The sequence below is a fragment of the Schistocerca gregaria genome, chromosome 3 (genome assembly GCF_023897955.1).
Source record: "Schistocerca gregaria isolate iqSchGreg1 chromosome 3, iqSchGreg1.2, whole genome shotgun sequence".
NCBI classification, from domain to species: Eukaryota; Metazoa; Arthropoda; class Insecta; order Orthoptera; family Acrididae; genus Schistocerca; species Schistocerca gregaria.
In genome coordinates, this window is record NC_064922.1 from 282078248 (window position 1) to 283106718 (window position 1028471).

The window sequence follows — 1028471 nt, forward strand, 5'->3', positions numbered from 1 at the left end:
TTAGAGAAAGCTTTTGACAATATTGACTGGAATACTCTCTTTCAAATTCTGAAGGTGGCAGGGGTAAAATACGGGAACGAAAGGCTATTTACAATTTGTACAAAAACCAGATGGCAGTTATAAGAGTCGAGGGACATGAAAGGGAAGCAGTGGTTGAGAAGGGAGTGAGACAGGGTTGTAGCCTATCCCCGATGTTATTCAATCTGTATATTGAGCAAACAGTAAAGGAAACAAAAGAAAAATTCGGAGTATGTATTAAAATCCATGGAGAAGAAATGAAAACTTTGAGGTTTGCTGATGACATTGCAGTTCTGTCAGAGACAGCAAAGGACTTAGAAGAGCAGTTGAACGGAATGGATAGTGTCTTGAAAGGAGGATATAAGATGAACATCAACAAAAGCAAAACGAGGATAATGGAATGTAGACGAATTAAGTCAGGTGATGCTAGGGGAATTGGATTAGGAAATGAGATACTAAAAGTAGTAAAGGAATTTTGGTATTTGGGGAGTAAAATAACTGATGATGGTCGAAGTAGAGAGGATATAAAATGCAGACTGGCAATGGCAAGGAAAGCGTTTCCAAAGAAGAGAAATTTGTTAACATCGAGTATAGATTTAAGTGTCAGGAAGTCGTTTCTGAAAATGTTTGTATGGAGTGTAGCCATGTATGGAAGTTGAAACATGAACGTAAATAGTTTGGACAAGAAGAGAATAGAAGCTTTCGAAATGTGGTGCTACATAAGAATGTTGAAGATTAGATGGGTAGATCATATAACTAATGAGGAGGTATTGAATAGGATTGGGGAGAAGTTTGTGGCACAACTGGACTAGAAGAAGGGATCGGTTGGTAGGACATATTCTGAGGCATAAAGGGATCACTACTTTAGTATTTGAGGGCATAGTGGAGGGTAAAAATCGTAGAGGGAGATTCAAAATGGTTCAAATGGTTCTGAGCACGATGGGACTTAACATCTATGGTCATCAGCCCCCTATAACTTAGAACTACTTAAACCTAACTAACCTAAGGAAATCATACAACACCCAGCCATCACGAGGCAGAGAAAATCCCTGACCCGGCCTAGAATCGAACCCGGGAACCCGGGCGTGGGAAGCAAGAACGCTACCGCACGACCATGAGATGCGGGCCGTGGAGGGAGACCAAGAGATCAATACACTAAGCAGGTTCAGAAGAATATAGGTTGCAGGCATCCGTGGTCTAGGGGTAGCGTCTTTGATTCATAATCAAAACGTCTTCGGTCCCGAGTTCGGTCCCCGCCACTGCCTAAATTTTGATAAATAATCAGCATTGGCGGCCGAAGACTTCCGGCATAAGAAGTCAGCCTCATTCTGCCAACGGCCTTATCAAAGAGGGCGGAGGAGCGGATAGAGGATCAGGGCTCTCTCTTGTCCTAGGGGTGGGAAATTGCCCCTAAAGGCGGAAGAATCAGCAATGATCAACGACATGAGGATGCAGACAATGGAAACCGCTGCATTAAAGACACGTAACATGTATCCACAAGACATGTGGCCTGTAGTTGAAGAAGTGTCATAATGATCTCTCCATTGGCAAAAGATTCCGGAATAGTCCCCCATTCGGATTTCTGGGAGGGGACTGCTAAGGGGGAGGTTACCATGAGAAAAAGATTGAATAATCAACGAAAAGGATAACGTTCTACGGGTCGGGGCGTAGAATGTCAGAGCTTGAACGTGGTAGGGAAACTAGAAAATCTGAAAAGGGAAATGCAAAGGCTCAATCTAGATACAGTAGGGGTCAGTGAAGTGAAGTGGAAGGAAGACAAGGATTTCTGGTCAGATTAGTATCGGGTAATATCAACAGCAGAAAATGGTATAACAGGTGTAGGATTCGTTATGAATAGGAAGGTAGGGCAGAGGGTGTGTTACTGTGAACAGTTCAGTGACCGGGTTGTTCTAATCAGAATCGACAGCAGACCAACACCGACAACGATAGTTCAGGTATACATGCCGACGTCGCAAGCTGAAGATGAACAGATAGAGAAAGTGTATGATGATATTGAAAGGGTAATGCAGTATGCAAAGGGGGACGAAAATCTAATAGTCATGGGCGACTGGAATGCAGTTGTAGGGGAAGGAGTAGAAGAAAAGGTTACAGGAGAATATGGACTTGGGACAAGGAATGAAAGAGGACAAAGACTAATTGAGTTCAGTAACAAGTTTCAGCTAGTAATAGCGAATACCCTGTTCAAGAATCACAAGAGCAGGAGGTATACTTGGAAAAGTCCGGGAGATACGGGAAGATTTCAATTAGATTACATCATGGTCAGACAGAGATTCCGAAATCAGATACTGGATTGTAAGGCGTACCCAGGAGCAGATATAGACTCAGATCACAATATAGTAGTGATGAAGAGTAGGCTGAAGTTCAAGACATTAGTCAGGAAGAATCAATACTCAAAGAAGTGGGATACGGAAGTTCTAAGGAATGACGAGATACGTTTGAACTCTATAGATACAGCAATAAGGAATAGCGCAGTAGGCAGTACAGTTGAAGAGGAATGGACATCTCTAAAAAGGGCCATCCCAGAAGTTGGGAAGGAAAACATAGGTACAAAGAAGGTAGCTGCGAAGGAACCATGGGTAACAGAAGAAATACTTCAGTTGATTGATGAAAGGAGGAAGTACAAACATGTTCCAGGAAAATCAGGAATACAGAAATACAAGTCGCTGAGGAATGAAATAAATAGGAAGTGCAGGGAAGCTAAGACGAAATGGGTGCAGGAAAAATGTGAAGACATCGAAAAAGATATGATTGTCGGAAGGACAGACTCAGCATACAGGAAAGTCAAAACAACCTTTGGTGACATTAAAAGCAACGGTGGTAACATTAAGAGTGCAACGGGAATTCCACTGTTAAATGTAGAGGAGAGAGCAGATAGGTGGAAAGAATACATTGAAAGTCTTTATGAGGGTGAAGATTTGTGTGATGTGATAGAAGAAGAAACAGGAGTCGATTTAGAAGAGATAGGGGATCCAGTATTAGAAACGGAATTTAAAAGAGCTTTGGAGGACTTATGGTCAAATAAGGCAGAAGGGATAGATAACATTCCATCAGAATTTTTAAAATCATTAGGGGAAGTGGCAACAAAACGACTATTCACGTTGGTGTGTAGAATATATGAGTCTGGCGACATACCATTTGACTTTCGGAAAAGCATCATCCAGACAATTCCGAAGGCGGCAAGAGCTGACAAGTGCGAGAATTATCGCACAATCAGCTTAACAGCTCATGCATCGAAGCTGCTTACAAGAATAATATACAGAAGAATGGAAAAGAAAATTGAGAATGCCCTAGGTGACGATCAGTTTGGCTTTAGGAAAAGTAAAGGCACGAGAGAGGCAATTCTGACGTTACGACTAATAATGGAAGCAAGGCTAAAGAAAAATCAAGACACGTTCATAGGATTCATAGAATAATGGAAGCAAGGCTAAAGAAAAATCAAGACACGTTCATAGGATTTGTCGACCTGGAAAAAGCGTTCGACAATATAAAATGGTGCAAGCTGTTCGAAATACTGAAAAAAGTAGGGGTGAGCTATAGGGAGAGACGGGTCATATACAATATGTAACAACAACCAAGAGGGAATAATAAGAGTGGACGATCAAGAACGAAGTGCTCGTATTAAGAAGGGTGTAAGACAAGGCTGTAGCCTTTCGCCCCTACTCTTCAATCTGTACATCGAGGAAGCAATGGTGGAAATAAAAGAAAGGTTCAGGAGTGGAATTAAAATACAAGGTGAAAGGATATCAATGATACGATTCGCTGATGACATTGCTATCCTGAGTGAAAGTGAAGAAGAATTAAATGATCTGCTGAACGGAATGAACAGTCTAATGAGTACACAGTATGGTTTGAGAGTAAATCGGAGAAAGACGAAGGTAATGGGAAGCAGTAGAAATGAGAACAGCGAGAAAATTAACATCAGGATTGATGGTGACGAAGTCAATGAAGTTAAGGCATTCTGCTACCCAGGCAGTAAAATAACCAATGACGGACGGAGCAAGGAAGACATCAAAAGCAGACTTGCTAAGGCAAAAAAGGCATTTCTGGCCAAGAGAAGTATACTAATATCAAATACCGGCCTTAATTTGAGGAAGAAATTTCTGAGGATGTACGTCTGGAGTACAGCATTGTATGGTAGTGAAATATGGACTGTGGGAAAACCGGAACAGAAGAGAATCGAAGCATTTGAGATGTGGTGCTATAGACGAATGTTGAAAATTAGGTGGACTGATAAGGTAAGGAATGAGGAGGTTCTACGCAGAATCGGAGAGGAAAGGAATATGTGGAAAACACTGATAACGAGAAAGGACAGGATGATAAGACATCTGCTAAGACATGAGGGAATGACTTCCATGGTACTAGAGGGAGTTGTAGAGGGCGAAAACTGTAGAGGAAGACAGAGATTGAAATACGTCAAGCAAATAATTGAGGACATAGGTTGCAAGTGCTACTCTGAGATGAAGAGGTTAGCACAGGGGAGGAATTCGTGGCGGGCCGCATCAAACCAGTCAGTAGACTCATGACCCCCCCAAAAAAAGGTTGCAGTAGGTACTGGGAGATGAAGAAGCTCGAACAGGATAAAGTAGTATGGAGATCTGCATCAAACCAGTCTCAGGACTGAAGACCACAAAAACAAAAACCTATGAAAAAGTAATTTTTAGAAAATAATACTTCAGTTAAAAGATTTATAAATCACTGGCAAGCTCTTTGCTGCAGTTATGCACATATTTTTAAATAGTACTGGGTTGGTACACGAGTTTGTTTTTGATAAGTTTAATGAACACAACAGATACACATAACAGAGACTGTAGTCATCAATAATACACATATCAAAAAAGTTTTGCATCATCCCGTTTCCCAGAACTGAAGACAGATACTGACTGTGGATATTGTATCACAGCCTTTGACTGTTCAGAGATGTCACTAAACCCACCCAAAGATGTAAACAACAATGCATGAGCAGTGTCTATTAGATGGAGGGGGTCCGACAGCTGATCGGTTCCAGTCATTCCACCAGGAAGGAGATACACGGCTCGTGTTGTTTGTAGCTAAACCATGCCTGGACGGTCAGTAACGCGGTTCGATCGTGTGAGCATTGTTACTTTGTGCCAGGAAGGGTTCTCAACAAGGAAAGTGTCCACGTGTCTCGGATTGAACAAAAGTGATGTTCTTCGGATATGGAGGAGATACAGAGAGAGAGGAACTGTCGATGACATGCCTCGCTCAGGCCGTCCAAGGGCTACTACTGCAGTGGATGACCGCTACCTACGGATTATGGCTCGGAGGAACCATGGCGGCATCGCCACCATGAGGAATAATGCTTTTCGTGCAGCCACAGGAAGTCGCGTTGCGACTCAAACTGTGCGTAATAGGCTGCATTATGCGCCACTTCACTCCCGACATCCATGGCGAGGTCCATCTTTGCAACCATGACACCATGCAGCGCGGTACAGATGGGCCCAACATCATGCCGAATGGACCGCTCAGGACTGGCATCACGTTCTCTTCACCGATGAGTGTCGCATATGTGTTCAACCAGACAATCGTCGGAGACGTGTTTGGAGGCAACCCTATCGGGCTGAACGCCTTAGACCCACTGTCCAGCAAGTGCAGCAAGGTGCAGTTTCCCCTGTTGTTTCAGGGTGGCATTATGTGGGGCCGACGTACGCCGCTGGTGGTCATGGAAGGCGCCGTAACGGCTGTATGATACGTGAATGCCATATTCCATCCGCCAGTGCAACCATATCGGCAGCATATTGGCGAGGCATTCGTCTTCGTGGACGACAACAATAATTAAAGTAAAACTAAGATTTTATTGGTACATTGCATGTTCCTCCCAAGTACTAAAAATATAAATTAACCATTTTTTCGAACAAAAGACTTCGCTGTCAGTTATTGTAACCACAATAAACTCATTTTGAATTATTCAGTTGACTAAAATTCCACTTTGTTCGCTTTCTTGATAATGTTGATGTGTTATAAATGTCAAATTAAAAAAATATTCTTCATTGTAATAAAACAAGTCATTTAGTTTGAAACTTTAAAAATAAAAAAATAAAACAAAATTTGTCTGTTCACATGTATAAAAATTTTCCCACTTTTTCCAACTAAGTTATCATCTTGCGAGAATGCATTATGATGGTTCATTAGACAGAGGGTTGCTGTCACATCTTACGAGACATTTGATGAACTTACGGATGCTATTCGACGTGTATTTACTGCTGTCACGCCAAAAATGTTTCGAAGAATTTCACATCTTTCGCGTCTGTGTGTGAATAAATTCTTTTGTTAATTTGGAGGTGGCACGAAACAGCGTACCAGCTGCCGTCAACGGCAAGGAGCGAGTAACTATTTCAGTCGAATTTAATAATTGTTGACTGCGCGTTTAAATGCATGCAAGCTCTCGGTAGCTCACAACAAAGGTGAAGACCGTTAGCGGGTACCTTTCCAATTACGTATTGATTTTCCGTCGCCCTGGACGGAGCCGAATGTTCGCGAAGTGTGGCGGATAAGCCGCCTAGGGTGACGATACAAGTTCGTTGCGGAGGCTGGGCCAACACAGAAGGTGTGGGCACTCCGCCCCGTAGAAAACGTGAGGCCCGCAGAAACAAGATGCAATTTTGTACTTGTCTTGTTCAGTAGAACCCTACATTCGGTGCATTTTATGTTATACCTTACTCCCCATGAATATACAGTCACTTCCACAAGAAAGTGTACGCCGTTATGTCTATGAAATAAAAGACACTATTATAAATATATGTTTACATGAAGATACGTATTATTTCTAATTGCGCAATTACATAATACTTAAACCAATCGCCGCCATTATCGTTTGTAGCTTGGCATGTTTTCACGAGTTTTTCTGTATATTCTCTTGGTAATGAGCTCCATATCGTCCTGATTTGATATGACACCTGCTTCAAAATATGTACTGGCTTTCCTTTAAGCTTCATCTTAGTATACGACAGTACATTTCGATCGGATTTGCATCTGGAGACATAGCAAGCCAATCCATCGTGGACACCTTATCGTCTTGTTTCCACACTGTACAGAGACAGCTGTGATATTTCAGATCATTATCCTCTTGAAGCACCCAGTTTGCCTCGTTCGAACCAAGCAGCTTATTAACGGACGTAAGAAGGCATTTTTGATAAATACTGAACATTTTTACATAGTTTAAATTGCCTATAAATAAGTACAAATAGCCAAAAATGCAACCGACAAAACAGAACGTTCAACTCTAACACTGTTTATTTGCAAAAGCGCATTGAGTACAGATTCCAGACCACTATCACAGATGTCGCTGCGGAAAAATTTAAAATTATACCGTACACTTTAGTTATTGGTACGCATTGTTGTAAAAAAAAAAAAAGCGACGGGAGGCTAAAGAATTTTCGTAGTTAGTTATTATTGTGTTATAGTTCGCGTGGTATGAGAGTAACCCATTTTAAGGCAGTACTACATTGAAAATTCATGGAATTCGTGTCGATCTTGTTAGGGTTTAAATTAACAACATTTGGCGATTAAAGCCTATAAAGATGAGAAGACAAAACACAATATCAGTTGTAACAAACCTGAATCGTTGGCTTTGTTAAATTTATTTCCATGTGCTGCTGTTAAAGATTGAATATGATTCCTCGTTCTACGAACGCTGAAATTTATGACTGTAATTAGCTGTCACCATATTTATGTCATTTCATTGTAAGCTAGTCATTTTTTCTGTCTTTGTGGAATAAAGATAGAAGTAAAAAAAGCGTGGTAAGGCACTGTGTTACGGAACTGAGATTATCAGTGTAAATGATTGGAGGCCTGTAAAAAGAAACAATTTCTGTAATGATATTATGCTAATATACTGAAAAGCCAAGGAAACTGGTACACCTGCCTAATAACGTGTAGTCCCCTCGCGAGCACGTAGAAGTGTCCCAACACAACGTGGCAGGGACTCGACTAATGTCTGAAGTAGTACTGGAGGAAACTGACCCTATGAATCAGTAAGAGTGCGAGGGGGTGAAGATCTCTTCTGAACAGCATGTTGCAAGGCATCTCAGATATGCTCAATTATTTCTGTGTCTGGGGAGTTTGGTGGCCAGCGGAAGTGTTTAAAATCAGAAGAGTACTCCTGGAGCCACTCTGTAGCAATTCTAGACTTGTGCGGTGTCGCATTGTCCAGCCGTAATTGGCCAAGTCCGTCGGAGTGCACAAAGGACATGAACAGATGCAGGTCATCAGACAGGATACTTACGTACATGATACCTGTCAGAGTCGTATCTAGACGTTTCAGGGGCCCATATCAATCCAACTGCACACGCCCCACACCATCACATAGTCTCCACCAGCTTGAACAGTCCCTAACTGACATGCAAGGTTCATGGATTCATGATATTGTCTCCATACCCGTACACGTCCAAAGGCTCGATACAATTTGGGACAAGACTCGTCCGACTAGTCAACATGTTCCCAGTCAGCAACAGTGCATGTTGGTATTGACAGATCAGGCTAGGTGTAAAGCTTTGTGACCTGAATGGATGCAGTTGATCAGACAGGACGCTTACATACATGTCACCAGTCATAGTGGTATCAAGAAGTAGTGTATCAGGGGTCCCATATCACTCCAACTGCACACAGGCTACACCACTGCAGAGCTTGCAACAGCTTGGACAGTCCTCCTGCTGCCATGCAGGGTCCATGGATTCATCACTTCGATACAACATGAAAAAAGATTCGTCCGATCAGGCAACATATTGCCAGTCATCAACAGTCCAATGTCAGTGATGACGGGTCCAGGCGAAGCGTAAAGCATTGTATCGTGCAGTCATCAAGGGTACACGAGCGGGCCTTCGGCTCCGAAAGCCAATATGAATGATGTTTCATTGAACTGTTCATATGCTGATACTTGTTGATGGCCCAGCATTTAAATCTGTAGCAATTTGCGGAAGGATTGGACTTCTGTCACATTGAACTATGCTCTTCAATTGTCGCTGGTCCCGTTCTTTCCGAGCGCAGCAGTGTCGGATTATTGATATTCACGGTACACTTGTGAAATGGTCGCACAGTCCCCGTTCATGTGATCGACGAACTGTTGCAGTGTGTTTGGTGAGGCCATAGCAGGAAGTTGTCATGGAAGTACCTTACGAAGCAAGACGGACACAAGTAGTGGGGCAGAGTATGTTTCACTGCAATTTGTTAGTGCAGATTGCCTGCATCAGGGGCAGGTATGCACTCAAGGGCAAACCTATTGTTCTCCTTTGACTGACAGGTACTTAACCTATTGTTAAGTGGTTTTCCATGTCACCCCCATTTCCTTTTGATTGACAGTTACTTATACTATCATCCCCCTGCCTCGTCCCCCTAAACCAACCCCCCTTCCTCCACCCTCGCTGCTACAGGTACACTTTCAGGTCAGAGTTATTGGAATAGCTCCTCTCACTCTTATCAATTCGATTAGCTACTTAATTAAATTGATGAATTAATTATCCCCTCACCCACTGGTAAACCCTATCCCCCCAGAAAATGGTGGTAAGTTCAAATACCATCAGGACAATGCAACACACCACGGCTACCTGTACTAACCTAAAAATGGCGGGAAAGAAAGGGCAGTTGGGCTACCTCCATTAACCTAAGTCATCCGACCGCCACCTCGTCCTAGGAAATAATGGGAAAATGACTCGACCTGTGGTGGACATAAGTCTTTATTTTCAGTCTTTATTTAAACAATTAGAGGCAGTACCACCATCAAGTGGGTTCACCCCAAGGTCCAGTGTCCAACTGACCTAGTACACAGTACTGCCACCAGAGGGTGTTGTTGTCCCTTCCGTGACGTAATCCAAGATGGCGGTCTGGTGGTGGTGGAGAAGGAGATCTCATAACAGAAAATTTAAGGGCACATTGTTTATTAATAAAAAAATCAGTTAGTGGGGTTTGATTTATCTTGCTCATCATTCTATGCTGTTTGGAAACATGTAGGTCTTGTAAGAAGCAATGATATGGGGCAAACATGTTGAATAACCTAATGTTTGGCAGTGTACTTTGGGTGTCTTAACCTAACGTTTGGGCCTTTGTCGGCACTTCTGTTAAGTGATTTTCCATCTCACCCACATTTCCATAAACTATTGTACCGCCTTTGCTATGAAATTAAGTAATTAGTTATGTCCTCCCACCATTATCTGCTACATTTATTTAATTTCACATACTTTTGAACGCCATTTCTGGCGCACTCTTGTTTGTCACCCACCCCCTTAAAGTATTGTATTGCATTTTACATAAAAATTATACAAATTAACGTATTATTCTTCACTTAACCTGCTGTCCTGCTCCATGTCAGCCACTCACACACACTCTCCCCTTAACTATTGTACCGCTAACACTATGCTGGTATAAAAACATTGTGCAAATTAATTAAATTAGTATTCTTCATATGTATGGGGTAGTTTTTCTTAATTCACAGCATCCTATTGGTAGGTGAAATCGATGGAAAATGGTTTAAACAAAAGACTATTAATAAAAAAACACATCCGGCCACCTGACACCCGACGCCAGTGCTGGAGTCCAGATGCATTGACGAACCCCGCAAAGTGGCGACGTGGCCGTCAGCTGCCTAACGACACACAGGTGCCCATTCAGGACCCGCAAGCATGAGGCAGTGGCATCCCTTTCATACTTGACACCTGAGAAATTCCTCTCGAAGTACGTGGTCACCTAAGCACTGTTGCTGATGTGATCCAACACGAGTGAAGAAATATTGGCAGAGTGCAGACATTCCAAGAGTGCGCGCGCGTTGACACCACCATGAGCCACTGCCGGATGCAGGCCAGCAAGAGCCATCACTCTCACGCCACTGCTGTCTACAGCAAGCAGATAAAGTTGGGTTATTTTTGGGTATGTGAGTGCCATATTGACGTCACAGAACTCCAAGGTGGATACTGATGTCGCAGAATAGCACAGGCTGCATTGTTTCTAGCTAACCTAAGGAGACATGTGAGCTGTGTCTAGCTGTGCACGCATACCCAGCGTGGCTGACGCATTGTGCGATATGTTCGTCCTGCTATCAATATACACTCCTGGAAATTGAAATAAGAACACCGTGAATTCATTGTCCCAGGAAGGGGAAACTTTATTGACACATTCCTGGGGTCAGATACATCACATGATCACACTGACAGAACCACAGGCACATAGACACAGGCAACAGAGCATGCACAATGTCGGCACTAGTACAGTGTATATCCACCTTTCGCAGCAATGCAGGCTGCTATTCTCCCATGGAGACGATCGTAGAGATGCTGGATGTAGTCCTGTGGAACGGCTTGCCATGCCATTTCCACCTGGCGCCTCAGTTGGACCAGCGTTCATGCTGGACGTGCAGACCGCGTGAGACGACGCTTCATCCAGTCCCAAACATGCTCAATGGGGGACAGATCCGGAGATCTTGCTGGCCAGGGTAGTTGACTTACAGCTTCTAGAGCACGTTGGGTGGCACGAGATACATGCGGATGTGCATTGTCCTGTTGGAACAGGAAGTTCCCTTGCCGGTCTAGGAATGGTAGAACGATGGGTTCGATGACGGTTTGGATGTACCGTGCACTATTCAGTGTCCCCTCGACGATCACCAGAGGTGTATGGCCAGTGTAGGAGATCGCTCCCCACACTGTGATGCCGGGTGTTGGCCCTGTGTGCCTCGGTCTTATGCAGTCCTGATTGTGGCGCTCACCTGCACGGCGCCAAACACGCATACGACCATCATTGGCACCAAGGCAGAAGCGACTCTCATCGCTGAAGACGACACGTCTCCATTCGTCCCTCCATTCACGCCTGTCACGACACCACTGGAGGCGGGCTGCACGATGTTGGGGCGTGAGCGGAAGACGGCCTAACGGTGTGCGGGACCGTAGCCCAGGTTCATGGAGACGGTTGCGAATGGTCCTCGCCGATACCCCAGGAGCAACAGTGTCCCTAATTTGCTGGGAAGTGGCGGTGCGGTGCCCTACGGCACTGAGTAGGATCCTACGGTCTTGGCGTGCATCCGTGCGTCGCTGCGGTCCGGTCCCAGGTCGACGGGCACGTGCACCTTCCGCCGACCACTGGCGACAACATCGATGTACTGTGGAGACCTCACGCCCCACGTGTTGAGCAAATCGGCGGTACGTCCACCCTGCCTCCCGCATGTCCACTATACGCCCTCGCTCAAAGTCCGTCAACTGCACATACGGTTCACGTCCACGCTGTCGCGGCATGCTATCAGTGTTAAAGACTGCGCTGGAGCTCCGTATGCCACGGCAAACTGGCTGACACTGACGGCGGCGGTGCACAAATGCTGCGCAGCTAGCGCCATTCGACGGCCAACACCGCGGTTCCTGGTGTGTCCGCTGTGCCGTGCGTATGATCATTGCTTGTACAGCCCTCTCGCAGTGTCCGGAGCAAGTATGGTGGGTCTGACACACCGGTGTCAATGTGTTCTTTTTTCCATTTCCAGGAGTGTATGTCTTAGACATGTTACATGTTCTCACTGCTAAAAGCCTGTGCACGCTCGAGAAAACACCGCTAACCATAAAAGCATTCTTGTTGTTTGGAAAGAGAGTACTCTCTAAGCACAGATCACCATATTGCACCGACAATTATACCCTGCAAATTGGCCTACAGATCGTCAGATACGGAAAGACTCTTACTCAGTTACACTGATCTCCCACTGAAGACAGGTGCTTGAATATTAGAGAGCGAAACTGATCTCCAACCCAGAAATATATCACCACATACAGTGTTGATGCAGTAAACATACAATCATTCGTAAATATACTGCGAAGACAGACAGCACTGTATACACTCCTCGCAACACTAGATATTTCCCTCCAAGGTCGGTAGTCATCCACCCCTGACGGGTGACCAGAGCGCCCTCAGCGGACAGATCGGACAGATATCACTCTGAGAGCTGTTCTACAAATTTGGGCCAGTTTCCCCACCGCACAAACGCATTACCGTTTCTGGTCCGGATCTGATTCCTTGCTTGCTTTTTCTACACCCATCTCCAGACTCCGGTATTACAAGAACACATGTATTTTCGCATGGTTTGCCATAATGTTATACCATTTTCGTGACACTTCTTAATATCAAGCACACAGCTGTATCCTACCTATCGCTTGCGCAACGTAATTCCAAAGATATAGACGGGAAATTCTTTCTCTACAAACTGGAAACTTTAGCTAGTGGGGCGTGCTGTAAACCACTTACTAAACAAAAACTTGTCACGTCTATAAAGACATTTACGTGGAAACTCGAAAAAAAATTAGAGATAACTGATATTTCCACATCACCAATGTCGGTGATGTAGCAGATTCCAAATCATCCCTATAATTTACAAGGTCAATTAAGATGTCTAGAGAACCAGCAAATGTGTCTTCCACATGCTAGATGCACACACCACAATCAATCTCCTCTCAACTAAATAAAGGCGCGAAATCTGCAGAAGCAGTCAACCAAACAATTTACATGAGAAGGAATAATGGTCCAGTGCAAACACACCTCCATATTCAATCTTCTCAAATTTCCACGCAATCACGAAAGCTATCCAATACATACTAAGTATTAGTTCGGTATTCGGTCGTCTAGAGGACAACACGGCTATGTCATCTATATTCCTACACTCCAACAGGGCTCACCATTCAGGCAGCTCCTACCATTAATGGAAAACATGGATCATCCCCGCACAGGTCACAGGCACTGCACGCCAAGCACACACAGGTAGAATCATCCTCCTATGAAGTCGGTCACATATAGACGCAGCTCGCATGTCCCATTAGTTCGCTAGGAACAATGCAGCCTGTGCTATTCTGTGACGTCAGTATCGGCAGGTATTACATCTGCATCGGTAAACACACATGCTGCCCACAGTGGTCTCGTGCAAGGGACTGGCGTGAGTGTGACTTGGAGTTCTGTGATGTCAGTATTACACTCAAAGAACTCTAATGATATACCCGAAAATAGACCCAACTTTCACCTGCTCGCTGCAGGTAGTGGAGGCGTGAGGGCGATGGCTCACGCTGGCTTGCATCCAGCAGTGGCTCACAGCGGTGTCGACGCGTGCATGCCCTTGGAGTGTCTGCACTCTGCAAATAGGGCTTCGCTCCCGACCAGTTGCGTCAACAGCGGTGACTAGATGATCACGAATTTCGAGAGGAATTTTTCAGGTCTCGAGTATGAAATGGATGCCGCCACCTCATGCTTGCATGTCCCGAACGGACACCTATGTGTCATTGGGCAGCTGATGGCTGCATCTCCATTTCACGTGTCCTGATGATGCACCCGGACTCCAGCGTCGGCGCCAGGTGGGCGGAAGTGTTCTTTATTAACAATATTTTGTTTAAGCTATATTCCATCGATTTCACCGACCAATAGGATGCTGCGAATCAATAATAAGTGCCCAATACATGTGAAGAATACCGATTTAATCGGTTAGCATAATTTTTTTTATATCAACATGGTGTTACCTGTACAATAGTTAATGGGAGAATATGTGTGAGGCGCTGACATGGATCAGAACAGCAGGTTAAGTGCAGAAGAATAGGTTAATTTGCATAATTTTCATGTAAAATGCAGTACAATACTTTATGGGGGTGGTAACAAATAAGAATGCGCCAGAAATTGGGTTCAAAAACATTTGAAATTCGAAAAGTGTGCCATAAAATGGTGGGAGGACATAACTAATTACCTACTTTGGTATTAAAGGCGGTACAATAGTTTAAGGAAATGTGGGTGAGATGGAAAACCACTTAACAGAACAATAGGTTAAGTGCTGACTATGGCCCAAACATTAGGTTAAGACACCCAGAGTACAGCGCCAAACTTAGGTTATGTAACATGTTTGCCCCATGTAATTATTTCTTAGAAGACCTACATGTTTCCAAACAGCAGAGAATGATGAGCAAGAGAAATCAAACCCCACAAACAGATTATTTTATAAATAAACAATATACCCTTGAATTTCCTGATATGAGATCCTTCCTCTCCACTACCACCAGACCGCCATCTTGGGTTATGTCACAGAAGGGACGACACCCTCTGGTGGCAGTATTGTATACTAGGTTAGTTGGACCCTGGACCTCGGGGTGAACCCACTTGATGGTGGTACTGCCTCTAATTGTCTAAATAAAGACTGAAAATAAAGACTTATGTCCAGCACAGATCGTCCTCTTCCCATCATTTCCTAGGATGAGGTGGTGGTTGGATGACTTAGGTTAGTGGAGGTAGCCCAACTGCACTTTCTTTCCCGCCATTTTCTTATGTTAGTAGAGGTAGCTGTGGTGTGTTGCATTGTCCTGATGGAATTTGAACTTACTAGCATTTTCTGGGGGGAAGGGGATTACCAGTGGGTGAGAGGTTAATTAATTGATCAATTTAATTAAGTAGTCAATCAAATTGATAAGAGTGAGAGGAGCTATTCCAATAACTCAGGCCTGAAAGTGTACCTATAGCAGCGAGGGGGGGAGGGGGGTTGGTTGAGGGTGAGGGTGTGGGTGGACAGTAGGATAAGTACCTGTCAATCAAAAGGAAATGGGGACAACAAGGAAAACTAGTTAACAGAACAATAGGTTAAGTACCTGTTAGTCAAAGGAGAACAATAGGTTTGCGCCTGAATGCATACCTGCCCCTGATGCAGGCAACCTGCACTTACAAAATGCACTGAAATATACTCTGTCCGACTACAGATGTAAAGATGCTGAGTTCAGAGCCTGCTTTTTAATGTGTGCTGTGAAGAAATTGAGGAGTGAACGCCGATAGTTTTTACCACCCTCTAAACAAGAAAGCGGTTCTGAACGCATTAATACATAGACCTACAGTCTGACTTGAAACACCTGAGACAAGTGTTCGGGGAGAACGGATTCAGAAAGAGAGACATTGTAAACGCTTTCAGGTGCCAGTGAAGAAGGACGCCTTGTGAACCAGAGGAAGAGGACAAGCCAGCAGCTTTACTGCCGTACTGTGGGACAAGGAGCAGCAAGTTACGACGTGTTTTCTAGAAACATGGACTGAGACTGGTGTTCCGGCCCACCCCCAGGCTACAAGATACATTGCACCCTGTTAAAGACAAAATGGCTCTTCGTGTGCCCAGTGTATACAGTCTTCCTTGCAAATGCGGCAGCAGCTATATAGATCATACAATTTGCACAGTTGCAGAGCTTTGTACTAAGCACAGGAGACATATTAAATAGACAGAGCTTCACAAGTCGGCCATAGCTGAGCATTGCCTGGAAAATAGACTTGAAATACAGTTTGAAAACATGAGAGTCTTAGCTCACGTGTCAACGTACTGGGATTCCATCATAAAAGAGACGAGTGAGATTAGAGTGAACAGCAACAACTTTAACAGAGACCAGGAGTGTACCCTCAGCAGGGTGTGGGTGCGAGCTTCGAATGTCCAAAGGAAGCAACGATGAGTGCTTGGTGGGGATTAAAAAACTAAGGAGATGAGCTTCTTGTCTGTTTAGAAGATCTAGAAACTGAGGGTGGAATATACTGTGGCTGTCTGTATATCATATAGTCACAGACATGGAAAAGGTGAAAGTAAGCTTTCAACACATCTAAGTAGATACACTATCGAGAGAGGAGGAGTTGTCATATATGTTAATACACTCCTGGAAATGGAAAAAAGAACACATTGACACCGGTGTGTCAGACCTACCATACTTGCTCCGGACACTGCGAGAGGGCTGTACATGCAATGATCACACGCACGGCACAGCGGACACACCAGGAACCGCGGTGTTGGCCGTCGAATGGCGCTTGCTCCGCAGCATTTGTGCATCGCCGCCGTCAGTGTCAGCCAGTTTGCCGTGGCATACGGAGCTCCACCGCAGTCTTTAACACTGGTAGCATGCCGCGACAGCGTGGACGTGAACCGTATATGCAGTTGACGGACTTTGAGCGAGGGCGTATAGTGGGCATGCGGGAGGCCGGGTGGACGTACCGCCGAATTGCTCAACACGTGGGGTGTGAGGTCTCCACAGTACATCGATGTTGTCGCCAGTGGTCGGCGGAAGGTGCACGTGCCCGTCGACCTGGGACCGGACCGCAGCGACGCACGGATGCACGCCAAGACCGTAGGATCCTACTCAGTGCCGTAGGGCACCGCACCGCCACTTCCCAGCAAATTAGGGACACTGTTGCTCCTGGGGTATCGGCGAGGACCATTCGCAACCGTCTCCATGAACCTGGGCTACGGTCCCGCACACCGTTAGGCCGTCTTCCGCTCACGCCCCAACATCGTGCAGCCCGCCTCCAGTGGTGTCGCGACAGGCGTGAATGGAGGGACGAATGGAGACGTGTCGTCTTCAGCGATGAGAGTCGCTTCTGCCTTGGTGCCAATGATGGACTGCATACGTCCGAGGCACACAGGGCCAACACCCGGCATCATGGTGTGGGGAGCGATCTCCTACACTGGCCGTACACATCTGGTGATCGTCGTGGCGACACTGAATAGTGCACGGTACATCCAAACCGTCATCGAACCCATCGTTCTACCATTCCTAGACTGGCAAGGGAACTTGCTGTTCCAACAGGACAATGCACGTCCGCATTTATCCCGTGCCACCCAACGTGCTCTAGAAGGTGTAAGTCAACTACCCCGGCCAGCAAGATCTCCGGATCTGTCCCCCATTGAGCATGTTTGGGACTGGATGAAGAGTCGTCTCACGCGGTCTGCACGTCCAGCACCAATGCTGGTCCAACTGAGGCGCCAGGTGGAAATGGCATGGCAAGCCGTTCCACAGGACTACATCCAGCATCTCTACGATCGTCTCCATGGGAGAATAGCAGCCTGCACTGCTGCGAAAGGTGGATATACACTGTACTAGTGCCGACATTGTGCATGCTCTGTTGCCTGTGTCTACGTGCCTGTGGTTCTGTCAGTGTGATCATGTGATGTATCTGACCCCAGGAATGTGTCAATAAAGTTTCCCCATCCTGGGGCAATGAATTCACGGTGTTCTTATTTCAATTTCCAGGAGTCTATGTGTGTGAGCTTAAACGAAATACTGGCACTTTTATAATTGTACATGCATATAGGTCCCTATTGGGAACTTTTCAGCTACTTCTGAAAAACCTGGATTCTTTGTTGTGCGATATGTCAGACAGAGGGAAGCAAATTATAGTTTGTGGTGATTTCAATGTAAATTTTCTGAAAGAGTCTGATAGAAAGCATGGCCTTGAAGTATCTCTAATTATTTCAATTTGACAACAGTTATTGATTTTCCTGCTCGGGTAGTACATGAATGCAGCACACTGATAGATAATGTTTTCATAGACCAAGATAAATTTAGTCAAATAAAAACTTTTCTTATTAAGAATGGTCTTTCTGATCATGATGCACAACTAGTTACAGTATATGACACAGCTTCATACAGTAATGCAAAGCCGTTCTCCAAAATAGTGCATTCAATTAACGATTTAACAACTGCAAATTTTAGGGAAAGTTTGCAACATTTAGACTGGGAAGAGATGTACAGGGAACTTGATCCTAATTTAAAATTTAACCTATTTCATGACATCTTTCTGAATGTATTTGAAAACAGCTTCTCTAACAAAATAGTTGAACACAATTTTAAAAAATCATCTAAAAATCCATAACTTACTGTAGGAATAAAAGTATCTAGTAAATTGAAAAGGGAAATGTGTCTTATAGCTATAAGGAGTAATGATCCAGATATAGTCAAACATTATAAAAATTTCTGCACTGTACTAAGAAAAGTTATTAAAAAGTCCAGAAGTATGTGCATTATGTCTGCAGTTAGCACCTCTGATAATAAAATTAGAACAATTTAGAATATTGTAAAAAAGAGAAACTGGGCAACCAAAAACACAGGAAGACTGCATTTTTCTATCAGACTCAATGAAAAATTTGTTAACAGAAGTCAGAAGTAGAAAATATTTTTAATAATCATTTTAAAGTGTTGTAGAGAAAACAGGGTCCAGTTGTTCATTAGAAAATGCAAGGCTGTGTATGGAAGCAGCAATACCTATGCAGTTTGATAACCATGATAGCGTTACGGAGACGTTTAGCAAACTCAGGTGGCAGACTCTGCAAGAGAGGCGCTCTGCATCACGGTGTAGCTTGCTGTCCAGGTTTCAAGAGGGTGTGTTTCTGGTTGAGGTATCGAATATATTGCTTCCTCCTACTTATACCTCCCGAGGAGATCACGAATGTAAAATTAAAGGCTTTCCAGCAGTCGTTCTTCCCGCGAACCATGAGCGACTGGAACAGGAAAGGGAGGTAATGACAGTGGCACATAAAGTGCCCTCCGCCACACACCGTTGGGTGGCTTGCGGAGTATAAAAGTAGATGCAGATGTAGACACCTGCAATGTTGGAGCGTGCGGACACTCTCATTCTAGGCGATGCAAACGAATTTCTCCTTCTCCATGACAACGCAAGACTTCACACAAGTCTACACAACCAAATGGATTGTTGTTCCTCATTCACTCTACAGCCCGGATCTCGCTTCCTCCGACTGCCAACAGTTTGGTCAAATGAAGAACCAGTACGTGAATGATGGGGCGGTTATTGATGCAGCAAGATGTTGGCTCCTACGACGACCAGTAGAGTGGTACCATGCTGGTAAACAGGCTCTCCCAGTAAGATGGCATGAGGACATCGGATTGGCTGGAGATTATGTTAAAAAACAGAGTTTTGTAGCCAAAGTAGTGGGGAATAATAGGGTATATTGGAAACGTTAATAAAGCCATACTGCTTTTACAGAAAATGTGTTGCATTACTTATTGAACGCTCCGCGTATTATAGCGACCATGATCTGTCACGTTGCGTTTCTGAGTGGCATAGTATAGTATACGACGCCAGTATAATGGTTTGGAGAACCATTTTATACTAAATTCAGTCTCTTCTCCGACATATTGAGGACAGTCTGAGCAGCAATCGAAGAGTCAGCGACGTTTTAAGTCGTGAAGTGCAGCAACACCTTTCGACAATGTCACATGTCGTAATTAATATTGATAACGCCTGGTCAGTGCCGCAGGAAGTATTTCAGCTTGATAACGCCTGGTCACGTGAGGTGAAGGCCGCGCACTGCACTACTTCTGTCAACAGATGGCAGCACTGCTTACTTGGCTTGTACATTCACCTGACATGTCAGCAGATGATCATATCTAGCACGTGTTGTGTTGGCAACTTGTTAATCAAGCTGCTCCAGATCCACTAATGGCACTTTGTGGAGATGCATATAATCCTTGTGGACAGAGGTTCATCAGAACGGTTCACTACTTACGCTGGGCGTCTTCGCTTGCAAGCCACATCGTTCACATGCTCTAACTGCAGAATGTGGGAACTTCAGACGGTAATGAATCCTCAGAGTCATGAATCACGAACAGTTCTGCGATTATAACCATTTGTGTATTGTCATATACCTAATGAAAATGGCTCTGGGCATTATGGGACTTAACACCTGTGGTCATCAGTCCCCTAAAACTTAGAACTACTTAAACCTGACTAACCTAAGGACATCACACAGATCCGTGCCCGAGGCTGGATTCGAACCTGCGACCGTATCGGTCGCGCGGTTCCAGTCTGTAGCGCCTAGAACCGCTCGGCCACTGCGGCAGTACAGGGTATCCGACAAGTCTTTCCCTGATTACATAAATTGATAACTCAGGCTAGAAGTAAGATACAAATATGAAACTGGTGTCTAATTGTTTAAAAACTATCGAAGTTTTTTTCACACATCAGTGAACTTCCACATCGTTCAAGCCTTGTTGCTCAATGACAGTACACGTCGATATGACTTCACAGTCGAAATGCTATCAAGTATTGAGGACGATGATGGTTATCTCAGACGAATTGCCTTTTCCGACGAAGCGACCTGATTGTCAGTGGAGTAGTGAATCGCCATAATGTGCGCATTTGGGGTTCACAACCCCCTGGCGAGGTAATGGAGTGCACCAGAGGCAATCCAAAGGTGAATGTTTGGTGCGCGCTCTTGCACGATCGAATTATCGGGCCATTCTTCTTCGCTGAGGCTACCATCACATCTGCAGTGTATCTGGACATGTTGCAACTGTATGCTGTTCCTCAGCTGCTTCAGTATCACCCCGATGTCTTGTTTCCGCAAGACGGTGTACAGCCTCATTGGGGTTTGACGTCTGTGCCTCTTTCGATATGACCTTTCCTGGGCGATGGATTGGTCGTGATGGGCCAACGGTTTGGCCTCCACGCTCTCTTGACATAGCCCCATTAGACTTCTTTTTATGGGGTTATGTCAAGGACGAGGCCTACCGAACACGTGTACCAGATCTTGAATCCTTGCGGCAACGGATAACCACAGTCGTTGAATCGATCCCTTCAGTGATGTTGGCTAATGTGTGGACGGAAATTGAATGTCGCCTAGATGTGCCACGTGCTACCAAGGGTGCTCATGTGGAAGTTGAATGATGTGTGAAAAACACTTTGATAGTTTATAAACGATTAGGGACCAGTTTCATATTTGTATCTTACTTCTAGCCTGAGTTATCAATATATGTAATCAGGTAAAGACTTTTCGGACACCCTGTATATCTACGTATATCTTTCTAAATTTTCACAATTACATGTGTACATTAGTATGTCTCATATTTAATACTAAAGTTACATTTTGTTAGGGATGTTACTGTAAAATACAAGCCGATGAAGAACAACAGCAACAATACATCTCTTTTCAATACAGTTTCCCAAAAAATCAGTCCCTCACTAAAAATTCAGAGAGATTTTCACTGGTAAACAGGATGTCCCAGAATAAAGTATATACTTTTTGAAATTGAACTTCTCATTAATTAAAGCTGATGTAAATAATGTTCTTGTGGATAATTGCTCAGAAGACAATGAAAATCTAGGCATTAATTTTGTTGCAGAATTGGGAATAAACATAATGATGTTTGAAACACGGAAATGGACCCTAAAAGTTTACTGGAAAATAAAAAAAAGCGAGTGCCGTTTGACAACGTTGGACCTTAAAGGTTAAATATCACATGAATACGGGACAAGCCTGAATTCCATGAAACGTGGATGGTATGAATGAGGAACGTAGTGGAAGAAGGAGACGTTCAAATGGCTCTAAGCACTATGGGACTTAACATCTGAGGTCATCAGTCCCCTAGACTTAGAACTACTTAAACCTAACTAACCTAAGGACATCACACACATCCATGCCAGAGGCAGGATTCGAACCTGCTAACGCAGTAGCACCGCGGTTCCGGACTGAAGCGCCTAGAACCGGTCGGTCACAGCGGCCGGCTGACGCTGTCAGATTGCAACAGTATCGAGAATCTTCTTCTTAGCGCTATTCCCGTCTGTACGGGGTCTGCTAAAGAAGATTTGGCAAATTTATTTTTATTTAGCTTTGCGGCCGGATGCTCTTCCTGTCACCGCAGCCCTCAGTTGCCTGTCTGTGAATTGTGTTAAGCTCGTTGTGTGCGTTATAGTGATTTAACTGTTTGTGTACAGCATATTCTGAGGCGGAAATTGGGGATCAGGCCAGCATCTGCTTTAAACGAGCGTGGGAATCCACAGGAAAACAATACTCGGCTGTCCGGTGAACTAGCCACGCCGTTAATCCACCTCGCGTATTCGATTGAAATCTGATTTACCTTCACATCAAACTCTGCGGGTTACATTATACGAGGACGTCACAAGAATTTCGAGAATATATTTTCGTATAATTCGTGAGAGCTTGTTCGACGAACGTGAAAAGCACAGGACAGCAAGTGTACCTGTTCAAACATTCATTCAATCAATCATTCACACACGCCATGTACATTAAATCCTAACACAAAAACTCCGGGTATGTGGAACATTAACAAGCAGAAACAGCCAATGCAGACAATCTCTATAAAGTACACTGAGCGAGGTGGCGCAGTGGTTAACACACTGGACTCGCATTCGGGAGGACGACGGTTCAATCCCGTCTCCGGCCATCCTGATTTAGGTTTTCCGTGATTTCCCTAAATGGTTTCAGGCAAATGCCGGGTGGTTCCTTTGAAAGGGCGCGGCCGATTTCCTTCCCAATCCTTCCCTAACCCGAGCTTGCGCTCCGTCTCTAATGACCTCGTTGTCGACGGGACGTTAAACACTAACCACCACCACCATCTATAAAGTACATTAACAACAAACACACGACGGTTTATTTATTATCATTGACAATTGTGGAAATTACTTATAGATTCCTTTATCTACATGTACGAGGTGTGTGAGAGAAGTAATGTGACCGACAACAATGCGAGCGATCTGGCAACGCTTTGTTGTTGAACTTGTGCAGACCGGTGTGTTCATCCCTTCCAGATGCTCAGTCCGAGTTGCAGCTCCGTGCAGTCATCACATAGTTTTTGAGAGCGCCATCAGTGAAGTTGTATTTTCATTGTGCATTACGTAACTGGAACAGCAGAATCGTAGAGTAGCGTTATGCAAACAGTTTTTGTGTTAATCTTGGGGAAAAGTTGAAACTGTGCCATGGGAACATTCCTTATCAAGAGCACACGTTTTTCGCTGGCACAGATCGGGACGTAGAACACGTTGAAGATGAACCTCACTCAGGCAGACCTTCAAAAAAGCGACGAAAACGTCAAACGCGTGCATGTTCTTGTGAGACTGTACCAACGTTTAACAATAAGGACGATGGGTGATTTGTTAAACATTTTCACCGCACATCAAATTTTGACCGAAGGTTTGCATGTGAGAAAGGTTTGTGCCAAAATGGTGCCGAAAAACCACACAGCCGTGTGAAAGGACAATCCAAGAAACATATGCGTTGAATTTTCTGAGAGGATTGTCAATGAGCACGAATGGTCCAATCCTGTGATCAATCCTGGGATTACTGAATGCGATCCTGAATCAGAGCTGCAAAGTGAGGAATGGCACACACAGAGTCTGAGGCATCCCCTCGACCGAAAAAAACTCACATGAGCAAATCAAATATGAAAACAATAGTGATTCGCCTTTTTGGCAGTAAGGATATCGTGCTCAAAGAATTAGTTCCTCCCGGACAAACTATCATCCAAGTGTTTTACGAAGATACCCTTGAAAGGCTCGGGAAATGGGTGTATCGAATGAGACCAGGCATTGCAGACAAGTGGATTCTGCATCATGACAACGCCTCATGTCACACGTCCACTTCCACCACTGAATTTTTGACCTCAAAAGGCATTCCTGTTCTTCCACAGCCCCCTATTCACATAATGTTTAGTCCTTGTGACTTTTTTCTTTTCTAGAAATACAAAAATGCCTTATAAGGACGTCATTTTGGGACTCTAGAGAACATTCAAAAGAATGTAACAGACATGTTAAAGGGCCTACCAGCTGGGGCCTTTCAGCGCCGCTGGCAAGAGTGGAAACATTGATTCCGCCGGTGTATACCTGCCGAAAGGAACTACTGTGAAAGGGATAATATTATTGTTTGACAAAAATAAGAACTTTGGTAGATAAAAAATCTGACTCATTACTTCTCTCACACGCCTTGTGTGCCTGTCAGGAGAAAACCACCTGCAATAAAAAAAAAGCCACTGTCCCTCCTTGAACGCTTCTTACTATCGTACATGCAGTGCATTTTTTCGTATTCCGCCTGGTAGGCGGCGCGTGGGTCTGCTCCTGTGAAGGGTAGGCCGAATGTAGGATGTGAGTAGGAGCAGGAAAAGGTGAGATGCTTCGATACTCCTGGTAGATTTTACAAGTTTACTGGTGTATGAGCATATACAACTGATAGTACTTAACTTTGGCTGAGATGAGCACGTAGGTGCGATGCTGTACATTAATCAAATCGAACAACGGCTAGAAGTTACAAAGGCAAAATCTGTAGTGGCTCGCCCACTAGGTTCAAATCAAATGCCTCTGAGCACTATGGGACTTAACATCTGTGGTCATCAGTCCCATAGAACTTAGAACTACTTGACCCTTATTAAGCTAAGAACATCACACACATCCATGCCCGAGGCAGGATTCGAACCTGCGAACGTAGCAGTCACGCAGTTCCAGACTGAAGCGCCTAGAACCGCACGGCCACACCGGCCGGTCGCCCACTAGGAAATACGAAGTGCATTCAAGTTATAAGGCCTCCGATTTTTTTTCTCCGGACTGGAAAGAGATAGAAACATGCGCATTGTTTTAAAATGAGGGCGCGTTCATTGTCAATACGTCCCAGAGATGGCAGCACCGTACGGCAGATGGAATTTTACCGCCAGCGGCGAGAATGAGAACTGTTTTAAATACTTAAAATGGCGACGTTTTCCTTACTTGAACAGCGTGCAATCATTCGTTTTCTGAATTTGCGTGGTGTGAAACCAATTGAAATTCATCGACAGTTGAAGGAGACATGTGGTGATGGAGTTATGGATGTGTCGAAAGTGCGTTCGTGGGTGCGACAGTTTAATGAAGGCAGAATATTGTGTGACAACAAACCGAAACAACCTCGGGCTCGCACAAGCCGGTCTGACGAAATGATCGACAAAGCGGAGAGAATTGTTTTGGGGGATCGCCGAATGACTGTTGAACAGATTGCCTCCAGAGTTGGCATTTCTGTGGGTTCTGTGCACACAATCCTGCATGACGACCTGAAAATGCGAAAAGTGTCATCCAGGTGGGTGCCACGAATGCTGACGGACGACCACATGGCTGCCTGTGTGGCATGTTGCCAAGCAGTGTTGACGCGCTACGACAGCATGAATGGGACTTTCTTTTCGTCGATTGTGACAATGGATGAGATGTGGATGCCATTTTTCAATCCATAAACAAAGCGCCAGTCAGCTCAATGGAAGCACACAGATTCACAGCCACCAAATAATTTCGGGTAACCGCAAGTGCTGAAAAAATGATGGTGTCCATGTTCTGGGACAGTGAGGGCGTAATCCTTACCCACTGCGTTCCAAAGGGCACTGCGGTAACAGGTGCATCCTACGAAAATGTTTTGAAGGACAAATTCCTTCCTGCACTGCAAGAAAAACGTCCGGGAAGGGCTGCGCGTGTGCTGTTTCACCAGGACAACGCATCCGCACTTCGAGCTAACGTTACGCAACAGTTTCTTCGTGATAACAACTTTGAAGTGATTCCTCATGCTCCCTACTCACCTGACCTGGCTCCTAGTGACTTTTGGCTTTTTCCAACAATGAAAGACACTCTCTGTGGCCGCACATTCACCAGCCGTGCTGCTATTGCCTGAGCGATTTTCCAGTGGTCAAAACAGACTCCTAAAGAAGCCTCCGCCACTGCCATGGAATCATGGCGTCAGCGTTGTGAAAAATGTGTACGTCTGCAGGGCGATTACGTCGAGAAGTAACGCCAGTTTCATCGATTTCGGGTGAGTAGTTAATTAGAAAAAAAATCGGAGGCCTTAGAACTTGAATGCACCTCGTAGAAACAATGTTGCATGGTTGTCTACTCGGAATCAAATGGGGGAGAATCTGTAGCGGCGCTCGTAGAGCTGCACAGCGCCGGCTAGAGGGCGCTGTCGTCGGTGTCGTAGTGCCAGCCTAAGAATATGTACCTACGCCATGGCATCGTAGCTATCGATACCACACCTTTACTAGGTGACTGAAAGTCCGTTAACATTTGAAAATACAGTACTTCAAGGAATAATGTAGGTAGAGAGATAAAAATTGACACTCATGCTCAAAATGGCATTGGTTTTTATTGAGAAAAAAAGACACAAAAAATAGCCAGCAGATGGCGCTTCATATGATACAAAAGCAAATAATAGTATAAGAACTGATTTTTAGCAAAGACGATGTTCTTTATAACAAATGCTCAACATGTCGACCGTCGTTAATCAACAATATCTCTGGTCGAGGGATAATGTTGTGAACAACAATGTACAGCTTATCAGTAGATATGGTGGGAAAATGTCGTGAATGTTATTTTTTTAGCATCCATAATGAGGTCAGACTAGCGTAGTACACTTGCAACTTCAGGAAACCCCACTACCAACACTGATACGGACTGAGGTCCTGGGACCTGGGAAGCCAAGCATGACGGACGTGGCAGCTCAGTACGCGATCCTCACCAAACGATGTGTGCAAGAGATCTTTCACATGTGTAGCTCTATGGGGTAGAGCGCCATCTTGTATAAAAGTCGTACCTTGCAGCAGGTGTTTATCATCCAGGCTAGGGATGATGGTGTTCTGTAACATGTCGGCGCATCTCGCACCCATCACGCTGACAATTTGAAAAGTAAAATCCCGCATTTCGTCCAAGAAAACGCCACCGGGTGGCCGGTTTTTGCACTCGTTTTTGGTTTCAATAAAACCCCATGTCATTTTATTTACATATATCAAGTTTTCTCTCTCTACCTACATTATCACGTAAGTTAGTGCATTTTCAAATATTAACGGGATTTGCGTCACCCTGTGTATAATTTTACATACAACGCTGAGAGCTTCCTCTGACTGGAAAAGTCAAGGCCTGTTTATTACGAACGCAAGGATTCAGGTCATTCTGGACTTGCAGAACCTTTTGATGCACAATGCTGAAACAACGTACTGCGGCAAGCAATCAAAAACTTCCGGCACGGAAAGACGTGATTGCACTAAGTCACTAATGTTATTCAACTTCAAGTCGAAGTAGCAATGATCAAACTGAAATCACGTTCCATACTACACTGAAGCGCCAAAGAAACTGGTATAGCCGTGAGTATTCAAATACAGACACATGTAAACAGGCAGAATACGGCGCTTCCGTCGGCAGCGCCTATATAAGACAACAAGTGTCTGGCGCAGTTGTTAGATCGGCCACTGCTGCTACAGTGGCAGGTTGTCAAGGTTTAAGTGAATGATGAAACTGAAATGAGTTCCATACTTCACTGAAGCGCCAAAGAAACTGGTATAATCGTGAGTATTCAAATAAAGAGACATGTAAACAGGCAGAACACGGCAAGGCTAGGCGCAAATTGAGACGCGTATAGCGAGTGTGGCGCGACGCAGCGCAGAGCGCGTTTTTGTAACATCACAGGTTCAAATGGGACCGCGCAAATTGCGACGAGACGCGACTGGGACGCGACCCGCGCATGCGCCAGGTTGCGCGGCGTTGTGGTTGAGGCACAGTTTTTCGCGCCGCGCGTCGCGCTTGCCTCGCCAGCACCGTGGGAAATTTGAGGCGGGGAGCGGAAAAGTAGCCCGGCCATATGCTCACATCGGAACGGCGCATATGAGCAGTGGTAGTATTGCCCACACGGTAAATTTGACCTCACTGTGTACTAAATTTTAATGCCTTTGGGCAGCGTTTCGCCATTTAACGCTCCTTCTTTCTTCGTTAGTACGTTATACTTTTCTGTTATTTATATCTGTATACTTTTGTTTTCTTTTGTTTTTCTTCTGTCAAGAAAAATGCATACTTCAGTAACTGACGTGTCATTGGCCGCAGGTGTGGTCCCTTTGTGCTCCTGGTAAAAAAACGTCCCAAGATCTGAAGTATAAAAGTCTTACAGGACGTGCTTGGATCAAGGAACAGTCGGAATTTTAGTTGTAAATTGTTGTAGTTGCGCTGGAAAAGTCCCTGAGCTTCAAGCGCTAATAGAAAGCACAGAAGCTGATATCGTTATAGGTACAGAAAGCTGGCTAAAGCCTGAAATAAGTTCTGCAGAAATTTTTACGAAGTCTCAGACGGTGTTCAGGAAAGATAGATTAGGCAGAATTGGTGGTGGAGTGTTTGTGTCTGTCAGTAGTGGTTTATCTTGTAGTGAAGTCAAAGTAGATACTCCGTGCGAATTGGTGTGGGTGGAGGTTATACTTAACAGCCGAATTAAGTTAATAATTGGCTCCTTCTACCGACCCCCAGACTCCGATGATACAGTTGCGGAACAGTTCAGAGAAAGTTTGAGTCTCGTAACAAATAAATACCCGACTCATACGGTTATAGTTGGTGGGGACTTCAACCTACCCTCGGTATGTTGGCAAAAATACTTGTTCAAAACCGGTGGTAGGCAGAAAACGTCTTCCGAGATTGTCCTAAATGCATTCTCCGAAAATTATTTCGAGCAGTTAGTCCACGAACCCACGCGAATTGTAAATGGTTGCGAAAACACACTTGACCTCTTGGCCACAAACAATCCAGAGCTGATAGAGAGCATCATGACTGATACAGGGATTAGTGATCACAAGGTCATTGTAGCTAGGCTCAATACCATTTCTTCCAAATCCATCAGAAACAAACGCAAAATAATTTTATTTAAAAAAGCGGATAAAGTGCCACTAGAAGCCTTCCTAAAAGACAATTTCCATTCCTTCCGAACTGACTATGCGAATGTAGACGAGATGTGGCTCAAATTCAAAGATATAGTAGAAACAGCAATTGAGATATTCATACCTCATAAATTGGTAAGAGATGGAACGGATCCCCCGTGGTACACAAAAAAAGGTCCGAACGCTGTTGCAGAGGCAACGGAAAAAGCATGCGAAGTTCAGAAGAACGCGAAATCCTGAAGATGGGCTAAAATTTACAGACGCGCGAAATTTGGCACGTACTTCGATGCGAGATGCCTTTAATAGGTTCCACAACGAAACATTGTCTCGAAATTTGGTAGAAAATCCGAAGAAATTCTGGTCGTATGTAAAGTACACAAGCGGCAAGACGAAGTCAATACCTTCGCTGCGCAGTGCCGATGGTACTGTTATCGACGACTGTGGCGCTAAAGCGGAGTTATTGAACGCAGTTTTCCGAAATTCCTTCAGCAGGGAAGACGAATGGAATATTCCAGAATTTGAAACACGAACATCTGCTAGCATGAGTTTCTTAGAAGTAGATACCTTAGGGGTTGCGAAGCAACTCAAATCGCTTGATACGGGCAAGTCTTCAGGTCCAGATTGTACACCGATTAGGTTCCTTTCAGATTACGCTGATACTATAGCTCCCTACTTAGCACTCATATACAACCGCTCGCTCACCGATATATCTGTACCTACAGATTGGAAAATTGCGCAGGTCGCACCAGTGTTCAAGAAGGGTAGTAGGAGTAATCCATTTAACTACACACCTATATCATTGACGTCGGTTTGCAGTAGGGTTTTGGAGCATATACTGTATTCAAACATTATGAATCACCTCGAAGGGAACGATCTATTGACACGTAATCAGCATGGCTTCAGAAAACATCGCTCTTGTGCAACGCAGCTAGCTCTATATTCGCACGAAGTAATGGCCGCTATCGACAGGGGATCTCAAGTTGATTCCGTATTTCTAGATTTCCGGAAAGCTTTTGACACCGTTCCTCACAAGCGACTTCTAATCAAGCTGCGGAGCTATGGGGTATCGTCTCAGTTGTGCGACTGGATTCGTGATTTCCTGTCAGGAAGGTCGCAGTTCGTAGTAATAGACGGCAAATCATCGAGTAAAACTGAAGTGATATCAGGTGTTCCCCAGGGAAGTGTCCTGGGACCTCTATTGTTCCTGATCTATATAAATGACCTGGGTGACAATCTGAGCAGTTCTCTTAGACTGTTCGCAGATGATGCTGTAATTTACCGTCTAGTAAGGTCATCCGAAGACCAGTATCAGCTGCAAAGCGATTTAGAAAAGATTGCTGTATGGTGTGTCAGGTGGCAGTTGACGCTAAATAACGAAAAGTGTGAGATGATCCACATGAGTTCCAAAAGAAATCTGTTGGAATTCGATTACTCGATAAATAGTACAATTCTCAAGGCTGTCAATTCAACTAAGTACCTGGGTGTTAAAATTACGAACAACTTCAGTTGGAAGGACCACATAGATAATATTGTCGGGAAGGCGAGCCAAAGGTTGCGTTTCATTGGCAGGACACTTAGAAGATGCAACAAGTCCACTAAAGAGACAGCTTACACTACACTCGTTCGTCCTCTGTTAGAATATTGCTGCGCGGTGTGGGATCCTTACCAGGTGGGATTGACGGAGGACATCGAGAGGGTGCAAAGAAGGGCAGCTCGTTTTGTATTATCGCGTTATAGGGGAGAGAGTGTGGCAGATATGATACACGAGTTGGGATGGAAGTCATTACAGCATAGACGTTTTTCGTCGCGGCGAGACCTTTTTACGAAATTTCAGTCACCAACTTTCTCTTCCGAATGCGAAAATATTTTGTTGAGCCCAGCCTACATAGGTAGGAATGATCATCAAAATAAAATAAGAGAAATCAGAGCTCGAACAGAAAGGTTTAGGTGTTCGTTTTTCCCGCTCGCTGTTCGGGAGTGGAATAGTAGAGAGATAGTATGATTGTGGTGCAATCATTCGCCAAAGTTTCGTTTCGATTTCTCGAGCGGTTTAGGAGATATGAGAGATGTTGCGAGCATTTCATTCTCGCGGGTGTGAGATCGGAAGTGAGCGCGCTACATGGGATCCATTTTCTCGAGATCGGAGGCAGGTAGAGACCTCCTCCCAAGTCTAAACAAAAATTCAACATGTTAGCTAAACCTCATACGCAGCAACATATTGTGTAATACGCACCAAACGCAAAATCACAGCGACCCCTAATTTTCGTTGCAAACTTTTTGAGTTTTGCGTCGTGTCTTACAAAAATGTCTGCATCACAATAAGAATGGTCATCAGCGAGGTGATGGGCACTTCGCCACGAAGATGACATACAATGCTACAAGTAATCATTTATTTTGAGTCAATAGCTTCTGTAAAATCGTTTGTGAAAGATGACAGGTTGCTCGCGCTTCGGGTCTGTCAGCACAGAGCGTCGCCAGTCGACGCGTGGGAAGTATGGTGTACGCGTCGCAATATGCGCTGCACCCGCGCGACTCGTGCGTGTAGCGCTGTAGTGTCGTGTCACGTCACATGTGCTATACGCGTCTCAATTTGCTCCTAGCCTTAGATCGGCTACTGCTGCTACAATGGCAGGTTATCAAGGTTTAAGTGAATTTGAAGGTGGTGTTGTAGTCGGCGCACGGGCGATGGAACCTAGCACCTGCGATGAATTGCGGACTTTCCCCTGCGAACATTTCACGAGTGTACCGCGAATATCAGGAATCCGGTAAAGCATCAAATCTTCGACATCGCTGCGGCCGGAAAAAGATCCTGCAAGAACGGGACCAACGACGACTGAAGAGAATTGTTCAACGTGACAGAAATGCAGCCCTTCCGCAAATTGCTGCAGATTTCAATGCTGGGCCATCAAGTGTCAGTGTACGAACCATTCAACGAAACATCATTGATATGGGCTTTCGGAGCCGAAGGCCCACTGGTGTACCGTTGATGACTACACAACACAAAGCTTTACGCCTAGCCTGGGCCCGTCGACACCGACATTGGACTGTTGCTGACTGGAAACACGGTGCCTGGTCTGACGAGTCTCGTCTCAAATTGATCAGTTGGACGTGTACGGGTATGGAGACAACATCATGAATCCATGGACCTTGCATGTCAGCAGGGGACTGTTCAAACTGGTGGAGGTTCTGTAATGTTTTGGGGCGTGTGCAGTTAGAGTGATACGTCTAGATACGACTCTTGACAGGTGACACGTACACAAGTATCCTGTCTAATCACCTGCATCCGTTCATGTCCGCTATGCACTCCGACGGACTTGGACAATTTCAGCAGGACAATGCGACACCACACATATCCAGAATTGCTGCAGAGTGGCTCCAGGAACACTCTTCTGAGTTTAAACGCTTCCGCTGACCACCAGGGTCCCCAGACATATCTGGGTTGCCTTGCAACGTGCTGTTCAGAAGAGATTTCCACTCCCTTGCACTCTTACGGATCTATGGACAGCCCCGTAGGATTCATGGTGTCAGTGCCCTCCAGCACTACTACAGACATTGATCGAGTTCATACTATGTCGTGTTGCGGCACTTCTGCGTGGTCGGGGGGGCCCTATACGATATTAAGCAGGTGTACCAGTTTCTTTGGCTCTTCAGTTTAGTAATGAATGTGTAAGTGAAACGTATACATTCTGAAAACCCCTGAAAAGTGCTCAACAGAGGGTCCTTCCCATTGGAACATTCACTACGTTTTCTTCTCATTCCCTGCGGATGTAGAGCAGGTAATGAATGACACTCCAGTCAGTATCTTCACTGTCCCATGTTTGTGTGTAGTGTGTACTTCAGGGTGCAAGAATTTTGGACTGCGCAGTACATCATGTATTCGGCATAGTGCGTTGTCCTCTCAACAGTGACGGAATAGTGAAGGTGTTCTCCGACAGAAGGGAATGAATAGTGTGCCAGCGCTTTAGGTCGGGCGTGACAGACCAACATCGAGTATAGATTTAAGTGTCAGGAAGTCGTTTCTGAAAGCATTTGTATGAAGTGTAACCACGTATGGAAGTGAAACACGGAAGATAAACAGTTTAGACAAGAAGAGAATAGAATCTTTTGAAATGTGTTGCTACAGAAGAATACTGAAGATTAGTTGGGTACATCACGTAACTACTGAGGAGGTACTGAATAGAATTGGGAAGAAGAGGAAATTGTGGCACAGCTTGACTAGGAGAATGGATCGGTTGGTGGGGCACGTTCTCAGGCATCAAGGGATAACCAATTTAGCACTGGAGGGAAGTGTGGGGAGTAAAAATCGTAGAAGAAGACCAAGAGATGAATACACTAAACAGATCAGAAGGATGTAGGTTGCAGTAGTTACTCGGAGATGAAGAGGCTCGCACAGGATAGAGTAGCATGGAGAGCTGCATCAAACTAGTCTTTAGACTGAAGACTATCCTGTGCAAGCCTCTTCACCTCCGAGTACCTACTGCAACCTACATCCCTCTGAATCTGCTTGGTGTATTCATCTCTTGGTCTCCCTCTTCGATTTTTATCCACCACGCTGCCCTCCAATACTAAATTGGTGATCCCTTGATGCCTCCGAACTTGTCCTACCAACCGATCCCTTCTTCTAGTCAAGTTGTGCCACAAACTTTTCTTCTCCCCAATTCTATTCAATACCCCTCCTCATTAGTTATGTGATCTACCCATCTAATCTTCAGCATTCTTCTGTAGCACCACATTTCGAAAGCTATTCTCTTCTTGTCCAAACTATTTATCGTCCATGTTAAACTTCCATACATGGCTACACTCCATACAAATACTTTCAGAAATGTCTTCCTGACACTTAAATCTATACTCTTCTTCAGAAACACTTTCCTTGTCATTGCCAGTCTACATTTTATATCCTCTCTACTTCGACGATCATCAGTTATTTTGCTCTCCAAATAGCAAAACTCCTTTACTACTTTAAGTGTCTCATTTCCTAATCTAATTCCCTCAGCATCACCCGACTTAATTCGACTACATTCCATTATCCTCGATTTGCTTTTGTTGATGTTCATCTTGTATCCTACCTTCAAGACACTGTCCATCCCATTCGACTGCTCTTCCAAGTCCTTTGCTGTCCTTGACAGAATTACAATGTCATCGGCGAACCTCAGAGTTTTTATTTCTTCTCCATGGATCTTAATACCTACTCCGAATTTTTCTTTTGTTTCCTTTACTGCTTGCTCAATATACAGATTGAATAACATCAGGGAGAGGCTACATCCCTGTCTCACTCCCTTCATAACCACTGCTTCCCTTTCATGTCCCTCGCCTCTTATAACTGCCATCTGGTTTTTGTACATATTGTAAATAGCCTTACGCTCCCTGTATTTTACCCCTGCCACCTTTAGAATTTGAAAAAGAGAATTCCAGTCAACGTTGTCAAAAGCTTTCTCTAAGTCTACAAATACCAGAAACGTAGGTTTGCCTTTCCTTAATCTAGCTTGTAAGATAAGTCGTAGGATCAGTATTGCCTCACGTGTTCCAATATTTCTACGGAATCCAAACTTGTCTTCCACGAGGTCGGCTTCTATCAGTTTTTCCAGTTGTCTGTAAAGAATTCGCATTACAATTTTGCAGCTGTGACTTATTAAACTGATGGTTCGGTGATTTTCACATCTGTCAACACCTGCTTTCTTTGGGATTGGAATTATTATTTTCTTCTTGAAGTCTGAGGGAATTTCGCCTGTCTCATACATCTTGCTGACCAGATCGCACAGTTTGGTCAGTACTGGCTCTCCAGGATAGTGGCTTTAATTTCAGCAGGTCATACACAGCAAGATGTTGCCGACCGGTTACATGTCACTCATAGTGGTGTGTCTAAGGTGTGGAGAAAAACACTAAAGTAGGATCGTTTCCTCCAGCTGTGGGCTCGAAGACGCCCAACATCAACTACTGGAAATTACTTCTCCCGGACAATAGGAATTCGTATCTCAGACCAAACAGCGGGTTGCATCCAGGGTGGTCTTCGTTGCAGAAGACCAATGGAAAGCTCTGCACTAAACCTACGGAACAGGCGCAATAGAAGGACTTGGGCTGTTGCACATCAACATGGACCATTGAAGAAGGGAGTAATGTCATGTTTGCTGACGAGACCAGGATTGCTTTTGCGACTGGACCCTAGACGTGTTAGGGTTTGGAGTACGTTAGACGACACCAGGAACGCCGATACGTTCAGGAAATCTATCAGTTTGGTGGCAAAAGTGTAATATTCTGGGCGGCAATAAAGGCGGAACGGTAGACCTCTCCGACTCCCATATACGGCAGTTTGCCTGGTTCCCTACAAACGATTGCACGCCTCTCAGACATGGTCGGTGACAACTTAATCCTAGTCGATGACAGTACAAGATCACACCGTACTCTAGCAGCGTCTCGGTATCTTCAAAGATGCAATATGAACCGAACACATTGGGCAGCACAGTCGCTAGAACTGAATGCAATTGAGCATGCATGGGATCTGTCGAAGTTGGCCATTGCACAGTGCCCGAATCCACCTGGTAATCTTCAGGACCTCACCAAAGCTGCCATTGAGGAGTAGGACCTCATACCACAACATAAAGTTGATGGTCTCATTCAGGGCATGCCTAACAGAGTGGAAGAACTCATCTGTGTGTGGGGAGGACATGCTCACTACTAAATACTGATAATAATCATCATGAGATAAAGATTTTCACTGTATTTGTTTTCAATGTGTACTCTTAGGAGACAGCCTGCTTTGTTTTGTAATGATTTCTTGTTACTAACATAAATCGTTATTGTTTTCAGAAGGAATTATGTTTATTTTCTTAATAAGGTATTGTGAAAACCTCAGTGGATGTTCTATAAGAAGTCATTGGAGTAAACTCTATGATATCACAAACTTTTGTTGTGGTGTGTATAATTCCTCCAGTATATTTTTGATTCGATGAAGATGCCAGGTACAACCAACAGTAGTGCACGTCGTAAAACGTCAATTAAAATCAAGTATATCTTAAAAATATTACTCTCTTTGTTAGTTTTTGTTTGTTACTGACCGGGAAGACTACTCTCTTAAGGTATACTCTCTTAAAAATATTACTCTCTTTGTTAGTTTTTGTTTGTTACTGACCGGGATCACTACTCTCTTCAGAAGCTCTTAACGTTAGTTTACGTCGTCGAATTCCTCTGTTATTATCAAATACAGCTGAGAACCTCGAGCTTCACGAATACCTGATTCGGGTCACGTGCGGGCCACATTGCTCTAACGCGTTGTAATAGGGGGACCCCACAGCAATGTCGATTCTGCGCATTTTGATATTCATTTGTCATTTATCAGCTCACTGTGTACTTTAAATTCGTGCCAAAGGCTGTTTAAAGTTATAGTGACCTGTTTGCTCGTAAATAATGAAATATTGATTTTTCTTTTTCCTTTTTTTGCAATTTATGGTGAAATGGCCATCGAAATAACAGTATATAACCGGCGTGGCGTGCTTTGAGTTTCACGAGGGTAGTAATGCAACAGCTGCTACGAAAAACTTTTGCGATATTTGTCTAAGTGTATTAATTTTTCGTAAATGCCAAAGGTGATTTTCTAAGTTCAAATCCTGTACTTTTGATCTTTCTGAGTCGTAGGAGCTTATGGGTTATTCCACCTTTCCGACTGGTATCGATCAGGAAGACCAACAAGTGTAGACAATGACAAGTTAAGGGCGGAATCCGTGCCAGACAATCGAGGAACTGTCGAACACGCTTAACCAATCTTGGTCGACCGCCCAAGAAAATTTGCAGCAGATTGGTAAAGACAAACAAAGCTAACCGAACCACCACATGCAACTTAATGCTTCAATAGCGGAATACAGGGGCGTTTTCAGATCGCTTGATTACTGGAGATAAAAATAGGACCTCTATAATAATCCAAACGCATAAGGGAGTGGTTCTCTCCGAATGAATCGCCACGATACAGCTAAGCCAGGTTTACACTCCAAAAAGGCGCTTTTGTGTGTTTGCTGGAGTATTCAGGGAGTCGTTCATTTTCAAGTGGTGAAACCAGGGCAAACTGTGAATGCAGACATTTAGTGTGAATAACTGAATCGAATGAATCAATCTATAATTGAAAAATGTCCAGCTATCGTCAACAGAAAAGGCGTCATTCTGTCACACGACAATGTAAGGCCTCACTGTGCAAGCTGACCTTCGGTAAAAAATAACGAACTGGGATGGGAAGTATTGCCTGGGGTTGGAACATTTGCACGGAGTGACACTTGCACGGAAGCCGGGGCTCTTGCCGGGCTAACCGGCTTTTCACAGATGCAGGCAAACTAGCAAGTCTGGCAGCTCAGCGCAGCTACTCTTCCGAGCTGGCTCGCGCTCACACAACAGCAGTGAGCAACCATGTTTCGCTTGGGGATGGCTTATTAACACGTTTCGTGTCAAATTTAGTTTTAAGACAGTTGCATTAATGAGAACTTGCAATGAAATTCAGCATAATGAGAAATGACAGTGAAATTCAACATCTTTAATAATATTTTGATGATGCAAAGAACGGGGGCCAGTTAGTTGAGAAACAAGATATTTCTTACGATTACGGCAACCTTATGATGACTGCCGTCTTAGAAAGAAACTTAAATTAACAAACTCATATTTCATGACAATTTTATTTCAACGGTAATCATAATAACACAAAGTGTCAATGAGTATTACTTACTTTACTTTTCACCAAAGCATCTACGTGTGGTACCATGTTTTGAGTAATGCTAATTCGAATCCAAGCTCTTAAGTCTGCCAGTGAGCTTCTATGGCCGGTTTTCGTACTCTTCATTACATAAAAAAGCATCATGTCCATGTAAGTCTAAATGTCGACATCATCTTAGTTGCAGAATTTTACAGTCATGAAAATTTACATTGAAGAAACAGACGTCGACGAGACTAATTTTGCTATAAAACTACACTACTTACCATTAAAATTGCTACACCATGAAGATGACGTTCTACAGAGGCGAAATTTAACCGACAGGAAGAAGATGCTGTGATACGCAAATGATTAGCTTTTCAGAGCATTCACACAAGGTTGGCGCCGGTGGCGACACTTACAACGTGCTGACATGAGGAAAGTTTCCAACCGATTTCTCATACACAAACAGCAGTTGACCGGCGTTACCTGGTGAAAAGTTGTTGTGATGCCTCGTGTAAGGAGGAGAAATGAATACCATCACGTTTCCGACTTTATCAAAAGTCGGATTGTAGCCCTTCGCGATTGCGGTTTATCATATCGCGACATTTTGCTCGCGTTTTCGAGATCCAATGACAGATAGCAGAATATGGGATCGGTGGATTCAGGAGGGTAATACAGAACGCCGAACTGGATCCCAACGGCCTCGTATCGCCAGCAGTCGATATGACAGGCATCTTATCCGCATGGCTGTAACGGATCGTGAAGCCACGTCTCGATCCCTGAGTCAACAGATGGGGACGTTTGCAAGATAACAACCATCTGCACGAACAGCTCGACGAAGTTTGCAGCAGCGTGGATTATCAGCTCGGAGACCATGGCTGCGGTTACCCTCGACGCTGCATCACAGACAGGAACGCCTGCGATGGTGTACTCAACGACGAACCTGGGTGCACGAATGGAAAAACGTCATTTTTTCGGATGAATCCAGGTTCTGTTTACAGCATCATGATGCTCGCATCCGTATTTCGTGACGTCGCGGTGAACACACATTGGAAGCGTGTATTCGTCATCGCTATACTGGCGTATCACCCCGCGTGATGGTATGGGGTGCCATTGGTTACATGTCTCGGTCACCTCTTGTTCGCATTGACGGCACTTTGAACAGTGACCGTTACATTTCAGATGTGTTACAACCCATGGCCCTACCCTTCATTCGATCCCTGCGAAACCCTACATTTCAGCAGGATAATGCACGACCGCGTGTTGCAGGTCCTGTACAGGCCTTTCTGGATATAGAAATTCTTCGACTGCTGCCCTGGCCAGTACATTGTTGAGATCTCTCACCAACTGAAAACGTCTGGTCAATGGTGCCCGAGCAACTGGCTCGTCACAATACGCCAGTCACTACTCTTGATGAACTGTGGTATCGTGTTGAAGCTGCTGGGGCAGCTGTACCTGTACACGCCACCCAAGCTCTGTTTGACTCAATGCCCAGGCGTATCATGGCCGTTATTACGGCCACAGTTGGTTGTTCTGTTCTCAGGTTCTATGCACCCAAATTGCTTGAAAATGTAATCACATGTCAGTTCTAGTATAATATATTTGTCCAATGAATACCCGTTTGTCATCTGCAATTCTTCTTGTTGTAGCACTTTTAATGGCCAGTAGTGTATATTCACCCAATCGCCATATTGTATGTGTATAAACTTTAGCTGCAGCCGAGCTGCCACACTGTCAGCATAACCCGAAAATCAGTGAAAGTGCGCGGCCCTCTGCAAGATGAACTGCAGTTCATGGTAACTTGATCTTGAATATGATAAAAATATTAATATAAATTAAAGTAGTATACTATAAACGATGTATGTCTCTGATAGGCTCGTTGATGCGGATCGTTAACTGTGAACGACTGCAGAGCCAAAGTTACTGAGATCGCAGTGTTGAAGTAAGAGAGCACTGGGTGCACAGTTGTAGGCAGCTGTCTGTGAGGGAAAAACGATGGAGTACGCAGTTTCTGTGGTGTGATGTGTGAAGCCACCAAGTGTTAGGTTAATATAGGTATGTCAGTATTGTCGAACTTGGAAGCAAAAGTCTTAATGGAAGCAAGGTAAAGATGTTAAATAATTATGATTTTTGTTTTTTCCAGCACGTTTTGTATAGGTGAGTTGGCTGATAATTGGTAACTGTTGAGTAACCCCAGAATGTACGGAACCCGTTTCGATAAAAAGACTAGTTACATATTTCACTTTTGTAATGTTTTTAAGATTTGTTAACACAGATATGCGTAATTTGATGATTTGCATTTATGTTGGGTTAGTGAAGTTAGATAATACTGTTGTTGTTGTTGTTGTCTTCAGTCCTGAGACTGGTTTCATGCAGCTCTCCATGCTACTCTATCCTGTGCAAGCTGCTTCATCTCCCAGTACCTACTGCAACCTACATCCTTCTGAATTTGCTTAGTGTATTCATCTCTTGGTCTCCCTCTACGATTTTTACCCTCCACGCTGCCCTCCAATGCTAAATTTGTGATCCCTTGATGCCTCAAAACATGTCCTACCAACCGATCCCTTCTTCTAGTCAAGTTGTGCCACAAACTTCTCTTCTCCCCAAATCCTATTCAATACCTCCTGATTAGTTACGTGATCTACCCATCTAATCTTCAGCATTCTTCTGTAGCACCACATTTCGAAAGCTTCTATTCTCTTCTTGTCCAAACTAGTTATTGTCCATGTTTCACTTCCATACACGGCTACACTCAAAACAAATACTTTCATAAACGACTTCCTGATACATAAATCTATATTCGATGTTAACAAATTTCTCTTCTTGAGAAACGCTTTCCTTGCCATTGCCAGTCTACATTTTAAATCTTCTCTACTTCGACCATCATCAGTTATTTTACTTCCTAAATAGCAAAACTCCTTTACTACTTTAAGTGTCTCATTTCCTAATCTAATTCCCCCAGCATCACCCGATTTAATTTGACTACATTCCATTATCCTTGTTTTGCTTTTGTTGATGTTCATCTTATATCCTCTTTTCAGGACACTGTCCATTCCGTTCAACTGCTCTTCCAAGTCCTTTGCTGTCTCTGACAGAATTACAATGTCATCGGCGAACATCAAAGTTTTTAATTCTTCTCCATGAATTTTAATACCTACTCCAAATTTTTCTTTTGTTTCCTTTACTGCTTGCTCAATATACAGATTGAATAACATCGGGGAGAGGCTACAACCCTGTCTCACTCCTTTCCCAACTACTGCTTCCCTTTCATGCCCCTCGACTCTTATGACTGCCATCTGGTTTCTGTACAAATTGTAAATAGCCTTTCGCTCCCTGTATTTTACCCCTGCCACCTTCACAATTTGAAAGAGAGTATTCCAGTCAACATTGTCAAAAGCTTTCTCTAAGTCTACAAATACTAGAAACGTAGGTTTGCCTTTTCTTAATCTTTCTTCTAAGATAAGTCGTAAGGTCAGTATTGCCTCACGTGTTCCAACATTTTGACGGAATCCAAACTGATCCTTCCTGAGGTCCGCATCTACCAGTTTTTCCATTCGTCTGTAAAGAATTCGCGTTAGTATTTTGCAGCTGTGACTTATTAAACTGATAGTTCGGTAATTTTCACATCTGTCAGCACCTGCTTTCTTTGGGACTGGAATTATTATATTCTTCTTGAAGTCTGAGGGCATTTCACCTGTCTCGTACATCTTGCTCACCAGATGGTAGAGTTTTGTCAGGACTGGCTCTCCCAAGGCCGTCAGTAGTTCTAATGGAATGTTGTCTACTCCGGGGGCCTTGTTTCGACTCAGGTCTTTCAGTGCCCGGTCAAACTCTTCACGCAGTATCTTACCTCCCATTTCGTCTTCATCTACATCCTCTTCCATTTCCATAATATTGTCCTCAAGTACATCGCCCTTGTATAAACCTTCTATATACTCCTTCCACCTTTCTGCCTTCCCTTCTTTGCTTAGAACTGGATTGCCATCTGAGCTCTTGATATTCATACACGTGGTTCTCTTCTCTCCAAAGGTCTCTTTAATTTTTCTGTAGGCAGTATCTATCTTACCCCTAGTGAGATAAGCTTCTACATCCTTACATTTGTCCTCTAGCCATCCCTGCTTAGCCATTTTGCACTTCCTGTCGATCTCATTTTTGAGATGTTTGTATTCCTTTTTGCCTGCTTCATTTACTGCATGTTTATATTTTCTCCTTTCATCAATTAAATTCAATATTTCTTCTGTTACCCAAGGATTTCTAGCAGCCCTCGTCTTTTTACCTACTTTATCCTCTGCTGCCTTCACTACTTCATCCCTCAGATCTACCCATTCTTCTTCAACTGTGTTTCTTTCCCCCATTGCTGCCAATTGTTCCCTTATGCTCTCCCTGAAACTCTGTACAACCTCAGGTTCTTTCAGCTTATCCAGATCCCATGTCCTTAAATTCCCACTTTTTTGCAGCTTCAGTTTTAACCTCCAGGTCATAACCAATAGATTGTGGTCAGAGTCTACATCTGCCCCTGGAAATGTCCTACAATTTAAAACCTGGTTCCTAAATCTCTGTCTTACCATTATATAATCTATCTGATACCTTTTAGTATCTCCAGGATTCTTCCATGTATACAACCTTCTTTTATGATTCTTGAACCAAGTGTTAGCTATGATTAAGTTATGCTCTGTGCAAAATTCTACCAGGCGGCTTCCTCTTTCATTTCTTTGCCCCAGTCCATATTCACCTAATACGTTTCCTTCTCTCCCTTGTCCTACTGACGAATTCCAGTCACCTATGACTATTAAATTTTCGTCTCCCTTCACTACCTGAATAATTTCTTTTATCTCATCATACATTTCATCAATTTCTTCATCATCTGCAGAGCTAGTTGGCATATAAACTTGTACTACTGTCGTAGGCATGGGCTTTGTGTCTATCTTGGCCACAATAATGCGCTCACTATGCTGTTTGTAGTAGCTTACCCGCATTCCTATTTTCCTATTCATTATTAAACCTACTCCTGCATTACCCCTATTTGATTTTGTATTTATAACCCTGTATTCACCTGACCAAAAGTCTTGTTCCTCCTGCCACCGAACTTCACTAATTCCCACTATATCTAACTTTAACCTATCCATTTCCCTTTTTAAATTTTCTAACCTACCTGCCCGATTAAGGGATCTGACATTCCACGCTCCGATCCGTAGAACGCCAGTTTTCTTTCCCCTGATAACGACGTCCTCCTGAGTAGTCCCCGCCCGGAGATCCGAATGGGGGACTATTTTACCTCCGGAATATTTTATCCAAGAGGACGTCATCATCATTTAATCATACAGTAAAGCTGCATGTCCTCGGGATAAATTACGGCTGTAGTTTCCCCTTGCTTTCAGCCGTTCGCAGTACCAGCACAGCTAGGCCGTTTTGGTTAATGTTGCAAGGCCAGATCAGTCAATCATCCAGACTGTTGCCCCTGCAACTACTGAAAAGGCTGCTGCCCCTCTTCAGGAACCACATGTTTGTCTGGCCTCTCAACAGATACCCCTCCGTTGTGGTTGCACCTACGGTACGGCCATCTGTATCGCTGAGGCACGCAAGCCTCCCCACCAACGGCAAGGTCCATGGTTCATGGGGGGTAGATAATACTTGCTGTTAAAATCTCAATGTTTGTGAATCAATTGTGAGTAATGTAACTTCAAATGTCAGACTTTTTGAAAAGAGAAACTTAACGTGCAATAAAATTGTGCTAAAATAATGGAGCGTTAGTAATGCACCTTAATCAGTACCGCCTGCCTGTCCAGGTAATATACATTTTTAAAGAAGTTGGATTCTTCTCAGATGTTCTCGTTTGTCAGCCAAAAGAATTTAATGTGCATTTCAACTATTATAGCCAGTATTGCACACTGCTGAGCCTATAGCTAGCATATTTCTGTTTCTCATGAGAAACTAGAATATATCGCGTCACTCCGTTGCTGCTTTAGAGGTAAGAAAATTTAATTTATTTGTTAAGTGCACAGGGACCAAAGTTATCAGTTTTGAACAGGACCAGAGGGTTCAGCGCCTAAGGGGCTGAATGTATTTTGCATTGACTGTCTTTATTGGTATTGGGAGTTGTATTGTCCTATCAATTCGTGCAAAGTTTTGCCAACAATAACACAGAGTAAGTACACCACTTGCAGTTACAACACGCTACACGATAATTCGAATTCAACATCCACTCCGCATTCAACGTAATCGTAAAGTTTTCTCATTATTTATTAAAAGAACGTTACAATCAAACTGCAGATTCATTCGTTGAGTGTTCCGCCACAAAAAACAAAACTGTATTTTCGTACTGAAATTGTTGGGAAAGTTATTGAGATCTTTATTTCTCTGCTCCTGTGTGATGAATACTTCCGTCAGTCCGGAACCGCGGGATCGCTACGGTCGCAGGTTCGAATCCTGCCTCGGGCATGGATGTGTGTGAAGTCCTTAGGTTAGTTAGGTTTAAGTAGTTCTAAGTTCTAGGGGACTGATGACCACAGAAGTTAAGTCCCATAGTGCTCATAGCCATTTGAACCATTTGAACTTCCTTCAGTCACATCGCTTAAAAGCTTTTTTTTCCTTCTTTTTTCCCACGTCAGCTTCTTGCTATTCGCTTTCCAAGTGTCCGTAATATTTTTCATGGAAACCACTGTAATGCTGTAAACTGAATTTTTTGTTGTGTTCAAAGTTTTGAAGCACTTTTATAAAACACTAAGCGTAGCAAGCTACCATCAAATACAATAAACATATATCCAGAATGAGAGGAGATACTGGCAGAAGTAAAGCTGTGAGTACCGGGCGTGAGTCGTGCTTCGGTAGCTCAGATGGTAGAGCACTTGCCCGCGAAAGGCAAAGGTTCCGAGTTCGAGTCTCGGTCGGGCACACAGTTTTAATCTGCCAGGAAGTTTCAATAAACATATAGAGTAGGCATCCTGCACTGATACACTGATGTTGATGTGTCTGACTGCTCTGAAGTTTCTAACTCGACCATTATGCTACTTTTCATCCCTTTAAAAACGGCTACATTATATTTTAAGTGGAGTTTCCACCTTAAAATTTCATTTCTTTCAAAAGAAATTTTATGTCTGTTTCACATCTTTGGAGTGTTTGGTCTTGGATTCCGAAACGATTTTCCTGTATTCGAATTACAAGTACGTCTAAGAAATGTTTTAAATACAGACTGTTGAGTCTGGCACACCGAAAGACGTCGAAGATAATGTTTGATTCTACCAACATCAAACAGAACCAAACTTGGCATTACTCAAACTGGGAAAAACAAGACACAAGTTCCAAGAAAACCGAAGAGAAACAGTTGGTAGTCAGTCATTAGAAACCAGTTCCTTTGCCTGTTGACTGTATAAATATAAATTCAGAGAATACAATGAAGTCCTTTGCAGTAAAAGCCACAAGCTCCAAGGAAACAGACATTGACTTACGATCAGATATCCCTATCACTGTACCTCCTCAAGAAGACTGTGAGTAGATTTTTACTCAGAATATTCAAGAAAAATGCTACCTTGATCATGAAATCAAAAGAAGAAGCCTCGTATAAGCAAGATTGGAGAACATTATTGTGCCGGTGAATTTTAAAGGGTATGTGTCTTGTAGTAACATTTTTTAAATAAAATGTTAAAACCCGTTTTACGGTAAGTTTGTTGTCCTAATCTCAGTGCTAACTTTTTTATCATGTATATTAACCGATCTGAATGAAATTTTTGCAGGAAGTAGTCTTGATGTGTTTTCTTACTTTCTATGCATTAATATTATTGAAAATGTAACTTGTTTATTTTATCATCACAATTACGTAGCGACAATTAAAGAAAATTTCAGGCTGAATTTTGAAATAAATACTGAAACAAAATTATTAATATTTCTCATAAAATGAATGCATGGAACTGTTAACTGTTTTGAGAATGTAGATACAGAATCTGCCACATGAAAATTGTCTGCCACATGAAAATTGTGCTGTGAGTACCAAAAGTTGGTTTTCAAGTGTACCATTAAAATCATATTAAAAATTCAAAACTCGTAAACCAGTGAAGTTATGTACTTCTGAACTTTGGTATTGCAACATTGAAACGTCCCCTTAGAAAAATTGTACACGACTGGTCTATGTGAAACGTCCTCTTTGAACAATTATACACGAATGTACTTAAACTGACACACAATATCTTTAGCGCAACGCAATCTGACTTCCAAAAATCCCTACGAAAGAATGGCCCTGACTATCATTAACCTATACGTTTCACAAATCACTTACCTCACAAAAATCTTCGTTGCTCAATCTACTGCAATACAGCGAGCGCCACTACTGCCAGCTAAATAAAAGATTCAAACTACTGAAGACACTAACTACTGATAGGCATAGTTAGCAAATGAAAGATTTTAATAGAGAACAAACAATGTATTTACCTCACTAGTCATAAGATATATAGCAGTTCATGACACCAATTCTTACAAATTTCAAAACTCCGCCACCTCTCTCCCCACGTCCACCACTGCTGGCGGCTCACCTCCAACTGCACAACGCTACGGGCTGTTAGCATCCAGCTGCCGCTGCCCAACACTACAATGGCGAGTATTACAATAATGCCAACCAGCCACAGACTGAACACGGCACAGCCAGTGATTTTCATACAGAGCGCTACGTGGCGGCGGCGTTACCAATAAAAATACTTAAACAGCCTACTTACAACATATTTACATCACAGACACGATTTTAAAATTTGGTTGCTACCTGCAAAGTAGAACAAAATGTAAATTTTTGGGCGGTAAGCACTACGCCATATGTACTGTGTGTTAGTATCTAAGGCTACGTCGAACCTAACTATGGTCATTCCTCTGACGGCATTGTTTACATTTCTCCTGCGTCACCAATCGGCCGTGCTGGGCTACGTAACGACGCCTGACCGTCCCGTTTTACCGCGGGCACTCACAACACAGTTTCCCCTTGCCGCATCCTCAATAGGCGTGCTGTAGTCTACGACATGTCTTACTAGAAATTAGTTTTAACATGCAGTATGTTCAAAGCTTGCAAGAGTGCGATCAGTCAGATATTTATGACAATTTATTTTGCTTTTGCTAGTTTCATGCTGGGTTACTCATCTTCTAACGGTGGGAGAAAGTATGGATTTCATCGCACGACATTTGCCTACGTTTACGCTGCAAAGATCTTGCATTCGGTGTCCGCTCACACAGAGTTTTATTCTAAGAACCTCTCATGGCGAATGCTGCGATTATTCCCTAGAAAACATTTTTGGTCTTTGAGATAGTCTTCAGTAGGGAATATTCTACAAATTACAAGAGAGATTTAGCCGACTTTTTGCCGTTTCCATGGAACACCACGAGGAAGTAGTCTCTTTTCACCTCTCATTCAATATATTTATAATATTTTCAAGACTGCCAATGATTACATTAAACTGCTTTTCAATATTTACAAATGTTTCAATGATCCCCGTGTTTTCTTCATCATTGTAATTTCTGCGAGTAGGCCACACAAGTCAAAAATGATTTTAAGTTCCCGTCAGTTTGGAATTTCTTTGAAGCCTTTGCAATCATTTCGTCGTCTTCATTGCTGACTTTTTTCTACTGTTCCCATCAAATTAGTCGGTCAATCTGATTGCCGCGGTATTCTGCATCTTATCGAAGATTTTTCACCAAACAGTAGATATTCAGATATACTTTTGATAATAATATGTTAATTCTTCGGTTCCATCCTTCTGAAACGTTATTAGTGCGATGGCGCCTTCCATTGCAGTTCCACATCTCTCTTGGCATATGTTCGTTGTCGAGCCTCTGGTCCACAAATAGTCATAAAAGTCCTGAAGATTTTAGTTTTCAGGGATGCTCTCCTGAATACAAAGCCAACCATCATCCAGCATTTCCAAGGCAAGATGTGCTAGAACAGAACACATTCTTGTATGGCGTCGTATTTCCTCGTCTTCCTTGTCCGCTGGAACGAGGCCGCAACACTGAACTTGTTTCCACAAACATTGATTAAAATGATAACTGCAACCAGCAATCTCTGTTCCAAGAAACAAACCCTTAGCTGCTTGGACGATGGCAATTTTGAAGTCCATCATCAGAGATGCAGGGTTCCATCCAGGCACGTTAATTTTAAGATTTAAAAAACGCTCATATGTGTTTCGCTTTTTACTTGGAAACAAAGCGTAAACAACTGGAATGGTGTTAGTTTTCTCCTAGGAACTATTAAGGTCGGCGTGGAGTACAAACAACTGTCCAGATCGCTTGCTCGAACTCTTGAACGTTCTAACCACAAAGAACTATTCGTAGTTTGATAAACATGCTTTTCCCTTTTCGCAGGCAATCACTAGTATTCTATCGTTCGGTCCCCTGTTATCATCTGCAAGTAAAAATTGCTACCATCATTCATCAGCAAATTATTTTCTTGGAAGAATATTTCTCCAGAGTCGGTGGGGTCTTGCACAGTGCCAATATACGAGGGATGGAACTTAAATAATGGCAACTATCTGTTCGCAACCGATACAAAAGAGGTTCATGTTTGTACCTGTTACTGTCCTTCAAAGTAGTCACCAGCGCTTTGTAGGACCCGTTGCCAGCGATGTGAAAGGCGTAGTATACCGTTATCAGAGCCTGTTTTGTTGATGGTGCGAATGGAGTGGTCTACTAACTGTCGAATCTATGGAAGAGTTCTGAAACGAATTCCACGAAGTGACTCCTGCATCTTCGGAATCAAATGAAAATCACAAGTTAATTCCGGGGAGTATGGTGGATGGTATAGTACTTCCCAGTCCCATCAACCGAACAGAGCAGCCACAGATTGCACTGTACTCGCCCGCGCAAAATGATGGGTGGGTTGCGCAGAACGTGTCGCCACTTCTTTCGCAAAGCAGTAATACTGTGCACTGACGGTCTGCCGTGGAGAAACGCAACCCACCCCTAATTTCGCACGGCGCATACAGCGCAAGCTGTGGCTTCTCCCTTCGGTCGATGGGACTGGGAAGTACTGTACCATCACGGCTTTCCGGCCGGGAAGGAGCGCTTGGTCCCCGGCACGAATCCGCCCGGCAGATTTGTGTCGAGGTCTGGTGAATCGGCCAGTCTGTGGATGGTTTTCAGCCGGTCTTCCATCTGCCTCGGCGAATGCGGGCTGGTTCCCCTTATTCCGCCTTAGTTACACTACGTCGGCGATTGCTGCGCAAACAAGTTCTCCACGTACGCGTACACCACCATTACTCTACCACGCAAACATAGGGGTTACACTCGTCTGGTGTGAGACGTTCCCTGGGGGCGTCCACTGGGGGCCGAACCGCAAAATAACCCTGGGTTCGGTGTGGGGCGGCGGAGGGGTGAAGTGGACTGCGGTAGTCGTCGTGGGGTTGTGGACCACTGCGGCAGCGGCGGGACGGAGCCTCTCCGTCGTTTACAGGCCCCCGGTTAACATACAATCAATACAATACTGTACCATCCACCACATTCACCTGACTTAAGTTCTTGTGGCTTTGATTTGATTCCGAAGATGAACGAACCACTTCGTGGCATTCGCTTCAGAACTGTTCCAGAGATTCGACAGCCAGTAGAACGCTCCATTCGCACCATCAACACAACAGGCTCTGCTAACGGCATACTACGCCATCCACATCGCTGGCAAAGGGCTCTACACAACGTTGGTGACTGCTCAGAAGGACAGTAACAAGTGAAAACAAACTCTTTTGTATCGGTTGTGAATAAATAATTGCCGCTATTTAAGTTCCAACCCTCGTATTTTCGCCTAATATGATGTAACGTTTGTTTCACACTTCTGTGTGACTGTAACGGTGTTATTAAATCGTAGACTCGATTGAAGAGCTCCTCTACTTCTTCAACGTAAACTCCTGCTTCTTTGCGCTGACAAAGTGTTTTCGCTTTTCGTTTGCTGCTTCATCTGGAATACAAGCATGGCTGCCTTCTCCTCATACTGTGTTACTTTTTGTGGATAGTCTTCCTTTGCGTTTATTCTTTTTTAAAGCTTACGCAACGCCGGTAAATCACATCTTGTTTGTTTGTATATTCTGATGCCCGTTGTAAATCAGTGAAGGTGTAAGTAGGCTGTTTACGTTTTTTTTTATTGGTAACGCCAACGCCACGTAGCGCTCTGTATGAAAAATCACTGGCTGTGCCGTGCGCAGTCTGTGGCTGTTTGGCATTGTTGTCTGCCATTGTAGTGTTGGGCAGCGGCAGCTGGATGCTAACAGCGCGTAGCGTTGCGCAGTTGGAGGTGAGCCGCCAGCAGTGGTGCACATGGGGAGAGAGATGGCGGAGTTTGTAATTTGTAAGACTGGATGTCATGAACTGCTATATATTTTATGACTATTAAGGTAAATACATTGTTTGTTCTCTATCAAAATCTTTCATTTGCTAACTATGCCTGTCAGTAGTTAGTGCCTGTCAGTAGTTTGAATCTTTTATTTAGCTGGCAGTAGTGGCGCTCTCTGTATTGCAGTAGTTCGAGTAACCAAGATTTTTGTGAGGTTAGCGATTTGTGAAACGTATAGGTTAATATTAGTCAGGGACATTTGTTGTAGAGATTTTTGAAAGTCAGATTGCGTTGCGCTAAAAAAATTGTTGTGTGTCAGTTTAAGCACAGTCCTATATAATTTTTCTAAGGGGACGTTTCATAAGTCGACCCTTAGCTGAGGATACCTCACTGGAATCTTCTGATTTTTTTCTTGTAGTTTGTGTAATTAGTGTAGATTTTGTTTATTGCTAGCGTGTAATTGTAGAGACAATCTCCTTTGTAGTTGTAGTCTTTCATTGTTGTACAGTAAAACAGTTGTGGCATGCATGTAGATTTACACCAAGTAATTCGCAGCTGCGCTTGCAATTAACTAGATATTATTTGCTATGTTAATGTGTTCTCTTATTTTGCTCTTCAAATTGTGTTTTTCTGTGTTGTCGTGTGAAATATTGTGACAATAATGGCGTGTGAAAAACGTAATACTAGGCTCCAAAGTAAACTGAGAAATGACAGTGAAGACGAAAGCAGTGTGTTAGAACCTCCATGTAATGTATTAAATAATGTTCAAAGAAGTGATTTGGTAATAGTGAATAGGGAAATGGAGCGGGCTGCAAATAATGGTGTAGGCAGTGAAACAATTAGTGAACAGGGAAGCATCATCGATCGATCGGTCGGCAACAGCTCGCGTCAGAAATCCGAAATGACAGGACACAATCTTGCAAATACTGTACATTCAGGTTTTGCATCCTCACCGTTTTCTCAAATAAGTCAAGACACATTTTCTGCTTGTCAAAACGTGAATGTTGCCGGTGCAAATGCACTGCCGAAAAGCTCGTTCCCCAACATCGTGCAGCCCGCCTCCAGTGGTGTCGCGACAGGCGTGAATGGAGGAACGAATGGAGACGTGTCGTCTTCAGCGATGAGAGTCGCTTCTGCCTTGGTGCCAATGATGGTCGTATGCGTGTTTGGCGCCGTGCAGGTGAGCGCCACAATCAGGACTGCATACGACCAAGGCACACAGGGCCAACACCCGGCATCATGGTGTGGGGAGCGATCTCCTACACTGGCCTTACACCTCTGGTGATCGTCGAGGGGACACTGAATAGTAGACGGTACATCCAAACCGTCGTCGAACCCATCGTTCTACCATTCCTAGACCGGCAAGGGAACTTGCTGTTCCAACAGGACAATGCACGTCCGCATGTATCCCGTGCCACCCAACGTGCTCTAGAAGGTGTAAGTCAACTACCCTGGCCAGCAAGATCTCCGGATCTGTCCCCCATTGAGCATGTTTGGGACTGGATGAAGCGTCGTCTCACGCGGTCTGCACGTCCAGCACCAATGCTGGTCCAACTGAGGCGCCAGGTGGAAATGGCATGGCAAGCCGTTCCACAGGACTACATCCGGCATCTCTACGATCGTCTCCATGGGAGAATAGCGGCCTGCATTGCTGCGAAAGGTGGATATACACTGTACTAGTGCCGACATTGTGCATGCTCTGTTGCCTGTGTCTATGTGCCTGTGGTTCTGTCAGTGTGATCATGTGATGTATCTGACCCCAGGAATGTGTCAATAAAGTTTCCCCTTCCTGGGACAATGAATTCACGGTGTTCTTATTTCAATTTCCAGGAGTGTATAATCAGCTTTTTAACTTTGTCTTTGCCAATAAATTTTTCACTTCACGTTACTAGTATGCTTTGTCAGACTTAGAAACTGTTAACATGCAACAATGTTTTGAAGTTCACTATCCAGTCTAAAACCTAGGGAACATATTTAAACAGAAATTACAAATGCATTGTCATAGTGAACAGACGACACAGTGTTGTTATTTGTACATTCTTGCTTGTTAGTTGCACAATTACGTTACGACTATAAGGCTGACATACTTAGAACATTTACCAGTACTGCTAATGAGATGTTAATGCAACATTTTGGTTTACTTGAAAATAAATTCTGGATTTAAAGTACCTTCTGTGAGATACCAGATGACTCAGTGGTTAGTTTATGCGACAGCTACAAGATTTTATCACGACGCTACTAATGAGAGACAATTTACAAAGTTGCTTTTGCACTGTATCTGTTTTACATCTGCACAGTTTTTCTGTATTATTCTGGAAAGTAAAACATGTTTTAGTAGTAACTTTGTGGTATGGCTAGAATGAGACAGCCTTTTCTGTAGCACAACAATACGTTACAGTACAGTACTTACTTCATCATGGCAATAAGCGTAGTAACTACGATACCTATATGCAAAGCATTTCACTTTTGTTTATCATGAGGTAAGTACATTGACTTCTGTAGAACTTAGCTTTCGGACGACGATAACTACGACACTTCCACAGAAAATATCTTACAACATGACGCACAGTTTAGCGCTACAGTGCACATAGTTGAGCGATTAATTTTGTACTTAAAACATTTATTTTTAAAGATATTTGAAGTACAATGATACAAAGGTTTTCCGTGATACATTTCATTCCATTGCTGTAATCTGCAACACCTGAGGATATAATTACATTAATCCTCAGGGGGGTACACGCTTACTTTGTGTACCATGTGTATGGCAAGCACAAGGAGCCCTAGCTAATATGGTATTTGCTTATACAACTTTACACATCGGTACCATATTTCTCTAACACATAAATTACATAGCTATCTGATCATCTAACTGGGAGAGTCAAACATTTATTTAATACATCAGTGACAGATGTTTACGTAATTACACAGTTGGATAACTTCACACTTATGAAACTATATTTTGCCTGTACTTTGTGAACTGTTCATATTCTTCGGAACCATTGTGATACTATGAGAGCTTTGAATGATGTATTTGGTATGGGATCATGATTTTTAAAGTACGTTTGAGGCAGATGACACTTTTGACATGAGGAGAGAACTTTTTTTAGGTTTTGAAATTATTGGAAGAAGCTACGACGATTTTGAGTTTCGGCTGAGGTTTTATGATGTTATGATGACGATATGTATTACGCTGTTGCGGTATGTTTATGATCAACAAGCTGATGCTATATGAGTTATTTGATTATGCTATGCACCTTTTATGATGAAATATTGAAGAAGTGTCGACGAATAAGGTAAGGAATAATGAGTAGCGGTTAGGGACTCTGGTTTGTGAAAAAGGTTGTTGGAAACCAAGAATCGTACTTTAAGAGTTATGAAATGTATGTACATGCGTGAATGTATTACAATGCCGACGAAAATTTTTTGGAGACTATTATATTTAAAGGATTTTGTTTCTACAGATTTGTAACGCAAATTCTTGACCTGTGAATTTTTTTGTATGAGACTGCCACTGTAGCGGAAACTGGTATCGTAAATATTTTGACAAGAGAGTTAAGTGACCACCTGCACGTAATGCGTCGTGGGCACCCAGCTGCGCGACAACCACCTGACAAAAGAAAGCCTTTCAGAGACAGGTAAAAAAAAAGAGAGGCCACTATCCTCGCTATTGACATTCATTCCTTTGTAGAAAGCATCGCAAATACGACACGCCCAAACTTGAAAACATATGATTACACTGTGGAGCTCTTAATTTATGATATTTACTGAAATGAAAGGATGAGAAACATTTCACGTCTATTGTCATGCTAGTTGGAGGATTGTTTACTGCATTATGAAATGCCTTATGGCTAGCGAATGACGTTTCACGCTTGCTTTGCCTATTTTGTTGAATATCTAGTTTCTAGCTGCCCTGCAGCACTGGTTAAAGTAAAATTTTATAGATGTACTAATATAAATACTGTATTTTATGCCTACAGACCCAGTAAAGAATAACTACGTGATATACTTCCAAAAAATGAGGGAGCACAAAAAAACATTTCCCTTCACAGGAAATGCACACATAATTTTTTTTTCAAGTACTTGGTAATTTATTTCATCGAATAAGTAGTGGTGCACCATTTTAATTACATAGACATTAAGATGTGAATATACATTTCCCTTATCTGCGTTGTAGTCTTTAGTGTACTATTTTTTCTGCTTGTGGGTTTATAATGTTTAGGTATAAGTTATTACATTTATTGCTAAATGCTTTGCTTACCTGCACTTTTTCTTCGTTGCTGTTTGTATTAATTGTTTTGTGCTGCTGCATTGCCTCGTCCCTTAGTGTAGCATCTGAGCTCAGTAGATTTAAGTTAGCTTAAGAGGGGGTAGACTATATAAGAGAATAAGTTGCGATGAATTGGAAGGAATGCATTGCGAAGCTATAAGAAAATGGTTTGGCCAAAAAAGTATTTTGAAAGGGGATAGGAACAAAAAAGTAGCGTTTAGGGACAACAGGTTTAGGTAGGATTTTCTTGGAAATAAGTGATGAGGTAAGATAATGGAAAATAAATAATGAGGTAAGAAATATGTGAACATATAAATACAAAAAGCATGCTTGGATAGGATTTTTTTGGTGGAAACAAATGTTGAAATAAGACGAAAGATCTATGGAATGAAGTTTTGGGTTGGACTGCAGTGCCCAATGTTACACTGAAAACAAACCCTGTCCTTTCCTTTTGTGTTATCCCACTATGTGTTTGTGTACCCTTGTGTATTTATTTTCTTCCTGTCTCTGTGTACTGTTTCATAGAATTTTTCTCTTCTAATACTAAGCTACATTCACTATGATGAGGAATACTGTTATCCTCAAATATAATTTGCATTAATAACATGTTATTTACTTCGTAAAGATGTTTACACATTATTTAGTCCGTTTTGTTCTAATGCTCATGTGTGAAGTTGATGTTTCAAAAGTTATTCTGATCTTTTATGAATGTACTTATGTCATAATTTTTGTAACACTGATGTATTTGTTATTTCGATTCTTTTGTAAAGCCCCTATTACTACAAATGTTATCTGTATTGTTATGTTCTTTAATGATGTATTTTGTACCTTTGTAATTGTATTCTTATGTTATAAAATTGTAATTGACACCAGTTCATCAAATTAAGTAACTTGTAAATTACATTTCACTATGGACATTATGTGAAAAGTAGGGACTGATAGTGTTTGCATGTGTATTAATAATTCAGTAAGGGACTGGATAACAGCATTGCTGGTTTTTTCTGAGTGGACAAGTTGTGGTTTATGGACTTGCTATATTCTCTGCGAGACTCTTCGATGGTGATTGTGCTCCTGCACAGTCGCAACAGATGGCTTCTGGTCGTCTCTACAAGGACTATAGTGGGTCTGCATCTTTGATGGCCCACCAATGCCATTATTTCTACAAGGACTGCACTGCGTCTGCACCTTTGATGACCCACCAATACCATTATCTCTACAAGAACTGCAGTGGGTCTTCTCTGTGATGACCTACCTACAAATTGTCTTCAACTTCGATTGACTCTGCTGTGGGTTTGCTCTGTTGTGGCCCATTACCTGTCAGCATGTCAAGAGTCAGCACTGTCTTTCCTTTGGAAGGACAACACTACTTCTTCAAGACTGCTTAAAAATCCACTACTTCCAAGTGCAATTTCTTTTATTGCTCAGACTTTGAGAAAAACACTGCAATTTTACTGTGATGAACGATTAGGACTGTCTTTATGGACTGTGAGAAAATTTTAGCCTTTGACCAACATTGTATCAAGAAGTGTGTGCATTTCATTTCTTTGTTATTGTAATTATGAAAAAAAATTTCAAATCTGTATTGTCCACTGCCCAAAACAATTTGTAAATTTTTTTGTGGGGAGCATGGGGGCTATGTAAGTAGGCTGTTTAAGTATTTTTATTGGTAACGCCAACACCACGTAGCGCTCTGTATGAAAAATCACTGGCTGTGCCGTGTGCAGTCTGTGGCTTGTTTGCATTGTTGTCTGCCATTGTAGTGTTGGGCAGCGGCAGCTGGATGCTAACAGCACGTAGCGTTGCGCAGTTGGAGGTGAGCCGCCAGCAGTGGTGCACGTGGGGAGAGAGATGGCGGAGTTTTGTAATTTGTATGACTGGATGTCATGAACTGCTATATATATTATGACTATTAAGGTAAATACATTGTTTGTTCTCTATCAAAATCTTTCATTTGATAACTATGCCTGTCAGTAGTTAGTGCCTTCAGTAGTTTTAATCTTTTATTTAGCTGGCAGTAGTGGCGCTCGCTGTATTGCAGTAGTTCGAGTAACCAAGATTTTTGTGAGGTAAACGATTTGTGAAACGTATAGGTTAATGTTAGTCAGGACCATTTTCTTGTAGAGATTTTTGAAAGTCAGATTGCGTTGCGCTAAAAGAATTGTTGTGTGTCAGTTTAAGCACAGTCCTGTATAATTTTTCTAAGGGGACGTTTCAAAGGCTTCCGTTTCGTGGTCTCGGTGAACATCTTTGTCTCAGCGCTAAAACACGGAACACTATTTGCCAGTCAGAGGTCAACTGCAATACTGAATTCGGGAAGGAAGCCACGCACAATACGAACCGGTGCTGGGACAGGGAACTTTGCGCAGGAAATGGGCTTTCGGCTTTCCGAGAGAACGTCGCAGGTAGCGGCCGACAGGCCATTGTAACCTATTTCTGGAACACCCCGTCCACTACAAGCAGTATTCTGGCTTCCTGCAATGTCAACACATTTCTTCTCCTTACAAGTTTGTCTCCGTGCAAGTGTCACAAACATGTATTGCCTCTCCACACTTGTCAAATATTGCGCCATCGGATTTCCATTTATTCTGCCGCTAGAACATTTGAAAATATTGCAGATGTGCTAAATGCCGTCGCCGGATATTTCATTCAACAACCAACCGATTTTTATCGATTCGGTAGTGAAAATTTGCTCACTACACTACAAAAGGGGGTTGATAACGAGGGTGATTACGGTACATCATTGATTAAAAATAAAAAAAACTTGTTAACAAATTACGTTACTTTCCAGTCCCTCTAATACGATGCATTTTAGTGAAGCAGTTGCTGCAAGTCAGGTAAAACTTTGTGCACAAAATGGCAACATAGCGTGCTAAAATGCTGCAGTGGCCTCTGCAGGACCGGCGACTATAACAACTGAATGTGAAACAATTTCCCCTGAATTTCAATAAATATTGGAAACATCTCTTTTAACCACTTGTCAACGTGCTCCGATTAGAAAGAGGGAAAAAACTGATCCTCCTTGTCAAATATTTAAGTGAAAAGACAGACTCCAGTTTGCCAGCTGTTGTGGCCGAGCGGTTCCAGGCACTTCAGTCCGGCACCGCGCGATTGCTACGGTAGCAGGTTCGAACCCTGCCTCGGGCATGGATGTGTGTGATGTCTTTAGGTTAGTTAGGTTTACGTAGTTCTAAGTTCTAGGGGACTGATGACCTCAGACGTTAAGTCCCATAGTGCTCAGAGCCATCTGAACAGACTCCAGTTTAAAAATTGTGTGGAAGAGCTGTCAACACCACCTGCACAAGAGGATGAAATGGTCTTTGAAATCATGACTCCACGTGAAAAAATTTCGGCCCGATATCGCTATGTAGACCAAGACTGGTGTTTTCTGAATCGTGAGAGAGATTAAAGTGTTTTACCAATAGTGTCCATGCGGTTTTGTTTGATCAACTATGGATTATAATGAAAATTATTCGTCCTTGCAACACTCGTCAACACTGTTACCCAGGCGCGCCACTGACACGCCTACAACTCCTCATCATCCCCCCCCCCCCCACACCTTGGCCGTTGTGACCGAGCGGTCTAGGCGCTTCAGTCCAGAACCGCGCTGCTGCTATGATCGCAGGTTCGAATCCTGCCCCGGGCATGGATGTGTGTGATGTCCTAAGGTTAGTTAAGTTTAAGTAGTTCTAACTTCTAGGGGACTGAATGACCTCAGATGTTAAGTCCCATAGTGATCAGAACCATTTGAACCATCTCCCCCCCCCCCCCCCTCAGATTTAGTGGTCAAATGCCCCAGTGGATAGCTCGTCAAAAACTGTAAACAGATCATCCATGAAAACAGGAGAAGGTGTACTGAACTGGGAGAAAAGAAGCAAAATAGGAACAGTGAATGGTCCAAGCTCAAGATGTGCAACATTGAGGAAAGTGCAAGAAGTACGGCGTCGTGGTGCTAGGGTCATGGTGATGGACTGCAAAGTGGGAGATCCGTGTTTAAATTTCTCTCTTGCCTCCCCCCTTTTTTTACGAAATTACGAACTTTCTCTCCATTCATTGACGTGTCTGTTCTCCCTCTGTAGTCTTGGCAGTTGTCATACTATACACTGGTTTAGGAATATGAATGATCTGGTAAGAATACGAGGTGCGACAATAAAGTAATGAGACTGATTTTCTTTGCAAGATGTGGCAACCGTGCAGGCTGGCGTAGGCACAGTGTCTTTGACCTTGGTCTATAAGCTGCTTCTAGTCCAAGCGACACATTGATGCAACTGCTCAGTCGTGAGTTGTGCTGTAATAAGTTAACACGTGTTTGTGTCTCTCGTCACGGAAATGGAACCGCATAATATTGCGCAACGGTATTCCATTTCTTTTTGCGTTAAATTGGGTGCAAACACGACGACAGTAAGCTTCAGAAGGCTTTTGAAGAGGAGGTTATGTCAAGAGCTCAAATTTTTCACTGTCATAAAATGCGTAGTGAAGACAGAACGAATGTTGAAGATGAAGACCACAGTGGACGACCATGAACCTCGCGGACAGATGTCAACTTGGCCACGGTGTGTTTGACAAACAGTTAACCAATATTACTAAACAGCAATTTTAGAAAGACTTTGTAAAAGAGTTCTTCGTGTCCGTACCAACATTGCTGATAATTGGATTCTGCATCACCATAATGCGCCATCCCAAACTGCTCTGTCAGTAGCTCAAAACAAATTTCAGTACTACCACAGCCACCTTATTCACAAGATATCGCTCCGTGTGATCTTCTTTTCTATTTCCAAGAGTCAAAATGGCAGTCAAGAGACACCATTTCCAAACAACACAAGATGTCCAAAAAGCTATGACGAGGGTCTTGGAGGATATTAGAGAAGATGAGTTCCAGAAATTCTACCATCAATGGCAGAAGCGCTGGAAAAAGTGTGTGCAATCAGAAGGGGACTACTTTGAAGAAGAAAACACTAAACTTGACTAAAACGGTAAGCAACATTTTTTTTCGACATCAGCCTCATTACTTTATTGTCCCACCTCGTACTACCGTCTCACAAAATAACCGTAAGAAAAATTCGAGAAATTAGAACTAATACAGAGGCTTACCGATAATCATTCTTTCCGTGCGCCATTTACGGATGTAACAGGGAACTGGAGGAACACTTAGTGTTTCCGCAGTTACCCTCCGCCACACACCACCAAGTGGGTTGCGGAGTACTGATGTCAATGTAGAAGCAATTAAGGACAAAGCAGGTCATTAGCACACGAAATAGCTCATTGTCCGTGTAAAAATAAACATGTAATCTCTTCATTCGGCTGTTCCCGGCGGAGGTTCGAGTCCTTCCTCGCGCATGAGTGTGTGTGTTTGTCCTTACGATAATTTAGGTTAAGTAGTGTGTAAGCTTAGGGACTGATGACCTTAGTAGTTAAGTCCGATAAGATTTCGCCGGCCGCGGTGGCTGTGCGGTTCTAGGCGCTCCAGTCCAGAGCCGCGCTGCTGCTATGGTCGCAGGTTCGAATCCTGCCTCGGGCATGGGTGTGTGTGCTGTCCTTAGGCTAGTTAGGTTTAAGTAGTTCTAAGTTCTAGGGGACTGCTGACCACAGCAATTGAGTCCCATAGTGCTCAGAGCCATTTTTTGAGCCCATAAGATTTCGCACATATAAACAAACATCTCTTCACTTATGTTGTTATACACACACATACACACACACACACACACACACACACACACACACAAAATTTCTTCTTTTACCAACTATTAACAGTTCTTAATTATTGCTACCTCTGTAGCGATGTATATGAAAGTTTTGCGCATGAGCAGAAGTGAGTATGCTACATAAAATCCATTTTCTCAGGATGGAGATAGATATAGAAATCCTCCCAAGTTCAAAGAAAAATTCAACATGGTAGCTGCATTTCATGCACAGCATTGTATAACCTAACATGCACCAATCGAAAACACATATTGACTCCTTCTTCTCATTACGCTTTGTGTAGTGAGGTACATTTCCGAAATATCACAGTAACTATGCCCATTAACGAAAAGATAGGCATTTCATTATGAACCTGTTATATGAGGCTAAAGTAACGTAAGAATCAAAATTACTCACAGAATATTTTCTGTAAAATCTTTTGAGAAAGACTGCAGAGTAACAGATGTGTGTGGGCCTTCGTTTGGTCAGTGTGGCGTGTCCCACGTGACGCGACAAAGTAGACAAAGAATGTTTCGTTCATTCCGGCTACGTACCGTGGAGCGTGTCCGCTGTGGCACTATTTTATGACAAAATAAGGAAAGCATTTGATAAATATCTAGGGCAACTATCATTATGTAACTGGTTAACATAAAAATAATATGATTGTAGAGTGATCTTTTTGATCTTGTCAGATTTGTCTGAATGATCATAGGGTATTGTGTTGCAGTAATGCCATGACACGCATCACAGAAGCAGGTAAAAAGTGGGATTCCCATACCATGCAGAGAAAATAAGAACACCATTCGAACATTTACGTTTTTGCACAGTCAATCCTGCAGAGAAACAGACCTGATAAAAGTTGCAGAGGATTTTTGTTTCTTGACTTTTGGTACAAGTGTCAATGCAAACCTTGCATATTTCATCATACCTACAGGGTGGCGCAGGAAATGTGTTACCATTTTGTTTTTGAATATAAACTTTATTGTCAATACAATCTGAAAGGAACATATACCACCGCGAAGAGCCGTCCATGGAGACTTGTTCTAACTCAGCACATGCTCAATATGTCCACCATTTCGATTCCTAACTCCCTTCAAACGAACACTGAAGTTAATGATTACCCTACGGCACATGTCTTCCGCAATTCCACTGCAAGCTTGAAGAATAAGTCTTCTGAGCTCCATTAAATCACGTGGAAGTTTCGGGATTTTTTTTTTCCCTTTAGGTACCCCCAAAGAAAAAAGTCACATGGATTGAGGTCTGGACTATTGGGGGGCCAATTTTGTTCATCATTGAAGCGACCTGAAAACCTGAGTGAAATGATCCACATATCCAAATGCTCGTGTAAAAACTCCAACACAGTGTTTACAGTATGTGGCCTTGCTCCATCTTGCATGAACCACTGCATGTTGAAGGGCAAGGCAGTAGCAAGAAGCTGTGGCATGAAGCTATTGCGAAGCACGCTCAAATAACGCTCGCTGTATACAGTTTCTTCAAAGAAAAAGGGTCCAATAAGTCTGTGACTGGAAATTGCTGCCCATGCTGTAATCCTCAGAGCATAATGCTGTCCTTCATGAAGCACTTGTGGGTTTTCAGTGGCCCGAAAGCGTACATTTTGCTTGTTAGCAATACCTTCTAAATGAAAATGCGCCTTGTCTGAAAACCAAACGTTGTTGAGAGTTTCTTCTCTCTCCTCCGCCCACTGAGCAAACAGTAGTCTCTGCTGCTTGTGTTCTTCAGTGAGCTTCTGTGCACAGATCATCTTGTATGTGTACATATGGAGGAATGCATTGAACGGAGCGTCTGGATATTCCCAGTTGCACTGCTGCCTTTCCATACGATTTCCCGGGACTTCTCTGTATAGCAACTCGTACCGCTTCAATATTCTCCGGCGAACAAACAGGCTTAGGCCGAAGTCGCTGCCCTTCCAATACTGTTCCTTTCTGTACAAATTTATCGTAAACCTGTGGATGATCTTCTTGCAAGGGACTCATCGTGTGTTAAACTGTTGTCGAAAACGCCTCTGAGTCACAACAAGGCTTTTCGTTTCATGAAAAAGTAACACAATTGCCGATCGTTGCTGTGTCGTCAGTCTTCCACTGTCAGCCATTGCTGCTCACTAGTCTCCTAGCGGCAGTATCGTCACTTACCCGTCATTTCGTAACTCATTAGTTTTTCCAACCTCTGCTGCTACTGCTGTAGAAATACCAGTGGGATATCCAATGTGCGTCGTAAATTGTGAAGGAAACAATTGGTAAAAGATTTCGTGCACCACCCTGTATGAAATAACAGTGCTGTTAACTGTTAATGAGATACTGTAATTTTATAACGTCCTTACAGTCTGTTACTTTCCTGTTTTGGGCAACTAACTCGAACCGCTAGTGGGAAACGACTACAATTTTGCAGACACACTGTGTTCACAGGATCCTCTCTACATGTGGTGTGGTTGCGCACATAAAAAGCCAAGGTTCTAGTTGGAGACTGTCCACGGTAGTTAGTAGCAACTGTTTGGCTCTATTTAGGGGTCAAATCTGTTAGCTTCCACAGCAGAATGCTACACGTGCTGCTCCCTAATGTTGAATGAACAGCGACAACGAACCGCTAGAGCGGTCTAAGGATCTCTCAGTGAACACATTGCAATGCTAAATCCAAAACAAAGAAGTTATTACCTTTTAAGCGACGGCACTTCTCAGAGCCAATTGACAACCGGTGCGAATATTCGAGTATGCCAAATAAATACAGAAAGCGTAAGCCGTAGTAAAAACAAACACTTGGCGAGCTTCTAGCAGATCATGAAATTGACGTTGTCGTAATTCAGGGCCCACACCTGACCAGCAACTCTTTTTCAGAGGTAAAATACCAGGGTATAAAATTTTAGTGTGAGTCTACCACACACAGTATGGAATAGCTACATATTCTAGAGCCGAGGCCGTAAATGCTTCTCTTACTCATTTCCACTCAGCCCAAGGAATTTTCCTTTTGTCTCTGAAGAAGTAACTATTGTCTCCGAACACCAGATGCCTAAAGACATGCTACCCACTTTCCCTCACCCGTGTATATGTACTGGAGACTGTGACTCCCGTCATATGCTTTGGAGCTGCAAAGAAAACGACGAATACTGAGAATACCTTATAATAAGGCAATACCTTAAGCCTCCTCTACGCCGCAAAACGAAAGCCCACCTTCAACTTTGCGAGGTGGAATACGGGATACAACCCGAATATTTTCATATCTACCTTCCCCAGCAGAAACGACGCTCATAGAGTATTCCTTTACGATTTCCTTAACTCAAAGCATAGACTAGTCATCAGCATGATAAGTACAACTGTTCCTACAACCCAAAAACTTCTTTTCCCCAGATGGAATTTTAGGAAAGCCAGATGGCAACAATTTATAACACAATTAGGGTATTATATAAGGCATACACAACCAAAAGTCAAAAACTATTTCAGGGGCGCTGCAATAGTTATTAGCACAGCAAAAACCACATACCCCGTGGTATTAGAAAATCTTACATATCATGTTGGAGAGAGGAATGTTAGGAGCTGTACGCCGAACATAAAAGAACGGCCGACCTGGATGCCAGTGAAGAAGTCTTAGAGATACTAAGCAACAACGTAACACTCATATGGAAGGAAACACTCGTGAATTAGAGTTTCACATAGCAGCCGGACAGCTTGGATCTTACTGAGAAAATTAGATTCGGGATGTGCAACTGGGACAAAGCAGTGCTGCATTCCCAAACCGGAAGCCATAGCCAAACTAATAATACGGGTGTTAAAGCCGACGATCGATAAGAAGCACAAAAGGAACGTCACTTACGAACTCAACAAAAAACGACGAAGCCGGCAACAAGCCGTACCAATTAAGCGCCCTATCGAAGCCAAAGAACTGGACGATGCCCTGCAACAGGTGAAGTGTCGGAAAGCAGCTGTTATGGACAACATATTCCCAGAACTGGTAAAGAATACTAATGTAACAACTCGGCAGTGGCTTGTTAATATCGACATTACAGCGACACAAAAACCTCTATCTCTGTTTTAAAAAAAGAAAAGATGTTACACTCCTTGAAGGCTACAGATCAAATACTTTCTTGACATTATGTTACAAGTTATTGAAAAGAATAATCTACACGAGACTGCTCTCATTATTGAAAAGTGCATATCCATCACCTGTCCTCTAGGAGGATGATCGCATCCTGCGGACTAGACTGTAAGTCGCAAGAGACGCCCCTTGTGGCTCTGTCTTGTTGCAAGTGTATCGTGATCTACCGACATCTCTAGGGATGCTGAAAGACAACATCCGACGCCAATGCCTCACCATAACTCCGGACACGCTTTACAGTGCTGTTCACAACATTATTCCTCGACTAGAGTTATTGTTGAGGAAGGATGGTGGACATATTGAGCATTTCCTGTAAAGAACATCTTTGCTTTGCCTTACTTTGTTATGTTAATTATTGCTTTTCTGATTAGATGAAGCGTCATCTGTCGGACATTTTTTGAACTTTTGTATTTTTTTTCTGATAAAACCTCATCTCATTCCAAGCACGTGTGTCAATTTGCACCTCTCTATCTACATTATTCCATGATTTATTCAGTTTTCAAATTTATACTGAATTTTTGATCACCCTGTATTTAATAGGATTGTCACATGTGCTCGATGTCTGCACGCATGCAGTATTTGTTTTCGATATATGGGAGGAGGGAGATGCGGTAAAATTCTTATCTAATTCTCTATCGGATGAAGTCAGTTGGGCTTTTAAAGTTCGTAATTTTTCTCTAATTGATGGTACAGATAGCATGTTGGGGAGATAGATATGAATGGACTTGGATCTGTAGTACTTGTATGTAGTTCGGGGGTGCACCACAGTGCAGTAGCAAAAATTCTCGTCCTTCTCTCAGTTCCCATCGAATGGTCAAAACGCAGTCCTGTCGCAGCTTACCTTGTTTCTACACGGTATGCAGAAGGTGGTAGATACGATAATTTGCTCCAACTTCTACTCAATTGCGACTTACATTGGAACGATCACATGCGAAAAGCTGCAGGGACGGTAGTGCAGAGACTGAGAGGCTTCTGGCAGGATGCATAGGTTGGAATTTTACTGTAGCAGACAGGTTCGATAAATGTGACTCGTTTCGAGATGTGAGAGTGCCAGAAATATGATTCAGTAGTGGATGTAATCATTAAAAGACTTCTCCATAGGATCCATCGCAGGCATATGCTTAAATGGAGGGACTTGATTCCAAATCCCAGACAGCATTTCTAGCGGATAGCGTGGCATTAGAGATCTGAAAAGCTAGTGTACATTTCTTACGACCTCAACATCACACCAACTACTGTTTGTGATCCTTCTCAATCGACCATTGCCTATAGCTCAGTGGATATATCACCGACCCTCTGACATTGCATCGAGACAGAATGCGTTAGAAATTCTGGAGAAATACCTAGCGACGGCGGCGTGAGGGGGTTGCAAATGTTTCATACGACGCTCCTTACCCGAATCGCTTTCAAAATTAAGCTATTTTATGACGAGGTTGCATCGTGGGCTACGTGTAAACGGACTGCTGGTCTGATAATATCCCTCCTACAATAACCGTCCGGTATTTGTCTGGAGAAACCACGTGATTCGTAGAAGAAAAAGAAGTATGTCAGACAAAAGATGGAGATTGTCTCACAAAGGTAATTTAGTTGCAACTTATTGTTCGAATTTTTTTTAAAAAATGTGGATTCGTTTTTTCATATAACACTCTTTTCTTTATCACCAATGGCACAGATCACAATTAGTTTTACATTTCTTCTTAGAAACAAGTTATTTTGATAACACAGGAAAAACGAGAAAAATACTAATTTGTCATTGTAGGTATGGCAGGTTTCTTCCGTATGATCTTGGTGCCAATAACTACTATTTACGAATACAGTACCGAGAAAGAGTAGGAAATGGAGAAAAACTTACAAGTTACAGACAAGGCATTAATAATAATACCCACGCCCGGGTTCGATTCCCGGCGGGGTAAGGGATTTTCTCTCCCTCGTGATGACTGGGTGTTGTGTGCTGTCCTTAGATTAGTTAGATTTAAGTAGTTCTACGTTCTAGGGAACTGATGACCATAGATGTTAAGTCCCATAGTGCTCAGAGCCACAGCCAATAATAATAACAATAATAATTTAGAGGAGTGAGGCAAGAAGAACAGTAATGTAAATGGTATAAATGGCAGGTCCAAAGGAGAGGGAATGGTTGGGGGAGGATAACAAACATCCTTCCACATCTACCAGTAGACGCCGCTAAATCACAATGTCTTAATTGAAAGAGTGTGTCGTATTACACCACTGTAGGTGTTTAACGTTGCTGTATTTGTACTGTTAGGCCATCATACGCTGGCATTTATCTTTATTTCTTAATTTTAAAGCTTTTCGGTTCTGAAGAGGCTTTCAAGCTGACTCGGGTACATTTCACATGTTGTGTTATGCAAAACTGTCATCTGATTAATCTTTTTGTGTCATATTAAAATCTGATCTTCCCCGAGGTCCGCTTCTACCAGTTTTTCCATTCGTCTGTAAAGAATTCGTGTTAGTATTTTGCAGCTGTTACTTATTAAACTGATAGTACGGTAATTTTCACATCTGTCAACACCTGCTTTCTTTGGGATTGGAATTATCATATTCTTCTTGAAGTCTGAGGGTATTTCGCCTGTCTCATACATCTTACTCACCAGATGGTAGAGTTTTGTCATGACTGGCACTCCCAAGGCCGTCCCGGGGCCTTGTTTCGACTCAGGTCTTTCAGTGCCCGGTCAAACTCTTCACGCAGTATCTTATCTCCTATTTCGTCTTCATCTACATCCTCTTCCATTTCCATAATATTGTCCTCAAGTACATCGCCCATGTATAAACCCTCTATATACTCCTTCCACCTTTCCGCCTTCCCTTCTTTGCTTAGAACTGGGTTTCCATCTGAGCTCTTGATATTTATACAACTGGTTCTCTTCTCTCCAAAGGTCTCTTTAATTTTCCTGTAGGCAGTATCTATCTTACCCTAGTGAGATAAGCCTCTGCATCCTTACATTTGTCCTCTAGCCATCCCTGCTTAGCCATTTTGCACTTCCTGTCGATCTCATTTTTGAGACGTTTGTATTCCTTTTTGCCTGCTTCGTTTACTGCGTTTTTATATTTTCTCCTTTCATCAATTAAATTCAATATTTCTTCTGTTACCCAAGGATTTCTATTAGCCCTCGTCTTTTTACCTACTTGATCGTCTGCTGCCTTCACTACTTCATCCCTCAAAGCTATCCATTCTTCTTCTACTGTATTTCTTTCCCCCATTCCTGTCAATTGCTCCCTTATGCTCTCCCTGAAACACTCTACAACCTCTGGTTCTTTCAGTCTATCCAGGTCCCATCTCCTTAATTAGCACCTTTTTGTAGTTTCTTCAGTTTTAATGTACAGTTCATAACCAATAGATTGTGGTCAGAACCCACGTCTGCCCCTGGAAATGTCTTACAATTTAAAACTTGATTCCTAAATCTCTGTCTTACCATTATGTAATCTATCTGATACCTTTTAGTATCTCCAGGATTCTTCCATGTATACAACCTTCTTTTATGATTCTTGAACCAAGTATTAGCTACGATTAAGTTATGCTCTGTGCAAAATTCTACCAGATGGCTTCCTCTTTCATTTCTTCCCCTCAATCCATATTCACCTACTATGTTTCCTTCTCTCCCTTTTCCTACTATAGAATTCCAGACACCCATGACTATTAAATTTTCATCTCCCTTCACTATCTGAATACTTTCTTTTATTTCATCATACATTTCTTCAATTTATTCGTCATCTGCAGAGCGAGTTGGCACATGAACTTGTACTACTGTAGTAGGCATGGGTTTCGTGTCTATCTTGGCCACTATAATACGTTCACTGTGCAGTTTGTAGTAGCTTACCCGCACTCCTGTTTTTATTCATTGTTAAACCTACTCCTGCATTACCCCTATTTGATTTTGTATTTATAACCCTGTATTCACTTGACCAGAAGTCTTGTTCCTCCTGCCACCGAACTTCACTAATTCCCACTATATCTAACTTTAACCTATCCATTTCCCTTTTTAAATTTTCTAACCTACCTGCCCGATTAAGGGATCTGACATTCCACGCTCCGATCCGTAGAACGCCAGTTTTCTTTCCCCTGATAACGACATCCTCTTGAGTAGTCCCCGCCCGGAGATCCGAATGGAGGACTATTTTACCTCCGCAGTATTTTACCCAAGAGGACGCCATCATTTAATCATACAGTACAGCTGTATGCCCTCGGGAAAAAATAAGGCCGTAGTTTCTCCTTGCTTTCAGCCGTTCGCAGTACCAGCACAGCAAGGCTGTTTTGGTTATTGTTACAAGGCCAGATCAGTCAATCATCCAGACTGTTGCCCTTGCAAATATTGAAAAGGCTGCTGCCCCTCTTCAGGGACCACACGGTTGTCTGGCCTCTCAACAGATACCCCTCCGTTGTGGTTGCACCTACGGTACGGCTATCTGTATCGCTGAGGCACGCAAGCCTCCCCACCAACGGCAAGGTCCATAGTTCATGGGGGGAGACTGTAACTACTAGTCACTTGCTTTCCTACTCCACTCGGAAAACGACTTCCTATACGCCTCCTTATGAGCCCTAAATTCCTTTATCTTGTCAGCAACATCCTTACGTGACGAATTCCAGTCACCCATGACTATTAAATTTCTGCTCCCTTCACTACCTGAATAATTTCTTTTATCTCATCATACATTTCATCAATTTCTTCATCATCTGCAGAGCTAGATGGCATATAAACTTGTACTACTGTAGTAGGTGTGGGCTTCGTATCTATCTTGGCCACAACAATGCGTTCACTATGCTGTTTGTAGTAGCTTACCCGCATTCCCATGGAAAAATTGCTAGAAGCGTACCTCGGGGAAGATCAGTTTGGATTCCGTAGAAATGTTGGAACACGTGAGGCAATACTAACCTTACGACTTATCTTAGAAGAAAGATTAAGTAAAGGCAAACCTACGTTTCTAGTATTTGTAGACTTAGAGAAAGCTTTTGACAATGTTAACTGGAATACTCTCTTTCAAATTTTGAAGGTGGCAGGGGTAAAATACAGGGAGCGAAAGGCTATTTACAATTTGTACAGAAACCAGATGGCAGTTATAAGAGTCGAGGGGCATGAAAGGGAAGCAGTGGTTGGGAAGAGAGTGAGACAGGGTTGTAGCCTCTCCCCAATGTTATTCAATCTGTATATTGAGCAAGCAGTAAAGGAAACAAAAGAAAAATTCGGAGTAGGTATTAAAATTCATGGAGAAGAAATAAAAACTTTGAGGTTCGCCGATGACATTGTAATTCTGTCAGAGACAGCAAAGGACTTGGAAGAGCAGTTGAACGGAATGGACAGTGTCTTGAAAGGAGGATATAAGATGAACATCAACAAAAGCAAAACGAGGATAATGGAATGCAGTCAAATTAAATCAGGTGATGCTGAGGGAATTAGATTAGGAAATGAGGCACTTAAAGTAGTAAAGGAATTTTGCTATTTAGGGAGTAAAATAACTGATGATGGTCGAAGTAGAGAGGATATAAAATGCAGACTGGCAATGGCAAGGAAAGTGTTTCTGAAGAAGAGAAATTTGTTAACATCGAGTATAGATTTATGTGTCAGGAAGTAGTTTCTGAAAGTATTTGTATGGAGTGTAGCCTTGTATGGAAGTGAAACATGGACGGTAACTAGTTTGGACAAGAAGAGAATACAAGCTTTCGAAATGTGGTGCTACAGAAGAATGCTGAAGGATAGATGGGTAGATCACAGAACTAATGAGGAGGTATTGAATAGAATTGGGGAGAAGAGGAGGACACTGCGTGAGGGCTGTACAAGCAATGATCACACGCACGGCACAGCGGACACACCAGGAACCGCGGTGTTGGCCGTCGAATGGCGCTAGCTGCGCAGCATTTGTGCACCGCCACCGTCAGTGTCAGCCAGTTTGCCTTGGCATACGGAGCTCCATCGCAGTCTTTAACACTGGTAGCATGCCGCGACAGCGTGGACGTGAACCGTATGTGCAGTTGACGGACTTTGAGCGAGGGCGTATAGTGGGCATGCGGGAGGCCGGGTGGACGTACCGCCAAATTGCTCAACACGTGGGGCGTGAGGTCTCCACAGTACATCGATGTTGTCGCCAGTGGTCGGCGGAAGGTGCACGTGCCCGTCGACCTGGGACCGGACCGCAGCGACGCACGGATGCACGCCAAGACCGTAGGATCCTACGCAGTGCCGTAGGGGACCGCACCGCCACTTCCCAGCAAATTAGGGACACTGTTGCTCCTGGGGTATCGGCGAGGACCATTCGCAACCGTCTCCATGAAGCTGGGCTACGGTCCCGCACACCGTTAGGCCGTCTTCCGCTCACACCCCAACATCGTGCAGCCAGCCTCCAGTGGTGTCGCGACAGACGTGAATGGAGGGACGAATGGAGACGTGTCGTCTTCAGCAATGAGAGTCGCTTCTGCCTTGGTGCCAATGATGGTCGTATGCGTGTTTGGCGCCGTGCAGGTGAGCGCCACAATCAGGACTGCATACGACCGAGGCACACAGGGCCAACACCCGGCATCATGGTGTGGGGAGCGATCTCCTACACTTGCCGTACACCTCTGGTGATCGTCGAGGGGACACTGAATAGTGCACGGTACATCCAAACCGTCATCGAACCCATCGTTCTACCATTCCTAGACCGGCAAGGGAACTTGCTGTTCCAACAGGACAATGCACGTCCGCATGTATCCCGTGCCACCCAACGTGCTCTAGAAGGTGTAAGTCAACTACCCTAGCCAGCAAGATCTCCGGATCTGTCCCCCATTGAGCATGTTTGGGACTGGATGAAGCGTCGTCTCACGCGGTCTGCACGTCCAGCACGAACGCTGGTCCAACAGGCGCCAGGTGGAAATGGCATGGCAAGCCGTTCCACAGGACTACATACAGCATCTCTACGATCGTCTCCATGGGAGAATAGCAGCCTGCATTGGTGCGAAAGGTGGATATACACTGTACTAGTGCCGACATTGTGCATACTCTGTTGCCTGTGTCTATGTGCCTGTGGTTCTGTCAGTGTGATCATGTGATGCATCTGACCCCAGGAATGTGTCAATAAAGTTTCCCCTTCCTGGGACAATGAATTCACGGTGTTCTTATTTCAATTTCCAGGAGTGTACTTGCCGCCCACGGCAATTGCAGTGGTAGCCCTCCTTTAGAGCCGGTCCTGGTGTTGCATCAGATGTAGCGACGTGGGCCAACTTCTTCACGCGTGTCATGCATGGAGGGAACTCAGGAAATATTAATATAAGGCGTAACAAAAAATACTTTGCCACGTACTACTCAGTAGATATAGATTATCCATCACGCAGGTAAACGAAGTAACACACTTACCAGTTTTTTCACCATCTAATTCACTTGCAAAATAACTCACTGAACAAACCCTTTTATACAAGATGGCGCAGGGAAACGGGAAATTTCGAAAGAACGTCATTTCCATGAATAAATTTATAAAACTAGTAATTTATTAACGAAAGTGAATGTATTCAGTATGCCATTATTCAGTATGTCTTTACAATCCAAATGTCCAAAAGTGTCTCTTTACTTTTTAAAGCTGACATCGGAAAGTGCTCCCATTCGTCGTTCACACTCCAACAGCGGTGTAGCAAATCTTGGGGAATGGCAGTGATTTCGTTTTCAATGTTCTCCTTCAGTTCATGGATTGTTGCAGGACTTTTACGGTACACCTTGCCTTTAAGATATCCCCACAGGAAGCAGTCGCACACACTAAGATCAGAGGATGTCGCAGGCCGTGCAATGTCACCGGTACGTGAAATAATGCGTCTTCCAAACAATTGACGGACTGCTGCCATCGATTGTCGAGCAGTGTGTGACGTGGCTCCGTCCTGCTGAAACCACATGTTTTCGACGTTAAGATTAAGCTCGTATAGTCTCGGTGTAAAGAATGTTTGAAGCATTTCAACATATCGAGCGGACGTTACTCTCACTGCACTACCATCCTCACATTCAAAAAAATAAGGGCCGATAACACCCTGACATGATACAGCACACCATATTGTGACCTTGGCGCTAGGTAGTGGTCGCTGGTGAAACTCACAAAGATTGTCCTGTGCCCAATAACGAAAATTCTGTTTGTTTACGAATCCGTTCAGGTGGAAATGGGCTTCGTCTGATATATATAATTTACCAAGGAAATTTGCGTCCTCGTTGATTTTAGTCAATATTTGGCTACTAAACTCCACACGCGACGCTGGGTCTCGTTCATGTAAGTGTTACACAATCTGCAACTTATAGGGATGGAAGTCTAAATCGTGCAGTATTCTTTGTAAGCTTCGTCGCTTAATCCCTAGCGAAGATGCATGCTGGCGAACGGAGCGGCGAGGACTTCTCTCGATTGCAGCTCTAGCAGCTGCAATGTTCTCTGGGGTACGTATCGTTGGAATGCCACCTGGAGGTTTCTTTTTCAAGGCAGATCCTGTTTCTTCAAAATTACGCACCCACGTTGTAATCGCATGCGCAGATGGGACACGTCCATGACATCCAAGCTGGTACTGCTGTCGAAATGTTCTCTGAGGGGCAGTCGCACTATCACCATTTTTGTTAAACGCTCTCACCGCTACTGCACATACCGCACCAGTCGAGTTCTCCATGATTACTAAATGGCGATGCGTTCACATCAATTGTGCAAAATTTCGAACATCTGCCGGCGCTACAGTGCTGCCAACTGTAACGTTCAAAATTTCCCGTCCCCCTGCGCCACCCTGTATAATTTATATATTTTAGTTTGGATACTACACATTTTTCCTTTAATGACAGGTAGGTAACATATAGGCAAATAGAAACTCTACAAACATGGTAAAATATGGATAGAAAGATAAATTTTAAATTAAAGAAAGTACAGAAATATCGCAAGCAAAGGTTATAGTTTTTCAACCAATTCAGTGACGCAGGCGTAAGATCGCAGATCTCTTTCAGTGACTGTGCAAAGCAGAGTATTAGAGCATTCGAAGGCTATGTGGAAAATTGTTATTTGGCTTCACACTTTCCACATGAAGGATTTTCTGTCATTCTCTATTGAAACAGTAATTTACTGCATATTCCCTGTCCAGTGCAGTCTGCGGAAGTAGCACCATACCCTTCTACTTTGTTCGAAATCGGTGACTCTGATTGTCGGGTCTTTTATGAGGTTACAGCTTCCGACTTCTTGTCTCCATTGTGATCGCCAGTGCTCCTCTGTACTAAAGTTCCGAAGTTGTGTTGCTGTACCCACTTCGGTGTTTCTTGATTTCAGTCTTAATTACATATGTTCGTTGGTAAGTTGGACAGAATCAGCGTGAAAATGCAATGCTGGCTAATTAGACCATCTCTGAAGCTGAGATTTTTAGAGCAGCAAGACGTCTAGTCGGGGGTGATGCTATATTGCTCAGAACGGGTAGAGACTCAGTGACAGTTGTCCAGATCGTTCCCATAGTGAATTTCATTATTTGGTAGAATTGCACGTCAACAAGACTTGTGTGGTTGCTATTGATACAAAAAGGATCGCAGTACTCAGTAGCAGAATAAACCAAAGAGATGCTGCTGGTTCAAATGGCTCTGAGCACTATGGGACTCAACATCTTAGGTCATAAGTCCCCTAGAACTTAGAACTGCTTAAACGTAACTAACCTAAGGACATCACAAACATCCATGCCTGAGGCAGGATTCGAACCTGCGACCGTAGCAGTCCCGCGGTTCCAGACTGCAGCGCCAGAACCACACGGCCACCGCGGCCGGCATGCTGCTGGTTCTCAGAGTGTTGGCATCAGCTCCCCAAGACGTATTTGCTAATTTCTGTATTTTGTTTGCTCTTGTTTTTATTAGCTGAGACATTTTCGAGAAGTTGTTTGTAGGGCAAAGTCTTTGGTTTGTTGAACGTGGGCCTGATGGCTATTTAGATGGAGACAATTATTGAACTATATGAAAAGAAACGTAAATACTTACAAACTACGGTGTGCATACTCTTTATTCAACATGTAAACGTCAGTATAGATAGTCGGATTTTGGTTATGACATGTTAGATATGACTGCCATTATTGGCGATGATGTAGCTCAGACGAATAGCAAAATACTGCGTGATCCGCTGAAGTGTCGGAACATCGATGCTGTCGATGACCTCCTGAATGGCTGTTTTCAGCTCAACAATGGTTTTGCAGTTATTACTGTACACCTTGTCTTTAATACTGCCCCACAAAAAGGAGTCGCATGTGTTTAGACCCGGAGAATATAGTGGCCAATCGAGGCACATGCCAGTGGCCTCCGGGTATCCAGAGCCAGAATGCGGTTCCCAAGTCTCCTCCATAATATCAAACACTCTCCTGCTTCGAGCTCGTGTCGAAATCAGGATAATGGGAATGAAATCATCTTCCAAAACCCTCAAGTACCGTATCAAGGAATATCGTACCCATTATTCCGTGACTTGACATTGCACCCGTTGAGGGTCAACAAACTTCTAGATCGCGCAATGCGGATCCTGAATCCCCCAAATGCGCCAGTTTTGCTTATTGACGACCCCATCAAAACGAAAGTAGGCTTCGTGCTGAACCAAAAGTTGCATGCACATACTAATTTCCATCATGTCTTGCAGCCAACCGTGCAGTTTGAACGTCCTAGGGACTGATGACCTCAGCAGTTAAGTCCCATAGTGCTCAGAGCCATTTTGAACGTCCTAGCGCAAACTGTTCAGGAGTTATGACGAATTTATTTCATATAGTTCAATAATTGTCATCTTGTAGATGGAAGCCTGAAAGTCCTGTTTCATTGGCATTAGGCCTAAGTCCTCATTTTTAAAAATATTCATTTATTGTTTTGTCTCGAGTGAGTGGGTACTTTGTTTGGGCTAAGTTCGCGCTTTGTGTCGCTATGGCTATATCATCTGCATATATGATCTTTCGAGACGTTGTGGATGAGACATCCGACGTGTAGATGTCGAACAAAGAGGGGCCAGATCGTAACCGTGAGGAAGGCCGTTCTGCAAGCTTCGCAATTTGCATTACCTTCCGTATAACATTGCTTGAAAGGCTCTGCTGCTAGGTTTCTCAATCATAAGCCGGAAAAAAAGCTTTGGAGAGTGGGGTGGTGACCGCCTTGTTCCACTACTCACGTTTGCCATAATTCTGCACAAATAAGTAAATGAACAAGTGACAAAAACTGATTCCGACTATAGTGCCTACAGTGCCGGCGATCGCAATAATGGCGTTTGCATAGCAGTTTCACTCGAACACCGGTCACGAGCCTAGTACACTCCTCGTAAACGAGCGCATAGTCTGACCACGTGAGCGAGGATGAACGTGTATCCGGAACGAGCGAAATTGCTTCACAATCGCGAGGCACCGTCTATTTCGCGTACGCAATAGAAACGAACGGAGAGCGCCAAACAAACGTCCGTACGCATCGGTAGGGTCTCGTGTTAAGCTCGGCCCATGTGGTCCGCTGCTTGCAGAAACGGAATCCAGATAGTGCTTCTGTGCTGCACGGTGGCTCAGCTCGCACTGGTGTAGTTTTTGCTGACCCGCGCCTATCGCTAGTAAGCGCGCTGACGGATACCTGTCGTAACTAAGTTGAGTCGGCCGTGAGCGGCTCTGATGCACTCTCGTATATCTGCGGCACGGCTGCCACAATACCAAAAATCTCATTAACATGTTAGTGTCAGGTTTCCAAGTGGGTGAATCTTGTTGTGTGAACGGAAATAACCGGCTAGGGCGATCTCTGTCTAGCCGATATTGCGGCCATCTCACCGAAATAACTACGAATTGTAGTAATTGCTTGAGCCTGCTTGCCATTAAACTGTCGAAGTCCGATTGCTCACTGCGAATAAAACTGCCGCTCTTAAAATATTCCAAACTTCAACGGTTGCGAAATTACGAAGCCAATTTCGAGATTAAGAGAGCAATATTTTGGGTCTTGTAAAACTTCAACCTGTAGGCTTGTCAGTATAAGAATCTTATTTTGGAGCTGAAGCAACTACATTGCACTGCTCGCGCTATTTACTCAGTTTCGTCGTATTTCATACTTTTGGAGTTCCAACGATTTAATTCAGGGTTTAATTGTTAGTTTTCGCTACAGTAAGTGATAGTGACTCGAATACTCTCTTTCAAATTCTGAAGGTGACAGGGGTAAAATACAGGTAGCGAAAGGCTATTTACAATTTGTACAATAACTAGATGGCAGTTACAAGAGTCGAGAGGCATGAAAGGGAAAGTAGTTGTTGAGAAGGGAGGGATCTAGGGTTGTAGCCTATCCCCGATGTAATTCAATCTGTATATTGAGGAAGAAGTAAAGGATGCTAAAGGAAAGAAGTAGGAATGGAGGAGGAATAAGAACTCTGAGGTTTGCCGACTACATTGTAATTCTGTCTGAAACAGCAAAGGACCTGGAACAACAGTTGAACGGAATACAAAGTGTCTTGAAATGGTTTAGACAGGAAGAGAGTAGAAGCTTTAGAAATGTGGTGCTACAAAAGAATGCTGAAGATTAGGTGGGTAGATCACGTAACTATCGAGAAGGCACTGGATAGAATTGGAGAGAAGAAGAACTTGACTAGAAGAAGGGATCGATTGGTAGGAGACATTCGGAGGCATCAAGCGATCACCAGTTTAGTACTAGAGGGAAGTGTGGAGGGTAAAAATCGTAGAGGGAGACCAAGAGATGAATATGGTACACTAAGGAGATTCAGAAGGATTTAGGTTGCAGTAGTTACTCAGAGATGAAGTTTGCACGGGAGAGGTTTGCACGGGATAGAGTAGCATGGTGATCTGCATCAAATCAGTCTCTGGATTGAAGACCACAACAACAACAAGTGGTTCAAATGTGTGTGAAATCTTATGGGACTTAACTGCTAAGGTCATCAGTCCCTAAGCTTACAGTACGTAACCTAAATTATCCTAATGACAAACACACACACCCGTGCCCGAGGGAGGACTCGAATCTCCGCCGGGACCAGCCGCACAGTCGATGACTGCAGCGCCCAGACCGCTCGGCCAACCCCAAGCGGCCAACGAGTGGTAGTGCTTTAAGAACTGCCTCTTTTGAGACGTAAATTATGGTCGTCGCAGATCGGAAAGAACGAATTCTCGATATCTGAACACAGAAATTTTTCCTTTATGTACTATGGACACACAAAATACACTGGCGCTTTATACATTTTTTCAACAAATATGTTGTTCTACACTGACGTAAAAAAATCCCAACACCAAGAAATAATTAATGTAACGTAATGAAATTTCGGGAACACATTTGTCTAGGTAGGAACGTGAAACGTCCCCTTTGAACAATTCTACAAGACTGTGCTTAAACTGACACACAATAGTTTTTAGCGCAACGCAATCTGTATGTAAGTAGGCTGTTTGGGTTTTTTTATTGGTAACGCCGCCGCCACATAGCGCTCTGTATGAAAATCCCTGGCTGTACCGTGTGCAGTCAGTGGCTGGTTGGCATTGTTGTAATACTCGCCATTGTAGTGTTGGGCAGCGGCAGCTGGATGTGAACAGTGCGTAGCGTTGCGCAGTTGGAGGTGAGCCGCCAGCAGTGGTGGACGTGGGTAGAGAGATGGCGGAGCTTTGAAATTTGTAAGAATTGGTGTCATGAAGTGATATATATATTTTGACTATTAAGGTAAATACACTGTTTGTTCTCTATTAAAATCTTTCATTTGCTAACTATGCCTATCAGTAGTTAGTGCCTTCCGTAGTTTGAATCTTTTATTTAGCTGGCAGTAGTGGCGCTAGCTGTATTGCAGTAGCTTGAGTAACGAAGATTTTTGTGAGGTAAGAGATTTTTGAAACGTATAGGTTAATGTTAGTCAGGGCCATTCTTTAGTAGGGATTTTTGGAAGTCAGATTGCGTTGCGCTAAAAATATTGTGTGTCAGTTTAAGCACAGTCTTGTATAATTTTTCTAAGGGTTCGTTTCAAACGTTGTAAAATCGCAGTTTACTGTAAAAGCAAGAAAAGCCATTGCAAACGTAAAATGTCGGTACATTTATAACGGGTGTAACTGCCGGATGTTGCTTGCAAGCATGCAAACGTGCATGCATTCTACGGCACAGGTGCCGGATGTCAGTTTGTGGGATGGAGCTCCAGTCCTGCTGCACTTGGTCGGTCAGTACAGGGCTGGTGAATGCTGCTGGCGGATCACGCTGGAGTTGTCGTCCAATGATGTCCCATACGTGCTCGACTGGAGACAGAACCCTCGCGGGATTAGCCGAGCGGTCTAGGGCGCAGCAGTGATGGACTGTGAGGCTGGTCCCGACGGAGGTTCGAGTGCTCCCTCGGGTATGGGTGTGTGTGTTTGTCCTTAGGATAAATTAGGTTACGTACTGTAAGCTTAGGGAGTGATGACTTTAGCAGTTTAGTCCCATAAGATTTCACACACATTTTAACATTTTTTGGAGACAGAACTGGTGATCGAGCAGGCCAAGGCAACATAGCGACACGCTGGGTTACAACAGCGGTTCCTGACCGAGCGTTATTCTTTTGGGAAACAGGCCGTGGAAAGCAGCAGAGCATGTAGAATCACCAGACTGGCATATAAATTTACAGTCAGGTTGCGTGGGATAACCACGAGAGTGTTCCTGCTCTCATACGAAATCTCACTCCACACCATAACTCAAGGAGTGGGTCCAGTGCATCAAGCAGGCAGACAGTTTGGGTGCAGGCGTTGAACTGGTCTACTTCGAACCAAAACACGGCCATCACCGGCATCGACGGACAGCCGGCTTCCATCAGAACACGCAGCAGACCTCCATTCCCTTGCTGGCTACCACTGAAGTCGCCAGCGGTGTGGTTACGCACGCTACAGGGCGTGGCTCCGAGCTGTCCTTGAAGTAACCAATTTGTAACAGTTCATTGTGTCACTGCGGTGCCAACTGCTGCTCAGACGGCTGCTGCAGATGCAGTACGTTGCGTCACAGCCATACGCCGAACACGATTGTCTTCTCTCTTGGTAGTGCCATGCTGGCCATCCGGAGCGCGGTCTTCTTGCTACCGTACACTCCTGTGACCACAGTGTGCAGTGACTACATTCCTGCCAAGTCTTTCTACAATATGGCAGAAGGAACACCCAGCTTCTTGTAGCCCTGTTACATTAACTCGTTGAAACTCAGTGAGCTGTTGGTAATGGCGTCTTCGTCATCTTAAAAGCATTCTTGACTAACATCTGCATACTACGTCCAATCTCAAAGGTGACTAACGCTCAGTAACCTTACAGCACATATTTAAATTAGAGCTGACGTGCACCCATCCTCACCCTTCTGTTGTTGTTGTTGTGGTCTTCAGTCCTGAGACTGGTTTGATGCAGCTCTCCATGCTACTCTATCCTGTGCAAGCTTCTTCATCTCCCAGTACCTACTGCAACCTACATCCTTCTGAATCTGCTTGGTGTATTCATCTCTTGGTCTCCCTCTATGATTTTTACCCTCCACGCTGCCCTCCAATACTAAATTGGTGATCTCTTGATGCCTTAGAACATGTCCTACCAACCGGTCCCTTCTTCTAGTCAAGTTGTGCCACAGACTTCTCTTCTCCCCAACCCTATTCAACACCTCCTCATTAGTTATGTGATCTACCCATCTAATCTTCAGCATTCTTCTGTAGCACCACATTTCGAAAGCTTCTATTCTCTTCTTGTCTAAACTATTTGTTGTCCATGTTTCACTTCCAGAAATGGCTACACTCCATACAAATATTTTCAGAAATGACTTCCTGACACTTAAATCAATACTCGATGTTAACAAATTTCTCTTCTTCAGGAACGATTTCCTTGCCATTGCCAGTCTACATTTTATATCCTCTCTACTTCAACCATTGTCAGTTATTTTGCTCCCCAAATAGCAAAACTCCTTTACTACTTTAAGTGTCTCATTTCCTAATTTAATACCCTCAACATCACCCGACTTAATTCGACTGCATTCCATGATCCTCGTTTTGCTTTTGTTGATGTTCATCTTATATCCTCCCTTCAACACACCATTCTTTCCGTTCAACTGCTCTTCCAAGTCTTTTGCTGTCTCTGACAGAATTACAATGTCATCGGCGAACCTCAAAGTTTTTATTTTTTCTCCGTGGATTTTAAACCTACACCCTTGTGTGACTGGTGCGAAATTGGAATAGACATCATCTTTCAGATGTAGCTTCACACACATGGCTCTGAGCACTATGGGACTTAACACCTGACGTCATCAGTCCCCTAGAACTTAGAAGTACTTAAAGCTAACTTACCTAAGGACATCACACACATCCATGCCCGAGGCAGGATTCGAACATGCGAAAGTAGCGGTCGCGCGGTTCCAGACTGAAGCGCCTAGAACCGCTCGGCAACTCCTGCCGGCTTTAGATGTAGCAACACACTTCCACACTTCGGTGCATCTCCCACAACTCCTCGGTGTTCAGATTTTTTTACGTCATTTTATTAACTTCCATATCGGAGGCATCGTACCACTAGAAAACGAGGGGCGCAGAGCAGCGCAAATCGGCTCGGAGCGACTCAGAATGGGGCATAAAGTTCGTAGGTGTGCAGCAGAGTTCGAGTGTGTCAGTGTGTCTACATCTACATTTACATGGATACTCTTCAAATCACATTTAAGTGCCTGGCAGAGGGTTCATCGAACCACCTTCACAATTCTCTATTATTCCAATCTCGTATATCGCGCGGAAAGAATGAACACCTATATCTTTCCGTACGAGCTCTGATTTCCCTTATTTTATCGTGATGATCGTTCCTCCCTATGGAGGTCGGTGTCAACAAAATATTTTCTCATTCGGAGGAGAAAGTTGGTGTTTGGAATTTTGTGAGAAGATTCCGTCGCGACGTAAGATGCCTTTCTTTTAATGATGTCCAGCCCAAATCTTGTATCATTTCTGTGACACTCTCTCCCATATTTCGCGCTAATACAAAACGTCCTGCCTTTCTTTGAAATTTTTCGATGCACTCCACGAGTCCTACCTGGTAAGGATCCCATACCGCGCATCGGTATTCTAAAAGGGGACGGACAAGCGTAGTGTAGGCAATCTCCTTAGTAGGTCTGTTACATTTTCTAAGTCTCCTGCCAATAAAACGCAGTCTTTGGTTAGCCTCCCCACAACATTTTCTACGTGTTCCTTCCAATTTAAGTTGTTAGTAATTGTAACACCTAGGTATTTAGTTGAATTTACGGCTTTCAGATTAGACTGATTTATTGTGTAACCGAAGATTAACGAGTTCCTTTTAGCACTCATGTGGATGACCTCACATTTTTCGTTATTTAGGGTCAAGTGCCACTTTTCGCACCATTCAGATATCTTTTCTAAATCGTTTTGCAGTTTGTCTTGATCTTCTGAGTTTATTAGTCGAAAAACGACAGCGTCATCTGCAAACAACCGAAGACGGCTGCTCAGATTGTCTCCTAAATCTTTTATATAGAAAAGGAACTGCCACCTTGGGTAACGTCTGAAATCACTTCTGTTATAGTCGATGACTTTCCGTCAGTTACTACTAATTGTGACCTCTCTGACAGAAAATCACAAATCCATTCACATAACGGAGACGATATTCCATAAGCACGCAATTTCACTACGAGATGCTTGTGAGGTACAGTGTCATAAGTGTGTGTGCTTGTGTGTGTGCGCGCTCGCGCGCCAAAAAATTGAAAAACGAGAAACGCCACGCCATCCAAACAGAGCAGCGCTTGAACGAACTATTTCCTTTGATGTACCGACACTGTGGAGCTCGTTCGTCTTAGTGCAGGACCGCGGAATTTGACTTCCGCAAGGACCGACCCGCGCTACGCTGAACCTCTATCCCTGATTTTGCTCTGCTGCTCGTTGTGACGCGAGGCGGCGCCGCCGGTGTGGACACGGCTTGTGGATTTCGACGAAGTCCTGCAGGAGAATGCTGATGCGAAGCCGGCCCGGCTAGCCGCGCGGTCTAAAGCCGTCGGCACACGGACCGTGCATCCGAACGTTGAGCGTTGAGCGTGCAGGGTTTCTGACGTCATAGCGTCGAATAGCACGTTCGGGAGTCTTTCCGAACGTGCAGAGCAATATCTGTCATGTCAGATATTCTAAGCGTGCGTCAGAATATTGACCAATGAGATGGCGCAACGCCACCTACGTCACACGCACGCCGTCTCCCTTCAGTACAGAGTTGCGAGGCGCCATATTGGCATTCATTTCAAGCCTATATGTATATAGGCCGTTTCTGAGCTCCAGCAAATTGAGAATCACTGGAAAACTCGTTGTTACTTGTGTGATTCGTTCCAATAAAATAATGAGAAACATCATATTCATGACAAAAGAATTGTTGTAACTTGCGCATTTTGAGAGTAGGCTATTTGAAGACGTGACACACTGAAAATCCACCCAAAACGCATTGTTTTGGTACAATTTGTTTTAATTAAATTTCAATTAGTAACATAATTATCTACGATTAACGTTTATAGCAAGGGGTAACATAACACAAACGATGTGTTGTTGGCACAGCGTACTGACTAGCGTCTCTGGCCAGTACTGAGATTTTGTTGGGTTGGTGGTTCGCGTCGTAACACTACCAGTTTTTCCCCCCTAACATTTGCGTTTTTGTTAGGCTCTGATACTTTATTATTAGTTTAATATAAGGAATGGCATAATATTTGATGTTATGTAAATATAAATTAACCTTTTTTTGAAGGGTGACCGTTCGATTGGCTTAATCTACAGGACAGCTTGCGCTACTTTTATAAAGATATTTCGCTCCTTTTTCTTTTACGCTTAGTAATTCACATGTTTCAAAGATTCTGCTACTGGGTAAGAACAGTGATCAAGTAAGACTGACCTTGGTGTTTTACTAAAATGTGGAAATGATTAAAAAATGTTTATCTTATGCGGAAAAGTATTCCAAATTTGTACCACACTGATTGTAAAGGAACTTTTATAAGTCTGTGTCCTTATTGATTGGACATGATACTTTCCTTTTTGTCTTAAAACATGCACATCGATATTGTAGTTTTTATGTATATTACATATAGAACAACGTGACTAGGATATGGACAATGGAGGAAACGTGTGTTTTAATAGAGCTAACGTGGGAATTTTTCGCGCGCCCGTCGAGTGAACAGTGTGATTTAAGAGTAGAAACATCCCACAACTGCCGCTAGAGTGCGTCGCGATCGCGTGTACCACGTTGGAGCCCACGTACCGTATGCACAAGTCGCATCGTTCCTGAACTTGGCACGCTCAACGCTGACGCATTGCTTCCCGCCCGGCAGATTAGTGTCGAGGTAAGGTGTGCCGGCCGTTCTGTGGATCGTTTCTAAGGCGGTTTTCCACCTGCCTCGGCAAATGCGGGCTGGTTCCCCTTATTCCGCCTCAGTTAAACACTATGTCGGTGATTGCTACACAAACACTGTCACAGCATACACGTACATCGTAATTACTCTACCACGCAAACATTGGGATTACTGCGGTCGCAGGTTCGAATCCTGCCTCGGACATTGATGTGTGTCATGTCCTTAGGTTAGTTAGGTTTAAGTAGTTCTAAGTTCTAGGGGACTGATGACCACAGATGTTAAGTCCCATAGTGCTCAGAACCATTTGAACCATTGGGATTACACTCGTCTGGAATGAGACGTTCCTGGGGGGAGGAAGAGGGGCGGGCCTCCACTGCGAGCCGAACCGACAATAACCCTGGGTTCGGTGTGGGGCGGCGGTGGGATGAGTAATGCACTGCTATAATCTGTTGTGGGGTTGTGTACCACTGAGGGCTACGGCGGGGACGAAGCCTCTCTGTCGTTTCTAGGTCCCCAGTTCAATACGTACATACAATCATACATGCTGATGCCAAAGCAAAGAAAATAACTGTATTACACTACTGGCCATTAAAATTACTACACCAAGAAGAAATGCAGATAATAAACGGGTATTCATTGGACAATTATATTATACTAGAGGTGACATGTGATTACACTTACACGAAATTTGGGTGCATAGATCCTGAGAAATCAGTACCCAGAACAGCCACCTCTGGCCGTAATAACGGCTTTGATACTCCTGGGCATTGAGTCAAACAGAGCTTGGATGGCGTGTACAGGTGCAGCTGCCCATGCAGCTTCGACACGATACCACAGTTCATCAAGAGTAGTGACTGGCGTATTGTGACGAGCCAGTTGCTCGGCCACCATCGACCAGACGTTTTCAGTTGGTGAGAGATCTGGAGAATGTGCTGGCCAGAGCAACAGTCGAACATTTTCTGTATCCAGAAAGGCCCGTATAGGACCTGCAACATGCGGTCGTGCATTATCCTGCTGAAGTGTAGGGTTTCGCTGGGATCGAATGAACGGTAGAGCCACGGGTCGTAACACATCTGAAATGTAACGTCCACTGTTCAAAGTGACGTCAGTGCGAACAAGAGTAAACCGAGACGTGTAACCAATGGCACCTCATACCATCACGCCAGGTGATACGCCAGTATTGCGATAACGAATGCACGCTTCCAAAGTGCGTTCGCCGCGATGTCGCCGAACACGGATGCGACCATCATAATGCTGTAAACAGAACTTGGATTCATCCAAAAAAAATGACGTTTTGCCAATCGTGCACCCAGGTTCGTCGATGAGTACATCATCACAGGCGCTCCTGTCTGTGATCCAGCGTCTAGGGTAACCGCAGCTACGGTCTCCGAACTGATAGTCCATGCTGCTGCAAACCTCGTCGAACTGTTCGTGCAGATGGTTGTTGTCTTGCAAACGCCCCCATCTGTTGACTCAGGGATCGAGACGTGGCTGCACGATCCGTTACAGCCATGCGGATAAGATGCCTGTCATCACGACTGCTAGTGATACGAGGCCGTTGGGATCCAGCAAGGCGTTCCGTATTACCCTCCTGAACCCACAGATTCCATATTCTGCTAACTGTCATTGGATTTCGATCAACGCGAGCAGCAATGTCGCGATACGATAACCCGCAATCGCGACAGGCTACAATCCGACCTTTATCAAAGTCAGAAACGTGATGGTACGCATTTCTCCTCCTTACACGAGGCATCACAACGTTTCACCAGGCAACGCCGGTCAACTGCTGTTTGTGTATGAGAAATCGGTTGGAAACTTTCCTCATGTCAACACGTTGTAGGTGTCGCCACCGGCGCCAACCTTGTGTGGATGCTCTGAGAAGCTAATCATTTGCATATCACAGCATCTTCTTCCCATCGGTTAAATTTCGCGTCTGTAGCACGACATCTTCGTGGTGTAGCAATTTTAATGGCCTGTAGTGTATAAAGTAAGTGTGTAAACATGTCTATGATTCTACATCTACATTTACATCTACGTGATTACTCTGCTACTCACAATAAAGTGCCTGGCAGAAGGTTCAATGAACTACCTTCAAGCTGTCTCTCTACCGTTCCACTCTCGAAAGACACGCGGGAAAAACGAGCACTTAAAATTTTTCTGTGCGAGCCCTGATTGGTCTTATTTTATCGTGATGATCATTTCTCCCTATGTAGGTGGGTGCCAACAGAATGTTTTCGTAACCGCAGGAGAAAACTGGTGATTGAAATTTCATGAGAAGATCCCGTCGCAACGGAAAACGCCTTTGTTTTAATGATTGCCACTCCAATTCACGTATCATGTCTGTGACACTATCTCCCCTATTTCGCGATAATACAAAACAAGCTGCCCTTCTTTGTACTTTTCCGATGTCATCCGTCAGTCCCATCTGATGCGGATCCCACACCGCACAGAAATAATCCAGGGTAGGGCGGACAAGCGTAGTGTAAGCAGTCTCTTTAGTACACTTGTTACACCTTCTACTTTAGGTTATTTGTAATTGTAATCCCTAAGTATTTAGTTGAATTTACAGCCCTCAGATTCGTGTGACTTATCGCGTAGTCGAAATTTAGCAGATTTCTTTTAGTAATGTGAATAACTTCACACTTTTCTTTATTCAGGGCCAACCACCATTATGGCACCATACAGATGATTAAGTTTAGTTTTAATTTATTTACATGTGTTATGCTTTTTCTTTCATTTACATCATAAAGATTTGTTGTAGGATAGGCTTATATTTGTTTTTCTAACGACGAATTAGGTTAACAAATGTCACCCGCCTGTGCAACTCATTGTTGGAGGTGCTATTTCAGTTACTACAGCGTACCTGTGCTTGTTGCCGGAGACCCATAGTTCTAGTCCTGCTTGGAACTCATTGATATAATTCTGAACGTTTCGTGCGTTCCCTAACTTCTGCCAGTGCATGCGATCTACCATGCAGTGAACAGTCGTCCAGAGCATACAGGTGTGAGTTTGTTTCTGTGTCTTGGAGGTGTGCTACGAATATGTACTGCATGTGAAGATAAACGTGTGTGTAAGTACGCACTTCCATGAAAATTGTCGCTCCGGCTCGCCATTTACAGCAAAGCAAGGAAACGATCGATACGAAGCGCAGACCGGGAACGCAGGGTAAGGTGGGCGGTGCGCAGTGACCAATTTTCGTCCAGAGCGCAGGGCGAGTTCATCCGTGAAGTCAGGAAGGGGAGGCCAATAATGTTTGCCGCCTTTCGGCCGGTCAGTCATGACAGAATCGAAGCGCACGTCCGGCAGCCTTTCTAAAACGATTTTACATAAATACGAATATGTACTGCATGTGAAGATAAACGTGTGTGTAAGTACGCACTTCCATGAAAATTGTCGCTCCGGCTCGCCATTTACAGCAAAGCAAGGAATCGATCGATACGAAGCGCAGACCGGGAACGCAGGGTAAGGTGGGCGGTGCGCAGTGACCAATTTTCGTCCAGAGCGCAGGGCGAGTTCATCCGTGAAGTCAGGAAGGGGAGGCCAATAATGTTTGCCGCCTTTCGGCCGGTCAGTCATGACAGAATCGAAGCGCACGTCCGGCAGCCTTTCTAAAACGATTTTACATAAACTATTCTTCAAAAAAACTTCATTTTTGCGTTACTTATAGCTTTATATGTCAGCTTCATAATGATGTGCTCATCATTTCGTTAATAGTCATAGTTATTGTGATATTTTCATGGAAACAAGAAGCTGCGCGAGATACGAAAATGTTTGAAGCGAAAAATAGGAGTAGCTCTGATTTTGAGTTTCGACATATTACATAACATATTGTTTCGTATGAAATTTAGTTAACATATTGAATTTTTCCTTAGACTTGGGTGGAGGTCTTTAGCTGTCATCAGTTTCGAGACAACTGATATGATGTAGCGTGCTCATTTGCGATTGCGGTCACAAGCGACAAAGCCAGAGTAAAATATCCACAACATTGCTCATATTTCATAAACGGTTTCTACAGTTACATCTACATCCATACTCCGCAAGCCACCTGACGGTGTTTGGCGGAGGGTACCTTGAGTACCTCTGTCGGTTCTCCCTTCTATTCCAGTCTTGCATTGTTCATGGAAAGAAGGATTGCCAGTATGCCTCTGGGTGAGCTCTAATCTCTCTGATTTTATCCTCATGGTCTCTTCACGGGATATATGTAGGAGGGAGCAAATTACTGCTTGACTCCTCGGTGAAGGCATATTCTCGAAAATTCAACAAAAGCCCGTACCGAGCTACTGAGCGTCTCTCTTCCAGAATCTTCCACTGGAGTTTATCTATCATCTCCGTAAACGCTTTCGCGATTACTAAATGATCCTGTAACGAAGCGCGCTGCTCTCCGTTGGATCCTCTCTGTCTCTTCTATCAACCCTATCTGGTACGGCTCCCACTGCGGTGAGTAGTATTCAAGCAGTGGCCAAACAAGTGTACTGTAACCTACTTCCTTTGTTTTCGGACTGCATTTCTTTAGGATTCTTCCAGCGAATCTCAGTCTGGCATCTGCTTTACCGACGTTTAATTTTATAAGGTAATTCCATTTTAAATCACTCCTAATGCCTACTCCCAAATAATTTATTTAATTAACTGCTTCCAGTTGCTGAGCTGCTATATTGTAGCTAAATGATAAATGATCTTTCTTTCAATGTATTCGCAGCATGTTACACTTGTCTACATTGAGATTCAATTGCCATTCCCTGCACCATGCGCCATTTCGTTGCATATCCTATTGCATTTCAGTACAGTTTTCCATTGTTACATCCTCTCGATATACTACAGCATCATCCGCAAAAAGCCTCAGAGAACTTCCGATGTTATCCACAAGGTAATTTATATATATTGTGAATAGCAACGGTCCTACGACACTCCCCTGCGACACACCTGAAATCACTCTTACTTCGGAAGACTTCTCTCCATTGAGAATAATATGCTGCGTTCTGTTATCTAGTAACTCTTCAATCGAGTCACACAATTGATCTGATTGTCCATATTCTCTTACTTTGTTCATTAAACGACTGTGGGGAACTGTATAAAACGCCTTACGGAAGTCAAGAAACACGGCATCCACCTGGGAACCAGTGTCTATGGCCCTCTGAGTCTCGTGGACGAATAGCGCGAGCTTGGTTTCACACGATCTTTTTCGAAACCCATGCTGATTCCTACAGAGTAGATTTCTAGTCTCCAGAAAAGTCATTATACTCGAACATAATACGTTTTCCAAAATTCTACAACTGTTCGACGTTAGAGATATAGGTCTATAGTTCTCCACATCTGTTCGACGTTGAGACACTGAAATGAGATTTTGGAAAATGATAGCACACAAAGAGAAGAGTATTTCGCAATGTGGTTAGTATGCAAGACTTCATAATCTACTGTGTTATTCTACTAACTACAGACTTTTTTGGTAAATAATGTAATTTGTAAGGACCATCGCCAGCTGGTGAAACGAGAAATGCTATGGGCTTAGAACAACGTAAGTTAAGACATTAAATGTTTATTTTTGTACTCACGACGTGCTCTTTCGTAAGTTACTGACTTTACTTTTGCTCAGTTCCTCACTTAAGGAACTTAATAAACCGCTGTTTCAAACCTGTCTCGGAACTGCTTCTGCACAACATGTTATTGAGATGACATTGTGCAAACACCGCTATGTTTTGGCAAAAGAAGCAAATTTTAACATGGCAACAAGAGAAATGTGAAATTCGCAGCTTATGACGCTTCTCTGAAATTTACAAATGGTAACAAACCAGGAAAAAATAAATTGCTGCTTTTGTTGCATTTTCAGTTTTCACTCTTTTTAGATACTAACCAAAGCAGAAGCGACAGATATTTTTGAACGCTCACCTTCAAAGTGTTGGCACTTAATATTTACAAAAAATGTGAGCGTAGGCTTCAGTTCAGAATACCATTTCCCCCCTAGCGATCGACATTTCCCCTACGGCGTCTGACCACAGCTCCCACCACTACCGCTCTTCCCATTCGCGCGCTGCGGATTAGGCGTCTACCGGCTGCACTATGTGGACCCTACTGGGAGACCTCTACCCGGATCCCCACTTCCCACTTGTTACTCTCCGCGCGACTGTACTAACTCCCATGAGATCACCAAGCGCAATTAGCGTGCTTTCTAGAGCGTAAAATCGGAGGCTGAAGGTAGTTGGTTCATCGACGATAAAGCATTATTCCTGAAATGTAACGCAAACTCTTAGGTTTATCAAATATTTATTAACGTTTAAAGAAGCATTGTGAAACAAATTAAAAGACCAATTAAAATCATAATAATACAGAACAAGAATTTACCTTGATGTTTTGAGCAAAATGTGATCACATACGAGACAAGGGAGTAAGTAAACTGTAGGACTTTTTAGCCGGAGCTGCTTAAAAAATTCCCGGTTTTCTTAAGTTTCATAATACACTACTGCCCATTAAAATTGCTACACCAAGAAGAAATGCAGATGATAAACGGGTATTCATTGGACAAATATATTATACTAGAACTGACATGTGATTACATTTTCACGAAATTTAGGTGCATGGATCCCGAGAAATCGGTACCCAGAACAACCAACTCTGGCCGTAATAACGGCCTTGATAAGCCTGGGCATTGAGTCAAACAGAGCTTGGATGGCGTGTACAGGTACAGCTGCCCATGTAGCTTCAACACGATACCACAGTTCATCAAGAGTAGTGACTCGCATATTGTGACGAGCCAGTTGCTCGGCCACCATTGACCAGACGTTTACAATTGGTGAGAGATCTGGAGAATATGCTGGCCATGGCAGCTGTCGAACATTTTCTGTATCCAGAAAGGCCCGTACACGACTGCAACATGAGGTCGTGCATTATCCTGCTGAAATGTAGGGTTTTGCAGGAGTCGAATGAGGGAAGAGCCACGGGTCGTAACACGTCTGAAATGTAACGTCCACTGTTCAAAGTGCCGTCAATGCGAACATGTGGTGACCGAGACGTGTAACTAGTGGCACCCCATACCATCACGGCGGGTGATACGCCAGTATGGCGATGACGAATACACGCTTCCAATGTGCATTCACCGCGATGTAGCCAAACACGGATGCGACCATCATGATGGATTCATCCGGAAAAATGACGTTTTGCCATTCGTGCACCCAGGTTCGTCGTTGAGTACACTATCGCAGGCTAACCTGTCTGTGATGCAGCGTCAAGGGTAACCAGAGCCATGGTCTCCGAGCTGATAGTCCATGCTGCTGCAATTGATAGTCCATGCTGCTGCAAACCTCGTCGAACTGTACGTGCAGATGGTTGTTGTCTTGCAAACGTCCCCATCTGTTGACTCAGGGATCGAGACGTGGCTGCACGATCCGTTACAGCCATGCGGATAAGATGTCTGTCATCTCGACTGCAAGTGATACGAGGCCGTTGGGATCCAGCACGGCGTTCCGTATAACGCTCCTGTATCCACCGATTCCATATTCTGCTAACAGTCATTGGATCTCGACCAACGTGAGCAGCAATCACAGGCTACAATCCGACCTTTATCAAAGTCGGAAACGTGATGGTACGCATTTCTCCTCCTTACACGAGGCATCACAACAACGTTTCACCAGGCAACGTCGGTCAACTGCTGTTTGTGTATGAGAAATCGGCTGAAAACTTTCCTCGTGTCAGCACGTTGTAGGTGTCGCCACCGAAGCCAACCTGTTGTGAATGCACTGAAAAGCTAATCGTTTGCATATCACAGCATCTTCTTTCTGTCGGTTAAATTTCGCGTCTGTATCGCGTCATCTTCGTCGTGTAGCAATTTTAATGGCCAGTAGTGTAGTTAGTTCCGGTTTTCGCTATTTAGATCTCCTTGTTGTATCATAATTTGCCGATCTTGCTGTCATCAGAGTCACTTTCAAAGAACTGAATGTATTTCCTTTTTTTGCCATTTGGCAAGTAACCTTAAAATATGTCTAGTTTAACAGTATACTGTAAATGTAAGTACACACTTGTATACAAAATCGAGCGGTTGTCTATAGACTTTGTAGAGGCCTGTCTGTCGATGAATAGCTAGACTATGTATATAGACAGTCTAGATATCTGGTCTCGTGCACACACTTGAGTGACTTGTTCCTTGATATTTGATAAGTTTGGCTGACCTTGTTGGGATCGCAGCTCGTGCAGTGACAATAATGGGCAGTGAGAGAAATCGAAAAAGCAGATGTTGGTGGACCTGTGAACTGTTTGATATGTTGGTTGATTTGGGGGAGGGGGATCAAACAGCGAGGTCATCGGCCCCATCGGATTAGGGAAGGATGGGGAAAGGAAGTCGGCCGTACCATTCAAAGGAACCATCCCGGCATTTGCCTGGAGCGGTTTAGGGAAATCACGGAAAACCTAAATCAGGATGGCCGGACGCGCGTTCAAACCGTCATCCACCCGAATGCGAGTCCAGTGAGCTAACCACTGAACTGTTTGAGTGGAGGCCTCGTTTTGGCAGTAAATCACTTTAGACATTCGTTGAGTAGGGGCCTCCTTTCGGCAATAAATTACTTCCGATTTTCAGAGTTGAAGACAGCATTTTTTTCCCAGCGTCTCTTAATGATACTTTATATTTTTTGGCCAGCTCTTTCATAGCTAACTTCTTGTTGTTGCGAGTTTTATATTCGGAACTACTAACTTCCCGTCACAAATTTGATGCCGAGTAAAAATCTTCAATTTGGTGCAACGCCTTTTCCGTTCGCCACATTATAAGTTTAACAACAAGGAGCCGGCCGAGGTGGTCTCGCGGTTCTAGGCGCTCAGTCGGGAACCGCGCGACTGCTACGGTCGCAGGTTCGAATCCTGCCTCGGGCATGGATGTGTGTGATGTCCTTAGGTTAGTTAGGTTTAATTAGTTCTAAGTTCTAGGCGACTGATGACCACAGATGTTAAGTCGCATAGTGCTCAGAGCCATTTGAACCATTTTTGAACAACAAGGAAAACAAAAACAATAAAAACCGATGAAGTGTTTTCCACGTAGCGAGCACCGAAACGACATTGGGTTTTGCACAATCCCCACCACGTCGGTCCCAGCTCTAACCAAGCGACCAGTGATAAATCAGAAACGGAGGGCCAATGTGGAAGTACTGTGTTTCAACAGGTTGGAAACAGATGATTTTTGTTGACCATCTAAAGCACTGATGCTTCTTTGAAAATTTGCCTGCTTATGTGTGAAACAAGGAAACAAAAGAAAAATTCGGAGTAGGTATTAAAATCCATAGAGAAGAAATAAAAACTTTGAAGTTCGCCGATGACATTTTAATTCTGTCAGTGACAGCAAAGGACTTGGAAGAACCGTTGAACGGAATGGATAGTGTCTTGAAAGGAGGATATAAGATTAAAATCAACAAAAGCAAAACGAGGATAACGGAATGTAGTCGAATTAAGTCGGGTGATGCTGAGGAAATTCGATTAGCAAATGAGACAATTAAAGTAGTAAAGGAGTTTTGCTATTTGGGGAGCAAAATAACTGACAACGGTTGAAGTAGAGAGGATATAAAATGTAGACTGGCAATGGCAAGGAAAGCGTTCCTGAAGAAGAGAAATTTGTTAACATCGAGTATTGATTTAAGTGTCAGGAAGTCATTTCTGAAAGTATTTGTATGGAGTGTAGCCATGTATGGAAGTGAAACATGGACGATAAATAGTTTAGACAAGAAGAGAATAGAAGCTTTCGAAATGTGGTGCTACAGAAGAATGCTGAAGATTGAGATGGGTAGATCACATAACTAATGAGGAGGTATTGAATAGGATTGGGGAGAAGAGAAGTTTGTGGCACAACTTGACTAGAAGAAGGGATCGGTTGGTAGGACATGTTCTGAGGCATCAAGGGATCACCAATTTAGTACTGGAGGGCAGTGTGAAGGGTAAAAACTGTACAGGGAGACCAAGAGATGAATACACTAATCAGGTTCCGAAGGATGTAGGTTGCAGTAGGTACTGTGAGATGAAGAAGCTTGCACAGGATAGAGTAGCATGGAGAGCTACATCAAACCAGTCTCAGGACTGAAGACCACAACAAAAACAAGTCAGTATGTTTTGGGCAGTACTTGTACTTGTTTATGAAAATTATGTGTAGTGTCTTTTCCATACTGCTGTTCTACACAGTGAAATCAGATAACCTATGCATGGATGAAGTGAAATCTGAAGCTTCTAGAATAGTTTCCGGCAGAAGTGTTTGGTGTACTTCGCAGTGCAACGGTAGAAATAAGCCCTATATCGTCATTACTTTCAAATGGTCGCCAAATATATGAAGTGCAGTAATTCTAGACAGAGTGTAATGGCATAGCAATATATGGAAAAATCGTATTTTTCTTCGTAATGCTTGATACAGCAGCCACATACACCATATCTATAGTACTTCGGCGCATTTGTTGTATAAAAAGGTGTTTACGTGTTGATGTAGATGTTTGGTAAAAAAATATTCTGTTACCAAATGCAGTATGTAGTCACGTAAACTGGATCTCTAAAAGCTGCTTAAACTAAATGAACCCTTTACTTATTTACGTTTGAAGTCTTCCTGTATTAGCACACACTCTTATTCTTTTGCTGATTCCAATTGGATAATAGGAAGGTTTGATCGAAGAAAGTGGAGTCTGTCTAAAATGACTAAGGCTATTGATGTTATTCAAAAACAGGCGAGTTGAAAGGAGGTCCAGTACGCAGTTTCGTATTCCAGAAACGACTTTTTTGAGGTGTACAACAAGAATTACAGTACACCAGAGGAAGCAGAAAATACAAAAAGAGCCAGACCTATATTTTTGGGTGAAGATCGTGAAGAAGAGATACGAAAACCTCTTTCTTCGCGCTTATTCGCAATGACTTGTGAAGGATAGCTATGGAACTGGCAGAGAGAAATCACACTGAACACAGTTTCAAAGACAAAATTCCTGGGAAAATATGGGTACTTCTTAAATGACATAAAACTAAGCTCTTATAAATAAATTCTATAGGAATAGGGCTCTTTGGTTCAGCAAAAAAAAAACATCCAGCAATTCTATAACTTTCTGGTAGATGTTATATTACACCTACTTTGCAACCAGACTATATTTTCTCCGATTGACGTCTTCTAATTTTGTTTAGCGCTATTTGATTATTTGTACTTGGGATTCGAGTTTGTCAGCTATTTTTGGAAGTAGCTAATTGCAAAGGTTTGAAAAATCTTTTTATTAATACCTGTTCGTTTATTTCCTACTACTAAAAGTAAATGGTGCATAACATTATAAAGTAAATATTATTTGCGTCTAAAAAACAATTTTTCTTCTTTACTGTTTGTTAAATAGAAAGAAAACAGGGGTCCGCTTTTAGGCACTTTCTGAATGTCATTGCTGCTTGTTCACACACAGCAAATTAAGATGACATCTTGGGTTTCTGGCTAACCACACCCGAGGAAATCGCGACATAATCGAAAAAGATCGTCAAATATTTGTGACAGCTTAGAATACAAATATCACTGCTGGTCTCAGAATCCGTTACAAACGCAGAGACGGAAAAAAAATTGTTTACGCAGAGTGGCGAATCTGTGATCATTCACACACCAACTTGATGTCTTCAACAACATAGCCAAACTACATGCTGACTTTGAAATACAAAGTTATTGATAGTGTCGGAATCTCAGGATGTCTTTCTGTTGATGCGTCGTTATGTTGGAATCTTCTAATGACTTTTTCCGTTGATGTGTCGTTAACTAATAGTTAATTACAAGAAATATTACCAAAGATTATACGTTTGTGATGAATCTTCGATGAGCCACAAACAACTTCAGTGAGAAACCCGAATATAATCATACACGCGGGTGAAACATAACGCTTTCCGATTGGCTTTTCTGTTCTGACTTTTCATTGGTCGCTTGGTTAGAGCTGGGACGACGTGGCAGCGATAGCAGAAAGCGCTGTGTCATATCCGCTCTCGCTTTCCACGTTGCGGCGCAAAGGGAATAACTGGAAGCTTTGCCTACCAGCGCGCCCACACTACGAAATGTTGCACAACATTTTCTATGAATTGTCTCATGTGTCCCATTTCGAACTAGTCAAAAGTTTACGATTTTGTTGATCAATCGTGTCTCGAGACAAGAAAAGTCTCTCAATTGTCTACATGCAGAATCGCTCGATTGTGTGTAGACACGGTCCAGATACAAAAACCGCTCGACTTTGTATACTAGTGTGTATAAGGGCTTAGACAATGCTACGGTAAAGAAAACAGCCTTTTATCGAATACTTTATGGGCAGATGTCTCTTAACTAGACATTGTAAAATCAAACTCTCGATAATGTTCTGGCAAAGTTCCTGTAAACGGTTGTACTGGGCATCGTAAGAGCGAGCCTTAGGCTAGTACTGATTACCATGTTACTCGTTTTAGTAGGGGTACACCCACTGAGTGGCGACAGCATGTGAGTAAGCAACTGTGTTGTACAGCTAGCGACAGGTTCAAGGCGTCGGTTGCCGCACAGAGTGGGTTTTCCCCTCATCTGCTCTGCTGGGCCAGGCATGCCGATTGCTTGTTCGTGCATAGCGCCTATTGCGCAACAGTGTATTAAAGTTTAGATGATTTAAAACATTTAAGTCGTTAATAAAATGATTCAGAGCAATTTAAAAGAATTTAAACCAGAATTTGAAGTTCGTCGTGTCAATAGTTTCCACAAAAATCGACGTTTTACAAAAATTTGATATCCGCCGAAATTTTGAAATTACAAAGCTGACATTGTACAGTAAATATGTTTTGATGTTAAAAACGTAATATAGAAGTTTCTGTAGCGTTATGTGCAATGTTTTTCAGTTTTCCAATGAACCGTAAATTTTAGCCTAGAATGAAGTAAAATAAAGCTGTTTATCTACCCATTTGTTATAAGTTTGGATCTAGGCAGTTCAGTAACACATTATGAGTATAAAATAATGAAGATGAACCAAATGTCAAGGATTTGATACATCATTAAATGCTACAGTGATAACAGAAAGTGCAGTTCGGATGTCAATGACTGATCGAAGTTCTATTTAGAAATTGTACTAACCGTTTTCATTAGAAAGTCAACATTTAAATATTAGTCTTCTTTAAACATTTTTCTATTGTAGAAAAAAACGGGAAGTGGGAATAATCCCAATTTAGTGTGGCAAGATGGTGTTTTTCAAGCCCAGAGCTGGGTGCGCTGGCGGTCTAAGAATCGAACGTCCCATCTGCTGTCGGCACTGAGGGCTTAAAAGACACCTTGTTTACAGCAGTCATGGTCAGTGTCAGTTACTCTACAGTTGGATTTAGTTGGTCCGGTAGACTTCCGCAGTGTATTAGGTTGTGGCAGAAGCGACGACCTTGAGCAAGAGGCTCAGATAGCTGTGTGCGGAGAAACTAAGTTATTACTTGAGAAGCTGTGATTTCAAAATGAATATCGGAGTTTTATGGCTATGTGGCATTGACTAGATTCAACTCACAACTATAAATAAAACATCAAATGAAAGAGCAACTCCAACAGTTGTGTCAACTTTGCTGAGGGAAGAGTACGGAATGCTCTAAAGGACCCCGTAAACGATCAAACGTGATTCACAAAATCGCTGTTATCTAGCCATGGAGTCGCCAAGCAAGACCGTACACGCCCAAACAATGTTTGCCAGTTTAACCTCACTTTGAATCAGATGCTATTCTGTTCGCGTGAATTTTGAGAGTAGTGTGTACGACCGCAAATGTAGACAAAGCAGTCCTGACATGTTTAAAGTAGAAGAAGAAAACAAGTCTCTGTTCCAGGGAATGGCTTAAAATGAGAGATTTATCCATGAAAATATGCTAAAGGAAACATTACTCTCAGAACCTGATGATTTCTTCGAATGGACAATGAAACTTTTTAAAACTTATTAAATCCCTCCTAAAAGAGCAAACTTAGCTGTTAAGTTCGTGCTTGTTTGGCCACGGACGTGTCAAACAAGCCCGTACACGTACTAAGAAAGCTTGCCAATTTAATCTTAGTTTCGACGCAGACACTTTTCGTGTATGCTGTATTTTGGCATTAGTGAGAATGGCTACAATGCAGATAAGGCATTTCTAACAGGGGCTGGTCCAGGGAATGGTTTAAAATGAGAAATATGCAACTGCAATCATGTTAATGGAAATGTTGCACTCAGAACCTGATGATTACATCAACTTTTCGTGGATGGACATTGAAACGTTTAATAATTTGTTTAGCATTACTTCACCCTCACACTGAAAAAGAAGACACAACTATGCGAAAATTTATTTTCTTCTACTTGGTCCTCTAATGACACCTCATTAAAATACCGCAACGTGGGAACATATAGACTACATCGTTCGGGGAAGAACCGGAGAACTTTGATTTCTTTTATTTGATTCCACTCCACTTGTATGACACCGTATGCGTAAAATATTTATTTTGTTCATATCCTCTTCATGCGCAATATATGGCTGTGGAAGATGTAGTAACTCTACCATTTTGATAATTGTCAATGCTATTTTGTTTCCGTACATGATTGTAGTTTTCATAGTAATGGAAACTCATGATATAGTAAGATAAATCGTAACAAAACAATTTTTCACTAAACATATGCTGCAAAAGATTAACACAAACAACGTCCACATCTTGTCATACTTTCTATCAATAAAAAGTTCTCTCAAACACGATCTATGTGTGACAAACATGTCAAACCGTACACAGCACAAGAAATCAGTACGGAAGACTAGTTATGAATTAGCAATTCCTGTGACGCCTGTGTGGACACTTTTAAGGAGACGCTTACAACTACGCCCTTATTGGCTCCAGTTATTAGGGCTCTAAAGCCTACAGACTACAGTTTACGTGCCAGCTTTAGAAACGAAACGTTGCTGCCTGAGAATGATGATTTACTGAGTCGTGTTGTCGTCAGTTATGAGTCGACACTTCGCCTCAGCGGAAATGTGTGCATCTGCAACGAGACTCAGCTAAATTCAACGTTTTTTGTGCCAAATCCAGCGGAAAGTTTAAGAGACTTTCTTTTTCAGTGAACCTGCTGTAACTGGTGTTTCTTATCCTGATGCGCTAGAACTGCGGTGATTTCCTCAATTGGAAGACGCAGAACCACAAACGTATGGCAGTAAGATGGTGCACCACCCCATTGTCATAACCCAGTATGCGATTAGTGAAGCGAAGTTGTACCCGACCGCTGGATTGGTCACAAGGAACTGCGTGACACTGCTGGTTTTGCATGGCCTCCACTTTCTCTCGTTCTGACACCATGTGATTTTTACCTTTGGGGGTTCATAAAGGATCACTGCATGTGTCTCTTTTGCCAGCTGATCTACCCGACTTAAGAAACAGGATTGAATCTGTTATTGCAACAATTACCCCAGGCAAAGACTGATTAAGGTTTGGGAAGAAACGTCGCATGGCATGAAATGTGACGAACAGTGCTCACAATAATCATCTGAAAAAAAAAAAAACTGCTTAAGATGCTCTTTCGTTTGATGCGTTGTTTGTAAATGTAAGTTGAATGTAATAAATGCTGCAAAGCCTTAAAAACCTAATATTCATTTTGAAGCTCCCGGTACATAATTCGCGTTGTACGGAATTGAATTTTCGTGCGAACATGACACTTATTTGCCTCATCCATTTCTTTTCACGAGTTTTTGTGCACCGACCTTATTCAGAATCCGCGTGACGAATGGCTCTTTAGTTTATCCACTTTTAGGCGAGCAAAGCTGGCTCTGAGTAGTCCGCCGACTTGTAACATAGACAAAAACAGATGATAGTGAAGGTTTGAATAGAATTTTGTATCTGATATGTGCCAGGTGCTGGGGAAACAACACAATTCGTGAGGAGTGTTAATATTTTGTGTAATGTAGACGAAAACACTAGTTATTGGGGCTTTGAATAGGATTTCGAATCTGAACTATCTCTGACTCGGCTGGTCGACACGTATTGTAGAGAAAAGCAGTATTTAATAGAGCTTTGAGTAGAATTTTGAATCTGAACGTGCCAGGTGCTCGGGGAAAAACACAATTTATCTAGAATGTTAATATTTTGTTTGTGTGAAGCAAGGGAAATTTGAATACATGCATTTTCTCTCAAAACAGTGGTTAGATAATTTCAGGAACTATTTTCTTATTACTTCACATTATCGAGTAAAAGCTCTTTCTCAGCTATGGGCAGCTGGAAATGTCAGCAGACTACAGTAATGCGTTTACAACTATTTCTAGTTAGCTTCCTTAGTAGTTCACAGATCCTTGTTCCATGGATTGCCAATATACCTTGTCTGACAAAAAAATTAAAATGCTCATGATTAGAATTGAAACTGACTGTAATAGACATAACACCCACTAGAGTGCGTTAGTGTTGTTTGTGTTTAGAGTTGTTACCAGGCCTGATAGGGTATACAAAAGCCGTGAACCGTGTCAGACGTTGAGAAACCGCTGTGAAGGACACAAGGATGCCACACACTGGTGTGAGACAGCGTAATCAGCTCCTGACTGAATTTTAAAGGGGCCTCATTACAGGCTCCTACAAAAAGTGTAGCTCCACAATCATGCTGAGCCCTCGCTTACATGAGGCACTACTTCCACACATTGCTTAACTCCAACTGCCTGCAGTCGAAAATCTGCTTTCACTGGCCCCAATGGCCTTATGTCATTATTTCTTATTCCATGTATTCTATAACGTGGTGGCTTCCATCTCTACTTGCTGCCGACACATGCACCCCTGTATGTATTAAAAATTTATACTTCCTTCCCTTCACGGCAACCACTTTTACTGATTTCGACTCTACATACACACTGTTGCATTTCATTTTAACAGGAACGTCTTTCGCAGGGCTGCTTGTTTCCTCCTTGTCCACCACCTCTACCATTACCATAAACTGTTGATGACTCAAACCATCCCATTCCACTGAGGCTGCCGTCATTGCTTTTGTACATGTCCTGTACACCCACTATTGCAACACTTCATATTTTCAGAGATTACACCACACCTATCCCTCAGTTCGATTCCCAGCGGGGTCAGAGATTTTCTCTGCCTCGTGATGGCTGGGTGTTGTGTGATGTCCTTAGGTTAGTTAGGTTTAAGTAGTTCTAAGTTCTAGGGGACTGATGAGCTAAGATGTTAAGTCCCATAGTGCTCAGAGCCATTTGAACCATTTGAACATATCCCTCACCAACATCGACACATAAATCTCCTCACACTCCATCACGAATCTCACACACGAATGACGATCTTTAGGCACGCACTCCTGTGCGCACTCTCCCCAACATATCCAGAAGCGAGCCCCTTAGGAAAGCATCGAGGACCCTTTGCTCTGTCTTCTGCAACAAAACTTTATTTGTTTCGTCATTCTGAGTCAGTTCATATGCTCCATACATTCATTTTCCTTATTCTGTAAGCAAAATCTTCCACAATTTCTTCTTGCCTCTTCATAATAATGCTCAACTGCTCCCAAAAGACTGTCGTGCTATTCTGCTTCTTATACCTTCTTATACCCCCTTATTCACGATGTTCGTGCATCTCATTAAATTCTTCACCTCTCGGACCAACCCCCAATACTCGATGACGTTTGAAGGTCATCCACCAACGACATCACATCTTCAGACGACCTTCAAGAAAAGAGACTGGATAGATTAGCGAAAAAAGAAAAAAACAAAAAAAACCATGATCTGGCCCTGAAGACCACACAATAGTAGAACGACCGTCATGTTAGCAGCAGCTGGATCTCCTTTAAGGGTGGGTACGCGTAGCAACACTAACTCCTCATCTCCAGCGGCTAGCTTGTTGACTCTGCCATTGCTACACCTTTATCCTTCATTCATATACAAAACAAATGCTCAATAATTAGCAACAGATAAAAAGAAAACAATTAGACCTTGCGCCATATGATCAACCATCTAGACTCCTTACGTTGCTCCGGAATATGACCAAAACAATGGCACATAAAACAAATTACAGATACATATTCAGCACACAATGTGGAACACTCAAGCAAATTCCACTGCAAACACCTCAACGGCTCTAAACACTGCTTTTTATTGCTGGCATTAATATCAGACACGTCACCCTGTTCTACTGGTCTAAACAAAGTAACTGTCAAGTTATGATAACACACTGTCTTATATCCCATGTCTGTCACACACATAAAAAATAACAAACAGTTTCTCCATGAATACCTCCATGTTTATACCACAGATCTCTGTCCAGACGTCACACTGTGTAGGCAGTGCACCTTCTGCTGCTCACTGAAAACGACGCCAGTACTTCTGACACCACTTTATAACCAAAACTGAGGTCCACTATGGTGTCAGTGGTGGAGTTGCCGAGGGTTGAGACTGGATGGCAGGCCAATGAGGCCCAGCAAAAAGTGGATTAACACTTTGGCTCCAATGTATACATCGGTTCTGCAGAATGTTAGGAATGCCTTCATGCCTCTGACACACGAGAGTGGGCTTGTACTCGGTCAGCCAGCGTCTAGTGTTCATCGAGCTGGCTGCAAAAAGCGCTGGCGCCCTGCTTTGTTGACATCTGCTTCTCTGCGTCTGGCTGGCGGCTATCGCACACTACCGACGTCAGTGGCGAGTACTGGAGTCTTGCAGTTGTAGCCCCTCTTCAATGAATGACCACACCCAGGTGGGCAAGGCGAGTGGTAAGGCATGCACCCACAATGTGACCTGTTGCCTCCTGGTAGAAGTCTTGGTACCACTGGAGTGTTCTGGCAGGCTGGCTGCACTGTGGCACCAAGTCTAGTTGACTGACTTAGTGCAGGAAGCAGACAGGAACTCAAAACTCCGACTGCAGCTGGTGGCTCCAAGTCATCTCCTCATCTGGCATAGCACTTGCGTCCTGTGGTACTGCTGGACAGCGAAATAATCTGTTTCAAAATCAATGGCTGTTTGTACTGGGTAACACAGCACTTTTGCTCATACAGCACTCCTGGTCATGTACTCTGCAACAACACCAAAACTCTGATAATGGAGACCTTATCTCTGCTGTACATTACCACTGCATTGGCAAGTTACACTGAGTGAGGCTAGCCCATCTTGCAGTAATTTCACATGCTTACTGTCTTAACCCAAACTGTAACACACTACTCACACTGGCCATTGATGGCTAATACAGAGTTCTACCACACCTTCCCACAAATTTTGCTCTTAACCTGTTAGTGGTGCTGTACCTGGATGTGACAGTGAGATTGTGTGGCGTGATTTAGGGCAGTCGCATTCCCTCCTACAGGCGTCTTTGTGCTTCACCTATACATACTTTAATTCTAGTCTGTTTGATACAAATAATTCCAGTTATACTTGACTGTGATTCGTCTTATCACAAGGTACAGGAGTGTGTCAAGTGAGCATACAAAGAATAAACCTTTTGCCACACATCTTACCATCTTGGATATTTGAGTATGTATAAAAGACCTTAATTCATGAATATAAATTTTGCTTTGTCTACTAAAGAGAGGAAGAAAAAAGTGCATCTTGCAGGAAAAATGTTAGTCACTTCACAAAATAAATGCATGAGATTTAGTCTCTTGTGCCACATGTATCACTCCATGGAAACAGGCTGTCCATGATCATTGTCACTTCCGTAGACATATAGGAACCACGTGCAAAATTTTATCACGTGTGGTTGATGAATCCCATATAGCTCACAGATGCAGGAAATTTCATGAAAAAAATATTTTATCGGTGTTATAAGTCAGAACAAAGATGTATTAATTACAGGAAATTTTAAGAAGCTGTAATGTTTGTTGGTCCTAATGCATCATGCACATTGTCATCTGAATGGAATGTGAATATGCCAGTTATCGACAATGTTCACCTGTGTTAAATCTGTTTCCTTGAATAGATGGCAGTATTAGGCGTTCCATGCCGATACATAGAGGTTTGCATTAAATGTGTAGCTTGCATTTCATCATGTTCTGTGTGCTAGAATCCTATTTTAGCGAGGATAAGGTCATTTTGTCGCAATAAATCCAGTATAACGAACAGTTTTCACATATAAAATGTTTAATTGCACTACTATCGAGTTGAAAAAATGCTAAAGCTGAATTGTTGAGTTTCATCTCATGTAAAAGTATGCAAAGTCACCTTAAAATGGCAACAAATGGGCTATATATATACATTTATCTAACTCCACATCCTCATCATGAACTTTTATGTTCCAATATATACTTCAGAACATTATTGATGAGCAGTTTAACATACATCTGCCATAGTTTGAATCCATATTGCAGTGTACAAGCTGCACTAGATCACAACACTTGGGCACTTTCAGTACAGCCATTGTGCTGGGACTTGAGTTGTTAAATTCATTGTATCATCTCCAAAAATGTCGACCATAATTGCACTGTTGCTGCCAAAGATTTAGATGTCTCACATTAGTGGACTGTAGTTGTTTGTTATTCAGTTCTCGGTAAATTTCAGCTTGCTGCACAGTTTATGCCCCTCCACATCACTGAGCCCCAACTTTGTACTCCACCAGATAATCTCTTTTTCTACTATGGATTCAAAGTCTATGTCAAATATTAAACCGACACTTTGATCCATTGATGGTCAACTGGTAAGCAGTATTGAGCAGAAGCATTTTGAAATTACTTAGATGATGCTCAACCAGTGATGCACGTGTTAGATGTAATGAAACCTCAAAATCTGGAAATAATTCTGTATCCTGCTACAACATGTGGGGCACTGCACCAGAGAGTTTTCCTGCATGTTGACTTAGTGATGTAGGTGATAGATATAGGGAAATTCGAAATTTGGAAATTGTTCGGGATACTGGTTTCCACACCAACATGTTAGATCTGCATCTTGTAGTGTGTCTCCATTCTTACTTGGTTACTGTCACTGCTCAAATGTATCTGGCACTGTGTTGTCTACATCACAGAGCTGTTGTGCTAAGATATAAGATAAGGAAAACCACGAAAACACACATCACACATCATGAATAATAATAACAAACATAAGTAGATAGGAATCAGTTAGTACTTACACCTGAAAGTGTGAGTCAATTTTGTGCATGTGGAAGTAGTAAATCTCTGATCATGCTTCAAGATGATGATCAATCTTTCACTGTAGTGTACAGAGTACATCTGATGATTCTTCTTGGTGTTTAGTAAGCCTGGGTGCTGAGGATGAGTGGTGAGGGTAAGCAACTGCACTGCCACTGAAATTGGAACAACTGTTTGAGGCTAGTAAATTTGTTGAATGCTGTCATATATGCAGGTTAGCCACACTGTTTTGCCATCTCAGAGTCTGATGTCATTGGTAACATCCTGGATCACCATCTTGAATTGCAACTCGTAGACCCCCATCTTGGATTTCCATCTTCGATTTTCATCTTGGATTTTAAACTTAATGGCCAACTTGGATTCCATACGTAACACAATCGACCTACTTCGACATTGGCATCACTGAAAAATTTATTAGGATGCAAGTATATTGGAACTCAGTTCAGTAACAGCATCGAACACTCGTAAGTTACAACATTGCATCTATTAAAAGCCTCCATATCAGCGTAATCTGTATGTTTGTAATGCAGTATTTGTACTGAGATGTTGTTCTGGATCTTTATTCTGACCTAAATCTCGCAGTACTGGTGCCATAACGTCAGTTTTACTTGTTTGACATTGCATATGTGAGTGTCTGAAAGATTAATGCTTAAATTGTTTGCTCCCATATGGCTGTACGCTTGTTCAGCTATTACCCATCTTGCTTCTGGAATGGTTGGAATTATGCGCAGATCATTATAGAGAACAAAGTGCGTAAAACAAATACCACTCTTATGATAACGTTGGATTCCTGTCAATGGGAACGAATTGGACAATGTAAATTGACTTATAATACAAGTATGACATAAAAAAACTGCATTTTTACACAAGTACATTTTCCGATTGTTAGGTGTACAGTTTTAACCTCAGCTTCATATAGAATAAAGGTGTTGGTTTTGCAACTACCATAAGTGAAAAGTTGAAAAAAAATTATTTATGGTTGAAGGATATTTTTCATTTTGCTGTTGAAAAGTTTAAGAGTTCACAACAGCATGGTCATAAAATCCTTACATCACTAAATTATCACTGTAGGTCAGGGATTTCCAGCCTTTTAGCTTACCTGCACTACAGTGGCAGAAGACAAATGTTTTTGGGCTGCACATGATATACTTAATACTAACAATAACCTCTGAGGGACAAAAATACTGGTATGCAACATTGACAGAATAGCATTGTGTGGTGGGAATTTCAGGATGAAAATATCCAGTTTATCATACCTTTACATTAATGGAGTTGTATTTCTTTTTACCTATCATGTGATAGGTGGTCACTTATTTGACCATGAGTAGACTGTGGAATGGATATCCCTGCTATAAGTGAAAAAAAAAACAGATTTATATTACTAAAAGTACTGTACTGTGAGAACAATTGGGATTTAATACACTTTTTATGTTGAGCAGTAGTCTCCATATCTAAACAGAAATTTTATAAACAAATATTAAATGTATAAAGATAGCCAAAACAAATATTTGAAAGTGAATGAGTTCCCATCCCTCTCTAAGGTATCAAAAAGAAATTTATGACTTTTTTGATGCTTACTGCCCTCACCAGACATAAGAGGGCAAGTCTGCAGTCAAATTCTAAACAGTAATATCAATAACAAACATTGTTCATCAAGTAAATGATAGTGGTATCCCAAGAGTATGGTACACTGATGAATTTTCCTGGTGGAGAAGAAATGTGTACATCAGACTCCAGTCTTCATTTCTGATGTATATTATGAGCACTTTGTCTCAGCACTGGACAATAGGAGGAACACCATGGCCAAATAGTTTTACTGACTGTAACTACAAGGCTTGCCACTAAAACTGCAACACCAGAAAGAATAGTAAAGATAGAAATTTTGATTATTTTGCACACACAGCACAGTTGGAAAAAATGTGATAAAATCTGTAGGTGGTTTAGGGATATACAGACTATATAATTTAGGAAGCACAATTCCATCTGTAGTAGCCACAATGACCGTGACCCAGCTCGGTAGTGAGTTGAACTACGCGTGGCCCATGCTGTTTCAACTCTATGTTTGAATTCATCTGTCATAATGGTTGGCATGTAGTGGTGTTTCAGTGTCTCAGCACTCCATAACCAAATATTTTTTGAAGCGCATGCTGTCCAGGACAAAAGCTGAGTGCCGTCCATATGCAGGTGAGGTCAGGGGAACCTGGACCATTTTATCTACAAATCAAAAAGTTTTAATTTGTTTAAATTTGTGACATCAAAAGCCATGAACCTTACCTGTGATGTCAACATGATAACATCACAAACCATACCTCTTCTTTCAGTTATGTGATGTGGGAAATTTAAAAATTAGGGATAGTAGACAATGGAAAATTTTACAAATTAAAGAAGGTGGATGGCAGGAAGTTTAAAAATTAAAGGTGGAAGATGGTGGGAAATTTAAAAATTAAGGATGATAGATCCTGGGGAACTCAAAAATTATAGATGGCAATGGTGGAAAATTTAAAAATACAAGAAGGCAGTAGTAGTAAATTTCAAAATTCTAAGATGATGATGGTGGGAAATTTATTAGCATCCATTAAAAATGAAATGCCCATTACAGTACTTAAAATTCTAGATGACATGGTGGGGAAATTTTAAAACAAAATTTTTAGCCTTATTAAAAAGAAACAATGTATGACAGTGCAGTACTTTTCTCATATATTAAAATGAAACAAAGATGCTGCTGGTGGAAAAATTATATAAAAATTTGTTTTTAGCATTCATGAAAAATGACACTGCCAATAACGATGCAGTATATTTTTTACTTAAAACGAAACAGCCAATAAATATGTAGCCTACCGTATTTAAACATGTGTGATTATACTTTAGTGTTTCCACACACTATGTCACCTGAATTTTGCACTACATTCAAAAATATTCGACTGTTTATCAAAATTATCATTAGTTTGGACACACATACTCATAAGCTTTTTCTCCTGAATTTTGCTTTATGTTTCAAATTATTTATCAAAATAAACATTAGCACAGACATGTGCAGACAAGCCTGAACACACACACAAACACACACACACACACACACACACACACACACACACACACACACACACTCCTGAATTTTTTGTTATGTTCATGAATCATGTGACTCTATGGTGCCACAGAGTGGAATCATACAAATTTGCTTCACAAATCAGTTTGTAATATTGGTGCTATAATTCGATCTATATTTACAGTTCTCCTCTAAAAACAAATATGATTCCATACAGTCTCCAAAGATCCAATGGATGATGTTCAATATACAAAATCCCTACCAATAATTGTGTGAACTGTTTCTAAATCTTTCAAATTTACAAAATAAATCCTTTATATATTTCTATCATCTTCTGTGTGCAAGGAGATGACCAAGAAAAGTAGACTGTAATTGTGAAAAACGATATGACTGCTGGAATAGATTCTTCATGTGGCAGAGCTATAGTTGTGAAATCAAAACATACAACAGTTTCATATGATATATCACAAGCCCAGGAGTGAACAACTATTTCAATAACCAGGTCATCGGTTTTATAAAGTATCCAGAAATACATCTATGAAAAACTTTTACACGTTACATGGTATTACTAGACTGGAAGCTACAATACTCAACTACAGAATGCAATCGTCTATTTCACAATGTGGAAGACTGAAATTACAACCAATGAAGTAGCAACATTTAACAACTGTTTTTTGCTAAAATTTGAGACTTAAAGTTTCATATGGTAATTCTACAAAAATGTCGTCGAGAACAGATTTAAATCTATAGTGTGTGGAGAATCACTTGTGCAGATATTGGGTTCGATCATAATGGCACAAACATCTCAATACAAGTGTGTTCTATATGTATATTTATCACTTCCATTTAATGATAGTAGGAGAATAACATTAATATCAGATGCCTGTATGAAGGTAAAACACATCTTTGATAATATTGCATACACTTATTAGGCAAAAGATATAAACACGAACTTAAATTGTATCTATATTTGGACCTTTACTCGCTGGTCCTCAGTGAGACCACAAGTGAAGACAATTACAGTTTTTTGTATCGAGATGTCTAGAAATAAAGACATGTCTTTTTTAAGAAAACCATAGTGATATTATAATGATTACTAACAAAATAATAATTAAGTTGAACGTTATTATAAAAGGGGCTAATGTGTTATATAAAAAATGAGCTGCTGATAATATCTACTATTAATTTGTTTGAGCTATAATTTGTTACAAGAGAAGGAAGTACCTGATTTTTGAGATAGAGGAAAAACACAGATAGCTTGTATTTTTACTGTGCTATTTCCTTTGCAAAAATTAAATTGTTATTTTGCCAATGATTATAATTATTGACAATTTAAAATTCATTAATTTGGTTGGTTGTAAATTATTTGGTGTATGTTTCTCAATATTGCATTATGTAACTATGCTTTTAATTCATGAAAGGAGGTGACACAATAGAAACACCCTCCGTTAGTTGTAATCCCAACCTGGATGTCTTTTGAGTGCAGAATTCCAGTTGTGTTGTCAGAAAGTGTGCTACTTACATCATTTACCCCTCACTTTGTGTCTGCTGAGAAGGGGATGCACTACTTGTATTTGAATGAGATCTCTTTGAATACTGTTCCAGTACTTGGAACAATCCAGTACCTTTTTGTTACTGTGACCCATTAGATTGTCAGTAGTAGAGAAGTACCGAATTCCATTGCTGCTCTCAGGGTGTGTACTGCTTATTTTCTTTGCAGCTTATTTGGATATTTCTGGTGGCTTATGTCAAGTTTCAACTATGCCAAATGCAACATTTTCGTTCCAAAATATCCTTAATGTATCCCAGTATCTGACAGATGTCCAAATACATGATTTTTTGCTTATTGTTGCAACATGAGCTTCAGGCAGGCCTCCAGTCAAGGGATATCTGGGCTGTTCATTGACATAGTTCTGCAACTGGACAGTGTAATGCAGCTATCTGCTGTCAGTCGTTGGTTGGCATCCTGCGTGATGCAGAAATGCAGGACGTTCCACAGCCAAATATTTGTCACATTACATCTGGCTGGAGGGAATATAGATACTCCCAGAAAAGGCAGTAACAACATTCCTTTGGCATTATGCATTCGACCAGCTCAGTCTTCGTGCCAGTTATTGGTCAATTATGAGTCTCATACTAAGATCAACCCCCATCAAATAGTTTCCATATTGATCCACAATCCGCCCCCTGGTCTTCGGCAGAAAGCAGTGCTTTGTATTTTATCTAATATTGTACTTCAAGAACCACACAATAAATAAATTTGTCAAATGCATGTCTAAGCAGCAGCAACTACTAGATGAAGCCGCTAAGCTACAATCCATTAGCTAGCTCTGATACTATGAGGCTTTGAAGTAGATCTGTTTAGGCAATGACGCTCAGTGGGTGCCATCACCTGACTCCAGCCAATCTACGAGGGTACTGGGTTTGACCTGGGGCCTGTGCATTTGCCATCTCTGAACAAATAAGATTATGTTAGTTATTTATATGTGTGGTGCCTGTTCTTTTGGACATATTCGAAAGAACAGACACCATTTTGATCCTGCAGCCACTATGAATGAGGACACAAAGTAATTAAAGACAATAGCTGCCAGAGGGTACTGAACAGGGCAACTTGAAAATGTGTATTAAACCAGGATTCGAACCAAGCTTTCATGCTTTCTAGGCAGATGTACTGGCTACTACACCACCTGGACATGGTGGTTAGCACAACCGCATGGCTTACCCTTGCTAGCTCCCAAAGGACCCAAATTCTCAGCTTATACCACATATAAATGACATAGTACCCCTGCTCATTAGCCTCGTTACAGCTAGTGTCTTTAATTCCTTTGTGCTTGTAGTTACCCTGGGTAGGAATTCTCATATGTTAATTATAGGAGAAGGTCTCTGACATTTAAAATGCAACTGTTCCTTGGGGGAACACACATGGGCTCATGCTCATGGGACATCCTTGCAATGTAGCCATATTTTCAAAAAGTCGTCCTCACTGGGTGTACTCAGTGTACAGATATTGTACTCAGTGTACAGGTATTGCCACCAACAATAAATGGGGACGCTCAAGGGTAGCAGACCAACTGAAATTACAGAACAGTGGGGTACTAATAGACAATGAGCATGTGACATCTCATATCTCATGGCTCATATACATGACTCATGTAATGATGTGAAATGAGTCATTTTACATCTCATCACACATTCATTTGTAAGTATAGCTATAGGCTGACGATTTACAAGTTTTTTTTAAAATACAGATGTGGGTTTGTAATTCCTAAACAACATCTTTTATGGACTATGAAAATAGAAGGACCGACATTTTAGGTACAAGCAAAGTAACAGGGACTGTGACTGAAAATAGTGTACCCTCTACTATATACACATGATCATCTTTCGAAATCTTACTTGAATGTTGTCCTTGATCCCCTAGTCTGCAGCTCGTGGTAGTGCGGTAGCGTTCTCGCTTCCCGCGCCCGGGTTCGATTCCCGGCGGGGTCAGGGATTTTCTCTGCCTTGTGATGACTGGGTGTTGTGTGATGTCCTTAGGTTAGTTAGGTTTAAGTAATTCTAAGTTCTAGGGGACTGATGACCATAGATGTTAAGTCCCATAGTGCTCAGGGCCATTTTTTCCTTGATCCCATCATATTTAATTTACTTGAGAGTTTCCATCAGCACATGTGGACAAATTAGTGGTGAACAGTTTTTCAGCATTTTCAGAAATACTGCAAGGGATACAAGCACTGCATCAGGGTAATGGAAATTTCGTCCTCAGAAACTTTGTGAATGCTGATTTTCACTTGCGTAGCTTAAGCTCAGTTCACTATTGACAGAGAACCATCCGTCAACCCACTCTCCTAGTCCATTGCCTGCCACCCAAAGGATTGACCACAAAGTCTGACTAACATAACAGAACATTCTAGGGGTACTGGTCGCCATATGCGATGTGATGAAGTTTGGAGGGAAGAAGACCAAACAATATGTAAAATGTGCATAATGGTGTGAGAAAGAGGGCACTGCTGAGGCAGGGCGAAACTGTAGGCACAGTAGTATCATACTGCTTTAGTAGTTCACAGTTTCAGCAAAAATGAAATTCGTAGGACTAAGTTCTCCTGAGAGGAGAGTAAATTGGTTTTCGGCCTGCCTTTGCAACCAGCAAATCCACCAATGTAATTCTGAAGTTGGGTTTTTAATTGTTCTGGAACAGCACCCTGCAGCGTGACATTCTGCCATCAGTGGTTGACTAGGCTGTTACAAGTTGTTGCACAATGCAGCGTTTCCGTGGCTGACTTTTTGTCAGAACCATACCTCCTGTTACAATACACCCAAGAGGAAAGAGTATAAATGCTCCTAGCTAACGTGGTAGGAGCATTCCTTCAGTGTTATTCATCTGATGAGCGTACTCTCCTCGCCAATCGACAGCTAGATGTATGACTAAGCTGTTGCAAGAAAAGCCTCTTTGATCAAATGAAATGATAATTAAATAGACACCCTAGCTGCAAACAGGCGTTGATGTACTTCCTTAGGGACATGTTGAAAATGTGTGCCCCAACCGGGACTCGAACCCGGGATCTCCTGCTTACATGGCGGACGCTATATCTATCTGAGCCACCGAGGGCACAGAGGATAGCGCGACTGCAGGGACTTATCCCTTGCACGCTTCCCATGAGACCCACATTCCCAACATGTCCACACTACTACATTCGTAGTGCCTCTTTGATCAGCTTAAACAACTACAGTAAGTCACTGCTCTACAAGCTCTCAGTTAATCCTGATGGTATTGGGCCGGACCACAGCGACGCACGGATGCACGCCAAGACCGTAGGATCGTACGCAATGCCGTAGGGGACCGCACCGCCACTTCCCAGCAAATTAGGGACACTGTTGCTCCTGGGGTATCGGCGAGGACCATTCGCAACCGTCTCCATGAAGCTGGCCTACGGTCCCGCACACAGTTAGGCCGTCTTCCGCTCACGCCCCAACATCGTGCAGCCCGTCTCCAGTGGTGTCGCGACAGGCGTGAATGGAGGGACGAATGGAGACGTGTCGTCTTCAGCGATGAGAGTCGCTTCTGCCTTGGTGCCAATGATGGTCGTATGCGTATTTGGCGCCGTGCAGGTGAGCGCCACAATTAGGACTGCATACGACCGAGCCACACAGGGCCAACACCCGGCATCATGGTGTGGGGAGCGATCTCCTACACTGGCCGTACACCTCTGGTGATCGTCGAGGGGACACTGAATAGTGCACGGTACATCCATACCGTCATCGAACCCATCGTTCTACCATTCCTAGACCAGCAAGCGAACTTGCTGTTCCAACAGGACAATGCACGTCCGCATGTATCCCGTGCCACCCAACATGCTCTAGAAGGTGTAAGTGAACTACCCTGGCCAGCAAGATCTCCGGATCCGTCCCCCATTGACCATGTTTGGGACTGGATGAAGCGTCGTCTCATGCGGTCTGCACGTCCAGCACGAACGCTGGTCCAACTGAGGCGCCAGGTGGAAATGGCATGGCAAGCCGTTCCACAGGACTACATCCAGCATCTCTACGATCGTCTCCATGGGAGAATAGCAGCCTGCATTGCTGCGAAAGGTGGATATACACTGTACTAGTGCCGACATTGTGCATGCTCTGTTGCGTGTGTCTATGTTCCTGTGGTTCTGTCAGTGTGATCATGTGATGTATCTGACCCCAGGAATGTGTCAATAAAGTTTCCCCTTCCTGGGACAATGAATTCATGGTGTTCTTATTTCAATTTCCAGGAGTTTATTTGAAGCACACATTGCCTCTACTGCGAGCAGATATTTATTACACTCGATCTCCCTGTCGATACAAGTAGATTACTTGAGTTTATTTCTGTTTTCTGCGCGTGTTCAAGTTATTAAAACGTTGTAGTAGGGAAAGGAGGGTATCGCTGCACGTTGCATTGTTGCCAAATTTATTAAAGATGGGGATCTAAAATGTCAGCTGTAGATGTGGCCGTGTTGCAATGACAAGATGGCAGGATGTTCAAACTTTGGCAGTAAAATAGGTCTGTTGGGCTACCTCAACTAACTAACCCCCTCTCGTCCACACCTCCCTTTCCCTGACCCCCCCCCCCAAATTCCCATCTGGAAATTAGTGAAAAATGACTCCATTTTTATTTATTTATTTACACTTCAAGTTCCATAGGACCAATCGGAGGAGCAAATCTCCAAGGTCATGGAACGTGTCAGAACATTAAATTACAACATAAAAGTAATAACAGATAAAAACAAAATGTTTATGAACCCAAAAAAAGTCAATCCATAATTTTAAGTAAACGAAATCAACAATACAACAAGAATCAGCATAATTTGTCAAGGAACTCCTCAACAGATTAGAAGGAGGAAACTCTTCAGTTTCGATTTGAAAGTGTGTAGATTACTGCCAAGATTTTTGAATTCGAGTGGTTGCTTATTGAAAATGGATGTGGCAGTATACTGCACACCTTTCTGCACAAGAGTTAAGGAAGTCTAACTCAAATGCAGGTTTCATTTCTGCCGAGTATTAACTGAGTGAAAGCTGCTTATTCTTGGGATGAAGCTAATACTATTAACAAAAAATGACAGCAAGGAATATATATATTGAGAGGCCAATGTCAAAATACACAGAGTCGTGAACAGGGGTCGACTAGAGGTTTGTGAACTTACACCACTCATTGCCTCAATCAGCCTTTTCTGAGCCAAAAATATCCTTTTAGAATGGGAAGAGTTACTCCAAAATATCATACCATACAACATAATCGAATGAAAATAAGCAAAGTAGACTAATTTTCGTGTCAAATGATCTCTCACTTCAGATACCGTTTGAATAGTAAAAATGGCAGCATTAAGTCTTTGGACAAGATCTTTAACATGGACTTCCCACGACAATTTGTGCTGAGCTGATGGATAGGACAGACATAATACTGTATTTTGTATGTTCTGTTCCACTCCCCAATTTAGAAATTGGCAGGAAAAGGACTCAGTCTCTGCTGGACTGCTGGATAAGATAGATGTAAGTCTTTATTTTGCAAGCATTGTTTACATAAACAATTTCAGTTGTCATAGGCAGTAGTTCCACCCAGTGTGTTCACTATGAGGTCTAGAGTTCAACTGACCTTGAGCACAGTACCGCCACCAGAGGGCACTGTCGACCTCCTTCTCTCCCTTCCTATGACGTAATCCAAGATGGCGGTCTGGGGGGAAAATGACAGGAAAAGGACTCAATCTGTTTCTAGCTACTGTACTGTGAGGATGGACATAATTCTTTAACGCGTTCAATGGATGAGATGCCTATGCTGGAGTAGGAGGAGTAGATTAGCATCTGAGGACTGTGGCGACAGCATTGATATTTGATGAAGACTAATATGGGCTAACTTATGCTACGCAACTCATACTGATGAGTGCATATGCTGTAAATGTAGATCATTGGATAAAAGTCAAATCAGTCAGTCTTCTGATGTGCAAGAGGCAAAACGTTCACCCACTCCAGTACATGGCCTCTTCCAACGGACCCAGGGACTCGACCAGGCAACACATCGGACTACCTGACCCAAGTCTCCATGATAGCTTACAACATGGTCACACAGTAGCCGCTAAGCACCAACTGTCACGTAGGAAATACATGCGGCCACCTCCCTTCCCATTCCTGGCTCACAGGTACCATTTGTCATTGAACCCGAACTACATAAGATACACATTAGTTGACTTTGTAAATTAGAAGGATGATTTGGAATCTCTTACATCACCGACATCGGTATTCGCGACTGGAACTATCAGTTAACTCTATTTTTTTCGAGTTTTCACATTAAGATCTTTGCACACGAGACAAGTTTCTAGTTCTCAGAGGTTTACAACACGTTCCACCTGGCTGCACCTCGCTAAAGTTTTGGGTTTCTAGAGAACTCCTTGGCCAGGTAGCCCATTGTGTTTTGCCTACCCAAAACTCTGGGCCGGTTGGAAGAGACCACGTGCCAGAGTGGGTCAACGTCTTGCCTCTTATGCTTTGGAAGACTGACTGACTGGACATTTATCGAATGATCTTCATTTACAGCGCATACACTTCTCAGTAGGAATTGCAGAGCATAGCTTAGCCCATATTGGTGTTCACCAAACGTCAATGCTATCGACACAGTCCTCAGATGCTAATATACTCCTACTTCTCCAGCACAGACATCTCATACGTTGAACACAGTAAACAGTTACATTCGTCTTCCCAGTTCAGTAGCTAGAAACAGACTGAGTCCTTTTCCTGTCATTTTCCCTCCAGACCGCTATCTTGGATAATGTCACAGGAGGGGAGAGGAGGAGGTACTACAGCGCCCATGGTAGGTCAGTTGAACTCTGGGCCTCATTGTGAACACACTGGATGATGCTACTGCCTATGACAACACAAATTGTTTATATAAACAATGCATGCAAAATAAAGGCTTTCGTCCATCTTATCCAGCAGACCAGCATAGGCTGAGTCCTTTTGCTGACAATTTCTGGATGGGGGTGGGGAGGGGAGCAATACATACAAAATACAGTATTATGTCTGTCCTATCTGGCAGCTCAGCACAGACTGAGTCCTTTTCTCACTAGTTTCCAGATGGGAAGGTGGTGGAGGGGAGGGGAAGTGGGAATTGGAGGGGGTTAATTAGTGGTGGTAGCCCAATTGACCTATTTTCCCACCAAAACTTGAACTTCCAACCATGTTGTCACTGCGACATTGCCACATATGGCGCCATCTGGGATCCACCATCTTGAAGAAATTTGGCCACAGTGTAACGTGGGGAAATCCCCCTCTTGCCCTACTATTGTTGTTGTGTCTGCATACTTAAACAATTTTATATCTTAAAATCTCAAAAATGAGGAATTTTAATTGCAGCTGTAAATTTGATTGTAATCAACATAAGCATGTCTTTTTTTTTAATCGTAAAAATTGTTCAAATGGCTCTGAAAACTATGGGACTTATCTTCTCAGGTCATCCGTCCCCTAGAACGTAGAACTACTTAAACCTAACTAACCTAAGGACAACACACACATCCATTGAAACGACCTTATAGAAAAATTATACACGACTGTGCTTAAACTGACACACAATATTTTTTTTTAGCGCAACGCAATCTGACTTTCAGTAATCCCTACAAGAGAGTGGCCCTGACTAACATTAACCTATACGTTTCACAAATCACTTACCTCACAAAAATCTTCGTTACTCAAGCTACTGCAATACAGCGAGCGCCACTACTGCCAGCTAAATAAAAGATTCAAACTACGGAAGGCACTGACTACTGATAGGCATAGTTCGCGAATGAAAGATTTTAATAGAGAACAAACAATGTATTTACCTTAATAGTCATAATATATATGGTAGTTCATGACATCCAGTCTTACAAATTACAAAACTCCGCCATCTCTCGCCCCACGTCCACCACTGCTGGCGGCTCACCTCCAAATGCGCAACGCTACGCCCTGTTAGCATCCAGCTGCCGCTGCCCAACACTACAATGGCAGACAACAATGCAAACCAGCCACAGACTGCACATGGCACAACCAGTGATTTTCATATAGAGCGCTATGTGGCGGCGGCGTTACCAATAAAAAAACCTAAACAGCTTATTTACATAGCCCCTCTGCTCCCCACAAAAAATTTACAAGTTGTTTTAGGCAGTGGCCAATACAGATTTGAAAATTTTTTTCATAATTACAATAACAAAGAAATGAAATGCACACACTTATTGATACAATATTGGTCAAAAGGTAAAATTTTCTCACAGTCCATAAAGACAGTCCTGATCATTCATCAAAGTAAAATTGTCTGAGTAGTAAAAGAGAATGCACACGGAAGTAGTGGATTTCCATGCAGTCTTGAAGAAGTAGTGTTGTCCTTCCAAGGGAAAGATAGTGCTGACTCTTGACATGCAGACAGGCAATGGGCCACAACAGAGCAAACCCACAGCAGAGTCAGTCGAAGTTTTGAAGAATATTGGTAGGTAGGTCAACACAGAGTACACCCATTGTAGTCCTGGTAGAGATTATGGTATTGGTGGGTCACCAGAGGTGCAGACCCACTGCAGTCCTTGTAGAAGTAATGGTGTTGGTGAGTCATCAAAGGTGTAGACCCACTTCAGTCCTTGTAGAGATAGCCAGCAGCCATCTGTTGCGACTGTGCAGGTGCACAATCACCATCGAAGAGTCTTGCGGAGAATATACCAAGTCCATCAACCACCACTTGTGCACGCACAAAGTTTTTGGAATTGTCCTTAGAACCAGCAATGCTGTTGTCCAGTCCCTTGCTGAATTATTAACACACATGCAAACACTATTAGTTCTTCTTCTCACATATTGTCCATATACTATGACCAACAGAAACGTGTGCAGTGAAATGTAATTTACAAGTTACTTAATCTGATGAACTGGTGTCAATAACAATTTTATAACATGAGAATACAATAACAAAGGTACAAAATATATCATTAAATAACATAATAGTTCAGATAACATTTGCAGTAATACAGGCTTTACAAAAGAATCGAAATAACAAATACATCAGTGTTACAAAAATTATGACATAAGTACATACATAAAAGATCAGAATAACTTTTGAACATTCACAGCACATGTGAGCATTAGAACAAAACAGAATAAATAATGTGTAAACATCTTTACGAAGTAAATACCATGTTATTAATGCAAATTGTATTTGAGGATAACAGTAATTCTATGAAACAGTATACAGAGACAGGAAGAAAATAAATACACAAGTGTACACAAATACATAGTGGGATAACACAAATGGAAAGGACAGCATTTGTTTTCAGGGTAACATTTGGTACTGCAGTCCAACCCAAAACTTCATTCCATAGATTGTCCCTCTTATTTCAACATTTTCTCCAGCCAAAAAAATCCTATCCAAGCATGCTTTCTGTATTCTGTTCTCATCCTCTTTCAAAAATAGTGTGTCTCCACTGTACACTACTTTTTTGGCCAAACCATTTTCTTGTAGCTTCTCAATGCTTTTCTTCCAATTTATCATGGCTAGTTTCTTATATAGTCCACCCCCTCTTAAGCTAACTTAAACCTACTGAGCTCAGATGCTGAACTAAGGGACGACGCAATGCAGCAGCACAAAACCATTAACACAAACAGCAATGACAAAAAAATGGCAATGGGCAAAGCAAATCTAAATTACCAAGCAATGCAACATTACAACTGATATGAACCAATGTGCAGCAACAAGAAAAATAAATCAGTAGTAAAACTAGCTTAACAGAGTAATACAAAGTGAAATTTAGTAGTACTATGCCTGGCAAACAGCAGCAGCAAATACAATAACTTATATCTAAACATGACAAAGCTCAAGCAGAAAAAATATTACAGTAAAGACAACAATGCAGATAAGGGATATGTATATTCAAGTCTTAATGTCTATATGATTAAAGTGGTGCACCACAAAAACGTATTGTAAAAAAAATATTACCATCTACTTGAAAAGAAAATTCTGTATGCAATTCCTGCCAAGGCAAATGTCTTTCTGAGCCCCTTCATTTTTTAAGTACATCATAAAGTTATTATTTACTGGATCTGTAGGCATAAAATATTTATATTAGTACATCCATTAAATTTTATAGTAACCAATGCTGCAGTGCAGCTAGAAACTAGATATTCAACAACATAGGCAAAGCAAGGCGTGAAACGTCATTCGCTAGCCATATGGCGTTTCATAGTGCAGTTAAAAATCTTTCAACTAGCAAGACAATAGACACGAAACGTTTCTCATCATTTCATTTCAGTAAATATCATAAATTAAGAACTCTACAGTGTTATCATGTTTTCAAGTTTGAGGGTGTCGTATTTACGATGCTTTCTACAAAGGAATGTCAATAGCGAGGATAATGGCCTCTTTTTTTTCTCTCTCCATGTGTGCCTCTGACAGGCACACACTAATGGCTTTCTTTTGTCAGGTGGTTGTCGCGCAGCTGGGTGCCCATGACACATTACGTGCAAGTGGTCACTTAACTGTCTTATCGAAATATTTACGACACCAGTTTCCGCTACAGTGGCAGTCTCATGTAAAAAAAAATTTGCGTTACAAATCTGTAGAAACAAAATCCTTTAAATATAATAGTGTCCAAAAAAATTTTGGCGGCATTGTAATACATTCACGCATGTACATACATTTCATAACTCTTAAAGTACGATTCTTGGTTTCCAACAACCTTTTTCACAAACCAGAGTCCCTAACCACTACTCATTATTCCTTACCTTATTCGTCGACACTTCTTCAATATTTCATCATAACAGATGCATAGCATAATCAAATACCTCATATAGCATCAGCTTATTGATCATAAACATACCGCAACAGTGTAATACACATCGTCATCATAACATCATAAAACCTCAGCCTAATCTCAAAATCGTCGTAGCTTCCTACAATAATTTCAAAACCTAAAAAAAATTCTCTGCTCATGTCAAAAGTGTCATCTATCTCAAACGTACTTTAAAAATCATGATCTCATATCAAATACATCATCCAAAGCTCTCATAGTATCACAACGGTTCTGAAAAAATATGAACATTTCAAAAAGTACAGACAAAATACAGTTACATAAGTCTGAAGTTATCCAACAGTGTAATTATGTAAACATCTGTCACTGATGTAGTAAAATAAATATTTGTCTCTCTTTAAATGATCACATAGCTGTGTAATTCTGTGTTAGAGAAATATGGTACCAATGTGTAAAGTTGTATAAGCAAATACCATATTAGCTAGGGCTCCTTGTGCTTGCCACACACATGGTACACAAAGTAAGCGTGTACCCCCCTGAGGATTAATGTAATTATATCCTCAGGTGTTACAGATTACAGCAATGGAATGAAATGTATCACGGAAAACCTTTGTATCATTGTACTTCAAATATCTTGTAAAATAAATGTTTTAAGTACAAAATTAATCACTCAAATACGTGTACTGTAGCGCTAAACTGTGCGTCTTGTTGTAAGATAATCTCTGTGGAACTGTCGTAGTTATCGTCCTCTGTAAGCAATGTTCTGCTGAAGTCAATGTACTTACCTCATCATAAACGAAAGTGAAATGCTTTCCATATAGATATCGTAGTTATTACGTACCTTACCGTGATCAAGAAAGTACTATAATGTAACGTATTGTTGTGCTACGATAAAGGCTGTCTCATTGTAGCTATACCACAAAAGTTACTACTAAAACATGTTTTCCTTTCCAGAAGAATTCAGAAAAACTGTGCAGATATAAAACAGATACACCGCAAAAGCACAATGTAAATTGTGTCACACATTAGTAGCGTCGTGGTATAATCGTGTAGCTATCAAAGAAACCAAATGCTAAGTCATCTTTTATCTACAGAAAGGACTTCAAATAAAGAATGTCTTTTCAACTAAACCAAAATGTTGCATTAAAATCTCATTAGCAGTAGTGGTGAATGTTCTAAGTATGTCAGCCTTATAGTCGTTACGTAATCGTGCAACTAACAAGCAAGAATGTGCAAACAACAACATTGTGTCGTCTGTTCACTATTACAATGTATTCGTAATTTCTGTTTAAAAATGTTCCCTACGTTCTAGACTGGATAGTTAACTTCAAAAGATTGTTGCATGTTAACAGTTTCTCAGTGTGACAAAGCATACTAGTAGCGTGAAGTGAAAAATTTAATAGCAAAGACAAAGTTAAAAAAGCAGATTATCTTTCAATAAACGGTTTTACATGTGAAATGTAGTACAATCCTTTACTCTTCCTAGTGCTCAGAGTTAACATGACCGCAATTATCATGCGGTATACGTCGGTAAAGAATACTGGAATTTTTCTCAAGGTTAGCGTCTATGTTATTTTTCTCTGCGCCAGCTGGCGCACGCGGCTGCCTGCGGTGAGAGTCATTGACTGTCTCTTTGTTGGAGCGCGCCTTTATTTGGATTAGGAGACCTAACTTCTACAAATTCACCTTGACGAGAAGGCCCTGCCCTGTTTGAAGCTCGCCAGTTCTATTGGAATTCAGGTCTGTCGTTTTGTCACTAGTTTACATAGTTTCTTGTTTTTCGGTCATGTGGTGGAGAATTTCTCCCTGAATCGTAACTGCGCGCTGGACTGTTGCGTCTGAAATAATTCTGTCTCCCGTTATAATAATAGTTATGCTTGACATATTTTCTGTTTCTATGATTATCATTACTACGGAAATGCGATCTTTCTCTGTAACTATTACTCTGCCAGTGGTTGTCATATGGGTGGTGTCTGTTTTGGTCACGATTTGTGTTGTGAGAAAAGCCTTGTCGTATCCAGTTATTGTATCTTTCATCGCGGAATTGTGATGGATGTGACCTGTAGTGATTGTTTTCCTGTTTTCGCATCCCCCGACTGTCTGTGTCAATTTCTAATTCTTGTAAGAGTCCCTGAAAAGCTTCAGTGTCGTCTTTGCATCGTCCTGCTAAAATAATCTGTCGTAAATGCTCAGGTAATTTGATTAAGCAAATGCGGATGAGTGCTGAGGGGCTGTATGGGTTTGAAAGATACTGATTCTTATGTAACATGTCTTCAAAATATTTCACAAGACTGGAAATTTCAGATTGGTCGAAATGTTTCATCATAATGATGCTATGTTTTATTCGGTCTTGTGTAGCTTGAGACCAATATGCTGAGAGGAAGGCATGATAAAATTCTCCTTCACTGTGACAATCGTGAATGACCGATCGCATTCTTACAGCTGGTTCATTCTCCAAGTAGCCACACATAAATTCTAATCTGTACTCTAATGACCAGTTGGGAGGAAACCAATGAGAGAATTGATGGAGCCACGCTTGTTGATGAATGTCGTTGCCAGAATTCTTAAATGTTTTGAATTTACATGCAGCAACGAACAGCTTATAGTCAAAATCATCGTGTCGGCGGGTAGCATATCGGTCATTGTTACATCGTGTCGGCGGATCCATCTCAAAATTTGGTGCACCTTGCCAATTTCTTTCATGATTTCCGAAGTATCCTGTGTTATTATTTTGTGGTTGTTCTGTATTTCTATGTCCCTCTTCCTGTATTGGAGCGCGAGTGTCCTCTGAAATATGTAATTCTTGTATTACTTGAACCAACTGATCTTGTACTTCCCGCATTTCTCTTTTGTACTGTATGTTGATTTGATTTTGATTCTGTTTGAATTTTCTAATTTGTTCATACTCTTCAGTGTCAGTGAAGGCTACAGGTTTTGTGTCATTCAGATCAACATCTACCTTTGTAGATAAGTTAGTGTACTGATCTGAAAGTTCGGCTACTTTGTCCGATAGTGAAATTATTTCCTCTGTGTGTTTTTCTGAACCGAGTTTCAGAGTGTCCATTGGTGTCGAAATCGTATCTACTGTGTCCTTTAAGTTTTCCTGAGTTTTTGCAAGTTACATAACCGAATCGGCAGATGCAACTGAGTTAATTTTAGCTTGCAAAAACTCATCATTTTCATGAACAATAGTTTGCAGTTCTTTTATGACTGCTTTGTGATTCTGTAATGCATTTTCATGCCGCGAAAAAATAGGTGGAAAATGCTCACAAATTTGTGTCTTTACGTCATTACAGACTTTTTGACATTTCGATTCAATGTTATGTAACTCATTAGTTAAATCTTCACGTGTTTGTTCAAGTGTGGTGTCTAATTTTTGAAGCTTTTGCTGTGTTTGTCTCTGATTTTGTTCCATTGTGTCTAACTTTTGAAGATTTTGTCCCATATGTTTCTGATTTGTTCAAGCGTAGTGTCTAACTTTTGAAGATTTTGTTCCATTGTGTCTAACTTCCGAAACTTTTGTCCCATTTGTTGCATTAATTGTAATAACAATGCACTGGTTTCTGAAACATGTTCCTCAGTGCTATTCGGCAATGCATTTGAACCGGCAATATTCGCAGTTTGAAAAACAGAAAATGTGTCTTGACTTATTTGAGAAAACGGTGAGGACGCAAAATCTGAATGTACAGTATTTGCAAGATTGTGTCCTGTCATTTCGGATTCCTGATGCGAGCTGTTGCCGACCGATCGATCGATAATGCTTCCCTGTTCACTAACTGTTTCACTGCCTACACCATTATTTGCATCCCGCTCAATTTCCCTATACACAATTACCAAATTACTACTTTGAACATTAGTTAATTCATTACACGAAGGCGCTAACACACTGCTTTCGTCTTCACTGTCATTTCTCAGTTTACTTTGTAGCCCAGTATTACGTTTTTCACACGCCATTATTGTCACAATATTTCACACGACAACACAGAAAAACACAATTTGAAGAGCAAAATAAGAGAACACATTAACATAGCAAATAATATCTAGTTAATTGCAAGCGCAGCTGCGAATTACTTGGTGCAAATCTACATGCATGCCACAACTGTTTTACTGTACAACAATGAAAGACTACAACTACAAAGGAGATTGTCTCTACACTTACACGCTAGCAATAAACAAAATCTACACTAATTACACAAACAACAAGAAAAAAATCAGAAGATTCCAGTGAGGTATCCTCAGCTAAGGGTCGACATATGAAACGTCCCCTTAGAGAAATTATATAGGACTGTGCTTAAACTGAGACACAACAATTTTTTTAGCGCAACGCAATCTGACTTTCAAAAATCTCTACAAAAAATGGCCCTGACTAATATTAACCTATACGTTTCACAAATCGCTAACCTCACAAAAATCTCCGTTACTCAAGATACTGCAATACAGCGAGCGCCACTACTGCCAACTAAATAAAAGATTCAAACTACAGGAGGCACTAACTACTGATAGGCATAGTTAGCGAATGAAAGATTTTAATAGAGAACAAACAATGTATTTACCTTAATAGTCATAATATATATGGTAGTTCATGACATCCAGTCTTACAAATTACAAAACTCCGCCATCTCTCTCCCCACGTCCACCGCTGCTGGCGGCTCACCTCCAACTGTGCAACGCTACGCGCTGTTAGCATCCAGCTGCCGCTGCCCAACACTACAATGGCAGACAACAATGCAAACCAGCCACAGACTGCACATGGCACAGCCAGTGATTTTCATACAAAGCGCTACGTGGCGGCGGCGTTACCAATAAAAAAACCTAAACAGCCTACTTGTACCATTCCCGAGGCAGGATTCGAACCTGCGACCATAGCGGTCGCGCGGTTCCAGACTGAAGCACCTAGAACCGCTCTGCAAAATAGTAGAAATGAAGAAAATATTACGCTACTGTGAAGTTAGGATGGGTCTTAAAGTGCACAAGGAAGTCTTCAAAATGCACGTTGAAACATCTTACCGAAAAATGAAAAAGATATTGGTTTTGTAAATAGTAAAAAAGGTTACATTTTAATCAGTAAGTGCAAGCTTTCAAAAACGCTTTTGTTTGTTGCTAAATGTAAATACCATACACTGAAAAAATCCTTACATTTAGGTAGGACATAAGTCAGAAAACAGACCTATCCAACAAAACTCTAGTGGAATGTCAAGTGTGTAAAGTACAATGACATCTCCTGTAACATGCACAAAATATAATGAATATTTGTCCTACTTAAGTCTTGAGGTATACTGGGAAAGGAAGAAAACCAGCCCTGATATTCTGTGCAATGATAAATCTCCCATCAGAATCTTTCAAATTTAAGATGTACTATAAACATTTGCATAACGCCCTAGCAGAAGTCAGTCAAGCATCGACATAGAGCACATCGAAAGGAACTGTAGATATTTATTAATCTACTGATATTGTTGCTCCACTGGACAGTACCTAGCGAAAGAGAGACCATACATGGCTAAATGGAGATGTCACAGTTATCACTATAGGTACAAAGAAGGTGCAGGACTAGTTAAAACTAATTACTGATAATGAGGTAAATGAAGTTGAGTTCAAATAAGAAAGCAGAATTAAATAACTTATCAGATAATGAAACTCATTTAAATATTTCTGAAATTCAACCACGTCAGGGAATGCTAGGAACACCTTTAAAAATGCTGGAAATGGCAAGTGGCGAGATAGGGGCTCCAAACTGGATACAGTCACTGTTTTTTAAACTAGTAATAAAGAACTAAACAATAAGACTGAATCTACTGCTTAAAGAGCTAAAGGATGAAATGATCTCAAAAATGAATAACTGAAATTGTAAAATTGATTGTAACCACCATCCAAAGCCAAAGAAGGGCAAAAGCCAACTAAATTGAACACTATTTTCAAAACCGAAATTGATAAAGTTCGCAAAGATTTCAAACATGCAGATATTTTGTGGAAGGGAGATTGTCAGAAAGAATAGGCAATGAATCCAAACTTTATTCTAATTGATTTGAGGAAATAAGTAATAGAGTAAATGCTTGTTGGGAGGATATTAAGAAAGTAATATCTGACATTGTGAAATTATATGAGGATGTTAACAAAAACTTTTCTGACGGGGCGGAGGCAATAGAACTACAAGGAGAGGAAGTAAATACTAGTATTACTACCATAGAAAATAGAGTAAGTTCTGGTAGCTCTTGCAGTATTACCATACAGCTGGCTGCTTCATTTTACTGGATGTCGTCACTTTTGACATTTTTATCGAGGCAAACAATTTCACCCATTAGAGTTCTGGACTGATTTTGAGGATGTTTTGCCAAACGCATGGTCAGAATGAGAGAAAATTTCTTTCATAAGAAGTCATTTGTCGGGAGATGCTTTGTGGTGGTCACCTGACTTAATGATTAGATGGAAAACTCTTTCTGAATTTAAAACTGCATTTCCTAATAAGTACTGGTCACACATGAAACAAAACTATGTTTTGAGAGTATTTTGGAGTGGTAAAAGGTTTACTCCAGGTCGTCAATCAGTAAATGAGTTTTCTAGAAAGTGGGTGTCACAGGTATCACATCTGAGAGAAAAGATGAAGCCAGAAATGATTATTATGGGACTAGAAGGTAATCTGCCTTGCTATTGGCAGAAAGAATCATTTCTGCACCTAGAGATAATGTGGATATGATTATTTGGATGGAGTGGAAAAAGTTGCTGCTGTTGAGGAGCAGGTTCAGAATAATAATAGGTCCTCTAACAGAACTATAAACAACCAAAAGACAGTGGAAATGTGAATGTTAGAAGTATACACCTTCCTTCCTTTAGAGATGAAATTAAATACGTATTTGTAGCTGTACATGTGTTTTCAAAGTTTATAAAACTGCACCAGATACAGAGTGTGACCAGAAAAACTATGATTGTCAAATTGGAAAAAGATCACTTTAGAAAAGTGGTATTAACGGAGATGGTGTTGCCAGACAATGGGTCACAGTTAATCCCAAGCTTGTGGGAAGAATGTATGCAATGTAACCACATAAAATACATTACAATATCCACTGATCAAGCAGCCAGCAACCCTACCTGGAGATATGTATGAGAAATTGGGCACCTGTGCATGACTTATATCACTTCAAAGAACACAAGGGGGGAGAATACATGCAGTTAACAGTTATTTGAAAATTTACTCAACAGTTTAAGAGTAGCACATAAATTCTGAATTACGCACAGTCTTGTGTATCTGAGATACAACATTAATGCAATGCTGTTTCAGCAAACTCGAATACTCTTTTATGATTCTCTGATCTTCTATTCTTTATATTGTTGATGTTACATTTAGTCTAAGACTTCCTTGTCATTTTGTAATAACTTCTTTCTTGATACTTTAATTACTTCCTTCTTCATGCTTCAGGTTGCCACAAAATATCCATATATATTGGTCTCACCTATGTCCTACAATCATAAACAGCTTACCGTAATGTGTGAGACATGACTTGGTGCTACGTAAAAGGCTTATTAACCAGGTGAGAACCTGAATGGGTCTTGTAACATATCAGATGCTAAGGAATCACATAGGGGGTTCAAACTACAAGACCTAACTAAAGGAGGTAGCTAGTGGGAAAAAGTGATTATCACCTAACACTGCATTGTTGGCAAATTTATTCAAGATGGCGGATCCAAGATGGCGGTCATAGATGAGGCAACTGTGCATTGAGGTCATGGAAGGAAATCAAAATTTTTGCGGGAAAAACTAACTTCACCCACCCCTACCCAAAAACATGGCGGGAAATTTAAAAAATGGTGAGAAAACCAAATTTATTGCTGGTAATATAAAATTTTGTGTGTTCATCTTGAGGTTTGGAGACCACCTGAGCTAGTTCACAATGCCACCACCAGAAGGCGCTGTTTGCCCTTCTCCACATACCCCAGCCCTTTTCCTCTCTTTCCACATCTGGAAAATGGCGGGAAATTCACGCAGTTTGTGTCTAACTGCTGGTTGGAAGGACCTCACAACAGTATCTTAATATACCGTACACAAGGCATTGTTTAAACAATTTGTTTTAGAATATTGTTTATTTATTTCTGTAAATGCAATAAGCCTCGAAACTGATGGTGGTGTTTAAATAATTTAGACAATTTTAAACAATAGCGGTACTTTTTTATTCCGATAGTAATAGGAACCAATTAATTTCACTGTCATGGATCACACTAAACATATATGCAAAAATTTCTCGCACATGCTACATGTAGTAGTGTCGCATCTGCTGAACAAGCCTTGCGCTGGGCCGTTCCACGCCACCCACTGGCCACTGGCAACCGCAGCTCCACGCTAAGCATTCTGTCACGCGGGGAAATACCGCAGCCTTCCTCCACCATCGTGACACACTTTCTTCATGGCACATTGAACACGAACTCCTCCAGGAGTTATAAACCTGGTGTTTAAGCAATACTGCGAAATATAGTCACATACACATCTTCAATATGTTACAGGAACTAAATGTACGACTGCACAAAGACAGAGAAAGCTTTGCAGATGGCGAAAATATATTTAAATAATTTGAATACTGACACGCTTGAACACAGGCTCTACAAAGATCGCAGCACGTACTGGCAGACTTGTAAAACCTCTGTCTTCATCCAGTCTTCCTCCCTGAGACACTTCAAGCGCTTTGGTGGCAAATAGATCCCGAAACCAATACCAGCTGAAATATCCGATTTTACACCCCAAAACGGTGATATTTGGAAGTCGAAATAAATATCTGTATCCGTAAACAGGACGCTCACCATTTTTCGAGCTTTAGTTGCTTGTTTGAAGGCAGTGCCATAGAGAGAAAAATTTCTGAATCGTACAGCTGCTGTGATGTTTATCACTTTCCTGAAACGCTGAGTGTGCTTAGCTTATATTTGCTGCTGGAATCAGGGATGTTAAGGACCTCATTTTTTATTTCCCTCCCTTTTAGAAGCACAATAGTGTCGAAGCACAGAAGGGAAAATTAGAACAATTACATATCTATAATTTCATGACATATTTGGAATCCCACAACAGATCGCGAAAAAAAAAAAAAAACACAAACAGAATTCGAAGCACTGTACTACAGACGAGAAAAATGGCTGGAATTTTCGGTGAATTTTCTATGTCCTCCAGCTCCAGGTCTGGATATGCTCCAAGCCACAATGGCGGATGGGAACAGCATCCTACCTGTCTGAACCAGATGAGGATGGTCGGCTTGGATATATCTCTGAACACTCGAACGAAGAAGACATCGCGTGATTCTCAGAGGTCACAGAGCTTTCTGTAGGTACCTTGTCCCTGTCTTGTTCGAACCAGTCTGCAGAGGCTCCTATCCCCCACACAAAGGATGTCTTGTAACTCTCTGACGCCATGGAACTTACTGTGAATAGAACATCGTGACTGCTTTTTATTGAGTTTACCCAGCAATTTGTTGCTGCCAGTGTGGGAGCACTGTCAACCACTTTCTGCAGATGGACAAATTACGAGACCTTCAGTGGCAAACTATTTTGTACAGATCGAAAAACATACAACAGTCATATTGCACTGACAGTTAAACCTTGCAAAAGTGGTCTACAGATCATGAAATACGAAAACTATCGCAAAAGACACTTCCTCAATAACACTGCTCTGCTATTGTCGAGGAAACCTTTAATTTTTCTGCGTGAAACCGATCTCCAACCAGGCTATATCACCACAAACGTTTGTACCGCCATAATATATCGTTTTAGTAAACAAATTTCACATCCTGCACCATACGAAACCATCACTTCTGCATCCTGCATTTAGCTATCGACCACCAGGCACCCATACATATACCGCGAAGACGGATTTCAGTAAATATAAGCACTCACACTGTATACAAGGTGGTCCACTGATCGTGACCGTGCCAAATATCTCACGAAATATGCGTCAAACGAAAAAACTACAAAGTACCAAACTTGTAGAGCTTGAAGGGGGAAACCAGGTGGCGCTATGGTTGGCCCGCTAGATGGCGCTGCCATAGGTCAAACGGATAGCAACAGAGTTTTTTTTAAAATAGGAACCCACATATTTTATTACATATTCGTGTAGTACGTAAAGAAATATGAATGTTTTAGTTGGATCACTTTTTCGCTTTGTGATCGATGGTGCTGTAATAGTCACAAACATCTGGCTCACAATTTTAGACGAAAATTTGGTAACAGGTAGGTTTTTTAAATTAAAATACGGAACGTAGGTCCGTTTGCACATTTTATTTAGGTTGTTCCAATGTGATAATGTACCTTTGTGAACTTATCATATCTGAGAACGCATGCTGTTACAGCGTGATTACCTGTAAATACCACATTAACGCAGTAAATGCTCAAACTGATGTCCGTCAACCTCAATGCATTTGGCAATACGTGTAACGACATCCCTCTCAACAGCGAGTACTTTGCCTCCCGTAATGTTTGCACATGCATTGACAGTGCCCTGACGCATGTTGTCAGGCGTTGTCGGTGGATCACTATAGCAAATATCCTTCAACTTTCCCCACAGAAATATATCCGGGGACGTCAGATCCGGTGAACGGGCGGGCCGTGGTATGGTGCTTCGACGACCAATCCACCTGTCATGAAATATGTTATTCAATACCGCTTCAACCGCAAGCTAGCTATGTGCCGGACATCCATAATGTTGGAAGTACATCGCCATTCTGTCATGCAGTGAAACATCTTGTAGTAACATCGGAAGAACATTACGTAGGAAATCAGCATACATTGCACCATTTAGAATGCCATCGATAAAATGGGGGCCAATTATCCTCCCTCTCATAATGCTGCACCATACATTAACCCGACAAGGTCGCTGATGTTCCACTTGTCGCAGCCATCGTGGATTTTCCGTTGCCCAATAGTGTAAATTATGCCAGTTTACGTTACCGTTGTTTGTGAATGACGCTTCGTCGCTAAATAGAACGCGTGCAAAAAATCTGTCATAGTCCCTTAATTTCTCTTGTGCCTAGTGGCAGAAATACACACGACGTTCAAAGTTGTCGCCATGCAACTCCTGGTGCACAGAGATATGGTACGGATGCAATCGATGTTGATGTATCATTCTGAGCACCGACGGTTTGGAGATTCCCGATTGTCGCGCAATTTGTCTGCTGCTGATGTGCGGATTAGCCGCGAGAGCAGCTAAAACACCTACTTGGGCATCGTCATTTGTTGCAGGTCGTGGTTGACGTTTCACATGTGCCTGAACACTTCCTGTTTCCTTAAATAACCTAACTACCCGGCGAACGGCCCGGGCTCTTGGATGATACTGAGCAGCATACATAGCACACGCTCGTTGGCCATTTTGATCACAATAGCGATACATCAACACGATATCGACCTTATCTGCAATTGGTAAACAGACCATTTTAACGCGGATACTGTATCACGAAGCAAATACAGTCCGCACTGACGGAATGTTACATTATACCACTTATACGTTGTGACTATTACAGCGCCATCTATCACAAAGCGAGAAAAGTGGTCTAACTGAAACATTCATATTTCTTTACGTACTGCACGAATATGTAATTAAATATGTGGGTTCCTATTTAAAAAAGCGCAGTTGATATCCGTTTGACCTATGGCAGCGCCATCTAGCGGGCCAACCATAGGGCCATCTGGTTTCCCCCTTCAAGCTAGACGAGTTTCGTTCTTTGTAGTTTTTTCGTTTGATGCTTATTTCGTGAGATATTTGGCCCGGTCACTATCAATGGGCCACCCTGTATAGTAGCAGCACTAGATATACCACGTGAGATCGGTCGATCATCCACCGTGGCCAGTGGTCACAGTGCCTCGGTAGTTCATATGGTAGAGCACTAGCCCGCGAAAGGCAAAGGTCCCGAGTTCGCCACCAGCCACTTCACCACACTCACCACAAGAATAACGTGTGCAGTGATAGTGAATAAGTGCAACAGGAAAGATAAAGTGCTTTCTCCTCTCGCATCAAATAGTGAAGTATAGTAGTATAAAGTGAAATCAGTGATACAAAGTGTTTCTCACCAAACATCTGTCATGCTCGCAGCCAAAACAGTCGCAAAAGTATGCCCAGTAGTACTACCAGTTATTTAATTTTTTTTTCATAATTTGTACTATATTGTCTATGAGACAAGCATTACTTAGTGGAAAGTGCTAACTACTCATATATATAACATGAACAAATTTTCTCTCTTCTTAAATTTAGGTACAATCTGTAGTATATGTAAAAAAAGTTTCTTCCACTTCTGCTCCATCTATCATGATTATGTTTCCCTCATACTGTCCCACCTAACAGTGTAAAATAGAGGAAGAGATCAAACCAGAATACACAATGTGCCTGTGACACCACAAGTGCATCAATACAGAAACATGAACTCAAATCAATGCATAGATGCTAAAAAGATGACAATGGCCATGTAAAAGGGTTTAAGTAACAACAATAAGAGGAAAACGAAAAACATAAAAACGAAAACCTATAAAATGACAGTAATATTAACCAACATTAGAAATATAATAGGTTAATAGAATAAAATGTTTTTTTTTAAATGTATCGTTGTTAATATATTTTTAAAAAAGTTCGAGTCTCGGTTTGGCCCACAGTTTTAATCTGCCAGGAAGTTTTAAAAATTTATTTTTGACGGCACGGTAGCTCAACGTGTTCGGTCTGAGGGCTAGCTGCCCTCTGTAATAAAATAAACTGAGTAAATGGATCAATAACGAACTTCAATGGGCGTCAGGGGACGTCCGCCACGAACAACTGCAACAAACCATAACGAACAAAATGAGATTTTTAAAAAAAATGGTACTTGCTACTGATCGCCTGCACACTACAATTCCGAAGATAAAGAGGAAATTGTATCCCTAAAAACCGGAAACCTTAGGGAGGTCATTACATGGGCCGTACTGCAAACCATTACGTAACTAGAAACTTATCTCGTCTGCGAAAATCTTTACGTGATAACACGAAAAGAAAGGAAACTGGCAGATCCACTTGTATTTTTTAACGGATACCGATGTCAGTGATATAACATATTCCACATCATCCTTGCACTTTACAAAGTCAACTGAGGGTTTAATACTTATAATAGTGTGTGTTTATCATGTCTAGAAAACCAGCAAACGCCTCTTCCACCAGTCTAGATACACACAATATACACCACAATCGGTGTTCTCTAAAGCAGATAAAGACGGGAAATGTGTAGAACGTCAATACAAGCAGTGAACCGGCCTATTTACATGGGAGGGAATAATTTTCTAGCGCAAAACACTCGTCTTTATTGAATCTTCTCAAATTTCCACGGAGGATACTCACAACATAGGCGATCACGAAGGCTGCCCAAAACATACTGACTTGTTTTTGTTGTGGTCTTTAATCCAGAGACTGGTTTCATGCAGCTATCCACGCTACTCTATCCTGAACAAGTTTCTTAATCTCCCAGTACCTACTGCAACCTACATCCTTCTGAATCTGCTTAGTGTATTCATCTCATGGCCTCCCTCTACGATTTTTACCCTCCAATACTAAACTGGTGATCCCTTGATGCCTCAGAACATGTCCTACCAACCGATCCCTTCTTCTAGTCAGGTTGCGCCACAAACTTCTCTTCTCCCCAACCCTATTCAATACTTCCTCATTAGTTATGAGATCTACCCATCTAATCTTCAGCATTCTTCTATAGCACCACATTTCGAAAGCTTCTATTCTCTTCTTGTCCAAATTATTTATCGTCCATGTTTCACTTCCATACATGGCTACACTCCATACAAACACTTTCAGAAACGACTTCCTGACAGTTAAACCTATACTGTAAATGTGAACATTTTTAGGTTAGACTTTACCGTGATTGTTACTGACGTTAAATGAAACAACAAGTTCACTGTTACCAGTCACCGTTTTATTTATTTCCACGACGCGTTTCGAAGGTCGTAAATCCATCCGATGATGGAGGTTTAAACCTTCGAAATGCGTCGTGGATATGAATAAAACGGTGACTGGTAACAGTGAACTTGTTGTTTCATTTAAAAACCTATATTCGATGTTAACAAAGTTGTCTTCTTCAGAAATGCTTTCCTTGCCATTGCCAGTCTACATTTTATGTCCTCTCTACTTCGACCATCATAAGTTATTTTGCTCCCCAAATAGCAAAACTCCTTTACTACTTTAAGTGTCTCATTTCCTAACCTAATTCCCTCAGCATCACCCGACTCAATTCGACTACATTCCATTATCCTCGTTTTGCTTTTGTTGATGTTCATCTTATATCCTCTTTTCAAGACACTATCCATTCCGTTCAACTGCTCTTCCAAGTCCTTTGCTGTCTCTGACAGAATTCAATGTCATCGGCGAACCTCAAAGTTCTTATTTCTTGTCCATGGATTTTAATACCTACTCCGAATTTTTCTTTTGTTTCCTTCACTGCTTGCTCAATATACAGATTCAATCAGATCGGGGATTGGCTACAACCCTGTCTCACTCCCTTCCCAACCACTGCTTCCCTTTCGTGCCCCTCGACTCTTATAACTGCCATCTGGTGTCTGTACAAAATGGTAAATAGCTTTTCGCTCCCTATATTTTACCCCTGCCACCTTTGGAATTTGAAAGAGAGTATTCCAGTCAACATTGTCAAAAGCTTTCTCTAAGTCTACAAATGCTAGAAAAGTAGGTTTGCCTTTCCTTAATCTAGCTTCTAAGATAAGTCGTAGGGTCAGTATTGCCTCACGTGTTCCGATATTTCTACGGAATCCAAACTGATCTTCCCCGAGGTCGGCTTCTACTAGTTTTTCCTTTCGTCTGTAAAGAATTCGCGTTAGTATTTTGCAGCTGTGACTTATTAAACTGATTGTTCGGTAATTTTCACATCTGTCAGCACCTGCTTTCTTTGGTATTGGAATTATTATATTTTCCTTGAAGTCTGGGGTTATTTCGCGTGTCTCATACATCTTGCTATCCAGATGGTAGATTTTTGTCAGGACTGCCTCTCCAAAGGCTGTCAGTAGTTATGATACTGACTATTAGTTTGTTATTCACCCACCTAGAAGGTGACGTGGTTAGGTCAGCTACATAATTGTGCCCCACCTGCCCAGCCTGGGCGGCTTAGCAATGGCTCCCGCTGTAAGCCGCAAATACCATTCGTTCCGTCCACAGGCTACCTCTGCCACGTAACCGTACAGCAGGCAGAATCGTCCTAGAAAACCAACCGTACAATTATCACTGTAATTACAATTAAATATCACCATTGCAGCCGGAATCTGATTGCATTTGACAATGAGTGAAGTATGGGAAATATATTCTCCTGACAGCTGTGGCTCCGTAAATATCTACATCTGTACCATTCTTATCACTGCACACAATTTTCCACGTAAAATCTTTCATCCCGCTTATGGTTATCGATGCCCTGAAATCGCAGTTCACCATGTCAATTCCATACTTCCCTTAAGATCAGACATAGTAGTTTTCTTTCTACATGCCAGAACACTAACCACAGTAACTTTACACCCCAACACTGATCACCGCGAATCTATCACGCATCCCCTATTTAGTATAATTCTTCGCCAGTAACTGAATGCTGATGACACCAAACAATCTTGAGCGAAAATCCGCGATGGATGCACAAGTATCATTTGTTTTTCTTGTGAGTGGTGCCAGTGTGTCTTAGAAAGAGAGATGTAATCGTTTTATAAACGACCAGTAATCAAAAACACGATCGCAACGGCTATGTTAATGTCTCCCTGCATAAAAAGCACTCTTGGTTAAACAGGCACTCAAAAGTATTGCTAACGATATTCAGTTAAAAACTATACAAGTTTTATAAATCAAGGTATGGTATTGCTTCCCAATGAAGTGGTCTTTCACACAAATACCTTGACACTGAATACAGATGGTGATCGCTGGGGTGGGTATTAACAGACCGAAAGCGCGGGTGCACTTCGCCGGCGGTGTAAGCTCCTAATAAATTCACCATTCTCACAGCATACAGAAAGTGATTCGGCTAATGAACGTGTATGAAGCTGCTTTTTGCAACTTCCTCTTGCCGCCGCTAGATATTTCTCAGGCTAACAAACACTATTTGTAATGCATTCTATCTTGATTCTTTGTAGCGTTCTGCAATATATCCACTGGGCTGCAGGCGAGGAAGGATTGAGAATTATCATATACAGTAGAGAGTGTGCTATGTGACGAATCACTTAAAAGATGCAGCGCTAGATTGAAGTTATAAGAAATGAACAAAATCCTATGACCAGTACAGTGACTTTTCAGATCTATAGTGTTACGCTTTCTCTTACATATCTTTTCTATGATTTTGAATCAGTTCTATCCATTGAACCCCATACTGGCGTTGGATCCTGTGAAGATGTCTTTTAATGGCTACAGCCACTGGTGAATCACATCTGTGACACTCTCATACCTCGAAACGAGCCACCTTTTTTTGCACGTATCTGCTAAGGACCCTGTACAGCAAAACTTCATTGTGGCATTAGACAATCACTCTGCATCTTGTAAGGTTCTTCAGTCTCTGCACTCCCTGCAGCTTTGTCCATGTGATCATCCCCACTTAGTCGGAACTGGGCAGAAGTCGGAGAATGCTATATCTACCACTTTCTGCAGCCCATGGAGAAACAAGGTTAGCTGGTATAGCGTAGCAGGGCACATGTTCTGACCATTCAGTGGAAATGGGAACACCTCGTAGCTCCACCAACCATGTACAGTGTATAAGGCCAGAGCCAAACGAAGCTTTCTGCTGCAACACTAGGTAGTAGAAAAGGCAATACGAGCAAGTATGGTGGTGTTTCTTATTGGGAAAACTAGGAAGAATCCAAATGATATGGGAACTGGAAGAAGGACGAGGAATTTGCTACTGCAGTGTAGTGTTTCCAAACTACATATAAATACTACAGTCTAATGAAGATGTGCGTCCCTCAAGGTGCATTCATGTCTGGCACTCAAACATTCTCTCTGTCATCATTATTTTGTACCATCAAACAGAGACGAAATATGAACTATAAAAACTCTGCTAACATCATCCAGTAGACCACTTGATAAGATTTTACCGCATTCTCCCTTTCGATATATCAGGAAACAAATACCGACTGTGTGTTGACATTGACCATATGTGGTGATTCCATTAAATATACATGCACTGGTCCGCTGGAGCAGGTGTCCAGTAATCGATGTCGTTTGTGCAACCAGTGCAAAGTTTCATTGCCTGTACTGCAGGAGGACCATATCCAACAGACTATCAGTTACAAGATAGGGTCCCTATGTTGTTGTTTGGTACATTATTTTTTTGCTGTAACATATTCATGCAGTGTAAGACTACAGCTGTGTACACAGCCATACATTTTGTTTTCCACCATGACTTCGAGGTCCGGGTCAGGCACAAAACCAACATTAGCACATTTCGATCCATTGGCTCTCACAGAAAACTGAACAATGCACAGTGTAAATTATGCTGCTGCTCCCACAGTACACAGGATAATTGAAATAAAAGACAGAGGCGGTGTTTATTACTGACGAAAATGCAGAAGATATCATAACATAAGGAAACTGGAAGAGTTTGCGGCATTGCAGAGCATTTGCAGACAGCTGTCCGAAGGTGATAACCTCTTCATTTAATCTTATCTTAGCAGTCGTCTTTGTTTTTCATTTTGATTGATTCCTCATACTGCAGTCATGCACACGATCATTGATTTGGTGCTGGCTGGAAGGTGTTGCTCCCACCAAGACTCTCTCCATCTGAAACAAGTGGCCTGAGTCAATCATATGTTGTAATCAACAGCGTACTATTGAGTGGATAGGATGAACAAGACACCATCAATATGGGACAATGTACTGTAAAAAGATGATAGTGCGATCAAGTTTATCAATTTTATCGGTTTTTCCGTAATTTCAATGCTGACCAATGACATAGCAGTATGCTACCCAATTTCTGCATCATCGCTAAACGCTCCTCCACTACTTTCCAAGTACCATATACTAGATCGCGAATGTAGATCGAAGACTGTGCAGTACATCCATTCAATATTAATTCTCGAACATATGTACCAAAGCATACCAGACAACGTCTTACTCCGATGCAGTTAGGTTATCTACACTCTATGATCGAAGTGCTAGAAATATGTAGATAACCTAACTGCATCGGAGTAGGACATTGTCTGGTGTACTTTGGTACATATGTTCGAGAATTAATATTGAATGGACGTACTACACAGTCATCGATCTACATTTGCGATTTAGTATAATTTACGATTACGATTGCCTCTATGTGGATGGGAGTCACAGAGCATTGTCGCGTTTTTAGGGTAAAGTTGGAGACTGAAAGATCTTCCTTCATTGTCTTTGACTGATCCTCCCTGCAACACTGTTGCCAATTTAATTTACAGCTGACCAGAAGTAGGAAGGTACTGCACCCACTACACTCCACATCTCATGAAGGAGCAGAGTGAGCTGAGTCCATAATTGCTGTTCACTGAAGACTGTTCTGCACCAACCTTACTCACAGCACCCATCCAAGCGCACAAGATCTCTCCAGATGCGCCCATGTCGACGAAGTTAACACCCCTTATCGACGTATACTAGATATGAGAGTATTGTTATGATATAACAGATGGTTAGGAAGAAACGTGTGGTTTATGCATAATGAAGCTTGAGACGAACAAAGTTTGAGGCATTTTATGTAAATCAACCTAAAGTATTGTTCTAGTATCTGGGGTCAGTACCAAAAAGGCATTGGTAAGAGAGAAATGGTCCTAGAACATAAACACATGCACACCTTAGGCTACATATATCTGCACTTAAACACACTGTAATGTTAAAGCCAAATGGTTTCCAAAGTATTAGTCATGTGGAGTGCAACACTCTTAATACTCTAATGCAGGACATGTATGTCCAACATCTGACATACATGCAAGTTTTCTATCCCACTCACTACAGTGACAAATATTAAGATGATAAAACTATTTTCTTCAACACCAAAGAAAAAAAAGTAGCTTATTTGTGATACACACACAATGTAGCTTTCTGTAGGTGTATAGCACTCACTCTTCATCTCCGATTGCAGTTCAGAAATTATACTATGCTCGCATCAGTCTGATAAAAGCAATGGAGAATATATGCTGTGAGGAAAGAGACAAAGACATAGCAGCGATGTTTGTCATGTGAAATTACATGCCATGCTGCCACTAACTCAGTAAATAGGACATCTGTCAAGTAGATGTATACACAGGAATTGCAAATTGTTTAAATATTCTTTCATCATCTGCAAAGCTCTCTCTCTCTCTTTGGGCAGTGGTACATTTAGTTCCTGTGATATCTTCAAGACATGTATGTGACAGTATTCTGCACATTGCTTACACAACAGATTTAATAAGTCCTGAAGCAGTTTGTGTTCAAAACAACAGGTACCCAGTTGCCATGAAGGCTGCAGTAATTCCCAGCATTGAAGGAAGTGCTTAGGTGGCCCTGGCTGGTGGCTGGTGTGGTGTGGCCTAGTTTGTGGCTTCTTCCAGCATTCATGGCTCTGGTGCATGGAATGCCCACAACAAAGCGTTTCACATTTATTTAGCACAATATGTGACAGTATAATTACATTGTTCATTTCATTATCAGAATAAAAAAATCTGTAATTGTTTAATATTGTGTAAAGTGTTGAAACACCAGTCTCAATTTTGAGGTGCATTGCTATTTCAGAAATAAATAAACAATATTCTTAAACAAATTGGTTAAACAAAACCGCGTGCACAGTACACTAGCCTACCAACGTGAGATCCTCTCAGTCCAGCAACTCGACACAGACTGAACATATTTCCCAGCAGTTTCCAAATAGGGAAAGGGTGGGGAGGCGATGGGGAAGGAACTGGGGACGACCAACAGCGCCCTCTGGTGGTGGTGTTGTGTACTAGGTCATTTGTTGCCCAGACCTCAAGGTGTAGACACAAAATTTGATATTCTCGTCAATAAATGTAAATTTCCCGCCATTTTTGTATTCCTGCCATTTCCAGGGATAGAGGAGGGTGGAGTTAGGTTAGTGGAGGTAGCTCAATCGTCCTATTACCTACCAAAATTTGAATTTCCCTCCATGACGCCAGTGCCAAGATGCCACACCTATAGCCGCCGTCCCACTATTGAGACAGGTAGCCACCGCGCTTTAGCGATAATTATAATGACTAAGACAGAAATGTTAATAATATGCTAGTGAGACAAGACGAACGCTACCCGATCTGAGTCGAATGAACACAATAGAATGTGTAAAATCGACTCTCATCTATAGGGAAACTGCCGCTTGCCAGTCAGAAACATTAACACAGCCAGTAACAAAAATGCAGCCCACACTCAGTAAGCATACGCAAACTGACAACAGGGATGATGTAACAGGAACAGACAGTACCAGTGACCTGCTTAACCAATCTTGTTATGTAATTGATAGTATTTTGGACACATTAGAAAAATGGGTGAAGAAGGAAAAGGAAAATGCTAAAGGCAATAGGAAGGACCAAATTACAGGGTTGAATCAGACAAGGATGAAGATGATGCAAAGACTTACACCTTTGTCAATAATGGCAGTCTGGAGGATAAAGTTCAGCAAAGGAAGTAGAGTCAGTTTTGCAAGGTTTTGAAGAGGAGGAATTGTTGAAATAAGGGGGTAGCAATAATAACGAGGGTTAAGGTCAAGGAACCTATTAGCTATTTACTTGTCACTAACTGTGAAATATGAGGACAGCATTATAGACAACAATGTTTTGTGGGGACGCGGTTGCTCAGAGACAGAGAGTTGTGTAGCTGACGTGCAACGAACGAAAGTAGAGAACGTCATCAAGTGCTTTGATTTAAAATTGGTGGACCAGTTGTAAAAGGCAGCTAAGAATGTAGAGATTGATGACCCTATGAATCAAAGTATAAATGTACTTGGAACTGAACAAAACTATTTTACCTGGAAACAGACTGAAAAATATTTATTAGATGACTTTTATGAGGAACCTGTTCAGACTTGAGCAACTAATCCTATTGTAAAAACTAACTTCTCGAGAGTAACAGTGCGTTATTTTCATGATAGTTTGATTCTATTTCTAACAAGAATGAGTGAACAGTCATGAAAGTTACTGGTGGAAGACTAATAGATGGTACTGGAAAACTTTCTAGTGCAATACAGCATCAAGCTTTGACATCAACTGGTATAGGTGATGTACTAATAGATCATTGTTGTTCAATCATTCGCAGTTTGAGTACTGAGATGTTAATTGGCACAGATTTTTTAATGATCTATCAAAGAAAGATCGACTTTGACCAGAGTCACTTAGCATTAACTTTATCGGATTCTCAAGTGATTACAGAGCCTTTCATTGGAAATTATGTAGGCAGTAATAATGAAGCATGGGAACTACCTATCACAGTAATGAGGAGTAAGGGATATTTTCGGCAAGATACTGAATTTAGGAATAATGTGCAAAATGCTAATGTGGAAGAGAACTATATCCTCAAAGAAATAGGAGCTAAAGGACAATCGACAGATCAAGGTTGGACAGAAAATGACATCATATCGCCAAATCTTCCCCCACTAGTTTTAACATTGGTCAATTAATGTTAGTCAAAACTAAAGAAAAACCTAAGAAAATTTCAGTGGAAACAAAGAAGATTACACATGTTTATCAAGGACCATTGAGGATAATAATAGGTAGACCTCATGCAAACGCAGAGTGTTTGAAGTACCTGAAAAGTAAGAAAAAGCTAGGTCAATGAAACACTGTAGATCTGAAGCCCTTCAATTTGATACTGACAGATTTCTGTAGGGAGTCTCCCACTCTTTAGTGGGTACACAGTTTGGCATACTGTGGAGTTCCAGCTGAATGAAACTTTATTTCCCTTCCAGGTTTCATGATCTTCTTTTGTCCTATCTCTACTAAGTTCTGTAGGGAGTCAAGCACTGTTGGCCAGATACATTGTTTGGTGTACTGTGGGGTCCCAGCTGAGTGAAACCTTATTTCAATTTCATTACCTTCTTCTGTCCTATCTATAGTAGATTTTGTAGGAAGTCTACCACCTGGTGGGTAGACAGTCTGGCATTCTGGGCGGTGCCATCTGGATGAAACTTTTCTTCCTTTCCAAGTTTCAGTCTCTCCTTCTGTTCCATCTTGAGGAAGTAAGGAATATATTCCTTCATACTGTACATATGCTATTAGTTTACAAAAGCTTTCTAGTAAACAAGAACGATTCCTAAAAATGACAATACCTAAATGATGACTTATAAAAGAAAATGAGAGTTATTTTGCAACAGTAAATTCTAAATGTTAAAATAGCAGTGAGTAAATTCTGAGTGCCCATGAAAGAAAATTAATGACTAAAGCCCATAAATAATAAATGAGATCCACAAAAAGGATTAGTAAGAGTAAAATACCGACACTTTGCGTTAAGAGAAGTAATTGAATCTGGTAATTCGTAAATTCTGAAACAAGAAACTCGGCATACATTAATAATTTTCAGTTGGAAGTAAGGTTGTCTGTAGGTAAGAGATGGTAATAAAATGATGCCATTAGAGGCAAGCCAAATCGTTTTCATATGAATTAAAGTAGATTTATGGAGGTGATATGTGGATCACACCAAAATTATAAGTACAAATTAAGTCAGTAGATTGACTAAGATGGAGAAAGAAGTCTCGAAAACTATGGATAAATGAAAACAGGGAGAAACAGGGAAATGAAGTCAGTAGGCTGATGTATACGATAAAATGCTGGAAAACTGGTAATTCCCTCACATATCGTAAAAGGGTTGAGAAATGTGTAATCTTGATTAAGGCAGATGGTCAAAATAAATATTGCCACATACAGACAACAATAGAAGTAAACAAATGTGTTAAAAATGTAGATTGTAGAGTATTGGTATGTTATAATAAAAAAGCTTTTTGTTTAAGTGTGTGATAAAGCAAAGTAACTGCTATCAAACAAATAACTTCTTTACTGTACTAATTATGCAATAACATGTTTTGGAAAATGAGCATAAAATTGCATTTCACTATATCTCCAAAAGTGTGAGGGATAATGATTTTGGAAGCTATAGAGATCAAAATACACTCCTGGAAATGGAAAAAAGAACACATTGACACCGGTGTGTCAGACCCACCATACTTGCTCCGGACACTGCGAGAGGGCTGTACAAGCAATGATCACACGCACGGCACAGCGGACACACCAGGAACCGCGGTCTTGGCCGTCGAATGGCGCTAGCTGCGCAGCATTTGTGTACCGCCGCCGTCAGTGTCAGCCAGTTTGCCGTGGCATACGGAGCTCCATCGCAGTCTTTAACACTGGTAGCATGCCACGACAGCGTGGACGTGAACCGTATGTGCCGTTGACGGACTTTGAGCGAGGGCGTATAGTGGGCATGCGGGAGGCCGGGTGGACGTACCGCCGAATTGCTCAACACGTGGGGCGTGAGGTCTCCACAGTACATCGATGTTGTCGCCAGTGGTCGGCGGAAGGTGCACGTGCCCGTCGACCTGGGACCGGACCGCAGCGACGCACGGATGCACGCCAAGACCGTAGGATTCTACGCAGTGCCGTAGGGGACTGCACCGCCACTTCCCAGCAAATTAGGGACACTGTTGCTCCTGGGGTATCGGCGAGGACCATTCGCAACCGTCTCCATGAAGCTGGGCTACGGTCCTGCACACCATTAGGCCGTCTTCCTCTCACGCCCCAACATCGTGCAGCCCGCCTCCAGTGGTGTCGCGACAGGCGTGAATGGAGGGACGAATGGAGACGTGTCGTCTTCAGCAATGAGAGTCACTTCTGCCTTGGTGCCAATGATGGTCGTATGCGTGTTTGGCGCCCTGCAGGTGAGCGCCACAATCAGGACTGCATACGACCGAGCCACACAGGGCCAACACCCGGCATCATGGTGTGGGGAGCGATCTCCTACACTGGACGTACGCCTCTGGTGATCGTCGAGGGGACACTGAATAGTGCACGGTACATCCAAACCGTCATCGAACCCATCGTTCTACCATTCCTAGACCGGCAAGGGAACTTGCTGTTCCAACAGGACAATGCACGTCCGCATGTATCCCGTGCCACCCAACGTGCTCTAGAAGGTGTAAGTTAACTACCCTGGCCAGCAAGATCTCCGGATGTGTCCCCCATTGAGCATGTTTGGGACTGGATGAAGCGTCGTCTCACGCGGTCTGCACGTCCAGCACGAATGCTGGTTCAACTGAGGCGCCAGGTGGAAATGGCATGGCAAGCCGTTCCACAGGACTACATCCAGCATCTCTACGATCGTCTCCATGGGAGAATAGCAGGCTGCATTGCTGCGAAAGGTGGATATACACTGTGCTAGTGCCGACATTGTGCATGCTCTGTTGCCTGTGTCTATGTGCCTGTTTTTCTGTCAGTGTGATCATGTGATGTATCTGACCCCAGGAATGTGTCAATAAAGTTTCCCCTTCCTGGGACAATGAATTCATGGTGTTCTTATTTCAATTTCCAGGAGTGTATCTTTGAATATGCCCATTGATGATGGTGGCTTGAAGCTGAGTACAACATGAACCTGACAATTTTGACAGGTAGATGCAAACTGAAGATGTTATGACAACTGAGTGGGCATCTGTAACATCACAGCCAACATTATACTATTTTGGAATGAGTCTAGCAACCTCATGGCAGGCAGTTGGCACTTTACCATACTAGCTTCTGAATTTATAACTGTTCGAAGGTATAAGGGCAAAAAGATGTAATTCAGCTTAAGAATTACTTTGAAAGTAACAAAAAATTAGACAGGAGAAATGAGGAAATTTATTTACTGAACTAAAACTAAACTCCATTCCAACGGGTCTTGGAAGACCCTAATGGTAATGACCGACCGCCGTGTCACCCTCAACCTATACGCATCACTGGATGCTGATTTGGAGTGGCATGAAGTCAGCACACTGCTCTCCCAGCCGTTGTTAGTTTTCATGACTGGAGCCACGCCTTCTTAATCAAGTAGCTCCTCAATTTGCCTGAAATGGCTGAATGCAACCTGCTTGCAACAACATTCAACAGACCTGGTGGTCATCCATCCAAGTGTTAGTCAAGCCCAACAGCGTTTAAATTAAGTGATCTGACAGGAACTGATGTTACGACTCCAGCAAGAGAATTGGTTGAAAAATTATTTAAAGGGAAATAATAAAACGATCAGTTAATAGCTTTTTCTTTAAGCAGCAAATAATTTAGGTCTGAACACTTGTTCAATAGTAGCCTTCAGTTTATAAAAATATTAGTCCTGAGAAAGTCTGATAAAATTTGGCTACTTGTTTTGTCTTCAAAAGCAGTTTTGACTGATATTGACGCTCTTAAGGATAAATATTTGAATATTTCTAATGAAACCAGTGACAAAGCAATAAAATGTTTTTGAGTTGAATTGTGTATATAATAGTATATGTATTTTCAAGATGGTATTTCCTCAAACAAATTTAAGCATTCTGTTTCGAGATACTCACAGAAAATGAAAGAAAACTTGAATGAATAGTTACTATCCCATCTCATTATCCCCAATGTTTCCAAAAACTGAGATGATAATGGACAATCCACTTTTGAACACTTAGTAACAGTTGTAACTAAACAGGTCAGATTTACCTTGTTTGGTGTTATATTAGAATTAGCAGTAATCTGGTATAGTGTGCTGCAGGATTCTCTCTTATGTCTACTATTGTTTACAATACATATAAATGACCTTCCACATGTTAAAAGGTGTACTTGTCCTCTTTCCACGAATGAAATAAATGAAAACATCAAAAGCTGGTTCCATTTAAATGAATTGCCACTGAATTTTGGACAAGGCTCGTTTTATGTGATTCAGTACTTCACAAAGAAGTTCATTACCAATAAAGGTCTTACACTCGAACAGTGTAAATGAAGAAATAGGCAACTTAATAGTTTAAAGACTGTAAATAAATTACTACCTAGGTGACATAATCCATATCCTACAATTAATGAAGAGGCATTGTTCGCATGTATTTGCAGTACTTGTGATTAACAGTACAGGTGATATAAAAAAGAGGAGACTAGTTTATACTATATGTTTACATTCATTAATAAGATAACTAATATTTTCATGGCGAATTCAACTTAGAGGAATAGTATTTTGATAATATAGAATTGTGTAAGAATACTAAAGTGTATAAGAATTTCATGAGGTATTAGACATAGAATATCCTGTTGACTGCCTCCACTCTCTCTTTCTCATTAATATTTTTTCATGAAATAACCCTAGCATCAAAGAATACTCTACAAAGACCTTAATAGGGTCACGTAATTTGGTTAAGTATCAAATATATAGGATGATAAGTACCTTAGATTCTAGATCCTGCTAGGCAACTCCTACCTCATTGAAGAGCAATTTCGTAGAACCTTATAAGATTATTGTTTTCGACTGTATTATGATTAACAGTCGCACTATAATGCAGTTATGTTTCATAATGTCAAGTCATTCGGTTATATTACGCCTAAATAAAACATACATCTTTGACTTTTTTCCCCATCTTAAGAGGCCCCACTCCAAAAAGGTGGGAATTTAAGGAGATGGGACCTGGATAAACTAAAAGAACCAGAGGTTGTACAGAGTTTCAGGGAGAGCATAAGGGAGCAATTGACAGGAATGGGGGAGAGAAATACGGTAGAAGAAGACTGGGTAGCTTTGAGGGATGAAGTAGTGAAGGCAGCAGAGGATCAAGTAGGTAAAAAGACGAAGGCGAGTAGAAATCCTTGGGTGACAGAAGAAATATTGAATTTAATTGATGAGAGGAGAAAATATAAAAATGCAGTAAATGAAGCAGGTAAAAAGGAATACAGACGTCTCAAAAATGAGATAGACAGGAAGTCCAAAATGGGTAAGCAGGGATGGCTAGAGGAAAAATGTAAGGATGTAGAGGCTTATCTCACTAGGGGTAAGATAGATACTGCCTACAGGAAAATTAAAGAGACCTTTGGAGAGAAGAGAACCACTGTATGAACATCAAGAGCTCAGATGGAAACCCAGTCCTAAGCAAAGAAGGGAAAGCAGAAAGGTGGAAGGAGTATATAGAGGGTCTATACAAGGGCGATGTACTTGAGGACAATATTATGGAAATGGAAGAAGATGTAGATGAAGATGAAATGGGAAATACGATACTGCGTGAAGAGTTTGACAGAGCACTGAAAGACCTGAGTTGAAACAAGGCCCCCGGAGTAGACAACATTCCATTGGAAGTACTGACGGCCTTGGGAGAGCCAGTCCTGACAAAAGTCTACCATCTGGTGAGCAAGATGTATGAGACAGGCGAAATACCCTCAGACTTCAAGAAGAATATAATAATTCCAATCCCAAAGAAAGCAGGTGTTGAAAGACGTGAAAATTACCGAACTATCAGTTTAATAAGTCACAGCTGCAAAATACTAACGCAAATTCTTTACAGACGAATGGAAAAACTAGTAGAAGCCGACCTCCGGGAAGATCAGTTTGGATTCCGTAGAAATGTTGGAACACGTGAGGCAATACTGTCCCTACGACTTATCTTAGAAGCTAGATTAAGGAAAGGCAAACCTACGTTTCTAGCATTTGTAGACCTAGAGAAAGCTTTTGACAATGTTGATTGGAATACTCTCTTTCAAATTCTGAAGGTAGCAGGGGTAAAATACAGGGAGCGAAAGGCTATCTACAATTTGTACAGAAACCAGATGGCAGTCATAAGAGTCGAGGGACATGAAAGGGAAGCAGTAATTGGGAAGGGAGTGAGACAGGGTTGTAGTCTCTCCTTGATGTTATTCAATCTGTATATTGAGCAAGCAGTGAAGGAAACAATAGAAAAATTCGGAGTAGGTATTAAAATCCAGGGAGAAGAAATAAAAATGTTGAGGTTCGCTGATGACATCGTAATTCTGTCGAAGACAGCAAAGGACTTGGCAGAGCAGTTGAACGGAATGGATAGTGTCTTGAAAGGAGGATATAAGATGAACATCAACAAAAGCAAAACGAGGATAATGGAATGTAGTCGAATTAAGTCGGATGATGCTGAGGGAATTAGATTAGGAAATGAGACACTTCAAGTAGTAAAGGGGTTTTGCTATTTGGAGAGCAAAATAACTGTTGATGGTCGAAGTAGAGAGGATATAAAATGTAGACTAGCAATGGCAAGGAAAGCGTTTCCAAAGAAGAGAAATTTGTTAACATCGAGTATAGATTTAACTGTCAGTAAGTCATTTGTGAAAGTATTTGTTTGGAGTGTAGCCATGTATGGAAGTGAAACATGGACGATAACTAGTTTGGACAAGAAGAGAATACAAGCTTTCGAAATGTGGTGCTACAGAAGAATGTTGAAGATTAGATGGGTAGATCACATAACTAATGAGGACGTATTGAATAGGATTGTGGAGAGAAGATGTTTGTGGCACAACTTGACCAGAAGAAGGGATCGGTTGGTAGGACATGTTCTGAGGCATCAAGGGATCATCAATTTAGTATTGGAGGGCAGCGTGGAGGGTAAAAATCGTAGAGGGAGACCAAGAGATGACTACACTAAGCAGATTTAGAAGGATGTAGGTTGCAGTAGGTACTGGGAGATGAAGAAGCTTGCACAAGATAGAGTAGCATGGAGGGCTGCATCAAACCAGTTTCAGGACTGAAGACCCCAACGACGACAAGAGGCCCCACATGGCGGGTGGGGGGGGGGGGGGGGGGGGGGGGGAGTAGGCAGACTTATGTAGACTAATATATGTTAAACAATATTTTACGTCAATGTATTGTGAAAGTATTATCATACGCTGCCTATAATTATTTTCCCTTAATTTGTTACCTTTCCATGCAATTGCATTAATAAATTCGATTATTTCGATGTAATAGTTTTGGGTTTTTTGTGAAATGTTTACGAGAATTATCAAGATGATGATAAGTCCGTTATGAGGAGCGGATTTTTATAACGAATTTTTCCACCTGAATTATGTACTCATTACATCACCAGTTTAACTTTAGTGTTTTAAACTAATACTCATTTCTGTACCGTTGACGTTTATCATTTCGTTTCGATATATCGTTGAAATTTATTGGCTACTGAACGCACTTCGATAACGTTGTAGAACTTACAAATACTGGCTGGGTCTTTGACAAAGCTTGGCGCCATATTGTGGGTTGAAGTTTTCTGGCGCGTGGATAGTTACGTTTGTGGAAGATGTCGGAAAATCAGGTATTTGATGTAGTCATGTGATTATTACATAATTTGTAAGTTAATGAGATGATTTCTTGGATATATAGCTGTGGGTGTGGTAATGATCTCTGGGATCGCGTTTTTAGGAACAAAAACCTGACGCCGGGCCTGGAGACGGCAACTCAGAATACATAAAGTTGAAAGTTGTGGGAAACGTAAGTGTTGCCTCTGTGGTAGTATCCACATTTTTATATCAGATTTTAGTTTCGTAACTTCCGTTTTTTGTTCGTAGTACACAAGATGCAATTTATGTTTAGGCTTTTGCAGCAACATGCTAATAAACGTTGCCAATCACGCTGTAATTGCATTGAGCAGGTGTCCTTATGTATTAGCTACATTGCTTGTGCTTTCAGTTTTTCTGAAGTAGTTTGCTGTTGAGTTCTAAGAAGTTCTTCTTAAAGGTGTACGTTATGTCTGCATTAATATCAAACAGATTTTGTGTCGTGGTTTAACTATGATGTGTTTGAACGTATATTGACCTAACGACCAAATTTAACTTAACCTGTTCAGTGCTGCATTGAATTTGTGAACAAGGCTTACCAATCTTGCAGTTTATTGGAGTATCAGCCGTGCTTTGCGGATATTGTGCTGATTTAATTGTTTTGTCTTTGATAGTACCCTCCCTTTGTTTACTAGCGAGTCTGTGTTAACAGGCTAATCATTATTATTGCAGCGCTAAGGTTAGCGTGGTTAAAAAATGTATGTATTGGCAACGTTGATTTGAATTAAGAAGCTATTTTTGTAAGATCTTCGTGTTAGAGAATCAGATAAATTATTGCTACAGCTGTTCGTCATGCTAAAGAGCAGTACTATCTACCTTCATGAGGATTGGAATAGATGCTAATGATGGAAAAGTATTTTGATGGGTGAAATTGTTTCGTGGCCGTAGGCCATTGTTGAGGTGGAGTTGAACGAATAGTAGGTAGACCACTGTACCTTGGGTCACTTTGTACCTAGTCACATTATTTAGGAAAACATTATGGACATGAAGTTTTTTGATATTCCTTTGGTTGGCAGTTCTATGAACTATTGGAGGGAATTTGCTACTATGATAGAACTTTTCACCCTGTTAAAGTAAGATTTTTCTTTTCTGCAATTTTTCTAATCATGTAGCTACTCTGTTTTTACAGTGTGTACATACGACTTCAGTTATGTTTTGTGCTTGAAGGTTGTCTAATAAATTGAAGTTATTTGTCATGTTCACATATTGTAAAGATCAGAGGCTCACTTTCAAACCCTGTGACTAGAGGCATGGATCTCGGTGTGGATCACTGTAAAACTTGAGGCAGTGCATAATCTTTGTAGCAAATACAAAATATATAAATGAACTTTCAGTCCAAAAATCTTGTCTAAAATGCTTTTAAAAAGTTGATGGCGCTTACATTTGTCATGATTTGCTTGGGGTATGTCACTCTAATATTGCAGAGAACTTTTGCAAAGCCTATTTGAGCAAAAGGCATCTGGTCATCTCATAGAAACATATTCACTTCTTTATGCTTAACATCTGGTGTAAATTTTACTGTAAATATGCTCTACGTCATTGAAGCAGCTGTAGTGCAGCATGAGGTGTAAATTGCAAATTTATACACAAAGTAAATCACAGAACTGATGATGTACCAGTTATTTCCATTAGTTTTAAGCTAACTTCCAAAAGCTCTATTAAAAAGTTTTCTATTGACTCTTTGAGGATAAAATTTTTGGAGAATGTTTGTTACATGAACTGTTTGCCAAAACATAAGTTGACAAATTAAGCTACATGTATTGAATCAATCGCAACAGAAGTGGCCCTAGGTACATCGGTCTCACCGTTGTGCAACAATTGCTCTCCCACCCTTTGTAGTCATAGTAGTATGAACATTTGACAGTCAAATCGTGCTGTTCAACTTGATTTGTAATGGTGCACTTGGAAATTAAATTTTATGGTATTTTGTTACTCATGTTACAGAAGAATGTATTGTAGGTTTTGAATTTTATTTAAATTTGATTAAACACTAATGTCCTTCATGTTTTCTTTATATAATTTTCTCCCAAATTGTGATGTTCAGTCCATACTTGGGCAGGGTAGGAAAAAAATCTTACCTTCATAGTCTTGAATGTTATTGGATTTAGCATCTTTTCAAATGGAGTTGTTTTGTTTTCTGCAAAGAAATTTCTGCTCAGAGATGCAGCACACCAAAGATGGCACTGCACATACTGTTTTGAAGATGGGGAATTTTGGGGAAAAAATGTAAATGCTGTATCTCAGAATCAGTTCTAGACACTTTATTTTAAGGCCAATTTTGTTATTATCACAAAGAAATTGTCCATTTGGATTTGTCATTTTACTATAGTCTTCTGAATTTTTTTTATTTATCTAGAGGCATTTTTCCCCCCAAAATGCCAATCCATAATTTCCTTTTTTCCTCTGTTGTGTAGTACCATGTAGTACATTCCCTGAAAAGGAGAGCTTTCACTTTTAGGTTAAACAATTGAAATTTTTTGCCGTACAAAAAGCCTGTTATATTACCACACTATCACATAACAGGCTCATAAAAATCAAAACCTAGCCTTATTTAACATAATTTTAGTTTCGAAAGATGAGTAAGACTTGTTTATCAAGCATTTTAAATGGTTCCTAAATGTATGTGAAAGGTCCAAAGACTTAAAGGTTTGTTAATTAAACTTCTGTGGCCTCTGTTTTGTACTTGAATCAGCCAGTTAATGAACTAAAAATGTGTTCCACTACTTCGGTATCTTTCTTTGATACAGTGATGCATTCCTGTTGAACCAATAGGAAATGGAGCCCTTAGTCTTCAAAACATTGTGAACAGGAAGTAAGCACTGATGGCATTGTTGCTGTCCTTCAGCGTGAAAGCTATATCCAGCAGCTGGTCCATGTGGTAGCAAAAAGTTCCCTACAGTTTCGTTTAACTCCTAACCACTGTCTGTAATATCTGCAATCCAACAGTCACAGTAGTACACACATGACGCAAATTGCCCCCTTCTCAGCTTATGAATCTGAATATTAGCCTGCTATTTCTAAGGTGTTTTCCAGACAAATTGAGATGTCTTCTTTCTTGCTCTTTAAAGTGTGGACAATATGAGCTTTCCCATAACTAGGAGTCCAAAAATGTCTTCTGAATTCCTTTAACATGTGTAGTTTATTTGGCCTGTTCTTTTTCTGCTCACGGAATTCTTAGATTTCCTCTTTGGACAAACAATGAGGGCTTTGTATGTGTAAGATTTTAAATTTCTCGTAAAATCCTCAGCATTCTGAATTGCGGCTGTATTTGGTTCGGAGAGATTTATAGCATGGTGCTTACGCTATCACAAGGCCCCTTCCTGTGAGCAGTAGCACAGTATGCCCAGTCAGTTGACACAAGTGACTTAATCAGTTGCTGGTAATGATTTAAAGATGACTAGGAACCCTGTTAGCAGTTGAAGAATCTTGTGCATTCCTAGTAAAGCATGTGCTGAGTCATGTCCTGTGTCATCACTTAAAAATGCAACACTTGTGGTCTTGTTTTGAAAATGTTACTCCTGTAAAAATTGAAATGTGGGCATAATTCCAATGATACTCTTGTACTTCTTGTGAGAGAATTACAGACCAGTTCTCAGCAAAATCACATTGAAGCACTAAACATAGTTCTTCAGCCTGTACACACCCTTTCACTTCTCCAATGTGGTGGTGGTGGTGTTGGAATTGCTTCAGATGCTGCTGTGTTACTACTTTCACTGACTGTTTACAAAGTCCGTCTATGAAGCCGTCGAAGGCAACGGTTTTCTTACATAGTTTATGTTCCTCCCATGTCGCATATGTAATTTCTGCAGAGTTATCTGCTCCGTCTTCCAGGCCAAATGTCTGTAAAGACACTCCTGCCTTTCCAGGGCAGTCATCACATTTTTAATAGAAACAAGTCTCTTCCTTTACATCAGGCTACTAATGACTACACATGCCCAACCGAGGTGTCTTAGGTCACGCGCTCCAGGAATTTCTTAGAAGTTACCACACAAAGTTCAGAATTTGCACAGCACACACATAAACAGACATCTCTAGGTGGCTGTGGAACTACCCACTTATGTTGCAGTGCATAAATTTTTGACATTCCAATATGTGAAGTTTTATAGTTGCTCTTATAAATTGCAGAAGTTTCTTTACTACTGGGAGTCATGTACCTCTTCACTTTCACAACTTTTTGACCTTCAGCTGCTACAGTTAGTCTTTTTTTGTTGACACTCTGGTAACAGTCCCATTTATCTTCCAGATAAGATCGCACTATTTGACCTTAAGCTGCTTCTACAGGATGACCATAATAGGGATCTGGTCTTCCAAAGACTCCTTTTACAAACCTCACATTTCTTGATTTGTCTAAGATGTGCATTAATGCTGATGGAATGTGATTCTGAATTGTTTTCTTTGAAAATGTCTCTGGAATAATAGTTAAAACTTGCACCTTTTCACATTGTGGGGTGTACAGTAATCAGCAGCTAAATTGATATTTGTGAAAAATTCCTGGCAATTAGTGCAAAAGTGCTATGGTGCATTTTCTTCTGAAGATGGGATGTTGACTGGTTTGGGGTATTTAATTCTTCCTCTATTGATGCAAAATCTGCATCTGCCCTATGGGGGGCTTCACCTTGTTCAGATCACTGGAAACATTTTCAAATGAGAACACTTATTCCTAACCTGAACAGTCGTGTGTGTGTGTGTGTGTGTGTGTGTGTGTGTGTGTGTGTGTGTGTGTGTGTGTGTGTGTGTGTGTGTGTGTGGTTTTTTATATGGGAGTTGAATTAAAACTGCCTCCACCTTTTGTTAATTGAGTTTGGATGGGAATATTCTAATAAAGTGCAGAAATAATCCTTAAAATGTAATCGTTAATTACCAATATCCATTTCCACATAATCATCAGTTAGTTGGATACGTTTCTGCCAACAAAGAGGTTTTTAAAGCTGTCATGGGAGAAGTACACACTATTTACGCAACCAATCTTGCAGTTCTCTCAACATCTTCATCAGAAGCATTAAGATGTCCCCGCAGATGGAGAAATGTGTTGTCTTCATTCTCATAATGGGAGAAGAGTTCATGGCAAATTTAGTCTGTGCTCTTTCATTTCAGGCATAGCACCTTGGCTGCCCATTGTGCACAGATCAGATAGCCAAGCAAAGCGATAATGTGACCCACATTTTCTTGTGAAAAAGCCAATTGTGCTTGCGATTTCTGAGTGATAAAATGGTTGTACTGAGACAGTCAACATTTTGCTTCTGAAACTCTGGTTGCCGTCACAGGACGTCCAACACTGTCACACAGGGCGTTTGTTCCTGCCTCAATGATGTACAATACTCACATCAACACAATCACCGTAAACTGCTTTCGTTCTGTGATGAATCTCCTGCGGGGTGACACCTTCTGCTGTCAAGAATTCAATGACTGTGCGTTGCTTAAATTGCATTGACTGGCGGTCTGTGTAGGGTTCTATACTTCACACTGTAACACACAACTAAGTCCTAAGGCTTCCACCAGCTGGAGCTGTAGAGAAGAGGCTACAAAACAAGCCAGTGCCTGCCACATACCAATGCTGCCAACTGTTGAAAAGTTACGAAGGTGGAGGCATTACTTTTCAGTCAGCTCTTTTTATGGATATGCAAATAATCAGCACAGTTCTTGCCCATGGCCCCAGTCAGAAGACATTTCAGACAGTCCTTTCCACAAAACTCGCAGCTGTCTCATCTGGCAAATTCCTCGTGAAAAGACACTCATTGGATGGTTTCACATTTCTTAGAAGCCTCTTAAGTGAACAAATAAGCACTGAAGAACTACAATACAGAAATCTGCAATGAATGAACAAAGAAACAGACAAAGTACAAAATAGCGAAGAGAAATAACTGCAACAAAGAAAGTGAAAAGAAATAACTGCAACAGAAATAAACATTTTAACAAAGGAATTAGTAAGAAAAACTTCAGTGAAAGTTACAAAATATATTTTAAAATAGAACCATGGTACTAGTCAACAGAAAATTTCTGTGAATTATAAAAAATTTCAAAAGGTAACACTAAAAGACCTTTCACGGATATGTCCAAATTGAGGATACTATTGTAATCATACAGCAGTTATCTTTCAAATAAAAAACTTTTATAAAAATCTAGAACTGTTAGATGTTCAGCATTTTAATCCAAAATTGGCATCTTCAAAATGTTCAGTGTCATCTTTGGAAGTCTGTATCTTGGGCCACGAATTTTTTTGGAGAAAACAAAAACGCATGTTTCTTATTTCTGAATTTTAACGTGTTAAATTCAATATTATCAGATACTATGAAGGTAACCTCCCTGTCTGAAGTGATAGGAATTATGCTTGAATGAATTTTAAGCTATTGACATAATCAGGTCATTCCGCGTGAAAGCTACAAATGAAACCATAGTTTTCAACCTTACCCTCTTGGCTTTAAATGAAATTAAGTATGCCTATAGTACTCATAAATAGTACCACAAAATTTTTTCACATTTTTCTTATAAGAAGTTACTGCGTAATGGACTTTCAAAAATTGGAAAAATGACAAATTTATAACTCGTGGAACAATGTTGTTTTCTTTATAACTCTTGTTTTAATTAAGCTAGAACAATAAAATTTACTTCATTGGAAAGCTCATTTAGAGCTTTTATGATACCAGACATAACATTGTTGAATGTATCGAATTTTTACAATCTGTATTTTAAAATTCTCAAAAAAAAATGTGAAAGATACACTTTACATTTACATATTCTGAAAGTTTCAACTTGGGATGAGCATGGGGTCACTATCAAAAGCACTTTTATGTTTACCACGATTCTGCCAAATCAGTCAGATAGGTGAATTTCTATTATTTTGCTTCACATTAAAAGATTAGTGTTAGATTCTGTTAAAAGGTCCACAAATTGTGCTTTTGAAGCTAATAACTGCTTATTAAACTTTAGTGCTAACTATTTATTAATAGCTGTAAAACCATGGGAAAAAAGAAAAAAGGAAGCTCTCATTTTAAGGATTATATATTAAATGGTTCTTTGGTGTTACTATCTGCAATCTGTTCAGCATTTTATCTCTGGTTAATATTCTCAGCAATTTTCACCTATTGTTGAAAGTGACCCCACACATTCTTCTATTGTGAGGCAGCTATAGTAAAATCTCTAGACTCTAGCTTAATGCTACTTTTGTACCAACCTCATAAGTCTGTAAGTTTGTATGCCTACAACCAGTTAATGTATGCATACTATTAAAAGCTAGGGCATTCAAATTAAAAAACATTTTTTAAATTAGTTTGTTCACTTGATAAATATAAAATGCCTAAAATTTCAGCTTTGTGCTGCAATCCATTTAATGAAAAGGGCCACAATAACCACAAGAAAAGCTTACAGCCTGTTGCACACTGGATGATAACAAGAAAAACTTTTCTTATCTGTAGAGTGTGTAACTACTGCTGGGAGGAAAAAAATGCACAAGTAGAAATGTGATAGTGATGTACAAGGCATTGCAGCAAGTGAGGCATTAGAAAGGTTGGATGCTTCTTTACAGTCTGGTGAATCACCAATTAAGAAGAAAAACTGTGAAGCAAAATATCCTAAGTAAAAACTAATTACATTAACCTCAACAATTCAAACAAAGGTATTATTGCTTCCTTCCGAAAAAGAAGAGGTACATTGATCCTTCAGAATCTGAGATGATCAGTCAGCTAATCGATAAATTTCGTACATGTACATCTCGAAGTAAACAGATGGAAATTCTTACCATTTTACCTACAAGCTAGAGAGTTAAGAAGCTTCAAGATGACTTTAACATAACAAATTACATGGCTCGCAGAGTAAAAGATTTGGTGAATGAATGCCGAGGGAATTTTGTCTTCACCAAACCCAAAACCTGGCAAGGCTCTTGATAAAACAACTCCTGATTTTGTTGAAACTTATATTGTTCTGATGAGATAAGCAAGCCAGTGCTTGGGGAAAAAGACTTGTGCCTGTGAGAGATAACGGAAAAAACGGAAAGTACAAAAACGTCTAGTTTTAAGTAATTTGAAAGAAATTTATGTGAACTTTAAAGACAACCATCCAGAGCTCCACATTGGTTTTGAAGTTTGCAGACCTACGTCTTAATAATTGTTTTAGCTGGAAGTATAGGTACACAGTCTGTGTGTGTCTCTGTACTACCCATCAAAACTTCACTCATGCTGACTGGATGTAACATTCCTCAGCTGACAAAGAATAAAGATAATCCAATAAAAACTTTGACTGCATTGCAAGAGTTGTATGTAATCTGTCATTACCTGCTTGTCATTTTGGTGAATGTAAATTCTGCCCTGGCCCAGAAACATTTAAGACATATTTACAAGATTTGTTGAATACTAATGATATTGATAATACAACTTACCATCAATGGGTTTCTGTTGATCACACATCTCTAGAAACAATCATAAAATCATGTGACAACTTTATTGATGTTTTTTGTTATAAATTAAAATCACTTAAACAACATTCATTTGTTGCTAGTCAACAATCAACCTTCCAAAAGAGATTGAGAAATGAACTTAAAGCAGGCGAGGTCTTAGTGATTTGTGACTTTTCTCAGAATTACTCCTTTGCCATCCAGGATGAAGGTCAAGGCTATCATTAGACAAACATGCAAGCAAAGACTCATCCCACTGTTGCTTATTACAAGGATGGGAACAAATTCGAGCACACAAGTCTTCTAATCATATCAGAGTGCCTAATACATGAAACTGTTGCTGTCCATTTGTTCCAATTGTACTTGATGGACTTCCTGAAAACCAAGAAAAAAATATCATTTCTCTGATGGAGCAGCAGCTCATTATAAAAATAGGAAGAACTTTATCAACCTGTGCCATCATGAAGATGATTTCCAAACTGAAAGTGAATGGCACTTTTCAGCCACCTCACATGGGAATGGTGCTAGTGATGGTGTTGGTGGAACAGTTAAACGAGTTGCAGCTCGAGCAAGTCTGCAACGGCCATACAGTGATCAAATGACACCAAAAAACTGTATATGTTTGCCATGGATAACATAGAAGGAATGAACTTCAAGTAGGCTATAAAAGATCACATGGAGAGATTTGAGAAATGCTGCAAAATTGTAGGGACACAAAAACTTCACTTTTATTCCTTTTAGCAAGGACAAAATAACAAGAGTATTCAAACTCTGATAGTAAAATTGAACTGGTGACAGTTTCTGACAGTGATACAATACCGTTCAGACGTAAAAGGATATGTTGTTTGTGATTATAATGGACACTGGTGGTTAACCTGTGTACTTGGAAAAAAATCAGGATGATGAAATCTGTTTCTTACATCCACATGGACTGTCACCATCTTTTACATTTCAGAGTCATCCAGACATTCTTTCCATAAGCAGTAGGGAAGTAGTGGCAATAGTGAACCCTCAAACTGCGAGAGGGCGAACATATAAGTTGTCCAGTGCAGAAATGTTGATGTGCAACAGGTTATTAGTTCGGAGTATGAAGAAGTGCGCTAATAGGATGGCTGTTTGTAATTAATAGTAATTTCTAACTGAATTTAGGTCTGATCTCAGGTATTCACCTTTCTGTGTTTTTTCTTTATTTTTCAAGTTTTCATTTTGTATTTATTAATTACAGAAGCATAAAACATACGTTTTTTGTCACTTACAAGTCATTCTTAATTTCCATATTTTACAGCAACATACATCTGGTGAGAAGTAGGCCTAATATCTAAAATTAGTTTTTATGAATTTTTAAAGCACTGCCCTTAATGTAAAATTGCTTTTGATAGTGATCCTGTTCTCATCCCAAGTTGAAACTTTCAGAATATGTGGATGTAAATCACAAATATTTTTTTGAGAATTTGAAAAATACTTATGCAAAATTCAATAAATTCAACAATGTTGTTTTTAACAATTTGTGAACTGTTGATGTTTCGTATCATAAAAGAGCTTTCCAATGAAGTATGTTTTATTGTTCTAGCTTAATTAGAACACAAGTTGTAAAGAAAACATTGTTCCGCGAGTCAAAAATTAGTCATCTTTTCAATTTTGGAAGGTCCATTACTCGGTAACTTTGTGTCAGAAAAATGTGAAAAATTAATTTCTCATGACTTATGAGTAATATATGCATACTTCGGAAAAATCTGAGAGGGTCAGGTTGTAGCACTTGTTGATTTGACATGGAATTGCCCAATCAAAAAGTTGAAAAGTCAGTCGTTTGATCTGTGCATCTTAGATCGGTTAAATGCTAGGCATGTGATTGTCATCTAATTATTTTACAATCATCTTTATGATCTTTGTAAAACATGTTGAATAGTCCTTGAAATGTTTTTGTTGCCACTGTAATGTAGTCCATGTAATCGTCAAATGGTATATCTTGTCCAAAATAGCACTACTATGTATAAACCACAAGTTGAAGAGGGTATATGCAACAAAAACAGATACTGTCAGTAAAGAAGTTTTTGTGGGTGGCAGTTGAGTGGTCTTTTGGAGTGCAGTAAGTTCAGCCTCAAATGTTAGATTAGGAAAAATGTAAGATATTTCATAAAATACTTTAAAGGATTTTTATAAACAGAAAAAATGTGTTACAGGATTCCAATGAAATTCACTTCCGTGTGAAGATGACAACACAAATGGGGAAGCTGAAGAAAAGCTACAGTGAGAGAGTGGTATGTATTGTAAAATTGTGGAAAATTTGATTCTTTATGAACTCAAGACTTCCATTGTATTTTGAGTACTATGTATGGTATAGTATAGTTCTTTTCAGTTTGCAAAAGAAATATGGCTTTTATTAATCTTTTCTGCTGAGGCCATAAATTTATTTGAAATGAAGTGTTTCTCTTCACACAATTTGTCAGTTTCAACTGTTCGTTGAATTTAAAGTGCAATTTTCATCTTCTGGCACATATGCTATAATATAATGGCTCTTCCCAAGGTCTGGAAACAGTACACACACATTGAAAAAATGCTGCTAAAATTTCCCCAACCTAGTGGAACTTAATAATTTGTCTAAAGTAATTCCCAAGATCGTACACACTATTATAAAATAAAATTATTAATAGGTTTTTGACAAATGGCCACACCAATCTGGAATCACAGTATTTTGTGTATATCATTTCATTGTTCAGAATATCATTCATATGAGATTATGAAAGTGCAGAGCTGAAAAAACAAGTTGGGATCACAATTATTCTAGCCTCACTAATGTTAATTTAAGATCCCTGAAACAATCATTGAAACTTCTTTAGAGCATCTCGGTTTTTAATCCACTGTCACAAGTTGTATTCTGTTAACTTCACATCTTTTTCATTAATGTAATACATTCTGTTTATTTAGGTACACCAACAGCACATAAGATGTTTTCCTAGGGCACAAAAACAAATCTCCCTTCTCAGGCCAAAAGAATGACACTGGTGGTACAGGTGGGTGGAGAAAAAGTAGTTAAACAGCTTGTGCTCCTGGCGAAGGCAAAGTACCACCTGTCATCATATACAGCTGCTACAAAAGAATTTTGTTGAGGACAAGGGCATGTCCAGTACGGATTTTTTCACAGAATCAAAAAATCAAGGAAGGCTTTTCAGAAGTAGTTACTTTTCTAATCTCTAAAGAATGACCAGAAATTGGGTTGTAAAGGTGAAAATTCAGGCATTGGGCAGGTGGTCGGTAATTTCTTCTAGGTTCTTGTGTAGGATATCTCTTGACTTTCTCTAGGAAGTAAGAAACTTTGACAATTTTAGCTTTGTAGAAATAGTAAACACCTGATAGTTACTTTGCATCATCTGCTAGTTGAACACTAGCTCTTTTCAGTATAAGTTTTCTAGTTCCTCCAAAACAATCAGTTTTAGCATGACTGGTAGCAAAAGGGAATACATAAAAATAATCATTTTTGTGCTCACACAAATTTTTAAAGCTTTTTATGTTCTTATAATGAACAACACATCTGTCAGTGAAATAATACCCTTTTTTGGGTAATGCTCAGCCAGCCACTTGTCCAGTTATTAATGGATAGCATTTAAAAATCCTTATGTTCCATATCACTTATAAGGCAGTGGTTCATTATTACCAATTTACTTTCTTCATTTACCACATACAAGCAATCTCAAAGGTGGATTGTATAATAGCTTCTTGTCCAGTGGTAACTGGTGGTTCTTTCTGAATTACAAAACTGTACTTATCAGCTAAGGCCATAAACAGAAATGCTTTTTCCAGAATTAGCTACTTTCAATTTTTTTCAATGGTTGTGATTGACACTCGGATATAAATGAGTGTGGTTTAAGTGCCTGTAATTTTGTTAACAAGTCTATGTATTCACCAATGGTTACAAATAGCTTTACCAATTTTTCCTGATCAGTGTTTATATCCACTGACTGAACCCAATTTCATCAGCAGCATCTTTATAATTTCTGTTTTAATAATTCTGACAGTTTGTCATCACTGGGATAGTTACCACAGTGACTCAGTTGTAGTTTTAAGTCACATGCAAGAAATGTAAGTTCTTTGTGTTTTTCTTTAATGTGTCCATATCCAAAAGCAGTTACACATTTTGCTCTCTCTCTCTCTCTCTCTCTCTCTCTCTCTCTCTCTCTCTCTCTCTCTCTCTGCTGGCAGCAGCATCAGCGAACATACACCACTTCAGTGAGTGAACAAAATTTAGAAAGGCTAATGTTAATATTTGGAGTCTTTCATTGTGTTGCAAAGGATGAGTCTTTTTTGCATGTACATATTCTTTTGAATGCTAACTTTCTTTTGCTCCTGGTAACATTCAAGTATATTCATCATTTTGGTAGAAATCAGTGACTAACTTTACCACTTCATCAGTGATAACATCATCCTTTTTGGTTTAGGAACTGATAAAATACCCATTTCTGTTCTGTTTCCTTGCTTGTTGAACCACGTACATACTAACATTGAAATCTGACATTGTTTTCTCTTGACCAGTAGGATGGCGCTAAAGATAAAACTTGAATTTTTTTTTTTTTCAAGTACTTTGACAATTAGCCAGTTTGTCTTTCATTGACAATATTGTGGCATCAGTCTTTGGGTTTCTTAACAATTTCATCATCAAATTCTTCTTATCTGTTTTCAGAATCTTCAGCACTGCAATCTACTGCCTGATACACTTACCTTCCCAAAATATTCCTCACTTTTCTGTCTTCTTTTTGCCATATGAAGCCTTGCTGTGATTTGGAAGAGAGTGAAGTTTGAAGGGAGAGCACCCCAAATCATGTACAGTTTGTTTGCATCCCCAGTACTTTGACTTTTTAGTACTGATTTCATGAAATGTCACCTCCAGGTCATCTGTGTTATTTTTTCTATCACTGATGTCAGTTTATGTTGTGCATGTTTTTGGCCTGGTTTTGTATAGATTCTTTTAGCACAATGTTTGACAAATACAAGCAAACTGATCCCAAAGATTTGTCAACTGTTTTATTTTTTCTTTTTTTTTTTTTTTAAGAATCACAAGTTCAGAGGCTTTCAAAAATTTGGAAGTACTAGTATCTGTGATGTTCCCATATAGGAGCACTAGCTTGATCTTCTGGAAAGCTTATATTGGATCGTAGAAATATCAAATCTCTTTGGTCTTCAGTCAGCTCTTCTATTTTTTGTAGAGTTTTTTTACAAGGGTATAGGTTGTCAAATGGCATGGGGTCTTTAGTAATTTTCCAATAGTGCCCAGTCACATTGCAATTAACTAAGCACTAAAACAGTTGATTAAAGTGGAATGATGGGGCCACACCCATATAGATATGAACTGTCTCATCACAGAAAGATGAAGAGCAACTGAGGCCTAATAGACTAATTGTTGCATGTAATTTATTTTCAACAATGTATTTCAGAAATAGTTGCATTGTTTTCTTGCCTACAATGGTTTCAAACAAGCTACTGCTGTATAAGAACACTTTCACTGTGAGCAGGTGATTGGCTGAACACATACAAATCATACAATATAGTCTACAAAAAGTTACTGAATAAGTGTAACTTGCCTGCCTAGAATGAGTTATACTTAAATATGCTAATTTGGTACCCTTGCATCTGAGGCAGTGAGACAATGAGTGGATGAACTTACTTAAAATGACCCTTTTTCATCACAGCAAAATGTATTCAGATTTCAGATGTATCACCATCCAGAGAATTCTTTAAGACCAAAATCAGGTCCCCAGCAGTTTAGAGAGATGTGATGTAAACATTTTCCACATCCTCAAAATTTTTCTGAAATCGAAAATTGACATACATTAATGTTTTTTAGAAATTTCTTTGTAACTTTAGTGCTTCAATTACTGGATATCTGTTAACATATACCTTAATTAACTTAAATTCCAAATCAAAAGCTTCGTAAACACCCGAGTTATGGGCATCTGGGTAGATATGTGCAATTTAACGTTGACGTTCTTGTAGAGCCCAGTTATCAGAATATCACATTAGTTAAGACTCAATATAAAATAAAATATAGTCTCAGACAAAAAAGATTTTGCATAAGTTCCTATGTTATACGCATAAGGAAATCTGCAAAATTTTGTGAAAATCTGAGAGAGGGTTACAAATCCTTGAGTTATTGTGATTTGATGTGGAATGACCTGAAAAGTAAGATCAGCATCTTAAGAAAAAACACATCAGTACAAAATAAACGTGTGATGATTTCACTTATGTTGAAAAACCTATAGCATTTCTCGTTTCACCAGCTATCGATAATGGCCCTTAAAAATTTTTCTTTCATTGAAAAAGTGTGTAGGTAGTGGAATAACATGGTAGGTAACAAAGTTTTGCATACTGACCATACAGCAAAATACTCTTCTTTGTGTGCGATTATTTTTACATAATCTGATTTCATTATCTCAAACCATGTGTGTAATGTGAGGAATGTTTTGGATATTTCACCTTGGCTTTATCACTGGTTGACAGGTAGACCACCACCCAACTCTAAATAAAAATCAGTATGTTAGGTAAATTTCAGACACAACACGTAATATGCACCAAATGCAAAATCAGAGGTGGTCTTATATTTCATTGCGAACTTACTCGAAGGCCAAATGTGTGTGTGTGTGTGTGTGTGTGTGTGTGTGTGTGTGTGTGTGTACGTACCTGTCCTTTTTCCCCCTAAGGTAAGTCTTTCCGCTCCTGGGATTGGAATGACTCCTTACCCTCTCCCTTAAAACTCACATCCTTTCATCTGTCCGTCTCCTTCCCTCTTTCCTGACGAAGCAACAGCCGGTTGTGAAAGCTCGAATTTTGTGTGTGTGTTTTTGTGTCTATCGATCTGCCAACTCTTCTGTTTGGTAAGTCACATAATCTTTGCTTTCGTGACTAACGGTTGCTTCGTCAGGAAAGAGGGAAGGAGAGGTAAAGACGAAAGGATATGTGTTTTAAGGGAGAAGGTAAGGAGTCGCTCCAATCCTGGGAGCGGAAAGACTTACCTTAAGGGGGAAAGGACAGGTATACGCTCGCGCGCGCGCACCCACACATATTCAAAGGCAAAGAGGTTGGGCAGAGATGTCAGTCGAGGCGGAAGTGCAGAGGCAAAGATGTTGTTGAATGACTGGTGAGATATGAGTGGCGGCAACTTGAAATTAGCGGAGATTGAGGCCTGGTGGAGAACGGGAAGAGAGGATATATTGATGGGCAAGTTCCCATCTCCGGAGTTCGGATAGGTTGGTGTTAGTGGGAAATATCCAGATAACCCGGACGTTGTGACACTGCCAAGATGTGCTGGCCGTGTAGCAAGGCATGTTTAGCCACAGGGTGATCCTCATTACCAACAAACACTGTCTGCCTGTGTCCATTCGTGCGAATGGACAGTTAGTTGCTGGTCATTCCCACATAGAATGCGTCAGTGTGTAGGCAGGTCAGTTGTAAATCACGTGGGTGCTTTCACATGTGGCTCTGCCTTTGGTCGTGTACACCTTCCGGGTTACAAGACTGGAGTAGGTGGTGGTGGGAGGGTGCATGGGACAGGTTTTGCACCTGGGATATATTAGGCAATACGTTACAGGGGAAGGAATGGTAGAAACCACGTTAAGGGAAAACTGCAACATAGTAATAAATTCAGATAAGTGTGTTGTAGATCAATTGGTGAGAATAAGTTAACATGCAAGACCTTGTGACATCAAAACATCTTTCTGTGTTAAGTGTTCTTTCTACATATAAATGTACAATCACTTCGCGGTAAAATCAATGAACTGCAGTACTGGCTTGATAAAATTAACTGCAGTATATTGTGTGTCAATGAACACTGGATTAAACAGTCTAAAATAGACTTGGTGTGTTCATCAGATATTTGCTGGCTACTAGCTTTGCAGAAGGAGCATTTCACATAGTGCAGTCTCAATCTGTTAGAAGCAAATTAGGTTTAGATTATTCAGTAGTAGACCTTAGCAAAAATGGGCCTTGAAGGCAGATTTGAAGCAGCCGGTAATACAGGTACAAAAATTGTAATTGTCAGTATATCGAACTCAGATCTGATGATGAAATATTTATAGAAAATATTAAAGCACAAATTTTGCAGTTCTCCAAATATAAACAACATAAAATTATAGTTCTTGGTGATACTAACGTAGATATAAGGGCAAAGAAGAAAAATGTTATCTATATGGTTAAGTCTTTGAAGTCATTGAACTATTGTTGTCTTAATGAAAAGCCAACCAGACAGAATGCATGTATTGATACGGGGAGATCCAGGAAAAACCCGGGATATTTTTAGAATTCTGGGAATTTTTCATTGTTTCAGTTTTCAGTTAAACTTCTGTAATTGACTGGTAAGAACCGATGATCTAACAAAGGATATTATTGTATCCTGCTACTGCAGAATAACGCTTCCACAATAAAACATAAACGAGAGAGAAAAACGAAAATAAATTAAATTGCAAAGGAAATGCGCCATATACGATGACACATTGCTCATGCAAACGTCTGCCAATTGAAAATTTTTCAAAGGCTTTAGGAAGACTATGCAGTGCTTAATAACAACAAATTGCCTCCAATTATAATTAAAAATAGAAAAATGTCATGGACATTAAGTTTTACATGATCTCTCTCCTTAGTAATGCCTTTATACTGTATCCATTTTTTTTTTAAATATCGCTGGAATGTCTAACTGCAGGTACCTGTAAACTAGAGTATTTTAATAGGTCAGATGTAGTTAGCTTTTGTGTGAAAATCCTGGAAACATTGTGGGACACAAAGGCCAATGCCGCAGTCCTTGCACCACCATCTACTTTCCTTCCTGATGTGCTTACCTGCCTCTTTCTTCCCTGTCTGGACATACTTTGCAATTCCTAGTAGTATTCACCTTGTTTGCAGTGGGTGGGACCTTATCTGGAAAGTGCCTTGCAAATGTCCTCTCAATTTGTGAGGATGAAGTGGCTTGTTGCTGAAAAATATTTGCACCCTTCTCAGCCAAATTCTTCCCCACTCAATGAATAAAGTCTACTAGGGATACATTCTTGCAAGTCTTCTCTTAATATAAAATAAAAACTGTTGACAGTTGACATAAACAAATGGAAAAGCAGCTTTTTCCACCACTTCAAAGTTTTTCGGGCAAATGGATAATAGCTGCAGAACTGATCTGCTCTGAGAACCCCAGCTTTATTCTTACTGTAATAATAATGTCTGGCTTTACAATTTCTGTTATTCCACCTTTGGCCCTCACTTGAATACTAGTGCTGGTAGACTTGTGCTGTTTGGAAAGACTATCTGACCTTTTTTTAGTTTTAGTGTTTTAAATATTTGTGGCAAACTCTTCGTTTTTTCCATTACAGTTCCTACTCAGTTTTTTTCCCACATGTCCAAAGTGTAGTACCTGTCCATATAAATGCAATGTCCTTTGCCAAAGTACTGTGAACACAACCTTTTTACAAGGCCCTGGATAGTATTGTCAGCTTTCCCTGAAGAACCTGTATGTACATCACAGTTTAGGATATAACCAGTTGATGAATTGCAGAGAGCATGCAGTGTTATCCCATATTTATTGGGTTTGTTTTTCATGTATACTCTGAAACCTATTAGATCACGAAAGGGACACGTTGTCTCATCTATTGTCAGACTCGTGCCTGCATGAAAACTACTTTTGTTTTTATTCACAAAGAAATCTAAAAAAGGCCTCACTTTGTGAAGTGGCTCATGTTTTTCTTCGCCTCTGCTAATGAATGTAGCATTGTCATTAAAGTGTAACATCGACAGTATAGTGCAAAATAAATCACGACCCAACAATTTACTCGCAAATCCTGTCTGCAAAAACGGATCTGTTGACCAATGCTCACTGATTTTTGCCAATTTGACGACGCACATATGCTAAATAATACAGAATAACCAGTTAATCTCTTGCAGTTTTACTGCAGACCACTTATGCCTACTTAAGACTACCTTTGTGTTTCATTGCCGCAATAACGTTACCAGCGTACCGATTCGTTTCACTTTTGATGAGCCGAATAATGGCGTCATCCAAGAAATAACTAAAATATTGAAGCTTCTCAGTGGCACCTGAAAAATGCGATGCTACACAGACTACTTTCTGGAAATCCGGCAGTGCTGACTGATCATCTACTTCCGACCAATCTTGCTCAGTGAGGCACATACGACCAGATACCACAGATGGTGACTGATGGTCTGTACCACTCTCTGAATAGAGGAAAAAATGCTGAGATTGGTACTAAGAGGTACTAAAGTCAAGTGAAGTAATGAACACTACTCACAATACAAAATGCGGTAATGAACTCTTCACTTTATAAACAATTGAGACACATACGTACCTGGATCGTCACTTGTATTTTCGTTTGCAGAGTACGAATCCTCTTTGTCAGAATCGTCAATTTCAGATCCTCCATCTCCATAAAGAATATCATAAGATCTCGGCCTCCGTCAACTTTCTGCAGGCCATTTTCATGATTTTCAACACCTGTAAATGAACTGCAGATAACTTTGTCTTTGCAGTGCTCATAATCGCTCCTGTGATGAGATAGCCGATAAATGCTGACCTCTAGCGGAAGAAGAATCAACTAATTCCACATTAGTTGATGAAACTGGCTCTGTAGGCGCGTTTAGGGGGGTCTCCGAAGCAAATAAAAGCTCGCCCGTACGGTATACGGGCGCCGTCGCCAATCTCAGGGCGGCCGTGTCCGTATGGCGTACGGGCACTGTGCTGTAGGTGTTAAGCTATAGGTGTTAAGCTATAGGTTACAGCTTGTATATGCAAATAGAGAGATCAGCAATACTTCCCATAAAAAGAGGAATACCCCTTAGGCTCGGTTCTCGTGCCTTTCCTGTTTGTCTATTTTAACGATTTCTCGAATTATATACCAAGTAAGAATATACTGTATGTTGATGATATAACACTAATAACCTCAGGTGACAATTTACAAATTGTGCTGGATAACATAGAAATAATGCAAATGACTAGTCACTGGTGTCAGGCCAATCAACTGTGCATAAACAATACGAAAACAGAAGAAATAATTTTTAATCTAAAAGCCATAAAAAGTAAAAAGAAAGTGCGTGTAGACCAAAAACTCTCCTGGGAAGAACACACCAATAACCTGTGCAGCAAACTAGCCTGCATACTTTTTTTAGTGTACAAATTGAGAAATGGTGTGAGCAAACAGCTGTTGCTCCACTCATTTTGCTTTCTTCCATTCCCATCTGGAGTATGGGAATTTTGCTCTGGGGAAATCCCTCAGGGGCTAAATTTATTTTCAGATGGCAAAAGGCCATCAGATGTATACTAGGATTAGCATCCAGATATTCCTGCAGAAACCACTTTAAATATCTCAGTGTAATGACAGTACCTAGCATGTACATACATAACTGTTTAATGTATGCTAAAGAAAATATGGGCAAATTCAGCATGAAATGGTGTACACACACTAAATACCAGAAATAGTGGCTTATTGAATTTTCCTTTTTCAAGGGTGGCTGTTGTCCATAATAACTATATAAACATTTGGGCATAACATTTTTAATAAGTTACCATACTCAGCTCATATAGCCCCATTTAATAAATTCAAGAGTGTATTGCAAAATTGGTTAAAATAATTGAATTCTATACAGTTGAATTCCTAGGAAATGCTCATAAGCTTTTAATAAGTGGTAAAGAAGTTTTCAATTCCTAAATAAGCTAAATCATTCTGTGTATGTGTTTGTGCTTAACTGTACTCCATTGTAAACTTTGGCGAAGCCAATTGCATGAAAAATGCTGAAAGGCAAATAAAAATATTAGATTCATTATAGAAAATACAGTGACCAATTCCTGTCTTTACAAGATAACTTTTACAGTTAGGGACCTTCATAGTTTAAAGTATCATAGTGGCAGTGACAGAATATTTGTACTAGGATCAAACTCACTTGCCACAAGGCAATACTGGCTTTGGTTGTATAATCAATGAGAAATTTTTTAGGAATATCTAAAACTTCTGTTACATACAGCAGTCTGTCAGTATTGTCAAATGATTATCTGAAGTGTATCAAAGCATGTGCCTCGAAACTGGATTATTCCTGTGTCAGTTTTCATATCTGAATATTCTCTCCAGCAGAGCTTCTAAAGTGTCTTTGCCCATTCAAGAACTTAGCTTCCCTCATTGCCAGTGGAACACTGCAGAAACATCTTCAGGTATGTCATTGGCAGTAGGAGTGACAAGTTTTGTACAGTGGGCGAACGGAGTAGTTAAATTTGTTAGATATATCCTTGTATTGTACATAACTATATTTATGAAATTTCAGAATAGGAGGAAATGAATGGTAATAGTGCTAGTCTTAGAAATCGAAATGCATTTAATCTTGTAATTGTGATCCTAAGAAATTTGCTTAAACTGAAAGCCACTATGCTAATTAATCTTTGGAGATCTGGGGGATTGTTGCAATTTTGGTATAGCTGAAGTAGGTTATTAATATCCTAATACTGAAATTTATGTATATGTTCTTTGTCTGTTGACTAATAGTGAAAATACGCCTTGTGGTACTGTGTGTTGAATTAATAATAAACTATTCTTAGCCACCTTCACAGTGCTTATGCTTTGTGCAGAACTGTTGTTAATTTACTTGCGGGTTTAAAGGTGTGCGTATAACTTAACGTTGACTGCTGTAGTGCTTAAAGATGTTAGCTATAGCCCATCAAGGTCTTATCATTGTCCTACAGCATTATCAGTTTGACCAATATCAGATGTTAGTAAAAATTATGAAGTAAATATTAAACATAATTATTTTAGTGTGGAACAGTATGCAGCATTTGCAATAGAAAATTATTGCCAGCTCCTACAAAAAGCAAAATAAAAATTAAAATTATGAGAAACATTGACAAATCTTTTCTTTGGTTGGTGTAAAAAAGGAATTCCGACATTTCTTATAACATTGGTTACAATGACTAACTAGAAATAATGTAATGATTTCTGTGACACGACCATATTCCTTGTGAGGAAAATATTTCTGATCCTTGCTTAATACGTCAAATGTATATGCTTGTGCCTTGTACATAAAATCATTTTCAGCCTTAGTTAACAAGATTTTCTGAGTGTCAATATACTATAAAAGGAAGTGTGTTGTAATGTTGCAGCCTGGCATATTCTTCTCTCTGTTCTTCCATGACCAATAGGTGTGTAGCATAGACTCCTCACCTCTTCATCAACCTAGCACATTTATACTACAGTAGTGGTGACAATAACAGAATTTGTCAACAGTGCACTTGTCAGTTTCCATATCAATTTGTTACAAATTGCACGCATTATAGAACAGCATGAAAAAAAAAGTTTTAACTGTGGAAGAAAGGGTGAGTCATTCAGGGAGTAGAGAATGAAGCTAAAAAGTGACTCATCAATTTGGCCTCATATACATAAATTCCACAGTTCGGGTGATGTGGAAGAAAAAGGATAAAATTGTTACTATGTTTGAACAAAACGGATCTTAAATTAAGTAGTTCTGAAAAGCAATGTGGATGAAGTGCTGCTCAAGTGGTTTAAGTGACAGGGAAGCATAAGTGTAGCAATTAATGGGTCCTATCCTTATAGTGAAAGCAGATAATTTTCTTAGAAATTAAAAGATGAAGAATTTATGTGCAGCAGTGGCTGGATTGACAGCTTCAAACAAAATCGTGGCATTACTTTTCACAAAGTGGGCTGTGAAGGGAACAGTGTGAATACTGACAGTCAGACAATAGCTCACTACCATGTGGCGAATTCTTGAGGGATATATAGACTGTGACATCGTTAGCATAGGCAAGACTGGCATTTTCTTTAAATTGACACTTGAGAAATTGGAACTGAGAAGAAAAATTGCCTGTGGTATGTAAATACACCCCTAGTGCACTAAAATGCTAATAAAATTGTGTGACCTATCTCTTGGAAGCTGAAATAAGATGTTAAGATCTGGAGCTTAGAAGTCAGAAAAGGAAGACAGTGGTTCTTGTTGACAACTGTCGAGCACATCCTGCACTTTCTGTTCTGCAAAATATTAAGCTTGTCCATGGACCAAGGGATAATTAGGAGTCTTAAATGCCATGAAATTGAGAAACTTTTTAATGCAGTTTTGTGAAGCTAAGGTTTTCTTGAAATAAACAACTGTTCTCCTCAGCACACATTCTTGCTGCTGCAGTCTCACTTCATTACATGAAAAATTTTACCCATTATCCTTCCAGGCCCAAATAAGGTTGAGGAGGTGGTCTCTGGGCCAGAATAATTTTTTTTCAGAGATAACTGTATTTATCTAGCCATTGGGATACTCTACTGTTATAGTATTGAAGTACAGTTCTATACACTAACATTTTCTCAAAATTTGTCAAGTTCTGTTATCTTAATGTGTATCTCGTTATTGGAGAATCAATGTGCCCATCTAGAGATTCTGCCAATGTTACTAACCCCTTAATATGGAATGCAGTCTATTTGGAAAAACAAGATTGTCATTTTATGAACTTCTGTAAAAATACATTTTTTCTCTCTTCACTATTGACCAAATTAGCAAAAAATCTTCAGTAAATTAGATACAAAATGTCTTCATGCACATTACAGCACCATTCCACAGAAGACTGAAACCATGTGTGAACATTTGATATTGCAGGGAAACACACAGCTTTAGCTGGCACTGCCATAATGCACTGGTAAGGTAGCATGCAGCAGCAAAGATCAGTCAAGAGTGAGTCTGTGTTTAGTGTGGGTGGGTGGCAGGGAGTGGGTAAGACTTTAAGGTATCAGATTTTGTGATTGCCTCTCCAGTAAGGTGAGGCCATTCATGATTGAAATATGGTAAATGAGGGTGCCAGGTTTTGCATTACTTTCACAATTTCGTGCCATCAGTTATTTCAGAATATTAAATATTCCTCGTGGTACACCTAAATAACAAATAATGCAATTACACCATTATTTTCAAGATAGTGTTCATTGTTGAAGTCACATTTACTTTGACATTGCAGGTAAACGGTTACGTGAAATTGTCTGCTGTGAGCAAACCTAAGAATGCTTATTCTTCTTCTTTTTGTTTACATTAGCATTGCAATCTCTCCCATTTTCTCATGGGGCTATCCAAAGTGGGTAAATAGTGCACAATTACTGAACTATGTAATTGAGTAATGCTAGATGGAAGAAAGGTTCTGTAGATCACTAGTGTTGAAAATAAGGGATCAGTCCATATGGGAACAAAATTTTTATTTTAAGATTTAACAATACGTGTGCTCACACACATCTAACGGATAGTGCCGTTGCTAACTTTTGACTGTGCCATTTTTAATTTTTAGATTTCAAAATGTGGAAAATAGTTAGCTCTTCAAAATTTAACTTTTATCATCAGAATTAGTTGATTCAGGTGGCACTTTATTTTTGACCTATGTATTGATAAAAATTAGATAATTGAGAGATCAATCTTAAATTTAAAAAAAAATTAGATTTCTTTTCAAAAGCCAGTTTCCTTTTTTATTTGTTTTTCTAAAGATGAAAGGTGGATTTCAAAAGGAAAGAAATTGAAAATGTAGTATTTTGTATGTCCCAAGTCACATTATGTTCTCTGTATATGCCTGTTTACGTATTTCTTTACATGCTATGAGATTTTCTCCAGGGTTAGGATTCTGTTCATATAAAAACATGCTGTGGGGACTTCAAGTAAAAGTTCTAAGCAACTAGAGTTATGAAGTAAATGGAGATGAAGCTGATGATTTAAAATAATTATGATATAAAATGAAGGCATTGAAGAAAACACTGAAAAGACTGTACTGTAAAATATGTAGCAGGACTAAAAGGGATGAAACTAATGTTACTGATTTGCTACATGGTGTGAAAACTGGTGCACACCCACAGACCTCAATTGTGAGTGGAATACATGAGCAGTGAACATTTTTGCAGAATGTCTAGCAGCTGTTATTCACACAGTTCGTTGACAAAGGAAACGGGATCAGCACTAAAATGTAGAGGTCCACAAGGAAGCGAACTGATGAGAGATTAGGTGAGCACAGATGTGAGACTAGAGCCAGGAAACTACTTTATTGTGCCAAATAAAACGGAGATGTGCACATTGTAAGCAAAAATATAAACATGGTAGCTAACAATGTTGGTGTACATGACAACTTGTTTTTATGATGACTAGACAATATCACAATGTTTTTATTTTGTTTGTGATGATAGTTTTGCATCGATAATATTGCATACTTTGATATCAGGTTTTTCCAGTGTCACAAATTTGTATAGTAACACACTGACACTTTTGAACACAACCATTCTTACTTTTCATACTTTAAATTAAGAAGAATTGTCTGATAATGGGTTATGCAGTAAAATTTGGCCATTGGTGAACACTTCATTGTTTGCCGTGTACTACAATGAGGATAGCAGAATTCAAATATCTGATCTGTTCTGACTGCTTTAGTGTTAATTGCAGTGCTGGCTGGGGGATGTGGGGGTTGTTCCAGGAAGAATGGTCAGGAGTCAGGAATATGACAGGAACAATAATTTGAAACAAAGTTGCACTGTGCTGTTTTATATAAAAGTACAATTAAAATTCAATGTATATAACACTGTATAAACAGGTTCACTATATGGTACACTTGTAATACCTGTTAGTGTTACTTTACAATTTAATTGTTCCATGTTTGCTGTTGCACCTGAATGAGTTTTACAGCACAAAATATTTAGCATACACATAGTCACTTTGTTGTAACTCGTGACTTCAAAGATTCCTTACCTATTAATGGATTGCTAACATGTATTTGTGAATTTTGAAAGTCATAATAGTATACGGAAGTAAGAAGTTACTTGGTTTTCTGCGTAAGTGCAGTTAACAGAAATTGAGCATAACAATACTTTCACATATGTAATAGTTTTTTCAACAGTGGTAACTTAATTTCTTTTAAAACTAGATATGTAGTGTGAACAATATCGCAGACTGGTACCAGTGTATTATCGGAAAATCTACTTGGGTTATGGCCATTAAAAAAGGTTTTATTTTTAAAACCCATTCTCTTGTATCTATCAGGTCAATATCGGTAACAAAAACGAAAGTATCTTGTGAACTTTCTTCCAGTGAAAATTATTCTTTTGGTCAGCAAAATTCTTATCAAAGACACAGCAGTTAAGCTACATGCCTAGTAGACGATATATTTTATTACCTACACTACGTATCTTTTATTTTTTCTGTGATAGTGATGTCCTTTGCTAGTTATCTTTGCCAAATACAATTACTTTCATAATATCCATAATGCTCAAAATACAGTAAAACCCCTTTGTAACAAATCTGTGGTGCCCCACATTTTTTCCTTAAGTCAGAGGGTTCCCTTAAATTTGGGGGTTTTGCCAGACTACATGGGAAGTGTTGCCCAGAATCAAACTAAAGCAGGTTTAGGTCATATAAGTGCTGTTTAATTACAAGTATTATATGTACAAATTTAAATGCTGTAAATATAATTATTAAACTTTTCACAGGACATATCCTTTATTTTTCTTAAAAAATCAGGTCTTGTTTATCCTCTCACAGTCTAGTGAGAGCAGTTGTCACTCAGCTTTTTGATAAGTTAGAACTGATTCATCTACATTAAAAGAGAAAAAGAAATACAGTGTTAACTCTGTGCACAGCATCAGTGAAACTTAATGCAACTGTACAGTGTTGTGTGTTTTGTTGACTGTGTGTTCCGTTGTACACCTTACAAAGATCAGTACTGTAACAAAAAAAGAGGAAACTTGTGCCTTTGCATCTAAAATTAGAAGCACTGAGACGACTTGACAAAGGATAAACAATAAAAAACTTGCTCTCGAATATGGTGTAGGTGAAGTTACTGTTGGTGACTGGCGAAGAAACGGACTTAAATTGGAACAGTTTTCTTCGCAGAATGCTCACGTGAATCTGTCGCAGTAATATAAAGAATTCAGGTTTCGAAAAGTGAGGCTTTGTTCATGTGGTTTACCCAAAAGACAGAAGGGTGCTCAGATTTCTGGCCCAATCTTGCAAGAAAAAGCTTTTTCAGAAACCAGCTGCAGGAAGGAGATAAAAATTTCACCGCTAATGTGGGCTGGCTCGACAAGTGGAAGAAAAGGTATGGAGTGTGTCAACTAGAGGTATGTGGAGAAAGGCTGGTGACGCTCGGGCCGTTTCAAAATTTAGAGTTTAAAAGAGTTATAACTGACGAAAATTTGTCTAATGAGCAAATATATAACTGTGACAAAATTGGGCTAAATTTTAAAATGTTTCCAGTGAAAACACTTGCTTATTGTGAAGAAAAAGTGCTCCTGGTCACAAATAAGCAAAGAGCGGCTCACAGTTATGGCAGCTTCAAATGCAATTGGAAACAACAAACTAAAACTAGTTGTGATTGGGAAGTATGCATTCAAGAATGTATCCATTTCAGCTCTTCCAGTTGTCTATATACATCAGAAAAATGCCTGGATGAATCAGTAAATCTTAAAGAACTGGTTTTTCAACTCATTGGAACCTGACTACAAGAATTTTTTAAAAGAAAAGGGACTGCTATGCAAAGCAATTTTGCTCATGGATAATGCGTCCTCACGTCAAAGTGCAGGAGAACTGCAGTGCATCGGTATCTGCTCCTTGTTTTTCCCACCAACGTTACCCGTCTCGTGCAGCCCCTGGATCAGGGCGTTCTGGAATGCCAAAAAGGTATTGACGGCAATTAATAGACTCAATCCTGTATTCCGAAGACAATGAAAGCATTGTAAGAGCTTTCAAGAAAGTGACTTTGTAGGAAGTCGTGTACTGGATTAGAGAATCTTGGAGCGAGATAGTCAGACGCAAGTCGTGAAGGAAAATTCTACAGGACAGTGTGCCAGACACAGAAACTGAAGATTTAACAGATTAGGATTATCAACCATTATGTAATTTAATCAGAAGATTGCCGAGGTGTGAAGAGTGGAAGTAGCGAGTGGTTAAATTCAGGTGAACAGCTGTAAGTGCTAGACTCTTCTGTAAGGGACACGGTTAACACTCCATCACAGTGTGAGACTGATGAGTCACACCTATGGCTACGCTGTTCTCGAGGCCGCCATATGCTATTTGGAAAAACAGCCTGAGGCGACACCAACTGACCTACTGCTCCTAAGATGGTGGCGTGACATTGCCGCGAAGAAACGTTGCAGCATCACCAAACAATACTTCGCTATTACTTGTCTAAATAATTATTCTTCCAATGCAAATGCATGTGTAAATACTTTTATTTTAATAAAGGTCATATTTTGATTTGTATTACTTACAATATAATAATTTTTCCCATTTAAATTTAGATACTAAGAGTTTTCAATAGTTCAAGGTGGTTCCGGTCCCGTTCGCCTAGAACTATAAAGATTCAACTGTAATGTTAAGTTCTTCCAATTAAACTAGGCATTCAATGAATTCAAATTAACTTAGTCTATCTTCAGAGTAATTTCACGAACCTTCTCTTGCAGTATGTTTACACTTACAGGAGTGCATCATCTTCTCAGTCCTTGAAACTAAATTTCAGTATTTTCACATCATTGAATGAATGTTGGCATAAAAATATTTCTCCTTTAAGGATACGTAGGAATTAATTTTTTCACCATGTCTGATGTATTTGTCATTCATGTCATGGGTGATAGGTTTTGCTGGACTGCAGACTTCAGCATTTGCAGGCCATAACTCCACATAAGTGAAATTCATAACTTTGACAATTAAGTACAGTACCTACTGTGCTTCATAGTTTGTGGCTGTGGCACATCAAATAACCATAGCCTCGTGGAAATAGTCTTTAAAGTGGTATCACAACTAAATAAGTTATTGACTACAATCTACTCAATGTCAACCATTGAGTACCATTCACTGCATTATACAACCTGTCTGAAATGAAAGGCAGAAGCACTCGCTTGAACGTATTAAGAATAATGTAAAAATGTATTTCAGTGTGCAAGATTTTTAAACCATGAAATAAGACTTCAAGAAAGTGTGGAGAAGTATTATCATTATGGGAGCTGTGCCTGGACTGACAAAAGATTTCTTGAAAATTGGGTTTGTTATTTTGCTGCTTTGATTTTTAAAACCATTAACCCAGTAAACACTTTAGTGTGCTTGAGAATTGGCAAATTTGATGAAATGCAATCATTTCACCATCATGTGACATTTGCATGCAATGGGGAATGTTTTTTAGCAACAGGGTCCTTTTGCAATAGTTAATATTTCTAATCTGTGTGTGCTGTATGTTGAAGATAAAAGAAGGGAGAGGATGAGTCCTAGTGCCAGCACATAGCCTACTCTTGACAGAGAACACCAACTGGGCTGCCAAGCTTAATGTCCCCATTTGACGGACAGATCACAATAAAGTCAGATTCCCTCACATCATGACACTGTGGGAAGGTTTGGTACTTAAACCAGGACATTGGCATAATATCTGATCAGGAATTTACACCATCACCTCTCCATTACTTGCTTTGCGTGCACTAAGCCAAAATTGCAAAAATCGGTGGGTAGCCGTACATTCATCTCTGCTTGCTTAGGGGTAGCCGTACATTCATCTCTGCTTGCTTAGGGGTAGCCGTACATGCATCTCTGCTTGCTAGTCGTCAGTTGGCTCCTGAAAAAGACCAACCATTCCTATTCTGTATTATTACTGGTGACTAGAAATGGTCTGTCTGCTAACGTAAGGAAAAGAATGGAATGGTTGAGCCCAAACAAAGCAGCAGCTCTCTGTAAAAAGGTCTGCACGTGTACACAGAAGATAAAGCATCTGGTGGAACAGCTGGGTGTGGTGTACTATGAATTGCTCCTTGATGTGTAACCATCCTGCTGACATTTATTGCCATCAACTGAGATGTCTTGTAGATACAAGCAAAGAACAACCAAGAAGACTGAAGTTGTGCTACTCACGATAACTCCTGCCCATATTTTGCTAGAGTGAGTTGGATTGATAAGTCATTCCACATCCACCTTATTCACCTGATCTTGGCCCCCCTCAGGTTTTTAGGTTTTCTGTTCCCTAGGAATGACATTCAAGGAACTTACTTCCTGGAAGGCTTTTAGTTTTGCTGCCAAGACTGGTTGTGCACTTCTGTTGATGGTGTACCATTCACCAGGAACCATAACTTTCTCAACAGTCGACTACTCAGTGTGATGGAGACTCACTTAATCAGACTAGTTTTTGATGTTCAGTTGACATGGATTCCCCATCTTCACCAGCTTAACTGAAACTGCAGGCTGCACATTAATACACCTTGCTGCCTGAGTAACATCACCTGTGGTGCTGTTTGCACTACCCTTCTGCAGCTTTAGAGTCCTGATAACCTACAGTGTTATTGCAGTCTGGCATATGGTTTGACATCGCCATCAACATTGCAAATACTGTATCTGGTACACCAGTGCAAGGTTTGAACTTGACAGGAGTCTTTTGAACTAGCACTGTAAACAGCTTACTTGAGGAGGATGGAGTCCTTCCATTGCAGATCAGCAGCAGCTTGTCAGTTATGCTGCACACATTCACAGCTCCCCTAAGCATCCAAACTTCAAACTTGTCTCCTCTTTTGAAACAAAGAAATCCATCTTCTAAAACAGTGGCCCAGACCAGGTATTGTGTTCATAGTTTGCATCTGGTCCCTCCTCTGAACTCCAGTTGTTTCCTCTACCATCCCTCTTCTGGGCCCACTCATGAACATGGTGCCTCCCTTGGCCACAACTTTGTCTTGATGTATCACAAGGCACAGAAGACTTGGTTCAGCTGTAGGCCATCTTGTGCCTATTTTTTTAAATCCTAAGCCCACCCCAGGGGTTCAGAAGTCATCTATACTGATGGCTGTTAGGTCGCTGGTCATGTAGGCTTTGCTTATACTCTTGTGGACCATACTGATCTAAGTTGCTTGCCAGATGGCTGGAGTGTTCACTGCAGAGTTAGTAGCCATCTCTCGTGTTTTGAATGTATCCACACCTGCAGTGGTGAGTCCTTTCTCATCTGCAGTGACTCCTTGAGTTGAGCAGTTTGCAAGCTGTTGACCAGTGTTACCGTCACCATCCCTTCATTGTCCAGGATTCCTTATATTGTTTGAACAGTGTAGGTGCTCAGTGACCTTTGTCTGGAGACAGGGCCACATTGGGATCCCAGGGAATGAACTTTGTGATAGCTTAGCCAAACTGGCTATCAGTAAGCAGACTTTTGGGATTGGTATTATGGAAACAGATATCCAGTTGGCATTACACCATCAAGTTTTAGGGATCTGGAACACGGAATGGCTTATCCTGGCTTCAACAAACTAACTACAGGTGACAAGAGATTCAGAATCTGTGGAGGTCCTCTTTGCAGATCTGTCACAAGGACTCTTTATCTTCTTTGCCAGCTCTGCAGTAGCCACACTTAGCTGACTTGTGGTCATCTCCATTGCAAGAACTGACCCCACTGTTGTGGTTCCTGTTAGACACCCTCATGTGTATTTTTTCTTAGCGGCTGATTTTGTGTTAAGTTTTTTTCATGGTGGGATAATGACTGCTCTTTGAGGGAGGGCCATTTAACCCGATCAGTGATCCACCCTGGCCCTCACCCTGCCTGCTCTTTTACTGTTCATTGCCCACCCTTGTGTGGTCCATTTGACTTCATCTGATGTGTGTCTGTTCTTCTCTTGCCTTGTGTGTGGTGGTAATATTTCCTAAGCACTTGAGTTTGGTACCTCTGGTCCCCTCATTGCATTCTTTCGGAGCCTTCTGGCCTCTCCCTAGATGGAGCACCTTGCCTTTTTTCTTCCTGTATTGTCTTTTTTCCCCATCCTTTTTTCCCCCCACACTTATTTAGCTTTTGTTTGCCTTTGGTAGACCTTGGAGTTTCCTTACACTGGTTCCTTTTTTTGCAGTGGGCCATCTCTTACTATGTACATCGTGCACACATCTGTTAATGTAAAAAGGTAGTAGTTTGGTCTCTCTAATCATCCAACTAACCACAAGACTGGTTACAATGTTTCAAAATGGCCCCTTTTTGCCACAGCCAGTCATTTTTTATTTTATTTTTACACCAGTCACAACTGTATGATTTTGCTCAAGAAATCATTGTGGCATACATTTTGAACTGTTCACAACATAGGAATACTAGCAGAATAAAGATTCCCCAATTCCATAACTCACCTTCCAGGGGAACCACTCCACACATCATTCCAGTGTCTGAATTTTGCAATGCAATTAAACCATAATCCTTGAATTTTAAAAATTTAGTTATTTCTAAACAACATATTTACTCGGATGATTAGTCCACTGAAACTAGATTAATACATTAACCATTGTCATCAAAATTTGGTAGTAGATAGCTTTTTGCAAATACTGTTATAAGAAGTAGCCAGCTGTTTATTTTTTATCCTTATGTAAAACCTAAAAATCTGAAACCTAACTACTTGTATATTCAGAAAGATTAAGCTCAGGAAGATTGATTATTGATCATGACTGACAGAAGTTCTATGAAAAGTAAATGAAAAATATCCTACAGGTAAGACTTGATGCATCATTAACAAAGATTGTGTTGATAAGCTTTATTTGTCCATTGGAACAACTGCAGTGAACACATACAGTGAAGATTGGCATTGTTTGTTAGTCATTCTTATGTAGATGGTTCTGTTTAAGGTCTCTATCTTCAAATTGGACAAACATGAAAACATTTTTAGAAAAATTTTTATTTTCTGAATAATATTTGGTTTCCAGTAAAACCAAGCAATGTGCAAACATTGTTACGTATCAATGCCAACCCAAAACCTTTATACTGACATTGTTTTGTTTCATTGCACTCTCTGAAAAGTGAGCAATTTTAATGTTTAAAAACAAATTCTGTATGCATTGAAAGTGCAAGAATTTTTCTGCTTTGTGAATTACGTGGATAAAAAACTAAATCTGATGCGATGAAGTCCAAACCTTTGTGTTAATTGATAAGGTAGCTGCTAAGGTACAATTATTCCCCTAAAGGTGATTTTTAATGTAGAATTAATGCTTAGCTGATTCCTTGCATATTTTATTTTTCAGGGGGTTCCTGTTACATCACTAAGGTTTCTTTTTGATGGTCGGAGGATAAATGATGATGAAACTCCGAAACAGTTGGAGATGGAGAATGATGATGTGATTGAAGTGTACCAAGAACAGACGGGTGGAATGTTTTGAACTGTGCTATTCAACTTAAATGTTGAAGCCTTTTTTATAAAGCAAAACAAGCAATGGGGAAATGGACACTGAAGGCTTTCTCCCATTTGCACTCTTCCATCAATGAAGCAGCACATTCCCTGTAGTGAAATTTTTTGTTTTCATCGGTTTAGCTTTACAAAATTACTTATTTTCTGTGGAGCATGGCAGAAAACAAATTATGTAAGAAAAGCATCTTTTGCACAGAGGTTTTGCCTCTGACAATCCACATAATGTTCTGCTAACTTTAGTGTACATTGAGAAATGACAAGGGAAGAATCTTAGTTTCAGATTAATTCACCTCATGGTTTGAAGTGCTGCGTGTTAAGAAATGTGAATTGTGGACTTTTTAAAGCTTTGTAAAGATGCTGCAGGAGACTTAATATGTAATATTTGATATCTTGTGTGTCAGTAGTAATACATTAAGTTTTCTGTATTTGAAGTATGTATTTAATACTCTTGATGTTTTAATGTAAAATGTCAACTTTCTCAACAATTTTGTTTATGAAGTGACTGGAAACTATTCTCAAGAAGTGATAATATGTATGATTGTAAAAGAACATAGAATCTTAATCTAAATAATAAAACTGTTTAAAATTTTTTGTAGTTACAGTTTTAATCCATATCCATGTACATGAGTGGGCAGCAGAATTAACTATTACAATCCATTAGTGATTTGCGTAGTTGCATGTCTGTAATGGTATCAACATAATGATATTTGATGCTGTTAAAATGAAAGTCATCAAGAATATCAGCTGATGGTTTTAACAAAGCTAACTTGTATAGCTGCTGTTGCAGAAGAAAAGGTATTAGATCGGGAAAGAATACGATGGGTTTGCTTCCAATCACTTCACAGCTATTGGGTCAGTAAATCGTTAGCCATGAAAGGGAGGATGCTTAGCCAAAGAAATTCAGTAGTAGTCCCTTATATGGAAGTATTACTTACCACTTGATCAATGTCTTACACAGCCAGTGCACTGGCTATTTGTGAGAAGTTTTGCATAGTGTAATTTGAAGTAGGTGCATCCCTTTGTATGCATGTGTGTTTACATTTTAAGTGTCTTTTGTGGTGTACATTGAGCTAGCATTTGAATCCTAAATTTCTGTTTTGAGAAATTACAGTAGGATAAGTTTTGCATTGTTGATGATTCACTTGTTACATACGGAAGAGATCAGGAGAGCAAAGCTTTGCTTTCTTATGTTGAGGACTGTGTGGTGCCAAAGAACACTATTTTGAAAGAATTATGCCTAACAGTAGGATCTGGCAGAAATGTTTGTAGAACAGTTACATTGAATGGTGAGGGGGAGGGAGACTAGTGCAGATTCCTACATTCTTCCATTGTTAGAGACAATGGGGTTGTTCTCTGAAAGCTAGTTGTGGATCTAATTGGAAATGAACTTTCCAGGCAAATATCTTGCAGAGTTAGTGCTGATAAAATTCCAAATGAGGCAGTTTCTTCCAACCCACATATTAATGGGACATAAATTGAACGTGTCAAACAATAATGCATAATTTTGATGTAATTTATAAATTGGAAACATCACGTTTGAGAAAGGGTTACTTTGTTTTAACCTATTACCCCCCATCCCTCCCGGTGGGCCCAGGGGCTAGAATAGGCTCGAGGTATTCCTGCCTATCTTACGAGGCAACTAAAAGGAGTCGCACACCTTTCGGTCTTTGTGATGGACCCCTTTAGGGTTGGACCTCCAGTTTCAAAAGTTGCCCAAAGAGCGAGCCATTGGAGAAAAGTCACCTTCCCCATCGGTCCATCGTACATTGAGATTCTTAGCCCACTTTCTTGGTGTGGCATTGCAGTCCCGCGCATCATCCGTCACTTGAGTGAGGACACCTTCCTGGGTGCATTTTCCTCTTCCCACTATGCAGTGTCATTTTCTGTGCTGACGACAGCCATGGAATTCTTTGCACCTCATATCCAGCATGATAGCCGGTCCGTTACGGTGGAGCTGCCCTTACCCTTTTGGTTGTAGCCTCCCTCATTACACAGGGATGGCTCTGGTGATGCCTGCTCCGTTAACTCCCCATGTGTGCCAAGGAGTAGATGCCCGTCACCCTGGGGCATCGGGACTCTTGGCAATGGCCGTCCTGCCAAGTGCTCTTTGCTGTGGCTGTGTGGCACCTGTGGGGAGGGGCCCCTGGTCGGAGTGGGTTGCAGCGAGGCGGATTAAGTGTAATGGTTTACCGCGTCATCATTTGCTGATGATCAAATTCTAGTAGTTCAATGTCTCAGTGCAATGCAAGGAAGTATGATTGTATATTTTTCCTCTCCTGGCCACACCATGGGAGGAACACTAGGCTAAGGATGGCAGTGAACCTTATTTGCCCCGGTACCTCATGGGGACGCCTTTGTCTCAAAGCCTCAGATTTTTGCAGAGCGTTTAGGACAAGTTTGGGTAGGTGGAGGGCTTGTTCAAAATGTGGTCAGGGTCAGTCTTGATAAAAACTGCATCCTGTGCCTAGTCATAGGTATTACTTGCTTGTGACAAGCTGGGGAATGTTTGTTACAATCACTCATAAGAGCTTAAATATGGTCCAGAGCAGGGGTCAGCAACCTTTTAGGTAGTTTTTAGAGCCACAAAAATTTTTTCTTTGCCAACGATAAATAGTACTTTGAAATTGTTTTTTTATGAAAAACTAAATATTTATTCATATACTATAGTGTTTTTTCACAACAAATTAGGTAATGGTAATCACTTATTGAAGTAAAATATTAAAACAATTAAACATTAACTTACAGCACTAACTTGTACTTCAGTAACAAACAATTGAACAAACAAATTCATTAGGAGCAATGACTTTTCATGGTTATTAAAGTAGAAAATTTGAACTTTACTAAACAATCAAAATTAAAAAAGAAAATACATTCGCGTGAACAAATTCAGTGAGAGCATTGGCTTTGCATGGTTTTAGAAAGTTTGGATAAATTTGGCTCATAACTTGTTTCAAGTTTCAAACACGACTATAAATCTCATTTGTTAGTTGGCTCCTTTTTATTTTAAAGCTGTCCATTTCTGTTGCATTATGTACATACATTTCTGGACTTCCCATTTGCTTTTCAACTCTGTGAATTTTACTCCACAAAGCTTTACTTTTTAAATCGTTCAATTGTATTTGTAGAGGTCCACTATAAACTCCAAATGGCTCAGTGTGGATTTTGCTACTAGAGAGAATTTACTATGAATGCTAGAGTGGATTTGTTGGCTTTGAATCGCTGAAATGTCAGCAAATTCGTCTTTCATTTTTTTAAACTGCGAATCAACAGTTGCACTAGTTTTATCACGATATTGCTTTAGAAATTGAAAATGAAGTAATTTACTGCTTTGAATATCTTCTAGAAAAATAATTTTTTCTTTGAAACAAACCAATTTACCAAAACTGGTTGGGTTTCCCTTTCCTTGCAGTTTCAGATTTAGCTCATTTAATTTTGTCATATCCACCATAAAGTAAAATTTTTGCAACCATTCGCTGTTATCTAGTTCAGGGCGATTTAATGCCTTCTTCATCGAGGAATGCACTTACTTCATTCAAGCATAAAGCAAAATTCTTAAACACCTTACCTTTGGAAAGCCATAGCAATTTATTGTGAAGGAGGAGATTCGAATGCTGAGTCAACATTTTGTTTGAGTTCTTTACACTGATGATGGTAGAATGCTTTTGACAAGATGCTGTTAACAATCTTGATTACCAAAATCATGACCTCAACTATTTCGGCCAGAAATATGTGCGCACAAAGTGCTTCTTGGTGTATTATGCAGGGAAATGTAAGAATTTCGTGGCTTATTTTGCTCTGAAGAATCGTTGTCACTTTGTTTTCCAGTCAAACTTCTGGCTCCGTCAGTTGCCATTGAAACGATTTTGAGTCGATCTTATCGTAGAGGCATTTGTGCACGGCAGTCTGTCTCCCCCCTCTAGTTTGTCCCAAGAGCGGTAGCAGTCCTAGAAGTTTTTCTTTCGGACATTGGGAAGACATATACCTCACAAAAAGGGCAACTTGTGCCGTATCTTTTATATCGAAAGGCTCATCCATGGCAAGCGATAAGGCAGAAGCCAGTTGAATGTCTTCCACCTGCAAATGTTACATTTGAAGGCATTTTACTTTTATCTTGTACTGTTTTAGTGGATAGTGTCAAATCTTTGCTTTTTCAAGATTTCTGGTTTGTTTTTGAAATCACGAAATAGTTCAGATGCATGTATGAAGCAATTTTTGAGATACTAGTCATCTGTGAATGGTTTGCCTTTTATAGCAATTCCTAGTGATAACATGAATCTTGCCAGGTTAACATTACTTGTAGATTGCGACCAGTTACTTAACATGGGACTTGATTGCTGTACTTGTTTCTGGAGGTTGCTTGCTTGCTTTTTTTTTACTAGCAAACTTTGTGTTTTGTAGTGAAGTGTGTGTCCCAAATTTGATTTCTTATTGTGAGTTTTTCGTGGCAAATGAGACAATGGAAGGCTGAGTTGCATGTGAAAGCGAACGATTGAATTATTGACGCCCTTCTTCAGTTTTTGTCATGCTTGTGGTGAGCTGTGGTAAAGAATTTTTAATCATTATTCAGGTATCCACAACAGCAGATCACAAGTTTTGCAATTATTTACTACGTCAACGTATATCTACGTAAATGCATACAAAATCTGGGCTTTAAAGTATAATCTATAAAAAATATTTTACATAGATATTTCCTTATTAAAAATACCTTGATAGAATAACCTTCCAATTATTTGATTATTAAAATGAGTAATTCAGACACACAACAGTCTCACTCTGTGGTCGCCACCGTGTGCGGTGACCGTTGACTGGCATAAATGGACTTGTCAGAATTCAGAATGTGCTTATTGCGGTGCGACAGTGACGAGTGTCATGGGGGAGTTGTGCAGTGAAAAGTGAGAACAATGGGCTGATTGTGAGGGATAGAAATGGTGCCTAATCCTCATTAACACTTTTGCTGCGGCTAACGCTTATGTGTCAAGAGCCAGTGCAGGTGACGTTTAAGTGTCCACACTCACTATTGGATTACTCTAGTTCAGTTGCAGTGTCTAAGCTAGCATCATAGCGTGTAAACTTTTGTTGTGTGGTCAGTTATCAAACTTACCGTTGTTCGTAATGGCAGCAAATGAACATTTGAATGGTGCCTGTGTGACCCCTATAGGTGTTAGAAAGCAGACAGACATTAAAACATGACCACAATAGTCACTTATTTGAAGTAATGCATCTGTGTCATCATCAAGTCAGTATAGAACATGATCTTACAGATCTTACAAGGTCTTGAAGTCAGCCTGTAGCTCAGGTGTGCTTAGGAGCATCGGTTACGAGTGGTACCTGCCGTTTCGGAGTGTTACCGGGCCGCACTGGAGAGTTGCGTGCCTGCACCGGTGCCGCAGCGAAAGTATTAATTAATTGATTGAGAATATGCTGCTGCTACGAGAACAGTTGTAGCCCCATCAGTTTCGCAAGTTTGTCGGCTTTCAGTGCCGGAAGACTACACCCGCCCCCTTGATACTGGGGGCACTTCCCTCTGTTGCTCCTGCACCAGATAACTCGGGAGCACTGTCCCCCCAACCATTGGGGACACCAGTCTCCTTTCCTCAGCCAGAGAAGCGTAAGTCTTTTTCGGCTCCTCTCACTAGGAAGGGGTCCCTTGGGTCACTCCATTCCCAGGTTTCTGTTGGTGGGAAAGATGACCCAACCCACCAGTGGCTGAAGTGCCCTAAAGCAGCTGGTCATTGGGCTTCATGATAATCCTTCGGCCCGAAGACTGAATCAGTGAAGCCCTCCCAGCCACAGAAACCCAAGGATCAGTGAGAGAAATCCAGAAAGAAGACCAAGGGAATTGTGGTGGCACCCACACTACTGCTGCCTACGAGATCTCCATCTGTGGATGAGGTGAAGATTCTGGCATTCGCTGAGGACCTAGATCTCGTCAGAACCTCAGACTCAATGGGTATAGCCTGTTCAGGAAATAAGTCTGTGGCAGCAGGGGACTCTGAGGTGTAAACTGCCTCTTTGAGTGTTTCATGCCTTCCCAGTCTAAAGATCATGTCATCCTGTAGTGGAATTGTATCGATCTCTCTCTCTCTCTCTCTCTCGTTTTTCTTTTTTTCTTTCCCCCCCACCACCTGGCAACTGTTAAGCTGTACACCTGCTTTCTGCATGGCCCTCCAGGAAACCTGGTTCCCGGCAATGTGGACCCTTGCCTTTCACGGCTACAAGGGATATTACAAGAACTGTACCGAATACAATAGTATCAGGTGAAGTCCGTGTCCTGAACTTCATACGTAGTGAACCTGTGCCTCTTCAAACTCCTCTTGGAGCTGTGTTTGTCAGGATACGGACGACACAGGAAATGACTGTGTACAACGTGTATCTCCCTGAACGTTTTGGCTGCACTGATCGATAAACTCCCTAAACCTTTCCTCCTTTTGGGAGATTTTAACCCTTTGACTGCTGGAGGCGCACGATCCACTTGGTACGCTGCGGCCTGCACTGTCATCCGTATACCTGCGCTAATGTGTCTGACCCTCTAGCTGCCGCCTGGGGCGGAGTGCCCCTCGCTGTCCCACATGCCCTGTTCTGAATATTTCTGCAGTGACCGCGAATCCACACGAAATATTGTCCTCTTACGGCTGATACAGAATACTCGTAAATGCTCTCACTACGTAGTTCCCCTGCAGGTGAATTACCACAGAATCTGTATGGTAAAACTATTTTCCCGTCACCAAGAATGATATCTTACTTGTAGTTTTCTTGCACTATTTTTGTAGATTATGCCAAAAGCTACGTGATTTGTTAGCTTTACATCAATAGTATATTGCTCTTTCTTGGATACCCGTTTATAATGTTTGCATGTATCTATGCATCCCTCACTGTACTAACTCAAGGACGAATAAGATAAGCCATAGATTACTGTATGTTATTTTTGTTGTTCAGAACATTGTATTACGTCGTTTATTGGAGAAAGCGACATACATCTGAAATTGCTGTGAGCAACGGTAAGAACAATTTTACTTCACGTCGTTAAATTCGTATTCTGGTGTCATAAGAAATTTCACATGGCCTACTGTTTGTATTGCTGAATTGCCCGAATATTTGTTGCTCTTTGTAATTATCCAATTTTGTTTCTTTGACGAAATTTGTACAATACTTGTGATTGTTGCACGTAAATGTTCAACAGATTTTCGAACATTTGAAAGCTGTGAAATCTCTTTTTTTTATTAGCACATTAAATTCACTATAGAGAAAATTCAGAGCCATAAACTGTAAATTTAGGCGTTACTTTTACAGTTTGTGAATATGTTTCCCATACTTCTTTTTCATCCGGACTTTGCACCAGCACTGGCGAAGCTAAAAACTTTTTTGTTTTGTTTTTTCCTTTTTATAATTGTTTTTCGTTTTCAAAGTTTTTTCTAATAGCGTTATTGTATTCGTTCTATGCTGTAATTCTGTTTTGTGTTGTATTTTTCAAAGCAGGGTACGACACACAATGGTACCTTGCAAGCTTTACATTCGTACCTGCTTTCTCGACGCACTTTGTTTCCAGTAAACAATGCATCTACGCTTTAGTGCACTTTTCTGGGATTGCTCACTTGTTATGTCTGGAAAATGCCTTCCCACAAATCTTAGAGGGTTATCATCAGAACACCTTCCTCTACCAGCTTTTCTGCGCTGTAACGCATATGTTTCTGTAAGTTCCCTACCAGTGACAGATGAAACTCTATTGTCATTTTACGACCTGTTAGTGATCTGTGTAGGACATGAGCATTTAAAACACACAGATCTAGAAAGTGAAAAAAGAACTTCTTATACCACTTCATTGTTTTCCGTATACGTCTGACAGAGCTAAGCAGCATATCAGAACGGCCAACTGCTCCCATATTCACGTTATAATCTACAATGCTTTGTGGTTTCTTAATTTTTTTCTCCAGTATTCCTGTCAATCTTTCCTGTGTCAACCATTTCTGTGGTGTTACATGTGGTCAACATCCACACTTACCTTTGGTCACACCACTTTATAGCAGGCTGATATGAAACTTCCTGGCAGATTAAAACTGTTTGCCGGACCGAAACTCGAACTCGGGACCTTTGCCTTTCGCGGGCAAGTGCTCTACCAACTGAGCTACCCAAACACGACTCTCACCCCGTCCTCACAACTTTACTTCTGCCAGTACCTCGTCTCCTACCTTCCAAACTTTACAGAAGCTCTCCTGCGAACCTTGCAGAACTAGCACTCCTGAAAGAAAGGATATTGTGGTGACATGGCTTCGCCACAGCCTGGGGGAAGTTTCCAGAACGAGATTGTCACTTTGCAGCAGTGTGCGCCAATATGAAACTTCCTGGCAGATTAAAACTGTGTGCCGGTTCGACAGGACTAAAGAACACTGATGTAAATTCTGATGAAGAGTGAAGTGTTGTGCGAAGCCTAGGCTCACAACGGACAAGTTAGCGGCCAGAACTGCGAAAGGCTACTGAGGCATGGGAGGGGAAGTCAGAGTTCTCGTTATCAGCACTCAGGTAGCGGCACGCCTATACTCATTAGCTCATAACCCCATGTGGGGTAGCACCATGCTTAGTGGTTGTGACTGAGATGTCCCAACTCGACCTGTGCCTCTTAAATACTGGGGCTGCCACATATTTCAGTGTGGCTCATGGTAGTTACTCAGCCATTGATTTATCAATTTGCAGCCCAGGATTTCTCCCATCTCAACTGGAGAGCACATGATGACCTGTGTGGTACTGACCACTTTCCCGTCTTCCTGTCACTTCCCCGGTGTCATGCCCACAGATGCCTATCCAGATGGGCTTTAAGCAAAGCAGACTGGGCAGCATTCACCTTTGCTGTCTCCGTTGAATATCCCCCATGTGGTGCCATCGTTGTGATTGAGCAGGTCACTAAAATGATAATTTGTGCAGCGGAAAATATGATCTCTTCATTCTCTCGGGTGGCCTCAGGCGAAAGAGTCCCTAGGTGGTCGCTGAGGCAATTACAGTGTCTCTCTGCGAGCTCTACAGTGACATAAGCTGCACCTTTCCCTAGAGCACCTAATAGCCTTTAAGTAGCTCCATGCCCATGTTCACCTGCTTACAAAACTGCGGAAATAGGAGTGTTGGGAGAGGTACATGTCGACCATTGGGTGCCATGTCACCTTCCCGTCTGGACAAAGATCAGACATCTGTTTGGGTACCCCCAACAAGTGTCCCTGATGTTAACACTAATGGCGTGCTCTCTATCGACACAAATGCAATTGCTGAGCACTATGCTCGAGCCTCTTGTGTCGGAGAACGACACAACAAACACACACACACATGGCCTTTTGCAGTGTGTATTGGATATCCACAGTCAGATGATTAAACATTTCTCATCTGACTACAAGTGATATCTCCTCGTCATCTTCAACCGGATCTGGTGTGATGGCGCCTTTCCATCACAATGGCGGGAGAGCACCATCATTCCAGTGCTATTCCCTGGTAAAAATCCACTTGATTTGGATAGCTATCGGTTCATCAGCCTCACCACTGTTCTCCGTAGAGCATATGGTGTCGGCGGTTGGGTTGGGTCCTGGAGATATGTCGCCTACTGGCTCCATGTCAGGGCAACTTCTGCCAGGTCGCTCTACCACTGATAATCTTGTGTTCCTCAAGTCTGCCATCCGAAAAGCCTTTTCCAAACGCCAACACCTGTTTGCTGTCGTTTTGACTTGGGCAAAGCATACGACATGAGCTGGCGACATCATATCCTTGCCACATTGTATAAGTGGGGTCTCTGGGGGCCACTCCTGATTTTTATCCAAAACTTCCTGTCGCTCCGTACTGTCCGTGTCCTAGTTGTTGTCTCCCATAGTTCTCCCCATAATCAGGAGAATTGCGTTCCACAGGGCTCCGTATTCTCTCTCTTTTTTAGTGGCCATTAACAGCCTAGCAGCAGCTGTAGGGTTGTTGGTCTCCCCTTCTCTGTATGCGGATGACTTCTGCATTTCAAATTGCTCCTCCAGTACTGGAGTTGCGGAGAAGTGCCTACAGGAAGCCATCCAAGAGGCACTGTCTTGGGCTCTAGCTACCAGTTTCCAGTTGCGAAGCCATGCATCGTGCACTTCTCAGCATCGTACTGTTCATCCAGAAGTTGAACTTTATCCTAATGACAATCCACTTAGTTTGGTGGAGACTTATTGATTCCTAAGACTGGTTTTCGACGCTAGATTGACTTCGCTACCTCACCTTCGTCAGCTTCAGTGGGAGTGCTGACAGCACCTCAATGCCCTCTGCTGCCTGAACAACACCAACTGGGGTGCATATTGCTCTATGCTGCTGCAGTTCTACAGTGCCCTTGTTCAATCCAGCCTTGCCTATGGGAGTCTGTTTTATGGTTCGGTGGCGCCCTCACATTGCATTTACTTGGCCCAGTGCACCATGGGGGCGGTTTGCCTAGTGACAAGAGATTTTAGAAAGAGACCAGTGTCCTGGTGGAGGCCGGAGTCCCTCCATTGTGGATCCGACGTGCCGCAACTGCTTGCCAGTTACGTTGCACACATTCGTAGTTCTGAGCAGCTGAATTAGTCGCCTTTTCCCCACCTGCAGCAGTTCATCTCCCACATTGGCGGCCCAGGTCAGGGCTCAAGATTGCAGTTCGTGTATGATCCCTTCTCTCCGAACTTGAGTCCTTCCCATTGCCACCTCTACTTGAGGTTGATTCACGTACACCTCGGCCAAAGCTTTGTCTGGACCTTTTGCATGGCCTTAAGGACTCTTAACCCCCAGCTCTCAGCTGTCACTTGATCTCGATTCTTGATGTGTTACGGGGCTCTGAAGTTGTTTACACTGACGGCTCAATGGCTGATGGTAATGTAGGCTTTGCCTATGTCCACAGAGGCCATATAGAACAGCATTCCTTGCCTGCTGGCTGCAGTGTATTTACTGCACAGCTTGTGTCCATGTCTCGTGTACTTCAGTACATTCGTTCCTGTTCTGGTGAGTCCTTTCTTCTCTGTTCCGACTCCCTGAGCATCTTAAAAAACTATCGACCAGTGCTACTCTTGCCATCCTTTGGTAGCGAACATCCAGGATTTCATCTCTGCCCTGGAATGGTCTAGTCATTCAGTGGTGTTTGTGTGGATCCCAGGACATGTCAGAATCTTAGGCAATGAACTTGCTGACAGGCTGACCAAACAGGCTACGTGGAAACTGCTCCTGGAGGTGAGCGTCTCTGAAACTGACCTGCGTTGTCGTATGCCGCAAGGGTTTTCAGCTTTGGGAGACAGAGTGGCATAACAATATGCACAACAAACTGCATGTCATTAAGGAGACACTGAATGTATGTAAGTCTTCCCTGTGGGCTTCTTGCAGGGAATCAGTTATCCTTAGTTGGCTCTACATTGGCCATACATGGCTCTTACATGGTTACCTCCTCCGTCGTGAGGACCCACCTAAGTGTTGCTGTGACTCCCAAATGACAGTCGTCCACCTCTTGCTGGACTGCCCACTTTCTGCCGCTCTGCGGTCGACTTCTTTCCCAGCACCCTACCTTTGGTGTTGGGCGACAATGCCTCAACAGCAGCTTTAGTTGTACATTTTATTCGTGAGGGCGGGATTTATCATTTGATCTGAGTTTCAGCACGTCTGTCGTTCACCCTAGGGCTTTTAGGGTGGAGGTTTTAATGTGTTGCAGAGTGGCTGGCTTCTCCTTTTTTACTCTCATGGTCAGCCAGCCATGCTCATCTTTCTTGTTTCTTGACACTCTCAGGTTTTCTTTACCTGTTTTGTCTGTTGTAGTGTGTTGCCCTCCTGTCGTTTTTCTGGTTCTTCCTTTCTGTTGTTATTGTGCCGTACGTCGTCTTTTTCTTCTTTCACTTGGGTAATTGTTCTACTTGGAACAGGGGACCGATGACCTTTCAGTTTGGTCCCTTCCCCCCTCCCTCTTTAAACCAACCTGCTGTGAACACCATTTGGGGATTTGTCTTAATATTTTGCATTGTTGTATAGACATTTAAGCTTGGGCATTGTTAGTAGGATGTTGTTAAACGAGATAACTGCACAGGTTTATTTATGTGAAAAAATACAGATTTAGTTGAACATTATGAAAACAGCCTAAGTTATTAATAAATGTAAATACACTCCTGGAAATTGAAATAAGAACACCGTGAATTCATTGTCCCAGGAAGGGGAAACTTTATTGACACATTCCTGGGGTCAGATACATCACATGATCACACTGACAGAACCACAGGCACATAGACACAGGCAACAGAGCATGCACAATGTCGGCACTAGTACAGTGTATATCCACCTTTCACAGCAATGCAGGCTGCTATTCTCCCATGGAGACGATCGTAGAGATGCTGGATGTAGTCCTGTGGAACGGCTTGCCATGCCATTTCCACCTGGCACCTCAGTTGGACCAGCGTTCGTGCTGGACGTGAAGACCGCGTGAGACGACGCTTCATCCAGTCCCAAACATGCTCAATGGGGGACAGATCCGGAGATCTTGCTGGCCAGGGTAGTTGACTTACAACTTCTAGAGCACGTTGGGTGGCACGGGATACATGCGGACATGCATTGTCCTGTTGGAACAGCAAGTTCGCTTGCTGGTCTAGGAATGGTAGAACGATGGGTTCGATGACGGTTTGGATGTACCGTGCACTATTCAGCGTCCCCTCTACGATCACCAGAGGTGTACGGCCAGTGTAGGAGATCGCTCCCCACACCATGATGCCGGGTGTTGGCCTTGTGTGCCTCGGTCGTACGCAGTCCTGATTGTGGCGCTCACCTGCACGGCGCCAAACACGCATACGACCATCATTGGCACCAAGGCAGAAGCGATTCTCATCGCTGAAGACGACACGTCTCCATTCGTCCCTCCATTTACGCCTGTCGCGACACAACTGGAGGCGGGCTGCACGATGTTGGGGCGTGAGCGGAAGACGGCCTAACGGTGTGCGGGACCGTAGCCCAGCTTCATGGAGACGGTTGCGAATGGTCCTCGCCGATACCCCAGGAGCAACAGTGTCCCTAAGTTGCTGGGAAGTGGCGGTGCGGTCCCCTACGGCACTGCGTACGATCCTACGGTCTTGGCGTGCATCGCTGCGGTCCGGTCCCAGGTCGACGGTCACGTGCACCTTCCGCCGACCACTGGCGACAACATCGATGTACTGTGGAGACATCACGCCCCACGTGTTGAGCAATTCGGCGGTACGTCCACCCGACCTCCCGCATGCCCACTATACGCCCTCGCTCAAAGTCCGTCGATTGCATATACAGTTCACGTCCACGCTGTCGCGGCATGCTACCAGTGTTAAAGACTGCATGGAGCTCCGTACGCCACGGCAAACTGGCTGACACTGACGGCGGCGGTGCACAAATGCTGCGCAGCTAGCGCCATTCGACGGCCAACACCACGGTTCCTGGTGTGTCCGCTGAGCCGTGCGTGTGATCATTGCTTGTACAGCCCACTCGCAGTGTCCGGAGCAAGTATGGTGGGTCTGACACACCGGTGTCAATGTGTTCTTTTTTCCATTTCCAGGAGTGTAGCTTCCAGCAGCTATGTATAGCCCATGCAGATGCAGGGGTGCATATTTATATTCTTGAAGGAAAAACCTTGTTTCACAAAGTGCCTAGTAGCATCCAGTTATTGGTCTATCGATTATTCATGTGATTTTGAACGTATCCATGTTGGTTTTTAACATTTGTGAGAACCTTCTAAGTTGATTTATGAATGAATGACTCAAGTTGATTTTAAAATGCGTACATAGTGTACATGATGTCTGTCAGGGAAGTAATCGTCGTATCTAGAAATAAACTTTCCTGCAGACAAATGGTGACAGGGCTATGCGAGCTGAGCAGAATAAAGCCGAACGGATGAATGCCAATCGCTGTCTGATTACGTTGTTGACTGGGTATGCGAATGATCATCGTTCTTACATTTATTAGCGAAATCCATAGATTCAGACAACCAGAGGGGAAATAAACGACTAACAGGTAAGAAAGATTACCTATTATCTTCTCGGAGTATCCAAAAAAATGAAATTTTGACAGAATTTTTGGCCAGATCGCTACACTAGTAAGGGCCAGCTGTACAGTCCCAGGCTAGCAGCAGCTTAACTTCTGGTCTGGAAACAGTGCGGGAAATGTGTTGTATGAACCTTTAACACCACCTGACTGGAGAATAATCCCAGGATAATGAAACCGATGATTCTGACAGGGTTAGTGAAGTTAACAGGCGAATAAGTTTTGACAGTAGCAGGAATAGTTAGAAATTACTGATAAGATCGTTTGTTAGAACATGGATGGAGAAGAAAGGGGGACATCACACATTATGGAAGAATATCACAATTCCAAATTTATATAAAAATTTCGATCTCGTGCTTGAGAAAGTGGAGCGTACAAATGAAATGTGAAACTATTTCCTAACAAAGTTTTTTTGCTTGTATTGGCCTAACAGGCATTAGATACTGGTACTTCGTGAATCATATTGTTATAAAAATGACTATTTGTGTCAAAACAGTTTTGTTTATTTGGTGTCTGTTAAAATTGCCGCATATTACAAAGGCCTATTTTGTTTTATCGAGCAGATGGTGACAACATAGACATTATCAGATTGAGAAACCACACAAATCTTTGGTGCTATTTGTATTAACAGCTTTCGAAGTATTAAGACATTTCGATTTTTCATGTAGCAAAACGTTTGACGAACTTTGAGGTAATAGATCCTTTCGCAGAAAGGAAAGCACGCCGTGTAAAGCTGTAGCACGATTAGAGAGAATAAATGTGTACTGTCTTGTTTGTCCCTTAACTGGTTTTATGTATCCTACATGTAATTTTGTCACACACAACAGCAAGTTATTATCTAATAGGCAACAAAGAGTGCAAATTTTTTGAAGAGTTCTTGTTCTCCCGATTACAAATAACCCCATCCAATGTTAATCTAGGATGTCAGACCAGCCGACTGGGAGCAAGAGAGGCACCATAGGGCATTTTAATTTCCATTACTCTGAATATAGTTTGATGGCATCCATTACAAAATATACATGTTTCGATTCCAGAGAGCGAAATACAGTGTGACGTGACAGAAGAATTCTGTCTGAAGAGGTGTGGCACTGCACTTTGGCGCACACAAGATCAAATAACGTGTCTTACATTTCCTTGAACACCTATGTTTTATGTATCAGATTCTTCAGAAAGATGTGTGCTGCAAAATGAACATATTTTTGAAAACTTGAATTTTTAAAATTTTTGACCTATCTCAGATCGTTCGTCGGAGGATGGCGTCTGCTATCAAGTATTGTCCCGGTTCTCCTCTGGCAAGTGTTGAAACTAACCTATTTCTAACAGGTCGCAGGAAAATATTGCAAATGGTGATTTGAGTAAATTTCCTTTCACGGAAGTTGAACTATGTGCAAGAATGTACGATGAATTTCTTAAATCACACAGCGTTTGACTCGCATTCAAAAATGAACTCTTTGATGACTAGCCATTGAGAAGAATTTCGAGTCCAGAAGAGCAGACATTTATCTCGTTGTTAAAAATTTTACTGGCAAATTTGTGTGATATATCTTGAAGTGTAAGATAGGCAGATTAACATGTGTGGTAGCTTAGCTTATCTTGCAGCTTATTAACCTATATTATATTACCTTATATTATATTAACCAATATTATATGTGAAAGCTTTTCTTTTCTTGTAGTAACACTATGTATATCAATTTAAACTATTAACTTTGCTTCTTTGTGTGTTCACACTACTTATCGCTGATGTTACTAATTGGCTGACTACATCACGTGTCCTATGCTCTGAATATCCGAAGTCATCGGCTGGTGAGATTACGTGACATGGGCTATGTCTGGCTTACAAAAGTGCATCGCAATCTCGCTTACAATGCTTGGGAAAGTGACATGCGGTGTTTGATGGAATTAGAATTTATACTTTTGTAATACGAAAATATGGAAAGTACGTGTTGCTTCACTTCCAAGATCTTTCCAAAACGTGTCCCCGCCCCCCCCCCCCCCCCATCCCTCCTGAGTTCCGTTTTCGAAAGTGCTGGGAAATTATATGCCCGCGTATAAAACGATAGCTCTGTAAAAGACGGAAAATGTCACTAACACGGAAAAGTTTATTTTTAGTCGGGAAGCCCGGGAATTTTTTTTTCATTGTCCGCATATACACCCTGAAAAAAAAAGTTAGAGTAGGCTTCAGTTTAGGATGGTGCTTCCTCTTCAGTGCTCAGCATTTCCCCCACGCCTGCCCGTAACCCCCATTACAAGCAGGTCTCCTCATGTGTGCCACTCTGTTTGCTCATTTGCCGGCTGTAGCATTCTGCGTGGACTGTACTAGCATCTACATCTACATCTACATCTACATGACTACTCTGCAATTCACATTTAAGTGCTTGGCAGAGGGTTCATCGAACCACAATCATACTATCTCTCTACTATTCCACTCCCGAACAGCGAGCGGGAAAAACGAACACCTAAACCTTTCTGTTCGAGCTCTGATTTCTCTTATTTTATTTTGATGATCATTCCTACCTATGTAGGTTGGGCTCAACAAAATATTTTCGCATTCGGAAGAGAAAGTTGGTGACTGAAATTTCGTAAAAAGGTCTCGCTGCGACGAAAAACGTGTATGCTGTAATGACTTCCATCCCAACTCGTGTATCATATCTGCCACACTCTCTCCCCTATAACGCGATAATACAAAACGAGCTGCCCTTCTTTGCACCCTCTCGATGTCCTCCGTCAATCCCACCTGGTAAGGATCCCACACCGCGCAGCAATATTCTAACAGAGGACGAACGAGTGTAGTGTAAGCTGTCTCTTTAGTGGACTTGTTGCATCTTCTAAGTGTCCTGCCAATGAAACGCAACCTTTGGCTCGCCTTCCCGACAATATTATCTATGTGGTCCTTCCAACTGAAGTTGTTAGTAATTTTAACACCCAGGTACTTAGTTGAATTGACAGCCTTGAGAATTGTACTATTTATCGAGTAATCGAATTCCAACGGATTTCTTTTGGAACTCATGTGGATCATCTCACACTTTTCGTTATTTAGCGTCAACTGCCACCTGACACACCATACAGCAATCTTTTCTAAATCGCTTTGCAGCTGATACTGGTCTTCGGATGACCTTACTAGACGGTAAATTACAGCATCATCTGCGAACAGTCTAAGAGAACTGCTCAGATTGTCACCCAGGTCATTTATATAGATCAGGAACAGTAGAGGTCCCAGGACGCTTCCCTGGGGAACACCTGATATCACTTCAGTTTTACTCGATGATTTGCCGTCTATTACTACGAACTGCGACCTTCCTGACAGGAAATCACGAATCCAGTCGCACAACTGAGACGATACCCCATAGCTCCGCAGCTTGATTAGAAGTCTCTTGTGAGGAACGGTGTCAAAAGCTTTCCGGAAATCTAGAAATACGGAATCAACTTGAGATCCCCTGTCGATAGCGGCCATTACTTCGTGCGAATTTAGAGCTAGCTGCGTTGCACAAGAGCGATGTTTTCTGAAGCCATGCTGATTACGTGTCAATAGATCGTTCCCTTCGAGGTGATTCATAATGTTTGAATTCAGTATTTGCTCCAAAACCCTACTGCAAACCGACGTCAATGATATAGGTCTGTAGTTAAATGGATTACTCCTACTACCCTTCTTGAACACTGGTGCGACCTGCGCAATTTTCCAATCTGTAGGTACAGATCTATCGATGAGCGAGCGGTTGTATATGAGTGCTAAGTAGGGAGCTATAGTATCAGCGTAATCTGAAAGGAACCTAATCGGTATACAATCTGGACCTGAAGACTTGCCCGTATCAAGCGATTTGAGTTGCTTCGCAACCCCTAAGGTATCTACTTCTAAGAAACTCATGCTAGCAGATGTTCGTGTTTCAAATTCTGGAATATTCCATTCGTCTTCCCTGGTGAAGGAATTTCGGAAAACTGCGTTCAATAACTCCGTTTTAGCGGCACAGTCGTCGATAACAGTACCATCGGCACTGCGCAGCGAAGGTATTGACTGCGTCTTGCCGCTTGTGTACTTTACATACGACCAGAATTTCTTCGGATTTTCTACCAAATTTCGAGACAATGTTTCGTTGTGGAACCTATTAAAGGCATCTCGCATCGAAGTACGTGCCAAATTTCGCGCGTCTGTAAATTTTAGCCCATCTTCAGGATTTCGCGTTCTTCTGAACTTCGCATGCTTTTTCCGTTGCCTGTGCAACAGCGTTCGGACCTTTTTTGTGTACCACGGGGGATCCGTTCCATCTCTTACCAATTTATGAGGTATGAATATCTCAATTGCTGTTGCTACTATATCTTTGAATTTGAGCCACATCTCGTCTACATTCGCATAGTCAGTTCGGAAGGAATGGAAATTGTCTTTTAGGAAGGCTTCTAGTGGCACTTTATCCGCTTTTTTAAATAAAATTATTTTGCGTTTGTTTCTGATGGATTTGGAAGAAATGGTATTGAGCCTAGCTACAATGACCTTGTGATCACTAATCCCTGTATTTCATGATGCTCTCTATCAGCTCTGGATTGTTTGTGGCCAAGAGGTCAAGTGTGTTTTCGCAACCATTTACAATTCGCGTGGGTTCGTGGACTAACTGCTCGAAATAATTTTCGGAGAAAGCATTTAGGACAATCTCGGAAGATATTTTCTGCCTACCACCGGTTTTGAACAAGTATTTTTGCCAACATACCGAAGGTAGGTTGAAGTCCCCACCAACTATAACCGTATGAGTGGGGTATTTATTTGTTACGAGACTCAAACTTTCTCTGAACTGTTCCGCAACTGTATCATCAGAGTCTGGGGGTCGGTAGAAGGAGCCAATTATTAACTTAATTCGGCTGTTAAGTATAACCTCCACCCACACCAATTCGCACGGAGTATCTACTTCGACTTCACTACAAGATAAACCACTACTGACAGACACAAACACTCCACCACCAATTGTGCATGTTCGATAATGGTTGTTTTTGTCGTCCCCCCACTTGAAGGTTTATCTTATTTTTCCATGATGGCTCTCCAAATTTTTATCTCCAATTGGGGCTCATGGCAGGTCCCACCTAAAACATCTGGTTTTCTTTTCTCTCCAGCAACTTATATAAGGGAAGTTCAAGAAATTGTAAATGTGACCCAGTTTTATGGTTCCTTTTGAAGATGAGGGTGAAGTGAATGACACCTTTGACATTATTGAGCTCACTCCAGAATAGAATTCCACCCTCCAGAATAGAATCCCAGCTGACAAGAGAGAAACTTTTCAGAAATGGTCCCTTAATGAACCTGCTGAATAAGAACGTCATGAAATTTCTAGTTCCATTCCTGACAGCCTGAGCATTGATGGATAAATAGATCATACAGACTCCATTATCTGAAATAATTCGTTAATGGGAATCAAGTGAGTCGGATTCATTGTACTGTGTGCTCTATCTGAAGTGGTTACTGCCACCATATATCAGCCTATGAAGAAAAATTGAAGATTTCAAGTGATGTTTCAGTTTTAGGAGTTGGCGGATCAGTGTAGTGATTGACTTCTTTTCAGCAATATCCTGAACGCCACATAATCCATTTTGATAACCAACTCTTTCACGAATTTGTTTGATGAGAGCTCTCTGAAATGAAATGGTGAATGGTACTGACTGAATGAATAACTATTTTGTTGAAAATGAGATCAGCATGAAAAAGGAACATGGATGCAACGGCAGTGATGTGGAAAGATAAATTGTATAAAGCTCCATCAAATGAGACAATTCATCCAGTTTTCAAAGAGATGGAAACAAAGCTGAGAATCATAAAGTAAGTCTGGGCAGTAAGAGTGAAATGTGCAAAAGTACCTTGTGAGAATTGGAGGGAATAAATATTACTTTCCATTGTTCACCAGTGCAGTAGATGCAGCTCTGATAAAGGTCCATGTCAATTAATATTCCAGGAATGAAAATGTTCTGCTTCAGTGGAGAAGGGTGGTAAGGACATATCTTGCTTCTGATCCAAAAATGGCAGGATATTCGTCATACTTGAGAGCGTCTACTTCTGAATGCATGACGGAGGGGTAACAAAGAGAACGTGGAATTAGCAAAACAGTTGTGACCTGTGTGCAATATGGGACTCAATATTTGAATACATTCTCTGGCACAAAAATAAAACACAAAAGGAGTGGCACGTGCCATGATCCCCATTTAGGGATCGACTAAAATATTGCATTTATTTCAATGTTGTTCATTTTTCTTCGACATTATTTTTCCTAACCTCTTTGTCAGTCAGGCAATCAAGAAATAAATGTAGATTCAAGAAAAAAATTGCTAGTAAATGGGTTAAATGTTAAATAAAAAATTGTACAAGTTTTAGAGCAGCAAACTACAAAGTATTCAGAAATATATTTGGCAATCAAATGAAGAGAGATGGGGAAAAGTAAACAATTTTGTTACCTAAAAAGTAGTTGCCAAAACTGATTATACATTTATTGAAGGCATTGACCTATTGGCTTTTGGTGGGATAAATATATAAATAGTTAACGGCTATTACTTCTCAAATAATAAACAGATTACTTATTTTTTTCCATCTATCTTGTTTTCATTTGGCTGCTCCGTTTTCATAAGTTTAAGATAGTGATAATTCAGTTTACTCATTTATTAGGAGTACAACACATTGTGTATGAACAATAATGAATCTACATAATTATTCATTGTGTGAAATTGCAATAACTGTATATGAAGTTCTCTTGAGTTTCACAATATTCATTGATTGGCTGCAGAGGAGCCATTTGTTTCTCCAGTATTAGATGCAAACATATTCTTGTAAAAAGCCAGTTGTTGATTCAGCTTTGATTCCAATTCAAAATGTTTTTCTAGTAAATGCCCTAAGTCCTGAATCTCAGCTGAGATCAAGGATAGTCTCCATGATATAAATTTAGAACAACTGTAGCTAGGCTTAACTGTTGGAATACCACAGCCGAGTCTTCAGTGTTTGCAAATTCCATCTTTATTGTTGCAAACTGACTGTTGATGTATAAGGGGCAGTCAGATCAAGATAGACCCTCCAGAAATGTAATCTATTTTACAATATGGTTCTCCTATTCTGTCATGTTTCCTTCAGAAGTTTGTGCAAAATGAAGTGCTTAGTTGAGACAAATTTAAACTGACAGCTACATGGTTTCTTCCTTTCTCCTGGCAGCCTCCTTGGACTTGCTAACTGCACAGTCTACTAGAAACTTAAGCATGTGAACAGTCGAACCTGTTTTTATGTGGTCCATTTTTATGCAATTTTCTTTGCACTAATTGTTTTGTGCTATTCTTTTTATACAGTCTCTCTCCAGTGCATTACAAATTCCTTTACTATGTTTTAAACAATTATTTGTTATAACTATTTGTGCAGTTTCTGAATAGTTTTTTTACCATTTGTTTATGTGATCCCAATCTACAGCACAGAAACTTATATTTGTTTTCGTAATTTTCTTTTCTTTTTCGTACATTGCACCTTCGTCATCTTTGTTTGTTATTTTCGGAAATCTGTGTGCCAAGAAAATGTGTTGACTGCATTATGACTGGAAGCACGCGATGTAGCAGTGACAAAGTTCTCTTCAGTAGCAGGTAAATGATCCTTGATCAAAGATTTTCATAGCTGCAACAAAAAATCATGAAACTGGAGACTCTTGAATCCTGCAATGTGTGAATGCATTATATAAAGTACAATTACACACTTTTTGTAGTTGGCTTGTATATAGGATAGTAACCAGGATTATTATGCCCTATCCACTCATTCTTCATGTATTTTTTATAATCCAATGCAATTTCACATTATTGAATTGTGTGATTGTTTTTCTACATATTTTTTGTGTGTCAACCAAATTGGCATTACATATGGTGGAAATTATTCATATTATTTTGCTTTTCTATGCTGTCTGAAATTGTGTGAGTACTTCACCTTTTTGTTGATATTTAGTTTTGTGTTCTTTAATTTTGCTGGAAATTCTCTATTTTATCACAGCATTCCATTAAGCCGAATTTTCTTCATAAGCAAATGCTCCACAAGTTCTAAAGAGTTACAGTACATATCCATTTATAGATAATGCCATTTTCACAAACATGTGAATAGTTCCAACATTTTTACCTTAAAGACTGTCCAATGCCTGAGTATATTTTGAATGAAGAAGTATCCCATTATGGAATCTTCTAACGTTCAGACGAGTATACCACATTTTGTAATTTTCAATAGATTATAAACTTTAAAACGTAATCTTCCACACCACACCACACCACAGTATCATTCCTTCATTGATCAAAATATTTTTACCTAGATTAACATTTTCTTGAAACTTTTTAGAGAAATATCAGTTATAGTTTGCACCTTGAAGAGTCTGTCTGCAGTATCCAGTTTACTGTTGCTTTCTAAAAATGATATTTGTCGAAATCTATTATGGGATATTGTTTTGCGATTCTCTCTCTCTCTCTCTCTCTCTCTCTCTCTCCTCTGTCCCTGGTATCCTCCACTTTGAATTAAGATTGTAGTACTTATTCATTTCAGTACTAATAAGTTCAAACTAATTTTTCCCTATAAACAATTCAACAACATCCTTGATGTTCTGAGTATCCCTGGAAATGCATTAGGACCTGGAAATCCTTCAGATTGTTTATTGGTCCTTGGTAAATCAACATCTGATCACTCTACACTATGATCCACATATGATTCTTCCATATCACTTGACAGTGGTAGTGTTTGCCGATTTTCTCCATGTACGTATTTCAGAGTCATCTGAAGATTCTGCTTCACTCTGTTTTTCTCATGGTGTTAGTCTTCCATTTCTTCACAATCCTCAAGTATGACAGAAAACCTGTCTGCACAACATCACCCATAACCATATCATCATCTTTGTTTGCTATTGTCAAAGGGCAAGAGTTTTTATAAAAACATATATTGTGCTAGTATGTCTGTACCTTACTGTTCCTTGACAGAGAACACACACAACATTGGCATTCGTTCAGTAGCTTTGAGCACGGCACCACAGTGATGTCACCAGTGCTTGCCCACTTGTTTTATGCATGACACAAACTTGATGGTAGTGGCATGTGCCTTGTAGTTGTGCACATGACACAACTGTGGTGCCAGTGGCATGTGCCCTATAGTGTGCACCTGACACACATATAGTGTCGCCAGCGTTTGCTGATAGCTTTTGCATTACGCAAACATAGAGCCACTGGAGAGCAAAAAAATGTTAATACACTTGGAAAGCAAGTGTCTCAATACACTTCCTTGGGCCAAACCTGAAGTTAACTTCTACAGCTCTTGATGCCCCCCCCCCCCCCTCCTGCTGGGGGTTTACCATGCGTTTTTGAGTACATGTTTGGTGAGCACGGGTCCCCAGCCCTCGCAGCACCATTTCTCTTTTAGTGCTGCTCGTCTCTTCAGTCCTTTTCCCCTCTCTTGGGGATATGTCTCATGCCTCCATTGGCTGTTGAAGCTCATTTACGTTGGTATGCTTGTAGATCCTTGTAGGTCTCTTCTCTTTTGTAATGCTCTTTCCCTACACTGCTCTCTTCCTGTATCGCTCCTTCCCTGCACTGCCCTTTTTCCTGTATCGCTCCTTCCCTGCACTGCCCTTTTTCCTGTATCGCTCCTTCCCTGCACTGCCCTTTTTCCTGTATCGCTCCTTCCCTGCACTGCCCTTTTTCCTGTATTGCTCCTTCCCTGCACTGCCCCTTTCCCCGTTCCCTCTTTACCCGTTCCCTCTTTACCCGTTCCCTCTTTACTCGTTCCTTTGTTTCCTTGCTCTGCTCTCTTTTTCCTCCGCTGTGGCGTTTGTGACCATCCTTCCTTTCCTTCTTATTTTTTCTCCTCCCTGTGAGGCCTGACGGCCACCCACACGTTTGACTCATAGCAGGAGACTGGGTAACGGGTAATTCCCAGCCCCTGGTTGGCCCGCACGTACCCCCTGGTACAGGCCAGGCCCACGAAAGGGTGATTGCCCGAGCTGCTACCTTCCTCCTCTGCCGACCGGTCCCTCCGCCTGCCGTTTGGTAGGTGTGACCTAAGGTGTCAACAATCACCTAAGGCAGATGGCTCCCCTTTGGAGTGCCCCTGCTGGAAGGAGCACGCCATTGGAGACTCTGGCAATCATGGGAGCTTCTTCCCAATGACTGATTTTCCTTCTCTTTCTTAGAATGTTTCACGTAAAAGAAAGTGGAATGAGGCTGCTGCTTCAATGTCTCTTCCTGTTGTGCCTCAATATCTAGTAGTCTCACGTTTAGACAAAAACCAGACTTTTACTTCTGTAAACCCCTTTGTTATACAGAAAGGCATGGATGGCATCGTTGGCCCTGTAAAGTCATGCTCTCGTCTCCGCAATAGAACACTGCTTTTGGAAGTTGATAGTGCTCTCCAGGCCCAAAAACTACTCAAGACCCAAACCCTCCACGAATATCCCATCAACGTGGAGGGTCACAGGACACTTAACTCATCCTGCAGTGTTATCTGTACCTGGCTGTTGGATGGCTTGACGGAGGATGAAATAACTATCTATCGGATAAGGGTGTTACTACTGTTCATTGAGTTATGAAGAAGGAAGCTGCCAATTTGGGCCCACTCGCACGTTATTCCTGACTTTCGATCAAATAACGCTTCCTACCAAGATCAAGGCAGTCTATGAAGTTATCTCTGCGCACCCTTTCATTCCCAATCTGTTGAGGTGTTACAAATGCCACCAGTTCAATCATACCAGCATGTCATGTAAAAACACGGACAAATGTGTCACTTGTAGCAGGGATGCACATGAGGGCGCCTGTCCACCTCCTTCCCCCCACTGCATTAATTGTCGTGGAGAACATGCTGCTTCTTGTTCTTGTCCCGTCTGTCAAGATGAGAGGGCTGTTCAGGAGATACGGGTGAAGGAGAAGGTACCTTTTCCTGTAGCACGGAAAATGTTTGCGAGCTGTAAACCGAATGTCCCTTCGTCTGGAAGCTACAGCACCGTGTTAGCCTCTCCCTGTCGCACAAAAAACATAGCTACGCAAACTTGTTACTTACAGTTCAGTTTGATAGTGGCAAAGTCGCCTCACCTTCAAGCTGACACTCCATCTCCCACGTCCCGGGCAGTAGATTCTGCTACCCGTTCTTCACCCTCACCGAAGACGGTTGCAACGCAGCCAGCAAACCGTCAATTCAATAAGTATTCCAGAATGAGATTTTCACTCTGCAGCGGAGTGTTCGCTGATATGAAACTTCCTGGCAGATTAAAACTGTGTGCCCGACCGAGACTCGAACTCGGGACCTTTGCCTTTCGCGGGCAAGTGCTCTATCATCTGAGCTACCGAAGCACGACTCACGCCCGGTACTCACAGCTTTACTTCTGCCAGTACCTCGTCTCCTACCTTCCAAACTTTACAGAAGCTCTCCTGCCAGGACTTCGAGTCTTGCAGTGTTAATCTGCCAGGAAGTTTCAAGAAGGATTATTCCCAGGAAGATTTCTTGCCTACCTCGAGTTCGCAACCATCTGGCTCTTCTGCCAATCGCCAAAAGCCAAAACAATCATCCAAAGGCAAACAGTCTCCCCCCTCTCCGACTCGTCAACCCTCTTCGTCCTGTCTGTCCTTTTCAACTGACTGACACTGGGGAAGCTCCGTTGATCCTGCTGAGTTGATGGACAAAGATCCTCCACCTGTGGATTCCGGTGTCCGTCCTCCCTTGACAGCTTGCCCTAAGTGGCCGTCGAGGTGAGTTTCTTTTTCACTCTCTGGTTTTCCTAAATTTTATGGCCCTTTTACAATGGAATATCTGTGGCCTTCGGTCTAACAGGGCAGACCTCCAGCTGTTCCTGCGATCGCAGTGTCCTCTTGTAGTCTGTCTCCAAGAAACCGAGCTCCGTCCTCAAGACAATATTGCTCTCTCCCATTTTACTTCGTTCTGGATGGACCTTCCCCTGAGGGCGGGGATTCCTGCTCGTGGTGGGGTCATGTTGCTTCTACGAGATGGTTTATCATCGTCCTATCCCCTTGCACACCCACATGCAAGCAGTTGCTGCCCGTGTTTTCCTTCCTGAATTTACCTTTTCCCACCTTTATATGCCTTTGTCTTCTGCTGTCACTAGGGTAGACCTGATGCAGTTTGTTGCTCAGCTTCCTCCACCCTTTCTGCTCCTCGGTGACACCAGTGCCCATCATCCTCTTTGGGGCTCGCCTGTCACCTGCCCGAGAGGTTCTCTTTTGGCGGATCTTCTGAATCATCTTAATCTTGTGTGTCTTAACACTGGCTAAGCCATGTTTCTCTCTGATTTCACACACACTTGTTCCCACTTAGACCTCTCGATCTGCTCGGGTGGTGTGCTCTTTCAGATACTTAATCGAGTGACCACTTCCCTTGTGTGACTCGCCTGTACAACCATGCCCCACCACAGCGGCCTGCTCACTGGAAATTCTCTCTTGCTGACTGGAGGCTATATTCCTCCTTGGCACTCTTTGACGAATGGCCGTTTCCCAGCTGTGATGATCAGATAAAGCACCTTGTGGGTGTTATTCTCTCAGCTCTATCCCTCGTACTATTACTTCTCCCTGTCGGGTGCCGGTCCCTTGGTGGACTGTGGAGTGTGGCAATGCAATTCGAGCCAGACGATGTGCACTTCGTGTCTTTTCACCGTCATCCTATGTTAATGAACTGCATCTGCTACAAGCAACTACGTGCGCAGTGCCGTCACACTATTAAGGAAAGCAAGAAAGCATGTTGGGTTTCCTTCACCAGCTCGTTCAACAGTTTCACTCCGTCCTCTCTCATTTGGCGTGGCCTGCACCGGCTTTCTGGGACTACCACCCACTTCCCGATCCCTGGTCTGACTGTGGTGGGAAACGTCTTAGTCGACCCTGTAGATGTTTCCAACGCTTTGGGCCAGTACTTCGAAGGTTTCAAGCTCCACCCACTACCATCCTGCCTTCCTTCCTTGGAAACAGGTAGAGGAGGCTCGTGCAATCTCTTTTCTCTCTTGGAATCGAGAATGCTACAATACTAATTTTGCTATGAGGGAGCTCGAACATGCTCTCTCCTCGTCCAGGTTTTCTGCTCCTGAGCCCGATACAATCCACATCCTCATGCTGCAGAATCTTTCTCCTGCGAGAAAACAGTTTCTCCTCGATACCTACAACCGTATTTGGACGGACGGTGTATTTCCTACGGTTTGGCGTGAAGCTATTATTGTTCCCCTACCTAAGCTTGGAAAAGATAAATCTCTTCCTTCCAACTATCGTCCAGTTACCCTTACCAGCAGCATTTGTAAGGTGATTGGACACATGATCAATGGTCGATTGGTGAGGTGGCTGGAGTCACACCACCTTCTTCTCACCAATGCTCAGTGAGGGCTCCGAAAGCAGTTGATCATCTCGTCACCCTGCCGACATTCACCATGAATAATTTTCTGCAGAAACAACAAACAGTGGGTGTTTTCTTTGATTTGGAGAAAGCTTATGATACCTGTTGGCAGACAGGCATTCTACGTACTATGCGCACATGGGGCCTTCACGTTCATCTTCTCACTTTTATCTGGGAATTTTTAACAGACTGAGTTTTCCAGGTATGTGCGGGTTCCTCCTTATCCCACACCTTTTCACAGGAGAATGGGCTGCCTCAGGGCTCCATACTGAGTGTCATCCTCTTCGCCATAGCCGTCAACCCCATTATGGACTGCCTTCCAGCAGGCAATTCCAGCTCTCTTTTCATTGACGACTTTGCTATTTATTGCAGCTCCCAGTGGGCATGTCTCCTGCAATGCTGTCTTCAGCGTTGTCTGGACCATCTCTATTCATGGCATGTCACAAATGGTTTCCGCTTTTCTGCTACCAAATCCAGTTGCATCAACTTCTAGCAGTACAAGGCGTTTCTCCCACCGTCCTTGGGACTGGGCCAAAATGCTCTCCCATTCATGGATGCAACAAAGTTCTTAGGGCTTACGTTTGATAGGAAACTCAGTTGGTCTCCTCACGTGTCCTACCTGGCTGCACACTGCACCCGCTCCCTAAATGTCCTTCGTGTATTGAGTGGTACCTTTTTGGGGAGCTGACCGGACTGTCCTCTTCCACCTCTGTCGATTGCTTGTCCATTCCAAGTTGGATTATGGATGCATTGTCTACTCCTCTGCGCAGCTGTCTATCTTACGCCACCTAAATACAATACACCATTTGGGGATCTGTCTCACCATTGGTGCCTTCCGTACTACCCTTGTTGAGAGTCTCTATGCAGAAGCCGTTGAACTACCGCTGTCATACCAGCACAACATCATCCTGATTAGGTATGTGTATCAGCTTTCTTCCATGCCAGGGCACCCAACTTTTGACCTTTCTTTTGATGACATTCTTAACCGCCAGTATGAGATGTATGTTTCTTCTCTGCAGCCTCCCAGCATCCGTTTTCGTCACCTGCTTCAGCAGCTGCAGTTCACACTTCCTGCCACTTTCCAAATGGGGGAGTGCCCTTCACCACCTCGGCTTCAGACACAGGTTTGTGTTTGTTTTGACCTCAGCTCATTCCCGAAGGATTCAACTCCCGAGCTGACCTATCGCTGTGAATTTATCAAACTTCGCTCACAACTTGCCGATAGCATATTTTTGTACACTGATGGTTCCAAGTCTGCCCAAGGTGTTGGCTGTGCTTTTGTAGTTGGGGCTGATTAGTTTCAATACCGGCCTCTCGACCAGTGCACAATTTTTACAGCAGAGTTTTTTGCCCTCTGTCGCACTGTTCGCTATGTCCAGAGGCACCAGCTGACTCGCAGTGTGATCTGCTCTGACTCCCTCTGTGCCCTTCAGAGTCTAGATGATCCCGATCCAGTCCGCCCCATCGTTCGACAAATCCAGGACTGCCTCCATTTGTTCCCAGATGGGGGAGCCCGAGTTATGTTCATGTGGGTTCCTGGCTGTGTTGGTGTGCCTGGGAATGACACTGCCGATGCTGCAGCCAAGACCGCAGTCTATCTCGGCTGGCCCGCCTCTTACTCTGTTCCCTTGCAAGATGTTTTTACTTTTCTCTATCGGCATATCACGTCACTTTGGCATGACCATTAGTGCTCCCTTCATGGGAACAAACTCAGAGAAGTCAAACCTCTCCCAACAGCCTGGTCAACTTCCTCCCGACCATCTCACCATGAGGAAGTAATGTTAGCTCGGTTGCGAATAGGACACTGTCGCTTTAGTCACCGCCGCTTGTTGAGTGATGACCATGCACCCAGCTGTCCTTTCTGTAGCCAGCCATCAACAGTCAGACATTTCCTAATCATCTGCTCGTATTTTAACCACTTACGTCTCAGGGTTGGGCTGCCATCCGTATTTTAGCGGATGACGTGTGAGCTGTGGCTCGCGTTTTAAGTTTTTTAAAAAAGGAGTAATATCACAAAAGATATTTAATTTCTACCTGGTGACTCCGGTGTCTTGTCAACGTCTTTTAGCTACTCTTCCACAACGTCTTGATGTTTTAGATTTGTTTTCCTTCTTTTTTGTTTTGGACCTCGCAACCGTTTTTTACCCTTGCGGTCCTAGCATTCTGTGGTCCTATACTGGGCGCTTATGACCTTAGATGTTTCGTGCCCTAAACCCCCCACCCCCCCTCCTCCTCCTCCCACAAAAAAAATCGACAACACTCCATCCAAGAAAAGTTGCTGCGTCCTCCATACAAAAAAATTCTCAATCCAGTTGCAGATTTCACTTATACTCCATAAGTCTTTTGATAATAAACATAAATGTGGTGCTGAGTTGAATGCTTTTCGGGAATTGGGAAATACACAACTGCCTTGATACAAAACTTCCAGTATGTAATGTCAGAAAAGTGCACGATGGGTTTCGCACTATCAGTGTTTTCAGAATCAATGCTGGCTGCCATGGAGGTCATTGTGTTTGAGGACAGTAGTTTTATGAATCATTTCTACTAGCCTTGTTGTAAACAAGTGTGCCTTACGCTTTCTTCCATCTAGTGGGCACGTTTTTTGTTATAGGGATCAACAGTAAATTATAGCTAAAAGAGGGGCTAACTCAGCTGCACATTCAGTATAGAATATGATAGGGATCGCGTTGGGTGTTGGAGCTTTGTTCAGTTTTAACTATGTCAGTGGTTTCACACCACTACCAACACTAACTCTTATTTTACTATCTTTTCAACTGTGTGAGGAATAAGCTTATGCAATTCTTCTGGGTTTTCCTTTCAAAGGTACATTTGAAAATGGATTCAAACATTTTTGCTTTGCTAATCTGTTACCATGTCATTCGCAAGTGATTGAACACTGCCTTTTATGCCATTAACACTGTTTACTTATAAAGATAATTTCTTGGTGTTTTGTACTGTACTGCGCTAACTAATGGACTGATCATAGAGCCCGAGTGTGGCAGAGGGTAAGCAGCCTAGATGCTATTCCTCCTTGATCTTCTCTGGTGATGTGCTTACCTCTCTGGCAGAGTGTGGCAGAGGGTAAGCAGCCTAGATGCTATTCCTCCTTGATCTTCTCTGGTGATGTACTTCCTGCCTGAGTGCCACACTTCCTCCACCCACTTCTCCAAAGCTCGGTAGATGTGCGCCCAGTCCTGGGGGTGAAGATTGGATCGGCATCGATTATGTGTAGCTCTTCCCTAGACACCACATTATACAACATGCCATGAATGTGGCAGAGGTCATACGTTTGGTGTGGAAGGGGAGGCTCGAGGGTGTCTGCTGGCCCAAATGGGTAGGGATTGTCACTATGGGTGTGTGTCCCATACCTAAGAGATCCTGCAATCTCCTTTAGGAAAAGCTACACGCTGCACTCGTCCGGGAGTGGCAGGCGCTCGGGCGAGTTTTCTTCCACGCCGTGCGAGGAAGCGGTGGGCGTTTCTCCTTCAGCTCACAAATCTGCCTCCACAACAGGAGGGAGAGCGGGCATCTCCACATCCATCAGTGTATGCTCTGCCCCTCACATTTCTGCAGGGGGCAGGGCTATGGACATCTGCATGGCGGTGTCCGCCCCCACCAGATGCCTCACAGTGGAGGCGGTGACAGGGACAGATGTCTTCTTTATTTCATCTCGCAGCTGCTGGAGTTGGCACCGGATGGCTTGGAAGCCAGCCAGAACATTGTCGGTGGCAGTTTCACAGTGGCGCGGCCCACTTCCCTCACTGGAGCAGGGGCGGGGGCCATCTTGTTGTCAGAGACCACCTCAGGGCGTGAGACAGTATTCTGACGTCTACGTTCCTTGATGTAACTGCAGCTGCATGAATTTGCAGCATGGACACTGCTGTAATTCATGTGCTTAGCAGCCACACCACGCAGTTTGGGGCAGCTACCCGTGCCGTGCACTTACGCGCACAGCACACCACAGTGCCCTTGCCTATTTTTGCAACATGCCCCTTCTGCTGGCACATGAAGCACTGCAGCACAGTGTGATTCTTCTTCAACTGCCTTTGCCTTTTGCAGCCGTGATGCCGCCTACAGGAAAATTAGAGAGACCTTAGAACAAAAGAGAAACACCTGTATGAATATCAACTCAGATGGAGTCCGCCCCCGGTAGCTGAGTATTCAGCGCGACAGACTGTCACTCCAAAGGGCCCGGGTTCGATTCCCGGCTGGGTTGGAGATTTTCTCCGCTCAGGGACTGGGTGTTGTGTTGTCCTAATCATCATCATTTCATCCCCATCGACACGCAAGTCGCCGAAGTGGCGTCAAATCGAAAGACTTGCACCAGGCGAACGGTCTACCCGACGGGAGGCCCTCGTCACACGACATTTCAGCTCGGATGGAAAATCAGTTCTAAGCAAAGAAGGGTAAGCAGAAAGGTGGAAGGAATGTATAGAGGGGCACAAATGGGAAGCAGTGGTTGAGAAGGGAGTGAGACAGGGTTGTAGCCTATCCCCAATGCTATTCAATCTATGTATTGAGCAAGCAGTAAAGGAAACAAGAGAATAATTTGGAGTAGGAATTAAGATCCAGGGAGGAGAAATAAGAACCTTGAGGTTTTTCGATGACCTTGTAATACTGTCAGAGAAAGCAAAGGACATGGAAGGGCAGTTGAACAGAGTGGACAGTGGTTTGAAAGGAGGACATAAGATGAACATCAATGAAAGCAAAACAAGGATAATGGAATGTAACCAAATTAAATCAGGCGGTGCTGAGAGAATTAGGTTAGGAAATGAGGCACTTAAACTAGTAGATGAGTTTTGCTAATTGGGCAGCAAAATAACTGATGATTGTCGAAGTAGGAGGATATAAAATGTAGACTGGCTATGGCAAAGAAAGCGTTCCTGAAGAAGAGAGATGTGTTAACATCGAGTACAGATTTAAGTGTCAGGAAGTCTTTTCTGAAAATATCTGTATGGAGTGTCGCTATGTGTCAAAGTGAAACATGGATGATAAGCGATTTAGGCAAGAAGAGAATAGAAGCTTTTGAAATGCGGTGTTAGTGAAGAATGCTGAAAATTAGAAGGGTAGATCACGTAACTAATGAATAGAATTGGGAAGAAGAGGAATTTGTGGCACAACTTGACTAGAAGAAGGAATCCTTTGGTAGGACACATTCTGAAGCATCAAGGGACCACCAATTTAGTATTGGAGGAAAGCACAGAGGGTAAAAACCCTAGAGGGAGACCAAGAGATGAATACACTAAGCAGATTCCGAAGGAGGTGAGTTGCAGTAGTTACTTGGAGATGAAGAGGCTTGCACAGGATAGAGTAGCATGGAGAGCTGCATCAAACTAGTCTTTGGACTGAGGACCACAATAAGAACACGCAGTAGTCTAATTTCTTTCCAGTGGCTATATACTATGGAGGGTCCCTCCTAATGTGTACTCTTCTGCTGGGTACATGTGTATGCAGTGCACTACTATTTTAAACTTGAGCCATAGTTCTTCTACGTGTTTACCAGATGCAGTCTAAGCTGCATCATTATTAAGTTCTTAGATGATGTACCCTTTGCATGCTCAATTTTTCTCTTATGTTCAAGGCAGTGGAGCATGCATCTTTGACAAGTCATTCAAAACAGACAATATAACCTCTGTAAAAATGTTGTGAAAGAACCCTCATTTAACTTTCAGTTCATGAAGAACCTCTGCATTATACATCTTGTGTAACTTAGGTATGCTTGTTTCCTGTAAGATATTTTCTTTACAAGGATTTTCGTTGACCGTAGTGATCTCTACAACACTGGAGATTCTCAGTAATAGATTTAAGAGGTTGCATCTTTGCACCGTATTCTGACATGTCACCAGCACCATCTCTTTCCTCTTAGGCATTTCAACAGTTTGGTAGTGATTTCTGGCAGTTGTCTGAATTCTGTTTTTGCCATGTGATCCACTTAAAGCAGTGAAATGACTTACTCAGGCTTGCAACAATTCGTATGTATTATAACATCAGTGTTTCCACTGCACAATTACTTTTATAATTGAGGGTGATGCACTTGCTCATGACATGTAGTTGTTCACAATAGATCCTAACTTGTGATGCTTTGACATTGGAGACCAAATAAGAGTTCTAATCATGATTCTTCAGTTGTTCCACCATTTATATTCTTGCTGGCACCTCTTTTCTTCTTGACTTCCACAACACTGCCGAGCCATAATGCCAAAGCATAAAAGGGCATCCACAGCAAGAAAAGATGCACATTCACGTTGCCGAAGTGACTCCTGCCTACACATAATAGGATGTTCCACACTTGACTACCTAACTTAAGTTTTCAGTTTCCAAGAACATAATTCATCATCCTAAGAGCTTAAAAGTGGAGCATGGTATTACATATGATAAACGTATACCATAGTTTCCCCCACTGTGACAAAAGTCTTGGGTAATCTGCTTTAGGTCAGCCTTACATATCAAGTTGTATGACATGCAAACCTTTCAAAAAGATATGTGAAACTATTCACATAAATGACAATAGGCTGATTCCTCCGAAAGGACATCCAAACCCCAATACAGTTTGTAAGGTCAGACCTTTCATAACCTTTCTTAACAACACAATTAGTAAGCCATACACTGCCAGCATAGGTCACTTTGATCAACTTAGAGAACATTACGCAGTAGGTGGCACAGGATTCTCTACTTCCTCCTAGAGTTGGAAACTGTAAATGCATTTAAATTGTACAAGATGAATAAAAGGCAATACCCATATGAAGATTAATTGAACATTGAATTAGGACTTGCAAAACAATAGATAGATGGCTTTCAATCTCACGCAAAGAAAGCCTGTCCAGTAACCATTTTAACCAAGAACAACACCATACCAGATCATGTTCAACTGGGAAAAGTAAGAGAACATATACCTGTTTTGAGAAAAATGTATAGACAGTGCTGGAAATATTCTACAAAAGCTCAAGACAAGGCAAGGGAAAAAAGTACGTATGCTGCTCCTATGTATCGAACCTTACTTCCATCAGTTTCATGGAAAATAAAAGAAAAAGTGACAATCATTTGAACATTTGTTTGAGAAACAAATGTCACATGTGTACTGGCATCAAACTGTGTCCATTGAATATAAACCACTTGTAAACGTATAATGTAGCATTTTTATATGAAGTAAAATAAAAACAGAAAACACTGTTCTTCATTTTTTTATGTGTAATGGTAATACATAACAGCCCACAAAGGGGATGTGGGAAAGCCATTTACCACAATAGTTTAATAGTCCATAAGGGTGAATTTTTGCTGAGATGCTACACAAAATGTGCACACACAACGTTTAAAGAAACAGGTCATAAGCAAATTGAAGTATTTGCAGGCAGACAGAGAGAACAAAAATCAGGGTGACAGGTGTGCTCTATGTACATCAGTTGAGTATAAAGTAGCGGAACAGGCCACTCAGTCTTTTTTCTCATACAGAGCCTCACATTCGTCATGAAAAGAAACATAACCACAGCATTGTTAATTGGTGGAATGTATAAACTGGATTGTCAAGTGATCACATTTTAATAATAACAAATAACAACAGTATCTTGGATGCCATCAGAACGCAAAGAGCTAAGTCTGTACCATATCTGAGATTATTGATGATTTTAAAAGGTATACAGACAGACACCCAAGTGGAAGGATTTATACCTCACAAACATATAAAGGAAAGGAATGTGTAAACTGTGGTGTCTTGTCCTTTACATTGATACTCAGTCCTATCACAGACCTGAGCCCTACATGTGATGATTTTTTTGGTGTTGAGGCATTGGAATTCCTGTTTACCTGATACAAGTCTGTCATTTTCAGAATGAATGTTTGAGAGAAAGTGCAGGTAGGTCAGCAGGACAGGAAAAAACAGTCTTCGTATTACAACCTGCCATCAGATTTCTCTACAAACAAAAGAACAATGTTGACATAGACATATGTATAATTCAAGATCCTTCGATCATGTTCTCTGTAGAAAACGAATTTCTTGTATCTGGTATAAATCCACTGTCAATTTTCTCCTGCTCAAATAATCTCGAATAAGTTTCTGTAGATGCAACAGATTTGGCAAATCTATGTCAGCAGTTAATTTACAAAAAATACTCTGTTTCCTGTGCTGTGTTTTCGCAAAAAACTTCAACACTGCTCTTTATTATACATTTGACTATACAACAAGATGTGTAACTCTCAAGGGTATAGCAAATATTGACTAAACTTTTGTTACAGACAAAAAGCAAGTGTCATCAACAATAACTATTCATTGTTTTTCATAAATTCTGTGGACATCATGGGCACTTCTTGGAGTAGTGACAGCATTTGGGACACATTTACTAATGGCTGCAAGTGCATGGTCCTACTCACTTTGGTAAAATGGCCCACGTTGCTCATGTTGTTCAGTGACATGGAACAGAATACTGGCTCCTGCAGTAAAATACACAAAAAATAAATTTAAGAATAAGTGCAGTGCAATGCACAAACAACACATTTTTGAACAAACAAAAAATAAACCCCACATTCAGACAGATACAATAAGCTGGTGTCTGTAAAATTTGCAAAATGAAAGACCAATGAAATTCTAGAGGACAAAGAAGTTAAACATCAAACCACAGTTTCCCTCTCTCCAGAACAAAATAAAGTAGCCAAGAGGTACGATAGAATGATTGTGGGAAAGGCAAGATGTTTATTTCTTGATGTGAAATTACCAATGAAATCTTAGAAAGACGCAGTCTCTACCAATGCTTATCATATACACTCATCGTCAACAACAAAAGCTGTGAACAATATAATATCAGGAGATTTATAAAGGAAGAAAGTAGACCTCCACCCTCTGAGATAGGCTATTTGGCAGTAAGGCATAGGCACCATACTGATGGTTAACAGGTGCAAATAGGACAAATTGTGCACTGAATGCATCATTGTTAGATACTGCAAAGATAGGAAGGCATACCAATTGTTCCATCACATTAAAAACTTCTAAAAAGTATGGATGTAATCTTTAAAGAAGAAAGAGTTTGGAAGAGTAATGACAACTCAAAAAACTTCTGATCATTTGCTGGAACCATATGGAATACTTGTACGATTCACAGAAAGGAGCAGAATCATTTAAATCAATAGCTTCTCAGAAGAATTACACTGAGTCAAAACAAAAAATGTTGCTGAACCATCTTCACAATCTTTAATACTCAGAATATTTTCCTGAACACAAAGATCACAGAAGATGGTTGATTATGTATTCAATCACATTAAAGATTCACAAGAACTAGAGCCATCAACTTTGGAAGAAGCATTGCAATCCAAGGACTTACATAAATGGTGTCATGCAATTCAAGAAGAATTGAAGTTACATGCAGAAAATCAAATCAGAAATTCTGCCTCCAGACAAAATAGTGATTAAAACATCTGCATGCAGTCACTTCCCATTTTGCTACCAAATCTTATTCTTAATAAAGTTTAAAACATTTTCTTTTGGGGGCCCACAGATGATTTATCTTTTACAAAACTTTGATACAAAACTGTACAACCTAGTGGAAGCCCACAGGAAGGGTAGTCACATCTAGGAAGAGAGAGTTTTATTTCATTCGACGGATTAGTTCTTATTATGATTTAAAGGAGCACAACAAACAATCATGCTAAATTTTTCACAACATCATAAAAAAGGCTAAAACCCTATGTTGTATGCCACATTGTACACTGTGGTAAAGATAGGTGGGCTACAGAGTGGTGCAGTAGCTGTTTTCATTCAAAGCTGGACAGGAGCAGAAATGATTAGCAAACACATAATATAGTAAACAGAAGTTTTACTTAACTTACAGCTTTCTCCAAGAGTTGTGAAGAAAATTTAGAAAACAACAAAGAGCAATGATGTCCAGCTATTACAAAAAGCTAAGAATGTTCTACAGAGTGGAGCTTCTGCTACTAATGTACGAGGGAACTGCTGGAGGCTGGCTATGGACTAGAGTAGGACCTAATGGTCTTAATATTCATACACCTTATGCATCTGTCTCACCAAGCATTTTGTGTTGACAATACTTAACTATATAAAGTAGTAGGAACGTAAAGAAGTTAGTCTCACTTCACTGTAGTAAATCACGCGTTTTGCTCAAAGACCATCACAGAGACAGTTACCCAACAAAAAACTTGAAATATGATATCATAGTGTAACATTTCAAGCCAGTTTTATTAAACTGAAATCATATAATTTTTAATTGTTTTTTGTTAAATGAGTTACATTAAACTAACATTTCACACCAGTTTTATTTAATTGAGATCATATAATTTTTAATTCTTTGTTGTCAAATGAGTTAAGTTCAACTAGTAAACTGTCTGAAAATGACTGAATTGTTCTGATTAGCTGCTGCATAATAATAAGTATTAATAGTTATTTTGAGGTGGACCTGCTGATGATAGCTCCTCTCTAATCACAAAAACACCTCACTAACTGCACATTTCACAGCAGGAACAAAATGTCTGAGGCATTTTTCAGCCATATTTCTCCACATTCATGAGATTTAATTACAGCTACTAGCATATCAAACATATACTCAGCCTCCTATTCCTTATCATTATTCACAAGTAATTTTACACAGCCCAGATAAGTTGGATGACATTTTTCTCATTTGGTGTGGACAACATATTACTTATGTTTAGATTACTAGACAAGTGTTATTTTGACTCATGTTTCTCTTGATGGGACATCAACTACTGTTAGTCATCGTCATTGATAAAATCTGCTGCAGTTGTAAAAATTACTTATTTCTAAAAAGGAAAGCACTACCTGGTCATATGTCCCATTTTCAGGTGCATATTAAAACATGAGCCCACAGAGGATGCATAAGTAAGGTTAAAATATGTTAAAACTGTGTATCTTTGGTACATGGCATGCAAGAGAATATCCTCTTCAGTCCTAGGTCTGCCAGAAAGCCTCTCACAGACTATTGTCCTCTTCTGCAACAGGCTGTCTGGCAGACCTAGGATTGAAGAGGATGATCTCTTGCATTCCATGTGCTAGGGATGCAATATTTTAACCTTAGTTATGCATCCTTTGTGGACTCGTTTTAATATGCACCTGAAGATGGGCCATATGCCCTGAAACTGGCTAGGGCTTTTCTTTTTAAAAATAAATAATCATAGATCAGATTGTCCCCATTGTTATTTTGACAGTTCCTGCAATGTGTTTGATACTTTATTGCAGTACATCGAGTGGCAATATTACATAGTACAGGATTTTATGTTTGTGTTTAAATTAGCTGTCCTTGCAGTAGCATATTTGAGGGGTATTGATCTCACTCAAATGCACTCAGTGGACTATTAGTACCATCTTGTCAACATATTACCTTGGTATCTCCTATCCCTATTACTATTTCAACTTTCAAAACTACCTGTTGAAAGGAAACAAATTTTGACTGTGTTATGGCTCTCAGGCCTGCAACGTAAAACATTTCATGACAAGATGTAAATTTAATTTTTAATTTGCCTGTATTTTAACCTTTTGTCAAAATATGAAATATATCTTGTTTGTCATTTCATGTCATGTTCTATGGAGTTGTCATTTCTCTACACCATCACTCATTTAAAGCTGAATCAGGAGTTTTATTATCATAAAATGTAATTTAAATTGTTAGTATTAATTTCCCTAAATTTTGTTTGGTGGTTCACTAGCTGGATGCCTTTGGTTGTGTGAAAGATATTCCCTTGAAAAAACCTATTTTCTGTGTAAAATTTGAAACACTTATATGTAATCTTTCTTTTTTAGAGTTGCTTTGCCTCCACAATTAAGCCCATCCTATTGTAAGAGATACCCTCAAGGCATTGTTTTATGCCTGTCATGCCAGTGTTACAGGAGATCAAACACTGTCATCATTTGTGATTACCATCTGCTGTAGTTCTGTGGCCTATGTATGCTATCCATCTACAACTCTGCCACCTCGAGAAACCAGAGGTGACGATCCATTCCAGTTGCGCCAAATCTGAAGGAAAGAAAAAAAAGATGATTTTTGTAACAACCATCTTGAAATATCAGTGTACCGATTAATTCTAGCCCCCCACCACCCGTCTCTTATAATCACTCTTGTCTGTAACATAATGTTTGTCTTCCCTTAGTGATTTAAGTCATCCATCTGGGCAATCTGCCTCTCCATGAAGTTGTATGGAGCAATTAGACAAGTCGCTACCCCTTCCATGGAAAGGGGAAGGGTTGTACAGGCCACCACCCATATGGAGGGATTAACAGGAGTAATTTCTCAGCAGTGTATCAGCAACTGATTTTTTTTTTCCTTGTTCAACACAAACATCCCAACTTGGTGTAGTTTCTGTGGCCAACTGATTTGTATTTCCTATCAGAAGTGGTCAGCACCAGTTAGAATTGCTGACAGGTCACAATTTTCGAGTGATGCCTGTGGTGACCAATAAGAAGTGTGGGACAGATGTCATGTTCCATGCAGGAGGATGTGAGCAGGGTGTGAGTTGGAGGAGATAATCTCTCTCTGCTTTGAGAGACTGGGCCAGCAGTATGCATCACTCCTCCCCAGCCCTGTTGTACTTTTCAGATTTTGGTCCATTTCTTATCAACTGTGATTGCTTCTCCAGACAGTTTGTCACACATACACTATCCCTAGGGCATGCCACATGTACCCAGTTTTGATAATATATTATGATTGTACCTAATAAACCCTGTTCCTCATTTAAAGCAATCTACAGATTCTCACCTCATTTTCCGTGTCCTGATGTATTCTCCCTACTTATCCCCCTTTCCTCCATTAATCTGAATTGTATATCTGCTACCATTCAATAAGGTCAGGACACACTAGTCGTAATTTTTCGTTAATATACTTCATCAAAGCAAGTTGCAGTATCTTCTTCATACTGTTAATTTTTAACTTGACTCATCACGCATCCCGGGCTCTTTGTCATTATAAGATTTATGGAATACAATGTGTGAATGAATGAGTGGAACAGCAGGTGAGACACTACTGTAGAAGTGCTGTCAGTATGGTATCAATTTGGGAAATTCTCCAGTCCTGAGCAGGAACTTCTGAAAACTCCTGAGTTCCCGGCAGAGAGACAGTAAAGTAGTAAGTGCTACAGTAAATAACAGCAGCAGTGTGGACAGATGAAAAAGTGGAGACATTCAGCACTCAGAGTTAGGTTGGCTTGCTTAATTTTGTTTATAACACAAAAGAGCGCGCCGAAAATTTCAAACAGAAATCCAGCAGTAAAAATCAGCTGAAAATGATTATTGCCTTGAGAATGAGTTAGTGAATGATAGTTTATACACAATAACAAATGAAGCATTTTTGCCCAATGTGTTAGTGTTTAGTGTAAAATCTGAAGAGGATGTGAAAACTGTTCGAACATGGTACATTTATATCGACAGTATTGACTGTGTTAATAAGGATCTCAGCAATGAGTGTTATATTTTTACTGCACAACAGTTAGTCAGTTAGTTCCATGCCATGAATGTGTTCACCACATAAATACAGATGTATTTGTATTTACCTTTCTGTAAATAAATATTCTGTACATGGTGCAGGTGTTGGTTGTAAATTAAAAAAGAAAAGTGTCGTTTGGAAAAACAGTGATTGGTTGCGAATTAAAAAGAAGACTGTCATTCAAAAAGCGTGTTTTGTGATATTGGACATGGCTGACACTAAGATAGTGGTGTCTGATGGAGAAGACTTTGGCAGCTGGAAACAGTGAATGGAAATGTATCTGAAAGTGAAGAAAAGCTATACAGTGGCAACAAGACTGGAAACAAGCAAGTGCAAGGTGGATACTTTGGATGAAGAAAATCTGACTGCAATGAACTACATATATGGAGCAATCTTATGAGTGATAAGGAAACTGCATTTCAGATAGTGAAAATGTTCAATGAATTATATTTCAAAGAAGCAACAGCAGTACAAATTGTGCAAAATCAAGTTGGACGAACTGAGGTTAAAAGAGTATAGTGACACAGCAAAATTCTTTGGTCCTTTTGGAAAGAACAGTGACTGAATTAAAATTAGCAGTACAAAAGTGATAGAAAAGGAGAAGATAAATTATTTGTTGAGAACCTTGCCAGAATGTTTGAGCTGTACTGTATATGTGATCAATGTTTGGAAGAAGAGAAGACAGTTGTATATGTTAAAAGTAAACTTCAGATGAGGGATATAAAAGACAAGGATGGAAGTGAAAGTGTAAAATCCAATGCATCTCACACTGAAAGGGAACTGATATGAGGTACTAGGAGCAGTTGTGTTATGGATGTGGCAAACTGAGACTGTTCATGAGGGACCGTCACCAGTTAGAAACAAGCAGAGATTTATGGACACAAGGCGGACATCATTAAGGAGTTGGGCATAACAATTGGCAACATGGACAAAGTGATCAGCACAGAGCGGACAACAACAGTGGTCATGTAGTTGGAATAAACATTATAGTTCAAGAGGCAGTTGTCACCCAGAATGTCGAGGATGTCAACATGATGGAAAAAGCATGAGCAGTTTTGTAACTGAGGTACGACCTACAGTGGTGTTAATACTGTTGAGTCAGGTAACAATGTACAGATTGATTGGTTATTGGATAGTGGCTGCAGATCATGTTGTTAATAATGAATTTTTTTTCTGAATGCGTAATCTTAACAGAGCCTGGGAAAGTAAAAACTGCAGATGGTAAAGTCTTGCAAGCTAAAAAGCTAGGAAATGTAATTAGTTATTTTACACTTTATAATGACACGATTTCAGCTGAAAGATGTATTTCATGTCAAAGGCATGGACAGAAATTTGATTACCTATGCTTAAGTAATAAAAAAAACATAAAACTGTGTCTGCAGGAAATATCTTAAAGATTTTTGATAAAGACAACAACTGACTTGCAGTTGTTTGAAAGAAGACAGGCTGTATAAAATAACAGGTAAAATTTAAAAGAAAGAGATTAATGTAAATAGTGTTGTGTAAATAATATGTCAATAAAGGAAAAATGGTGTTGTGGACTTGGACATGTAAATTTTAACTATTTGAATATGTTGTGTAATATCAGTTAGCAGATGGTTTGCCAACAAATTTAGAGTCAGAATTAATGAAATTCAAAATCTGTATTGAAAACAAAATGCACAACTTACCTTTTGAAAATAATAGCAGCAAAACAAAAGAAACATTAGTGATTATTCAGACGGATTTGAATGGGCCATGTGTGGGGAAAGATACTTCCTCACTTGTGTCGATGATCATAGTAAAGAAGCAGCGAGAGGTTACACTATCAAATCTAAAAATCAAGTTTATGATTGTTTTGTGGAATATCTTAATGAAATTGAAAATGTAACTGGTAAAACTATTAAGAAATCGAGATGTGACAATAAGAAAGAACATTTAAATTCAGATGTGTATAAATTTACAAGACAGAAAGGAATCATTTAAATTCATGTGTTCCCTATGTACATGATTCAGATGGTACACCTAAAAGGTACAACAGATCAGTTATGGATATGTCAAGATACCTGTTAGCTGCAGCAAGAGTAGATAGGAGATTTTGGCCTGAAATAATTTGTGCAGCTGCATACCTTAAACACAGAACTGTAGCTAATACTACTGAAAGCAAAATTGGGAAGAAACCTAATGTTAAACATTTAAAGTTGTATGGGCTTAGAGTTTCTGTATGTGTGCTAGATTAGCAGTGAAAGTGGGATGGGAAAGCAGACCTGGGAATTTTAATAGACTACAGTGAAGATGGATACCGAGTACTGATTAAAAACAAGTTATGATTGGCAGACGTGTTGATATTGTGTAAGATGAAGTCAAATGTATTGATATTAATGACTCTGTTTCATGGAGTGAACATTTTAGTGATTCTGAGTGCAAAAGCGTAGACAATGAATCAGTAATTGAGCAAATGGAAGAAAGGGATATGAAAGTGTGTCCAAGAAATCATAAACAAAAACAGGAACAAGAGTTGAGAACATCAACTAGAAAACGTAAAATGTCTGATATATTTAATGATTATGTCACGAGTAACTTCACGTATATAAACTTCTGTTATGCTGAAAGACCAGAAAATTTTGGAGTCGCAATGAATAGCAATGAGTCAGAAATTTGGAAGGGAGCAGTGTATAAAGAAACTGAAAGTTTAAATAAAAAGAAAAGCTACAAACTACAACTAAGCCAGCAAATGTAAATATTCTTGATATAAAGTGGGTTTCTACAAGAAAATCAGATAATACTTGTAATGCAAGATTGGTGGTGAGGGACTTTCAACAAAAGGAAATTATGGGTGATATTTAATATTTCCCAGTCAGTATGGTACAAACATTGAAAGCTTTTTGTCATTCTGTTGTCAAAAGGGTTTAATTGTGGAAAAAATGGATATACATATTGCATTTATTAATGGTAAAATTTTCTCAGAAATTATGTGAAGCAACCTCCTGGTAAAAAGGATGGACCAGATAGAATTTGTAAGTTATTTAAGGCATGCTATGACTTGAGGGGAAGTCCTAGACTATGGTATGGTTGTTTGGATGAGTTTTTAAAAGATCAAGTTTTTAAAAGAAGTAAATATAGTTATTGCCATATATCTGACTGAAAATTATGTGATCTATAAAAAATAACTCTGCATCAGGAAAGCTATATTGAATAGCTAGCTAAGAAATATCAGACTGAGCTTCCAGAGTTGTACAGTATTCCAGCAGAAGTAAATTTGAAACTAGAAATAACACAGGATGAAAGTTGTGATAATTAAGTATAGGCACTTGATAGGCGCTCTCGTGTACTTCAGCTCAGGAAAACAGCCAGATATAAGTTACAGAGTGAACTATTTGAGTAGATTCCAAAACTAGTACAGTGATATTTTAATACAGAAATATTTGTATCAAATGAAAGGTTTGAAGTTAACATTTGGGAGGGCTGAAAATATCATTTCTTATATTGGTTTGCAGATGCAGATTGGGCAGGCAATGTAACCGGATTATTTGGAAATGTATATTTTGGAAATCTAAGAAACAAGGAAGTGTTACAAAATCTGCTTTTTTTTTGCTCAGTATTTAGCATTGTCAGAAGCTGTCACTGATGTTAAGTTAATCTGATAAGCCTATTAAAGTACAATGAGACAACTCAGGGGCAGTCAGTATCACCAGATAAGGCAACCTTACTAAAAATTCAAAGTATATTGAAGTACACTACAATTTTGTGAATGAATGCTGTATGGATGGATTTTAATCATTTGTAAATTAAGATTCAGTAAGCGATGCAGCAGACATTTTTACCTAATATTTGAGCAAGGATAAATTTGTATAATTTCAAGAAATGTTGAATGTAATTTTATTGTGATATAAATGTAATGAGGTGTGTTGGAATGTGGTACATTTATATTGATAGTATTGACAGTGCCAATGGCCTTGCTGCAGTGGTAACACCAGTTCCTGTCAGATCACCGAAGTGAAGCACTGTCAGACTTGGAAAGCAATTGGATAGATGACCATCCTGTATGCTAAGTGCTGTTAGCAAACGGGATGCAGTCATCCCTTGTTAGGCAAATTGAGGAGCTACATGATTGAGAAACAGCAGCTCCAGTCATGAAAACTGATAACAGCCAGGAGAGCCGTATGCTGACCTCACATCTCTACATATTCACATCCAGTGATGCCTAGACTGAGGAGGACAAGGTGGTCAGTCATTCCCATTTGGGTCTTTCAAGACCTGTTCAGACAGAGTTTAGTTTAGTTTCAGTTTAGAACTAATTGTGTCAATAGGGATCTCAACAATGAGTATTATATTTTTACTGCACAATAGTTAGTTAGTTCTGTGCCAAGAATGTGTTCACTGTATAAAGGCAGATGTATTGTATTTACCTTTTTCTAAATAAATATTCTTAACGAAAATAGTCTTTCAAAAACTTGGAGGTGCTGCCCTGTTGGTTTCATGGACTGGTCCACTAAGTTAAATAGTGCAAAATTTAGGATATAGGGAACTGCACGGCTCTTTATTAGTGCTGAACCCACCTCCATAAAAATAAAAGCTTATGATGAGTTGAAATAAACAGAATGTCACAAGTTTCTGAGATGGTGGGAGCTATAGGTCTCCACAGGAATTGCTGTCAGCATTCCTTTGTCCCTTGCAAAAAAAAAAAAAAAAAAAAAAATAAAATAAAATGGCTCTGAGCACTATGGGACTTAACAGCTGGCGTCATCAGTCCCCTAGAACTTAGAACTACTTAAACCTAACTAACCTAAGGACATCACACACATCCATGCCCGAGGCAGGATTCGAACCTGCGACCGTAGCAGTCGCACGGTTCCAGACTGCGTGCCTAGAACCGCGAGACCACCGTGGCCAGCCCTTTGTCCCTTGCATACATGAAAATATGCAAATTATTAGGAATCAAGAATTGTATGTGAACCCTGATTCAAGAATATAATATGGCAGGAAACATCTAAGAACAGCAATCAGAGGCTCAAAATGCCATAGCATGGAATAAAAAAGCGCTTGGTTATGTTCCAAAGCAATCTTCCCTTGTCTTGGTTTGTTCAAGAGCCCCTGCCCCCCCCCCCCCCCCCCCGCAAAAAAAACAGCTGATGATGTAGTGATGATGGAAAGAAGAAATCACATTTCATCGTGGCATCATTTTGTAAGCATCTGGAGTGTAATGGAGATGCTCATCAAATTCAATGGCAGATTTTTAGATTAGATATATTTTTCATTCCAGTTGATCTACAGTGAGGAGATTATCAGAAAAAGGAACATGCAGTAAAAAGAAAAACAAATATGCTAATATACCTTCCACAGATCCCAAGTGAAATGGACCTGATGAATGTGGAATAAGCAAAAAAATCTTAAACATATTTCCATTTGAAAGGTAAGAAATAACTTATCATAAAACATGTAAATGTTCAGTACTGTGAGATCCATACAATTATTCTTAGGCTACTGTAGCCATGCGTCATTAAACAGAAAAACCATGTTACAACACCTGTTTACCTCAATTGCATTACTGAATTTGAACAGAATACCTATTACTATTACTGACATATACACATCAGCTGGTTCTACTAAGAAATTGACAGTGAGGCAGAAGGATTTGGCCAGCAATAAATCCTTTACACTCTTCTTAAACTGAACTTTATTGGTAATTAAACCTTTTATGGTTGCTGCCAAGTAACTGAAAATATGTGGTTCTGAATAATGGAAACCATTCTAGACTGAAGTAAGTGACTTTAAACCTTTGTGAAGATTATTCTAATTTCCACAATCTGTTCTACAAAAGAAGAATTACAGATGCTACAAGCTAGTATAAGGCCCAAGGTGCCAAGCTGAGATGGACACCAGAGTTATCACAACTATGAGATGTCAATATAGGGTGTATCTCAGTTAGTAGTGGGCACTTGCGATGCCAAGCTGAGAGAAGCACCAGGTGTGCACAAGTACAAGATTTGTATGAAGTATGTATGAAAATTAATAATGAAAACTGACATGGGTGAAAGTGTACAAGAGAAAAGGGGGGTGGGGTCCCAAATGATAAGTTGCTGGAGTAGAAAAATGTTCTCAAACTGACCCTGGCTACAGAGGAAGAATAATGTATCGTGGAGAAACTGTCTGTAAAAAGTGGGAGCACACAATTCTAGAAGGGTTAAGTCACAGATTACTTCTTCGAACACATACCTCACAAACTGATAATGGGAGTAAAATCAGAAAAAAAATCGATTTCCTATGGAGACTTCCTGTGCACCATCCATGAACTGAACAGTAAAGCAGGACATACTCCCCACTACACACTATTAGATTTCTTGCAGAGAGTAAACGTAGCATCTGTATAATCATTAGTGTATAGGATAGGCTGTAGCGGTACTCATGCAGAAACACTGCACATTACGTCACTGCAACCAACGCAGAGCCACCAGTGATAGCATACATATGAATTTACATTGCAGTATAAGGCATTTGTAGTTGCTAGACAGTGGAAAGTGACATAATGAGAATGTGTCACCGATAGAGAAAACTTAATGGCAAATTATGCATCCATAAGAAGGGTCATGCTTGAAGCTTACAATAATATCCACAGCAGATCTTGGCGAAACAACTATCAGAAAAACCTAGGAAGTTATGGTCACACACAAAGTTAATGAGCATGAGCAGCCCAGACTCACAAATGAGAGATACAGATGGTAGCACCCCTGATATTGAAAAAAACTGAGACTATTTAAAGTGAACATTGCACCAAGTCCTTACCAAATTCCAGTTAGACTTCACACTGAATACTTGTGGAATTATCCCCTCACCTAGCTTGCTTTTAGCAGGAATCTCTCGCACATTGACTACTGCCTTGTGACTGGAGAAGAGTGCCATTCACTCCTGTTCCTTATTAGGAACATAGAGGACTGGAACTGTGGAATCTATGGCTGTCAGTATGGCATGGGACAGAATCCAGGGGCAAGGATCTGTCTGAAAACGCTAGGAAGACATGGTTAACAAAACACACATTTATTGTCCATGGATATACGGTTGTCTTCTGTAAAGTGGCCAGTAGCCAGGAGAGCAGGTGAAACTCAATAAAGGCCTGTGCACCTCACAGCTGTTGCAGTGATGGGGCTGCACACCCGGCAGGCAGTTATGTCACAGGAGATTGCTGGCCAAATTCAGTGTGGATGTTGCCTGTCTGGTCCAGTTGGCCAACAGCATGTCCAGCAACAGGCTACTAGGCTGTTCTCTTTGACATAGTAGATGGCTCCCCAGGAAAGGCACCCAATAGCTCTGCACAAAGTGGCCACAGTTGTGAAAAGTTACGTCATAGCCTCTCAGCGGGAGAGCAGCCATCAGCACCGGTGTCTGCTCCTAGATGGATGTCGGGGGCTGGTAGTTACTGTCCTCCCCAGGATTGTGGTAGTTTGGCAGCTCACCAGGTACCATCTGCTAGGCCTCCAGGCACCTTGTGGGTGGAGGCATCGAAGTCTTCTTATCAGCGAAGGCAAAGATGAGATTTCAGCACCCAATGCAGCTGGGTCCTTCAGGCCACACTGGCTGTTGCATCATAGTTCAAAGTCAAGTAGACAGTCTGTGGAGTGATCATCACAGGTCCCACCTCATGGTTGCAAACTGAGAACTGGGAAGTCAGAGTATTTGTACCGGTCAGTCTATGCCAATGACATTATCATGTGGTTGAAATGACTGAACTTGCCCTAGTCTTCTGGACCCGACAACTCTCTGCATCATGCCGTTGTGTCACAACTCTCCTCTTCATGCTTTCAGTTTGGTTAGTTATTTAGCGACCGTGTGCTGAAAGCCACTCTTGCATTGTTACTTCCTGTCTCTGGTCAACAGAATGACGGTATGCCCCCTTCCCAATGAGGTCACGCTGCTGCAATGGCACCTCGATCCTCCAGCTTGGGTGGTGTGTGGCAACTAAGTGATGAGGCGATGCTGCATGCAATATTGGATGTTTTTCGTTGTTGGCATTCCAATGTAGATATCACGTTAGTCTGCCCCAGCTTCAGTTCTGGCTTTGGCGCCGCCCAGGGATAACTTCAAAAATTTTCACATGCACCCAGAATATCATTCTGGAGGGGCAACAGTATGCAGAGAATTACTGATCAATATGGCTGACGTCCATTCCTTCCTAGAGGAAAACGAACATGGATTCAGAAAAAAAATCACTGTGAAACACAGCTTTCTCTATTCATTCTCGACATACACTGGGGTGATGTGAGTGGTGGAATAGTTCCTAATATCGTGTCCGACCTCCTTTTGCCTTGCTTTGTGCAGCAGCTCGACGTGCCAAGTCATTGGAAGTCCCCTGCAGAAATATTGAGCCATGTTGTCTCTATAGCCGTCCAAAATTGTGAAAGTGTTGCTAGTGCAGGATTTTGTAGAGAAACACATCCCGATTATGTCCCATAGATGTCCGATGAGATTCATGTTGGGCGACCTGGGTGGCAAGACCATTCGCTCAAACGATAACCATCCAGAATGTTCAACAGATCAATCATGAACAATTGTGGCCCAGCGATATAGCACATTTCCATCCATAAAAATTCCATTGCTGTTTGTGATCAAGATGTCCACGAATGGCTGCAAATAGTCTCCAAGCACCCAAACATTATCATTTCCTGTCAACAATCGCTTAAGTTGGACCAGGGGACTCAGTCCATTCCATGTAAACACACCGATGTGGAGTCACTATCAGCTTGCACAGTACCTTGTTGACAGCTTGGCTCCATGGCTTTGTGGGGTCTACACCACACTCGATCCTACTGTCAGCTCTAGTGTAGGGTTGAACCAATAAGGCACAAGCCCAGGAGAGGTGCTACAGGTGGTGTGCTGTTACAAAGGCACTGCATCGGTTGTCTGCTGCCATAGCCTATCAACGCCAAATTTCGCCGCAAAGTCTTAACGTATACGTTCGTCGTTCGTCCCACATTGATTTCTGTGGCCGGCCGGAGTGGCCGAACGGTTCTAGGCGCTACAGTCTGGAACAGCGCGACCGCTACGGTCGCAGGTGCGAATCCTGCCTCGGGCATGGATGTGTGTGATGTCCTTTGGTTAGTTAGGTTTAAGTAGTTCTAAGTTCTAGGGGACTGATGTCCTCAGCAGTTAAGTCCCATAGTGCTCAGAGCCATTTGAGCCTTTTTTTTCTGTGGTTATTTCACGCAGTATTGCTTGTTTCTTCGCACTGACAACTCTATGCAAACGCCGGTGCTCTCGGTTGATAAGTGAAGGCAGTCGGCCACTGCATTGTCTGTGGTGAGGGGTAATGCCTGAAATTCGGTATTCTCGGCACAATATTGACACTGTGGATATCGGAATATTAAATTCCCCAATGATTTACGAAATGGAATGTCCCTTGCGTCTAGCTCCAACTACCATTCCGCATTCAAAAGTCGGTTAATTGGTTCAAATGGCTCTGAGCACTATGGGACTCAACTGCTGAGGTCATCAGTCCCCTAGAACTTAGAACTACTTAAACCTAACTAACCTAAGGACATCACACACATCCATGACCGAGGCAGGATTCGAACCTGCGACCGTAGCAGTCGCACGGTTCCGGACTGCGCGCCTAGAACCGCGAGACCACCGCGGCCGGCAGTCGGTTAATTCCCGTCGTGCGGCCATAATCATGTCAATTACCTTTTCACTGGAATCACCTGAGTATAAATGACAGCTATGCCAATGCACTGCATATTTATACTTTGTGTACGCGGTACTTCCAACATCTCTATAAGTGCATATCGCTATCCCAATACTTCTGTGACTTCAGTGTAGTTTTAGGCGAACATGTAGATTCCGTTTTCCTAGTTTTTCGAAAGGCGTTCGATACTAACCAAGATATGGTTACGTAGATGATCTTTGCGGATATATAGCTGCATTGGTTAATTTTTAGTAGTAGTAGAATCGAGGGCGCTATACCGGACAGCCAATGTTCTACAGAAACGGAAGCAACATTGGGTTTGCCCAGAACAAGCGTAACAGGACCTCAATATGCCGTGTGTTCCTCCTAAGTGTCACCAGGCGCATTTATCTGGTATTTCTACAGATATTTACAAATTCGTTTTCGTAATTTGTAGCTGGAGTCAGACCAAAGAAATACTTCCCATCACGTCTTTCATGCGATACCCAGTGTCTACTTAAAACGTCGGTTTGTTTACCATTACAAAAAAAACTGATTCTTAAAGCCCAGTGTTACGTGCTCATTCGATAGAGTGCTCCAAAATTAGTGTACTGCGATATTTGTTTTGTTGATGCCTCCTAGCGCTGCTGCTCGGCGACAGAAGACTGTCGCTACTGAAATACTCGTTATTCTTCGTGTATTGCTGTCTACACGCCAAAATTTTTCGGGAAATGACTAGAGAAACACTAATTTATATATTATTTTGCAGCGTCTGTGTTTTGTAGCGTACTACGCAATACCCTTCAGACGACCATGCATTGCAGACTCCACCAAAATATAGAGATGTATGAAACAGAAGACGTATTCGTACTTGCTAATACGATTAGACTTCAGCTATACAATTTATTGGTGACATATGAAAATGTGTGCCGGACTTGGATTTTTTTATCTTTTTTTTCATTTTGTTCGTTGTTTATGTTGTGTTTGTTCGTTGCGGACGTCACACATGACATCCGGTTCGTTCGTTTGTTGATCCTTCCACTTAGTCTTTTATTACAGAAGACAACCAGCTCTGGCCGAATACGCTGAGCTGCCGTGCCGGCTGGATTCGAACCTGGAGTTCTCGCTTTGCATGAGCACTCGTTGTAACAGCTTCGGCTATCTGACCGCGCCTCCCAGTTTGATCAAATTCCCACAAGTCACCGTGTGTCTACGCCGTGCGCTCGTATACGACGGTGGTTTGAAAAGTTTTCGGAATCACCACGAGAGGTCAGCGATAGCGTAACGAGTTGTTCACGTGATATTAATTGGACTGTTGCCTGTAAACACGTGCCATGTCAGTGCTCATGTTGTTGTTCCCAAAAAAAAATCGAGATTCTTAAAGAAAGGTACGAAAGTTAAGGACATTGATGCCGATTTCCAGTATACACTGGGGGACTCTGCTCCTTCATATTCAACTATTGCCAAGTGCACAAATGAATTTAAATTTGGTCGGGGGAGATGTGTCACTACTCCAGAAGTCATTGCAAAATTGCGCATAATGGTCATGGTGGATCGCCGATTGAAAGTGCGTGAAATTGCTCACGCTTGCCACATGTCATCTGAAAGGGTATATCACATTTTAACTGAAGAATTAGAAATGAAAAAATTATCTGCGCGATGAGTGCCGCGGCTCTTGACACGCGCTCTCACACATGTGCCGTCGCCATGGCAAAATTACACGAATTGAGGTATGAATTGTTGCCGCACCCGTCTTATTCACCTGATGTGGCTCCGTCAGACTTCCATCTCTTCCCAAAACTGAAAATTTTTCTTGGTGCACGAAGATTCACTTCAAACGAAAAATTGATAGCCGGAGTTGACAACTATTTTGTAGGCCTAGAGGAAACTCATTTTCGAGATGGGATCAAGGCACTGGAACATCTTTGGACTAAGTGTATTAATTAATCTGCAAGGAGACTACGTTGAAAAAATAATAAAAAAGTTTCAGTGATGTAAGTACTTTTTTTCTATTCCATTCCGAGAACTTTTCAAACTACCCTTGTAGTTTCTGTGATTCCCACACTGGGAGAGACTTTTTTATTATTGTCACAACCAGTCCAGCCATTTTCATATGTCACCAATAAATTGTGTGGCTGAATTCTAATCGTACTTGCAACTGCAAATTGACTTCTTCTCTTTCATACAGCAGTAGGCCGTGGCAGTGACTTTTCCTTCAAACATGCGTGTATATCTGAAGAACCTTGCGTAATACACTGTAAAACACAGACAATGCAAAACAGTTTAGACAGGCCGCGACAATAATAAATAAGTCAGTTCCTGTGTGAGAATCACAGCTTGTTCGAATTACCGATTTGTTTGGATTAGCCGGAATTACGGTGACGAGTTTCTAGAATTTAGTATACCAAGCAGATAAATAGGTACACCATGGTAACAAATGGAAACAATGGCTCACTAGTCCCTGACCTTGTTGTTGTGCATTGTTGACACTTTTGTAGTGACTGAGTTCAGTGCACTGCCAGTTGACTCGCAAAGTGCTTGGTTATATTAGTTATCGATCGCTGGCACGCAACAGTTGTATTGTATTCGTTCAGGTGTAGTGGTGTATATTTTTTCGTCATAAGTAAACGGAAACATACAACGTTAACTCTCAAAGAAAAACTGAATGCTTTGAAGCGGATGAAAATGGTGAGAATGTATCTAAACTGGCAACGGAACTGGGTGTTGCTAAAGCAACCATTTGTGATTGGAAAAAGAACCGAGTGAAGCTTGAACAGTGCTGTGCAACGTCTTCGGGAAAAACACTAAAAATTCGGCAGACTTTGGAACAGTCCCAGTATGATAAAGTGGATGAAGCTCTTTTCCTTTGGTTTACACAGGAAAGAGAAAGGGGAACTCCTTCGAGTGGAACACTGGTTGTGATCATAGTTTCCCACAGGAAGGATGAAAGGATTGTTCGATTGTCTCGAGTTCCTGTATAGTCATGTGGCGAGTTTTTTGAATACTTCCTTGAAGGCGGTATTAATTGTGAAGACCCACGGTGGGGGTGTAGCGTGGAGCGTTGCTAATGATGAGTAGCACTTCGTTCTGTATTATCTGCTGACGGCGCAGGCGTGTAGGATCTGTATATTTCCAGCTGTGTACATCATCAGAGTTCTAATCAGTGTCACTGATATGGGTCTCGACACCCTCCTATTTATCGTGTTTTCCCTGTTGAGGATTGGGTAGAGTTATTTTGAGCCTTATGTGCGCTCTGTTGCCAGTCCAACAAGACACTGAGGTATATGACTTTCTCTCTGAAACATATTCCGTGCTTATGTAGCGTTACTTGTCAACAGTCTTGATGTTTGCACTGTAGCTTTGGTCTGCGTGTGAACTACTTAGCATTTACTACTTTTACTTTAATACGCCATCGTTCCAACCAAGGCTCGGCCGTTTGGAGTATCATCTGTAGTCGTGAATTTATGTTCGACGGCTTCCAGTCTTGCACAAGGATGGCTGTGTCACCCGCGTAGATGGCTAACGTCGTGTTTTGTGTTGCTGGAAAATCATTAACGTAGATGTTGAACAAGATGGGCCCCAGGATGCTTCCCTGGGGTACTCCAGCTTGGATACCGTGTTGTGCCGATTGTTTGCTCTGCACGTCAGTGTTGAAACATCTGTTTGTGAGATATGAGTGTGTGAGATGTACGAGTCTGTCTGGGATGCCAGCATCGCTTTGTTTGCGTATTAGGCCGTTGTGCCAGAGACGGTCGAAAGCTTTCTAGATGCCCAGGAACACGACCCCTGTGGCTTTGTTCGTGTTGTAGCTGTGTCTTGTATATTTGGCTACGCGGAGAAGTTGTTGTGTTGTTGAGAGGTGATTTCTAAAGCCGAATTGCTCCGGTCTTAGGGTGACATCGCCGATGCATTACCTAATGACGCGTTTTAGTATTACCTTCGCAGCAAACTTGCTGAACGAGCACAGGGCAGTGTTGATGATTCAAGATGGCATTCGTTGTGTGTGCGAGGTATTCTACGGCTCTATCCGTGAACTCCAGAAGGACACGATTTTGAATGCCACTGAGCCCAGGGGATTTCCAAGTATTGGTATGCTTGATACCCCCAAGTAATTTCATTTGTACTAGTTCCTCTGATTTCTTCTCGCGTGAGCTGGGCTACAAGTCGTGTAACCTCCTGGTCCGTTTCAAGCGTGAATACTGGGCCTGAAAGCCGGCCGGTGTGGCCGCGCGGTTCTAAGAGCTTTAGTCTGGAACCACACGACTGCTACTGTCGCAGTTTCGAATCCTGCCTCGGGTATGCATGTGTGTGATGTCCTTAGGTTAGTTAGGTTTAAGTAGTTCAACGTTCTAGGGGACTGATGACCTCAGAAGTTAAGTACCATAGTGCTCAGAGCCATTTGAACCATTTGAACTGGGTCTGAAGGAGCCAGATTCGGTAAGAAGAATGCTGCAAGCGTTGTGCCCATAAGCTCTGCCTTCTCCTTCGCGAAGTATGCAGGGCCATCTAGTCCTTGTTGAGCAGGAATGTAATGTTTCTCCCTGGTGAAGTGTCTGGCCAGCTTCCACAAGCCTGGACGTGTGGTATCTAGCCCTGCGAGTTTCTGACCCCACTGCTCGTTAAGTGGTACTTGTTACGTTACTCTTATCTGAATTGACATGCACAACATAAGCCGTCACCACGCTACTTAAGAGTCAATTCTGTCAGATTGCTGATGTTGGTAGCAATCTTCAACCGAACACAATTGAAACGTTATGTTCCGACTTTTGCCGACGTTACACGATGAGTACCAGGAGACAGTCGGATCTCTTTCCGTAATCAAGCTGTAGACAGCAAGTCAACACTCATTAGGCTTTAAAACACAAGAGAAAAAATTGAAATAATTAATTTTAAGGAACATCAATCAAGTAAAATTATATGACGTGGAAGGAATATCAGTATATGCATAACCGATTACCAGAACAATTGCGGTTAATCGATTAACTGCAATTAATCGCACACTCTTACCCGTCACAGCAGACATCCCTTGGCGCAACCAAAGTAACACTAGCGTACGCCACGGCTATGCAAACAAGAAAGGTGTCACTCTTGCTGTGAACCCAAGTCATACCTTTTGTGATCTGGGCTGGGAACACAACTTACTGTCACCTCTGTTAACGACCCTCCTCTACTTGCTGCGCTTCTGCACACCCAACACTGCCCAAAACCATGCCCTGCACAGAGCGAGATGTCGCGCTATGACAAAGCAGGCTCTCAGGTACCGAATTTCCCCATACGAACTCTCATATTCTGGTAATGCGCCTTTTGGCGTCAACGAACAACACCTTCGCTTATAAGTCTATAAACTGAAACGCACCCAGTCACTGACATTGCGAATCTTCGCAGACTATACATGTGAAATCTACACTACATATGGTGAAAGGTAACTTACATAGGTATAAAAAGACGTCATTTTCAGAAATTAAAGACTTCAATAACGCCTTGAATCTGGTTCCATCATTATTTTAAATGGAAACCGGTATACCGTGGGCAGTCTCCAATCGCTACATGCTCTTAACCACTTCGGACTAGTGAAACAGTAGAATCTATTCATAGCTCTGTGCGCAAACTGAAACCTTACACTGACATAATAAAAGTCATGGGATTTTTTTTCTTTACGCGTCAGGTTCCGTAGGACCAAATTGAGGTGGTCTCCAAGGTCACGGAACGTGTCAGTACATGAAATTACAACAAAAAAGTAATAACAGAAAAAAATAAAATGTTCATGAAGCCGAAAAAAGTCAATCCATAAGTTTAAGTAAACGCAACCAACCTCAACACAACAAGAATCAGCTTAATTTTTCAAGGAACTCCTCAACAGAATAGAATGGGATCCATGAGGTAACTCTTCAGTTTCGTTTTGAAAGCGCGTTGATCACTGCTAAGATTTTTGAATTCGAACGGTAGATTATTGAAAATGGATGCAACAGTATACTGCTCACCTTTCTGCACAGGAGTTAAGGAAGATTTGATTTCTGCCGAGTATTAACCGAGTGAAATCTGCTTATTCTTGGAAGTAAGCTAATATTGTTAACAAGAAATGGCAGTAAGGAGTATATATATTGAGAGGCCAATGTCAAAATACACAGACTCGTGAACAGGGGACGACAAGAGATTCGTGAAATTACACCATTTATTGCCCGAACCGCCCGTTTCTGAGCCAAAAATATCCTTTTAGAATGGGAAGAGTTACCCCAAAATATAATACCATACGACAAAAGCGAATGAAAATAAGCAAAGTAGGCTAATTTTCATGTCGAACGATCACTCACTTCAGATACCATTCGAATAGTAAAAATGCAGCATTAAGTCTTTGAAGAAGATCCTGAACGTGGACTTTGCATGAAAGTTTACTATCTATCTGAACACCTATAAATTTGGACTGTTCAACTTCACTAATCATATGCCCATTCTGTGAAATTAAAATGTCAGGTTTTGTTGAATTGTGTGTTAGAAACTGTAGAAACTGAGTCTTACTGTGATTTAGCGTTAGTTTATTTTCTACAAGCCATGAACTTAGGTAATGAACTGCACTATTTGAAACCGAGCCATTGTTGCACACAACATCCTTTAGTACCAAGCAGCAAACAGAAATATTTTGGAGTTACCCATGATACTAGAGGGCATATCAAATGGTTCAAATGGCTCTGAGCATTATGGGACTTAACTTCTGAGGTCATCAGTCCCCTAGAACGTAGATCTACTTAAACCTAACTAACCTAAGGACATCACACACATCCATTCCCGAGGCAGGATCCGAACCTGCGACCGTAGCAGTCGCGTGGTTCCAGACTGTAGCGCCTAGAACCGCTAGGCCACTCCGGCCGGCAGAGGGCATATCATTTGTATAAATAAGGAACAGGAGTGGCCCCAACACTGATCCCTGGGGCACATCCCATTTGACTGTACCCCATTCAGATCCCACATCACAGCCATTGTTGTCTGTTGATAAAGTAAGAGGTGAACTAGTTGTGACCTACTTCCGTAATGGTCCAACTTCTGGACCAATATTTTGTGATCAACACAATCACACGCCTTAGTTAAATCAAAAACTATGCACAACGTTCGACACCTTTTGTTTAACCTATCCAGTACCTAAAAGAGAAAAGAGAAAATAACATTTTCACTTGTTAAACAACTTCTAAAGTCGAACTGTACATTTGATAGCAAATCGTGTGATATAAAATGATCAATTATCTTTACATACACAGCCTTTTCAATAATTTTGGCAAACAATGATGGCGTAGAAATAGGTCTAAAATTGTCTACATTATCCCTTTTTATAAAGCAGCTTTACTACTGAGTACTTAAATCGTTCAGGAAACTGGCCATTCCTAAAGGAAAAATTACAAATATGGCTGAATACAGGGCTATCACGTGCAGTACCGTACTTTAATATTCTGTTAGGCATTCCTTCATAACCACGAGAGTCCTTAAACTTCAATGATTTAATTATTGGTTCAATCTCCCCCTTGTCCGTGTCATGGAGGAGTCTTTCAGGCCGGCCGCGGTGGTCTTGCGGTTCTAGCCGCTCAGTCCGGAAACGCGCGACTGCTTCGGTCGCAGGTTCGAATCCTGCCTCGGGCGTGGCTGTGTGGGATATCCTTAGGTTAGTTAGGTTTAAGTAGTTCTAAATTCTAGGGGACTGATGACCTTAGAAGTTAAGTCCCGTAGTGCTCAGAGCCATTTGAACCATTTTTTTGACAAACACACACACCCATGCCTGAAGGAGGACTCGAACCTCCGCCGGGACCAGCCGCACAGTCCATTACTGCAGCGCCTTAGACCGCTCGGCTAATCCCGCGCGGCCAACGATCGGTTCATTTGAACCAGAGAATCCAGTCCATTCCATATTAACGCAGGCCACACCATTATGAAGCCAGCACCAACTTGCGCAGGGTCTTGTTGGCAACCTGAGTCCATGGCTTCGTGGGGTCTGCGCCACACTCGAACCATATCGCCAGCTCTTATTAGCTGAAATCGGGACTCATCGGACCAGACCACAGTTTTCCAGTCGCCTATTGTCCAGTCGATATGGTCACGAGTCCGCGAGAGGCGCTGCAGGTGATATCGTGCTGTTAGCAAAGGCACTCACGTCGATCGTCGCCGTCGGGGAAGACATCAAGCATGATGTGATGCAGGTGTATCGCATCTGTCAGCATGTCTTATACTACTACAACAGGTTCCGTACAACGGCAGGAGAATGTCTCCCACAGCATAATACCGCTCCCACCAGCCTGCGTCCGTAGCGCGCTGCGGAGCTCTGTTTCCATCAATGTACGATGAACGGTGTGCTCCGAAACACTTCAGCGTGCACTAGCATTGTGTTCTTTCGGCCGAGATGCCACAGATCGCCATTTATCGGACTTTACAGAGCAGGCAAGCCTCCGAAGCACACATTCTGTTAACAGTCGTGGACGTCCAACCATATAGCGCCTAATGGTAGTATCGCTGTCCTTCTATCTCTAGATTAGATTAATACTTGTTCCATAGATCATGAATACGACACTTCGTAATGATGTGGAACGTGTTAGGTTAATAAGAGATGTCTGTACAAGATACTGCATTACACAAAATATTGCATGACACTAATGTTTAAGCCAGTTTTTTTTCCTTCTCCTCCCTTAATTTATATATAAAAATTTAGCCAGTGAGTAGGAGTTGTCATCTAGAAATTCTTTTAATTTATTTTTAAATGTTGGTTGACTATCTGTCAGGCTTTTGATGCTGTTAGGTAGGTGACCAAAAGAGTTTTGTGGCAGCATAATTTACCCCTTTCTGTGCCAAAGTCAGATTTAACTTTGCATAGTGCAGATCATCTTTTCTCCTGGTGTTATAGCTATGCACACTGCTATTACTTTTGAACTGGGTAGGATTATTAACAACAAATTTCATAAGTGAATATATATACTGTGAGGTTACTGTGAGGATCCCTAGATCCTTAAATAGATGTCTGCAGGATGACCGTGGGTGGGCCCCAGCAATTATTCTGATTACATGTTTTTGAGCAATGAATACTTTTCTACTCAACGATGAATTACCCCAGAATATGATGCCATACGAAAGCAGTGAATGAAAGTAGGCATGGTAAGCTAATGTCACCAAAATTTGCAATAACCCTAATAGCATACGTAGCTGAACTCAGACGTTTCAGCAGACCATCAATGTATTGCTTCCCATTAATGCCAAATTATACGTTCACATTTGGCAGCTCGCTGTTGACGGCCCTTGGTTATCTGGTCAGTTTCTACGGGTCCTTGAGTCATACCTAGTCTTTTCAGCTTCAGGTTAGTATAACTGGCGATGAGGTGAAAGATTAGCAGCAGCATCTCATAGACGCAAAGGTTGTGGAGCTAGTGGAACAGCAGCAGCAACAGCCGTTTCTGTAGCAGCAGTTGCAGCAGCTGTTCCAACAGCAGTTTCAACAACAGCAGCAAACTGAGTTGCTCCATTAGGAAATTTATCTTTTTCAGGACCACGCAGCCAGTGGTCACTTTCCAGATGGATAGTCAGCTACCCTTATTTCCGCCTCTTATCGATGCCAAAAAGGATTGGGAGACGTTTCTGCAGTGGCTGAAACAACTTGAGCGCTTTTCCAGTCTCTGATGATGCTCTTGAGCTGTCACTCTTCCTTTCTTGGGCTTTCCTAGTGACATTTTTCATACTGAAGAATTTGGCTCCCGTGTGGGATACAGTCGCATTCACCTTCGAGATGTGCTCATTGCTTTCGAATTATTATTCACAACGATTCCATGGGGTCATATTGTGACTCAAGTTTCATCAACATCACAATCAACATGGTCAGTCATACCACTTGTGGAAGACTGATTTTCAGGGGTTTAGTGGCACTGTGATTTCTCTTTCGTGTACTCAGCTTGCAAATCTTCATATGCAAACTATTTGATTTGAGATGTAATGGCACAATTGGCTCCTGATCTGGAAGCAAGCACTGTGGTTCTCAAGCTGAAGAGCCCTTCCTTGCACGATATTTTAAGAATCACACACTGTTTGGAAATCGCGGATGATGAAGATGAAGGCCTCCTGCTTCGATCACAATTAGCAGTGGTCCTGCTAATTGGGGGGGGGGGGGGGGGCAGGGGATCAGAATGCTCGTAAGTTTTTCCCCCAACGGCGGCGTTATGATTCATCGATTTATGATCCGTCGACGGCCACTGAACAGCCAGCCACATGCACTGGGATCCTGACTGCTTCACAGCTCACCTGCAGGCAGACTGTCCAGATAACTGGGCACACTATGTCCATTGTGGAAAGATGTGCATTTCCCAACTACCTGCCATAAACTGTCAGGACAGTCGGACTCCGTTTCCTACATGCTTGAAGGAACAGTGCATGAACTTCATTATTCCACAGGGTGATCTTTGTGCTACCAAGATGTTTACCAACGTCACAGTTTCGCAGGGGGACATTTGCTTCCAGGTGGACACAGGAACTACCGTTTTCGAAGAGAACCTCCGAACGTATGTTCATCTGGGTTTTCTGAAGTTGGCTCAGCACTCCTGCATGTAGGTCACGTGTGGTGACAGTTTGATTCTCACCCAGGATCAATTCGCAATCTCTATTTGCTGTTGATAGTCACTAAGCCACAAACATTTTCAGTCTAGATGCCTATCTGTCGTTTGGATTCTCCATCATTGATGAGGTTCAAATCGTCTTTGACATGATTCCCTTCTAGATGGACTACCACAGATTTCCAGGCTCATATCCCCTTGTGTCCAGATGCAGTGACCCATTTCTGCCAGGCACAACACATTCCCATCTCCCTATGAACGGTCATTGAGCAGGAACTCGCTCGCCTTGAGGGGGCTGGTGTGATTGAATCTGTTTAAGAACCAGCACTTGGGCCACATCTCTGGTAGTGGTCAAGAAACCTAACAGCTCCCTCTGGCTGAACAGAGACTTCCAGTCAACAATCAATACCCAGACACAAGTGGAAATCTGTTCCTCCTCCCAAAGCTGGTCGGTGGTGAATATTTTTCTAAGACAAATTTGGCCAACATATATTTGCAGATCCCACTGGATGACAAATCGTAAAGCAGCATGGTTATCAGCACCCCTTTCAGCTTATACAACTACAAGCGCTTGCGTTTTGCGATCTCTTCCGCTTTGGGAAATTTCAGTAACTATCTCCACTCCCATTTCTACTAATCACCTGGAAGGAGTATATAGTCTATACAACGGCGATGTACTTGAGGACAATATTATGGAAATGGAAGAGGATGTAGATGAAGATGAAATGGGAGATACGATACTGCGTATAGAGTTTGACAGAGCACTTAAAGACCTGAGTCGAAACAAGGCCCCCGGAGTAGACAACATTCCATTGGAACTACTGGTGGCCTTGGGAGATCCAATCCTGACAAAACTCTACCATCTGGTAAGCAAGATGTATGAAACAGGCGAAATACCCTCAGACTTCAAGAAGAATATAATAATTCCAATCCCAAAAAAAGCAGGTGTTGACAGATGTGAAAATTACCGAAGAATCAGTTTAATAAGCAACAGATGCAAAATACTAACACGAATTCTTTACAGACGAATGGAAAAACTAGTAGAAGCCGACCTTGGGGAAGATCAGTTTGGATTCCGTAGAAATACTGGAACACGTGAGGCAATACTGACCTTACGACTTATCTTAGAACAAAGATTAAGGAAAGGCAAACCTACGTTTCTAGCATTTGTAGACTTAGAGAAAGCTTTTGACAATGTTGACTGGAATACACTCTTTCAAATTCTGAAGGTGGCAGGGGTCAAATACAGGGAGCGAAAGGCTATCTACAATTTGTACAGAAACCAGATGGCAGTTATAAGAGTCGAGGGACATGAAAGGGAAGCAGTGGTTGGGAAGGGAGTAAGACAGGGTTGTAGCCTCTCCCCAATGTTATTCAATCTATATATTGAGCAAGCAGTAAAGGAAACAAAAGAAAAATTCGGAGTAGGTATTAAAATCCATGGAGAAGAAATAAAAACTTTGAGGTTCGCCGATGACACTGCAATTCTGTCAGCGACAGCAAAGGACTTGGAAGAGCAGTTGAATGGAATGGACAGTGTCTTGAGAGGAGTATATAAGATGAACATCAACAAAAGCAAAACGCGGATAATGGAATGTAGCAGAATTAAGTCGGGTGATGCTGAGGGAATTAGATTAGGAAATGAGACACTTAAAGTAGTAAAGGAGTTTTGCTATTTGGGGAGCAAAATAACTGATGATGGTCGAAGTAGAGAGGATATAAAATGTAGACTGGCAATGGCAAGGAAAGCGTTTCTGAAGAAGATAAATTTGTTAACGTCGAGCATAGATTTAAGTGTCAGGAAGTCTTTTCTGAAAGTATTTGTATGGAGTGTAGCCATGTATGGAAGTGAAACATGGGCGATAAATAGTTTGGACAAGAAGAGAATAGAAGCTTTCGAAATGTGGTGCTACAGAAGAATGCTGAAGATCAGATGGGTAGATCACATAACTAATGAGGAAGTATTGAATAGGATTGGGGAGAAGAGAAGTTTGTGGCACAACTTGACCAGAAGAAGGGATCGGTTGGTAGGACATGTTCTGAGGCATCAAGGGATCACCAATTTAGTATTGGAGGGCAGCGTGGAGGGTAAAAATCGTAGAGGGAGACCAAGAGATGAATACACTAAGCAGATTCAGAAGGATGTAGGTTGCAGTAGGTTCTGGGAGATGAAGAAGCTTTGACAGGATAGAGTAGCATGGAGAGCTGCATCAAACCAGTCTGAGGACTGAAGACCACAACAACAATCACTGTTCTTCAGGCCGTGGTTCCAGCTTCCACAGTGGACAGTGCAATGTCCACAGTTCCAGTTGCAGTTTTCCTCGGCTTCTACAATTATAACATTAAATACAAGCCCACAGAACCACGCACAAATGCAGATACACTATGTTCCCTACCAATGGGACCATATCCAGTCTTGACCAGCATGAAATTTCACGTTTTCACATGCACATGGAACAGCAATACATGTGGGAGGGGTATCCCATAGCTGCAGACAATCTCTGCAACCCTATTTTATGGCGTGTCATGCACTGTGTGCGCCATGGGTAACTGGCATATTTTTCAAAGTATGGTAGTATGGAGCTCCAGACCTAGGCTCGCTTTTCACACAGTTGTGCGTCATTACCGATGTTCTCCTGCTTGCTTCTGAGGCATGTACTCACTGTGTCATCGTTTCGTCTGATCTGTGGTATCAAATTTTACAAGTCCTCCATCACAGGCAGTGGGGTATGTCACAGACGAAAGGTCTTGCAGTGCAATACACCTACTGGCCAGGATGAAGCAATGACATGAAACTCACGATGCATGCATGGCAACAGGCCACTGCGCTCTATATCCTTTGCCCCCCGCCCCCCCCCCCCCCCCCCTCCGCCTGGCAGCTCACTGATTTTGACTTTTTGGGCCCCTTTCTGGGCTCTATGTGACTGATTGTCGTGGACACTTATTCTAACTATACATATGTAATTAACATGGCGTTTCACCCACAACTGACGACACAATCAATGTGCTCATCTAGATTCTCACTGTCAAAGTACTTGCATGAACCATCATGTCCATCATGGCTTTTGAACAATTCCACGCCTCAGAGGGCGTCAAATACCTATTTAGTCTGCCATTTCACTCATCCCAAAATGGCGAAGCAGAGTTTATGGTGCAATTGCTTAAACAGCAAATGTCAAAAGCGGTGGGAACCATCACCACTGAACCTATTTCTGAGCACATACAGGACCACTCCCACCCACAAGCGTAGCCCAGTGGAGCTCCCCCGTGGGACGCAGCTGTGTACTCTCCTCCAGCTTCTATTGCCATAACCCCAGGAACACTGGACCTGGTATTTCACAGGCTGTCCGCCGACCACAGCAGGTCAGGGCACGCTTGTATGGGGCAAAACACGCGTGGATGCTGGATATGGTGGTTACCATGCATGGGCAATGCCTTACAACAGTTGACGCTCTGAAGGGGTCATAGGATCGTCATACCAACCAACTCTGTCCACATCTACGGACTGCACTGCTGTTAAAGGCTCAACTAGACCTGGTAAGTCCATCTTTGCAGGTTCCACAACGACGCAAGTATAGCTTGCAATGGGTGGTTGGACATGGTCATAAAGATGGAGGTCTCGCTGCACCCTTGACATCCTCAGTCGAAATTGCCCACACCGCCACACCCCAGCACATTGCCTGACACCCCTGGTTCCTCCCATCAGCTGGCAGTCTTAAGAATTGGGACACCACCCATAGCACAAATCCACCTTCCAAAGTATAATCCAGATGGGCTCTGTCCCTACATTCCTATTTCAAGGGGAAGGGATATGGTACACCGGTGGAGCGATTTTGAAAGCCCACTGAGTGAATGGAACTTGCTGATGGTGTCCAGACAGCAGTGCTACATCTGTGAGTGCCAGCCTCGCCAGCCACTGCAGAACTGGCTGGCAGCTGGCTGTTGATGGCCATTGGCCAGTCGGCCAGTTTCTGCAGGTTCTTGACATTCCCAGTCTTATCAGGTTCTGGTCGCTATAGTTGGTGCATATAATTTATTACTGCTACACCAGACAAGCTGCCTCGTGATAGATACTGAGGGCTACCCATACGAAGATGGGACAGATGGCTAGATCTAATAAATCTGGGTTTGGCATATGAGAATGTTGAAATGTTTCTTCTGTTTGCTATTATTGAAATCCATCGCACCAATATTCATCTAAAAAGAAGCCTTTCCTTCATCAGCAAAATTGCAGGCAGTGTGTACCTTCTTGCCACTGAGTGGAGTGTAAGAACACAGAGACATTCTTTCGACTAGAGAAGCTAGCTGTTACTGTATTCCTCACCTGATATTTTTAATTTTCTGTTTGGTTTCCTGCTCTCGAAAATCACTAGCTCAATCGCTTTTTCCATTTCAGCGACAGTCTTGATTGGATGGTGTATATTTGTTAACAGAAAAACGGGGCTTTCTTGTATGTTGGGTTATTTCAGTGAAAGGCTTCTCAGCGAACGATTTTGCAGAATATTGCCAATATTATGAGACTTCAATTAAATTAATTATCGAAACAAGAATGCACGTTCCAATGCCGGTGGGCAAAATTTCTTTTACGGAAACACCATAAGGCGCAAATAAGTTGACAGCATTGAAAATGAATTCAAATAATTCTAAAATTTACCGCTTTCAAAAAGTGTGGGACCAAGTGACCAGTGATTATGCTGGGGGAATTTATCGTTCGATGACGTCTGACCAATCAATTGAGAACAAATCTCACGTATAAAATGACGTGAAACCAAAAGAAACTGTCGAAGAATCAATCTCAGTGGGTTCTGGTTTTTATGAAGGAAGAATTAATGATAGAGTAGTGTTCTATCGCTCCATCATTTAACAATCCTTTCCCAATTTCACACCGAGGATACCTGAAAAGTATATAGATAGAATGAAAATTATATTGACAACAAGGGAAATGAGGAAGGTAATTTATTTTGCAATAATTACACACGATTAAATGTAATTAACTTTTGAGTTAATACTATCAAACAGTGCTACATTGACACTTACATCCGCTCTCTCGGAGCCCACGGAGAAGAAAGATACAAATGTAATGATGAGTAATTGAAGATCAGTGTATTCATTTGTATCAGTGATATAAAGTAAAAATTCTATGGCATTCTAGAGGTTTTAAACAATTTTAATTTTATTATGAAATAAGAAAATAAAAAATAATACATCTGTTTTTTGCTAATGTCATTTCATAAAAACTTTTTTTTTCACTCAAGTACAGTTAGGAATTCAGTACCCTTTTCTCACAGACAGAGTTGTTCAGAGATCGCTTTTGAAAAGATAATGCGTAAACAGTCTACGCATCAAGCATCATATCATTTGGTTTACTAACTTTCAAAAAAGCAGAAATCATTCAAAGAATGAAAATGTTTGTTAGATTAGTTATGAAATTTACAATTGCAATATTTGTCGGCAGTTTGTACTGACAGGTGCTATTATGCCATGCATGTTTGTGTCGCAAATGTCTATAGAGTAACTTAGTGCTGGATCAGATTTAAAAAAAAAAAAAAAAGAATTAGCTTATGGCACATGCAAAAATAAAAATACATTTAAAGTTCTCTCACAAATTTAGAGAACCACCATTTGAGACTGACTGCAGAAGGATTCTACTGCCATAAACGTACGTTTTGTGGAAGGACCATGAAGATAAGATTAGAGAGATTGAGGCTCGTACGGGGCCATATAGATAATCGTTTTTTCCTCGCTCTGTTTGCGAGTGGAACAGGAAAGAGAATGACTAGTGGTGGTACAGGATACCCTCCGCCAAGCACCATACAGTGGCTCGAGGAGCATGTATGTACATGTGAATGTGGAACCGCGGCAATGTAGTCGAAGAAACAGCTGATAGTTCACGTGTGGTCGGAGACGCAGCTCCTCTTCAAACAGCTCGTCATAAGATGGTATGAAACAGTCGAAGGGGCAGTATCGTTTTTATATAAAAATTTGGCATACGCTATACTGTTCTATAATAAAGTCTGATTAATACATTCATTTCATGAGAAAGTTTAATTTTCTTAATATACAGGGTGTACCAAAAAGAATCATCCGATTTGGCACTTCTATATTTCTGAAACTAATAAACATGTACAATGAATTTTGTTTTTTGAAGAACGGGAATCTCGAAAAGCTTTTTTTTTCATACTTTTTCATAGGTGTTCAACATGTCCTCCTTGAGATGCACAGCATATGTCAAAGCGGTATTCAAACTGTCCCCACAGTGCAGCAAGCATGTCTTGTTTACAGCTTCCACAGCGGTGTTATGCGATGTCTCAGTTCATTCATTGTGTAATGGAGGCACATAAACAGAGTCTGTTATAAACCCCCACAAGAAATAATCACATACAGTGAGGTCCAGTGACCTTGGAGGCCAGTAATGTAAGGCTGAATCATCTGGTCCCAGGAGATCGATCCATCGTTCAGTAATCCTTTTGATTTAAGAATTCCGGTACTTCCAGATGCCAGTATAGCAATGCCCCATCCTGTTGGTAAATGAAGTCGTTCGAATCAGTCTCAAGCATATCAAAATATGTGCTTACAGTAACAGCGTTCTCGCCGAAGAAAAATGGGTCATACACCTTTTCCCGTGAAACTGCGCAAAACACATTAAATTTTGAAGAGACCCTCTTATGTTGTACAACTACATGTGGTTCTTCCGTACTCCGTATTCTCACATTATGACGGTTCACCTTTCCATTTAAAAGGAATGTTGCCTCGTCGCTAAAAACTAAGCGTGAAGAAAACTGTTACCGTCAACCTTGGCAAGAACAAAATTACAGAACTCCACACGTTGTTATTCGTCACCTTCAGGAAGATCTGACAGCTGAATTTTGTATGATGTGTAAACGTCGACGCAACACACACCAGATGGACATCGGGGGCGTGTTGGGCTGTCGAGCTGCACGGCGAACGGATTTCTGCGGACTCCTTGTAAAACTATGGCGGATGCGTTCGACGTCTGTGTCAGACGCTCGGGGGCGGCCCAGCGATTTGCCTTTACACAAACAACTCGTTTCTCGGAGTTGTTCATGCCATCGTCTAATTCTCTGTGCTGTCGGAGGATCCACACCAAACCTAGTACGAACCTCACGCTGAACAGTTATTACTGACGCGCACTGCGCAAAACGCAAAACATCGGACCCCTTCTGTTGTGCCAACACCATTTTTACTAAAACGAAGTGGGCGCACACTGCTGCTACCTAGCGGGAGCCATGTAAAACTCGAGAGTTTCGTCTTTCCAACAGTACGTTGTTCACGCACATATCTCAAACAACATAATAGTTATTGAGCCGTAGTAAAGTTAGCCTTGAAAAGCGCGCCGCAGCGGGTAGCGTAAAGCAGTCGCCTTCCGTTTTCTGGCGGTGGCGCCGTTGTCATTGAAGACTTCGGTGTCTCCCTCTAGTAGGAAAGCGGGAAAGTGGGCTGTTCGCGTGGGTTTAAGAAGTGGCTGTAAGGGCTCTGGTGGAGAGTTGGCAGTCGGGGCATCAAGAAGCGACTTCTCTCCCGGTGCTAGAGGGACAGCACGCTTACCGCGGCATCAGCGTAAGCGGCGCGAGCAGGGGCGCCGTGGTATGGGGCGTTAAATTGCTCGTCGCGAAAGGAATCTTCCTCAGCGTGGGTCCGCAAGGGGCCTAATCTGCATTTCGGCCGTATGCTGTCGACCGGCGAGGAGGTTCTGAAAATCGGCGCGCCTTCCTGCGTCCGTTGAAACGGCTGGCAGCGGGCGGCTCGGAAGAGCATTTGGAGGTGCTGCGTTGGTTCAATCCTGGGAATCGTAACGCACAAGAAGTTGAGTATTGACTGTTAACAGATTTTATGAAGTTTAATTGAATTCAATGTACTTATTATTGTTAATTATACCATCCTTTCTTTTTGTTTCCCGTCATTCATTCTCGTCTGCCGACCCGCGGGAAGGATGTAATATTAGAAAGAGTGGTCCGTTTGTCGACTTTTGAGGACAAAAGGGGGGGAGTCAGAGGAAGTCTGTGGTTCAGATTGCTTCTTTCCCCTCCCAGCTTACCTATGGGTTTATTCGACTGTTGGCCTCTGCCATGTCTGTGAAAGTCTAAGGCACCAATGACTGTACTGTTTCAAATGCAAGGCACTAAGACCTGATCCATTCTCTCGCCTGCCATAACTAGTATTAATAGACTCACGTGTAAAAGGTACTCTGAGAAAGGAGAAAAACTCCTTTTGCCTCGTGGTAAGAACTAGTCAGTTGCATAACGAATTCCTGCTCATCTGGAAGCTGTAAATTTGTGTTTATGTATATTTGGCTATAAAAGGCAAGGTTGTTAATGTACGCCATAGTGGATTTTTTTATATTGTTTCTAGTCAGCAAAAACTGTTGTGTGTTTTTCCAATCCAATACCTTTTAAGGCTTTTACTCAACGTGCTTATGTGTTTTATACAGGTAGTTGGTTATTAGTATGTTTTCTTGCCATGCAAAAGTTTGCCAGTTCATTATGGGTAGAAATTGTTGCCTCGAAAGGAGAATGTTGTAAAAGCTCGCAAGTCCTACCTGGCGAGTGTGTGTGTTTGCGTAAGTTAACAAGCAGAAATTTGTTAAATTTGTTTTTTATATATTTTGGAAATGTTAATGCTATTAACTGTGAGTGTACCCCCCCCCCCCCCCCCATGTGCATGACTCATGCGTTTTGGTTTTTCTATTTTGAGAACTGTCGTAAACAGGATTGTCTTTATATGTTGCAGACAAATTAGATTCTGCGCCATTTAATGAATGGAGTGAAATTCACTTGTAATTTAGCTGAGCTTAAAATATTATACGGCATCGCGTTGTGTATGTTAAATCGCTTGCCTGTACTTGCCTTTTACTGGCGTGAAATTTTTTATAATAATTTAAAAGTCATTTCTCATCGTAAATTGTGACTTATTTGTTAAATTATTGTTGCATTTTTTTAAATATCGCACCAAATTTCAATAAAAAGTGTTACTCAAAATTGTGTGTAATTTCACCAGTTATTCCTTGGCACCTACTTCCACTTTACATTTTGTGTGTTTATTAAGATTGATAACCTTTGGTGCACCAGTAGTAATTTTACGGTTCAGTTATGATTTTTTTTTAAATCGAATGATTCTTTTTGATACATTCCGTATATTAGTACGAACCACTTTCGTTGGAGAATTTTCTTCTGATTGTTAGCTGGTAGCCCTCTTTGCTGGCTGTAAGTTACTACATCATTTCATACAAAACCGTCTCTCCCAGTTGTAGTATAATACACGATTCACTAACGTTTATTAGTTACACGAGTGCCCACCACATGCATTGAGTGAGTGTCTCGGTAGTGCAGTGAGCGTGCTTTCCACACTCTGAAATTTTCCGCGTTACTCATGCACTCTGACACGCAACGGTAATTGGGGCTGCAGCGATCATTATTGCTAGTCGCAGACGCGGTGGTTGTTCAGTTCGCTGCTGCAGTAATACAGTTCTGGCACGTACTTAAAGGTGCATGAGCTCTGAATCTGCTTACTGTATTCATCTCTTGATCTCTTTCTTCAACTTTTATCGCGGACACTTCAGTATCAAATTTGGTGAGTCCTTGATGCCTCAGAATGTGTCCTTTCAACCGATCCCTTCTTTGGGTCATGTTGTGCCACATGTTGTCCCCCCTCCCCCCCCCCCCCATTTCTATTCAGTACTTCCTCATTAGTTACGTGATCAACCCATCTAATCTTTGGCCACTTCTGTAGCATCACATTTCGAAAGCTTCCATTCTGTTTTCATCTAAACTGTTTATCGTCCATATTTCACTTCCATACATGACTACACCCCCGACAAATACCTTTAGAAAAGACTTCCAAACACTTAAATCTATATTTGATGTTAACACATTGCCCTTCTTCAGAAAAGCTTTTTTTGCCATATCCAGCCTACATTTTATATCCTCTCTACTTCGGCCACCATCAGTTATTTTGCTGCCCAAACAGCACGATTTAATTCGACTACATTGCCTTATCCTTGTTATGCTTTTCAATACAGTCCATTCAACTGCTCTTCCAAGTCCTTCGCTGTCTTTAACAGAATTACAATGGCATTGGCAAACATCAAAATTTTTATTTCTTCTCCCACAACTTTAATCTTATTTCAAATATTTCTTTGGTTTGAAAGTTCCTGGAAAATTCAAACTGTGTGTAGGACCAAGACTCGAACTTGGAACCTTTACCTTCTGCGGGAAATTAGAGCACTTGCCAGCGAAAAGCAAAGGTCCCGAGTTCGAATCTCGGTCCGGCACACGGTTTTAATCTGCCAGGAAGTTTCATACCAGCGCACTCTCCGCTGGGGAGTGAAAATGTCACTCTGGATTTCTTTAGTTTCCTTACTGCTTGTTAAGTGTACATATTGAATAAAATTGGGGATAGCCAGCAACCCTTTTCAACCACTGCCTCACATTCATCCCCCTCGACTCTCGTAACTGTCATCTGGTATCTGTATAAGTTGTAAATAACCTTTCGCTCCCTGAATTTTTTTCCTGCTGCCTTCAGAATCTCAAAGAGAGTATTCCAGATAACGTTGTCAAAAGCTTTCTCTAAGTCCACAAATGCTAGAAAAGTAGGTTTGCCGTTCCGTAACCTATCTTCTAAGGTAAGTAGTAGGACCAGTATTGCCTGGCGTGTTCCTACATTTCTCCGGAATCCAAACTGATCTTCCCCGAGGTCGGCTTCTACCAGTTTTTCCATTCATCTGTAAAGAATTCGTGTTAGTAATCTGCAGCCATGACTTATTAAACCGATAGTCCGGGTAGTTTTCACAACTGTCGGCAACCGCTTTCTTTGGAATTGGAATTATTACATTCTTCATGAAGTCTGTCTCACACATCTTGCACACCAGATGGAAGAGTTTTCTCATGGTAGTTTTTCCCAAAGCCATCAGTAGTTCTGTCGGAATATCGTCTGCTCCCAGGACGTTGTTGCGACTTAGATTTTTCAGAGTTTTTTCAAACGCTTCTCCCAGTATCGTATCTTCCCTATCGTATCTCTCCCCTCATCTTCATCTACGTCCACTTCCCCTTCTGTAACACTGCTTTCAAGTTCGTCTTCCTTGTACAGAGCCTGTATACATTCCTTCCACCTATCAACTTTTGCTTCTTTGCTTAGGACTGGTTTTCCATCTGATGTCTTAATATTCATACAGCTGCTTCTCTTTCCCCAAAAGGCCTCTTTAATTTTGCTGTAGGCTATATCTGTCTTCCCCCAGTGAAACATGCTTCTAAATCCTTACGTTTGTCCTCTAAACATTTCTGCTTAGCAGTTTTGCACTTCCTGTCAAACTCATTTTTAAACGTTTGTATTCCCTTTCGCCTGCTTCATTTGCTGCACTTTTGAATTTTGTCCTTTACTCAACAACTCTTGTGTTATCCAAGGATTTTTACTAGGGCTTGTCTTTTTACCTGCCTGCTCCTCTGCGGCCTTCACGATTTCATCCCTTAAAGCTACCCACTCGTCTTCTAATGTATTCTTTCCCCTGTTCTAGTCAACCGTTCCCCAATGCTCCCTGTGAAAGTATCATAACCTCTGGTTCTTTCAGTTTACCCACTTCCCATCTCCTCAGTTTCTTACCTTTTTCCAATTCCTTCAGTTTTAATCTAGAACTGAAGTCCCATGCTTCTTGACAGATGTAGGGGAACGATGCGGGAGGCCCGCACCGCCGTAATAGCCAAGGTCCTAATGGACGTGGTTTGCCATTGCCTTCCTCCGACCGTAATAAGGATGAATGATGATAATGAAGACGACACAACACCGATTCATCTCGGGGCAGGTGAAAACCGCTGACCCCGTCGGGAATCGAACCCGGGACCCCGTGCTCGGGAAGCGAGAACGCTACCGCGAAACCACGAACGGCGGACAGTTTTAATCTACATAAACAATACATTGTTGCTGGAGTCCACATCTGACCCTGGTAATGTCTTACAATTTAAAATCTTCGGTATATCCATTGTGGATGACGTAGTGCGACTGTGACTTGAATTGACGTTTATCTGGTAATAAATCTGCAACCAGTCGCTTTTTTACGATTTACTCAACCATGAACATGTCTTCGAGCCACTGCAAGCTCATCTTCAGATGGAGGCGTTACAGCAACATTACCTCATCGCTCGTGTGCCATCTATAACACGACATTCAAACTCACTCAAATCTTAATGACCTGCCGTTGTAGCAGCAGTAACCGCTGTAGCAACTGCACCACACACTTGGCCTACATAGGCGTTGCCGGCCGCAGCGCCGTATTCTGCCTGTTTACATCTCTCTGCATTTGAATACGCATGCCTGTACCAGTTTCTTTGGCGCTTCAGTGAACATAATTACGTTCGCACGGAACTCTCAATGTGAATACTACTCGCACTTATCGGATCTTTTTTTGTCCCGTGAATTTATTAAACCATAAATTATATAGTCGAAATATGTAACAAACGTTAAGTCTCGCGTTATAAGATTTTAATTCGAAAACTGCTCTAGAGTTTTATTTTTGTGGGTTGGTTGTCACAAAATTTTCGCCGGCAAGGGCCGCACAGGTCTGACGTCTGCAGGTCAAAAACACGGCGCTGGTAGGAGCTGTTGTTCCGAAAGCCGACAGTCAACGGCCGAGAGCGCAGTCGGCGTGCCGCATACCATCCCGACATTGCCGGCAATTACGCCTGAGCCAGCGGATGACACCGCGGTCGGTCTCTACGTCGTTGTCCTGTGTGGCGCTGGCCCTCGCTGGGGAGTTCGATACTGATTCTCTTCGGGAAGTTGTGCAGCGAAGCCTACACTGCCAGTGAGCGTCAATGCGCCGAGTCATACATGTCGAAGGGTCGAGTCACAAATGGCGAGTACTGGGAGTAGCAGCTCCACTTGCTCGCAGTGTGAAAGTCCAGTCCACACACGGCGACAACGAAGCGATAATGACGCAGGAGTACTAGAATTATAGGCAGCCAGCATGAACATAATTAGAAGGAAGTAGGCAGTGATCTACAATACAGCAGTGATTATACAGAACCGGCTGAAATACGAGATTATACGACGGGTGTTCTGTACGTAATGCAACGTATTTTTTCTCGACCAGTTTCGGTTGACAAAATGCGAAATTTGTCGTGGAATATTCCTGATTCAGCCACTATAGTTTCATGGAGATAGGTGGCGATGCTATACGTCGTCTTCAAAATGGCGTCTGTAACATAAGAGCATTTCAAGCAGAGAACTGTCACTGACTTTCTTTCTGCGGATAACCAGAGCAATGCAGATTTTCCTAGGTGCTTGCAGAATGTCTGCGCAGACCTGGCAGTGAGCAAAAGTACGGTAGTCGTTAGGCGAAGCGTCTGTCACTGTCGCTACAAGGTCAGGGAATCCATGGAGTGCCCACCACATCATCTCTCCCCCAAAGATCAAATCCGTTTCCTCAGCCGGTAAAGTCGTGGGGACGGTCTTCTAGGACTCTAAATGGGTTAATCTGCATGATGTCCTCCCTCATGGTGCAACAGTCATCTCTTAAGCGCACTGTGCTACCCTCAGGATAGTGAAGAAACCACTTCAGCGTGTTATTCGCCACACTAATTCAAACGAACTTCAACGTGACAACGCAAGGCCTTACACGAGTCTGCGCACGCGAGCGTAACTCACAAAACTACACTCATGCTCATAAATTAAGGATAATTGCAGAATGTGGTGCCACACAACTTGGCACTACACAAAACTGGCGCTAATAGCATAGGCACATAGGGATAAGTTGAGAAAACCATCCCGAAACACATGTGCTACAAAACGCCACTGTTTCCTGCACATGTACTCCGACATCAATATGGGATATGATCACCATGCACACGTACAGAGGCCGCACAACGGGTTGGCATGCTCTGGATCAGGTGGTCGAGCAGTTGCTGGGGTATAGCCTCCCATTCTTGCACCAGTGGCTGTCGGAGCTACTGAAGTGTCGTAGGGGTTTGAAGACGTGCGTCGATACGTCGACGTAGAGCACCCCAGAATTGCTCGGTGAGGTTTAGGTATGGAGAACCGGCAGGCCACTCCGTTCGCCTGATATCTTCTCTTTCAAGGTACTCCTCCACGATGGCAGTTCGGTGGGGCCGTGCGTTATCATCCATCAGGAGGAAGGCGGTACCCACTTCTCCCCTGAAAAGGCCGATATACTGGTGCAAAATGACGTCCCGATACACCTGACCTGTTACAATTCCTCTGTCGAAGACATGCAGGGGTGTACGTGCACCAATCAAAATTCCACCCCACTCCACACCATCAAACCACGACCTCCATACAGGTCCCTTCCAAGGACATTAAGGGGTTGGTATCTGGTTCCTAGTTCACGCCAGAACAAAACCCAGCGAGAATCACTGTTCAAACTAAAATCGTCTGTAAACATAACCTGGGACCATTGTTGCAGTGACCATGTACTGTGTTCTTGACACCAGGCTTTACGGGCTCTCCTGTGACCAGGGGTCAGTGGAATGCACCTTGCAGGTCTCTGGGTGAATAAACCATATATGTTCAGTCGTCTCTAGACTGTGTGTCTGGAGACAACTGTTCCTGTCTGCTGGAATCGTTGCCATAATCTTGAGGTGACACTTCGTGGCACGAGGAGGGCCCGTGCTACGACCTGCTGTGTTTGACCAGCCTCCAGTCGTACTAGTATTCTACCCCTCACAACGTCATCAATATGTGTTCTTTGAGTCATTTTCAACACACAGTCACCGTTAGCACGTCTGATAACGTCTGCACACTTAATCGCTGCACCGTACTCTGACATGCACCAACACACCTCTGCGTATGTGGACTGCTGTCAGCGCCACCGTGCGACGACCGTTATTCCTCAACCATCCTACAGCACCGATCTCGCACATTCTGACTTCCATCTGTTTGCCCAATGAAGGATGCACACTGCGGAAAGCGGTACATGGATTGTGGGAAGGTTATTGATGTAGAAAGACGTTCGCTCCGAAGTCGACCAATAGAGTGGTATCATGTGGGCATACAGGCTCTCTCAGCAAGGTGGTGTATGGCCGTCTCGCTAAACAGAGATAATTCTGAAAAATAGGGATTTTTAGCCAAAAGAGTGGGGTATTATATGATGTATTGGAATCCTGAATGAAACCAACCTGCTTTCAGACAAAAATGTGTTGCTTTTTTTGTTGAACGCCGTTCGTATTGTAAATTGTGATTATTGACTGAAGATTTGTATAATCAGATGAAAGAGCACTCGCCTGGGAGAAAAATATTTGCTGGTTAGGGCTGTTTTTAGTGAGTTTGTGGCAGGTGTGCGAAGTGACACTTGTGCAGAGGTGGAATGTGCTGACTTTTTTGCGGAGAGTAAGAGCCTGCAGACGGCTTATTGCGTTCACATTTGTTGGCTTCCCCAAATCACAAGCAGACCATCACACCCCAACACAACCTATATCTCTGGCTAAGCTACAGATCGGTCTATCAGAACAGCCAGGTTTTTTGCTTTCACAGTCGCTGGTTTTGCCAACTCACAACCGAAATGTCACATTCCTGCTCTAGGCAGACATAGTTTTGAAGATGGGCAAACTAGCTTGAAACTAGTAAAAGCAAAATAAATCATCACAAAAAAGTGACGCATCACAGTTTTTTCAACCATTCAACATACCAGCGGAAAAATGTTCCTATCGGCCCACAAAAAAATCCGAATATATTCCTATTTATTTAAAAGACTCTGACTGAAAAGTGGGGTACTAGCTACGTCGTTCTACGTTCCTCAACATTTAAAAATTTTCCAAAACAATTTGGCATGCGAACATATTTGCGCTTTTTTAACATGCAACTCACCTAACTGGAACTCACTGACTCCCGCTGCTCTACCGCTGTAAGTCGCTCGTACCCATCCACTCCCAATTACTCTTTCTCACTCACCCATTCAGCCCAACTCTCTGTGTCTCCCTTCCAGCATTAAAAAATGCGAATATGTTCACATGATAAAATTTTTGGGAAAATTTTAAAAAGAACTTTTAAATAAACAGGAACATATTCGCATTTTTTGTGGTTCGATAGGAGCATTTTTCCGCTGGTTCCCTTATTTTCCGTGCTACGGCAGAGCATGTGACTCATATGAAAAGAAAGGTATAGATCAGTAAAATTTTAATAGTTTACTTATATGAAACTGTATTATCGGAAAACAAATTGTACACCTCAAAACGCATTTAACGTGAAAAAAATTGCATTAGCTTCGGTACTACAAATTGGGGTTCCTAGATGATAACGGAGACATTTTACAGCATATTTCTCCGTGCTACGTAAGTTTATAAATACGTTTTCGCCTCACACCTAATTTACATGCGTATTTTACGTGTACAGGTAGGGTAACTTTGAACCTCTGTATCTCGGAAACGGCTAAAAGCAAGAAGAAAGTTTTCAAGGTCGCTCGAGATCAGGGTCTTAGAAATACATCGTTAAAATTACAGCCATATACAGTGTATAACCGTTTCGGAATGCGCGGCTGGGATTTGCTACACAAAAGCAGTTTTTTGTTGTGTTTATCGATAACGGATAAAGATTTTTGAAAATTGGGAGGCAGTTCTTGCAGATAAATGCGTAGAGAATACATCGTTAAAATTTGAGCAATCTGCTGCGGTTATTTATTGTTTAGATTTTGCCTCATACCGAATTTTACGTCTAGAAGCAGGCTAACTTTGAACCTCAGTATCCTGAAAATGGATAAAGATATCCAGATAATTTTCAACTCCGTTCGAGAGTGCTCCCTTAGGAATATATCGTCACAATCTTAGCGATTTACTGTGCATAGCCGTCTTGAAATCATCGCCTAGGCTTTGCTCGGCTGATGACTGAAAAAATATAGTAAAAAAATACTTTTGTGGGGTTTTCCAAGTAACTGTGCATGAACTAATGGTGCCTCCGTAAGTCCCATGAAGCCCACCGTAGACCACATCAAATTCAAAAAGAACAAACCGATTTGCTCCATTTGCTTAAACAGGAGCAAGTGTGTAATATTCATACTTCGACCCTGTATGTGGCATAGTGACACTAAAACAATCATTCCTTTTGGCGTACAAATAGTCCCTAGCTCAAGGGATATCCAAAACATTTGAGCCTACCTCTTTATCACCAATAGTATCCGTTGTATGAACACCGAAATATCCCGTATGTTCGCAACGTATTTGGTACGCATGATGTCGCTTGCATAACGATACTCCAATTCCCAGTAACATGTGTCCTAGACTACAGCACACCCTGCTACACAGATGCACAGGCAACAAGTTCTTAGTGCGCCCGCGTATTACCTGAGAAAAGCCGCTTGTCCCAGCTAGCCTCCCAGACTCCACACAAATGTCTCTCCTCAGAAGTGTCACTCCGCAGAAGTGTTCCAATCCCGTTTCAAACTTTGCGTGGCCAGTTTGAGTAAGAACGTCATCACTAAACACTAACACAAAGAGTTTAACAGTGTTGCTTGCCTATATCATTTCCCTCGTGATCCGGTTTCACAGCAGAACCCTCACAAAACGTCGCACACTACTGAAGCCATGCGGTTCTGTTCTTATTCTGATGATGATATTCCGCACTAGATCTCTCCCACGACAACTGATGCTTCACGGCGATCGACGAGATCGCTGGAAGCAGCGGTGTTTGGCGAACACAACTCTCTCGTTACGTATTCGCGGCCAGTTGGCAGCTTTACTGCGTGGTTCCATTGTTCCACACACACTGCAAAAACGCGCGAGAACATGGCTCTGCGTGCTCACGACACTAAATCGTTCGTGTTCATCGAGCCTAAGTAGTTGGGCGGGCAAATATAGAGGGCACCGAGGTGATTACACCCGAAACTGGACGTGGATGAACGGACGTCATTTGTAAACAATACGAGGGGTGTTCAGTAAGCAATGCAGCACATTTTTTTCGGCTGACTTCGGCTGAAAAAATGGAATTTCTTATGGGACATCGTGGAGTGTTCTCGCTTCAGCCCCTAATACACTATTGGCCATTAAAATTGCTACACCGCGGAGCTGACGTGCTACATACGCGAAAATTTAACCGACAGGAAGAAGATGCTGTGATATGCAAATGATTAGCTTTTCACAGCATTCACACAAGGTTGGCGCCGGTGGCGACACCTACAACGTGCTGACATGAGGAAAGTTTCCAACCGATTTCTCGTACACAAACAGCAGTTGACCGGCGTTGCCTGGGAAACGTTGTTGTGATGCCTCGTGTAAGGAGGAGAAATACGTACCATCACGTTTCCGACTTTGATAAATGTCGGATTGTAGCCTATCGCAATTGCGGTTTGTCGTATCGCGACATTGCTGCTCGCGTTGGTCGAGATCCAATGACTGTTAGCAGAATGTGGAATCCGTGGGTTCGGGAGGGTAATACGGAAAGCCGTGCTGGATCAGACCAGACGTTTTCAATTGGTGAGATATCTGCAGAATGTGCCGGCCAGGGCAGCAGTCGAACATTTTCTGTATCCAGAAAGGACCGTACAGGACCTGCAACATGCGGTCGTGCATTATCCTGCTGGAATGTAGGGTTTCGCAGGGATCGAATGAAGGGTAGAGCCACGGGTCGTAACACATCTGAAATGTTACGTCCACTGGTCAAAGTGCCGTCATTGCGAACAAGAGGTGACCGAGAAGTGTAACCACTGACACCCCATAACATCACGCCGGGTGATACGACAGTATGGCGATGACGAATACACGCTTCCAAAGCGCGTTCACCGCGATGTCGCCACACACGGATGCGACTTGCATGATGCTGTAAACACAACCTGGATTCATCCGAAAAAAATGACGTTTTACCATTCGTGCATGCAGGTTCGTCGTTAAGTACACAATCACAGGCGCTCCTGTCTGTGATCCAGCGTCAAGGGTAACCGCAGCCGTGGTCTCCGAGCTGATAGTCCACGCTGACGCAAACGTCGTCGAATTGTTCGTGCAGATGGTTGTTGTCTTGCAAACGTCCCCATCTGTTGACTCAGGGATTGAGACGTGGCTGCACGATCCGTTACAGCCATGTGGGTACGATGCGTGTCGACTGCTAGTGATACGAGGCCGTTAGGATCCACCACGGCGTTCCGTATTATCCTCCTGAACCCACCGATTCCATATTCTGCTAACAGTCATTAGGTCTCGACTAACGCGAGCAGCAATGTCGCGATACGATAAACGGCGCTCGCGATAGGCTGCAATCTGACATTTATCAAAGTCGGAAACGTGATGGTACGTATTTCTCCTCCTTGCACGAGGTATCAGAACAACGTTTCACCAGGCAATGCCGGTCAACTGCTGTTTGTGTATGAGAAATCGGTTGGAAACTTGCCTCATGTCAGCACGTTGTAGGTGTCGCCACCGGCTTCAACCTTGTGTGAATGCTGTGAAAAGCTAATCATTTGCATATCACAACATCTTCTTCCTGTCGGTTAAATTTCGCGTCTGTAGCACGCCATCTTCGTGGTGTAGCTATTTTAATGGCCAGTAGTGTATTTGTGCAAAGCGGGAAGATCAGTAAAGAGAAGAAAATTTTCCAACTGATTCTGTAGGGTCGCTAGTTTTTGTTATATTAGTAATTTTGAAATTACGACTGTGCGCTACAGAATAAATACAGTTTATATTTTCCATACGCTTTTGTCTAAATTTATGTGAAGCAACGCCAGTGGCCTGAAAACGTGTGTACAATTCAGGTGACTGAAAGTGCTTGAAATAAACGGAGGGGAGTAGCGTACATAAAAACAGAAATGTATATTTATTTTAGGCCGCTTAAGGTATTTTCAAATCACGTATTACCACTTGTAGCTGATTACTCTTCTATCTGCATCCTGTTCCTGTCAATATATTTGCATTACACATATGTGGACTTTATCGTCCTTTACATCAGGTCGTACAGGTTACCGCGCAGTGCTCTAGATTGTGACACAGGTGGCGAATTAGCAACATCTCCGTGGAGCGATCAGTAAGTAATGCAACACACCTTTTTTCCGAAAGCAGTCTGGGTTTATTCGGGATTACAATACGTCATATTGTTCCTCACTTTCATGGTACCAAGTCTATTTTTCGACGTTATCTATTCTTTTGCCGCCTTACTTGGAGGTTCTGTGTGCCTGCGTAGCACCACTCTATTGGCCGACGTCGGAACTAACGTCTTGACGTCTTGCTGTATCAATAATCGCTCCGTCATTCACACACTGCTTGTTGTGGAATGCGTCCTTCATTGGTCCAAACAGTGGAAGTCGGAAGTTGTGAGATCCTGTCTGTAGGGAGGTGAGCAGGAACAGTCCAATGAAGTTTTGTGAGCTCCTCTCGGGTGCGTAGTCTTCTGTGAGGCCTTGCCTTATCATGGAAAAGGAAAACTTCGTTTACATTTTTGTGGCGACGAACACGCTGGTTTCTTCAATTTTCTGAGGGTAGTACAATACACTTCAGATTGAATCGCTGCATCACGAGAGAGAACATGAAACAGAGTTATCCCTACAGAGTCTCAGAAGACCGTCGGGGTGACTTTACCGGCACAGCTTTGAACTTTTTTTCAGAGAAGAGGTGGTATGGTGCTATTTCATGGATTGCCGTTTCGTTTGCGGTTCGAAGTAGTGAAACCACGTCTCATCGATGTTCGAGAAAAAACTGTCACTATCAGCATCGTAACGCGCAAGCGGTTCCGCACAGATGGTCCTTCGTAGCTCTTCATGGTCTTCTGTTAGACTGCAGGGAACCCAGGGGTCACACACCTTTGAGTACACCAACTGGAGGACGAGTGTGTCAGCACTACCAACAGACACGTCTTGTTGAGCAGCGAGGTGTTTGATTGTGATCCGCCGATGATCTCAAATGAGAGTGTCCGCACGTTCCAGCACTGCAGGAATCACAGCTGTATGCGACAGGCCGGCACGCGGCAGGTCGGACAGGTTTGCACCGCCGTGTTGCGATGATGACAGACGCCTCGTCCACCGACTCACGGTGCTTTGCTCACTGGCAGTCTCCGTAGAAATTCTACAAGCGCGTGTGAATCTCTCTGGTGCTCTGAGTTTCCACCAAAAGGAGACTCAATGACAGCTGTCTGCATGGAACACACATTTGTTAGAGACGCTATTTTGAAGGCTGTGTATAGCGCCGCCACTCATCGGAACTTCAAGAAACTATAGAGGCTAAAGCGGGAATATTCCACGATGTCCCGCAACAAATTCCGCATTTTTTCAACCGGTACTGCCCGAGACAGAAATACGTCGCATTACATATTGAACGCTACTCGTACATCTACACCTATACTCTGCAAAGCATAGCGAAGTGCACAGCCGCCATTCTACTGTTTCTCAGGAGTCCTTGTATTGTATTGTATTGTATGTTAACCGGGGACCTAGAAACGACGGAAAGGCTCCGTCCCCGCCGCAGTCGCGGTGGTCCACTTCATCCCTCCGCCACCCGACACCGAAACCAGGGTTATTGTGCGGTTCGGCCCCCGGTGGACCCCCTCAGGGAACGTCTCACACCAGACGAGTGTAACCCCTATGTTTGCGTGGTACAGTAATGGTGGTGTACGCGTACTTGGAGAACTTGTTTGCGCAGCAATCGCCAACATAGTGTAGCTGAGGCGAGCCCGCATTCGCCGAGGCAGATGGAAAACCGCCGAAAAACCATCCACAGACTGGTCGGTTCACCAGACCTCGACACAAATCCGCCGGGCGGATTCGTGCCGGGGACCAGGCGCTCCTTCCCGACCGGAAATTAGGAGTCCTTACCGTTCCATTTATGTATTTACCGCGCTAAGAGTAAATACTTACATACCACTGTGCTTTTTTTAATTAGTCTGATCTTGTCCCTGCAATCCCTTTTTTTTGGTCATCAGTCTACTGACTGGTTTGATGCGGCCCGCCACGAATTCCTTTCCTGCGCTAACCTCTTCCTCTCAGAGTAGCACTTGCAATCTACGTCCTCAATTATTTGCTTGACGTATTCCAATCTCTGTCTTCCTCTACAGTTTTTGCCCTCTACAGCTCCCTCTAGTACCATGGAAGTCATTCCCTCATGTCTTAGCAGATGTCCTATCATCCTGTCCCTTCTCCTTATCAGTGTTTTCCACATATTCCTTTTCTCTCCGATTCTGCGTAGAATCTCCTCATTCCTTACCTTATCAGTCCACCTAATTTTCAACATTCATCTACAGCACCACATCTCAAATGCTTCGATTCTCTTCTGTTCCGGTTTTCCCACAGTCCATGTTTCACTACCATACAATGCTGTACTCCAGACGTACATCCTCAGAAATTTCTTCCTCAAATTAAGGCCGGTTTTGATATTAGTAGACTTCTCTTGGCCAGAAATGCCTTTTTTGCCATAGCGAGTCTGCTTTTGATGTTCTCCTTGCTCCCTCCGTCATTGGTTACTTTACTGCCTAGGTAGCAGAATTCCTTAACTTCATTGACTTCGTCACCATCAATTCTGATGTTAAGTTTCTTGCTGTTCTCATTTCTACTACTTCTCATTACCTTCGTCTTTCTCCGATTTACTCTGAAACCATACTGTATACTCATTAGACTGTTCATTCCGTTCAGCAGATCATTTAATTCTTCTTCACTTTCACTCAGGATAGCAATGTCATCAGCGAATCGTATCATTGATATCCTTTCACCTTGTATTTTAATTCCACTCCTGAACCTTTCTTTTATTTCCATCATTGCTTCCTCGATGTACAGATTGAAGAGTGGGGGCGAAAGGCTACAGCCTTGTCTTACACCCTTCTTAATACGAGCACTTCGTTCTTGATCGTCCACTCTTATTATTCCCTCTTGGTTGTTGTACATATTGTATATGACCCGTCTCTCCCTATAGCTTACCCCTACTTTTTTCAGAATCTTGAACATCTTGCACCATTTTATATTGTCGAACGCTTTTTCCAGGTCGACAAATCCTATGAACGTGTCTTGATTTTTCTTTAGCCTTGCTGCCATTATTAGCCGCAACGTCAGAATTGCCTCTCTCGTGCCTTTACTTTTCCTAAAGCCAAACTGATCGTCACCTAGCGCATTCTCAATTTTCTTTTCCATTCTTCTGTATGTTATTCTTGTAAGCAGCTTCGATGCATGAGCTGTTAAGCTGATTGTGCGTTAATTTTCGCACTTGTCAGCTCTTGCCGTCTTCGGAATTGTGTGGATGATGCTTTTCCGAAAGTCAGATGGAATGTCGCGAGACTCATATATTCTACACACCAACGTGAATAGTCGTTTTGTTGCCACTTCCCCTAATGATTTTAGAAATTCTGATGGAATGTTATCTATCCCTTCTGCCTTATTTGACCGTAAGTCCTCCAAAGCTCTTTTAAATTCCGATTCTAATACTGGATCCCCTATCTCTTCTAAATCGACTCCTGTTTCTTCTTCTATCACATGAGACAAATCTTCACCCTCATAGAGGCTTTCAATGTATTCTTTCCACCTATCTGCTCTCTCCTCTACATTTAACAGTGGAATTCCCGTTGCACTCTTAATGTTACCACCGTTGCTTTTAATGTCACCAAAGGTTGTTTTGACTTTCCTGTATGCTGAATCTGTCCTTCCGACAATCATATCTTTTTTGATGTCTTCACATTTTTCCTGCAGCCATTTCGTCTTAGCTTCCCTGCACTTCCTATTTATTTCATTCCTCAGCGACTTGTATTTCTGTATTTCTGATTTTTCCTGGAACATGTTTGTACTTCCTCCTTTCATCAATCAACTGAAGTATTTCTTCTGTTACCCATGGTTTCTTTGCAGCTACCTTCTTTGTACCTATGTTTTCCTTCCCAACTTCTGTGATGGCCCTTTTTAGAGATGTCCATTCCTCTTCAACTGTGCTGCCTACTGCGCTATTCCTTATTGCTGTATCTATAGCGTTAGAGAACTTCAAACGTATCTCGTCATTCCTTAGAACTTCCGTATCCCACTTCTTTGCATATTGATTCTTCCTGACTAATGTCTTGAACTTCAGCCTACTCTTCATCACTACTATATTGTGATCTGAGTCTATATCTGCTCCTGGGTACGCCTAACAATCCAGTATCTGATTTCGGAATCTCTGTCTGACCATGATGTAATCTAATTGAAATCTTCCCGTATCTCCCAGCCTTTTCCAAGTATACCTCCTCCTCTTGTGATTCTTGAACAGGGTATTCGCTATTACTAGCTGAAACTTGTTACAGAACTCAATTAGTCTTTCTCCTCTTTCATTCCTTGTCCCAAGCCCATATTCTCCTGTAACGTTTTCTTCTACACCTTCCCCTACAACTGCATTCCAGTCGCCCATGACTATTAGATTTTCGTCCCCCTTTACATACTGCATTACCCTTTCAATATCCTCATACACTTTCTCTATCTGTTCATCTTCAGCTTGCGACGTCGGCATGTATACCTGAACTATCGTTGTCAGTGTTGGTCTGCTGTCGATTCTGATTAGAATAACCCAGTCACTGAACTGTTCACAGTAACACACCCTCTGCCCTACCTTCCTATTCATAACAAATCCTACACCTGTTATACCATTTTCTGCTGCTGTTGATATTACCCGATACCCATCTGACCAGAAATCCTTGTCTTCCTTCCACTTCACTTCACTGACCCCTGCTATATCTAGATTGAGCCTTTGCATTTCCCTTTTCAGATTTTCTAGTTTCCCTACCACGTTCAAGCTTCTGACATTCCACGCCCCGACTCGTAGAACATTATCCTTTCGTTGATTATTCAATGTTTTTCTCATGGTAACCTCCCCCTTGGCAGTCCCCTCCCGGAGATCCGAATGGAGGACTATTCCGGAATCTTTTGCCAATGGAGAGATCATCATGACACTTCTTCAACTACAGGCCACATGTCCTGTGGATACACGTTACGTGTCTTTAATGCAGTGGTTTCCATTGAATTCTGCATCCTCATGTCGTTGATCATTGCTGATTCTTCCGCCTTTAGGGGCAATTTCCCACCTCTAGGACAGGAGAGGGCCCTGAACCTCTATCCGCTCCTCCGCCCTCTTTGACAAGGCCGTTGGCAGAATGAGGCTGACTTCTTATGCCGGAAGTCTTCGGCCGCCAATGCTGATTATTTATCAAAATTTAGGCAGTGGCGGGGATCGAAGTCGGGACCGAAGACGTTTTGATTATGAATCAAAGGCGCTAACCCTAGACCACGGCTTCCTATGGGAGCGGTAAGTAAGAGATTTTAGTATATTCTTATAGTCACGTAAGTAGGCTTTCTCGTGATAGTTTACATCTATCTCCAAGCGTCTGTCAGTTTAGTTCCTTCAGCATCTCCGTAACAATCTCTCGTGGATTAAACAAACCTTTGGCCATTCGCGATGCCCTTCTCTGTGTACGTTCAATATTCCCTGTTAGTTCTATTTGGTGTGAGTCCAGTACACTAGGGTGGGTCACACGAGTATTTAGTGTGAAATATTCTTTGTAGACTGAGTGCATTTACCCAATATTCTACCAGTGAACCGAATAATGTTACCTGCCTCACCTACGACTGAGCCTCGGCGACAATTGTATATCATATCCCTACAAATTGTTACACCCATGTATTTACACACCGAAGAGCCAAAGAAACTGGTACACCTGCCTAATATCTTGTAGGGCAAACGAGCACACAGAAGTGCCGCAACATGACATGGCGTGGACTCGACTAATGTCTGAAGTAGTACTGGAGGGAATTGACACCATGAATCCTGTAGGACTGTCCATAAATCCGTAAAAGTACGAGGGGGTGGAGATCTCTTCTGAACAGCACGTTGCAAGGCATCCAAAATATGCCCAATAATGTTCATGTCTGGGGAGTTTGGTGGCGAGCGGAAGTGTTAAAACTCAGAATAGTGTTCCTGGAGACACTCTGTAGCAATTCTGGAGGTGTTGGGTGTCGCATCGTCCTTTTGGAATTGCCCAAGCCCGTCGGAATGCATAATGGAGGTGAATGGATGCAGGTGATCGGACAGGATGCTTACGTACTTGTCACTGTCAAAGTCGTATCTAGACGTATCAGGGGTCTCATATCATTCTAACTGTGCACCTCCCAGACCATTACACAGCCTTCACCAGCTTGAAAAGTCTCCTGCTAGTATGCAGGGTCCATGGATTCATGAGGCTGTCTCCAACACATACACTTCCATCCGCGAGTTACAATTTGCAAAGATACTCGTCCGACCAGGCAACATGTTTCCAGTTATCAACAGTCCAATACCCATGTCGACGGGCCCAGGAGAGATGTAAAGCTTTGTGTCGTGCAGTCATCAAGGGTACAGGAGTGGGCCTTCGGCTCCGAAAGCCAATACCGATGATGTTTCGTTGAATGGTTCGCACGCTAACACTTGTTGATGGCCCAACATTGAAATCTGCAGCAATTTGCGGAAGGGTTGCACTTCTGTCACGTTGAACGATTCTCTTCAGTCGTCGTTGGTCCAGTTCTTGGAGGAGCTTTTTCCGGCGATGTCGGAGATTTGAAGTTTTATCGGATTCTTGATATTCACAGTACACTAGTGAAATGGTCGAACAGGACATTCCCCACTTCATCGCTAACTCGGAGATGCTGTGTCCCATCGGTCATGCACCGACTGTAACACCACGTTCAAACTCACTTAAGTCTTAAAAAACCTGCCATTGTAGCAGAAGAATCCGATCTAACAACTGCGCTAGACACTTGTCGTAATAGCCGTTGCTGCCCACAGCGCCGTATTTTGCCTGTTTACAAATGGTTCAAGTGGCTCTAAGCACTATGGGACTTCATCCCCATACCAGTTTCTTTGGCGCTTCAGTGTATGTGTCGAACGGTTTCAGTTGTGACTTATTGATAATGTAGTCATAGTGTACTTCTTGTTTCTTACTGTGAAATGCACAAATTTTCCGTTTCTGAATATTTAAAGCATGTTGCCAACACTTTAAAATCTTATCAAGATCGAACTGAATATTTGTGTAGCTTTCTCAACCCCTCGTTTACGAGGGCTATTCGGAAAGTAGGGAACGATTGGTCGCGAAATGGAAACCACAGTGAAAATTAATACTGATTTATTCGCAACAGTTAGCTACACCTGCCAGTTATTTCTCTACACAGTCGCCGCTCTGTCTTAGTCATGTGTCGCAGCACTGTACCAATTTTCCAATACTGTTATCGAAGCAGGCAGCCTTCTGTTCTTTTAGACAATTTTTTGTGAATTTTCTGTGCTGGACTGCAACTCGTTGTCTGTGCCAAAATGTTGTCTTCACAGCCAACGATTCATTTGAGCAGAGATGAAAATAAGAGGGAGCCAACTCCGGTCTTTATGGTGCGTGATAAAAAATGTTGCAGGTGCGTCTTCACTGCCCCTGCAGTGTGCGGCTCAAAAATATCATAAAGAGGGAACTGCATGACACTTACGTTATGTGAGGTTGCATGAAATAAGGCGAAATCTCTCGATAGACACCCATAATTGGTGGGAGACACTCCCTTGTCTAGGTTTGTTTACGCGCTCATTGTGCACTCAGAACTGGAAAGAACGATGTGAAGCTATCTATGGGCATACGAAAGAGACCGCCCAACACTTCTGTGCAAATCTTCGTCGAATTTTCGCTGTGGTTTCCATTTCGTGAGCAGTCGTTCCTTACTTTCTAGATAGCCCTCGTAGTGAACCGCATCATCAGCGAACAGTCTGAGGCTGCTATTAATACTGCATGCAAGGTCATTAACTTACAACATGAGCAAGGGTCCCAACATACTTCCCTGGGCCACACCTGAAGTTACTTCTACATCTGTTTATGACTTTCCATCCAAGAAAACGTGCTGCGTCCTACCTACGTATCTTTAATCCAGTCACAAATTGCGCTTCATTCGCCATAGTACTGAGTCAAATGCTTTTCGGAGATCAAGGAATGCTGCATTTATCTGACTGCCTCGATCCATGAGTTTCAGTATATCATGTTAGAAAAAGGCATTGCGAAATCCATGCTGGTTGGCATTGAGGAGGTAATTCTGAGTATTAAGTGTGAGTGCAGCAAATCGATGTCAACGATACTGGACGGTAATTTTCTGGAATACTTCTTCTACCTTTGTTCTAGACGGAAGTGACTGTTTTCTTCCCGTCACTGGGCACAGTTTTCTGCTTGTGCTGTCTACTACATACAATGGATAAAAGAGCAGCAAATTCGGTATAGACTCCGATAAGGATTTTCAAGACCACTGACAATAAATCTATATTACTCATCTTTGCAGTTGTACGGAAACTAAATAGGGACGATACTCCTGGATCTTCTTTTATAAAGGAATATTTTTAAATGGAGTTCTGTATTTTTGCTGTCTTTTGCTAATATACAGGGTGTCCCATTTATCTTAGCCGTCAGGGGGGCATAGCATGATTGCCTTCGTTGTAGCTTTGTTTTGTACAAAGATATAAACAGCGGTATGACTTTTTAAATGGCACCCTGTATTTTGTATTCGGTAATTCATTTCCTCTCCTAAAGACCTATTCAAAAATGTATCACAGTGTACCATTCACTGAAACGCAACGTTATTAATTACATAACACAACACTGACGTTGACGCTCCCAGCACTTTGTGCAGGTACTCGGGATAGTGGAACACATCCACGTGCTGACGTTGACAGAGGTCAAATGTAAACATAAGTACGATGTACACCCGTCCCGTCAACCATCGTCAGTTGAAGAGTTGTGCGAGTAGAATGTACACCAATGAAGAGGAGGTAGAAATGCTACTCATCTATGGGGCATGTAAGTTAGCAGAGCAGCAATTGCAATACGGTTTTCTTATGTATGCGTACATTTAATATAGTAGTTTAATCCTTTTAAATACTGTTGTGTAGAGTAGGCATACAGTAAAGGCTGTCCTCACAAACTGCATCGACATAATGTTTCTTTTATTGTTGTTTTTGTTGTTGTTGGTGTTGTAGGTAGGCAAAATGCTACGCAAGCAACGGAACTGTACAGAGAGCGATATCCTGACAAGAACCCATCTTCCCGAAGGATGTTTTCTCGTCTTGTTACGATGCTTCAGAAAACGGGAAGTTTCACCTCACGACAACGCAATCGTCGTAGCACTCGCACAGACGAAGCTGCCCAAGTTATTGTTCTCGTTTCCGCAGCTATGGATCCACGGGTGAGCAACGACAGCTTGAACACGAGGTTGACATCCCTAAAACCAGTGTAGATCGTATTCTTACACGCCACAGGTTCCATCCTTACCATGTACACCGACATCAAGAATTGCATGGGAATGATTTTCGGGATCGTGTACAGTTATGTCAGTGGGCACAGCAGCAAATCCTCGCCAACCCGAAATTCTTCTCCAATGTTCTATTTACCGATGAATGTTCCTTCTCAAGCAAAGGACAGGTAAATACAAGGAACATGCATTATTGGTCTAGCGACAACCCACGATGTCTTAGACAGGTGGAACATCAGCGTCAATGGAGAGTTAACGTCTGGTGTGGGATGCGTCATACTACAATTATTGGCCCTTGTTGCATCAATGGTTGTCTAAACGGTACAGCGAATGCCATCTTCCTCAGACGAATTCTCCCTCCTCTTCTGGATGAAGTAACGCTAAGACTAGTCGAGGAGGAACAGTTACTGGGCCTGCTAGGTCTCCTAATTTAAATCCTCTGGACTTTTTTTGGGGGGGAGGGGGGTGTTAAAGACATTGTCTATCGCGATATTCCAATAACTCTCAGAGGACATGCAGGAACGTATCGTGCTTGCTAGTAATTCTCTCCAGCAAGCAACACTCGAAGGAGTAAATAATTTTTTTCATTCAACGGGTGCACCAGTGTATCGGTGTCCAGGGTCATCACTTTGAGCACCTTTGAATGTTCTACTCATGGGCAATAGTACAGGAGAGTCAATTTTGTGTTATGCTTTTACTTGGTTTTCATTTGTCTTGTGACAACTTCAGCAAGTGGAAGAGTTTGTCATCCCGGGCTTAAAGTCAATGTTGTGTTGTGTAATTAATAACGTTGTGTTTCAATGAATGGTACACTGTGGTACATTTTTGAAGAGGTCTTTTGGAAAGGAAATGAATTACCGAATAAAAAAGACAGGGTGTCATTTAAAAAAGTCATGCCGCTGTTCATATCTTTGTTAAAAACAAAGCTACAATGAAGGTAATGATGCTGATTGATATCCCCCTGACGGCTAAAGGACATTTGCTTGAAACATTTTGTAATTTGAATCTGGACAAACAGTTATTTAGGGTGGTCAAATAATTTCAAACCTTTTCGAAACTTTTTCTACTGTACCTGCCCTAGATAATTATGAAAGGACTAAAGTTTATCAAGTTCCACACATGCTATAACGCTCAAGTGCTCTTCGAAGGCTCTTTTCAATATCACAAAAAAGACTATAGTTCCATTAAAAAAGCAGAAAAAAATAAAAGAAAAGAAACGAAGTCGTTGTCATAATTCGACAGCTAATTTTAAAGTTACTTTCGTGCGTCATAAAATTCACCGCATTGTCTGCTGCAACTCGGGGAATACAGTATCCTGATTTATTTAGTCGTTCTTGATATACACTGAAGAGCCAAAGAAACTGGTACACCTGCTTAAAATCGTGCAGGGCCCCCGCGAGCACGCAGAAGTGCCGCAACACGACGTGGCATGCACTCTACTAATGTCTGAAATAGTGCTGGAGGGAATTGACACCATGAATCCTGCAGGGCAGGCCGTAAATCCGTAAGAGAAAGAGGAGGTGGAGATCTGTTCTGAACAGCACGATGCAAGGCACCCCAGATATGCTCAATAATGTTCATGTCTGAAGAGTTTGGCGGCCAGCGGAAGTATTTAAACTGAATAGTGTTCCCGGAGCCAGTCTGTACCAATTCTGGACGTGTGGGGTGTCGCATTGTACTGTTGCAACTGCCGAAGTCCGTCGGAAGGCACAATGGACATGAATGGATGCAGGTGATCAGACAGGATGCTTACGTACGTGTCACCTGTCAGAGTCGTATCTACACAGATCAGGGGTCCCATATCACTCCAACTGTACACGCCCTAACCATTACACAGCCTCCACCAGCTTGAACAGTCCCCCACTGACATGCACGTCCATGGATTCATGAGGTTGTCTCCATACCCGTAAACGTTCATCCTCTCGATAGAATTTGAAACGAGACTCGTCCGACCAGGCAACATGTTTCCAGTCATTAACAGTCCCATGTCGGGGTTGACAGGCCCAGGCGAGGCGCAGTGCTTTGTGTCATGCAGTCATCAAGGGTACACGAGTGGGTCTTCGGCTTCGAACAGGAGGCCCTCGTTCAAATGCCGGCGTTGGTACAAATTCTCGTTTTTCACTCTGCATATCTCGGCCAAATTATCTTCTGTGTCAAGGAACCTGAGATTGGAATGATATTCCTCAAGGATCAAAGAAACTGAATTCCTTTCAAACTTCAAAAGACAGCCATTCGACCAGTTTCTGTCACAATAGTTGTCTCTGTCATATCTGTCATATACTTGTCTGCAGTCGTTTTTCTCAACACCCCCTCCTCCACCACTTGTCCCACCCACTGTCACAGAGGCCGCTACTAAAAGTCTGTTCTCTCTTAACAGCCATTGTCACTGTCATGTCAGTCTTCTCCTCTGTCATTATCACTTCTGTTTCTGGTAATCCAAAACGTGGCTTCAAATGTGCTGAAATAATAAATGTTCTTTTTATTGTTAATGTTCGTTATTATTATTATTATTATTATTATTAATGTAATTTATTATAATCACTCACTGTTATTATTTGTGTTGGCAATGATTTCTCAGATGTACATACTTCAGCCTAAAGTAAACTTAGAAGTTGAAAATGGTTTGGCAGTTTCTTCTGTAAACTGTTTCTGGTTTGAACAAAGAGTGTGTCTGAAGGTCCTAGTTTACTCAGAATAGCCGGCCGCTGTGGCTTAGCGGTTCTAGGCGCTTCAGTCCGGAACCGCGCTGCTGCTACGGTCGCAGGTTCGAGTTCTGCCTCGGGCATGGATGTGTGTGATTAGTTAGCTTTAAGTTAGCTTTAAGTAGTTCTAAGTCTACGGGACTGATGACCTCAGATATTAAGTCCTATAGTGCTTCAAGCCATTTGAACCATTTTTTTTCTACTCAGGCTAAATAAACAGAAAATAGATAAAGAAATATGTGGGGTGACCTGTCCTAAGTGCCTCATCTTTTGCACGAGTTGAAATAAATTCACTGAAATTATGAGGGGTGGACTGGCAAGAAATCAATGAAGATGCAATGACACGATATATCAGCGCTCAGGTGACCGATGGTAGAGGTGACTGCTCACGAAAAGCAGGAAATTCGAATCGATTTCGGTCCTCAGTTTTCAGATTCGTTTACATTGCAGGTCCATCATTTCTGAACGGTGTTTGCGCCGATACCACATCGCGTCATTTCATCTTCACTGACACAGCTAGAGTGGCCATGCGGAAGTTTGGACAAGGCCTGTTGTAATGTAAGCCACGAGTCACAGAGGAAGTGTGAAAGGTGACAGGTAAAGACCACGTGGCTGATAATTACTGCTAATTTCTGCCATAGAATGTGAGTCGGTGCGAACCGGACGCAGTGTGGGCGGCTAGAACGAGCTGTAGTTAGCAACAGCTGACGGAGGTCCAATCCAACTCATCAAGACCCATTACGGGTGACTTCCATCTCAACATTCCATACTGCGTGTGCAATGGCACTCGTGCACTTCTTCTTTACAGATAATACGACAGAATATGTTATTTTGGCGATTTATTTGGGCATAAATATGCACCCAGTCGCTCTTTTTGAATTTTAGATTCGATTTATTGTACCAGTAACTAGTTTTAGGTCCACTAGAATCTCATCAGATGGAGACGTTACAGGAGCATTACATCGCGGATCACGTGTAGCTAGACGCTGTGGTGATGGGGTTGGCGAAAGTACGGAAAGTTAGTCATTAAACGGAGATGTTACGTTTTGGGTACTTACAGTGCACTGTATCGTGGTATCCACAGCAAATCCATTCCCAAAATGTTCATTATCAGGTGTACACACAAATATACACCATTTTTAGCTGCATTTGGTTTCATATTGGATGCAAATACAAAGAATATGCTTACAATAGATATAACACTTTGTTGCATTATGATCTTCGACCTGAGATGCATTGTATTAGATTTTAGCAATTTGCAAGTACAGATAATGTACAGTTTGAACACTAATAAAATCAACAAACTGCAGGGACGGAGTCCTGGCTGGTAATGGAGGAAACAGAGTCCTCTGAACATGTGTCTGAAAATGCATCGTTGCCACGGAAGATAGCGCTGACGAATGACAGTTCCTCTGACCATGTGCCGTGTGTTCCTTGTGTGTTGCAGGCAGTGTGATTGACGCAGCGTAGTGTAAGCGGCAGAATGGTCCGGCCTTCATGTCGGGAACAAGCCGAGGCGGTGTTTGTGCACGGCCAAGTAGATGGAAACGATGGGGAGCCACCACGGCTGTATCAAAACAAGTACCGTTACAATCACACAACATTTAACCCTTTTTGGGCGTTTTTGTGATCATGGGTCCTTTCAGAAGGAGGCGGTGGACTGTGCGTGTACCAGGTTTGGAGGACCTGGTTCTACAGGGTATTACAGTGAAATGAACACCATTAGCTGCTTACAGACGTTGACATACGTCAACGGGGACAGATAAAAATGTGTGCCCCGACCGGGACTCGAACCGGGGATTTCCTGCTTACAGGGCAGACGCTCTACCCATCTTTTTTTTATATCTCATTTTGTTCGTTGTATCAGCTCGGGGCGGATGTCGTAAGACATCCGTTTAAGTTCGTTGTTGATCGATTTGCTCAGTTTTTTTTATTATTATTATTACAGAGGGCTGCTAACCCTCTGACCGAACACGCTGAGCTACCGTGCCGGCGTCCATCTGAGCCACCGAGGACACAGAGGATAGTGCGACTGCAGGGACTTATCTGTGGCACGCCTCCCGCGAAACCCACATTCTCAACGCATTGTCTCGCACTACATTCGTAGTGCCCACGCCCATTACACTCATTACTCGCGGCGCGTTGCCGATTCCCGTAAGAGTTCGGGCACTGTTTGTGCATTCGCACAGAAGAAGATGGTCAAGTGGTCGCTGAGGCTTATATACACTCCTGGAAATTGAAATAAGAACACCGTGAATTCATTGTCCCAGGAAGGGGAAACTTTATTGACACATTCCTGGGGTCAGATACATCACATGATCACACTGACAGAACCACAGGCACATAGACACAGGCAACAGAGCATGCACAATGTCGGCACTAGTACAGTGTATATCCACCTTTCGCACCAATGCAGGATGCTATTCTCCCATGGAGACGATCGTAGAGATGCTGGATGTAGTCCTGTGGAACGGCTTGCCATGCCATTTCCACCTGGCGCCTCAGTTGGACCAGCGTTCGTGCTGGACGTGCAGACCGCGTGAGACGACGCTTCATCCAGTCCCAAACATGCTCAATGGGGGACAGATCCGGAGATCTTGCTGGCCAGGGTAGTTGACTTACACCTTCTACAGCACGTTGGGTGGCACGGGATACATGCGGACGTGCATTGTCCTGTTGGAACAGCAAGTTCCCTTGCCGGTCTAGGAATGGTAGAACGATGGGTTCGATGACGGTTTGGATGTACCGTGCACTATTCAGTGTCCCCTCGACGATCACCAGAGGTGTACGGCCAGTGTAGGAGATCGCTCCCCACACCATGATGCCGGGTGTTGGCCCTGTGAGCCTCGGTCGTATGCAGTCCTGATTGTGGCGCTCACCTGCACGGCGCCAAACACGCATACGACCATCATTGGCACCAAGGCAGAAGCGACTCTCATCGCTGAAGACGATACGTCTCCATTCGTCCCTCCATTCACGCCTGTCGCGACACCACTGGAGGCGGGCTGCACGATGTTGGGGCGTGAGCGGAAGACGGCCTAACGGTGTGCGGGACCGTAGCCCAGCTTCATGGAGACGGTTGCGAATGGTCCTCGCCGATACCCCAGGAGCAACAGTGTCCCTAATTTGCTGGGAAGTGGCGGTGCGGTCCCCTACGGCACTGCGTAGGATCCTACGGTCTTGGCGTGCATCCGTGCGTCGCTGCGGTCCGGTCCCAGGTCGACGGGCACGTGCACCTTCCGCCAACCACTGGCGACAACATCGTTGTACTGTGGAGACCTCACGCCCCACGTGTTGAGCAATTCGGCGGTATGTCCACCCGGCCTCCCGCATGCCCACTATACGCCCTCGCTGAAAGTCCGTCAACTGCATATACGGTTCACATCCACGCTGTCGCGGCATGCTACCAGTGTTAAAGACTGCGATGGAGCTCCGTATGACACTGACGGCGGCGGTGCACAAATGCTGCGCAGCTAGCGCCATTCGACGGCCAACACCGCGGTTCCTGGTGTGTCCGCTGTGCCGTGCGTGTGATCATTGCTTGTACAGCCCTCTCGCAGTGTCCGGAGCAAGTATGGTGGGTCTGACACACCGGTGTCAATGTGTTCTTTTTTCCAATTCCAGGAGTGTATATATATCAACGGGAACAGATGAAAATGTGTGGCCCGACCGGGAATCGGCAACGCGCCGCGAGTAATGAGTATAATGGGCGGGGGCACTACGAATGTAGTGCGGGACAACACTTTGAGAATGTGGGTTTGGCGGGAGGCGTGCCAGAGATAAATCCTTGCAGTCGCACTATCCTCTGTGTCCTCGGTGACTCAGATGGACGCCGGCACGGTAGCTCAGCGTGTTCGGTCAGAGGTTTACCAGCCCTCTGTAATAATAATAATAAAAAAAAAAACTGAGCAAATCGATCAACAACGAACTTAAACGGATGTCTTACGACATCCGCCCCGAGCAGATACAACGAACAAAATGAGATTTAAAAAAAAGATGGATAGAGCTTCTGCCATGTAAGCAGGAGATCCCGGGTTCGAGTCCCGGTCGGGGCACACATACTCATCTGTCCCCGTTGACGTATGTCAACGCCTGTAAGCAGCTAAGGGTGTTCACTTCATTATAATTTCATTCTAACGAGCTACTTGGTCACCGATGGTATCTGTTCTTAGTATACCATCTTAGTATATGTGCAGGATATGCTGCCTCTCGGCCGTTTCCGTCTGCTTGGCCGTACGCAAAACACCGTGAGGACTCGTTCCCGACATGAACACAGGAGCATTCTGCTGCTTAGAGTACGCTGCATCTTAGCACACAGCCTGCATCACAAAAGCAAACACGAAGCCCGTGGTCAGACGTACGTTCATTCATCAGCGCCAGCTACCGTGGCAACAATGCATTCCCAGACACATGTTCAGAGAATCTTTCTTCCTCCATTTCCAGTCAGGAATCCTTCACTGCTGTTTGTCGGTTTTATTAGTTTTCACCTTGTATTTAACTTAATCTTGCTAGCTGTAGATGTGTTCTTGTATTGACGATATACAAGTGATATGGACTGAAAAGATACACATCAGATAAACAAATAGATTGAACTATGTACTATGTAATTAACGAATGCGTGAGTTCTAGCATGTCATGTTGTTACAAGAGTAAGAGAGTGAAATGTTTACTACGTAATGAAGGACTGACTGAGTTTCAGAGTGCCATAGCCGTTACAAGACGGAGAGAATATAATTTATGCAGGAGGATGAGTGTGTCTTATTAGTGGTACTTCAGTGCCAAGATGTCTTGGAAATTCTGGAAGAAAAAGTTCTACGTTGTTTCACTCTGTTCGTTAAGGATTTTTTGAGGTGATTTTAGCTTGTGTACGTCAATCTATAATTGTTCAACGAGACCCATCTGTAACCCTTTTTCAACAATGTGTAGAACAGAAAGATTGTAATTCATATCACCTCAGAACAACTATGGCATTCGGTAACTCAGTCGCCTCTTTACTACATAGTTAATATTTCAATTTCTTAGTCTTGTAACAACTATGATAAGTTTTATCTCATCCACTCATTAACTACAAAAAAAGTATTTCACTCTTTTTGTTTATCTTATATGTACTCCATATCAGTTATATAGATTCAGAAGGATGTAGGTTGCAGTAGGTACTGGGAGATGAAGCAGCTTGCACAGGATAGAGTAGCATGGAGAGCTGCATCAAACCAGTCTCAGGACTGATGACAACAACAACAACAACATCAGTTATATATTATCTGTGTAAGAACACACCTGTAGGTAGCAAGATTCACTTAAATATCTATACAGTCTGATAGATTGTAATAACGATATACCAGCCTTTGTACAAAAATACCTTAATTTCGTTCTGACAGATTTTTCAAAAAAGGAACATATGCACTTACCTTGTTGACACATTTCAGTTCTTTATAACTAAAAACATATAATCTGAATAAGCATAAAAACGTGTGTGTGTATCCATATAACATTTCTAAGCAACTGTGTCAAATTAGTCACACCGCCTTGAAAACTTTTGACTTTATAAGGTTTCTCTTTTTTTTTTTTTTTTTTCAAAGTATTGCAACTTCGCATACGCCCCGCCCCCCTAAAGTGAAATAAGGGGACCACACCATGACCACGAAAAACACCACCATACTGTAACACTACTAACTTCTCCATACTGCTCTGTTGGCACTACACGTGACGGCAGGTAACTTTCTCCAGGCATTCGCCAAATCCAAACCCTTCCACAGGATTACCAGAGGCATAGCGTGATTCATCACGCCAAGTCACTCGTATCCAGTCATCCACTAGCCAATAACGTCGCTCCACACCACCTCTGGCGTCGAGCAGCTCGACCATAGTTCCTTATTCTTTTGAACTCCCTCCGCACAGTCATTGTGCTAGGTGGACTGCTGTTAGCACTTTGGCACTCAAAAGATATTCCTTCCGGTGATTTCATGTGATTTTTTTCAACGACCCTCCGCAACGCTCGACGGTCCCTGTCCATCAGTCCGTGATGTGTACCTAGTCTTGGCATAGGTTGTTCCTTCGCATTTGCATGTCGCTGTCACATCTGCAACCAGATGAGATGGGTAGCTTTAGAAGGCTCAAAATATTCCTGGTGGATGCAAACTCTTGTGGCATCCACTGACTACTCCACGTTCGAAGTCACAGAACTATCCTAACCGACCCACTCTGCTGTTACAACTTCTTCACTGGCAACACAATTTATGCAGAGTGCATCAAACAGAATCATCCAATTTGGCACGTCTACACTACTGGCCGTTAAAACTGCTACAACACGAAGATGACGTGCTACAGACGCGAAATTTAATGGACAGGAAGAAAGTGCTGTGATATGAAAATGATTAGTTTTTCAGAGAATTCACACAAGGTTGGCGCCTGTGGCGACACCTACAACGTGCTGACATGAGGAACGTTTCCAACCGATTTCTCATACACAAACAGCAGTTGGCCGGCGTTGCCTGGTGAAACGCTGTAGTAATGCCTCTTGTAAAGAGGAGAATTGCGTACCATCACGTTTTCGACTTTGATAAAGGTCGGATTGTAGCCTATCGCGATTGCGGTTTATCGTATCGCGACATTGCTACTCGCATTGGTCGAGATTCAATGACTGTTAGCAGGATATGGAATCTGTGGGTTCAGGAGGGTAATACGGAACGCTGTGCTGGATCCCAACGGCGATGGTGTACTCAACGACGAACCTGGGTGCACGAATGGCAAAACGTCATTTTTTCGGATGAATCCAGGTTCTGTCTACAGCATCATGCTGGTCGCATCCGTGTCTGGCGAGATCGCGGTGAATGGACATTGGAAGTGTGTATTCGTCATCGCCATACTGGCGTATCACCCGGCGTGATGGTATGGGTTGCCACTGGTTACACGTCTCGGTCACCTCTTGTTCGCATTGACGGCACTTTCAACAGTGGACGTTACATTTCTGATGTGTTACGACCCGTTCCTCTTCCCTTCATTCGATTCCTGCGAAACCCTACGTTTCAGCAGGATAATTCACGACCGCATGTTGCAAGTCCTCTACGGGCCTTTCTGGATACAGAAAATATTCGACTGCTGCCCTAGCCAGCACATTCTCCAGATTTCTCACCAATGGAAAACGTCTAGTCAATGGTGGCCGAGCAACTGGCTCGTCACAACACGCCAGTCACTACTCTTGATGAACTGTGGTATCGTGTCGAAGCTGCATGGGCAGCTGTACCTGTACACGCCATCCAAGCTCTGTTTGACTCAATGCCCAGGCGTATCAAAGCCGTTATTACGTCCAGAGGTGGTTGCTCTGGGTACTGATTTCTCAGGATCTATGCACCCAAATTGCGTGAAAATGTAATCACATGTCAGTTCTAGTATAATATATTCGTCCAATCAATACCCGTTTATCAACTGCATATCTACTTAGTGTAGCAATTTTAACGGCAAATAGAGTATATTTCTGAAACTAATAATCATATACAATGAATTTTGATTATCGGGAAACTGAGAATTTTTTTCATAACTTTCCATAGGTGTTCAATATGCCCACGTTTAGTTCCACGACATATGTCAATGGCGGTATTCAGATTGTTCCCACACTATAGCGAGCACGTCTTGAATTACAGCTTCCGCAGCTACTGTTACGCGGTGTCTCATTTCATTGATTGTTGTTGGCAGCGGAGGAACATAAACAGAGTCTTTTATAAACCCACACAAGAAATAATCATATACAGTCAGGCCCAGTGACCTTGGAGGGTAGTAATGTAAGGCTGAATCATTTGGTTCTAGTGCGACTGATCCATCGTTCAGTAATCGTATGATTTAAAAATTCCCGCACTTCGAGATTCCAGTGTGGCGGTGTACTACCCTGCTGGCAAGTGAAGTCGTTCGGATCAGTCTCCAACTGTAGAGAAAGAAAGTTGTCAAGCATATCGAGATATGTTCTTCCTGTACCAGTGTTATCGGCAAAGAAAAGTGGACCATATATATTTTCCCATAAAACTGCACAAAACACATTCAATATTGAGAGTCCCTCCCATGTTTTACAACTTCATGTGGTTGTTCCGTACCCATATTCTCACATTATGACGGTTCACCTTTCCATTTAACTGGAATGTTGTCTCGTCATAATAAGCATGGAAGAAAACTGTTATCCTCCATCTTGCCAAGAACGAAATTACAGAACTCCACTCTTTGTTGTTTGTCACCTTCACTGAATTTTGTAAGCGTCGACGCAACACACACCAGACGGACATCGGTGGCATGTTGAACTATCGAGTTGCACGGCGAACGGATTTCTGCGGACTCCATGTGACACTATGGCGGATGCATTCGACGTTTGTGTCAGTCACTCGGGATGGCCCAGCGATTTGTCTTTATACAAACAACCTGTTTGTCGGTACTGTTCGTGCCATAGAGGAGGATCCACATCATACGCTGAACAGTTAATACTGACTCACACTGCGCAAAACGTAGAACACAAAACGGGTTCTGTTGTTCCGACACAATTTTTACTACAACTGAAGTCGGCGCACACTGCTGCTACCTAGCGGGAACCATCTAAAACTCGAGAGTTTGCTCTTTCTAACAGTACGTTGCTCACGCGCATATCACAAACAACACAATAGTTATGATTTTTTTAATCGGATAATTCTGTTTGAGACACCCTGTATATGTACAGTATCTGTTCTTTCGGACATTAAAGATCGTTTCCGTGCGGATGCGCTCTCTCACCGGACTCTTGTGGAATGAGCGTGAGGCTGCGAGCAATGTCTTCGATGGACACGGAGCGCTTGCAGTACTGTGCGCCAAGTTATGGAATTTGGGTTGGGCGGGAAGCGTGCAAGGACAGCCGTAGTGGTTAAGGCGGCCACTCGCGTAAAGCGGAAATCCGGTTTCGAGCCCCGCTCTCCCACAGATTTGTCATTTCACTGCTCGATTGAGGTCGATGTCAGAATTGCTATTTTATTTCATCATGGCAACACAGTACTGTCCGCCTCCTGTTCCCCTGGTGGTCAATGCAGAGTTGAACACTGAAGAGCCAAACAAACTGGTACACCTGTCTAGTATTGTGTAGGCCCACAGGAATACGCAGTAGTGCCGCAACACTACGTGGCATGGACTCGCCTAATGTCGCAAGTAGTGCTGGAGGGTACTGACACTATGAATCCTGTAGGGCTGTCCATAAATCCGTATGAGTACGAGGGGTGGAGATCTCTTCTGAACAGCACGTTGCAAGGCATCCCAGATATGCTCAACAATGTTCATGCCTGGGCAGTTTGGTAGCCAGCGGAAGCGTTTAAACTTAGAAGACTGTTCCTGGAGTCATTCTGTAGCAATTCTGGACGAGTGGGGTGTCTCGCTGCCGTGCTGGAATTGCCCAACTCCGTCGGAATGCACAATCGACATGAAAGGATGCAGGTGATCAGACAGGATGCTTACGTACATTTCACCTGGCATCCCATATCGCTCCAATTGTACACGCCCCACATCATTACAGAGCTTCCATCAGCTTGAACAGTCCTCTGCTGACATGCAGAGTCCATGGATTCATGAGGTTGTCTCCATACCCATACACGTCCATCCGCTCGATACAATTTGAAACGAGACTCGTCCGACCAGGCAACATGCTGCCAGTCATTAAGAGTACAATGTCGGTGTTGACGTGCCCAGGAGAGGAGTAAAGCTTTGTGTCATGGAGTCATCAAGGGTACACGAGTTTCCCTTCGGCTCCGAAAACCCTGTCACTGATGTTTCGCTGAATGGTTGGCACTTCTTGATAGTCCAGCATTGAACTATGCAGCGATTTTCGGAAGGGTTCCACTTCTGTCACGCTGAACGATTCTCTTCAGTCGTCGTTGGTCCCGTACTTTTAGAATCTTTTTCCGATGTCGGAGATTTGATGTTTTACCGGATTCCTGATATTCCCGGTACACTCGTGAAATGTTCGTACAGGAACATCCCACTTTATCGCTTCCTCGGAGATGCTGTGTCCCATCGCTCGTGCGCCGACTGTAACACCACGTTCAAACTCACTTAAATCTTGATAACCTGCCACTGTAACAGCCGTAACCGATCTAATAATTGCGCCAGACACTTGTATTATATAGACGTTGCCGACCGCAGTGCGGTATTCTGCTTGTTTACATATCTCTGTATTTGAATACGCGTGCTCATACCAGTTTCTTTGGCCCTTCAGTGTACAATATTGTTGTTATTTTGTAGACAGTAGAAGGTTCTTCAATATAATCAAAGGTAATACTTTCCTGTTATTATTGATAAATGTTAAAGTTGTTTATGAATAACAGAAACATGTTTTATAAAAGTTCGACGAAGTATTGAAGCTATGCTTGATACATAGCTGTTTTGCGTTTTCTTTTAATTTTACCTTTTTGTGAGGAAATTGCGTTTTATAGCGCTACATGATAAATCCGTGTTGTCTTCTTTATTTTCACTACAACATCCCTCCGTTTCACGCGATAAATCAACACTTTTCAAGTAAAATTTGAATTAAACATTGACAGTTTCAGTTTTGCTATAAATACTGTTTATTTGGAAGTAAATGGTTCAAATGGGTCTAAACACTATGAGACTGAACATCTGAGGTCATCAGTTCCCTAGACTTAAAACTACTTAAACTTAACTTACCTAAGGATATCACTCACATTCGTGCCGGAGGCAAGATTCGAACCTGCGACTATAGGAGCAGCGCGGTTCCGCACTGGAGCGCGTAAAACCACTCGGCCACAGCGGCCGGCTATTTTGAAGTAACAGGCTGGAGGATACCTATGTATATAAAAAATGTTTTACAGGGTTGCTCGTCCCTCGATATATGGTTCAAATGGCTCTGAGCACGAGAATATGAATACAAAATTAGATACTTTACCTATTTCACAGGTGATGGTTTATACCGGCTTGTGTGAGATTTTTCGTAAAAAGAAGGCAAGTAGTAACTTTCTCTGCATATTGGACAACTTATAAACGCTGCATTTTTACGATCCTTGGTGGTTTTAAATTTTCTATAGAAAAACACACTTGGTTTAATTAATAAAACCTTCTCTATCGTCGCACAGTGTGGCAGCAAACACGTGGGAACGCTTCGCTTCATCAAATATATACAATGGAATGTATTTTTATGAAATCTTCTTGGGATGTTGTTTCTTTTTCTCCCCCGATGAGACAAGAGCAGTTCTTTGATCAAATTCCTTAGCTAACAGTAAAAACAGGCATCGCAGGATAGCGCACGAGAGAGTGTTTGAGGGGAAATCATTTAAATACTGCATGCTGGCAATCCTTCTTCGGTTTTCAAACCGTTCGTCGTATAATTGTTAATTTGTTTGTCCTCCCACGAGTTAACTGACAGAAAAAATTTATTCTCCTGCTCGTAAGTCTTCATTACATCAACCCAAAAAACTTTTGTATTTGTTTTAAGTTCCCCAGATTTTGAAAAAGTAATGACAACATTCCTATATTCTGCCACATACTCATCCACCAAATTTTTCTTTGCCTTTCCTTTTCTTGCCTTTTACGAAAATATTAACAAATACGATACAGTTTAAGTAAAGAAATTTTAAATAAAAGAAAGTTCCGCATAGTACCGAACTCACCACCTACGGATAAACGGTTGTACTCTTTCCGGTGTACTGACCGCTGCCTGGAAACTAGGCTAACATAAAAGACTCATGTCCCGCTCGACCTGGTCCAAAAATGACATTCTTTCTAAATTCTTGGCATCCGGAGCTTCAACTTCTGTCACTTTCATTTCGGTCCAAGCCATGTATCTATCTATATACGGAGGGAACATTAATAAAACTGACAAACTGCAGGGATAGTCTACTGCCTGGAAACGGAGCAAAAAAAGATGCCATGAACATGTGTCCGGAAAGGCATCGTTTCCTGGTGCTGACGAATGAAAGTTCCTCTGACTGTGTGCCACGTCTGCAGCCCACAGATGACGATTACGCAAATTGATGATGCCAATTCTGGCAAAAGCTGCTTCATTGGTAAAGAAGATTGATGACAGAAATAACATTTATTTATTAAATCGTATGGTGATTTTATACAATATACAGTTGATACAAGGCAAATGATTTTATACAATATGAATATGATGTTAGACAAGATTAACCCTTAAAGTCTGTGTTTTTCAACCAGTTAATTAAGCTGGGTGTGAGAGTGAACAAGTCATGGGGAATTCCAGGGCATCAATGAAGTGGACAGCGTTGGCTAAATGTTCAATTGTGTGCTCTTCTTTATTACATTCACACATTCGATTGTTGCTCACGTCCGTAGGTATAATCTATATTACCCTACACGTGCCCCCTGGGTGGTGCTAAACGAGCAACAACGTCATAGGTGATATACAATATGCCCGGAAACATGACTAATAACCGTCCTTTCCAGGATCATCCAACTAGAAACGAGAAATATCATAATCATGACATATAGAAAACTTTCGCTCACTTCCATAAAATAACATTACACTGAACCTTTAATCTTTGCTTGGACTGCCAAAGACGTTGCAAAGTCCTGTCGGAGGATAAACGGAGAATGTTAACAATTTCACGGATCTTGAAATTTAGCTAAGAGCAGCTAGATTGCTGCAGGGGCAGTAACCAGTTTTTTTTAAACCTTCCTGAAATATTATCTCCAGCGGTTGAGTACAATAGTGGAATCAAGTCGCGGCCGGCCTCGGTGGTCTAGCGGTTCTAGGCGCTCAGTCCGGAACCGTTCGACTGCTACGGTCGCAGGTTCGAATCCTGCTTCGGGCATGGATGTGTGTGATGTCCTTAGGTTAGTTAGGTTTAAGTAGTTCTAAGTTCTAGGGGACTGATGACCACAGATGTTAAGTCCCATAGTGCTCAGAGCCATTTGAACCAATTAAGTCGCGCTGTGGGATCGCGCGTGTCGCGAAGAAGTGGCAATGGCTTTAGCGGTATCGTACTTTTAAGAGGAGAAACGGATTGGACCAAATGTTTGGTAGTTCAGTCCCTCAAGACAGCACAAAAATTTACTTTCGAGGTTTGTTTGTTATCGGTTTTCAGCAGGAGATCGTATTTATGTTGCTCCTTTTAATCATCGAACGAACGGAGAAACGACAGAGACCGAAAATTGTGGTCACACAATAGAAAATCAAATTAAAATCGCTCATTAGTCACTCGATGGGACACGTATAGGATTCTTCATATTGTAAGCGAAAGAAGTTGCTCCCATTCCAGCAGAAGTCTACGAAAAAAATGGCTCTGAGCACTATGGGACTCAACTGCTGTGGTCATCAGTCCCCTAGAACTTAGAACTACTTAAACCTAACTAACCTAAGGACATCACACACATCCATGCCCGAGGCAGGATTCGAACCTACGACCGCAGCAGTCGCACGGTTCCGTACTGCGCGCAGAAGTCTACGGTAGGTCGCTCGAGGAACAAAGCGGTAGAGTGACTGGAAGAATGCACAGGTATTAAGAAGAGTTGCCGAACGGGCCCACAGAGCTGTATCGCTGAAGTCAGCCTGGTGCAGAATTTTAGAACAATTTTTTTATGTTCGCATATTATGACTTTTCTGGAGACTGAAAATCCCCTCTGTAGGAAGAAGCATGGATTCCACAACGATCGTATGGCATCCAACTCACTCTGCTTACCACGAGATCCGAAAGGCAAAGAAATCGGCGACTAGGTGAATGCCATGTTTCTTGATTTCCGGAAAGCGTCCGATACAGCTATATACCGTCGGCTAACGAACAAAATAGCAGCCGACGGGGTGTCAGTCCAGCTTTGAGACGGCACTGAAGTTCTTTGCAAATAGATTCAAGCGTTATCCTAAACAGAAAGATATTTTCAGAAGTAAAAGGAACTTCGGGAGCACTGCTACTAAGTGTTACAGGACCATTAATGCTCACAATATAGAGGGTGGTCAGAAACGTCTGAAAAGCTTGTAATGGTTTTGCAGAGTAGGTTGTGCTGAAAAATAACTATTACAAAAAACTGGATATGTTAGGCCGTTTCAAAGTTAACGTTGAAGCTAGCCAAGCAGGCCGTACCGCACGATTTCAAGCGGCCCATAAAGTTAGTGTCAGTGCTAGTCACAGCGCATGAGATGGCTCAGCCTTTAGCTCAAGTTTAGAGCTGTAAAACTACTGTAGGCTACCGTTGACTATCATAAGTAAGCGAAGACTACGGGAGCTTTCCTAGTAGCCAATTAAGGTCAATATGTACACTCCTGGAAATGGAAAAAAGAACACACTGACACCGGTGTGTCAGACCCACCATACTTGCTCCGGACACTGCGAGAGGGCTGTACAAGCAATGATCACACGCACGGCACAGCGGACACACCAGGAACCGCGGTGTTGGCCGTCGAATGGCGCTAGCTGCGCAGCATTTGTGCACCGCCGCCGTCAGTGTCAGCCAGTTTGCCGTGGCATACGGAGCTCCATCGCAGTCTTTAACACTGGTAACATGCCGCGACAGCGTGGACGTGAACCGTATGTGCAGTTGACGGACTTTGAGCGAGGGCGTATAGTGGGCATGCGGGAAGCCGGGTGGACGTACCGCCGAATTGCTCAACACGTGGGGCGTGAGGTCTCCACAGTACATCGATGTTGTCGCCAGTGGTCGGCGGAAGGTGCACGTGCCCGTCGACCTGGGACCGGACCGCAGCGACGCACGGATGCACGCCAAGACCGTAGGATCCTAAGCAGTGCCGTAGGGAACCGCACCGCCACTTCCCAGCAAATTAGGGACACTGTTGCTCCTGGGGTATCGGCGAGGACCATTCGCAACCGTCTCCATGAAGCTGGGCTACGGTCCCGCACACCGTTAGGCCGTCTTCCGCTCACGCCCCAACATCGTGCAGCCCGCCTCCAGTGGTGTCGCGACAGGCGTGAATGGAGGGACGAATGGAGACGTGTCGTCTTCAGCGATGAGAGTCGCTTCTGCCTTGGTGCCAATGATGGTCGTATGCGTGTTTGGCGCCGTGCAGGTGAGCGCCACAATCAGGACTGCATACGACCGAGGCTCACAGGGCCAACACCCGGCATCATGGTGTGGGGAGCGATCTCCTACACTGGCCGTACACCTCTGGTGATCGTCGAGGGGACACTGAATAGTGCACGGTACATCCAAACCGTCATCGAACCCATCGTTCTACCATACCTAGACCGGCAAGGGAACTTGCTGTTCCAACAGGATAATGCACGTCCGCATGTATCCCGTGCCACCCAACGTGCTCTAGAAGGTGTAAGTCAACTACCCTGGCCAGCAAGATCTCCGGATCTGTCCCCCATTGAGCATGTTTGGGACCGGATGAAGCGTCGTCTCACGCGGTCTGCACGTCGAGCACGAACGCTGGTCCAACTGAGGCGCCAGGTGGAAATGGCATGGCAAGCCGTTCCACAGGACTTCATCCAGCATCTCTACGATCGTCTCCATGGGAGAATAGCAGCCTGCATTGGTGCGAAAGGTGGATATACACTGTACTAGTGCCGACATTGTGCATGCTCTGTTGCGTGTGTCTATGTGCCTGTGGTTCTGTCAGTGTGATCATGTGATGTATCTGACCCCAGGAATGTGTCAATAATGTTTCCCCTTCCTGGGACAATGAATTCACGGTGTTCTTATTTCAATTTCCAGGAGTGTATTACGGCATGTTAGGTGTGTTGCATACCTATTGGGCGTTACCTCATAGCAATTGCTTGCTTTCCGTATGCGACCAGTGTATTAATATATTCCCCTAAAACCAGAAGCAGTGAACTGTCTAGAAACTGAGTGACGATATATAAAGGGCTACGTAACCCATGGGACATTTTTTTCCTTCATAGCTACAGGGTGTTTCAAAAATGACCGGTATATTTGAAACAGCAATAAAAACTAAACGAGCAGCGATAGAAATACACCGTTTGTTTCAATATGATTGGGACAACAGTACATTTTCAGGCGGACAAACTTTCGAAATTACAGTAGTTACAATTTTCAACAACAGATGGCGCTGCAAGTGATGTGAAAGGTATAGAAGACAACGCAGTCTGTGGGTGCGCCATTCTGTACGTCGTCTTTCTGCTGTAGGCGTGTGCTGTTCACAACGTGCAAGTGTGCTGTGGACAACATGGTTTATTCCTTAGAACAGAGGATTTTTCTGGTGTTGGAATTCCACCGCCTAGAACACAGTGTTGTTGCAACAAGACGAAGTTTTCAACGGAGGTTTAATGTAACCAAAGGACCGAAAAGCGATACAATAAAGGATCTGTTTGAAAAATTTCAATGGACTGGAAACGTGACGGATGAACGTGCTGGAAAGGTAGGGCGACCGCGTACTGCAACTACAGAGGGCAACGCGCAGCTAGTGCAGCAGGTGATCCAACAGAGAGACATTCGCTAACGATATAGTGCACAGGATTGATGACGGCGATATGCATGTGGGCAGCATTTGGTTTACTGACGAAGCTTATTTTTACCTGGACGGCTTCGTCAATAAACAGAACTGGCGTATATGAGGAACCGAAAAGCCCCATGTTGCAGTCCCATCGTCCCTGCATCCTCAAAAAGTACTGGTCTGGGCCGCCATTTCTTCCAAAGGAATCATTGGCCCATTTTTCAGATCCGAAGCGATTACTGCATCACGCTATCTGGACATTCTTCGTGAATTTGTGGCGGTACAAACTGCCTTAGACGACACTGTGAACACCTCGTGGTTTATGCAAGATGGTGCCCGGCCACATCGCACGGCCGACGTCTTTAATTTCCTGAATGAATATTTCGATGATCGTGTGATTGCTTTGGGCTATCCGAAACATACAGGAGGCGGCGTGGATTGGCCTCCCTATTCGCCAGACATGAACTCCTGTGACTTCTTCTGTGGGGACACTTGAAAGACCAGGTGCACCGCCAGAATCCAGAAAAAACTGAACAGCTGAAGCAGTACATCTCATCTGCATGTGGAGCCATTCCGCCAGACACGTTGTCAAAGGTTTCGGGTAATTTCATTCAGAGACTACGCCATATTATTGCTACGCATGGTGGATATGTGGAAAATATCGTACTATAGAGTTTCCCAGACCGCAGCGACATCTGTTGTTGACAATTGTAACTACTGTAATTTCGAAAGTTTGTCTGCCTGAAAATGTACTGTTGTCCCAAGCATATTGCAACAAACGGTGTATTTCTATCGCTGGTCGTTTAGTTTGTATTGCCGTTTCAAATATACCGGTCATTTTTGAAACACCCTGAATCTTCCTGTCTGTCACTTAAAAGTAGATAGCATTTAAAGCAAAATTGAAATAGTCAATGTTTAATTCCGGTTTTATTCGACAACTGCTGATTTGTAATGTGAAATGGAGGCAGTTTTCGGCAAAAAATAAGAAAACAATACATATTTGTCATATAGCATTAGAAAACGGACTTTCTTCCACAAAAAGTAAAATAAAAAAACACACAAAAACATATCAAACATCAATTCAATACTTCCTCGAACTTACATACAACATGTTACTGTTATTCATAAACAGTTTTCATATTTATCGATAATAAAGAAAACTCTTGCTTTTGATCAGAAAAAGAACGTTCTACTGAGTACAAAAAGCAATAATAATTATATTTTTTGTGCATATAGATTGTACTTGCATCAAAAGTAATTGATTTGGTTTCATAAAAAAGCAGAAGTTATGCGATGCAATGTTTTTTACTACTTATAAAATGCGATTTATATTGTATAAGAATATAGGTGGTGGTGGTGGTAAGTTCCTACGGGACGAAACTGCACAGGTCCCTAGGCTTACACAGTCCTAAATCTAATTTAAACTAACTTACACTAAGGACAACACACATACCCATGCTCGAGGGAGGATTCGAACCTCCGACAGGGGAAGCTGCGCGAACCGTGGCAAGGCGACTTAGACCACGTGACGACCCAGCGCGGCTCGTAAGGGTGTAAAACACACAGAGTAATACAATGATGTGCGGTTCTAATTATGTACAAAACAAAAAAAAGGAAAGAGGTATTGTCGGCTCCCAGTATCTCTCTTACATATTCGTTTATGTGTCTTGCCCTACCAATGATACCAATACTACTAATACTACCTTGTAATCGTACCATTTGCTACGTCATTTATTTGGTGTATCACAATTACCGAACCGTAGTTTCGGTAGAGCGCAACTCTACGCGTGTTCGATCCTTGCTACTGTCACATGTCTAATTTTTGTACTGCTCTCTTGTTCGGTTTTAGGAAACCAAACGAAGAACACTTTTGGCGACACCATCTCTGGCGGGCAGCTTGAATTTGCGCACGCAGCAGCCTGGTTGGCCACCTTTAATGCTCATTAATTGGGAAGACGGCGTAACGTATCGATTTTTTTTTCTTAATGATTATTTCTCCTCACAACCCACCCTATAACACCCTTACAAGTTTTTCAGACTGTTTCTGACCACCCTGTATATAAATGATCTAGTAAATAATGTCGGAGGCTCCATGATGCTGTTTGCGGAGTATGCTATTAAAAACAGAGGATCGCAACGCGAAATACAGGATACCTTCTCAGGATGACGCTTTTGGTTGGATTGGCAGTTGACTCTCTATGCAAACAAATGTAAAGTATTGCGGTCAAATTGGTGAAAGACTCGTTATTGTATGATTTACAAGATTGCCAAATGGTCAGTGCAATCAGTCACGTCTATTAAACATATGAGACTGTGCATACGAAGCGATTTAAAGTGGAACAAACGCATTAAACTAATCCTATAAAACTCAGATGCCAGACTAAATATTAATTGGAAGAGTCCTCAGGGAGTGTATTCCACCCACGAAGGATGCCGCTTACAAAGCCCGTCGTTCAGCCCATACTTGAGTATTGCTTATCACCCTCTGACCCTCAGCAGGCAGACTTGTTAGAATGAATAAAAAACATCCAATGAAGAGCAGGGAATCGTCACAAATTTGTTCAGTAAGTGGGAATGTATCGCAGAGACGTTCTTCCAACCTCCTCCGCCCCCCCCCCCCTCCCCTCCCCGTCCGGTTGCAGACATTGCAAGAGAAAGGTTACTGATGAAATTCCGAAAGCGTACGTTCGTACGTTGTTAGAATAGTCAACTGATACACGGTCCAATCGTACGTTAATGTGGCCACCTGTCAAAACCCCGAATAACAACCTTTTGCAGCGCGGGCGTGCAGGAAGATAGTCAATGAGCATTTGGAAGGTACCGACAGGGATGCAGGTGGATTCATGCCGACTCCAGCTACGTTAGGTTTCTCGGTTTAGGGTTCATGGTGCGAAGAGCCCAATCGACGTGGTCCCACAATTCTCGATTATGTTTAAATCCGAGGAGTTCGGTCTCCTGTGGAGTGCGGTAAACTCAACCTGGCACTCTTCGACCCATGTAGGTACACTGTGAGCTGTGTGACACGTTGCATTGCCCTGCTGCCGTAGTGCCGAGGAAAAAACAAAATGCACGTAGTGATGGACATGATCCCCAACAATAGATGCGCTCTTCTGTGTAACCAGAATGACTAGATTACCCATGCAATATCACGAAAACATTCCCCAGACCAGGGGATACACAGTTTAATGCCGGAGAATGCTTCTTCTCTGATCGACTGTTTAGCAACAATACGGGGGCCGTTTGTGTCCTGGCTCACGGCGTTTTACGCATGCGCGGAGCGAGCTTTGTCGACCAATCACAGCGCTCGCTGGCACGTATGCGGCCCCAGGCATCATTAAATGTTAAACTTGCCTTCTCAGTGCACTACCTGTTTCTTAAGTCGATTTTCGACCAGTTTATTACTTCTAAAATGGATCGGTGGCTGAAGTGAGGATCATTGAAGAAGGCTGCAGTTTCTCCATCGCCTTCACAACAGGGGAAGTTTCCAGTTGAAATGAATGAGGAGGGAGGACGACCAAAGGAAGACTTTACATACATTTGAACATTTTTCTTCGGATTTCACGAAAAACCACACACACACGACTGTTACGAAATATGCATGCTCCTTACACAACAGTAGCCAAATAGCCAAATAGTGGAAGTGAACAGACCATAAGCGGCAGCTTGTCAACAACGAACAGTTTGGACGTGACGTTGATTGCTCTTGGAGGAAGACAGCTCCATCGTGTGAAATTTCAGTTACCAAGTAATTTTAATCAGGCTATAGTGTGTTGAACAAAGGGAGTAAATCCACTAGTAAGTGTCTGGATACAATGGGAATTCAAATTGGATCGTTGAAATTAAAAAAAACGTTGTTTTCATTCATCTCTAAACCCAAAACTAGTGATACTTTGGGGGGGGGGGGGGGGGGGGGAGGTGTTATGAGGAACATGGCATCTGCATTAAGAAGCTTTCAGTTCCCATGGGTTTCGTTCTGAAATTTCAAGTTACTGTGCTCTTGACTGACTAGGGGTCCGCCATTGATTTTCGACTGAAGAAGGGGTCCGCCATCTGAGAAGGTTGGGAAGCCCTGCCCCAGACCATAAGCTCCAGCCTGGACCCTTTCGACGATTGGTTCAAGATGTCTGTTTCCAGTCCGATAGAGCATAAAAAGTGCTTGATTTGAAAAGGCCGCCTGTCGCCATTCTGTGGACGTCCAGATGCGGTACTGACGTGCAACTTTCAGCCTTCGTCGCCGATGAACAGCAGTCAGCATAGTGCATAAACCAAGCGTCCGCTGCAGAGACCCATACGCGGCAACGTTCGATGAACGGTCGTTGAGAAGACACTGTTGGTAGCCAGTTGCTCAACAGTTTCTCATCTATTCGCTCGCACACATCTCCGCAGCCGTCGTTCACCTCTGTCGTCTGCGGCCCAAGGCGCTCCACAGTTGCCTCGGCGCCGGTTTTGAATGATGATGGTGATGATCTTTGGTTTTGTGAGCCCTCAACTGCGCGGTCATCAGCGCCCGTACAAAGTCCCGATCTTTACACACTCCAATTTAGCCACTTTCACGAATGATGATGAAATAATGAAGAGACACAAACACTCAGTCACAGGGCACATATAATCCCCAACCCACCCGGGAATCGAACCCGGGACCCCGTGAGCCAGAGGTAGCAACGTTAGCCACTAGACCACGGACCTCGGACCCGGTTTTGGATAGCTCCATTTCGCCATGCACGGTGTACTCTAATCACAGCGCTACGCGAACAGATTACAAACTTAGCTGTTTTGGAGATGCTTCCACCGTTGGCCTGAAAGCCAATGATCATGCCGTTTTGGACGTCGGGAAAATCGCTTTGTTTCCGCATTACGACAACGACTATACTGTATTCCCTCGTCCCCCAACATGCATTATACAAGGTATCCCCCCCCCCCTTAAGAAAAACGACGGCAAACTTAAGTAACAGGTTCCTTACACCAAAACAAGAACAAATGTCCGATAAACATGAACTCTAAAATGCATACCTTAAGAAAATGGCTCAAATGGTTCTGAGCACTATGGGACTTAACGTCTGAGGTCATCAGTCCCCTAGAACTACTTAAACCTAACTAACCTAAGGCCATCACACACATCTATGCCCGAGGCAGGATTCGAACCTGCGACCGTAGCGGTCGCGCGGTTCCAGACTGAAGCGCCTAGAACCGCTCGGTCACTGCGGCCGTCATACCTTAAGAGCTGTGAGCACGTGTTCATCTTCGATATTGTCGAACAGATCTCTTCTACTGCAACGACTTTGTTTCCCAAATTTTGGCACAGGTAGTATGGATCGAACCATGAAAGAAATGTTTAGTTAACATGAGGTCTAAAATGCAAACTTTAAGAGCGATGAGCACATGTTCATCTTTGCTGGTGCGAAACACATCTCTTCTACTTAACAAGTGCACATAGCTCTTAAGGTATGCATTTCAGAGTCCATTTTTTTCTTGTTTTCATATAATGAACCAGTCCCTAAAGCTTGTCGGTGATTTTTCGGACAAGCTTAAATCCGGACAAATCCAGTTTGAGTTTCCCGCTATATCGTAGGTCCGCCGAAGATCGCGACTGGTGGTGTTGAAAGCCACAGGTATCTAGTAAACAGTCGGAACCTAAAATGGCCGAGATGTTACAGACAAGTGGGGAGTACAATCGAAGAGCCGCGATTATCGAGAGTCTTCGCGCTGGTCGTTCGCCCACTGAAATAGTTCGATTTCTTGGGTACCCGAGATGAACTATTTACGGTATTGTGGCCAGGTATTATGCTTCGGAGATGTCTGGGGTTCACATTCTACGTGTTGTGTCTAGTGGGGGTGATGATATGCCGCCACGCTTCTTTGAACTGTGGCCTTGGGGAGACAATACGTCTATCATCAGGACGGTGCACAGGCTCATATGAGCCATGTAGTCCAAAACTGGCTCTCGGATAACGTTGACATGTTCTAGTCAAACGAGTTCTGGCCCCCGAATAGTCCAGATTTGAACCTCCTCGACTACTATGTCTGGAGCGTAGTCGAAAGAGTTAGCAATAATGTGAAGCACCCTAATGTTGCATCTCTCCGCACCGCTATCGATGTAGGATTCGCGAATGTGGACGGCGCTGTTCTAAAGAGTGCGTGCGATCGCTTCAGGTCAAGACTGGAAGCGGTCATTGCGGCTGCAGGGGATTACGACGAGTAGTGTTACTCTTGAAAGATACCACTAATTATATGCAAAATGATTTTCATTTTTATTTGTATTTTGTTTTAATAAATTTGCTTTAAAAAAAGTTTCATATGTCCGGATTTATGTTCCGCACCCTGTATGCCCTTCACTGCCAGTGCTGCCAACCCCATCTGTGAATGGATATTGCAGGCTGACGTCGAACATAGGTGATGGTCACATTGATTTGATTGGACCGTCTATATGCTTCTGCCTACGTATATCTCGCGGAGAGATCCTGAAGGTGAAATCAGAGAGTCGAGCTCATATGGAAGCTTACCAGCAATCGTTCTGTCCGCGCTCAGTTCGCAAGAGCGTCAGGAGAGTGAGAAATGACAGAGGTGTATCCGCTACCACACCCGGAAAAATGGCTTCCTGAGTTTATTATTTAGCCTATGGCACCTAAATACATTCGAATGTTGAATTACGTTACGTTGCTCCTAAACACTTCTAATCTATGTACATAAAAGGCAATGTCCTCACTGACTGACTCGTCATCGCTCGACCCAAACCGCTGAGAACAGGAAATTCAGATTTGGAGACGGTGTTGATATTATATTGTAAGTGTCGTCTAAGAAGAGATTTCTCGGAATTCCACCCTAGGCGTGAAAAACAAGTAATGCGATTTTTTTTAATATGTCTCCATTAAGGAAATTTGTAGGTAGAGAAACGAAGAATAGTATTTTGTTTTTCGGTCAGAAATAAATAAATAATGTTTCAGCATTTTTGGAAATTCGACCTTTATGGGGGTGAAATAGGGGACGAAATATTTTATTATGCAAGCATTTTTAAGCTAAATCTATGAAAATTTGTATTTGGCTTCTCTGTTAGAATTAAAAAAAAAAAAGTATTTCACTGTTCGCGGAAATTCAACCCCTTAGGGGGGAAGCAAAGAAGGAAAAGCAGAAAGGTGGAAGGAATATATAGAAGGTCTATACAAGGGCGATGTACTTGAGGAGAGTATTATGGAAATGGAAGAGGATGTACATGAAGGTGAAATGGGAGATATGATACTGCATGAAGAGTTGGACAGAGGACTGACTAAGTCGAAACAAGGCCCCGGGAGTAGGCAATATTCCATTAGAACTACTGACAGCCTTGGCAGAGCCACTCCTGACAAAACTCTAACATCTGGTGAGCAAGATGAATGAGACAGGCGAAATACCCTCGGACTTCCAGAAGAATATAATAATTCCAATTTCAAGGAAAGCAGGTGTTGACACATGTGAAAATTACCGATCTATCAGTTTAATAAGTCACGGCTGCAAAATACTAACACGAACTCTTTACAGATGAATGGGAAAACTGGTAGAAGCCGACCTCGGGGAAGATCAGTTTGGATTCCGTAGAAACACTGGAACCCGTGGGGCAATACTGACCCTACGACTTATCTTAGAAGATAGATTACGGAAAGGGAAACCTACGTTTCTAGCATTTGTAGACTTAGAGAAAGCTTTTGACAATGTTGACTGGAATACTCTCTTTAAAATTCTGAATATGGCAGGGGTAAAATACAGGGAGCGAAAGGCTATTTACAATTTGCGTAGAACCCAAGTGGCAGTTCTAATAGTCGAGGGGCATGAAAGGGAAACAGTGGTTGGGAAGGGAGTGAGACAGGGTTGTAGCCTATCCTCGATTTTATTCAATCCGTATATCGAACAAGCAGTAAAGGAAACAAAAGAAAAATTCAGAGTAGGAATTAAAATCCATGGAGAAGAAACAAAAACTTTTGAGTTTGACCGATGTCAGTGTAATTCTGTCAGAAACAGAAAACGACCTGGAAGAGCAGTTGAACGGAATGGGCAGTGTCTTGAAAGGAGGATATAAGATGAACATCAACAAAAGCAAAACGAGGATAATGGAATATAGTCTAAATAAACCGGGTATGGTGAGGGAATTATATTAGGAAATAAGACACTTAAAGGAGTAAATGAGATTTGCTATTTGGGGAGCAAAATAACTGACGATGGTCGAAATAGAGAGGATATAAATCGTAGACTGGCAATGACAAGGAAAGCGTTTTTGAAGAAGAGAAATTTGTTAATATAGATTTAAGTGTAAGGGAGTCGTTTCTGAAAGTATTTGTATGGAGTGTAGCCATGTGTGGAAGTGAAACGTGGACTATAAATAGTTTAGACAAGAAGTGAATAGAAGCTTCCAAAATGTGGTGCTACAAAAGAATGCTGAAGGTTAGATGGGAAGATCACGTAACTAATGAGGAGCTATTGAATAGAATTGGGGAGAAGAGAAGTTTGTGGCTCATCTTGACTAGAAGAAGGGATCGGTTGGTAGGGGGCTTCAAGGGATCACCAATTTAGTATTGGAGGGCAGCGTGGAAGATAAAAATCGTAGAGGGAGACCAAGAGGTGAATACACTAAGCAGATTCAGAAGGATGTAGGTTGAAGCAGGTACTGGGAGATGCAGAAGCTTGCACAGGATAGCGTAGCATGGAGAGCTGCAACCAACCAGTCTCTGGACTGAAGACCACAACAACAACAACAACGGGGACATGGAGGACGAGATTTTTAAGAAAATATTTCGTTATATAGAAAAATTGTTAAACCTAAATCTATGAAAACTGATATTTCACTTCTCGGTTAGAAATAAAGAAATGTGTGTTAGGGGATGAAAGTTTCTATTGAAATATCACCACAAGAGCGCAAAAGCCATGATTAAGGAAAACCTTGGCCTCCTGCTACCAGTATCGCTTTTTGATCAGAAGTACATCGGTAAAGACCATGCTTATATGGCCGTAATTAGCGTGAAAAGTTTAGAAGGTGTTGCAAGTTGTATTCGACATAGAACTGTGTTAAAGAAAACTTAAAAAATTCTGTGCAGACCGCACAGTGTATGCGAGCGAAACATCGGGCGCTAAGCTGTTTCTTGTATGTATTTGACGGAAATTAGGGTTGCCATCAGGAATTCATCATAGCCCCGTCTACATGCTGTGCCACTGCATTCTTCCATGACGTGATGGATGGTCTGCCTCGGTGAGCCATAGTCGTATGCTGGCGAGAAAAAAATTTCCCAAGTAAAAAATGAATTTGCATGTCGTCCGTGTTCTGTTCTTTGTCGATTGAGAGTTGATAATACCCCGCGGGGTTGATCAAACTCAGGCACTGTCTCAGTAATACACGATAATAACTGGCATGTTGCTTGGAAATTCTGGAGTCGTTTTCTCCTACAAGAATTGGTGATGTTAACTCCGGCGAGACTGTTTGCAAGTGCAAGAGGAGAATGCCTTGAACGAATTCTGTTGATTCTGAGATTAGTAATGTCAGAATGCACCGTTAGTCTAGAGTTTCCTAGGGCCTTGTTGTATTCCCTGGTCGAGGCTTCCTTCTTTGGCAGATTTGGGAGTGGTGAGTGAATCAGATCAGGCAGCCGGATAGCGGGAGTAGATCTTATTGTTCCCGAAATGATACGCATAGTATTATTAAGCAAGACATCAAATTTGTTTACATGACGCTGTTCATTCACACCCGTGCCGGTAGGGTGTTGATGTATTGGTTCTAAAATTGCTGGCAGGTTTATGTGCAAGGTATAGCAACCATATAAAATCATCACCAACCCCCACTGCTGTCTCAGGGATCGCTGCTTTGCGTAAAGAAAATATGTCATTCGTAAGAGATACGTAAATGGTGTTAATTATAAGTTGCCCTGTTGCAATTCGGGGGGGGGGGGGGGGAGAAGAGGGGGAGGGCGGTTGTGGGAAGAGCATGAGGGGTCGGTGGGTGGAGGGGTTTGGGGGAGGCAAGCCACGCAAGCTTCGCGCAGTGCAGGCTTCTTGAACCTACAGTCATTACATACACTTTTCACAGGGAACACAAACACCCCGAAATAAGAGTGAAGTACGAATAAGTAACTCAGCAGACAACAATGGCTCTCTCATATCGAACTGTTAGCTAGGTGCCAGTAACATTGCCTACAAGCCAAAGCCTTCCGACATGTACGCCTTGTATAGGTTTGCCATGTCTAACTGGGACCTCGTCGGGACACTGTGAGATGGGAATGTTGAAATCAAGCAAAAAATTGATTTAATATAATTATTCTTATTTAGAATACAATTACATAGAACTTGTTGCTGCAGAAGTAGTTGGTACACCACATTTTTCGGAAGATGTCACCTTTTTCAGCAAGTCTTTTTTCCATTCTACATATTGATGAAACACCGAGCAATTCAGGTTGTATTTAAACTGGCACTGTAAGATTGGTTCCTCAGTCCCTGGCAGCAGTCGATATCTTTTTTAGTGCGCTGGGACGGTATCAGAGAAAATACTCGTTCCATTGTGAAATTGTGTCTGGTAATGGTGAACAGATACTCGCATAATTTTTGCAGTTGGCATTTGCGTTCAGGATTTTCGGTTTCCGTTTGGAAGTAAATCCACCTTACCTCCACAGAGCATTTAGATTTACATTCGTCCCAGTTATGCTTAGTTGCTGAAAAGCTCTTCAGATACATATACTGTTGAAAACAATTGTCACCTGAAATTTCACACCATTTTGAGTCAGGTATATAATAGTGTTTTCAATCATCACCCAGTCTGTGGTTTTAGATAGCATTAGCGAATCAAATACTTGATATTTCTTAAAATAAATAGCCTATTTCTCCAAGTAATCAAACGCTATGGCATAGAAAACCATTCCTTCTCCCTCAAATTCCGAAATCAAATTAACTGTTTCTTGGGTAGTTCCAACCCTATACAACAGGAGAAGTCTGTTATTTTCTAGAATGATTGTGCTAAATCTAGAAGGTGCTTGCATCGTTGATACAGGATACGCAACATGCAACGTCATCTGTGAGATGACTTTCGTCAACATAAACTTGTTGACATAAATAAAGCTAAGACTGCATTTAGATGTTGCGCTAACAGATGGCGTTACTTCAGTACTCGAGCCCAGCTCATAACAATATTTCGCAAAATCGGGATAAAACTGGGTCTTATCGGGATGTCAGGGCAAGAAGATACATAAAAGTGACGGTCCTGGTATGTCAGGACGGATGGCAACCCTACCTTTATACCGATTCGGGACTAGGGGACTTGTCGGAAAATTTACAGTTGACACGTTGTCGTTGCATCAGTTTAAGCTGCTTAGAAGCTACACCTACGTCATATTCGCCATCGCCCTAGATACAGCTGTAGAGACGTGGCAAAAATGCTTGTACTCCCGTGCTGTTTTTCCAGTCACCTACTGCAGTCGACAATGCTTAGATAAGACCGAATTTGACGGTAGGATTCTTGAAATACTGTGATTCTCCACACTTATGCTCGTTGAACACTGATTGCTCCAGTCTTGTCAAACTGCACCTGTTAAGTTTTCAAATACCCGTATATATTAATTATGTAACGCAGTGATATATCCGGTATTCATGTAAGACAGATCCAAAGATAAACAAAATAAAATAGTACTGCTGCTGCTACTACTACCCATCCAATCGAGAGGGCTCTAGACGATCGATCATCAAGGGCTTCACCGAAAATTGCATCAACATCCTAACACCCGTATTCCATGCATTTCTCATCTTCGACAGAGTTGATATCGCTGAATTTTCTTTTCTAGACAGTCTTTGCAGTCCATCAAAGGTCAGTCAGTCAGGGGCACAGCGCTTTACGCTAATTTCTGTTGCATATTCTGAGGCGGAAGACAATGATTTACGCGCACGCATGCTAAAATTCAAACAGAATAGACTAACAGTTTGTTTTTATTTACCAAGCGTTAATGAGGCTGCGCGATCATATTTCCGAGTCAGTCTCAGATGGAATTATAATTCACTTCCTTCCTAGAATTTTATGCAATTAAGATAACGTAGTAGACCAACATTTTGAGAATAGCTTTTCAACACTGAGTGCCTTACTAAAACTTTGAATATGCTTCGACAAGTTTTAGGAGACAGTTGACATAACATGATTTTTAACTTCTTATCAACGAAGAGAAGTTTTACGACTTGCCTTCAGTGTTGTATTTGTAACAGAAAAGCCAAATTCCAGCTAAAACAGCTGCTACTGACTCACGTTCCTGAAAGAAACTGTTACAACAGTGATGTCACAGTGTTGTGCTGCGCGATGTGCTTTGGCTATTCTTGAAGAGTGTTATAGTCTCACAATTTAAGCGCTTTGATTCGACTACAGCGCGCTCTACCGGCTGCCGCAGGAACTCCTAACAGCCAGAGCAACACGCAGTTGGAGTTCAGCGGCGGGAAGGGTCGGTTGTGGGTAGACGGTTTGCGCGGGTGGATGCACGCGAGCGTTATCACCACCGTATCAACATGAAGCCTGGTGCATGTGTTTATCTGAGGATTGTTTTGACAGCGTGTTGCGTCGTCTGCTGCGCGACGTTCAATTTAGAAGCGCGTATTCCAATCATCAAGCGAGGTGCCATTGACTCCTACTTCGGATATTCTGTCGCGGAGCATCAGGTTATAAACGAAGCAACCGGTGTCATAGAGGAGAATTGGTAAGTTGGCACAGAAAGTTTACTCACCGTAGCTCGTAGATATGTGTCTCTTGGTATCACACGGGTAACAGTGTGAAATATGAATGAACAATAAAGGGATTCCCAGAAACATGCTCAATTTCGAATTTAAATAAAAAATAAACATTATTTTTTACTTAATTTCCCGTTTCAATTCAGAGAGAAAGTTAAGAAAATGCACAATTTTTGATATTGCACTTGTTGCTGCTTACCCACTGAAACTAGAATAAAGTTGTTTATCAGTGTACTACCTGTTTGTTACGAGACGCTCTTCAATAGCTGTATCAAGAAAGTAAGCAAACCAGCGCCAAGTGCTTACATTTCCCTATTTTTACAAGTAAAATCTATTTTGCACTTTGATCCTGCGGTTTTCTTCAGATTAATATTTCTCCAAGCCAGAACACAGTGTATCATGAAATTGGGACATGCACTCTTTTGTTATGGTACTGGAAAACTGTTGACGCTCTTTGCTCCCCTTGAACCCTTAAATATGACACAACACCTAACCTGGAAGTGTAAGTTTAGTACGCACGAGGTGCGCATATAGAATCAACAGGACACTGAAAAGTTGAAGCCACGGATCAAAAATTTTTTACTCTGAGATCTACTGGAGAAGTTTTTCAAATCACAGTATTATTTAGAAATTATCACCATTAAGCTGTAAAAGAATATATCACACCGTAAGTGTTTAGAGAAACAACGTGGCTTGCTAGACAGGCAGTGAATACAAAAAAATCCCTGACGGCTTACTTCGGCTTTTATTAGACGTCAAATTAATTATTTGGCTTCACGTACCACTCCGTTGGTTCTGATTCTCTGGAGGTCAGAAAGGATGCCAAGGGGTCAATGTGCCTTGACTCAGATGCCGAAAACAGAACACGGCGGTAACCTGTTTTGTTATCGCTAACTAAACCAGACCGTCCTCGTTTTTCTCGGGAAACAAATAATTTTAATATGCAGACCTGATGACTAGAGAGAGTACAGTGGCAATGATATCTTTTATGTGTAAAACGTATTTGAAATCGTTTCTTGCACTTTGTTTATTATGATCAGGTGCCTGCACTCACATGTCGAGAAAATTGTGATATAATGAACTAGCACACGGTTTGTCTATGTTAAATGACTAGTTTTTCCATGATGTTTCACTCTCGAGATTATCACCAAGCGTAATCAAGAGCACGGGGATTGATTTTCTTCGTTTTTATCCCTTCTTAAATTTCTATCAGAATTGTTTGCTTTAAAGACACTACTAACCCACTGCCATTTGTGAGGAATACATACAACTTTTCTCATATAACGTTGCACTTACACGAATGATACCTGCTTGGTACATACATTGCGGAATCCGGGGAAAAATCGTACTTTCTGAGCTCTGGAATGCATACTCTTTTGTAAAAGCCCGTAATATGCATCAAAATACTTCATTCGGGAAAGCAACATTTCAGCAAAGACGTAGTCAAGTCTAATGTTGTACAGGCCTATTTTAAAACTATAATTTGTGTAGTCGGCCTGATGGCTTAAACATCCGTAGTCGTTCTGCTGAAGAGTGCATGAGATACTGACTACAGTTAGAAGAAAGTTTTGACTTAATAAGGGTCATCGCATTGACATCGCCCTGACAGACAGAGATTATCAACTTAGCACTTCAAGAAAGAGATGCAAGTAGCTATTCAGTAAGATGATCTCACCGTTTATATAGTAGTCAAAATTTCTGGGACAGATGTAAATTTTCATGTCTTTGTCTTAATGTGCACGAATTTACGGAGAAAAATCGCGATGCAATTGGACAGTCACTTCTATTTAGATGTTCCTATTTGAAGAGCTTTCTGTGTTGTTGCTTATTTGAGCTCAGCAATTCCTCGAATGAAGATGATTAACGACCTGGTAAGATGCATTACAATTACGTCATTTCAGACTGATTAAGTGAGTTTCGACTGAAATGCGGTACGCAGAAACAGAGATGTCTTATATTTTTAGATGCGCAGTGCGACGAATTACTGTATATATTTCACACATGCAAAAATTCTTGAGTGTTAAGTTTTCTGTTAGTAGCATGTAACCAGGTATAGACAGCCACATTTACCATTGGGCAGTAGATGTTTCCATTTTAATGCCAAAGGTGAAGAGAGCAGGTTTGAGTTGTACTAAATCTTTTTATTCTGACATTCTGCTTTTCTAGTAAATAATATTACGATCAATATCAAAATTTAGAAGACATGAAAGTCACTAGAAACAGACTGACTGTATAAATTTGGAAACTGAATAAATCACGGAATAATGTAGATAGAGAGGTACAAATTGACACACATGCTTAGAATGACATGGAGTTTTATTAGAACCAAAAAAGTACAAAAGTTCAAAAAATGTCCGACAGATGGCGCTTCATCTGATCAGAATAGCAAAAATAATTAGCATAACAAAGTAAGACAAAGCGAAGGTGATGTTCTTTACAGGAAATGCTCAATATGTCCACCATCATTCCACAACAATAGATGTAATCGAGGAATAATGTTGTGAACAGCACTGTAAAGCATGTCCGGGGGTATGATGAGGCATTGGCGTCGGATGTTGTCTTTCAGCACCCGCGGAGATGTCGGTCGATCACGATACACTTGCGGCTTCAGGTAACCCCAAAGCCAATAATCGCACGGTCTGAGGTCTGGAGACCTGGGAGGCGAAGCACGACGAAAGAAGAGGCTGAGCACACGATCACACCACCAAACAACGCGCGCAAGAGGTGTTTCACGCGTCTAGCAATATAGGGTGGTTCTAATAAAACCCCATGTCATTCCAAGAATGTGTCAATTTTTACCTCTCTATCTACATTATTACGTGGTTTATTAAGTTTTCAAATTTATACTGACTTTTGATCACCCGGTATATGCTAAAAATGAAACCAACAGATAGTGTACGAAATGACGAGATTAAAGAGCAGAAGAAGAGAAGAAAAATTCTTAGAAAACGATTTCCAGTAGAGGAGACCTATACTACGTCATTCAGGTACAGCTAACTTGAAGCTAGAACGAGTAATATGAAAAAAATGTGTGCTACCTTTTAAGAAGTTTCCAACTGACTCAGGATTTCTTATTGCAACAGTGCATATGGAATACATGAAATAATTACATTTACAAATCAATAGCACAAGCTGTTCTGAGTTACCGCGTATCGACCCATGTTGAAACACCCCTTAGGAGTGAGTACTTGGTAGTGTCGACGGGCGGCAATGTATCCAGTCGATAGTACAGATGTCGAATACTGACGTGGGATACGTTATTCCTAGCCTGCTCGACCTGTTCACGTAGTTCTGAAAGAAAATAAATATACATATAATAAATTTCAAAGTTCCTGTTAGGAAAAACAAATAAATGGCAAATACATTTTGCTTAGAATGAAATTTTCACTCAAACGGCTCAGATGCAGACGAGGCTGAACTAAAAACCCCAGTGCTTATATAATATGCTGCAGCACTCAGCGATTGGCTCGACTCTACCCGAATTAGTGAATCGCTCTGGTGCGCAGCTGCGGGTCTGTGGCTTTGGCTCATTCATCCTTTGTGAACCTTCCACCCACAAAGGACCTCCCCCGACCTGCAGTCTATTTTGCACTGGCAGTACTCTGGCCAATTTCTGTCTAATGCATGACAATAGGATTGAGTGCTTGGCGCTGCAGTAGTCGTCAAACAAAGCACCCCCAGCTTCCCGCACCGCGGTGGGGAGCGTATTGTCTTTCCAGCCGCCATCATTTGGAGTAACACCCAAGTAAAAAAAATGAGATTTTCGCTCTGCAACGGAGTGTGCGCTGATATGAAACTTCCGATTAAAACTGTGTGCCGGACCGAGACTCGAACTCGGGACCTTTGCCTTTCGCGGGCAAGTGCTCTACCATCTGAGCTACCCAAGCATGAATCACGACCCGTCCTCACAGCTTCAGTTCTGCCAGTACCTCGTATCTTACCTCCCAAACTTCACAGAAGCTCTTCTGCGAACCATGCAGAACTAGCACTCCTGGAAGAAAGGATACAGCGGAGACATGGCTTGGCCACTGCATATCTGCCAGGAAGTTTCATAACAGCGCACACTCCGCTGCAGAGTGAAAATCTCATTCTGGAAACATCCCCCAGGCTGTGGCTAAGCCATGTCTCCGCTGTATTCTTCCTTGCAGGAATGCTGGTTCTGCATGATTCGCGGAAGAGCTTCTGTGAAGTTTGAGAGGTAGGAGACGAGGTTGTGGCAGAATTGAAGCTGTGAGGACGAGTCGTGAGTCGTGCTTGGGTAGCTCAGATGGTAGAGCACTTGCCCCCGAAAGGCATAGGTCCCGAGTTCGAGTCTCGGTCCGGCACACAGTTTTAATCTGCCGGGAAGTTTCACCCAAGTAAGTAGTTTTGAGTCCCATATCTTCCAATATGTTGTGCCTCACTACACCACATATATCATAGGACACAAATTACTGCTGCCGTGCACTATGCTTGTGTAATACACGTTTACATTCAAGCCTGGCGAAACATTTTCCCGTGGCGTTTTTATACATCCTCGGTACGACACGACGTGTTCCTCAAGAAGAATGAATTTGTTTATGGCCTCACATTAAGAGAGATTAAACTGGTTGTCATTGGTGATGATGCTCAGATCGCACTAACATAGTAAAATTCATAAAGAAGGTCTACCTTCACGGCCAATAGTAAAGATGTCGGCACACAGACTATGCTTTCGCACGTGAAGTTGAACATGCGGAGTTGAACGTGCTGCTGAACGCTCAATAACGATGCGGCTTCTCCATACGGCACGCGTGCCTCAGCGCGGTTTAAGTGATCGCAGCGCGCTCCAAGGGCAGTTGCTGGTTTATCTGCCTCACAGATCACGCAGTTTACAAAATGAACGGCCGTAAATTTCGTACATTACCTCTTTTAAAATTCACATACCCTTCCTTGTGTAAGTAGGCTGTTTAGGTTTTCTTGTTGGTAACGCCACATAGCGCTCTGTATGAAGAATCACTGGCTGTGCTGTGCGCAGTCTGTGGCTAGTTTGCATTGTTGTCTGCCATCGTAGTGTTGGGCAGTTGGATGTTAACAGCGCGTAGCGTTGCGCAGTTGGAGGTGAGCCGCCAGCAGTGGTGGATGTGGAGAGAGAGATGGCGGAGTTTTGAAATTTGTAAGACTGGATGTCATGAACTGCTATATACATTGACTTTTGAACACTATTGAGGTAAATACATTGTTTGTCCTCTATTAAAATCTTTCATTTGCTAACTGTGCCTACCAGTAGTTAGTGCCTTCAGTAGTTAAAATATTTTATTTAGCTGGCAGTAGTGGCGCTCGCTGTATTGCAGTAGTTCGAGTAACGAAGATTTTTGTGAGGTAAGTGATTGTGAAAGGTATAGGGCCATTCTTTTGTAGGGATTATTGAAAGTCAGATTGCGTTGCGCTAAAAAATATTGTGTGTCAGCTTAAGCACAGTCTTGCACAATTTTTCTAAGGGGACGTTTCACTTGTCCATATGCTAGTCATTTTGCTCTGTCTAGTACTCATAAACGAAAACTTCAATATCCATAAACATGTTATAACGACAAAAAAAGAAAGTAACATGTCCCTTCAATAAGGACATCGGCTTATGAAAGTTCCATTACACGTATTGCTATACATACAAATTTATTATATTTCCCGAGATTAGATACAATTTATTTCATCATTCTCACTTTTTAGTAAAATCCTAAGAGCATTCTTACTTGATGACTGATAATGCTCAGTAGCAAAATCTTTGCATCATGTGAGCTACAGAACTTGAAACAAGAAAGTGGAAAATACCTTACTGCAAGTACTACAAGCTGTCTTGTGGATAAAGCCAATCGAGCAAACTCACTCCTCTTAAAGAGCACACTTGCATTTACAGAACATGGAATATTACAGAATATCTTTCTAGTAAGCTAATAAGAAAGTATCAGAACCTCTTAGAAAACGCGAAGGTTAGCAAAAAATATTGGGATCCAGTGAGACACGAACCAGAAATACATCCACTTTTCTACGCATTACGCCACACAGACGAGGAATTATTTACAACACATTCCGTATTACCAGCTCTTGGGAGCTTTAATCGTAGACATGTTGTTAACTGACATTCAGTTACAACAAATTTACCAAGAACAACACATTTTTGATGGATCCTCCATGTGCCGTTGCCTTGAAACAGCATGCTTTCATAACACACAAGTTACAATTGTTCTGTAACCATCCAGTCAGTTTATTACAACACGTCATACAATTAATGATGGGTTTTCGGAATATGCTCAGTTTGCTGGTGCTTCGAAACGGCATATATTTATATAATATGGGCTTCAACTGAAAGCCATTTGTCGTCTCCCGACTGTTTACTGAAGATAATTGACGTCATGTGATGTAAGTATCGTTCTTCCCGCTCGAAAAGACTTCTGAATGTGTTTTGTCAACACAATGCCATCAGAAGCCCGACAAGCTGTACGCTCAACGATCACATGCATGGTCCGTGTGCTGATGGCTTAAGCAACATGGGTGCTCCTACATGTAATTTAGGAAACATTTTACTTCAGTGCTGAGACCATTGTTGGGCAAACGCTCAGATTATATACGTGCCTCGGCCGATTTCATCAACACAGTAAGGGCTATCTTTCTAAGCAGTTTAGTTAGGTTTGAAGGAGTAAACATATTACAAATGCCCTTGTAGCAGATTCTTTGGCACTAACATATCTGTGTTGTTTCTCCAGCCTAATTTATTTTCAGCCAAGAACATTTTGAGTAGACTGACGGAGTCGCCACGGGTAGCACTCTTTCCCCCAGTGGCCAACTTTTCTATGCAGGACTTTGGAGTGAGTATTGGAATCAAAGGCTCTTAAGGTCCCGAGTTCGAATCTCGGTCCGGCATACAGTTTTAATCTGCTAGGAAGTTTCATATCAGTGCACACTCCTCTGCAGAGTGAAAATCTCATTCTGGAAACATCCCCCCGGCTGTGGCTAAGCCATGTCTCCACAATATCCTTTCTTCCAGGAGTCCTAGTTCTGCAAGGTTCGCAGGAGAGCTTATGTAAAGTTTGGAAGGTAGGAGACGAGGTACTGGCAGAATCTAAGCCGTGAGGACGGGGTGTGAGTCGTGCTTGGGTAGCTCAGTTGGTAGAGCACTTGCCCTCGAAAGGCAAAGGTCCCGAGTTCGAGTCTCGGTCTGGCACACAGTTTTAATCTGTCAGGAAGTTTCATATCAGCGCACACTCCGCTGCAGAGTGCAAACCTCATTCTGTGTATAGCGTTGTTTAACATTGTAATTAACTAACAACACAGTTGCACTCGAGAATTCATTATTGTAAGCGTCATTTCTTCTTGAGCGACTAGAGCAGTGGTTCCCACTGAAAGATACAAACTAAACGATTCGATTCTGTTTCAGTCACGAAACTAAATTATTTTCAAAGTTTCATTGCTATTATCGCAGTTTTTAAGACTTCAGTAATGATTATATAATTTGTCAGTAATTACCTTTTCTCAGTTAGTAGCATTAATGCGGCAGAGGTTACAGGTTCCTCACATAGTCCACTCACTATACATGTATGTTGTGCATAGTCCCGTACGTCGCTAATGATGAAAGTGAGAGATATATGTAACAAATGCTAAATATCTCAAGAAAATGTCTTCTCCAAGTTGTACATAGTACCCGCAGTAGTCCAGAAATTGCTTCATTTCTCGCTTCGTAATAGTATATGAATTAACAGCAGGACACAGCAGTAGCTACATGAGAGCTACTATAGTGCTGTACACAGTATTATTATTATTATTATTATTATTATTATTTTATCATTATTATTACTGATATTACTATTATTGGCTGTGGTCAGACACAAACAATTCCTCAATTCTTCAAATTTCTGTCAGTTCAGCAAAAATATGGTTGGGGTTGGGTTATTTGGGGAAGGAGACGAGACAGCAAGGTCATCGGTCTCATCGGATTGGGGAAGAAAGTCGGCCGTGCCCTTTCATAGGAACCATCCCGGCATTTGCCTGGAGCGATTTAGGGAAATCACGGAAAGCCTAAATCAGGGTGGCCGCACACGGGACTGAACCGTCGTCCTCCCGAATGCGAGTCCAGTGTGCTAGCCACTGCGAAAAATGTGGTTCAAATGGTTCTAAGCACTATGGGACTTAACATCTTAGGTCATCAGTCCCCTAGACTTAGAACTACTTAAACCTAACTAACCTAAGGACACCACGCACATTCATGCTCGAGGCAGGATTCGAACCTGCGACTGTAGCAGCAGACTGGACCGCTCGTCCATAGCGGCCGGCTCAGTTCAGCAGTAAGGAATGCAGCAATAAAGTCATTTACGAACAGTAAGTATAATGCACATAGTTTAACTAGAGTTGCTTTGTGTAGGTACAGCAAGTGGCGCAACAGAGACGATTCATGCAGGTGAAGTGTTTTTTGTAGCAAGCGTCGATCTTCACTGTGGGTAATTCGCAATTCTTATCGGCGAAGGAGATGATAGCACTTGAGGTGCACCTACACACACACTGTACATATCATTCTTCTTTCTTAAAACGGTTCCAAGTCTTTCATTTTACAGTTTAGTTAGGTGCTAAAAGTTGGTGATAATGTGGGGAGGAGGTGGGGGCACTAGTCCGGGTTACTAACAGGCCGACCAACTGAGGGCTGTATTAGCGACAGTTTAATGAGTTTTATCAGCAAAACACGAAGTTTCTGCAGCCATCTTGCGTGTTGTATCAAAAGTAATCAGTATTTTAACATGTCCTAAACGAGGAAAGCGGGACACAAAAATAAAAAATAAACCATGAGAAGCAGTAGAACGCATGGTACATACAACACACATAACCACCAGCGTCATGTGAGAAATAAAATAGATAAAAACCCACTTAAGGGGGGTAGGACGTCAAACGGACCGACGTGGAACAGGAGAGGTACCACAGGACTTTTGATTTCCACTGTCTATACTTTTACAGATAAATTCATTAAACTTTTTCAGCATGACCAGAAAGGATTCACAAGTCATAGCAGTGGAAGTTCTAAAACATAACAAAATAATTTTTTTTTACATGTGAAATTTCATCATTTTTTTCAGTCACTGTTGGCAGTATTCGTTGCTATAGGTACACTTTTCTTCATAAGTAAGAGAGATTCTTCAATGAAGTTTGCACTGCTTATTAAATACAAACTCTTTAACGCAGAACTCCAGAATTTTTCAAATCTATGAAAAACTGTGGTAAAAATTGAGGTAATTAACTATAGAAGTTGAATTTTTTTAAAACATGAAGTTTAAAATGTACAAGCTCATTAATTTTTTCATAAATTAGAGTTTCATACGCATGTAAGTATGGTTTGCATGCTGTGCAAAATTCATCCAAGACTCTTTCTTACTTATGAAGAAAAGTGTACCTCTAGCAACAAATGTAGCCAATAGTAATTGAAAAAGGGATGAAATTTCACGTTTATAAAAAAAATGTATTTTGTTACGTTTCCGAACTTCCACTGCTATGTGTGTAAATCCTGACTCGTTCCTGGTCATGCTGACAAAGTTTTATGAATGTGTTTGTAAAAGTGTAGACAGTGGAAATTAAAATGTCCTGTGGTGCCTCTCCTGCTCCAAGTCGGCCCGATTGACGTCCTGACCCCCTTAAGTTAAGATAGCACGAAAAGTGCTGAAAAGTGTTTGGTAAGAACATCTACATGATTACTCTGCAATTCACAATTAAGTGCTTGGCAGAGGGTTCATCGAACCACAATCATACTACTTCCCCTCTACCATTCCACTCCCGAACAGCGTGCGGGAAAAACGAACACCTAAACCTTTCTGTTCGAGCTCTGATTTCTCTTATTTTATTTTGATGATCAATCCTACCTATGTAGGTTGGGCTCAACAAAATATTTTCGTATTAGGAAGAGAAATTTGGTGACTGAAATTTCGTAAATAGATCTCGCCGCGACAAAAAACGTCTTTGCTTTAATGACTTCCATCCCAACTCGCGTATCATATCTGCCACACACTCTCCCCTATTGCGTAATAATACAAAATGAGCTGCCCCCTTTTGCACCCTATCGATGTCCTCCTTCAATCCCACCTGGTAAGGATCCCACACTGATCAAACGGTGTCTTACATAATGCGAAATTTCTCTCCCTCTGACTATACTAAATTTATGGTAAATGCTGTGTTGCTTCTCGTTACAAGGCACCTTTCCGTCGTCCTTCACCGGTTCTTTACCTCAAGCGGACGAGACGTGAAACGTCAAACTTACCTCTTCGTTCTTGCCGAAGGGTAAACACAACAGGTGTGTTGATGTTTACACGAGTACCGCCACTTCACTGAAAACCGGTGAGTGAGAGTTGTGCCTTATAGCACGGGAGTTGAGGTGGATCGTGTGGTAGCCGGCCGGGAGAAACTGGCGCACCCTGTCGGCTCTAGTGTTACGCCCTTATTCATGGGTCGGCGTGCGGCTAACTCAGACGCCCCCTCGCGCAGTCCGTATGCACCGAGACAAAGGAGCGGGCCCCAGCGCGCATGGGCGGCTCTGTAATGAGGCGAAGAAAGAAGAAAAAGAAGAGGTATCCGGGGAGGCGACCGGGCGCCGCCCTTCTCCACAGGGTTAACTCTGGGCGCCTGTGGAACTCGCCTGCTCGCTCCCTTAGCACTTGTTGAAGCTCACGGCACGCATGCGTTAAATTGTCACGGATTCTGAATCGTCTGTGCTTGTTCGTTTCCAATTGTAGGTAACTAGTAAAACAGGTTCAAACATCTGATAATCTGCAAATTAATTGATGTTGATCATGGAACACCTTTATGGTTTTAACAAAAGCTAGTTTCTCAGGCGTCTCAATGTTTATGACGTCATATATCCTGAACCGTGCGTCGTAAGTGATACACCGGGCGATCAAAAAGTGAGTATAAATTTGAAAACTTAATAAACCACGGTGTAATGTAGATAGAGAGGTACAAATTGACACGCATGCTTGGAATGACACGGGGTTTTATTAGAACAAAGAAAGTTCACAAAATGTCCGACTGATGGCGCAGGGCAGCAAAACTTCTACCGTGACGGGTGAGAGGTACCCCGATATGTTACAGAATCTCATCATCCCCAGCCTGGCTGATAAACACCTGCTGGAGCGTACGATGTTTATGCAGGATGGCGCTCCACCCCATATTGCTAGACTCGTGAAAGATCTCTAGCGCCCGCGTCGTTTGGTGATGATCGTGTGCTCAGCCGCCACTTTCGTCATGCTTGGCCTCCCAGGTCCCCAGACCTCAGTACGTGCGATTATTGGCTTTGGGGTTACCTGAAGTCGCAAGTGTATCGCGATCGACCGATATCTGTAGGGATGCTGAAAGGCCGGCCGTTGTGGCCGTGCGGTTCTAGGCGCTTCAGTCTGGAACCGCGTGACCGTTACGGTCGCCAGTTCGAATCCTGCCTCGGGCATGGATGTGTGTGTGTCCCTAGGATAGTTAGGTTTAAGTAGTTCTAAGTTCTAGTCGACTGATGACCTCAGAAGTTAAGTCGCATAGTGCTCAGAGCCATTTGAACCATTTGATGCTGTTCACATTATTCCTTGACTACAGCTATTGTTGAGGAATGATGGTGGACATATTGAGCATTTCCTGTGAAGAACATCAAGTTTGCTTTGTCTTACTTTGTTGTGCTAATTATTGCTATTCTGATCAGATGAAGCGGCATCTGCCGGGCTTTATTTTTCTCTTAAAACCCCACGTCATTCCAAGCATGTGTGTCAATTTGTATCTCTCTATCTACAGTTCAGTTTTCAAATTTATACTGACTTTTTAATCACCCGGCAATATTGCAGCTGCATTCATTGCTATATGTGGATACCAACTGCAAAATATGTTGCGAATAGAGTTAGAGATTAAAACGCCATGCGTGATGCTGAAATTTTACTGGACGAACGGCAAAAGTGAACCAAACGCTGAACTTTCTTCCTTTCATTATTTTGTGGGGGCTGCCAGGAAGAAAAAAGTATCGAAAAGTTTTTGTTAGAAGTCCCTAAGTGCTTCATTCTCAAATACTGGTGAATATAGGCAGTGTAATATACGCGCAATGAGTTATGCTTGCTCAAGATATGCACTGATGTGGCCAAAGTCATGGGATAGCGATATGCATATATATATACACTACTGGCCATTATAATTGCTACACCAAGAAGAAATGCAGATGATAAACGGGTATTCATTGGACAAATATATTATACTATAACTTACATGTGATTACATTTCCATGCAATTTGGGTGCATAGGTCCTGAGAAATCAGTACACAGAACAAACACCTCTGGCCGAAATAACGGCCTTGATACGCCTGGGCATTGAGTCAAACAGAGCCTGGATGGCTGCCCATGCAGCGCCAACACGATACCACAGTTCATCAAGAGTAGTGACTGGCGTATTGTGACAAGCCAGTTGCTCGGCCACCATTGACCAGACGTTTTCAATTGGTGAGAGATCTGGAGAATGTGCTGGCCAGGGCAGCAGTCGAACATTTTCTGTATCTAGAAACGCCCGTACATGACCTGCAACATGCGGTCGTGCATTATCCTGCTGAAATGTAGGGTTTCGTAGGGACCGAGTGAAGGGTAGAGCCACGGGTCGTAACACATCTGAAATGTAACGTCCACTGTTCAAAGTGCCGTCAGTGCGAACAAGTGCTGACCGAGACGTGTTACCAATAGCACCCCATACCATCACGCCGGGTTATACGCCAGTATGGCGATGACGAATACACGCCTCCAATGTACGTTCACCACGATGTCGCCAAACACGGATGCGACCGCCATTATGCTCTAAAGAGAACCCGGTTTCATCCGAAAAAATGACTTTTTGCCATTCGTGCACCCAGGTTCGTCGTTGAGTACACCATCATGGCGCTCCTGTCTGTGATGCAGCGTCAAGGGTAACCGCAGCCATGGTCTCCGAGCTGATAGTCCGTGCTGCTGCAAACGTCCTCGAACTGTTCGTGCAGATGGTTGTTGTCTTGGAAACGTCCCTATCTGTTGACTCAGAGATCGAGACGTGGCTGCACGAACCGTTACAGCCATGCGGATAAGATACCTGTCATCTCGACTGCTAGTGATACGGGGCCGTTGGGATCCAGCACGGCGTTCCGTATAACCCTCCTGAACCCACCGATTCCATATTGTGCTAACAGTCATTGGATCTCGACCAACGCGACCAGCAATGTCGCGATACGATAAATCGCAATCGCGATAGGCTACAATCCGATCTTTCCCAAAGTCGGAAACATGGTGGTACGCATTTCTCCTCCTTACACGAGCATCACAACGACGTTTCACCAGGCAACGCCGGTCAACTGCTGTTTGTGTATGAGAAATCGGTTGGAAACTTCCCGCATTTCGGCATGTTGTAGGTGTAGCAGCCGGCGCCGACCTTGGGTAAATGCTCTGAAAAGCTAATCATTTGCATATCACAGCATCTTCTTCCTGTCAATTAAATTTCGCGTCTGTTGCACGTCATCTTCGTGGTGTAGCAATTTTAATGTCCAGCAGAGTAGATAGCGATAGTATCGCGTAACGAGTTATAAAAGGTCAGTGCATTGGCGGAGCTGTCATTTCTGCTCAGAAGACTCATGTGAAAAGACATCCGACGCGATTATGGTCGCATGGTGGGAATTAACAGACTTCAATCGCGGAATGATAGTTGGAGCTAGATACGTGGGTCTTCAAATGATAATTAAATCGAAACCCTTAGCTGCCGACATGTGTTGTTGATGTACATCAATAGGGACAGCTGAAAATGTGCGCACCGGCCGGGAATGTTATTACACTGTCTTTACTTGGTAATTCTTTCTTCATAAAAGCAAGTAACTTTGAGTAATGTTGAGTAAATATTTCACTTTGGCTGTATGAGTCACACTAGCACACATATGTTAAGTTCAGACATGGAGTGGGAGAGGGAATAAACACTTTTATCATAAATGCGGCACACCGTGGATCAAATTATTGCTTTTCCACATCTGCTCCGGATAATCATGTAGGGAACATTCACTTGCTACTGTAACGTAATCAAGAAAGAAAGAAAACTGTATCTGTACTCACTACCTTGCCTCGTATTCAGAAAAGTCAGTAATGACCACTCGAAGTGGTCTGTCATGTAGCGGCTGCCTTTCCGCATGCGTCTCAGTGCCAATTTTCGATACAAAGAGAGCGGCGTGTACTAGCTGTCTCCAGTGCAAAAACTCTCACCTCTAGATAGATGGATGAATAGTTATCAGTCGAAATATTGTGGGAAGAGGACGAAGTTATCTGGCTGCAGTCCCGAAACTTCGTGGACTTGCTTGGAGATATTGAAGACAGGAAGAAATGCCTAACTCTACCACCACATCCAACAGCTCAGATTCTAGGAGTGTGAGGGTTATCTTCATTCGTAGTTTAACACCTAATAAGTCACATATTTTTCAAGCTTGGATTAAATTTCGCCCTATTTCATAGTTACGTTTACGTTCCACCCTTTCCCATACCTATGCCCTCCGTACAACGTTAGTGGACGTTGGGAAATTCATTTTGTTTTCATTGTGTTACAGCAGGGTAGAACGTGGCGGTAACACAATATTTTTGGAGATGATGCCTAAAAGCCAACTTAAGCCTTCTAGTGTCAAAATCATCTAGCAAACTCTCTCGAAATGGTGATCAGTAAAACTGCCCATTATTTAATATTTATTGCCAAGCCCAACATGAGTAATGGGATGGTTAATATTCATAGCAATGAATCAGAAATACGAAATCACGTATGATAGTTTCACTGGTCCGTTTGAAAGCGTTTGCAAAAAATTATCAATGTCAACTCCAGTTACTGCTCATTTGCTGTTCGAAGAAAGACACATTACAAAGGAAGAGCGTTCACAACCACCTCTAGACCATGGATATAAATCTACATTTGCAGCCGCTTTAGTACCAGAATCACAGTACCAAATTCCATAACGTGCTTCTTCAAGCTCAGGCAAACAATGCACGCCACCTGTTGCACGTGTACTATACGTTTCACCAAAAGTTGACGCTACATTGTCCAGACTACCAAGAGTTACTGCATTCGTTTTTTAAGCGTAGAGATAGTAGATACATCGACTGAATCAGAGTCATTTCCAAATTCTGAATATTCCGCGTGCTCTTCTGTAACCTATACCCAGCAGTTCAATGCTCGATCGGTCGAAGCTTCGTCTCCCATAGAGGTAGCCATCTCCATGAAGTCATTCTTATACATCTAGAAAAAAAAATCTGCAATGTCAGTATGGTCCCTGTAACAATAACTACCAACCAAAATTGAGTAACTAAAGTGCTTGTTACATTTGTGTCGATGGTCGTCTGCACAAACGCTTTTATCGAGATGAACGGCGGCTCGTAACGTGCAGCGCACCACGGACACAGGCTGGTGGGAGCAGTATTATGCCATGGAAGACATTGCCTTGCGCTTGCATAGTAGTAATGGAATACGTGCCCGGCCGGTTAGCCGATCGGTCTCACGCACGGCTTTCCAAAACGGGAAGGAGCGCCTGGTCCCTGGCAGGAATCCGCCCGGCGGACTTGAAACAAGTCCGGTGAGGCGGCCAGTCTGTGGATGGTTTTTAGGAGGTTTTCCATCTGCCTCGGCGAATGCGGGCTGGTTCCCCTTACTCCGCCTCAGCTACACTATGTTGGCGATTGCTGCGCAAACAAGTTCTCCACGTACGCGTACACCAACAGTACTCTACCACGCAAACATTGGGATGTGAGACGGTCCGGGAAGGCGGGGGGGAGGGGGTCCAAGTGGGGCCGAACCGCACAATAACCCTGAGAGAGTGGTTCGGTGTGGGGCTGGCGGAGGGGTGAAGGGGACTGCTGTAGTCGTTCTGGGGTTGTGGAGCACTGCGGCTGTGGCGGGGACGGAGCCTCTCCGTCGTTTCTAGGTCCCCAGTTAAAATACAACATAGAACAGTGGAAGACGTACTGACAGCTGCGAACCACCTGCACCTCTTCATGCTTGATATCTTACCGATGGCGGTGTCACCTTTCAGCCGTATAATTGTCCGCATCTCCCGTTGATGTCTCGGCGACAAAATTCGCCGAATGAAAATCCAATGGAACCCATCTGGGTAGCTATCGGGAGCCATCACGGCGTACGCAAATCAGCGGCCCGCTGTTTACGGGTGTTACATGACCTGTGCGTAGACGTCTAATGCTACATACCTACACGAACCTACCAACAAACTGTCGGATCCGTGCTGTGCAGAATCTGTGACGTATTGCGTTCCTAAGACGAGCAAACAAGCTATTAAGCAGGTGGTCATAATGTTGTGGCTCATTAGTGTACATATGTACTGCTAATGTAAAAGGGAATACTGCTTAGCCCGCATCTCGTGGTCGTGCGGTAGCGTTCTCGCTTCCCACGCCCGGGTTCCCGGGTGCGATTCCCGGCGGGGTCCGGGATTTTCTCTGCCTCGTGATGGCTGGGTGTTGTGTGATGTCCTTAGGTTAGTTAGGTTTAAGTAGTTCTAAGTTCTAGGAGACTGATGACCATAGATGTTAAGTCCCATAGTGCTCAGAGCCATTTGAACCATTTTTGAATACTGCTTATAAATTCGTGTAGTAGGAATGGTGCAGGGAGCAAACGCGTCATCCTAGGTACAATTACGAAAATTCGCTTTCGCGCTCTATGATTAGTCGAATTTTAACACCAGAGAACGATTGCTTCATGAGTATGTGTTAGCGTGTGATTTTGCGAGTACCCTTCTTCACTCCAATTTGCAATTCCGTCCAGTTGTTTGTTACCTAGAACTAAACAGCACGGTTGTTGTTTCACTCCTTGGTTCTTCGCAGCCGGACCGAGTTGGCAAAGGTCCTAACCTCTTGTGTAAGATTCAAGAATAGGTCGTTCCAGAATCTCGTAGCTACTGGCCTTCACAGATGAACGACGTCCTTCTACCCTACTCTCATGTCAGTTGTAAACTAACATCACAGGCGGTTGACATCACCAGTTTAAGGTAACTTCATACGCTTGTGGCAAAGGTTAAATCGAGTTGGCAGTTCGCAAGTGTAGCTGCCGTACTCAGATTTCTTTCTTGCTATGCTACAGCTTGACATCTCAGCACACTTCCGTATGTTCTCTGCGACTGCTTAGACCTCTACATCAGTGGTGTCTGTACTACCTGGACGTAGAAGTCTCTGCAGAGAGGCCGAGCGGTTCTAGACGCTTCAGCCCGGAACCGCGCGACCCCTACGGTCGCAGGTTCGAATGCTGCCTCGGTCATGGATGTGTGTGATGTCCTTATGTTAGTTAGGTTTGAGTAGTTCTAACTTCTAGGGGACTGGTGACCTCAAATATTAAGTCCCATAGTGCTCAGAACCATTTGAACCTTGTGCGTCATTCACCTTGTTGTACTGAAGCAAAAAGTTGCAATCGGTGTGTATCTGATTAAGGATTATTTGCTTGTTTCTGAAGAAAGAAGATAGGAGACGAATTACTGTCAGGAGCAAAGATATGACGGAAGGTTACGAGTCGTGCTTGGATCGCTCAGTCGGCAAAGCACTTGACTGCGGAAGGCAAAGGTCCCAGGCTTGAGTTCCCGTCAGGCACACAGTTGTAATCTACCAGAAACTTAGTTATAAACGTAAAGTCATTGGCTTTAACAGTGATTCGAGCAGCACAAACGCGCAATTCTTCAGCAGGAAACCCTGACATAACGACAATCATTCCTTTTTTACATAAACTACGAAGTTTTGGAGTCTTTGTTGTGGTCTGCGGTAACAGAAAATTAGTCCTCCAGAAATATTTCGTCTCCTTTGTGTTTTTTCTGTATATACCGTGCATGAAAGACACACATTTGCAATACTGTTTCGGAAATCCATTAACTGTCTCATTGAACATGTATCTCTGTTGGCAAAATAGACAACATGCTGTAGAGTGAAGTATTGTTTCTAAACATTCGATATTCATGTAAGTCCGCAGGCTTTCGTGGTCGTTGCCACTGAAGTTAAAATGTTCTGGGTAATTAGGCCGCGTCATATTTCTTCTAAAATGTTCGACGATGGCCCGCCAATGGTATCCACAGGAGATGAGCTACCAACGCCCATTCTTCTGTATTAGAGCGGGATTATTAGCCCATTACTATGGGCCACGAATGGTAGCCATATGAATCTTAACCAATACTATCACTTCTCCAGCACGAACGCCACAAAACTCCCTCTTTATAAGTGGACGCGACACTCATCTCTGACAGTATTCTAGCAGTAGTGGACACCAAAAGTTGCTGAGGAAGACCCCAGCAGAGGGGTCGAAACTTCTAACTTTTTAGAAGAAACATTACGCTACCTAATTACCCAGAAGATTTTTAACTTCATTGAGGTGTATTGTGACGTTTTAGTGAGCGTTTCTGTGACGCTGAGTGGTGACAGAAATGTTGATGGCCAATCCATTGCTGCAGATGGCAAGCATGTAAAATTGTATTTCGCTTTAGACAGAGAAGCAGGTGCCGTTCGTATTTTGATGTCAGTTTATACTTAATGAATACTTGCTCAGTTCTTTCTAAATTTGTATCATCTGAGGAATTGATATCGACTTTCGCACAATGTTATTTCTGGCTGCCACTTTCTGTTTGGTGTTTAGGCAATGCTTTTTACATGTTAGCGCGCTATCCAGAGTTACTCCAAACTATTTGGGAGTGTGTTTATGTTAGAGTGCGATGCCTCCCCATGGGGTGCTAATCCATGCACTGTGCGCTCAAGCGCGCTTGCTCTATGTTATTCCACTGCTGAATATGCATGTTCGGTATGGTACAAGTCCAGTCATGCCAGGAACGTAGATGTGGCTTTAAATGAGCGTTGCTGGATTATCACGGATTATCAGACCTACTGCTGTGGACAAACTCCATTGCCTCGCTGGTTTAGCTCCTCCTGAAATCAGACGTGGGGTAGCTGCGAGATATGAGAAAAGTAAGACCACAACTAAGGAAGCCCACCCACTATATGGTCGTCAGGCTGAAATCAAGAAAGAGCTTGACAACTGCTGAGGCTCTCATCGAGAACCCACATACCTCACATACGGCAAGGATCTCGCGATGGCGGGAGAAATGTCGGTATTTGGGAGAATGGGTGGTTCCACAGGAAGAACTTCCCCCTGAACATTAGAAGGTCTCTCAATAGATTACGATCAAACGCAAGGAGATGCAAGACCGGACTTGTGGTTTCTCTGTGGACTCAGTTCTTTGCCAGTGTGGCGTTGAGCAGACTAACAGCCATTTCCTTCAGTGTTCCTCATCACCTACCTCCTGCGCCATGCAAGACCTTATGAGAGCTACACCAAATGCACTTGAAGTGTCCAATTTTTGGTCAACACATATATATCGATATTTCTGTACTTTTGATACAATAAATAAATAAATATCGACTTTGTTCAAGAGGCGTCTTCATTGTTTACGACACTTGATTTTACGAGTCACATATCGTTAGAGATTTGGCCAATACATATGTATAGGGCTGGGGCATAAGATCGTAGCGTTTTTCCCTAAGTTTAACAAACATACATAGTAGGTACACCTAGCGGAGACTTTATTTATCAATAATATGTTATCCATCACGATTTGCAATAATCTGCAAGCGCTGGGGTGACTTTCCGATTCCACGACTACAGAAATCACTTCGTTTTGCGGCGAAGAACTCCTTGAAAACGATGGAGGGCGGAAAAGATGAAAATATGAGGGCACAAGATGAGGTGAGTAAGGTAGGTGCGGAATGTCTTCTGACCCCAACACCTGAATAGTGTTTCTTGTCAGTATAGCAGAAGGCGGGCAAACGTTATCGTGGAGTAGCATCACCTCACGCAGCCTTCCTGATAGTTGTTTGTGGGCTGGGTCCGCAAGACGGCTCAGTTGTTAACAAGATATGTCAGTAGTGACGGTTACACCTCGGGAAAGCTATCCGTAGCACACCACATCGTCGCTGTTCCAGCTGATGCATAACATTAGCTAATGTGGATGCGCGCAGGTGTTTGTACAGGGAATTGCTTCTTTGTTCGGGCTCAACTATTCCTTTCTTTTCCTTAAGTTCGCATAAACACACCATTTCTCGCCACCAGTAATGATACAGGATAGGAATGGTCGGTATTGTTCACGAGTCAGTTGATGACGAGCAAGCAGAGATGGACTTATGGCCACAAGCTGATTTTCGTGATTTTGGCTTGGATCCTGCGGCACCCATACGCCCAATAATTGAACCTTCGCCATTGGATGCCAATGTCGCGCGATTGTGGGATGATCACAGTTCATTACATTTGCCGTTTCTCGGGTGCGCCATGGGGATCATTTTGGATTAATGCATTCAAACGCTCTTCGTCAAACCCTGGAGATCTTTCTGAACATGGAGAATCATTAATGTCGAAATGAGAAAACCATTTTCTTTGCCGTGACCTGTCCAATGGCATTATCCCCATACAAGTCGCAAATGCTTGTGGCTGCCTCCGCTGCCGTCACCCCTCTATTGAACTCGGACAGTGGAATATGTCGAAAATGTACCAATTTCTCCACTTGTCACTCCACTTTCTAGCGGCCATGGCACTAATCGCTATCACCAAATGACAGAGAAGCAGTAACAGTAGAATGGGTTGTTCAGGAGAGCTCCTAGTCATTGGGTGTCACCTTTCCCTGTAAGCCTGCCGAAGTCGACTGTTGGTGAAGTTAAGTAGAAACGCGAAGGAACAACCACAGCTAAATCGAGACCAAGCAAACCTCATGTACTGACGGGCAGGAATAATCAAGCGTTGTGGACGGTCGTTGTAAAATATTGCATGAAATCAATGAAAGGAATCATTCGTGAATTCCAAAGTGCTACCTGTCTCTAGCACAATGAGTGTGCACAGGGAACTGATTGGTTAGTTGATTTGGGAGGAGGGGACAAACAGCTAGGTCATCGGTCCCGTCGGGTTAGGGAAGGATGAGGAAGGAAGTCGGCCGTGCCCTTTCAAAGGAACCGTCCCGGCGTTTGCCTGAAGCGATTTAGAGAAATCGCGGAAAGCCTGAATCGGGATGGCCGGACGCGGGTTTGAATCGTCGTCCTCCCCAATGCGAGTCCAGTCAACTAACCAACTCGCTCGATGCAGCGAACTGAAGAGAAGCTTGAGGTGGATCATAGAGCGAAGCTTGCCGCAATGTCTAACGCGCTGCTTCCGGTCCCTGGCACGAATCCGCCCGGTGGATTAATGTCGAGGTCCGGTGTGCCGGCCAGCCTGTGGATGGTTTATAAGGCGGATTTCCATCTATCTCGGCGAATGCGGGCTGGTTCCCCTTATTCCGCCTCGTCTACAGTTTGTCGGCGATTGCTGTGCAAACACCGTTTCCATGTACGCGTACACCATAATTATTGTACCGCGCAAAAATTTGGGGTTACACTCGTCTGATATGAGAACACAATAACCCTGGCTTCGGTGTGGGTGGGTGGACTGCTGTGACCTGTTCGGGGTTGTGAACCACTGAGGTCTACACCGGGTCGAAGCTTCTCCGTCCTGTTTAAGTCCCCGGACTCGTACATACATACAAAGAGCGATGCTACTCGCTAACGGATAACTGGAAACGAGTGATTCGGAGTGATGAATCGCACTATACTCTATGGCAATCCGCTTCTCATGGAAGGATTTGGGGAAGTATTTTTCGTGGTTGGAGTGCGGTCCCATTATTGCGTCTACGAAAATGCTAAATACGGAAGGATATGAATACATTTAACGGTATTGTGTACTGCTTACATTAGAGGAACTTTTCGGAGATGGTGAGTGGTTCAAATGGCTCTGACCACTATGGGACTTAAGATTTATCAGTCCCCTACAACTTAGAACTACTTAAACCTAACTAACCTAAGGACGTCATACACATCCATGCCCGAGGCAGGATTCGGATCTGCGACCTTAGCGGTCGTGCGGTTCCAGACTGAAGCGACTAGACCCGCTCCGCCACAGGGGCCGGCGATGGTCATTGTATCAGCATGCAAATGTACCCTGTCACAAAGCGGCATGTGTGAGGGAGTGATTTTCGAACAATAACATTCCCAAATGGACTCCACTGCCCAGAGTCCAGAGTTTTTGGAATCAGTTGGCACTTCGACTTCACTCCAAACCACTGCGTCCAACATCACTGCTCTCTGTGCCTTCGGCTCTTGAGGAAAAATGGCTGTCATTCCTCTACAGACAAACCTCATTGAAAGTGTGACCAGTAGAGTTCAAGCTGTCATAAAGCCAAGTATCACAGTAGGATTTTTGAAATGATGCAGTGAGAACAGCAGTACTGTCATCGTTTCATTCCTTTTCCACTCCTTCTAAAACCGTTAAATTTGTTCTCCAGAAATCTGCAACATGCGATGTAAATAGGCTGATGAAGGTGCAGAATCGGAAAATATTTTCTTTTGCCTGCTAGTGATACCTTATGACCCCCTATTTATAGTTAGGGAAGAAGCAAAGTTTGAGGTTCTTTACCCGGAACGCTTTGACACGTAGCAGTCACTTCACTCCTACAGATCAATTGAAACGTCTCCGTGACCGAGGTAGTCGGCACGGTAGCTCAGCGTATTCGGAAGGAAAAAAAATAAATAAATAAAAACTGAGTGAACGAATGAAAGGTGAACTTCAACGTGTTATGGGACGGTCGCTCCAAACAAAATGAGATCAACAGTGAACGCGCGCGTCTCGTGTGGAGGCGCTCCACCCGAAGGCAGGCCTGTTCGAATCCTGGTTGTGGAAAAAATTTTCTCTGGCAGTATTTGCTCGACAAGGGGAGGAGATGTGACGTTAAGTTGCCGATCACCAGACGTCGCGCAAATGTCTTCGTTTAAATACCAAACCTCTCCGCAGTGTCTCGTGAAATGTGGCATGTGACTGTTTTAATAGTGATCTGTCCGTCGGATGGGTACGCTAAATTTGGCGGCCTCCTTGGTGCTATTGGCGACACAATATATATACATCTAGTATTACAAATATTGGAGTGGAGTGTGTTACAAATAAATAAATAAATATTAACTGCAAAAGAGCGAAAAGAATCGGAGACAGCGGTGTTCCCAGGAATAGTGCTGCATACTGACATGTGCTTTTCTGTTCCTGGAGCAGCCCTGATTACCCTTCTAAAAATGTCGCAGACGCAAGAAGGAATGCACCCTCACCCGCCGAGGCCTATTTCGTCTATTAGAATGCCTCCAAACAGGGCATTAATCGGGACAAGCGAGGCGATAACTCTACTTCTGGGAAGATGCTCGGAGCCCGTTTTTCACTTTTGCCTCTCTTTCTCTCTCTCTCTCTCACTCTCTTTCTTTCTTTCTCTCTTTCTTTCTTTCCGCGGGTTCACATATTCGTTACGGAGGACGCCCCTCCCTTCTTTTTAACGAGTCGGCGGATTTCGTTAGGAAATAATTGCGCTCCGTCCACTTCGCAACGCGGGCCATGTTTTTCTGGCGCGAGAAGAATGCGACACGGGCAGGAAGAATAAAAAAAAAGAGGAGGACTACAGCCGGGAGAAAGAACCAGTCGTCTCGTTAGGCCGGTGACGAGCGGCGGTGATTTAAGGCGTGGGTTGAGGGGCGCTGGCCGCGTATCTCGTTAAGAAGGGACTCAACACGGCTGGAGCAAGGCACTGGGCCCGCATCTGCAGACAGTGAAGCGCCTTCTGCCGGTGGGGTGGGGTGTGCACGCCTGCCTTTGGGATTTGTATTCTGCCGGCGTTCCGCTGACATTGACGTCTTCTGAGGTGCAATATTTCTTCTCGGAACTGATTCAGTTCCCAGAAGAAACAGGCATTTGGCCAACCATACGAATTAGCGCACGTGGCCGCGACGTCTCAAATTCGCGTGACCCATCGGGCGATGTGAGTTACGAGGAGAACATGGCATCCGATTTCACAGAAACTTCGCGGAGTGGAAGAGGAGTCGAAATACGCGAACACATGTCTCGGAGCGAACACACGTCTCGACTCATTCGTGGGTACTCGACCGATTCTGAGAAAAAAAGACGGTCAGAGTTTTCGAGGTACTTTATGAGCATTTTGCCGTGTGATATCCTTGGACGAAATGATGGCACTGTTGTTAGCATCGCGGCTTCTAATTTTGTGCCCCTTGCTCTAAATCTGATTATTAGTTTAATTTTTGATTTTGATGTATATACACATGTTTGTGAAAGAATACATATAGTTTACCAATATACACTCCTGGAAATTGAAATAAGAACACTGTGAATTCATTGTCCCAGGAAGGGGAAACTTTATTGACACATTCCTGGGGTCAGATACATCACATGATCACACTGACAGAACCACAGGCACATAGACACAGGCAACAGAGCATGCACAATGTCGGCACTAGTACAGTGTATATCCACCTTTCGCAGCAATGCAGGCTGCTATTCTCCCGTGGAGACGATCGTAGAGATGCTGGATGTAGTCCTGTGGAACTGCTTGCCATGCCATTTCCACCTGTCGCCTCAGTTGGACCAGCGTTCGTGCTGGACGTGCAGACCACGTGAGACGACGCTTCATCCAGTCCCAAACATGCTCAATGGGGAACAGATCCGGAGATCTTGCTGGCCAGGGTAGTTGACTTACACCTTCTAGAGCACGTTGGGTGGCACGGGATACATGCGGACGTGCATTGTCCTGTTGGAACAGCAAGTTCCCTTGCCGGTCTAGGAATGGTAGAACGATGGGTTCGATGACGGTTTGGATGTACCGTGCACTATTCAGTGTCCCCTCGACGATCACCAGAGGTGTACGGCCAGTGTAGGAGATCGCTCTCCACACCATGATGCCGGGTGTTGGCCCTGTGTGCCTCGGTCGTATGCAGTCCTGATTGTGGCGCTCACCTGCACGGCGCCAAACACGCATACGACCATCATTGGCACCAAGGCAGAAGCGACTCTCATCGCTGAAGACGACACGTCTCCATTCGTCCCTCCATTCACGCCTGTCGCGACACCACTGGAGGCGGGCTGCACGATGTTGGGGCGTGAGCGGAAGACGGCCTAACGGTGTGCGGGACCGTAGCCCAGCTTCATGGAGATGGTTGCGAATGGTCCTCGCCGATACCCCAGGAGCAACAGTGTCCCTAATTTGCTGGGAAGTGGCGGTGCGGTTCCCTACGGCACTGCTTAGGATCCTACGGTCTTGGCGTGCATCCGTGCGTCGCTGCGGTCCGGTCCCAGGTCGATGGGCACGTGCACCTTCCGCCGACCACTGGCGACAACATCGATGTACTGTGGAGACCTCACGCCCCACGTGTTGAGCAATTAGGCGGTACGTCCACCCGGCTTCCCGCATGCCCACTATACGCCCTCGCTCAAAGTCCGTCAACTGCACATACGGTTCACGTCCACGCTGTCGCGGCATGCTACCAGTGTTAAAGACTGCGATGGAGCTCCGTATGCCACGGCAAACTGGCTGACACTGACGGCGGCGGTGCACAAATGCTGCGCAGCTAGCGCCATTCGACGGCCAACACCGCGGTTCCTGGTGTGTCCGCTGTGCCGTGCGTGTGATCATTGCTTGTACAGCCCTCTCGCAGTGTCCGGAGCAAGTATGGTGGGTCTGACACACCGGTGTCAATGTGTTCTTTTTTCCATTTCCAGGAATGTACATTGATGTGACGTTGCGCTTATTCGTCTACTAACTGTTATGTCAGATGAATAAATTTCAAAAAAATGAAAAATTATTTGAAATTTTCTTCGGTGAAATTACTTTAGTGTACCTTGATTCATAATCATTTTCAAGCAACAGTTTTCCGAATAGAGGTCATCCATTGGTTTGCCGCCGCGAAATTATTGCCAAAGCGCGAAGTCTCCATCAGTGTTAACGATATTTCTTTCCCGAATGAGATTGACGAGAAGAAATGCCACCTGTGACAAACCTGTTCGATGCTCGTGGTGTTAGGAATATCTGTGTTCCGAATGTTTCCACTATATGTACCATCCAAGAGAATGCACCAAATCTCCTTTAAGAATAAACCTATCAATAAAGTATAAGAATTAATATAATAATATGAGAATTTAAAATGGTTGTAACTACTCGACATACCAAGTACAGATGCATTATATAATAAATGCATGACACTGTGAAATAAAATTGTAATTTTTGCAATAAATAAAATGTCCTTGTATCTCCTCGTGGGTACATAAATGAAAACAATAAAAATAAATAAAAACAACATTCGGGTTTCGAACACGGGGTGCAAAATTAAGAAGCCACGACTTTAACAACTGTGCCACCACTTCGTGCAGTAAAATGCACGTTAAGTACCTTGAAAGTAGCACGCCTGGTTGGCCGCGCGGTCTAACGCATGGCTTTCTGGGCGGGAAGGAGCGCCTGGTCGCCGGCACGAATCCTCCCGGCGGATTTGTGTCGAGGTCCGGTGAGCCGGCCTGTCTGTGGATGGTTTTTAGGCGGTTTCCCATCTGCTTTGGCAAATGCGGGCTGGTTCCCCATATTCCGCCTCAGCTACACTATTGCTGTGCAAACGAGTTCTCCACGTACGCGTTCACCACCATTATTCTACCACTCAAACATAGGGGTTACACTCGTCTGGAGTGAGACGTTCCCTGTCGGATCCACCGGGGGCTGAACCGCACAATAACCTTGGGTTCGGTGTGGGGCAGCGGAGGGGTGAAGTGGACTGCCGTAGTCGTCGTGGGGTTGTGGACCATTGTGGCTGCGGCGGGGACGCAGCCTCTCCGTCGTTTCTAGGTCCCCAGTTAACATAACATCGAAAGTACCTCGAGAACTTCGACCATCGTTTTTTCAGAAACGGTTGACTATCTAAGGATAAGCCAAGACAAGTAAGTGTTCGCTAATTTTGACCCATCTTCCACTGAGCGATGCTTGTGGGAAATCGGGTGATGGCACTTGCCTTGTTCTCCTCGTTAGTACCTAACCCTAGCAGTACTAATGCATTTGCAATGACGCATACTCCTGGGGAAGGCGGGTGGGGAGTACTCTGTAATTACCACAAAAATTAAAGGAATGCAAATTCCGATATTTGTTGTTGACTTTTAATAACGACATACTCTCTAAGGCGATACTGATGTGTGAGTAGGGTGCAGAACCTAAAAAATACCTTTTAGCGCAGTCTTCAAAAAACGCATTTTTACCGCCCTGCTTAGTCATTTAAGTTTATTTAGCTCCATTTTCTTGAGCAATATGAATAGTAAAAGTCGTTATAGAACTGTTAGTAGAATTCAAAAATATTACAAATATTTAAGGTAAAGTAAAAATAGCTTACGTAACACCGTTGCTGGGAAAAATTATTCATCACTATCTTCGCTATCTACTTCACACACATATAACAGTTTTCTTAACTGTGTTTACTGGATTTGTGTGTGTCTTACAATTGTTACAGATATTGGTTGTTTTGTTCACTTTGTTGCACGTTTCTGCTTTAGGCAGGTTTTCACTAGGTCACAATAGATGGTGACGTATATCTCCGCTCATCCTTTGCACCGAATTTCTGCTGGATTTTCCGTACCAGACATCTCCCTCAATGTTGACATCATTGTTGCTCTGTCTGTGGCTGAGATGGCTGCCGAGATCCGCTACAGACTGCAGAATTAGACCTTAATTTTTGGATTAAGTATAACTGAAGAATTTAAAACAGTGGTAGAATGAGATGGAGTAATTCATTAAAAATAATATTTTTTGCAAAATTAAAAATTTATTGCACAATTTACAAAAATTGGGCATATAGTTGCCCCTTCCTCCTCCCCATCCGTTGGTATTACAACGGTTAATACACTCTCCTCCTCCTCGAGTTAAATACTAAGACCGTCTTCACACATGTCGTGAGCGAGGACGTGTCTTCAGTATTTTTTTTATTAAAAATGAAATTCCTCCAGCTGTAGTTAAGATTTTTTATTTGCCTCGCTACTAGTTTCGACGTTGCGTCAACGCCATCTTCAGGCCCATACACTTTGATGAAATCGATTCAATATATCGACCCGGAATCCCATTGACTAGGGTAGAATTGTCTTCGGCGATGAGACCCGCTTCGAACTGAGCCCCGATGACGAGCGAAAACGCGGCGAGACGGCCCGGACATCGGTGATGTACCAACTTGACTGTCGCCCGCGATACGGATCGACAACCAGGAGTTTGGTCTGGGATTCCATTTCATTTTATGCAGGACCCCTTTGGTTGTAATCGGCGACAGCCTTACAGTACAGCGGTACGTCGACTATGGTTTACGTCCCATTTTCTTGCCGTTCACGGCAAGCCATCCTGGGCTTACATTTCAGCAAGGTAGTGCTAGCTTGCGTCCGGCGAGAGTTTCTACTGAACGTTTTCGTACTTGCCAAACTCTAACGTGGCCGACAATGTCGCCGGATCTCTCCCCAACTGAGAACGTTTGGAGACTTGTGTGCAGGGCCCTCCAACCAGCTCTATATTTAATTATGTAACGCGCCAATTGGACAGAATTTGGTGCTGTATCAATCAGGAGGAGATCCAACAACTCTGTCAATCAGTGCCAAGCCGAATGACTGCTTGCGTAAGCGCCAGAAGTGGACAAACGCTTTGTTCACTTGCTCAATTTGTATATCTCTTTCTCTGGAATAAATCATTCAATTTTTCCAGAAATTTTAATCATATGTTTGTACAAGTACATCAGCTTTACAGGTTCTCGCCCCATTTGGACAATTTTTCGAGGTGCATCGTTTTTTCTTAGATTGTATTTCCTCCGGTGTAATTGACTTCGACGAATCTTATCTCAGTCGGATCTATTCAGCAATCAGCTGTATTGGAGCAAACGGTGTAAGTGGTACGCTGTAGACGTCAACCAATGTTTTCTCTGTCTTCGGATTAGACGACAGTTGTCTGCCATCTGAGGCCAAGTTCATAGTGGCACCGATAGCGATGAACAAAGGCCGTCGCCAGAGGTCATACGATGTTTAGGGCGGGATCAGGGAGATTAAGTTACATTAGAATCGTCTCTATCAAGGAGGATAGAATTTATTTTGATCTACTTGGGCGGAATGGATGCCATGACAATGTGCTCAGGGACCAATGCTTTAGCGATTAAAAATCGCCGAATGCATTTGAATGAGACGTATGTTTCGAAAAGAACGTGCCGAGCACTCTTAGCTTTTCCCTCTGTTACCGGAATAACCAGACAAACTTTACTTCTAGATAAGGGATGCAGAGAGGAACTTTCCAATAAATATTCGAGATAAATAATAATAATAATAATAATGGCGTGTGACGAGGGCTTGGTGCAAGTCTTTCGATTTGACGCCACTTCGGCGACTTGTGCGTCGATGGGGATGAAATGATGATGATTAGGACAACACAACACCCAGCCCCTGAGCGGAGAAAATCTCCGACCCAGCCGGGAATCGAACCCGGGCCCTTACAATTGACAGTCTGTCGCGCTGACCACTCAGCTACCGGGGGGCGGACAATATTCGAGATGATTCGTGGTGACTGAAAAGCAAGATTACAAACACTTGGCTCCACTACAAACGAATTTGGTAAAACAGGCATATGTCAGTTTACCCTCAGTGATCGACATTCAGCATTCGCGAGAAAGACAAATTTTGGGGTAGGAGGCTCTTTACACTTGAAGCACTGAAACATAAAAATACGTACACCACAGATGTAAACCACATCATATAACAGAAACATCTCCCAGCTGGCACAGAAGCCCCAGTTAGCTGTAATAATGATTCGTAGACAGCTATTGTTCTCCTAGCACAAACGAAACAATAACCACTACAGTAACTAGAGTTGACATATTCCAACTTTCTCACGTGAACACACATTTTTTGATGCTATAGTCTAGACGCAAAATTCACGATGTAATTTTTGCATGTGTTGCAAGTGGATATGCTGCAGTAAGTACAGACATGAGTCGAAAATGGCTAGATAGCCACATAAAATGCGTAATCCATACATATAAAAACAGGTGGGTGGGTGTTTTCCACATCTCCTCTTTAACGAGTGGAGCAATTTCAAGCAAACTTGTAATCCATATGTCTTGCTGTCAGGCAACAATTGCTGTATGGGGTAACGATCACCTATTTGTTATAGCTCAGGTGATATGACGTCATAAACAATGAGACGTGTCAGAAACTTCCGCATGGTCCATGGTGCATAAAATTATTACGTCTTTTCTACTAACTTCATTCGCAGCATATTCCACAGACAGTATCCATATATGTCGCTGAATGCACCTACAAACAGAAACATCACCCAGCTGGCACAGATCAGGAGACGTGACGTCATAAACACTGAGATTCGTGGGAAAAAAATGCCGCATCATGCATGACCTGAATTTATACCTTCTTTGCCACTAACTCTATTCGCAACAAATGTCACAGTCAGTATGTACTATGCCGCTGAATGTGCATACACAAGTATATCATTGTACGACACATAGTTCGAGATACGATGTCATAAACACTGAGATACGTGTAACAATGCTGTGTCTTGCATGAAGTTTTAAAACATTTATTTTTTATTACTAAGACACTCCTACAGTAGAGTCAACTTACGGAAATCAGTGACACCTGATAGCGCTTTTGACACCTCTCAACAGCGAAGTGTAAACGGCTGTAGGCCAAAACGATAGCCGTCTAAAGAGCTATGAAGAGGCATTACCATAGACACCTTTACAAAATCGCTTTCTAGACACGCGAAGCAGCTGTGCCTGGTGTACAGAAGCTGTTCGGGATTAGGTTTCTTAATTTTGATGCTGTATTTCAACACTTATATACATTATACATATTTCTTTGTACGACTGTTTCATAATTTCAAAGGTGTTTTCACGTATACGTGGGAATGAAATTCACTACAAAACCAAGTTCATTTTTGTTTTCGTCCCTAATAAAAAATAGTCTGATTGAACACCCCGCCAACGCCGATTTTGCAAACTGGTGTAATATAAGGTAACGTTTAATAAATCATTACGTTTTTAAGTTCGTATGGCTTCCAATAAAGTGATGAATTCAGGCCATGTTATGTTATGTTAACCGGGGAACTAGAAACGACGGAGAGGCTCCGTCCCCGCCGCTGCAGCAGTGGTCCACAACCCCACGACGACTACCGCAGTCCACTTCACCCCTACGCTGCCCCACACCGAACCCAGGGTTATTGTGCGGTTCGGCCCCCGGTGGACACCAGACGAGTGTAACCCTTATGTTTGTGTTGTAGAGTAATGGTGGTTTACGCGCACGTGTAGAACTTGTTTGCGCAGCATACGCCGACATAGTGTAGCTGAGGCGGAATAAGGGGAACCAGCCCGCATTGGCTGAGGCAAATGGAAAACCGACTAAAAACCATAACACAGACTGGCCGGCACACCGGACCTCGACACAAATCCGCCGGGCGGATTTGTGCCAGGGACCGCCGCCCCTTCGCGCCCGGAAAGCGGTGCGTTAGACCGCACGGCCAACCGGGCGGGCAATTCAGTCCATACTCGTAGATTCTGAGACATGTCCCTGTTACTATGTGCATCATCTGCAAGATACGGCAAATTCCTGCTTTCTTGCACCCAACTTACAAATTCTCACAATCCATCTTTTGCCTGTGGCAACGTCGGCCGAAGGAAACAAACTTCTTGGAATTCCACGGACCGTCGTCCGAAATCTGTAAGTCCGGGCGTTTAGGTCATTCGCACTGAGACCGCGCACGTACTGCCGTAACTATTTGAAAATACCCGCCGTCTTTGGCCGATGTCGGTCGTCGGCAGAATCTCCTCTTTTCGGTGCCACTGTGACCACAGCCTAAAGCCGTCCTCTCGCGGGACGCGCGTGGACGAGAGGCTAGTCGCTTCACAGCGTGGAATTTCACATTCAACTACAGCGTGAAGCGTGAAATGAAGTCTCGCATGACAGATTTTTGCTTCGTGGAGAGGAACGTGGCCAGTGAGATGCGGCATCGTTTTTACGTCACAAGCACGTCGTCGTGGAATTCGTCCCGCTCAAGAGAATTAAAAGAGACTCTAACCTCCTTGATCATACAATGTAAACTTTCACGGCCGGTATTGTCTTCACTTAAAACTGTCGGGCTGATAGGCCGTGGTCAAAGTATAAGACTGTCTCCTGACGTTTCGTCTCCGACTGCGGGTGACATCCTCGGAGGTAAAGCGGCGAACTGACAGAACTTGACAGAAATTTTTCTGACGTAACGTAATCTCCTCGATCCCGCCATATCGTATAAAGTTAAACTTCGTATTGGTTTATTTATTTATTTATTTTCGTTCTAGAAATAGTGGTATGCATATAAGCCATTCCAAAACATCAGCGAATTTAATACCTTTCGAAGACTCGTCGTTATTGTTGCGATTTGTTATAATAAAATGACGAAACTTGACTGCATAGAGGTACTAAAGGTTTCCCATGTTTGATGTTTTTAATGTTATAATCTGTGTGTTATGAAAGTACACCATTTCAATTCTATGGCACAATGATGATCTATCAAAAACACCGTTATCTTGTTAAAATTTACCGTAGTAAAATGTCAAATAATGACATTTAGAGATTAATATTTTGAGAAATCAGACTCAGTTGCACAAATCTTCTGGTCTTTATCAGGTTTCGGCCAAATTTATCTTGCCTTCTTCAGAAGCGTAAAATTACTATAACATGCCAGCCTCACTCTGGCATGTGATAGTAATTGTATGCTTCTGAAGAAGGCTAGATTAATTTAGCCGAAACCTGGTGAAGACCAGAAAATTTGTGCAACTGAGGCTGATTCCTCAAAATATTAGTCTATCACAGTCGCTGACGGGTCTGTAACATGCTAAAAATTCTTACATTTATTGATACAGTCATTCCACAGTGTATACCTTATATGGAGGCCTGGCTGTCAGGTGTAAGCCGTAGCGTAGTTGATAATGTCATGAGCTGTGAAGAGAAAGGCCACCTCCTTCTTTTCAGTGGTGATGAGCAGCCTCTAAAAAAATCTCCCCTTTAATTCAAATATAATTACAAAACGAATCTCGATCTTGAAATCTATGTGATGAAGCACGTTACTCCAGTGTGTTATGTTATGTTATGTTAACCGGGGACCTAGAAACGACGGAGAAGCTCCGTCCCCGCTGCAGCCGCAGTGGTCCACAACCCCACGACGACTACCGCAGTCCACTTCACCCCTCCGCCGCCCCACACCGAACCCAGGGTTATTGTGCGGTTCGGTCCCCGGTGGACCCCCCCAGGGAACGTCTCACACCAGACGAGTGTAACCCCTATGTTTGGTGGGATAGTAATGGTGGTGTACGCGTACGCGGAGAACTTATTTGCACAGCAATCGCCGACACAGTGTAGCTGAGGCGAAATAAGGAGATCCAACCCGCATTCGCCGTGGCAGAAGGGAAACCGCCTAAAAACCATCAACAGAATGGCCGGCTCACCCGGCGGATTCGTGCCGGGGACCGGACACGTTCAGTGTGTTAGTAGTCAATTGAACATCGAGAATATGAAAATTATGCATGTGCAAACTGAAATTAGACATTGTGCAGGGTGAGTCGAGAAGGACTTTGCAGCTTTGGAATGATACCGAAATTTATTGAGACAACTTACAGGATTGGTAGATATGTTGTAGCAAACAGCCTCAAGTTTCACACAAGAGTGTCGACTGTCATTTTGGTTCGATGTAACTACCATTTGTTATGGCGACAAATATCCCGCCGATAGCTTATTTCTTCCCACACTCGTTGCTGCATATCGGGGTGTATTGTGAAGTGGCACCGCAGATTTGATTTTTGAGGTCGGCTAAATTGTTTGGTTTGGAAGGAATATACACACTGTTTTTAATGAAACCCCAGAGAAACAAATCCAGTCGTGTCAAGCTTGGGAATCGAGGTGGCCAATCCATCGACCTGGGAAGCGGTTATCGAGGAAACATCGAACTTCCGTGAGGAAACAAGGTGGTGCAGCGTCTTGCTGGCAGTAAACCATCCCATCTCGGTCATCTTCATCGATCTGTGCAATTAAAAAGCTCCAAGCACATCCAGATACAAAATACCAGTGTCAGGTTTCTCCATGAAGAAGGACGGGCCGTGCACTTTCAGTTTGCTAAGGGCTCCAAACACATTCACTTTGGGCTGTCGCAAACATGTTCCAGGATTACATGTGGATTTTCGCTGCCCCATATTCTCCAGTTGTGTATATTCTCCATGCCACTGATACGAAATGTTGACTCATTGGTGAAGGTTACTGTACCCAGTACTATTTCGTCGTCCTGTATCTGATGCAACATTTCCGCACAGAATTGCCCATGACCAACCTTATCTACATCGCTAATGTGCTGTGTCATTGTGAATCTATATGGATTCAAGCGTAAACGTCCACGCAGTACTCGCCAAACAGTATTTTGTGGAATGCCAGTCTCGCGAGACGCACGTCGCGTTCACTTTTGTTGACGGCGGGCAAAGCTCTCCGTTACCTATTCGACATGATCAACAACATGCGGGTATCCTGGTGATTTATCATGTTGCAGTGAACAACACGTCTCAACAACGTTTTTGGGCCAAGAGTAAATTGTAGGCCTGCTTCGAAGTTCGTTAGCGTATTCGATGAGAAATTCACGCCGTTGCAGAGTTTGTTTCATTAAACTAAAACACACAGCGAGCACGCTCCGCCCATCAGTGAAAGTAGTTATATCAACAGTGCACTACAGTGGCGCTTCTGGTGGCGGAACGGTGTACTGATGCACTACTTGAGTTATACTTGAGGTTGTTTGCTGCAAAATGACACATCTACCGATTAGGTAAGTTATCTCAATAAATTTGTATGTCATTGCAAGGTTGTAAAGTCCCTTTTGACTCGCCCAGTACTTAAACTGTATTCAATTTAAAATCGAAAATGGGACGAAGATTCGATTGAGTTCACGAATAACTTCTACTAGCACGTACCTCAGATTGTTGCAACAGCTGTTCCTCGAACAGCAAATCGCTGACCAAGCCATCTACGAGTCCAGAATCTTCTTCGCGATTTTCTCCGCTTTTCTTCAATCGCTATCAGAGCTAACGCGGCTATTTTACGCGTTCAGCAGAGTCTGTGGCCTGAAGATAAAAACCGCAAAACAAAGGAAATGAGAGTAAATTCAGGGAACATGGAGGTGCCACTGTTAATAGGTGAGCAGCGGGTGGAGACTGTCAACTCATTCCTGTATCTGGGTAGCAAAGTGACGGAAGGTGGTGGAGGTGGAGATGAAGTGAAAAACCGCATTAAAAAGGCAAATGCTGCACTCACACAATTGTATCCAAAAAGGAAAAATAGAAATATCACGTACAAAACAAGAATCCGTAATTTTAATACAAGTATGAAGGCCAGTGAAAAGTGGAGAATGGATAAAAAGATAACATCCCAGTCACAAAGCTTTATAAATAGATGTCTTCGACGCATCATGAATATCTGGTGGCCAGAAAAAATATGTAATGAGGAGCTCTGGCGAATAACAAACCAGATACCTATAGAAGACGATATACGAGGGAGAATGTGGGGTTAGTTGGGGCACACCTTGAGAAAACCAGATGGAGCCATGGAGAAAAAATCATTGGAACGAAATCCCCACGGAACAAGGAAGAGCGAAGGGGCCTCAGGTCTGAAATCAGACGGTTGGGTGACTTCACGAACCAGTGGGCAGGGTGCAGGGTGCGGGTACCTGCGCACGTCTGCTGAGTTTTGCGAGCGGATCTGTAGGCTCTGCTATGCCTTAATAGGATCGTATCTACACATCTGTGTGAGGAATTATTTAGTAGCAGTTTGCTATAGTGTGTACTGAAATTGTGATTGGGTGCGTCTCTGTGGGCTGTGCAACATGGTCCAGAGCACATCTGGGATTGGTGTTTTGTGATAGCGTGATAGATACACTGTATGGTTAAATAAGTTATTCGAAAAAAATAGTGTTCTCAGTGATTAGACGCTCCTGCAGCGCAGATCATAGTGATTTGGTTTTTCCGTCAACATCTCCGTTGCATGCGAGTAGTAAATGTTTTCCCGGGCGCGTTAATCGAGTGTGTCAACGAGCTATGAGCCATTCTGAGAACAGACGTGAAGGCAGGTGCAGACCTGAGACGCCGGCGGTATACATGAGAAGAACAATGCAGCTTTCACATGTGTCGGCTGTCGCGAGCGCTCGGAAGATGAACTTGGCTGGAGACAGAGACGGATGGCGAGTTCTCCTGGATACCCTATGCCCCCATAGGGGCCAAAGCAATTAAGTGAAGTAAGTCGTGTTCGGTAAGAGATTTTCGCGCGTCAGATGCCAGGAACTGCCTCAGGAGAGCGCCGATGTCGCAAATCCCGATGGGAAGCACGTTTCGTGAGATGAGACGTAGCAGGTCGGAGCGTGGAGCAACGACGGCGGACACCGTCTGCAAACACGTGCCGTGTGAGGACGGCTTGTGGCCGACCAATTGGTCGGGCAAACAGTGTTCCAGCGGACCCCCAGCCTTAGCTACATCAAAGGACGCCGCCTCCGCCTCCGCCGTCGCCGCGCTGGTGCGAACTGCCGCCCTTCAGCGGCGTCCCCCGCTGTCGTGCGGTGCCGCCCGGCACTCCCAGCACGTGAAAGTTAAGCGAAACACAAAAAAGCTGACATCAGCTTCCTAAAAATATCGCCGCCTCACAGCGTCACGTCTTCCCCCCCTCTCATTCCCCACCAGTCAACATCTTCGGTGACCTGGCGTCCGCCGAAAAAACTGCCCGACCGGGGCTTGGCAGCGGCTCCACGTCCCGGGCTTTCCTACCCACCGGTTCCTTGAGGCTCGTACGATCGCTAGCTCGACACCACTCTGCGCTCACGAGTGAACATTCACTCTGGCAACACTCCCCTACTAAGCCGTGTCTCCTCGATATCCTTTCTTCCAGTCCCGCAAGTTATTCAGGACAACTGCTCTGAAGTCTGGGAGGTGTGAGAGAAGTGCCGGCAGATGTAAGGCTGTCAGTGCGAGTCCTCAGTGCTGCTTCGGTTGCTCAGTAGGTGAAAGTTGTCGGTGAAAGGCAAAGGTCTCAGGTCAGAGTTCTGGTCAAGCCCACAGTTTTAACAGATCGGCACACATCACGCTCCAGATTGTGTATTCGTTCTAGGCGCTTCAGTCTGGAACCGCTCGACTGCTACGGTCGCAGGGTCGAATCCTGCCTCAGGCGTGGATGTGTGTGATGTCTAGGTTTAAGTACACTACTGGCCATTAAAATTGTTACACCACGAAGATGACGTGCTACAGACGCGAAATCTAACCGACAGCAAGAAGATGCTCTGATATGCAAATGATTAGCTTTTCTTGAGCATTCACACAAGGTTGGAGCCCGTGGCGACGCCTACAACGTGCCGACATGAGGAAAGTTTCCAACAGATTTCTCATGCACAAACAGCAGTTGACCGGCGTTGCCTGGTGAAACGTTGTTGTGATGCCTAGTGTAAGGAGGAGAAATGCGTACCATCACGTTTCCGACTTTGATAAAGGTCGTATTGTAGCCTATCGCGATTGCAGTTTATCGTATCGCGACGTTGCTGCTCGCGTTGGTCAAGATCCAATGAATGTTAGCAGAATATCGAATCGGTGGGTTCAGGAGGGTAATACGGAAGGCCGTGCTGGATCGCAACGGCCTCGTATCACTAGCAGTCGAGATGACAGGCATCTTATCGGCATGGCAGAAACGCATCGTGCAGCCACGCCTCGATCCCTGAGTCAACAGATGGGGACGTTCGCAAGACAACAACCATCTGCACGAACAGTTCGACGACGTTTGCAGCAGTGTGGACTATCAGCTCGGAGACCGTGGCTGCGGTTACCCTTGACGCTGTATCACGGACAGGAGCGCCTGCAATGGTGTACTCAACGACGAGCCTGGGTGCACGAATGGCAAAACGTCATTTTTTCGGATGAATCCAGCTTCTGTTCACAGCATCATGATGGTAGCATCCGTGTTTGGCGGCGTCCCGGTGAACGCACATTGGAAGCGTTTATTCGTCATCGCCATACTGGCGTATCACCCGGCGTGATGGTTCGGGGTGCCATTGTTTACACGTCTCGTTTCGCAATGACGGCACTCTGAACAGTGGACGTTACATTTCAGATGTGTTACGACCCGTGGCTCTACCCTTCATTCGATTCCTGCGAAACCCTACATTTCAGCAGGATAATGCACGACCGCATGTTGCAGGTCCTGTACGCGCCTTTCTGGATACAGAAAATGTTCGACTGCTGCCCTGGCCAGCACATTCTCCAGATCTCTCACCAATTGAAAACGTCTGGTGAATGGTGGCCGAGCAACTGGCTCGACGCAATACTCCAGTCACTACTCTTGATGAACTGTCTTATCGTGTTGAAGCTGCATGGGCAGCTGTACCTGTACACGCCATCCAAGCTCTGTTTGACTCAGTGCCCAGGCGTATTAAGGCCGTTATTACGGCCAGAGGTGGTTGTTCTGGGTACTGATTTCTCAGGATCTATGCACCCAAATTCCGTGAAAATGTAATCACATGTCAGTTCTAGTATAATTTATTTGTCCAATTAATACCCGTTTGTCAGTTTCATTTCTTCTCGGTGTAGCCTTTTTAATGGACAGTAGTGTAGTTCTAAGCCTAGGGGACTGATGACCTCAGAGGGTTAGTCCCATAGTGGTTAGAGCCATTTGGACCATTTGCACCATTTGAATATTCGTTTCAGCTTACATTTTTGCGAACTTGTTGACAGAAGCATCCCTTTCATCAAATTTTAAAATTTGCCTCTGCTATCTGGTAATTGCCTCGGTATTGCCATAGGAAGGTGAGACCCGAAATTTCAGAAAGAAGAATGGAGAAAAATTGCTTGTATTTAAAAGAAAATTACAAAGAAATGTTCTTAGAATCTTCGTCGGTAACTGCTGCCGCGATTGGAGATTTGGCGGAAACCAAGAGCTACGTGTGCTGTACAAGTACTGCTGTATTGTGGAGGTAATGGAGAAGAGAAGAGTTTATTGGGTTGGTCACATAGCCTGGATGCTAGAGAACACACCACTATTTGTGCTACTATTGAGTGTGTCGTAGGGAAGTGTGATAGGACCGTTCTTGTTATCTATGCACATTAACACTCTGTGTCCGCCCCGGTAGCTGAGTGGTCAGTGCGACAGAATGTCGATCTTAGAGGCCCGTGTTCGATTCCCGGCTGGGTCGGAGATTTTCTCCGCTCAGGGACTGGGTGTTTTGTTGTCCCAATTATCATCAAGTCGCCGAAGTGGCGTCAAACTGAAAGACTTGCACCCGGCGGACTGTCTACCCGACGGGAGGCCCTAGTTACGCGACGTTTACATTTTTTGTAACACTCTGACTGATAGGGGAACCAGCAATCTACGAGTAATTAAGTATGACATGAAGAGCAGATGTTACAAATGTGCTTGACAATGACGCTTAGTCGAAATGAGCTAATCTCACGATTAAATAAACATCTTATTACAGCCTACTAAGGAGCATGTTTATGTTTACTACGACTGTTTCCTGGGACCTTAATAGAACACGAGAAAGTGCTGTTGAGTGATTGTAGGATGGTGCAGGATGACCTACAATCTGTGCTTGCTATGATAAACGGCAGTCTACTGTAGAAAGTAAGTCAAGGTAGATAACTTAAAAGAAATTCGGTAAAGTTCGGATACAGTAGTGTGTTGTTAATTAACACACGTCGATTAAATGTCTAGGCGTGAAGTTGCGAGGCGATTTGATATGGGACGAGTACTTACTCGTATGTCGGCAGTTGGGAATGTGAGAGTTCGGAAAGTGTAGGTAATCTGTTAAAAGAGAAAGCGTAAGATATGGTGGATAGATCACGTAACTAATGAGGAGGTATTGAATAGGATTGGGGAGAAAAGAAGTTTGTGGCACAACTTGACTAGAAGAAGGGATCGGTTAGTAGGACATGTTTTGAGGCATCAAGGGATCACAAATTTAGCACTGGAGGGCAGCGTGGAGGGTAAAAATCGTAGAGGGAGACCAAGAGATGAATACAATAAGCAGATTCAGAAGGATGTAGGGTGCAGTAGGTACTGGGAGATGAAGAAGCTTGCACAGGATAGAGTAGCATGGAGAGCTGCATCAAACCAGTCTCAGGACTGAAGACAACAACAACAACAACAACAACAACAACAACAACAACAACATAGCACACTAGTGCGACTATTCTTGGTGTATTTGCTCCAGCGTTTGGGATCCCCACCAGGTCACATTAAAGGAAAGCATCGAAGCCATTCAAAAGCATGCTGTTAGATTTGTTAGCGCTAGGTTCAATCAGAACGCCAGTATTTCGGAGATGCTTCAAGACATTAAAATGGAGCCCCTGGCGGGCAAACATCTCTTCACGAAACACTATTGAGAAAATTTAGAGAAACGGCATTTGCGGCAGACTGCAGAACGATTGTTTCCGCCGATATGCATTTCACGTAAGGATGTTGCTGACAAGATAAAGGAATTTAGGGCTCTTAAGGAGGCGTATAGGAAGTCGTTTTCCGAGTGGAGTAGGAAAGCAAGTGACTAGTAGTTACAGTCTCCCCCCCCCCCCCCCATGAACCATGGACCTAGCCGTTGGTGGGGAGGCTTGCGTGCCTCAGCAATACAGATAGCCGTACCGTAGGTGCAACCACAACGGAGGGGTATCTGTTGAGAGGCCAGACAAACGCGGGGTTCCTGAAGAGGTGCAGCAGCCTTTTCAGTAGTTGCAGGGGCAACAGTCTGGATGATTGACTGATCTGGCCTTGTAACAATAACCAAAACAGCCTTGCTGTGCTGGTACTGCGAACGGCTGAAAGCAAGGGGAAACTACGGCCGTAATTTTTCCCGAGGGCATGCAGCTTTACTGTATGATTAAATAATGGCGTCCTCTTGGATAAAATACTCCGGAGATAAAATAGTCCCCCATTCGGATCTCCGGGCGGGGACTACTCAAGAGGACGTCGTTATCAGGAGAAAGAAAACTGGCGTTCTACGGATCGGAGCGTGGAATGTCAGATCCCTTAATCGGGCAGGTAGCTTAGAAAATTTAAAAAGGAAAATCGATAGGTTGAAGTTAGATATACTGGGAATTAGTGAAGTTCGGTGGCAGGAGGAACAAAACTTCTGGTCAGTTGACTACAGGGTTATAAACACAAAATCAAATAGGGGTAATGCAGGAGTAGGTTCAATAATGAATAAAAATAGGAGTGCGGGTAAGCTACTACAAACTGCACAGTGAACGTATTATAGTGGCCGAGATAGACACGAAACCCATGCCTACTACAGTAGTGCAAGTTTATATGCTAACTAGCTCTGCAGATGACGAAGAAATTGAAGAAATTTATGATGAAATAAAAAAAAAATTATTCAGATAGTGAAGGGAGATGAAAATTTAATAGTCATGGGTGACTGGAATTCTATAGTAGGAAAAGGGAGAGAAGGAAACATAGTAGGTGAATATGGACTGGGGCTAAGAAATGAAAGAGGAAGCCGTCTGGTAGAGTTTTGCACAGAGCATAACTTAATCATAGGTAACACTTGGTTCAAGAATCATAAAAGTAGGTTGTATACATGGAAGAATCGTGCAGATACTAAAAGGTATCAGATAGATTATATAATGGTAAGACAGAGATTTATGAACCAGGTTTTAAATTGTAAGACATTTCCAGGGGCAGATGTGGACTCTGACCACAATCTATTGATTATGATCTGTAGATTAAAATTGAAGAAACTGCAAAAAGGTGGGAATTTAAGGAGATGGGACCTGGATAAACTGACTAAACCAGAGGTTGTACAGTGTTTCAGGGAAAGTATAAGGGAACAATTGAGAGGAATTGGGGAAAGAAATACAGTAGAAGACGAATGAGTAGCTCTGAGGAATGAAGTAGTGAAGGCAGCAGAGGATCAACTAGGTAAAAAGACGAGGACTAGTAGAAATCCTTGGGTAACAGAAGAAATATTGAATTTAATTGATGAAAGGAAAAAATATAAAAATGTGTAAATGAAGCAGGTAAAAAGGAATACAAACGTCTCAAAAATGAGATGACAGGAAGTGCAAAATGTCTAAGCAGGGATGGCTAGAGGACAAATGTAAGGATGTAAAGGCTTATCTCACTAGGAGTAAGATAGATACTGCCTACAGGAAAATTAAAGAGACCTTTGGAGATAAGAGAACCACTTGTATGAACATTTAGAGCTCAGATGGAAACCCAGTTCTAAGCAAAGAAGGGAAAGCAGAAAGGTGGAAGGAGTATATAGGGGGTCTATACAACGGCGATGTACTTGAGGACAATATTATGGAAATGGAAGGGGGTGTAGATGAAGATGAAATGGGAGATATGATACTGCGTGAAGAGTTTGACAGAGCACTGAAAGACCTGAGTCCAAACAAGACCCCGGGAGTAGATAACATTACATTAGAACTACTGACGGCCTTGGGAGAGCCAGTCCTGACAAAACTCTACCATCTGGTGAGCAAGATGCACGAGACAGGCGAAATACCCTCAGACTTCAAGAAGAATATAATAATTCCAATCCCAAAGAAAGCAGGTGTTGACAGATGTGAAAATTACCGAACTATCAGTTTAATAAGTCACTGCTGCAAAATACTAACACGAATTATTTACAGACGAATGGAAAAACTAGTAGAAGCCGACCTCGAGGAAGATCAGTTTGGATTCCGTAGAAATGTTGGAACACGTGAGGCAATACTGACCTTACGACTTATCTTAGAAGAAAGATTAAGAAAAGGCAAACCTACGTTTCTAGCATTTGTAGACTGAGAGAAAGCTTTTGACAATGTTGACTGGAATACTCTCTTTCAAATTCTAAAGGTGGCAGGGGTAAAATCCAGGGAGCGAAAGGCTATTTACAATTTGTACAGAAACCAGATGGCAGTTATAAGAGTCGAGGAGCACGAAAGGGAAGCAGTGGTTGGGAAGGGAGTGAGACAGGGTTGTAGCCTCTCCCCGATGTTATTCAATCTGTATATTGAGCAAGCAGTAAAGGAAACAAAAGAAAAATTCGGTATAGGTATTAAAATCCATGGAGAAGAAATAAAAACTCTGAGGTTTGCGGATGACATTGTAATTCTGTCAGAGACAGTAAAGGACTTGGAAGAGCAGTTGAACGGAATGGACAGTGTCTTGAAAGGAGGATATAACATGAACATCAACAAAAGCAAAGCAAGGATAGTGGAATGTAGTCGAATGAAGTCGGGTGATGCTAAGGGAATAAAGTAGTAAAGGAAGTGAAACATGGACAATAAATAGTTTGGACAAGAAGAGAATAGAAGCTTTCGAAATTTGTTGCTGCAGAAGAATGTTGAAGATTAGGTGGGTAGATCACGTAACTAATGAGGAGGTATTGAATAGAATTGGGGAGAAGGGGAGTTTGTGGCACAACTTGACTAGAAGAAGGGATCGGTTGGTAGGACATGTCCTGAGGCATCAAAGGATCTCAAATTTAGCATTGGAGGGCAGCGTGGAGGGTAAAAATCGTAGAGGGAGACCAAGATATGACTACACTAAGCAGATTCAGAAGAATGTAGGTTGCAGTAAGTACTGGGAGATGAAGCAGCTTGCACAGGATAGAGTAACATGGAGAGCTGCAACCAACCAGTCTCAGGACTGAAGACCACAACAACAACAGCGGTAGTTACAGGGTACCCTCCCATTTGCGGAGTACGTACAGGTTTTGGACAAAAATACTGAAACACCACGTGGAATGCAAAAATTGAACATAATTGCTGATGCTACTCAAGCCTGCAGCATGCGTTGGTTTTTTCAAGCACGAACGCCACCTATGCAATGCCCTCAATACGTTGCATATGTTAGTCGTGGTCAGAGCAGTATTCTCTGTAGTTGTGAGTGCATTATCTCAGAGCTATGTAAATTCGAAATTGCTCATGTTGTTGGTGCTCGTTTGATGTACGCTTCGGTATTCAAGGTGACATAAGTGTTCGCTGTTTCAAGAAGCACCGTATCGAAGATTTATACCGCATGAAGGGAAAGCGGAAAAGCTTCATCCGCTAAGTAACAACTCGGACGGAAGTGTGTGTTCAGTGGTCGTGATAGACGGTTATTGAAGAGGATTGTGACGAGAAATTAGAGAACGACAACTACAGAAGTCCTGCAGAACTCAATGTCGCAATCGCGAACCCTTCCAGCTGAAGCCATAAAACCTGGACTATGAAGCAATGGAACAATGTCCTGTTTCGCGATGTTTCCAACTTCTGCTCGAAGCCACTTCCGAAGAGTCAAACATGGCGGGGATTCAGTGATTCTCTGGGCAGCCATATCGTAGTATTCCACGAGCCCCAAGGCAACTCTGCAAGTTCGCGTTACTGCCAAGGAGTATGTGAGCACTTTGGCTGATCATGTCCATCCCATGGAACAGTGTTTGTTCCCCAAAGGTGATGCGTGTTCCTAGATGATACGGCATCTGTTCATACAGCTCGCATCGTCCAGAACTGGTTTTGTGAGGACTACAGTCACCATATCGTAATATTACTGAGCCTTTTTAGCCCACTTTGGAGTGGAGGTGGTGCGATCACTATCCACCTCCATCAGCCTTACCTGAACTTATCATTGTTTTGCAGGAAGAGCAGTATGAAGTACCCTTAAAAACCATCAAGAACATGTACACTACTGGCCATTAAAATTGCTACACCAACAAGAAATGCAGATGATAAACGAGTATTCATTGGACAAATATATTATACTAGAACTGACATGTGATTACATTTTCACGGAATTTGGGTGCATAGATCCTGAGAAATCAGTACCTAGAACAACCACCTCTGGGCGTAATAACGGCCTTAATATGCCTGGGCACTGAGTCAAACAGTGCTTGGATGGCGTGTACAGGTACAGCTGGCCATGCAGCTTCAACACCATACCACAGTTCCCCAAGAATAGTGACTGGCTTATTGTGAATACCCAGTTGTTCGGCCACCATTGACCAGACGTTTTCAATTGGTGAGAGATCTGGAGAATGTGCTGGGCAGGGAGCAGTCGAACATTTTCTGTATCCAGAAAGGCCCGTACAGGACCTGCAATATGCGGTCGAGCATTATCCTGCTGAAATGTAGGGTTTCGCAGGGATCGAATGAAGGGAAGAAGCACGGGCCGTAACACATCTGAAGTGTAACGTCCACTGTTGAAAGTGTCGTCAATGCGAACAAGAGGTGAAGGAGACGTGTAACCAATGGCACCCCATACCATCACCCCGGCTGATACCCCGGTATGGCGATGACTAATACACGTTTCCAACGTGCGTTCACCGCGACCTCGCCAAACATGGATGTGACCATCATGATGCTGTAAACAGAACCTGGATTCATCCGAAATAATGGCGTTTTGTCATTCGTGCACCCAGGTTCGTCGTTGAGTACACCATCATGGCGCTCCTGTCTGTGATGCAGCGTCCAGGATAACCCCAGCTATGGTCTCCAAGCTGATAGTCCATGCTGTTGCAAACGACGTCGAACTGTCCGTGCAGATGGTTGTTGTCTCGCAAACGTCCCCATCTGTTGACTCAGGGATCGAGACGTGGCTGCACGGTCCGTTACAGCCATGCGGATAGGGTGCCTGTCATCTCGACTGCTAGTGATAAGAGACCGTTGGGATCCAGCCCGGTGTTCCGTATTACCCTCCTGAACCCACCGATTCCATATTCTGTTAACAGTCATTGGATCTCGACCAACGCGAGCAGCAATGTCGCGATACGATAAACCGCAGTCGCGATATGTTAGAATCCGACCTTAATCAAAGTCGGAAACTTGATGGTACGCATTTCTCCTCCTTACACGAGGCATCACAACAACGTTTCACCAGGGAACGCCGGTCAACTGCTGTTTGTATATGAGAAATCGGTTGGAAACTTTCCTCATGTCGGCACGTTGTAGGTGTCGCCACGGGCTCCAACCTTATGTGAGTGCTCTGAAAAGCTAATCATTTGCATATCGCAGCATCTTCTTGCTGTCGGTTGAATTTCGCGTCTGTAGCAAGTCATCTTCGTGGTGTAGCAGTTTTAACGGCCAGTAGTGCTTGTATCCATTTAGAGACGAATGGAAACTATTTTGAATGCCAACGTGTTTGTGGTTTTTCGATATTTTCGTCCACCCCTTGCATGTATTAATCGCGAAAACGAAGTTGGCATTCGGCGCGGTGAATGATGGGAGCGACTGTAAATGGGAAATGCCATTACAGTAGCTTCTTTCAGCTACAGCGCCAAGTGTCAACTTGCGCGAGCAGTAGGTGTAGATGACGACCTGGTGGAGTGTGGTCACCGATGCACGTGACATATAAAACTAGAACAAGGTGAAGGATCCCGTCGAATTAATGCGTCGTACATCACTGTATACCCGGACAAAGTAGCGCTTGCCCGTACAGCTCAAACGGTTTGCAGAACAGTGCAGCCTGCGGTTACACAGCCGTGACTGATCATCCTCTCCGTAAGCTTCGAGAATAAATATGACTCTGCTGTGAGAGGCTGCAGGACGCCTGACTCACGCTGTAACTGTTGATTTCTCATGCGGAAACTCTTATTTCCGGTTGCGGCCTGCATTTCATACTACGCCGCCTGCAGGTGATAATTGTTTAATAAAATCACCAACTTCCCGCAACTGAACAGTTATGAATACAAGTTATACTCGTGCCATTGGAAACGCTTTGAAAATTTCCAATGCCAGGGTGAGTACCGCTTGCTAATCGGCTGGCTGCTTTCGCTGAGGAACAAGTTTAGCACGAAGGTCTACGAAGACGTAGTAGGGCCCTTATTACGCCGCAAAGACACGTTTTATAACCTGTTTGACAGCGTACTAAAGTACTTTTGAGATACGTTTTTATATTATATAAGTTATGGCGTAAAGGAGTTGTTGAGCATGATTCACTCCGTAATTCTGGCTAGGTGGGCAAGAATTAAGGCCTGGACAGGAGGCTTCGTCTGGGCCTTGTTTAAATGACTACACCAGCAATAATAGCGTGAAGCGATTTTCAGAGACTGTAGAGAATCTGAATTAGTACGGCTGGTGCACCAGCCGTTGCTCGCTCCTTGCGAGTGCGATTTTCATGCTTTACCGTACGTTACTCGGTTTCGAATTGGTCTACATTAAATATCAGTCTACTGTTTGACACCATCTCTGACCTTCACTTTTTTAAGCGTATGACATGTACTGTTATAAGATACTTTAAATTTTTATCCGTATTCTCGAAGTACGACTTCTTGACATACCCACCTTCCACAAAACAAATTTGTTTTCTTTCCTTCAGTTGTTCGGACAAGTTTCGCCGCCCATGTTTCCATCCTGTACTGGTGTGACTTGATTTCTATAAAAAGTACAGTATGATTAAATTACCATCATTTGCGAATGCAAGTTTTCTCTGCGAATCTCGATCATAATTCCTCGGGTTATCAGCAGAGTCCAGGCATCGTCAACGTTTCGACGAGTTCCTTACTCATCTTCAGACTAAGACTTCGCCCGAAGATGACAAGCAGGAAACTTGTCGAAACGTTGCCGCAGCACGATGACTTGACTCGGCTGATAACCCAGAAAACATGACTGACGGCGTAAACCATAATATGTCTTCTTTTTCTTGTAGCTGCTCACTCACATGACGTGCTCTCATTTACGTCGTAGATTTGCAAGGTGGCATTCTTTGGTAGTGTCTGGATTAACAGCTCTCATCAGTAACGCAGCGATGGTAAAGCACACTTTTACACTTTTTTGAAGTATTGCAAGACTATCATTACTGATTGTGTTGTCCTTCATCATTGTGGTGCATTATTATTATTATTATTATTATTATTATTATTATTATTATTATTTCCGAATAAGCCCATTGGAACTAGGCACAGTACTTAGAGGTGGGCATTTGCTTTGTTCTATGACCAAATTTTTTTCATTCTCTTCGTGTGGGCTTCCTTTCTCTCTTCTGATCATGTTGTTCCATTCTTCTTCTTTCGTTTTTCCTCTTAGTCAATTTACCATTTGTGAATTTTGGTCCTGAAGAATTCGCTGTTTTGGACATTTTCTGGTGTAACTCCTGCCAAGGTCAGATAAATGTTGTCTCGGCAATCCATTTCATCTTGTCCGTTTCGGCTTTATGCCTGGTATCAAAGAAGTCGACTGCTTGTTTTGTATGTCTGGCTTGGTTAATTCTTTTAATGTGTGCATAGAATCTGAACCTGCGGTTTCTGATGTCTACATCACGTAGATGTAGAGTCACTATGGATGTTTATGCATAATTTGATTTTCTGTTTGCCCCTGTCGGTATTGTTCGCCTTAAAGATTTGGACCTATGATTTTTCTTATGATTTTACGTTTCTTGATATCATTTTCAGTGGTCATTTCTCTGTATAAAATTGGTGTTTCTGATCAATAGAGGTACTCGGCTTTAATTTCTGTATTGTAATGTCTGAGAAAATCACGAATGACTGACAAACTGCACCGATACAGCCACTACATGCAAAAGGAGACGAATGTTAACAATTATAGAGGCATTTCCCTGCTTCCTTCCCGTAAAAAAATTCTCTCTCAGTATCTACTGAACCCAACAATAACGTGATTGTAGAACTAGCAGACATTAAGCATGTTTCAGACCAAATATATCTTACCAAGTACAAATTTTAGATCTGAAACTAATTCTGAAACATCAAAAAATATAAAGTGGGAAAGTGGTTTGTACCTTTGTAGATTTTTAAAAAGCTTATGACTTAGTGGACGTTAAGTATTCTGAAGGAACAAGGTCTGGGCCACCAAGACAAAGTAATTATTAGTCAAACGCTTAGTGGCACAAAGTCTAAGATAAAATACAAAGGAAAACTGTCGGAACATTTTGAAATTAAAACAGGATGGCGGCAAGATGATGGACTTTCTCCGTGAATTTTCGACTGTCTCTTAGAAAACGTAATCCAGAAGTGTCAACAGCTAAAACTGGAGTTTAAAATTCACGAACCAGTCGGACTGGGAACAATGTCAGTACCAGGTTAGACAATATCAGAATACAGCGCCTCGTATTTGTGTTACGAAGAGCCGGCTGGTGTGGCCGAGCTGTTCTAGACCCTTCAGTCTGGAACCGCGCGACCGCTACGGTCGCAGATTCGAATCCTGTCTCGGCCACGATGTGTGTGTGATGTCCTTAGGTTAGTTCGGTTTAAGTTCTAACTTCTAGGAGACTGATGACCTCAGAAGTTAAGTCGCATAGTGCTCAGAGCCATTTGAACCATTTGACAACAAATATGAATATATGAAGATGGTATCTGTTTTTTCGGACATATAGTTAAGGCTAATCGGCCATTGATATTCTTCTGTGTGGATGCACACGCATTGCCCGAACTCTTACGGGACTCGGTAAGATTGTCTGCCGCGAGTAATAAGGCACTACGAATGTAGTGTGTGGACATTAAGTTGGGAATGTGGGAGAGCGTGCAAGGGTAAACCCCTGCAGTCGCACTATCCTCTGTGCCCTCGGTGGCTCAGATGGGTAGAGTGTCTGCCATGTAAGCAGGAGATCCCGGGTTCGAGTCCCGGTCGGGGCACACAATTTCAACAGTCCCCGTTGATGTATATCAACGCCTGTCGGCAGCTTAGGGTCGTGATTTAATTATCATTTCTTCAAAACTGACAACGGCCGGGAGAGCGGTATGCTGACCACATGCCCACTGTGTGCGCAACCGGTAACGCCTAAGGGCTGAGGATGACAGGGTGGTCGATCGGTACCGTTGGGACTCCAAGGCCTGTTCGGACAGTGTGTGTTTGTTTTGTTTGTTCTCAGTGAAAATGGTTCAAATGGCTCTGAGCACTCTGGGACTTAACATCTGAGGTCATCAGCCCCCTAGAACTTTGAACTACTTAAACCTAACTAACCTAAGGAGATCACACACACTCATTCCCGAGACAGGATTCGAACCTGCGACCGTAGCGGTCGCGCGGTTTCAGACTGAAGCGCCTAGAACCGCTCGGTCACACCGGCCGGCCGTTGTTAGTGAATTGAGTGGCACGGTTTCTAAATTATTACGCACTGACATGTATCGTCTTCCAGGAATTTTTTACTGATTTTCAGAATAAATGAAACGTGTAGTGTATTCCCGTGCTTTTTCTAGATCCCACACAGTAATACAATTTTCTAATGGAAGCCGTGCTTACACAACCGCTACTTGATGACAGGCGCGTTCTTCAGAACATGATGAGCTGTCCCCGAACTTTATGTGTGTTCGTTCCGGGAAGAGTAGTAGGCTTTCAACAAAAATAACGAGGCCAGAGGAAGGAGCAACTCTCCCCCATCTCGCTGCACATACGTCTCTGTCGTGTCATGACGTATGTGTGGCTAGCCGCTTCCGGTTAAGTACCGCGGAGGGAATTTAACGTGATAATGAGACTGGGGAGTTCCTTCTTTTTGCTGTTGCTGGGTGTCCAGGCTCTCCGGGAGTGCCAGATTTAGTGTTTCTCGCGTAACTGTAATGAGCTGGCTGACATTATCGAGATTGCAACCCGCGAGTTAATCGTAACGAACTTTTCTTCCAGCTTACATTTGTTAGCGTGTGTAATTACAGCACCACTGTTTTCTTGTTTCAACTGCTTATGTAGCAAAACATTTACTAGGTCTACAACTTTACTTCCGCCGTTTTTTTCTCGAAGTTCGGGGCTTTATTGTGAAAAACGTACAAAAAAATTATGATTCATAGTATTGCCCATCACTGGCCACTACATTTTGCCATCTTTCGGTTAGCATACGAATCCCGTGGCGGAAGAACTGGGCGCCTTTTGTGGGGATCCATGAATGGATTTAATTTTCCAATAGTTCATATGATCGGAAGTGCTGGTCAGCCAGAATGTATGCCACTGATCGAAAAAGGTGGTGTTGACAGAGAGCAAAGTATGGAGAATACGGAGGGAGGGATATTTTGACGGGTTTTGCGTCATGTAGCCGAGCTCTGACCTGCTGCAAAACTACCTTTACGTGTCTATCGCTGCATTGTGGCCGATCGTGTTTCAGTGTTGGGCTCGAACACATTAGTTGCTTTCGATAATGATGTCCTGTGACTGTCTTCGTCTGTTTCAGAGAACATTCTCTGCACATTCTTCCACTAATAGTTCCCACACCATTGGCCTTACCCAGCATTTTAAGAACCACAACAGCAGATTTCTTCTTGTTAATTATTATTATTATTTTTGTTGTTATTTTTATTGGTTGTGTGTTGCGCTTCTTTGATTTTATGGTGCCAAGTGCCATTATCTTTCTCAAAGTTTTTTCTATATAAATGTAATGTAATGTCAGGTTAAATTATTTTATGTGCCAAGTTGCCATTATTATTATTATTATTATTATTATTATTATTATTATTATTATTATTATTATTTTAGTTTATTACTGCTCTTAATGTTCTCCGATTTTATGTGTCATTATAATTCTTAAAGGTTTTTGTAAATGATCTTAAGTTGTATTGCCAAGTTAACTTATTATTGGATTTTGTCTCTTGGGTAAACTCTCAAAGCACTATTGCAAAAGCGTCTTTGATTTTATAATGGCAAGCCGCCGTTATTGTATTTAAAGCTAATTCTTTTAACTATTTGTTGAGTTCTGTAAGTTACATGAATATGTTATTTAAAAAAGTTTAGTATTGGCAGTTTAATAAATTGTGTACAGAGTCTGCTGTCTGGACATTATTGGGCAGAAATCCTTGGATAGTTGTCCTATAAAAACACAGATTTCACGATAAATTGTCTGGACCACTTGAATTTGGGACACCATGTGTAATCACAATATTTTCAATCTGAACATCTCTCTGACGATTGACGAAAAATGTCGCTTTACGTGTAAATCTTTTTGGTGATTATGTCATGAAAATTACCCAACTATCAGTTTAATAAGTCACAGCTGCAAAATACTAACGCGAATTATTTACAGACGAATGGAAAAACTGATAGAAGCCGACCTCGGGGAAGATCAGTTTGGATTCCGTAGAAATATTGGAACACGTGAGGCAATACTGACACTACGACTTATCTAGCATTTGTAGACTTACAGAAAGCTTTTGACAATGTTGATTGGAATACTCTCTTTCAAATTCTGAAGGTGGCAGGGGTAAAATATAGGGAGCGAAAGGCTATTTATAATTTGTACAGAAAGCCGATGGCAGTTACAAGAGTCGAGGGATATGAAAGGGAAGCAGTGGTTGGGAAGGGAGTGAGACAGGGTTGTAGCCTATCCCCGATGCTATTCAATCTGTACATTGAGCAAGCAATAAAAGAAGCAAAAGAAAAGTTCGGAAATTGTATTAAAAACTACGGAGAAGAAATAAAAACTTTGAGGTTCGCCGATGACGTAATTCTGTCAGAGACAGCCAAGGACTTGCAAGTGCAGTTGAACGGAATGGACAGTGTCCTGAAAGGAGGGTATAAGATGAACATCAACAAAAGCAAAACGAGGATAATGGAATGTAGTCGAATTAAATCAGGTGATGCTGAGGGAATTAGATTAGGAAATGAGACACTTAAAGTAGTAAAGGAGTTTTGCTGTTTAGGAAGTAAAATAACTGATGATGGTCGAAGTAGAGAGGATATAAAATGTAGACTGGCAATGGCAAGAAAAGCGTTACTGAAGAAGAAAAATTTGTTAACATCGAGTATAGATTTAAGTGTCAGGAAGTCGTTTCTGAAAGTATTTGTATGGAGCATAGCCATGTATGGAAGTGAAACGTGGACGATAAATAGTTTGGACAAGAAGAGAATAGAAGCTTTCGAAATGTGGTGGCACAGAAGAATGCTGAAGATTAGATGAGTAGATCACATAAGTAATGAGGAGGTACTGAATAGAATTGGGGAGAAGAGGAGCATGTGGCACATCTTGACTAGAAAAGGGGATCGGTTGGTAGGACATGTTCTGAGACATCGAGGGATCTCAAATTTAGCATTGGAGGGCAGCGTGGAGGGTAAAAATAGTATAGGGAGACCAAGTGATGAATACGCTAAGCAGATTCAGAAAGATGTAGGCTGCAGTAGGTACTGGGAGATGAAGAAGCTTGCACAGGATAGAGTAGCATGGAAAGCTGCATCAAACCAGTCTCAGGACTGAAGACTACAACAACCACAACAACAACATCAGGACTCATTGTTTGTTGCCTGTAATACTAATGTGCACAAATAACAAACTAGTCATGCCTCTCATAAATTACTTCTCCTTGTTTCAGGTGAGTGCCCTACCGCTATCTACCGAACTGCAGTACACTGTAAGTAACAGCGGCATGCTCACCTTACCTTCAATTCGCTTTGGTGCTGTGTACTAGTGTGTAATGGCTGCCGGCAGCTTCAGAAATTAAAATAAATCTCAGTAGAACATGTGCTTCCACACCTGAAAAAATTTCTACATGGAACAAAGAAATCCGGAACTGTGGAGTTCTGGAAGTACCCAATATACTCAGGTAGTGATAGACAACACGTCACAAGCGTTGATGGCTACAGGCAGATGCTGCGCCTAGCAGCGCTGGCGTTTCGGAAACAGTTGAATGATCGCTATGGTCATGGATATGGCGCGTACTTATGTGAGACAGCGTTATCAGCACCTGACAGACTTCAAAAAGGGCCTCATTGCGGGCGTCCATTTGGTCAGTTGGTAGAATAGTGCGGATCCCGATTTGTCGAGCATTCAGACATGGCAGTTGCCCGATTTTGGTTTGCGTGGGCACTTGAAAGTAGGCGCGTTAGGCTTCTGGTCGCCCAAGCTTGACCACCACAAGACAGGATCGCCGTGTTGTGCACGAAGCATATGGCAATTCCTTCGCGTTTGCCATCTGAGAAAAAGTAATGGAGTCCTTGCAGCATCCCGTGTCATCAGAGACTCGCAGCGGCCGCACTAGGAAAGTATCGACCATCGTGTAGGCCAGGGCTTCCCAACCTTTTCAGCAGGTGGACGCCTTCTTCAGTCGAAAATCCGTGACGGCCCCCTAGTTAGTCAAGAGCACAGTAACTTGAAATTTCAGAGCGAAACCCATGGGAACTGAAAGCTTCTTAATGCAGATGCCATGTTCCCCATGATACCCCCCCCCCCCCCCGAAGTATCACTAGTTTTGGGTTTAGAGATGAATGAAAACAACTTTTTTTTTAATTTCAACGATCCAATTTGAATTCCCATTGTATCCAGACACTTACTAGTGGATTTACTCCCTTTGTTCAACACACTATAGCCTGATTAAAATTACTTGGTAACTGAAATTTCACACGATGGAGCTGTCTTCCTCCAAGAGCAATCAACATCACGTCCAAACTGTTCGTTCCGCGCATGCGTAAAAGGTTTCATCACATCTACCGCCGCCGTGAGCCGGCGCACAAACTACCCCGTATTGTAGCGAAACAATCAGAGAAGCCGCATTCTCCGGCACTAAACTGTATGCGTTCTCACTTAGGAACCGTAAAGGCTGCTTGGGAATACGACCTGAAGTAAATGTACACATGTTTTTCACACGAAAATAGTGATGAATTTGATTTTCACATTTTTATTTAATAATTTTACTCATTGTTTTACACGATTTGGTGAAGGGTGGCCGCGGTCCCCCTAGAAAGAGCCGGTGGACCCCTAAGGGGTCCGCGGACCACCCGTTGGGAAGCCCTGGTTGTAGGCTATCATTAACACAACATAAAAAAACCATGGTGTTCCCCGGGTAGCATGTACTGATGATGAATGGCGTGGCGTTGTGTGCCGCGACGAATCGCGTTTCCAGCTGGTGTGGTGGTGGTCGTCTGCGGAGCACTTCTGGTGTCATGTGGTGGGGTGTGAGCTCAGGCCATGGCTGGCAGTGATTGAGGGAGATCTATCGGCACAACATGAAATCACAGAGATCATATTTCCTCACGTGTTACCTCTCATGTGACAAACTGAAGTGCCATTTTCGACAGGACAATGCTCGTCCACATACGGCTCGTTCTTAATTGAACATGTTTGGTAGAATTTCGGACGTCAACTCCGTCCAGTAACTGTGATACCACGAACCAGTTACGATGGTTGTGGGCCCACTTGTCTCAGGATGGGATACAATAGCTCTATTACGCTATCCGAATTAGTGCATACATCCAGGCCTCAGAGGGGGCAGCGTCATACAAAAAAATAAACACCGTCCGAACGGGCCTTTGAAGCCCCAACGACACCGACCGGCCGACGTGTCATCCTCAGCCTTTAGGGGTCACCGGATACGGATAAAGAGGTGCATGTGGTCAGTTCTCGTAACCGGTGTCGCTACTTCTGAAGTAGCTCCCCAGTTGGCCTCAAGAGGACTGAGTGCACCCAGCTAGCCAACAGTACCCAGCAGACGTGGACGGTGACCCATACAAGTGCTAGCCAAGCCCGACAGCATTTAACTTCGGTGACCTAGTGGGAACCGGATTTACCAATGCGGCAAGGTCGTCGGCCGCAACGTCATATAGATCTTGCCAAGTTATTTGTAAATCTCAATCAATTTTGGTGGGAGACTGAATGGTTGCAGCTGTCAGACAAGAAACTGTGGTCGCTCAAATTGGCTCACAAAGGCATGGCGTACTTCGTGTCAGCCTCGCTACTGGAAGGTAGTTTAGCTTACTAGACTGCGCATCGGGCATAGCCTTCTCCGGCGGGAGGATCCACCATCGTGTGAAGTTTGTGGCGCACCGCTTTCACTTCAGCATATCGTGGCTACATGTGTCCTGTGTACCGATATTAGGGCAGCCCTCGGTCTCGCTGGAGATCTGCCCACCGTCCTTGCAGATACCGATACCAGTGTTAACAGAGTGGTGAAATTTTGCGATCTGTCAGGCCTCATCCCTAAACGTGGGGAAAGGCGGCAGACTTTAGTACGTTATAAACTGCTTCGCATGTGGGGACAGCCTTCGTCCCCACCCATGACATTTCATGTTGGCTTTTCGTCAGGGTGCTGATTAGAGTCCTGCATGACGGAGTAAGCGAGCACAAATACGAGATGGGGCGAGCACACCCTAACTGGATAGGCTTGCCGCACTAGTTCTTGTGGCCGAGCATAGAAGCCGTGACCGAATACGTAGCATTTAACTTCAAACACATTACACGTGGCATTATCCGTGTGAGACTGCAGCCAGTACGGGCTTCTCATTTGTGGTGCGTCTCTATGCAATCATGCAGCGCGAGGAACCCAGTGCGGTAAGACGTCAGATAGAAACCAATGTTTTCACATTGAAGAAAGGGAAGGTCTAAAAAGCCAAGTGTGGACTACATTTCTGTTAGTTGTAGACAAAAACAGTGCGTCTACTGGGTATGTATCGTGCATAAACTGCCCCACATTAATGTGTTTCCAGTCAGAAACCACTCATTTAAAGAAAAATAGTTGTAAGAAACCTCACAACGATACAGCTCCTTCAGGGATACCGGCAATAATAAAAAATAGTATTAAAGCAAAGTGTGTTGCAATGTGTGCTAACGATATGAGACCTTTTAATGCTGATTCCGGCGAAGGTTTCAGAGAACTAGGCAAAGAATTAATACATCTAGGTGCGCATTATGGAGAAGATAACGTGGCAGATGTCAGCCAGTTAAATCCGGGACGCGTTAATGGTTTACTGGTCAACAATAACTATAATTTTGTTTCTGTTGCAAACAAGTGAAAAGTATGACAAGTTACGTCTGTAAATATTGAATATTCTTTGTATGCTTTTTTTGTGAAGATGGTTGTCTTCTGTATTACAGGGACAGCACTTATTCAATGTTTTCTGTTAATGAAAGGAAAAATATAGCTTCTGTTTGGAAATGACACTCGTCTTCTATCCGCGATTATATATCATTTTAGTTTCCAAGTGCTTTATGAATTTAGTTGTGTCACGTACCCGTTCTAGTAGACGTTACTTTTGTGTCAAACGAGAGATAGACAGAGATAAATACGTTGTGTGTGTGTGTGTGTGTGTGAGTGAGAGAGAGAGAGAGAGAGAGAGAGAGAGATAGAGAGAGAGAGAGAGAGAGAGAGGAGAGAGACGCGTTAGATTTGTACAGTACAGTGCAGCGAGCCGTGGCGAGGCGAGGTTGGACGTCAGCGGTGACCGGTCATGCTCGGTTATCCGCGTGTCCGCAATCCGGACAACAGACATGGGGCGAGTACGTGACCGAGCCGAGTCGTGTGGGCCCGGACACGAGCTGCTCGGTCCACCCCCCCACCCCCCACCCCCACCCCCCTGTCAACAGGCGAGCCGTGACCGGTCAAACATTGGGCGTTGCAGCACTCTAGTGCTGGTGACCACGATTTCGAGCACTCTCTCAACCCAAATCGTCATCATCATCAATTTTGGTTCCACCCTCTCAAATCGTGATCTTTCTTTTCGTTTCCGCCTCTTCTCTATACCACAATTTTTTGTCAGGCAGTGTGTTTAAAGAAAAGGTTTTTCAACATCCAGCCACAGAAACAGTGGTTCTGTAGTTAGCTGTCTCTCACAAGTTTTACTTCCATGTTCAAGGATGCTTCTTAAGTTGAGTGTTATAATGGTAACTATTACAAAGAGGTAACAGTGCCGTGCAGATACTAAGCAGTCAATCCCTCAGCTCACCTGATGATAGTAATGTGGTCACTAGCCGAAATATTGTCCACATTGGACACTGACATCTGGTCTCTTACCCATGAGCTATTCCGTCATGAATTACGTCAGGAGAAACTAATGTGTCACAACTACTACACGACTCTGAGATTTTAATCCTTATGAAGTGCCCCACCTCGCATAGAAATTTGTCGCATCATTTTTCTGTTAGCTTTAAAGTATGCTTGGTATGTAGAAAAGAAATTATTTTTAAATTCAGTCTTTGTAAATTAGTTTTTTGTTTTTATGTTGTTGTTTCTGGAGATCTGGCTACAAGTAAAAATATTGTGACTGTGTCCAAAAGAAAACAATTATCATCACTTCCTACTGTAAATATTTCGGCAGTACAGTTCTTGGTCGAACATATTCAGCGCTATTCACCGGTACACCTCTCGTCTTTTACGTTTCCGGCAAGTTGCGTAGTTTGGTTGGTTGGTTGGTTCGTTCATTGATTCAGGAAAGAGGACCAAGCAGCGAGGTCATCGGTCCCGTCGGATTAGCGAAGCACGGGGAAGGAACTCGGCCGTGCTCTTTCACAGGAACCATCGCGGTATTTACCTGAAACGATTTAGGGTAATCGCGGAAAACCTAAATCAGGATGGCCGGACGCAGATTTGAACCGTCATCCTCCCAAATGTGAGTCCAGTGTACTAACCACTGCGTAGTTTGGACGGGGGGATTAGTGGCCGTTTCGTCCACCTTTTCCGGGCGCCAGTTTCACTGAGCACAAATTACAGGCCGCGCAGGGTAGCCGGTTCTCCCCGTCGGAGGTTCGAGTCCTTCGGGCTTGTGTGTGTGTGTGTGTGTGTGTGTGTGTGTGTGTGTGTGTGTGTGTGTGTGTTTCCATAGCGTAAGTTAGATTAAGTAGCGTGTAAGCTTAGGGCCCGATGACCTAAACAGTTTGGTCCCGCAAGATCTTACCACAAATAAAAATTTTTTTACAGATTTCAGTGGGCGCAGATTGCAGGTCACCTACGTTGACGGTTCATTCGAGCACCGTTAATTTTATAATGTGATGTAGACGACAAGAGCAACAGCGGCGAGTGCTGTCTGCTGGTAACGTCGCGGCATTGTGTCCAACTCGGCGAGGGTCGCGTGGGCAGCGAATTCTTTCCCCCCATTGTTTACTAATGTCGAGCAGTGCCACGTGCGGCGGGCGGGTGGGGCATACGTCACCGCGGCGGTTTATGGCCTCCGTCTAATGAACCCAGCAAAGTGAGATCCAGCGTGCGCCACGGTTGTCTCGTATCTCTGGCTTCGCAAATTCAGCCTCGGCCAGCCTGCTCTACCTTCGTATCATCTCCTGAACTACCGTAGGGATTTTCCCCGAAGGGGGGCAGTGCTGAATTTGCTTCGAACTCGTTGTCTCCAGCAATCGCAGAACCTCATATTTATATTTACTTTGCTCTGTATTATTTCTCTTCTTATTTAGTGATGCCTGAATGTATGTGCTTCGACCTGTTACAAATCTGAGGAATGTAGTGTTAGATGCGTATATTTCTACAAGGTCTTTTCTTCTGTTGGAGCCCAGTACATCGACCCATTTACTAGCGTAGAAATTGTTTCACTTTGTCCTCTTAATTTGGATCTGCTTTATCGCTTTCTAGGCGCTTCAGTCCGGAAACGCGCTGCTGCTACGGTCGCAGGTTCGAATCCGGGCAAGGATGAGTGTGATGTCCATAGGTTTGTTGGATTTACGTAGCTCTAAGTTTACGGGACTGATAGCCTCAGATGTTAAGTCCCATAGTGCTTAGAGCCATTTGAACCATTATCGCTTTCTCTTCGACAGTTCTTACGATGATACGTCGTATCCTCTGTCACGTGTTGGTCTTGTTAATTAAAACTCTGTTCTTCTCGGAAGTTATAACATACGCGGTGTTTATTATTGAAGTACAGCTACTCACAGAGACCCAAGGTAGGTTATAATTACCATATGGCGTCCAAATTTGGTAGCTATTGTAATGCGTTAATGCGGAACAGATTTACGCCGAAAAAAATAATTCCAATTTTGGCCACCAGGTGCAGATGTGGCGCTGTGAATGCAAGAAAGACGTATAGATAAGTTTCCATATGTATTTGATTACGACCGCGACGTGGGCAGAAAAGGTAAAACAAATGAGACAGACATTATGTTGTATGTTAACCGGGGACCTAGAAACGACGGAGAGTCTCCGTCCCCGCCGCAACCGCAATGGTCCACAACCCCACGACGACTACCGCAGTCCACCCCTCCGCCGTCCCACACCGAAACCAGGGGTATTGCGCGGTTCGGCCCCCGTTGGACCCCCCCCCCCCCCCCCCCCCCCCGGGAACGTCTCACACCAGTCGAGTGTAATCCCTGTGTTTTCGTCGTAGAGTAATGGTGGTGCTCGCGTACGTGGAGAACTTGTTTGCGCAGCAATCGCCGACATAGTGTAGCTGAGGCGGAATAAGGGGAACCAACCCTCATTTGCCGAGGCAGATGGAAAACCGCCTAAAAACACAGACTGGCCGACTCACCGGACCTCGACACAAGTCCGCCGGGCGGATTCGTGCCGGGGGCCAGGCGCTCCTTCTCGCTCCGGAAAGCCGTGGGTTAGACCGCTCGCCTAACTGAGCGGGCGGCATAATGTTGATTTTATAATAAACCGCCACTTACAAAATTTGTTCAGTATGAGCACAGTAGACGTCGAAGAGGTGCTGCATCCGTTAAACGACGTTATCAACAGCTACTCACAGCACTTCCGATGGGATCTGAGGAACGTGTTCTTGTATACTGGTCTTCAGATCAGGTAGAGATCGAATGTGTCCCTGGTGAACGCGTTCTTTTAGGCATCCCCAAAGCCAAAAGCCACATGAGTTCAGGTATTATTGCGAGATATTCAAGCAACTGGAAAACATCGGGAGATAACAGGTTCGTGGGAAGCTGCATTAAGCAAATACTCCACTGGGCGAGTGGCATGAGGTGTTGCCTCATCTTGCATGAAAACGGTGCTTTCCGCAGAGTTGCGTTTTCAAGGCAGGAGTCACATGCTGTACAAGGATGGCTCGATAACGTGCAGACGTCACGGTACACCTGACAGGCCCGCAGGGAGGACTTTTTTCAGAGAAGGACGGACGGAGAATAAAGGTGCTTGTCGAACCACACGACACAGACACATACTGCAAGTGCAGTGGCTCTTCGTGCGCAACTCGCGGTTTCACAGCACATCAAATTCGGCAGTTCTGTGTATTCACTGCAGCCTGGGGTGTAAAATATGTCTCTTCACTCGGTAGAATATTGCCCGGCCACGTGTCAGCAATGTCGATCAACGCAAGAAACAGAAGAGCAAATTCACAGCTTTGCTGCGGATTATGAGGTTTCAGTTGCTGCTCCGTCTGGATCTCGTACGGTTACCAGTGTAAAATAAACCGCTGAACTGGCCGTAGTTTTGGCGATAGGATGGGCAATTTTAAAATGGTTCAAATGGCTCTGAGCACTATGGGACTTAACATCTGAGGTCATCAGTCCCCTAGAACTTAGGACTACTTAAACCTAACTAACCTAAGGACATCACACACACCCATGCCAGAGGCAGGATTCGAACCTGCGACCGTAGCGGTCGCGCGGTTTCAGACTAGCGCCTAGAACCGCTCGGTCACACCGGCCGCCGGACAATTGACGCGACACTCCACGGGCACTAGCACTACCAGAGAGGTACGTGCTGCATGGTCAGTTACAACAGCAACATCGTCCATAGCTGCCACTGGGATAGGATGCCTTCCTCTTTCAGGTGTCACACCAAGTTCACCAGTGTTTTAGAATTTCACTATCATTTTCTTTAAACTATGTAATGACGTCAGGCCTCTGCAGACCTTTCAGTCGGCGATACTCTCTCAATGCAGCACTGTAATTGCCGGCCTTCACATAAAACAGTTTCACTAACAGCGCACGGTCTCTCTTCTCGAGATCCGTACTGTTCATTCACTTCGTGGCTTGTAAAATGAAAGCATGGGAGTCATACCGTCATACACTGTAGAGCGCCAGATATTCACCTGGTGGCCAAAACTAGAAGTATTTTTTCCGGCGTAAATCGGTTCCTAAATAACACATAAGCGTATCTACAAAGTTTCCCTTCCATACGATAGTTATAACTCACATTGAACCTCTTTGACAACAGCTGCACTTTAATTATAACCGTACCTAGCGTTACGAAAACATTATTTACCCCGGTATCATTCAGTGTATGTGGAATTTTTGTTGAAGTGATTTGTTTAGCAAGAACGTCATTCGTTTAGTTTCAGTGGTTGAAATCGAAGCTAACTGATGTTGTTACTCTGATGTTGGCAGTGAGTTCTTACTTTCTTGTTTTATAACATGTCTGGTGGAACGTAGTAGTTTATTATAGTTTAACATTAAAGTCAGTTGAACAGTGTTATGTTGCCACAGCCATTTTCTACCAGTGAACGTCTTACCGAACTTCCCATTGTAGGAAATGAGTCTTGGATGTAAGTACCTACTGGTTAGGGTGCAAAGGTGATGAAACATATTTGGGCATTGTTTGTGTATTATGTGGACATACATGACGACAATAAACTGGCGATTACCCTCAGGTTTTGATTTTAAATTATTGTCAGAAATTACGTAACTTTTTCTGAAGCATATGACAACCTACTAACGTGCTAGTGGGAGATACAGAAACTTCAACGAACACAGCGAGACATGCTTAAGAAATAACTATGAAACGACCGTATGGCATTGTTGGCCGGGATGTCCCAGTCGGGTTCGGGCGCCAAGTGAAAGTCTTATTTCAGTCGGCGCCACATTGGGCGACTTGCGGCCGATGATGAGGATGACATGATGATAACACAACACCCAGTCGCCGGGCGGAGAAAATCTCCGACCTGGCTGGGAATCGAACCCTGGTCCAATGCATGGGAGGCAAGCACGTTACCACCCAGCTAAGCAGGCGGACAGAAATAACTGTGATATAGTGGGACTCAAATTCGTCGAACTCTCTGTAAAATTGACGCCTTTCGTGAAAATCTGCTGATGACTTGTTTAAAACGTTCGCCCCAATGATACAACGTTCAACATGGGCAGCCTTGTAAGTATTATAAACTACACTCTCACAACGCCATTGGATCTTTTACTAATTATGGGCAAAACAGTACAACAGTGCGTTCGACGATCTGTAGTGTCCGTTCTTCACCCACAGCGGGGTGTTTCTTCCTTCCCGATTCTGATATACCGGGTGATCAAAATGTCAGTATAAATGTGAAAACTTAATAAACCACGGAATAATGTAAATAGGGAGGTAAAAATTGACACACATGCTTGGAATGACATACGGTTTTATTAGAACCACCCCATATTGCTAGACGCGTGAAAGATCTCTTGCGCGCGTCGTTTGGTGATGATCGTGTGCTCAGCCGCCACTTTCGTCATGCTTGGCCTCCCAGGTCCCTAGACCTCAGTCCGTGCGATTATTGGCTTTGGGGTTACCTGACGTTACAAGTGTATCGTGATCAAACTGCTTATTTGCTTCTGTCTCGGGTTCTTCGGCCGACGTTCGTGTGATGATTTTGCTGACGTTTCGCCAGCACGAGTGGCTGGCATTGTCAAAGCTTCACCCTCCATTGCCGGAGGTGATGGAGGGTGAAGCTTTGACAATGCCAGCCACTCGTGCTGGCGAAACGTCAGCAAAATCATCACACGAACGTCGGCCGAAGAACCCGAGACAGAAGCAAATAAGCAGTTTGTCAACAAGTGGCCACGAAAGTCTTAACAATTTTGTATCGTGATCGACTGACATCTCTAGGGATGCTGAAAGACAACATCCGACGCTAATCCCTCACCATAACTCCGGACATGCTTTACAGTGCTGTTCACAACATTATTCCTCGACTACAGCTATTGTTGAGGAATGATGGTGGACATATTGAGCATTTCCTGTAAAGAACATCATCTTCGCTTTGTCTTACTTTGTTATGCTAATTACTGCTATTCTGACCAGATGAAGCGCAATCTGTCGGACATTTTTTGAACGTTTGTATTTTTTGGTTCTAATAAAACCCCATGTCATTCCAAGCATGTGTGTCAATTTGTACCTCTCTATCTACATTATTCCGTGATTTATTCAGTTTTCAAATTTATACTGACTTTTTGATCACCTGGTATACACGGTAACCCTGCCTTATTACCTGGTTTGTATGTATCTTAGGTAACAGCTGTGTTCTATTCTCCGTTACGATTCTTGTGTTACTATAGAGAGTACAGACAATGTGGATACCTTAATGTTTCGGGTAACCTTTTTTTGAACATTGTATCTCTCTTAGTAGCTCTCAAACTGTCTACATGCCATCGAAAATTGTCTGAATATCAATTGTATCTCCAAATTACTACTTGATTTTCGTGCAAAATAATAGTTACTAAGAGGGAACAGCAATTCTTATTTCGATCAAATTTGGTGAATATGTCCTGCGCTGCCGTATCTGATCGAATCGTCTAGTTTGGAATAGTTGTGCAGTGACGGAAAGAATTAAAATGAGACTGTATTTCATTTGGCATTACATTTAGTCGACGAAGAATAGCGATTCTAGTACCGAATCTTTAGAAGGGCTAGAATCATCCACTGTCTTCGAACGATTTCGAAAACACAACTTTTCGGTTATGAGTTCAAGGCGTAAGTACGACGCGGAAGGCGTTGGTGCGATATTCTCTCTGCAATATTTTCCCGCGCAGCTACATTTGTGTTTCCATATCTTCCCCCCTCCCCCCCCCCCCCCTTTCGCATTTATAGTGTGTGGTTAAATCGACGGTGCGCGTATTATTTACTGACCAGAGGCTGTAAAGCTCATTTTCCCCTAACTGAATGTATACTAAATTGAGCAATACGTTCCTCGGAATGCACACATTCATTCTGCAGCTTCTAAACGGATCAACACATATGCTGTTTTTTATTCGGTAATACACAACGTTTCCTTGCGGCAGTTAACGTAGACAGCGTGTAGTAAGAATAATACTGGGAAACGAGACACAGTGCGCAGTGAAGGAACTTGTGACGGTCAATGATGTTATCGCCGGCTCGTTTCGTGTTGTATTTATGGCCCGATAACCTTGTTAATGTGGGTGTACCAGAGCGGAAGTTGTTCCTGTGGGAATGACTTGTATAAAGAAAAATATTCTGTTTCACATCCTGTAATTACTGTCCGTAGAAAGGAAAGTCCACATATTGTAAGCCGATCGGAAACCGTAGAAGCCGGCCGGAGTGGCCGAGCGGTTCTAGGCGCTACAGTCTGGAACCGCGCGACTGCTACGGTCGCAAGTTCGAATCCCGCCTCGGGCATGGATGTGTGTGATGCCCTTAGGTTAGATAGTTCTAAGTTATAGGGGACTGATGACCTTAGAAGTTAAGTCCCATAGTGCTGAGAGCCATTTAAACCGTTGAAATTTCCGAGACATTTACACTCGGCAGCCGTCAAGCTACGAAGCAGAGGTGAGACGAAGTGGAGCAAAACGCAGTCCTCAACCCGAAGATGGGCTTGAGCACCGCATTTCGTTGCAAGAAATTGTCTTATTCGTGATGATATATCCTTGCTTCTCTCCGATCTTTGAGTTGACTTACCCAGTTAGTTTAGTGGGACCTACGATTTAATGTTGACTCCGAGCGACGTACAGTTTGGCGTTTTTCACAATAATTAATATTGCCATATTTGGAAGAGGCGAACGCTCGTTGTGTATGGCGTGCTTATTGCGTGGACACTGCACAAAAATGTAACAGGAACACTAACGTGGGTTCAGGTACAGATCCCCAGTTCATGAGGCGCGCCCCCATAGGGGAGCGTTATAACAAGGTGGGGCTACCTAATTGAAAAGGAAAAAATTATGGATTCAAAAATTAACTTACTGAAAGGAGGGTAAACCGAAATACATTCTCATATTAACCATCTACCGATCATTGTTCAGGAGATATAACGTCATAAACCCTGAGATGCATAAAAAATGCCGTGTCTTACATGAAGTTTTAATACATTTATTCTTTACTTCTAAGACACTCCTACAGGCGAGTCAGCTTAAGGGCATCCCTGACAGCTGGCAGCTCTTTTGACAGCTTTAAACTGCGAATCGCAAACGCCTGCGAAAACAATAGCCGTCTATAGAGTTATGAAGAGGCGTTGCCGGAGAGATGTTTACAAAGTCGCGTAGAAGACACGCGAAGCAGCTGCGGCTAGCTGCCTGGACAGGAGAACTTGTATTTTGCCTACTGTGTTTCTCAATCTGGATACTACACTTATATATTTGTACATTATGTGTATTTATTTCTGCCACTGTTAGATAAATTTAGTGGTGTTTCCACGAATACATGGAAATGAACTTTTTTCCATATTACTCTACAAATGCAGGTAATTTCTTGTTTTCATTTCTAAAAAAATTGACAAAATGAATACCCGAATAATGCCTGGTTTGTCAGCTAGTATACTTATTAATATCGCGGTATGTATATTGCGCATTGAATTTAATAATTAACTTTCCAATTCTACACTGATGAACCAAAGAAACTGGTACACCTGCCTAATATGGTATAAGGCCTCGCGAGCATGCAGAAGTGCTGCAACACGACGTGGCATGAACTCGACTAATGTCTGAAGTAGAGCTGGAGGGAATTGACACCACGTATCCTGGGAGGCTGTCCATAAATCCGTAAGAGTACGAGGTTGTGGAGATCTCTTCTGCACAGCACATTGTAAGGCGTCCAAGATATACTCAAACAGGATGTTGGACTTCAGCTCGGAAAGCCCTTATCGATGACATTTCGTTGAATGTTTCGCACGCTGACACTTGTTGAAGGCCCAGCATTGAAATCTGCAGCAATTTGCGGAAGGGTTGCACTTCTGTCACGTTGAACGATTCTCTTCAGTCGTCGTTAGTCCCGTTGTTGCAGGATCTTTTTACGAGCGCATCGATGTCGGAGATTTGATGTTTTACCGAATCCCTGATATTCACGCTACATCAGTGAAATGGTCGTACGGGAAAATCCCCACTTCATCGCTACCTCCGAGGTGCTGTGTTCCATCGCTCGTGCGCCGACTATAACGCCATTATTGATAACCTGCCATTGTAGCAGCAGTAAGCGATCTAACAACTGCACCAAACACTTGTTGCCTTACATAGGCGTTGCCGACTGCAGCGCCGTATTCTGCCTGTGTACATAATCCCTGTGTTTTAATACGCATGCCTATATCAGGCCGGCCGGTGTGGCCGTGCGGTTCTAGGCGCTACAGTCTGGAACCGAGCGACCGCTACGGTCGCAGGTTCGAATCCTGCCTCGGGCATGGATGTGAGTGCTGTCATTAGGTTAGTTAGGTTTAATTAGTTCTAAGTTCTAGGGGACTGATGACCTCAGACGTTAAGTCGCATAGTGCTGAGAGCCATTTGAACCATTTTGAGCCTATATCAGTTTCTTTGGAGCTTCAGAGTAGTTTAGTAATTATCAGTGATTCCCTTTGAGCATGGCATGATGAGAAAAGCTTTTCGAAGGAGTGTTTATTATTTGAAATATAAACTCATGAGATCTTTTTGTGATTTTGGCTGAGATCTATATTCTGTTTACGAAGCAGTCAGCACAGAAAATCCGGTTTCGCAAAGGTAGGATGTTGAAAACGGTAATGGTGTACGATATGCTCTTGTTGTCAGTGCAGAAAAATTCGTCATGCTTCCCTGCCAAATTTCAAAGAAAGCTTTATTACTAAATTGTCTTTTGATTTCTCCACTTGCCGTGAAGTCCATCAAAATATTCCCGAGCATTTTGAAACGGATCCCTAACGCACTCGTAACATGGTACCATGTTTTCGTCAGCAGTAAATATACTTATCCTTGGTAATTTATAAGGCTTCTAACGTTGTAGCTCTAGCGTCAAAATAGCGTATCAGGAAGAGGGGGAGGGGGGGATGATGAAAATTGTTATTGTAGGATTGGGAAACGCTGGGCTATTTGTGACCATGTTGAGTCCTCTCAGCAGAGAAGTGTACTGAAAGTTGCTCACAGTTTAAAACGGTGCTCGCGAAAGGTAAAGGACGTTCTATATTTACAACTTCCTGCCCCGTCTTAGCCGCCCGCTGGCTATAACCTGCCTCGTTACCATTGGCACTGAGTACCATAATCTAGGGAGCGTTAAAAGTGCACCACTTGGCCGCTAATGACCGGATACCTTCCATCAAACCCCTCCCTCTCTCCTGTACGGGAAAGTCTGATGATGTCATACTCAGTGAACCGGCGAAAAATATTGCACGCCCATTATGAATGCTCACTGGTCACAGAGGTCGAACTGGACGTGTAATCTGTGTTTCAGCGTTACAGTGCTTACCATTTCAACTACGCTATCCGCGATACGGCATTGAGGATAATGATGGAAGGGGGCGCTAAGAAGCTGCGGGATTTTCTATATGACTAGGAAATATAAACATGTTGCTCGTGGTGGAATCATTGATGACTCAAAAGTTGTGGTACAGTCGAAGCCGTAAGTTAACGAATTTATAAAATAGGTACCAGACACTAAACACATGTAATACGTGAATACTTGTCTTTTTGTCTGGCGCCAATACCCGTGTAGAACGGAGACAGAAAATCTTGTCTGCTGTGTATTTAGAAATGAGTATATACTGCAGTACAGTCGCTGACGATGGCATTCAGTCGATAGTACAGATGGCGAATACTGACCCCTTTACTCCCTCCGACGCCCCTCCCCCTCCCCCACCCCCTCCCCAGTTTTCCACGCTAAGCACGAACAGTTTCGCAAGATGCCTATAATGGGTACTACGTACCACTATCTCGCCTACAATATTTTAACGTTGAGTCATCTACATACTGCGACGGAGTTAACGTGTTACGCTGTAACCAAGCACAACTTCATGTAATTTTTTTATGTAGACCTATACACTGCAAACGACTGTGTATATACTGCTGGAAAAAATAGTACAATCTTTTAGAGGTTTCCAGTTCACTCAAGATGTATTGTTGCAGCAGTGCATATGGAACACACGAAATGATTACATTTATAGGTCGATGTCATAAGCGATTTTCTGGTACCAGGTATGGACCCATGCTGGCACACCCATATAGTGCGTGGTGAAGCCTCCACTGGCAGCAAAACAGGCGCTGACGATGGTATTCTAGTCGATGGTACAGATGACGAATACTGTCCTGGGATACATGCCGCGTCTGACCGACCTGTTAACGTAGTTTTGTAAGAGTTATTAGCTGAAGAATCACAAGAGTCACTTCTCGTCCATCATATTCCCCATTTGCTCGATTGGAGATAAATCAAATTGTTCAAATGGCTCTGAGCACTATGGGACTCAACTGCTGTGGTCATTAGTCCCCTAGAACTTAGAACTATTTAAACCTAACTAACCTATGGACATCACACACATCCATGCCCGAGGCAGGATTCGAACCTGCGACCGTAGCAGTCGCACGGTTCCGGACTGCGCGCCTAGAACCGCGAGACCACCGCGGCCGGCAGGAGATAAATCCAGAGATTGTGCTGCTGGCCAGTGAAGTTTTGGAGAGCATGCTGAGTTTGACGGGTAATGTGTTGGCGAGTATTATCCTACTGCAACAGCGGATCACGCTCATGTTGCAAGAACAACAAAAGATCAGGACTAAAACAACATTCTGCACGTGCTGAGCGCTGGGTATAGTCCCCTCCAGAAAATCCAAAGACGAACGGGAGCTGTAGCTTGTCGCACCCCAGGTCGTAAGGCTCACCAGATGTACGTCGCCAGCGCAAACGACCATCACTCTCATGCACGCGGAATCTGCTTCCATCGCCGGAGACCACGGCACGCAATTCCGCCTCTGACGGCAGCAGTCCAGCCACGCACGTCGATGACGTCGCGTGAGTGGAAGATGCGCTAGAGGTGTGCGTGCCCTTAGTCGCGCTCCTAGTAACCGGTTCGCTGTAGGTCATGTTGACACGTCTGGCCCCACACACCCTCTGACCCGTATTGTGGGTGGTAGCTGTAGGATCTGCCACTGTTGCCCTTACAGTACTATGATCCCGGCGGGCGTCAGTGCTGCGTGGACGTCCGGAACTTCTATAGGTGTGAGAATGTTCACGTGACCAGTCATATCAGCATTCTTGCACAACTGACACAGTACGTCCCTATTTTGTGGCGAAAGGACCATCCCGCCACTCGAAAGGACACAATTTGAACCCTTTCAATCTCGCTCACTTGGCTGTAGGAAGCATGACATGGCCGCCTGCTTGCTTCACACGTTTGCTCCGCACTGATCCTCTGGCTGTGGGCATTATTAAAGGGTAGACACTAATGACGCTTTGGTAGGTAAGCCACTACGCCATCTGTTGACGGGTGACGCTCAAAGCATTATTAGTATATCTATCCCCCAGGTGGCATATGCCATCATCGGATCAAAATCAACGTCGATGTTTGGACAACATTGTTGTGGAGAAACAGCGATTGATATAAAACTAAGTGTTAAGGAAACAGTCTTAATCGTGTTTTTTTATTTATTTAGTGCCGACTGGTTTCAGCCCATCGCAGGGCCCATCTTCAGGGCGAACATACCGCTGGTCGATTGCTGGTGGCGTCACGTCTAGCAAAGTGTGGCAGGTGACGTGACGCCAGCAATCGACCAGCGGTATGTTCGCCCTGAAGATGGGCCCTGCGATGGGCTGAAACCAGTCGGCACTAAATAAATAAATTAAAAAAAAAAACACGATTAAGACTGTTTCCTTAATACTAAGTTAAAGCCAACGTCGTCTATCTACGTGTACTTTTTTTTTTTGATCGAGCCGTGTATTCAACCACATAAAGCATCAAGGTATCCTACTGTATATTTGTCATTTTTTCTCTTTTTTCCTTTTTTCGTAGATAGCCGCAAACAGCCGAAAGCAGTAATGAACTTTATTATACCGAACCTTGACTCTTCTAGCACAAGAAAAAATCTTTGACTGCTTCGTGATATTTTCTGTTCTAAAACCGTATCAGACTCTAGATATTTTCCTATAATGTACAATTTTGCTGCAATTTGACTTCATTGTAAATCGGAAACGTGGAAAACCACGTGTAATTGGAATTAATAGCAACTTAATTCTGGATAGGAACAGTGGTTTTATAAGCGTGAAAACACCTATGTATTACATAGCAATTAGATGGCTTTTTCTCCAGTGAAGTACCTGTCGTACGTCTACGTGAAGTGACCAACAACAGTCTCCCAGTCACATTGGTATCCCCACGACCTTGATACCGTTTGGCCATCACTTTGATGTCTTGATGAAAGCGATCACCTTGTTCCTCATTAATGTCCTCCAAATTTTCAGGGAAATACCAAAGCAACTGTTCAGAAATGAATCCTGAGGTTCACAAAAGAGCCAAACTTTTCCAGAATATTGATTACAACAGAAATATAATGTGGATCATTTTCGCTGTCTAAGAACTTAGTAACTAACTCCTCGAATGGTGCCCATGCGTTTCTCTCACTTGTCAGTTTTGATTCAGAGTTGGAATCGAGCATCATTTTTAGAACGTCAGGTCCAACAAATACTCCTCATTTCAGTTTCTCTTTTGATAGTGAGGAAACTTGTTGTAGAGATATCTGAAAATTCTGCGTCACTAGCCGTTTCAGTAGGCCCAACCGATAATAATCCTGAAGCTAAAGTTCCATATTTGATCCTTTCCCTACTGTAACTTACGTGCTAAGAAAATATGATGCTTTAAGACCTTGCCGTATTAAAGATCCATCCAAAAGTGCGTTATTGTTGTGCGATTTGTCGTAACAATAGATCAGGCTGAAATTACTATGTGGCGTCATTAAATTCTTTCAGGCGTCTATAAATAACTAGTCACAGGTGATCAGCAAGAGTGAAGAAAACTTCTCTTAGAGCGTTTATGCTTCACATTTATACTTTTATGTGTTAGTGTAAGAAATGAAAGTATTCCTGTTCCTTTACCTATTCAGTGATCCCGGCCGCGCGGGGTAGCCTGGCGGTCTCAGGCGCCTTGCCACGGTTCGCGTGGCTCCTCCCGTCGGAGGTTCGAGTCCTCCCTCGGGCATGGGTGTGCGTGTTATCCTTCGCGTAATTTAGTTTAAGAAGTTAGATTAAATAGTGTTTAAGCCTAGGGACCGATGACCTCAGCAGTTTTGGTCCCATAGGAACTTACCACAAATTTTCAATTTTCAGTATTCTCCATAAATCCTTTCGTCGCTGATTCTACGGAGAGCAGTCACGTTCCTCTCCGTATGAGGCCAATTAATTTTCAACACTCTTGTGTGGCCGCACGTCTCAAGCGATTCTATTTTCTTCTTTTCCGGTTTTCCCACAGTACATGATTCACTACCGTCGAATGCTGTGCTCCGAACGCACATTTTCAGGAATTTATTCCTCAGAAAGATGTTCGACATTAGCAGACTTCTCTTGGCCAGCGCTGCCCTCTTTGCGTGTGCTAAACCGCTTTTTATGTCTTCCTTGCTTCGTCCGTCATGTATCCTTTTGCTTCCAAGGGAGCAGAATTTGTTACCATCATCTGCTTTATGGTCCCCAGTTTTGATGTTAAGCTTGTTGCCAAACTCATTTCCGCTACTCTTCACTACTGCCATCTTTGTTTGATTTATTCTCAATCGATATTCTGTTCTCAATTTCACAACCACTGAGGATAGCAGTATCTTCAGTGAAACTTATCGCTGATAATTACAGTTTGTGCACTTTAACAGAGAAGTCATGCATAACACATTACTTTAAAAAATCCGTATACAGAGGATTATTCCACAGATGAAGCTGACACACTCATTACGTCTTTGTACCAAGTCGACCTGTACAAGAATAAAACTTCATCGATATGAACGCAGTCTCTATGCCGGGCAGAGAACTTTCTACTTTTTGCCAAGTAAGAAGTAGGTCTGTTGGATCAAAACATTTCCATATATAGCAAGGATATTTTCTTTACTGATACATCAATGTCGAAATGGCAATATCGAGTGCCGATATTTTTATTTTTTTTTTTTCAGGAAGGGCATCAGGCCATCCCTTAAATTAACCTTGCCACATCCGATTAACCATGCCGACCATGGGTCATTGTGGGAAAAAGGCGCAAGCGAAAGAAAGAAATAAATCGGTACATACGTGTACAGCTCTAAAACTGGCAGTATAATTACGAAATTCCGTCGATAAATCTATGTAATTTTCTTCGATATACAGGGTGTTACAAAAAGGTACGACCAAACTTTCAGGAAACATTCCTCACACACACAAATAAAGAAATGTTATGTGGACATGTGTGCGGAAACTCTTAATTTCCATGTTAGAGCTCATTTTAGTTTCGTCAGTATGTACTGTACTTCCTCAATTCACCGCCAGTTGACCCAAATGAAGGAAGGTAATGTTGACTTCGGTGCTTGTGTTGACATGCGACTCATTGCTCTACAGTACTAGCATCAAGCGCATCAGTACCTAGCATCAACAGGTTAGTGTTCATCACGAACGTGGTTTTGCAGTCAGTGCAATGTTTACAAATGCGGAGTTGGCAGATGCCCATTTGATGTATGGATTAGCATGGGGCAGTACGCTTGTATCGAGACAGATCTCCAGAACGGAGATGTCCCGACAGGAAGACGTTCGAAGCAATTGATCGGCGTCTTAGGGAGCGTGGAACATTCCAGCCCATGACTCGCGACTGGAGAAGACCTAGAACGACGAGGACACGTGCAATGGACTAGCCAATTCTTCGTGCAGTTGACGATAACCCTAATGTCAGCGTCAGAGAAGTTGCTGCTGTACAAGGTAACGTTGACCACGTCACTGTATGGAGAGTGGTACGGGAGAACCAGTTGTTTCCGTACCATGTACAGTGTGTGCAGGCACTATCAGCAGCTGATTGGCCTCCACGGGTACACTTCTGCGAATGGTTCATCCAACAATGTGTCAATCCTCATTTCAGTGCAAATGTTCTCTTCACGGATGAGGATTCATTCCAACGTGATCAAATTGTAAATTTTCACAATCAACATGTGTGGGCTGACGAGAATCCGCACGCAATTGTGCAATCACGTCATCAACACAGATTTTCTGTGAACGTTTGGGCAGGCATTGTTGGTGATGTCTTGATTGCGCCCCATGTTCTTCCACCTACGCTCAATGGAGCACGTTACCATGATTTCATACGGGATACTCTACCTGTGCTGCTGGAATATGTGGTTCATGCACGATGGAGCTCCTGCACATTTCAGACGAAGTGTTCGTACGCTTCTCAACAACAGATTCGGTGGCCGATGGATTGGTAGAGGCGGACCAATTCCATGGCCTCCACGCTCTCCTGACCTCAAGCCTCTTGACTTTCATTGGGGGGCATTTGAAAGCTCTTGTCTACGCAATTCCGGTACCAAATGTAGAGACTCTTCGTGCTCGTATTGTGGACGGCTGTGATACAATACGCCATTCTCCACGGCTGCATCAGCGCATCAGGGATTCCATGCGACGGAATGTGGATGCATGTATCCTCGCTAACGGAGGACATTTTGAACATTCCCTGTAACAAAGTGTTTTAAGTCACGCTGGTACTTTGTGTTGCTGTGTGTTTCCATTCCGTGATTAATGCGATTCGAAGAGAAGTAATAAAATGAGTTCTAACATGGAAATTAAGCGTTTCCGGACACATGTCCACATAACATATTTTCGTTCTTTGTGTGTGAGGAATGTTTCCTGTAAGTTTGGCCGTACCTTTTTGTAACACCCTGCATAGAAGGCTGATAACGATATTTTTTTAAAAAAAATATCGATATATGGGACACCTGGTATTTTTCTAAATATGAACAATCCTAGCAAGGAGCCCAGTGCGTACGACTTGTTGCTCTGGAGATGCGTTCACGGACAGAGCGCTCTGCTCGTGAGCCACGAGTGTTTACGCTCGGACGGCAGCTGACTCGGCGCAGCTGCGAGGTCGCGAGCCCGCAGGCGATAAGTGAGCGCAGCTTGTGCTACGGGGGGATTGAGGACACGCTCTCCGGCATCCGTCCTCCACACTTTGCGCGAGCCACTACCGCGTGAGCTGCGCTACCACGAGGCCGCTAATCAGGAAGTAATCCCGAATCTTTAATGAATCGAACTCCCAAGTATAAAACGGCTTCAAAACGTGATTAGCTTACAAATGAGATAATTGTTAAATATTTGACGTTAAGCATATAAGCGATGAACAGTTCAGAAAACGTTTGGAATTGTGTTACTGTTTGTTGGAATTCGCGAAGTGCTCACGTTATGAAACACTGCGTGAATTTCTGCCCGGCCGTCCATCTTACGCCGTCTAAACTCTATCCACCATCGAGGGTTACGTCTGGGGACTGGAGTATTCTACACCAGCCCTGTTGAGAGTCTGTATGCCGAAGCTGACGAATTACCGGCGCGATATGTTGCTTTGTCGGTACGCCTGCCGACTGATGTCGATGCCCGACCACCCGTCATATTTCTCCTTCTTTGACGACTCTCTCGAGCGCGAATACGGGCTGTATCTCTCTGCCCTGTTACCTCCTGGAGTTCGCTTTCGTCGCCTGCTTCAGCAACTTGATTTTACCCTCCCTACGACTTTTCGAGTGTGTGAGAGCCCGACGCCACCTTGGCTACAGGCTCAGGTTTGCGTTCACCTTGAACTCAGCTCGCTATCAAAGGAGATGACCGCGGATTCGATATACCGCTCGAGGTTTGTCGAACTTCGTTCGAGGCTCCCTAATAACGTCTTTATTTATACAGATGGCTCCAGGGCTACTGTTGGCCGGCAGCGGTGGCCGTGCAGTTCTAGGCGCTTCAGTCCGGAACCGCGGGACTGCTACGGTCGCACGTTCGAATCCTGCCTCGGGCATGGATGTGTGTGATGTCCTTGTGGTTTAAGTGGTTCTAAGTTCTAGGGGACTGATGACCTAAGATGTTAAGTCTCACAGTGCTCAGAGCCATTTGAACCATTTGAACTACTGCTAGCGTCGGATGTGCCTGTGTCGTTGGGGATCATTCGATACCGGCTCCTTGACCAGTGTTCAAGCTGTACAACTGAGCTTTTTGCTATCAGGCTGTTCAGTATATCCGCCGCCATCGTCATTTTCCCTATGTCATGTGCTCTGATTCTTTGAGCGCCATTCAGAGTCTCCGTGACCCATATTCGGACCACCCTCTCGTGCAACGAATTCAACGGTCCCTTTAGTCGCTAGCTGACACCGGCATTCGTGTCCTTTTTTTTTGTGGATTCCTGGCCACGTTGGTGTGCCTGGGAACGAAGCTGCTGATGCTGCGGCCAAGGCTGCTGTCCTCCTGCCTCGGACAGCTGTCCCATCAACTGATGTCAGCGGGTTTCTTTGTCGGCGCGTTTCATCATTGTGGCATGATGCTTGGTCTCTCTCCATGAAAATAAGCGTAGGCCATCAAACCGATCCCGACGACTCGGACGCCCTTCCCGGCGGGAGGTGGTCATTTTGGCCAGGTTGCGGATTGGGCATTGCCGATTTATCCACCGCTACCTGTTGTCTGGTGACCCCGCCCCTCAGTGCCCCTGTGATCATCCATTGATGGTGCGCCTGTCCCCGTTTTATTCACTCTCGTGTTGTCCTGTGTCCACCGTCTACCTTACACGACCTTTTAGCTAATGATGCCCCAGCAGCTGCTCGTATCCTCAGTTTTATTACATTGACGGACTTGTCCAAAGAGATCTAACTCTTTTGTCTATCTGCGTCTTTGTAAGTACTTTCTGGCGTTGCCCCCTTGCGGTTTTTTTTTTTCTCGGCTGTTAGTGCACTAACGTTTGTGACTGGGCGCTGATGACCTTAGTAGTTGAGCGCTCTAAACAAAAACAAACAAAAAAATAAATAAACTACGTGAATATAATCTGAGAATTTGCGCTCCATTTTTCGCGAAAACTAGTTTTTCACGGACCTCAGTGTTTGGTCAGAGAATGAAAATTATTGAACTATATGAAAAAGATGCAAATAAGTTACAAATTACGGCGTGCACACACTTTATTCAACATGTAAACGTCACTACAGATATTTGGATGTATGCTTCAAATAGCTCTGAGCCTTATGGGACTTAACATCTGAGGTCATCAGTCCCCTAGAACTTAGAGCTACTTAAACCTAACTAAGGACATCACACACATCCATGCCCGAGGCAGGATTCGAACCTGCGACCGTAGAGGTCGCGCGGTTCCAGACTGAAGCGCCTACAACCGCTCGGCCACATCGGTCGGCTTGGATGTATGTTATGACATGTTCGGTATGTCTGCCTTCATTGGCGTAGGTGTGGTGCAGACGAATAGCGAAATTCTGCATGACCCGCTGAAGTGTCGGAACATGGATGCTGTCGATGACCTTCAGAATGGCAGTTTTCAGCTCAGCAATGGCTTTGGGTTAATTGATGTACAACTTATCTTCCAATGTGGCCCCACAAAACGGAGTCGTACAAAACGGAGAATACGGCGGCCAATAATTGAGACTCATGGCAGTGGCCTCTGGGTACTCCCGAGACAGGTTGCGGTCCCCAAAGTGATTCTCCAGGACATTAAACAACTCCTGCTTCGATGGGGTCGAGCTCCGTCTTGCGTGGACCACATCTTGTCGAAATCAGGGTAACTTTGGATTATGGAGTTGAAATCATCTTCCAAAACCTTGATGTAACGTTCGGTAATCACCATGCCATCAAGGAATATCGCACCGATTATTCCGCGACTGTACAGAGCACACCACACAGTGACCTGTTGAGGGTGAAGAGACGTCTCAATCGCGAAATTTGCATTCTCAGTCCCCCAAATGCGCCAATTTCGCTTATTGACGAACCCATCCAAATAAAAGTGGGCTTCCATTAGCAGTCGCGCGGTTCCAGACTGTAGCGCCTAGAACCGCTCGGCCACATCGGCTGGCGTTAGAACATTGCACAAACATTTGAAAAGTAAATATAGATAAAGGTATGCGCTTGGCGCCAAGCCTAGTAGGTGAATCACCTCTCTCTCTCTCTCTCTCTCTCTCTCTCTCTCTCTCTCTCTCTCTCTCTCTCTCTCTCTCTCTGTCGCTGTCCAGAAAGACACTGCATCCTACCCATCTGTCCTTTGTGGGATTGGTAAGCTTATATATGACGTCTGTTCAAAACATGCCGAAACATTCGTAATTTCGTGTCACTGCTGTGTTGGAGCGAAATACGTTTGGCTTACCTGAACACGGCTGTGTTTAATGTGTAACTGCCGAAAGTTTCATTGCTGTATGTTTGTTAGTTATTGTTCAGTGCTTTATCGAGTAGAGAGCTGTGTCGCACAGTTTGCAGAGTTACAGAGGGTCCCCAAATAACGCAAGAAGTCTACGGTGACGAGTACTTACGCCGTACTCGGTTTTTACACGGTTTAAAAATGTTCGGACGGAAGTTAAAGAGTACCCTCGTTCAGGACGCCGTTCGACGCCTACCGACGACGCTGTCAGGAACGTCAACAAAACTGTGCGTATCAATCGTAGACTGACTGTTAGACAGATTACAGAAGAATGTAACATTTCAGTTGGATCGTGTCATGAAATCCTGACACAGCATCTTGGAATGCAGAGTGATGCCGCCATATTCGTACCACTGGTCATGAGTAAAAACCAGAAAGACCGCCGCGCGGGGTAACCAAGCGGTCTCGGGCGCCTTGACACGGTTGGCGCGGCTGCCCCCGCCGGAGGTTCGAGTCCTCCCTCGAGCGTGGGTGTATGTTGTTGTCCTTAGCGTAAGTTAAAGTTAGACTAAGTAGTGTGTAAGCTTAGGGACTGATGACCTCAGCAGTTTGGTCCCATATGACATTACCACAAATTTCCAGAAAGACCTTCGTCTCGCAGTCTGTGAAGAGATTTTGGATAGCACAAATGAGAACGAGATGTTCCTTATAGAATCATAACTGATGATGAGGCGTGGGTCTGCGGTTATGACGTTGAGACCTAGGTTTAATCTTCACAATGGGTCGGGAAATGCTCTCCAAGGCCAAAAAAAAATTGACACGTGAGATCAAATGTCAAAGCCATGCTGATAGTTTTCTTTGACTTCGAAGGATTAGTTCATCATGAATACGTGCCACAGGAACAAACAGTTAATCGATGGTATATGTATTTTAACCGGGGGCGTAGAAACGACGGAGAGGCTCCGCCGCAGCCGCAGTGGTCCACAACCCCACGATGACTACCGCGGTCCATCCCTCCGACGCCCCACACCGAACCCAGGGTTATTGTGCGGTTCGGCCCCCGGTGGAACCCCCCCCCCCCCCCCTCCCCAGAGAACGTCTCACACCCCTATGTTTGCGTGATAGAGTAATGGTGGTGTACGAGTACGTGGAGAACTTGTTTGCGCAGCAATCGCCGACATAGTGTAGCTGAGGTGGAATAAGGGGAACCAGTCCGCATTCGCCGTGCAGATGGAAAACCGCCTAAAAGCAGCCATTCACAGACTGGCCGGCTCACCGGACCTCGATCCAAGTCCGCCGGGAGGATTCGTGCCGGGGACCAGGCGCTCCTTCCCGCCCGGAAAGCCGTGCGTCAGACCGCTCGGTTAACCGGGCGGGCCAATCGATGGTACTAACGGGACGTGTTACGACGCCTGCGGGAGAATTAATGGCTCTTTCATCAAGATAACGCACCCGCATACTCATCCCTGTTGCTGTATGACAATTGGACAAATAACGAAATCATTGTGCTGCCCCATCCTCTCTACTCTCCAGATCTGCCCATGTTGAAAACCCCGTTGAAAGGACGAAGGTTTGGAACGATAGTCAAGGTAAAAGAAAATTCACAGACGGTGCACCAAGAGAAGTGGCAAGCTGGAAGTGGAAAAGGCGTTGTGAGCGTTGTACCAATTATAGAGAGAGTATTTCGAAGGAGACCACGCACAATAAGTGAAATGTAAGCTTGGAAAAATTTGGTGGGCAAAGATTTGGAAGTTTTTGAACAGACCTCATACTGTATGATAAGACGTGGGCTGAAATGTGGGGTAAAATGCCAGAGCGTGTGTAAATCTCTTTGGGACGAATCTTTCGAGGAAGGCACTATATAAACTCTGTCCCATTCTTCTACAACTGAGCAAGTGGTCCGTCTCTTATAACTTATCGGACCCTTAGAATCGTATCCTTTGTCATTGCGGTGATCTCGGCAGGTTCCTGAATTTGGGGCGCGGAACTACCTTGATATTCGATGGAGACGAATTGCTGGAAGAAGAAAGGATACAGTTGCTTCACGAGACACGAGCGAGGGACCGCCAGGAAGCGTGAGAGAGGGGTGTCATGAATGATTCCGATCCTTTCAAGGTCTGACTCAGGGTACCCCGGCGCCTGGCCAAGGAATTCTGTGCTGGTCATCTCGAATACGTGCGCGGACTGGAAACTGTCATAAAGGTACTCCGTGGTGAGCTGCTGGAGCCTCATTGACTTTTTAAGCTTAATGCTTACCGCAGGAAAATGTAGACTACATACAACTTTTACACGTAGATTACATGCATACTTCGAAGTAAATCAGGTAGTTACGTCTCATAACTCGTTGTCCATGCAGCTGAAATGACGTAAGTAGAGCTGTTAATTGATTGTTACAGTTCACAAAATATTACAAATGATCTTTCATCACGTAGTCTCGTTCACACGAGTTAGTATTCTATAACAGTTTCTTGTGCGTGCGTGAGAGCTTTTTTCCCAAAAATGCTGTCTTCAAGAATTAGTAAGAAGTTTATTATGCTGCTGTAGCAAATCCGACTTGTTATTAAGTCTGTACATGGAGTTTACAGCAGAGGAAGCTATGGAGAAATTTGAGAAGAAAATTGAGGTTCAGAGGAATTGTCAGGGGCGGCTGAGAATTTTTACTCACTTGAACGAGTGGACAGTGTCTTGAAAAGTAGTAGACGTGTTTTGTTACCCTGGCAGCTAAATAACTGACGGCGGTAGATGTAAAGGAGATATATAATCTAGTCTGAGACTAGCATGCAAACCTTTCTCGAAACATCCTATGTTAACATCTAATATCAAAGTAAGCCCGCCCGGTCAGCCGAGCGATCTCACACACGGCTTTCCGGAGCGGGAAGCAGCGTCTGGTCCCTGGCACGAATCCACCCGGCGGACTTGTGTCGAGGTCCGGTGAACCGGCCAGTCTGTGGATGCGGTTTTCCATCTGCCTCGGCGAATGCGGGCCGGTTCCCCTTATTCCGCCTGAGCTACAATATGTCGGCGATTGGTGCGCAAAAAAGTTCTCCACGTACGCGTACACCACCATTACTCAACCACGCAAACACAGGGGTTACACTCGTCTGGTGTGAGACGTTCCCTGGGTGGGTCCTCCAGGGGCCGAACCGCACAATAACCTTGGGTTCGGTGTGGGGCGGCGGAGGGGTGAAGTGGACTGCGGTAGTCGTCGTGGAGTTGTGGACCACTGCGGCTGCGGCGGGGACGGAGCCTCTCCGTCGTTTCTACACACAACGTACAACAATATCAGAGTAACTGACGGGGATTTGAATCCTAGACTGGCAATACAGGTAAAGCTTTCCCGAAACAGAGTAGTGTATTAGCATGTGATATAAAAAAGTGTTAGAATGTCGTTTCTGCAATTATTCATTTGGAGTGTTGCCTCATATGAAAGTAACAGAAGTGGAGTATAAGCACTAAAGACAAGAAGAGATTAGAAGCTTTTGAAATGTGATGTTACATGAGAGTGCTGAAGATTAAATTGGTAAATCAGATGACATATGGGAAGGTACTAAATCGAATTGGGGAGAAAAGGACTTGATACCCAAATTTCAATGTCTGCATTGGCAGGACACATCCAGATAATTGTTAATTTTGTAACGAAGGGAAGTGTGTGTGGGTAGATATAGTAGAGGGCGCTCAATATATGGCTGCAGAAGTCAGATTCAAATGTCTGTAGCTTGCAATACTGACACAGAGATGAAGAGGCTATCACATGGTAAACTACCGAGGAGAGCTGCATCAAACCAGTGTTCGAACATCTACATATATACTTCACAAGCCGTGGGGCGAAGGGTACTGTACATACCGCAGTTGCTTCTCCACTTTCCTTTCCCATTTGCGAATGGTTCGAGGGCAGAACGATACTGTATATGTTACACTGTGATCTCGAATTTCACTTTAATGGTAGTTTCACGACATATAGGTAAGTGGAAGCAATGTCTTCGTTGACCTTCGAGGAACGTTTACTCTCGAATTTTAACAGTGAGTCACGCTCTGTAACGTCTGCCACTGCAGTTGCATGAACATTTCCTTGGCGCTTTCGCACTTACTAAACGATCCTGTGACGAAACGCTCTACTCTTCTTCGTGTGCATTCTGTATTTTCTGTACCAATTTTATGTGGTTAAGGGTCGCAGACTGACGATCAGTATTCAAGTATCGGTGGAACGACGGTTTTGTAAGCTACCCACTTCGAAGGTCGCGCACCTTTCCTTAATAAGTTTATTACATTTTTCTCCACCTAAAGGGGAAATAAAGAGGCTCAGTTTTTGCTGATGGCCAATAGGATTTCTTCAGTGGATATGATTCTTTTTCTAATTCTTTTAATTTTCTGTACCAACCAGGCATTATTGAAGAACGAATAAGAAGTAATTCGCAAATATTTTCGAGCTTTGTTTCATAACATAAAAAAAGTGTACCTCTGTCAGAATTAATTGTGCTGTAACACTCCTTTGGGGTACACCAGAAATTACTTTTAAATCTGCAGATTTCTCTCGTTTATGAACCACATGTGTTCTGTTTGCTGGGGATCTTCGATCCAGTCACACGGCTGGTCTGGTGCTCTGTACGCTCATATTTTGTTTATAGGTGTCGGTACGAAACTGTATCGAAAATCTTTCGGACGTCAAGGTACACGGCATCAACACGGACCCTGGATTATACTGCCTTTTGAGTGTTGTGAACCGAGCGCGCCTGAGTTCCATGCGAGCATCATTCGCGAAATCCGTGTTGATTGCTACACACTTAGGAAATTACCCTGTTATTCGTTATAGAACTCTCACTCTTTTCTAGAAATGACAATCTGTGATGCTGATATGACCGCACTACTACGTATCAAACATATGAGATGAAGACTCAGTCCTAGGCTGTTAAGAGTCGCTTCTGCCGGTCAATTTCGGGTTGTTTCGGAAGAATTCTCGTAGTATCTTTCTCTTCAAATGCTGGCTCTGGATTCCATTTTGCTTAAACAACCCCAAATTATGTAGCTTTCGAAACACATTTTGTAGAACTAATATTATGACAATTAACATTAAAGAATGGAAAAAGTGGTTCAAATGGCTCTGAGCACTATGGGACTTAACTTCGAGGTCATCAGTACCCTAGAACTTAGAACTACCTAAACCTTACTAACCTAAGAACATCACACACATTCATGCTCGAAGCAGGATTCGAACCTGCGACCGTAGCGGTCGCGCGGTTCCAGATTGTAGCGCCTACAACCGCTCGGCTACACATGGAAATCATGAAAATAAACAAATAAGTATTCAGCATTATCAGAGGTGAAGTTTTGTAACAAAAAAAAGGATGGCTTCAAAGTTGAATAAGGGTTTGTTTAATAAGTTTATTACATTTGTCTCCACCTAAAGGGGAATCAAAGAGGGTCAGTTTTTGCTGATGGCCAATAGGATTTCTTCAGTGGATATGATTCTTTTTCTAATTCTTTTAATTTTCTGTCCAACCAGGCATTATTGAAGAACGAATAAGAAGTAATTCGCAAATATTTTCGAGCTTTGTTTCATAACATTAAAAAAGAAGTGTACCTCTCAGATACTATTGAAACAGGCTTACACACAATGCGTTTTGTATACTTCCTAGCCGGCCGTTGTGGCCGAGCGGTTCTAGGCGCTTCAGTCCGGATCCGCGCGACTGCTACGGTCGCAGGTTCGAATCCTGCCTCGGGCATGGATGTGTGATGCCCTTAGGTTAGTTATGTGTAAGCAGTTCTAAGTTCTAGGTGACTGATGACCCCAGATGTTAAGTCCCATAGTGCTCAGAGCCATTTGAAGCATTTTTGTATACTTCCTGTGAAATTAAGTTCCTAGGGCACTACATGTTCTCAAACTTTCAGAATTGCAGTTTCAGAATTTTGTCCCCTCTTGAATGAGTTTCTGTGGACGCCCGGGGCTATACAAAAGATATTCCGATCTTCACTCTTCAGGTGGTAGCTCAGTGTACAAGTGGCTGATTGGATAAGTGCTAGTCTACAGATTCAAATATATCTGGTTCGATCTGCAGCCAGCTCTAGGATTTTTATCTGTCATTTGCCATATCTTTCACCTCTGATAATGGTTCTTTGTGTGAAAATCGCAGTTATCCTTAGTCATCAGAGGTAGGAGCAAGGCTAGGGCTGCCATCTCCTATTGGACTTACGTAATGAAGCACAGTGGTGCTCAGAACAAGTACGGAGTCGTAGGTTTCCCTAGTTTTTTCCTCATTGCTAGGCTAATGCCGGGTTTTCTCCTTTAGAAAGGCCTTATCCATGTTCCAGTCCCCGTAGCTTACACAGTGAGGCTATTGTCATGTACCCAGCGACCTCGACGTCGGCGTTAAACTGTGACCTTAATTTTACATCGACATACATAGTCAGCAAGCCAACATACGATGCATGGCGAAACGTACCTTGTACTACAACTAGCCATTCTCGTTCATGTTCCACTCGTAAATAAAGCGAGCCCTGATTTCCTTCATCCTGTCTTCGCTGCCCTTATGCGAAATGTGCGCTGGCGACAGTAGAACAGTTATCAGCAACAATTGCCACTATCTAAATTGTCTCAATAGTGTTTCGCGACAAGTGCGTCGTCTTTCCTCCAGGGTTTCTTTTTTGAGTTTTCCGTAATATTAAAGTGTTGGTGGAACATACTGGTAACAAATCTAGCCAGTACGCGTGTGGATTACTTAGTCTTCCTTTAATCCGACCGACGTAATCGAGAACAGGTCGCCCTAGGGTTCTATATGTGGTCTCCTTTACACATGACCAGTTTCCAAAATTCTCCCAATAAATCGAAATCGACCACACGGCTTGCCTACTACCGGCCTTACATATTCGTTCCATTTAGTACCACTTCGCAACGTTACGAGGTTGTGTGTGTGTGTGTGTGTGTGTGTGTGTGTGTGTGTGTGTGTGTGTGTGTGTGTGTGTGTGTGTGTCAAACAGCACGCCACCCCGCCACCAGTACTGTACTTAAACATTGTGGGATTGTTTTTCCTACTCATACGCATTAACTTACATTTTTCTACACTTGGAGCAATTTGTCATTCATCAGACGAAATACACACTTAGGCTTAGCCATACTGTACCCCTTCAGACACTCAACGACGAAATTTTGCTATACGCTACAGCATCGCTAGCAAACAAACACAGATTGAATCTTCCTGGCAGATTAAAACTGTGTGCCCGACCGAGACTCGAACTCGGGACCTTTGCCTTTCGCGGGTAAGTGCTCCACCATCTGAGCTACCCAAGCACGACTCACGCCCCGTCCTCACAGCTATATTTCCGCCTGTACCTCGTCTCCTACTTTCCAAACTTCACAGAAGCTCGCCTGCGAACCTTGCAGAACTAGCACTCCTGGAAGAAAGGATATTGCGGAGACATGGCTTAGCCACAGCCTGGGGGGTGTTTCCAGAATGAGATTTTCACTCTGCAGCGGAGTGTGCACTAATATGAAACTTCCTGGCAGATTAAAACTGTATGCCGGACCGAGACTCGAACTCGGAACCTTTGCCTTTCGCGGGCAAGTGCTCCACCATCTGAACTACCCAAGCACGACTCAGTCACAGATGGCTCTCCCTCTATCCGTCAGATCGTATATGTATAGAGAGTGACTCAACTGCCCCTACCTGTGCATTTTATGCAACCTGCAACGCCTTACAATACCACATGCAAGATTTTCATATTCTCTTGCTCGCTACATGCAAACTTATTAGTACTACACAAAATATGAACAGAACCTTTTTGTAGTAAATTCAATGTAGTTAAACTTTGTTCTGGTTAAACGTTTGCACTGAAAGCCACGGCTTTCCGGTTATTCAAGGAAACGTGTGGAATGTCACTTTTGTACGTCTTCGGAAACTACGGTCTTTAGCGAAAACGCATCCCAGTACAAAATTTAACTGCATTAAATATCCTGCATAAAACTCCTGTTAGTTTTTTTTCTGTAGGAATAATGGTTTGGATGTAGTGAGCGCCAGCTGTTGTGGCCGAGCGGTTCTAGACGTTTCATAAGGAACCGCGCAGCTGATACGGTCGCAGGTTCGAATCCTGCCTCGGGGATGGATGTGTGTGATGTCCTTAGGTTAGTTAGGTTTAAGTATTTCTAAGTCTAGGGGACTGATGACCTCAGATATTAAGTCCCATAGTGCTCAGAGCCATTTGAACCATTTGAATTTGATGTAGCAAGCGAGAGACTATGAAAATCTTCCGCATGGCATTTGGAGGCGTTGCGGGTTACATAAACCCAAGCGATAGGGCCAGCTCAATCAACCTGTATAGAGAACTAGAGCGGTCCTATAATACTTCCATGGGTCACTCTTGACGATACCCATGTCTCCGATGAACTTGCGCCATCGAGGACAACATATGGGATTATATTACTTAAAAAGTCTTCGAGCCACTCAAGTGTGTAGAAACCTATTCCCTATACTCGGACCTTAGTTAAGTCTGCATTTGGGCCAGTTTTAGATACTTTCCCGAAGCCTAGAAATCTAGAATCTGCCTGTTGCCTTTCATCCATGATCCGCAGGATACCGTGTGAGAAAAGGTCAAGCTGAGTTTCGCACAAGCTATGGCATCTGAATCCGTGGCGACCTGTCGACAGAAGCTTTTCTCTCTCAATGTAATTTATTTATTTATTTAACCTGATCAGATTAGGGTCATCAGACCCTCACTTACATCGGACCAGTGTTCCACACATGCAGCATTTCACACATCAGAGTTACATCATGACCATAGTTTAAATGAGAATATTAGCTTACTCTAGTGACAATATGAATAAAGAGTAGTGACTAAGACCTAATAAAGTAAATGCTGGCAGTATTTTTACAACAGGTGCTATACATAGAAATTATGATAAAAACAATAATAATAACAGTAAAAAACAAATAATAATGATAAACATGAGAAAAATTGGCAATAGTAATGAAGATTTGTGCAGATGTACATTAATATCTTGGTGTGTAAAATAGATGTTTACTAGTATAGCGAGTTTTGGAGAAGGGAGATTTAAGGAGGGGAAAGAGGAAAGTAATGAGGTGAAGTGCATTCATGTACAGAGGAAGGCATTACTGTTGCTTAAGTAGATACGTCATTAACTGTTTTTTGATGCCGGACATGTTTTCAAGTTCTCTGACATACCGAGGGAGGTTATTCCAGAGTCGGATTCCCGCTACTGTAAAGGACTTGGAGAAGGTGACTGAGCGATGCAGTGGAACACAGAGGATTTTGTTATGATGGGAACGTGTGTTTCTGTCATGTTGTTTCGACATAAGCGTTAAGGACGATTAGAGATACGAGGGACAGTGTATATTTATAACGCAGTAGATGAGACAGAGTGTGTGGAAATCTCTGCGTTTGTCTGCACGCAGCCAGGACAATTTTGAATATGCTGGTGAAATGTGATCCAAAAGTCGAACGTCACAGATATATCGGACGAATTTTCCTGAGTGAGGCCTTGTAGGATAATATCGCTGTAGTCAATGATTGGGAGTATAAGCGTTTGTACTAATTTCTTTTTCAGGTTGAAAGGGAAAAGTTTTTTTCTGTTTTTGTAGGACATGAAGGGATGCTGATGCTTTTCTGCACACTGTAGTTGCGTGCTCTGTCCAATGTAGATTTTCATCTATTATTACTCCCAAACTCTTTGCTGATGAAGAGAAGTTAATATTTGTTCCATTTAGGATAAGAGATGTTACGGATTCCCGATGTTGTGGGCTAATGAGCTTAGAGTGACCAACAAGTACCGCTTGTGTTTTAGATGGGTTTAGTTTTAGACCTATGTCCTGTGCCCATTTTGACAGTGCATCGAGGTCAGTATTGAAATTTTCAGTAGCTTTCTTAAGATTGCTTGTTTTCGCATTTAGATACAACTGAAGGTCATCAGCATACATATATTTGCAATAGGTCAGAACCGATGACATGTCATTGACATACAGAGACAAGAGTATAGGACCTAATACTGAGCCTTGGGGAACGCATGACTCTACCTGCCGCCATTGTGATTTTATATTCCCGGACAGGACGCGTTGCTGACGAGACGTCATGCATGAGCGAAACCATTGCACTGCACTTGGTGACAAATTTAGACCGCTAAGTTTGTCGAAGTCGACAGTATCAAATGCTTTTCTGAAATCTTAGAAGCAAATGATAGTCGCTTCTTGTCTGTCCATGGCAAGTTTCAGGTCATCTGTCACCTTTATTAGTGCGGATGTTGTGCTTCGATGTTTACGGAAACCTGATTGGTATTCGTCTAGTAGGTTGTTAATAGTTAGATAGTTGGTGAGCTGGTCATGAGCTATATATTCTAAGGCCTCTGGTAGTGCAGGAAGAAGGCAGATGGGGTGGTGGTCTGAGGGTGCTGTGACGATGTCCTTTTTAGGCAGTGGCGTAATTTGTGCCAGTTTCCAGGCTCAGGGAAAACACTTGTGATTAATAAATCGTTGAAAATGTCTGTTATAGAGGGCAGTTCAAATGGTACAAATGGCTCTGAGCACTATGCAACTTAACTTCTGATGTCATCAGTCGCCTAGAACGTAGAACTAATTAAACCTAACTAACCTAAGGACATCACACACATCCATGCCTGAGGCAGGATTCGAACCTGCGACCGTAGCGGTCGCTCGGTTCCAGACTGTATGTAGCGCCTAGAACCGCACGGCCACTCCGGCCGGCTATAGAGAGCAGTAGTTGGTCAATAATAAGTTTTACCATCTGGATAGTGATGGCATGATGTCCAGTAGATGCTTATCTAATCCGCATTATGGCTTTCTTGACAGTATTGCAAGTGACGTGCTGTAGATAGAATTTTTCTTTGCTACAGTCGTTATTATGTTCGAACTTCGTGCAGAGTAACACTGTTCTGGCCCCTGTAGCTAAGACAAGAGTAGTCAGACCGCGTTGAGAGAGCAACTGGACTCCGGAGAGCCGAAGAGCAAACAAGGAAGAGCGTGAAAGCTAGACGCGACTGTTTTAACGGCGTTTTAACGAAGGCTTCTCGCTGGCGAGGAGAACACGGGCGCCGGAGCAATCCATAACACTTAGTCCAAGCAGAATGGCTCGGCAGGCGGCGGAGGGAAGTCGTCGGAGGAGGAAGTTTGAGTTGTCGCCTTTTTATGACGTCGATCGCCTCGTTGCCGGGGAGCACAAGACAAGGGTGCGGAAATTGATATTATATTCCCCGCAGCAGGCGGCCGGCGTGGGAGTCCCCTGTGCCAGGGCTGACTCACTGGCAGTCCTCAGATCGATGGCCGACTGCTGTCTAAGGGGCAGACACGGTACAGCGGGTTGTGGTGTGACTGTGGTAATCCGGAGATACACAGTAGTGGTAGGCCGCCAGCAAGTGTAAGGCATGTCTGCTACATCTGTAAAAGATGTTTATCTTTTTTAAATGGCCAGGTGTCTTGAACACTAAGAGTTCCGTACAAACTTAATTATCTATATACAGGGTGTTACAAAAAAGGTACGGTCAAACGTTCAGGAAACATTCCTCACACACAAAGAAAGAAAATATGTTATGTGGACATGTGTCCGGAAACGCTTACTTTCCATGTTAGAGCTCACTTTATTACTTCTCTTCAAATCTCATTGATCATGGAATGGAAACACACAGCAACACAAAGTACCAGCGTGACTTAAAACACTTTGTTACAGGGAATGTTCAAAATGTCCTCCGTTAGCGAGGATACATGCATCCACATTCCGTCGCATGGAATCCCTGATGCGCTGATGCAGCCCTGGAGAACGGCGTATTGTATCAAAGCCGTCCACAATATGAGCACGAAGAGTCTCTACATTTGGTACCGGAGTTGCGTAGACAAGAGCTTTCAAATGCCCACATAAATGAAAGTCAAGAAGGTTGAGGTCAGGAAAGCGTGGAGGCCATGGAATTGGTCCGCCTCGACCAATCCATCGGTCACCGACACTGTTGTTGAGAAGCGTACGAACACGTCGACTGAAACGTGCAGGAGCTCCATCGTGCACGAATCACATGTTGTGTCGTACTTGTAAAGGCACATGTTCTAGCAGCACAGGTAGAGTCTCCCGTATGAAATCATGATAACGTGCTCCATTGAGCGTAGGTGGAAGAACATGGGGCGCAATCAAGACATCACCAACAATGCCTGCCCAAACGTTCACAGAAAATCTGTGTTGATGACGTGATTGCACATTTGCGTGCGGATTCTCGTCAGCCCACACATGTTGATTGTAAAATTTACAATTGATCAACTTGGAATGAAGCCTCATCCGTGAAGAGAACATCTGCACTGAAATGAGGATTGACACTTTGTTGCATGAACCATTAGCAGAAGTGTACCCGTGGAGGCCAATCAGCTGCTGATAGTGCCTGCACACGCTGTACACGGTACCGAAACAACTATTTCTCCCGTAGCGCTCTCCATACAGTGACGTGGTCAACGTTACCTTGTACAGCAGCACTTTCTCTGACGCTGACATTAGGGTTATCGTCAACTGCATGAAGAATTGCCTCGTCCATTGCAGGTGTCCTCGTCGTCCTAGGTCTTCCCCAGTCGCGAGTCATAGGCTGGAATGTTCCATGCTCCTTAAGGCGCCGATCAATTGCTTCGAACGTCTTCCCGTCAGGACACCTTCGTTCTGGAAATCTGTCTCGGTACAAACGTACTGCGCCACGGCTATTGCCCCGTGCTAATCCATATATCAAATGGACATCAGCCAACTCCGCATTTGTAAACATTTCACTGACTGCAAAACCACGTTCGTGATGAACACTAACCTGTTGATGCTAGGTACTGATGTGCTTGATGCTAGTACTGTAGAGCAATGAGTCGCATGTCAACACAAGCACCGAAGTCAACATTACCTTTCTTGAATTGGGCCAACTGGTGGTGAATCGAGGGAGTACAGTACATAGTGACGAAACTAAAATGTGCTCTAACATGGAAATTAAGCATTTCCAGACACATGTCCACATAACATCTTTTCTTTATTTGTGTGAGAGGAATGTTTCCTGAAAGTTTGGCCGTACCGTTTTGTAACACCCTGTAGATAATAATAATGACTTCATGTGGGCCATGTCTGGTCCATTAGAATGGATGCCACTTCGGCGAATTGCGTGTCGGTAACCCAACCCAGTTTGTAGTGTAACGACGCTTATGACTCAATGATTTTTGTTTGAAATATGACCATGTCCAGACTTCGTCACCTGAGTCGTTTACAAAACACTTCAAAAAAAATTTAAATTCTTTTAAAGTTCTCTATAAAAGATTCTTGAACGAAACTTTAATGAAAACACCTTGAGTTGAGTCACTCAGTCCAATTGGTTTGCGCAAACTTTTGAAATTTAGATGTCCTTTGTTTCTTCTTGGAAATTATATTCTTGCAAGTTATCAATTTTTCCATGTAAAAATCAGACTCTAAAACCTTAAAGATTCAAAAAATCGAAATGAAACTCATCTGGAAATTAATATCTCCTTTCGGAGAAATGTGACCTATAGGCAACGTGGAATCTGAACCACGCGCTGTTTCTGTTGACTCCTCACATCGTTGAAAGGTGAAGTGTAGGTTAAAACGAGGAACTCTTCATAAATAATTGTCGAACACGTATTTAAGCGTTACAACATACACTGTTTTATTGTCTTCGTATGTGCTACATACAGATGTGAACATCAGACTCGATAAAACAGGACTGAAAAAAATACATCAACTAAACGTTCTGTGACGTCGTTACAATGGAAAATTAGAAATATTTATTTATTTGAATGTTGGAGGTTCGACGCAACAACCCGGTCACAGGATCTTCTGCTGCTCTTTGGCCGTTGACCCGCGACGTCTAGTGGCCAGCAATTTTCTTTCTGGTTCCGGCAGTGTTTCCGCGAGTTGAGCTGCTCTCTCCAAACATGAAACATACAGAACAAAAATACAAAACTTTAAATATTTTACAATCATAACAAAATATTACAAATACATAAACAAAACACTAAGTTAAACTTATATTTACCTGCAAACTGAGCTGGCCCTTGTGGATGGGTGACGCTTTAATTTCGCGTCCCATCACAAGTTATCCTTTCGGAGAAATGTGACCTATAGTCAACGTGGAATCTGAACCACGCGCTGTTTCTGCCGACTCCTCACATCGTTGAAAGGTGAAGTGTAGGTTAAAACGAAGACTGAAAAATCCGTGGTCCGATCGAGATTCGATCCCGCAACCGGTTCCGTGCTGCTTCATTAATTAACCGTTCTTCCTGCACTATGTGATCAAAAGTACACGGACACCTGGCTGAAAATGACTTAGGAGTTCGTGGCGCCCTCCATCGGTATGGTGTTGGTCCACCCTTAGTCTTGATGACAGCTTCCACTTTCGCAGGCGTACGTTCAATCAGGTGCTGGAAGGTTTCTTGGGGAATGGCAGCCCATTTTTACGGTTTGCTGCACTGTCGGTCGGTGAGACCTTGCACGAAGTCGGCGTTCCAAAACATCTCAAAGGTATTCTGTAGGGTTCAGGTCAGGACTCTTTGCAAGGCCAGTCCGTTACAGGGATGTTATTGTCGTGCAACCTCTCCGCCACAGGCTGTGCATTATGAACAGGTGCTCGATCGTGTTGAAAGATGCAGTCGCCATCCCCGATTGCGCTTCAACAGTAGGAAGCAAGAAGGTGCTTAAAACATCAGTGTAGAGCTGTGCTGTGATAGTGCCACGCAAAACAACAAGGGGTGGAAGCCCCCTCCATGAAAAACACCACCACACCATAACACCAGTGTCCCTGCGAGTTTAACTGTAGTCACTACACACGCCGGCAGATGACGTTCACCAGTCATTCGCCATACCCATACCCAGCCATCGGATCGCCACATTCTGTACCGTGATTCGTCACTCCACACGACGTTTTTCCATTGTTCAATCGTCCAATGGGTTTACGCTCCTTACACCAAGCGAGGCGTCGTTTTGCCTTTACCGCCGTGATGTGTGGCTCATGAGCAGCCGATCGACCACGAAATCCAAGTTTTTTCACCTCTCTCCTAACTGTCATAGTACTTGCAGTGGATATCCTGATGCAGTTTGGAATTTCTGTATGATGGTCTGGATAGATGCCTGCCTATTACACATTGCGAACCTCTTCAACTGTCGGCGGTCTCTGTCAGTCAACAGACGAGGTCGGCCTGTACGCTTTTGCGCTGTACGTGTCCCTTCACGTTTCCACCTGACTATCACATCGGGAACAGTGGACGTAGGGATGTTTTGGAGCGTGGAAATCTCGCGCGCAGACATATGGCACGACACACAATCACCTGAACACGTTCGAAGTCCGTGAGTTCTGCGGAGCGCCCCATTCTGCTCTCTCACAATCTCTAAAATGACTACTGAGGTCGCTGATACGGAGTACCTGGCAGTAGGTGGCAGCACATTGCACCTAATATGAAAATCGTATGTTTTTGAGGGTGTCCAGATACTTTTAATCACATTGTGGATCTAGTCTTCAACATTATTCTGTAATATTACCTATCAGAAGCTTCTGTTCCCTTCTCGACTATAATGTTTTTGTCCACTTTCATCACAACCGTTGATCATAAAGAAGCCATCACTTTTGCATCAACGAGACACTAACGAGGTGTCGTGCGTAAACTGTTACATCGTAAGAAGTGCGCAGAAGACTATATGAGTACAATTAGCCTGAATTTAGTATAGTTTTTTAAAATTTTTAATTAAGATAAACTCGTCTAACGTAAAATGATGAGAATCCTTAGTTGCATCCATGTATTTCGAGACAAGCATTTCACGCAAATTCTCTCATGTTTCCCGGCACTTCTAATGATGTAGCCCCTTCTCTAGTATGTATAAGTTCAAATGGTTCAAATGGCTCTGAGCACTATGCGACTTAACATCTGTGGCCATCAGTCGCCTAGAACTTAGAACTAATTAAACCTAACTAACCTAAGGACGTCACACACATCCATGCCCGAGGCAGGATTCGAACCTGCGACCGTAGCAGTAGCGCGGTTCCGGACTGAGCGCCTAGAACCGCGAGACCACCGCGGCCGGCTATGTATAAGTTAAGTAAAATACAGTTAATAGCAATATAGTCGCTGTATTTTCTAGTGACGCCTCTGTCGTTGCTGATACACTGATTCAGAACTTTATACTGATTGCTTGGAACATTGGTAGCTAGCTCGCTCCGTTCTAAGCCCTGTTTCATTTTACCCCTTAGTCATAGGCGGATTGACCTCAATTAGAAGTGGCGCGCCGTTGACACGGTCTTACAGCTGTGTACCAACAGCCTGTCACTCTCAATCAGAACGCTACGCCTAAGCACAGCCGGGGGCAGTGCACATTGATGTATCACACAAGACGCTTGTTCTGGAGCGCCTAGGTTTGTTTCATTTCCTCATTTCCGGGCTTCTAAGGCGGCTAATCGTCAACACACACACACACACACACACACACACACACACACACACACACACACACACACACACACCTGTGCATTAAATTGTGTGTGTGTGTGTGTGTGTGTGTGTGTGTGCGCGCGCGCGCGTACGTGCGTGAAAGAGAGAGAGAGAGAAATAATCCCAGTTTGAACTGCGTGCATGCGTTTTACAACTTGGAGAAAAATACTTCGGGGAGGAGAACTCTGGAACGCATAGTGTATACTGTATAGGATGCAGGGCGGAGAGGTACATAGGTAGATACAACACTGAAGGTAGAGCTGGAGCATTTTCAGAGAGACCTGTTACTGATATGATGTAGCGTAAAGAAAAGAAGATTGTTGTGGGGTGAGGGGGTGAGACATTCCAATACTCAGTTCTATGAGGGTGCGAGTGGGAGGCATAATTCTTTAACACTGGAACGATTACGGTCAAACCCTCAATTGCCCAGTTGGCGATGTTACTGTCGGGCCGGAAGTATACCCTATCGTCGATAGGGGTGGGCGTAAGAAGTTTACTGATTAGGACCACTGACTCTAAACCTTATGATAGAAACTAGACAATTATTAACTATTACAGAGGGCTTTGTTGTATTTTAGGTATTGCAGAAACAATTCGTCGAAGGTCTGGATTCTCAGAAGTCAAACATCACATAAGCTAAACCAAAGGATTAAAAGTTGTGCTAGGATCAGGACTTGAACCCAGGTCTGTTGCGTACTAGGTAGGCCGTAGCGTTGTGGTACTACAGCTGCACGGACTACGTCAGTCCAGTGCCCTCCCTAACGCAAACTTCGATTCAAACCTTCAGCCCATTTTTCCCCTTCCCACATCGTCACTGTGGCCGAGGCTTTCCCGACATTGGAGTAGCACACCAGCTTTGTACGAAATGGGTTCAAATGGCTCTAAGCACTATGGGACTTAACATCTGAGGTCATCAGTCCCCTAGACTTAGAACTACTTAAACCTAACTAACCTAAGGACATCACACACATCCATGCTCGAGGCAGTATTCGAATCTGCGGCCGTAGCAGCAGCGTACGAAAAGGGAAAATTCTGCCTCTAGCCCGCGAAGATAAAGTTGAGACTCATATGTCTCCGGAAAAATCTTATTCCACCTAATCACATGAACGTTACCTAATGCCCCTGGACATCAGTCTACGGTCATTTCTTTTTTATACCAGCGTGCGCATGTTCTTGTTCAAGAAGCAAGAGCCGTCATTTCCACATCATGCTGGGTTAGCTGGACTGTCCTTCTCCAAATTCGTCTTGAACTTAATGAAACATCACGGGGATGAACAACAGCTTCACCAAAACAGTTTTCCCTAATATCCAACAGCTGGTCACCACGCTTCAGGAAGAACGGTAAGAAGTTCCGCTTTCAGTGTGTGGCACTTCTTAATGAAAAATCAACCCCCTGCACTCAACTCTGTAATATTAGTGAAAAGAGTACTATATACTTCAGCTTACATGATATCTTCACTGATACACCGAGCGAGGTGGCGCAGTGGTTAGCACACTGGACTTGCATTCGGTAGGACGACGGTTCAATCCCGTCTCCGGCCATCCTGATTTAGGTTTTCCGTGATTTCCCTAAATCGTTTCAGGCAAATGCCGGGATGGTTCCTTTGAAAGGGCACGGCCGATTTCCTTCCCAATCCTTCTCTAACCCGAGCTTGCGCTCCGTCTCTAATGACCTCGTTGTCGAGGGGACGTTAAACACTAACCACCACCACCACCACCACCTTCACTGATACATTCCAATGCAGGTTTTAACGCAGCCATTACACCACAACATATTTGAAATTTCCGTAAGTGTCATTCAATTAACCAGTTCTAAGAAGGCTTTCTTGTCGCCATCATCTGTTTGGCACAGCATACCGAAAAACTGTCTGATCAAAAGTGAAGTTTTGAGTGTTCCATTCCAACACTGTTTATTCCCGGCCATTTTCCCATTTGAAATTTCGCAGTAGACCTGGTTCCCTCGAATTTACGACAAATTCAAAGCAATGAGAGATTCGTCTCGTAGAAGTGTTACATGAAGGTTTGCCTAGAACGTATTTGTGCACGAAAAGACCGTGAATCTCGATTTTCGAAAACTATCTTCCACGGTAGGAGTGTTTCGCACTGTATACAAGGCCAGGGTTATCGTATAGCTGAGCGGGTATAAAAAGGCGTGCCCTCTGGCTCTGATAATCAGCTTGTGGGAAAACAAATGAACTCGCGACTGTGTACACAGGTGTCTGCACGTAAGTCGCTGCCGTGGCGCCCGCTGCAAACGGCTCGTTACCCGGTGGCGGTGAGTGTACGGCCGTTGAATGGGGCATACGCGACATGTGCGCGAAAGTTTATCCTCCAGCCAGTGAGTGGCGCTCTGTTTGCCTTAACGCGCTGCCGGCCGTACGAGTGGCGGGGGCGTAGTGGCACAGGCGTGCCAACTGTCGCCTGCAGTCAACGCCGCACGTGTGGCCGTGGCTAATGGCTATGGGTCTCATAACCGCCTCTACAGCCTATCACTACCCCCAGCTGACGCTGACTCATTCCGCTCTGTCAGTTTTCGTGTCCTAAGGGAAGCGGCAACGTGGACCATCGTTCCCAACATCACACTGTTTTGTGTATACATAGGAAGCAATATTTCTCTTTGCTCTTATACATTACATGCCAATAATTAAATAATGATTTTTTTCACGCTTAGTAGCACATTTATTAGAGTTCATCTGTCGATAATATTACCGTTCTGAAGTGTGGTTAGTTACTTTTTTATTCATCCATAGATAATTAACAAATTTTATCAGATATGTGATCTAATAGAAGAAAACCTTTTTTAACTAACTAATTCAAGCGTGTGGTCTTACAATCTGGTGCAGGTCTAACTTAAAATGTTATCTTGCTAATTTTGAGATGTTGTGGACAGTATTTGTATACATGTTTGCAAACAAGTTCGCAAAAATATTACATTTTCAGTATTCGTTTGTACCGCATCAGTGATAACAATCTCTCTCTCTCTCTCTCTCTCTCTCTCTCTCTCTCTCTCTCTCTCTCGCATCAAAACCTTCGCGATACTTCCGCCATTCTATTGAATTCTTCGTGTTCCCTTAGGCTGTTTCAACAAGCCGAGTCAACTCATCACAATGAAAGAGATGTTGAGCCCAGGAAAATGGATACAGCTTAGTATTATCCATCACAGATCCTGGGCATAGGATTTTGCCGTAAGATTCATGAAACTACAACGGTTAAAAAAAATGGTTCAAATGTCTCTGAGCACTATGTGAGTCAACTTCTGAGGTCATTAGTCCCCTAGAATTTAGAAATAGTTAAACCTAACTAACCTAAGGACGTCACACACGTCCATGCCTGAGGCAGGATTCGAACCTGCGACCGTAGCGGTCTCGCGGTTCCGGACTGCAGCGCCTAGAACCGCACGGCCACTTCGGCCGGCTGCAACGGTTCACTGTGTAATGATGATAATGATATTTTTACTATTACCTGCTGTGTTATCTAAACAATCCTTGACTTTGCAGTGTGAATTATTTACGGCGATGCTTTATCTGACTTTTTAAATGTTTGTATTCTCTTTTCAGTGTCTTTGGGCTGTTTTATTACCTTACATAAAATTATTTTTTTCTTTTATCTTAACAAATTTAAGTTTCGTTTGCCTTTTGTTTCGTGATCATGAATGTTTCTGTTTATGATGTGATTGGTAATTATTATCTTCATGTGATGTGCTTGTCAGATTGGTAGATGCCCTCACTTGTCAAAGTTAGCACCCCAGCTGTTTGGACACGTCTTTACAGGGACGTCCGTTACTATTTTCTGTTATTATTCTAATGCCTTACTCATTTAATATATTCGCAAGGCATTATCTGTCTGTAATTTCACTCCAGGTTGCTTAATTACTCTCTATGTTTACGCATTGAGCACTGAAATTCACTAATTCGTGAAAATCACTTTTATTACCTTCGCTGACATTTTCATATTGAGTTTCTACTTATGACTTAAACAGAACTTCGCCTTATATACTCTGAGACTGAGTGGTCTTGTGTTTCATTTCTTCCTGCTGCCCTATTCATTTACTACGAAAGCTGAACTTCGCCTTATGTACTCTGAGATCGCCACATCGGCCACGCAATGTAGCGAAATTTTATTGTTTTGGCAGCGTGAAAAAAGGACAGATAGGAATCCCACTGCCCCAAGTGTACAGTTTGAGGAAGACTATGTTGATAAATTAACTTTTAAAAATTGTTTTTGTAGGCTTGTGTCTGTCCTCGTAGTTCGGCAAGGTCCTTCCAACTTAATGACCAGCTGTCGTAAATACCCAAACAGGAACAAAGCAATGTTCTTGATCATGTTGAGCCCACAGTTGACAGTGTTAATGATTAATGAAAATCTCCTGAGCCGTATTTTAGACATTTAATGCGCTACGACCGGTTTCGTTTCTTTGATTTCAGCACTACTCTGCAACCTGAAGATGTTCAAAGAAACGAAACCGATCGTAACACAATAAATGTGTAGAAATACAGCTGAGTGTTTTTCATTAATCATTAACAAAGTAAAGTTATTGAAATTAAATGATAGTATGGCAGTATTGGGCAGGAGATCCCGTGTAGCGTTATTCAGCCGCCTTGTGCAAGTGTGCTGCGAAAGAGTAATGCCTCCGAATTTTTTATGCGAAAACCAACTTTGCTGGAGAGGGCAACCACAGCTCAGAGACATTGTGAATAACTATAAAAAACCACCCACCACTCAATAACCATTGAAATTACCACAAAAATCATAAAAGTTAGGAATTTTGTGGTGTTTCCGAAAGCCACATAGCTGTATGAAGGTGCTTTTATTCGCAACTACCGGTTTCACGCCAATACAGATGCAACGTTAGGTTTAAAATGGTTATATTTTCGTATCGTAGATGGACAATTACGGAGTCCCAGAACTCGGGAAGTTATCCCCACCTCTGCTTGTACAGCTTCATCGCTACGAAAGTGATGCCCACGAAGGTTTTCTTTAAGTTTTGAATGGTTGAAATGTCTCTAAGCACTATGATACTTAACAGCTGAGGTCATCAGTCCCCTAGAACTTAGAACTACGTAAACCTAACTAACCTAAAGACACCACACACATCTATGCCCGAGACAGGATTCGAACCTGCGAACGTACCGGTCGCGCGGTTCCGGACTGAAGCGCCTAGAACCGCTCAGCCACAGAGGCCGGCAAAGTGACTCAGAAAGATTAGAGTCATTGCTTTAAAGATGTGGTTCATCGAATGCAAAAACGTATAGATGTTAAACTGACATATTTTGGCAAACAATAAAACAATTAAAAAATTCTTTCCCTAAGACTTGTTAGATTTATTAAAATTTTCAGTGTCACCCTTGTATATCCAGCAAATAATCGGAATCGGTGAGATAAGTGCTGCTCTGAGAGGGAAAGATTGCCACAGGAAAGCATGTAGTGGGAGTCAGTCAGATGAAAAAAAAATTCAATTAGCATCGCTGTTTCGCTGGAAAGAATTTCGAAGAAACTGAGAAACTGACTGGCGTCGGCAGAGGAGCAGAGTACATGTACATCTATACTCAGCAAGCCACCTGACGGTGTGTGGCGGAGGATACCTTGAATACCTCTATTGGTTCTCCCTTCTACTCCAGCCTCGTACTGTTCGTGGAAAGAAAGATTGTCGGTATACCTCTGTATGGGCTCTAATCTCTCTGATTTTATCCTCATGGCCTCTTCGCGAGATATACGTAGGAGGGAGCAAGATATTTTTTGACTCCTCGTTGAAGGCATGTTCTCGAAACTTCAACAAAATCCCGTACCGAGCTACTGAGCGTCTTCCTGCTTTCCACTGGAGTTTATCTATTATCTCCGTAACGCTTTCGCGATTACTAAATGATCCTGTAAGGAAGCGCGCTGCTCTCCGTTGGATCCTCTCTGTCTCTTCTATCAACCCTATCTGGTACGGATCCCACACCGGTAAGCAGTATTCAAGCAGTGGGCGAACAAGTGTACTGTAACCTACTTCCTTTGTTTTGGGACTGCTTTTCCTTAGGAATCTTCCAGTGAATCTCAGTCTGGCATCTGCTTTACCGACGATCAACTTCATATGGTCATTCCATTTTAAATCACTCCTAATGCCTACTCCCAGATAATTTATGGAATTAACAGTTTCCAGTTTCTGACCTGTTACTGTTGTTGCTGTTGTGGTCTTCAGTCCTGAGACTGGTTTGATGCAGCTCTCCATGCTACTCAATCCTGTGCAAGCTTCTTCATCTCCCAGTACCTACTGCAGCCTACACCCTTCTGAATCTGCTTAGTGTAGTCATATCTTGGTCTCCCTCTACGATTTTTACCCTCCACGCTACCCTCCAATACTAAATTGGTGATCCCTCGATGTCTCAGAACATGTCCTACCAACCGATCCCTTCTTCTAGTCAAGTTCTGCCACAAGCTCCTCTTTTCCCCAATTCTATTCAATACCTCTTCATTAGTTATGTGATCTACCCATCTAATCTTGAACATTCTTCTGTAGCACCACATTTCGAAAACTTCTATTCTCTTCTTGTCTAAACTATTTATCGTCCACGTTTCACTTCCATACATGGCTACACTCCAAACAAATACTTTCAGAAACGACTTCCTGACATTTAAATCAATACTCGATGTTAACAAATTTTTCTTCTTCAGACACGCTTTCCTTGCCATTGCCAGACTACATTTTATATCCTCTCTACTTCGACCATCATCAGTTATTTTGCTCCCCAAATAGCAAAACTCCTTTACTGCGTTATGTGTCTCATTTCCTAATCTAATTCCCTCAGCATCACCCGACTTAATTCGACTATATTCCAGTATCCTCGTTTTGCTTTCGTTGGTCTTAATGTTATATCCTCCTTTCAAGACACTGTCCATTCCGTTCAACTGCTCTTCCAGGTCCTTTGCTGTCTCTGACAGAATTACAATGTCATCGGCGAACCTCAAAGTTTTTATTTTTTCTCCATGGATTTTAATTCTTACTCCGAATTTTACTTTTGTTTCCTTTACTGCTTGCTCAATATACAGATTGAATAACATCGGGGATAAGCTACAACCCTGTCTCACTCCCTTCCCAACAACTGCTTCCCTTTCATGGCCCTCGACTCTTATAACTGCCATCTGGTTTCTGTACAAGTTGTAGATAGCCTTTCGCTTCCTGTATTTTACCCCTGCCACCTTCAGAATTTAAAAGAGAGTATGCCAGTCAACATTGTTAAAACCTTTCTCTAAGTCTACAAATGCTAGAAACGTAGGTTTGCCTTTCCTTAATCTATTTTTTGAGATACGTCGTAGGGTCAGTATTGCCTCACGTGTTCCAACATTTCTACGGAATCCAAACTGATCTTCCCCATGGTCGGCTTCTATCAGTTTTTCCATTCGTCTGTAAAGAATTCGCGTTAGTATTTTGCAGCTGTGACTTATTAAGCTGATAGTTCGGTAATTTTCACATCTGTCAACATCTGCTTTCTATGGGATTGGAATTATTATATTCTTCTTGAAGTCTGAGGGTATTTCGCCTGTCTCATACATCTTGCTCACCAGATGGTAGAGTTTTGTCAGGACTGGCTCTCCCATGGCCGTCAGTTGTTCTAATGGAATGTTGTCTACTCCTGGGGCCTTGTTTCGACTCAGGTCTTTCAGTGCCCTGTCAAACTCTTCACGCAGTATCGTATCTCCCATTTCATCTTCATCTACATCCTCTTCCATTTCCATAATATTGTCCTCAAGTACATTGCCCTTGTATAGACCCTCTATATATTCCTTCAACCTTTCTGCTTTCCATTCTTTGCTTAGAACTGGTTTTCCATCTGAGCTCTTGATATTCATGCAAGTGGTTCTCTTTTCTCCAAAGGTCTTTATAATTTTCCTGTAGTGAGATAAGCCTCAACATCCTTACATTTGTCTTCTAGCCATCCCTGTTTAGCCATTTTGCACTTCCTGTCAATGTCATTTTTGAGACGTTTGTATTCCTTTTTGCTGCTTCATTTACTGCATTTTTATATTTTCTCCTTTCATCAATTAAATTCAATATTTATTGTTACCCGACGGTTTCTACTTGCACTCGTCTTTTTACCTATTTGATCCTCTGCTGCCTTCACTATTTCATCCCTCAGAGCTACCCATTCTTCTTCTACTGTATTTATTTCCTCCATTTCTGTCAATTCTTCCCTTATGCTCTCCCTGAAACTCTGTACAACCTCTGGTTCTTTCAGTTTACCCAGGTCCCATCTACTTAAATGTCCACCCTTTTGCAGTATCTTCAGTTTTAATCTACTGACCTGTTATATTGTAGCTAAATGATAGAGGATCTTTGTTTCTGTGTATTCGCAGCACATTACACTTCCTATCATTCAGATTTAATTCCCATTCCCTGCACCATGCGTCAATTCGTTGCAGATCCTCCTGCGTTTCTGTACAATTTTCCATTGTTAAAACCTCTCGATATACTAGTGCAGCATCCGGAAAAAGCCTCAGTGAACTTCCGATGTTATCCACAAGGTCATTTGTGTATATTGTGAATAGCAACGGTCCTACGACACTCCCCTGCGGCACACCTGAAATCACTCTTACTTCGGAAGACTTCTCTCCATTGAGAATAACATGCTGCGTTCTGTTATCTAGGAACTCTTCAATCCAATCACACCTTTGGTCTGATAGTCCATATGCTCTTACTTTGTTTGTTAAACGACTGTGGGAACTGTATCGAAAGCCTTGCGGAAGTCGAGAAACACGGCATCTACCTGGGAACCCGTGTCTATGGCCCTCGTGGACGAATAGCGCGAGCTGGGTTTCACACGATCGTATTTTTCGAAAACTATGCTGATTCCTACAGAGTAGATTTCAAGTCTCCAGAAAAGTAATTATACTCGAACATGTTACGTGTTTCAAAATTCTACAGCTGATCGGCGTTAGAGATACAGGTATATAGTTCTGCACATCTGTTCAACGTCCGTTCTTAGGCTGCGGTGGCTTTGGTGCCTCGTGGCGCGCTAAATAAGCAGGCTGTCTGCCGCACTCCGCAGTAACAAACAGGCCGGGCGAGTTTAAATCCCGCTTTCCGCCTCTTGCCTGCGGCGGCCGATAGCGACCGACCGCTATCGCCTTCCTGCAGCGGCGTCGGCCTTCTCGCGAAATGCGCCTCCTGCTCTGCTCTCGATCAGGAAACCATTCCACACAGATAAACTGTTCTCGATTTCATGGTCGCGTTTCAGCAGAGTCGATTGTTGCAACCGTCAACAGGGAACATTTCGCTGATAGTTCTCTCGTAACCCTTCGAGTACCGGTGCTTTGTGCCTGAAAACAACTATTCATTTTACTTTTCTAAAGTTACAGTGCCTTTAGCAGGAAACCACGGATGCTGTCCCTAGACAGAAACATCTAGTGGTACACAGACATAATTCCATGAATGTACTCCAGTGTAGCAGTCAAAGCAACAGTCGACACGGAAACTTTTTAGCTACGTGATTCTAGCAGATTGTGAATTGCTGGTTTATATATATATATATATATATATATATATATATATATATATATATATATATATATATATATATATATATATATATATATGATGGTCCATTGATCGACGTCGGGCCAAATATCTCACGAAATAAGCGTCAAACGAAAAAAACTACAAAAAACGAAACTTGTCTGGCTTCAAGGGGAAAACCGGATGACGCTATGGTTGGCCCGCTAGATGCCGCTGCCATAGGTCAAACGGATATCAACAACTTTTTTAAAAAAAATAGGAACCCACATTTTTTATTACATATTCGTGTAGTACCTAAAGAAATGTGAATGCTTTAGTTGGACCACTTTTTTTCGCTTTGTGATAGATGGCGCTGTAATAGTCACAAACATAAGACTCACAATTTTAGACGAACAGTTGGTAACAGGTTGGTTTTCTAAATTAAAATACAGAACGTAGGTACGTTTGATCATTTTATTTCGGTTGTTCCAATGTGATACATGTACCTTTGTGACCTGATCATTTCTGAGAACGCATGCTGTTTCAGCGTGATTACCTGTAAATACCACATTAATGCAATAAATGCTAAAAAGGATATCCATCAACCTCAATGTATTTGACAAAACGTGTAACGACATTCCTCTCAACAGCGAGTAGTTCGCCTTCCGTAATGTTCGCACATGCACTGACAATGTGCTGACGTATGTTGTCAGGCGTTGTCGGTGGATCACGATACCAAATATCCTTCAACTTTCCCCACAGAAATATATCCGGGGACGTCAGATCCGCTGAACGGGCGGGCCGTGGTATGGTGCTTCGACGGCCAATCCACCTGTCATGAAATGTGGTATTCAATACCGCTTCAACCGCAAGCTAGCTATGTGCCGGACATCTATCACGTTGGAAGTACATCGCCATTCTGTCATGGAGTGAAACATCTTGTAGTAACGTCGGTAGAACATTACGTAGGAAATCAGCATACATTGCACCACGTAGATTGCCATCGACAAAATGGGGGCCAATTATCCTTCCTCCCATAATGCCGCACCATGCATTAACCCGCCAAGGTCGCTGATGTTCTACTTGTCGCAGCCATCGTGGATTTTCCGTTGCCAATAGCGCATATTATGCCGGTTTACGTTACCGCTGTTGGTGAATGACGCTCGTCACTAGATAGAACGCGTGCAGAAAATTTGTAATCGTCCCGTAATTTCTCTTGTGCCCAGTGGCAGAACTGTACACGACGTTCAAAGTCGTCGCCATGCAATTCCTGGTGCATAGAAATATGGTACGGATGCATTCTCAACACCGACGTTTCTGAGATTCCCGGTTCTCGTGCAGTTTTTCGGTTACTGATGTAAGGATTAGCCGCGACAGCAGATAAAACACCTACTTGGGCATCATTTGTCGCAGGTCGTGGTTGACGTTTCACATGTGGCTGAAAACTTATTGTTTCCTTAAATAACGTAAATATCCGGTCAAACGGTCCGGACACTTGGATGATGTCATCCAGGATACCGAGCAGCATACATAGCACACCCCCGTTGAGCATTTTGATCACAACAGCCATACGTCAACACGATATCAACCTTTTCCGCAGTTGGTAAACGGTCCATTTTAACACGGGTAATAATATCACGAAGCAAATACCGTTCGCACTGGTGGAATGTTACGTGATACGACGTACTTACACGTTTGTGACTATTAAAGCGCCATCTGTCAGAAAGCGAAAAAAGTGGTCCAACTAAAACATTCATATTTCTTTACGCACTACACGAATATGTAATAAAAAATGTGGGTTCCTATTTTAAAAAACGCAGTTGGTATCCGTTTGGCCTCTGGCAGCGCCATCTAGCGGGCCTAGAGAACAGACATCACGCATTCATATAACTGATCTGCCACGATGGGCGGGCCAACCATATATGTCCTAGAGAACAGACATCACGCATTCATATAACTGATCTGCCACGATGGACAATTAAACCCACAACCTTCAGTGCGGAGGCTGCGCATTCACGTTCGACCTCCAGCGGGAATATAAAATAGCGAGAGTGGAGGACATGGACGAGGACTGCGCATAGTTAGCTCTAGGCGGAGTGTGCGTCGACCGAGAACGTACGGAAATAGTCCGAGCATTTGCGATAAACAACTGTGTCCTGGTGCAGCGGCGAACGCAACTGCCTAGTAAGCAGAAAATCCTCGGTTCGAGTCCCGGTCTGGCACACATTTTCAGTTGTCGCTGCTGATGTGTACATAGCTTCGATTCTCTCGATATCATTGCTTCCTCCCCGTTCTCCCCGTACTCCTCCATCTTCAGTTACATAAGAGTTATTGTAATGTTAATTGGGTTTGTGCTACTGCTTTTACGAGTAATTTTGAAATGAAATCACGGGGGCAGTATGTACACTCATGCTAATAAATTAAGGATAATTGCAGAATGTGGTGCCACAAAACGTGGAACTACACAAAACTGGCGCTAATAGCATAGGTACATAGAGAACACACACGACATACATCTGTAAGTCCACGGTATTGGTGATAAGTTGAGAAAACCGTCCCGAAACACATGTGCTACAAAACACCACTGTTCCCTGCGCATGTAACCCGATATCAATATGGGATAAGATCACCATGCACACGTACACAGGCCGCACAAGAAGTTGGCATACTCTGGATCAGGTGGTCGAGCAGCTGCTGTGGTATAGCCTTCCATTCTTGCACCAGTGCCTGTCGGAGCTCCTGAAGTGTCGTAGGGGTTTGAAGACTTGCAGCGATACGTCGACCGAGAGCACCCCAGACATGCTCGGTGGGGTTTAGGTCTGGAGAACAGGCAGGCCACTCCATTCGCCTGATATCTTCTGTTTCAAAGTACTCCTCCACGATGGCAGCTCGGTGGGGCCGTGCGTTATCATCAGTTAGTAGGAAGGTGGGACCCGCTGCACCCCTGAAAAGACGGAAATGCTGGTGCAAAATGACGTCTCGATACACCTGTTACAGTTCGTCTGTCAAAGACATGCAGGCGTGTACGTGCACCAGTCAAAATCCCACACCATCAAACCACGACCTCCATTCAGGTCCCTTTCAAGGACATTAAGGGGTAGGTATCTGATTCCTGGTTCACGCCAGATGAAAACCCGGCGAGAATCACTGTTCAGACTATACGTGGACTTGTCCGTGAACATAACCTGGAACCACTGTTCTAATGACCATGTACTTTGTTCTTCACACCAGGCTTTACGGGCTCTCCTGTGGCCAGCGGTCAGTGGAATGCACCTTGCAGGTCTCCGGGCGTATAACCCATGTCTGTTCAGTCGTCTGTAGACTGTGTGTCTGGAGACAACAGTTCCAGTGGCTGCGGTGAGGACCCTAGCAAAGTTTCCTGTCTGCTGGAATCGTTGCCATAATCTTGAGATCACACTTCGTGGCACACTGAGGGCCCATGCTACGACTTGCTGTGTTTGTCCAGCCTCCAGTCGCCGTCGTATTCTACCCGTCATAACGTCATCAATATGTGTTCTTTGAGCCATTTTCAACACACAGTCATCATTAGCACGTCTGAAAACGTCTGCACACTTACTCGCAGCACCGTACTCTGACATGGACCAACACACCTCTTGGTATGTGGACTGCTGCCAGCGCCACCGTGCGACGACTGCAGGTCAAATGCACTGCATGGTCATACCCCGAGGTGATGTAAACCCGCAAACCGCCCACCAGAGCGTTGTTTCCCCATGTTTCAGCATTATCCTTAATGTATGAGCATGAATATAGTTTTCATAATAAATTTAGGCCCATTTTTGCTTGTAATTTAGCTCTATAATTTGTTTTAGACGTTATTATTTCGTAAAAGTTTCGAGATAGTGGGTTGCGTGTAGGAAAAATACTAATTTTCATTCAAAAATATCATATGAAATGAGGGATGACTGAGAATTGAGTTTCCTAGTGGTTCAAAGGTAAAACCACCTGCTTAAAACACTTGACTGTTTTCGTTTTTTCGATTTCGTCATACATATGTTGCGTACTATGATAAAAAGGGTAATTTCGTGAAATATTTTAAAATTATATTCCAAAGTGATACCACCATCGTAAAGTAATTGAGGGTTTACTTTTTAACAATTTCTTCTTGGATACGTTGCTCACCATTATAATAATGGTTACTTTCATGAAAAATGTTAAAACTGTATTTGTCTTTATATTGTTGAGACCAAAAGGTTAATGAAACAGTTAAATATTGTGAAGCTTTGTATGGGTCACATCGGCAGATGGTATTTATTATTTAGATGGTGCCAGAGAAGCCCCACCTCACCCCCGACTATTTAAACAGTCCAGTTTCCCGAGCATAAAACAGCTTGAAACGTATAGTTACTTTTCAAATGAATTAGTGTGTTAAATACTTGACGTTAAACATATAAGCGACAAATAGTTTAAAATGTTTTGAAACTACGTTTAAGTTTGTTGGAAGTCGCTGAATGACTACAGTCTGTGTAATTTGCGTGTCGATTTAAGCAAAACTTAGTTTTTCGCTCATCACATTGTTTGTGATACCATATCTGCATAGTTGTGAACAGTAGAATGAAATAATTTTGCAGGTACATTCAGTGATATTATGTGGATAGTGTCTGGGAAACACGTTGCGAGTAGAGTTAGTAGTAAAGAAGTGATAAGTTCAAACATCGTCGCTGATATTAAAATCTTAGTGCATGGACAGCGAAAATATACTAAGCGATATTATTATTTTTCCTTTTATAATTCGGCGAGAAAAAGTTTCGTAGAGGTTTGAAATTATGTGTAAAATTTCTTGTAAGTTGTCAAGTGCTCTCATTCTCAAATACTGGCTGCTCGGCAATGTTGGGTCCGTACCAGGTTGGGTTGACAGAGGAGGTAGAGAAGATCCAAAGAAGAGCGGCGCGTTTCGTCACAGGGTTATTTGGTAACCGTGGTAGCGTTACGGAGATGTTTAGCAAACTCAACTGCAGACTCTGTGAGAGAGGCGCTCTGCATCGCCGTGTACCTTGCTGTCCAGGTTTAGAAAGGGTGCGTTTCTGCATGAGGTATCGAATATATTGCTTCCCCTTACTTATACCTCCTCAGGAGATCACGAATGTAAAATTAGAGAGATTCGAGCGCGCACAGAGGCGTTCCGGCAGTCTTTCTTCCCGCGAACCATACGCGACAGGAACGGGAAAGGGAGGTAATGACAGTGATACATAAAAGTGTCCTCTGCCACACACCGTTGGGTGGCTTGCGGAGTACAAATGTAGATGTAATTTGTAAGCCGTGAGTTACGCCGACTCACGGCCTATATACTGTTCCTAATTGTAGCGCTTGACATACTGTGTTAAACGTTTAACATAAAGTTTCAGCTATGAATGAGTAGATTACGGGAGCATTTAAATTTTTTATATTCGCTCAATAACTGTTGAAAATCAATATTTTGTTGCCCCTGGCAGCCTTCATATAGGCAACCTGCGCAACACAATAAAGGGGTGATTTTTTTGAAACCCCGAAATTGCCTCCCGTTGTGACGTAGGTACTCGAAATTTGGGTGACTTTTGCATACAACTTTACTTTGTAATGGAGCAGTAGCAAGGCACCCTGTGACGTTACCCTCGGGCTCCGCAAAACTCCAAACAGGAAAGTGCGACACGTAACGGGAAAAAGGCCAGAGCTCAGAAGTTCATGTGAGCTGCAAGCCGGGTTAATGTCGTCACATAGGCACGAAGCTTCCCACAATCCTGCCTAACTCCACCGTGAACGTGTCACAAGATGGAAAGATCATCACACCCACATCTCACCCCGTTCTCCTGACGCATCTGCGATGGAGGTCAGAATCGCTGTGCCCAGTGTTGAAATCACGCGTTTTTCTTATGGGTGGCTGAGGAAAACATTCAGGCATACAGCCGCTGAAAATCGACACGAGAAGGCTTCAGGAGGTTTCATAGAGGCCGTCAATGAAACCACCCCTTTGCTCGGAACGTTCATTTACACACATTTCACGATCGAAAACAGTTGGCAACGCGATGTGCAAACGAACGACGTTCTTTACAAGTTTAAATGGTGCTGACACCGCCTGGACTATTCAACTCTGTTATAAGGAGGACATTGTGGGGCTGCAGTCGCGCTGAACGAGATCTGATCCCTTTGGAATGGAGCACGACCGCAATTTCTGTTCTGGTACTCAGGGTGAAACCACTACCGACCTTTCAGAACCATTTGACGAAACTTGAACGTGGTCCAAAGTAACAAGTAAAGCATGCAAACTGTTAATGATCATAACAAACAAAACTGTAAGAGAAAAGAAAAACCATGTTGTACAGTGACCACTGAAGATGGTTTAAAATAAAGGGAAACGCATCTGGTCTTAATAAGACTTCTATTACACTTGCTAAGATGGCAGTTAACATATACAACTTATAACAAATGATTTTCAACCCTCCAGTTTTCAGCGCTCCTGTGGCATCATCACGGGTGTTTGTAACATTTACGCGTTCGTGAATAAGACACCAAAGGGTTCCTCAAAGACACCCCCCCCCTCCCCCCTTCCAGTTCTCGAGAATTAATAATAGCTTCGGCTGTCTTTTGGTCCTTTATTGATGTACCACTACCGGTTTCGTCTTCAGGTGATATATGATCAAACCATTAGAGAGGAAAGGGTCGGGCCGCGTGGTGTGGTCGCGCGGTTTGAGGCGCCATGTCTGGCAGTGCGCGGCCGGTCCCGCCGGAGGTTCGAGTCCACCCTCAGGTGTGCGTGCTTGTGTGTGCGTGTGTGTGTGTGTGTGTGTGTGTGTGTGTGTGTGTGTGTGTGTGTGTGTGTGTGTGTGTCTTAGGACTTTTGAAAAGCTTGGAATATTTTTTCCCGGAATTCGTTGTCTGTCAAACAAAACACCGCTAAAAGACGGTATGTCGTGGATTAAAAACTGCCAAATTCCATTATAGTGGATGGGTCCAAAACAAATAGTATCATAGTGATCCTTTCTTCCAATCTATATGGAAACGCGTACAGGGGACGCGGCCGCGTGCTCTGTCATACTGACGGCAACAAAGCAAACCTTTCTGAACACTTTAAAAATGTTCCTACACAGATACTAAGCGCCTGTGGGACAGTCAACACTTTCGACAACTCAGATTTCGCATGTGGCCAGCAGGCACTAATGCAGCAATAAAGCGACACTCAGAAGAGGTTGTGTCGGTGGGTTACTTATCCTGCCACCATATAGTCTTCGGTGAATGCGTGTCTCTTCACAGAGACATTTTTCAAGAGTACAACGAAGGTGCGCAGGCGGCACAAAAGGAGTTGCCGAACTGGAAGGGGGGAGGGGGGGGGCTCTTTGAGGAACCCTTTGGTGTCTTATTCACGAACGCGTAAATGTTACAAACACCCGTGATGATGCCACAGGAGCGCTGAAAACTGGAGGGTTGAAAATCATTTGTTATAAGTTGTATATGTTAACTGCCATCTTAGCAAGTGTAATAGAAGTCTTATTAAGACCAGATGCGTTTCCCTTTATTTTAAACCATCTTCAGTGGTCACTGTACAACATGGTTTTTCTTTTCTCTTACAGTTTTGTTTGTTATGATCATTAACAGTTTGCATGCTTTACTTGTTACTTTGGACCACGTTCAAGTTTCGTCAAATGGTTCTGAAAGGTCGGTAGTGGTTTCACCCTGAGTACCAGAACAGAAATTGCGGTCGTGCTCCATTCCAAAGGGATCAGATCTCGTTCAGCGCGACTGCAGCCCCACAATGTCCTCCTTATAACAGAGTTGAATAGTCCAGGCGGTGTCAGCACCATTTAAACTTGTAAAGAACGTCGTTCGTTTGCACATCGCGTTGCCAACTGTTTTCGATCGTGAAATGTGTGTAAATGAACGTTCCGAGCAAAGGGGTGGTTTCATTGACGGCCTCTATGAAACCTCCTGAAGCCTTCTCGTGTCGATTTTCAGCGGCTGTATGCCTGAATGTTTTCCTCAGCCACCCATAAGAAAAACGCGCGATTTCAACACTGGGCGCAACGCTTCTGACCTCCATCGCAGATGCGTCAGGAGAACGGGGTGAGATGTGGGTGTGATGACCTTTCCATCTTGTGACACGTTCACGGTGGAGTTAGGCAGGATTGTGGGAAGTTTCGTGCCAGTGTGACGACATTAACCCGGCTTGCAGCTCACATGAACTTCTGAGCTCTGGCCTTTTTCCCGTTACGTGTCGCACTTTCCTGTTTGGAGTTTTGCGGAGCCCGAGGGTAACGTCACAGGGCGCCTTGCTACTGTTCCATTACAAAGTAAAGTTGTATGCAAAAGTCACCCAAATTTCTATTTCCTACGTCACAACGAGAGGCAATTTCGGGGTGCGCAAGTGGTATCGAGTGGTTGCCAAGCAAGGGATGTTTGAGGAACCCTTTGGTGTTTTATTCATATACGTTTAAATGTCGGACACCAAAACGGGAGGGCTGAAAAAGGATAAATGCTCTTTGCTGCTTTGGATCACGTTCTAGTTTCGTTAAATGGCTATTGGTTGCACCCTGCATACAAGAACAGAAATTGCTGTCGTCAGATCCCGTTCAGCGTTGCAGCTCCACGATGTCCTTGGGTTGAATGGTTTTGTGGGGGTGTCAGTCGTGTAAAAGACATTGTCCAATTCTGTCGTTTTCGAACGCAAAATGGGTGCAAAATGAACGCCCCAAGGGAATGGTTGGTTTTTCTGACTGCCTTTATACCATCTCCTGAGGCCTTTTCTTGTTGATTCTGAGCGGCGGTGTAAGCGAAATGTTTTCCTTGGCCACCCACAAGAAAACCACATTATTTTGACGCTGGTCGGTTCTGACTTTCATCGTAGAGGCCTGACTAGAAGGGGTGAGTTGTGCGTAAGGGGCGGTGAGACGATCTTATGATCGCGTGACACGTCCAGTCCGTTGGACAGAATTTTGGTGACACTTGGTACCAATATGAAATCATTAGCTCATCATACAGCTTACATCAACTTCTGAGCACTGGCATTTTGTCCGCTTGCTCGCCACCTTGCTGTTTGAAGCGTCGCCGAGTTCGAGGATGACGTCGCAGGGCGCCACATTTTTTGCACCGTTACAGGGGAAGGTTGTAGGCGCCTTCGAACCAAATTTCGAACTTCTGCATCACACTGGAAGAAAATGACGGCGTTTCAAATTGTGCTGCGCAGTGTAGATTCTGTGATGATTCCGTAATTAAAAAATTATGTGACAGACAAGAGAGAAATTACTATACTATTCCTAATCAGGCGAAAGAAAATCTCTGACGTCTCGTTGCGCCATTACCTGTTTTCAACCGCTAACTGCAAACGACTGCCGGAAACTGATTGCAAGACTTGGTGCCTAGAATTGCAGCTTCACTGGTTGTTGCCGTAGAAACGTAAACAAGATTTCGTTTCATGATCGGTCGTAGCAGACAGTGTGAAGCAACTTCGCCAAGGCCACCTTCTCAGGGATCTGCTCTTGGCGTGCAGATTACAGACATTAAACGAGGAAATGAAAAGCATAACAAATGAAGGAGAAAAGTTAGAGGTTCAAAAGTAATCCGTGAATCATAAAAAACTCACTATAATATTATTACTGTGAATAAAAGTATGGTTTACTGCAAACATAAATACAAGGCAGTTTAATCTAAAATGTAGTTAATAAATGTAATCGAAGCTAATTTTTCAAAGAAATCAGTAAATCACTAATTGATCACCTGAATATTACTGTTTAAAGTTAAACTGTTTACATGGAACTTACTCAGAATGTATGAAAAATACTAACCGTATTTTTCCTAATGGGTAATGAAATGGGGAGGGGAGGTTGGGAGCATTACTCATATGCACACTGAACATTTAAGACTAACATAATTTGTAAGTTGATATAAACTACAGTGTAACTAAAAGCAGAGTATTCTGATGGTGATAGAAATTACTGTAATACAGACAGCAGATCAGTAAGTATCCGTATAATAAACTCGTTTCGATCAAGTGTCACTTTCGCTTCGGCTGTTTAGCATATTTCTAAAATAGTGACTGACTCAAACGTCACAGTTAGCATGTACTCGTATGCCTAACCGTCCATGCACAATAGTATTATCATACATGAAACGTGTAGGAACGTAACGCTAAAAACCACGTCTGTCTGTACAATCTGTTCCTTCACACGATAAATTCCACATAATATACCTTCCGTAGAGAAAAACGATAAAGTAACATTCTCTAAAGTGAGTGATAGTTGTACAACTGTTATTGACCAGCGCTAACACTTTACGTCAAAGGCAAAATTTCACTTTCATTCTCTATCCAAAATAGTTACCCTTGTTAAGCGGGTAAAAATAGAGAGATTATAAATTTCCGTTCACTACGTCAACAAGAAGTCGGGAATAGGTTATTTCCATCAGCACAGACCACATCCTCGAATTTCAGATACTGTATTGAATTTACCAAAATACCTTCGTTTACAATAGACAAAATTTCCTCTTCCTCTGAGTATTTTCGTTCTGTCGTTGCAACTACAAGACAGCATATTTTTTTTTTTTTTTTTTCATCACATTCGTTTCTCTTCTGTGAGGTAAAGCATCTGTTGTCTGTAATTAAAGACATTTGTAATTTCATTTGTTTTTAAGATCGAAAAACAGTTCGTTAACAATATGTTGCTTTCTGTCTCGGTGACTTCCGCTGGGTTTCTCGCCTACATCGGCAAATGCCGTTTCCTAGTACATCTTTGGTGTTTTTCTTAATTAGACACTGATATTTGTTGTTTAATTTTTAGTTGCTCTGCAGGACTATGCATTTCTCACGTTATACACACCATTTTTTTCTAAAAAGTATGTATTTTGGTTTGCGTTTTTGTATTTTAATTAATTGTATGTGTGTACTTCTATTTAATTATGTTGCTGTGTATTTAAATACTGTGTAAGAGTAGTGAAGGAGCAGTGATTACTTTTTCGTGGAGGAGGGAGAAGCCATGATGAGTGGACGTAAGTGTATAGTAGTGTGATGGAGTGTGACTTCGAGGAGAAGTGTCCGTCCAACAGTTTAAACCCTTTTCCTCAAGATCCGGTAAACGTATCAAGTTGAAAATTATGCCTCATACTAAGGTCTACGGTTCCTAGGCGGTGTAAAAAACTGAATCTTCTACACCAAAACTGTCAGAAGATACGGCCATTTATATGTAACATATTTTGATACTCGAAAACTCACAGGGTACTTCCCGTTGACCTAGAACCGTGAAATTGGACAGGAAGCAAGGTTTCACGGTACAAGTGAAGGAAAGAGGAAAAAAACGCGATACTTGTTAATTTGTGTCACACGAAAAAAATGTTTTTTTGTCGTTTTGTATCCGGCTGTCTCTCCGTCTGTTAAGACCTATTTTTCTCATGAATGGATGGATGTACCATGTTGAAATTTATGTCACGTGTAGAATCTATGGTCACTTCGCGGTGTGAAAAATTTAAGCTTCTACGTCAATGTAACAGAAGATACAGCCGTTTGTGTGATATATTTTGACATCTCGTTAGTATCGATATCGATAACAGGCAAAAATAGTCCAAATAGTCGATGCCAAGGATGGCTGAACTATCTCTATACGTAATCAAGTTTGCACGGAACCCACGGTGCGTGAGTCCGACTCGCACGTATCCGGACTTTTATTTTAGTTTGTGTGGCAGATATTTTTATCCAAGTCAAATCCCTTAGTTTCTGATCACAGTACCCACTGCTTGCTAACTTTTTTCCCTCCATAAACAAAGCTGTAGTATGAATGTTTGTTGCCTTCACGCCATACTACAATTGCGTGTCGAGACAGTTCTCGTAGTCGTGGGAAAAAGCCAGTTCAACGAGCAGTCTAGTTACAACAGGGACATACATTCACTTGAATTGGTAACTTACAACTGATGCCAATATAAACGTTTAATTTCGATGCGTAAGTTACAATTCTCTAGTCATGTAGGTGGTAGGAAGGGAAATTTAGAGTGTAACGTTCACTCGGCTTCTAGTTTATTAATGGCGGGGCACAAAATCGCTTTGTTTCAGTGACAAGGAAGAAAATCGGCCGTGTCCTTTCAAAGGAACATGCCTGGAGCCATTTAGGGAAATCACGGAAAACATTAATCTGGGAAATCGGACACGATTTGAACCGCTGTCCTCCCGAAGGCGAGTCCAGTGTGATAACCAATGTGCCACCTCGCTCGGTGTAGGTTATAGAGTGAAGTCGCATAAGTCTTTTGGAAACATCCTCTACTCTTGCAGAAACTTGCTTTCTGAAGCATGTCTATAAATTTGTGGCATACGTGAGGGAAATACAAAAGCCAGCGTGAAACAGTAACGTGTCACCACTTCAGGGACAATAGAATCAGGATACCCACACAGAAAAAAAGGTTTTTATCGGGAGGGATAATCCTGAATTGTAAATCAGTAGGGCAGCGGTGACGATAGCGTCCGGATATCGCGTTGAGAAGTGGCATTCACCGCGGCTTGGACAGACGTGAGACTGGATAAGAATAATATATGCGCTACTTTAAATGCGAAGATCGCGATGCACGATCGTCGCCGAAGTAAAAAATGGAGCAGTGACAATATATGCGCATCTTAAAATGGGAAGATTACGCTTCGTGATAGCTCAGGAGTGGATAAAGTGAGAAATGGTGCACTCTGAGAACGAACAAGTAACACTATACCGTAATGACGTCACTGACTTAGTCCAGTTCATTGAGAGTGTGGGACGTATATTGTGGTGGAATAGCGTGAGGTGCTACGAGGCTGGAAAATACGTAGTAGATCATTCCAATCAGGTTCTTAGCTCGTGTGCGATATTCGGCCGGGTCGGGGTTTTTCTCCGCCCGGGAATTTTGTGTTTGTGGTCTCCTTTTCATTTCATCATCATTCAGGAAACTGGCGGGACTGCAAAGTGTAAAGATTGGGAATTTATACGTGTGCTGATAACCAAGCTGTTGAGCACCCCACAAGCCAGAATCATCATCATCATCATCATACCAATAATTAAAAAGGTTTACAGCAGTGAAGTGCAGAACTATGAGGGTATCTAACTGACGTCAATTTATACTAGAATAATGGAACTAGCCGTGACAGAACTACTCCACGTGATTTACAAATTATGTAAGACTGGTGAAATACCGTCATGCTTGCAAAATACTGACGCGTATTATTTACAGGAGAATGCTACCTTGGGGAAGATCAGTTCGGATTGTGGAGAAATGTAGGAACTTGCGAGATAATACTAATCATATAATTTATCTTGGAAATTAGTTAAAGATAAATATGCATTTCTAGTATTTGTAGATTTAGGGAAAGCTTTTGATGGCGTTGACAAGAATACACTCAAGTTCTGAAGGTTGCAGATATAAAATACGTGGAGCAAAGGTTATTTATAACTTGTATAGAAGTCAAAGTACATGAGACGGGAAAAGGTGGTAGAGAAGGGAATGAGGCAGTTCTGTAGCCTATCCCCAATATTATTCAAGCTGTACAATCAAGTGGTAAGGGAAATCCCCCCCCCCCCACTCTCTCTCTCTCTCTCTCTCTCTCTCTCTCTTTCTCTCTCTCTCTCTCTCTCTCTCTCTCTCTCTCTCTCAAAAGTTGAACTTGCCATCAGTTTCACTTTTAATGTGCCACTTATGTCATGATTATAGTAGTGATCTGTTATATATATTTATATACACATATAAAACAAAGTTTATGTACGCTTGTATGTCTGGGATCTCCTTCCAAATCCCTGGATCTATTTCAACCAAATTTGCCACAGGAACATTAGGCCTTATTAGCATCAACACTGTGGTGTTTATAATTTCGTAGTTCAGATAGGATCAGAGATAAGGGCAAAGTGTGCATTTTCAGTCCCTGGTGTACAAGCTGCCCTGCATGACGGGCATATCGTGTGGAAACAGTATTGGCCTGCCAAATTGACGTGTTTTGGTGGGCAGCCTATATGGTGGGGGCAAGAAATGGTCTTTCAGGCCCTGACATGTGGGCTGCCCTGCTTGAGAGGTGTCTTGTATTGTTTGCCCTGCATGACAGGTGTTTTGGGTGTAGTATTGGCCTGCTTTATAGAACTTTATTGCAGGGGCTACATGTGCTAACTGAGCATCACTGCAGCTACTGTCACCTTCGTCAGTGTCTTGTTGACAACTTAGGTTCATGGCTTCGCGGGCTCAGCGTCACACTTGAACTCTACCATCAGCTCTTACTCTGAAATCGAGACTCTTCTGACCAGGCCACTGTTTCCATTCGTCCAGCGTGCAATTGACAATTTCATGAGCCTAGGAGATGCACTGCAGGTGATGTCGTGCTGTTAGCAAAGGCACTAACGTCGGTCCTCTGCTACCATAGCCCATTAACGCCAAATTTCGCCGCATCATCGTAACGGCCCCGTTCGTCGTACGTTCCAAACTGATTCTATGATTATTTCACGCAGTGTTGCATGTCTGTTATCACTGACAACGCCACATAAACCCCACTGCTCGTAGTCGTTAAGTGAAGGCCGTCGGCAATTGCGTTGTCCATGATGAGAGATAATACTTGAAATATGGCATTCTCGGCACGCTCTTGACGCTGTGGATGTTGGAGTACTGAATTCTCTAACAATTTCCGAAATAGAATGTCCCATGCGTCTTGCTTCAACTACCGTTCCTCGTGGGAAGTCCCGACGTGCGACCATAATCACGTCGGAAACCTTTTCACATGAATCACCTGGGTATAAGTGACAGCTCCGCTAATGCGCTGCTCTTTTATGCCTTGTCTACGAATATTACCGCCATCTGTAAAAGTCCATATCGCTATCCTATGATTTTCGTCACATCACTGTATTTCTGAAACTGAGCTATGGCAGCATTAGCCAGGTGTAGCATAATTTTTATGCTTTTCTGACTGGTGCCTCACGAAGTAGTGATTACTTGTGCAGCAGTGAAGTTGTGGGTAGCTTACTCCCTCATTTTGCATGTGCTAAAAACTGCCGTTTGCACGGACTCGTGCTAATACGACAGCGGTTGGGCTCAGTTAGCTGCCTCGTGCTATTTCCTTTCCCGCGTTCCAGCTGCGAGGGTTCAGCGGTGTCGCCTCTCCCGTCGTTGCCACCACCACTAGCTATTCATATAATATAGCGACCGCTTTTGAGAATTACTAGATGTCTGAGTGTCTTGGAAAAATGTTTTCATATTAATGAATTTGCCTAACCTGAAGGGATTGTCGAGTCATTTGGTGGCAACGCAGACGACACCTCCGAGGTTGGCAATAGCGCTTTTCAGCCACTGACTGTCTGCTACGTCTTCACCACAGCACCACATCAGAGCGTGGTTTGCATTAAGCCGAATACACTGGTGTTACTGAAACCATCACAGTTCACGCTAAAAGTGTATGCAGTGTACATGGTGATGTCAGTAGTAATGGGATACCCCCTAATACTGTGTCATATCTACTTTTGCCTCGCGTAATGCAACACGTCGACATGGTAGGGACTCAAAAAGTTTTTGGAGGTGCCCTGCAGAAATACTGAGCCATGCTGCCTCTTTGCTTTCCGTAAGTGCGAAATTGTTGCCGAAGCAGGATTTGCGGACGAACTGACTGACCTCTCCATTATGTCTCATAAATGTTCGATGGGATTCCTGTCGGGTGATCTAGGTGACCAAATCATTCGCCCGAACTGTCCAGAAAGTTCTTCATGGGACGTTGTCATCATTAAAAATTCCATTGTTGCTTTGGAACACGAAGTCCATGAATGGCCGCAGACGTTCTACAAATAGTCGGATCATAACCAGACGACCCATCCTTTTCATGAAGACGCAGCACAAACCATTTTGGAGCCACCACAAGGTTGCACAGTGCCTCATTGGCGACTTGTGTCCACGTCAGCGCCACACTCAGAACATACCATCAGCTCTTACCAACTGAAATCGGGACTCATCTGACCGGGCCACGGTTATCCAGTCGTCTAGGGTCGAACCAATATGGTCACGAGCCCGGGAGAAGCGACGTTGTGCTGTTAGCAATTTCACTCGCGTCGATCGTCTGCTGCCATAGCCGATTAACGCCAAATTGCGTCACAATGCCCCAACAGATACGTTTGTCGTACTTCCCACATTGATTTCTGCGATTAAAGAAGTCATTGTTGCTTGTCTGTTAGCACTGACAACTTTATGCAAACGCCGCTGCTTTCGGTCGTTAAGTGACGGCTGTCGGTCACTGTGTTGTCTGTGGTAAGTGGTAATACATGAAATTTGGTATTCTCGGCAAACTCTTGACACTGCGGATCTCGGAATATTGAATTCCCTAACGATTTTCGAGATGGAATGTCCCAAGCTTCTAGCTCCAGTTACGATTCCATGTTAAATCTGTTAATTCCCGCCATAATTATGTTGCATACCTTTTCACATGAATCACCTTAGTACAAATGAAAGCTCCGCTAATTCACTGCCCAATTATACATTGTGTACGCGACACTATCGCTATTTGTATATGTGCAAGTCGCTATCCCGTAACTTTTGTCACCTCGTTGTATGCCGAAACCTGTAGGTGAGTCTAAGAAGTCTGCAGGCAGGTTTAAACAGCAATGTTTCCCAAGCCTTCAGTGAAAAAGTTGCTGGTCGTGATGACGTTATTTCCAAATTTTTCCTTTCTTTCCTTCACAGCTTGCTCAGTTATTAATGGAATATCAACCGGCCGCTGTGGCCGAGCGGTTCTATGCGCTTCAGTCCGGAACCGCGCTGCTGCTACGGTCGCAGGTTCGAACCCTGCATCGGGCTTGGATGTGTCTGATGTCCTTAGGTTGGTTAGGTTTAAGTGGTTCTAATTCTAGGAGACTGATGACCTCAGATGTTAAGTCCCATAGTGCTTACAGCCATTTGAACCATTTTGATTTAGATTGAATTTCACCAGGGATAGGCTACAATCCTGTCTTACTCCCTTTTCAACTCCGGGTTTCACGTACTTTGATTGTTACAACTGCAATCTAGTTTCTATTGAAGTAGTAAATGACCTTTAGGTCCCTGTATTTTATCCTTGCTACCTACAACATTTCAGAGAGTGTAGTCCAGTCACTATTGTCAAAAGCTTCCTGTAAATCTATAAATGCTACAAACATTGATTTGCGTTCCTTCAATCTATGTTTCCAGATAAATCGTAGGATCACTATTTCCATGTGTGTTCGTACATTTCTCCGACACTCAAACTCATCTTCCCCAAGATCAAACTCTAGTACTTTCTTCAATATTGTGTAATTAATTCGTGTCAATATTTTGCAAACATGACTTATTGAACAAATTGTTTGAAAATGGTCACATCTCGCACCATCTGCCTTCTTTGGAACTGGAGTTACAACAGAAATGATTCAAATTGCTCTAAGTACTACGGGACTGAACATCTGAGGTCATCAGTCCCCTAGACTTAGAACTACTTTAACCTAAGGACATCATACACACCCATGACCGAGGCAGGATTCGAACCTGCGACCGCAGCAGCCGCGTGGGTCCAGACTGAAGCGCCTAGAACCGCTCGGCCACCGCAGCCGGCGGAGTTATTACATTCTGCCTGAAGTCTAAAGGTACTTCGCCTCTCTGATGTAGCTTTACACCAGCTAGAATAATTTTGTCATGGTCATCTGTCCCAAAGATCTGAATGTCGTCTGCCCCAGGGGTTTTGTTTCGACTCCGGTCTTTCAGTGCTCCGTCAAACTCTTCTCGCAGTACCATTTCTCGCAAGTCATCTTGACCTACTGCCACTTCTCTTTCTACGATATTGTTCTCAAGTTCCCCTAATATGGAGCCACTATACAGGATGTCTGACGAGGAATGCTTAATATTCCAGCGATATTACAGGAACGATCATTTGAAGCAAAAACTTCCATGTGGTCATATACCCTATTCACAATGATTTCCGAAGTAGAATACAATGTTTTTTTTTTATTTTCTGTATTATTTAATACATTGCCAGATTTATACATCTACAACAGTTAGTAAACATTACAAGACGCGTTTCACGAGTATAAATTTAAAAATACGTACTTTTAATACATTCATCTAAAAGCATTGTCGTATACGGACGTCACATTACAGATGTGCTGGTAAAAGGATGCATCATTTCTGCAATGCTTTTCTGTTCCTGTATAGTGTGTTGAACCGCACTTTCAAAAGAAGAATGGGAACTTGGAAGAATACCTGTTTCACGCAAAGTGCTGAAAACTCTGGTAAACACTCTCTGATGAGGTATTCGAAGTGTCAGAAAGTGCCGATGGTATTCTCCAACAGCAACAGGAACACCACCATAGCAGAAGACGGAAACGTACACCATATCTGCATAGTCTTAAAAGTTGTAGATATGTGGCGTTTCAACCAGAGCGTCTACAAAAACAATTAACCTATTAACGTATGATTTTGTTTTTGGTGAGGATCCGCCTCGAGCAAAACACAATTTTTATCTTTTCTTTTGTTTCCCAGACATGTTTCGCAGACGTTTGAGCATCATCAGTGGGCTGTTATTGTCTTTCTTTATAACTACTTTATACTACTTGTACGAGGGCTATTCGGAAAGTAAGGTCAGATGGGGTGCGAAATGGAAACCACAATGAAAATCCGATGAAGCTTTGCTCACATGAGTTGGCCAGTGCCTCTAGTATGATTGTAGATCGCGTCACATCGCTCTTTTCAGTTATCAGAACGTAGTGAACACGTAAAGATGCTTTGGAAAGTAGTGTCTCCCGCCAAGTACGAGAGCATGGTGGTAGATTTCGCCTGATTTTGTGCAACCCACATAACAAACCTGTCATGCATTTCCTTATGCAGAGGCAGTGAAGATGCCCCTGCAGCGTTTTCGATGGGAAGTGTTTGATCACCCACAATACAGCCTGTAATTGACTGTCCCTGAGTTTCATTTCTGATCACATGAACCGCTGGCTATGAAGACAACGTTCTGGCACAGACAACGAGCTGTAGACCAGCGTAGAGAATTGGCAGGAAGCACAGGCGACTGCCTTCTATGACGAGGGTATTGGAAAGGTGGTACAACACTTCGACAAATGTCTAAATCGGAGTGGCGATTATGTAGAGAAGTAGCTGGGTGGTATAGCTAACTGTTGCAAATAAAACATTTTTGATTTTCACGGCCGGCCGCTGTGGCCGAGCGGTTATGGCGCTTCAGTCCGAAACCGCGCTGCTGCTATGGTCGCGGGTTCGTGTCCTGCCTCGGGCATGGATGTGTGTGATGCCCTTACGTTAGTTAGGTTTAAGTAGTTCTAAGTCTAGGGGACTGATGATCTCAGATGTCCCATAGTCCCATAGTGCTTAGAGCCATTTGAGCCAGCTGGTTTTTGATTTTCACGGTGGTTTCCATAATGAGACCGATCGGACCTCACTTTTCGAATAGGCCTCGTACACATATGAGTCTGAGTTTTTAAGATAGTACGTACAAATTTGAAAACAAAGTTTTGTGTGTATACCTCATTAGCACGTGCTGTAGTTTTCGTGGAATTTTATGATTTTTTTTATTGCAGTTTTCTTTCACTTTTGTCACCTGTAGCCATATCGAACTTAATGTAAAACAGTTATTTACACCGAAGTTCTACGACTGGGAGTGTTAGGCGTCTTTCTGATAAATTTTCAATCCCTAGCACTACTTTACACACAACGCACCGTACACCGCCGCTCATTCAACGGGCTTGTTTAGTGGCAGAAAGACACCATGATCTAAGATGTTAGAAGCAACGAAATAGGTTGGGCTGTAATAAAATGCCAAGAGGTCGGGTTCGAGTTTGTAAGACACATACGTGCGTTCCAGTGGCCCAAAAAGAAATGTACATAGAAAGTATTCTATCTGAGAAACCATTGCGTGTAGATCATACGTCCATGTTACGTGTTTTTGCTTCAGATGAGCGTTGTTGTCACGTCCCTGGACATTGACCATTCTTCCTGGGACACCCTGTATGTTCCTTCCACTTTCAGCGTTCCCTTCTTTGCTTAGCTCTCGCTGTCTGTCTGAGCTGTTGGTTTTCAACACAGTTGCTTCTCTTTTCTCCAAATCTCTCTCTCTGGTACCTTAGCTCAGCATGCTTCCACAGCCTTGCATCTGAATGGCAGCAGCGGCAAACCACGAGGCGCGCGCACGTTTGTGCGGAGTGGACTCGAGCCTCGGCCGCAGCAGACGTGCGGGCCGCGTGGCATTCCTGCAGCGGAGCGTCCTTGGGCCGTGTGTGCAGGTAGAGCTGGGCTGGCCTCCTACAGGTACGCCAGAGCCAGACCAGTTCTGCCCACGCCCGGGCGCTGACCGCGCGCCTGCCGAGCGAATACTGCCGGCTCCACACGCTCCAGCCATCCGCTTGTTAAACCAATACACCGAGCAGTCACTCTCCCAACTTTGTTGTGTTCTCGTTATCGTCGTCTTCTTCAGTCCGAAGGCTGGTATCGTGAAATCCCGTGATTGCTTATCTTGTGCAAGTCCTTTCATATCTGCATAACTACTGCTCTTTACATCCACCTGAAATTGCTTGGCGTCCCTCTACAACCAACCTCCAACGATCTATTGACACGTAATCAGCATGGCTTAAGAAAACATCGCTCTTGTGCAACGCAGCTAGCTCTTTATTTGCACGAAGTAATGGCCGCTATCGACAGGGGATCTCAAGTTGATTCCGTATTTCTAGATTTCCGTAAAGCTTTTGACACCGTTCCTCACAAGCGACTTCTAATCAAGCTGCGGAGCTATGGGGTATCGTCTCAGTTGTGCGACTGGATTCGTGATTTCCTGTCAGGAAGGTCGCAGTTCGTAGTAATAGACGGCAGATCATCGAGTAAAACTGAAGTGATAAGGGAAGCGTCCTGGGACCTCTACTGTTCCTGATCTATATAAATGACCTGGGTGACAGTCTGAGCAGTTCTCTTAGACTGTTCGCAGATGATGCTGTAATTTACCGTCTAGTAAGGTCATCCGAAGACCAGTATCAGCTGCAAAGCGATTTAGAAAAGATTGCTGTATGGTGTGTCAGGTGGCAGTTGACGCTAAATAACTAAAAGTGTGAGATGATCCACATGAGTTCCAAAAGAAATCCGTTGGAATTCGATTACTCGATAAATAGTACAATTCTCAAGACTGTCAATTCAACTAAGTACCTGGGTGTTAAAATTACGAACAACTTCAGTTGGAAGGACCACATAGATAATATTGTCGGGAAGGCGAGCCAAAGGTTGCGTTACATTGGCAGGACACTTAGAAGATGCAACAAGTCCACTAAAGAGACAGCTCACACTACACTCGTTCGTCCTCTGTTAGAGTATTGCTGCGCGGTGTGGGATCCTTACCAGGTGGGATTGACGGAGGACATCGAAAGGGTGCAAAAAAGGGCAGCTCGTTTTGTATTGTCGCGTTATAGGGGAGAGAGTGTGGCAGATATGATACACGAGTTGGGATGGAAGTCACTACAGCATAGACGTCTTTCGTCGCGGCGAGACCTTTTTACGAAATTTCAGTCACCAACTTTGTCTTCCGAATGCGAAAATATTTTGTTGAGCCCAACCTACATAGGTAGGAATGATCATCAAAATAAAATAAGAGAAATCAGAGCTCGAACAGAAAGGTTTAGGTGTTCGTTTTTCCCGCTCGCTGTTCGGGAGTGGAATAGTAGAGAGATAGTATGATTGTGGTTCGATGAACCCTCTGCCAAGCACTTAAATGTGAATTGCGGAGTAGTCATGTAGATGTAGATGTACTACTCACAACACCCCTGTCAACCTATCCAATCCGCCTCGACGCAGGGTTGGCATGGGTCTCAACGGATTTGCCATAGTTAATTTAAGGGACGCCTGGATGTCCTTACAGTCGCCATGTCGTCTCTTCGAAATTTGTGGTGAAACATCTACATCTTCATTTATACTCCGCAAGCCACCCAACGGCGTGTGGCGGAGGGCATTTTACGTGCCACTGTCATTACCTCCCATTCCTGTTCCAGCCGCATATGGTTCGCGGGAAGAACGACTGCCGGAAAGCCTCCGTGCGCGCTCGAATCTCTCTAATTTTACATCCGTGATCTCCTCGGGAGGTATAAGTAGGGGGAAGCAATATATTCGATGCTTCATCCAGAAACGCGCCCTCTCGAAACCTGGCGAGCAAGCTACACCGCGCTGTAGAGCGCATGTCTTGCAGAGTCTGCCACTTGAGTTTGCTAAACATCTCCGTAACGCTATCACGCTTACCAAATAACCCTGTGACGAAACGCGCCGCTCCTCTTTGGATCTTCTGTATCTCCTCCGTCAAACCGACCTGGTACGGATCCCACACTCCTGAGCAATATTCAAGTATAGGTCGAAGGAGTGTTTTGTAAGCCACCTCCTTTGTTGATGGACTGCATTTTCTAAGTATTCTCCCAATGAATCTCAACCTGGTACCTGCCTTACCAACAAATAACTTTATATGATCATTCCACTTCAAATCGTTCCGCACGCATACTCCCAGATATTTTACAAAAGTAACTGCTACCAGTGTTTGTTTCGCTATCATATAATCATACGATAAAGGATCCTTCTTCCTATGTATACGCAATACGTTAAATTGGTCTATGTTAAGGGTCAGTTGCCACTCCCTGCACCAAGTGCCTATCCGCTGCAGATCTTCCTGCATTTCGCTGCAATTTTCTAATGCTGCAACTTCTCTGTATACTACAGCATCATCCGCGAAAAGCCGCAAGGAACTTCAGACACTATCTACTAGGTCATTTATATATGTTGTGAGAATTACCTCTTTATCTCTTCCCTTCTACAATAGCCTATGAAACCTTCCCTTAGGATTTCGATCTCTTGCTTAATAATAACAAATGAAATCTTCCATTTGAAACTCTCTTTCTCAATCTTCGCATACAAATTTAAATGCTGCTTATTAAAAGTGATTTTCTGATTATTTCGACGAAACATAGAATGTGTCGTCGTCGTGGCCCTCAGTCGTTACCTGCAATAACCCAAAACTGTTCCATACCTTTTTTACTGTTAGTGGATCGCCATCGGACTGCTACATCGAATTGCGACATGAATATCCTTACTCTGTTTTACTATATTAGCTGCTGGTGGGCTGTCATAATAAGTGGCCGTATTTATTACCAAAGCTGACGTTATTCTTTAATAGCAAATCTGGCGTTTCTCTTTAATTAATTTGACTGAAGTTACGTAATTCTTAGTTAAACTTTTTCTTGACAACAATTAAATTTTGCAACGTTTTACGTTGATGGTCTTTGGGATGGATTATAATCAGTAATGCAATGTTGCTGGCAAAAGTTAATTATATTCTGAATGAAATTATCTTACAAACGTTCAAATGGACTTACTTTTTACAATAGTCTTACAACTAGCATTGCGCAAACATGCCTTCAGTAGTCTTGAGTTTCTCAAAAAAATAATTCAATAATATTAGTTCCTCTTATGATAATAGTTAGCTGATGTCTCTGTACATCCGTTTATAATCTCTTGTAAATCATATCTGGTGGCTGGCAGGCACACCGCTCCTCTCAACCTCTCGCTTCAGACCTGCTACCGACTCGCTTCACATCTCGCCTAATACTGACCTCCTACGAACGCTAAAGTGCGGTCTCTCCCTCCAACAATGCTTTCTGGTGCAGACAATCCCTGCTACCATTACAAAATGTATCAATGCGCGCTCTTTCCTGCTCTTTTCTTAAAATGTGTCCATACGCGGTCTCTCCTGCCAACGATACTTTGGTGCAGACATTCCCTGCTACCACAATTATTTCCAACATGACAAGTATTAATTATTCCTACTTAATCCTATTAATAAAATATAAACATCTTTCATAAATTGTGGTTTGACAATAAAAAATTTACACGTCTTACAGTGGTAAGTTAAGGGCTTACACACTATTTAATCCAACTTAACTTGATCTAAGGGCAACACACACACACACACACACACACACACACACACACACACACACACACACATGTCCGAGGGAAGACTCGAACCTCCCGCGTGGACCGTTGCAAGACGCCTGAGACGGCGCGGCATATTTTGTCTCTCTCTCTCTCTCTCTCTCTCTCTCTCTCTCTCTCTCTCTCTCCCCCTCCCCCTCCCCCATCCCATTAGGAAGGAATACGTTCACCCCGCCTATCTTCTATCTGCGTGGTAGTGTTATCCATGTCAAAGTAGGCGAAAGGTTTCTAAATGTTTGTGAATCGCGTAACTGGTGGGATTTGGGTAACAGCCCAGCCTTTACCTAGTAGGATGTGGAAAACCGCATAAAAACCACATCCAATGTACAGGTTGAATAACATCAGGGAAAGGCTAATAATCCTGCATTACTTCCTTCTCAAGTACGGATATCATGTCCTTCGATTCTTATAATTATAGTCTGGTTTCTGTACAAGTTGTAAATAAACTTTCCGTCCTTATATGAGGGGCGTTCAGTAAATAATTTAATATTTTTTCTGAAAACATTTCGATTTTATTCACGAGCCCAATACACCGTATTATTCCCCACTCTTTTGACTACAAAACCGTATTTTATCAACATAATCTCCGTTCACTGAGTCGGCCTTATGCCACATTACTGGGAGGCGCTATATGCCGCGTAGTACCGCTCTACTGGCGGACGTCGGAGCCAACGTCTTGCTTCAACAATATCCTCCCCATCATCAGTATATTGCTTCTCGTGAAGAGCATCCTTCATTGGGCCAAACAGAGGGACGTAGAAAGTTGCAAGGTCCAGGCTGTAGGGTTGATGAAGAGCAGTCCAGTGAATTTTAGTGAGTTGACCTCTGGTGCGCAGACTTGTGCCAGGCCTAGGGTTGTCATGGAGAACGAGAAATTGGTTTGTATTTTTCTGGCGGCAAACACGTTGAAGTCATTTCTTCAGTTTCACGGTTGTGACCGGCCGGCATGCGGGTGATGTTTGGCCAACCTCGTTGCGATGATAACGGATGACTCGCCCAACGACTCGCCGTGCTTTTATTCACTAGCAGATCTCAGTAGATATTCTGTAAGCGCCTGTGAATATCCGCGATCTCGACTCGTTTTCCGCCAACAGAAATTCAGTAACAGTTCTCTGCTTGGAAGGCAACTTTGCTATAAACGCTATTTTGAAAGCTACATTTAGCGCCGCCACCTATCGGAATTTCATGAAACTATAGAGGCTGAAGCAGGAATATCCCACCGTGTCTCACAGCAAATTCCACATTTTTTGCATCCGAAACTAACCGATAAAAATATTTTGCACAACTTATTAAATGCCTCTCGTATTTTATCCTTGCTACCTACAAATTTCCAAAGACTGTGGTCCAGTCAACAATGTGAAAAACTTTCTCTAAGTCTAGAAATGATATAAACTAGTTTCGTCGACCAAAGGCCAGGAGTATTCGATCCGGTTTCGGCGCTTCTCCCCGTCCCGGAAGCTGTGCTTCAACGCGCTCGGATATAGGGGCCGGTCCCATTTTTTTAATATCAACGAGAAAGGAAAGTTTATTGCTTTAGAAGGGCAAACGAGAAGTCTGATTATCAAGCTAAAAGGGAAAAGAAATCGACCATGAGACTGAAGTGATGTAAAACAAAACGACGGTGAAAATGCGTAGATACTGAAAAGTAAATATCAGTATTCAAATTACTTTTGTTAAAGATATTCGAGCAGCATTCCTGAGAAGCACAAGACGCCCGTTTTAAGAGGCATATCTATGCAGAGCAGTTGCTGTAGACGGGACTTCTCTTGTCGTTAACGAACAGCGTGTTCCCTTTTTTCCCCGACACCCTGGTCGCTTAGCATTCAAATTGTTATGCCAGGCGCCATAGGAGCGCTGTTTAGTAACCGTAGTGTGAGGTCTCCGAGACGTCAACGTGACAAACATATAGCTGCTTCTCTGCCACCTAGACACTGCCTTGAAACTTTATTAGCACTGTCTTGTCGTGGTACACACACTGGCGGCGTCGCAGCGGCAACTTCATATTTGTGTCACACATTTGACTTCCCTTTAGCAGTTATTTGTTGAGACAGTTTCTTAATTTCTTTCCGCTCGATTTTTCCAGTTCGTTGTCATGGCCGGTCCGCCTCCGTGGCTGAGGTATCTAGTGCACTCTTGTGCGGTGGCCCACGACTCTTGAAGGTGCCTGTTTGAATCCTGATCGTGGAAGAAATTTTTACCGCCGGTATTTGATCAACAAGCTTAGGTGAGGTGGTGGCCTAAAGTTTCCGATCAAGCGAACTTTCCGCCAATGTCCTCGGTTAGATTCCTATCATTACTAGAGTTTCTCTTGGAAGGAGAACATGAGGATTCGTGCGTAGGATGAAAGTGTTATGGGGATGAGCTATTCTTTTGTGATGTTCCAACACTGCTGTCAACTCTTGTGGCTATATGAAACATACGCCTGATTCTGAAATCAACTCATGTATCCTTTTCAGATTCTTGTCCGCGTTAAAGTATTTAAGTCATACAGCATTGTTGACTGGTAGACCCCTAAGGGCCGATTCAACCGCATATTTGGAAAGGTTTTTCTGCCCTTCGCAGACACTGTCGCCTTTCCTTCGCAAAGTTTGAGAGTTGCGTGTTTAATTGTATCTGATACGTACAGGTGACTGTAATGAGCCGGCCAGAGTGGCCGAGCGGTTCTAAGCGCTTCAGTCTGGAACCGCGCGACGCTACGGACATAGATGTGTGTGATGTCCTTAGGTTAGTTAGGTTTAAGTAGTTCTAAGTTCTAGGGGACTTATCACCCAAGATGTTAAGTCCCATAGTGCTCAGAGGCATTTGAACCATTTTTGACAGTAATGAGTGTGTATAATATGAGTGTTGTGTACGACTTAGTCACAACGGTAACGAGATGTGGTTACAGAGTGGTGCGCCAACTGTAGTAGTAGCAGCAATGCTGCACAGGAGCAAAAATGATTAGCGAACAAGTCGCACAACAAACAGATTCCCCCCCCCCCCTCTCTCTCTCTCTCTCTCTCTCTCTCTCTCTCTCTCTCTCTCTCTCTCTCTCTCTCTCTCTCTCTCGTGCCCCTTCCTTCAACCTTTTTAATGCCATACAACATTCCAAGTCGTCTTCTCTTTTCTACAATCTCCTCCGCGATGACCCTACATTACAAGCAGTTTATTTGCGTTATGTATCACAGCCAAGATATTTTCCTACTTTTCTTTCTTCTCCCATTCTTGAAGTGCGAGGGTGAGTCAAATGAAAACCTTAAATTTGTAATAACAAATAGGAATTTCGCCTCGTTGTCCTGTAAGTTGGTAAACGTGCTACAAACAGCGTGCAGAGCGGTCATTAGGTGACAGCATAGTGCAGATGCACACATACTGTCGCAGTATTGGTATAAAGATGGCCACCCCACTTGCTACTTGCACCAGTGAAGATCAGCGTTCTGTTATTCGGTTTTTGCGTAGTGAAGGTGTGAAACCGATTGAAATTAATCGACGAATGAAGGTTCAGTACGGTGATGCATGTTTGTCACAGCAGCAAGTCTACGAATGGAGTAGGAAGTTCGCAAATGCTGTGACTTCAGTGCAAGATACTCCTCGTCCAAGATAGGCACAACGAGTTGTGAGAACGTTGCAGCAGTTGAAGCCATAGTGAAGGAAACCGCCGAGTGACACTGAATGACACTGCAGCATGTTTACAGATTAGTCATTGGTCAGCACACCAAAATGTGCTTGATGTGCTCCAGTTTCACGAAGAGTCTGCAAGATGGGTGCCACGGCAGCTGACTCCTGAAATGAGAGAACGACGTGTTGATGCTTGTGAAGAACTTCTTCGGCGCTTTGAACGAGAAGGTGATGGCTTCCTTGCAAGAATCGTTACTGGGGACGAAACCTGGGTTCACTTCCACCTACCGGAAACGAAGAGACCGAGCAAGGAATGGCGCCATTCCTCGTCACCAAAATCAAAGAAGTTTCGAACCATCAGTAGGGAAGATTATGCTGACTCTCTTTTGGGCATTACGTGCCTAGAGGAACCACTGTCACCAGTGCATCATACACAGATCTCCTACAAAATTATCTGCGGCCTGCAATCAAATCAGAGCTACGTGGATTGCTGTGAGCATGTGTCCTTTTGCAACATGACAATGCAATTGTTTGGGGAAGACCAGACAGCCAGGTGATCGGTCTCATCGGATTAGGGAAGGACGGGGAAGGAAGTCGGCCGTGCCCTTTCAAAGGAACCATCCCGGCATTTGCCTGGAGCGATTTAGGGAAATCACGGAAAACCTAAATCAGGATGGCCGGACGCGCGATTGAACCGTCGTCCTTCCGAATGCGAGTCCAGTGTGCTAGCCACTGCGCCACCTCGCTCGGTGTTGATAATGCAAGGCCCCACACTGCCCGTACAACAGTTGCTACAATCACAGACCTGCATTTTGAGTGTCTTCCTCATCCACCATGCTCACCAGACCTTGCCCCAAGTGATTTCCATATGTTTGGACCACTCAAAGACGCAATGGGAGGAAAGAAGTTCCGTTCTGATGAAGAGGTACGCCACGCGGTGCATGAGTGGTTGCGCAGACTACAAAAAGAATTTTTTTCTAAAGGAATTTATGCACTTTGTAAGCGCTGGAGGACTTGCATTGAGCGTGGGGGGACTATGTTGAAAAGTGATACAGCTTTGTACCACTTCTGCACAATAAATAATATTTTTTTTTAATTTAATTTTTTCATTTGACTCACCCTCGTACTTTAGCACGTGCAGTTGTGTAAGTCCATTCCACTTTGAACATTTTTCTCCATAGCTACATTTCAAAACAATGCAAGTGTTTTTCCTATTTGTGAAGCTGTCCTTGGCTCGCTTCTATGTGTACTGCACTCCAAACCAAACACTTGGCGTATCTGTGTCATAATTATGTCGGAATTCTTTTTACTGCCGTCAAACCTTTAATCTTTGCAAAATCTCTCTTACCCACAGATATTCTTCGCAAAGCTTGCATCGTCTGTCGCCAAGCTTCTCTAAGTACCCATTTTATTTATTCCGTGCTCTTTTTTTTTTCAGTGACGTTTTGAGGAAGTACTCCAGTTTACTGATTGTCATCACTTTCGTCTTTTTCCTATATTTATCCTCATGTCAACTCTTCATCTCCTTTTTCGAGGGAACCCACTCTTTGGTCACGGAGCCATTCGAGAAACCGCTGTGTGAATGTCCTCCCGGTTGGAAAACCTTCCCCGCATATGTTCTTTGTGCTTGCCGAAAACATGCAAGTCGCGTGATGCAAGATCTGGACTTCCCGATCATCTCACCCTCGTCTGTGCGGTCTTGGTGGTGGTGGTAGTGATAAGTGAGAGAGTGAAACACGGTGTAGGCACATTGCCTCCAACTCTCGAACAGCACCAAGCAGGCCGTCGTCCCCATCCGACGGATGGATCTCCATCAACAGTGTCACGTGGCCTCACATCAAGAGACAGTGGGGAGAGGTTTGGAGTTTAATCCAGGACTTTGACGCAAAGAAGGGTGATCAGGAATTTAACGCCACCATATTTCCTCTTCTAACTGGCCAAATATTGGCAGTGAAAATTTCATCCACCACCAGAATTCGAACCAGTTTACGAAGTAATGGCCGCTATCGACAGGGGATCTCAAGTTGATTCCGTATTTCTAGATTTCCGGAAAGCTTTTGACACCGTTCCTCACAAGCGACTTCTAATCAAGCTGCGGAGCTATGGGCTATCGTCTCAGTTGTGCGACTGGATTCGTGATTTCCTGTCAGGAAGGTCGCAGTTCGTAGTAATAGACGGCAAATCATCGAGTGAAACTGAAGTGATATCAGGTGTTCCCCAGGGAAGCGTCCTGGGACCTCTACTGTTCCTGATTTATATAAATGACCTGGGTGACAATCTGAGCAGTTCTCTTAGACTGTTCGCAGATGATGCTGTAATTTACCGTCTAGTAAGGTCATCCGAAGACCAGTATCAGCTGCAAAGCGATTTAGAAAAGATTGCTGTATGGTGTGTCAGGTGGCAGTTGACGCTAAATAACGAAAAGTGTGAGATGATCCACATGAGTTCCAAAAGAAATCCGTTGGAATTCGATTACTCGATAAATAGTACAATTCTCAAGGCTGTCAATTCAACTAAGTACCTGGGTGTTAAAATTACGAACAACTTCAGTTGGAAGGACCACATAGATAATATTGTCGGGAAGGCGAGCCAAAGGTTGCGTTTCATTGGCAGGACACTTAGAAGATGCAACAAGTCCACTAAAGAGACAGCTTACAACTACACTCGTTCGTCCTCTGTTAGAATATTGCTGCGCGGTGTGGGATCCTTACCAGGTGGGATTGACGGAGGACATCGAAAGGGTGCAAAAAAGGGCAGCTCGTTTTGTATTATCGCGTTATAGGGGAGAGAGTGTGGGAGATATGATACACGAGTTGGGATGGAAGTCATTACAGCATAGACGTTTTTCGTCGCGGCGAGACCTTTTTACGAAATTTCAGTCACCAACTTTGTCTTCCGAATGCGAAAATATTTTGTTGAGCCCAACCTACATAGGTAGGAATGATCATCAAAATAAAACAAGAGAAATCAGAGCTCGAACAGAAAGGTTTAGGTGTTCGTTTTTCCCGCTCGCTGTTCGGCAGTGGAATAGTAGAGAGATAGTATGATTGTGGTTCGATGAACCCTCTGCCAAGCACTTAAATGTGAATTGCAGAGTAGTCATGTAGATGTAGACCTCCGAGTCCAGTGCCGTCGCACAGGTGTGCTGCGTTGGTGGCCTCGGCACGGAGACTGATGACAGAACTACGCTCAACAACACCGTCGGTTCACCAAACGATAGGCAATCACGTAAACTAGTTTGTTTGTGACGTAATTACTATGTTTCGTTTTCTTCTTTCCTCCTCATTTGCTCAGTAGATTCCTCCACACTCTAATTATTAGTAGACGTGGATAGTTCCTGTGAATTATGGGTCGAGGTTACACTCAACAACCGAGCTAGGTTAATAATTGGCTCCTTTTACCACCTCCCGACTCAGCAGCATTAGAGGCAGAACAACTGAGAGAAAATCAGGAATACATTTCACATAAATTTTCTCAGCATCTTACAGTCTTAGGTGGAGATTTCAATTTACCAGATATAGACTGGGGCACTCAGATGTTTGGGACGGGTGGTAGGGACACAGCATCGAGTGACATTATATTGAGTGCACTATCCGAAAATTACCTCGAGCAATTAAACAGAGAACCGACTCGTGAAGATACCTTCTTGGACCTACTGATCACAAACAGACCCGAACTTTTCGATTCTGTAAGCGCAGAACAGGGAATCAGTGATCATAAGGCCGTTGCAGCGTCCCTGAATATGGAAGTAAATAGGAATATAAAAAAAAGGGATGAAGGTTTATCTGTTTAGCAAGAGTAATAGAAGGCAGATTTCAGACTACGTAACAGATCAAAACGAAAATTTCTGTTCCGACACTAACAATGTTGAGTATTTATGGAAAAAGTTCAAGGCAATCGTAAAATGCGTTTTAGACAGGTACGTGCCGAGTAAAACTGTGAAGGACGGGAAAAACCCACCGTGGTTCAACAACAAAGTTAGGAAACTACTGCGAAAGCAAAGAGAGCTTCACTGCAAGTTTAAACGCAGCCAAAACCTCTCAGACAGACAGAAGCTGAACGATATCAAAGTTAGCGTAAGGAGGGCTATGCGTGAAGCGTTCAGTGAATTCGAAAGTAACATTCTATGTACCTACTTGACAGAAAATCCTAGGAAGTTCTGGTCTTACGTTAAATCAGTGTGGCTCGAAACAGCATATCCAGACACTCTGGGATGATGATGGCATTGAAACAGAGGATGACACGCGTAAATCTGAAATACTGAACACCATTTTCCAAAGCTGTTTCACAGAGGAAGACAGCACTGCAGTTCCTTCTCTGAATCCTCGCACAAACAAAAAAAAAGGCTGACATCGAAATAAGTGTCCAAGGAATAGAAAAGCAACTGGAATCACTCAACAGAGGAAAGTCCACTGGACCTGACGGGATACCAGTTCGATCCTACACAGAGTACGCGTAAGAACTTGCCCCCCCTTCTAACAGCCGGGTACCGCAAGTCTCTAGAGGAACGGAAGGTTCCAAATGATTGGAAAAGAGCACAGGTAGTCCCAGTCTTCAAGAAGGGTCGTCGAGCAGATGCGCAAAACTATAGACCTGTATCTCTGACGTCAGTCTGTTGTAGAATTTTAGAACATGTTTTTTGCTTACGCATCATGTCGGTTCTGGAAACCCAGAATCTTATCTGTAGGAATCAACATGGATTCCGGAAACAGCGATCGCGTGAGACCCAACTCGCTTTATTTGTTCATGAGACACGAAAATATTAGATTCAGGCTCCCAGGTAGATGCTATTTTCCTTGACTTCCGGGAGGCGTTCGATACAGTTCCGCGCTGTCGCCTGGTAAACAAAGTAAGAGCCTACGGAATATCAGACCAGCTGTGTGGCTGGATTGAAGAGTTTTTAGCAAACAAAACACAGCATGTTGTTCTCAATGGAGAGACGTCTACAGACGTTAAAGTAACCTCTGGCGTGCCACAGGGGAGTGTTAAGGGACCATTGCTTTTCACAATGTATATAAATGACCTAGTAGATAGTGTCGGAAGTTCCTTGCGGCTTTTCGCGGATGATGCTGTAGTATGCAGAGAAGTTGCAGCATTAGAAAATTGTAGCGACATGCAGGAAGATCCATAGGCACTTGGTGCAGGGAATGGCAACTGACCCTTAACATAGCCAAATGTAATGTATTGCGAATACATAGAAAGGAGGATTCTTTATTGTATGATTATATGATAGCAGAACAAACACTGGTAGCAGTTACTTCTGTGAAATATCTGGGAGTATGCGTACGGGACAATTTGAAGTAGAATGATCATATAAAATTAATTGTTGGTAAGGCGGGTACCAGGTTGAGATTCATTGGGAGAGTCCTTAGAAAATGTAGTCCATCAACAACTGGCAGACTCTACAAGAGAGGCGCTCTGCATCGCGGTGTAGCTTGCTGTCCAGGTTTCGAGAGGGTGCGTTTCTGGATGAGGTATCGAATATATTGCTTCCCCCTACTTATACATCCTGAGGAGATCGGGAATGTAAAATTAGAGAGATTCGAGCGCGCACGGAGGCTTTCCGGCAGTCGTTCTTTCCGCGAACCATACGCGACTGGAACCGGAAAGGGAGGTAATGACAGTGGCACGTAAAGTGCCCTCCGCCACACGCCGTTGGGTGACTTGCGGAGTATAAATGTAGATGTAGATGTAGATTATTTCCAAAACAACACAGAAACGCGGTGAAGACATTCCATAACCTCGCCAGATAACTGTTTTGATGTCGAATGGTTTGAGACCATTAGTGAATTTTGTATTTGATTCTGTGTTTCTTAGACTCAGTGGACGCTAGTGTTTCAGTAGCTAATTAAAAAAAAACTCCGGGGTTTCCAAGAGGAGAAAACAACGACTCTACCAAATTCATACGAAATTCACTTTCAACTGAAGAGAGACGAACCTTACTCAGGACCAAGGAGCGAAACGGATCTCACAGACGTATCTTTACACATGTCGGCGTTGGCTGGCAGACAAAAAAAGGGAACCGAGACGAAGCAGGCAGTGCCAACATAAATTCCCCACATTGGCCTCTGGGGTCTCTCTGGAGCCAGTAGTTTATGCGTCTGTTGGAGGCTGCGCGTCATGAGTTTAGGGGATTTACGACAGGCCGAGTGTTTGCAGTGGCTGTGACGCACACGTCACCTGCGGCTTATCGCAGCCGTCTGCTTCCCCTCTGTCGCAGCATGTTTATGCCCGTGTATTGAGTTACACGCTTCTTCTCCGTAGATGTTTATGCAGATACAACGATTTACAGGACGCCATTAACTACCCAGGCGAGGTTAGTACGTGAATGTGGAGTAGAATACTTCGTACCAAAAAACATATTTTATTTCCCTGCGCCGTTGGAAAATCTAACTTCGATAGGATATGTTGCGGTTGTTCGTTCTGAGCATGTGAATGAGCGATATAACCTTACATTCTGTCATAAACATTCATTTATAATTACTTCACCTTTTGCGACAGCCTCTGGCTGATTAATAGAGCCAGTTCCCAAGCATTTGTATATATTTGTCAGATAATACGCAGTTCAAAATGTGTGTGAAATCTTATGGGACTTAACTGCTAAGGTCATCAGTCCCTAAGCTTACACACTTCTTAACCTAAATCATACTAAGGACAAAAAAAAACACACACACACACACACACACCCATGCCCGGTTCTAGGCGCGCATTCCGGAACCGTGCGACTGCTACGGTCGCAGGTTCGAATCCTGCCTCGGGTATGGATGTGTGTGATGTCCTTAGGTTAGTTAGGTTTAAGTAGTTCTAAGTTCTAGGGGACTGATGACCACAGCTGTTAAGTCCCATAGTGCTCAGAGCCATTTGAACCATTTGAACACCCATGCCCAAGGGAGGACTTGAACCTCCGCCAGGACCAACCGCACAGTCTAAGACTGCAGCGCCCCAGACCGCTCGGCTAATCCCGCTCGGCGATAATACGCAGTAGTTGGAAATACTTACCACAAGTAGTTATTCTCTTTCGTGTTCCGAACGAGCGAGGTGGCTCAGTGGTTAGCACAATGGACTCGCATTAGGGAGTACAACGGTTTAAACCTGCGTCTGGCCATCCCGATTTAGATTTTCTGTGATTTCCCCAAATCGCTTCCGGCAAATGCCAGAATGGTTCCTTTTGAAAGGGCACGGCCGACTTCCTTCCCCATCCTTCCCTAATCCAATAGGTCCGATGACCTCGCTAATTGGTCCCCTCCCCCAAATCAATCAACCAACCTTTCCTGCTCCACTAGCAGATGGAGGGACAGAAAAGCGGCTGCCTATACACCTCCGTACGAATCCTAATTTCTGTTATCGTTTCTTCGCGTTGGGACTTGAAATTTACGTTGGCAGTTGTAGAATCGTTCTGCTGTCAACAGTAAATGCCATTCACTAAATTTTCTCAGTAGAGTTTCGCGAAAAGAACGTCGTTTCCGAACAGGGATTCCCATTTCAGTTCACGGTAATTGTTGGTCAAACCTACCAACCTCTGAATTGCATCGATGTCTTCCTTCACTCCAAAATCGCTGGGATCCCAAACGCTCGAATCAGTACTTCAGAATGAGTCGCACATAGTGTTCATTAAGCTGTCTCCTTTGCAGGTGAACTATTGTCTCCTAGAATTCTCCCAATAAACTGAAGTCGACCATTTGCGTTCCCTACCAATAAGTTAAGGTCTCGTTCAATGTCGTATCGCTCTCCAACTTTACGCCTATATATTTAATCGACATCAAGCAGTGCAGTCCTACTGTATTCGAACATTACATGATTCTTTTTGCCACTCATCTGTATCGGCTTACACCTTTCTAAATTTAGAACAAGCTGCTGCTCATCACAACAAATAGAAATTCTGTCTACGTCATCCTCTATCGTCTCACAGTCACTCAACGACGGCACTTTCCCATACATCACAGTGTTATCAGAAAACTGTCGTTTCCTTATATAGAAAACAAGATCGGGCCTATCACACTTCCCTGGGACACTCCAGACGATATCCTTCTCTCAGATGGCCAGCTGCCGTCCAAGACAACATACTAGATTCTATTGCTTAAGAAGCCTTCAAGCCCCTCACATACCTGAGCGTCCATTCCGTATCGTACGCTCGGGCCTTCGTTAACAGTCTGCAATGAGGCACTGTCAAACGCTTCCTGGAAATCTAGGAATATGGAACCTGCCTGTTGTCCGTCGCCGCGTGGGATTTAGCCGAGCGGTCTAGGACGCTGGTGTCATGGACTGTGCGGCTGGTCCCGACGGAGGTTCGAGTCCTCCCTCCGGAATGTGTGTGTGTGTGTGTGTGTGTGTGTGTGTGTGTGTGTGTGTGTGTGTGTGTTTGTCCTTAGGATAATTTAGGTTAAGTAGTGTGTAAGATTAGGGACTGATGACCTTAGCAGTTAAGTCCCATAAGATGTCACACACATTTGAACATTTTTTTGTTGTCCGTATCCGTGGCTCGCAGAATGTCGTGCGAGAAAAACACAAGCTGAGTTTCGCAGGAGTGATGATGCTTTCAGATCGGTGTGAATCACCTGGGTGACAAACTGAGCAGTCCTCTTGGGTTGTTCGCAGATGATGCTGTAATTTACCGTCTAGTAAGGTTATCCGAAGACCAGTATCAGTTGCAAAGCGATTTAGAAAAGATTGCTGTATGGTGTGACAGGTGACAGTTGACGCTAAATAACGAAAAGTGTGAGGTGATCCACATGAGTTCCAAAAGAAATCCGTTGGAATTCGATTACTCGATAAATAGTACAATTCTCAAGGCTGTCAATTCAACTAAGTGCGTGGGTGTTAAAATTACGAACAACTTCAGTTGGAAAGACCACATAGATAATATTGTGGGGAAGGCGAGCCAAAGGTTGCGTTTCATTGGCAGGACACTTAGAAGATGCAACAAGTCCACTACAGAGACAGCTTACACTACAATCGTTGGTCCTCTGGTAGAATGTTGGTGTGCGGTGTGGGATCCTTACCGTGTGTGATTGACAGAGGACATCGAAAGGGTGCAAGAGAGGCCAGCTCGTTTTGTATTATCACGTAATGGGGGAGAGAGTGTGGCAGATATGATAAGCGAGTTGGGGTGGAAGTCAAAAATCAAAGACGTTTCCGTCGCGGCGAGATCCATATACGAAATTTCAGTCACCAACTTTGTCTTCCGAATACTTAGGTAGGAATGGTCATCAAAATAAAATAAGAGAAATCAGAGCTCGAACAGAAAGATTTAGGTGTTCGTTTTTCCCGCGCGCTGTTCGGGAGTGGAATGGTACAGAGATAGTATGATTGTGGTTCGATGAACCCTCTGCCAAGCACTTAATTGTGAATTACAGAGTAATCGTGTAGATGTAGATGTAGATTCGAAGCCATATTGAAAACTGAACACCATACTGAAAACAAGTGCCACTACGTAGAATCTTTGGCGGCCTATGTGAACGGTAGCTTGCAGTATCAAATGGTTCAAATGGCTCTGAGCACTATGGGACTTAACATCTGAGGTCATCAGTCGCCTAGAACTTAGAACCAATTAAACCTAACTAACCTAAGGACATCCCACACATCCATGCCCGAGGCAGGATTCGAACCTGCGACCGTAGCGGTCGCGCGGTTGCAGACTGAAGCTCCTAGAAACGCTCGGCCACCCCGGTCGGCTTGCAGTATCACTGCAGTGTCCCACGACCCTTGGCGTCTCTTACATATACCTGCCAAATCTCACGATTTAGGCGGTGACTCCAGATTTTCCACAGTTTCTACCGCTTCCTGATTATTTGATCATTTCTCCCAGTGTTTTAGATAATTATCGCGAAACCTGGCCATTTGCTTTGAAATCCGGCCGTTTCAGTTTGCTTGCAAAATAGTTGGAAATCTTTCGCTCATTAGCCATTTTTAAACGAAATCAGAAAATAGAAATCAAGAAATCGGGCGCTACCTGTGTATCGATTGTTATTTTCGTCTTTCCAGTGCATTTTGTACGATGTATACTCTTATTGCTAAGAGTCTTGCGCTCTGTTTGGATTTGTGTTTGCGTGTTATTGCTAAGAGTCTTGCGCTCTGTTTGGATTTGTGTTTGCGTGTTTTCGTTGTGCTGAAGTAAACTATAGAAGTCTGTAGAGTGGATGCTTAAGAGTGTTGTTTTGGTACCCGAATCTCTGAACGGCCATTTTTTTGTGAAGCTGTTATTTCACGGGTATCTTTTTTGTCTTATTCGTAGTATTCTTTCTTTTCTTGAAGCAATATTCGGAACCATTTCCATCCATTATCGATTCTAAGATAGGTTTATTGTTTGGATTTTGTACTCTTTGCCGATGAGACAGGTGTATATCGCACGACGGAAAAATCGGTGTTTCAAAATACGTGTAAAGAAAAACGAATCAGCGTTTTGGGTAGTTCACTTTTGTTTTTATAACTAGTATATAGATTTGTGACGTCATAGGGAAAGGCTCACATTAGTTTTCTCGGATTATACGGAACGTGTGCCGCGATTTTTTATCATTAGCACCTCCCGATTTTTGAAACTGGATCTTCCTAAGCATAATTACTTGTGGTCATATAGAACCGTGACTGTGTGAATTAGTTACATGTCTTTTCGGATGCTATTCACTTTTTTTGCCGTTTAACGTAACATAGCCGCGCTGTCTTAGGCGTCTTGTCACGGTCTGCCCGGCTCCCCCCCCCCCCCCCCCCCCCCCTCCGCAACGCCACCGGAGGTTCGAGTCTTCCCTCGGGCATGTGTGTGTGGTGTGTGTGTGTGTGTGTGTGTGTGTGTGTGTGGCGTCCATAGTGTAACTTAGTTTAAGTTAGATTAAGTCGTATGTAGGTTTAGGGACCGACGACCAAAGCAGTGTGGGCCCCGTAAGATAAAAAAAAAAAATTGCAACGCGTTTCAATCATGTTCCCCCCTATCTTCAGGCGTTTATACATATAGAAAATTGTTACTTAAAAATAAAATATGAACACGGAACTTCTTGTTCATTGTTCGCTGCTGGTGTAGTGTTGGGGTATTTGGAGGGAGGGTGGCAACGGTTGGCAAGAAACTGGATGTTCAGTAGTGTCTTCCTCTGATGTGGAGCTGTGACTCTTTGTTATAGCTCACACTACAGCTTATGTGGGATGCAGATAGTTTTTCATCAGTTGTTATGGTGCGAAAATCGTGTTAGATACTTTATTACCTGACGGTAGTTCAATTTTAGGATTATGGCGTCCCAAAGCTTCGTTGGCATCATTGGTACACTGGTGGATCTGTTGTGAGACACTACACTAGTGCATTGTTTTTCGACGTAATTCTCAGCACAAGTTTCGCTACGTGCATCTACCTGTGTACACTATACACTTAATACAGTATGGGGACTTTGCCGTGTGTGAATGACTATAGCATTTTACATCGATATTCGTGTTACTGGCAGTCTGCTTTGCTTCACATCAGCACATCTTGAATCTGTTGCATTAGAATCGCCTAAGACTACTGAAGAATTTGGAGTTCTTGGATTCGATTATTTCATCGACAATATTATCTCTTTTTTGTAGTATGGTGAGATTTTTCATTTATTCCACGCTTTTTCCGATTTTGCGCAAAATTTTGAGATAGCTCTCAATTTTCAGATTGTGGCCTGTTCAAAATGCTTCAAATGGCTCTGAGCACTTAACTTCTGAGGTCATCAGTCCCCTATAACTTATAACTACTTAAACCTAACTAACCTAAGGACATCACACAAATCTATGCCCGAGGGAGGATTCGAACCTGCGACCGTAGCAGTCGCGCGCTTCCGCACTGAAGTACCTAGAACCGCTCGCCCACTGCGGCCGGCTGGGTGGCCTGTGTCTTTAATGTGTGTTGGTAATGCTGTTTTGTTACTTATCCAGTTTAAGACGTTTTATTTTTAAGTAACAATATTCTGTACGTATAAACGCCTGAAGAGGAGAAGCACCTGCTTGAAACACCTTGCAGTATGTTAAATCAAACTTAAAACCAAATAAAAGTGATAGGTCGCAGAAAATACAAAGAAGTAATGAATCCCTCGACTTTTGGTTTTTTAAGGTTGGCTGATATGCTTGCGATTCGTTTGTGAACGCAGTAAAGCGCGGTGTCCTACCACAAGTAATCTGTATTGAGCAGAAAGTCGTTCGTGTAAAACGGGCTTAAATCTGCCCTTACACGCGGCAAAGAGTGGATCTCTGCGGCCCTAGCAGGCAGCGCGATCCGTGGGAGGTTGTGTTTTCGACCTGACCCTACAGCCTACACAATAGCACCGTACCTGAGCCGGAGGAACTGGAGAACAATGGCGGCGCAGGTAAAGACCAGCGTCCACTGGAGACGCCCAGCAACCGTCATAAAGTTCTCTCCAGCTCTCCAGACCAAGGAAGCAGGCGGCCACACGCGCCGTGCAGACATAACATTGTCGTTAGGCTGAATTAAGCGAGTAAACGCTGCAGCTGCTGGTAACAACTGAGCGACGGAAACAGAGTTCACGAGAAAGTCAAGGTTCCACATATTTACGACAAATAATGGAGAGTCAGCGAACCAACGACGGAAACAGCACCAAGACAGGAGCGGGAAGCGAGCGTGGCAAGACTGAAAATTATGCACACTACTCACGCTATTTAACGAGGAATGATAGTAACGTAAGACTTATTTGCAGACGTTGCAGTTACGTATAATCAAGTAACGTTAAAAAAAAGGGCTGCACAAATCTTGATAAGATTTTAAAGTGCCACAAAGACTGACAAATTGCCTTAAATGTTCAGAAGAGTAAACTTACCCGCTTCGCGAAACAAATGTCGTATGACTACAACATCGAAGAGTCACAATTGTGATCATTTAACCCGCACAAACACCTGGGTGTAATAATTGGCGGCGATATAAAATGGAATGATTACATAGGCAAAGTCATAGCCAAAGCAGGTGGCAGACTTCGGTTAATTAATAACATACCCGGTGAACGTTATCAATCTACAAAGGAGACTGCTTACAAAATTCTCGTGCGAAGATGTGAGGGACCCATATCAAACAAGACTAACAGGGGATATTGAACGCATGCAAAGAAAATCAGGATGAACGGCAGCTGGTTTGTTTGACCCATGACAGAGCGAAACGCAGATGTTGAAAAATCTAAAGACGTAGGGGGAAGAATACCGGTATGTTTGAGACTACTATTCCAGTTGTTGCCAAGCGTCTTTACGTAAAAGAATACGGAAGCTATATAAGTATCGATTTCCCTTCTTTGATGCTGTCCTTTTAAAGGCCATCTGTTACTTTTTGTCCCAGTTTTACAGCTGGAGATGAACGCTTGTGATTTTCTTGTTTCGCTTTCATTAGTAATTTCGCCACGCCATAAATATAGCTATCGATATGAGATTTCCATTTGTGACGCTCTAATTGCTACGAAGCACAGAGTCGGTAGCAGTGAGTGATTTACTTCACGACTGGGTAGCAATTAGTGATTTCCGTCATTTGTGAGCAGAAACGTAACTGCTGTTTTAAGTGCAGTTACTTCTACAAGACATACATTACTTTGGTAATCACAAATTTCTTTTTTAAACATAAGAACATTCACCGGTATACTTGGGAAGGCAGAGGAACCAGATCAGGAATTCAGGAAGGCTGTGAGGGACACACGTGTATTAAGGGGATTCTTTGATGACACTGATCATTATTTAATCTGCAGTGAAATTGGGATTGTGAGGCCGAAAGTGCAGGAGGTCAGGTTCATATGTAGGAGGATAAGAGTGGAGAAACTTCAGGATAAGGAAATCAAGCTCAAGTACATAACAGCGATCTCAGAAAGGTACCAGTTAGTTGAATGTAGTCAATTACAGTCATTGGAAAAGGAATGGACAAGGTACAGGGACACAGTACTAGAAGTGGCTAAAGAATGTCTGGAACAGTAGTGTGTAAAAGTAGGATGAAGCAAACAGCTTGGTGGAATGACACAGTCAAGGCAGCCTGTAAAAGGAAAAAGAAGGCCTATTAAAAATGGCTACATACTAGAACTCAGGTAGACAGAGAAAGTTATGTTGAAGAAAGAAACAAATCCAAACAGATAATTGCTGCATCCAAGAAGAAATCTTGGGAAGACTTTGGAAACAGGTTGGAGACTATGGGTCAAGCTGCTGGAAAACCATTCTGGAGTGTAATTAGCAGTCTTCGAAAGGGAGGTAAGAAGGAAATGAAAAGTATTTTGGACAGGCCAGGAAAACTGCTGGTGAATCCTGTGTATGCCTTGGGCAGATGGAGGGAATATTTTGAAGAGTTGCTCAATGTAGCTGAAAATACGATCAGCAATGTTTCAGATTTCGAGATAGAATGGGATAGGAATGAGGATGGAAATAAAATCACAATTGAGGAAGTGGAGAAAATGGTCAATAGATTGCAGTGCAATAAAGCAGCTGGGGTGGATGAAATTAAGTCGGAACTCATCAAATACAGTGGAACGTCGGGTCTCAAATGGCTACACAGGATAATTGAAATGGCCTGGGAGTCGGGACAGGTTCCACCAGACTGGACAAAAGCAGTAATCACACCAATCTTTAAACATGGAAACAGAAAAGATTCTAACAACTACAGAGGTATCTCTTTAATCAGCGTTGTGGGTAAAATCTTCTCAGGTATTGTTGAAAGGAAAGTGCGAGTATTAGTTGAGGACCAATTGGATGAAAATCAGTGTGCGTTTAGGCCTCTTAGATGTTGCCAGGACCAGATCTTTAGCTTACGGCAAATAATGGAGAAGTGTTACGAGGGGAACAGGGAACTGTATCTATGCTTTATAGATCTAGAAAAGGCATATGACCGGGTTCCTAGGAGAAAGTTATTGTCTGTTCTACGAGATTATGGAATAGGAGGCAAACTTTTGCAAGCAATTAAAGGTCTTTACATGGATAGTCAGGTAGCAGTTAGAGTTGACGGTAAATTGAGTTCATGGTTCAGAGTAGTTTCAGGGGTAAGACAAGGCTGCAGCCTGTCTCCACTGTTGTCCGTATTATTTATGGATCATATGTTGAAAACAATAGACTGGCTAGGTGAGATCAAGATATGTGAACACAAAATAAGCAGTCTTGCATATGCGGATGACTTAGTTGTGATGGCAGATTCGATTGAAAGTTTGCAAAGTAATATTTCAGAGCTAGATCAGGAATGTAAGGACTATGGTATGAAGATTAGCATCTCCAAAACGAAAGTAATGTCAGTGGGAAAGAAATATAAACGGATTGAGTGCCAAATAGGAGGAACAAAGTTAGAACAGGTGGACAGTTTCAAGTACTTAGGATGCATATTCTCACAGGATGGCAACATAGTGAAAGAACTGGAAGCGAGGTGTAGCAAAGCTAATGCAGTGAGCGCTTAGCTACGATCCACTCTCTTCTGCAAGAAGGAAGTCAGGACCAAGACTAAGTTATCTGTGCACCGTTCAATCTTTCGACCAACTTTGTTGTATGGGAGCGAAAGCTGGGTGGATTCAGGTTACCTTATCAACAAGGTTGAGGTTACGGATATGAAAGCTGCTAGGATGATAGCAGGTACTAGTAGATGGGAACAATGGCAGGAGGGTGTCCACAATGAGGAGATCAAAGAAAAACTGGGAATGAACTCTATAAATGTAGCAGTCAGGGCGAACAGGCTTAGGTGGTGGGGTCATGCTACACGCATGGGAGAAGCAAGGTTACCCAAGAGACTCATGGGGTCAGCAGTAGAGGGTAGGAGGAGTCGGGGCAGACCAAGGAGAAGGTACCTGGATTCGGTTAAGAATGATTTTGAAGTAATAGGTTTAACATCAGAAGAGGCACCAATGTTAGCACTGAATAGGGGATCATGGAGGAATTTTATAAGGGGGATATGCTCCAGACCGGACGCTGAAAGGGATAATCAGTCGTAAATGATGATGATGATGATGATGACGACGGTAATTTGTTCTACGACGAGTGTCTACAGTGCCAGCAAAGCACGAAACCGAGATAGGTGGCGCAGTGGTTAGCACACTGGACTCACATTCGTGCGGATGACGGTTCAAACCCGCGTCCTGCCGTCCTGATTTACGTTTTTCGTGATTTCCGTAAATCACTTTAGGCTGACTTCTTTCCCCATCCTTCCCGAATCCGATGGGACCGGTGACCTCACTGTTTGGCCCCCTCTCCCAAATCAACCAACCACCGATGATGTCCAGTAGCGACTGAGTAGCGCTGCATGGCAGCGACAGACAGTGCGATGCGTCCCGGCATAAGACACGGGGCAAAGCGGGCAAGGAAAGAGTGGCGAACAAATGTATACCAATATGAAGAGTGATTGAGAACACTCCGGCAGGCTTTTCGTTAATCCCAAAGCGTAGTGAAATACAGGATATGTGATTGTTTTACGCATGTTTGGAAATCGGTGCACCAGGCCGTTCGGCGAAGCTGTACAGCGCTGTTCCAGTACTGGAAGTACAAAACGTCCTCTGATCATTCTCTATTATTGCAAACAGAGCTTACAACGGACGCTGCAAGTTCTCCAGATCTTCCTTTCCCTTGCCCCTCTACTCTGTACATCCTAAGTTCAACACAGAAACTAACATTGCTCTATGTCTGCGGCTCGTGATCTTGCTGTAACGTTCTCTCTTCCCGAACACGGGGTCCCGGGTTCGATTCCCGGCGGGGTCACGGATTTTCTCTGCCTCGAGGTGACTGGGTGTTGTGTGTCTTTTATCATCATTTCATCCTCATTCACTGGCAAGTCGCCGTAGTGGCGTTAAAGAACTTGTAGAGCTGCGACCGAACCGCCCCGCGAGGGGTCTTCCGGCCATCAATGCCATACGCTCATTATTAATGCGCTATGTACTCATCTGCGTTTGTTGCTATCCCGCCCTGTCGAATACAGTCCCGTGCTGTTACGGTACGTTTGTGCTGCAGCCTCGCACATCACCTTTCTTTTTAGGTTGGTTTCAGACGCCAGCGAGAAGCGTTTCTCTGCAGCGCACGGGGCCTACACGTGGCAATACGCAGCTCCCCGCCACGCAAAACAGGTGCACCTGTTGTCGCGGAGCGCAGCTCTGATGCTGTCGCCGCTGCTATGCCGACTGCAGCGCCGTCGTGTTACACTTGCGTCAAAGAGTCTGATGACGAGGCTGCCTTCCGTTGATTTCGCTCACCGAATAAGAAAACAAAAAGGGAGGAAATTTGAAACGAACCCGCGTGGCAAACTTCAACATGAGGACGGGAAGTTGTTTCTGTATTTTTGAATTTCGCAGCGAATCTTTCACAAACAAGTGCAGAATTTTCATCGACTTCCCAATATGTGTTGCACAATTTTGTGCGTGATCGATATGGATACGGATTTTAAGACACTTCGAATACTTGTGGCCTACACGAGATGTCAAAAGACCCATCACAAACGGAAAGAAATGGAAACAGTATTCGTACCATATTTGCAAACCATTGTATTGTCGCAGATGAGCAGCTACAATGGTAGTTTGAAAAGATATTATATTATCTAGCTCAAAATCTCTTTAAAACAGATACATTTTGCATTCTGAATCGTGTAATAAAAGCGATAATGTGGTGTGCATCACGACACTCAACAATTGTCTTGTTGCCTCTCAAGACTGGTGAGTACTTGGAAATGACTGCTCCCAAGCTTGAATCTTCTCCAGTTTATTTAAAGATCCTTCACACTCCTCGTTTCACATTGACGCGTGTTCTTCACAGATGAAATCTTCTGAATTGACATCCATCTCAAGCCAACAGTGTGACCTACAAGACTGTAATATCAAATAACAATGACCAGCGATTTCAGTACGTCACGAGCCGACTGCTCATCAGCGGCTTTAACGAATGCTAGTCGTGTCAGTAGCATGAGTGGCATCTTGCGAAGGCCGCTTCTGGAAGCAATGTTCCGCTTCTGCTTTTATAGTTCGCCACTGAACGCCACAGACCCGCGATGGCTTCGCCAGCGGAAGTCCACCGAGAAGCGCTTCTCACAGTTCGTCTACAGTTGTATCATTAACGTATCGTAACAGCCCAGCTACAAAACATCAAATTCCCTATATACGTGATTCGTAAAAGCGATGAACATCAGGCAAACTATATAACTTTAAAGTACCATGTAGTACAGCTTGACGGAACGATAAACAACAGGTGATAAAACTCTGACGTGCCCTTCATAAGGGATAAGGCGGAAAGCGAAACTTACGAGAGATAACGAGTTGCAGAAAAATCTGTCAGAAACGCAGGATATTTTATCCGCGTCGGTCAAGTGTAATGTAAGAGCCGTATTGCCGAAATTTCGCTGTATGACGAAATAGTGAAGCCACAGAAGGTAATACTGAAGGTTAGGCGCCTGGCAGTCTCTCAACTCATTCCACATCGGAAGCGAGTTCACAACTGAAGCTGTCTATTGTGAGGAGCCGGTCTACGACGACGTCCATGAAACCATTCAATTCTCCTTCTTGCACAGCACAGTATTCTTCAGAGAATCTTAGAATACTAACACAAACGAATGTCGCCCTTTCGTATTGCTGTGACTAGACGTTTTACCTATGTCCTGTTTTTCTGTCCTTGCACCTTCTACGCTCGACACAGCAGCTCTAGAAAAATCTGATGTTATATCTGGAATCCACCGTATCGGTATCGACGGACTTTTTACTAAAAATTTGCTCTACGGCATTAAGCACAGTCCTTTGGTCAAATCTTTGACATTGTACTGAGGAAATTTTGATCAAAGATTTCTCTGATCAAACATCTTTGTCAAAGAATGAGATTTTCACTCTGCAGCGGAGTGTGCGCTGATATGAAACTTCCTGGCAGATTAAAACTGTGTGCCCGACCGAGGCTCGAACTCGGGACCTTTGCCTTTCGCGGGCAAGTGCTCTACCAACTGAGTTTGGAAGGTAGGAGACGAGGTACTGGCAGAAGTAAAGCTGTGAGTACCGGGCGTGAGTCGTGCTTCGATGGCTCAGATGGTAGAGCACTTGCCCGCGAAAGGCAAAGGTCCCGAGTTCGAGTCTCGGTCGGTCATACAGTTTTAATCTGCCAGGAAGTTTCATCTTTGTCCAAGTTAAAGCGTGGGCCTAGCTTTGATCAAAGTTCGCCATATTGCACACTTTCTTTTACTCACTTCAGTAGATTCTAACCTTCAAAGTTTACTTGGTTTGTGGCTAGCATAACAGTGATAATTTTGAATTATCAAGAAAGTGACATTCTCCGTAACACCAAACACATTGATCCTAAAAATCTCGATTAGCAGTTAGACTAAGAAGTAACTGCGGCCATCAGCCGCGTTCGAAGTGGCTGTGTTGTGGGTGTTGTAATGAAGAAATTAATTGGACTAAGGTGTATGTGGTGATGTGGAAATAAATGTTGTCAACAAAGTGTTACTCCAAGTAGCGTAACCTAAACTTCATAAATTCCTCCTTGTCATTAATATATATTGATTCACATGTTTTGGAACAATACGTGAAGTTTTACACTGGGGGATGCGAGTACTAATTTGAACACTCGAACAAGTTTCGCCTGTTGCTAAAAATCTTAATAGAACCTTAAGAGGATGTGTAGCAGAAATCGCATTTCTTGAATGAGTATCTTGTTTGCAAATTTGAGGGCTGCTTTCATAAGGACAAAATGAAATGTTTGTTGATCCATTCTCAAATCTGCATCTACTTATACACATTTCACAGCTCTTTAAATCCTCACACAGCACCTCACGAAACAAACGCTGGTGAACGCTTCCAGCATCTCTTCTCGCTATCCAAGGTTTCACACAAAATCGTTTCCTCTCTTTCTTTTTAAGCTGTGTGTTCTTCACCAGTATAATATTAAATATTGCTGTACATACGATTAACTGTTCAGTATCTATTCTCCAATCCAACAACAATGACGAATAAATTGACGATAGTGTAACAGGTCCAATGAAGCAGTGTGATGAAAAAATTTTGACAAAATCTTTGACGCAGATCTTTGGTCAGAGAACTTCGACAGTGTAATCTGGGCCTAGGCACAGGGAAGAGGAAGCGAGCACATACAGCAGTGTGCGTGGAAAGCCCATCTCGCATTCATCGACGCTCACCGCTGCTTTCTCTCCCAAGGAGAACGCCCGCGCGTCTTCGCGGCCCACACGAATCTCTCACGGCTGCGCGCAACGGGGTGGAGCAGCATTTAGGACCACGGACTCGTTTCCTGGACGGGCGGCTTCCAATACTTGTCCCTTCATGCTGGCCAGCTTTTCGTTGTTTTCATAAATCACATGCTTGAAAATGTAATGATCAGTATTTAAACACAACCCAAGCTAGAAGCAACACCGTCTTCCTTCTGTATATAAGGGAAAGATTTCGCCCTGGGTTCCTCGTTCAGAAATTGAATTTGTATGTTGGTTGTTAATTGAGAAAACTGTGTTATTGCTCGAGTAAACAACAGAAATATCTAGCAGCAAGCACGTGTCGAAATTCGATAGTTTCCACAATTTGTACAGAAATCAGATGGCAGTTATAAGAGTCGAGGGGCATGAAAGGGAAGCAGTGGTTGGGAAGGAGTGAGACAGGGTTGTAGCCTCTCCCGATGTTCAATCTGTATATTGAGCAAGCAGTAAAGGAAACAAAAGAAAAATTCGGAGTAGGTTTTAAAATCCATGGAGAAGAAAAAAAACCTTTGAGGTTCGCCGATAATATTGTAATTCTGTCAGAGACAGCAAAGGACCTGGAGGAGCAGTTGAACGGAACGGACAGTGTCTTGAGAGGAGGATATAAGATGAACATCAACAAAAGCAAAACGAGGATAATGGAATGTAGTCGAATTAAGTCGGGGGATGCTGAGGGAATTAGATTAGGAAATGAGACACTTCAAGTAGTAAAGGAGTTTTGCTATTTGGGGAGCAAAATAACTGATGATGGTCGAAGTAGAGAGGATATAAAATATAGACTGGCAATGGCAAGGAAAGCGTTTCTGAAGAAGAGAAATCTGTTAACATCGAATATAGATTTATGTGTCAGGATTCGTTTCTGAAAGTATTTGTATGGAGTGTAGCCATGTATGGAAGTGAAACGTGGGCGATGAATAGTTTGGACAAGAAGAGAAGCTTTCGAAATGTGGTACTACAGAAGAATGCTGAAGATTAGATGGGTAGATCACATAACTAATGAGGAGGTATTGAATAGAATTGGGGAGAAGAGAGGCTTGTGGCACAACTTGACCAGAAGAAGGGTTCGGTTGGTAGGACATGTTCTGAGACATCAAGGGATCACCAATTTAGTATTGGAGGGCAGCGTGGAGGGCAAAAATCGTAGAGGGAGACCAAGAGATGAATACACTAAGCAGATTCAGAAGGATGCAGGTTGCAGGAAGTACTGGGAGATTAAGAAGCTTGCACAGGATAGAGTAGCATGGAGAGCTGCATCAAACCAGTCTCAGAACTGAAGATAACAACAACAACGACATGATCGTGGCCTGTCAGCCTCCGTAGCTGAATGGTCAGCTTATCTGCCTGCCATGCGTGGGACCCTGGTTCGATTCCTTGTGAACTAAGTCTCCCGACGCCAACTGAAGAGCTGCTTGAATGAAAAGTAGCGACTTGTAAGGTCTCTGAGGTTGAAAATGGCGAGCGGTTTGCTGACCGCACGCCTGTCCATACCATAACTGTATGAAGCCATTGGCTGAGCATGACATGGCGGTAGGTCAGTCCGGATAGAACGCGGAACGCGCTTTCTCTCGTAGAGAGAGAGAGAGAGAGAGAGAGAGAGAGAGAGAGAGAGAGAGATCGTGACACTGAGCGTAGTCTCGTTGGTCCGGATCAGACGATTGTCATGCGAGTATGGAACCGGTGGGTTCAAACGGGCCATGCTCAGCAGAATGCAGGAGCCTCACCGAGGCCAACGAGAAATGGCCTCGAGCCTCACGAATCCCTCGCCACTAGTGACCGCGAGGACCAATATAATTTTCGTTCGGTACTCCAGGCTCGTTCAGCCTCGCCACATAACTTGAGGTGGGAAATTAACTTGTTTGTCGTAAGACAAAAATCCACACGGGCAGTGCAAAGACGTCTGGGATGCGATGGACAACACGGCCATCCAGATTTAGGTTTTCCGTGAGTTCCCTAAATTGCTCCAGGTAAATTCTGGGAAGGTTCCTTTGGAAAGAACACAGCCGATTCCTTCCCTATCCTTCCGTTTTTGCATCTCTCGTTGACGCTGCAGCAGAGGTATGCAGACAGTGCTGAGCTCAACGGCATCACTGAACACCACTCTATCTTTTGAGACGAGTCCCGGTTCTCTGCAGCATCACATTGGACGTATAAGACAGTTGAGGCTTCGATGAGAACGAACGTTGGCAGACTGCAGTCGTCGTCGTCATACGGGTCCAACACGTGGTATGATACTTCCTAGCAGATTAAAACTGTGTGCCGGACCGAGACTCGAACTCGGGACCTTTGCCTTTCGCGGGCAAATGCTCTACCGCCTGAGCTACCCAAGCACGACTCACGCCCCGTCCTCACAGCTTTACTTCTGCCAGTGCCTCGTCTCCTACCTTCCAAACTTTACAGAAGCTCTCCTGCGAATCTTGCAGAACTAGCACTCCTGAAAGAAAGGATATTGCGGAGACATGGCTTAGCCACAGCCTGGGCGATGTTTCTAGAATGAAATTTTCGCTCTACAGCGGAGTGTGCGCTGTTATGAAACTTCCTCGCAGATTAAAACTGTGGAGCACTTGCCCGCGAAAGGCAAAGGTCCCGAGTTCGAGTCTCGGTCCGGCACACAGTTTTAATCTGCTAGAAAGTTTCATATCAGCGCACACTCCGCTGTAGAGTGAGAATTTCATATGTGGTATGATGTCATTGTGTGCCATTGGGTGGACAATGCGATCACGTTTGGTTTGCATAGCGCGTAATTTAGATAAGGCGATGCATTTCTGATGAGTCTCAGCCGGTGGCTATGCAAGGGCTCAAGGACCCCACACGAATAGCGCCCGAGAGGACTGACGGAGTTTTGTTCGGTCCTGGAGGCTTTTTCAGTCTTGCCGCCTACCTTGAGGTAGGAAATGCACTTGTTTACAGCGAGACAAATATCCACACGGACATTGCGACGAGGTAGTGCAAGACTGCACGTTGCCAGTGTACCCTGATCTTCCTCGGTACCGGTACACTCTTTGACAACTGCCCTGTCGAGCAGGTTCTTCAGATATCTCACCCATTAAAAACATTTGGTCAAGGGTTTTCAAGACACAGGCATGCCACCACTCGCCAGCCACCACGATTGGTGAAGCATTGCATAAAGCTGAAGCACAATGGAATGGCGTACCCGGTTCTGCCATCCAAACTCCACTCAACTCGATTCCCAACAGTATCGGGTCTATGAATTAAATTTCACACTCTGTATAATTACAGTAAGTACAGTGAGTTGACAAAAGTCATGGAATGTCGATATTCACATACACATATGACGTTAATATCGCCAACACAAGGTATAAAAGGGCAGTGCATTGGCGGAACCGACATTTGTACTGAGATGATTCATGTGAAAAGAAACCCATGTGATAATGACCTCACTGCGGAATTATCAGACTTCGAACGCAGAATAGTAGATGGAGCCAGAAGCGTAGGACATTCCATCTCGGAAACGTCAGGGGATTAAATATTCCGAGTTTCACAGCGTCAAGAGTTTGCCGAAAATCCCAAATTTCAGGCATTAACTCTCACCACGGGCAACACAGTGGCCGACGGCCTTAACGGCTTGAAGCAGCGGAGAATGCGTAGAGTTGTCAGTGCAAACGGCCAAGCAAAACTGTGTGAAATATCTGCAGAAATTAATGTGGGACGTACGACGAACCTGTCCGCTAGGTGAGTGCGGTGAAGTTTGACGTTAATGGGCTATGGCTGGAGACAACCGACGCTTGTGCCTTAGCTAACAGAAAGACATCGTCTGCAGTGCCTCTCCTGAGCTCGTGACCATATCGCTTCCACTGTAGACGCCTGGAAAACCGTGACCCGGTCAGATGATTCCCCATTTCAGTTGGTAAGAGGTGATTGTAGGATTCGAGTGTGGCGCAGAACCCACGAAGCACGGCCATAGACCCAAGTTGTCAGCAAGGTACTGTGCAAGATTGTGGTGGCTCCATAATGGTGTGGGTTGTGTTTACATGGAAAGGACGACTCCTCTTGTCCAACTGAACCAATCATTGGCTGGAAATGATCATTTTCAGCTACTTCCGAGACCATTTGTAGCCATTCACGGGCTTCAGGTCCCCAAACAACGATTGATTTTTTTTTTTATGGTTGACAATGCACATGGCACCGCCCCACAGTTGTTCCTGACTGGTTTGAAGAATATTCTGGACAATTCGAGTGAATGGTTTGGCCACCCAAATCGCCCGACATGAATCCCATCGAGTATTTATGGGACATAATCGAGAGGTCAGTTCGTGTGCAAAATCTTTCACCGTCAACACTTACGCAATTATGAACGGCTACAGAGGCAACGTGGCTCAGTATTTCCGCAGGGGAAACGACTTGTTGAGTGTCCATGCCAAGTAGAGTTGCTACACTACGCCGGGCAAAAGTAGGTCCGACACGATAACAGGAAATATTCGATGACTTTCCTCACTTTATTGTATTTCGTTATAGGCTGTGCTTACTGGTGTTGTGATATTGATGGCAAGCAGTGTGCTCAAACACCAAGTGTTACTGTACGCTAGTATTATCACTGGCGATACTTTGTTTGGGAAAATGAAATTGATGCAACTTGTTAAATAAACAGTGACTACTGCCCGTCACATGTATACAATTTTTTGCCTCAGCGTCGTCGTTATAAACAGAAATAAGGACCATTTCGAATCGTACCTTCGAAAGGACTGGGGGAAGGCTTCGCTCAACACGGACGCCGCATATCGGAGTGCTCTGCCACCTGCTAGCTGTCTGGGGAGGAAGACGCCTGACAGGCTGTATGTGTGTGAGGTAGTGGCCACGCTGTGGCTGCTTGGAGCGCAGGTTCTCTTGCCGCGGGAAGATATTTGTTTAGACTGCGCCACACAGTGTATAATGAAAGCGCGCCTCGCGAGAGGCTGTGACGAAAGCGCTGACGTTGAATGCGGCCGCCCGGCGTCCCTGCCGAATGCGGCCTGCCTCGCGAGACAACACGCGCACACCCAGCGAGCGATAAGCTGCAGCATCACCAATCAGTTTTTTACGTTCATGGCGAAAGTTTGATGGTGTCTACACACCGGAAATACGAGGCCCTCGAAATTCTAAAGCGAACCGAACGATATTGTTTTCTGAACACAGCGCCAACATTATTCAGTAAGCATTTCGAAAGCAATGCGGGAAGCTCCTAGGGAATCGAAACGCTGGTGTCGGTTCTCATCGCGCCAACCAATGAAAAGCAATCTGCCTCAGATCCGCGCATACGCACTGCAGCGCCACGGCGGCACGAACTCGAAGCGGCTAGCAGCCGACACAGGGATGTCATTCTTCACAGTACCGAAAAGTTTGGTTAGAGTACGTAATACTGTTCAAATTTTGTCGACCACAGCCTTCCTTGAATGCATGATAACGATAGAATATTGTCTGTGTTCTGCAAACTGCCGTAAATGTCACATTATGTCATTTTATTCTCATTCACATCGACGTCTTGTTTTGAATTTTTCGCTTCGGAATATGAGTTAGGAATGGAGTGTAGTACCACATTGTACAAATACATGTATAGAAACACCCGAAAAATTCGTATTTTTTGTTTTCCGTCGTTCCTTAGTTGCTTCAAAAATCACTGAGGTACGTTCCGTCTGTGCAACTTATTGAAGGCAGTTTGTTTATTGCCATACGCGTTTCGCTTCCTTTATTCGTGATGATGCTTCACAAATAAAAGAAGCCAAGCGCGTATGGTAATAAACAAACTGCCTTCAATAAGTTGCACAGACGGAACACATCTCCACGAACCCGAAAAATTGTTTAAGAGAGTGTCTAAGAATAAGAAGATCCATAGAATGTGGGTATAGCTCGCTTCTAGAGATAAAAATGATGGAAGTAGCCTACTTCCCTATATGATACATCAACGATTTGGTTGATAAAAACAAAATTTAAAAATCGTTTTTTCGAGAGCGTCTGGCGTGTGCAGCTATAGAAGTTCGTTGTAGTTTAGAATATGCATCTGATGAATCAAAATGTTTCATACAAGGTGGTATAGTCTGAAAATACTGTGGCGGGAACTTTTCATCTCTGTCTACTGTTAAGGATTCGATCGCAGAGAAATACTTGTGCCAAGCTAGAGTATAAAGACGATTGCTGCTAGTTTCATTCGCGGTAATTTAAGTTCCTGTTTGACCACACTCTCGGAAATCGCTACGTATTTCGAAAAAATGGTGAATTATTTGCGAATAGATGTAGTATAAATGTCACTGTCAGTTGTTTCGCGCACAGTAATTTCATCTTTCATTTCTTAAACATATGAAAGTCAGGAAATCGGTGATACTCATTACTGAGAAAGCGCGTTCTTACATGTAAATTACAACGAATATTTCACAAAAATGCTTAACTTTGACGATTAACTAAGTCTTAGAATGTGTTGCAAACACGAAGAGGAAAAGACTTTTTCGTATCCAGCTGTATACGAACCTACACCCTTTGTCACGGCAGTTCATCACCTTACGAACTTCGTTACCACAAATCGCATGCTGTCGGCGCTTTATTTTATGTAATTCCAGTCGAGAGACACGGAGGCTCACTTCGTTGCCGAAAGATGCCGGCCTAAGCCGTGAATGCATGAAATTTTGGAAGGTTTCCTCTATCAGACTTAACAAACTTTCTTTGCATTGTTACTTTAAAATTTTAAACGCGTTTCGATAGTTAATAAGTAAACCACTTGCGGAAAAGCGTACGCGAAGTCAGTAGCACTCAAGTAATATACGTAAGCAAAGCCGATGTCTTGTTATTTAATGATCTTTAAACTCTTAATTGCATAAAAATAACAGGTATTTTGAGAGAATATTGACCGAAAACGTTTTTTTAATGTTGTAATCATTCACAGTAACAACCTAACCTAACCATACTTCTAACAATGGAAAATAATCTATTATGAAATCATTTTCCAACTGGGCGCATCCTGTGGTGATTCTTTAGTAACACAATCACTAAATCCAAAGCTAAAATCGCTCAATATGTTTAAAATAACAAATTGTAGGTATAAATAAGCAACAGCCAACGGAACGACTGGACAATACCAAAATCCAAAACCTCTCGGTACAGTTGTCGAAAAATTGGCGGGAGGACAGTTTGATCACAGGTCTCAGAAGCTTACTGAATAGGACATTCGGATAAAGAACGGAAAATGACGTCACCTACTGCACCGATCGGTATGAACGATATAGAATGGGGCCCCAGGACGGGTACCGAAAACGTCAATCATGCGAAACCCGCCTCGCTTATCTCTTCACTTGACATCCTGAGCATCGTGAACCACGACATGTCAGATGAATGTAATATTTCCTGACTTCTAAAAAAGCATTTGACTCTGTTCCACGCCAGCCTTTATTAATTAAAAGTGTGACCATTAAGGGGTACAAAGAAATTTGTGACTGAATTGAGGATTTCTTGGTAGGTAGGATGCAGCATGTTACTATGGATGAGAATCATCGACAGAACTGGAAGTATCAGCAAGCGTGCCTCAAGTCTGTGGGGAAAGTTCATGTTGTTCATTAATGGCCTGGCGGATAATACACTCAAAAAAACCCGACACACCTAGATAGAATTATCCGCATTGGACGGAAATTGGTAGATGGGGTGTACATGTGCTGGCAAACAAGTGATTACAATTTCAGAAAAACTTGATGACTTATTCAAAAGAAAGAGATTCACAAATTGAGCAAGTCAATCCTCCTCGGCCCTTACGGAAGCAGTTATTCAGCTTGGCATTGACCGATAGAGCTGTTGGATGTCCTCCTGAGGGATATCGTGCCAAATTTTGTCCAGTTGGGCGTTAGATCGCCAACATCCCGATATGGTTATTACACTATCATATTTCTTTGTCAAAGTTGATGTGTCAAAGAAATTTGATGGTGTAATAGGGAACGTTGTCAAATGTCGCCTCTCGTCAAATAAATATGATCAAATCTAGGAACTCGCAGTAGATTTTATCACAAAAGTCGCTCATCTTTTGTTCACTTCGCTGTGAAGCTACCGCTATTTGACGTCTCTGTAGTGTGTTTGTAAATATGGCTTCAAAGTTGCTGTGTTCCTTCCAGTCTTTTTTTTTATTATTTTGTAATAAACTTCCCTCGACAAGGATGGTTATGAGTAAGGGGCACAGTGCGTGCTATTAATTGTGTGTTGATGGGCAAAAGGAATATGGTGCAGGCAACTTCATGTCCACAATCACAGCTACAGCCATCCACCTCTACATCTGGAAACATCCAGGCAGCTTTTCAACAAGCCGGAATAAAGAATAGCTTTCCATTCTACTTTGTTTATTCTTGAACTGTAGATACCACAAGTTAAAAATCTCTTCATCTGTTTCGTACTTTTTATTAGTTTTGTAGTTGTTGAAACACGGTTAAAGTTTGTGGGATCCATACCAGATAGGACTAACACAAGGTACTAAATTTACACTATCTGATTAGAAGTACGCGGACACACATTAGTGGACCTTAATATGAGGTGCATCCATCCTTCCCCTTTATGAAGGCTTGAACTATGTTGGGTACATTTTGACTGAGGTGTTTGAATGTCTGTGGAGGAATGGTAGCCTATTTCTCCTCAAGAACCAAAACCAGAAATGACCGCTACGGTCGCAGGTTCGAATCCTGCCTGGGGTATGGATGTGTGTGATTCCTTAGCTTAGTTAGGTTTAAGTAGTTCTAAGTTATAGGGGACTGATGACCTCAGATGTTAAGTCCCATAGTGCTCAGAGCCATTTGGACCATTTGAACATATTCCGTTGGATCGATTTCTGACTCTGAGCAGCTTAGTCCGTTTAAGGAATGTAGCTGTCTTCAACCCATTGCCTTACAGATGACAGGGTGCATTCTCATGTTGATACACTCTCTGATGACAACACAATACTTCCCGCCTCCTTGTACACTAGAGGGTTCGCCTCTTGTGACTTCTGGTGGTCCATTCCCCGTTGCGTGAGGTGTTCGGATACCTTTCATCGATAGTGTATACGAAGTAGGGCTGCACGAATGGTCACAGATTTGACTCACGGGAGAGTATCACACAAATATTAAACCACTGAATTTATATAAATTTGAGGGTGGACGCCAACTTTCTCACGAAAGACAGTTTGCGAAGATTCTAGAGATATTCCTCACCTTCTCCCGATCGCTCCCACGTAGACTGCGAAGACAAGATAAGCCTTAGTACTGCGCGTATAGAGACCTTTGAAGCGTTCATTATTACCGCGTTCGGACTTACAGAAGAGTTAAACGATGAATTTTTACCATATAAATCTTCTTATTTACGCAAAATACGATTTAATACAACTAGCTAATGTCTGTATATCGGCGATCAATCAAGTTGCAAAGACGCGTCGCTTTGAGCTCTTGGTTTTCATTATATTTAACGAATCAAAAGTAATTTCAGAGGAAAAAGCAGTTGCCTCCCCCTGTATTTATTCGCATGACTGGTGCAAAAATGGCAAGTCTTCTAACGTTGTGTGTGGCGCGCAGTGCGTCAGTTGTCACTGTATTCGGCCAGACTTGCGCGACCGGAACGATCACGTGACGTGTGGGTGGTCTCACGTAGCGACTGGCTGTATCAGTGGGCAGCTGTAACACCGGAATGGACGACGTGCCTGGAAATTACACAATTCGACCACCTGGCCTTACAAAGACGCACATTGCGACCCGTTCCAAACTCTGTCACGTGCCAGTACTGTTGTATAACGCGTCTACCAAGTGTTTCTGTGTGACGTCAACGACTGGCGCTATCCACGCCCATAAAAAGCATCTCATGCACGCCGACGACCTTCATTTATACTTAAGCGCAAATCGAACAGACGTATGCTCAACCATCCAGCATGTAAACGCTGACTGCATTATCACAGCAGACACTGGGGCACAATATACACTGAAGCTCCAAAGAAAATGCTATAGGCATGCGTATTAAAATGCAGAGATATGTAAACAGGTAGAATACGGCGCTGCGGCCAGCAACGCCTGTATAAGATAAGTGTCTGGCGCAGTTGTTAGATCGGTTACTGCTGCTACAGTGGCAGGTTATCAAGATTTAAGTGGGTATGAACGTGGTGTTATAGTCGGCGTACGAGCGATGGGACACAACATCTCCGAGGTAGCGATGAAGTGGGGATTTTCCCGAACGACCATTTTACGAGTGTACCGTGACTATCAGGAACTCAATAAAACATGAAACCTCCGACATGGCTGCGGCCGGAAAAAGATCCTGCAAGAAAGGGCCCATGACGACTGAAGAGAATCGTTCAACGTGACAGAAGTGCAACCTTTCCGCAAATTACTGCAGATTTAAATGCTGAGCCATCAACTAGTGTTAGCGTGCGAACCATTCAACGATACATCATCGATATGGAATTTCGTAGCCGAAGGCCCACTTCTATACCCTTGATAAATGCACGACACAAAGCTTTACACCTCGCCCTGGTCTGTCAACGACATTGGACTGTTGATGACTGGAAACATATTGCGTGGTCGGACTAGTCTCGTTTCAAATTGTATCGAGCGGAAGGACGTGTACGGATATGGAGAAACATCATAAATCCATGGACCCTGCATATCAGCAGGGAACTGTTCAAGCTGGTGGAGGCTCTGTAATAGTGTGGGGCGTGTGCAGTTGAAGTGATATGGGACCCCTGATATGTCTGGATACGACTCTTAACAGGTGAGACGTACGTAAGCATCCTATCTGATCACCTGCATCCATTCATGTACATTGTACATTCCGACGGGCTGTTCCAGCAGGACAATGCGACACCCCACACCTCCTGAATTGCTACAGAGTGGCTCCAGAAACACTCTTCTGAGTTTAAACACTTTCTCCCACCAAACTCCCCAGACATGAACATTATTGAGCATATGTGGGATTCCTTGCAACGTACTGTTCAGAAGAGATCTCCATCCCTCGTACTCTTACGGGTTTATGGACAGCCCTGCAGGATTCATGGTGTCAATTCCCTCCAGCACTACTTCAGTCATTAGTCGAGTCCATACCACGTCGTGTTGCAGCACTTCTGCGTGCTCACGGGGACCCTACACGATATTAGGCAGTTGTACCAGTTTCTTTGGCTCTCCAGTGTACAAGGTGCTGCCAAACGAAAAGGAGACAGATGGAGAAAAAAGTAGGTAAACTGTTTATGATTTCAAAATTAATCGCCATAACTGTTGATATATTTACTCCACTGTGAGACAAGATGGTCAATACCTTCATGGATAAATGTTTACAGTTGTCTACGGAACCATGACGTTACACAGGCTTGCACTTCCTCGTTACTAGGTACTGGTCGAGCCCACGTGTTACCAAGGTTGTTTCGACTACGTTGCAGAAGCTTCGCTGGAAAGCCATCGTATATCCTCCATGTGGTCCCGATCTCTCTCCGTGCGATTTCTATGCTTTCGGGGTCCCGAAGAAAAACATTCGTGGCCGTCGATTTGTTCCGGACGTAGCGATGCACGCATGGATACAGTCTTGGTTCCACGGGCAACCGCAAACGTTTTTCCGTCTTTTCTCGCAATGGAATAAATGTATCAACAGTGACGGCAAAACCGCAAGATTTTAGTCTCTCATAACAAACTTTTCACCCGTCAGTCCAGAGAATCAAGTCCACACTTTATTCGAAATGTTACAGGCGTACATTTTCCTTCCTCTTTAGGATAAGTCTGGACCATCTCTTAGTTTGCAATGAATGTACGACTGCAGTCTGTAAGAAGGTGCCAGCGTCTCTCCATTCACTACTGACTGTGAAAAAGTGTTTCCTCTCGAGCTTAAAACTGAACTCGTAGAATCATTACTACTCCCAGTTCTTGATTACGAAGACGCTGTTCATATATTTCATATGGAGAGCTCATGCCGGATAAAACTGGAGATGAATGCTTTTGTGTCTACGAACAATTATCGTGACTCCATTCAGATAAACGTTAATACTATCATACTCTCCGTTTACTCTACCGGCTGCTTGATCATTGCACTGCACGTCATTTATCATCAAGTCTGGCACTTTTGTCCGAATAGAATAGCACAAATACTTGTCTCTACAAAGCAAACGCCTCTACCACTACATAATACACCCATCGTCTCAAACACATTTTCTGTAGTAAAAACACGTCTTTGAAAGTTATCCTCCTCAAAATGTAAGAGAAATTTAACCCCTTTCCAACATTGAAAGATACACTAATGATCCACTTTCTCTCGCAGCAACTATCCCTACTACATACAGGGTGTTTCAAAAATGACCAGTATATTTGAAACGGCAATAAAAACTAAACGAGCAGCGATAGAAATACACCGTTTGTTGCAATATGCTTGGGACAACAGTACATTTTCAGGCGGACAAACTTTCGAAATTAGAGTAGTTACAATTTTCAACAACAGATGGCGCTGCAAGTGATGTGAAAGATATAGAAGACAGCGCAGTCTGTGGGTGCGCCATTCTGTACGTCGTCTTTCTGCTGTAAGCGTGTGCTGTTCACAACGTGCAAGTGTGCTGTGGACAACATGGTTTATTCGTTGGAACAGAGGATTTTTCTGGTGTTGGAATTCCACCGCCTAGAACACAGTGTTGTTGCAACAAGACGAAGTTTTCAACGGAGGTTTAATGTAACCAAAGGACCGAAAAGCGATACAATAAAGGATCTGTTTGAAAAATTTCAACGGACTGGGAACGTGACGGATGAACGTGCTGGAAAGGTAGGGCGACCGCGTACGGCAACCACAGAGGGCAACGCGCAGCTAGTGCAGCAGGTGATCCAACAGCGGCCTCGGGTTTCCGTTCGCCGTGTTGCAGCTGCGGTCCAAATGACGCCAACGTCCACGTATCGTCTCATGCGACAGAGTTTACACCTCTATCCATACAAAATTCAAACGCGGCAGCCCCTCAGCGCCGCTACCATTGCTGCACGAGAGACATTCGCTAACGATATAGTGCACAGGATTGATGACGGCGATATGCATGTGGGCAGCATTTGGTTTACTGACGAAGCTTATTTTTACCTGGACGGCTTCGTCAATGAACAGAACTGGCGCATATGGGGAACCGAAAAGCCCCATGTTGCAGTCCCATCGTCCCTGCATCCTCAAAAAGTACTGGTCTGGGCCGCCATTTCTTCCGAAGGAGTCATTGGCCCATTTTTCAGATCCGAAACGATTACTGCATGACGCTATCTGGACATTCTTCGTGAATTTGTGGCGGTACAAACTGCCTTAGACGACACTGCGAACACCTCGTGGTTTATGCAAGATGGTGCCCGGCCACATCGCACGGCCGACGTCTTTAATTTCCTGAGTGAGTATTTCGATGATCGTGTGATTGCTTTGGGCGAAACATACAGGAGGCGGCGTGGATTGGCCTCCCTATTCGCCAGACATGAACCCTTGTGACTTCTTTCTGTGGGGACACTTGAAAGACTAGGTGTACCGCCAGAATCCAGAAACAATTGAACAGCTGAAGCAGTACATCTCATCTGCATGTGAAGCCATTCCGCCAGACACGTTATCAAAGGTTTCGGATAATTTCATTCAGAGACTACGCCATATTATTGCTACGCATGGTGGATATGTGGAAAATATCGTGCTATAGTGTTTCCCAGACCGCAGCGCCATCTGTTGTTGACAATTGTAACTACTGTAATTTCGAAAGTTTGTCTGCCTGAAAATGTACTGTTGTCCCAAGCATGTTGCAACAAACGGTGTTTTTCTATCGCTGCTCGTTTAGTTTGTATTGCCGTTTCAAATATACCGGTCATTTTTGAAACACCCTGTACTTATCTGTAGCTCATTATAGCCACGCATCCTCCCCCAACACCTCCTTCACATTTCTCTTTCAGTCCGTCTACAGAGTTCTCTAGTGAAACTATCTGCTCTTTCTTAGCAGTATCTGTCACCGTCATTTGTTTCTTCACCTCAGTTGTTAACACTTCCGTTTCTGATTATTAAACACGGCATGAAAAGTGCTCGACTTATTAATATGTTGTTATTCTTAATCTCTGATATTATTGTTATAATTATCATCATCCTCTTTACAATAGTAAACACAGAAAATGAGATCAGTATGTCGGAATTCGTACTTCCTCACTAGTCGGCCACTTCCCAGGCACCTGGGACTGCTCGATGTAGGCGCTTTGTGCAGATCGCAGTAAAGTGGCTTTTTTGTACGAGTAGTTACCAGAGTGATATTTTTGTCAACGCAAAAGGTTTTCATGTGATTACTAAATTTTGGCACTGCTCCCAGTGCACTGAGAACCACTGGAACCACTTTCAGTTCGTTACAGCAGAGTCGTTTGACTTCAGTTTTCAAGTCCTCCTATCTGACCAGTTTTTGTTTCTTGTCGATGCTGCAGTCACTAGGCATGGCAATGTCAATGATCCACACTTCCTTTTTCTCCACAGTTGTGATGTCTGGTGTACTGTGTTCGATCTTAGTTGTTAAAAACCATTCAACAGCGAAAATCGCATAAAATATTTTTGTTTTTTAGACAGCCGGGCTCAGCAGACTATGCTGTCATTTTCATGTCTTTATTATTGTTATTATTACAGTTATCATCATATCATTCACTGTTGTTATTCGTATTGATAATCATAAATATCCTCGCAATAATATCTCTGATATACGTAACTGAATTCTAAGTATTCAATGGAAGTGATGATTCTTTTTAATGTTTTTTAGTACACGTAGTTCCCGCTCCGATGTAAGACAGGGCTGTAACCTGTCGACGCTAAATAAAGCAGTAAGTAAATAAATAATCCATTACATGATGTACTACTGATTACAATGACCCATTGTGGCGCCGCTAATATTAATAATTCGAGTAGTTTCTTACAGAAATTCAGACAGCGAATATTACATGTTTGGTTTTACGAAAGTAGTCATAACCAAACGTCATAGAAAGCGAGATGGCACTGTGATTAAGACTCGATTTTGGAAGCACTGCGGTTCAGTTCCCCGTCCGGCAATATAAATATAGATTTCCCTCGGATTACCGTATCGCGGGATCAGCCACAGTAACATGTTAGTAACTGCGGGCCACGTTGTCAACATCAGTATGTATTGTGGACCGTAAATTTTGGCAACTAAAATTTTTTAAGGCCGCTGAAATTCCAAAGAATACATTAAAATTCAACAAACTTTTTTGTTTCGTAATGAGATTGTTACAAATAAGCTTAACATTGGATAGGTATAAAATTTAGTGAAGAAAATATATTGAAAGATTTAGAAGCACAATTTTATTTAATGCTCTTGTAGGATTCGACTAGAAAATACGGGAAAGAAATCTGCGTTATTATCTGGACAGCGTGTGTGGCAAGTAATAACCAACAAAAAAACCCTGTTTAGTTGAGAACAAGAAAGACTACAAAGAGATAAATGCTGCTTCGTTAGTCTAGCATGCTGCCTTAATTTGCGGTTTTTGTCCCAACTAATGACTCCCACGCGCCTTCGTAATAACGGAAAATTGCCCCCTTGTCAAGGTCAAACCGTCTGCGTGGTTGTTATTTCTATTTCTCTTATTTTTTTATACATCAGAAGTATGTAAAACTGTTTTCATTCCTGTCGAACAAAAATAAGAATCAAATACGGTTTTTGGGTGAACAACGTGTGATGTCAGCAGCACTAAATAAAAGCTCACTGTAATTATCTTGTCTGTGTCGAATATTTGTTGCCGTTTTACAGGAGACACGCCTCCGGATAGCTATTGCGGACAATGTGTAACTGTTTAGTTTTTTTCGGCCTACTTGAAAATTCATATTTTTTGTGCTCTTCGAGTGCCTGGTGTTATCCAGGACAGGACCCGCATCTAAGTCAAGTGCCGTATCATATAGCCAAGTCCTATTGCTCTTACTAGATCTTCGTAGTTAGCGCATCTTCATTTGGCCCGTTTTGGTGCATTGTGTCATTTGGTTTGTTTAAATGTGACAAAACTTCTGGAAGACGAAAACCTGATTTCGAAAACCGCCTTTCGTCGCCGTGTTTATATGTTAGGTCTGAACTGGTTCGCTATCCAGTCAAATGTCGATTTTAGAATTGTCAGTTACTTGTTCCGGTTTTTTCGATTGAGTGCAGGAGATAGAGATTTTCTTGTGCAATGTAATATTTCAACTCAATGTAACATTTAAACTTCTCTTTCGTTGTTCTAAAAGTTATTAAGTCCAGATTAGCTGACATGTTTAAGAACAAAACAGAACCTGACAATCTAATCACGTTTGAAAAACGAATGACGGATTTCGAAGCCGCATGAAAAAATTTAGCAGTTGTGTGTTCTAGGGTACCGATTTAAAAGCTGCTGCATCCGCTGTTTCCTCTTTATTTTCCGAACGTTGTTTATATACAGACCGTATCCTGTCAGTATGTGATTAGTCTTCATCTAAGGGGTAAGGAGACTCATTTTTGCACGTTTCCTGGCATCCGTTAGAATACTGTACAAACTCTTATTCGTGCACTGTTACTGTCTCGGATTTGTTGCCATTTCTTTGAAAGTCATTACTTAAGCTTTGTCTTTTAATTATTATTAGGCTAGTTGTATGTTTTATGTTAACCGGGGACCTAGAAACGACGGAGAGGCTCCGTCCCCGCCGCAGCCGCAGTGGTCCACAACCCCACGACGACTGCCGCAGTCCACTTCACCCCTCTGCCGCCCCACACCGAACCCAGGTTTATTGTGCGGTTCGGCCCCCGGTGGACCCCCTCAGGGAACGTCTCACACCAGACGAGTGTAACCCCTATGTTTGCTTGCTAGAGTAATGGTGGTGTACGCGTATGTGGAGAACTTGTTTGCGCAGCAATCGCCGACATAGTGTAGCTGAGGCGTAATAAAGGGAACCAGCCCACATTCGGCGATGCTGATGGAAAATCGCATATAACCCATTCACAGACTGGCCGGCTGACCGGACATTGACACAAGTCAGCAGGGCGGATTCGTGCCGGGGACCAGGCGCTCCTTCCCGCTCTGGAAAGCCCTGCGTTAGACCGCTCGGCTAGCCGGGCAGGCATTAGGCTAGTTAGTTTGCTAACAATGTGAATTATTACATGTTTGGAACCAGTAATCCACTCCTGTTCGCCCTTCACAGGGCAACCAGAACTCCATCGACAGAAATCGATGTTGATCACGGATGTTTTCAGATTATTTGAATACAAAGACCCCGTGATCTTCGGCGGCTCTTTACAGAGTGACCATTGTACGACAACACTCGACTTTTTAAAGAGCTGTACTTCCGTCAAAATCTAGTTTCTCATGCATCGCAATGTTTATGAAGCCATATTTCTTGAAGTATGTGTCATACATTGATACACGTTTGTAGACATTCCAGTACTATACTGTATCTAAAATGTGTTGCAAATCGAGTCACTAGTAAATAAGTAATACATTAAAACGTAAGACCTGATGCTGAAGTTTTACTACATGAAATTGGGAAAATTTAATAAGGGATAGCGTTTACACATTTATTATTTTGTGGAAGTTGAGGGGGAGGGGGGGGGGGGGGTTGCCAGGAGAAAGGAATAAGGAAAACTTTGAGATTATTGTGTGTCAAGCTCGTTCGACATTGCTAAGTGCTCCTATTCTTAAATACTGGATGAAGATAGTCTGGGTGATTTGGGCATCATGAGTCACACTGTCTCAAGACATCTGAATGAGGTAAGATACACGCTATACTCACTACAGTCAAATAGCAGACCGAAGATTACCCACCCACTGGACGGCTTCTCCCGAGATATTGTGGATGTCTTCAATTCCTCCTCCTTTGAAATAGTAAATTAGACAAAGAAAGGATCATTCGCAAGATCTCTGTCATTAAGCTTTTTCAGCGATCCGTTCCAGTGCTAATTCTGTTTAATCGTCTTCGCGCAAGATCAAAGCAGGAAACTGTTTGGTCACGTTAGCAGTAAGGGATCCATTTTGTGGGGTGTTCCTTCGCCATTGTTCCTGCCAATCCCTTTCTTCCGCAAAATCTTCTAATCTTTAGATGGTTTTCCAGAGTGGCGTCTTTGACTTCATTCGACCCTTTCTGTGTAAATGATGAGATGGAAGATGGCATTGATTTTCATGTCTTCTTCTGCTGCTCCGTTATCGCCGCTTTGCTTCTGATATGTGGTCGTCCGACATTGGCTAACGGTGAAGCCAGCTTGTGGGGGTCGGTTTCAGTGAGCCATTCATAGACTTTTGTGTGTTATCTGATGTATAATCATATGTGCTTTTTTCCCTATGTGATGTATTTTTACTCTGTGATGCAATGTTGTCTTCGCCTTGTCGAACGAATTTATATCAACATAGACACATTTTTACCTTGAATACTTGTCTTACTTTGTTAAACCTTGCACGTAAAATTATCCTTCTTATAGAGTAGATTATGACAGCATATCAAACCTTTATGAAACATACAAAATCGAATTTTTGTTGCCCCTGGAAGCAGTTAGATAACAGCGACCGGTTTAGACGTTCACTAAACAGTTAATGTAACTGTTATTTATTCCTTTTCTTACTAGCGTTACTTTTTTCTGTGAAAATAATTTAACAACAGTGAAGAAGACTACATTAGTTAATCACGATAACACAGAAGGATCAGGTTTCTCGTTGGCGCTAAAGCTAAAGTATTGTGATGTGGCGGCCGTCGCTGCGGGGACAGCCCAACGTAGCGTCGTTGTGACGATCTTCCATTGCAGCCATACACGAGGAACACATCGGTCACATCTCTTTATCAATAAACCTACCCGTGCTGCTGTATATCACTGCTAAAGCACAACTGACATTACTACAACAAAAAAAAAAAAAAAACGAGGCAGAACCAAGCAGTAGTGAACCAAATCTTGATGACGAAGAGTAAAGTAGGTTTTACTCTTGCCAACAATAAGTACTGGATCCGAATGAAAAGAAGTTTGTTTTCAAATCGGGACTCACAGCATATAACGTTGACATTCGCACTGCTGAGCAGATATTTTCATTGCAGTACAGTTTTGTTTAAAGGGATACAAAATTAAACAAAATAAAAGTCCCAGAATGAAATTTTCACTGTGCAGCGGAGTGTGAGCTGATGTGAAACTTCCTGGAAGGTTAAAATTGTGTGGAAGACCGAGTCTGGAACTCGCGACATTTGCAAAGGTCCTCAGTGCTAGACTCGGTCCTCTAAACAGTCTTAATCTGCCAGGAAGTTAAAAAACAAGTTGGCTGTAACGAGCCACCAGAAGCCATGGGTCTGTTATTCCAAGATGCTCAGAAAGAAAATAACCTTGAACGACTGCCGAAATTATGTCGACGGACTTTGTGTTCACTCTTTATGGACATACACAATGAGGTGACAAAGTCATATCGTGCCGGACCTCCTTTTGTCCACCATAGTGCAGCAACTGGATGCAGCAGGGACTCAGCAAGTCGCTGGAAATTTGCAGCAATATTAAGCCCTGCCTTCTCTATAGCCGTCTGTAACTGTGAAAGTGTTGCCGGTGCGGGATTTTGTGCAGGAACCGATCTCTAGTTTATGTCTTATGAATATTCGATGAGATTATTGTCGGGCGATCTGGATGGCCAAATCATTCGCTCGAATTGTCCAGAATGTTCTTCAAACCAATCGCCAACATTTGTGACTCAGTGACATAAGATCGTTGTTTGGGAACAGGAAATCCATGAATGGCTGCAACCGTTTCTGGTCAATTATTTCTGCTGGACCAGAGGACCCAGTCTATTCCACGTAAACACAGACCACACAATTATGGAGCTACTACCAGCTTGCACACTGCCTTGTTGAGAACTTGAATCCAAGGCTTCGTGGGGTCTGCACTACACTGGAAGCCCGCCATCAGCCCTTACCATCTAAAATCGGGGCTCATGTGACCAAGCCACGGTTTTCGAGTCGTCTAAGACTCCACTCTATATGATCACGAGCCTAGGAGAGGCACTGCAGGCGATGTCATATTGCTAGCAAAGGGACTCGCATCGGTTCAGTTGGACCTGAGGATCCAGTCCATTATATGTAAATACAGCCCGCACCATTATGCAGCCACCATCACCTTGCACAATCCTTTGTTGACAACTTGGGTCCATGGCTTCGTGGGGTCTCTATCAGACTCGAACCCTACCATCAGCTCTTACCAACTTAAATCGGGACTCACCCGATCAGGCCACGGTTTTCCAGTCGTATGGCGTCCAACCAACATGGTCGAGAGCCCAAGAGAGGTGCTGCAGTCTATATTGTGCAGTTAGCATAGGTAGTAGCGTCGGTTGTTTGCTGCCATAGCCCATTAACGCCAAATCCTAACGGATACATTCGTCTTATATCTCATTTCATGCAGTGTTGCTTGTTTCTTAGGATTGAAAACTCTACGTAAACGCCGCTGCTCTCGGTCGTTACGTTAAGGCCTTTGACTACTGCGTTGTCCGCGATGAGAGGTAATGCGTGAAATGTGGTATGCTCGGCACAGTCTTGACACTTCGCATTTCGCAATATTGAATTCCCTAACTATTTCCTAAATGAATGTCCCATGCCTCAAGCTCCAACTACCATTTCGCGTTCTCAGTCCGTTCACACCCATCTCGCGTCCAAACTATATCGGAAACTTTTTCACATGAATCACCTGAGTACAAATGACAGTTCCGCCAGTGCACTGCCCTTTGATACATTGTGCCGGCCGGGTGACCGAGCGGTTCTAGGCGCTGCAATCTGGAACCGCGAAACAGCTACGGTCGCAGGTTCGAATCCTGCCTCGGGCATGGATGTGTGTGATGTCCTTAGGTTAGTTAGGTTTAAGTAGTTCTAAGTTCTAGGGGGCTGATGGCCTCAAAATTTAAGTCCCATAGTCCTCAGAGCCATTTTTTTTTTTTTTTATTTCTTGTGTTCGCGATACTACCGCCATCTGTATATGCACATATCACCAATCCCGTGACTTTTGTCACCTCAGTGAATAATTACGATCCTAATGACAAATGGAAGGAAACAATGAACTAAAGTATACTTCCGCTGTAGCACAATCCATCCTACTCATCATTAAACCTAAAATTTGCACCTCATGGCAAACTATGGTGCTAATCGGCTCTACTGCTATTCAGGTACTGTTATTTTACACACAGCAGATGCCAATAGATCACGTTGCTTGCGGGCAATTTACGGCAGTCAGTTCCATCGGAGTGAAATTATCGTTTCTAATAATGAGACACTCCTCAACTTCAAAGCATTTCGAAATGTGGCGGGGAGACAGCAGTGTGCTGAAACAGCAATCGGGGCAAGACTTCTGAGGTGATAACGTTTATATAGCTGACAGCTGACAGATAACTGTAAATCACTGACAGCCGCTCGACGACGGGAATGTTTTCATTCATCCCAGTTTCTTACTTACTAATGGGCTCTCAATCTCGCGAAAAATACTATCTTCCAATTAAAAATCTTTGATAACAAGAGGAAGAGGTATGTAGCGATAACGAGATGCGTACCGAAGCATAGACTGCTTAAAAATAAACACTCTTAGTGAATAAGGCACCAGAGACCACGGGCTCCTCGTACCAAAATTGTCGGAATTAATAAAAATACTTTGAAAATGTCCGTGAACAACATTCAACAATGAATATTCGAGGATGGTATAAAGACAACATTAACAAAATGATAGACGTGTTACTCAACACATAGAGGAGACGTTGACTTGCAGACAGACACAACATAAAGACTGCTATACATTTAAGGTTTAGGGCAAAAGGGCTTCTTCTGGAGTAGCGCCCCCCCCCCTCCCCCCCCCCCCCCCCCCCACACACACACACACACACACACACAAAAACACGCGGCCACAGTCTCTGACCTCAGATGCCAGAGACTGTGGTCGTGTTGTATGAGTTTCGTTCGCGTGAATATGTGTTTCTGTATGTTGTGTAATTAGGAGAAGGCCTTTTGGCCGAAAGCTTAAATGTATACCAATCTTCTGGTTGTGTGTGGTCTGCGAGTCAGTGTCTGCTTTGTACGATTAGTAACCCTCGCTATACCTGGGGAGGGCGGGGGGGGGGGGGGCGGTACTTTTTGCCCACCTTTTGAAAATATTATAATCTACTCATGTACTTTATATTTTAACATTTTGAAAACAAGTATATGTTGTCTTTAATGACTTGTTGTACTAGTTTGCGGAATTTATTTAAATTTGCAGCGAAACGTAACCCAAAACTTAAGCCTTCGTAATAAATGTGACTTTTTGGAACAAATGTCGTATTCATACTTTCAAGTAGCGCTGTTGTTAAAATATCAATATATCGATATTTTTCCCAATAATGTTGGTATACATCGATATCAAAATGGAAGTATCAAGTGCCGACATTTTTATTTTATATTTATTCACAATTTTCGAGACATATTTTAAACTATTCTTTTGAAATTGTAATAGAAGATAATTCATTGTGTGAAGGGATCTTACTAATTTTTTAGCTTGCTTTCTCTTTGACTGTGTAAAGCAAGTATATGTGGCACAAAAGTAGTAGTTTGATTGCAGTGGGGGTGAGGTGAATGGAATAGCAATATTTGCGATGAGAAGAAATAGCACACCAGTTGCATAAAAAAAGACCATTTTTAACGCAACAAGTGTGCTATTTCTTCTCATCGGGGCTCTACAAAAACGAACAAAAATCCAAGTTTTGACGTTATAACTGCTAGGTCTCTGGCGGTGGCAGTAATGAAAAAAACAGGGAAGCCGACATGAAGTGTTACGGACAAATCCGTTAAGTGACGAAACCGAACGGCAGACCCCATCAGACACCTTTTATTGTACCACTTACATGACATTACCATTGTTAGGAAAGTGGTTATCGCGATCGTGAACGTGCATCGTTTTCCTTTCACTTCATGCAGTCTGCTAGTATGCTGATGTACAGAATATCGAATAAGAAATTAACACTTAAATATACAGCTCTGAAACCGGCAGTACATTTACAGTGTGAAGCCGTCATTTTTATGGGCTGGTACGTCGGTATTTATCCGTCGATGTACTTTACATTTTCTCGATATATCGGTAGTCCATAATTAGATTTTCTTAAATATCGATGTATCTGATGCCCGATATTTTTAAAAATACCAACAGCTCTACTTTCAAGTTCATGGCCCTTCTTACACACACACAGACACACACACACACACACACACACACACGGAAAAACTTGACGATAGTTAACAAAATCTGTATTTTTAAAAAAACTGTTTGCGATGATTATACAGCAGGAACCCTCCACTCTGTGTACATATTCCGGAGAATGTGTTGGTACTTCTCAGTGTGTGCTAAGATATTTTCAGGTTCTGGTCACTACGTAAACACCAGTACCTATTTAAAAAAGATGTTGCTCGTGAAAGATAAAAACAGTTAATCTTTTTTTAAAATTTTTTTCGTGAGAATAAAATACCCTGCAGTTGGTAGTATACGTTATGATAAATACGTTGGTATTGCTAAGGTTAAATAACATTGTATTCGTTCCTGAACAACATTCGAAATTTAATCGATGGATTCCGTCTTGACCACATACAGCGAACACTCCTTCCTCCGAGGTTGCCTGTAAGCACCGGAAATCCTTATAATAAAGGGAGCCTGTTACGTCCTTCGGGGGATAATAAAGAGTGCCGGAAAATAAACTGCCGCTTCCCAGCCGGCTGTGCGAAGTCGGGTGCGCGAGCACATTACGGAAGGACGGGAGAATGAGCGATAGCGGCCCGTCTCCAGTGTACAGTATAGCGAGTACAGTAGCCCCGGCCGTTGCCGTATCCGTCCATTCTTTTGTTCCTCGACTTCCCTCGCATCCGGCCCTTTCACTGCACAGAACGGATTCCCTCCTGGTCCGTCTGAAAGGCGCCGCTAGAGCTGGGGAGTCATGTTCCGGCCATCCGGCTGCCTGTAGCTGCCATAGCCTTTCTACAAGAAGCGACCTGGAATGTTACAAGCGATACGTAAAAAACAATATTTTATTTTTCTGCTGATTCTCTACGTCGTCAAGAGCTATTTGACACCCACTAGTGGGTAAAGGCCTCTCCTAGACATCTCCAAGTACCGTCTTACTCCTGGAATCGTGCAAAGAACTTCCTTGCTCATGTACAGTTTTGTCGTCGTCGTAAAAATTTGATGAAATACATTGATCGAAAACGTTGTACAAACGTTGATACAAAGCTTAACCGTTACAAACACGTCCTTCAAGTTAATTATATTAAAAACATAAAGCATTTTTCGAAATAATAAGACCAATGCACATTTCGGTATCCCATAAGAATATTTTGTTTTGATCAACATAAATTAATTGAAACTTTCTATTGATAATACTTCTTTGGTGCTGAGTTGATATGAAGGGCTTATTTCAATAGTGGTACAAGTCCATATTTGTTCATTTTGAGATACAGAGTTCTAAAGTTGAATAAGCGCTCAAAAATCTGCAGTTGAGATACCAGAAATATTCAAGCATATGGCTTCTTGCTAGACTTGAACCTATATTTCTGTTTGTTTGGATCATTACTTTCAGAAGCATTAAGGCAGAAAAGTGGAGGTAATGGACTTGTACCACTATTGAAATAAGCCCTTCATATATAGGTTGAATTGGCTTTGGATATCAACTGAACATTCAACTGTCCGCAGCTCGTGGTCGTGTGGTAGCGTTCTCGCTTCCCACGCCCGGGTTCCAGGGTTCAATTCCCGGCGGGGTCAGGGGTTTTCTTTGCCTCGTGATGACTGGGTGTTGTGTGCTGTCCTTAGGTTAGTGAGGTTTAAGCAGTTCTAAGTTCTAGGGGACTTATGACCATACATGTTAAGTCCCATAGTGCTCAGAGCCATTTGAACCATTTTTTGAACGATTCAGCTAATGGGGCGGACTTTAATGGGGATATTCGTGTACATATTTACGACGTCGAGACTTGCTAGATTCGTATCACTGGTTACAGCTACATGTTTGAGGTATGTAAGTCCTCTCTGTTCTTAATACCATGACCATTATGCAAAAAATAATGCTTACTGAGGAAACTTTGGAATTCCTTAGCCAATAAGTAATCTGGGGCATTGATAGCGTTGGTAATTGTCCTTAGAGGACCCTGTGGCTTATGAAGTTTCACGACGCCCCCTGAAAGTGGGCGTTCTCGGATTCATCGGTATTAAAGTTTTTTTTTTAAGAAATGGGGTGAATAACACATCTGTTTCTTTGAGTGCCTTCTTAATTTCCGAAACGAACTTGGCTGTGGAGTTATAGACGAGTATGTTTTGAACAGAGGGCTGGAGGGGAAATCCTGTGCTTTTCGTACGTAATCAGCCTCGTGTAAAACTACTTGATGTGTGGCCTATGTCGGCCCGCACAATTATGGCTTGGTTCTCTTGAAGCTTTCTGTTAATGTCGCGCAGAATGGATTGACCCCGTGCGTGGACATACTTCTTGTGGGGTCCCAGTGTTTCTGATTTTTATGATTTACTGTGTCAAGTTCTAGTGCAATAACTTTATTCAGTTTTTGACAGACGGAGTTTTATTGTGAGATTATCTGATTTAGCCTGCTCTAGGACAACGATAGTATGGGCCACCGACGACGAGGCCGTATTTTTATTAAATGTGGATCCGAGACTATGGGCTAGCCCTTTATTTAGAAAACACATTTCCTCGCGATTAAGAACGACGCTAGTTTGGTTCTCAACCGCATGGTAAAAAATAAAATTTCATTTAGAGCTACTTCTAAAGCAGAGTCAAACCTCACACCTAATCTTCCCAGCTTCCTGGCATGAGAACTAGTAATATTATCTTTCAGGCAATCAATGAGCTACATAACATTCGCATATGCGTCGTCAAAAATAAATTTGAAATGGGTCAGCTCCTTAGATAATTTAAGATACGTTACACAGGCTTTGTTATTTAAGACATCTTTTTTTTAAATATAAACATGTAAGTTCTTTAATTGTAGCAGTTTTGATGAGTTGCTGAATGTAACATGGCGAGCTACCAGTAATTCTTTCGAATAGTCTTCTGATAAAATTGGGGATCACGTTATATGCTAGACACGTTTTATTAAAATTAATAGCGGCTGATGTCAGACAGAGCCTTTCGCGTAAATTCAGAAATTGTTAATATGTTCCAATTGTCGTGCGTGACATTTTACTACCAACAATCCTGTTGGAAGAACATCCGCAACTGAGCATTATACTAGAGGTTGAAAATACCGCTTCAGTTGTAAATTTCAGATCGGGTAATAAACATACTTGATTTTCAGGCTTAGTTTCTAATCTTAACTTCCTGCATTTGTGCTTCAAATTTGTTTGCACTGGATGCTTTTCTCAAACTTTCACTGCACATTTCTTGAAATATAGCTGTGCTAGTGGTTAGTCTACACATAGCTACATTTAAACTCAAATGCAACGTGTAATACAATGTACCTGTTATCCGATTTCATATTTCCGCCCCCTCCTCTCTCACGTTTGCTACCAGGCTGTAGAACTGTGTATGTCTACGAACTTACAGGAGATGTACTAACGCTCAAATTGCGATGAATAAATTAATACTGCAGCAACTGAGGATCAGAAGCATGATTATCGTCAGGTAGATATTGTACACAATATAAAATTTAGATCTGTAAAACTCGTGAAAGATTCAATAAAACAATATCTGCGCAAATTTGTATGAATCTTCTCAAATGATATCGTTGTGGCTCCCTAGGAGCTTCTGTTTTCCTAAAGGAAAAACAGAAATTTCCTAAAGGAAAACAGAAATTTACAAGATATTTCTGCCTGTAGTATGTTATGTTAGCACTCTGCCAACTCAGGGTAATATTTTCGAGTCTTCTGGCTAGACACTGGACCATAAATCATTGCCCTAGAACAAAATTTTTAACACATGAGGTTTAACTAATTTGTATGTCACAGAATGACTTATTGACACTACCCGGTAAAATAAAGTTGTGTGTACCGCTCCGAGACACAAACCTTGGATCTTACCTTCGCGGATAAACCTTTCCAGTAATACAAAGAACGCGTAGTTTTAATCTCGAAAGAAGTTTCAAAACAGGCCACATTTGGCTTCAGTTTGTCTGCAGTGGGAGTCGTCTTCCTCATTTAGTCGTCATTTTCTTCTTCTTCTCCTTCTCCTCCTCCTCCTCCTCCTCCTCCTCCTCCTCCAGTGTGAAGACTGGTTAGATGCAGCCCTCCATGCTAGGCTGTTCTCTGCTAACGTCTCCATCTCTGCACAATTTTTGCAGATTATGACGGGCGATCAAAAAGTTTCCACCTGAAGACAGTCCAGAATCAATATGCCAATTACGGAAAATCGCTGTGAACATGGAGGTGCTCATCCCATCAACGCGCCTGGTTGAGGATACCCGTTTGATAAAATACCGTGGCCTGTTTCGTGACGAAGTCCGTAACTGCCTGCTGCACATCGTCATCCTACAAGAATCATCGACCCTTCGAGATCATTTTTAAGGTGCCGAAGACGTGATAATCGCAGTCTAGAGACACTGTTCGCCTACGCAAACGAAGCGATCCAAACGAGGCAACGCCTAATACGTATGCAACACACCTAACTTGCGGGTAGCGCGGTTACGGTTTTAACAGATCAGAGCTACAAGGATAACTACAATACTGGCCATTAAAATTGCAACACCACGAAGATGACGTGCTACAGACGCGAAATTTAACCGACAGGAAGAAGATGCTGTGATTTGTAAACGATTAGCTTTTCAGACCATTCACACAAGGTTGGCGCCGGTGGCTACACCTACAACGTGCTGACATGAGGGAAGTTTCCCACCGATTTCTCATACTCGAACAGCAGTTGACTGGCGCTGCCTGGTGAAACGTTGTTGTGATGCCTCGTGTAAGGAGGAGAAATGCGTACCATCACGTTTCCGACTTTGATAAAGGTCGGATTGTAGCCTATCGCGATTGGGGTTTATCTATCGCGACATTGCTGCTCGCGTTGGTCGAGATCCAATGACTGTTAGCAGAATATGGAATCGGTGGGTTCAGGAGGGTAATACGGAACGCCGTGCTGGATCCCAACGGCCTCGAATCAGTAGCAGTTGAGATGACAGGTATCTTATCCGCATGGCGGTAACAGATCGTGCAGCCACGTCTCGATCCCTGAGTCAACAGATGGGGACGTTTGCAAGACAACAACCATCTGCACGAACAGTTCGACGTCGTTTGCAGCAGCATGGACTATCAGCTCGGAGACCATGGCTGCGGTTACCCTTAACGCTGCATCACAGACAGGAGCGCCTTCGATGGTGTACTCAACGACGAACCTGGGTGCACGAATGGCAAAACGTCATTTTTTTTTTGGATGAATCAAGGTTCTGTTTACAGCATCATGATGGTCTCATCCGTGTTTGGCAACATCGCGGTGAATGCACATTAGAAGCGTGTATTCGTCATCGCCATACTGGCGTATCACCCGGCGTGATGGTATGGGGTACCATTGGTTACACTTCTCGGTCACCTCTTGCTTGCATTGACGGCACTTTAAACAGTGGACGTTACATTTCAGATCTGTTACGACCCGTGGCTCTACCCTTCATTCGATCCCTGCGAAACCCTGCATTTCAGCAGGATACACAAAATGTTCGACTGCTACCCTGGCCAGCACATTCTCGAGATCTCTCATCAATTGAAAACGTCTGGTCAATGGTGGCTGAGCAACTGGCTCGCCACAAGACGCCAGTCACTACTCTTGATGAACTGTGATATCATATTGAAGCTGCATGGACAGCTGTACCTGCACACGCCATCCAAGCTCTGTTCGACTCAATACCCAGGCGTATCAAGGTCGTTTTTACGACCCAAGGTGGTTGTTCTGGGTACTGATTTCTCAGGATCTATGCACCCAAATTGCGTGAAAATGTAATCACATGTCAGTTCTAGTATATTATATTTGTCCAATGAATACCCGTTTGTCATCTGCATTTCTCCTTGGTGTAGCAATTTTAATGGCCAGTAGTATATTAGTGTCTACGCTTTCTTACGATAGGGAACTGTAGTTTTACAACTCTAATCTTGGTGTTGTGAAGTTACTGATGATATCGCTACCAGATGCCTGTTGATGTGATTCGAATACTGTATGTCCTCATCGACTACTTAGGGTCACTAACGTACCTAAAGACTGCCTGCACGAAACACAAGCCCCCTTGATTGCTGACGTTTCGTCTCAGTGAGTACAGCGAACTCACTGTGTAGAAGACGTGTACTTTGAGAGTTTTCGGTTGACGCGGAGACACGCGCGTCATTTTCCTCTTATTTGTAAGACGTATGTGACGGTGGAGCGCACCGTGTCCTTCCAGGGTGACCTCAGCGCTATTATCGGCCTACATGCTAGCAGTGCCTTATCTAGGTCCAACACTGCCGGCGCCATGGCTTACCAGTATTGAGAAAGCGCTTTGTGAGCCTGCTCAAACATTCTGTTCCCGTGTGTGTGTGTGTGTGTGTGTGTGTGTGTGTGTGTGTGTGTGTGTGTGTGAACGTGACGTGAACTGAATGAAGCTGTGGTCGGCGCCCACCAAGCATGATGGTATATTGTCCGAATCTTACAGAGACGAATTTAGACGTGAAATGGGATGAATTCAAGGAAAGAACGGAACTTAAGGCCTTAAAAGTTCAATCGACGTCAGGATCACTAGCGTCAGAGACCCAGTTTAGCACGAGTTAGATGCTGAAAGTAAGCAACTGTGGCATATTAAAGGACCAGGCTAGCATTAACCTGCGTTTTACGCAGTACTAAGTTATTTTTATCGTCTCGTGACGACAGTGTTTGTTAAAAAACTAAAATTTTTCTCTCTTTTTTTAAGTTTTCAAAAGAATCACAGTTATCTTTACAGTTGACCAATTTTGACCGTCTTTAACGGACGTCTTCGGATGTAAAAATACAAATGAAAACCTTCTATATAATTTGAGATTTCACAAGTAAAACACGGGGATAATAAAATTTCCGTAACCCGTTCCTCTGCAGGAGTACCATGTGCTGCCACTAAGAACGCGTCCTACGTGAGTGACAGACGCAACCGACAGCGCACGTCTGGATGCGCAACTTTCCAGCTAAAAGCAGCAGCGTCGACCAACATGCTCCTGTTACCAGCAACGGAAACCCGCTCCAAGAGACGAGTGGTCTGTAGTGTAGCCCGATGCCTACGTGAGCACCGCGTCATGTCGTTAAAGGCCTCTAGCCTACAGACGCAGACATTTCTTGCGCCATGGCTAGCGTAGCGAGTAAATTGCTTCGTGCTATCTGGTGGCCTGCCACCGAATTGCTAGTAAATGGCATGCAACCGAACGAAGCTATATTCCGCACCATGACATTTGAGCGCGTATACCTGTTCGTTTTTACAGTGAGTGGTGCACTTTGTGATAATGGAGTGGTCTAAGGAAGCTATAGAAATTCTTATTGAGCCTTACAAACACGAAACATGCCTTTGACACAAAATCACTCACATACCACAACAAAGACGCCAGGAAATACTCACTCGACATAATTGTTGATTCATTGAAGGAGGTTAGGTTTTCCCCTCATGCTGAAATTATAACGAAGTTTATGCACAACGTTTGCTCATAGCCTAATAAAATAAGTTTCTACAAAGATTGGTATGGGATATGCGGACGAGTATTAAAAAATGGTGTTTTTTCAGATTGCAAGAAAAGGAAAATTAACATAACTGGTTTGCCTCGGTGAACTTCACAAGAGATACTAACAGATATGCAATGCATATGAATAGCTCACTTGGCTGATGCGTTTAGTTTATTTACAGTTCGAAGATTGTGGTTTTGAACCCCACTAATATCATTATTTTTTTCATTTGTAACTTAAAATTAAAATACGTTGTGAAGCTGAGTTCGTGGCCCATTATCTTGCCCAGTGTCTTTTCAGGAAGACTGTCTTGTCAGATCCCAGAGTCTCCCATTTATTTAGTGAAGATTTCCTAGTTATTGACAGCTAAAAACAGGGACTTAGAGAAAGGTCCATAAAATACGAGGGGCAACGGAAGAAAGGAAGAGTGCTCACAGTCGAGAATAAAACGCTATTTTGAAAACAGCTGACAATATAGTGATCAGCTTAAATAAACCACAAAATGCTCCAAGTGATATTGAAGTATTTGTTTCGTATGTAGCTGCTCCTCTACAGCTAATAAAAAGTAGAGCTCTGTTGATGAAAGCTAAGAGAGATATTTAATATACTTTGTGCTGTACAAGAGGAAGACCTGGACAATAATGAGTAACAAGACGTTTCATTTGTTTATTTTGAGTAACAAAACTGCTTATTTCTCCGAGTAACAAGACTGTTTATTGCTTTGAGTAACAAGTCTGTTTATCTTTTTGTTTTCATTAAAATGTAATTGCTCAATATCTATATAATACAAGTTCAATACAATGCTTTATCTTGAATGTGAAGTGTAATTATAGCAAACTAAAATTACAAAATTTATTGCTAATACCAACCAAGTTAATTTATAATCATCATACAGTCTCCTGCATACCATATTAACTTCTTAGTGATAGTCAATATTTGACACTGTATCAGTACTGAAATTTTTGTACAGATTCCCACTGCCACTGTACATACCCAGTAGTGCTGAAATATTCGTGAAGAGTATCCCTAACTTTCCTTGCTTCTTTGGCTGACTTGTGTTGACCTAATCTCCCTATCCTCATCAGATTATTTTGTAGTCATTCTCTTAGAATGATAACAGTGATTTGTGTCGTCTTTCGCGTCCAGTTGTCCAACATAATTCTTCCCACATGTGTCCAGTAAAAAATTATGTATCATACAAGTGGAGAACGTGATTTTCTCTACAGTTTCAACAGGTAGCTCCATTTTGTGAAGGAGAATCCTGAACGTATTACTCAATATTCCAAGACAATTTTCAGAAGTCTTCTTGCCTGCTCAGACGGCAATTAAATACAGTACTGGCCATTAAAATTGCTACACCACGAAGATGGCGTGCTACAGACGCGAAATTTAAGCGACAGGAAGAAGATGCTGTGATATACAAATGATTAGCTTTTCAGAGCATTCTCCATAGTTCTGATGGTATTTTTAATTGCCATTTAAACATGTTCTAGTGGAAGGCAGCACACAGCACGAACTGAATCGGTGTTTTGGTTGATACTCTATCGACATATAACGTTTGGTAGCGATCCGAGTGTGTGGCGGTTTGGGTGAGAGAGTTCATTGGCAGAGGTTGTCGGACACTGCGTGTCCCGGCGCTGCGGTCGTGCCGGTTACGGCCCATTGTAGTCTGGCCCCGGGCAGTAAAGGTGTTGTTCCTGCTCGACCCATAAACGCAGCCCTGCCCGGACGGGTCTCCGCTAGCGAGCGCAGCCGCAGACAGAGGGCCCTTATCTCGGCCGAGCGGTCACGTCACTGGGCGTCGCGGTTCGCCGTGATCTGCATACGCTGCGGCGCCGGACCGTGTCACTCGCCCACGCAGCTGCGTCACCGATACCAGCTGTTCCAGCTCCCGTTACATCTCACGCACCGACGCCTCTAGACGCCGACACGGTTTACATGCGCGCGCAGTCTTTCGGTGCGTCGTCTGAGGATAAACTGTTGCTATAGTCCGATTGAAATTACTTCATAGTTGACACTTCACGCGTTGTAACTAGTAACCTCTAATCAGTACACAGCGTCAGGCGTAGACCGTTCGCCGATGCCAAACTGTCCACAACAATTAGTCCATTTCCAATTACTTGTCCGGCTTTCTTTCTTGATGTGTTTGGATCCCTAATATTGGGTGTGACCCTTATATACTGCAGAGCCAAAGAAACTGGTACACCTGCCTAATATCGGGTAGGGCCCCGGCGAGCACGGAGAAATGCCGCAACAAGACGTGGCATGTACTCGACTAATGTCTGAAGGGAACTGACACCACGAATCCTGAAGGCTGTCCGTAAATCCGTAAGAGTACGAGGGGTGGAGATCTCATCTGAACAGCACGTTGCAAGGCATCCCAGATACGCTCAATAATGTTCACTTCTGAGGATTTGGTGGCCGGCGGAAGTGTTTAAACTCAGTATTTCTGGAGCCATTGTGTACCAATTCTGGACGTCTGGAATTGCCCAGGTTAGTCGGAATGCACAATGCACATGAATGGATGCAGTTGATCACACATGATGCTAACATACGTGTCACATGTCGTAGTCGTATCTAGACGTATCAGAGGTCCCACATCGCTCCAACTGCTGACGGTCAACACCATTACAGAGCCTCCACCAGCTTGAATAGTCCTCCGCTGACACGCAGGGTCCATGGATTCATGAGATTGTCTCCATACCCGTACACGTCCAGCCACTTGGTACAATTTGAAACGAGACTCTCTGACCAGGCAATATGTTTCCAGTCATCAACAGTCCATTGTCGGTGTTGACGGGCCAAAAATGTGTGTGAAATCTTATGGGACTTAACTGCTAAGGTCATCAGTCCCTGAGCTTACACACTGCTTAACCTAAATTATCCTAGGGACAAAGATTTGCAAACAAACTGAAATGGTCGGATTTCAAAGCAAATGGCCAGGTTTCACAATAATTAGGCAAAAAAATCGGGAGACATGATCAAATAATTGGGAAGCGGGAGAAAAAGTGGAAAATCGGGTCGGGTGTCCCCGCCTAAATCGTAAGATTTGGTAGGTATATATAAGAGACGCCAAGGGTCGTGGGATACTGCAGTTATTCAGCAAGCCGGCAAAAGTGGCCGACGGGTTCTAGGCGCTTCGGTCTGGAACCGCGCGATCGCTACGGTCGCAGGTTCGAATCCTGCCTTGAGCATGGATGTGTGTGATGTCCTTAGGTTAGTTAGGTTTAAGTAGTTCTAAGTTCTAGGGGACTGATGACCTCAGATGTTAAGTCCCATAGTGCTCAGAGCCATTTGCACCATTTGATACTGCAAGTTACCGTTTACACAGGCCGCCAAAGATTCTACGTAGTGGCTGTTGTTTTCAGTATGGCGTTCAGTTTTCAATATGGCGTCGAATCAGATGATTCACACTGATTTGGAAGCATCACTCGTGCGAAATTCAGCTTGTCTTTTTCCGCACGACATTCTGCGAGCCACGGATGACAGACGACAAAAAAATGTTCAAATGTGTGTGACATCTTATGGGACTCAACTGCTAAGGTCACCAGTCCCTAAGCTTACACACTACTTCACCTAAATTATCCTAAGGACACACACACACACACACACACACACACACACACACACACACACATGCCCGAGGGAGCGCTCGAACCTCCGCCGGGACCAGCCGCACAGTCCATGACTTCAGGCCCTCAGACCGCTTGGCTAATCCCGCGCGGCGTTGACGGGCCCAGACGAGGCGTAAAGCTTTGTGTCGTGCAGTCATCAAGGGTACATGAGTGGGTCTTCGGCTCCGATAGCCCATATTGATTATGTCTCTTTGAATGGTTCGCACGCTGACACTTGTCGGTGGCACAGCACTGAAATGTGAAATGTGCAGCAAGTAGCGGAAGGGTTGCACTTCCGTCATGCTGAACGATTCTCTTCAGTCGTCATTGGTCCTGTTCTTGCAGCGTCTTTTCCCGACCTCTCGGATGTCGAAGATATGGTTTTACCGGATTCCTGATGTTCACGGTACACTCGTGAAATGGTCGTACGGGAAAATCCCCCACTTCGTCGCTACCTCGGAGATGCTGTGCTCCATCGCTCGTGCGCCACTATAACACCACGTTCAAACTCGCTCAAATCTTGATAAAGTGCCATTGCAGCAGCAGTAACCGATGTAACCACTGCACCAGACACTTGTTGTCTTGTGTAGATGTTGCCGACCATAGCGCCGTATACTGTCTGTTTGCATATCGCTGTATTCGAATACGCATGCCTATACCAGTTTCTTTGGCGTTTCAGTATATTTTGTATTTCATCACACATGGTAACCACATTAAAAACTAGAACACACACACACACACACACACACACACACACACACACACACACACACACACACACACACACGTACTTACGAAGTACACACGTTTTATACACCCCACTAGCCAAACACTACTGCATTCTTCCGCACAAGATTCGATTCAGCGTCACATATACAGTTATCATAATCGTAGAGATCAGCTTACATCATCAGACAAGCGTCGCATGACATTGTGTGAAATCGTATCTTTGAGTGCTTCAATTAATTGTAGCAACAGGGCAATGACGTAGCGCATTGGTTAGTGTATAAATATGCTATCTGGAAGATCGTAGGTTAGAGTCTCATGAAATGCAGCTATATGTTTTGTTCTTCTAAATCTAATCAAAAGACTTTGATTACTATTTCTATTCAGTTAATTTCTTTAAATGTATTTTCTTAATTACAATACTTTGTCGCCTTATTTATATGATTGAATTGCCTTTATTTACATGTTGTCTTCTTTCTTTTTGCCCTCTTTTTTCCGCAGTTGCACATATACAAGTTGTGTAGGTTAATTTCAGTCTTTGGCTTTATTTTAAAGCATTTTCAGTGGTTAGGTTTTTTTTGTTGTGTATAGCACTCTTCTTCATCTTCATCTTCCGCGTGTATATGTAGAGTATTTGCACATAGGACTTTACTACAATTAGCACATTTACACGTCTGTGTTAGGAAATATCATTGTCCTCTCGCCATATTAACGCAAATCTGCGTAATACGCGATTATGGAACATGCAGTAAGAAATGCACATTGAATTTGGTACTGTAAAAATGGCGCGCGACTTGTACGTTGGAACGGAAGCATTGTTTGCACCGTGTAACGACTCAGCGCTCAGCAGTGCGCGACCTGGTAACTAACTCCGGAGAAAGAAGTACGAATACGTTACAGTTGCAAACTAAACTTGTGCAAGTTTTTATATTTGACGTCACATCGGCGAATTGCATTTCTTTGTGATGAAAATGAGATGAAATGATTAGAACTACACTAGCACCCAGTCCGCGAGCTAAGAAAATCTCCGATCCAGCTGGGAATGGAACCAGGACCTCGCGATCTAGACCACGAGCTCTGGGCAGTGTAAACATAAACAAACACTCTTACACGTACAGTATCATCATCATCATCATTTAAGACTGATTATGACTTTCAGCGCTCGGTCTGGAGCATAGCCCCCTTATAAAATTCCTCCATGATCCCCTATTCAATGCTAACATTGGTGCCTCTTCTGATGTTAAACCTATTACTTCAAAATCATTCTTAACCGAATCCAGGTACCTTCTCCTTGGTCTGCCCCGACTCCTCCTACCCGCTACTGCTGAACCCATGAGTCTCTTGGGTAACCTTGCTTCTCCCATGCGTGTAGAATGACCCCACCATCGAAGCCTGTTCATCCTGACTGCTACATCTATAGAGTTCATTCCCAGTTTTTCTTTGATTTCCTCATTGTGGACACCCTCCTGCCATTGTTCCCATCTACTAGTACTTGCTATCATCCTAGCAGCTTTCATATCCTTAACCTCAACCTTGTTGATAAGGTAACCTGAATCCACCCAGCTTTCGCTCCCATACAACAAAGTTGGTCGAAAGATTGAACGGTGCACAGATAACTTAGTCTTGGTACTGACTTCCTTCTTGCAGAAGAGAGTGGATCGTAGCTAAGCGCTCACTGCATTAGCTTTGCTACACCTCGCTTCCAGTTCTTTCACTATGTTGCCATCCTGTGAGAATATGCATCCAAAGTACTTGAAACTGTCCACCTGTTCTAACTTTGTTCCTCCTATTTGGCACTCAATCCGTTTGTATTACTTTCCCACTGACATTACTTTCGTTTTGGAGATGCTAATCTTCATACCATAGTCCTTACATTTCTGATCTAGCTCTGAAATATTACTTTGCAAACTTTCAATCGAATCTGCCATCACAACTAAGTCATCCGCATATGCAAGACTGCTTATTTTGTGTTCACATATCTTGATCTCACCCAGCCAGTCTATTGTTTTCAACATACGATCCATAAATAATATGAACAACAGTGGAGACAGGTCTTACCCCTGAAACTACTCTGAACCATGAACTCAATTTACCGTCAACTCTAACTGCTACCTGACTATCCATGTAAAGACCTTTAATTGCTTGCAAAAGTTTGCCTCCTATTCCATAATCTCGTAGAACAGACAATAACTTTCTCCTAGGAACCCGGTCATATGCCTTTTCTAGATCTATAAAGCATAGATACAGTTCCCTGTTCCCCTCGTAACACTTCTCCATTATTTGCCGTAAGCTAAAGATCTGGTCCTGGCAACATCTAAGAGGCCTAAACGCACACTGATTTTCATCCAATTGGTCCTCAACTAATACTCGCACTTTCCTTTCAACAATACCTGAGAAGATTTTACCCACAACGCTGATTAAAGAGATACCTCTGTAGTTGTTGCAATCTTTTCTGTTTCCATGTTTAAAGATTGTTGTGATTACTGCTTTTGTCCAGTCTGATGGAACCTGTCCCGACTCCCAGTCCATTTCAAATATCCTGTGTAGCCATTTAAGACCTGACGTTCCACTGTATTTGATGAGTTCCGACTTAATTTCATCCACCCCAGCTGCTTTATTGCACTGCAATCTATTGACCATTTTCTCCACTTCCTCAAATGTGATTTTATTTCCATCCTCATTCCTATCCCATTCTACCTCGAAATCTGAAACATTGCTGATCGTATTTTCACCTACATTGAACAACTCTTCAAAATATTCCCTCGATCTGCCAAGGCATCCACAGGATTCACCAGCAGTTTTCCTGAACGTACAGTAAGCCTCAGTATTTCCCAGAAATAAATAAAAAATGGATTTCATACCCTGATTCTGACCAAAATTTTTGGAAATTTTCTCTTGGTTGTACAGCAAATACCGAAACCGGAAATCTCGTCCCAAAATATGCCCAATTTTGACTCCCTGTACGCTAATACCAACGCGCCTGGTAATTGACTGCAGAGACCGTGACGAACAGCCCACTCTACATCCTGATCTAAAGAATCAAAGCTATTAAAATAAATGTGTAAACGAACTCGCGACGCGGTAGGTACACCGTAAACTTTGATTAAGTGATGGACAGCACTCTGTCATGCCATGGGGGAGGTGGCGCAGTGGTTAGTACAATGGACTCGCATTCGGGAGGACGAACGTTCAAATCCGCGTCCGGCCATCCAGATTTAGGTTTTTCGTGATTTCCCTAACTCAGTGTGAATGTTGTGATGGTTCAATCGAAAGGGAACGGCCGATTTCCTTCCCCCATCCGTGCGCAGCTAGAGTTTGTGCTCTGTCTCTAATGACTTCAATTAGACCTTAATTTACTTCTTTTCTGTTGTACAGACTTTTTTCATCTTGCATTTGAACTACAAGGACCCGCCATCTAATAAGTTTTGTGCTGTCCGTAGTGCTCTATTCAGTCCACTTACCCGGGAACTACTATCCCCACCGCACAGCTCTTACGCTACACACCCGAGGCCGCTGGCTCCATTGTCCGTGCAGATCATCGTGGAGCCTCGTGGGAAGATGTTTTGTTCTCTTTCCTTGTGTAAATGGCAGCTGTACTACACTTACAATACTATTATGCATTAGATTGGAAATGGAAAGCACAAAAGACAAATTTTTGATTGAAGAAGAGCGACACAAGAAGAAAGGGTAGACTAAGTAGTAGTGTGTGGGGCAAATAAAAGTGACCGACGGAACAGTGCTCCAGGGTGCAAAGAAACACAGCAGACGCACGGAAATACCAACCTGGCTATAAAGGATGTTGAAAGTTATCACCAACCATTTGTTGACACTTTTGGGCCCTGGTCAGCATGCTGCAGAAGCTCTACTGCTGGAATTGCTGCAATCTCATCCGAAATGTTCTGCTGCAGTTCTTGGTGGCTAGGAGAGTTGTTGCGATACACCTTAGACTTGAGGGCTACCCACACAAAGTAATCGCACCATGACAGTTTAGGTGACATGAGTGGCCAGCTAGAACCACGACGAGACTGACCTCTGCTATCAACTCTGTCAGACGTCAAGATTGTGTAAATATGCTCCAAGGTTCGGGCGGCTGTATGAAAAGTTGCTCAATCCTGTTGGAAGTAACTGTAGGTTATTTCCTCCTCCGTTAATGCGTCCAATCGTTTCCAGTAATCCGGGTCACTTATATTTACCCCTCCCTGTAGATGTCCTTTAACCTGCGCTGCCCAGGAAGGAGGTCTCTAAGGTGTACTGATATGCTAGTCTACTTAATTCTAGGTTCTACATAATGTTTGTATACTGTGTGATAAAAGATTGCTGTTGGTGTGTGTTACATGTACTTTTATTCTAAGTTGCGCTATATGCTACCAATCTGATTACGTGCATTTTACTAAGCTAACGTGAAAAAACGCCAAATGCCAGAATGAAGGTGGCTGATACAGCAGACCGATGGTCGTTCATCCGCCACGGTTTCTGTACGTTTCGGGCACACTTAAGTGTGTTGCAGCTAGCGCTCCGCGTGATAAGCCATACGAACATGTCAGCTAGTTGACAATACAATCATAAGAACTTCCAACGTTACAGTTTCTATTGAACTGTCAAATCCTCTTCTAATGAAATAAATCTTATTGTGAGGTAACAAATGAACGTATCTTCGGAGATAGATGAAAAAGTCGTTCTACGTGTGAACTTCTTTGTTTTGGATAATGATACCAGATCGCCTTGTTTGTTGCCTGTAGTTGCGTCTTCTAATGACAAGCTGCTCATGTGTCTGATAAACTGTTTCTCCTTGTTTCAGGTGAGTGCCCTGCTGCTGCCTGCCTATCTACAGTATATAGTAAGATCGTAAGTAATTGATAACAACATACATTCCGTAGGGTCGTATTAGTTCCGTTGTTTTCCACACTACTGGAATGGTTGCACGGTAACTGCTTAAAAAATAAAATAGAAACAAATCTCAGCGGAATGACATGCACGCCCACATCTGTCTACTCTTTGCTGAGATCTGTCTGTAAATATGGTCGTTGTTACGTAGTGCGAAAGTCGTATAACAGTTATTTTATCATTCAACTGAAGACACTTCGCTGAAAATGAAAGAAGTAAATGCTAGAGCTCGACAGCTACAGAAACGATTCCTCTCTGGATAGCTGTTCAAAAAAATTCTATTTCAGTCCTAAGTACGCTTATTGTCTTCATGTCTTCCTTTGGTTATAGCTATTTCAGTCAATTATGTAGTTCTATTTGGTTCTATCTTTGTGGCCTAGTCTTATTAGGGATCATAAAACAAGAGAGGGTCGTAATGACCTGTGTAGACTCTGAGAAGCTCATTTGCAGAAACCAGCACGGTTTTAGGAAACAGCGGTCATGCAAGACACAGCTGGCCCTCTTTGTGTGCGATATACACTCCTGGAAATGGAAAAAAGAACACATTGACACTGGTGTGTCAGACCCACCATACTTGCTCCGGACACTGCGAGACGGCTGTACAAGCAATGATCACACGCACGGCACAGCGGACACACAAGGAACCGCGGTGTTGGCCGTCGAATGGCGCTAGCTGCGCCGTCAGTGTCAGCCAGTTTGCCGTGGCATACGGAGCTCCATCGCAGTCTTTAACACTGGTAGCATGCCGCGACAGCGTGGACGTGAACCGTATGTGCAGTTGACGGACTTTGAGCGAGGGCGTATAGTGGGCATGCGGGAGGCCGGGTGGACGTACCGCCGAATTGCTCAACACGTGGGGCGTGAGGTCTCCACAGTACATCGATGTTGTCGCCAGTGGTCAGCGGAAGGTGCACGTGCCCGTCGACCTGGGACCGGACCGCAGCGACGCACGGATGCACGCCAAGACAGTAGGATCCTACGCAGTGCCGTAGGGGACCGCACCGCCACTTCCCAGCAAATTAGGGACACTGTTGCTCCTGGGGTATCGACGAGGACCATTCGCAACCGTCTCCATGAAGCTGGGCTACGGTCCCGCACACCGTTAGGCCGTCTTCCGCTCACGCCCCAACATCGTGCAGCCCGCCTCCAGTGGTGTCGCGACAGGCGTGAATGGAGGGACGAATGGAGACGTGTCGTCTTCAGCGATGAGAGTCGCTTCTGCCTTGGTGCCAATGATGGTCGTATGCGTGTTTGGCGCCGTGCAGGTGAGCGCCACAATCAGGACTGCATACGACCGAGGCACACAGGGCCAACACCCGGCATCATGGTGTGGGGAGCGATCTCCTACACTGGCCGTACACCTCTGGTGATCGTCGAGGGGACACTGAATAGTGCACGGTACATCCAAACCGTCATCGAACCCATCGTTCTTCCATTCCTAGACCGGCAAGGGAACTTGCTGTTCCAACAGGTCAATGCACGTCCGCATGTATCCCGTGCCACCCAACGTGCTCTAGAAGGTGTAAGTCAACTACCCTGGCCAGCAAGATCTCCGGATCTGTCCCCCATTGAACATGTTTGGGACTGGATGAAGCGTCGTCTCACGCGGTCTGCACGTCGAGCACGAACGCTGGTCCAACTGAGGCGCCATGTGGAAATGGCATGGCAAGCCGTTCCACAGGACTACATCCAGCATCTCTACGATCGTCTCCATGGGAGAATAGCAGCCTGCGTTGCTGCGAAAGGTGGATATAAACTGTACTAGTGCCGACATTGTGCATGCTCTGTTGTCTGTGTCTATGTGCCTGTGGTTCTGTCAGTATGATCATGTGATGTATCTGACCCCAGGAATGTGTCAATAAAGTTTGCCCTTCCTGGGACAATGAATTCACGGTGTTCTTATTTCAATTTCCAGGAGTGTACAACAGCCTCTAGATACCGGCTCCAAGGTTGACGCCATATTTCTCGTCTTTCGAAAGGCGTTCGACTCAGTTCCGCACTGTCGCTTGCTCCAAAAAGTGCGCCTTACGGCCTATCCGATGACATATGCGGTAGGACAGAAAGTTTTCTAACAGACAGGGAGCAGTATGTCGTCCTTAACGGGGTGACTTCAACAGAAACAAGCGTAACTTCAAGTGTGCCCCAGGGCAGCGTAATAGGTCCGCTGCTTTTTACGATTTACATAAACGGTCTGGTTGATGGTATTGACAGCGGCATTAGACTGTTGGCCGATGATGCTGTAGTCTACAGGAAACTAGTATCGCACGAAAGTTGTGAACAAATCAGTGAGGATCTGCAGAAAATAAATCTGTGGTGTAATGACTGGCAGTTATCTCTCAATATTAGTAAATGTAATAACGTGTATAACAAGGCGAAAGTCCCCATTAATGTACGAGTACAAAATAAATGCCCAGTCTTTGGAAGCGGTAACATCCGTCAAGTATCTGGGTGTGACTACTCGAAATGATCTCAAATGGAATGATCAGATTACACAAGTAATGGGCAAGGCGAACTCTAGATTGTGGTTTATTGGTAGAACCCTGAAGCGATGCAGTCCTTCAACGAAGGAAATTGCTTACAATACGTTAGTTCCTCCAGTCTTGGAGTATTGTTCGTCTATATGGGATTCTTACCAGTTGGGTCTGATTCAAGAGATTGAGAAGGTCCACAGAAGAGCGGCAACATTCGTGACTGGTACATTTAGCCATAGCGAGAGCGTTACAACTCTCATAGAAAGTTTGAAGTGGGACACACTTGCAGATAAACAACGCGCTAAACGGAAGGGGCTGGTCGCTAAATTCCGAAATCTGATCTTCTTCGAGGACGTAGAGCATATATTGTTCCCACCAACTTTCAGATCGCGCAGTGATCATCATTCAAAGATAAGTGAAGTTAGAGCTCGTACTGAGGCGGTCAGACAGTCGTTTTTCCCTCGCGCGATCCGCGAGTGGAACAGAGGGGAGGAAATATGACTTCGGCGCGAGTTGTGCCCTCTGCCACACACAGCTTAGTGGCTAGCAGAGTATGTATGTAGATGTAGACTTTACCTTTCATTATTCCCGAGATTTTTATGTTAATTGATGCAACATTATCTATTAGTTATTATTTAAAAGATAAAAAAGTGGAAGTGTTTTAAATTTATATAAATTACACGGTCTTTTAGTTAATGCATGGCAGAGGACGTATTGGAACGGGAGGGTTTTGCTGCTGGATGCAGAGCTGCCTGCTGACCAACAGCGCCAGCGTTTAATTGATGGTCTCCCGTGGCTTCCTCATTACTTTACGAGCGCCGCTAACTGCTGGATTCCGTTGCCGCAGTTGCACGCTCCAGGAATGCACGGACTCCAGAGAGTCACGCCCGCGCACGCGACGAATTCGAAGCAGCCGCCCTTTGCGTTTCTGCCCCGAGACGATCAGCTGGCGGAAACGAGTGGCTGATTGTGCCGATAAGGAGTTTGTAAGCTTACGGGACTTAAACGTGACCAAAATGGTAGTGTGTCCTGGTTTGGTAAGGTACTGAGCATGAAGAAAATAATCTTCAAACATATTTATTCATTTACCACTAAGGCCAAACTTTAAGTTACAAAGAAAAGTAATACATTGATCAAGAAAAACATTATGATCACTGCCCACCGCGACCCAGGATGGTGTCGGTACGTGACACAGTAACAAAAGTATGTAACCGGAGCAGACACCAACGGGGGATCGCCCTTGAGGGGATACGGGCTGCAACTCCGTTGTGATAAGCGGCTTTGACACAGGGCGGACTATTATTACGCAGAACCTGTGAACGAGTATCTGGAAAACAGCTAAGTTTGAAGAGGGATAATGACAATTTTAAATATAGATGGCACCTCTATAGACTGTGTAACAAATTCAAAATTTCTAGGAATGAATATTGATTCTCAGTTGAAATGGTGTGAACACACAGAGGTACTTGCAGACAGAATATCAACAACATATTATGCCCTTAGAATTCTATCATCATTGTGTAACATGCAGTGTCTTTTAGTTACAATTATTCATATGTACACTCAATTCTTAGCTATGGTGCTCTTTTTTGGGAAAAAAACGCTCAAAATATGAACACAATTTTCAGACTCAAGTAAAGAGCCATAAGGATAATAACCAAAAATACTAGTCGAGCTCATTGTAAAGCTCTGTTCAAAACACGGGGGATTTTAACTGCTCCATGTGAGTACATTTACCAGTCAGTTATAAACATCAAAATTAACATTGGTAATATCTGCACAAGCAGCTCTGTCCATGACCAAGCAACAAGAGAGGGACTCATTTACCAAGAAAAAATAAACATAAAACTTAAAACAGTATCATTTTAAAAGGTAGCTGAAAAGTACCTGTTATGCAATACATTTGCTACATTGAAGGATTACTTAGATAAAACAGTAGGGCTTTGATAAAAAAAATGTTATACAAATAAATAATAATAGTGATTATAGAACATCCAACATTCCACATAACATCTTCACTTTGCTTTTTTCCCTTATTTTTTCCTTTGTAGAAATACTAACCCCAAAGCTATGCATAGCACAATACAAAAACCTCTTCCTTTTTTCTGAGCTCAACATCTCACAAAGTGTTATGAAACAATGTGCGTATAGCGTGTGCGGTGACTGATAGTGAGATATGAGTGAACGGTGTGCCATTACATTATTTAATGAGTTATTTGTAAAAATAAAAATTATTGTATACCAGGAGTAAATCTAATGATTATGTCTTACTAGAAATCTGTACATATATGTGCATACGATTTTAAATTGGTCTAAACTTGTAAATACTTTGACATGTCCTATATCCTTGTGAAAAGTGATCTACGTATGAACAAAGCTACTACTACTACTACTACTACTACTACTACTACTAATGTCCAGGTGCTAATATCGTGAGCATCTACGGAAAGAGGTAGTACGACAGAGAAACTACCATTAAGCGCTAAATGTTGGGGGTCCACGTCCCTTCACAGAACGTGGGTTTCGGTGCCTGCTCTGTAAGGTAGGACAAATGGCGATCTGAGCCATCTCTGCTAAAAGAGCACAAAGCTGGTGCACGCACATGTGTTTCGCGGGCACACCGCTCGCCGTTCATTGTTGAACATGGAGCTACGCAGCAGACCACCTCTACGCGCTCACATGTTGACCCAATGACGTCGTCCTTTACGATTGCAGTGGGTGCGGGACCATCGGGATTCGACCGTCTATCAATGGAAACGTGTCGGCTCTTCGGGTGAAGCACATTATTGCTACCCTAGGTCGCTGGTCGTCTCTAAAACGCCGCCATCGAGATGAACGGCGGCTCAAAACGAGCAGCGCGCCCCGGACGCAGGCTGGTGGGAGCGGTATTATGCTACGGGAGACATTCTCCTGCGCTTGCATGGGACCTGTGGTAGTAATCGAAGACACGCTGACAGCTGCGAACCACCTGCGTCCCTTCATGCTTGATGTCTTCCCGACGGCGGTATCATCTTTCAGCAGTATAATTGTCCTTGTCTCGGAGGCAGAACCTTGCTACAGTTGTTTGAGGATCATTATAACATTAAGTTGATATGTCGGCGACCAAATTCGCCTGATGTACAACCTATGGAACCCATGCGGGTCGCCATCGGGCGCTATCACCTCGTACGCATATTAGCGACTCGTTATTTACGCGAATTACATGATCTTTGCGTAGACATCTAAGGCCACAAACCTACCAAAAACCTTTCGTAGCACTGGTTCAAATGGCTCTCAGCACTGTGGGACTTCACAGCTGAGGTCATCAGTCCACTGCCCGAGGCAGGATTCGAACCTGCGACCGTAGCAGCAGCGCGGTTCCGGACAGCAGTGCCTAGAACCGCTCTGCCACAGCGGCCGGCTTTCGTAGTACTGATAACGCAGAAACAGTGATGTATTTCGTTGAAAAGCTGGGCAAAGGGATACTTCCCCGCCCCATCCTGTACGAAACCTTCTGATGTTCGATAACTTTTTATAACATCAGTGTTCAATGTGCCGTATGTAGAAGAAAATAGAATAAACACAGTTTTGCATATATTTCGGGGCACTGATGTTGCCTTTCAAATAATAAAGGCTAAACGCGGGTACCAAATTTTCTTTTAATTCAGTTACGATGAGACGTATGCAAAGTGATAATCTTCACCATAACAGATCATGCAATTAAGAAGGGAAAGACAAGAGAAGTTAAATACACTGCAGCGCCAAACAAACTGGTGTAGGCATGCGTATACAAATACATATATATGTAAACAGGCGGAATACGGTGCTTCGGTAGGCAACGCCTGTATAAGACAGCTACTGTCTGTCGCAGTTGTAAGATCGGTTACTGCTGCTATAATGGCAGGATATCATGATTTAAGTGAGTTTGAACGTGGTGTTCTAGTCGACGCACGAGCGATGGGACACAGCATCTCCGAGGTAGCAATGAATTTAGGATTTTCCCATATGACCACTTCACGAGTGTACCGGGAATATTAGGAATCCAGTGAAACATCATATCTCTGACATCGGTGCGGCCGGAAAGAGATTCTGCAAGAACGGGACCAACGACGACTGAAAAGAACCGTTCAACGTGACAGAAGTGCAAACCTCCCGCAAATTGCTGCAGATTTCAGTAATGGTCCAGCAGCAAGTGTCAGCGTGCGAACCAGTCAACGAAACATCATCAGTATGGGCATTTGGAACCGAAGGCCCGCTTGTCTACCCTTGATGACTGCACGAGACAAAAGCTTTACGCCTTGCCTGGACCCGTCATTGTACTGTTGATGACTGAAAACATGTTGCCTGGTCGGACGAGTCTCGTTTCAAATTGTATCTAGTGGATGGAGGTGTAAAGGTATGGAGACAGCCTCGTGAGTCCATAGACCGTGCATGTCAGCAGGGGATTGTTCAAGCTAGTGGAGGCTCTGTAATTGTGTGGGGGCGTGTGCAGTTGGAGTGGTATGGGACCCCTGATACGTCTAGATACGACTCTGACGGGTGACACGTACGTAAGCATCCTTTCTGATCACCTGCATCCATTGATGTGCATTGAGCATTCCGACGGACTTGGGCAATTTCAGCAGGACAATGGGAAAGCCCACACCTCCAGAATTGCTACAGAGTGGTCCCAGGAACACTCTACTGATTTTAGCAGGGTCATTTTTCAGCGCATTTTATCGCTGTGGCATGCCGATTGGGCTACACTTACGGACAACAAGCTTCGGGCCTTGAAACCTCTTCCCACGGCTTGGACGACCTCTTCACGCCCTTCTCGGCGGGAGGAGGTCGTTTTGGCCCGGTTACGAGTTGGTTACTGCCGGTTCAGCCACCGCCATCTGCTGACGGCTGCGCCGGCGCCGTTCTGGCCATGTGGGCAATTGCTGACGGTACGCCACATTTTAACTTCCTGTCCGAATTTTAATACACTGCGCGTTGATCTTGGCCTGCCATGTACTCTGGATGCCACTTTAGCGGATGACCCAGGAGCAGCTGCTCGCGTTCTTCGTTTTATCCACTTGACAAACCTGTGCAAGGACATTTGATTATGCTGTTTTCTTTTAATCCCTTGCCTGTTAATATGTCTTTTATAGTGTTGTCCCTTTTAGTTGCTGTTTTAACCTTGTGCTTCGCAGTGCATTCCTAACTTAAGTCTGGGCGCTAATGACCATAGTAGTTAAGCGCCCTAACACCACAACAACAACAACAAAAATCTCTTTTGAGTTTAAACCCTTCCGCTGGCCACCAAACTCCACAGGCACGAACATTATTGAACATATCTCGGACGTGTCGCAACGTGCTGTTCAGAATAGATATCCACCCCCTCGTACTCGTGCAGATTTACGGACAGCACTGCAGGATTCATGGTGCCAGTTGCCTCCAGCATTACTTCAGACACTGGTCGAGTCCATGCCACGTCGTGTTGCGGCTCTTCTGCGTGCTGGCTGGGGCTCTCCACCGTCTTTGGCTGTTCAGTGTATGTTTTCCATAAAGTGTTCTTTCCCCTGAATTCCCGCTCTCCCCTCCTCATGGGATCCGCACTTTACGTCCTCCACGAGGAGCACGGGTGCGGAGGTGTTGTGGGAACGAGGCGGTGTGCTCCAGGAACGGAGCGGCGCGGCCAAGGCCGTCCTCCAGTGCGGAACACTGAACTGAACGAGCGCAACCGCGGCGCCTGCTGACTCACCGGAACCTGTTGGCCGGGGCTGACAGCCGCCCCGCAGATTTTGCCTATATATAGTCGTCAGCGCGCAGGAAGCCGATCCTCCCTGGCAGGTCTGAGCAGCACCCAGGTCGCAGCCGCGCGCTCCGCTGGGATAGGCGTCGCGTCTCGTTTACTCTGTCCGAGGAGGCGCGTGGCGTATCGCTTCCAATCGGTGATCTCTATCGGAACAGGCGTCGAACTGCAGCTGCCTAAAGCGACCTCTACGATGTCAGTTACCGCTCAATACTGTCGGATGACCGACAGTACTGAACGTGTCTGGATAGTTTGAAAGCTTGTGCAGTAATATTGAACAGACCGAAAAATTTCGAAACACGAGGTTTCTGCCGGCCGGTTCTGGGCGCTACAGTCTAGAAACGCGCGACTGCTACGGTCGCCAGTTCGAATCCTGCGTCGGGCATGGATGTATGTGATGTCCTTAGGTTAGTTAGGTTTAAGTAGTTCTAAGTTCTAGGGGTCTGATGACTTCAGAAGTTAAACCCCATAGTGCTCAGAGCCATTTGAACCATTTTGAACGAGGTTTCTTCACAAAAGTAATGAGAAGTTTGTAATTTCGCGTCTCGTATTATTCAGAGTCCCGCGATTTTTCGCTGTTGTGTTAGTGAAAATGTCCTTAAAGTGTCTGTACAGGGTTACCAAAATCGGATATTTAGTCTGCAGTCGGCTGTCAAAACATTGTGTGTATACGATTAATAACTTTCTATACTGTTATTAAATTCAGCTATTCTTTTTCTTCTGTCCTTCTTTCCTTTTCCTTCTCCTCCTCATTCTTCTTCTTTTAGTTACCGTTAATTCCCATCTACTGTATTTGTTGTTGTTGTTGTTGTTGTTGTTGTTGTTGTGTGGTGGTAGTCTCAAGTCCGAAGGCTGGTTGATGCAGCTCTCCATGCTACCCTATCCTGTGCAAGCCATCATCGAGTAACTACTGCAACCTACATCCTTCTGAATTTGCTTGGCTTCCCTCTACTATTTTTACTTTCCACGCTTCCCTCCAGCACTAAATTGGCGATCCCTTGATGCCTCCGAACGGATCCTACAAACCGATTCCTCCTCCTAGTCGGCTGGTCCCGGCGGAAGCTCGAGTCCTCCCTCGGGCATGGGTGTGTGTGTTTGTGCTTACGATAATTTAGGTTAAGTAGTGTGTAAGCTTAGGGACTGATGACCTTAGCAGTTAAGTCCCATAAGATTTCAGACACATTGGAACATTTTCCTTCTATATGGTCAAGTTGTGCCACAAATTTCCCAACTCTATTCAGTACCTCCTGATTAGTTACGTGATATACCCATCTAATCTCTAGAAGTCTTCTGTAGAACCACATTTCAAAAGCTTCTCATCTCTTCTGCCGGCCTGGATGACCGAGCGGTTCCAGGCGCTTCAGTCTGGAACCGCGCGACCGCTCCGGTCGCAGGTTCGAATCCTGCCTCGGGCATGGATGTGTGTCATGTCCTTAGGTTAGTTAGGTTTACGTAGTTCTAAGTTCTAGGGGAATGATGACCTCGGCTGTTAAGTCCCATAGTGCTCAGAGCCATGTCCTGTATACTGATATTAGGGCAACCCTCGGTCTCGCTGGAGATCTGCCCACCATCCTCGCAGATACCGATACCCGTGTTAACAGAGTGGTGAAATTTTGTGAACTGTCAGGCGTCACCCCTAAACTGGTAGGGAAGGGCGGCAGACTAGTACGTTGTAAACTGCTCCGCATGTGGGTACAGACTTCGTCCCCACCCATGAGATTTCATGTTGACTTTTCGTCAGGGCGCTGATGACCATGATGTTGAGTGCCCCCGCAAGTAAATCATCATCATCATAATCTTAAATCACTACATGCAAATGCCAGAACGGGTCCTCGGGTCCTTTGAAAGGTCACGACTGATTTCCTTTCCCATCCTCGACGTAATCAGAGCTTGTGTTCCGTTTCTAATGTCCTCGATGTCGACGGGACTTAAAACCGGCCGGCCAGCGTGGCTACAGTCTGGAACCGCGCGACCACTACGGTCGCAGGTTCGAATCCTGCCTCGGGCATGGATGTGTGTGATGTCCTTAGGTTAGTTAGGTTTAAGTAGTTCTAAGTTCTAGGGGACTGATGTCCTCAGATGTTAAGTCCCATAGTGCTTAGAGCCATTTGAACTTTAAACCGAAGTTTCCTTCCTTTACCGACCGTTCAGCGAACGTTGTTGCGTATAGGTTCATGCACCCATGCTGACTGCTGTTCATCACCGAAGAAGATCGGAATTTGCGCTGGACGTCCACTGAATGTGACAGGTGGCCTTTACAGATGATTCACGTCTTATGCTGCATAGGACAGACGGTCGTTAGCCGTGTATAGCGTGAAACGTTCGAAAGTGAACATCCTGCACCAATCGTCGGAAGGATTCAGAGTGGAGGATGGAGCACTGCGGCCTGGAGAATGTTTTCGTGTCATTCCTTGGATTATGGATCAACAAAAATATGCATATATCCTTGGGACGATGTTCAAACCTATATGCACCTTGTTTTTCCTCTGCACGGTAGCATCTACCAGAAGGCAGTGGAGTGTGTCACACTGTTCGCAGTGTACGTGCGACGTTCTAAGAGCGCGAGGATGGGTTTACAGGAGTCCCCTCGCCACCGTAATCGACAATCGTGGGACCAGTTCGACCGGGCTGTTCGCGCCGTAGATCCTCATTCGAGAAACCAAGCGCAGCTCGCTACGCCACAGGTGTCGGCATGGGTGCACGTCCTTGTCGGTACCTTCCAGAACTCCACTAACGCTCTTCCTAGACGCCTCGCATCGGTACGCGTCGCAAATGGCGATATTCACGCTTTCGACAAGTGGTCACATTAATGTGACTGTCCCGTGCATAAACGTCTCTTTCGTTATACACTGACGTCTACTTCACCACTGAAATTTCGTTCTTCCCAAGAAGTCCTTGGTTTTCGCGAAAAAAAAAACGAGTATCGCTAGAGAATCGTCGTTTGAGGCCACGATGAGCCAATAAACTGACAGGCAGACTGAATAGCATGTCTGCTCTGCATGCGACCAGCTGAGCTGACATGTAAATTTGTACAGGGCGCTTATATGTCTAACTGCACTTTTCGCTCATCAGTTAAACAAGAATTCGGATCCCCAACCGGTGTCGAGAGTTAAGTGACTTCGAAAATGGTACTTTCAGGCTGACAATTATTGAACTATATGAAATAAAATCGTCATAACTACTGAACGATATGCGTCAGAAAGTTCAAACTGAAGAGTTGGCTGCGGGGCCTGATGGGAATTGGTTCAAATGGCTCTCAGCACTATAGGACTTAACATCTGAGGACATCAGTCCCCTAGAACTTAGAACTACTTAAAGCTAACTAACCTAAGGACATCACACACATCCATGCCCGAGGCAGGATTCGAACATGCGACCGTAGCGGTTGCGCGGTTCCAGACTGTAGCGCCTAGAACCGCTCGGCGACGCCGGCCGGCCGGTGCGATATTCCTTTATGGTACGGTGACTACCGAACGGTACGTGAAGGTTTTCGAAGATGATTTCATCTCCATTGTCCAAAGTGACCGTAATTTCGACAAGATGTGGTTCGTGCAAGACGCAGCTCGACCCCCATCGAAGCAGGAGAGTGTTTGATGCCCTGGAGCAGCACTGTGGGAACCCCATTCTGGCTCTGGGGTACCCAGCGGCCACTGGCATGAGCCTCGATTAGCCCCCATATTCTCCGTACCTGAATACATGTTTTTAAAGACAAGGTGTACAGCAATAACCCCAAAGGCATTGCTGAAGTGAAATCAGCCGTTCTGGACGTCATCGATGTTGCGACACTTCAGCGGGTCATGCAGAATTTTGGTATTTCGTCTGCGCCACATCATTGCCAATGATGGCAGGAATATCGAACGTGTCGTAGCCTAAATCCGAATATCTGTAGCGACATGTTGACTAAAGTGTGTGCACGCCGTAGTTTGTATCCTATTTGCCTCTTTTTCATATAGTTCAGTAATTGTCACCCTATAAATATCGTCAGTAATGGTCTCGCTCTACTTGTCGATCGCTAGACACTAACCGCCAAGCAGCAAACGCTGAGTGGACGCGATAAGCGCTGTGCAGCGTTTCGGGCGGCCGGTGGCGCCCTGCAGACAGCGCGTGCTGCTCGCTTTGTCCGTTGACCCCGGCGCGAGACGCTTCATTGGCGCTACACAAATGACTGGGTCAGGGGGGGGGCAGGGGGGGGCTAGCGGAGTGGGAGGGCCTCTGCTCGCAACACTGCGGCCGCGCCACGCTGTCGCTAAAAATACGCCTCCGCGCCGTACGTCAGCTCCGCCTTTAAAAAGACAGATCGCCCATCCGCGGATTAAAGTTTCACTCGGCCACGCCGTCCGAGACTGTCGATGGCGGATGTATAAAGTGACTCTGGAGCAGTCATTATCTCACGTATGTTAAGCACCGAGAGGTGGAGCCCCACCGTTAATACTCCTTACTGAGCGAGCTGGCGCGATAGTTAAAGACACTGGAAACGGATTTCGCAGAGAGACGGTTAAGATCTCCGACCGGTCGTCCAAATTTAGAATGCCATTACTTTCCCTAAACCGTTTAAGGCAAATGCCAGGTACTGCTGCCATTGCTCTCTGGTTGGATGTGTGAGAGGGGCTAAAGACCCTAATGTTCACAGGTGAAATACGAAAATACTCGTAAATACATAAAGAAATATTGCTGCGATGTCAGGCATTGCTTTGGATATCGCTGACACTTTTTCAATATTTCGTTGCAACAATAAATTGTTTTCTTCAAGCTGTGGTGTCGACACTATTAGTGCGATACCAGGATAGCTTAATTTGTGATGAAAGGCGCGAGTGCCTAAGCAGAAAGCTATTTTTAACGGATATATAAGGGGCGTTCAAGAAAAAAAACAAGCTGGAGGCATAATTACAGAAACCAGTAATTGTATGTCAGAAGTGTTGACCCTGGCTGTTGAGACACTTGTCCCACTGTGACACAAGGCGGTGAAAGGCTGTCTCATAAAATTCTGGGGGCTGCAATGTTAACCAGTTTCTCACGTACAGCTGGATGTCGTCGTCCGTAGGGAATCGTTTGCCCCTCGGACCCTTTTTAAGGGTGCCAAAAACGGCGTAATCACAGGGAGAGATGTGCAGACTGCATTGGAAGTGGCCGAGAACCTCTTATTTGAATTTCTGCGGGAGTGCTGTGACTGTGTGGGCCGTATGAGGCTTTGCATTGTCTAGAGTGGCGAATGACCCCACAGGTGAGATTGCCTGGTCGTTCTGATTTGATCGCTTGGCGAAGGGTGGTTAAGTTTTGCGAGCAACGCTGGGCATTCACTGTGGTCCAGTGCTGAAGAAAGTGAATCAGAAGGGGGCCTTTTTTGGTCCCCTTGAAAAGGCTCCGAGGGGCAGATTCACCTCGTACGACGACGTCCGGCTCTTTGTGTGGAACTGGTTAACATCGCAGCCCCGTAAATTGTACGAGACAGCCATTCACCGCCTTGTGTCACAGTGGGACAAGTGTCTCAACAGCCAGGGTAAATACTTCTAACATTACAGGTACTGGTTTCCGTAATTATGCCTCCGGATCGTTTCTTTTTGAGAGAACCCTGCCTAGTGAAATTTTGCGCGCATTCAAAAATCTTTCAAATTTACGCCCAGTCTTCCTGGAAATCTACCTGTTCACTAAGTCACTACCTACGTGCGCCGCGAGAATCGTCGTCCACCGCAAACGCTCCGTATCCCCGCACTGAGGCGCTACTTGTCCGAGCCGCGTCAACGACGCCATGCAAATGGCGATAACGTGAACATCCTACTGCCGGAAGAGCGACATGGATGACTTAACGTGCCCTATTACATACACACATTGAAATGGTAGTAGTTGTTTCACCGTTTAAATCCCTCGTTTTCCTGCTTCTAAGATGCATACTCGTCCAAATATGAAACATCTTTATGAATTTTCACCTTAAAATTATTTTATTATGTTGTTACGGGAGTTATTTGATGATGCATACTCTGTCATTTTGAAGTAAGTATATCTTTCTTAACACAAAACAGTGTAGTAAAAGACAGATTGCCACTTAACGTAAAGAAGAACGTTAAGTTGCAGACAGGCACAAGCAAACGACACTTACATAAAGCTTTCGGCCACAGCCTTCATCAGCAAAAGAGCGGCACACACCATTCGTACACACAAGCAAGCATACCTCATGCACACATGACCCACAGCTCCAGCATCTCGGGTTGGAATGCTGAAGCTGGCAGTCATGTGTGCATGAGGTGATGAGGTGTGCTTGTTTGTGTGTACGAATGGTATATATATATATATATATATATATATATATATATATATATACTGCTATGAGAATATTATCATCATGGTGCTGTAGCTAAAAATGGTTTCCTGAAAACCGCACCCAGCGCAATTTGCGCGCAGGAAATATCCCCCGTCGAAGCTTCACAACTTACCCGGCAGGTAGAAGACCGAGGTCTGTTACGTGGCGTTCCGATGACAAAGAACGGAGATGCTTGATCAAGAAAAGCAACGCGATTCTCTTTATAATCGGAAATGATCATAATTTATTTCACTTTCTGTCTAATGCAATGACATTTTTTCTCTTACGGCTGAATCTTTAGAAACAACAATGGAAAACATAAAAACCAAATTAAAAACGCGGAATTTAAAAGCCGTATCTCTCCTACCTGACAAGGCATATTGGTACTTTAAACAAAGTAAAATATGGTCCATACCCGTGGATCATTATATTGTAGATAGAACATTCATAACATGCGTTGTCGTACTAATCAAAAAATCACGATTATATACGTATATATGTGACATATGCTGTACATAGCTTTTCTCCCCACTCCTAGCGCTATATGGCCGCCTCCTATATATGTGACTTGGAAACAAAGTTTTCTTTATAGTTACAGTTCTGCATATCATTCTCATTATTTCCAAATAGAAGAGATATGAGCTTTAATCATATTGTGTATTAAGTAAACAATGAAAACTGACACACACACACACACACACACACACACACACACACACACACACATATATATATATATATATATATATATATATATATATATATATATATATATATATATGTGTGTGTGTGTGTGTGTGTGTGTGTGTCAGTTTTCATTGTTTACTTAATACACAATATGATTAAAGCTCATATCTCTTCTATTTGGAAATAATGAGAATGATATGCAGAACTGTAACTATAAAGAAAACTTTGTTTCCAAGTCACATATATAGGAGGCGGCCATATAGCGCTAGGAGTGGGGAGAAAAGCTATGTACAGCATATGTCACATATATACGTATATAATCGTGATTTTTTGATTAGTACGACAACGCATGTTATGAATGTTCTATCTACAATATAATGATCCACGGGTATGGACCATATTTTACTTTGTTTAAAGTACCAATATGCCTTGTCAGGTAGGAGAGATACGGCTTTTAAATTCCGCGTTTTTAATTTGGTTTTTATGTTTTCCATTGTTGTTTCTAAAGATTCAGCCGTAAGAGAAAAAATGTCATTGCATTAGACAGAAAGTGAAATAAATTATGATCATTTCCGATTATAAAGAGAATCGCGTTGCTTTTCTTGATCATGCATCTCCGTTCTTTGTCATCGGAACGCCACGTAACAGACCTCGGTCTTCTACCTGCCGGGTAAGTTGTGAAGCTTCGACGGGGGATATTTCCTGCGCGCAAATTGCGCTGGGTGCGGTTTTCAGGACACCATTTTTAGCTACAGCACCATGATGATAATATTCTCATAGCAGTTTCCTCTGTCAAGGGGAGAGGTGGTTCTGCCAGTAAGACGTTCACTTTGACATGTTGCCATGTTTTGTTGCCCCTTTTTATCCTCTATCTAATTACAATAGAACTGGACGTTGCATGCTAGATCAAAAGCCAGAGCATAATTTCTGAAGATGAAGAGGGATGAATAATAATTGGTAAAGCTCAGGAAATAGAAAAACGGAAAGGAAATACTTGGCTGCTGTTTTGTTTCTTGTTGCTATAATTGTCGTATCTTACGGACTTGCGAGGTTATTAGCTCCACCACAGCGCGGGACATTTGTGTGCGCCTTTGCTGTCTGGGAGGCGCTCTTTAACCGCTCTAAAAGCCCTTTTAGCGCTTGGTCGCGAGAATTGCTCGTAAAAAGTCTTTAAGTAAGAGGGGGCGGCAAACACTGTCTAAGAGTTGTTCATACATTTGCCCGACTCTGTTTCTGTCTTTGTGTCATGCATAGAATACTTTCGCTACTTTGATCTTCAGTTGACAAATACTACCGGTAGCTGCTGTGACGTTCGTGCTGTGTCAGCAGATCTCCAAACATTCTAAAAATACTTCTCTTCTTTCACATCAGAGAGCTTGGGTTCCCGTTGTTCGAACTCTCCACATCTACCTCATAATTTTCTGGATGAACATATTGTAGTTCAGCACATTCACGCTACAAACGCTGTTATGCTGTTATTCATGAAAAGAAATGTTGATGCTACACATTTGGAAGGGTATGACACAAAGCATGACCAACCTGTTCAGACACGTGACAATATTGTTTCGCTTGTGTTCGATGGTTCGCTTTTGCTAGCTCTGGACTGTAAATTGTACATGAGATAGATCGTCTTGTCTTCATCCCGACCCACATGAACTAATCAGAATGTTGCAATGCAGTGATTATAGAACTGGACTTGTACTCCGAAGAAAGATTGTTGAAATCCCTGTCCGGGCATCCATTTTTATATTTCCCGTGGTTTCACTAATTCGTTTAAGGGGGGGGGGGGTTGTTCATGAGACGGACCGACAATGTCAGTTTTCATTTTATCTTCTATTTATTGGTAGAACTCATTGACAGTAAGTTCCCAATGTTTCAGTGATGAAATCGCGTGGGAAGTCCTTGAAAAATAATTAAATGCGACCTTCCTGCCACGTCCAATTTTTGAAGCAACACTTCCATGCTAACTCAGTTAACGACGATTCCGTGGATTACTTTCAAGTAAACTCGTATTGGATGCATCTAGAAGGCTGTGATATATACTCTGTGGTTTTATAGATCATCTATGACTCTGTTCCGTATCTTAGAAACAAAACCCAGAATCCAGTCATCAAATCCTCTCATATGGAAACGTCTGCTATACTTGTCAGAATTGAAACGTATGACGCAGTTCTTGTATTTAATGACGGGAACGTAGCAAGAATGAAGGTATTAGAAAAATGGGCTTTAAGATAGGAAATTTCGCTCAAACCATCTTGAGAAATGTAGATTTGCAACGTCTCTCTGCAGCTGAAAAGTCAGTTGAAGACCTGGTAAAGGAAAGAAGGTAGAAACAATAAACCAGAAGAGAAACATTGAAGGGAAAGAAGACACTGAATGCCGGCCACTTTGGCCGGGCGGTCCTAGGCGCTTCAGTCCGGAACCGCGCCGCTGCTACGGCCACAGGTTCGAATCCTGCCCCGGGCATGGATGTGTGTGTTGTCCCTAGGTTAGTTAGGTTTAAGTAGTTGTAAGTCTAGGAGACTGATGACCTCATAAGTCTCATAGTGCATAGAGCCATTTGAGGACCCTGGACACAAATCTGGGGTCCTCTGAAGCAAGTTAATCGGAAATTTTAATTGCATTTCCTGAAAAATATGTTTTTTGAAGCTTATGTGCCTTCTCCATAGAATCTGTGAAGGCTAGAGTAATGAAATTTTGTGCACATATTTCTATAAACCCAATAAATGTTGTCGTAAGAGTAAATTTTGAAATTCTGAGTGAAAGCTGAGACATGGGCAAAGTGCTTGGAATTTTGAATGACTTTAATGTTATAATTACAGAATTATAGGTTACTATACGGATAGAGATTAAATAGAGAAAATTTTGTAGAAATATCTTTGTTTCTGAGAAAAAATTGTGTATATTACTTTTTAAATAAAATCTTTAAATTCCATAAAAAAGGTTATATATATAAACAGTAGATGTGTTAATTTTATATAAAGCGTGGTGCAAAATTTCACTGTCATATCTCCAAAACTGTTATTTAGTGCATCTTTTAAGTAGTGTGTGTTTTTCATAAACTTTTCACTTCGTCTCTGTCTCAGATTGCCTCATCATCCACGGAACGTTAAATCCTAATCTTTCTCCATTATATTCACATTAACATGAATGACGTTCGATTCGCGTTTTTTGCGTTGGAGTACAGGGTTTGCACTCCTTGTCGTTTTCTTTTCGGCGGAGTTGTTAGCGCGTCGGTGGGCAGTTAGTTTCTCCCAGCATTTATTCCTTTCGCACTGATGTCTCTTGCTTTGTTAGTCATTGATTTGACTATCTTATACCATCGCCCATCTGTTCGTATCTACTATATCCACTATTCTTCATAATCTATTTTGCGTACTCTAATCATTGGCTGCCTCTTCAATCTTCCTCCTCTGAACCTGCCTTCGCTGCTAAGGTAACTGTTTCTGCAGGACATCATATGTCTAATCAGCCTGTCTCTCCTAATGGATTTCTTTAGACATTTTCCTAGACTGTTCTTTATACTACTACGTAAATTCGAACGTCTGCGTCCTCGTAATTTTTGCCATTCTTCTGCTCCACCACCTTCAAATGCTTCAGTTTCTTTCTTTCTTTCTTTTTGTTAAATTTCTTCTTCTCTGATTTGTTCAGTTATAAGTTTCACATTCATACAGTTCCTGTTCTGGACCATCAGTTTTAGAAGCATATAAAACAGGAAAATTCTATTACTTCTCTGTTGTGTTATAAACAATTTTAATAGCAGCTAAATCGATATTCTTCTCTTTACTAACGTTCATCAACTCCATCGTTTTTTAAATCCTTAACGCAGTGGTGAGCAGAGTATTAAGTTGATGCGTAAGTTCGTAGCATTTTTGTTTTGCATGTTGCTTCGTATGGGTTTATATATCGATTGTCAGTTCACTGTTGCTGTTTGAGTTTAAATATTGTCATGTGGAGATAGTGAGTGAGCTGTGGACGCTAGAAGATGGAGTGCCAAGTGGAGAAATCGAACATTTCAGACATGTTCTCCTGTTCGGGTTGATAGTAGCGGAGGCAGCCAGAACATCTGCGCCTGGGACGGTTTTCCATTTCTCAATCACATCACCAACATCCAATTTGGGCAGCTGTAGAAGGACTGTAATGTTCGTGATAAATTTGTTACTCTGACGACATTCACTTTCGGAGTCACTGAACTTACCTGAGCGTTACTGCTTCGGTATTGGCAACACAATATTCCCTGCCGCCTTTTTACTGGTGAAATCTAGTTGTCAATTTTATGTTACACCGATACGCTTTGGCACTTTTGATCACATGGTGCATATCGTAAAATATTTCAACAAAACATATGCTTCTCACTAGCGGAGAACAGCCTGCTCCGATAAAGTGAGGCTGCGATGTTCCACGAGCACTGTAGCGCCAAAGAAACTGGTATAGCCATGCGTATTCAAATACAGAGATATGTAAACAGGCAGAATACGGCGCTACGGTCGGCAACACATACATAAGACAACCAGTGTCTGGTGCAGTGGTTACATCGGTTACTGCTGGTGCAATGGCACTTCATCAAGATTTGAGTGAGTTTGAACGTGGTGTTATAGTCGGCGCAAGAGCGATGAGACACAGCATCTCCGAGGTAGCGATGAAGTGGGGATTTTCCTGTACGACCATTTCACGAGTATACCGTGAATATCAGGAATCCTTTAAAATCATACCTCCGACATCAGTGAAGCCGGAAGAAGATGGTGCAAGAACGGGACCAACGACGAATGAAGAGAATCGTTCAGCATAACGGAAGTGCAACCCATCCTCTACTTGCTGCAGATTTCAGTGGTGGGCCACCGACAGGTGTCAGCGTGCGAACCCTTCAACATGACATAATCGATATGGGCTTTCGGAGCAGGATGATTCGAACCTGCGACCGTAGCGGTCACGCGGTTCCAGACTGGAGCGCCTAGAACCGCACGGCCAAACCGGCCGGCGATCTCAATAACACTGTGGCGCCTAGAACCGCACGGCCAAACCGGCCGGCGATCTCAATAACACTGCGGCGTCTAGAACCGCACGGTCACACGGGCCGGCGATCTCATTAACACAGCGGCGCCTAGAACCGCACGGCCTCACCGGCGGACGATCTCAATAATACTGCGGCGCCTAGAACCGCACGGCCACACAAGCCGGCGATCTCAATAACGCAACGACCACCGACTGCTGGGCCAGCCGCGTCCAACGGGCCCCTGACAGGATGCGTCACGTAGGCCGCGTACTCTGGCGAGGAGAACAAGAGCGGAGCCGTCGCCGCACAGGGCGGACGGGCTTATTAATGGAGTGGGCTGACAGGGTGCACGTGAGCGTGCGGTCGGTTGTTTGTTTGTAGTCGAAGCGAGAAGGCAGGCACAGGGCGTGCGCGAAGCTCTACCGAGCCGATGACGAGGGCTCCGGCCGCCCAGACATGGCGTCGCGAACCACCCGCTGCGCGCGCTGATGGGGTGGACTACCTCTGTGCCAGAACGTGCTCCGTTGACAGTCGGTGCGGCGGCACCACTGCTTGCCAGACAAGTCACGTCCAAATGACCCACATCCAACAAAAGTTTTATCGGGTCGTAGAGCACATGTGACTATTGGAAATGACACTGAGGTCACAAAAGTCATGGGATACCTCCTAATTTGATGTCGGACGGATCTCCTTTTGCCCGGCATGGTGCAGCGTTTCGACGTTGCATGGACTCAACAAGTTGTTGAAAATTCCCTGTGCAAATGTTGAGCCATTCTGCCTCTATAGCCACCAATAATTGCGAAAGTGTTGCTGGTGCAGGATGTTATGCACGAAATGTCTTCTGTGTCTCAACGACCCGCCGGGCTTTTGTTCACAGCGTAGCCATTCTTCAAGCGCCTGTGAATATCTGCGATGCTCTGGTTTTTTCCCAAAAGAAAGTCAGTGACAGCTCTCTGCTTGGAACGCACCTCCGTATTGACGCCATATTTAATATTACGCATAGTGTCGCCACCTACGGAAACTTCATGAAACTATAGAGGCTGTAGCGGGAATATACCCGCCGCGGTAGCTGAGTGGTCAGCGCGACAGACTGTCAATCCAAAGGGCCCGGGTTCGATTCCCGGCTGCGTCGGAGATTTTCTCCATTCAGGGACTGGGTGTTGTGTTGTCATCATCATCATTTCATCCCCATCGACGCGCAAGTCGCCGAAGTGGCGTCAAATCGAAAGACTTGCACCAGGCGAACGGTCTACCCGACGGGAGGCCCTCGTCACACGACATTTCATTTCATTTCCACCACGACTTCACACAACAAATTCGTCATTTTTTTCAACCGAAATTGACTAAGGAAAAAGAACTATGTTGCAACTGGTATTGACGCTCCCCCTAATTTATAGCTCGAACTACGATATCACTATTCCACTGACAGAATACTGATTTTAAGTTCTTCTTGTGCGCATGCTATTAGGGGAACGTCATCTGCATCGGTTGAGCAGCTAACATTTTCATTGTCGATTTGAACACTATGGAAGTTTGTAAGCGTATTGCCGGCCGGTGTGACCGTCGGTTCTAGGCGCTTCAGTCTGTAATCGCGTGACTGCTACGGTCGCAGGTTCGAATCGTGCCTCGGGCATGGATGTGTGTGATGTCCTTAGGTTAGTTAGGCATGAGTAGTTCTAAGTTGTAGGGGATTAATGACCTCAGATGTTAAGTCCCATAGTACTCAGAGCCATTTGAACCATTTTTTGTAAGCGTATTGTCATATCGCCGGCTTAGTTGTGGAGTATCTTTGCGGGCAGCCGCGTCTGTAGAGTCGAGCAGGGGACGCGGTACTGTGATGTTGGGTAGAGGCTTTGTGAGAGGCTTTGTTAGTGTTCAGGTTGAAGTGTTGCTACAAGTGCTGTGATGAAATATAGAAGTGATTCAGAGGAAAGTGTGTCAAGAACTAATTAAAAAATGAGCAGTGCCGTCGATAACGTATTTATGTTTCCTCTCGTTGCGCGTCGCACAGCATCGATCATCCACGTCGTGTTCGGTCTCCCAGAATGAACCAATGTGAATCAGTAAAAATTAGTTACCATAAAAGAGTGCAGTCAAGTGCCAGTGTGTTGTAGCGAGCGTGAGAACGTGCGTTCGATCATCGCGTTCCGCATCATCAACAATCAACCGCGCCGCGACGGTTACGCGCGCGCTCGTACAAGTGAGGACTGAAAAATTAACTTTACAAACAGTGCCATATCAACACTAGTGTCAGGGAGGACTGGTACCAAATATCTGTGTATGCGTGACGAGCGCAAGAACTTTCGTGCGATCATTCGGCTTCCGCATCATCAACAATCACCCGCGTCGTGTCGGTTACGCGTACGCTCGTCGGAATGATATTGTCGACTGTTAATCATCCATTAATTGGGATAATACTTCTCAATTAGAATGCAAACAGTGCAACCTGCGCTTACCTTTAATCGTCTCAGAATATAGTTGTTCGTACCAGACGTCGAACAGTGTTGCGTTTTAACGTTGAGTGGCTCCCCTAAACCCGCTTGCATATTATAATAGATAATGTTGTGGTTGGCAGGAGAGCCAACCGTATGGTTAAAGGAGGCCGAAATGCACGCGTTTTAGCTCACGCAGGCAGGCGTGAGGTCTGGAACATGACAAGGGAATTAGAATTGAGAAAAACGGAGGTAGCTAGTGGAATACTTAACTTTAATCCATTAATGACGAACGTCGCTCTTTATGGTACATGGTTCACAATATCAATAGTACGGATACTGGCGCCTTGCTAGGTCGTAACAAATAACTTAGCTGAAGGCAATGCTAACTATCGTCTCGGCAAATGAGAGCGTAGAAGTCAGTGAACCATCGCTAGCAAAGTCAGCTGTACAACTAGGCGAGTGCTAGGAAGTCTCTCTAGACCTGCCGTGTGGCGGCGCTCGGTCTGCAATCGCTGATAGTGGCGACACGCGGGTCCGACGTATACTGCCGGACCGCGGCCGATTTAAAGGCTACCACCTAACAAGTGTGGTGTCTGGCGGTGACACCACAGATAATTTCAGGCAAGCCAGCAGCAGTGTGGAGCAGAACAGTACGACCGCCGCGGGATTATCAGGTACGTGATGTGTATAGGGCGCACGGTCAAGAAAAGCAGAAGTGGAGACAACCAGTTTAAGGTACACCACCCATTTGTACTCCCGGGCGTGTTACCAATTCTCTTTATTGAACTCCGGATTAACTTTCGAGTGCCAGAGTGAAAAACACAGTTGATAACCCGTCTCCTTGTCTCAGCTCTGTTTCCCCTTGCAAACTTTGCCATTTTATTGCCTTCTTAACGTTTCCTAGAGCAGCAGTTATTGCATCTACGTGTGTACTACAGTGGTGCCGAATATGAACAAAATCGGCGCTTCGCTCGTAGTTCTGCGTGCGCCTGTGCCGCTGTGCTGACGGTAAGTGGCGACTCGCAATTTGGCCAGGTTTCTGCTGCCTTACAAGGCGACCGCCGTTCTGCCCTGACTGTGTGCCCTGCTCCCGGGCGGTCCTCCTTTAAAAGGCCGTCGCCGACGCAGCCTTTAAGTCAACTCGGGCGGAGGTCGACACGTTCGGAGGCTCAACATTATTTCTGCCTCTGCGCTACTCACTGAGCACTCCGATAACATTCTACATCTAAATCTACACGGATGAGCCGAAACATTGTGACCACCTGCTTAGTGGCTTGCTGGTCCACCTTTCGAACGAAATACACTGGCGGTTTTATGTGGCTTGGATTCGGCAAGATCATGTAGATTTCCAGAGGTGTGTGCCAGCAGATGGCTACGCACAGGTCAGACAGTATCCACTTAAGGGGACTTTGATGTCATGAGGGCGCAATAAATGGATATTTTTTTTATTCAATAAAATTCTATGATCCACCTTCTCCTAAAAATATATGCTTTATATGTAGTACACTGTACCGCGGAAGAAACTGGTACAGACACGCGTATTCAAATACAGAGATATGTAAACATGCAGAATACGGCGTTGCGGTCGGCAATGCCTATATAAGACTACAAGTGTCTGGCGCAGTTGTTAGATCGGTTACTGCTGCTACAGTGGCAGGTTATCAAGATTTAAGTGAGTTTGAACGTGGTGTTAAAGTTGGCGCACGAACCATAGGACACCGCATCTCCGAGGTTGCGGTGAAATGGAGATTTTCCCGTACGTACGTTTCCCGAGTGTTCCGTAAATATCAACTCGGTAAAACCCCAAATTTCCGACATCGTTGCGGCCGGAAAAAGATCCTGCAAGAACGGAATCAACGACAATTGAAGAGAATCGTTCAACGTGACAATTCCGCAAATTGTTGCAGATTTCAATGCTGGGCCATCAACAAGTGTCGGCATGCGATCCATTCAACGAAACTCGTCGATATATACTTTCGGAGAGGAGGGCGCACACGTGTACTTTTGATGCCGGCATAACATACAGCTTTACGCCTCCCCTGGGCCCGTCAACAACGACATTGGACTGTTGTCGACTGTCAACGTGTTTCCTGGTCGGACGAGTCTCTTTTCAAATTGTTTAGAGCGGATGTAAGTGTACAGGTATGGAGACAACCTCGTGAATCCATGGACCCTGAATGTCAGCAGGGGAGTGTTCAAGGTGGTGGAGGCTCTGTAATGATGTGCAGTTGGAGTGACGGGGGACCCCTGACACGTCTAGATACGACTTTGACATGTGACACGCATGTGAGCATCCTGCCTAGTCTCCTGCATCCATACATGTCCATTGTCGATTCCGACGGACTTGGGCAATTCCAGCAGGACAATGCGACACCTCACACATCCAGAGTTGCTACAGAGTGACTCTTCTGTACTTAAACACTTGCGCTGGTCACCAGACTCGTCAGACATGAACATTATTGAGCGTATATGGTATGCCTTGCAACGTGCTTTTCAGTAGAGATATCCTCCCCCTCGTACTCTTACGGATTTACGGACAGCCCTACAGGATTCATGGTGTCAGTTTCCTCGGGCACTACCTGCGACATTAGTCGAGTCCATGCTACGTCGTGTTGCAGCACTTCCGTGTCCTCGCGGGGCACTGCACGATATTAGGCAGGTATGCCAGTTTCTTTGGCTCTGCAGTGTACTACTACACGGATGAGCTGAAACGTTGTGATAACCTGCTTTGTAGTTCGCTGGTCCACCTTCGGAACGGAATACAGCAGCGGTTTTGCATGGCTCAGACTCGGCAAGATCTTGGTAGATTTCCAGAGGTATGTCTCGACAGGTATATGTATGCACAATTCACGCAGCATCCCCATTAGGTGTCCTGGACTTCACGAGGGCCTAAAAGTGGAGATTTTTTATTTAGTAAATTTCTATGATTCTTTCTGTTTCTAAAAATATATACTTCATGCGTAGCATCTCATCATTTTCGTATTTAAATGCCTTTTTAAAGTAGATGCGGTGCGTGTATTTTAAATGCCTAGCTGTCGCGCTACTGTCATTACAAAACCTTACCTACCGGGTGTCGTTATTTAATTTTGGCGCCATTATTTCCATAGCTACTCTGTTGTTTTATGTCCTTGAAGAATATACCGCCTGTGCTATGAGCAGGGATTTTTTGCGGTTGATCTTCCTGTCGATAGAATAGTTGTATTTGGGAATGCTTGCAGAAAACTGTTGTTGTAGGCATGTTAGCTTTTATGTTTAGTGTGATGGACGCCGTAGTATATTTTAATGATAGAGCAGATTTAAAAAAGTGAGAGACTAGGCATAAAAACTAGAGACAACATAAAAAGTGGGCTGTTGCGGGTGGAGAGGCAACGTGTCGCACAAACTGACGAAGCTGCTGAAAGGATAACAAAGGAGGCCAGAATAACGAAAAAAAGAAAGAAAACTGAAGATGAAAAGGACAATCAACAAGATTATGGTACTGGAATGTTCTGATATGTCGTCATTCAGAAGAGAATGACATGCAAATCTAGTTTCAATTAGCCGTAATCAGTTTTTTTTGCATACGTAGGTATCATTATCTCATCCAATATTAAACCTACAAAAAACTGCATGAATAATAATGTAATGTTTGCCTGCACAACCACATTACTCAAAAATGTATCAAATACTTTAAGATGGAGAACTTCGTATGTTCTTAAACTATTAGGAGAAAAACGTGACCTCAAAAAAAGTTTTTTTAAAGTGTACAGAGCAACAAATTGATAAATATTCCTGGTTTACCGTTTCAACAAATTAATAATTAAAAGTATAAGATTTATTTTACCTTCTATTTTAAATAGTGTGGGAATACAGCGAACCTGAAATAAAAATTACACATATTTCAGTGTGCAAGATAAAAATTAATATTCATTTCACTATTTATTCCACGGTTTTTAGATATTTTTTCACACGACGTCAAAGTTTCATTCCAATATCTGTCAAAGTTTTTGAGTTACTAAATTTCAAAATACTAGTAAAAACTACAGAACATAATGTACAGATCCCCTTCATTACGGGCTGGTTGGTTATGGGTGTGGAAGTGGCATGCGATATCGTCCCAGATGTGTTCCATCAAGTACAGCTTAGTTGAATTTGATGACCAAGACAGCAACGTGAGTTTAGTACCACGCTTCTTAAGCCACTGTACTGTTATCCTGCTGGAAGATGCCACATCAAGGGGTGCAGTTGCATCTCGAGTAGCCGTTCCTTGACGGAATATCCGGACACCATGTGATTCACCAGAGCAGATGTCACATGTACACTGATCCACGGTCCAGGGTGGGTCATCTTGTGTTCTCCTGCAATCGGAATTGACGATGTCGTCTGCTACCGATCCCCAAGTTTAACTGTGTTAGTTGTACACTGTGCTCCGGAACACTTGCGCCTGCACTAGTGTTGTACTCTCTCGTCACATTGTCGCCTATCCTGCTTAACGGAATTTGCGAACCTCCGATGTCCACGCTCCGTCATGAGGCGTGAATGGCATACATCTTATCGCGTACTCGTGGCTTGACCTACCTTGAACCACTTTGCATAGATGCTCACGACAGTAGCAGACGCTAGCCGACCGACTTCGCCCTTCCTGAGATGCTCATTTCCAGTCGCCGAGCCATACCATACCAATCAACCGGTTCTCAAAGCCGCTTGTGTCAACAGACTTCGATTTGAGGCCAGCATTGACACGAAATTGAGTAACCATTCGCCCCTGGCTCGACTATGTACTTTCCTTCTCCGGTCACGTGTCCAGATCGACACAAGGCGGTATTCACTTTTGTGGTAATGGTCATAATGTTTTGGCTCATCGGTGTGTATATGCTGTGTGGTTGACGCAACATACTGTAAGCGGCAGAACGGTCCGGTATTCATGTAGGGGAAAAAGCTGAGATGGTGCTTGCCTACGGCTAAGCAGATGGAAACAGTCGAGACGGAGTACGGCTATTCCAAAACAAGTACTTTCACATACACCAGCCACGTTACACAACATTTCGATCCCTTTTTGGACATCTGCGTGATCAAGGGTCCTTTCAGACAGACAAACGTGCAGGGAGGCGTCGGACTGTGCGTACTCCAGGTTTGGAGGATGTACTGGTGTTCGTTTCAGTATCCTGTAGAAACCAGTCATCCGCACCATCTACTATGGCAACAATTTCACGTGAGAGGTGGCACAGTGGTTAGCATACTGGACTCGGACTGTGTGTACTCCAGGTTTGGAGGATGTACTGGTGTTCGTTTCAGTATCCTGTAGAAACCAGTCATCCGCACCATCTACTATGGCAACAATTTCACGTGAGAGGTGGCACAGTGGTTAGCATACTGGACTCGGACTGTGTGTACTCCAGGTTTGGAGGATGTACTGGTGTTCGTTTCAGTATCCTGTAGAAACCAGTCATCCGCACCATCTACTATGGCACCAATTTCACGAGAGAGGTGGCACAGTGGTTAGCATACTGGACTCGGACTGTGCGTACTCCAGGTTTGGAGGATGTACTGGTGTTCGTTTCAGTATCCTGTAGAAACCAGTCATCCGCACCATCTACTATGGCAACAATTTCACGTGAGAGGTGGCACAGTGGTTAGCATACTGGACTCGGACTGTGTGTACTCCAGGTTTGGAGGATGTACTGGTGTTCGTTTCAGTATCCTGTAGAAACCAGTCATCCGCACCATCTACTATGGCAACAATTTCACGAGAGAGGTGGCACAGTGGTTAGCATACTGGACTCGGACTGTGCGTACTCCAGGTTTGGAGGATGTACTGGTGTTCGTTTCAGTATCCTGTAGAAACCAGTCATCCGCACCATCTACTATGGCAACAATTTCACGTGAGAGGTGGCACAGTGGTTAGCATACTGGACTCGGACTGTGTGTACTCCAGGTTTGGAGGATGTACTGGTGTTCGTTTCAGTATCCTGTAGAAACCAGTCATCCGCACCATCTACTATGGCAACAATTTCACGAGAGAGGTGGCACAGTGGTTAGCATACTGGACTCGGACTGTGCGTACTCCAGGTTTGGAGGATGTACTGGTGTTCGTTTCAGTATCCTGTAGAAACCAGTCATCCGCACCATCTACTATGGCAACAATTTCACGTGAGAGGTGGCACAGTGGTTAGCATACTGGACTCGGACTGTGTGTACTCCAGGTTTGGAGGATGTACTGGTGTTCGTTTCAGTATCCTGTAGAAACCAGTCATCCGCACCATCTACTATGGCAACAATTTCACGTGAGAGGTGGCACAGTGGTTAGCATACTGGACTCGGACTGTGTGTACTCCAGGTTTGGAGGATGTACTGGTGTTCGTTTCAGTATCCTGTAGAAACCAGTCATCCGCACCATCTACTATGGCAACAATTTCACGAGAGAGGTGGCACAGTGGTTAGCATACTGGACTCGGACTGTGCGTACTCCAGGTTTGGAGGATGTACTGGTGTTCGTTTCAGTATCCTGTAGAAACCAGTCATCCGCACCATCTACTATGGCAACAATTTCACGTGAGAGGTGGCACAGTGGTTAGCATACTGGACTCGGACTGTGTGTACTCCAGGTTTGGAGGATGTACTGGTGTTCGTTTCAGTATCCTGTAGAAACCAGTCATCCGCACCATCTACTATGGCAACAATTTCACGAGAGAGGTGGCACAGTGGTTAGCATACTGGACTCGGACTGTGCGTACTCCAGGTTTGGAGGATGTACTGGTGTTCGTTTCAGTATCCTGTAGAAACCAGTCATCCGCACCATCTACTATGGCAACAATTTCACGAGAGAGGTGGCACAGTGGTTAGCATACTGGACTCGGACTGTGTGTACTCCAGGTTTGGAGGATGTACTGGTGTTCGTTTCAGTATCCTGTAGAAACCAGTCATCCGCACCATCTACTATGGCAACAATTTCACGTGAGAGGTGGCACAGTGGTTAGCATACTGGACTCAGACTGTGTGTACTCCAGGTTTGGAGGATGTACTGGTGTTCGTTTCAGTATCCTGTAGAAACCAGTCATCCGCACCATCTACTATGGCAACAATTTCACGAGAGAGGTGGCACAGTGGTTAGCATACTGGACTCGGACTGTGCGTACTCCAGGTTTGGAGGATGTACTGGTGTTCGTTTCAGTATCCTGTAGAAACCAGTCATCCGCACCATCTACTATGGCAACAATTTCACGAGAGAGGTGGCACAGTGGTTAGCATACTGGACTCGGACTGTGCGTACTCAATGTTTGGAGGATGTACTGGTGTTCGTTTCAGTATCCTGTAGAAACCAGTCATCCGCACCATCTACTATGGCAACAATTTCACGAGAGAGGTGGCACAGTGGTTAGCATACTGGACTCGGACTGTGTGTACTCCAGGTTTGGAGGATGTACTGGTGTTCGTTTCAGTATCCTGTAGAAACCAGTCATCCGCACCATCTACTATGGCAACAATTTCACGAGAGAGGTGGCACAGTGGTTAGCATACTGGACTCGCATTCGGGAGGACGACGGTTCAAACCAGCGTCCGGCCATCCTGATGTAGGTTTTCCGTGATTTACCTAAATATCTTCAGGCAAGTGCCGGGATGGTTCCTTTGAAAGGGCACGGTCGATTTCTTTCCTCATCCCTTCCTGATCCGATAGTATCGATGACCTAGCTGTTTGGTTCCCTGGCCCCAAAGCCAACCAGCTAACCAAAAATGCATTTCCGCACAAATGTTCAGAGGACCTTTTTTTCCTCTATTTCCAGTTAGGAATCCGTCCTTGCACTGTGTCCGTTTTATAATGTTCACCATATACATACGCAAACAACGACTTCTTCCATGAGTAATGTAACTATGGAAGTTCAACTCGCTCTACTTCCGAAACCCACTCCTGTTTAAGCCCAAAAATAGCACAGATTGCCCGATATGAAACAACTTAAAAAAATCACCTATTTTGCTGAATTGTTTACGTTCAGTAAAAGCAAAACCATTTGCGTTTCTGGTAGGCTTGAAGCAATAGTTACTGAATATAGGATCCATCTGGCTCGCGAGTTTGGTAAATATCGTCTTGTTTGTCCTTAGGCGCCCTTGAACCTGTAGACATCGTCGGTGTTATTAAACACAGCCTATTGCTTATCCTACTTCAAAGCATAGCGAATGTTGTTGAAAGTACTTGGTGAACATGACGTACGTATGCATTTTTTTCCTTTAAGCTTTAGCACAGTCTCATTACATTGGCAGCAGACGTATTTTCCATGATCTGTGCTTGGCAAGCAAATAACTTCTCAGTCCGTTTAAAATTTCGAAAACACTCGGACCTCCGAAACTCTTCATTATTCAAATGTGACATGTAATGGTAAACTGCTACCTCGGACAAGTTACCGAGATCGGATGTGAAAGCTGCCCGACAGAGAGAGGAGACGTGACGTCGTACAATTCCTGATCGCCATTCTGTGTGGCAGTCTGTCACCTCTTCAAATTGTGTCATGTAGTAAGGGGAGGAAGAGGGTGACACTGTCACTGGTGATCCTTCCTTGGATGCGAGTGTTAAGTTCTGCCGCGCCTTTGGACGTATGCTATTTGCCGACAACGTTTTCCGCGATTCCGCTACGGCCGCAGGTTCGAATCCTGCCTCGGGCATGGATGTGAGTGGTGTCCTTAGGTTAGTTAGGTTTAAGTAGTTCTAAGTTCTAGGGGACTGATGACAGATTTTAAGTTCCATAGTGCTCAGAGCCTTTGGAACCTTTTGTTCCACGATTTAATTTTAAATTTTAGACACTATAGCGGCAGATACCAAGAACGACATTAACTCATAATCGCAAACACAGTGGAGTGAACCTTGTGACTTCAAGAAACATGAACTCAATCAGTACTAATGGACAAAGTCAGAATCATGTCTCGAACAATATCACGAACAAGCGATGTTTCAGAATTAAGTCGAGGTCCAGAAAAGGAAGGTAACATATTAGAATATCAGCCTAACGTAGTCTACATTGGTGGGATGGGAATGGCCGATCTAGCCGCCGGGTCAGTTTAGGTTTTCACACAGCAAACCAACGACCATCCATCCACACGTATCGTATTTGTCGCGATCTCTGAAGTCACATCCGCCTCAAGCGGAATTATCTGCTACACAGAGATGCGAACGCCATCACTCATGAAAGTCGGTTTCCACATCGTCGAAATGACGGGTATTATTAGAATCATCACCCTTCACTGTTACATTCCGCTTCTTCCTATAAAATTCATCTAAACCTGGTGCGTGTTTTTTCACGTCCGTCAGTGAATCGTTTGAACATTACATAATTCCGTTGCGAACATCTGTATTTGGAATTCTTGGTAGTAATAAACCAATCAGCATTCATTTGCATACCTCACTTGACTACTCTCAGCGCCCTGTGGTTTTCCAACAATGTCTTCCACTAGGCGTGTTGGCAAGAATGGCCATGTTGTACTAGCTGCGCTTGGTCTTAGGTACCGGATGGTTATAAATCAGTTGTATCTACTCACGGAGATCCATTGTGGGCTGTGACCGTCGTAGGGCAGCGAAACTTGGTAGATATGCTAATGGGTTAATGCGGAAGCGATTTACGATGAAAAAAAATTAGTTCCAATTTTGGACACCAGGTGCAAATCTGTCGCTGTACAGTATCACGTCAACGTTGTCTCCGGTGCTCATATTGAACTAACTGTGTAATCGGCTGTTAGTAATAACGTCAACTTTATACATTTCTCACTTTTCTGCCTAAGTCCCGTACCTAATCCATTAGATATCGAAACATTTCTATACGTCTTCTTTGCATGCCAAATTTAAACAGACACAAAGCACCAAGATTGGCGATCTTTTACAGAAGCTCGAAATTTAGTGCGGACTTCAGTGCGAGATGCTTATACCAGCTTCCACAATGAAACTTTCTCTCGAAACCTGGCAGAAAATCCAAAGAGGTTGTGGTCATATGTGAAGTATGTTAGCGGCAAGAAACAATCAATGCCTTCTCTGCGCGATAGCAATGGATATATAATCGAAGACAGTGATGCCAAAGCAGAGTTACTGAACACAGCCCTCCGAAATGCCTTCACAAAATAAGACGAAGTAAATATTCCAGAATTCGAATCAAGAACAGGTGCCAACATGAGTAACGTTGAAGTAAATATCCTCGAAATAATGAAGCAACTTAAATCACTTAATAAAAGCAAGTCTTCTGGTCCAGACTGTGTACCAGTTAGGTTCCTTTCGGAGTATGCTGATGCATTAGCTCCATACTTACAATCATATACAGCCGTTCGCTCGACGAAAGATCCGTACCCAGACTGGAAAGTTGCACAAGCCACACCAATATTCAAGAAAGGTGGTAGGAGTAATCCACAGAATCACAGGCCCATATCAATAAAGTCGAGATACAGCAGGATTCTGGAACATATATTGTGTTCGAACATTATGAATTACTTCGAAGTAAACGGTCCATTGACACAGAGTCAACATGGGTTTAGAGAACATCGTTCTTGTGCAACACAACCAGCTCTTTATTCGCATGAAGTGTTGAGTGCTACTGACAAGGGATTTCAGATCGATTCCGTATTTATGGATTTCCAGAAGGCTTTTGACACAGTACCATACAAGCGGCTTGTAGTGAAATTTCGTGCTTATGGAAAATCGTCTGAGTTATGTGACTGGATTTGTCAGAGAGGTCACAGTTCGTAATGACAGACTGAAAGTCATTGAGTGAAACAGAAGTTATTTCTGGCGTTCTCCAAGGTAGTGTTATAGGCCCTTTGCTGTTCCTTATCTATACAGGGTGTTACAAAAAGGTACGGTCAAACTTTCAGAAAACATTCCTCACACACAAAGAAAGAAAATATGTTATGAGGGCATGTGTCCGGAAACGCTTACTTTCCATGTTAGAGCTCATTTTATTACTGCACATTAATCATGGAATAGAAACACACAGCAACACAACGTACCAGCGTGACTTCAAACACTTTGTTACAGGAAATGTTCAAAATGTCCTCCGTTAGCGAGGATACATGCATCCACCATCCATCGCATGGAATCCCTGATGCGCTGATGCAGCCCTGGAGAATGGCGTATTGTATCATAGCCGTCCACAATACGAGCACGAAGAGTCTCTACATCTGCTACCGGGGTTGCGTAGACAAGAGTTTTCAAATGCCCACATAAAGTCAAGAGGGTTGATGTCAGGAGAGCGTGGAGGCCATGGAATTGGTCCGCCTCTACCAATCCATCGGTCACCGAATCTGTTGTTGAGAAGCGTACGAACACTTCGACTGAAATGTGCAGGAGCTCCATCGTGCATGAACCATATGTTGTGTCGTACTTGTAAAGGCACATGTAGAGTATCCCGTATGAAATCATAACAACGTGCTTCATTGAGCGTAGGTGGACGAAACTAAAATGAGTTCTGACTTAGAATACTGCTGCACGATGTGGGATCCTTACCAGATAAGACTGGCGGAGTACATCGAAAAAGCTCAAAGAAGGGCCGCACGTTTTGTATTATCGCGGAATATGGGAGAGAAATGATACAGGGTTTGGGCTGGACATCATTAAAACGAAGTTGTTTTTCGTTGCGACGGAATCTTCTCACGAAATTCCAGAGCTCGTGCGGAAAGATATAGGTGTTCGTTTTTTCGCGAGCTATTCGAGATTGGAATAATAGAGAGTTGTGAAAGTGGTTCGATGAACCCTCTGGCAGGCACTAGAATGTGATTTGCAGAGTATTGATGTAGATGTAGGTTCACAGCGCTAGATTCGCACTTGGTGGCCAAAATTGTAACTAATTTTTTTTTCCAGTGTGGATGGGTTCTGTATTAACACATTAGAATATTCACCAAGTTTCGCTGCCATACGATAATTACAGCACACACAGGACTTGAATTATGAGCACACGGTACTTACGTTTTACCAGTTCTTTTGCACCTCCCTTCGTCGTCAACTTTCATAGGTCTTAGTTGCCATGCTCGTTTGTCGTCAAAGGTCTTCTTAGTCCACTAGTGTTGACTGATGCTCCTCTGGACAGCACTTCGACGGAATAATCTAATGTCTTCTGGATTGTGTTTAAATAAAGCCGTGTTTCTTTAGTTGGTTTCCCTTACTGTCTGTTCAATTAAGTGATGTACAAATGTTACGAAAAGTATTTTCAGCTTACCAAGAATTTCCATTCGTTGAAACTACCTTGTTGATACAACTTAGAACGTATTTCGTCCTTTTCACAACCTATACCAAAGCACTAATTAACGTCTAGTTACTAGTATTGTGTTTCAGGTTTGTGCAAGAAACAAGCAAGCAATCATAGCGGTTACAAAATGGATGTAGTGAATTTCCAAAATATAATGTTATATGTAATGTATCCGTAATTAGTGAGCTGCACTTGCTGACTATTTTGTTCCTAGTCCTCTCTCTGATCAAGGGCTAAACGAGTTAACAGAACGCTCGTTTATGTTTCATAGTCCTGCAGAGAAGAGATTGGGGATCCAGTATTAGAATCGGAATTTAAAAGAGCTTTGGAGGACTTACGGTCAAATAAGGCAGAAGGGATAGATAACACCCCATCAGAATTTCTAAAATCATTAGGGGAAGTGGCAACAAAACGACTATTCACGTTGGTGTGTAGAATATATGAGTCTGGCAACGTACCGTCTGACTTTCGGAAAAGCATCATCCACACAATTCCGAAGACGGCAAGACCTGACACGTGCGGGAATTATCGCACAATCAGCTTAACAGCTCATGCATCGAAGCTGCTTACAAGAATAATATACAGAAGAATGGAAAAGAAAATTGAGACTGCGCTAGGTGACGATCAGTTTGGCTTTAGGAAAAGTAAAGGCACGAGAGAGGCAGTTCTGACGTTACGGCTAATAATGGAAGCAAGGCTAAAGAAAAATAAAGACACGTTCATAGGATTTGTCGACCTGGAAAAAGCGTTCGACAATATAAAATGGTGCTAACTGTTAGAGATACTGAAAAAAGTAGGGGTAAGCGATAGGAAGAGACGGGTCATATACAATGTGTACAACAGCCAAGAGGGAATGATAAGAGTGGACGATCAAGAACGAAGAGCTCGTATTAAGAAGGGTGTAAGACAAGGCTGTAGCCTTTCGTCCCTACTCTTCAATCTGTACATAGAGGAAGGAATGACGGAAATAAAAGAAAGGTTCAGAAGTGGAATTAAAATACAAGGTGAAAGGATATCAATGATACGATTCGCTGATGACATCACTATCCTGAGTGAAAGTGAAGAAGAATTAAATGATCTGCTGAACGGAATGAACAGTCTAATGAGTACACAGTATGGTTTGAGAGTAAATCGGAGAAAGACGAAGGTAATGAGAAGTAGTAGAAATGAGAACAGCGAGAAACTTAACATCAGGATTGATGGTCACGAAGTCAATGAAGTTAAGGAATTCTGCTACCTAGGCAGTAAAATAACCAATGACGGACGGAGCAAGGAGGACATCAAAAGCAGACTCGCTATGGCAAAAAAGGCATTTCTTGCCAAGAGAAGTCTACTAATATCAAATACCGGCCTTATTTTGAGGAAGAAATTTCTGAGGATGTACGTCCGGAGTACAGCATTTTATGGTAGTGAAACATGGACTGTGGGAAAACCGGAACAGAAGAGAATCGAAGCATTTGAGATGTGGTGCTATAGACGAATGTTGAAAATTAGGTGGACTGATAAGGTAAGGAATGAGGAGGTTCTACGCAGAATCGGAGAGGAAAGGAATATGTGGAAAACACTGTTAAGGAGAAGGGACAGGATGATAGGACATCTGCTAAGACATGAGGGAATGACTTCCATGGTACTAGAGGGAGCTGTAGAGGGCAAAAACTGTAGAGGAAGAGATTGGAATACGTCAAGCAAATAATTGAGGACGTAGGTTGCAAGTGCTACTCTGAGATGAAGAGGTTAGCACAGGAAAGGAATTCGTGGCGGGCCGCATCAAACCAGTCGGCAGTCCTGCAGCAAGACGTTTTCCGAGTCAGATTTGTGTTTTTCCTACGTGTGTGGTATCCGATATCTAACTGTAGCGGGCTATCGCATTTCCATGTCTCCGTTTATGGCAATATATGCAAGATTTTTACCAGATCCATCCGACTTCTGGTCTATAGAATTCTCCTGTTGATTCCTACAATCCTTTGCTTAAAATCAGAAACCCCTGCCAGAAGATATGAAGTCCGATGTTGGCCACAGTCAAGACAACAAAAATTAGGAGGTAGGATTAAATTTACGTGTTTATTGGGAACCAGTACTCAGGCATCCATTTTAATTTCTACCATCCACATTGCCACGTTCGTTCCTTTAAAAAAGAACTGACGGAAGCCACAACATGTACACACAATACTTCGTAAAATTTTCATCCCAGTATGAAGACGCCCTTTTCAATACTACATCGTCTATTCGAATTTTCTCGTACTGTTCTCCAGACATTAAAACCAAACAGTCGCCAATAAAAGATGAATTTGGGCCTGTAGCGATGATACGGGCAACAGGAGACCACAACACAGTAGTGGACCAAGGTAGCGAGGAGTGTCTCACTGAACTGTCGGGCTATTCTCATTTGCATTTCAATGTCGAATCTGTACGGCGTTATCTCGGTGACCGATCGATGAGAGGATACAGATAACATCTCGACTCGGCATCTGACATCGTGACTCGTTTTGTAGTCGTACAGGTGATAGGCAAGGAGAAAATGAACCGGTGTGTGGGCTGTGTGTTACTGGCCCCAGTATTTGCATAGGGAGGGGCAGGGAGCAGTATCGGCGGTCACATCTACATTTGTACTTTGTAAACCGCCGCCAAGCTATTTGGCGACCTTTCCGCTTGAATATTCAGTTCCGTATAATTCGCGGGCAGGCGGGTCCAGAAATACTTTCATAAGCACTTGCGCAGACCACCCGTCCTTCAGTCAGGTGTGACCGTAGTAATGCACAGCTCCAAAGAAAAAGCGTCTTGTTATTTTGAAGTACCTCTGGATGGTTTGAATATGTGCACGTGTAGGTGAGATGCTTAGTAATTTTTCTGTCTTTCACTGTTTCAGGCCAGTGCATATTTTTTAGTATAAAACGTAGTCTTTCCTGAAATTTTTTTCCCGAGACGATCTCTTTACGGTTGACTAGTTAAGATGACCAGGTAAAACTGCCCAAAATCCGAAGGTTTGTTTGAAGACCGCAGTACCTTACTAGGTTTGGTCCTTATGGGACATGTCATTGCCTTCCTTAGATTTGTGAACTTAGTTACCCTGCGGATTTAGGAGTGTCTTTCGTTCAACTGGATTCCGAATCGCTTTGCAACTCAGCATTTTTACGTTAATATACCATTAACAGAAGTGAAAGAAGCGGTAGGGAGAAGTACTAGAACCGATAGAGAATTGAATGTCGTTCACTTAGAATTAGCCAGCGAGCCAAATTAGTTTGAGTATCCCATGTTCGTCATTCCTGTCAATAAAACCATGTCTGACAAAGAAAGGGAAGGACCGGGAAGGGGAGGAAATGAAGCTTCGCGTGTTTTGACAGTATGAGATGTTACTTATAATACTACTGCTCAAAAGGAGACATAAATGTTTTAAGTTGATAATATTAAACTCGTTGTTATTGGACTAGGGTGTGCACTGTCTGTATCTCTGTGAAGGACAATATCCCAAACGGCTTCGACTTCTCCCACCGCGTACGTAATTTCGTGCACGTAGACAAGGTACTCTCGTGATTTAGAAGCAGCTGCCGACTCCGACGGTCGCCTTTTGAAATGTAAGAGAAAGAAAACTTCTGTAGGATCTTCTCGAATTGGAACACTGCCATTCGCATTTCGTCATTCGATGATTGTCTGCGAGTGAAATGAGTTCGTTTTAGTGCGAGTGAAATGAGTTCGTTTTAGCAGAGAAAACTTTCTCTATGCTTTTGACCGTGTTATTGAGGACGTTCCTATAGCAAACATCGAATGTTCGAAGTCCTATACAAGCTTGTAGTACGTAACAGTTCATCACAGAATCCTTTGATCAAAATTAAATACGCACAATTACCTTTGACATGCAACAGACTGTATTACGGCTGTTGCTAAAATCCTTATTAACATTACATTTCGCTTTTGAATTTCAAGAAACACAAATTGTACAACAATATGACGGCAAACAATGACTGTTTCATTGCACATATTTCATATACGTCCTCTCGTTATACTGTCTCGCAACAAAGTCTCGTCACATTCCGATTTTCTTACTTTTCCTCGCCCGCCATGGAGGAACTCGAAATCAACGGATAAGTATTTCACTTCCGCTGGTGAAACACACTACCTCGCGGTTTGTATTAACTTTAAACCAATAAGAAATGGAAGGTCATTGAACCGATTAGCTGATCGATCCACGGCTCCCATCCGCCAGCACGGGCCAAGGGCTATCATATACTACAGCGGTTTTGAAATCGAGTGAAGTGTACGAAGAATTTGTCAGCATGAGCCCCTCACCAGTATGACGCCGCCCACTCCTCCCCCCTCCCCCCACCCCCCACAGACACTCGACGCAAGTCGGACCATAATTGGTACACTGGTTCACGACATCCTGGATGCTAATACTGATATTGAGACGGAATTGACGTGGGAGTTGAAACCACACATCGCATGTTGTACAGCCATACAGCGAGACTCCAGAGGTGGTAGTCCAGATTGCTGTACACACCGGTACCTCTAACACCCAATAGCACGTCCTCTTCCATTGACACATGCCGGTATTCGTTGTGGCATACTATCCACACGTTCATCAAGGCACTATTGGTCCAGATTGTCCCACTCCTCAACGGTCATTCGCCGTAGATGCCTCAGAGTGGCTGGTGAGTCAAGTCGTTCATAAACATCATGTTCGATAGTTTTCATGTCTGGAGAACATGCTGCCAACTCTAGTCGAGCGATGTCGTTATCCTGAAGGCAGTCATTCACAAGACGTGCACGATGGGGGCGTGAATTGTTGTCCATGAAGACGAATACCTCGCCAATATGCTGCCGATGTGGTTGCACTATCTGTCGGGGGACGACATTCACGTATGGTACAGCCGTTACGACGCCTTCCTTGACCACCAGCGGCCTATGTCGGCCCCCACATAATGCCACCCGAAAACATCAGGGACCCTCCACCTTGTTGCACTCGCTGGACAGTGGGTCTAAGGCGTTCAGCCTGACCGGGTTGCCTTCAAACACGACTTCGACGATTGTCTGGTTGTAGGCATATGCGACAAACATCGGTGAAGAGGACGTAATGCCAATCCTGAGCGGTCCATTGGGCATGTCGTTGGGCCCATCTGTACCGCGCTGCATGGTGTCGTGGTTGCAAAGATGGACCTTGCCGTGGACGTCGGGAGTGAAGTTGCGAATCATGCAGCCTGTTGCGCACAGTTTGAGTCGTAATATGACGTCCTGTGGCTGCACGAAAAGCACCATTCAACATGGTGGAGTTGTTGTCAGGGTTCCTCCGCGTTATAATCCGTAGGTAGCGGTCATCCACTGCAATAGTAGCCCTTGGGCTGCCTGAGTAATGCATGTCATCGACAGTTCATGTCTCTCTGAATCCCCTCCAGGTCCGAACAACATCGCCTTGGTTCACTCTGAGACACCTGGACACTTCCCTTGTTGAGAACCCTTCCTGGTACAAAGTAAAAATGCAGACGCGTTAGAACAGCGGAACTGACAGTCTAGGCATGGTTGAACTACAGTCAACACGAGCCGTGTACCTCCTTCCTGGTGGAATGACTAGAAACGATCGGCTGTCGGACCCCCTCCGTCTAATAGAAGTTGATCATGGATGATTGTTTACATCTTTGGGCGGGTTTAGTGATATCTCTGAACAGTCAAAGGAGCTTTATCTGTGATTATCCACAGTCAACGTCTATCTTCAGGAGTTCTGAGAACCGGGGTGATGCAAAGTTTTTGTGAAGTGTCTACTATGAGATGAGAGAGGAGTAAAGGTTGTGAGATATGTCACCAATATGACAAACAGTTTGGAAGCCTCCATATTCGTTCCAACTATAATTTTCAAATGGGAAAGGAATCGTATACAAATGAAACAGGCAGAGAATTGCACGAAAAAGATGGAATCTTTCGTTTGAGTATCGCTTTATTCAGTTTCGAATTATGACTGATGTTTCTTTCTTACAGCCAATGTGAAAGCTTAAAGCGTGAACACAGAACGCATTTGTATCGTCCTGATTTCGGGAAGGAGGAGCTCCTGTGTTATCACAAGCTTGGGAACGAAGAGTAAATTGAGCAGTAGTGTAGTCAGCAGGTTGTGCTAAACACACACACACACACACACACACACACACACACACACACACACACACACACACGACCGAGGTAGGACTCGAACCTCTGGCGGGAGGGGAACAGTTTTGTTTCTAAACCAGACACAGAGCGCATACCGTCGACATTTGCACTGGTATGCATATATTTTGAGTGCAATACAGCTACAAAAATAACTGGTGTTATAAATTAAAAGAAATGCCGTAATTTTGTAACGCACAACCGGAGATCATGGGTAATTTATACGAAAATATTCTTAAACAACCGCCGAAAATTTGCTGGTGGTGTTCGTATCACTCTATGCAGACGTATAAATGCGATTCTAACTTAAAATGACGTAAAAAAAGTCAACTCAAAACATACTGCGCTGGAGAACAGCCCCTCCTGCTCGTTTGTAAACTCCTCACGAGCGAGGTGGCGCAGTGGTTAGCACGCTGGGCTAGAAATCGGGAGCACGACGGTTCAAACCCGCTTACGGCCACTCCGAGTTAGGTTTTCCGTGATTTCGCCAAATCGCTTCAGGCAAATTCTGCGATTGTTCGTTTGAAAGAGCACGGCAGATTTCCTTCCCCATCCGTCCCGGAACCGAAGGGATCGATGACCTCGCTCTTTGATCCCCGTCTCCAAATCAACCAACCAATCGTAAGTAAATCTGAAATCTGCGCCTCATGAGGAACTATGACGGATGGCAGTCGGCTCTACCGTCGTAGAAATGCCAGTAAATCAGATTGCTACTGGGCAGTTTATGAGAGACGCGTCCAAGGGAATAAATTTCTTTTCTAATAATGACACACAAACTTCAAAGCATTCCGAAATGTGGTGGAGATGCAGTAACGTGCTGAGACTGCAATCTGGAAAAAAACCTTTGACGCGATAACGTCTATATAACTGACAGCTGACAGATAAAATTGGATTAACAGCTTTACGACAGTCATATTGTAAGCCATTGACAGCCATTCTATGACGATAACATTTTCATTCATCCCAGCTTGTTCCCAGCTAACGATCTTTTCAATCACACCAAAGTTCAATTTTCCGATTAAAAATTGTTGATAGCAGGGAGGGGTGGGCCAGTGTCATCGACATACCTGCCAAAGATAGACTGCTTAAAAATCAACACTGGTGAACAAGGTACTACCGCGACTTACTTCGATGGTTCATTTTGCGAATTTATTCGACGCTTGAGGCCACGTAGAAGGTACTTGGCTAAAAGGCGCAGGTTGTCCTCTCTTACCATCTGGGCCGTTACTTGGTTCTTACCTCCGACAGGTACACTCCTGGAAATGGAAAAAAGAACACAATGACACCGGTGTGTCAGACCCACCATACTTGCTCCGGACACTGCGAGAGGGCTGTACAAGCAATGATCACACGCACGGCACAGCAGACACACCAAGAACCGCGGTGTTGGCCGTCAAATGGCGCTAGCTGCGCAGCATTTGTGCACCGCCGCCGTCAGTGTCAGCCAGTTTGCCGTGGCATACGGAGCTCCATCGCAGTCTTTAACACTGGTAGCATGCCGCGACAGCGTGGACGTGAACCGTATGTGCAGTTGACGGACATTGAGCGAGGGCGTATAGTGGGCATGCGGGAGGCCGGGTGGACGTACCGCAGAATTGCTCAACACGTGGGGCGTGAGGTCTCCACATTACATCGATGTTGTCGCCAGTGGCCGGCGGAAGGTGCACGTGCCCGTCGACCTGGGACCGGACCGCAGCGACGCACGGATGCACGCCAAGACCGTAGGATCCTACGCAGTGCCGTAGGGGACCGCACCGCCACTTCCCAGCAAATTAGGGACACTGTTGCTCCTGGGGTATCGGCGAGGACCATTCGCAACCGTCTCCATGAAGCTGGGCTACGGTCCCGCACACCGTTAGGCCGTCTTCCGCTCACGCCCCAACATCGTGCAGCCCGTCTCCAGTGGTGTCGCAACAGGCGTGAATGGAGGGACGAATGGAGACGTGTCGTCTTCAGCGATGAGAGTCGCTTCTGCCTTGGTGTCAATGATGGTCGTATGCGTGTTTGGCGCCGTGCAGGTGAGCGCCACAATCAGGACTGCATACGACCGAGGCACACAGGGCCAACACCCGGCATCATGGTGTGGGGAGCGATCTCCTACACTGGCCGTACACCTCTGGTGATCGTCGAGGGGACACTGAATAGTGCTCGGTACATCCAAACCGTCATCGAACCCATCGTTCTACCATTCCTAGACCGGCAAGGGAACTTGCTGTTCCAACAGGACAATGCACGTCCGCATGTATCCTGTGCCACCCAACGTGCTCTAGAAGGTCTAAGTCAACTACCCTGGCCAGCAAGATCTCCGGATCTGTCCCCCATTGAGCATGTTGGGACTGGATGAAGCGTCGTCTCACGCGGTCTGCACGTCCAGCACGAACGCTGGTCCAACTGAGGCGCCAGGTGGAAATGGCATGGCAAGCCGTTCCACAGGACTACATCCAGCATCTCTACGATCGTCTCCATGGGAGAATAGCAGCCTGCATTGCTGCGAGAGGTGGATATACACTGTACTAGTGCCGACATTGTGCATGCTCTGTTGCCTGTGTCTATGTGCCTGTGGTTCTGTCAGTGTGATCATGTGATGTATCTGACCCCAGGAATGTGTCAATAAAGTTTCCCCTTCCTGAGACAATGAATTCACGGTGTTCTTATTTCGATTTCCCGGAGTGTATTTAAAAGTGTTTCACAGTTGTGCATCAAACACTATAGAAAGGCGACGGTAGTCGTGAAAAATAATTCAAGGAAGTTACAAATTAAGTAATGTGTACTTCGGTAATGATGTAGGCCGAAGCAATGAATTAAAATTTGTATCAGCACCAAGATTCGAACCCCAGTCTCCTGCTTACCAGGCAGATGCCCTAGCCACTATACCACACTGGCTCTGCTGCTATTACAGCTTTTCGGATGAACCAGTACGCCTCACTCCCTGGTATAAATTCCAGTTCAGACCTCAGCTCGTTTCTATTCCCTTCTAAACTCGCGTCAGTATTGCCAAGGCTCGTGTGGAATAGCTCCCTAGCAATGAGTGAGATAGCGTTAATTGCGCCTCAAGATTCAGTTTCTGTGGTAGTATTCTAATCATAAACCTGTAAACCATAAATATGACTTTCCGGTTTACTAACTGTGTTTCACTATTGTATACTTTATAATAACTATTTAGTATAAATGTATCTAAACGTTTATTACAGTAATGTGTAAAACTATGAAGTTAATCGGGAAGGTACGTCATGAGATTTTTGGTAATAATGTTCGCGCGCGCGCGCGCGCACACACACACAGACAGACACGCGCGCGCGCCAAAGAATTTGCTTAGTATATTCATCTCTAGGTCTCCCTCTACGATTTTTACCCTCCACGCTGCCCTCCAATACGAACTTGGTGATCCCGTGATGCCTCAGAACATGTCCTACCAACCGATCCCTTTTTCTAGTCAAATTGTGCCACAAACACCTCTTCTCCCCAATTCTGTTCAGTACCTCCTCATTAGTAATGTGATCTACCCATCTAATTTCCGCATTCTTCTGTAGCACCACTTTTCTTAAGCTTCTATTCTCTTCTTGTCCAAACTATTTATTGTCCATGTTTCACTTCCATACATGGCTACACTCCATACAAATACTTTCAGAAACGACTTCCTGACACTTAAATCTATACTCGATGTTAACAAATTTCTCTTCTTCAGAAACGCTTTCCTTGCCATTGCCAGTCTATATTTTATATCCTCTCTACTTCGACCATCATCAGTTATTTTGCTCCCTAAATAGCAAAACTCCTTTACTACTTTAAGTGTCTCATTTCCTAATCTAATTCCCTTAGCATCACCTGACTTAATTCGACTACATTCCATTATCCTCGTTTTGCTTTTGTTGATGTTCATCTTATACCCTCCGTTCATGACACTGTCCATTCCGTTCAACTGCTCTTCCAAGTCCTTTGCTGTCTGTGACATACTCGTAAACGGACAGAATACGGCGCTGTGGTCGGCAACGCCTATTAAGACAAACTAGTGTCTGGCGCAGTTGTTGGATCGGTTATTGCTGCTTCAATGGCAGGTTATCAAGATTTGATTGTGAACGTGGTGTTATAGTAGACGCACGAACGATGGGACACAGCATCTCTGAGGTAGCGGTGAAGTGGGGATTTGCCCGTACAATAATTTAACGATTGTACCATGAATATCAGGAATCCAGTAAAACATCAGATCTCCGACATCGCTGCGCCTGGAAAAACATCCTGCAAGAACGGGACCAACGACGACTGAAGAGAATCGTTCAACGTGACAGAAGTGCCACCCTTCCGCAGATTGCTGCAGGTTTCAGTGCTGGGGCAGCAAAAAGTGTTCGTGTGCGTACCATTCAACGAAAAGTCATCAATGTGGACTTTCGGAGCCGAAGGCCCACTCGTATACCCTTGATGACTGCACGACACAAAGCTTTACGCCTAGCCTGGGCCTGCCAACACTGACATTGGACTGTTGATGACTGGAAACATGTTGCCTCGTCGGACGAGTCTCGTTTCAAATTGTATCAAGTACGGGTATGGAAACAACCTCATGAATCCATGGACCCCGCATGTCAGCAGGGGACTGTTCAACCTGGTGGAGGCTCTGTAATGGCGTGGGGCGTTTGCATTTGGAGTGATCTGGGACTCCTGATACATGTAGATACGACTCTGACAGGTGACACGTACGTAAGCACCCTGTCTGATCAACTGCATCCATTCATGTCCATTGTGCATTGCAATGGACTTGGGCAATTCCAGCAGGTAAATGCGACAAACCAAACGTCCGAAATTGCTACAGGGTGGCTCCAGGAACACCTTTCTGAGTTTAAACACTCCCGCTGGCCACCAAACTCCCAGGACATGAACATTATTGAGCATATGTGGGATGCCTTGCAACGTGCTGTTCAGAAGACATCTCCACCCCCTCGTACTCTTATGGATTTATGGACAGCCCTACAGGATCCATGGTGTGAATTCCCTCCAGCACTACTTCAGACAATAGTCGAGTCCATGCCACGTCGTGTTGCGGCACTTCTGCGTGCTCACGTGGGCCCTACACAATATTAGGCAGGTGTACCAGTTTCTGTGGCTCTGCAGTGTATGTATATTAATGAAATAGGTATCACATAAAACACGCCTATATTAGAATGGCACGTTGTGTCAAACTGTCAAAGCAATCGGTCAACAAGTTTCGGAGATACATAGCCGGCCGCGGTGGTCTAGCGGTTCAGGCGCTCAGTCCCGAACCGCGGGACTGCTACGGTCGCAGGTTCGAATCCTGACTCGGGCATGGATGTGTGTCATGTCCTTAGGTTAGTTAGGTTTAAGTAGTTCTAAGTTCTAGGGGAGTCATGACCACAGATGTTAAGTCGCATAGTGCTCAGAGCCATTTGAACCATTTTTCGGAGGTACATAATTTTGAACAAATTGAATAATTTTTAGTCTGTTACCCGCAAACGAATGGGTACTTAACACCACCGTGTAGATGATTTCGAATAGTTGTTCTCACCCCTGAGGAGATCTCGTTGTACGAACATAAAGGTCTTTCATGATCCTTTTTTAAGGCAGTATAGTCTGTTTCGTTTCGAATACTTTCCTTAAGGTAGAACATTGTCATAATTACGAAAACGTTTTTTTAAATTTTCTGCGGTATGTTTCATCAGAATGGGGAAGTCAAGTGAAGTCATATTACAAGTAGTAGTCGTTCTTGCATAAAGATATATGTTAGCCATGCAGATCGTTTATCGGATGCACGCGACAGTGTTACATCATGTTAATTTGTTACACTTCTCACTGCATTTTGTAGTTGTAAATACGTTTATATGAAACTTTCATAGATTCACTGATTCCATATGCAAAAGTATTTATATCGTGATGCGCAAACAAACAGAAGGCATAGATGTACCGAAGATATACCCGTATGCCTTCCAGAACACTCGTCTCATTGATTTGTGGCAACTTTCGTTAATTATGTGTCATCTGTTAATGGAATGACGAGAATGAATTAGACGTAAGGCAGCTGCTGGCACGTCTGGAAAAAGGACGCATGTGCAATTCTGCGGAACGCAGCACTAACTTAAAAAATAATAATGTTTATTTCCAATAGCTTTTGACGTAAAAATGGTCTAAAAACGTCCTTTAACTTTTAACCACAAAGTAATTGTTATTACGGATATCTGTATACAGAAACGCGGCAATTCGCAACGGCTCAGACTTTCATCCGCTTTTATCTACATGTGGTTGTGATTGCTTGAGACAATTACATGGTCGTGACGGAAAGCGGATGGAGGCACAGGACAAGTGAAATTAAGCCGTTTATCCCCTAAGACGAAGAGCTTCGGGCGGGCTCGTGCGATGAGCTGTTCCAGCTTCAGCAGAGTAATATTTGTCAACAGCGGAAATGAGAGAGAGAGAGAGAGAGAGAGAGAGAGAGAGAGAGAGAGAGAGAGAGAGGGGGGGGGGGGGGGAGGCGAGTCTGCCAGACCGGCATCGAAACTGCGTGCTGGATTAATGGTCGTAACTAGTACACTGGTCAGACGCGGTGCTGTTTTTTAAGCGGTGTTCCACGTTCGCTTGGGCATACGATGTGTTGAGAAAAGTAGTGAGGCTGATTTTTTTATCCAATAAAGTTTTTGATTTTTTTCAAACGTTGAAAGGTGGCTACACTGAGTCACAGCGCCAGAGATTGCGTCAAAGATTATTATTCCGCCGCCTCCACTGGTGCAGTTGTAGTTCAGAGGTTGCCGTGGGCAGTACTTGTTGAGAGGTTTTCGAGAGCAGTGTTAGTTCAGAGTATATCGAGTGCAGTTGTTGTTCTGTTGGGCGAGAGAGTAGATGCTGTTCGGTCGGTGTAATGTATAGATGGATAATGTTGCAATTATCACAGTGTATACCGAGGTAAAAAAAATTTTTTTTCACATTTCTTTAATGACAATGCCTCTTGGTCACAGGTTCAGTCAGCAAAGCATCTGGCTCGTGCTCATGTATTAGACTTGTAATTCTGGCTTCTATGTGCAATTATAGTATTTCTGGTTTTTCAATTAGTTCATTGTAAATGGTGTTCAAAATATCTTGTCGTATTGAGGAAGAACCGTGCCAGATACATGTACGTTGAGTCACACTACCACACACACAACAGTTGCACTTGTGCTTTGTTGTTTCGTAGCTTTTATAGTTGCAGGGGACTTAATTAATCAATTGTGTCAATGGACATTTCTTATCATTCTTTATTTTTATTTTATGCAGTCCGATTGCGTGCTGATATTACTCAGGGCCAACCGGTTACGAGACTTCGTAACCGCACATACAGCTACTAAAGTTATTGCATTTATTCATTATTCTTCTTAATTCAGCCTCCATGCAACTTCAATATTGTCTCCTTCAAAGTAGTTCCCTTAGGCAGCTATCCAATTGCGGGGTCGTTGCTCCTAGTCTTGGCAACAGCGCTAAAAGGGTTCAACTGGTACCTGGGACATCTGCTTCGAATCACGGCTCTGGTACAGATTTTAATTCATTCCTTGGGCTTTCGTTATTATTGTGGATAAAGGTGAGACTCAGTATATCCTAGGAACATCAACTGTATATGACTGATATATCAGTTGGGAGGAAATGGACATTAAAAAAAAAACTCGAAGGTGGAGATGGAGTGCCGGCCAGAGTGACCGAGCGGTTCTAGGCGCTTCAGTCTGGAACCGCGTGACCGCTGCGGTCGCATGTTAGACTCCAGCGTCGGGCATGGATGTGTGCGATGTCCTTAGGTTGGTTAGATGTAAGTAGTTCTAAGTTCTAGGGGACTGATGACCTCAGATGTTAAGTCCCATAGTGCTCAGAGCTATTTGAACCATTTGGAGATGGAGTGAAGAGACGGTACCAGGAGGAGATAGATGGAGACAGAGGGGGAAAGAGAGAATGGACAGGGGGGGGGGGGGTAGTAAAGGTGAGGGGGAGACAGACAGACAGGACACACACACACACACACACACACACACACACACACACACACACACAGAGAGAGAGAGAGAGAGAGAGAGAGAGAGAGAGAGAGAGAGAGAGAGAGAGTGATTAGGATGTATATCCAGTTCCAATATGCATTAGAAACGTATGCTTTCTCTTTCACAGCAAAGCGTCACCGGGTACAGGTAGGTAGTATTATAGTATGCTAAGACTTGCAGATGACGGTGTAACTGAAGATAAGGGACTTGCGGACGCGGCTAGCATTTTTCTTCCCACGCAGACATCAACCCGCATCTCTTTTTTCCTGCTCTGTTCCACATGCAATTGGCATGTGTCACGGGACGCGACTTGGGAAGTACTGGCTGCTCGGTACGCGCGGGGCGAGATGTGTAGCAGCAGCGTGCGGTGTGGGTGAGAGCCAGTTCACAGCTCCGGCATGTCCGATGCGGAAGCGGCGGGCAGACGGCCAAGAATGTGCTCCGCTAGCCTGCTGACTGCGGCTCGGCCGCTGGCAGGGTCCGCAGCGTAATTCCCACTTCCACCAGTGCTTTGCCTGCTGCCAGGGCTCGTCCGTTAGTTGCAAGAAAGCACAGGTCACACCTCTCTACAAGAAGGGCAGCAGAAGTGATCAACACATCTTAAGCCCAATATCTTTGTCATCCATTTGTTTTAGAATCTCACAACAAAAGTCAAAACTCATCGGATATTTCCTAATATCGTGTAGCACCTCATTTTGCCTGACGTAGTAAAGTGACTGGACGTGCCATGAACTCAACAACACCCCTGCAGAAATATTGAGCATTGGTGTGTCTACAGGGTGATCCATTGATCGTGACTGGGCCAAATATCTCACGAAATGTCAAACGAAAAAACTACAAAGAACGAAACTTGAAGGAGGAACCAGATGGCGCAATGGTTGGCCCGCTAGATGGCGCTGACATAGGTCAAACGGATATGAACTGCGTTTTTTAAACAGGAACCCCCATTTTTTGTTGCATATTCGTGTAGTACGTATAGAAATGTGAATGTTTCAGTTGGACCACTTTCTTGGCTTTGTGATAGATGGCGCTGTGATAGTCACAAACATATTTTAGACGAACAGTTGGTAACAAGTAGGTGTTTTTAATTAAAATACAGAACGTAGGTACGTTTGAACATTTTATTTTGGTTGTTCCAATGTGATACATGTACCTTTGTGAACTTATCATTTCTGGGAACGCATGCTGTTACAGCGTGATTTCCTGTAAACACCACATTAACACAATAAATGCTCAAAATGATGTCCGTCAACCTCAATGCATTTGGCAATACGTGTAAGGACATTCCTCTCAACAGCGAGTAGTTCGCCTTCCGTAACGCTCCCACATGCATTGACAATGCGCTGATGCATGTTGTCAGGCGTTGTCGGTGGATCACGATAGCAAATATCCTTCAACTTTCCCCACATAAAGATATCCGGGGACGTCAGACCCGGTGAACGTGCGGGCTATGGTATGGCGCTTCGACGACTAATCCACCTGTTACGAAATATGCTACTGAATACCGCTTCAACCGCACGCGAGCTATGTGCCGCACATTCATCATGTTGGAAGTACATCGCCATTCTGTCATCCAGTGAAACATCTTGTAGTAACATCGGTAGAACATTACGTAGGAAATCAGCATACATTGCACCATTTAGATTGCCATCGATAAAATGGGCGCCAGTTATTCTTCCTCCCATAATGCCGCACCATACATTAACCCGCCAGGGTCGCTGATGTTCCACTTGTCGCAGCCATCATGAATTTTCCGTTTCCCAATAGTGCATACTATGCCGGTTTTTCGTTACCGCTGTTGGTGAATGACGCTCGTCACTAGATAGAACGCGTGCAAAAAATCTGTCATCGTCCCGTAATTTCCCTTGTGCCCAGTGGCAGAACTGTACACGACGTTCAAAGTCGTCGCCATGCAATTCCTGGTGCATAGAAATATGGTACGGGTGCAATCGATGTTGATGTAGCATCCTCAACACCGACGTTTTTGAGATTCCCGATTATCGCGCAATTTGTCTGCTACTGATGTGCCGATTAGCCGCGACAGCAGCAAAAACATCTACTTGGGCATCATCATTTGTTGCAGGTCGTGGTTAACGTTTCACATGTGGCTGAACACTTACTGTTTCCTTAAATAACGTAACTATTCGGCGAACACTCCGGACACCTGGATGATGGCGTCCAGGATACCGAGCAGCAAATATAGCACACGCCCGTTGGGCATTTTTATCACAATAGCCATACGTCAACACAATATCGACCTTTTCCGCAATTGGTAAACGGTCCATTTTAACACGGGTAGTGCATCACGAAGCAAATACCGTCCGCACTGGCGGAATGTTACGTGATACCATGTACTTACATGTTTGTGATTATTACAGCGCCATCTATCACAAAGCTAAATAGTGGTCCAACTAAAACATTCATATATCTTTACGTACTAAACGAATATGTAGTAAAAATGGGGGTTCCTATTTAAAAAAAAAAACGCAGTTGTTATCCGTTTGACCTATGGCAGCGCCCTCTTGCGTGCCAACCATAGCGCCATCTGGTTTCCCCCTTCAAGCTAGACGAGTTTCGTTGTTTGTAGTCGTTTGATGTTTATTTCGTGAGATATTTTTCCCGGTCACTATCAATGGACCACCCTGTATAGCTGCCCATAGTTGCGAAAGTGTTCCCGGCGCAGGATGTTGTGCACGAGTGACCTCTACATTACGTCCCTTAAATGTTCAAGAGATTCGTGTTGAATGTTATCCAAACCGAACAACTGTTGATCAGTGACATGGCGCATTGTCATCCATAAAAATCCCATCATTGTTTTGGATCATGAAGTACAGTGATAGCTGCAAAAGCAGAATATACTAATTTCCAGTCAATGATCCATGTAAACACTACACACACCATTATGGAGCCATCACCATCTTCTACAGTGCGTTTTTGATATCTTGGATGCGTGACTTCGTAGGATCTGGACCATACTCTCACCCTACCATCAGTTCTTACCAACTGAACTCGGGACTCATCTTACCAGGTCACGGTTTTCCAGGCGTCTAGGGACCAATCGATGTTGTCACAAGCCCAGGGTACGTGCTGCCGTACTGTTAGCAAAGGCACTCGCGTTGGTCGCCCGTTGCCGTCCCATTAACGCCGAACTTGTCGCAACACGGATACGTTCGTCGCGTATCCGACTTTGGTTTCTGCGGTTATTTGACGAAGTTGCCGAGAATTCTTACGGGTTATACGGCCGTGGTCTATCACTGACGTTTCGTCCAAAGCTACGTTGGACATCTTAGGAAGTGCACCTCCTGCTGTCTTGCTGCCGCGCGGGATTAGCCGAGCGGTGTGAGGCGCTGCAGTCATGGACTGTGCGGCTGGTCCCCGCGAAGATTCGAGTCCTCCCTCGGGAATGGGTGTGTGTGTTTGTCCTTAGGATAATTTAGGTTAAGTAGTGTATAAGCTTAGGGACTGATGACCTTAGCAGTTAAGTCCCGTAAGATTCCACACACATTTGAACTCTTTTTTTTTTTTTTTTTTTTTTTTCTTTCTCCGACTGACGAGTCCGACGTCGAAGTTCGGCCTAAATACCGTGGAAAGTGGGCGTGGTCTGGATTTCACCTGATAACGAAGTTATGTTTTACAAAGCGGATTTTTTCCCCAGCAGATTTGACTTCAGTCAGTGTCTCACCGCTAGTCAGTTTCAGTGGCAAGGTGAGTTTTATGAGCAGGTTGATGGTGTGGCCATGGGTAACCCTTTGAGTCCTACGATCGCCAATTTTTACATGGAAAAATTCGAACCATTAGCTCTGGAAATAGTGAATAAGAAACCAAGGCGATGGTATCGATACGTGGATGATACACGTGTGGTTTTGTATGTCTTTGTTATGAGACAGACTGATGGCAGCTTGCAATATAGTCTTTCGGAAGTTTACACATAAAGACAGATACTTGCATAAGGATTCCAATCAACATCCACAACAGAAAAGAGGTGTAATTAAAAGTCTAGTGGACAGAGGTAAAAGGATTTGTGCGCCGGAATACTTGGACGCCGAGTTAAAACATCTAAAGCAGGCTTTTGAGAAGAATGGGTACTCTAGTAAGGAAATAAATAGTTTTGCTACTGAATAGCCGGCCGCTGTGGACGAGCGGTTCTAGGCGCTTCAGTTTGGAACCGCGTGACTGCCAGGGTCGCAGGTTCGAATCTTGCCTCGGGCATGGATGTGTGTGATGTCCTTAGATTAGTTAGGTTTAATTAGTTCTAAGTCTAGAGGACTGATGACCTCAGATATTAAGACCCATAGTGCTTAGAGCCATTTGAGCCATTTTTAGCTTTGTTTGTTACGAAACATAAGCAATTCTGAAGGTGGCAGGGGTAAAATACAGGGAGAGAACGGCTATTTACAATTTGTACAGAAAGCAGATGGTAATAATAAGAGTCGAGGGGCATGAAAGGGAAGCAGAGGTTGGGAAGGGAGTGATACTGGGTTGTAGCCTCTCCCCCTATGTTATTCAGTCTGTATATTGAGCAAGCAGTAAAGGAAACAAAAGAAAATTAGGAGTAGGACTTAAAATCCATGGAAGAGAAATAAAAACTTTGAGGTTCGCCAATGACATAGTAATTCTGTCAGAGACAGCAAAGGACCTGGAAGAGCAGCTGAACGGAATGGACAGTGTCTCGAAAGGAGGATATAAGATGAACATCAACAAAAGTAAAACGAGGATAATAGAAGCTTTCGAAATGTGGTGCTATAGAAAGATGCTGAAGATACTTGCATAAGGATTCCAATCATCATCCACAACAGAAAAGATCACATCACTAATGAGGAGGTATTGAATAGAATTGGGGAGAAGAGAAAGTTGTGGCACAACTTGACAAGAAGAAGGGACTGGTTGGTAGGACATGTTCTGAGGCATCAAGGGATCACCAATTTAGTATTGGAGGATAATATATATGGAAAATTCTAGAGTCTCATACACCTGTAACTACTGTTTGTATGCTATGAAAAATTCATCGAAGAATCTCTCTTACTTAGGAAGAAAAGTGTACCTTTAGCAACAAATGCAGCCTGTAATAAGTGAAAAAATGATGAAATTTCACATGTAAAAAAAAAGGTATTTTGCTACGTTTTTGAACTTCCACTGCGATGAGTGTGAGTTCTCAGTTCTTCCTGGTCATGGTGACAATGTTTTCTGAATTTATTTGTAAAAGTATAGACAGTAGAAATTAAAATGTCCTGCGATGACTCTCCTGCTCCAGGTCGGCCCGTTTGACGTTCTACCCCCCTTAAATCATAAATTGTAAAGTAAAATTTTGTGTAATTTACTAAGAAACACTAGAAGCTACGTTACATAATTGTACTCGCGGAGTGGCCGTGCGGTTAGAGATGCCATGTCACGAATCGCACCGCCCCTCTTGGAGGTTCGAGCCCTCCCTCGGGCATGGCTGTATGTGTTGTCCTTAGTGTGTAAGCCTAGGGACTGATGACGTCAGCAGTTTGGTCGCTCAGGAAATCACAAACATTTGTACATTTGTAATTAAAAACTGATCTAAGATGCTATTTTTGTGGGTTAATTAATTATAGTTTTCGCTGGTGTGGCTCACGGGACGCGGGTTCAGCCTAGGGATTACAGAACCGAAACACGGCCTTGGGGTGGAACTGACTAAAGTCAGAGATGGACGAAACCCGTCCAAGAGCCAATGCTGACCTCCGAGTTGCTTGTGCTACGTATCGCTCTCGCTGCCCACCCTTCCTCCTTGCCTGATCGACCGACTGCCCGTGTCGCATTTCCGCTCACCAGTCGCCACTGCCTTTAGGAAGCAGACGCTATCGCGTAGGCAGGAAAAATAGCCCTCCCCCGCACACACAGGCGAGCGGGGACCCGCCCTCTTGAGAAGCCTATCTTGTGCTGCCTGTATAAATAGGCACGCCCATTCCGTGCAGAAGGGAGGCGGACCAGGGGGAGAGAAGTGAAGCTTCCTGTGTACCTTCGATAAGCCAGCTATCTCCGCGGACGTCGCTGTCATGTGTCCCATCTCACCGTCAGCGAAGCTTATTTTTAAGACGAGCGCGCGAGACGAGACACGTCTCCCTTCTACGCCCGACCCATGTAGGGTCACGGTATCCCAAGAAAAATACGGATACCGGTATTATACACACGCGTAGTATCGTAAGAAAGCTGGCCGCTGTGACCGAGCGGTTCTAGGCCCTTCAGTCCGGAACCGCGCTGCTGCTACGGTCGCAGGTTCGAATCCTGCCTCGGGCATGGATGTGTGTGATGTCCTTAGGTTAGTTAGGTTTAAGTAGTTCTAAGTCTAGGAGACTCATGACCTCAGATGTTAAGTCCCATAGTTCTTAGAGCCATTTATCGTACCTATAAAAGTGTCGTAGGTATCGGTACTTATCTTTGATAAAAAGATTACAATAGATACTACGTGTCAGCTCCAAGCTCTCCATTTTAAACTCTATCTGTGATAAAGAGGGATAGTCCATTTACACAAATTTTAATTACAGTGAAGAGCCAAATAAACTGGTAGACCTGACTAATACCGTGTATGGTCCCCGCGAGCACGCAGAAGTGCCGCAACACGACGTGGCATGGACTTGACTAATGTCTGAGGTAGTGCTGGAGGGACTGACACCATGAATCCTGCAGGGCTGTCCATAAGAGTACGACAGGGTGAAGATCTCTTCTGAACAGCACGTTGCAAGTCATCCCACATATGTTCAATAATGTTCATATCTGGGGAGTTGGGTGGCCAGCGGAAGTGTCTTAACTCAGAAGAGTGTTCCTGGAGCCACTCTGTAGTAATTCCGGACGTGTGGGGTATCGCAGTGTCCTGTTGGAAGTGCCCAAGTTCGTCAGAATGCGTACGATGGACATGAATGAATGCAGGTGATCAGGCAGGATGCTTACGTACGCGTCACCTATCAGAGTCGTATCTAGATGCATCAGGACTCCCATGTATTCCAACTGCACCCACGCCAATACAGAGCCTCCACAACCTTGAACAATCCGCTGCTGACATACATGGTCCATGGGTTCATGAGGTTGCCTCCATGTCCTTGCACGTCCATCCTCTCAATACAATTTGAAACGAGACTCGTCCAACCAGGCAACATGTTTCCAATCATCAACAGTCCAGTGCCAGTGTTGACGGGCTAAGGCGAGGTATAAGGCTGTGTGTCGTGCAGTCATCAAGGTTCCACGAGTGGGCCTTCGGCTACGAAAGGCCTTGTCGATGATGTTTCGTTGAATGTTCGGACACTGACACTTGTTGATGACCAAGCATTGATTTCTACAACAGTTTGCTGAAGGGTTGCACTTCGGTCACGTTGAACGATTCTCTTCAGTCGTCGCTGGTCCCGTTCTTGCAGGACCTTTTTCCGGCCGCAGAGATGTTGGAGATTTCATGTTTTACCGGGTTGCTGATATTCACGGTACACTCGTGAAATAGTCGGACGGGAAAATCCCCACTTCATCGCTACGTCGGAGATGCTGTGCCATCGCTCGTGCGCCGACTATAACACCACGTTCAAACTCACTTAAATCTTGATAACATGCCATTGTAGTAGCAGTAACAGAGCTAACAACTGCGCCAAACACTTGTTGTTGTATATTAGCGTTGCCGTCCGCAGCGTCATATTCTGCCTTTTTACATATCCCTGTATTTGAATCCGTATGCCTATACCAGTGTCTTTGGCACTTCAGTGTAGATTAACACAAGCGTTAAAACAAGCAATTTTTTTTATCATTTTCATTACGGATTTTGCACATCACTATAATCCAGTTTATCAAAAACTCTTAGTAGACACACATTTAATTTCTGTACCATACATAATTGTATCAGAAATCAAAATGGCTGGTCGCATATTTATAACCAAATAAACTGTCTACAATGCTTATCCCGTGTTCCCTCGTGGAACAGCGATGCGAAAGTGTTCTTCGTACCTAACTCCTACAAACGCTAAGTATGAGGCGTTTAACGATGCGTCCAGGTCTGGAACATAAATACAAGGTATACCGAAGTTTTAGAGAGATTATTTTTGCAGATGGTAGAGCGACTTATACCTATACTAACGATTTCGATATAAAAATATGAAATAACAGTTCATATTGCAATTTATTTTCGATCTGCTGGAGGTTACCAATTTCGGTTATAATAACCATCATCAGACCAATATTCCAGACCACATGGGGAGCTTGTGCCCAGAGTCACTGTACAATACCGTAAGGTATGCATCACCAACCATGGAATTACAGCTCGGTGCCAAAAATTCTGATTTCTTTGAGATAAAGTAGGAATAGGTGGAGGTTTATTAATTTTCTGCTCGACGCGATGCGGAAAATAATTTACATCTTGAAGTGCGTTTCTCGTGTGCCAGTGCTTCTTCAGTTGTGATGTTTCCTATGTTCAAGTTGCTGCAATATTCTAGTGACTTGACTGTAATATAAACAAGCGTAATTTTGTAATTGTTGCCGTATCTTTCCCTATAGATAATGCCGAATTTAGAAATAACTTTCACAGCGATGTTTCCCTCTATTGTAGAAACACGCATCATACAGACGCGGAACATGACACCACTTGCAAAAGTTTTTCCTGTGTGTTCCATTCGGCATTCCAGGCGATGCTTCCTGCTGCACCCGTACATTCAGTTTACATTTGTGCAAGTTCCTGTAATGGGTAATGCTCAATCTCGGAAAACAGTTCAGAAGCCGTATGGCCCTAAATGCTGGTGAATGCCAGCGTGGACACAAAACAGACTATTGAGTTTCGGTTAAGATAGCACCATCGGATTCGATGCGACTTTGTTTGTTACGGAACATATGCGATTTACAAACTGGTTCCTTAAAAATGGCGCTGTACACTATGGGACTTAACATCTGTGGTCATCAGCCCGCTAGAACTTAGAACTACTTAAAAGTAACTAACCTGAAGACATCACACACATCCATGCCCGAGGCAGGATTCGAACCTGCGAGCGTAGCGGTCACGCGGTTCCAGACTGAAGCGCCTAGAACCGCACGGCCACACCGGCCGGCAAACTCGTACCTCAATCAATACGTCGTGGTGCATGAAGTATCCATCTTCACCCAATTCTACCGAGCGAGCTGGGGCAGTGGTAAGCACACTGAATACGTATTCTGAAGAGCGGGTGTTCAGTTCCATGTCTGGCCATCTACTTTTAATTTTTACGTTTACGTCGACATCTACACTCTACACGCCGCTTTATGTTATGTTATGTTATGTGGCGTGGGGTACTTTGTGAACGACTCCATTTCGTCTTCTAGTCGCGAATGGTTGTTGGGAAACCTCATATGAATCTATAAAGAAAAACACTTCTGTTTCTTCTAGTGACAAGCATCTTCTCTATTTCCTCGAGAAATATTGTTTGGTTAAGCTCCCAGACTGATGAGCAGTTTTCATCTGTTGGTAGAACGCCTTTTTTTTTGTACGATGTCTCCACTCTGAGTGGACTACGCTTCCTGAGCATTTTTCCGATGAATTTCAACCTGGCAGCTGCCTTACCAGTGATTAGTTTTAAGTGGTCCGTCTATTTTAAATCACTTTGTTCGCATACTCCTAGATATGTACTGGATATAACTGCTTCCAGTAGTTTTTAGCATTGGTGATACCATACAAAAATAGGCTTTTCTGACTTTTCGCAACCAGAACCCGCGATTCCCTAAAGAATCGAACTCCCATGTATAAAACAGCTTTAAACTTGTGTTTACTTTACAAATGAGTTACTCTGTATAATATTTGAAGTTACGCATTTAAGTTCGAAAAAGTTTGAAGTTATGCTAAAAGTTTGTTGTAATTCGTCAAGTGCTCTAATTGTCAAACACTGGGTGAATATAATCTGGATATTTACGCTCGGTGAGCTACCCTGGCTCAAGACATACATACAATTTCGAACTATAATACTTGTCTTATGAGACCGTTTCAAACATCTTAAATGGTTCAAATGGCTGTGAGCACTACGCGACTTAACTTCTGAGGTCATCAGTCGCATAGAACTTAGAACTACTTAAACCTAACTAACCTAAGGACATCACACACATCCATGCCCGAGGCAGGATTCGAACCTGCGACCTTAGCGGTCGCTTGGCTCCAGACTGAAGCGCGTAGAACAGCAGGCCACTCGGCCGGCTCAAACATCTTAGTTCGATCAGCAATTACATGAAATAATAAACAAATTTTTGTGCAGTGGAACCCGTTAGATACACGACCAACAAAGGGGACCTTGAGCCATGAATCGGTATAACCGTTTAAATACATTTGTTTCTGTTGAGGGTCGATTGCCAATCACTTCCCAAGCTTCGACCCTTAGCAAGTATTGATGCATTTCGCTTCACGTTTCTAGCGCTGCAAGTTTTCTCTATACAAAAACATCATTCGCGATAAGGCTTAAGCGACTTCCGACGTGTCCACTAGGTCATTTACATATATTGTGAAAAGTAGTTCTCCGAAAACACGCCTTTGCAGTTCACCCAAAGTTACTTTTATGTCTGAAGATTTCTTGCCTTTAAGAATGACAGCAGTTTTCCGCGATCTCCCTGAATACTACGAGGGTCGCCCACAAACTTAAGTTCCGTTTGGTTATATAAAACAAACGTGTACAGATACGGAAAAAAATGTGTATTGTACAAAAATCTACAACTGTTAAACTACTTTTCTACATGGATTCCGAAATTTTGTAGGCGCTTGTCATAGCGTGGCACAAGTTTTTGTATGCCTTCTTCATAGAAGGTTGCCGCCTGTGTATTCAACCATGTGGTAACATGTTCTTTCAGCTCGTCATCATCGCTGAAGTGTTGACCACCAAGGGCACACTTTAGGTGTAAGAAGAGATGTAAGTCGCTAGAAGAGAAGTCCGGGCTGTATGGAGGATGATCAAACGCGTTCCAGTGAAATTCCCATAAGTGTTGTTTGGTCATATTCGCCGTGTGAGGTCGGGCATTATCGTGGGAAAAACACCACCTTCTAACCATTGAATCACTTACAGAATTTTGTCCGTAAATCTCGCAGATTTGTCGATGAATTTCCTTTGGTTTAACTATCTGTGCATTTAGAAAACGAATCACAGATCTAATTTCACACGCGGCGGCATTTTCAATTACGGCTGGCATTATAAAGAAATACTACGAAGCACACGTCGGCAGCAGCGATCTGAAAATTGCGTATATGTCTTCTCCTTGAGTCGGAGTAACTACCGCTCATGCTCGGAACTGCGGTCGTTGCTTGCCGCGGACAGAAATAAAAACGGAACTTACTTTGTGGACGACCCTCGTATTAAAGCTTTTGCCTGGGATGGGTCCTTCGAAAGGGCAAGGCCGAATTCCTTCCTCATCTTTCCCCAATCTGCGTTAATGCTCCGTCCCTAATGATCTCGTTGTCGACGGGACGTTAAACCAAAATTTACCTTCGTTCCTGTTACATGGGTCACGGTGCCTGCATTCCGTCACGTTCTTTGTAAAGAGCTACGGCCAACAGGCCGCCCCTGTTGGTTATGCTTCCTAACACGCACATTAAAAGCAAAGACGCTCTATCTGACGCTGTTGTTTCTCTTCCAAATTCACGTACGCAAGCTGCCATGCTCTCCTGCAAGCGTGGAATTAGTGCAGTGAAACAGTTGGATGAGCCTTGCCGCAGCAGCAGTAGAAGCAGCAGCAGCAGCAGCAGCAGCAGTGCCGGCTCCACACAGCACCAGGAGGTCCTTGAACCGACGCCGCACGCAGACCAAAAAGGAAAGCGGAACCCACGGCGGCACTTACCTCTGGCGGCGCATCCCAGCACTCTCGTCTGCACACCGCACCTGCGCCATTAGACTGCGCGAGATGCACGCATATAGACACGGCCTCACTCCTGTTTACGGCCACACTAGAGACAATTCCACTGAAAAGCGTCGCCTAAGATTTCACGTCAGGCAGCTCAGCTTTGATGGAATGTTAGATAACCAGATGGAAGGACACAAATTTTGATTTCAATGCATTTCATTTTGAAGCCCGTTTCGATCTGTATGCTTATCATCCGATGTGTCTAGAGTACATGAAAATAAAGTGTATAATTATCAGTGGGAGCGATACATTAACGTACAACGTTACTGGAAGTAGCATTTACGTAATTGACATCAGAAGTGGCAGAATTTCGCCACAGGACAACCTACACTACTGGCCATTAAAATTGTACACCAAGAAGAAATGCAGATGATAAACGGGTATTCATTGGACAAATGTATTATACTAGAACTGACATGTGATTACATTTCCACGCAATTTGGGTTCATAGATCCTGAGAAATCAGTACCCAGAACAACCACCTCTGGCCGTAATAACGGTCTTGATACGCCTGGGCAAACAGAGCTTGGACGGCGTGTACAGATACAGCTGCCCATTCAGCTTCAACACGATACCACAGTTCATCAAGAGTAGTGACTGGCGCATTGTGACGAGCCAGCTGCTCGGCCACCATTGACAAGACGTTTTCAATTGGTGAGAGATCTGGAGAATGTGCTGGCCAGGGCAGCAGTCGAACCTTTTCTGTATCCAGAAAGGCCCGTACAGGGCCTGCAACATGCGGTCGTGCATTATCGTGCTCAAATGTAGGGTTTCGCAGGGATCGAATGAAACGTAGAGCCACAGGTCGTAACACATCTGAAATGTAACGTCCACTGTTCAAAGAGCCGTCAATGCGAACAAGAGGTGACCGATATGTGTAACCAGTGGCACTCCCTACCGTCACGCCGTGTGGTACGCCAGTATGGCGATAACGAATACACGCTTCCAATGTGCGTTCACCGAGATGTCGCCAAACACGGATGCGACCATCATGATGCTGTAAACAAAACCTGGTTTCATCCGAAAAAATGACGTTTTGCCATTCGCGCAGCGTCTGCATTCTATTTTGCGTGGAACTTAAGAAAACCGTTACAGAGACACGCCAAATCTGACAATGTATTCCTATGCCGCCAATGTTAAATTATCGAATTTTGTGACCCATTATCGTGGAAACATTGTAAGGCACCAACTTACCATTTTCCATAAATATAGAATGCAACTGTCTAGATACACTGAACTAGAAATATTACTAAAATTGTATTGTGGGGCATGTTATGTTATCTTTTTTTTCAAACACTCAATTTTTTTGACTATTTTGTAAATAAATGAACATAAAAACAAAACAAGTCAAGATATTTTAATTATTCCAGTTCCTTATGTGTCGAATCTCACACTTGGCATGCTGTGAAAATTTCATGTCTCTACCATCAGTACTTTTTTAGAAAACAGGTCATTTATTGCAAAGAATGTAGTTCAGAGATATTGAGGTTTATAACTTTTTTTTACAAAATCTTATACAGACCTACATTTCTGCGTCTTTTATGCACTAGAATAGCCCTGGCCCACAGTCTGTGTCTTCTTCAGTGTCACAACAGCCCAGTTCCTGCTACCTACTTTTGTTTCTTGCTTCTTTTGTTATTTGCTGAGCAGCTAACTCTGCTTCACGTACACGAAGCTCATTCAGTTCCCGCAGTTCTTTAGCTGTGTGCTGTCTAAATCTTACCCCTACCTTCTCCAGAACCTTAAGTCTTTCATAGTTCCAATCATTAAAAGTTCTTACAGCGTCAGTCACTGCTAACTTTAAAGTCGTATGGCCAACAAATACATATTTAGGCGCACCACACAACATTATTGAAGGCCTCATTCACATTCTGGGTCTTCCCATGGAAACACTTCTGTAGTAGCTCAGGATTTGCCAAATCTCTGTAAATAGATTTGATTCCCTTCATTACTGCCAAAGGAAGAGAATGATTGTGTGTAAATTCATGCATAGTGCCAGAAACAACAGGCAGCTTATTTCATAGTATCAAAACTAGAAATAACAATAATATAAACAAAGATTAAAACAAGCCACTTTGATCCAGGAAGGTGTCCATTATTTAGGAACACAAATTGAAAATTCATTCTCAGAAGTTGTAGAAAGTGTAGCTTCTTATAAAGTTCAAATTAAGAGAAGCTAATGCATTTATTGGCCGTCAACTCTCGATCCATTTACAAATTTCTTAGTACCGCCAGGTTATATCTGCATATTATTAACAGTATAAGATAACAATTGTGTCACGTAACATATGATTTCTGCTCATGTTCAGTGTAGTAATGTGGTCAATGTAAATAAGTGTTGTTAACTGATTTATTTTTGATGATGAGTGGCTACAACAGCCTAAGAATATCGTAATGCGCCTCAGTGCATTATACATTCACAAGTTTTGTGAAAAGTTTATTATTTTTTAAATGAAAATATGTTTAAGATTTTTTTATTTATTCCACATTCACCATTTAATGAAGAATCAGTGGAAGTACTATATTTCTTTCTTGTAAACATGTTGTTCAACCATGAGTACATTCTCTCTTTGCATTTGTATAAATAGATATTATACATCCAATTTAATCATAACAAATGTTGTTAAACTCATTTGGTAACCTTCTTTTGTATTAAGAAAGTGAGTAGGAATTGCACTTTCCGCGTTGTTGCTTCTGCGGGTGCCTCTGGGTATGACTGCAGACGGTAATTACACTTGCGAAGTTACGATTTCCGTCGCTGCATTTATAGTCTTTTGTGCATACGCCGCAATTCCTACATCAGTTCCCACAACGGCCTCCCACACGGCTGTGCTCGTGGTCATAAGTACAGCAAACACTATCTTTTGTATGTCTACAGACGAGTATCAAAATAATGCAAAGACCCTAATGAACATAATTCCCGGACGATATACCGCCTTCGTGAAATCAGTCGCACATTCTAACTGTGCAATTACTGAATCGCCTAAAGAGGTGTTTCGCACCGTTCATCGTGCATTGCGAGAACTTGGTTGCGTCGGCGATAGTGGCGAAGGAAAGTGACACCTGAGTCTCCATCAGTAACCCGCTGCCACATACCCTGTAATCTCCAAATCATAACTGAATGATGACTTTCGCGCCGACGTTTGTGTAACAAAAACTTTTCATTGGAGGAGACTGCCGTATGGTGCGTGGCGGAGAGTACATTGTACTACCACTAGCCATTCCATTTTATGTTCCACTCGCAAATAGAGCCAGGGAACGACGACTGTCTGTGTGCCTCCGACCGTAGTAAACTATGCGTTTAGAATTCATTGTCCTAATTCTTCCTTAGAGAATACAATAGGACCAATGGAGTACCATGACACTTGTGTCTACGCACTAACAAGATACACTATCTGATCAAAAATATCCAGACACTTATTACTGGGCTTTTATACTGCATCCTTCGCTTTTATGACGACGTGAACTCTGCTTTCAGTGAGTTGTCTGAATGTTTGTCGGGAAGTGCCAGCCCATTATTCGCCAAGAGCTGAAACGACAGAAGGTAATGATGGGCGCTAGGGTCTGGAAGAAAGTCGATGTTCCAACGTATCCCAAAGTTATTCCGACGGGTGTAGCTCTAGTCATTTCCTTTTCTGTTCCACTCGCAAACAACGGCTGTCTACATGCCTCCGAACGAATCCTAGCCCCTCTAATCTTATCTTCGTAGACTTTCCGCGAAATGTTCGTTGGCCGCAGTAGAGTAGTTCCGCAGACAGCCTCAAATGCCGTTTCTCTAAAATTTCTTAGTGCTCCTCGAAAAGAACGTCGCCTTTCCTCCAGTGATTCCCATTTGAATTCCCGAAGCATCTCCGTAGGCAACGGCCTTGCCACAGTGGATACACCGGGTCCCGTGAGATCACCGAAGTTAAGCGCTGTCGGGCGTGGTCGGCACTTCAGTGGGTGACCAGCCAGGCCGCCATCCGCCGTTGTCATTTTTCGGGGTGCACTCAGCCTCGTGATGCCAATTGAGCAACTACTCGAACGAATAGCAGCGGCTTTGGTCAAGAATGTCATCATAACGACCGGGAGAGCGGTATGCTGACCCCACGCCCCTCCTATCCGCGTCCTCCTCTAAGGATGACACGGCGGTCGGATGGGCCCGGTAGGCCACGAGTGAAGCATGTTGCGTGTTGTTCGAATCTACCTGTTACAAATCTAGCACCTTACCTCTGAATTGCTTCGATGTCTTTCTGTACTTCGACGTGGTTTGGGTCCCAAACACTCGAGCAACATTCTGCAATGGGTAGATCTAGGTCCTGTATGCCGTGTCGTCTACAGAGAAACCACGTTATCCTAAAGCTCTCCCAATAAACCGTACCCGACCATTCGTCTTCCTTGCTACAATCCTTAAATGCTCATTCCATTTCATATTGCTTTGCAACGTTACACTTAGATATTCAATCGGCGTGACTGTCAAGCGTCACGCAACTAATACTGTATTCGAACATTATGGGTTTGTTTTACTTAGTCATCTTCATTAACTTAAATTTCTCTACATTCAGAGCTAGCTGCCATTCATCGCACTAACTAGAAATTTTGTCTAAGTCATCTTGTTCCTCCTACAGTCATTCAATAAGAACACCACATCATCAGCAAAAGGCCACAGTCTGCTGCTTACCCTGTCCGCCAGATCATTTATGTATTTAAGTAATAACAGCGGTCCTGTCACACTTCCATGGGGTATTACTGGCGACACCCTTGTCTCAGCTGAACACTCGTCGTCGGGGACAACATACTGCGTTCCCTTACTTAAGAAATCTTCGAGCTACTCACACACCTGTGAACCTATTCCGTGTGCTTGCACGAGGCGTATTCCGAAAGTAAGGTCCGATCGGTTTCAGCAATAGTTAGCCACACCTTTCGGCAACGTCTCTACATAGTCGCCGCTCCGTCTGAGACATTTGTCATAGCTTTGTACCAACTTTCCAATACTCTCGTCATAGAAGGCAGCTGCCTGCACTTTTCGCCGATGCTCTACGCTGATCTGCAGTTCGTTGTTTGTACCAAAACGTTGAGCATCGGTTCAAGCTAGCAGAGATGAAAATCAGAGGGAGCAAAGTCCGAGCCGGCCCCGGTGGTCTAGCGGTTCTAGGCGCTCAGTCCGGAACCGCGCGACTGCTACGGTCGCAGGTTCGAATCCTGCCTCGGGCATTGATGTGTGTGATGTCCTTAGGTTAGTTAGGTTTAAGTAGTTCTAAGTTCTAGGGGACTGGTGACCTCAGATGTCAAGTCCCATAGTGCTCAAAGCCATTTGAACCAAAGTCTGGGCTGTATGGAGGGTGATCAAACGCTTCCAATGGAAAAGGCTACTGGAACGTTCTCATTGCCCCTGCAGAGTGCGGCCGAGAACTGTCATGAGGAAGAAAATGCGTGATAGCTGTGTTGTGTGGGATGCATCAAATCAGGCGAAATCTCTCACGGGCACTAATACTTGGCGGGAGACACTGTTTTCTAGTGCTCACTGTGCGCTCAGAACTGAAAAGACAATCGTGACACGATCAACGGGCCTATTTGTGACTCTGTCCAACACGCCTATGCAAAGTTCTATCGGTTTTTCAATGTGGTTTCCATTTCGCGACCGATCGGACCTTACTTTCGGAAAACGCCTCGTACTTTTGTTAACAGTCGGCGGTGTGACACAGTGTCAAATGCTTTAGTGAAATTTAAAAATGTGAAATCTTCCGATTGTCCTTCATCCATAGTTCGCACTACACCATGTGAGAAAAGAGCAAGCTGAGTTTCGCACGAGCGATGCTTTCTAAAATCGTGCAGATTTGTGGAGAAATGCTCCCCCCTCCCCCCTCTCCCCATCTCAAGGGAATTTATTATATTAGAACTGAGAATATGTTCAAGAATTCCGCAGCAACCCGATGTTAAGTTTATTGGTCTGTAATTTTGCGATTCCATTCTTTTACCCTTCCTACGTACGGGTGACACCTGCGCTTTTTTTTAATTGGCTTGGGACTTTGCGGTGAGCGAGAGATTCACCATTAATGCAAGCTAAGTAAGCGGCCAATGCTGCAGAGTATTCTTTGTAAAACTAAATTGGGATCCCAGCAGGTTGTGGCGACTTATTTGCTTTCAGCTATTTCAATTGTTTTTCTGCACCAGCGATGCTTATTACGATGCCCTCCACACGGGAGTCTGCGCGATGGTCAAACGATGGTATGTTAGTACGATTCCCCTGCGTGAACGATCCCTTAAATGCGAAATTTAAACCTTCGGATATATTTTTGCCATCTTCTACTGCTTCACGTTTGCAAGAAATTGAATATAGACTCGATATTCTTCGTGTTAAAAATGGTCCACGTGTAGAGGTTGTTGTTGTCGTCATCGTCGTCGTCGTTGTTGTTGTTGTCTTCACTTCTGATACTGGTTTGTTGCAGCTCTCCTGTGCAAGCTTCTTCATCTCCCAGTACCTACTGCAACCTACATCCTTCTGAATCTGCTCGGTGTATTCATCTCCTGATCTCCCTCTACGATTTGTACCCTCCACGCTGCCCTCCAATGCTAACTTTGTGATCCTTTGATGCCTCAGAATATGGTTTACCAACCGATCCCCTCTTCTAGTCAAGTTGTGCCACCAATTTCTCTTCTCTCCAATTCTATTCAATACCTCTTCATTAGTTATGTGATCTACCCATCTAATCTTCAGCATTCTTCTGTAGCACCACATTTCGAAAGCTTCTATTCTCTTCTTGTCCATACTATTTATTTTCCATGACTACACTCCATACAAATACTTTCAGAAATGACTTTATAACACTTAAATCTATACTCGATGTTAACTAATGTCTCTTCTTCAGAAACGCTTTCCTTGCCATTGCCAGTCTACATTTTATATCCTCTCTACTTCGACCATCATCAGTTATTTTGCTCCCCAAATAGCAAAACTCCTTTACGACTTTAAGTGTGTCATTTCCTAATCTAATTCCCTCAGCATCACCCGACTTAATTCGACTACATTCCATTATCCTCGTTTTGCTTTTGTTGATGTTCATCTTATACCCTCCTTTCAGGACACTGTCCATTCCGTTCAACTGCTCTTCCAAGTCCTTTGCTGTCTCTGACAGAATTACAATGTCATCGACGAACCTCAATATTTTTATTTCTTCTCCATGGACTTTAATACCTACTCCGAATTTTTCTTTTGTTTCCTTTAAGAGGTATATTGGTGATAAGTAAATAAATTCTTTGAGGTGCTCTACAATGTGGTGCATTTTTCATTGTCATATCTACTGTGATTTTTTTTCCTGACTCTTTGAAATCAGGGAGATTTGAGTGGGACACCCTGTAGAACAGAGCTTTAGTTCCGCGCCTGTTGACCGCGTTTCTGAGAGGGCCTTTTCCGTCCACATACGTTCTAACATTCTGCGTGGTGTCTGTTTGTTCTAAGTCGTGTCTACCTACCACTTTTACGCAACGACGCTCTGAGCGTGTTTTTTAGGGAATTGACTAATTTGAACCTGGGATCTGTTGCTGGTACGGAGTCGCCAGACCACACATGACATGTAGAGTTCAGAAGAGTTCAGTGAGATTAGCGATGATATAATCAAATACTTAATGATTTCAGGGTCAGCTCCACTGCAGCCCCTGTAAAAGAATCTTTATACTAACTAAATTTAGTGGAAGGGTTCAAGGCTTTCCTATTTTTAGTTAGCTGGTAAAATAACATCGAAAAAGCAGTTAAGTTTACCAGTGGAAATTTTATTCTACTCACAAAACATTGTTAATAAATTGCACTATTGATAAAAGGAAATATTTTAATACAGGATGATAAAAACCAACTGCATTCAACAAAAATGTGAACGAATATTTCCTGAATGGGTTTCCAAGTTCTACAATGGATCGAAGGATGACCTATGCCATATCACATCTATAATCTAGGTTTAAATTAAGTTTCACAAAAGAGAAAACTATCAAAATGGTCTACAGTGACCCTCAATTATCTTTAATTACTTATCTAACTTGTTGTAAATTACAGTGGCTGATGTGGCTTCTCAATAATTATATAACAGAAAAATCATCGCGTTTCAGATTTTTACTTCAAGTAGTAAATGTGAACACCATGAGCTTTAATTTACGATCGACACTAGTATTACGCAAAAAGGGGATGTAACAAATGAGACTTATGCAGCTCTGAGTGAAGCCTTATGCGCTCAAAAATGCGGCATCGCGTGCGTTCATTACCTTGTCGGTGTTTAGGCAGCGTCAGGGCAGCGGCGGGCAGCACAGCTCCGCTCACCTCGCCATCTCGGAAGCAACTCTCTCCTAACTTCTCCTTACTACAATTTACCGAAGTTGGTTTAAAAAAACCTATGTGGCTCTGTTTTCATCTGACCAATCAGGGTCTCAATGTTAACCTTAAACTCCGCCTACAAAATTCTGTCTATTGAATGAGAAACGTCATACTTTTCGTGGTGGGGCAATGTTTTTAACGTTTGAAACGTAACAGAGACGCGAAAAATTCTCACGCTAGAACTTGCAGCTGGTGTGGCCCTTTTAGTGTTATCGTAAGATCTATACTGTTCTTTTGGAGGGCTCATCTTCTAACATGGGCTGGGGGGTGCTCTTGGCGGTCGGCCGGAAATGTGGGTGTCCGTTCCTTATCGTATGGCCTGCTAGCCTACACGATTCTGCTCTCGGCTTCTGTTCTCGTTTCTCCCCTCGGAACTGCGTCTGTTTCAGGCTTGGAATGTATGACACGCATTTAGGCTTCTTGTGTTAGTCTGTGGTATTCCATTTGCTCACTCGTTGATCGTTTTACTTTGGGTAATTCAATGTCAGGATTTATTTTGAAAACACAGCCAGATAGCTTTTTTTAAACCCCACAGTCGTTTAATGAACAAAGTAAGAGCATATGGACTATCAGACCAATTGTGTGATTGGATTGAAGAGTTCCTAGATAACAGAACGCAGCATGTCATTCTCAATGGAGAGAAGTCTTCCGACGTAAGAGTGATTTGAGGTGTGCCGCAGGGGAGTGTCGTAGCACCGTTGTTATTCACAATATACATAAATGACCTTGTGGATGACATCGGAAGTTCACTGAAGCTTTTTGCAGATGATTCTGTGGTGTATCGAGAGGTTATAACAATGGAAAATTGTACTGAAATTCAGGAGGATCTGCAGCGAATTGACGCATGGTGCACGGAATGGGAATTGAATCTCAATGTAGACAAGTGTAATGTGATGCGAATACATAGAAAGATAGGTCCCTTATCATTTAGCTACAATATAGCAGGTCAGCAACTGGAAGCAGTTAATTCCATAAATTATCTGGGAGTACGAATTAGGAGTGATTTAAAATGGAATGATCATATGAAGTTGAACGTCGGTAAAGCAAATGCCAGACTGAGATTCATTGGAAGAATCCTAAGGAAATGCAATCCGAAAACAAAGGAAGTAGGTTACAGTACTCTTGTTCGCCCACTACAAGAATACTGCTGAGCAGTGTGGGATCCGTACCAGATAGGGTTGATAGAAGAGATATAGAAGATCCAACGGAGAGCAGCGCGCTTCGTTACAGGATCATTTAGTAATCGCGAAAGCGTTACGGAGATGATAGATAAACTCCAGTGGAAGACTCTGCAGGAGAGACGCTCAGTAGCCCGGTACGGGCTTTTGTTGAAGTTTTGAGAACATACCTTCACCGAAGAGTCAAGCAGTATATCGCTCCCTGCTACGTATATCTCGCGAAGAGACCATGAGGATAAAATCAGATAGATTGGAGCACATACGGAAGCATACCGACAATCTTTCTTTCCACGAAGAATACAAGACTGGAATAGAAGGGAGAACTGATAGAGGTACTCAGGGTACCCTCCGCCACACACCGTCAGGTGGCTTGCGGAGTATGGATGTAGATGTATTTGGAGCTATGTGACATACTGCCGGATTTGCTATCATGTCAGGGGTTCCATGGAAGCTGTTGGATTTGCCATACACCTTACAACGTGCGGGTCCGCAGCGGATGCGGAACAGTAACCGTTGATTGGAGAGGACAGGGCAGGATAGGAGAGGGCAGATGGAGGAGGCGCGCCGCCCACCTGAGCGAGCGGCGACGGCCAGCGGTCACGCGCCAGGGGCGTGTTCGCTGTCGGCGTGGGTGTGCGTGCGCCGACGCTATCTGCGCGCCGTGCGCATTCCGCCCCGCCCTTATCTGACACCCGCGGCCGCCGCTTGCCTCGGGCTGCAGTCGACGGGGATCCGCCCTTTCCGCGTCCCACCGTCCAAATGCCAGCCGCCGAGGCGTGCGCCGACCCGCGGCAAACCAGCCCCGAAGCGGAGCGCACTGCAGTACAAATCACCATTACTTGGTTTGCTCATTGCTCAGTATAGTGGTCTCATTTCGTCATTCACTTCTTGAGTCTTCGGCTAGTCGTCTCTATCCACAGCGATATCCAGCTCTTCTTAATACACTATTGGCCATTAAAATTGCTACACCAAGACCAAATACAGATGATAAACGGGTATTCATTGGACAAGTATATTATACTAGAACTGACATGTGATGACATTTTCACGCAATTTGGGTGCATAGATCCTGAGAAATCAGTACCCAGAACAACCACCTCTGGCCGTAATAACGGCCCTGATACGCCTGGGCATTGAGTCAAACAGAGCTTGGATGGCGTATTCAGGTACAGCTGCCCATGCAGCTTCAACACGATACCACAGTTCATCAAGAGTACTTGCTGGCGTATTGTGACGATCCAGTTGGTCGGGCACCGTTGACCACACGTTTTCAATTGGAGAATGTGCTGGCCAGGACAGCAGTCCAACATTTTCTGTATCCAGAAAGGCCCGTACAGGACCTGCAACATGCGGTCGTGCATTATCCTGCTGAAATGTAGGGTTTCGCATTGATCGAATGAAGGGTAGAGGCACGGGTAGTAAAACATCTGAACTGTAACGCCCACTGTTCAAAGTGCCGACAAACACATCTGAAATGTAACGCCCACTGTTCAAAGTGCCGACAGTTCGAACAAAAGGTGACCGAGACGTGTAACCAATGGCACCCCATACCATGACGCCGGGTGATACGCCAGTATGGCGATGACGAATACACGGTTCCGATATGCCTTCATCGCAATGTCGCCAAACACGGATGCGACTATCATGATGCTGTAAACAGAACCTGGATTCATCCGAAAAAATGACGTTTTGCCATTCGTGCACCCAGGTTCGTCGCTGAGTACACCATCGCATGCGCTCTGTCTTTGATGCAGCGTCAAGGGTAACCGCAGCCATGGTCTCCGAGCTGCAAACGTCGTCGAACTGTTCGTGTAGATGGTTGATGTCTTGCAAACGTCCCCATCTGTTGACTCAGGAATCGAGACGTGGCTGCACGATCCGTTACAGCCATGCGGATAAGATGCCTGTCATACGAGGAAGTTGGGATCCAGCACGGCGTTCCGTATTACCCTCAACCCACCGATTCTATATTCTGCTATCAGCCATTGGATCTCGACCAGCGCGAGCAGCAATCTCGCGGTACGGTAAACCGCAATCGCGATAGGCTGCAATCCGACTTTTATCAAAGTCGGAAACCTGATGGTGCCCATTTTTCCTCCTTATACGAGGCATCACAACAACGTTTCACCAGGCAACGCCGGTCAACTGCTGTTTGTGTATGAGAAATCGGTTGGAAACTTTCCTCATGCAGCAAGTTGTAGGTGTCGCCACCGGCTCCAACCTTGTCTAAATGCTCTGAAAGGCTAATCATTTGCATATCACAGCATCTTCTTCCTGTCGGTTAAATACTCGCGTCTGTAGTACGTCATCTTCGTGGTGTAGCAATTTTAATGGCCAGTAGTGTGAGTTATCGAATATATTGCTTCCCCCTACTTATACCTCCCGAGATCACGAATGTAAAATTAGAGAGATTCGATTGCGCACGGAGGCTTTCAGGCAGTCGTCCTTCCCGCGAACCATACGCAACTGGAACAGAAAAGGGAGGTAATGACAGTGGCGCGTAAAGTGCCCTCCGCCACACACCGTTGGGTGGCTTGCGGAGTATAAATGTAGATGTAGTGTATAAGCATTGGACTTTGTTAAGGGATAAAGTGTGTTTTGGGGCTGTAATTGTGTGGTACGACGGAGGTGGAGCTTAAAAGCGTGACCGAAGGCAAGTTGCCGTATTGTGTTCTTGCACTTTCCTCCTACATACGTCTGCAAAATGAACAGCGAACAGGCAGTTCCTTGTCCTCTCTACCTCACTATACGACAAAAGCAACTAAACATCGTTTTACAACATTATACTGACCCTTTCGCAACTCCCTTTATGAATGATTGGCGATTTAATGCGCTGACTTCCCGGGAGGTGGTGGTTTAGGTTTGGGGGGGGGGAGGGGGAGGGGAGGATTCTTCACAAGCACTTGAATACAGATATGAGTTGCTAATAATACTAACACAAGGAACGCATATGGACAGAATCTACGTAAATCTAACTGTTGTACAGTGCAACGGAGAACCTGATTCGTAGTAATCCTGTACGACACTTGTATTTTCTTCCGGGAAGAGCTACTTCCTCCACCACGGGCCCTGCTCCCTTTCCATTTTACAAACAGACTACGCTGGGGTGACAGAAGCCATGGGATTGTCCCGAATGTTTTTCTAACTAGTCGCGAAGAATTATGGCCTGCTGACATGTTTGCGAACATGGAGTCGGTGAATGGCTGAAAATGGTCGCTAAATAGCCGAACGTAAGCATTTCCAGTCAATGATCAGCTCATTTGTACCAGAGGAGCCAGTTCATTCCATGTAAATACAGCACACACCATTATGGAGCGACTACTGGCGTGAACAGTACCTTGTTGACAAGTGAATTGGCTTCGTGAGGTCTGCACCACACTCGAACCATACCATCAACTGAACTGGAGTCTCATCTCACCGCCAACGGTTTTCCAGTCGCCAAGTGTCCAAGCAATACAATCACGACCCCAGGAGAGGCGCTGCACTCGATGCCGTGCTCTTAGCAAAGGCACTCGCATCGGTCATCTCCAGCCACAGAGCATTAACGACAAATTTCACCGCACTATCCTTACGGATATGCCTCACATTCATTTCTATGGTTATTTTACGTAGCGTCGCTTCTCTGTTAGTATTGATAACTCTACGCAAAAGCCCCTGTTCTCAAACAGTAATTAGGCAACGGCCTTGCCGCAGTGGATACACCGGTTCCCGTGAGATCACCGAAGGCAAGTGCTGTCGAGCGTGGTCGGCGCTTGGATGGGTGACCATCCAGGCCGCCATGTGCTGTTGCTATTTTTCGGGGTGCACTAGGCCTCGTGATGCTAATTGAGGAGCTACTCGACCGATTAGTAGCGGTTTCGGTCAAAAATACCATCATAACGAGCGGGAGAGCGGTTTGCGGACCTCACGCCTCTCCTATCCCCATCCCCCACTGATGATGACACGGCGGTCGGATGGTTCCGGTAGTCCACTCGTGGCCTGAAGACGGAGTGCTTTTTTATATAATCATTAGTAGAGTCGTACAAAACTATGACAATAGTAATGATCTTTTGAAAATAATTTAGTTTAGTGGCTGAAACAGAATCGAATCTTTTAGCTTTTACCCCTCAGAAAAATTCATTTTGCCCCTCGGGGGTTAATTACTCCAGGTTGGGAACCACTGCACTAGACTAATTTGGAGCCGTTCTATCTAATGGGTACATAAAATTTAACTTTAAAAAGCATTTTGCTTGTAATGAGGACAAATCGACGTTTTCGTCAACGTTGGGGATCGCATGTAACACGTGTACAGCAGTGATTATTTAGAAAGACTCTGCAGAAGTGAAGACACTACGAGAACATGTCGATTAAAAATTATCCGGGCTGTTATGCCGTGGTCGGTTGATGAATTCTGTGTCAATTCCCAACGTTTCGTCCCCGTCTGCGGCGGATGTCTTCAAAGGGATCTGTAACTCGATGGAAGGTCAAACACACTCGCTGGGTGTGTTGGACGTTCCATCGAGCTACAGACCCCCTTGAAGATGTCCTCCGCAAACGGGGACGAAACGTTGGGAATTGACAGAGAATTCATCAACCGACCACGGCATAACAGCCTGGATAATTAAAATGGACATGACATTTCCGGCCGTGAAAGTCTACATTTTAGTACTACCAGAACATCCAATAAAACATACGCGGCGACTTTCAGAAGAAAGAGATGTGAGCGCGCCCAGAGAGCCAAATGGCAGTTTAGTTCGTGACGAGCAGGTGACGAGGCAGCTCTGCGGCGTGGGAGGGAGTGGATGTCGTGCTGAGGCGGCAACGAGCTGCGAAGCGAGGGGGCGGCGAAGCACGGCGCGCGAGGGCGGGGCCGTACGCCGCCTGAAAGGCAACTCGACTCGCCTCTGCCTGAGTACACCGCTGCCGTCCGCGCCTCACCTCTTCCCGTGTCTTGGCTTTTGACCCTCAACCCCCTGAAACCTGCAGTAGGTCATCTACAAATTAGTACACGCAAAGCTTCCGCAGTCTGCTAACAAGGAAACATCCCCATCGCACCCCCCTCAGATTTAGTTATACGTTGGCACAGTGGATAGGCCTTGAAAAACTGAACACAGATCAGTCGAGGAAACAGGAAGAAGTTGTGTGGAACTATGAAAAAAAAATAACCAAAATATAGAAACTGAGTAGTCCATGCGCCAGATAGCCAACATCAAGGATAGAGAGAGAGAGCGCAGGAGCGCCGTGGTCCCGTGGTTAGAGTGAGCAGCTGCGGAACGAGAGGTCCAAGGTTGAAGTCTTCCCTCGAGTGAAAAGTTTACTTTCTTTATTTTCGCAAAGTTATGATCTTTGCGTTCGTTCATTGACGTCTCTGTTCACTGTAATAAGTTTAGTGTCTGTGTTTTGCGACCGCACCGCAAAACCGTGCGATTAGTAGACGTAAGTACGTGTCTTACCAATGGGAACCGAAAACATTTGATCGCAAGGTCATAGGTCAACCGATTCCTCCACAGGAAAACACGTCTGATATATTCTATACGGCACTGGTGACGGCATGTACGTCACATGACAGGAATATGTTGTCGACCCACCTAACTTGTACACTTGGCGAATCGGTAAAAAGATTCTTCTACCTCACCCGATTTAGGTTTTTCTGTAGATGTGATAATCACTCCCAAAAAAAGTGATGAAAACATAAGAGTTTGTCACATAAACTGAAAATAAAAAATTAAATTTTCACTCGACGGAAGACTTGACCAAGGGCCTCTCGTTCCGTAACTGCTCACGCTAACCACGGGACCACGACGCTCCTGAACTCTCTCTTTCCTCGATGTTGCCTATCTTGCGCATGGACTATTCAGTTTGTATATTTTGCTTATTTTTTCATAGTTCCACACAACTTCTTCCTGTTTTCTCGATTGATCAGTGTTCAGTTTTTCAAGGCCTATCCATTGTGCCAACTAAATCTGAGAGGGGTGCGATGGGGAGGTTCCTTTGTAAGATGCTGAGGTATCTCAACATCACTATTTACACTGAGGTGACAAAAAGTCATGGTGTAGTGGTATACAAATAAACACAAGCTATAAAAGGGCAGTGCTTTGACAGAGATGTCATTTGCATTCGGATGATTCATGTGAAAATGTTTCCGATGAGATTATGGCTGTTAAACAGACATTGACCGTGGAATCGTAGTTGGAGCTAGACGCATAGTACATTCCATTTCGGAAGTCGTTAGCGAATTCGATATTCCGAGATCTACAGTGTCAAGAATGTGCCGCGAATATCAAATTTCAGGTATTACCTCTCACCATGGACAAAGCAGTGACCAATGGCCCTCACTTCACTTCCGAGAGCAGCGGCATTTGCGTAGAGTTGTCAGTGCTAACAGACAAGTAAAACTGCATGAAATAACTGCAGAAATCAACGTGGAACGTACGACGAACGTACGCGTTAGGGCAGTGCGTCGAAATTTGACGTTAGTGGGCTATGGCAACAGGCGACCGATGCGAGTGTCTTTTCTAACACCACGACATCGGCTCATGACCATGTCGATTGGACCCTAGACGAATATAAAGTCTTGGCTTGGTCAGATGGGTCCAGATTTCAATTGGTAAAAGCTGATGGTACGTTTCAAGTGTGGCGCAGGCCCCAAGAAGCTATGGACCTAGGTTGTCAAGAAGGCTCGCTACAAGTTGTTGCTTCCCCATAATGGTGTGGACTGTTTTTACACGGAATAGACTGCGTCCTCTGGTCCAATTGAACCGACCATTGACTGGAAATGGTTATTTAGGGCTATATGGAGACCATTTGCAGCCATTTATGGACTTATTATGCTTGGAACTTTTATGGCTGACAGTGGGCCATGTCACAGTGCCAGCGGCTGTATTCGACTGGTTTGAAGAACATTCTGGACAGTTCGAGCTAATGATTTGGACCCACATAGACCGACATGAATCCCATCGAAAATTTATGGGACATAATCGAGACGTCAGTTTATGCACAAAATCCTGCTCAGACAACGTCTTCGCAATTACGGACAGCTGCAGAGGCAGCTTGGCGCAATTCTTATTCAGTCGACTTTCAAAGACTTTTTGAGTCCATGCCACGTCGATTTGCTGCACTACGCCAGGCAAAAGTAGGTCCGACACGTTATTAGTAGGAATCCCATGACCTTCGTCGCCTCATTGTGAGCCTACTATATTATTTTGTGACCTGTCAACTGTATTTACACCTTAAAGTAAAATATTTTGACTACCTCTTTATAGCGTGTTGATTGACCTTTGTAACACAATACAGCAATCATTCCGCGTGATTTCAAAAGTCCTTGATAAGTTTTTGGAGGTATGTTGCACCAGATGTCTACGCACTTGTGACGCAGTTCCCGTAAACTACGGACCAGTGGTTAGTTGGCGAGGAGCCGGGATCCGATAGCGTCCCAGATTCGTTCTTTTGGGTTCATATCAGTCGAACATGGTGGCCAGCACATCAACGTGCATTCAGTGACAGATTACTACCACAGGAAGCCCCGGTGAGTATACACAGGTCACAAAAGTCGTGGGATACCTCCTAATACCGCGTCGGACCTACTTTTGTCCGACGTGATGTAGTATGTCGACGTGTCAGGACTCAGCACGTCTTTGAAAGACCCCTGCAGAAATAGTAAGCCATGCTGCCTCTGTAGTTGTCCCCAGTCGCGAAAGTGTTTCCATCGCAGGGTTTTATGCACGAATTCACCTCTCGATTATGTCGCATAAATGTTCGGTGAGATACAAATCGGGCAATCTGGGTGCCCGGCGACATGGCGCACTGTCATCCATAAAATTCCATCGTTGTTTGGGAATGTGAAGTCCATGAATGGCTGCGATTAAGTGTCCAAATAGCCGAACACAATCATTTCTAAAATGTCGGATCAAAACACGTTTAGCAGTCTAAATTTCTAGTTTTACTTCATGTTTTTTGTGCAATCAGTTTCAGCGTTATATTATGCCTTCTTCAGGCCCCCTGACCGATGTGTAGGAAGAGTCCCGCCTCTCGTCCTGTCGAAATAGGAGACGCCATTCAGTGACTGCCGTACGTCTTCTTAACACAGCGCACTGTCATCCATAAAATTCCATCGTTGTTTGGGAATATGAAGTCCATGAATGGCTGCGATTAAGTGTCCAAATAGCCGAACACAATCATTTCTAAAATGTCGGATCAAAACACGTTTAGCAGTCTAAATTTCTAGTTTTACTTCATGTTTTTTGTGCAATCAGTTTCAGCGTTATATTATGCCTTCTTCAGGCCCCCTGACCGATGTGTAGGAAGAGTCCCGCCTCTCGTCCTGTCGAAATAGGAGACGCCATTCAGTGACTGCCGTACGTCTTCTTAACACAGCGATCCCTTCGATCGTCACTTACTGACTCAAGCCAACTTCTGGCCACGTTGGAATGCTTGGTAACGACATGGCTGATAAAGCTGCCAAGGAAGCATGTTGGGATGGTGCTGTCCAGCAATGCCCCATCCCGTTACACGCCATTATCTCATTTTCTGACAGATGCATCATGCGTCGTTGGGAGTTGAATGGTTGCAGGTGTCGGACAACAAAAGTGCGGTCGCTCAAACCGACCACAAAAGCTTGTCGGACTTCGTGTCAGCCTAGCAGCTGGAGGGAGGTTTTGCTTATTAGACTGCACATCGGGCATAGCCCTTTCACACATGGCTTCCTCCTCCGGAGAGAGGATCCACCTTTCTGCGAAGTTTGTGGCGTGCCGCTTTCAGTTCAGCATATTGTGGCTACGTGTGTCCTGTATACTGATATTAGGGCAGCCCTCGGTCTCGCTGGAGATCTGCCCACCGTCCTCGCAGATACCGACACCAGTGTTAACAGAGTGTTGAAATTTTGTGAATGGTCAGGCCTCATCCCTAAAGTGGCGGGGGACTTTAGTACGTTATAAACTGCTCTCCATGTGGGGACAGCCTTCGTCCCCACCCATGAGATTTCATTTTCACTTTTCGTCAGGGTGTTGACCTTGATGTCGAGCGCCCCCTCAACCCAACCCATCATCATCATCATCATCATCATCATCATCATCATCATCATCATCATCATACCAACTTCTAGAAGTCCAAAAAAATTCTGCTGTCACTGTTTCAGCCAGACCAGATTTGATATTTATAATCATGCCATTCCTGATATGATTCTCTTGTTAAGTTCGGTTGAAGGAGACTGCAACCATACACGGATGCTTATTCCAGCTTACGTTTTATAGCCATAAGTGACTTCGAGCTGGTAGCCCAGCTTCAGATAGCTACATTTCCTCCTTTAGAGAATGTCTTTATTACAATGTGATCGTCTGCTGCTTCGGTATACACTGAAGCGTCAAAGAAACTGATATAGGCATTCATATTCAAATACAGAGATAGGTAAACAGGCAGAATACGGCGCTGCGGTCGGCAACGCCTATATAAGACAAGAGTCTGGCACAGTTGTTATATCGGTTTTTGCTGCTATGATGGCAGGTTATCAAGATTTAAATGAGTTTGAACGTGGTGTTATAGTCGGCGAACGAGCGATGGGACTTAGCATCTCCGAGGTAGCGATGAAGTGGGGATTTCACGAGTGTACAGTGAATATCAGGAATCCGGTAAAACATCAAATATCAGACATCGCTGCGGCCGGAAAAAGATCCTGCAAGGAAAGGGACCAACGACGGCGGAAGAGAATCGTTCAACGTGACAGAACGGCAACCCTTCCGCAAACTGCTGCAGATTTCAGTGCTGGGCGATCAACAAGTGTCAGCATGCGAACCATTCAACGAAACATCATCGATATGGTCTTTCGGAGCCGAAGGCCCACTCGTGTACCCTTGATGATTGCACGACACAAAGCATTACGACTTGCCTGGGCCCGTCAACCCCGACATTGGACTGTTGGTGACTGGAAACGTGTTTTGCCTGTTCGGACGAGTCTCGTTTCAAATTGTGTCGAGTGGATGGACGTGTACAGGTATGGAGACAACCTCATGAATCCATGGACTCTGCATGCCAGCAGAGGACTGTTCAAACTGGTGGAGGCTCTGTAATGGTGCGGGGCGCGTGCAGTTGGAGTGATATGGGACCTCTGACACATCTACATGCGACTCCGACAGGTGATACGTATTGAAGAGGGATACGTACGTAGGCATCCTGTCTGATCACCTGCATCCATTCATGTCCATTGTGCATTCCGACGGACTTGGGCAATTCCAGCAGGACAATGAAACACTCCACACATCCAGAATTGCTGCAGAGTGGCTCCATGAACCCTCTTCTGAGTCTAAACACTTTCGCTGGCCACGAAACTCCCCAGACACGAACATTATTGAGCATATCTGGGATGCCTTGCAACGTGCTGTTCAGAAGAGATCTCCACCTTCTCCTACTCTAACGTATTTATGGACGGCCCTGCAGCATTCATGGTGTCAGTTCCCTCCAGCACTACTTCAGACATTAATGGGAGTCCATGCCTCGTCGTGTTACGGCTGTTCAGCGGGCTCGCGATATTAGGCAGATGTATCAGTGTCTTTGGCTCTTCAGTGTATAATCATTATTTATGTGTTTAGCACAAGCCTTGAAGAATACCTTACAATTACATCGATAATACTGTTTGTGCCATGCATTTCTGGTAGGATAAAACATTGTAAAACTATTTCTGATACACCCTGTAGAATCAGTTTAATGAAGGGGGGAACAGTACAAGTGAATGTGCATATTTTTTGCACAATTGACAAGTCAATGATACTGGAGAACTAGAGAATGCCATCATTTACCAATTCAGAATGTTTCAAGGGGTACTTAATCGTTGCAACCGAATTAGATATAAAAAAATCAAACATATTTTAGTGTTGTTCGCTATGATCGCTGCTTTATCTGTTTGTGTGTTCATTATCTCTGTTCTTGTATTTGGTTGTGTATTACGTGCTTCTTAAATTTTGTTGTAGGTTTTATAGTGTACCTACTGTATAGGCGATTCGAAATAAGTGATGCGATCGTTTTGTGTTATCCTTACCTGACTTATTCATTTTCGATATAGAATCTAGTATGTCCCTATAAGGTTTATAATTTATAAAAAACAGCTACCAGCCACATGTATGGTTTAAAAAGGTTTATTTTCTTCAGACCATAACCGGTGTCGGATTTTTCTTTACAAATCCATCTTCAGATGGCAGTTGCAAGCATTCTTAGCTATACCTAGTTTTGTTTTTTTATTCGTTTGCTGCACTGAGAAAGAAAAGAAATATTTTTGTTGTCATATCGGTAATGGTATTTTTACGAAATATTTACTTCTTTTTCAATATCTAATTGCTCATGAGATAGTTTCTTAACCTTGGTAAACGTGCAGGTTAGTGTACTTACGTGCTGTGTAGTTCTGCCTGACGAAATATTCGTGCGTTTTTGTTTTCAAACGCAAGCTTAATACACTTTTCAATATGCACTATGTAAGTGCTATTCCAGTCAATGGACGTCACTTTCAACCTCATCATCTTAATTACACACGCAACACACACGAATAACGTTTACAAAACGTGGCCCAGCTTCATATTAAAAACGAGAACAATATTTGCAAAGAGCTTTCAGTCATAACGATGTTAACTTACAGTCAAGACTTCTTCAGAGTTATTTAGGAAGGGGGTGTTAACTCACTCTGTCTGTTCATTCAGAATGAGATCAGGGAACCTGTTTTTGTGTGTATGAATCTCAATCTCCTCTAGGAAATTCAATGTGAAACCCTTGTCTTTGAGGTGTAATATCTGCAGGTTGTTTTCTATATTCTCAACTGTATGATTGTTTTCTGCAAGATGGGTGGCAAAAGCAGATTTACTTAGGTTTTTCAGACGTAGGGCATCAAGGTGTTCCTTGAATCTTGTTTCAAAAGCTCTACCTGTTTGGCCAATGTAGAATTTAGGACAGTTGTTACACTTGAGTTTATAAATTTCAGGTCTTTTATGGGGTATGCTATTGTGTGGGAGTGAGTGTATGATTCTTTGTTGGAGTTTGTTATTGGTGGAGAAACTGATTTTGACATTCTTCTTCTTGAATAAGTTGGAAATTTTGTATGAACGTGGGCCTATATATGGTAGGGCTACATATTTTACTATTTTTTTTGTCTTTCATAGTTGTTGTGGCTGTTGCTTGTTGCAAAGACTTATTGCTAGCAATTTTTTCTTTTGTTTTTTTGAGAGAGTGTGTCTATGATTGAAGCATCGTAGCCATTATTTTGGGCAATTGATTTGATTATGCTGATTTCTTTGTGCTGTTCATCCTGCCACCCGAACCAACATAAGATGGCTAATTTCAGGTCAATTCTACATCGTATGCATAAAGTCCCCCCCACCCCCACTGAACAGCACAAAAAATCAAATCCCTGATCTCATTCTGAATGAACAGAGAGAGTCAGTTAACACCCCCTTCCTACATAACTTTGAAGAAGTCTTCACATTTTTAAAAATAACTTAAGCCTAATATTCCATTAAAAACAATCAGTATACAGGCCCCAGAAACTGCTTATATGTCACTGAAAAATTGTATAATGAAAACATGTGCATTGCTTATCATGTCAAATATTAGAATTTATCTCCTACAATTGTAACAACTAATTAGTACACACACAGTAATTCTGTACTACATATAATGTTTGTAATCTTATTTGTATATAATTTTATTTTTTATTCCGTTTTAGATTAATTTCATACACTAGCAAAGAGATATTATACTGTACCCATATCGACTATACAGCATCTGTAAGTTAACATCGTTATGACTGTAAACAAAAACGCACGAATATTTCGTCAGGCAGAACTACACAGCACGTAAGTACACTAACCTGCACGTTTACCAAGGTTAAGAAACTATCTCATGAGCAATTAGATATTGAAAAAGAAGTAAATATTTCGTAAAAATACCATTACCGATATGACAACAAAAATATTTCTTTTCTTTCTCAGTGCAGCAAACGAATAACAAAAACAAAACTAGGTCCAACTAAGAGTGCTTGTAACTGCCATCTGAAGATGGATTTGCAAAGAAAAATCCGACACCGGTTATGGTCTGAAGAAAATAAACCTTTTTAAACCATACATGTGGCTGGTAGCTGTTTTTTTTTTTTTTTTTTTTTTTTTTTTTTTTTTTTTTTTTTTTTTATAAATTATAAACCTTATAGTACAACAGCCACGTTTCTCAACATGTCGACTTTCGACAAAATAGCGTAGTACGTCCCTATTGCTCCGTCACGTAGTCACTCTAAATTTCTTTTATTACAGGTTTTCTAACACAAACTGTGTGTGAATTTTATGGTCTGAATAATTTTTGATGATGTCAGAAATAGCAGTTACCTCACCCACCGCTGGTTTGTTACACAGAGGGGTCCAGAAAAGTGTAAACTCTCCTTGATAGGTAATATCTTTGAAACAAAATCACGTACGGTTGCTATTTTGCGCGGTAGCGTAGTGCACTGTTTTTCAACTGATCTTTGCGCGCGTTTTCCAGTAGACAAGAGTGCAGTTATGAATGGAGTAAGATTGTCGTTTGACCAAAGTAAGGACGTATTGAGGTGATACCGGAAGCACGAAAATATGTTGGAGGAAAAACGGCACTGGCGTAAAAGCGGACGGAACTCAGCTACCAATGCGTACAACAGTTTATCGTATTAGGGATAAATTTGAAGCCTACGGTAATGTTCAGGATATGCTAAGAGAAGGTCTGGTCGACTAAGAACATAAAGTCCAGCTTCCAAAGCTGCTGTTAAGCAATATTTTACTAGGTCACCTCAAAAATCTATGAAGAAGTGCGCACGTGAAAGGGGGGTTACGACGAATTCTGAAGATTGCAGAGTGGAGAATGTACATTCCAAGATCGTTGCACACTATGAACGACGACGACTCGGGTCGAAGAATGGACTACTTCGATTGGTTTGAAGGCGTGCTTGAAGAGGATGGACGGTTTGCAGGGATGGTTATTTGGTCTGACGAGGCGCAATTCAAATTCTGTACTGCAAATCGCGATAACTGCATCTACTGGGATCCTGGAACTCCTCACATTCGCACGGACAAACATGTGAGCCTACTGGATGTTAATGTGTGGTGCACCATTATTTTTCTATGGTACAGTAACTGGTGAAGTGTATCGTCATATGCTAAAAACATCGATTATACCAACCAGCCGAGAGGTGTTTCGAAATGAAATATTTTATCTACAAGATGACGCTCTGCCTCACGACCGTAGATATGTCAGAGACTGTTTGGATGAAAATCTACCTGGACGATGAATAGGTCGAACAGGAGCTGTTTTATCCACTGCGGTCTGAAGATCTTACACCTCTTGGCTCTTACCTATGGCGGACCTTGAAAAATGAAGTTTATCAACAGGAGACAGCTGCACTTGAGTTGTGACAAACTATCGAGGTGTCCTGCGCGGATATCAGACCGGCAACACTGACAGCCGTAGTTTGGTTAACAACTCAGCGAAGTCGACGTTGTTTGGCTGCTAATGGGGGTCACTTTGAACACACGAAGTAACCCTCCTCCCGTTCGAAAATTGTAACGGTATCTTGTTCTGTTCCGTGAATATTGACTGTCAGAAAGCGTCTACATTTTTCTGGACCCCTCTGTATTTGTGTTTCTGTCACGCTACATATTCTGGTGCCTTGCACGCGTCAAAGACCGTTAATAGTGGAAGAAGTGGAGGGTCTTGTTGACACTACAAATGCCGTGGACTGTGGACAGTACTTGTGCTGGCGGGCTGTTTACGCAGTGTGTGTGTGTGTGTGTGTGTGTGTGTGAGAGAGAGAGAGAGAGAGAGAGAGAGAGAGAGAGAGAGAGATCAGTGCCACTGCTGAGTAGAATCATGTCTGCGTTATGTGTAAGCATGAAATACAAGCAAGGCAGAGGGTGAAATGCGTTGTCAGAATGTAGCGTACTACTTTTGAGTAACATCAGACAGGTAATAGATTTTAACATCTCCATCCGACGGATGGCTGGCCTCCAACAGAGACGCATTCCATCTCTCCATGAGACAGTGCCAAGAAGTATGGAATGTAACTCACGACGCCGGAGCAATTTCTGATGCACTTCCACATCTCCCCTCCCTTGCCTGCCAAATACTGGTGATTGGGATTTATTTCAACAACGCAAGTCGAACCAGCGTTCTCCTGATCGGGCTCCACCGCATTATACAGTTGAAAATGTGTATTAATTCGTGCAATACTTTTGTTTCCCGAAGATCTTTATGAGTTAATCGCTCGCATGGTAGACGCAAACGCAGTCAAAATTCCTCTTCCGTATTTTAAGCAGCTGTTTTAACAGAACTGCCGTATTTTCACGTGGTAAGCGTCTAGCTGATGTGATTGATGTTTGTGTACGTGTTAGTAAGAATAGGCAGTAAGACACGCAGTAAGACGTAGCAGATAATAACTTCACCGCATTGTACTGCTGTAAGAACAACGCCTTTCCGCTCCTGAGATAGTGTCATTTGTCTTTTGAGTCATAGCACACGGCTGTGGTGACACCTTTAATGTTTGATGTACGTTGAGAAAGCTTGCAACCGTCTCGGCTGACATGACAACAGCCTCAAATAGCTTTAGAGCGATCTCTACTTCCGGCCACAGGCCGAGACACAATGGCGTATACCGTATACTTCTTTGTCTCAGTTCTAAGAAAGAGATTTGTTGAAAGTCCTCACTTAATTTACAGTACTCGAGCAACAAAGGAAAATAATTATTCATAAGAAATGTACATATTTTTATGATGGGGAAAGTTTTTCAAGCTTTTCGTTCGCTTTACCTCCCCTACAGTAATGTCGGTAAAAAAAAAAAAAAAAAAAAAAAAAAAAAAAAAAAAAAAAAAAAAAAACAGTATACATGAAGGTCATCAATCCAGAGGTTGGTTAGAGGGGGCTCCAAGTTCAAGAACGAGTTAAAGAATATACCACTTCCTCCAGCATACAAGTCCGCGATGACCAGAGAGCTAAAACTACGGAAATTCGAGCACCGCAAGTCTCTTCTTGCGCACACTCCTCGATTGGAGTAGGAGGCAGAAAATATTTTTGGTACATTTACGTTGTTTTCCAGCTTAATGGATTGATGATGGTAAAACAGAACGGAAAATGGCTGCAGATTAAAATCTCTGAAAACAATTAAAAATTTATCCAACTTTGCGGCAGGCATCCGAAAAAAAAGGACACAGCCATAGACTCCCAGAATCAAGACTTACCCACAAAATTTTAACACATACTGGACGATTGTAAACTATACCTTGCATTCGACAACTCGAAAAAGACAGAAAGCTCAAAGATAAATTCCTTGAAAAATGTAGACAGAAATTCGTACAGAGAAAGTAGCGGCATGGAAAGCGCAGTCGGAAATCGGAAATGCGAAGAAATCAGGAACAAAATGGATTGAAGAAAGCAGCATAATTCACGCAGAAAAAATGAGAACTACTTAGAAACTCGGAAAACTGAATCGTAAAACTTTTCAGAGTATAATAGGATCTAATAGCAAATGTGTATTACCACGCTCCGTACGGTGGCGTGTGGAGTACATATGTAGACTCGAAGCGCTTGCATCAACATATTAGCCACACAATTAGCTGTTCACACAGACTGTTGAAGCTATTTTAGGGGCCACAGGCATCTTGCCATTTTATACAGATACGTAATTCTACGAATGCGTATGGTGGAAAATGTTGCAGCAACTACAATGCATCAACTAATTTTGGAGATTTGCAATTCTCACTGCGCGAAACAATCGATTTTCGTTCGGAGTCTGTAAATAGTAATGTAAGACTATGCCTAGTGGTAATAGAAGACAGCAAAAGGAAGTTGAAATTTTAAATTTCGCGCTTAAGAAATCATTCACGCAGGAAGAGCGCACAAACCTACCGTCATTTGACTGTCGCACAGACTACCCTATGTACGACCCAGTAACAGGCATCTCTAGCGTAGCGAAGCAATTGAAAGAGTTGAAAAGAAATAAGTAAAAACAAATATGCAACCAGGTCCTGATGGGGTACCAGTTCGGTTATACAGGGCGAACCCTACGGCGTTGGCCCCTTGATTGGCTTGCATTTCATTTATCACGAGTCTCTAGCCCAGTGCGAAGCCCCAAGAGACTGGAAAGCACAAGTGATGCCTGAATATAGGAGGGGTAAAAAAATCAACAGAAAAGCGTACTCTCAAAATTTCAGACCATTATCCTTAACATAAGAGAACCACTTGTATGAATATCAAGAGCTCAGATTGAAACCCAGTTCTAAGCAAAGAAGGGAAAGCAGAAAGGTGGAAGGGCGATGTTCTTAAGGACAATATTATAGAAATGGAACAGAATGTAGATGAAGATGAAATGGGAGATATGATACTGCGGGAAGAGTTTGATAGAGCACTGAAAGACCTAAGTCGAAACAAGGCCCCGGGAGTAGTCAACATTCCGTTATAACTACTGACAGCCTTGGGAGATCCAGTCATGACAAAACTCTACCATCTGGCGAGCAAGATGTGTGAGACAGGCGAAATATCCTCAGCCTTCAAGAAGAATATAATAATTCCAATCCCAAAGAAAGCAGGTGTTGACAGATGTGAAAATTACCGAACTACCAGTTTAATAAGCCACTGCTGCAAAATAATTACACGAAATCTTCACAGACAAATGGAAAAACTGGTAGAAGCCGACCTCGGTGAAGATCAGTTTCCGTAGAGATGTTGCAAACATGAGGCAATACTGACCCTACTACTTATCTTAGAAGAAAGATTAAGAAAAGGCAAACCTACTTTTCTATGATTTGTAGACTTAGAGAAAGCTTTTGACAATGTTGACTGGAATACTCTCGTTCAAATTCTGAAGGTGGCAGTGGTAAAGTACAGGGAGCGAAAGGCTATTTACAATTTGTACAGAAACCAGATGGCAGTTATAAGAGTCGAGGGACATGAAAGGGAAGCAGCGGTAGGGAAGGGAGTGAGACAGGGTTGTAGCCTATCCCCGATGTTATTCAATCTGTATATTGAGCAAGCAGTAAAGGAAACAAAAGATAAATTCGGAGTAGGAATTAAAATCCATGGAGAAGAAATAAAAACTTTGAGGTTCGCCGATGACATAGTAATTCTGTCAGAGACAGCAAAGTACTTGGAAGAGTAGTTGAACGGAATGGACAGTGTCTTGAAAGGAGGGTATAAGATGAACATCAACAAAAGCAAAACGAGGATAATGGAATGTAGTCGAATTAAGTCGGGTGATGCTGAGGGAATTAGATTAGGAAATGAGACACTTAAAAGTAGTAAAGGAGTTTTGCTATTTGGGGAGCAAAATAACTGATGATGGTCGAAGCAGAGAGGATATAAAATGTAGACTGGCAATGGCAAGAAGAGAAATTTGTTAACATCGAATATAGATTTCATTGTCAGGGTAGTCTTTTCTGAAAGTATTTGTATGGATTGTAGACATGTATGGAAGTGAAACGTGAACGATAAATAGTTTAGACAAGAAGAGTACAGAAGCTTTCGAAATGTGGTGCTACAGAAGAGTGCTGAAGATTATATGGGTTCATCACATAACTATTTAGGAGGTATTGAATAGAACTGGAAAGAAGTGAAATTTGTGACACAACTTGACTAGAAGAAGGTATCGGTTGGTAGGGCATATCCTGAGGCATCAAGGATCACCAATTTAGTATTGGAGGGCAGCGTGGAGAGTACAAATCGCAGAGGGAGACCAAGAGATGAATACAAAACAGATTCAGAAGGATGTAGGTTGCAGTAGGTATTGGGAGATTAAGAACGTTGCACAGGGTAGAGTAGGATGGTGAGCTGCATCAAAGTAGTATCAAGACTGAAGACCACAACAACAACATCCTTAACATCGGGTTGCTGTAGAATTCTTGAACGTTTTCTCAATTCGAATATAATAAATTTCCTTGGGACAGAAAAGCATCTATCCACAAATCAGCCCAGATTTAGGAATTAACGCTTGTGTGAAACTTAGCTTGCTACGTTCTTACATGATATCCTACGAACATTGGATGAAGGGCAACATTTAGATGCTATTCCGGAAAGAGCTTGACGCAGTGCCCCACTACAAACTGTTAACGAAGCTACGAGCATAAGGAGTAGGTTCCCAGATTTGTGAGTGACTTGAAAACTTCCTAAGCAATAGAACCTATTTCGTTGCCCTCGACGCAAGACTTCATCAGAGACAAGAATATCGTCAGGAGGGTCTTAGGGAATTGTGATGGCACGCTCTTGTTCTTACGATCTGACTGACAGGTTGCGCAGCAATCTGCAGCTGTTTGCTGACGACGCTGTGATGTACGGGAAAGATATAGTCGTTGAGTGACTGTAGGCGGACACAAAATTACTCAGCCAAAATTTCTAGTTTTGGCGATGAATGGCAGCTTGCTGTAAATGTAGAAAAGTGTAAGTTAATGCAGATGAGTAGGGAAAACAATGTTCTAACGCAGCATTTGTAATGTGCTGCTTGACATGTTTACTTCAGTCGTAACGGGTCATCAAAAAGTCCGTATAAATTTGAAAAATGAATAAATCACGGAATAATGTAGATAGAGAGGTACAAATTGACACACATGCTTGGAATGACATGGGGTTTTATTAGAACCAAAAACTACAAACGTTCAAAAAAATGTCCGACAGATGGCACTTCATCTGATCAGAATAATTAGCATAACAAAGTAAGACAAAGCAAAGATGATGTTCTTTACGGGAACCATCATACCTCAACAATAGCTGTAGTCGAAGAATAATGTGAACAGCACTGTAAAGCATGTCCGGAGTTATGGTGAGGCATTGGCGTCGGATGTTGTCTTTCAGCGTCCCTAGAGATGTCGGTCGATCACGATACACTTGCGACTTCAGGTAACCCCAAAGCCAATAATCGCACAGACTGGGAAGCCAAGCATGACGAAAGTGGCGGCTGAGCACACGATCATCACCAAACGACGCGCGCAAGAGATCTTTCACGCGTCTAGCAATATGGGGTGGTTCTAATAAAACCCGATGTCATTCCAAGCATGTGTGTCAGTTTTTACCTCTCTATCTACATTATTCCGTGGTTTATTAAGTTTTCATATTTACACTGACTTTTTGATCACCCGGTACATCCAAGCGTAACGTTGCATAGCTTTGCATTCGTAACGTAACGAGCACGGAAGATGGAGAGCAAGGAAAGCGAACGGTCGATTTCGGTTTACTGGAAGAATTATAGGAGCATGTAGTTCATCTATGAAGAAGACGACATACAGAAAACTAGTGCGATCCACTCTTGAGTACTGCTCGAGAATTTGGGATCCGAACCAGGTCGAATTAAAGGAAGACATCAAAGCAGTGCAGAGTCGGATTGCTAGATTTGTTAACGTAGTTTCGATCAACACGTGACTATTGCGATGATGCCTTATGAACTCAGAAGGGACGTTTTTTTCGCGAAACACTATTGAGAAAATTTGGAGAACCAGCGTTTGAAGCTGACCCCCAGAACGATTCTGCAGCTACCAACGTACATTTTGCATAACGAGCATGAAAGTAAGAGAAATTAGGATTTGCATGGAGGAATATAGTTAGACTTTTTCTCCCTCGCTCTATTGGCGAGTGGAACAGGGAAAGAAATAGTAGTGATACAAGCTATCCTCCGCCATCCACCATCCACCGGCTATCTATGTAGAGGTCAACCATTAAAGTTTTTGAAAGTTAGAACATTGTGAAGTAAATATGCAAATGATATGCAAGTCTGGGTGCAGTATGCAAATTACAGTCGTGTCCACACCTTAAGGGAACTTCGTCATCCTTTGCGGACAAAGCAGTGGCAGGAGAATGGGAAAATACGTAACACACACTGCTGGCCGTAAAACTATAGCACCATAAAGACAATCGACATGCAGGAAACGTCACATTGGTAAGAAGTATACTATGTGCTAGGATACGTTAAAGATCAGCATTGCAGCTCAATCATGCGAAATACGTAGGAGTAACGCCATCTGAATTCTGTATATGAGGAAGGATTACACGGCGAAGGATTCCCTTATTTCAAAATTAAGTATCTCGAAAACTGAGGTAGAAGACTGCAATACGCGTTTTGTTTATTGTGAAAGCTGTAAGAATTTTATACAAAGTTTCGAAATAGTTCGATAAGCTATTAACAGATGGCACTGTAATCGCAATGCGTAGTGCGTATAAATACTGCGCCGCAGCTCAGAGTGATCAGGCAGGAGGCAGTCTGCGCTGAGATGTCGGAGCGAGAGGATGTCCGTACAGCGAAGGGTGTGGCGGATCGCCGTCCGGCAGAGCTTGCTTTGCCGGCGGCCCCATCCGGCCCCCCACCTAAGACGACCCAGGCATCGTCATTGGACACGACTATGGATTTCGAGTCGGCTGCATTGCAAGTACCGCTGCCCGAATCTGACGACGAGACGGCGGCACGACATGAACGTCCACCTCCACCAGGACGAAGAAAAGAAGGGCGACCACCACCACAGGAACTACTCGAGCCCCTCCTAAGGGAAAGAAGGCAAAACCGGCGGATGTCGTCGTCGATGAGGAAGGTTTTCAACTCGTCAAACGGCCGGCGAGGAAGGCTCAACTGTCATCTGCACCGCCGGTTCCGACGACAAACAGTTATGATGAGCTCGCTGAGGGTGTGGAGTTACCTACTCAGAAGAGTGAACCAAGGCCGCCGCCTATTGTGGTCCAACATACTGAAGACTACGACGGCCTCTACAGGATGCTGCTTCGTCTTGTTGGCCAAGACAACGTTGTCATCAAGCCTGCTGGCACCAACCTGTACACGGTCACACTGAAAACAGCTGATGACTACAGAAAGGTTACGGCTGCGTTCGGAGAACAGGAAAAGCCGTTCTACACTTATCCGTCGGCAACGGACAAGACGCTAAAGATCGTCTTTCGAGGGCTCCCTCGAAACTACAGCCTGGATCACATCCGGCAGCAACTGGAGGATATGGGCTATGGATTTGGACTCAGGTCGATAACCCGCCTACCGTCTCTCCGAACCAGAAAGGAGACGCCGCTGGTCCTAGTGGTCACTTGTGATATCCCACACAACCGTGGGCTGTGGCAGGTCACGAAGATAGCGGCGACACCAGTCACTACGGAAAAACTCCGCTCGAAGAGGGGAGAACCTCAGTGCTACAACTGCCAAATGGTTGGGCATGTAGCACGGTTCTGCACGCTACCCCCACGCTGTGTTAAGTGTGCAGGGGAGCACGCTAGTCGTGACTGCACACGGCAGCGGACAGATGGACCGCCCAAATGCGCTGGATGTGGGGGAGAACATGTTGCCTCTTACCGCGGCTGTTCCAGCTTCCAACGGGCTGCGGCACGGAGCCGTGGCCAGCGCCCTGGCTCAATAAAGCGGCCTGCACCAGTCAGACCTGGAGTCAGTTTTGCTGCTGCTGTTTCCCCTGGCTCCTCTCCGCAGGCCCCCGTACCTGCGACGGCGCCAGCCACTGTTGCAACAGCTGCAGACAACAAGAAGGCCCGCCGTCCACGAGGCACAGCGCGACCACCAGCACTGCGTCCTGATCAGCAACAGAGTGAAGACCAGGGACAACACGACCGCTCCCAACAGGGACGCCAGGCTGTCGTCGTGGAAACCCCAGCTCAACACCCACACGCTGCATCTGCACCCTCCCAGGCGGCCGATTCCAGCATGGAAGAAATGAAGCTCCTCCTGCAAGAACTTCGGGAGCTTCTCAGGGATATCCCGCGGCAACTCATCGCCGCTGTTAGTGCAGCCGTTCAGGCAATCACCACCGGACCACTGAAGACCCAGCATGGCCCGTAGTCAACGAGGAGTCACTGTATGCGTGTGGAATGCCCAGGGCATCCGCACCCAAGATGGCGAATTTCGTCAGCTGCTGCGAGATGAAGCCGTTGACATTTGCCTCGTCTCGGCGACTTTTCTCAAGCCTGGAGTTCACGTCCGAGCAGCGAACTATGTGTGCTATCGGACTGACAGACCAACTCATGGCGGTGGTACTGCGGTCTACGTCCGGACTTCACTGGCGCACCATCAGATTCAGCTTCCGCCACTACAAGCGATGGAGGCAACTGCTGTAGCTGTTGATACCTCACATGGGCGCATCACGTTTGTGGCTGTCTACCGTCCACCTGGCAGGCAGTTACTCCAACAGGACGTTGAAGCGCTGCTGACATTACCTGGAAAGGTCTTTGCCGGCGGTGATTTTAATGCAAAACATACTGAATGGCATTCTCGTCTTACCAACAACCACGGACGAAAACTTCTCCGAGTCGCACAGCGGTGGAACGCCATCATCCTCGGACCTCATGATCCCACCCACTTTCCTAACAATGGTGGACTTCCAGACGTGCTTGACATTGCGGTGGCCAAGGGGGTGCCCTATGTTATATCTGCCAGCACTCGCAACGCCTTATCCTCGGACCATGTTCCAGTTATCTTTGACATCGATGTCGATGCTCAGCCAGTGTCGCGGAGAGGAATCCAGACCAGGAACACCAACTGGATCCGATACCAGGAGCTGATCGCTGAGGGCCTCCGAGATGCACCAGATGCTGCTGAGGTTGGAGTTGATGGCTATGCCCGATTCCTTCAAGACTGTGCTATACAGGCGGTGCACCGGGCCACACCGCGGCCGCGATCTGAACCACCTGACCGATCACGGCAACTGCCACCACATCTAATGGAGGCGATAACCACCAAAAATCGCCTATTCCGTGAATGGCAGCTGACACGAAACGCAGCAACGAAGAGGGCACTAAACCGGATGAGGAGAGAGATAAAGGTTGCCGTTGCAAATCACCGCCATCAGGAATGGTCCAACCGCCTGGCCACTCTTCGGGTTGATGATGGTACTGCTTGGAAAGCCACGCAGTTCTTCCTCCGCCGACGACAGAGGATACCGCCGCTACAAGTCGGTCAAAACATCGCCAGCAGCCCAGCGGACAAAGCCAACGCCATCGCTGATGTTTTTGAACGAAATTTCCAGCCCATCATGGACCCCATGGATCCGGATCACATTCGACTGGTTACACAACGTCTTCCGGTATTCCTCAATGCACCTGTAGGCGACGATCACATCGAAGAGGTGGATGCTGATGAAGTCTCCGTAGAACTTCGGCGACTCAACAAGCGCAAGGCGGGAGGCCCTGACCAGCTCACAAATGAAATGCTGCGACAGATGCCACCAGCAGCCATAGAACACCTGGCTCGACTTTTCAACAACATTCTCCGCATTGGACACTATCCTCAAGCATGGAAACATGCGGAGGTAGTGCCCATCCAGAAGCCTGGGAAGGACCCTCGTTTACCAAGTAGCTACAGGCCTATCAGCTTACTACCAGCGGTCAGCAAGGTCTTTGAAAGACTTTATCTCAGACGCTTACAACGTCACATTCAGGAAGAACGTCTACTGCCGGACGAACAATGTGGTTTTCGCCCTGGTCATGCAACAACGCACCAACTGCTTCGACTAGTCGAAGAGGCCCTTGATGCCATCGAACGACGGGAGTTTTTCGGGGCCATCTTCCTGGATGTCTCACGGGCGTTCGATTCTGTATGGCATGAGGGGCTCCTTTTCAAGCTTCTGGACCTCGGTGTGCCCCTGCCGCATGTCCGCCTTCTACAATCTTACCTCGCCAACAGAAGCTTCCATGTCCGCACGGAGGACTTGTCGACGCGCCGTCTGGTCAGGGCTGGAGTTCCCCAAGGCTCCATCCTCGGCCCCATACTCTACATCCTGTATACTGCAGACATGCCGCGGATGGACAGGGTCCATCTTGCCCTCTACGCAGATGATACAGCGATGTACGCAAGGAGCATGAATGCAGCTCTACTCCAACGACGCATGCAAGCAGCAGCTGACACACTTAGTCAGTGGGCCAGGAGGTGGCGCCTCAGCTTCAATGGGGCTAAGACGCAAGCCCTCCTCATCACGAAGAAACATATTCCAGCTGCTCTACCGCAGATCACCATTAGGGGAACCGCCGTACCTTGGGGCACTACAGCAAAGTACCTGGGTGTAACGCTGGATAGAGGGCTCACTTGGAGACATCACATCGATGATATAGTCAAAAAGGTCAGGGGTAGAATGACACAGCTCTACCCCTTCCTCAATCCATCAACTGCACTCCCGCCTGACCTGGGTGTTGCGATGTATCTGACTCTAATCCGTCCACTCATCGACTACGCCGCTGTGGTTTGGGGCAACGCCGCAGCGAGCCATGTCGGAAGACTACAACGACTTCAAAACCGGATCCTACGGCTGGCATTGCACCTCCCTCGGGACTTCCCGTCGGACGACCTTCACCGAGTCTCGAACATTTTAACTGTTAGAGAGAGGTTTCGCCAGGCTGCACGACTCTTCTACGAGAAGACCATGCAGTCAACAAATCCGCTCCTCCGAGCACTAGGCCACCGTGTGCAGCGTCTCAACGCCACCAGATGGCCACACCTGCTTCGCGACCAATAAGTTGCAAGCACGCCAGGAACGCCGTCGCAGCAGACTGAAAGGACATAAACACAACGAAAGGACAACCCACACACACCGCCAGCTTGGAGGAATAGCCAACCAGCTTAGACTCCACCGAACAACAGAGACCAATCTGTCTCTGTCAGGCTGAAGAAAGAAAAAAAAAAAAAAAAAAGAGTGATCAGGCCCACCGTTGAAACGTGAAACGAGTTTGGAGTACCGAGGAAGAGGTTGAAATTATGTGGTCCATTGAACAACGTGTTTTCTGGTACTGGGAGGACCATGGGTTAGAACACAATCCTACGGCAACAGGGCGCAGCTTTCAAACCCGACTCAACGTTCCGAAAGGACCCGATGCGAAAACCATTTGCAAGCTCTTCGTCAAACTCCAACGGCCAGGCAGCGTGGTTGATGATCTAGCGGGGAATGTTGTCCCAGACAAAATGTAGTTACTCCTGAAAATGTCGCCACCATTTCTACAATTATTGTTTCCGTTCAAATTCCAAAGCCAGCAGGTCGTACCTGTGCGACAGAAAGCTGAATTTGCGAACCTGATTCTCACAATAGCTGATGATGAGGGATTTGATGTTAGCTGCATCTGGTTCATAGATGAAGCACACTTCCGCCTCAGTGGAGTTGTGAATAAACAAAACTTGCGATTTTGGGCGGAGACGTGTGAGGAGAATGCTGACATAATCGGTGCCTGGCGCTACCAACAAAAACTACAACTTTTAACTTCACCACGCAATTTTGACACTACAACTGCTAGGTTGCTGGCGTATGCAGAAATGGGGGGAGGAATGGGGGGGTGGGGGGGGGGGGAGAGAAAGAAAAAACCAGGGAAGTCAGTGTGAAGTGCTCCAGACTAAACTGATATGTGACGAAACCGAACAACGGACCCGTCGGACACTTTTTTGTGTCACTTACATGTAGTTATCATTGTTAGCAAACTGGTTATCGCCAAGCGTGCCTCGTTTTCTTTTCGACTCTTGCTCTAAGGGGCATAAGCAGACTGCTAGCTTATTGATGTTCAGAATATCTAATAATAAATCTATACTTAAATATAAAGCTTTAAAGCCAGCAACATATTTACAATGTGTAGCCGTTATTTTAGTAGGCCGGTACGTCGATCTTCTCTCCGTCGATCTGTCGATACTTTTTTGACGTATCGGGAACCAATAACGATAAGTACTAAATATCGATTTATATGAGTTCCGATATTTTTAAAGATATCGACAGTCATAGCACACATCACGATCACCTTCGTTTCACATAGCCGGTAATTTGTACAGCGGACGTTACATTTCTCATGTATTAAGGCCGGTGCTTGTTACCAACCTGGGGTGGTCTTTGCAACGTTATTTTTCGAAGCAAGACCGTAAGTTGCTCGTGCTGTCCTGACCTATCTCGATTCAGCGGATGTATGACTGCATAGCCATCACGTTCTTCAGATCTGGTCGTGTGTTGCTGAGAGACTGCTAGACCACCATACGCCAGCCTGGATGAGTTATGAATACTTTACTGCAGAGGCGAATTCGAGGGAGGGAGCGGGCTATGTTGCTTAGGCGCCCCCCCCCCCCTCCTCCACCACCACCACCATTACCACCACACAACCACCAAACCAAAGATTCTTTGCCACATAGCTTTCACACTTAAGTCTCGAAAATTTTCTCGCTATTGTAACTGATATTTGAATACATTAAGGAAATACTTTCGTTTTGTCTGGAGAATTTCTATGAGCTCAGCCACCCTCCGCCCTCCATTCCCCCTCTCCCCCCCACCTCATCAAAATCCTGGACCGAATCTGCTGTACTGTGGTAAGAGTTAGCAGCGTGGGTGGGATAGTGCACCGTATGCTTCCAGATCACCTACAAATTTATTTTCTACAACTATAAATAAGAAGGCGTTATTTGCCATCCTTCCTAGTGCTGCATACACGGCACCCCAGCGTTAAGAGTGCGTAATGTGTGTGTGCGCCCGCGCTCGGTCAGAGTCGTACGTTAAGGCGCGTTTACACTGAGTTCGCAACATTGTTCGTGGCTAGTAATGGACTACCGTTGTTCGCAACATGTTGGCAACACTAAATCAGTGTTCTACGGTTGTGTCGGTAGAGATCAAAGTAACATTGTTCGTGGCCTGCTACCACTAAATTCCGCTACGCAGCGTTAGTGTTCGTTTGCTCTGAGTGAGTGTTTCGGTTTTTGTTTTGCTGGAGTGTAGTGGCGCGTTTATTTTATGTCCATTTTTATTTGAAATGGAGTGGTCACGAGGCAAAATTTTCCAGCTGATGTCGCTCTATGAGGCAGAGGAGTGCCTGTGGAATGTACGTTGCGCAGGTTACAAAAATACTACAATCAAACATGATTCATTACAAAAGGTTGCTGCGGCGCTTGGCACCAGCAGCAGTGACGTGGACAAAAAAATTAAATCTCTCTTGTCTCAGTACCGACGAGAGAAACGAAAAATAGAGCAAAGTAAAAAAAAAAAAGTGGATGTGGTACTGACACACTTTACGAAACGAAGTGGTTTCGATTTAAATATCTACGTTTTCTGGATGATATGGAACTATTTGAGATATGGCTGGCTTTGATAGGAGTCTCCTGATGCCAGAAAACGGAGAGTAACAGCAAGTCTTTGGTTCACAGGGATTGCTTTTCTGAAATTGGTTACTTTCTTTGAAACAAATAGTCCTATAATATTCAATAACATTTCAAAATCTGACGCCGACATCCTACTGAAGTTGCGAAAGCCTGAACCGTCTTCCAAATTCAGCTCACAAAGCATGTCATTCCCGCCACGTCTTCTATAGTATGTTTTGGTCCGCCGACGACGACTACATTGTTTTCTTCGTCTGTTTATTTCGTTGAGCATTATTAATGCAGCACCAAATGTCATTGACTCTTCCTCTTCACTTGACATAGCGTATCTCTTGGTGTGAATACACAAAGTAGCCTATCAGTTCGCCACAGCAGACTATGCGAATACGTAGTAATGTTGCCCGCTAGTGTAAACGGGAATGCGAACAACGAACAATGTTGCTAACATGTTGAGGGAACAAGTTGCACACAATGTTCCGAACAAAAACATGTTCTGATCTCAATATAAACGCGCCTTTAGCTTACAATTGCGCTGCCGCCCGATTGCCTGAGTGCTCAGCGTCCGCTGTTTGCTCTGCCCTGCCTATATGTACCCGCGGGCGCCCGGCTATCCAGTCTGGTGCCTCGATCTAGAACAGCCAGGTCTGCACGGTAACCTGTTGCACTAGTTGTGTGTGTCTTTTTCGTGGAGCAGTTGGATCTGGTTCTGTCTGATGTTTGATAATGCCTCACCACTCGTGGCTTTCCAGATGGACGAATATTTGCAAGACAGGCGTGTCAACGATCAATACAGACCGGCACTCGCTCCTTAGTTAAAACCGGTTGGACATGTGTAGTATGTAGTAGGCTAAAGGCCTGCGCTAACAAGGTCACACTGACCCATTGCTAACCTCACGAGTCTTTTAGCCAGTAATGCGATATCGGAAGCAGTATGGTACGGCCTAATCCACTGTATAAGAAACAGTTGTATATCCTGTGTTCCATTGTGAGGTCATCTCTCACCATACTGTCGTTCTGCCGTAGTAAGTACAATTCGAGTGTAATATCGGTTATCCGGTATGTCTTGTATTAGTATTACTATGGCAGATGGTACAATATTGTCAAATCACTCTCTGTGCATCGGTTATCACGTTGCATATGTTATCGCATCGTTTCGTGACTCCGGAAGGTCCATTAACCAGCATACCGGAATTTGATAGCATTACTGAGCCGGAGTGCGCTTGTGTGAGCTGAAGAGCTTATGTACAGCACACATGTTAAGCGTGCCTCGTAAATGGCTGTAGTGGAGTGTTCAATATGTATCATGCAGGTTAATTCGTGCAAAACAAGTAAAAACAACACCCAGACATCGTTAATAATGCTATTTACTAACAACAAATACAGCTGACACCGGCTTCAAGCTGACAAGTTCACCGGCAGACGGTGAAAGCCGTGTTGGTGCATTCGGAAATTCGTGTTATTTTGTGCAGTATTGGCTGTCTTTTGAAATAGTTCATATTTGCATGAAGTGTATTCGCAATTGCGTATACGAACAACCGTCACCTGTATAATGGAATGACGACAATGAAAATTTGTGCCTGACCGGGTCTCGAACCCGCATTTGCCATTTCACGCGAGCGGTCGCCTTAACGGCCTTGGCTATTCGTGCACTACGCGCAGTCAGATCCAAACTTCCATATGTCGTCGTTGCTGTGTCACCACCTGTATCGTGCACACATTATGTAATTCCAGTTCAGAGTCCGTCACACATGTTCATTGTTGTCACTCCCGTATACAACGTATTCGCAACTGCGGAAACATTTCATGTATTTCATAACCGCTGTAGTAACTACGACATTGCAAGGCCTGTTGAACACATGCACTGCAATATCGTAGTTCGTGTTTTGTGAAATAAGAAGCAAGAATCATTAGTTCTCCGTACTTTGATGACGCAGACAATGTTGAACAGTACAGAGACAGCCGGCCGGGGTGGGCGAGCGGTTCTAGGCGCTACAGTCTGGAACCGAGCGACCGCTTCGGTCGCAGGTTCGAATCCTGCCTCGGGCATGGATGTGCGTGATGTCCTTAGGTTAGTTAGGTTTAAGTAGTTCTAAGTTCCTGGGGAACTGATGACCTCAGAATTAAGTCCCATAGTGCTCAGAGCCATTTTGAAGCACTACATAGACACACATATTTTGGCCACACAATATTTCCACACATCCACGTCAAGTTTCGACAGAATAACATATCGTGTCTATCAGCGATAAACCATGCAATTATCGCCGCCATTTGACCAGGATGTGCTGTGTTGATGTCGGTATGAACGCGTTGCTTATAGTATTCCTCTATAATGACGAACAAGTAGAATCGAAGAGTTATATATAAATACCAAGGTTGCTGTGTTGGTAAGCGTTACCACGCGCAGGTGCTGATCGTAGGTGGGTGAGCATTTCCGCAGGACGATGACGCTGAGGTAACGTCAACAATACATGACGGAGCTGGACGGCTCATGCCGTATTGATGCGATCATCTGACGCACCTCCCAGGCTTTTGATTAGACTCCTGTCACGTTCTGCAGAACCTATTGTTCCTCTGGCTGACGACTTCACTTTGTCTACGAAACTGAGTGACCAAATTTTTACAGTAAGGGTTGTCCCATTTGACGATGTGCCGTGTGTGACGCCCAAATGTTGTGGTTAGATACGGCGTATGTCGTTAGTCTAGACACGATATCAGGAACGTCTGTTAGACAGGTGTCTGGTGAGCATGGCAGCACGTCGCTAGTTAACCGACTTTGAACGTGGGATGATAATCAGTGCAAGGAGCATGGCTCATAGTGTTTCGTGGGTTATATAACAATTCGGATTTTCGAGGTCAGCAGTGTCTAGACTGGACATTCACAAGGGGAGCCACGACGTGATCACGGATTTACTTCAAACTTTGTACGCATTTTGTAAGTCATTAAAATAACATAATATGCTAGTACTAAGCTGCACTACTCTGGCAACTCCAAGAAAATCGGAAGAGAAGTTTTACGCATCTGTTATGTAACTCATATAGCTTTTGTAATTTTTATTTTCCAAGCGTCATCTACCCACCACATTCCATTGTGTTTTTATACCTTCCTTTCTTTCTTATCTCGCAGTATCCAACGAATAACTTTCATCTAGCACCCATTTGCCTGGGTACATGTTCTGTTCACCTCCACTTCCCTTTCATACATGGACGATATAGAGTTCAGACAAAAAGAGAATATAAGCTATTGAACTTTGGTGCTACAAAAGAATGTTCAAAATTAAATGGGTAGATCACGTAACTAATGTGAAGGTACTCAACAGAAACATACAAAAATTTCAGAAAAAGAGTTAATGACACGTAAATATGTTCTCGATGTTAACAAATTTCTCTTCTTTAAAAACTCTTTGCTTGCCATTGCCAGTCTACATTTTATATTCTCCCTACTTCTGCTGTCATTAGTTATTTTGCTGCCCAAATAGCTAAATTCATCTACTACTTCACATGTCTTATGCCGTGATTTAATTCGACTACATTATATTATCCTTGTTATGTATTTGTTGGTGTTCATCTTATATCCTCCTTTCAAGGTACTGTCCATTCAGTTCAGCTTCTCTTTCAAGTTCTTCACTGTCTCTCACAGAATTACAATCTTATCCGCAAACCTCAAAATGTTTATTTCTTCTCCCTCGACTTAAAGTCCTACTCCAAATTTTTCTTTTGTTTGTTTTACTGCTTGCTCAATATACAGACTGAATAACATCGGGGGCAGGCTACAACCCTGTCTCACTCCCTTCTCAACCACTGCTTCCTTTACATGCCCGTCGACTCTTTATAACTGCCGTCTGGTTTCTGTACAATTTGTAAATAACCTTCCATTCCCTGTATTTAAACCCTGCCGTCCTCGGAATTTCAAAGAGAGTATTCCACACAACATTGTCAAAGGCTTTCTCTAAGGCTACAAATGCTAGGAACGTAGGTTTGCCTTTCCTTAACCTGTCTTCTATGAGAAGTCGTAGGCTCAGTATTGAGTTCCTACGTATTTCTGGAATCCCGAGATCGGCTTCTACCAGTTTTTCCACTGTTCCGTAAAGAATTCGTATTAGTATTTTGCAACAATGACTTATTGAAGTGATAATTCGGTAATATTCACGCCTGTCATTAACTACTTTCTTTGGAATTGGAATTGTTATATTCTTCTTGAAGTCTGAGAGTATTTCGCCTCTCTCATACACTTTGCTCACCAGATGCAAGAGTTTTGTCACGGCTGCCTTGCTCTCAAGGCTGTCAGTATTACTAACGGAATGTTGTCTACTCCAGGGGCCGTGTTTCGACTTAGGTCTTCCAGTGCTTTGTCAAATCCTCCACGCAGTACATGTCTCCCATATTATCTTCATCTACGTCCACGACAGTTTCTATAGTGTTGCCCTCAATTACATCTCCCTTGTAGAGATCCACTATATATTCCTTCCACCTTTCAATTTCTTTGCTTAGGACTGGTTTTTCATCTGAGCTCTTGACACTCATGCAGGGTGTTCTCTTTTCTCCAAAGGTCTCTTTAATTTTGCTGTAGGCGATATCGACCTTTCCCCCACTGATATATGCTTCTAAATTTCTACATTTGTTCTGTAGCCATTCCTGCGTAGCCATGTTGCACTTCCTCATTTTTAGACGTTTATAAGCCCTTTCGTCTGCTTCATTTACTGCATTTTTATATTTTCTCCTATCATCAGTCAAATTCAATATCTCTTTTGTTATCCAAGGATTTCTTGTAACCCATATGACTGTACTTACTTCATCCACTGCTGTCTTCACTATTCTCAAAGCAAAGTAGAAGTTAGTATTTCAGCCTCCATTTTATCATCATACATTTTTTGACAGCTTATTTGATAACAACTGATTGAAAGTTCTCTTATAGGTGTGTGTTAGAAAGAACTCTACTGAAGTGCTTGGTTTGGAACGCTGTCATAAGTTAGCAGAGATGCCGTTCACCCACCGCTGAAAGATTACGCGCTGCCTTTAGAGGCTCTGTTGATGGCTTGTAGGATAGACTGACGACCTGCTCGTCAGCCGGGAGCACCAGCGGCTATCGGCGGAGGCGGGGGTGGGAACCCACCAGCTTTCAGGGAAATGAGCTCTCGACTTGAAGCGGGTCGCTGAGCAGATATCATCTCCCCGTGATTTATGGAGCCATGTCGGCCCGTGATATTGCCCTGAAAACGCGTCGGCGCTCGCTCCCCTTCCTGAGTGCGAAACAATTTGCGTGCCGAATCTTCCCTCTTATCGACCAGCTGTGAAATCTCGCATTTGTATATACTAGTATCATTTGGTAAATAAACTTAAAAGGGGAGACAGTATCGTAGCTTATCCCTGATATTATTCAATCTGCACATGGAGTAAGCAGTAAAAGAAATCGAAGAAAAATTTGGAAACGGAATTTAAATCCAGGGAGAAGAAATAAAAACTTGGAGAGTTGCCGATGACGTCGTAATTCCGTCAGACACGGCTCGGAAGAGCATCTGAACGGTGTGGACAGTGTCTTGAAAGGAGAATATAAGGTGAACATCAACAACAGCAGAACGAGAATAATAGAATATAGTCGCATTAAACCAGGTAATGCTGAGGGAATTAGATTAGGAAATGCTGAGGGAATTAGATTAGGAAATGAGGCACTAAAAGTGGTAGATAAGTTTTGCTATTTACGCAACAAAATAATAGATGATGGGCGAAGTAGAGGGGATGGAAAATGCAAACCAACTTTAACAAGAAAAGCATTTATGAAATACAATAGAACAGTATCGCATTGTTTGTTTGTAATTCATACAAATCTAGTTTTATTCCGATCTTGATCAAACGTTTCACACTTTACCCTTTAAAATAAAAGGAAGATCACTGTCTACGTAAGATTTTGTAATCTGACTTGAAACACGTATGCATATTACACTGAAGAGCCAAAGAAATTGCTTCATATCATTTAGGGCCCCTGCGATTGCCGCAACATGACGTGGCATGGACTCGAATAATGTCTGAAGTAGTGCTGGAGGGAAATGGCACCATGAATTCTGTCCCTAAATCCCCAAGAGTACGTTGCAAGGCATCCCAGATATGCTCAATAATGTTCATGGTTGGGGAGTCTGGTGGCCAGCGAAGTGTTTAAACTCAGAAGAATGTTCCTGGAGCCACTCTATAGCAATTATGGACGTTTGCGGTATCGCATTGTCCTGCTGGAATTGCCCAAGTCCGTCGGAGTGCACAATGGGCATGAATGGATGTAGGTGATCCGACAGAATGCTTAAGTACGTGTCACCTGTCAAGAGTCTGCTTACTTTCCCGTACATTGTCACTAATGCCAGGGCTCTCCGATATTGGAGTAGCTGGGGTGCTATTCCAATGTCGGAGAGCCCTAGCAATAGCGACAATGTAAGGGAAAATAAGCAGAAGATACGAATTGAAGTTTGTGTTGGGGAGGGCATTCAACTTGGATAATTCATGCAGCAATGTTGACCATTGTATTGCGGTTGTGTAATGGTTAGCATATCTGCCTATCAAGTAAGAAGAACCGGGTTCGAGTCCCGTCCGCAGCACACATTATAATTCATTTCTTCTGCAACTTAAATGTCTCAGGGAAACATTCAATTATAATAACGTGTGCAGTTACGTCTGCATGCTCCTATCAGATATATTTATTTGCACGTATCTTTTCTACAAGAGAGTTAAATTTACACTGAGCTGATATGTTTGAATAGATAGACTGTTAGAGGATCATGGTTGCAGTTTATCTATATTTTATTTATTTCGAAACACCTTTTATTGTTTTATTCCATTATGAAAGTTGGTCACTGCCTCACATTTCACTAAGAGTTGTCAGAACGCGTTGTCGTTTGTTACCCGTGGGATTATGCGTCAGATTTCATATAAAAGAAAATATTTTCAGACTATTAAAACCGAAACTTAATATACATCGAGGTGACAAAAGGCTTGAGACTGTGATATGCACATGTATAGGTGGCGGCACTATCTCATATGCAAAGTATAAAAGGGCAATACATTGGCAGAGCTGTCACTTGTCCTCAAGTGATTGATATGAAAAACTTTTCCGTCGTGATTATGGGCGTACGACGGGAATTAACAGATGTTGAACGCCGTATGGTAGTTGGAGTTGAGACGTGGGACATTGCATTACGGAAATCGTTAGGGAATTCAATATTCCGAAATCTACAGTGCCAAGTGGAAACACATTTCAGGCGTTACCTCTCACTACGGACAACGAAGTGGCCGACGGCCTCCACGTAACGACCGAGAGCAGCTACGTTTGCGTAGCTTCGTCAGTGCTAACAGACAAGCGGCATTGCGTGAAATAACCGCAGGAAGCAATGTAGGACGAACGACGAATGTATCGATTAGGAGAGGTCGGCGAAATGCGTTAACGGGCTATGTGAGGATACGACTGACACGAGAGCCTTTGCTAACAGCACGAGATCACTTGCAGCGCCTCTCCAGGGCTCGTGACCATATCGGTTTGACACCAGGCGACTGGAAAACCGTGACCTGTTCAGATGAGTCCCGATTTCAGTTGGTAAGAGCTGATGGTAGGGTTCAAGTATTCAGATTGACAATGAGGCACTGTGCAAGCTGGTGCTGGTACCGTAGTGGTACGACCTGTGTTCACATGAAATGGACTCCTCTGGCCCAACTGAACCGATCACTGACCGAAAACGGCAGTGTTCGGCTACTTGGAGACTATTTGCAGCCTTTCACGGAGTTCATGCTCCCAAACAACGATGGAATTTTTATGGATGACAATGCGCGATTGCTTTGAAGAACATTCTGGACAGGCCACCCAGATCGCCCGACATGAATCCCACCGAACATTTATGGGACATAATCGAGATGACAGTTCGTGCACAAAATCCTGCACCGGAAAAAAATAACGCGGTTATGGATGGCTATAGAGGCATCATAACTCATTATTTCTGCAGAGGACTTCCTGGGACTTGACTTCCTGTAACTTGTTGAGTCCACGCCACGTACAGTTTCTGCTCTACGCCAGGCAGAAGGAAGTCCAACACGATATTAGAGCCGCGCGGGATTAGCCGCTGCAGTCGTGGACTCTGTGGCTGGTCGCGGCGGAGGTTCGAGTCCTCCCTCGGGCATGGGTGTGTGTGTTTGACCTTAGCAGTTAAGTCCCATAAGATTTCACACACATTTGAAAGACATTAGGAGGTATCCCATGACTTTTGTCCCCTCAGTGTACTATGACTTACAAGTGAAAGTTATATGGGGTAGTGGCAGTTTTCAATACACAACCTTTAATATTGTTAGAATGTAAACACTCATAAATACATTTTTCTCGTTTCAGGTGAGTACACATGCCGGATCCCAACTCCAAAAGTTTGTAAGTAGAAAATAACGTACCTCGGATTGACGTCATTGGTTTTGCAACCATTCATCCGTTCTCTGCTTCATGAATTATATAATGGCTTCATCAGTCTACATTATTTTACATATTTGTATTGGGCTTCCTGTGTACTGATATTTTTTCATTCTTTTCTTAGGAGCCGTTATTTTAGTGGTGGTGGTGGTGGTAGTTGTAGTAGTAGTATCGAAAATAAATATTTCCCTTAAAACAAAGTTACAAATCATTGGAACACATTAAGTTTTCAAAAAGCAAATCCTCCTAGTCTAAACTATCGTATATAAAATATATTCTGGACTATAATTTTTGTAATGTTCTTTTATTCAAGATATTCTATATTTAAATGAATTGTTCCTAGTAATTTGACGCTATATACTGCCTGGACAATTAGTGGTAAATGAAAGATGAACAACCTACAGCAATGGTCCCATGTGAATTAAGTTTCATTCATATATTATACCTGTTGTATTCCCTATATGATCATTATTATAGTGTCCTGGTCAAGTTTTGACATATGTTGCAGCACTGTATCAAAACTATAGAAATACATAGAGCAATGCATAGGGACGATCATAAAAGTGTCACATGGCATTTTCTACGTCTACAGATCAATAAGTCACGTTGTGGTAAGTACAGAGATACATCAGGCACAACTATTACATCAATTTCGTGTTCTATTCGCGAATGGTGGTGGCTGTGAAGAGCTACTGTCGGTAAGCCTACGCGTAAGCCCTAATTTCTGAGATTTTCACATTGCGGTCGTTTCACGAGAACTCTGTAGAAGGAAGCAGAGCGTCGCCTGACTCGCCTTGCTTGGAGAGAACGCTCTCGGAAGTTTAACAGTAACTTGTCTGTGATGCACAACGCACCTCTTGTAGCGTCTGCTACTGGTGCTTGATGATCACCTCCGTCATGAGCAGTACTCAAGAATCGATCGAACAAGTAGTTCGCACGCACCATCTTTCGTGAATGAATTGCATTTCCTTGAGATTCTTCCTATGGATTTCAACATGCCGTATGCTTTTTCCATAAGTAGTTCACACTCGTTACACATCGGTCCTGACGGTTTGCTCTAGGTATTTTGCGGTCTTTACTGTTGCCAGGGATTTATCACGTATCGTGGAGTCGAGCAGTAACGGGTCATTACGGTTATTTAGGCATAATAAAACGCATTTATTTGCCTTGCTGCTCAGCTGCTTGTCACCACACCAGTGGCTGGTTCTCTGCCAGTCTCCCTCCATTTCGCTACAGTTTCCTGCCGTTTCAGCTTTCCCATAAACGAGACTGTCACCCGCGTCCATCCTCACGGAACTTTCAAAGCTATCCATCAGATCGTATCGTTTACATACACTGAAGAGCCAAAGAAACTGATACACCTGCCTAATATCGTGTAGGACTCCCGCGAGCACGCAGAAGTGCCGCTGCACGACGTGGCGTACACTCGACTAGTGTCTGAAGTTGTGCTGAAGGGAATTGACCACGCGAATTCTACAGAGCTGTCCATAAATCCGTAAGAGTACATTGGAAGGCATCCCAGATATGCTCAATAACATTCAAATTTGGGGAGTTTGGCGGGCAACGGAAGTATCTAAACTCTGAAGAGTGTTCCTGGAGCCTCTCTGTAGCAATTCTGAACGTGTGGGGTGTCTAATTGTCCTGCTGCAATTGCTCAAGTCCGTCGGAATGCACAATGGACGTGAATGGATGCAGGTAACCAGACAGATTGCTTACGTACGTGTCACCTGTCAGAGTCGTATCTAGATGTATGAGCAGTCCCATATCACTCCAACTGCACACGCCCCACATCATTACAGACCTTCCAACAGCTTGAATAGTCTCCTGCTGATATGCAGGGTCCATGGATTCATGAGGTTGTCTCCTTACCCGTACACGCCCATCCGGTCTATACAATTTGAAACGAGACTCTTTATAACAGGCAACATGTTTCCAGTCATCAACAGTAAAATGTCTGTGTTGACGGAACCAGGCGAGGCGTAAATCCGAATGCTCATATCGATGATGCTTCGTTGAATGGTTCGTGCGCTGACACGTTTTGACGGCCCAGCATTGAAATTTGCGGAAGGGTTGCACTTCTGTCACGTTGAACGGTTCTCTGCAGTCGTCTTTGGTCCCACTCTTGCAGAATCTTTTTCCGACTGCAGCCATGTTGCAGATTTGATGTTTCACCGGATTCCTGATATTCACGTTACAGTCGTGAAATGGTCGTACGGGAAAGTCTCCGCTTCATCGCTGCCTCGGAGACGCTGTGTCCCATAACTCGTGCGCCAATTATAACACCACTTTCAGACTCACTTAAATCTTGATGCCCTGCCATTGTAGCAGCAGTAACCGATCTAACAACTGCGCTAGACACTTTATTGTCTTACACAGCTGTCCGGTGTGACCGAGCGGTTCTAGGCTCTACAGTGTGCAACCGCGCGACCACTGCGGGCGCAGGTTCGAATTCTGCCTCGGGCATGGATGTGTGTGATGTCCTTAGGTTAGTTAGGTTTACGTAGTTCTAAGTTTTAGGGGACTGATGACCTCAGAAATTAAATCCCATAGTGCTCAGAGCCCTTTGTCTTACACAGGCGTTGCCGACCGCAGCGCCGTATTCCACCTGTATACATATCTTTATATTCGAATACGCATGCCAGACGTGCTTTTTGCACTTCATTGTACCGTATATCGTACAGTAACAGCCCTGTAATATTCCCTTGTGGGGTACTGCCGAATGTTACTTTCACGCATGAATATTTCGCGCTGTTAGAAACGACATTTCGAGTCGCATCTGGTAGAAAGTCTTGAATCTAGCAAATCACTCGCACCCGTGAAAGATCTGGTAAGTGACAAGAAACCCTGATACCAGCTGGAGATCAAGCGCCGGCTTTTACTCTCGTATTCTGTCCCCCACTAAGACCCCGAGCCCGACTTGTAGCTTTCAATCGCCTATTCGAGGCTATATATTTCCATTACCCGCAGTTGACCAAAGATATGCTCAATTTGTAAACTAAAGAAAATTCGTATAGGATAAAAAATGGAAATGATCGTATGGCATTGTTGGCCGGGAGGCCCAATTCGGGGGAGTTCGGCCGCCGTATTGCAAGCCCTAAAAAGGACTTTTTGGGTGATGGACACACAACACTCAGTCCTCTGCCGCAAATCGAACCCAGGCCCTCTGCGTGGTAGGCGGTAACACTATCACTACGCTACGGAGGCGTACTCGTATAGGATGATTGGTTGTGAGTCTGTCAAGAGCGATCTTCAACTGCTGGTTTGCAAGTTCTTTCGACTGGATGCCACTTAGGTGCTTTGCCCGCCGTTAACCCGGTAATACTACCAGGGAAAAGAGATCCACAGTTCAACAGGGAATCCTGGTACATCTTTACATCATTGAGATGTGAAGGCTAGCCTAAAGGCCAACCTTAACGGTTTCCAGGCTTGAACTTTACTACTATATAGACAACCAAGTTCGACACCAGACCTACTATGTAATATGTAATGTAGCCTAAATGAATAAGTTGTCACATATCCTCTAATATATGACACAGTCTCAAAGACCCATAAGTATTACAGATTATTTTGCTTTGAATTTGTGAGTACTAAGCTTACCTGTATCGGCTGGCTATAACTGGAGTGCATCTACTCACAGAAGCCTGTTGCAAGCTGTAATTATTTTATGGCAGCGAAACTTCGTAGATATGGTAATGCGTTAATGCGAAACTGGTGTTCGCTGGAAAAAAATAGTTCCACTTTTGGCCACCAGATCAAATCTGGCGCTGTACATGGTTTTTGTGACGGTATGGCATTCATGCTGTCATTTGATAAGTCACAATGTGAGTGAACAGCTTCCCTATCGAGGAGAGAAGACAGTGTGCTGTTAGTGAAATTGTATTGTGTGAACGCCAGCAAATACGGTGCTGCATTGGGAGAGTATCGTCGACTGAAAGGTCTGAGGAGAGGCCCGATATCATTAAATACTTTAAAGAAAATCACAATATAATTCAAAACCAGGGGTGCGCTTAGTGTAGCACCTGGAAGAGCAAGGCGTCGTTCCACAGTGAAAGTCATTGACAAGGTTGCTGTTACTGTAACTGATCATGCAGCATTCATCCCGTGCAATTCTAGTGTTCGTGCAGTGTCACGAGAATTGTTCGTCCCATGGTCAACATTACGTGAAGTTTTGCGGTCTATACTACACTTGTACCCGTACAAATCCAGATGCTGCAGCAACTGAAACATCATGTTCCGCAGCAAACTTCTGAATTTTCTCTTCGATTTCATGCTCTGAAGCTGATGACACCTGGCCGAGCAGTGTTCTGTGGAGTGACGAGGCACATTTTACACGATAGGATGCAGCGACTGCGCAGTACTGCCGAGTCTGGGGTACTGTTAAACCGTGTGTTGCGCTCTAAGGTTCATTGCACTCGTCGTATGTGACTGTGTAGTGTGTATTCCAAAGCAGATTTGTTCTCGGTCCATTCTTCTTTGAAGAAAGTACACCCAGAGAGCCTGTCAGGTGTACCGTGACGGCTGCGCGTTACCGAGACGTTGTACAGATTCCTGCTTTTGAAGAGCGCAGCTCTGCGGAAACCACTCTTTTCATGCAAGCTGGGGCAACACCTCATGTCGCTCGCCCATTAAAAGATGTGCTTAATGCAGCTTTCCATGTACATGCTATCTCCAGAAGTTTTCCAGATGCATGGCCTGCAAGATCACCTAATCTGCATCCATGTGACTTTTGGCTTAGAGGATATCCAAAAGAACGCGTTCACCAGGGACACTGTCGGTCTCTACCTGATCTGCACGCCAGTATTCCCACAGGTTGCTCAGATTATGCAAGAACTGCTGCGAGCAACTGTTGATCGCGTCGTTTTACGGATGCAGCATCTTGTCAACACCTGAGTTGCTCTTACTGGATGAATTGTATTGGCAGAGGTTAATGTTGTTGTTGTTGTCTTCAGTCCTGAGACTGGTTTGATGCAGCTCTCCATGCTACTCTAACCGGTGCAAGCTTCTTCATCAGGACCTACCGCAACTCACATCCTTCTGAATCTGCTTAGTATATTCATCTCTTGGTTTCCCTCTACGATTTTTGCCCTCCACGCTGCCCTCCAATACTAAATTTGTGATCCCTTGATGCCTCAGAACATGTCCTACCAACCGATCCCTTCTTCTGGTCAAGTTGTGCCACAAACTTCTCTTCTCCCCAATCCTATTCAATACTTCCTCGTTAGTTATGTGATCTACCCATCTAATCTTCAGCATTCTTCTGTAGCACCACATTTCGAAAGCTTCTATTCTCTTCTTGTCCAAACTATTTATCGTCCATGTTTCACTTCCATACATGGCTACACTCCATACAAATACTTTCAGAAACGACTTCCTGACACTTAAATCTGTACTCTGTGTTAACAAATTTCTCTTCTTCAGAAACGGCTTCCTTGCCATTGCCGGTCTACATTTTATATCGTCTCTACTACGACCATCATTTATTTTGCTCCCCAAGTAGCAAAAGTCCTTTACTACTTTAAGTATCTCATTTCCTAATCTACACTCCTGGAAATGGAAAAAAGAACACATTAACACCGGTGTGGCAGACCCACCATACTTGCTCCGGACACTGCGAGAGGGCTGTACAAGCAATGATCACACGCACGGCACAGCGGACACACCAGGAACCGCGGTGTTGGCCGTCGAATGGCGCTAGCTGCGCAGCATTTGTGCACCGCCGCCGTCAGTGTCAGCCAGTTTGCCGTGGCATACGGAGCTCCATCGCAGTCTTTAACACTGGTAGCATGCCGCGACAGCGTGGACGTGAACCGTATGTGCAGTTGACGGACTTTGAGCGAGGGCGTATAGTGGGCATGCGGGAGGCCGGGTGGACGTACCGCCGAATTGCTCAACACGTGGGGCGTGAGGTCTCCACAGTACATCGATGTTGTCGCCAGTGGTCGGCGGAAGGTGCACGTGCCCGTCGACCTGGGACCGGACCGCAGCGACGCACGGATGCACGCCAAGACCGTAGGATCCTACGCAGTGCCGTAGGGGACCGCACCGCTACTTCCCAGCAAATTAGGGACACTGTTGCTCCTGGGGTATCGGCGAGGACCATTCGCAACCGTCTCCATGAAGCTGGGCTACGGTCCAGCACACCGTTAGGCCGCCTTCCGCTCACGCCCCAACATCGTGCAGCCCGCCTCCAGTGGTGTCGCGACAGGCGTGAATGGAGGGACGAATGGAGACGTGTTTTCTTCAGCGATGAGAGTCGCTTCTGCCTTGGTGCCAATGATGGTCGTATGCGTGTTTGGCGCCGTGCAGGTGAGCGCCACAATCAGGACTGCATACGACCGAGGCACACAGGGCCAACACCCGGCATCATGGTGTGGGGAGCGATATCCTACACTGGCCGTACACCTCTGGTGATCGTCGAGGGGACACTGAATAGTGCACGGTACATCCAAACAGTCATCGAACCCATCGTTCTACCATTCCTAGACCGGCAAGGGAACTTGCTGTTCCAACAGGACAATGCACGTCCGCATGTATCCCGTGCCACCCAACGTGCTCTAGAAGGTGTAAGTCAACTACCCTGGCCAGCAAGATCTCCGGATCTGTCCCCCATTGAGCATGTTTGGGACTGGATGAGGCGTCGTCTCACGCGGTCTGCACGTCGAGCACGAACGCTGGTCCAACTGAGGCGCCAGGTGGAAATGGCATGGCAAGCCGTTCCACAGGACTACATCCAGCATCTCTACGCTCGTCTCCATGGGAGAATAGCAGCCTGCATTGCTGCGAAAGGTGGATATACACTGTACTAGTGCCGACATTTTGCATGCTCTGTTGCCTGTGTCTATGTGCCTGTGGTTCTGTCAGTGTGATCATGTGATGTATCTGACCCCAGGAATGTGTCAATAAAGTTTCCCCTTCTTGGGACAATGAATTCACGGTGTTCTTATTTCAATTTCCAAGAGTGTAATTCCCTCAGCATCACCCGACTTAATTCGACTACATTCCATTATCCTCGCTTTGCTTTTGTTGATGTTCATCTTGTATCCTCCTTTCAAGACACTGTCCATTCCGTTCAGCTCCTCTTTCACGTCCTTTGCTATCTCTGACAGAATTACAATGTCATCGACGAACCTCAATTTTTTTTATTTCTTTCTCCATGGACTTTAATACCTACTCCGAATTTTTCTTTTGTTTCCTTTACTGCTTGCTCAATATACAGATTGAATAACATTGGGGAGAGGCTACAACCCTGTTTCACTCCCTTCTCAACCACTACTTCGCTTTCATGCCCCTCGACTCATATAACTGCCATCTGGTTTCTGTACATATTGTAAATAGCCTTTCGCTTCCTGTATTTTACCCCTGCCGCCTTCAGAATTTGAAAGAGAGTATTCCATTCAACGTTGTCAAAAGCTTTTTCTAAGTCCACAAATGCTAGTAACGTAGGTTTGCCTTTCCTTAATCTATTTTCTAAGATAAGTCGTAGGGTCAGTATTGCCTCACGTGTTCCAACATTCCTACAGATTCCAAACTGATCTTCCCCGGCTTCTATCTGTAAAATCAACATTATTCCACTTCCTCACTTGTTTGGCTTTTTGTGCCGATGTAACGCATCTAATCCATTGCATATGGAAACATTTCTCTCGTCTTCCTTGCGTTTCCAACGCCAGATATGCACGTGGTGTCAAAATTGGAACTATTTTTTTAATCAGAAGTCTTTCCTCATTAACGCATTATAATATCTACAAAGTTTTGCTCCCATATGATAGGGATGGTATCGATTTGATAAAATAAAGGAAGATTAGGTTCGTGTGTGTAGTTGATAAAACTGGGGGCCACGTCTTTTTTCCAATTCTTTTTTGCCGTTGTGAAGCGATTTCTACTTAAAGCGCTGTGCAGAATATGTCAGGTCTTGTTTTTCGGTGTTATGCAAAACTTTCGCATCGGTTGAGGTCAACTTTCAGATGTTGGAGAAGCTGCAACTTCATTAGAGTTGTAGTCTGAAAAGAATCATTTGGCATCCCACCATTTATTTTTGTTTCCCTAAACGTTCTCAGGCAAATAGCGGACTATTTGCTTCAACAAGGCCAAATTATTGATCCTCTTCTTTTTCTCAAGATTCTGCCAGTGCTGCGTCATCAGCGATGTGTAAGACGACGAAATTAGTAAATAATAGTGGGAATAAATGTGTGCTCCGCGCATAGGATAGTGATTAGAAAGCGTGAAGTCAAGCATTACTCGTGATTGCTGGCATTAAAAAGAGGGGGCGGACGCGACCTCACGCAGCGACTATTTCCCGCCTCCACGTCGCGGTCATTAACCAATCAGGACTCAGCGGCGGCGACCCTGCAGCCTCCATTAGTAGTCGAGTGGGGCCTTGCTGGGCAGCGGTACAGTTCATGTAGAAGAAGCAAGAGCCCCTCTCTGGTGTCACATAGTAATACAGGCACTGGATAAAGTAAGCCAGATATACGTGGCGTGAAACTTTCTGGCAGATTAAAACCGTGTGTCGGACCGAGACTCGAACTCCAAACCTTTGTCTTCCGCAGGCAAGCACGAACCACGACCCGTCCTCATAGCTTTACTTGCGCCACTATCTCGTCTCCTACCTTCCGCACTTAACCGAAGATCTCCTGTGAACATTGCAAGACAAGTGAACGGTGAATCTACTTTCAAAACTTTTTCGTAAGAATTTACTTTATTTACTAGCGATTCAAGAACATTAACACATTTAATCACACTATGTGAGCGTGGAAGTAGTTGCCAGTGAGTAACTGACGAAATTGCTTTTAACAAATGGGAATTTTATTCCTAAAAGCTTTTTTTCTTTAATAAAAGTTTTAACAATTCACACAAGCACACAAACTATGCACCCCGTAGGAGGGATGGAAATGGTACAAAACACTAAAATTAAAAGATTAACTTGCCACCGAAGGTGCAACTTCTAAGAAAAGTATTACGTTGGAAGGGTGGTAACTTTATATACTACAATGATCATTTAAATAAAAGCCCATGAAATGCAGTGTTACATAAAATTATACAAGGTTGGCCAAACATGCTCTACAGTACACATATACCGCCTCTCAAGATGATAGGCAAGATAAAAACATATTTCAGGAATTAGGTCGTTACACTTCAAGCAATAAATTCGTTAACACACCGAATCCAACAAACATGGCAAAGACAGCTATTAACGTACGGCAGATTAATAGGGAGATTACCGAACAACCGGAACCGCAGGTTGCTCTAACCCTCCCCTACTCAACAAGGGAAAAACGGACCACCCAGTTCATAAATAACCACCTTCCCGCGAGTGGGCAAACGGAGAAGAATGGTGGGACGACCCCAAAACAAAGCGGCTGGAGACCTCACCATTAAAACAGGTAGAATTTAACAAGTAAATGAAACAACTTATCACCAATCACTTAACTTCTAATAAACTGCGATTTCCGGCGAAGAGCTGGCGCAGCACCCCCAAAACGCTCTCCCGAGCCGTCTGCTGCCAGCCGCTTTAACGGACGCAGGAAGGCGCGCCGATCTCGCGTCTCACGGCGTCGCAGCTCGCCCCGGCCAGCCCGATTCCGTGGGTTGACTCCTGTTGCTCTCGCGTCGGCCGCGAAGCCACTACCCCTCGCTATACGCCGCGACCCACTGGACTCACGTGGCGACCTCACATGCGCCGACGCTCAAGGCGGACAAGTCATCTTGTGTCTCAGTGCGCGACCGACCAACCGATCGACCCAGCCGCCAATGACCGTTGCGTGAGCAACTCGAGCAGACTGGCGGCCTAACGCGCAGACTCAGATGCAGGAACTCAGCCCCCGACCGGGCGACCACTCGTTGATTTCTCTCACTGCGCCACAAATTCGGACGAGAGACAGACCCCAGACTAACTCCAGACTCATCCAGGCTGACCAGCTGGCCAGCTCATAGCGTCCCTTAACCCTTTCAGGTACATAATAAAAATAAAGTGCTAGTGATTAAAATTTTTGTATCTCTGTGGTAACTGGAGGTTTTATAAACAAAATATGTTATTATTTCAATCATTTTTATTGGTACTGCTAAAAAAAGAAAAAAAATACTGGGACGTATTTGTCCCAGTGGTCCTTAAAGGACAGTTACAGAACACATTACACATAATACATCGAAAAATTACAGAGGCTGTATATATGTTGTCTATTTGATGTGAAATTGTGCAAAACAGTTTCTGCTTGAAGTAAAGCATAAATTAACACCACTGTTCACGAATATTGTAAGTGCGATTTTCAACACACTTTGAAGCACAATAAACACATCTCTTCCTTACGTCTGATTTTATCATTCGGTGCTCTGGACACTTCGGATTGCAACTGGTCTGCAACCTTCTTGATGTTTTCACTATTGTTGATAAATTCCTTTGTCGACTTGAATAATTTCCATTTAGATTTCTCGCAATGCATTGTCTGAACTCTAGGGATGATAGTGTTGATTAGAATTCTGACTTTTCTGACAATTTTGAATATATTACATATGCATTGTTTACACCAGTGTCAAGAAGATCAAAGAAGATTCTCAGGTAGTACTTAAATCTTTGCCTTCCTGTCGATCTCATAAGTCACTTTCTTCTGGTCCATAAGGTCCTCCCCTCCCATCCACTTGTTGTACTTTCTTATCATAAGAGGACACTGAACATTGATCTTTTCAGAAGAACCAGACTGACGCCTCTTCACTGTCGTGCATGGTATTGGGGAAATAAAATTAGTCCTTAGAAAAACTGGCTTGTTATCCATTCATTTGAGGATTGTCAGACCATTGCTACTGAGACTGTATGAATCACCTCTTTTCATTTCCTTGTCTGGAGAGAATGTCTTTGGGGTGTTTTTACGATTGATACGCACTGTTCCACATGATCTGATATTTTGTAAACCAAGGTAATACTGCAACGCTGGAGAGTTAAAAAAGTTATCTATGTAAATTTCACATCCCAGTCCGGATAGTGATTTTGTCAGTTGCAGAACTACTGACTCACCAAGCCCTGCTTCAGGACCTGAGTTTTTTTTGCCAGCGTATAAATCACACTCAAATAGGTAGCCAGTTTCCGAATCACATCTGCACCACATTTTGAAACCCCATTTGACTGGCTTATTTTTGACATACTCTCGCATAATATTATGTCCTTTGAATCTGACTATATGCTCGTCTATAGATTGAGCCCTAGTTGCACTAAGAGATTCCTGGAAGGTTTTGTTCAAATGGGTAATTAATTGTCTCACTTTGTATGTGCTGTCTTCCTTTATTGACTGATCTGCATTGTTGGAAAAATGCAGGTACTTTCGAATCTCTTCAAACCGATGTAGTGGCATAATCTGAGCTATATAAGGAACACCTAAATCGGGTTCAGTTGCCCAGTAGCTTCTAAATGTAGGCAAAATATGGTACCCCATTACCAGGTTCATGCCAAGAAATGCCTTGATTTCATCTTCATTTGTGCTGAATGCATTGCCCGATTGTTCTGCATACCGAATTCTTTCAGGAATTAATATATCATGCACCAAAGCTTTTAGGCCAATAGTGGAAGAAAAAATTTCAAATGACTGTGGCATTTCACGATTTTCATTGACACTAAACAAAAGAACTTTCCTAAATTCATGATTCATGTTATCACTGAACTGACTTGGTTGGTAAGTTCTGGACCATTTAAATTCTGGTAAATCTGGAAGGCAATCAGGTACCTCAGCATTTGGTTCTGAAATTTCGTCTGTAAGCCTTCTTTTATTAGGTGGGCTACGTATTTCTTTTTCAGGATCTTCTATAATAACATGTTCTCTTTCATTTTTCATATCTCCTTCAAAAAAAAATTGTCTTCTTCATCCAGTAGCAGATTATCTTCGTCATCACTGCTGCAAGCCTCCCAAATCTGCATAACACTTTCATCAGTGATGAAACATTCTCTTTTTCTGGAGCACATGACCTAAAAGCAGATTTGAAATTATACCAGTACAAATTTTTCCCGCTTATTTAATAAAATGAAAGGTAATATATTTTCAACCGAATTTTAAATACCATTCTGCTCGTTTTTTTAACGTAATAGTACGATTTCATGACATTCAAAAACAAGTACACAAATTACCATTGTGGTACATTGGAACAACTGTCCCGGAGAATGAAAATAAAGTTTTCCGCTGGTGAAATACTGTTATTTTCTAAATTAATGGTCTAAAGTAAAAGAGAAACTTACTTAATATACTTTCAAGCTTTGAAAGTAAGGCAGAGAACACAATACGCACACAATAAGTGAATAAATTTGTGTGTCAGCTCGAAGTGATAACCACCAACAATAACCGACGACTAATGGTAGTTATAGTAATTGTTGCCACCAAAGATGTACGATATTAAAGAAAACAAATATCTCTGCTTCAAGCAGAGTATCTGCAGCACGTCAACTGCAATTACAGTCCAATTAGTAAGGTGATTTATATGTGGGACAAATGTGTCCCATGTACGTGAAAGGGATAAATGCACGTGAACAGGCAACCTTTCCCCTTTCCCACCACACACAACAAAGCTGAGGGCGGCTGCTTCACACAACGCGCTGCGGCGCGCTCTTCAAAACAGCAATTTTTACCACGGCCCAACAAGCACACCTGGAAGAAGGGATACTGCGGAGACATGAAGTAGCCACAGCCTAGGGGATGTTTCTACAATGAAATTTTTACTCTGTAGTGGAATGTGCACTGATATGAAACTTCTTGGCAGATTAAAACGTCTATATGAGGTGTGATCAAAATTAACGGAAAATTTTTAATCTCACGGGATTTATACAGCCGATTTTAAAATTTTTGTCTTGTTGGTACATATGTTCTTGATGTAAGTATGCATTTTCAGCTGTTTCGAGTTTTTAGTTTATTGCTGACATTCGAAAAGATTCTGATCGTTTTCGAGTGCTCGGCTAATTTTTAATTTCGAGAAAAGTGGATCAAAGAATTTGCATCAAACTTTGCTTTCGAAACGGAATAATATGGAGCACAGCATTCGAATTGTTGAGTGTGGCTTTTGGCGAATCTTCTACGAATAAGACAAGAATTTATAATTAGTTTCAAAGAAGGCCGAAAAGACGTTGAAGACGACAACCGCCCCGGATGTCCTAGCACATCAATTACTGACGACGATGCGGAAGAAGTATAGATGTCGCTCAGTAATTGTTGAATGAAGTCAACGATCCAAAACTTCTAAAGGAGGTTATAATAGCTGATGAAATGTGGGTATACGGGTATGACGTCGATATCAACTCTCAACCGTCCCAATGGAAGAGCAAACCCGATAAAATTCGACAAGTTCGATCACATGTGAAGGTTTTCCTTACAGATTTCTTCGATTACAATGGGATACTGCATCACGAGTTCCTGCCTTATGGTCGTATGCCCAATAAAGACTGCTACGTGGAAGTCAAGCGCTGTTTGCGTAAAGAAAGTCAAAGAAAACGACCAGAAATGTGGTAAAACCATTCGTCGAATTTGCATCACGATAATGCTCCAGCTCACACTCCAATACTTGTTCGTGACTTTTTTGGCAAAAAAAAAAAAGCGTTACATTTCCTCAGCCACCGAATTCGCCGGACATGGCCCCCTGCGACTTCTTTCTATTCCCGAGGCTGAATAGAACCAGGAAAGGAAGTCGTTTTGCTACCATTGGTGAGATAAAAATAAAATCGCTGAATAAGTTGCACTCCATAATGAAAAGTGAATTCCTGAAGCGCTTCCAAGATTGGAAAAAGCGCTGGTTGGTTGATTGCTTGGATGACTGGTTGGTTGATTTGAGGGGAGAGGACCAAACAGTGAGGTCATTAGTCCCAAAAAGCGCTGACAGAAGTGATTATACCTGAGGGGGATTAGTTTGAAGGGGACGAAGTTGTTGTTGATGAATAAATAATGATTTATTTGGTCATCAGTCTACTGACTGGTTTGATGCGGCCCGCCACGAATTCCTTTCCTGTGCTAACCTCTTCATCTCAGAGTAGCACTTGCAACCTACGTCCTCAATTATTTGCTCTGACGTATTCCAATCTCTGTCTTCCTCTACAGTTTTTGCCCTCTACAGCTCCCTCTAGTACTATGGAAGTCATTCCCTCATGTCTTAGCAGATGTCCTATCATCCTGTCCCTTCTCCTTATCAGTGTTTTCCACATATTCCTTTCCTCTCCGATTCTGCGTAGAACCTTCTCATTCCTTACCTTATCAGTCCACTTAATTTTCAACATTCGTCTATAGCACCACATCTCAAATGCTTCGATTCTCTTCTGTTCCGGTTTTCCCACAGTCCATGTTTCACTACCATAAAATGCTGTACTCCAGACGTACATCCTCAGAAATTTCTCCCTCAAATTAAGGCCGGTATTTGATATTAGTAGACGTCTCTTGGCCAGAAATGCCTTTTTTGCCATAGCGAGTCTATTTTTGATGTCCTCCTTGCTCCGTCCGTCATTGGTTACTTTACTGCCTAGGTAGCAGAATTCCTTAACTTCATTGACTTCGTCACCATCAATCCTGATGTTAAGTTTCTTGCTGTTCTCATTTCTACTACTTCTCATTACCTTCGTCTTTCTCCGATTTACTCTCAAACCATACTGTGTACTCATTAGACTGTTCATTCCGTTCAGCAGATCATTTAATTCTTCTTCACTTTCACTCAGGATAGCAATGTCATCAGCGAATCGTATCATTGATATCCTTTCACCTTGTATTTTAATTCCACTCCTGAACCTTTCTTTTATTTCCATCATTGCTTCCTCGATGTGCAGATTGAAGAGTGGGGGCGAAAGGCTACAGCCTTGTCTTACACCCTTCTTAATACGAGCACTTCGTTCTTGATCGTCCACTCTTATTATTCCGTCTTGGTTGTTGTACATATTGTATATGACCCGTCTTTCCCTATAGCTTACCCCTACTTTTTTCAGAATCTTGAACAGCTTGCACCATTTTATATTGTCGAACGCTTTTTCCAGGTCGACAAATCCTATGAACGTGTCTTGATTTTTCTTTAGCCTTGCTTCCATTATTAGCCGCAACGTCAGAATTGCCTCTCTCTTGCCTTTACTTTTCCTAAAGCCAAACTGATCGTCACCTAGGGCATTCTCAATTTTCTTTTCCATTCTTCTGTATATTATTCTTGTAAGCAGCTTCGATGCATGAGCTGTTAAGCTGATTGTGCGATAATTTTCGCACTTGTCAGCTCTTGCCGTCTTCGGAATTGTGTGGATGATGCTTTTCCGAAAGTCAGATGGAATGTCGCCAGAGTCATATATTCTACACACCAACGTGAATAGTCGTTTTGTTGCCACTTCCCCTAATGATTTTAGAAATTCTGATGGAATGTTATCTATACCTTCTGCCTTATTTGACCGTAAGTCCTCCAAAGCTCTTTTAAATTCCGATTCTAATACTGGATCCCCTATGTCTTCTAAATCGACTCCTGTTTCTTCTTCTATCACATCAGACAAATCTTCATCCTCATAGAGGCTTTCAATGTATTCTTTCCACCTATGTGCTCTCTCCTCTGCATTTAACAGTGGAATTCCCGTTGCACTCGTAATGTTACCACCGTTGCTTTTAATTAAGAAAAACAAAAATTCCTGTTATTCTTTAATCATAAGTCGTATGTTTTGTTGTTGTTACTGTAACAAAATAAACATGAATGGAAATGTTTTGAAAGGAACTTGTCCTACTTCTAGCAGCAGTGCTCCGTAGACTTCAAGAGGAGCGAAGCGCTCCTAATCATTAGAAGAAAGGACGGTTCATTTTCGTTTTCAAGAGGAGTCATCAAATAGACGCGCAAGCCTGCAGGCCTAAATCTCTGATGTTTTGCAATATGTTCAGTATTTTTTATGCTCACGTGTTATGACATTTTCCTCTGTAGAAAGCAACATAGGTTCCGAAAACAATGATCGTGTTAAAACCAGCCCGCTCTGTTCGTCGACGAATGCAGAAAGTAGTAGATAATTCGCGCTCAGGTATGTGCCGTGTTCGCTGGCTTTCGGAAGGCATTCGGTACAGTTCCACACTGCTTGATAATTAACAATATACGAGCTTACGAAATATCAGACTGCGTGACTGGATTGAAAATTTTCTAGCAAACTGAACTAAGCATTCTGAATTGAGACAACTTGGGGCGCACCCCAAGGGAGTGTTATAGGGCCAACACTTTTCACAGTACACGTAAATGACCTAGTAGGTACCGCCGGAAGATCCGTGAGGCGTTTGCGGATGATGCTGTTGTATATAGGGAAGTCGCAACACTAGAATATTTAACGAAACGTAAGAAGACCTGTGGAGGATCGGCGCTTGGTGCAGAAGTCGCAACTGACCCTCAATAAAAATAAATGTAGCGTGTAGCGATTACATAGAAAGACCCTTTATTGTATGATTACGCGATTGCAGAACAACTACCGGAAGCAGTTACCTGCACAAAATCTGAAGGGGTATGCGAATGGAGCAATATGAAGTCGAGTGATCACATAAAATGAATCGCGAGTAAGTCAGGTTCGAAACTGAGATTCATTGTTAGAATCCTTAGGAAATGTAGTCAGTCAATAGAGGAAGCAGCTTGCAAAACATTCGTTCGGCCAATACTTGAATATAGCTCGTCAGTATGGGATCTGGGCCACACAGGACTTATAGAAGAAAGAGACAGGATCCAAAGAAGAGCAGCACATTTCGTTACAGGTTCATTCAGTAAGCACGAAAGCGTCACGGAGATCCTCAGTCAACTTCAGTGGCAGGCGCTGCAAGACAAGCGTTCTGCGTCGCGGTATGATGTTCTGCTAAAATTCCTAGAGTATACGTTTCTAGAAGAGTAAACCAGTATATTGCTCCCTCCGATGTATACCTCACGAAAAGACTATGAATATAAAATTAGAGAGATTAGAAGTCCCACAAGGGCTGTTTTTCCGCGAAACATATGCGACTGGAATAGAAAAAGAGAGAAGTGACACTTGCACACAAAGTGTCCTTCGCCACACAACGTGATGTCGCTGGAGGAACAGAGATGTAGGTGTAGAGATTATAAGATGAACATCAAAAAAAGCAAAACAACGGTAGTGGAATGAGTCGATTCGATTAAGGCGATGCAGAAATAATTAGATTAGGAAGAGAGAGACAAAAAATAGTACAGGAGTTTTGCTATTTTGGCAGCAAAATGACTTACGATGGCCGAAGAAGGGGAATACTGAAGATTAGATGTCTGAGAACTAACGAAGTCGTAATGAATCGAGTCATCGAGAAATTAAGTTTATGACCCAATTTGACTAACAGAAGGATAAGTGTATAGGACATATCCAGAAACATCAGCTTGGTAGTGGTCTAAACTGAGGAGGGGGGGCGGGGGGGGGGGGGTGTTGTCGGTCAAATAGAATGCGGGTGGGCGTTATCTTGTTGAAGTAATGTCTCTTCTCACAACCTTCCTGGTCGTTTTTCTTGGACTGCGCCTGCAATCAGAGGTGCACATACGGTAACCTGACCGTGATTTTGGCTCAGAGCGTAATTGTGGATTAACGTGTTTGAGGTCTTTCTCATCGTGGAGAGTCACTAATGTCAAAGCGATCCTCCTAAATACCAGAGCCGCCGGCCGCTGTGGCCGAGTGCTTCTAGGCGCTTCAGTCCGGAACCGCACTGCTGCTATGCTCACAGGTTCGAATCTCGCCTCGGGCATGGATGTGTGTGTGTTGTCCTTAGGTTACTTAGGTTTAAATAGTTCTAAATCTAGGGGACTGATGACCTCAGATGTTAAGTCCCATAGTGCTTAGTCATTTCAACCATTTTTAAAAACGAGAAAACCATTTTTTTGCCGTGCTCTGTCCAGTGGTATTATCCCCATAAAAGGCGCAAATGCTTCCGACTGCGTCGGCTGCTTTCACCCCTCTACTGAACTCAAACAGAAGAACATGTTCGAAATGTTCCAATTTCTCTACTTGGTTCTCCATTCTCTGCCGGCCGCGGTGGTTTCGCAGTTCTAGGCGCGCAGTCCAGAACCGTGCGACTGCTACGGTCGCAGGTTCGAATCCTGCCTCGGGCATGGATGTATGTGATGTCCTTAGGTTAGTTAGGTTTAAGTAGTTCTAAGTTCTAGGGGACTAATGACCACAGCAGTTGAGTCCCATAGTGCTCAGAGCCATTTGAATCTCCATTTTCTAGCGTCCACAGATCGACTCTGTTCCAATTTCTCTACTTTGCTCTCCATTTTCTAGCGTCCACAGATCGACTCACTATCTCCAAATTACAAATGACAATTTCTAAACTCAAATAGCTACAAAGAAAAAACGACAATAGATAAACAAACACATAGCAACCGGAATACCAACATGCAAAACAAAAACGTAAGGAATTCATGCACCACCTAAGAAATTATAGTCGGCCTTGGTGGCCGAGCGGTTCTAGGCGCTACAGTCTCGACCTGCGCGACCGCAACGGTTACAGGTTCGAATCCTGCCTCGGGCATGGATGTGTGTGGTGTCATTAGGTTCGTTAGGTTTAACTAATTCTAAGGTCTAGGGTCCTGATGACCTCAGAAGTTAAGTCCCATAGTGCTCAGAGCCAATAAATTATAGTAATAATATTTTTACCTAGGAACTCTTTCACTGGTCCGTGTTGGCATACAAAAAACAATATGGGATTGTAGGTCCACCTTCATGCAAATCACTTTCGTTGTTTATTCCCAAACTAGTTTCAGCGAACATGGGGCCAGCGTCAGTGGGTTCTTTGATTCTTATTTACTATATGTTACTGTCGGTGGCGATATTTGTTGCTGAAACTAGTTCGGTAATAAATAATAAGTGTTTTGCATCAAAGCGGACATACAATCCCATATCGTTATCAAATTATAGTACTTCATTTGAATCTGAATATTGTTGCATAAATAAATTGTAATGTTCATTGGGAAATAATATATGTTATTGAAAATGCAAGATGATGATCCATAAAAAAAGAATGGATTTTCATTAAAAAAATGTCCCTTTGTGCTATGAAAATAAGAAGTTAAATTTCTGTAAAAAATCAAGTATTCACAGTATCAGCGCGTTACTAAGGAAAATATGCGACTAGCATGGATACCTTCGACAACCAATTTCCTGTGATTTTCAGCACAAAGAAATGAAAATGCAAACAAAGTACCATGTGTTGTTTCGAGCAACCATGTTCGATGTTACAGGAAAAGATATCAAACAAGTATTCATAACTTAACTGTATAAGAATATGTACCTAATGGCTGATCCGGTTGAATGAAAACATCGTTTATTGAGGTCGGTATTTGGTTCACATCGAACCAGTGGCATGAATTATTATTAACTTCTCGCCATCCGTTATTATAGGTGATTCAAGTGTTGGTATTTTCAAATTAATATTTCACCATATACATGAGATACACCCACCTCTTTCAATTTCTTTGTTGAGTTCTTTCTGGCAGGATGGAAAATTTGAGGCATCAGCATTCGTGGGTATAATTTTTTGAAGCTATCGTCGGTTCTTTTTAAATTGCAAGTTTTTCTAAAAATGTGTTAATCTGATTAACAGAACTGCGATTTTTGAGATCCTACAGTTAATACACATAATTTTGTAGAGTCTCAGAAACTGCACGTTCCACAGGTAAATGGTTTCTAATTTTGAATGCCACTTGATAATTTGCTGAATTTCTTAATATAGTCCTAGGCCTTTTTCCCTTTTCTGTAGAATACGGGGTCAAAATCGTACCATGTGAATGCATGGAAACCAGCGAGTGATCTAACAATGACGCCTATTTTTCGTGTAATATACTGAGGTCAGTGCATCTTTTTGCGTTTCGCACGCCCATTTCCATCCAAATTGTGAGATTACTTTTGAAGTATGCTATATTACTTAACATGATTATAAAAATATCAGCATCGGAACATCGAATCAAAATATTAGAGTCATTATTAATATTGGAAACATTATACTTGATTTGGCCGCTTGTGTGCACTGCATACGAAGTTGTCTAGTACTGTTCTTACAAGTCCCCCTTCAGACACGTGATATTCACAGCATTTGTCGTAATTTTCTGTCGTTTCTTACCAAGGAGTGCCATAATTTCGTAGGGAGTCCAGCGATTGATATAACGACCGCCTGCCTCCATTAATCTGAATTCCTCAATTCCCTGCTGAAATCCGAAGAGCGATTTTGACTGACTCGTCTAATATGGTAATCTCGTAATTCAGTTGTTGCGAAGACAGTGCTCCACATCTTTTACGGATGGCATTTTGTGGCAATCCAAAATGATATATATCATTTGCCGAGTACGACATTACGATTTGGAAAATTTGTTCTGAAATAGTGCCGAAAGTTTGACGCACATGTTAAACGAAAATACTGTCATTTAAATTGACATCAAAGTCTGGCGATGATGTTTTATCGATGCTCATTTATAAACGCTTTACAAGAACGAATATTTCTATTTTTCGCATTGTTCTATCTAGGTGACACATGTTCAAAAGCATAAGTGTATTAATAGGTACAATATATTCATTAAATCAATTTTTTATTCGACTGCGAGAGTGAGGAGAACCCTGAGTGTATCACGTTGCATTCTTACCTCTTGTACTTTGCCATTAACAGTATTTTTTTCTTCCTCAGAGAATTCGCAAACAATCCTCATTTCTATTTTTTCAAATTTCCATCTATTTTCAACGCATGGAGTAATAAAATTACTTTTTTCCGTGACCAAAGATTTCAGCATTCTATAAAACTAGCTGCTTCTCCGCTGGCTATGTTAAAAAAAAATTTTGTGCATTTAATCTGGCATCAACCGAATTTGCGTGTTCATCAATACCTCTTAAGTCAGTCACTAACTGCGAAGAATTTTTTTGAATTCTATGTGTGTGTAAATCAGCTGTAGTGTCTTCAATATTTTTTTAATTTTATTATTTTTTTTATGTCCACGCTGGTCAAGTATATGAGAGATTACTGACGATCCTATATTATGTCTTTTGCACCATCTTTGTCTAACTCGTGTTCTAGTGGCTAGCGTTGCTGCATCTGGATCATGCGATCCCGGGTTCGATTCCCGGCCGGGTTTGAGGTTTTCTCTGCCCGGGGACTGAGTGTTTGTGTTGTCCTCGTCCTTTTATCATCATCATCATCATCATCATCATCATCATCATCATCATCATCATCCATGACAATGGCTGGATTGGACCGTGTAAAATCTGGACTGTGTACAAACTGGGACTTTGTACGGGCGCTGATGACCGCTCTATTGAGCGCCACACAAACCAAACATCATTATCGCCATCTTTGTATAGGTGCAATTGAATTAGTAAAATGTAGAATGCCAGTTTATATATTGCTGCACTGCGTTAATCGTGTGCTCAAGCGTTAAATCTAGTGCTTGTCTGGAAATCATATAAAAATACGAGCGAACAGCTGCTCTCTTATGCTACTATATTCCTTCGTAGAAACTACTCTATATACTTAGTTTAGAACCCATATAATATTCATTGTAACGAATTTTGTTAATAATAGCAATACTGCGTTGTAAATATGAAAATACATTTATATTAATAATATATTTTTTATTATCATAAATATTTTAAACACACAAACTACTAAAAGCACTGAAACTTCCTGGCAGATTAAAACTGTGTGCCAGAAAGTTTCATATCAGCGCACACTCCGCTGCAGAGTGAAAACCTCATTCTACTAAAAGCACTGCATAAATACAAAGACTTAGAATAAATAACAGTAAAAGTTAGGTGCGAGGTACATAGCGCGGACATTTTCACTTTCAGCTGACTGTCCGGGTCCCAAAAAATTTCCCTTATTTAATAATATGATTAGAAACTAAGCAAAAAACGAAAGTTTCAAAGAGTATAAAACGCTTACACCGTATACATTTTTGTCACCTTTTGACGTTGATGAAGGTGTGTATCCCAAGTAAGTGCTCGCTGACCTTTCCTGTCAACGGTTTAGGTTACTAATAATGCATAAAAATGTTTTATCTGGTGTTCTGTAGTTCGCGTATATTACATTTTACACGTTGGAAGGTGCGGGGGTGTCACATGTCACAGAATCCAAAATTTTCTTCGATAAGTCGTCAATAACAACGTATTTAAACTCTAAGTAGTATAAAATGGCTGCACTTTTTTTGTCACGGGCTCCGGACTTACTGATTCTGCGCGAAGGTGAGAAGTGACATTTCCAGTCAATTATAAGAGTCAGTAAATAGATTAAGGAGAGATTGTTATGAGTGTACGAGGATCCTCGCTTTGGCTTGCGGCGAGACAGGTGTTAGCTTCGGTGTTGAATGACTCAGCCACAGGCCTGAGTCGCTAAGTGTGCTCGTCATCGTGCCCGCGTCATCATCCTCACGTGCACGATGACGACACCCACATTTTTATGTACAGAAATATCTAAGAGGAGATACCCACTAGAATCTGCCTCTATTCTTTCCTCCACTTGACTTGCGTGAGACATTTCAGTCCTGTGAGATTCCTTCGACGCATGGAAGAACTAGACTGTTAGCATATTGCTTTACACTGCGAAAGTAATTTGGAAATAATGAAATAATTCGAGAATTTAGCGTAAAGTCTAAATTGGCAAACATAAGCCAGAAACACTTCCAGATACAGTCTGTAAAGTAAAATTTATGGGAGAACTTTCACAGCCTTTCAAAATAAAAACAGGTATACGACAAAGTGACAGCCTATCCCCAAATCTTTTTAATGATGTTTTACAGAAAACAGTAGAATTTGGCACGAAAAACTTATTGAACTCAAAATCTCGCCTGTAAGGTTATGGATAGCAAGCAAAAAGATCGAAATCACTTGTCTTGCATTTACGAAAATGTAGCATGTGCTATAACACAAACAAATCTCCTGGAAGAAATAGCCGCAGAATTTCAGCGGAAAAAACAAGATTTGTAACGAATGTTAAGGATGCTCCAAAATTCCTGAAAACAGGTATTGGCGGCCAAATAGAGTGGGTAAAAAATTCAAATATCTAGGGGAGATAAGCCAAGAAAATCCTCCGGAAAAATCTGCAATAGAGGAGAGGTTGCATAAAATGGGGTGAGCGTGTGGAACCACCAAAGATCTCCAAAATAAAAATGTGCCTATCCAGAAACGCAAGAATAGGGCATTACAACATTGAATTGTAATTTAGATAATTTAGAAGTAATAGGAAGGCGAATTATATGAAAATGTTAGGGCCACAAAACACAGCAGAAGGTTGGAAATTACGAAGTAATATTGAAATGTACCAAAATATAGAAAATATTCCAAACGTAATGCGAAAAAGAAGATTCATGTTTTTTGGACATTTATTTCGAATGTAAGACAGTAGATTAACTAATGAGATTTTCAAATATCTGTGGTGTAGGAAGTTCACAACAAGCTGAGTCAACAAAGTAAAAAAGGGTTTAGGAAGAAACGATATAAAAACAGAAGACATAAAAAACAGAGAAGCCTTTCGGAAAAAGTATTGAAAATGGAAGGATTCCAAGGCAGGGTAACTAAAAAAGACTGGTTCAAAATGGGCGGAAGACAGAAAGAACAAACATAGTGGACAGATAAATGCGTACTCTAGGAAAAGAAAACAACAAAGAACGAAGAATTGAAATTGGAGGCCGGCCAGTGTGGCCGAGCGGTTCTAGGCGCAGTTCAGAACTGCGTGACTGCTACGGTCGCAGGTTCGAATCCTGCCTCGGGCATGGATGTGTGAGATGTCCTTAGGTTAGTTAGGTTTAAGTAGTTCTAAGTTCTAGGGGATTGATGACCTCAGATGTTAAGTCCCATAGTGCTCAGAGCCATTTAAACCATTTTTTTGAAATTGGAACTTGATCCTCAAACGGCCTGTTCGCAATTTTTTTTTTAAGTTGATGCTATTTTTTACTGTTAATGATGTAAGAAAGTACTATTGTGGACGATCGTGACAAAAATCACTGACTAAAAATAAGTGTCTAGTAGAACTATTGTGAACTTTCCTCACGAAGTCGAATGAAACTGGCGTTTGAGTTTCTTGAGTATTTTATCAGATTCCAAGACCATAGTTCATTCGCTTTCTATTCTGGAGGCCACCGATGGGTCTGTTGCCGAATGAGAATAGATGGAAACTCGCAGTTTGCAGCCTATTTGACAAACAACGTGGCCAGAGAATGCACGTCTGCTTGTATTGATGATTAAGAATCCCAGCTGTTTTTGTACTCCATTACGGAATGCAGAAGGTAATAATAGGATGCAATTAACACACACTTACATCTATATCCATACTCCGCAAGCCACCTGACGGTGTGTGGCGGAAGGTACTTTGAGTACATCTATCGGCTCTGCCTTCTATCCAGTCTCGTGTTGTTCATGGAAAGCAAGATTTTCGGTATGCTTCTGTGTGGGCTCTGATCTCTCCGATTTTATCCTCATGGTCTCTTCACGAGATATACGTAGGAGGGAGCAATATACTGCTTAACTCCTCGGTCAAGGTGCGTTCTCAAAACTTCAACAAAAGCCGCTACTGAGCGTCTCTCTTGCAGAGTCTTCCACTGGAGTTTATCATCTCCGTAACGCTTTCGCGAGTACTAAATGATCCTGTAACGAAGCGCGCTGCTCTCCGTTGGATCTTCTCTATTCCTTCTATCAACCCTATCTGGTACGGATCCCAGACCGGTGAGCAGTGTGGACATTCCATTTTAAATGACTCCTAATGCCTACTACCAGATAATTTATGGAATTAACTGCTTCCAGTTGCTGACTTACTATATTGTAGCCACATGATAAAGGATCTTTCTATGTATTCGCAGCACATTACACTTGTCTACATTGAGACCCAGTTGCCATTACCTGCACCATGCGTCAATTCGTTGCAGATCCTCCTGCATTTCAGTACAATTTTCCATTGTTACAACTTCTCGACATACTACAGCATCATCCGCAAAAAGCCTCAGTGAACTTCCGATGTTATCCACAAGTTCATTTATATATAATGTGAATAGCAACGGTCCTATGACAGTCCCCTGCGGCACACCTGAAATCACTCTTACTTCGGAAGACTTCTCTCCATTGAGAATGACATGCTGCGTTCTGTTGTCTAGGAACTCTTCAATCCAATCACACAACAGGTCTGATAGTCCCATATGCTCTTACTCTGTTCATTAAACGACTGTGGGGAACTGTATCAAACACCTTGCGGAAGTCAAGAAACACGGCATCTACCTGGGAACCCGTGTGTATGGCTCTCTGAGTCTCGTGGACGAATAGCGCGAGCTGGGTTTCACACGGTCGTCTTTACGAAGCTATTTTGTCAGTAGTTGACGTTTTGAATTTACAGTGGTTTAAGGAAAGATAAAAGTTAACACTGCAACCAAGTACTAATTGATGACTTGATTTTGAAACGTCTTATTGTATTTTGCAATCACTAGTGAACGAACGTTTCGTTCACCAGATGTCTGGATTGCATTTACAGGGCGAATTACGCGTCTTATGATGATTACTCCACACGTAGACAAAAGTGTTGCATAACCACCATATGTCGTGCAGATGTACTACTATTCTGACTGATCCTGTACCGATCGAAATGTCATCCCTGAGCCGGCCGCAGTAGCCGAGCGGTTCTAGGCGCTTCAGTCTGGAACCACGCGGCTGCTACGGTCGCAGGTTCGAATCCTGCCTCGGTCATGGATGTGTGTGATGCCCTTAGGTTATTTAGGTTTAAGTAGTGTCAACAAAATATTTTCGCATTCGGAAGAGAAAGTTTAAAATTTCGTAAATAGATCTCGCTACAAAGAAAACCGCCTTTGTTTCAGTGACTGCCACCCCCATTCACGTATCATATCAATGACACACTCACACGTATTGCGCGATAACACGAAACGAGCTGCCCTTCTTTGCACTTTTTCGATGTCCTCCGTCAATCCTACTTGTAAGAATCCCACACCGCAGCAATATTCCAGCAGAGGTCGGACAAGTGTAATGTAGACTGTCTCTTTAGTGGGTTTGTCGCATCTTCTAAGTGTTCTGCCAACAAAGCGCAGTCGTTCATTCGCCTTCCCCACAATGTTATCTATGTGGTCTTTCCAATTTAAGTTGCTCATAATTGTACTTCCTAGGCATTTAGTTGAATTGACAGCCCTTATATTCGTGCGATTTATCGTATACCCTAAATTTGTCGGATTTCTTTTATTACCCATGTGGATGACCTCGCACTTTTCTGTGTTTAGTGCCAATTGCCACTTTTCGCACCTTACAGAAATTATCTCTAGATCATTTTGGAATTGATCGTCTGATGATTTTACTAGATGGTAAATACCGCGTCATCTGCAAACAATCTGAGGGGGCTTCTCAGATTATCATCTTGATATTTATGTAAATCACGAACAGCAGAGGGCTTATTACACTAACTTGCTGAACACCAGACTGCTCTACTCGATGATTTACCGTCTATCACTACGAACTGTGACCTCTCTGGGAGGAAATCACGAATCCAGTCACACAACTGAGACGATATTCCATATGCACGTGATTTGATTAACAGTCGCTTTTGAGGAACGGTATAAAAAGCCATCTGGAAATCTAGGAATATGGAACGTATGTCAGATCCCTTGTCGACAGTACTCATTACTTCATGGGAATGAAGAGCTAGCCGTGTTGCACAAGAACGATATTTTCTGAATCCGTGTTGGTTGTGTATCAATAAGTCATTTTCTTCAAGGTGATTCATAATGTTCGAGTATAGTATATTCTCCAAAATCCTACTGCAAATTGAGGTCAGTGATATGGGTCTGTAATTCAATGGGTTACTCATATTTCCTTTCTTGAATATTGATGTGACCTGTGCTACTTTCCAGTCTTTAGGAACAGACCTTTCGTCAAGTGAGCAGTTGTATATGATTGCTAAGAAAGACGCTATTGTGTCTGCATACTCTGAAAGGAACCTGATTGGTATACCATCTGGACCGGAAGACTTGCCCTTCGTAAGTGATTTGAGTTGTTTCGTAACACCTAAGATATCTACTTTTATGCCACTCATGCTAACAGCTGTCCTGATTTCGAATTCTGGAATATTTACTTCGTCGTCTTTCGTGAATTACGGAAAACTGTATTTAGTAACTCTGCTTTAGTGGCACCATCGTCGGTAACATTTGCATCGCTATCGCGCAGTGACGGTATTGACTGTTTTTTGCCACAGGTGTACTTTACATACGACTAGAATCAGATCAAACAGTTAAGAGACGACTCAATGATGCGTATCTCAGGACGATTCTGGCGAGCACCATACCGTACACAACAACACCGCAGACTCCATTACAGATGGCAAGAAATATTGCAGAATGCGCTTCCCAGGATTGGCGTCGGTTGTTGTTTACTGACGAAACTCTGATCCGTTTCTACCCTGATAATAACGGACAACGTGTTTGGAGGCACTCCTGTCATACAGAACGCCTCCAGCATTGTGTCCCACATGTGCAACAAGGTAGTGCTGCTGTGTTCTGAGACGCCATTACATGAGGGCCACCGTACACCGGCAGAGGTTGTTGAAATTAATATCACAGCTCACCGAGATTCTACATCCACCACCGGATCACCTCGTCAACATTTTGGACACAGAGGCCTGAGGGTGTCTTTCATTTCCCTTTTCTATCTCTAACACCGGAGGCAGCGAAGGAGATGGACAGCGGTTAGGCGTAGAGGGCGGAAGAGGGGAATTGTAGCGTCTGTTTCAGAGAGACGACTGCCAACAGCATCTCACTTACAGCGTGTTTCAAAAATGACCGGTATATTCGAAACGGCAATACAAACTAAACGAGCAGCGATAGAAATACACCGTTTGTTGCAATATGCTTGGGACAACAGTACATTTTCAGGCAGACAAACTTTCGAAATTACAGTAGTTACAATTGTCAACAACAGATGGCGCTGCGGTCTGGGAAACTCTATAGTACGTTATTTTCCACACATCCACCATGTGTAGCAATAATATGGCGTAGTCCGTAGTCTCTGAATGAAATTACCCGAAACCTTTGACAACGTGTCTGGCGGAATGGCTTCACATGCAGATGAGATGTACTGCTTCAGCTGTTCAATTGTTTCTGGATTCTGGCGGTACACCTGGTCTTTCAAGTGTCCCCACAGAAAGAAGTCACAGGGGTTCATGTCTGGCGAATAGGGAGGCCAATCCACGCCGCCTCCTGTATGTTTCGCCCAAAGCAATCACACGATCATCGAAATACTCATTCAGGAAATTAAAGACGTCGGCCGTGCGATGTGGCCGGGCACCATCTTGCATAAACCACGAGGTGTTCGCAGTGTCGTCTAAGGCAGTTTGTACCGCCACAAATTCACGAAGAATGTCCAGATAGCGTGATGCAGTAATCGTTTCGGATCTGAAAAATGGGCCAGTGATTCCTTTGGAAGAAAAGGCGGCCCAGACCAGTACTTTTTGAGGATGCAGGGACGATGGGACTGCAACATGTGGCTTTTCGGTTCCCCATATACGCCAGTTCTGTTTATTGACGAAGCCGTCCAGGTAAAAATAAGCTTCGTCAGTAAACCAAATGCTGCCCACATGCATATCGCCGTCATCAATCCTGTGCACTATATCGTTAGCGAATGTCTCTTGCAGCAATGATAGCGGCGCTGAGGGGCTGCCGCGTTTGAATTTTGTATGGATAGAAGTGTAAACTCTGGCGCATGAGACAATATGTGGACGTTGGCGTCATTTGGACCGCAGCTGCAATACGGCGAACGGAAACCCGAGGCCGCTGTTGGATCACCTGCTGCACTAGCTGCGCGTTGCCCTCTGTGGTTGACGTACGCGGTCGCCCTACCTTTCCAGCACGTTCATCCGTCACGTTCCCAGTCCGTTGAAATTTTTCAAACAGATCCTTTATTGTATCGCTTTTTGGTCCTTTGGTTACATTAAACCTCCGTTGAAAACTTCGTCTTGTTGCAACAATACTGTGTTCTAGGCGGTGGAATTCCAACACCAGAAAAATCCTCTGTTCTAAGGAATAAACCATGTTGTCCACAGCACACTTGCACGTTGCGAACAGCACACGCTTACAGCAGAAAGACGACGTACAGAATGGCGCACCTACAGACTGCGTTGTCTTCTATATCTTTCACATCACTTGCAGCCTCATCTGTTGTTGAAAATTGTAACTACTGTAATTTCGAAAGTTTGTCCGCCTGAAAATGTACTGTTGTCCCAAGCACATTGCAACAAACGGTGTATTTCTATCGCTGCTCGTTTAGTTTTTATTGCCGTTTCAAATATACCGGTCATTTTTGAAACACCCTGTATATTGAGCGGCTGAATTCTGCCGGGCAACCATCTGCCTATTTGGAGGAACAGGAAACTACCACATTATTTTTCTCTCCATGAAACACATGGCATGGCTGTCTTTGTAAAAGAATCCGGAGGCAAAACTTTCCATCAGTCGAATCTCCGGGAGAAGACTATATCGAGATGAAATACAGAAGTGCTGGAGGAAGGCGAAGAAGGAAAGAGAAAACGAAGTAGGAAGAGGGGAGGAGAAGTTAAGGATTGGAACATGGAATTGATAGCTGGCAAGCTGGAAAATGCCAAACAAGAAATGAAGAAGAATAGTTGGGATGTATTAGGTATATGTGAAGTGAGATTGGGGCGTAAGGGAGAGTTGGGTAATGTGAAGTACCAATTATTTTACTCAGACAGCGAGAAGGGTGGGAGCTATGGCGTGGCAATTATAATAGGAAAACGGCTGACAAAATATGTTTTGAAAGTGGAGTACGTGGATGATAATTATGAGATTAAGAGTTGACGAAATAACACAAATATACATGTCAACAAACTCACGAGTAAGAAGAGGAATATTATGAAAAAACTGAAGAAAGTACGGATAAAGAAAATCTAAATGCCTGCATCATCGTAATGGAGGATTTGAAAGCAGTCGTGGAAGAGGGAAAAGAAGAGGAAGTGGTTAGTTTTGGACTGGGTGAATGGCATGTTAATTACTACAGATAAAATTCTCTTGTGATTGGAAACACATTGTTAGAACGTCACAGAAGACTAAGATATATATAGATGTCTAGGTTGAATGGCAACAGATACCAAATTGATAAATTGATTATATCGTAATTCAAAATAGGGTCAGTAGTGTATAACTTACTTTGTGGACATACCTCGTATATCCCGACAAAAGACCGTGAAAGCAAAATGAGAGAGATTGGAGGTCACACGGAGGCTTACCAGCAGTCTATTTTCCCGCGAGTCATTCGCAACTGGAACGGGAAAGGAAATGGGGGAGTGACAGTTGTCAGTTTTACACAAAGGAACCTCCACCCCCACACACCGTGTCGTGGCTTGCGGACTGTAGACGTAGACGTAAAAGAGGACGCTCGGAGGCTTTCTGCTTTCCCGGGTGGTCTGGGCGAGGCGTGAGGCTCGGTTAGCGGCAGTATACGAATCAGCCGCTCCGGAGGCTGCGTCGTTCCAGGAAGGGCTGAGTGGTCCGCATCTGAGGTCACAGCTCCGTAGCGGCGCGGCGCCGCGCCTCACGTAAGCGTTTTACTCGGCCTAACTGGCTTGCGCGCTGCGTACGGCGCCTCTGAATCAACGTCCGGCCCTCGGTGTGACTGAATCACCGCCCATCCGCTGGCGGAGCGCCACTTCGTCTGCAGCCGAAGAAAAGCCCGCGGCGGTCTGGCACCGCAATACAAGTGCTTGTCATTAAATTGGCAGCAGCACCAAGGTGGCGTGCAACAGACGTCACTTTGGCGTGAAGTGATATGCCAATGATCAGCGCTCAAGACCAGCCATACTTAGTACACTATCCGATCAAAAATAGCCGAACACCTGTTAGTGGCCATTGATGTATGATATATCGACATTTTACCTTTATGGCGGCTTGAAGTCTGCTGGGGACACATACAATGAAATTTCTCAATGTCTGTCGAGGAATGGCAGCACATTCTTCCGCAAGGCCGAAACCAAGGAAGGTAATGATGTTGAACGTTGTGACGGTACAAACCCCCCGTAGCTAGAAGAATATTTCTAGTATGGAAGGATTGCTTTGTGGAGAGCGAGCGCGCGAAATGGTGCGCGATTCGTGGAAGCTCGTGGCGCGCCCGTGCGAGATTTGCAACGGTCGGTGGGATGGTGTCTGCCGCCGGGAGGCCACGTGGCCCGCAGCCTGAAGCACTGTTTGGTTTTTCGCGCCAGTGGACAGTGGTCAGCAATATGCACCTTCTGAAAGATCGATCTTTATTTCAAGTCACGAGACAACAGTTATAGTAACCTCAAAATAGGTTAATATCACGAATACTGAAAGATTGATAAAAATAGTAAAAAACAACTTACAGGGATGAGCGAGCACTCATTAAAAACGTTTCGTCATAGCGGATCGAGTGTCGTAGTCATATATTAAGCCCGTAAACAGCAATAAACAAAGTTTGAGGGAAAATTGTTCATTAAATTCAATAGAAAATTCATGACGTAAAGAACAGCACTATATAATATTTTGGGTGACATCACACGTATTTTAAACTAGTTAAGTTATAGTATACAATTAACTTGCAATAGTTTTCATTGTTTGCAAATTATTATTAACATTTATCGCCCATAATTAATTAATTATTACAGATATGAAGATTTTGAGCAGCGCAATGTGTAGATCGCTATAGCTTACGTCTAAAAACGGTGCGATATGCAGTTCTGTGTTACAACTTTGCAGCACAAATGTAAACAAATTTGCGCTAAGTGACGAAATTTTGCAAAAACTAAAATTTGATTTACGGGCGATAGAATAATCTTAGAAATTGATGTTCAAAATGGTTCAAATGGCTCTGAGCACTATGGGACTTAACTTCTGAGGTCATCAGTCCCCTAGAACTTAGAACAACTTAAACCTAACTAACCTAAAGACATCACACACATCCATGCCCGGGGTAGGATTCGAACCTGCGACCGTATCGGTAGCGCGGTTTCAGACTGTAGCGCCTAGAACCGCTCGACCACTCCGGCCGGCAGAAATTAATGTAACATGGTGAATAAGATGTGCTTTTTAGCGCCGTTCCAACGGTGCACTTATTTCTGTCGAGAGATGTGTGTATCAAAATTTGTAACCTTAACTGGTGAGATTGGCAGTTGCATAACCAGGGGGTGGACATCCGATTCTGTATAAGCGAGCGGCCATTTTGGCCAGGGGTCAGTCGTTGGTCAATCGTTTTGGAGGGTGGGTGGCCCATGTGGTCGTTTGTGTAAGAATTTTTCGCTCCGATTTATTTCGACAAAAAGAATTGTTTAATAGTGGAAGTGTGCAAGGATATATTTGGTGAACTGGAAGTGCTACGATTATTTGTGTGAGTACGATTTACGAGGTATACATCGTCGTAAGTGAACATGTGGCGATCTGTGATTTCGCGCCAAAACTGGTTCAAATGGTACTGAGCACTATGTGACGTAACTTCTGACGTCATCAGTCGCCCAGAACTTAGAACTAATTATACCTAACTAACCTAAGGACATCACACACAGCCATGCCCGAGGCAGGATTCGAACCTGCAACAGTAGCGGTCGCTCGGCTCCAGACTGTAGCGTCTAGAATCGCACGGCCACTCCGGCCGGCGCGCCAAAACTGTTAGAACAAAGAGGACAGTGGGACTTGTGATTTTGTTCAAATTGAGTGAGTAATTTTCGTTTGTAGCAGCCTACATTACTGCTATTGGGGGCTCGGAGTCAAATTATTATTAAAGTAAAACTGTAAACCGTCTCACCAGTGCTAATTTCATTGTGTGAAAGAAAGGACAAAACCCATAAATAGTGATTGAACTGTGTCGTAAAAAACTGATTTTGCTATAATAATCGCCCAATTTTGTTCCCTAGCATAAACTGTACTCATCTCTGAGTGAATAATTAAATCTAAAACAAAACCTAATGCGCGGGTGTGGAATAGTTTACTAATTCACCAAGTGTGGAAATCATCCCCTGAGACTTACGTGAGAGCCAAAATTTGCACTAACATTTTTTAACTAACATTTGTATATGCACATTGTGTGACCTCTGCAACCGCACTTCATTATTCACCGCCCCGTCGCAACGTGTAAAAATCATCTTGATGAAGATAGGCCTACTACATACACTTTTCCGATGTGTTGCTGTAAACAGAACCCGGATTCATCCGAACAAATGACGTTTTGCCATGCGTGCACCCAGGCGCTCCTGCCTGTGATGCAGCGTCAAGAGTAACTGCAGCCATAGGCTCCGAGCTGATAGTCCATGCTGCTGCAAACGTCGTCGAACTGTTAGTGCAGATGGTTGTTGCTTTGCAAACGTCCCCATCTGTTGACTCAGGGATCGAGACATGGCTGCACGATCCATTACAGCCATGCGGATAAGATGCCTGTCATCTCGACTGCTAGTGATACGAGGCCGTTGGGATCCAGAACGCCGTTCCGTATGTACCCCCCTGAACCCACCAATTCCATATTCTGCTAACAGTCATTGGATGTCGACCAACGCGAGCAGCAATGTCGCGATACGATAAACCGCAATCGTGATAGGCTACAATCCGACCTTTATCAAAGTCGGAAACGTGATGGTACGCTTTTCTCCCCCTTACACGAGGCATCAGAACAACGTTTCGCCAGGAAACGCCGGTCAACTGCTGTTTGTGTATGAGAAATTGATTGGAAACTTTCCTTATGTCAGCACGTTGTAGGTGTCGCCACCGACGCCAACCTTGTGTGAATGCTCTAAAAAGCTATCATTTGCATATCACAGCATCTTCTTTCTGTTCGCGTCTATAGCACGTCATCTTCGTGGTGCAGCAACTTTAATGGCCAGTAGTGTAACTTCCTATGCACAGTCATCGTATTACATAAATTGTTGGCAGCACTTTTGCACCAAATAGTGAATCCTTTCGCTGATTTCATGCGATTTTTTTTTACAGAGACCTTGAGCAATGTTCGGACGATCCCTGTCTGTCAGTACATGAGACGTACGTGGTCTTGGTAGAGCTGTAATTCTTCCTTTGCGTTTCCGCTTCATGATCTCAACACCATCAGTCGTCTTGTGGAACATTAGAAGGGTTGAAACGTCCCTGTGCCTACATTCCCGTAAGTTATATGAACATTGAAACTTCCTGGCAGATTAAAACTGTGTGCCGGACCGAGACTCGAACTCGGGACCTTTGCCTTTCGCGGGCAAGTTCTCAGTCGGTAGAGACAAAGGCCCCGAATTCGAGTCTCGGTCCGGCACACAGTTTTAATCTGACAGGAAGTTTCATATCTGCGCACACTCCGCTGTAGTGTGAAAGTTTCATTCTATATGAACATTGTATACGCCGGGAGATCAGATCTCCCATTGCTACTGGGAGGAAATGAATCGTTGCTTGCGGAGGTTGGAGGAACTTCGCAACAGTAAAAATTACAATGTGCATTAACGTTTTTGCTGAAGTGTCTTGATCTAGATATTGTTCCAACGTTTCCCAAAGCTGTGCATCATATTGCTTCTCCTGTTGCTGTCGCATAAAGCAACGCGCTGGCCTAGATCTTCTTCGTGAAAGGATTCCTTACACTCGACGTCAGTTTGCTCTTGTTCCCAAGGAATTGTTTCAGCTTAATTTAGTGATTGCTTCAAAAATTTCAGCTTTTTCTTCGGGTGTTTGGATGGTAATTCATGGATGCAGTCTGATTGGGAATTTCATTCTATAACAGCCCGGCATTTGACGAAGTTTGAAGATTTCCGTGGCTCGGAGTCTAACACTACATCACGACGTTCTGTAATGAATCTCACGGAGATAGCTTCTGATGACGCAGCTTTATCCGTGCTACGCAAAACGTTTAAATTTTGCACCGACGCCCAAGCTTTTGCAAATGGTTGATTTTATTAATTGTGTTGAATTAAGTGTTTTTAAACTACCTTCTGATGTGGAGGAGACGCTGTGGGATGCATCTCGTTTGTTGAATTTGGCACGTCCACTCAAGAGTATTATCATAGTAGCTGAGAGGGCTACTTTACGTTGATCCGAGTATTGTTGTTTTGCCTGCGGATGAGTGCAATGCTACCGTTGCTGTGGACAAGCAGGATTAACGTTCGGAAGATGCTTTGTTTACTGTCTTGTGCAACGTATAGCAGGGTCGGTGCTGACCCCACAAAAATTATTGAGAGAAAGACTAACAGCCTTCTAAAGAAACGTTCCTTGTCGGCGGGAACTATTAAGAGTCTTAATTCTTACTGTGCTCTTCCTCCCAGGTTATACGGCCTCCCTAAGGTTCACAAGGAAGGAATTCCTCTTCGTCCGATTGTTACATTGGTGCTCCGACATATCGTGAAGCAAACACTTCGTTACTTTGTTGAACCCTGTAGTATGTCGATGTCAGCATCGCGTTAAGAACTCGGCGGATTTCTTTCGTCGGTTGGAGGGAATGCGTTTAAATGACTCATATTCTAGTAAGTTTTGATGTGGTCTCACTTGTGTTCTGCTGTCTGATTCGTTAGGGTTGACTGAGGTTAGATTTGATGTTGAATTAACGAACCTATTTCGACATGTGTCGAGCAGGCAAATGGAGTTGCGATGTGAAAGTCGTTGTCATCTCTTATTGCAGCTTTGTTTAAGGAAAACTGTGAGCAACATTCCTTGGAGTAGATAGCTTCGAAACCTGCGTATTTTTTTCAGGTATGTAGACATTACTTTTGTTCTTTGGCCTCATGGTTGTGAGAATTTGAACGATTTTTTTAGATCAATCTGAATTCATTCCGCCAGAATATTTGTTTCACGATGAAGGTGGAAAAACATGCCCGTCTTCCTTTCGTTGAGGTTTTGGTCAGGAGGAAGGTGTGTGGTACGTTGGGACATGCCGTTTATAGGAAATCTAGTCGCATAGACTTGTATCTTAAGGCTGATAGTTGTCACCTTCCAGCTCAACGTGAAGGGGTACTTCGTACCTTTGGTCGGAGAGCCCGTACCATCTTGGACCCTCCGAGTTTTTCAGCTGAGCTAGCCCATCTAGAGGTCACCATTCGTCAGAATGATTATAGTGGGAGACAAAGCAGACTTGCCTTGCGCTATCGACGATCTGTGCACTGGGTGAGTGCTGATAAAACCGAGGTGGCACTACAGTCTACGGCCTTCTGCATTACACATGGAGCATTTCGAAAAAGATTGGTCGTATTTTGCGGAAATATGATGTGAAATGTGTTTTTCGACCACCATCTAAGATCAGGGTGCTTTTAGGTTCGTAAAGGATGATCTTACTGTGCGTAAGGCGGGTGTCTACCGTATTCCGTGGAGCTGTGCCATGTCGTAAATTGTTCAGGCTTTCAGCACCGTGGAGGACTGGTGTACAGAGCAGAAGCATCGCACAGGCTTACTACAACTATCAACAACTTCTGACGTCTATCGTCATTGGTTTGTGATGGCGCTGTTGTTTACAGTGTGTGTGTGTGTGTGTGTGTGTGTGTGTGTGTGTGTGTGTGTGTGTGTGTGTTTTATCTTCTGGAGTTTCTCTGCAAACAGTGGTTTCAAATTCTATTGCACAGCGCTTACTTGCTGCAGTTTTGTTTTGCACATGGCAGGTGGGCTCTTGTCGAAATATCGGCGGTTGTCGACGACTGCATTCCCGTCAATTATTTGAACAGTTCTCGCTTGGTGGAAGGATTGGAGCGGGTGCTCTCAGTTTCGTGATGTCAAACTGAGGAGCTCCTTTACTGATTATTTGCAGCTCCACGGCCGGGCTAGTCTGGAAAACGCTCGGGAAAACGGTGTGCTGACTACATGCCCCTCAATACCGCATTCGCATAACGCCGCAAGGCAGATGACGACACGGCACCCGGTAGACCCCTTGGTCTTTCACAGCCTTGGGAGGAGCTCCTTAGTCTTGGAGGAAAGGATATTGCTGAGACACGTCTTGCAACAGGACCGTACGTACTAACTTCCCCTCACCGTTTTGATTCGCACTGACATGGTGTCTAGGGCATGAATAAAACTTTAACGTACGTAAACAGGAAGACGCAATTGTCAACCGTTTTTGAAAAAAATCGAGTTTGAAAATTACAGGCTTCCTTCTGCTGTATGCTTTGTAGGGGCCGTACTGTTCATAGAGTCAACAGCCAAGTGAGTACGCGCTTAGTTTTCATAAACGCGAGGTCTCTGGATCGAATCTCGCTGTCAGTAGTTCTTTCTCTTTTTTTTCATTCCAACGTAATTCTAACAATGGGTTTATTATAACCATGCAGAGTATCAATACTTAACCAGTAATTTACTATATCCCTAACCTTCAACTTGAAGAATGGTGACAATTTTTTTTCCTTAAGGTAACTGAAAATGAAAAAGGATACACGAAAACATTTAAATCAGTGTAGTCATTTTATCTATATTAATGTACCAGTATAATCAGTAACCTCTGCATTACTGCATAAATCAGGATGATACTGATCATAGAAACCTGGAAAATAACAATTTTGCGAATACAGCAGATGTAATGAACGTGGATCGAAAGACGTTGCGCCAATGAAACTATGCGCTTAGTAACTCGGTTGCGCAATCCTACAAAGCATAAGCACACCTATAATTTTCAAACCCGATTATCTTGAGAGTTGCGCCCCCCTATTCACGCACGTTGAAAACCTAGTCGTACCCTACTCACCCTGTCAATACGAATTAGACTGGGCAACAAAAATTATGGTACACCTGCTGCTGTCGTGTCGGACGTCCTATTGCCGGGAGTAGTGCAGCAGCTCAAGGTGGCACGGACTCAACAAGTCGTTGGAAGTCCCCTGCAGAAATATTGAAACATGCTGCCTCTATAGCCGTCCATAGTTGCGAAAGTCGTGCTGCTGCAGGATTTTGTGAACGAACTGACTTCTCAGTTATGTCTCATAAATGTTCGATGGGATCCATGCCGGGAAATCTGGGTGGCCAAATCGTTCGCTCGAACTGTCCACAATGTTCTTCAAATCAGTCTCGAACAAGTGCGGCCCTGTGACATGCCACATTGTCATCCATCAAAATTCCACCGTTGTTAGGAAGTCCATGAATGGCTGCAAATGGTATCCATGTAGCCGAACATAACCATTTCAGTCCATTCCACGTAAACGTTGCACACACCATTATGGAGCGACCACCAACTTGGCTCAAATGGCTCTGAGCACTATGGGACTTGACAGCTGTGGTCATCAGTCCCCTAGAACTTAGAACTACTTAAACCTAACTAACCTAAGGACATCACACACTTCCATGCCCGAGGCAGGATTCGAACCTGCGACCGTAGCGGTCGCGCGGTTCCAGACTGAAGCGCCTAGAACCGCTCGGCCACCAACGGCCGGCACCACCAACTTGCCCAATGCCTTTTTGACAACTTGAATCCATGGCTTGCTGAGGTCTGCGCCACACTCGAACCCTACCGTTACCTCGTAACAACTGAAATCGGGACTCCTCTGACCAGGCCACGGTTTCCCAGTCGTCCAGGGTTCAACCCATATGGCCACTACCCGAGGAGAGGCGCTGCAAGCGATGTCGTGCTCTTAACAAAGGTACTCGCGTCGGTCGTTTGCAGCCCTAATGCACAAACGCCAAATTTCGCCGCACTGTCCGAACGGATACGTTCATCGTATGTCCAACATTGATTTCTACGGTTATTTGACACAGTGTTGCTTGTCTGTTGTCACTCACAACTCTACGCAAACGCCGCTGCTCTCGGTCGGTAAGTGAAGGCCGTCGGCTACTGCGTTGTCCGCGATGACAGGTAATGCCTGAAATTTGGTATTCTGGCAACAGTTGTCAATTTGTGGATCTCAGAATATTGAATTCCCAGGCGATTTTCGAAATCGAATGCCCCATGCTTATAGTTCCAAGTACTATTCCGCATTCAAAGCCTGTTAATTCCCTTCGTGCGGCCATAATCAGTCGGAAACCTTTTCACGTGAATTACCAGAGTACAAATGACAGCTGCCGTTTTATATAAGTTGTGTATGCGATACTACCGCCATCTGTATACAGGATGGTTCATTGATCGTGACCGGGCCAACTATCTCACGAAATAAGTGTCAAACAATAAACTACAAAGAACGAAACTCGTCTAGCTTGAAGGGGGAAACCAGAAGGCGCTACGGCTGGCTCGCTAGATGGCGCTGCTATAGGTCAAACGGATATCAACTGCGTATTTTTTTTTAAATGGGAACCCCCATTTTTATTACACATTCGTGTAGTACGTAAAGAAATATGAATGTTTTAGTTGGACCACTTTTTTCGCTTTGTGATAGATGGCACTGTATTAGCCACAGACATATGTCTCACTATTTTCGACGAACAGTTGGTAACAGGTAGGTTGTTTTTTTTCTTTTTTTAATTAAAACAACGTAGGTACGTTTCAACATTTTATTTCTGTTGTTCCAATATGATACATGTACCTTTGTGAACTTATCATTTCTGAGAAAGCATGCTGTTACGGTGCGATTACTTGTAAATAACACATTAATGCAATAAATGCTCAAAATGATGTCCGTCAACCTCAGTGCATTTGGCAATACGAGTAACGACATTTCTCTCGACAGCGAGTAGTTCGCCTTCCGTAATGTTCGCACATGCATTGACAATGCGCTGACGCGTGTTGTCAGCCGTTGTCGGTGGATCACGATAGCAAATATCCTTCAACTCTCCCCACAGAAATCAATCCGGGGACGTCAGATCCGGTGAACGTACGGGCCATGGTATGGTGCTTAGACGACCAATCCACCTCTCATGAAGTATGCTATTTAATACCGCTTCAAGCGCACACGAGCAATGTGCCGGACATCCATCATGTTGGAAGTACATCGCCATTCTGTCATGGAGTGAAACATCTTGTAGTAACTTCGGTAGAACATTACGTAGGAAAGCAGCATACATTGCACCATTTAGATTGCCATCGATAAAATGGGGGTCAATTATCCCCCCTCCCATAATCCTGCACCATACATTAACCCGCCAAGGTCGTTTGATGTTCCACTTGTCGCAGCCATCGTGGATTTTCCGTTTCCCAATAGTGCATATTATGCCGGTTTACTTTACCGCTGTTGGTGAATGACGCTTCGTCGCTAAATAGAACGCGTGCAAAAAATCTGTCATCGTCCCGTAATTTCTCTTGTGCCGAGTGGCAGAACTGTACACGACGTTCAGAGTCGTCGCCATGCAGTTCCTGGTGCATAGAAATATGGTACGGGTGCAGTCGATGTTGATGTAGCATTCTCAACATCGACGTTTTTGAGATTCCCGATCCTCGCGCAATTTGTCTGCTACTGATGTGCGGATTAGCCGCGACTACAGCTAAAACACCTACTTGGGCATACACATTTGTTGCAGGTCGTGGTTAACGTTTCACATGTGGCTGAACACTTCCTGTTCCCTTAAATAACGTTAACTATCCGGCGAACTGTCCGGACACTTGGATGATGTCGTCCAGGATACCGAGCAGCATACATACCACACTCTCGTTGGGAATTTTGATCACAATAGCCACACATCAACACGATATTCCGCAATCGGTAAACGGTCCGTTTTAACACAGGTAATGTATCACGAAGGAAATATCGTCCGCACTGGCTGAATGTTACGTGATACCACGTACTTATACGTTTGTGACAATTACAGCGCCATCTATCACAAAGCGAAACAAGTGGTCCAATAAAACATTCATATTTCATTACGTACTACACGGATATGTAATAAAAATGGGGTTCCTATTTTTTTAAAAAAACGCAGAGATCCGTTTGACCTATGGCATCGCCATCTAGTGGGGCAACCATAGCGCCATCTGGTTTCCCTCTTCAAGTTGGACGAGTTTCGTTCTTTGTAGTTTTTTCGTTTGATGCTTATTTTGTGAGATATTTTGCCCGGTCACTATCAATGGACCATCCTGTATATGCATATCGCTATCCCAGGACTTTTGGCTCCTGGGCAAGGGAAGTTCGTACAGTCCTCTTATCAGCCGTAACCTGCATTATTCTTCTCAGAGTGAGTTTTCGCTCCGCAGAGTTTGGAAAGTAGAAGAGATAGAGGACTTTTCTCGGTTCGGCACACAGTTTTAACCTTCCATGAAGCTTCGGAAATTGTTGTTGGTGGGTTGCGGATTAGTCCAGAATTGAAACTTCCTGGCATATTATAACTGTGTGCCGGACCGAGACTCGAACTTGGAACCTTTGCCTTTCGCGGGCAAGTGATCTACCACATCCCCTAGGCTGTGGCTAAGCCATGTCTCCGCAATATCCTTTCTTTCAGGAGTGCTAGTTCTGCAAGGTTCGTAGGAGAGCTTCTGTAAAGTTTGGGAGGTAGGAGACGCGGCACTGGCAGAAGTAAAGCTATGGGGATGGGGCGTGAGTCGTGCTTGGGTAGCTCAGTTGGTAGATCACTTGCCCGCGAAAGGGAAAGGTCCCGAGTTCAAGTCTCGGTCCGGCACACAGTTTTAATCTGCCAGGAAGTTTCATAACAGCGCACGCTCCGCTGCAGAGTGAAAGTCTCACTCTAGTCCAGAATTGCTGGCTGATATAGTTGACCATCATAGAGGAGCGCACAGACTTGGGACAGCTCTGGCAGGGCAGCCACGCTCGCGCAGGCGTCGTCTGCTGCTGCCCACGCCAGCCGAGGGCGGGGCGGCCGTGCACCGGGGGGCTTTGTATTCCTGCCAGCGGCATTCCCAGACGGCTTCCTGGCGCGGCTAATAACTGAACTGTCGCCGACGCGGCGCGAGGACGCGACCGCTCTGAGGTCGCCTACCCAATTCCCTTCATTTGGTCCAGTTCTGCCGGAGCTCTTTCGCGACGTCACTGCCTTATCTTCTCGCTGCCCCTCCGGCTGTAGGAGCGAGGGAGGCAGAAACAAAGAGAGGGAGGGAGGGAGAGAGAGAGTCAGCGTGACAAGTTTAGACATGACGCCGACTCCTGCCGTTGGCAACGTCGTCAGCACCACCGTCACTTTGTCTCGGTTGGCCGAGCTCCTAACCAGCCAGTCACAGCGTTCATGCAACTACACAGACGGAAAAAAATCGCAGTACCAATAAATACGAGGGTAAGTCAATTATTACCGTTAAGTGACCGAGCGAGGTGGTGCAGTGATTAGCACACTGGACTCGCATTCGGGAGGTCGGCGGTTCAATCCCGCGTCCGGCCATCCTCATTTAGGTTTTCCGTGAATTCCCTAAATCGCTCCAGGCAAATGCCGGGATGGTTCCTCTGAAAGGGCACGGCCGACTTCCTTCTCCGTCGTTCCCTGATCCGACGAGACCGATGACCTCGCAGTTTGGTCTCTTCGCACAACCAACCCAACGCCCAACGTTCAGTGATCCGGTTTTTTTTGTGTGTGTGTGTGTGTGTGTGTGTGTGTGTGTGTGTGTGTGTGTGTGTGTGTGTGTGTGTGTGTGTGTGGTCGGAAGGCGTTTCTGGGGCCAAAATTCATCGAAGACTTTCGGTACAATACGGGAAAAGTGTTTTGTCCCAACGGAGTGTCTATGAATGGATTGAAAAATTCCGAAATGGTCGCACAAGTGTTGCGCACGATGAAGGAGCCGGATGACCGTTTACCGCCACAAATGAAGAAGCCATTGAGCGTTCACGTGAAATGATTCTCTTAGACGGTTAACTATAGATATAGTGGCACATCGCATGCAAATTAGTCACGGTTCTGCCTACGAAATCATCCACAACACACTTGGGTTTCACAAGATGGGTCCCGAAACAACTCACGCAGTTGTATAAACAAACGCGCTTGGACATCTGCAAAAAAAAATTTGGATCGCTGTGGTAACGAAGGGGACAACTTCTTAGACAGGATCATTACTGGTGACGAAACATGGATCCATCATTACGAGCCGGCCGGAGTGACCGACCGATTCTAGGCGCTATAGTCTGGAACCGCGCGACCGCTACGGTCTCAGGTTCGAATCCTGTCTCGGGAATGGATGTGTGTGATGTCATTAGGTTAATTAGGTTTAAGTAGTTCTAAGTTGTAGGTTACTGATGACCACAGCAGTTAAGTCCCATAGTGCTCACAGCCATTTGAACCATCATTACGAACCGGAGAATAAACGACAGAATATGGAATGGAAACATCCAAATTCGCCGTGCAATAAAAAGTGCAAGACCCAGCCGTCCGCAGGAAAACTGCTGCTTACTGTTTTTTGGGACGCACAAGGTCCAGTACTGGAACATTATGGGGAAAGGCGCACTGCAATAAACAGTGTACGTTACAGTGAGATGCTTACTGCCAGGCTGAAGCCTGCAGTTCGAAGCAAACGCCGAAGATTGCTGTGAAAATGTGTTGTTGCACTAAAATGCCCTTCCGCATACTCCTGCCCACACTGCTGAAACGCTTCAGAAACTCAAATTTCAAGTAGTGGATCATCCTACGTATAGTTCCGATCTTGCCCCTTCTATCACTTGTTTGGTCCACTCAGAACAGGCATTAAGGGGCCTTTGATTTGCCTCGGACGAAGCAGTGAAATATGCGGTGCATTTCTGGCTCGCAGCTCAACCGTGAACCTTCTTTTATGAGGGCATCAGGAATCTTGTACAACGATGAACCAAGTGTGTTGTAACGCAAGGAGATTATGTCGAAAAATGATGTTGTTGTAAATTTCCTACTTGATTACAGTAAAATTGTATAATTATTTTGCAGATAATAATTGACTTACCCTCGTATTTAATGTAGAGTGATGAAATTTCGGGAATACATTTGACTGCGTAACACATTTAAGTGATTAACATTGCAAGATCACAAATTAGAGTAAGCACCAGATAAGCCATACCAAATGTAAATTGCTGCTGCCAGTGTAGCCACCAGAATGTTGAATGTAAGCATGCTAACGTACATGGATTGTGCTTTACAGTTGCTGGATATCACTTTGTGTGATGGAGTTCCATGTCTTTTGCACGTGGTCGGTCAATGCGGGGACGGTTAATGCTGTTTGTTTTTGACGGTGGTGTTGTTATCGATTAAGTCCTATATGGGCTACGCCGGACACAGATATGGTGATCGTGCAGACTAAGGCAACATATCGATACTTTGTGGAGCTTGGTGGGTTACAACAGCGGTATGTGGGTGAGTGTTATCTTGCTGGAAAACACCGCGTGGAATACTGTTCATGAATGGCAGCACGACGGATCGAATCACCAGGTTCACGTTCACATTTGTAATCAGGGTGCGTGGGGTGAGCGCGAGAGTGTTCCTACTGTCATACGACATCGCACCAGGTGTAGGTCGTGTCTAGCGCGCAGAAAGTTTGGTTGCAGGCCCTTAACTGGCCTTCTACAAACCAAACCACGGTCATCACTGGCACTGAGGCGGAACCAGCTTTTATCAGAAAACACAGCTGACATCCACTCTGCCCTCCAATGAGTTCTCGCTTGAGACCGCTGAAGTCGCAAATGGCAATTGTTTGGGGTTAGTGGAAAGCATGCTATAGGGCGTCTGCCTCGGAGCTGTTCTTGATCTAACTAATTTGCAACAATTCGTGACGTCACTGTGGTGCCAACAGCTGCACAAACTGCTGCTGCAGATGCAATACGATGCGCCTCAACCATACGCCGAACACCATATTCTTCCGTCTCGGTAGTTCCACGTAGCCGTCCGGAGCCCGGTCTTCTTGCGAGCGTACATACCCGTGACCAGCTCTGAAAACAATCTTGTACAGTGACATTCGTTTGTGTCGTATAGCTCCTCCTTGGTGTTGCGATTTTTTTACTCCAGTGTACGAAGTTAAATAACGCTTTAAAAAACTGTAGTAAGCCACACTTTTGTCCGTATACAAATTCCACGTTATTTCCGCCTTTCAATACATGGCTACCATGAACGATTAATTCGTTTTGAGAGTTCTATATTTTCCTAAGTACTAAATGAGCCGATATGATTGATACGTGAATAGAACCGTAAACTCAAGTGTTTGCAATATGCCCGCCTTTTGGAATAACGAGCTCACTGCCTTGAGAAAATGATAACAGAGTAACAAAATAGTTTTTGTTTATATGTAACCGTCACAACAGCGCAGTGTACTTTCAGAAGGAATCACGGGAAATTATACTAATAATGTGAAATTTGCTTATATTTATAATGTGAAATTTGTACAAAAATCCTCATTGCGTCTGACGATGACTGAACCCGAAAACAATTAGGGTGAAATAAAGCATTCATCGAAAAATGTGGCTGCTTGCAGTTTTTTTCGTAATTTTTCGGAAACAGCCGTGTGGTTCTGTCACCTTCTTGGATAACATAATGACAATGAAACTTTCATTCACTATTTCGTAATTCCGTCTTGTCATTGAAAAAATATATAAAAAGTGACACATTGTTTCGAAACAAATTTTATCCTACAATACGATCACCATCTATCAGCCTCAAACGTGATAGTACGCATGATACTCAAATGGTTCAAAATGGCTCTGAGCAATATGGGACTTAACTTCTGAGGTCATCAGTCCCCTAGAACTTAGAACTACTGAAACATAGCTAACCTAAGGACGTCACACACATCCATGCCCGAGACGAGGCAGGATTCGAACCTGCGACAGGAGAGGTCGCTCGGTTTCAGACAAGCGCCTAGAACCGCTCGGCCACACAGGCCGGCTACGCATGATACTCTTACCGCAAATAGCCCCTGAGTATTACGTTACGTACCCCTTAACTTTTGATACTTTAGCAACTTCACAAATTCATACCAACGGCGAAAAAAACATAACCACTGTTTTAACATTTTGTGTTACCAATTGTGCTCTAATAGAGTGACTACGGAATACGATTTTAGGTGTTACTGCTATTTAGTTTTTGGAATCGATCACTTTGTTTATACTGTCACTTTTACAGTGCCATTATATTGTTTTATTATTTTTATTATTATTATTAATTATTATTATTTATTGCGGTATTTATCTAAGATGCAGAGAAATGAATTTTTAATATTTACGTTGATGATGATTGACAGCCGTTGGAAATTAGATCGAAATAAATTCGCTGAATGCGAGGGACTTGACGTCAGCTGCGTTAGGTACAGAAGTTCTCGTTGTTAGTGGCAGTGAAAATTTGTACCGGACCGAAGCTCGATCCCGGATTTCTCGCTTACCGCGAGCGGGCGCCTTACGATTAGACTATCTATGCACGTCTCCCGCCAGACCCTGACTTCCGTATGTCACATTGGCTACATCCCTATCCCCATATTAAGTTTGGGTCGCTTTTCACGTTCAGCGAATTTATTTCGATTCATTTTTAATATGTTTGCCCAGCTTCTCGCGCAGTCGTTAAGCGTAACTGAGCGTACAGAAGGAGGCACTACAAACTTGTCATATACAACCACTCATTTAAGTTTATAACCTCAAAATCATCTCAGCGTGAGTGGCGGTGGGTACTCATAACAATATCATATTTCTCTTTATAACCTCAAAATCATCTCAGCGTGAGTGGTGGTGGGTACTCATAACAATATCATAAGCCTCTTTCGCGTCCCATTCAGGAATGGTGCGTGATTACAAGAAATGTTTGTAAGCATCTGTACAAGCTCTTAAATTTACTTTCTCGTTGTAGTCATTTCGCGACACGTACGTCGGAGGAAATAATATGTTGCCGGGCTATTCTTCGAACGTACGCTCACGGAATCTCAACAGCAAACGACTTCGTGACGTACAGCCCCTCTCTCGAAGCGTCAGCCACAGGAATCCGATGAACAGCTCCTTTACGCTCTCCCGCTCACGAACCCGTGACGAAACACGCCGACGTTAGCTACATCTTTATATCTTTTAGTGGTGATCTGTCCCGGCGCCGCACGGATAGCACTGCGTACAGCCAGAAAACTTGTGTCGCCTAACCGTGATAAAAATTAATTATATAGATAGTCCTCGTGTAATTGTCTATCTGTTGGGTTGGTGCGTACATAGTGTAATGTTTTCGTTTTACATGTTGATATTCCGGTTGCTATGGGTTTATTTATCGATTGTCGTTTTTTATTTATAGTTCACTGTTTCTATTTGAATCTACATATTTTAATTTTGTCAATAACGTGTGGAGCTGTGGACGCTAGAAAATGGAGAGCCAGATGGAGAAATCGAAATATTTCCGACATATTTTTCTGTTTGAGTTCAATAGAGAGGTGGCAGCAGCCGAGGCAGTCAGACACATTTGTGACAATCGACAGAGCACGGCAAGAAAACGGTTTTCTCGTATTAAGAAGAACCTTTTGAGGCTAGTGACTCTCCACACTCAGAAAAACCGTCGGAGTTTAAGATCGTTTAAACGCATTAGTCCACAGTTATCCACGTCAGCGTACTCGAGAAATGGCAGATGTGATGAACTGTTATCGTTACACCGTCGTGCGACATTTGCATGCAGTTGGAAAGGTTCAAAAATTGGTTCTATGGTTACAGCATGCTCTAAGCCAAAAGCAGCGTTCATCTCTGCTTTAGCACACTGGACGCGTATTCGGGAGGACGACGGTTCAATCCCGCATCCGGCGGCCATCCTGATTTAGGTTTTCCGTGAGTTCCCTAAACCGCTCCAGGCAAATGCTGGGATGGTTCCTTTGACAGGCCACGGCCGACTTCCTTCCCCATCCTTCCCTAACCCGATGACCTCGCTGTTTGGTCTCTTCCCCCAAACAATCCAATCCAATCCTACCAACACGTCCTCTTTCCACAATATACAGATACAGATCATCTCTGCTTGCTCATCAATTGGTTCGTGACCAAAACCAACCATTCTTATCCTGTATCGTTACTGGGGACGAGGAATGGCGTCTAACAAAGAAAAGAAAGGAATGGTTAAGCCCAAATGAAGTAGCAACTCCCGATGCAAAGATTTGCGCGCATCCACAAAAGATAATGCTATGCCTCTTGTGGAACAACGACGGTGTAGTGTACTACGAATTGCTTTCCGGAGGTGTAACCATCACTGATGTCATTTATCGTCCGGAGACGTCTTATAGCCGGAATCCAAGAACAAAGACCAGAAAGACTGCGTGAAGTAATGCTACTCCACGATGCCTGCCCGCATTCTGCTAGACTGACAAAAAACACTACAGGAGTTGGGTTGTAAAGTTATTCCGCACCCACCTTAATCACCTGATCTTGCGCCCACAGATATTGACCTTTTCCGCTCTCCATCGAACAACGTTCAAGGAACTTCCTTTCCGGATAAAAATGCACTCCGAATATGACTTGGGGTGGCCGAGCGGTTCTAGGCGCTACAGTTTGGAACATCGCGACCGCTACGGTCGCAGGTTTGAATCCTGCCTCGGGCATGGATGTGTGTGACGTCCTTAGGTTAGTTAGGTTTAAGTAGTTCTAAGTTCTAGGGCACTGATGACCTCAGAATTAAGTCCCATAGTGCTCAGAGCCATTTGAACCATTTGAATATGACTTCGCCTCGAAACCACGTGACTTCTGCAGTCGCAGAATTGAAAAGTTACCCAAGCGTTATCAAGACTGCTACATGTGAAGAAGAATATATTACTGACTACTAAAGTCTCTTGTAAGTGAATGTGCTGTGTTTGTTAATCTTACGGCAAAACGCTTCGAACTTATACTGATAAGCCAAAATACAGGGCGTTTATAAATGAATATCGACGCTTTAACGCTTTATAATATTTATTATTTTAAACTTACAGTTCTAAATGATATGTCAAATGAACGAGCAACTCAAACAGGTTTACCAATAATCTTATAAATGTTCAATGTGAGCACCATTTGTCACACGGCACACATCAAGTCTACAGCCGAGTTCTTCCCAAACGTTGATAAGTGTGTCTTCGGTGATTGTAGCAACAGCTGCTTCATTCCGGTTTCTTAATTCGGGGAGGTCTGCTGGTAGCGGAGACAAGTACAGACGATCCTTGATGAAGCCCCAAAGGAAAAATCGCATGGCATTAGGTCGGGTGAACGTGGAGTCCATGCAAAGCAAGCCCTGTCATTGGACCGCTTGCAGCCTATGCAGCGCAGTGAAGTTCAACCAGTCGCGTACTTCGCTATGCCAGTGAACGTTACATACCATTTGTAAGTTTAATGTAAATAAATATTATAAAGCGTTACAACCCCGATGTTGTTGTTGTTGTTGTTGTTGTGGTTGTGGTTGTGGTCTTCGGTCCTGAGGCTGGTTTGATGCACCTCTCCATGCTACTCTATCTTGTGCAAGCTTCTTCATCTCCCAGTACCTACTGCAACCTACATCCTTCTGAATCTGCTTGCTGTATTCATATCTTGGTCTCCCTCTACGATTTTTACCCTCCACGCTACCCTCCAGTACTAGTTTGGTGATCTGTTGATGCCTCAGAACATGTCCTACAAACCGATCCCTTCTTCTAGTCAAGTTGTGCCACATACTCCTCCCCAATCCTATTCAATACTTCATCATTAGTTATGTTATCTACCCATCTAATCTTCAGCATTCTTCTGTAGCACCACATTTCGAAAGCTTCTATTCTCTTCTTGTCCAAACTACTTATCGTCCATGTTTCACTTCCATGCATGGCTACACTCCGTACAAACTTCTCTTCTCCCCAATCCTATTCAACACCTCATTAGTTATGTACAACCCCGATATTCATTTCTAAACACTCTGTATTATGACCATTGCCCACAGCGACGTTGGATGCCGCTTGGTGGCGACGCGGTCACGTGACGAGGTAACGAAAGTATGTAAACGGACCAGACAAGGAGCCTAGTGAAGATATGGGCTGCAAATGGGGAAAGCCATTGAGATAAGCGACTTTGACAAAGGGCAGAGTATTATTACGCAGGGCCTGCGGACGGGTATCTAGAAACCAGCGAAGCTGTTCGAATGTTCACATGCTACCGTCGTGAGCATCTACGAAAAGAGGTATAAGGAAAGTGAAACTACCACTAGGCGCTAAATGTTTGGACGTCCACGACTTTTCACAGGACTTAGGGTTCGGGGGCTTTTATGCTCTGTAAAGTAGGAGGGATGGTGGTCTGCAGCATCTCTGCCGAAAAAGCAAATGCTGGTGCTCGCACATGTGTTTCGGTGCACTTAGTTCATCGTACATTGTTGAAAATGGAGCTCCGCAGCAAACCACTCTTACGTGTTGATCTAACGACACCGTCAATTACGATTGCAGTGGGCACGTGATTATGGGATTCCACCGTCGATCAATGGAAATATGTCAGCTCTTCGGATGAAACACATTTTTGCTATATTGAGTCGATAGTCGTCTCCACAAACGCCGTCATTGACGTGAACGGCGGTTCGAAATGTGCAGCACGCCACGGACGCGGGCTGGTGGAGCAGTATTATGTTATGAGAGACCTTTTCCTGCGCTTGCATGGGATCTGTGGCAGTAATGGAAAACACGTTGACGACTGCAAACCACCTGAATCCCTTCAAGCTTTGTCTTTCAGTAGTATAATAGTCCGTATCTGGAAGGCAGAACCGTGCTACAGTGGTTTGAGGAGTATTGTAATGAAGTCACGTAGATGTCTCGGTGATCAAATTCACCTGATGTAATTCCTATGGAACTCATTTGGGTCGCTATCGGGTGCGATCACCGCGTTTTTTTGTTTTTTTGTTTGTTTGTTTTTTTTTACGCGAATTGCATGATCTGTAAGTAGACGTCTAATGCCACTTATCTCTACAAACCTACCAACAAACTGTCCGATCCCTGTGACGCAGTCGGCCTTGTGACCTAGTGGTTCTAGGCGCTTCAGTCTGGAACCGCGCGACTGCTACGGTCGCAGATTTGAATCCTGCCTTGGGCATAGATGTGTGTGATGTCCTTAGGTTAGTTAGGTTTAAGTAGTTCCAAGTACTCAGCCCCGTTGGCGTTAACAGAAGGTGCATCCTACTGAAGTTATGTAGCAGAGAGTGGCGAAAACACACTTCCAATTTTTCTTGCCCTTGCTAAGTTAGGTTCTTTGTTCAAAACATTTGGATTTATTTTCTCACTTAGATATATAAATTCTGTGGCCGTTTTTATTCTTACATAATTTTTTCCATATATTTCGTATTATTATTATTGCTGTTGTTATTGTCGTCGTAGTGTATTATTACATTCACTAAAGTACATTATCATCGTCATCATCATCCCTGTCGTAATTTACTGTCATTTGTATATGCATCAGGATACGGAAAATAAATCACTCATAAATAGCACAAAAACACAACTATTTCAGTTTTGATTTTCAATAATAAATCTACAACAACAAACAAGTTGAGTGTCCTGAATGTTACGTCTTTGTTCGTTGAAGTATGTACTGAACAACGTGTCTGTTGGTTTGTTAAAGAAAATTTTGAGAGAGAGATAAGCTGTGCTGTTGTCAGAATTTAAATATACCTCTAATGTGACTCTTTTGCTTGTTTCAGGTAAGTTTGCATACCGGATCACAACGGCAAACGTTCGTAAGTAGTTAATAAAAAATAAGACCTCACATTCATGTTACTTCTATTTCATACTTCTGTTATTTATATGATGAGAATTATGCTTCTTCGCAAGTGGTCTGTAATAACGAAGCCATCAGCATTGTCAAAAAAACTGGTAGGTCATTAGTAGATTAGTATGTCTTTCGTAGTGTGTTGAGGCTGTAGACCAGCGTACACAGGAAATATTCAATTATTATTATTATTATTATTATTATTATTATTATTATTATTGCTATTGTTGAGAAGATACTGTCAGATAAATAAATCATAATGATGAAGAGACGCGGTTTAAAAAGTAATTTCTTCTGCCCAAAAAGTTTCTCGTTTTTTTATCTACTTATGACTTGATTATGATATTTCATTTTACAAACTTATTTTCTTATAAAATATTTAATCAGAAGAACATCCGCATCTAAGGATCGTGTTAATGGAATAAAAATCCGCTTCAGTTCGACGTAATTTGCCATTTTTAGTGTATGTTTACGTAATCTGCTATAGGCGTGTGGTTAGAGAGTACAGTAGAAAAAATTGAGAAATAGACGTGTTGAAAGAATGACCATTTGTGAATTAAATGTATCTCATATTATACATATCGTGCCCTCGATATGATCATTATCACACCGATGATTATAGTGGTATCGTATGTTACCTTTTAAAATAGCTTGCAGTAAAAATGTTTTCACAAATGTCCATTAGGTGATGTGACATTACAGGTACTGCAAAATTTGTCATTTGAAGAGTGGAAATATCAAACGTTCTAAATCAAATATCTCACGTTTATCATCAGGCTCAAATAACTATGTATCTCTTTTTGTACGTACCTGATTTATATCCAAAGAGATGGAAAGGTATTCTGATACTATAGAATTATTATGCTCACCACATCACTGCAGAAGTCACGAGGCACATCAGACAATAAATAATTTATAAGAACGTTCTAGGTGCCATACCAGAAAGTGATTGTTCTATTTGCTGATATTAAAGATTTTGTTTCCAAGTGCTGTTAATACTGAGGCACTACGTTTTATTTGTGTTAAAGCAAGTACAGAAATACAGCAGTAATGTTTTTAATAATAGAAATGTAGTCAGGAAAAGTCTTTCAGTATGGACTTCGTTTTCCAATACAATTCCATTCTTGGGATGAGATGCAGTTTACTGTGAAATTGTCAGTTCTGTTGAGCAAGAAATGGCAACATCAACTGATCTTTATCTTTCTTCTGATAACCATGACTGGTCTTGCAGATGAAGTATGGATTAACATACACTAGACATGGTGTTTCCTCTTTTAAAGGCATTTTTGCAGTCTTCTGTTGAGCTATTTGAAATGGATGAGTCTGAAACACATCGATCTTACTGCATTTAGATCTTATATGCCTGCATTGACGACATCTTTAAAATCTAAGAAGCCATTTGTATACATTGGAATTAGATAAAATGGGTTCATAGCTTTAGCCGACTCAACAATCTTGCTTACCTTTCTTCGTTTCTGCATAATCGTAAAATCTCTGTTACAGCTGAAAAAGTGGCGTCTCTCATCAGAGCATCCCGGGCTTATCAGAAACATTACAAACACAACCGCACTATTTTGGCCAGGACAGTAATCCGACCGAATGACAGGTTTCAGATGTAAATTATGTCCTCCCATTGCAAAGACCTCTACCTTACTACACGAGCTGTGCATCAGTAAAATGGAAGAGACCTTGACGCATCATAGCTCTTTGAACTCTTAAGCGAAGGACTGCTTGGCACAAAGACCATGTGCCATCTAGAAAGTTTTAGTGGGATGCAACGGAGTACCCATAGAACGTTTGAATTTTCCACCCCTCATTTGTTAATGGTGGAACAAAGACGGCTAAGAAATGGACCGAATGGTTTGTTTACAGTGCGAGTTTAATTAAGGAGATTTTTCAGTCTCGAGGTTTTAGTCTTTTCGTTATTTTGACTCCTTATAATCTTAAGAATATCTGATCAAAAGTGTTTTGTTGGTATATACGCCCGCTCTCGGCGCTTCAGCCGTTTGCGACTCTGGTCGATATCTCTTTCTATGTGAAGCTATTGTAACATACTAGATCGAAGAAAATATCGATATTGGTAATATTGTACTTGCCCACCAGATGTCTCAAGTATATGCTTTCGACAAACGTGAGATTTAAAAAAAAAAAAAAAAAAAAAAAAAAAAAAAAAAAAAAAAAAAAAAAAAAAACTTATGGCTACACTTTATCACAAGAGTTCAACGAATGACCGATTTTGCAGTTTTCTGTTCCTTCTCCCATCTTATAGTGAAGAGGTTGAATGTGTTGGCTGTAAAGACGCGCCGCGCGACTACTACGGTCTCAGGCTCGAATCCTGCCTCGGGCATGGATGTGTGTGATGTTCTTAGGTTAGTTAGGTTTAAGTAGTTCTAAGTTGTAGGGGACTGATGACCACAGCAGTTAAGACCCATAGTGCTCAGAGCCATTTGAACCATTTTTTGCAAAGAAGTGTTTTGCATTTTCTGCAGACAAAATTTATGTGCGTGTGTGCGTGTGTGTGTGTGTGTGTGTGTGTGTGTGTGTGTGTGTGTGTGTGTGTGTGTAATTCAGTCGTTCTCGTCGGTTTTTTTAACTTACGTTGTTTGGAGAGATACCATTCTACATTTTAAAGAGTTAGTGAGGTTTCATGTCCTCAATTTTGACTCCAAACTGAGAGACCAGAACCCAGAAAGCACTGAAAATCTTTAAGTGCCTTAGCCACAGGTCTTCAGAAGCGGAAAGGGCGCGTCTGCTCCAATTTCATAAGCGGTGCGATCGCGGCTAAACTATGCTGCAGTGTATGGATCAACGAGGCTTTCTCCGTCGGCTCCGCATCGGCCACGCTTGGGTGCCCCGTGGTTTATCTCCTGCGACGTGAAGACCCACCTCAGTGTCGTTGCAGCGCCAGGTTGACTGTGGCCCATAATTTGGTGCGCTGTCCTACTTCGGCGCCCTGCGACATGATCTTCGGTTTCCGGACTCGTTACCTTAACTTTAGCTGACAACGCCTCATCGGTTGATTTAGCTCTACGTTTTGTACGTGAGGGGGATGGGTGGGGGGAGTTATTATTCTATCTAAGTTTTAGCGCATATCCTTTGTCCCTCTGTGTTCTCTACCCCAGTGCTTTTAGGCTGGAGGTTGTAATGTGTTGCAGATCGGTTGATTTAGTTCTACGTTTTGTACATGGTGTGTATGTGTGTGGGGGGGGGGGGGGTTATGATCCTATCTAAGTTTTAGCGCATATCCTTTGGCCCTCTGTGTTCTGTACTCTAGTGCTTTTAGGCTGGAGGTTTTAATTTGTTGTAGATTGGCTGGCTTATTCTTTTAATTCTCGTGATCAGCCAGCCGCGGTCTTTTGGTGTCTTGTTTTAATCCCTTCTACCTGTTTCTTGCGTCTCTCTGTGGTTTTATTGTCCTGTTTTGTCCATTGTAGTGTTTGTTGCCCTTGTGTCAGTCTTGTGGTTTTTTTCTCTCTCCCGGTTTTGTGCTCTAAGTCTCGTTTGTTTTATTCTTTCCTTTGTGGAATTGTTTTTAAAGAAACAAAGGAACGATGACCAAGCACTTTGGTCCCTTCCCCATCCTCGTCCCCTCTTTTTAAACAAACCAACCGTGAGAGGATTATGATGGCCACGGGTGCTTACCGGACAGCTCCATAACCAGTGTCTTCCCTGAGGCTGGAGAACCACCACTCACCATTCGCTGGGAACTCCTCATATAAGATCCACGCTGCTCCAAATTCACCGGCATACTGTACTGTTGCTCGTCCACCTATATAACGCCTTTTCTCCAGTCGTCTACGAGCAACAAGGCCGTTTGGGATCAGTGAAGCGTGAGCTGGAGTCAGTGTGGGGCGAGCTCAGATCCAAATCCAGGGTTTTAAACGACTGCCACACTGATTACTACAGAGGTCCAGAGTAATGCTGGATTTAGTTCTCGATAAAGTCCTCGTTCGTTCCGGCTCCCAGAGTGCCCTTCAGTCTCTACAATACTTGTATCCAGGATATCCGCGACGCCCTTCCCCACTTACAAAGACTGGGGAGGAGGTGCATTTCTACTGGGCGCCAGGGCATATGCGTATAAAGAGGAAATTGCGGATGTAGCAGCCAAGGAGGCGTGCCGCGATCCTCACTTCGTTCAGTGTGCGCATACTGTTACCTTATTTTTGAGGTGCAGAGTCATGCGTCGATGGGAAGAAGAGTGGCTGCAAGTGACGGACAGTAAGCCGCTTCTGACAGTGAAGTCCACAACTCGGCTCTGGCGTTCCTGTTTCCAGCCACCAACGGGATGAGGTTCTCCTTACTCGTCATCGTGTAGGAATACAGCCCTACGACGTTTGACTCCTACGCGACTTAGAATCGGACATTGCCCATTGCCACATGGTTTAATCTTACGTCGGAAAGAGTCCCCAATTTGTCAGAGATACGGGACACAGCTGTCAATAGACATATTTTAACTGATATATGACGACCTGAGGGTTGAACTGGGTCTCCCCCAGAATCTGCTCTCCATTTTAACTGATAATGAGGCATAGTAGTGTTCGTGTTTTTAAGATTTTGGGTTGGGTTCTCCGGAACTCTTCCCAAAATATTGGATGTGAGATTTTAATGTATCACAAATTGGCTGGGTCGCCCAGAATCAGTTATCTGTCCCTTCTTTAACTGTGTTTATACAGTTATTTTATTCATGGTTTTATCTAGCTATTCTGCTGTGTTTCATTGGGATTTTAGTACGGGCTTTTCTTAAGCTCACCTTATTGGGGTTGCCTTGCGATTGTTGTGGGGCTGAAACTTGGTTTTCCGTTTTATTGACCTTTTTTCGTAGATTTCCACCATGGTCATCGGTATATCATTAATGCAAGGGCGCTGAAAGTCTTGCTGTTTAGCGCCCTGAGCCCTAAATAATTATAACAATAATAATAATAATAATAACATGGCAAGCACCTGCATCATCTGACACCCACACATCGATCAAGATGCATCCAACACATGGCTAAGAAAAGGCAATATAACAGTGAGGCGAAAGGATTCTTGATTGCAATACAGGATCAAACAATAAATACCAGATATTACAGCTAGCATATTATTAAAGATCCCAATACCACAACAGATAAATGCAGACTTTGCAAACAACAAATAGAAACAGTAGATCACATCACAAGCGGATGCATAATACTAGCAAATACAGAATACCCCAGAAGACCTGACAATGTAGCAAAAATAATAAATCAACAGCTTGCCTTACAACATAAACTAATAAAACAACAGGTTCCCACATACAAGTATGCACCACAAAATGTACTGGAGAATGATGAATACAAATTATACTGGAACAGAACCATTATAACAGATAAAACAACACCACATAACAAACCTGACATCACACTCACCAATAAAAAGAAGAAATTAACACAACTAATCGAAATATCCATACCCAATACAACAAATATACAGAAGAAAACAGGAGAAAAAATTGAAAAATACATCCAACTGGCTGACGAAGTCAAGGACATGACGCATCAGGAAAGTTGACATTATACCAATTATACTATCAACTACAGGAGTCATACCACACGATATCCACCAGTACATCAACATAATACAGCTACATCCAAATGTATATGTACAACTACAGAAATCTGTAATTATTGATTCATGTTCAATTACCCGAAAGTTCCTAAATGCAATGTCACATATACCGTACAGTTAAAAGGAAGTCACGGATGATTAAGGTCCGCCTCACTTTCCATTTTTAACCATACATAACGTCTGAGAAAGGAAAGTAATAATAATAATAATAATAATAATAATAATAATAGTCATCGAGCGAGAGGTCCTTCCAATTTATGGTGCTTGTTGGTGTAAGGATCACAGTGCGTCACATTTTAGTACACTGTATTTTGTTTTCTGGCAAGAGGGCAAGAGCTCACTTGTCGCCCGATTTGCTCTCTATTTTAACTGACATTCAAATGAATGTCGTACGTATTCGTATGTTGTTTTGTGGAATGTCCGATTTGTTCTCTAAAATTTTAGGACGGAGCTTCTAATGTGTTATCAGGATGACTGGATCATCTGATCGGTATTTTTTTTTTTTCTTTTCATGTTCCTGTTAAACCATTTTAGTTCTCCCCTTGTTTTACTTGACAGTTTTAGAACATCTGACCATTTTAACGTCTTACAGAGTGTGACGTGGTTTGATCGTGCGGGTGGTTACGGACGACACTGGGAGAGAGCGAGAGCATTTTTATCTGAGATTGCTTCTCACCTTCTTACTTCTTCGAAATATGGCATTGCCTACATTTAACCACATTCATTAGGACATTTGTTCGTATGAGCGCTGATAACCTCGTCTTTGAGCGTCCCTAAACCGCACACGCACACGCACACACACACACACACACACACACACACACACACACACACACACACACACACACACACACACACACACACGCGCGCGCGCGCGCACACACAGTGTTCTCTTCAAAGGAACGATGCATTGCGTAGTTGATCTATCACTTGAAAATAGTCTAATTGGCCCTAATACCAATCGCGGTGAATAAATACGAGGGCGTTCTGAAAAGTAATACATCCGAATTTCTTATTCTGTTCTCAGTATCAGTTGAGGTATTACATCTCATGCATAGTATTCGCTCGAGGTCTCAACTTCGCTGACAACCGTTTGCCGCTAGAGAGCTCCGAATCGTAGCTTGTTAACATGGTGGCGCGTAACCTAATTATGTCGCTGCGTGAGAAACAGCGTTGCTGCAATTGAGTTTCTAACCGGAGAAAAAATGCCCCCAACTGAAATCTATAGAAGAATGAAATATATGTGACGGTTGTATCGACAACAGAAATGTGCGACGGTGGGCTGTTCGTGCTCGTAATGAAGGCTACGGCGGTGCTAACCTGGACGTGTGACAGCGCCCGGAGTGATCGACCGCGTGGGACAACAGACGAGATTCATCGGTTGTCCACTCCGAACTCTGTGACGCACCACCATTTCATTCGTTACGAGCACGAACGACCCACCGTTGCACGTTACTGATGTCGTTGCAATAATTGCCGTACACAGTTTCATTCTTCTATGAATTTCAATTGGAGGCACGTTTTCTGCAGTTTGCGAAGTCTAATATAGGAAGCTGTTTGTCAAGCACTGACATGAGACAGAGTTTTGAAACACGTGTTATGTTCGAGTATAAAGACTTTTCTGAAGACTAGAAATCTGCTCTGTAGGAATCAGCACGGGTTTAGAAAAAGACGCTCGTGTGAAACCCAGCTCGCGCTATTCGTCCACTAGAACCATAGACACGGGTTCCCAGGTAGATGACGTTTCTCTTCCGCAAGGCGTTTGATACAGTTCCTCACAGTCGTTTAACGAACTGAGTAAGAGCATATGTACTATCAGACAAGTTGTGTGATTGGACTGAAGAGTTCCTAGATAACAGAATGCAGCGTGTCATTCTCAATGGGGAGAAGTCTTCCGAAGTAAGAGTGATTTCGGGTGTGCCGCAGGGGAGTGTCGTAGGACCGTTGCTATTCACAGTATATATAAATAACCTTGTGGATAACATCGGAAGTTCACTGAGGCCTTTTGCGGATGATGCTGTAGTATACCGAGAGGTTGTAACAATGGAAAATTGTACTGAAATGCAGGAGTATCTGCAACGAACTGACGAATGGTGCATGGAATGGAAATTGAATCTCAATGCAGCCAAGTGCAATGTGCTGCGAATACATAGAAAGAAAGATCCTTTATCATTTAGCTACAGTATAAGAGGTCAGCAACTGGGGGCAGTTAATTCCATAAATTGTCTGAGAATAAGCATTAGGAGTGATTTACAATGGAATGACACATAAAATTAATCGTCGGTACAGCATGTTGCAAGGCATCTCTGATACGGTCAATAATGTTTATGGGTGGGGAGTTTTGTGGGTGGCGGAAGTATTTAAACTCAGAAGAGTGTTCCTGGAGCCACTCTTTACCAATTCTGGACGTGTGGGGTGTCACATTGTCCTGCTGGAATTGCCCAAGTCCGTCGGAATCCAAATTGGACATGAATGGATGCCGGTCATCAGACAGGATGCTTAAATACGTGTCACCTGGCAGAGTCGTATCTATACATATCAGGGGTCCCATATCATACCAACTGCAGATGCGACACACCTTTACAGAGCCTCCACCCGCTTGAATAGTCCCCTGCTGACATTAGAGGTCCATGGGTTCATGAGGTTGTCTCCATACCTGTACACGCCCATCCGCTCAATAGAATTTGAAACGAGACTCGTCCGACCAGGCAACAACTTTCCAGTCTGAAACTTCCTGGCAGATTAAAACTGTGTGCCGGATCGAGTCTCGAACTCGGGACCTTTGCCTTGAAAGTTTTAATCTGCCAGGAAGTTTCATATCAGCGCACACTCCGCTGCAGAGTGAAAATCTCATTCTGGAAGCTTCCAGTCATCAACGTCGGTGTCGACGGGCTCAAGTGAGGCGTAAAGCTTTGTGTCGGGCAGTCATCAATGGTACTCGAGTTCGGCTCCTAAAGCCCATATCGATGAGGTTTTGTTGAACGGTTCGCACTGTGGCACTTGTTGATGGCCCAGCATTGTATTCTGCGGCAATTTGCGGAAGTGTTGCACTTCTGTCACGTTGATCGATTGTCTTTAGTCGTCGTTGATTCCGTTCTTGCAGGGTCATTTTACGGCATCATCGATGTCGGAAATTTGATATTTTACCGATTTCCTGGTATTCACGATACACTCGTGAAATGATCGGAGATCTTGTGTCCCATCACTCGTGCACCGACTATAATACCACGTTCAAACTCGCTCAAATCTTGATAACTTATCATTGTAGCTGCAGTAACCGATCTAGCAGCCGCGCCAGACACTTGTCTTATAGAGGCGTTGCCGACCACATCGCCCTGTTCTGCCTGTTTACATATCTTTGTATTTGAATACGCACACCATACCAGTTTCTTTGGAGCTTCAGTGTATTTCCAGAACTGATTCAATTGCATGCAAAACGTATACATCTTAAAGCAAATAATTTTTTAGAAGCAAGACAATTTGTAGCAAAAAATTACTTTCGTCGTCGTCGTTGTAAAAAACTTAAAAGGCGGCCCTTGTAGTGAGTTGATGACGGCCGCAGACCAATTTGTGGGAGGAAAGTACTGTCAGGGTTCAGGCTCGCGCAGTTTGCCCGCGTATGCACCGCGCCTGGACTCACGTGAACGCCGGCAGCGAACACAGCATCTTTGTGGCGGCTGGCAGCCGAGACGCGGGGGCCGAACAGAGCGGCCGCTTCCTGCCGCCCACGCGCTGCGCTGGCCGCCTGTTTTTGTTTCTGTTTGTGCCGCACACCCATTGCCTAGCAGGCCGGCCGGCCGACGCTGTCTTTTTCGCTTTGTGGACCGCGCCAGGCCGCGGCACTCTCTTCATTAACCGCCGCAATACTTCCGCGTACCTTCCGTGATCTCTGATTCTCGGAGCTGCTGCCGTGGGCAGGCGTGGAACAGCCTCTACATTCAGACCAGCGCCTCGATGTTCGGGGAACTTAAGTATTATTTTTCCTGTTCTCGTGTTGTGGCGTGAATACGTACTGGTGCGCTGGCCAAATTAACGATATGAGTCAGGGCCGCTGACGCTACCGGTCTGCAGAGCGCCTTGTGCTTGGAGGACGGGCCTTGGTGCCGCGAGCGCTCACTGTTAGAAGACACACCAGGCACCGAACCAGTGCCTCTACGAAACACATCGTTAGCCTTCCATTATGAGAACAGGTTCGCCCTAAAAATCTACATCTACATCCATACTCCGCAAGCCACCTGACGCTGTGTGGCGGAGGGTAACCTGAGTACCTCTATCGGTTCTCCCTTCTATTCCTGTCTCGTATTGTCCGTGGAAAGGATGATTGTCGGTATGCCTCTGTGTGCGCTCTAATCTTTCTGATTTTATCCTCATGGTCTCTTCCCGAGATATACGTAGGAGGGAGCAATATACTGCTTGACTCCTCGGTGAAGGTATGTCCTCTAAACTTCAACAAAAGCCCGTACCGAGCTACTGAGCGTCTCTCCTGCAGAGTCTTCCACTGGAGTTTATCTATCATCTCCGTAACGCTTTCGCGATTACTAAATGATCCTGTAACGAAGCACGCGGCTCTCCGTTGGATCTTCTCTATGTCTTCTATCAACCCTATCTGGTACGGACCCGACACTGGTGAGCAATATTCAAGGAGTGGGCGAACAAGTGTACTGTAACCGACTTCCTTTGTTTTCGGACTGCATTTCCTTGGGATTCTTCCAATGAATTTCAGTCTGGTATCTGCTGTACCGACTATTAATTTTATATGGTCATTCCATTATAAATCACTCCTAATGCTTATTCCCAGACAATTTATGGAATTAATTACCTCTAGTTGCTGACCTCTTATACTGTAGCTAAATGATAAAGGATCTTTCTTTCTATGTATTCACAGCACATTCCACTTGGCTGCATTGAGATTCAATTTCCATTCCATGCACCATTCGTCAGTTCGTTGCAGATACTCCTGCATTTCAGTACAATTTTCCATTGTTACGACCTCTCGATATACTACAGCATCATCCGCAAAAGGCCTCAGTGAACTTCCGATGTTATCCACAAAGTCATATATACTGTGAATAGCAACGGTCCTACGACACTCCCCTGCGGCACACCTGAAATCACTCTTACTTCGGAAGACTTCTCTTCATTGAGAATGACATGCTGCGTTCTGTTATCTAGGAACTCTTCAATCCAATCACACAATTGGTCTGATAGTCCATATGCTCTTACTTTGTTCATTAAACGACTGTGAGGAACTGTATCGAACGCCTTGCGGAAGTCAAGAAAAACGGCATCTGCCTGGTTCAAATGGTTCAAATGGCTCTGAGCACTATGGGACTCAACTGCTGTGGTCCCCTAGAACTTAGAACTACTTAAACCTAACTAACCTAAGGACATCACACACATCCATGCCCGAGGCAGGATTCGAACCTGCGACCGTAGCAGTCCCACGGTTCCGGACTGCGCGCCTAGAACCGCGAGACCACCGCGGCCGGCTCATTTGCCTGGGAACCCGTGTCTATGGCCCTCTGAGTCTCATGTACGAATAGCGCGAGCTGTGTTTCACACGACCGTCTTTTTCTAAACCCATGCTGATTCCTACAGAGTAGATTTCTAGTCTCCAGAAAAGTCATTATACTCGTAAAAGACAAGTAAACGAAGGTCTCCCCAGTCCGCGTAATACAAATAGGAAGCAATACCTTAACCTCCGCATGGTATCAGCTCTGGAAAAACGTGTATTTGGGTCTTTTTTGATCCCAAACTGAACTAGTAACTTTAAGGCGTTAAGATGTAAAAATATTTCCGCAAAAATAATATTAATTTATCGAGTGACACATGATGTTGTTGTTGTTGTGGTCTTCAGTACGAAGACTGTTTTGATGCAACTGTCCATGCTAATCTACCCTGAGCAAGCCTCATCGTCTTCTAACAACCACCTTCCCAATCTCCTTACTTGTATTCATCTCTTGGTCTCCCTCTACGATTTTTACCCTTCAGACTTCTCTCCAGTACTAGGTTGGTGATACCTTGACATCTCCGAATGTTTCCTGCAACCGATCCCTTCTAGTCAGGTTGTGCCACAAATTTTTCTCCCTAGTTCTGTTCAATACTTCCTCACTAGCTACGTGAGCTACCCATCTAATCTTTACCATTCTTCTGTAGCAACACATTTCAAAAGCTTCTGTTCTGTTCTTGTCCAGACTGTTCATCGTCCATGGTTTTACTTCATGCGTGGCTACACTCCATACAAATTCTTTCAGGAAAGACTCCATAACACTTAAATCTATATTCGATGTTGACATATTTCTCTTCTTGAGAAACACTTTTCATGCCATTGACAGTATACGTTTTATATCCCTTCTACTTCGGCCACCATTCGTTATTTTACTGCCCAAAGAGCAAAACTCATCTACCACTAAGTGTCTCGTTTCCTAATGTAATTCCCTCAGCTTCACCTGATCTAAGTCGGCTACACTCCATTATCCTTATTTTGCTTTTGTTGATGTTCATCTTATATCCACCTTTCAGAGCACTGTACATTCCGTTCAACTGCTCTTCCATCCTTTATTCTCTCTGAAACAATTACAGTGTCATCGGAAAACCTCAAAGTTTTTATTTCTTCTCACTGAACCTTCAGCCCTTCTCTGAAATTTTCTTCGGTTTCCTGCGCTGCTTTGCTCAATGTACAGATTGAATAACATGGGGGACAGGCTACAGCGCTGTGTCACTCCTTTCTCAAACATTGCTTCCCTTTCTTGCCCCTCAACTCTTATAACTGCTACCTGGTTTCTGTACATGGTGTAGATAGTCTTTCTCTCCCTGTATTTTACCCCTGTTACCCTCAGAAGAGAGTATTCCAGTCAAAATTGTCAATAGCTTTCTGTAAGTCTACAAATGCTACAAACGTAGGTTTGCCTTTCCTTAATCTATCTTCTAAGATAAGTCGTAGCGTTTGTATTGCCTGACGTGTGCCCACATTTCTCCGGAATCCCAACTGATCTTCCCCAAGGTCGCCTTCTACCATTTTTCCAATCTTCTCCTGTAAAGAATCCTTGTTAGTATTTTGCTACCACGACTTATTAAATCGATAGTTCGGTAATATTCACACACATCAGCGCCAGCTTTTTTTGGAATTGGAATTATTATAGTCTATAGTCCGAGGTATTTCGCCTGACATATATCTCGCACACAAGATAGATGAGTTTTGTCAGGGCCGTCTCCCCGCAAGGCCAGCAGTAGTTCCGAAAGAATGTCGTCTTCTACTAGACCTTGTTTCGACTTAACGTCTTTTAGCGCTCTGTCAAATCCTTGGATAAACTTTAGTGTCCAATACCACCCATCGACATTGACCAAAGACGTCATACGTAAGGCAAAGATGCTGCATTGGACAGTCATTGAATGGAACGGATCATATTCGTAAACAAACGAATGTAGCATGCCATAAAATAATACATTTAACGCGAATATTATTTACTCGCGAATTTCATTTAAACGAGTTGAAGATGACTGAAATAAATAAGAACACGAGAACAATTACGAGTGTATATATTATATTATATTTTCCACATGTACTGCCAAAACGATCTAAATAATGAGCTGTCGAATAGTTGGAATCCGTAACTAGAAGCAACCTATGTAGGAGGTCATTTCTAGTTACCGATTCCAATATTACTGTTTGTTCTGCAAAAATCTTATACCATATCAGAAAAGTGCTTAAAAAATGATCCTTCCAGTAAACTACAGAATATGACTAGACTTTCAAAAAAGGGAATCTTTACACATATTACTGCACACGCAAAGACTTGCAACGCAAAAATGACCAAATCCTGGAACCGATAACTAAACTACACGAAAGTCACACCAGGTACAGTAACTCCAAAACAACACTCAATAAAACTGATACATCAGGAATGAAAGTAAAATTAAGAGCAGTATAGCAAGAACATCGGAAAGGAAAACATGAAAGTGGCTACATAAAAGAAACTTACCGCATATGAACTTCCAAACGAGTCAAAGATCGAGGCTGAAAAGAACGAAATAAGGACATAACAAGAAATAAAAATGTTAGGTCAAACTGTAACGAAAGAAGCTAAATCCAGAATAACTAATGAAAAAAATAATAAGAAACATAAACTGCCAGGCACGAATGAGGTACCACCCAAATCAGTTTTGCCCTACCACAAGCCCTCAATCAGACGCAAAATTTTAAAATAATAAAAAAAATGAAACAACAAGTCAATCACATAAACCATCCGGCAGAGACACAGCAATACCCCTCGGCCCACCATTGTAACTAGAAAATATGAAAAGATAGAAAAACCTCCCTCCAGAGAAACCAAAAGAGTAGCACTCGCACAATACAGTACCATAAAAAAACGCAACGTAGAACAAGAAAAAAGTATCAGGCCCACCAACACCTAACTAACAAAATGGGGCTTGTATATTTTGCTGTCTACTGTCATAAAGGCAAGAAATAAACAATAACCTTTAGGAATATTCTTCCGCCAACAGTCTATCTAAATGCTCTTGCAATACTGGCATCCTTCTCTTTCCCCGCCCGACAACAGATTTTACAGCCCCACCAATACCCCTCGGTAGTATTAGTACATGCGCCCCTCTTATAAACTTTGAACTGAATATTGTGATTCACGAAAAAATGATAACTCCGTTCACCCAACCCCTTGTACGAAGCAAACCCATCTGACATGACTACAGAACCTTCTTCCACATATTCTTCTATTAAAGATGTCAAGACTTCCTTTGTACGATTTGGTACAACCCGAAATACATCAGCACAATCTCCTCCAAAAACTACTACTCCAAAGACCAAAAGCCGAACAACCTCGTGCCCCCTTCCGTTCTTTCTCTTTCCAAAATGTGACTCATCTACTTCAACTATAACCCCTGGCCCGCCCAATAACCCCCTATACTTTATAAATTCCCCGCAGACCTCTCTACAAAACGAGAACCAGCCGACTACAGTGCCACACGAAATCCCTACTTCGTGCATGACAGATTTGCAAGAATATTCATAGCAAAAATAGTAGGTTAGCATAACAATTACATCTAAATTCAGCTTCGACCTTTCGAACCACGTCCCTCAGCGTATGGATCTCCATATGTTATTTTATCTGCACCTCCACATGTATTCGTCGGAAGTTCGGGATGACCCAACCTTTGTCAAAACCATATAATTTCCACAGACACTGCACTTGGAAAATTCAGCTATGACGCCCAATGATTGTAAAAATTTTATAGTTGATTTACGGTCACTCATTTTCTGAAGCGGAATTTTCGCAGTAAAAATAACTGACTCATCCATAACGAACAGCGTGAGAAATCAAGGTCTCCTAATCATGACTACTTATAAATCACGACTACTTTCATTAACAAAATATGACAAAAGCAAATTACGAGACCAAACCAAAACAATCTACATCGAATTTTTAATATACACGTGTAACGAAGAAATCCAGAGAAATCATTTAACTTCATCGACAGCCATCTGCGACACAAACAAAATAACATCACACATTACGTCATTGGTCAAAGCCGACGGGTGGTATCGGACACTACAATTGACCCAGGGTCTTGGAGATCACGTCTATACGGAGCATGTGTAAGGGCTTTCCCACGAAATGCGTGCCGTTTGCTCAAAACAATACTGGCAACAAGCGGGCGGGCGTTATGCTGCCCGTCAACATTCCTGCGCGTTTGGAGTTGGGGACACGCTTCAATTTTACCAAATGTTCGAGACCGTTGTGCGTTAACTATTGCGCCATGTTCCAGAAAATCAATGATCAATGGACCCTTGCTGTCAAAGAAAAAGCTCACCGTGACTTTCCCTGAGATGGCGTGTCTGTTGTTTCGACTACTCTGAAAAAGTTTCGTTGCCGTACACGTCCTCCATACAGTCCTGATCTCTCGCATGCGATTTTCATATGTTTGGAGCACAGAAGAAAGGCATTCGTGGCCGTCAACCTGCATCGGACCACGAGGAGCACGCCTGGTACAACCGCAAACATTTTTCCTTGAAGGAACTGACCTTGTCTTACGGCAGAATAAATTTATTACCAGTTACGGCGATTACTTTTTCATATTAATGTACGAGTACAAAATAAATGCCCAGTTTTTGGAAGCAACATCCGTCAAGTATCTGGGTATGACTATTCGAGATGATCTCAAGTGGAATGATCAGATTACACAAGTAACGGGTAAGGCAAACTCTAGATTGCAGTTTATTCGTAGGATCCTGAAGCGATGCAGTCCTTCAACAAAGGAAATAGCTTACAATATGTTAGTTCGTCCAGTCTTAGAGTATTGGTTGTCCATATGGGACTGTTACCAGTTGGGTCTGATTCAAGAGATTGAGAAGGTCCAAAGAAGAGCGGCAAGATTCATGACTGGCACATTTAGCCATCGCGAGAGCGTTACAAGTCTCATAGAAAGTTTGAAGTGGGACACACTTGCAGATAGACGGCGCGCTAAACGGAAGGGGCTGCTCACTAAATTCCGAAATCCGATCTTCACCGAGGATGTAGAGCTTATATTATTTATTCCCACCAACTTTCAAATCGCGCAATGATCACCATTCAAAGACAAGGGAAATTAGAGCTCGTACTGAGGCTTTCAGACAATCGTTATTCCCTCGCGCGATCCGCGGTTGGAACAGGGGACGGTGGGGGGGAATGAGTATGACTTGGTGCGAATTGTGTCCTCCGCAACACACCGCTTGGTGGCTAGCGGAGTATATATGTAGATGTAGAAATAATAAACAGTTTACTTACTATCTTTCCATCTGTCTCTTTTCTATTAGACACCGCCCTATACGTGGTCTATTCACAAAATTCTAGAACTTCGTCCACAAAATTTTTCCAAGCTTACCCTTTACTTATTGTGCATGGTCTAATTCGAAATATTATTCTTCACAATTACTGATGCACCGTTCCCAACGCCATTTCCACTTCCGGCAGCAGTCTTGATACGCCTCTTGCCGGATTGTACGAAGCGCCGTCTTCCTTTCAGTGGGGGTTCTCAACTTTGGAAATAAAAGTCTGCAAGGACCAGGTCTGGAGAGTACGGAGGATGAGGCAACACAGTGATGTTTTTAGTGCAATAGTCACGAACCAGCAGGGATGAATGTGCGGTAGTGTTATTGTGAGCCGGCCTGGGTGGCCGAGCGGTTGCAGGCGCTACAGTCTGGAACAGCACGACCGCTACGGTCGCAGTTTCGAATCCTGCCTCAGGCATGGATGTGTGTGATGTCCTTAGGTTGGTTAGGTTTAAGTAGTTCTGGGTTCTAGGGGACTGATGACCTCAGACTTTAAGTCCCATAGTGCTCAGAGCCATTTGAACCATTTTTGTTATTGTGATGCAAGAGCCATGACGTCTCTCCACATTTCAGGCCGTTTCCTTCTCATATTTTCTCGCAGGCGTCGCAACAGGTCCCGATAGTACCGTCGATTAACTGTTGGTCACTGTGGCACGAATTCATGAGCTAATCCTTCAAACTCGAAGAAAACTATCAGCGTGGCTTTGACATTTGACCTGACATGACGAGCTTATTTTGGTCTTGGAGAACCGTTCTCCCCCATTATGAAGACTGAACTTCGATCTCAACATCATAACCATAAACCCACGTCTCATCTCCTGTTATGATGAATGTCTCGTTCTTATATGCGCGATCCAAAAGCGCCTCACAGATTGCGAGGCGAAGGTGTTTCTGGTCTTAACTCATTAGCCGTGGGGCGAACTTGGCGGCAACACTATGCATACCGCCGGCCGCTGTGGCCGAGCGGTTCTAGGCGCTTCAGTGTCGAACCGCGCGACCGCTACGGTAGCAGGTTCGAATCCTGCCTCGGGCATGGATGTGTGTGATGTCCTTAAGTTAGTTAGGTTTAAGTAGTTCTAAGTTCTAGGGGACTGATGACCTCAGACTTTAAGTCCCATGGTGCTCAGAACCATTTGAACTATGCATTCCAAGGTGCTGTGTCAGGATTTCATGACATGATCCAACTGTAATGTTACATTCTTCTGCAATCTCTCGGACAGTCAGCCTTCGATTGGCACACACAATTTCGTTGACGCTCCTGACATGAGCGCCGTCGGTGGACATCGAAGGTCGTCCTGAACGAGGATCATCTTTAACTTCCGTCCGGACATTTTTAAACCGTGTTAACCATTTGTAACACCGAGTACAGCTTTAAGCACTCATCACCGTAGGCTTCCTGCATCATTTGGTGTGTCTCTGTAAAGGTTTTCTGATGTTTGACCTAAAATTTAATGCAGACGCGTTGCTCCTCTGCCATCTTGAAATTCTCAATCCGTGCAACACATCGTTCTACTCAATACAGGACTGAACAGCACCAGACATACAACAATGAAACTTCAGACACTTACACATTAAACACAGGCGTGTGCAGCGACGCCAACCGCATTTCGCTCCAACGCACCATTGGCCTGAAATTACGAATATTCCGGAATTTTTTCAAAAGACTTCTCATTACATCAACGTTAAATATGGTATCCAACTTACAGGGACAGGATAGTACTGGTAGTGACACAACTTGAGTCCTAATATCCTCTACCTGTTATCATACCCAGCACCACTCATCTCCCGTTCCTCTCTTCTCCCATCACCTCCTCTTTCCACAATGTTTCTTTAACTACAATAGAGCATTCCAAGACATACTTTTAAAATTCCAGAAGAAAAACGGTTCTCAACTGAAGTTTGGTTTTAGCACTGTAGTGCATTACGACACCCATGCTCATAAATTAAGAATAATTGCAGAATGTGGTGCCACACAAAGTGGCACTACACAAAACTGGCGCTAATAGCATAGGCACGTAGGGGACACACATGACTCAGATCTGTAAGTCCACAGTATTTTTGATAAGTTGAGAAAACCGTTCCGAAACACATGTGCTACAAAACGCCACTGTTTCCTGCGCATGTACCCCGACATCAGTATGTCATATGATCACCATGCTCACGTACATAGGCCACACAACGGGTTGGCATGCTCTGGATTAGGTGGTGAAGCAGCTGCTGGGATATAGCCGTTCGTCTGATTTCTTCTGTTTCAAGGTACTCCTCCACGATGGCAGCTCGGTGGGGCCGTGCGTTATCATCCACCAGGAGAAATGTAGGATCCACTGCACCCCTGAAAATGCGGACATACTGGTGCAAAATGACGTCCCGATACACCTGACCTGTTACAGTTCCCCTTTCAAAGACATGCAGGGGTGTACGTGTACAAGTCATAATCCTACCCCCACACCATCAAACCACGACCTCCATACAGGTCTCTTTCAAGGACATTTAGGGGCTGGTATCTGATTCTTGGTTCACGCTAGATGAAAACCCGTCGAGAATCACTGTTCAGACTATACCTGGACTCGTCCGTGAACATAACCTGGAACCACTGTTCCAATGACCATGTACTGTGTTCTTGACACCAGGCTTTACGGGCTGTCCTGTGACCAGGGGTCAGTGGAATGCATCTTGCAGGTCTCCGGGCGAATAAATCATGTCTGTTCAGTTGTCTGTAGACCGTGTGTCTGGAGACAACCGTTCCAGTGGCTGCAGTAAGGTTTTGAGCAAGGCTACCTGCAGTACTCCGTGGCCGTCTGCGGGCACTGATGGTGAGATATTGGCCTTCTTGTGGTGTTGTACACTGTGGACGTCCAATACTGTAGCGCCTGGACACGTTTCCTGTCTGCTGGAACCGTTGCCATAATCTTGAGGTGACACTTCGTGGCACACGGAGTGCCCGTGCTACGACCTGCTATGTTTGACCAATCTCCAGTCGCCCTAGTATTCTACCCCTCATAACGTCATCAATATGTGTTCTTTGATCAATTTTCAACACACAGTCATCATTAGCACGTCTGAAAACGTCTGCACACTTACTCGCAGCACCGTACTCTGACATGGACCAACACACCTCTTGGTATGTGGACTGCTGCCAGCGCCACCGTGCGACGACTGCAGGTCAAATGCACCGCATGGTCATACCCCGAGGTGATTTAAACCCGCAAACCGCCCACCAGAGCGTTGTTTCACCATGTATCAGCATTATTCTTAATTTATGAGCATGACTGTAGTTCTAGGACTACCGATCTTATTCTAGGCGAGAAACCCTCGGGTTCTTCTATCCTATAAACAGACGTATGCAGGCCGATACAGGGTGGCGCACGAAATGTGTTACCAATTGTTTCTTTCACAATTTACGACGCACTTTAGATATCCCGCTGGGATCTCTACAGCAGCAGTACCAGCAGAGCTTGGAAAAACAAATGAGTTACGAAATGACGTGTAATTCACGATACTGCCGCTAGGAGACTAGTCAGTAGAGATGAGTCGAACTCGTTCATTCCCGCGAACTACTTCATTCATTTCAGTCTTTGCTGTGGAAGCGTTCAAATGAAGTAGTTCATTCATGAAGTACGGAAGCTTGGCGAAGTTGCCCAGTTCGCCGCTCAGCCGCGACTACGCTGGCATCGTCTCGCTCGTACAATAAAGCTTCGTAATACTTTTACAAACAGATAGCCGATCTATGCAGTAACGTGCACGCAACGTTTTACGCTCTTACACTTACAGCGCCTGAGTTAACTTAAACAGAGCATGGTCGAAGGGGACAAAGACAAGATAAACAGAGAAGCCTGTCACATATAAAGAAGGTATTACGTTTAATGAAGCTAGACATTTTCTCAAGAAGCGCCCAAAAAAGTCTTTATCTGCCAAGTGAAACCTTATTTGTTGTATTCATGGACTGAAAACTACAAAATAGAATGAGTATGTTTACCACTGTCAAAGTCTATATACCTACGTTAAGTAATTATTCAGAAGTTTTCCTGTAGATTTCATTTTTGTTGAGAGTAATAACCCTCAAAATTCAAAACTTAAACTGTCACCTGTAGTCTTTGGTACTATTTCAGGTAAAATCCCTCTTTATTTTATTCGGAAAGCAGTTTTTGTGTTTATTCACGCTTATATAATGGCTAGCAACTCGCGACCGCGTAAAAGTAGTGAAATTTGGGGTATTTTCGCCGAATTAGGTGATGGGAAAGCAAAGTGCAACTGTTGTTCTAAGAGTATTTCGACGCGCTATTCGTCGACAGGCAGTAGAGGGAGGACTGAAGTGAAGGGAGAATGAGTGACGTAGCGCCGATGTAGTGGGAGAGGGAGAGGGGAAGAGAGTGAGTGAACTAGAAAAAAGTGTGGAGTGTGCTATCTGTGAAGAGTTTGAAGTACCAGTTCATTGAAATTGAGTAGTTAGTTCACACTTCACTGAAGTGAAGCGTTCATTTGAACGACGCATTCACCAGCTCCCCATCACTACTAGTGAGCAGCAATGGCTGACAATGGAAGACTGACGACACAGCAATTGTTACTTTTTCATGAAACGAAAAGCCTTGTTGTGACTCGAGGCGTTTTCGACAACAGTTTAACGCACGATGGGTCCCTTGCAAGAAGACCATCCACAGGTTGTACGATAAATTTGTACAGGGAGGAACAGTATTGGAAGCGAAGCGACCTCGGCCTAAGCCTATTTGTTGGCCGGAGAATATTGAAGCCGTACGAGTTGCTGTCCCGGGAAATCGTGTAGAAAGGCAGCAGACGCTCCGTTCAACGCATTCTTAAAAGTGACCCACACAAGATGACTGTGCACAGAAGCTCACTGAAGAACACAAGCAGCAGAGACTACTGTTTGCTCAGTGGGCGGAGGATAGGGGAGAAACTCTCTGCAACGTTTGGTTTTCAGATGAGGCGCATTTTCATTTAGACGGCGTGGTTAACAAACAAAATGTACGCTTTTGGGCCACTGAAAACCCACAAGTGCTTCATGAACGACAACATTATGCTCCGAGGATTACAGCGTGGGCAGCAATTTCCAGTCACGGACCTTGGACCCTTTTTCTTTGAAAAAACTGTGAACAGCGAGCGTTATTTGAGCATGCTTCGCAATAGCTTAATTCCACAGCTTCTTGCTACTGCCTCGCCCTTCAACACGCAGTGCTTCATGCTAGATGGAGCAAGGTCAGATGCTGCAAACACTGAGTTGGAGGTTTTACACGAGCATTTCGACATGCAGATCATTTCACTCACGTTTCCAGGTCGCTTCAACGACGGATAAAATTGGCCCCCCAATAGTCCAGATCTCAATCCATGTGACTCTTTTCTTTGGGGGTACCTAAAGGAAAAAAATTTCCCGAACGTCCACGTGATTTAATCGAGCTCAGAAGACTTATTCTTCAAGCTTGAAGTGAAATTACGGAAGACATGTGCCGCAGGGTAATCACTAACTTCAGTGTTCGTTGGAAGGAAGTTAGGAAACGAAATGGTGGACATATTGAGCATGTGCTGAGTTAGAACAAATCTACATAGACTGCTGTTTATTGTAGTATATGTCCCTTTCAGATTGTATTGACAATGTTGTTGTGATCTTCAGTCCTGAGACTGGTTTGATGCAGCTCTCTATGCTACTCTATCAAAAATGGCTCTGAGCACTATGGGACTTAACATCTATGTCATCAGTCCCCTAGAACTTAGAACTACTTAAACCTAACTAAAGGTCATCACGAGGCAGCATGCTACTGTATCCTGTGCAAACTTCTTCATCTCCCAGTACCTACTGCAACCTACATCCTTCTGAATCTGCTTAGTGTATTCATCTCTTCGGTCTCCCTCTACGCCTTTTACCCTCCACGCTGCCCTCCGATACTAAACTGGTGATCCCTTGATGCCTCAGAACATGTCCTACCAACCGATCCCTTCTTCTAGTCAAGTTGTGCCACCAATTTCTCTTCTCTCCAATTCTATTCAATACCTCCTCATTAGTTATGTGATCTACCCATCTAATCTTCAGCATTCTTCTGTAACACCACATTTCGAAAGCTTCTATTCTCTTCTTGTCCAAACTATTGTATTGACAATAAAGTTTATATTCAAAAACAAAATGGTAACACATTTCATGCGTCATCCTGAACATGGAGACCAACTGTGTAGGGTGGGCTGGGTGTTGTTTGGCAATTTTCACATGCGCAAATTATTCCCAGAGGTGAACGAAGTAATTTTAAGTGACAGAAAAAAAATCCTGTGGGTGACGATTGAACCGCAACGGGACCTTGCGCTTACCTACTTAGCCACAAAATGCTACAAATGTGTAATGATATATGCAGCATGATATGGCGCGAGAAGTCTGGCGTCCGTAGCCAAGGATGGCCACGGCGGCTGGACAGGCAGCCTGTGCCGCTTGAAGATGGTCCACGTGACGCAGCGGCGGTGTCCTGCGAGAGTTGAACGAACTGGTTCGTGACTAACGGCCGATAAAAATACCAGGCAGTAATTCGGCGCCGAGCGACAGAGGGAGCTAATGTACGGCTCACTAGTTGGCGAAGCGGACCGTTAGGAGCGGCGCAGCGGTTTGCGTGGGCGGCCGAAGAGGTGAGGAGCAGGGCGGAGGGGGGGGGGGGGGGGGGGAGCTGGCCGGCTGCCAGCCAGCCTCCGCCCTCCACGTGCTCCGAGACCACCTGCTGCGCATCGGCGTGGTAGCACGTTCGTGTCTGCGCTTTAGCGATCAGAATGTAATGTATGCAGTAGCGCCGACAAGTTGCCTGTTAATCTCGGTCTCCACCTACCACACATTCTGGAGGAAAAAAGCACAGCATCCACATTTAGAGTAGACCACTGATCTCTCCGCTACCTGAATGGAGAACTCTGATATCAGAGCATAGAATTTCCAACAATTTGATATCTACTAACGCAGATGCAGGGACCGAGATGACTGGCAGAACCTTTGTTATAGCTTGTGCAGGATATCCCGGCGATGCCCAGTGATCAGTTTTCGTCCAAAGCGCTTGGTGGGTTCATCCGTTTGTGCGGAAGGGGAGGCAGATAAGTGTTTTCCATCCCTTGGCCGGTCACCAGTGACAGAATCGAGGCGCTAACCGTCAATCTTTCTCAGACAATCTTACATGTATTATCCAGCAAAAAATAAAATTGTTTTTGGTTTACTTATAGCCTTATATGTCAGATTCATGATGATGTGCCCATCACTTCGTTAATGGTCATGTTTTTTGTAATATTTACGTTAAAGTAAGACACTGCACGAAATTTGGAAAAGTGTGCAATGAAAAATAGAGATCGCTATGATTTTGCGTTTGGTGAATATTACATATTATTTTGCTGCATATGAAATTGAGCTAACCTATTGAATTTTTCAAATGTTTCAAATGGCTCTGAGCACTATGGGACTCAGCATCTGAGGTCATCAGTCCCCTAGACTTAGAATTGCTTAAACCTAACTAACCTAAGGACATCACACACATCCCTACCCAAGGCAGGATTCGAACCTGCGACCATGACAGCAGCACGGTTCCGTACTGAAGCGCCTAGAATCGCTTGGCCACAATTTTTCTGTAAGCTTGGGTGGAAGTATCCGTCCATCACCAATCTCAAGAAAATTGATCTGATGATGCACACTTATTTGCGATCGCGCCGCGCAAGCGATAAAGCGAGTGTGAAATATCCACAACATTAGTCATATTTCATAAACTGTTTTAGATATCGTAATAAGATTTTGGCAAATGATAAAACGCAAAGAGGAAGGTATTTTAGCATATCATTATTTTGTAAAACTTTATTATCCATCGAGTTATTTCAATAACTACAGACTTTTTCGGTGAAAGAATGCAATTTTAAGGGCCTTCAGTGGCTGGTGAAATGAGAAATGCTATGGATTTTAGAACAACATATGTCAAAGATTACACGATTTTTTGCACCGAGAATGTGCTTTTTCACATTGACTTTACTTTTCCTCAGTCCCTCACTTAATAAACCACTGTTTCAGATTTCTCTCGCAACTGTGCCTGCAGAACACGCCAGCGAGGTGAGACAGTGTAAACTCCGCTGTGTTTTGGCAAAAGAAGCAAAATATGGCATGGTAGCCAGAGAAATGTGTAGGTTTTACCCAAAATTCGCCACTCATAAGGCTTCTCTGAAAGTTACCAACAGGTAACAAGCCAGACGAAAATAAATCGCCGCATTTTCGGCGTAATTCTTTTTAGGATTAACGAAAGCAGAGGTGACAGTAGATTTTTTTTGAATGGTCACTATACAAGCGTGGGCATGGAGGGGCCCCACTTAATATTTACAAAAAATATGAGCGTGTGCATCGGTTTAGAACGGCACTTTCTGTTCCAGCGCTCTGAGCGATCCTCCACAACTGCCGCATCCCTCACACTTCCCCAGCCGACTGCACATCTAGCGGCCACGGCATTTTGCGCGCACTATATCTGCATCTCATTTATTATTCTGCAAGCCACTCCACTGTGCGGTGCGGAGATACGACGTGTGGCCATAAAATAACGGGACTGATGTTGTCACAGAGTAAGTACACATATGCCAGAGATAAACGATCAATAGCTGTGAAGCGTGTAGCCTTCTCAGTCGAATACGACACCTCTGGTGTCTGTAGACAAATCAGTGTGGTCGTCCCCTTCGTTTGTGCGAGAGCTGTTATTTTATTTTGCCGGTAAAATGATAGTGTAATAATAGAGCAACGAATTGTCGTGAAGTTTCACTTGAAACTTTGAAAAACTGCTACTTAACCTGTCTTTTAGTAAAAGAAGAGTATGGCGAGTATTGTTTATTACGTACTCGAGTTTTTGAATGGTTCGTCGGCCGGAGTGGCCGAGCGGTTCTAGCCGCTACAGTCTGGAACCGCGCATCCGCTACGGTCGCAGGTTCGAATCCTGCCTTGGGCATGGATGTGTGTGATGTCCTTCGGTTAGTTAGGTTTAAGTAGTCCCATAGTGCTCAGAGCCATTTGAACCAATTTTTTGAATGGTTCAAGCTTTTCCAAAATTCCAAGCAGACTTTGGTGATGACTCAAGCGCAGGAAGCCCTTCAACATCAGAAACAGAAGAAAATATCGGAAAAGTACTTAATCTGATTCGATCTGACCGTCGGTTGAGTAATCAATCGATTGCTGAAACAATAGGAATTGACAAAGAATGCATAAGGTAAATTTTATGTAACCAATTTTACACGAGAAAAGTGCATGCGAAACTGGTAGCTAAAAGCCTTACAATGGAACAAAAGGAAGCTGGTGAAGCAGTTTGTACTGACACTTTAAAACCATTGAAAATGATCCTCATGTTTCGGAAAAAGTAATAACATGCCACAATTCTTGGTTTTTCCCTTGCGACCCAGAAAGTAAGCGCCAGTCCATCCATTTAAACGGTCCAACTTCACCAAGAGCAAAGACAAGCTCGAATAAGCAAACAATATTCCAGTGCTAGATACCCGTCTTATTCGCGTGACATAGCGCCAGGTGATTTTATCTATTCCTCGACGTCAAATCCGCATCAAAAGGCACAAGATTTCATTCCTGAGGAAAACTTCCAGCATTCCATCACTGGAAAATTCGCGTGGGACGTTGTAAGGATAGAGGAGGGGGGGGGGGGGGGGGGGTGGGGGGAGTTTATTGAGGGTGACAATAACTAGATATGTATGTTTTTGATATAAAATGTTTTACAGCAGTAATCCCGTTATTTTATTGCCACGCCACGTACATCATATCGATATTATCACTTTTCTTTCCTGTTCTATTCACTTATTGCTCGAGGACAAAATGAGCATTTCCCTCTGTACGTTCCATTATCTGTCTTATCTTTTACTTGTGATCCCTACACAGAATATACATAAGTTGCTGCATAAAGGTAGAATACTCTTTGAATACGCCTTCTCTAAATTTACACAACTCGTCACCACTCTGTCAAGAATTTCTATTTAGGTTTCCCGAGCATTTCTGTTACATTTTCGTTGGGCTACACCGACACAGGGCGCTAATAATTTTGCTGTTAATTGCCTTAAACATACACGCACACGTCCCAGATTTTTAATTGCATTCTATTTTCATAGAGCCCTAAGTCTACCATTACCCTTCCATTATACTGATTTTAACGATTCGTCCCATTCCACATTACTTTTTAGTAATACTGCTGAATATTTATACGATGTGATTTGCTCACGATGTTCACCTCTAATCTTGTATACTGTGGAGTTCTTTATCTTTTAGGCATCGCAGTGATATATTTCTGTTTCCTCATTAAACTCAGCGCAATCCGACGAATCGCTTGCGATCGTGTGTAGCAGTATGGTTCTTGGCTGTTAAACAGGGACGCCGCCTTTCAAGAAACCGTGGGCTGGACAGCATCTCGATCATACGGGATGAAGAAATGCTAAAAGTTTACTATAAATATCATAAGAACAAATTTGCTGTACCTATAATTTTTAAACATACCAATATTCATTTTTAATATTGTGTTAACAGAAAAATAAATAAGAAAATCTTCTCCTTTTCATTATTATTTGTAATTTATGGACATACCAGCAAAACATAAAACGAATTTTTAAAAGAATATTTGCTGGCAATATGAGAACTTCAGTCCTAAGTTCATATAAAAAAAGAGAAAAGTCTCGAAGGAATTATTCAACTGATATATGCCTATTTTATGTTGCTTTTACTGGTTTCACTTCCAATCATATGAACAAGTGCAAAACTGAATCGATTCATGGATCCCCACAAAAGACGCCCAGTTCTTCCGCCACGGGATTCGTATGCTATCCGAAAGATGGGAGAATGTAGTGGCCAGCGATGGGCAATATTATGAATCAAAATTTTTTTGTAAGTTTTTCACAATAAAGCCCCGAACTTCGAGAAAAAACGGCGGAAGCAAAGTTGTAGACCTAGTAAATGTTTTGCTACATAAGCCTTTGAAACAAGAAAACAGTGGTGCTGTAATTACACACGCTAACAAATGTAAGCTGGAAGAAAAGTTCGTTACGATTAACTCGCGGGTTGCAATCTCGATTATGTCAGCCAGCTCATTACAGTTACGCGAGAAACACTGAATCTGGCACTCCCGGAGAGCCTGGACACCCAGCAACAGCAAAAAGAAGGAACTCCCCAGTCTCATTATCACGTTAAATTCCCTCCGCGGTACTTAACCGGAAGCGGCTAGCCACACATACGTCATGACACGACAGAGACGTATGTGCAGCGAGATGGGGGAGAGTTGCTCCTTCCTCTGGCCACGTTACTTTTGTTGAAAGCCTACTACTCTTCCCGGAACGAACACACATAAAGTTCGGGGACAGCTCATCATGTTCTGAAGAACGCGCCTGTCATCAAGTAGCGGTTGTGTAAGCACGGCTTCCATTAGAAAATTGTATTACTGTGTGGGATCTAGAAAAAGCACGGGAATACACTACACGTTTCATTTATTCTGAAAATCAGTAAAAAATTCCTGGCAAAGGATACATGTCACTGCGTAATAATTTAGAAACCGTGCCACTCAATTCACTGACAACGGCCGGCCGGTGTGGCCGAGCCGTCCTAGGCGCGTCAGTCTGGAACCGCGCGACCGCTACGGTTGTAGGTTCGAATCCTGCCTCGGGCATAGGTGTGTGTGATGTCCTTAGGTTAGTTCGGTTTAAGTTGTTCTAAGTTCTAGGGGGCTGATGACCTCAGATGTTAAGTCCCAGAGGGCTCAGAGCCATTTGAACCATTTTCACTGAGAACAAACAAAACAAACTAACACTGTCCGAACAGGCCTTCAAGTCCTAACGGTACCGATCGACCACCGTGTCATCCTCAGCGCTTAAGCGTCACCGGTTGCGGACACGGCGGGGCATGTGGTCAGCATACCGCCTTCCCGGCCGTTGTCAGTTTTGAAGAAATGATAATTAAATCACGACCCTAAGCTGCCGACAGGCGTTGATATACATCAACGGGGACGGTTGAAATTGTGTGCCCCGACCAGGACTCGAACCCGGGGTCTCCTGTTTATATGGCAGACACTCTACCCAAATGAGCCACCGAGGGCACAGAGGATAGTGCGACTGCAGGGATTTATCCCTTGCACGCTGCCCGTGAGACCCACATTCCAAACTTAATGTCAACACACTATATTCGTAGAGCCTTATTACTCGCGGCAGACAATCTTACCGAGTCCCGCAAGAGTTCGGGCAATGCGTGTGCATCCGCACAGAAAAATATCAATGGCGGGTTAGCCTTAACTATATGTCCGAAAAAAAAAAACAGATACCAGATATTCATATATGTTGTCAGTTTTCGTGACTGGTGCCGCTACTTCTCAATCAGGTACCCCCTCAGTTATCTAAATATGGCACATAATTATGCGATTGGTTGAAAACCAAGGCTCTGTTGCCTCTGGATGCACTACCTTCCAAGCTTCACAGGACTTCTCCTGCGAAACTTTCGCAGAATACGAGGCACTAACGGAAATAATGCTGTGACGACGGGTCATGAGTCGTAGTTTGGTAGGTCAGTTGTTGAAGCACTTGCCTGCGAAAGGCAAAGGCCACGAGTTCGAGTCTCGGACTGACACGCAGTTTTAATCTGCCAGAAAGTTTGATATCAGCGCACACTCTGTGGCAGTGTGAGACTTTCATTTTAGTATAGTGCAGCTTTCGAGTGATTTTTAACAGAGGCTGGCAAACTTCTGGGGTGACGATAGATTTCGACGCAGTAGATAGCTGGAAATGGAGCACCAGACTACGGTAATCGCCACAATAGCATGAATTTCTAGCGTCAGAGCTAGCCTTGTCGCTAGTGGTACGGCGTCTCCGTATTTTGTATTTACCCTGGCTACCACTGGCCCAATAGGCTAAAGCAGTACTTCGTAATCACTAATTCAGTTATTAAATTCCATACTTGAAAAAAAAGGTCTGAGCACTATGGGACTTAACTTCTAAGGTCTTCAGTCCCCTAGAACTTAGAACTACTTAAACCTAACTAACCTAAGGACATCACATACATCCATGCCCGAGGCAGGATTCGAAACTGCGACGTAGCGGTCGCGCGGTTCCAGACCGTAGTGCCTAGAACCGCTCGGCCACCTCGGCTGGCTAAATCCCATACTCCTTGCCATCTTCATCTATTCCATCACGCACACTCAAAAGGCGTAAATTGTCTCGGCTTTTTTTTTACGATTTTGTCTTTGTCTCAAGTCATACGGGCTGCGGTGACAGTTGATGCCGGTGGAGGACATCTTAATAACTGGAATAGAGTGCCTCTGTTGTAACCCAACATCCTCTACCGTGTGTTGATATGTCGCGCTGACCTGCTGGATCAGCAGATCTGTATCCAGTCGAGCACATATGGGACATCATCGGATGACAACTTCAGCATCATCCACAAGTAGCATTAGTGGCCCCTGCATTGATGGACCAAATGCAACAGGCACGGAACTCATGCACGTTTGCGTCTTGCATTCAACATTGTGGCGGTTACACCGGTTATTAATGCACTAGGTATGGCGGTTATTGCTTAAACAACCACTTTTCGGCTATATCGATTTTTCTCCGAGCTATTTAACTTGTCCTTTAAAACTGTCCAAGATAACCGGTTTCTGAAATAACCTGTTTTTGGTTTTTTATTTCTATATTTCTTCTAATAAGCGTAGAAATCGAAAAAAAGATTGAAACATTTTTACTCGCTCAGTCTCAAGATACGTAGAATCAAAATATTTTAATGCAAAAGAAACCTTAGTCCATCCACCGTTCGCTGCTTTTCTCGAAAAGTGATAAGTGGTTGAATGCTAGAAAAAATCACCAGCACTCCTTTTGATTCTAATTTTTTGCAGCTCTTCTCAAAAATTGTGTTGTAATATGTGATCGTACTACTATTTGAACATTACGAGTACCGAGTTCTAAAGGGTGAAAACTGTGGTTGAAAATTTTTCTTGTTAATTTGCCCGTTTTCAAGGGCTACAAGATAATTCACAGGCAGCAGATGAGCTATTTTCTATTTTTGTTGTTAACTATCAATGAATTGTTGTCCAGTTTTTTTGTTTATTACCGTTAGCATAATTTCCTTCCTTTTTTATTATTTCATATAAACTGGAGACAAATGTTTAATCTTTTGAAGGAAACGAAACATTGGACTTGATGGCTGCGCCACTTTTCGTAAGATATCGTAAGATATTTGCAGACTAGGGTTAATACCATTCTGATATACAACGGATGTCCGGTGAAGACAGTGAGAAACTACCGTGTAGACCAGTCCTGCACACTGTATATACACACACGTACCATTTAATAGACACGTCGCGTGGTAACAGGGTACTTAACTGTCTCAGTAATGCTGTGCCAATTCTTGTGTCATGTGTGTGTTGCTCGTGTTTGTCGGCATTCTCATTAAAATAACACTGATCGATTTTCCAATTCGCTGTAATAATGCAACATTTCAGAGGAGTGCAAACTTTACGTATAAAAATTACACGTTTTTTAAAACGTTTATTTAAGAACGAAAAAATTTAGCGCCGGTTCTACGGCTAATTGATATTTCGTTTTTTTACCCAGTCTTTATTAAAAAATAAACATCTTATTATAACGAAGACCAAATAAAAACTTAAAAATAAGGGTTATTCAGAACTAAAATATCGGTATTTCTATAATGTACCTGCAATTCACATTTGCAATGGCTTACTTCGCCCTGTAACACGAAATTTTAGCAGACGAATGGAAAAACTGGTAGAAGCCGATCTCGGGGAAGATCAGTTTGGATTCCGTAGAAATGTTGCAAACGCGTGGGGCAATACTGACCCTACGACTTACCTTAGAAGAAAGATTAAGGACAGGCAAACCTACGTTTTTACATTTGTAGACTTAGAGAAAGCTTTTGACAATGTTGACTGGAATACTGTCTTTCAAATTCTGATGGTAGCAGAGGTAAAACACAGTGTGCGAAAGGCTATTTACAACTTGTACAGAAACCAGATGGCAGTTATAAGAGTCGAGGGGCATGAAAGGGAAGCAGTGGTTGGGAAGGGAATGAGACAGGGTTGTAGCCTATCCCCGATGTTATTCAATCTGTATATTGAGCAAGCAGTAAAGGAGACAAAAGGAAAATTTGGAGTAGGTATTAAAATCCATGGAGAAGAAATAAAAACTTTGAGGATCGCCAATGACATTGTAATTCTGTCAGAGACAGCAAAGGACTTGGAAGAGCAGTTGAACGGAATGGACAGTGTATAAGATGAACATCAACAAAAGAAAAACGAGGATAATGGAATGTAGTCGAATTAAATCAAGTGACGCTGAGGGAATTAGATTAGGAAATGAGACACTTAAAGTAGTAAAGGAGTTTTGCTATTTGGGGAGCAAAATAACTGAAGATGGTCGAAGTAGAGAGGATATAAAATGTAGACTGGCAATGGCAAGAAAAGCGTTACTGAAGAAGAAAAATTTGTTAACATCGACTATAGATTTAAGTGTCAGGAAGGCGTTTCTGAAAGTATTTGTATGGAGTGTAGCCATGTATGGAAGTGAAACGTGGACGATAAATAGTTTAGACAAGAAGAGAATAAACGCTTTCGAAATGTGGTGCTACAGAAGAATGCTGAAGATTAGATGGGTAGATCACATAACTAATGAGGAGGTACTGAATAGGATTGGGGAGAAAATGAGTTTGTGGCACCACTTGACTAGAAGAAGGGATCGGGTGGTAGGACATGTTCTGAGGCATCAAGGGATCAGCAATTTAGTATTGGAGGGCAGCGTGGAGGGTAAAAGTCGTAGAGGGAGACCAAGAGATGAGTACACTAAACACATTCAGAAGGATGTAGATTGCAGTAGGTACTGGGAGTTGAAGAAGTTTGCACAGGATAGAGTAGCATGGAGAGCTGCATCAAATCGGTCTCTGGACTGAAGACCACAAAGAACAACATTTCGCCCTTTCATTAACCTGTGATCTTGCAATATTAATCACTTAAATATGTTAGCTAAACATATGTACTCCCGAAATTTTTACTCTACATTATTTTCTGGTGTTACCATTTTTTCTCGGCATTGTAGATGCCAATATCATTGCATGGAGGCGGTAATAATAATTGGACTCTGTATTTTGGGGATTCAAGCAGCTGCCGTTTGAAAATCGCCTCAATTCTAAAACCATTCTGTGAAAGAAAAAACCTTAAATTATGCACTTGGAACGTGAGCGTCAGCCGTGTCTACTGCTACCATTCTTCCGAGGCAGAGGATTCATCAAAGTCAGGCGCGTATGAAATGTCGAGGTGGTTTGGACACAGCGTGACGCGCCTCAGCCTCCGCAAAAAAAAGGGGGGAAAAAGTGTGTGGGGCAGGTAATGCGGGCTGCCGGAGCCTGCTCCTGTTGCACGTGCTCGCTGCAGCGGCCGGACCGCAGTTGCTCGGCATTGCTGTCACGTGTCTCTCGCTGCCATTGAGGGTCGTCGCCGCACGCAACAGGTGGACCGACCACTTCGTGAATGGACGCGGCGTCGGGTTCTTTGCCGATTCGACGCGAGCTGCGAAATGTCCGGCCGGTCACTGCCTCACTGCTACGCGCTCTCTCTCTCTCTCTCTCTCTCTCTCTCTCTCTCTCTCTCTCTCTCTCTCTCTCTCTCTCTTCTGTGACGTAGATTCACACTGGACGTAAATGGAACGGAAGAGAACATCAACGTTAACCCTAGGACGCCCAAGCCTTTTTTTCTAACTTGGATGCCTATTGGAGGGGGGGGGGGGGGGGGTTCGGCAAGCCCACAGGTATTAAATAAGTTTACTGATGAAAAATTACAACTTTTAAAATGGTTTACGTGTTTTAACTAAGGCATCGGTTTATAAATGTTATTAATTATTATAAATATTGGATTGAGTGAATAAAAAATTGACCTATTACAATACAAAATACAGATGTGTTCATATACAGTAGACTACTCTGAGTCCTCACTTCAGGGCAAGAGACACACTTCACTAATTCTTCTGAATGTGTGTTACACACATGTTTATGACACTGTCCACAATACTGTTTTTGATTATTTAGATTCTTGTACTTCTGCTTCTTTGTTTTAACTTTTCTTGCACAAATATGGCACCGACCTTTCCCTGCAGTAGGCTGACGTGCTTCTGTTCGCACTTCTTTGATTTTCTTTTGTAGTATAGTCTCCATTGATTGAACAATTTGGTTAGATAACCCTCTTGCATTGGCACTTCTTTCTTCTACCTGCAATTTCACTACCAGCTTGCAGAAGATAAAGTTTCAGTTTGTTGTGCTTCTTTTCATTCCATTTTGGATGTTGCTGGATGAATATGGTGGTTGCGTTGATAGCACAAATGTCGATGAGAGAGTAAAATACAGATAGTGGCCATCTCTTTGTTCCCCTTTTGTTACACCTTTAGTGGAATTATAATACGCATTTATCTCAGTTTTATTTTTCTCTCCTCCTACAGTGCCTTTATCTTGGTGCATTGTTGACAACATCAGTAAGTTTTTACTTGGTTTCGTTTTTGCTGTGTAGGACACCAAAGATACTGGAGGCCTACCTGATGGGAACTGCACTAACTCACTGCAAGTTTACAAGATAAATAACAACTGACTGACAACAACAATCACTTCCTCTGAAAGTAAACCGCAAGAATACCAACCAACAAGAAACTAACTTGCATTGTTGTAGAGATGAAAGATACTAAATCCTACTAAGGGAAATTTTCTATAGCATGGAAGCCTAAGGGGGGGGGGGGGATTTGTTGGACCCATAATAAGTTTATTTATTTTTTCTTTCTAAGCAGGAATTTTCTATAAAATATATTGACACTAACGTTTCATAAAATAGCCAAAAAACAATAACTCAAAGGGAATATATAGTATGAAAGTTACTTGGGCAAAATCAGGTGACATAAAAAAAATTGTGGGTTCAACGAACGCCCTCCTTAGGCGTCCTAGGGCTAATTTGCAGTGTGTTCGCGCTAGACAGAACATCCACGACACGTCATTTCGTTTATCCCAACACTAAACGGCGAAAAAGAGTTTGTGAGGTGCTTTTTAGGGCTCCTTATCTCAGTCAGTGAAAACGGAACCCTTATAGGATCATTTCGTTGTCCGTGATCTGTTTCTATTTCCGGCCATTAAAAACTGTTAAGTAAGCTGTTTAAGTTTTTATGTTCGTAACGCCACGTAGCGCTCTGTATGAAAATCACTGACTGTGCTGTGTGCAGCCTGTGACTGGTTTGCATTGTTGGAATACTCGCTATTGTAGTGTTGGGCAGTTGGATGTGAACAGCGCGTAGCGTTGCGCAGTTGGAGGTAAGCCGCCAGCAGTGGTGGATGTGGGAAGAGAGATGGCAGAGTTTTGAGAGCGGACGATCTGGACGTGTGTCCGTCAGAAAAACGAAATTTGTAAGACGGGATGGCATGAATTGATGTGTGTTGTTGTGTTCTTCAGTCCCGAGACTGGTTTGATGCAGCTCTCCATGCTACTCTACCCTATGCAAGCTTCTTCATCTCCCAGTACCTACCGCAACCTACATCCTTCTGAATCTGCTTAGTGTATTCATCTCTTGGTCTCCCCCGACGAATTTTCAACACTCCTAAGGAAAAACCCACAAGATCTTGGAAAGTCAATTTAGATAGTTGTAATGAGCAGGTCGTTCGCCTTGCGGTAAATAGTTTTTTACTTTGCAGATAAAAGAAGATCCACTTTGAAGAAAATTAATAAAAAGTTGAAACAAGTATAAGGACACATCGTTACGTTCTTCGCACACTGGAATTTAGGTGAAAGAAGATGGCGAATAACCGAAAAGTTCTCCAAGGACAAGTACAATCAGAGCAAACGAAAGCTTGCTTAAAAAGTATCCGGGAATACAGACGTGAGTGTCTTCCAGTTGTCTATATGGGCGAGACATGTGTTCACGCTTGTCATACATAATGGTGGATTAAACTTGAATTTAGTTCCATATAATGTGGCTAATAATCTGAATACCTTGATTCTTGTCCACCTTACGGATGTAGTGACAATTCACAGCAGTATCTGTTGAAACATGTTTCGAAAGGAAGCAGAATTATCATTGTCCATGGCAGCAGGGAGGACGATTATGTACCAAACGCCTGCATAAGGTTAAAATCTGGCCAGTAAACAGGAGATTATCACAACGACATAGACTTCTCAAATCATGAAAATGGCTCAGGGAGAATCTACTACCACTTACTGTCCCCGTCATAGATGGCGCTCCTTACCGCAATAAGTAGCTGTCTCGTTCTGCAAGGTCAAACTCCACTAAAAGAGAGATATCCTGCTTTACAGAAAAGGTAATTCTTTTCCTCAAGTGTATGCTGAGATCATAGTTGTATTCACTGATCAAACTGTACAAACCAGGCCATATAACTTATAAAATAGGCAGTATTTTAACCGAACATAGTCGTAAAGTGTTAAGACTTTCTCCATATCAGCCAGATTTGAATCCTACGAGGCGTGTTTTTATGCAAGTACCGTTTTGAAATTAAAAAAAAAGACCTGCTAAGATATCTCAATAATTTTATTTTTACATGAAAGCCTATCTTAATCTACACACTGACGCCATTACAGTCTGGTTCTTCCTTGTTTACGTTGTGTACTGAGTGTTTAAGATGCCTCCGATAATTGTGAGTCCCGCCGACTGTGAAGTACGGGCTGTTGAAAGATTTCTTTGTGCTAAAGGCCTAAAAGCGATCGATATTCACCCTGAGATCTGTGCAGTTTACGGAGAAAACATTACGAGTGATGAAATGGTAAGAAAGTGGGTGAGAGCATTTAAAGATGGCTGCACAAATGTGCATGATGAACAACGGAGTGGGCGTCCTTCGGTCGTTAATGGAAGTTTGGTGACCGAGCGAGGTGGCGCAGTGGTTAGACACTGGACTCGCATTCGGGAGGACGACGGTTCAATCCCGCGTCCGGCCATCCTGATTTAGGTTTTCCGTGATTTCCCTAAATCGCTCCAGGCAAATGCCGGGATGGTTCCTTTGAAAGGGCACGGCCGACTTCCTTCCGCATCCTTCCCTAATCCGATGAGACCTATGATCTCGATGTCTTGTCTCCTTCCCCACCCAACCACCGAATACGGTGTACGGAAGTTTGGTGCAGGAAGTGGACAATAAGGTGAGAGAAAACAGATGCTTTACGATTTCCTCCTTGCGGGATGGCTTTCCCAATGTTCCTCGCAGTGTTTTGTATGGCATTGTGACCGAGCACTTGAATTACCGAAAATCTTAACGGATGTGCACAAAACCAAACGTTTAGACAGTGCATTGACTTTCCTTGAGCGCTACCACAACGACGGTGGTGATTTCTTAAGGCAAATTGTTACGGGCGATGAAACGTGGGTGGCCTACGTCACACCAGAATCAAATCAACAGTCCATGGAAGTTGAGCAAGGGCATCGTTTTGCTGCAAGGCAATGCCCGTCCGCATGTGGCGAATCAGACCAAAGATCTCATCACATCTTTTCGATGGGAAACTCTAGATTATCCTCCGTACAGCCTCGATGTTGCACCCGGTGACTACCGTCTGTTCCTGCACTTCAAGACGCTGACAAAGTCAAAACAGTGGTGATGCAGTGGTTAACAAGTCAGGTGGCAGACTTCTATGTAGAGGGTATTCAAAAACTGGTACAACGTTATGACAAGTGCCTCAATGTTGACGGAAATTATGTAGAAAAGTTGATTAAGGTTCAGGCTTTCATGTAAAAATAAAAAATTGATATATCTTAGCACGTCTGTTTTTAATTTCAAAACGGTACTTACTTAAAGAACACGCTTCGTTTAAAGCCGATATGGGCGAGAGCTAAGAACGATATTTCTGAACGTAATGTGACATTCAGAAGGACACGCCTTTAAAACTTGTAGATGTACAAATTGTTTCCATAACAAAAGTAGACTGGAGGAAACACTGTATGCATGTAAACAAAATTGAAGAGGATTTTATTTCAAGTGATGGTTTACTGTACCAAGCGTTGGAGACGATCATAAATGTAGGACGCCGTTCCTCAGTTTGCTTCCGAGACGGCTGACATGGCTGTCTCGATGAAGGATCGCGCGGTACTGGTAAATCTTTTTTACAAGGACGGTGACTGTGTGCCAGTAGCCCTGCAGAAATTCTGAACGCTCACGGTTGTGACAAAAGACATTGCCTCGGTATTTGCTAAGGGTCTGGAGAAGATGATTGCAAAATTCGTTAAGATAGGTTCTTTTGAAGGGCGATGTGACACAGGGAAGAAACCAGTTGAGCCGATGCCTGTCGAAGATGTGGCCACATGCAGTGCACGGGGAATCACCCGAACGCTGGACATGCCTGCGAGCACAGTGCATAAAATCCTACGAAACATCCTGCATTGCTATCCACGCAAAATCACCCATGTTCAGGAGTTGCTCCCTGCTGACCTGTCAGCAAGGCAGACGTTCGCTCTGGAAATTCTTGCTCGCATAGAAGTGGACAATGAATGGCCGTGGAACGTTCTGTGGACAGGCGAAGCCCATTTCCATCTCCAAGGACATGTCAGTATGTGGAACAGCAGAATATGGGCAACGAAAAACCCTCAAGCACGTCATATGGCACCAATTCATTCTGCAAAGGCGACTGTGTGGTTAGTGTTAACAGCATCTTTTATCGTAGGACCGTATTTTTTTCAACGAAATGAATCTTGCGGATCCTGTTACCGGTAGAGTCACTGGTATACGCTGTGAGTGTCTTTTGTGCACAAACCCTTTTTATAGACTTCTATGACCTGGACCTTCTTCCAGTCCCGTGGAACTTTCCGCTGTTCCAATGATCTCTGACAGATGGTGGATAAGAATATAGCACCATTCTTATCCATCATCTATCAGAGATAACTGGAACAGCGGAAAGTTCCACGGGACTGGAAGAAGGCGCAGGTCATAGCAATCTATAAAAAGGGTAGAAAATCGGATGCACATAATTATCGACCAATTTCAGTGACATCGATTTGATGTAGAATCATGGAACATATTTTGCGTTCAGACATAATGAGCTTTCTAGACTCTGAAAAGCTCATGTGCAGAACCAGCACGGATTTAGAAAACAGCGGTTATGCGAGATACAGCTGGCCCTCTTTGCGCATTATATACAACAGGCTCTAGATACCGGCTCCCAGGTTGACGCCATATTTCTTGACTTTCGAAAGGCGTTCGACTCAGTTCCGCATTGTCGCTTGCTACAAAAAGGGCGCGCTTACGGTCTATCCGATGACATATGCGGTTGGATACAAACTTTTCTAACAGACAGGGAGCAGTATGTCTTCCTGAACGGGGTGACTTCAACAGAAACAAGCGTAACTTCAGGTATGCCCCAGGGCAGCGTAATAAGTCCTCTGCTTTTTACGATTTATATAAACGCTGTGGTTGATGGTATTGACAGCGGCCTCAGAATGTTTGCCGATGATGCTGTAGTCTACAGGAAAGTAGTATCACACGAAAGTTGTGAACAAATCAGTGAGGATTTGCAGAAAATAAATGCGTGGTGTAATGACTGGCAGTTATCTCTCAATATTAGTAAATGTAATAACATGTATAACAAGGCGAAAGTCCCCATTAGTGCACGAGTACAAAATAAATGCCCAGTCTTTGGAAGCGGTAACGTCCGTCAAGTATCTGGGTGTAACTATTCGAAATGATCTCAAATGGAATGATCAGATTACACAAGTAACGGGTAAGGCGAACTCTAGATTTCAGTTCATTGCTAGAATCCTGAAGCAATGCAGTCCTTCAACAAAGGAAATAGCTTACATATGTTAGTTCGTTCAGTCTTAAGAGTATTGGTTGTCTCGCGAGAGCGTTACAAATCTCAGAAAGTTTGAAGTGGGACACACTTGCAGATAGACGGCGCGCTAAACGGAAGGGGCTGCTCACTAAATTCCGAAATCCGATCTTCACCGAGGATGTAGAGCATATATATTAATTACCACCAACTTTTTCAAATCGCGCAATGATCACCATTCAAAGATGAGGGAAATTAGAGCTCGTACTGAGGCGTCCAGACAGTCGTTTTTCTCTCGCGCGATCCGCGAGTGGAACACAGGGGGGAAAATATCACTGGCGCGAGTTGCCCCCTCCGCCACACATCGCTTGGTGGCTATCGGAGTATACATGTAAATGTAGAAACGTCATTCGGACCCTTCAGTGGCGTGGATAGGACCATTTATCTGCTAGATGGCGCTCCTCCGCACATTCCACAGCCGGTGAAGCGGCAGCTGCAGACGTATTTATGAGATTCTTTAATTATCAGCCGCCATTTCCCTACAGTCTGACCGTCCAGATCACCTGAGCTTAATGCGTGTGACTTCTGGCTGCGGAGTTATCTGAAGATGATTTGTTCAGTGCTCCAGTTACGAACGTAGGTGAATTGAAGGCACGCATTGCGCAACACATTCCGAACATGACCCCTGAGACACCCCTATCTGTTGTACAACATGCTGTTTCTCGATTCTTCCTTGTGGCAGAAAACGGTGGACAGTGTGCCAGTCTCACGACACGGGACCTTTGCCTATCGCGGGCAAGTGCTCTACTAACTGAGTTAGTCTCGGGCCGGCACATTGTTTTAACCTGCCATGAAGTTTCAGAGCCACAACTGTTGATTGCCGCTCTTGCGTAGTCATGCGCAATGAACAGTACTGATGTTGTAATGTGCAACTCAAACCATAGCGTCGTTTCGCGATTCAGCTGCTAAATGTGTGTGTGGTTTGAGGTTTTCGGGCGCTAAACAGCATGGTCATCAGCGCCCAAACGCATAGCAATAGGAGCACATGCGGTGAAGGGACGAAGACGGACAGCCAACAAGGAGAACGGCTAAAAGACACAGACCTGACTCAGCTCCAAATCCTCACATACAGAGGCAAAACAAGAGGAGAAGAAATGCACTAAAAAAGGAAAGGAAACACAAGGAAAAGAGAACAGAAATCGAAGGGAAACAAGTAGGTAATCGTGACTGGCGGGCGTCTTACCTAAAACCTGGGTGAGCCAGTCACCCAGCAGCACATTAAAATCCTCTCCCTAAAATCCGAGGCTACAAATTGGACAGGACACAAAACCGTAAGACTTTAACCACAGTCGTTTCGTCGTCGTGCAAAATAGAGGGCAAAACCGATGGCAAATCTTCGTTTTTTTTTCCACGACTTTCCCCCTGCGTCAACGATATGCTGTTCAAATTTGACGTCATTAGGAATAGTGGTTCTCTTACTACAGCGTTTTGAAACTGGAACTTTAATTATGGACACCTTGTGTCTATGTCATGAGTCGAAAACAGATTGCGTCTTAAATGATAACTGTTAATTGTTCGGTTAAAGCTACGAAACGCGTTTGACGGGAGGAGCGGCGTATTTTTAGCGGACCCTACAGCATCGAGAAGATTTAACTGGAGTGGCTGCCGACTCTGAACAGGTGCGCGCGATCTCGTAGCGGCGTCATCGCCCGGCCGTGCTTTGGGGACCGGGGACCGGTGTTGTATACAGCCTGAACAAATATTTACTGTACTTCTCGACTCGGCTTCTCCCATTAGACGCTCACTCGCCAGCCTGGTTAAGGGGACACTTAAATACTTAAAAGCGCACTTTGAAGAAACCTGCGGTGGTTGTTACAGCGCCCGTAACATCTTCGAAGCTAGACGCTAATGGGACAGAGTTCTGCGCGACTCTGGCATGTGAGGCTGCGCAGTCGAGCGACTGGTTTCGCTTCTTCCTAAGGCTCTACGCCCAGTGAAGTGAGGATATTTAATTACAATTAATCTCTGCAGAAGTGAGGATATTTGATTACAGTTAATCTCACCTTACTACAGGTAATCTCACCTTACTGAGACAAGTGCTGATGGTCACCAGCATAAGTGAACAATTCAAAGTGTGTGTGTTACTAAATCTTAGTTCTACTGATTCCGAATGGAGTAATTGAGGCCAATATGTTATCGCATCGTTTGCACTAAAGCGATTGGAAGTCAGACCGGCCGCTATGACCGAGCGGTTCTAGGCGCTTCAGTCCGGAACCGCGCGATTGCTGCGGTAGCAGGTCCGAATCCTGCCTCGGGCATGGATGTATGTGATGTCGTTAGGTTAGTTAGGTTTAAGTAGTTCTAGGGGACTGATGACCTCAGATGTTAAGTTCCATAATACTCAGAGCCATTTTTGATTGGAAGTCATGCTGTCAAAGAAAAAGATTCCGGTAGTGTCTTATTACAAGATTAATGTAGAATATATTCATCATTTCACTTAGTATAAATGTTTAGTTGTGATGCTGAGAAGCAACATGAAATTCAACGACCTCGTAAAATAGATATATGAGAAGGCAAATGGAATTTATGGGCAAGTGCAATCATCTGCAAAGCAAATCGCGTACAAGACGCTAGTAAGGCCAATTTTGCATCTAAATCTGCATCTATACTGTGAAGTGCATGACAGAGGGTACGACCCACTGTACCAGTTATTGTGGCTTTTTCAAATGGTTCAAATGGTTTTGAGCACTATAGGACTTAACTTCAGAGGTCATCAGTCTCCTAGAACTTAGAACTATTTAAACCTAACTAACCTAAGGACATCACACACACCCATGCTCGAGGCAGGATTCGAACCTGCGATGTAAGTGGTTGTAGTAGTGCCTAGAGTCAACATTTAAATCCGGGTCTTTAAGCTTTGTTAGTAGAGTTTCTCGGGGTAGTTTCCGTCTATCTTTTAAAGTCTGCCAGTTCAGTTATTTCAACATCTCAGTGATTCTCTTCCGCGGGTCAAACCAATATGTGAAAATTCACGCCGTCCTCCTCTGTATACGTTCAATATCCGCTGTTAGTCCTGTTCGGTACGGCTCCCACACACTTGAGCAACATTCTAGGATTGGAACGCATGAGTGATGTGTAAGCAATCTTTTGTAGACTGATGGCCTTTCCATGGTATTCTGCCAATAAACCGAAATCTGCTACCTGGTTTACCCACGATTGAGCATATGTGATAGTTTTACTTCATGCCCCCCACAAAGTGTCACACCCAATGTTAGTATGAGTTTACAGATTTCAACTGTAACTCACAAATATTATTTTCATAGGATAATATGTTTTTTTGTTTTGTGAACCGTACAATTGTACATTTTTGAACATTTAACGCAAGCTGCAAATCATTGCACCACTTTGAAATCTTATCAAGGTCTGATTGAATATTTGTACAGCTTCATTCAGATTGTGCTTCGTTGTAGATGACCGCATCATCCGCAAAAGGTCTCAGGTAACGATAAATATTTTGCACAAGATCATTAATATACAACATGAACATCAGGGGACCCAACACGTTTTACTGGGATACACCGGAAGTTACTTTTATAGCTGTCGATGACCCAAGATAATATGCTGCGTCTCCCTACGAAGAAAACCTCAGTCTCGTCTCAAATTTCGCTTAATACCCCATATGATCGTAGTTTTGACCTTAAGCATAGGTGTGGTACTAAGCCCAATGCTTTTCGGATATCGAGAAATTGTGCTACTTCAGTGCTTGATCCATGGCTTTCAGGTTGTCATGTGAGAAACGTGCGGGTTGGGTTTAGCATGATCTATGTTTTCGAAACCCGTGCTGGTTGGCATTGAGGAGTTCATTCTGTTCGAGATACCTCATTGTGTTCGATCTCAGAATATGTTCTCAGATTCTACAACAAATGGATGTCAAGGATATTGGATGGTAGTGTGGTGGGTCACTTCTACCCTTCCTGTAGACGAGAGCGACCTCTGTTTACATCCAACTATTGAGTACAGTTTTTTATTCGAGGGACCTACGATAGATTATAAGTTAACAGAAGGGCTAACTCAGCTGCGAACTGGATGTAGAAACTGATTGGGATTCCATCGGGCTCTGGGGCTTTGTTCAGTTTTAACGATTTCAGTTGTGCCTCAACGCCACTGCCACAATTCTAGAATATTGCTCCCGTGTTTGGAGTCCTTACCAAGTAAACATGACAACAGAGGTTGAACGATTTCAGAGACTCAATGGTATGTCCATAACACATCAGTTTAGGCCATACAGAAATTCTCACGGTAATTACATGGCAATCCTTTGAAGAAGACGACGAAATTCGCGTGGATTCCTGTTGGATAGATTTTGAAAATCTGTATACTATATACGAAGATGACTGTGCGACCATCATGCTACCACCATTGTGTATCGTACGTATGGGCTGTGAAAGATAAGTGGGATTAGCTGACCTGACATTTTCGGTCAGATGTTTGAGCGAAATGAAACCGTGCCTTCCTAGAATTTACACAATGGCTTTTTATACGAATTTTCATAGTCAAACGAATCGTGCGAAATGGACAAATAGAGTACAAATTTAGCAGGAGTAACCACAGCCTGCAGGGGAAGTGGCTGTAAAACTAAGTTTTTGAAAACAGCCACAAGTCGGACTTAGTATTTTTTATTTACCGGTGTCGCTCTTCAAATGAACAAGAGCATCATCAGAATACACGCTGTAAAAGATACAAATTGAGGTAATACGGAACACTTACACTGACGTTAGGTAAAGTAAGTATTCCATTTCCAATCTGGTGACTTATGTGTACAGTTGACTGACAGCTCTAAAGCTTAAAATAGCGCCAATGATTAAATTGAGTGTACAACAGTACTTGAACGTCCATGGTATAGTGTATCCAAAGATAATTTACAGTTACAGTAAACAAAATTTACATTTTAATCGCCTCTTTTATGGGCATGTGTATGTCGACATTTCATATCTGTAACGTACCTGCATTTCTTTCGCAATACATCTGTAGAAATTACAATATTTTTCAAAATACTCTATTAAAAATACGTATTTAAAAACGTCTTTACAAATGTGCATTCAAAATAACGGTTTTTAAAAATATTTCTGTTAGGAGAAGCAACGAAAGTATAATACGTGGCGTATTAGTGTCGCTCTTCAAATGAACAAGAGCATCATCAGAATACACGCTGTAAAAGATACAAATTGAGATAATACGGAACACTTACACTGACGTTAGGCAAAGTACGTATTCCATTTCCAATCTAGTGACTTACGTTTAAAGTTGACTGACAGCTCTAAAGCTTAAAATAGCGCCAATGATTAAATTGAGTGTACAACAGTACTTGAACGTACATGGTATGGTGGAATTGTTTCATTCATGCTCAAAAAAGAAAATAAAGATAAAATTACAGTATAAATTGGAACTTCTTTGCTTTTTCTTTGTCTTTATATCCTTAACAATAATAATAGAATACCGATCAATATTTAAATATATTTAATGCTTTCTGGTCAGAATTTAAAAATAAAAAAATTGAAAAACGGATAGTCACATGTTTTGTTATATGATTTGTCCATAAATAAGAAATAAATTAAAGAAACGACGAGCCTTTGAATGACACTCGAAATCACGTACAGCAAATGAGGCACCTCAAATTTGTGTCTAATTTATTGTTCTTACTCTTAGTGAAATCGTGTTTCAAAAAATTTAACATTTATTTTTCATTTTTTTTTCTTTCCTCAGTCGGTACGGGAATGGATAAGAAAAGAAAATCGATAACATTGATACGATGTACCTTCCGCCAAACAATGGAGCCAGACCGTAGGTGTAGATACGCCAGTGGACCAAAACGCGCGTTATCGGACTCCCTAGCCAATAGAAGTGACTGGTTCTTTAGTGAGGCAGGATAGGTTGGCACTGGCGCTTTCAGCCAGACTAAGTGGCAGCCGTCAGGTCAGGCGTGGAGGCTGTTTTTAGCGGAGCATGGCGCCGCCGCTACAGCTGGTTCCGGCTTAGGGCGCACTGGAAGGGCAGCCATCCAGCTGGCACTGCGTCCCGACCACGCTTAACGTCTCTGTCGTAATGAAAAGTACGCGACGTGGACCTAACTTAACGATGATCTTTATTCGCATACGCGATTCAGTTTTCATTTCAGACAGCTTTCAACATCAGAAGACTGACTGACACCTCTTAAATCATCGACAACAGGGCAGCTCATTTGGAACAGTATTATCGGTATGCGTGCAACAGCATGCATACCTAATAGGAATCATTTGTACATCCAACTGAAGGATCCTCATAGTGTCACTACCCTACAGTTTTTGTTGTTGTCCTCAGTCCTGAGACTGGTTTGATGCAGCTCTCCATGCTACTCTATCCTGTGCAAGCTTCTTCATCTCCCAGTACCTACTGCAACCTACATCCTTCTGAATCTGCTTAGTGTATTCATCTCTTGGTCTCCCTCTACGATTTTTACCCTCCACGCTGCCCTCCAATGCTAAATTTGTGATCCCTTGATGCCTCAAAACATGTCCTACCAACCGATCCCTTCTTCTAGTCAAGTTGTGCCACAAACTTCTCTTCTCCCCAATCCTATTCAATACCTCCTCATTAGTTACATGATCTATCCACCTTATCTTCAGCATTCTTCTGTAGCACCACATTTCGAAAGCTTCTATTCTCTTCTTGTCCAAACTAGTTATCATCCATGTTTCACTTCCATACATGGCTACACTCCAAACAAACACTTTCAGAAACGACTTCCTGATACATAAATCTATATTCGATGTTAACAAATCAATGTGTCACGTACATACCCACGTCCTGTAAGACTCTAGAGAGCATTGAAATTTAATCCAAGACATTGGCGCAAGGTCTGGCGACCAGGAACATTATGCCTCCACAAATATTTTTGCCCATGAACTTTCGAACCGGCTCACTTGGAGTCGGAGACGCACTAACTTCGGAGATTGTATAATATGCTAATGTGGGTAAATTACGCTGCCACGAAAGTCTTTTGTCACTTACCTAGTAGTATAAAAATTCTGACAGATAGCCATATAGCATTTAAAAGGAAATTAAAAGAATTTCTTAGTGGTAACTCCTTCTACTCATTAGATGAATTTTTGGATATAGTAAGTGGGTAATTTCCCAACCCCCCCCCCCCCCCCCTCCCAAAAAAAAAATAAGTGTCATGTAATATTTTGTGTAATGTAATATCTTGTATAGACACCTTTTATTAACCTGACACGTTCCACATCATTACGAAGTGTCGTATTCATGATCTATGGAACAAGTGCTAATCTACTCTAATGTATCCGTTATCAGATATCCAGGAGCTATTCCCGCACGTAGATATGGCGTTTAAAGTTGTATGTGAAACAAACTTCCGCAGACTAGTCTAACTGATGTTGTCGATGAGTGAACGTGAACTATCGACTGTACTCCGCAGGATTAATATTTACCACAGAGATCATTGACGAAATATACGGGAGAAACCGGAGGTCAAATAAGGGAGCCAGGAGGATTAAGAAAATATCACTAAAATAGGGAGATCGTGGGAAATACGGAAACGTTGGTCACTCTACATCTACATTTACATCCATACTCTGCAATCCACCTGACGGTGTGGCGGAGGGTATCTTGAGTACCTCTATCGATTCTCCCTTCTATTCCAGCCTCGTATTGTTCGTGGAAAGAAAGATTGTCGGTATACCTCTGTGTGGGCTCTAATCTCTCTGATTGTATCGTCATGGTCTCTTCGCGAGATATACTTAGGAGGGAGCAATATACTGCTTGACTCCTCGGTGAAGGTATGTCCTCGAAACTTCAACAAAAGCCCGTACCGAACTACTGAGCGTCTCTCATGCAGAGTCTTCCACTGGAGTTTATCTATCATCTCCGTAACGCCTTCACGATTACTAAATGATCCTGTAACGAAGCACGCGGTTCTCTGTTGGATCTTCTTACTCTCTTTTATCAATCCTATCTGGTACGGGTTACACACTGGTGAGCAATATTCAAGCAGTGGGCGAACAAGTGTACTGTAACCTACTTCCTTTGTTTTCGGATTGCATTTCCTTTGGATTCTTCCAATGAATCTCAGTCTGGCATCTGCTTTACCGACGATCAACTTTATATGATCATTCCATTTTAAATCACTCCTAATGCGTACTCCCAGATAATTTATGGAATTAATTGCTTCCAGTTGCTGACCTGCTATATTGTAGCTAAATGATAAAGGATCTTTCTCTCTATGTATTCGCAGCACATTACACTTGTCTACATTGAGCTTCCGTTGTTACAACTTCTCGATATACTACAGCATCATCCGCAAAAAGCCTCAATGAACTTCCGATGTTACCCACAAGGTCATTTATGTATATTGTGAAAAGCAACGGTCCTACGACACTCCCCTGCGGCTCACCTAAAATCACTCTTACTCCGGAAGACTTCTCTCCATTGAGAATGACATGCTGCGTTCTGTTATCTAAGAACTCTTCAATCCAATCACACAACTTGTCTGATAGTACATATGCTCTTACTCTGTTCGTTAAACGACTATGGGGAACCCGTGTCTATGGTCCTCTGAGTCTCGTGGACGAATAGCATGAGCTGGGTTACACAGGATCGTCTTTTTCGAAACCCATGCTGATTCCTACAGAGTAGATTTCTAGTCTCGAGAAAAGTCATTATGCTCGAACATAATACGTGTTCCGAAATTCTACAACTTATCGACGTTACAGATATAGGTCTACAGGTCTGCACATCTGTTCGACGTCCCTTCTTGAAAACGGGGATGACCTGTGCTCTTTTCCAATCCTTTGGAAAGCTACGCTGTTCTAGAGACCTACGGTACACAGCTCCAAGAAAGGGGCAAGTTCCTTCGCGTACTCGAAGTGGTATCCCATCACTCTACTTGGATAGGCAACCTGCTGCTGGGATGCTGCACTTACCGGTTTAGTCGTTTAGTAATATGGATGAGCCTTCAGGATTGTTGACTGTGCCAACAACTTCTTCTGACGGTCTACATTTTGACGTTACAAACCCCAGAACGTTCTGCTTCACAGAGTGATCTGCGGAAGACGGTGACGAATGGGTGGTTGAAAAGCACGGAAACTCCCAAAGAGCTGCAGGCGGCAAGTGTGTGTAAATGCGTAGAGACTGTCGGTGTGGGGGCCCTCCAGTTTCCCGGACGGCGCGGCGAGGCGGGTGGATCCGTTTCTCGGGACACAGTGGGGGCGTTGAGGGCGGAGCACAAGGGCCGGAGTGTTGGCGGCCCTTCCGTGGCTCCTAAAACAAACACCGCCTCCAGGCTGCGTGCCAGGACACGGTCCGCGGCCGGCATCCCGTCCCACCACTCTCCGCTGCCACTGACACCTTGCCGGCGTGCTCCATATTGTTAGACTTCGGTCACCGGAAGTTTAAACCTCATGAAGGGTCGTCGAACAGACTCACAAAACTACAATTTCGGAAAAAATCGCATTCCAACAAATAATTAATGTAAAGTAGTGACTTACGGGAATACACTACTGGCCATAAAAATTGCTACACCACGAAGATGACGTGCTACACACGCAAAATTTAACCGACAGGAAGAAGATGCCGTGGTATGCAAATGATTAGGTTTTCAGAGCATTCACACAAGGTTGGCGCCGGTGGCGACACCTACAACGTGCTGACATGAAAGTTTCCAACTGATTTCTCATACACAAACAGTAGTTGACCTGCGTTGCCTGGTGAAACGTTGTTGTGATGCCTCGTGGGAGGAGAAGAAATGCGTACCATCACGTTTCCGACTTTGATAAAGGTCGGATTGTATCCTATCGCGATTGCGGTTTATCGTATCGCGACATTGTTGCTCGCCTTGGTCGTGATCCAATTACTGTTGGCAGAGTATGGAATCGGGGGGTTCAGGAGAGTAATACGAAACGCCGTGCTGGGTCCCAACGGCCTCGTATCACTAGCAGTCGTGATGACAGGCATCTTATCCGCATGGCTGTAACGGATCGTGCGGCCACGTCTCGATCCATGCGTCAACAGATGGGGACTTTTGCAAGACAACAACCATCTGCACGAACAGTTCGACGACGTTTGCAGCAGCGTGGACTATCAGCTCGGAGACCATATTTTAATCACAGTGGCACACAAACTGTTTGCAAAGCTAGCCATTTTGGAAACGCTTCCAACTTTCGCCCAAATGGCGAAGATCATGCCGTTTTGGACGTCAGATATCTCGCTCAGTTTCCGCATTACGTCAGCGGCATTTCGCTCAGTTTCTGCATTACGTCAGCGGATGCAGTGTTTACTGCCCGCCCCCCACCCACCCCGAACCCCTACACGCTTTATATATCCTCCACTGCTAGTGCTGGCACCTGCTGTCTGTCAGTGATTGTTGCACGTTGATGTACATAGGCATGGTTACATTAATGTGAATGGACCGTGTATTAGATTCTTGTTTGTAATGGTATCCGTCTGGTGTTACTTAATAATCTGAACCTGCTTTTGCTGCCATTTAACGGTTTTCCGCGCCTGTGTTTCACTACAGAACACGAGGCAACTTCATAATTTTCCGTAGCGAATGCTAATACCACTAGAGCATGACTGCCGCGCGGGATTAGCCGAGCGGTCTAGGGCGCTGCAGTCATGGACTGTGCGGCTCGTCCCGACGGAGGTTCGAGTCCTCCCGCGGGCAAGGCTGTGTGTGTGCTTGTCCTTAGGATAATTTAGGTTAAATAGTGTATAAGCTTAAGGACTGATGACTTTAGCAGTCAAGTCCCATAAGATTTCATACACGTTTGAACATTTGAGCACGAGTAGTGCAGACAGAGAAAGCAAACGTCCAGTGAGATTTGAAACCAGGTATACGGGGTGTTTAAAAAATATATACGTAATACAAAGAATTATTTTCTCCAAACTATCGATCGCTGCGTCTCGGCTCGGCTATTGGAGAAACGAATACGTAGTCTAGTTTATCTTAATAGCTGCTAGATGTCAGTTGTCTTCTGTCTTGTGTGGTAACCCTCACATGTTTGAAATGGCTACTCCTCAGCAGAAATCATTTTGTGTTCTCGAATAAGCGAAGTGCAATTCCGTGATTACAGTGCAAAGATGTTGCAGGTTGACGTACCAAATTGATCCTCCGAATGGGTGGAAATTTCGCATATGGTATCGACAGTTTTTAGATACGGGATGTGTATGTAAAGCCTCCGTGCGCTCGAATCTCTCTGATTTTAAATTCGTGATCTCCTCGGGAGGAGTAAGTAGGGAGAAGCAAGATGTTCGATACCTCATCCAGAAACGCACCCTCTCGAAACCTGGACAGCAAGCTACACCGCGATGCAGAGCGCCTCTCTCGCAGAGTCTGCCACTTGAGTTTGCTAAACATCTCCGTAACGCTATCACACTTACCAAATAACCCTGTGACGAAACGCGCCGCTCTTCTTTGGGCCTTCTCTATCTCCTCTGTCAACCCGACCTTGTACGGATCCCACACTGATGAGAAATACTCAAGTATAGGTCGAACGAGTGTTTTGTAAGCCACCTCCTTTGTTGATGGACTACATTTTTTAAGGGCTCCCCCAATGAATCTCAACCTGGCACCCGCCTTACCAACAATTAATTTTATATGATCATTCCACTTCAAATCGTTACGTACGCATACTCCCAGATATTTTACAGAAGCAACTGCTACCAGTGTTTGTTCCGCTATCATATAATCATACAATAAAGGATCAGGAAAGAGTCCTGGCCGCCCTCGTGTTCCTCAAGAAAATGTTGCACGAATTCAAACTGCTTTCCAACGTAGTCCTTCAAAATCAACTCGTCGTGCCAGTTGGGAGTTACAACTGCCTACAACAACAATTTGGCATGTTTTGAGACGTCGGTTCCGTTATGAAGCAGTACAATTTACAGCTGTTACAAGCTGTGTGTCCTGATGACAAACGCAAACGTGTGGCATTTTGTAACGAGATTCTTAATGTTATTGACAATGATAACACTTTCACACAACGCATGGTGTTCAGTGACGAAGCGACTTTCCATGTTAGTGGTCAGGTAAACAAATACAATGTTTGAATTTGGGGCCTACAGAACCCACATGCAGCGATTGAACATCAACGAGATTCATCCAAAGTCAATGTGTTTTGTGAGATATCCCGATCATCTGTTTACGGCCCATTCTTCTTTGATGGAAACACGGTTAACGGTCAGCAGTATCTCGCTATGTTACAAAACTTTTTCTTTCCGAGGCTGCACGAAGACTTCATTTCTTAACACGACGGGGCATCCCCTTATAGGACTCGCCAAGTGCATGAATACCTGAATGAAACTATACCGAACCGTTGGATTGGTCGTCAAGGAGATGGCAACTTAACATGTCTTAGTTGGGATCCACAATCATCGGATTTGGCACCCTCGGACTTACCATTCCCACAATTCTTGGCCGAGCGGTTCTAGGCGCCTCAGTCCGGAACCACGCTGCTGCTCAGGTCGCAGGTTTGAATCCTGCTTCGGACATGGATGTGTGTTGATGTCTTTAGGCTAGTTAGGCTTCAATAGTTCTAAGTCTAGGGGACTGATGACCTCAAATGTTAAGTTCCATAGTGATTAGAGCCATTTGAACCATTATTAACTTGCGGCAGTGTCAAATGCACTTGATAATGGCCTAACACAGATATAAAGACAGAAAATGGTCGTATGAACTAAGAAAAGTTCGAAAAAAAAGCAACTGGAGCGACTTTTCATTATTTGAACATCACTTGTGGAGTCGGCAACCTCATCCACACATGGAAAAACTAGTAGTTCCACTTTAAATCGCTCCGTATGCATACTCCTAGGTATTTTATAAGTGTGGCTTTTCTGCTTATTGTGTGCCGTACATTCGCTTCTGACGAGTCTCAGTTGATGATCACTGCACAGTGTGTCGTTCCTCAGCACGCCTACCTGTATTTCGCTACAGTTTTCTAGCACAGCTATACACAACAGCATCATCCGCGAAAAGCTTCATGGAAATCCACCATTGTTTGCTAGAACCTTTTCAATCCAGACACACAGCAGATCTTACATTCCGCACGCTTATATTTTGCTCATTAGATGGCAGTGTGGAACTGCATCGTACACCTTCCTGAAGTCAAGGCTGGGGAGCCAGTACCTGCTGCTTTCTGGGTTCAAATGGTTCCAAGCATTATGGGACTTAACATATGAGGTCATCAGCCCCTAGACTTAAAACTACTTAAACCTAACTAACCGCCGACCGCCGTGGCCACGCTGTTTTAGGCGCTGCAGTCCGTAACCGCGCGACTGCTACGGTCGCAGGTTCGAATCCTGCCTCGGGCATGGATGTATGTAATGTCCTTAGGTTAGTTAGGTTTAAGTAGTTCTAAGTCCTAGGGGACTGATGACCACAGATGTTAAGTCACATAGTGCTCAGAGCCATTTGAAGCATTTTTTAAAATTTCACCCCAGTCGCATAAGAGTGGCGTTAGTAGAGCCACTATGAGGGTGCGAATTATGTTTGCTTTAAATACACGCTTTTATGGTCCTGAGCTTTAGATACCTTTAGACTGAAATTGATGAGGGTTTTAGTGAAATGATCGTATGGCATTGTTGGCCGGAAGGCCGCTTGCGGGGGAGTTCGGCCGCCGTATTGCAAGTCCTTTTTAGTTGACGCCACTTCGGTGACTTGCGAGTCAATGCTGGTGAAGAACACACAACACCCAGTCATCACGAAACAGAGAAATTCCCTGACCCCGCCGGGAATCGAACCCGGGACCCCGTGCGGGGAAAGCGAGAACGCTACGGCAAGACCACGAGCTGCGGACAGGGTATTAGTCAAGAAAAACTTTTATGAACAATGTGCCGCGCGAGATTAGCCAAGCGGTCTGAGGTACTGCAGTCATGGACTGTGCGGCTGGTCCCGGTGGAGGTTGGAGTCCTCCCTCCGTCATGGGTGTGTGTGTTTGTCCTTAGGATAATTTAGGTTAAGTAGTGTGTAAGCTTAGGGACTGATGGCCTTAGCAGTTAAGTCCCTTAAGATTTCACACACATTTGAACATTTTTTTGAACAATGTCGCCATCATCAAGATGGTATAATAGGGCTACGAGAAGCTGGATGTTCCTTCTGCCATTCTGCAGAAAGACTTGGCGGGAACGTAGCCACTGCACATGATTATTGGCAGCGGTGGTCACGAGAATGCACGGGCTTCGGGCGGCCATGTCCCATGTGGCACAACCGAGAGGGAAGAAAAAAATGGTTCAAATGGCTTTGAGCACTATGGGACTTAACTTCGGAGGTCATCAGTCCCCTAGAACTTAGAACAACTTAAACCTAACTAACCTAGGGACATTACATACATCCATGCCCGAGGCAGGATTCGAATCTGCGACCGTAGCGGTCGCGCGGTTCCAGACTGAAGCGCCTAGAACCGGTCGGCCACACCGGCCGGCCGAGAGGGAAGACTATTGCGTTCGGCGTAGGGCTCTGGTGCATCATATTGCATCTGCAGCAGCAATCTGAGCACCAGGTGGCACCACAGTGACACAACGAACTGATACAAATCGGTTACTTCACGGACAGCTCCGAGCCAGACACTCTGTGGGGTACTTTCCACTAATCCCAAACCACCGTCATTTGCGACTTCAGTGGTGTCAAGCGAGAGCTCAGTGGAGGGCAGGCTGGAGGTCTAGTGTGTTTTCTGATGAAAGCTGGTTCCGCCTCGGGCCAGTGATGACCGTGTGTTCGTTAGGAGGCGGCCCGTTGAGATCCTGCAACCAACCTGTCCTCATGCTAGGCACACTCGACTTCCATCTCGGGTTATGGTCTGGCGTGCAATTTCCTATGACAGCAGGAGCACCGTTCGTCTGCAGCTCGTGGTCTAGTGGCTAGCGTTGCTGCCTCTGGAGCACGGGGTCCCGGGTTCTGTTCCCAGCTGGGTTGGGGATTTTCTTTGCCCGGGTACTGGGTGTTTGTGTTGTCCTCACCATACAATCATCATCATCCGTGACAGTGTTTAGACTGGAATGTGAAAAAAATGGACTGTGTGAAAACTGGGACTTTGTACGGGCTCTTATGATTGCGCATTTTAGCCGTCGTCGACAGTGTCGAAAGTTTTGCAGTCTATGTTACACTACGGTAGTACCCGTTCAAGATACAGATGGTTCAACGACTGAAACCTCATGATCTGCAGCAACATTCAGTATCTGCTCTTCGGTGTTTGGCAAGGACTGAAGTTGATGAGATGCTGCCACGCAATATTCTGTGGAATGACGAGGCTCATTTTACACTACAGGATGCTGTAAAGACACAGAACTACCGGATATGGGGTACTGTTACACCATGTGTTCTGCGCGAAGAGCCATTGCACTCGCCACCATATGCGACTGCGTGGCATAGATTCATAAGCACTGGCCTGTCTGGCGTACTGTGACGTTTCTACTTTTTCGGTACCTCATTTTGAAGAGCGCAACTGTGTGGGAACCACTGTTTTCGTGCAAGATGGGACAACCCCCCGTGTCGCTCGCCCAGTGAAAGATCTGCTTAATGCAACCTTCCACGAACGTGTAGGTTTTCCAGATCCATAGCCTGCAAGATCACCTTATGTGAATCCATGTGACTTCTGTCTCTGGAGAAAGCATTTACCAGGAACATGTTCAGTCTTTGCCTGATCTGAAGGCCAGTATAAAGGATCATGCTGTTCAGATTCCCATTCCTAATCTATTACATATGGAAACATTTGTATACGTCTTTCTTGCTTTTTTATCACCGCCTGATTTGCACCTAGAGGCCGAAGTAGGAACTAATTTGTTTTCCAGCGTAAATCGGATCCGCATTAATGCAAGAGCGCATCTACTAAGTTTCACTGCCATCCAATACACTCTTCTTGTAAGTAGCTGCACTTTAATCATGAGTGTTCCCACATTCTGTTGCTTCATTCCTTCACTCTACCTCTCCCGATTTTTACTGGTTGACCACATTTGCCGTTTATTTTGTTCGTAAGAGCCGGCCGTCGTGGCAGAGCGGTTCTAGGCACTTCAGTCCGGAACCGCGCTGCTGCTGCGGTCGCAAGTTCGACTCCTGCCTCGGACATGGGTGTGTGTGATATCCTTAGGTTAGTTAGGTTTAAGCAGTTCTACGTTCTAGGGGACTGATGACCTCAGATGTTAAGTCCCATAGTGCTTAGAGCCATTTGAACCATTTTGTCCGTAAGACATAGCGGTCCGTGCCAGTACTCACTTATGTATTGTACATTCTTATACATAGCGAGGTAGCGCAATGGTCAGCACGATGGACTCGCTTTCGGGAGGACTACGGTTCAAATGCGGGTAGGGCAATCCTGATTTAGGTTTTCCGTGATTTCCCTAAATCACTCAAGGCTAATGTCAGAGTGGGTCCTCTGAAAGGGCACGGCCAATTTCCTTCCCCGTCTTTTCGTAATCCGAGCTTGTGCTCTGTCTCTAATGATCTCGCTATCGACGGGACGCTACACACTCAGTTTCCCATTTGTTCTTTTTTCAGGGTTCTGTTGCCTCCCTCTCATAGGGTCGTTTTGTTGTCCGTCTGTCTGTACGACTGTCAGGAAATCTTTTTCTCAGGAAGGGGTGACGTTTCTAGCTCAGATATGTCACACACTGAAGTCTATTATCCCTTGGAAGAGCAAAAATTTTAAGCTTCTAAGTCAATGCCATCAAAAGTTACGACCGTTGATGTTACATATATTAATACTCGCAAACTCACTCATTATAATCTATAGGTTACTTCCCGCTGACGTTGAATCATGAAATTTGGACAGGAGCAATGTTTCACAGTACATGTAAAGTAAAAAAAAAAATCTGAAATTTGTTATAATACCACATAAAAATATATTTTTGGCATTAGGACATTGCATCATGTCCATCAAAAGCAGAGTAGACGAACATTAATGAATGCAAACAATAAATGAAAGTTGTAGTCTTGTTTTAATAAGAAAATAAAAAATATTTTATTAAATCATCAATACCTAAATGTATGAACTGAAGTCCCGTGCTCGCTTCTTTTTATATCTACACTACTGGTCATTAAAATTGCTACACCAAGAAGAAATGCAGATGATAATCGGGTATTCATTGGACAAATATATTATACTAGAACTGACATATGATTACATTTACACGGAATTTGGGTGCATAGATCCTAAGAAATCAGTACCCAGAACAACCACCTCTGGCTGTAATAACGGCCTTGATACGCCTGGGCATTGAGTCAAACAGAGCTTGGATGGCGTGTACAGGTACAGCTGCCCATGCAGTTTCAACACGATACCACAGTTCATCAAGAGTAGTGACTGACGTATTGTGACGAGCCAGTTGCTCGGCCACCATTGACCAGACGTTTTCAGTTGGAGAGAGATCTGGAGAATGTGCTGGGCAGGGGAGCAGTCGAACATTTTCTGTATCCAGACAGGCCCGTACAGGACCTGCAACATGCGGTCGTGCATTATCCTGCTGAAATGTAGGGTTTCGCAGGGATCGAATGAAGGGTAGAGCCACGGATCGTAACACATCTGAAATGTAACGTCCACTGTTCAAAGTGCCGTCAGTGCGAACAAGAGGTGACCGAGACGTGTAACCAATAGCACCCCATACCATCACGCCGGGTGATACGCCAGTATGGCGATGACGAATACAGGCTTCCAATGTGCGTTCACCGCGATGTAGCCAAACATGGATGCGACCATTATGATGCTGTAAACAGAACCTGGATTCATCTGAAAAAATGACGTTTTACCATTCGTGCACCCCGGTTCGTCGCTGAGTACACCATCGCAGGCGCTCCTGTCTGTGATGCAGCGTCAAGGGTAACCGCAGACGTAGCCTCCGAGCTGATAGTCCATGCTGCTGCAAACGTCGTCGAACTGTTCGTGCAGATGGTTGTTGTCTTACAAACGTCCCCGTCTGTTGACTCAGGGATCGAGACGTGGCCGCACGATGTCATCTCGACTGCTAGTGATACGAGGCCGTTGGGATCCAGCACAGCGTTCCTTATTACTCTCCTAAACCCACCGATTCCATATTCTGCTAACAGTCATTGGATCTCGACCAATGCGAGCAACAATGTCTCGATACGAGAAACCGCAGTCGCTATTGACTACAATCTGACCTTTATCAAAGTCGGAAACGTGATGGTACGCATTTCTCCTCCTTACACGAGGCATCACAACAACGTTTCACCAGGCAACGCCGGTCAACTACTGTTTATGTATGAGAAATCGGTTAGAAACTTTCGTCGTGTCAGCACGTTGTAGGTGTCACCACCGGCGCCAACATTGTGTGAATGATCTGAAAGGCTAATCATTTGCATATCACAGCATGTTCTTTCTGTCGGTTAAATTTCGCGTGTGTAGCACGTCATCTTCGTGGTGTAGCAATTTTAATGACCGGTAGTGTACGTGCTAGTCTGAGAAACTACTGTAGAGATTTTGATATGGTCTTGAAGTTCCCGCGACCGATGTCTTGCCAGTATCTACATCGAAAGAGGCGGAATCAGCACCGCAGATTAATTGAGGGGCCCCTGGTTCGAGTGGCGGCTGGCTCGGATATTTACCAGTGTACGGCTTGGCCCTCATGGATGTTCTGAATTCTCGAATCTCACTGTCGTCCATTCCACTGTTCAGACGGAACTGTCGCTGATGATGTCTGCAATATCTGCTAGGTCTTAAGTTGTCTGAAGATTGCCTAAAAAGTCGAAAGCCGGTTCACAAATTACTATAAAAGCAATAATATTTTGGAACACCAATACTGTGTATTTCAGTTTTTAAAATGTTAAGTGTTCATCCAAGTACCGATAGAATTTTCTATAAATGTAAAGTGGAAAAATCAGTATAATCGATCAGTCGAGGAAATCAAAGTTGGTTTTCGAAATCATTCTTAGCCACTTTAATGTAAGTGACGTCTACCGATTCAGTACTAGCGAGACTAGAATCCAAGAAAATGTGGGCACACTATACTGTGATTGAAGAGGCGAACTGCTCTGCCACAAAGACGAAATCCATATTTAATTGTACGTAACCTTTAACATGTAAACGGTAACAGCTGAATGTGTGAAATTCGTCTGTAATTGTTATAAATTCAAATTATTATATGCGCGTGGGAAGCACGAGTTTTGAGACAGCATCGTAACACGCTCGACTTGTCGTACAATGTTTGTAATGAGTGAATACAGAAATCACGTCACACAGAAACATCGTAGGAGCATGTATCGTTCGTAGTACTTCGTCTGCAAAGTTCAATGAGGTATTCCTTCGGACATGCATGCATGAATGCGCGAAGGAATACTGAACTGAACTTCACAGACACTGCAGTAATGTATTTCATGCCAAAGCCAAGGCACCCTAACGCTAAAACTAAATGTCTCTACCAGTGTGGGAATCACGTAATTGTGCGAGCACTATGGGCAGCAGACAATGGGACATACAGAAATTCGGGTCTGTCTTTGAAGCATGTCCGGAAAGGCGACCTCTCCCGTAAAGCGGAAAATCGGTGTTCGAGACCCGTTCCGGTACACATTTTGCTTCCAGTAAATTGTATAGCTGTGGAAGTCCCGTATTCGCAGTTCCCGAACACATTTCCAGACATGCTAAACAGTCTGGATAACTTGTTTATAAAATCAAATGACTCTAAATATAATTGCAGTGTCGACGATATTCGTATTCATTAAATGTACGTGCTTGTGAGATTTTATGTTACGCATCCGCAGAAAGTGCACTGGATTTGACGCCAGTATTGTCGGTGCCGCGGATTCTTGGAACTCAGATACTTGTCGATGGCTTACCTCCTGAATGCTGTCGTTGCTCCGTGCTCTTCGTGTACTTCACGGTTTTCTTACGATTTTGCTGGATGCCGACGGAAACATTCGTGTTGCCAGCCAGTCGCCTCGTCTCAGACTGTTCCTCAGCAACGGCCTGGCCTCTGCAGATACCACTGTATTGTTGGGAACAGCGATATGTTTTTACAATCCTAAGAGGATATGCGTAAAATAATCATCACAAGAGGCATTACGCACGCACCGACCGACCGACAAAATTTGACATGCGTAGCCGTTTTGACGTCCGACCGACCGACGAGCTTTCCTTGTCGGCATACCGGACGGGTAAGACCACCCGAAAGCCGCCTCCGCCTCCCCCCATCACACCACCATCACCACCACTCCACCCAACAAACTGTGCCGTGCAACCGTTCGACAAAAGTTCGTCGTTCGTTTTTTGTCACTGCGCGTGGTATTAAATGCTGATCTAATATACGTGACTGGGTGCGAGGAGGACGAAACTAAAAGGACAGAGTTTCTGAAGAAATTTAAAGATTGCAGATGTTTGCGGGACATGTCGTGCGAGTTTAATTTTTTCAACAAATCCGAGATGGTTTCTTGTGGCACATTCAGAGAACAAAAGTCCGCCGACCTGTATTTCTCTTTGTAGGTTTTGTTTGCGATATTTATTGGAAATGAAATCTAAAAGCCGAAAAATCGGCATATGGACGATAATTTATAAAATATGTTTGCTTCATTGTTATAAGCATTTAAAAAATGCCCAACTTGTATCCAAACCCTCTCTTATGGAGAGCGAAATGTGGGATTTCCAACAGTTGTTGAAAGCTTCATTTATTGTTGTACCTGTTGTATTTACTTGACGGTGTGCGCCACCACCATTTGTAGTCTTTCTTCTTCGAATATGAAATGAGTTTCTTAAAACTTACATATCATCTTCTATGCTACATACATACATACATACATGCATAAATTAATAACATTCGCATGAAAGGCTTTTGTTTTATTTATTTTGCTTTATCATGACGTATGTCCCCTGTCAGTTATGAAATGCGTTGCACGTTTCAGGAATCATTTTAGTTAATAATTGTGGGGATACAACAGCACTGAATTTGAGGTCCTCTTAATTTCTGCCAGTGGCTAGAAATCGTAATGTAGCTAACGGCCTCTCCTCGCAGCTTGCAGCCTCTCTCATGACTGTATTCTTTTTCGTGAAGAATGGTTTGATGATGCTCATCTCCGAAACGCATGGTTCATCCATCCTTAGATACTTATCAAAATCATCTGCTTCCAGCTCTCTCTCTCTCTCTCTCACCCTCCCTCGCGGGCGCGCGCGCGTCTGTGTGTGTGTGTGTGTGTGTGTGTGTGTGTGTGTGTGTGTGTGTGTGTGTGCGCGCGCGCGCGCGCGCTCACACACCTCTAACCCAGCCAAGGAAATCTCCCGTTTTTTGTCTGTGTAAGACTAAGCTGGCTCTCGTAAAACACAAACATAATGATTAAAAATTATCGTATCATAACAAGAGCGCGGTGCTGTAATCTCCGCCGTCGGTGTGGCCGTGCGGTTCTAGGAGCTTCAGTCTGGAACCGCGTGCCCGCTATGGTCGCAGGTTCGAATCCTGCCTCGGGCACGGATGTGTGTGATGTCCTTAGGTTAGTTAGGTTTAAGTAGTTCTAAGTTCTAGGGGACTAATGACCACAGCAGTTGAGTCCCATAATGCTCAGAGCCTTAGGTTAGTTAGGTTTAAATAGTTCTACGTTCTAGGGGACTGATGACCCCAAATGTTGAGTCCCATAGTGCTCAGAGCCATTTTGAACCATCTACAATTTTTTTTTGTTATTACTGCTCGCTAGTTAGGTAGGAAGGTGCGAGGCACTGTTGGTACTGTGTGGGGTGTTTCGAAAAGCCGCTCCGACCCCTGGGACCCTCTCCTTGTAAGACTCGTTCCAAATGACAAAAGTTATAAGTCACAGAAGTGGGCACACAGCACGCCAGTCGTTATCGGCTGGGTCCCCAGCTACATTTGTGTGGAGGCGCCTGTGCCAGGAGCGGTGTTTGCCTACCGGGGGCTTAGTTTGAGTGGCCCCCTGTGTGCAGGTGAACGGCGCCTAGATAAGCGCCCACGTAAAGATAAGGCGCGTTCTACGACTGCGAGGGGCTCTCCGGAGGGTAACACCAGTGGAGGAGCGGCTTCTCCGCCTACCTAAATGCTTTGTTGCTCACCTTCCGCTGTACCTTCCCCAAACGTTTGAAGCCATCAAGCAAATAACCCTCCACCACTGAAAAGAAAATATGTAAAGTAGCGGGCGGCTACCAGACCAAAAAGTACTATGTTACTGTGGATCATGTGACAAGAGGTCTGGTCAAAAGTATCTGGACACGATATTAGTGGATGCTGATGTGGCGTCTGTACACCCTTCGCTTTTAGTACGGCTTGAACTCTGCTGAGGACACTTTCAGTGAGGTGTCTTGAATATCTGTGAAGAAATGGCAGGCTATTCTTCCTCAATCATCGAAACCAGAGAAAGTATTGATGTTGGTCGCTGGTGTCTGGTGTAACGTCGACGTTCTATCTCATCCCAAAGGTTCTCCATTGGGTTGAGGTCGGATTCTGGGCAGGCCTGTCCATTTCAAATGGCTCTGAGCACTATGGGAATTAACATCAGAGGTCATCAGTCCCCTAGATTTAGAACTATTTAAACCTAACTAACCTAAGGACATCACACACATCCATGCCCGAGGCAGGATTCGACCCTGCGACCGTAGCAGCAGCGCGGTTCCGGACTGAAGCGCCTAGAACCTCTCGGTCTCAGAGACCGGCCATGTCTATTTCAGGAACGTTATCGTCCGTAAGCATTGTCTCACAGATGCTGCTTTATGACAGGATACATTGTCATACTCATGCAATCAATCATCCTCCCTTATCTGTTGTTCACACAATACTTGGAATGTATCATATCTATCTGCATTTAGCGTTTCCTTAAGCGCAATGAGGAGTCCACATCCTAACCAAGGAAACCATCCCCAAACCATAACACGACCTCCTCCTTACTTCATTGTGGTTCCTGAGGCATTCGCCAAACCCATCGTATTGTTATGGGGGTACAACGTGATTCATCACTCCAAATCGCTCGCTTCCAGTCATCCACTGTCTAGTGGCGTCCCTCTTTACTCCACCTCAAGCATCGCTGACCATTGACTGGAGTAATGTGTGGCTTATGAAGAGCTATTCGACCATTACGCCCTACTATTTTCAACTGCCCACGCGCAGTAATTGTGGTAGCTTGACAGTGGTAGCACTTCGGAACTCGCGAATAACTACTTCCCGTGATTTCATCCGATTTTTACGACGACACTGCTCAATGCGACGGTTCCTATCTGCCAGTACAGCCTACCTGGTTTTGGTTAAGTTGTAATTGCTCCTTCCGCGTTTGCTCTTCACAATCACGTCACGAACAGTCATCTTGTGCAGCTTGTTACTCCGGTGACATCCAGTGACTAGTCCGCGTTTGAAGTGACACAAATCTGAAGGCTGTAAATTGAGCTAAATACTTACGGATTACAATTACAAATAACCTAAATTGGAACGATCACATAGATAATATTGTGTGTAGAGCAAACCAAAGACTGCGATTCATTGGCAGAACACTGAGAAGGTGCGACAGGTCTACTAAAGAGACTGTTTTCACCACGCTTGTCCGCCCTATTCTGGAGTGTTGCTGTGCGGTGTGGGATCCGCATCAGGTGGGGCTGACGGATGACATCGAAAAATTACAAAGAAGAGCAGCTAGTTTTATATTATCGCGAAGTAGGGGAAATAGTGTCACAGATATGATAAGTGAATTGGAGTGGCAATCATTAAAACAAAGGCGTTTTTCATTGCGACGGGATCTTCTCATGAAATTGGAATCACCAGTTTTGTCCTCCGATTGCGAAAACATTCTGTTGCCACTCACCTACATAAGGAGAAATATTCATTACGATAAAATAAGAGAAATCAGTGCTCACACAGAAAAATTTAAGTGCTCGTTTTTCCCGCTCGCCGTTCGAGAGTGGAACGGTAGAGAGACAGCTTGAAGGGGGTTCATTGAACCCTCTGCCGTTAAGTGCTGTGTATGTGCCAGCTGGTTGTACGGAATCAGTGCAGTAAGATGGTTCGACGTGGAGAGGTGGTAGAATGAAACTAGAGACGATTGACACGCCTTGTCAATGACAATCGCTTTTAAATGCGAAAGCAATAGTATGCAGTGGACTTTTGTAGGCAATTCCCCGCAAAGGCTCACCGTGTGACAAAGCTGCACGGTTCAGTGAACTAAAGAACATACAACTGGGCTCTAGGTTCCTGGAGACGCGTAGTGTGTGGTTCGACGAGTCGCAGTTTTTCTTCTTTTCATATGATGCAAGGTGTCGAGTGGAACGACGGCCCAATCAGGTGTAGTGTATGGAGGCTTTAGTTCAAGTCATTGCTGGTTCTTTGATTTTCGGGGATATTTTTCGTGTGATGACTTCAGCTACTCATTCAGGCTGCAGTGGTCATAAAACACAATGTTTAGTTCAACAGTAGCTTAGCTTTTGAAAATTTTTATCCTCTCTTTCACTCCCCTAGGGGTTGAATTTCCAAAAACACCGAAACTTTTTTTTTTTTTTACCGAGAAGTCAAATACCAATTTTTGTACTTAACTCGTTTTTAAGATTCTGTGCCTCAGTCTGTAAAAACGAAATCCTTATAATATCGTCTTGTTGTCTGGCTGGCTGTATGTCTGTTCGTCCATCCATCCATGTGACTATTAAGAGCCGATTTTTTCAGGAATGAGTAAACATATTAAGTTCAAATTTATGTCACATGTTAAGGTCGGTGGCCCCTTAGCGGTGCATAAATTTAATTTAGCCAAACAATACGGTCTTTTATGTCATATTTTGATACCTGAAAACTCACTGAGCGGAACGTGTAGGGCACTTTTCTTTGACCTAGACTCATGAAATTTGGTAATAAGCAAGGTTTCACATTATAAGGGAAGGGCAAAAATTCGTGGGAGACATTATCAATCATTAGAAGCATTGGTGAAGGCGATTTTGAAGGACCTCTCAAAAAATGGTTTCCAGCATGTATTTGAAGAAACGTTGGGACAGGTGCATCGTATACATGGGGGACTACTTTGAGGACCATCAAAGTTATGAGGATGGGTAAAGGCATGTAAAAAAAAAGTGATCATTCTTTATCGAACAGCCCACGTATATGGGTCTGGAACATGACTTATGTTGTTGTTGTTGTTGTTGTTGTTGGTGGTGGTGGTGGTGGTGGTGGTGGTGGTGGTGGTGGTGGTGGTGGTATGGGGACGGGGGGAGGGTTGTAGGTGGTATCTGATTGCACTCAGGAGTAATGGTCTCAGAAAGGGGGAGCTAAAAAGAATGGACAGCAGTAGTCAAACAGCTCCTTATAAGCCACATATTGTCATAGTTGACTCTAATCAACGCTTGAGGTGGTCTAAAGAGCAACGGCACTATCCAGTGGTTTACTCGAAGGTAGTGATTTAGTGTGATGAATCATTTGTACCGTTTGGCAACCCGATGGAAGAGTTTGGGTCAGGCGAATGTATGGAGTATTTTACTTGCTTTCATGTGTAGTACAAACAGTGGAGTACGGAGGAGGTATGTTACAGTTGCGCTTAAGGAAACGCTAAATGCGTAACGATGTGAAGACATTTTACGGCATTGTGTGCTGTGTACAGTGGAGGAACAGTTCGGATTCGATGATTGTTTGCATCAGCGTGACAGTACACCCTGTCATAAAGTAGCAACTGATTAGCAAACTGGCCACCCTGATTTCGGTTTTCCGTGATTTCCCTAAACTGCTTCAGGTGAATGCCGGAATGGTTCCTGTGAGTCTATGAGGCAATGGTTTACTCAGTGGTACGTCTTTGGGACGAGCTAGAACATGGACTTCGCCTCAAAATCCCGCCGTCCAAAATCATTATCTTCTCTGGTTTCGGCTCCCCAAGAAGAATGGGCTATAATTCCCCTACAGACATTCAATACCTCATTGAATGTGCCCCCAGCAAAGTCGTCATGAAAGCGAAGAGTGGACACAACCCATATTAATGTCCACTAATAAGCGTCGAGACACTCTTCATGAGATAGTCTAGCATATGTTGTAATAATAAATTTGTCGTATTTGGTACTGTAGTCAGTATAATATATATGTTCGAACATTTAAAAATTTGTGAAAGAAAATTTCTCATACAACAGGGACTTCCTTGTGGCAACAGGAGGGTTAGTATGCTGTGGCTCTTTTCTGTCACTGTCACGTCTCGATGTAGCCCCACTTTAATTCGCTGATTCCATACAACATATGGGCACACCCGTGCGCTCTTTGAAGGTTTTCGCTAATATTTTGTCTGGTGAGCTTATTACCATGTTCTTCAGGTGGGTTATTGACCTTTCGATTACATACTTATTTGTTTGTTGACATGTGTCACGTGTAACAACAGTCAGCTGTACGTTGGTTAAGGCCCTGTCAGACAGGGAGCTGGCTTCGTATTCTGACATACTGGAGTGGGATGGCGGTGGCCGTGCGGTTCTAGGCGCTACAGTCTGGAACCGCGCGACCGCTTCGGTCGGAGGTTCGAATCCTGCCTCGGGCACGGATGTGTGTGATGTCCTTAGGTTAGTTAGGTTTAAGTAGTTCTAGGGGACTAATGACCTCAGAAGTTAAGTCCCATAGTGCTCAGAGCCATTTGAACTATTTGCCAATATAACAATAATAAGTTATTTGTACCAGTGCGTAGTTCATCGCTTGAGCACAACTGGCAAGAAACTGCAGTTCAGAGAAATACATCGTGCAAAACACTTAAGAACTCTGTTGTTGTTGTTGTTGCGGTCTTCAGTCTTGAGACTGGTTTGATGCAGCTCTCCATGCTACTCTATCCTGTGCAAGCTTCTTCATCTCCCAGTACCTACTGCAACCTACATCCTTCTGAATCTGCTTAGTGTATTCATCTCTTGGTCTCCCTCTACGATTTTTACCCTGCACGTTGCCCTCCAATACCAAATTGGTGATCCCTTGATGCCTCAGAACATGTCCTACCAACCGATCCCTTCTTCTGGTCAAGTTGTGCCACAAACTTATCTTCTCCCCAATCCTGTTCAATACTTCCTCATTAGTTATGTGATCTACCCATCTAATCTTCAGCATTTTCTGTAGCACCACATTTCGAAAGCTTCTATTCTCTTCTTGTCCAAACTATTTATCGTCCATGTTTCACTTCCATACATGGCTACATTCCATACAAATACTTTCAGAAATGACTTCCTAACAATTAAATCTACACTCGATGTTAACAAATTTCTCTTCTTCAGAAACGCTTTCCTTGCCATTGCCAGTCTACATTTTATATCCTCTCTACTTCGACCATCATCAGTTATTTTGCTCCCCAAATAGCAAAACTCCTTTACTACTTTAAATGTCTCATTTCCTAATTTAATTCCCTCAGCATCACCCGACTTAATTCGACTACATTCCATTATCCTCGTTTTGCTTTTGTTAATGTTCATCTTATACCCTCCTTTCAAGACACTGTCCATTCCGTTCAACTGCTCTTCCAAGTCCTTTACTGTCTCTGACAGAATTACAATGTCATCGGCAAACCTCAACGTTTTTATTTCTTCTCCATGGACTTTAATACCTACTCCGAAATTTTGTTTTGTTTCCTTTACTGATTGCTCAATATACAGATTGAATAACATCGGGGAGAGGCTACAACCCTGTCTTACTCCCTTCCCGACCACTGCTTCCCTTTCATGTCCCTCGAATCTTATAACTGCCATCTGGTTTCTGTACAAATTGTAAATAGCCTTTCGCTCCCTGTATTTTACCCCTGCCACCTTTAGAATTTGAAAGAGATTATTCCAGTCAACATTGTCAAAAGCTTTCTCTAAGTCTACAAATTCTAGAAACGTAGGTTTGCCTTTCCTTAATATTTCTTCTAAGATAAGTCGTAGAGTCAGTATTGCCTCACGTGTTCCAGTGTTTCTACGGAAACCAAACTGATCTTCCCCGAGGTCGGCTTCTACTAGTTTTTTCATTCGTCTGTAAAGAATTCGTGTTAGTATTTTGCAGCTGTGGCTTATTAAACTGATAGTTCGGTAATTTTCACATCTGTCAACACCTGCTTCCTTTGGGATTGGAATTATTATATTCTTCTTGAAGTCTGAGGGTATTTCGCCTGTTTTATACTTCTTGCTCACCAGATGGTAGAGTTTTGTCAGGACTGGCTCTCCCAAGGCCGTCAGTAGCTCCAATGGAATGTTGTCTACTTCGGGGGCCTTGTTTCGACTCAGGTCTTTCAGTGCTCTGTCAAACTCTTCACGCAGTATCATATCTCCCATTTCATCTTCATCTACATCCTCTTCCATTTCCATAATATTGTCCCCTTGCTTTCAGCCGTTCGCAGTACCAGCACAGCAAAGCCGTTTTGGTTATTGTTACAAGGCCAGATCAGTCAATAATCCAGACTGTTGCCCTTGCAACTACTGAAAAGGCTGCTGCCCCTCTTCAGGAACCACACGTTTGTCTGGCCTCTCAACAGATACCCCTCCGTTGTGGTTGCACCTACGGTACGGCTATCTGTATCGCTGAGGCACGCAAGCCTCCCCACCAACGGCAAGGTCCATGGTTCATGGGGGGGAGGGGTTAAGAACTCTGGAAGCCGCAAAATCGCACAACTTTGCCAACTTCGAAGTTTACACGATTCGAAATCTCACAATTATAAGCATTTCCTCTTGCAGTACAATTATGCACACAAGTTTATACTGGCATGTAAATGGGAGGTTCGAATCCTGCCTCGGGCATGGATGTGTGTGCTGTCCTTAGGTTAGTTAGGTTTAAGTAGTTCTAAGTTCTAAAGGACTGATGACCACAGATGTTAAGTCCCATAGTGCTCAGAGCCATTTGAACCATTTTTTTATTTTTTTTGTAAATGGGAGAATGCCATATCTTTTCTCCCACATTCGGAAAAAGACAGTTTCTCTCTCTCTCTCTCTCTCTCTCTCTCTCTCTCTCTCTCTCTCTCTCTCTCTCTCTCTCGTCAGACCGTAAGTACACATGGGTACTCTCTCTCGAGTCAGGCCGTAAGTTAACATGGGCAGGCCCCCAGGCAAACAACTGAGGAGTACCTCGTGATAAACATACCTTACAATTTTCTAGAATCGCCCGCTATTGCCGTGATATTTAGTTTCCGTAGTACTTTGTCTGAAACTTGAGAATTTGGCGTATGTAAAAATATAAATCTTACAGTGATGTTTCCTTTGTGGTGGGGGGAAGTTGTTACGACCTCTCCCCCTCTACTGAGTCATTCTTCCATGTTAAGCAACAAAGTCAGGGCAGCTTCCTCTGTTCCAGGATACTTGTGGGGGCACCTCAGGGAGAAAACCTTCAACCAGGCACCAACCGGTCGGGGGCGCTGTTCAAGTGTCCCATCAGCACCCGCTCTGATGACTGCGAGCAGGTCGTCACCGACGGAAAGAGAAGTGAGTGCACCGACACTAGCGCCGCCAACTGGGGATGCTGTGCGGCAAACTGGCGAACCTCTTGATGCCGTTCACACGACATAGGAGTGGACGAACGAGCTACGATGTGCGTGCTGTTATCTGGTGTATGAACTGGCCAACGCGAGCCCTTCTACGTCTGGGCGCTAAAGATTCGACATGCATATTGGCCAGTTTACACGTCAGCTACCGTAGACACCAGCGAGTTTAGTCGCTCCCATGTTGTGAGAAATAGCTGTATCCTATTTCAGTATCCTTCCTCTTACTCCTGCACTCAACTTCAGTAGCCGAATTTCGTATAGTGATAAATTACCCTGTTCTGGGACGAGTACTTGCAAATTATACTAGTGAGAGTTCAAAACATTGTGATCTTTTTTTTACCCAATACATGATCTTACCCAATACATGATCTCATCAAGCAATATAAGAGAAAGTAAAATTCACTACCTACATCAGTGTTAAGTTATTTTGCCCAGTAAGTTGTTTGACCGAAAACCATGCGATTCCTGCTGTGAAGCACAACAATGAGACAAGTTAGTGTGTGTTGCAGCATTCACCTGATAGAAAACTTCATACTTCAGTTCCAGTGGACATTAAAAAATCATTTACTTAAATTTTTGTCTCCATTTTGCAAGAGGAACTGCATTACTTGGGCACTTTGCTCGAAGTGCAGTAAAAAATTTTCATAAGTGCCATTTAACTTTCTTCTGATTGACAACAAAAGAACATGGATGTTCTCACAAAGCAGTCACACATTATGTAGATACAACCATGCAGTGTAATTCTAGGGCCTGAAGGGAGAGGGTAATAAATTTAAACTTGAAAGTCCTAGTGATGATTTGGTCATTAGGGCCTTGCCAGAAGCTCAGATGCGACAAGAAGAGGGAAGGAAATCTTTTGTGTCCTTGTCAGAGAAACAGCCTGACGTGGCTCCGCAAACTGTCCTGGCATAGCAGTTGATAATATTCATATCGGGTCTCCTCCTGGACTATATCATCATCTTGATACAAGATGTTTCAGCTGGAGGCACCATGTGACTAGCATTCCAAAGAGCCTGACATTTGCCTTAGTCAATTTGCGGAAAGGAGGGTGGGGAGTAAATTTGGAGACTGTTGTGGGGACATGCACATCATATTTAAAACTCTTAGCAAATGATCTTTGTTATGGCACTGACTAGTTCATGTGTGAGGTCCAGGGAATTTTTTATTATCCTTGTATCAGATGGAAATGAACATACTGCATTGTGGTCCAGGAAAATCCATTCAGGGAAGTTTGGCCTCCGAGGGGAAGTACTTTTTAATTTGATGCCACATTGGGTGACTTGCGTGTCAGAGATGGGGATGAAATGATGAGGACAACACAATGCCCAATCCCTGAGCGGAGAAAATCTCCTGCCCCAGCCAGGAATCAAATAATGCATTTCATTCAAGTTTCAGGAATACTGGCAAATCCTGCTGTTCCAAAAACTTTTTCTTTAAAATGTGGGACATGTTACACCTTTTGAACCACTGAATGAAGACTCCATGGTATTACACCCTGCTGCATTTTTGCTGGAGAATATCATAGTCAGGGATAGCTGCTTCCAGAGGTTGAAAACTATGTTCATAATTTTGTTTATTTGAATTTTGGGAAAATAGAGAAATAGCATGTTGCCACATTTTGGCTATGAAGTTGATCTTCAAGAAATACTTGTGTTTTACTGACCATGTGAGAAGATGAGATGTTCTGTTACTTTGGAGAAGCACTTTTGATCATTTCTTTGAGACTGATTGGAAAAGTTATGATGGTGTATTCTGGTATACGCTCCCTCCCCCCCTCTCTCTCTTCCTCTCTCTCCCTTCCCCCCCTCTCTCTCTCTCTCTCTCTCTCTCTCTCTCTCTCTCTCCCTCCCTCCCTCTCTATTCTGGTATACTCTTCCCCCCCTCTCTCTTTCTTGTACCCAGTTTCTGTGAAGAATGTATGCACTGCCCTCAGTCCATGTTTTCTCCACATTCTGTAAGTAATCACCATTGGCAAATGTCCAGGCACAGCTCAGCAACACACTGGTACAAACTGAATGATGTGAGATTGACTGGCTGGAAACTTTTCTGATACAAACAGTGTGAGGTAGAGATGACTGAACAGCTGCTCTCAGTAGTACGAGGAATGTTCAGATGGGTTTATTGGTTGTTATATTTTCTGGTTTATTTCTTTCAAGTAATCTGTAGTACCATCATTCACATATATCATTAGAAAATAATGATTACATGTTGCAGATACCATCTATTCTTTTAGTTGTAAAACAATACTTTACTCATTTTGCTGAAGAGAGAACTAATGTTGATTGACCTACAGTCAGTGGAACTGTCATCTTTGATTTATTTAGCACAACATATCTTTGAAAAATGCAAATAAAGTACCATACTGAAAGTCAGGCATTTAATCACAGAACATAGATTCTGATTTTTTTTCTGAATGGACTGGAGGGGGAAAAAATTAAATAAGGAGTATGAACACTTTTCTCTTACATTTACTTTTGATTTACCATAATGTGGATGTTGACCAATGAGAATGGTGTACATATTTTAATTGGTTTGGTTGTGTTCATCAAGCAACAAAAAGAATTGCTTTGCTTCATTTCAGTAAGTAAAGTGGCACACTCTACTGCACATGGTGATGAGGTATGTCATGTAGGCTCTAGAACATACTAAGATAATCTAGCATTGTTGTCATTAGATGTGTATGTGGTCTGTGTATGTAGTTTCTAATTTTATTTAAGAAACTGTTCTGTCGTACATATTTGATATTAGCTGTACAGGTGAAAAGAATATACAGCAACACTTACATTCAAAATAGATACCTGAATGCTTTTGTTCTTCATTGTGTGTTCTCTTGAGTTACTGATCGTGTACTATATGTTAATTATTGTAGTTGCATAAGTGTTTATAGATTGCATTTAGTGCCTGAGTATTTGTTAGCAATTGTTGGTATGTGTCATTATGATAACTTCTTTGTAGTGTTACACTTTCTCCTTAGTCTCTGTGCTTTTCAGACTGCTTATTGGACGTTTTAATTTTTTTTAAAGATAAGTCATTTGTGCTGTCCGGCATTTGAGTAATTCAACACCCATTGTGGACAGATAATTCATTGTGTACATATAAATTATTTATTTGGCCCAAATATTATACATTCCGTACAGTAATAAATTCTGTTTTTAGAATGACATAAAAAAGACTCTGCAAACAGTTGGTGCAGACTTATAGATTTTATTTTAAGTTATGAGGACTAGAGAGAGTTGCATAAAATAACTTTTTGTACACCTTCTAGTGAGTTAAAGATGTTTCTTTTAGTGACATTGCAGCATGCAGAATGTGTTTTCTGGTGTCAGATCCATATACCTATAGAAAACATATTTGTCAATATGCAAATCATCTTGAAACTGATGCAGTCTGAAATCTCTGAAACAACAGAGTAGTTTATATGTATGTGGTGGAAATGCCATTCATAGTTTATATTATTAAATGTTTCCTGACCTGTATTAGTGTAGTCTAGATTAATATTGTTTATTTTACCATGTTATTCAGAATTGTTTGTTTAGATATGCAATAGATGTTGGATGCCATTTTTTATCTCATTTATCAACCTTTTGTATTTTTTGTTTTCTTTTTTGTTTTGGCCGTGTGGTTTGCAGACTCAGATGGGCAGTATGACTCGTGTAAGTGGTTGCCTACCTCCCCCTGTGTTCCCCTTCTCATTGCTCGGAGGTTGGTTGCTCTTGCACTTCGCTTTGCATGAGTGACTAATGCTGCATGCTGCATGGGAATGATTAACTTCTTGTCTTTCACTGTCACATGATTGTTGTTGTTTAAATCAAGAAAGAATAAAAGGAAATGATTTGTATGTATGTGTGCGTGTGTCTGCGTGTTTCAGTAAAGAACTGCTGGGAAACAGTGGTGTGTGCATGTTAACGAGATGATGTATGGGTGTGGGTACCACGACTCAGAAATTAAAATTTATTTATGTACTGCTCCCTTTCCCCATTGATGTTGTGGATCAACAATCTCTTCAGTATTCAAGATACTATGTCATAAGGAATTACTTTGTTCTTTATTATTGCTAAGAAAAAGAAAGTATACTATTTCTGTCACAAGTTGCACACATACATTATCACACGTATTTTGAAAAGCAGGGTATTAACGTCAAAGGCTGGGTATTTCCATGCAGCTGATGGAATATATTCAGCGTATATGTGCAGGTGTCATATATTCTTGTCAGGTGGTCAGTAGTATCTCTGATGGGCCGTGAAGTTAAATTTCACAGTGTAAAAAAATAGGCACATTCTGTTCTGTACATTATTCAGAATACGGAGATAAACAAACAAAAACATATACAAGCACATACGGAGCATTCTCAAAATCTCATGATCCAAATCATTTATCCCCATGTCAATTTTATTTTTAAACCATTTGTACTTCATCGTAGACAGAGTTTCCAAAATATCCAACATGATCATTGGTTTTAACCAACTTTATCCTGTGTAAGGTACCCAAAACATGAATTCTGATTCATGATTATTAATTTAAAAAAGCTGAACAGTGTAATTGTAAGTGAAATTAAGAACAGAAACTAAAGTAGTGCACACAACATTTTAGTCATAAGTAATGTATTGTATTTAAGTGTGCTCCAATTTTACCATTTGAGATAGGGTCAATCTCTTAATATTGTAAATGCCGTTGGCTTACCTCATCTCCATATTTCCTGAACATAATTATTGTAAGTTTAAAACACAATCAGCAGTTTTTCTTGCAGCACTGTGAATTGTGTGTTACAAATCTCCAAGATATCACAAAACTCCAAAATAATGTAATCAAACACTGAGATGCAGAAACAATAAAAATAACGTTGAAGCATTTTAAATTAGTACCCTAAAGTCTGTGTAAAATTTATACACGAACACCTAAACAGATTATATAATTTACTTCTTCTACAACTTAGGTACTATGCACTTCCAAGATTAATCAAACTTTGAACTGAACTATAATGGCAATGTTAAATGTTTATAAAAAACAGAGGTGGGTTAAATGTTTTCCTCATAGCTGTGCTTTTCCACATAGCCTGACAATTATCTACTGTCCTATTGCTTTTGGCTGTATAGTTACCATTTTCAACTCGGACAAGGAAGTGAAGGACACAGTAGAGGACTGGCTCCTGTCACAGCCACAAGAAGTAAGGGAACAGGGAATCCTTCAGCTTGTGAAACAGAGAGAAAGTCAGGCCTCTGGTTATTACTTTTGAATAAAGACTTCAGTTATACCCAAAGTGATGTGTCATAACGTTTCTTTTGAACATCCCTCATCCATTAAAGAAACTCAAAACTACTTATAAACGCTAATGTAAATATCAGAATTAAAATAAAGAAGCAGTAATGGCAATCGATATAGTGAATCAATATTTGTAAATTTTCCTGATAGTGAAGTTATGATGTAAATTTTATTTAATTGAAAAAAAATATTGCGAAGGCTGTATAACAATGAATGTAACAACAAAAGTAGTTTGCTTTCCACCACATAGTTACTTCTATACCTGAGATTTGATATCTGTACCTTATATTTCATAAAATGGATTTTAGGAATAAAGAAGTGCAGAGTCTATATTTTCTGTTAAGGATATCACTAAAATAATACTATTGACTGAAGCTCGAGAGGTTAACATGTATAAGCTCTTCATATCCGAGATAATGAAAATTAACAAACTAAAAAACATTCTCACACACACACACACACACACACACACACACACACACACACACACACACACACACACATTCTCACTCACTCACTCTCACACTCACACTCACCCACTTGCTCATTCTGCTTAGGAACTGACAGTATTGTTCATGTGGTCAAGCTGTTTTCTTCTCTTAGCACTTTCCAGCATATTAACATACCACATAACACAGCTAATAATCATTAAAATAACATTACAGAAAAATTTTAACAGTAACTTCTGCAGTAGAGGCTTAATATTTTAGAGGGCTTTGGTAGCTTTTAATATGAGATAGCATAGGAGACAAAGGGAATATTACTGGGAATAAGTGAAATGTGTGGTGCTAGGTGCTGTTATTACAAATATGCGCCTCATCTGTTATTTAATAATTTGTACCTGTACGAGTTCTTTCCCAATTACTAAGGCAGATAACATTTGGGCTTTATATGTAGGAGTCTAATACGTGTAAGAGGTTGATATGGCAAACTACCCTTAATGTCTCACCTCTTTTAAAAAGATGCTTGGGGATAATGAAATATTACATTGCTTTATTTACCATTTTTATTCAGAAGCAGTTATAACTGTTGGACTTTCCAAATAATGAACACTTTCATTGAGTTGTGCACTTACTTTGGACTAGTACTTATAATTTTCCTTTCTGGTGCGCACTAACATAATTTCAGTAGTATAAACAAGTCTACTCTTCTGTGTAGTAAGTCCTTCCTTCACACCTGTGTGTCCATTTCCTTGTCCTGCCCTTTGCATTCTGCCCAAATATTGATCTGGGAATGTATATTCATTAAAGGAGACACAATTTTGATGATAGTTTTCAGATGGAATTTAAAAGCTGCAACAGTTGTGCTGGATGGCAAGATGTGGAGCATGTGAATTTTCAGCACTGTGTGGGCTTAAAGAAATACAGCTGTTGTTTTAAGAGTGTGGTTTGATATGTAGTGAAATGTCTGGCTGAATTTGCATCATGGTTTGTAGTGTAGATACAGCTGTGTGTGATGCTGAGTGGTTTGTTTATTATGAATGTTTGTGCTCAAAATACTGGGTTAAAGAAAGCAAAGCTGCTTAAAAGCTGAGATGAATTGTTTTGCATTTTTCCACTTTTTGAACTGTTTCCTTTTTCTTCTTGCACAGACATTTTGGACATATATTTTTCAGAGATGTTTTATTTAATGCTTGTGAGAGTGTTTTTTCTGACATTAAAAATTTAATGGCTTTTCACAGATGATTGATATAAACTAAAATCAGATAAATATATTATGAATAAAATATTATAATTGCCACTGAATATGCATGTATTAAATTACTGATTTGTTTTCAGACAGCTAAAGCAACAAGTTAAATATATTGTTAATGTGAATGACATAGTTCATGATATGAAAGATAAAATACAAGTAAAAACTTAAGTTATGAGCTGTACTTGGTTATGCACTGACTGAAATCAGAAAAAACTGGCAGGGTTAAAAGTAACCTCTAGTTTACAGAATCAAGAGCTCCTGCTTCAGAAAATGAGGTGGAGAAAATACACACATTGGCAGAAGCTGTAATAAAAGAAAGAATGAAACGGATGTAACTGTGTGTCAAGAGACATCTGCAAATTGTAGGAGAGCAACAGAGTACAATAATAGATTTGATTTTGTTTCTTCCAGCCCTTGCCATATTTTCTGATTTTCGCACATCCTTATATATGTTGTAGAATTTTATGATTTAAATGTTTTTTAAGTTGATTTAGAAATTCAAAAAATTAGGACACTTTTATCTTCAGTTTCAACAATGTAAAAATTACACCTGGGTTTTGTTTTCATTCAGGGCATAAAATAATTTGAAATACTGGTGGGGAAAAAACTCTATTAAAAATAATATAAAAAAATATTTGTGACAAAAAAGGAGCATCTACTTATTAACATCCTTGGCTTACTCCTGTTTGATCTGGAGCACCCTGTACAGCACTTTTCTGTGCTGAACAGGGATCACTTTTCAAAGAATTACTGATTCCATTGGAAGTTAAAGTATATACAGCTTGTTGCATAATAATATTGTAATTTTCAGTTAAAGAAGTAAAGTAGAAATGACTTAATTACACAGGGTTGACATTATACAATAATGAAATATGTCATTCATGCCTATATTGTTTAAGGCCTTTTTACTGATTTTTTGTGGTGTGGAGTGTTACAGCATGGTTTGCTATATAAGCGTGATGTGCACATTTGATAAAAATTTTTTTTTATTCACACTGTAATGTTATTTTACATGTTTTACAAAAATAATCTAGCTCAAAGATTCTTGAAAGCTTTGTCTTCTTTAGTACATTGTAAGGTACTGGATATTCCTTACTTTGCTTAATTTAATGTAATCATACATGTAACGATTATAAAAATGATAGTTGCTACTCACCATACAGCAGAGATGCTGATTTGCAGATAGACACAACAAAAAGACTGTCGAAAATCGAGCTTTCGACCAACAAGGACTTTGTCAAAAATAAACTCTCTCTCTCTCTCTCTCTCTCTCTCTCTCTCTCTCTCTCTCTCTCTCACTCACTCTCTCACACACACACACACACACACACACACACACACACACACGACCACAGAGTCTGGCAGCAGAAGCCAGACTCAAGTGTCTCTGTGTCTGGTTTGAGGTGGCAGAGACTGTGGCCGTGTGTGTGTGTGTGTGTGTGTGTGTGTGTGTGTGTGTGTGGGTCTTGTTGGCCGAAAGCTCACTTTCCGAGAGTCTTTTTGTTGTGCCTATCTGTGAATCAGCATGTTAGCTATGTGGGTGAGTAACAACTATCCTTTTCATAGTTGTTACATTCCATCCTGAACTTTACATTGTTTAGTTATATATGTAAATTAAATAAATAACACATTAAATTCAGTCAGTTCATGCAGGCCCATCAAATTTCAGTACACAGTCAATCCAATGCAAATTTTACAAAGTAACTATTGAATGATGGGTAGGATATTTTCATAAAGGCTGAGAACTAATGCTATACATCATCTAAAAATACATTTCTTAAAATTAGGAATGGCAGGTGAAGTAAATACTGTAAAAGCTGCGTGAACTCGAAACAGCAAAATGCATTAAGTATCAAAGTTTCAGAAAGTTTAGAAAGGGTTTGGAATGAGAAACATTCACCAGCTGGGACAGAATGAAGCTAAAATGATGAAGCAGGGTGGGAATAATACCTCAGGGCTGAGCACATTTTCATTTTTCATTAGGTTCACAAGGTAGCTAGAAAGAAGCAATAAAAGGGGACAAGGATACTACTTAAAAAAATTCCATATAATTGAAAGTAATGGAAGTATATTTGTGTATCAAAATGAGAACAAAGAGAATACAAATTGAGAAAATTTGATTGTTTTTATGTTTAATTTCAAAGGAAAATTGAATTCTGCAGTGCTCCATTGGGTTTTAGAGGTGTGTGATAACCAAGTAACACACAAAACCAATCCAAGTAACACAAATGTGGCTTTATTTATAAACCTCTAAACAATAATGGAAATAAGCCTCTCGCGACTCTACACATAACAAGACAAAGTAAAGTCATACAGAAGGTACAACACAAGTGATACACAGAACAACTGATGTTAGTGGTACAAACAAAAATAGCATAATGGAGTGTGAGTTAGTGCTGTCCCAGTTGTACATAGGCGCAAGTCACCAACACTCATCACACTCAGCCTCACATGCAATAGTAGCAGGATACAGCATACCTATTGCTTGTGTGAAGAGACATCAGCAGCCTAACGAGAGACATCCATCAGATCCAGCCGGTGGCAGCTGGTGCCAACGACATTGGTAGAATGGTTTGTGAGGCGGTCACCGCAACCTATAGGTAGAACGCACAGAGATGCTGGCACTGCTGAGGGTGGTGGTCCTGCACAGCACCCGATGAGAGCACTGGGGAGAAGGGTACCATTGCCATCTCTGCATTGTGATCAGCAGGTAGTCCCAGTGTGGAGGAGACGTGGCTGGACCCACTGGTGGTGGTGGCTGAGACAATGATGGCGAAGAGACTGGTGGAGATGGCCTGACCTGAGTAGCAGGCTGCAGCAATAAACCTGAGGCTGGAGATAGACCGGTACCTGGTGCAGGGAAGCTGGAACCCCAGGGCGTTGCATGTGGAGGATGCAGTCAATGGGACTGGAGCATCTCCACAGCAAGCAACGAAGGGCTTGAGGCAGAGGGTGATGGGGCGAACTATGGTGATGGGGACCGTACCCACAAACCGGTAGCTACTGGCGGTGAGTGGTGGCGCAACTGATCAAAGTGGCACGCTAAAAGTTCGTTGGCCATACAGACGTCACAGAGATGGCATCCCCGGCTGTGGACAACAGTGGCCTGTATCAACTTGAGCCAGCAACCAAACTGTCCCACCCACATTGGTGGTCCTGGCGTACAGCTGCTGTATGAACCCAACCATGGCAGGTGTGGTTGCAGCCAGGTTCCACTCCCCCATAGGCATGAAGTGATGGGTGCTCAGAAAACAGAGAAGCAAAGAATCCATTACAAACATTTTCATTTAGGACTTGAACATATGCACTAATCATTCCATCTTGTCATTTGACGGTGGAATGGCAGAGCTGTAACGTGATGAATGCCTTGATGGCATCAAAGCAACTGAGACGTGAGAAAAAAAGTGTGGCCCATTATCAGAAACTAAGATACAAGGCAACCCCTCCATAGCAGAAAACCCTCAAAAGCATATGAACTGTGACTGTAGCCAATGTCGATGCATACCGGAGAATGTAAGGAAATTGGGAAAATCCATCTACAGGCAAGAGCGAACAGGAATTCAAGAACGGACCCATGAAGTCTACATGAATGTGTTCCCACGGCTGGCGTAGAGTGGGCCAGGGTGACAAAGATGACCTGGGAGCTGCCTTTTGTCGGGCGTATTGCTCACAAGCAGTGAAAAAATGGACAATTTTGCCATCAGTGCCTGGCCAAAAAGCACGTATCCTAGCTATCAGTTTACTGTGCAAAACTCAATGGCCCTGGTGGAGAAGGCATAAAACCCTGAACCATAGTGCAGCAGACATGACTACTCTGGAGAGAGGTCTTCCATGAACAAAAGCAGAACACCGTCAAAATCAGAGTGGTGATACCATAAGGAAAAATAGTTGTGCAGGTGGTCTGAAGCCCGACCCAGTGGTTTATCTGGCCAGCCCTGCTGAACAAACTAAATCACCTGGCAGAGAACTGGTTTGGCAGCAACAGCATCTGCTAAGTTCAAGTTTGTAATTGAGAAACTGTTGACCATGGCCTGCATTTCGGTATCAAGATGAAAGCAAAGCAATTCTCAAGATCAAAGTCAGGATTAGAACCCACAGAAAGGCAGGGCAAGGCATCCACATTGGAATGTTTAGATATAGTCCAAATTGTATTCTGCAATTGTAGTGAGACAAGAACAGCACCCAGTATTGCCAGCATTGTGCTATCTTGTCAGGCAAGGAAGTGCGATGGTTAAACAGTGAAACCAAGTGTTATGGTCAGTAATAATGTGAAACTTGGAGCCGTACAAATAAGTGACATTTCTGGAAAGCATAGACTATGGCAAGAGCCTCTTTTCCCACCTGAGATTAATGCTGCTAGGCTGAAGTGTGAGGTTTGGAGGCCAAAGCAACAGGTCACTCCAAGTCATTGACATATCGGTGCACTAGAACTACTGAGGCCGTACTGTGAGGTGTAAGTCCCGAAAACTATGTGCTCGTCCAGAGAGAAGGTAGCTTAACAAGGGGCTGATAGTAGTTCAGATTTCATCAACATTTGAAAAGCATATTCGCAATCCAGGCTCCAACAAAAAGATACATTCTTGCATAACAGGGCATGCAACAGGTGGGCCAATATGGCTGCCCTCAGCAGGAATTTGTGTTAGTTGGGAATCTTCTTTAGGAAGGCCTGAAGCTCCTTCATGGACAATGGATGAGGCATAGGTATAATGGCAGAGATGTGGTCTGGCAGAGGGTGAACCCATTCTGTGAGATCTCCAAGTGCAAATAAACAATAGAAAGTTGAAAAAACTGTGATTTTGCAAGGTTACACCATAAGTCTGAAGACTGTAAGACAGAAATCAAAGTATGCAATTTTTTTAAGTGTTTGGCCATGGAAGAGGTCGTGACAACAATATCATGCAAATAATTAATGCAGCCGAGGACAGACATAGTCAGTTGCTCTAAAAATCATTGGAAAAAAGCAGGATCACTAGTCACACCAAAAGGAGGATATAAATATTGATAGAAACCAAAAGCAATATTCAAAATTAGAACTTGCTGAGGCTCTTTGCATTGACAGTAATAGTGAAGTCATCACAGAGGCGATGTTTCCCTGACAGCTTCCAAACCACAACGTGTGGAGATGACCATTCAGTAGTCGTAACAGGTTCCGATACCCCTAGAAGTCTGTTCAATTCTGCTTTTACTTGATCTCTCAGAGTGACAGGAATAGGATGCGCACAACAAAAATGAGACTGAGCCAAGGATTTCAAAGAAATCTGAGCAGAAAAATTTATAGCATACCCTACACCTCTTGAAAACAAGTCCGAAACCCCCTCACACAGTGTTTCCAATTGAGAATGTAGTACCATATGGGACACAAGGTGAACTGCTTCAGTGAGAGAAAAAAAATCTAAATGCCTGAAATACATCTGTCCCGAATTTGTTCTTAATACCAGTATCAGAACCACTAAAGATGTAATGGGATGGACCACTGACATGTGTAAGAGGTAGATGCTATAAACTGTCCCAACAACTCAATGTTCTGTTTGTTATAACTGACCAGCTTTCACATGACTGGTGTCAATGGCAGCGAGCCTAAACTCTTGTAGGTTTGAGAATTCGATAATGTTGCTGCAGTGTCTGGTGTCTACCTATATCTGGACCACTTGGTAATAAACACTTAACATGATAACCAACACAGGAGAAGTAACAAGCATTAGAGCCACACAGTTTATGTTCATATCCTGAGCAACATTCAGTGAACAACAGATGGAGATTATGTGACCTGTCTTCTGGCAAGCATTACAAGTTGCCTAGTGCTTAGGGCACGTCAAATGTTCATGGTGGATAAAACAAAAAGGACAAGACAGAAACAGAGAATGCTGACAGTGGTGTTGTGGCAGTCGTGGCTGTTTGGACCGGTCTTGCTCTGCTCTGCACTGTGCTTGCATGTTTACTGCTGCTACTGCCGCTTCCTCATGCAAGCTATCTGTTGTCCTAGTGGACACATCTTGTGACAGTACTGCCACATTGCCCCACTCTTCAGTTTGGCCACCCACTGCCTTCAAAAGATTGCGCTACTTGCAAAACTTCTGCCAATGGCTTTTTTTTCATAAAATAAAGCCTTCATGTGCACTTCCTTGTCCAGAGCTAAACGGCGAATTGCATCACACACCATAAAGTCTGCTTACGAGACATTATGGGCACCAGTAATGAATTGACACTTATGGCTAAGTCTGTGAAATTTGGCTGTCTAGGCCCTGTATGACTGGTTTAGTTTCTTGCGGCATTGGTGGAGCTCAACTCATGCCACTGTGACATGTGTTATTTTGTTATGGTTGTTGGACAATAAACTACACATGTGGTCAAAAGTAAGAGCTGTCAGTTCTTGTAAAGCTGACATAGTAATTGATACACCTTAGGTGGAATCCATGAGAGGAATAAGGCTTTGCCCAAATTCCAGTCTGTCACACCAAAAGCCAAAAAATGCTGTCTGAGTCTTTTTTTCAGATTTGCCCAACCCTCAGCTCAATCATCATACAGAGGAGAAGTGGGTGGATAGACTGGTGGAACAGTATCCTGTCTGTTAACAGAAGCCAACAATGTGGTCACTGCCAAAACAAGCTATTCAATCACTGCCAGTTCCACAGTGTCCATAATGAGTAAACCCGACAAAATGGCTCTATGAGCCTGTACATGCAGAAACCAATCCAAAGCTCATCACCAGTCGTGTAGTAACCAAGTAAAACACAAAACCAATTCAAGTAACATAAATATAGCTATATTCATAAATCTTAGAGCAATAATGAAAATAACCCTCTCGTTACTCCACGTGCAATAGGAATAAAGAATCATACAGAAGGTACAACGCAAGCGATACACAGAACTGATATGAGTGCACAGACTGAAGAACATAGTGCCAGTGAATCAGCACTGCTCTGTGTGTATATATGCATGAGTCGCCAGTAGGTGGTGCAGTGGAGACCATGCAATGTGCATGCTTCCTACAAGAGGCCTCTAGTGGCCGGCTTGCACTGATACAATTGGCAGTTGATTTAAGTACATACCCACGGCAACACTACACTCGACGCACTCACTCTCGCATGCACTGGTAGCAGGATACAGCAAGGTGAACTGTTCGGGTTCCTAAATCACAACTAAATATGTGAACAAGAAATAAGGAAAAGCAACCACTTAGTTGCAGTTAAACAACTTTCTTAAACAGAATCACAAACACACTCACTCTCATGCCTATTGTTCTCTTCTGTCAGACTTGCTACCTCCTACCCCCAACACCAATCATTTATAACCAGTTTATGTTACCATTGCTCATTTCTGTTTATTCTTTCATTTGCAAAATTTTCAGTATTATAATGACATAAAATAAATATGTGTTATGCCAGTATTTACTTGCTTCAGTTTCTGTGAAAGATCATCATTGGATTACTGTCTGTCTGATTACTAGTCCATGGTGTCTTTGTTAATGTCATGACTACAGATGTGGATATCCTTGTGTTTTATGCAATGTGACCAACTCAGATTCTTCTGCAGTGGTGAAGTGTGAAACAGTGCCCAACCAGCCTTATGACGTCGACTGAGAAGATACTTAAAAAAAACATACATGTAGCAAACTTGGAGCTGTGTCACAAGATTGCACAAGGCAGTGAGCCATATGAAATTATTACTGTTTCTCATAATGAATTATATCTGTAGTCCTGTGATAATAGTTCTACAATTACTCTGTCATTATGAAATTATTTCCATTCAGTTATATCTTTTTTTGCAATTTCTTATTGCATAACAACAATTATTTTAAGAAAATTTTACACTATTTCAGCATATTACAATATTTCTGAGAAATTGTAATAATGTTTGCACTAAACATGCTTAATTCAGCTAAAGGTGTATAAAATAACAATTGGGAATGGGCCATATGCATCCCAGGTTAATGTTTTTTGTCTGTGATGACACAAACTGGTTATGACGAGCTGTAGAATCTGTCACATATTCTGAATTGTTGTGCATATGGCATTGTTCCCTTCAAAATGTATTCCTCAGTGTTGTTGTATGATTGCAGCCATTGATTCAACCGATCTCTTTCCACCACTTAAGGATGAAATCAAAGATGGTCAGTGGCTTGGAGTCACTGTGAGGAGCCAAGGACCTGGTGGGAAAGTCATGGTAAGTATCTCTTCCACGAATTGCAACCTCTGTCAAACAACTTGACCTACAACCACAGCTGTTTTTTTAAAACTCCTTCACCTTCTGGAACAAAGATAAATTTATAAATTTTAATAATTTAAAATTTAAATACACTCCTGGAAATGGAAAAAAGAACACATTGACACCGGTGTGTCAGACCCACCATACTTGCTCCGGACACTGCGAGAGGGCTGTACAAGCAATGATCACACGCACGGCACAGCGGACACACCAGGAACCGCGGTGTTGGCTGACGAATGGCGCTAGCTGCGCAGCATTTGTGCACCGCCGCCGTCAGTGTCAGCCAGTTTGCCGTGGCATACGGAGCTCCATCACAGTCTTTAACACTGGTAGCATGCCGCGACAGCGTGGACGTGAACCGTATGTGCAGTTGACGGACTTTGAGCAAGGGCGTATAGTGGGCATGAGGGAGGCCGGGTGGACGTACCGCCGAATTGCTCAACACCTGGGGCGTGAGGTCGCCACAGTACATCGATGTTGTCGCCAGTGGTCGGCGGAAGGTGCACGTGCCCGTCGACCTGGGACCGGACCGCAGTGACGCACGGATGCACGCCAAGACCGTAGGATCCTAAGCAGTGCCGTAGGGGACCGCACCGCCACTTCCCAGCAAATTAGGGACACTGTTGCTCCTGGGGTATCGGCGAGGACCATTCGCAACCGTCTCCATGAAGCTGGGCTACGGTCCTGCACACCGTTAGGCCGTCTTCTGCTCACGCCCCAACATCGTGCAGCCCGCCTCCAGTGGTGTCGCGACAGGCGTGAATGGAGGGACGAATGGAGACGTGTCGTCTTCAGCGATGAGAGTCGCTTCTGCCTTGGTGCCAATGATGGTCGTATGCGTGTTTGGCGCCGTGCAGGTGAGCGCCACAATCAGGACTGCATACGACCGAGGCACACAGGGCCAACACCCGGCATCATGGTGTGGGGAGCGATCTCCTACACTGGCCGTACACCTCTGATGATCGTCGAGGGGACACTGAATAGTGCTCGGTACATCCAAATCGTCATCGAACCCATCGTTCTACCATTCCTAGACCGGCAAGGGAACTTGCTGTTCCAACAGGACAATGCACGTCCGCATGTATCCCGTGCCACCCAACGTGCTCTAGCAGGTGTAAGTCAACTACCCTGGCCAGCAAGATCTCCGGATCTGTCCCCCATTGAGCATGTTTGGGACTGGATGAAGCGTCGTCTCACGCGGTCTGCACGTCCAGCACGAACGCTGGTCCAACTGAGGCACCAGGTGGAAATGGCATGGCAAGCCGTTCCACAGGACTACATCCAGCATCTCTACGATCGTCTCCATGGGAGAATAGCAGCCTGCATTGGTGCGAAAGGTGGATATACACTGTACTAGTGCCGACATTGTGCATGCTCTGTTGCCTGTGTGTATGTGCCTGTGGTTCTGTCAGTGTGATCATGTGATGTATCTGACCCCAGGAATGTGTCAATAAAGTTTCCCCTTCCTGGGACAATGAATTCACGGTGTTCTTATTTCAGTTTCCAGGAGTGTATAATAATTTGTTTGCCTCAGGTAGGTTTTTTTGGGAGATAAGTAGACATTTGTTACAGTAATGTTACATACATCTAAATCAATCATAATGTTCAGTATTCAGTCTTACACAAAAAATCACAGAAATACAATTTGTAATGTTTCTCAGGAACTGCAGTCAGCTCAAGACAGATAACCTATAGTAACAGGTGTTAACAGCCGCTGCGGAAGATGGGCACACAAACAAACATATTCTTAGGAATTTTGTACTATTGGCTGGCTCTCTCGTTATCTAGTATAAATCAGTTTGCCTCCAAACCTATTTTACATTGTTGCTCATTCACACATCATATCCTGTAATCTCCCAGTATGATGGAGAATCTTCAGGTAGACCTCAAAAGTTAAGTGACAAATTATTATTAGAGAGTTGTAAGTAAACTACGTGTAATTTTCTATGCTACATTAGCTAGTAACAGAGTTATGGATAGGTACATAAAAAGATTGGTGATTTTGCTAAGCTTTCAAGTGAATAATCCTTCTTCCAGGTACAGTAAAAACACACACAAACACACACACACACACACACACACATGTGTGCACTTGCACAGCAATGTTGTCCGCACTGACAGCATATTTTGGCACTGCAACTTGACTGGGGTGAGGGGTTGTGTCAAGTAGAGTGGATGGGGAGAGCAAGTTGGTGGGGAGGGGAGGGAGGACACGAAGAAAATGTGACTAGGTGGGAGACGTAGCAAGTGTACAAGATAGGAATGTGGCACCATAGGCAGTGGGAAGTTGCACAGGACTTACAGTGATGTAGATGAGGAGATAAAACATAGAAAGAGGAATACTGCAGAGAGAAAGGTGTGATTTTAGAATGCCTGAAGTGGGGCTCTGATGCAGGATAGAGGTGGTTGTGGCTTAGGAGTTAGTGGAGATAGAGACTAGGTGGATTATGAGATAGAAAGATGTATTGCAAAGACAGTTCCCATCACTGTAATTAAGAGAAGTTAGTATTGAAGGGACAATTCAGATGGGACAGGCTGGAAAGCAGCCATTAAAGTGGAGCATATTTTATGCTTGGCAGAATGTTCCAAAAGTGTGTGATCAACTCTCCTCTTGGTGACAGTTTTATGGCAGCCATTCATTTGGGTTTGACAGCTGGTTTCTAATCACGCACCTGGGTTCTCAAGGTGATATCACCTGTGTGGCAAAGTGTGGAGAGTAGATGTTGTTGAAGGATGAGTATGATATATTGTAGAGAAGGTGCAATGAAATATGACTTTGGGAGAGAGATAATGGATTGTGGGTAGGATGTTCCTCAGTTCCAGGGGAATTATTAACTAGTCAAAGCCTTGAAGAATATGGTTAAGTTGTCCTAACCCAGGATGAAATTGGGGTTTGTCAGAGGATGTGTGGAAAGCACAGGAAATTTGTTTATAGCTAGGTTTGGTGGCTAATGCCTGTCAGTGAAGGCCGTAGCAAGACCCGGAGTGTACTGAGTGAGGGATTGTTTGGACTCTTGCTATAGCTGTGCTGTTCATGGGTGAACAGACTGTAGAGGAGGCCATTTTTAGTGTGGAAGGGATGGCAGCTATCAGAATGCAGGTACTGTTTATGTTTATTGGACCCTGTGTGGATAGTAGTTAAGTTTTTAAGGAGCCATTGGAGATGTTGATGCCAGTTGACAGGGAAAGTGGCAGCCTGAGGAGAAACAGATGACAGAGAAGGTATTGTGACCATAGAGGGATAAGAGTAGGCTCTCCTGACCATGAATGCATATTATGTGGTCAGTGACCCTAAACCAGACAAAATTGGAGAATTTGGATGGGTAGGTAAGTTCCTCAGGTGACCCATAAACAGATTGGCTTAGGATGACATCATGTCGGAATTCATGGCCATATTGCAATAATGTTTTTATGTGCTCCCCTCAAAGAAGAAGAATTTATGGATAAGGGTTAACTGGACTTTTCCATACAACACATCCTTTGATTCCACCATCACTGCTTTCACCTCTGACAATGTTTGTTGATGTGAGAAATGGTACTGTGCCTAGCAAGGCACTTTACTGTTCAAACTCATTTTTCTATTTATGGCTGTTTTACCTTAAATATATTGATGGTTTTGGAAGATGAGAGAAAATGTTAACTGGACTCTTGTTTCTGGTGAACAGCTCCTGAAGTTGTCCGTCATGTTTCTTTCTGCTACACCACTCTATTAAAGAAAAAGCAGATAAAAGTTAAAAAAGGAAATTTTAAGGCCAGGCTATGGTTATCACAGATGAACAAAATATTTTCTCACAAAATTAAAATATTTTAGTAAATCATTCAGGTGAAATGGCTACGGATTTAATGAAACTGAATATTTATGTGAATTCCAAGTAAGACTGGATACCTACAGCAGCCAAGAACTTATAGCAGGTTTCTTGGTTTTAGAGATCTCTGACCACTAGATCAGCCAGATGCTGTCACACACACAGAATACAGATTCTTGCACATGCCTAAAAATCGCTGTAATTTAACTAGCTGAAAGTGTGCCTTCAGATCTTAGCAGTGGTGGTAGTTAACAGCTGTAGCTGATGAACACTGATTGGCCAGTACTGAAGCATAAGGAAGCCATTTCATTTGGCTGTGAGAGAAATTATTACAGCAAAAGCTCCCACATCTATAAAGAAGTCTGTGAACATTGGACCAGTCAGGTTTCATCCTCTGATGATGACAGTGTCTGTGATCCTCAGAAGTGTTAATTGTAACTTTAATTTGATGTTGCTTATTTTATTAGAACTTTTGACAAACAATTATTTTTTGGTAATGATTGTGACCACATTATCTGCTTCCACTGTGTGTATTTGAAAGTTTCAAAGACTTGATGATCATTTCTAGATGTGTGTCTAAACATAATGTAATTGGGTAGACAAAAAAATCTGCTCACCAGGAGAATACATGTACAAAAGAGAGAAAGAGAGAGAGAGAGAGAGAGAGAGAGAGAGAGAGAGAGAGAGAGAGAGAGAGAAGAAGAGGAAGAAGAAGAAAGGGTTTTACTTATTCACACTTTCAGAGCCAGTGCCTCCTTCCGGCAGAAGGATTGAAGATTGAAGGGGAAGGAAGGGGGTTGAAGGAAAAGGACTGGAGAGGTTTAGGAAAATGGGTAGAGTTTGGAAAGGTCACCCAGAATCTCGGGTCAGGGGAGACCTACCAGATGGAATGAGACAGAAAGACCCAACAGTCTGTCTTTCCTTCTCATCCCATCCAATAAGTCTCCTTTGACCTGGTATTCTGGGTGACTTTTCCAAGCTCTACCCATTTTATTAAACCTCTCCAGTCCTTTCCTTTCACCACTCTTCCTTCCCCCTCAGCCCTTCTGGCAGGAGGAAGAGCCACTGGTTCTGAAGGCTTACATAAGTAAACTATTTTTCTTATGTGTGTTCTCCTGCCACTGTTTGGTGAGTAGATTTTTTTATCTACCCAATTACATTATATTGTCAAAAATTTATTATTTTTATTGTTATATGTCTCTCTAAACAGTATCACTAGCTACCAACAATGTATTAGTAAGCTCTTTTTAATTCCAGTTTTATGTCTTGAAGACATTCGTATTTCATTCCCATCTTTCTGTTCTCTCCCCTTTCTGTTGATGTTCCTCGTTTGTCCTCTTTTTTTCCCCCTTTGTGTTGAACGTCTGTCTTTCACTGCCCACTCACATTGTTCTGCTCTCAGATGTAATATCCTCCCAGTGTCAACATGTATTGCCTTTGCAATTGTTTTGCACTATTACTTCAATGTTTCATTCTTACAGTTTCTTAATTCATGTGATGCTTTACGTGACTGCAGGTGTGTGCACATCGGTATATGAAGAATGGAACTGACTACCAATGGGGACAAGGATTATGTTACACATTATCACAGTACTTGGATTATGACAACAGCTGGGATCCTTGTAAAGGACGGCCAACTAACAAGTATATGCCACATGATAATTATAATCAAATTATTTAGAGGCTAATAATGATTAAACACCCTTTGCACATAACAGGCAAAATGAGTAGACATGTAATGAGTGGTTATTTGTTGTATCTGAAAGGGCAACAAAATATAGGAAAGTGTTCTTTATGTAGTGACTGTGAAAATTTTTTTATCAGCAGCAATTTAAATTGTTATTTCATACTTTTTTAGTCACATATTACATTGTTAAAAGAAGCAAATACATTTAGGTTCCTTTTAATTGCTTACTCTTATTAGAATCACTTGTGAAAAGCACATCTGAATTATGATTCTCCAGGGGGATATTGATGAAAGGTGTACATTACTTTGTAACAATAAAATAATTTTCGTACAACTACCTAATCTGCGACTGATGTTAAAATAATAATAATAATAATAATAATAATAATAATAATAATAATAATCCCTGTGGAGGCCCGGGAAAAGAATAGGCCTCTGGTATGTTCTGCCAGTCGTAAAAGGCGACAAAAAGAACAAACCACTAATAGGGCTAACCCCCCTTTTAGTGTGATTAGTTGGTTGAGGACACAACTAAAGAAGCCTCGGACAAGCGCTGTCATGGTCGGGGACGACACTTGAACCCTATGCCCGCCCACAATGGTAACGACACTGCTAGCCAACTGGAAAATGATTTAAATCCAAATAGAGGTGTTTTGCAGGATATGCTTCCTGCAACCACCCTAGAAGGAAAACAAAGACAGAGGATGAGATGGTCAGATGAAGTTAATCGACACCTCATGTTCTGTTATTACCAAGCAACAAACCTAGGAACCAACACAACTGGATACAGATCACAAGTATACACAGCATTTATTACCAGATACCCAGAATTAAAATTTTTAACAGAACAACGACTAGCTGATCAGATCCGTGTAATAATAAAAAATAACAGGATACCCCAGTCAGAATTAGAAAACATCAAACAACAAGTACAACAAATACTGGAACAAAATAATGTGCAATCAGAAGAAGAAGAAGAAGAAGAAGAAGAAAATACAGTAATGGACTCAAACATCCAAGAGCAAACAAACAAAGAACAACACACATCAATTAAACAATCAGAGGAAAACGAAATCTTAAGACTGCCACCAGAACAAGTACAAATAGAACACGAAGTGACACACATGTTAGATATGGAAGAAAAATTTCAGCTGAGATATATAGAATACAAAGACACAAATACAGACATTAGATCATTCTTGCATAGACCGCCAAATAACCCACAAGTCGAAACAACAATAAAAACTATCAACACAATCATACACAACAAAATAAATGAAAACACAACTATGGAAGAGTTACAACTACTGGTTTATATAGGAGCACTCACTACACTAAATATACACACTAGGCTGAGAACAGAACCAACCAACACACAAAAGAAACCCACAAAACCAACATGACAACACAGGCTACAGATCAGAATAGAAAAACTGAGAAAAGACATTGGGACAGCTAACACAATTTATAAGACATCAAACGCCGCGGGGGGGGGGGGGGGGGGGGGGTGAAAAAGGTTTGGTGAAATCTCACAACAAGATGTGATAGAGCAATTAGATGAAAAGAAGCAGAAATTACAAGCATTGGCCAAACGACTTAGAAGATACAAAAAAAAGTGAAAATAGAAGGAAACAAAACCAAACATTCAACACAAACCAAAAGAAATTTTACCCGACAATAGATACCACACACATTAAAATAGACAATCTACCAAACATAACAGACATGGAACACTTCTGGAGCAACATATGGTCAAACCCGGTACAACATAACAGGCATGCACGGTGGATAGAAGCAGAAACAGACACATACAAGATGATACCACAAATGCCTGAAGTGATGATTTTGCAACATGAAGTCACCAAAGCAATTAATTCTACTCACAATTGGAAAGCCCCTGGAAAAGATAAAATAGCAAATTTCTGGCTAAAGAAGTTCACCTCAACACATTCACATCTAACTAAATTATTTAACAGTTACATTGCAGACCCATACACATTCCCTGATACACTTACACATGGAATAACTTATATGAAACCTAAAGATCAAGCAGACACAGCAAACCCAGCTAAATACCGCCCCATAACATGCCTACCAATAATATACAAAATATTAACTTCAGTCATTACACAGAAATTATTGACACATACAACACAGAACAAAATTATAAATGAAGAACAAAAAGGCTGTTGCAAAGGAGCACGAGGATGTAAAGAGCAACTGATAATAGATGCAGAGGTGACACATCAAGCTAAAACTAAACAAAGGTCGCTACACTATGCATGCATTGATTACCGAAAAGCTTTTGATAGTGTACCCCATTCATGGTTACTACAAATATTGGAAATATACAAAGTAGATCCTAAATTGATACAGTTCCTAAACATAGTAATGAAAAATTGGAAAACCACACTTAATATCCAAACAAATTCAAATAATATCACATCACAGCCAATACAGATTAAGCGTGGAATATACCAAGGAGACTCATTAAGTCCTTTCTGGTTCTGCCTTGCTCTGAACCCACTATCCAACATGCTAAATAATACAAATTATGGATACAATATTACTGGAACATACCCACACAAAATCACACATTTGCTATACATGGATGATCTAAAACTACTGGCAGCAACAAATCAACAACTCAACCAATTACTAAAGATAACAGAAGTATTCAGCAAAGATAGAAATATGGCTTTTGGAACAGACAAATGTAAGAAAAATAGCATAGTCAAGGGAAAACACACTAAACAAGAAGATTACATATTGGATAACCACAGCGATTGCATAGAAGTGATGGAAAGAACAGATGCCTATAAATATCTAGGATACAGACAAAAAATAGGAATAGATAATACAAATATTAAAGAAGAACTAAAAGAAAAATATAGACAAAGACTAACAAAAATACTGAAAACAGAATTGACAGCAAGAAACAAAACAAAAGCTATAAATACTTATGCTATACCAATATTGACCTACTCATTTGGAGTAGTGAAATGGAGTAACACAGACCTAGAAGCACTCAATACACTTACACGATCACAATGCCACAAATATAGAATACATCACATACATTCAGCAACAGAAAGATTCACATTAAGCAGAAAGGAAGGAGGAAGGGGATTTATCGACATAAAAAACCTACATTGTGGACAGGTAGCCAATTTAAGAAAATTCTTTCTAGAACGAGCAGAAACTAGCAAAATACACAAAGCACTCACTCATATAAATACATCGGCTACACCACTGCAAATTCATAACCACTTCTAAAACCCTTTAGATCACATAACATCAACAGATACAAAGAAAGTAAATTGGAAAAAGAAAACACTACATGGCAAGCACCCGTATCATCTAACACAGCCACACAGCGATCAAGATGCATCCAACACATGGCTAAGAAAAGGCAACATATACAGTGAGATGGAAGGATTCATGATTGCAATACAGGATCAAACAATAAACACCAGATATTACAGCAATCATATTATTAAAGATACCAATACCACAACAGATAAATGCAGACTTTGCAAACAACAAATAGAAACAGTAGATCACATCACCAGTGGATGTACAATACTAGCAAATACAGAATACCCCAGAAGACATGACAATGTAGCAAAAATAATACATCAAAGCTTGCCTTACAACATAAACTTATAAAACAACACATTCCCACATACAAGTATGCACCACAAAATGTACTGGAGAATGATGAATACAAATTATACTGGAACAGAACCATTATAACAGATAAAACAACACCACATAACAAACCTGACATCATACTCACCAATAAAAAGAAGAAATTAACACAACTAATCGAAATATCCATACCCAATACAACAAATATACAAAAGAAAACAGGAGAAAAAATTGAAAAATACATCCAACTGGCTTAGGAAGTCAAGGATATGTGGCATCAGGATAAAGTTGGCATTATACCAATTATACTATCAACTACAGGAGTCATACCACACAATATCCACCAGTACATCAATGCAATACAGCTACATCCAAACTTATATATACAACTACAGAAATCCGTAATTATTGATACATGTTCAATTACCCGAAAGTTCCTAAATGCAATATAACATATACCGTACAGTTAAAAGGAAGTCACTCTTGATCAAGGTCTGCGTCACTTTCCACTTTTGACCAGACATAACGTCTGAGATAAGAAAGAAATAATAATAATAATAATAATAATAATAATAATAATAATAATAATTTTATTTATGAATAGTTTAAAGCCAAGTTCTTATTGCAAATGAAGTATCTTGCGGGAAGACATCAAAGTAGAAATAAAATGATATGTTGGCATTGGGACAGCAACCAACCACAATTTTACTTTAAATTCCTTTATTAAAGGGGATTATTACCAGTTTCGAATTGTTATGATTCATCTACAGATGGTTTACATGTTTTCCTTATAACATGAGGAACGTTTTTTACAGATTAATTGTTGTGTAAACTGTCTGAAGATGAATCATGATGATTCAAAACCAGTAACAGTACCCTTTGAGTAAAGGAACTGAAAGTAAATTTGTGGCTGGTTGCTGTCCCAACACCAACATTTGTCTTCAAATAACAGCCACTGTCTCCACCCTTTTCATCATATGACAAAATTGCAAAATGATATGTATGTGATATGATTCCATCATTTGTGTTTTAATACTGCAGAGTATTATGATGATTATAATCATTATACTCCACTGAATGAAGGAGAATATTGATTTTGTATCATGTTTGGCTATAGCCACGCAGATAGTAATACAAAGTCATTGCCATATGAATGTGAGTAATTGGAAGTACCTAACCTGTTATTCACAGAAGAATCAAATAATTTTAGATATATAATTATCAGTTAGAAATGATATCTTAGAGAGATGGAATCTAGTCAACTGGGAACCTACTCTTTAGAGCTGGAAGATTGTGGAACATGTGACAATGGAAAAGCACAGAGGATAAAATATTTACTACACAAAAAGTTAAACAAAATACTTCAGCAGTGTCCAAAGACACATTTAATATGTAATTGCACGTGCCATTTAGTCACTGTTTAGTCACTCAGCATTAAACATGGAAATGTAAACACAGAAAAGGACAATTACTGAATGATTAGCTTTTAATATGGGAAAAAATATGTTGTAAAGATAAGAATACTGAACAAAGATAGTGTTGTAGAACCTGAGTGGAAAATTAATGATTGTTCAGTTTTTAAAAGAGCAGCTGCAAAAACAGTCAGCTTATACTGTAACAAAAGACAAGTTGAAATAAGCCACAAGAAAAGAAACTTATGTAAAGACACAGTCTTTAAAATAGATAATATATTGGTAACTTTTGTGCCAGTATTCTCTGTGGAAACCATATAAAGGAAAAGGGATGCACCAAATAAGGAAAACAGATATTATATAAAAATGTAAAATGCAATACTATGCAGACAAATGAGAAATGTGGGCAACAAGATCTGTGAGAAGATATGGCATGCATATGGTGGTGATACACTGAGGTGACAAAAGTCATGGGATAGTGATGTGCACATATACAAATGATGGTAGTATACAAGGTATAAAAGGGCAGTGCATTGGTCGAGTTGTCATTTGTTCTCAGGTGATTCATGTGAAAAGATTTCCAATGTTACTATGGCCAAAATAATGGGAATTAAGACTCTGAATGCAGAATGGTAACTGGAGCTAGAGGCATGGGACATTCCATTTCAGATATCGTTAGGAAATTCAATATTCCAACATCCACAGTGTCAAGACTGTGCTGAGAATATCAAATTTCAGGCATTACCTCTCTCCACAGACAACTCACTCACTGACAGCCTTAGCTTCATGGCCGAGAGCAACAGAATTTTCCTAGAGTTTTCAATGCTAACAGACAAGCATCACGTCATGAAATAACTGCTGGAATAAACATGAGACGTAACAATGAACATATTGGTTAGGGCAGTATGGGGAAATGTGGCATTAATGGGCCATGGCAGCAGACGACCGACACAAGCGCCTTTGCTAAGAAGACATCATCGCCTGCAGCGCCTCTTCTGGGCTCGTGACCGTAATGGAAGACCCTAGATGACTGGAAAACTGTGGCCTTGTCAGATCAGTCCTGATTTCAGTTGATAAGAGGCGGTAATAGGCTCAAGTGTGACACAGACCCCATGAGGCCACGGACCCAGGTTGTTAACAAGGCATTGTGGCAGCTAATGGTAGCCCCATAATGGTGTGGACTGTGTTTACTTGGAGTGGATTGTGTCCTCTGCTCCAACTGAACTGATCATTGACTGGAGTGGTTACGTCTGGATACTTGGAGGCCATTTGCAGCCATTTTTGGATGACAGTGTGTCATATCATCAGGTCACACTTGTTCATGATTGGTTTGAGGAACATTCTGGACAGTTCAAGTGAATGATTTGGCCACCCGTATCACCTGACCTGAATCTCATTGAATGTTTATGGGTGATAATTGAGAGGTCAGTTCGTGCATAAAATTATTCACCAGCAACATTTTCACAATTATGGACGGCTATAGAGGCAGCACGGCTCAATACTTTTGCAGGGGACTTCAGATGACTTGATTAGTTCATGCCACATTGAGTTGCTGGACTGCACTGGGCAACAGGAGTTCCGACAAGATATTAGGAAGTATCCCATAACTTTTGTCACCTCAGTGTATTTCAATGGCCATGTGACTGATCTGCAACATAATAGTAATAATCTTAGTGATGATCATGGCATCATGATATATTTCTCACTCTTAAAACGTATCTCCCCTTCCATATTTTCTCATTTAACTCACATGGGATTCATCCTTTGTAACTTGATATATCTTTCTCATTGAATATGTCAGCTCTTCATCTCTTAATATTTTTGTCACTTAACCCTGATCGTTTAGTGCCATTTCTTATTTCATTCATTTAAGGTTCCACTTGTTTTGTTCTGAAGTAACTCATTACAACTCAGTGAAAATTATTTTTTGGTATTTATCAGGATTAACAAGGTTTTAAAGATATGGATTAAAAATTTGATACATGGCCTGAAAATCAAAATTAAAAGTAGAATTTAATTTTGGAATTAGATGTGTGCCTGTGTCATTTACTTAATTTTAAATTGCCACTTATGGTTTCAGGGCTCATGAACAGTTCGGATATTGTCAAGCTGGCACGAGTGGTCTCCTTCTGGAAGATGACACAGCTGTGATTGGCACTCCTGGGCCATACACATGGAGAGGAACAATATTTGTAATGAATATATCAGATGATTTTCTTAATCGAGACAAGACGTTTTACTTTGCACCGTTGCAAGACAGTGGAGACAAGGACGAGATGTCACCTGTTGCTAAATACAGCTATCTAGGTGCATTATGATATTCATATGTAATTTTAATAGTTATAAAACATTCATAAAAGTGTAAGGTCTTAGGCTTTCATGGCTAGTGTCATTCAAAATAAAGTAATTTTGGGTATTGGGCAGCATCATTACAAACCGCTAAAGCAACTAAATTGCCGATGTTTTGCGTGACTCACTGTAGTCCTCTTCTGGAGGATTCACTGCCCTGGAGTGGGCTGCAGCAAGTTGGTGAAAATGCCAAAAATTTAGTTGCTTCACTAGTTTATAATTTTGTGGCTCCATATACAAAATCATTTTACTCAAAATTCACAAGCACTTGAATAACAGAAATGGTATCAACATAATTGATGATCATAATTATCCCAGCAGGAACTTTAATATTGAAATATTGAGGTATGTTTAGAACAATGAGACAGAATATCAGTGACAAACAAAAAAGTGTTATTTACCATCATAATGTGTTGTTGACTTAGATACTCCCTCTACTATCAAATTCTGTGAAAAATCCATTTCTTCATTTCTGTTTTACAGACAGAGCAATCATAGGTTCACCAATATCAACTTTTTTGTGGCCCTATCATTGCATGTGTGATAGAATAACAAGTGATGATAAGGAAAACATTTGCATTATCATTGAATTTGTGCTGATGACAATATTATTCCTGGGGGGTACTTTCCTTCCATTATTACAACTACAAGAAAATGCCTGTTTTTCTCACCAGGTGCATTTTGCTTTGTTGAGGCAAAACATCATCAGTGGTCTGTAATTAAAAATATTTACCATTTGATTTGCGTTTAAGATCAAAAAACAGTTCATTAACAATTTGTTATTTTTTACTTACAATGATGTCTGCTTTGTTTCTCTCCTACATCAGGAAATGACATCTGCTAACACATCCTGATGTAGGTGAGAAACCAAGCAGAAAACACCATAAGTAAAAACCAACAAATTGTTGATGAACTGTTTTTCAATCTCAAAACCAAGTCAGATAGTAAATATCTTTGGTTACAGACCACTGATGATGCTTTACCTCAATAAAGTGAACCCTGTCAGGCGGAAAAAAAAGAAGGAAAAAAAAAAAGTGTTTTCTTGTAGTTGCAATGACAGAATGAAACTACCATCAGGAATTGTAAAGCAACTGCAGACAATATGGCTATAAAAATGAAGAATTTAAAGACAATATTTTTGAACAGAATTTTGGATTGTTCCTTAACAGCAGCTTCACATGCGTTTTGTTAACTTTAGTAGGGTGGTCTTTGTTACAGGATTTTGTATCACCTGATAAAAGATGTCAGTAGCAGCTAACATTGACTTGATTGTACAGTGAATTTGTAATATCTTGGGACTGGTTGCTTGTAGCATTGTAGTGAAATTGCCTTTGAAAATAATGATTTTGAATTCAAATTGTCTGTCACATTTAGTGTTAAAATTATAATTTCTGACCTGAGCCATTTTGGATGAGAAGCTTAGAGATGTTTCAGTCCTGAGCAGTTTAATTAGACCCACCTCCCCAAAAGCTTATAGCACCCATTTCTATCCTGATGGTAGCAATGACTGAACATGACCCTGGCTCCAACAGACACTGTAAGCATCAAGAATCTTCCTTGATCTCTAACTACTCAATGGTGACTCATAAAAGATTGGTTGTTTCATAGTGCAAAACATTCACACACCTCTTAATGGCATTCTGTGTGTCCTCCATGGAGTTTATGTCCCTCATTCTCACTGTACTGTCCATGCCAGAGCACACAGAACCAGGTACACTACTACAGAAGATATATACTTTCAGTCATCAGTTTCTTTCATGAAGTTAACAACATACTCGGAAATATTATCTTCAGTCACCCAGACTAGGAAAATGTGATACATACACTTCGGCACTATTTGGGAGTTGTGATATTCATAGCTTTTGTTGGGTTGGCTGCTTTACCTACTGCCCAATGATTAAGTAAAGCATATTGAGTCTAGCCTGTCTAGTGTACAAAATATGAACACTTGGACAGGAAATGAACAAATTTGATTTCATGGCACGGAAAATAGAAATTTATTAAGAGTCAATTGCTTCAGAGAATTTTTACATATGTGTAGAATCTTCTCTTGAGATGCAACTCTGATTTAGTGTGAACCAAGTAACTAAATGACTCAGGAACACCTCTCTGAAAAGCAATAGATAACAAGTCTAAGAATAAGTATATTCCTAGCAGAAATAAAACAGCACCTCTGGCAGGCGGCATGAAAAATGTTTTCATAACTGTGATGTAAACAAACACACAAATACAACAAAACGTGACAATGCACTAGGTAGACAGTAATCTTGGTCGCTAAATCAGCCCTCCCCCTCCCCCACACCCTCTCCACCCTCTCCGGGCAGGCAGAGTGCCGAACAGAAAGCATGCTGGGGAATGTATGCAACATCCTGATTATGTATTGCATTCTGGAAGAGGATCTGCATTGGGTGGTGTAGGTGCTGGCACCGATGGTGATTCTGGTACTGGTGAAGCAGGCTGTAGCCATGGTACTTCTTTTGGTCGTACTTCCTGGAAAACCTCTACAAGTGTGTTACGTCTGTAGAAACAGTAGAGGACTTACTGTGTACTAATAAGTCCAAAGTGTGTGGACCTACATACAGCGGCTGAAATGACAAAGTGATGTCATCCATGATGTGTGTACATGTTACCAGCTGGGAGATGTGCCATGTCACAAAGCTTAGCAAGGGTGGATCTATTAAATCTATTCCCTCAACTGACAAGCGAAATCGCAATAGTTGTGGTCAGAAAGCCAGAAGGGCTGTACATCTGCAAACTCTGAAGTCACAGTGCTTTGCTGTAAATTAGTTCTGCCATGAGGAATCTAAGTCTGGCTTGTAAGTACTCCTTAGAACAAGTAAAACTGTTGGTAGAGCCGGCACTGTTCTCTAAAGGCTGCAGTTGTGTGTCACAAAACAAATTGGGCTCAATTTGTTTCATGACTGATGAATGCAGCCTTTAGAAAACAATGCCACCATTCTATTATACTGTTATTTGCTGGATGGTAGCATATGGTCTTGTGGTGAACAGAATTGCAGAATTTGTTGAGCTGAGCAAACAGATCTGATTCAAACTGGCAGCCACAATCCATTGTGACATATAGTGGACAACCAAATTGAGAAATCGAGCTTGAAATTAAAGTGGAGGCTAAGGTTTCTGTTTAGATATTATCAGCTGGCACTGCTTCTAACCAGCAAGTAAAATGATCAGTCATAGTTAGAATGTAACATTGTTCTTTTGATAGCCATAACGGGTGTACAATTCAAATATGTATGTGTGAAAATCATGTAGTTGTGTGAGGGAAGTCTCTCAATGGTGCATGCACGTGCCAGGAAACTTTGTTTTGTTGACACATGACACATGGATGAGTCCAGCTTTGGCAATCTTTTTGAATTCCAGTCCAAACAAATCATTGCAAGACCAAGAAGAATGCTCGCCTGACACCAGGATGACACACATTATGCAGACTGTCAAAGGCCCATCTTTGGTGTGTAATAAGCAATAATGGATGTTCTTCTCACAGTAAAGTACTATGGTCACAGTACAGTTTAATATCTGCACCAGGAACATTGACTAATTGTTATTCCAAGCTATTCTTGAGGAGGTTCTGGACTTCTTGGTCAGTCTCTTGTGCCTCGGAGAGTTGAGCAAAATTGATGATGCTTGATATGCTGTTGACATGGGGAAGACAATCAGCTATTACACTGTCAATTCTCAAAATACATACAATGTCTGTACTGAACTGAGTGATGAATACCAGTTGGTTTTATTGGTGTGGTGAGCAATTGTTATTGTTCTTAATACTTATGGAATATTCCATCAGTTCTTGGAGGAATGTGGAGATATTAAAAACTTGAACACGCAGTATTACTGTTCCACAACAATATTTATTTGATAGTTTGTTATTAACCACTTTTCAGCTTCTTTGTCCATCATCAGGTAATTTAATAAAGAACTATGAAATAAATATTATTGTGGAACATTAATTCTGTGTATTCAAGTATTTAATAATTATTATTGTTTTGTTGGAATGTGTAAGTGAGCAGTTAATGATCTGGGAATATAGTAAAGTCTCTAGCTCCCAGTTGTGAATGGAAATACTTGATAGCCTTGTAGATGGCGAGAAGTTCTCTATTGTGTGAGCTCCACATTTGGTGTGTTGGAGACAGCTTCTGTGAGTAAAAAGCCAGTGACTGCTGTGCACCATCATGGAACTGTTGTAACACAGCAATGATAGCTACCAATTTGCCTTGCATCTACAACTAGTGCAAGAAGTTGCATCCGGTTCAGTTTGAGTGAGAAGTGCTACATCCTCTATGTACTGTTTTGCCACTTTGAAGGCAAAGCTCATGGCACCCACCCACTGAATCAGGGAGTTGCCTTTTTGGCTCAATGAGAGCCCCAGTCAGTGGTATTTTTAGCTCAGCTGAGTGTGGCAGATGTCAATGGCAGAAGCTGAGCATGCCAAGAAAGTGATGTAATTTTCTAGCAGTATTTGGGCAGGCAATTTGTAAAATAGTTATCAATGTTTCAGGCAATGGTAATGACCCCTTCGATAAAATCTGGTGCCCTAGGCAGTTAACTTGTGACTGACCAAATATGCTGTTGACGGTATTCAGAACCATGCCATACTGTTCTAATCATTGGAAGACTGCAAGTGAGTGTTGTTTGTGCTGCTCTACAGTTGACAAAAAGACAAGAATGTCATCCAAGTGCCGGCCGCGGTGGTCTCGCGGTTCTAGGCGCGCAGTCCGGAACCGTGCGACTGCTACGGTCCCAGGTTCGAATCCTGCCTCGGGCATGGATGTGTGTGATGACCTTAGGTTAGCTAGGTTTAAGTAGTTCCAAGTTCTGGGGGACTGATGACCACAGCAGTTGAGTCCCATAGTGCTCAGAGCCATTTGAACCATTTTTTTGTCATCCAAGTACACGAAACAGAAAGGAAGTGCTTGAAGTACTGAATCAGTAAACCTTTGTCATGATTGCACAGCATTCCATAGGGTAAATGTCATAAGAAGGTTCTCAAGTAAACCAAAAGGGCTGATGATGGATGTCTTCAGTATATCTTCTTCTACCACTGTCTTAGTACAATCCAGATGCAGCACATAAAACATAAGTATAACAACATAAAAAAGGTACAGAGTTCCAGTCTGGCACTGTTCAGGCATTTAGTGTATGATAGTCTCCACATGGACATCTTACAAAAATGTTTCCACACTTCTTTGGCACAAGGTGCAAAAGAGACGGCCACTGGTTACTGGAGGGATGAATAATACCTTCCTTTAGCGTGGCGTTAAATTCTGCCTTCGCAGTGGCTAAGTGGTCAGGAGATATGTGAGTCTGCACGAGGCAGGCAGTCCATCAGTAGTTCTAATGTGATGTACTGTGTTGTGACGTACCTCTTAGGCACTCCAGGTGGTCGCTTCAAGGCTGGATATTGCTGCAATAGTCCTGTGTATCCGCTGCTGTCTACTTGCACAATCTTGGCCATGTACACTGCTGTGCTACATTGGAAATCCAAAGCTGTCATGATATTGATGCTGTCAGTAATTCGTGTGTTGGGTATGTCTGGTAACAGGTAATACTATGCTAGGGAATCAGCTCCAATGGTGGGCTCTGTTGCATCCAAAATCATGAAATCTCATGTGAAGACTAGATGCAGCCTCAGACCTAATTCCATTCACTGTGTACTATACATTGGTATAAAAGAGCTGTTTGCCACAGACAAACCAAATACGTTGATGGCTGACTGCTGTGTAGTAGGGTTCAAGGAAATATACATAAATCTGATGCAGTATGCACTAAATACTGCCAACCTGACTTCTGATTGCTCATAAACAGGAGTTGCAATTTTGCACAGCAGTTGGATGATGCACCTATTTTCCAGTTGTCACTGGCACTTGGATAGGTACAAGGGATGGTACATTTGTGCACGCGATCCCTAAATCTATGATGATACCAATAAATGGAGTGTTGACCTTCCCCAGAAGTTGAAGAGGTCGTGGAAGAGTGGCTTCTTGATCTCTTGTGGTAGTTGTTTCTGTTACTGCTATGATTGTGCTGAGATAACTATTCACTGAACTGTTTGGTGAGCACATCAACCTTACCTGCAAGACCATCAGAGTCTCTGTGTGTTACCGTTCTTGGTAATATGCTGATACACTGTGCTGACTGCAGTGGGCATAATTTCATCCATTATCTTGTCAGCCAAGTCAGCCTCTGCATTGGAGGGCATCTCAGTTAGTGTGACTATAATTGCCTCTACTTGCAGTGGTAAGTGACTACTCCATAAAATCCTACAGTCTCTTTGCATATATGCCAATCAGGGCCATAGAATGTTGTTTACTAATAGCCTCTTTCTATGGAGTGTGTAAGTGCTTATGTCTTCATTGGTTTTTCTGTATTCAGTATGATTATTCCAAGCCACTTACAAATAAATTCTAAAATTCTGAACACGTTAGCACATGTTTCATTATTTGTAGTCACTAGATCAGTACTCATGTTAAAACAAAACTTGCCTGCTGTGGTCCTCTTGAGATGCAAAGACTCCAAGAGTTTCTCGTAAGATTTTGTTGGAGATGGCATGGTTATCACATCTTCAGTCGCTGCGGTGTACTGATGATCTAGTTGACTCACCACTCCTGCAAACTCCGTACAATCTGTTGTGATTCCTAAATAGTCAAAACTGGCCTGCACTTGTGCAAATCACAGCATAGGGTTGTGTGGCTAGAAAGGTGGTAATCACACGACAATTATAGATATAGACGCTTCTGTCGCATCCCCTGTAAAAGTCCTGGTAGGAAGCTTGAGTTCTTCTTGTGCTGCAGTGTAGGATAGAACATGACAGGCTCACCACGTATCAGGTTGGCTGTTTTATCCAAGTTACACATCTTGAGGTGTAGCCCGACTGGTGTAGAAAATATGAACTCTCATACAGGGAAGAAATGAGCTCTGTTCATACCTCAGAAAACAGAAGCTTATTACGAGTCAGCAGCTTCAGAGTTGTTTTACGAACATGTAGAATGTTCTCTTGAGATACAAGAATAACTCTAATCTAATACATAACCAAATAACTAAGTGACTCGGGAATACATATCAGAAAAACAACAGATAATAAGTCCAAGAATAAGTATGTCCCTAACAGACATAAAATAGTGCCTGTGGCAGCTGGGATGAATGTATCATCTGCTTGTGAGAAGTAATGCCAGGTATTACAGGGGTCATATTTAGTCTTGCGTAAGCCCCCCCCCCCCCCCCCTCCTCTCCCCATTCTAGGATAAAGTTCAAAGCATCTAATGACAATTTGTTGCTGCTCATCATCTAGTCATTAATGCAGTAGTTGTCAGAAAGTTCAAGTGAAGAGGTACTAATAGATCCCCTTCCTCTTTTCTTTTCTCCCCCCTCCTCCCCCTTCGATACTTGAAGTAACAGAAGTAACAATTAAGATTACACGAACTACATTAGGAGGAAATGCTTATGTTTCTTCTTGCTGTATTAAATTGAAGTCTCTTCTAGGCAATATTGCTGGCTTAGTTAAAAAATGTCAAAATTGTGATTGAGACAACTGAATCGTAGGCAGATGGATTACTTGTTTGCAAATAGCTGATCATAGGGGTGGGAATTAGATATCCTTCACACTTGATTTTGTAGTTATGCCTCTATAGTATCTCCTCAGTTGTGCGACTGGATTCTTGAGTTCCTGTCAGAAAGGTCACAGTTCATACTGGCTGAAGGAAAGTTTCTCAAGGAAGTTTCATAGCTCCTCAGCTGTTCCTCATGTACATAGACAAAATAGGGGACAATCTGAGGAGCCCTGTTAGATTATTTGGAGATGATGCAGTCATTCACTGTCTTGTAAAGTCACCAGATGGTCGAATGAAAAGTGTGAAGTCATCCACATGAGTACTAAAAGAAATATGCTAAATTTTGGTTGCACAATAAATCATACAAATCTAAAGGCTGCAAATTCAACTAAATACCTACGGATTTTAAAGAACTTAAATTGGAACAATCACATAGATAATATTGTGAGGAAATCAAACCAAAGATTGCAACTTACAAGAAAATGCAGCAGGTCCCCTAAAGGAACTGCATACATCACACATGTCTGCCCTCTTCTGGAGCACTGCTGTGCAGTGTGGAATCCGCATCAGATGGTTAATGATGGAGAACATCAAAAAAGTTCAGAAAAGGGCAGCTAATTTTGTATTACTGTGAAGTAGGGAAGAGAGTACCATGGACATATGATGTGAATTGGGGTGGCAATCATTAAAACATAGATGTTTTTGTAGCAACAGGATCTTCGTGAAATTTCAATCACCAACTTTCTTTTCTGATTGCAAAAGTATTTTGTTGGTGCCCACCTACATAGGAAGAAATTATCATCATGATAAAATAACAGAAATCAAAGCTCACACAGAAACACTTAAGAGCTCACTGTTTCTCTGCACAATTCATTAGTGAATCAGTAGAGAAATATCTTGAAGGTGGTTCACTGAATCTTAATTGTGAATTGCAGAGTGGTCATGTAGACGTAGAAGTAGTTATCAGAAAGGTGTATGATACCATTTTATTGAAATGGATGTCGTTCACACTGGAATCTTGGGAAGTACAATTAAAATATGATTTGATAGTAAAAGTGAAAGCTGAAAGATTTAATACTAATCTAATGGTTACAAATAATGTTAAAAGTGCTAATATTTTCAGAATTTTAGAATTCATAAGTGATTTGGAGTGATCATATTCAGTCCAGAAAAACCTATGAAGTCTTAAGAACTTACACATTCTGTAGAAAGAGGCTGTCAGCCAACAACTCTCTTTTTCCCTAATTGGCATCTATGCAAAGAGACTTTAAGAATTTATTTACTTCCTTATTGATGAAATATGTGTACAATTCTTGTTGATGTATGAAAATTAAGTATTGACATTAACCACTTGGAGGAAAATGGTAAATGTTTAAGCTTAACACTAAAAGAATAATTTTAACTTAGCTCAAAAGGAGGAAGTTAATTTCTCCTTCGGGATAGTGGTGACATTTGTTGGTGGCAATAATGACACCTCCAGTTCTAAGGTATTAAAAAAAAACCATAGCCAGTGTCATCCTTATGTAGGGCTATTTTAAAGTAAGATCAAATCACAAGGCTGAAACTGGCAATGTTTTTTAAATGAAAATGTTAAAACTGGAGCTGCTGTTATTGTCACCCTGTATCTCTAAACTGCTTAGGTCTTGGAAACAAATTTAAGAGCAGTGGGGGCTTAGGGACAGTGATGGCCGCACAAAGTGGCACTGATGTGTCAGACAAAGAAATAACAATTTGTGGAACAAAGGTATTACGATAAACGATTTATTACCTGGTCTTAACAAAAAGTTCATTTTGAATGAAATGTTGATTTTCATATGTAACTGATGCTGTTGCTTTCAAAGAATGCCCATTCTTGCTGTCCCTCCAGGTGGCAGCACATTTTTTCCCAGTACATGGAGAAAATGTAGATATTGTGTGTCAATAAAGATTATTAAAGCACATATTGTAGAATGTTACTGACCTTTGTATTTTGTTGGTGGTATCCAGTGGGAACTAAAGATTTTGTCTTTCTTTTTTTCAATATAATAAAGGGTTCACAAAAAATTCTGTTTACTGGAAAGAAAAATCATTACTGATTTGTTGTGTTTGGAATATAGACTTTCAAATAACACATCCTAGAGCCATTCAGTAAGGTAGGCTTAACTTTTTTTTTTGTTTTTTTTTTCCAGTAAACAATTATTGTAACATGTTTTTGAAAGTATGCCATATTGCGTAGAACTACACATCTGTCAAAACTTGTTCATATATTCACAGTGGGATTCTTCACTGGTAATTCTGTCACTTGAATGTGTAGCCTTAACATAACATTCACTGTGGCAACTGCTACCTGCGGATTTTATTGTGCGTTAAATGTCACTGAAGACATTTTTGTCTTCTAGAGGAGGGTGTTGCCCTGCCTTGTCCTTCACAGGGTATATCTGTGCACAATATTTTTGTAGTCTCAAGTAATGCAATACAGTCTCTGGTACTTACACCATCCAACAGAATTACCATACCAGACTTTCAAAAATATGTTCCACAATGTGTGTGGGTTCTTTTTTCTTTTCTTTTCTTTTTTTAAATTAGCTTAGCTGTATCGATGCTCATTTCCTAATCTGGAAAAAAAAAAAATGCTTATAGGTATGTCTGTAGCTGCTGGCAAATTTTTTGGAGATAAGATGTGCTATGCGGCTGGAGCTCCACGCTCTGATGGCACTGGTCAAGTTCTCATTTTCAGCAAGAGACAGCAGTTTGTAAACCCGATGGCATTACGCCTCATTTTAAATGGGGAACAGTTTGCTTCAAGTTTTGGCTATGAAGTTGCAGCAGCAGATGTTGATGGTGACAAGTAAGTTGTCTTTACATTTTAAATCTTTATAAAAAGCTATTAACACAACTTTTTATGGTTATTTTACACTTTATTTCCTATTTGTGACTGTGAATTGAAGTAGAAAACCACTTATTTAGCATGTTACACAGAACTGTTGTGATTAAAACTACTTGTTATTTGATTTCTCTCATGTGGCTCTACAGCTTTGGCATATTGCCTGTCACCTGTGTTTGCCTAAGGGTTCGACAACAGGAGCTGGCTGCCAACATTGGATGAAAATGTTAGTGCTAGGACATTTAAATGACCTGCTTTTATTGCCCAGTAATGCTACATGGCTCTACTTCAAAACTCCAACTCAAATGATGCTTCTTCTGGCCCACTGATTAAAGGAACTGAGGTTGAAGACATGAAGTGTAACAAGCAAGTAGTTTTAGTCATACTTTATGTGGGAGAATGTTATATTTTTTCTGATTTTTGAATAACCTGAAGTTATTAAAAAAATGTAATGCTGTAAATTATGAAAATACGTATAGTACAAGATTACAGTTTAATGTAACAAATATTAACATTAGCCAAGGTATATTATTATGGCAGCTTAGCTGTTGCAAACAACCAAATATGTTAGAAATATTAGGCAGTCCACTGAAAATTAATTTCTGAGGTAGAGCTGGAAAGCAAGGGTTTGAAGGATGTTACTGGTTGAAATTTTTAGTGGTGTATGTAGAGAGGTGTCAAAAGATCCTACAGATGTCCCAAGATGACAGCACATAATCTTCATTGTCCACAGCATTTGCACTAGATCAGGTTACGTCAAGGCATTTCTCGGTAACGCCATCAAATATCCCTCCACGTCTTCCTGATACTCATTCCATTATTGCATGAAGCTATGTGTCACATGCCATTCAGTGTATTGGAACTGACAAAGCAACATCTCACTGTCTTGCTTTGAACTTACTCTTTGGATACTTGATGTTTGGCTGATGGTGACTTGCACTTTGTACTGGTTTCCTATTTTCTTGTTATTGGCTTTCAGGAATCAACACATTGCTCACTCAGCAGCCTGTGATGGTTACAAGCTTGCCAGCTGCCACACCTTTCTGAACTTCCTGTTTACAGTTCTGTTACTAACTCCATTGGTCCTTGTGCACATGGTATTGTCACTAACATAGCAGGAATGACCAAAACACTTCAGTAAAGGAATGGACCAGACTTGCAGATATTTTTTTCACTGTATCACCATTACTGCCATAGGTGGTGTCGTCCTGTTAACCACAGAGAACCAAGAACCAAGAATCACAGTTTGTGGTAGCAACATGCTCTCCTGCCCCTTCTCCCCTCCCCCCTCCCCCACCTCAACATTTTCCAGCTGCCCAACACCTCACACTGTCAGATGTCACATAGATTGAAGAATTGACATGCAGATACGTTATACGTTTACTGGCCTCAGTATGGCCAGTGAGCATGCTGTCTAAAACTGCAGTGCTTGAGTCCAGAATCACTGAGCACTGGTGCATTGTTTTCCTACCTGTCTGAAACTTGAGTGTCCATGAGAGCTGGTGCAGATTGATTTCGGAGGCCCATTCTATAGCCCAATGTGACTCATAGTGGTCAATGTGCTCTCAAGCTTCCACTCTATCATGAGAATGTAAACTGAAGTGATATCAGGTGTTCCCCAGGGAAGCATCCTGGGACCTCTACTGTTCCTGATCTATATAAATGACCTGGGTGACAATCTGAGCAGTTCTCTTAGACTGTTCGCAGATGACGCTGTAATTTACCGTCTAGTAAGGTCATCCGAAGACCAGTATCAGCTGCAAAGCGATTTAGAAAAGATTGCTGTATGGTGTGTCAGGTGGCAGTTGATGCTAAATAACGAAAAGTGTGAGATGATCCACATGAGTTCCAAAAGAAATCCGTTGGAATTCGATTACTCGATAAATAGTACAATTCTCAAGGCTGTCAATTCAACTAAGTACCTGGGTGTTAAAATTACGAACAACTTCAGTTGGAAGGACCACATAGATAATATTGTCGGGAAGGCGAGCCAAAGGTTGCGTTTCATTGGCAGGACACTTAGCAGATGCAACAAGTCCACTAAAGAGACAGCTTACACTACACTCGTTCGTCCTCTGTTAGAATATTGCTGCGCGGTGTGGGATCCTTACCAGGTGGGATTGACGGAGGACATCGAAAGGGTGCAAAAAAGGGCAGCTCGTTTTGTATTATCACGTTATAGGGGAGAGAGTGTGGCAGATATGATACACGAGTTGGGATGGAAGTCATTACAGCAGAGACGTTTTTCGTCGCGGCGAGACCTTCTTTCGAAATTTCAGTCACCAACTTTCTCTTCCGAATGCGAAAATATTTTGTTGAGCCCAACCTACATAGGTAGGAATGATCATCAAAATAAAATAAGAGAAATCAGAGCTCGAACAGAAAGGTTTAGGTGTTCGTTTTTCCCGCTCGCTGTTCGGGAGTGGAATAGTAGAGAGATAGTATGATTGTGGTTCGATGAACCCTCTGCCAAGCACTTAAATGTGAATTGCAGAGTAGTCATTAGATGTAGATGTAGATGTTAACCATTTGTGCAGCAGATACAATCCAGGAAATTTTTCATAATCAAGTGTGCTCCCTGCACCCTAATTTCTGATAGAAATCCCCAATTTGTTGCCTCCATATTACCACTCCTGTGATAGAAATGACTTTGAAGATTTGACCACCACTCTTTCCATCCAATTTCTAGCTCAGAGGTGGAGCAGATAGTTAGAAATTTCAAGGCTCAAATGTGGAAGGCTATGGTGTGGTCACCATCCAGAGAAGCTCTGACCCATTTCTTGGTTGCATACCACTTCACTATGGTCAGTGTATGTAGCGTGGTCAAAATTCTGCACAGTCACAGACAACAGACTCTACATTACATCATTACATGGACTTTGAATATTGCCTAGTGCCCTGCCCCCCCCCCCCTTCCCCCTCTTTTTTCAGACTTCTTCCAGAACCCATGCCAATGGACACACTGCAGAGTAATGCCACACACAAATCTGACCACATGCTAACAGCTCCAACAGTCCTCATGCCAGCGGTTTTATCTGACACTGATATGTAGGAAGCCATGGATCATGATCAACATTACCACCCACTCCCGTCAATTTCTGAACCCGGGTGTCCTTTAATTGTTGAGTTACGAGGGCTATCCACAAAGTACGTTAGGTTTTCGTTTGTGTCCGTTAAAGGTGGGGCTAGCGCGGCCATCTTGGTGTCGTGGTATTCCACCGCTCAGTCGGCATCCTGCCGTGCTAGTGAGAGGTTTGTGCTGTACTCTGTTGAGTTACTGTGACAGTTTGAAATGTCGGCGTTAATTGAAAATGCCACGAAGTGTGAAGTGTGTGCTGTAATAAGGTTTCTGACTGCAAATAACTGTACACTGATAGAAATCTATCGGCAGCTTTGTGAAGTGTATGGGGACAATATAATCACTGAAGGTGGAGAGCGTCAATGGGTCATAAAATTTACAAGTGGCCGAACTAATGTTCATGACGAAGAGCGAAGTGGAAGACCCAGCATAGTGACTGCCTAACTTGTCGAAAAAGTCGATGCCGCGGTCTGTGAAAACTGTAATTTCACAATAACGGAACACACTATGAGTTTTCCACAAATTTCACGAAGTTTGTTGCACGAAATCATTATCGAAAAGCTTGGTTACCACAAGTTTTGTGCAAGATGGATACCAAAAATCTTGACAGAGATTCACAAAAATCAGCGAATGGCTGCAGCGTTAATGTTTTTGGACGCTTATGAGAAAGATGGCGACTCATTACTTGATCGCATTGTTACTGGTGACAAAACGTGGGTTAAACATGTGAACTGCAGTCAATGCAGTGGTGGCACACACATTCCCCCCAAAAACCCAAGAAATGCATGCAGACAATGTTGGCAAGGAAGGTGATGGCGACTGTCTTTTGGGACAGAAAAGGTGTGATTTTTGTGAATTACCTGGAAAGAGACACTACAATAAACTCTCAAAGGTATTGCCAAACTCTGTACTACCTCAGAAGAGCAATACAAAACAAGCTCAGGGGAAAGTTGGGCTCAACGATCTTGCTGATTCACTACAACGCCCGGGCCCACATGGCAAATGCCACTTGTGAAGTTCTCGAATCTTTTAAGTGAGAGTTGTTTCCTCATCCGCCGTACAGTCCCGACCTGGCACTGAGCGACTTCCACTTATTACCAGCAATGAAGAAGTGGTTGGCTATGCAGCGTTTTGATGACGACGCACAGCTTCAAGAAGAGGTAACAACGTGGTTGAAGGTGCAGGCGGTCGAATTTTACGACGAAGGAATTTCCAAGCTCATCCATCGCTATGATAAGTGCCTTAATTTAAATGGCAACTATGTAGAAAAGTAGTATTTAAGTGTGGCTTTCATGTGTATATAATAAAAAAAATTTCCAATACTTTATTTATTTTTAACTCCAAAACGTAATGTACTTTGTAGATAGCCCTCGTATTTAGTATCATATGATGCTGATGTTGACTCAGATGATAAATAATAGTTCCTAGGGGTATCAGAGTCAAAAACCATATCTATTAACAGCTCTTGCACTTGGCCATCTATAAGCAGCGCTTGCACTTCGCCATGTGATCACAAGGTGTTTACGTGTAACACTGTTATGCTCACAGCTGCTGGCAGTCGTTCTCCAGTACAGTATGAAACACAAATTTGTTAGACACATTCAGCATCATGGAACCAAATCAGTTTCATCTCACTGTCTTTCTCCTTACGTATTTTATGTTTAGCGGTGATGATTTGTGCTTCATACTGGTTTCCGATTCGTGAGTTATTGTCTTTACCAGGTCAGTACATCATTCCAACATTTTGCAGTACCACTAATGTGCTCAGTGATAGCAACACTGCTTCAAACATTGCTGTTTACAGACCTGCTGCTACTTGCAGTGTTCTGTCTGCTCAAAGCCATGCTGATGCCATTTATTACCACTTTTCTATTATACAATGTTGCTAGGTACATAAAATTACATTTTACCTCATATTTCTGCAGAAAACTGAAGAGATGTTACTTTTGAGTGGAGTAATCCTTTTTCACTTTTTTAATGTTAATGTTGGCAAAGAACTTTTTGATTCTCCCATTTTGCTGTCACTATTTCCTAATGGCTGTGAAAACTGTCAAACATATTGCAGTGGATTCGCACAGCTTGTTCTCACAATTAAAAGTGACAAAATTTTGCAATAATCCATTATGTTGTCTTTTCTCAGACGTGCTGACTTGATTGTTGGAGCTCCTTTCTACTTTTTTAAAGAAGATGGAGGAAGAGTGTATGTGTACACAAATCTCAGAGAAGACTGTGAAGACTGCAACAAACCTGTTACACTAACGGGTCAACTTGAATCTAGGTAAAGTATCATGCTAGATAGTAATATGAAACAACTATATAGTTTAATGTAATATTCTTTCTACTCTTTTAGTGTGGATAGCCAATGCATTATTTTGGAAGATCAGGCACTAGATACACATAGATAAGAAAGTAATAATTAGGAGATGCACAATCCTGGTGTTAATCAAAACTGCTACTTTCTGTGTGCATTTAAAGCACAAGCCTGTTCTCAATTATATCTAGAAAGTATTTATTTTTATCTTAATATTATGTTTTGTCAAGTATTGATGAAGAATCTAGGTAAGCAAACACCAAAAACTTTCAGTCTATACATAGCAAACAATGGAAAATCCAGGGTGGAATTTAACAATATTATGAGAAAGAAAGTTGCTACTCATAATATAGTGAAGGTGCTGAGGCGCAGATAGGCACAACTAGTTTGTGCCTATCTGCAACTCAGCATCTCTGCTATATGGTAAGGAGCAACTTTCCTTCTCATAAATTTATATATAGCACATGACAAACAGCAATCGCATTACATTTTTACTTGTGTGGACAGCATTGGAAAGCTTTGTGGGCTTTCAGTGACTTCTATTGTCATTGCATGTAAAAACATCAACACCCTGTACATTCCCCCCCTGTACATTCATGGAAAGCAAAAAGTTTTTGAAATGTTACTATATGAATGTCAGTGGAAACTATCAAGGCAGTCAAACACTGCTTTTGCTTCTGCTTCTGCTTCTGCTTCCATGTTTAGTGGGAGTTTTAAATTGTTTTTCAAAGTAAATCACTGCTACACCCCTCCCTCCTGCCCCCCCCCCCCCAAAAAAAGAATCCCCCCTACCTCTTATGTAATTTTAATCCCCATCTCTGTCAAAGTTGTTGCCACAGAGCTGAATATTGTCATTTCTCTTGTTATGGAACCACAGTGTGAAGTGGTGTGAGATGGAATGTTTGGTTTTTGGATTTTTTTTCCCTCCAGTCTGTGCTCCATCAGCACAGGCTTACCTAGACCAATTGTGTAAGTGACATACATCTACCTCACAGTGTTCAGCCACAGTTTGAATTGTCTGACCAATTGAATCAACACATTTTCATGGAAGACACAAGTTATTTACTGGTCGCAATGTGGAAGTGGACACAGGACACACAGTGGTACGTTTGAATAGCAGTAAATTGTGGCAGAAACAGTAGCAGTAGCGTGTCAAGGCTTTGACAAAACGTCATCTACATTAAAAATAAATTGTATGGTATTTATTGTTGTTATTATTAATCATATTGATAGTTTGGTCACTGCTGTAGTAGTGAACTGTTATGAGTGCTCATTTCATTTTTTGTAGGTTTGGTTTTGCTATTACCAACCTGGGAGATATCAACAAAGATGGTTTTGATGACATAGCTGTAGGTGCTCCATATGATGGCAATGGAGCTGTTTTTGTATACTTGGGGTCAGAGAAAGGAATCATCACAGAGCCAGCACAGGTATGCAATTGTTGCAGTGTAAACATTTATGTGTTTTGTTGAATAATAATAGGTTGCTTCTTTTAAGAAAGAAGGAGAATAGTGAGGAGAGAGACTGTACAATATTAGACTCGTTTGTTCTTAAAGAAAAGTTCAAAAGACAAAGTGCTCAATATGTAAGGGTTCCAGATAAGTTTCAGGCAATTAAATTTGCATGTGTTTATAAATGATTCAGAAATGACACATTATAAGAACAATATAGTCAAGTGATTAACTTCCTGGTAATAAATATGCTTACATTTTTGATACAGCCTGAATAAAATGACTTTGTGGTTAACAAATTGCTGTGGTGGTGGGCTGTATTGCCAGGGTGCAGCCAGCTGTGCTTGACTAGGCTCTGCATGTACATAAAAAACAACCAACACACCAACCATATGGTGCTAGAGAAAAAACTGGTACTGGCTGATGGCTACCACTTGACTCACTCAATCATCTGTCACAAAGTTATTTTAATCTAAGTGTAATTCCCAGTCTCTAGTGATTATGTACTATTTACTGACCTACAGCTTGAAAGTAATTGGCCTGTTCACTGAATTCACTTCATTTGTAGCTACAGTGCTGTTGCACAGTACAGCAGTTTCAAGATTATACAACATTTGTTTTAAATAATTCCTGAAGGAGTCTTTGGTTCTGAGCATCACTTGCCGCAAGTGAAGATTAGGCCAAGCCCAAGAAACAGACAGGCAAAACAGAACAAAGAAGATAAAAAAGACAAAATTATTGAATAAATTAATCAAAATGCAACAGAAAATTGGACAGACCCCGCAAAGACAATTCAGAATACAGTGTCATGGGCTCAGCATATGGTCAGTCCACCGAATGCAGAATCCAGGCATGGAGGACGTTTAACAGTAACAGAACAACAGAAACATGGCAAGGTTTCCACAAAGTCCAGAAACAAATCTCAAAAGATATTAGATGAATGAATGGGATGTACAGCAAAAGTACACTAAATGAAATCAAGGAAGACTTCAAGAGAAATAATATGAGAAATTTTTACAGAATACTCAGTCAAAATATAAAGGATTATCAGCCTCCAAATATCCATTTCAAAGAACAAATAACAAAGAAAACTGCAATATTCTTAAAAAAAAAATAGTTTGATAAACTCCTCAGCTGTGAGAAGCCTAAAGAAAAATTACACTTCATGGAAACAATACCAATTCCAGATTTGAAACTGCCTACAGTCACAGAGGTAGAGGAGTTTATAAAAAAAAATTAAAAAGAACAGATACCCAGGATGAGAGGGTATTATCTCAGAGATCAGGAAACTCAAAGACGAAAACATCACAAAGAAAATTTGTAAAAGTCTCATGGAAATATGGATTACAGAGAAAATTCCACAGGAATGGAAATGTGCATTGATGTATCTGCTCCACAAAAAGGGCAACAAGACAGATCTTTATAGTTATGAGATATTTTATTATTACTGGTCACTTATAGAATTCTGTCCAACCTGTTACTCAACAGACTAGACCCAGAAGTTGATACAAAGGCAGGTGAATACCAAGCAAGCTCCAGAAAAGGAAGATCCTGTACTGCACAGGATTGGAACCTGTGAATGCTCCTAAAGGTCAGACAGACACAACACTGTAGTCACATTCATGGACTTTAAGGTGGTTTATGACTCCATAGACAGGCATACTCTCTTTGACACACTAGAAGAATATGGGATAGGCAGAAAAATTAGGACACTCATGCAAAAGCCTCTCACAGTCCCCACATCCAAAATGAAATTTATGGGAGAAATCTCAGTACTATTCGAGATACATACAGGGATGAGACAAGGAAATAGTCTTTCACTGTTTTTATTCAACATGGTCTTGTACAAAAGAAGAAAAGGTAAAATGGATTCAGTTAGGAAGAACATGTGCAAACAAGACAATTGTAAAATGCCTGGCACTTTAAGATGAATTAGCAATATTCAGGAACAATAAATAAGAAGCACTGGAATACATACATAAAATCTCTGCCAAAACAGGTCTACAAATATCATAAGGAAAAATGCAACACATGGAAAGAAAGAACAACAACACACAAGGCATGCACACAAAATGCAGAAAGGCTAATGGAATGGAAAAATTGAAATCTCTTGGAGTATATTAAAAACAAAGATTCCAAGACTTACCAAGCGGGAAAGCGCCGGCAGACAGGTACATGAACAAAACACAGAATTACTAGCTTTCGCAACCGATGGTTGCTTCTTCAGGAAGGAGAGGGAAAGACGGAAGGATGTGGGTTTTAAGGGAGAGGGTAAGGAGTCATTCCAATCCCGGGAGCGGAAAGACTTCCCTTAGGGGAAAAAAAGGACAGGTGTACACGCGCGCGCGCCCACACACACACACACACACACACACACACACACACACACACACACACACACACACACACACATATCCATCCGCACATACACAGACACAAGCAGACATATTTAAAGGCAAAGAGTAAGGGCAGCTGCCCTTACTCTTTGCCTTTAAATATGTCTGCTTGTGTCTGTGTATGTGCGGATGGATATGTGTGTGTGTGTGTGTGTGTGTGTGTGTGTGTGTGTGTGTGTGTGTGCGCGTGTGCGCGCGCGAGTGTACACCTGTCCTTTTTGTCCCCTAAGGGAAGTCTTTCCGCTCCCGGGATTGGAATGACTCCTTACCCTCTCCCTTAAAACCCACATCCTTCCGTCTTTCCCTCTCCTTCCTGAAGAAGCAACCATCGGTTGCGAAAGCTAGTAATTCTGTGTGTGTGTTTGTGTGTTTTGTTCATGTGCCTGTCTGCCGGCGCTTTCTCGCTAGGTAAGTCTTGGAATCTTTGTTTTTAATATATTTTTCCCATGTGGAAGTTTCTTTCCTTGTGTCTGTGTATGTATGGATGGATGTGTGTGTGTGTCTGTGTATGTATGGATGGATGTGTGTGTGTGTGTGTGTGTGTGTGTGTGCGTGCGCGCGAGTATATACCTATCCTTTTTTCCCCCTAAGGTAAGTCTTTCCGCTCCCGGGATTGGAATGACTCCTTACCCTCTCCCTTAATCCCACATCCTTTCATCTTTCCTTTTCCTTCCCTCTTTCCTGAACGAAGCAGCCGCCGGTTGCGAAAGCTCGAAATTCTGTGTGTGTGTTTGTGTGTTTTATTCATTGTGCCTACCTACCGGCACTTTCCCGCTTGGTAAGTCTTGGAATCTTTGTTTTTAATATATTTTTCGCATGTGGAAGTTTCTTTCTATTTTATTTACATCAGAGAGAGAGAGAGAGAGAGAGAGAGAGAGAGAGAGAGAGAGAGAGAGAGAGAGGAGGATCAAACAAGGAATTCAACATAGAATTAACAGAAAAAACTCAAGAAAGAGTTCAGATTGACATGGATGTCCTGAAATAAAAGAAACATTTCAAGACAGGCCAAACTCGGGTACTACTGCTTCACAGTTGTACTTCCAGAGGCACACTATGCTTCAGAAATGACCACAATTGGATCATCAGGCATCACAGGGACAGTAAAATAGGATGTAAAATACTCAGAAAAATTTTTGAAGCAGTACACAGAGATGATATATGGACAAAGAGAATAACCAAAGCATTATGCGAGCACACAGACGTGATCGGAAACACCAACCTAACATTCTATGGAACATAAGATGAACAGTGGTAGACTTACAAAGAGGATTTTTGATGTAATAAACAGTTAAATAAAAAAAATAGTTTCAAAAATAGAACAACAACTAAAACAAGCAGGAATTAGCCGGGAAATGATAAGTCTTTGTGTCGATATTTCATAGACTTGCCCAGAAAAAGAACTTCAAGACACACCCCTCAGCTGGAAAAATCATGGCCACAGTGTTCTTGGATACAGATGGTGTTATCCATGTTGATTTCCTTGATCGTGGAACAAAAATAAATTCAGAGTGTTACATCACAACACTGCAGTCTCTGAAACGATGGCTAAAAAGTGTCCGAAAGGAAAAGGGAAATGTTTTTCTGCAGCACGACAATGCCACAACACACACTTCACATGCTACCACAGCAGAACTTCAGAATCTGAACTTCGGCCTCCATACAGTCCAGATTTAGCACCATCTGACTTCTGTGTTTCTGATAATGAAAGATGATCTGTGGGGACATCATTATGCTTCTGATGAAGATGGTGAGAGAACTGTGAGACTGTGTTTGTGGAAAGAGAGTTTCAACTTCTCCTATGATGGCTTCAGAAAACTTGTTCATCGTTGGCAGAAATGTATCCAATTGGCTAGTGATTATGTGGAAAAGTGAATATTGGTAATTAAAGATCACATTCTAAGGATTATTTCTGCATTTGATTTATTAAAATATTCCCATCCAAATCCAATTAATGAAGGTGGAGGCATTACTTTTCATTCAACCCTTGTAACAAACAAAAACACACAAACATGTATGGCTAAATTATCCTGGCTTGACTACTTTGTGTTTGCACTATATCTGACTGGGGTGATGGATTGTGTTGGGTGTAATGGGTGAGAGGAGCAAGGAGATGTGGAAGGGAAGGGACAGATGGAAAGAAGGGAGGCTGACACCTAGGAAAGAGAGAACAAAAGAAAGTGGGAATAGGAATGTGTATTGGTGGGGTCACATGGTGCAGGCAAAGAAAGAAGTTTGTATGGCACACAGAAAAGTGGAGTAGGTGGTTGGGGAAAGGGGGTAGACAGGGCAGAGGAAAAGGGAGACTGCAAAGAGAAAAGTGTGCAGGTTAATGAAGTGAAGTGGGAGACTAGGGGACAGTGGTGGAATTGAGTGTAACTGGCTATGAAAGAGGGGCTAATGAATATTGAGGCTAACTTCATGGTCACTCTGTTGAAACATGGTCACTCTGTTGAAAACAATTACACACCCCTATCAGCAAAGATATTTGGAGAATGTTGTGGTAGAGAAAGGGAGTGGGGGGGGGGGGGGGGGGGGGAGGAGGGGAGAGAGAGAGAGAGAGAGAGAGAGAGAGAGAGAGAGAGAGAGAGAGAGAGAGAGTTTGTTTTCATGTACAACTTGTTTATGGGCACACCCTGTATCAATTTTACCTGGGTGCAGGTATTATGATAGACTTTCGGTATGGTGGCAATTGGAAAGACCGGGGCCTTCATGACGTTGAAGATGGGAGTTCTCCAAGCACCTAGACATAATGATTTGACTGTGATGCAATGCTCAGATACATCATGTCGTACACAGACTGTTTGTCACTGAGTTAGCCAATAGAAGACATGACAACATAACATTAATGTACAGTCATTCCATTTGCCATAGACAGAGGGAAAACTAATGCCTAAACATAGCAGCTACATCTAATTCACTTAGTGACCTGTGAATTTCTTCTTACCGAGAAGAAATTTACACAGATGAGGAACTTGCAAATGCATAACACAAAATGCTGTTAACATTATGCTATGGAACATAACAGAATGATTCTATGTATCTGTATCACTTACTCTGTGAATTATAGCTCCCTCTCAGTATTAGTGCTGCTGTTGGGCCAGGGGATACAATTTGTAAGGCAATGGACTCAGTTTTGGAAGGTATGAGTTTAATGTCCTCATTTAGTCATTCTGTTTGAGAGTTTCCTGCATTTTATCTCAACCAGTCGTGCAAATATCAGGATAGGTTCTACAAAAAAATTGTTGTCACTTTCATGCTCTACCTATATTTTTCACAGGTTCTATGGTTCAGTGCAAGTCAGAAAACATCAACCAAGTGACTACATAAATCACAAATGTTGGTAATAAAAATGGTAAAAATTTAATAATAACCCAAAACAAAAGTTTTGCATTTTTACATACATATTCAGCCATGCTGGAAACTGATTGAAAATGAAATCTTTGTCTAGTATTCACTAGAGTTTCTTTTGTACGAATCCATGCAGTAAATCAGAAGCATATGAGGGAATTCATATAGAGGAGTGGCAGTGGTTGGACATTGACCAGCATGAAGTTCATGGATGAACATGAGAAGATATTCAGATTGCTCATTCTGGACTGTTTATATCCTCTGTGAATGCACATAGGTCTCACTAAACAGGAGACAAAGGGAGAGAATATAATGAAACTAAAAAAGTAAATAAACTTTGATGTTTCATTGTTAGTGGAACTTATTCACATAGTGAAGACATTGGCACTCACAATCTGCACAAAAGTGTGAGTGTGACAATTCCTAGAAGGCTTTTCATCCATTTTCAGTCTCAAGAATTTAAAATGCTTGGCTTCACTGATTATTTGAAGTTCATTGAATAAAAATAAAAGAAAAAGAAACTCGATTTTTATGAAAGTACTGTATTGAGAACTGAGTTGTGCTTTGTTGCAGTTAAGTGATATTCTGTTCTCTGTTAAGTCATGAGCTGATATTATCCACTAACCTATTACTTAAACACATACTTTATGTCTGTCATCCTTCACAGTGACACTTGAGCCATCTACAAATATAAAAATTGTTGAATCATCTGTTCTGTTTAATGACAAGTCAGTGACATATATAAAATAGTACAGTGGACCTAGAACAAAACCCTAAGCCTGACCAGCTTCACACGACTTCATTCAGATTCACATTCATTTCCCATTTGTTGACACTACAGACCAACCTTATGCTTAATCTTTGATAGTTATAAAAAGAACCATTGGTGATTTTTTCTTTATACCATGATCCTCCAGACTGCTTTCGTCAGGTCAAAAAAAGGACCTAAACTTCTTATCTAGTTCTGCAGTTGCCTAACAACTCAAAAGAATAAGTTACATTTCTGTTGTTGCTCCACTCGTGAAGCCTTACTGCAAATTATGTGAGATATGTTACTGTTACCACTCTTTTACATGTAGCCATTTCAAAGGCTTCGAAACACTGGTAGTATAAGAGGCTCATTCTGTATTTGTTTACCTTATCAGTTTCTCTCTTTTTTGTAAAGTGATTTACTTCAGAATATTTTAATGTCTGGAAACAGACTCTTTGTCAAACACCTTCATAAGCATACTTGATGTTTCATTATATTCATTTGAGTTTTTACTTTTCAGTGATTCCTGTAAATGTATGTCACATAACTGTGTAGGCATACCAGCTTGTAAAAGTTTTCATGCAACACATTATCAATGAAACCTTAATTTCACTTGCCAGCTATCAACAGGAGATGGTTATTAAATATTGTGCACAGCTTTGGTAGATCACCAGTGACATGTTCCCATAAAAGAGTTCACAACTTATAATAGTGTTTTAATTTTGCTTTGAGAGCTTTTCCTATGCTCCTGGAAATATGCAAGGGTTCTTGAGTGTTCTAAAGTATTATTTGCAGTGAAATCATGTAACTGAGGTGTGACTGTTTTTTGTACCATGATAGTTCTCCACTTCATACACTATATTCTGATATGATCGGTTATCCAAACTGGTAGCTTATCTTTGTACAATCTGAGCTTAGATTCATCTGTAACAATCCTGACACAGGTATAGTGTAAACCCTTATCCTCCTTTCCTTCATACCTTTGTCAAAGCGACTGTATGTTGGAGACAGGAATGGGCTCTCTTAAACATAGTTAACCCTCATACTCAGTCTGTCTTTGGTTTATGCACTATACCACAATCATTGTTTGTTAGGTCTTAGACCTCTCATCTCTAACCCCCACCCCACCCCATTCTCCATCCCTCTGCACCCTTCTATTGTTATTAGGATTCTGTTCTAAAAAATAATACTTGTTATTTTTAATACTTTTTAATATAATTTATTTTCAAACATTTGTTGATAAACTGTTTATGATCTCTTTCCCTACTAACACTCACATCATTCTTTTATCATTTCTTTCTAATAATGTATTACAAAAGATTTTTAGCAGCTTGTGTGTGTGTGTGTGTGTGTGTGTGTGTGTGTGTGTGTGTGTGTGAGAGAGAGAGAGAGAGAGAGAGAGAGAGAGAGAGAGAGAGAGAGAATATTCCGTCATTCCAACTTAACTGAAAAGTCACTCATGGTTTATAGGTACTGCGTGCTGAGAGTCTTCCATCCAATGTTCTGCCTATGCGCACATTTGGCTATTCTTTGAGCGGTGGCCTAGACTTGGATCAGAATGGATATCCTGATCTGCTGATAGGTGCTTATGAGCAAGATAGCATTGTACTGCTACGTTCACGGCCTATCATTGACATTGTTACAACTGTCGAACCTGAACGGAACTTGCGCAGTATTGACCCTAATCATCTTGGCTGTAAGCGATACCCAGATGCTAACAATACCTGGTAAGATTTATTTTTATGCTTTATGAAGGTTTTAAGGTGGAAATATAGGAATTTACTAATAATATGAGTGTACATTATATAATGTGCCTGAGAGTATTCTGAAATGGTAAACTTTGTTTTTTTTTTTTTTTTTTTTTTTTTCCAGCTTCACCTTCCGAACATGTTGTACTATAAAATCATTGGTCAAAAATTTTAGTCGAGGGACTCAGAGTGTAACACTCAATTATGCTATAGAAGCTGAGACATTTAACAACAGAAAGAAGTTTTCGCGTGTGTATTTTGCCCCTGGAAGTTCCAAAAAATCAAATGTAAAGAAGAGACAAATTGTACTGAAACCAGATCTGTCCCATAAAGGTGATCTCAGACATTGTGAAGAGGAAACTGTCTTCATCAAGGTGAGTACACATAAGTATCAAATTGTAAGGTTTTCTTTCTGAAACAATTAACTGATGAAGGTTTCTGAAATAGTATGTGTTTAAAAAACAATTTTTGTACTTAAAAGATAAACTAAAAATGTTTGTAATATGGGTAAACACCGAGTGTCAGAAGAAAGAGTCCTGTGAATTTCTTAGGACTGTATGGCTACATTGTCCTGGATGATTGTGTTGTGCCAGTACTACAGCTCATATGGCTGGGGACATGTGGATTGTTCCCTGGGGCAAGACACAGGAGCAAGACCTATCCGATGTGCCCACACAGCACATCTTACTCCAGTACCAATACTTGGATATTCTATGCTGTCAGAGACAGGGCCACCTGTGAAAGTAGTCATGTCATATACTAGATATGCTGGAATTATTGCAAAGTGTTTAATGTGGGTATGACCACCAACCAGCTGTCTACCTGAATGAATGATCACAGCCGAAATGTGACCAAGTGTGAAGTTGATCTCCCAGTGATAAAACATGTGATTGATCATAATTGCTAGATTTCAGTGGCTGCTACACAGCTTGTGCCATGGGATCCTCTCTCACAATGCTAGCTTCTCTGAATTACTGAAGGGGTAACTCTTGTAACATTGGAGGCAGTTCTGTAATCCTCTTGGCCTCAATCTCTGCTATCCCCTGTCTCACACCTATCTCCATTCCTGATTCATGACCCTAACTTTCTTCTTCTGTTCTAACCATCCCCAATTCCCTTTTCCTCCCAAGTCAACTCCTCTTTGTCGTTGTGCTCTACACACAACTGCCCCTCCCTGCAGCCAGACTGAGCTCGTTAAAGTCACATTCCTATCCTTTACACCTTTTGCCTTTCCCTTTGTCAGCCATTCTTTCCGACCCTTTCTCCTGCCCCTCACCTCATTTCTCCCCTCATGAAGTCCAACTAACACAATCTATCTCCTAAGCTGAGCTGCAATGCCTGCATGCAATGTAGTCTGCTGGGAAAATGTGGCAGGTGTGTGTGTGTGTGTGTGTGTGTGTGTGTGTGTGTGTGTGTGTGTGTGTGTGTGTGTGTGTGTGTGCGCGCGTGTGTGCGTGTGTGCATGTGTGCGTGTGTGCATGCGCGCGTGCGCGCGCATGAGTGGGTGTGGGGTGAAGATGTGGTGAATTATGGAAACACATGTATGCAGTGCAGACTATTCAGTGAAAGAAAGAGGGAAGAATGTTCATGAGACGGTCAGTCTGAATGGCCTAGTGTCATCAGCGAAGAGTTGACAGAAAAAGTTGATGAGAGGATTCATGAAAACAGATGCTTCATTGTTGACGAGGTTCAGCAACATTCCCTGTAAGTTTCAAAGTCCATAATTTATGCAGTAATGTGTATGAGATGGATCCCGAGAATGTTGATGAATGAACACTGAACAAGTGTTTCGCACGTGGTTTGTAATTTTTGGAGTTCTATGACAACTATGGTGATGAGTTCTTGAGTCAGATTGTGACTGTTGATGAAACATAGATTGCTTACTACACTCCAAAGACTAACCAAAAAAATTCAAACAGCCACCATCAACTTGGAAAATCATTGCTACAATTTTGTAGGACCAAAAAGGCATCCTTTTGATAGACTTCCTGCCGAGAGGAGTTACAGTAGATGCTGAGAGGTGTTGTGAAACCTTATTAGAGCTCATGCACGCCATTCAGAACTGCCGATGGGGACTACTGTCAAAGGACGCCATTTTGCTTCATGATAATGCTCGGCCTCATGGTGCAGCAAATGAAAGGGCGCAACTGGACAAGTTTCATTGGGAATTACTGTACCACCTTCCCTACAGTCTTGATCTAGTACTCTCAAACTTTCATCTTTTTTCCAAACCTTAAGGAATTTCTGGGTGGGTGGTGACTGGAGAATAATGACATGTTGAAAATATCTGTAACTGACTACATAGCAGCAGAGTTTTGTGATGATAGTATTCCAGTGCTGGTGCCAAATGGAACAAGCGTTTAGGCATTCATGGTGACTATGTAGAAACATAAAATAATGTTCATATTTTAATGTCCTAAAAAGCTATGCCCATAAATAAAATATTTATTATGCTATTATAAAATTTTGCTTACTTAAAAAGAACCCTCATGGTTGGTCAATTTCTTTCTTCATGTTAAAAAAGAAGTATAGAAAAACAATAAGAGAAGCGAAAGCAAGAGCAATTGACACCACTATAGAGAAATCAAAAAACAAGGCAAAGGCAACTTGGAATGCAATCAATGCTGAAAGAAAGAAAAGAGATGGGTCAAACAAAGAAGAAGGTATTAGGTCAATTAAAATAGACAACACAGTGGTCACAGATGGTATGGAAATAGCAAACATACTAAATAATAACTATATCAGTGTAGTAGAAAACCTAAAATTGGAAAGAAATAGTCAAAAACAGAAAGATATTAAGGTACCAAAAAGATCATGCAGTACTATGTTCTTAAGACCATTCACAGAAGATGAATTACGGAAAACTATACAGAAACTGAAGTCCAAGAAATCAGCTGGTGATGATGAAATATCAAATCATGTAATAAAGCTGGTATGTGAGGAGATAATAACACCACTGAAGAACATAGCAAACTGTTCTTTCAGATATGCAATTTTTCCTGAAAAACTGAAGATAACGAAGGTAGTGCCAGTGTACAAGACAGGGTGTAAGGATGATCCCAACAACTACAGACCTGTTTCACTGATATCAGGTTTCTCAAAAATCCTAGAAATGCTTATGTATACCAGATTAGTTAACTATTTGGACAAACATAACATTCTCATGCCCACACAACATGGTTTCAGAAAGGGTAAATCTACAGAATCAGCAATTGTCAGTCTAACAGAATACATTTTACAGTCCTTGGATGAGAAAGAGGTTGTCTCTGCAATGTTTCTGGATCTTTCAAAGGCATTTGACACCATTGACCATGAAATGCTGATACAAAAATTAAGCAACTATGGCATTCGGGGGCAACCAGGTGAATGGATAAAATCATACTTGTGCAACCGCAAGCAGTATGTATCATTAGGAAACTCGTACCAATCAGAAACCAAATACATCAAATATGGAGTGCCGTAGGGTTCGGTAATGGGGCCATTGTTATTTAATGTATTTGTTAATGATATAGGTGTTGAGGAGGAAGAAAAGAAAATATTGTATGCTGATGACATGACAATACTAAATAGTGACAAAAATATGGAACAGCTTGAGAGAAGAGCATACATATCTGCAAATGTCACAGCTCAATGGCTGTTGGAAAATGAACTGGTTATAAATCTAAAAAAAGACTATGTAAGCATTGTTTAAAAACAAGGAAAAGGCTGTAGACATGGATTTAGAGGTTGATGGAACAAGACTGGAAGAAGTAGAATCTGCTAGATTCTTAGGTATTCTTGTGGATAATGAACTGAAATGGAAAAAACATATTAATAATGTCTGTAAGAAACTGAGCTCTGTCATATTCTTAATGATGCAGCTATCACAGTATTCAGACGAGAACCTTCTGTGTACAGTGTATCATGGACTTTTCGAACCATACTTACAGTATGGAGTGACTGTGTGGGGAAACTCAAACAAACGAGACAAAACGAGTGTTCACATTACAAAAAAAAAAAAAAAAAAAAAAACAAAGCAATTAGGGCCATTTTAAGAAGAAAGACCTCTGAAACATGCAGAAACTGTTTCAAGAATTTAAATATCTTAACTTTTTCATCGTTGTATATATACAAAACAATAATGTACGTCACAAAAGGTAGTGAGGGCTGGATTACAAATGCTAGTGTACACACCCACAATACAAGAAAGAAGAATGAAGTACGGAGCATACCCCACCGACTGGCAATGCTAGAAAAAGGACCCCAGTACTTTGGTATCAGACTACTAAGAAGCCTGCCCAAAACCCTGAAAGATAGTGTACTTCACAATGACTTTCCAAAGAAACTTAGACTATCTCATTGAAAAAGAGTTTTACAGTGTTGCAGAATACTTATGCCATTAAATTTGTATATATTGTTACTCATTATCAGTAATGTAAAAATGTAAGCTAAAGGTGTAGAAAAATAAGTGATAAGAAATGTTAACACTTTGACATGTCCTATATTACACGTACATTTACTGTACACAATGTAATCTTACAGGATCAAATAAAATTCAATTCAATTCAATTCCCAAATTCCAGTTTGTGCTCTATCTCTATTGACCTAATGTGGCTCCCTCAATCCGGCTGTTGCTCTCCTTTTTCTGGGGGAGGGGGGGGGGGGGGAGTGCTTGGTTTCTAAACTTAGCAAATATATGTTCTATGTACACATTTTCTTCCTATGTTCCTTGATTAGCAGCTTTTCTCATACCAAATTATAAATTTTACAATCACAGAAATTCCAGGGTAGCAACAGCTAAAACAAAAAATGATTGGCTCATGGCACATAGACACATGTAACAGCCACCAATTCACTTTGTGCTAGTGGTTGGTTTTCCTCACTTTGTTTATTTTTTATAATACATTAGTATTTGTGGATAAATGAGATAGAAACTCAAACCATTCAAGATAGGAAATGACTGTAAGAAATTACAGTATTTTCCTCTTAGCTCAGTATGTCTGAAACAGATTTCCTGTAAAATTAGCAAGCATTTTTATTCAAGTGGATGTGATGGTTTTCTTGTGTTAGGTGTACAGTGTATATGAATTAAGCACTCGTACTTTTCAGTGCTCTGTAAATGGCAGTCAACATAATCTGACAGTAAAAATCAAACAGCATATTTGCCTCAATGTGTACAGATAGTAACTCCAACAAATTAACTTCTTGTAATTATTTGAGACCTCATGAGAGTAGTTTCTTCATTGAAACATGCAATAGGCACAAAGTACAGGATGTGATAATTGCAGTGCATAAACTAATGTTTATTGTTGCTATTCTTAATGAAGTTGATTTTTCATTTCTGCGATATGCTCACACTTCTGGTATTTCCACATTCTTTAGAGCTGGTCCATTTTGCATAGGAGACATAAATCAATATCTTTCACCAACTTAAACAATGTTGTCGATTGTGACTCGTTCTTTCATTCGTTCAGTCATGATGTTTTGTTGAGTTCATTATGAAGAGGAACAAAAAGAAGCAGCTATTATAATTTGTAGTAATAATTAATCTGGCTTCAGTAGCCAGATATTGTGGTGAGATCGTGTGTGTGTGTGTGTGTGTGTGTGTGTGTGTGTGTGTGTGTGTGTGTGTTGAAAGCTCACTTTCTGACAGTCTTTTCATTGGATCTAACTGTGACTCAGCATATCCTATGTAAGGCATGTAGCAATTATCCTTTTCACTTGTGCTTCCTCAGGCAAAGCTAACATGAAAGTCAGCTTTTCTTGTGTGTGTGTGGGGGGGGCTGATACTTTCTCATTTGTAGTAATAATGTGCTGTTTATCTGGTTCTATAACTTTAATAGCTAATCTGAAGACATTAGACCTGAATTTTCATATGAATCTTTCTACTGATTTGGGAGGTGTGACCACTATCCATTCATCTGATCTAGACCTAAAAAGATAACAGCTGCAAACTGTAACTCATAGTTGTGTTCACTCAACATTTCATAGATTGTATAGGTTGTAACACAACTATCCATTTGAAAGTAGTTCTGACATTCCTTGCAGTGGTTCCCTTTTCTGATAAATCTAACACCAGATCTGTGTTTATCAATGTTGATAGAAATAAATCCTGCAAATTGTTGAGTTACAAAAATTTTTCAATGAAAGATAGTGGTTATGGGGTTTCTATATATGATTATTTTGTCAAAACAGCTCGTAAATGAGAGTTTTTAAGTGTTTGTGGTGACATACAATTTTAAATATTTGTTAAATGCCTAGATATCTCATTAACAGAATAGACAGAAAAAAGTTATAAAATGATTTTAGGGGGCACCTTTAACTAAATAATTTAGTTAACAGATGTTATTTGAAAAGTGATAAGTTTACTGCTGTAAAAGCAGAGATTAGGTTAATGTGCACCTATGGCACAACTCGAGTGAAGCCTACAGCTAAATGAGATTGATGAGCAAGACTCAAGAACTGATTGAGGATATTTTTGTTAGCATACCACAATAATTTATCAGAAAAATTTCATATAAGCTATAACACTGAAGGACACAAAGTTAACAAGCTGCACTGGTGTAAGGTATTTCTCACTATTTGACTATATCTTAGGTTCAAGTGTGCTACTACAAAAGCTCAAAAATTAAATTCTAATAAATCCAAATTTGTAAATAGCAACACCCAAACAATTAATTTTGGTGACTTTAGGAGCACTTCAGAAATGAAACATTATTTCTGAGACCATTGACAGTGTAAATGTGGCAACTATTATTTACTATTGAAATAGCTGTAGATTACAATTTTCTGAACTTGGCATCTAATTTCTTTTACCATTTTGCAAGCTTAGTAGAGTAATTATTATTGTTGTAGGTGACAAATTAATTCCTTCACTGGAATGACTCCATACCCTCTCCCTTAAAACCCACATCCTTTTGTCTTTCCTTCTCCTTCCCTCTTTCCTGAAGAAGCAACCGTTGGTTGCGAAAGCTAGAAATTTTGTGTATGTGTTATTTTATTGTGCCTGTCTACCGGCACTTTCTCGCTTGGTAAGTCTTGGAATCTTTGCTTTTAATTCATTAATTAATTATCCGTACGTGCCTTCCAGTTACCATATAATTTTGTTCTTTATCTTCTTTATACAATGAAGTTATGAATTCTAATAACTATTCAGAAGTTACTTATGAAACATGTCATATTGCAGGAAAATACACGTGACATTCAGTCTCCAATCAGCTTCCGCCTAGCATATACTCTTGTACAAAGAGAACCAAGACAAGCAGAAGAAGGTCAGCCACTTCCTACAATTGACAGCTTTCCCATTCTGAATCAACAAGAGGCTTCAAAAGTGATTCATGCAACATTTCAGAAGGATTGTGGTGACAATGACATCTGTGAGAGTGAACTTGTTGTGGATGCAAGACCAGTTCTCACACAAAGTAATTTATATTTCAATTCTTAATTTATTTAATTTGAAGGAAATAATAGCTTCTATTTCCATCCAGTGTAACACCAGCTATTTTCTATTTACATTCTGTGCAGATGAAAAGAATATGATTGAAAATTTGTTTCTAGTGCTATACAAAAATTTTTGGTGATTTATCTTCTTTTTTTATATTTTTTATTTTTTTCATATCTATTGGCAATGTGTGTGTATATGAATTATGCAATCATATCAAGTCATGAAATGACACTTCGAAACAAAAAGTTCTCCCTACACAGACAGATACATGTATATTGATAACACATTTATGTATAGTGAAGTGTGTATTTGTTGCAAAGACAGAATATGAAAAAGTTTACAGAATTTCCAGTTTTCAGAAACGTTGCTTCACCCTTAATGTTTCTTTCTCGCACATTGGCACACTGAGGCTTTGAATACCCGTTGGAACAGTCAGTTGCCTCCAAAGGGAAATACAGCTGTAAACAATGCGACTTGAACTCTAATTTAGTATTCAGTGTTAATAATTGAAGATACTTCACATTACAGTGAAAGTTAAAGTTTGGAAGCACCACACCTGTTCACATTTGTAAGTCACCAGTGATTTTTATTTATAGAGGAAATAAGGATGAGTAATGCACCAGCATGAAAAGTGATTGCTGCTCTGCATTTTGATTAAAAGATGAATTATTTCATCTTTTGCAGTCAGTGGCTTCACCATCTACCGAAAGGAAAGAGGGGAAAGTGAAAGGAGTTTCTTTATGTGTGACTTTTTGGATAACAGTGTTTCATTCTTTGACTTCCTACCTGGGGTTTGACTCTTTGGCAGGTTTGTACTTTGGCTTGCATGGGGGCCCAGCCTTTGCAGCATCTTTTCCCTTCAGTGCTGCTTGTCTGTCTTCTTACTATTCTTTTTCTTCTCTCTTGAGGAACATGTCTGGAGTGTTTTGGGGAATGTGTTCTGCATTTTCAGCAGCCAACATCAGAACAATCTCTCTACTGTTTTTTGTTTCTTTTTACTTTTCTCATTCTCCTTATCGTATCCTTCCTCTGCTTCAGTGTTTGAGGTTCCTCTTTTTCCTCTTCCTGTGCACTCCTGAAGGCTGGTCCATGCATCAGATGTGTAAAAGGTGGCTGGGTAATGGGTGATTTCCAGGCTCAGGTCAGCAGGTAGGGTTTGCACATACACCTGATATAGGCTAGGCCCAGGAAGAGGTGATTGCCTGAGCCGCTACCTTTCCAAATTGCCAATTGGACCCTCTGTCAGGTGTTCGGGAAGTGTGACCTGAGATGTAAACAAACACCTAAGCGAGTGAGCCCCCTCTCTGAGGATGGCCCCCAATTGGAAGGCGCACACCATTGGAGATGCTGGCAATCATGGGGGATTTTCTCACAATGAGCCAATCATCATCTTCACAGTCAATATCTACTAAATGTAAACAGAATGAGGCTCACGATTCAAAGAACCCCTCAGCTGCTGCACGGTTCTTGTGGTTCCACGTACTGAAGACTGTCAATTGTTTGCTGAGGTGAATCTGTTTATTATTCAGAAAGGTGTTGGTGCAGTTGCTGGCCCTGTGAAGTGCTGCTCTCATTTACGCAATGGCACTTTGCTTGTGGAGACTACTTCTGATTCTCAAGCACAACAACTGCTTGCAGGTTTGCTCCTCCATGGCTGTCCTGTTCATGTTGAGGCCCATGGAATGTTGAATACTTCCCATTGTTTATTTACATTAGGCTGCTCTATGGTCTGACCAAGGCAGTAGTAATCCAAACGTACCTCTCCGATCAGGATGTCATTGCAGTTCATCGTCTGATGGAAAAGGTAAATGCAACCGTAGTGCTCACACAGTTTCTTCTTCTCATTTTTGACAGGGTGGTGCTACCGTCAAAGATCACAGCAGGCTATGAAGTTATCACAGTCTGATCGTATGATCTGAAACCAATGTGCTGCTACCAGAGTCATCATTATAACCACACTTGAATGTCCTGTCGACACCTGGCCAAATGTGTAACCTGTGGTAGGAATGCTCATGAGGGCAACTGTCCACCTCCTCCTCCCTGCTGTATCAATTGCAATAGTGATCATCCAGGAGATTTGGGTGAAGGAAAAAGGGCCTTATCCTGTTGCTCGCAAGTTTTTGGCTTTTTGGAAACCCTGCTTTCTACCATCTGGCACATAAAGTACTGTTATTGCCATGTCTTTCTCCTGAGAACAGCATTCCATCTCATGGGGGTCTCATACTGCTCACCTGGGATGACATTCATAATCATCCCGTCTCCCTGACTACCAAGCTTCAAGCTGCTGCAGTCCGCATTTTCCTTCCTCACTTCACCTTTTCCCTTTGCGTCATTTACATCCTTTCATCATTGTGTCACTAGGGCAGACTTCCTCCAGCTTCTGGGGCAACTCTCTCATCCCTTTCTGCTGCTTGGTGACTCAAATGCACGTCATCCCCTTTGGGGTTCTACCAGAGCCTGTCTGAGAGATACCTCTCTTGGCTGACCTTCTCAGTCAACTTAATCTCATTTGTCTTAATAGGGGAGCACCCATGTTCCTTTCATATTCCTCGCACTCCTATTCCCGTTTGGACCTCTCCTTGTGCACTGCCCAGCTTGCCTGTCGTCTTGAGTTGTCCATTCTCTCCAACATGTACTTGAGCGACCACTTCCCGTGTGCTGTCCGATTGCTGACTCGTACCCCACCTACACGCACACCCACATAACAGCTTTCTGGGGCCAACTGGTGGCTTTACTCCTCCCTGGCAGCCTTCAATGAACAACATTTCCTCAGTTTTGATGGCCAGGTAGAATATCTCACAAACATTATCTTTACTGCTTCAGAACATTCCATTTCTTGCACTACCTATTTAGTGCACTGTGTCCCTGTCCGTTCGTGGACTGAGGCATGCCACAGCGCAATTAGAACATGGAGACGAGCTCTCTGCATTTTTAACCATCATCCTACAATGCCAAACTGCATTTTTTATAAACAGTTGCATGCACAGTGTCATCACATACTTCAGGATAGCAAAAAAAACTAGCTGGATTTCATTTACTAGTTTTTTTAAATAGTTCCACTCCATCTTCCATTGTGTAGGCCAACCTATGATGGCTCTCTGGGATGAAGGTCCTTTACCCAATTTCCACCCTGACCAAAGCAAATGATGTCATAGTGGAAACTAGTGCTGTTTCCAACACCTTGAGTAGCTATTTTGCGGAGATTTTGAGTTCCACCCACTGCACCATGCCTCCCTCCATTGGAAACGAGTGGAAGAGGCTCGGGTGATAGCCTTCTCTTTTCAGAATCGTGAGCACTTGAATACTGCCTTTATTATAAGGGGACTAGATCATGCTCTCACTTCATCCTGATCCTCCGCCCCAGGACAGGACAATGATGTTGCAGAACCTTTCTCTTGCAGGCAAGCACACTCTCCACCATACATACAATCCCATGGGGTAGAGGGCATGTTTCCCAGATGGTGATGTGAAGCCACTGTCATCCCCATACCTATGCCCAGTAAGGACAAACACCCTTTTAACTACTGCTCCAATTCTCTTACAAGCTGCATTTTCAAGGTGATGGAACGTATGATTCACGGCCAGCTAGTATGGTGGCTCGAGTCTCACAATTTACTAACCACCGCACAGTGTGGATTTCGAGCACACCATTCTGCAGTTGACCACATTGTCACTTTGTCAACCTATTTCGTGAATGATTTTCTACAGAAATACCAGTCTGTGGCTGCGTTTTTCGATTTGGAGAAAGCCTACAACACCTGCTGGAGGACTGGTATCCTCTGTACTCTCTACACGTTGGGCTTCCAGGGCCACATGCCCCGTTTCCTTCCGGAATTTTTAAAAGACAGAGTTTTCAGGGTACGTGCGGGTTCTGCCTTGTTGTACATCTTTATCAAAGAAAACAGTGTGCCTCATGGTTCCATCCTGAACATCATGCTCTTTGTTATCGCCATTAACCTTGTTACGGCCTGGCTACTCTCGGGCATCTTTGGCTCACTTTTCATTGACAATTTTGCCACCTGTTGCCGTTCCACATGGACATGTCTCCTTGAGAGGTGTCTTCAGCATAGTCTTGATTGTCTTTACTTCTGGAGCATCAACAACGGCTTTCACTTTTCCACTAAAAAAACTGTTTGTATGAATTTCTGGTGGCACAATTGATTTCTTCCACTGTCTTTACATCTTGAACCTGTTGCTCTTCTGTTTGTTGTAGCTATGAAATTCCTAGGGCTCATGCCCAATAGGAAAATTTCTTTGTCCTCCTGTGTGTCTTACCTAGTCCCTCAATGTTCTATGTGTCTTCAGCAATACTTCCTTGAGAGTGGATCAGATAACTCTCCACCATTTTTACCGGCCCCTCATCAGTCCGAAACTAGACTGTGGGTTTTTCATTTATGCATCTGTATGTCCATCCATCTTATGCCATCTCAATGCAATCCACAATCATGGCACCCATTTAGCCACTGGCATCTTTTACACTAACCCGGTTGAGAGTCTGTATGCAGAAGGTGCCGAACTGCCATTGTCATACCACCTTGATTTTCCCCTCAGAAGATATGCGTACCATTTGTGTGCCATGCCTGCCACCTATCCTAAGCCTCCTTATTCAGTGGCTTATTTGATTGCCAGTACAGAGTGTGTCCCTCTTCTCTGTTACCTCCTGGAGTTTTCTTTCAGCTTTTGCTCCGGCAGCTTAACTTCATGCCACCTGCCACTTTCCTGATGGGTGTGAGCTCTTCATTACCTTGGCTTCATGTGGTGGCACATGTTCACCTACAGAACTTTGCGGTAGTAACTTAACGTACACTGATGGCTCTCGAACTGACCTCGGTTTTGGGTGTGCCATCGTCATTGGCACCGACGATTTTTGGTATTGGCTTTCAGAACACGGTATTTACAGTGGAGCTCTTCATCCTGAATCAGGCCATGCAGTACATCTGGTGACACAGGCTTTTCAATTGCCATCTGCTCCAAATCTCTCAGTGCCCTTCAGAGTCTTTGTGTGCTGTACACCATCCATCCCTTAGTGCAACAGGCCCAGGAAAGCTTTCGCTTGCTCACCTTTGATGGAACCACTGTGATGTTTATGTGAATCCCTGCTCACATTGCTCTGACAGAAAACGAGGCCGCTATCACTGCTGCCAAGGCTGCAGTCCTCATACAAGGGTCCTCTTGCTGTGAGATCATTTTAGCTAGGTTGTATATTGGGCACTGTCTTTTTAACCGTCACCATTTATTAAGTGATGATCCCCCATCACTTTGTGCTCATTGCGCTCAAGCTTTAATGATTTGCAATTTCTTGATGGAACGCCCATTTTTAATGACTTATTTTCTCATTTATGTTTTTCGTCTGAGTTATTGTCTTTTTAGCAAACGATCGTGGGCTGTCAACTGCAGTATGGCGAATAACATTTAATCTTTGGTTCAGGATCTCCATTCTCTCTGTGGCATATTTAGTGGACCTTTCTCCAAGTCCCTGTTTTTAGCTGTCTCTCCTTCTGTTGATTGGACTTAACATGTAGTAGTTTTGAACTCCTTTTTCATCTTTGTGTTCTACAGTTCTGACATTGGCACATATGACTCTTGTAGTTTTTTTACCCTAAAACAAAACAAAAAAATGAACATCCTTCACCTTGCCAGCTATATACTGACACACAACTACTTTTACTTTGAGGGCAAGGTATACAAACTAATCCTTGGCACAGCCATGGGCACCCACATGGCACCCTCCTACGCCCAAATTTTTATCAGCCATCTATAACAACCATCCTAACCTCCTCAAACCCCAAACCCTTTGTCTTGTCCAGGTTCATTGATGACATCATAATCTGGACTCGTGGGCAAAACACCCTATCCTCATTCCTCCATACCCTGAACATCTTCTCTCTCATCTGATTCACCAGTTTACCCGCAACCCAGTGGGCCACCTTCCTCAATGTTGATATCCACCTCTCTGATGGTTCCATCCACTCCTCTGTTTGCATTAAACCCACTAATACCAATAGTACCTGCATTTTGACAGCTGTCATCCCTTCCACTCCGAGAAATCGCTCCTATACAGCATGGCAACAGCATCCCACAAGGGACTTCCCACAGAGGCACTAACCCCCACCCCCATTACTCTGCCCTCTCAAACACAGTCTACAAACAGATTTCTCATACCACATCCTCACTCAACCTAAATCCCCCCCACTAATAATCAGCTTTGAAGGGCACCCCACTCATCTTCCAATATACCTGTGCACTGAAACAGCTGTAATATACCCTTTGCCAAGGCTTTGAATATCTGTCATCCTGCATGGAAATGGACATCCTACCCAAGATCCTTCCTACTCTCCTGAAGTGGTACTCCCACCCACCCAACCTACATAACATTCTGGTCCATCCCTATACCACTCCCAACCCCTTGTCCAGTTGCAAGATCTGACCAATCCGCCTGTCCAGCACCTCCTACTCCAGTTCTGTCAAATGCTTATCCTACCCCATCATAAGCAGGGCCACCTATGACGGCGAATTCCACTGCAATCCTTGCACAGGTTTTTATGTCGATATGACAACCAACTAACTGTCCACCAGGATGAATGGCCACAATCAAATTATGCCCAAGAACAAAGTACACCAGCCAGTGGCACAAAATGCAGATGAAAACAGCATATTTGATTCCAATGGCTGATTCATAACTCGCACCACCTGGATACTTCCGTCCACCACCAGCTTTTCTGAACTAAGCATATGCGAGTTATCCTTGCAACATATCTTCCACTCTCATAACCTTCCTGGCCTCAAACTCTGTTAAACCACTGCCCTACACCTTCCATCTCGCTGTTTCCCCTTTCTCAGTTCTGTCAACCCCTCCTGATTCAAGTCTCAGAGTCACTTTTGTGCACCATATCCCACTAGCTCCAGTACCTATGCACCACTTTTGTGTGTGTGTGTGTGTGTGTGTGTGAGAGAGAGAGAGAGAGAGAGAGAGAGAGAGAGAGAGAGAGAGAGAGAGAGGATTTATTCTGAATGTTACTAATTTTCTTTATCTTTTGTTTGTGCCTGTGTCAATGAATAATTGCTTCTGCTATTCAGTGAGTGGTCTCCTTCACTCCTAAATATTTAATTTCTAAATACAAAACCCGCTCATTTTGTCACAATGTTAATTTCTTTACATTTTCTTTTTCAGGGGAATCAGGTGCATGGGACTTAACCCTTGGGCGAGATCAGGAGATGAAGTTAGATATACAAGTGAATAACTATAGGGAATCTGCTTATGAGGCACAACTATTTATATCTCACCCTGCAAGTCTCAGCTACATTGGACACAAAACTGAAGTAATGATGATTACATCCTAAGAAATAATATCATGTTGAATTATTTTGTATTTTAATGCCTAAGTTTATTTTCTTCTTTCTTCCTCCAGAATAAGAAGCTTATTTGCAGGCCATACAACAGCACATTGGTATCATGTAGCTTGGGAAACCCTTTCAAGAGAGATATGCCTGCAAAATTGACAGTCCGCTTTGACCCAAGAGGTCTGGATGATATTGAGTCATTACTTGAATTTAGGGTCTTTGCAAATTCTACATCTACTGAAGTCAACCCACAGGATCCTCTGAAACTTCACATTGCTGTTATCAGAAAGGCGGAGTTATCGATAAGAGGGTAAGAGACTTCCTCATATTTCTTCAGTCATATGTATTGTATGTGCAAAGTTCACCTATAAGTAGGGGACTTCCTTATGTTTCTTTAGTCACATTTGTTATTTGTGCCACACACACACACACACACACACACACACACACACACACACACACACACACACACACACACCTGCATTACCAAATTTGTGATTCCTTGATACTTCATGATGTACTCTATCAACCAAGCTCTTCATATTGTCGAGAGGATGGAATGTACTGGTGGAGGAGGGCGGACTGGGATGTACCAGGAGCAGAAGCAGAATCCCTTTATTAATGTATTACCAGCTCAAGCTCTTATGTCCAGAGCTTGTGGTCTCATGGTAGCGTTCTCACTTCCCGAGCACGGGGTCCCAGGTTTGATTCCCAGCGGGGTCAGGGATTTTCACCTGCCTCGAGATGACTGGATGTTTGTGTTGTCCTCATTGTTTCATTGTCATTCATGAAAGCGGCAAGATTGGGCTGAGAAAAGGTTGGAAATTTGTATGAGTGCTGATAATCGCACAGTTGAGTGCCCCACCAACCAAACATCATCAAGCTCTTTATTTAGTGGTAACTGGAAGGTGGGCCTCAAGCCACTGACACTGAGGTAGTGAAGTGTTGTAGTACGATACCGACCACTGTTACGCTCAGCACTGCCAATATTTGGCATGACCTGGCATCGCAGATAGAGCTTGCTACTGGCCTGGCTGTGTCAAGCTGATGCTGCCAGTTGAGTGTGAGATGCTGAGTCCTGCCCTGCAGTGCCATGTGATGGGTGCAGAAACCCACAGAGTGAACCCCCAGACCAGTGGCAGTGACTGGGCTTGGCAAGAAATCCTGTGATCAGTGGCCAGGAGGGCCTCTGTTCAACCCTTAGCCCATCAGGCAGGCAGGCAGTCCTGTCAGGATGATGGCACGGTGGTGATCCACATTAAGTAAGAAACAGATTGCCCATCCTTACAGCAAAACAGGCAACTACATAAATAATCTCTCTGTTGGACAGAAAATACCATAGGTGAACTACATTGCTTTTTGTCCTATACATGTCATGAAACTGGCATCACTGTTTCTTCAGTGAGCTGTCATGGACCATGGGATTAAGTTTATTGTCGATTAGCAGAAGTTGGCTCAGTCAGACTGCTGCAAGCAAGTGCGTTTTCCCCATGACCAGCTGTAGTCGAGGATCGGCAGTCTTTTTTCCAAGAGATTTTTCTTAAATTTTCCATCGGTCAATGTATATCAACTCTTGTAATTTTGTGAACAAATTTTGTTTCTACTGTTGGGATACTTATTACAGTTACAAGCAAGAAACATAGATAAATGAAAAGTAATGCTTATAGATATTTCTCATGAGTTAGTGTTGAAATGCAGGCTGTATTGCAATAAGGGATTTCTGATAAATTTTTGGACTTGTGCAGTCACACAGTTTATGCACTGATTGACCTCAATGGAGTGCAGCTTTTATGGATTATAGTGTAATAAAATGTGCTTTGTGGACATATATTAAACACATATCACCTCAAACCAACTATAAACACACAATGGTTAACTGTCAGAAGGTGAACTGGTTTTGAGTTCAGATCCCTGTAGAAAATTTGACTACAGCTATTTCAGTAATTTGTTTCCAGCTTTGCTCATCTGCAGTTGTTAATCACTAGCCAATATGGTTGTAGTGATTCCATCTGATTCCTGCTAGCATCAGTATGAATAAATTTATCTCAATACAAGCAGTCACCCCTGAGCTACAGCACTACACTTGTGGATGGCACAAGCATACAGACACCCACTACTGTTCTATTTTTTTTTCCATAGCCAACATTTTTTGCCTGGTGTTAAAAAGGACATGGACAACAAAACATACAGATTTCACTGCATCACACAAACCTTTAACTGATAAATAACAGGTGTAGAAGGCTCATTACAACCAATAATCAAGTAAATGATTTGAGCATGGCTCCTCTGTAAATACAACTTGCGTATGACTGAGTGTCATGTCCTGTCACTATGGATATAATCCTTCATTTTGCATAGTGCACATAAGAATTAGCTAAATTATAACAACAATATATTTTTCACATTGGATCATGATGTAAATACACTACATATTTTTTAGTACCATAAGTTTTTAGAGTGTTTTATGAAACTTGTCTTTGAATATTGTTCTGTAACTGTGATACAATTTGCATTTAGCAAGTTGATTTAAAATACTGTGTTTTCCACATTCCTCACCATCCAGCCTGTGAAATATTTCAAGTAGAAATTTCATGTAATTAAAGATCCTAAACTTACATTTCTCCTACAAATAAACTGTACAAAACAAGACTCAATGCCTTTGCTGAACTTAGTAGTTGGAGCTCTGAGTCCAACTGAAGAATCACACAAACTGCCAGTTACATAACTTTTGCATTCACTAGTGAGCTGTTGCTCACTGCAAATGCACTAAATTATGTAATGATCTGAAGTCCAGCCTAGCTTGAAAATAAATAATTTGCTCATACAAGTAAGTGTATCCTTACATCTGATACAACCATACTACTAGATGCATTTCTATGGTAAAACACAAACTAAGTTGACACACTGTGCAAATCATAAATGCCTTTACAGTCAATCCCACCAGCCACAACACTATGTGTGTATTAGCCAATAAAACATGAACTGATCACTGTTCAGAAGGAAGCTCTTTCTGAGACGAAGAAAGGTACTCTTCCAGCCTCATTAGTACTCCTTTATTCATCCACTGGGACTGAAGACCTCACTGTTTGGTCCCCTCCCCCAAATAAGCCAACCAATTTTCTTCCACGGAGGAGTGATTTCAACATTTCCAGAGCTCTCCAGCAGCTGAGGTCCATCATCTTCCTTTCCAACACGTAATTGTTCAGTAACAGTATCTGATGTGTCTTCCTCACAGTTTGAAGTGCCAGAAGGCTTCATAAGTGCGTTAATAGTGTTTGTCAAGAACAAGCATCTTAGTGTTCTTATTGGTGGACTCCAGTTGTAGCCACCTTTCTGATGGCACACTTTATGGTATCTCGATTCACATGCTAGTCAGAAAAAATGTAATGCTAATAGTTTGTTCTTTTCCAAAAATAATGAGCCATAGCTTTAGCTGTCTTTATCCTGTAATGCATGGTGGTGATGTGATTTATATGTCTTTTTGTCAACTTTATGGATTGTACTTAAAATTTTCTTTTGCCCTTTCTGTTGTTTCCATTACTACTGGGCATTGTTCTGATAATGCACACCAATCTGGTTTGGAGAAAAATGCTGTCCTGGTATTCAAAATGTCAAATTGTTCATGAATTCTGTGAAACAAGCTGTGTTCTCTGCTGTATTACTCTGCACTTCTTTAATTGCTATAAAATCTCTGACAGCTGGAGCAACAAACGAGCTGAGGACCTGAAGTTCTACTTTTACATTCATTTTCTGGAATTTGCTAGCAGAGCTCTTTAATTTCAAGCTTTGTTGAACTTCAGATATTTAGTTTTCCAGATCATTAAATAATTTAGTGCAAATCTGCAGTGAGCAACAACTTAGAAGCAAATGCAAAACTGCAATGTTTACAATCACACAGAGTGGCCGTGTGGTCTGAGGCACCATGTCATGGGTTGTGTGGCCCCTCCTGCTGGAGGTTCGAGTCCTCCCACAGGCATGGGTGTGTGTGTGTGTTGTTCTTAGCATAAGTTAGTTTAAGTAGTGTGTAAGTCTAGAGACCGATGACCTCAGCAGTTTGGTCCATTAGGAATTCACACACATTTGAACAGTTTTTGCAATGTATACAAGTGTCAGCATGATGAAATTCTAATACTGTTACATTCCCTCCCATTCACTACTGAGTAAATGCTCATGCAACAGACACCAAGTGATACAAAAGAATGGCAGAGAACACAAACAGATTGCTCACTTATGCCTGGTTTCCACCTGGGCAAATAAAAGTGAATGAGAATTCCCTCTGTTGTAAACGATGGGTGAGCAGGAGAAAACATTTTTTCATGTTCGGTATGCATTTGTTCAGCTGGTCGTCAGTCTTATATTGAGGCATTAAAGGAAGCTTGTGAACTTTATGTTTCTGCACTAGTAGCCACTCTCTGTGCAAACTGCTTTATGTTACTAAAAGGTAAGTAATACTCTGCTCTCTCTCTCTCTCTCTCTCTCTCTCTCTCTCTCTCACACACACACACACACACACACACACACACACACACACACACACACACACACACACACGTTTGTTTTTACACATGCTTAAGCATACACATATTTGTGCATGTCTGTGTTTCATACTTTTATTAGATCACACTTAATGACTATTTCTCTATTGTTTATATGCTTGTTGGCCTTCAACATCTCAACTATACATCGAGTGTTTATCTCCTTCTTCAATTATTTGTATTCTGTTCAACACTTTCAAGTACTGTAATAATATTTCTGAGTGCCTTCTTACTGTTTCTTATTTTTGCACATATATTTGAGTATCTTCAAAATTAGTCCAACATCCACTTTTCTATGCTTCCAGATTGGTGCAACCTGACCACATGTTCTACAGTGGGCCTGTGGTAGGGGAATCTGCTATACGCTATCACGATGAAGTAGGTTCACGTGTTTTACACTTGTACAAAGTTTACAATGAAGGTCCGTGGCGAGTAGCACAAGTTGATGTGCTTGTGGATTGGCCAATACAAGTAGCCAATGATAAACCACAAGGAAAGTGGTTACTCTATCTCATAGAACCTCCCTCCGTTGAAGGTAAGATTATTCATATAATTCATAGTATTGTAACTATTTTTTAGAAACTGAAACCGTGAAAGTGATTTAAGCATAGTATTAAAAAATGCTACTAGTTAACAACAATATGGAAAGGGTCAATTTCTGTTCACCATGTAGATGGGGTCTTAAGTCACAGACAGGCACAATGAAAAAGAATGCTAGAAAAATTGAGCATTCAGACTAGGTCCATGAGAAGTGCAAAACTCTCATACATTCACACAAGCACAAATACAACACACATGGCCACCTACCAGTCCTGTCCTGTCCCCATCACATCCCTGCATGTTCCGACAGGCTACACTGGCATTTTCCTTCCACCGTTAACCTCATATCCCTCTCCATTCCTGCCCCAGTGCCTCTTTCATATCCTCACTACCCAATGCAGTTAGATTGCTGCTCATCTCAGACACAATTGCAGTCTGGCATTAAAACCTGTTAATAGCAGTGGTCATGTGTGTGTGACTAGTGAATGTGTATGTGTTTTCCGCTTCTGATGAAGGACGTAGCTGGAACGCTGAATTTTTCTACCATTCTTATTCATTGTGTCTGTCTGAGACTCAGTGCCACATCTGTGTAGTGAGTAGCAAACTGTCTCTTTTTCCATGTTGTTGTTATTCCATCATGTGCTTTCCATTGTTTGATTTCTGCTATTTAACTATGTGTGCGTTATTTTTAATCAATGGGAAGGTAAGAATATTCCACATTTATTTTACAGTGCACATATTTTGAATAGAGATGCATCTTGCTACTTATTTTTGTTAAAAGGTGGTCATTTACAACAGTTTTAATTACTAAAAGCAATTGTAGAACTGTGCAGTATATCTGAAACTTGAGGATACAGTTTACAGAAACTCACAAATTATTTACATGAGCTGAACAAAATCTAAGCAAGAGAATAAGGAATAAAATCAGAAAACATACCTACATTTCGATGTAGTTCTACTTTTCATTGAACTAGATTGCTCTCAATATTACAATTGTTTGCTCATTGCTGTTCGTAACCTAAAACTACCAATTCAGGGATTAGCACACAATCAAGAAGAGCAGTGTTGTTTCTTATGTGGCTAATCAGATTTAATTTTCTATGGTTTCTTTATTCAAACAAGGTGATTGCCAGGATCCTTCCTTTGAAAAGGACACAAACACTTTCCTTCCCAGTCCTTGTCTTATTCAGACTGACATTCCATCTCTTTTGACTTTTTCTTTGATGTCCACCACCACCACCACCACCACAACCATCATCATCATCATCTTCATCTTCATCTTCTTCTTCTTCTTCTTCTTCTTTTTCTCCTCCTCCTCCTTCTAATCTCTTTTTTAACTCCAGATATAAGGACCTCATATACTATTTCGTAATAGCTTTATCCTTTTTGGTCTCAGTCATGCAGCTGAAATTACATTTTGAGTAGCTAGCAACTTTTTAGTTTCGTTTACCACAATCTTCATATCTTCTAAACTTTGATTTTGATCTGCATACGAAACTCGGATACATTTCTCCTTATTAATTCTTATTTAATTTGATATATTTGCCAGACCACTACAATTCAGATACATTCTTCTAATCTGCACCTTTGGAGTAAGTCTGAAAATCTCCAGTGTTTTACCTATGTAGAAACTATAAAGGCCAGTCAAATGAAAATGAGACAGATGGAAAAAAGTAAATAAATTTTTTGTTATTCCAAAATTTATAGCCATAACCATTAATGCTTTTACCCCACTGTGAGACAAGAGTACCAACACCTTATAGGAAAGATATTTGTGGTTGCTGGTGGAACCAGGATTGTACCCAGGCATGCACCTCTTTGTCTGAAGCGAATCGACGGCCATGAATGTCTTTCTTCAGGCCACCAAAAGTATGGAAACTACATGGGGACAGATCAGGACTGGATGAAGGGGGTGTAAAGCCTTCCCCATGAAACTTCTGCACCATAGTCACTGCCCACATGTTTCAAGGTTTGTTTTGAGTACGCAGCAGAAGTTCCACTGGGAAGCCTTTACATGTCCTCCTACTGTCCCGAACTCCCTCCATGCAATTTCCATGTTTTTTGAGTCCTGAAGAAAAACTTTCATGGCTTCCAGTTTTCTTCAGATGAAGAGATAAACCAGGGTACTACCATAGTCACATAGTATAAGGGTGGAAATATGCATGGTGGTAAATGGGAGTTGGTAATATGCATCCTTGCTGCTGATTTGAGATTGCGAGATAAAAGGCAGAGAATTGAATTGCAAAAGAGTAGGTTTAAGTGATAATAGTTACAGGTAAAAGTAAATTGGGTTCTGTTTGGATTGGATTGGTAATTTTTGTTGGAGATATTATGGGGGCGCCAGTCAGCCGCTCATGACGCCAGAGCAGGCAGGGCTCAGAATCATGAGAATCTGTTCTTGTTATGGGTTTTAAGAAATTATTGTCACTAAGAAGTTAAATCAATTTGTAACTGTAATAATAAACCCCTGTTGTGAACCTCCCAGCACCTGTTACTACATAAAAGTAGTCATTTCACAGGCGAAGTTTGGTGAAAGGCGGGGTCTTTCAGAAATGAGTAACAAGATCGTATCAACACAGAGAGAATCCTCACAATAGACAACCACAGACATTTTTCCACAAAGGCACTGCCCATCTTGTCTCACAATGAGATAAATGTATGAGCAACTATGGCAATTACTTTTGAGATAACAAGCAGTTTACTTACTTTCCTCCCATATGTCTCATTTTCATTTGACTGTCCCCTTGCACATTCATAAAACACCTCTTTCCTCAGAAAGACTTTTCCCACTTCACACAATATTTTTCACAACAATAATGGCCCTGTATCACTTCACACAATATTTTTCACAACAATAATGGCCCTGTATACGTTCATATACATTTCTTCATTCATCATGTAAGATGGAGGTCGTCCTGCCTTGGTACACATACCCTATTCATTACATACTTGGTATATAGTGTGTCCCACTCGAGAGAGACCCTACAAACATCTGCTTAAATTACACCTAAAGGCTTTGTGTAAAAATTAGGGAATGAAATGAACATATCATATGTTGTTATTGACAAAATTAAGGTGAATCACAAAATGTGCTGGAAATAACTGGCCTCAACTTGTAAACACAATTGAACATGACACTGCAGATTCTTGAATGTTGCTGCCAGAACCTCTGGTCTCACTGCCTGGATTTCGCAGATGATGTTCTCTCATAAATTTCAATCTGTGTGGTTTGTTCTGTAGACCTTGCCTTTTGGGCAATCCCAGAGGATAAAGTCAAGTCGTCTTAAATCAGCTCACCTTGGGAGCCACAGTCCTTTTGAAATCACTCTGCCAGAGAAAAATGATTAGATCTCAGCCATTGTCTCTCGAGACATGTCACATGTGATACCATCCTGTTGGTAAGTGCCAAGGGTAAGTTCACCATCGTCCAGCTGGTTCACAAATTCCCAAAACATTTTGATGTAAACTTCATTTGTCACAGCAAACTCGAAAAAAATTGGTCTGATGATGCGATGCTGTGATGTTGCACAGATCATGTCGGTTGGTCACAGCCATTGAGCTCCCTGCTGCCGTTGGATAAGCAGCTGCAGCAGCAAGTCGTATAACCCTAGCTTACTTATTTGTTAGATAGTTTAATTAATTTCTTTGCGTGTTTTTGGGTACTTGCATTGTTTAATTAATATATTTGGGGCGTATTATAGTATTTGACAGTGGTAGCATCGCACTTTAGTGTTTACTTGGTAGATTCTTATTTAAATTGTGTGAGAGTTTCGTATAGGAGGTGCAATTTCGAGTTTTAGTTACTGTAATCGTAAATTCAGCAGATTGTAGCGCAGTCGTTAGGCATTTGTACAGGTTAGTTGATACATTCTTTGCGTGTTTCCCTTGCGTTATCTAGGTACGGACTCGTGTTTCAGTAACTGTTGTTCAACATCGATTAGAATGGACAGGGACTGCGATTGCTGTGTTCGGATGAGGGCTGACTTGGCATCCATTCGCTCACAGCTGCAATCGGCGCTGTCTTCGGTCGCGCAGCTTGAGGCTGTTGCCAATGGGCACCACTGTGGGGAGCCGGACTTGGGTATCACGGGGATGTCAACCTCGTCCCGTCTGTCCCCAGATCGGTCTGTCGCTGTGGTTGCCCCGGTTGCTGCCCGCAGTGGAGCTGAACCCTCACCTGTGGTTGATTGGGAGGTCGTTCCAAGGCGTGGCAGGCAGCGAAAGGCATCCCCGGAGGCTGATCAGAAAGCCTCCCCGGTGCGTCTGACAAACCGGTTTCAGGCACTGTCTCTGGCTGAGCCAGATGCAGCTGCCTGCCCTGTTTCAGAGGATCATTCTCAGCCTTCAAGGTCCGGGCAATCGCAGAGGGTGGGCTTATTGGTAGTTGGGAGCTCCAATGTTAGTCGCGTAATGGGGCCCCTTAGGGATACGGCGGCTAAGGAGGGGAATAAATCCAGTGTGCACTCCGTGTGAAGTCATTCCTGATGTGGAAAGGGTCCTTCCGGATGCCATGAAGAGCACAGGGTGCAGCCAGCTGCAAGTGGTGGCACATGTCGGCACTAATGATGTGTGTCCCTTTGGATCTGAGGAAATTCTCTCTGGATTCCAGCGGCTATCTGATTTGTTGAAGGCTGCCAGTCTTGCTTACGAGATGAAGGCAGAGCTCACCATCTGCAGCATTGTTGACAGAACCGACTGCGGACCTTTGGTGCAGAGCCGGGTGGAGGGTCTGAATCAGAGGCTCAGACGGTTTTGCGACCGTGTTGGGTGCAGATTCCTTGACTTGCGCCATAGGGTGGTGGGGTTTCGGGTTCCACTGAATAGGTCAGGAGTTCACTACACTCAGCTGGCGGCTACACGGGTAGCGGAGGCTGTGTGGTGTGGACTGGGCGGTTTTTTAGGTTAGAAGGCCTCGGGAAAGTACGGGGTGGGCTGCAATGTCAAAGGGTGCATGGCAATTACAGGACGTGCTTGGATCAAGGAACAGTCGGAATTATAGTTGTAAATTGTTGCAGTTGCGCTGGAAAAGTCCCTGAGTTTCAAGCGCTAATAGAAAGCACAGAAGCTGATATCGTTATAGGTACAGAAAGCTGGCTAAAGCCTGAAATAAGTTCTGCAGAAATTTTTACGAAGTCTCAGACGGTGTTCAGGAAAGGTAGATTAGGCAGAATTGGTGGTGGAGTGTTTGTGTCTGTCAGTAGTGGTTTATCTTGTAGTGAAGTCGAAGTAGATACTCCGTGCGAATTGGTGTGGGTGGAGGTTATACTTAACAGCCGAATTAAGTTAATAATTGGCTCCTTCTACCGACCCCAGACTCCAATGATACAGTTGCGGAACAGTTCAGAGAAAGTTTGAGTCTCGTAACAAATAAATACCCCACTCATTCGGTTGGTGGGGACTTCAACCTACCCTCGGTATGTTGACAAAAATACTTGTTCAAAACCGGTAGTAGGCAGAAAACATCTTCCAAGATTGTCCTAAATGCTTTCTCCGAAAATTATTTCGAGCAGTTAGTCCACGAACCCACGCGAATTGTAAATGGTTGCGAAAACACACTTGACCTCTTAGCCACAAACAATCCAGAGCTGATAGAGAGCATCATGACTGATACAGGGATTAGTGATCACAAGGTCGTTGTAGCTAGGCTCAATACCATTTCTTCCAAATCCATCAGGAACAAACGCAAAATAATTTTATTTAAAAAAGCGGATAAAGTGTCACTAGAAGCCTTCCTAAAAGACAATTTCCATTCCTTCCGAACTGACTATGTGAATGTAGACGAGATGTGGCTCAAATTCAAAGATATAGGAGCAACAGCAATTGAGATATTCATACCTCATAAATTGGTAAGAGATGGAACGGATCCCCCGTGGTACACAAAAAAGGTCCGAACGCTGTTGCAGAGGCAACGGAAAAGCATGCGAAGTTGAGAAGAACGCGAAATCCCGAAGATGGGCTAAAACTTACAGACGTGTGAAATTTGGCACGTACTTCGATGCGAGATGCCTTTAATAGTCTCGAAATTTGGTAGACAATCCGAAGAAATTCTGGTCGTATGTAAAGTACACAAGTGGCAAGACGCAGTCAATACCTTCGCTGCACAGTGCCGATGGTACTGTTATCGACAACTGTGCCGCTAAAGCGGAGTTATTGAACGCAGTTTTCCGAAATTCCTTCACCAGGGAAGACGAATGGAATATTCCAGAATTTGAAACACGAACATCTGCTAGCATGAGTTTCTTAGAAGTAGATACCTTAGGGGTTGCGAAGCAACTCAAATCGCTTGATACGGGCAAGTCTTCAGGTCCAGATTGTATACCGATTAGGTTCCTTTCAGATTACGCTGATACTGTAACTCCCTACTTAGCACTCATATACAACCGCTCGCTCACCGATAGATCTGTACCTACAGATTGGAAAATTGCGCAGGTCGCACCAGTGTTCAAGAAGGGTAGTAGGAGTAATCCATTTAACTACAGACCTATATCATTGACGTTGGTCTGCAGTAGGGTTTTGGAGCATATACTGTATTCAAACATTATGAATCACCTCGAAGGGAACGATCTATTGACACGTAATCAGCATGGCTTCAGAAAACATCGCTCTTGTGCAACGCAGCTAGCTCTTTATTCGCACGAAGTAATGGCCGCTATTGACAGGGGATCTCAAGTTGATTCCGTATTTCTAGATTTCCGGAAAGCTTTTGACACCGTTCCTCACAAGCAACTTCTAATCAAGCTGCGGAGCTATGGGGTATCGTCTCAGTTGTGCGACAGGATTCGTGATTTCCTGTCGGGAAGGTCGCAGTTCGTAGTAATAGACGACAAATCATCGAGTAAAACTGAAGTGATATCAGTGTTCCCCAGGGAAGCGTCCTGGGACCTCTGCTGTTCCTGATCTATATAAATGACCTGGGTGACAATCTGAGTAGTTCTCTTAGATTGTTCGCAGATGATGCTGTAATTTACCGTCTAGTAAGGTCATCCGAAGACCAGTATCAGTTGCAAAGCGATTTAGAAAAGATTGCTGTATGGTGTGTCAGGTGGCAGTTGACGCTAAATAACGAAAAGTGTGAGATGATCCACATGAGTTCCAAAAGAAATCCGTTGGAATTCGATTACTCGATAAATAGTAAAATTCTCAAGGCTGTCAATTCAACTAAGTACATGGGTGTTAAAATTACGAACAACTTCAGTTGGAAGGACCACATAGATGATATAGTCGGGAAGGTGAGCCAAAGGTTGCGTTTCATTGGCAGGACACTTAGAAGATGCAACAAGTCCACTAAAGAGACAGCTTACACTACACTCGTTCGTCCTCTGTTAGAATATTGCTGCGCGGTGTGGGATCCTTACCAGGTGGGATTGACGGAGGACATCGAAAGGGTGCAAAAAAGGGCAGCTCGTTCTGTATTATCACGTTATAGGGGAGAGAGTGTGGCAGATATGATACACGAGTTGGGATGGAAGTCATTACAGCATAGACGTTTTTCGTTGCGGCAAGACCTTTTTACGAAATTTCAGTCACCAACTTTCTCTTCCGAATGCGAAAATATTTTGTTGAGCCCAACCTACATAGGTAGGAATGATCATCAAAATAAAATAAGAGAAATCAGAGCTCGAACAGAAAGGTTTAGGTGTTTGTTTTTCCCGCTCGCTGTTCGGGAGTGGAATAGTAGAGAGATAGTATGATTGTGGTTCGATGAACCCTCTGCCAAGCACTTAAATGTGAATTGCAGAGTAGTCATGTAGATGTAGATGTAGATGTATGTGAATACAGGGGTTGCTCGACCAGTGCATGTGGATTTTCATTACAGCACAAACGTGCATTCTGAGAGTTTACATAGGCGGAGAGGTGGAACCACGCCTCATCACTGAACTGTGCGTACTGTCCTCTGGGTAATAAATTGCTGAAACCGATAGCAAAATGTAATGCAGTTGTCTTCATCATTGGAATTCAGTTCCTGAACAACTGTAGACATGTATATCCACATGCTGGCTTTCTTTGGAGCTTTGTGACATTCCACATTCCTGATCTAAACGTCAAACAGATTTTGCAGAAGAGGCCAACAATTGTTGTTTCATGTCAGTTACTTCTTCTTCCGATAATGGCGGCCATCCCTCGCTATGAAGATCCAAAAGTGATCCACTGCTCGCCATGTTGTTCACAAACTTTTGTATGCTGGAGTTAGATGGCATATGCTGGCCACCAAACTGTTCAGCAAGTATTCGCTGACATTACTTAATGGAACCTATAATATAATATTGTTTCACAAGAAACCTGCACGCTTTAACAAAATAGCAATACATTATCACTAAACAATGAATGCTGAGCTCCAGCCACAGCAACACGCAGAAATACACTGTTGTATCAAACAATGTTACAGACTCCAGTGTTGCTATGTCAAACACCACAAATTACACGTTGCAGTTTCAGGGGAATTACTACTCATGTTTGTGGGGCTTCTTCTAAGTGGGACACCCTGTGTAAGGATACAGCATCTGTCTTACAACCTTATAACTCACTTCCATTTTGTCGTCTTGTTCATTTTGTGGTTGACTCGCTCCCATTTTATTGTGAATCCATATCTGATTGGCTGGTTTTCTTTCTCTCTGGTGTCTAAGTATTCCCCTATACTCCACTCTAAACAATATCCAACTTATTCATATATCATTGTTGTTAGTTTATACTGATGCCCTGACATTTATTAGAAACTTGGATTATACAGAACTGGTGCCAGGTGGTTTTAGTTTATGATTCATTTTGACTCTCAGTTAGATGTTAGAATGGCACCAAGTACAATTCATAATTCATATTCAGTTCTTCCAACCCCCCCCCCCCCCCCCCCTCCCCCACCTTGTAATGTGAAATTGCTGATATCTTTTTATTACACTACTGGGTAAAAGTATGGAAGTTGTAAAGTTATTCTTGTTATGTGTAATCAGTTATTATTATATCTCCTCTAATTATATACTTGGGGTAGTATATCACTGTAATGCAACAACACCAAGTGTCCATACAAATATGTCTCTTTGTGAAGTAATAATACTGATAAGTTTTTCTCTAAAGGGAGGAAAAATTCCTTGTGAATTAAACTGATGGAAAAAAGGATCTCACTAAAATGATTACAGAATATGGAAAGAGGCAGAATAGAACTGGTACTCATTGAGTGAAGAAAGAAATGAAATAAAGATCAGGAATGTTGAGATCAAAGATGACAGCTCCAAAGACAGGTACCCTTCCTTCTTACCCTCTGCCCCAATGCATGCACACATGCATGTGCCGACACACACACACACACACACACACACACACACACACACACACACACACACACACACACAAAGTCAGGAATTCTTCCCAAGGGGGAGGGGTGGGGGGTGCGGGGGAATATTAGTAGTCAGTCGTACAGAATAGACACCACTAGTTTGAATAAAAACACTCAAGCTTTTGACAGCTGTCTTCACCATTGGCATCAGGGCTAGCACAGTGTTCTGCTTATTCTGCAATAGTAGCATCTGGAACATTTGTCAGGAGGCAAGAGTGACAGTTTATAATGTGACACTGTCCCCTCGCACCACCTGACATCACTCGGTTCCGCAGTAGGACGGAGCTGCCCATCTTTCCTCCCGTCACTGTCCAAATTCTACACAAACTCTATTTTTTTTTAGGTATCCTTATGCCACATGAATTAGGTCAGGATAGATGATTAGCTTGCAAAAAGAAAAAAAGATGTTAAAAAAGTCATGGATGACTTTTGCAATATTTATTGACATTATAACTGACAATTACTTCTGTAAATAATCATTAATAAGCTATGTGACATTACATCATCATGAGTTTTGTAAGTGATATAAGTGATCCTCAGTGTTTCTACTAGCATAATCATTACCATTTAATATACACACATCAAAAATAATTTAACATCACCACGATTCCCACAACTCCTGAAGATAGACGTTGACTGTGGATGTTAAATCACAGACACAGTACTGTCCCTTTGACTGTAGAGAGATGTCACTAAACCAGTCCAAAGTTGTAAACAACCATATGTGAGCAGCACCTATTAGACAGAGGGGATCCGACAGCCAGCTGGTTCCATTCACTCCACGAGGAAGTGGGTATATGGCTCATGTTGTCTGTAGTTCAACTGTGTCTACACGGCCAATACCATGGTTCAATCGCATCTGCATTGTTACTTTGTGCCAGGAAGGGCCCTCAACAAGGGAAGTGTCCAGGTGTCTCAGGGTGAACCAAAACAATGTTGTTTGGGCATGGAGGAGATACAGAGAGACAGGAACTGTCAATGACATGCCTTGCTCAGGCCGCCCAAGGGCTACTACTGCAGTGGATGACCACTACCTACAGATTATGGCCTGACAGCAACGCTACTTTGTTGAGTAATGCTTGTCGTGCAGCCACAGGACGTCATTTTATGACTCAAACTGTGCACAATAATCAGCTTGATGCTCAACTTCACTCCTGACATCCACAGTGAAGTCCATCTTTGCAACCATGGCACCATGCAGCGCAATACAGATGGGCCCAACAACATGCCGAATGGACCGCTCAGGATTAGCATCACGTTCTCTTTACCAATGAGTGTCACATATTCCTTCAACCAGACAATCGTCAGAGACTGTTTGGAGGCAACCTGATCAGAGTGAATGCCTTAGACACACTGTCCAGCGAGTGCAGCAAGGTAGAGGTTCCCTGATGTTTTGGGGAGGCATTATGTGGGGTCAACATACGCCACTGGTGGCCATGGAAGGGGCCACATTGGCTGTATGATAACGTGAATGCCATCCTCCGACCGTTAGTGCAACCATATCAACAGCATATTGGCGAGGCATTCGTCTTCATCGTGCACATGTTGTGAATGACTTCCTTCAGGATAACGGCTTCACTCGACTAGAGTGGCCAGCATGTTGTCCAGACATGAGCCCTTTCGAACATGCCTAGGATACACTGGATACACTGAAAACAGCTGTTTGTGGACATGACCCACCAACCACTCTGAGGGATCTACGCCGAAACGCCATTGAGGAGTGGGACAATCTGGACCAACAGCGCCTTGATGAACTTCTGGATAGTATGCCATGACATATACAGGCATGCATCAATGCGAGAGGACGTACTACTGGGTATTAGAGGTACCGGTGTGTACACCACCTCTAAAGGTCTAGCTGTACGGTGGTACAACATGCAATGTGTGGTTTTCACGAGCAATAATAAGGGTGAAATGATGTTTATGTTGATCTCTATTCCAATTTTCCGTACGCATTGCGGAACTCTTGGAACCGAGATGATGCAAAACTTTTTTGGATGTGTATATATCATCTACAATCATCCCAGGTAGTGAAATATTGAAAGAATCTTATGAAGTGTCTTAAACAAACTACATGACCTTCCATTTTCATGGATAGTAGAATAGAGAACTATTTAGATCAAAAATTTATGTAACATATGTGTTCTTAGACCATCTGTTGTAACACAATGGTGAATGACTTTGATCAAGGATCATAAGTTGCATAAGTGTCCTCAAATAATTGTAAGTAGTATAAAATGAGTGATTTTTATAAAAAATAAATAAAAATCATCAACACCTGAGATAGAGCAAACAAAATATGTAAAGGACAAAAAATGCCATACATAACATTACTTAATCACAGATAGCCCAAAAGTGATTGAAATATTCAGAATACCACAAAACACTTCACATTAATTAACCATAAGTAGCTCAGTGGTGAATGAAATATCCAAAGGATCATAAATCCTGTATGTAATATTATTTCATCACTTGTATCTCAACTACGATTGAAATATGCAAGTGACCATAAGTGTCAAACATAATATTCCTTAAAGGGATCATAAATGCCATATTTGATCTTCTCTTGTACGCGGTATTAAGTACACCATCATTGAAAGATATACATATCACTATTCCTATGGTTTAACAATACATGTATCATTTTCTGCTCCTATGTTAAAGTGAGCCAAGCCCTTTTTAATCATCGTGTATTCAATTTTTAGTCCTTTTACAGTTGCCTAGACTATTGCTTGCACAGATTCTAGCTTTGTATCTTATAGTGGAAAGTATTTGTAATTGCAAACTGTTGAACATCCAAAGATCTGTGTCTCATGCAACAAAATATTGATATGTACTGGGACACTGGAGAACACTTCCAAAGTTCTGAACTTTGTCATAGTTTGTCAAACAAAGATGGGGTAAAAGTCGTAGGTGTAGTCAACTAAAAGGTGTAGTCAACAATAAACACAAAGCAACAGTTGTTCAGCAAGCATTATTTGTAATGAAAGATGGTGGGTAATGCCTGTGAGAGAGGATTATTTCTTTGTTTTAGCTGAAGCATGTGACCAGTTAAAATATTCTCTCAGTGCTGATGTTATAGTGTCATGGCCTCAGCATAATGAAGAAGAGTAGTAAAAGAAAATGTCTGTTTTTAAAGGGGATAGAATACTTCCCTTAATGTTAACACTAAGTTATTAGTACACTGTCTTATGTAAACATCACATATCAGATAAACAGACATCAAATGCTTCTGGACAACAAAAATCCAAACAACCATTTCTACAGTGCCGACAAAAATCTGTTGCATAAGTGTCCCGTCAGTTCAGCTGATGTGGAGTATTAAAATTGAATAACTTTTTCCAAACTGATTGCACACATCTGATGAAAGAGATGTGTTGACAGATAATGTAATATTTTGCTGGCTCTATTGTTCAAATAAATCATTGACTCACTCCTGTAAGGCTACAAAACTACAACTTAACATTTCAGTTACTTATAAATTTTTATTCTGCTCAGACACTTTAACCTGATTATTTTGTCAGAGATTTGTTTAGGTACCTAATTAAATTCTTGTCAGTGAAATATGTAATCCATTTTAAATCCTTATTTATTGTTTAAACTGTTCATTGGCCTCATTTTTCAGTACGTCACACTGTTTAATGACCTCAGAATGTAATTCCCTTGCCACCCTTGAAATCTTAGACAGTAATTTAGGTATCTAAATCTTCTGAGTCATGGACTTTATTCTTTCTTCTGAGAAGTAAGAGTGGTTGATTATTTTAATTATTATTCACTGAAAAATTATTTCTTCTCCAATTCTCTGTCTTCCATGGATTTAATTACTTATTTGGTTCATCATAATATTTTGCTGGTGAATTGCTTGCTAATGAGAATGTTGATAATCCTCAATAAATTTTCAATTCAAAATGCTAAATTTCTTTGTACTTTTCACTTACTATAAATCTTCTTTCTTGGCTTTTATCAATTCCCAGCAGAAAATTATTGTGGATCCTGTTGCCAGGGCACCAAAATGCAATTTTCCCCTTTATATATATGAATATGATTGTGTTCAGATTTTAAATGATTTCTTTTGTGACTCTGAATGTCTGCACCTAAAACTCAAATTCTGTTCTGACTATGTCGGTGCAGACCCAATGGACTACTTCACCAGTGCAGTTGTCTTGTACTGGAATCAAATAAGCTTCAACAAATGTTCAACTTTATATAGATAAAGGCAAAGTATTTCTTCTGTAAGTAACCCCATGCACAAAGACTTCTTGCATCTCAAAACATTACAGAATAGGGAACATTGCTTCCACTCGTAATGAATTGATACATAAGAATTTGACCTTAGAATGACATCAATTAACGTTTCAGTCAACATCTATCTTGCCAATGCATCATGCTGCATTGCTATGGCACATGCTTTTATTTGGTATTTCACCATATTACCCCAAACAGTGTCACCGACTCAAGGAGATTACACAAAGATCATGCAGGTACTGCAGCTCATGGAAATAATGCTATCACTATCCACAGCTTGAAAATACATGGTGCCCATCTGTGTATGTGTCACATGCAAAGAGACAACAAAACCTTAAAACAGCTTCTCATCGTTAACAACAGAACTATCATGCAGTTTAATTATCATGACCATCATTTGTCATCTAGGAAGAGGTAGGGTTATGCATCATTCTACCATGGTGCATCACAGTGCACTGTATTGGGGTAGTTTTGGGAATTTCTGCTTGTAAAATGTCAGAACACAAAAAGCACTGATTTTGTTGATTGCTTATGCATCCAAAGATCAATTTCATGTAAACTGTGTGGTTGTCCAGATAACAAGTAGAAAGTAAAAAGTGAAGCTGATCCCCCAACCCAATGGTTGGTCTGATCCTGCAGTGCTTTACTGGGCCTTGTCCTGTCGGAGGTGGTATGCCCTTACAGCCCTCTGAGCTTTGAACTTGCTTACCTTACCAGTTATCAGGGGCTATACTTTTGATGCGGGCTAGGAAAGGGAGTTGACATTATTCACATTAAAAGTTGTTGCCAGAAGTGAAATAAGCATTAAGTATCAGAAAAATTGTTTTAGATTCTCTGAAAACTGAATCCTGGAGCTTCAGATTTGTTCAAATGGTTCAAATGGCTCTGAGCACTATGGGACTCAACTGCTGTGGTCATTAGTCCCCTAGAACTTAGAACTACTTAAACCTAACTAACCTAAGGACATTACACACATCCATGCCCGAGGCAGGATTCGAACCTGCGACCGTAGCGTCAGATTTGTAATCTGACACTTGGGCACTGAGATACACACAGAATAATGTAGCATTTTGCTACTGTTGACATTTTTAAAAAGAAAGATGACAGAAAGATGTCTGGTAGCTAAACAGTAAACAATGTGGAGTTAGCACATACCAGATTAATTACGTAGTTACCTACTAATATTTGTTACTACACAGTTTGCACTGTGCATTGATTTAGGAATGAACATTTTGAATATAATGGACAGAGTTTCCCAGAAGAATAGAAGCCCCTGCTTTGATTGTATTTGCATTTGTTAACTTCTTCTAAACAGGCATTCAGTTTCTTTTCAAGTGCCTGTTGCCAATGAAGCAAGTGAATGGAACGTTCTATTAATAATAATAATAATAATAATAATAATAATAATAATAAGCTGTACTACTATATAAAGTCAAGATGATGTAACCAAAAATCTCAAAAGTTCTTGACCGAATTACTTCAAATTTTTACACAATACTCTAATAAATATTTGGGTGGACATGATATATATTTATATGTATAATATATAAAGGAGAAACATTGTTAGCAAACATCTTGGGAAGTTCTTAACTGATTTACTTAAAATTTTTTACATAATACTCATAAACATTTGAACAGACAAAGACTGCAATTTTTTTTAAATATACAGGGTGTTTTTATTAATGTTTAAAAATCCCCTCAGTGACATTGAGACAAGTAATTTAAAGTAAGAACAGGGCCACAAATGTTGGTAAATACCCCAAAAGTGGATGACAGATGTTGAACATGTGACATCAGCAGATGACGTACCTTGCAACATGTGCAGCAGTGGAGCCTATCAGTCTGTCACACCTGAGCATTCCAACCCAGGTCAGGTATTTAGTGAATGTTGTAACTTCTATCTTTACAACAGATCACATTTACAAATGGTGTTTGGAAACAGAGTCGCCTAGCAGAGCAATGTGTGGCACTTCCCGCTACTGGCAAGGGTAGGATTAGCAAGCCCAATTCCTACATGTGTGGCAAGGCAAGTCATCTGGCGATGTCACATGTTCCACATTTCTTGGCCACTTGTAAGGTATTTCACATCTGTGGACCCCAGGTGTGTTAATAAATTACTTGTCTCAGCGTCATCTATGTTGCTTTGGGGGTTTTTAAACATTAATAAGAATTACCCTATATATAAAGGGGAAACATTGTTAGCAAAAATGTCAAAAAGTTCTTGAGCAATTTACTCGACATTTTTATTAGGTTATATATTTTTATAAATAACAATGTACAGGTGTTTTAATAAAACTGACTATGAGAAAGAAAATGGTGCAGTTTGAAAATGTGTGGCTTCGTTTCCTTTCTCATAGTCAGTTGTAATTCTATAGCAATGTGCTGTGTTATTTTCTTCTCCTCAGTCGTTTTTAAGAGAAACCAGGAAAGCTTTATTTATGGCTTCTTAGCTTATGGTTAGAATACTATCATGGAATCTGAATTGTCCAAAAGTTTGTAATCCTACCAGTTTTCAAATTAATGTCATGTAAAATACTGTCATTGAAGCTACTATCCTCACAGATTAAGCAGTTGGAGAGGTCTTTCTGACATCCACATGTACCAAGAATGCCAACCAGTTTGCTCTTTAATTTAAGCATCTTCAATTCACAATCAAGGTTTTGTTTGCTATGACAATAAAGAAGGCTCAAGATCAAAGAGAGAGGGAAAGAGGATATGGACAGGGAAGGGAGAGAGGGGAGAAAATGGGTAGATAGAAAACAAAGGAGGGTATAGACAGAGACAGAGAAAAAGGAGATAGAGGGCAAGGGGGGAGTAGGAGATGGACAAGGAGAGGGAGGAGGAAGTGATGGACAGAGGGAGGGGGGAGAAGGAGATTAGGACGTACATCCGATTACCATACATATTCAGCAAATGCATAGCATAGCCTAGTTCCCCAGTAATAAAACATGTTCAGCTTTGAAATAAGTGAGTACAGCTCCTAAAAGCACATCATAGTGTCTGATCAGCTTCCATGGGTTCCAGAATTTCACTCATTCATTCGTTAATTCACTATGTTCTGTAGAGAGCACCATGGTGGTGGAACTTAAAGGAACTTTTACATTAACAACATAATTTGCACCAAGATAACTGTATAGTTATCACATAGTTTTGACTTGGGCAATCTGTCGTAGGTAATTTTGAATATTATGAATATGTAATGCAAACTTTAGATAACGCGGTAATGGAAACACGAGTAACCATTCAATTAACTGTATGGATTCAATTAACTGTATGGAACACATTCTTTTAATGCCAAAGGTACATGGAAATTCTGTTGTTAAAATTATTATTACTATTACTGTTGTTATTATTTCTTTCTTTCCTTTCTCAGACGTTATATCTGGTTAAAAATAGAAAGTGACGCGGACCTTGATCAAGCACGACTTCCTTTTAACTGTACGGTATATGTTACATTGCATTTAGGAACTTTCGGGTAATTGAACATGTATCAATAATTACAGATTTCTGTAGCTGTATATATATATGTTTGGATGTTGCTGTATTGCGTTGATGTACTGGTGGATATTATGTGGTATGACTCCTGTAGTTGATAGTATAATTGGTATAATGTCAACTTTATCCTGATGCCACATGTCCTTGACGTCCTCAGCCAGTTGGATGTATTTTTCAATTTTTTCTCCTGTTTTCTTCTGTATATTTGTTGTATTGGGTGTGGATATTTCGATTAGTTGTGTTAATTTCTTCTTTTTATTGGTGAGTATGATGTTAGGTTTGTTATGTGTTGTTGTTTTATCTATTATAATAGTTCTGTTCCAGTAATTATTATTATTATTATTATTATTATTTCAGCAATTGGTGGAGGACAGTGCTACATGGAACCAGAACAAGTTAACCCATTAGGGCTTGTCCAGAGACCAGGTGTTGATGAGACACCACTGGAGGCTCTTATTATGATATCAGACAATGAAGCCAATGCATCTGCCAGTACACGGAGAAAGCGTGATACTGAAATGGTTATCCGTGCAGAACTGCAAACTGATAAGGATGGAAGACAGAGACAAATAGTAACTATGGTCAGTGTAAAGCAATTAGTCTGTTTCTTTCTCTGTCACTTACATCTTTCTGATTTGGTTTCTTCTGGTGATGGAATTGCCTAAAATTCTGATGCCTAAGGATTGAAATTGTGTTTTTATTCATTTGTATGTGGTGTTTTCTTTCGCTTGCCTTTCCATAGTGGAGAAAGCTGAAATTATTGCCACATTTAAGAGCAAGTGCTCACTTATTCATAACATTCCCATTGTAGTTTTAAAGAGCCCATAAACTCCCCTCTAAGTCAAATCAGGGCATCTGGAGCAGCTGACATTGCCTCAGAATTACTAAGATCTTTCTGAGAACCAACCATGTCAAAACTGTCCCACTTAGTATGCGGGACATATGACGTAAACTAAGCATACTCTTTATTTGTGAGAACAAAACCATCTAGATTGCTTAACATACTTATTTATTACACAGTTTTTGCTACTACCATCATCATATACAAATAAGACATAGAACTTGCAAAACAATGTTCAGTGTACATACTAAAAGCATGTGCCTAATCGGGAAACCAACTAACAACTTCCTCTCAGACTGCAATTCTGCAATGTATTATATTAGTAATATTATTGACCATCTGTGAATGAGATTGAATGTTGTGAAAGATGTTTATTTATTTATTTACACATCAAGTTCCTTAGGATGAAATTGAGGAGCAAATCTCCAAGGTCATGGAATGTGTCAGTACATGAAATTACAACATAAAAGTAATAATAGATAAAAATAAAATGTTCATGAACCTGAAAAAAGTGAAGCCATAAGTTTAAGTGAACACAATCAACAATACAACAAGCATCAGCTTAATTTTTCAAGGAACTCCTCGACAGAATAGAAGTAGTGATCCATAAGGAAACTCTTCAGTTTAGATTTGAAAGTGCTGGATTACTGCTAAGATTTTAGAATTCTTGTGGTAAAATGGATGCAGCAGTATACTGCGCACCTTTCTGTACAAGACGTAAGGAAGTCTGATCCAAATGCAGGTTTGATTTCTGCCGAGTATTAACTGAATTAAAGCTGCTTATTCTTGGAAATAAGCTAATATTGTTAACAAGAAATAACATTAAGGAATATATATATTGAGAGGCCAATGTCAAAATACCCAGACTCATGAACTGAGGTTGACAAGAGGTTCGCAAACTTACACTACTTATTGCCCAAACTACCCATTTCTGAGCTAAAAATATCCTTTTAGAATGGGAAGAGTTACCCCAAAATATAATACCATACGACATAAGCGAATGAAAATAAGCAAAGTAGACTAATTTTCATGTCGAACGATCACTCACTTCAGATACCATCCGAATAGTAAAAATGGCAGCATTAAGTCTTCGAAGAAGTTCCTGAATGCGGACTTACCATGACAGTTCACTATCTATCTGAATACCTACAAATTTGAACTGTTCAGTTTCACTAATCATATGTGCATTCTGTGAAATTAAAAAGTCAAGTTTTGTTCAACTGTGTGTTGCAAACTGAGTCTTACTGTGATTTAGTGTTAGTTTATTTTCTACAAGCCACGTACTTATGTGATGAACTGCACTATTTGAAACTGAGCCAATGTTGCACACAACATCCTTTACTACCAAGCTAGTGTCATCAGTAGACAGAAATATTTTAGTGTTACCTGTAATACTAGAGGACATATCACATACATAAATAAGCAACAGGAGTGGCACCAACACTGATCCCTGGGGCACACCCCATTTGAGTGCACCGCACTCAGACCCCACATCACAGCGATTCTCAACACTGTGAATAATGACGTTTTGCTGTGTGTTGTTAAAGTAACAGGTGAACCAATTGTGAGCTACTCCCTGTATTCTGTAATGGTCCAACTTCTGGAGCAATATTTTGTGATCAACACAATCAAACGTCTTAGTTAAATCGAAATACGTAGCGTCCGAAACCTTTTGTTTAACCCATCCAGTACGTCACAAAGAAAAGAGAATATAGCATTTTCAGATGTTAAACAACTTCTGAAGCTGAATTGTACATTTGGTAGCAAATTGTGTACTATAAAATGATCAATTATCCTTACATACATAGCCTTTTCAGTAACTTTAGCAAACACTGATGGCATAGAAACAGCACTGATGGCATAGAAACAGGTCTAAATTTGTCTGCATTATCCCCTTCTCCCTTTTTACAAAGGGGCTTTATTAGTGAGTGCTGTAATTGTTCAGGAAACTGACCATTCCTAAAGGAGAAATTCCAAATATCGCTAAATGCAGGGCTAACATGTGTGGCACAGTACTTTAATACTCTGCTAGGCACTCCATCATATCCCTGAGAGTCCTTAGTCTTCAGCGATTTAATTATTGACTCAATCTCCCCCCTGTCTGTATCACAGAAGAGTATTTCAGACACCAATCATGGAAAGGCATTTTCCAGGAGAGTTATGATTCCCTGTGGAAACTAAATTTTTATTTAATTCACCAGCAACACTCAGAAAATGATTGTTAAATACAGTACATATATCTGAATTATCAGTAACAGAAATACTTTTACTACTAACTGACTTTGTAGCATCGACCTTGTGTTGCTGGCCAGACACTTTCTTCACAACTGACCATATGGTTTTAATTTTATCCTGTGATTTAACTATTCTATTTGCATACCACATCCTCTTTGCCTTTTTAATAACATTTTTATGCACCTTACAATACTGTTTGTAACAGGCTACTGTAGCTTGATTGTGACTACTTCTAACATTTTGATATAATTCCTGCTTTGTTCTACATGATATCCTTATCCCACTAGTTAGCCACCCAGGCTGCCTTTTACTGTTAGTACCCAATTTTGAACATTCTAATGGAAAACAACTCTCAAAGAGCATGAGAAATGTGTTAAGGAAAGCATTATATTCATCATCTATGTTATCGGCACTATAAAAATCTTCCACTCTTGTTCCTTGACGAGGTTTAAAAAACTCTCTCTTGCTGTTGGATTAACTTTCCTACATAGTTCGTAATTATATGTGACATTTGATTGAGTACAAAAGCCTTTTAGTGTTAAAATTTGAGCCTCATGGTCTGGAAGGCCATTCACCCTTTTAGTAACAGAATTGCTATCTAGTAATGAAGAATGAATAAAAATATTGTCTGTGGCTGTGCTACTTTTCCCCTGCACCCTAGTCAGGAAACACAGTCTGCATCAGATCATATTAATTTAGGAGATCTACCAACATCCTTTTTCTTGCACTGTCATATACAAAATTAATATTGAAGTCACCACATATAACTAATTCTGGTACTTCCTACAAAGTGAATCAAGAACACCCCTCTACCTTGAGCAGAAATGCTCTGAAGTCAGAGTTAGGGGACCTACAAACAATAACAATTAGAAGTTTAGTTTCACTAAATTCAACTGTCCCTGCACAACATTCAAATACCTGTTCAGTGAAGTGCCATGATACATCTATGGACTGAAATGGAATACAGTTTTCTATGTACATGGCCACTCCCCCACCCTGCAAGGAACTCCTTGAAAAACAGCCAGCTAATCTGTATCCTGCTAAAGGGAGCCTCTGAATTGTCAAATTTTGTGCAATACATTGACGGATCTACTGAAATCAGATTTTTTTGCACAAACTGGTTTTTGGCGTGTGCAGTCTCTGGCTGATACTGTATGATAAACAGTTCATTTTGTGTGATTTACTGTCTTGTGTAAACCAAATTGCGAAAATGATTTCGAAGTCGGTGGAAAACATGTTCATTTTAGAATTATTGGAAACATATAAATGATTTGTCAGCCTTATGGTCATCAGAAGAAAACCAAGCAATACTGTCTCCATTGTTGTATATATATAGGGAGATGTACACAGAAGCAAATAAGCTTCACGTAGTAAAGAGATTAAATTCATTTTGGACAAATCATGGGAAGATGCTGCCTTGCAGGAATAGTGTCTCACAATTGAGTGCCCTTTTTCTTAATTATTGGTGTAACTGTTTGGAAAAGTACATCAAATGAGCAAATATTCATCCTCTAAAAGTTCTAATAATCACTTGTCACACTTGTGCTTAAGTCACTTTGTAAATTTTCAAGGTTCAGTCTTCCTCTCTACTTACACCACTGCCTCACCCATCTATGCCTCTACTCTCCTTTCCATGAGTGAAAAGCAAGCCCAATGGCCAAATAATAGCTGGTGTCCGTATACAGCATGTTTGCAACTTCATGAGTTGACATGTATTTTCTGCAGTATCACTTTGCTGTCTGGAAACTACTGTCATTACATTGTAGAATATTCTTGCCCAATATTATTGATAGTCTACTGATCACTTTGGTAAACTATACATTAATAAGTCTTGGTTGCAAAATAGAATACTGACATGAATTATCTATAGAAGGATGGAATGAGTAGTACAGGCTGACCTGGGAAAGATCAATTGCAGTTCCTCATTAGACAGGTCAAAAAAAAGGGGGGGGGGGGGACAAACCCATATTTACAGCATTTGTGGGTGTAGAGCAAGCATTTGATCAGTGTTGACTGACAAAAACTCTTCAAAATTCTGAAGATATCTGGGATAAAATACCAGGAGCAAAATACTATCTTCAACATACAGAGAGATTTGGTTCATAGAACATCCACGACTGAGAGGCATGATAATTAATTTAGGGAGATCCACTTCAGATGTATTAAATATTTATTCAAACCATGACTGTTTTCAAGATTTTAAAATCCAATCTCTCTACATTAATCAACAACTTATAAAGGGCTGAAGGACATGAAGGAGAGGCATTAACTGGCGAGGCAACAAGAGAGGATTGCAGCCCATTTCTGTCATCCAGTCTGTACATAAAGTAAACAGAAAACAAGGAGCAATTTGGTACAGGAATTTAAGTTAGGGAGAAGAATTAAAAACTTTGTTTGCCAGTAACACTGTAATTCTACTAGACATGTCAAACCACTTGGAAAATTGGTTGAATGGAATAAATAGTGTCTCGAAAAGCGGTTATAACATAACCAGTAATAAAAAAGAGAAGAAGACTCAGTTCATGCACGACAGTGTGTGGTACCAATATGTTCCAAAAAGCCGCATGAAAAAATGTGATTTTTCAGTGGGTCATCTCGGGATGTGTTAAACACAGAGAGGAGGAGTCAAGTGTTTCGGAGAGCCCTCGGCCTTACGACCATTTGTATACCTATTGGAAGAATGGTAATATTCTAGCTATCCTACAGCACAGTGTCAAAGTTTAAGCATTAGACACTTCCTCCACCCCAGGCAAATTTAGCAAATCAGTTGGTTCTTTTGCATTAGGTATGACCAATGGTGGAACTTAGGTGGCTTATAAAAGCACCATTTTTTCATGAGCAGTACCAAAGTACCGATTGTGGGATAGCCCCTTCTATAATATCAATTCATGACAGATCTTCAAAATTTTTACCATATATTCATAAGGTGATGGTCTCAGAGGACATTCATTCTTTTTTCAATATTGTTGCCCATTATCGATAGCCAGAGGTGAGAAAAGTAATCAGAAAAAAATAAGCAAACGATTTTGTGCTCGCCATGTGTTATGCATACCTATTTCTTGTGTTTATAGGTAAAAATATATAACTGTGTCAAAGTATACAAACTAACTGTAAGAACTTTACTGATCTATGGAATTGGTTTCATGTAAGTGGCACACACTTCTCTCAGAACAAAATGGGGAACCAGCTACCTCAATCCTCATTCTGCCATCAATATTTTGGTGCCCGAACATATTCAGCTTTTTTGTGTGCCAAAGAGAGTAACACAGAGGCAGTGGCAGTGGAAGAGAGAGGAGACATTGCCAGTGGGAGAGAAAGAGGTGGTAAACAGTGATTGTGTCAGAGAGAAAGTGCCAATGCAACAGAGAGATGGATAAAGGCAATAGAAATTGGAGCAAAAGAGAGAGGAGATATTGATGGCCACTGAGAAACAGCGGCAGAAAAAGAAAAAAAGAGAGATTGATGGAGGTGGAAGCAATGGGAGCAACTTTTTGAGTTGCCGAGGTATGATGGAGACAGTGGCAGTGGAAAAGTATGACAACAGGAGACAGTGTAACTGAGAGTAAGTTAGAGAGAGGTGACTGTGGTGGGATACACTGTAAATCAGTGGTAGAAAGAGGAGACAGAAACAATATAAAGGGTGAGTGAGGAGACAAGGTACATGCTTTGAGGTTTGGTAGTATCAATGATTCTGAACAAAAAATGTTCATATGGACATTTGCCCTATTCCAATTGGTTTCCAAGATTGGACACATTTAATATCACTTTTGTATGTTTTTCTTTAGTTACTCGAAAACCACACCGTACCGTGAAAACGTGATGCACTACAAATGTATAGTACATTAAATTTTCTATCAAAAAGGTCCTATTCATTTTCTCTCTAGGATAGTTTGCATGAAGAGAGTGCGAGAATATTGGAAATCCCATGTGATGCTCATTGGAGATAATTAGTACACACGTGATAATTACTGTGGGACAGAACTGGTGACAGATCATTCACCTACAGTGAGAAGATATTGGACCTAACACCAAATCCTGAGGCATGCCTGATATTATCTGTCTCCATTTTTCACTTTTTTAGAAGATTTATTAGATCACTCGCAACACTACAATAAAAAAAATAATAAACTACTCTTGGGCAGTTTAGTAACTTCTTGAAGACAGATGTATAAATCAGTAGGCCTTTGTCCTGCTGAAATACGTCCTGAAGAAATGTACACTGAATTGTACTGAAATATCTGCTTTCTAGCTTTCTATTTTGTGGCCTTTCTGTGTACAATTAAGGTACCCCCAGTGGCTTTGTTGAGTTATTAAAATTTCAGCTGGTTGTCAACAGTAATTGAAACAGTGGCAGTGCCACTTGTCTTTGCAGCAGTATAGTGATTCATGGTGGGAAGCTTCAGTTATTTCCTTTTTGGAGAGACATTCAAAGACAGAATTCAAACTTCTAGCTTTTATTTTTCTGTTTTGTATTTCAGCCTCTGGTTTGTCAGCAAGTGTCTGTATAGTAATTTCAGTATCATTTAGTGTAAAAAATAAAATTCAGATCCTCAACAAACTGTAATAGTTGAAGTCTAAGTATTCACAACAAATAAAATTTGCAATCTTTTAATCTAACTGATGTGGTAATATTATGCATAATCTTTTTCAGAGTTGTTCCCAAGGCTCTGCCAAATGCATCAGATTTCGCTGCTCAGTAAGAAACCTGCAGATGAAACAAGAAGCTGTTATCAAAATAAGATCCAGGTGAAACCTGTTATATTTATGATACAAGTAAATACAGTAATTTAAATGCGTACTGAGTTACATTGTTTTTCATTACACTTGTTCTCTGGCCAGGCTCTGGAATTCAACACTGGTTGAAGACTACCCAAAAGTTGACTCCGTGCGAATACGTTCTCGTGCCAGGATAGAGCTGCCAGAGAGTCCAGCCATTCATCAAAATACAGCTGATGATGAAGCAGAGGTTTGTATCTCTCCTCGAAGTGCAGAAAAAGAGAGAGAGGGGGGGGGGGGGGGGGGGGGAGGGTGGAGGGGGAGAGGGGTTAAGGGAGGGGGAGAATTACAGTAATATCAGAAAATTGAGTCCACCTTGATGCAAAACACCTTGTTATTCTTTTATTTCTTTATTCTCCCAAACTAGTTTTGGCGACAAATATCACCATCATCAGTGTGTGTGTGTGTGTGTGTGTGTGTGTGTGTGTGTATTTTTAATTGTATGTTAGAGCATGTTTTAAGCAATTATTGTTTGTGACATATTTTCTGTGCACTTTTTTTTCAGTTCCATTAGATAATATATATACTCCTCTTTTAAGGCAAAACTAAATGTAACGCAATATGTTTGTTAGAATACCTGCTACAGTAACTAAATCATAAACTCCGATTTACTACAAATAATATTATGCACAGAACAAAGATACCTTCTCAAAAAGGCACTTTTATTTGCATCGATTTATAATGAAATTCAGGGTGATCTATTCTTTTCTATTAATACTGAATCACAAACACTGATTTGCTATGAAATAAATTACCTGAAAACACTCGTACTGGCAACTTACGAAAATATAGTTTTGCAAGTGTCCAAAAATTCTCATAAATAAACTTCTTCTCATATAATTATACAATACAATTAGAGGTTTTTAATGAGGATAGGCCCACTATTCTCAAAAAATTTATAAGACCATAAATAAGTTTAAGCCTACAAGTGACAAGAACAGTAGGAATTTATTGCAGCACTCGCGTATATTCGAAATTTCACAATACAAATGGGTATTGATACAGTCAGTGAAAGATTATTCGGAACTGATGTTCACAGTAAAATATGCAAATCTAGAATTTGAAATCAGCACACGAATCTTGCAAACACAGTCTCATACTAAAGAAAATGCCAGTCGACTTTTACATACAAATAAACATGTGAATTGCACAGATTTTTACTTAGTTGTGTCTTTGCTGTAGAAGAATACTGCAGTGTAAGTTCATCTCGGTCAGAATCTAGAAAAATGTGCAGCATCAACAAAGTGGCTAACAATGCAATGTGTCACAGTGAGTGAAACATTTTTGTTTCTGTTCTGTACATAATTAATGGACATTCTAAATGAGTTTTTCACTCTGAAATTCTATTACATTTGTAGTATCTTCAGAAGTTCTCTATTCAGTGTATTTAACTATATAATTAGTAGACATTGTGCAGCATGTGTGAACTACAGTGCTGTTATTCAAGTACATACTATACCTGATTTCACAGGAGCTTATATGACTACCTCCACTCTCCAGCCCTTGGCAGCTCTTGCAGTATTTGCCACTAGTAAATATACTTTAGATGTATATTAATACAACATACTTTTTTTCTGCTTCTCTTTTGTTAATTTATACCTTGACCTATTTCATACCCCTACTTTATCAATGGTTCTACTGAACATGATGAATGGAAGAATGAAATCTTTTCAGACTTATACAAGGTGTACAACTTCGTTTCCGCCGTTTGTTGATAGATGGTGACAACGGTAAGCAACGGTCGAAAGAAACAGATTGGTGATGTCAGGCAGTTAGCTTGGACCTTGGTCAACATAACCTCATTCAAACATTAGTCGATTTGTGTCTGCATCATAAAGTTGTTCTTGATTGAAAATGTCAGTTTACGAGCCTAATTCTTGTCATTTGCAGGATGTGTTTGTTTTGTTGCGATGTGAAGGAAACAGCAGCTGAGTCTCATCGAATGCTCTCAAGTACGTATGATAAGGACACTATTAGTGAAAGAATGTGTCATGAGTCATTTCAACACTTAAGAATTGGCGCAGTTAGCGGGAGTGACACAACAAGCCATTTCAAAATGTCTCAAGGCTATGAACATGATTCAGAAAGAAGGAACTTGGGTCCCGTGTGTGCTGAAACCAAGAGACGTTGAACGGCGTTTGTGTGTTTGCGAACAGTTGCTTCAGAGGCAAAAATGGAAGGGATTTCTGCATTGCTTTGTGACCAGGGACGAAAAATTATGTTCATTACAATAACTGTAAATGCAAAAAAATCATGAGAATATCCCCGCCATGCTTCCACGTTGATGGCCAAACCGAATATTCAGTGTTCCAAGATCATGCTATGCATTTGGTGGGACCAGCTCAGCATCATGTACTATGAGGTGTTAAAACCAAGTGAAACAATCACAGGTGCTTGTTATCGAATGCAATTAATGTGTTTGAGCAGAGCATTGAAAGACAAATGGCTGCAATACAGCAAGCGGCATGATCAAGTGATTTTGCAGCATGACAAGACTCGAGGCCATGTTGCAAAAGAGGTCAAAACGTACTTGGAAACATTAAAATGGGAATTCCTACCCCACGTGCCGTATTCTCCGGACATTGCTCCCACTGACTATCACCTGTTTAGATCAATAGTGCTTGTCCTGATTGACCAACACTTCCGATCTCATGAAGAAGTTACAAATTGGATCGAATCATGGATCGCTTTAAAAGATGAACAATTTTTTCGACATTGGGTTTGTACACTGCCTGAAAGATGGGAGAAAGCAGTGGCCAGCCATGGAAAATACTTTGAATGATACATGTATATCCAATTTGTTTCATTAAAGCCTCAAATGTTGGGGAAAAAACGGCGGAAGCAAAGTTGTACACCTTGTAGTTGGGAATAATAAACTCACTATCAGTAAGGTATGGATTTGATATTACTCTGCTGTACATTTTCAGAGCAGGACATATTGAATTGGATGCTGAAGTGTTTGACAACAATACTTCCCTGAATCTACTCAGTTACAGAGATTTCAGTATTCTGATCTGGTGAAACTCCTCAAAGGCATTTCTGACTGATGGCTATTGATGAAGCACTTCCCAACCAAATAAGAAAATTAGTGAATTGACTAGAATTTTGCTGAGGGTGGCATTCGTGGGAAAGCTATATAGTAGAAGCCCCGTTGCTGTTACATTGGTTTCCTCCAATATAGCATTGTGCTACAGTGAATTACAAAAACCTCATTCTTGAAAATCAGTTGAGTTAATTTAATTTGTAATTTTTGATGTCTGTCATACGTAACGTTACAGTACTTCTGAGCATATGTTGTTACAGCAGGCAACGTTTTCTGTTTATCGATGTTCAGTATCATCATCTGTAAATCTTAATATTAAATCAAATTTTTTGAACCATCATTGTATAGTCTGTTAATTTTTGTTAATTTAAAAGTTGTGTTGACAGACCTGACTGTCTTTGACATGGTGCAGCTACGTTTAAACTTATCAGAAAGAAGTAACAGTATATCACATATTTTTGCTTAGTGCGAAAAGAATCATGAACTGAGGATGTTAAAACATCTTGGCTAATTAAAACTGTGTGCTGGACTGGGTCTCAGACCTTGGACCTGTGCCTGGCAAGTGCTCTACTGACAGGTATGCAAGCACAACTCAGTACCTCGTCTCCTACTTAGAAACTTCACAGAAAGTCTACCGCATACCTTGCAGTCCTAGCAATCCTGGAAGAAAAGAAGACCACTTGCCAGTGAAAGGCAAATTCCTAGGCTGGAGTCCAAATCTGTCACAATTTTAATATGTTGCAAGAGAGAAATCGGCACAGACTCCATTCCAGAGCGAAGCTTCATTCTGGATGCAAAACCAAGGATGTTTGCCCACTGCTTCCCAGTTTAGTGGTGCAACTTGCACATTCTTTGGAATGTCAGTATGAAAATGATTTAATATCCAGCAACAGGATATTTTGCCCATACATAACTTTGTTTGATATTGCGTATAAACTTTTGCAGGCTGAAACAGAAGCTTTCCCAGATAAACTGGAACAACAAGAGGCAGAATCTGTACCCGTATGGATTATTATAGTAGCCATTGTAGCTGGACTACTGCTACTCATTCTGCTAACATTGGTTCTGTGGAAATTGGGCTTCTTCAAACGTCGGCGACCTGATCCAACACTATCTGGCAATCTTGAGAAACATCGTGAAGAAAATGGTGATTATGCATCATAGTAAAAGGTATGAAATGAAATTTGTAATTTATTTTTTAAAACTAATAACACAGTACCTGTCTTTAATGTAACATGAGAAGTTTTTCCCAATATTTTTCTGAAGCTCCAGCAAACTGATTAAAGTTTTGATAGAGATTTATGGAAAAAGTCTGGATTAAAAGTGATCTCACGCACAACAGAATAGTAAAATATTGCCATAGAAATGAATATTTTGTTGTTTTGGTTTGAAGTATGCGCTGTTGAATTTCAAAACTGGTCAGATTGTACAATGCTTGTGATAAATGGTACACAGCCCATGGGCCATTTTTATAGCTAAAACATGTTACACAATAAGGAAAGCAACTAGGAGAATCTCTATGAAAATAGTGAAAAAGATGGCATCAGTAAAAGTGTGACTAATAATAATTGTTTTCTGAGTGACAAAAATATTCAAACAACTCTTTTTAAACATGTACTGAGTGTCCCACAACCTCTGTACCAATTATTCTTCTCAAATTCTGTTTATCCAATTTCTGTTGTCTAAAGTGTAATGATGGGGCACCCTTAATGTCCATTTGACAACTAGGTCATTAGAGATGGAGCACAAGCTTGAACTGAGGAAGGAAATTGACTGTACCTGTCAGAGGAGCCATTATGGGATTTGCCGTAAGTGATTTATGGAGACCACAGGAAACCTGAAGCTGGATACCCAGATGGGAATTGAATTGCCACCCTTCCAAATAAAAGCACAATTCTTTAACAGTCATGATGTTCCACTCAGTGCTGGGAACCTTAGGACACAAAGTAACTGTCAGAATTTCAAATGAGATGATGATACCAAATTATTATACACAGGGCATCCAATAAGTAATGCAACACACATTTGTTTATGAAAGCAGGTTGGTTTTAGTCAGAATTCCAGTACATCGTATTATTCCTCACTCTTTTGGCTACAAAAAACCCATTTTACAACATAATATCTGTTTTTGTGACAGCCTTGCACCACCTTACTTGGAGGGCCTGTATGCCCCCACGGCACCACTCTAGTTTTTGACATTGACATTGGAACCAATAATCTGCTGTATCAAAAACCTCCCCATCATCCACTACTGTTTCCTGCAGAGTGCATCCTGGGGCGAACAGATAGAAGTCAGAATGTGTGAGATCAGGGCTGTAGATTGGATGAAGAAGAGCAGTCCGGTGAAGTTTTGCAAGCCCCTCTTAAGTGCACAGACTTCTGTGAGGCCTTGCGTTGTCAAGGAGAAGGTGAAGTTCATTTGAATTTTTGTGGTAATATTCCAATATTGCAGGAGTCATGGCTGTGTGAGGCCAGCTGGCTTGTGGAAGATTGGATAGATTTGCGCAAACTTGGTGCTATGATGGCAAGACTCATCACCTAATGACTCACCATGCTTTTGTTCACTGCCAGGTCCCTGTAGACATTTTGCAAATGAAACTTCCTGGCAGATTAAAACTGTGTGCCCAATCGAGACTCGAACTCGGGACCTTTGCCTTTCGCGGGCAAGTGCTCTACCATCTGAGCTACCGAGGCACAACTCACGCCCGGTACTCACAGATTTACTTCTGCCAGTACCTCGTCTCCTACCTTCCAAACTTTACAGAAGCTCTCCTGCGAACCTTGCAGAACTAGCACTCCTGAAAGAAAGGATATTGCGGAGACATGGCTTAGCCACAGCCTGAGGGATGTTTCCAGAATGAGATTTTCACTCTGCAGCAGAGTGTGCGCTGATATGAAACTTCCTGGCAAGAGTGAAAATCTCATTCTGGAAACATCCCCCAGGCTGTGGCTAAGCTATGTCTCTACGATATCCTTTCTTTCAGGAGTGCTACTTGTGCAAGTTTCGCAGGAGAGCTTCTGTAAAGTTTGGAAGGTAGGAGACGAGGTGCTGGCAGAAGTAAAGCTGTGAGTACCGCGTGTGAGTCATGCTTCGGTAGCTCAGATGGTAGAGCACTTGCCCGCGAAAGGCAAAGGTCCCGAGTTCGAGTCTCGGTCAGGCACACAGTTTTAATCTGCCAGGAAGTTTCATATCAGTGCACACTCCGCTGCAGAGTGAAAATCTCATTCTGAATTTGCAAATATATATATGTATCTGTGATGCTCTAGTTTTCTGCCGAAAGAAACTCAATGACAGGTATCTACTTGGAATGCACCTCCATTAAAGATGCCATTTTGAAGGCTACATATAGTACCACCATGTATCAGATTCTCATAAAACTCTAATGGTTGGAGGGGGAATATTCCATGATGTCTCACAACAAATTCTGCATTTTTCAACCAAAACTGGCTGAGAAAAAAAAGTGTTCCATGGTTTATCTGACACCACTTGTGATTGAAAGAAGCTCTCAAAATGGAGTTTTCTGTCTGGAAAGGTTTTTTGGTTATGTTAAGATAGTGTTATATCTTCATAAAGTATTTTTAAAATCATACATGCGAAAAAATTTGTTCTCTTTTTCATTTGAAATAAGCATATTTTTTTCTTGTTTTCACAATAGAAAAGTAAAAGAATTTTATAATTAAACTGTTATTCTTCTTTGGAAATAATTAAAGAACACAAGTTTTCTTATGTTCTTCTTATCATTTGTTAAAAAATCAATTTATGAATAAACTTTCTGCCTTTTTCTAACTGCAGTCATACTCTGATCTCTTACGCATTGGGTCTCTCAAAATAAGTCTGCTGCTGGAAACAATCAGTGTCCTTATGAAATTCGGTTTCCATTTAATTTTTTTGAAGGGCATTGTTGACACTGCGAATTTTTTACATTTCCTGCAGGTTCCAGTCAAAGTTAGATTCACCATTTAATTTGTTTGTTTGATAAAAATGATAGACACTGTTTTCACTACATTCATGAAGACTGTTCAAAAATAATTTTATCTGTTTCTCTACATCAGTGTTTTCCCTTTACACTAGATGCCATTAGATATTATACACTAATTCCAGTACTTTTTGCAATCACCAACACACTTATGGGTTTTAGCTCTGTGAGCTTTGTGTTTTTAATCTCATCTGTGCCTGTAAAACAATGGTCCTTTAACATTTATTTTAGTTCTGGGAGCAGTCAAAAGTTACATGGGGCCATATCTTGTGAATATACAGGCATGGACACTGGGGTATCATTACAGTATTGTTTTTGGTGAAGAATCCAAAACAAGCAACAAAACATAAGCAGGTGCTTTGTTATGGTGCAAAAACCATGAATAGTTTCACCACAAATCCATTTCTTTCTGATTGCCTTAGGCATACAATATTGAACTTCGATGTAACGCTCTTTATTGATTTTCCAATGCCTTAGGCATACAGTATTGAACTTCCATGTAACACTCTTTATTGATTTTCCAACCTTGCAGCAAGAATGCATAGTGCACTATGCTATTTGATTAACACAGTGAGTATAACCTTCATATACAGATGGTTTCCACTGGGACGATTGAGCCTCTGCTTTGACATCATATCTTAAAGTCCATGTTTCATCTCTTCTTGTGAAATATTTCAGTGGGTCAACATTGTTGTTGACTTCTTCTAAAGGCTCCCGAGCAACTTACATTCACCTCTCTTTTTATTCTAAATTCAACAGTTTTGGAAAAGATTTTTGTGCCACATATTTCATTTCTAAAACATCCAAAAAATTTTGTAGCATGAACCAGTTGTTATTCCAACTATCAATGACTTCTGTGATCGTGATCATTCACAATAACTTTTCCATGATTTCATCAGTTAATGATGTGCTGGGCCATCCCTCATCTTCAGTGTCTTTACGGCCTTCTTTGAAATATTTATAACACTTTTAAACCTTTGTTTTAATCATAGAAAACCCTTCAAAAACAATATTTAAAATTACTAAATCTTTCCTGTATTTTTATTCCACTCTAATTACAAAATTTAATGAAAATATCCTTATTAATTTTTATACAAAATGAATAATCACATACGTAAGCTTATTGGCAGCTGACAACAGATACTTTTCAGACATGTTTGCAATACATATTGGTTGTTGTATTTTGTGTCAGGATCTTTGAGTGACATTTGTGTAAAGATTTTTCTGACACTTCCTCAGCACACGAGGCTGGCATTGTCAAAGGTTCACCTTCCATTGCTGGTGGTGGACTAGTGTTAAAGTCCTTGGCTAAAGATTCTATGTACTAATTGGACCAAAATCTGAGCACTTTCGCTACTTTTTACAAATGTGGTTCCCCCTTTCCTGGTCATTACCGTTGTGAGTCTCCTCTTGTTACCTGTTCGCTGCAGCATGGGAATCCAGGATCCATTTACCTTGAGGCTTTCTTCTTTCTTGTTAAAACTATTGTCCTGTTTGTGAATTTCTATGTCTTCCATGAACATAATGCTAGCTTATCTTCATAGTCTTGCATGTCAGCAAATTTTATTGTGTGGTCAGTCTCGTACTATGTGGTTCGATTCCTCCACCTGTTACAATCTGCAGTACACTTTATGTTCGATGATTGTGGGATTGATGGATCCTCCAGTCATTCTAGCGTAGACTTTTCCACATGGTGTATCATGACATGCAAGTGGGTGCCTTTTGTCCTGCACTGATCTGCAACACTCTTCAAACTTCTTGTTTGGTTTGTAAATAGTCTTTACATCATGTTTGGACAATATACAGATGATTGCCTCTGTTACCCTGGTGATGTATGACAGAAAGGCCTTACCTGGCATTTCATCTTCTGATGTGATGTGTCACTGGGTGTGGGCTTTCAGGACACTTATTATGCAACTGATGAAGTGCCAATTGCTCCTTGCATCTCACATCTGAGATGCTGTGGCTCACATATTTGTCTTGCATGTGTTACATGTGTATTAATCATTCCTCATTTCTGGCTCAAGTGATGCTCTGAAAGCTTGTTTAGGTTTTGGTTCATATGTGTAAGTTTTCGATACACACCATAGCCCAGATTCTGACCATTCCTCATAACAAGCACCATTGCAGATAACAAGGGGAGAACAGCAGCAGTAATGGCCACAGAAAAGCCCTTTGACATATGTGTGACAGATACAGATAATTTCTTGTGACAGGTACAAATGATCTCCAGCCACTGACTTGATTCCAGTCCTCCACTAGCAATGGAGAGTAAACCTTTGACAATGCCAGCCACTCTTGCTGGTGAAACATCAGAAAAATCATTAAATAAATGTTGGACAAAAATCTCAAGATCAAAGCCAAATGCCAGTAGTTCATCAAGTGGCCATGAAAGCTTCAAACACTTTGCCAAAATATAAATAAATAAATTACTATGCACAGTGGTGAAATACAAAAAGTGAAATTACATTAATTTTTGAACACACCTTGTATATATTTCCCAAAAAGTGTGATGCAACCTAGCCCTAAGAAGACTAATCCATTCTTACTATATGATCATGGGCCAACTGTCATGTTACTATACTTGAAACATAATGACCATCCTCTAAAGTCTTGCTAACCTAAAATATTGACACATGAATATTGGCAAAACACTTGATATTGTCAGCGTTGATACCTTATTTGCAAAAGTAAAACAGCTGAGTTTTGAGGTAATCTTTTGAAGTAGTTTGAAAGACAAAAGTAGTAAGTTATCTGTGGAACTGAAGTGCACCTAGAAGTTAACTAGTGGCATCTTGTCTTTTTTGCTCTTTTCTTAATTTCTACAGCACTGCTCCCACCTACATTGAAGTACTAAATCTGGAAAAGGAAACACTACAACTGAGCATGCCATGAACAACAAAATTATCATTGTTTTTTTGCAGTAGTTTTGAAACAGTACGTCTTGTTCTTATGCAGAAACCTGGAATATGTGGTGTAATAGGCTTATATGGGTGCAGAATTGGAAGTTATTTTCTATTGCATTCTAGTGACACTTTATCACCACCATATTGCAGTTGGGCAAGATACAAAGTATAAGGATCTTGTGTCAACATGCTTAGACAGTTGAAGTTCAATCTCCAGTTTATATAGAGATCACTACTGATATTATATGCATTGCAACATATTACAAAAAATTAAAGGCCTTCAGTAGTGTATTAATAACATGTGTTTGAAAAGTTCTGTGGAATAGTCTCGGAAAATAAATACTTTCTCTGGCCTTTAGAGTAATCGCCATTAGCTACAACACACTTCTTACATAGGTTGTAAAGCTGTTGGAAACTGTCAGCAAGCACTTCTTGCAGAATCACTCGATGCACTGTGGCCATGCACACATGTGTGGCCATGCATACATATCCGCATCATTACAGGGGTTGAGACCTGGTGGGGAAGAAGATGAACATCATGCCATTGAATGTCGCTGGGTCTCTGGAATGTATTGGTAGCACCAGTTCTTATCTCATCTGTAATGATGCAGATATCTAAAAGCACATGGCCACAGTGCTTTGACTGATTCCAAAAGAAGTGTTTGCTAACAGTTTTCAACTGATGTCAGAAGTGTGATGTAGCCAATGATGATTATTTTAAAGGCCAGTGAAGGTGTTTTGTATGCAATTCTCATTTTCTGGAACCATCCACCAAACTTTTCAGACAAACCTTGTAGTTATCATTCTTATTGTTACAATCAATATTATTTTCATATGAGATGTAATTGCAATTTTTAGCATTAGTTTTAATGTTTTAGTGAGGTATTTTACTTATAGTAGAACTATTAAAGTACATCTGATTAGATGTTCCTAACCTTCTTCCTTTTAGGAAGTAAAAGTTTTTGTAAAATACCTTTGTGTATAATATCACAATTTTAAATATGAAGAAAGTTTGGCAACAATAATTACTTTCACATGAAAAATTATTCGTAACGAGGTATTTATAGTTGAGTCCACTTTATTGTGGACACCTCACTACAGAAGGCTTTCTGCTTGTTTGAACTTAAAAACTGTTGTTCAGTTATCACAGAGTAGCAAAACTTTTGGCAGTGGTACAGTCGAGCACTTCAAAATGCTAACATCCATAAATGGCATCAGCAGTTGGAACACACAAGATGTTTGTGGAAAGAAAAAAGTATTGGCCAGCCATGTGTATCAGCACTAAACATTGGAAGAATTCACCTTTTGTTTGAATGTTGCACATATAAATTGAAGTACACAGCCAGCAGTGAACTACAAATGGGAAAAACATTGGTTTGCCATTTTCTCAAAATAAAGCTGAAATTGAAATCATCATTGTTGTTGTTGTGGTCTTTAGTACAGAGACTGGTTTGATGCAACTCTCCATGCTACCCTATCCTGTGCAAGCTGCTTCATCTCGATGTACCAACTGCAACCTACATCCTTCTGAATCTGCTTGGTCTTCCTCTACGATTTTTACCCTCCATGCTGCCCTCCAATGCTAAATTGGTGATCCCTTGATGCCTCAGAACATGTCCTACCAACCACTCCCTTCTTCTAGCAAAGTTGTGCCACAAATTCCTCTTCTCCCCAATTATACTCAATACCTCCTCATTAGTTACGTGATATTCAGCATTCTTCTGCCACGTCACATTTTGAAAGCCTCTATTCTCTTCTTGTGTGAACTATTTATCATCCATGTTTCACTTCCATACATGGCTACACTCCGTACAAATACTTCCAGAAAATACTTCCTGACACTTAAATCTATACTCGATGTTAACAAATTTCTCTTCTTCACAAACGCTTACCTTGCCATTGCCAGTTTACATTTTGTATTCTCTCTCCTTTGACCATCATCAGTTATTTTGCTCCTCAAGTAGCAAAACTCATCCACTACTTTAAGTGTCTCATTTCCTAATCCAATTCCCTCAGCATCACCTGATTTAATTGGACCACTTTCCATTATCCTCATTTTGCTTTTGTTGTTGTTCATCTTATATCCTCCTTTCAAGACACTGTCCATTCCATTCAGTTGCTGGGCCAGGTCCTTTGCTGTCTGACACAATTACAACTTCATCAACAAACCTCAAAGTTTTAATTTCTTCTCCATCGATTTTAATTCCTACTTTGAATTCTCCTTTTGTTTCCTTTACTGCTTGCTCAATATACAGATTGAATAACATCGGGAATAGGCTACAACCCTGTATCACTCCCTTCCCAACCACTGCTTCCCTTTCATGCCCCTCGACTCTTATAACTGCCAACTGGTTTCTGTACAAATTGTAAATAACCTTTCACTCCCTCTATTTTACCCCTGCCACATTCAGAATTTGAAAGAGAGTATTCCTGTCAACATTGTCAAAAGCTTTCTCTAAGTCTACAAATGCTAGGAACATAGGTTTGCCTTTCCTTAATCTTTCTTCTAAGATAAGTTGTAGGGTCAGTATTGCCTCACATGTTCCAGCATTTATATGGAATCCTAACTGATCTTCCCCAAGATCGGCTTCTACCAGTTTTTCCATTCATCTGTAAAGAATTCATATTAGTATTCTGCAGCCATGACTTATTAAACTGATAGTTCGGTAATTTTCACATCTGTCAACACCTGCTTTCTTTGGGATTGGAATTATTATATTCTTCTTGAAGCCTGAGGGTATTTTGCCTGTCTCATACATCTTGCTCACCAGATGATAGAGTTTTGTCAGGGCTGGCTCTCCCAAGGCTATCAGTAGTTCTAATGGAATGTTGTCTACTCCTGGGGCCTTGTTTCGGCAGGTCTTTCAGTGCTCTGTCAAACTCTTCATGCAGTATTGTATCTCCCATTTCATCTTCATCTACGTCCTCTTCCATTTCCATAATATTGCCCTCTAGTTCATTGCCCTTGTATAGACCCTCCATGTACTCCTTCTACCTATTTTCTTTCCCTTCTTTGCTTAGATCTAATTTTCCATCTGAGCTCTTGATATTCATACAAGTTGTTCTCTTTTCTCCAAAGGTCTCTTTTAATTTTCCTGTAGGCAGTTTCTGTCTTACCTCTAGTGATACAGTATCACTCCGCTTTTACCTTCCCGGAATTAACGTTTTCCCGCTGTTTACAATTTTTTTTTTATCATTCCCGTCAAATTTCCTATGTCCACAATGTTGATTTGCACCCAATTTCGCGTAAACGTATTTATAATTTTCGTGCGATTTACGCATTATGAAAAAATATTTGTCGAGGAAAAAATTGACACTGACATGATGTTGGCCATCCAGTAGTCTTTACAAATATCACGTGGTTAAGTCTCTTGACACCAGGGCACTCTACTCAGCAGATTTGAACAGATAAACTTGTACAAAAGTTGGTACAATTTGTGCCGTATCCCCTGTCACTGCCAAGCACTACTTGGCATGATGGCTGATTGGAATAACTAGATTCATTCGAATAAAGATATCATGACCATTCATAACTATTTCCAAACTCTCTACCATGCAAATGCCGTTTTGTGATTGTTGTGATCATTGTGACACCTTTGTCGAACCATACTTAGCGTGTTTCAGCGTTTGGCCTCTTGTAGCGCTAGTGGACAGCATGATTCACTTTACGTTGCTCAAGTGTTTTTATTTTAAACACAATGCTGACTACAAATTTTTTTCATGCTGAGCAAAATGTGTTTCAAGAATTTATTCTCATTGTCTGGTGCAGTATTTTCGTGTTATGTTACACAAACTGTGTGAGTGATAGCTTGCATGTGTGTGGCTTTCTACATAAGTGAGGAGGCACACTACCTGATAACCTCAAAAAGATGACTACAGTGCATGAGAGGCAGAATAACACATATTCAAACACCACACATAATACTTATGTACATATTTGCACTTGACAACGAGAAAAATTCTTGAAATGCGTCATTAAACATGGAAAAACTACATAACTAGTGCAGTATTTCATTATTTAAGTAATGAATGACAGCTGTAGACTTCCCAAAAACATCGATTATGTCGTTTGAAATTAAAAATTCTTGAAACATATCTTCAAGCATGAAAAGTACATGACAAGTGCAGTATTTCATTATTTAAATAATGAATGACAGCTGCAGGCTTTCCAAAAACATCCATTATGATGTTTGAAATAAAGTCAAACGTTTCTACTTCCCAGACAGTTATCAAATCCAGTTACATCAGTAGTTTTTATTAGATAATAACCATTATTGATGCCTGTTATGTACATATATCATACATAAAGCGTGAAAATGCCAGGGGCTACCTTATACGTAACTTTTACAGCTTAAAATGTTATTTCCCGCATTTTACATTTTCACACATTTTACATAATTTTTTTGAAATCTCTTGAAAAGTGTAAAAGCGGGGTTTCACTGTACATGCCTCTACATCCTTACAATTGTCCTCTAGCCATCCCTGCTTAGTCATTTTGCACTTCCTGTTGATCTCATTTTTGAGATGTTTGTATGCCTTTTTGCCTCCTTCATTTATATATTTTCTCCTTTTGTCAATTAAATTCAATATCTCTTCTGTTACCCAAGGATTTCTACTAGCCCTCGTCTTTTTACCTACTTGATCCTTTGCTGCCTTCACTATTTCATCTCTCAAAACTACCCATTCTTTTTCTACTGTATTTATTCCCCCTGTATTTATCAATTGTTCCCTAATGCTCTCCCTGAAACTCTCTACAACTTCTGGTTCTTTCAATTTATCCATGTCCCATCTCCTTAATTTCCCACCTTTTTGCAGTTTCTTCAGTTTTAATCTACAGGTCATAACCAATAGATTGTGGTCAGAGTCCACATCTGCCCCTGTAAATGTCTTACAATTTAAAACCTGATTCCTAAATCTCTGTTGTAACATTAGATAATCTATCTGAAACCTTCTGATGTCTCCAGGCCTCTTCCACATATACAATCTTCTTTCATGATTCTTAAACCAAGTGTTAACTTTGATTAAGTTATGCTCTGTGCAAAATTCTACCAGGCAGCTTCCTCTTTCATTCCTTACCCCCATTCTGTATTCACCTGCTACTTTTCCTTCCCTTTCTTTTCCTGCTATCGAATTCCATTTTCATCTCCCCCCCCCCCCCCCCCACTATCTGAATAATTTCTTTTATCTCATCATACATTTCTTCAATCTCTTAGTCATTTGCGGGGCTAGTTGGCTTATAAACTTGTACTACTGCGGTAGGTGTGGGCCTCGTGTCTATCTTGGCTACAATAATGTGTTCACTATGCTGTTTGTAGTAGCTTACCCACACTCCTATTCTTTTTATTCATTAGTAAACCTAATCCTGCATTACCCCTATTTGATTTTGTATTTATAACCCTGTATTCACCTGACCAAAAGTCTTCTTCCTCCTGACATCGAACTTCACTAATTCCCGTTACATCTAGCTTTAACCCATCAATTTTCCTTTCTAAATTTTCTAACCTACCTGACCTATTAAGGGATCTGACATTCCATGCTCTGATTCATTGAACATCAATTTTCTTTCTCCTCATAACGACATCCTCCTGAGTAGTCCCTGCCCAGAGACCCGAATGGGGTACTATTTTACCTCCAGAATATTTTAACCAAGAGGACGCCATCACCATACAGTAAAGCTCCACGCCATCGGGAAAAATTACGGCTGTAGTTTCCCCTTGCTTTCAGCCGTACACAGTACCAGCACAGCAATGCTGTTTTAGTTAGTGTTACAAGACCAGATCAGTCAATCATCCAGATTATTGCCCCCGCAACTACTGAAAAGGGTGCTGCCCCTCTTTGGGAACCACACGTTTGTCTGGCCTCTCAACAGATACCCCTCTGTTGTGGTTGCTATCCATATCGCTGAGGCTTGCAAGCCTCCCCACCAATGGCAATGTCCATGGTTCATTGGGGGGGGGGGGTAAAATTTTAATGAAATCATACATAATTAAAATTTTATAGGAAGGCTATGTCAGGTGTACTGTAGTGATCACCACTCAGGTTCAGGATTTTAGTGGGTACTGAGGCTGAGCAAGTGAGGTGGTGACACTACATGTGTAACAGTCGAGCTCAGGGAGCCGGCAAGGGGGCTGTTATATGGCTGAAGGCATCATTTAAATGGCATTGCCTGGAAATACATTTATTGTTCGTGATTTTACAACATGGACTGTTGTTTCCAGTGTGGTGAAAGACAGTGTGATGCGCCCCGTGCATGGTGAGGAATGTGAATGCGGCACTCTGGAAGCTGCAGGCTTTGGCATAGGTCAGGACCCAACAGTGATGTGCAATTAGTCGGGTCAGGGTTCTGCATGCAAAAGCATACAGTGGCTCACCAACAGTGAGTACAGCACACTCCAGCACTCCTATGATGGACACGCACTTAGGCCATATACTGTGACAGCATACTATGGACGACGGGTGTCGAGAAGGCCGAAGCCCAAATGCATCCAGCAACACAGTGTACAACCAGGGAGCTGGTACCACGTACAGTCAGTGGCAGTGCCTCACCCTTATGGTTGAAGGTTGCAGCTTGCAGTTACCTGATATGGCTCTTTACCAGGGGAAGATACAGGTTGTTTATATCTTCTGTCAGTCACAAATATGACCAAATAGCAGTGGCAGCATGCAGTGACTAAGTCCCACCACAGGCAGCAGGCAACACATCTTATGATCTGCCACCCAGTTTACCCTGTTACTAGTGAGACCGTTATTCTGTTGGATTCCTTCTGAAAGGGTGGTACGTAAGCTGGACACTACATCACAGTGGCAGGCAGTCATCTGCCCTCATTAACTGAAGGTGTCAGTGGTGTTGTCCCCACTGTGTTGTCACAGTTGCTGTCAGTTTTCCCTGCCTCAGCACTTTCCATCAGTAGTAGGACGCCATGGAGTGGCTGAGCTCAATTTACAAATACATGTTATTATTCAGTACTGCGATGCACACAGAATGACATATTGGTTGCTGTCACACTATGCCATTTGCACTCCTTGCTTATGGCTTGGCTCAATGTGGCAATGCATTGCTAATGGCACCTTGCCTTCTGCAACATTGATTGTGTCACGCAGTAGTAGCCGGACGTGGTCCTCTGCCATCTGCACCAAGTAATAATTTTGAAAATTTATACATGCACCCAGGAATTAGATCTGTTGTGCAACAGTATGAATTGTGCTATGACAGTGCTGGAAGTCATGGAGGAAGAAATATTTTGTATACACCTCACTTTGTGATGCATCAACCTTCCACACATGTGGCAAGATTAAGTGACACATGTGAATATGGAAGACAGAGAAGCTTATGTGGGTGATCGAACATCAGTGCGGCTTGCTAAAAGCTAGGGTGATGTGTGTGATGTCAGTACAAAAACTGCATGGCATAGCTTTCTTCACTGAGCCAAGTATTTCAACAGACATTTACCTGGACAACTTTGAGATATGGCTGGTGTCACAGCTTGGTATAGATTCCACAGATTACATATTTCACACTTTATGGTGTGGAGGGTTTGCATATTTTTAAATCAATGTCTTCCAAAGCATTGGGTTGATCATACTGGACATGGCAATGCTATGTTCTGCTCTTGGCCACCTACATCTTCCTGTGTTGACACCCTTTGATTTCTTTTTTATGGGGTTATGTGAAAGACTTTGTGTTTGTGTCTGATTTTGCTAAAAACATTTTCAGAACTCAAAATACATTATTTTTATGTGCTCAAGCGGATGACTTCACATATGCTTAAGATTAAAACGAAATGGATTATCAACTAGATTTTATTTGTTGTCAACTACCTTGATGTTTTATTATGATCTGTTATCAGCTATGTGTGCTCTGTGGAACATATCTTTTCTTAATTTTTCTTGATTTATCATTTTCTTGATACCTAATATGTCACAAATGATGTTAATGTTACAGTGCTCTCTAGGGCTGTGATATCCACAGAAACTGTTGTTGCTGAGGCAGATCCACCATTGCTGAAGCAGATGCGCTTCTGTCTCTCAGATGAAGAAGAGAGAAGAAGAGGAAATGAAGTTAGTGTTGCTGTTGCTGATGCTGTGCAGACTGTGATAAAACATTTTTTAAGCATGATTGTGACAGGACACTCATTGGTGTACGCTGTGTGCTTATAGAGTCCATTATTAGATAATGGGGCACAATGAAGACTGTTGCAACATTTCTTCCTTTGAGGAGAGCATAAATTTGTGGAACTGTTAAGCATGGAAGCAGTTGTCAAAAGACTACAATATATTTAATTGCCTGCTTCAGTGTTTCAACAGATCGATAAATTGTGTGAAGAAAACTGCTGCACCTAGGAAGTGTGCAATATTTTTTTAATGTACTTTATAAGTGCTTTTGGATTACCTTTCTCAGTAAGTGTATTGGAAACACACTGTTACACTGCTGTTTTGGCACTGATATAGTAAATTTCCTACACACTGTGCACTAAATGCTGTTTGGGAAAGGGAAATATTAGGCACCTGAATTACATACATATGAACACAAAACAATTTTCTCATAATAATGAGCAGTGAGAGTTAAAAATATCAAAACTGCAGTTAGAGAGGTACTGGTAAATTTTCTAGGTATACATGACTTTTTTTATGAGGCCTCTAAACTGGAAACTGAAGTTCTCCAGCTTATTTAATTATTCATCAGTTAGAGGCATGAAGATATCAACCATGAGCAAAAAATGCAATTGAAATGATGGTATGCTGTTTTTACTGTGCCACTGTGTGGCTGTTGTACTGTAAAAGCTCATATGTGCCTAATGAATCTCACTTTCAAGACTTTTGTAAAGTAAAAAAAGAATAATTTGTATGTATTATGTACATATGTATATGTAATTTTACTTGTGAATATCTTATTAAAATTTTGTAATTATTGTTTTAAATATTTTGATATTTATTCAGTGGCTGTAAACTTTGTTTTTATTATACTGTAAAGTCCTGGATGGAATAGGCGTAATTTAAGAACCACGCACTCTTTTGTTTAAGCAATGAATGATCAGCTGGCACGTAAATAAGACTGGAAACATCACTCAAATTTCAGTGTGTACTCCTTTGGTCATATAAGCATGGCTATACAGGGTGTTCAGAATTCCCCTTACAAACTTCTAGGACTTGCAGAGGAGGGTGAGCACATAATATTTTGGGTAGGAACTCATGTCAGGAAACATACCGTTTCCATGCTACAGCCATTTGAAAATGTGTTTGCTTGGTAGGTATACAGCAGGACAGTCATGTTGGAGAATTGTTATATCGGATTGGCTGATGTCATTTCATCCTATCCTTTCTCGCTGACCTCGTTTGAGTCTCATTCACATGTCTGTGAGTTTAGAGCAATATGATTGAGTACACATTTGCAGCATTCACTGACATGGTCCTTGTGAATGGCAAAGCTCATGGTAATGGAAGAGCTGCTTGTCACCTTTATTAAGATCATTCACCACAATGTATGACTCCATTGCATACTTTTTTGCCACAATTATGCAATGGCTTTGAGAAATGGTACCTTCAGTGTCAGCAAGCATGACTGTTGTTCTCTGAGGAGATGCCACACCCCTAAATTGGAAGAGTCTGTACTGCATCACTTTGAAGTGAACCCACCAACAAGTACACAAGCAATTCCTTTGGTTATTAAAGAGTGAAATTGTAAAACAAGGGTTGTACTGGGTCATGTCTTATCAATTACTTGTAAAACTGGCCATGTTACCAACATCTTTTCAATTAGTGGTAGCACGGAAGTGGTACGTTTCCAGACATGGGTTTCTATTCGAAACATTACCTACTCATTCCCTTCTACAAGTCCTACAGTGTCGTCAGATTGCCAGTCCTTAATGTCCATTTACTGCCATAAATGTGACAAAATTCTGTGATACATTTTTGTTTTGCTAATACTTGAGGAATCATGCTGTGAAGTCAGAGTGCACAAGTTTTTCTTCACCCTGTATTTTCTAAGATTTTCCAGACCATTTCACGTGTCTCATAACCTCAAAAGGGTGTTTCTTTCACAGAAGGTGGTGCAGATGAAGAAAGCAATGTGCAAGCAAATGTTCATAATGAAACATCCTTACAAATAGCTGTATGGCATTAACAATAATACACAGGCCACTGAGAGTTCAAAAGGCAGTGAGTGTGCGTAAGACAATAGCTCAAAGTGTTTGAAGAAGATGATGGTTTACTTTCAAAAAATTATACAAAAAAGTGGAGCTGTCAATTCAGCTGGACCCCAAATACATATCAACTAATAAGAATATTGTAAAGTAAATGCATAGATAAAAAATCTACTCACCAAACGGCGGCAGGGGAACACACACACACAGAAGGGTTTATTTTATGGACGTGCTGGTTACAAACAACAACAACAACAACAACAACATGTGAAATGATGGGAAATAAGGTTTCATATGAAGTCCTGTCAGGGAGTCGTTTCTGAAAGTATTTGTATGGAGTGTAGCCATGTATAGAAGTGAAACGTGGACGATAAATAGCTTAGACAAGATGAGAATAGAAGCTTTCGAAATGTGATGCTGCAGAAGAATGCTGAAGATTAGGTGGGTAGATCACATAACTAATGAGTAGGTATTGAATAGAATTGGGGAGAAGAGGAGCTTGTGGCACAACTTGACTAGAAGAAGGGATCGGTTGGTAGGACATGTTCTGAGGCATCAAGGGATCACAAATTTAGCATTGGAGGGCAGTGTGGAGGGTAAAAATCGTAGAGGGAGACCAAGAGATGAATACACTAAGCAGATTCAGAAGGATGTATGTTGCAATAGGTACTGGGAGATGAAGAGGCTTGCACAGGATAGAGTAGCATGGAGAGCTGCATCAAACCAGTCTCAGGACTGAAGACAACAACAACAACAACAACAACAACAAATGAAGTCCTGGATAATTTTGTAGAATGAGAAATACTTGGACTTCTTTCAGCTGCATGGCACATGCATGAAAAATAACTCCCATGCAGATCTTAACTGAAATATGTTTATTTATTTGAGAAAAATCACCACTAAAATATGTTTCAACATTGGAAATAGCGGAAATGAAAGTAGTCATGTGAAAAATGACAATGATGTTACAACCACTTCTAAGGTATTTGAATTGTTATAGTCAGGTGAATTTCAGTTTACACTGCAATCATAGTTCAAGAAACAAAAATAATTTCCTTGTATACTGTGGCTATTTGTCTACGGGTTGAGTGTGACGTTCTACGTTCTTGTGCGAATGTCTCCAACATGTGTCTCAGAGACAGTATATATGTAACTGGGAGTCTAAGATTAAAGAAAAAACTGACTAAACCATAATGCATTAGTCACATACATAAATCATCAAGATTTAAGAATTTACTATTGTTAGCAGCATGGCTAATAGCTTCTTTACCATGAACAGTCCTCTATTCTTGCAGTATATACAGGGTGTTTCAAAAATGACCGGTATATTTGAAACGGCAATACAAACTAAACGAGCAGCGATAGAAATACACCGTTTGTTGCAATATGCTTGGGACAACAGTACATTTTCAGGCAGACAAACTTTCGAAATTACAGTAGTTAAAATTGTCAACAACAGATGGCGCTGCGGTCTGGGAAACTCTATAGTACGATATTTTCCACATATCCACCATGCGTAGCAATAATATGGTGTAGTCTCTGAATGAAATTACCCGAAACCTTTGACAACGTGTCTGGCTGAATGGCTTCACATGCAGATGAGATGTACTGCTTCAGCTGTTCAATTGTTTCTGGATTCTGGCGGTACACCTGGTCTTTCAAGTGTCCCCACAGAAAGAAGTCACAGGGGTTCATGTCTGGCGAATAGGGAGGCCAATCCACGCCGCCTCCTGTATGTTTCGCCCAAAGCAATCACACGATCATCGAAATACTCACTCAGGAAATTAAAGACGTCGGCCGTGCGATGTGGCCGGGCACCATCTTGCATAAACCACGAGGTGTTCGCAGTGTCGTCTAAGGCAGTTTGTACCGCCACAAATTCACGAAGAATGTCCAGATAGCGTGATGCAGTAATCGTTTCGAATCTGAAAAATGGGCCAATGATTCCTTTGGAAGAAATGGCGGCCCAGACCAGTACTTTTTGAGGATGCAGGGATGATGGGACTGCAAGATGCGGCTTTTCGGTTCCCCATATGCGCCAGTTCTGTTTATTGACGAAGCCGTCCAGGTAAAAATAAGCTTCATCAGTAAACCAAATGCTGCCCACATGCAAATCGCTGTCATCAATCCTGTGCACTATATTGTTAGCGAATGTCTCTCGTGCAGCAATGGTAGCGGCACTGAGGGGTTGACGCATTTGAATTTTGTATGGATAGAGGTGTAAACTCCGGCGCATGAGACGATAAGTGGACGTTGGCGTCATTTGGACCGCAGCTGCAATACGGCGAACGCAAACCCAAGGCCGCTGTTGGATCACCTGCTGCACTAGCTGCGCGTTGCCCTCTGTGGTTGCCGTACGTGGTCGCCCTACCTTTCCAGCACGTTCATCCGTCACGTTCCCAGTCCGTTGAAATTTTTCAAACAGATCCTTTATTGTATCGCTTTTCGGTCCTTTGGTTACATTAAACCTCCGTTGAGAACTTCGTCTTGTTGCAACAACACTGTGTTCTAGGAATAAACCATGTTGTCCACAGCACACTTGCTCGTTGTGAACAGCACATGCTTACAGCAGAAAGACGACGTACAGAATGGCGCACCCACAGACTGCATTGTCTTCTATATCTTTCACATCACTTGCAGCGCCATCTGTTGTTGAAAATTGTAATACTGTAATTTCGAAAGTTTGTCCACCTGAAAATGTACTGTTGTCCCAAGCATATTGCAACAAACGGTGTATTTCTATTGCTGCTCGTTTAGTTTTTATTGCCGTTTCAAATATACCGGTCATTTTTGAAACACCCTGTATATGGTGTCCCATATGAAGCCGGTACACCTCATGTACCAGTTAATCACCTCTAGTGTAATTGCTTGAGATCTGGCAACACTGACTCAAAAAATGGCTACACTGCATTGTATCAGGAAGTTGAGTGCAGCTGTGTTTTCTTGTGTGAGTTGTAAGAAGCTCATATTGTTGAGTTGTTACAGAAATGTGGCAGTTTGCATTAGAATGGAGAATGGATTATGTGGAGTGTTACATAAAGGCAGCCGCCCTCAAGGAATGCACAGAAATGTTTCAAGCGAAGTATCCTGGTAGGAAACTCAACTTGACCAGCACTATTAAAGAACTATACAAGAAATGGAGAGCTGTAGGATCCATTTAGAATATGCAGGCAACTGATAGTGAGGACCCCTGAAACTATTGTCAGAATTGGCATGGACATTGCAAGAAGTCCCTGCAAGTCAGTAAGGAGGTTACTGCAGCCGGTTGGTACATCTCATACGTTGTGTCATCGCATACTAAAAGACATGAAATTAAAAGCATATTGTGTGAGGGTGGCGCAAGAGTTGAACCCTCAGGATCAGGAAAAAATGCGTTCGTTATTGTAACTGGCTGTTAACATCAGTTGCTAACTGTTACTTGGGTCGCTTGCTTTACTTTGTCAAATGAGGCCTGCTTTCAGTTTTCAGGTTATGTAAACTCCCACAATTGTAGATACTGGTCACAGGACAACCCACATATTCTACATGATGAACCTCTACACTCAGGTAAGATAGGTGTTTGGTGGGCATTTTTTGGCATGTGCAATATTGGCCCCATATTTTTAAATTACACCTTAAACAGTGCCAGATATTTACCGATTTTTGACTCTTTCTACACACAATTAACAGATACAGTGAAGCTGTATGCAATTTTCCAACAAGACGGAGCAACTGCTCACGCATCCAACCAAAGTATGGCCCACAACACTAACATGTTCCCTGAAGACAGACTTATCAGTAGAGGCCTCTGGCCTCCCAAGTTCCCCAAAGTTAACATTGTGTGGTTAGTATTTATGGGGCACACTAAAAAGCAAAGTGTATGCTGATATTCTTAACACAATAGACAATCATAAATGGAACATTATTATACAAATTAACAACATCATGCCTGCAGAATTACAGCATGTTACTGGTAACGTCATCACATGAAGTCAGCAATGCCTGGATGCCCAAGGCCACCACTTCTAGCATCTTTTATAAACAGGTGACTACATGCTTTTTAATGTTAGTATTATCTATTCTTTTTATTTAGTTCATTGTTATTTGAATCTCAGGCCTGAGGTGTAGGGGTTTTATGTGGGGCACTCTGTGCAAGGGTCATGCTGCAAGTACTGAGCAACCCTTTGTCATGACTGCAATGTAATAAAACAAGCTACATTATCAAAAACATACTTTAGATTATGTGTTTACATATTGTGAAATCAGTAACTTCTATTACTTGATCACAGGCTACATTTACAAAAGAGCTGACATCAAAATTCAGACAGCATGCTGTCATTGAACTCCTTGTTAAAGAAGAAAAATCTGCTTGTTGAAATTAATCTGAAACTCTATTGCGTATTGGAAATGTGCGCACAGGTGCTACCAGCGCAAGGAGATGGGCGAAACACTTCAAAGATGGGAAGACTGGCGTCCAAGATATGTCTAATAGTGGTTGTCACTGAACTGCCATCCATTCGAGAAGATGGGCATGTCATTGCAACTGAAATTGTAATAAAATCAGCAATAGGACAGAGTGCTGAGCAGGAACTGATTAAAATATTGGATCCTACATTAGTGACCAAAGACCAGAAAGTTAAAAATGAAGATGATTTTTGTAATGAGTATCATGACAGGCAATGAAAACTGATTTCATCATTTAGACACTGAAACACAACTACAGTGTGTGGAGTTGCACCTCAAGGATTCATCATCAAAAAAGAAAGCAAGGGCAGTGAAATCTTCTGGGATAAATAAGGTTGCATTCTGGTTTATATTCTTCAACCTGGACAGATCATAGATGCTTTCTGTTACATCCAGACACTTAAGACACTCTGCTGTGATAACTGCCATCCGAAGAAGATCATTCTGTAAAAAGGTAATGTGTGACCTCATACTGCTCGTTTGCATAAAGTGCTCTTCACCATCCACCTACAATATTTCTGGTTGTGTGAAAGAACAAATGCAAGCCCAACACTACAGGATGCTGTAGAACATCCAGAAAGCAGTGTGTCAGTGACTTCGGGCAACCAGGACAGATTTTTACCACACGGGAATTTTCAGATTTATAAGGTAATGGAAAAAATATGTACAAAGAAATGGAAACTACAGGGTGATTATAATTAAAGTTAAACTTTCAAAATGCTGTAGAAATAACACCACTGGTCAAAATGACATTAAATTGCTACAGAATATTATCGTAGAAAGGGGGAAAACGTATGGCAGAAGAAAAGAAATAGTGTGAAAATTGATCAATAGATGGTGATGTATGTGTCAGAACACATAAATGAAAACACCTGTCATGTGCACAACCCATTGAAGTTGGTACAAACACACTGGGTACACTGTTTTTCCTCATTTCACATCTGCGATGTCTCAATGCAGCATTGTGTGCTCTGCTTGTAAAGCTGTGTTACAAGAATGATGACTGTGCACACGTTGCTCTGTAGAAGTTCTGGACAATGTAGGGTTTGAAAAAAGGTGTTGGTCCGATAACTGCCGCAGGTCTGGAGAAAAATTTTCTGAAATTTGAAAAGACGGATTCTTTTGGTGTGCAAACTGGTAGAGGGAGGAAACGAGGTGATTCGATGTCCCTGGAAGCTGTGGCCACAGTAATGCAGGAGATGATGACTGGTGGTGTACAAACGTGTAGTGCATGGAGAATTGCATGAACATTGGACATACTCGTGAGCACAGTGCATAAAATTCTACAAAACATCCTTCTTTGCTATCCATTCAAAACTACCCATGTGTGCATGAGTTTCTTCATGTTCACCTGCCAGCAAGAGAGACTTTTGCTTTAGAATTTCTTGCTCGCATGAAAGTGGACAATGATTGGCTGTGGAAGATTTTGTGGACAGACAAAGCCCACTTCCATCTGACAGGATATATCAATACACATAATTGTCGAATATGGGTAACGGACAGTTCTTGCACAAATCAACCAGTACCACTTCATCCTGAAAAGGTCACTTTGTGGTGCGGGCTTACAGCATCGTTTACATAGGGCCATATTTTTTCGAAGAGACAAGTGCTTCCAGTCCTGTTACCTGTACAGTCACTGGTAAGTGCAATGAGTGTCTTTTGCACAACCATGTCATTGCAGCTCTCCAACAGTGTGGATGGATCATTTTTATGCAAGATGGTGCACCTTTGTACATTGCAAATCCAGGTAAACAACTGCTGAAGCGCCATTTCGGAAATGCTACAATTATCAGCTGCCATTTCCCTACAGCCTGGCTGTCTCAGTCACCATGTAACTTCTGGCTGAGGGACTATCTGAAAGATGTTGTGCTCAGTGTTCCGATTGCAAACTTAGCTGCATTGAAGGCATGCATTGCGCAACACATTCCGAACATAACCCCAGAAACAGTTCAGTCAGTTGTGGAACATGCTGTTTCTCGATTTCAACTTGTTGCAGAAGATGGTGGACAACATATTGAACATGTTTCGCACCAGTCACATCAAAATCAATAATCTGATTTGATTTGGATTGATGCTTTTTATGTGGTTTTTGGCCTCAGGACAGTTAAAAACCAATGTGATTGATGCTTTTTATGTGGTTTTTGGCATCAGGGCAATTAAAAACAGATTTTTCCTATCCGATGTGATATGACCTTGCTGTGGTGGAGGGTTTACATAACTAACAGTATCACACCTGTATACCCATGCATACTGAGTAGTGCAGTTTGTTTAACATCAAACATACACCTTAGGCATTGTTGTATGATTTATTTGTCATTTGTAGTTGTCCAATATTAAATTATGATGCTTGTAGTTGTCCAATATTAAATTATGATGCTTACACTACCATCTATTACTACATTTTGTAACTTATTATTTTTATTGTGACATTCATTTTCCCCCTTCTCCAATAATATTCAATTTAATTTGACATCATTCCGACCAGTGGTGTTATTTCTACAGCAGTTTGAAAGTTTAACTTTTATTATAATCACCCCATATACTGAAAAGTGACCAACATTTTTAGTACAAAATGATTTACATGGCTTCTCTAAAAAATATTCATAATAATGTGTTGCTCAAGACTTGTTATTTGACAATTATCAACGTAGTTGTGTAAACTTTAAGCATGCACTACTATATGAACAGCAAGTTTTTGCACCACTTGTATCTCTGCATGTGTGTGTGGACTTAAGATTTGAGGGGAACAGGGAATTAAAGAATAAGCCTTACAAAACTAACAAATAACTTTACAGTAGAAGAAACCAACACAACAATTAAAGTAAAGGCAGCCTGTTCCAAATTGATTATCTTTGTACATCAGTGGAATGAAAATATCCATATGCTGCTCCATAACATTCAACATTGTGTCGCTCCACCTTCTGCATTTGAACATGCTTGGATCCTCTGTGTCACACTGTCCTCAAGCCTGTTCCAACCCTCGAAGATGGTTCTCTACAAGTCATCCACTAAGTGATGATGTGTTGCACAACAAGTTTCAGTTGATCCCAAGCACGTTCAATTAGATATGTGTCAGCAGATGTTGCAGGCCATTCTGTACAATTGATTCTTGCCTCCTGGAGGTAAATGTTCACATGGGAGGTGAGTATCGTGCTCATTCAGTATTGTCTCAAAGACAAACCCATCACTGAAACTTTGGCTGTAGGACTGGACAGTATGTGGAAGGATCCTGTCCTGTCCTCAGATTATCCTCATAGTGATGAGAGGCATCTTGACACCTTTACATGACAACACACTTCAACATGATGAACCAGCTTTCCTGCAGAACCCATGGGATTAAATGCCTGAAATGTGCCTTGGTACCTGGCCATTTCCACCTTCTCATATGAAGATCATTTGGAATTACACAAATTGTGCACAAGTCGCTGAACAGAATTCAATTCCATTAATCCAGATTCCATTTCAAGTGCTCGAATCTTACCAGATCAATTATGTAATGAAAATTTATAAGGGATAGGAAACCATTGAGTTTTTTATGGTGTTTTTAAAACATTTCAACGAACACAGTTCAGCTAAGATGTCATTCCTGCAGTTCCAAGTGTTCCCTTGCCCACCTTTGCGCACTATGGTGCTGGTGGGATTTGTACTATTATTTGTTTGTAATGGATGTCAAGAGATCAAATTGAAGATTTGGAGATGTCTACCCTCCCAGTTACCTACGAAAGCCAGCTCACACTTGTGTTGCATACTTTTTGGTGTACCTAAAAACCATAACTTCTTGGTAACAATTATCATGTGATGTTGACCACATGCACCCACAATGAGTCAGATCATCAATGTTTTGTGTTTCACAATGGCTGTTAAGTGTTCAAATGATGATACAGCAGTGTACACCAATCATTTTTGCAACTTCCTGTGCTAACCGTCTTTCTCACCTTAAAGTGCCCACGAATTCTTACTTTAAGCTGGAAATAACACTTCCAGTTGTATTAGTCTGAACTGTGTAGAGATAACATATTGTTCTGTTTACAATTTGCATGAATGTGGTACAAAACTTTTCTTTTGTGCAGATTCTGTGATGTGGTGAAGTGACATATAATACAATACTAATATCTCTGTGGCTAACAGGCCGCTGGTCCTGATGGAATACCAGTTCGATTTTACACAGAGTACGCGAAGGAACTTGCCCCCTTCTTGCAGCGGTGTACCGTAGGTCTCTAGAAGAGCGAAGCGTTCCAAAGGATTGGAAAAGGGCACAGGTCAGCCCCGTTTTCAAGAAGGGACGTCGAACAGATGTGCAGAACTATAGACCTATATCTCTAACGTCGATCAGTTGTAGAATTTTGGAACACGTATTATGTATGAGTATAATGTCTTTTCTGGAGACTAGAAATCTACTCTGTAGGAATCAGCATGGGTTTCGAAAAAGACGGTTGTGTGAAACCCAGCTCGCGCTATTCGTCCACGAGACTCAGAGGGCCTTAGACACGGGTTCACAGGTAGATGCCGTGTTTCTTGACTTCCGCAAGGCGTTTGACACAGTTCCCCACAGTCGTTTAATGAACAAAGTAAGAGCATACGGACTATCAGATCAATTGTGTGATTGGATTGAGGAGTTCCTAGATAACAGAACGCAGCATGTCATTCTCAATGGAGAGAAGTCTTCCGAAGTAAGAGTGATTTCAGGTGTGCCGCAGGGGAGTGTCATAGGGCCGTTGCTATTCACAATATACATAAATGACCTGGTGGATGACATCGGAAGTTCACTGAGGCTTTTTGCAGATGATGCTGTGGTGTATCGAGAGGTTGCAACAATGGAAAATTGTACTGAAATGCAGGAGGATCTGCAGCGAATTGACGCATGGTGCACGGAATGGGAATTGAATCTCAATGTAGACAAGTGTAATGTGATGCGAATACATAGAAAGATAGGTCCCTTATCATTTAGCTACAAAATAGCAGGTCAGCAACTGGAAGCAGTTAATTCCATAAATTATCTGGGAGTACTCATTAGGAGTGATTTAAAATGGAATGATCATATAAAGTTGGTCGTCGGTAAAGCAGATGCCAGACTGAGATTCATTGGAAGAATCCTAAGGAAATGCAATCCGACAACAAAGGAAGTAGGTTACAGTACGCTTGTTCGCCCAATGCTTGAATACTGCTCAGCTGTGTGGGATCCGCACCAGGTAGGGTTGATAGAAGAGACAGAGAAGATCCAACGGAGAGCAGCGCGCTTCGTTACAGGATCATTTAGTAATTGCGAAAGCGTTACGGAGATGATAGATAAACTCCAGTGGAAGACTCTGCAGGAGAGACGCTCAGTAGCTCGGTACGGGCTTTTGTTAAAGTTTCGAGAACATACCTTCACCGAAGAGTCAAGCAGTATATTGCTCCCTCCTACGTATATCTCGCGAAGAGACCATGAGGATAAAATCAGAGAGATTAGAGCCCACACAGAAGCATACCGACAATCCTTCTTTCCACGTACAATACGAGACTGGAATAGAAGGGAGAACCGATAGAGGTACTCAGGGTACCCTCCGCCACACACCGTCAGGTGGCCTGCGGAGTATGGATGTAGATGTAGATGTAGATGTAGATAGACAACAATTTTTGTGTGGTTACTTTCTTGTGTACGCCTTGCAGCCTTTGTTTTTTGGGTAGAAAATTGCTCAACTGAGTTTCTGAACACATTCACAGCCACTTGAGAAAGAACTCCCACGGAAATCGGTATTTAGTCATCAACTTAGTCAACAAAACACATACTATTTTGTAATGATATTCAGTAATCAACATTTTAAATAGACTTACAATAGTTCATTTAATAAGCTTTACAGGATAAATTATAAAACATATTTTAATGGGGGGGGGGGGGTGAGGGTGGGGGGGGGGGGGGGGCAGGGAGTGTACACACATATATTTCGCAGTGGCATGACTGAGTAGTATTTTCAAGCCCTATCAAGCTCTTGAGCTTTCAGTATTTGTCACCACCATCATCCTTAGGAGTTAATATTATTAGTTTCCAGGAATGGCAATGTGCTCCTCCTCATAAATACAAACCAACAGAGTTTATGAGACATTGAGTCAAGCAGCATCCAGCACATCTCATCCAATGTGTCGTAGTGTGGATTTACTGATGCAAAGCGTCAAAGTCACCTTAGAAGGAACAGCTAGAACTTCAAATACTACACAATAACTGCAATCACGATCAGGGATTCACTCTCAATAAGACGGGGGGACAGGCTTAGGATGCTAAGCAAAAATATATTAGCAACTGAATAGGCAAATGACCTGGAGAAATTGTGTTTCATCCGATAAGAGTTAAATTATTACATTTAGATTATTAATACTGATGAAACTGCAATAGTTTAGAAAAAAAAAATGTTCATGCTGATGTTTTCAAAAGTTTCACTTTGAAACAGATAAATCACTATTCTTTCTACCATATATGGTCAATGTAATGTTTACTAATCTTAATCACTTTTAGTACAAGTTTTGTTGGAAATCATATTTTGTAAGATTTATGGAATAATAAGATGTTTCCAATTAAAATTACATTCATGAAGAATTTAACTACAGAGACCTATCTAGCAGGGTACATCATCCCTATTCACCCTGAAAGTAACAATGTCACAGTGTGAAGTGAATGTGACTCAAAGCATTAGTGAAACATCTCGTCCATTACTGCTCCACTGCCACCCTCAACTCATGAAGTATCAGGCAGAGATGGTTGCGAGGCATGCTCATCTTACTAGACATCCTCAATAAGGCTGAAATCAGGACGCCTGAGTAGTCACAGAAGCGCCATTAGTGCATCGTCTGCTGAAATAAACTATTGGGTGCTGTAGGTGAACAAACAGATGTACATGAATAAGCTGCAGGGTCATGTGGCTCCACCAGTGATATGGCATATGTATTGGAGATTCTATATAAACATCCTACTCCCCTCTGCCTAGAGAGTGCACTGCCAGCATCATGTGATTTTCAACATGCTCATACCTGGCCATCAACATGTACTGCAGCTCATCAGTCCAAGCAACATTTTACAAGGCTTCAAACCTCCAATGGCAGTGTTCACTAACCCATGCTTACATCTGTGGTCTGCAGTGAGCTGAAGTACATGTGTTGGTGGCTCTGGTGGGTACACATATTCATTGATAGTTGTTCTTCAGCACCAAAATACTGAAAGATTTGTTGCACTGTTGACCATCTATCCACAGTTTTGGCAAACTATCATTAATGCCTAATGCACTGATTGGTAGTGAAAGTTTTCTCAGAGATGCTGAAGTGCACACTTGATACATCAAAAGATCTCTCTTCGCAACCTCAGAGATTGTGTGTCTCTGACATTGGGCACCCTGGATATGGCTACCAACAACTTCACTGATATGTACAATATTGTAGTGCCTGTGTCATAAAGAATTATGATGCAATGTTCCTTTGGACTTGCAAGCATGTCCAAAAGAAAGTTGCATCGTACTTCTTCACAACTCAAGCACTGCAATATCATATTTATTGGCCGATACTGAGCCTGCAACATACAAATGCAGGTACAGGTATGACACAAGGACAACATAAGGAAGTCTGGGTCTGGCTATGAGTCATGCTCGGATAGCCAATGCAGTTAAAGCAAACACTTATGTAAAGCTAGAAATCTGGGTTCAAGTCACAGTCTAGCACAAATTTTCGTTGTTGTCATCCCATTATACAGCTGGAGGTGGTTCATACTTGCAACTGTGAATACATTTCATGTCTCAGTGATATGTCTTCCCCATCATGTAATTGGCTATCACTACATAATCAAACTACATCCCAGTTATATAAATCGTTATACTATTCAGTGCACTGTGGTAACAAAAGCACCCTCTTTCTTCTCACAATGTGGTAGCTTCCAATTCAACTGCTCATCAATTTCTAGAAACCAGTGTGTTTTCACACCCAGAATCAAGTGTCTTCATTGAGGTTACACGCAAGTTCCATTAACAGAAATGTATAAAATACACTGCCAGCTATACACAATGATAAAAACATAGTAAAGCAGTCCTCACTCCAAATATATGTTTGATTGCCACAGTATTTTACTAGCCAGGGTCAATTGGGAGTGAAATATGACTTTTTCTACATTAACAAATGATTGATGAATGTGAAAGTCATGATAAGTGACAGAAGACATTATTGAACCAGCCAATGACTGAACCCTGGGCTTTTTGGATTTAGCCACCAAGACTCACTTATTGTTAGAAATTTTTTGTAATCACCATAATTCGACAATCTGAAAATAATCCAGGAATTCAGATGTAAGGAAAATTTTTACAACTAAGATATAAGTGAACTTTTTCTCCAATGTCTTGTTTGCTTTTTTCAGTACAATTTCATGACTATATACACTGATAGATGGATCCTGCCTACAGGAAAATAGGAGAGACCTTTGGAGAAAGAGAAGCAGTGACGTGAATATCAAGATGGCAAGCCAGTACTAAGCAAAGATGGGAAGCTGAAAGGTGGAAGTGATGTCCAGAAGGAATGTACAATGAAAATGAACTTGGTGATACTATATAAAGGAAAAAGGGAGTACACGGGGATGAGGTGGGGACATATGATACTGTGAGAAGAATGTGACAGAGACTGAAAGATTTTAGTGAAAAAATGACTTGTTATAGATGACATTCCGTAATTATTGAGACCCCCGGGAATCAGCCATACAAAACAATTCAACACAATATACAACATATGAGACAGGTGAAATACTCTCAGAATTCAAGAATAATGTAATAATTCCAGTTCCAAAGAAGGCAGGTGCTGATGGACATGAATACTTCCAAACCATCAGTTTAATAAGTTACAGTTGGAAAATATTGCTACGAATTATTTAGAGAATATTGGAAAACTGGTACAGTCTGACCTCAGGGTTTCTAGAGAAAGGTAATAATGACCCCTGTGATTTATCTTCAAAAATTGGTTGAAGAAAGACAAATCTATATTTATAGCATTTCTAGATATAGAGGAAGCTTTTTGATATGTGGACTCTTTCGAATTTTGTAGGCAGCAAGGATAAAGTATAGGGACTAAAAGGTCATTTACAATTTGGACAGAAACCATACTGCAGCTATGAGTTGAAGGGCCAGAAACCATAGTGGTGTAGGGAGTAAGACAGGGTTGCAGCCTATCCCTGTATTTTTCCATCTATATATTGAGCAAGCTAAGAAGGAAACCAAAGAGAAATCTGGGAATGGCTTGAATGAAGACCTCAAAACTATGTGGTTTGCAAATGACATTGTAAATCTGCCAGAGATGGCTAAGAGCTCTTGAATCGAATCTCTGTCTTCAAGAGAGATTATTAGATGAACATCAATAAAAGTAAAACAAGAAATGGTCAAATTAAAACAGGCAATGCAAAGGGAATTAGTTTAAGAAATCAGACACTAAAAGTAGTAGTGAGTTTTGCTAGTTGGGCAACAAAATTACTGATGATGGCTAAAGTAGACAGGATATAAAATACAGACTAGGAATGGGAAGAAAAGCATTTCTGAAAAAGAAATATTTTTTTAACATCTAATTAAAATTTGTGTTTTCATTGGGGGAGGTATTCAGATCATGAAGGAGAAGACGAAGAGCGTAAAAGCCAAGTATGGAAAGATACTTTGTACCACATTTACTAATGACATTGTACTACTTGCAGACTCCAAAAAGAAATGAACTGATTGCTGCAACTCCTATCAGACACACTTAAACTGTGGAAATTAAAAGTGAACAAATGAAAACTAGAATAACAGTAGTATGAAATAAAAGGAAGAAATTAAAACCAATATAAAAATTGATGTCAGAATTGATCAGGTGAAAAAAATTCTTACTTTGGTGGTATAATCACAAAGGACAAGAGATGCTTAATTGAAACAAAGACAAGGATTGCAAAAGAAAAACAGGCATTTATGACAAGGAAAACATTTCAACCATCAAACATATGAACATAATTACCAGAAAATCCTTTGTATGGAGTACTCTGCTCTATAGTTGGACTCTGGTTGAATTGGAAAGGGAGGCTGCTGAAATGTGGATATGGTGAAAAAATGACAAGAATGAGCTGGATGGAAAGAAAAATCAACTTGGAACTCTTAAGGAAAAAAAAAGAAAATGTACTGGACATGCCATCATCATGATATTAATTATTAACAATCATCTACTTCTACATGACTTCTCTGCAATTCACATTTAAGTGCTTGGCAGAGGGTTCATCGAACCACAATCATACTATCTCTCTACTATTCCACTCCCGAACAGCGCACGGGAAAAATGAACACCTCTCTTGAAGAGAGAGTGCTACATTAGAATGGTCTACAAAATATTTGGAGGATATTGAGAAGACAGATAATGTGTGGCAATTATACGGAACTGAAACAAAAAGCCAATGACAAGCGATAAAGCTTGCATTGAGAAAGCAGAATATTTGTGTGTTACTAGGGATCTGTCTGAAGTGCAGCCTTGTATGGAAGTGAATGGTTCAAATGGTTCTGAGCACTATGGGACTTAACATCTGTGGTCATCAGTCCCCTAGAACTTAGAACTACTTAAACCTAACTAACCTAAGGACATCACACACATCCATGCCCGAGGCAGGATTCGAACCTGCGACTGTAGCAGTCGTGCGGGTATGGAAGTGAAACGTGGATGATAAGCAGTACTAACTAGAGAATATAAAGTTTTGAAATTTTGTGTTACAGAATAATGCTGAAGGTTAGATGGATAGATCGAGGAAGTACTGAATCAAATTGGGGGAAAATGAAATTTATGGCACAATTTGACTAAAAGAATAGATTGTTTCATACGACACATCCTGAGTAATATTTCAGGGAAGTGTGGGGGAATAAAAATTGTAGTGAGAGATCACGGGATGGCTACAGTAAGCAGGTTCAAATGGATTTCAATGGATGAAACAGCTCACAGAAGATAGTCTTCACACTGAAGGCAATAACAACAACAACATCATACACATCTTGGCAAATTTTAACAACGATAATGCAGAAGTTGAAATTAGTGTTCCCAGCTAACTGAGTTTTTACACTGTCCTGCACCACCCTTTAGTAAGCAGCTGAGGATTTTGATTGCTTCCAGAATAGCTGATACTATTTTCTTGTTCAGTGAAACAGTTGTTGGTACTAACAGATAATCAACCTGAAGTTGAGACATTCCCTTTAACTTCTAGCCCTCCCTGATATTTTCTCCACTTAATGAATCATCTAAGTATGAGTTCTTGCATTTCTCAATATTTGTGATTTCACTGTGTGTAACACAGGACTAACAAATGTTATTCTAAGGTGTGGTGGGCAAAATGACAGACAGGATGGACCTCATGGGTTTGGGAAATCATAGCCTTGTCAAAACAGCTGATTAATACATACTACCTATATCATCCCTGTAACTGGCAAAAAACATATTATCAAAGGAAGAGCCACCTGTGAAATGACATACTCATGTACCAGCTATTACATAAACATTATTTAGTCTTCTACATTAGTAGGACAACCACCAAGTTATCAGTTAAGATGAATGGGCATAGGCACAGGTTGTATACTGGTAACACACAATATCCTGTTGCACAGTATGCTCTACAGCATGACAGTTGTGACCTCAGTGCCAGTTTCACCACATGTGCCATCTGGATTCTTCACCCTCTGCAGTTGGGAACTGGCGTAACATATCCTCGGTTCTCACCACACATCTAGCCTTATTTTATGTTACTTTTTTTGTCTCATCACTTCTTTTCAGAAACTATTTTCTTTGCTCTCTTTTAGTTTTCTGTGTCATTTTTTTCTGACCTGTCTATTTTTCCCTGCCAGCCTCTCCCTCTCACCCTGCACCCCACTTCATATTTTACTATCTATAATGCACTTAGATTTCTGCTCTTAACTCTTGAATGATGTTTTGTTAGTAATCAGTGTCTTGCTTACTACCCTATCCTCCACCTTTAAGCTCTCAGGTTTTCAAATCTTGCCTGGTACAGTCCTCAACAATCAGCCTTCCCTTCTCATCCCTTCTGGAAAGCCTACCCTGACCAGTGGTTTTGGGTGAGTTTTCCATAACTCACCCTATTTCCTAAACCTTGCCAGTCCTTTTCCTTCTTCAACTCTTTGCTGCTAGAAGAGCCCTCTTCCTTCCCCTTCAATTCTTCTGCCAGAAAGAGCCACTCTGAAATCTTGCGCAATTCCATAGCTTTCATGTGTGTTTTCTCCTGCTGTCACTTTGTGAGTCGACTTTTTAACTATCTAATTGAGTTATATGTAAAAAGTTTATTATTTTCATTTATGTGCGTGATAACTCTGCAGTTCATACTTAAGTGTCTGCAGAAGGTTCATCAAACCACTTTCACACTATTTCTCTACTGGTCCGCTTCAACAATGATCAGGAAAAATGAACACTTAAATCTCACCATGGGAGCTGTGCTTTCTCTTATTTAGTTATGATGATCATTTCTCCCTATGCAGGCTGGCATCAACAAAATAGTTTTGCATTCAGGGAAAAAACTGGAGACTGAAATTTTGTGAAAAAGCTCTCACTCCAATGAAGAACACCTTTGTTTTAATGATTGCCATCCCACCTCCCATATCATATCCATGACACTCTCTCCCCTAATTTGCGATAATACAACACAAGCTGCCTTTCTTTGAACTTTTTCAATGTCCTCTGTCAATTCTATCTGATAAGGTTTCCACACTGCATAGCAATCCTCGAGCAGAGAACAGACAAACACAATCTACGCATAAGATTAAGGAAAATCAACAATATAAAATCAGAGATGGTAAAATAATTTATATTAAAATTGAGTGAAAGTCCACATCTGCAATAGCTGTTTATTGTGTTTTCACTGTATGGCAACTGGTTTCATGCCCTGGAGGTAATCCTCAGGTCATATCTGCATATAGAATAAAACTACGTAAGTAAAAGCACTGGTAGTCAACATAACCTACCAAACAAAGTAGACAATAAAGTGATGAACTCACAAAACTAATACTTCATGTGCCACAAATTCGAAGGTACAAGTGCACATAAAAATATTTCACTCCTCAGTTGGATGAAATGGCAAATGGCCATCCGATCCGAACCATGTATGATAGCTAATACACATTGAAAACACACTCAAGAGACAAGCCCGGACAGCACATGCCAATCCACATATGATAGGATAAAACCTATAAGCACAAACCATTACTGAAGGAACATAATGTAAATTAAAACAGCTCGCAGTGTTGGTAGAGTATAAAAGAGAAGAAACTTAACATTGTCAAAATCTGTGGAGAAAGAAGGAATTAAAAGAAACACTATCCTCGGGACTCATCAACATACTAAAATATATTGGCATGCATCAAATGTAACTACATGTCACAGTGCTAACAACCACACTGTGAAGCCAAGCACACACCATCCCATCACAAGTTGAAGATCGCAGTATCTAGCGATAGAAACCAAATTAAAAGGACATGCAGTAACAAAATGGATCTCGGTGTTAAACAACAATCCAGTACAAGAGGCAGAAAATATTAAACATTACACTTACAGAAGCAAGAAAGAATTAAAATTACATAAAGGTAAAAGAACTGAACTACATGGTTCCATCCACAGCAAGATACTTGAACCCAACTGAAGCCCTAGTCCTTGATGGCAAAATGTGTTAAATCAATAAAAATATGAAAAATAAAAACAAAATATCTAAAATGGTGACACAGGTAAAGCTAGACCAAGTTAACAAAAAATCGATCTCTCTCATTTTTTAAACAGTCCAAATTAACATGGAGAATATACCAACCATGGATCTTAGTGAAACCAGACTAGACCAGAGCTGACAAAGACAAATTCATAGAGCAAAACCATCCTAAAACTAATCTCTCAAAACCAGCCAAAATCCCCTGTGAGAGGGGTGGGGAAAAGGGGAAGTAGAGAGGACAGCAAAAGTGGTTGGGAATATGGAAGGAATACAGGGAAATCGGATCTAGGTGAGAGGAACAGTTATTTATCCTGGATGAATGGAAACAGATATGGACACCATCAGTAGTTAGGAGACTTTAAGTAGTCCAGATGCGATAATAGATCCTGAAGTTTCAGGCCCGCCTGGCCACTCAATATCTGTAAAGGGCACTCCTTGACAGCCCTAAAAATGTGTGTGTCTTCTAAAATATAGAACAATGTCCCTTTATTCACACTGTGTAAAATCTCAAGGTTGTTTTCACACTCATTACTGAGTGTCCCATTTTCCACAAATGTAATGTCAAGACAACGTAGGGTTATTGACATTGAGGTATTGCTTAAACTGCATACTAAAACCTGTACCCATTTGATTTATATGTGTGTCCTGACAATCATTACACTTTACCCTGTAAACCCCCAGCTATCTTCTACAAGTTGATGTCATATGACACACTATGTCTGTATTTGGTCCTGACATTTCAAGGATTAAAAAAAAGCGTGCTGAACAAGGTATGAAACTCGCCATACAGTGAAAACACAATAAACAGCTATTGCAGATTTGGATGTTCACTCAGTTTTAATATAGACTATTTTACCACCTCTGATTTTAAACTATTGACAGTTCTCCTTCATATTATGTACAAGTTTTATAGCTGTGGTTATTAGTGGTATAGTCTATAGTGTGTTGTCAACAAGACAGTCTTTGTGTTTACCTATGTCTTCCTCTTCCAAATTAGGTTGTTCATGATTGTAACACTTAGGTATTAAATTGAACTGTGTGGTTTATCGTGTAACTGAAATTTAATGGAATCCCTTTTAGTACTCATGTCGATGATCTGCCACTTCATGCACCATACAGATATATTAATCTTCTGAAGACTTTAGTCGACAGTAAATGATAGCATCATCTGCAAACAATCTAATCTGTCTGTTCATCTTGTCTCCCAAGTCATTTATATAGATTAAGAACAGCAGATGGCCTGTAACACTTCTTGGGGAATGCCAGATATTACTTCTGTTTTTCTTGATGACTGTCCATCAGTTACTACAAACTGTGCTGATAATACAGATAAAATAACATGAACAAAGATGTGGCTACCAGAAAGTGTCAGCAGTTATGTTTTCAAGAAAATAGACTAACCAGATATTTATATAAGCAATACCATTTTTCAACAGTTACCTATAACAAAAAATACAAGGTTTCTTCAACTAGCTTTTAAATTGTACTTCCTGAAAACAGCTCACAGAAGTGTTTCAGTTTCATGAAGAGCGCTAAAGCAACATACCATACCGTCAATACTGAATTTTATGGCTGTGGACATATGGAGTTGTGTTCCATGTGTGTTAATCATTAATGGTAGTCATTTGAGTCATTTGACATTTCATATCACAACTTAGATTTTGTTCTGTTTTTTAGAACAAAAACTTCAAAAGTTTTTAGTAAACAGTTGCAAAAATATCATAAACCTTGTGTCACCCACAAACTCATTTCACTTTGAACATGGTGATTGACTTTGTATGTTTTAGACAGTGTAATTTGTCTTAAAAAAAACTGTAATGAAGGTAGGCCACTCAATTTTGAAAGTAAAGCAGGATTGTTCAACTAGCTGGAGTCATTATGGTAGATTAATTGCCATGAAAAGCCTTCTTTCAGTTGTGAGGAATAATTAAGTAATAGCACTAGACTATCTGAATGCAGAAGGAGAAATACTGAAAGATAATGATCCCATACTGAAGCCATTTGGTTCAACAGCAATTTAAATTTCTTACAAAACTTACACTAATCACTAATCTTAGAAATGGTTTGCACTGAAAAGCATTGAAGCCAACACCTAAGATTTCAATACAGTTTCCATACAGAAGAAAATGCCAACAATGGGTCACAGAGAAATTTACTGCCATAACAAGATTGATTGTTGCAACTGTTGTGATCACCAGTGAACTCAAACGAGTTGCTTGCCTCTACAGCAGGACAACTTTACAATACAAAACTAGTTAGTTTGTCACAAGGATTATGTAAACAAATTCTTTTTGTTAAATCATTTTTCAATGTTTTAGATTGAGATAGATGTATCTTACAGGCTGCCTAAGTGTTAGAGGCTATGCTCAGATTTGTGTTTCCAAACAAAACTGATTTTATGCAAAGTAGCTTCTGTTAAAGAAATATTGTTCATAGAACAATATGAGTAGTTACAATATGAGAGCAAAAGATACAAATGATCTCCTTGTGCACAACATTTAGTTAACTGGGTGCAAAAAAGTACATACAGATTATGCTACATGTTGGAAAGAACGATACCTGTCTCTGAGGTCATACTTGTATTTCCCCATAGAATGACATAAAATGCTGTAGACTTAGAGAAAGCTTTTGACAATGTTGACTGGAATACTCTCTTTCAAATTCTGAAGGTGGCAGGGGTAAAATACAGGGAGTGAAAGGCTATTTACAATTTGTACAGAAACCAGATGGCAGTTATAAGAGTCGAGGGGCACTAACAGTTCAACTGTTAACTGTAATGAATTGCTGAAAATAAAGTGCAGATGGTTAAGTTAGACTTATTCTGAATGATTTCCCTTATTCAGGAAAAGATGAAATGAGACCTGCAGACACTAGCCTAGGAGAACACATTACACTATGTCTCATGGAAACTTACTTGCAAAAGGTGGGAAATGTTACAGCTCTCTGTAAATGGCAAAAGTGATAAAAAATCAGAAGGGAAATGCCAAAACTTGTGAGAAAAGACTCTACTGTCTCTCAATGGTCTTTCACGATGAAAAGTTGTATAAGAATTAGTGGCACCAATCAAGAATTCTCACTCTCGACAACTATGGATCCATGGAACATTTAATTGCGTTAAACGAAAAACTTACGAAGCTGGATTGTCCAATAAAAACAAAACTAGAGATTTTTTTACACATGAAAATCTTACATGCAGTTCATGCCCAAGGGATATGCAAAATGTTCAAGAGTCTTTGACTATACAGAGTTCTTCTTATATATGTGTCTAGTATAACACTAATTATTTGTTACAGGATAAAAGTTTAATTAGTGAATAGCTAAGCAATTCTATGTTATCATTAGTCACCTACTGCTATTTGCTGAAAAATACAAACACTAAAAATATAAGCAATTTTATGTACTTCTTATACAGTATCACTTGTTTTTGTATGGTGCAACATAAACAAAAATTTAGCAGGTTTAATGAAAAATGTGCCCACATGATATTCATACTTGAAAAAATAATTACAGAACATCAAAAACAACACAAAACACAATTACATTTTTTTTAAAAAAAGGTTAAAATGCAATAAAACCTCTTTGAGACAAGTAGATTTTGTATTGATCAGCAAATACAAGAATGTGCTTGTGAATTAATATTGAAAACTAGTTCACTTTTAATTGCAGCTGTATATACACTCCTGGAAATGGAAATAAGAACACCGTGCATTCGTTGTCCCAGGAAGGGGAATCTTTATTGACACATTCCTGGGGTCAGATACATCACATGATCACACTGACAGAACCACAGGCACATAGACACAGGCAACAGAGCATGCACAATGTCGGCACTAGTACAGTGTATATCCACCTTTCGCAGCAATGCAGGCTGCTATTCTCCCATGGAGACGATCATAGAGATGCTGGATGTAGTCCTGTGGAATGGCTTGCCATGCCATTTCCACCTGGCGCCTCAGTTGGACCAGCGTTCATGCTGGACGTGCAGACCGCGTGAGACGACGCTTCATCCAGTCCCAAACATGCTCAATTGGGGACAGATCCGGAGATCTTGCTGTCCAGGGTAGTTGACTTACACCTCCTAGAGCACGTTGGGTGGCACGGGATACATGCGGACGTGCATTGTCCTGTTGCCGGTCTAGGAATGGTAGAACGATGGGTTCGATGACGGTTTGGATGTACCGTGCACTATTCAGTGTCCCCTCGATGATCACCAGAGGTGTACGGCCAGTGTAGGAGATCGCTCCCCACATCATGATGCCGGGTGTTGGCCCTGTGTGCCTCGGTCGTATGCAGTCCTGATTGTGGCGCTCACCTGCACGGCGCCAAACACGCATACGACCATCATTGGCACCAAGGCAGAAGCGACTCTCATCGCTGAAGACGACACGTGTCCATTCGTCCCTCCATTCACGCCTGTCGCGACACCACTGGAGGCGGGCTGCACGATGTTGGGGTGTGAGCGGAAGACGGTCTAACGGTGTGCGGGACAGTAGCCCAGCTGCATGGAGACGGTTGCGAATGGTCCTCGCCAATACCCCAGGAGCAACAGTGTCCCTAATTTGCTGGGAAGTGGCGGTGCGCTCCCCTACGGCACTGCATAGGATCCTACGGTCTTGGCGTGAATCCGTGCGTCGCTGCGGTCCGGTCCCAGGTCGACGGGCACGTGCACCTTCCGCCGACCACTGGCGACAACATCGATGTACTGTGGAAACCTCACGCCCCATGTGTTGAGCAATTCGGCGGTACGTCCACCCGGCCTCCCGCATGCCCACTATACGCCCTCGCTCAAAGTCTGTCAACTGCACATACGGTTCACGTCCACGCTGTTGCGGCATGCTACCAGTGTTAAAGACTGCGATGGAGCTCCGTATGCCATGGCAAACTGGTTGACACTGACGGCGGCGGTGCACAAATGCTGCACAGCTAGCGCCATTCAACGGCCAACACCGCGGTTCCTGGTGTGTCCCCTGTGCCGTGCGTGTGATCATTGCTTGTACACCCCTCTCGCAGTGTCCGGAGCAAGTATGGTGGGTCTGACACACCGGTGTCAATGTGTTCTTTTTTCCATTTCCAGGAGTGTACATCATAACATAAAAATTTTGAACTGCTTATGAAGAATATGGAGATCTTACCTCAAGAGTCTCCCCCGCTACTCATTTAAATGAAAACTCACCACTTAAGTGTTTTTCGGTACAAGTGGACTTGTCCTACATAGAAAGTTTGTGAGTATAATCAAGGACTTGCAGCACTGCTGCTACATACAAAACCACAGGGCATGAAAATTATTATATACCAACACAGTGGCTGACAAGTTGGCTGTAGTACACACACACACACACACACACACACACACACACACACACACACACACACACTCTTTTAACTTTCAACACATTACTGAGTATGCAACCATATCACAAGAAAACATGACACACAATGAAGTGGTGTGATTTGTGGCTTATGAGCAGCTGCTCCCGCCTAACTGTAATAGTACTTGCAGTGGATCCTGATGCAGTTTGGAATTCATCTGGATAGATGTCTGCCTATTACACATTACGACCCTCTTCAACTGTCAGTGGTCTCTGTCAGTTAACAGATGAGGTCGGCTTGTTCAGTTTTGTACTGTACGTGTCCCTTCACATTTTCACTTCACTTCACTATCACATTAGAAGCTGTGGACCTAGGTATGTTTAGAAGTGTGGAAATCTTGGGTACAGATGTATGCACAAGTGACACCCAATTACCTGAGCATGTTCGGAGTCTGCGAGTTCTGCGGAACACACCATTTTGCTCTCTCACAATGTCTAATGACTACTGAGATCGCTGATATGGGGTACCTGGCTGTAGGTGGCAGCACAATGCAACTAATATGAAAAATGTATGGTTTTGGGGGTGTCCGGATACTTTTGATCACATAGTGTATGTTTTCTCATGGTGGAGGTGGGATAAACAAGGAAATAATCACTTAGCTTGCACTGGATACAATTTGTATGTTTTTCATCTGAAGTGTGAACTCTAGAATTGAACTTATTCCAAACATCACACTTCACTAATGGAATACATTTGGAATTGTACACTGTTTATCAATTAATTTCTGTTTTACACTCTCCAGAGTTTCACAAAACACAGACTTGTTAAAGGCTACAGTGTCCCAACAGTCTCATTTTGCCTTGTCAACGATACTTTACAACAGCAAAAGCTTGTGCTGAACTTCTGTACATAGTCATGACTAGCCTAAAACTACTGCACACTTCAGAAAGAGAGAACAAGTAGGAAGTGACCACAGTGCCATTGAGCTGACTCGTCATAATCACAGAACTACTGCAGGAAGAAAGGAGATCTAACACTGATTGAACAGAGGTGCCTTGATTTCAGACATATGCAACCCTCAACATTAGATTCATACTTGCTCCATCTCTGAATTCTACCGGAAACATTTTGATCCCAGTAATTAACTTTAAACGACAGGTGGATACAGGCAGTAGGACTAAGTGATAATGTTTTCTTTGATAAAGCTCAAAGTAAGAAAATAACTGTATACCCAGTAACAAATGCTCTCCCTGAATATGATGCACAGTTAGTTGGAGACATAAAGTAGCTTGCAGTGCAGGAACTCGTCAGTGAAAATGAGAATAATTAATGAATCCCAAACAGCTTTTAAGAATAGTTTACAACAGATGACATTGGATGAAATTATGGACCAAATGTAGACAAAATTTAATCCATTCCACAATGTATTCAAATCATTATTTGAAAACAGCTTTCCGCATAAACTAATCAAAGGACATTAAACAGTCACACAAAAAACCATCCATGGATCACTAGAGGGATTAAATCATCATAGGAAATGAAAAGTGAAATTTATCTGTTGGCAAGAACAAATAAACATCCTGCAGTACTTGAACACTACAAAAATCACTCTAATTTACTAAGGGAAGTTATTTAAAAATCAAGGAACTAGCCCACTGTGTCAGAAATCAGAAATTTCAACAACATACTCAAGGCTACATGAAATGTAGTGAAACAAGAGACACAATGACAGGACATTCAGGAGGGATGTTTTTCTGGCCTGAGGAGGACAGAAAACAGCCCTTCTGAATTAAATGGAAGGTGCCCTAAATGATCAGTCACAGATAGGAGATATGTTTAATACTTATTTGCTTAACATAGTAGAAAATATAGGGACAAACAGTTCAAGTGAAAAAATCACAGCAGTTTGTTAAAAAATTATGTAAGAAATAAATTCTGAAATTAAGAAAATTACGTATTCTCTCAAAATTAATAGCTGACCTTGATTTATTGGCTTGACAAAAAATAAAAACACCAAGAGCTGTCCTTATTATTTTATTTTATTTTGTCGCTACCAGTTTCGATGCTTCATTGCGTCTTCTTCAGGCTGTTTTGATGCGGTACAGGTGGATACGATCTCCGTGCTTAACCCATCAGTTGCCAGCCTTACCGGATTCGCAGATAATCTGAAACTCACGTGTCAGCACTCCAGCCATCAATCATCAACTGACACGAGAACATCCAAAGATGTCATATTTGAATGGTTCTCGTGTCAGTTGACAGTTGATGGTTGGAGTGCTAACATGTGAGTTTCAGATTATCTGCGAATCCAGTAAGGCTGGAAACTGATGGGTTATGCATGGGGATCGTCTCCACCTGTACCACATCAAAACAGCCTGAAGATGACAATGAATCAACGAAACTGGTAACGACAATATAAAATAAAATCATAAGGATGGCTGTAGGTGTTTTTATTTTTTGTCAAGTAAACGGCCGTCGTCCCAGAGATGTCCTGCTAAAAGGATGGACATACAAAAGCTTGATTTATTGGTGTTTCCAACAAAGTAATAAAAATGTGTTCCTGTATAATAAGCCCAGTCTTATCTGAAATATGTCATGCATCACTAACTCACGCCATTTTTACAGAGATTGAAATATGCCCTTGTTAAACCCCCTCTGGTCTAGGGGTAGTGAATTTGATGAGTAATCAAAATGTCCTCGGTCCCCACTATTGCTTAAATTTTGAATAAAAATCATCAGCAATGGGGGCCAAAGACCCCTGACACAAGAATTTATCCTTGTTCTGCCAATGGCCTTGTCAAAGAGGGAGGAGGAGCAGACATAGGTTAAGGCACATTCTTGCTCTTGGGTGAGAAACTGCCCCTAAAAGGAGGAAGATTCAGCACTGATCAACAGCATGAGGATGCAGAAGCCAATGGAAACCACTGCATTACAGATGCTTAATGTGTATCCACAGGACATGAGCTCTGTAATTGAAAAAGTGTCTTGATGATATCTCCATTGGCAAAAGATTCCAGACTAGTCCCTGAACAGATCTCCAGGAGGGGACAGCCAAGATGAAGGTGACCATGAGAGCAAGATTGAATAACCAATGAAAGGATTGTGTTCTAAAAGATAGGGTGTGCAATGTACGGAGTTTGAATGTGGTAGAGAAGCCAAAAATCTGAAAAGGGAAATGCTAAGGCTCAATCTACATATGGTGGAGTCAGTGAAGTGAAATGAAAACAAGGCGACGATTTCTGGTCAGATGGATATAGGGTAATACCAACAGCAGCACAAAATGGTACAATGGGAGTAGGATTTGTTATGAATAGGAAGGAGAGGCAGAGAGTGAGCTACTGCAAACAGTTCAGTGAAAGGGCTGCCCTCATCAGAATCGACCAGCACCGACAAAAATAGTATACATGCTGACGTCGCAACCAGAAGATGAAGAGCCAAAGAAGGTATATGAGGATACTGAATGGGTAATTCAGTATATAAAGGGAGATGAAAATCTTATAATCATGGGTGACTGGAATGCAGTAGTAGCGGAAGGAGTAGAAGAAAGAAAAAAGAATATGGGTTTGGTACTAGGAATGAGAGAGGAGAAAGACTAATTGAGTTCTGCAATAAATTTAACTTAAAAATAGCAAATACTCTGTTCAGGAATCACAAGAGGAGGAGGCATACTTGGAAAAGGCCAGGACATACAGGAATGTTACAGTTAGATTACATCATGGTCAGGCAGAGAGGCCAAAATCAGACACTGGATTGTAAGGCATACCCACGAGCAGATTTAGACTTAGAACACAAATTAGTAATGATGACAAGTAGACTGAAGAGACTAGTCAGGAAGAACCATTGCACAATGAAATGGGATACAGAAGTACTAAGGAATGAAGACACGCAATGGACGTTCTCTGAGGCTACAGATTCTTGATAATAAATAGCTCAATAGGCACTTCCGTAGAAGATGAATGGATATCTCTACAAAGGGCAGTCACAGAAGTTGGAAAGAAAACCATAGATACCAGGAAGGTAAATGTGAAGAAGCCACGGATAACAGAAGAAATACTTAAGTTTATCAACAAAAGAATGTAGTGCCAAAATGTTCAGGAATACAGAAATACAAGTCACTGAGGAACGAAATAAGTAGGAAATGCAAACACACCAAGGCAAAATGGCTACATGAAAAATGTAAAGAAATTGAGAAAGAAACAGCCAGGAGGACTGACCCAGCATGCAGAAAAGTCAAAACAACAAATTAAAAGCAAGGGTGGTAACATTAACACTGTTAAATACAGTACAGAGAGTGAATATAACAATATTATGAAAGGAAAAGTTGCTACTTACCATATAGCGGAGTTGCTGAGAGCAAATAGGTACAAGTAGTACACTCCCCTATAAGGGGGAGGACTTGTCTCATGATGGGATAGAAGAAGAAACAGGGGTCAATAGGGAAGAGACAGAGGATCCAGTACTGAAATCAGAATTCAAAATGAGCTATGGAAGACTTAAGATAAAATAACACAGAAGGGATAGATATCGTTCAAACAGAATTTCTAAAATCATTGAGCGAAGTGACAACAATACGACTATTCATGTTGGTGTGTAGAATGTATGAGACTTCCGGAAAAGCATCATTCACACAGTTCCCAAGATGGCAAGAGCCAACAAGTGCGAGAATTATTGCACAATCAGCTTAACAGCTCATACATCCAAGTTGCTGACAAAAATAATATACAGAAGAATAGAAAAGAAAATTTAGGATCTGTTAGATTATCATCAGTTTGTACTTAGGAAAGTTAAAAGCACCAGAGAAGCAGTTGCTGTTGGAAATGGAAGTAATACTGAAGAAAATTCAAGACACATTCATAGGATTTGTCGGCCTGGAAAAAGTGTTCGACAATGTAAAATGATACAAGATGTTCAAAAATCTGAGAAAAATAGGAAGAAACTGTAGGGAAAGACAGGTAATATACAGTATGTACAAGAAACAAGTGTGAACGATCAGAGTGGAAGACCAAGAATGAAGCGCTCGGATTAAAAAGGGTGTAAGACAGATATGTAGTCTTTCATCCCTACTGTTCAACCTGTACACCAAAGAAGCAATGTTGGAAATAAAAGAAAGATACAGGAGAGGAATTAAAATTCAAGGAGAAAGGATATCAATGAAAAGTTTTGCTGATGACGATACTAGACTCAGCAACAGCAAAGAATTACAGGAGCTGTTGAATGGAATGAACAGACTAATGAGAACAGAGTATGGATTGAGCGTAAATCAAAGAAAAACAGAAGTTATGAGAAGCAGTTGAAATGAGAACAGTGAAAAACTTAACATCATAATTGGCAATCACTAAGTAGATTAAATTAAGGAATTCTGCTACCCATGACGGACAGAGCAAGGATGATATAAAAATCAGACTAGCAGAAGCAAGAAGGGCATTGCAGGCAAAGAAAAGTCTACTACTAGGTCTTCATTGAGGAAGAAATTTCTGAAGAGGTTCATTTGGACCACAGCATTGTATGGTACTGAAACATGGGCTGTGGGAAACCCAGAACAGAAGATTATTGACGTGTTTGAAATGTGGAGCTACAGCAGAATGTTGAAAATTAGGTGGACTGATAAGGTAAAGAATGAAGAGGTTCTCTACAGAATTGGCAAGGAAAGGAAAATGTAGATAAAAAGAAAGGCCGGATGACAGGACATGTGTTAAGACATCAGGGAATAACTTCCATGGTGCTAGAGGGAGCTGTAGAGGAGGACAGATTGGGACACATCTAGCAAATAATTGAGGATGAATGTTTCCAGTACTACTCTGAGATGAAAAGGCTGGCACAGGAGAGGAATTTGTGGGGGGCCACATCAAACCAGTCACAAGACTGAAGGGGTGGGGGGGGAGAAAGAGAGAGAGAGAGAGGTGATAGGAGAATGTCAGTAATGACCCATTTCGCTACCAATATCATTTTCAAAAATTGATAAGAAGCTGATGTATTTTAGAATGGTATCCTACTTGAGTAACAAGATCGTCAGTAAATGAGATTGGATTTCAACTGAGAATGCCATTTACACATTCACTCAACACATTTTACAAGCATTAAATAAAAAAAAAAAAAAATCACCAGTTGGAATTTTCTGCAACCTATCAAAAGCAACTGAATGTATGAATCACAATACTCTCCCACAAAACCTGAGGTTTTATGGGATTTATCGCATAGCATAGCCAACCAATAAATGTTATATCCAACCAAAAGAATGCAGAACATTGTACTTAGTAATTCAACCAATGTAATCAATGGAGATTCTTCGACTGAGGAGAAATCGCATAGGGCTCAATGTCAAGTCTGCTATTGTTCCTCATATACGTAAATGATCTTCCATCTAATATACAACAAGCAGAATTAGTTGTTTTTGCGGTTGACACTATTACTGTAACCAATCGAAGCTTTTCTACAGCAAAAGAAGAAATTGAAACGATGTTCTTAAAAGTATCAATGACCTTGGAAACCAAGAAAAGTTCTTAAATATTTATAATGATGACAATTTAAATGGGAGAAAGCACATTTTGGAACTCCTAAAACAATGTAGTCCAGCCATATTTGCACTTTGAACCATGGCAAATATTGGCTACTGACAGCAGTAAGTTGACATATTTGTGAATTTTCATCCAGTAATGTCATGTGGAATAATGTTCTGAGGTAACTCACCTTTAAGAAAGAGTGAATTCATTGCCAAAAAAATGTACTGTAATAATAATATGCGGTGCTTATCCACAATCATCTTTTAGACATCTGAGTTAGGCATTTTATTGCTGTTTCATAGTATATTTAGTCTCTTGTGAAGTTTGTTGTAAATAATTCACTGCAGTTCAAAAGAAACTGATGTATATAGTTGCAATACCAGAAAAGATTACATCTATTGTCACATTAAGATTTTCTTTAGCACAAAAGGGGGTACACAATGCTGCAACCAAAATTTTTGATCACTTACCCAGTGATACGAGATATCTGGCAGTAATGTAAAACTTAAAAATGAACTGGAAAAATTTCTTCTTGACCACTGTTCCATATACGTATTTCTATAATAGTTCTGTGCTAATGGTGATAGGTTGTTGTTGTTGTTGTTGTTGTTGTTGTTGTGGTCTTCAGTCCTGAGACTGGTTTGATGCAGCTCTCCATGCTACTCTATCCTGTGCAAGCTTCTTCATCTCCCAGTACTTACTGCAGCCTACATCCTTCTGAATCTGCTTAGTGTAGTCACCTCTTGGTCTCCCTCTACGATTTTTACCCTCCATGGTGCCCTCCAATACGAAATTGGTGATCCCTTGATGCCTCAGAACATGTCCTACCAACCGATCCCTTCTTCTGGTCAAGTTGTGCCACAAACTTCTCTTCTCCCCAATCCGATTCAATACTTCCTCATTAGTTATGTGATCTACCCATCTAATCTTCAGCATTCTTCTGTAGCACCACATTTCGAAAGCTTCTATTCTCTTCTTGTCCAAACTATTTATCGTCCATGATTCACTTCCATACATGGCTACACTCTATACAAATACTTTCAGAAATGACTTCTTGACACTTAAATCTATACTCGATGTTAACAAATTTCTCTTCTTCAGAAACGCTTTCCTTGCCATTGCCAGTCTACATTTTATATCCTCTCTACTTCGACCGTCATCAGTTATTTTGCTCCCCAAATAGCAAAACTCCTTTACTACTTTAAGTGTCTCACTTCCTAATGTAATTCCCTCAGCATCACCCGACTTAATTCGACTACATTCCATTATCCTCGTTTTGCTTTTGTTTTGATGATCATCTTATATCCTCCTTTCAAGACACTATCCATTCCGTTCAACTGCTTTTCCAAGTCCTTTGCTGTCTCTGACAGAATTACAATGTCATTGGCGAACCTCAAAGTTTTTATTTCTTCTCCATGGACTTTAATACCTACGCCCAATTTTTCTTTTGTTTCCTTCACTGCTTGCTCAATATACAGATTAAATAACATCGGTGAGAGACTACAGCCCTGTCTCACTCCCTTCCCAACCACTGCTTCCCTTTCATGTCCCACAACTCTTATGACTGCCATCTGGTTTCTGTACAAATTGTAAATAGCCTTTCGCTCCCTGTATTTTACCCCTGCCACCTTCAGAATTTGAAAGAGAGTATTCCAGTCAACATTGTCAAAAGCTTTCTCTAAGTCTACAGCATTTTATGTCATTCTATGGGGAAATACAAGTATAACCTCAGAGACAGGTATCGTTCTTTCCAACATGTAGCACAATCTGTATGTAGTTTTTTGCACCCAGTTAACTAAATGTTGTACGCAAGGAGATCATTTGTATCTTTTGCTCTCATTTCCCTAAGGGAAAGCTGTAGTAACTACTCATATTGTTCTATGAACAATATTTCTTTAACAGAAGCTACTTTGCATAAAATCAGTTTTGTTTGGAAACACAAATCTGAGCATAGCCTCTAACACTTAGGCAGCCTGTAAGATACATCTATCTCAATCTAAAACATTGAAAAATGATTTAACAAAAAGAATTTGTTTACATAATCATTGTGACAAATTAACTACTTTAAGTGTCTCACTTCCTAATCTAATTCCCTCAGAATCACCCGACTTAATTCGACTACATTCCAGTATCCTCGTTTCTTTTGTTGATGTTCATCTTATATCCTCCTTTCAAGACACTATCCACTCCGTTCTACTGCTCTTCCAAGTCCTTTACTGTCTCTGACAAAATTACAATGTCATCGGCAAACCACCTCAGAGTTTTTATTTCTTCTCCGTGGATTTTAATACCTACTCCGAATTTTTATTTTGTTTCCTTTACTGCTTGCTCAATATACAGATTGAATAACATCTTGAAGTCTGAGGGTATTTCGCCTGTCTCATACATCTTGCTCACCAGATGGTAGAGTTTTGTCAGGACTGGCTCTCCCAAGGCCGTCAGTCGTTCCAATGGAATGTTGTCTACTCCGGGGGCTTTGTTTCGACTCAGGTCTTTCAGTGCTCTGTCAAACTCTTCACGCAGTATCGTATCTCCCATTTCATCTTCATCCTCTTCCATTTCCATAATATTGTCCTCAAGTACATCACCCTTGTATAGACCCTCTATATACTCCTTCCACCTTTCTGCTTTCCCTTCTTTGCTTAGAACTGGGTTTACATCTGAGCTCTTAATATTCATACAAGTGGTCCTCTTTTCTCCAAAGGTATCTTTAATTTTCCTGTAGGCAGTATCTATCTTACCCCTAGTGAGATAAGCCTCTACCTCCTTACATTTGTCCTCTAGCCATCCCTGCTTAGCCATTTTGCACTTCCTGTCGCTCTCATTTTTGAGATGTTTGTATTCCTTTCTGCCTGCTTCATTTACCGCATTTTTATATTTTCTCCCTTCATCAATTAAATTCAGTATTTCTTCTGTTACCCAAGGATTACTACTACCCCTGGTCTTTTTACCTACTTGCACCTCTGCTGCCTTCACTACTTCGTCCCTCAAAGCTACCCATTCTTCTTCTATTGGATTTCTTTCCCCCATTCCTGTCAATTGCTCCCTTATGCTCTCCTTGAAACTCTGTACAACCTCTGGTTCTTTTAGTTTATCCAGGTCCCATCTCCTTAAATTCCCACCTTTTTGCAGTTTCTTCAGTTTTAATCTACAGGTCATAACCAACAGATTGTGGTCAGAGTGCACATCTGCCCCTGGAAATGTCTTACAATTTAAAACCTGGTTCCTAAATCTCTGTCGTACCATTATATAACCTATCTGAAACCTGTCAGTATCTCCAGGATTCTTCCATGTATACAGCCTTCTTTTATGATTCTTGAACCAAGTGTTAGCTATGATTAAGTTGTGCTCTGTGCAAAATTCTACCAGGTGGCTTCCTCTTTCATTTCTTTGCCCCAGTCCATATTCACCCACAATGTTTCCTTCTCTCCCTTTTCCTACTACCGAATTCCAGTCACCCATGACTATTAAATTTTCGTCACCCTTCACTATCTGAATAATTTCTTTTATTTGATCATACATTTCTTCAATTTCTTCGTCATCTGCAGAGCTAGTTGGCATATAAACTTGTACTACTGTAGTAGGTGTGGGCTTCGTATCTGTCTTGGCCACAATAATGCGTTCACTATGCTATTTGTAGTAGCTTACCCGCATTCCTATTTTCCTATTCATTATTAAACCTACTCCTGCATTACCCCTATTTGATTTTGTGTTTATAACCCTGTAGTCACTTGACCAGAAGACTTCACTAATTCCCACTATATCTAACTTTAACCTATCCATTTCCCTTCTTAAATTTTCTAACCTACCTGCCCGATTAAGGGATCTGACATTCCACGCTCCGATCCGTAGAACGCCAGTTTTCTTTCTCCTGATAACGACGTCCTCTTGAGTAGTCCCCGCCCGGAGATCCGAATGGGGGACTATTTTACCTCCGGAATATTTTACCCAAGAGGACGCCATCATCATTTAATCATACAGTAAAGCTGCATGCCCTTGGGAAAAATTACGGCTGTAGTTTCCCCTTGCTTTCAGCCGTTCGCAGTACCAGCACAGCAAAGCTGTTTTGGTTATTGTTACAAGGCCAGATCAGTCAATCATCCAGACTGTTGCTCCTGCAACTACTGAAAAGGCTGCTGCCCCTCTTCAGGAACCACACGTTTGTCTGGCCTCTCAACAGATACCCCTCCGTTGTGGTTGCACCTATGGTACGGCTATCTGTATCACAAAGGCACGCAAGCCTCCCCACCAACGGCAAGGTCCATGATTCATGGTGATAGGTAGGAATAACTAATTCACATCCATACATTTTTTAAAGAAAGCTTTTAAATGATCAGTAAGTAGTCATACTTACAAATTAAATTGTGATTTGAATGTCAAAGACGTTCATGCAACTGATCTATGGAACATAAAGGTAATGAGATTCCAGTGACTCCCCGCAATTGTTCCTCACCTTGAAAAGAAAACTGCTGCGGAAGCAAAGGGAACTTCACAGCAAACATAAACATAGCCAAAGCCTTGCAGACAAACAAGGCGTTTGACACAGTTCCCCACAGTCGTTTAATGAACAAAGTAAGAGCATACGGACTATCAGATCAATTGTGTGATTGGATTGAGGAGTTCCTAGATAACAGAACGCAGCATGTCATTCTCAATGGAGAGAAGTCTTCCGAAGTAAGAGTGATTTCAGGTGTGCCGCAGGGGAGTGTCATAGGACCGTTGCTATTCACAATATACATATCTACATCTACATGACTACTCTGCAATTCACATTTAAGTGCTTGGCAGAGGGTTCATAGAACCACAATCATACTATCTCTCTACTATTCCACTCCCGAACAGCGAGCGGGAAAAACGAACACCTAAACCTTTCTGTTCGAGCTCTGATTTCTCTTATTTTATTTTGATGATCATTCCTACCTATTTAGGTTGGGCTCAACAAAATATTTTCGCATTCGGAAGAGAAAGTTGGTGACTGAAATTTCGTAAAAAGGTCTCGCCGCGACGAAAAACGTCTATGCTGTAATGACTTCCATCCCAACTCGTGTATCATATCTGCCACACTCTCTCCCTATAACGCAATAATACAAAACGAGCTGCCCTTTTTTGCTCCCTTTCGATGTCCTCCGTCAATCCCACCTGGTAAGGATCCCACACCGTGCAGCAATATTCTAACAGAGGACGAACGAGTGTAGTGTAAGCTGTCTCTTTAGTGGACTTGTTGCATCTTCTAAGTGTCCTGCCAATGAAACGCAACCTTTGGCTCGCCTTCCCGACAATATTATCTATGTGGTCCTTCCAACTGAAGTTGTTCATAATTTTAACACCCAGGTACTTAGTTGAATTGACAGCCTTGAGAATTGTACTATTTATCGAGTAATCGAATTCCAACGGATTTCTTTTGGAACTCATGTGGATCATCTCACACTTTTCGTTATTTAGTGTCAACTGCCACCTGACACACCATACAGCAATCTTTTCTAAATCGCTTTGCAGCTGATACTGGTCTTCGGATGACCTTACTAGACGGTAAATTACAGCATCATCTGCGAACAGTCTAAGAGAACTGTTCAGATTGTCACCCAAGTCATTTATATAGATCAGGAACAGTAGAGGTCCCAGGACGCTTCCCTGGTGAACACCTGATATCACTTCAGTTTTACTCGAAATGACCTGGTGGATGACATCGGAAGTTCACTGAGGCTTTTTGCAGATGATGCTGTGGTGTATCGAGAGGTTGCAACAATGGAAAATTGTGCTGAAATGCAGGAGGATCTGCAGCGAGTTGACGCATAGTGCACGGAATGGCAATTGAATCTCAATGTAGACAAGTGTAATGTGATGCGAATACATAGAAAGATAGGTCCCTTATCATTTAGCTACAAAATAGCAGGTCAGCAACTGGAAGCAGTTAATTCCATAAATTATCTGGGAGTACGGATTAGGAGTGATTTAAATTGGAATGATCATATAAAGTTGGTCGTCGGTAAAGCAGATGCCAGACTGAGATTCATTGGAAGAATCCTAAGGAAATGCAATCCGACAACAAAGGAAGTAGGTTACAGTACGCTTGTTCGCCCAATGCTTGAATACTGCTCAGCAGTGTGGGATCCGCACCAGGTAGGGTTGATAGAAGAGATAGAGAAGATCCAACGGAGAGCAGCGCGCTTCGTTACAGGATCATTTAGTAATTGCGAAAGCGTTACGGAGATGATAGATAAACTCCAGTGGAAGACTCTGCAGGAGAGACGCTCAGTAGCTCGGTACGGGCTTTTGTTAAAGTTACGAGAACATACCTTCACCGAAGAGTCAAGCAGTATAGTGCTCCCTCCTACGTATATCCTGCGAAGAGACCATGAGGATAAAATCAGAGAGATTAGAGCTCACACAGAATCACACCGACAATCCTTCTTTCCACGTACAATACGAGACTGGAATAGAATGGAGAACCGATAGAGGTACTCAGGGTACCCTCCGCCACACACTGTCAGGTGGCTTGCGGAGTATGGATGTAGATGTAGATGAAAAGTGACTACTGTTGCATCTAACCACCTTTTCAACACCTGTGAATGACACAACCAGCTTTACATTGTACTGTAGCACTAGTTTTTTTTTTTGCAGTCGTTAAAATGATATCATCTTTGCTGTGGTAAGTGGTACCTCTTATATTAAGGGCCAATTGTATAAATATCGCTGACCAGAGATCAATTTTATGTTAGTTCAGAAATTAAATTCTGTGCAGGACTCCACTTTATTGTATAACAAAATAATAATAATAATAATAAAAGCACACCTGATAAAGTTACTATGACCATCAAGGAAAAGATGTAACTTTCTTTCTTTTCTTTAATACATTGTTAATAAATTCTGCTCTCATTGCCTTGTAACTCCTGTTAGCTTCATTTTCTTTGGTTCTGGACTTCCTTCATATAAATATTTTCACCCTCAAGTCACATGTAATGCTTTTGCACATTTTAACACGCTCTGATTAAGCTCAGCATCTGAGATTGCTTGTACATTTAACAAAAACAATCCTTATTATCTCTTCACCTTGCCACCAGGAGATATGATTGGGATATGGGTACCGTTCACAGCACCAATAATACAAGGAAAACAGGATATTAGATAAAAACCCTGCTGTGTTTTTGACATGTTATTTCCTTCCATAGGTCTTTTGATGAATTCTTTCTTCAGTCAGACAATGCAGGTCAATACCTTGAGGACAACTTCGCAAGCTGTTACTACATCTGTTTGAGCAATCGTCAACCATCATTTGAAAGCTTCATGTAGCACAAAATCTTCGTCTTAAAATGTAGCATGCACATTGGAGTCAGTGGTGTTTCTCTCCCCCCCCTCCCCCATGGTCTCAACATATTTGTACAACCTCAACCTTAGTTGGAACACGTGCAGAATTTTTAAGCTTGAATTATTGAACTTAATTTCGAGTAGTAGTTCATCCTTTGTTTTACACAACACACGCATCGGAACACTCAGATATCTGCAAAATGAACGAAAGGAAATAGTAATTCACATCTTGTAAGTTTCTTGCACACACAGCATGTTGTTCTCAACGGAGATACGTCTACAGACGTTAAAGTAACCTCTGGGGTGTTACAGGGGAGTGTTATGGGACCATTGCTTTTCACAATAAAAATAAATGACCTAGTAGATAGTGTCGGAAGTTCCATGCGGCTTTTTGCGGATGATGCTGTAGTATACAGAGAAGTTGCAGCATTAGAAAATTGCAGCGAAATGGAGGAAGATCTGCAGGGATAGGCACTTGGTGCAGGGAGTGGCAACTGACCCTAACATAGACAAATGTAATATATTGTGAATACATAGAAAGAAGGATCCATTAGTGTATGATTATATGATAGCAGAACAAACACTGATAGCAGTTACTTCTCTAAAATATCTGGGAGTATGCATATGGAACGATTTGAAGTGGAATGATCATATAAAATTAATTGTTGGTAAGGCGAGTGCCAGGTTGAGATTCATTGGGAGAGTCCTTAGAAAATGTAGTCCATGAACAAAGGAGGTGGCTTATGAAACACTCGTTCGATGTATACTTGAGTATTGCTCATCAGTGTGGTATCCGTACCAGGTCAGGTTGACAAAGGAGATAGAGATGATCCAAAGAAGAGCACCGTTTTTCATCAGAGGGTTATTTGGTAAGCGTGGTAGCATTACGGAGATTAGAAAACTCAAGTGGAAGACTCTGCAAGGTGCTCTGCATCGCAGTGTAGCTTGCTGTCCAGGTTTCGAGAGGGTGCATTTCTGGTTAAGGTATCGAATATACTGCTTCCCCCTACTTATACCTCCCGAGGAGATTATGAATGTAAAATTAGAGAGATTCGAGCACGCATGGAGGCTTACCGACAGTCGTTCTTCCCACGAACCATACACAACTGAAACAGAAAAGGGAGGTAATGACAGTGGCACATAAAGTACCCTCCGCCACACACCGCTGGGTGGATTGCTGAGTATAAATGTAGATGTAGACACAGGATGCTGCCCACCACAGTGGTCCCAAATGGCTGGAAAAGGGAAAGAGTTATGTGATTTCAGAACATGGTATTGTTATAATTATCTTTTGGACAACACAGCAGAGAAAATAGTATAAAATGAAATAAAACCATTCTAAAATTGGCTCGGATCTGAACACAAGTTCCTTCAGATGAGATACAAAATTGCAAGCTCTGACCGACCGAAACTGTTGTACAAATGGTACCTAATAAATACGAATTGCTTATTTCTCCTTTATTTATCAGTGCTGATGCAGTTGCCATAGCAGTTTAATCATGAGTTTGATAGTTTAAAAAGTAATACATTTTGTATAGTTACTGCTGCTAGAGCTGAGACAGCACATAAGAGATGTTCAGTCATTATTTGCTGTTGTCAATGTCAATATAAGTAATTGTTCATGGCAAATATTTCGAATTTTGCTTTCTTACTCTGACTTTTGAGCGTCTATAAAATGGAGTCCAAATTAATCACATAAAGTTCAAGACATCTAAGAATTGTTACGAGACAAATTATTATCTGCACTCATTGTGCGTGTCCCTTAACAAATATTATAGATTGAAAAAAATATTTCGAGCTTCAGCAGTATGGCAATGGCATAGTTACATATTTACGTTTTAATAACAACTTCTTTATTATTTCAATTTGTATTCACGCAAAACAAAAGCGTTGTTTTGTAATGTCATAGCATTGTAAACTGACGATTACACTTGAACGTGACTTTGCTCTGCCTATTTTTGCGTCAGAGTTGATCCTACTCCACTGCGATATCATTTGGAATTAACATTTATACGTTTCCTAGTTAAGCTTGATCTGAGGTCATTTTCTGTGTTAATCTTAGATCAAATGCTTTATACAATTGGCCCCAGGGACACCAAATTTCTTATGGTCATTTTTATGCACAATAAATCGTTACCGAGTGAGATCGCCCAGTGGTTACCACATTGGACTTGCATTCGGGAGGATGGATCAAACCTGTGTCCGGCCATCCTGATTTAGGTTTACCGTGATTTCCCAAAATTGCTTCTGGCAAATGTTGCAATGGTTCCTTTAAAAGGGTATGGCTGACTTCCTTCCCCAACCCCCTCTAATCCAATGGGATTAATGGTCTCATTGTTTGGTTCCCTCCCCCAACATCCTGTCTTCAGCCATCCTGATTTAGGTTTTCTGTGATTTCCCTAAATTGCTTTAGGCAAATGCCGAGATGGTTCCTTTGAAAGGGTACGGCCGATTTCCTTCCCTAACCCGAGCATGAGCTCCGTCTGTAATGATCTCGTTGTTGACGGGACGTTAAACACTAACCACCATCACCACCTCCCCCAACATCAACCAAAACCAACCACAATAAATCATTGGGGAAATATCAAGCATGTGATAATTGTACCTGTGTGTGTGTGTGTGTGTGTGTGTGTGTGTGTGTGTGTGTGTGTGTGTGTGTGTGTGTGTGTGTGTGTGTGTGAGAGAGAGAGAGAGAGAGAGAGAGAGAGAGAGAGAGAGAGAGAGAGAGAGAGAGAGAGAGAGAGAGAGAGAGAGAGAACATATAATTATTATTATTATTATTTTTAATGACTACCATGAAAATGTATCACACATGACAATGATTCATGGGAAACTAGTGCCTGCTATATCGGCATTGGCCAGTTCCTCCCATCTAGTACTAGTTTAAAAAATACTGGAGATGGTAACATTCTCATCAGCATATTCACACATCCTGTTATTTTGAGCTTAAATTGTCGTTAACACATCCTTCCGCCTTATTCTTATTGATGTATTTATTTATTTACTCATGCATATACTGTTATTACTTCATCTCTGTTTACTTCTTCTTTGCTTTTTTTCCCCTATCTTCTCTACGTTTTACTCCCTGTTAATTGTATTATTTCATCTCTCTTGCACTTGGCCCATATTTATCTCTCACTCTGCAGTATAATATATATACTGAAGCTGGCACAGTGCTTACCAGCATACTGTATTACCTCTTACTCTAACATTTTCCTCTTCTCTTTTGTGTCATTGTCCTCTCAACTTTGGATACGAGTGACTCGTCACTCCCCATCAACAAGAAGCTACAGTTCCACAAGATGTATACTGGCAGTATATAATGATTTTCTGAATTTCTAAAAAAAAATCTACAAATTGTCAAAATCCAGTTTAGAGGCCATGCTCAAATTGAATTATACTGTTATTCCATATTATTGAAAAAGTCTTTAGAAACTTCCTGGAATTTTGGAACACAGAGGTGGGTTTATTCTGAACAATAATTCTTAAAGAAAAGTGGTGTCAATAAGTTACTGTTCAGTCCTGCATATGTATCTTTACTCCTTCCATTGTTTCTACCTGTTACCATTTCAGTAGTATGAATTTTATTTTTTGTCAATAAGAGGATATGCCAACATTAGGTAAGAAAGTACAACCCTAAATTCTGTAACTGCCATTATATTTACATTGTATAAATACTTTCTAGATTGGCAGAAGCAGGACTCTAAAGCACACATCTTTTCCCTGACGAAATTGGTATTATTATTTCTTTCTTATCTCATCTCAGACTTTATGTCTGGTCTAAAGTAGACAGTGACGCGGACCTTGATCAAGCGTGACTTCCTTTTAACTGTACGGTATATGTTATATTGCATTTAGGAACTTTCGGGTAATTGAACATGTATCAATAATAACAACTACAGAAATCCATCTTCTTCTTCAGCCCATAGACCAGTTAGACACAGCTCTCCCTGCTAGTCTACTTATCCAAATTCGCTCACTGTATAACTACTGCAACCCACATCCACTTACAGTATTCACACCTTGTATCCCTCTACCATATGTATCCCTCACACTTTGCTCCAATACCAAAGAAACAATTCCTTGTTGCCTCAGAATATGTCATATCAACTGATCCTGTCTTTTAGACAAGTTGGCAAATTTCTTTCTTTCAGCAAGAAAAATACCTCTAATTTATTATGCAATCAGCCCACCTGATTTTCAGCATTATTTTGCAACACCACACTTCAAAAAACTTTTATTCGCTTCTTGTCTGAATTGCGTATCATCCATGTTTTCCAAACAAGCCTACACCCCAGATAAATACCTTCTGAAATTATTGCTTAACACTTTATCTTGTATTAGATGCTTTTCTTACTTTTACCAGTTGCATTTTACATCTCTACTTCAGCAATCATCAGTTACTTTCCTGCCCAAAGGGCAAAATAGCTCAACTACTTTCAGTTTCTCATTTCCTAATCTAATTTCCTCAGCATCACCCTACTTCATTCACTTACACTACATTACACTTTTTACTTTTCTTGGCGTTCACCTCACAATTTCTTTTCAAGACACTATCCACTCCATCCAAATCTTCTAAACCGTTTGCCGTTTGATTACAATGTCATCAGCAAACAAAAGTTTAACTGTTCTCCATGAACTTTATTCCCTTTCTAACTTTTCTCTTGGTTTCCTTTACTGCTTGCTTAGTGGGATGGGCTACAACCCTGTCTCACTCCTTGTCAACTACAGCTTCCCTTTCATGATATTAGACTATCACCACAGTCTAGTACCTGGACAAATTTTAAATAACCTTTCACACTCTGTATTTTATCCTTACTACCTTCAGCATTTCAAAGACTGTAGTCCAGTCAACATATTCAAAAGTTCTCTGTGAATCTAAAAATGCTATAAAAGTAGATTTGCTTTTCTTCAACCTATTTTCTAAGGTAAGACATGGCATTGCTTTTGCATCATGTTTTTACATTCCTCCAGAACCCAAACTAATCTTCCCTGACAACAGCTAACAGTTCTTCCATTCCTCTGTACATAATTTGTGCCAATATTTTGTAACCATGACTTATTAAATTGTAGTATTCACACTTTTCAGTACCTGCCTGCTTCAGGACTGGAATTATTACATTCTTCCTGAAGTCAAGAGTATTTTGTCTGCCCCATTTATCTTGCACACCGAGTGGAATAATTTTGGCATGGCTGGATCTCCCATTGATGTCAATAATTCTTAGAGAATGTAGTTTATTCCAGAGGCCACATTTCAACTCAACTCAGATTTTATACATCTCTCATTTTCACCTACTCCGTCTTCTCTTTCTATAAGCCTGCCCCAATTTTTTTCCCCCTTAGATAGACCCTCTATATATATTACATCCACTGTTCGCATCTTTGTATAGTACTCACTTGCCACCTGAGCTCTTGATATTCATATAGCTGCTTTTCTCCAAAAGTGTGTAATTATCCTGTATGTGGTATTTAGCTTGCCCTTATTTGTGCATGCATCTACAGCCTTGCATAATGTTTTCCAGCCATTTAGCAATTCGTCAATCTGTTTTTGACATTTGCATTCTTCTTCGACTACTTTATATTTTCTTCTCTCTCAGATTCAACGTCTCCTCCAATATTGAGGGATTTATACTTGGAGTTGCCTTTTTTACTTATGAGATCATCAGTTGGTTTCCCTATTTCATCTTTCAATGCTATCTATTTGTCTTCTACTGTATTCCTTGCAACCCGCCCACCCCCCCCCCCCCCCCCCCACACACACACACACACACACACACACACACACACACACACACACACACACACACACACACCAGCCTAACATTACCTAAATCTCCCTCAAACTCAACTACCTTTGGTTCTTTTAACTTATCCAGGTCTCATCCATCTCCTTTAATTTATACCCCTTTGCAAATTTCTTCAGTTATAACCAATAAATTATTAGAATCCACTTCTTACTCTGGAAATGTCTTACATTTAAAAATCTGGTTTCAGAATCTGTCTCACTATTAGAAAATTAATGTAAAACCTTCCACTGAGCCCTGGTCTCTTCCACATATGTGACCTTATTTCATGACTCTTAAAACAAATAGTTAGCAGTGATTACATCACACACAGTGAAAACTACTAGGTGACTTTCCCCCCCCCCCTCCCCCCCCCCCCAGACCATGTTCCCCTACCATTTTGTCTTCTCTTCCCTTTTCCTACTAATGAATTCCATTCCTCCATCACCGATTTTAATCTCCTTTAACTACAATGAATGATTTCTTTTATCTCCTCATATATTCTTTAGTCTTCTTCATCTACAGATCTATAGGATCTGTAAGTCTAATATTATGAGAGGTGGTAGTACCCAACAAAACAAAGCAAGAAGTCCAATAGACACACTAAAATGCATACCTTATGAGGTAAGAGCCCTAGTTTACCCTCAATATTGTTAAACATCTCTTCTATTGAAGTGCTTATAATTCTTTAAAGTATGCATTTTAGAGTCCATGTTTAATGGACTTTTTCCTGTTTTAGTAGGTACTATAACCTATCAAAATATTCAACTTTTTTTCAACATCCTGTAGTAGATGCACCAAGCGTATCTTGGCTATGATAATGCATTCACTATGCTGTTCATATTAGCTGACCTGCATTTCTTTTTTCTTATTAATTATTAGGCCTACTCCTGCATTACCCCCCATTTGATTTTGTGTTGATAATCCTGTAATCAACTGACTAGAAGTCCTGTCCTTCACTAATTTCCACAATATGTTCAATCTATACATTTACCTTTCTAAATTCTCTAACCTGCCTACCCCTACTATTCCACAAACTGACCCACAAAATGCTAGTTTCGTTTTTCCTGATATCATTCTGAGCATTCCCCACCCGGGAATCCAAATTGGGAACTATTTTAGCCAAGACGATGCCATCAGATAAGCCATATACTAGTCCAACGCCCTGGGGATGGGGGGAATTATGGCTGTATTTTTCCCTTGCTTCCAGCTGTTCACAGTACCAGCATAGCAAGGCCATACTGACAAACGTTACACAGCCAGATCACACAATAATCTAATCCGTTGCCCCTGCAACTACTCTTCAGAAGCTTGGTAAGGCACACAAGCCTCTTCACTTCAGCAACGTCTGTGATCCAAGGGTGGATGATAACCACCACCACCATTCAGCAAGCTGCACTCTTACACGAGGATGAAGGCCAGATGGACTGCTGAAATAGTATGTCAAGATAACTACATGATCTGCTTGCAGACCCAGGGAGAATACAATGAATCAATAAGCCAGAGAAGTTTATGTGGCCACGTCAGGTTGGTGGGGAGTGGGGGGCAATTACATACAATAAAATTTTTATTTAGATTGTGGTGTTACTTTAAACTAAGCACTACACTTGAGAACAGGAACATTTCACTACTTATCAAGTTCTGTATATTCTTTGTTTTTCAGTGTTGATTATGTTTTGATTCTCAGCAAATCAATTACATTAAATTTACTGAAGCCACACTTTACATTTATTTACAATATTGTAAAAAGAGCAATTGCTAACCCTCATAAATCTCATCTATTAAAGAAAAAGTAACTCTGCAGTCATCAGTTAAGGAACAAGTACTCTGCAATCAAATTCTGAAAATTTTCAAAAGTATCATCAATTTCCAGTTTTGCTTTGGAGTCAGTATACTGCAAATCAGTTAACATTTCACTTCAGTATGAAGACACCTTGTCAAGTATAATCATGGAAAACAAAACCCTTTCAGCACAACAGCAAAGACTTGACAATATCCAACATTTCTTGTTAGGATGACAATTTGCTTTCACCAGAGTCTGTATAGATTTGTCTCCTTGCAAAATATCTATACTTTTGACACTTGTCACATTCCAGATACATCCAATATCTTTTGCTGTGTCAGGAATAATCATCTTGGGCTGTAAACACAGACAGTAATGGATCTGTAGCCATAAGAATTTTCACCCTAATTTTAAGGTTATTCCCAGTGCATTACAAACTTTTCTTTACCTCTGCCTGTCTTAACAACTTGATCATTTCAAACTGAAAACATTTCCCACAATAATGAAGCCACTCTGAAGCAGTTTTAACTTGAAGACAAAGGAAAAAACATTTTTAAGTGATGTTCAGTATGGCACATCAATTAAATGGCTAGTTTTCACAGTGCTCAAGTATAAACATGCAATCCTCAAATTCAAAGTTAGACAACTTAATAGCGGAAGACACACACTTGAGTTCACAGTTAGCAAAGTTTTCATTCTTTTTGTGAGCCTCTTGACAACACAAAGTTACTTCTATTCAGTGAATTTTCTTCCTCATTGTTAATTTATTTTCACTTTGCCAGAACTTCCTTCGTCATATTTAAAACCACATACAATGCTTTAACCTTGCAAACCAATCAAGGTTTGGTTCCAGAAGCCAACAACAGCAGAAGACCTGAAATACTTCAAACCTGTTTTTAACAGTACAACGGAACACACAGTGTTTATTTCAATATTTATTCAATGTTATTTTTACTAATTTGTGGAATGAACCTTGTGTCCACACTATGACCTGAAGCACAACCCTGGGTCTAGATTAGGTGGTGATTTGGTTACAAGTTGGCCAACCCCAGAAACATGTTCCATCAAACGCTCTCTCAAGATTATGACATGCTGGGATTTACAGGAGGTATGCAACATGTGACCCTGTATTTCTGTTTCTATGTTGCGGTAAAGGGGGCAGTTAATTTACAAGAAGTTCATCAGCAGTCACATCACAGTAAATACATTCCAGCGTGGGTTGCCGCTTCAAAATAGGCTCATATTTGTTCGAGGAGACAAACAGCAGGAACAGAAACATTTGAATGGGACATTTTAAAGCTTCCTGCTGATAAAAATGAACAAGCATGGTTCCAATGAAATTTAATTCTACGCAGTTGTTACAATTCACAGAGTGAATTTCCAAGGATGTTATTTTGAAAAATCTTTCCAGGATGTTTTCTTTTCTAACATGGCAGTATTCCCTTGCAATTACATTCACCTTAACTAGCCAGTTGTGACATTTTTTGAGGCTATCTCAAAGATGGCAGATCATACATTTGAACATATTCAATTACAGAAGTCGAGCACACTGTTTAATAAGAGACTGCAGTATTTTCTCAATCAGTGATGGTACAGTGCACAATGTTTCAATGAGTATACGAAGAAAAAGGGGAAGCTTATGACAATCTTCAAGTAAACAATGAAATATTTCAAGTCAAACAGGCAAAAACAAATTTAACTTTACATAAGCTATAGAATACTACAAAATATATATTTGTTATTGTCCTTGCAATATTCTTCCACATCACGTACAAACATCTTTGGCCGAAAAATTATTATTCAAGTGATGGGAGCCAGTATGTCAGGAATATCATTATGTATGTGGAATTTAAATATTCATATACAAGCATTTGGAGTGATTTGTTGCATTAGTACAGCATGGCTTACATTATTCCAACAATGGTATGTTAATTTGTCCAAGAAAAAGAGCCAAATAATATACAAAATTACAGAAAGAGAAGTTTATTACAATAGCATTTGACAATAATGTAACTATGGAATAATAATCAATTACATAAGACAAACTTAAATTACTATCTTTTTAAATTCAGTCAAATTCAGTGTCTGAATAATAATAAGTGCATATAATCAACATCTTAAATCATACAGAATAGCACAACTGAACAAAGAAATGATCACTGATTGCAGACAACTGTATACACCCTCAGTCTCTACAACTAGTAGTATTATAGTAAGCAAAAGAACTTAAACCTTTGATTACAATCATCAATTACATCTCACGTAATTGCCACTGACTGATGAGACCAAAAATAATGTAAAATTTTGTAAAACTGTACTAAAATAGAGGCTACTGATATAATGATGATGTCACATTTACATTTTCTTCATGGAGTTTCTAAAATGACATGCATTGGAAAAATGCGAAAAATTACTGAAAATGTCTTAAAACTACTGAAACTTTGAATTCTAACAATCACTTAGTCACAATGAAAAGATTAGAGTTTTAAAGGTATAACTGTAGTCACAAAACCTACACTGACACAGACCTCAACAGTTGTCCAAATGAAACAATTACCAGATGGTATGTGTTTCAAACTCATTTGTAAAAAGGAACAAAATTTTGCTACACAAATTACATGCTTTACATAAAAAAGTAACTGATTCACCAAGACACGTTGTCCATTCTGCCATGGATTTTCACTCACTATCTTCCCTGTGAAAGAGAGAACACATCATTTAAGATATGAAAATCTAACGCACTGTTGTGGGGAGGGGAATGCTGTACATATGAAAAGAAACAGCGAAAGTGCAGACTGCATTATGAATGCAACATGTAACAATACATTTTCCTCATTTTTACATTTTGCCGATAGCACTGGTACTATTCAGTGCAGACAAATCGTGTGAATTTCATTTTACTAAGCTTCATGTTCTTATTCATTTACGAAACTATCTTGTTCGCTTGAGACTGAAACAGACAAATTACTGCAGAAGAATGATATACACAACTATTTTTGCACCACAAGGAAATCAAATATACACCAAATAAACATTCTCTCAGAGGAGCATAATTAATATTGGTGTCATACTACATATAAGATATCAATGAAAATAAAAATTACTCCATATCCAAGATTTAAAACAAAACTAGATGTATTTCTAACAAGGAATTGCTTTCCTGTGAGAATTTTTGAATATGTACAAATAAATGTTGGTTAAACCATTAGATTGTAAGAACAGGTATCTAATTTTAATTTTCTTACTTATATCACTGCATCTTTAGTTTGACATGTCCTCAAATAATTACTGACAAACTTAGATAATAAGAACCCACCAACTTATTTTCACTTTTCCATTAATAAATACAGCAGACTCTCTACTATCTGTCCTAAAGTAGTGGAAGATCAAGTTGGATCACAAAAGCACAATAAGCCGGAGTTCTATAAATTCCCTCTTCCAACGACAGCTGTACTATTCAAAACCCATTTTTATTAACTATTTTTGACTGCTCACATAAAACACACTAGTTATTAGTGTTTGCTATGTACATACTGCTGTGCTTCACAAAATTACAGGCAACATGATATTATCTGTTTAAGTATGAATGTGTGATTACACAAGTGAACAGCCAGGTCTTACAAGGTTTGAGATTTTTAAAAAAGTTGTCAAATGACGACATTCTTACTCCTTTAGTCCTCTTCTGTACTGTAATGTCCCTCCACTTATGCAAACAGATTATATCTGCTGGTGTTGCTTCCTCTTGCTCACTAATGTACTGCAATGCTGCCTCAGTGGCATGAAATTTCTCATCTCATCTAAGCTTGCATTCTCTTCTTGTGCTACTTCCCTGTCACCATTTCCACAATACTGCTGTCAATTAGTTCTTCAACTTCATCTTTTTCCACCCATTGACATTGACATCCTTAGAGCCTAGTAGATTTTTGAGCAACAAATCAATAATATTTCCATCTTTGACTTTGGATTCACACAGAAATTCAAAGATAAAATGTGCACCTTAATGGTCTAAAAGAACTTTCCAAGACCATACAAATAATATGTACGGGATCTCTTCCCACTCTTCAGCCATCACCTTATACCCTCTAGCAAGACCATTCTCTTCAGAATAGTTACAGTGTCACCTTCATCTGGATGGATCAATCAATGATACCAATAAATTGGGCAGATGGCAATGATGCTTCTGAAGCAATTCAAGGATGGCCTGGTCCACAGGCCGCAAAGGGCACTCATATTTGGTGATGCAAATACGGCTTCAATATTTTTATCTGGGAGCTTGTCACTGGCAGGGTGCGAAGATGTATCATCAAAAAGTAGCAGAGCTTTCCTCGCAACATTGTTGTCTGTGCAGTATTTCTCACAGCTAGTACAAATTCATTTTGAAAACTCGTTTAAAGATTTCCAAATTCATCCCTGCTTTCTTTTGGCGAGTAGCATAAGGACAATGATTCCTGATTTTTCAGGTTTTTGAAAGCTCTGGGTTTCTATGACTTCTCTATTAATGTAAGCATAAGCTTGGGGTTGTTGCTCGCATTACTGCGAGCCGATATGGTGACTCATTATTTAATTTTCTTGTATTTAAATGTTCCCACTTCCTTTTTTGAGCAAGTGTTTTTGTAGTGAGCATCCTGTAATTATAATGGAATCATAACTGTATAACTGCTTGCCAGAAATTCCCTCCTCATCAATTAACTTAAAAAACTGTCTTAAACAATAATACAGACTGACAGCAGATAAAGCCTCTCCACTAATTGCAGAGCTTTTTCCTGCAATATCGGCCCAGTACCAGGTAAATCTTTTCCTCTGAAATGTCCATGTCACAAAAATAAAGCCTTCTCAACTACATTATCCTCACTTTTCAACATTATCTTTCTTTCTTTTACTCCAGTTCCATTAGCCTGGGAAGCATACAACTATTCAATTTCTGCTCAATCTTTACAGTACTTATTTTCTGCCCCTAACTCCAAAGAAATAGTTTGGGCTGCTACCCCTTATCCCAGTCGCAATATGGCATGTAGTCCCCGATCCACAGAAATACAAGTTTTTTCATTTATCAACCATTTCGGACAGTTTACTTGAAAAACAAAAGACTGCACAAAACAATAATTTAACAATGCACATACTTTGGATGTCTAATATGCAGCTGAGGAAACAAAGAACACAGGGTTGACAATAGAGCTGCTTTCATTGCTGTTTGTGAGCACAGAGAGGGCTTGTAAGAGATGTTTGATGAGTGTTTTCGGTAATTTATTCAATATTAACAGTACACTGTATACTTTAACTGTGACCCCATATGTGCTAGAAGTGCAAAATACAAATAAAACATTCTGAAAAGCTGCACTCACTCACTAAAGCTTCGGAAAAGTTTAGCAGTACAATAAATTACTCCTCATTCTATCATGGAGAAGTACTGTGATGATAATTAAGTAGGTCAGATAGTCAACAGCCAGATAGAATTGGTTGTACTGTAGGCTCTAGTCTATCATGGAGAAGTACTGTGATAATTAGGTCCTATAGTCAATAGCCAGATAGTAAAGAACCTATTGTACAAGTAACCTGTGCACTTTATGGTCTATGGCAAAACTGAAAAATCAATCAAAGATTAACTAATAATACTCACACTTTAATCTTGTCTCTGAGAAATTCAACTACCGTTTCCTTTCTGTTCTGCATCTTAAAAGCAATTTGGGCAGGATAGTATCTATCTTTAAGTACTGTAGACCAACCAGAATACTGAAAAAAAGCATACAATAATCATTTTAAATAAGTCCACCTGCATGTGACCAAACTGCTAGTACTACATTCAAATCCAGCATTGTTGTGCCACAAACAGATCAAATCCCAATCTCTCTTAATATTTACACCACACTACACTTAATCTGAAACTGCACTGCTGATTTGTGTGTAAATACTTCAACATCTCTTTCCATAACTTCCAGATATAAAAAAAGGCGGTTTATTCAGTATTACACTTCATCATGACTTAAAGTAATTCCTCTCTTAGCAACTCTCTTTATATGCAAGTTAAATCAACTTAACTACAAATGTTAATTTCTGTTAGAAATTTAGAACCTAATAACCAAAGGGTAGGACAGCAATTCTTAAACATGTAGTCCAGTTTTCTACTTGTGCAAGTGTGGTTCTTGCCAAGACTTCAGACCAGAGTGACAGAAAATGGGACAATTTAACTGCACACCACTCCAATGAATCGTGTATCTGCCTTGTTACTTTTCTGTCTGTCCCACTGTTTGCTCATCTTAGATACCCATTTCTGTTAATATTCTAATTAATGATCTCCCTATGCCAGATCAAAATGTAATGTGTATTGTTAGCATCACTTCTTTAATTTCATATTTTTTTTCAAAATATGAGAAGTGAAGTCTTTTTGTTACCTTTTTGTTTTCCATTTGTTTTCACATAAGGAAGCCATTTTTCTTGCTTATGTGATTTGGTATAATAATAAAAGGTGTACAATTTTGCCGTTTGCCAACAGGTGACGACAACGGTAAGTAGCGGTCGAAAGTAACAGATTGCAGATGTCAGGCAGTTAGCTTGGACCTTGGTCAACATAACCTCATTCAAACATTAGTCGATTAGTGTCTACGTCATAAAGTTGTTCTTGATTGAAAATGTCAGTTTACAAGCTTAATTCTCGTCATTTGCGGGAGGTATTACTGTTTTGTTTCAATATGAAGAAAACAGCGGCCGAGTTTCATCAAATGCTCAAGTACGTATGGTAAGAACACTATTAGTGGAAGAATGTGTCTTGAGTAGTTTCAACTCTAAGAATTGGCAGGATTAGTGGGAGTGACACAGCAAGCCGTTTCAAATCGTCTCCTGGCTATGGGCATGATTAAGAAAGAAGGAACTTTGGTCCCATGTGAACCGAAACCAAGAGACATTTAACCGCAAAAACGTAAGGGATTTCTGCATCGCATTGAGGCCAGGGACAAAAAATGGGTACATTACGGTAACCCTAAAGGCAAAAAAATCATGGGGATATCCCGGCTGTGCTTCCACGTCGACAGCCAAACCGAACATTCACGGCTCCAATATCATGCTCTGCATTTGGTGGGACCAGCTCAGCGTTGTGTACTATCAGGTGTTAAAATCACGTGAAACAACCACAGGTGCTCATTATTGAACACAATTAACGTGTTTGAGCACAGCATTAAATGAAACTGCTGCAATACAGCGAGCGGCATGATCAAGTGATTTTGCAGCATGACAACGCTCGAGGCCGTGTTGCAAAAGAGGTCAAAACGTACTTGGAAACGTTAAAAATGGGAAGTCTAACCACACCCGCTGTATTTTTCACACACTGCTGCCTCTGACTATCACCTGTTTAGATCAATGGCGCATGGCCTGGCTGACCAACACTTCCGATATCATGAAGAAGTCACAAATTGGATTGATTCGTGGATCACTTCAAAAGATGAACGATTTTTTCGGCGCAGGTTCGTACACTGCCCGAAAGATGGGAGAAAGTAGTGGCCAGCAATGGAAAATACTTCAAATGGTACATATGGAAACAATTTGTTTCATTAAAGCCTCAAATGTTGGGGAAAAACGGTGGAAGCAAAGTTGTACACCTTCTAAGATTACTTAATTAAAAAAAAAATGTTTGTGTTTACTATTAACGGGATTAATATCCTTTACTAATCATGGATAAAGAAATCCTTTATAATAAAGCTATCTAATTACACTGAGAAGTGACTGGTTTGGTACCATGTCAACTGCGCACCGTATGTGCATTTGTTTTTTCCAAGTTGAACCTTCCAGTCTACGTTCTTATTACACAGTCTGATTACTGTTTCTGTGTGAATGCAAATCATTTGTGGCATCACACCTCATATTATCAAGGTCCACCATCACCAAGCTTATCCAATCCCTAATGACGGTTCTGCACCTGACTAAAAGAAATCCAAAACTGGCATGTAATTTAACTACCTTTGGCTTAGTAGGAGTTTTAATGCAAATTAACATTATAAATTCTGATTAGTCAGGTCTTTTAATGTGTCCCTGCTGTGGCCACTGATGTGCCACATCTCCGAACAATTAGCTTTCGGGAGGATTAAAGTCCATTTTGTTACACATTCATTCTATTAATAGGATACATTACAATATCTAGTACCTTGTCATTTATGATTATTCATATCTCACTGTGTTCTGTTATTGCATGCTGTTATAGCTGACTGAATATTCACTACAGAAATTAAACCTTTGATGTTTATGCTTATTGCCTACCTAAAAAATTATATTTCAATTACTTGCTTTCTCGGGATTTTTAACTTAACTTTTCTCTCAGGTTTACATTTTACATTTCTGGTGACTGCATTCTTATCAACTTTAAGCCAAAAGTAGCTTCAGTATGAGTACATTTGTTGTGTAGTCTTGGATCGGTCAGATGAAGTATGCTATGAATAGTGCAGATTACAGATGGTGAAATATTTCCTGCAAATCCCACTAAAATGCCAACTTGGCACACACTACTTTATCTCTTGAGTTAGTTTTGGGAAAAAAGATAGCCTGTAACATTCTCAAACTTACATTAAATTAAATTTCTCCATTTTATTTATTCTACAAAATAAATATTTGTGATATCTACTTACAGTGGAAGTATTCCTGTACATTATTTTTCCATCTTGTTCAAATGGAACATATTTTTGCAACAAGGCTTTTCCATCTATCTTCCATATAGGAGGATCCTTCTGGTTCTGGAAGTCTGCCTTCAACACCACAAAGGCTCCAGACTGCAAAAATCACAAATTTCCTTTGTCTAACAATAAACATCATGTGGGCTTTGTACAAAATATTCAGATTCTGTAAACCTGTGTTGCCTGTTGCTTGCATGATTGAAAACTACTAGAGGTTTAGTTAAGGGTGACATTTGTTTTATCAGTATTATGAATTGTATCAATCTGATCTAAACTTTTCTTTCTGTGATACTCTATTCTCTCCGAAGTCCCAAACTACTGTTTTCAATTGAAAATAAGATCTAAGTATACACTTCAAACAAACCATGTACAGACTGCAAAAGTTGTGTGTGTCAAATACTGAAAGAAGTGTTGCTAAATAAATTTACCAAGGTAAAATATGTCAGGACAAAAATTTACAGCTCCTGATACATGCCGTTGTTTGGGGTCCAGTGTAAGAAAGAATTACAAAATTGTATAAAAGATAACACATGCACAAGACCACATACAGTAGTAACATATTAATTTAACAGGATAACACTGAAATAACAAAATGTGCCCTCAACATTCTACAATACAATTTCACAGCTAAAATTTCTGCTAGCAAATGAGTTTCAATAATGGTGCATAAATAATCAAAACTGTAGGAACATTCAATATATATTCTCTAACCAAGAAATTTTTTGCTATTTGTAAATGATATGAAACGAAAAATAAGCAATGACTTATTTTTCAGAACAGAGAAAGATACCATACCATTCGGTACTTCCGGTTAATTCTCAGTTAACTTATACAGAAAAATTACACTCAGTCACTAGTCATCTGCATGTTCTGGGCACAACAAAAGTTGAAGAGTGAAACTAAACAATGCAGATTCAAGTATCATTCACAACTGCATAGTGGATGGATGAAAGATACCAAGATGAGACGAGGAAAAATGTTATAAAGTTTCTGAAGACTTGAGCTGTTTAGAAGTTTTCAATGAAGTGGTGTCATTTTTATGACACCACTAATGTCACTAGGTCACCTAAACCATCTGCACTACATTGCAGTCCCTATTTCAGTATTTTGTAGTTGCTCATCTAACCTGATATTATTGTCATTATAGTTGTCTAAAAAAAAAAAATCAGTCTTATACTTCCACGAGATGCTTATGTAAAATTAAAGAGTAATAATTGCAGCACCTAATGAGCAAAATTAACAATTTTCTCTTTTGTTTTATTTGCATATTTAAAGAAGAAAATCTAACCATTTGTACACCTTGGTACACACCTTAGTGTGACTCTAAAGGTCACAAAATATACATTTATGATACCAGAACCACCACACAGTCTTCATACACAAGATCTCTAAATGTACTAAACAGGGTACCACAAACAGCAGTGCCACTTTTTCCAAAGACTGCTATTTTAAATTCCCTAAGCATGCGTAGAATGAGTGCAAACTGACAGATATAAGGAATGTAACTAAAGACAGGACCACCATACCACTTGCCACACGCCTGCTTTCTTAAGCAAATATGCTTAATAATAACTTTTGGGCCTCATTTTCTTCCCCACCCTATCATCATAACATAATTTCATACCACAATATGGAAAGCTAAATAAAAACATAGCACACAGGCTTATGTTTCTCTTTTTATGTTTGTGTTCCAGCACAGCTAATACACTGGAACAAGTGACTGTACTTAGGGTAACATGTTCCTTCTCCAGGGAAGAAGGAAAGAGGAAATATTCCTATGCTGGGGAGGAAGAAAACTTTCAGATCTCAAGTTAAAAGTGACCCACCTCCTATGAGGAAAATATGAAAGGAAATGTAGCAGGAATGACTGGCTCCATGTCCAACCTCTGTTTCCTCTTCCTTTTCCTGAAAAAAGAGCGTGTAGCTCCAAAGACACTGTATTATCATTTACTTTTATGAGTCGGCTGTACTGTGAGTTTTATTCCTAGAGATAAGTAAACTGTGAGACACTCAAACATTTAGTATATAGGCATATTATATTCAGCTATTGTTAGTCAAACAGCACCATACATTTCCATTAAGAACAGGAAACCAAGCACTTTGACTTGTGAGAGTCATAACAGCAATACACAGAATGTATGCATTTGCTGTGTGTCAGATCAATACATGCACAACCTACAAATGGAAAAAGCCCTTGGATACATTTATACTGTATAAATGTCATCAGCTAGTTTCTACTGGTAGACTAACATTTGTTCAGAAAATACAAAACAAACTAAGACATAACTTAGCTGCTAGAATTTTTCTGAAACTTTTATCCCAATAAGCCAACCTCTGCATAGTTGATATTACTAAAATATCCTACATCCTCATAACCAACTGCATCCAGTTTCAAGGAGTGAACCACTCTGCACAGCTAGCAACTCAAGAAGAAAAGTACTCCAAATTATAACAACAGATATTAAGAACACACAACCATCTCAAAAGAGCTGATGTCAAAATTGGAAACACAGAGTCACTATCTTCTCAGTCGTAATTCTCAATGAGGAAAGCATTAATGGCATGTATGTTCCTCACACTTGACAAGAAACAAAAATAACTTCTTACACAATTAATGCAAAGAAGGCCAAAGTGTACATGCACACTACAGCATTAGAATGTCAAACAAACCAATCCTTACACAATGTTACATTAGCAATATAAGGAAGTGCAATTCTAATATTTCTAAATTATATAATGCGGTCATGAGGGAAAAAATATATTTCACATATCATCCACACAAACTCCAAATACTTACAGTGAATTCTTTCTCCACTGGTGTTGGTAATGCATTTTCTGATCCTGTTGTAGAGGAAATATCTGTTTCAGCTCCCTTGTCCTTTGCAAAAGCACATGGTGGTATGGCCGTGGTAGTATTTTTTTTCCCACGACCTCTTCCACCTCGCACAGCAGTATTTCCTCCACGGCCTTTCTTCTTTTTAGCTTTATCATTTTCTTCGTCACTCTCTGGTTGACTTTCCTCCTCTTCATCTTCCTCCTCATCTCCTCCTTCCTCTTCATCTTCCTCATCTCCTTCTTCTGGTTCTTCCTCTTCCTCCTCCTCGTCTTCATCTTCACTGGTTCGTGGTTCAGCTAGTCTGGGTTTCTTTGCACTGACTGGTGCACGTCCACGTCTTGACGATTGCCTCCGTCCTCCCCTTGCCTAGGAAATAAAGTAACTTTTTATTGCAACAGACTATTTACTGGAACTGAGGGCATTATACAAACCATATAAATATTGTGCTGTTGTAAAAAGTTTTTACTAAAGAAAATTAGTTTTAACGAAGCCAAATGACACTAATATATAATAAGCTGAAGTGCTATTGGTTTGACACTTATAAACAAATACTTGAGTAGCAAGACAGCCATCATGATATCCCAACATTTTGCAGACTAACTTCCGCGCATTATGTATCCAAAAAAAAAAAAAAAAAGAGTCTTGTAACCAACAGGGCTACAAAATTATTTCAAAGTGAACTCTTCAAGCTCTGTCTTTATATAATTAAATTTTGAAGCATAAAAAATAACAATACCTAACAAACATCTGGCTTGCTCAATTTGCAGTGGAATATGTGAAACAAACATCTGGAGCATGGAAGTGCTGTTTCAGGTGAGGAACATTCGCAAAGTTCAATGATTATTATTCACAAAATGCTTATCTTACATATAATTTAGAAAGGATGTTGGCAATATGTTATCAAATCGAGCTGGAATCTTCAAATGGAAGAACAGCATATGACAGCCAATAACAATCTGTTAAACATAAGATATAAACAGTTTTTATAGATTTTATTTAAAAACGACATCATCACTGCCAACAGACAATCTAAAGTATTGTGAGGTAGATGAATGATGTATACACAAATCGGCAAGAAACAAAGTGTATTATATTGCTTAAAGCAAATGTATTTAACTCTTGACACATTCCCAAAATATAAAATTAAAATCTAAAAATTAGATTAAAAAATGAAGACTGAGTCAATGCTGGGCATGATAAGAAATAATAGTAGTTACCTACATTAACCTTGTCAGAAGATACTCTTATTTCACATAAAGGAAGAGGGTGCCCCAGCCTTTGTAGTTTTAAGTTGGTGTGCCGGGAACATTAGCAGTGTGAGAGAAGAAGACAGAATATCTATTTTTGTGAACCATGTAAGGGTATTAGTGCCTGTTTGTGTCCTCTCTGCAGGAAGGGAGAGAAATTGCTCATCACCAAAGGTATGCCATAGAAGGAAAGCAAAACTGTGGGACATGGACATGGTAGGAGCTGTCTTTGTGATGGTACTGTTGCTAGACTTAAAGAGATTTGGGTTTTTATGGAGATGCAGTGATTGACAGCCATGACAATGGCTGGCTGAGCCATTGAGACAGATGTTATGGTTATGAAGTAATAAAAACATTGTTTTTGGGTCACTGGGCCAAGACTCTCCCACCTGTGTCAGGGCTTATCTCCTGAACAGTAACTGCATTCTTTTAATTTTTCCATGCAGTTACACCAGCAAGTTTCCACAACGACACACCCATTGCATCAAGGGACAATTAAATGAATATGTTCTGTTGAACTCACCCACAATTACACTTTTATCCCGAGCTAACTGGATGTGTGAACCACATAGTGCCTATCAAAATCATCTTGCCATTAATTTCCCATATTTATTGTAACATTTCATATACTTAGGTCTGCTTTTTCAAGCCACAATGATCAAACTCTAAATAAGAGACATACCTCAAATTTCTTCTCTGTGGTACTCAAGGTCTCACTTTCTATTAAATTCTTGATCTTCAAAAAATAGCCTTTTACCTAACATTACGGGTTTAAAGGATCTACACATTTATGTTAGCACTCTTTTGTTCCACAGTAAATTCTTGTAAAATGATGTGAAATACGATTTCTTCCACATTAAAATATCCTTGTTTTTCATATTTTTTACATTACATTACTAATTTTTCACAGCTAAATTTCCCTAGTGTTCATCTTTATAAAATTAATTATTGTTTCACAAATACGTACAAAATTGTTTGGGAAAAAGGATAGGTCAATTCATTAAATAGGTGTTTGAGGCTAGTGTAACTCATCTGTTGCTAAGAATTGCAGCAAAAATGTCAGCCTCTCTTCTGCTGATATGGATCACTTGCATCTTGCATTGAAATCTTCGATTCAATAGCAGCTAGGAGAAGGTGAAAATCGTCCATTTGGAATAAAGCAACCGATTGTCGGAGCTGTAAATCACAAATCAGAGCAAATCCACCACTTCTTTCACACCCGCACAATAATTCAGACCCTCACAATTTTCTGTGTCTGTCATTTTGCTTTTATGACCAACAGCTTGGTTGTTATGCAAAATAACTCAAGCTGTATGTTTCTTTTCTGTATTGAACACATGTTAAGCAACTTTTCCACAACAATGTTTTAGTCTCAAAAAGTGAAACACATCATCATATGCTCTCTTCTGTTTCTTAACTATAAACGCTTATTCACAAGTACAAGTAAATGATGGTGCATGATCGAACCCCCTACACACTACTTGCGAAAGCACATTTGCTTGTGTTTGCTTTGGTGTAAAGCAGACTTAAATGTAAACAGTTGCGATGTCACATTCATCAAAAAGAATGTTTTGTTATGTAGTATTTCATAGTCTTCATCGTAAAGCTTTTCATACATTTTGCTGTCTGCAGACGCTTCTGCCCGCATGCTGTGGTTTGTTGTAAATGCATTTTCTTAGGAACCAAAGTTTTATTTTTGTGTTACTCTATTGTTTATTTTGTATTGTTGCAATATCATTTTGCAGTAGCATGCTAAAGTAAAATTATATGATTGGGTGGTGTGTGGTTTTCAGTCATATCTGAAAGAACAGACATCATGTAGAATCCGCAGCTGTGAAATGTTAAATGTAAATTGAAGAGGATCACTGCTATCAACTGCAGTGGAACACTATGCAGAATCAGTGGCAACAAGCGAAAATGTGTACCAAACCAGGATTCAAACCCAGGTATGTTAACCACTGCGCCATTGAGGGGACAGCATTATTGCAACTGCATGGACTGTCTCGGTAAGCCTCATGGCCGATCCACATTCCCATCTACTGCCACCGATCTGCAGTTCCTGTACACTGACTCCATGTTCATTACTCTGAGATACCCATAGGAGATCTGATGTATTTGTACATTCCCACTGAAGAAGGTAGATCCATTGCCCAGCTATGCATATCAATTTTATATGACTGCATGATGTCTGTTTTTCCGGACAGGAACTGGCAAATAAAAAAATGAGACAGGTGACTGAAGACCTCATTCTGAGTGTACGTACGATGTGTCGTAGGCCTTACGAAGATCGAATACAACTGCGACAAAATGTTGGCACTGAGAAAAGGCCTGCTGACTTGCAGTTTCCAATTGAAACAGATGATTGGAGACCTTCCCTCCCAAAAGCCGCACTAGTAAGGACATAAAGGGTCTCAAGACTTGAGGACCCAATTGAGCTGATAAGCCACCATCCATTCAAATAACTTGCAGGGGACATTGGTCAGACTGATGGGCCGTTAACTATCAAGGGACAATGGATTCTTGCCACTTTAAGAACAGGAACCACAATAGTGTCTCTCCATTGAAGGGAACAATGCCTTGGAGCCACATGTTGTTATACACCTGGAGGATCAATTGTAATCGTGGAGAACCAAGGTAGGTGGGTTGGTCGATTCGGGGGAGAGGACCAAATAGTGAGGTCATCTGTCCTATGATCCAGGATGGCATAAATCAAGAGAGGAACAACACAAACAGTACAGTCTGGTCAATGCAGAAACAAAGAGGGAAGAGAAATGTCAGCAGCAGGAAAAGGAAAAAAACTGAAGAGGCAGTGGGTGGAAATGGGGAGAGCAGGGGCACCCCAGAAATGCTATGCGTGGTGGGGCACTGGCACTGCCACCGACCTGTCCTGATACCCACACCATACCATATCATTATCATGATACAATGGGAACAATATCATAGAAAGAAGACACAAGGAAAGGAGCATAACAGACCAGACCAGACAAAATGTAGGGAAAAGGCAAGTAAAACATGGATGGCATGGAGGCAAGGGTGAGGCCTTCATAACCCATGCCTACACTAAATTAGGGACTAATTCCTGAGGAAGATCCAACGACTTACACCTGAGAGTACAATCCACTTTCTGGGTGGGGGGGAGGGGGGGGGGGAGAGCAAAGGAAGAGACGTAACCAAGCGAGGGGGCTCCAACTAACACCTTAGACAAAGAATGTGGGAGAGCATATTTAGAGTGAAAGGTCAAAAGACAGATGCAATCCAGCAAAATATGGATCACCTTGAGTGGACCTCCACAACTACAAAGGGCGGGGAGGCTCATTGCGGAGTAAAAAACTAAATGTCAACTTAGTATGGCCTATATGAAGATGACGCCATGTTTATTAGACGAGGGTGTAGCCTCCCCTGAGTACACCCACAATTGAGCAAAAAGGGATTTGATGTAAATCAGTAAATCCGCCCCCGGACGGGTCACAGAGAAAAATGGGGGTAGGGGTAGGTGGTCGTCACCCCCCCCCCCCACCAAATTATCAGCAAGTTCATTGCCCGAGATACCTATGTGGCCAGAGAAACAAATAAACTCAACCAAACAATCATCATCATCATCATCATCATCATCATCATCATCATCATCATCATCATCATCATCCTCATCCTCCATCACCAGCAAGAATGTTGTGGCTGGCAGAGACCTAGGGATGGCGGGAATGATACCAAGTGAGATTCTGAAGGCCATTCATTGAGTCCATACATAAAAAAGCTCTGGTGAGGCAGGATTGTTTAATAAAACACACGTCTGATGGATGGCCATCAATTCTGCAGTAAACACCCCACACGTGGCTGGCAGAGGTGGCATTCTGTGCCAACAGTCGATATTAAGGCCTACCCAACATGATCGGTGGATTTGGAGTCATCGGTATAAAAAAAAAAAAAAAGGCATCCTGAATCTCTCTTAAGAGTTTGTTCGGAACGAACAATGAAACACTATTGGAGTGATGGAAGCTTTTGATCACCGGAAAAGATACACCCCAGTCCATGGCCAAGGAACTAACCAAAGGGGGATGGTCGGAAGAGAATGTGAGCAAGACGACAAGGAGAAGAGAGGGAAGTTATGATTGACAGCGGTGACGTGGAGCCCAACTGGTAAACCCACTGAGAGTGAGAAGTGGATGGGTGATGGCACAAAGCTACGAATAGAATTGGAAGTGTCAGCAGGGAAGAATGGATAGTGATCGTACAGGAAACCAAGATCTGGGACCACCGAATCGAAATGGAAGGGATCCCAGCATCGACCACACGACTATCAACAGCACTAGAGCGAAAGGCAGTCTCGGTTAAATGTATACCACAATGGTGAACCAGTTCCAGGAGGAGCAATGTGGAAGGGGCAGCTGATCCAGAAACTTGACAGCCGTAGTCCAGATGGAACAGAAACTAAGGCAGAGGAAACTCAAAAGATCCACACACCAACAGGTGTGAGCAAGGAAGTGAAAGACACTGAGCTTAAACATACAGCCAACCTCCAAATTACAGATATGGAGCAACCAAGTAAGCTTGTTGTCAAAAAGAAGACCCAAGAAACAGAACTGGGGGACAACAGGTGACAGCGAATGCAGCTCATGAGGTGGATTATTTTGTCAGACAGATCACAAACAACTTCATCAATGCAACCTGATAATGAAGGTGGAAGCATGAACTGGGAGGCATATAAGCACGATGGTAAGCCCAGTGGGGTAAACTGGTCATCGAGTGGCAGGAAGGGAACGAGGGAATCAACAGGAATGGGTTGCTATCACACAGGTCATTGTACGATGACCAGTGTAGAGAAGCAATATCGAGTACATGAACCATATTTGAGAAGGAACAGGTCATTATCTACAAGAAATTGGTCAATGAGGAGCGGCCCTGACTAGATGAAGTGCTGCCCCACAAAGACTGATGGACACTAAAATCCCCAAGGAGAAGGATGAGAGGGGGAGTTGCTGAAGAAGGGCAGTTAGGGCAGCAGATACAAGTGGGCTGTCAGGACGACGATAGAGATTGCAAACTGTGACAGCAGAGTCCAAGCCAACCCAAATGGACCAACATTCATAAACCACTGTACATCCTTAAAGGGCCGACCCGGTTCCGACAAAGCACAAAACCCACAAAGGGATGGTGAGTTAGTACCATCAAAATGAGATTTTTTGGGAACGACTTAAGCTGCTGAGTAGTATTGCAACTCTGGGAGATGACAGTAATAGCAATTACAGTTCCATTGAATGATCATGGAGTGGGTATGCAAATGGGCAGCGAATGGGTTGGAGCCAATCACACCACCAGGTCACTATCCATCACCAACAAGGATAGACGACAGACTCAGGTTGCGAGGGAGAGAGGTACCTCCGGATGTGCTGGGGAGGGGGGGGGGGGCACTTGTCTGGTACTTCTACTTCTCCTCCTCCTATTTTGAAGGGTGAGGAGGGCAGGGCCCAGAGGGAGAGAAGGCTTCTGCAACATCTGGAGCAAAAGAGAGCATGTGACCTTGGGGTGTGTGTGTGGGGGGGGGGGGGGGGGGGGGGGGGCGCACAAATTTTGCGTCCCTTGGCCACATTGTGGCAGCAGGCCTCCCAGCCTGAGAAATGCCAATGGGAGGGTTCCAGAAGAAAACCCCATCATTGGCAGGTGTTGGAGCAGGGGTGAACTACTTCGGCCAGGGAGGGGGAGCAGCACCCATAGGAGAGAGCATGGGAACTGCAAGGGAGGGGGGAGAGGAAAGGGGGGGGGGGGGTAGTACTGGGGTAAGGCAGAGGTAGGAGGGAGAAAGGATGTAACAGTGGCTAAGTCGGTCATATTTTTGACCAGGGACTATTTTCCTTATATCTCTTTTCTCTCTTGTAAACTGGGAAATCTGGTGAGTGCGGAGAGTAATGGTTGTGACGATTACACACAGGGTGGAGGAATACAGGAGCTCCCCTCATGGAGTGGATGTCCACATTCACCGCACAGAAGCTCCACTGTAAAGTCTGAAGACACGTCCGGTACACAAGCACTGAAAACATCGCATGAGTGGCGGGATGTACAGATTCACGGCATACCTATAACAGGTAACCTTGACCTTCTCCAGGGGGTATCACCCTCAAATGCCAGCATAAAGGGGAGAGTATCTGTGTGAGTGTCCTCACGACCTTTCGGAACACACCAAGCAAACTGAATGCCCCAAAATTCCTTGGTTTGAAGTATGAGGTCGTTTTGATCAACAGTGAACCTGACTCCAACTGATTAAGACACCACTTCACCAAACTTGTCCTCCATATGTTCCACAAAAAAATCTTTGTGGCAATGAAAGTGTCCCCATCAGTCCTAACGCACACCAGGTAGTGGGTAAAGTGCTTCACCCCAAGCCAGCAAGTCTTGCCCCCCTCACCCCAAGCCAGCAAGTCTTGCCCTCCCCATAGGGTGTAGCCAGAGAAGGGAAGGCAGCAGTATTAAATGACCCCTTACCAACCGAAGAGTTGACCGTAGAAAAACAGATTTTTAGAGTTTCATACACAAAGCATCTGCCCCGATACCACTCACTCTGATCATGAGCTCTCCCCATGGGAGTCAACCATCCACAGAAAAAGCCCTCTGACATGGCAGCCACTGCCAGTTCTGATGCTCCAAAATGATAAGCAACCACTCCTAGGCATACATGAGGAGGTAACAGCTCAGGTATGAGAAGTGTGATCCCTGAGTTGTCAGGGGGCTCAGCCAGATGGGCATGTAACAGCCCCATCACACAGACAGGCTACACATGCTGCTGACCTAGCAGGGTGGGATGGGGCAGGGGGCAATATGAAGTCAAACTGGAAGGGGGGGGGGGGGGGGAGGACAGAGGAAGAGGAACTGTTGGGTGGAGTGTGTGGAGACAGTGGGTTAATGGAGATCAAGGCCAGAAGGGTTACATGACTGATGTTTACAAGGATAACTTTCATCAGAAAAGGTGATCATGGAGAGAAGTATTCACGTGGCCCGGGTTGTGTAGCAGGCACTGAAATTGAGCATGTTGTTCTCAGTTACACATTATGCCACTGGGTGGTCAAATTCATTCTTAGCCACAGTTTTGTGAGGTGCACTCATTCTGACAGACAACTAGTTGCTTGTCATACCAACATGAAAAGCTGTGCATTGACTGCAGCAGATTGCTATATGACATAGCTTCTTTCACAGGTGGCCCTGCCTCTGATGGGTTAGGATAAGCCTGCGACCGGACTGATGAGTTAAGTCCTGGGTAGGTGGATTGAGCAGGTCTTGCACCTGGGTCTTCAATAGGAATATGATCCCTGTGGCCAGGAGTTAAGGAATGAGAGGGGCATAAGGATAGACCAAGACAATGTGTAGTTTGGGTGGGTGACAAAATACCACTAAAGTAGGGATGGGAAGGCTCTGGTTTAGGATGTGGCGAAGGATACGGTACAGTTGTTCCAGTCAAGAGTGATGTTGGCTAATGGAGGGAGGGGGCACACTCTTGCAGCCAATTCTTAGGGACAGTGGAAGGATCAGGGGTGGGTGTAAATGAAACACAGGATATCTGTTTGTATACTAGGTTTCGGGGGTAAATACTTGTCTGCGAGTGTAATCATGAGAGGTTCAACATACTGTATACTGCAGATACGCCATTCATGGGTGGTGAGGGTATATGTGCGTGATTTTTTTTCTGTGGAAGGTTGGTGGGTTGTTAGGATGACAAAGGACAAAACTACTAGGTCATCAGCCCTTTTTCCTCAAACAGTCATATAGATCTGCCTGTTTGAGGAAAAAGGGACTGATGACCTAGTAGTTTTGCATAAAACCCAGTGGAACAAAGTTCCAAGGTCTATGAAAGACCAATAATGGCGAAATAAGGGACGAAAAGAAGAAAGTCAGAGAGGAACAAAGACAGACAAGGTGTCCTATCTACAGAGCAGCTGGAAGCAGAGTGCAACAAGGGAGATATATCCTCCAGTCCCTGCCACTTACCAGAGGTATACCACTCACTCAGAGATTGCCTAGGGAAGACAAGTAACACAGACAGGGCACAGCCGCAGTCTCGTCTGGGCAAAGGAGGTAACAGTGTTCTGCCAACCCATCAATGGGCTGATAAGGTTAGGTAGCCATCCCTTAAAGAGTGGTTAAAAGTCACCTTCACAAAAAAACATAAAACTAAGTCAGTCACTGAGGCGTCATCTCCGACACTAGGGGTTGTGAGTCATGGGAGATCAACAATCTGCTGCAGGGCAGCTAGGTTGGGACAGTCCATCAAAATGTGGACCACCAAATGGGAAACTCGACGACAGTGGGTTGGGTCCTCATGACAGAGGAGATGACCTTGAGTCAGGCAGGTATGGTCGATGGAGAGTCGGCAAAGGACTGCAGAGTCCTTGCAAGACGCCTGCATGGAGGACCTCCAGATTCGTAGTCTCCTTTATCACCAGTAGCTAGTTTGGTGAAGTCAGAGCGAGCCATTCTGATTTCCAGTTTCTTACAACTTGACAGCATAATATGGATCGGAGGTCTGTTTCAGGAATATCGATCTCAAGAGTCAGTTAACTGGTAGCCAGTTTGGTCAAGGCTATCAGCGAGTTCATTCCCCAGGTTTCTGAAGTGAACTTGAGTCCACATAAAAGTCATTGAACGTCCACATTGTTCGAGGGCATACAGGGAATCCTGGATAGCAATGGCCAAGGGATGGCAAGGGTAACACCGGTCAAGAGCTCGCAAACTGCTCAACGAGTCGCTGCAGATGAGAAAGGACACATCAGTGCAGGAACAGATATGCTGAAGAGCACGAGGAACGGCTACCAACTCCGCAGTGAAATCACTACAGCCACTTAGCACGGACCACAGTTCAGTATGTCCCTTGTGAGCATAAGCACAGCCCACGTGACTGGCAACCATCGAGCCATCAGTATAGACTACTTCTGAATCCCGCGTTGCACTAAGGATGGAGAAAAATTGGTGGCAAATGTCCTCGGGAGACAAAGTATTTTGAGCCTTATCGTATGACAACATGAAGCTCTGGCCAAGGGACGCACCATGGAGGTGAACCTGAGTGTGCCACCGGAGGTGTAAGAGAAAACAAATGGAATTCAGAGAGGATGGACTGGATAGAGATTACAATCATAATCCCTGATCTGGAACACAATTGTGGGAGATGGATTTCAGTGTCTGGGAAGAGATGATGGTAGTTCGAATGGTTATGGGAGCTGTGAATGCAGGTAGCATAATTGACAAACTGTTGTTGGCACCTGATCCGCAATGGAAGGACCCCAACGCCCACGAGTAAGCTGTTCACAGGGCTTGTTTGAAAGGCTCCTGTCTCACACCAGCCACTGGTGTATCAGATCCAGTATCCGCAATGCTGAGGGCAGTGCTGAATCGTATCTCAGACTCCCATAATCAAGATGGGATTGTATCATAGCTTTGTAAAGCTGCAAAAGGATAGCGCGATCTGCACTCCAGCTAGAGCAGGTGTTACTCAGACAGCAAAGTGTATTAAGGTGCAGCCTGCAGTTTTGCTTAAGCTGGCGAAGACAAGGAATCTACATCAACCGAGAATCAAAGACCAGTCCTAAAAATTGGGGGGTATGGCGCAATGCAGACAGAATTGCATGAAGTGAGTCTTGGCAGCTGGAAACTGAAAGCCACGAGCGAGAGCCCATGACTATCTTTCATATGGTGCCTTGCAATCGACGTTCATTGACTACCAAGCTAGAGGAGCAACAGAGAAGGCAAAATTCGTCAGCGTAAAACGAGGGTGATACTAAGGATCCCACAGCTGCTGCTAGACCAATGACGGCTACTTGTAAGAGTGACACTCCGTAGATATCCCTGCAGGACCCTATTCTCTGGGGTATGCGCGGTACTGTGGGAATAATCAATTCAAACCCAGGGTACAGTGCAACAGGAAGTTTAGGATAAAAATCGGGAGCAGAGACCCCACCTGTGTAAGATAGCATGAATATGGTGTCATAAGCCTTTTGCAGGTCGAAAAAGACAGTTATAAAAAGTGTTTATATTGGGCAAAAGCTGTTCGGATGGCAGACTCCATGTAAACCAGATTTTCAGTAGAGGAAAAAACAATGCCCTGAGAATCAAGGAGCCAACACAGCCAGCAGCTCACCATGTGCTCAAGCAACTTACAGAGAACATTGGTGAGACTGACTCAATGATACCTGTCAATCTCCAGAGGTTGCTTACCTGGTTTCAGTACTGAGACAATGATGCTTTCTCATCATTGCACTGGACACTCACCCCAACTCCAGATGCAGTTAAAGATGGGAAGGATACGGTGCTGACACTCCACCGGTGGGTGCAAGATCATTTTGTTGTGGATGCGATCTGGGTGTGGGGCTGTTTCAGGGCAGTGGGCTAGGACACTGAAGGATTCCCACTCACTGAATGGAGCATTATTTGGCTCTAAGTGGTGTAGTATAACATAGTTGCTTTGGCTCTACTTTAAAACCTGAAAGGCAAACTGATAATTCTCAGACACTGAGGCTCAAGCATACTGCAGATCAAAATGTTTGACGATGGCATCAGTGTCAGTGTCAGTGTAGACAGTGGCATTCAAGATAATACCAGGTACACCAGCAGGTGTCACGTCCATAGAGATGTCTAATCTTTACCCAAACCTGCGAAGGAGAGATACAGGGTCCAATGGCTGAAACATACTGTTTCCAGAAATCTCGCTTCCATCTTTTTATCAGGTTGTATTCTGGATTGCCTCGTTGATACTTCCATGCAGCAGGTAGCCAAGGAGCAGAGGTAAAGCATCCCAGTCAGCACTGTTGAGAGACTATGGACTTGTGTCCAGGATGCTGAGGGAGGGTCAGGAAGATCGGGGGGGGGGGGGGGGGGGGGGGGGTGATTACCACAAGGGTAATCAGAAACTCTCCAGTGGATGGATGGGAGATAACAAGGGCTGCAAATAGAAAAGTCAATAGCAAAGGAAGTTCCATGCACCACACTGAAGTGTGTGGGGGTATCAGTATTCAAGAGCCAAAGGTCAAGTTGTGCCAGTAAATTTTCTGTGTCTTTCCTGTGGCCAGTGATCGTTGTTCCACCACACAGAGGGTAACGGGTGTTGAAATCATCCAAAATTAGGAAATACGGTTTGAGTTCTGAAACCAATGCAAACAGTATGTTGTGAGACACTTCATCATCGGGAGGGAGATAAAAATTGCAGATGGTAATAACCCAAAATGCCCTTACCCAAACAGCCACAGCCTCTGAAGGTTAATTAAGAGACACCAGTTCGCTATATAGTGTGTCCAGAACATACGCGCAAACTCCACCCAACACCCTGTCATACACAACACGATTTATAAATAACACCCCCAGTACCCACAAAGAGCTGAGGTCTGCATTGCTGAAAACCAAGTCTCTGGAAGCCAGGGGGATGTGCTTAAAAGATGATGTACCTTAGCCAAGCGGTGGAAAAACTGCTACCATTCCACTGGAGAATAATGTTGTTGACGCACAGTGAGGAAATGAAGGGATCAAAGAGGCAGGTTATGCCTTAGTGTCACCTGCTGCCACTGGTTGAGGGTTTATGGCATCAATACACATGGGTTCCAATGGGTGTTGCAAACCATGGCCTTGGGCACCTGTGTGGAAAGGATGATAGCAATCCAAATGCAGGTACTGTTGGTGGTTGGTCAGTTTAATACAGTCAGGATGGAGTCGTCGTAGATGGTGCTCAATGTCCAGGAAGGTGGCGTGTTGGATTGAGGAGAACCAGGCGAAGCTGAAGGTGTTGATGTTGTGAAGGAATGAGGATATGGAGTTTTGATCGTTACACCAAATTATAAAGAAAACATCGACGAACCTGAACCAGATGAAGGGTTTGGGAGGCTAGGAAGGTTGGCATGTGGGTCTGATGGGTGTATTCATAGTTTACCTGAGGCATAGCCATGAGCATCTGCATGGCACCCTCCTATGCCAACAATTTTATGAGCAATCTAGAAGAAACCACCCCCCCCCCCCCCGCCAAAAAAAAAAAAACAACCTAAAACTCATTACCTGGTTACAAATGTGCCACCTTCCTGGACGTTGACCATGTCTGATGGCTTCATCTATACTTCTGTCCATATTAAACCAACTAACCACCAACATCATCTTCATTTTGACAGCTGTCAACCCTTCCATACCAAAAAATAGCTCCCATACAAGCTCTTCACTTGTGGATGTCTTTTTTTGCTGTGACATGAATTCCCTCGCCCATTATACTGTGAGCCTACGCGAGCTGTTACAGACAGACACTAGGCACGGACTCTTGTTTCGGTAACTGTTGTTAAACATCGATTAGAATGGACAGGGACTGCGATTGCTGTGTTCGGATGAGGGCCGACTTGGCATCCCTTCGCTCACAGCTGCAATCGGCGCTGACTTCGGTCACGCAGCTTGAGGCTGTTGCCAATGGGCACCACTATGGGGAGCCGGACTCGGGTATCACGGGGATGTCAACCTCGTCCCGTCTGTCCTCAGATCGGTCTGCCGCTGTGGTTGCCCCGGTTGCTGCCCGCAGTGGGGCTGAGCCCTCGCCTGTGGTTGATTGGGAGGTCGTTCCAAGGCGTGTCAGGCAGCGAAAGGCGTCCCCGGAGGCTGATCAGAAAGCCTCCCCGGTGCGTCTGACAAACCGGTTTCAGGCACAGTCTCTGGCTGAGCCAGATGCAGCTGCCTGCCCTGTTTCAGAGGATCATTCTCAGCCTTCAAGGTCTGGGCAATGGCAGAGGGTGGGCTTACTGGTAGTTGGGAGCTCCAATGTTAGGCGCGTAATGGGGCCCCTTAGGGATACGGCGGCTAAGGAGGGGAAGAAATCCAGTGTGGAGTCATTCCTGATGTGGAAAGGGTCCTTCCGGATGCCATGAAGAGCACAGGGTGCAGCCAGCTGCAGGTGGTGGCACATCTTGGCACTAATGACGTGTGTCGCTTTGGATCTGAGGAAATTCTCTCTGGATTCCAGCGGCTATCTGATTTGGTGAAGGCTGCCGGTCTTGCTTACGAGATGAAGGCAGAGCTCACCATCTGCAGCATCGTTGACAGAACCGACTGCGGACCTTTGGTGCAGAGCCGGGTGGAGGGTCTGAATCAGAGGCTCAGACGGTTTTGCGACCGTATTGGCTGCAGATTCCTTGACTTGCGCCATAGGGTGGTGGGGTTCGGGTTCCGCTGAATAGGTCAGGAGTTCACTACACTCAGCTGGCGGCTACACGGGTAGCGGAGGCTGTGTGGCGTGGACTGGGCGGTTATTTAGGTTAGAAGGCCTCGGGAAAGTGCGGGATGGGCTGCAATGTCAAAGGGTGCATGGCAATTACAGGACGTGCTTGGATCAAGGAACAGTCGGAATTATAGTTGTAAATTATTGTAGTTGCGCTGGAAAAGTCCCTGAGCTTCATGCGCTAATAGAAAGCACAGAAGCTGATATCGTTATAGGTACAGAAAGCTGGCTAAAGCCTGAAATAAGTTCTGCAGAAATTTTTACGAAGTCTCAGACGGTGTTCAGGAAAGATAGATTAGGCAGAATTGGTGGTGGAGTGTTTGTGTCTGTCAGTAGTGGTTTATCTTTTAGTGAAGTCTAAGTAGATACTCCGTGCGAATTGGTATGGGTGGAGGTTATACTTAACAGCCGAATTAAGTTAATAATTGGCTCCTTCTACCGACCCCCAGACTCCAATGATACAGTTGCAGAACAGTTCAGAGAAAGTTTGAGTCTCGTAACAAATAAATACCCCACTCATACGGTTATAGTTGGTGGGGACTTCAACCTACCCTCGGTATGTTGGCAAAAATACATGTTCAAAACCGGTGGTAGGCAGAAAACGTCTTCCGAGATTGTCCTAAATGCATTCTCCGAAAATTATTTCGAGCAGTTAGGCCACGAACCCACGCGAATTGTAAATGGTTGCGAAAACACACTTGACCTCTTGGCCACAAACAATCCAGAGCTGATAGAGAGCATCGTGACTGATACAGGGATTAGTGATCACAAGGTCATTGTAGCTAGGCTCAATACCATTTCTTCCAAATCCATCAGAAACAAACGCAAAATAATTTTATTTAAAAAAGCGGATAAAGTGCCACTAGAAGCCTTCCTAAAAGACAATTTCCATTCCTTCCGAACTGACTATGCGAATGTAGACGAGATGTGGCTCAAATTCCAAGATATAGTAGCAACAGCAATTGAGATATTCATACCTCATAAATAGGTAAGAGATGGAACGGATCCCCCGTGGTACACAAAAAAGGTCCGAACGCTGTTGCAGAGGCAACGGAGAAAGCATGCGAAGTTCAGAAGAACGCGAAATCCCGAAGATGGGCTAAAATTTACAGACGCGCGAAATTTGGCACGTACTTCGATGCGAGATGCCTTTAATAGGTTCCACAACGAAACATTGTCTCGAAATTTGGTAGAAAATCCGAAGAAATTCTGGTCGTATGTAAAGTACACAAGCGGCAAGACGCAGTCAATACCTTCACTGCGCAGTGCCGATGGTACTGTTATCGACGACTGCCGCTAAAGCGGAGTTATTGAACGCAGTTTTCCGAAATTCTTTCACCAGGGAAGACGAATAGAATATTCCAGAATCTGAAACACGAACATCTGCTAGGATGAGTTTCTTAGAAGTAGATACCTTAGGGGTTGCGAAGCAACTCAAATCGCTTGATACGGGCAAGTCTTCAGGTCCAGATTGTATACCGATTAGGTTCCTTTCAGATTACGCTGATACTATAGCTCCCTACTTAGCACTCATATACAACCGCTCGCTCACCGATAGATCTTTACCTACAGATTGGAAAATTGCGCAGGTCGCACCAGTGTTCAAGAAGGGTAGTAGGAGTAATCCATTTAACTACAGACCTATATCATTGACGTCGGTCTGCAGTAGGGTTTTGGAGCATATACTGTATTCAAACATTATGAATCACCTCGATGGGAAAGATCTATTGACACGTAATCAGCATGGCTTCAGAAAACATCTCTCTTGTGCAACGCAGCTAGCTCTTTATTCGCACGAAGTAATGGCCGCTATCGACAGAGGATCTCAAGTTGATTCCGTATTTCTAGATTTCCGGAAAGCTTTTGACACCGTTCCGCACAAGCGACTTCTAATCAAGCTGCGGAGCTATGGGGTATCGTCTCAGTCGTGCGACTGGATTCGTGATTCCCTGTCAGAAAGGTCGTAGTCCGTAGTAATAGACGGCAAATCATCGAGTAAAACTGAAGTGATATCAGGTGTTCCCCAGGGAAGCGTCCTGGGACCTCTACTGTTCCTGATCTATATAAATGACCTGGGTGACAATCTGAACAGTTCTCTTAGACTGTTCGCAGATGATGCTGTAATTTACCGTCTAGTAAGGTCATCCGAAGACCAGTATCAGCTGCAAAGCGATTTAGAAAAGATTGCTGTATGGTGTGTCAGGTGGCAGTTGACGCTAAATAACGAAAAGTGTGAGATGATCCACATGAGTTCCAAAAGAAATCCGCTGGAATTCGATTACTTGATAAATAGTACAATTCTCAAGGCTGTCAATTCAACTAAGTACCTGGGTGTTAAAATTACGAACAACTTCAGTTGGAAGGACCACATAGATAATATTGTCGGGAAGGCGAGCCAAAGGTTGCATTTCATTGGCAGGATACTTAGAAGATTCAACAAGTCCACTAAAGAGACAGCTTACACTACACTTGTTTGTCCTCTGTTAGAATATTGCTGCGCGGTGTGGGATCCTTACCAGGTGGGATTGACGGAGGACATCGAAAGGGTGCAAAAAAGGGCAGCTCGTTTTGTATTATCGCGTTATAGGGGAGAGAGTGTGGCAGATATGATACACGAGTTGGGATGGAAGTCATTACAGCATAGACGTTTTTCGTTGCGGCAAGACCTTTTTACGAAATTTCAGTCACCAACTTTCTCTTCCGAATACGAAAATATTTTGTTGAGCCCAACCTACATAGGTAGGAATGATCATCAAAATAAAATAAGAGAAATCAGAGCTCAAACAGAAAGGTATAGGTGTTCGTTTTTCCCGCTCGCTGTTCGGGAGTGGAATAGTAGAGAGATAGTATGATTGTGGTTCGATGAACCCTCTGCCAAGCACTTAAATGTGAATCGCAGAGTAGTCATGTAGATGCAGACTGCAAACCAATTTCACAAACCATATCCTCCCCTCCCCCCCCCCCCCCCATCCCACAAAGAATCGGCTACAAAGCAGCATCCTACCTCATCATCAAATAGATCCTTCCCACCCCTACTTAAGTGACATTACTTACCCATCAAACCTACACAACATCCGGGCCCCATTTTATTTCAATCACACTCTCAACCCACGTGACACGTGGACAGCCAAGTGCAAGACCCGCCCAATCCACCCACCGAGCACTCCCTACTCCACTCCAGTCACAAGCTTATCCTACCACATCAAAGGCAGGGCTACCTCTGAAAGCAGCAATGTCATATACCAATTCTTCTGCAGTCATTGCACAGTTTTTTATATTTGTGTGACAACTAACCAATGGTGTACCAGAGCGAATGGCAACTGCTGAACTGTGGGAAAAAGGGACCATCCAGTTGCACAGCATGCTCAATTGCAATGGCTGTCTTACAACCCAGACCATCTGGATCCTCCCCTCCACTGTCAGCTTTTCTGTACTATGCAGACAGGAGTTACCCTTGTAAAACACACCCTTCAGTCTCTTGACCCTTCTGGCCTCAATCTCAATTAACTCACAATCCTCACACACTTCCCCCTACAGCGTCCCCTTTTTCTGTCCTGTAACCACCTTCCAATCCATATCTCGACATCAAATTCATGTGCCACTCCCCACCACCTCCAGTGCCCATGCATTACATACCTACCCTGCTCACCTGGCACTCCTCCCTTTTGAATTCTTAGCCAGTAAATGTGCTGCCTATCTCCAAGCCACCAACTTTTCACTCTAAACCCCTATTCCTACCTCCATTCTCCCCCCTCCCCTTACTATCACCACCCGACATATCACTTACACCTAGTCTATCTGCTGAAATGCAATCGCAGCACTGTTTCCAGTTCTCTCTCTCTCTCTCTCCCTCGTGTGTGTGTGTGTATTTAGAAAGTTTTATTCCTCTTGTGTGTGCCTGTCTACTCAATGCTTTTGCTATTCTGTGAGTGGTGGTCTTCTCCACCCCTCAATTATTTACTCACAAACTGACATAACTAAGACATTAACCTGTAACTAGGGCAATACACTGTCTTGGAACCCGTAACTCACAGATTACCTTAATTCAATTGAACACTGAATGGAAATGGAAAACTGAAGTAATATTGGTTACTAAATTAACAAAATGTATTTAAATATAGGCCTCCTGACAGGACTCCCCAATTACGCAAATTCATGTAACTTTAACTGAAATTACAACAAAACCAAAATAGTTGCATGTAACAGACTTAAATCCGAGCATCTCAGTGGTGCAAAATATGTGCGGAATTTGGTACAACTGGCATTTTTGGTAAAAGAGGTAAATATGGTGAATATAGTTCAAGAGAATGTCAGAATTCACTCATTTTCTGACAGGGAAACGGAGAAAGCATTGAAGTACTTTTTCCAGTCTTTCTTATAACCTATTCCTTGTTAAAACATGGGAAAATATCTGACAAAATACATATAGGTTGGAGAGATTGTGCTACATGCATTGCTATCTTACCTCTATGCTAGTTCTGTAGGTGTACATAAAGTTGCCCAAACAGCAAAAGTTACTATCACAGCTCCATTTGGTGAGGAACAACAGCTTACCAAACATTTTTCAGGCACTCCTGGTTCCAAAGAAAGTGGTCCTTGTAAAAATGGACCTAGTAAGTAAGCTAGCAAGTTACAGATGAAGCTGAAACTCAGTCTTGTACCTTACATATATTCTGTACCAGTTTCAACAAAACTGAAGACTGTCTAGCTCGATTCCTTGTGTCACTAGAGAGAGAGAGGGAAAAAACCTACAAGAAACTGTTTTCATTAATAGCCATGTTTGTAATGTAAACTGTATACAGTTCATCTTAACTACTGCTAAGTACAGTACAGCCCCAGTTAACTCAGGTCAACTGAAACTTAGGTTACCCAAAATGTCTCCTAAAATCATAAACCTACAAATAAAAATGGTACTACAAGGAAATAATTCAAGAGTGTTCCAGGCTGTAGCTAGAGAGTAGAGGTCAGTGCCAAATCCTGCTTCCCCAGCCACCAACTTTCCAGCCTAAGTATAGCTACACTGCCAACAAGATTGCATTCAAGTGGTTTACTTCCACTGGCTGTGCATTTTTGTGTCACAGCAACTAAGCAGAAGTATGTTGCCTTACTTTCACTGATTAGTCCTTATCAAAGAAGTTGGAAAAGGAACTTTATTGAAAACTACAGCACTGGTTTTTCTATCATTTCAGAACGAGTGAAGTCTATATTTCTAGAGCAAGATGTGAAAACTCTGCAGAAAAACAAAGAAGAAAACATAACTTTCAAAAAGGTGCTATCTTCAGTTCACAGAACAATGAGGAAAAAGACTTGGCTCTCACAGGTCCAAAAACACAAAGAAATGCTTAACAAAATGTTAACAGAGTTGTTAAGTGAAGAACAAAAAAATTCTTTTTTAAAGCTCTGGGTGGGTAGACAGATTTTAAATCAACATGCCAGTCAGCAATATAATGTATGTGGAGAAAAATTATCTGCAAACCCGGATGCAGGTCATGGTTTGAAAATTAAGTCTGGAGATTACAGCCGAGGCTAAACTAAGCACCATATTTATAGTGCTCCTGAAATGGGTGTTAATTTTATGACATTGGCTACTAGATCCTTAGCTTCCTTAAAAGAAATGCCTACCTCCAGACACGAAAGGAAAAAGAACGGAAAACTTCTTTTGGCATCAAATGCTTCTTACACGTACAGGTTTTCTTAGAGCCCACAACGCTTCTTGGGTGTTTTATGAACTCTTTGACAAATGTTTTAGTGATTGCTTGTACCAAGGGTTGCAAAGTTTTTTAGTTAAAAAGGTCTACCTAAGAAAGAACTTACTAATAGTGCAACTATGCATCCTTGTGAGTTTAAAAAGTGTCGCCTACTTGTGCATTTCCTTTTCCCAAATGTTACCAGCGTGATTCAGTCACTGGATCATGGTGCAATGGCGACATTTAAATGGCACAATTGTGGGGAAAAAAACAATAATCTTTCAAGATTGTGGCATGTAAAAGAAAAAAATATGTATTCCCCAGTGAAGGCAATAAATATGAGAGTTTGCCTGTTTGCCCAACCCTGGAATAATGTGAAAGCAGAAAATTATCAAAGTGTTGGAGAAAACTGTATGATGCTGTGGAAGGAGAAAACTCTCAGAACTTGACAAATAGTAAAAAGAATTCCTGGATCCGAAGACTTTGATACATTCAAGGCAGAGGAGTGGATTGCCACACACAATTTGTAAAAAAATCACAAACCAAGAAATTGTAGAAACTGTTTTTCTCTTTCAAACCCTTTAAAACTTTGTTCTGCATTAAAACAAAATACTGTAGTTCTTACTGCGTGTTCACGATTTAACCGAAAGAACTGTTATTCAAACTGTCTTCCCCCTTTAGTTCAGTCAACAAGGATTGTATTGCAGTTATAAAATGGTTTTGATTAAAGAAAGAATACATCAATCCCACAGAAGAGCAACACAAGGTTACTCAATAAAAATAAGTCATTCCATTAGTCTCAAAACATCATCCAACCTGTTACTTGCCCTATTTCATTACATTTTCTGAAAGTTGTTTTGTTCAGATTAAATATATATTATACGCCGATAGTTCACAAATGCCGTGACAGACCATCAGAAACAAATCAAACTGCCCACTTCTTAAAAGCATTTCTAACACTGACTCACAGAACTGTAGCATATTTCACCTCCTCTTGAGTGACGTATTCCCACCCCTGCTTCTATCTTATTCCAATATATCAATAAATCTGTGAAATTTAACATCTTTAAGTTCTGCAAGATTAAATGCATTCCTCTTCAGTTTCAGAAGTTTAAACCTTTCTTTCCCTGTGTTTATGTTGATCCTTGCTATACTTAACAATCACTGTCAGAGTTGAATTTGTCTGAAACAAAGACATCTTTAATAGTATGAGGAGAATTTCACAATATCATGTCTCATCTTTAACAATGAAGTTGGGGGCTTCTCCATGTCTATTTACAGGCAATTCCTACACAGATTCTGAAAACAACAATCTTACTCTGTCTTCACGAGGAGTACTAGTACAGCCTAGTTTCAACAACATACATGAAGTGCCATGTGCAAAGACCTGCCCAGTTCACCTACCCAGCACTTCCTACCTCAGTCACCAATTCATCCTAACCCACCAAGGGCAGGGCCACCTGCGAAAGCAGTTATGTCATATGAACTCTGCTGCAATGACTGTACAGTTTTATGAGAGCATGACAACCAGCCAGCTATCGACAAGAATGAATGGCCACTGCCAGAGTACGCCTACGAACCACGCTGCCCACACAGGGACACAACACACTAGAATTCAATGGCTTCAAAACCTAGGCCATCTGGATCCTTCCCCCCACCACCAGCTTTTCTGAACTATGTAGGTGGAAGTTTCCTTGCAAGACACTTTCACTCCAGCAATCCTCCTGGCTTCCTCCTACCTCCCACCAAACCTAGCTATCCATTCTTCCAAAAGCTAGTAAGTTTTCTGTGCCTTGTAATGGCAACTGTCATTTGGTGAGTGGTTTCCTTTACTTCTAAATTACTTGCTGGGTCATTCCATGCCAAGTGGTCTAGAGGGTCCCATATAACCCTCAAAGATTATGATGAAATTATACATGAACATTAACATATGTTCAAAATAATCATTGGTACAGTTTCACGGTCATTAATTCAGTACTTGTAAGACATATAGTAATTTGTCTGACCCACAGCACAGCGCACCAGCGAGATTTCCACAACTTCGATACATAATATCTCCGACAATGCCATTTTGCACTTTTGAGCAAAATGATAAAGATATACTGAGCAATTTTCAAGTGGATAATTGAAAGTAGAGGTGGCCAAAAAGTTTTAAAAATGAGAAGTTAGCTTTTTATTATACCTCTGGAAGTAACTGTGGGATAAACCTGAAACTTTGCACATAACAACATACCAAAACAAGGACTTCAAATATAAAACTTAAATCCCCTATTGCTTTCTATTAGTTAACAAATTGAAGGCACAGCTGATTTTTGCAAAAACGCCCAAAAATGGCACCTTTTGGCTCACTTTTACAAAGAAATCTGTGGCAAACTCAAGCTATTTTCACTAGAAAGGTCATGTTCTAAACCACCTAAAAACTGGATATGGTTTGGCAATGCCTGCATATAAGCTTTTAAAAAACAATGAGGCACTGAAAATGGGCCCATATTCCGATGGCATTCAAATTAAATCTCACATTTTATTAGGTTACACAAGCGTTTAGTACTCTAGGGAAGCAATATCAAAAGTTGATTAAGAAGTGAGATAAAGTCCAAATATCTTTAAAAACTTCAAATAGAATTTCTTTTGTCACAACTCAATGTGACATATTTCAGTCTGTTTTTCTACTGTAATTACAAAATCAAACTGGTTATAAACTTCCCAATGTAACTGTGCATTACCAAAGACAGTAAAATTGTTGCATAAGAGATGAAGCACACACTATGTAAACAGCCAGGTTTTAAGCCATTATCACGTGTAATTTTTAGTGAAGTTGACAATGCCTGACATTTTATAAAAAGGGATTGATGTTACAGAGACTTATTAATATGTCTTTATTCTGTAATGCTATACATATGCTATTTTATAGAGTACTTTGTATCCGCATACTTTGCAGTTTATGAGGAACACTAGAGTACTTATGAAAAATTGTATAAAAGTAAACAGTTATTGATGTTGCTGAGCAAGTCATATAATAATTTTTCAATGAACACACTGCCACTTGACTGTATTATTGTTTATTTAATTACAGCCTTTAAGCCCAGTTTATGCCATTAACATATTGTGCTGGACATAAGCTCAAAATTGGCCATAAATTAAGAAAAATATTCGCTCCCCACGAAACGCCAGATGTAAAATCATGAAATTGTAAAAAGATCAGTAAATAATAGTGAGAACACTTATTTAATAAAAACAGGTTTACTTTCGTATATAAAATATAAACACATGTCCCCGAGTCACTATCATTATGACTCACGGACATGTGTTCACCTTTTACGTACCAAAGTAAACCTGTTTTTAGAGTTGCTATGATCCACGATGGCTTCTAATGAACATGCAGAGTTCGCAGATGACTTTTTGTAGAAGTACACCAAAAATAGCCATTTTTGAAAAAAACCTTTGCCCTGAATTTGCTAAGTTTTGATAAGCAGTATAAAAATGAAATTTCATATTTTAAGGCCCTGTTTTGCTAAGTCATTACGTGCAAAATTTCACGTTTATCTTGCAATTACTTCCAGAGTTAGAATAAGCTAAAGTTCACATTATTTTCAAGAAAATTTTTTTGGCAGACTTTGATTCAAATTATCAATAAGAAAATCGCTTACGGAATCTTCGGAAGTATGGAAACGTACGATCCCACCTGTCTGCTTTGACCCATAACGTCACAAATATGGCGCAAACGACCATAAACCACGATTCCAATATGGCACATATAAAGTAGTTATGTACACATTATGAGGACGAAAATACATCGGAAAACAAACACACACATTTTCCACAAAAAGCCTAATGATACTAACGGGACAAGCATGAGAAATGGGGTGTTTTTCGGTGGGGGAGGGGGAGGGGCAACTAAATATAAACAAATTCAGACACCCACCCACATACAAAACCACACAAAAAGACGAAAAAAAAATCAACATCACAGAACTCCCCAAATACTTCCTTTGGCCTATGTAGCTCAACAGCAGCTCCCGATACCATAAATTAGGATCAAACACTTCCCTTGGCCTATACAGTGCAAAAACATCTCCCGATACCAACACACACAGCCACACATTGGGATCGAACACTTCCCTTGACCTGCGCACTGTTAATTTTATCCGTCATATCCATTCCTCAACAAAAATAACAACCGATTAATTTTACTAAAATTACCACACGACGTACAGCGAACAACACTAAATTAACCTTCACATAAAATCATTAACTCACTGAAACGAATTTCACTACAAACACAGCCGACACTAACAATCCTGGATAATGAGCAAAAGCAAACTGAGCCCATTACACCACAAAAACGAAAACCCTGAACATACCACCAGAGAGGAGAACAAACCACAAGATGACGACATCTAGAAACACGCCACACTCACAAATCAAACTCCGCACCGTCATGACGTTACACACAACACCCTTACGTCACGGGTCAAAGCCGACGTGTGGGATCGGACGCTTCTGTCGACCCGAATGTTTTTCACTGTTTCATTCAAAAGGCACAACATTAGCCTACTTTGTTTCTTTCAGGAAAATATTTCCAAAGACATGTCTCAAATTCTGGTGCACTGTTGATAGTTGCATTATGGGATCAAACAAATGACTACCTCCGTAAGCATTGAATTAGTAATCATGACACTTTACTAATGTTTATTAGGAACTTGTGCATATATTCATACAAAATTTCTTCAAAATCTGTGATGGTCATGCATTAACTTTTTTCACAATTAGACCACTTGGCATCGGACAGCCACATTTTAAAGCTTATTAACAGACCAGTTTGTAAATTTCTGATATTCAGATTTGAAAGCATGTAAAATTACAGTCACATTATCAATCTATATTTAATTAATTTCTGGGTATATTTTGTTATATTAGCTTCCAACTGGTGACAAAATCTAACTGATCCGCTCGTGAAAATGTATTTCCCCAATACTAGCATGTTCTGGAAAACTTACTTCATTCCTTGGAGTTTGTTTTCTCCAAATGTTACCAAGAAACAAACATCTATATATACCTGACCAGTACAAGTTAAGACTGCTGGCACAGTTAAAACAAATGTGTCCTACCTTTAAACCTTGTTAATACAGAGGGAAAAATCTGCAGCATAGATCGAGGTCTCAGTTAGGCAGCTGAAATTTTTTACGTGAAACAGTATTTATGCAACTGATCTATAGCATAGCCCGAAGTCTGCATCCCTTCCATATTTACTAACGATAAATATCTAAAATTGCATAACAGGTAAGTTTAATTACATAGTAGATAAATCATCAAATAGTATTTTGGTGCAAATTACGTAACCTCGCGCCCGCACAAACACATACAAAATACATAAACTACGCAAGATAAGATACATGGGGATGGATAGTTCTCCTCAATGCGTAAGTTACAGCTGGTCAATAAATAATCTGTTGATATCTAATGGCGTTCACAAACTTAATTAGAATTGGGTGTGGAGTTCACAGATTTACATCATGTTGGTCCACCTATCCAAGCATCTAGTAATATCAACCACAGCCTCACAGTACATTTATTCACTTATGAATATGTTACCAACAATCCATCCAAGTTTGAGATTAACATATTCACAAGTATAACACCAGAAGGAAAAAAATATCTTCAGCAAAGAGAGGTGTCAAATATCCAACTATAAAACTCTTGGCAATCTACCCAGAGGAATAAAAATGTGACATAGCTGAAGTGTTTTCAAATTAGATTACAGGGTTTGCCCCATAGCTAATATTGCACAGGAATTCTTGAGCAGAGATGTTTAGCCATAGCAAGTGCAAATAGCAAGCATGCAGCCAAATAGAAGTTCATTATTTTTTCAGTTGCATACATTTGTTCTGTTGACATGTTCCCTCATCATAAAGCTTACTGAGAATTTTAACTATGAAACAAGTAAATAACATTTGCAAATTACAAGTACCATAGATAATAACTTGGGGTCTCAATTTCATCTGACATTATGGTGTAGGTGTTGATGCTAAGACAAGTCTGTCATTTAGCACCTAAACTCGTGTTGAAACATTTCTATGGAATTCAGCGATTAGTTACATTTATTTGTTATACTAAGATAATCACAAAATACTTCGCAGGTCTTGAAAATGACTCCATATTCGATGACAGTGATGTACAAAAGACAAAAGTGTCAATTCATTCAGACACAAAACGTACACAAGAATAAACTATCTGATAATGGACGAAAGTCGAAAAGAAAACATTATCTCAAAACCACAAAGTTTCGAAATATACTGAATACACGTTCTGCACTTTAATTGTGTGAACTTTTTACGTACTATGACTTTACAATAAACGCCGGCATTACGTACCTCACTTGCTGCCGGAGTCCAGTCGTCATCAGATTCTTCTAATTCTTCAGGTTCGTCAACAGAAAACTCATTTTCCGAATCGTCTTCCGCGTACTTTTTCTTCATTCTTACTCTATGGAAGAAAATAATTGTCTTCTAACATGTAATCACACGAATATTTACAAAAGGTTTAACTACCAAACTTGAGGTCACTACGTAAAATAATTGTACGCTAAATCTGACAAACAATTAACATTTAACACTATGATTTTACTGGCATACAATACCAGTATGTCATTTCTGTACGTAAACAAGGAAAAGGGCGCGTAGATAATTCCTTCGTTTGAATCCCCATTGCTTGTTCGGATACGTTACTCAATGAATGGTTTAAAACGCATAAAATAAACGCTTGGTACTTTTGTAACTACTTACGCTCCACTGCACCACACGCACGTAGAACAAATAAACTAATGCCGAATACACAATTTCTTAAAGTCCCACACACATTACCAAGAAGAAGGACGCTCTCACAAATTTCTCCTTGTGTATCATGCAAAGCGCTTCGAAACGACAAACAAAGACTAATATCGACAATCGATACATTAAAGACAACTAAGGGACACGATGACAAAATATTTCCTAGGCAGTTGGCGAGATATATCAAAAAATGCTGTACTGCGAATCTATTCAAGTTAAAATTACAAAGATAGATAATCGAATAGTGAATAAAAAAATAGTCTGAAGTGTTGTTAGAATATACTATACTATACTAAATATTGCGTAAGTAGTATCACTTGCATATCTTCACAATGATAGATCATCAAAACGCATTATATCCATATGGATCATACTTTAAAGCGATTAAAATCTTCCTGGAAAAACAGCTATTAACTAATGATAACCAAAGAACATTAAGTGTAGTTGAAAAAAAAACGGTGAAATGTTTATTCATATGACAACGCAAAGAAATTGGACGAAACCAGACGTATTACGAGCCAAGGAATTATACAAAATCAAAACTTCATTCAGACGAATTTAAACTTCCCTACATACGTAAACCGATCCGACATCTTATTGTTGACGCTGAACCTACAAGTAAATCTGTTACGTACTCCAGAATAGTCGAAATATATCATTGTAAATCAGATAGTGAAACAATAGTAAAAAACACACAATGCGCCAGTTAGGTTGTTGCCAAATCTGGAGTAGGTCTGCAGGAAACTCGGAAGGACTTTAAAAACAACTGAGTTTCATAAAAACAATCCTGTGTGATAACAGATGGCGAAAATGTCTATTAAAACGAACACAAAATAGCTGCTATAATCTTATTGTTGCAATAGTGGAAAAAGTTGTAGACATACCACACACTCGTGACCTAGGTGAATCATCTTTGGTGAACAAAGAGACCCAAAAAGGCAACAGTACCCACAGAAAAAAATCTGTCAGTCCACTACAAATGCTTTTTTTCCTAACATACATGATCTGGAAGGAAAACACATGGGTTTTTTTGCATAAAAGGGACAAATTACTAATAAGTCAAAGGATTAAAGTGTGTCCGAACAGTGGTTTTGAGGAAATGAGAGCTATGACACAAGTGTACTGACATAAGGAAAGAAGACATGCACAAAATAATGCACAAGCAAGGTCATCGTAGTCCAGAAAAGGATCAAGCGCACAGTCCGATTTCACTCGTCGGCTTTGACCAGTGACATCTTGTCTGACATCATAAGTGTTAAGATGCGAAGAACTCAAGTGGTCTGTTATTAAAAGTTATCTGCGACTGCCTTACTGGTGTAAATATGCTGTCTACTCCAAGCAGATCGTGATTTACTAGGATGGGGTTAGGCAAGAACTTGACATTACAGCTTAAATTGTGGCTAGAAAAACAAATAGCGTTCAGATTTAGCATTTGGGTTCTCACACATATTTGACTTTCTTCCCATACACGGCACAATTTCTGAGGGTAATGACAAGCAGAAATCTAAGAGCATGGCTTAAATTGTTGCGAATGAAACGATTAGTGGTTATATTTATAACCTTGTTTGTCACATATATTTGGTTGTTTTTCCAACGTTTTTTGAGGGTGAGATTGGACAGAAATTTAAATTGTTGCGAACGAAACGAATAGTGTTAATATTTATAATCTTGGTTCTTACAAAATTTTCGCTATTTTATTCGAATGTGACGTCATGAAGGTGTAGCGTATTTGAAATAGACTGTTTTTATACGGGAGAATATGTGTGTTTGTGATTTGGTTTGTACCAGTGGTTCAGCTGAACTGGCTCGAGTCTTTGGTAGCTACTGGTTATTTATTTGCTTTTGGTTTCCACAGGAGAACTTCTGTAAAGTTTGGAAAGTAGGAGACGAGGTGCTGGCAGAAGTAAAGCTGTGAGGACAGGGTGTGAGTCGTGCTTGAGTAGCTCAGCTGGTAGAGCACTTGCCCGCAAAAGGCAAAGGTCCCAAGTTCGAGTCTCGGTCTGGCACACAGTTTTAATCTGCCAGGAAGTTTCAGTCTTCTTCAACATTATGTCACGTGGAAACAGAAAGCAACAGAAGAAAATGCCTTTTATTTGTTCAAAATCTAGGCATGTTAAATCATTTCTGATAGTTGTTAGAAGCAGACAGTTACATAGGAAAGTCAGCTAAACTGAATACATAAGGGTTTTCTAAGAATCAAATCTGTGAGAATTCACAGCTCAGTTATAAGAGGAAAAGCGGCAGGGAGAAAACGGCAAACAAATGTGAACAAAATGTTTAATAAATTTGTGCACTATTAAAATTAAAATTTGAAGAAGCATTTTCTAAAAAAATGTATTCCATTACAACTTCAGTTATAAATATATGTGTGACAAGAAATACCAAAAAACATCCTGCAAGTCTTAGGTATTTGGCATCCATGGAAAACATACAAAATTACCCAGAATTTTTGCTGTTTTACAGAAAAAAACGAAATTTTACACAAAGGCAACACTACCTGCAAAAACTTTAAAAAATGAAATATTTCAAGCAGATAAAGGAAATGAAGCTGTTAGGAACAATAAAAAAAAGTGAGACAACAAATGTTGGGAAAGAACTCCTAAATTCACAAATTAAAAACAGAAATATACAAATAAGCTACCTAGTTTAAATGACACACTGACATACTTCAACAGTACTGGTAAGAAGTGACATTAGGAATTTTCAGATAATAAAGTTTTACCCATCAGGACCAACCAGCAAACTGAGTGGTGCTCCTGCCAACTAGAAAACTGAGTGGTGCTCCCGCCAACCACAAAACCGAGTGGTGTTCCTGGCAACTGTGAGAGATGATATACATGCAGTATGCAAATAAAAATCTAAAAAATCTACAGAACATGATGAAATTCCAGTTTATTTCCTTGAAGAACGTATAAATACCTTAAAAGATCCATTATGAAAAATAATTAATTTATTATTTCAAGCTAGCTACTTTCGTAAACATCAGAAACCAACTAAAGTAATTCTTGTACTAAAAAAAGTGAGGTAAAACTGTAGAAAACCACAGACCAATTTCGATAATGTATTTCTAAAGTAATAGAAACAAAATGAAAATAAATTAAAAATTGAGATTAATGAATTATGTGAATAAATGTAATCAACTTGGCAATGAATAACTTGGTTTTGGACCAGAAAGAGCTACAGGGTCTGTTGTAGCACAGTCTACAAAACCTGTTATTGAAACACTGGACAGAAATCACAATGTGATTGGCATCTTCTTCGATCTTTCAGAGCCTTTTGCCACTGGTGATCACAGAATCTGCTTACATGAATTTGGGATGCTAGAAACCAGAGGTGTAGCTGATAAGTGATTAGAGACTTATCTAGATAACAGAATACAACGAATTGTAATTTCACACAATGTGTGTGCATCTCAGCGGACTGTATTCGGTCTAATCCTTTTCTTAATCACTATTAATCATTTCCTACAGTGCATCAAAGATGAAGAAAAAAATTTCTTTTGTGATAACAGCACCATCCTGGTCTCAAAACGTCAACACAACTGACAAAAAAGCCGTTGATGCTCTCAAAGACATTCATAAATACTCTCTTGACAAAAAAGTAGTACTTTCCATTAAGGAGACAAACTATATGAGTTTCCAATTGACTAAAAAACATAATGCTGCTAGACTGGGAGTCAACACTGCTATATTATAATATGTAAATGAGACCAAATCTTTGTGGATCAATGTGGACTGCCAGTTGAAATGGATAGAACATACAAAGGTTTTGGCAAAGAAAACATCTACAGCTTGTTATGTTATTCGAACCCTTGCTCCAACTTGCAGTATTTCACGCTTTAAATTAACCTATTTTTGCATATGTACATTTAGTCCACAGTTGTAGGTCCACATTATGGTGAATAACTGTTGGGATCATACTAATTGTCTTTATCATACACGAAAGCCATATACGAATTGTGACACTTAACAGCAGAAGGACATATTGTGTTGAGTTAGTTAAAATACTGGAAATTCTGACTACACAAGTGAATGTGTCTTTCAGAATATAATGTACATTGGAAAAAAAAACATTAATCTGCACTCTACATGGCATTTGCATGAGTGTGGTACCAGAATGAGTCACTGTTTACATCTAAACAGCAAAAAACAGGTCAAAGACATAAAAAGGTATGTTAAATTGTTGACTAAAACAGTATAACAGCTTCCCATAGGACAATGGTTCAAATGGCTTTGAGCACTATGGGACTTAACATCTGAGGTCATCAGCCCCCTATAATTTAGAACTACTTAAACCTAACTAACCTTAGGACATCACACACATCCATGGCCAAGGGAGGAGTCGAAGCTGCGACAGTAGCGGTCGTGCGGTTCCAGACTGAAATGCCTAGAACCACCGCTCGGCCACAGTGGCCGGCCTTCGTAGGAAATTAACGACGTAAATGATCCCAGCACCTTTAGCCAAGGGCATAAGATCTTTATTAAATAACACTACTGAATATTTGAAATAGCCAATGATAGTCAAATAATATATGTAGAGAGGTTGTGGGTGTTATTTGGTGGAGGCTGGTGCAACAAGCTGAGTCGAATGAGCCCAAATCGCAGAAGCCCTTTATTTATTTTCTAACAGTTCATATGGGTAACTCATGCCTACATCTGTTGGGTGCTGGATAGTAGGTGTCAAACCTATGGACCTCAGAGATGAAGTGTTATCCTGAAGATGCTAGCAGCTGCCATGCCCAGCTCGGCTGGATAGCTGACCAATCTCGCGATGCTAACATTCCTGGCTGGTTGGCTGAACTGTGTTAGGAAATGATGTGGTAGCCTGGTAAAGCCAAGCCAATGCAAGACTTGCAGGCAGCATGCTCCAAGTTGTGGCTAGCGATGGGAGCAAAGATGTGGTATCATCCAAAGTTCATGGCACCGGACCAAATTCGATACCACAGACATTAGCAATATCTCGCTGCAATCTGCAATGACAAATGAGAGGAGTTGAAAAAGACCTGTCCTCTCTGTCAGCACAACAGTGCCCTCACATGGAGATCAATATAGAGATGAGCTTAGGAAAGCTCTGCCCAATTCTTGACCACAGCTGAAGCACTCAATATCAGAGAGTAGGACTAAAGAGTGGACTAAAGTGTTATCCAAGTGTCATCAACATCACAGAGTAGGACTAAAGTGTTATCCAAGTCTCAGATGGAAATATACTTTTGTAAATGTTGAACACTGTTCTTTACGAGAAGAGTTTGATAATTAGTATATCAAGCAATGCTATAATAGTCAATGACAACTGTAAATTATCAAGCACTCCTCTGGCAGAGGACTGTCTAAAAATAAGTTAACCTTTTTATCATTCATGTAATAATGTGAAGTAATATTTCATCTGTCATAGTTCCAATGAGCCATCTCCCAGAGCAGTCAAAGCACTTAAAGTTACGGAAAGACGATTGTGGATTCATCTGGTCATTAGATATGTTCAGTATGTAAAGCCCAGTCCACTATCTGAATGGTGGCTATGGTGCTGGCATATTCTTCAGAATGTAATATGTAACTTAATATACATGAACACATGGTATGTAATGATATGTGATATATCTAGAAATGCTATTTGATTAATTAACAGAAATAAAAAAGTAGGAAATTATGTATGTTGTTTAATAAGGACCATTGTATCAACCACTGGCAACATCCAAACAATGTAGATTGCACCACAGTTCAAAATTAATAAGTGAATCATTATGGAAATGTAGAACCTTGTACTCGCCAATTTTTTATCAGTGATCACTAACGATCTATTTTACTATCGGAATTCAATGTTTTTCATATTAATAATATAAACATCCTTCACATATTTTATTAGTGGGTGTTTCCCATATTTTGAACTTTCTTGTTGTTTCTCTCCTCAAAACTGCTTAAACTGCAGTGTATTATTAGGCTTGAATAATATTCTATTGACCACTGGAAATAAAAGTAGTTCACAATGGTTATAGTAATTTGGAATGGTATGCTATCGTCCTTTAATCGCAGAATTGTCATAATGCTCAAGACCTGTAAGATACCTTGCAAGGATAGAAATAAAAGTAGTTCAAAAAGGTTATAGTATTTTGGAATGGTGTGCTATCGTCCTTAAACCGCAAAATTATCATAACACTAAAGAAGTGTAAGAGACTTAGCAAGTTATAGAAGACTTATTAATTGTTAATTGTCTGTACTTTCCCAGTTCTCAAGAAACTTAATAAAAATTACATAAAATGTTTGAAAAAGGAGAAGTACTGAGGAGCTCTACGAAAATATAGAAAAAAATATGAGAAGTAATGGCAAAGCGAAGATTAATCTTCTTTGAGTATATCTACCAATTAATGAAAACATGCTAATGAAACAATTAATCCCATATTTATGGAAAAAGAAATCTATAGTATCATGGATTTCAGAAATAAGAAAAGAACTAGAAAGAAACAACATCAAAGAATTGGACATAACAATAAGAAACGTTTTGAAGAAAAGAATACTAAATTTAGAAGGTCTTCGATGCAGAAGAAATAAGAAATTGGAAGTAGCAGACTAAGAGAGGTGTGGGTACAGTTTGTTTGTACAGGTTGAATACATTCCGGGACAAGCATAGATTCAGGGGCAATCTTGATTGATTTATGACCTTAACCTAATGTTATTCTAATTGATATGAGGCCCTGGGGTTGATTTATGAGCCCCTGGGGATAATCTGTCCTTCTGAGAAACCACCTACCCCTATCTCTCCTCCTCCTCCTTCCCCAACCTCAAGGAAATCCCCAACTCCTCCCCCCTCCCACTCGCCTACAAAAGCACACTTTTGATATCAGATAATCGACTGATTAATTAAATCTGTCATTTAATAACACCTCCCCCTCTGGTAAACCTTTCAGCCCCTCCATCCCCAATCTGGAAAATGATGGGAAAATCAATGTAAGCTGGAGAGGAAGGATCTCTGGACATGAAATTCAAATCAATATCAATAACATTCTTATGCATATTCTTTATTTAATAAGTTTGTGGAATACACTTGGGTAGAGCTCACATCTGCACCCCCACCCCCTTTCGATATGTAATAACTGTAATAAACTGGAATGAAGTGCAGTATAACACATGCCATTTAGGGTGTCCTGTGTGTATCTGTCGTCTCGGAGCCGTCACAGAGGTCACAAGCCACCCAATGTGCTAGTTACAGAACACGATACTAAATACCATTGACCATGGACCAGATAACAGCCTCCTTTGGTCCTACATTCCAAACAAAACATCAAGTGGTGGCATTCTGTTGATCTGGAAATTCCAAACTCACTTCCTATCTCTATCTCTCTCAAGAGGCTACTTCCTGTTAGTATGTGTGAACCAACATCTCCAAACATGGTGATGCTGGTTTTCATCTCTCTTCAGAGCACTGTGTCCCTATTGGCTAATGTGGGGGTAAAGGAAGAGCTGGCGCAATTTCGATATCAAAAATAGAGAGAAATAGTCCATTTGCACTGCCTTATCAAATTAATTGATTAACAATTTTAAGGAGTCAAATAGATCACTTAAAGTACTCACCACCACCTTACGATGATCCTTCTTTGTAATAAAAATACGTTTTCAATTTCTGTGTACCACACACAAATATAATGCAAATTAATTAAATTAAATTTACGCTACAAATAGATCGTAGTGTTAAATATGTTTGAGGCCTCGTATGCACTGATGCTTGAGGACACAAGCACCCTCCTCCACCACAACGTCTCTACTAACCATATCCGGTGAAAAAATCTAACTCATCAAACACACTCATGATCGTGAAGAGAATGCCGCCTGCACACTGCTGGGAACCACGGTCGCTCTGTCTGCGGCCAGTAGGGGCACTGCTTCGTCTCGAGGGCGCCGGTCAGCAGAGACCAGCACACGTATTTTTGAGCCATACCGGCAGGTGCACACACCCCCCAACATCCACATGCTGGTCCTACTGAACGCTCATAGGTCGGATAGACTGTCGCCAAGCAGTCAACTGACCAATTTACGTGGGGGACCATCGACCAGTGGAAACATCTGTCATATTGAACCTTCTCTCGCACACAACACATATGTCCACTGGTCTCGTCACTCACCCAGTACAACGGTCATTTCGTTACCCCCGCCCCCCCTTGCAGTGGATAATAGCAGACACGTCGGCACATTCTTCGTACCTAACTACCCATTGGAGGCTACGCTAACATGACCCCAATTGTCGACTCCTCATGACCACTCTTACCATTGCCTGCAACACACTGAGAGTCAAGCAACAGCTGCGTAGATGTATACAGTAGTTCTAGCCAATTCCATCCCGACATAGACCCCCATCCCCCGCCATTCCCCAGTTAAAAAAAAAACAACTTAACTCGTGCTGAGACTGGTATGTTATGACCAGACACATCGGATTTATCCGTTTTACAGGAGTCATGTTCAAAGACAAGAAATCGAGGCATACAGGCGATTTCACATCGCTAAAATATCGTTGCTTACTGTGAAAATCCTGTAAAAGTACGGCGTAGACAGTATTTCATCTAAGTATAATATCAGGTAAAAACATCTGTTCTAATCAGCTTAATAACTACACTTCTGGAAATGGAAAAAAGAACACATTGACACCGGTATGTCAGACCCACCATACTTGCTCCGGACACTGCGAGAGGGCTGTACAAGCAATGATCACACGCACGGCACAGCGCACACACCAGGAACCGCGGTGTTGGCCGTCGAATGGCGCTAGCTGCGCAACATTTGTGCACCGCCGCCGTCAGTGTCAGCCAGTTTGCCGTGGCATACGGAGCTCCATCGCAGTCTTTAACACTGGTAGCATGCCGCGACAGCGTGGACGTGAACCGCATGTGCAGTTGACGGACTTTGAGCGAGGGCGTATAGTGGGCATGCGGGATGCCGGGTGGAAGTACCGCCGAATTGCTCAACACGTGGGGCGTGAGGTCTCCACAGTACATCGATGTTGTCGCCAGTGGTCGGCGGAAGGTGCACGTGCCCGTCGACCTGGGACCGGACCGCAGCGACGCACGGATGCACGCCAAGACCGTAGGATCCTACGCAGTGCCGCAGGGGACCGCACCGCCACTTCCCAGCAAATTAGAGACACTGTTGCTCCTGGGGTATCGGCGAGGACCATTCGCAACCGTCTCCATGAAGCTGGGCTATGGTCCCGCACACCGTTAGGCCGTCTTCCGCTCACACCCCAACATCGTGCAGCCCGCCTCCAGTGGTGTCGCGACAGGCGTGAATGGAGGGACGAATGGAGACGTGTCGTCTTCAGCGATGAGAGTCGCTTCTGCCTTGGTGCCAATGATGGTCGTATGCGTGTTTGGCGCCGTGCAGGTGAGCGCCACAATCAGGACTGCATACTTCCGAGGCACACAGGGCCAACACCCGGCATCATGGTGTGGGGAGCGATCTCCTACACTGGCCGTACACCTCTGATGATCGTCGGGGGGACACTGAATAGTTCTCGGTACATCCAAACCGTCATCGAACCCATCGTTCTACCATTCCTAGACCGGCAAGGGAACTTGCTGTTCCAACAGGATAATGCACGTCCGCATGTATCCCGTGCCACCCAACGTGCTCTAGAAGGTGTAAGTCAACTACCCTGGCCAGCAAGATCTCCGGATCTGTCCCCCATTGAGCATGTTTGGGACTGGATGAAGCGTCGTCTCACGCGGTCTGCACGTCCAGCACGAACGCTGGTCCAACTGAGGCGCCAGGTGGAAATGGCATGGCAAGCCGTTCCACAGGACTACATCCAGCATCTCTACGATCGTCTCCATGGGAAAATAGCAGCCTGCATTGCTGCGAAAGGTGGATATACACTGTACTAGTGCCGACATTGTGCATGCTCTGTTGCCTGTGTCTCTGTGCCTGTGGTTCTTTCAGAGTGATCATGTGATGTATCTGACCCCAGGAATGTGTCAATAAAGTTTCCCCTTCCTGGGACAATGAATTCACAGTGTTCTTATTTCAATTTCCAGGAGTGTATTATGTCTTGCATCACAGGACTGGAATATTAAACTTATTTTTGGCTCATGATGGAGTCATAGGATGCCTACTCACTTCTGAGCTCTCTTAAAGAAACCAAATGAATCGTCTCATAGGATATCTATTATACTATACATCATTTTATAAATTCGGGAATACATCTGATTTGATGTTGTCTCTTATTTATCGAGAAAACAAAAGATTGATGCCGAATACCTCTCGTTAAGAATCTTCATATCAGCTCCTAATATTCTCATTGCAGTCACTTAGCGAGATAAATGTGCAAGGCTATAACATGGTTTCCCACAACAGTTAGAAGAAGCGATATAAAGCTCATCTGTCAACTCCCCTTTCGTCAGTGTATCGCTTACCTAACGTATTCTCATTAATCTTCCAGTCTTCCATATCAAGCATTTGAACCCATATCGTATCCACGAGTAAGAAAAGTCGCCTGACAAGGCACAGACGCCTGCTAGTTCTTTCGAAATATTACATTTCAACAGCACTGTTCCATTAGTTAGAAGGCTGACTGGCAGAGAGCTTTCGCAACAAGAAAAATAGCACACTAACGCACAGGAGGAAATTCACAACCATGCAGAGCACACAAGGACAGAACAAAAAAATGCAGAAGCATAATATCTACAATTCATCGATTTCGAATGATAGTCTATAAATACCACACTGTACATGTCCTCATCTCCTTTATCATATGGAAATAAAACTGTGTGATGGTGTCCAAGTCATCCTTGACAGCACAGTTTTTACTACTCTCTCTCCCTCTCCTTGTTGGTTTTATAACATCCAATGGAGTAAAACTACCAATTATAAATACTTCACTAGCATCACCTGATAGAGAACTCAGTAAGATTTACTGCATCTTTCTCTACTGATACATCGAAAAACAAATACTGTCTGCACGTTAACATCGACTATATGTAGTGAGCCCATTAAATAAATATACATGTGTTGGTCCACTGGAGCAAACGACCAGTGATTGACGTCGCTTGCAAAGACCTGTGTAAAATTTTGTCGCATGCCCTGAAGGAAGACCATATCAACATCAATCACAAGGAGAATGTTCTTGTGTTTCTGTTTCATAAGCAGTTTGATACACTGTCTTTCGCTGTGACACATCGAATGAGTGTATCATTACAGCTGTGTAGTAAGCCATACATTTTTTTTTCTACCATGACTTCGTGGTCTGTCAGATGCTAAACTGAGTTGCGGTCCATTGGCTCTCACAAAAAGCTGGGCATTGCATGGTGTTAACTATGCGGCTCCCACAATACACAGGATGGTCGAAATAAAAGACAGAGAAAGTGTTTCCTATTGCCACAAATGTGGACGACATCGCAAGACGTCGAAACTGGAAGAGTCTGCGGCATTGAGGAGCATTTACCTACAGCTGTCTGAAGGTGATGACCTGTGCATTGAATACCATCTTCCACGGTGATTGGGCAGTAGATATCTCAGTGTTCCATTTAGAAGAAACCGAGAGCAATAATTCCTCATATTGTAGCCATGCACGCGATCACTGGTTCGGTTCTGGCCATCCTCAGATCGCTTTGTTCCCACCAAGATTCTGTCCACCTCAAACAAGTGGTGTCAGACTATCATTATGTGATAATCGGCAGCATACCAGAGGACAGATGGGATGGGAAGGACACCGTGTATATGGGACTATGTACTGTAATAAGCACCACAGTTGAAAGTGCGATCAGTTTTACCAGTTTTTCCGTAATTTCAGTGCCCTTCAATGGCACAGCAGCAATTTTCCCAATTTCTGTATCGTCGCTTAACAACTGCTCCACTACTTTGCGAGTACCATAACCTAGATTGCGAATGTGGATCGATGACTGTGCAGTACACCCATTCATAGCTAACTCTCAGACACATACACACCAAAGTACACCAGACAGCATTCTACGAAGATGCAGTCAGGTTATCTACAAATTTTTAGCACTTCGATCATAGTGCGGAATTTACGATTAGGATTGGCCATCTTTTCCTATGTGGATGGCAGTCACAGATTATACTCGCAATATAGAATAAAGTTGGAGGTTGGAAGATCTTTCCACATTCTCTTCGACCAACTCTGCCTGCAACACTGACGCCGATGTAATATGCAACTGACCAGAAGTAGGATGGTACTGTACTTGCTACATTCCATGTCTCGTGAAGGGACAGAGTGAGCTGAATCTGTAACTGCTGTTGAGCGAAGACTGTTCCACAGCATTCTTACTCATGGCACACATCAAAATGCACAAGATCTCTCCAGATGCGTCCATGATGAGGAGGTTAGCATTGCTTACAGATACACTCCTGGAAATGGAAAAAAGAACACATTGACGCCGGTGTGTCAAACCCACCATACTTGCTCCGGACACTGCGAGAGGGCTGTACAAGCAATGATCACACGCACGGCACAGCGCACACACCAGGAACCGCGGTGTTGGCCGTCGAATGGCGCTAGCTGCGCAGCATTTGTGCACCGCCGCCGTCAGTGTCAGCCAGTTTGCCGTGGCATACGGAGCTCCATCGCAGTCTTTAACACTGGTAGCATGCTGCGACAGCGTGGACGTGAACCGTATGTGCAGTTGACGGACTTTGAGCGAGGGCGTATAGTGGGCATGCGGGATGCCGGGTGCAAGTACCGCCGAATTGCTCAACACGTGGGGCATGAGGTCTCCACAGTACATCGATGTTGTCGCCAGTGGTCGGCGGAAGGTGCACGTGCCCGTCGACCTGGGACCGGACCGCAGCGACGCACGGATGCACGCCAAGACCGTAGGATCCTACGCAGTGCCGCAGGGGACCGCACCGCCATTTCCCAGCAAATTAGAGACACTGTTGCTCCTGGGGTATCGGCGATGACCATTCGCAATCAGGACTGCATACGACCGAGGCACACAGGGCCAACACCCAGCATCATGGTGTGGGGAGCGATCTCCTACACTGGCCGTACACCTCTGGTGATCGTCGAGGGGACACTGAATAGTGCACGGTACATCCAAACCGTCATCAAACCCATCGTTCTACCATTCCTAGACTGGCAAGGGAACTTGCTGTTCCAACAGGACAATGCACGTCCGCATGTATCCCGTGTCACCCAACATGCTCTAGAAGATGTAAGTCAACTACCCTGGCCAGCAAGATCTCTGGATCTGTCCCCCATTGAGCATGTTTGGGACTGGATGAAACGTCGTCTCACGCGGTCTGCACGTCCAGCACGAACGCTGGTCCAACTGAGGCGCCAGGTGGAAATGGCATGGCAAGCTGTTCCACAGGACTACATCCAGCATCTCTACGATCGTCTCCATGGGAAAATAGCAGCCTGCATTGCTGCGAAAGGTGGATATACACTGTACTAGTGCCGACATTGTGCATGCTCTGTTGCCTGTGTCTATGTGCCTGTGGTTCTGTCAGTGTGATCATGTGATGTATCTGACCCCAGGAATGTGCCAATAAAGTTTCCCCTTCCTGGGACAATGAATTCACGGTGTTCTTATTTCAATTTCCAGGAGTGTATATAGTAGATACGAGAGTATTGTGGTGATATAACAGACAGTTAAGATGAAACATGTTGTTTGTGTATGATGAAGCTCCAGGCAGATAGAGTTTGAAGCATTTTACGTAAATCAGTTGTGCTATCAATTGTGAAGTTTTGTTCTTGTGTTTTGGTCAGTACCGAGAAGGTATTGGATAGAGACAAATGATTATGGAACATAAACACATGCACTCCTTAGGCTACACAGTTCTAGACTGAAATACGCTATAATGTTAAAGCCGCGTGATTTCCGAAATATTAGTCACACAGAGTGCAACGCTTTTAATACTCTAATGCAGGACATATATCTCCGACGTCTCACATACATACATCTTGCAAGTTTCCTACCCCACTCACTCACTACAGTGTCAAACTTGAAGATGATAAAACTATTTCCTGCTACTCCAGAGGAAAACATAGATGATAGCCAGCAATGGAAAATGCATCGTTAAGAGGAAGCAGTTGAATGTATAGTAGCAGTGTTTGGCATGTGAAATTACACAGCACACTGTACAAACTCTGTAAACACGACAACTGTCAAGCAAATGTACACACAAGGAGTTTGTAGTACCTCACAGAACTATGTCAGTGACTTAGAAAAAGGAGTCTGAAACATTTTACAAAAATGCCTTGCGCTAGCAGTTCTGAAGTAATGTTCCAGTGTTAGGTATTCATACCAAGAAGGTATCATAGAGAGAGAAATGATTGTGGAATATAAACACATTCCAAGTGCTACACTGTTCTTCAGTTAACCACATTATAATGCTAGAGCTGTGGGGTTTCAGAGCTGTTAGTCATATGCAATGCAACACTGTTAATACTGTAATGTAAAGAATACATTTCCAGCACATGACACACATTATTCTTCCAAGTATCTCTCCGATAAACTATGGTGACAAACTGTAAGGTCATAAAACAACTACCTTGCACCCCAAACAAATATCCATACTTTGTAACACAAAAGCTACATAGGTCTCCAGAGGTATATGACACCTCCTGTTTATGAACTTCAATCCCGATTACAGTTTGGAAATTGTGGTTTGTTCACAACAGTCCTATAAAATTTTGGTCGCAGCTGAATATGCATACGAAGAAACAGTGACATCTTATGAGGAAATAAACATCTCAGTCAGTAGCCACACGAGATGTAAAAATCTCATCGCAGTTTACCACCGTCCCTGGTAACCTTCCTCTTGAAAACAGATGTTGTGGTCTGGTGTTAGGTGGTACTGCTCATATGTAGGATGATCTGGTCGTTTCGTCTTGACACCACATCTTTAGAATGCCTGCTCTTTCCACTATTAAGTTGGGTACATGTAGCATCAGTTGACTCTCCTACAGAAAATGTCATTTTATTGATTTCAGTAAGTACTCATTTCATGCTATTTTTTCTCTAGTATTATGTAATCTCAGTCCATTTCGGTAATTTTGCTAGGTTTTCGCTATTTTACATATTTCATCGTATTTCCCTTTAATTTTACGTATTTCACATACATTTTTTCGTGATTATACCAGGTTTCCCCCTAATCTAACAGATTCTATGCCATTTTTCATATTTGTTCTACAGTTTTTTTGTATGTGTATGGTCATATAGCAGACATGCCCATGCGTTGTTTGATTTTCCACGACAATATTTCCAAGTTTTATACACCAATGTACTAAAATATCTTAATATTCTCTTCCCAAAGATCCACATACCTGCATTTTGGATAGGACCATCACGAAAAGTACAGTATCATATGGTAAGGATATACAGGAAAGTCAAAGTCTGGAAACAATTCCATGTACTGCTAGTTCCCATAAAGTTGGCCCAGTCCTCCCACTGGTGGATCCACCTTCAGATATAGAACACATATCCAAATGTAACACAAGATGGATCTACTCGTACATTCGATCCCTATCCCAGATGTAAAGCATTGTGGGTCCACCTCTAGACACTGTTCCGGTTATAATGCATGGTGTATCCACCTTCTAAATCTATCCCAGACATGTCGTAATGTTGATGCTCCTCCAAACACTACTCCAGATATAACACATGCCGGATCCACACTCATACACTAAATGAGGTCTGCTCTGGGTCATCGGCGCCACCTGTGGCACACACACCGACACAGATGTACAAGAAAAAGAGAAAATGCATAGCAGTTGTAGAATGTGTGGTTGGATGCATTCAAGTAGAGTGACATACTATACCGTCTGACTAATATGTTATTCTGTCTCGTATATCAGAATGATACACATGATGGACTGTCTCCCTACATCCAATGAACTTCTAGCACACAAAATAGCGCGACTGGGGTGATCATGTGCTATCATTGTGAATCTTTAGACATGAAAGGAGGTGGGGTAGGCACAGGGGGACGCCTTGGATGGTTGTTATTACTGGGGAATCTAGACAATCTTGTTACAAATATTGGTAATATAAATTATATCGACGATGTTACGCTCTTTTGCAAGAGTATTTCTCTGTTTTCAAGACTGCAGCATGTGAGCATGGGATTGATGTGCTATTCTGTTATTCTGCACAACGGATTAATCAGAAATGTACCCTTTACCCTGTGGCTCCTGCAAGATGTAATTTCCACCTCCACAGTACTACGAAAGTCAGACAGACGCTCCTAACGTTCTAAACAGAAATTTCTGAAAAACTTTCAGCAATAAATATCTTCTGGAGTCGTCCACTGTAAGGAAATGACACAAAAATTCACAAAATTTCTTACGTAACTAGTGGGATACTTGGGTACTGCAGTCTTGCTAGTTAGTGTAAGAAAAACATGAGACTAACGAAAATTATTATTTATTTTGCAAACATTCTGAGAAATCACAATGGCACTTTTAGTTATGAATTGAACAAATTATATCCTGGTTCTTTTCGGAATGTGAAGTTACCTGTCAAGGATAGGATTCGCTAATGAAATTTCTATACAAAGTTTAAGATTGTTATTGACTTGGCAGAATGGCTGAGAGGCGCACCTACTCAACTTGAATAATTATCCTTTAGAATGATGCTAGGTACAGTCGAGGCTGTCGCGTATGAAATGCAGTGAAGTGTACTGTTGTGGAGGAAATATGGGACTCACAATAGCTGTAGCGCACAATGTCGTAAGCTACGATGACTGCTGTCTGCTCCGCTCGCTGATGACAAATAAGATAACTCTCCTTCTATCTGGATTGACCTTCTCCAATCAAACTCTCCCTACACCTTGATGAAGTTCCCTAGTCTAACTATTGGCGTGGTACACCGGTCAGATAACCAATCCACCACGATGCCACTCAAAAATTCGCTCGCAGGCGTTTAACTATAACACTGTCTGTTCACACCGCACAATAAAAGCGTCGGCCAACACAGTGAACAACACTTAATCGCAAGGACTCAATATAGAATCGCACTTCGATTCGCTCTAGACAGAGGTGCTCTCCCAGTGAAGTACTGAGGAGAGACTTGTTCCTCCCTCCAAGAGTGACAATGGAAAGGCGTCTCTCCAAGCCAGACATGAAGGGGTATATCTTTCGGTCTCTTCCATTACTCCTTCAGCTCAAGGTGTCAGAAATATCATCTGCCAGTCAGCATTGCTCTTCTAAAACGGGAGAATGACGTTTCGTTTAAGGCGACCAATCCGGAAATCTGTAGTATCGGCGTTTGGCGTTTGCTGTCTCCCTGTGAAAATCTCTGAAACTGCGTGCTATGTGTGAAGAATGCGTAGGTTGGATGCTCCCACACAATGTAGCAGAATTTGCTTTTAAGCCGAACACGGGATCATTGCCCCTTTCACTCAGGTACACGTTGTCTGCTCCATGGGCGGCCAAGGTTGACTCGTCCTCTAACGGGACCGGCCTCCCGGTGTGTGGTCTGCCTCTCTCGAACTAAAAGCTCCTGTGACCATCGTGTCTGGAATGTATGTGTGTACGCCAGCCTCGAGTATTTCAACCCCAGTGCGCACTTCTTATTTTCATATCATTTACATGAATTCATATAACATCGACTTTATCTTATCGAGTTCAGGTTCGAATGAAGCGTCTTGATGTGCAGAATATGATTGTGGGAGCGGAATATGTAAGCAATGAAGGTCAGTAGACCACGACGTTTTACACAGCTCTCTCCTTTCTGACAAAATTTTTGTCTGTGGTTTGTCAATGCCGAGGAAAACATTGACAAATTCAGGCAAAAATTGTTCTTTTAGATTTTCCAGTAAATTTTTCTCAGCCATTCTTAACAATTTTTTAAAATGATTTCTTTATAGCTATTGTTTCTATTTTTTAATTCTACAATTTATGTTTTGTTGTTAGGCAAATATAGACTTTACAAAGGTTGTTATTCTTTGTCATTGCCAGTATGCGTCTCTGTTTTTCTTTTTCATTTCCAAAAATTGTTTTTACAATATTAATTTTTCTAAACCCGTTAGTGAACAGTGTATCATGTTTTAGTGTGGTTATATCTGTTCTTTAGTTAAGCTTTCCGTAAACGTTCGCAAAAGCTCTGTTGTGTTACTTTGTTTTATTTATTTAGGCATTATCTTTTCATTTATGTGTCACTGTTTTTTTTTTTTTTTGTAAGAATGAAGGAGTGTTTCCTCTTAATTCTATCCTCAGTATTATTATTATTACCCCAAAAATGTGTTTTTGAATGTTACTTAAAGAAGAAAATTCCAGCATAAGTCCTTTTCTAATTTTACACATAAAAGAAATAAATAGACTTTCCATAAGTTTGTGAGATTATATAACTATACTAACTAAGTTTCTTTACAAAATGTTTAAGGTATCTATAAATTGTGGACTTTACATATGTAACAAAAATAATTACTTTTACAAGAAAGGAAAAAGGTAGTTTTGCAAATATATCATTTTCTTAACTCTACATTTGTGTTTTATGAGTTTTTTCCTTTTTGCTGTGTCAGTTTCTGTGCTCGATGATCCCCACTGAAATACTGGAAGGCGTCGACTCATTTGTATGGGCGTCACAAATCATGAGAGAAGCAGTTCAGCATTGGTGCCGGGTCTTACTTGTTGACATTGTCATCTTAGAGTGGTATTTTTAACTGATGATAATGACTGTAGTTTACTGCATGGACAGGTATGTCTTGGTACTCCTTTGCTGTCACACCTGGGACGATATGGCAGTTCGATGATTGAAGTTGACTACAACCAATATTGTGCTGTGATGTCTTGGTACTTTACACCTGGTTCGGTATGGCAATCTGATGATGTGGTAGGGAGAATACTGTTCATTTTGCTGAATCTATTTCTAGATAATGTTGGCTGGTACTACTTAATATTCTATTTGCTGTTCGCTTGTATTTGTTTGATGATTCAAGGTTTATTTTTGGAGAGGTGGTTGTAGTAGTTGCTATGTCTCAAAGTTCATGGAAAGACGTTTGTAGCAATTTGCTTCTTAGGATAGGAAAGAAAGGTATCTTGCTGTCTTCTGCCCTTCTTCATCTTGCATCTTCTGTTCTTCTCTTCTTTCTTGCATTCTTCTGTTCTTCTTGGGCTAGGAATATGTGAATTTTAGTGTAGGAGTGATATAGGATTTGTACGATCTGACTGCCTTTCCAACTGTTACTTGATGAATTTGCAGATCTTAGTAATTTTTTGTACCTTCATTGTCGCTTCGTCATATTATGATTCTCCCCACGCTCTTCTGTTGTGTGCTGCGCCTTGTCCTCCTGAAGTCGAACCTGGTTGCAACCTGCACTTCCAGTGTGGCGTTCGTCTTCGTCTTGTTATTGCCTGAAGTGCTTTTTCAACATGTCTGTACCCTCTCAGTCGCTATCTCTAAGCATCTAGTATTAAGGGAACGGGTGATTGGTGTTGGTGGCGATGTCCCTTTGATGCATAGAAATATTTATAATTTTTGTTTACATATATTTGTTATTTACAAAAAAATCTCTGATTTTCTATAATGCAAAAATTTTCTGTCAGGGACAAAAATTATTATATATATATATATATATATATATATATATATATATATATATATATATATATATATATATATGATTTCTTTTCTTTATACTAATTATGTCCTACCACTTCTTCATTCTTTTAATTGTTGTGTACCATTTATTGTTTGTGTGCATGTTGCAGTGTACTTGATACTACAAGAGATTGTTAGTGTGTGTTGTGTCTCTCTTTTATTTATGTGTTATCTTGTTGGTCTATTAATTTAACTTTTATTTGGTGGATGGTATAAGATAGGGTGGACGTTAGTTTGTATAACCTCTTCGGGATTTTTCAATTCAATCTTTACGTTTTGCAGTGTTATAACATGTTAAATAGGGAAAGTTTGATTATAACTAGCAGGTATATAATATCTCCCATTCGATTCTGAAGAAAGTAAGTGCTGCACAAGATTGATTTCTTTAATATCTTACAGTTCATATCACAACTCGAAGTGTCATTTTTTTCGATATTGGTCATAGTTACTGCGACATTTTATTCCAAGTACTCTGCAGCATAAAACTTCAAGGGTCAGTAGAGAAAGATGTGGATGCTGGCTACTTCGTATTTGGTTCATTTTAATTGATACGTTACTGTGTAACAAATGTAGATAACATTTCGTAACTCTTTTTAAAGTTAAAAGGAAAGCCACATCTCACCACAGTGTGAAGAAAATAAAAATGTATCTTTTTAGTGCGCATGCAGCTCAGTTGTATACAGTTAAAAGTAGATACATATTATTCAAATTAGCAATTGCGGTTTATTGGCATACTTACTGCTGGAAGAAAATGAAGAAGAAAAAGAAGACATTCCACAGGAACCTTTACGTAATGGACAAGCTGAAAAATATCTCATGTTTAGTACAAAGTTTGGCAAAAGTTGCTTTGTGACCCTTATCAGATTTATTAAACGAACAGAATTCACATTACACAAGATGTTATAGTGAACTAATAGGTCTTCACCTAACTCAAACCATTTGTATAAATTAAAGTTTAATGCAGCCTACTGTCTTCGTTTAGAGTACTACCTATGTGTTACTTTCAGGTTGAAAACATGAACGATCATTCCAACACTGATACAAGCAACGGAACTTCTACAGAGCGATTTCAGCGGTTTCTGTTGGAAGTGAAGCTGATTCATCAGCTCAAAGTCCAAGAAAAGAAAAATTAAGATGTAAAATAAAATTGCTGTAAGGAAAAAAACCGTTATTTACAAAACAAAGTACCTTCATTGTCATCTGAGGCTAAAAGCAACAGCAGCTCATAGCTTACACATGTGAACAGTGGTGAATTTAAAAGCTTATGTGATAAGTTTTTAACTTGCGGCTTATCATATCTTGTTTCATTGTCGTTTCCTTTCGTTATAGTTTTCATTTACTTCGCTTTTTCTCGGTTTCAATAAGACGTCTAGCGCAACACTTGACTTCGTATAGATCAAAGCAGACGCCCTCTGCTTTCATTTCTGTGTACTGTCTATTCTGTGCCCTAACGACCATCACTACCTTCTCTAATTTCAGCTCTTGAGGAAGAATCAGCTGCCATTTCTCCACAGACTTTCTGACACCTGACTGAAAGTATCTTCAGCAGAGTTCAAACCGTTATAAAGGCGAAGAGTGTACACACATCACATTAGTGTCTACTAACAGGTGTCCGAATATTTTTGATCAGGTAGTGTATTGTTATTTCTGGCAGCTACAGCACGTTTGTTTTAGTATGATGCATGGCAAAGAACAATTTTTATTTCTGCTTATAAATTATTAACAGTGGATAAATTACTAATTAGAAATAAAATAAAAAAGATAATAGTTAAGAGCAGAAAGAATATTCCTTTCCAGGAATTGTGTTTTAACTATAGTTCTTCTTTTTATTTTCTTCCTCTGAGTGAAGAAAACTCATTGATTATGACAATGGAGTTAATATTAACACCCGGCCAGGGTGGACGAGCGATTCTAGGCGCTACAGTCTGGAACCGCGAGAACACTACAGTCGCAGGTTCGAATCCTGCATCGGGCATGGTTGTGTGTGATGTCCTTAAGTTAGTTAGCTTTAAGTAGTTCTAAGTTCTAGGGGACTGATGACCTCAGAAGTTAAGTTCCATAGTGCTCAGAGCCATTTGAACAATTTTTTAAATATTAACAGCCGAATTTATTCTGTCGATAAGATAGAAGAATTCGTCAGTCTACTTCGAAATATACTTTGCCTCAAGTAGTCTTGTATCATCTTTAACTTGGCGTAACCACAGTCCGTCTCTTTTTTGGTACCCTCTGCGGTTGCAGTGCACCACACTGCCTGGATGTTATTTAGTTGAGTTCGGCGAGACCTTTTTGAAGCGAAACTGAATTGTTTGTATCTGTCTGTAGAATTGTTGTTATTAACAGAAGCGTCTGTAGCGCAATAATCTGCACCAACAACAAGTAGAAGACACCACATTTGTCTTTTTGCTGGTTTCCTAACGACCCTATAAGGTATGAATCGCTACATTGTAAAACTGTTTACTTATGATTTTCTTGTAACCTACAGATACTTACAGGAGAATATCGTATTCTCTGCAAAAGATTGCTAGTGAGCAGTGGAAGAGCTGGTTTTTTCCGTCGCATATCCACTCAAAAACTTGAAGTTTTCCTCACTACACTTCCAGTCAAGTTAGTGAATGTCGAACATGGAAACGTGTATAGAACGCAATACCTACTTTAATTTACGTTGATAAGCTGTCACAACTAGGTGAAGGAAAAACCCCACAGACGTGTTGCTGCACCTAAGCCAAACATTGCAGTAATCTGCAACACATTCGTTTTGAAGCAAAAGTAATTACATTTACAAACATTTTGAGTGTTTGGAAATCGAGTGAAGTGTAAGACTGTGCGAAACGTTAGGCTCCATACATAGTAATTGAGTGTTAAGGAAAGTGGCTGTCAAAATAAGAACAATCAACAAAATAAATATTACTCCCCATCCATGAAACGTGTTTGTATTCTCTTGTTTTAAGGCAGTAAGCTGCAATTATGCACATATTAGAAAGTATTATTAAGTTGTAGCTTGTTATTGTTGTTGTGGTCTTCAGTCCTGAAACTGGTTTGATGCAGCTCTCCATGCTACTCTATCCTGTGCAAGCTTCTTCACCTCCTAGTACCTACTGCAACCTACATCCTTCTGAATCTGTTTAGTGTAGTCATCTCTTGGTCTCCCTCTACGATTTTTACCCTCCACGCTACCCTCCAATACTAAATTGGTGATCCCTTGATGCCTCAGAACATGTCCTACCAACCGATCCCTTCTTCTGGTCAAGTTGTGCCACAAACTTCTCTTCTCCCCAATCCGATTCAATACTACCTCATTAGTTACGTGATCTACCCATCTAATCTTCAGCATTCTTCTGTAGCACCACATTTCGAAAGCTTCTATTCTCTTCTTGTCCAAACTATTTATCGTCCATGATTCACTTCCATACATGGCTACACTCCATACAAATAATTTCAGAAATGACTTCCTGACACTTAAATCTATACTCGATGTTAACAAACTTCTCTTCTTCAGAAAGGCTTTCCTTGCCATTGCCAGTCTACATTTTATATCCTCTCTACTTCGACCATCATCAGTTATTTTGCTCCCCAAATAGCAAAACTCCTCTACTACTTTAATTGTCTCACTTCCTAATCTAATTCCCTCAGCATCACCCGACTTTATTCGACTACATTCCATTATCTTCGTTTTGCTTTTGTTGATGGTCATCTTATATCCTCCTTTCAAGACACTATCCATTCCGTTCAACTGCTCTTCCAAGTCCTTTGCTGTCTCTGACAGAATTACGATGTCATCGGCGAACCTCAAAGTTTTTATTTCTTCTCCATGGACTTTAATACCTACTCCGAATTTTTCTTTTGTTTCCTTCACTGCTTGCTCAATATACAGATTGACTAACATCGGGGATAGATTACAGCCCTGTCTCACTCCCTTCCCAACCACTGCTTCCCTTTTATGTCCCTCGACTCTTATAACTGCCATTTGGTTTCTGTACAAATTGTTAATAGCCTTTCGCACCCTGTATTTTACCCCTGCCACCTTCAGAATTTGAAAGAGAGTATTCCAGTCAACATTGTCAAAAGGTTTCTCTAAGTCTACAAATGCTAGAAACGTAGGTTTGCCCTTCCTTAATCTAGCTTCTAAGATAAGTCGTAGGGTAAGTATTGCCTCACATGTTCCAACATTTCTACGGAATCCAAACTGATCTTCCCCGAGGTCGGCGTCTACTAGTTTTTTCATTCGTCTGTAAAGAACTCACGTTAGTATTTTGCAGCTGTGACTTACTAAACTGATAGTTCGGTAATTTTCACATCTGTCAACACCTGCTTTCTTTGGGATTGGAATTATTATATTATTCTTGAAGTCTGAGGGTATTTCTCCTGTCTCATACATCTTGCTCGCCAGATGGTAGAGTTTTGTCAGGACTGTCTCTCCCAAGGCCGTCAGCAGTCCCAATCCAATGTTGTCTACTCCAGGGGCCTTGTTTCGACTCAGGTCTTTAAGTGCTCTGTCAAACTCTTCACGCAGTATCGTATCTTCCATTTTATCTTCATCTACATCCTCTTCCATTTCCATAATATTGTCCTCAAGTACATCGCCCTTGTATAGACCCTCTATATACTCCTTCCACCTTTCTGCTTTCCCTTCTTTGGTTAGAATTGGGTTTCCATCTGAGCTCTTAATATTCATACAAGCGGTCCTCTTTTCTCCAAAGGTCTCTTTTCCTGTAGGCAGTATCTATCTTACCCCTAGTGAGATAAGCCTCTACATCCTTACATTTGTCCTCTAGCCATCCCTGTTTAGCCATTTTGCACTTAGTGTCGATGTCATTTTTGAGACGTTTGTATTCCTTTTTCTCTGCTTCATTTACTGCATTTTTATATTTTCTCCTTTCATCAATTAAATTCAATATTTCTTCTGTTACCCAAGGATTTCTACTAGCCCACGTCTTTTTACCTACTTGATCCTCTGCTGCCTTCACTACTTCATGCCTCAAAGCTACCCATTCTTCTTCTATTGTATTTCTTCCCCCCATTCCTGTCAATTGCTCCCTTATGCTCTCCTTGAAACTCCGTACAACCTCTGGTTCTTTTAATTTATCCAGGTCCCACCTCTTTTAATTCCCACCTTTCTGCAGTTTCTTCAGTTTTAATCTACAGGTCATAACCAACAGATTGTGGTCAGAGTCCACATCTGCCCCTGGAAATGTCTTACAATTTAAAACCTGGTTCCTAAATCTCTGTCGTACCATTATATAATCTATCTGAAACCTGTCAGTATCTCCAGGCTTCTTCCATGTATACAGCCTTCTTTTATGATTCTTGAACCAAGTGTTAGCTATGATTAAGTTGTGCTCTGTACAAAATTCTACCAGGCGGCTTCCTCTTTCATTTCTTTGCCCCATTCCATTTTCACCTACTACGTTTCCTTCTCTCCCTTTTCCTACTACCGAATTCCAGTCACCCATGACTATTAAATTTTCGCCACCATTCACTATCTGAATAATTTCTTTTATTTGATCATAAATTTCTTCAATTTCTTCGTCATCTGCAGAGCTAGTTGGCATATAAACTTGTACTACTGTAGTAGGTGTGGGCTTCGTATCTATCTTGGCCACAATAATGCATTCACTATGTTGTTTGTAGTAGCTTACTCGCATTCCTGTTTTCCTATTCATTATTAATCCTACTCCTGCATTACATCTACTTGATTTTGTGTTTATAACACTGTAGTCACCTGACCAGAAATCTTGTTCCTCCTGCCACCGAACTTCACTAGTTCCCACTATATCTAACTTTAACCTATCCATTTCCCTTTTTAAATTTTCTAAGCTACCTGCCCGATTAAGGGATCTGATATTCCACGCTCCGACCCGTAGAACGCCAGTTTTCTTTCTCCTGATAACGACATCCTCTTGAGTAGTCCCCACCTGGAGATCCGAATGGGGGACTATTTTACCTCCGGAATATTTTACCCAAGAGGATGCCATCATCATTTAATCATACAGTAAAGCTGCATGTCCTCGGGAAAAATTACGGCTGTAGTTTCCCCTTGCTTTCAGCCGTTTGCAGTACCAGCACAACAAGGCTGTTTTGGTTATTGTTACAAGGCCAGATCAGTCAATCATCCAGACTGTTGCCCCTGCAACTACTGAAAAGGCTGCTGCCCCTCTTCAGGAACTGTATCAGGGTTATTCGGCAGTTTTTACATGTATTGCATAATTACTCATGTTCCTTCATAATTTATTACTGCTTGGAACACAACAATGTAATAACTATTTCACTAACTACAAAAATAATTACAAAGCTTTAATTTTATGGCTTCTTACTCGCCGCTAATATCGCACCGACTGTCAGACGGTAACAATTATCACAATATGAAACTTCCTGGCAGATCAAAACTGTCTGCCGGACCGAGACTCGTACTTGGGACCTTTGCCTTTCGTGCTCTACCATCTGAGCTACCCAAGCACGACTCATGCCTCATCCTAACAGCTTTACTTCTGCCAGTACCTCGTCTCCTATTTTCCAAACTTCACAGAAGCTCTCCTGAGAAACTTGAGAGGATGGGGGGTGAGTCGTGCTTGGGTAGCTCAGATGTTAGAGCACTTGCCTCCAAAAGGCAAAGGTCCCGAGATCGAGTCTCGGTTTGACACACAGTTTGGATCTTCCAGGAAGTTTCATATCAGCGCACACTACGCTGCAGAGTGAAAATCTCATTCTGGAAACATCCCCCATAAGCCATATCTCCGCAATATCCTTTTTTCCAGGAGTGCTATTTGTGCAAGTTTCGCAGGAGAGCTTCTGTGAAGTTTGAAAGTAGGAGACGAGGTACTGGTGGAAGTAAAGCTATGAGGAAGGGGCGTGATTCGTGCTTGGGTGCACGGAAACAGATGGTAAAGCACTTGCCCGTGGAAAGCAAAGGTCCGGAGTTTGAGTCTCGGTGTGGCACACAGTTTTAATCTGCCAGGAAGTTTCATATCAGCGCACACTCCTCTGCACAGTGAAAATCTCATTCTGGAATTTTCATAGTATGATAGATTGTGGTAAAACTGCATTCATAAGTTGTTGCAATCACTGGCATTGTAATAAATATCCTGAAAGCCTTATAGAGAGTGGCTCACTTAAACGTGTCAGTGAATATCTGTGAAACAAAAATGGATACTGAATAATGAGTTTCAATATACTCTGCAGGAGGGTGAAACTCATATAGGGATTTTCAGGAACACGACGTTGGTTTGGTCCCAGGCCACTTGGAGAGCTGCAAGTTTAGCAATTTATAGTCTCGTGTTTCTATTGGATGACATAGTCTTCCATAATTGTTTTGGTATCATAGCAACGTGATCGTGATTTTTCGTTTAAATTGCAGTGTAGGTATGTTGCTATTATTCTGCTTAATTTTTGGATGCATTCGTAATATTTGATGGTGTGATGATTCAGTGTTTACTTTTGTTTCATATAAAACACGAGGTTATATCATCACATTACGTTCTGTGGACTCTTGTATATTTGTTTCTGCGAAGAAATACAATTTCCGTTGCTCAGTTTACTTAAAGGGTAAGTATATTTCTTATTTCTGTTCATATTTCCTTGTATTTCATAGAGAATCCCATGCTAGCAGCTTTTGACATAGTTGGTATTCAACTTTCCGAATCCTGTAATGGAATATAATTCTGGCTTTGATTCATCTTCCTTTTTGCCACGAAGTACTCTTAGTGACATAATAAGTACCATTTATTGTGCCGTTTACTACATACCAAATATTGGATGTGTTACAATTGATTTGTAATGCCTCGAGTGTGTTCTTTTTCCCGTTTTCGACAGTAAATATTCTGTACAGTACATAACACTCTATCCAGGTAAGAAGTGTTTGTTGCTGTTGTATCGACAAAGGTTGTGTTCTCACATAATAAGACATTTGTTTCCAAGTCATACAAAGCAGGTCCTTCAAGCAGTTGGACATTTACACGTATTATTGTGGCAATATCCAATGCAGTAGAAATCTACTCGAACATTAATGCTCAACACAATGTAACACAGATTTACAGCTGTAACTGTTACTGATAATGTACAGTTGAATTTGGTATCTACCACGGTATCTAGATGCTGAAATATACTGAAATGGTACAATAAGCAGTGTTTCTACTGCCTGATAGCACTGTTTTACAAAGTAGTGTTGAATATAGAATATAGTGCAACTACGCTCACGCAGTTATATATAGAGTGATGTGCATATCCGTAGTAGAAATGAGAATTTGTTTTTTTTTCACTATTTTGTAGCAATACCATATCAGATTGCAAGCCATAATAACAGTTATCAGTACTTCAGTACAGGATAGCTGCATTTAGACATAAGCTAATATGATTTTTGATAGTGAAATTAATTTCACATTGAGTTTTCTTTAACATTAGTCAATGTAAACCATAACTGATCTTTTTTCTCGTTCCTAATTTTTGGTTTGAATAACATTTCAGACACATGAGGATGGATCATACAGGAAGAGAAGAATCCAGTTTGTGATTGAAATTGAAATACTCGTGCAAGTTTCCTAGATGCAGGAGTAGTTATTATGTAAAAACAAATTCCAAACACAAGAATAAACATTTCTATAAATTTCCAGCTGCATCAAAAAGTGAGACTTTAAAGAAGTGGAAATTGATCTGTAATATAGATGAAGGTGTCAACTGTAGTTATTATCATGTGTGTGAGGATCATTTTTATGAAGCAGATTTTGTGGGCTTTACTATACACAGGCTAAATCCTGGTGTTATACCAAAGCACATGGAATTGGTGTTGTATCACCCTCCCCCCACCCATCTGTGTTACACTGGTGGTGGTGGTGGTGGCGGCGGTTTCACCACATCAGGTGCAATTATAAGTGTGCATGAGACAGGTCATAATGTAAAATCTACAGATGATTTTGAGTACAGCTTTTTATCCTCACCTGTTTATGATGTTGAAAGTAGTCCAGGTGTAATGGGATCTGGCGTTTCTAAACGTGATTTAACTCCAAGAAAACACAAAATGTATAAACTGCATAGAATTACAGTTTCCAGAGTGTGTAAATTGAAAAAAACAGCTACAGAATGAGAGGAATAAATTGAAAATTCTAAAAGAGTTGAATGATGACAGGAAATTTCAGTTAATTGGAGAAGAGTTGAATGACGTGACTAAAACTTTTATTATAGTCAGTTAAGAAATGCCAATATGCAGCCCACAGCAGTATGGTGGTCTATACAAGATAAGGCATTTGCTTTATCTATTTATAAGTGTAGTCTCCGGTTGTACAGATATTTGGCTACATACTTCTCCTTTCTATCTATCAGGCTGCTCAAGGGAGTGCTTTCCCACATACTATTTGATACAGGACTTAATCCAGCTTTATTAAACTTTTTAGCAAGGGAAGTAAGTAATATGCATGAAAATGACAAGTATTGTCCACTACTTTTTGATGAAATGTCTCTGGATGATGGTATGTACTATGATGCACACAAACACCTAATCAATGGGTATCAGGACTTGGGTCATTTAGGACGTTCACCTGTAGCTGCTAGTCAAGCATTGGTTTTTATGCTGAAAGGCATTCACGAACTTGGAAACAAGTTCTAGCATATTACTTTACCACAGCCTTTTCCACTATACCCATTTGAAATCACTCATTGTTCACATCATAAGTGAACTACAGAATATTGGGTTCAAAGTGGTTTGTACTGTATGTGACCAGAATGCAACAAACCAAAAGGCCCTTAAGCAACTGTGTGAAGCAAATTTGTTGAAGTCCAGTATATTTCATTTTGTCGTCAATAATCACCCAATTGTTACCATTTATGATGTACCACATCTGCTCAAAAACACTAGAAATGCTTTGATAGATAATAAAATTCAATTTGAACCTCACAAAGCATCAAAGTTTGAGTACATCAGTATAGTGTTCTTTTTGGATAAAATAAAACTCTACCCAAATTAAAAGCACAACACTTTAACTTTTCTGATTCCCGTGTCAAAATGAAGGTAAAAGTTGCTGCTGCACAAATGAGCCATACTGTTGCAGCTGCAATTGAAACATATGTTTCTACTCACACATTACCATCTGAAGCTATACACACAGTTGAGTTTGTTGAAAAGGTAGATAATCTCTTTGATTCACTCAACAGTAATGAGCAATATCCCAGGGATGGAAAACAATTTAGGTGTGCTTTATCAGAAAATTCGCCACATTTAGAAAGTTGGTATAGCATATTGAGGAAAATAGGCAGCTGGCAAATAATAGATTTAAAAACGGGATGAAACAAGACTAATATGTTTAGCTTCATAAAAGGTTGGCAGATTACATTACAGTCTATTATTTTCTTGTGGAAGACCTTGAAAGTGGTTGGCTTCAAGTACTTAAATTTAAAGGCGTTCAATCAAGATGCTTTAGAAAATTTCTTTTGTTGTATAAGACAACATGGTATTGCTAATACAAACAACTTGTTTTCAGATTGTTCAAGCTCTGAAGACTTGTGTTGTCAATCATATGACTTTTCCTTTCAAAGCCATGAGTGTAAGTAACTGTGAAAATGATGATTACACTCCCTTGAGCAGTTGGTGTCACTTTTTGGCAGCTAGTGGTAGGAGTGAACATTTAAGTGAAAGTGAGATGAAAGACACTTATACACCTGAGCAAATTTATTCTTACTCAGATGGTATCATCAAGTCTGTAGAAGATCAACAATCCTTAGCCTATGTATCAGGCTATGCACTAAAAGCCAAAGATATACCAGATGATTGTGAAACATGTAATACCAGTCTCTACTCCTCTGTTGTGACTGAAAATCATTGGTTTACCTCATTTAAAGAGAATAATGAGGAGCATTCTCATTTGAAATATGCAAGTGAAAGAGTCATGATTTTCCGAAGACACTCCATGATCAGCTGTATGAGTATATAAATAGTCATGGTCACACAACAAGACTACATGATAATTAAAAAAAACATTTGTTCTGTCTCGTACAACAATTTGTAATAAACATGACATTGATGAGAGACTTCTGAAGACAAGTATTCCATTTATAATATACAAGAATGTGAAAGAAAAGAAATTTACAAACAAGAGGAAATTGTGTATGCAACAACTTAAAAAGAAGTTCAAATCATGTTAAAAGATTTTGTATTTTGTTTGTTATGTGTACAATGAGAGTAAGCTCTCTATACATATACAAATGTTGTGTTAAAAGCAGAGAATTACATGTTCTTGTATCAAAATCATGCCTTTGATTTGTTATGACAAAATCTGGTAATTCAACAGGAACATAAGTTAACACTTTCTAGATGTGATGACTGGATTCTAAAAGTATAATGAATAAAGTGCTGTCAAGGGGAATTTGTGTTAATTTTCAGTAGTGTACCAAACAAAGTTCTCAAAGAGGAAGTAAATAAATAAAAATGTTAAAAATAAATGTTGTACCAGCGCCTTCTTTCATTATTTAAACATGATGGGTGTTGCCAAAATAACAGCCAAGTTGGGGGAAAAAAGAAAAAAAATGTTATGTGTTGCAGTTCATTTTCTTTGTATGTCTCATTGGCAAACACATTTTGGCTACATTCATGGAGTGTCTACCTGCTCTGCTCCCAATTTGTTTTTCAGTTGATGTAAAGTAGTATTTTGTGTGTTTCATAAATTTATTTGAACTGTGCAGAAGTTCAATTTCAGATGACTGAATATCCATAAATAACAATCAACAGAAAATATAATAAATCGGATTTTGTAGACTTTACAGTACGTCCTTGGTTTGTAGCACAGATTTTTTTGTACATGACCTCTTGGTTATCCATTAGCTGTGTAGTTATTTATTTGTGTAACCTACTATTCTATTTTCGATTGTGCCAGTGGACACAATGTGCTTTAGGATATGTGGAAATGTAAAAATCATTTATATATGCATGCAATGTCAGATGATTTTGGTCTGCCATGTGCTAAAGCTCGTTTATTTCCACATGATAATGGCCACACAGCCAAAATCGCAATATTGAGTTTTACAAAAAAAATTCAGTCAAAAGGTGACGTCGTAATTTACGAAACTTTTCACAATGTAAACTGCAGCTATGAGTAGTTAATGTTTCTTCTTGATTGAGATTTCTTTTATATATTACTTTGCAAGATCTCAAAAACCTTTATTACTGCACTATGCGGCCCACATTAAAGATTAAATGAAAAATATTGTCATCTAATTCGCGTATTTAGAAATAAACATTAGAAATTTTCGCGCCAATTTTTTTTCGTATTGAAGTTCACAGCCAGGCCACAAGTAGCGCTGGTGTCGTCTGTTTGCGTATAGTAATGTGGTCTTTGCACTTCTACTATATTGGTGTTCTGTGATACTCTGTTCCATCATAAGAATAAACCTGATGTAACATTACGCCATGTATTCTTCCGCGGTTGCTTTAATTTCATTGGCTTTCGTTTCATGTGGAGCGGAAGCCAAGCTGTAATCAGTACAGTTAAGTACGATCACAAGGATCATTGTATGATGTGTTGCACGGAAACAAACTGAGCGATAATGCGGGACAACAGCTTTACCGGCACATTAAACTTGGACAGCACTGGCCAGCCAGCGGTCCAACTAACCTGCAATGATGTGAGCAGTTGCAGTTCAGACGTAAAGAGAGACGAGCAAAGAAACAATATAAATTCGAATGTCATTTAATTTTTAAAGAGAGTGAAGTAGTATTCGGCAAACTTCAACACTACCGCACGCTTCTTAGGTGACCAGACGGTATGCGTAGAATGCTCTCGTTCCCACCTGACGTAGTATTTTAATTAAAAACGTGAGTGATGACAGTTCCTAACTTCAACACAGGATAATTTTTCTCAGAAATCTATGTGTGATGCAAAAGCATACTGCAGGGATTTCGCCGTACTGTCGAATACTGAAGCCACTGAAGATATTAATTACATCAGTCGTCTGAAAATCTCTTAGCTCCTTCCTTATCCGAATTCAAGAAATATATTTCTGTTCTGGAACTGTCATCTGTTACGTTGATAACGGGTCGATCGACAACAAAATCTACGAAGCCAATCAGGTGCCGCATTTTCTCCTTTTCTTTTACGGCGTGCCGTTCTACGTATATCCCGCCAACGTTCGGCAGTGACGTGTGAAAAGCTGCGTGCATTAGTTCCGGTAGGTCTGGCAGCTTAACAGTCTTGTAATTTCTCAGGCCAAATCCCTTAATTTGGCTCCAGATCAGTTCTGTTGGATTCATATTCTAACGTACAGTGGAAAATGTAAAAATGCAGCATTTGTATGGTGTGCTCGATGCTGTGAGAATGATTGTTTTTCAACAACCGACATAGTCCAAATAAAGAAATCTGGTTTTTAATTTTTGCCTTAGAAAATTAAATTGTTATGGTTTCTTAACTTAAGCAACATTTACTAAGTCTTTCATGCAACATCGATAATTAAGAATTTATATTTGAAATGAAAACAGAAATTTCGCATTTTGTTCGTTCTATTTGGTCGTAGCGGACGTCACATGACATCCGTTGAAGTCCGTTGTTGATCCCGTCAATGTGGTTCTTTTTTATTATTATTATTATTTATTTATTTTTTTTTTTTTACAGAGACCAGCCCCAACTCTCGGACTGAACACGTTGAGCTCGTAATACGGTCTCTCGGAAAATATCAAAGCCGATTATCTCTGTAAATTTATGAAAAACATTAAGAATTACCTATTTATCGGAACTTTTTAACCGTGTTCCCCACGTGTGTTTCACTACGCAACATAAAGCTACCTCAGGCATTTTAATATCGCGTATTAACAGTGTGACAATCAGAGCACAACAGTGCGGAGGGTGTGACTACACACGATTTTTGAATATATAAATTACTTCGCTAAAGCGTGATTTAGAGAAAACGTTGATGGCTGTTAACAGATATGAATATCTTGAAGTTTCATGTAACATATTTTAGTAATAATATATCTAATACATAAGTAGGACCTAGTTCCAACAGCGTAACAACGCCAGTATGCGTGTGCTGCGGCTTCTGTCCAGTCATCACGTTTGTGTTTGTTTACATCAGGTTTATTCTTATGATGAACGGAGTATAGTAAAAATGTGTAGGATTTGGGTAACGAACACGAGTTCTTGATGTGTAATGACTGGCAACGTTACCGATTCACATACACAATATTTATTTATACACATTATTTTAAAAAATGGTTCAAATGGCTCTGAGCACTATGGGACTCAACTGCTGTGGTCATTAGTCCCCTAGAACTTAGAACTACTTAAACCTAACTAACCTAAGGACATCACACACATCCATGCCCGAGGCAGGATTCGAACCTGCGACCGTAGCAGTCGCACGGTTCCGGACTGCGCGCCATACACATTATACTCATAGATAGATAGATACAACTTGAATATTTGGCGTCTCAGACCACACTACCCAAGGTCCAGAGATATTGTTTTTGCAGCGATATTCTTGGGGACGAAAGTCCATACAGCTTGTGTCACCATAAATGTAAGACAGGGCCTCATGAAAATAAACTCTATGAAACATGCTAAAACGTTGAACACAAACTTGTGATTTTTCAAATGGACACCCCATATTATTTCTTGCACAGACTATAAAATGAAAAAAAATCACAAAACGAATGGCATCGCAATGTATTAATTGTGTCAGAGAAATTAGAAAGCGAAATTGACGCTTGAAATAACGAAACGCTCCGTTATTGCACATCTCGAGATGTAAGCGTGAGTCCCACGTTATTCATAATCGCGATGTGATTGACGTACGTAATCTTACTTTCACTGTTGTCACGAGAGCCGGAAGTAATAACAGGCTTTCCTATCACAACCACTGATATGTCGGGATCACGCTTGTATCTCGGAATGTGCGGCCCGTATCGTTTATTTCAAGTGTCAACTTCGCTTTGCAATTTCTTTGGATGTAACTGAAGTATTGCGATGCTACCAATGCCATTCTTTTTGTAATTTTTGTGTTATTGATTATTCAAGAAATAATATGGGGCGTCCATTAAAAAAAATGCTGTAGAAAATAATGTTTGCTTATGTTCAAGAATATCTCATTTTCATGAGCCCCTGTCTTACATTCATACTAGTGAATCGTTTTTTCAATATTTGCTTTTGTTCCAGAGATATTTGTGCTGAAACATTTAAGTGGGCCAATCTATAGGATGTTCTAAAAACACCGACAAGCTTTAGGGACGGGTTCCTTTCACCAAAACAAGAAAAAAGTGAGTAAACATGTGCTCTAAAATGCATGCCTTTAAGAACTATGAGCACTTGTTGAGTAGAAGAGATGTGTTTAACACTAGCGAAGATGAACAAGTGCCAGCCGCGGTGGTCTCGCGGTTCTAGGCACGCAGTCCGGAACCGTGCGACTGCTACAGTCGCAGGTTCGAATCCTGTGTGATGTCCTTAGGTTAGTTAGGTTTAAGTAGTTCTAAGTTCTAGGGGACTGATGACCACAGCAGTTGAGTCCCATAGTGCTCAGAACCATTTGAACCAAGATGAACAATTGCTCATATATCCTAAGGCATGTATTTTAGAACCCGTATTTACTGGAGATTGTTTATTTATTTGGTCCATACTACCTCCTCCCAAAATATAAGAGGCAAAGTTGTTGCAGTAGAAGAGATCTGTTTCGTAGTATCGAAGATAAACAAGTGTTCATTGCCGTTAAGGGATACACTTTAGAGCGCATGATTACTACACTTGTTTGTGTGAAGAAACTGTGTCTAAAGCTTGTCGGTGTTCCTTTGCGACTTATTGCATGACAAGTACAGTACTAGAGAGATTTATTGACTCAAAAAGTCTCACCACAGTTCTCAGCCGGTAGGAATCGGCAAAAATCAGAAGCCTTTGGTCAAATAGCATATTTGCTTCAGCACCAACTCATCGACCTTTGAGGTCCTACAGTACCATAGCGATGTGGCAGCAAGAACTCCATTACTCAACATGAACGCGCTGTGTAGGCGGCAACTGCGTGAAACTAAGTGGCCTGTTGTCACATAACCCATCTTATCAACTGACGTCTGTTCTTATAGTGCGTTTTTCCTTATGATGCAGCTTGAACGAAATGACGCTGTGAAACAGCGTGCACCTACAGTCACGGCCTCTCGTAAACCTAAGATGGCAACACGATGGGTTTTCTTTGTTTCTTTTTCCAATTACTTTTTGCGCCTCCTCTGTGCCTGCTCTTTTGGTGATGACCTTCCTAGCTACCCCATCGCACAGTGGGCCAGAATCCTGAAAACCTGTCCAGAATTTTGAAACTTTTCCAATGTAGCCAAAAATGTGTTTATTGGAGTTTATGAGCCTTCTGACAACGATTTTTGTATCAAAATTGGAAAATTCAAAATGGCGAAAACTATCTGAAAAAAAATTAACGCGGTGGACACAAATGGTAAAATTTATTACAAATTTCCTCTTATTGTCTTTATTACAGAAAATATATATTAGTAACTAAAATTGGAAGTCTCATAAGTCTTCTTAATCTTCCTTTTGGGCTTCGTGTTCTTCATCTTCATTTCCATCTTTCTCTTCTTCCTCACTGACATTTACATCCTGTTCATCATACAAACCAACTGATTCCTCACAGTCCTCTGCAACACGTACCAAGACGGCAAGAGCTTCCGACGACAAATTTTTCACTTTCCTTGGAGATGGTTTCTGCTAAGAAGAAATATAGGGATCGGTTGTTGCCATATCTCTCCGGAACACGTCCTCCGTAACTTTCATACAGGAAGACTTTCGGGCAAAGCTTAGGCGATATTATTTGTTTGTTGATTCTTGCACGTCTTCCAACAGTTGAGCTGTTGGTGACAGTCTAGAAGCAAGTACGTCCGACCTGTGGAGCACATATTGTGCTTTGATATAATTCGTGGCTGTCGCAATGGCGTAGCATCATAACTTTTTGGAATCAATTTTTAAGTTTTCAGTGTAAATAACAGCATTTTGCAACTGTCGCTCAAATAAAGGCTCAAAGCTGTAGTTGCGCCTAATAGCTGGATTTTAAGGCTGATTCGCAAAGATAATAATACATACGTAAGGACAGGATGAAAAAGGAGGCGGAACGTCGTGGAATCTAAAACTTATCTCTTTTTTTTGCTATCGTTGTAAATTCTCTTCCCTGCATTCCTGTAAGGAGTTACTTAACAAAAACCATTTGTTAATAAATAATTAAATAATGAAATATGTATTAGTAATTAGGTACATACCTTCTGGAATTGCCTACGTATTAGTAATTAGGTACATACCTTCTGGAATAGCCTCCTTCTAAAAAAATATTTGACTGATTTCTCTAAACAAAATTGCACTGAAGAGCCAAAGAAACTGGTACACCTGCCTAATATCGCGTAGGGCGCCCGCGAGCACGCAGAAGTGCCGCAACACGACGTGGCATGGACTCGACTGTCTGATGTGCTGGAGGGAACTGACACCATGAACCCTGCAGGGCTGTCCATGAATCCGTAAGAGTACGAGGGGGTGGAGATCTCTTCTGAACAGCACGTTGCAAGGCATTCCAGATATGCTCAATAATGTTCGTGTCTGGGGAGTTTGTTGGCCCGTGGAAGTGTTTAAACTCAGAAGGGTGTCCCTGGAGCCACTCTGCAGCAATTGTTGACGTGTGGGTAGTCGCATTGTCCTGCTGGAAATGCCCAAGTCCGTCGGAATGCACAATGCACATGAATGGATGCAGCTGATCAGACAGAATGCTTATGTACATGTCACCTGTCAGAGTCGTATCTAGACGTACCAGGGGCTCCATATCACTCCAACTGCACACGCTCCACACCATTACAGAGCCTCCACCAGCTTGAACAGTCCCCTGCTGACATACAGGTTTCATGGATTCATGAGGATGTCTCATAGCCGTATACTTATAGCAGCTCGATACAATTTGAAACGAGACTTGTCCGACCAGGGAATATGTTTCCAGTCATCAACAGTCCAATGTCGGTGTTGACGGGCCAAGACGAGGCGCAAATCTCGTGTCGCGCAGTCATCAAGGGTACCCGAGTGGGCCTTTGGTTCCGAAAGCCCATATCGATGATGCTTAGTTGAATGCTTCGCATGCTGTCACTTGTTGATGGCCAAGCATTGAAATCTGCAGCAATTTGCATAAGGGTTGCTCTTCTGTCACATCGAACGATTCTCTGCAGTCGTTTTGATTCCGTTCTTGCGGGATCTTTTTCCGGCTGCAGTAATGCCGTACATTCGATGTTTTACCGGATTCCTGCTATTCGCGGTACACTCGCGAAATAGTCGTATGGGAAAATCGCCACTTCAAACTATCTCGGAGACGCTGTGTCGTATCGCTCGTGCAGCGACTAAAACACCACCTTCAAACTCACTTAAATCTTGATAACCTGAAATTGTAGCGGCAGTAACCGATCTAACAACTGTGCCAGACACTTGCCTTATATAGGCGTTGCCGACCGCAGCGCCATATTCTACCTGTTTACATATCTCTGTATTTGAACACCCATACCTATACCAGTTTCTTTGGCGCTTCAATGTATTTCATCCGAGTGACGCAGTACTTTCCAGCCACGCTAGCTCGGCACGCGACTCACAGACGAATGCAGCATTGTACCTGAACTTCAAAACTGGCAGCTTCTAAGACCGGGTTTCAATTGCCCCTACATTACTGTCGCCAACCTATTAAACGAAACTTCTTAACTCCGAACTTTTTTATTTATTACCACTTTTTCAAAAATTTTCAAATGCCACACTGGTGGCTGTAGCTGCACTGTGGCGGGTGGCATTTGGCCCACAGATTTTCGAAAATCACCCAGACGTTACATTCATACATGTTCAAGGGTCATCTACTTGTCGTTTTCCGTTGTGTTCAGTGGAGCGATCAGCAATGTCTGTCCTCGTCCGCCGTGATTTTACACGTGCCACTGTTGGTGCTTAAATCCTGAGCTCTTCCAGCTATAATGAATCTTGCCTCCTCGGAACTTTCTTGCACCATTTGAAATGTTCAACGCCGTATAAATTTTGGCCAAACTTGGGATAAATTTCATACTTAAATTATGTATTCCACATCTGAAGATTTTTTGGACATATCTGATTGCCAAAAGACTATGTTTCACATAAAATACCTTTTATTATTCATGTCGATCAATTTTGTAGTAATAATCTTGAACCATGAAAATTAATAACCACAATTGTCAGCTTAAATGACCCAAAAACCAACTTACAGTAAAGACAATATTATTATGCTTCGCTCTTGCGGATGGCACACTGGACCACGGGGTATAAAGGAAGAAAGCGCACACCAACCTGTATTTTGCATGCGTATAGCTGCCACCACTCTGCGTACAGGAATAGGGTGCTAAAAACACTTTTGCACAGGACACGCGCCATCTCTGACGCAGAGAGTCTGCCCCAAGAGCTGGAGCACCTCAAAACTGTATTCCGGAAAAACGGGTACTCGGAATGGCAGATCAGACGCGCTCTCCGGCCTACCTCTACAGTACAGCGTGTGGAGACGGAAGAAGTCACGGAGAAAGAGATAGTCACTGCCTATATACCGTATGCTGACGCACTATCGGAGAAAACAGGACAAATATTGGAGAAACACCGAGTAGGAACTGTGTTTTGTCCACCAAATAAAACACGAGCATTATTGGGAAGTGTCAAAGACGATCTCGGTTTGCGGAAGGCCGACGTATACCATATTCCGTGTCAATGTGGGGAGACTTATATTGGACAGACAGAGCGCACTATCGAAGAGCGTTGCTGAGAACATCAGAGGCACACTCGACTTGGGTACCCCAACAAGTCGGCGGTCGCAGAGCACTGTTTGTCCGAAAATCACGAAATGGACTACCACCATACCAGCGTCTTGGCACAGACACCTAAATACTGGGTTCATATGGTTCAAATGGCTCTGAGCACTATGGGACTCAACTGCTGTGGTCATCACACACATCCATGCCCGAGGCAGTCGCACGGTTCCGGACTGCGCGCCTAGAACCGCGGCCGGCCCTAAATACTGGGAGAGCTATCGGAATTCGTATCAGGGACGGACTCATCAACCGAGATTGCGGCTACAAACTCAGCAGGTCATGGGAACCAGCATTGAGTCTAATTAAAAAGACGCTCAGCAAAGGAAAAGAACAGGTGACTAGGACGGACGAGGCAATTACAGCGACGCCTCCACAGACGCCGACACTAGCGCCTTAGCGACTGCTGGCGCGCGGGCGCGGACCGCAGAGAGAACGGCTCGCGAGGAGTGGGGATTTAATTCGGCCTCCCGCCCTCATGAGCTCAGTTCGTCAGCGCACCTGACGATGTTGACATGTCTGATCGCCGAAATATTGTGCCCGTTGGACACTATGGACCGGCAGTACACCCGCGGACTGTTCGAACGTTTAGAGTTGCTTCAGACATGTTTATAGTTGCTTCAGACATCGCTAGATAAAGTTAAGATGCCGAGAGAGGGGATTTAGAAGTCGTTGAGATTGTGACTTGTTATTCTCTGATCGACTGTGTTATTTGCCAAATGAGAAAATGTTGCGAAGTGTGTTTTCTTAAGAAGAGTTATTGTGAAAAGTGTGTCAAGAACAGGACCATAAATGAAAACTGTGTTCAACAGTAGCAAAATATTCCAGCGTTTTGTTATTAAAAACCTTGGACCAGATATTTTAAAAGTTCATACAGAAACGAAGAAGCTAGCTTAGACACTGAGTCCGACTTGGCAAGAAAAGTAATATTTATCTTCCAATATAATTTTTATTCCCTTAAAAAATTAGTTAAACGTTGAAGAAACTAGAATAGTCAGTACAATGTAGTAAATTTTGCTTTCTTATATCTACAAACAATAAATAGAAGGGCTTACATTATACAGCTTTACTATACATTACCTGGTTCCCTCCAAACGGGGAGGCCACAGAGGACTGACTTCATCCACTTTGTCAGCGTTTAGCGTGGACTCCCTATGGCCATCAGACGGTCTCAGGCGCACATTGTACCTGTGGGTTACACAGCGCACGTCTCAAGCTTCTCGAATAAGTACTTACCCTTGTGCAGTAGCACAAGAATTGGCGACAGCAGAGGTTCCGTCCTAGCCCAGCAGTGTTGTGGCAGCTACTGGTGTGTGGGAAATGGTACACCCCATGTAGTCTCTTTTTATATTTCGAATATTTCAACATTTAAATTAGTGGTTTAATCAACTGTAAGCTATTACTGTGGTTTGATATTATTGCCTATTACTATTACTATACAGTGACAATAATAAAATGTAATACCGCTGTTGTAACCTGACACGCTATACGGAGTGTCGACATGTTGCATTGGCCTGCTCGATCACGAGATGTCTCCAGTCGTGCTCATATTGGACAGCAACTCCAGCGTCATCCAAAAAACAGCATTCGCTGTCTCTGTACTGACCGACCACGTGCAATAGGCACGTTATTAATAACATACCAGTTACAAATACTGAGTCACACAATACTGAAATCAACGTTTTTTTATGTATAGACGGTACCACAGTACTCGTTATGTAAAAAACATTTTCATGATTCATCATCTTACTTTTCCATATTGACACAATTGTTTTCTCCATTTAGTCATTTCATCTTTTCCCAGATAACAACTATCACTGGCCTCACCTTCATCATTTTCATCTCCTTCCTGGTGATCACTGACAATAATGGCACCTTCTTCATCTTCACCATTAGCATTAATGGGCCCCTCATCAAGTACGTCGTCAGTCAATACTCGCAATTGGTACTCCTCAGCCTCGTAAGGATCCAACTTCAAGAATATTTATTTGCTCTTAATTATACAATCAAACATCATATCATACGTAAAATAAGCACAAAATGCAACAAATCAGCTATCCCGACATTTTTGTCTTGTGGGGGGGATGGTGTATTTGGATTTCACCGACCTCTGCAAGCTGAAACTTGTTTTAGCAGCACCTCACGAAGTCCTATGCATAACTGGACCTACACTTTGAGTTATTGTACAGGGTGCGATATCGTATATTAGCAGCACAATCGTGGTTATTCCACCCACCTCACTGCGAATTTGTACGTCAGTCTGGTGATTCGACCTGCTGAGCTGCCATTCATGAACTGCATTGCATGAGGTGTTTTCCAATAGGACAACACTCGCCCACATACCGCTGTTGTAACCTGTTACGCTATACGGAGTGTCGACATGTTGCATTGGCTGCTCGATCACGAGATGTCTTCAGCCGAGCTCATATTGGACAGCAACTCCTGCGTCATCCAAAAAACAGCATTCGCTGTCCCTGTACTAACCGACCAAGTGCAATAGGCATGTAACTCATTCCACAAACTGACATCCGGCACCTGTACAACACAATACATTTACATTTGCATGTTTGCAGTTAACATTCTAGCGGTTACACCGGTTATTAATGTACCAAAAGTTCACGTTTTCAATGGCTTATCTCTCACTTACATTAATCTGTGATCTTGTAGTGTCAATCAGTTAAATATGGTACCAAGGCAAATGTAATCCCAAAATTTGTTTACCCTTCTTTGGTGTGATTTTTTTCCGACCGGGCAACGACCCTGTACTTTGAACAGTATGTATCTCTACGAATAATACAGTGACCTGCAGCTAAATCCCAGCAAGGCGCCCGTCTGCGTTTTACACCTCAATAACGGAGAAGCTTGGCGAGGACTCAATGCGATGTGCCGAGGTTAATGACTCCAGTACTGCTCATAGCCAAAATAACTAGACGTGACTCTGGGTCGTTCCTTCACATTCAAACAGCACTGCACTAACACCAAAGACAGGGGCTGTACCAGGAACAACGTTATCGGGCCAATTGCGAGCAGGGCACGGGATGTCGATCCACGACTATTGTAGACGTCATGTATGGCGCTATACGTGTGCCGCCCAGTATGTTTCTCCTGTGTGGAGGGTATCTACACACGTGAGGAAGGTGGACATCGCAGTGAAAGAGTCGGTGCAGAATGTAACGCGATGCCTGAAGCCAACACCAGTGCAGAAACTCTACCCGTTCTTTGGTTGCTTAGAGGTACAGAGGACGAAGATGGAAATCGAGTCTCGACCCCCAATGCAAGGATCACCAACAATGTCACGCCTGGGAGTCAGAAGAAGCTTCATAGGAATTACATAAGTCCGCGTGGATGTTGATCAGAATAACCGGGCGAAAGAATGGAAGACAGAACTGGAGAACCAGGACGTCCTTCCACGAGAAGGCCTAGCCTCTTGAAATGAACCGCCCAAATCTTCGTGGCGAACTTTGAAGAGGAAGGTGGGATGGTAGGATTTTCACGCTGCAAGGCCAACATGCAGAAGTGGGCCCTCCTCCCAGATAAAGCAGATGTTCTGTGCGACTGCAGCGCTGTCTGCTAGATGAATCTTGCACACAAGAAGATCTGTTTAAACTTAATAACAAGCCCATTCAAGCCTCAGTTTTGTACCGTGATAGACGCAGTACTGTTGGTACCCGCATGGCATTTGAATTTCCAGCGGCTGTGTCGACCGACACCGCTGACCAATATAGAGGATGCGATTATTCCTGCTCGGCTGAAGTGCGTCCGTTGAGTCTCTTGGGGCGGGACGATACGACGTCGACCACGCGGCCGGACTCGTAAGCTGCCAAACAAGTTGCAACTTTGCTGATAGTGATGGAGCCCCGACACTACAGATATGTCAAAAGCAGTTCTGAAACAGCTACTACACTACTGGCCATTAAAATTGCTACACCAAGAAAAAATGCAGATGATAAACGAGTATTCATTGGACGAATATATTATACTAGAACTGACATGTGATTACATTTTCACGCAGTTTGGGTGCATAGATCCTGAGAAATCAGTACCCAGAACAACCACCTCTGGCCGTAATAACGGCCTTGATACGCCTGGGCATTGAGTCAAACAGAGATTGGATGGCGTGTACAGGTACAACTGCCCATGCAACTACAACACGATACCACAGTTCATCAAAAGTAGTGACTGGCGTATTGTAACGAGCCAGTTGCTCTGCCACCATTGACCAGACGTTTTCAATTGGTGAGAGATCTGGAGAATGTGCTGGTCAGGGCAGCTGTCGAACATTTTCTGTATCCAGAAAGACCCGTACAGGATGTGCAACATGCGGTCGTGCATTATCCAGCTGAAATGTAGGGTTTAGCAGGGATCGAATAAAGGGTAGAGCCATGGGTCGTAAAACATCTGAAATGTAACGTACACTGTTCAAAGTGCCGTCAATCCGAACAAGAGGTGACTGAGACGTGTAACCAATGGCACCCCATACCAACCCGCCGGGTGATGCGCCAATATGGCGATGACGAATATACGCTTCCAATGTGCGTTCACCGCGATGTCGCCAAACACGGATGCGACCATCATGATGCTGTAAACAGAACCTGGATTCACCCGAAAAAATTACGTTTTGCCATTCGTGCACCTGTCTGTGATGCAGCGTCAAGGGTAACCGCAGCCACGTTCTCCGAGCTGGTAGCTCATGCTGCTGCAAACGTCGTCGAACTGTTCGTGCAGATGGTTGTCGTCTTGCAAACGTCCCCATCTGTTGACTCAGGGATCGAGACGTGGCTGCACGATCCGTTACAGCCATGCGGATAAGATGCCTGTCATCTCGACTCTTTGTGATACGAGGCCGTTGGGATCCAGCATGGCGTTCCGTATTACCGTCCTGAACCCACCGATTCCATATTCTGCTAACAATTGGATCTCGACCAACGCGGGCAGCAATGTCCCGATACGATAAACGTCATTCGCGATAGGCTATACAATCCGACCTTTATCAAAGTTGGAAACGTGGTGGTACGCATTTCTTCTCCTTACACGAGGCATCAGAACAATGTTTCACCAGGCAACGCCGGTCAACAGCTGTTTGTGTATGAGAAATCGGTTGGAATCTTTCCTCATGTCAGCACGTTGTAGGTGTCGCCACCGGCGCCAACCTTGTGTGAATGCTCTGAAAAGCTTATCATTTGCTTATCGGAAGATCTTCTTCCTGTCGTTTAAATTTCGCGTCTGTAGCACGTCATCTTCGTGGTGTAGCAACTTTAATGGCCAGCAGTGTAGCTGCTTGCGAGCTGCTTTTGGAGGGAGTTTTCTTATCACGATACAATTGCTGAAGATTAAAAACATGCTAATATGTGTCATTTTTAATTTGAAGAAATGTCTGAACCAGCTGGTTGTGAAGCTTGATTTTGCATGTAGTTTTCAATATTTTTTAAATTGTCGGTCACGCCCGATTTTATTGTTTTAATTGGACATAGAGCCTGATAATTACTGTGGAAATTTGTTTGTTTTTTCTAATAAATATTATAACTCACGTAATCAAAAATGGTTCAAATGGCTCTGAGCACTATGGGACTCAACTGCTGTGGTCATCAGTCCCCTAGAACTTAGAACTACTTAAACCTAACTAACCTAAGGACATCACACACATCCATGCCCGAGGCAGGATTCGAACCTGCGACCGTAGCAGTCGCACGGTTCCGGACTGCGCGCCTAGAACCGCGAGACCACCGCGGCCGGCTCACGTAATCAACCTAGCGCTTCCACTCACCTGCTGTTCTACTACAGAATGTCACTCCGCTACAAATGTTCTGGAAAAAAATCTTGCTTGAACTGGCACAGAAAATAAATAAATACTGTGGAATTCTTCATCCTTGACGCCTTCTAAGCTTTTGGGTTTACAGTAGATGAATTAATCATTCTTGCATCTATACAGCGAGTCCCGAAACTATTCATTCAAATTAATACAGGGAGGGGGGGGGGGGAGGGGAGGGGTCGACAACATCAGCACAGATTCATTTAGCTATGGCACATATCGTCTCTGATGGCAATTTCTGATGCTACAACGATTTATACAGAAGGTAGTTTATCTCGCTAATTACAGCAGTGGCATTCACACGGATTGCTAGAATGCGCGATCATTGACATGTATCCCAGCAGTACATCGTCGGTTTATTGATTGTGCTGTCCATTCGAAGATTCCTGGCAATTATGGTGCCGAAGTCTTCTTCCCTTTCATACACCAGCTGCTTCCTATGAGCGCAGAGGAAGAAATCCAGATGTGTGAGGCCAGATGACCAGGGTGGGCAGGCTAGGGCGACGTAATCCGATCCGTCGATTCTCGAAGGCGGCTCTCATATGGTACCTCACAGCAGTGCTCAAATGGGCTGACGTCCCATCGAGCTACAAGTTCATCCTCTGTCTGATCTTCAGAGGTATATCCTCGAGCAGTTCTAGCAAAGCATGTTCCACGAAGGTGCGATGTATCCGTCTGTTGAGGCGGAATGGAAGAATGTATTTTCCAATCAACCTATCAGAGGGAATGCTGGGCCACACATTAACACCGAACCGCTATTGACGGGCGCGAGACAGCGTACCTCGGGGATTCACAGTTGCCCAGACGTGCGAATTGTGGGTATTGAACATTCCCGGTCAGCAACACTGCACAACAGCTTACGCCAGCACCACTAAGGAAATGTTACCTAACATTACAAGTTGACTTCAGAGACCATACGTTCCTAGCCGAAATATCTTTGTTTTGATGTTCCATAAAGTCTGTATTAAGTTGAACGAATAATTTCCGAACACCCTGTAGACACTACTACTAATACGTGATCAGGCTCAGTGGACCGCACGCTTCTACAAGTTTCCTCCTCCACTGTATTCTGTTCATAGCTCTTATCAGCCATCCGTCCACATCTATTGACACTTGGTTTAAATCTTCGTGGAGGCCATCCCTCCAACACTTCTTGGGTCTCCCTGGGGGGGGGTCTCTTTCCTGTAGGTGTGAAATCCAGGAGGTTCCGAGGCCATCTGTGATCCTCCATCTGGGCCACATGGCCGGCCCACTGCATTCGTTTGGCATTGACAGTTCCTGCAATGCTGGGCTGCTGGTGTAGTTCGTCAAGCTCTTGATTGTATGTGATCTTCCATTCCCCTGTATCTGCATCCAGAACTGGGCCGAAGATCTTCCGAAGCACTTTTCTCTCAAAAAGGAGGAGCTTATAGAAGACCTGCTTCCGGATACTACATGTCTCACAGCGATATAGAATAACAGGCTGGATCAGGGTTTTGCACAGTCGAATCTTGAACTGTCTGGTGAGATATCTGAACCGAAGCAGTTGTGTTAGGCTGTGGTAAGATCGGTTTCCTGCTTGTATTCTGGCACTGATCTCTGCTTCACATGACGTGTTCTCAGTGAAAAGTGTCCCAAGGTATTTGAATTCATTCACTGGTCTCCAGCCTGCAGTGATTGTAGGTGGCCATCAGTATGACAATGACCACGCATCATAAAGGTACTCTGTCTTGTCTTCGTTTATGTTTAGCCCAAATTTGCTGGTAGCCTCCTTTAATGCTTTGGTCATTTGCTCCAACTCCTCTTTAGACCTAGAGAGTAAACAGATGTCGTCTGCAGAGGCTAAGTATGCCAGTCTCTTTCCTTCGATTTCAATCTTCTTGGAAGTTCTCACGTACGATCTTCTCGAGGGCAAAATTGAACAGGATAGAGGACAACCCATCTCCTTGCCTGAGTCCTGTACATGTTTCATTAAAATGCATAGAACACCTACGTCATCAAACTGAGGTTTTTCGTTTTTGCGTGGCCTTGGGACTGTTACCGATGCAAAAGAGTACAACAAATAGAAAATAATGGCTACTCCCAGGTTCGCCCATGCCCACTCCGCGTTACATGATTCAGAAGACCGTATGACTACTGGAAGAGCAAACAGTGATTACCCCAGTTCTCTAAGACCGTCAGTTCATAAAACAATGTGGATGTTTATCCTATTTGTAGATCAGCTGATCTAAGCTGCTTAAGAAAAAAAGGCGAAATACCCAAAAGAGGAAGAAAAAACGAAATGAACTCGGCAGTATGATCCTATGTAACAGTGTGAAGCTGCAATCCCCTCCCCCCCCCCCCCCCCCCCCCAGCACCTACCCCCGCCGCACCCTCTGGCATTGATGTGCGCACTGATTTCGTTGGAAAGAGTGTCATAAAGCTGTTGTATACCCTCCTGAGTAGAGTCTCCTTAATCACTATCAGCCTGACCAGAAATCATACCCGAGTACTCCCCAATCCATGACGCCAGGAGTAACACAGCTGTGCATCTCCAAGAGCAGAAGAAGGGGACCTCTCTCCAGCTCACTGCCTTATTCGCTGACTATGGTCATCTGGGCTAGAGCAGAACTGCGCTTCACCAATAAACACAAATCGACGCCATTCATCGGCAGTCCATACTTTCTGGTCACGGAACCACTCCAAATGCATCTGTCTGTGTTTGGTGTTAATGATGATGAGGTCCCATACTCCGAGGAGCATAGGGAACGATGCGGGAGACATACACTGCTGCATTAGGCACGGTCCTAGTGGAGTTGGTTTGCCATTGCCTTCCTCCGACCGTAATGGGGATGAATGATGACGATGAAGACGACACAAAACACCCAGTCATCTTGAGGCAGGAAAAGTTCCTGACCCCGCCGGAAATCGAACCCGGGAGCCCGCTCGCGGGAAGCGAGAACGCTACCGCAAAACTACGAGCTGCGGACCTTGGTGTTAATAGAGCGTACAAATGGGACGGTAATTCACTAGTCCGGCTGCTGCTAGCCTCCGAGCAACAGTGTGAGACGACACAGGATGTTGCAAGCCGTCCATTACTTGTTCTTATACGGGAGGCACAGACGTAAACGTGTCACGACGTGCTTGGCGCACAATACGGCGATTCTTCCTTGTGGCCATATGACGTGGTCGACTGTAGCCTTGACGAGTATTCCTCACATTACTATGCAATCCAGGCCACTGTCACATCCAAATGCTTCATAAATCTGGATATTGCGAGATTCCACCAGCCAGTCAAATAGTGGCCCACAAAGAAGTCCGCTTCAGACGCTGTCAAATGCTGATAACGCTGTCTCACACGACTACACGCCATCTTCACGTCCTTCACGGCGATCATTGAACATCTGACGCTGTTCATCCCCCCTGCTTTCCCTACCAAGCCTAGTAATAACACTAAACACGAACAGCACTAGCACCCCTAGTACGCATTCTACTTGTCCTAGATTACTGCAACTACAAACATTTACATACCCGCCTATTGCGTGTATGTTTACAATATCACATCCGACCATGTCTACTGGATACTTTACATTTTAGGCTGGAAGTGAATTTTTGAAAGTGAAAGAGGGTGAACAGTACAACTAGACTACGACGAGTGTTATTCTCAACGATTACGTTTCAGGACAACCCATTTGTATTACAAGGATAACAGTGCGTCCTATTTGGAGTCTCAGGTGCGCCGCCAGTATTACAAAAATTCTTAGAACGACTACAGGATGTCTCAAACCTTTTTGGGGTCAAACTGAAACAGGTGATAGTGTGTACACAACCGATTATATTGCGACAGGAAAGTAATGGTCGGACATTCATATTTAGTGTTTTATAGACCAGTACAGCGTACACCACATAACAACAACATAGCTCACACCTCAAACTGACGACCGTCAGTCTCAGTAAATGCATAGTAACGACGCATGGAGTTGTGTCGCACTCTCTCAAAGATCAAATGGTTCAAATGGCTCTAAGCACTATGGGACTTAACGTCTGAGGTGATCAGTCCCCTAGACATAGAACTACTTAAGCCTAACTAACATCACACACATCCATGCCCACGGCAGGATTCGAACCTGCCACCGTAGCAGCCGCGTGGTTCCGGACTGAAGCTCCTACAACCGCTCGACCACAGCGGCCGGCTCTCAAAGATCCCTGGTGTGTATTGTAGCAGAGGACAGGCAAGCACGCCTTCCTCCGTTTCTACAGGAGTTTCATACACCAACGTCTTGACTTTAGACTAAAGGAAAAAGTCTACAGGAGCGAAATCCAGCGGCCACACTGGCCATAGGATGGGACCTCCCGGACTGATGACCGCGTAGTTTGCTCCCTTCTCCACCCAACCAACCTACGAGGCAACCAACGGGACCTCCCCTTACAATACAACAATGAGAGCATATGTTCTTCAGGTGCTCGCGGACATTAACATCGATGTGGGCCAGTGCACAGTTGTGTTGAAACCACATCTTTTCGCGGACAACAGGGAGTACAGTCTCCAAGAACTGTGGCAGCACATCTCCGCAGGAACATCTGGTAACGGAGACCAGTAAAAAAAAAAAAAAAGTTCAAATGGCTCTGAGCACTATGGTACTTAACATCTGAGGTCATCAGTCCCATAGAACTTAGAACTACTTAAACCTAACTAACCTAAGGACATCACACACATCCATGCACAAGGCAGGATTCGAATCTGCCACCATAGGGGTCGCGCGGTTCCACACTGAAGCGCCTAGAACCGTTCGGCCACAGCGGCCTGCCTGGACCAGTCAAATGGGGAGACAGCAAAGAGGTTGTGGTTGGTGATCTAGTACAATGTCCGGTAATATGTTGACAGAGAATCTTTTTTGGTGGCCACGGATGTGGGTGGCGTGGGAATTGTCCTCACTCCAGACATGGCTGCTGCGGGTGTTGAAAACAACGTATTGGCGAACAAGACTTCATCTATGAACAATATGAGCTATGTTGCTGTTATGCTGTGTACGTCCATAACATGTAAAATATGCAATTCGCCCATTGGTTCCTTACCTCAATGCAATCAGTTTCAATTTGACCCGAAAGGTTTGAGACACACTGTATATGTCCTGTGGGCCAGTGAGGTGGTCCAGTTCAATTCCCATTTCATACAAGTATTTATGATTTGTAATTCCGGGAAATCTCTAGGACTTAATTATTTGTGGGGTCCTGGAAATTACTAAAACATTCAAAATACGTATAAATAAGAGAACTATCTGCTCAGGCTGGCAGTTCTACTCCATCTGTACTTTCGTGTGTGCACACTGAACGTGCGTTCTGTGTGTAATGTTAATTCTTGTTGACGTCGCTGCTGTCATAATCGGGGCCCAAGAGAAATATAGAACCTGTAACGAACTTGTGACGTCACACTAGTCGATTTGTCCGCCACGCTTCGCGAATCCTCGGCCCTGTGCAGGGTCCTCGGGATATCAATGAGTAATTGAAAAGGTACCCACTAAAGGTCTTAACTTTGTCGTGTGCTATCGAGAGCTTGCCTGCACTTATACGCTCACTCAAGAATTCTTAACGTCTGCTGAAATAGTTACTCGCTCCTTGCTGGAAAAAGCTGCCGGCACTCGTAACCGTCAGTGTCGCGTGCTGCGACGTACGCTCCACGGCCTCACGCGGGCGTCGTGTCATAACTAAAGGGTGTTGCATAAAGTACGCAATTTTTAAATTGAGCGCCTCTTTCAGTTTGTTTGGTTGCCAGACCTGAAATTTAAGTGACTGTCATCTTTTGATATTGTGATTACCGACTGTCACAGTCAAATGGCATTTGTGCTTATTATTATCAACTGAAATAAAGCGATGCACGATGGATCAACGCATGCAGACATTGAAACTTCATTTCAAGCACAGCGAATGCTATTCAGAGACCGTTCGAAGACTTCGTGTAATTTTTGGTAGGCGAAATGCGCCTAATGTGTCAACAGTGCAGAGACTGGTGAGGAAATCTGAAGATACAGGATCATCAAATCACCTAAACATCCTCGTTCTCGTCGATCGATACAGAATGTTTCCAGAATGGCTATGGCTAAGCCATGTCTCCGCAATATCCGTTCTTTCAGGAGTGCTAGTTCTGCAAGGTTCGCCGAAGAGCTTCTGTGAAGTTTGGAAGGTAGGAGACGAGGTACTGGCAGAATTGAAGCTGTGGGGACGGGTCGTGAGTCGTGCTTGGGTAGCTCAGTTGGTGGAGCTCTTGCCTGCGAAAGGCAAAGGTCCTGAGTTCGAGTCTCGGTCCGGCACACAGTTTTAATCTGTCAGGAAGTTTCGAATACAGAGTTTTGCTTTCGTGAGTGAAAGTGTCATCACGAGTCGAATGAAATCGATTCGCCGCCGTTCCCAACAGTTAGCCATTCCAAGAAGCAGTTTGCATGGAATTTTAGCAGATCTGCGTTTGTATCCTTTCACGATCCGACTAACCCAGTGGACTATCCGAAGCGTCGAACATTTGCCGATCGGGTATTCACAAAACAATAATTCAACAGTGATTGTCATAAGAGAATAATCTTCAGTGATGCGGCACACTTCCAGCTTAATGGTTACGTGAATAAACAAAATTGCTAGATTTGGGCCACAGAGAATCCTCAAATGGCCCATGAGAAGCGTCTTTGTCCAGAACGTGTTACAGTTTAGTGTGGTTTATGGACTGGCGGACTAATTGGGTTATACTTTTTTGAAGACGAGACTGGAAAAGCAGGTACAGTGACTGGTGACCGTTATCGCCACATGATAACGCAGTTTTTAAGGCCGCAATTGCAAGAATTGAATGTGGAGCACTTGTGGTTCCCACAGGATGGGACAACCTGCCACACTGCCGTTGAAACAACAAGGTTGCCGAGAGAAAGATCCCTTGCTGGTATCATCTCTCGCAATTGCGATCAGCACTGGTCAACAAGATCGTGTGATTTGACACCATGTGACTCCTTGAGTTTATGTGAACAATCCGCGAATCATCCCCTCAACTAAAGGCAGAAATTAGACGTGTCGTGGGTAAAAATCAAGGGCAACTTGTTCTACAGTCGTTGAAAATTTTATCCACAGCGTGAATATGTGCAGACAAAGCCGTGGAGGAATTTGCTTGATATTTTGTTTCAATTGCAGTCTTTGTGTTTCATATTGTCATAATAATCCCAGCAATTTTCAAATAAATTATGGGTTATATTATTAAATTAAAAGTTACGTTCTTTGTGGGACGCCCTATAGTACTCGATTCTGTATTCCACGTAATATACATTGATGAGGTAAAACATTATGACTACTGGCCAACGGGACTGAATGCTGCTTCGTGGTGTTGCGGCCACGTAACGCGATAACGATAGTATACAGTTGGCGCAGAGACGAATGGGGATTCATTCTAACGGCAATCGCAAATGGGGGAAATGCACTCTCAAAAGTGACTTTGACAAAGGGCTTGTTGTTATGGCACAGCACTGGGTACGAGGATCTCAGAAACGAAGAATCTGGTCGTCTGCTCATCTGCTACTGTCGCGAGCACCTAAGGACGGTGAAACCAGGAGCAAGCGCAAAGTGTCGGACGTCCACGCCTCATTACAGAAGGCTGGAGGGTTGCTCGCTCTGTAAAAAATGGAAATGAGCGTTTGTCATCGTTAGCTAGGAGGCCCCAACTCGGAGAAGTTCGGCCGCCAGGTGCAAGTCGTATTTCATTCGACGCCACATTGGGCGACTTGAAATGATGAGGAGGACAACACAACACCCAGTCCTCGAGCGGAGAAAATCTCCAACCTCGTCGGGAATCGAACCCGGGCCAGCTTGCATGGGAAGCGAGCACGTTATCACCCAGCTAAGCAGGCAGACCTAGCCCTGTAAAGTGGGACTGACAGCTGTTTGTGGCAGACCTGACGACAGAGTACAATGTTGGTGCAGGTACGGGCGTTTCGGAACGCAGCATTCAGCTCACACTGACGAAAGTGGGCCTTCGCGCCAGTGCCTGGGTGAATACGTATTTAGACAGGTATTTCTCAGGTGTCACGTATGAAAGAGATGCCGCCGCCTCATCCTTGTGAGACCCGAAATGACACCTGCGCGTGGTTCGGCAGCTGACGGCCGCGTCGACACTTTGCGCGGGTCGCTGGTGCATCCCGACTGCTGGGAGCGTGTGCACTGGATTCTTGTGCGGTCCAATGGACAGGGGACGGCAGGCGGTGCGTGCTTCGCGATCGAAAGAAATTTAACTGTGTAATTACATGTGATGTGTGCTTCATTACGGTATTCCTTGCGCGATTGGAATAGAAAAGGAAGGCATTCGATATAATTACTTCTTACAACACATGCACCTTTCCAAACAGCATAGAATGATAAGCATGAGAAATACAAACTCCGCAACTGATTTTTTAAAATAAATAAACAATATACTCCTGAATTTCCCTTCATGAGATCCTTCCTCCACACTGCAGAGCTGCCATTTTCCGCAGAGGAGGGGAGGGGGAGAGAAAGGGGGGTTCAAATGGCTCTGAGCACTATGCAATTTAGCTGCTGAGGTCATCAATCGCCTAGAACTTAGAACTAATTAAACCTAACTAACCTAAGGACATCACACACATCCATGCCCGAGGCAGGATTCGAACCTGTGACCGTAGCACCTAGAACTGCACGGCCACTCCAGCCTGCAGGAAGGGGGGATCGGGTGGCGGGGGCAGTGATTGATTTCCTGAAAATTCTTTAAATAAATAAATAAACTATATTCCATACACTGCTATAAATAATTAAGCAATATTGTATATATTGTCCAAATTGTTTAAACAATATTCCATAAACTGCAGTTGAATTCCCTCCAAATGACCAGTCAACTGAGTCTTTCTCCCATCAATTTCTGGGGGGAGGGGTTACCAGAGAGGAAGGGGTTAATTAATTGATCAATTTAATTAAGTAGTGATAAGAGTGAGAGGGGCTATTCCAATAACTCAGACCTGAAAGTGTAACTGTAGCAGTGAGGAGGAGGGGATGAGTTGGAGGTTTCCTGAGTGGTTAGGAGGGAATGGGGGGCGGGGGTAACAATAAGTCAAAGATCTGTCAATCAAAAGGAAGGATCCTTTTAGCAGAACAGTAGGTTAGGTACCTGCCAATAAAAGGGAGAACAGTTGGTTAAGTACCTGTCAATCAAAGGAGAACAATATGATTGGCTCTGAGTGCACACCTGCCTCTGATGTAGGCATTCCGCACTAACAAAACGTGCTGTTATGAACTTCGTCCCACTACTATCACCGCGTGCATTGCTGTATGTACAGCCGCACTCAGTTCATTCCCTTTAACATCTGTATCATCATCCAGCGATGAACTTCCCGACCGCTACGGTCGCAGGTTCGAATCCTGCCTCGGGCATGGATGTGTGTGATGTCCTTAGGTTAGTTAGGTTTAAGTAGTTCTAGGGGACTGATGACCTCAGAAGTTAAGTCCCATTGTGCTCAGAGCCATTTGAACCATTTGAAGAACTTCCTGGAACATCCTTCTCCGTCCTTCCTTGTATTTGGACCTTATGCGTACGTTTTCTGCTTTGGGTTGCCCTTCAAGTGTTGGTGTAGCGTGTGATACTACGACCACTCGATGTTATTCTGCTCTCAAATGCCGCGCGGGGTAGCTGTGCTGTCTTCACGGTTCGCGCCGTTGCTCCTGTCGGAGGTTCGAGGCTCCCTCGGGCATGGGTATGTGTGTTGTCTTTAACGTAAGTTAGTTTAAGTTACATTAATAGTGTGTAGGCCTAGGTACCGATGACCTCAGCAGTTTGGTCCCATAGGACTTATCACAAATTTCCAACTTTGCTCTCAAACTTCAGTCCTTCACACGGCGCGCCGCTGCCGTATTTGCCAGTCACGTATTGTTTGGCGTTGCTCCGACCTTTCCTTCGTACGCTGGCGGATTGCGAGTTGTATTCAATACCTGCAGGGCGAGTTCCGTAATGGCTTCTTTTACTGCCTTCCGCGGTCATCAGTTAGGCGGCTGTACCACAATACTGATTTCGCACTTACATCAATAGCGTCCACAAAGTCTTAATTTGTGCTAGGTGACTAATATCTTTTAATCGTAGCAGATACTCGTCGATCTCACCACTCAATTAAAAATACGTGGATGTCAGTATGTAACTCTGCTGTTTGGTTAACATTTCCTCCCTGAACACGTGTTCTGAACAACATTGTGGTATTTTGATCACTGTAATGGCCTTGTAAAATACTGTTATTGCTGTCGTAGGACATTGAGCAGTTACTGCCGTACTAGAGACCTTTCCTGCCTTAGTAAACGAGTTTTGGAGACACAATACATCTAACTTCAACTCTTCCGCTACTTTTCTAGCCCCTGTAATATGCTGGCACTTCTCATGGTATTAAGTAAGGTATTAAGTATGGTATTAAGGTGTCCTATTTTTATCTCTATTAATAATGGTGGGTGTATATTAGATAACCTGAAAATTCTCTGCTGTAGTCCCATGCTAGATGACCATGCATCGTGTTTGTGCAATATATCTAAGGAAAACAATTCATTTTTTCTGGCACAGAGCTGTTTCAGATACTGTCCTGTTTGTTCGGTTCTGTTGGCGGATTGTTCACGAAATCACGAGTAGGAAAAGTAATGTACTCTCCTTTTTGGGTACATTTTCCTTATCAGATGTCTTATCGATGTAACCAGCGTCATCGGCTCTTCTAGCCTAGTAAGATGGTGCACGTTCTCTATGCTTTCATAAATCGGGCCGGCTGGTGTGACCGAGCGGTTCTAGGCGCTACGGTCTGGAACTTCGCGACCGCTACGGTCGCAGGTTCGAATCCTGCCTCGAGCATGGATGTGTGTGATGTCCTTAGGTTAGTTAGGTTTAAGTAGTTCTAAGTTCTAGGGGACCGATGACCTCAGAATTTAAGTCCCATAGTGGTCAGAGCCATTTGAACCATTTAATAAATCGGTCGCGATATGTTCCGGTCTGTGTTCTGCTGCCTGTTTCTGTGTAGTTGATCTCTGTGTGCTGTAAAAACTGGCTCTGAGTGTCGTACTGTGTTTTCACAGCAGATTCCTATTCTGCACTGGTAAATCTTCTGTTACTTCTGTAGGCAGCGCAGTATTTTCCTCAGGTTATGTGTTGTCACATTATACATATAAGTGCCCAGTTTCTGTCAATAAATCCTGCTCGCCTTTATCATATGTCACTCTTCCTTCCGCCGGTGATCTTGCTTCTCTTTTAGAAATTCGTCTGACCTTCGGCCGGAAAAAACTGGCTTACCTGGAGCGTTGGACACCTAATCGTCCTCAAAGTAGCCCCTTTGAGACTCCTTACACTTCTCCCAGCAGCGCCATTCTTGGAACCATGCCGAAAAAGCCTCTTTCGCAATTGAGGTTAGCTCGGCTACCATTGCAACCTAACGGTTCTCTCCTGTCTGAAATCGCGTTCCTTTAAATGACCTCTTGAGTTTGGGGAACAGCTAGAAGTCATAGGGGGCTGTAGTTTTGTAAACCCTCGTCGTCAGTTTTGTAAAGGCCTCATCGCTACTGCTGTGGAGGCCGAGTTTGTGAGATTGTGAAGCGGCTTCTGGTGCGGTACATCACCAAGACAATTTCTCCCTACCACTATTACACAGCTATGACCCAGGGTCAGGTAACTGTATATGAGAACGAAGGTTGTACAACACTTCAACAAATTAGTAACAAAGTCACACAAATGAATTAAAAGGTTTACTTATCTTTGTGACTAGTGAGGCGGAAAGTGAAAAGGGACCTCTTGTCGGAAGAGTAAAATTTGCAGTACAAGCAAAAAAAAAAAAAAAAAAAAAAAAAATCAATAATGTGTAAAATACCGATTTTCGTTTTTTGTATACTATAATACTTTACTTCATTCTGTACACGCTCGTATTGATTTGAAACTTGTTTGAATGCAAAAAGAGTCAATTATATCATTAAAAAAGCAAGCGATGTCAGTCTTCGGAAAAGGGACCTCTCGTCGTTACGGGGAAATAACATTAGTTCGACAGGAGGTCTCTTTTCTAAATATCGCGGCTATACATGCAGTACTTCACAAAATAGCATCTCTTAAATTTTAGTAGCATTTTAAGGAGCTCAGAGTAATTTCGTAAAAAAGAAAACCGTTTTGTGATTTCAATAATGCCAAACAACACACGTGGTCCTATTTTTGCGAATGTTGCCAATGTATAGTTGGTAGCCCTTAAAGAACAGCTGACAGCTGACGTTACGAATTCGTGTTCACAGCTTGGTCAGTTTAAAGTACGCAATGTGTGAAGATAGAATTGTGAAAGCACTAAGCGATATTGGTGTTGGTGGTGATTTATGTGATGTAAATTGTGAAGTATTTCAAGATTATTTTTCTGAAAGAATGCCAAGTAGTGACGAATCAAGTGATGAGGAACTGGAACCTCAAGGTGATGAGTCAGTTAACCTATCTGATATTTCTTTATTACAAGACATTCCGAAGTTTAATGAAGCCTCAGGTAACAATGATAATGTTAGTAATAATGTTATTATTGAAATAGAACGAAATGTTAATTGTGATCAAGTTGTAGATGAGAATGATGGTGCTGGAGACTTTGGCCTGGTCGTAACTGATGACTGCTTAAATTTAATTGACTTTTTTGATGCTGACAGAGACAATGCTCTCGTTTCAGAGTTTTTAAAAGCGGGTCGCGGGTGCAAAGAAGAATGTTGCAATTACTATGAGAACAATGTCAACACATTAGATCAAGTAATTTTAGGACAATTGCGGTGTGTAACTTCAGATCTTCTTTGACAGCTCGTAAACATAAAGTACAAGCTGAGAGGAAACAACCACGAAGTAAATACTTAGTAACAGGTCGGCATGTTTTTAAAAACACATACATGTTCTCCAACAATATTAAAATTAAAAGACTAAAGCGCCTAACAAAAATTTATAATGATACAGGATTGATTGTCGAAGCTTCCTAAGAATGTGACTTCTTTTTCTGATTCGGAGTTTGTTGTAAGGTTTTTACACAATTACGCAGAACAACATGCCATAATTTTACCAGGCAGAAGTAGCACTCAGTATAATGCAAATTTCAATCTTCTACCTTCAAGTGACAATAAAGCCAAAATTTTTGAAACTTACATGGCGTCCTTTACAAATGATATGCCAGTAAAACCAGTATCAAGTAGAGTGTTTTGTAATATTTGGAAGGAGATATGCCCAGAAATAGTTGTCATGAAGCCCAAATCAGATCTTTGTGCATTTTGCCAAAAGCGCTTCACTTCAGGAACTGCAATGGCTCCATTGCCTGAAGAAACTAAAATGGAAACTATTGAAAAAATGAGATCCCGTCTACAACTTGTTGCAAAAGATAGTTTTATAAGGGAACAATAAAAAAGACTAAGGAAAATTTTGAAGATGGTGATAGAAGTTGTGTACACCACAGTTTTGACATGGCCCAGCAGGTTCACATACCCAGTAACCCGTTGCAGCCTGGGCCTATTTATTTCTTGGTACCATTCAGAATAGGAATATTTGGGGTTATGTGTGAGACTGTGAACAAACAAGTAAACTATCTACTCCAGAAAGCGTAGGAACAACAAAGGGATCCAACGTTGTTGTCAGTCTTTTCCACAACTACAGTCATGGAGAAGACACAATGTTCATTCATGCTGACAATTGTGTAGATCAGAACAAGAACAATATCTCATTAGCATATTTTGATTGGTGAATCAGTAATAACAGAAATAAGAGGATTGTTTTGTCATTCATGCCAGTAGGGCACACGAAATTTGCATGTGACCGGGCATTTGGACTTTTAAAGAAAAGATTTAGGCTCACCTATATCTCTTCCACACAAGAATTCGCCGACTGCATTGAGAAATCTACACCTGCAACACATGTTAATTCAGCTACTGCTGTGAATACATATGACTGGCTACATTTCTTGAAGGATAGTAACGCTAACAAAGAACCTCACATAACTAAATACAATCACTTTGAGTTCAACGTTAGCTACAAAGATAGAGTACACTACAAATTGGACATTGATGGAAATGAATTTGTGTACTGAATCTTCCCCAATGACAATGGACCCACTGGGTTCCTGCTGCAGTAAGACAACGAAATGAGTACCTTTTAAAAAACATCAGGACCTATTGCAAAGAGAACTACAAAGACATGATGTGTTCCGAAGTAGGCTCAGAACGTGAACCAGAAACTCAAGTCAGAGACAGTGAAGATCCTGAAGAAGAACCAGATTAAACAAATACTCCAGAAGCAAAGAAGAGGCGAAAACGCTCTTGTTAAAGTGCCTTTAAACCCATTCAGACTTTTTTTTACGAACAGAAAATCAAGTCCTCTGGCAACTACAAAATATGAGATCTCACTCATCTATTTTGGAGGATTTGTGAATTCCAATTTCTTGTGGTTCTAGTCCCATTAATTGCCCCAGAATCAAAATTTGATCCAAAAGGTGCCACAACATAGTGTAAAAATATAAATATTATGCCAAAAAATAAGCACAGGGCTTGCTATATTTTTCTCAACAAGGGGCCAATTTATTTTGTTTCAAATGTATTTACACTCTGATGTGATATAGGTCTGAGGGAGTAATCCACTTATTGTGAAGTGTTAATTTAAAAAACTCCAAACCACTTGACAAAGGACATTTTAAGTGTAATATATATGCAGAATTTGTTTCTTAATGTGTAAAGTTCAGCAACAATAAATTGAAACTTTAAAAGCCCATACCTCAAAACACCTCTTTTATGTCATAAATATTCAATCTGTCATAACTTCCTCAAATTTAGAGATAGAAAAGAAGTTTTTTTACAGGTTGTTCAGGATTTAATGCTGAATGTAAAAACTACAAAAACTCAAATTCCAAAATTTTCGGCAAGAGGTCCCTTTTCGCTTTCAGCCTCGCTAGTCTAGTTGAAATATTAAGTCTGCAACACTGCTTGTAATATAACACAAGAAAGACCATCAATGGCTAAGTGCAAATAATTGTAGGTAAATTTCACAGTATATAGCAAATGTAATCTACAACAACTGTTCGTTCACTTCTAAGGGTTCACTAAACGACGTTACCTGTCTAACTCAGCCCTGGACGATGATCTATCACCAAGTGGGCGAGAGCTGCTCTTCTATCTTCCGATTAGGCGTCTGTCCGTTGTCCGGTCATTGGTGGTTGTACTCGGCCGGCAACTGGCCGGGGCTAAGTCGGTATCTTCATCCTCAGCGCCTCCCGTGGCGTTGGTGGAACTCGAACAAGTCGTGAGTCTCTATGGCACTGGCACCCGCTCGTATCTTTGCACCTGTGGTGGTTTTGCTCTGGCTGTGTCTTGTTCGGACGACACAGCATCTAGTACTCTTTGATGATTGTTTGACCCTGTGGTGCGTACTCGTGGTGTACCAGACCGCGGGAGTCAAAGAAAGCTGTCAGCATCACTTTAATGATGCTGCGCACTTGGTCGGCGTTCTTTGGTCTTGGTGATGACCGGGATTTAGTTTCCAGATCGTATCGGCACACCCAGCACTTGTCACCAGTGATTATGGTGTTCACGAACTCGACGTCACTGTATGTGAAGTCAAGCATGTCCTGTCAGAATTCACCTCGAAGTTGCTTTTGCTCTGCCGTCAGCAGCTTCGGCACGCATTTCGCCGACACACTCTTCATGGTCAAATCTTCGGTCACAATGGGAATAACGAATAAATCATTGAAAGACACACGTTTTAATTTCCACATGAGAGGGTGACATTTGTTAATTGCGTCCCATGTTCACGCTGCTGACTACAAACGTTGCCGATGCTCATCTCTTCCTCAGATTATCTGAGAGTCACACGGCGGCCCCGGATCACCACAGCGTTCACTTTGGCAATCACCTGGTCATTTCGGCATGTTGATGGCCCACTGGAGCGTGGCTCGCTCTCCACCGAAGTGCAGCCGTCTTTAAACCAGTTGTACCCCTCTTTAATCTGTGTTGTGCCCATACCATCGTCATCGAAAGCCGTCTGAATCTTCCGAGTGGTTTCCACCTGGCTGTCGCCAGTTTCTGGCAAAATTTGATGCAGTAGCGCTGCTCTAGTCGTTCCGTCATTTTCTTTGCAATGAAAAACCCACGCGAGCACTACACACTACCTCACTCAACTGCAGCTTCCCAGCAACTGACGTTATCAACAGGCGCGAAAAAATTAACGCATGCTCACGAACGTTCAAGGTCGGCTCATGCAAGCGCTCTAGACTCAAATCCATCATGGATTTGTTCGCAAAAAAAACATTAAAAAAAATTCAAAAAAATTGTCGGAAACTTTTCTAAACAGACCTCGTAGTTCTGAATTTTCTCCAAAAAATTCTCTCTAAGTTTTTTGTAGGTGTGCGTGATGTTCTACTTTGGTCTGTGTCGCATGCTATTTCTGTGGTACTTACTGCCCACTTTTTTCCAGAAATTCCTCCCTGTTCTGGCACCCCTCTTCCTCCTCCTGTTCGATGTCGTTAGAGTTCAAATGGCTCTGAGCACTATGGGACTTAACTTCTGAGGTCATCAGGCCCCTAGAACTTATAACTACTTAAATCTAACTAACCTAAGGACATCACACACATCCATGCCCGAGGCAGGATTCGAACCTGCGACCGTAGAGGTCGCGCGGTTCCAGACTGGTAGCTCCTAGAACCGCTCGGCCACCCCGGCAGGCATTAGAGTTCTCATTTCTTTCTTTGGTAATGAGATGCCTACCCATAATCTATTTTTAAAATTTTCCTTGTTTGATTTCTGATATTTCTTTTTTCCCCCACAGTGTTCACAAATTACTTCTTTATCAGCATGTTTTGCCAGATGACCAAGGTCTTGGAATTCCGCGCACCGCCTCACTACTAGGTAGTCTTTCCCTGTGACTGGACGAAATCCAAGATATTCGTTTTGTCGCTTCATGAGGCCATCTTCGAGGTTCTGCATGTACGACAGCGCACTGGAAAGAAATGCCACCAAATTCTTTATTCCGTTCTCAGTATCGGTTGAGGTATTACATGTCGCGCATACAACTCGGTCGACTTTCCCTCTTCGTTGACGCAAGTTGCAACACTGCTGCAGAGGAATACAAACTGTAGCGTTAATATGACGGCGTGAAAAGTAATATCGGAACGTGAGAAGCTGAATGCTGTGATCGAGTTTCGAATTCGAACAGTTCGTCCACACGTGTAGCATCCTCTCCAGCAGCATAACAGTGCAAGACCACACACGACTGCTGTGCGACATTTGCAACCAATCCAACGCCTTGTGTTCACAGTCATCTATCAACCCTCATACAGTCCCGACTTGACCCCATCCGATTTTCATTTCTTTCCGAAACACAAAAACCCCTTAGAGGACTTCACTTTGATAGTGATGAAGCGGTGCAAGCAGAGGTGAGGTTGTGGCTACACTGGCAAAGTCAAACAATCTACAGTGGCGTTATCAAGAAACTGGTCTCTCAACAAACTGGTCCCTCATTGAGAGAAATGTGTTCATCGCTAGGGTGACTTTGTTGAGAAAAAATACTCACATAAAAAACGTTTAGCATCACCTCGGTTCCGAGAGCTGCGGAACCTGAACAGAAAATTGGAGTGGAGATCAACATAAATATCATTTTATTGCTCATGAAAACCACACATTGCATGTTGTACCACCATAGAGCGAGACCTTAGAGGTGGTGGTCCAGACTGCTGTACATACCGATACCTCTAATACCCAGTAGCACGTCCTCTTGCATTGATGCATGCCTGTATTCGTCATGGCATACTGTACACAAGTTCATCAAGCCACTGTTGGTCCTGATTGTCCCACTCCTCGATGGCGATTCGGCTTAGATCCCTCAGAGTGGTTGGTGGGTCACGTCGTCCATAAACAGCCCTTTTCAGTCCATCCCAGGCATGTTCGATAGGGTTCATGTCTGGAGCACATGCTGGCCACTCTAGTCGAACGATGTCGTTATCCCGAGGGAAGTCACTCACAAGATGTGCACGATGGGGCCGCGAATTGTTGTCCATGAAGACAAACGCCTCACCAATATGCTGCCGATATGGTTGCACTGCGGTTGGAGGATGGCATTCACGTGTCCTACAGCCGTTACGGCGCCTTCCATGACCACCAGCGGCGTACGTCGGCACCACACAATGCCACCCCAAAACAGCAGGGAACCTCCACCTTGCTGCACTCGCTAGACAGTGTGTCTAAGGCGTTCAACCTGAGCGGGTTGCCTCCAAACACGTTTCCAATGATTGTTTGGTTGAAGCCATATGCGACACTCATCGGTGAAGAGAACGTGATGACAATCCTGATCGGTCCGTTCGGCATGTCGTTGGGCCCATCTGTGCAGTGCTGGATGGGTGCGGTTGGAAAGATGGACCTCACCATGGACATCGGGAGTGAAGTTGCGCATCATGCAGCCTATTGCGCACAGTTTGAGTCATAACAAGACGTAACGAGTAATATCGTCGACAGTTCCTGTCTCTCTGTGTCTCCTCCATGTCCGAACAACATCGCTTTGGTTCATTGCGAGACGCCTGGCCACTTCCCTTGTTAAGAGCCCTTCTTGGCACAAAGTAACTGTGCGACGTAATCGAACCATGGTATTGACCGTCTATGCATACTTGAACTACAGACAACGTGAGCCATATACCTCCCTCCTGGTGAAATGACTGGAACTGATTGGCTGTCAGACCCCCTGCGTCTAATAGGCGCTGTTCACGCATGGTTGTTTACATCTTTGGGCGGGTTTAGTAACATCTCTGAACGGTCAAAGGGACTGTGTCTGTAATACAATATCCACAGTCAACGTCTATCTTCAGAAATTCTGGGAAGCGTGGTGATGCAAAACTTTTTTTGATGTATGAATGTGGACATGAAGAATAAAGATGTAGAGTGTTAACAACGTTTGTTATACGCCTGGGCATTGAGTCAAACAGAGCTTGGATGGCGTGTAGGTACAGCTGCCCATACATCTACAACACGATACCACAGTTCATCGAGAGTAGTGACTAGCGTATAGTGACGAGCCAGTTGCTCGGCCACTATTGAACAGAAGTTTTCAATTGGACAGAGATCTGGAGAATATGCTGTCCAGGACAGCAGTCGAACATTTTCTGTATCCAGAAAGGCCCGTACAGGACCTGCAACATGCGGTCGTTCATTATCCTGCTGAAATGAAGGGGAGAGCCGCGGGTCGTAACACATCTGAAATGTAACGTCCACTGCTCAAAGTGCCGTCAATGCGAACAATAGGTGACCGAGACGTGTAACCAATGGCACCCTATACCATCACGCCGGGTGATACGCGAATTTGGCAATGACGAATACACACTTGCAATGTGCGTTCACCGCGATGTCGCCAAACACGGATGCGACCATCATGATGCTGTAAACAGAACCTGGATTGATCCGAAAAAATGACGTTTTACTATTCGTGCACCCAAGTTGATCGTTGAGTACACCATCGCAGGCGCTCCTGTCTGTGATGCAGCGTCAAGGGTAGCCGCAGCCATGGTCTCCGAGCTGATAGTCCATGCTGCTGCAAAAGTCGTCGAACTGTTCGTGCAGATGGTTGTTCTCTTGCAAACGTCCCCATCTGTTGATCGAGACGTGGCTGCACGATTCGTTACAGCCTCGCGGATAAGATGCCTGTCATCGCGACTGCTAGTGATACGAGGCCATTGGGATCCAGCACGGCGTTCCGTATTACCCTGCTAAACCCACCGATTCTATATTCTGCTAACGTTTATTGGATCTCGACCAACGCGGGCAGCTATGTCGCGATACGATAAACCGCAATCGCGATAGGGTACAATCCGACCTTGATCAAAGTCGGAAACGTGATGGTACGCATTTCTCCTCTTGACACGAGGCATCACAACAAAGTTCACCAGACAACGCCGGTCAACTACTAAGAAATCGGTTGGGAACTTTCCTTATGTCAGTACGTTGTAGGAGTCGCCTCCGGCGCCAACCTTGTGTGAATTCTTTGAAGAGCTAATCATTTGCATATCAAAGCATATACTTCCTGTCAATTAAATTTCACGTATGTAACACGTCATCTTCGTGGTGTAGTAATTTTAATGGCCAGTAGTGAATTTTCCATGTTACTTGGCGTAGCAGTTTCCAGGATAACTAATATTACTACTTTGCTTGATCTTCTCTATACAAATTGTCTCTCTGCTGGGGCGTGGTGAGGTCATTAGTTATTGTTAGAGTATCTTTGCCTCCTCATTTGGTCTCAACTTTACGAACTAAGTACTTTGTCAAGTAGTGTGTGCTGCTGCGACTTAAGCAGCAGGAGCTGTTTTGGGTGCATTGCTGCTGGGTCTCATCATGAGAGCTGCACTTACATGTTTTCTCTGGTGTTTGATTTTACTCTACAACTGTCACTTTCTTTTTGTAGTTGTTCCAACCTGCCAATTACGAGAGGCATTCAGTAAGTAACGCAGCACTTTTTCCTCTGAAAGCAGGTTAGTTTTTTTACGAATAATATTATCCGTAATAATCTTGTCATCAAAAGGCATATTTTGAACTGCGGGTCCCGAAGAATAGCTTGCTTTTATTCACAATTCCAGTACACCATCTTATTCCCCACTCTTTTGGCTACAAAATCCTTTTTTTCCCAACATAATCTCCATTTAAAGCGACGGCGTTACTTGGAGGGCCTGTGTGCCCGCATGATACCACTCTACCGGTCGACGTCGAAGCCAACGTCTTGCTGCAGCTATGATGTCCGCATCATCCACATACTGCTTCCCACAGAGCGCATCCTTCATTGGGCCGAACGGATGGAAGTCGGAATGTGCGAGATCCAGGCAGTAGGGTGGCTAAGGAAGGCCAATGAAGCTTTGTGAGCTCTTCTCGGGTGCGTAGGCTTCCGCATTTTTTCAGCCGAGTTTGGCCGCGAACAAAATATGTGTTGCATTATTTATTGAACGCTTCTCGTAATAACGCCTGCTCTATCGCACATTGTGATACTTTCTCTTTTAATTTCATTTTTAATTCGCTAGCTCCTGTCTGTGCCATTTTTTGTCCACAAATCATTTTCAATAAATACCATCATGTATTCGTACTGCTACTGCTCATTCGCCGCTTCTGTAATTGTTGCAGATTTTCCTTCGGCATTCTCATTTGAATTAGCCAGGCCAGTTTCTGTAGTTTATCTGCGGCTTGCCATCCTTAGTACATGTGTTTGCCTGTTTGGTGTCAAACATACTGCAGTGCACGGCATCTCCACGTTACGCTGTCCCTCTGACTTCCCTTGCGTACCGCTGAGTCGGAAGTGTAGGCAACAGGAAACCGACGTAGCGCCGACGTCTGCATGCTTCTTCTCAGGTGACGTAGCACGAAAACCGGCTTGCACACTGCTCCAACGGTTGAGCGACGGTCCCTATGCACTGGTGGCGGCCGTTAGCACTTGACGGGGGACGCTTGCGTAATTTACGGAAAATGTCAATTCTCATTTTATTTTTTATTTATTAGTAGAACTCACGGACAATAAGTTCCCAAAGTTTCAATGATGAAATCACATCCGAAATTCGCGAAAAATAATTAAATGTGTGACGTGAACATGCTCCCTTGCACACTTTTTTTGAAGCAACACTTAAATACCAGCTCGGTGAAGAACGATTCCGTGGATTACTTTCAAGCAAACTTGCGCAGGATGCTTCTGAAAGGCTGTGATTTATATCTTTGGTTTTATAAATCATTTGTGAGTTTGTTCCGTATCTCAGATGCAGTAGCCGGCCGGACTGGCCGTGCGGTTCTAGGCGCTACAGTCTGGAGCCGAGCGACCGCTGCGGTCGCAGGTTCGAATCCGGCCTCGGGCATGGATGTATGTGATGTTCTTAGGTTAGTTAGGTTTAAGTAGTTCTAAGTTCTAGGCCACTGATGACCTCAGAAGTTAAGTCGCATAGTGCTCAAAGCCATTTGAACCATTTTTTTTTCAGACGCAGTAACTAACCAGCTGCTTTGTTTATGAAAAAGCAACGAACTCACAAAGAAGATGATAGACGCTTTTGAAGTGTGTTATGGTAAGGCTATCAGTCAGAACATATCCAGTGTAAGTGACATGAAAAGTGCGGTATGGGCTGCATATTTTCCCATTAATTGGTGGAAATATCTAAAGGCTCAGAGGGATAACAGCCCCTACACTCACAAAGAGAGGCTTCCAAATCGTATCCTGGATGTTGTCAAGTACATTTACAGGATTCTGACCGTTCCTGAACTTCTAAAAAAAAAGTTTGTTCATGGCAAAACCCAGAATCCTTATGAGTCTCTAAATTGACTCATATGGGAATTACGCCCTAAAACCACATTTTCATCTGCTACAGTTGTCAGAAATGCAACTCATTACTCATTTCTTGTATTTAATGATGGTAACTTAGGGAGAATGATGAAACTAAAGAGAACAGACTTTAAGATACTAAATTTCATTCAATACATCTTGGGCGCCTCTCTGCAGCAGAAAAATCAGTTCAGGACCTGAATGAAAGAAGGCAGAAAACAAGAAACCAGAAGAGGTGTCTTGAAGGGAAAGAGGACCCTGAATACAAATCTGGGGCCTGCTGAAGAGGTTGTAAGTAGGTTGTTTAGGTTTTTATGTTGGTTACGCCACGTAGCGCTCTGTATGAAAATCACTGGCTGTGTTGTGTGCAGTCTGTGGCTGGTTGGCATTGTTGCAATATTTGCTATTGTAGTGTTGGGCAGTTGGCTGTTAACAGCGCGTAGCGTTGCGCAGTTGGAGGTGAGCCGCCAGCAGTGGTGGATGTGGGGAGAGAGTTGGCGGAGTTTTGAGAGCGGATGATCTGGACGTGTGTCCATCAGAGACAGTAAATTTGAGAGACTGGATGAACTGATATATATGATTGTGTGTCAGTTTAGTGATGATCAGAATAAGTAAAGAGAGAAATATCTGAATACGTTCAGTTTTGCTCAGCTGTTTGAAAATCAAATAACGTAAGAGGTTTATCAGCACAGTAATTCATTAATTTTTCTAAGGGGATGTTTCAAGGTGACATAAGAAAGAAATGCTAGCTTTAACTTTAAAGTGCATTTCTTGAAAATGGTGATTTTTTAAGTCCATGCACATTTTTCTCAGAATCTATGAAGGCTAGAATTACAAAATTTTGTACACTTATTTCGATAAACACAATAAATGTTGTCTCAAGAGAAAATTTTGAATTACTGAGTGTAGGCTGAGATATAGGGCTAAGTGCTTGGAACTTTGCATGAATTTTATATCATACTTAGAAAACTATAGTTAAAAATTATTAAAATTCTCCTGCTCGATATATTGGAAAAACTTCATAGGAGAAACTTACTTTATGCAAAGAGATTAAGCGGAGAAAATTTATACAAATCTCTTAAAAAAGTTTCTGATTAAGGGTACACATATTATTTTTTGAAAATGAAATTTTTCGTTCCATTAAAAAAAGATAAATATACACTGAAGCGCCAGAGAAATTGATATAGGCATGCGCAATCAAATAGTTATATGTAAACAGGCAGAATACGGAGCTGCGGTCGGCAACGTCTATATAAGACAAGTGTCTGACGTAGTTGTTAGATGTGTTACTGCTGCTAGAATGGCAGGTTATCAAGATTTAGGTGAAATTGGACGTGGTGTTAATAGTTGGCGCACGAGTGATGGAACACAGCATCTCCGAGGTAGCGATGAAGTGGGGTTTTTCCCGTACGAACATTTTTACGAGTGTATCGTGAATATCAGGATTCCGGTAAAAACATCACACCTCCGAGAACGCTGCGTCCGGAAAAGATCCCGCAAGAACGGGAGCAACGGCGACTGAAGAGAATCGTTCAGCGCGACAGTAGAGCAACCCTGCCGCAAACTGCTGCATATTTCAACGCTTGGCGATCAACAAATGTCAGCGTGCGAACCTTTCATCGAAACACGAGCGATATGCGCTTTCGGAGCCGAAGGCCCACTTGTGTACCCGTGATGACTGCACGACACAGGACTTTACACCGACATTGGACTGTTGAAGACTGGAAACGTGTTGCCTGGTCAGTCGAGTCCCGTTTCAAATTGTACTGAGTGGATGAACGTGTATGGGTATGGAGACAAATTTATGAATCCATGGACCCTGCATCTCAGCAGGGGACTGTCCAAGCTGGTAGAGGCTTTGTAATGGTGTGGGGCGTGTGCAGTTGGAGTGATATGGGATCCCTGATACGGCTCTGACAGATGAGGCGTACGTTAGCATCCTGTCTGATCACCTGCAGCCATTCATGTCCATTATGCATTCCGACGGACTTGGACTTTTCCAGCAGGACAATGCGACACACCACACGTCCTGATTTGCTACAGAGTGGCTCCAGGAGCATTCTTCTGACTTAAAACACTTCCCCTGGCCACCAAACTCCCCAGAGAAGAACATTGTTGAGCACATCTGGGCTATCTTGCAACGCACTGTTCGAAAATGATCTCCACCCCCTCGTACTATTACGGATTTATGGACAGCCCTGCAGGATTCATGGTGTCAGCACTACTTCAGACATTAGTCGAGTCCATTCCAAGACATGCTGCGGCACTTCTGCGTGCTTGCGGGGGTCCTACACGATATTAGACAAGTGTACCAGTTTCTTTGGCTCTTCAGTGTATATAATCCAAGGAGCTTAACAGTAAGTGTGTCAATTTCATGTAAAGCATGGTACTAAATTTAGTTGCCGTACCTTCAACATTGTGGATTTGGTGCATCTTTTAAATAGTGTGTATTGTCCATGAAGGTAGCGCTTTAAAATTCCAAACAGTCATGCCTTATTTACACTTAACATTTCTTCCAGAGGACGCGCACTTGGTGACACTTCCACTACTTGTGGCGTACGGACCAGTTGTCAATAACGACATTTTCTACAAGAAAGCATCGTTTGAAACGGGGCGACGTCACGACAAAACCGATGTGGCAGCCGTCTTGTCCTACGTTTGGATCACCAGATTGTTGGCCGTGTCTGAATACGCCTTCATCCAGGCTGACAGCTGCTTAACACACGTACTGCACGACGGATGCAGGCCATTGGGGACAGTTTACGAGACGTGTGAAAAAGTCAAGAGACTGGCATTTTTATCTATCAAAGTTTTTATTTTGTTCAAATTACGATGTAGTCCCCTTCAAAGTAGTACATTTTGGCAGCTAAACTTCGGCGGAAATGTTGTTCTCATTCTTGGTAGGAGCACTGAAAGTCTCCAACTGTTAGGGCCTTTAACATGTAGGTCACATTATTTAAATGTTCTCCAGAGTCCCAAAACTATATTCTTTTAAGACTGAATCGTGAATTTACTTTCAATTTTTTTTAAGAATTTACTTTATTTACTGGCGATTCATCAAGAACATCGACACATTTAATTACACTAGATGAGCGTGAAAGTAGTTGCCAGGAAGTAACTGATGGAAAATTACCTTTAACAAATGTGACTTTATTCCTAAAAGCCTTTTCAAAATAGATTTAAAATTATAAGCAGAAAAGCACACTCGGAATATCAAGTCACAATTTAACAAATGTGAAGTTTATTCCTAAAAGCCTTTTCAAAACAGATTTAAGATTATAAGCAGAAAAGCACCCTTGAAATATCAAGTTACGGTTTTATTTAGAGGCAAGGAACAATATTAACAGTATAACCCTTCGGGCTGAGAAGCTTGCCTGCTCCCTTTCAACACGGCCGTAGTCATGACCGCTCATAACCACCTCTAAAAGAGTACACTGGTGCAAATCTGCAACACACCAGATTACTTTAAACAAAATTTTTTTAACAACTCACACGAACATGTAAGCTATGCACCCCGTAAAAAGAATGGAAATGGTACCACCCTCACATTACTTGCCTCCGAAAGTCCATTTTTTTAAGGACTCTTACGGTGGAAGGGTGGCAAGCTTATAACCCAAATGGCTATTTAAATAAAACCCATAAAATGCAGACTTACATAAAACGTACAACATGCTCTACATTACACATATACCACCTCTTAGGATGATAGGCAAGATAGAAACATGTTTCAAGAATTCGGCCTTTAAGCAATAAATTCGTTAGCACCGAATGCGACAAACATGACAGAGGCAGCTATTAACGTATTGCAAATTGACAGAAGGGGGGAGGGGGGTGTTTACTGAACAACCCGAACCGCAGATTGCTCTAAACATCCCCAATTCCACAAAGAAAAAACGGACCACCCAATTTACAATAACCACCTTCCTGCGGGTGGGCAAACGGAAAAGAATGGTGGGACGACCCCAAAACAAAGCGGATGGTGACCTCACCAAGAAAACAAGCAGAATTTAACAAGTAAATGAAACAACATATCTGAAATCACTTAACTTCTAAAAAACTGCTATTCCTGGCGAACACCTGGCGCAGCACCCCCAACGCTCTCCCGAACCGTGCGCTGGCAGCCGCTTCAACGGACGCAGGAAGGCGCACCGGTCTCCCGTCGCACGGCGTCGCAGCTCGCCCCGGTCAGCCCGATGTCGTGGTTTCGCTCCTGTTGCTTTCTTGTAAACCGCGAAGCCACTAACCCTTTCTATACGGCGCTGCCCACTGGACTCAAGTGGGGACCTCACAAGCGCCGACGCTCAAGGCGGACAATTCATCTCGTGTCTCAGTGCGCAACCAACCAACTGACCAATCCAACCGCCAATATCGTTGCCCGAGCAACTCGAGCAGACTGGCGGCCTAACGTGCAGACTCAGACGCAGGAACTCTGCTCCGACCGGGCGACCACTAGCTGAGGTCTGTTACTGGTGGACAGATGCAGACGAGAGACAGACCAGCAGCTGGTGACGCGAGAGTGACCTAGCCTCACTCTGACTGACCCCCTTAACGTACGGCAGACAGACAGACAGACAGACACTGACTGCCCGACTCTGAGCCTCGTGAGCTCATAGCGCCCCTTAAATGCACGTGAACAGGCTACCTTCCCATTTCACACCAGAGGGAGACACCAAAGCTGCGATTGACACATCGGCGCTGCCGCCAGAAACGCTAGGCGACTGCTTCACACTACGCACTGCGGTGCGCTCTTCAAAACAGCAAATTTTACCGCGGCTCAAAGACATTTTTCAATTCTGGGAAAATAAAAAAGTCACAAGGAGAAAGATCAGGCGAACAGAGGAGCTGTGGATCAAAAGGGATGTCTTTTGAGGTCAAAAATTCCGTGATGGAAGTGGTCTTGTGTCATGGTTCGTTGTCATGATGCAGCGTCCACTCGCGTGTAATATCCGGTCTCACTTGATTCACCCTTTCGCTGAGCCTTTCAAAGACATCTTTGTACAACATTTGGTTTGACAGTCTGTGCTTCGAGAAACAAATTACGATATCCCTACAGTAAAAAAAGCAATCCAGAATTGTTTTGGTCTTTGATTTGCTCATTCGAGCTTTTTTTCCATAGAGAAGATGTCTCAGTGTGCCACTCCTCAAGGTGCCACTTTATCTCAGGATCATACTCAAAAGATCCAGGATTCATCATCTGTGATCACATGACTGAAGCATTGGTAGTCATTGGCAACCCTCTCAAGAAGACCCACGCACACGTTTCTTGGATTGTCCTACCGCTCAATTGTGAGATTTGTCATCACCATTGTGGCACAAACCTATCGCATGTGCAAAACTTCGGTCAAAATCTGATGTACGGTAAACACTTTCACCGTATTGATGAACGTCGGTCTGATCTCACAAGAGTACGCACACGGCCGACGTTTTCGTCCGTTTTTGAAGCTGAGGTTCTTCGTAAGAGAGGTTCAGCTTCAGCATGTCCTCAGCCTTCCAAAAATGATTTTCGACAGCGAAAAACGTGTGTTCTGGATAGGGAATGATCCCAATTGGCCTGTATCAACTTTCCAAAGGTCACACTCGCGGATTCCCCAAGTTTAACACAAAACTTGAGGCATAACGTTATTGAAATGGCTCAAATGGCTCTAAGCACTATGGGACTTAACATCTGAAGTCATCAGTCCCCAAGAAATTAGAACTACTTAAACCTAGCTAACCTAAGGACATCACACACGTCCATGACCGAGGCAGGATTCGAACCTGCGACCGTAGCAGCAGCGCGGTTCTGCACTGAAGCGCTTAGAACCGCTCGGCCACAACTACCGGCTATAACATTGCTCTAAATTCCGCTATTCCATTTTCGTAACTCACAATAAAAACACAGTTTCAGTGATGACGCTGTCAAAAATCGCGTGAGGGTCGCACGGAGCTGAAACTCGAAATGAGGGATGACCTCAACAAAGCGTTGCCAGATCGTTCACAGCGTTGGCACAGTCTCTTCACTTTCTCACACACCTCGTATGCTACGAGGGCATTCTCGTGGGCTACCCTGGGAGCTGTGCTTAGTAATCGAAGGCACCATGATAGCCGTATCCCCTGTTAATTGGTAATCACCAGCATCCCTTCATGCTTGATGTGTTCCCCAATTATGCTGGCATCTTCCAGTACGATAACTGACCATGTTCCAAGGCCAGAATCGTTGTATTGTTGCTTGAGAAGCATGATAGTGTCTTGGCCAACAATCTGCCTAATTTTAACCGGAAGGAAGTCATATGCGGTATCACAGTCCATTGTTTACTCTTTACTAACACTGCAGCTTGCTAAGGCTACACCTTTGTGCTGCAAGATGAATTTTTTTTAAAGCAGAGCATTTATTGAGGGAAAAGCAGAACAACTTTTCAAAAGGTAGGACCTTTTATAAGCAAATGTAAGTATTAAAATAATTCTTAGCTGAACAGCTTAAGAGGGGTAGAATGGCAAACGGGCCGACTTCGAGAAGGAGAGGCACCACAAGACATTTTAATTTGCAGTCTGTACTTTTACAAATAAATTCATAAAACTTTGTCAGCATGACCAGGAAGGATTCACACTCATAGCACTGGAAGTTCAGAAACACGAAAAAATAATATTTTTTAAATGTGTAATTTCATGATTTTTTTCACTTACTGTTGGCTGCATTTGTTGCTATAGATACACTTTTCTTTATAAGTAAGAGAGATTCTTCGACGAATTTTGCACAGCTTACAAACCATACTTTAATCTATGGGAAAATGAATGGGCTGTTACGTTTTAAACTTCGTGTTTAGAGAAAACTCGAATTTTATAGTTAATTATCTCAATTTTTACCACAATTTTTAACAGATTTGGGAAATTCTAGAATTTCGTACCTGTAAGTATGGTTTGTATGCTGTGCAAAATTCATCGAAGAATCTCTCTCACTTATGAAGAAAAGTGTACCTACAGCAACAAATGCAGCCAATACCAAGTGAAAAAAATGATGAAATTTCACATGTAAAAAAAATTGTTTTGTTATGTTTTGGAACTTCCTCTGCTATGAGTGTGAATCCTGAATCCTTCCTGGTCATGCTGACAAAGTTTTAAGAATTTATTTGTAAAAGTATAGACAGTGCAAATTAAAATGTCCTGTGGTGCCTCTCCTGCTCCAAGACGGTCCGTTTTACGTCCTACCCCCGTTAAAAGGAAAAAAATCCCTTCCTCGTTTTAAATGAGAATCTCAGTCAGAGCTGCAGCGGTGTTAAATTTATATTTCCCACTGACACCTAGTTTGATAAAAAGTGATGAGTTTGTTTCTTGCAGCATGTAATTGTAAAACTGTTCACGGAACATATCTTTGAAATTGTATTTCGTCATTGTGATCCCCTTCTCTATGGCATAAGACTTGCACTTAAATGTTATTAAGGAAAAAATTCTTTGTCATTGTGACTTGTAATGCAAAATACAGAAATGGCAAATTTTCAAAAGCTCTGAGAAACATTCAGCAGATGTATACTGTTTGAAGTTGAAAAATTTACACCATTTCTATACCACGATTACACCTACCTCAATTAATGTAACTTGTAAATTACAGAATTGATCAAACACCTAGGAATCGTCAGTATTACAATTCCCGGATTGCAGGTATTCCATATAGAACAGTCGTTACAGTTCCTTTGAAATCCGGATTCTTTACATATGAGCCTTGACAAAAATGGTATTCTACCGAACATTGTTTTTCAAGGAAAGAGTTCAGAAATAATTTTCGAAGACCTTGCTGAGTTTCTTCCAGGAGAAATTATTTTGCCTGAAGAACAATGTCGTATGGCCTTAAAAATGATGAATAAGGAAGCTGCAGAAATGAAGAGTGCACACGACTAGGTTGTTAAACAGACTACCTATAATACAGGAGACAACGTATTTGTACAACAGCATTTCACACCTCTTTCTTCTAATAAAGGAATTTCACCCACTGTTACCCCAGAAAGTTCAGAATGAGCAATTTTGTACTTTCAGATTCATTGAATACGTGAACTCTATGACGTGGTGTGGTCTACATCCTATTGAAAACGTTAATATGTGTCGCTGATGAGAAGATTTTAGTGCAGCAGAAGAAGAATTTCGTCCTGATCTGTTAATTTTCTTACTGTTTTATACTGATTTATTTAGCAGCTGTACAATGAACTTTCCATGGTTGTCGCCGGTTATTGATACAATGGTACTTCCTTACACATACATCAAAAAAGTTTTGCATCACCTCAGTTCCCAGAACTCCTGAAGATAGACGTTAACTGTGGACATTGTATCAAGAGACAGTCCCTTTGACCGTTCAGAGATCCACTAAAGGCGCCCAAAGATGTAAACAACCATGCATAAGCAGCGCCTATTAGATGGAGGGGGTCCAACAGCCGATCAGATCCAGTCATTCCACCAGGAAGGAGGTACACGGCTCCTGTTGTCTGTAGTTCAACCATGCCTAGACGGTCAGTACCGCGGTTCGATCGCGTCCGCAATGTTACTTTGTGCCAGGAAGGGCTCTCAACGAGGGAAGTGGCCAGGCGTCTCGGAATGAACCAAAGCGACATGGAGGACATACAGAGAGACAGGAACTGTTGATGACATGCCTCGCTCAGGTCGCCCAAGGGCTACTACTGCAGTGGATGACCGCTACCTACGGATTGTAGCTCGGAGGAACCCCGAGAGCAACGTCACCATGTTGAATAATGCTTTTCGTGCAGCTGCAGGACGTAGTGTTATGGCTGAAACTTTACGCAATAGGCTGCATGGTGCGCAACTTCACTCCCGACGTCAATGCCGAGGTCCATCTTTGCAACTACGACACATGCAGCACGGTACAGATGGACCCAACAACATGCGGAATAGACCGCTCAGGACTGGCATCACTTTCTCTTCACAGATGAGAGTCTCATATGCCTTCAACCAGACAATCGTCGGAGAGGTGTTTCGAGGCAATGTCGTCAGGCTGAACGCCTTAGACACACTGTCCAGCGAGTGCAACAAAGTGGAGGTTCCCTACTGTTTTGGGGTGGCGTTATCAGGGGCGACATACTCCGCTAGTGGTTATGGAAGGCTGTACGATACGTGAATGCCATACTCTCACCGATAGTGCAAGCATATAGGCAGCATATTGGCGAGGCATTCGTCTTCATGGACGACAATTCGCGCCCCCATCGTGCAGATTTTGTGAATGACTTCCTTCGGGACAACGATATCGCTCAACTAGAGAGGCCAGCATGTTCTCCAGCCATGAAGCCTAACGAACATGACTGGGATAGATTGAATAGAGCTGTTTATGGACGACGTGACCCACCAACCACTCTGAGGGAACTACGCGGAATCGCCGTTGAGGAGTGGGACAATCTGGACCAACAATGCCTTGTGAACTTGTGGATAGTATGCCACGACGATTACAGGCATGCATCAGTGAAAGAAGACGTGCTACTGGGTATTAGAGGCACTAGTTTGTACAGCAGTCAGGACCACCACCTCTGAAGGTCTCGCTGTATGGTGGTACAAAACGCAACAAGTCGTTTTCAGGAGCAATAAAAAGGGTGGAAATGATGTTTATGTTGATCTCATTTTCTGTACAGTTCCCGGAACTCTCGGATCCGAGATGATGCAAAACCTTTTTTGATGTGTGTCGCTTGTATAGTTATTATAATTGGTCCTATGGCATTTCTAGGTATGTTCTACATTGTTGAACATCACGGCTCAACGATATTAATTGGCCTTCGAGGGCTATTTTCAATATTCATTTATAGTGTACTAATTGTTATTTATGAGTTGTGTTCAATAAGTAATGCAACACATTTTTTTCTGAAAGAGGGTTGTTTTTATTCAAGATGTCAATACCCCATATTATTCTTTACTCTTATGGGTAAAAAATCCTATTTTTCTACATTCTCTCTGTTCAATGCGACGGGCTCACACCACCTTACTGGGAGTGCCTGTGTGGTGCCACTCCACTGGTCAACGTCGGAGCCAAAGTCTTGCTGCATCAGTAACGTCTCCATCATCCACATACTGCTTTTCGTGGAGTGCATCATTCATTGGGCCATACAGATGGAAGTTGGAATGTGAGAGATCTGGGATGTAGGATGGATGTGTAAGAACGGTCGAACGAAGTTTTGTGAACTCCTCTTTGGTGCAAAGACTTGCGTGAAGCCTTGCATTGTCATGTAGAAGGAGAAACTCATTTGTATTTTTGTGACGACGAACGCGCTGAGGTAGTTTCTTCGGTTTTCTGAGGGTAGCATAATACACTTCAGAGTTGATCGTTGCAGCGGAGGGAGGACATCCAGCACAGAATACCCCTTCAGAGTCCCAGAAGACCGTCGGCACGACTTCACCGGTTTAGGGTAGGAACTTGAAGTTTTTCTTCAGAGGAGAGGTGGTGTGGCGCCACTCCATGGATGTTTCATCGCCTGTGATGCTGTTCGACAACCAACTGTCACGATTAACCTCGTAACGTACAAGCAATTCTGCACAGATGGTCCTTCGCTGCTCTTTATGGTCTTTAGTTAGGCGGCGAGGAACCTAGCAAGCGCCTACCTTTGAGTACCACAACTAGTGGACAAGTGTGCCAGCACTACCAACACAGACGTCCAGTTAAACAGCGAGGCGTTTTATTGCGATCCGTTGATCACATTGAATCAGAATGTCCACACGTTCCAACATTGCAGCAGTCACAGCTGTGTGCGGTCGGCCCGCACGCGGGACATGGGACAGGTTTGCGCGACCTTGCGACGATGACGGACGCCTCGCCCAGCGACTCGCCGTGCTTTTGTTCACTGGCAGGTCTCCGTAGACATTCTGTAAGCGCCTATGAATATCAGTGACGCTCAGGTTCTCCGACAAAAGAAACTCGATAACAGTTCTCTTCTTGGAATGCACTTCCGTTACAGACGCCATTATGAAGGCTACGTATAGCTTCGCCGCCTAACGGAACTTCATGCAACTTCAGGGGCTGAAGCAGGAATATTCCACGATGTCCCACAATAAATTCCGCATTTTTTCAACCGCAATTGGTTGAGAAAAAGTGTTGCATTGCTTATTTAAAGCCCCTCGTAATAAATGTTTGTCAAGCTTGTGAGTAATTGGCGGTTTCACAGTTTTAGTCAGTGATAGACTTATTTTTCCTCTCTGGATGTAAATAGTGACGTGAACTGGTTCCGTGCTCATGTAGAGAGCTGTTTCCGGCATACAGATTTTTCCTAATGTACTACCGTGTTCAGAAACAACCAAACGACCTGAATTGCGTTCCACATGATTTGATTGCAGTCTACACAACGGAACTTTCTTGCAGGCCCCTCTACTCTCTTTCCGCCGGCCGGAGTGGCAGTGTGGTTCTAGGCGCTACAGACTGGAGCCGAGCGACCGCTACGGTCGAAGGTTCGAATCCTGCCTAGGGCATGGATGTGTGTGATGTCCTTAGGTTAGTTAGGTTTAAGTAGTTTTAAGTCTAGGCGACTGATGACCTCAGAAGTTAAGTTGCATAGTGCTCAGAGCCATTTGAAACATCTACTCTCTTTCCGGTAAAGTTTTTTGACTATTCAAAATGGTTACTATAAGAGACGCCTAAAGAGAACTGCACTGCATCACAGTTCATCCTTATTTAAATTAATACCACAATTTAATAATTAAAAGTAGTCCAAATCAAAAATATATTTATTTTTAATTCCAAGGTTTGATCTACGACCGTCTTCAGACCAAAGTGTATAACATTTATAACAGGTCATTTACGACAAAATTTATCCGCCTAAAAGCTAACATAGGAGCAACATAATTACGATATAAAATAAAATGAACGTGAGGGGCTGTCAACGAAGCTGCTGTGTAGTACCTGGCCCCACGGTAGCAGTATATGTACTGCTACCTTAGCAAAAGCTAAGAGTCGTAAGTTCTCCCACCATTCTTCGCGTGATCAGTGACAAAAACGATCAAAACTTACAATTCTCGCGTGTAAACATAGAAAAACATCGTACTGCACATCAAAACATAAAACAATAGTGCTTAAAATCTGCAGATACATTTAGAAACGTTTAGAAACTTAGAAAACCAATAGCAATTTCAAAAATATCGAAAATTGCCTTTGGCGTGTACGTGACTGAACTGTTTATTTGTGTATGTGTCACGGCCAAAGTGTGGAATCTGTCAAAGCAGGAAGTGTCCGGCTGAGTCAGGAAATGGCCACTGTTGCTGTACATTGACCGGCCATTGTCGGATCTTTTCTTGATTTCGGGATTTGCCCGGCCAATTCGCGAAATGACGTGGAACCATCAGCCAAAGTCGAAAGTAAGACTGAGCCGCCGGCCGCGGTGGTCTCGCGGTTCTAGGCGCGCAGTCTGGAACCGTGCGACTGCTACGGTCGCAGGTTCGAATCCTGCGTCGGGCATGGATGTGTGTGATGTCTTTAGGTTAGTTACGTTTAAGTAGTTCTAAGTTCTAGGGGACTGATGACCACAGCAGTTGAGTCCCATAGTGCTCAGAGCCATTTGAACCATTTTTGAAAGACTGAGCCGGTTTGAAGAGTTTGTGTAATTTCAAGCTCTATACAAGCTACTCATTTCATCAATTTCACATAATACCATCTGTCATCACTTAAAGTAAAACATGAACTTTTAGGAGATTTGGAACTGCACAACTGTTTCGATAATGAGTGTATGTGATTTCAAACTTTATACAGTCCATTCAGTTTATCAGTCTCATTAATTACAATTAGTCCTCACTTTTTACAACAAGATGAACTTTTATGATACTTAGAATTCCACAACAGTTTCTTATTTCTACATTTGCAGCGATTTGTTGCTCATTTAGTAACGCAATTGCATCGAGTGTAGCCTTGGACACCGGTGGGTCATCATCATTCGTGTGGCACACATATGCAGTACATTTATAACATTTAATGAATCTCATGGCACAAAACAAAACCCAAGCGACTAAATATTAATGTCTAGGTTTCTAATCAATCACGCAGCTGTGACATTGGCATTCATAAAACCATTCCAAGTGCCTTTATTGCATCTTAAGACGCACCCCTCTCCTACATGTCTGACAAATGTTTCAGTGCACCACAGTCACAACTAGGAGACTCCACAGTACCCCATTTATAGAGCGAGTGAGAGCACGGACCATATCCAATGCGGATTCTATTTAATTTGACCCACAGTTTCCTGTCGAGTTCGACACCCATGGCATCGCAGTTAAATATTTTCTCGAACCACCACGTTATTGGTAATTACCGATGTGTTGGCCGTTCTTCTTCCTCTTACTTTGGTGTTACTTGTAGCTAGCGGTTTAGCGTAGAGCAGTATCGGGTGTCTCGAACAAAGCCTATTTCTTCGTTAGCCACGTACGTCGCGATGAATGGGTGGTTTAGTATTCCCTTGTATCTTGTGGTAATCTCTAAGCAGGGCCTCAGTTCTGCAAATCTGTGGTGGGTAGATATTGCTTAACGGGGGAATCTAGTAGATTGGAGTTGGTTTGACTGCACTAGTACTTACGACCATCCTGTTGTTGAGCTGCGCATCGATGAAGCTGGTGTGACAACTAAATACCACACTGAAGGAAAATATTTAACAGCCGAAAATACAGTGCAAGAGCCAATGCACGCAAAGTCTCCATTGAAGCTCCCCCCTCCCCCTCATTTTGTGCCCCCCCCCCCCTCACAGCCGCTAGATGATGTTGTTGGGTCGGTGATTGTGAAGAAGAGTTGTTTCGTAAAGATTTTTCTTCTGTAACCACGGATTCCAGTGTGAGCAATTTCTCATGCAGAACGGAAAATTTACTCCTGGAATACAGTTGCTTTAGAACACCATTCACCATTCCAAGCTTATAGAAGACACCCTCGACGTTCGTGACAACTGCAACAACGCTTCTGGGATAACCAGGGCCTCTGTCGATTTCTAGTATACGGGCGCGAACACTGATCCGCAACTTTTGCTTTGGAATTTTGCATATGAAATTCTAAGCATTTTCGCACCTTGTGTTCGCAAACTGACACGAGCTTCTTACCTCTTTCCGAGTTTGACATAGTCTGCAGGTTTTATTCTTCCATACACTTTGTTACTTATTTCACATACTACATGGATGTTCTGGCGCAGGATCCACGACAGTAGGCTGCACTACACTTTGTTTGACACACCACACACAATATTTTCGCATTGTCATTGTCAGACAAATGGTCTGTACATTCCAGTGGTTCCGCCCCTACGACGGTAGCTTCATTATCGGGAAGGGATTGGGGGAGAGGGGGAAGAGGAGTTCCTGGATTTATAGCATCCTCTTTACAACATCCTCCAGCTCTTGTCCAGTTTTCTCAAGCTCTTCATTTGTCACTATGTTACCCATGACCTCTCTGGACAGATCTGAGGTACTCGGACGCACTTTTGCTTTGCAGCCAAACATGGCCTCATATGGTGACTTCTAAATGATGCCTTGATGAAAAGAGTGCATAAATCGGTGGCACTTAGCGCAATGTGTTGACTCCTTCGTCTGCATCCATGTCATTATCATATTCGGAACATCCTGGTTAGCGCATTCGATGAAACCTTGGCTGCGGCTGTGTTCCATTTTCAGTTCAGGCCACATATCTTTTAGTTCATTTAGACACTGAAGCGCCAATGATACTGGTATAGGCGTGTGTATTCAAATACAGAGATATATGTTAACAGGCAGAAGACGGCGCTGCAGTCATCAACAAGTGTCTGGCACAGCTGTTAGATCGGTTACTGCTGCTACACTGGCAGGTTACCAACACTTAAGTCAGTTTGAACGCGGTGTTATGTTGGCGCACGTGCGATGGGACACAGCATGTCTGAGGTAGCGATGAAGTGGGGATTTTCCCGTACGATCGTTTCACGAGTGTACCATGAATATCGGGATTCCGGTAAAACATCCAAATCTCCGACATCGCTGTGGCCGGAAGAAGTTCCTGCAAGAACGAGACCAATGACGACTGAAGAGAATCGTTCAACGTAGCAGAAGTGCAACCCTTCCGCAAATGCGACAGATTTCCATCCTGGGCCAGCAGCAAATGTCAGCGTGCGAACCATTCAACGAAACATCATCGATATGGGCTTTCGGAGCTGAAGGCCCACTCATGTACCCTTGATAACTTCACGACACCTCTCCTGGGTCCATCAGCACTGACATCAGACTGTTGAAGACTGGAAACATGTTGCCTGGTCGGACGAGTCTCATTTCAGATTGTATCGAGTGGATGAACGTGTGTGGGTATGGAGACAGACACATGAATCCATGGACCCTGCATGTCAGCAGGGGACTGTTCAAGCTGGTAGAAGCTCTGTAATGGTGTGGGGCGTGTGCAGTTGGAGTGATATGAGACCCATGATACGTCTAGATACGGCTCTGACAGGTGACACGTACGTAAGCATCCTGTCTGATCACCTGCATCCATTCATGCCCATTGTGCATTCCGACGGACTTGGGCAATTCCAGCAGGACAGTGCGACACCTCACATGCCCAATATTGCTACAGAGTGACTCTTCTGTACTTAAACACTTGCGCTGGCCACCAGACTCCCCAGACATGAACATTATTGAGCATATCTGGGATGGCTTGCAATGTGCTGTTCAGAAGAGACCTCCATCCCATCATATGCTTACGGATTTATAGACAGCCCTGCAAGATTCATGGTGTCAGTTCCCTCAAGCACTACTTCAGACATTAGTCGAGTCGATGCCACGTTGTGTTGCGGCACTTCTGCGTGCATGTTGGAGCCCTACACGATATTAGGCAGGTGTACCACTTTCTTTGTCTCTTCAGTGTAACTTGACTTGAAAATTCTCTCCCGTTATTTGACTGAAGCACATTCGGTGCAGCTACAGTGTTGAAGATATGAGGTAGCTGATAAGCAACTTCTTCTGTTCTTTTGCTTTTCACGTCGCGATAGTATAAACATGGTAATGGTCCTGATAATTTAGTATAAACTTGTACCCACCGTCAGGGTTACTTTGCAGGTCTACCAGATCTACGCAGCATCTTGTGTTAAATTCTTTAAATATCTGAGGTTCGAAACTAAGTCATTCTTGGGATTAGACAACGTACTCTGTCAAGGCTTGCAAGAGTGGAGATACAATTTGCTGATTCCTTTGGTGACATTTTTGTATTTCGTTTCTAGTTTGCATGGTGCCATTCATGTTGGCTCTAGACAATCTGATTTTCCACTGACACGCATTGAGTATCCCCACACAAGATGCAAGTATCTTTTTTCAATCCAGATATACGTAAAGGACCTGTGCGCAAGGAAACGCCTATTGAACGCTTATACTGACTGTTAGACTGTGAAGTCTGGCAGCAACGAGAAGCTTCAGGATTTTTCTAAGTTGCGATGCTAAGTTGAGTTTGTGGCTCTCTTCTTTTTATCGGTGCATGTTGGTACACTTGGTGTCGACTGACTTATGTTTTGATTGCTGCCAACACCAGTGATCTAACAGCTGGCACTATAGTATCGTTGCGAACTCGTGTTGTGTATGTCAACTAAAAAATAAATAGCAAATAAATAGCCCCTTCAAATTGCTTAAGGACATAGCATGCAACTGAGCTGAAATTTGAAATTTTCAGCTACCTCCACCGTAATGGATTTCCTACCAAATGATATAACTGTGTCAGTGTCCACAGACAGGAGGCCGTGGAAAAGAAATTGAGAAGGGTTTGGAAACCGGATGTTTGCAGGATTCCTGCCAAATATTCCAGTCCTAGTATCCACTAACAGGATGCAAGGAAAAAAATGTCATATACAAAGGGTATCAATTCAATTAATTAGTCAATCAATCTGATAGTGTGAGAGAATATTTTCAAGACATCCACAGCTTGGAGTTTACCAGGTAAATGGTGCCTTGTCTATGGTTCAGCCTGACTGCAACTGATGGTGTGTGCAAACCCAGCAGTAGCACGTGACATGAGGTGGTCTCTTGAGAGAGAGAGCATGTGTTCCAACAGGAAATGCTCAGGTATCAATATCAAAGTGTTGCCGCCAACTGACTCTTTTGTTTGGCGATTAACTTAGTATTTCAGGTAGCTGTGGAGCAGCCGACGGCCGACAGTGGTGTGGCGAGCCCACTGGTGTTTCCAAATCCCACCGCTGCCCTCTGGCTCTGGGCAGAATGTGTGGGTGGTGACACGTGAGACAGTTTTTCACATATGTTTAAGTTATCTATGACAGTTTCGTTACATGTTCAGAATGAAAAAGCGCCTCAACTGTTTAAATATTCCACACACTCCAGTCGATTTACTGACAAATTATTTAAATAAAATATATTCCATACACAACCTCTTATCCCATAAATCGTTTAAATAAACAGTATTCCATACACTGCAGTCCATTTCGCGCAAATCTTTAAATAAATGAATAAACTATATTCCAGACACTGCCTTGTATCCTATAAATTGTTTGAATACACAATAATCCACATATTGTCTAAATTGTTTAAACAATATTCCACACTGAAACCAATTGCCCGCCAAATTCCTTACATAAATATATGAACTATATTCCATACACCACCTTGTACGCCGTAGATTGTTTATATACACAATATTCATTTGCTGAAACAATATTCCATACACTGAAATCGATTTTCCGCCAATTTCTTTAAATAAATAAACTATATTCCATACACTGTCTCGTGTCCCATAAATTGTTTAAATAAATAATATTTCACCCACTGTACAAATCGTTTAAACAATATTTCATACAGTGCAATCGATTTCCCAACAAATGGCCAATCAAATATGTCCTTATCCCTCCAGTTTCCAGGTGAGGAAAGGGTGAGGGCTGTGGGATTTTCCCAGAGAGGGAGGGTTTAATTAATGTATCGATTTAATTAGTCAACAAATTGATAGAAAAAATCTGCTTGTATCAGCAAGAGGAGTTCCAAGAGGGCAGGGGGAAGGTTCAGGGGTGACATGGAAAACCACTTAACTGAACAATAGATTAAGGACCGATCAGTCAAAAGACAGATTATCCCCAAGGGTCATAATTCTCTTAGTAGAACAATAGGGTAAGGACCTGTCAATCAAAAGAGAACAATAGGTTTGCTCCTGAATTTATACTCGCCCCCAATGTAGGCAACCCGCAATGTGTGCTGATGCTGTCTTTTTTCCCACTACTTGGGTTTTCACATGTCTTTTTTTCCGCAGGTATTTCAACGAATCATTTTTACATTGAGGGAATGCAGGCCGATACTGTGTGCACAGCTCTGCAAGCTGTTGCTGTATCCGTTTTAAACAAATTGGCACCTAACATCTGAAAGCTTCATGTTGCATAAAATTGTAACGTTAAAGGTAGCACGTACATTAGAGTTAGTGGTTGGTTTCTTTTGCTTGGTTTCAGCAGATACCCTCTTGACATTCCATGCTTTGGTTAAGTGGCTTTCCATGTCACCACTACTCCTCTCCCCTTCCCTCTACAGACTCCCCTTGCCAATACAAGCACACTTTTGGTATCAATTTGATTGACTAATTAAATCGATACATTAATTTACCCATCCCCCTCTGGGAAATGCACCAGCCCTCCCCCTCCTCCCCCCAAACCTTACTTCCAACTGCTGAACAGTATAACCTCAGCTTAAATGTTTCTCATTTAACTCCAAAAATGCGCTCATCCTATGTCATCATAGGTAGACATTGAATACTCAGATATCTGTCAAGTAAACGAAAGGAAACTATATAATTCATATGGCAAAAGCACAAAGAATCCTGTCCACCACTGTGGCCTAGACCATCCGGAAAACGGAAATTATAGTACGATTTCAAAGCATAGTGTTCTTATAATTACCTTTATTATCAATAAAACGGAGAAAATTGTATCAAATGGAAAAAAATTCCAATAACTGACATGGGTTCGAACATAGGCCCCTCTGCATGGTATGTTTAAATGCAACCTTTAAGCTATAGAAACAATAACACAATTAATAGGTGGAACACATTACTAAAAACTCATTTATACTTGTTTATGCTTCATTCATCAACATGCATGCAGTTGTTATAACAGTTTACGCACGTGTTCGGTAGTTAAAAAAATTAATACCAATTGTATAGTCACTACTGCTCGAACTGAGAGAACACATTTAAGAGATGTCCAGTCATTATTGTCTGCTGTCAGAATCAACATACTTAGCTGTTCATGGCAAATACTTCGATTTTTCCTTTCTTACTATGCCGCTGAGTGTCTATAAAACTACGAGACGTCTTTGAAGTATTTTTATGAGATCAATTATTATTTGCATTCATTACATACATAGCTGATAATTTCCTTAACCCAACCTTACAGATCGAAAAGTGTATTTCGAGCTTCAGCAGTATAGGAGTGGTATAGTCACATATTTACATGTTAATAGCAATTTCTTTGTAATTTCAATATATATTTGCACATAATAAAAGCGTTGTTTTGTAATGCCACTACATTGCAAACTGACGATTACATTTGAAACCGACTCTGATCCGCGAATTTTCGCCGGTCCTATTCGTGGCGATATAATCAACGACATGGCAGATTTCCGAGTTGAGTCTAATCTGACGTCATTTTTCTACGTTACTCTAAAGTCAAACGCTTAGAGGTATGTCGAAAGTACAAGAGCGATAAGCCAAACGAGAGTTCTGCGAACGCTATAGGTATGTCCACACGATGCCTCTTTTGTCGTGTGCAATCGCAGACGCATGGGAATAAAAGGGCATGCACAGAAATTTGTGGAAAGAACGCATGTACGAGTAGGCGTTCTCATGTCAACACATTGCCTCATTACGCAAGCAATCTGCTGTGAATCCCCCCTTCTTTGCTTAGGAGCTTGTGTTGCTTTTATTGTGATGAAAAGGTGACAGAAAAAGAAAATGCAAAAGCGACTATATGTAAAGAAGCGTATAAACAACAGAGATAGAAGAAATACAAAGTGTTGACAACGTTTTGTCTGCAAATTTCAGGAGGTCACAACGAGATTTTAGATTTTCTGCTTGGGTGACTGTAGTATTAAGGCTGGCAATAAAATTTTGTTAGCTAGTAATTGACGACTCATATACCCGTTTACCAACAGATGTTCGAACATTGCCACTGATGATGTTCTGAGCTAGACTGATGCGTGTGTCTAGCAACAGCCACTATATCCTGTAAACGAATTTGTCTCTACAAGTGGAATTGTAGACTGGCCAGCATGCTAGCGTCACATGAGAAGTCATTAACTTGAAACATTTAAGAGCCAAAGTGTTGTCTGTAAAGTCAGTGTTGTGTAATGCTTATTATCTGTTATCTTAAGTTTAATAGTGGTTTTAATATATGATCGCTAAGATGTAACGCAATCTGTCCAGCCATGGCTGGTGAACAATGTTGACTTAGTAATAGCACTTCTTCTCCCTGACTGAGTGACGGGCAGCTGTTATTTGAGGTGGCTGGACGGAGGACCTGTTTCTGTGAGCCCTTTCTCTTCCACTGTGAGCGGCTCGCAGCAACAGTAGTTCTCAATTTCGCGACTAAAATGGGAAATTTTGCAATTGTTTTAAGCTTAAGACACATTTCCCTGTTTCTGCTTCCCAAATTACGTTCTTTTTAGTCCGTTTACGAGAAATGTCCCGGTTTGTCAGAAAAGTAATGCAACCCTGACTCTGATAAGCACCCTTCCTATGGAAAGCCAAAGGATTTTGCTGTGGAATATCAACACTTTAGGATCTGCACCCATTTATTTACAGAGTGTCTCAAACACCCGGGATTTTGCAGGACGAGTTTTCACATAATTGATATTTGGAACAACCTTTTGAATTGCTTCACCGAAACGGTTTCCGTCCGTAGCCTCTCTATGTAAAAAGCAATGAGTAGTTATTACTGCTGGCTTTTTTTCGCATAAATTTTGAGATCCCTTTATATCTGCTATCACTACAGCAGTGCCATCAGTTCAATCCGTCCACTTCAGTATGTTAATCTTGAAACAAACTCTCACCAGCAACAAATGTATCAGATCCAGTGGTTGTTGCTTCCAGTTGTCGGCAAAACAGATATTTCTGATCCACAAACAGATCTCACAAAAGACAGTACTTGCGCGTTTCCAGAAATGTCAATGCTTTTATCTGTGGAGCAAACTGCGTGTTTGGTAAGTTTTCAGTAACACTCCTTTTAGTGTCAACTAACATGTCCACAACCACCGATGAACTGTATCATTTGACAGAGGTACTTTTGAAATCTGTTCAACTGCTCAGGATCGCAAAATAGCCGCATTATTTCTTTACGTGCCGGTGGAAAAAGTCCTTCTCCTGTTTCTTGGCACACATTTCAGAAATTTTGAATGATGCCAAAGAGTTGTATCTGAGAGGCGTTGCAAATACACTCGCAGGTTTTGAGAGCCATCGTTGTGGTTTCGTTCCAAGATTGGCGTACTTTCAGGAAAAGCAACTGAAGCACTGCTTCGGTAACAATAACTGTAACAATATATTATGTAATTACAGTCGCACGGTTATTCAACAATATGTGGATAAAACCGTTACATTTCTTCGAAACACATAGACCTAATACGTTTGTTACACTGCATTATTGATAGAGTAGAGCCGAAGCAATGTCCGTGTAAATATAGTACTGGATCTACGAGTTTGGTTTGGAAGGAGCTTGATTATTTAACGTGTTACATGTCTCCTTAGATAAATTTTGCAAATTCTTGGATGACTTCGACGCATTTTAGATTTCAAGACATATATCCCAGTGATAGACACCAATGGACCGTTCAAACTGTCATCAGCCATTGTCGTACACAGGTAGTTTAAGCGAAGAGAAGCTGTGCTCCACACAGCAAGAGGATACGGATATTGTAGCGAGAAAATGTAAAAGGGCTTTTATATTTGGGAAAAACTGTTATGTCGCGCATCTACTGCTGTTTCGGGGAGATGTACCCTGTCTCTCCAAAGTTACCTACAACAGTTATTTCTCCAGATAATGAGATAGGATGAGGCTAGTCACTGCAGCAAAAACTTGCATTTGCCACTAATGAGTTGATATAAGAGTGAACAGGTCGAGAAGCGACTCCTCAACTGTCACCGAGCGAGGTGGCGCAGTGGTTAGCACACTGGACTCGCATTCGGGAGGACGACGGTTCAATCCCGTCTCCAGCCATCCTGATTTAGGTTTTCCGTGATTTCCCTAAATCGTTTCAGGCAAATGCCGGGATGGTTCCTCTGAAAGGGCACGGCCGATTTCCTTCCCAATCCTTCCCTAACCCGAGCTTGCGCTCCGTCTCTAATGACCTCGTTGTCAACGGGACGTTAAACACTAACCACCACCACCACCATCCTCAACTGTCTCATTACAACATTAATGAAAGGAAGTAATATATTCATTATGAAACAAAACACGACATAACATTATTCTCGAGCTGCATCACGGTAAAAGAGCGCGCGCGCTTGTGTGTATTGAAGCTTTATTTTACCTGTAGTATTCCTTAGAATCTGGTGTTTCTATATTCGAGCGATGAAATTAAGTTTGGCGATTCTGGGTGCCTACACAGGAATGTCGAAGGGTTCTACAATGCGACTCGCTTCATGGGAAATTTCTTGACATTTCGTTTCTCTACAGCTTTCCACAGTTCTTATTGCACTGCCTACCATCTCATATCAAAGGTTAAGATCTAATGCAGCAGCCAGAAGTTGCCATGAAAGCGAAACTGTTATCTCAAATACAGCGGCGGTTACTGTCAAAGGTACATATGACAAAGTCGAATCATTGAACAGAAGCCAGAAGATTTGCACTTGTCGAGGACGGAGAAGCTCTGTCCATTTCTTCAAGGGATTTGAAATGAAGGAGTGCAGCGGGCTTTTCACGCCAGCTTGTATCACTACGATTTTATACACGGGATAGGCAAAATAATGTGAACATTGACAGTAATGGGGTGGTTGTGATTAATGGTCAACAACGCAGGTAAGGCACGTGTCGCGCTGGGCAGGTTGTTTACGCACGGTGCATACTTCGTATTTGCATTCAGAGGTCGACGTTCAATGAAAGACCTAACAGAGTAGGTTGCGGGGGCCCGATTAGCTGCAGCATCAGTAACCGAGACGGCCAACTTACTGAATGTTTCAAGAGCAAGCGCTTCAACAGTCATGACAGTCTACACAAAACATGGAAAGACGTCATCGTGTAAACGTAATAGAGGGCGCAAATCAAAATTAAATGACACAGATCGTCGTACACTAACACGAATTGTGTCAAAACAACACAAAACTACGGCGGCTAAAGTGACTGCAGAGATCAGTAGCAATCTTGGAGACCCTATATCTATCGACACTGTCCGCCGAGAACCCCATAAAGCGAATATTCATGGATGAACTGCTATACCAAAACCATTCGTGACGACAACAAACGCAAAGAAGCCTAAAACATGGTGTCAGGAGCATAAATCCTGAACGGCTGAGGAGTGGAAACACATCGTATGGCCCAACGAGTCAACGTGTTCGTTATTTTCATTATTGGGCCGGGTTTACATATGGAGAATGCCAAAAGAAGCCTACAATCCTGACTGCTTGATTCCAATGGTTAAGTATGGAAGTGGAAGTGTGATGGCGTGGGCAGCCATATCATGGTATCCTGCTAGTTCCATCATTACTCTCAAAGGCCGTGTTACAGCCAACGATTATGTGAAAATTTTAGGTGATCAGGTGTACCTCATGATTCAAATGTTGTCCCCCAACAATGATGCCATATTTCAGGACGATATCGCACCCATTCACACAGCCAGGACAGTATAATCATGTGAGGAGCATACAACTGAGGTGCAGCGTCTTCCCTGGCCAGCACAGTCCCTGGACTTGAACATTATCGAATCCTCTGTGGGCGGCATTGGAGAGCAGACTCCAGAGCAGATTTCCAGCTCCCTCATCACCGTGCGAGTTAGAAAAGGTTCTGATCGAAGAGTGGCATAACAATCCACTGGAGACCATTATATCCTAATATTCCACCAGCTGTATTACAGGTAGGCAGGGGTCCAGCACCTTATTAATAAACCATTCCCAAGTAAGAACAGGTGTTCAAATTACTTTGCCTATCCCTGTAGGTTTGGTTTATGTGTTGCATAATGCATATAAGTAGCTAGCCGTTGGAATTGCTGTATTCGGGATTGTGTGCACAAAATTTGCTAGATATGTGGGCACCTCTGACAATAACTTTGACATCCTCAAATTCTCAAGTCGTTGGCCAAATTGATTCGTCTAGATTCTATCGCTTAATGTAGCACCAGTCAAGTCAGTTGCAGACAAAAAGTATATGAACTTTTCATGTATTGTGCTATTTTGTATATCCAAATACCTGATACACACATTGAATTGTTCTGTACCACTAGCATCCGTTGTTTCTTCGACAAGGATAGCATAATAGTTTGCTTCTTTGACTTTATTTAGTACCTTTCTCATTATGATAGAGTGACATCAATCAGTCACATAATTCGGAGTTGTTTTGGTTAGATATGTAGCATTTTTTGGCGCTGTCTCTAAATGTTTTTGGAGAGATGGGTCATCTGAGACAATGCAAAAATTTACAATTTCTCGAAATTTTCCTTGACCGACTCTATCACTTAATGTACCATCATCTCGGCAGCCTCTTAACGATATATTTTCTCGACCACATAGTATGGTCATCTTGACTATAGGAGTCAGTCGCACTATATCTGATTTAATCATTTCCAGTTTATATTAAACTATTGACACCCTTTTCAGGGTAATGTGAACATAATGGTTTCTGAAGATTTGTAGTGCTTTTTTATACACTCTACGACAAAAAAAGACTCACCACGAATGAGTTATGCAAATTCCTCACAAATTGCTATTCGAACAGGGATCGACGGAAATTGTAAAACTGTAAACTTTGGCGGCTGATGGGTGAATGTGTGACTTTCACTGCACAGCTCACAAGGATAGTAAACAGGGGAGATGTCGTTACCAGAGCGAAAAGTCTTTGTGAATTTCATATTCCGTGTACTCAGTTGAACAGTAACTATTGTATTGTAATGCACTGGAGACCTAGAAACGATGGAGAGGCTTTGTCCCTATCGTAGCCCTCAGTGGTTCACAACTCCACAACAGTATACAGCAACCTGCTCACCCCACTGCCGCCCCACACTGAACCCAGGGTTATTGTGCGGTTTGGCCCACAGCCCACAGTGTAATACCCCCCCCCCCCCCCTTTCTGGGAATGACTCACATCAGACGAGTGTAACTCTAACTCCAATGTCTGTGTGGTAGAGTAGGGGAGAGTGGGGTACGTTGAACCATAAAAAATATTTCCCCGTGTTACTCATCCAATAATTTTATTACAGAGTAGTGATTTACAGTTGTTACAGTTTAATCCTTAAAGTATCAAATGGCCTTATATGATTACATTGTCATTAATTGCTTTTTAGCTGCACGCCTTTGAAGAAAATTTGGTAAATGGTTCATTGTGCCCCACATGTAGGGTGCAGTGAACCACTTTAAACGGGTGCATTGACAGAACCTATGTAGCATACAAAGTAAGTATAAATGTACTTTAAACACAATGTTTACACATATTCCACGTGTGAATCATGTAATTAAATCTGTAGGCACAATCATTTAAATTATTTTGGAATTACCGAACATCAATGGACTCGAAGATCATTCCAGATTTTAAATATGATTTTTGTCTCTTTCTCATACCATCAGTAGCAGGTCATAGGAGCATGTAAAGTATGTTGCTAGCTGGAACAAAAGCTTCATCCTTTACCTGAGGAAAATAAAACTTCCCTCCCATTTTTTTTAACTTTTTCTCAAAAATGATACCTGATATTCTCCTGCGTCATCCTTCGGTTTCAAAATCTTCCCCACATAGTAAACCGGTATTTTGTTTTCCAGTTCAAATTTGGTCAAAATAAAATCATCTGCTTCTGGTAATTTGTCCAAGTCTTCAAAGTTGTACTCAGATTCACCAGACACATCTACAAGCCTTAAATACCTACACACATATTTTTACCCTTGCTAAGGAAATAAAGTACACAGTGCTTGTAAGGGACAATTAAAAGAGTCCTGGGGCAAAATGGAGCACCCTGGTGCACAATGGACCATGGCTCATTGTGCCCCGGGAGAGCTTGGTTCAATGTGCCCCAACAGTACATATTTCAAACAAAGCTCATGTGAGATTATGTATGAACATTCTTAATATTTGAAAATCTGTATAACTAAAATACAGTATTGATATTGTTACAATGACTTACTTTCTCTAAAATTTGGTGAAAAAGGATTGAACAAAATTTAGTCTATCTATATATCTAAAAATTACTTCACTGTCGCAAAACTAACATATCACCAGTACAACACTAATGGCGGGAACTAGATCCTGCAGAAAACAAATGGCAGTCGGTAGAGCAGTACTGACAACATATGCCCAGAGGAAAAAATAATTTTCCACGTTATACTGAAGTTATGCTGCCTGATTCATTGTGCCCCGTGGTTCAGAGTGCCCCACTCTCCCCTAACAATGGTGTACGCGTATGTAGAGACAGTGTTTGCGCAGCAATCACCAGCATAGCGTAACTGAGGTAGAATAAGGGGAACCAGCCCCATTCGCTGAGGCAGATGGAAAACCGCCTTAAAAACCATCGACAGGCTGGCTGGCACCCTGAGCCTCGACACTAATCCACTGGGCAGATTCGTGCTAGGGACAAGCATGCCTTCCCCCTCAGAAAGCAGTGCGTTAGACTGTACTGGTAAGTGGGCAGGCTACAGTAACTATAACTCGCAGACAGCCATGTAATGTTAGCATTTGAGAAAAGCTTTGTAGTTGGGCTCAAAGAAGTCAGTTGGAGTAATCGTCGAATCAACATTTGAATAGGATCGATCTAGAGAGGTGACAGAATGTGAGGACCGAGAAATCTTCAGAGAGGCACTCAGAGGCCCGGATTCGTCATTATCATTGATCTGACATACAACTGGTGCTTCACTGATCACAAGGATAGTTAACAGACGGCTCATAGAAAGGGAGCTGAGCTCACAGCGCTCCTTGCACCAAGGACTATTGACCTCCTTACACCAACAAACCTGTCTACAGTTGATCAGGCACATTCTGCCTGTAATCCCATTGACTGAAGTATAACTGTCTAAAGAGATGAGTTCCGCTTGAATTGAGCCTTGATGATCAATGAAGACAAGTCTGGAGATGCCCCAGACAGTGGTGGGATGCCAACCTGGCTGTCACCCGCCATACAGCCTGGCAACTAGGAGCGATGGTCTGGAGTGCCACTTCATTTCATAGCAGTGGTTTTCATCTGTGGCAAAGTGGTAGGTCGACAATACTTGATGCCCCATTTTGTTGCCCTTCATGGAAAGCCACCTTGAGCTTACATTTCAGCAAGATAATGACCCCCTGGACAAAGCAAGAGTTTCTACTGTGTGTATTCGTGCTTACCAAACCCTACCAGGACCAGCAAGATTGCTGCATCTTTCGCCAACTGAGAATGTTTGGAGGATTATGGGCAGGGCCCTTGAATCAGCTTGGGATTTTGATTACCTAATGCGCATCAGTTGGACAGAATTTGGCGCAATATCTCTCAGGAGGACATTCAGCAACCCTATCAATCAATGCCAAGCTGAATAACTGCTTACATAACCGCCAGATGTGAAGTATCACGTTATTGACTTGCCCAATTTGTGGAGCTTTTTCTCTTTAATAAATCATCCAATTGTTCTGAAATTTTAATCATTTTGTTTCATCCCATTCTGATAAATTCTTCATGGTGCATCACTTTGTTATTACTTTTGAATTGGGATGGGTTATCAATAACAAATTTCATACATGAATATCTGTAATGCAAAGGTAATGTGAATATCCAGAGTTCCTTAAATAAATGCCTGCGAAGCAATCTTGGGTGGGCGCCAGCTAGTATTTGATTACACACTTTTGTCGTGCAATGAATACTTTTTCTCTTAATGATGAATTACCCCAAAATATGATGCCATATGAAAGCAGTGAATGAAAATAGGCATTGTAAGCTAATTGACTGATATTTTTGTCACCAAAATTTGCAACACCCCTAATAGTGCAAGTAGCTGAACCTAAACATTTTAGCAGTCATCAGTTCTTTCTTTCAGTTCAATTTCCCATCATTGCACAGACCCAGAAATTTTGAATATTCTGCCTTAGCAACAGACTTCTGTTTAAAGTCTATATTTATCAATAATGTTATTCCATTTACTGTACAAAACTGTACATACTGCATTTTCTTACAATTTAGTGAGAATCCATTTGCAGAGTATCACTTAATAATTTTCTGAAAGACATTATTTACAATTCCCTCAGCTAATTCTTGTTTGTTGGGTGTGATTACTATACTTGTATCATCAGCAAAAAGAACTAGCATTGGATCTTCATGTTTATAGAGTGCCAAGTCATTATATATATTAAGTTCAATAAAGAACCCTAGACTGAGAAGTGTGGGACACCATTCTTGATATTCCCCATTTAGAGAACTCTGTTGATTTTTACAGACTATCTGTACCGTTAATTTCAACTGTCTGCATTCTTCCAGTTAAATATGAATTAAACAATTTGTGCGCTGTCCCACTCATACAACAATAATCAAGTTTACCTATAAGAATTTCATGAGTCACACAGTCAAAAGGCTTTAAGGGGTCACAAAATATCCCAATGGGTGATATTCGGTTATTCAGAACATTTAATATTTGATCAGTGAATGCATATTAGCATATTCTGTTGAAAAGCCTTTCTGAAATCCAAATTGACATTTTGCTAGTACTTAGTTTTTTCAACTATGTGAAGCTTGAATACATTACTTTTTCAAGTAATTTGGATAAAGCTGTCAGAAGTGAGACTGGGTGGTAGTAGTTGTTGGCATCAAACCTATCCCCTTTTTATGCAATTATTTAACTATACTATATTTCAGTCTATCCAGAAAAATGCCCTTTTTGTGAGCTACTATATGTATGGCTTAGAAGCCTACTTATCTGTTGGGAACAGGCTTTTAGTACTCTGTTGGAAATGCCATCAATTACATGTCAGCTTTTACTTCTGAGTGAATTTATTATTTACCTAATTTCAGTAGGAGTGGTAAGTTGAATTTCGGTTTTATCAAAGTGCATAAGATATTGTCTCTTCCATATACAGCCTTGCGTTTTCTAATGAACAGCTGGATCCTGTTTTCTATACAATACTTAAAAATAATTATTAAAAATATTTTCCAGTTCTGACTTTTTGGTAACAAACTTTTCATTGAGTTTGGCAGAAATACAGTCCTTCTGTGCTCTTGGTTGCCTGGTTTACCTTTTAACAATTTCTAAACTGTTTTAATTTTACTATCAGAGGTGCTTATCCCAGACATGGAGTACACACTTATGGACTTATTATTCATGTTTCTTAATACAGTGCAGTAGTTTTTAAAATGTTTAACTGTTTCTGGATCATTACTCCTCCTAGCTGTAAGTTATATTTCGCTCTTCTGTTTACAAGATATTTTTATCCCTGTGGCTGTGCCTTTTTATGTGGTTTCTTACAGTTATGTTTCACTGTTTTCTTAGGGAAACTGCTTTCAAACATACTCACTAAGGTATAATGAAATAGCTTGTCCTCCCATCCATATAAATCCAAAATATATATATTCTTCTTTATAGTGGCAGTTATGTTGCACCTTGCTTGATTGTGGTTATATATGTTGTTCTGGTTAGTAGATGATTATGATGACGGCACAATTTTTGTTCTCTTTCGAATATTAGTATATTTATCTCCACTAACCTCAGATGTACAATAGTTGTCAAAATCCCTGGCTTTCTCTACTAGTCTCTCCATGTTGAAAAGAGCACACTGGCAACTAGCAAATGCACAAAACTACTGAAACTAGTATAAAAAAGGATCCCACTCACCACAAAAATGGGACTTTTTTGTGTAGATAATTCTTGGAATGAGCAATCATTCTTTTTAGAGTTGAATGCCAAAAATATATAATTATTATGATGCAATACATGTTTAATTAATATAATCAAGAATAATGATTGATGATTTCTTGTGAACTAGCTATCTTATCTGTAGGAGATTAGAAGACATTAAAAATCTTGTGACACACCAATGTATCACAACACAGTGGTTCATCTCCATCGACATCTGCATAGATACTTCACAAGCCACTGGACGTTACAGGGCAGAGGGTACCCTGTAACATTACTTGTCACTTCATTTCCTGTTCCACTCACAAATAGAGCAGGGAAAATCAGCTGTCTTAATGCCTCTGTATGAGCCCTAATGTCTCGTATTTTATCTTTGTGGTCCCTACGCATTGTCGGCAGTAAAATCGTTCGGCAATCGGATTCAAATGCCGGTTCTCGAAATTTTCTTAATAGTGTTCCTCAAAAAGTATGTCGCCTTTCCTCCAGGGCTCTCATTTGAGCTCCTGAAGCATTTTCTTTTTCTGGCACCTTTTCATCACAATAAAAGCAACACAAGCTCCCAAGCAAAGAAGGGGGGATTCACAGCAGATTGCTTGTGTAATGAAGCAATGTGTTGACACGAGAATGCCCACTCGTACATGCGTTCTTTCCACAAATTTTTGTGTGTGCCGTCTGCGATTGCACAGGACAAAAGAGGCATCGTGTGGACATACCTATAGCGTTCGCAGAACACTCGTTTGGTTTATTGCTCTTGTACTTTAGACATACCTCTAAGTGTTTGACTTCAGAGTAACGTAGAAAATGACCTCAGATCAGACGACTCGGAAATCTGCCTTTCTTACTATGCCGCTGAGTGTCTATAAAACTACGAGACATCTTTGAAGTATTTTTATGAGATCAATTATTATTTGCATTCATTACATACATAGCTGATAATATCCTTAACCTAACCTTACAGATCGAAAAGTGTATTTCGAGCTTCAGCAGTATAGGAGTGGTATAGTCACATATTTACATGTTAATAGCAACTTCTTTATTATTTCAATATGTATTTGCACAAAATAAAAGCGTTGTTTTGTAATGTCACTACATTGCAAACTGACGGTTACATTTGAAACCGACTCTCATCCGCAAATTTTTGCCAGTCCTATTTGTGGCCGTATAATCTATGACAAACGTTTATACAAGGCAAAAGCGACTGTATGTAAAGAAGCATATAAACAACAGAGATAGAAGAAATACTAAGTGATGACAACGTTTTCTCTGCAAATTTCAGGAGGAGGTCACAACGAGATTTTAGATTTTCTGCTTGGGTAACTGTAGTATTAAGGCTGGCAATAAAATTTTGTTAGCTAGTAACTGGCGACTTATATACCCGTTTGAATTATATAGTTCTCATTTCAAAACAAAGCATTTCACTTGTATCAAATTTGTAACTTGGAATGTGCAATAATTGTAATTTATTATTTGATTGTTTTATACCTCTGTTCACTGTAGGAATTAATTATTAGCATATTTTGTTTCTACATATTACAATTTTTATATATTAGCATCTATATGTACTGTTCTCATGTATAATTAAGACACATTCCATAATCATGCAATTCTTTTGTATACTGGACCAATTGAATGTGAATGAATGAATAAATAAAAATAAAAGTGATTATTTCTGAAACTGAGAAGCATCTCTCTAGCACTTACACATTGTTCGAAACTAGCAGCCCGCCTCTGTATTGATTCAATGTCTTCCTTCAATCCAACCTGGTACGAATGCCATACACTTGAGCAGTGCTCAAGAACAAGTCACACCAGCACCCTAATGCAGTGTAATTTGCATGTGAACCACTCATTCATAAAATTCTCCCAATAAACCGAAGTCATCCATTCCCGTTCCCTACCATAGTTCTCACTTGCTAGTTCCATCTCATATTGCTTTGCTGCGTTACACCCAGATATTCAAATGATGTGACTATGTCAAGCAGGACACTAGTAATACCGTATCTGAACGTTACAGCTTTGATCTTCCTGTTCATCCACATCAACTTACTTTTTTTTCCCACATTTGGAGCTAACTGCCATTCGTCACACCAACTGGAAATTTTGCCTAAGTCATCTTGTATCTTCCCACAGTCACTCATCTTTGACACTTTACCATACACCACAGCATTATCAGCAAACACACCCAGATTGCTGCCCACCCTGTCTGCGAAATCATTTGTGTGTATACAGAACAACAGTGGTCGTTTCTCATTTCCCTGGGGGACTCCTGACTATACCCTTGTCTCTGATGAACACTTGGCATCGAGGACAACATACTGGGTTCAATTATTTAAGAAGTTTTCAAGCCACTCACATAGCTGTGAACTTATTCATTACCAGCCTGCAATGGGGCACCGTGCTAAAAGCTTGCCGGAAATCTAGAATATGGTTGGAATCTGCCTGTTGCCCTTCATCCATTGTTCGCAGGATATCATGTGAGAAAAGGGCAAGCTGAGTTTTGCATGAGTGATGCTTTCTAAAACCATGCTGATTCATGGACATAAGGTTCTCAGTATCAAGAAAGTTTATTATATTCTAACTGAGAGTACATTCAAGGATTCTTCAGTAAACAGAATTTTGTTGGTCTGTTCTGCTGCACTTGTGTCAGTCCTAGTTGAGGAAATGGGAAATTTAATCAAAATTCAATGAAGGCATGGTTGGGCGATGAAATCAGGGGCCATTGGCAGATTGTGGTAACAGACGACAGCCAGCAGGCCAGACAAGCTAAACATGGCACTCGCAGATGAGGAGCTGCAACGACGGTACTGCACGTACGATTTGTTTTGAGTGGAACAACAACGGGGCAGGAATCTGCAGCGTTACTTGGAGTTATTGTGATGTATGAGGCGGGGCACTAGGCCAGAGCCAGGAGGGCGATTTGTAAGTGGATAACATCTGGGAATTTATCCCTGCCATAGTTTCTGTCTCTCACTGACACTGCATCAGAAGCGAGGGAATAACCAGTAGTATAAATAGACAGGCAATTTTAGCTTGGGACAGAGTGTGCCATGTCAGTCAAGCGTTGGGACAGACCTGTGCTGGTCTATGCTTATAGGGGCCAGTCTGCATCAATGTTATAAGTGTTTGGCACAAACTTGCACTTTGTTTCTACGTACTTGTTCCGGCTATATTCCACCCCGGGGACACAACACCGGGGTGGAATGGAACAGCAGCCTGGAACTTGGAGATCACATGGTCTGCCTGAAAGAGTGCAGTGACACTGGTCTGCAGTGAGTCCAGGAGGGGCTCGGTTCCACTCCAGTCTATGGGCCACGTTCGCTTTCCACCTGGCGTACCAGGGTCCGGGCAGGAGGCGCAGCAACACCAGGGACGGCAGCAGGTGTTGCCATCCGGCAAGCACCACTAGCAGCACAGCATCCAGGAGAGCACGGGTTTGAGTCTGGACCTGTCCTGGGAGCAGTGGCAGCCCAAGGGCCATGGGTGATCAGTACATCCACCTTTTTCCCATGGTCGGACAGAGCAGGAAAAACGGGATGGATGGCTGCAAGGACCAGAGACTGTAGCAGTCTCTGGAATTGCGGACAGCTACACGGTGCAAGACACAACACATCAGTGGGCGTCAACCGGGGAGAGTGCAGCCGACTACCAGCTGAGCGGCCTTGTTGACAGCTGCAGCAGCATCGGCGTACCGGGAGTTGCTGAACCAGCTGGACTCACAGGACAGCGCTGCGGGCAGCACGCCGACACTACACTGCACCCATCGAATACTGTAATTTAGCTGAATAAAGAAATGCTACTGAATACTGCTGTATCACTCTGCACTGCCCCTCAATGCTCTTGAACTTGCTCGGCCTCCTGATGAAATAGTATGGGGTGGGGTGAGTCCTGGCTTCAGCTTGGCCACTTAGAGTCCTGGGTTCATCCCCCAACCCCGCAACAGTTCTTTTACCCTTCTTTTATATTGGAATACCCTCACTTTTTTCGTCGCTTGGGACTTTGTACTGGGGAGAGATTCACAATAAAAGCAAGGGGCCAATGCTGTAGAATACTCTTCGTAAAATCGAACTAAAATTCCATCTGGACATGGTGATTTATTTGTTTTTAACTCTTTCAGTTGTTTCTCTATGCCAGGGATGCTTATTTTTATGTCATTTATCAGAAGTCTTTCTGACAGTCAAATGATGGTGTGTTTGTACAATTCTCCTGTGAGAACAATTTCTTGAACATGAAATTTAAAACTTGACGAAGGCCTTAATAGCTGAAAGTTTTAATTGTGACAGTCTTTTTGTTGTGCCTATATGTGACTCAGCATCTCCACTATATGGGGAATAGCAACTTTCCTTTTCACAATTCCATCCTGGATTTTTCATTGCTTGATTTTTGCTAGACGGCTTTTCTTAGCTGAATAAAGATATGCTACCGAATACTGCTGTATCACTCTGCACTGCCCCTTGACGGTCTTTTCCTCTGTTATTGTTTTCTTTTGCATAACTATACTCAATGTCTGTACTTCTTTCCTGTGTTTCTCTTGCCGCATTACAAACTGCACTGCACGCTCTTCTTACGAGCCATACTGTATCAACCGTCTCACCTGCACACAACAGATGGCTACAAGACCACGGTGATTGTTGGTGCACAAATATTATGTCCCACATTACTCCCACTGATATAATTAATCTTACACTTTCAAATTGATCACTCTCCGTGTGTAATTTCCCGTATTTTTGCGTTTTAACTCGTGCACCTTTCTGGATCCACATGATCTTGTATCCTACGAACCTCTCCCCACCCTCGGCACTTTCTCCATTCTACCCCAATTCACACCCACTAATTCCACCTCATCCTATCACATCTGCCATTCTCAGACCAGCTACCCACAGTAATATATAATTTTTTATTATTTATTCTTTACTTTGATCCTTCTGACTTCTCGCAAATTGTGGAGAGTTTTCACCTTTCACTATCATTGACTCCCTCAGATTTCAACTTGTTTCCCCCCTTTTCAGCCATTTCATCCTTTTTGTGAATTTTCACACGTATTTGGGTGTATTTTTGCGAAATCTTTTGGACATAATTCAACATTATTTATGTCATTTTTCATGTTTTTTCCACCTCCATGGATCCTCGCTCCTTCCATCTGCATCAATACAGAAAAGTTTCCTTACCACTAGCCAGATCCTAGTTCCACATACTGTTCCTGCATTGTTGTTTGGCTCATAGCATCCCCTACCATCAAATTACCCATCTCTGGCTGCCGCCCCTCCTTCCACAATGACCTCCACCAGATTCTGCCAATCGTTAGGACTCACCACCGTAGTCCTGCAAAACCATATTAACCAAGCCCAAACCTCTTTGCAGTACCTTCTCCTCATGCACAAAATTCTCCTGCTATGCAATCCCAAATTCCTGAGACCCCTAACACACATTAAAACGACCTTCTCTCCTCCTCCTGGTCCCTACAGTGGAAACACTTTCTCACCACCAACCAAAGACCAATACTGAACCTTGCCTAACTCAGTTCACTCCTCCATCCAACCATGATACACCCCCGCTGCTCCCAAATCACCTTGTTAACTTTCCAAAATTTCTTAACCTTGAACCTTGCCTCATCATCATTCCCCAAATCCCTCAACATGCAAACTAACCTTACATCCACAGAAAGAACTGCAGTCCACCATCTAAAAACTGATCCCGACCTTATAATCCTACCTACAGACAAAGGCTCCATCACTGTTGTTTTGAACTGCAAGGACTATGTTGTGGAAGAACTCCACCAGCTGTCAGATACATCCACCTACAAACTGTGCCATAGTGACCCTATTCCAGAAATCCAGCAGGATCTCCAGTCACTACTCAAATCCTTAGGCCCATCCAATAACCTCTCATCGGAGTCCATCTCTCTCTACTCATCCCCACCACCCTCCACACTCCTACCTTCTACATGCTTCCTAAAGTCCATAAACCTAACCACCCAGGACAGCCCATTGTGGTCAGTTACTGTGTCCCCACTGAGAGAATCTCTACTCTCGTAGACCAACACCTTCAACCTATTACCCAGAACCCATCCTCCTATATAAAAGATACCAACCATTTCCTCCACCGCTTCTCAACCGTCTCTGTCCCCTTACCATACGGTGTCCTGCCCATCACTATTAATGCCACATTTACAGTAATATTTTTAATGCCCATGGACTTACTGCTATTAAACACTCGTTCCCAACACCCGATGGATTCCAAACCAACAACTTCCTTCCTCACCTACAATTACTTCTCCTTTGAAGGCATTACCTACAAACAAATCCAGGGTATGGCTATGGGCACCCGCATGACACCATCCTATGCCAACCTATTCATAGGCCATCTAGTAAAATCCTTCCTAAAAGCCCAGAATCCTAAACCCCTCACCTGGTTAAGATTTGATGATGAAATCTTTGCTATATGGATCGAGGGTGAGGACAGACTATCCACATTCCTCCAGAATCTCAACAACTTCTCCCCCATTTGATTCACCTGGTTCTACTCAACCCAACAAGCCACCTTCCCAGATGTTGACCTCCAGCTCAAAGATGGCTACATCAGTATCTCCATCCATATCAAACCTACTAACCACCATCAATACCTCCACTTTGACAGCTGCCACCCGTTCTATACCATGAAGTCCCTTCCGTACAGCTTAGCCACCCATTGTAGTCGCATCTGCAATGACGATCCATCCCTCTCGAAATATATCAAGGGTCTCACTGAACCTTGTATAAAAACAAATCTCCCGTGCCTTGTCTCCCACCACCTCCCTAAGTCCCACCATCCGGCCACAGGGGAGCATTCTCCTCGTAACTCACTAACATGGAGGACTGGAGCAACTGAATTACATTCTCTGCCAGGATTTCGATTACCTCTATTCATGCCCTGAAATGAGGAACGTCCTGCCCACCCCTCCCACAATGGTATTCCACCGTCCACCGAACCTACACAATATAATTGTCCATCCTTCCCTGCTCCCAATTCCTTACCTCACGGCTCATACCCCTGTAATAGACCTAGATGCAAGACCTGTCCCATACATCCTCCCACGACCACCTACTCCAGTTTGGTCACTAACATCACCTGTCCCATCAAAGGCAGGTTGGTTGGTTGGTTTTTGGGGGAGGAGACCAGACAGCGAGGTCATCGGTCTCATCGGATTAGGGGCGGATGGGGAAGGAAGTCGGCTGTGACCTTTGAAAGGAACCATCCCGGCATTTGCCTGGAGCGATTTAGGGAAATCACGGAAAACCTAAATCAGGATGGCCGGACGCGGGATTGAACTGTTGTTCTCCCGAATGCGAGTCCAGTGTTCAAAGGCAGGACTACCTGTGAAACCAGTCTTGTAGTCTACAAGCTAAGCTGCAACCACTGTGCTGTATTCTATGTACGCATGATAAACAACAAGCTGTCTGTCCACATGAATGGTCACCGGCATACTGTGACTAAGAAACAAGTGGACCACCCTGTTACTAAACACGCTGCCAAACATGATATCCTGTCCCCAGCCATCCAGCCCCTTCTCTGTTCCCATTCCAGCACTATACAGCCATCACTCCACCATCACATCTAGTCTTTTTATTTCTCTCCTTTTCTGCTCCCCCCCCCCCCCCCCCCCCGGCCTCTGTCTAATCTGCAGCACTTCATTGTCTGCCATCCCCATCATACTATCCCTCCTCCTCCTTGCACCAGCCTCCTCCTTACCCCACCCAGTTGCCACTCCTATCATTCACTGGTCACAATGTGGTTTCAGTTGCCTGAGACTACAGTCGTGTGTTGAGTTTTGTTTGTGTGAGAGTGCGTGCATGTGTGTGTGTGTGTGTGTGTGTGTGTGTGTGTGTGTGTGTGTGTGTGTGTGTGTGTCGGCTATTGCTGACGAAGACCTTAGTGGCCAAAAGCTTTAATTGTGAGTCTTTTTGTTGTGCCTATCTGCGACTCAGCATCTCCGCTATACGGTGAGAAGCAACTTTCCTTCTCACAATATCGTTACATACCATCCTGATTTTCCATTGTTTGATTAAATTTAAATTTTTGGCTTTCATGGTTGAGAAAGATACAGAAAATGAAATTATACTGTATACAGTAGCATACACTGCTACTACAATTAGAGGGTGTAGGACACGTTTGTTTCCAAATTTATTTACAATGCCCCATTTGTAGTGCAAGGAACTCCTCACACTAATGCATACTATTGGTATACAGTCAAGTAGTAAAGAAGGTTTGTAGATAAAGGTGATGGAATGGGCTACCTGAAAGAATGAAGAGACAGTGAGAAAATTTATGCTTATTGTAAATACTGCCGTATTATTCTGTTGAACTGTGTAAAAAGATTAACAGAGCAGAAAGCAGGTACCTGGTGAAAGTAATAATTATCTGTAATTATTTTTCCTGTTTGTGTACTGAAAATAAATTCTTCGGTAATATTT

At 42.5% G+C, this 1028471-nt stretch overlaps 3 protein-coding genes and 2 non-coding genes across 7 annotated transcripts; 4 read left to right on the forward strand and 1 right to left on the reverse strand.

Moving 5' to 3' along the window:
- Positions 1-148860: 148860 nt before the first annotated feature.
- LOC126356132 (small ubiquitin-related modifier-like) lies at positions 148861-182110 on the forward strand. The gene is made up of 4 exons (XM_050006840.1): positions 148861-148967; positions 149075-149143; positions 159556-159633; positions 181358-182110. Exons 1-4 carry the CDS (start codon positions 148953-148955, stop codon positions 181490-181492), a joined length of 297 nt encoding a protein of 98 aa, XP_049862797.1. The 5' UTR covers positions 148861-148952; the 3' UTR covers positions 181493-182110.
- A 120975-nt stretch (positions 182111-303085) lies between these two features.
- Positions 303086-838221, forward strand: LOC126356133 (integrin alpha-PS1). 3 transcript variants are annotated; one of them, XM_050006841.1, is made up of 20 exons: positions 303122-303423; positions 720859-720986; positions 724675-724698; positions 736059-736162; positions 741527-741654; positions 748841-749067; positions 759291-759498; positions 764754-764891; positions 766213-766354; positions 774341-774597; positions 774743-774992; positions 781784-782018; positions 789213-789361; positions 789451-789692; positions 794223-794452; positions 811883-812106; positions 819253-819347; positions 819441-819567; positions 823366-823590; positions 837246-838221. In XM_050006841.1, the coding sequence occupies exons 1-19, from the start codon at positions 303236-303238 to the stop codon at positions 823582-823584; spliced, it is 3315 nt and encodes a 1104-aa protein (XP_049862798.1). In that variant the 5' UTR covers positions 303122-303235; the 3' UTR covers positions 823585-823590; positions 837246-838221. The 3 variants fall into 3 exon arrangements, with proteins under 3 accessions (XP_049862799.1, XP_049862798.1, XP_049862800.1); XM_050006842.1 differs by lacking the exon at positions 724675-724698 and having other exon boundaries at positions 303086-303423; XM_050006843.1 differs by lacking the exon at positions 303122-303423 and having other exon boundaries at positions 720865-720986; positions 724675-724747.
- Trnas-cga (transfer RNA serine (anticodon CGA)) lies at positions 310558-310632 on the forward strand. The gene has a single exon. It is a non-coding gene; the product is annotated as a tRNA-Ser (tRNA).
- On the forward strand, positions 352828-352902 carry Trnat-ugu (transfer RNA threonine (anticodon UGU)). Its single transcript has one exon. It is a non-coding gene; the product is annotated as a tRNA-Thr (tRNA).
- A 48011-nt stretch (positions 838222-886232) lies between the features above and the next one.
- LOC126356134 (nucleolin-like) lies at positions 886233-923614 on the reverse strand. The gene is made up of 6 exons (XM_050006844.1): positions 922688-923614; positions 922277-922388; positions 895717-896121; positions 892875-893015; positions 889883-889995; positions 886233-886960 (listed from the first exon to the last, which is right to left on the reverse strand). The coding sequence occupies exons 2-6, from the start codon at positions 922379-922381 to the stop codon at positions 886945-886947; spliced, it is 780 nt and encodes a 259-aa protein (XP_049862801.1). The 5' UTR covers positions 922382-922388; positions 922688-923614; the 3' UTR covers positions 886233-886944.
- Between the last annotated feature and the right edge of the window lie 104857 nt (positions 923615-1028471).

Bases quoted from the DNA above. Each gene is read 5' to 3' on its own strand.
- LOC126356133 (XM_050006841.1), top strand. From the start codon at position 303,236: ATGAAGCCTGGTGCATGTGTTTATCTGAGGATTGTTTTGACAGCGTGT. The intron at 720,987-724,674 runs GTGAGTGCACCG...TGTGGTTTGCAG, and splicing joins CGTCACCGACGGAAAGAGAA to ACTCAGATGGGCAGTATGAC. The intron at 774,598-774,742 runs GTAAGATTTATT...TTTTTTTTCCAG, and splicing joins CCAGATGCTAACAATACCTG to CTTCACCTTCCGAACATGTT.
- LOC126356134 (XM_050006844.1), bottom strand. From the start codon at position 922,381: ATGAAGAAAAAGTACGCGGAAGACGATTCGGAAAATGAGTTTTCTGTT. The intron at 893,016-895,716 runs GTAAGTATTTGG...TGATTTTTGCAG, and splicing joins CAGTGGAGAAAGAATTCACT to TCTGGAGCCTTTGTGGTGTT. The intron at 889,996-892,874 runs GTAAGTAGATAT...GCTTTTTTTCAG, and splicing joins TGTACAGGAATACTTCCACT to TATTCTGGTTGGTCTACAGT.
- LOC126356132 (XM_050006840.1), top strand. The intron at 149,144-159,555 runs GTAAGTGTTGCC...AATGTGTTACAG, and splicing joins AGTTGAAAGTTGTGGGAAAC to GATTCCAATGAAATTCACTT. The intron at 159,634-181,357 runs GTATGTATTGTA...TTTATTTTTCAG, and splicing joins AAAGCTACAGTGAGAGAGTG to GGGGTTCCTGTTACATCACT.